Here is a 1,143,436-nt window from a genome sequence, read left to right on the forward strand (position 1 = left end):
TTATCATACTAAGTGAAGTCAGACAGACAAATACGTTATCACTTATATGTAGAATCTAACAAATGATACAAATAAACTTATTTACCAAACAAAAACAGTCTCACAGATGTAGAGAATGAACTTATGGTTTCCAGGCGGTGAAGGATGGGGGGGAAGGGATAATTAGGGAGTTTGGGATCAACGCATACACACTGCTATATTTAAAATGGATATAACCAACAAGGACCTCCTGTAGAGCACCGTGAACCCTGCTCAACATTATGTGGCAGTCTGGACGGGAGGGGAGTTCAGGGGAGAGTGGGTACATGTATATGTTTGGCAGAGCCCCTTTGCTGTCCACCTGCAACTATCAAAACATTGTTAATCAAGTACACTCCAATATAAACTAAAAAGTTAAAAAGATAAGAATATAGGCGGTAATTTACCTACAGATACTCTCATACTCTTCTGAAAGACTGAATGGAAAAGAGAGTAATTAGATGCTATAAAAGCAAGGACTTGGCAATAACATAAATGGCCCTCAATTCATTTGAACAAGCAACGGAATACTATGTGGTTGTTAAAAAGAATGAAATGGCTTACAGATATCGTCCTAAGTGAGAAGAGGCAAGGCTTAAAATAGTCTGGTTAGTATGCCCTTTCAGGTGGGAAAAAAAGAACACATGTGTACGATTGTATATGCATTGCCTATCTATCTCTGGAAAGACAGGAAAAACTGCAATACAGGATGCCTTCAGGGAGGGAACTAGCTGGTGGGGACAGAAATGTGAAGACTTGTCATTGCAGTGAGGAGTCTTAAGAGTACACTCTAGGTTTAATCCCAGCTATACCACTTACCAGCTGTGTGATGTTGGGCAAGTAACTTAAGTTGGAATGATCTAAAATAGTAATGATCATGATACTATCTACCTGATAGGGCTACTGTAAAGATAAATGAGTTACAAATAAGTAAAGCTTCAGGACCATGCCAACACCATATGGGTTTGCTGCCATAGTACTTGAGTGCCCTTTGGACTTTGTTGGACTCAGTCCTGTCCCACTCTTTCCCATGGACTGTAGCCTGCCAGGTTCCTCTTTGCATGGGATTCTCGGGGCAAGAATACTGGAGTGGGTTGCCATGCTCTCCTCTGAGGTATCTTCCCAATCCAGGGATTGAACCCAGGTCTCCTGCATTGCAGGCAGATTCTCAACCATCTGAGCCACCAGAAAGGTTCCTCCTACATAAGGAATAATACACAGGGAACAGCCAGGTAAGGAATGTAGTAAGGAGGTGGGGGAGAGTCTCTGCAGTCAAGAAGGGGGAGGGCTCTCTACTCTATCACCTCTCTAGCAGTGGTCCTCAGTGGCCTGGAGAGGGTCACTCCTATTACTGTGCCCTGCGTGACTTTCTGCTAGAGGGTGGGGCTGTGCCACTTTACCTCTGCCTCATCCACATTAGGCCAGTGGGTTCCTCGAACTGTACTGTGTGTAAGACTGATGTGGGGATGTGGATAAAAGCAGGTCTCTGGGCCATCCAGAGATGGCTGAGAGAGGGATCCAGGCGTCTGTATTTTCTTTAATTATTATTTATTATCTTTGGCTGCTCTGGGCCTTTATTGCTGCACAGATCTTCTCTAATTGCAGTGAGCTAGGGCTACTCTTTCGGAGAAGGCAAACCCGAAGTACTGGCAACCCAGTCCAGTATTTTTGCCTGGAAAATCCAATGGATGGAGGAGCCTGGTAGGCTGCAGTCCATGGGGTTGCAAAGAGTCGGACATGACTGAGCGACTTCACTTTCACGCATTGGAGAAGGAAATGGCAGCCGACTCCAGTGTCCTTGCCTGGAGAATCCCAGGGACAGGGGAGCCTGATGGGCTGCTGTCTATGGGGTCGCACAGAGTCGGACACGACTGAAGCGACTTAGCAGCAGCAGCAGCAGTGCAGGGCTGCTCTTCACTGTGGTACGCAGGCTTCTCAGAGCGGTGGTTTCTCTTGTGGACCACGGGCTCTGGGCAAATAGGTTTTAGTAGCTGTGGAGCTCGGGCTTAGTTGCCCCAAGGAATGTGGGATCTTCCTGGACCAGGGATCGAACCCATGGCCCCTGCCTTGGCAGATGGATTCTTAACCGCTGGACCACCAGGGAAGACCTCTGTATTTTTAAAATATATTTGTTTACTTATTTGGCTGTGTCAGTTCATAGTTGCAGCATGAGGGATCTTCACTGTCTCGTGAGAGGTCTTTTGTTGAGGTGCATGGATTCTCCAACTGGCGGCACCTGGGTTCAGTAGTTATGGCACGTGGGTTTAGTTGCTTTGAGGGATGGGATGGAACCGGCGTCCCCTGCATTGCAAGGTGGATTCATAAGCACTGGACCCCCAGGGAAGTCTGCTGGCCCAAGATTCTGGTGCGGCTGGTAGTGAGACCTACTCTGAAGACAGCTGCAGTGCTCACTTCAGAGGAAGGAAGGAGGAAGAGATTCTGTGACTTGAGTGTTGAAGTCACACACGTTGATGTCTGCAGCAGTCCCCGCTCAGCAGACATTTGCTCCTTTAATGAGCACATGAGCGAACAAAAAGGAAAAAAAAACCCACAACTTTCCTGGCCTGGGGATGGGTTGGGAGGGAATGAGTGGGAAGCGGAGATTCAAAAACCAGGGGAACGCTGATGAAGGGAGGGGTAGGGGAGAAAAAGCGAGTGAGGACGTTTGTTCAGAAAGGCCACTTTATTGATGGAGATGAAACTGAAGGGTGTTCTCCACAGCCCTCCCTCACTCGTGTCAGTGGCTTCACTGGGCATGAGACCAGCGTGGGCAGGCCCGTCACCAGCCAGCCCCACGCTGCCCGCTCCATGTCAGGCGGCCACATAAAAACACATCACAGCTCGTGAAGATTCACGGACGCACCTCAGAATCCCTGCACAGTTCCCGTGCATCTTTTTAAAAACATTGTACAAAATACGTTAAGTAGGAAAGGTCAGCTGTGCTGTGACACCTTCAGGACATCCTTTGAGGATTACTGTCCCTCAAACATTACTTCTTATTGCAGTGAAACCTCTAGTAGGTAGATCTGTACAAAAAAAAAAAAATCTAAACAACTTTAAGAAGAGCAGCAACTTAATACTGCTTTAGTTCATTTAAATTTTCTTTCTCAAAAATACATTCCTAAATATACAAACTATACAATCTTGTCATTGTAATGCTGGTTTTTTTTGTGTTTTTTTTTTTTTTGTCTTTTTGACTTTTTTTTTTTGTTTTTTTTTTTTTTTAATAATAATAGAACCCAAACTAAAAAATTCTGTTTATCTTCAAATGGACAAGAGTGCTAGAGGACTCGTGACTTGGTACCTTCATATAACACCACATAAATAACTTTAGCCACAGTCCAGGTTCACAGCGTGATCAGTGGGACAAAACAAATACTTTTCTGGCAATTAGACGTCATCTGCAGAGAGGGTTGGGATATTCATCCGAGGCCGCGTGAAAAATGCCATCTTCTCCCTGTAAAAAAGGCCATTCCTTTATGTATTTCTCTTTCCTTTTTTCCATCCACACCATGAGGCACGTGGAATCTTAGTTCCCTGACCAGGTATTGAATCCGTGGCCCCTGCAGTGGGAGTGTGGACTTTTAACCACTGGACCACCGGAGAAGTCCCAGGCCATCCCAGGCCATCCCTTTAGAGCAGCGCTTTTCAACCTCACTTTATAGATATTATGGGCAGGATAATTTCTTCATTATGGGGCTAATCCTGCGCAGGTAGGGTCTTTAGTAGCATCCCTGGCCTCTACCCACAAAACATCAGAAGCATCTCTGCCAGCCCTCCTCTGGTTCTGACAATCAAAAATGTCCCTAGACACTGCCAAATACCCTCCCCAGAGGCTCAAGTCACCCCTGGCCGAGAATCTCTGCCTTGGGGGAACGTCAGCAGGAACAACCACCTCCAGTTCCAATCAGGGGCCTCTGAAGTCTCAAAGGGCCCTTGGCCATTTCCACTGGTGGTCTGTTTTAGATTCTCTGCTGATTAAGAATAAAAAGATGTCCAAGTGTGGTTAGACAAATGACAGTATATTTTACATCTTTAAATTCCTCAAAGGGATGCATTTTAGCACATACACAAACATGAATACCTTTTCCGAGAGGAGAGCACAAACCTAAATGCAAAACCCTCTGTGAACGGGGAGGCCCAGGACACGCCTGGGTCCGAGGGTGACAAGAAGAAATCTCCCCGAGATCCTGGCAGGTGGCAGGCAGTGCTAGGGAGGCCCAGCAAGCATTTTCCACTGCCAGGCTGATTTATCCCTCGGCCAATCCTCCGCAGTTACTGGTGATGGGAATGCTAAGAGGAAAGGCCGGAGCAGGTGGCTCACCCATTAAACAAAAGGATCTAACAAATTAGGTCGAGTTGTGTGGGGACCGATAAAGACAGCCGGGGGGGAGCACCACGGGGCTCACAGATCACAGGGGAAGACTCGGCAGAGGACGAACACCTGCTACAGAGGGCTGGGGCTCTGCTACAGCAGGGAGTACGGACAGGGAGCATCGAGATGAAGAGGAGGCCGAGGCTGGGAGGGCAGGGTGGGAAGGGAAAGGCCAGCTGCCCAGGCGCCCACTTGCTGACCTGAAAGACTGCACCTCCGGGGGCTCCTTACAGCTCTGGCCTCGAAGCCTGTGCACGTCCTTGGCGGCCGACCTCATCATCTTGTCTGTCTGAAGCTCTCCCTTGTGCTCTGCTCGGTCCATCTGGAGGGCAGAATGAGGTAGTAGAGAGTACTTAGGGTCTCTAGAAATGGGTCAGCCATGGAGACCCTTCTAGCATAAATGAGGAGTCTACTGTGGTTAAAAGGTTTGAGGGTCACCGGACAGGCACCATGATGCTTCCTGTTCCTCTTTATTGTGAATGATGATGAGGGGAAGTGATCCCAACATGTGTCAGACAGGATAGGTTTTCAGGGCCAGGGAACTGAATACCTACGTGCACCTGTCAGAAGTAAGGCGGCAAGGGCTACCTGGTAAAATGCGTGTCACCTCACTGCTCCTGGGGGCCACTTGGGAAGGCAGGCTTTATAATAATCTATATTACAGGTGCAGAAACGAAACCTCAGGCATGTTAGAAAACTGCTTTAACGGCAAACAACTAAGAAATCGTAGAAACCCAATTTCGAATCATGCAATTATGGTCAAGGGTTTGAGGACCAATACATCCTTCCCTCCTGACACAAACCTAAGGAAGCACTTTAGAGAACAAACCAGAGAGCCCTCAAATATCCATGTTCTACATACTTGAAAACATAGCATGAAGACAGTATTTTGGTTAATGAAGCTATACCATTTAAATGATTCTTTAACAGAATCATCATCAGATAGTCATAGATTTACTATTAAAAAAAAAACTATTTGAAAGGTCAGGTTTTCTTGGTAGGTGCTTTCTTAAGGCAGGACACATATATACTTTTTGCCTTGGCTACTAGGAAGCTCCAAGATAAATGTAATAGACAGCTACCATTAGAGACATATTTAGTTCCTTCTCTTCCTTAAAACTTTCTCTAATTTTCTATTTTCTCTTAATGCTGTTATTATAACTCTGATATAATAAACAAGAAAGAAATAAATGTTTGGGGAACTTCTGATTTACTAGAGTCAATTTGAGGCTCCCACAAGTCCAGACCTAGGAAGCCCAGCACCACCTCCTGCTTTATGTTATCACCTTAATTCAGAGTCAGAATTTTAGCTAATGGCCCTCCCAGCAATCCAGTGAGGCACCTTCTGGAAGGTGCTCTTGCATTGCTTGGCTGTGTGCAGAGAAAACTAGCAAAAGCTTGTCATTTCTGCCATGGACAGCCATCCTGGCAGGTATGAAAGGAATGAGTCAGAGATGGCCTCTGTGTGTTAACCCTATGGTGTTTTATTTCTTCACCACAGTCTGGGATCTGTTAGCTAAGAGCCCACCGGTGTCAAAGACAAATTTTTACTCATCCAATTGTTTTAAATGAAGCTCAAATAGCAGTTTGGTTTTTTTTGTTTTTTTAGCCTTTTAGAGCCTGCCTGTTACCTATACCCCCTAAAAGTGCACCCAACATCTGCTAGTCTAGATGTGCTAAACCCCAGGACTATAAAAGACTCCAAACTCCTGCTGCTTTGTTCTCCAACCCAAGACTTCTCATGGTGCTCCAAGTCACATCATCTCCAAGTCTAGGTTCCCTCTCCAGCTCCCTTTTTCCCTGGGAGTTCACCTGGTCTCCTCCTCTCTAGGTCAGTCAGTTCAGTTCAGTAGCTCGGTCCTGTCCGACTCTTTGTGACCCCATGAATCACAGCACGCCAGGCCTCCCTGTCCATCACCAACTCCTGGAGTCCCCTCTAGGTAGCAGAGCCAAAACAGCTGCCTTTGGAGGCTGGGGGTGGGGGCGTCTCATGCAGTGTGAGACCTTCCCAAATACACACGTGTGAAAGCAGCAGCCACCCAAATTCAACTCATCATATGCTCTGGCCCCTTTGTGGTTGCATCTTTTTTCTTGAGCAACGCTGAGATCTCCCCAGCTCACTACGCTACGGATGAGACGCCAGCAGGCTTGTATCCTCAGGCGTCTTCATCAGGATAAAACCCGGCCAGGACCCACTCTTCTCCGCTTTGGAGAAACGTGCTCTGTGGGACTGGGTAGGCAGGCACGAGGGCAGGTCAGCGTTTTTAATTACTCTGTGCAAGTGTGTGCCCCAGCGTAGATAAAGTGCCCCCCAGTATGCCTGATGAAGGCCCAGCTGCTGGAATAAACGTGCGAGTAATAAGGGCTTCACACACACATGGGAATGCAGCAGAAGGCCCTGGCAGCCAGTAAACAGTGAATCAAGTTTCCTGGGGGAGGGATTGCTGGCTTCCTTTGCTGATGAGCTTGAGGGGCTCTGGGAGCACTCTCGGTGAGTCACAGAACTGCAGGACGCATTCAGGGCCCTCGCCGTCCTCTCAGTGAGTCACAGAACTGCAGGACCCGTTCAGGGCCCTCGCCGCCCTCCCTTGCAGCGGCGCGCCCTGGGTTCCCGCGGTTCGCCACCCACCCGCTTCTCCAGCATCCTCAGCAGCAGGCGGAAGCGCTCGTCCTCCCGCACCCACTGCGGCAGCTCCTTCTCCCCGTGGCTCTTGGCTTGTTCCAGCTGCTCCTTGAGCTCCTTCAGCACCGAGATCTCCTGAGTCAGCTGGCTGTGCCAGGTCCTGGTGGCCTGCAGGTCCAATTCGAGGTCCAGCGAGGTGCGTGGCAGGCGCTCAGCGCGCAGGGATTTAACGGACGAAGGCTGCGGGGGTGGGGATGGTTTGGACCGGTTAGTACAAGGCCGGGTGCACTAACTCTGTGCTCTCCCCTGCTCTGGAGCTCAGCTTATCCTCCTTCATTCATCAGAGGGCTTCCATTCCAAAAGTGAGGCTCGCCTAACCTCTGGGAGCCTGTTTTGATTTTTTCCAGGTCTACCCCTCATATTAGTGAGCATTTTTATATCCCAGGCATGGTGCTGGGTGCTTTACTTCCGTTACCTGAGTTCATTTTCACAACCCTATGAGTTCCTGACTGTTATCATGTGCACAGATGAGGCTCCCAGAGGTTTAATCACACACGTTATAAGCAGTGAAGCTGAGATTCCACCCCAAGCAGCTGGCTCCAGATCCCACCCACGCACTCCCTACAGGCAGCTGCTTCCCTTACTCTCACTGGCTTCCATCTACTGCCTGAGCTCTGCCTCTTTCTGCGTCAACATATCCAGACAAGTTTCTGAGACTGGACATGGGCCAGAGCAAAGGAAATAGCAACCCACTCCAGTATTCTTGCCTGGAGAATCCCATGGACAGAGGAGCCTGGTGGGCTACAGTCCACAGGGTCATGAAGAGCAGGACATGACTGATGATAGTACAGGGGCAGCAGAGCTAAGCAAAAGCATCTTCAGGTGAGACCTGGAGTCACCAAGATCACTCAGCTGGATCTCCCGGCCTTGCTCATTTATAAGCACAGACTAGACAATGGTCACCCTAGAAAAGCACAGAACCACTCCATTGAGTGGTTTCCTGTTCCTAAAAGCATGCTGGCCAGCCTAAAGTGAGGACAGATCTCATAGTTAATGTCTTATGTATTAATTCCATTTAAAAAATCACTTTATTGGGCGTTGGATTGGTTTTCTGTTGCTGTATAACAAATTATACAAACTAGCAGCTGAATGTAATACAAACTCACTATCCCACATTTTCAGTGGGTAGGAGTTTAGACAGACCCAGGTTGGCTGAATCCTCTGCTCAGGGTCTCATGAGGCTGAAATCTAGGTTTTGACTGACTGCATCCCTATCCGGGGGTTTGACGAAGGGATGATTTGCAGCCAGGCTCCCTCAGGTCCTGGGTAGAGTTCATTTCCTTGCATTTTCTCACTCAGCCACTGACCAGGGACTGCTCACAGCTACTAGAGGTCCTCTCAGGCCCTTGCCAGGTGGCCCTCTCCACAACATGCATTGCTCAGGCAGCTAGTGGAGGAAGGTCTGCAGTGTGCACGGGTCCTGGCCCAGCCTCTGGACACTCCTGTGCCTCAGGACACAGAAAGGACCTGAAGGGAACATGGGCTCAGACCAGCTATCAAGGGTCCCCTTTGCAAGGCATCCCCTTGGCTGAGCAGAAGAGGAAGTGAAGAAGCAGGAACTTCTGTGGGGCTTGCCTTGCGGCGGGGGGAAGGGAAGGGGATGTGTGTGTGGTGGTGGTGGGGTTGTAAGACATGCAGGGGGTACCGAGTAGGAGCTCCTTGGTGTCATTTCTCCAGGAGTGGATCACGGAACACCTGCTCCAGAATTCTGAGGAGGAGCCTATAAAAATGCTGCTCCCAGGGCCACGCCACAGCTGCCTGGATGAGGCGGCCTGGGAATCTGCATCATCAACAAGCTCCCAAGGTGACTTGGTGTCCCAGGGACTGGAATGCCAGCCAGCCACAGCAGACGGGGTGGGGGAGGACGACCCCCCTGTCACTTGAGGCTATGCCCACATTCTCCTGCAGCCAGCACCCTCTCCTTTCCCAGAGGGAGCCTCTTCTGCAGTGCCTTCTTGCTCCTGCTGTCTCTGGTTCTTTCTGGAGACTTGTGGGGGCAGGGTACGGCCAGGCACAGGACCACTCCCAAGGCTGGAGGTCAGCAGCAGGCCTGCTGGAGATGCTAAGGGGCTGCCCCTATATGCGGCTATCAGCACGCTCTCCTTTCTCTGCGTTTTTGCTTTGCTCTCTCCACTTCTCTTTCTGACATTCTGGCTCCTGGGTTTTTTCTAGTTCTGCAAGCTCACCAGAACTGTTGTCAAGTCTGTGCTGAAAGCCCACAGTGGGGAGGGGCCCCTGCCCCTCCTGCAGCCCTGACTAGTGAAAGTCCCTAGCAGGAGTCGGGCCTTGGCCTAAGGCCTCTTGCCAACCCCCATCCTGCAGCCACGCTCTCTGTAAGGAAAGGCCAGGTTGCTCTGCAGGGACAGCTTGGGGCCTCTTCCCTGGGAGTTTCCGGCTGGACTGAGTCCCATTCGCACCTTCTTGCTTCCAGGTCAGCTCTCGGTGGGGAGGCGTGGGGGAGAGGGGCACCTGGCCTCTCTTCCCGCAAGGAGGCTGTTGCAAGGGACCTTTAACTGCTCCATCAGTTGGACAACACAGGGAGCAGAGGCCTGCACGAGGCAAGCGCCCAAGCCATGCCATCTTGGGTTGATTGGTTCTTCGTGACTCTGATTTCTACACAAGCATGCCCACTCCTGATCTAACTTACTGGTCACAAAAACTATGTTACATTTACCCCTTGGCATTTTCCCCAGTGCCTACCCAGGCCTTACAGTTCACCAACTTCCATTTGCAAATACCACCATGCTTTCAAGTGCTTTCTTCTAACCAGTGGCTGAGGAGAAACGGTCAGGCGTCAGGGGATATGCCTGAAGGACATGGGGCTTCGGGAAACAAAGGGACTGTCTTACCCGCTTCATCCGGACGCTGCGCCGCTCCAAGGAATTTCGAACAAAAGGTGGCTTCTTGGACAGGGTGGAGCTGTCGCTATCACTTCGGTTCAGCTGAAAAAAGAAGAGGTGTGGGACACTCATGAAGGTCCGAGTGCATGCAAAAGGCACACTGGGGCCAGGAGGGTGGTGGTCCCCAGCCCAGTCCTTCCTCTCCGTGTTCCCCATGGGGACTGCATGCAGGAGGCAGGTTTCATTTGACCTTCCTTTTCTCTCTGGGTGAGCACTCACTGAGTGGGTCCTCAACAATGCACGCCCCTGTGTGCCAACCACAGGGCCTCATGCATCCTTCCAACAGCCCCATGGGAGAGGACATCGCCACTTTACTAATGAGAAGACGGCAGGTGAGGGGCTACTCGACTTGCTCAAGGTTGGAGCTGGTGCAGCCTGGCGGATGACTCCAGGACTGCCCCCTGGCTTCCTATGCTAAGGCCTTTTTGCACCAACTCTTTCCTGTCACCCACAAAGCCCACCTTCAGGGCTCGAATGGCGCCCATGTTGAGACTGACACATATGTGAGAAGGCAGCCCACAGGCTAGACCTCAGGACTGTATCCTTGGAGAAGATGGGGCAGACAGGTTCTGTGAGGGCTGTGCTGGTTACAGCTGTCTCCTCATCAAAACCCATTCAACCCTGCAGTTATCTGGACTCTCCCTGGAGGGCTAACATTCCTCATCTGTGGCCAGAGATCAGGGCTACGGTCAAGCGGATGCTTTTCTACTGACAGTTTGTGTCCCCAGCGGGAGGATGGGAGACGGAGGGGAGATGGTGGTCTCTCTCTGGAGTCATATTTCCAGGTCAGTGGGATCGTCACAGGCTGATGCTCCAGGGTCTATTTATTCTGGCAGCTGTCAGCTCACTGAGGTGGGTCTTCTCTGAGAAGCTGTCCACACTGTCATGTTTGTGGTTATTAATAATTATCAGTTATAATGATATTAATAGTCCTGCTACATTGATGAAATAGCTACTTCACTAGGCAGAGTGTCAACCAGAATGAGAAATAGACGACAATAACAACAGAAGCCACACTGGGACTTCCCTGGCGGTCCAGTGGCTAAGCCTCTGCGCTACCAACACAGAGGACCAGGGTTCAATCCTGGGTCAGGGAGCTAGATCCCATGTGCTGAGAGTTCACATGCCGCAAGTAAAGATCCTGCACACCACAACTACAGCCTGGTGCAGCCAGACACAGACAGACAAACAGAGCAACAGCCCTATGGATGGAGCCCCTGAGAATTCACAGGCCATAAGTAAAGATCCCGCACGCCACAACTACAGCCTGGTGCAGCCAGACACAGACAGACAAACAAAGCAACGATGGAGCCCCTATTATGCGCCACGGGCTTTACTGACAGTTTCATTTAATCCTCAAACTATCTTAAGTGAGGGGACTGAGGTCGGGAGAGGTTACCACACTTTTATACACCATAGAGCTGGTAAGCATCAGAACAAGAGTTCAAGGTCCCATCCAAGGCCACGTCCTCTTCAGGATGCATGTAATGGTCAGAGATGAAACTAATATAAAGACAGAGGGGTGGACCATCTTGACTGCAGTGGATTCATACAAACAGACTGGCTAGGCATCATTTCAGAAGGGGGCTTTATTCTGCATTGTTTCGATCCAAAAGTGGCACTCTAGAATATATGTCATACCAACTAGAAATACGTGTCAGGACGATTGATGCTTAAGTCATAGTTGTTTGTGTGTTAAAGACCATGTTATAAAAGAGCGATGAAAGTTACCTTAAGTCCTTGAATTTTTTTCTTAAAGATGTTTTAGTGCATTTGATCTCAGACATGGTAGAGAATATTGTTGCCTTTTTGTTTTCTCCATTAGAGGGAGATTGAGGAGCAGAGAGGTGAAATAACTGGAAGTCAGAGGAGTCTACTTGAAAATGAGAATTTTGGAAGAACTGTATCCTTCAGGTCAAAGTGAGCGAACCGACACGTGTGACGGTGCTGCTGGTAAGTACGTAGGTGTCAGAGACACAGGGCTTGTGGGGAGCTGTGAAGAGTATAACACACTGTCCCCACCCCTCATGACTTAAGAGTCCAGTGGAAGCCCAAGCCCAGGAAGCTCACCAGGTGATGCAGACTGTGCTGAGGACCAAAGAGGGGACACCTGGCAGAGGGCTCTTGATGTAGTGTCAGGCCAGGAGAAGGGATTGACTGTGCTCACAACAAAGTGCTCTGACTCGAGGCATCTATGAAATGGGATTAACGCCACTTGCCTTGCAGGGCTGTTTGTGAGATTAGATGACACAGGAAAAACAGGGAATTTTTTTTGTGGGTGTGTGTGTGTGTGTGGTGCTAACCTAATTAGCATATGAAACTCCATCCTCTTATGACTCTCAGTGGGAGACAAGCCCACCTTCCACTCATGAGGCAAAAGTACCAGAGTCTTGCTTTCATGGCCTCCCTTGCAGCTAGAAGCCGGCACAGGACTCAACTATGAGAGTTAAATGCAACCGCCCTGGTCTCTGAGTCACAGCCTGGTCAGCTGGACCAAATCTCGGTCGCTGGGCCTCCTGGACTCAGCCAGGCCATTCTCTTCCGTGCCATGTTCATTGGTTGGTTGGTTGCATCTGCGTTTGTTGGTTTCTCAGGGAGAAGCAGCCATCAGTGGTGAGCAGTGGCAGCAGCAGCAGCTGGAGCTTTCCTGGCCTCCTGCAGTGTCAGGAGTCTGGTGGGGGCGTCAGTGCTGAACCCCAAAGGCAGCTGCAGGGCCAGCTGGGGCCGTGGTCTGCAGCAGCACTGTGTCCTCGCCTGTCCTTATGGTGCGATTCTGGCTGTGGTCTGGCCCGCCTTGTTCCTGCCTGATTTCTGAGGTCGCTTCTACAGCCTCCTAATGAATCTGTGAACTACTCACTTTCCTGTTCAAACATTTCTTCCCCACATATACTGCTCCCGGTCTGTTTCTGCTGCTTGCTGTGAAGAACCCTGACCAGTATAGGACTTGGTACTAGAGTGGAGCACTATAAACCACAGACTGGAAGACAGGGAGCTGGCTGTGTATTGGAGGTAGAAGAGGGCACAGCACAGACACATAGTCCCTGCTGGGAATTTGAGAATGGATTGTGTGGGTGAGAAACAGAGGGATACATTATTGTTACCTGTTGAATCTCAAGAGACAGACTGCACACCCCTATAGAGTTTTAAGGGAAATGACAGGAAAAAAAATTTAGGATGTTGTACCATTGGCTATTTCCTGTAGCCTTAAGTGAGAATCTACCAGAAACAGACAAGCTTGGGCTGAAGTGTAGTGAGAAAGCAAAAGAAGAAAAAATACACATCTTTGCTAATAAAGGCCCTTTTTGCCTGTGGCAGGTGATCCATGCAGACTGGGAATTTCTTTACCTTCAGCCCTGAGGTTGGAGACTGGTCCAGGTAATAAAATGTGGGACAGGCTCAGCTTAGTGCTGCTGCTGCTGCTGCTGCTGCTGCTAAATTGCTTCAGTCATGTCCGACCCTGTGCGACCCCACAGACAGCAGCCCACCAGGCTCCCCCGTCCCTGGGATTCTCCAGGCAAGAACACTGGAGTGGGTTGCCATTTCCTTCTCCAATGCATGAAAGTGAAAAGTGAAAGTGAAGTCGTTCAGTCGTGTCCGACCCTGTGTGACCCCATGGACTGTAGCCTACCAGGCTCCTCCATCCATGGGACTCTCCAGGCAAGAGTACTGGAGTGGGGTGCCATTGCCTTCTCCACAGCATAGTGCTAGTTGTGTTAAAAATGCTTGAATGTTAAAAATGGGACTGGACCTCTTTGTTATCAGGAATGCCAGTTCTGGAAAAGGCCATTTAAAGTGAATCCATTTCCACAGGAGACCAGAATTCTATAGTAAACTTTGGGGGGTAAAAGTTTGAGTTTTTAGTTGGAAAAGAGTAATACTTTTCAAAAGTTTTATATTTCATATCTTCCACTTGACAAAATTACAACTGCATTCTAAATCCTGATGACAAAGGATAAATCAAACATTCATTTCTTTTGCTGTGATTTTTCCAACAAGTAACATCCTTCATTTTGTGTTTGATTTCCACTGCACGTTCATAAAGGCGGTAATTTTGCCAAAGACAGATTATCCATTATCCTGAGGGCTTTTCTAAATCCTTCAAGTTATTCACATTTGAAACATGGATTGGGTTTTTCTCTTCCTCAGCTGTGAGCTGGGATTAAGCAGGATTCTTCCCTTGTGGTTCAGGAAGTCCCTTGCATTAAAATCACACTCAGTGACTGCAGGAAACCCTGTACCTTTTGCAAGATACACAACTATATTACATGTGTACTCACACTTTCTTTTCAGATGTTTACAAGCTCAAACATTAAGTAGAGACGACACAGAGAGGAGAGGTTTACGTTATTTCTGGGAGGTACTGCAGGGAATGTTTTGGGGTGGACACTAATTTGAAAAGTAGCTGGTGCATTTGTAAAATTGTCACGTTATGAAAAAATTAACTTCACTACTACTGGCTTAGCAGTAAAGAATCCGCCTGCAATGCAGGAGATGCAAGAGATGCAGGTTCGATCCCTGGCTTGGGAAGATCCCCTGGAGAAGGAAATGGCAACCCACTCTAGTATTCTTGCCTGGAGAATCCCATGGATAGAGGAACATGCAAAGAATTGGACACAACCAGGTAACTGAGCACACACACACACACACTCAAGCTTATAACTGGAGGCCTTGGATACCAGATATTAGATGCTGAATCCCCCCATAGCCCCTCCCTCTATAACAATAGACAAGTGGATGTCAGGTTGATGAGGTGGGGCAGGTTCCAGGGGCCTCTCCTGCACAACATACTGGAACATGAGACAGGAAGGTTCTGTTTATTATTCTAGTTATTGCTTGCTCATTTTGTACGGTTAGAGATAAGGAAGGATGTCGACATGTCATATGAACCTCAAAACAACGTCTTGGTTCTATAGCCCCAGCAACTGGCCCCTCAGATGGGGGTCACGGATAGAAGGCAAGGGAATCCGGAAGCCAAGACCACCGCGCGGCTTCTAAATCTTCCATGGCCTGCAAGAGCAGGTCGGCAAGTCAAATAGGTTAAAGAGGGCCAGGTGGAGGCCACAGTGAACTTGAAAAGGCCCGCCAGTCCCTCCTCTGAGGGCAGTGGCCCCCACTGTGGAGCTCCAGCCACTCATCAATGTGACAGAACGTGTAGCCCTTGGGCCAGACAGTCTCCCGTCCCCCTCCCAGAGAAACTGGAGTTTTAAGTGAAATGGCTGCATTTAAAATTTTAGTTTTAATTGAGTTTCTTAAGTTTTCAATGGTAGCCAAAAAGTTCAATGAACAAAAGCTCCTAAACCCATGGCTAAGTAATCCAGGGCTGTTGCTATTTTGCAGCCTCAGGCTGCATGCTGCCATTGCCCTGGAGGGGGAGGAACTGTCCATCAGGGAAGGTGAGTCAGTCTGATCTCAGCAAGGGGTGCAGAAGGGCAGGGCCGGGCGTAAACAGTGGAGAGTTGGTTGGAATTATAAACAGTTCCAAATAGGAAAAGGAGTACATCAAGGCTGTATATTGTCACCCTGCTCATTTAACTTCTATGCAGAGTACATCATGAGAAATGCTGGGCTGGAGGAAGCACAAGCTGGAATCAAGATTGCCGGGAGAAATATCAATAACCTCAGATATGCAGATGACACCACCCTTATGGCAGAAAGTGAAGAAGAACTAAAGAGCCTCTTGATGAAAGTGAAAGAGGAGAGTGAAAAAGTTGGCTTAAAGCTCAACATTCAGAAAACAAAGATCATGGCATCTGGTCCCATCACTTCATGGGAAATAGATGGGGAAACAGTGGAAACAGTGTCAGACTTTATCACTGGGAAACACCCTGCTGCTGGGAAAGATTGAAGGCAGGAGGAGAAGGGAACAACAGAGAATGAGATGTTTGGATGGCATCACCGACTCAATGGACATGAGTTTGGGTAAACTCTGGGAGTTGGTGATGGACAGGGAGGCCTGACATGCTGGAGTCCATGGGGTCGCAAAGAGTTGGACACAACTGAGCGACTGAACTGAACTGATAAACAGCCTTGGCTGTGAATTTCCTGGTTGCCTAGTGCTTAGGACTCTGCACTTTCACAGCAGGGAGCATGGGTTTAGTCCCTGGTTGGGGAACTGAGATTCCACGTGCCATGTGGTTGGGTAAGTAAGTAAATATATATACATATTATATTTAGATAATAAGCAAGTAAATAAATATATATATATTATAAGTAAGTAAACAGACACACACATATATAAAAGCGTTGGCCATGTACTGGTTACTGAGCCTTTCCCATGCTTTAGCCAATTCAGTCCTTAGAGCAACCCCATAGACTTAGTCTATTAACTCCATAAGGAAACAGGTGTAACATGCCAAGAATGACTGACAACAGGGGCGGGACCAGGACTTAGACCCAGAACCGCGCGAGGCCCAGGGGTCTCAGCTGCAGGGCGAGAAGCGGATACTCCAGGGAGGACGGCTGTGCAGCTGCTTACCCGGCACACGTACTGGCTCTGGGGGCCTGGCGAGAAGGTCTTGGAGCGGATGATGGTGCTCCCTCGAAGAAACGGCCCCGGGGAGGGCGTGCCCACCCGCCGGTCCTTGGGCCGCACCACCGTGGGAGATGGGGCTGGGGTCTCTGTGTTGGTCTCCTTGTCCACCTAAGGAAGAAGTCACACGTGTGAGGCTGGGAGAATCCAGAGTCTCAGCCACCCACCCTGAGACTCACGGGGTGAACACTGAAGCTGCTCCCCACTCCAATCACCTCATCCCTGGCCCTCAGACACAGCCAGGGGCTTCCGCGGACCCAGCCTGGCCAGTATGGCACCCGAGGCCCCTCATGCCAGCCCCCAGTCCTCCCTGACACCTGTGCTTGGGGCCAGTGGGAGAGACTCAGTCCCCTAACAAGCTCACATAAGCAGTAGAGGTACCTCAGGCACGGATGTCCTGGGCCTCACACCCTCAAGAATAATGTGCCAACCTTATTTTGACAAAGCCACACCCAAGGCTTCCATTGCCCGAGCCAAGAACTGCAGATGTTTTTTTGGAGTTATGGAAGCAACTAGCAAACCTCGTTTTGTAAAAACTAGGTGATCAGCTTTTCTATTGTCCTTTCACAGTAATTACCAGTAGAGATCAACACTCAAATGAAAAGCCTTGGTTAGCCTAAACAGTGCCTTTGTGTGCTTTTGGAAAAGGCACCCCTTTTGGCTGGAGAAACTGCAGCAAGATTTCCTCTTGGTGTGGAGTAGTTAGAAGGCAGGCCCAGATTCTTTTCCAGTACCCCTACCTCCCCCGACCCTGCCTGGCGGCCAGGCACCTTTGTGCAGTGTGCAACCTGTGCCTCCACCCCTGTGCACTACACGCCCAGAAGTCCCACAGGTGAAAGAATACGGGGATCTCTCTCTACGGAGCATGAAGCCTCTTACAACATGTCACCCAAGTGCAGCAGGGGAGCAGAAGGTGATAGTGACTCAACTAGACCCCCTTTCCTACTGCCCTTCAGGTAGACCCAAATGGAGAAATCCATGCTTTGAAATCCACCCATCTGTAAGGTTGACATTATTGCGCCCATTTTAGAGATGAGAAAGCCGAGGCTGGAGAGGGATGAGGTCATTGGTCTAAGGTGACACAGCTAGGTAGGAGCAGAGCCAGTGAATCCAGGCCAGCTGACTGCACAGCCTGGGGTCTGCCCAGAGAACTGGGAACCACAGAGGGTGGGAGAGATGAGAGGGTCAATCAACTCCTCCTGATTTTCTGTCACTGAAATGACTCCAATTCCAGGCAGGGACACCCCTATGCAACCTTCTGCAGGTCACCCCACTCTGAAAGCCTGTCCCCTGATGCCGGGGCATGAGACTTAGCCCTGAGACTTTTCTGACTGCCCGGGTTCAATAATTGAGGATTATTTTCCCCAAAACAGCCCTTCCCATGTCCCAGCCCTCCCTACCTTTATCGCTGGGCACCCGTCCATGTCAGGGGAGGCTTCCTCTTCCCCTTCCTCCTCCTCTTCTTCCTCTTCCTCCTCCTCGGCTGCAGCCTCGTTCTCGCTTGTCCCCTCCTCATACCTCCTGTGATGACAAGACACTTTGATTACCCACAGCACCCATTCTCATCTGCTCACGTGCCTTTAAGTGCATCCAGGGCAGAGCCTCCAAGCATTTTCTGGATTGAGGACACTTTAAAAAAAAAAATCAATTTTAACGAGGTATATTTACATATAACAAACTGCATTTCCTATAATGTTTGATGAGTTTTGACCACTGTGTTCCCCTATGTAACCGTTACCACACTCAAGAAAAAGAATGTTCCATTATCTTCAAAGTTTCCCTTATATGCTTTCCCAGTTAATCTGCCCCCACCCTCAGCCCATCATTGATCAGCTGTTCATGACTAAAGATTAAATCTGATCTTTCTTGTGTTTCTTAGAAATGGAATCAGATGATATATGCTCTTTTGTCTCTGGCTTCATTCTCTCAGCATCACATTTGGCGCATAGTATCAATAATTTACTCCTTATTGTTGAGTCATCTTCCATTGGATGGATGAACCACAGTTTGCTCATCAGGTGATAAACATATGGATTGCTTCCATTTCTTAGAAATTATGAATAAAGCTTCTGTAGATATTCACCTACAACTCTGCGTAGAAACAGGATTTCATTTGTCTTAAGACACTGGATTAGTTTGCTGCTGCTGCTAAGTCGCTTCAGTCGTGTCCGACTCTGTGCGACCCCAGAGACGGCAGCCCACCAGGCTCCGCCGTCCCTGGGATTCTCCAGACAAGAACACTGGAGTGGGTTGCCATTTCCTTCTCCAGTGCATGAAAGTGAAAAGTGAAAGTGAAGTCGCTCAGTCGTGTCCGACTCTTAGCCACCCCATGGACTGCAGCCTACCAGGCTCCTCCATCCATGGGATTTTCCAGGCAAGAGTACTGGAGTGGGGTGCCATTGCCTTCTCTGGGATTAGTTTGCTAGGGCTGCCATAACACAATATCATAGACTGGGTGGTTTTAACAACAGAAATTTATTTCCCACGGTCCTGGAGGCTAGTAAAAGTCAAGAACAAGGTGCGGGCAGGCTGGTGACTTATAGACAGCCACCTTCATGCTGGGTCCCCATGTGGTCTTCCCTCTGCGTCTGCGTCCCCGGTGTTCTTCTGTGTCCTCTTAGAAGGACGCCAGTCATATTGGACTAAGGCCCACCCTAACTTTAACAGACTCGTGTTAACTTAATTAGCTCTGAAGACCCTGTCCTCAAAAACAGTCACATTCTCATGCATGGTCAGAGCTTCAGTATCTGTAATTTGGGGGGAGACATAATTCAGACCATAAGATACGTATACACACTCAGGGGCAGAACTGCTGGGTCAGGCAATGAGTGGTGAACTGGTTTACCCACATGGCTATATCATGTTATGTTTCCACAATAATGTTATGGGAATTCTGGTTCCTCACCTATACTTGGTAACATCCATCTTTAAATTTAGTCATTCACCTGAAGAGTACTCATATCTATTGTGGTTTTAATTGTACTTTCCTGTCGAGAATTTCATTGACCATTCAGATTTTCTTCTGCAAGGTTTCTATTAGAATTTTTAGCCCATTTGAAAAATGGGTTGTCTTTTTATTACTGAGTTGCAAGAGTTCATCATATATTCTAGATAGGAATCCTTTGCAAATATTTTCTCCAAGTCTGTGGCTTGCCTTTCCTCTTCTAAATGGTGTCTTTCAAAGGACAGAAGCTTTTGATTGTGACAAAGTCCAATTTATTCCTTTTCCTCTTTAACACTTTGTGCTTTTTATGTTGTACCTAAGAAGTCTCTGCAAAGAATTTCTCTTATACTTTCTTTTAAAGGTTTTTTAGTTTCAGCTTTTATGTTTAATACTATGATCCATTTCAGATTAGTTTTTGTCCATGGCACCTAACATTTATTTTTTTCTGTATGGATATCCAATGGGGTTACAGCATCATTTGTTGAAGAGACTTTATTTTTGGTGATACTCTTCATAATTATCCTCTCCCCTCAGACTCTGAGCCTCAAAAGAGTTGGTGTGACAAATGGATGGCATTTGTTAATTAGTAATTTATCTCCATTCCCATCTTTACTTTTCAAAGACATACAAAACCGCCAGGCTTCTGATCAGCATGAGGCAGTATTTCCATACAGAGCTGAAGGAATTTCAGCCAAAAGCAGAGAGTTTGACATCTCGTTAGCTGGCTCAGTGAGACTGTGGATAAACACAAAATCTCCCTTAGGATTTTCCCAACAGGGAAAACAGATCTTGGCTCTCCACCTTCAGCCCTGTGCTGAAAACCTCCCTGGCACTTAGACGGGGACTCTCGCTGTGGAAGGGCCTCTTCTTTCCCTCCTCTGCCTCTTGATCCACTCATGAAAGAGCCACTAAACATGGATACCAGAGGCTTCCCTGGTGGCTCAGAGGGTAATGCAGGAGACGTGGGTTCCATCCCTGGGTCGGGAAGACTCTCTGGAGAAGGGAATGGCAACGCACTTCAGTATTCTTGCCTGGAGAATCCCATGGGCAGAGGAGCCTGGCAGGCTACAGTCCATAGGGCCTCAGAGAGTCAGACACGACTGAGCAGCTAACACTTTCACTTTTCAAACATGGCCTTGATGACCTCCGGGTGCCATGCTGAGGCCCTTCAACAACACCGAAAGCCCCTCTTGTCTCAGAGAGTGAGTAGGCCTCCTCAGTGTCACAGGCCACTCAGCGGTGCAGCCAGGTTCCCGCTCCATGAAGCGCTCAACTGCTGGGGAAGTCTCTTCTTTGTGACTAAGAAGCTGATCGACATATTTTCCGGGAAAGGGGGAAAAAAAAAAACAACCCTCAATTGTAAAGAGAAAAATAATCAGACACATCTTTTCACCCTTGGGAAAAGTGGCCAAAAATCCATAAAAATTTAAAAATATGTATTTGATATTTGTAATATGTATTTGATATCAAGTGAGGGTTTGGGAAAAAGGTGTATCCCTGTGGGGAGTGTTAACTAGAGCAGCCAATGAATACTGTGAAGTCAATTCAGCAGTACCTGCTAGAAAAAAACAGGTACATGTTCTTGATTAAATACTGTTTGATTATATTGTATCAGAGAGGACGTAGCTTTAGGGGCACTCTCAGTCACTGCTGGTGGGAGCATTTACAATCCTGTTTGAGAAGGATGCTGCAGGACCTCGTAAAATATAAACCACACATGCCCTGGGACCCAGCAAGGCCACTTCTCAACCTTTGTCCTAGACAAATACACGTAAGCTCCCAAGGAGGTAAATACAAGGGTTTTCACTCTAGCATTGTGATTATATTCTCCCGCATGCACGTGTGTCCGACTCTCTGCGACCTTATGGACTGTAGCCTGCTCTCTGTGACCTTATGGACTGTAGCCTGCCACCTCCTCTGTCCATAGGATTTACCAGGCAAGAATACTGGAGCGGGTTGCCATTTCCTCCTCCTCCAGGGGATCTTCGGACCCAGGGATCAAACCCTCATCTCCTGCAGCTCCTGCATTGCAGGCGGATTCTTTACCGGTGAGCCACCGGGGAAGCCCCTATATTCTCCTGCGTTTTCTAATCCTCTGAGAGTTTTGTTTTGTTTCTGGATCTTAAAAAAAGATCAAGTCTTCTGATTATACGCATTAAAGAAACCCGAACAAATGAAAGGAGGGAACAACAGCGGCATCCTCCACTGGACCTTGGGTGCGGAGGGAGGAGAGGAGATGAGAACAGAGGACCAGTCTGCGGAGCCCTCCACTCCAGAGCTGAACGGGCAAAGCAGAGCTAGTTAACATTCCAGGACCAAAAGAAGCCTCTAGTGTGGGGGAGGCGGCTGCAGACGGAGCCACCCCACTACCACAGCAGCTCAGGGGGTGGGGTGGACTCCCAGCCCTCGTTATAAGTCAGTGTCTCGGGAAGTTTGAATGGCCAAGGGTGGGGAGAGAGGGGGCCACAAAGGGTGAGAGAACAGAAGGTGGTTGCTAGGAGACAGTGTGAAAGCCTCAACACAAGCTTGGAATTTGGTGAAAAACCACTGATCTTGTGCCAGGGTTTTGGAAGACAGGTCCTGGGCTGATTTCCGGCATTGGGACCTTTGCAGAGTGTCAGAGGGAGGGGAAGAGAGGGAGAGAGAAAGGGGGAGAGGGAGAGAGAGAGAAGAGGGAGGGGAAGAGATGGAGAAGAGAAAGGTAGGGGAGGGAGGAGGGAGGAGGAGGAAGGGGAGGAAGGAGAGAGGCAGTGGGGAGACGGGAGGAAGCAGGGAGGGAGGGGAGGGAAGGAGAGTGGGGAGCGACAGGGGGGTGGGACAGAGAAGAAGAGAAACTGAGACAGCTGAGAGAGAACCCTAAAGCAAACGAACATACAAGAATTCAGGAACCTGGCCCTATTCTTCATCACATGGAGGAAGAGTCAAGGACAACAGGAAGAGAGGAGTCAGCCTAGGGGCCAAATCCTGTTTCTGGACAGTCCAAGGTCCAGGCTGTGAATGGTTTTTATATTTTTAAATGGCTGGGGAAAAAAAATTAAAAAGAGGGTGATATTTCACGACACGAGCAAATGATGTGAAATTCTAGTTTCCGTGTCCGTCAATGAAGGTGCAAGGACAGAGCCATGGTCGGCTGGTGTGTGTACTGCCTGTGATTGCTGTCACACCACGATGGTAGAGTTGAGTGGATGCAACAGGACCTGCCTGGCCCCTGCCTGGCCCGCATAGCAGACATTTACTATCTGGCCCTTTCCAGAAAGCACCTGCTGACCCCTGGAGTAAAAGGTATTAAGGAGAGACTTCTTGTCAGACCAAACATAGAATTTAGGGCTGTAACAGAAGAGTCGCTGCGTGCTGTCTGTGGGTCAGGGTGTGTTTTAAGGGCTAACCATGCATAATTTTCAGAGTCTACAAAATACCCCATGTACAATGGCTATTTCTTAAATCTCTATGTCACAGATGGAGAAACTGGGTTTGGAGCTGGGTTCTCAGCCCAGGCGTCACCTTAGAATTACCTAGGATGCTTCCCCCACCCCAAATTAATTTGTTTTTGACTGCCCTGGGTCTTTGTTGCTGTGCATGGGCTTTCTCTAGTTGTGGCAAGCAAGGGCTACTCTTCGTTTCGGTGCATGGGCTTCTCGATGTGGTGGCTTCTCTTGTTGAGGAGCATGGCTTCTCGGTGTGCAGGTTTCAGTAGTTGCAACCTGTGGGCTCAGAGAGCAGGTTCGGTACTTGTGGCGCCCAGGCCCAGTTGCTCTGGGGCATGAGGAATCTTCCCAGACTAGGGATCGAACCCATGTCCCCTGCATTGGCAGGTGGAGTCTTAACCACAGGAAACTTTAAATGTACTGATGCTTAGGCCTCACCCAGACCTAGGATCCTACAAGGAGCTGGCTGAGTGAGATTTTGTGAATTCACATCTGTCTGGATTCAGAGCACATGCACTTAAGCACAAATGGCAAGGTTCCGAGGCTGTGCTCATTTCCGAGATGGGATTTGCTGTCTCCCTTTCCAGCTGGTACTTAAGCTGTGTTCCTCCTCCATTTCCTGATAAGAATCCTTATTGTCTCTTGCGTGTCTACTACAAGCGTTCCACTTTCACTTCATCAGTGGCTGATCCTTCAGTCTCTCCTGATGATCCTTCACAGTCAGTGTGATGTCCCCATGTTTGAGCCAAGGATCAGACAGGGTCAGAACGACTTGTGGCTCTCTTGAGTAACAGTGGCTGCTCTTGAGGGGGCGGGCAGTGACCGGAGGAAATGTGGTGTGCGCTTCCAGAGAGCTGGTGATGCTCCTCAGTTTGGACCCATGGGTAATAGTTTGGCTTCTGAAAATTCACTGAGCTGGACACACGCACCAGCTTTTCTGAATATGCATGATGTTGCAATAAAAAGTTAAAAAACGCATTGCCTAAGGTTATACCAAAAAAGATAAAGCTACGGTTTGAACCCTAGTCTACATCACTGTTTCCTAAAGTGTGTGATGAGACCTTCTGTGGGGAGACAAGGGACTAAAGTTTCTGATTACACAGTGGAAAAGCTGTGTCCCGTCCACTTCTCCTTCAGACTTGGTTACATCAACAAGGACGTCTCTCTTGGGCAGTAGCATGTCTTTAACATTGCTGACACATGGACCTTCTTTAAAATTTTTGCTGGAGTGTAGTTCCTTTACAATTTCGTGTTGATTTCCACTGTACAGCAAAGTGTATCACCTATTGCTGTTCAGTCACCCTGTCGTGTCCGACTCTCTGCCACCCCACAGACTGCAGCGCGCCAGGTCTCCTTCCCACTGAGGTCACCAGAGAGCACTGAGTAGAGTCCCCTGAGCTATACAGTAGGCTCCCGTTAGTTATCCACTCTATACACAGCAGAGTATATATGTCAACCCCAATCTCCCAGTTCATCCCCCCCTCCCTTCCCTCCTTGGTATCCTTGCATTTCTTCTCTACGCCTGTGTCTATACAGATGAACTTATTTGCAAAGCAGAAATAGAGACACAGAAGTAGAGGAGGTATGACCTTCCTTTTTAACAGTAGGAGAGATCTTAGTCTTAGAACCTTGGCAAGCAATATATCCAGGTAGATTTTAACATTCTTGTTGTATTTTTATTACATTTAATCTTCCACAGTTATCTTCTAAGGCAGGCTTGGCTCATGACCTACTCAGTATCCACTCCTACATTCTTCCTTAATGACAGAATCCTGAATTTTATACCAACTAAGAGACCTCATTTCCCAGCTTCCTTTAGCTACTGGGTAGGCCAAGTACCTAAGCTCAGCCCATGAAGAGCAGGTGGAAATTGCTGGGTGGGACTTTCAGGAATGCTCATTGGTTAAAAGGCACTCACATGTAGACTCTGTTGTCTTTCCTCTTTCCTGATGCCTGCATGATGGCTGGTGACTCTGCAGCCATTATGTGCTTAGCAGCCTTGATGATAGAGGTCACACAGTAAGGACAGCAAAACAGAATAAGAAAAAGAGCCTGGGTTCCCAATAACATCATGGGGCTGACAGATGAGCCTTGGATTGCCTTTTTCCAAATCTTCTTTTTTAAGTAACAAAGAAGTAAAATTCTATCTTGTTTAAGCTTGTTATTTCTGCTCCCTATTCCTAGCTGCTGCTGCTACTAAGTCACTTCAGTTGTGTCCGACTCTGTGCGACCCCATAGACGGCAGCCCACCAGGCTCCCCCGTCCCTGGGATTCTCCAGGCAAGAACCCTGGAGTGGGTTGCTATTCCTTACTGAGGAATTTTCAATTTATGGCAAATTATACTTATTTCCACTTCCCTTTTGGCTCAGCTGGTAAGGGACCTGCTTGCATGCAAGAGACCCCAGTGCGATTCCTGGGTCGGAAAGATCCGCTGGAGAAGGGATAGGCTACCCACTCCAATATTCTTGGGCTTCCTTGTGGCTCAGCTTGTAAAGAATCTGCCTGCAATGTGGAAGACCTGGGTTCGATCCCTGGTTTGGGAAGATCCCCTTGAGACTACCCACTCCAGTATTCTGGCCTGGAGAATTTCATGGACTGTATAGTCCATGGGGTCACAAAGTGTCAGACACAACTGAGCAACTTTCACTTTCATGCTTATTCCCACTTCTAGTAATATAAAGCTTCTTAGGAATTTTTCTAAACCAAAATAAATGTAAGTGCATCACAATAAATACTAACATGTGAACCAGTATGAATAACTGCTAGAACATAAAATCACAAACTGGCAAGGGACTTGGGAAACACCGTACCAGGCTATATACTGCCTTGTTGCCTATAGAGACCCATTGAGAGAGGATCTTCGTTTTCACAGGGAACACTTCTCTTGGTTGCCCTGGTGTCTGGGGATCTCATCCCTGAGCTCAGGTCCAAGCCAGGTCAGTTCCCAGGGGCACCCTCACTTACCAGGTGTCTTCCAGGGTCTGCGTGCTGCTCCTTTCCTCCTGCCTCTTCTCCAGCTCCACGGCTGTCTGTTCCAACAGAGCAGACACAGCATCCTGCAGAGACAAAGGCCGATGAGTCCTCTGTGCAAGGCAGGCAGAGCCCCACCTGGCAGGAATCAGACCCTATCACCCTCCCATCAACTGGAAATACGGTCCCTAGTTCTTCTAACTGGCAGTTCTACTGAAAATAACCTCTGTATACATGGACAAAATTTGGAAGATGAGGTTAGTGTTTACATGAGACAGAATTACAGGTCTACAGCTGCAAGGAGATCATCAAGTAGTCAGGGAGACTGTCCCACTGAGTGGTGTCCACACCGAGAAAGCCTCTGTGACTTCAAGAAATTGTTTGACGTCTCCAAGACTCAGTTTCTTCTCTAATAATTACTCCACCTCTGATGTCCATGCTTCCCTGCTGGCCCAGAGGGTACAAAAACCTGCCTGTAATGCAGGAGACCCTGGTTCAGGCCCTGGGTTGGGAAGATTCCCCTGGAGAAGGGAATGGCAACCCACTTCAGTATTCTTCCTGGAGAATCCCATGGACAGAGGAGCCTGGCAGGCTACAGTCCATGGGGTTGCACAGAGTCGGACAGTGAGTGACTGAGTGACTCACACATACACACACCCCTCTGATGTCCAGCCATCTCCAACTCTGGGAGAGGCTCTCCTTCCAGCCGACCAGGTGCTGCCTTTTATAGGAGAGGGATGCAAAGCTGTGGTCCAGCTCACCGTGCTTTCAGGCCCTGGGATGGGGGCCATGGCTCCCGCTGGTTTGGGCTCCCGGCTCTGTTTCTTCAAGTATTTGTAGCTCAGGAGGTTGTACCAGCGAGTCGACCTCTCGCCGGACTGGCAGACCTCAGCCAGGCTGATCTGGGCGCCTCCCTGTGGAGGATGGGAAAAAAGCAGAAGCAGGGAGTGACAAGGTATTCTGGGGAAAGTAGATAAAACACCACTCCAGGTGAGATAGAAGCTTCCTGGGAGGAAGAAATGGCTGGGTATTGTTTTCTAATAACTCATTCATTCACTGACTTATTTGTTCACCGAGTTGTATAGGTTAAGATCTATCTAGACATTAATTTTAAGGATGGGTTCTCTGATGGCTCAGATGGTAAAAAATCTGCCTCTAATGGGGGGAGACCCAGGTTCGAACTCTGGGTTGGGAAGATCCCCTGGAGAAGGGAATGAGCATCCATTCCAGTACTCTGCCTGGAGAATCCCCATGGACAGAGGAACCTGGTGGGCTATAGTCCATGGGGTCACAAAAGAGTCAGACAGGACTGAGTGACTAACACTGTACTTTCATGGGTTGTTTAGAGATTAACTCTTTATCAGATATACAATTTGCAAATATTTTCTTCCATTCAGTAGGTTGCCTTTTCACTTTATTGGTGAAAACGAAAGTTCTGCTGTGCAGAAGCTTTTTAGTTTGAGGTAGTTGCACGTGTTGTTTTTTGCTTTTGGTGTTAGAGTTGAGAAAGATAATCGCCAAGACTGATGTAAAACAACTCAAAGCTCTAGCAACAGGAGACTGGGAGAAGAAACTGTAACCTATACCTGTAGTTATTCCATAGCTATGTACAAAAAATAAGGAAGATTTCTAGGCACTGATGTAGAGAGTTGTCCAACAAGATCTAGTCTAATTCCAATAAGATACAGTCTACAGCAGCCACGAAATTACAAGACTCTTGCTCCTTGGAATAAAAGCTATCAACAAACCTAGACAGCATATTAAAAAGCAGAGAGATTACTTTGCCGACAAAGGTCCGTATGGTCAAAGCTATGGTTTTTCCAGTAGTCATGTATGGATGTGAGAGTTGGACCATAAAGAAGGCTGAGTGCTGAAGAACTGATACTTTTGAACTGTGGTATTGGAGAAGACTCTTGAGAATCCCTTGGACTGCAAGGAATCCAACCAGTCAATGGTAAAGGAAATCAATCCTGAATATTCATTGGAAGGACTGATGCTGAAGCTCCAATACTTTGGCCACCTAATGTGAAGAGCCGACTCATTACAAAAGACCCTGAAGCTGGGAAAGGTTGAAGGCAAGAGGCGAAGGGGATGGCAGAGGACAGGATGGTTGGATGGCATCACCGACTCAATGGATACGGGTTTGAGCAAGTGCCAGGAGATGGTGAGGGACAGAGAGGCCTGACGTGCTGCAGTCCGTGGGGTCGCAAAGAGTTGGACACGACTGAATGACTGAACAACAACAACAACAACAACAACAACAACTACTTGGGGCTGCCTCACAGGTGTGAATGGTCTGCCTCAGTAAACTGGATGCACTTTGACAGCATCAAGCATTCATTCAATCATTTATTTGATGCACACACATTTGCCCAGTTGCCTCTATGTGTCAGACACTGTTCTGGGTGTTGGGAACACAGCGGGATTTAAGGCAGAGAAAAATCCCTGCCCTCCTCAGTTTATATTCCAGTCTGGGGGAATCAGATAATCCGTAAGTAACTTCTATATTGTGTCTCATAGAGTCTAAGATGCCATCAATTATAGAGTATACTATTATTTCATGTATCACTAAGAAAGAAAAATAGTTACCAATTAGAAGATGACCTGACAGCTAGTAAACACTGCATCTTGATTTCAGAATTGATAAAAATGTGGAAATAACTTGCACCCTAATACCTACGATACGGAGAAATATCAGGTGATATAAAGTGCTGCAGAGAAGGTGATACAGGCAAAGTGCAGAGGTGGGGATAAGAGGGTGGAGGGGGCAATGTGGCTTTACGTAGGGTGGAAGGAAGTCCTCACGGAGAAGGCGACATCTGGGTCAAGAACAGAGAGTGACTTTTGCCCATCAATATCCAGGAGAAAAGAATTACATTCGAAAAGGATGGCAGTGAGAAAGGCCAGAGAAGGGGGTGTGGGGTGTATTCAAGGGGCACAAGGGGGCTGGAGGAAGAGTCTCGGGGATCAAATCCAAGAGATGGCAAGGAGCAGACCTCAGAGGACCTGGGGAGAGCAGGCAAAGGCCCAGGTGTTGACTCTGGCTGGAGACAAGCCTTCCTAAGGATTTAAGGAGAGAACTGGATGGACTCATGTGCGATTTAATAGGATCACCCTGGCGACTGTGTTGGAAAGAGATGAAGGGCGGCAAGAACAGAAGCAGAGAGACCCAGGAGGGGATTCTGCAACTATCAGGTGAAAGATGGTGGTGGTCAGGAGCATGGGAGAAGTGGCTGGAATCTGGAGATCTTCTGAAGGCAGAGCTAGGAGTTCCTGAAGGACTGAACATGGGGTACAAGAGGAAGAAAGGGGTCCAAGACAACCCTGTGGTCTCTGGCTTGGGCAGTGGATGAATGAATGGGGTTGCATTCAGCTGAGACAGTGAAGACATGGAAGGAAAGCTCAGGAGTGTGCTGTGGACACATGATTGGTGATGCCGACTGGATATGCAAGAAAAGATGGAAGAGACAGCGGACATACAGCACTGAGATGAGTGGGGAGGCCCAGGACGGCGCTATTACATGGAACGGTGTTTGAAAGTCGGGATAGGACAAGATCAATGAAGCAGTGCATGCAAGTAGAAGAGGGGAGGAGAGCAAGGCCTGAGCCCTGGGGCCTTCAGACGGGGAGAGGTCAGGAAAATGAGCAAGAATCCACAGAGCAGACAGACAGAGAAGCCAGTGATGGGAGAAGGCGGCCAAGAGAGCGAGTGGTCCAGGAAGCCAAGTCAGGGCGAAGGATGTCAAAGAAGATGGAGTGAGCAACTGAGCCAAACACTGCAGACAGGCCAAGAGACACAAGGATGGAGAGAGCTGGCCACTGGATTTAGCAACGAGGAGGCCCCCGATGACCTTGATGAACACATTTTTGGTGGAACGATGAGGGCCAGAGCCCACGTTGGTCTGAGATGCAGAGAAAACACACACACCTCGTTCATGTGTTGCTACAGAGAAAACAGAAGAAGTAATATAGTAGCTGGAGGAAGAAATGGGGTAAAAAAAAATTTTTTTTTTACAACATGGGATTAATAACAGCATATATATGGAGAGGTATATTGAGAAGTTCGATCTAGTGGAGGAGGGGAAACTGGAGACAGAGAACAGAGCAGAAGGGTGAGGGCTGGCATGATGACCTTGAGCGAGGATGGCCATGGATGGGAGTGCGGAGGGCCCACCCCGAGCTCTGGGAGGAACCACAGAGCCTGCAAGAAGAGCTAACTGTTGCGGGGCAGCTGTGGGGGCTCTCTTCTGGTTCCTTCTACTGCTCTAGGATTGAGTATAAAGCAAGAGCCTCAGCAGAGGGACAGTAAGGGTGAGGAGAAAGGAGAGGATGAGAATTTGGTGCTGTGTGTTTTTCTCCAATTGCGTGGGCAGACAGGAGGGGACAGTTCACTTTGACAGAGCTAGGCTTTTGCCAAGTGTGGATGGCAAAGTGAAAAAAGGAGCAAGGGAGGGTTATAATGGTTAGCTCTGGGGTATGAGTGGGCCTGGGCAGTGGGCTGCCTTTACAGAAGCTGCACAGTTGAAGGCTGAGCAATCAGCACCTGCCTGGAAAGCCTGTGACCCTGAGATACCACCATAAAGTGACTGTGGAACTGCTGCTCATGATATTGGGGAGGGCAAGACACATATTCCATCCAAACCCATAATCCAGTAGGGCAGTGTGATGGCTCCCAGGTAGCACAGTGGTAAAGACCCATCTGCCAATGCAGGAGACACCGGCTCAATACCTGGGTTGGTAAGAGCCCCTAGAGAAGGAAACAGCCACCCACTCCAGTATTCTTGCCTGGGAAATTCCACGAACAGAGGAGCCTACAGTCCATGGGGTCGAAGAGTTGTACTTGACTGAACAACTGATCACACACACAGTGTGATGGCGACATAAGGAAGTTGGAATCTGTGTTCAAACCCAGACTTCTCTACCTACTTACTGGATGACCTGAGCTGGTTAATCAGCCTTTCTGGGCCTTGATTCCTTACCTGCCAAATGGACCTAATGCTAATATTGCTTCCCTGTTGTGAGGATTAAATGAGATACTGCACTCAAAGTTCTTAGTCCAGAACTAGACACACAGACGCTGCTCAGGATGAGTACTACTGTCCTTGCCCAGCTGGTTACGTGGCTCAAAACAGACCGGGGTGCCACCAACTCAGCAGTGCGGGGAGGCAGCGTGTGGCAGCCGACAGCCCTTCCTCCACGTGTCTCCCTTCCATGCCTCCTCCAGCCACTGAAACACGACAGCCTGACACTCCACGTCCCCACGGGACATGGGAGACGGAGGCTCCGGTTGGCCATGGATGGAGACAAGCCACGCTGGGATGAGCACTTTGGCTGCTGCCATGGCAACCAGCAATGGCCAGACTTCAATTAGGAAGGAGGAATAAAAGGCCTCCAATTAGGAGGATAAAACAGGGTTGAGTCTCTTCTCATTTAGGAATGCTCAGGACTGAGGAAACGCTTCACTGGAGGAGCCTGGATTTTTTTCTTTTTTGTATATAATTTATATTCTATCCTTTAGAATAGAACTTAATATTATAGAAATAAATAAAGATGTATATTTTTGGGCGTGCCACGCATCTTGCAGACCCCTGTTCCCCAGTTGGGGATTGAACCTGGGTCATGGCAGTGAAAGCCCAGAACCCTAACCAGTAGGTGACCAGGGGATTTCTTGGAGGCTGGATTAGGAAAAGCTTTCTGCTCGATCCTTCAGCAACACCCATTCTGGTTACCAAATCCTTGAGTCACCATCTCATGTATTGGGTTCCTCCAGGGAGCACTGTGCTGACCCAGAGAAAACTCCAGGGTCTGACATGAGTGGACCTGCCTGCATTCTAACTCTGTTCTGACCTTGAGAAAGTTCTTTGTGCCTCATTTCCCCACTGGTACCTAGTTTATAAGATTTGTAGGGAAGATCAACAGAAATAATACAAGTATGGAGTTCAGTTCAGAGCCTACCATATAAACTGCATCCAATTCATACAAGCTGTTTCATTACTGCCAGTAATAATAACAACAATATAAATGGCAATGAAGCTGTTATGAATCCCAGCTGAGCAGGAAGGTGATGGGAACTGATTTCCAGTGAGAACGAGTGTGTGCAGACACTTCATTTCTTTACATCCTTGCTACAGGGACCAGCAGCACCGGCATCACCTGTGAGCTTGAGAGAAATACAGAATCTTGCTGCCCAGACTTGATGCGTCAGAATCTGCATTATAACCAGGTAACTTGTGTGCACTTGAAAGTTCGAGGGGCGCTGGTTGAGCGCTTCATTCAGTCTCCAGAGAACCACCTATGAAGTAATCAGGGTTAGCTGGTTTTACAGATAAGGAAACTGAGACAATTAAAGCATCTCAGGCCACATGGTGGGGAAGGCAGGTGGCTCAGCTTCAGGCACAAGGAAGGGATGAGGCCCCGCAATTCCATAGCAGATAAAGGAGCTCCCTGCTCTCTCTCTCCCCTGCTCCCAATAAGTCTACCTAGAACCCACGAAGAGCTGGGCTGGTACAAGCTGTGTTTGCCTCAAGCCTTTTCCCTGAAGTGCAAGGTGGATTAAGAAGGACAGAAGGCTGGACAGACAGAGCTCTCACCAGGCACTCCTCCAGGTGGCACCTGTCGGTGGTACAGACGTCAACTCTTAAGGTCTTTTGGTGTAGGGCTGGGTAGGACATGGACACCCAGAACACCTCGTTGAACACCAGGGTGTCCGCGGCATCCAGGGGCCGGGTCCGGAAGAGGCAGGTGGTGCTCTCGGAGCACGGAAGGATAGCCGCTCGGATGTTCCTAGAGGGGCAGGCACGCACGACAGCCGGGGTCAGGTCGGCCCGGGTCGGGGGCTCAGGCCTTAGGCTACACAGCTGCTGCAAATCCCCCAGGAAGCCACAGAGGACAAGAGTTTGTTATTTCCCCAGTCGCTGTGTCCAATCTCGTCTGCCTTCTGTTTTGCCTGCTTTCGGCCCGCCTTCCTCCTTCCCACATGTCACGCCCCAGGCGCTGGCCGGGTACAGACCACAGAGACAGAAGCTCATACTGCTGCCCTCAAGGCCTACGGTCTAGCAAAGGAGGGGCATGGAGGCAGATGAGCTCAATGAAACAGAAACCCGTCTGTACCAGGCAGAGCCGAGAGGCAAACAGTGCAGGTCTCTGCTGTATTATTAGCCGTAGAGTTAACACCCATCACAACCTGCCCACAGAATCATGCTGATGGGAATTGGCTCCTGAGAAAGGCAGGCCTGGCTCTTTCTGCACGAAACACTAGCACTTAGAGCAGACAAAAGGGGCCGTGACATCCTCCTTCACCAGGCTTCAAGTTCACAAGGACAGGGGTTTGCTCACCACCCCATTCTTAGTGCTGGCACCTGGTCGGGGCTCAGGACACACATGGAAAGCTGTCTGGGGCTCTCCTCTTTAGACTGAGCGTGTCTGCCACCCTGCCTGCATCCACGCTCGTGGCCCTGACCGCGCCTCATGGTCACCTGCACTAACCACCCACAGTGGTCTAGGGGGCCCGTGGTCGGAGCAGGGCAGAAAGGAGAGTGTCCCCTGGGATGGGCGCAGAGGACGAGAGGATGATACACAGTCCATCAGCTACACACTCACACTTTCTGGTCTTGCTGCAGCAACAAAGCAGAAAGGTTGCTCAGCTGGATGATGAATATTGCAAACTGCTTATTCTTCTCATCATACCTGAAATGAAAAGGGGGCATACAGAGCACCTGTTGGTAACACATTTATTTCTCTCTCCCTTAATTATCACGGACGGAGCTGCTGACGGCTCTGGGACCGTGGTGAGCTGGAGATCACTGACCCAGTGTTTGCCACCTTGCAGGGACACAGGTCCAGAGCTGTCAGTCTGAGTTTTTAAAGGGAAGCCAGAGGTTGTGTAAAATTTCCTGAGGGCTAAATGTAGGCAATGAAATCCTATTTAAAAATAATCAAGACCATTCCCCATCAAGAGATGAGCAACAACAGGAAATCTAGGCTGTAGCCCCCGAGGGGTTGACTTCAGTCCAGACGAGATGATAAGAAAAAAGCTGTAGTAACGATGATGACCAAACACACCAAGAGGCAGGCAGTCTCGGTCCCTACCCGGCTTGGCCCCTGCCCAGCTCAGTGACACCGAGCAAGGTACAGTCTTCAAACCCTGTTTTTTTCTCTTTTGCGAAATGGGGAGCTGGGAGGCATAGAAAGAGACCCCCACCTTTAGTTAGGAGCCCACAGCTGTCAGCGGGGCCTGCTGGTTCTGGAGGAGGGTAAATGCTGGACACACTGCAGAAGCGGGAGGAGGGGACCCAGTGCAGACCACACCCCTCTGCCCCGCCCTCCCTGCCACTTACTTCAGGGCGATCTGAACCCGGGTGGCACCCACTGCTTCTGATTCATCACTGTCAAAAGCAGCGGCTTCCGAGACACCCAGCCTGGAAGGCAACACAGAGAAGACAGAGAGAGAGGGTCAGGCTGGTCTGCAGTGACCTGGGGCCAAAGTCCTTTTCCAGAGACAGGGTTCTCTCTGGGAGGGAGCAGCATTCTCGAGGAGGAAGGTTTGGGTCTGCTGAGCCTCCCTGTGGACCCTGCCCACAGAGACTTTAGATCCCTCTCTCAAGGGGGCTGCTCTTTCCCCAGTACTTGCTCCCTGGCCACACGCCCCTTGACAGCACTCGGGGAAATCAGCAGTCTCCCAGACATGAAGTATCTCTAGGCCCCCACCCTCCTGTGAGTTCCTCCCATACGCTGGAGGGGGCCCAGGACTCAGGGACCCACCTCTGCACGGAAGCCTCATACACACCACTGTCCCCGGCCACGGATTCATCTGACACAGCAGCAGAGACACAGGCCACTTTCAGGCCGCACCCCTGAGCCGTATTCACAGCTGGAGGAAGAGACGGGGGAAGAGGCAGGCTTCAGAAATCAGGATACTGTCATCCCAACATGTACTGTGGATCCCCTGTTGTTTTAAGATGGTCCCACCAAAATCCTACTACCTCTGACCTTTACAGCAAGGTCCTGCGTGTTTTGGGGTGAAGGAAAAGGTGGCAGAGGAGTCTGTGTCTAACATCTCAGACTCCACAGGCAAACCACTGGGGTTCAAATCACACACTGCTTTGTGACACTGGGACGCTGATTTATTCCCTCTAAGCCCTGCATTCCCTATCTGTAAAATGGGGATAATAATACCTACTTTGTTGGGAGGACACAAGGAGATGATATAGGCAAATCCTTAGTATAGAGACTGGGGCAGGGGAAGTGCCCTAGAAACCCATACTGCTATCCTTAGTTACTATGACTACCATTCCCATCACTATAGTGATGCCTTCCAGATCACTTCCTACACACTTGGGACAATACCACAGACCCTGGGCCCTTGCGGGAGGACAAGAAGGGGAAGAAGGATTCAAGCACTGGCTCTCCTACTTGCCTATTCCACTGCACTCCTAAGTCAGCTCATCTCTCCTGCCCTTGACAGAGGCCCTCTGAAGTCTCTGACCCGGGACTCAGACTCAGCACACGCTGCACATTCCTTCCCTCCCCAAGTAATGGGTGCTGACAGTGTGCCAGGGCCACTGCCAAATTCAGAGCTGCCAAGATGAATAGGACAGCTCCTGACCTCCACGCAGCTCAAGGAGGACAGATTCAGGGGTTCCAACCTCAGGGCCAGCACTTCTGAGCACCTGCTGTGTGCCAGGCACATGGGTGGGGGTGGGGGGTGCACTGGCTGGGCTAGGGGATGGTGACCGTGAGCCTGGCAGAGGCCAAGGGGCCATCTGGGTGTGGCTTTCCCAGCCTGCATCCCACATCTGCAGCCCTGGAGCCCTCCTGCCTTCAGACCCACCCCGCTCCACCCTCCACGAAACCACTTAAGGAGATTAATTTGTCTGCTGACTGAACAGTGGCACTAATCGCATAACCTGCTTAGCGTCTGAGCTCAGCCTGGCAAGGCTTCTGGAGATGGCATGAAGAAATGCTGGCCTGGGAAGTGAGAGGTCCCTGGCTCCCAAGCTGCACTGACGCTGTAGGGTGGGGGTGGGGTAGGGTGGGGGTGGGGGGTAGGGGAGGTTCACTCCCCACACCCCACTGGAGTCCCAGCATCCCTGATCCAGCTGATCACAGCCCTTAGACAGGGAGCACTGGGAACCCTTCTTGAGCCTCATTAGAGGTTCTGCCTGCACCCCCTTCTCTCCAGGGAACAATTTTCTGAAGCTTTCCACCTGCTGCAGTAGGAAGCCTGTTTTTATTTTTGTTTGAGAGGACTCGGCAAGACTGCCTTCCTGATGAGGGAGCCCCAGGGATCTCTCGGCTCTTCTAAGGAAGTGGCTGGCATGCACCCAGCAGAGCCCTTAATTAACCAGGAAATTGTGTTGCTTCTCCCTTGCTCCCAGTGGCCCTTGTATACGAAGGAACTGATATTTCTGGGTGCTGCAGCTGCCCCCGCCCCCATTCCTGGAGCTGAGAGGGGTTGAGCTTCTGGCTGGCTTCATGGGGGTCAGAGGCAGGAGACCTTTGCTGACTAGGTGGTCCTGAGCCCAGTCCTGGCTCTCCTGCCTTACCGCAGTGACACTGACCTCAGACAAGTCACTTAACCTCACTGAGTCTCACACCTTTCAGTCTGTAAGATGAGGATAAAATCAACACCCACCTCATAGTGTCGTTTTGAGGTATACATGAATCAATATGTGCAACAGTGCCTGTACTGTACACCTGAACTCAATAAATCATCCTGCTCAGTCCTGACTTTCATACCATATGCGAGATGGGGTGAGCGAGTGTCAGAGGTATCTTAGATTTTTTGAATAAATACACAGAGCTGCCTCATGTCCTAAGGGGAGCGTGGTGATAAAGAGGTTGGGCACTGGGGTCAGAAAAACCCAGATTCCAGTCCCCCCTTCCCCACATGTTGGCAAGTAATAGCACCTCTCTGAGCCTCTGTCTTCCCATCTGTGAAATAGGTATAATAGAAGGAGTCTATTTCACCATATCAAGTGCATTTCCCACCACATCAATGCACCCCAATAAATACTGACCATTATAATTTATCATGTGGTTGCTGTTACAGATGAAAATTTTTCTAATAAACCTTGGCTGTCATTATCGGCATCATCTTTTACTTTGAAGCTTCTGACCTGAATCTCAGTCTAGACTACAACGCCCTTTTTGACCTCATAACAGGAGTGATCTTTTGTCATTCCCTGGCTTCAATCACATGGATCCTTGCTGCAATTAGCGTAAAATGCAAACTCCTTACCTTACACAATTTGTTCTCTGCCTGATTCTCTGCCTTGTTGGTGACCCCCTCCCTCTGGTCTCTCTTGCAGCCCCTGTTTCAGCCTCAGACACTTTGCTCTTGCTTCTCTCAAGGCTGGCTCTTTCTCACTGTTCAAGTCGCAGTTGAGATGTCGCCTTCCTTCATCACCCAGCCTGAAATGGCAGCCCCACTCCAACCTGAAAGGCTCCATCACACCCTCTTTTATTTTCCTCCTAAGTGCTTTCTCCCGACCTGCTCGTACAGTTATTATTTGTGCCTTCATTTGCATGCAGGCTTCATGGAACCAGGACCTTATCTGTCCTCCACACTGTGTCCTCTAACTAACCCACATGGCCTATCTGTCCAATGAAAGAATGAATGAATCCATGTCCACCCATTAAGACATAGTTTCCATAGGTACTTAATATCTGTTGCATGAATGAATCCACCATGGAAAAACCCTTTGCGCAGGATCTAGATGACAGTAAACACGTAATAAATACCTACTGTATGAATGAATAAATTGATACACTGTGTACAGATCTGTAGGTAGAAAGCAGTAACTGTTGCCCATAACTGTCACAATTATCACTGGGGTCAGAACTCGGTCCTGAGCACAGTCCCACCTCCCTCCCTCCTGGGATGTGGTGCTCTCTACCTTGGCCCAGCGGCTTGCCCTCCGGGCCGGGTTCCTCCAGCCGGTACCTTTCCCGCGTGCTGCTGCCAAGGCTCAGCTCACAGAGAGCGGCACTCAGCTCAGGGTCTTCAAACTCCAGGTTGCTCAGGAAGGCGTCCCCAGCCAGGAGGGGGTCAGCGATGAGAGGCGAGCAGGGCGGGGACGGGGAGGAGAGCGAGGACCGGGGGGACAGGGAGGTCATGGACTTGGGGGTGCCCGATAGGGAGCGCAGGGCCTGCAGGCGGCCGCCCCCCTCCGCCCTCTGGGTCTTGGCCACTTCGTCCTCATGGATGGTGGTGATGCAGCCAGAGGGCCGGAAGCCCGTGGCCCCCTCCAGGAGCAGGAATTCCACCTTGTTCTGCAGCTCCGAGTCCAGCTGCTCGAACGGGTCATAGTAGAGGTCGGTGAAGCTGGCCGAGGCAGAGGAGTCCAGGCTGGAGGCGGCCAGGGAGCCCCGGCTGGACGTGAGGGACCCAGGACTGCTGCCGGAGGACAGGCTCTGCATGCTGCCAGAGAGGCTGGGGTTGAGGGGAGCAGAGGACACTGAGAGGGTGGGCCGCCCAGAAGTTCCCCCAGAAAGCACTCGGGACACACTGTTTCACTGGACCCCCTGATGGTGTCCAGGGCAGATCGAGCACCCTCGCCTCTCTGAAGGGGATATCCGGAGAAGGCCACGTCATCAGGAGCCGGCAGAGCTGGGATTCGAACCCAAGCCAGCTGCCTTCTGAGTCCACTTCCTCCTCTGTTTCTCAAACCTCCACCAGCTGCACTCCATTTTCCTATTTTTCCATACTGAATCCAGTGCCAAGTAATGAGGCTTAATATTTTTCTCCAAATCAACTCCCTTTTTAAACATTAACATAGCTCCTTCAAAAGGAGCCTTTATATCCTAAGTGTAATTTGAAAAGCCCTGTCAACTGATAAAAATATCTGATGAAAACAAAATGTTGTGATAAAATTCTGCCCACGCTGCCCAGTGAGGCCCCAGCCTGAAGCCGACCCCCTCTGTGTTGTGCAAGTTGGCTGGTAGGGGTAAGGGATGTGAACGAGACTCAGTAGTACCCGACTGGGGCCTTCTGTGCGCTGTCAGGACTGAGGAGGCTGAGGTCTGGGGAGGTGAAGGACCCTGCCCTGGGCCACACCTGGCCCAGCACATGCCCCACTGGACCATCCATGGACCTGCTGTGCACTCAAGCATATCTGGCCATTCCCCGGGAAACACTTACCCCCCTGCCCACCACTCACCTCTTTAGCTGGGAGTGCAGGGCCGCAACCTGCCGGGTAGCTTCCTCGAGCTCTCTCACCAGCTGGTTCCTCTTACTGTTTAACTTCAACCTGAAGGGAGTGAAAGAAGACATGAAGGGGAAGCCCTGGGGGATCCAGCCTCCATCTCCCTGAGAGAAGCATCGCAGGCATGTACTCCTGAAGATGTCCACAGACCTACGCACACACGGGAACATCCTAGGAGCATTATACTATGATGTTTGGAGAGATATGGTCTCTATGTACAATGTTATAGTAACTGCTATATGCATCGCCTGCTATATACCAGGGGCTGACTAGGAAACTCATGTTGTCGTTCTTTAGTCGCTAAGTCGTGTCCGACTCTGCGACTCCATAGACTGTAGCCTACCAGGTGTCTCTGCCCATGGGATTCCTCAGGCAAGAATACTGGAGAGGGTTGCCATTTCCTTCTCCAGGGGATCTTCCCGATTCAGGGATTGAACCTGTGTCTCCTGCATTGGCAGGAGGATTCTTCACTGAGGAGCCACCAGGGAAACCCTGATATTGCCTTAAATCATTTGCACAATAACCCTTCTCGGTAAGAATTTTATCATCTCACTTTACGCATGGGGAGGCTGAGGCTCTTAGAGCTAAATAGTTTACTTAAAGCTAAAGAGTTCGTGGCAGAGTTAAGACTCCACCCAACCATCCCTTCCTGTGCTGGGCACAGGTGTGCAGAGAGAGAAGACCACATGAAGATGTGTAGAGGACCATGTGCAGACCCGGAAGCCACGGAGAGAGGCCTCAGAAGAAACAACCCTGCTAACACCTTGACTTTGGACTTCTGGCTTCCAGGACTCAGCGGAAATATTCAATACATTTTTGTTGTTGAAGTCACCTCATGTGTGGTATGCTGGTTTGGCATCCCTAACAAACAAATGCACCATCTTAGGGCAAAATATAAAGGGGACAAAAAAAGGTAGGGTCCACCACCAAGCTCTGAGTCTAAACAGCATCTCAAGGCTGAACAGGCAAGAAGCAGTCAGCAAAGGAGCTTGAGAGAACGGTTCCAGAGCACCTGGGGAAGATCCTGGTGAGTATGATGGAGCATCACAGGGCCCGGGAGCAAAGGCCTGCACCCAGGCATGCTGACAACAATGCTCAGTTCTGCAATTCCTGTCCTGAGGGCAAAATCCTTGGGTTTTTATTTATTTTTATTTTTTTGGCCGGTACAGTGTGGCTTGCGGGATTTTAGTTCCCTGACCAGGAATCAAATCCAGAACCTTTTAGTAGTGAAAGCGTGGAGACCCATCCACTGAACAGTCAGGGAACTCCTGGGCTCAGGAATATGCATCTCTCTCTCTTTTTTTTTTTTTGGCCAAGCCACTCAGCATGTGGGATCTTAGCTCCCTGACCAGGGATTGAACCCAGGCCTCAGCAGGGAAAGTGCCAAGTCCTAACCATTGGCCCACCAGGGAATTCCCTGGAATCTACATCGTTATTACCTATCCCAGGTGACTTTTTGGCACACTGCGGTTTCCAAGTTGCTTCAGTAGCTGGGGATTGTAAGGCAGGAGCTGTGCCTCACTCTCCCAGCCCTGAGCACGGTGCCCACAACATGGACATGTTTGAAAAGGCATCACTGAAGGGAAGACTCCTCCCCAGTTGACACAGGGAAAGCTCCCTTGCTCTCCTGAAAAGACCCAGACATTCGATCTCCCTTGGGACTCCGCTGGTGGCCCAGAGGTTAAGAAGCCACCCACCAATGCAGGGGACACAGGTCTGTGAAGAGAACCCATGCTGTGGAGCAGCTGAGTCCGTGTGCCACAACTACTGAGCCCAGGCTCTAGACAGAGCTTGTGCTCCACAACGAGAGCACAGAGAAGCCGCCCACGTGAGAAGCCACAGCGAAGAGCAGCCCCTGTTCACTGCAACTAGAGAAAGCCCGGGTGCAGCGGTGAAGGCCCAGCACAGCCAAAAAAGTAAATAATAAATTAAAAAACAATCTCCCATGGAAGGATCTTCATATCCCCTTATGCCATCCTACTGGACGAGGAATGACTGACTCATTGCTCCCAAAGCACAGCCAACCCAGCCTGGGGCCTGAAAGAGTTCATTCCCATTGAAAAGCTAGCCATGCCATCCCTCCACCGACATGCCCCAGGCCCCCAACACAGGCCCTGCCACGAAGACCAGAGACACAACTGGAGAGTGATGAGAGATGGGCGGGATCTGTCACTGGGGATCTGGGTTGTGAAATTACAGAAAAGACCACGGGAACAGCGCGCGCAGTGGCCTTGGCATGGTTCTTGGAAGGTTCAACCCCTGACGCTGTGATTCCAGAGTCCTGCCTGGGGCTGGGGGCGGGGGCAGACAGCAGGCCGGCAGATGGAGCCAGTAATGAACAAAAGCCCAGTTTTCAATGGAAGCGACAGGACTGTGGAATGTGACCCTCTATAAGAGCAAGACCTTGAAAGGGTGTGAGGTTTTGGGGGGGTGGGGGGGTGTCAGGGCACAGCTGGGGGTCACCATTTCTACCTCCGTTTTTTTCTCCTCTGGGAGGAGACCACAGCACACGCACTAGAAGTAAACGCAGGTTCCGCCCCCCCGGAGGCCCAACCGCAGGCTTAGGGGACTGGGAGCCAGGTGGCCTGGACTTCTTAAGCACAGGGGTGTTGCCACCAGTAACAGCATGCAGGTGCTGAGGCCGCCTCCCAGAGGCAGCGGGCTTCGGTGGCCATATGGCGTTTGCGTGTGATGCTCAGCACATGCTGGGGGGCCAAGGGCACATTAAGCGTGGAAGCACACAGAGGACCCAGGGGGTGGGGCTGGAATCCCCACAAGCTGTAGCTCAGCACCTGGGGTGCTGGTTAAAAATGCAAGAGCCTGGGCTGCGTCTCAGGTCTGGGGAGTTGGTCCTTGGGGGAGGGGGGGCAGAGACCCCACTCTAACAGGCACTGCAGCTCTCTGGAGTGGCGGGGAGGGTCCGCAAGAAGGGAGGCTGGAGTAGGGGTAGGACAGGGAGTCTTGGGGGGAGGTCTGTGTTTCTCACCGATTCCTGATTGGGGTTTGGCAGGCCCTGTGGTGTGCTGTTCCTGGATGTGTCTCTTTCTGGCCTAATCAAAGCCACCTTGAACAGAGAGACTGTTGTGTGCAGGTGAGGAGTACAATTGTTGTTCAGTCACCAAGTCGTATACGACTCTTTGTGATCCCATGGACTGCAGCACACCAGGCCTCCCCATCCTTCACTATTTCCCAGAGTTCGCTCAAACTCATGTCCATTGAGTCAGGGACACCACCCAACCATTTCATCCTCTGTCCCACTTAAAAAATTTTTTTAAATTTATTTGACTGTGCTGAGTCTTAGTTGTGGCATGTGGGATCTTCAATCTTTGTTGCAGCATCCAAACTCTTAGTTGTGGCATGTGGGATCTAGTTCCCTGACCAGGGATCGAACCAGGGTCCCTGCATTGGGAACCCAGAGTCTCAGCCACTGGGAAGTCCCCTCTGTCCCACTTAAAGAGAGAGAGAAGAAAGAGTGGAGCATGGCTTCCCTGGAGGCTCAGCGGTAAAGAATCCAGTGTAGGAAACACAAGAGACATGGGTTCAATCCCCAGGTCGAGAAGATTCCCTGGAGAAGGAAACGGCTACCCACTCCAGTATTCTTGCCTAGAAAATTCTATGGACAGAGGAGCCTGGCGGACTACAGTCCACGGGGTTGCAAAGAGTCGGACATGAATTTAGCAACTGAGCATGCATGCCTGAGAAACAAAAAGAAAAAGAAACCTAGATAGAGAACAAGAGAGTCAGAAGATGAATACAGACAGACAGGGAGCTGGAGGCAAAGAACACAGATGAAGACATATGGGTGGGCTTTCTCCTCTCTCTCCTGCAGGGGCTCAAGCCATCAGTCCCGTTCTTCCCAAGGCTTTCCCTGGCTTCTCTCTGCATGACCCAGGGGACCCTGCTCTCTGGGACCTCGAGTCAGCCGCTCAGCAGCTGCCATGGACTGGAGGTTCTGGCTTCCCTGGAGGGGCTGTGTGAACTCTCTGTTCCAGGAGAGCAGTCAGACCTTTGAAAGATGATGCTGAAGGCAACAATAAAAGGTCTTCCAAGTGGGCAGCAGCCTGGGTAGTAATCCCGGCTCTGTGCCTCGGTGATATCAGGTGAGCTTCAGTTTCCTCATCTATGAAGTGAAGATTACTCTCAGGGTTGCTGGGAGGCTTAGATGAGACAATGTAGGCTACAGAACCTGGCACATAATGGTACCTTTTGCATGTAGTATAGGCTTCCCAGGTGGCACTAGTGGCCAAGAACCCACCTGTCAATGCAGGAGACTCTTAAGACGCAGGTTTGATCCCTGGGTGGGGAAGATTCCCTGAAGGAGGGCATGGCAACCTACTCCAGTATTCTTGCCTGGAGAATCCCATGGACAGAGGAGCCTGGCGGGCAACAGGCTCTAGAATCACAAAGAGTCAGACATGACTGAGCGACTAACACTCACTTTAGGGAGTTCTAATAGCATATCCAATCCTAATTTCAAGAAACTGAAATTATTAGAGAAGAGCCTCAGTTCACAATCTGGTCTAACCACCGGCCTTCAGAATATATAAATATTTGTATATAATGTAATTATCTTGTTTTTGCCCCCATATTAGGCAGTTGAAGTCCATATGGTCAATGACTTGCTCAAGGTCAGTGGTAGAAAGGGTATTTCTACTGACGCACCAAGGAGTAAGGCTGTCACGGATCTGTTCTTTTCAGCTGCTTGCTGTGAGCATGATGAATAGCTGAGGGCATCCCAGTGATAGCTGGAGGGCCTGGGAGCAAGTCAGGAACCCAGAGGACCGGCAGACACATTAGGAGATACATGCAGAGGTCTGTAAGGGTCTACTCAGGTTGGCTAACCATTTATTCTTTCAAATGACACTAAAGGCCAAAAGGTGTCACGTCAGAGGCCTCGTCCCCAAGCTGCACAGCCATGGGGGAAGTAGGACAGGGTCTTGGCACTAAAGGAGATTTCTAGAAGGCGCTTCCTAGGGCTATAAACCACCAGCTACTGAAGCCCTTTCCTCCTCCTCCCACCTGCCTGGTGGTGTGTCAGCAATCAGCCACTCCTCCCAGGAGAAGGAAAAGGTGAGGAAAGTGACACATCCCTGCGAATAGTTCTGACAAGGGGCTTGGTGGGGAAAGATTTCCCACCACTGACAGTCAATGGACTCTTTGATGTGCTTACAGGAGGCCAGGCAGAGGCGGGTCAACTTGACCCATTTGGCACCCTGCCATATGCAGATAGAGCTCACTCACAGTTACCAGGGTGGGGCTGCAAGCAGGGTGCCTTAGCACAGAGGAGGCTCCCTGAAAGCATCCTAGCCCCCATCACAGGGTGATACAGAGAGCACAGCTGGGCACCTAGGACACCTGGCCTGCTGCCACTGGCCCAGCCAGCTTCATCTGCTTTATAAACTGGGCTTCTGCCTCTGAGTACACTGGAAAGAGGAATGCCCCTGCTCATCCCTTCCCCTCTTGCCCATGTCCACCCCACAACAAGTTTGAAAACCACTGTCTTCAATTCTGGGCTTCCCTGGTGGCTCAGACAGTAACGACTCTGCCTGCAATGTGGGAGACTTGGGTTTGATCCCTGGGTTGGGAAGATCCCTTGGAGGAGGGCATGGCAACCCACTCCAGTATTCTTGCCTGGAGAATCCCACAGATAGAGGAGCCGGGTGGGCTACAGTCCATGGGGACGCAAAGAGTCGGACAGGGCTGAGCGACTAAGCACAGCACGTCTTCAACTGTAGCTCCCTAAGGGCAGGTGGTGGTGGTTTAGTCACTAGGACATGTCCGACTCTTGCGAACTGTAGCTTGCCAGGCTCCTCTGAATATTCACTGGAAGGACTGATGCTCAAGCTGAACCTCCAATACTTTGGCCACCTGATGCAAAGAGCTGACTCATTAGAAAAGACCCTGATGCTGAGAAAGACTGAAGGCAGGAGGAGAAGGGGACGACAGAGGACGAGACAGTTGGATGGCGTCACCAACTCAATGGACATGAGTTTGAGCAAGCTCCAGGAGATGGTAAAGGACAGGGAAGCCTGGTGTGCTGCAGTCCATTCCATGGGGCGGCGAAACATTGGACACGACTGAGCGACTAAACAACAGGCTCCTCTGTCCACGAGATTAAGGGCAGGGACTTTGTCCAATAAAGTCTGCTGCCAAAAAAAAAAGTGAAAATAACTGAATACACTTTAAGAGTATCAGAGCAGAGATCATGACCTATTCACTTCTGAATTCTCCAAATTGCCTTGCATGCAAAATATGTGCCACAAAACATCTCTTGCATGAATGGAGAAGCTGGGGATTGAAGGACCACCTGTAGGACTCTGTGAACACAGAGATATGCTCTGTGTAGTATGGCTGTGGAGGCTGGTGAGATACCAAAGGATTAAATTCTGTTGTGGCTCAGCTGGTAAAGAATCTGCCTGCAATGCAGGAGGCCTGGGTTTGATCCCTGGATTGGGAAGATCTCCTGGAAAAGGGAAAGGCTACCCACTCCAGTATTCTGGCCTGGAGAATTCCATGCATTGTCTATGGGGTCGCAAAGAGTCGGGCACAAATGAGCGACTTCCACTGTACAATCTAAACCGGAGAATGTAAACCAGTGGCTTTCATGTTAAATCAAGCCCACAGATGAAGCTAATTTAGCCTCTAGGGTGTTAAAAATGGTTTTGGATTAGTTGCCAATATTGAAAAAAAAATCAAAAGAACTCTTTTGAAAAATGGGGCCTCTAGCAGCCTGGGGCCTGTACTTACCTCCTGGAGGCTGCAGACAACCCCTGGGGTGTGCACTGCAGTCTAACATGGCCCATGGCCAAGTGGCCTCTGGCATTTATATCACCTGCTTGACCCCTATCAGTATCTCAGTTTGTAAGCCCCATCTAAACCAGTGTTTTTCAAACTGCAGTTCCTTAGCACGGGGCAAAACCAATTTAGTGGGTCATGACCGGTGTGAAGAGAGACACAATATGAAAGAAAGTACAGAGGACTGTCACACAGAAAGACTACACACTGTTTTGTGAAACTTCTGTCTATTCGGTAATAATATGTGAGTCACTGTCACAAAGCTGGGGAACAACTGCTGTAAATTACATAGAGCTTATCTCAGAAGAGAATTTCTGAAAATCTGCATGTGAGCAGACGTTTTGGTAATGTGATTCCCTCTGGTAAAATTTTGGGATGGCTGGCTGGTGAGTCACTTCCCTAGATTTGCTATTCTGGAAAGTGATGAGCTCTCTAAACTGTGCTCTCAGAGTGGCACCCGGGCGTCCCAGGTTGTCCCTCTCACTGCGGGGCTGGAGGATGACCAGCAGCAGGGAAGGGCCCCATGCCCCCAGCCCAGCCTCACCTCTCAGTCAGTGCCTTGCTCTGGGTGTCCCGGGCCGCCTGCAGGTCCTTCTCCAGCCGCTTGCGGGCCATCTCCAGCTGCTCCACCTCCCCTTGGGTCCACTTCCGGGGGCTGATGAAGCGCATCTCCTTCAGTAGCTCCTCCTTCTCGTTGATGAGGATCAGCCGGTCCCTCTCAGAGTCAAGCACTCCAGGCCAGGCCTCACTGTCAAGCTTGGCGAGCTGGATCTTCAGGTTGGCAATCCTGCGGGCCAAGAGGGTGAGCATTGACCGGTGTGCTCAGTGGCAACCCAGGAGCAGCGGGACAGACTGTGTTGCCAAGGTTACACGGTCCGAGGAGCACTTATCTTCTTTGACCCTGACTGGCTTCCTTTTGATCAGCGTGTGATCTCAAGAACAGATTTTTATCTAACGAACACAGGCGGTGCCTACCACATGCCAATCCCGGCTCAGCAGGGATGGTGGGTAGAGGCAGTGTCCTTGCCCTGAGGGACACGAAGCCCGATAGAACAGAAGTGGATCCATCACCAGGCAATTGCCTCCGACCGCTAGCTATGTGCCCTTGGGCAAGTTGCTTCGTCACTCTGCAGGGAATAACACCTCCTTTCCTTGTGGGGTAACGGTTTGCAGGTTTTAGGACATAATTCATAAAATGTCCAAGTGCAGTATCTGGCACACACTAAACCAGCACTCAATGAATGCTTCTGCTGCTACTGTGCTCGCTCCCTGGTTTAACCACTTCTCACGTGTGTAATGTGGGGCACACTCCCTGAGCCTTGCATAGAAGAAAACAGTTACTTCTGCATCAGAATTGGCGTGAAAATGAACAATTATGTGTTGTGTGTGTCTGGCATGTAAGTGCTGAAACAGTGGCAGTCACGGGCCCTCTATGATGACAGCAAACACTGCCATTGCTACCATGGTCTTCTCAGTCCAGAGGGTAGTGTGGCAGCACCCTGCGAACAATGGCAGACTTGAGGTCAGAGGCTGCCTGTTAAGAGTCTTGGCTCTGACTTTCTTAAGAAATCATTTAGGTAACACAAGCTGCTAGCACAGTGCCTGGTACACTGCAGGCCATTAAGAAGTGTCACGGGAAGGAGCTGGGAGCCCTTTACTGCTTTGAGACTCAGTATCCTCATCTGTGGGCTTCCCAAGCAGCAGGAGTGGTAAAGAACCTGCCTGCCAATGCAAGAGACCTGAGAGACGCAGGTTCAGTCCCTGGGTGGGGAAGAGCCCCTGGAGGAGGCCATGGCAACCACTCCAGTATTCCTGCCTGGAGAATCCCAGGGACAGAGGAGGCTGATGGGCTACAGTCCGTGGGGTCACAAAGAGTCGGACACGACACAGCACACACACACGCTTCCTCATCTGTAAGGTGGGGATGATAGTGGTACCTGAGAGGTGAGTTGTGAGGACCAAATGAAAACGTATCATTAAGAGCTCTTCACACAGATGTACATGAACCCTTTTAAAATTAATATATTTTTTTAAAAATTGGAACAATCCATTCCCTTAAAGAGGACTTGAAAAATAAAAAAAAGAGCTCTTTACACAAGGCCAAGCCCTACATAGATATTCAGTATAATTATCATTGGATCAAATTAAAATTCACAGTATTGCTAAGAATATTGCTAAAATAGTTAAAAACAATCATGTGATTCTTCAGGATTTAGTCTTTGTAAAGTGTTTTTATTAATAGCTATCACTACCAGGCTCCTCTGTCCATAGGATTCTCCAGGCAAGAATACTAGAGTGGGTAGCCATTCCCTTCTCCAGGGGGATCTTCTCCACCCAGGGATTGAACCCAGGTCTCCCGCATGGCAGGTGGATTCTTTACCATCTGAGCCACCAGGGAAGCCCCTTCACTGTCCTACCCTGGGGTGGACAGGACCTAATGGTAATCCTGTGGGACAGGTAGCCAGAGGGGATGCAGTTCCCCTACGACTGCAGGTCATACACACGACCAGTATTTGCTGGGGTCCCAGGCTTCCAGACTCTCAGGTCAATCTTACCTGCAAACAGTGTGGCCAAATTCTTATTTTACCGAAAACATTGTTGGAAATGAAACCTCCAGGCTGTGTAGTGAGAAGTTCACAGAGAACCACATATACATTTGCTTCTTCCCAGCCAAGCGTCTCTCTCGGAGAAGGCAATGGCAACCCACTCCAGTACTCTTGCCTGGAAAATCCCATGGACGGAGGAGCCTGGTAGGCTGCAGTCCATGGGGTCGCTAAGAGTCAGACACAACTGAGCGACTTCACTTTCACTTTTCCTTTTCATGCATTGGAGAAGGAAATGGCAACCCACTCCAGTGTTCTTGCCTGGAGAATCCCAGGGACAGGGGAGCCTGGTGGGCTGCCGTCTTGGGTCGCACAGAGTCGGACATGACTGAAGCGACGCAGCAGCAGCAGCAGCAGCAGCAGCAGCAGCAGCAGCAGCAGCAGCAGCAGCAGCAGCACCAGCAGCCAAGTGTCTCAGCAGGGACTCTTAGAGTGAATTAATCTTAATCCCATACTCACATATACAGCAGTCCACCAAAACTGGCTTTGGGATAACTGTAGCTGTTATCCAGCCAACTGCTTGAGAATAGGGTGCCATGGCCAAGTCGGGGGTGGGGGTGGGGGCTCTATTACACATAGGACATCGAAGGGGTGACTGATGCTTCTTTTTTTTTTTGTCCTAGATCCACCAGAGTCAATCTCTGTATTTTTTAAACATACTTTAAAAGTCTTTATTGAATTTTTTTTTAAAATATTGCTTCTGTTTTATGTTTTATCTTTTGGCCAAGAGGCATGTGGGGTCTTAGCTCCCCAGCCAGAGATCAAAGCTGCACCCAATGCATTGGAAAGACAAAGTCCTAACCACTGGACCACCAGAAAAGTCCTTTAAAATTTTTTTTAAATTTCGGTATAGTTGCTTTACAACGTGGCATTAGTTTCTGCTATATAGAAAAATGAATCAACTATACATATATACATATCCCCTGTTTTTTTAAAATTTTCTTCCCTTTTAGGTTGCTAATTGATGTTTTCTTGAATGTACTTTCTGGTGGTGCTTTCCCTATGTCTGCTCCTTAACTCTGAGCCACACATCCTTAGGAGAATCTGAAGAAATCCCCAAGAAGGGCACACATGACAAAACTTGGCAGCAATCAGACCTTGCTTTACAGCCACCGACCCTCCCTGCCTCAAGTCCCACAGCCTTTGCTTCCCCATTCAGCAGGCTACTTTATTCTTTGTCCTTAAACTACTTTTAGGTGAAAGAGGAGGCACAAAGTTGGATAAAGGTAGATGAGTCAGAAAGCTCTGTAATGAGAAGTTTAGTGGTGCAACCCTAAAGGAAAGATTCCAGCCCTTTCATTTCTCCGTAACTGATCATCTAAGATAGCCACCACTGCAAACTGGAATATATACAGAGTTCAGAGGGGCCAAGAAGTGGTTGTCCAAAGCGGAAGTCGTGCTGTTCTGCTGGATCTCTAGGGGGAGCTGAAACAGTGCATAAGGTGTGTTTTTCCCCACCTGAACAAAATCCACTCTCTTGCTTCTTTTGTCAACAATATTCCAAGTTTTCTTTGGGAAATAGACATGTCCTCCCATACTTTCAGGTCACTTGGTTCCCACAGAGCTGACCTCAGTCCCCTTCCTATAGTCGGGCACATGACTCATGTCTGGACCTTCAGAGAATTCCAATTCCTCCCACCCTGCGACAATGACTGGCTCTCCCAAAAAAGCCAATGAGTCTCAAGCCCAAAGCTTTGTAAAACTGTATGGGGAAGGTAGGTCCTATTTCTGCTGGGGTTGCTAGCCTGGCAGTATGTAAGTCTAGAAGAGCAGGGGTCATTTTTTGCTTTGACAGAAAAACCTGTCAACACAAAGGCAAGCAGGAAGAAGAAAAGGAGAGTGAGGCTATGTAACATCATTTGAAACTCTGGACCCAGCTGTGCCTGAAGCTAGATTACCCCTGCCCTTTGGAGCTCAATAAGCCTATGAATTCCCTTTCTTGCTTCCAGTTTCTACAGGATTCCTGCCATTGCTGCCAAGGGTTTCTGCTGCTCACTCATTGTTGGTAGAGGGGCAGGGCTGGGTACCGCCACACTCTCCCTGGCCTGACTTAGAATGTCCATGGGCTGGGCAATGTAGCCTAAGGAGGAATGGATGCAATGTGCTTGGTTTCATTTATCATCAGACATTGTGAGTTCTTTCTTAGAAATACAGGCTCAGTGTATAGGAGGACCATGGACTGTCCGGTTCAAATTCTGAATCTACCTTGAAAAGTCATGAAACATCTTAGATCTTACTTTTCTCTTAACATGGAGAGAATATGAGATAAGCTATGCTATAAGGTTGCTTTTAAAATTAAGTGAGATATGAGTATACAGATGTTTTAGTACACTGTCTGGACCGTTACAGATTCTCTAAGAATGTCAGCTTTGATTACTATTATATTTGCAGTAGTGGAACCCAATTGCCTAGGATTCTGTGAAGTCACAGAATATCTAAAGTTCCTGGTGTCTACACAGTTTAAAAAAAGAGCTTGTTCCCAGTTGGGCAGGAGACACTGAAATGGGTAGTATCAGTAGTCTTTTTATCCTGTTGCTAAAGCCCCAGTTGTGCTCTTTCGCACACAACTATTTACATGATTGTTGGTAAGCCTTGATTTTAGAGGTTGATTTTTAGGCAGGCAAGTGGAAGGATTACTAGGTTTGAGGTTTAAAGTATGGTTCAAAGCATAGTTGCACTCTTTATCTAAGTGTCCCTGGTTCAATCATTTCTAGAATTTCAGAGAAGACTAAAGTATGAAGATGATAATACTCACCTTCACAATCTTTGTGAGGATTAAACATCATGAAATGTGTAAAAAGCAGGCACAGAGGCAGAAAAGCTACAGTAGTACTGAGTTGGCCAGAAAATGTGTTTGGATTTTAAGTACTTACAGAAAAACCTGAACAAACGTTTTGGCCAACCAGTTATTATTGTGGGACCATCCTGCCCCCAGGCCCCAGCCTCTAATTACCTTCTCTTGGCCTCTTCATATCGAAGGCGCAATCTGACCTTCTCCGCCAACTGATTGTTGCTGCTGGTACCGAACTGGAGGAAAGAACAGGTCAGGAATTACATGGTTATGGTGGCTAGGGCTGAGCTGGGTTTCGGGGGCTCCTGAGAGAATTGACAGCTTGTGTGGGAAGGAGCTAAAAATAGTACCCAATTATTGAGCTGGCTGCGTGAATCACAGGGAAGCTAGTTAGGAGAAAAACATTTTCTTTCCTTCAGGCCTGGGAAGAGCCCCCAAAGCACACATTTATCACTTTGAGAAGAGAAGCCGAGGGCTCGGAATATCATCTTGCAGCCCCAAAAGGCTTGGAGCTCATCCAGGTGGCAGGAGCGTGGTGGACAGCTGGCCAGGAGGAAATAGGCACCGCCACCACACGAGAAAGCCACTCTGGGCCCCCTGGGGAGGGCTCCATCGTACTCAGGGAGCCTGCAGCCAGCAGTGCAACAGTGAGGGACAAGAGCATCCTAGAGCTTGGAAGAAGGCACACGGTTCCTTCACAAATGCTTCACCACAGGTGGCTTGTGGCTGGACAATGGGTGGTGTGAGGATGGAGGAGGCAGCCCCGTTGGCCATGCCAGTCTGTCAAAAAACTGTGAGGCTCACCCCATCAGACATGAATGGAGCTTCTCCTCACAAGTGGGAATACGACTGTAGAGACCACATAGAAGAGCATTTAGGCATGGAGGCTCGTTCGTTCAATGTCACCTGCTCCAAGAAAACAAAAGCTCTTCTAAGTTATGGATTGCCCTGGGTCAGTCCTGCTCTGAGACTTTCAGGAGCGATGTCTGGACAGCACTTGCACTATTCATTACTCTAACCAGGGCTGAGCTTTTGAACTGGGAGGTGAGCAGCTGTCTGAAAGCCACGTGCATTGTTCTGGGGGTGAACAGGAGGGAACTATCTTCTGCTTCTCAGCTGGTGAGAGGAAAACAGAATGGCGCTGCTCATCAGCACAGGGAAACCTGAGAAAGACCCTTCAAACATGCTTTCTGTGCGGCACCTAGAGACGCATTCCTGGGACCAGCAAGTCCGAGCTGGCTACCCCTCCACGTCGTCATCTCATGTCATCCGGAGGCCAAGAGGTCTGCAAGAGAAGGCTGGGGCAGCACCCAGGTTCAGAGAGTGCCCCGGGCTCTCGGGCAAGTAACAAGAAGGGTACTCTGTTTCTCGGGGCCCCGGTGGTGTGTGCTGTGTACTCACACTTCCTGAGATGTCCGTCTGGGAGCTCACATCCAGGTACTGTTTCGGCAGTGGGAAACCCGAACTCTCCAGAGAGCTGCTGCTGGACCACAGGTCGGAGTGGGAGCCTCTGTCGGTGCGGAAGCCATCCTTCAGCATGGCGAGGCTCTGGAGCGGGGAGGGCAGGCTTAGCAACACCTCCTCCATGGAGGGTGCTCTGGGTCTGTCACTCTCTAGGAATCTACTAGGGGCCCTGACACCCCACTTCTGTAAAGAGCTACCAGTGGGTGGGTATCAACTAGGTGCCAGGCACTGTGCTGGGCCCTTTACAGGGGAGAAACCAGTGTGGACAATGGCTTCGGAGCTGCACAGTCTTGAGTCAGGATTCAGTGCTCTGCCACTTCCTAGCTGTGTGCTCTTGTTGATTAACCTCTCTGTGCCTCAGTTTCTTTTCCTGCAAAATGGGAATAACTATCCCATTGACTATCGTATTGACTATCATATTGTTTAGATAAGATGACGAGTGTAAAGCGCTGGTTTAGTCAATACTTAATAACTGTCCATTTTACCATGATCTTATTTAATCCTGACCGCAATCTTCCGAGGAATAACCTGTGATTATCCCCACCTGGGGCTTCCCCGGTGGTAGCTCAGTGGTAAAGAATCTCCTGCAGTGAAACCCGGGTTTGATCCCTAGGTTAGGAAGAATCCCTGGAGAAGGGCAGGGCAACCCACTCAAGTATTCTTGCTTTAGAGAATCCCATGGACAGAGGAGCCTGATGGGCTACAGTCTATAGGGTTGCAAACAGTTGGACACGACTGAAGTGACTGAGCAGGCACGTGTGCACCCCCATTTTATCCATGAGTGAGCTGTTACGTGGAGAAGCTGGCAACTGACTGAGCCAGGATCTGGTCCTGGTCTATCTGACTTAAGGCTTGGCACACTAAGCTTGGTGTTGCTAAGCATGCTTAGCTGCTAAGCATGAACGGAACATGCCTCGCTGTCCACTAATGCCCGGTTTCAGTGTTTTCGCTGGGCTGTGGTCCTGATAGGAGCTTTGAAATTATTCTGTTTATCACAGAGTGTAAAGCTTCCCTCATCAAGTCATGGGCTTGAGTTAGGTGTTGACGGGGTTGAATCTTGGCTCTAGTGCCTCCTCTCTGATCTGTGCAGTCTTTTGCTGTATGTTGGGGATAATTTAGCACTGATATAAGGGGAAAGTAAGGCATGGTGTGGGCCAAGTGCTTGGCACAACTGCCTGGCACAGTACATCACAGCTATCACCATTTGTCGGTTCCCAGCACAGAGTCGGAACACGCAATGAAATGCTTACAAGGATGCTACATTTTGATGCCAAGGTTAGTGATGCTGAAGCCAGCTCCCACCATTTGGTTCTGTAAAGCAGACAGCTAGAGCTGGTGGCCAGGATGTGACCTTTAATCTTGACCAGAGGGCTTCTGTTCTGGCTCTGCCACTGACACTGGCTGTGTGACCTTAGGCAAGTCACTTCATGCTTCTGAACCTCCAGTCTCTTCTCTGAACTCAGGGATCTGGCAGCACATGGAAACAGCCCACCTGAGTCCTGCCTGGCACAGAAAGGTGCTCGGGAGAAACGGGGATGGGGCCCCCGTCACTGGGAGGTCTTGTACCTTAATGAGATCTTGCTTTTCCTTTTCTCCACAGGTGATGGCCTTTTTGATGGCTTTTGTTTCTCTCAGGACAGCCTGAGCTTCATCCAGTTTGTAGCTGCCCTGAGCATCTGACATCTTCTTATCGATTCTAGGAGACAGTCAAGGGGAAAGGTCAGACGAAACTAGGGTGATGGATGGGGTTCCCCCAGGGAAAAAACACAGACCACAGTGCTTTAGTCCTGAAAGAAGTCTCCTCGCTGTCCCTTCTTCCTCAGGTCCTGCTATTGGATAAAGCACAGAAGGCCCCTGTCAGATTGCAAATGTCAGTGTTAGGCTGCAGAAGCAACACCATTCTTGAAGTCAGCTCTTAGTGGAAGCCTTCCCTGATCATCTCCCTGGGTCTCCAGGCTGGGCTAGATGTTCTCATGACATATCTTGTAGAGCTTGACACTGCACTTGGTATGCTGTGTTATAATCAATAATTTATGTGGTAGTGTCATCTGATAAGCTTGAATATGTTTGAGTAGTTTTATTACATAGCACAGAGCCACACTTTTTTTTTTTATGTGATCTTCTTTCCCAAATATTTATTTATTTGGCAGAACTGGGTCTTAGTTGAGGCGTGTGGGATCTAGTTCCCCGACCAGAGACAGAACCCAGGTCCCTGCCCTGGGAGTATGAAGTCTTAGCCATTGGACTACCAGGGTGGTCCCTTATTTCTCCCCCTTAATTTATTTTACTGAATGAAAGTCTTTCAATTCTATAGTGCTTTACAATTTTCAAAAGGGTTCACTCACACACATGATTTCATATAATCTCGTAATAATGCCTTTTGCCCTCTACCCCTATACGTCCCTTCCCCCTTCCTTTTCCCCACTGGACACCACAGTTTGTTCTCCATACCTGTGAATCTGCTTCTTTCTTGTTATGCTCAAAGTCTGTTGTATGGTTTAGATTTCACATGTAAGTGATATCATAGGATTTGTCTTTCTCTGTTGGACTTATTTCACTTAGCATAATGCCAAGTCCACTGGTGTCATTGCAAATGGCAAACTTTTATTCTTTTCTATGACTAATATTCCATTGTATGTATGTACTGCATCTTCCTTATCATTTATCTGTTGATGGATACTTAGATTGCTTCCCTATCTTAGTAATGGGAAACACTGTTGCTATGAGCACTGGGGTGTGTGTATCTTTTTCAATTAGTGATGTTTAGATATATATCCAGGAGAGGAACTACTAGGTCAGGTGGTAGCTCTATTTTTGGTTTTTTGAGAAATCTGCATACTGTTCTCCATCGTGGCTGCACCAGTTTACATTCCCACCAGCAGTGTACAAGGATTCCCCTTTTTCCACATCCTCCCAAACATTTGTTTTGTGTTCTTTCTGACGATGACCACTCTGACTGGTGTGAGGTGATACTTTCACATTTCCCTGAAGATTAGCAATGTTGAGCATCTTTTCGTGTTCCTTAACTCAGGTCTCTCAACCTCCGGATTCTTGGGGCGGGATCATTCTTTGCTGTCGGGGGGGCTGTCCTGTGCGTTGCAGGATGTTCAGTAGCACCCCTGGCGTCTGCCCACTAGATGCTAGCAGCATCTGGACCTTGAGTTGTGACAACCAAAAACATGTCTCCATACTTCACCTAACGTCCCTTGGATGGGAGGAGCAAAGTCACCGCTGGGCGGAACCACAGCCTTTAACAAGCATTGGCTGGGCTTCTCTGGTGGCTCAGTGGTAAAGAATCCACCTGCCAGTGCAGGAGGCGTGGGTCCGCTCTCGGGTCTGGGAAGATCCCACGTGCCACGGAGCCACTAAGCCCACGTGCCGCAACTACTGAGCCTGCGTTCTAGAGTCCAGGAGCTGCAACTGCTGAAGCCCGGGCGCCCCAGAGCCTGTGCTCCGCAGCAAGAGAAGCCCCTGCAATGGGAAGCCTGGGCACTGCAACTAGAAAGTAGCCCCTGCTTGTCACCGAAACGGAAGCGCCAGTGAAGCGACGAAGACCCAACATAGCCAAAGGTAAATAAATAAGTCAACTGTTTTTAAAAGTATAATAATAATAATAATTTAAAAAAAGCATTTGTGGAAGTTAAGGGCTACACGAAGGAAAGGTTAGAAGGATGAAGAAACCCCTTGCTACCACTTGGCAGCATGACCTTGGGGATGGCCCTTGTGCACACGGAGCCTCAGCTTCCTCCTCTGAAAAGAACCTGGATAATGCCATATGCCTCGTCCATGTTCACCAAGCTGTGAGCCATGTTAAGAGGGATAAGGTTGGAACATGAGGTGGGGAGTTAGGAAGTATGAGACAAATGTGAGGGGTTTTAATACTTTCAGGCTGGGGAGTCTGCCGGCTCATCCAGGCCTTACACACAGGTTCATTTTGATGGAGGAAGATGGAGGTGAAGGGGCACGAGGCCATTTTATGAAGGTCAAACGAATCCTATTGGTGGTGGGCCCAGCCCTCTTGGAGAAGGAGAGCTGTGCTGTGGACAAGGCTCAGAGAGAGCACAGAGAGAAATTTTAACTGCTTCACACTTTCATCAAAAGCCAGGGAGGAGGTTTCAGTGCTCAGTGAAGAAAAGGAAGTTTTGTAGTCTGAGGGAACACCACAAACCCATTATTTCAGGATGAGAAACCACTCCAAGGCATGCTTTTCTGGCCTTCCAGAGGCCGAAGTGTCCTGGGCTAAAAATAACCTGAGTGGGGAATCACAGGTTCTCACCCTGGCCTCCTTGTCTGCAAGCGGGGAGTGGTAAGGAGACTTGTCTCACGGCCCCATCCCTGCAGCCTCCTTGGAGGAGGAAGACAAAGCCCCAGTTATGTCTCCCTGCTAAAAATAGCCTGTCTATGCCTTTCGAGGACTTGGGCCTGGGTGAGCCTGCCAGGTCGTCTAAGACTGGTCTCAGATCGAGTTTGAAAACTTTGCCTACAGGGAGCTTTCCCAGCAGAGGCCTGACCAACATGCTTGGTGGAGAGAAGTCTCCCCCTCGAGCTGAATGTCCTGGGGCCGGAGGTGGCCCTGTCCCAAATGGAAAGGGGGTCAGGGGAGATGTTGTATTGTCTGAACCTGGCCAGGGGCTGGGGGCTCTGGGCAAGGGGCTGTGCCCAGCTGTCCCCTGCCAACCGGATGAGGGTGGCTTTGAATCCTCAGCAGGAAGAGACAGAAGTGGTCTGTCTTCAGGGCCTCGGGCGCCTCACATGGCTTCTACCTGACTGCTCTCAGGGGCCTTAGCAACCCAGGCTCTGGAATTTGGCTCCAGAGAGGAACTCGGACTCTCAGGGACTGGGGAGTGGGGGGAGCAGAACAAAGGGTTACCATTATGTACTCAGTGAATGAATCCTTTTTTTTTTAGGGAAAGAAATGTTGCGTGGTTGGTGGGAAGGAGAGGGTGTGTATGTGCTGGGAGGGGTGGGGAGCGGGACGCATGTGTTTTAGGATTTCCAAATTACACGGCTGTCTTTTCTCTAAGCACTTGAGACAGTCACACCCGGCAGCCACAGAGAAGCAGCGCAAAGGCTCTGGTGGTAGCCAGCTCCTCTGGGTCTTGTCCAGCCAATTCTCACCGGGCAGGGTGGCTCTGGGGACCAGCAGAGAGATGCTGTCTTGCCCACCGCCCCCAGGGATGGTATACCTAGTCTTCCTCATTTACAAGGGCTCAAGGCAGCTGACGGGGCCAAATCCCTGGCTTTGGCCCTGATTTTTCATTTTAGTCTTTTCTGAGAGGTCTGCTTCCATCCTCAGCAATCTTTTTTTCTTTTTAAAATTGGGTTTGCTGACCATGTGTGTGTGCTAAGTCACTTCAGTCGTGTCTGATGCTGTGACACCATGAACTGTAGCCCACCAGGCTCCTCTGGCCATGGGATTCTCCAGGTGAGAATCCTGGAGTGGGTTGCCATGCCCTCCTCCAGGGGATCTTCCTGACCCAGGGACTGAATCCGTGTCCCTTGTGCCTCTTGCATTGGCGGGTTCTTTACCACTAGTGCCCCCTGGGAAGCCCCTTGCTGACCATGAACCAAATGAGTTTTAGCTTCCTCCAGGTTCCACAAAGAGAGGACGCTAAGAAGTGACTGGACAGTTCCCCAGTGGGCACTGAATGCAGTCCCTTGGGAGAGGGAAGGGGGCCTGATGTTTTCGGGGTCTGGGGGCGTTTATCTGGGATGATGCCAGGAAGGCAGGTATAAGGACATGAGTTTCAAAACCCAAGAGTCCCAGGTCTAGCTCCAACACTCTTGAGCTCGGGTCTATTTGCAGCCACATCAAGTACCCTGGCCTATAAAGGGAAGCAGAATAAAAGCTGCTCGAGTAGAGACAATGGAAGGAGGTGACTGGTGCCCAGGGCGAAGGCACAGTTCATGTGAGTTCCTTCCAAGTCCAAACAGCCAACTATCTAGAGGTCACCACCCCCTTCAGCTCACCAGGTTTTCCCTACGTGCCAGGTACGGTCACGCGCTTGACGTGGATTTTCCAATTCAATATTTACAATATCCTATTTTTCAGATAAAGAAACAGAAGCTCAAGGGGATGAAGCAAAACACTTTTTCATGTTCCCTGGGAACTAAGATTTGAACCCAGGCCATCCACCCCTGGCAGCGACATTCCTAACGCTGTCTGCCAAGGTGCGCATTAGAGCAGAAACCTTCCTCCACAGGGAACACGGGGGTGGCTTCCGGCCCAGGAGCCCTGAGAGGCCTTATCTGGGCCTGATATCAAAGTGGTGGGGGTGGGCAGGCTGAGGGAGGGGGAGAAAAGGAGTCTTGTCTTTGGGGTTTCAGCCTCAGCTTACCAAGCAACAAGAATGATCAATGCTGCTACAGGGTGACAAAGTGGTAAAACAGGTTTGTGGTGGCTCAGAGAATAATGGGAAGTGTTTTAACCAGAAGCTCCAGAGCACCTAGGAGTTGGGGGAGCGGGGGTGGGACCATGGTGAGGCAGGCATTGGAGGAAGGGGGGAGGGGAAGAAGGGAAAGAAGGGGGAGGACCCCTGCTCTGAGAGTGAGTATGTGCTCCCTTAAACTATGTGCTCAGAACCTGCTCCACTGCCTTGGAAGACTCATGAGGCTATTTGCTTTACAGGAATTTTCTGAACTCACATTACTGCCCCTGGCTGCCCTTGGCACCGCTGGAGACTACGAAGAAGCATAAAGCACAGCCTCTTGTCCTGATGAGACTAGAAACTGGCTTGAGAGGCAGGACTGGCCTATGTATAGATACACACCTATACAATATATATCTATATAAACACAAAGCCATACACATAACACAAAAAGGCACTCTATGCAGTCTATAACACACAGCCATGTTGCCTTATATCCTGGTGGCTCATTTGGACAACAGGGGTCTGGGGAGTGGGGATGTGAATAGGAACCCACCAGCCCCTGTGGTCAACTCCCCTTGAGAGCTGGACTACAAAGAACGCTGAGCGCCAAAGAATTGATGCTTCTGATCTGTGGTGTTGGAGGACTCTTGAGAGTCCCTTGGACTGCAAGGAGATCCAACCAGTCCATCCTAAAGGAGATCAATCCTGAGTGTTCATTGGAAGGACTGATGTTGAAGCTGAAACTCCAATACTTTGGCCACCTGATGTGAAGAACTGACTCATTTGAAAATACCCTGATGCTGGGAAGGATTGAAGGTGGGAGGAGAAGGGGACAACAGAGAATGAGATGGTTGGATGGCATCACTGAGAGGCCATGAGTCTGAGTAAACTCTGGGAGTTGGTGATGGACAGGGAGTTGGTGATGGACAGGGAAGCTTGGCGTGCTGCAGTCCATGGGGTTGTAGAATCAGACACGACTGAGTGACTGAACTGAACTGAACAACTCCCCTCGATTCATAGGGCTTGGAGATAAACACCCAAAGGCTTGGGGCTGTGGCCGAGAGTAGTGAGAGTGGTTTGAGGTCTGGAGAATGAGGAGAAGGTACAGTCAAGGAGAGTGAGACGGTAGTGTCTAGAGAAGATGCTGTCTGTGTACAGGTGACCTCACTGGGAATCTAAGCAGATAGTGCTTAGAACAGAGACATCTACTGACCGTCCTCTTTGGAGCTTCCAGGAGGGCTATGAGGCACTGTAATGACTGTCCCATGAGCTCATCACACATACTGAACATGACTCAAGCCACAGTCTCAGTGATATGAGTGGTTTAATAACAACAATAAGCTAACGCTCAGGAACATGGACTAGGGGCTTTAGTTCCCATCTATTCAATGGAATCAGCTAACAGCACAGTCCTTACAGAGTTGTCATGAGGGTCACCCAGATAGAAACACTGGAAGTGCTCCCTGGCAAGGACTACCTGCTCAATAAATCCCCGCTAGTATAATCATAAAAGTGACAAGGAGCACATCTTCTCTAAGGAAACAAGAGCACTGCATGTTTGTGGCTACAAGTCAGCTTCTAGAAGTGAAAACTACATTTGGTCAAAGTTCTGGAAATCTCTTCAGCCACCTCCAAAGTGCAGTGTGCATGGCATGGAGCCCACTCTTCTAGAAACCCGTTTGTTGTGGAAGGGATCCTTGTTTCTTCTGGGAGCGTACAAGCCAGGGTCATTGTTCACTTCGAGGGGCTGTGGAAAGAGCTGGTTTTGTCCATGTGCGTATCAGATTCTCCCCCATCTACAGGAGGGGAGGAGTCAGGTGCATAGACATGCCCGGTGATACTCATTTCTGTGGCTGGCAAAACTCAACTGAATGGAACAGACTTTAATGACTTCTGGAATTCAGAGGACCATGAGAACCTGAATCGGAAATGAGTCCCCTTTTCTCTTCCTAAACCTCAACCTTGGGGAATGGTCTTCAGTAGAATAGAACTGGAACTGAACGATTAGAAAGCCTCGTTTCAAGGAGGGTGGAAAGAGGATGAAGGAGAGGGGGACAGAGAGGATGGGAGGAGAGCACAGCTGAGGGGGATCCCCATAGCCTGTACCACCAGGCAGACTTACTTCTTCAGCGTCTGAAAGCCACGCTCTTTGAACTGTAGCTCCTGCTGGAGGTGAGCCATCTCTCTCTTCAGCTTGTTAACCTGGATGGCAGAAGACCACACAGAGGGTCAGAGGCTGATATGACCCCAGAGCCCCCAACTGGCCCTGCCTAATGACTCAAGTCAACATCCCCTGGGCACCCCTCACTGATGTTGCTGGGGTCGGCCTCCCAGTCTGGTGGCCCTGTAGGCCAGCCCTTGCTCTGCGAAAACAGTAAGTCGACAGGACCTGGCTGACCTGGGCTAGAGTCTGGCCTTCCCCCTGACTAGCTGGCTGGCTTCTGTCAAGCCATGCCATTGCCTCTGTGAGCCTCCCCTTCCTGTTTCTGACGGATGAAGATAATGGCAATTTCCTGGGCTGGGCATTACTTAAAGCAGGTACTGGATTCGCTAGTGTAGTACAGGGAGCCGAGAGGCAACGTAGTAACTTTATATGCACGCCCTGGCCAGGGAGCCAGCTTCAGCCTGCAGAAATGCTTTGGCTTGCTTTACTTTGGTAAAGTATCCACCTGCCAAAGCCAGGAGACACAGGGAACGACTAAGCCCGTATGCCACAGCTATCGAGCCTGCACTCTAGAGCCTGGGAAGTACAGCTCCTGAGCCCACGTGCTGCGGTAACCGAAGCCCGTTCGCCCTAGAGCTCATGCTCTGCAACAAGAGCAGCCCCACAACTGAGTAGCCCGTGTGCCACCACTAAAGTGTAGCCCCATTCGCTGCAACTACCGGAAAGCCCACGCAGACCAGCACAGCCAAAAATAAATAAATTTAAAAATTAAAAAATGAGTTGCTAATAATTAAATATTGAACTATTTCGTATACTAGGCCTAGATACACAGTTCTTTTATGAAAATACTTGAAGATGTGCCAGTGCGGAGCCCACGTTCCAGCACGGGCACAAGAGCACAGAGCTAAAATCCCACTACCCTTTAGACAAGACAGACCCTTCTAGGCTACACAGCCCCTGCTGCCTCATCTCCAGCCGCTTCTCCCCTTTCACATTCTCTCACGGGCATCTGACTTTGTAGTAAACCCATGTTCACAGCACTGACTTCACCTTGAGCAGGTCATTTAAGTGCTGGTCTTCAGTAAGTCTCCACATCAGTAAAGGGGGAATAAAACTATCTGTCCCCTAAGGTAATCAGGAGGTAATTAAATACGATAATGCAGAGCACACAGTGGTTAGGAAGAGAGCACCTTCCATGAAGAAATTTGGGGGAAGCCTGAGTCCACTGCGACCTTGAGCAAGTTACTTAATCCCGCCAAGCCTCTGTTGGCTCATCTTTAAAATGCAGATAGTGACAGTGGCTATTTCACAGGGTTATCGCGAGGGCATGAGGTATTACTCATGAAGCATTTAGCACTACGCCTGGTTAGAGTGATTGCCTGTGAAAGGGTAGCTGCTATCAACACTGCTATTAGTAAAACGAGGGCTACTACAGTTCCTGCTGTTGTTATGTAGGGTCTCGTTAGTCAGCACCAGCTGCCACTGCCTGGTGGAAGCATCTACTCTGGTCTTGTGGGTAGGCTAGTAGCCAAGAGCTGCCTCAGGGACCCCCATCAATAGCATAAGCAGAGAAGACCTACCCGGGATTTTGCTGTGGCAATTTCAGCTTTTAGAATCTCAGGGTCATACTTAGAGCTGGATGACGAACCAGAGACCACTGCAAAAAGAGAAAAAGGAATTCTGTAGATGAAACATATTTTGGTCAAGTTGGCTTACTTGGCCATCTAGATAAACCCAGAAAGGAATGGCTATTAGTGAACAACCTAAATGCCCAACAAAGGGGAATTTGTTAAATAAATAGGGTATACATATAAAGTGAGGACTGTACAACATAAGTGATTTAAAACGATGGTGTAGGGACTTCCTTGGTGGTCCACTTGGTGAAGATTCTGCACTTCCATTGCAGGGGTGCAGGTTTGGTCTCTGGTGGAGGAACGAAGATTCTGCATGCTATGTGCATGGCAAAAAACAAGCAAACAAATAAATGATGGTGTAAAAGGATACTAAATATTCAGGAGATGCCCAAAACTTACAGTTAAATAAAAAATAGTAATTTACAAAAAACTACAAAGAAAGAATAAGTTTGAAAATATACAGAGGTAACACATACACACACACACATATGTGGAAGGAGACAAGAAAGATTATATTTAGAGATATGGATGTTGAATAAAATTAATTTTCATCTTTGTATTTTTCTATCTTTTCTACAATTTCTAACACAAACATAATTTTCTAATCAGAAGTTACTAAAAATATCATTTAATGTACTTTATAATGTACATTTGAAAAGGAAAATAAATTACCTGTAACCCTATCATCCTAATACAATTATCTTCTCTTCAAGTTACCTTTCAGTGTTTACCTACAGTTCTATCATGCACAGGTATACCTCAGAGATAATTTGGGTTTGGTTCCAGACTCCCATAATAAAGGGATTATCGAAAGAAATGGTTTATCACAATAAAGTGAGTCACAAGAATTTTTTTGTTTCCCAGTGCCTATAAAAGCTATGTTTATACTATTGCAATCTATGAAATGTGCAATAGCATTATGCCTTAAAAAATGTACATATTTTAATAAAAAAAAATACTTTATTGCTAAAGAAAGCGAACCATCATCTGACAACGCCAGGTTGCCGCAAACCTTCAATTTGTAAAATCCACAATCTCTGTGAAGTGCAATAAAACGAGGTATGCCTGCAGCTGTAATCTTAGTGCATTTTAAAAATAGAATTTCTTTGTGTCTTGATAAAGGATTTTAAGGCTTACAAAAAAGGACACAGAGTGATCCATCTAAAAGGAAGGAAAATGAAATAAACGAACAGCGAGAGTGAGGAAGCCAGTGGCGTGAAGCTGGGCTCACTGCGTGCCATGAGGTCCCATTTCTGACCCGCCGTTGCCACAGACCTGGCTCTGAGTTTCCTACCTGCTGATCTGAAGAGGAAAATGGGCCCTGTGTATGACTCGTGGTGTGTTTAAACACAACCCCACTGTTCAGGAAAGGGACAGGCACTGTTCAGGAAAAGGCCAGAGAAGCGTTTCTCCTGAGTCCTTAATCTTATGGTCTGAGCAATTTCATCACCTCCCCTTTCTGTTTAACGTCACTTGCTGGGACCTGGATTCTTCTGAGGCTAAAGAGGCTTATTTGGAGATTGCGGGCAATTTTCAGTGTGTGGAGGTAGAAGGAACAGTCATGAAGGGGCTGCTGCTCTGCTCTTTGGACCTGGTTTAAATACTGGACTGGATCTTTTGATTTACTGCTGTTGTTTAGTTGCTAAATCGTGTCCTGCTCTTTTGTGACCCCACTGACTGTAGCCTGCCAGGTTCCTCTGTCTACGGGATTTCCTAGGCAAGAATATTGGAGTGGGTTGCCATTCCCTTCTCCAGGGGATCTTCCCAGACCCAGGGATTGAACCTGTGGCAGATTCTTTACTATCTGAACCACCAGGGAGACCTTTTGATTATGCTTGTGCAGTGTGTGATCAGTTGCATCCAACTCTTTGTGACCGCATGGACTGAAGCCCACCAGGTGCCTCTGTCTGTGGGATTTCTCAGGCAAGAACACTGGAGTAGGTTGCCATTTCATTGTCCAGGGGATCTTCCCGACCCAGGGAATAAAACCACACCTCTTGCATCTCCTGCATTGGCAGGTGGATTCTTTACCACTCCACCACCGGGGAAACCTCTGATTAGGCTTTAGGAAAGTTAAAATGAAACACTGGGAAGTCTGGGAAATAAAACTGTTCTGCGTAGAAACTGACAAGACGTCCTGCACCATGGGCAGCATTTCGCCGCTGCTGAGTTTGGAACGATGGTGATGATGAGGATGACGGTGACTGAGCCTGGACTTTCTCAGAAGAGATGAGCGGCAGGAACACCTGGATAGGAAGGACCGCACAGCCCTTGTTGTGAGCATGGAACAGGAATACATGTTTTGTTGCCAGTTTGACGCGTTCACTTCCTGTGCTCTAACTCCTTTAACTCCGCTGCAATTGGGAGTTTCAAGGGAGAGACCTGGTTGGATACAAAGCTGGAAACACTGACTTAGGCAATTGCCCAGATAGTCACTTCCAGACAAAATTTTAAGGTCATTGACAATCTTTGTTACCCACTGATGGTTAGTAAAAACATGGTGTAAAGATGAGCGTCATCAGTGAGGAAACAAGATACACCGAAAAAGAAGTGTGCCTGTTCTGTGAGCACCCGATCCTGCAACCGGCCTGTTTACCCAAGCTGCTGGGCTTGGCCTTCACCGGGGGAAGTATTAAGGGGAGCGTGGTAGCAGCCTGGGAGAGCCCATGAAACACGGCCAGTCCTGACCCTAACAACAGAGGGTGGCTGTGGGGACCAGTGCTGCCAGGGCAGATTGTGGAAGGCAGGAGTTCTTCCAAGGGAACACTCAGAAACCCTCAAGGGAGAACCTGAGAAGGATGAGACTCTGCCAAAGGGCCACCAGGGGCTGGAATTATCACCCTCGAGAATCACTGTGACATGTACTGTTTCTGTCTAAAGCTGCAGAAATAGGATGTGGCTTGTTATTTTTTAAGCTATCTTTTTGTTGAAGTAAAAAAGTACATATAGGAATGGAAGAGCGCACACATCATATATGTGCAGCTTGGTGGACTTTCACAAAAGAAACACACTCAAGTGACCAGCACTCCAATCAAGACCAGCACTCCAATCAAGAAACAGGTCATGAGCTTTCTTTCTGTGTCCGGGTCCCCTCAGTTACTCACAACAAAAGAATCTCATATTTAAACAGGACCGTAGAGATTGCCTTTAAGATCACATCTTTTTCTAGTTTTTAATTTTTAGTTTTTATTCAAGTTATGTATGAATACTCTAACAGTCTATATAAAATGCTACATATTTTATACATCCCAGATTTGCTATAAAAAAAGAGCATTCCCCAATCCGCTTATCTCACTAGCAAAAAAGGAACCATTTCAGCGGGTTCAGCCAGTTTCTTGGGCATCCAACCCTGTGTGTCTGATAATATGCAAGCATCACTGTTTCTTGATTTTTTTTTTTTTTCTGTTTTAGGCATCATGTATTCATTTCTCTCTGGAGGATGGAGTGTTAGGCTCACTCCCTTTCCCAACCCCTACCCCACACAGGGCACCCCCTCTCAGCTCCTCATCTTCCTTACAGATAACTCTGGCCAGAGACACCTTCAGTGTTTGTTATTACTCTTACTCTGTAAACACTATTCTGGGCCCAGGCATGTAGCCAACTTTGCATACTTTTTCTTTCCAGCACATTTTTGGGGTTGTTTTTCTTAAAGTTAATAATTATCATTTTTAGGTGTGCATCAGTTCAGTTCAGTCGCTCAGTCGTGTCTGACTCTTTGCGACCCCATGAATCGCAGCACGCCAGGCCTCCCTGTCCATCACCAACTCCTGGAGTTCACTCAAACTCATGTCCATCGAGTCGGTGATGCCATCCAGCCATCTCATCCTCTGTCGTCCCCTTCTCCTCCTGCCCCCAATCCCTCCCAGCAGGTGTGCTTACTTTCCCCAAATTTATCACTGAGCAACCTCACACTTGGCCAGTTATCTAAGTCTCCTCTCCCTGAGTTCCTTTCTTGGGCTCTGTCTCGCTGGGTGTGTGTCTCTATTCTCCTTGCTTGGCTGGCATCCTGGGACACCCACCCCTCACCTCCACTGCCTCCCTCTCTCCTCCTTCCTAAATTCCATGTCTTCCCCCCTGTGATTACCTCCTCATTTTGGTAGAATATCACTTCCAGGAACTTCCTGAGAAAGGAAACATGAAGGAAATAACACTTCTGGAAAACGTGCGTGTAGAGTCAGACATGACTTCGCAACTGAACAACAATGACAACATCCATGATTAAAGGGTAGTTTTGCTGGATATAGAATTCTGGGGCAGAAGTTATTTTCCTTAAATGTTTGAAGGCATTGCTCCATTGTCTTTTAGATTTCCAGTGTTACTACTGAGAAGCCAGGAGCTATTCTGAGTCCTGATCATTTTTGTGTGACCTAGTTTTTCCTCTCTGAAAGCTTTTAGAATCTCGAATCGTTCCCAGTGTTTGAAGTGGCACAATGATATGTCTTTGGTGTGAGTTAACTTTTATCCTCTGTGTTGGGTGCTCACTGAGCGCTTTCAATCTCCTCTATCAGTTCTGGGAAATTTTTCTAAATTATGTCACTGATGCTTCTCTCCCTCTGTTTCTTCTGCTCTATCTGGAGCTTTCATTACTCGGATAGAGTTCTTGGCCTGATGCTATTTTTCCATCTCATTGTATTTTTGTTCTGCTTTTTAGAAAACTTCCTCAGTTTTATCTTCCAGGCTTCCTGTGGATTTTTCATTTCTACTCTCGTAGTTCAATTTCCAAAGGCTCTTCTGTGCTCTCTGAACGCTCCTATTTATAAAATGTAGCATCCTGTTTTACTTTCATGGTTGTGAGCTTTTCTCCATGTTTTCTTCCCCACGCACTCTCTCCATTTCCTACAAGGCCTCCCCACTGCCAGGTGTTTGTTTCATCTCTACTGTTCATGTAAGAGGCTTTCCATAGATGTCCAGAAACTCAGCCGTCAGCTCACACTTAAACCAGGGACCCAAAAAGCTGGCTGGAGCAGGGTTTGTTGGAGATGGGTTACATGATTCACTGTGGGTTGTGTGGCATATAGGATTTATCTGGACTGTTTCATCCAAGAATCCTCGCTGTCAAGTGTTTTTACAACTTTTCTCTTTATTTTTAATGTTGTTGATTTACTTACTTTTGGCTGTGCTGGGTCTTTGTTGCTGTTGGGCTCTTCTCTGGTTGTGGCAAGCAGGGAGCTACTCCCTAGTTGTGGTGCTCGGGCTGTTCATTGCAGCGGCTCCTCCTGCTGCGGAACACAGACTCTAGGGCTCGCGGGCTTCTCTAGTTGTGGTGCACGGGTTTAGCTGCTCCCCGCCATGCGGGATCTTCCCGGACCAGGGATCAAACGCACGTCCTCTGCATTGGCAGGTAGCTTCTGAGCCACTGGGCCACTAGGGAAATCTCACCTTTTCTGTTTATATCCCTTTTCTCTGAAAAGAAGAGACTCAGATTCCCCAGATTCTTCTACTGTCCAGCCTGGCAGGCAATAGCCTGGTACTCTTCTGGGAGTCAAGTGGTACATGCCGGCTGGGGTCTCAATCCTAAAGTTCATGTTCACTTGAATACCATGTTTTCAGTGTGGTGCACCTCAGTTTTGAACTTGCCTGGTATCCTGTGGTCCAGAGATTCTGTTTTACTTTCTCCTAAAAATAAACCTCCAATTTTCCATCAGGTTGGAGATGGGCACTGGCCTGGGTCTTGCTGATTTGGGGAAGAGATCTCGTGGTCTGCGTCTCAGAAACAACTTTCCTCTGGTCTTCTTTGAGGGCCTCCTAACTTCATTCCCATTCCACAGAGACAGCCACTGCCTCCAATTCCTGAAGCTTTTGCACGTGCTCCAGGTAGACCAGAGGCCTGTTTTTTCTCACTGTCAGCCCAATTCCTCTTTTCTCTGGTCTATCGGGTAGGTTGCTATCTGTCCTTCCACCTTTAAGTCTCCACATTTTATTGCGGCCTTTTCCTCCAAGTCTCCCTGTCCTTGTGCATATATGTCTTAAAAATCTCTTATCTGATATTTTCTTAGTTTCAGGAATGAGTGAAAGCACGTAGGTGGTTCAACTGGCATTTTTAGCAGCAAGGCACCCAATGACTGATTTTCCAAATGGGAAACCAAGGCCTGGAGGAGGAAGGAGCATGGTGAGGTCCCAAAGAACCCAGCTGTCCTGAGCTCTCATCTTTCAGAGGATGGAAGAACCCCAGTGCAGCCCTCAAACCTTAGAATTTGACAGGCTGACTTGGGTTAAATTAAGAGAATTGGTTTTGAAGTCAGATGCTTCTCTCCAGGCCTCAGTTTTCTTATCTGTAAAATGGGAACACCAGTATCTTGTAAGATTGTGTGTGTGTAGCACAGTTATTTGAAACAACATATGTACAGTGGCCAGCATATCGCCCTGCCGAAATTCAATAGATGCATGTTAAATGAGAATTCTCTCTCATTCCCCATGGGGTGGGAAACTGTACCAGTGATGACAACAAAGCCTCCATCCCCAAGGCAGAGCCCCACCTGTAGCCAAGCCCTACAGCAGTCAAGGCCAGGTGGCAAAACTCTCACAAGCCCTGACAGGCCATCTGAGTTAGAGGGAGGCATGTGACCTCACCAGTCTATCAACTTGCCAGAGAGCTTGACTTGGAAGGCAAACCTGGCTTGTCAAACCCTAAGAAAGTCATGAGGAGCCTTGGGTCATGCCTGTTTTACTAGGATGCTTGGGCTGAGGGACGCCCCCCATCCCTTGCTGATCTGTATCTTAGAACTAGTGATCTGAGATGATTCTCTTTTTTAAACACTTTTAATTGGAGGATAATTGCTTTACAATGTTGTGTTCGTTTCTGTTGTACAACAACGTGAATCAGATATAACATACATATATCTCCTCCCTCTTGAGCCTCCCTCCCACCCCCATATCCCACACATCACAGGTCACAGAGCTGAGCTCCCCATGCTATACAGCAGCTTCCCACTAGCTATCTACTGATTTCTTCTTTAACATTCAAAATGATGGTGTCTTTGAACCTGATGGAGCACTCAGTAGTAGCTCTTAAGTCATATGAGTCATATGATAGAACTGCCTCAATTACTTTCTATAAGGAATTGTCTTCTTACTGGACTTCCCTGGCGGCTCAGATGGTAAAGCCTCTGTCTCCAATGTGGGAGACCTGGGTTTGAGCCCTGGGTTGGGAAGATCCCCTTGAGAAGGAAATGTCAATCCACTCCAGTACTATTGCCTGGAAAATCCCATGGACAGAGGAGCCTGGCAGGCTGCAGTCTATGGGGTCGCAAAGAGTCGGACATGACTGACTTCACTTCACTTCACTTCTATTCTTACTGGTTCCAGGGATTGGTTAAAAATCTTGGTCATTTCAATGCCAATGAATTGATAATATCAAATAAATATTGATATTATCTATTGTGAGTTTAAGAATGTGATAACTAGTATTCCAAGTGCAAACACACTTGTGGAAGGTAACACTATTATTATGTCGGTTTTATACTTATTTTTGGCCACACCACACAGCATGTGGGATCTTAGTTCCCCAACCAGGGATCAAACTCCTGCCCTCTGCATTGGAAGCACAGAGTCTTAACCACAGGGAAGTCCCTGTCAATTTTACAGATGAAAACTTCATGCAGAGAGAAGCAGCATCACTTGTACAAAGTTGAACAGCTAGGAAGTTGCATATCCTGGGCCGGACCCCAGCAGTCCAGCTACAGAGTCCACATTCTCAAAAGATTATGTAATGTATTTCTTATCAAGAGAATATTTATTGAGCTTTTAATACGTTCTAAGGGAATTGTGCTAAGTGATTTACCTAGACCAGTGGTTTCTGGATGGGGGCAATTTAGCCCACCCTGGGGCAGTGTCTGCACTCATTTTTGGTTATTGCAACCCTGGGTGGGAGACGCTATAGGCAGAGACCAGGAATGCTGTTAAATATCCACAACACACAGGACAGCTCCCACTAAGAATGTGTCACTGCTGCCACTTGGCTCTTTTCCTCACCCTAAATTTTTATTTTGAAACCTTTGTATCTACTGGAAATTTGAAAGCATAATGTGATGAATATTGATAGATCCTTCACCTAGATCTACCAACTTTTAGCATTTCCCCACATCTGTTCTGTCTATCCCACCCTTCACTCTTATTCTCTCAGTCGGATGCCTGCCTGGATCATAAAAGCCCTCAATAAATGATTATTGGGAAAAACCCATCCCATATCCAAAACCATCAATGAGTCATTGACCTCACTTAGACTGACATCATAGTTTTTTCATTTACCATCCCCACGCCCACCCCCCCTCACCACCCCGGATTTTTTTGGAATTAAGTTGCAGACATGATGTCACATGAATGTCTTAGGAACAGGACATTCTCCTACACAGTTACAAAGTCATTATTATATCTAAGAAAATCTTCCAATTGCCTGAGAATATCTTTATGGCTGCTTTCCCCTCCATCCATGGTCTAGCCAAGGTGCAAACACTTCATTGCACTTACGCCTCCCTAGACTTTTTTCATTTTGTAATCTGCAACATTGCCCCTCTTTCTGCTTTTTTCTCACAGCACTATTTTTTGAAAGTGTGTAGGGTAATTATCTTGTAGGATACTGTGCAGTATGGATTTGTCTGGTTGTTTCTTCATGAATCGATTGAGAGTAAACATTTTTTGTCAAGAATCCTCAGTGATGTTTTTTTTATTGCATCACAATAGAAAGTATACAATGTCAGTTTGTCTCATTATTGGTGATGCTAATTTAACCCCTGTGTAAGATGGCGGTGGCTGTAGCTCTTCAATATTAAAAAAAAAAACATTTTACCCCCCAAAGTTAGTAAGTTATTCAGGGTGTGATACTTGGGGTCCCTGTATACATCCTGACCTCCAAAATAGGAAGGTTTGTTTTTCTATACATTTGTCACTATTTCAGACTACAGAATGAAAAAAAAAATCTCTTTGAATCTGAATTTCACTAGGGATATTAACATCTCCCTCCAGGGTTCTGGTAAAAATAATGCCATGGACTGAACTGTGTTCCCTGGAAATTCATATATTGAAGTCCTAACACCTATTGTAATAGTATTTGGAGAAGGGGGCCTTTGGGAGGTAATTAAGGTTAGATGAGGTTATACGGATGGGGCCCTCATGATAGGATTAGTGGTCTTATAAGAGACAGCACAGAGCTTGTTGTTTTCTCTGCCATGTGAAGACACAGTGAGAAGGTGGGAAGAGGGTCCCACCAGAACCCAGCTGTGCTGACACCCTGATCTCAGGATTCTAGCCGCCACAACTGTGGGAAAATAAGTGTCTGTGGTTAAAGCCACCTGGTCTGTGGTAATTTGTTATGGCAGTCCCAGCTGATTAAGACAGATTAAGTGCTAAAACCCTCATGATGGTCTCTAGGACATTATTTGACCTAGAAACAGCTAATGAGTATAATGCAGTTCTTTTCTATAATCTGAGATTCTGAGTTTTTCCCTGAGTTGCCAAGGAAAAGGGCAGGGTTGGGACATTGAGTAACCTACTCACTGTCCTCGTCCCAGACCAAATTTCTCAAAGTGGGGGCTTCACACAGGGGGAGTGTTTGGTTACCCAGCCAAGGCATGAAAACCCTGACACCATGGCTTAAAGCTGGCCCCTTGGCCCAAACTGCAGATGTTAGGGGAGAGAATTGTGTTTGTAACTTATCATCTCTTACCAGCTGTAAGACCCTGGGTATGCTATTAGTCTTCTCTAATCTGCAGATTTTTCATCTGTTACAGGAAGATATTAATTGTGCTCCCCCACAGAACTGTTATGAGAATTAACTGAAATAACATATTCAGACTGTAGGTGAGCATTTAGTAAGCACTCAGTAAACATAGAAAAGGATTAGCTATTAAAAATAGTGGCAGAAGACCAAAAAAAAAAAAAAAAAAAAAAAACCCCAAACCCCAAAACATCAGAAAAGGTCAATGGGCTCTTTGAGAGCTATGGATCTGGCATTTCCCTACACTGAGAATGAAGGACCGGGGTGCCTGTTCTCCTCCTGCAGATATGAGGGTGAACAAGGGAAACAGGAAATTTCCTCCACTAGGAAATACCAACAGATGTATAAGCAGATGCACTGTGATAGTGCTATGAACAAAACAAACAGCCATTACAGAGGCTAATGCTGGGGAAGGGCATCTGAGGATGGAGCTGTCAGAGGCAAGCCTCGCAGAGGAGACGACTGGAAGGGTGAGAAGGAGCCAGCCGTGCAAATGGATCAATAGAAAATTTTTCTAGGCAGGGGAGCAGCAAGGACAGAAGCCCCGAGGTAGAAACGTGCAGGGCAGGCTAGGGAGCAGAATGGGTGTGCTGAGCACATCTAGATCCTAGTGACTGGGAGCATCAGTGGAGGTGGGAGTGGCTGGCAGGAGTCTGATCACATGGGTCTGTGTAAGCCATGGAAAGAGTGATGCGAAAAAATACACATAACATAAAATTTACCACTTTAACCATTTCAAACTATACATTTCAGAGGCCTTATATACATTTACACTGTTGTGCAGCCATCAACACCACCCACCTCCAAAACATCTTCATCTTTCCAAACTGAAACTCTGTACATTAACCAAAAACTACCCCCGCTTCCCCCAGCCACTAAAGGGCTTCAAATAAGGAGACAGGTAAGTCAACTGGCATTCTGAGATGAAAAATGAATGAAAGGAAATGGAATGAAAATGGCAGATGAATCATAGCAAAGCACAAGCAGGAGGAGGAAAAGGGTGGTGGTCTGTACAAGGAGTGGAGAGGAAAGAACCCAGGTAGATCTGAGAAGCATCGAGAGGCAACACATGCAGGACTCAGTGCAGCCGTTTCCTCTTCCTTGAGGTCATGCTGGTGGGGGTACTGGTGGTGGGAGGTACTCACAGCTGACCTGGGAGCCAAGCTTGTGCTCCCAGACGGCGTGCAGCTGCTGGTACTCCTGCTGTGCAAGCTCCAAGCGCTGCTGCTTCACCTGGTAGATCTCCTTTTGTGCACTCAGGGCCTCCTGGGCCACCACCAGGTAATCCTTCAGCATGTGCTCCTGCTCCCGCCGCCATTGAACCCGAGGATCCTCAATCTGAGTGGTTTCTGGAACAGACCCCAGAGATCCTAGATTAGCATCTCAAAAATGGTGGCCTATAGAATCTACCAGAGAACAAAAAGTATAATAAATATAAAATCACAATAAATGTAAATGGGTTAAACTTGCCTTTTGAATAGCAGAGACTCTTCATTTGGATTAAGCAAACAAACATACACAAAAAACCAGGATCAATTTCCAAACCTGCAGTTACTCAGAGAATAGCCAGAATGAACAGATATGAATTCTAATGTAAGACAGAGAGGTTCAACAATATTACAGATGGTTAAAGTCATTCATTTTGGTAAATAGTAAAGGGAAATAAAATAACTGATATTTCAAAAGATGTATAGACGTACTGTGTCCACACAATATGTAAATTAGAACAGCCTTCCTAAAGGGCTATCTGACAATGAAAATCAAGAGACTTAAAATGTTAATACCCTTCATCCAATAAATCCTCCCACAGTAATTTATTACAAAAAGTAATAAATTCAGGCAAAAATGCATTTGTATAAAATCATCTTCATCATAAACAAGCACTTATTTAATGTTTACTCTATGCCAAGCACTATTTCATTTACTTTGTATCTATTTACTCCTCTAATCCTCACATTAACTCTATAGAGAAAATTCTTTTATTACTCTGGTTAAACAAAAGAGAAAACTGAGACATAAAGAAGTTAAGTGACTTGCTCAAGGTCACACAAGAAATTCCTGCTCAAATACGTATGCTATATTTACACAATACACTAAAACAGCCATTAAAAATAATGTCTTTGGGGAAAAAAAAAAACAGAAAGGTGCTTACAATGAAAAAAAAAATGGGTGTAAGTACTGAGGTCTCAACAGAACTGGAGATAATTTAGCAACTAAACAATAATAACAACTGGGTGCAAAATTGCAAAAATAGTTTTGTATTTATCAAAATACATATGTACATTCTCAAACAGATTACGAGGAAACAGCAAATTATCAACAGTAGATCTGTCTTGTTGGTAGGATGCTTTTTCTTCATTCTTTTTTATTTTTTAAATTATGTATCCAATAAAAATACACAGTGATAATTTAGAAAAAAGTAATAGGACAAAAAAAATGTTTTTAAAAGGGTAGCTGGCAGCTAAGCAGATATGGAAAAGGTCAAAGCAATGTTAATGTCAAAAAATCAATGCCCATCGACTGCCAACTCCTCAGTCATTTCCCAGCTGGAAGGTGGGGTATGGGACGACTGACACACCAGAAATTATATAATCACAGCCATATGGTAAATTCAGCTTGCAGGTAAGTTTTGCTTAGCCCAAAGAACTTTAGTAATTTTGAATTGATTACTGGCATATAAAAATAAGGAGATTTTTTAAAATTCATGTTTAATTTTTTAAAATTGGAACATAATTGTTTTATAATATCGTGTTAGCCTCTGCTGTACAACGAAGTGAATCAGGTTTTCAGCGTTAGTTGCTCAGTTGTGTCCAACTCTTTTCGGATCAGGTATATGTACACATATAACCCCTCCCTCTTGAGCCTCCTGTCAACCCCCAGCCCCACACTCCAGGTCATCACAGAGCACTGAGCCGAGCTCCCTGCGCTCTTCAGCCGCTTCACACTAGCTGTCTGTTCTACACACGGTAGTGTCCACACGTCAGTGCCACTCTCTCAGTTCATCCCGAGCTCTCCTCCCCCTACTGCGTCCACAAATCTGCACCTTTGCCTCTTTCTGTCCTGCAAATAGGTTCATCATAACACTTTTCTAGATTAACAAGGAGATTTATACATTACAATCTTGATCTCTGGTTTTTCTGGAACATTCAGAAGATTTGGCCACCACGGGTCCACAATCTATCTGCGTCATTCACTTATGTCCTGTGTCTGGCTCCTGGGGAATTGAGTTAGAGCCTCCTCTCACAGGTCCTTTCACTCTCAGTCCTCCTGAATAGGCCCCAGTGAGCATTTCCAGTGAAAGAAAGAAGAGACAGGGAGAATGATCACAGAGGTAGCAGGGCCACGTTCTCACGCCTGCCAGTGGTCACTGTGTTACAATGGGCAGGTTGCTTAGCCTCTCTGAATCTACTTTTCTGATTTTTAAAGAGAGTAAGGGGCCCCGCCTCACTGCTTCCCTGGAAGCTGTAGAGCACTTGCACCCAGGTAAAGTAAACAAACAACGGTGAGAGTAAAGCCAACACTATTCACTGAGGCCAGTGTTTGAATTATCTGTGAATAGCTATTCTTCAAGCTCTCCTCCTCCCTTTTTCTGGGAAAGAAAACAAGGTGTGAAAATGGCCTGTTTGTCCTGTACTAATCAGGACATCCTCCCACGCCCAGCCCCTGCTATGCTCACTCTCCTTCCTTAACTTCCATCTCACCAGAATAGATAACTTTACACCAGGGCAGGTTCTTAGAGACCCTCTTGGTCGACTATTTATTTCCTTGTTTATTTATCTAGCTGTGTCAGCTCTTGGCTACATCATGTGGGATCTTTCGCTGTGGGCACAGACTCTCTAACTCTGGCTTGAGGGCTCAGTGTGGCACGTGGGCTTAGCTGCTCCACGGCATGTGGGATCCGAGTTCCCCCACCAGAGATCGAACTCCTGTCCCCTGCTCTGCAGGGCAGATTCCCAACCACTGGACCACCAGGAAAGTCCTTGGTCAACTATTTTTCAGTTCTTGTTTTTATTAAACATGGACATAGCTGGATCATTCAGCATGTCACAAAATCAGCTCCATACAAAATCATCCCTTCATCCCCTTCCCCTTCATTCGCTCTCTCCCCAAAAGGTAGCTACTTCCAACAAACGTTTAACTGATTGAATACAGCCATCATTGAGACCCAGTCCTCCTTCCTCCCCCAGGCCCCAAACCTCTACCTACAAATACACCGCCCCCTCTCCATACAGCTCACAGTTCACGGGCTTCACATACTCCTTACCCCACCACACGCCTGCTTTCTACATGCACCACACAAGCACCCATGTGACTAACACTACTGAATTCTCCAAGGGCTTGAATTACAATTGTCTTAAAAACAGCTGAACATCTGGAGAAATTCCAACCTTGTTGCTCTGCAAAGGAATGCAAATGAAACACAATGAAGTAACAGTTTAAACCTGTGATGAATGTATCAAAAGTAAAGAAGTGAAATTAGTCATATGCTGATCAAGGCATGAGGAAAACAGTACTCTCATTGCTTGTGGTAATACAGACTGACTCGATCTTTTAGAAATATTATCAGACTAGGAAGAGCTACCAGAAGTCTCACAAGGGTCCACAACCTTTCACTTGGCGATCCTACATTTGGAGTGTGACTCCAGGAAAGGATCACAGAAGAATAAAGCAATATGCTTAAAGACTCTCCCTCCAGTGTTATTTTTTATAACAAACAAATGGAAAGAACCCAAAAGGTCAGTTGAAAGGGGTATTATGCTACACTCATTGTATGTGTCATAATGTATTGATGCATCTGTTTGATACATTAAAAATGGCAAATATGAAGACTGTGTAGCATCTCTTAAATATTCATGACATAGGGTGAAGAGAAAACAGAAAACACAATTTGATCACTGATTAAAACCATCTAATCATGATAAATACAATCAATGCCAGAACATGAAGCTACAATCATTGTAAATTTGAGAAATAAATGCCCACAAATTAACAAACAAATATTTAATAAATAAATGAGTACTCTCTTTATGCCAACAGCTCCCAAATGCCAACCTTCAGCCCAGTTCTCTTTTCCAAACACCTGATTCTTACATTAAACTGACCAACATCTCCTCTCAGATGGATAACAGGCATGGAAGATGTGACCCATCGCAGCAAACCCTTGTTCTTCCTTCCTAAACACATCAGTCCTCTTGCAGCTTTCTCCATCCAATGGATGGCAACTCCATCCTGTCACCTGCTCGGAGAGGCTCCTTCATTCCTTTTCTTCCACACCCCACATGTAATCTATCGGGAAGCCTTGATGGCTTCCTCCAGCCTCAGGACACTTCTCACCACCTCCACCACTATAGCCTTGATCCGGGCCACTGTCCTTTGTCACCTGGACTACTGCAACATTCTTTCACAAGTTTCCCTATGTCCGTGCTTGTTCCATTGTCTACTCTCAGCAAAGCAGCCAGAATGACCCTTTTTAAGACACAAAACAGATCACACCATGCGTCTGTTTTAAAATTCTCCATGCCAAGTCACTTCAGTCATGTCTGACTCTTGGTGACCCTATGGACTGTAGCCCACTAGGCTCCTCTGTCCATGGGATTCTCCAGGCAAAGATACTGGAATGGGTTGCCATTTCCTCCTCTAGGGGATCTTCAATGGTTCCCATCACGTGGAATAAAAGCTTGAGCCCTTCAGGTGGATCACTGCCCCATCCAGGCCCTGCTACCACCTGGCCTGATGCCCTCCTCCCCACTTCCTCACAAATTCTGCTAAATGCACACCTGCCTCCCTGTCACACCTTGAGAAGCAAAATGTGATCACACATTGGCATTTTCTCTCGATCAACCCTCTCTACTTGAAACACTCCCCCCACCTCCTTCAAGTCTTAGCTCAGAGAGCATTTTCTCAACACTGTCCCTCCCATGCCACCCACAAACACACACACCACACCTCAGCCCCACGCTCTGCTTCTCCCTTTTCTCATAACCCTGAGAATTTAAAAATACACTACACAATTGGCTTACTTATTCTGTTTATCTTCTGCTGCTTCTGCCAAAATGAAAGCTCTATGAAGGCAAGGATCGGATCATTGCCATCTTGCACTCTCATGTACCCCATGCTCCCAGTACAGTGCCTAGAACATTGTAGGAGGTCGATAAATATTTGCTGAATGAATGAACGCTTGATGGTGGATTTAATTTGTTGTTCAAGTCTATCGTGTCTATAACTCTATAGCAGTAACTTCAGGGGCTTTCCCTGGTGGTTCAGTGGTAAAGAACCTGCCTGCCAGTGAAGGGGACACAGGCTTGATTCCTGGTCCAGGAAGACCCCACATGCCACGGGGCAACTAAGCCCATGTGCCATAGCTATCGAGCCTGTGCTCTGGAGCCCAGGAGCTGCGTGCAGCTACTGAAGCCTGTATGCTAGAGTCTGTGCTCCGCAACAAGAGAAGCCACCTCAATGAGAAGCCTGCTCACCACAGCTACGGAGGAGCCCCTGCAGCAATGAAGACCCAGCACAGCCCAAAATAAACAAATAAAATCATTGAACAAGACAAAACCGTAACTGCAGTCACCCACAGAGGATTGGTCCGAGTCCACAGCTCTGAATGAGTGGGCCTTGTGCACACCACCATTTGTATCACTGGCTCCGTCCTCTAGAAGTGGTACCCTCCATCCAATGAGAGCACCTTCCAGCCGAAGGAAACCCTGCAGCCTGACTGCTGGCAAAACTACCAGAGAGAATTCTTCCTTTTGCGGTTTTCATTTACTCACCTTCCTATACACACCCCCATTTCTGCTGCCATCCCCTCAAGAATACACTCTACCATTGCATGACACGCTTTCCATCTCGTCAACGACTCCCAGAAGCACCAGAAAATCCCACTCCTGCCATCAGATTTCAATGAGGGGGATTCACTCAGCAGTTAGAGACAGGAAAGGACTAGTGAGGGTTCCTGTACATCAGTGTTTAACCCAGTATACCATGCAGTCCTCCAAGCATTAGCCTCCTTCCCCATACACACTCAATTAGGCACATTTACTTCTCATTACCCAATATGCAATCATGAGTGCTAATAAAAACCTTTGCTACCCCCAACAATGCAATCAGTGCCATTAGCTGTCTCTCAGAAACGCTCCTCTGCTTTGGTGCCAAGTCTGCTCACTCATCCATTTATTTAGCCATGCATTCATGCACATATAACCTTTTCTAGGTAGCAAAGGTCAAGTACACACCTACTATGTGCCTTGCCAGGCAAAAAGTCTGGGGAACCTGCCCTGACAGGTAAATGGTTATACTACAGAATGGTGAGGGGCACAGCAGAGATTTGACCAGGTGCCACAGAAACCCAGAAGAGGAAGTGGATGGAGAAGCCCAATTCCACTCCCAGGACGAGTTCAAATCCCAGCCCTGCCATGCTTTGACTCTGAGAGTTGCGCAGTCAATTTCTATCTCTAAGTTCCATTCATAAGACAGACTTAATCATCCTAGTGCTTCCCAGGTGGCGCCAATGGTAAAGAATCTGCCTCCAATGCAGGAGACTCAGGTTCGATCCCTGGGTAGGGAAGAGCCCCTAGAGTAGGAAATGGCATCCCACTCCAGTACTCTTGCCTGGAAAATCCCATGGACAGAGGAGCCTGGCAGGGTCTCAAAGAGTTGGGCACAACTGAAGAGTCTTCGCACGCACACACAGACGCACCAGTGGAAGAAACAGGCTCTTTCCCTTCTGGCAGGCTATAGTCCATGGGGTCACAAAGAGTTGGACATGACTGCGCACGCACGCACAATCATCCTAGCATCCCACAGGGGTGTTGGGAGGATTGCATGAGATGATGCCTAGTCAAGTGCCTTGTCCAGGACATGGCACAGAGTGCATGCTCAGGAAACAAGGGCTACTAGGATTCAGCGCCCTAATCTCAACCTTCGGACATATGCCACCGCATTCCATTCTCCTCTTGCCTGAAAGGACAAGAGGAATCCCACAGTTCAGAAGGCTGAGATCGAGACAGAAAAATCCTCTTTCCTCTATTATACATGAACAAATAGGGCAGCAAATTCCCCAGGACAAGAATAGTCTTGGCCAAGAAGGTGCACAGTGGATGAGGCCCAAGAACACATCAACTCTCCCTGCCTGGAAGACCTCAACCTGGGTTCTTCCACCTGTCAGACAATATGCTTCTCCCCTTCTCAACCTATATTTCCATCAAAGTCCCAGAGACAAAGATACTAGGAATCTTCATTCTGGATCGGGATATCTGGACCACAGATACAAAATGAAAGTGGGCTGACTGGCGTGATGGGCTGGAGATACATACATACATCACTCAGACCATCCATTATAGATGCATGCTGTATGTTGCTGGGGACTTGCTTCAGGGGCAGTGGCTGCTAAAAAATAATCTGGGGACGACACAGACACATCTAACTTCTGTGAAAAAATGTGTATGCATGAACCTCCCTCCCACCATCCCTGCCCTCTAGGTTGTCACAGAGCACCGTTTTGAGCTTCCTGAGTCATATGGCAAATTCCCACTGGCCATCTATTTTACGTATGGTGCATAGAAATCAATGAAAGTGAAAGTGTCAGTTGCTCAGTCATGTTTGATTCTCTATGACCCCATGGACTGTAGCCTGCCAGGCTCCTCTGTCTATGGAATTCTCCAGGCAAGAACACTAGAGTGGGTAGTCATTCCCTTCTCCAGGGTATCTTCCCAACCCAGAGACCAAACCCAGGTTTCCTGCATTACAGGCAGATTATTTACCATCTGGGCCACCAGGGAAGCCCTGTGGAAATCAATATATGTTAAAAAATATATATATATATATGTATGCACACATGACTGGGAAGTTTCTGGAGAGATACACAAGAAATGGCTAGCAGTGGTTACTTCTGTAAAATTGGGGAGATGGGTTGTGAGACACAGAGTTCTAGATTCTATTTAAAACTCTTCTAAACTGTTATTTATATATGAGCATACATTATCTATCTATATCTACACTGACATCTCTATCCAACTCTGTGTGAAACGAAACACAATCTGGCTTCACAAGCCCCTGCTGGTAGTTCTTCCAGACGTGGGGGCTGGCCAGGAGGTGGAGGGATGGGTGGAGGGGGACTTACTGGTGTTGTGGTCTATGAAGTAATCCCCGACCTGTGGGTCGTACGCCTCTTCCCATCCCAGCGGCAGCTCGTCACTAATGCAGTCAGCGAAGGTGAGCGGTTTGGTGTACCTGGCAAGGGAGAGGAGAAAGAGACTCCGTCAGCCTACGGTCCCCAGAGAGCTGCATTCATGGCTGCCTATAGCCTCCCTGCCCCTCTGGGCTGGCCCACCAGATGCAGAAGCTCTGCGCCCCGGCCCCGTTGTCCCCAGGAAGACGAACGCGTATCGGAGCAACAAGATAAGGTCACCTGGGAGGGAGGCAGGGAATCTGCTCTGGTCCCAACTTTGCCACCAACTGGGAAGGGATTCCGAGCGAGTCGCCTGCCTTCTCTGGGCCTCACTGCTACGTCTCTGAGTGAGGGGTCACAGGGAAGGGCTCGAAGGTCGAGCCTGGCTTCTAGACTCAGACTCAAATCTCTCTCTGGTTTCTCCACTTGCAGGGCACTTGGCCCACTCCAGCCCCAGCCGTCCTTCAGGCTCTGTCCATGTTTGTCTTACCTATTTCCCCTCTGAAAAGCTAGCTCGCTGCAGCATCTAGAAGAACAGATGTTCCCTCCCTGTGAGTTTGGCCAAATGCAGTATTTTTTTTTTTTTTTTTTTTGCTTCCTGGGCTGGTTCCCAAATGCCTGTACCCACTGCTGTCCTTCTCTGCACAATCCAGGCCAAACTGATTTTTTAGCCATAACCACCCTTGAAGTCCCCATATTGGGACTTCCCAAATGGGGAGTGAGGTGGTGGTAAACACCTATGTCAGATAGACAGACCACCCAACTAGACAGACGAAGGTTTGTCAAGGCTCAAAAACATCACAAGCCCTTGGTCCAGCACTTTAGCCAGCATGCAGGGAATCTGGAAACACTGAGGTCAGCCTGAGTGGCCACTTTGGATGGCCCGGTTAGTTTCTCCCCATCACTGCATCTGCCTAAAATACACACACATAATATTCTCCCTGGCGTGCTGCAGTCCACAGGGTTGCAAAGAGTCAGACACAACTTAGCAACTGAACAACAACAATCTTCTCCCTCTCCTGTCTGCTCCCGCCCCCTCCCACTTCTGGAAGACTGTTGTGCTTCAACACTCTTTCGACAGACTGGCAAACTGAGATACAATGCAACAGGAGGAAGGATGAGTGGGGTGGGGTCTAGGATTCCTGGTCAAGAGCTTCCCTCCAAGCCATAGGAGATGACTCTCCTAGCCCATGCAATCTCCTCCTCTCTTAAACCCACCCCAAATTAAGCTGAAAGCAAAATATGTGCTGAGACTTCCCTGGTAGCCCAGTGGCTAAGACTCTGTGCTCTCAATGCCGGGGACCCAGGTCCAGTCCTGGTCAGGGAACTAGATCCTGTCTGCTGCAACTAAGACCCAGCACAGCCAAATAAATTTCTTAAAAAGAAAGAAAAGCAAAATACGTGGGGAAAAAATAAACAGTGAAAGAGCCCCTGGTGGATGGACTTAGTGTGTTCACATGCCACTATACATCCCGGGTCTGGTAGACTGAGAACACAGCTACCGATTGAAAGGAGTGGACAGCACCAAAGCTCTGTTAATCATACTGCTGTATTATGGGAGACAAGGATGAGGCAGAGGTCTATATGATATAAAACAGACCAAGCCCTGTCCAATTAGGATTCAGTAGGCATCACTTATTAGCTGTTTAAGTATGGTAACTTAAGTGTCCCTCTCTGAGCCTCAGTATTTTTATCTAAAATGTGGGGATAATAACTCTCCAAGTTGTCAGGTTAAATAAAGTCATGATTGTAAAAACATTTAGATCCTGGTGCGAATGAATGCTGAAAGAACATTCTTCTCCACTTCCCAGAAGGGGAAACAGAGACGAAGAGAAAGATGAAATAACACTCTCAATGTCTACACCAATGATATTCAAGCAAGGCACTCTGCCTTCAGAGCCCTTGCTGTGAATCAAACGGTTCCCTTGAAAGTTGACATCTTCAGCTGAGCCCCATGGAAAATTTCAAGCCACTGTCTTAAGAGTAAAAAGTGAAGAGATGGGGAAGACACAGGTGATTTATTTAGGCCAGAAGGCCCTTCATTTGGGAGCACTTATGCCAACCTGGATAAAGTTTCTAAAGAGTTGTCTTCAGCACAATCCACCACTACCCGGAAAGCCCTGCCCACCCCAAGACTTCAGAAGCAAGAGACCACGTTCCTCAGTTCCTCCTCCTCCTTAAACTCCTGTAAAATGGTTCATTCCCACTTCCTTATGGAGAATGAAGACCAGTGACCAACAGGGAAATCTCATCCAACGTCATTTCACCTAACACATTACTGAAAGGGTCTCTGAAGGAAAACTCTGCACGCAGGCCTACCCTGCGTCACAGCAAGTGACTCTCTTACTGAGGACAGATATATCTGGGGAGGGAACAGGAGTGCTTGGGCCAACCACAGTCAGATCCTTCTGGTTCATTCCTTTCCTTGGGTGCAGCCCTGAGAAGCCCCACCCACCAGCCTGGTGATGAAGATAGGAATCTTGTTATTTACACTTTGCAACCCAGAAAACCAAGAAGACAAAGATATATTCCCTCTCCACAGCTCCCTGAATCCATGAGTGGATCAAAATTCTTTCCCCCCTCCCAGGATTGGGGCGGAGTGGGGGTGAGGTGGGGAGGAGAGGAAGGAGAACTTTCCTGGTGGCCCAGTGGATAAAAGTCCACCTTCCAATGCAGGGGACACGGGTTTGATCCCTGGTTGGGGAACTAAGATCCCACATGCTATGGGGCAATTAAGCCCACGTGCCACAATGAAAACCCAGGGCAGGCGAAAAAGATAAACAAAAATCTTCCGTGGGGATGAATTAAATGATTTCATCAATGGTGCATTTAAGCAATAGAATCTTATGTCCCCCACGGTGATCAATAAATATTTGTGGAATGAGTGAATACGACAATGAATATCTAAGAACAAAAGATAATGGTGTGTTTTATATTTTGCTAACATGGAAGAATGTTCTTAACATACTGTGAGAAAAATGACATTGTTGAACAAGAAACGCTTTAGGATATTGTTTTAATACAGTATTTTTGCCTGAAATGTGTGTGCGTTTGTAGAAGAGAAGCTGGAAAGATACACATTAAAATGCTATCCTGGTAGAGGGATTTTAACAATTTAATTTTTTTCTTTTTAAGCTTTTAAAAATTAGTTTCTCTGTAATATTTCTATCTCAACTGTAATCAAAATAGTTAATGATGGCTAAATCACGGCCTAGAAAACAAGTTTGTTCCCTCTCTAGGCAGCAGGTGCTTTTCCTCTATTTGACCAGTGAGAAAACACACCCAACACCTTGCAGCTGGAAAACACCAGAGGTATAACCTGAAGCCCCACGGCCTCACTCCAGAACCTGAGCTTTGCTAATAAAAACTGACAAGACCAAGGGAGTCTCAGGATGACCTGGAAGCTATGCCTGAGATGCAGATGTCAAAGCTGGGCTGGGGGAAAATCGGAAGCAGGCAGAAGGCACCTGAGCTGCAGCCTGCTTACACCTTCAGTTTTCTACGTCTCGGTGCAAAGCTACTCAATATATTTGGATAATGCACAACGGCTTCACGAAAAGACAGACAATTAATTGTTCTAAAGTCATTGTAACAAGGGATTCACTGAGCTCTCTGTGTGAGGCTGGAGATTGGGGGAGGAGAGGCAGGTCTAAAACACCAAAATGCATCACTTTTCCAGAAAACCATGAACTTTACTGCTTATTCCAGCCTTGGACATCAAAAAGTCAGACCTGAAATAAATGTTAGCTACAAGCATCAGTCATGTGCCTGACACTGGATCTCCTACCAAAGCTGAAACGCTGATTCCCGCTTATGGTAAACATGGACATTGCGCTCAACAGGTATAAAGAAGAGGAATCAAGAGGATCCAATGTTATCCAGAGGGGGCAAGGGGAGACAGGAAGGCTTTGGGTTTGATATTCGGGCTTCCCTTAAAAGTGATCATGGAGAAAAAAGCAGAGGCCTGACATCCTGACTCCTACAGCTCTTCCATGGGAAAGAGAAAAGCTTCTATTGGAAGACTACACAACTTACAAGAAATCTGGACAGCAAGCTTCTCTGGAACAAATGCCAAGAGGGGGATGAATTATTCAGTGTGCAGGGACGTGTCATTCAGAGAATCAGGATGAAGAGAAGCATTTTTAGCTGTATAAGGATTTAAATACACACACACACACGTATATATACATGTGCACCCACCCCTCATCCCAGAGACAGGAACTGTCCATTTAAACCAGTCCCCTCTGGGAAACTGTGGGTGCTCCTCTGGCCTGCAGTGTTTCCCCTTGGGCAAGTGCCAAGAATGTGAGCTGGGAAGAGATGTCTGCTTTCAGACGCAGCCCGGACTTGGGGGCTTGCCCGCAACTCACAGCCCCCATCCTCTGATGACATGATTCACACCAATCCTGTCCGGTGCGGTCCCTGCCTCCAGGCTCCAAGTCCTGGGCTGCTGAAAACCCAGATTGTGAAATCAAATGACCCAAATGCTGAAGGGGTGAGGGGGAGTGAGGGAGGGCGCCAAGAGAGAACCAGTTCTGCCTCTTCTTAATTACCAATCTCTGGAGGAACACAAACATTCCTGAATGTTTCACAACAGGCTCTCCTGGAAGAAGGGGCCCGGATGTGTTGCCTTGGAGACAGGTAGGGCTGTGTGGGATTACCTGTCCGGGAACGCGGGCCCCTGTCCTCTGTCCAGCTCCATGTCCCCACGACTGGCTGGCATTCGGTATTCAGACAGTGCGTCTTTTCTAAGGAGGCAGCTCAGAGGAGCGGAAAGCCTTCTGCCAAGTCTAACACTGGGTGGTGATTCTCTTGGGCCTGAAGAACGCGTAGCATATCTTTCATGTTCCTAGTGCTCCCCGAGCAATCTGAATGCTTCCCACAGGAACCTCTTTATGGCCAGCCAGCATGAGGCTGGCCCCCGACCGGGCTCTCGCCAGGGCCAGCTGGGAGGGATCGCTTTCTAAAGGGCCCTGAGGACCACATGCCAAGAACTGTCCAAACTTTCAGCTGAACCTCTCCTCTCAACCCCAGGCACAATGGCCAGGCTGGCTCTTCCCGCCCTGGGGTGTTTCACACGCATGGTTCCCATAGCTCAGGACTGCACAGCTCCTGAGGAGATGCAGCCATCTCCGGACTGCGGCAGAGCCCCAGGCCACGCAGACCCTCGACTTCCACACCTGCAAGGCTGGGGTGGCTGGACAAAAGTGCAATCTTTGAAGCTCTCCTTTCTTCTTTGAATTACATTTGGTTCAAACACCTTCATTCGTTCCTTAAACAAATCTGGGGATGAAAGTAATCACTGTCTCATAGTTGGTTAGGAGGGCTGAGCACACGAACCACAGCAGAATCTGAGCAAACTTCCAGCTACAGAAGTAGACAAAAGGACCCTGCCCTTACACCCCTGGCAGGGAGACATCCCAACCAGAAAGTGAATCCACAGGATCATTTCAGAGATTCGTGCTGTTCAGAAAAATACAACAGGGTAGTGGGATTAAGTAGAATGGTGGGGTAGGTTGGGGCAATCAAGGGAGGCTTCTCGGAGGAGGTGATCTTGGAGGGGCGACCAGATGGTGGGAAGCATCAGGAACAGCCAGTACAAAGGCTTTGGGGTGGGATGATGTTGATGTGAAGAACAGAAAAGAAAGCCACATGTGAGCCACATACGTCATAAGTGATGGAGTAGAGATAGACAGGGGCAGATGCTGGGTTTTTAGGACTTTGGGGTCCCTGTTAAGACTTTGAGAGCCATCCTAGTGTTGAGCTGCAGAGGGTGACCGAGAGAGGCTCTCTGAGTCACCCTCTCCTCATCTCCTTTCTCTCTGCTTTCCATCAGTCCTCCAAGCAACAAGAATTTATTCCCTGGACACAATAGCCTGGCCCCATGCTAGGCACGACCAGAGCTCAGACATTTGAATAAGCCTTGTTTCTGCCTTTGAGAGCAGAGGGCCTGGCCAAGCAGCTGAGGCTTACCCTTAAAGCAGGGAGTAGCTTATCCCTGTGACAGTATGTATGGTGGTTATGCTACCTTAGGCTGCGAACCATGGGCAATGAGAGGATGCAGAGATAGTTAATAATAAGATGCTAGGTCATAGGCATCCCTGGCCGCTCAGTGGTAAAGAGTCTGCCTGCCAAGGCAGGAAACAAGGGTTCAATCTCTGATCCAGGAAGATCCCACCTGCCACAGAGCAGCTAAGCTCATGGGCCACAACTACTGAGCCTGTGCTCTAGAACCAGGGAGCTGCAACTACTGAACCCACGTGCCGCAACTATTGAAGCCTGCGTGCCCTACAGAGAAGGCGATGGCACCCCACTCCAGTATTCTTGCCTGGAAAATCCCATGGACAGAGGAGCCTGGTAGGCTGCGGTCCATGGGGTTGCGAAGAGTCGGACACAACTGGGCGACTTCCCTTTCACTTTCATGCATTGGAGAAGGAAATGGCAACCCACTCCAGTGTTCTTGCCTGGAGAATCCCAGGGACAGGGGAGCCTGGTGGGCTGCCATCTATGGGGTCACACAGAGTCGGACACGACTGAAGTGACTTAGCAGCAGCAGCAGCGTGCCCTACAGCCCTGGTCCACAATGGAAGAAGCCACTGTAATGAGAAGCAACGGGAGAGTAGCCCCCACTCGCCACAACCAGAGAAAGGCCCTTGCAGTAACCAAAACCCAGCTTAGCCAAAAATAAAAATGAATTAATTTTAAAACAAAAAGATGCCAGATCCGCTGTACACATGTGAAAGAGCAAAGGGGTGGGAGAAGGGAGAGACTGAGAGGACGGGGCGTAGTCAGGGGAGGCCGGAAGAAGGAAGCAGTCCACGGAGGGCGGTGGTCAGCTCCGGGGCTAATTAAGAGGCAGGGTAGCTGCTTCCCACCAAGGCTGAGGAACTGATGCTGGGGTGAAACCCACACCCTGCCCCTTCCACAGCCACAGGCGTGTCACCTAACCTTGTTAGGAGTTTCCTTCTCTGTGAAACTTAGAAGGTCCAATCTCATAAGGGTGTTGTGGGAATTAAATGAGATAACCCATGCAAAGTGCTTGGTACAGGGCCTGGCATGTAATAAGCCCTCAGTAAATGTGGGCTGTTAACGTGAACAGCGGAGAGACTTCTGTCCTCCCCGCTGTGAGAATTGTGTTATCTTTCATCTTCAGTTTGTTGGATATGTTTGCTATCACCGTTCTCATCATCGCTGTCCCCATTTTTCATCTCAAGAGATATGAGTGGTGGTTAAAACTCACAAGCTCTAGAGTCAGCCACCTGGGTTGCAAGGGAGGCGGCCTCACTTACTCACTCTGTCCCGTTGGGCATGAACCCCTAACTTGCCTGAACCTGCTTCTTCATCTGTAGAGTGGGGATACTCAGAGTGACTACCTGGCTAAAATGAGCTATGCTGAGCCCCGGGCACACAGGGCTCCACCACATTCACTTTCTTACCAGTTAGGTTTTACATCCTTTTCTAAAATTAATTTTTTGGGGAGTGTATTTGCTTTATAATGCCGTGTTCATTTCTACTGTGCAGCAAAGTGAATCAGCTATATGTGTACACATATCCCCTCATTTTTTAATTTCCTTCCCATTTAGGTCACCACATAGCACTAGGGTAGAGTTCCCTGAGAGGTTTTATATTCCTTTCCACGATGAGGCAAAAACCTGTCCATGCTAATAGCCGTTAAATCCTGAACTGTATTCCACCACCTCCCTCCCTAGAGGAGCTGGGGTTGATTAAACTCCCTGGTTTTTTGGAAATTAAACCAGAGAAAGTTGAGGTGACAGCTGGATTGGCTTTGGCTCTCAAATTGTGCACTCCGAAGAAACCATTCACACCAGCAATTTCCAAGTTCTCTTTCTCTTAAACCCCTCCCTCCCTCTACTCCCCAGACACCTGTCTTGACATTCTGGTTATCCCACCCCCAGACTTCCTTCCTTCCCTCCTTTGGTTGGGCTGGTTTATCCAGAGCTTTCTTGCTCTGAACACTCCCTCCGATTCCTGGAATTATATGGGGAGGGGAGGTTCCAGACTATTCCCCCTACCTGCTCTAGTCTTCAACCCGGGCTTCAACAAACCAGTGGCTCACCTCCCCCTGATAAATCTAGCCTTCACTCTGCCCTACCCCCCACTGAGTTCTTGGGATCACGCGCCCCAGCCTTGGGTCTGTTTCCTTCCTTTGCCTCCATCCCCATGTCTCTCTGCCTACTCATGCCCAGACACCCTCCAGCTCAGTGACACAGTGGTGACTGTGCTATTCCTCCAAATCTCACTTGCTGGAATTTAAGATTAAGATTCTGAGAAGCAAATTATGGGTTAGCAGGGCCAAGTCTGGACTATAGATATGTTTGCTTGTGTACTATAATGTTGCACTTTTAAGAATGGAATCAGCCTGCCTTTTGAAGTCAGCCCCTCACTAGCTGCACACAGCCCCCTCTGCTCTCTAACGTGTTTCTCCTGCATCTTGTCTTATCAAGAGGCAGCCTATGTGCGTGCTCAGTTGCTAAATTGTGTCTGACTCTTTGCAACCCCATGGACTAGACCAGCAGGCTCCCCTGTCCATGGTATTTTCCAGGCAAGAATACTGGAGTGGGTTGCCATTTTCTTCTCCTGGGGATCTTTCCAACCCAGGAATCAAACTCGAACCTTCTGTGTCTCCTGCATTGCAGGAGGATTCTCTACCACCGTTCCGCCCAGCAAAACCAACAAGAAACAGCACAGAGAAGTCATTAGGAGTACTTTAGAGCCAGACTCTCCGGGCTTTGACTACCAGTGACCTTGGGCAAGATACTTAAACTCTCTTGGGCTCAGTTTTCACACTTGCAGAACAAGAGAAATAATAACATACTGACGGAGCACGCATTCTGTGCCAGGAATTGTTCTAAGCCCTGTACATATATTGACTCACTTGGACTTCATACCAACGCCATTCAGACCCACCTGACAGTGTTCTCTGAGGATTAGATGAGCTAATGGATGAAACAGCACTTTGGTACACAGTGTGTGCTCAACAAATGTCAGCAACACATTGTTATTTTCACTGCTGTTCAAATGAGGTGCCTGATGCAGGAGTATTAAAGAATGCTAAAACTGAATGTGATATCTGGGATCTGACAAGTCAAATCCTTGTTTCATTGGTGAGAAAACTGAAGCACAGAGAGAAAGACTTGGCCAGAGCCGCCCAAGGACCCAGCGGCAAGGCTGAGACTAAAACCTGGGGACCAACCTCAGGCCTGCATCACTCGTGACACCAAGAGATCAAGTCAGCCTGGTGCTGAGTTTAGCTCCATTTGAGATGCAGTGATCACCTGAACAGCCCTCAAGAAACAGCTACTGGTAGTACTGCCCTATTATACTGAAAGGAGAATGATCGCTGGGCCAGAGCCCATGTTAAACTACGGAGTTCCCATTCATGGAGAGATAAGGCTGGGACACGGGCCCTTCATCTTGCTTGCTTCCTCACTGAAGGGCAATTCTCTTGAACAAAGCACTGGGCATACATGCTCCCCCCTCATCCAGCTTCTTCAACTCCACTCATTTCCAAATTGGGAATTAGGCTAAAGAGGTTCTGGCCCTATAGAAAAGGCAAAGAGAACCAAATGGAATTCCCAGTTCCACCCTCCTTAGCCATATAATCTTAGGCGCTCCTTCTCCAGCTCTAAGCCTGTTTCCCCATAGGTCTGAAATAAGCAGTCAAGAGAATCTGCTTACAGGGCTCTAGTAGTGTTGAATGAGTTAGTACCTGGGGACAAGTCAGCAGAGCCCTTGGCATATGATGCTGGGCAGGCATGCAGAGCTCTTCCTTTTTGATTTGTCCTTAAATTTTTTGCGAGATCTTAGCTCCCTGACTAGGGATCAAACCATATTCACCCTTGCCAGGGAAGCCACAAGAGCTCCTCCTTTATGAATGTAGGGCCCTGAGGGCACTCAACCCCCAGCTTTGCCCTTTTCTAGTCTCAAGAACTGGGTGTCCAAGGGGTCCTCCCAGGTGCTGGTCTATCCAGGAGCTTCCAGTTCGAAGGACAAAGGCCACTGCCACCCTTCCCTGGAATCTGGCCCTTCCTGTTCCTTGTGTTCTGACCCTCACCCCAGCCATGCAGCCTGAGGAGCTGGTCCTTCCAGAAATGGAAATGGCTGTGAAGGGTTCTCTGGGATCCTGATCTGTGGCTCTTTCCATGACTACATAGTTTAGGCAGAGCATTGGAAGGGGCTCTGGGTTTCAATCCTGATGTGGCCACTAGATGAACCAGGCCCTTAGGCAAAGCACCGACCCTCTCTGGGCTTCCCATCTGCAAAAAAAAGGAGTTGAAATGTCATGTTTCTAAGGCCCCCTTTATCTCACCAGTCCTCAAAGTCAAGGGCATTGTGAGGTTGCAATGAAACAAAACATCTTACTGGACCATGTGTTCTAAGTGAAATAAATCAAGGCTTTTATCTTCACAACATTTCTGTGAGGCAGATAGAGCCACCCTTATTTGACTACCAGGAAACTGATGTTTCAGTGTCATGTAATAATAATACAAGCTAGATCTCCCTGAGTGTTTACAAAGTACAGACACAGTTCAGGATCGCACACACAGACTCTGTCTCAGTGATTCTAAGCTGCACATTTTAAAATACATTTTAGCATCTCTGAGACTGGGATGTGTGTGAGCACTGCGGACATCTTTCAACAGTGTCAACCAGGCTGCGGTCCTGATGGAGCTGTCACTGCCCATGTGTGCACAGACATCAAAGGTGTCACGGGTCTGGGATGAAATCCCAGAGACAATAGTGGAGCACTTTTAACCCCTAGGAACCACATGGTTGTGGGGAAGGGTGGAGGAGGCAGTGAACAGACATGTTTAGCAACATTCCCAAAGCAGGCGTGCAAGGGAGGCTCCCTCTGCATAGTTGCCTTGCTGGCCACAGAGCCCAGCACCAGAGCCTTTGAGCTGCTCTGTGGGTCCTTTAACAAGGCTGCATCACCAACGCTCAAGGGCATCGAGGACAAGGATATCAGAAGCATAGACATCAATAATTCTGAGTTAAAAAATGACTCCAAAGAATTTGATTCAAAGTGAGAAAATGGATTAGGAACACTCGAGTTTTACCTTTTTTTAGGGATTCCTTTTTATTTTTGTATGAAAAAAGCAGTATGTGAGTTTTAAAAAAATCTGAAAGATTTGAGAAGTATGAGATAAACATTCTAGTTAATTTTAAAACATTGGGCCATAATTTAAATGGCAGCATTTTTCCTTTCTTCACTAAGATAAAATAATGGTACATCTTAAAATCAGTGCTAAGTTGATTAGTGTTAATAACCCCACGCTGGAAACAGTCCAAATGTCCATCGAGAGGGGAATGGATACATAGATCAGTACACGTGTACATTGGAATGTTACTCAGTAATACAAAGGAACAAACTATTAGCACAAACAATAACACAGATGAATCTCAGAAACATATTGGGCAAAAGAAACCAGCAGGGGAGAGAGACTATTCTGTACCATTCCATGTACGTAAAATTTTGGAAAACACAAACCAACCTATAAGGACAGAAAGCAGATCAGTAGTTACCTGGGGATGGGTAGAGGGAGAGAGGGGTTAAAGGCACAAAGAAAGTTTTGGGGGTGATGGGAATAGTTGTTATATTGATTATGAAAACAGGCTCATGGATGTATGTGTGCCTGTCATAAGTCATCAAATTACACTCTTTAAATACATACAAGTTGGTGTGCTTTAATAATTCCTCAACACTGTTGTAAGAAAAAAAAATACAAGAAAATCCCATATTTGATGTTTTGATGCTACATATTATCTTATTTAAAATAATCTAAATACTATTATTAGCTCCATTTTACAGATGTGGAAACTGAGGCATAGGGAGGCAAGCTGGTACATGCTGGGACACTCAGTTTGTCAAGGGGCAAATCTAACTGGCTTCAAGTCTCAGCTCTGCCACTGAGTGACTGTGGCTAAGTCCCTTCCTCACTCCATTCCCATCATGAGGTGATGACACAGTGATTGATCACTAAGGGACCTTTCAGTACTGGGTTTCTAACACTGTGACCTGAGGACTTGTCCAAGGTCACACAGCCACAGAGGAATGGTTCTTCCTGACACCCAGGTTTTCTGACTCTCCTCGATCCCCTGGTTCATATGTACTTGTTCTCTGAACACTCCTTCTGACACCCCCTTGTTGTATACAGCAGTGATTCTCAGCCTTGAGCTGCAACACAATCCCCTGGAGAGTGAGGGCTTGTTAACTCACACAGAGCTTCATAGAGAGCTGTGACCCACAGTTTCTGAATCTGGGACGCACTGAAAATCTGCATTCCCAACTTGCTCCCAGGGGATAACGATGCTTCTGGTCCCAGCACCCTACTCAGGACCCACTAGTGTACAACATCCCCTATCTCATAATTTCAGAAACTTTATTCTTCACTTTTTTAGTGAATTTTTATTGGTGTATAATGGCTCAGTGGTAATGAATCTGCCTGGCGATGCAGGAGCCACAGGAGACATGGGTTTGATCCCTGGGTTGGGAAGATCTCCTAGAGGAGGAAATGGCAACCCACTCCAGTATTCTTGCCTGGAGAAGCCCATGGACAGAGGAGCCTGGTGGGCTACAGTCCATGGGGTCACAAAGTCAGACATGACTGACTGAGCAAAATGCACATAGTTGCTTTACAATCTTGGGTTAGATAGCAAAGTGAATCAGTCATATGTATACATATGACCCCTCTTTTTTTAAACTTCCTTCCCACTGAGGTCACCAGAGCACTACCTAGAGTTTTCTGTGCTGTATACATAGCAGTGTACACACGCCAATCGCAGTCTCCCAATTCCCTTCTCATTCCCCTAGGACCACCAGCAGAGGCCCTTTCAAAGCTGAGCCATGCCTTTCACACTGAAGGAATTGTGCCAGAGCCCCGCAGAGGACGCGGCATTGCACCCGCTACTACTCTATGGGCTGTAGAAGCAGGGCAGGCCCAGGTTATTTATGCAAGCAGGCAGGGCCTTCCTAATACCTTCCCTAGATGCTGCGGCTGGGGAAGCACATGGCAGCATAGCCGGGCCACGTCTAAGGATCTCAGAACCTGCAGATGCCCAAGCGTTTGCTGACTGCATCACAGTGGCTGGCGGACCCAGCCCAGAAGCTTGCCTCACCTGTCCACCTGACTGCTATTTCTTTATTCTCCAAGACCGCAGAGGCCTACGGTGGCTGATTACAAAGGAGCTCTGCACGGGAGTTGAAGAGAAAATGGTTTTCACCTCTGAAAAGTACAACTGGAAGGGTTTATGTTTTCCTCCCAGCGTTTCCTTCTAAAGAAGAAAATAAACCCTTGTTCCCTGCAGGGAAGCCCTACCTGCGAGTCAGCGTTCAACACCAGAGGAGGAAGGCGCCTTCAGAGCTGAAGGCGGCTGAATTAAAGTCAGCAGCGAAACAAATAAGCAATTAAAATAGCTATTTTGGGACGCCTTGGAAAGCAGCAGATATAATATGAATTATTCATTCAGGCTGCCAGGATGACTTCGGGGCACTGTCCTCTGTGCTACGGTTCTCTTGCTCTTGTTCATTCAGCTGTTCAAGCACAGAGAGGGGACACAATACCCTGCCCTGCGACATGGGCGCCGAGCAAGTGTGTGCGCATGTGTGTGCATGCACGCACACACACGCACACACACACACACGTACACACACGCGTGTCCTCCACAAGGAGGCCAGGTGGCTACTCCAGATGGTGAGCCACATGGAAAAGAAACCCACAGGTTGGCAGACACCTTCAGCTCCCGTGCCAGGGGAGAATATATGAATTTCCAATTGGCCCAAGAGGGGTGGGTGGGTGTGGGTGTGTGTGTGTGTGGGTGTGTGTGTGTGTGGGTGTGTGTGTGGGTGTGTGTGTGTGTGTGGTCACACAAGCACATATGGCATGGGGAGTGAGTTACAGGCGATCACCTGTGCAGAGCAAGAGAGAATGCATACAGTGTTTCTAATACTTCACAAGCTTCCCAGCTGCTCTGGGGTTGATTTGGGGACTCAGGAGACAATGGGTGGGATCTGGACAATTAGTTGTGCATCACTCTGAGCCCACCCAAGGTCTGGACATAAAGAAGGAGTCCCCCAGGCTTGGTGCAAGGGCTCTATCTGGGCTCTGAAGCCATCAGCCCCCTCCTGCTGCCTGATCATAGAAGTAGTGCTGTGATCTCATACCTTATACCCATGCAGGAGACCTTGAACAAGTCCCTTCCCCTCTGTGGGCCTCAGCTTCTCCATCAATGAAAGCAGGGATATGAGCTCCATCTTAACTGATCCTTCCAGGTTTGACATTTCATGGTACCATTTTGTCCCCAAAATCTAGCATCGCAGAGATGATTTGCATGCTCCTGTTTTGACCCTTTAGCAAGTCAAAGCTTTTAAAGAATACTAACACACAGTACTTTACACGAGCTACTTGTCATTCAATTCTGATAGCAGTCCAGTTAAGTGGTTCCCATGATGATCTCCCATGGTACACATGAGTACATGGAGCCTTAGAGAGAGATGTTAAGAGAATGACTGAGAATTTGGATTCAGGACTTAACTATGACTCAGAAAGTGAGTGGAGATAGTGACTCTATGTAACTGGGAGGACAGAAGGGGAGTTTTTAAAACACCATGGAATTGAAAACTACCCTCTATAGCTTTAAACTATAAAGTCTAGTAAGAAGGGAAAATTAGGGGGCTATTTTCGCCCTGGCTACAAATATTAGGAATGGCTATTAGGAATGCTGTGGGTGAGGCTATGCAAGAGGGGGTGGTTGTCTGGGGAAGATAAAGAGAACAAGTTTTCAGTCAAAGTTTTTAGACAAACCGCTAAACGTTTAGACAACCCAGGAGCAGAAGTCACAGCTGACAAAGGACAGGAGCAGTCAGAAGCGCCCAGTTTCTAAAAGACAAGGGGTCTCTTAAAAACTTACAAATAACCCGCTGTCTTAAAGACAAATGCACAAATGCTCCAGTGACCAGCTGCTGTTCTGACCCGACCCAGGTGGGAAGATTTACACTCAAAGATGTTCAAGGCAACATTAGTCACCATAGGAGGGAAAAAAGGCGCACAGCCTCAACGTCTGTAGGGAATGAACAGGTAGAAAATGTCGGTTACAATCATTCAAGTAGTTGTTTGAAATGTATGCTCAGGAAGCATTTTGAATGATAAAAGGGAGAAGGCTTACAGTACAGAATTGAAAAGAAATTAAAAGCAGGATACAAACTGTGCATGCAGCATAATCTTACCTGCCTGAACCTAAAAAGGAAAATGACCATAAGGAAAAACGCCAAGATGTTGACAGTGTTTGTCTTTCACTGGTGGGGATGGGGTTTGGGTTGGTTGGTTTGTTCATTTGTTTTTGCTGCTTTCATAACCAGTGATAAGGCAAAACCCCCCAAACCACCAAGTATATTTTTCAGCCCCGCTATCCAGAACCTTTTACTCCCTCTTTATAAAATAAGTCATTTGAAAATGAATCCTAATTTTCCTCTTATAGAGAAGTTCAGAGTATAGGAAAGCACTAAAATAGTGAATGAAGACAAGCCTAAACGGTAGTTTTGTGATTCCTGTGTAGAAGCGGGGTCACTTCTCTGCACTCCCAATGCAGGGGCCCTGGTTCAACCCCTGGTCAGGGAACTAGATCCCACATGCCATAACTCAGACCCGGCACAGTCAAACAAATATTTTTTGAAAAGAAAAAGTGGGGCCATAAAGCAGCATGGAAGCCAATGAGTCACCCCAGCACAGCCCTGGTCCATCTGCCAGGGGAGAAACAGAGGCTGCCTCCTGGGTCTCCTCTCTAAAGCTGGAGACCCCAGAAGGGACCAGCCTGGGAGCTCATCTAGAGACTGATGGGAAAGGCCCTGAGGATATGGGAAAATCATTACTAGATACTCTCCCTGCCAACACCTGGGTATGAAGAACCTTGGAAAAAAAACGAACCATTACCAATCACCCCAAAGAAAGTTTCGCTGGAGGAAGGCTCCTGCTGGTAAGTCGTTTCAGTCGTGTCCGACTCTGTGCGACCCCATAGACAGCAGCCCACCAGGCTCCCTTGTCCCTGGGATTCTCCAGGCAAGAACACTGGAGTGGCTTGCCGTTTCCTAGTAGAGGATAATAAACAGGGGGCAGCTTGGAATATTTTGTGTGTTAAATAGAAAGTTGATAGAGATCAGGCCACAACCTGTGAGAAGACCATGGTTAGAATACTCAGCAGCAGGGGCTGCTAAAACAACCCTCACCCCAGTCTCTCTGCCCCGAGAACGTTCTGGCCGAGGAAAAGATGGTAGCAGCTTCTTGCTGCTGCTGGTAAGGACACAACTCCCAGATCACCCAGTGCAAACTGCACGCTATTTCATGTGATCCGTGCCTTTGTCATCGTTGTTCCTTCTGCCCAGAGCACTCCTTCCTTCCACCCTCTTTCCCTCCCTTCCCCACTGCCCCCTCCTTTTCAAACAATATATGTACTTCTTTGTCTGTTTATATATCCACCACTTCCAGAAGTTTCATGAGGATCTGAGCGGTGTCTTACTCATCGCCGTAACCTCAGCATCTTACATGAGTAGACACTGAGGGAATGTTCACTGAATGAATAAATGTACTTACAAAAGAGCAAGAAGAGAGAAATGGTTCCTGGGAATTCCCCGCAGGGTTCAGAGTGAGGTTCGCCAGGTTCCAAGTCAGGCTTGACTCAACAAAAGAATTTGTGAGCTGGTCCTCAGAGTGCCTTTGCATTCTTGACCCTATTTGATTCTCAAATAACCATCACAAAACCAGCATCGTTATTGTCTTGACTATTCCTCCATTTTACGAAGGAGCAAACCATCACTCAGAGCTGCTCCTCAGCCGACAAGGCTCCCAAGACCCTGGTTTGTGCCGGGACTGGACCTGGCCCACCGCTCAGTCCCCTCCACCCTGAACTGTTGCGATAGCTCCGTCCGCTCGTTCCCAGCTGGTAGCTGGAGACGTGTGGCAACGGGCAATTCTTCTCCCGGGCCGTGGATTACCCCCTGGGTAGCGGAGGGGGGCTTGCCTCCTACTCCCTGCCACTCTCGCTAGCGTAATCATCACCATGCAGAAGCAGAATTGCCCCTGACACGTGCAGGCCTTGGAGGGCTCTGCTCAGAAGTCCTGGGAGGAGGAGGTGACCCTCGGGGGCGGAAACAACCCTTGGGGATTATCTCTGAGGACCGGTTGTTCAGGAGCCTCTGCTGACTCCATCACCACACAAGCTCCCCAGGTCAGAGCGGGGTGGGGGGGGCGGTGGGTGGGTGAGGGGCGGAGCGGGGGGTGGCCTGGGAATGTTTCCATCAGCTGACTTAGAAGACCCTTGCCTGATACTCAAGCACTTCAACTACTTTTCCACAGACATCAACACAGAGTGGCCCAGAGCCTTAATTAGGTCAGGGGAGCGGGCAAGGGTTTGGGGACCCCCGAGGCTTGGGTCCCCACTTATGAGATCTCGTGCCAGATTCTTCACCTCTGCAGGCTGCACACAGCTGGCTCCCCACCATTCTGCACAGAACAGGGCTCATGAAGTATGCACTCTATCGCTTCTCTCTACTTTTTCTCCTGAGTGAAGCCTTCCAAGAAATATGCTTTTTAAGCTATTTAACAAGTCTGGTCAGTAGAAATCATGCGGCAAGATTTCATGGTGGAAAAAGAACATATTTGGGTCTAGTATCAGTGGAAGAGGGCTTCCCTGGTGGCTCAGATGAGAAACAATCTGCCTGCAATGTGGGAGGCCTGGGTTCAATCCCTGGCTCGGGAAGATTCCCTGGAGGAGGGCGTGGCGACCCACTCCAGTATTCTTGCCTGGAGAATCCCATGGACAGAGGAGCCTGGCAGGGTCTCAAAGAGGTGGGTACAACTGAAGTGTCTTAACACGCATGCACACATGTACCAGTGGAAGAACCAGGCTCCTTCCCTTCCGGCTCACTCTCCATGTCTTACACGGATGGGGACACTCATCCTTGAGTTTTGAGCTTTTCGCAGTCCATGATCTAGTAGTCCATGACCACAATCCTTCAGCAGCTGGATTTCCGAAAGTCCCCAGATGGTGCCCGCTTGTTCTCTTCGGGGTCTCCAAGGAAACCATCACCTTCTTGCTGTCCCTCTTTCGTCTGGCCCTTAGCTCCCCACCCACCCCCTCTGCCCTTCCTACACTGCAGTCCCCATTCCTCACTCCTCCAGCTTTGGCTTCCTCAGTTCTTCTACTGCCTCCTTCCTGCTCACCCTTCACCCCATAGAAAACTCCAAAGAAGTCCAACCTTGTCCGTCTACTGCTTCAATCCCTAGAAAGTCTGGCCACCCAAACTAGAAAGAAACCCTAACTTTGGCTGTGGCCCAGCCCCCTGCCTATCTCTCCAGCCTTATTCAGTTCTCGGAACTCAACAGCCTAATTCCCACCCCTCAGCCTCGGCTCACGCAGCGCCCTCTGCCCAGGATGCCACTGCCCGTCCCTGTCCACAGTCTGTCCACCGTTTGCACGGCTGTTGCCTTCTGTCCATCAGCTCTCAGCCACAACACCATCTCTAAGACACCTTCCCAGGCAGCCTTATTGACTATCTGTCTGTCTGTCCCACTCCCACGGAGCCAGTCTGTGCTCACCACTGGCTCCCTAAGGTGGAGCAGAGAGTTAGCTGATGGCCCTATTGTCTGCTGAATGAATGAGACAGAGGACTTGTGAGTACCCCTTTCTCCCCAAGGGGAAAGGTTTCGAGTTTATTTTTTTGTCTTTGTTTTCCTTTTCCCTCCCTCCAGAGGCACAGTCCCTGAGCCCAACACTTATCAAGCCAGCACCCGGACTCCTGCAGAGTCCAGGGCCTCCAAGCACAAGGCCCCACTCCAGGGTGCCAGAGGTTTACCCATGAACCTCAATGCCCTTCGCACAGCCCATAGCAAACTGGAAATTGCCCAAGAACAGGCCCTGAGAACCCTCTCTGAGAAGGCTTTGAACTGACAGGGCCAGAACAGTGTAGGAGGGAGAAACTCGCTGATGGAGGGGATGACATGGGCCTCTGGAAACATCTCTCTGTGGACTGGCAGAAGTCAGATCCTTGAACTGGGTCCATGATGAATACCTGAGGGTCCTATAGACTTCAGGAATTGTGGCTTATTTCTGTACCTACTGCTCATGTTGGGCACACCCTGGGCTCTCACAGGATGGAGGAAAGAATGTGTGTGTGTTTTTTTTTAAAGTAGGGCTTCCCAGGTGGTGCAGTGGTAAAGAATTCACCTGTCAGTGCAAGAGACACAAGAGACGTGGGTTTGATCCCTGGGTTGGGAAGATACCCTGGCGTAGGAAATGGCAACCAACTCTAGCCTTCTTGCCTAGAAAATTCCATGGACAGAGGAACCTGGCGGGCTATAGTCTGTGTGCATACTACTTTGCTTCAGTCCTGCCCAACTCTTTGCAACCCCATGGACTGAAGCTCACCAGGCTCTTCTGTCCATGGGATTCTCCAGGCAAGGACACTGGAGCAGGTTGCCATTTCCTTCTCCAGGGGATCTTTCTGACCCAAGGATCGAACCCATGTCTCTTATGTCTCCTGCACGGGCACGCAGGTTCTTTACCACTATTGCCACCTGGGGCTATAATCAATGGGGTTGCAAAGAGTCTGACACGACAGAGTAACTGAGTGCACAAGCTAAAATATATTTCAGGAATTTATTGAATAGTTGAAATGCTACTTTTCCCTAGAGAACAAGCAAACCAATGTAAAAGGATTCAACAATGAACCCTGACTTACGTCTCCTCGACGGTGAAGGTGAAGCCGCTCAGTCGTGTCTGACTCTTTGCTACCCCGTGGACTGTAGCCTACTAGGCTTCTCTGTTCATGGGATTCTCCAGGCAAGAATACTGGAGTGGGTTACCATTTCCTTCTCCAGGGGATCTTCCCGATCCAGGGATTGAACCCGGGTCTCCTGCATTGGAGGCAGACGCTTTAACCTCTGAGCCACCAGGGAAGCTGGTGGTATTGATATTGAAAAAACAGAAGAAAACACATTAGCCTTTGGAGGAGCCTGAACTAATGTGTGTAAAATACCTTTTACACAGTTATTATGTGCCCAGCACTGAATACTGTATATGACCTTACGTGTATGTTGTGCTAAGTCGCTTCAGTCATGTCCAACTCTTTGTGACCCCATGGGCTATAGCCCCCTGGGCTCCTCTGTCCATGGGATTCTCTAGACAAGAATACTGGAGTGAGTTGCCATGCCCTCCTCCAGGGATATGAACTTACAGCCAGCTGGAAATAAACACAAATGTTCATTCAAGCACAATAATATATATGAAGGCATGAAAACAACGAAGACATTGTTTAAAATGAAACTTTCATGAAAGGGGCCACAGGATTCAAAGAAAGAAGAGCCCCTCAGGCTGGCAGCTCCAAGGAGGTTCCCAAAAGGAAGCAGGAAGTAGCCTGGGTCCTGAAGGGCAGCACTTGGAGTAGGCACAAGTAAATAACAGAGTAGATCTTCAGCCTTCACAATGAGACAGGCAGCGCAGCAGAGGAAACAAAGGCTGGCCCGAGGGCACACAGCTAAGGAGGAACAGCCCCCAGGCCAGGAGGCTTCTGTAGGGGAGGTGCAGCAGCCCTAATTCTTTGGGCTGGAAAGATGGAGCAAAGTCAGAGCAGGGTGATGCCAAGAACAAGGCTGTCGCATGTTTGCACATCAATAGCATCTTGTCTCTTTACTTAAGGAGTTCACCTGCAAAGGGCAAGACCTACCTTAGGGTCTGGAAGAAAATTCTAGAAGGAAGAGCCAGGTTGGTCACGGGGCTGCTCTAGGGAAGCCCAGGGAGGAGGAGGAAAGGCAGGTGAGGGAGGCGAGTATTCCCGCAGAGGTGTGCCTGGGGTGCCCCAGGGGTGAGAGGCCGCTCAGAGGGGGCTGCCCTGAGCCCTCTAGAAGGGCCCAAAACACTCGGAAGGGTTTCCACGTGGGAGCGAGGCTGCTGACAGAATGGATGGGGCGTGGCTGTCAGAGCCCACAGGCCTGGATTCAAGTGTAAGTTAACTCACTGATCCGCTGGTAAGTCAGTCACCTCCATCATAATAACAACAACAGTTCTCATTAATACAGCATAACTGTCTGGCAGGTGTTGACCTATGAGTTCCAAGTGCGAACTCAGTTTAATTCTCCCAGCAATCCAGTGAGAAGATACTATTTGGTGTCATTAAGGATTATTGTCTGTATTTTAGATGGAAGTTGAGGCATGAAGACCTAGAGTCAGTTACTTGAGGTTCTACAGCAGGAAAGCAGCAGAGCTGAACCCGGGCCGTTCATAACACCAATGAGTAAATCAGGGAGTAAAAATATGAATACCTTGCAAAGTTATTTTGCCAATCAGAAAAAAAAAAAATCTGGAAGACTCAGGAATCAAGCTGGAGCTCAATGAGTGATACTTAAGCAATCACCAGATAAACCCAAAACCCAGGTAAGGCCTGGTCAAAGAAAATATCTGCCAAGGGATACAGTGTGGTTCTCTGAAATAAATGTTATTTTAGTGGCTGGGAGAATATCCCATTTGTCAGATGATGAAACTGAGGCTCAAGGAGGTTATCTTGCTTAGGGTCCCAGAGTCAGGAAGCAATAGGAATGGGAGGCCAACTGTGTCTCCACTGTCAGTGCATCTGGAATGTTATTTTTCAAGCTGTGTTGGGTAATGTTTATTGAGTGCTTGCCTGTGCCAGACCGTGTGCTCAGCGCTTTGTGAGCATTGTCTCATTCTACGTTGCCAGCTAGCCTCCGAGGTGGGTACTCGGATGACCCCAATGCACGGGACAGAGGGGCCCTGGGAAGCCACAGCTGCGGGGTCTGAACCCACAGGGGCTCCTGTAGCTACACCAGCGGCCCCTCCAGAACGCCTGGGCAGAGCACGTGCACCAGCGGCCCCTCCAGAACGCCTGGGCAGAGCACATGGAGCAAGCCCGGGTGTCCTGGGGAGAGCATGCAGGGAAAGAGCAAGTCACTGGGCAGACACCCTGGTCTCAGCTGAGGGGAGAGCTGATAAACAGCACCGTTAGGATCAGGACAAACGCAGACAGGACACACGACCGGCCAGGTGGCACCGGGCGCAGGCATAGCACGCCTGTGGGTGGGCCTCCGTGCTGCTCTCCAGCCCCTGCCCCCCACCCCCCCCCCAACGTGATGTCCTGCCCCCTTCTCTGGGGGTCAGAATCCTCCCCAGACTCCTGGGGGCACACCCTCTTCTCAGCTCCCACAGCACTTCACCTGAACCCCTCCTTCTGTCATGCCCTGCCTTGGAGCACTTTGCTTTGTACCTGCCCTCTCTCCCACTAGACTGGAATTTGCTTCAGGGCAAAGTTTGCATTGGATTCCCTTCTGAATTCCACCAGTATTTCACTTTTCCCATGTGAATACGATGCTCTTCGGTGGCACACAGGACAGTGTTATGTGGCATACACAAAAGGCAGGACTAGGCAACAGCTCTTTCAGTGAGAAGGTGAACTCCTTCTCAATCTTCTTTCAGTTTTCCAGAACTGATCTAGAATAGAGCCTCAAAGAGCTACCATATGGCTCAGCAATCCCCTTCCAGGGCATATACTCTGAGAAAACCACAATTCAAAAAGATACATGCATCCCAATGTTCACTGCAGCACTACTGACAATAAACAGGACATGGAAGTGACCTAAATGTCCATTGTCAGAGGAATGGATAAAGACAATGGAATATTATTCAGCCATAAAAAAGAAAAAAAAACAGTGTCATTTGCAGAGACATGGATGGACCTAGAGACTGTCACACAAAGTGAAGTAAGTCAGAAAGAAAAACAAGTATCATATAGCATCACTTACATGTGCACTCTAGAAAAATGGTACAGAGGAACTAATTTGCAGAGAGCAAACTTACAGACACCAAGGGCGGGGGTGGGGGGATGAACTGGGAGATTGGGATTGACATATATATACTACTATGTATAAAGCAGATAACTAATGGGAACCTACTGTATAGCTCAGGAAACTCTATTCAGTGCTTGGTGGTAACCTAAATGGGAAGGAAATCTAAAAAAGAGGAGATATTCATATATGTATAGTTGATTCACTTTGCTGTACAGTAGAAAGTAACACAATATTGTAAAGCAACTATACTCCAAAAAAAATTTTAAAAGATAGAGTCTCAGTCTGGTGATACAGTGTCTTTAACAACTCCAATACCTGGCAAGCTTCCCTTTTAAGAAAAAGAGATCAGATACAGGTTCAAATCTATCAGCTAGGGACTGATAACATAATTTTGCTTCTATTGGCTTTTGCCAACAATTGAGAAGTGGGAAACTGCGGAGAGAGCACACCTATGTCTGAACGGCAAACTAGAAAGACAGCAGGCTCATGACTGTAGTTTGAGAAACCCCGAATTAACTTGGTGCCTGAGATGTCTTAGATGTTAACAAACATGTGTTGAGCAAATAGTTGAGAAATCCGACGGGCAGAAGAATGAGTGAATGGATGAGTGAATGATCATAATGACAGGCTCTCCTCTACTTCCCTACCTCCTGTTCTGTCCTTGGCCAGAGAGGATTCGTCTTTGAGTGGATGAGAGGAGAGCATTTGCTGGAAAGGAGGTATCAGGGGACGTGGGAAAGTCAGTCCAGAAGAGAACTCTCAGCTTCTGTCCAGGTGCCCATCTTCATGTAGGCAGCCTTCTTATGGACCAGGCCCTGGGGACCCCCAGGGGAAGGCATGGAGGACAGTTGGAGCTTTACCACCAGGCACCCATTTCTGCCTTTTTAGTGGATGTATTGCAAATTTCCTGGGGAAATCACCTCTCTAGGATTCTTAGTCCATGTACTTTGTTGGGGAGTTGATTTCAGCCGAGCTCTAGAGATAGACATTTGATGTGGGCCTGACCGAACCCCATTCTATGCCCCTGAATGTTGACTCCTGGTTCAGAGGCAGGCAAGTGACCCTTCTTTATGAGCCAGTATGATTAGATCCCAGGACTTCTGTCTGAGCCATGAAGGAAGAAGATTCTTTTTGTACTTGTCTTGAATCCTAGAAGCCTGTCATGTGGAAACTGACAAGGAAGTCAAGAGGGTAGCAAGTGCAGTCAGGAGACAGACAGAACCCAAGACCTGAGGGCAGTACCGGAGCCTTGGAGCTGACAGCCTCTCCTCCTGGACCTTCCCAGTACATCCCCAATCCACCCCTATAGTATTTAATGTCCAGCGTGGCTGAGGGCCACCACCTCCTGGAAGATCGACCTGGAGAAGCAGGTATTTAGCAGCACAGGTGAAGAGCTGACACTTGGAGGGGCTTGCAAGATGGGGCCTGTGTCCTTTCTGCAGGTTAAATGTTGACTACTGCTTTGAGGAAGCAAAGGCACTAGGGAGGATGCTTCTGGTCACCGAGTTAGGGCTGGTGGAGCTCCTCGTCCAGACCAACTCTTCCGAAAGCAGGAGGGTTTGGAAGAGCCTGGCCCAGCGGGTAGGAGGTTGTCAACCCCACTCCCTGCTCTGCCTTCTGTCTGCAAACAGAAGCAAAGGACAGAAGAGCCAGTTAAATCCGGCGGCGGTCACACTCCTTGAGCTACAGGCCTGTGCTGGGGGCAAGGCTGCTTGGCAGAGTGGAATGGGAGGCAGCAAGCTTTTACAGAGAAGAGGAAAAGGGGGTCTTTGAGCTTCATGTTGGAAAACATTTAAAACCAAAGCAAACAAAACGAAAATAATATCCTCCCTAGGGACTTCCCTGGTGGTCCAGTGGCTAAGATTCTGCCCGCCCAATGCAGGAGGCCCAGGTTAGATCTCTGGTCAGGGAACTGGATCCCACATGCCACAGCTAAACTAAGACCTGGTGCAGCCAAATACATATTTTTTTTAAAAAAAGCAAAACACCTCCCCAGTTTTGTAAGGTAGGAGATGCTGTATTCAGAAGGAGCGGTCAGGAGGCTGGCTCAGAAACAGGTGTGCATGGGAAGACCTGAGCAGGGGTGCCAGAAACCCAGGCGGCTAAGGCACCTGCCCTCTGTGAGTGAATGAATGACTCTGCAGGGCCCTGTGACAGTCACGGGGCCTCAGGAGCAAAAGGGCTTTCAGAAAGCATCATGTCCGGGCCTCCCACTGTGGAGAAGGGGAAAACGACAGAGGGAGTGAAAGTGACTTGGCTATGGTCACTCGATGGTAGAGCTGAGAGGAGGAGCCAGCTCACTGCTCCCGTCACCAGTCCTAGAACTCAGGGCTTGTCTGTTAGCCTCTCCATACCTCAGTTGTCTCTGTAAAATGGGAATAACAGTAGTCCCCCTTCATGGGGGGACTGGGAGGCTCACAGGACACAGAGTATATAATACTGGGCAGTCGCTCAGTCATGTCTGACTCTTTGCAACCCCACAGACTGCAGCACGCCAGGCTTCCCTGTCCTTCACCATCTCTTGGAGTTTGCTCAAACTCATGTCCACTGAGTCGATAATGCCATCCAACCATCTCATCCTCTGTTGCCCCCTTCTTACCCTGCCTTCAATCTTTCCCAGCAGCAGGGTCTTTTCCAGTGAGTCAGCTCTTTGCATCAGGTGGCCAAAGTATTGAAGCCTTAGCTTCAGCATCAGTCCTTCCAATAAATATTCAGGATTGATTTCCTTTAGGATTGACTGGTTTGATCTCTTTGCTGTCCAAGGGACTCTCAAGGGTCTTCTCCAGCACCACAGTTTGAAAACATCAATTCTTCAGCGTTCAGCCTTCTTTATGGTCCAACTCTCACATTTATACATGACTACTGGAAAAACCACAGGGCTTCCCTGATAGCTCAGACGGTAAAGCGTCTGCCTACAATGCAGGAGACCCAGGTTCGATTCCTGGGTCGGGAAGATCCCCTGGAGAAGGAAAATGGCAATCCACTCCAGCACTCTTGCCTGGAAAATCCCATGGACAGAGGAGCCTGATAGGCTACAGTCCATGGGGTCACAGAGTCGGACACGACTGACTGACTTCACTTTCACTGGAAAAATCATAGCTTTGACTATACGACCTTTGTTGGCAAAGTGATGTTTCTGCTTTTCAATACACTGTCTGGGTTTGTCATACTGGTCATTAGGTCTGGCATATGGAAAGCAGTTGAGGCACATTAGCTATTAGAATTTTCAGACTACTCAGGAACCTTCCACCAGGAAAGAAATTCCTTCCCACATCCCCAAGCAAAGAATCCAAACTGAAGTTTGGGGACTAGTCACCTCCAGCCCCTCTCCCAACCAGATTCCTCCCAGGCCACCTTCAGGAAGGGCCCTTTCCCGAGTGGGTCAGTTCTGTCTTTGTGTTTCCCAAGTGGACCCTAACCAGGCAATTCCTCCTCCATCCTCCCAGCGCCCAGCTCTCCAGGGGGAGCCTCTGCTGCTTCCTCCTTGGAGAAGCCCTTGTTTGTGATGGCTGTCACCCCCGGCTGGCAAGTCGGCGACGCTCTCCTCTGGCCATCTGACGTCGAGGTGGGATAAAGGCTGGCCTGTGCTCCCAGCCAAGCTCCCACCCCACCCCGGAACTTGCTGAGAGGTGTGCTCCATAAGAGGGACAAAGCTGCGAGGCCCTTCCCTCCGCCAGCAATGCCAGCAGCTCTTCCCATCCGGCCGTGGATTAAAGGAACCTGGGTAAGTGCCCAGGCGGAATAAAGCCTGCAAACATCCTGGGGACGTGCCCCTCCTTGGCAGGAAGACAAGAGAGGGGGTGACGGTGACGGCTTGGGTCTCCCTGAGCAGCACCCTCCCCCCACCCCATCCCGACAGCGCAGTCACATCCTTTCTGCTCAGGACCAGCCCTGCAGTCCTGAGTATGCCCGGCACCCATCCCTTCATCCCAGCACCGCCCGTCTGTCCCATGTGGCGACAGGAGGACCTCACTCATGAGGATAAAGGAGCTCAGGCTTGCCATGTGTCTGCACCATGCCTGGATACAGCAGGTGCTCAAGACTCTCTGGTGAGAGGTATGTTGAATGCTTAAGTCACCACTGCCTGAACATCACTCCTCTGATGCTCCAGACCAGGTTAGATCCCAGCCTGACTTCCAGTGACTCACAGTGTTCCCCTGGAGATGGTGACCTCCCCAGGGGCAGGCGCCAGGACAGTTCAGACCGCTGCAATATCCCCAGTAGACAGCACCCAGAGTGAGGCTGGCGTGTATGATGACTATGCATATATAGGGATTTGATCTGGGGACTGATTTTGCTTGGCAATGACTTTACTGAAAAATCGCCATCAGATTTCACCCAGGCTAATAAAAGAAATGGAGTCCCATGTGGATTCCTTTGCCCTGCCTTGATGCTTGAGTGGAGGGTGTACTTGGGGAAATGAAGCCTACGTTCAAATCAGGCCACAAAATGACAGCATGGCAAAAAGGGGGTTTTTAGGTCTACTTTAGCAGGGGACCCACAAACAGGTCCCAACAGAGTGTGCAAGGACTTCACAGGACCTTTATCTCAGCAGTAGCATCTCAACAAAAGGTGTATGGAGACCCTGGAATCCGGGGCACTCAAGTCTAGGCTCCCTCTCCAGGCAAGACAAAGGTGGGCACTGGGGGAGGCAAATGGGAAGTTGGGAAGGTACCCCAACATGGTGGGCTGAATATGCAGTCCCCGTGGAACTGCTTCTCCCCTGGGGTCTGCCCCAGAGGGAGCGTGGCTCAAACCTGTTAAATCAAGAACTCCCCGCATCCCAGGGCCCAGGAAACAATGCTCAGCCCAGGGCTCCAAAGCTGCCATCTGACCTAGGGAGGACTTGGCCTTGGCCCTTGGGGAGGACCCTTGTCACTCAGCAGCTGGTCCAGGGGATTGGGGGTAATGATCAATGCCTGGGGGTGATTTCAGAGGACCCCATCAGGAGAGGAAGGAGCACTCTGAACATAAGCCCAGTGTCACAGATCCAAGCACTCTGCACAGCACCTCTTACCCTACATCTCCACTCCCTATTGCCACTGCCCTGGGACTCCCATGAACATTTAGAATGTGCGGCCAGTGCCCCCCAGTCAAAGGAAAAGCATCTGGGGCCAGGAGAGACATAGTGTCTGACTTAACCACACAGCACCGCTAAAATCCTTTTAGAGGGACTCACCATCCATTGTCACATTAAAAAAATAAGGTGCGTTTGGCAATTACTTCTAAACCACCACCAATTGATGGAACAGTCACTTGAAAAGCATAGCAAACCTAGGCCATGGGAGGTCCCAAGCATTTTAACTAATTCTAACTTGCTGCACAGGTTTCTCAACAATGGGAAAACGAAGCCCTTTGAAGCCAGCTGAATTCCTTTGCTCAGAGCCAAACAGGAGGAATTCCAGTGCATTCTGGGTATATTGATTCTCACGACAAGGATTCCGGGCATGCCCATGGCATGCAAGGTGTGTGTGCTGCCTCTTTGCAGTGTTTCTGCACCTCCAAAATATAGATGCCTAGCCTAACTGGAGCCCTGATGGTATCAGTCCACTAGAACTTGTCCTTCCCATGCCCTTTTCCTTTCTGCTTTCATCCGACACAAGGCACCTACCTGATTAATTTCAGGAAGGGAACTGGAGAGTCAGGGTGGTGGCATCTAAGCCTTCAGGTCCAAGGCTCCTGAAGGTGTGTGCCTCCCTTGGCCATGGGGTTCTATTAAGAGATGGGTCAGTCATTTCTCCCTGCCAAGGTGCTGTTGGGGTAGTCTCTCACGCCACAGAGTCCTGAATGCTGGCAGTACTCTTGTTCCCAACCTTGAGGTGGTTCTCCTTTCTGCTGTAACCTTGTTTACGTTAGACCCTGGACTTGGATGCGGAGTGTCATTAACGTTGTGAACTGCATGCAGCTCCATGGGAAAACTCAGCCACAGATGAGTAAAAAAATTCTGGTGAAAATCATGAACAGCAGTACTCGGTAATAACAGCAACACCTACAGTAAACTCCAGGCACTAAACCAAGCTCCTTACCTTAACTATCTTGTTTCAGCTTCATTAAAAACCCTATGAGTTAGGGGTTATAACATTGTCCTTTTACATAGGTGGGAAAAACTGAGACTCTGACGATGATCTTGTCAAAGGTCACACAAATTATACCAGTAAATACTGAGATTTTAACTCAAATGCTGGGCACGTGTCTGGCAGTCCAGTGGTTAAGCCTCTGTGCTCCACTGCAGAGAGCACACGTTTAGTCTCTGGTTGGGGAACTAATATCCCACATGCCATGTGGCACAGCACTCCCCGCCCCAAAGATACAAGTGCTCTGACTCCACAGCCCACACTCTTACTCATGAGAAACTGGATATTATCTCAATATCTGCACACAGAGGGGCTTCTCAGGTGGCTCAGTGGTAAAGAACCAGCCTGCTAGTGCAGGAGACACAAGAGATGTGGGTTCAATTCCTGGGTCAGGAAGATCCCCTGGAGGAGGAAATGGCAACCCACTCCAGTATGCTCACCTGGGAAATTCCATGGGCAGAAAAGCCTGGGAAGCTACAGTCCATGGGGTTGCAAAGAGTCGGACACGATGGAGCACAGCATAGGGCAGGGTATGTAGAAGACCAATTTGGGAAGCAAGAGTCATCATGATCTGAACATTTAACCCATGAACTGAGCACTTATAAAATCAGTCTGTACTCAAATATCACTCCCCACCTAACATCCGTGTCCAGCACAGACCTTAACATTTCAAGTCAGCAACCTACTGGGTTAGTTGGATGTTGACAAAGCGATGCAAATATACCACACAGCATCTGAAGGGGAAATAACTACTATTCTGAATGATGCAGCATTTCATGACGTCAGTGAAAGGGATTTGGAAGAACTAGCAGAGTTACACCCAAGGAATGGCAAAGTCCCTGGGTTAACAAGTGAGGGGAATATCCAACAGGTTCTTCAGAACAGGAGAGCTTGGATGACAATAGGGATCTGATGAGACTCTTGGGAAATTGCTGGAGCTCTTACCAATATTTTGCAAAAATGAGCTTTCTTATACATCTGCTGGGAAAGTTAAATGGGAGGAGAAAGCTGTGCCTTATAGCTATTGTTAACCATGTCGAAACAATTACATAAAAAATAAATCAACACTTTATTAGTACTAAGAACTGGGGCATGGTTGCAGCTGCAACTTAAATTTTGTTAACCACAACATAAAATCCACTTATGGTCCAGACTGCTTGTTTTTTGTCCAAATAAAGACCTACTAAAATCTTTCCCCCTCAATATCCACTATAAATTTAATCTCTGTTTTAAGTAGTTTCTCTTCTAAGTGAAATCTCTCCTTGAACTAGGAATCCCTGTGCTCCTATGTCAAGCCCTGCTGACCTCCTGCCATGGGAGACCCATCGCCAAGAGCTGAGCAATAATCTCATAGCCTCAGAGAGGCAGAGAGCACCTCACTCTTCAGAGAACTTTCCCATCAACTGTCTCATCGAATGCCTTCCAGAACCCCAGAAACAAAGTAAACTGGGCCCTGGTACTCCACACGCATATATCCACTTCACAGTTTACAAAACAGATCACTCCTACGATCTCACCTTGACCAACAGGAACACTGTGCCAGGCAAAAATAACACTCACATTACTCGTGAGAAATGGAGGTTTAGATCAAAAGAACATGCTCGGGGTCCCCTAACTCACTGGTGACAGCTTCAGGATGAAAATCCAGCTTTAAACCTCTTATTCTTTCCCACATGACACCTGGTTCTCGCAAACTTAGAAGGACAAGTGAAAATTCTGCTGGCTAATGAACAGTGTTTCAGGCCAGAGAAGTCTTTTGAGAAACTATCTGCTTTAGAACACCCAGACATATCTCCTTTCCTTTCACAGAAACAGCCCAAAGTCTTAAAGCAGAACAGTGACAATGAACACATTGCCACTGCTTTATAGGGACTGTTCCAGGTGGAAGAAAAAAAAAAGAACCAGAGGAGCTCTAATTCAAATGCTTATCAGAATTACCTTGGAATTTTTTGAAAAATACAAATGCCCAGGTATTGCTTTTTTTTTCCTCCAAAGCTCCAGCTGTGTTTCTAATGAGCAGCCATGTTTAAAAACAACTGGACTCTACAATGACCTTTTACTTTTCTCCAGGTTGTTTCACTTTTTCTATTTCATATTCAGTGCTCCCATTTCATTTAGTTCCTGTTCTCCAATTTCTCCGTCTCTGCTGTTTTTTTTTATGTTCTTTCTCAAGCCTTTAACAGGCATAGTAGAAAAACTTTTGTATACATATGTAAAAACAGTATGTATAATGTATATATTTTAGAAAACGTACGAATTTTTGCCTAAGAAATTTATGACACTTTGATTCCACTTGTTTGACTTGGTGTGAATACAATGCCAGATTTCTAATTTTAAAAAATAGATATGTCACAAGCAACAGATGTTTACTGCATAGCACAGGGACGTATAGTCAGTATCTTGTAATAACCTAGAGTGGAAAATAATCTGAAAAATAATATATGTGTACATGTATAACTGAATCACCTTGCTGTACACCTGAAACATTGTAAGTCAACTATACTTCAATAAAATATATATGTTAAGAAAGGAAATGCTTAGGACGCAGGGGCCTTGCAAGCCACTTGCAGGCAAAGGTAGCAGTGTTCTCAGATTCCTAGCTGTGCCAAAGGAGAAGCACATGAATTATTAAGAAATGCCCACCAGTGGAAGACTGAGTCTTCTGTTTGGGTGCTGGCCAAACCTCTGAGGGCTGAACCTCTGAGGACGAGGAAGAAACACACCTGGTCACCAACATCTTTGCAACCAGTTGTGTGCTGCTGCTAACAAGCACCTTGGCTCCGTGACCTTGGGAAAGTTACTTCCCCCTGGGAGGCTCAGTTTTTCTCATCTATAAAATGGGGATCAACACTCACACCTGTTTGAAAAGCATATGAGATAACGTGAGACATACAGTGAGCCCCGTGCTAGCTTTGTAGCAAACGCTCAAAGCACAGAGGCTGTCATGACCATAGCCACGTGCCGGGCAGATGACAGCACCCGATAAATGTTAGGCCTCTCCATCAAGAAGGTATTTCTATGTCCCCTATCAAGGGGGCTCCATGACCTTCAAAACCATGACTACAGGTTTGTGCAAACAGAAGAGGGGATTAAGATTGGGCAAGTCGGGGACAGGAGTCTCATCCCTGCAGTGGGAGGTACATGCAGGGCCCCTTGTTCACAGGACAAGAGAACCAGTCATTCCTTGGAGGGTACAACAGGGAGAAACTGCTCAGCATTGGAACTGAAATGCCATTGCTTCTTGCCTGGCCCAGGGCACGGGTTCTTGGAAGCGGGGAACCTGAATAAGCCTGACTGCCCAGAGGGTGGCAGTGCTCAGGGGCTCCACACAGTGCCCTCGATCCATGCACAGCATGGTCAGCTCTTGGCCACGCCTGCACCCACTTGTTCTCGGCTTCCCATCCCTCACTGGTTTCCTGAGCTGAGTTTCCTGGGCTTTTCCTCATCTACCCTTTTAAGCTCTTCCAGAAGCCCCTCCTCCCTGCAGCAGAATCTGGTCCCTGTGTCCCTTTCCTGCCTCAGTGTCTTGACCTCTGAAAGCCTTCCCCAAACCCTCGGCCTGCCGGCGACCACATCAGGGTTAGCCTTTTCAGAAGCTGTGCAACTTTCAGTGTCTCCACTAAGACTCCGGGAATCTCCTTCTGCCTCAACCTGTCAGCACAAATTGAAGCCCATACCTAATTTTACTTTGTGCATCACTGGCTGAACTGCAAGAACCTCTGAGGAAGGGCCTGTGGCATCTGCCTCTGGGGTTCACCCTCAGTCCCTAACACTGTGACTCAGACCCCACCAAGTGCCTGCCACGTGCCTGCTCAGCTGTTGATGCCCTGAGTCTGGCTCAGTGATTCTCCCCTCCAAGATCTGTGCCCTGGTTGAGCTCCATCAGCCCTAGAAACTATTAGCATGATCTGTTTCCCCTCTCCCTTCCTCGGCTCCACACAATTCAGAGGAAAAGCAGGCCAGCTGGACTGGAGCTGCATCTGATCTTCCCCATGTCTGGAAGTCGCTCACAGCAGACCCCTACGGTTCCCCACACGCCTTCACTGACACGCCCTCATGCAGAGGGGACCCTTCCATGGTCTGATGAAGCACTTGGACCCAGTTCCCTGGGGACAGGGAGCTGCTTCCCCCCATCAGTTAGTCTTAGTGGCTCAGTTGGGTCCAGCTCTTTGTGACCCCGTGGAATATAGCCCACCAGGCTCCTCTGTCCCTGGATTCTCCAGGCAAGAATACTGGAGTGGGTTGCCATGGCCTCCTCCAGGACTTCCTCCCATTACACAGGTTGGAGTCCGACCCTGGCAGGGAGCAGCGGGGCTATGAATGGGCCTGGTGGTCACAGTTAACTAATCCCACCTAATCCCTGCCCACCTGGAAAAAAGGAGTAAGAGAGGACAAGGGCTTTCTTCTGCCGCCTGTGAGTGAGTCACCCGTCTTCTTCTTGGCTCACTTAAGAAGGGGTTGGGGGGGACCTGGCTGGCCAAACCCTCAGCAGACGTATTTATCTGGTGACTGACAAGTTCTTTTTTCCCCAACCCAGTTCTCATCAGCACATGACCCCTGGACCCCTTTGAAGAGGAATGGTTCTTCTCCCCCATGTGAAAGGACAGTTATTGGGAGGGGAGGAGATGAAAACCATCACCCCAGGTTTAGATCTGAAGCATCTCAGCCTTTTGATGTTTCAGATGAGAGGTGGGGACTGAAATCTGGGTCTCCCCAACTGAGTGAGACAGCAGTACTATCCGACAGCGGGATGTGTTCATGCCTGGTGCTTGAGCTGGAGGGAGTTTTCTCAGTCAGCACTGTCCCTGGGACTCGACATCCATGGAGCCCTGAGCTGACTAAGAGGGCTAAATAAAAGCTAAGTAAATGCCTGGCCTCTGAAGGATATATGCTCAACTGGCCCTACCCTGGAGGGCTTGCACCCATTCAAGGCTGCCCTTCCCTTCCCTCCATCTCTGCCTGGTTAGCACCTCTGCCTCCTGCAGCTCTCAGCCTATGAGGGCATGCAGCCTTAGCCTTAACCCCCAGCAAGGACACATCCCAGGGCCTGCCAGCCCACCCACCAGAACCCGGAACTCCACTGTGCCAGCTGTCACACTAGCTGCTCTGTGCATCTTTGGTTTATTGCACTGCAGTCTCCCAGTAAGCTTCATAAGGGCAGAGATGTGTCTGTCCGCTTTGTTCTCCTGGTCTCTCTCTCTCCTGGCTCCTTTCATAGTCGTTGCTACATAGGAAGCTCTCCATGGAGCTTCCTCTGGGGCTCAGGTGCCTGAATTCTGGTTGCAGCTCTGTTATACCCTAGCTGTGGGGCCTAGGCAAGTGACTTAATCTTTCCAGGCCTCAGTTTCCTTACTTGTAAAATGAGGTAAGAGTGGTACCTACCAGGGACTTCCCTGGTGGTCCAGTGGTTAACAATCCACTTTCCGATGCAGGGAACACAGGTTCTACTCCTGGTCTGGGAACTAAGATCCCACATACTGCAGAGCAACCAAGCCCACGTGCAACAACCAGAGAGCCCACACCCTGCAACTAGAGAAAGCCTGCGGGCTGCAACAGAGACCCAGGAGAGCCAAAGAAAAGGGGTAGGACCTACCGCATATCCAAAAGAAATTCAAACTTATATACACCCCAAAGCTTGTAAATGAATATTCATAGCAGCATTATTCATAATAGACAAAATGTTGAAATAACCAACTAGCTATCAACTGATGAATGGATAAATGTAAATCCATACAGAGGAATATCATTTGGCAATAAAAAGAATTAAGCACTGACACAGGATTTAACAATTTGACTGAACCTTTGAAAACTTTAAGTGAAAGAAATAAGACACAAGAATCCACATATGGTTCTATTTATATGGAATGTCCAAAATAGATAAATCTGTAGAGACAGAAAGTAAATTAGTGGCTGCCCAGGCTGGGAGAAAGGGTGGGAAGAAATTGATGGGGTGATCGCTAAGGGAAGCTGGGTTTCTTTTTGGAGTGATAAAAGATGTTCTAAAGCGACTTGGTAATGGTTGCAGAACTCTATGAACACTTTAAAAGTCATTTAATTGCACACTTTAAATGGCTGAACTGTATGGCATTTGAATTATATCTTGGTTAAGCTGTTTAAAAAAAATCATAGATACTATCTCATAGTATTGTTTAGGTGATTAAATATATTACTTGTGAAAGTGTTACCTAAACTAACTGCAGTAACTAATACTCATTAAACCTTGGTTATATGCTAAGCACTTTACAAAGAGTACACTGTTTCAACCTCACAGCTCAGTGCAGGAAAATGCTCACACACTTAACAGATGAGGAAACTGAGGCTCGCAGAGATTAAGTAATTCACCTTACGTGGCTGGTAAGCACCAGCAGCAGGCGAAACCCATGTGCTACACCATCACATACAGACAGAGCAAGGCTCCCCAAACCCTGGGGTTCCCTGAACTTGAAGTGGGAAGCCACTTGGCAAAAACTAACAGCACTGACTTCAGATGAGCGCCCCGCAGGCCCTCAGAGCTACTCGCTCGCGCCTTCTCCCCTGTAGGCAGCTAGCTGTGGGGCAGGGCCCTCCACCCCAGCCCCGGCCCTCTGTTCGGGGGAGTCTGGTCTCTGCCAGGGGCCCGGTGGACCTGCTCTGCTCCCCTGCTCTCACAGCATCTCTGTTCGTGTAACTCCAGCTGTCCTCACCCCTGCCCAGCCTCTCTGGTCAAGGATTCCATGCAGCCCTTGGACCTTCTCATGCCCAGGATTGGTTTCTTAGCACCTCTCAACATTTTTTTTTAAGCCTTTATAGAATTTTTCTACAATATTGTTCCTGTTTTATGTTTTGGCCACAGAGCAGGTGGGATTTCAGCTCCCCAACCAGGGATTGAACTCTCGCCTCCTGCATTGAAAGGCAAAGTCTTAACCACTGGATCAGGGTAGTCCCTCAACATTTTCAAAACTGGAAAAATCCCTTCCAATTCACACTTTATAAATCTTAAAGAAATAAACAAGAGCATGCCACGTCCCTGTTACAGGCTTTCCACAGCTTCTCAGTGTGTTTAGAACGAAATCCACCCCCCTCTTGCCCAGGTATGAAGACCCCTCCTGGCTGGATCCCCAGCCTCCTCCAGCTCCTACCACTTTGTCCAAGGCTCCCTCTACTCTGCCACCCTGCACATTTCAGATCACTTCAGGAATCACTCCTCCTCTCTCTGCTTGGCTAGCTCCTGGGTCTCCAGACCCCAATTTAACTGTCCTTCCCAGAGAGGGCTTATCTGACCAGAGCCATATTAATTAGGTCCCCCTATTAATTCTCCACCAGGGCACCATTTTATTTTCTTCCCAGAACTTACAACAATGGGCAGTTATATGCCTGTTTCTTTGTTTGGTCATTTAATCCCTGTTCCCCACCCCTAAATTCCCCATGAGGTACACTAGACTACCTGATCCATGTGGGCAGGGACCAGGCCTACATCATGGGTGCTTAACATAGATTTCAGGGTTTCTTTAATTTCTTAAACTAATTTATTTTAATTGGAGGCTAATTACTTTACAATATTGTAGTGGTTTTTGCCATACATTGACATGAATCAGCCACGGGTGTACATGTGTCCCCATCCTGAACCCCCCCCCTCACCTCCCTCCCCATCCCATCCCTCAGGGGTGTCCCAGAGCACTGGCTTTGAGTGCCCTGTTTCATGCATTGAACTAGGACTGGTGACCTGTTTCACATATGGTAATATACACGTTTCAATGCTATTCTCTCAATCATCCCACCCTCGCCTTCTCCCACAGGGTCCAAAAGTCTGTTCTTTATGTCTGTGTCCCTTTTAACTTGTTGCATATAGGGTCATCATTACCATCTTTCTAAACAGGGTTTCTTGACTTTGGCCTTCACCTGGAGCTTCTGCTGACATCTGGGCCCAGATATCTCTTCATGGTATGGGAAGAATTGCTTTGTGCATTATAGGATGTTTGGAAGCATCCCTGGTTTCTAGCCATTAGAGGCACACTCACAACTGTGACAACCAAAAATGTCCCTGGACATTGCCAAACGTTCCCCGGGACAGGTGGGAAGAGCTGTCAAAATCTTCTCTAGTTACGAATCACTGATGTAGCTGTTGAAAGACGGAAGTCAAAAGTAAAGATAAAAACCATTCATCTCAAGTGCCATATGGTTTGACAGCAGGGTGTTCGGATACTCAGCAGGGCTGTTTACCACCACACATAAGACCATACGGGGTAAGACTTCCTGGGTGGTCCAGTGGCTAAGACTCCATGTTCCCAATGCAAGGGGCCCTGGTTCCATACCTGGTTAGGGAAGTAGATCCCACATGCCACAACTAAGAGTTCACATGCCAGGATTCAATGCAAGATTCCATCTGAAGATAGGGCTCCATGACTAAACAGTGTTTGAAAACCCCTGACGCGAGTCCAATGTCCTTGTTTAAAGATGATGAAACTGAGGAGCGGAGAGAGGCAAAGTGATCTGATCTAAGACATACAGACTTCCCAGGTCCCCTAGGGGCAGGAAATCAAGGACTTTGCAGGTGGATGGAACTGGGTTTGAATCCTGGTTCTGTTGCCTGATGAAGTTCTCTAAGCCTCAGCTAAGTAATTGGAGAAGTGCGAGTGATCATATCTTCTTTGTCAAGTTTTGCGAAGTTAGGTGAATGGATGTGAAGTACTAGGAAGACTATACCTATACCTGGTCAGGTGCTAGCTGCAACTTGGAGACAGCACAGGCATTAGAACAGAGGCGTGGAAGCTCCTACACAAAGCTGTGTTCGCATACGGGCACTTCCACACCCACCTGTGTGGACGAAGGCAGGTCTTTCAATTCTTTGAGACCTAATTCCTCATCTGTTTAACTGGCATAATAATCTCTCACTTACAGGTGTGCTGGGAGGACCAGATGAAATGAAGCAGGCGAAGTGCTTAGCACATTTCCTGGGGACAGCAAACACCTGCCATTGTTATCAGCCTGCTTTTTTTTTTTTAAACGTCTGTGATATCTCGTTTGGGAAACTGCAGCTAGATGTTCTGCAAGTGCCCAGGGAGTATGCTCCTGCAACCTTACCTCCTCCAGGCTGTGCAAGGCCAATAAGTCTTGGAAGGCACGCCTGTACCAGAAAGAAGTAGTTCTGGGTGATGAATGGAGCGTGACTTAGAAGCTCCCACCTCGCAGCTCCCTTAGAAAGAATGTGTTGCATGATTGCCTCTTTTAAGAGAGAGGGGGCAAAAAAAATACAAGCAAGAACTTCAAGGTCAGGTTCACTTCCCTGCAGGCTCCTCCTGGGCTGAAGTGAAATTTCAAGAATGCAGCCTCTGGGCCCAGTTTACATTCCCACCCTCTCACGTATCCAGGATACCAGAGGGACCTGTCGCATTCCATCGCACCAATCAGCCTCCTCGGTCACATCCTGCTGGGGGCGGGGCCAGCCACTGGCTCTTGGGAGAAGCATCACTGCGTAGCACGAGGGTCAGCCATTCATTTGTTCCACACGTGTGTTCAGAGCTCATCAGGGCCAGGCACTGAGGATGGAGTTCTATAGAAACGCTGCCTGACCCCTTGCCCTCAGGGAGCTTGCAAGTGCCTCAGAGAAGACAGTCAGTCACACAAATACTGTGAGCAGGTCTACAAAGCTGTAGCATGCAGTGGCATGAGTCGGTGACTGTCTATGGGGGTCTGAACTACTCAGCAATGTTAGAGGAGGCTCCTTTGAGTAAGTGACAATTAAGTAGAGAGCCGAAGGGTAAGCAGGCATTAAAAGGTGTAGTGAGGAGGGAAGAAGAGTCCGAGTAGAGGGACTAGTGCTTGCAAGTAATGCAGAGTCGCCAGGCCTTGGCATATCTGTGGTCAGAGTACAAGGCGGGGTGGAGGGGGGCAGGAGGGGGCAGGAGAGGCAAAATCAGGGTCAGACTTTTGTTCCATGTGCCATGCATGGTAGAGCATCAGCGTGTCTTGTTTCTTTCCATTTGTTTTTTTTTTGGCTGTGTCATGCAGCATGCTAGATCTTCCCCGACCGGGGACCCTCTGCATTTGGAGCTCAGGGCCCTAATCACTGGGCCACCAGGGAAGTCCACACCAAAATGCTTTTAATGCAGGGATGGCATGAGCAGACTGAGTTTCTATAAAAAATTATAGATTACATTATATATATATTATATATTAAGATTATCTTGGACAGTGGAGTAAGGAGGGGAGAGAAGCAGATATATCAGTTTGGGAACTTTAGTAGCAGTGTCCAAGTCTGCAAAATGATGGACCTGGGCTAATGGGGGGTGAGGGGGAGCTGGGGGCTGTGCAGATGGGGGAGGGGCTGTCCTCTTCCTCCATGTCCCTCTCTTTCTGGAAAGCCCTGGCAGCCACACCAGCACTGATCTCCTTCTAGTCCTTCTAGACTGACATCACATCAGAGCAGCCTCTCTGGGTTGCAAAGATCACAGAGGCACTGCCAGGCATTTGGAATCTGATAACTGATAAACCTGCACTGGCCATCCATGCATCAGGATCACTCCAGGGAGGAGAAGCCTCCACACTGGGGGCAGGGGCCGGGGCGGTGGGGGTCCCAGCACCTGAGGCACCTAAGTCTGAGGCACATCCTCAGACTGAAAGGCTCTAGAGAGACGGCAAGGATCGTAATGACAAACATGTTTTGCAGGCACCTCTAGTGCAAAATGAACATCCCTCTCCAGCTCTACAAGGAAGTCTGGAAGGAGAGAGTCTGTAGAAGGCTATTTGAGGTTATACACAGGAGAGGTGCTCAAAAAACATCTGAGGGAGCAAGGGGGAGACAGAAGGGAAAGGCAACAAGTTAGTTAATTAGTGATTTCTCTGAAACCCTGATGAGCCTCAGGGGATGCTTGATCTCCTGACTTGGAGGTAGGGGAAAATACTGGCTTTCAGCCTGGTTAGATGGATAACTGAACCTGGCTGTCTCCCCCGCCCCTGAGGTCCCATTCCCAGAGATCAGGAGGTCAGAAGGTCTGAGATGGGGCTTGAGACTTCAGAGGTACTGCTAGTTAAAAAATAATAATAATAATAACAAAACTAAAAAAGCCAGAGAAAATATAGTGAAAGTATTAAAACAAAACAACTTGCGAACACAGGAAACAAAAACCTTTCCCCTCCTCACCCATGAATGCAAGCCCCCCAAATAACAGGAAAGTTAAGATTTCCTTCCCAGTTATACACGTGTAGACAACAGATCGGTAGTTGCCTGAGGTGGGGGCAGGAGGACTAATTGGGTAAAGGGAGTCAAAAGGTACAAGCTTCCAGTTATAAAATAAAACAGTCACAGGAAATAATGTACAGCATGGTGACTATAGGTAACAATACCATATTGTATATTTGAAAGTTGCTAAGCCTCTTGATGAAAGTGAAAGTGGAGAGTGAAAAAGTTAGCTTAAAGCTCAACATTCAGAAAACGAAGATCATGGCATCCAGTCCCATCACTTCATGGGAAATAGATGGGGAAACAGTGTCAGATTTTATTTTGGGGGGCTCCAAAATCACTGCAGATGGTGACTGCAGCCATGAAATTAAAAGACACTTATTCCTTGGAAGAAAAGTTATGACCAACCTAGATAGCATATTCAAAAGCAGAGACATTACTTTGCTGACTAAGGTCCGTCTAGTCAAGGCTATGGTTTTTCCTGTGGTCATGTATGGATGTGAGAGCTGGACTGTGAAGAAGGCTGAGCGCCGAAGAATTGATGCTTTTGAACTGTGGTGTTGGAGAAGACTCTTGAGAGTCCCTTGGACTGCAAGGAGATTCAACCAGTCCATTCTGAAGGAGATCAGCACTGGGATTTCTTTGGAGGGAATGATGCTGAAGCTGAAACTCCAGTACTTTGGCCACCTCATGCAAAGAGTTGACTCATTGGAAAAGACTCTGATGCTGGGAGGGATTGGGGCGGGAGGACAAGGGGATGACGGAGGATGAGATGGCTGGATGGCATCACTGACTCCATGGGCGTGAGTCTGAGTGAACTCTGGGAGATGGTGATGGACAGGGAGGCCTGGTGTGCTGCGATTCATGGGGTTGCAAAGAGTTGGACACGACTGAGTGACTGAACTGAACAGAAGAATAGATCTTCACTTTTTTTATTGACATAGTTGACTTACAATGTGTTAGCTTTTGGTGTACAGCAAAGTGATTCAGCTATACATATAGAAATACATATTCTTTTCCACTGTAGGTTATTACAAGACATTAAATATAGTTCCCTGTGCTATACAGTAAGTACTTGTTTATCTATTTTATATACAGTAGTTGTGATAGTAGAACTTAAAAGTCTTCATCAGACGTAAAAAAAAATTATGTAAGGAGATAGATGTTAACTAGATTTACTGTGGTGATCATTTTGCAGTGGACACAAATATTGAATCACTATGTTGTACACCTAAAACATATGTTATATGTCAATTACCCTCAATTCAAAGAAAGATTTCCTGAATGTGCTTCCAGAAATATTTTCATGGACATACCAGCATGTGTGTATACCCAGCAAACACACAACACACGTCCACTTGACTGCATCATACCTAAGAGAGCAAGCCTCATTAACAAAAGTTTTATTATGTAAACAGCAAAGAAAGAAATGCACCGCCAGTCAACTATGGTCCCACCGCTTTATCTCGGAATGTTTACTTTATATGTATTAAAAACGCTCATTTAGCTTCTTCAGATGTGGACTTAATTATATGGCTCTCCTTTCCATACACGAAAGGAAAAACGCAAGCAAATGACGTTAGCTCAGGGACTGATAGACTGAACCCTCCTGAGCTCTGGGTCACCTGCACCTGTGGCCTCCTCACAGCGCCGTTGTTTGTGCTGGGCACTGGCTACTAATGCCTCTGCTCTTCTTCCAAGCTACTGAAAATTACCCTGAGTTTGGGTTCTGATGCTTTCGTGATTTTACCAGACGATGTCAAAGACAGATTTTTTGATAAGAACAAGGGCCCATCCACAAGAGGTCTTAAATGGTTTGGGGCTGAAACAGAGGAGTCACGGTACCAGCTACATTGGTAGGAAAAGTAGAGCTTGTGCACATGTCGGCAATGACCACGCCAACATTTCTGAGATTCATCCCCAATTTGAAGGCAGCAACATGTTAACGTTTGAAGATGTGAACATTTTGTTTTTGTAAAGCAAACAAAAACAAGCCATTCTTGGAACGGATGGACCACACTGCGGTGCAGGTGCCTGCGCAAGCTCCCTCCACTTTTTCTCAAACTCAGATTACAACATGAGTCAGGCAGGGAACTGAGTGAAGTGGGAAAGGGGAGGCTGTAGGAATAGAAAGTGGTTCCAAGGCAGTGATGCTCGAAAGGTGATGCTGGACCTGCGGCTATTTTGGGGGGCAGGGCAGGGGTTCTCAATAATTTGATTTTTAAAATTTGCATTGGAGTGTAATTGATTTACAATATTGTGTGAAGTTTCAGGCATATGGCAAAGTAAATCAGTTATCCGTATACACACCCCCACTCTTTTCTACATTCTTTTCCCATAGAGACCATTATAGAGTATTGAGTAGAGATCCCTGTGCTTACAATAGGAGCTATCAGTTACTTATTTTACGTACAGTGTTGTGTTTTTACCCTGTGTGGGCCCAGTGTTTCTGTGGAATACATGATGCCTTGGAGCCCCTCTCTAAGACTCAACTACACATGGATGTGTATCTTTAACCCCATTTTTAAACACAAAACATACTTTTCTGAATCTTGCAGTCTGCTGAACCATACATCCTGGAATTCCTCCCATAACAGCACACATAGCTCTGTCTCACTGTTAACTGTATGGTGCCCCACTGTGTGGATGCTCCGCAGCTTACTAGGCAGCGCCCAGCGTGAGATGTTTAGTCCGCTTCCTGGTTGCTCTCAGGCTCAAGGCTAAACGAGGAAGGGGGCAAAGCTGTGGTTTGACGCATGACTCCCCGCCGTGTGGGAGAGGGGGTTCTGATGGCCCCAAACTAGGGAAGGCAGTGAGTCATCCAGCTCACTTCCTGGCAGCTCTGCCTTGAGGTCAACTGCAGGCTCTGGGGGAAGCAGGGAGGGATTGGAGGTACAGGATTCTGGAGGCACCAGCTGCTTCCTAGAGTTAGTGAGGACTCAGCAGCTTTGGGGAGAAGACCAGGATGGGACCCCATTCTTTCCCCATCTTCCTCTTACAGAACTGCAGAGCCCTGCAGTCCCCAAAACCAGCTGCTGCCTGCCAACAACCTCACGGCACCCGTCCCCCTGTGCTCTGTCCCTCTCCCTCCCTACCAGCCCCAACTCCTTCTAGAGGAACAGAGGAAAGAGAAAGGCAAAAGGGGTCTCAGGGAGTGTGTGCGCGGGGAGGTGGAGGGAGGTCCCCAGAAGCCTCTCCGGCTAAGCCACCCCCTCCAGCACATCCCCCACCCGCAGGATGGACTCTGCAGCGGTGAGGGTAGCAACCATGATTACTCAATGCTGGAGCAAACACCCACAATCATCATGAATCCTCATGGCTCTGCACATGTCAGCAGCTCTCCATTTCACTGACAGGAGGACTGAGTCCAGGAGAAGGTGAATGCCTTTGCCCAAGTTGTACAAGGTACACGTGGCCTCCCTCCACACAATGGCCCGGGTTTTCAAGGGCTTCTTCCAAGGGGGTATATCTTAGGCAGCAAACTGGCCTTTGTTTTTCAACTTTTTATTTTGTATTGGAGTATAACCGATTAACAGTGTTGTGACAGTTTCAGATGGACAGCAAAGGAACTCAGTTATACAGATACATGTATCCATTCTCCCCCAGACTCCCTCCCACCCCAGATTTAAAGCAGCAAATTGAAGTCTTTTTCCTGGAGAATGTGGAAATAAAGTGCAAGTCACTCGGTTGTGTCCGACTCCTTGCGACCCCATGGACTATACAGTCCATGGAATTCTCCAGGCCAGAATACTGGAGTGGGTAGCCTTTCCCTTCTCCAGGGGATCTTCCCAACCCAGGGATCGAACCCAGGTCTCCCGCATTGCAGACAGATTCTTTACCAGCTGAGCCACAAGGGAAGCCCTTGTGTGGGTCCCAGGCCAATTCCCCAGACCCTCCTGTTCAGTGTATTATGTTCCTGTGTGTGGTGAGGGGGACTTGGCAGGAGTGGCAGGAAAGTGGATACTTCTTTTAATAACTGTTGGAAGAATTGACATTTCAACCAAAAAAGAAAGAAAGAAAGTTAGTTGCACAGTTGTGTCCAACTCTTTGGGATCCCATGGACTGTAGCCCACCAGGGTTCTCTGTCCATGGGATTCTCCAGGAAAGAAAGAGTACTGGGGTGGGCTGCCATTTCCTTCTCCAGGGTACTTCCCAACCAAGGGATCAAACCCGGGTCTCCTGCATTGCAGGCAGATTCTTTACCAACTGAGCTACTATGCTAGTTATTAACAATTACGGCTCCATATCATTTCACCTTCCCCTTTATCTTTCTACCCTTTTAACCTGTTTTGCCCTGCTCCTCCCATATTCATTCACTGACCTCCTCAGCAGATGTTTCCACCTGTGAGTCCTGCTTTCCAGGGGACCACAGGCACAAAGTCCAGGAATTTGCACAACTTGGCAAAAAGGTTATGTCTCCAAATCCCTGTTCATTAGCATGGCTCGTTAATTATAAATGCTCTGCTCTGCAGCCACCCGTCTCCCCAAACACCCTAAAGAGCAGATTAGGTTTTAACTTTGGCTGGCAGGACACCTGCTTCTGAAATTCCTCCCCACCTCCACCTCACCTCCTAGGATTTACAACACAAAGCAAACATTTACACTGGTTAAGATTTACCAAAAGGAAGTGTGGCCTGGAATGTTTCCTTTGAAGTTCTGTCTCAAAAGAAGGAGCCCTTTTTAAAAAATATATAAAATAAGAGACCTCAAAACCTTCTCCAGGGTGTCTGACAGGCACTCCGCATAACCAGACCCTCTCAATTTTTCACTTGGGCCTTGACGTCAGCACGTGGTAAATTCTGAGCATAACTCAGAACTATGGGTCCCTCTGCTCCAGGGTAAATGGAGTTATCAATCAAGTGGCTTCCTGGAAACTCTAGGGTAGGACTTTCTTCCTAAGATACCACCAAGGAGGGAAGAAGAAAAGGGTACCCTATGAACGGGGAGCCAAAGGCAAGGCAATTTCCTAGGCAGGAAGGGGCCTGAGGTACACCTGCTCGCTCCAGACAAGCCTGATGCTCTCAATGAGGCATGTCTGGTTTACTGGAGGTGGGCGAGGGGTTGGGGCACGGCCAGCCCAGGGTAGATGCTGGCTGAGCTGACGGAGTTAGCGCCAAATGCCTTGGCAAACATGAGGTCATGCAGATACTTTGGGGGGAAAGGAAGTGAGAAAATTCCCCATACCTACCCCACCCCACGACTGCCTGGTGTGACCACTGGAAAAGCGCTACCAAGAAAAGCAAGGAGGCTGCACTTGTTTGGCCTTTGTATCCAATCAGAACCTTTTATTCCTTTAGCGAGCATACATCGAAGGTGTAATCAACCAAGAATCTTGACCACATGAGGCAGACCCAGGTGATGGTCATAAACATCAAGCAAAGGAAGGGCAGATGAAGCATGAAATCACCAGGAGACAGCAGCATTAACAACTGACTCTGTCCTAGGCACCTGCCGGCTACTTAACCTGACTGCTCTCTGGTCCTCAACGCTATTCAGGGTATAAGGGTTCTTATATGTGCCCTGCAGATGAGGGCATCGAAGCTGGCTCACCTGGCCAAGACTGCAAGTGATGCTCAAAAGCCCGTGTTCTTTGCACTGTACTACAGATCTCTAACTGGAAGACGTGGATTAAAAGCAGCCTGCATGAAACACCAGAACCACTGGACCTAGATTCCTAAATTGTGGATGGCCCAGTTCAGCAGTTTTTTAGCTGAGTGACCTTGAGCAAGTCCCTCAACATCCCCCCCACCCCAACTCCCCGTGGGTGTTTCTGATTTCTCTTCTGTCTTCAGCTGCAGCATGTCTGCGGGGGGCCCCACTGGAGGAAGGAGTCAGCATCCACCCACTTGCTCCAACTTCCTCACCCATCCAGCTGAGCGTTCAGAATTTTACCAGCATGAATGCAATCTATTTTGGTAAGACTTTTCCTTACTCCCGGGTTCCCTATAAAGGGAGGAGCATATTCCTTCCAACATGAGCTTATATTCTCTCTATATATCCTTCCAAAGTTGGAAAAGCAGCCGACTTAATGCTCCACTAGGTGATTTTATACTCAGGCTTTCACTAAGCGGATGTCTACAAGCACTGACCTCTCATGGTTCTTCAGGTAAACTCAACCCCAGGAAAAATTCATCTTTACTTGGTGAAAGAATGCACCCAGAGCCCCTGAGTACCCTTATTCTTGCTGCCTTGGGCTTTCCAGGATCTCATAAAGCCACAGTCTTTCTCAGAGGAATGGCATGGTTCTGATTCTGAATTCAAGGACCAACATTGCAATTCATTTCTCAACAGTTCTGAAGCTCAATTTCCTGGTTAGTCGATTGGGGAATGAGACAATTTACCGTACAAGGTTATCCCTGAAGAGCTAATAAGACGCCAGGTAAAACTCATTCATCAGAAACATTCCAGCACTTCCTGTGTACTGGGCCCTTTAACACATCATTTCAATGTGTCAACATAAGACATGCACATTGGAAACATTCTAAAATACAGGTCACAGGATGAACAAATAGACCAATCAATAAATGAGGGAAATGGAAGGAGGGAGAGGGGAAGGGCCTCGGAAGGGTAGTGGGGCCCTGAGTCATGCTAAGAAGTTTTGGGGTTTTCTATGGGTGCTGGAGAACCACAAGAAGTTTCTGAGAAGGGTAGCAATTTGTTCTGGAAAACCCTGCGGAACAAAATTCCAGAAGTAGTTGCAACATGAGTTGCGGGAAAATAATCTTGGAACCTGGCCATCCTGTTACAATAGCCAAAGCAAGACATGACACCTTAACTGTGACCACAGGGACCACAAAGCGCAAAGGACTGCTGGAAGAGTGGGGATGGACTTTAAAGCCCTCAACTAGCAAAAAGTGTCAGCAGCTCTGCACCATCAAATAAACAGATTCGCGGGGCTAGACTCTCTCGGGTGCGCATTTTTGTTCTAAGTCCCCCGTGTGAAATAAGGCTGTCAAGTGTTCTGAACCACTAATTTCTTATTTTTCTTTTTAAAGAAGGTAGGGTAAGGAGGGGGAATCGGTGTTGAATTTTATTTTTTATTTTTTTCTATATTTTGGTTACATCACACTGCACTTGGGGTCTTAGTTCCCTAACCAGGGATCGAAACTGCACCCTCTCCAGTGGAAGCATCCCAGCCACTGGACTGCCAGGGAAGTTCCTGAACCACTAACCTCTATCCCTGCCTTCACCTCATTACCTTAACACAAAGCAAAATTACACAAAAAGGAATCATTGCTGTCTACTCATGTTCAGAGCAGCAATATTTACAATAGCCCAGAGGCGGAAGCAAGTCCAGCGTCCACTGACAGATAAATGGATAAGAAACATGTGGTATGTGCATACAATGGAGTATTACTCAACCTTCAAAAAGGTGATTCTGATACAGGTTACAGCATGGATGGACCTGGAGGGCATAATGTTGGGTGAAATAGCCAGTCGTCAAAGCACAAATACCGCATGATTCCACTTGTAAGAATACCTAGTAGAGTCAGATTCATACAGACAGAAAGTCGAATGGTGGAAGCCAGCGGCTAGAATGAGGAGCTAATGTTTCCATGGGTACAGAGAGTCAGCTTTGCAAGATGGAGAGAATTCTGGAGATGGATGGAGGTGATGGCTGCATAACGATGTGAATGCACAATACTTAATGCCCCTGAACTGTACCCTGAAAATGTTTAAGATGATAAATTTTATATTTTGTGTACTTTGCCACAATTGTTTTTTTAAAGTTTGAAAGGAAGGAAGAAAGGGAAGGAGAGGGAAGGGAAAGAGAGGAAAGGAGAAAAATTATCGCTGGACTGTCAGCAAATGGGACTGAAAATGATGCAATTTCTTTGCCAGCCAGGCACACCCTATCTGGAAACCTCCTCCTCCTCCCCTTCCAGGCAACATTTCGTTATTGCTGAAAAATTCCCTTAATCCTGTCCCCTGCCCCACCTGGTGCTGACTCAGCCCTTTTTCATTCCCCATGACCAAGCCTGACCCCATCCATCACTCCAGGACCCCAGTCCTCTCCAACCTCAGGTGCAAGGCCTCTAGGTCTGGCTGGCATCCCATGTGAGGTCAGCAGGTTCCAGAAAACTCTTTATGGCAAGAAGAGGTGAAGGAGCCTGTGGGAACTCTCTGCAGGGACTCCCAGGGGAGAGCCCCAGGCCTGCATTCTCAGAGGCGTCCGAGAGACACATGTGCGCACCAGGCTGAGTGCAGAACCGGCTGTGGAGTCAGCCTGCTCCTGCCCACTTCTGTCCCATCACTGACTCGGAGGAGACAGGCCGGGAATGAGGGAGTGTCTCCATCAGCCCTTCCCCTTGCGAAGAGCCAGCAGACTTGCTCTGCTGGACCCAGTCACTTACTTATGCGTGTATTTTGAACTCAACTATTACATGTGTACACATCTAGGATTATTATGTCTTTCTGATGAATGGGCTTGTTATTATAAAAGCTCTCTCGTTCTGCTAATTCTCCCATTTGGGGTATACTCTGTGTGCCACCATTATAGCCATTCCAGCTTTCTTCTGATTAGTATCTGTATATTATACCTTTTCCATCTTTTTACCTTTTTTATAAACATTGTTAAAAAAATATTTATTTTAGTACAGTCTATCGGCTCAGATGGTAAAGAATCTGCCCGCAACACAGAAGACCTGGGTCGGAAAGATCCTCTTGAGAAAGGAACAGCTACCCACTCCAGCAGTCTTGCCTGGAGAACCCCACGGACAGAGGAGCCTGGTGGGCTACAAGAGAGTTGGACACGACTCAGCAACTAAACAACAACAACAAAAGCTCAAAACAGTTGGTTCAGGCTTTCTAGGATCTGCACACCTCTTAAATACCAGGGAAATCACAAGAGGAACAAAGCCCCAGTGGTTGGCAAACTGGCTTCCCTTGAAAAGTTTCTTTCTTTGTTAAAAAAGATATGTATTTATTTGGCTGCGCAGGGTCTTAGTTGAGGCATGCAGGATCTTTCGTTGAGGCACACAGACTTTCTAGGTGCAATGCACAGGCTTAGCGGCCCCATGGTGTGCGGGAGCCTAGTTCCCCAACCAGGGACTGAACCACATCTCCTGCACTGCGGGTGGATTCTTTACCACTGGAGCACCAGGGAAGTCCCCATCCTTTTACTTTTAACCTACCTGTGTATTAATATCAAAGTGCATCTATTGTAGGCAGCCTGTAAGCTGCAGTCTTGTTTTTGTCCCACCGCCTGAAAATATCTTTTAACTGGCCTGTTTAGTCTGTTTATTTTTAATGAATAATTAATACAGCTAGACTAAAGTCTACTAGCTAACCAGTTGTTTTCTATTTGTCTTATCTGTCTCTTCATTCTCTTTTCCTGCTTCAATAAAAATAATACTATCATGTTTGCTTTAAACAGACAATTATCTTTTAAAGAAATTAAGGGAAAAAATTTAAGTCTTTTATATTTCTGGTGCTCTTAATTTCTCGCGTAGATCCAAGTTTCCATCTGATAGCATTTTCTTTCAGCCTGAAGAATTTCTTTTGACATTTTTTATTGTGTAAGTCTGCTGGTGAGAAATTCTCTCAGCCTTTATCTGAAAACAAAGGTTTTGACTTTATTCTCATTTTTAAAGGATGCTTTTGTTGACATAGAATTGCAGACCAGCTGTTTTTCCATATCTCAGCACCTTAGAGATATTATTCAATTAATTTTTGGCATGCATTGTTTCTGATAAGAGAATAGTTCTTACTGTTCTCCTACATCCAGTATCTTTTTATCCTCTGGGAGATTTTCCTCTTTCTCTTGCATTTTCAGCAAGGTGACTACAACGTATCTACGTTTAATTTTCCACATGATTATTGAGCTTTAGGGTTCACTGAGCTTCTTGGATCCATGGGTCAATATTTTTCACCAGATTTGGAACTTTTCAGCCATTATGTCTTCAAGTGTATTTTCTTTTTCATTCTCTCTCTCTCCTTTCCTTTTGGGAATCTAAATATACATTTGTTAGACTGATTAGTAACATCTCACAGATCACTGAGGTTCTGACCACTTTTTTTTCAACTTATTTTTTTTTCCTTTCTGTGATTCAGTTTGGATAGCTCCTGTGGCTCTGAGTTCACGTTCAATGATCTTTCTTCCTGTAGTATCTGATCAACTGTTAAATCCATCTAGTGAAGTTTTCATTTCAGATGTTGTCATTTTCATCTAGAATCATTATTTGGTTCCATTTCCCTACTGACTTATTTTCCTTAAAAATCCTTAAACATATCTGTAATAAGTATTTTAAATTCATTTTCCACTAACGTCAACAACTCTGCCATTCCTGGGTCTCTATCATGTTTCCTGAAGTCTAGTACCTTTTCTATTAGATGTTAGACCCTCTAAATGTGAAGTTGACAAATATCTGGATTTTATGTTCTTTTTTTTTAAAGAATGTTAAGTTTTGTTCTGACGGGCAGTTCATTAATTGGCAGATCAGCTTAATCTCTTGAGGGTCTTTAAGTTTGGTTGGGCCATGAGGTGAGTTTAATGAAGGAAGTCACATGCTAAGAGTGGGGTACCAGAAAGGTACAAGGAACCTGGGTCCCTGGAGCCATCACTCTGGCCCTAACTGGCCTGCCTCTTGATTTTTTTTAAAAATAATGTGCCAAAGAAGTCAAGACCTACATACCTTGACGTTATTAAATTCAATAAGTCACTTATTTTTCACGCGGATGACCAGCCACTAAATACTCTTTCTGTTACAATCCCTAAGCATCTACTAAGCAGTAGGCCCTGTACTAGGTGTTGCGGGTCAAGCAATTCACTGGTTAGGTGTGGTTCCTGGCATTTTGGAGCTTAGGGTCTCAAGCAGAAGAGGGCAAAATATGGCCCATGGGCCAGACTCACTCATGCTTGTTTCTAGGAAGAGTGTTTTCTTTGGGACACAGCCATGCCTATTTATATACACATTATCTATGGTCACTTTCATGCTACAGAATCGAACAGTTAAGACAGAGAGGGTATGGTCCTCTAGTCCCTAACGGAAGAAAGTTTCTGATCCCTGTTTAGGCCAGCGATTCTCACTCAAACCTTTTGGTCTCAGGATCCCTTCACATTCTTAAAACTTGAGGACTCCAAAGAGTTGCTGTTTACTGCTACTACTAAGTCACTTCAGTCGTGTCCGACTCTGTGCAACCCCATAGACGGCAGCCCACCAGGCTCCCCCTGTTTATATGGGTTAAAAAAAAAATTATTAATTTATGCATTTGTTGATTTGGCTGTGCTGGATTTTAGCTGCAGCAGGCAGGGTCTTTGATCTTCATTGCAGCATTTGGGATCTTTAGTTGCATACTGCAAACTCTTAGTTGTGGCATTGGAATCTAGTTCCCCGGCCAGAGATTGAACCCAGGCCCCTGGCTTGACAGCACAGAGTCTTTGCCACTGAGACCACCAGGGAAGTCCCTATATCGGTTTTATTGATCAGTATGTATTATACTAGAATTGAAAACAGGGAAAACTTGAAAATATTAATTTCTTTGAAAATAAAAATAATAAACCTATCACATGTTAACACAAATCAGATTCTTATATTCTCCAAGCTCCCCTCTCCCACATTGTGAGAAGAGTGTCATTATTTCACATTTTTGCAAATCTTTTAAATGTATGATTTAACAGAAGACAAGGGCTTCCTTGATGGCTCAGATGGTAAAGAATTGGCCTGCAATGCTGAAGACCTGACTTTGATCCCTGGGTTGGGAAGATCCCCTGGAGAATGAAATGGCAACCCACTCCAGTATTCTTGCCTGGAGAATCCCATGGACAGAGGAGCCTGGCGGGCTTCAGTCCATGGGGTCGCAAAGAGTTGGACACAATTGAGCAACTAAACAAATAATAACAGAAGACAATTGGGTCTTAAGAGCTGCTTTTGCATCAGTCTGTTGTAAAACAGCATGCCATGTTGCCTCCAGGAAACATCACAGTCCTCTCGTGACAGGTGGAAAGCTAAAAAGGCAGATGACTTCTTTGGATTATTATGAAGTTTTGACTTTGCAGACCTTCTGAGAGAATCTTGGGGACCTTCAGGGAACCGACTTTGAGAATAGCTGGTCTAGAAAACTCCAAGGCTGACATTAAACAGAAAAAAAGGTGAGATCTTAACTAATATAATAATAATTGAACCTTTGCTTTCAAGGGAAAGAATACTGCTCTGTGAGGAAATGTGAACACTGGCCCCACTTGGGGAGTAAGAGGATGACCCCTTAAGGAACTGATGTTAGAAGCTGGGCCCTGAGAAGGAGTAACCAGGTAAACTAGCAGGAGAGGTGGAAGCCCCCCATCCTTCAGTGTGTTTCCTAAGGAAGCTGGGTTAGGCTTCAGAGAAGGCTCAGAGATGAGTATTACTTTCCCATGACTCCTTCCCTTGGGCTGAGTGACCAAGTCAGAGATCTGTCCTGGGAAGCGGAACCCAGGGGCCTTCTGACACTCCTGGAATTTACCCCAGGGACAGGTGAAGCCCTAATCTCTCTGGGAGGAGGCTGATGTCCTATGGGTGGGGCACCGCAAGGAGGCCCAAAACCCGGGGAGGACTAAGTATGTATATCTGCGGACAGTTCTCCAGGTGGTCTGGGTACAGCATATCTGCGGGACAGTTCTCCAGGTGGTCTGGGTACAGCATCCCACGAGGACACATGCAGCAATACAAACCCTTAGCCAGCCGCCTTACTTCAAGGCGGCGAGGAGCCATTCCTCGTCCACATGGTTATCAGCTCTAATAGCTCTTGGCCGAAGGAACCAGAGCAGCCACCTTTGCACTGGATTCCCAGGAACAGTCCCATTTCCTGGCCTCCAGATCTGCAAACACTTACTCTTAAAACCAGATGCTGCCGAGTTCCAGGATGGATTTCCCTCTGACATGCCCAACCTCAAATTCCAGCTGCCATCTCCCCTCAGACTCCCAAGGCTCCCACTTGGAAAAGACTAGGCAGAGAGGAAAACCAGCCCTGGAGGAGGGACGAACGACAGATGCTGCTCTTCACTCAGAGCAACGAAGCCCAGCACTCAGCAGACACCTTCAGCCGGGCTCGCGCTTCCCATGAGACTGATCGGTATTAGATCACAGAATCCTCCCAGCATCCCTGAGAGACAGCTTGCTGATCACCCCATTTTACAGATGAGAAACTGAAGCAGAGAGACATACTGCAAGCGACCTGCGGTTACGGTCAGAAAGATGTGGAGCCAGCATTAAAGCAGGCAGCATGGCTTCTCAGATGCAGCACTTGAACCGTACATTTTACTGCCTTTAGCCTTGAAATACTGGGCTTTCCTGATGGTTCAGGCGGTAAAGAATCTGCCCGCAACGTGGGAGACCCCGGTTCAATTCCTAGGTTGGGAAGATCCCCTGGAGAGGGGAATGGCAACCCACTCCTGTATTCTTGCCTGGAGAATCCCATAGACAGAGGAGCCAGGTGGGCTACAGGTAAAGAATCTGCCTGAGTGACTAAGCAGGCACAGCCTTGAAATGATAGGAGAAGTTAGTTTTTTAAAGCAATATCTGTGTAGATGCTCAGCATCACTAATCATCAGGGAAATGCAAATCACAACCATGAGATACCATGTCACACCCATTAGGATGGCTACTATCAAAACCAAAACCAAAATGGACACTAACAATTGTGTTGGTGAGGGTATGGAGACACTGGAACCCTGAACACTGCCGGCGGGAGTGGAAAACAGTGAGCCACTGTGGAGAAACGTGTGGCAGTCCCTCAGAGAATGAAAACTAGAGCCACCGTACGATCCGACAGTTCCACTTCTGGGTGCGCACACGCAGGATGTGCAGGCAAGTATGCAAAGCAGGCATTTGCACACCCATATTTATAGTGGCATCATTCATGCTGATCGAAAGAGTGTCCATGAATAAATGCCTGGATAAACAAAACATGGTGTAAACATACAACAGAATAGCATTCAGCCTTCAACAGGAAGGACACTCTGACATATGCTACAGCGTGCAGTGGGAAAGAATCTGCCTGCCAAGGCAGGAGAGGCAAGAGACCCGGGTTCGATCCCTGGGTCGGGAAGATCCCCTGGAGAGGGAAATGACAACCCACTCCAGTATTCTTGCTTGGAAAATTCCATGGACAGAGGAGCCTGGCAGGCTACAGTCCACGGGATCGCAAAAAGTCGAACACAACTGAGCACAATGCGTGCGCGCGCACACACAGGATGGATGGACTTGGAGGACATTATGCTAAGTGAAATTAGCTGGTCACAAAAGGACGAATCCTGTATGAGTTCATTCACACGAGGTACCTAGAGCAGTGAAGGCAGAAAGTAGAATGGTGGTTGCCAGGGACTGGGGGAGAGAAGCGAAGGGGGGAGTTAGTGTTTAATGGGGATAGAGTTTCAGTTTTACAAGAAGGAAAGCAGTTCTGGAGATCGATGGTAGTGATGGCTACACAGCGATGGAATGTACGTGCGGCCCCTGAACTTAAAAATGGTTAAAATGAGACTTTTTGTTATGTATGCTTTACCCAGTTGAAAAAGAAAACTTTTGGAAAAAAAGAATAAGAAAAAAAAACTTTAAGTGAACTAAAACAAATCTCTACATAACAAACCTCAGAATGTTTATTATAATTATGATGAGTTATCCTGAATAATAGTCTAGTTTTTGGGAAAAAAAAAAAAAAATGGGGGCTGACGACACTTTTGAATTTCTGGACCTGAGAGAACAGATTACAAGCCATGGCTTTTCCTTGTTCCACATGCCAAGCTAAAGAGGTGATTAGCAGGCTTAAACTACTGATTGTTAATCAGAAAGTCTAAAAAATAAAAATCATTCTATGTCAAAGAGGACAGGAACAAGGGGCTGATAAACTCGGGGTTATACAATAAACCTGGATTATACCAGGTAACCAGGCCCTTCCATCTCCTCATCGCTGTATTCTTGCCTGTGAACATGTTCTCTCCCAAAGCTGGATTTTCATGATGTCATTGGGCTATTGCATTGCACCAATAACACATCACTCAGCATGGCGTGGCCCCTCACAAAGGCAGGTGGCACCCCTGACTGCAAATGGGGATGTTCGGGAGGCAGACCTTCTTCTAGGATGATGAACAATCGGGTCTAAGTTGTTCCCATACACTTGGCTCTCGCCCCCACACAATCCTGCTTTTCTTTCTCTTTCTCTCGAGTGAGCTAGGCTACCAGGACACTGGGAGAACTGGATTCTTTCTGAAAAGTTCTCTGTGCTCACCTTTCCAAACAGCTGTCGAACCCAGGAGGGCAGGTGGCAAAGAGAGAGACAGGAGAGGAGGTGCTGGGAGGTGGAGGGTACCTGGGAAGTGACAGGGAGCATGTGGCCTGTGGGTCATCATGACACGGCTGCTGGCTCCCCCAGCCACAGGCACAGGCACAGGTCTCCCATCCTCACCACCCTGCCAGTTAGGGCCTATGGGATCTGACTGCCTATGGACTCTAGGAAGGAGGCAAGGAGTTTAGCCACTGCTCCCTGGAGAGTGTGAGAGCTTAACTAACCCTCTAACCAGGACGTGTACACAAGATGCTCTGAGAAACGGTGGAGAAATGATTAGTGATGTTACATCCCCAAGCACCAATGACCTCAATGAAACAACCACGAAGCAATGACAAGCACCTGGGGCTGTGCAGTCACAATGCCTGCATTAAAATCCAACTCTCTCGCCAACTCGCTGTGTGACCTTGATAAATTCCCTAGCCTCTCTGGGCCTTAGCTGCCTCCTTGGGAAGGGAGGCACAAGTCAATCAGTGAAATTCCTTAGTAAATGGCAGCCGTCACAACCTCCAGCTGGGGCGGCAGGTGTAGTGATTCCTGCGGCATCAAACAAGATTTTTGAACTTGTATCATTTTTTGAATGTGAACAAACAGTAACATCATCCTGTCTTCTTCCTGGAAGCTATCCAAGTGTAATCTGAGGAGATGAGAAGAGATAGAGAGGGGATTCAGAAATAACATCCTTCTGGGACTTCCTTGGTGGTCCAGTGGCTAAGACTCTGTGCTCCCAATGCAGGGGGGCTGGGTTCGATCCATGCTGAGGGAACTAGATCCCACACGCTGCAACTGAGTTCGCATGCCTTGACAAAAGATTACTCATGCCACAGGGAGACAGAAGATCCTGTGTGCCTCAATTAAGACGCAGTGCAGCCAAATAGATAAATAACATTCTTTTAAAAGTATGAAAGAAATTCAGTAATGGCCTAAAAATCCTATCATACTGATGCCCTCATGGAATTTCAGTGTCGACTTAAAAAAATATTTACCACCTAAAAGTTGAGAGTAATGTTTTATTCGGCGGGAATTTTTAGGACTTCAAGCCCGGAGGACGACAGCTCAAGTAACCCTGAGAGAACTTCTGCATGAGGTGAGGAGAGAAGCCAGGTTATATAGAAGCTCTGTGACAAGGAACAGGTAGTCTGAATGTTGAAAGATTACTGTTAACTAAAGAAAACCAGATAACCCAGATTAAGGAATTGAGTGCTTTTCTACACAAGGGAAGATGCAAGAATCTGGGCTGAGGTGCACACGAAACCATTCCTTTGATGTGCATCCCGGCTATCTGGGGCCAGCATCTTGTATTTTTCACATCCTGAGCTTCCTCGGGGCTCACCAAAGGGAATGGCCATAGTCTGATGGCTGCCAGACGGCAGATATTCTTCTCCTTTCTGTGTCCCCTTAGGGCTCAACGGCTCACACTGGAGGGACGCAATTGCTGACGACTGGACATCTTTATTGACTGATATGGCAGAAAATCCTCCGTGTCTCATCGGCAACTGTCTGAAGTATTCCGAGAGCCCACAGTTAACACTGGGTGCTCCCCCTCAGCTGCTCTGCCCAGTCACCTACAATTCAGCCAATCCTTTCCCTTCAAAGAAAGTTCCGACTGGACCGTGCCTCCAGGGCTGAGGTCACAGCCGTCTGGGCTGACCCTAGAGTCTCACTAGGCCAGGCCTTTTTCCAAAGCCACCTTGTTCCCCTCCCTACCCCACATATACACAGAGAGGCAGAGATCAGAGGAGGTGCCCTGGACTGGTAAAGCAGGTTTTCGTGGTGCTCAAGTTGTTAAGAATAAGGAAATGCATTTTGTTTTTCAGAGCGAGGAGATGGGCCACATTCTTCAGCTCAAGGTACCCGGCTCTCCCTTCACCGACTCCATGAAGGCAGCCGGTCCCGGGCTTCTCCTATCTTTGTGCGATTTCTGCTGGGTCGACATTTCCCAGTTTGGCAAATGGCAATTTGGAGCCTCACACTGAAAACGGTGGTAGTGATCTCTGAGAAAGGCTGGGGGAAGGACTGACTCTTGGGCGTTTCATGGTCTGATAGATCTATTCTTTGACCCGCCCTGCCTGACAAGGCGAGGGGGTGTTGAACATTCTAGAGGTCTGGGGATTGGGGTCAGGCTTGGGGCTGGCGAACCATCCTTGAGTCGTTTTTCTTCTGCATCACCCCCCTCCCTTTCTTTTTAATCTGCTGGAGTTTTTCTAAAATGTAGATAGGGAGCTAGGCTTCCAGTGGGGACACCTCAGGCTCACACAGGGGGACTGCGCCCCAGGCCAGCCCCTGGACTCTCCTTGGGTCCCATACTTGTTCTCTGGCTCCAAAACTTAACTGAGGACTTCAGATTGACTGAGAGGAGAATCGGAATGTGGCAGCTTGCTATTGGGAAGCGTTGACTTCACCCTCTGCTCTGTGGCTTTATCAATCCCTCTCAGCTGCCTTCACGTATATTCAGGCATTTATTAGTCCTAATTATGTACACAACTTTGTGTTAAGCCTGGGGAGATTTGACGGAAAGCTTTATCATTCAGTAGAGAACACAGATATGAAAAAAATGACACCGATGTGGCAAGAGCCGTGTTAGAAGGGGGCACAACGGCCCCTCTAGATGATCTGGGACAAAGATAGCAAGGTGGGCTCCCAGGAAGAGGTGACCCTGCATCTGGGTATAGCAGCACAGGAAGGGAGTACCACCAGCAGGCAGAGAGAGGATCTGGTTTATGCAAAGGAAAGAAAAGTGCCTCACGGGCGGTAGGAGGAGAGGTTTTCAAGTTTTCAAGTTTAAGGTGGATTAGAATTGGCTGGGGGAGCCTATTAAGAATGCAAATTTTGGGAAACCTCACTGAGATTCGAATTCAGTTGTTTTCAGGTGGGGGCCCAGGAATCTGGGTTTTATAAGCTTCACAGGGGCGTAAGGCAGGGAGATTTGTGGACCACACTCTGAGAAACTCTGCTTTGAAGGAATGCGGCATCCATGGCTTTGATGGGATAGTGGTTCATTTTTCTGGAATGTCCCCAAAGGGACTTTGGACAGCTCACTAATGACTCGTTCTTCAGTCATCTTACACAGACACACAGACAACATCCAACAAACTGGAAATGAATGCAGGGAGGGCGTCAGGGGCCTCGCTCACCCGGAGGCACTGGCACTGTGCTCCCAGGATGCTGGTGGGCGGTTATCTCAGGAATGTGTCAGGGCAAGGTCCACGCTTAGGCAGGAACGCTGTCCACAGGTGAAGCTGGGTCAGGGAGCAGCGATGGGAAAGCCCTCTGGGATCCTGCCACACCTCCCTGCCACTCTCCTGCCAGGAAGGTGAGGCAGTCCTCAGCGGCCTTGTACAGACTTCTCTGTAGCCTTAGGCTGGCTCCCTGCCCCTCCCACCCCTGGGGGCCCCTCCAGAAGACTGCCTTCTCCAGCCCCAGCGCCACCCCACTCAGGCTGCCCCTGGCTGGGACCAGGGCTGCACCGGGCTGGTCGGGGGGTGGGGGAAAATGTGTGTGGAGGGGGTGATGGGCCCTGGCTCAGTTGGCCCCCAGTTTTGGCCATCCGCACTGTTTCTGCTAGTCCCTACATGGCAGTATCTTGCCCTGTGTTCAAAGATAGTTCCAGGGACAGAGTTGCGTGGAACTTGCCATCTATTTCGCCGGCTCATGCGCCTGCCCAGGAAGCTTCTCTGGGACCCAGACCTCCTTGACTTGCTCTTGCCACTGTTGTCTAAGGGCTGGAATCCTGCCTCTGTGGTTTCTGCCAGCTGCCTGCCAGGCCACCTCATTCCTTGTTACAGCCAAAGGACACTGCCCCTACCACCAAAGTTCTTATCTTCTGACTGTCCTTTGCCCCCTGGGGGCCACAGTGGTGGACTGCCCTATAGCCTGCATCGGCTCTGACCTCTGACCCTGCTAGTGGGCATGCTGCAGGCTCAAGACCTTCTCTCAAGGCCTTTTTCTCAGCAGGTGTGATCCTCTTTCCACTGAGACCTCCCCCACCCCCATTTCCAGATCCAGCTTCGATCCCTTATCCCAAGTGGAGTTCCAGGATCAGGCTGAGAAGCTCCTAGTCCTTGGTGGTGTTTATACCTGGATGTGAGAACCCACTGCTTACTGATACTACCTGCTATCTGTGTCTGGAGGCAGAGTCAGCTACAGAACAAAAGAATAAAACAGGGCTATGCAAACATCAATTGTGTTGACCGGCCAGTGCTACTCAAACACTAACCTGTGGAAGGACCACTGGGGATCTTGTAAAAATGTAGTCTCAGGGGTCTGAGGTGGAGCCTGAGAGTCTGCGTCTCTAACCAGCTCCCAGGAGATGCTGGTGTGCTGGTCCACAGTCCCTACTTCCAGAAGCACAAGTCAGGGTCACGCTAATGAATGGGAACTTGTCACAAGGGGGATGAGGCCAGAAGCGGGGCTCAGAATCGAGCACGTGCTCAGAGTAACCATTGGGTCCTCAAACTGCCACCGCATTCCAAAAAATGGACTCTGGGGGGTTCGGAGAAAGCACAGCCTCGGGGTGCCAGCTGCCCACAGGCTCACCTGAGTGGACAGCTCCCGTGGGGGGTACATGACCCCTGCGCCCTGATGCGGTTCCCTGTAACCAGATGAGCCCAGTTCAAGGCCGGCTCTGTCATCTTTCCAAATGAGTGTCTCGCAAGAATCTGAACTGGGGACACGGAGTTAGCTGTGGTTGCTGAGGTGGAGAATTACGAGACTGGCTGGCGCTGTGAAGGTCAGATGGGTCACCTGCAAGCTAATGCTGTGATGATGTCATGACTGTTAGCATTCTTTAGTAATTGTTCTGGGCCTTGCCCTGGGCTGTGTGTCCTAAATAAGAGAATTTGTGCTGTAATTCTCACAGTAACCCTCACAATGAATGGCAGTCTAACAGCAGGAGCTCTGGGGCCAGAGAGCCTGAGCTTGAATCTTAGCTTCCAGACTTTCTAGCTGTTTGACCTCAGGCAAATTACTTATCCTCTCTGTGCCTCCAACGACCTCATCTATAAAGAGGATAGTAATAGTACCTCCCTCAGAAAGTTAGTGTGATAGTTAATTGAGCTAATAAATGTAAAGCACTTAGCGAGGGGCTTGGCACTCAATAAAACCTGAGCTATTATTTTATTACTCTTAGCCTTATTTGTATAGAGGAAACTGAGGCTCACATAGATTAAGTAGCTTGCTTGGGGGTCACACAGCAAGTACGAAGCAGAACTAACTCATAACGTGGTTTACGAATGTATGAACAAACTTTAGATTTGTATAGTCTGTATAAAGGTCTCAGGAGGTAGCAGAAACCATAACTCTGGGGGTGGGTGGGGGGTTGGAGTTGTGACAGGAGGGGCATGTATGGAGACAGTTTTTCACAGACTCCAGCTATAGCTCCCACCAGTCCGGTGGTGGGGGTCGCTATGACCTTCCTTAAATTCCAGCGAAACCTCTAATCTCACAGTAGCCTCTTTTGTGGAGCCATGTCATGTGGGCCTCTGCTGCTTTTGACTAGAACAGGCCTGACTTAAAGTAGATTCCCTCCAGCAGAGCAGCAGGGGGAGATGGCACATGATGAAGGTTTCATGAAGCAAGTGGTGTCCCGAGTGGCCAGTGAGGGAGGTGGCCCTTCAAAGGACAAGGTGGGCGTGGTTTCAATGGCCACCAGTGGGTGTGGCCTGCGGGAAGGAGGGGTTTCGATAGACACAGGTGGGGGTGGCTTTGATGGACCCCAGTGGGCAAAGCCATTGGTTGAGTCAGAGACTAGATTCAACTTTAGATCCGCGGTAGTTTGAAATGCTTGTCTGGGCAGAGAAGTGATATCCAGCAGGAAACTGGGCACCTGAGGTTTCACTGCACAGGAGGTGGTGGAAGGCTTGGGGACACAGGCCACCACTAGGGAGAAGCTAAGGGATGAGAAAGACCACTGTAAAGGCAGAAGTTGGCAACACCGCTAGATGCTACAGGGAGGTCAAGGAAGGTGCCATGCATGTCGCCTGCTGACACTTCTGGAACTCTGGTCAGACTGAAGACTTACTCTTGGAAAGAGAACACCTGAGCACTAGGAACGTCCATAGAGGCCTGAAGAAAGGAAGAGATGTTTTGGATGTGAGGACCGAGAAGTAGGCCAGGTTATGGGGAGAGGCTGAAGGGATTCTAGTCCTGGTTGAGTCTCTAGAATGATTTGGGACAAATCTATTGATCATCGCTTCTTAAACTTAGGATGGTATCAAAGGCCCATCAACAGAGGAATAAAGAAAACGTGATATATATGTACAATGGATTACCACTCAGCCATAAAAAAGAATGAAATTTTACTATATGCAGCAACATGGATGGACTTAGAGGGCATTATGCTATGTGAAATAAGTCAGACAAAGAAAGACTAATGATATCACTCACACATGAAATCTAAAAAAATACAACAGACTAGTGAATAAAACCAAAAAGAAGCAGACTCGCAGGTATACGGAATAAACTAGTAGTTACCAGCAGGGAGAGGGAAGAAGAGACGGACAATGTAGGAGGCGAGGGTTATTAGGGGACCATATGAAACCACATGTGTGAAACTTTTGAAAACTGTAAAGTGCTAAAGAATTGAAAGAACCTTTCATTCAAAAAAGAAAGAAAGAAAGAAAGAAAAGCACCTCTTGTTGCCACTACAGTGAGTGCTGTGCTCTTTGGACTAGAATTAAGAAAACTCAGTTGAATAGTGATCCATCTTTTTTTTTTTTTTTTTTTTTACTTAAAGCTAAAAGCAAACAGTTTTTCTGACTACAGAACTTTTAAAATCTATAACTTGACGTGTGGTGTCATCTACAAGGCCTATTATTTTTGAATGCCGCATCCTCTTTATTTTCCCGATCTGTAAGGATCTGGTTCATGTTCTCATTACGTGTCTACAAGCTTCACGAGGAATGATGTCTGTCTTTGGTCACTGCTGTGCCTGCTTCTTAGCACCATTCTCACCAGGAATGAAACACACCAAGGTAATACATTCTTTGTTCTCCATTCTAGCCAACATGCAACAGAAGTGGAAGGTAATTCATGCACAGCTGGAGCCACTTCAGACCTGAGACGACCCAACTGACTTCCAGGGAACCCCAAACATCCTGATGGATGTGCCACTGGGCAAGCAAGAATGCTGCAGTCCAAGCCCATAGGCCCTTCAGACACCAAAGTGTCCGAGGGGAATCTGATTTCCTGATAAGTCTTTCACGCTGAAGTAACAAGAGATGGGGCTCCCTTGGGCACAACGGTCTGTGAGGAAGGCAAAGCAAAGATGCTGATCACCACCAGGGACAGGGGAATGTGAGCTGAATCTTGATGCAAACTGGCGCAAGAAATGCAGAGGTCCCGCTCGGACAATAAGCATGTGGGGGGACTTCTCTGATGATCCAGTGGCTAAGAGGGGCCCAAGTTCAATCCCTAGTCAGGGAACTAGATCCCACAGGCCACTACTAAGACGTGGCGTAGCCAAATATACAAATAAATATTTTTAAGAAGAAATAAGAGTTTAGGGGTTGTTATAAAAATGTTCTCAGGCTGATGACCATTTCAACGGGCTGCATCTACCCATACTCGGCAGGCTCTTCAAACCTGGCCAGATTTTGCCAGTGACCACGCACAAAATACCTTACAGCATTCTGGCTACAAATGTTCAGCCAGTAGTTTCCAGACTTCAGGGGGCAGCAGAGTCCCCTGGGATGCTCCTTGAAAGACAGCTCCCAGGGCTGCCAATCACCCGCCTCCCCCTCCCCCCCCCCCCCCCCCGAGTGTCTGATTAGTAGGTCCAAGATGGGACAGGAGAGTCTGCAGATCAAACAAGTTCCCAGGTGAAGCTGATGTCCTGACTGGGGACCACATTTTGAGAATCACTCAGGCCTGGGCAGAGTAAATCATGAGAAATGCTGGGCTGGAAGAAGCACAAGCTGGAGTCAAGACTGCTGAGAGAAATATCAATAACCTCAGATATGCAGATGACACCACCCTTGTGGCAGAAAGTGAAGAAGAACTAAAGAGTCTCTTGATGAAAGTGAAAGAGGAGAGTGAAAAAGTTGGCTTAAAGCTCAACATTCAGAAAATGAAGATCATGGCATCTGGTCCCATCACTTCATGGGAAATAGATGGGGAAACAGTGGAAACAGTGTCAGACTTTATTTTTGGGGGGCTCCAAAATCACAGCAGATGGTGATTGCAGCCATGAAATTAAAAGATGCTTACTCCTTGGAAGGAAAGTTATGACCAACCTAGATAGCATATTCAAAAGCAGAGACATTACTTTGCCAACAAAGGTCCGTCTAGTCAAGGCTATGGTTTTTCTTGTGGTCATGTATGGATGTGAGAGTTGGACTATAAAGAAAGCTAAGCACCAAACAATTGATGCTTTTGAACTGTGGTGTTGGAGAAGACTCTTGAGAGTCCCTTGGACTGCAAGGAGATCCAACCAGTCCATCCTAAAGGAGATCAGTCCTGGGTGTTAATTGAAGGACTGATGTTGAAGCTGAAACTCCAATACTTTGGCCACCTCATGCGAAGAGCTGACTCATTTGAGAAGACCCTGATGCTGGGAAAGATTGAGGGCAGGAGGAGAAGGGGACGACAGAGGATGAGATGGCTGGATGGCATCACCGACTCGATGGACGTGGGTTTGGGTGGACTCCGGGAGTTGGTGATGGACAGGGAGGCCTGGCGTGCTATGGTTCATGGGGTTGCAAAGAGTCGGACACGACTGAGCAACTGAACTGACTGACTGACTGACAAGCCTGGTGACCAGTCAGGAGGCTGAAGGAACACCCAGAGTCCTCCACTAGCAGCTGGCAAATATTTGTTTCATATCAGCAGTGGGAATAAACCACTCAAGCTGGTTTGAAATGTTCTGAACTATTAAGATACCCCTCCCAGTCTTTGTTGACCAGTAAGATGTGTATATGCTTAAGTATGATCCGTTTTTTTCCAGAGAAATGAGAAATGGCTTTTGTCCAAAAAAATTCTGGTTCTCAAAATACATGAACTGAGCAGAAATTACCAAAGTATAGATAAAGCTATCAAGGAGACCTTAATCTCCGTACTTAGAACTATACAGACGGTGACCTTGAATTTGATTCTGACCAAGCCTACAAGGTAGGTTCTAAAGTATTCCCATCTTGTCAGTGAAGAAACTGAGCCTCAAGAGGCTTTACGGGGCTTAACCAAGATTGGTGAACTAGCCATTGAGAAGGCTGAGATGGTTGGGCGGGGTGGGGAGTGGACCTTGCCTCTTCCCTGCCCCTGCACTTCCTACACTTTGGATAGGAGAGCTGCTTGGCACAGGTACCTTGGCTCAGCCCAGGGAGGAACAGGAAGACTGTTTCCTCTGCTCCTCTCTGTGACCATGGATATGTGACTCCACACATTCTCGGATAAAGAAAATGTTCTCCCTGGATCTGTTCAGCCCTCTTGCTTCCCTGTGCTGTATTTCACAATGTAGGAGAAAACCCTATTGGGCTGTGCCACCACTGAGGCTTCGGGTCAAAAGAACCAGAACAAAATTGCTCGTAGCATCGTAGGGATACAGGTAAACAGGGCTTGCTCCTGAAGTTACTTCCTTTAGCCCACTTAGCATAAAAAGGAGGGCCAAGCTGCCTCATCTGCCTTCTTCGGTTCCCTGTTTGTGAACAGGGATTGAGATGGTGCTCCCCTACTCTCCCCACTTCCAGGTTACTGTTGAGGAGTCAATAAATCAACTGTTTGTGGTGCGCAAAGCACAGGGCACAAACCAGCAGTATAGCCTATTGGAAACTCAAATTTCCGGGCCCCTTAGCAGCAGTAAAGAATCCTCCTGCAATGCAGAAGACGCAGGTTCTATCCTTGGTTCAGGAAGACCCCCGGAGAAGGAAATGGCAACCCACTCTAGTATTCTTGTCTGAGAAGTCCCAAGGACAGAGGAGCCTGGAGGGATAAAGTCCATGGGGTCGCAAAAGAGTCGAACACGACTTAGTGACTAACCAACAGGGACTCAAACTAGGGGCAGCAATGGGAGTGTAGAGGCGGGATTGGGGTTAACAAGTCCTCGAGGTGATTCTGAGGCTTCCCCAAGTATGACGACCACTGCTCTAGAATGCAAACTCCATGAAGACAGGAGTTTTGTCGGCTTAATCACTGCTAAATCCCCAGTGCTGGAACAATGTCCAGAATATTTCAGATACTCTATCCATTTACAGGCGCTCCATAAATATTTTTAAACTGAGTCCAGATGAAACAGGAGAGGAAAGAAACCAAGGTTCAGAGAGCCTGGGGTTTATACCTGCACAGACTGATGACAGTTTCTCTCTAATTTGTAGTGAATGTCATGAGCTGGACACGGTCTTGCATTACCCTTGCATTCCCAGCACTTAGCCAGGTGGCCAGCTCATCCTCATTGGCTCTGGGTAACACCCTATCTATGGAAGGCACAAAGGTCTCTCAGATCCAAATCTAAGCTCACACCACAACTACCAACTGGTGTCTAAGTCAGGGTCATCCTTCCACCTTCCCGAGATGGGTCAAACTGTAGCAAATACCAAGCCCCTGGTCATAATGTAATTTGCCTGTTTAACTGTTTGCCCATCTCCCTCACCCGAGGGTACACCCCACTGTAACAGGGACTTTGCTCTGATCCTCGGCTAGGGCAACGGAGCCAGAAGCCCAGCAGGCACTCAATAAATACCTGCTGAATGAATGGCCAACCCCAAGCTGGGTGGGACGCGATAAATACCAATGCCCTTCTGTGCTACCTCCACGCTAAAATCAGCAGGTTCTCAAATGGCTCGTCAGCAGGGCACGGGGAAGCCTCAGTGAAGGACCAGGATATCAAAGCAGTTATCAACAAATTCCAGAGACGCGCCCCTCCTCCCCACCCCAGTTCCCACAGCAGCCGTTTTTGCTCAGCCGTGACCACTGCGATTCACTACCCCTGCCTCACACACCGCCCTGGTGCCAGCTCCCTGGCAAGAGTCACTTCACTCCAGAAATTCCAAAGAAGGGCTTGCCTCTGATAAGACCAGGGGAAAAAGAATTTATTGGTTTATTTATACAGTGAGTGCCCCAAGGTGGTTTGCAAACTCTGATGTCAACGTGGCTCAAGTGAACCCTGGTTCAGCAGGAAGAAACTTGAATTGGAAAGGAGGTGACAATGGTTCTTGTTCCTCTACCAAGGTAAAGAAGGGTAAACTCGCCTAACTAGTCCCAGCTCCCATGTGATGTGTAGCTCCCATCTGGTGTGTAGCAGGCACTGGGTAAGACCCGCCTTTCCTCTCCCCACAACCCTCGGGGGGGTAGGTAAGCCCTCCTCTTACCTGTGCTTTACACAGTTGAGAAGGGATTTGTTCAAGGTGACCTACTACCTGGAAATGACAGAGGCAGGACTTGACTTGATAGCGTCTGGAGATCCTTATGGAGACCTTATCCACTGCAGGGAACTGTGCGATATGTCAAACCAGCATTGCGCTGGAGCCACACAAACATTTTCCTCCGTAGTGAAAAAGGTATATATGCTAACAGGTGTGTTATCTCCATAGGTAAAGCTCCCTTTTCCTTTGCTCTCCTCCCCTCTTCCCTTCCTCTCTCCAAATGCACTGAAAAGGTTGCAGTGGTGCAAAGAGTAAGGCTCTGTAATCAGACAGACCTAGATTCAGATTCCAGCTCTGCCCCTTTCAACCTGTGCAACCTTGAATTTGTCCCTTGGCCATTCTTAACCTCAGTTTCTCCATTAAGTCAGAAAAATACTATGTGCAAAAGACTGTGCTTGGCACATGCCAGGTACTAGATAAAGATGACTAAATATAACCATTATCATTGTGATCACCAGGGGCCGGTTATGACACAAATGTACGTGGAAGAAATTCCTGGACTACACAGTGCCACGCTCACAAAGCCCTAACTATCCAAGAAAAACCACGACAGATGCAGGATCAGAAGGCTGTCCCAGGGTCATCTCATCCTAACAGCCACTTGATGCCCGGATCTTGATATTTTATCCTCTCTAGTCAGGCACCGGTCAGTGGATCCTAAGGGCAGCCCAGAGACAAACCCAACAAGTAACTGCCACTGGGTGAGGAGGAAGCCAGCTTGGGGACACCCGGGCTGCCATCAAACCGGGCCCGGCAACAGCAGGCAGCCGGCTGGGGAAAGTCAGCAGCTGCCGCTGGCCTGGTGTCTTGGCTGCCAGAGAGTGATGAATGGAGCAGGGGAAGAAAAAAAGCCAACAAAGGTGTCCCTAATCTTGATGCAGCTTCATTTTTTTTTTCCTGGCCGACCATTGAAGGAGAACTTAAGCCTCGGTCCTTTTTCTTTGGCAGACATTTGAAACTGAAAGATCCTGTTTCTTTGCAATGGTGAGATGTCATGGGTAGAAGCACTGAAGAAGCGAGGGGGCGGGGGTGGTGGTGCAGGGATGTAACCCACTGCACTAGTCCTTTCCCCCCGCCCCTGTTCTCTTCTCCACCCCCTCTCCCTGGTCCAGCATCTTTATAGAATTTTCTATGTTCTTCCCACACAGCAACAGTGAATGCCCCCACCACCCCCTGCCCCGGCCCCGTTATTTTGGCAGGAGCTTTGCTGCTCAGGAGCCAGAGGCTTAATGGCCCGCTGGTGAAGGTTAAATAACAAAACGCCACTGTATCCAGTTTCTGAGTTTTCTCTTCTTTTATCTCAGTCTGAAACAGGGATCCAGGGCAGCTAAGAAGCTTGTCAGCAGCAGCAACCAGAGCCTCTAGCTGTTCCACCTAAGGGTGTGTGGCTGGCTGGCTGGACCCTCTGTGCTGGGAGAGGCAGGGCATGTATTTTTCACCCAGACTCAGCCCCTATCCAGCCCTCTGCCCTATCCAAGCGGAAGCAGAAGGAGATGCTACCCAGGCCATTTCCCCAAGGGAAGGGGGCTTCTCTTATCCTGGGCCCCTCACTGAGCTGGGGGCAGATCATCATTGCCTAAAGGCAGATGTGGCTGGAGAGAGAGCTCCAGGCACGCTCAGCATGGACAGGCGAGTGCTGTGAAGTTGGCACCCCTGCAGATGCTGCCAAAATCTGACCAAGGCTTCTGCAGCAGCAGGCCGGCCACCTTCCAACTCCCACTTATTCTAGCCTCGTCTCTCCTTCTGTGCACCTGAGCTTAGCGTTCCAACCTTCCCAGTAACTAAGGCAACCTGACTCTCTTCTCTTCAAAAGGGCGGTGTTGCAAGGCTCCCCGGGCTCCCAGGGGAGTGGGGAATCAGGTCAGTTTGTCAAGGCCAAAAGCAGGAGGGGCAATAACAGGAAGGAGCTGCCTTAGTGGTTACTAAATCCCTGGCTGTTGGGAGCATTTACCCAAGCAATTTGGGAATGGCTTTGAACTCCACACTGACTGCATCCTTCAGAGTTTCCCTGCCTCCGTCTCTGTTCTCTCCCTCCCTCCCAGAGCTCTGGTTGGCTGGCAGCTCCCAGGGGGTAGCCTTTGTGCCCGCTGGCCTCCCAAGCCACCATGTGGATTTCACTGGGTTTTCTGATCAAGCCTCCTTGCCAGCATCTTTCCCTGAGATCCACAGCAGGCTGGCCTCATTTTAGGAGTGAATGGTAACCTTCCAGCCCAGTTTGTCGACAGGGCATCTGGAGTTCTAAAATGACTACAATGAGGAGGCCGTGGCAACCCCTCCAGTATTCCTGCCTGGAAAAATCCCCATGGACAGAGGAGCCTGGCAGGCTACAGCCCATGGGGTGGCAAAGAGTCGGACACGACTGAGCGACTAAGCACAGCACAATCCGAGTGCGGATTCAGGAGTTCAACCACCTGGGCTCCAATCCTGGGTGCATCCCCTAGTGGTGGTGACCTTGAGCAAATACAAATTCATAACCTTTCTAAGTCTCTGTTTCCTCATCTGAAGATGGAGTGAGCAACACTATTTACCTTATATGGTTGGCAAAAGGATTAAATGAGATCATAATATAAAACACTTTGCGTGCAGCCCAGAGTACATATTAACATTTATTATTATTCATTTGTGGGTTCTAAAGCCTCTTACTTCTTCCTGTTAGCTAGACTAGTGCCTTTTAACCTTATTTCTTTCTTAATGAATGACATAAGATACTCCCATGCACTGCAGATGCCCATGAGACGTGTAGATCATAAATTCAGGCCTTGGAAGGAGAAGAAAAGCCCTCTCATAATTGTAAAGGCCCAAACTAAAGGTATTAGTGGATCATTAAGAGCAGAAGCATGGAGAATAGAGGCTTTGGGTAAATTCCCTGGCAGGCTGGTTATAATTCCCGCTTAAGAAAGCATGTCAGAATGTAAACTGGTGGAAAGTGTCATTAGTCTGACAATAACCTTACATCTATTTAAATTGATTATAAAAATAGCAGTGCACTTGCAATTGCTGTACTTTGCTCGACACATAACACATTCCTATGATACAACTCACACATGATTGTGACGCTATGAAAGAAACTTGCTGGTCATCAGCACAGCCAAAAAGGATTACAGAGGATAAACCACAAGCATAAAATACTCTCAAATTATTACAGTGAATGAGAAGAAACTGGGTCTGGTTTTCAAGGAAAAGTTTACATAAGAGAAAGAAGAAAGGAGACCTTTTCCTGGTAGCTCAGTTGGTAAAGAATCCGCCTGCAATGCAGGAGACCCAGGTTCCATTCCTGGGCCGGGAAGATCCCCTGGAAAAGGGGTATTCTACCTATTCCAGTATTCTTGGGCTTCCCCTGTGGCTCAGCTGGTAAAGAATCCGCCCGCAATGCAGGAGACCTGGGTTCGATCCCTGGGTTGGAAAGATCCCCTGGAGAAGGGAAAGGCTACCCACTCCAGTATTCTGGCCTGGAGAATTCCATGGGCTGTATAGTCCATCAGGTCACAAAGAGTTGGACGCGACTTTCACTTTTCACCAGAGACTCAGGTTGACATTTGCTGTGCGACCTGGGGCAAGACATTGGTTTCAGTTTCATCAAGTGAAATGAGAGGGCTAGACATGGCCAGAAAGGTCCATACCAGTTGCAAACTGCTACAGAGCTGGAGGCTATTGATATTTCTCCCGGCAATCTTGATTCCAGGTTGTGCTTCATCCAGCCCAGCATTTTGCATGATGTATTCTGCATATAAGTTAAATAAACAAGGTAACAATATACAGCGTTGATATACTCCTTTCCCAATTTGGAACCTCAGATACACAGATGACACCACCCTTAAGGCAGAAAACAAAGAGGAACTAAAGAGTCTCTGGATGAAAGTGAAAGAGGAGAGTGAAAAAGTTGGCTTAAAACTCAACATTCAGAAAACGAAGATCATGGCACCTGGTCCCATCACTTCATGTCAAATAGATGGGGAAACAATGGAAACAGTGAGAGACTTTATTTTGGGTGGCTCCAAAATCACTGCAGATGGTGATTGCAGCCATGAAATTAAATGATGCTTACTCCTTGGAAGAAAAGCTATGACCAACCTAGACAGCATTTTAAAAAGTAGAGACATTACTTTACCAACAAAGGCCCATCTAGTCAAAGCTATGGTTTTTCCAGTAGTCATGTATGGATGTGAGAGTTGGACTATAAAGAAAGCTGAGCACCGAAGAATTGATGCTTTTGAACTGTTGGTGTTGGAGAAGACTCTTGAGAGTCTCTTGGACTGCAAGGAGATCAAACCAGTCCATCTTAAAAGAGATCAGTCCTGGGTGTTCATTGGAAGGACTGATGTTGAAGCTGAAACTCAATACTTTGGCCACCTAATGCAAAGAGCTGACTCAATTGAGAAGACCCTGATGCTGGGAAAGATTGAAGGTGGGAGGAGGGGATGACAGAGGATGAGATGGTTGGGTGGCATCACCAACTCGATGGACATGGGTTTAGGTGGACTCCAGGAGTTGGTAATGGACAGGGAAGCCCTGCTGTTCATGGGGTCGCAAAGAGTCAGACACGACTGAGTGACTGAACTGAACAGAACTGGATGGAGACTTGGTCTCCATTTGACTTAAGTATTTTCTAGGTGAAAGTGTTAGTCGCTTAGTCAGTCCGACTCTTTGTGACCTCACTGACTGGGCTCCTCTGTCCATGGGATTTCCCAGGCAAGAATACTGGAGTGTATTGCCTTTCCCTTCTTCAAGGGATCTTCCCTACCCTGGAAGATCCTGCATTGCAGGCAGATTCTTTACTGACCTCCTTGTAAAAGCTAAAAGATTTGACATTCCCAAGAGTCTACTGTTATATGAGGCTCTGTGATAGTTTCCCTGCCCAATTTAACTTATTTCATGCTCAAAATGCCTCTTGACAGCTGATGTATATCATCCCATCCTAAAGAAGACAAAACTGAGGCTCAGAGAGAATACATAACTTGCCAAGGTCACTCAGGTAATAAGCAGCAGATTAAAGATGTCAGGATTCAAAGACTCTTTCCATTTTCTTTTGTTTTTTATCTATTTGTTTATTTTTGGTCCCGCCATGTGGCTTGTGGGACCTTAGTTCCCCAACCAGGGATTGAACCCACAACCCCTGCAGTGGATGTGCAGAATCTTAACCACTGGACCACTAGGGAAGTCCCCTCTTCCCATTTTCTACACTGCTCTCTGAATAACTGTGGCCTGGCCACACCAGAATGGCACCAGGTAAGTGAAATCATGCCTGTCCGGGCTCCATTCCCCAAGGCTGAATTCCTTAGGCAGTAGAGCAGAGGTTTTTGATTCTGCAAGGGATTCCAGGCAGCTGAGTGGTCAGAAATGTGGGTTCTGAGTCGACACACCTTGCAATCACATCTCAGCTCCTCAGAAGCTGAGTGGTTTTCTCCAAACTTAGGCCCCCTAAGCCTCGAAGTTTCTCAGGTAGATAATCTACTCCCAGGGTTGTTAGGGGGATTAAAAGAAATCCTCCATGTAAAGTGCTCAGCAGACTGCCTGAATACAGTCAGTGCTCAATCATTATGTCTCAGCTAAACAGGAGGGCATACAGGTAGTGATGAGCAGTTTCTAAGCTAATCCATGGCAGGGGTTATGAATCTGGGGTCGGTGAACCCCCTGAAATGATGTGCCAAAAGCCCTGTTCATGCTTTTCTTCGAGAAACGTCCTTAACCTCTGTTGGAAGCTTCTAAGGGTCTGTGACCAGAAGGAGATTAAGATCTTTTGCCTGCTGTAAAGCCCAACATCTTAAACTATGAATTGTTCCTGTAATAACAGGGTTGGCAAAAATTCCTCTGCATATCATGAGAGAAGTTGCTGGGTTCTCTCAACAAGGCCTGCCAGCCACGTGGGCCTCCAGCACCGCTCACACAGACACAGAAACTGTTCCCACAGAGCTCCCAGGTGAAGAGAGTCTGAACACAGTCCCCCCCTCCCCCCCACACACACCAAGGAGCGGGAATTAGGCTTCAGGAACCTTCTCTGGCAGGGCCAGTTCCAACAATCCATTCTTCCTCAGAGAACAATCAGTGCATTTGTTGTTGCATACCACTAAGTTAAATATACCCGGAGTGGTGGCCCTTGACTGGAAGCTTCCAGAAGAATCTGGGGTTATTCTGCTGAAGGAGTACTGCTCCATGGCCAGATCCACAGCACCTGATTCCCCATGGACCTGGCACCTTCTAAGACCAGCCCTACCTCGGGAGGAGCCCGCGGAGCTTGGCGGAGCCTTTGGCCCAGTCGGCAGGGCCCCGAGCTGCCCACTGGCCCCTCTCTGGTTGTTGGGACAACCGTCCTCAGGAATTTCGGCCTCCCAGTCTTCCCCTGGGTGAGAAGGGGAGAGAGTTGGCAAGGCTGGCTGCCTGGCTGCTCTTCCAACCCCCTGGTGAAAGGGGAAGCTGAAAACTGGATTCCCTACCCCCAGCAGCCTCCATGGCGGACACACACAAAACAGCTCAGGCCCGGGGGGAAGAATGTGCCAAGACATTCTTCAGGGTTGGTAACCCGAGACGCTATTTTGTTCTCGGTGGCTAAGAAATCACTTTCCTAACTGAAGGACCATTTGACTTACTTCTTTTAAATTCAGGGGAATGGGCAGGCATATCTCCTTGATTCAGATAAGAAAAAGAAAAGGACAAATGCATGCAGACACAGACATACAGACACACACCCAGCAGAATCTTTTTTCTTTTATGTGATATTTTGTTTCATAGCATTAACCAGCTGCAGAGATGTAACCACCCTGGCAGAATTCCCCCCCACCCCCACCAAACCCCACCACCCCAAAGAAGTCTGGCTCTTTTTTAGCTTTGCTCATTTTTTTCCTCCTCCTTACAGCTCCCTCACCTTCCTGCCTACCGCCCTCCTCCCAATTCTGCCATGGAATCACGGGGGATAAGGTGAGGCCAAAGCGGAGTCCATGAAATCATATTTGAGAACTGGCAGGGGGCCTCAGAGACCATCTCATCAACTTTTATCTCTCACCAAAGGAGCGCTTGCTCCTCAGAGAGGTCAGGAGATTTGCCTGAGGCCACACAGATAGGGTGAGGTCGAACTCTCTTCTGGGGTGTGCGGCAGGGAATTCCAGGGAGGCAGAGGTGGACGCCCTCTGTTCAGCTGTTTCCCCAAATATTCAAAGTTGGCTCACTGCAAGAGTGAGCTCAGAAACCCTCAGCGTCCCAAGATCAGGGGCCCCAGCCCAGGCCGGTGCAGGTGGGCTGACCAGAGATACAAAGGCACAGGGTAAAACCAGTGAACAGCAAGGCGGAGAAAGTGAGCTGTTCCTTAGGCGCCAGTTATCTTTTTAATTCCTCTCCATTGCTTGCCAATCTGCCTAAAAACACAGGCTGCAGAGGCCTGTTGCTGGAGCCGTGGACTGGCCACAGGAGTGAATTCAAACAGAAAGGCACTTTTCCCCCACTTCCACTGTACTTTTTAAAGGTTCCTTTCTCTTTGGAGCAATAGATATTGCTAGCTTCCCATTTGCAAAAGTGGCTAAAAAAAATTCAGTTTGGGTTGATTCAGTGTCAAGTATTAAGTCAGCAATAACACAGGTGATATAGCAAAAAAGGTGGTCTACATAATACTGAAATTCAGGAAATTATGCCGTAGCCAAGTCAGTTTTCCATGGAAGCGATACTGCTTGCCCTCTTCCAAGGGTAATGAATGACCGCTGCTTAAGCAGATTTCTGCAGCTGTGTTATCCTCTCAGTGCCCCAGAGAAGTTCCCAGATTCAGGACCTGGGGTGAGTTAGCAATGCCCTCTACACTCAACTGCTGGAGCACACTGGGCTCCGTAGCTGCTGGGACCTAAAATGGGGGAGGACACACAAACTTGAACTTGTGTCTGTTTTAGGCGAGGACAAGGGACTGTGGAGGCTAGAACTTCAGAGCAGGCAGAGAATTTGGCAAAAGGTAGAGTGGTGAGAAGATCAAAATCCCCAAGCACATCCTACCTCCGGATCTCAAAGTTTGTCTCATGTTTGAAAATGGGAGCTGGGCCCTGATCTTCCATATCCCTTCCACTTTCAAGAGTTCCACTATCACCCTTTCCCTTCCAAGCAAATCATTTGTCTGACAAACAGGCAAACTGAGGCTCAGAAGTTAAAGCAGCTTGCCCGTGGGACCTGAGCTTTTCAGCATTAATAATGTCTCTTTCGGATTAAATTGATGAGAGGTTCAGCATAGTACTGAACTCAGAGACGACACCCAGTCCATGTTGAATGAATGAACCAAAGTGCTCACAGAAGCTATGAGCAATCTCAGCTCACATTTTCTTTTTTGCTTTTTCTTTTTCTCAACTCTCATCTTGATTACACACCCCATCCTAGACTTCTGGAACCTCCATTCCCACCCCAGCCAAACAATTTAGCTTCATTGCTTTACAAGCACCTGACACCCAAGGTCACAATTATCAGGTGAAAACTCCGCATTCCTGGGACACTGACCACAGAGATGACAGCAAAGGACAACCAGCGGTCCCAGAGGGTGGTCCTTCCCCCTCCCCGCCCCAGGATATTCATGGAGAGAGGGTGCTGTGTGCAAAAAAATTGCCAAGCAGCCAAAACCAGGAGAAAGTCTGGATGCTTAAGAGCCACACCAGCCATCTCACACGCCACCTGCCTCAGCAAAAAAAAAAAAATCCGGTGCTCCAACCGGCGTGGTGCCCACCAAGGTCAGGACGCGCTGGTGCAGCACTGAGGAACCCCCGTCCCCAGAGGAGAGGAAGGCGGGGAGGAGAAGAGGCGATGGGCAGGGCTTTGCGGCGGCCTCTCACCTCCATCTACATCCTAACAGCTTCCAAGTTGCCGTGAGATTCCTGGGGAACCAGTCTCCCCGATCAGCCCTCCCCCGCTCCTTCCTCTCCTTCCCACTGTCGGCCTCCCGGCCCCCAGAACGCCGCTGCGCCCGTCTCTCCGAGCCTGGGAGGCACCTGTCAAAATTCACACCCTGGGCTGCCTTCTCCGGGACGCAGTGTCCTTCCTCCAGCAGCCTCCCGCTGAGTCCTGGGTGCCTACCACCCCCTCCAAACCAGATGCTTTCCCATCCCCCCTCCCCCCCCCGCACGCTGGGGAAAGCCTCCCCGGGAAGCCCCAGCATCACTCGGCTAGATCTCCCCCCCAGGCCCCGCCGGACCTAACTAAGGGGGAGGGGAGCGGCGGGAGGCGGGGCTAGAGCTTAAGGTCAAAACTCCCGGCAGGTGCCGGCGGGGGGCTGAGTCCCCCTCAGAGGACGGCGCGGGGTGAGGGGGTAGCCTGGGCCAACTCACCGGCCGACCCCTCCTCCCAGCTGCCCGCCCGGCGGGAGCCGGCGGTCCGGAAGGGCACGGGGGTGGGGGGCACACTGAAGACAGCGCAAGAGGCCCGCAGAGCTCCCAGGGTCGCCGCCCCGTCCCGGCTTGTGGCCCCCGGGGCAGGAGCGGGATGCGGGTGCACGCGGAGTCCTACCTGTCCCGCGGGTCGATCCAGCTGGTGGTGCGGCTCGTGTGGTCTATGTAGTAGACCTTGCCGTCGAAGTCGCGCGCCTCCTCCCAGCCCTCCGGCAGGGGCAGCTCCGGCCGGGGCATCTTCTCGAGCGCGGCCCGCGCTCCCCCATGCAGCTCCCGGCCGCCACGGGGGCCCCCCGGCTCAGCGGCTCCGGCCGGTTTCTCTCGGCTCGGGCGGCCGCCGAGGCACCATGGTCGCGGTGGTGGGGAGGGAAGGTGGCGCCCGCGGGCTGGGGGCCCCTAGCGAGGGCCGGCCGGGGTGGCGGCGCTGTCCATGCGGCCCTGCGGCCCCGGCCCGGCGCCTCCCGCTCCTCCGGCCGCCGGCCTCTCACGCTGCCATGTGCGCCCGCAGCGGCGCGGTGCGGGCCCGGGTGCGCGCCCGGCCGGCGGGGCAGAGCGAGCCGAGTGCAGCTGCCGCCTGTCCTCCTCCGCGGCGCCCTGCAGCCTCCACACCGCCGCCGCCGCCGCCTCTCGCTCCCCCGAGCCGGGTGCTGTCCCCGCTCTCCCTCCGCCGTTCCGCGCTCGCTTGGTTTGCGACTCCTGCCTGCGCCAGGTGCGGCTCGGGCCGTGCAGGTAACCGCGCTGCCCCGGAAACTGGAGGCGGAGCGCCGGGCGCCAGGGTTCCCGCGTCCCCTCCCCGCGCCCAGCGCCGCGAGGGCGGGTCCTAGGGCCCGAGACGCGCCCCCTCGTGGGACAGTCCCAACTGCCGGCCGCCCCTTCGCGGCTCCTGCCGGGAGGAATGGGAGCTCGCCCTTCACCTGGGTCCCGGACCCAGGCTGGAGCCCCGGGAGGCGCGAGCAAGCCCCGCACTGCCTCGGCTTCCCGGCGCTCCAGGCTGTCTCCACCCCGAGCGGCCGGGTTCTTGGCACAGGTGTCCCCAATCTTATAACTCCCGGCTTCTCTCTGGTAGAATCAGGAGTCAGGCAAGAAGTGGTTAAATGGAAACATTCTTGCAAATAGGGGAACATAAGTTTTCCAGGATCTCTGATCCCTTCCCCCAACACACACACCATCTGTCTCCCTCTTATTCTATTCTTTCCGCGCGTTGTTTCACCCATCCCCCCACCCCTCGTACTTGCAAGTGTAACTGGCTCTTCCCCGGGTCCCTAAAATGAAGAGTGCTAGGCATCCATCTCCTGCTCTCAGCCCTCAAGGACCTCCAGTGGGTGTCGAGGTGGCCCTTTGTAATAGTTATGATGTTGTTGTTCATTAAATTGAATATGTAACCTGTTCCAGGCAGCTTCACCTGTCCTCTTCGAGATATCAATTGATCTGTCATGGCTTTGGGGGGATAGGGGTTATGAAAAAGAAGGAAGCAAACAAAGCAAAATTCCATGTTTAAAAAATGAGAACTTTTAAAAATCAATATTTCTTGAGAAATCAAAAATTTGTGATTATTTAATTACAGTTAATCAGCTGTCTGTGTCTCCTGAATGTCTTTAACTGTTTTGTTTTTTTTTTTTTTGCCCTGGATGTATAGCAGGGAGCTGGACTGCAGGGATGAAGCCCAGCCTGCTGTATCCTTTGTCTGAGTCCCACAGCCTCCCAGAGGAGCCACTATCCTGTGTTGTATGGGCCAGGGTGTGCTGAGCACAGGGGAGAATCCCATGTTTCCGGTCTCCTCTGCTCTTGGTACAGAAGACTTATGGTGGCATCTCCTCACCTCCAGATGCCTTCTGTTAAGCCAGTTACTTCCCTAAAGCCAGGCCCATTGACTCAGTATTTGACCTTTCCCTCCCTCCCTCATTCCATAGATGCCATGCACAAAAGTCCAGAAACACAGACCTCAGGCTGGCCTCAGAATACCTAGAAGTAGGAGTTCACCCTCCTGCTTCTTATGAGGAGATTCCCACAGCCCTCTACAACTCACTCCTGAACTTCACCGGGTGCAAAATACTCCCATTAGTAATGAGGGCAATGTGTGCATGCATGCATGAGGTCACTGAGTCGTGTCCGACTCTTTGCAGCCCCATGGACTACGGCCTACCAGGCTCCTCCGTCCATGGAATTTTCCAGGCAAGAGAACTGGAGTAGGTTGCCATTTCCCTCTCCAGGGGATCTTCCCAACCCAGGGATCAAACCTTGGTCTCCCTCATTACAGGCAGATGCTTTACCCTCTGAGCCACCAGGGAAGCCCTGATGAGGGCAATGAAAAGTGAAAGTGAAGTCGCTGAGTCGTGTCTGACTCTTTGCAACCCCATAGACTATAGCCTACCAGGCTCCTCCGTCCATGGGATTTGCCAGGCATGAATACCGGAGTGGGTTGCCATTTCCTTCTCCAGTGGATCTTTCCAACCCAGGGATCAAACCCCGGTCTCCCGCATTGTAGGCAGACGCTTTACTGTCTGAACTACTGGGGAAACTACCAATAAGGGCAATAGCTCAGAATTAAAGCCAACATGGTGCTAGCTGCTTCACAAGCATGATCTCACATAAGCTCACACCACCACTCTGGAATAAAGGAATGCTACTTATTATACCCATTTCCATGATGAGAAAACTGATGCTCCAAAATGCTATATTGTTGACCAGGGATACAAAGCTAATAAGTGAACCTAGGTCTGACTTCAGTACTCATGCTCTCCACCCTTAACCTATTCTTTCTTTAGGTTTAATTACTCTGAAACTCCTGAACCTACCCAGGGTCTGAGTCTGGAATATTACAGATGCTGATGACTGCTTGTCTCTTTGGATGCTTGCTTCATCATTATTTGGCTGAGAAGCTAAAGCTCTGGAATCAGTCTGTTTGGGTCTTAAATCCTCCCTCTTTTCTAACTGTGTGACCTTGACTAACTTGATCAAATTTTCAGTCTTAGGTCTGAAAGATACCATAATCATATAGACTCTGTAGGGCTTGTTGTAAGGGCTACAGATGAGAAATGTAGGGGGCTTGACATTTCACAGTATGCCATCATTTCAGGGTTCTCCTAGTGCCATACATAGAACACCATGCCCTCATGTGAAACTGAAGTATTTTCTGTGCCAAACACAAGCCCATGTCCTTTCCCCTCCTGAAAATTGTGTGTGGGTTTCTTTTGGTGTGTGTGACAATCTTCCTAATTGCTGCTTTCATTTTCTGTCTTGTTTTGCAACCAAGACTTCCCACTGGCTGATGTTGGTAGTGAAGGGAAAACCTCTTTTAGACCTCCAAATCCATTTCTTGCCCAAGCCCTGGAGTTCCCACATGACTTGTTCCTGCAGGTCTTTTGACCTGAGCTGGAAAGTAGGAAATCGAGACCAGAGCAGGAATGGACTCCTGAAAGTCTTCCTCTGTCTGCCTTACCTCCATCTACCCTCCCCCGCCCCCCAGCCCAGAACAGAAGAATCCTAGGTTATCTCTCAGAAGCTGCAAGCAGGGTGAGGTAATAAACAGATGACTGTCTGCCCCATGTGATGGTGGGTGAATCATCCCCAGGCATTCTTTGAGGCTGAGCACAAACGTGAAAGGGATTAAAGGTAAAAACCAGCTCAGCCACGGGATAGGGCAAATTGGACATTATTCTACAGGTGAATGAACTGCAGGAATCTGAAGCGAAGACAAGAAGTCCAGCCTTCCTCCTGGGGGTGTGTGAACCTGCCCAGGAAGCTGGAGGCACAGTCGGTTGTTGGAGCCAAGCAGAAGTGACCACAGGATAAGCCTCTCCTGGTTTGCTCTCACAGCCAGGTTGCCGGTTGGATGCACCTGAGCCTGAAACGGATGGTCTTTTTTTTTTTTTTTAAGACACCCACTAAAATCCTTTTCCCCACTGCAGCAGCAAAGGAGAACACACACGCGTTTTAGAGAATTTCAGAGTGGCAGGGTAACATATTTTATGAAGACAGTAAGGAGAAGAAATTAGCTTAGAAAAAAAAAGGAGCAGAAATGCCAGCAGTACTTTCCTGTTAGCATCGACATTCTTCAAGGAAATGGAAGAAACCTCTGCGGAGATTTTTTTTCCTGACTCCATGACTGTTCTCCCTACATCATGCTCTCCCTCCTACGCACCCTGCGGGATGCACAGTTGCGTTTGTCTGATGGAGCCGATAATGTGCCCTTTCTTTAGTCATGCATTACGTGCGATTCATAATTGGGCCCATGAACTATTTTCTTTCAATAATGGGAAAACATGTCGTAAGCCAGGGAAAATTAGGGTGCAGGAAACCTTGGCAATATGAGAGCTGAGACAGAAGTGGAGATAAATAGAGACCTATTTATCTCTAGCTCTTCAGTGTTTAAGGCTTCCCAGTTGGTGCAGTTGGTTAAGAACTTGCCTGCCAATGCAGGAGATGCAAGAGATGTGGGTTCGATCCCTGGGTTGGGAAGATCCCCTGGAGAAGAAAATGACAACCCACTCCAGTATTCTATCCCATGGACAAAGGAGCCTGGTGGGCTACAGCCCATGGGATCAAAAAGAATCAGACATGACTAAAGTGACAGAGCACACACCTCAGTGTTTAATAGCTTGAAAATACATCAAAATAAGTCTAGCACAGTCGATTCATTTTTCAAATAGAGGGAGAGTCTATGAATACTGACTCATTGCCCTGGTTTCTTATTAGTCCCATTTTACAGATGTGTAAACTGAGACTCGAGAGGCGAAGTGACTTCCCTCTAGTGACATGGTAAATAGTAGAGCCAAAAGTCCAACAACAGTTCCTCCCAGTTGAGTTTTTACTTCTGAACTCAGCGCAGTGTGTGCTCCAGAATGTCAACGAAGAAGGGACTTCATGTCATATAAACAGTCTAGCTGGAAGTGGGCAGAGAGTAGCTAGGAGACTACTAGTCTCTGTTTTCACTCCGATTGCATATCTGTTGGAGCGGTTGGAGGTGGGAGAGGGCACCCTGAGGTCATAGCTGAGTTTACAATGAAAGGGCAGAGCTGAGGTGGGGGCTCTGAATTCCAAGCTGAAGACAGACCAACCTGGTTCTCAACCTCCAGCAATGTGTCAACAAGACCCACCTGGGGTTTAGATAGCTGGAGTTTTAACAGAGGAGCTGTCTCCGTGGAAAGAGGGGCACTTTTCTCCCTATGCAGCCTGCCTCCCTACCTCCCTGCCTTTTTCTTGCTGCTTCATTCATTAGCTGAACTGGATTTCTTCTGGTTGGGAGGTTATCCTGGGGCCGTCAGGAGAGGTTTCCACTCTCCCATCCCAGAGGCCTCTGCGGCCTGAGGGCTGGGAGCTGTTGTGTCTTTCACCAATGAGAAAATGAATTATGCACCATAGGAGGAGGTGGAGATGAAATCTCAGTTTCAAGGGCGGGGGTGTGGAGAGGAGAAAGAAAGAGTGTGAACAGAGGGACAGAGTTCCTGCAAAGCAGTGCTTTCCTTCACCCCTACCCCAACCTCTGGAGAGAGGTTTCCCTCTGGTGGGAAACAGGGTTGGGGATTGCAAGCTCAATAACCAACAGGCTGGCTGAAAGGAGCCTCTCTCGGGTATTTATAGAACTTGCATCGCCATAGCACCCAGGCACTTATAGTCCACCCCAACCTCTAGTGGTAAAGAACCTGCCTGGCATTGCAGGAGACGAAAGAGACACGAGTTCAGTCCCTGGTTTGGGTAGATCCCCCTGGAGGAGGACCTGGCAACCCACTCCAGTATTCTCGCCTAGAGAATCCCCATGGACAGAGGAGCCTGGCATGTTACAGTCCACGGGCTCGCACAGAGTTGGACACCACCGAAGCGACTCAGCCTGAAGCACAACTGCTTAGAGACTGGTGGAATGAAGTACTCTGAACCTGTCCACTGCTTGTGGTTCAATACCTTATTCTCAGAATTCTAGATGAGCAAACTGAGTGAATTTTATAAGATACTATCAAGAAGGGTATAGGTTTGGGACCTAAGCCCAGATAACCTGCCTGAACAGGGTGGCTGGGTGGAGTGGTGGAAAATACATGGGCAGAAAAGAAATATCTGTTTGTGAAATATGGCTCTGCATCGTGGTGCATGTGTGACCCTGGGTATGAGATGGTACCTTTTTGGGGCCTCAGTTTTCTCATCTGTGAAATGAGAGCCACTGTACCTACCTCCCCGTCAACTAAATAAGGTGATGCAAATAAAGTGCTACTCAGTCCGTGAAACATAGGAGTTCATTTAAAGGTAGGTCCCTTCCCTCCTCAGCTATTTATTCATTCACTCAACAAGACTGTTTGTCAACTGTAACAGACAATGTGTCAAGCCCTCAGGACAGAGGGTGGTTTTAGGTCTCAGAGAGAGTACAGTTTAGTATCGGAGATAAAAAAAAATCAACAAATATTTGCCTATTGAGACTGATAAGAAGAAGACAGCATGCTATGAAAAAATATAACATGGTTGGGTGGGTGTTGGGCTTCCCTCAGAGCTCAGTCGGTAAAGAATTCGCCTGCAGTGCAGGAGACCGGGGTTCAATTCCTGGGTCGTGAAGATCCCCTGGAGAAGGGATAGGCTGCCCACTCCGGTATTCTTGGCTTCCCTTGTGGCTCAGCTGGTAAAGAATCTGCCTGCAATGCAGAAGACCTGGGTTCGATCCCTGGGTTGGAAAGATTCCCTGGAGAAGGGAAAGGCTACCCACTCCAGTATTCTGGCCTGGAGAATTGGGGTCGCAAAGAGTTGGACACAACTGAGCGACTTTCACTTTCTTTCTTTCCGGTGGTTGTTAGTGGAAAATTTACTTTAAGTATGCCCAGAGGAGAAGGCCTTTCTGAGGAAGTGATACTTAAGCAGGCTTCCCAGGTGGCACTAGCAGTAAATAACCCACCTGCCAATGCAGGAGACAAAAGACGCAGGTTCGATCCATGGGTTGGGAAGATCCCCTGGAGAAAAGCATGGCAACCCTCTCCAGTATTCTTGCCTGGAGGATCTCATGGACAGAGGAGCCTGGTGACAATAGTCCATGGGATTGCACAGAGTCGGACACAACGGAAGTCACTTAGCATACACTCACACTGAAGTAGCTGGCAATGTAAACGGGCAAAGACTGTGCATTCCTGGTTAAGGGAGCAGGAGATAGAAAGCATGCAAAGATTTGGTGTGTTCAACACATCAGAAGAATCCTGTTTCTATTCCTCTGTAAACCATGGAAAGTTGTTTTTCTTGAGGGATTCGAGTTAGTGGGTGGTTGCCCTAAAATCTTCCAAGGTTCTCTGACACCAATCACGTGTCTTCCGGCACTGTCATTGACATCCTGATTAAGGCTAAATAGAGTCCCTGCTCCCTGGTCCATGTTCTTCAGCTGCAGAAGCCTCTAAAAATTGAAAACAGTCTAGTAAAGGTTGGGTACTTTGCTTTCTCTGTCTTTCCTTTTAGACGTTGTTATATATCATGATGTGAATTGGAGCAGGGTTGGGGTAGAGGGACAGTTATCTTCTTTAGCATTTACAAATCAGCTTTTTGAAGCTGTAGTTTGATGGTTCCCATCAAAGTTGAGAAGTCTTCAGCCCTTATTCCTGAGTCCTTTTACAGTTCACCCTTTTTCTCCTCTCCTTCTGGGACTCTCATCTTTTATAAGAGTCCCTCAGATCCCTGGGTCTCTGTCAATTTTTTTTTTTTTTTTTAGTCTATTTTCTCTCTGCTGTTCAGATTAGGTCATTTCTATCGTTCTACCCTCTAACTCACTGATTCTTTCCTCTGTCCCCTCCACTCTGCACACTCCCCCTTTAAAAAAATGTGTATTTGGCTGCATCAAGTCTTAGTTGTAGCACACAGGATCTTTGTTGCATCATTCAAGATCTTTCGTAGTGGTGCACGACGGACTCAGTAGTTACAGCGTAAGGGGTTAGTTGCTCCACAGTATATGGGATTTAAGCTCCCCAACCAGGGATCGAACCCTTGTCCCTTGCATTACAAGGTGGATTCTTAACCACTGGACCACCAGGGTGGTCTTGAGCCCACCCACTGAGCTTTCCATTTCAGTTGTAATAAATTTTTTAGTTTAAATGTTTCCATTTGGTTCTCCTTTATGTCGTTTGTTTCTTTGCTGAGATTTTCTATTTCCATGCTGAGGGTGTTTCTCCATTTTTGTTAAGTGTGTTGATAAATAACTCAATGAAGCATTTTTATCATGGCTGCTCTAAACTGTGGGATAATTCTAAATCTCTTTTTTGTTGTTGTTAGGGTTGGGAGTGGGGACTGATCTATTGACCACCTTTTTTTTTTTTTTTTTTTTTCACTCAATTTGAGGTCTTCCTGGTTCTTGGTATGATGAATGATTTTTAACTGAAACCAGGATATTTTTACGTGTTCTGAGACTTTGAATCTTATGCAAACCAGTTTTAGCTGGTTTGCTCTGATACCATTCCAGCAGGGGAATGAAGGGTGGGGGAAGGGGCACCTCGTTACTGCCAGGTAGAGGTGGTAGTCATGGTACCCACTTGGGCCTTGTTGACACCTGGAGGTGGGGGAGTCCACACTGCTCACGGGCCTTCTCCAATGTCATCCAGGGGAATGCTGGGCACCTCATCACAGCCTCTTGACGGTGAAAGTTTAGGGTCCCTCCCAGCCTTGGCCTATGTGGGTGAACGTGTGCCGATGTTTTTTTCCCCTTATGGTATTTAGCTAGAGTAGGGTGGCTATTGTCTAAAAGTTTTTTGTCTGCTAGTCTACCTCTTTGCTAGGTCTTGGCTAGAGAGAGCAGGCTTTTGTTGAAATTTCTTTTGTTGGGACCATTGGTGTTTGTGGGTTTCCATTTCTCCAGGGCTCAGTCTGGGATATGTAGCAAAAAGAAAGCCCAGAGAACTGCCCACCATACCATTCATCAGATCCTGAGGTCCCTAGCCATCTGCCTTCCTTTCTGTACTTTCAGAGTCTTCTTGTGTTTTGTGAATAATGTCCAAAGTTCTTGGTTTTACTTAGTGGAAGGAATAGGAAGAAGTATGCCTACTCCATCATCCTGGAAGCAGAATTTCATTGTTTACTCTGAGCCAACAAAACCCAGTGTATCTAAGGTGGAATTCACTTTTTCTCAAGCCAGCATCTCTTCCTCCTGTTCCTCCTCTACTCTCTGTCTCCTTATCTCCATTCACGTTCCTCACAGCTATCTAATATTAAACTGAGGATCCTGCCTTCATGGCCTAGCTTATGTCTCTTCCTTCCTTATTGATGTGAGCCCTGGTCCAGATCCTTTTATCTGATTCTTGTCATTTTAATGGTCTCTTAACTGATCTCATGACTGGTCCTCTCATCCATCTTTACCATTTCAGTATAGCTACTCATCTTACTTTTTAAAAATTTATTTTAATCTTAAAAATTTTTTTATTTAGTTATGTATTTGGCTGTACTGGGTCTTAGTTGCAACATGCAGGATCTTTTCGTTGTGACAAGCGGGATCTATTTCCTTGACCCAGGATGGGATTAAACCTGGGCCCCCTGCATTGGAAGCTTGGAGTCTTAGCACTGGACCACCGGGGAAGTCCCCCTCCTCATCTTTCTAAAGCAACTGTCCACAGGGGCTTCCCTAGTGCCTCAGTGGTAAAGAATCCACCTGCCAATGCAGAAGACATGGGTTTAATCCCTGGTCTGGGAAGATCCCATGGGCTGAGAAGCAACTCAGCTTGTGCGCCAGAACTACTGAAGCATGTGCACCCACCTGGAGCCTGTGCTTCCCAGGAGAAACTACTGCAAAGAGGAGCCCACACATCTCAGCTAGAGGGTAGGCCCTGCTTGCTGCAAGCAGAGAAAAGCCACGCAGGAACAAAGACTCAGCCAGGCCAAAAATAAGAGAAATAAATTATTAAAGCAAATGTCCATAGGTGCATTCTTCAGAGTCAAACGAAAGAACAGTCTGACAGCCAATGAATTTGGGAAATGTTGACTTTAATAAAGAGATTTCTTTACTATGAGGCTTCTCAGAGCTCTCAATGTACCTACATCTCTGGTAAATAGTCAAGAAAATGACATAGAATATGAATGGCCTAAACTTATTTGACTAAAACATCTTTTTGCTTCCTGAGGCATCTCTGGAACGCAATGTTTATAAAGCAGGGGAATGCAAACTTTTTCTGCAAAGAACCAGACAATACATATTTTGACTTTGCAGGCCATATGCTCAATCTCTGTCAAAAGGACTCACTTCCTCAGTTGTAGCGGCAAGCAGCCTTAGATGATACGTAAACAAATGGTGGGGCTGTGTGCCAGTAAACTTTATTTCCAAACAGGCCACTGGCCCTCAGGTTTTAATTTGCCCACCCCTGTTTCAAAACCTCATTTGAATTACAGAGTAGGCCTTATCCTATATTGCTTACTTTTCTTTGCTCTCTATGTGCATTCTATCTATTCTATTTGGATCCTAGCTCCAAAATATTAATCTGTTATCACCTCACATCAATCAGAGTGGCCAACATCAAAAAGTCTACAAATAACAAATGCTGGAGAGTGTGTGCAGAAAAGGGAACCCTCCTACACTCTTGGTAGGAATGTGAGTTCTTGCAGCCACTATAGAGAATAGTATGGAGGTTCCTCAAAAAACTAAAAATAGAGTTACCATATGATTCTGCAATCCCATTCCTGGGTATACATATGGAGAAAAATCTAATTCAAAAAGATACATACACTCCAATGTTCATAGCAGCACTATTTGCTACGGCCAAGTCATGGAAGCAACCTGTGTCCATTGACAGAGAAATGGATAAAGGAGATATGGTATAGAGGTATACATACAGAAGATTACTCAGCCATAGAAGAATGAAATAGTGCCGTTCACAGCAATGAGCATAGATCTAGAGATGGTCATATCAAGCGAAGTAAGTCAAACAGAGAAAGACAAATGTCATGTCACTTATATGTGGAATTAAAAAAGAAAAATGATACAAATGAACATTTTTACAGAACAGGAATAGACTCATAGATGTAGAAAATGAACTTATAGTTACCAGACGGGATAGCAGGGGTGAGGGGAGGGATAAGTCTGGAGTATGGGATTAACATATACACACTACTATTTATAAAATTAGGAACAAAGCTAGTGGAGGTGATGGAATTCCAGTTGAGCTATTTCAAATCCTAAAAGATGATGCTCTTAAAGTGTGACAATGAATATGTCAGCAGATTTGGAAAACTCAACAGTGGCCGTAGAACCAGGAAAGGCTCATTTTCATTTCAATCTCCAAAAAGGGCAATGAAAAAGAATTTTCAAACCACCATACAATCGCAGTCATTTCACGTGCTACCAAGGTTATGCTCAAAATCCTTCAAGCTAGGCTTCAGCAGCACATGAACTGAGAACTTCCAGATGTACAAGCTGGGTTTTGAAGAGGCAGAAGAACCAGAGATCAAATTGCCGACATTCACTGAATCATGGAGAAAGCAAGGGAGTTCCTGAAAAACCATCTGCTACATTGACTATGCTAAAGACTTTGACTGTGTGGACTTTGACTGTGACTTTCCACAGTTACAACAAACTGTGGAAAATTCTTATAGAGATGAAAATACCACCCCACCTTACCTGCCTCCTGAGTAACCTGTATGCAGGACAAGAAGCAACAGTTAGAACTGGACATGGAAGAGCTGACTAGCACAAAACTGGGAAAGGAGTGCATCAAGCCTGTATATTGTCACCCGGCTTATTTAACTCATATACAGAGTACATCATAGGAAATGCCAGACTGAACGAATCACATGCTGAAGTCAAGTTTGCTGGGGAAAAATATAAACAACTTTAGATATGCAGATGATACCACTCTAACGGCGGAAAGTGAAGAAGATTTAAAGAGCCTCTTGATGAAGGTGAAAGAGGAGAGTGAAAAAGCTGGCTTAAAACTAAGCATTCAGAACACTAAGATCAAGGCATCAGGTGCTATCACTTCATGGCAAATAGAAGGGGAGAAAGTGAAAGAAGTGACAGATTTTATTTTCTTCGGCTCCAAAATCACTGCAGAGGGTGACCACAGACATGAAATGAAAAGACTCTTCCTCCTTGGAAGGAAAGCTATGGCAAACCTAGGTAGCATAATAAAAAGCAGAGGCATCACTTTGCCGACAAAGGTCCGTATTGTCAAAGTTATGGTTTTTCCAGTAGTCATGTACCAAGGTGAGAGCTGGACCATAAAGAAGGCTGAGTGCTGAAGGACTGATGCTTTCGAATTGTGATTTGAGAAAAGACTCTTGAGAGTCCCTTGGACTGCAAGGAGATCAAACCAGTCAATCCTAAAGGAAATCAACTCTGAATATTCATTGGAAGGACTGTTGCTGAAACTGAAGCTCCAGTACTTTGGCCACTTGATGCCAAGAGCTGACTCACTGGAAAAGATCCTGATGCTGAGAAAGATTAAAGGCAAAAGGAGAAGTGGGCAGCAGAGGATGAGATGGTTAGATAGCATCACTGACTCAATGGACATGAATTTGAGCAACTGCCAGAAGATAGTGGAGGACAGAGGAGCCTGGCATACTACAGTCCGTGGGGTTACAAACAGTTAGACAACTTAGCAACTGAACAACAACAACAATATGTTAAGTAGATAATCTCTCCCAGATAGCTCTAGTGGAAAAGAAGACACAAGAGATGTGGGTTTGATCCCTGGGTGGGGAAGATCCCCTGGAGAAGGAAATGGCAAGCCATTTCAGGATGCCTGCCTGGATAATCCCATGGACAGAGAAGCCTGGCAGGCTATAGTTCATAGGGGTCACAAAGAGTCAGACACAACCGAATATGCACACACGCATGTGATATGAGAAAAGAATATAAAAAAGAATGAATATATGTATATGTATAACTGAATCACTTTGTTGTATGCCTGAAACTAACACAACACTGTAAATCAACTATCCTCTGGTAAAATTTAAAAAAAAAAAAGATAATCAACAAGGACCTACTGAATACAGAGGGAATGGTATTCAATATTTTGTAATACCCCATAGTGGAAAGGAATCTGAAGAAGAATATATATATATGCATAACTGAATCACTTTGCTCTACATCTGAAACTAGCACAGCATCATAAATTAACTATACTTCAATTTAAAAAAATTTTTTAAAAATACGAAATCCATTTCCCTCTGTCCATCTCCATTTCCACTGTCTTAACTGCAGCCGCTCATCGCCTGTTCCTGGTATAGTTTCCCAGCTGTTTCCCACTTGCCCATCCTACAGTGAACCAGGACATCTGGTCGTGTTCCACCCCTCAATGGCACTTGACTGGTCTTAGGATAGATTCCAAGCACCTTACTATGTTTTGTAAAGTCCAGTCTGGGTGGGCCCTTGTCACCCCTTACCCCTGCCCCTGCTTCAGCTTGCGGCTTAGATGAGACCTTTTCCCCACCATCCAGCCTTGAGTTACATGTTCCTTCATCTACTTTACCCAGAAATCCAGCCTCATCATTTTTCTCTCTCTTTCCCTATTGTTTTTCCTTTTCCCAACTAGACCTGGGAGGCTTCCCTGGTGGCTCAGATGGTAAAGAATCTGCCTGCAATTCAGAAGACCCAGGTTGGAACCCCGGGTTGAGAAGATCCCCTGGAGAAGGAAATGACTACCCACTCCAGTCTTCTTGCCTGGAGAATTACATGGACAGAGGAGCCTGGCGGGCTACAGTCCATGGGGTTGCAAAGAATCGTTGATCACAACTGTGCGACTCACATTTTCACCTTCAACTAGACCTGAAACCCTGTGAGGGCAGGCTTGTTCTCCATCTTTCCCACCTCTCCAGTGCCTACTACAGGCCCACACTGACACAGGCTTGTGTTCCAACACAGGCTAAACCCTGATCAAGACCTAAGACTCCCTGACACCACATTTGAAGTTTTTCCTCCTCGTAGGGAGCAGATGGCATTAAACTGTTGGAATAATTAGGAGTCCATATGCCCCTCTAAGAAATGATCTGCCCATCTGTGGTGAAGAACGAGAATTATGCAGCATCCAAGGGTCCTTATGGACAGATCTGTCTTTTTAGTTGGAGTCTAAAGTTTCTTTCTCAGAAGTCTTTATTGGACAGCTCTAACTCTTTCTTTACATCTATCAAAACATTAGGAAGAAGCCAAATGTAGTGCATGATCCATGAGTGTATCCTGGATTGCTTTAAAAAAAAAGAAAAAAGAAAAGCTACAAAGAACATTCCTGCGACCCTTGAGGAAATGGGAATACAGAGTGCATTTTAGACAATATTATCATGTTGGTGTTAATGGTCTCGGGATGACGGTGATACTGTAGTTATTGCAGAAGAATAATCCTGTTCTTAGGAGACAGAAGCTGAAACATTTAGGGGTTAAGTGTCAGGATGTCTACAGCTTACTTCAAATTGTTCAGTAACTGAGGATTTTGGAGGGAAGGCGGGATGAAGAGGATGGAAATGTGGCAATAATGTTAAAAATCAGTAAATATTAGAAAAAAAGATACCATATTTTATGTTTTATTCATCTCATCTCAGTACAGTGTCTGCCATGGAAAGTTGTTGTTGTTTAGCTGCTAAGTCATGTTTGACTCTTTGTGATTCCATGGCTTGTAGTCTGCCAGACTCCTCTGTCCATGGGATTTTCCAGGCCAGAATACTAGAGTGGGTTACTATGCCCTCCTCCAGGGGATCTTCCCGACCCAGGAGCTGAACCCAAGCCTCCTCTTGCCAGTCAGATTCTTGACCACTGGGCCACCCAGGAAGCCCAGCCATGGAGGATACCTCTATAAGTGCTGGCTGAACTACCAACAAAGCTAGTGGAGGTGAGGGGATTCCAGTGGAGCTGTTTCAAATCCTCAAAGATGATGCTGTGAAAGTGCTGCACTCAATATGCCAGCAAATTTGGAAAACTCAGCAGTGGCCACAGGACTGGAAAAGGTCAGTTTTCATTCCAATCCCTAAGAAAGGCAATGCCAAAGAATGCTCAAACTACCGCACAATTGCACTCATCTCACATGCTAGTAAAGTAATACTCAAAATTCTCGAAGCCAGGCTTCAGCAATACGTGAACCGTGAACTTCCAGATGTTCAAGCTGGTTTTAGAAAGGGCAGAGGAACCAGAGATCAAATTGCCAACATCCGTTGGATCATGGAAAAAGCAAGAGAGTTCCAGAAAAACATCTATTTCTGCTTTATCAACTATGCCAAAGCCTTTGACTGTGTGGATCACAATAAGCTGTGGAAAATTCTGAAAGAGATGGGAATACCAGACCACCTGACCTGCCTCTTGAGAAACCTATATGCAGGTCAGGAAGCAACAGTTAGAACTGGAGATGGAACAACAGACTGGTTCCAAATAGGAAAAGGAGTACGTCAAGCTGTATATTGCCACCCTGCTTATTTAACTTATATACAGAGTACCTCATGAGAAATGATGGGCTGGAGGAAGCACAAGCTGGAATCAAGATTGCCGGGAGAAATATCAATAACCTCAGATACTCAGATGACATCATCTTTATGGCAGAAAGTGAAGAAGAACTAAAGAGCCTCTTGATGAAAGTGAAAGAGGAGAGTGAAAAAGTTGGCTTAAAGCTCAACATTCAGAAAACTAAGATCATGGCATCCAGTCCCATCACTTCATGGGAAATAGATGGGGAAACAGTGGAAACAGTGGCTGACTTTATTTTTCTGGGCTCCAGGATCACTGCAGATGGTGATTGCAGCCATGAAATTAAAAGATGCTTACTCCTTGGAAAGAAAGTTATGACCAACCTAGACAGCATATTAAAAAGCAGAGACATTACTTTGCTAACAAAGCTCCATCTAGTCAAGACTATGGTTTTTCCGGTAGTCATGTATGGATGTGAGAGTTGGACTGTGAAGAAAGCTGAGTGCCGAAGAATTGATACTATTGAACTGCGGTGTTGAAGACTCTTGAGAGTCCCTTGGACTGCAAGGAGATCCAACCAGTCCATCCTAAAGGAGATCAGTCCTGGGTGTTCATTGGAAGGACTGATGCTGAAGCTGAAACTCCAATACTTTGGCCACCTGATGCAAAGAGCTGACTCATTTTAAAAGACCCTGATGCTGGGAAAGATTGAGGGCAGGAGGAGAAGGGGATGACAGAAGATGAGATGGCTGGATGGCATCACCGACTCGATGGACGTGGGTTTGGATGGACTCTGGGAGTTGGTGATGGACAGGGAGGCCTGGCGTGCTGTGGTTCACAGGGTCGCAGAGTCAGACACGACTTGGTGACTGAACTGAACTGAACTAAAGTGCAGTAGCAACCACTACTAGGTCATCTGATGACATGCATTGAGTTGCCTAAGGTGATCTGTTCACTTCCTCCCTTTGAACTTCTGATATTGGGCTTTGACAACTTTATAATAAAAAAGCCCAGCAAACAGCCATCTCTTTCCTGGTGAGGTGAATGGCTTGAACTCCAAATAGGTTTCACATAGTTTATCATTTTTATTGTAAAGTCTTTATAAAGGAAAACAAACAAAGTTAGGGGAGAAACTTGCTCACCGTATTCCAAGTAAGGAAAAAGAAATCTGGGTTTGGATGTGACCATGGGACACCATGTCTCACCTGATTCAGAATACGGAGGATAGGACTTCCCAAGTGATACTAGGGGTAAAGAACCTATCTGCCAATGGAGGAGACATAGACTCAAGTTTGATTGCTGGGTCAGGACAATCCCCTGGAGGAGGGCATAGCAACCAACTCCAGTATCCTTGCCTGAAGAATCCCATGGACAGAGGAGCCTGGTGGGCTATAGTCCATAGGGCTGCAAAGAGTCCAACACACTGAAGCGACTTAGCATGCACATATGCACACAGGATACAAAATTAATATGCAGATTACGGAGGATGGAGACACTCTCTGGCTCATCTTCCAGGACAGCTCCCTGGATGTCCCTTTAAGAGCTTGGCTGCTGGTGCACTGCAGCCCTTCTGATATCCTAACAATCCAGCTCAATGATTGAAATTGCCTGGAAGGCTGAAGATTCGCACCTGCATGAAGTTAGCAGGGATTCATGGGCCTTTCCCGGCCCCAGTCTCTTGGTATCTTATGTTTTCATTTCATGGCGTTCAAACATAAGGTCAGCCCAGAAGAGGAAAGCCCTCACATATGCCAGCTCTGTAGGCAGAGGGTGGCCCAAGAGCAGGTGGGTGATGGGTCTGCCCTACGCATAGCCTCCAAGGGGGCTCATCTCGTAGACAGGAGCTTCCCTGGGGTCGGCAACGATAGTACTGCCAGTGGCTGTGGATTGACTGGGCATCCTGAACCAGGCACTGAGCTGGCACTTCCCACACCCAGCTGGGGCTGGGGGTCGCAGAGGGTCAGACACAACTGAAGCGACCTAGCAGGTATGCACACGGAGATGCTAGGGGCCTGTAGAGCCGATGTAGAGGCTTCCTTGGAAAAGGTGCCTTGCAATGTGTTTTGCTGAGGGGCGGTGGGAGAAGCAGGGGGAGGAATCAGACCCAAGCCTGCCTGACGTTAAATTCCAGGCTGCAGAGTAAATAGTGTTAACATAAGACCTCCCACCCCTGGGAATACAGAAGATTCTCCCAGCACATGAGATCTGGCATCTGAGTGCTTGGGGAAGTTCTAGGTTTATCTGAACGGTGAATGGCATGACTGTTACCCTAAGGGCACAAGGACCCAGAAGCCTTGCCCTCCACAGGTTTTCCTCCTCATTTCATCTTCAGCACCTCAGAGAAGTCAATTTCCAACCACCAAGTTAACGAGTAACACGGTTGCCCCCACCAGGGGCAAGGTTCAGGCATGTGCTCTCACTGAATGCTGGACTGGGCAGGAGGATTGTGGGGGAAGGTGGGAGGCAAATTCTGCCTCTGCGTGGAGCCACCAGCATGGACATGGTCCACTGCCTGGAGTTTGATCAGCAGAGCCCTCTCGTCGGCAGGGAGGCCAGGAACTCCCTTGTTCCAGGTGGTGAGGAGGCTCCCCATCTGTGTAGCATCCTCTTGTGGAGAATGAGCTGGGGCTCGCCTCACGCGGGGAGCTTCCGAGCCAGCAAAGATGGCAAACTAATTGCAGCGAGTCTTTGGGGGAAATGAATAAATGGACTCGTGCAGGAGCGAGTGACATGTGCTAGAGGCTAGGATTTACCTGTGACCAGGAGCTGATCCCAGGACCTCTTGCACTCAAGGTGAGGTGGGCTGAGTTCTCTCCATTGCCACTGAAGAACCAGGACTGGGAAGGTGGGCTGTGTGTCTGGAGCTGCGTGCGTTTTGTGCCTGCAGGTAGAGAGGGCGTGTGTTTCTGCACATTCAGATGTGTTGTGTAGCTAGCAGAGCAGGTGGCTGTTGTCTCAGAGGTCCTGGGTGTTGCTAGACTCAGCAAGCAGGTGGCATTCTTTTGCCTCCCCACCCCTTGCCGTGCCCTTCAACAGGGGTGGAAAACAAACAGCAGCAAAGGCACACACACACACACACACACACACACACTCGCTCACTCGCTCACTCGCTCACTCGCTCACTCGCTCACTCGCTCACTCGCTCACTCCATCATGCTCCTCCCCCTACTTCCCCCACCCCACCCCCCAGCAAAACACACTGTGAAGCACCCCTTCCAAGGAAACCCCTACATCGGCTCTACAGGTCCCTGGCATCTCATGTGCATGCTGCTAAGTCGCTTCAATCATGTCTGACTCTTTGCGACCCCATGGACTGTAGCCCACCAGGGTCCTCGGTCCATGGGATTCTCAAGGCAAGAACATAGGAGTGGGTTGCCATGCCCGGGGAATCTTCCCAACCCAGGGATCGAACCCTCATCTCTTATGTCTCCTGCATTGATAGGCAGGTTCTTTACCACTAGTGCCATCTGGGAAGCCTTGCGCTTGTGCATGGGACAGCCGTGAAGCCATGCACAAGTCCTCACTGCAAAGAAGCACCTCAGGTTGGGCATTAGCTCTCCTGGGCGGTGGTCTCTTCACAGGGAGATGGGTAGGGTGTATTTTAGGATGAGTTCCCTGGGAAAAGATTCTGGGCTGAAGATTCGAGTGCAGGAAGCGTCTTAGCATGCCAGGAACACCTGGGAGGGAGGGAGGGGTGCAGGGTTGGGTGGAGGGGGAAGCTGGGCTGCAGTGCCATAGGAGGAGTGGCCTGGGCCAAGCCCGTTGGAGCTCTGGAGCTGGGATAACTCTTCAGAGATGCTGCTCACCCGGGGGGGCAGCCAGGCCTTTGAAGCTTGGGGTGGACTAGTTCCTGGATGTGAACTCCCCACCGGGGCAGGGGATGGTGTGACCTGGTGCCCCGCAGCTCCCTTCAGAGAAGGGGTTCGTGGGGCTTCTGCAGGCAAGGTTCCCAGCCTGGGGAGAACCAGTGCCAGGAAGCTGAAGGCAGGGATCTTCGCCGGCACCAGCAGGTGGCCTGCACCGCGGTCCAGACCGTATCACTGTCGACTGGTTGCCCACACCCTGAAAATGTGGAAGAAAATGTCCTTGTGCCGCTTCTACCACAGTTGTTATCAGTAGTTAATTGCTGACTTGTTTTAGAATGCTGCCAGGCCTGAGTTCTTCGCCTTGGGTGTCCAAGCGCTGTATCTTTGAAGTCAAAGGAGAAAGCTTTCCCCTACCCTTTAGGCATGCTCTCTACCCTCTTCCCTGTCTCTCTCTCTCTTTTTTTTTTCATGTTGTAAATGGTAGGGCTTCCTTTTTCCTGTTTTTAAAAATTAATTTTTATTGGTGTACAGTTGCTTTACCAGGCCATGTTATTAATAGTGGGTTTCTACTGTACAGCAGTGAATCAGCTATGTGTACACCTATATCCCCTCGTCTTTGGATTTCCTTCCCATTTGGGTCACTACAGAGCACTGAGTAGAGTTCCCCGTGCTGCCCGGCAGGTTCTCATTAGTTATCTGCTTTATATTCAGCTGTGTCCCAGGTGGGTTTTTTACCATTAGCACCACCTGGGAAGCCGTATCAATAGTGTGTATGTGTCAGCCCTAATCTTCCAATTACTCCCCTCTCACTTCCTCCTCAGTATCCGTATGTTTGTTCTCTTAATCTCTCTCTCTCTCTTTTTCATTTTTGGCCTGGCCACATGGCTTGTGGGATCTCAGTTCCCCAACCAGGGACTGAAGGTGGGCCATGGAGCGAAAGCCCAGAATCCCAACCAGTTGGCTGCCAGAGGCGCCCCGCTTAATGGCTCTTTGATGTCTTTATCCTTTCTTGTATTCCGCTACCCCAACCCCACCCCAGTCTCGTGGAAAATTGCTCAAGTGCATGGTGTAGCCCTCCCCTCTATGGCCCCTGCCAAACTACCAGTGTGATGCCACTAAATACGGGTTGGGAAGGACAAGTCATCTCGGGAGCGGGTTCCAGCACCTCCCTGAGTACAGGAGCAGAGGGAAGGGGCTGGGGTGGGGGCCCTGGGGCCCTGGGGCCACAAGCAGAGGCCTGGAAGAGCTGGCCTGCTTCCCTCTGCTCTGAGGGCCTGAGCCTGCCTGGGTATGAAGTGGCTTAGACTTGGTCTCTGCCCTGTTTCCCTGGTGCTTTCCCATCCACGTGGCATGCTTCTGAATGGGACCCTCTTCCTCTCTGTGCTGGTCCTCAGTTCCCCCTCGGCCAGATCCCCGGCAGGACGACACAGGGGTTTCCAGCAGGGGTGGGGGGTGCAAAGCAGGGGAAAAGGGCCTCCAGGGTGATGCTTCTGCCTTTGGGTACAACAGCTGAGCCCCTGGCAGAGTCCTGGTTCTCTGTCCTGGCATTGTTGAGTTGGTGCTAAGTGCTGAGTTGGGCATTGTTAAAGAGTTGGTGCTAAGTGCTATCTTCTGTAGACTGCACTTAACAAGAGCTAGCACGTGGGACTGTGGCATCTCCACGTAAGTGCTTTTCACAGAGTGGGTGTCAGTGGAGTCTCATAACCCCTGAAGGAGACATGGAGCATTATTTTCTCCACTTCACAAAGGAGGAAGCCGGGTCTTAGGGAGCTTGTCTGAGGCTTGGAGCAAGTACATAGGAGAGCAGGGTTCAACCTCAAGTCACTGATTCCAAAGCTTGTGCCAGAAACCCTTTCACTGCACACCTTGAATGTAGAGACTGTCAGATGTCCCATCCTACAAGGTCAGAAGAGGCGCATAAAGTGGCCCTCCCACTGTACTTCTGTATACAGAGTCTACATCTGTGCTGAGAGTGATGCTACACAAACTTCCTATCTTTCCATGCCAGGGGTTCTGGGACTAAGGACTGGTCTCCGCTCTGAGTCTCCCCTTCTGGGGTCCACCACCGAGGAGATAGTACTCAGTAGCTAAGTTCATGAGCCAAGTACGGAGAAGAGGATGGATTGCTGCCCCACCTCCCAGGCCCTCCCCTGCCCCGCTAGCTCCCCCTGCTGAAAGGGAGGCAGCGACCTGAACACCGCAGACGGAGCGGCAGCAGGTCTGTTTGGGTGAGGCGCAGCTCCCAGGGTCCATTCCAGTGATGAGCATCAGAGCCATCCCAGCGAGAAAGTGACGCGTGGAGAGGGGCAAGGGGCCGCTCGAGGGCCCTCCTTCGGGACCTAGGCAGGAGGCTGGGGCCTGAGATGACTGGGTAATGCTGTATTTCCTCCTTCCTCCCCTGTCCTGCTCCAGGAGTCCCTTGAAAAGGGGCCTCTGATGGTGATTGATGATTTCCAGTGTCCTCCGGAAGGGGCTGGGCATGGTGCCGCGGCATCCATGGCATTTCTAGAGACAATATGAGTCAGTGTCCATCTGCGCCAACCTGTAAGGCTTCCAGGGCGGCTTGCAGGAGGTGGTGTTTTTCTCAGGAGCACTAGTCTGCCAAGCTGTTGTCCTTCCGATTATTGTGGGAACCTCCACTGGTCAGGTATCAGCTCTGGGGGTATACCGGACATCCTGATGCCAGTGACATTGGCGTGAAGAGTGAGAAGACGGGTTAGGGAGAGGCATGTCTTATTTAGTCTGCCCAGAAGTGTACAGCAGACCGTGTTTTGAGCAATGGGGTGAAGGCCCGGGGTTTGCACCGGGTGCTATGACCTGCATGTGTGTGTCTGTTGAATTGCAACACACATTGTATGTTTGCCCGTGTGCAGGGGAGCATGATTTCCAGTGTGGGCCGCCTGGAGGAAGAACGTGTATGTGACACACTGCAAGGAGCTGGGGAGGACGGCATGGGTACCGAGACACTGGGCATGAGCGAAGGCATCACATAGCACGGTGGAGCGGCGACCTGCGCTCTGCGGGGAACGTGGAACTTGTGAGAACGTGGGAACAATGGAACGTGCAGAGCAAAGCGGTGCGTGCAAGGGAAGCAGCACACCCTGGATGAAGTCGGGTGAGTGCTGACAAATGTCTGCTTAGGGGGAGCTGGCCTGCCTGACCAGTGGGCTGGCGTCTGGGGTGGAGGAGAAATGGGGGGCTGGGGGGAGGCACTAGAGCAGCACTTCTCAACTGAGGGCATTTCTCCCGCCTCCAGAGGACAGCAGGCCATGTCTCGAGGGGTTGTCACAACTAGGCAGGTCTTCCCAGGTGGCTCTAATGGTATAACCCACCTGCTAATGCAGCAGACTTAAGAGATGTAGGTTCGATCTCTGGGTTGGGAAGATCCTCTGGAAATGAAATGGCAACCCACTCCAGTATTCTTGCCTGGGAAATCCCATGGACAGAGAAGCCTGATGGGCTACAGCCCATGGGGTTGCATAAGAGTCGGATACGACTGAAGTGGCTAGGCACGCACACAACCAGGCATGGGGAGCTACCTAGTGCATAGAGGTCCCGGATGTTGCTCAGCCTCCTACATGGACAGGGCCGCCCCACGACAGACCGGCCAACCCAAAGTGTTTGTGGTACTTGGCAGGAGACCCATGCAGTATAGCAGAGGCTGGTCTGATGGGCAGAACCACCTCTGCTGACAACGCAGTTGACACTAAGGGGAGGTCCAGCTCCCCAGTGCTGGGGGTGGGAGAGAGGAAGTGAAGGGGCAGGGGGGATGTCCAGCCCTTCCCCATCCCCAGTTCTGCCCAGTGACAGGTTCTCTAGGCTGGTGTTGGGAGGAGGTTCCCTGCCTTCACAGAGGACTGGAAAGGGCCATGGCGGGTGGTGGCAGGTGCTGGGGGAGGTGGATAAGAACCTTAGCAGAAAGACTTGATGGGCTTGGTGCCTTTTGCCCATTAAGTTTCAACATAGATCTTCCCCATGTGATACCGTGCATGTGTTTCTTTCTTTGTAATATTCACTTATTTGGCTGTGCTGGGTCTTAGCTGCGGCATGTGGTATCTAGTTCCCTGACCAGGGATTGAACTTGAGCCCCCTGTGCTGGGAGTGCAGAGTCTCAGCCATGGGACCACCAGGAAGTTCCCATGTCCTCTCTTCCAAATCCCCATCAGCGCTGAGTTAACTGCTCCCCCGGCCGTGTTCCCATCATGCCCTGTGGCTCTCTCCCCAGCACTTCTGTGTTGCATTGTGACTGTTGTTTTGTTGGTTGGCCTTCCCCACCAGACTGCTCCCAGATGGCTGTGTTCATCCTTGGATCCCCAGCCCCTGACCTCGTCAACCGAGCACCTGAGATGTGTGGGGACGCTTTGTTGACAGAATAGACAAATGTGTGGTTTCAGTGGATACATCAGCAGCTAACATGTTTTTGTCTAAGCACTTATCTTTCCTGGGGGATACCACCTTTCCCCACTCTTTGTGGCCCCAGAGTTCTAATTTTTTTCCTGTTGAAGTATAGCTCATTTACAATGTTGTGTTAATTGCTGCTGTACAGCAAAGTGAGTTAGTTATATACAGATATATGCATACGTGCCTTTTCATATTCTTTTCCATTATGGTTTATCACAGAGTATTGAATACAGTTTCCTGTGCTATACAGTAGGAACTGTTGTTTGCCCATTCTATTAATATACATACCAGTTTGCGTCTGCTAAGCCCAAACTCTCAATCCATCCCTCTCTTATTCCCGCTTCTCCTTGGCAACCACCCATCTGTTCTCGATGTCCCTGATTCTTTTTCTGTTTCGTAGTGTGTCGTATTTCTGCTCATTTGTGTCATGTATTAGATTCCACAGATAAGTGATATCATATGGTATTTGTCTTTCTCTGACTTACTTCACTTAATATGATAATCTCTAGTTTCATCCATGTTGTTGCAAATCTACTGGCCCCCAAGTTCTGGTGGGATTTGGGCCAATTCAAGGTCTCCAGTGGGTAGAGGGAGGCTTCTCTGCTGTTTCCACGGATGCTGCAAGGATATAGGTTTGGACTTGTTAGCAATCATGGTTCCCACACATAGAGAAAGCCTGCTTGGGAATAAGGCCACTTCCCACGGGCAGCAGAGGTGGAGGCGGGGCAAGGACATCCTTTGAGCCCCTGCATCTGGCCGTGTCTGAAGTCAGCCATGCCTTTGGAGTTGCCAGTGTTTGCTACGTGTCAGGGTTCTGACCCTTAGCATCACAGGTGCTCTGAGTAACACAGTGATGCAGCCTGGGGGCAGAGCCAGTCTGGGACCTTCCTCTCATGTCCCCCCACCCCCCTCCAGGCTCCTGAATGATAGATGCGCACCTGCTGACTTCAACCCATGGGGCAGAATCCTTCCGGCCAGGGGCTCCTGCCTTAGAGCAAATCTGTGTTTGACTGAGGTCACACTAAGGTGAGGGATTGTTGAGGGAGGGGCCTGACAATGAAAATAATGAACCATAATATAGTGAGATAGTAGACTGAGAGCAGGAGGAGGATTTCCAGACACTAGGAAGGGTCTGTTGTGTTGTGTGACTTCATCTGGTCACTTCCTCCCTTCAAGCCTCAGTTTCTCAACTGCTCCTGACTGTCTCACTGGGTGAATGTAAAATTCAGATAAGATCGATTAATTTGGGTGAAATTTTTTTTTTTTGGATGTGGACCATTTTTAAAGTCTTTATTGAATTTGTTACAGTATTGCTCCTGTTTTATGTTTCGGTTTTTTGGCCAAGAGGCATGTGGGATCCTAAGTTGCTAAGTTGTGTCTGACTCTTTGCAGCCCCATGGACTGCAGCAGGTCAGGCTTCCCTGTCCTTCGCTATCTCCCAGAGTTTGATCAAACTCATGTCCATTGAGTCAGTGATGCCATGCAAGCACCTTGCCCTCTGTCCTCCCTGACCAGCGATCAAATCCACACCCCCTTCACTGGAAGGCAAAGTCTCAAGCACTGGACCGCCAGGGAAGTACCAGGTGAGGGCATTTGATAATTTCATTGGGTTTAGAGAGTGAAGGGGAAACAGAGATTCACTGGAAAGGACAGATGAGCAACCGCTAAGGGGAAAGGATGGAAGAGAATGCTGCATGGAAGTGGCCACCCCCACTGAGGACTAAAGGTGGGTCAGTTCAGCTCAGTCGTGTCTGACTCTTTGCGACCCCATGGACTGCAGCGAGCCAGACTTCCCTGCCCATCACTAAAACCGGGAGCTTACACAAACTCATGTCGATTGAGTCAGTAATGCCATCCAACCATCTCATCCTCTGTCGTCCCCTTCTCCTCCTGCCCTCAATCTTTCCCAGCATCAGAATCTATTCCAATGAGTCATTTCTTCACATCAGGTGGCCAAAAGTATTAGAGTGTCAGCTTCAATATCAGTCCTTCCAATGAATATTTAGGATGGATTTCCTTTAGGATGGGCTGGTTGGATCTCCTTGCAGTTCAAGGGACTCTCAAGTCTTCTCTAACACCACAGTTCAAAAGCATCAATTCTTTGGCACTCAGCTTTCTTTATAGTCCAACTCTCACATCCATACATGACTACTGGAAAAACCATAGCTTTAACTAGATGGACCTTTGTTGGCAAAGTAACATCTCTGCATTTGAATATGCTGTCTAGGTTGGTAATAGCTTTTCTTTCAAGGAGCAAGCATCTTTTAATTTCATGGCTGCAATTACCATCTGCAGTGATTTTGGAGCCCCCCAAAATAAAGGTGGGTGGGGCAAAAAGAGATGTGGTCTGTCCTGCTCAGGCTGGAGCCCTGATGAGGACTGTGTAGCTGGCCAGGTGACAGGTGATCACCCCCTACCTTCACTACCCTTCTAACTGAGAACCCAGGTAACAGACCCCACCAAGATCCTTCTATTTCATTCTCTGGGAGGGTGACCACTGGGTAGACTGTTCCTATGGGGGGTGCAGGCATAGCTTCTTTTCCTCTTGCCTCTGGGTCTGCTAGCTGAGCGCATGCTTATTGCTTTCTGTAGTTTATGTGTGGGGCGGATGGAGAGGGAGTGGTGACCTTTGCTCTTTGACAGGTCAAGCTTCAGGACTGGGACCCTGTCTAGCTAATCTAGGGACAGGGGCTCCACCTTCTGTTCTCACAGGCTAAGAGTAATCATGCTTCGTGTTGGATGAATGCTGCTGCTGCTAAGTTGCTTCAGTCGTGTCCGACTCTGTGCGACCCCATAGACGACAGCCCACCAGGCTCCCCCGTCCCTGGGATTCTCGAGGCAAAAACACTGGAGTGGGTTGCCATTTCCTTCTCCAATGCATGAAAGGGAAAAATGAAAGTGAAGTTGCTCAGTTGTGTCCGACTCTTAGCGACCCCATGGACTGCAGCCTACCAGGCTCCTCCGTCCATGGAATTTTCCAGGCAAGAGTACTGGAGTAGTCATCCCCGAAATGGCAACCCACTCCAGTGTTCTTGCCTGGAGAATCCCAGGGATGGAGGAGCCTGGTGTGCTGCCGTCTATGGGGTCGCACAGAGTCGGACACGACTGAATTGACTTAGCAGCAGTAGCAGCAAGCTAGGTGTTAGTTACAGCATCTCCCTGTGAGATGGGATCATCATACCCATTTCAGAGGGGAGGAAAGTGAGGCTTCAGAAGTTAGGTAAAGAGCCCAGGCTTAGCTAGAAAGTGTGGTGGGTGGGTGAGGGGGCAGTGGGATTTAAATGGTAAAATGCTGTGAAAGGAAAACAGGGCATCATTTTGGGGTTACGGTCTTTGGAGTAGAAAATAAAACTTTAGAGCTTCCCTGGTAGCTCAGTGGTAAAGAAGCTGCCTGCTAATGCAGGAGACATGGGCTCCATCCCTGATCTGGGAAGATCCCACATGCCATGAAGCATCTAAGGCCATGTGCCACAACTACTGAGCTTGTGCTCTAGAGCCTTAGAGCTGCAATGACTGAAGCCCACGTGTCTAGAGCCTGTGCTCCCCAACACAAGAAACCATTGCAGTGAGAAGTCCACATACTACTAGGGAGTAGTTCCCACTCACTGCACCCAGAGGAAAGCCCGTGTAGCAACAAAGACCCAGCGAGCCAAATAAATACATAAAATTATTTTAAGAAAAAAGAAAATTTTAAATCCCAATTTTGTACTTGCCAAGCACTTCATATTTATTATTTTTGTTACTCTTTTCAAATAATCCTATAAAGTAATTTCCCCCCATTTTGCACCTGAGAAAACGGGTTTCTCAGGAAGGGCAAGGTTTGTATGAAAATCTACTTGGAATACGTGGTGGAGCTAGACTCTGAATCCAGTCTGGCTGTTCCCAGGGCTAATATTCTTTGGAATCTCGCTTCCTGGAACCGATTCCAGGGGCCTCTTTGAGGGCACAGGACTCTTCTCTGGGCCCAGGGCTTTTTTGGCTGTCTCTTGATTCTCAGAGTGGAGCTGCCTGACATTTTCGCTAAACCAGTCCCGGGTGCCCAGGCCCAGATCCAGGAAGATTTTGTGGGAAAGGCTGCCACCTTGTGGCCAGACAGCAAGCATGTACCAGTAGGAAGCAAGGGTTTAGGAGGGTGGGGCTTGGGCAACAGGTGAGGTCAGTCTCTGGAAAGACTGCAGCTGGTGCAGACTTGGTTTTGGAGGGCTGCCCCGCAGTTGGAGGGCCAGCCTGGGCCTCAGAGGGAGGGTTCAGGCTTCCCAGCAGCGTCAGGATGGATGGTGGGGCTTGGTTGTGGGCACACTGCATCAGAATTTTCCTGCAAAGTCCTGACGTGAGCCCATCAGAGGAATCCTGAAGGTAAGCCTAGGTTAGACTTCTCCTTAAGCCCTTCTGAGGCACTGGTTCTTTTACCTGTGTGGAGAGGCCATGTTGGTGTCTGTGACACTTCCCCTGCATGACACCCTCGGAGTTTCTGGACTGAATCCTGCCTGAGCTTGACCCTGTACCAACACGGTCCCCACCTCTGAGGGAAATACAGAGCCTCCTCCTCCCTCCAAAACCTAATCCTGTGTCTCCTCATCATCTGGGCTGTTACACGGGGGCTGATGCAGCCTCCCAGACTCTGTTCTTTCTGCTCCTCTCCCCTCTCCACTTTGCTGGTCAAAGGATTTCCTAATAACATTTCTCCCCAGGTGCAAGAGCCTTGCGCTTCCCTGGTGGCTGAGACAGTAAAGAATCCACTTGCCAGGCAGGAGACGCGGGTTCAATCCTGGAGTCGGGAAGATCCCCTGGAGAGGGGAATGGCAATCCACTCCAGTATTCTTGCCTGGGGAATTCCAAGGACGGAGGAGCCTGGTGAGCTACAGCCCATGGAGAAGCGAAGAGTCAGACATGACTTAACGACTAGACAAGAGCCCCGCTGCACACTCCTCGTGGTATGGAAGAGGGCGTGTGGCTTCTTAGCCTGGTCTCCTTCCTGCCTCACTCCGACGTCGATGTCTGAGGCCACGCACCTCCTGTTAGGTCTCCAGTCAGTACTTCTCCCCTGGCTGCAGGTTCACATGACCTGGGAACTTCAGAATCTGCCCCTGGCAGCCACGCCCCCTCGAGATCCTGCTCTGATTGGTCTGGGCCATGCAGGTTGTGGGCGTGTTCAGAGAGTTCCACGTGGCCGGGAGGGTCCTCGTGCGCAGCCATTGCTCTATCCTTCGGCAAGTTCTCCGCGGTCAGCTTATGACTTTCTGCTCACTCCTGCAACCTATTTCTTAGTCCGGGCAGCCCTCTCACCTTCTCTTCCCCACGTTCTCGTCCCTGTGAGTACCCAGCTCTAAGCTCGTGGACAAAACTTGTGATCCTCTTCCCCGCCTGCACTGTTTGGGGCATCACTTTTGTGCTAGCGTCAAGCCCTCTCTGTCCCACAGATTGAGTTGTGAGTTAGTCCTCACGCTTTAGACCGTGAGATTTTGGACCACATTTCATTTCTGTTTGTAGTCCAAGCTTCTGACGGTGCCCGGGAAGACCCTGTGTTCGGTGACTGGGAATGTCGACGAATGACTGAATGGACAGCCAGACTCCATGTTGCTGAGATCTCCGAGCCTTTCCGAAAAGCCGTGAGCAGCGCTCAGTTCCTGAGGTACATGTTCCTGTGTCCTGGGCCTGTGAGGGAGGAGGGGCACCCTCGAGGAGGATTTGAGGGCCAGTTTTCTCCATCTTCCTTCACAAGCTGCATAAAAATCTCTTACCCCTGGTATGAACAGGTCATGCCACAAGTTCTACTTTTAGAAACTCTGTGCTTGGAGCAAAGATTTAGAAATCATAAAAGCTAGCATTTACTGGGGACTTACCCTGTGTTGGTGATATATGCAATTTCATTTAATCATCCCAGCAGCCCTGTGTTTATCAGCCCTGATTTATGGGTCAGGAAACAGAGGCTCCTAGATGCTGCCTTATGTGGCAATGACTGCTTAGACTCATGAACATCTGGTCTCCTCTTCCTGGATTCCTAGTCAGACTACATTGTCTAAATGTCCTTTGCAGTAGGAAGGTCCGTGGAACCCCTCATGGAATGTGAGTGGCGGGGATGAGTTTCAGAGTGTACACTCTTGTCCCCTGAAAGGCCTTTCTGGAATTGTCTTTCATTGTGCAAATACTGAGTTGGCTGAAAAATTTGTCCAGGCTTTTCCGTGAGATGTTATGGAAAAAGTATGGCCAACCCGTACTTTTGGAAGAGGTGAAACATTTTATGCTGGTCATTCTAGGTCTAGGTCAAGGAAAGACAGAAGTTTTTTTTTCTGTTTGTTTGTTTGCTTTTTAACTCAAGACCATCTCCTTTCCCTGTATTATGAGTGTGCATGTTGTGAGGGGCTAGGCTTGCCTGGGTATAACAGAACACTGATGGATAATTCAAAGATGGCTGGCACAGAAGAGGAGAGTTTCACATTCAAGGGAGACTCTGGTGACATGTGACTGCCTGTGTCCTGCGCTGTGAGCCCACCCTCTTTGGTCTGCCTGCGCCCCCCGCCCCCCGCCCCCCACCCGGCCATGAGGCTGGTGAGGTTGGGCAAGCTCCCACCGCCTTGTTGCCTGAGATCCTCTCCCTGTCTTGGTGGCCCCACTGGCTGCGTCTTCCCTGGAGAGACAGGGCACAGCGTTGGTCCCCATGTGGTTGGGATTCAGCCTGGCTTTATGACCAACTGGAGGCTGTTCTGTGGGCACAGATCCAAGGGGTCCTGACACCAGTCAGATTAAACAAGGCAGCTGGACCAAGTACACGGGAGGACCTGTGTCCTGCTTCCTGTTCTTCTAAAAGAAAATAGGGAAAGAAAGCTTTACATGTGCTTCTTTTTTAAAGGTATTTAAAAAATATTCATGTTATTTGACTGCGCTGGGTCTCGCTTATGGCATGTGGACTCCTGGGTCACAGCCTGTAGGCTCTAGTTTCCTGATCAGGAAGTCAAACTAGCCCCCCTGCATTGGGAGTGCAGAGTCTTAGCTACTGGACCACCAGGGAAGTCCCTACACATGCTTCTGAGAAGGAACTTCTCTGCTGTATCTTTGTTCTCCTGTTTGATTCACTCATCACAGCTTGCTCTGCTGCTAAAAGGGCCATGAGGATCTGATACACCATGGCCTCTCTAGCCTGGCCTCTCTTCCCATCTCCTTCCACCTGGGGAAGCCACCCCTGGTCAGGCTAGAGAACTGAAAGGCAGTGATGGTTCAGAAACCTTGGAGGGCTCAGGGTGACATGCCACCCGGATGTGCTGGAGGGGTTTGGGAATCAGCCGCAGTTGGGCTTCAATCATTCCACCACCTCCCTGTGACAAGCAGCCTCAGTTTCTCCACTGGCAAAGTGAATGATACTAGGAGCTTGTCTTTGCAATCTGTCCACTCAATTTGTTTCCTCCTTGATGGCCAGCAACCTTCCTTGTTATCTCACACAGACGATTGCATCAGCTCCCCCGCCTGGTCACACCACATTCAGAGAACTTGTTGATGAGATTAAAGCAGACTCCCTGTTTGTAATTTTAAAAAAACACAAAACCCAGTCTTTAATCAGGGTGTTTTCTGAACCTTGAAAGCCTCTTCTGTTTTCTGGCCTGACAGTGTGACCACTGTCCCTTTGCACATACTGTTCTCTGGGTCTGGGATGTGTTCACTTCTTTTCATCTGGTTAACTCCTCCTTAACTTTCAAATCTCAGTAACTTCCTTTGCATTCTCAGTCTAGGCCACATCCCCAGCTAAGTGCTTTTATAACTGTGTAAATCTCTCCTTGGCATTGACCCCTGTCATTTTACTTTATAGTGTAACTACTTGACTGCTGTCTGTTTGCATTCCTGGCTGTTAAGTTTCATGAGATTAGTGCCCCTATTCATGCCACCTCCTTTACCCTCAGAATTTACCATAGGGCCTAGCATATAGTAAGCTCTCAGAATAATGCTGTTGAATGAAAAAAGAAAAAAAGAATTGAATGAAAATATTGTGTGTAGAGCACTTAGCTCTCTTCTTGGCATATAGTAAACATAAAAAAAATGGGGCTTCCATGTTGGCTCAGACAGTAAAGAATCTGCCTGCAATGTAGGAGGCCTGGGTTCAATCCCTGAGTCAGGAAGATCCCCTGGAGAAAAGAATAGCTGCCCACTCCAATATTCTTGCCTGGAGAATTTCATGGACAGAGGAGCCTGGTGGGCTACCGTCTACGGGGTTGCAAACACTGTTCTTGGCATGCAACAAGCATTAATAAATATGAGCTCTTAATGATAGTATTACTATTCTGACTGTGGGACTGGTGGGGAAAAATTCATCCAAATCATGAGTGTTCTTCTGATGTATATGTATGGCTGAGTCCCTTTGCTATTCACCTGAAACCACCAAAACATTGTTAATTGACTATACCCCAATACAAAATGAAAGTTTAGTTTGGGAAAAAGAAAAAAAAAAAACTTTTATTAAAAAAATGGTCTTCTGACTTTGGTTGCCCCAAGTTGGCAAGTTCTGGGGTGAAGTGATCTAGTGTGGAGGAAAATCTACACATATGCGCACACACACAGAGCCACACAGACACATGCAGGTCTCCCATGGGGACAACTGTGTTTGATTTCAGTTTCCTGGCAGCACCTTCTAGAACTAGAATGTGGCAGCAGGCAGAAGGCTGACTGTCCCAGGAGTCCTGGAGGAACCATCCAGGCGCCAGTGGGCCTGAGGGTCTTCACCACCCACTGGTCCCAGGCCCACACTCTCCTCCTCATCTCTGCTCCATGCAGAGTGGGGCTGCAGATGTTGCGAGAGATCACTCTAGAGAAGCTTGGAGAACAGGGGATGCCTCTAATGAAGACTCCCCCAAAGTTCAAAAGTCCATATCTGCCTGAGCATCTTGACAAGTTCCCTCTTTCCTCCAGCTTCTCTAGTGGCTCAGATGGTAAAGAATCTGCCTGTAATGCAGGAGACCTGGGTTCAGTCCCTGAGTTGGGAAGATCCCCTGGAGAAGGGAATGGCAACCCACTCCAGTATTCTTGCCTGAAGAATTCCACGGACAGAGGAGCCTGGTGGGCTATAGTCCGTGGGGTCTTAAGCGTTGGACATAATAGCGACCAAGCACGCACACATGTCCTTTTCTCCAGAACTTTTGACCTTGCCCTCACCGCAAAGCATTTCCACAGAAGACCAGTGTCCACAGGAGTTTTAGAGACTTTATTATGTATAAACAATTTAAACACTTTGCCATAAATTATCTTTGCCTGTCCCTAGTCTTTGCTTAGCAGCAAATTAAAATTAATATAAAAACTCGATGAACAAGTCATACATGTATATTACAAAAAAGTTCCTGTACCAAAGTTCTTATTAGACATTTTTTTATGTTTTTTTTTAACTTTTTTTTCTTGTTTTTTGTGGTTTTTAAAATTTTTTATTTTCTCTCCTCGTGGTGACTGTCATGTGATTGTCTCAGTTTCTGGACCAAACAAACACACTAATAATTGTAAATCTCAAACAGTGATTGTGCCTCGAGGCTTAGGTATGTACAGGGTGATCTGAAGTGGTGCCCATTTAGCAAAAGAGTGTCACGATGCCCACACCTCTACTGCAACTGATACCCACGAACTACAGAATCTAAACAGACTACACCCTGTAACTGCGTATTACTGTCCACAATGGAATCTTCAAAGACAAAAGAGTATGAAATTGATCTGTAGTGATTATAGCCACCCTTGGAATTAAATTTTACACTCTGCGCTCAAATAAATTAGCTCAGGCCAGACTAAATCAGGACCTGAGAGTTAAGTGCTGAACGGTATTATTTCGCTTCGATTTTTGATATTAATTTCCTTTTTTTTCCTTGTGTTTTTCTATTTTTTTTCTTTAAAAAGTTATTTCCAGTGCTCACTCTTTCACTTTTATCCCCCCCCTCCCCAGTCGCTACACACAAATCACCCCCAAAGTCGTGGTTTAAATGCACCTGTATTTGTTTAAACGAAAACGTCTGTAGTAATCTATCCAACGAGCAGTCTGAATCGTGGTCCTTAGCTGGTCCTGGGATGCTGGCCCTCACGGATGTCTGTGTGTCGCTCACGTGTGAATGAGTGAGGTAATAGAACATGAGGCCTTCTCATCTTCACGTCTCTGTTTCTCGGTCGGTGTGTGTGTGTGTGTATGTGTGTGTGTGTGTGTGTGTGTGTATCTTGTTTGTTTCCTGTGTGCATATGTATGTTCTCTTGTTTCTTTTGAACATTTTGCGTCTCTTTCCGTCTCTTGGCTGCACAGACCCTGAACAAGTGGGTCATTATTTTAGGGGAACTTGGAACATGGTTGTGTGTTCGTCCATTTGTCACTTTTGTGTTTTGTTTGTGTTTTTTATTTTTCCTCAGGAATTTTGCCGCCGGGCTTTAGTCTACTCCAGGAGGTGGGACTTCTTGTGTGGACAGTAGCATTTGAACTCAAAAAATGTGAGCCTTCTTGCCACTTGGTCTCCTAAAGCAGCCCGGCCTTTAGTGCCCCAGTTAGGTCTTCATCTCCTTAGGAGAGGAGATAACAGTGACTCCCGCTGAGCCATCCAGGCGAGGAATGGCAGCAGACGATTTTGTTACCTCTTTCCCATCTCGTTCTGTCTTAAAAACTGGATGTTGCTGCTACTGTCCGCCAGCTCAGGGTACTGCTCGACGGGAAGCACGTAATAGCCCTCGTAGCCCTGCACGCGGCCCGTGCTCAGCAGCTGCTGCTTCTCGCCCTCCGTCCACAGGCGGCTGCCCTCGCGGCCGTCCCTGGCTTTCTGCTGCTCCTTGGCCCAGGCCGTGCCCAGCGCCCTCTGCCTGGCCTGGTCCAGGACGCGGGCCTTCTCTTCGTCCAGGGTGTCGGGGGTGAGGCCGTAGCGGATGCTGAGCAGCAGCGTGGAGTACTGGAACTCGATGTTGGTGAACCTTCGAGTCCTGCCATTGACCAGCAGCGTGGGCTGCGACACGGTCACGTTCACCCCGCTCTCCAGCACCTTGCGGCCGATGGTGGTGCCCAGGGTGACCAGGTCGGCGTCGGCTGAGCCGATCTTCACGAAGTAGTGGGTGTCCTTGCCCTCGATGCTGTAGTGCATCTTGTCCAGGTAGTAGGCGTTGTTCAGCACAGACGCCACTTTGCGGCTGTCCTCGCTGGCGATGCTGGACACGCCGGTGGTCACCCGCCCCTCCTTGATGGCGAACATGATGCCTTTGCCGATGATGGGCGTGGTGGTGGCGAACCAGTGGCCTGCTTTCTCGCGGATGCTGGCATGGAGCTTCTTAGAAATGACCTGCCCTTCAAGAGCCAGGAAGGCCTGGTTGTGCCTCTCGGTTGTCTGCTGGACACCTGTAATGAGCTGTGGGCAGAAGAGACACAGAGAGCTGAGGGAGTGGGCTGGGTCCACCCTGTGCAGGCAGGGGCTGGGTCAGAAAGAGGAAGGCTGGGACACCCCTGCAAGAATGCGTCCTGTGTCTGTCATGATCAGAACTAAGAGAGCCCTACCTTTTGGAACTAGGACAGGCTGGCTTGTTTTCAGTGCTCTGATGGTATGGCCTTCCCACCTTGTAACTATAAATGGGGGTGCAGAGGTATAATACCTGACTGGCATCTATACCCAGGCCTACCCACTTACCGTGTCTCTCCACCATTGCAGAAGAGAGAGTCATTTGGCCCGCTGATGGTTTAGCAGCTGCCTTATACATGTATAGGGGCTTCCCTGGTGGCTCAGGTCGTACAGAATCTGCCTGCAATGCAGGAGACCTGGGTTCGATCCCTAGGTTGAGAAGGTCCCCTGGAGGAGGGAATGGCTGCCCACTCCAGAAGGGGATGTTCATTAACTTCCTTGAGTTGGCACTGTGCTACTCCAAGTACGGCTAGGAGCCGAGGCATCACCAGGATCCTCCCTGTTAGCAAAGACTAGAATCTTGGGCCTCCCTCCTGACCTGAGTCAGAAGCTGCATCTTAACAAGACCCTCTACCTGGTCTGCATGCATATGAATGTTTGAGAAGCACCAGGCTAAAGAGATTCCAGCTTTGTGGGCCAGAGGGAATATCCCCGGGCTTTTTGAGCCATTTGCTTTGGATCCTAGCCCTGCTTCTGCAGGGGGACAAAATCCCCATTATCTCCTTGGCCTTGAGTTTTCTACTCACAAATTACAACTCGTCTCAATTGGTGGTTGGGGGACAGGCTGGGATAATGGAGGAGGCTGTGCTGGGGAGGTAACGGCACTTAGATAAATGAGCGAAATGATGGCTATTCATCCAGTGAGTGGTCCCCACGGGGCAGAACTGTGAGAACACTGTTCTCAATTACCCGGCAGTTCCTCCTGGTCTCTCTCTAGTGACACAGTCTGGACAATTATTCAGAGCAGCTGAGACCTTTCAGAGGTTGATCGTGCCAAGCATGGGTTCTGCAGCAGGAGAGATCCAAACGCAGATGCCCACCCCTCCCATCCAATCGTGGCCGCGGTCTCAGCTGCACCCAAATTGAAACTGACCACCTCTCGGTCATCACCAAGAAACCCAAGCACAGATTATGTTCTGAAAACTCAATCTGTATACATTTGGGCCATAAAACGCTGAGATTTTATGTGAGGCATAAAAATGTTCTTTAATGGGACAGAAACTGCAAACCACCGTTTTATTACGTCCCATAAAAGCCAAAAGGGTTATGATCTTACAGGCAGTGCAGATGGTAGGTTGCTGCTAGATTTCTCAGTGCTGCTGTTAATCAAGGAGTGACTCAAGGGTACACACTGAACAGATAATGATACCACAATTAAGGTAATAATTGAGGTTGGGAAGAAATATGTGCTGTGCCAGACAAGTAACAGCACTGATGTCTGCTGTCTTGTGAAGCCACCAGGTTTCATGCTCCTTTTATACCCAGCTCCAATGTTTTCTGCTGCTACTGACATGTCCTTGGCCCCGACATGGTTCTGTTTGCCAGAGGGAATGATGACGGTATTTCGGATTCTTGGCAGGGACCTCCGCTTACCTGTCCGCTCTCACTTGCTTGACTCTCTGACAGTTCATAGGGCGGAGGCACGAAATACATTTTGGCTCTTGGGAAGCCAGGAATTATGTTGCTGAGCTGAAATCCAAACATCACAAGCCAGCTTTTCACATCTATGGTGGAAACAGAAATAAAGACTTCTGAAATCACGATGGGTAGAAAGCCAGAGGGGATCTTGGAGAGAGAATGAAATAAAGTGGGATGTTGAGTATGAAGTCCAGCAGGAGAGGGAGGCAAGAGCCTGTGAGGGTGTCCTGGTCTGGACCGAGAGCTGCTTTACCGGGGCTCTAGGAAACAGATGTCCTTCCAGACTTGGTCAGTTGACCCCAAACCCCCCTCCACGTGGTGATTTAGGACAGTGCTGCAGTAAGCTAGATCTCCCTTTGGAAGCCCGTGTTGTATGACCTTTGGCAAGTTCCTGGCCCTCTCTCAACTTCAGGTTCATCAGATATAAACTACTAATGTCATTGGGCTGTCGTGAAGGTTGCGGGAGAAAATTCACGTGGAGGGCTTATCATGGTGCCTGGCACGTGGCTTGTTCAGTCACAATGAATTCCTTCATTTGGCAAGTACTTCAGTATTGATGGGCCAGTCATTGTGCTTAGAAGCTAGAGATACATTGATCGGAAACATGTAGATGTGATGATTAACACTGTGCAGGACCTTCAGGCAGGGGCTGCTGCACCGAGCCTGGCTCATTATGAAAGGGGGGGTCCCTGAGTGTATGCAATGCAGAGAGTCACCTGGCTCCTGAGACCCTTTCCTCAGGTGTCTACTCTTCAAACAGAGGTCAAGAGAGAGCTCATCTGTGCTCAGAATACAATTGCCCTTTCCTGCTAAGGCCTAGCGGAGAAGGCAGTGGCACCCCACTCCAGTACTCTTGCCTGGAAAATCCCATGGATGGAGGAGCCTGGTAGATTGCAATCCATGGGGTTGCTAAGAGTCAGACACAACTGAGTGACTTCACTTTCACTTTTCACTTTCATGCACTGGAGAAGGAAATGGCAACCCACTCCAGTGTTCTTGCTTGGAGAATCCCAGGGAAGGGGGAGCCTGGTGGGCTGCTGTCTATGGGGTCGCACAGAGTCGGACACAACTGAAGCGACTTAGCAGCAGCACCTAAGGCCTAGGGTTGGGTCGGCTCCATTGTCACGCTCCATCTCTATTCGTGAATTCCTTCCCAGTGATTTCATTATACAAGCAGTCAAGGCTTCCAGTATCCTGGCCTCTTAGTTTTTTGGTGATCCTCCACTTACTAACTCTCCTGCTCATCCTTTGGAGCTTGTGATCATCAGCAATTCTACCTCAATTTCATAGGCATCACCTTCTGACCACTGCCTGGACTCTCTCTAGTTTACTCTCTTTTGTAACCTCATGCCTCATACTCCCAGAACGTCTCCCTTCCCTAGGACCTTCAACCCAACCTAAACTACTTTTCCCACCCCCCAGCTTCTTCACCTGTCTTCTCTTCTTACCTAGCATGCGTTCCACAGTCAGTCATTAGAGTCATTCCCTTGTGTATATTCTCAGATCCTTTGCCTCTTTCTCATTTCATCACACTTGCTTGGTGAAATCATGGAAGGCTCCTGTTTGTCCCTGTTGCAGCTGAATGTGGCAGCAGAAATGAACGAAGCCACACTGACTGGTGTTAAATTCCTGACCGTGAACCGCAACTGTGCCTTCCTGATGCCTGGTAATCTGACCATATCCCCTTTTTCCATTCAGTCCCTCTCCCATTCTCCCGGGTGATTGGCTACTTCTCATCTCTCCTGAAACATCCCACACCTTCCTCACTCTAGCAGCTGACCTTTAATTCCTATCTGAGAAAACTGATGCGGTCGGGGGGAATTTCCATAAACGCTCATCATGTTTACCAGCCTACCAGCATTAGTACCCATATTCTCTCTTTCCTTCTGTTACTCCACATGAGCTGCTGCAAAAAACCCTCCGCTGGTGTAACAGGTCACCCCATCAACATACGAACATGCCACTAAGTACGTACCTTTAAAATTCCTCTCTTGGCCGTCCTTCTCCCTTTAGCCACCATACGTGTCTCACCCCCTTTATAAGAACTTCTCAAACTCAAAATAATTCTCTAGACAGAGGAACTCCCATTTCTCTCCCTTTCAATCAGGCTTTGCTCCAAAGATGCATTAAAACAACACTTGTCAAGGTCACACATGACCTCCATGTTGCTGAGTCCAGTGCTGACTGTGGTCCTCATGTTACTTTGACCTGTGGGAAGTCTTTGACAGGCTGAACGCTCCTGCATCTCTCTCTGTTTTAGCCTTGTGGGCAACACACTGTCTTGTCCCTCTCCCACCTTTGTGGCTACCTCTTGTCCCTCTTTGGTTCCTCCTCATCCCTCTGCTCTGAATGCTGGGATGTCCTAGACGCAGTCTGTGAACTTCTTCTCCTCTCTTTTTCCCAGACATGGTGATCTAATCCAGTCTCAGGGCCCTCAAAACCATTTTTTTTTCCTTCCAAGTTTGAGATAATATTGACATACAGAACTGTATAGTTTTATACAGCATGATTTAACTTACATCATGAAATGATTAGTACATTCAGTGAATACCTATTGTCTCACAGAGATATAAAATAAGAGAAAAACACTTTTTTTTCTCTTATGATGGAAACTCCAGGATGGAAAACATACATCAGTTTTAGCTATATTTATCATGTCATACCCATACATTCTATCCCTAGCCCCATCTATATTCTAAGCCAGATCACCCTGAATATACTCAGAGTTAGCAAAAATGCACCTTATCTTCTTCACATGGTGCCTTAATGGAGAGGAGAATGCCTAATAGAAACACTTGTCCATTATTTGATTTGATTACGCAGTAAAGGATTCATATAAGGACATGTTTGTTTTTAAATAATTCACCTATTTTCGGCGGCACTGGGTCTTCTGCTTGGGCTTTTCTCTAGCTGTGGTGAGTGGGAGCGACTCTCTGCTTGCAGTGCTCAGGCCTCTCATTGAAGTGGCTCCTCCTGCTGCAGAGCGCAGGCTTTAGGGCACACAGCTCCCGGGCTCTGCAGCGCAGGCTCAGTAGTTGTGGCACATGGGCTTTAGCTGCTTCACAGCATGTGGGATCTTCCTGCATCAGGGTTTGAACCCATGTCCCCTGCACTGGCAGGCAGACTCTTGACCACTGAGCCACCAGGGAAGCCCCAGGACAGGTTTTATTTGCACCTCAGTACCACTTGCATGCTGATGCCGACTCCAGAATTTATGTCTCCGTCTAGGACTTCTCAGTGCCCAGCCTCTGTCCAAACCTCAGCTCCTAGTCTTCCTCTCCACATCTGTCACAGTAGCCTTCCTTGATGATGCTAACTCCATCCTTTCAGCTACCATCCTGGACCAATTCTTTCTCACTCTCTGTCTAATCCATAAATCCTCTCCTTTTTTTTTTAAATTGAGGTAAATCTCATGTAACATAAAACTCATCATTTTAAAGTGCACAATTCCGTGGCTTCCAGTTACATTCACAACGTTGTGCAATCATCATTTCTGGAATTCATGAATTCTAAAACGTGCTCATCATCCCCTCAAAACCTGCATCACTATTAGTAGGCATTCTGCATTCTTCTCTCCCCTCGGTCCCTGACAACCGCCACTGCTTTCCAGTCTCCATGGATTTGCCTTTTCTGGACATTTCATATAAATGAAATCAAAGAACATGTGGCCTTTCACGTCTGGCTTCTGTTGATTAGCACATCATTTTCAAGGTTCATCCATGTTGTAGCATGTATCAGTATAGTATTATTACTTATGGATCAATATTCTGTTGTTTGGATATATCCCACTTTGTTTATTCATTCATCAGTTAATGGATATTTGGGTAGTTTACACTTTTTTTTTTTTTACTATTATGGCTAATGCTATTATGAATATCCATGTACAAATTTATATATTTTTTCATTTACTGTCAGGGTTTTATTATTATTTTAGAATAACATTAAAAAAATGAAGTATAGTGATTTACAGTGTTGCATTAGTTTCAGGTATAGTGAAGTGATTCAGTTATGTGTGTAGATACATATATATTCTTTTTTTACTTTAGTTTTTATTTTATATTGGAATATAGTTGATTTACAGTGTTGTTTCAGATGTACAGCGAACTGATTCAGTTATCCATATGCACATATTCATTCTTTTTCAGATTATTTTCTCTATATAGGTTATTACAGAATATTGGGTAGCGTTCCGTGTGTTATACAGTAGGTCCCTGTTGATTACCTATTTTATATATTAAAGTGAAGTTGCTCAGTCGTGTCTGACTCTTTGCGACCCTATGGACTGTAGCCCACCAGACTCCTCTGTCCATGGAATTTTCCAGGCAAGAATACTGGAGTGGGTTGCCATTTCCTTCTCCAGGGGATCTTCCTGACCCAGGGATCGAACCCAGGTCTCCCGCATTGCAGGCAGATAATTTACCATCTGAGCCACCAGGGAAGCCCATTTTATATATAGTAGTTGTTATTTAGTTGCTGAGTTGTGTCTGACTTTGCTGCCCCATGAACTGCAGCACTCCACGCTTCCCTGTCCTTCACCATCTCTTGGAGTTTGCTCAAACTCAGGTCCATTGAGTTGATGATGCCATCTAACCATCTCATCCTCTGTTGTCCCCTTCTCCTACCTTCAATCTTTCCCAGCATCAGGGTCTTTTCCAGTGAGTTGGCTCTTAACATCATGTGGCCAAAGTACTGGAGCTTCAGCGTCAGTCCTTCCAATGAATATTTAGGGTCGATGCCTTTTAGGATTGACTTCCTTGGTCTCCTTGCTGTCCAAGGGACTCTCAAGAGCCTTTTCTAGTACCACAGTTTGAAAGCATTAAATTCTTCAGCACTCAGCCTTCTTTATGGTCCAACTCTCACATCTGTACATGACTGCTGGGAAAACCATAGCTTTGACTAGATGGACCTTTGTCATTTATCAGCAAAGTGATGTCTCTGCTTTTTAATACACTGTCTAGGTTTGTCACAACTTTTCTTCCAAGGAGCAAACATCTTTTAATTTTATGGCTGCAGTCACCATCTGCACTGATTTTGGAGCCCAAGAAAATTAAAATGAAATCTGTCACTGTTTCCACATTTTCCCCCATCTATTTGCCATGAAGTGACGGGACCGGATGCCATGATCTTTGTTTTTTGAATGTTTAGTTTTAAGCCAGGTTTTTCACTTTCCTCTTTCACCTTCATCAGGAGGCTCTTTACTTCCTCTTCACTTTCTGCCACTAAAGTGGTATCATCTGCATATCTGAGGTTGTTGATAATCATTTCTCTTGGCAATCTTGATTCCAGCTTCGTCAAGCCCAGCATTTCACATGATGTCCTCTGCATATAAGTTAAATAAGCGGGGTGACAATATACAGCCTTGACATACTCCTTTGCCAATTTTGAGCCAGTCCACTGTTCCATGTCTAGTTCTAAATGTTGCTTTTTGTCCTGCAAACAGGTTTCTCAGGAGACAGGTAAGTTGATCTGGTACTCCCATTTGTCTAAGAATTTTCCACAGTTTGTTGTGATACACATAGTCAAAGGCTTTAGCATAGTCAATGATGGAGAAGTAGATGTTTTTCTGGAATTCCTTTGCTTTCTCTATAATCCAACAGATGTTGGCAGTTTGTTCTCTGGTTCCTCTTATTTAGTTGCTAAGTTGCTTTTCTCAACCCAGCTTGTACATCTGGAAATTCTCAGTTCATGTACTGCTGAAGCCTAGCTTGAAGGATTTTGAGCATAATTTTGTTAGCATGTGAAATGAGTGCAATTGTATGGTAATTTGAACATTCTTTGCCATTGCCTTTCTTTGGGATTGGAATGAAAACTGACCTTTTCCAGTCCTGTGGCCACTGCTGAGTTTTCCCAATTTGCTGGCATATTGAGTGCAGCACTTTCACAGCATCATCTTTTAGGATTTGAAATAGTTCAGCTGGAATTCCATCACCTCCACTAGCTTTGTTCATAGAAATGCTTCCTAAGGCCCACTTGACTTCACACTCCAGGATGTCTGGTTCTAGGTGAGTGACCACACCATCATGATTATCCAGGTCATTAAGAGCTTTTTTTGTACAGTTCTTCTATGAATTCTTGCCGCTTCTAAATCTCTTCTGCTTCTATTAGGTCCTTGCTGCTTCTGTCCTTTATTGTGCCCAACTTGTGTATCTTTAATTTTCTTGAAGAGATCCCTAGTCTTTCCCATTCTATTGTTTTCCTCTATTTCTTTGCATCATTCACTTAAGAAGGCTTTCTTATTTCTCCTTGCTATTCTCTGAAACTCTGCATTCAGTTAGATATATCTTTCCCTTTCTCCTTAGACTTTCATTTCTCTTCTTTTCTCAGCTATTTGCAAGCCCTCCTCAGACAACTACTTTGCCTTGTTGGATTTCTTTTTCTTGGGGATGGTTTTGGTTACCAGCTGTACAGAGTTACAAACCTTCCTCCATAGTTCTTCAGGCACTCTGTCTACCAGATGTAATCCCTTGAATCTATTTGTTGCCTCCACTGTATAATTGTTAGGGATTTGATTTAGGTCATAGTGGTTTACCCTACTTTCTTCAATTTAAGTCTGAATTTTGCAACAAGGAGCTGATGACCTGAGCCATAGTCATCAACGGGTCTTGTTTTTGCTGACTGTATAGAGCTTTTTCACCTTCAGCTGCAAAAAATATAATCAGTCTGATTTCAGTACTGACCATCTGGTGATGTCCATGTGTAGAGTCATTGTTGTTGGAAGGGGGTGTTTACTATGACCAGTGCGTTTTCTTGGCAAATCTGTTAGCCTTTGCCCTGCTTCATTCTGTACTCCAAGGCCAAACTTGCCTGTTACTCCAGGTATCTCTTGACTTGCTGCTTTTGCATTTCAGTCCCCTGTGATGAAAAGGACATCATTTTTTGGTTTTAATTCTAGGAGGTCTTGTAGGTCTTCATTGAACTGTCCAACTTCAGCATTAGTGGTTGGGGCATGGACTTGGATTTTTGTGGTGTTGAATGGTTTGCGTTGGAAATATACCCAAGTACTGCATTTCAGACTCTTGTTGACTATGAGGAGTACTCCATTTCTTCTAAGGGATTCTTGCCTACAGTAGTAGATATAATGGTCATTTGAATTAAGTTCACCCATTCTCGTCCACTTTAATTCACTGATTCCTAAAATGTTGATGTTCACTCTTGCCATCTTCTGTTTGACCACATCCAATTTACGCTGACTCATGGACCTAACATTGCAGGTTCCTATGAAATATTGTTCTTTACAGAACAATATCGGATTTTACTTTCACCACCAGTTGTTGTTCAGTTGAGACCCCATGGACTGCAGCATGCCAGGCTTACTCAAACTCATGTCCTTGAGTCGGTGTTGCCATCCAACCATCTCGTCCTCTATCCACAACTGGGTGTTGTTTCTGCTGTGGCCCAGCCTCATTCTTCTCGAGCTATTTCTCTGTTCTTCCCCAGTCGCATATTGGAGACCTACCGACCTGGGGGAACTTATCTTTCAGTGCCATATCTTTTTGCCTTTTCATACTCTGCGTGGGGCTCTCAAGGCAAGAATGCTGAAGTGGTTTGGCATTCCCTTCTCCAGTAGGCCACATTTTGTCAGGCCATGACTAGCAGGGACATGCCCTCCAGCTTCTCCACATAGCTGGAAGATATGCCCTGTGCCCTGGCTGTCTCACTGCTGGCCCTCGTTGAGTGTGTAAACCTTCATGGGCCATTGGGTGTTGGTCAATGTGAAGCCCGGGGCTGAGGCAAAGGCCCTGCTGCAAGAGAGTCTGAGAGAGGCTGGAGCCAATGTTGGAGGACGCCCAGGAACAGAGGGCTTCCCTGGTTTTCCATTGCCTCTGGCTGCCCTGGGGCCAGTCCACCAAGCTTCTAATTTACCCCTCTCTCCCATGTTTTCCCCCAGCAACTGCAAGTCTGCTTTCAAAGTCTGTTAGTCTGTTTCTGTGTTGCAAATTCATTTGTATCATTGATTTTTAGATTCTAGATATAAGTGATATCAAATGATATTTGTCTTTCTGTGTCTAACTCTACTCAGTATAACAATCTCTAGGGTCCATCCACATTGCTGCAAATGGCATTATCTTGTTCTTTTTATGGCTGAGTAACATTCCATTGTATCTATGTTCCATATCTTTACCCATCCCTCTGCTGATGGACGTCTAGGTTGCTTCCATGTCCTGGCTAGTGTAAACAGTACTGCAGTGAACTCTGGGGTGTGTCTATCTCTTCTAATTATGGTTTTCTCCAGATATATGCCCAGGAGTGGGATTGCTGGATCACACGGTAGCTCTATTTTTCTTTTTTTTTTTTTTTAAAGAATTTCCATACTGTTCTCTGTAGTGGTGGTACCAGTTTACATTCCCACAAACAGTGCAGGAGGGTTCCCTTTTCTGCACACTTTCTTCAGCACTTATTGTTTGTAGACTTTTGATGACTATTCTGACTGGTGTGAGGTGATACCTCATGGTAGTTTTGATTTGCATTTCTCTGATAATTACTGATGTTGAGCATCTTTTCATGTGCTTTATGGTCACGTGTATGCCTTCTTTGGAGAAATGTCTGTTTAGATCTTCTGCACATTTTTTGATTGGGTTGTTTGTTTTTTGATATAGAGCTGCATGATCTGTTTGTACATTTTGGAGATTAAACACTGTTGGTTGTTTCACTTGCAACTTACTTCTCCCATTCCCTAGGTTGTCTTTTCATTTTGTGTATAGTTTCCTTTGCCATGCAAAAACTTTAAGTTTAATTTAGACCCATTTGTTTATTTGTATAGTGACTATCTCTTTTTTTTAAAAAATTTTATTTATTTTTTTATTTTTTAAATTTTAAAATCTTTAATTCTTAAAGTGACTATCTCTTATAGGAGTTTTTATTTTAAGGTCTATTTTGTCTGATATGAATATTGCTACTCCAGCTTTCTTTTGATTTCCACTTGCATAGAATATTCTTTACCATTCTCTCACTTTCAGTCTGTATGTATTCATGTCCCTAGATCTGAAGTGGGTCTCTTCAGAGTAATTATTATTACTTATTATCAGTTGCTTATTATCAATAAGTAATTATTGATATGTATGTTCTTATTGGAGAAGGAAATGGCAACCTACTCCAGTATTCGTACCTGGAGAATCCCATGGGCAGAGGAAGCTGGCAGGCTACAGTTGATGGGGTGGCAAAGAGTCAGATATGACTGAGTGACTTAGTATGCAAACACCCACATGTTTTGATTGCTGCTTGGTTAATTGCTTTGGGTTTGTTTATCTAGCTCTTTTTCCCCTTCCTCTTTTCTTGTGGTTTGATGACTATCTTTAGTGATGTGTTGGATTGCATGTGTGTGTTTGTATCTATTGTAGATTTCTGGTTTGAGGTTCCCGTGAGGTTTTGATATAGCTTCTATGTGTATGAGATTGTTTTAACTTGCTGAGCTCTTAATTTCCCATGCATTTCTAATATCCTACATTTGTGCTCGTCCCTCTTCTAACAGTTGCTGGTTTTGATATCGTATTTGTGTTTGATTTCCTACCCTTATGTTTGCCTTTACCACGAGCTTTTTGATTTGTAATTTCCTTGTTTCTAGTTGTGGCCTTTTCTTTTCTGCCTAGAGAAGCTCCTTTAGCATTTGTTGCAAAGCTAGCTTGGTGGTGCTGAATTAGCTTAGCTATTGCTTGTCTGTAAAGCTTTTGATTTCTCCATTGAATCAGAATGAGAGCCCTTCTGGGTAGAGTACTCTTGATTGTAGGTTCTTCCCTTTCACCACTTTTTCTTTTTCTTTCCTTTCACCACTTTAAATGTATCATGCCATTCTCTTCTTGTCTGCAGAGTTTCTGGGGAAAAAATCAGCTGACAACCTTATGGGGATTCCCTTAAATATTATTTGTTGCTTTTCATAATTTTTGGTTGTCTTTTATTTTTGTCACTTTGATTAATGTGTGCCTCAGCATGTTCTTCCTTGAGCTTGTCTTGTATGGGACGACTCTGAACTTCGTGGACTTGAATGAGTGTGTCCTTTCTTATGATAGGAGTTTGGTACCTAATCTCTTCAAATATTTTCTCAGGCCATTCTCCCTCTCTCATCTCCTTCTAGGACTCCTATAATGACAATGTTGATGTATTTAATGTCCCAGAGGTCTCTGAGAGTGTTCTCATTTCTTTTTTTCTTTTTCCTATTCCATAGCAGTGATTTCTACCACTCTCTTCCGGCTGACTTATTTGTTCTTCTGTCTCACTTATTCTTCTATTGATTTCTTCTAGACTATTTTTATTTCAGCTATTGTATCGTTCATCTCTGTTCTTTAAATATTTTAGGTCTTTTAAAAATGTTTCTTGTATCTTCTCAGTCTGTGCCTCCATTCGTTTTCCAGGATCTTGGATCATCTTTACTATCATTATTCTGAATTCTTTTTCAGGTAGACTGCCTACTGCCAGGTCACTTAATTGTACTTCTGGCTCTTTATCTTGTTCCTTCATCTGAAACATACTTCTTTGCCATCTCATTGGGTCTTTCTGTGTTTGTGGTCTCCTTTCTGCAGACTGTAGGGTTGTAGATCTTCTTGCTGCTTCTGTCTGTCTCCTAGTGGGTGAGGCTGGTCTAAGAGGCTTGTGCAGGCTTCCTAGTGGGAGGGACTAGTTCCTGCCCACTGGTGAGTGGAGCTAAGTCTTGTCCCTCTGGTAGGTGGAGCCATTTCAAGAGATTTATTTTCAGGTGGCTTGTGATCTCAGTACAACTTTAGGCAGCCTGCCTGCTGATGAGGTTGTGTCCTCCCTCTGCTGATTGTTTGGCCTGGGGTGTCCCAGGACTACAGTCTGCAGGCTGTTGGGTGGGGCCAGGTTTTGGTGCCAAAATCATGACCTGGGAGAGCTCACACCAATCACTATTCCCTGGCACTTCTACCACCAGTGTCCTTGCCCCCACTAGTGAGCCACAGCCAACTGCCACATCCCCAGGAGACCCTCCCTACACCTGCCCTGCCAAGACCCACAGGTAGGTCTGGCCCAGACTCCTGTGTGGTCACTGCTTTGTGCTGGGTGCCAGTACATGTGAAATCTTGTGTGCATCCTCTGAGAGTAGAGTCTCTGTTTCCTTTATTCCTCTGGAGCTCCTGCACGCAAGCTCTGCTGGCCTTCAATGCCAAATGCTCTGGAACTCCTCCTCCCGTTGCCAGACTCAGCCTGGAGAGCCCAACATGGGGCTCAGAACTCACTCCTATGGGAGAACCTCTGTCATATGATTATTTTGCAGTTTGTGGGTTACCCATCCAGTGGGTACAGGATCTGATTATGTCACGAAAGTGCCTCTCCTACCATCTGGTTGTGACTTCTTTGGATGTTAAAATATTTTTTTTTGGTAGGTTCCAGTCTTTTTTTGTTTATGGCTGTTCAGCAGTTAGTTGTGATTTTGGTGTTTTTGTGAGAAGAGGTCCTACTCAAGTCCTACTCTGCCATCTTGTCCAGAATCGAGGGCTCTACATATGTTCTTTTCCAGATACTTTTCCATTAAAGGTTATTACAAGATGTTGAATATACTTCCCTGTGCTATACAGGTCCTTGTTGTTTATTTTATATAAAGTATTGTGTATGTGTTAATCTCAAACATCTAATATATTTCCCCCTCCCCCTTTCCCCTTTAGTAATCATCGTAACTTTGTTTTCTATGTCTGTGAGTTTCTCTGTGTTTTAAAAAATGACTTAATTTGTACTATTTTTTAGATTCCACGCATAAATTATATCATATATTTGTCTTTCTGACTTAGTATGATAATTTCTAGGTTTATTCATATTGCTGCAAATGGCATTATTTTATTTTTCATGGTCAAGTAGTATTCCATTGTATATATGTACCATACCTGCTTTATCCATTCATCTGTTGATAGGCATTTGGACTGCTTCCATGTCTTGGCTATTATGAACAGTGCTGCTATGAACGTAGGGGTGCAGGTATCTTTTTCAATTATAATTTTATCTTTTCTGGTTATATGCCTGGGAGTGGGCTTGCAGAATTATATGATAGCACCATTTTTAGTTTTTAGTTTTTTTTTTTTTTTAAGGAGCCTCCATACTGTTTTCCATACTGGCTGCACCAATCCACATTGCCACCAACAGTGTAGGAGGGTTCCCTTTTCTCTACACCCTCTCCAGCATTTGTTATTTGTAGACTTTAAAAAAAATTTAAGGGACTTCCCTGGTTGTCCAGTGGCTAAGAGTCTGAGCTCCCAATGCAGGGGCCTGGGTTCAATTCCTGGTCAGTTAACTAGATCCCACATGCCATAGTGACGATCAAAGATCCTGTGTGCCATAACCCAGGGAAGCCAAATAAATAAATAATTTAAAAATTTAAATATTTATTTGGCTGAGTCAGGTTTTAGTTGCAGCACTTGGGACCTTTAGTTTCAGTATGTGGGATCTAGTTTCCCCACCAGGGATTGATCCTGGGCCCCTGCATTGGGAGTGCAGTCTTAGCTACTGGACCACCAGGGAAGTCCCATTTGTAGACTTTTTGATGATGGTACAAATTGACACTTGAAAATGTGTTTTTAGTTCTCTTGTGTATACGCCTAGGTGTGGAATTGCTGAGTCCTATGGTTAAATCCTTTAGTTTTACTTTTTAAAACAGACCAGAATCTGTGTCTTCTCACCACTTCTACCATCTCAACCCTTGCCTCGTCTTCTAACCGGTCTCCCTGCTTTCACCTCTGCTCCACACACCCTGTCAGCACAGCAGCCAGAATAAGCCCCTAGCATTCCTGTACTCATTACACTCCAGGGACTCCCTTGTTTCTCTCAGTGAAGAAGTGAAAGTCCTGCTAATGGTCTGCAGGGACCCTTAACATGTGATCTCTCCTCTCCTGCTCTGCTTCAGCCTCTCTGCTATTTCTTAAACATGCTAGGTGCACACTCATCTTGGGGCCTTTATACTGGCAACCCCTCTACCTGGAATGTGCTGTCTCACTCTTCCCTTTTTAAAGTCTTGCTCAGATACTGCCTCCAATAAGGCTGACCTCAGCCACCACGTTTAACCCCTGCCCATTCCCACCTAACAATCCCTAGTCCCTTCCTCATGCATCCCCCACCACCAAAACTGTAACTACACTTTAACATGTGTCTCATATGGTTATTTATTGCATTCATTGTTTACTGTCTGTCTCCCTCACTGAGAGTGTGAGCTCCACCAGGACAGGGAGTTAAACGTCTATTTCATTCACTGATGTCTCCCCAGGGCTGGCACAAAATAGGTGCTCAGTAAGGATTCATGGGGTGGATGAAAGAACAAACACTGAACGTATGTGGCAAAAGCCACCCTGACTACTGTGTGTGACAGAGGAACTACCTGTACCTGCCTGAGAAGATGCTTCTGAAGGGGTTGAAAAAGGGCTACCCAGCTCCTGCCCGAGGGCTGGTATGAGGGGCTTAATGCAACTTTGCTGCTAAACACACAGGCCTAGAAGACCCTCTAATGAGGGAGATTCTGGGATCCGTGGTATATCCATCAGCCTCAGGTACAGACAAGGTATTGAATGACTTGGTAACTATACTTATTAACGATAGTCCATTTAAGACTGATTAACATCAATAATCATACATGTATACAGGCTACGTTGCTTCGGTCATGTCCGACTCTGTGTGATCTTACGTAGCCCACCAGGCTCCTCTGTCCATGGAATTCTCCTGGCAAGAGTATTGGAGTGGGTTGTCATGCCCTCCTCCAGGGGATCTTCCAACCCAGGGACTGAATGGGAGTCTCTTATGTCTCCTGCACTGGCAGGTGGGTTCTCTACCACTAGCGCCACCTGGGAAGCCCATTTAAGAGTGATTATCCTCAATAATCATAAGAGAGGTGCACATAAAAACCACAGTGAAATAGTACCTCATACTTCTCAGAATCACTGCCATCAAAACGACAAGAGACAGTGAGGATGTGGAGAAAAGGGAGTCCTTAAGCACTGTTGATGGGAATGTTAATTGGTGTAGCCACCATGGAAAACAGTAAGCTGCTGCTGCTGCTGCTAAGTCGCCTCAGCCGTGTCCGACCCTGTGCGACCACAGAGATGGCAGCCCACCAGGCTCCGCCGTCCCTGGGATTCTCCAGGCAAGAACACTGGAGTGGGTTGCCATTTCCTTCTCCAATGCATGAAAGAGAAAAGTGAAAGAAGTCGCTTAGTCATGTCTGACTCTTTGCAACCCCATGGACTGCAGCCTACCAGGCTCCTCCATCCATGGGATTTTCCAGGGCAAGAGTACTGGAGTGGGGTGCCATTGTCTTCTCCAGAAAACAGTATGGAGGGTCCTCAAAAATTAAAAATACAACTGCTATATGATCTGGTAGTTCTACTCCTGGGTATTTATCCAAAGAAAACACTAATTTGAAAAGACATATGCACCCCTATGTTCACTGCAGCATTATATATAATAGCTAAGACATAGAACCCAATTGTCCATGGACAGATGAATGGATGAAGACAATGTGGTATGTATGCATCTATAGTGGAATATTACCCAGCTATAACAAAGAATGAAATCTTGCCATATGTGACAACGCAGATGGACCTTGAGGCTGTTCTTAGTGAAAGAAGTTAGCGAAAGACGAACACCATATGTTTTTACTTAAATGTGGACTCTAAAAAACAAAACAAATGAACAAATATATTAAAAAATAGAGTCACAGATACAGAGAACAAACAGGTGGTTGACAGTGGAGATGAGTGGGGGAATGAGCTACGTAGATGAAGGGGATTAAGAGCTACAACCACCAGTTATAAATAGGTCACAGGGATGTAATGTACAACTCAGGGAATATGGTCGATAGCACTGTAATAACTTTGGTGCGTAATCTATAAAAATATTGAGTCACTATGTTGTACACTTGAAGCTAACATAATATTGTAAGTCAACTATACATCAATAAAGAAGTCATTTAAGAATACAGGTTTGAAATTGCTTTAAAAATTGTGTCAGCAGCCCAGCAGAGAGAAGCCTGGCTTTAGTCCAGCAACAATCATATACCCACAGAGCACCTCTGTGCAAAGTACCAACAGATGATGAATGCCGTGCAGTGTGGATTTCTAAACTGGGTATTCCTGGTCACCCATCATGATCACCTGTCAAGACTCTTCTGCCATATCTAAGTATTATCTTACTGGTATTTGCTATCTAATTGAAGAATTGTTTTGCCTTGTCTACTTAAGGAAATCCATTTAAAAAAAGAAGAGACTTTCTGTCCCTACCATAAGTAGGAAGGCAGACTCTCTGCAAACAGAAAATAACTGTAAAATTAAAACAAAGCAATGCAATTAAATTGGAGCATGATTTTGTTACCTGCTACCGGGGGAGTCTTAGACCTGCTCTCTCCGTTAAAAAGGGAGATTAGAAGTGTTAATGAGGTGTTAAATACACACCAGCATCAACTGGAGGCTTTCTCCTCTGCCGATTTGGGAGAATAAAAAGAGCATGGAAAGAAACTAACTTTCCCCATTTGTGTTGCCATGTTATTTAATACCTCATCTGTACAATGTATAAAATCATCACATCTTTCACCAGGGATATGAAGGGAATCCCACGAAAGGCAAGAGAAGAGGTCTTTGCCCTCAGCAGACTCTCTGCATCCTGATTTCTTCCCTGCAGGCATCTCTCCCTGGTCTCTAGGAGATGAGTTAACAACACCCTGCCTTGGGAACCAGACACTTCTTCATTTTCTTTTCTTGGCCACACCATACTGCATGCGGGATCTTAGTTCCTTGGCCAGGGATTGAACATGTGCCCCCTACAGTGGGCGCACGGAGTCTTAACCATGGGACCACCAGGGAAGTTGCAAGAGACCAGACATTTTAATGGCCGCTCCGATGAACACTAACAGTTCATGTCATGTGTTTTCTTCTTTTAAAGTTTCTAACGTGGCTTGGTTTCTTCTGAAATGTTTATTCAAGTTGCTTGTCTCTTCCGTTTCGCAGAAGGCACTTGTGGCATCATACAGACACCTCTCCTCCTTTGAAAGTCATTGGTGTCCTCATTTAGCCTCCCTAAACAATCAGTCCTCGAGGTAGGAGCTGGCGATGTGGCCCCTCCTAATAGCTCATCACTCCCCTACCTTATGTTCTTCGCAGCAAGTGCCGCTGGAGCACGTGCTCTGTAATACACACTGTCAGCACAGCAGCTTAGGTGCTAAGTGCAGACAGCAGAGCGTAGAATGAGGAGGAGGGCTGGGCCTCCCTCCTCTCAGGGAAATCAACCTCCATGAAGTCCGACTTCAAACTTGCATGAACCTGGGGGTCTGTAAGCCCAGAGACCCCCAAGGGAGAAAGATGGGGAGCCCACCCAAGTCATCGTGGGTAACATTTCTGAGGTTTGCTTACCTCAGAATGGGGGGTTTCAGATTTGCCAGAGCAATGCCACTCAGGGCAGAGTTTGGGATCTGTTTCAAAGTAGAGCTGCAGACCCCTGGGAGCCCTGGGGAATTACATAAAGGGGATAACTTCACTCCTCACCTAAAGACTTCCTGTCTCCGAGTCTAGAGCTTCTTATAAAGAACAAATGCATTCCTACCATCGATCAGGCTTTGTGCAGGCCTCAGCTCTTTACATATCACGACTCACTTGCTCCTAACAGGGGGTCTATGCTGCTCGCCTCTGTGCCAGTAGAGGAAACAGCCTCCACCAGCCTCAAGAGGTGTCTGCTACATTCAGAGAGCTGTATTTCCAAACAGGAAAGATTCTTTTGAGCACAAGAGAGGGAGAGAGAGAGAGAACTTCTATTCATGGCGTTCCTGCTGACTACACGTTAATTACTTCTTAAATTGTTAGCGGCAAGTTCAACCACTCTGCTCATCTCCTAAGATCCAAATTAAGAGTCACAAAGATGGGTTTACAGATGAGCCAACACTCGGATAGCGGAGAATGATTTGATGTTCTCTCTTGGGGTGCATCCTTCGGAGGTCATCTCGTCCGCAGCAGGCAGCAGGTGTGGGCTTGTGCCTGGTCCAGTGCTCTTCACCCAGGTCCTCTTCCTCTGCTTTGACTGCAGACATTAGTCCTAGGCGTGGGGCTTCTCTAATAGGACCTTTTATTTTAGACTCTTCCTAGTGTTTTCTGGATTCAATTTTGTTGGACTTTGTTCAGCCTGGCTTTGATGCCCATTTATTGAGTCTCCATGAAGCACTGGAATGAGGACTGTCATCTTGCTATTCAAAAAACTCTGCTAATTTCTTTTTTCTATTTTTACTGGTGTATAGTTGATGTATTTATTTTAAATTATACTCCAGTAAAACATTTGGAGTATATTATATGCCAATAAAATCATTTTAAAATACATGAAATTCTAAAATGATTTTTATTGGAGTAGCTTTACAATGTTGTGTTAGTTTCTGCTGTGCAGCAAAGTGAATCAGCTATACGTATTCGTATATCCTCTCTTTTTTAGATTTCCTTCCCATTTAGGTCACCACCAGGCACTGACTATCTGCTAATTTCTTTTTGTCTTTTCGGGAGAACCAGGAGAGTAGCTGAGGGGGTCAGTGAGGTTGACCGTGCTTTGCAAATGATTTTGTTTGGGTCTTAGTAGCTGTAGGGTGTCTGTTTAGCCCATTCTGAGGACTTTCTATTTGCTTCTGGCTGGTCCATCCCCAAGGTGTCCGGTGCCAAGAGGGCTCTGGGAAGCGCATTCTTGGGGGTGGAGGCCTTCTTCCATGCCTGAGATAGGCGTGGGCTGCCACCCCATTCCTATTGTTTTCATCTGGAGACTCTTCCTTTCCCTTCCCCACTTCATAATGGCCTCAGCTCAAACGCCCCTTCCTCTGTGAGCACCCCAAAGAAATGGGATCCTTTGTTCTCTAACTCTTAGCTGTTTCATTTATCTTCACGGTCCTTGTCATTATATACATATGGGTGTGTGTGTTTTCCTGAGACGCCCTTTAGTTAGAAACTGCAGTGTGGTCAGTGGAAGAAGGAGAAGGTGGGACGATTTGAGAGAACAGCATTGAAACATATACATTACCATATGTAAAACAGAGAAGCAGTGCGAGGCTGATATATGAAGCAGGGCACCCAAAGCTGGTGCTCTGTGACAACTTGGAAGGATAGGGTGGGGGGTGGTTCAGGATGGTGGGGACACATATATTCCAATTAATATTGACGTATGGCAAAAACCACCACAATGTTGTACAGGAATTCTCCTCCAGTTAAAATGAATGAATGAAAAAAAAAAAAGAAACTGCAGTGAGCTGGGTGGGCACAAACCCTGCTAAGCCCTGGGGAAGAGAGGACGCCCTGGCAGAGTAGCATGGCAGGGCCCCCCGATGATGCACAGTGGGGCAACTAGGAGGGAACTAGCTTGGCTGTAATTCCTGTACTCCTGAGGCACCAGCTGCTTCGGTTGTAGGGGGATGCTGGGTTCAACTTCAAAGGCTCTGGAACCTGTCAGTGAGGCACAGCATGGCCAGAAGTTGGCCTTTAAGGTCATCTATTTTTGCAGCATGGGGCACTGAGGGCCACACTGTGCTCCAGGGAGCTGCTGCTTCCTTTCCTGTTCTGGGGATGGATGAGTGATCCCTGGTTACCTGAGGGTAGGGACCCTCTGGGCCTGATGCTTCCCTGGCCCATGGCTAAGAGCTATCAGTTCCCTGGAACTTGGCAGGGGGGAATTGGGGTCCTCTCTGTTATTCATCTACAATGCATGTTCAGGTGAGATGGCTCCATATTCTTTGCTGAATATTGGTCTTTTTTCTTCCATTCATCTATCCATCTATCTATCCAGATTTCCTTGTTTATCTCCCTGAAAACAGGGGCTCTATCTTGCAGTCCACTGCATCTCTAGTACTTATATGTTAGATGAAAATATCTGTCAATAGGTGAATAGACAGACAGATGGATAAGGACCCTCATTTAACCAATTTCTCACTTAGCATGAAGAAGCAGATTATTTGCCTTCCTTGACCTGTTTATCCAGACCTCTCTCTCCAAGCTTCCCATGTCCTTTTGACCTTTTTTTCTTTTTTCTGTGATTGAGCTCTGAGTGGCCTGCAGGATTTTAGTTTCCCAATCAGGGATTGGACCCGCGCCCCCTGTAGTGGTAGCACAGAGTCTCAGCCACTGGACCACCAGGGAAGTCTCCTGTCCTTTTTGACTTGTGCGCATGTCTGTCTTCAGCCTTGAGCTCGTTTCTACCACCAAGATCCCCTTCATTCTTCAAGCCTGGTTTGAGGTGGGGCCCTTCTGGACTATGCCAAAATTTTCAAAACTGAAATCATCTGCACATGCACTTCTTTGAGAGAAGTGTCTGCCTTGTTTCCATTGCATCCCCAGTAGGCATCACTGACTCGATGGACATGAGTCTGAGTAAGCTCCAGGAGTTGGTGATGGACAGGGAAGCCTGGCGTGCTGCAGTCCATGAGGTCACAAAGAGTTGGACGTGACTCAGCGACCGAACTGAACTCCAGGATGAAGCATGCTGGTGCCTTAAAAGTGCTTGTTGAATGAATAACTGGACAAACACCTATATGGTAGCATAGACTTAATCCCGTTTTCCATTATCACTGCTTATTTGTATCTGTTTCTCACCAGCCTTGTCGTAAGGTTAGGAGCTGGGTCATAGTCATCTCAGTACCCACGCTGTTTCGTTGCTTCACTAGTAATGATGATGTTAATAACACAAGTAGACACCCTTTCGTGAACATCCTCTGTCCAAGTGCCAGGCACTGAACTTTACATACGTAAGTTCATTTCCTTCTTACGATCACTCTCTGAGATGATTTTGTTAGTGCCCTTTTGCAGAGAAGGATACTACAGCTCAGAGATACTGGACAACCAGCCCAAGGTCCTTTGACTTATAAATAAAAGAATTTGAACCAGGTATTTCTGAGATCAGGGTCTCATCCTTTCCTCCTTCATAAGGTTGCTTTCCTCTTTTGAGTTAGAGAGGGCTCTTATAAAAGTTGTTTCAATGGAATGGACTTGAAAATAGCCAGGACATCTTCAAACAGAGCTGCCTGGATAGCTCAGTTGGTAGAGCATGGGACTTTTAATTCCAGGGAAGATGCCCTAGAGAAGGGAATGGCAACCTAGTCCAGTATTCTTGCCTGGAGAACTCCATGGACAGAGGAGCCTGGCAGGTGAGAGTTCATGGAGTCCAGAGAGTCAGACACGACTGAGAGACTAACGTTTTCACACTTTTCTTCAAATAGAGCTAAGGACTGCTCTGTACCGTGATTGTGTGAGTGCTCTCGATCCTGTACCTGCAGTGTACACAGCCCTCCAGGATTCTCCTAGCGTCAGACATAAGACCTTGTTTCAAAGTCCCTGATAGTCTACCCGGACAACCACCCCACGGGGAGCCACTGCCCAGCTGAGGTGGCCAGGTCCTTACCTGTCACGTAGTTCTTCAAGTCCAGCTCATTGCTGAGAGGATTGTTGCTCTTGAACATGTACAGGTTAAAGGGGGCCGGCTCCTTGCCCACATTTTTCCACATGGTGTAGTCTGGAGAGGTCCATCGTCCCGCCAGCACGTCATAATCACGCTGCGTGAAGTGGACCAGCTTGGTGAGGGGATCGTAGAGTCCCCCGTGGAAGCCAATGACCATCTGGAAGTCAGGGTTGGAGTCGTAATAAATCTCCCCATAGGCGGTGTACTGCAGCTGCTTGATCATGAGACCATTGATGCTGAACACAGCCAGGGGCGTCCCCGTGTTGTCCGAGGCAACATAGTACTCCTCTCCACTGCTGCTCTCCATGGCAAAGAGGTGCCCCTGGAGGTCATAGTAGAGCGAGGTTATCTCTGAGTTGGAGTGATTGTAGACATGGGTGATGCGAGTCGGGTTGTGGAGGTCGGAGTAGAAATACTGCAGGTGGTGGCCCAGGTTGGTCTTGTAGGAAGCCCGCCGCCCCACGCCGTCATAGCGATATTGGACGCTCCAGCCACTGGCCTTGTTATAAGCCCTCGTTAGGAGGCCCTTGGAGTTGTACTCAAAGATGTCAGCCCCTCGCTGGCACAGATAGCCATCGTCATCAATTTTGTACTGCACGTCACCAAGCCTGGTTATCCGATCCCGGAGGTCGTAGCGCAAGGGCATGAGGCGCACACTGTTCCCTGGGTTCAGCAAGTGGAGGTTCCCATTGAGGTCATAGCTGTAGCGCCAGGTGGGGCGGTCATTGACGGCCACACTCTGGAGCTGCCCGTCCCCGTCATAGTCGTACGTGTACTTAGTGGTGTTGGCGTAGGGCCCCAGTTTCAGCTCCCTCTTGATCACCCTGCCCATGCTGTCATACTGCACCGTCATCCAGTACATGAGGGACCGGAACATCTCGTATTGGACTTCCTTGATCCGCCCGTGGGTGTCAAAGTGTTTGCTGAGGGTCATCACGGCCGTGGTGATGATCTGGTTGATGTCATAATAGATGACCCCGAACTTGCCAAAGTGCTCCACTTTGCCGGAAATCTCATCATAGCGGTAGAGGTCAACGGGAAGGGGAGTCTCACTTATGACGGGCTTGATGCTTGCGATCCGGAAGCTGTTGTCATGATAGGTGTATTCAAACCTGGCGTTGACCATGCCTTCCTCGGAGAACCTGTAGATCTGCTTGTCCACGAGTGGGCCGATCTTTCGGTACCTGATGGTGCAAGAGAAGCCCCCACTTTGGAGGTTGACCATTTTTAAGACGCCAGTGGTCTCATCATACCCAAAAGTGATGGCAGTGCTGTCGTAGACAATCTCCGACAGCTTGGAGAGTTTCCCATACTTGTAGAATACCTGGCGTCCAGTGCCCAAAAAGGATGTCTTCAGGATGCGACCATCATCACTGTAGTCAAAGATGACGGAAGCGTTGCTTTCAGGCGGGTTATAAGTGTTGCGGATGTAGCCGATGGAGGTGTGGGTGGACATGCTGTGCCGGGCGACGCTGGGCATGGTGACGGCATGGAGGCGCTCGGAGGAGTCGTACTCGAATATGTACTGACGCTGACTCTGGAGCAGGAGCACCATGGACTGGAGGAGGAAAGGGGAAGGGAACACATGAGTTAGCCATTTAGGACCCAGTGCTCAAAGGGACGGAATTTATTCCATGTCCCTAAATGGCAATTCAAAAGCTGTGAAGGATGGGGAGATTCAGATCAGAGATGTGGGGTGAATTGATGTCATGGGGCATGCTACTCTATGGATCATGGCAGCTAGAGGAATGTTCCTCAAATTTTAATGTACATGTAAAATACCCAGGGATCTGGTGTAAAGACAGATTCTGATTATATAGTTCAGTGCGAGAGGGCAGTGGGGAGGTGGCCTGTGAATCTGCTTTGGGAACATCCCAGGTGATGCTGGTGTTGCCTGGACCATAGTCTGAGTTGTAAGGGGTTTGAAGGACTGAGATGAGAGGTACTGAGTTCGCCTCCAGGCTCAATGACAAGACATCCTGAGACTGGTGAGAAATGACTGCTGCTGGCCTGGCAGGGGACAGGTATGATGCACATACTATGTTTGGGGGCACCCCCGACTAAGTCTCATCATAAAGCACATCCTTCATTTAGAAGCCACTGGAAAGATTAAGTAACCTGGAATCATTGATTCTTTGGGGGAAAAAATGACCTCCAACTTGAAGCCATGGGGAGATTCTTGCCTTCCCTGATTGACCATTCATTCTGGTATCTTCTGTCCTAATGAGAACAGTATTGAGAAGGGACCAAATAGACAAAAGCCCCTCTTACAGAGGAGGCAACAGCTCTGTCTGCAAGTGACCACTGCCATCAGGAAGCAAGAAGGGAAGAAATGGAAATGGGCTTGTGTAGAGGTGAGTCCAGGCGAGAGGCCCAGGCTGAGCAAACCCCTGTCTAATGATAGATGACCAAGGCAGTCTTTAAAAAGTCTTGACCCCCTACTCCCAGAAGGGACCTCTTTTTTACTGCTGCTCCAACCTGACCTTTTCTGACACAGAAACCTGAGTCTGGCACTTTCAGACACAGGGAATTATGTAGCAAGAATCTGTTGACTGCTTCAGCCAATAAGCCAAGAAGGAGGGGGCTGCTCCGTGTGCTGGAGTTTTAGGCAGAGTTCCTACCCTGATGGCTTAATTCCAGGCATGGTAGAAATGAATCACTGCATTTCCAATTCATAAGGAATGATGAACTGTGCTGCTAGTGACATGATTCTGTCCGCTTCAACAGCACTTTTCTGGGGGAATAAAATCAGACAATCCATTCTTTTCGCCATTACCGAGTATCTAGCAGGTTTTTTCTTTTTTTTTTTTTTTTTGCTGTTGATGGTAGTAGTGCTGGGCTATGAATAACATTTTCCTTGGGATTTCCTCCCTCCCAGAGGGTGGGAGTACGTGGGAGCCCTGGTAGAGTCAAAGTAAAGATGTTAAAATGTCTTATGGCAAAGTGTATCAGGTCAGCTTAAAAAGAGCAGCGTGAATGAGAGAGACAGCCCCAGCTGAGCAAGGGCAGCATGTCCACCCACCTTGTCAAGGTAGGAATAGCTCCACACCTTCCCGTCGGCAAACATGCGGGACACGATCCGGCCCTGCTTGTCGATGTCCGTCCTCTCGCTCATGGCCCCACGCTGAAGGCCGGCCAAGCGCCCATTGAAGAAATAGGAGACGTTCACGGCCGCCAGCCCGCTGCTGGGGAGCCAGAGGAAGGGGCGGCCCACTTGGTCGTAAATGATCCTCAGGGTGAACTTCCGGTGGTCATCATAGATCTTCTCTGTCCGAATGTTCCGGTCATAGTCAATGGACAAGAGATTTCTTCCATGGACCTGGGAAAACACAATACGCCTGCTTTGAAAGACATCACAGGGCATGTTAGCTCAGATTGCTATGGAGGATGTGGCTGGTGTGGCCAGGGCATGTGTGTGCTTTAGAGGAAGGAATATTCTTGAAGTTATTTAGGGAAGTGCTTCCTAAATGCCTTTATATCATAGCACACACAGGAAATGGTAATTTTTGTAGCATTCACTAGAATACAGAAACAAGGCTGCTTATGGCTGGAAATGACTGATCTGGGCATGGCCACCATGAACAGTTATATAGGCTGTACACTGCACAGTTCAGGGGTGCCATCATGTAAACCACGTAAATGGTGAAATTACATGGCCATCCACAATAGCCCTGGACCCCAGGGTTCTGACTGTCCTGCCTGGCCATCTTGGCAAGCAAGATAATTTGTATATTTATACACTTAAAACCCTTTTTGGGCAAGTCATCAACTAATGGGTAGCTAATGATCTTTGAGAGCAGGTGCCAAGATTTGTTCCCAAATCTTAAAAGGTACCCAGGAAGGTGAGGAGAAGCTCTTAGAAATCCATGTTTTACCATGATCTGGGAATACAAAGCCTTATTCCTGCGTGAAATCCTTTAATTCTCCCACCTACAGAAAAATCTCACCATTGCTAAGGATGCAAGACACCAGTGGGATAATAGCAACAGGGCTGGGGAATTCCAACAAAGGGAAGAACTGATTCACTTAGATTTGAAAGGAACAACCCAGATATAATTTAATATTTATTTAGCAGTTGATCTGTTTAGAGAAGAGAGCCTCTCTCCGAAGGCAGAGCTGAGAGACTAGACTCTGGGTATGGGGACATGAGAGGGACTCTAGAGATTCAGCTAGCCTGGAGTGGATGCCTGGAATTGAAGGGAATGAGGCCAACTCAACCCAGGCTCTTTCAACATAATTGACTGCAAATCGGCACCTCCCTGGGGTGACTGCTGAAGGCAAGGGAAGGTATAAACATGCAGAAGGAAAGGATGAGAAAGATGTCTGGTACCTCCCCACCTTTTAGTAATAATTCAATAGCACTTAACAATAATAATGATGGTAATACTAACTTTGACACATGTTCAGAGCCAGTCTATATAGGCATTATCTTGGGCAATTTACATCCACTGTCGGAGCTGATGCTCACAAATGACGAAAACAAGCCTCGAACAGAGGTTATACACTTGCCCAAGGTCATGCTGCAATGAAGTGGTAGGTTAGTCTGGGACTTAGGTCTTTAGACTCTGACCAGTTAACCAACCAGCTCTACTACTTCCCACACTTTATATTGGATATGCATTGAGTGTCCTGAGATGTGTCAAATGACTGTAAAGCACTGCCACAGCCCTTGAAGGGTTCCACATTGCAGCTTTGGTGGGGGGACTAGGAATAATTCTAATATGACAGACACCTATTATACTGGGGAGCAGCACTTTACCCAGGTAAAGAACTACATTTCACAGCTTTCTTGAGACTTGGGTAGGAGCAAAGTGATTTAAGTAGTAGTCGTTGGCTGGGTCTGCTGGGAACCTTGAAGAAAGCAGACACAGCCAGGAAGCAAGCACCCCTTTTGTTCTTCCTCCCTCCTTTCCTTAGGTGGAATGTGGATGTGATCACTGGCGCTCCAGTATTCACTTTGTGAATATGGGGTGACTTTGAGGATGTTAAACCTCGAAGATAATGGCTCATCCGGAGAAAGCGTCTAGATCCCTGTCAACCTAGGTGTCTTCAAGATGACCTAGGTCATCTGTACCAGCCATGAATTGCTTACCCCTAGGAACAGGGAAGGGCTACCCACTCCAAGTATTCTTGCCTGGAGAATTCCATGGACAGAGAAGCCTGGCAGACTACAGTCCATGGAGTCACAAAGAGTCAGACATGACTGAGTTACTAGCACTTTCACTTTTCAGACTCCTTTTAGAGCATGAGAATAATGTCTATATCTTGTATACTCTCCTGTTATTTCTAATCTGTTACCAGCAGTTGAAGCTAATCTAAACTGATAAAAGTCCCTGATGCTTTGACAGACACTGTGCTAAGTGCTTTACATACTTGATTCCATTTTATTCTCACACATAGGTAAAAATTATTTTATATATGGGCATCCAAGCTCGAGGGGGTCACATAGCTAGAGAAGTGCCAGGATCTGAGCCCAGGACTACCTGATTCCCCAAACCATTGCTGTTTTCATGAAATCATCCCAGAGAAAAGGGGACAGAACATGTGAGATAGAACATTTATCTAAAGCATGGAAAGAGAAAAAGGTGTGAGTTCTTGGGATTTTAAGAAAATCCAACTTTAAGTGAAAGATTCATATCATCAAACCTGCAGTAATTGGAAGAATCCAAAAAAGGAGTATGGCAGAATATTTCTAACATGTCCGAAAGTTAATGCTGTCAGAATCGCTGAAGATGCTGAAGATACGGTATTAGAGTTATCATAACCAGAGCAAACCACAAGCTTGGGTTAGAAAGATCACTTCCTCTGGGAACAGAAATTTGGCCACACTGGGTCGCTTCATTTGGGACAAGAGCAGCAGAAGGCCACCAATATTCTTAAGCCTATTGTCTCAGGATTTCAGTTCAAGACCTTGTGAACATTTTATTCGGCAGAATGAAACATGTGGCAACAGTGAGGAAGGATTTTCAGGATTTCCTGAGCCGCCTGTACCTATGTATTTCCTACTTCCTCAGTCATCCGTCCATCCCTTTCCTGTTTTCCCGTGTTTCTCTTCACTAATATCACACAGCCCCCAGGGCATTTATTATTGATTAAACATTACATCTCTGCCAATGTCAAGCATGGTGCCTGCTCTGGAATGCAAGGAGGAACACCACCAACAGAGCAACACGTCCTGAGAACTTTGCGATGGGCTTGGTGTGTTCTCAGCACTGCCCATGTTTTTCTTGTTTAATCCTCACAACACTCACAGGCAGGCACTATTATCCCAATATTACATGCAAAGCACAGATGGTTAAAGTGCTGTGCTCACGCTTACACAGTAAGCGTTGGGCCCAGGATCCCAATCCTGAGCTCACCACCTCCACCCCTAGGCTGTACCGTTGCCCCCCACACCCCCACCCCATGGGTGGCTCTCCATCAGAGGTGCGATTCTAAACCATCGGGGATGCTCTCTCAAAGCACGGCTGCTGCACTGACTCCACCACTGCTGAATCAGCCTCCCAGGGAATCAAAGCTGGGCGATTCTGACGAGTCCTACTGGCTAAAATACTTAGTGTGCCATAGGCTCTATCTTCAGTTACCTGGGGGAGACCAACAGGCAAATCATATATCCATAATATAATTGTGTGTATGCATGTAAGTATAGTGCTATAACATGTATTCATGGGGGATACTAACATGTAAATCATATGTGCAAGCATGACTATCATAGTAACAACTATCTTAGTATATGAAGGTGTTGAGAATGCAGAAAAAACAGAATAGTGGGCAAGCACAGAAGAGGGTTCCCAAACCTCTGACTGCTACCATTTGGGTTTACTGCTGTTACTGAAAAGCTAACGAGGCCCAGGTACACCAACCATAAAAAAGTAATAGGTACTAATCATTCAGTTCAGTTCAGTTCAGTCGCTCAGTCGTGTCCGACTCTTTGCGACCCCATTAGCCACTGATAATTCAGGGTGGGAATGGGATTTTATTATAGAGCTAATTTGAGATTTCCCACTGTTTATTGAGATAATTGGGCTTCTCTGGTGGCTCAGACAGTAAAGCATCTGCCTGGAATGCAGGAAACCCGGGTTCGATCCCTGGGTCGGGAAGATCTCCTGGCGAAGGAAATGGCAACCCACTCCAGTATTCTTGCCTGGAAAATCCCATGGACAGAGGAGCCTGGTAGGTTACAGTCCATGAGGTCACAAAGAGTCAGACATGACTGAGTGTCCTCACTTCACTTCACTTCATTGAGATAACTGATATATCTCATTGTATAAGTTTAAAGTGTACAGCACAGTGATTTAACTTACATATATTATGAAATGATTACCACAATAAATTAGGTTAAATCCATCATCTCATATAGATACAAAAAAAGGGAAGAGTCTTAGGATTTACCCTCTTCACACCTTTCTTTAAAATCAATGATTTTTAAGTTTATTTTTAAAGTTAAGATCAAATTGACATACAGTATTCTATTAGTTTCAGGTATGCTGCTGCTGCTGCTAAGTCGCTTCAGTCCTGTCCAACTCTGTGCGATCCCTTAGACGGCAGCCCACGAGGCTCCTCTGTCCTTGGGATTCTCCAGGCAAGAATACTGGAGTGGGCTGCCATTTCATACAACAGAACAATTCAATAGTGTATGTACTGTAAACAATCAGCTCAGTAAGTCTAGTTATCACTGATCCCTGTACACAGTTGTGAAATACTTTTTCCTGTGATGAGGACTTCTAAGATTTACTCTTCAGTTAAGTTGCTCAGTCGTGTCCGACTCTTCGTGACCCCAGGAATCACAGCACGCCAGGCCTCCCTGTCCATCACTGACTCCTGGAGTTCACTCAAACTCATGTCCATCGAGTCGGTGATGCCATCCAGCCATCTCATCCTCTGTCGTCCCTTTCTCCTCCTGCCCTCAATCCCTCCCAGCATCAGGGTCTTTTCCAATGAGTCAACTCTTTGCATGAGGTGGCCAAAGTATTGGAGTTTCAGCTTTAGCATCAGTCCTTCCAGTGAACACTCAGGACTGATCTCCTTCAGAATGGATTGGTTGGATCTCCTTGCAGTCCAAGGGACTCTCAAGAGTTAGCAACTTTCAAATATGCAATACAGTGTTAACCATAAACACCATGCTGTACATTACAACTTATTTAAGCGTAAGTTTGAATCTTTTGACTCCCTTTCCTCATTTTAATCACCCCAACCCCTTACCACTGTCAACCACCAATCTGTTTTCAGTAACTATAATCTTTTTTTTTTTAAAGATTCCATATATAAGTGAGATCATATGGTATTTGTCTTTTTCTGTCTGACTTATTTCACTTCACATAATGCCTTCAAGGTTCATCCATATCACAAATGGCAATATTTCATTCCTTTTTTTTTGGCAGGGTCAGAATAGTTTTCCATTGTGTGTGTGTGTGTGTGTGTGTGTGTGTGTATGTATCACATCTTCTGTATTCATCCTTGATGGACACTTAGGTTGCTTCGATGTCTTGGTTGTGAATATGCTGCAGTGAATGCTGGGGTGCCTATTTTGTTGGCTTTGTGTTTTCATTTTATTCATATATATATCCAGGAGTGGGACTGCTGGGTCATATGGTAGTTCTATTTTTCATTTTTTTGTTTTCGAGGAAGCGCGATACTATTTCCACAGTGACTGCATCAGTTTGCACTCCTACCAACAGTGCATGCTGCTGCTGCTGCTGCTAAGTTGCTTCAGTCATGTCTGACTCTGTGTGACCCCAGAGACGGCAGCCCACAAGGCTCCCCGTCCCTGGGCTTCTCCAGGCAAGAACACTGGAGTGGGTTGCCATTTCCTTCTCCAGTGCATGAAAGTAAAAAGTGAAAGTGAAGTCGCTCAGTCGCGTCCGACTCTTCACTACCCCATGGACTGCAGCCCACCAGGCTCCTCCATCCATGGGATTTTCCAGGCAAGAGTACTGGAGTGGGGCGCCATTGCCTTCTCCTGCAGGACATGCAGTTTCCCTTTTCTCTACAACCTCACCAACATTCATTGTCATTTTGATAACAGCCATTCTAATAGGTGTGAGGTATTAATAATATCTCATTATGGTTTTGATTTGAACATCCCTAATTATCAATGATGTTGAACACCTTTCCAGGTGCCTATTGGCCATCTATATGTCTTCTCTGGAAAAATGTCTATATAAATCCTATTTGTCAGTAGAAGTGTTTTTTGTTTTTCTGCTATTGAGTTGTATGAGTTCTTTTTGTATTTTGGGTATTAAGCCATTAATAGATATATGATTTGTAAATGTTAAAAAAATGTTATAATAAAAAGGCTGTCTTTTCATTTTGTGGATGGTTTCCTTTGCTGTGTGTAAGCTTTTTTAGTTTGATGTAGTCCCACTTTTTGATTTTTGCTTTTATTGCTTTTGCTTAGGTGGCAAATCCAAAACATCATCCTTCAGATGAATGTCAAAAAGCTTACCGCCTATGTTTTTCCCTCAATTTTACAGCTTTAGGTCTTATGTTCAAGTTTTTAATCCACTTGAGTTAATTCCTGTGAGTGGTATAAATAGTGCTCCAGTTCTGTTCTTTTGCATGTGACTATCAAGTTTCCCCAACACCATTAGTTAAACAGAGTGTCCTTTCTCTGTTTGTATATTTTTCGCTCTTTGTTGTCAATTAATTGACTGTATATGTGCAGTTTATTTTTGGTCTCTCAATTCTGTTCCATTGGTCTATGTGTCTGTGTTTATTGCAATATTGTTTTGATGACTATAGCTTTGCAATAGAGTTTCAAATCAAGGATTGTGATGTCGCCAGCTTTTTTCTTCCATCTTAAGATTGCTTTGGCTATTTGGATATCTGTGGTTCCATATCAATTTTAGGAATGTCTGTTCTATTTATGTGAAAAATGCCATTGGGCTTTGTTTAGGGATTGTATTAAATCTGTAAGTTGCTTTTGATATTAAGGGCATTTTTCTCCTAATCCATGAGCACAGAAAATCCCTTTTTCAATTTCTTTCACTAATGTCTTACAGTTTTTAGTGTACAGATATTTCACCTCCTTGGCTAAGTTTATTCCTAGGTATTTTGATGGAATTATAAATGTGATTGATTTCTTAATTCTAATGGTTTGTTATTAGTATGTAGAAATGTAACAGATTTCTGAATACTGATTTTGTATCCTGCAACTTTACTGAATTTGTTTATTCTACAGTTTTTTTGTAAAGTCTTTAGGATGTTCTGTGTGTGTATGTTCATGGTTTTGGCAAATAGTGGCAGTTTTACTTCTTTTTCCCATTGGATACCTTTTATTTTTTCTTGCTTAATTGCTATCTAGGATTTTCAATGCTATGGTGAATAAAAGTGGCAAGAATGGGCATACTTGTTCTTGTTCTTAGAGGAAGAGTTTTCAGCCTTTTACCATTGAGTATGATGTTCAGTTCAGTTCGGTTGCTCAGTCCTGTCTGACTCCTTGGGATACTATGGACTGCATCACGCAGGCTTCCCTGTCCATCACCAACTCCTGGAGCTTGCTCAAACTCATGTCCATTGAGTCAGTGATGCCATCCAACCATCTGTCATCTCCTTCTCCTCCTGTCTTCAATTTTTCCCAACATCAGAGTCTTTTCCAATGAGTCAGTTCTTCACATCAGGTGGCCAAAGTATTGGAGTTTCAGCTTCAGCATCAGTCCTTCCAATGAATATTCAGGACTGATTTCTGCTAGGATGGACTGGATGGATCTCCTTGCAGTCCAAGGGACTCTCAAGAGTCTTCTCCAACACCACAGTTCAAAAGCATCAATTCTTTGGCACTCAGCTTTCTTTATGGTCCAACTCTCACATCCACACATGACTACTGGAAAAACCACATCTCTGACTATATGGACCTTTGTCAGCAAAGTAGTGTCTCTGCTTTTTAATATGCTGTCTAGGTTGGTCATAACATGGAGTATGATGTTAGAAATGGGCTTATCACACATGGCCTTTATTATATTGAGATGCATTCCCTTTATACTCTGTTGAGAGGTTCTTTTAATTGTAAAAGGATGTTGAATGTGTCAAAAGCTTTTCTGCATCTATTGAGATGATTTTTATCCTTTATTTTGTTAGTGTGGTGTATCACATTGATTTATGGATTTGGAACCATCTTTGCATTCTTGGAATAAATTTCATTTGACCCTGTGTTATGATCTTTTTCATGTATTGTTGAACTCAATTTGCTAATATTTTCTTGAGGATATTTGCAGCTCTGTCCATCAGGGATATTGACCTATAATTTTATTTCTGGCAGTGTCCTTGTCTGATTTTTGTATTAGGGTAATGCTGGCCTTGTTAAATGAGTTTGGAAACATCCCTTCATTTTAATTTCTTTTGGGAAGAATTTGAGAAGGATTGGTATAAATTCTTTGAATGTTAAGTAGAATTCACAAGTGAAGCCATGTGATCCTGGATTTCTGTTTGGTGGGATGTTTTTGATACTGATTCAGTCTTATTACTAGTAATTGATCTGTTCAGATGTTTTATTTATCATTCAGTTATAAGCTTTGTGTTTATAGAAATGCATCTTTCTTCGATATTGTCCATTCATTGGTATATAATGTTTACAACAGTCTCTATTATATTTTCATTTTTGTAGTATTGTTTATAATTTCTTCTCTTTCATTTCAGATTTTGAGTCCTCTCTTTTTTTGCTAAGTCTAGCTAAAGGTTTGTCAATTTGGTTTACCTTCTTAAAGAATTAGCTCTTGGATTCATTGAATTTTTGATATTGTCTATTTAGTCTCTATTTAATTTACTTTCTCTCTGATCTTTATTATTCCTCCTTCTAACTGTGGGCTTCATTTGTTGTTCTCATAGTTCCTTAAGGTGTAACATTAGGTTATCTACTTATGATATTTCTTGTTTCTTCAGGTAGATATTTATTGCTATGAACTTCCTTTTTAGAATTGCTTTTTCTGTATTCCTTAAGTTTTGGTATGTTGTATTTCCATTTTCATTTGTCTCAAGGTATTTTTTTCTTTTGATTTCTTTGACGCATTTGTCTATTTTTTTGTTCAGTCACTTAATCATGTTTGACTTTTTGCAACCGCATGGACTGCAGATAATGGCAAGTTTCTTTGTCCTTCACCACCTGCTGGAGTTAGCTCAGGCTCATGTCCACTGAGTCAATGATACCAGCTAACCATCTCATCCTCTGTTGCTTCCTTGTTCTCTTGGCCTCAGTCTTTCCCAGCATCAGGGTCTTTTTCAGTGAGTTGGCTCTTCACATCAGGTGGCCAAAGTATTGGAGCTTCAGCTTCAGCATCAGTCTTTCTAATGAATATTCAGGGTTGATGTCCTTTAGGACTGACTAGCTTGGTCTCCCTGCTGTCCAAGGGACTCTCAAGAGCCTTTTCCAGCACCACAGTTCAAAAGTATCAGTTCTTCAGAACTCAGCCTTCCTTATGGTCCAGCTCTCACATGGACCTGTACATGACAAATGGAAAAACCAGAATTTTGACTAGACAGACCTTTGATGGCAAAGTGATGTCTCTGCTTTTTAATACACTGTCTGGGTTTGTCATAGCTTTTCTTCCAAGGAGCAAGCATCTTTTAATTTCACGACTGCTGTCACCATCCACAGTGATTTTGGAGTCTGAGAAAATAAAGTCTGCTACTGTTTCCATTTCTTCCCCATCTATTTGCCATGAAGTGATGGGCCCGATATCATCATCTTATATTTTGAATGTTGGGTTATAAGCCAGCTTTTTCGCTCTCCTCTTTCACTTTCATCAAGAGTCTCTTTAGTTCCTCTTCACTTTCTGCTATTAGGGTGGTGTCATCTGCATATCTGAGGTTATTGATATTTCTCCTGGAAGTCTTGATTCCAGCTTAAGCTTCATCAAGCCCAGCATTTCACATGATGTACTCTGCATAGAAGTTACATAAGCAGGGTGACAGTATATAGCCTTGATGTTTGTTGTTCCATGTCCAGTTCTAACTGTTGCTTCTTGACTTGCATACATGTTTCTCAGGAGGCAGGTAATGCAGTCTGTCCTGAGGCCAAACTATGGCAGAGGTAATGGTCATCTCCACCAAGAGGATTTATGCCAGCACACCATGCCTCCCAGGACTGTTGCTGTCAGTGCTCCTGACCCCGTGGCAGGCCACTACTGACTCCCAAACACTCACAGGCAAGTCTCACTCAGTCTTTTGTGGGGTCACTGCTCCTTTCTCCTGGATCCTGGTGCACACACGGTTTTGTTTGTGCCCTCCAAGAGATTCTGTTTCCCTAGTCCAGTGAAAGATCTGTAATCAAATCCCAATGACCTTCTAAGTCAGATTCCCTGGAGTTTCTCAGTCCCTTTGTCAGATCCCCAAGTTGGGAAGTGTGTTGTGGGGCCTAGAATTTTTGCAACAGTATGAGAACTTCTTTGGTGTATTTGATTGACCTGTAACATGTTGTTTAATCTCCATATATTTGTGAATATTCTAGTTTTCTTTTGTAATTGACTTCCAGTTTAATACCATTGTGGTCAGAAAGGATGCTTGATATGATTTCAGTCTTATACATTTGTTAAGACTTACTTTGTGGCCTAACATATCTGTCCTGGGGAATGTTCCAATGTGTATCACATTGTTTTTAGATGGAATGCTGTACATATATCTGTTAAGTTTATTCGGCCAAATTTATTGCTTAAGGCCACTGTTTCCTTACTGATTTTCTGTCTGGACAATCTACCTATTGATGTAAGTGGGATACTGTCTCCTACTATTACTATATTTCTGCATATTTCTCCCTTTAGATCTGTTAATATTTGCTTTATATGCTTAGGTGCTCTTATAGTGGGTATGTAAATATCTATATCCTCTTGCTGAATATACCTTCTTGTCATTATGTAATGCCTTTCTTTAACAACTTTCCCATGTCATACAACAGTGTTAAATTATGGTCATAGTGGTCATTACTCATAGCACTTGTCTTAAAACTGGAAGTTTGTACATTTCAACCACCTTCCTCCAATTCTATTTCCCTCATCTCTGCCTCTGGTAACCAAAAATTTGATGTTTTTTACAATGAGTTTGGGGTTTTTTGTTTGTTTTACATATTTTAACTGTAAGTGAAATCACATGGTATTTATCTTTCTCTGACTTATTTCACTTCACACAATGCCCACAAGGTTCATCCATGTTGTTGTTCCTGGCAGGATTTCTTCATTTTTATGACTGAATAATATTCTGTTGTCTGTCTGTCTCCATCTACCTACCTGTGTACAGCTTCTTTATATGTTTACTTTCAGTGGACATTTAGGATATTTCCATATCTCGGCTATTATAAATAATGCTGTTTGTGAACATGGAAATACAGATCGCTCTTTGACATAGTGGTTTTTTCCTTCAGACATACTCCTAAAAGTATAATTGCTGGATTGTATAGTAGTTATATTTTTGCCTTTTTGAGGAACCTCCATACTGTTTTCCGTAGTGTCTGTGCCAATTTGCAATCCCAGTAGTGTAAGAGTTCCCTTTTTTCCACATCTTTGCCACTTTTATTATCTCTTCTCTTTCGAGGATGGCCATTCCAATAAAAGTAAGATGATATCTCATTGTGTTTGTGATTAATGGCAACCCACTCCAGTACTCTTGCCTGGAAAATCCCATGGACAGAGGAACATGGGAGGCTGCTACAGTCCATGGCGTCGCAAAGAGCTGGACATGACTGAGCGACTCCACTCACTCAGTGATCAGTCATGTTGAGCGTCTTGTTGAGATGCTGAGCACACCTGTTGGCCATCTATATATTTTCTTTGTAAAAATATCTATTCAGGTCCTTTGCCCATTTTTAATTGGATTTTCGCCATTGAATCATATGAGTTCTTCACATATTTTAGATGTTAACCCTTTATCAGATATATGCATGTGTGTGCTCAGTTGCTCAGGCATGTCCAACTCTTTGCAACCCCGTGGACTGCAGTCTGCCAGGTTCCTCTATACATGACATTTTCCAGGCAAGAGTACTGGAACAGGTTGCTATTTCCTAGTCTAGGGGATCTTTCCAACCCAGGGATCAAACCTGCGTCTCTTGTGCCTCCTGCATTGGCAGGTGGATTCTTTACCACTGTGCCACCTGGGAAGCCCTATCAGATATATAGTTTACAAATACATTTTTTCTCATTTTATAGTTATTCCACTTTGCCTTTTTTTTTTTTTTTGCTGTGCAGAGCTTTATAGTTGATATGTTCTCACATGTTTATTTTTGATTTTGTTAATTATGCTTTAGGTGTCATACCAAAAAAATCATTATAAAGACCCATGTCAAGGATTTCTTTCCTTATTTTTTTCCTCTAGGAATTTTATAATTTCAAGTGTTACATTTAAGTTATTACTCCATTTCAAGTTAATATTTGTGAGTGGTCTAAGGGGCCTAGTTTCATTCTTTTACACATGAATATCCAATTTTCACAGAACAATTTATGGAAGAGACTTTCTTTTCTCCATCAAGTATTCTTGGCTCCTTGTTAAATACAGTTGACCACGTAAGCCTGAATTTATTTCTGGGCTCTCAATTCTATTTTATTGGTCTGTTTGTCTATTTTTATGCAAGTATCATACATTTTGATGACTATAGCTTAATACTATAGCTTGAAACCAGGAAGTGTGATATTTTTTGCTTTGTTCTTATTTCTTAGGATTTCTTTGGTTATCAGGGTCTTTTGTGGTTCCATACAAATTTTAGGAGTGTTTTTCTACTTCTGTAAAAAATGCCATTGGAATTTTAATAGGAATTGCATTGAATCTGTAGATGGCTTTTGTTAGTATTGACATTTTAGTGATCTTAATTCTTCCAAATCATGAACATGAGATAGGTTTCATTTATTTGTATCTTCTTTGATCAGTATTTTATTTTTTAAAGCATAAATATTTCATCTCCTTAGTAAATTTATTCCTAAGTGTTTTATTGTTTTTGATGCTATTGCAAATAGTATCATTTTCTTAATTTCTTTTTCAGATAATTCATTGTGAGTGTACAGCAACACTACTGATCTTTTTATGTTAAATTTTTATCCCAAACTCTTCTCACATTTGTTGATTAGAGCTAGCAGTTTCCTGGTATTTAGGATTTTCTATGTATAACATCATGTCATCTGCAAATAGAGACAGTTTTACTTCTTTCTTTTTCAATTCTGGTACTTAAAAATTTTTTTTTTTTCTTGACTAATTGCTCTGGCTAGACCTTCCCAAATTATATTGAATAGGAGTGGTGAGAGTGGGCACCCTTGTTTTGATCCTATTTTTAGGGAAAAAGTCTCGACCTTTTACCATTGTGATGTAGCTGTGGACTTGTTACATATGGCCTTTATTATGTTGAGGTATGCTCTATCTCGGAGAAGGCAATGGCAACCCACTCCAGTACTCTTGCCTGGCAAATCCCATGGACGGAGGAGCCTGGTAGGCTACAGTCCATGGGGTCTCTAAGAGTTGGACATGACTGAGCGACTTCACTTTCACTCTTCACTTTCATGCATTGAAGAAGGAAATGGCAGCCCACTCCAGTCTTCTTGCCTAGAGAATCCCAGGGATGGGGGAGCCTGGTGGGCTGTTGTCTCTGGGGTCGCACAGAGTCGGACACGACTGAAGCAATTTAGCAGCAGCATGCTCTATCTATACCTAATATGTTAAGAGTTTTTATCATGGACAGGTGTTGAATTTTGTCAGATGCTTTTCCTGCATATATTGACATGATCATATGAATTTTTTCATTCATTCTATTAATGTGATCTATCACACTGATTATTTTGCAAATTTGGAGTCATCCTTGTATCCCAGGAACAAATCTCAGTTGATCCTGTGAATGATCCTTTTAATGTGCTCCTGAATTTGATTTGCTAGTATTTCATTTGGAATTTTCACATCTATTTTCATCAGGGACATTGTCTGTAGTTTTCTGGTAGTGTCCTTTTCTGTTTTGGTATCAGGGTAACCCTGGTCTTATAAATAAAGTTTGAGGGAGTGTTCTCTCCTCTTAGATTTTCTGAAAGAGTCTGAGAAGGACTGGTATTAATTCTTAAAATGTTTAGGTAAATTCACCAGTGAAGCCATCCGATCCCAAGTTTTTCTTCATTTGTCGATTTGTGATTACCAATTTTCTTCTTACTAGTTAACTGGTCTGTTCAGATTTTCTGTTTCTTCCTAATGCAGTCTTGCTAACTTCTATGTTTATAAGAATTTTTCCATTTCTTTTAGGCTATTCAGTTTGTTGGTGTATAGCTGTTCAGAGAAGCCTCCGGTGATCCTTTGTATATGTTCTTCTTCATTTATAATTTTGTTCATTTGGCTCCCCTCTTTTTTCCTTGGCTGGTGTACCTAAGGGTGCGTCAGTTGTACTGATCTGTTCGAAGAACCAGCTGTGAGTTTGTTTTATATACTTTATATATTTCCTGTTCTCTATATCTGCTCTTTATTGTTTCTTCCTACTGGTAACTTTGGGTTGTTTGTTCTTTTTCTAGTTACATATACACGTTATCTATTCATTTTCAAAAATTTTCCCCATGTAGGTTATTACAGAATCTTGAGAAGGGTTCCCTGAGCTGTACAGCAGGTCCTTGTTGTAGGACCCTGTTGTAGGACCTACCTGTGCTGTACAGTAGGTTATCTATTTTAAATATAGTGGTGTGTATATATCAATTCCAGACTCCACATTTGTCCCCTACATTTCACCTTTGGTAACCATAAGCTTGTTTTCTAAGTCTGTGAACTTATTTGTAAACAAGTTCATTTGTATAATTTTGTTAAGATTCCACATATAGGCAATATTGTATTTTTCTTTGTCTGGCATTTCAGTTAGTATGATAATCTCCAGGCTCATCCACGTTGCAGCAAATGGCATTATTTTGTTCTTTTAAATGACTGAGTAATATTCCATTATATACGTGTTCCACATCTTCTTTATCCATTCCTCCTCTGTCAGTGGACATTTAGGTTGCTTCCATGTCTTGACTTTTGTAAACAGCGCTGCAGTGAACACTTGGGTGGCATCTATCCTTTTGAACCATGTTTTTCTCCAGACATATGCCCAGGAGTGGGATTGCTGGATCATATGGCAGTTCTGTTTTTAGTTTTTAAAAGGAATCTACACTTTTCTCCATAGAGATGGTACTAATTTACATTCCCACTAACAGTGTGGGAGGGTTCCCTTTTCTCCACACTCTCTTCAGTAGTTATTGTTTGTAGACTTTTTGATGATGATCATTCTCACCAGTGTGAGGTGTCTTAATTTGCATTTCCCTAATAATTAGTCATTTTGAGCATCATTTCATGTGCTTCTTGGCTATGTGTATGTATTCTTTGGAGGAATGTCTATTTAGGTCTTCTGTCCATTTATGTTTTATTTTTATTTTTTTTGATTTTGAGCCACATGAGCTACTTGTAGATTTTGCATATTAATTCTTTGTCACATTGTTTGCAAACATTTTCTTCTGTTGTATGGGTTGTCTTTTTGTTTTGCTTATGGTTTCCCTTGCTGTGCAAAAGCTTTTGAGTTTAATTAGGTCCCATTTATTTTGTTTTTAGTTCCATTACTCTAGGAGACAGATTGAAGAAGATATTGCTCTGATGTATGTTAAAGTGTGTTCTTTCTATGTTTTCCTTTAAGAGTTTTATACTGTCCAGTCTTACATTTAGGTCTTTAATTCATTTTGAATTTCTTTTCTTGTATGGTGTTAAAGAATGTTCTAATTTAATTTTTTTATATGTAGCTGTTCAGTTTTCCCAGCATCATTTATTGAAGAGACTATCTTTTCTTCATTGTATAGTCTTGTCTCCTCTATCAATAGAGTAATTGACCACAGGTGCATGGATTTACTTCTGAGTTTTCTATCCTGTTCCACTGAGCTGTATTTTTGTTCTTCTGCCAGCACAATGCTCTTTTGATGACTGTAGCTTTGGAATATAGTCTGAAGTCAGAGAGCCTGACTCCTCCAGCTCTGTGTTTCCTTCTCAAGATTACTTTGGCTATTTGAGGTCTTTTGCACCTCTATACACATTTTAAGAATTTTGTTCTAGTTCTGTGAAAAATGCCATTGGCAATTTGATAGGGATTGCATTGACCCTGTAGATTGCCTTGGGTAGTACAGTCATTCTGACAATATTGATTCTTCCAATCCAAGAACATGGTATATCTTTCCATCTGTTTGTGTCATCTTTGATTTCTTTCATGAGTGTCTTACAGTTTTCAGAATAGAAGTATTTTGCCTCCTTATGTAGGTTTATTCCTAGGTTTTTATTCTTTTTGATATGATAAATTGCTTAGTTTCTCTTTCTGATCTTTGTTAATGTATAGAAATGCAACAGATTACTGTGTATTAATTTTGTGTCCTGCAACTTTACCAAATTTGTTGATGAGCTCCAGTAGTTTTCTGGTGGCAACTTTAAGATTTTCTATGTATAGTATCATGTCATCTGCAAACGGTGACAGTTCTACCTGGTGAGAAAATGCCAGCCTCCAGGAGAGCTCACACCAATGAGTGCTCCCCAGAACTACTGCTGCCAGTGTCTTCGTCCCTGCAGTGAGCCAAAGCCTCCCCCTTTCCTTGCAGAAGGCCCTCCAATACCAGCAGGTAGGAATTCTATGACCAGGCTTCCATGAGTGAGGTCACTGCTTTTTTCCCTGGGTCCTGGCACACACTCACTCCTGTGGGAGAACCTCCACAGTATAATTATTTTCCAGTTTGTGGGTCATCTACCAGGTGAGTGGACTTCCTTGGTGGCTCGGACAGTAAAGAATCTGCCTGCAATGCAGACTTGGGTTCAATCCCTGGGTTGGGAAGATCTCTTGCAGAAGGGAATGGCAACCCACTCCAGTATTCTTGCCTGGAGAATCCTATGGACAAAGGAGCCTGATGGGCTATACAGTCCATAGGGTCACAAAGAGTCAGACATGACTGAGTGACTAACACTTTCACTTTTCACTTTACCAGGTGGGTATGGACTTGATTTTAGTGATTGCATCCTCCTACCATCTTCTTGTGGCTTTTTTGTTTTTGGATACAGGATATCTTTTTTGGTAGGTTCCAGCATTTTTTTGAGGATGGTTGTTCAGCAGCTAGTTGCATTTTTGGTGTTTTCATAGGAAGAGGTGGGCTCATGTCTTTCCACTCTGTTTACTTTGTCTCCACCTCCAGATTGTTTCTTTAGGAGCTTTCTTGCTTCCTAGTCTAGGTGTTGTTGATGTGAACTTCCCTCTTAGAACTGCTTTTGCTGCATCCCATAAGGTTTGCTATATTGTATTTCCATTTTCATTTGACTCAAGATTCTTTTAAATTTCCTCTTTAGTTTCTCTTTGATCCACTGGTTGTTCAGGATTGTGTTTTAAGATTTCCATGTATTTGTAAATTTTCTAGTTCTCCTCCTATTATTGATTTCTAGTTTCATACTACTATGGTCAGAGATGATACTTGCTATGATTTTAGTCTTTTTGAATTTGTTATGACTTGTTTCGGAGAAGGCGATGGCATCCCACTCCAGTACTCTTGCCTGGAAAATCCCATGGACGGAGGAGCCTGGTGGGCTGCAGTCCATGGCGTCGCTAGGAGTCGGACATGACTGAGCGACTTCACTTTGACTTTTCACTTTCATACATTGAAGAAGGAGATGGCAGCCCACTCCAGTGTTCTTGTCTGGAGAATCCCAGGGACGGGGGAGCCTGGTGGGCTGCCGTCTATGGGGTCACACAGAGTCGGACACGACTGAAGCAACTTAGCAGCAGCAGCAGCATGACTTGTTTGGTGCCCCAACATATGGTTTATCTTAGAAAATGTTCCATGTGCACATGAAGATTGTGTATTCTGCTGCTGTCAGACAGCATGCTTGGTGTGTCTGTAGGTCTATTATGTCTCTGCTGCTGCTGCTGCTGCTAAGTCGCTTCAATCGTGTCCGACTCTGTGTGACCCCACGGACGGCAGCCCACCAGGCTCCCCCGTCCCTGGGATTCTCAAGGCAAGAACACTGGAGTGGGTTGCCATTTCCTTCTCCAATGCATGAAAGTGAAAAGTGAAAGTGAAGTTGCTCAGTCGCGTCCGACTCTTCGTGACCCCATGGACTGCAGCCCACCAGGCTCCTCCATCCATGGGATTTTCCAGGCAAAAGTACTGGAGTAGGGTGCCATTATGTCTATGGTGTTGTTCAAATCTGATGTTTTCTTATTAATTCTGTGTCTGAATGATGCATCCATTGTTGAAAGTGGGATAGTAAGATTCCCTACTATTATTATATTGCTGCTTATTTCTCCTTTTGTTCAGTTTTTGTTTTATATATTTAGATGTTCCAGTGTTTCGTGTATAAATATTTATAATTGTATTTTCTGTAATGAATTGACCTCTTTATTAGTATATAATGACCTTCTTTGTTGTTTTAAGCTGTTTTTAAAGTCTTTTGTTTGATATAATAAGTACAGCTACCCCTTTTTTGGGGGGATTATTTTTTGGTGTACTGTCTTTTTCCACCTCTTACGCTCTCAGTCTATACATGCCTTTAAGGCTAAAGTGAGTTTCATATAAGGCAGCATATTGTTGGATTTTTAAAAAATCTGCCATTCTATGTCTTTTAATTAAATAATTCAATGTTTATGTTTAAAGTGACTATTGATAGGTAAGAATTTACTACTGCAGTTTTGTTCATCATTTTCTGGCCTTTGGTAGATGCATTGTTCCTTTTCTTCATAACCTGCTGTCTTTTTCTGGGTGTGTTTTGATGTCTTTTGGCACGAGTGCTCTTTGACTTCTTTATCATGTTCTGTGTGTAATTACTACAGGTGTTTCTATTGTGGTTACCACCAGGCTTACATAAAATACCTTAAAATTACAATATTCTATTTTAAATTGATATAAACTTTACTGTAACTCCAAAATTTACACTTTAACTTTTCCCATTTTAGCTTCTGGTGTTATGGTTTACATATTTTTAAGATTACATACCTAATAACAGATTAGTTATGATTATTTCTATTATGTTATCTTTTTAACTCATAACTAGAGTTGTATGTGAATTACATTATACTCTTACCATATTATATAATCTAACTTTGTACCTTTATCATTAAAAGTAAGTTTTACTTTCTTCATTTTTACAGTGCTAATGAGTGTCCTTTTATGTCTACTCAAAGAACTCCCTTTATCACTTTTGTAAGGCAGGTCTAATGGTAACAAACACCTTGCTTTTGTTTGTTCATGAGTCTTTATCCTTCTTTCATTTCTGAAGGACAGTTTTGCTGGGTATAGAGTTTTTGGTTTAAAGTTTTTTCCTTTCAAGATTTTAAATATATCACCCCACTTCTCCTAGCCTGAAGTTTCTGGTGAGAAACCTGTTGATAGTCTCATGGGGATTCTTTTGTAAGGGATGTTTTTTTATTGTCCTGCTGCTCCCAACTTTATCTTTGACTTTTGACATTTTTTTTCTTCTTTTAAAAGAAAAAAAAAATCTTTTTCTTAAAAGTTAAAATTTCTTTTTCTTTTACAAATTTGTGTGGAGGGCTGACTTTCAATAGATTACAGCAAGGGAGCTGCTCTGCTGCCTATGAAACCCCGACCCAGAAGCAGGTCATCTATGAATGATTTAGCACCAGGTTCCTCATGAACATGCAGTGTGTGACGGTGAGGGCGGCCACTTTTCCCTCCGCGCCCCATGTCCCAGGATGAAGGGCTCTCCACACTGACCCTGATTCTGACACCATGGTGGGAACGGTGGAGGACCAACTTTTGAAGATTTTAATTGTGTCTCAGTGTAGTTCTATTTGGGTTCAAGCTATTTGGGGTCCTTTGAGCCTAACTGATCCCTTTTTTTTGATTTATAAAAATTTCAGCCATTATTGGTTTCAATATACTTTCTGTTCTTTTCTCTTTGTCTTCAGGAATTTCTGTAATGCAAATATTCTTTCTGCAGGAGCTGGGGTGGGGTGGATAAGTGCAAAGCCTTTCATCACTGTTTTTGTTTTGTTTTTGTTCCTCTGGAGAATTTCAACTGCCTTATCATCCAGGTTGCTGATTTTTCTTCTGTGTTGATTCTGCCTTTGAGGTGCTTTATTGACGTCTTCAGTTTAGTTATTTTTTTTAGCTCTAGAATTTTTTTCATGGTTTCTATTTTTGCTCAACTAGTGTTCAATAGTTGTTTTCCTCATTTGTGTGTTCTTGCAGTTCACTGCAGTATGTAAGAATTGAATTGCCAGTCTATGTCTGATGCAGGATACAGCATGCTTGGAGCTGGTGCATGGGGATGACCCAGAGAGATGTTGTGGGGAGGGAGGTGGGAGGGGGGTTCATGTTTGGGAACGCATGTAAGAATTAAAGATTTTAAAATTAAAAAAAAAAAATAAATAAAAAAAAAAATAATCAAAAAAAAAATAAGAGGACTACTCTGAATTCTCTGGCTGACAGCTCACAGATCTTCATTTAAGTAGGGTCAGTTATTGAAGCTCTCTTAGTTTGCTTTGGTGGTCATATTTCTCTGGCTTTTCATTCCTCATGGTGGTATCTGTGCACCGAAGTAAGTGGTCTCTCTTCTAGACTTTATAGGTTTGCTTTGGTTGAGAAAATGCTTCACCAGTTAGCTCAGTTTTGGTTTCTGGATGTATCTACTGATAAAGTCTTTGAGCAGGTAGGGCTTGATATTAGGATCTGTTTTTGAGTAAGGTAACTGCCTGAGGCCAGGGGTGAGAGGGTGTGCTGCTGACTTTAAACAGTTGGATAGGACTCTTGTCTCAGTTTCCTGCCTAAAGGAGGGTATAGTATAGACTATGCAGTTGCCTAGGTTCTCTGGTCAGGCTTTTTAGACCATTGGGCCAGGTTACTATACTCAGCAGTAGGTAGCGTACTTGTCTTGGTCAGGCAGCAGAATGGAATCCAAGGGCTGCATGGCTTTTTGTCGTGGGACTTGAATTTGGGAAGTGTATATACTGAATTCCCTGTCCAGATGGGGCTACTGGTTTTGCTCTGCAGATGGGAAAAGCTACGGAGTGTTTCTGTTCAACTGCCACTGTAAGCAGGGCTCTGGTTAGTTTCCTTGGTTGGGTGGGCTGAAGCCTGTAGTCAGCAATGAGTGGGGCTACACATTAGTTTCCCTGCTTGGGCACAGTGGGAGAACTAGCTCCAAGGTTTGTAACGCTGTTTGTTTGTGGTCTTGATCCAAACCAACTCTTGCCCCAAGCTCCCTGATCAAACAGGGCCACTGGCTCTGCTCTACAGGCTATCAGCTCAGCCTTCCCATCTCTCTGCTTGAGACTGCTGGGCGGTCCATTCTCTCTGTGTTCCTGGCAGTGACCCTGGCCAGTCTGGGTAGGAGCCACACTCAGCAGCTGGCAGGCCTATGATCTGCTCCCCTGCCTGGATGCTGTGTGTGTGTGGGGTCCACTTCAGGCACCTCCCACATTTTCTGAAGAGGTTTTTCTGGTTTGCAGGAGCTGAGAGCTCCACTTAGCAGCAGTGGGACTGTGGATGAACTCTCCCTGTCTGGGCATAGCAGGGGAAGCCTCCATGCCTGACACAGACTGGCCTCTGGGGGCCATCAGCTCTGCCTGCCTGCTTCCTGGCTTGAGCACTGTTGGGCTTCCATGTCTTGGAGAGGGAGGTGGGCAGATCGGGCTCCACCCCTCATTTGAGGACCTGACTTGCACCCAGGTGAGTTCCCTGGTCAGACTTGGTTCTGCAGCTGAGCAAAGCTGCTGGACGGGATTACTACCTGGGGGCTGCAGGCAGGGGCTTGTTCTGCTGCGCTCTTGAGTGTGGGTTGTTGCAGGCCCCTCCCCGTTTCCCCCATCACGGCCGATTCCCAGTGGTTGAGCCCTGCAGCTTCCCTTGCAGGCTTGGTGGGACAATACAGGTGTAGTGGCTCTCACAAAGCAAGTCACATTGCTGGGGTGGGGGCGGGGGGACCTGAATGTCGCCCAGGAGCTTGCTTTTTCCACTAGCGGAGCTGTGCCGGCCTGGGGGAGGGGCAATGCGGTCCGTGGGCAGCGGCGCCCCTTACCCTTCTGACGTATCTGTCATTCCCTCTGTGGTGCGTGTGTTGGGGGTTGCCTCAGCCTCACCCTGTGTTGTAGAATGCTCTCAGTGGTGCCTTGTTAGTTGCTGTGCTTGTAAGGGCAGAGTAGTCAGGAATGACCCGCAGTCCCACCTTGGTGATACTGCTGAGTTTAACTTTGGAAATGTGTAATTTCTATAAAAACACCCGATCCTTCTAATAATTAAGTGTGATAAATTCACTGGAAGCAGAGCCAGGGAGTCTGGGCCAGCCACATCATCTAATCAAACATCTTGAATTGTGAGGGTCCCTTTGCTAAAGAGGAGGTGCCTGGGCTGTGGGGGTCGAAATTGTGGAGAGTCTGACAGGCATGCTCAGCTTGTCGTGGGCAGCTGCCCCGCCTCATCTTCAGAGTGTGCAGGAGTTTTCACTTAGCCACACCGCTCTCTTATTCCGAATTAAATTACCCATCTAACAATATTTAAATTAACCTTGAGGCTTCCTGGAGAACATAAAAGTTATTTTGAATTATTTTCACTGCCAGGATCAGCACAATTCCCTTCCCAGCCAGCTCGGTAGGTATTCAGTGATTGAGAAACCAATTTTTAAATTAATACAATTTTGTGTTTCCAAGGAAGCCATTATTTTTAATTATCGGGCATTTTCCTCAGCCTGGCTTCCCCAGTTAATAAAACTCAGCTACTTAGCATGGTTTTTATTTTTGCAGAGGGCAGACTTTGGGAAGTAGTTTCCCCATGTGGAATCTCCCTCCAGAATGTTTTGATCTTACCAAGCACACGCCTGTCACAAGGAGGCTCGTAAAAAACCCCAAGAAAAGGAAACGCTGTCGTCAAAATGGCCCTGCTGGGCCCATAACGGATGACTCTAACTTAGCTTGAGGGGCAGCATGGGGAGCCGGTGAATCGAGAAACTGCAAAGAAGAAATTAACACTGAGCTGGGTCCCCTCCCGGAAGTGGCACTGAAGCACAGGAGGAGAAACCTCAGTTAGACTTAGAGCAGAACCCTTGCCTCTTCTGCTTTAAATCTGGGAAACCCTGAAAAGATTCGTGAGGGAGGAGGGAGAGAGTCTCCTTGTCTGGCAGCGCTGAAAAGCAGAACTCCCTGCTTGGAGAGTTGAGCTGTTCACCCACCCAGAGGAGAAGCCTGGCCTGGATGACATCTTCATTTCCTTTCTGGGTCAGTCCTTTAGGATTTAAAAAGTAGCTCTCCCCAGCTCCCATACAACATGACTCTGTGCTATGTTGGGATCAGGGCTGGAGGAGACAGAACAACTTGCTATCAATTTAATATTAGCTTAAAGAATGCATAATTAGAAGGTTAAGCCTCTGCAAACACGTTAAATAATGTATTCCCCAAGCAAACATGATTTGGTGATGATGTGCTATTTTGGATGGTGGTGAGGTAGAAAGGTGGAAGAGACCCAGATCTGAGTTGCATTGTTGATATGGATCGTTTTTGTCATTACAAAGTAGAATCTTCCCTAGTCAGGCCTTGGTTTCCTTATCTGTCGTGGCCTGTGAACTTCTGGTGGGTAGAGGCTTTAGCTTAAGTTTCTCAGGGTCTCTGTTAGTTTGGAAAGTGCTTGGTGCTCGACAAGCATTTGTGAGTAAGGGGACTGAATTAGACTGAGTTTAAACATGTTAGATCTAAGGCTTTAACATGAAAAACCGAGACAAGAAAATGTGAGCAGGACACTTGTGACCTCCAAATATCTGAAAGGCTGTCTTCATTCTGAACAGTGATAGTCATTCTGGGAGGAACCCTCGAGTCCTGGAATGAACACAGATTGGAGGGAGTGGATTTTTAGGATGTCAATTTAAAATCACATCCATTCATTGAGCATTTACTGAGCACCTACTGTGTATGCTTGTTGATGTGATCAATACTTAAAATAGAGCAGAACAGTTAGGGCCCCTGCCTTTGTGAACTTACAGGTCAGAGGAGGATAAAGACACATAAACCAACAGTGGAAAACATGTGTGTGGTTATGAGAGTAAACAGAGGAAGGCACTATGGAATGGAGAGGGGACACAGAATCAGAACTGAGCTGACAAGGACAGCTGCCCAGAGAAAGTGCTGCCTCGGGGTTGGGGGTGGGGTCCCAAAGTATGAGAGTTCAACAGGTGAGGGCAGGAGGTGGGTTAGGCAGAATATTCCAGATGGGGTGGTCAGGAAGTGAAAGCTTGGGTGGTTAGCAGGGGCCCTGCCCAGGTGTCAGAGAACTTCACTTCTGATGCTTTGGGTATCCTGGTGGAGGCAGGTGGTCCCTGGGGAGGCATGTGGCAGAGAGGAGAGGTGTCTGATGTGGAGGTTCAGCCTAGATGACCTGAATGGGGCTTGTACTTGTCATCCTTCAACCTGAACTTCTGGATGTCAAGCATGTCGTACGTCTCTTTAGCCTCTAAGAAGAAAGGAAGACGGAGCAGCCTATGGATGAATGCTCCTTTGCATTCAACAGTGGGTACGTCTGGTGAGGACTTCTATATTTCTATAGTCACTAAGTCATGTCCAACTCTTTTGTGACCCCCATAGACTGTAGTCCACCAGGCTCCTCTGTCCATGGGATTTCCCAGTCAAGAATACTGAAGCGGGTTGCCATTTCCTCCTCCAGGGGACCTTTCCGACTCAGGGATCAAACCCGCATCTCCTGCTTGGCAGGTGGATTGCTTAGCACTGAGTCACCTGGGAAGCCCTTCCAAGATCCTTACCAGAACAATAAGGTCCCAATCCCTTGACCTCACCACCCCCAGCTAATTTGCTCTAACCCTTCTGCCTCATCTTCTGCTCAGATAACAAGCAACAGTCTTTTCTGCCTCAGGGCCTTTGGATGTGCTGGTAGCTTAGCCCAGAATGCTTTCTTCCCATTCCATTACTGGAAAATTCCTACTCCTCATTCATTTTCTTACCCCAAAGGCCATTTTCTTTGTGTGGCCTTAACCTCAATCAGATATGCCTTGTTATCTCAACCATGTTCCCTCACAGCATCCATCACCATTTCTTTACATTAGTTGTAGTTAATTTGATTACTATCTGTTTTCCCCTTGCTACAGTATAAGCTCCAGGAGGATATTTTTACTTTTCTATCACAGCAATCAAAATAGCAAGTAATCCAAAAGTAATGCTTGTTTGGGGGATTTATTATTGAATATATTTGCAGAGGCTTAAGGAAATGGCAACCCACTCCAGTGTTCTTGCCTGGAGAATCCCAGGGATGGGGGAGCCTGGTGGGCTGCCGTCTATGGGGTCGCACAGAGTTGGACACGACTGAAGCGACTTAGCACCCTTCTAATTATATATTATTTAAGCTAATGTTAAATTTGTAGCAAGTTCTGTCTGTACAAGCTCTGTTCAGAATTGAGTGTCTTGTCTGTTCACTAATACATCCTCAGTGCCTAATACAGTGCCAGGAACATAATAGGTGCTCGGGGGAAAAAAAAAACAACAAAAAACAAAACAACATTGGTTGGTGCAAAGTGAATGCACTGGGGCAGAAAGGGCTGATAAAATTCAGGCTTTTGTGGTGACAGTGTAGGTTAGCAGACCTACAGAGTGGGATCCACGCGGAACTGAGTTCACGTGTGTGTGTTCACAGGCACACATGCACATCTGCCTCCCACCTTGTTCCCGTGTCACTGTCATTTGCCACAGAAGTAAAAGTAACACAAGCCAACGTGTAATTGCAATGTCATACTAATTATACAGAAACCAAAACAAAATTACTAACTCCCACTCCTTCTGGGAATACTAATAACACTAATACCAATATCATGATGGAAGATTATCTTGGCAGCAATTTTCCTTTTGTTCTGCTACCTACACATGTAGCTGTTTCGTGCTTTTGCAATCTCTGTGTAAATCATAATCAGGAGGAGATATCCTAGAGGGTGGTTATATGCCTTCCTTATCAGAGAGAATCGTGCAGTAAGCCTGTCTTAGCAAAGAGCAGAAGTTTTAAATCTTAACAGGAGGAGGTGGTTTCAGTGCTGTCTTCCAAAAGTATAGAAAGAAGTCTTGCTGGAGGGGAGGAGCATTAAAGCATGAACAAGTCCTCAGGACCAGAAGTTTGTTTTATGATTAGGCTTTGGAAGGATGGACGATGAAGACTAGATCGGGGGTGCGTAAGTTTCAGTGTGATGTAACCATCTCTTCCTCCTCTGGGAGCAGCGCCCCCTTTCCCTGAGGTTTCCCCATCTAGACGTTTTTACTGAGCCATCCGTCACATGGTACATGTGACCCAGCCACGCACAGACCTCCCCACCCCCTCCCGGAGCAGTGGGACTGGCCCAGGGCTGTGACTGCCATTACATCTGTGGCAGGCCCTTCAGAGGGCTTCGAAGGGATTTTGGTTTTTGATTCTGTAAGAGATCCCTTTCTCTTCCCTCTGGGTCACTAAGCTGAGCTAATAGCAGCCTGGAGTCATCTTTAGCCAAGCCTGCCTGACCTCCCCAGTGTGAAGAGGTCACCAGTTGAAGGTAGGGGTAAATGAGCCTAAGTATCAGGGGAAACACTGATAAGGGATGGAAGGGGTCCAGGAGAAAGATGTCAACCTGATGATATCATTTGAGCTGGTGAAGTCGCTGGTGGGGAGAAGCAAGGCCACGCACAACACATGCCCTTTTTAACAGCTCATTTGAGTATACGTCCTGTTTCTTGCAGCGGAAAGATTCCTGACAGAGGCATTTATGGACTATGCACATTCCACGGAGGAGCCTTTTAAGGGGGCGTATTCATCATATCTTCATTACCCACTGCCTGAATGCCCATCACATGGTACCTGTCATCAGGGATACGGCCGTGAGATGGTCCTCATGCCCACAGTGCTTACAGGTACCCTGATGTAATAGCTTCATGAGAAGGTCAGAGGAAACAGGGAAGAGTGGTGGGTGGTGAGGGCTGGAGGCAGGAGGAGAGAGATTCCTGGAGCAATCCTTGGGAGGTGGAAGGAAAAGTCTTCTCCACTTTGAGTCTAGGCAGCGACAACTGCTCGAGATTTTGCAAAAGTGAAAGAGCCGTAAAGCTTTTGGTGGAAGGGAATGGCCATGGGCCATCCAGCCACCATTTTACACGTCAGCCTTCAGGTAAGGGCTGCTGGTGCATCCCTCCTGAGAGATGCCCTGGCTAGAATGCTGGAAGAAGGGGGTACCTGGGTGGGTAAGACTTTCACTGGGGACCGTTCTGGGGATTCTGGTGAACTCCAGGGATGCTCAGAGCCTTTGGCCCTCACTGCTCAACTGGCCCGACTCTGAGGAGTGGGCCAGCCCCTGGGAAAGGTCAGGCTGTTTGCATCGATGCAAACAGATCCACGGGGGTGGGGAGCAACGATGGAATGGTGCTGGTTCAGTGGTAGCACCTGAAAGCTCATTCAGTTTCTTCCCCCTCCACGAGGCAGGGCTGGGACTGCGGAATCGCACATCTCTGTCTCGGGGTTCAGGTCCCAGCTTCTGTCCCGCAACAAAGCCTGGCAGCTAGTCCTTGAAGTCTGGAGGACTCCTTGCCTTCCCAGTCTACCTGATCGCGGAAGAGGTCCCTTAAAGGTGAGCCTGATATAGCCACCCTGCTAGTTGCCAGATCCCATTAATTGTGTGCGCTAAGTAGCGCTCAGGTCTCCCTCTGTCTTCTCTGCTAGGGATTTTGTTTCTTGTTTGAACTACCCCCTCCTCCTATCCTGTCCCTATCTGATTTATCTTCCTCTGTACCCAAGGAAGCCTGAGAGGTCTTTCTAACACGACAAATCCCAACACGTCACTCTGCCAACCAAACGCTGGAGCAGCACCCCCACCCTAGCAAAATATGCCCTTCATTCCCTTCCCATCCTAACCCTGACCAACTCACTCTGTCTCACAGTATAACACAGACCTTTCTCTCCAGCCACACTGAGTTTTCTGAAATGCCATTCCTTTTTTTGAGGTGGCGGCGGCGGCGGGGGAGCGGGTGGAAACCTCTTTGCCTTTTCACAAGCAACACTTTGATCACCCCTTGCTGATAATCTTTGCCTGGCTAATTCCTCCTGCTCTGTAGAACTGATTCCAACTCTTCTGTGAAGCATCTCTCAGCCCTGAGCTGGAGGGCAGGGACCCTGCTACGTGGTCACCAAATCTCCTTTCATTTTCTTCTTAGGCTTGCAGAAAGACACCATTTCCTAGGCTTCCTTGCGGTTAAGTTGAAGTCACCCCTCTGTGTTCTCACGAGGGGGAATGGCAGTGATGCCTGCCACATCTAGCCATGTTCATTAAGCCCCCAATTTCAGGGCTTATCTGTGCCCATTTGTTAACCGACCACAGCTCATCCTCCCCCGACTGATACAGTGACGTTCCCCCTTCTTGACATCCTGGCCTCGTTGACAGCTCACAACATCACGTGACTCACGCGTGCTACTCCACCTTCCTCCTCTACCTTCTCCCAACGGCTCCCCAGCAATTTCCAGGAGCTGCTTTTATTTCATTCACTAAACAATTTATGAATTGAATTAAAATAAATGAGATGCAAATAAATTCCAGGCTTTCTCCCTCATTTTCAAATTACATTTTCAGTCCACTCAACCTGTTATAATCTCATAGTGATTTTCATTTAAGAGAGCTAAATGGATATGTGATTATTGTTACAGGAACTAACACCAGACAATTAAATGTTGAGGTGTTGATAGATAAAGCTGTGTTTCGATTTGCATAAACATGATGCCAGCAAATCTAACCCTGGCAGAAATTCAGTTATAAGACTTGCGTGCCTAACTTCTGCTAATTACCACGAGTACCATTATTACGACTTTTAATATTTGGAGTTGGGATTATGGCCATTTTATTTGAGGGCTGCATTTATCTTTATTTCAAAAACTCAGTCAAAATGCATCACTGACTTATCAGAGAAAAGGCACGATTACTACTCCTAATCAACTTCTACGGTGCAGTGTATCAAAAATCAATTATACAGCCCTGAAATCCAGTCATTAAGGATTTAGTTACTAATCTCATTTCATTTTTGTCTTTAGGAACATACTGCAGCTTGCAACTCTACAGATACCAGCAGAGGAAGAAAAACACGGGCGACTGCTGATAACCTAATGCGGAGAATTAAACTCCAACTAAACAAAGGTAGAATCTTAACATGGAGTGGCCTGGTTCTCCAGGGAGTCACCTGGGCTGGCTGGATTTCAAGCCAATAACACAGTAGAAGTTATGACCCAGGTTTTTTTGTGGGTGAGCCTTCTGAGCTCAGGAATTCCAAAGCATTTGTTAAACCCTGCAGCATCGCATTGCTTACCATCTTCCTGGGGAGTATCTCAATCCACAATGATTTTTTATCTGTTAGTTGGCTTACTAGCTGCTGCCTCACCTGCTGACTGTAAGCGGGCAGGGATCTTGTGCTGTGTAGCTCCAGTGTGTACCACAGTGCCTCGCTCCTCGTTAAGTGTTCAATAAATAGGTGCTGAATTTGACAAAGACTGAGATCCCAAAGATGTTCCCAGTGAGCATGGGGGTAAGAACCTGTCTCTCTTAATACCATGTAAATGACCAGAGCAGGACCCAGGCTATCTGGATGACTGTTGATGGAATCAGGAGTTGTGAAGCCTATTGGCTAAGAATCCTAGCATGTGAGACAGAAAGAGAGAACTGGGGCTGAGTTCAGGCCTTGGCATTTTCAAACCATTGTACCCTTGAATTGGTTACTTAGCTTCCCAGAGCCCATGTTTTCTCATCTGAAAAATGGAAATAATACCTACCCCCATTGGAAAGTAAGATAATGTAAGCAAAGCATTTAATGTCATGTTTGCATCATAAAAGTCCTCCATGAATGTTACATATCGGTTTTAAAAGCTGTAACTTGTGGTGAGTTACCTAGTCTGTGGAAGCTACAGTTGGTTAAAACTTCTTGCTGCAGCTTGCTTGTTACTTCCTCTTAGGAAGCCTTCCCTGATGCCTGCAGGGTGGATGAGAGCTCCTCCTCTGTGATCCCACCAAGCCCTGGATGCTCCTCCAGCTTCTCGCTCAACCCACTGGATTATCCTGAGTTCATCTGTTCTACCAGACTGTCAACTCCTTGAGCCTAGAGAGTGTGTTATAAAACTTATTTAGCAAAGCACACAGTAGGGCATAGGCACCAGGTCATTTGTTAAGTTGGCCAAACAGTGAAAGTTGACAGAGAAAATGGCAAGTGTGAAAAGAACACCAAAGGGAATCTCTACTTTCAGCTGAAGGTAAATCCCCACCTTTTCCATCCTAGAAAATGCAGAACATTCTTCCTGAGTCCCCGAGGGATGTGACTCACGTGTCTCTTCCAGGGAAGAAAGGAGCCATGGAGGCTTGGGAGACGGCCTCAGCTCCTGAGGAAAGGGGGTGTACCCTGCCACTTCGTGGGGACAAGTTGGATGGGATGACTTACCCGGAGCTTCCTGCCAAAGATGGTAACTTTGCCTTTAATCTGTTCCTTTCTTAGGCGCCACTCAATGGAGTTGAGGCCATTCTCCATGGGCAGGGAGATATTGCAGCGCCCGATGGTGGGGGTGATGGTGCCTGCGAGCACGTGGGGCTCGCTGTGGAAGCTCACGCCCATCCCGTTGGCGTACATCACCCGCAGGGTCCCATTATTGCAGAGCTGGTAGCTGTTCCGCACTTGATCTGGAGAAATGGAAGTGGGGGCGGGGAGAGGGAAATAAATTATCCATGCTGCTAGTCATGAGAGAACAGAACCCCTATTTTTGTAGGTTTCCATGGTACTTTGCAGCTGTCAGTCTAAGGCTGCCTTCAATTAGCACACGTGCAATGTTAAGGTGAGTAGCAGAGATGCTACTGATCCGTGGAAAGAAAAACATTATTAATATGTGGCATTCTAGAAATAATTATGCTGTGATATTTTTCTTCTACTCACTGAAGACTATTAATAGTACATTTAAAGACGTATCTTGCCTACACAATTTGTGTCAATCAAATGCCTGATCTTTAACATATATATTTTAGCTGAAATGGAAAAAAATAAATGAAAATGGACTTAATTTTGTTTCCTTTCCCCTACCATCTAACCTGAGGCTGATGGTTTACCATCGGTCAGATCCACTGCAAATCAAGTCTAGGATTCTTCATGAAGCAGCAGCCTTCCTGCCCCACATCTCTTTGCTGCTGACTCTACCATGATGCCACCTCCATACCAGACAAATCTGAGGAGCCTCAAATAGCAAGAGAGAGACTGGGCCAGTGGGTGCTGATAATGTGTGTTTATCTGCCCAAATGGAATCTACCACTCGTCCATCAGACTTCTGACCTTTTCCCTTATCGAAAAGTTCCAGGTAGGAAATGTGAGTCTGAGACTCTTCTTATGGATAAGTTACTTCCTGATTATTTGGACAGAGGAGTTCAGCTGGGCTGGCCTCCAAGATGCTAACTTTTGCGGGTAGTGAGCAAGGGAGGACCTGTCACTCTTGCGACTGCAGCCATCATGCAGAAAGACAAAAATCTACATCATTAATCATCTGGCAGAGTAGAAATAGAGTCATGGAAACAGGCTCTGTCATGGGATAATAGTCCAGAAATGTCATCATTTATCTGCCACAAGGACACTGTTATCCTCTGACAACAGGCTAGCCCACCGACAGTCTATCTTAATTAAAAGAAAAATTAATCTGCACAATTCCTTTTCTTGCCAGGGCCCGTGCTTGTCCTGGAGTGTGTGTCATGTTGAACAGCAAGAGTAACTACAAGCTGGTCAGAGGCCTTTTCGGTCTGGGCAAGAGACTGCTAAAGGGCTCTGTGACTTGAGGACAGTGGACTCATCACACAAATGTTTGGTAGAGAGAATGGGACTAAAACCACCTCTGAGGAGGTAGCTCTGTTTGTTGGGTGAGTAGGGAGTGCTGTTGACAGAGAAGTGGGAATGGAAAGGGACATTCTCCTGCATCTGATTAAGTCCTTTTCTATAAGGTGGATGTCTTATAGAGTTAGTTTGCTATGGGCTAAAACTGCAAGCTGAGGGGTGCTAGGAAGTCCTCCCAGGCTTCTGCCTCTGGCCTTGGCTGCTTCTGAGGGTGAGGGTGTGGGTAGGATGGTGATGAGTGAGGGACTTACCTTGTACCACTGTGTAGGAGGCCTCCACCGAAGACAGGTTGGTAATGACGGTGACATCGTCATCACGGTTGGAGTTCTCAATGTCAATAGTGATGGACTTCTCCATTTCCCGGTGTAGGCTGGTCACCACCCCCGTGGGGCGTGTCACGTTGGTGAGGCGGCCCTCATGGTCATAGCTGGAGAAGAGAGACACTGATGAGAAGCAGTTCCTGGGGCTGCAGACTTCCTTAAAACTCAGAACCCCACAAGGGATAGACTCATGGGGCTAGAAAAGGGGAGAGGGGGGAGAGGAGGGAGAGGGGGAAGGTGGGGTGGCCCGGTGGTGCAGCACGCCCACCTGCCCTGGGAAATGGTGATGCTTTCTACTACCCACCCATTTACCTAACAACATACTCAGTGAAAGCCTTTCACCTCAGGCAAGGGGTACTTAATTACGCTTTCCAAGTTAGTGAGAACAGCTACTTTATGCTCTTTAACTTGGGCTCCACAAAGTAAAGGACTAACGAATGAACAAGAAAATCTGAATAGACCAATAGGGAGTAAGGAGACTGACTCGTGAATCAAAACCCTCCCACCAAATGGAAGTCCAGGATCACTCGTCTGGCTTCCTGGTGAGTTCTACTGAATATGCAAAGAAGAATTAATACCAGTCCTTTCAAACTCTTCCAAAAAATAAACAGGAGGGAACACTCCAAAGTCATTTTATAAGGCCAGCACTACCCTGATACCAAAGCCATACATGGACACTGGAGAAAAGAAAATGACAATTCAGTGTCTCTAAACATAAATGCAAGCATCCTCAACAAAACAGTAGCAAATCAAATTCAGCAGTGCAGTAAGAGGCCCATACAGCATGATCTAGTGGGAGTTATTCTAGGGAATGCAAAGATGGTTCACACCAGCAAATCATTCGATGTGAAATACCACATTATCATCTCAATAGATGCAGAAAAACACTGACAAAATTTACAAGAAAACCCTCAACAAAGTGGATATAGAGGGAACATATCTCAATATGAAAAGCCCACAGCTAACATCAGACACAGTGGTAAAAAGCTGACCATTTTTACTCTAAGATTAGGAACAAGACAAAGAATGCCACTTTATTCAACATACTATTGGAAGCCTTATCCAGAGCAATTAGCCAAGGAAAAAAGGTATTATTTGTAAATAACATATTCTATATATATATATAAAAATCCTAAAAACTTCACCCCCCCAAAACTGTCAGAAATAATAAGTTCAGTGAAGTCGAAGGATACAAATATATAAAATCTATTGTGCTTCTATAAACTAAAAACAAACTACCAGAAAGAAAATTTTAAAAACCATTTATATCAAAGAAGAAAAAAATACCTAGGAATACATTTAACCAAGGAGGTAAAAAACCTGTACGTTGAAAGTTATGACACTGATGTGAAAAATCAAAGAATACACAAATAAATGAAAAGACACTATATATTTATGGATTGGAATAATTAATATTGATAAATTGTCCATGCTGTCCAAAGCAAGTTACTGTCTCGATGCAATCTCTGTCAAAATTCTTCATAGCAATAGAACAAATACCCTAAAATTTGTGCAGAACCACAATCCCCAAATAGCCAAAGTAATCTTGAGAAATCACTGCTGCTGCTAAGTTGCTTCAGTCGTGTCTGACTCTGTGCGACCCCATAGATGGCAGCCCACCAGGCTCCAGGCAAGAACACTGGAGTGGGTTGCCATTTCCTTCTGCAAATCAAAACCCACACATACACGGTCAGTTTATGACAGAGGAGCTGAGAATATACAGTGGGGGAAGAACAGTCTCTTCAGGGAGTGGTGTTGGGAAAGCTGGACAGTCACATGAGAAGGAATGAAACACTGTCTTATACCACTCATGAAACTGACTCAAATGGAATGAAAACCTGAATATAAGATCTGAAACCACAAATCCTAGAAGTAAATATAGGTGGTAAGCTCCATGACATTAGCGTTGTGTTTTGTTTTTTTTTTTTTGCACTTGACACAAAAGCAAAGGTAATAAAAGCACAAACCAACAAGTGGGATTATTTCAAACTAAAGACCTTTTGCACAGCAAAGCAAACCATCCACAAAATAAGGCAATGTACTGAGTGAGAGGGAATATCTGCATATCTGACAAGAGAAAATATCCAAATATATAAAGAATTTATACAACCCAATAGCCAAAAACAGGAACAATTTGACTAAAAAAATGAGAGAACATACAGATGGGCCCTCAGGTACATGAGAAGATGCTCAGCATTGTTAATCATTAGGGAATTGCAAATCAAAACCACACTGAAACACCGCCTCACAATAGTTAGAATGGCTCTTATAAAAAAACAACACAAACCATGTTGGTGGTGATCTGGAGGAAAGGGAACCTCCTACACGGTTGTTGAGAATGCAAATTGGTGCAGTCACTATAGAACGCAGTATGGGGATTTTCCACAGAAGTAGAATTATCATGTGATCCAACAGTGCCACTTCTGGGTGGAATCTGAGGATAACAAACATGCTAATTTGAAAATATTTATGCACTCACACATTCACTGCAGCATTATTTACCACAGTCAAGATATGGATTGAGGGGTCCATCTCCAAGATGAATCAATAAAAAAAAGCTATGCTATAAACAGAACATTATTCAGCCATAAAGAGAATGAAATCATGCCATTTGTGGCAACACGCGTGGACTTTGAGGCCATGATGCTAAGTGAAATAAGTCAGACAGAGAGACAAATCCCCTATGGTTTCAGCTATATGTAGGTCTCAAAAACAACAAATTTCCATAAAAACCAAGCCTATAGACACAGAGAACTGATTGGTGGTCGCTAGAAGTTAGGGGTAGATGAAGGGGGTCAAAAGGTACATAATTGCCAGTCTCCCAAGGCAATAGAAATGAAAAATAAACAAATGGGACCTAATCACACTCACAAGTTATTGCACAGCAAAGGGAACCGTAAACAAAACAATGACCTACAGACTGGGAGAAATATTTGCAAACAATGTGGCCAACAAGGGCTTAATTAGCAAAATATACAAACAGCTCACACAACTCAGTAACAAAAAAGCAAACAGCTCAATCAAAAAAATGGGCAGAGGACCTAAAAAGACATCTCTTCAAAGAAGACATACAGATGGCCAAGAGGCACATAAACAGATGCTCAACATTGCTGATTACTAGAGCCATACAAATCAAAAACTACAATGGTAGTTTGGGTCAGAAGAGCCACCATCAAAAAGTCAACAAATAACAAACACTGGGGAGGATGCGGAGAAAAGGGAAAGCTCTTGCACTGTTGTGGGAATATAAGTTGGTGCAGCCACTATGGAAAACAGTATGGAGGTTCCTCAAAAAACTAAAAGGAGAGTTGCCATATGATCTAGCAATCCCACTCCCGGGGATATACCTGGACAACACTATACACGCACCCCAGTGTTCACAGCAGCACTGTTTACAACAACCAAGACATGGAGACAACCTCAACATCCATCGACAGAGGAGTGGTAAGGACGTGGTACACATACACAGTGGAATACTACTCAGCCAGGAAAAGAACGAACACCATCTGCAGCAACATCAGCGCACCTAGAAATTTCCATACTAAGTGAAGTACGCCAGAGAGAGACAAATACCAAACAGTATCACTCATATGTGAAATCTAAAATACGGCATAAATGGACTTATCCATGAAACAGAATCAGACCTACAGACAGAGAGCACATGCTTGTGGTTCCCAAGAGAAAGGTGGGGTTGGGGAGGGATGGGTTGGGAGTTTGGGATTAGCACATGCAAACTGTTATGGATAAATTACAAGGTCCTATTGTAGAGCACGGGGAACTATATTCAGTATCCTGTAATAAAGCATAATGGAAAAGAATATGAAAAAGAATTAACTGAATCACTTTGCTATACAGCAGAAATTAATGAAACATTGTAAACCAACTATGTGTACATGCATGCTAAGGTGCTTCAGTTGTGTCCGACTCTGTGTGACCCTATGGACAGCAGCCCACCAGGCTCCTCTGTCCACAGGATTCTCTAGGCAAGAATACTGGAGTGGGTTGCCATTTCCTTCTCCAGTAAATCAACTGTACTTCAATAAAATAAACTTATAAAAGGTACAGATTTTCACTTGTGAAATAAGTCATGGGGATGTAATATATAGCATGGTAACTGTAATTAATAATACCGTATTATATATTTGAAAGTTGCTATTGCTAAGACAGTAGAACCTGAAAGTTCTCATCATAAGAGGTTTTTGTAACTATATGGTGACATATGTTAATTAAACATATTGTGGCCATTTCAAAACATATATAGAATCATAATGTTGTATCCCTGAAACTAATATAATGTTACACATTAATTTCACCTCAATAAATAACAAAATAAAAAATAGTTCTAAGTGTTTTGATGTGGGGTACTTAGTGGAGACTCAGACAGTGTTCCAACTCTTGCTGCCAAGTAGGGACAATGTGAGCAGTGTATTCCACGAGTCCCAGGCAACGATTTGATTCCAATCCACTATATTACCTGGACACCTACAGTGTGTAGATTGCTGTGCTTTGCTATGAGAGAAATAGTAGGAACCGGAGCTTCTACTTTTGGGGAACAGAGAATTAAGGCTGAGGCCAGAATCTCAGCGACCACCAGGAGAAAAGCAGGTTTTCTTTAACTTTCAAAGAAGATTCAGCTTTTGATATCCCTAGAGTAAATGTCTAAGATTCAGGTCTGTCTGCAAAGAAGCCTGGAGACGCTGGCAAGGTGCTGTGAGTTTCAGCAATGGGACCTCATGGCTGCCCAGTGGAACCAGCTCTGCCTTCCTTGTCTCAGGTGGGGCTGGAGGCTGCATTGGACTCCTTCATTCAGCACCTACTCACTAAGTTCCTCGTAGGTGCCTGGCACTGTTCAAGGATCTGGGGACCCATCTAGGAACAAAAGGGATCCTTGCCCTTGTGATGTGTGCAAACTAGATGGGGAGGGTCAAAATAAAGCTCACAATACAGAGTATGTCATATGGTGACAAGCGGTAAGGATTAAAGAAAAGGAGAGAGAGCATGTGTAGAGGTGGTTGTCCTTTTCAGTAGCCCCGTGCCTCTCAGAGATAACAGACTGCTTGCGTCCATTCTGAGAACTTAGCAGACACAACAGCAATCCAGACGGCATTCCCATGTTGGCTTCAGCCCTGCCCAGCTCTCCATGGGGCACTTCCCAACACAAAGGGGAGCGGGGAGAAAGGTAGCCCCTTAAAGGGACCCACTCCAGGCTCCTCGAGCAGCAGTGCTGGCTGATTCTAGACAGTAACTCTTGAAACCTGCTCCCTGGAATGTAACTTCCCTCCCTCCCTCAGAGCTGATATTCAGTCCTGCCTCTGTTTCTTTGTTGGGAGGAGTTGATCAGGACTGGAATAGCCCTTTATATTACTTTATTTTAGTTTATATTCAGTAATGCAAAAAGTATTTTAAATATTAAAGTACTAAAGTATTTAGTACTTTATATTAATGTATTTTATTAAAATTTTTATAAATACTTTATATATATATATATATATATATATATATATATAGGCTGAGTTGCTTCAGTCATGACTCTTTGTGACCCTATGGATGGCAGCCCACGAGGCTCCTCTGTCCATGGGATTTCCCAGGCAAGAATACTGGAGGGGTTCCCATTTCTCCCTCCAGCGGATCTTCCTGATCCTTGGAGCCAACCTGTGTCTCTTACGTCTCTTGCCTTGGCAGGAGCATTCCTGAACGCTAGCACCTCCTGGGAAGCCTCTCCCTTCTGGAGGGCCTGTCCTCTGGGCCCCAGGTTTGGTAAGGCAGGCTCTGCCCTGGCAGGAGAGAGAGTGGCAGGAGTACAGGGGGTGAGGAGAGAGCAGGATGAGTTCAAAGTGGAGTATTGGTCCAGTGGCTAAGACTCCATGCTTCCAATTCAGGGGGCCAGAATTAGACCCCCAGTCCAGAAACTAGACCCCATGTGCTGCAACTGAGAGATCCTGGGTGCTGCAACCAAGACCCAGAATAGCCAAATAAATGAATGTTTTTAAAAGTTTCAAAGTGGAGTATTGTGCAAAGATCAAATGGAAAAACTACATGCTTTAATTCTGCCGCTCTGAACTGAATCCAGGTGTCTGTGGGGTTTTGTTCGTGACTTTGCTGACTCCTTTCTCTAAAGTTTTCACTAAGGTGACCGTCTCAACAGGAAGTCAAATTTGTGTCTGACTATTAAACAACCAATTTGCTGATCATGTGTAAAAAAAACAACAAAACAAAAAAAACCCCCAAAAACAGAAGCTACCATCTTTTTTAGGAGGCTAAGAAAACCATATCCATTGATCTCCTGCAATGGAGAATGTATGCTCTTTTACCAACTTTATGGAAGAAAAGCAACTCTTCACATCAAGAGAGAAAAAATTCTCTCTTCTGTGTAACTTCTGAACAATCATGAGGGGGGAAAAAAAAGACCGTGACCATGTTTTTATTTAGTCCGGCGCCCCTTCTGGAAACTACTCTTCTACTTAAGAGCTCCTATCTCAGGATGCACCTCAGCCTGAACTCTGTCACTCCAGCCTCTTACACCGGGCCCACTCCAGACTGGCCTCCTGAGAGTGACACCAATTCTCTCTGAAATGTGTTGGGTCTTCAGGTGCAAGTGAGAAGAGAAGTTGAGAATCTAGGAGGCATTTCGGTTACAGCGCAGCTTTAGCTTAACTTGGTGTGAGAGCAAAAGATGACACTCAGATGGCACCTTCAGAGACAGAGTCACCTGGTAAAGTGTGGCCCAGTCCCAGTGCCCTGAAGGATGCCAGGCTGCTTCAGAAGTCTGAGAAAGACCGCTTTGCCCAAAGAAAGATGGCAATGCAACCTATTTCCAGCAGATGGCAGAAGCTTCCTTTACATTCTCTCAAAGCCTTTGGAATGCAAACAGGAAGTGAACATGCCTGAATTTAAGACTGATCAAGTCTTCTGTTCTCTCTCCTGTCCTTTCCTTCCATGACAACACTTGGCCAACACACTAAATTCTCAGCTAGCAGCACCACTTAGACAGAAAGCAATGACTCCAAATTACATAGTGGTTAACCAGATCCTTCACCATCAAGGACAGCCAGATCCTTACCAATGCCATCCCTGTCTCAGCCAGCCAAGGAGCAACCTTAGCAATCATGCCTTAGCAACCTCCTCCCACCGGCATCCCACTGGTTAATACCTGCAGCAGCAGGCAGGTGACCAAGAACTGCCTGCAGGAGTGAGGGAAAACAGCTTTTTGGGAAAACAAACAGCAGGACTATCAAGTATGAGATAATTGTTAGGGGAAATATGACCAGCTCTCACATCTTTTAATATACCTAGCACTTTATCTGTATTGATCTGCTTCTGCTAAAGAGGAAATTCAGAGTTTATCTACCTGTCTGTGCAATCAAGTGTGTTGCTGGACCTATCGGCAAATTACAGGAGCCCCACCAGGACCATGCCTTTTAGTTTCTAATTTCCGCACCCATGGCAAACATGAATAATCAGCAGAGTTAATCAACACTTGATCTCTCAGGCGCTGTGCGTGTCCAATATCCTGAAACTGGAACGGCAAGCAGACAACAGGAATTCCCAACTTTTGTAGGGAGGATGTTCGATATCAGACACCCAATAATGCAAATCATTTACGAGTCAGAGAGAGGGAACAGGACTACCCTGAGGCATTAAAGTCAGGAAGACAACATGAGCAGATGATTCTAAAAGCCACACCAACAGCCGATCCTGAGGCCAGCGAGGCTAGTAGGGTAAGTGCTCTGAGGAACTACTTTAAAAGTCGACTTACTCATAGAACGTTGTCCATCCTGTTTCATCACTCTTGGTGGCCAGGAGGCCAGTGTTCCCATCATAGGTCATGAGGCCAAGCTCCAAGTTCTGCGTGGACACGACTTTGAGACCTCCGTTGGTGCCCACCGTGAGGGTGATGATCTGGTTGTCGGGCATGAGCAGATGGCGGGGCATGCCACTGCTGTCCCGACGGATCTTCAGGGAATTTCCGTTGTTGTCAATCAGCTCAGTGACATCGTTGTCAGCACTGTACGTGAAGTTGTACAAGTACTCCCCCGTCACCAGGCTCACGGTGTACTGGTGGATACCCTCGGCATTGAAGACGTACAACTCCTGTTCCCCGGGGGAGGCAGCCTCATACTGGTTAAAAGCATTCAGAACAGGCTTGTTCTTGCTGACCGCCCTGATCCGAATATTCCCAAGGTCTGCGATGTAGATGGTACCGTCAGGAGCTACAGCTAAGGATGATGGGGAATTCAAGATGGCGTCAGTCGCGTAGGCATCGTCTCCTGAGTAGCAGTTGCAATTGACATCGTTTTTGCAGTCACAGTCAGAGGCTGCGCCTGCTAACAGGCAGATCTCCCCATTGGTTGTTACCTGGCGTAGTCGGTTAATCTTCTTCTCATCCGTCTCGGTGATGTAGAGGACCCCAGTGTGAGAGATGGCGATGGCGCTGGCTGACTCCAGGGCGGAGTGAATGGCTAGTTTGCTAAGCGAGTAGTCAATGCCAGGAACCTGGCAGTGCATGGGGCGTCCCGCGATGATGCTGACTTGATGGTTCTCGGTGATGCGAAGGATGACGTTGTTCTCCAGAACGTACAGGGAGTTGTCCATGGGGTTCACGGCAAGGTCTGTTGGCCACTCCAGGCGAACCTATGGATGATACAGCATCAAATTCAAGGACAGCCTCTAACATGCTCAGTGTTCACCTGTGCAGGGCACTTCTACTGATTTCATGCAACTGGGGGGAAAATACTTTTTTTCCCCAACACAGTGTAGAAGTGCCCATCATGGAACCACTTGCTCACTGTCCATGCTGGGCATGATGGAGAACAAGAGACTGTGGAACAGATATCTTCTGTGGCATCACCTGCTGGGGCGAGAGTAGGTCACCAGTTCTACCCACAATGCTCTTTGCAGCCCCAGATGATTGGGCCAGGGCTGGATTCACCACACATAGTTGGACAGGTAGTTCATAGCTCAAGGGCTAGTGTAACGTAGTCCCTGCTCTGCTCACCAAGCCATGGGCCCGAGGAGGCTATGTTCACTTAGAGGAGGTACCTTGATCTAATTTACAACAAGGAGCCATGCAGTTTAGAAGGGGTCCCTGCCCCAAGGGCAGCCAATGCACAGGCTGGCCAGTGAACTACAACCTGAGTGTTTGCTTGAAAAAGTAAACTGGATAAAACACTTCCCTTCTCTGCAGAATCTGAAATGAAAACCTTAGGAATCAGTGGTCAGTTAGTTGAGGAATTTGAGCTGAAAGTAATGAGGTTGACTGAGGGTGGAAAAGACCCTTTTGGAAGACTAAGCACAGACTCAGGATGAGGACCCTTATATTCAAGTCCCATTTCGATAAATCAACTATACTTCAATAATTTTTTTTAAGTATATAGTCCTTTTTCTCCTGTTGTACATTTGAGTGAGCTTCTGTTCTCTGCTAATGTAAGAGCCCAGACTAAAAGACTATCACTTGGGGGAATATCACAGAGGGATCTGCTCATTTACAACCTCACAAAGTGAAGGTTTATATAGTGAGGATGCAATTGCTTCAGATTAACAGGGAAGTTCTGATTGACACGTATGGTATGTTCTCAAACCCACGATAATGATGGAGAAGAGAGGTAATTACACAGTAACGCCTACCCTATAATCTGCCACGGCTGGAGCATGTCACCAGCTCCATGCTTCTGAGCGGAATTCCCCTCTCCCTTTCTCCTATTTATCTCTTACGCCTGTCTCACATGTCCCATTCCATCTTACTGTCCAGTTCATTTCAAACCTTCTGCAGACAAACCTGGGATCTGTATCTCTTCTTCCCACTCCACTTCCAACACAAAGAGAACCCGGGTGAGACGTTCAGGCTCAGAATCAGGTGTGGCACAGTGATGAGAAATGAGAGGGAAGAGAGAAAGAGAGAGTCCCACCTGGGCCACGTCCATGCTGGAGTCACAGCTCAAGGGCCGGACGGCGGTGAGGTCGTTGGAGCCTAGCAAGGTGGAGATGATTCCATTCTGGTCGACCTTGCGGATCATGGTGGCGTCGACAAAGTACATGAGTCCATTCTTGTCAACTGCAATACCTGAGTGGAGGAAACAGCAGGAGTGTGTCTCTTGGCAAGGGACAAGGCTGCTGGGATGGTGGTGGTAGTGGGGATGCCCTACTAGGCATTATCTTCTTGGATGAGGAACCTGACTAGACAGCACACTCGAGAGTCGTTTAAGGTGACACCCTTTCTCATGGGCACTGTGCTGAGATCTGGCTAATTCCTGGGGTATTGGCTATTTCACTGTCCAAGTGAAGAAAGAACCTTGGGCTGCAAATGAACCAAGGCTGCGAATGAATGAATGGGGAGATCATTTTGCATCTGCTCTTTTTTAGAAAAGAGCTATTTCCCAAGTTCACTGCTTGAAAAATTATTGGTAGTAAATTACTGGAATACCCTTCACAACTGATTGCCACACTAAGGTTGAGAAACAGTGACTCTTGCAGTCTCAAACTCCTAATTCAAAATATATCCTCCAGGAAGTATTCCCAGTTAAGCCGTGACTCCCCTTGGCACATTGCTATTCTGGGGGAATGCTGGTTCTAGCACTCCCTTGGTAAGAGGCAGACAGCAGCTTTATTTCTTCTGCATTTTCACCCCAGTGCCCAAGCCCAAGACTCCCCATCTTTAATCTACACTGCTGTGTGCTTTCAGCTTAGCTAAAAATGCTAACAAGGATCGGACCTTCCAGTGACGGTCCTTAACCTTCAGCATCTTTAGTCCTTTTCAAATAGAGATCCCTCAGAGCCAAGAACCCCTCCTTGCCAATCCCAGTCCCTTGGAAATTATACTGATTCTTAATTGCTACCATTATGGGGTATTTGTAAAATGTCAGGTACTGTTTGGACTTTATATGCACTGCTATCTAACAGGAACAGCTGGGAGTGGTTGGAGGCTCCTCGCACTGGGCTCTGTTCTGTCTCCAGCCCACACAGCTGGCCTTTGGGCTCACACAGCGGACATTTCCTTCTGACTCTCTGTGACTGGCAGCAATCTCTAGGGGCAAGCGACTGCACTTTCCACTTGTAGCCTATGTGGGAGATGAAGTTTACTTCAGATAAATACTTCTTAAACAACACTCACCCACCCACCAAAGCCATCTATCAAGAGTTAAATGATTCTAGGAGAAGCTGGGTTTGGGACTGCCAGGGCTGAGCTCACTTCCAGCATGAAGGGAGCCGGGTGTGCGGGGAGGTCTCTCTCGGGTGGGGCTTTGTTGCTGCACAGCCTTTACCTCGCGGGCTCATCAGGGTGGCATCCACAGCCTTGCCTCCGTCCCCACAGCGGGCTTCGTCAAAGGGCAAGCACTGCTCGCCTGTCCCCGCCACGACTTCCGAGTTCCCGGCCAGGTCTTTGGCTCCACTCAGAGACTTGACTCGGTAGATTCGCCGACTGTTGGTGTCAGACACGAAGAGAGAGCCGGACACGGGGTCCACCGCCAGGTAGTACTTGTGTGCCGGGTTGTTGCTTCAGGAGAAGAAGCACAAAGAGGAGTGAGATGGCGCCATGCAGCTAGCCTCCTGGGTCAGAGAGATGACAAAACATCCCACCTCTAACCACCTCTGCTGTCTATTGGGTTGGCCAAAGATGATATGGAAACACCTGAACCAGTTTTTGGTCCAACCCAATACTTTAGTGAACTGGAAAGAATATAATCTCGTAAGTTAATGTTCTAACATATCATGGCTCTGAGCTATTTCTGCTTGGGCTTAAGCTCCTCATGCTATCAGAGAATTCATCACTTCCCATCATGCTAAAATACCACTGCTTCATTTAGCCAGTGTGAAAAATCCCACTCTGATCCTGCTTTTGTGATTGTGTTTTGTGGGCACTGGTCTTCTTTACTTCCCCTGTGGGTTGACTCTGTTCTCAAGTGGGACTGAGGGCCACTTCCATGAGACAATGTCCTCTTTCTGATCTCTGCTCCCTTAGTGACTCCAAGGTACCAGACCATGAAGACTGGGGTAACCTTGAGTCTTCCTAACTTTGTGATGGGCAGCTCCCTGCAGCCATCTCAAGTCCTCAACCTCAGATCTTCAGTGTGAATACGAACAAAGTTGGTATTTTGTGTGATGACCTGTGATATCTTGCTGATACCATGTTCAGAATCTAGATTATAAAGGAAGGAGATGTAGTTTTCAAATATTGGGCAACAGTGAGATCTGGGGGTTTCCCTGGTATCTCAGTGGTAAAGAACCCACCTGCAATGCAGAAGATGTGGGTCTGATCCTTGGGTGGGGAAGATGCCCGGAAAAGGGAATGGCAACCCAGTCCAATATCCTTGCCTGGGAAATCCCATGGTCAGAGGAGTTGGGGGCTACAGTCCATAGTTACAAGAGCTAGACACGACTAAGCAACTAAACTACCACCAACCAATAGTGAGGTCACAGGTGTGCCCCAGAAGCTGCCAGAACCCTAAGTCACACTGGGAGAGAAGTACCTCCATGTGGAGGTGATGTATCAGGAGAGCACGAAGCCTCAGAGACCTGGATCTCTTTCTCTGCTGTGCGTCCCGCTCTCCTATGGGTAAGATCCGTAAACTTGGCTCAGAACTAAGACTTAGGAAACTCTAAATTCAACTCGAACTCAGCCGGGGACCTTAAGGAAGACTTTTGGCCACAGTGGGTCCTAGATTCCTTATCGTGGGTAATGAAGAACTTGAATCAGAGCGTCACTCATGTCCCTTTTGGCTCAAGCCCTACATTTTTGTCCCTCTTTAGTGTGTGTCACTGGTTGGAGGTTGTAACAGAATGGGTCCTCATGTTATTCCCACACGGGTTATTAGCATCACTGTCCCTAGGATACAGGTGGCAGATGTCTCTCCGTCTTAGGTTTCGGTGCCACAGGTCTAAATAAGCACAGGTCATTTTTGTCCCCAGTCATTTTGCATCTGTAATTTGGAATTATGGGAAGAGAGGCGCTGGAAAAGGTGAGGCAAAGATGAGGGCAATGAAGGTGTTGGATACATCTGTCCTGTAGACATTAGCTGGTAAATTACTAATTAAAACACCACCACTTGGGTTCTTTACTGATTTAAGTAAGAAAAGAACTAGAAAGCTATTTTTAGGAACAGTTTATGCATCGATACCATCTTAATTCCAGCTTCTCCTCAGGTGGCTGTTAAGACCCATAACTGAACCAGAAGTCAAGGGCTTTCTAAAATTCCAGCCTAGATGATGAGTCTGGGAGAGGAGGCTACCTGGAGTCCTTGCCTTCCTTCTTTATTCCTTTTATTTATTATTTATTTTTGGCTATTAAGTCTTAAGAGACCATACAGGCAAAACAAATAAGATCAGAAAGGGGAAAATTCATGCCGATTTTTAATTAGATGCTGTACTTTGTTACTGGCCTTGGAGGAGCTGATGCCATCCTCAGAAGAACAGGGCATTGCATGCTTGTGCCTATCTTACGAATAGGATAATTAATTCTGGACTTCCTAGGGAGCCCAATTCAAGGAGGCTTTTCAAAGTTTCTGGCAGAAGAGCAGCCAGCTGAGGGTGTGGGGTCAGTTCCTACTGGGAGCCCCTTCTTCCCCACGGTCTCATACACATTCCAATCGAGATGCTTACAGAGGAGCCCAGGTAGATGGGCAACCATGCCTTCACACTGGGGCTCTGGTGGAAGTCAAAGGGAGTATGGAAATTTGAGGGGGTGTCCTTCCACAGTGTTGGTGCTTTTTAAAAAATGTGGACCAATTGGGGCATCTATAACTAGCCAATTTTGGTGGTGCCTGAGATGGAGGAGGCAGAGGACTCCCACATATGGCTTTTACACTGACTTTGATGATCTTACACAACTTAACTCTACTGTTTGCCTGTGTGTGTGCTCAGTCACTCAGTCATGCCCGACTCTTTGCAACCCTACGCACTGTAGCCCGCCAGGCTCCCCTGTCCATGGGATTTCCCAGGCAACAATACTGGACTGGGTTGCCATTTCCTCCTCTAGGGGATCTTCCCAACCCAGGGATCGAACCTGCATCTTCTGCATCTCCTGCACTGGCAGGAGGATTCTATACCACTGAGCCACCTGGGAAGTCCCACTCTTCACTTGATTTTGACCTAACGTGATGCAGAAGCTTCTGCCGACATTTCATTTCAAGGAGTGAGGAGAAGAATTCCCTTGAGTATTAAAATGCACTTTTTCTTCTCCTCTTCCAAGTAAAAATAAGGTCACTTTTCTGATGTTCGAGTGCAACCCAAAGTTTTCCTAACTTTGTAACAGGAAGCTCCTCGAAGCTCTATGCATGTAGATATGAACTGTACCAGTACGGTTTTAAGTAATAACCTCAGAGCAGCTGAATGACAAAGGGTATTTAGACAAAAAGTACTTGGTCCACACCCTTCATACTACTTAAAAGTGGTTGAATTTTATGAAAATTCCCAGTGCATCTGACTGTTGGATTCATTTTGACCAGCAGATTGGCAATTAACTTGTTTTTTTTTTAAGTGACCATACATTCAGGGGAAAAAAATCATTAATGAGTTGAAAATGAGTTTTTGACCCGTTTCCAGTTCATTAAAGCTTTTGTGAACCCAGTCCAGCATTTACAAAAGCCAGAAGTTTGCCTCAACTGTTTAGCCCAATTATGGACCGCAATGAGCAGTCGGGGTAAAAGTTCGCTGAGGGTTCATTATCTCACACTTGCATCTTCCGGAAATTCTAATTACTGTCAGCTTATTTGGTTCTTTTTTGACTGCATTTCATAATTGCTAAAGCTTATCATATCCACAACACACAATTAGCACATAAAAAAGTTACTATATTTGGCACATAAAAATATACAACATTACACAAGAAAGCACAAAAACAAAACGCAAACACAAGGAAGCAAACGAACCATATCAAATTATATGGGAAAGAGTTCTTCATCTTACCTATGTTTAAACTCTTTATTTCTTTATAGAAAGAAAACAGAAGGAAAAAGAACAAACAGTTAGCAGAAGAATTGATGATAAAGGAAACATAACATTTTCGTTTCTTGTATGAAGGGCCCCCCTCAAAGGCAGTCTTTTCCTGTTTTTTTTCCCTTCTAGCTGACAGCTCCTACTACAATTACAGAAATGAGTCCTCTACATACAAATAAGTTCCCTTCCAAGAGCTTGTTTGTAAGTCCGATTTGTTAGTAAAGCCCAACAAAGTTAGTCTTGGTACCCAACTAACACAATCGGCTATATAGTTCTGTGCTGTAATAGGTTTCTAATACTGTTCACACAACTGAACATAAATAACAAACACAAAAAATGAAGGAACCATTTTTAATGTTACAGTACGGTACCTTGATAAGTACAGTAGTTCAACAGCTGGTCTACAGGGAGTGGCATTAAGTGAACAGGCAAGAAGAGTGTGGAAGAAGGGAGAAGAGGTGGGAGATGGCAGAGCTGAAGGATCATTAGCAGTAGGAGATGGAGGGCAAGCTGCAACTTCACTTATGCCTTAGGTGACTGGACCAGGGTACAGTTTGCATCTTTGAAAGCTTGCAACTTGAAGGTTCACATGTATTTGGGAAGCTAGTTTTAGATTCTTCCCAGCCACTGGAAAATCTAGACAAGAATGCTTAAATTCTCTGACCAGCAGTGTGGCTTTACGTGACCCAGGGGAAACAGCCTAATGCAGGGATGGCACACAGGTGACCTCTTGGGTGCCAACACCTATCCGCTGGTACTGGCTGCTGGGAGGGTGGGAGGGGAGGATTCCGAAGCCACATTCAAGCCCGTCTACAGCACAGAGTGCTGCAGTCATCTGGGACATCTGCCTTGGGTGTGGGAGGGAGCCTGTGTCACCTACTTGCCATTGGTGCATCACAGGATCAGGGAGAGAGGGACTCTGCCCCCAGGAGAGAGCCCCTGCCCCAGACAATTGCATTTGCCAAACACTGCTGAGACCCTGAGAGTCTCAACTATTTCCTCATCCCGCTCCATGTCTCCTCCCCATCCTACACACATGTGTGTGCCCCCCGCCTAACATGCACTCTTCCTTACAGATAACACTCAGCAGTGAAACTCACAGGCGATGCTATTCTCTCATAGTCAGAGCCAAAGACTCCAGTGAACATTCTTTTTCAGAAAGCTAGTGAAAGTTTTGCTTCTTTTTTCTTTTAAAAGTGAAAATACAGGAACTTTCCAGTGGCTAAGACTCCGAGCTCCTAATCCGAGGGCTCGAGTTCCATCCCTGGTCAGGGAACTAGATCCCACATGCCTCAACTAAAGATAGAAGATAGAAGACCCCACCTGCCATAACCAAGACCTGGTACAGCCAAGTTGAAAAACAATCGTAAAAAAAAGAGAATAAAAATACATGTCAAGTTCAACAGAAAAGCAGCTGAATCTTAACAGCATTAAGGAGAAGAGGAGAGAGACTAGGGCCTCAAATAGAGAAGTACTCCCCATTTCTGAGATTTCCTGGCCACTGTGGAAGGAACCCCTGACCTCTCTTTCCCTTCCAGCTAAGGGAGGAGGCTTCAGGGAAGGAACGAAGAAGGTTGAATGCCCTGATTCCTGTCTGGGTGCAGCTCAGGCCTTTGCCAGGGGCCATCATTAGTGGTGGGTTTGCACAGGGATTACATTTTTATATTTTATTCCAACATGTTAGTTTTTGCAAAAAAAAAAAAAAAAGTTAATTAAATGATGCTGATAACTCTTGAGCTCTGACTGACATAGTGCAATTTAAGATTCATTCTGCAAAGCCTGGTGTGTCAGGGTGGCAGCCGGGAATTCTCGCATCTATTTTATATTGCTTAATGAAAGTGAAATGTTATCTGCCACCAGTGGTAGTCATATTTGGCTCTTAATTATTACAATATCAATTCCACTTTTTTAAAGTTAAGATTTTGTGAAAAGACTGGTTGGGATTTGGGTCTGTAGACCTGACCTACTTCTTTGCTAAGAACATCTGCTTTAAGTTGATTAATATAATATCTATGTTGGGGGAAGGAGAAGGCAGTGGGGACTCAGTCACTGAGACTGCAGAGTCCGAATGATCGTATGGATCTGAGTTTTGGACAAAGGCTGAGGTCATGGCTGTTCCAGTCCAGGGCCATTAGCAAAGTGGGTGTTTAGGAGCAACAAACCCAAATAACAGCACCACTGAGTCAATCTCCGTACATGTGTGTAGGTGCCCTACTTACAAGGGATAGGCCTAGTCTTTGGGTCCATGGCCTCAGGGCACCAACCTTGAGGAAAGGGTCGTCTCCGATTCAAGAATTGAGATGGATTAGTTCTCCACACTGTGGAGTTTCAATGACTCCCCTGCAGAGTCTTCAGGGTCTCTCCAAGCCTTCTCCGCTCATCTCAGGGATCTCTCGGAGGTTGTCTTGTGATTTCTGTGTGTGCTTATCTCCCTTGATCCATCAGCAACGGAAGTGAGTGAGTAAATCTGGACATGACTGACTTATCTCTGTGTGGCTGATTTTTAGTAGAGATCACTGGAGAGAGGCAGGGCTGGAGAAATGGGTTCTTGAGTAGAGGAAGGAAGCAATGGGCTGCTTCCCATCATGCTGGAAGACCTGCCTTGGATGAGGTCCAGTCCCTCATGTTCTGCTGAGAATCACAAAGCTGCCGTCAGTGGAGACTGCAGTCTCTTTCTATTCCAATCTATCACTCTGTGGCATAGAACAGGGTGGATGTGGGGTAGCCAGAGTTTTTGTTTACCTGTATTACTTCTTAAAAACAGTGAGTTAGGATACATTTAGTTTAATTTAGGGGGATGTGCTTCTGTGGCTCATACATGGTCCTTCACTATCTTTCAGATGACAGTGGTATTCATGGCTTTAAGGAATGCTCCTGCCCTGTCATACTAACTCACCTAACATCATGACAGGAACCAGAATGTCCAGCGGAGAAGTCATATATCGTGGAAGTGCAATGGTTAATTAACAACAAACTTTAGGTTATTTGTCTGGATTTTGTTATGTCTGCACTAATTGCCAGCTTTTCTAAATTTGTCATTTGTTTTGGGTTCTTTTCTTATTTTAAATGGTAGACAGTTTCATTCTAAAATTGCATGAAGATTCAGACCCCGTGAAACCTGGATCTGTCCTTGGTAAAAAGAGCTTTGAAAACAGTGCCAAGAACCGTCTAAAATTTTGTGGCAATATTGTTGTCATTGTTACTCTGGGTAGGTGCGGTGTTATATTTTGTTTTCTGATCTCCATGTTTATATGCTGTCTACACAGAGAAAGCATTCCCCCCCCGGCTATAATCTCATTCTTCTCCCTAACTTTCTATGTTGGCATGAAGCAGGGTCTGTTGGAGGTGAACTCTCAGGCAAAGCTGGCCTTTGGTGAAGCCTCCTTTCAATTTCTGCTGCCCTTACTCACTTTCCTAGGTTTCTGCATTCTGGCATCTCTTCCCTCTCCAGCACTCACACACCTGGGCAGGACAATCCCCTCCCCTAAACATCTTCCCTAGTTCAGTAGTGCTGCTGACCGGCCCCCACCAGCATCATCAGAATCTCAGCATGAGGAAGTGCTTTAGTTGGAAAAAAGCATAGCTCATATCACAGTATAATCTAATAATGGGAAAAAGAAAGAAATCTTAGAATTGCAAACATGAAGGAAAGTGTGAGATTCTTATGTTTATGGAAAAGGGCTAAGTCAAGAAAAGGCAGAGAGACACTGATCTATCCGTTATCATTTCCTGCCTCATACTGGGGTTCAGGTCCAGAGATATTCTCAAACTGGGAAGACAGGAAAGCTTGTTTGTTGATAGAACTTCACCCCAAGATGTGAGTGACTGACAGATATACTCTACTCCACAGGGCTTGGGTTTTCTAAGAACCACCTGAAGAGGATAATTGTTGTAAGAAGGGAAATAGGCTCCCAGAGGCAGGTTATCAGGCTTTTTGGAGATGTGGGTATTGAGAATGTCTTGAATGCTGGTGGAATTAGAGCAGGCAGGTGATAACTGGTTTATATAAGAAGAAGGCTTCTTCTAGCATCAATTCTTCAAGTGTGTAAGCTCTGCCCCTATTTGGGACAGGCAAAGAAGAAGTGAGGGACATGGAGAATGAACACTGAAATAAAATTAGGGTTTGGAGGCTCAGCTCTGGGACGGGCACCAACTCCCAAAATTGGATAATTCGGCTGCCAACTCACAATAGAGAAAAGACAGAAGCACGACAGGTCTCTCCCCATCGCCCCCTCCCTTTGCTGGTTACTGTTTTGAAGAGAGGGGATTGACAGCCCTTTGTTTTCAGGTATGTGGTGGGAAGCAAAGAAGAATCAAACCAGTGTTCTTGTTAAAGCTTAACTTCTAATCGTCTGGATACCTGGCTGATGAAATAAGAGCAAGTCTAAAGGTGGTTACAAAGGAAAAAAAAAAAAAATCACACAGCTGTCAAGGGAAATTGACAGTTACACTCCCTCCAGCTGTCTTCAATGTTACCACGTGGGCCCTTAACTTGTGCCATTGATGTTGTGGCCCCTGCAACTTGAGAGATGTGGAATCAGGGACAAACTCCAACCAAAGGGAGGATGCTGGGCTTTATCCACTCTAACTCAAGAAGCACGTCTCAAGCCCCTCCTGTGGGCCAGGCACCTCTCTGGGCATCAAGGGGCAAAGCTGTCAAAGGTGCTGGCTCTATAGATGTTCACAGCCCGGGGCCCTGCAGACTTGCAGAAATAGCTGAAAACCATGACAGTCCCATGGAGTTGCCTTTGTGGAAGATGAGAGTTAAATGGCTCAGAGGAGGGAGAGAATTGTTTCTGCTGGGGAGACCAGGCTTCACGGAAGAGGAGGCCTTCAAACTCCATCTCTAAAGGGGGACCTGATGCAGGAGATGAGGCGGAGAAGGCCTTTTAAGTGGAGCAGGCAGCACAAGTCAAGGCGTGGAGGCGGGGAAGTGGCAGGCAGGTGCTGACGGGGCTCCGAGCAGGAGACGCAGAGACAGAGGAGCAGGGGCCAGATGCTAGGTGCGGACATGCAGCCCCTCAGAACCGGCCCAGCGCTCGCCCCACTGTGTTCCCAGCTTCCTCTCCCGGCTCTCCACTGCCCACAGGATGCCTGTGAAGAAGATGTTCTGCTAGAATAACAAAGGGAATAAACAGCTTGGGAAAGGGACCCTGCTGGGGAGCGCTAAGAAAGTGGCGTGTCTCACTGTCAGCGTGACCTCCTGAAGATTATCCAGCCTCTTCCATTTCGCCTCGCCCTTCCTCTCACTGATTATCTTTTGGTCATTACACCCTCTGCTCCATGGCCCCCGCCCGCCCCACCGTGTTTCTGTGATGGTTGGTTGTTGGCTCTTCTAGAACACTCAGCTTGAACTGCTTTTCCTCTCCCAGGTGCCCATATCTCGTCCTCCAACGGGTGCTCTTTAAGCCTGGGCTTCATCCCCTTTGGGACCCAGCTCAGGGTCTGGCTCACCCTATGCTCAGTAAACGCCTCCAGGATCCCCGATCATTGTATCACTGAGAGCGTCACCTTCTTGGGGTGGAGCTGGGTTGTATTCTCTTCTTCTCCCCACTCCCCACAAGTGCCTGGCATAGTCTAAGCCCCCAGGACACCAGCAACACTTGCTGGTGGTCAGAGCACTGATTTCCCCCTCAGAAGGGTCTCAGAGACACAAAATGCAGGGGCAGCCTGTGGCTTCTTCCGAGTCCTTCATTTGGCAGCTGAGGCTGCCTCAGAGAATACCACCGCCCACTTGGCTGCTCAGATCAAAATCTTAGCATGACCTTTGATTCTTTTCTCTCTCTCTGGTTCTCCCCACCCCAATTTCTGAAAATAGTCTACTGACATTTCCAATGAGATTTATCCTGAAAATGTATCTCAACTGGAAGCTCCCCATCCCCCTGGCTACCACCCTAGCCCATGATGTCAGTGCCACCATCACTGAAATCCTGGACAATGGCTACAGTCCCTTCCTCACCTGATACCCAGAGTCATCTGTAAGAAAACGCAAATCAGATCATATCAGCGCCACCCCTCTTCCTACTTCAACCTCCCATGGCTGTGCATTGCATAATGAAAAAGAATATAAAAAAGCATCTGTATGTATGTATAACTGAATCATGCCATTATACAGCAGAAATGAATACAACATGATACATCGCCTATCTTCAATAAAATAAATTAAAAAGAATATGATCCACACGTGTAGACATGGTCATTCCGATCCTGAAGCACTGGTCCCCTACCTACCTCTCTGCTCTCCTCTGAGACACTCTCCCCTGAGCTCCCCATCATCCTGGATTTCTGTCAATCCCATAAATAAGCATCAGTTATTTGCTGATACTGGGGCTTTTGCACAACGTTTCTCTGCCTGGGATGCTCTTCCCTAGTACACCACATAGCTAACCTCATCATTCATGTCCCGCCTCACGAATCACCTAATACAAGGGGTTTTTCAGAATACTTTATCTTATGTAGCTTTCTTCTTCCTCCTTCCCATCACCACAGTCCCCATTTCTCACCCTGTTAGAGTTTCCTTAGGCATTGAAGGCTACTTGAAAAAATTTTTAAAATTTGTCCACATGATTTAGTTTGAAGTTCCCTATCAGACCACCACCTTTGGCTGCCTGATGTGAAGAGCTGACACACTGGAAAAGACCCTGATGCTGGGAAAGATTGAAGGCAGGAGGAGAAGGGGATGGCAGAGGATGAGATGGTTGGATGGTATCATGGACTCAGTGGACATGATTTTGAGCAAACTCTGGGAGGTGATGGACAGGAAAGCCTGGCATGCTGCAGTCCATGGGGTCGCAAAGAGTCGGACACAACTTAGTGGCTGAACAACAACAACAGACCACCAACGGGACAGCTAGGGCTTTGCTTTTTCCATGTTCTTTTTTTTTTTTTCCCCTGCTTCACCAGACAGTCCTGCACATATATATATTCACCAAGTATTTGTTGAATGAATTTTCCCCCTTGTTTATAGACTGCATTTCTCCCTCTACTTATAGATGGATTCCTCTCTGGGTTTGAGGACCTGGAATCAACTTTCCCAAAAAGAGAGTTTTGAAGAGCTTTTGTCTGCACAGAGACCTGGAATTTAGACTCAGGAGGAATCCCCTGGGGTGGCTGGAATTTACCTAGTGAGGCCTATGCAGTAATTCTAAGTCAGATCCTAATAAATGTGCAAAGATCTAGAAAATTCACAGAGAGTTAGGACATAGAAGTGCTCAATAGAAATGTTTGAATTAATGAATGAACGTTAGTGGTTCTCAAACTTCGATGCATATCAGAATTTTCTACAGAGCCTGTCAAAGAGAGAGACACCTTGACGTTGCTCTAGACTTACTGAACCAATTCTCTGGGGGTGGACTCTGGAAATCTGCATTTTTAAGACATGCCACTTTAGAAACCAGGGAAAAGGACCATCAGCTTAGAGTAGTGGTTCTTTCACTGCTGGGTATGTATCAGATTCTCTCATGGAGGTTCTATAAAATATAGCTACCCAGGTCCCACCACCAGCACAATGTCTGAAGGCTTTCGCCTTTGCCGTAAGGTAGGTGTCAACAACTGTGTTAAATACACGGGTAGTGTTTTATCGCTACACCAAGGATTTTCCCCAATCCTTATTTGATCCTAGGCCTCGGTTATCAAACCTCAGCCCATCACACCGAGTATATCCTCTGGAGAACCCCACACGTGGCCACCGTTTACCCAGGGCAGTTTTGTAGCGGCGGGAGCCATAGAATCAAAGCAGGTTTTCCGTGCTGTCACTCACCGTAACTCCAAGATGCTGGTCACGTTTCGAGAGGGAAAGATGCGTCGGATGTAATTGAAGTCGCCAACGTAGAGGCTCCCGTCGACTCCAACAGCCAGGGCGACTGGGGCGAGCAGCTTGTTGCCTTCAGCAAGGCCGTTGCAGCTGGGACAGGAGATGCTCCGCCGGCGGCCGTTGCCCATGATGCTGGTGATGATGGCGGGCTGCTGCGTCAGGAACTGGTTCTCCCCAGTGCCCTTGTGCAGGATTCCTGGGCGGGGTGGGGGGGCAGTAAATTGGGATGGTTACTGCAGCCCTCCGGGGTGGACATGTCTATCAACTTACTGAGGATGGGTGAAAGTGACAGAGGGAAGAGAAACAGTAGGAAACGTCAACTGTGGGGAGGTCCCCAATTTCCTCCCAATGCTGACAGCACTGCAACAGGATGGGTAGCCCCGAGGCCATGGTCCGGGGTAAGAAAACATTTGCAGAGATAATTGAAGAAGAATCGTGAGGGACACCAAGATGCATGGTCTGGGAAAAACAGCTCTATAGTCTTTGACATTTCAAAGGAGAAGGTGGAAAAACCTATGAGTATTTTGGGCACTTGATGAAAAATAGATGCAAGAAGGGGATGGTGCTTTCGTTTAAATGTCAAGGCTGGAGAGAAGGTTCCAGAGGCAAGACTAGTTTGTATTCAGGAAAAGGAGATGTGCTCACAAACCACTTTTTTTTTTTTTTTTTTTTTGGATGTAGGCCATTTTTAAAGTCTATTGAATTTGTTATAACATTGCTTCTGTTTTATGTCTTTTTTTTTTTTTTTTTTTGGCACCAAGGCATGTTGGATCTTAGCTCCCTGACCAGGGAACTGAGTTTGCATTGGAAGGTGAAGTCTTAACCATCAGACCACCAGGGAGGTCTCTCACATACCACTTTTAACGTTGAGGATATGGTGTTTGTCCAGGGACCAGCCACCGAGGTTGGAAGGGTCCAGCTCAAATCCCTGAAGGAGGGCTGTCCTTTTCTCCCACAGGATGAGACTGGGGCAGGTCTCGTATTCAAAGCCGACGGACACTGAAAGATACAAGGGGGTGGGGCAGAGTGGGAAATGAGAGAGTTTACTTGATTACTCCAGAGCCCTCCAGCAGGAATAAGAAACTTGTGCTCACGGTAATACAGATTCAGTTCAAAAAACTCACTCAAGGAGGCAGGCTGATTGCTTTTCTCCTTGTGATTCCGTACAATATTAAATTCAAATTTCAAGCTGAACTCAACCTTGAAACTTTACACAGTAGTAGTCTGTGGGGATGGAAAGACCTTTCCAATGAACAGCCGGCTTTTCAAAAATGACCCCAGTGATGGAGAGGGAAGAGATGAATCATTTAAAAACTGAATACAACGCTCCTTTAGAGATGGACAGGAGACTGTTTCCCTCAGCCTGCTGCTCACGGCATGCGTTCTCTATATTCTGTGTTATTTATTTCCACTCACTAGGAGAAAGACCTATGGAAGCTTTGTGGCTCATTTATAAGGAGATTTTGGAGGCAACAGCTTGTGTTAGTTAAGGCACTTTGTACATTCACTCAGGATTCCAGAGGGTTCCAAGTGAGGCAGGCACGGGGACACAGCCTGCCAATTATGTGGCAATGCAGTGGGGAACAGAATCCAAAAACTATAAAAATCCTGCACTTGCCACATGGACAAATAGGAGAGAGGGGCGGGAGATGAAGGACTTGAGTCCCAATTCTGTTACAGCTCACACTTCCTCGTGGTTCCATTTCCCCCATGTGTAAAACAGAGCAAGTGAAGCTTCAATTTCTGAGAGATGTCGTGAGGATAGATGAGACAAAACGCCGAGATGCCATACATTTTTAATTGGAGCGCTGCTTTAGAAATATGAGGCATTGTTATTATTGCTGTTCCTACTACATTAAATTCTTAACTATGTGTGTCACCTTAGGGGATTCTCCTCCGCTTCTTTTAAATCCTGAGATATAGGAGTGTCGAGATGAACGAAAGATACATTTTATCTTTTAAAAAAAAGCTCCATGTACTTCCTGGCTTGTCCTCTGAAAATTCTAAGAAACAATGACCAACTCAGTAGCAAAGAGAATTGCTAGTGCTTGGTCTGTGGCCTTGAAATATTATTTCTCATTAAAAGGAATCAGGGCTCCTTGAAGACATGGCTGGGGCAAGAAATGAGCAATAGAAGACCAGGCTATTTTATCAGACCAGATAGGAAGGAAATAACATCTACTAGGGCAATGGCAAAAGAATTCGGGAATCAGCTTGAAGAGGCTTCTACTGACCAAAGATGAGACAATCTGACTATTAGAAAAGATAACTTCAAAGGATATATTAAGAGGTATTTCATTCTGTGAGTTTATAATGGTATTTAAAAAATGGACTTGCCACTGGTAGAGGATATTAGAGAGCCAACTTACAATGTTGAAAACTGGTAAACAAAGGGAAAGAATCAAGCATTTATCTTATTTAAACTGTACTTCAAATAACAAAGTAGTTAATGAGAAAGTATCTCTATAGAAAAGTATTCTAGGTAGTAAATAACAAAGAAGCAATGACAGTATTAGAATATCATTATGTAATCCCTAATGACCTAATGAATCCAGGTAATGAACATCAATGCTGCAGAAAGCATAAAAGAATAGACAAGCTGACATTAGTCACCTCCTGACAGAAGATGAGAGCACCATCTGTCTTTCTTAAAAAAAAAAAAAAAGAATAAAATACCTAGAAATAAATTTAACTAAGGACGCAGAAGACCTGTACACTGAAAACTCGAAGAAACTGATAAAAGAGACTAGAGAAGACACAAATAAATGGAGAGATACTTCATGCTTATGGATTAGAAGAATTAATATTCCAAAATGTCCATACAACCCAAAGAAAAGTACAGATTCAGTGCAATCCCAATCAGTATTCTAGTGGTATTTTTCACAGAAAAAGAACAAACATTCTTAAAATATGCATGGAACCACAAAACCCTGAACAGTCAAAGCAATCTTGAAAAGAAGAACAAAGCTGGAGGCACCACACGGCTCAGATTTCAAACTATATTACAAAGCTGTATTTATCAAAACAGCATGGTGTTGGCATAAAAACGGACACAAAAATCAGTGGAATAGAATACAGAGTCCAGAAATAAACCTAAGCATACACAGTCAACTAATTTATGATGAAGGAGCCAAGAATATTTCAGTGGGCAAAGGATACTCTCTCCAATAAGTGGGCTGGGAAAGTTGGACAGTCACATGCAGGAAAAAAAAAAAAAGAAACTGTACCACTCTATACTATTCATAAAAATTAACTCAAATGGATTAAAAGGCCCCAAACCCATAAAACTCCTAGAAGAAAACACAGGCAGTAAGCTCCTTAACATCAGTCACGACAATGATCCTTTGAATTAGATACACAAAGCAAAGGCAATAAAAGCAAAAAAGAGCAAGTAGGACTACATCAAACTAAAAAGCTTCTGCACAGCAAAGGAAACCATCCATAAAATGAAAATAGAAAATATTTGTAAATCATATATCTGATAAGAGGTTAGTGTCCAAAGTACATAAAGAACTTGTACCTCTTGACAACCAAAAGCCAAAAAATCCAATTAAAAAGACGGGCAAAGGAACTTAATGGACATCTATCAGAAGACATACATAAGGCCAACACTACATGAAAAGATTCTTAGTATCACTAATTTCCAGGGAAGTGCAAATCAAACCCACAATGTGATATTACCTCACATCTATCAGAATGGCTATCATCAAAAAGAATACAAATGACAAATGTTGGTGAGGATGTGGAGAAGAGGAAGCCTTGTGCACTGTTGGTAGCAATGTAAACTGGTATAGCCATGGAAAACAGTATGGAGGTTTCTCAAAAAATTAAAATAAAACTACCATGTGATCCAGCAATTCCACTTTTTGGTATTTACCTGGAGAAAACAAAAACACTACATTGCAGCATTATTTACAATAATGAACATATAGAAACAACCAAGGTGTCCATCAACAAATGGATGGATAGAGATGATGTGGTATACAATCAATGAAATAGTATTCAGCCATGTAACAGAATGAAGTCTTGCCAATGGTGACAATGCAAATGAACCTTGAGGGCATTATGTTAAGTGAAATATGTGAGACAAAGAAAGACATATGCTGTATAATCTCACCTATATGTGGGTCTAAAAATTTGTGTAAATAGGAATATTACTTGCTCTAAATGCCTTAATGCTTTATCGTGATAAATAGTACATTTCTTTTTGTGAGACCTAACTAATCTTTTAAAAGTGTTCATGGAGTAAAGATGATCATAAGCAGAATAGAAAAATTAAAAACAAGCAAAAAACCAAGATCATGTACAGGTAACAAACTGGTGGCTGCCAGAGGCAAGGGCTGAAAAGTGGACCAAACAGGTGAAGGAGATCGAAAGACAGAAACTTTCAGTTAAAAAATAAATGAGTCATGGGAATGCGAGATACAGCACGGTGACTATAGTTGGTAATGCTGTATTGCACATTTGAAAGTTGCTGAGAGAGCAGATCTTAAAAGTTCTCATCAGCAGGAAAAATTTTGGATGAATTTGAACGGTGGTGTTGGAGAAGACCCTTGAGAGTCCCTTGGACTGCAAGGAGATCCAACCAGTCCATTCTGAAGGAGATCAGCCCTGGGATTTCTTTGGAAGGAATGATGCTAAAGCTGAAGCTCCAGTACTTTGGCCACCTCATGCGAAGAGCTGACTCACTGGAAAAGACTTCGATGCTGGGAGGGATTGGGGGCAGGAGAAGAAGGGGACGACAGAGGATGAGATGGCTGGATGGCATCACTGACTCGATGGATGTGAGTCTGAGTGAACTCCGTGAGTTGGTGATGGACAGGGAGGCCTGGCGTGCTGCGATTCATGGGGTCGCAAAGAGCTGGACACGACTGAGCGACTGAACTGAACTGAACTGATGGTGACAGATGTTCACTAGACCTATCGCAGTCATCATTTTGCAATATATACAAATATTGAATCATTATGTCATACACCTGTTATATGTCAATTATATTTCAAAAAAGTTGGTACAGATAAAAAATCAAACCTGTACTTAGGAAACCTCCAGGTCCAGCTGTTGATTTACAGGAGATACACAACAGCGGAATATGTCAAACAGCCACAGGTGTGCAATCAGAAAACAAACCAGGCTATGAGAAATACTATAGGCAAACAACAGTTTCTTCAACAAATACATCATAAAACAAAAATGAACTAAAAGTGAAAGGAAAAACCATAGTTTAAAATAATTGAAGAGAAATCAACCAATCGCACAAGGCAGATCTCATAGTAAGCACAGGGAAATATCTACAGTAATTACACAAAAGAATATGATAAATAAGTCAAAGTCACTAATATCAAAGACAGCAAAAAAAGAAAGAAGGAACAATGGTTCACAGAAAAGCTAGAAAACAGAGGCTAAAATGACAATGCTAAGTCCCTACCTGCCAATAACTTATTTAAATGTAAACATGACAGTCTCCAATCAGAAGACATGAAATGGCCAAGTGAACAAATCAAGCAAACAAGATTCAATGATATAACGCCTACTATAGGCTTAAGGCGGAGAAGGCAATGGCACCCCACTCTGGTACTCTTGCCTGGCAAATCCCATGGATAGAGGAGCCTCGTAGGCTGTAGTCCATGGGGTTGCTGGGAGTCGGACACAACTGAGCAACTTCACTTTCACTTTTCACTTTCGTGCATTGGAGAAGGAAATGGCAACCCACTCCAGTGTTCTTGCCTGGAGAATCCCAGGGACAGAGGAGCCTGGTGGGCTGACATCTCTGGGGTCACACAGAGTTGGACATGACTGAAGTGACTTAGCAGCAGCAGCAGCATAGGCTTAAGGACCCATATAGACTGAGAATGAAGGGATGGAAAAATACATTTCAAGCTTTCAAGCAAGTGGTAAACCTCCCTACCCTGTCTCAAGCAAGGGTAGCTATATTTATATCAGATGAAATAGATTTTAAACTAAAAATGTTCAAAAGAGACAAAGATGATCATTATACAATTGTAAAGCAGTCAATACATTGAGAAGATATAACAATTATAAATATTTATTCACCCAACATTGCAGCATCTAAACATATAAAGCACAACTAATGAAGCTAAAAGGAGAAATAATACAGTAAAATTGTGGATTTAATATCTCATTCTCAAAAATGGATAGATCACCCAGACAGAAAATCATAAAGGGGACAGCTGATTTGAACAACACTATCAGAATGATGCTGAAGCTGCAACTCCAATACTTTGACCACCTCATGTGAAGAGTTGACTCATTGGAAAAGACTCTGATGCTGGGAGGGATTGGGGGCAGGAGAAGAAGGGGACGACAGAGGATGAGATGGCTGGATGGCATCACCAACTCGATGGGTGTGACTTTTAGTGAATTCGGGAGATGGTGATGGACAGTGAGGCCTGGTGTGCTGCGATTCATGGGGTCGCAAAGAGTCGGACACGACTCAGTGACTGAACTGAACTGAACTGAACTGAACTGAACTAATAGACCAAATGGACCTATCACACATAGAACATTCTACCCAACAACACCAGAATATAGATTGTTTTCAAGGGTACAAGGAACATTTTAGGTCACATGTTAGGCCACAAAACAAGTCTTTGCAAAATCAGGAAGATTAAAATCATACCAAGTATCTTCTCTAACCACAGTGGCACGAACCTAGAAATCAATAACAAGAAAACTGGAAAATTAAAAAATACATGGAAATTAAAAAATGCTCTCCTGAATAACCAATAGATGAAAGAAGAAATTAAAGGGGAAATAAAAAGAAACAGATTAAAATGGAAACACAAATACCAGAACTTCCAGGATGCACTAAAAGCAGTACTAAGAGGAAAGTTCACAGCAGTAAACACCTACATTAAGAAGGATCCCAAATAAACAACCTAATTCTATGTCTTAAGGAATTTGAAAAAGAACAAACTGAATCCAAAGTTAGCAGAATAAAGGAACAAATAAAGACTAGTATACAAATGAATAAAATAGAAAGGAGAAAAACAATAGAAAAGATTAACCAAAACAAGAGTCAGTTCTTTGAAAAGATAAACAAAACAGAAATCTTTAATAAGACTATGGAAAAAAGAGAAAGGACTCAAATCAACAAAATTAAAAATGAAGGACACATTATAATTTATACTGCAGTAATACAAAGGGTCATAAGAAGCTCTTCTGAATAACTACACACCAATAAACTAAACAATCTGGAAGAGATGGAAAAATTCTTCAAGGCATAACTTACCAAGACTGCATCAGGAAGAAATAGAAAATCTGAACAACCAATTACTAGTAAAGAGATTGAAGCCATAATCAAAAATCTCCCCATGAAGAGAGGCTTAGGACCAGATGGTCTCACTGGTGAATTTCTCTAAACACTTTATGAAGAATATACAGCAATCCTTTTCATATTGGAAACAATCAGAGCGTCCAGTGATGGATGAATGAATAAAGAAATGGCAGTGTATACACACACATACACACACACACAAAATGTAGTATATGTGTACATACACAATATTGCTGAGTCATAAAGAACTGGAAATCCTACTATTTGCAATAACATGGATGGAACTTGAAGGCATTATGCTAAGTGAAATAAGTCAGACAGGGTACGACACTGTATGATCTCACTTATATATGGAACCTGAAAACAAAATGAAACAAACTAATAGAAAAAGAATCACTAATCTAGAGCTAGACATTTTGGAAAGTGAAGTCAAGTGGGCCTTAGAAAGCATCACTACGAACAAAGCTAGTGGAAGTGATGGAATTCCAGTTGAGCTGTTTCAAATCCTGAAAGATTATGCTGTGAAAGTGCTGTACTCAATATGCCAGCAAGTTTGGAAAACTCAGCAATGGCCATAGGACTGGAAAAGGTCAGTTTTCATTCCAATCCCAAAGAAAGGCAATGCCAAATAATGCTCAAACTACCGCACAATTGCACTCATCTCACATGCTAGTAAAGTAATGCTCAAAATTCTCCAAGCCAGGCTTCAGCAATACGTGAACCGTGAACTCCCTGATGTTCTAGCTGGTTTTAGAAAAGGCAGAGGAACCAGAGATCAAATTGCCAACATCCGCTGGATCATGGAAAAAGCAAGAGAGTTCCAGAAAAACATCTATTACTGCTTTATTGACTATGCCAAAGCCTTTGCCTGTGTGGATCACAATAAACTGTGGAAAATTCTGAAAGAGATGGGAATACCAAACCACCTAACCTGCCTCTTGAGAAATCTGTATGCAGGTCAGGAAGCAACAGTTAGAACTGGACATGGAACAACAGACTGGTTCCAAATAGGAAAAGGAGTATGTCAAAGCTGTATATTGTCACCCTGCTTATTTAACTTATATGCAGAGTACATCATGAGAAACGCTGGACTGGAAGAAACACAAGCTGGAATCAAGATTGCCAGGAGAAATATCAATAACCTCAGATATGCAGATGACACCACCCCTAAGCAGAAAGTGAAGAGGAGCTAAAAAGCCTCTTGATGAAAGTGAAAGAGGAGAGCGAAAAAGTTGGCTTAAAGCTCAACATTCAGAACACGAAGATCATGGCATCTGGTCCCATCACTTCATGGGAAATAGATGGGGAAACAGTAGAAACAGTGTCAGACTTTATTTTTTCGGGCTCCAAAATCACTGCAGATGGTGACTGCAGCCATGAAATTAAAAGACGCTTACTCCTTGGAAGAAAAGTTATGACCAACCTAGATAGTATATTCAAGAACAGAGACATTACTTTGCCGACTAAGGTCCGCCTAGCCAAGGCTATGGTTTTTCCTGTGGTCATGTATGGATGTGAGAGCTGGACTGTGAAGAAGACTGAGCACCAAAGAATTGATGTGTTTGAACTGTGGTGTCGGAGAAGACTCTTGAGGGTCCCTTGGACTGCAAGGAGATCCAACCAGTCCATTCTGAAGGAGATCAACTCTGGGATTTCTTTGGAAGGAATGATGCTGAAGCTGAAGCTCCAGTACTTTGGCCACCTCATGCGAAGAGTTGACTCATTGGAAAAGACTCTGATGCTGGGAGAGATTGGGGGCAGGAGGAGAAGGGGATGACCCAGGATGAGATGGCTGGATGGCATCACGGACTCGATGGACGTGAGTCTGAGTGAACTCCGGGAGATGGTGATGGACAGGGAGGCCTGGCGTGCTGCTATTCATGGGGTCGCAAAGAGTCGGACACGGCTGAGCGACTGAACTGAACTGAATAGAAAAAGATCAGACTCGAGGTTCCCAGAAGCAGAGAGTGGGGAAAGGGGAAATTGGATGAAGGTGGTAAAAAGGTACAAATTTCCAGATATAAGATAAATAAGTACTAGAAACAAAGCAAAGAAGTACTAGGAATATAATGTATAACATGATGACTGTTGTTAACACTGCAGCATGATACACAGGAAAGTGGTTGAGAAAGCAAATCCTATGAGTTCTCATGATAAAAAGAAAAAATTTCCCCTTTTCTTCCCTTTTTTGCTGTATCTTTATGAGAAGATAAATGTTAGCTGAATCTACTGTGCTAATCATTTCACACTATAAGTAAATCAAATTATCATACTATATGTCTTACCAGTAATGTATGTCAATTATTTCTAAAACTGAGGAAAAAATCCAGAGATGAAAGGGAAAAACAATTGATTTAAATTTTTTAAGAGAACTCAGCTATTCCCTTCTTGGTATTTATCCAGAGAACACTAAGACATTAATTCCAAAAGATATATGCACCTCTATATTTATTGCAGTGTTTACAACAGTTAAGATACAGAAACAACCTGAGTGCCCACTGGTGGATAAGTGAATAAATAACTTGTGGTACTTATAGACAGTGGAAATACTACTTGGCCATAAAAAGAATGAAATCCTGCCATCTGTGACAACATGGATGGACGTTGAAGGTATCACGCTAAGTGAAAGAAATCAGAAAAAGAAAGACAACATTCTGAATGGTTTCACTCATATGTGGAATGTAAAATAAAACAAATGAACAAACAAAATAAAGCAAAAAAAAAAAAAAAAAAAGGCAAAGATATTGAGATCAGACTAGTGGTTCCCAGAAGGGAAGGGAGTTTGAGGATAGGTCAAATGGGTGAAACGGATCAATGGTATGGTGACAGGTGGTAACAAGATTCGTGGTGGTGATCACTTTGTAGTGTGTACAGAAGGCAAGTAATAATGCTGTATATCTGAAGCATATATAACAACAAGAAAAAATCAACCAGTTACAAAAGGTGGATCTTATGTGGATTCTGATTCAAGCAAATGAAGTACTTCTATTTTCAGATATTCATAAGGCAATTAAAATATTGAATGATGACTGGCTGTTTGATATAAAGAAATTCTTCTGTTTCCTTGTTGTAATGATGATATTGTTATATTTTCAAAGTGCTTTTTAGAGATACATTCTGATATATTATGAATGAAATGATGTGATGTCTGGGACTTGCTTCAGAAAAATATAGGAGGCAGAGGAGTAGCTGAAGGTAAAGAAGAAACAAGAGTCAACGAGATGTGTTGATAATGGTAGATGGTACAATGGTACATGGGGTGTGTTATAGTATTCAGTCTATTTTTTGACGTTAGCTGTCATTTTGATATTGGCTAAAGCCTGACATACAGTTGACAATAAATGCACTAGTTACTCCAATAACTTATTACTGTTCCGAAGAGTAGCAAGGAAAGATAAGAAAGCCTTCTTCAGTGAACAATGCAAAGAAATAGAGGAAAACAACAGAATGGGAAAGACCCATTTCTCTTCAAGAAAATTAGAGATACCAAGGGAACATTTCATGCAGAGATGAGCACTATAAAGGACAGAAATGATATGGACCTAACAGAAGCAGAAGATATTAAGAAGAGGTGGCAAGAATATACAGAAGAACTATACAAAAAGGATCTTCATAATCCAGATAACCACGATGGTGTGATCACTCACCTAGAGCCAGACATCCTGGAATGTGAAGTCAAGTGGGCCTTAGGAAGCATCACTACAAACAAAGCTAGTGGAGGTGATGGAATTCCAGTTGAGCTGTTTCAAATCCTAAAAGATGATGCTGTGAAAGTGCTGTACTCAATATGCCAACAAATTTGGAAAACTCAGCAGTGGCCACAGGACTGGAAAAGGTCACTAAAGAAAGGCAATGCCAAAGAATGCTCAACCTACCATGCAATTGCACTCAACTCACACACTAGCAAAGTAATGCTCAAAATTCTCCAAGCCAGGCTTCAACAGTATGTGAACTGTGAACTTCCAGATGTTCAAGATGGATTTCAAAGAGGCAGAGGAACCAGAGATCAAATTGCCAACATCTGCTGGATCACCAAAAGAGCAATAAAGTTCCAGAAAAACATCTACTTCTGCTTTATTGACTACACCAAAGCCTTTGACTGTGTGGATCACAACAAACTGTGGAAAATTCTGAAAGAGATGGGAATACCAGACCTGCCTGACCTGCCTCCTGAGAAATCTGTATGCAGGTCAGGAAGCAACAGTTAGAACTGGACATGGAACAACAGACTGGTTCCAAATCAGGAAAGGAGTACGTCAAGGCTGTATATCGTCACCCTGCTTATTTAACTTATATGCGGATTACATCATGAGAAATTCTGGCCTGGAAGAAGCACAAGCTGGAAGCAAGATTGCCGGGAGAAATATCAATAACCTCAGATACTCAGATGACACCACCATTATGGCAGAAAGCGAAGAAGAACTAAAGAACCTCTTGATGAGAGTGAAAGAGGAGAGTGAAAAAGTTGGCTTAAAACTCAAACATTCAGAAAACTAAGATAATGGCATCCAGTCCCATCCACTTCATGGCAAATAGGTGGGGAAACAATGGAAACAGTGGGAGACTTAATTTTCTTGGCTCCAAAATCACTGCAGAAAGTGACTGCAGCCATGAAATTAAAAGGTTCTTGCTCCTTGGAAGAAAAGCTATGACCAAGTTAGACAGCATATTAAAAAGCAGAGACATTACTTTGCCAGCAAAGACTGTCTAGTCAAGGCTATGGTTTTTCCAGTAGTCATGTATGGATGTGAGAGTTGGACTATAAAGAAAGCTGAGTGCTGAAGAATTGATGTTTTTGAACTGTGGTGTTGCAGAAGACTCTTGAGAGTCCCTTGGACTGCAAAGAGATCCAACCAGTTAATCTTAAAGGAAATCAGTCCTGAATATTCACTGGAAGGACTGATGCTGAAGCTGAAACTCCAGTACTTTGGCCACCTAATGTGAAGAACCAACTAATTTGAAAACACTTTAATGGTGGGAAGGATTGAAGGTGGGAGGAGAAGGGGATGACAGAAGATGACATGGTTGGATGGTATTGCCGACGTAATGTGTTTGAATAGGCTCCCGGAGTTGGTGATGGACAGGGAAGCCTGGCGTGCTGCAGTCCATGGGGTCACAAAGTGTTGGACACGACTGAGCGACTGAACTGAACCAAACCACTCACTGATGAAGCAGACCACAGGACCATATTCTGAGCATGTGTAACCTGCTAGGTGTGTGTCTTTAGGTAGCTTGCTTACTCTGCCCTCCTATCCCATCTAGATAATGGGGATTATGAGAGTGCCTTCTTGACAGTGTTAGTGAGAGGTCACCCAAGACAAAAAAGATTTAGCACAAAGCTCTGCACAAAGGGAGTATCTGATAAACACTGGAGGCCAGTTACAGTGAACATTTTTGAGTTTGCTGGTTTCTTACTTTGGTAAACTTACTGCACTTCTGGAAAACCACAAGCCTATTAGTGAAGCATATACAGGATTCTGGATTTTAATTAATTCCCAGACAGCTTTCTACAAGTAAGAACATATACTGGGTGGGTTGATATGAATCCACAGTTCACAGTTCTTCAAAGACTGATAATTGTAGGACCTTCTCTCACAGTGGTGTTTCTTAAGTAGGAAGTCACATGATTCCTTCAGAGGCAAAGCCTGGAACAGAGAGTGTGGCCTTCAGATACCCTCTCACTCCATCCTCTGGTCCCCAAGGTGTGTCTGTGCCACTCTGGAACACGACCCAGCCCCTGCCCAGTTCTCTCCCCATCTCACAGTCTCCCTGTCCACCACATTCCAGCCACGCTGGCCTATTTTTGTCTTTCAAAAACAGCTTTTCTCTTTGTCACAGGGTTCCTTTACCTTCTAGTCTCTGTTTAAATGGCACCTGCTGAGGAACTTCCCATGAACACCCACTCATGGTTGCCCCTCCTTCCCAGTATACATCACTTATTTTCATAAATAAAACAAACAAACAAATAAATAAACAGTCTATGTTTATCATCTCGATACCCACTAGTATAGAAGGTCCATGGAAGATGACTCTTGTCTGTCTTATGGACCACTGCACTCTTAACTACTGGAATAGTGCTTGGCACATACTAGGAATTCAACAAATACTTGTCAATTTAATGCATGCCTAAATCCAAGAATCAATAAGGGGTTGAAACTGAAACATACCAACAGCATCAGAGAGTCCATAGACCCTTTGGCCATAGGCATCTGTCTTATCCCAGATGAAGGTGTAGGCCAGGTTGGGAGAAGCCTGGAATGACTTCTGGAAGAGGTGCCCCTCTACAGCAACCATGAGATGAACCTTGATGAGGTTCAGGGGCACCGTGGATTGGGTCATGGTGATCTTCAGCAGTGACTTGTAGCCTGCGGTCCTGGAGCTCAGGTAGCGCAGCTTCACAGTGGACCCAGGGAGCTCAATTTCTTCATGAAGGACCTGGAGGAGAGGAAACACAGGTAGAAACAGTGCATGAAACACACCCCAGAAGCTAGGCTGCTTGCAACCCACGGCTACCTGCCTGCTATCATCCTCACCAAAGCATCCCACCTTACAGGGGTGGGGTGGAAGAACCCCTTCCCATGGCTGAGGAGAGAGGAAAAAAACCAACAACCACAACTTTATCCTGCACGATGGAGCGAAGGGGCCGAGGTTATGATTTTTGGATTAATAATTATTCTTGGTCACTGTTGTGTTTCTTTTTAAAACCACACTGTTGGCAAAAGATGTAAATAAGAACAGCAGGCTTTATTGCTAGTTGCATGCAAGGAGGCCACAAGAGGCTGTAATTATATGAACCTGCAACTTCCACTGACAATTGGTATAAAGCAACAGGGAAGCAATAATGTAATATGCCCTCTGTCGTAACACCGATGTAGATCATTAAAGCGCCTCTTATCATGTATCTCTGTGACTAACAGGAATAAAAAGCAATTTGCAGGTGGCGTGCACATATGTGTATCGTTTTTATTCTATTAAAAGCTCCAGTGACTGCCAAAGTCTTGAACAACTATCTGGAAACATCTGGAATGTCCAGGAGAGATTCAGTTTTCTCTCCAGCGACAATAAATTATACTGTGTCCTTACTTTTTGTCCCTCCCCCTTAATAGTAGTTTCTGGCTTACCCCAGGAGAGAGAGATGGTGGGAGGAAGTTGGCCAGTGGGTTTGGGTCAGGGCCGGATCGAGAGTCCCACCCCGGGACCCAGAGCTCCTACCTGGGTCTCGGGCACAATGGGATTCTGTCCCGGGGTGGCACTGAAGAAGGTGGACAACGGGGAGGAAATGATGATTGGATCCGGCCGGACAAACCCACTGAGGTCACAGCTGGGGATGGAGTTCTCCTCTGTCTTCATCACCAGAGTGTCCATGGCGTAAAAGCTATTCCACGGCAGCCACACAGTGCGCTCCTGGCTCATGAACGGGGCCCGCTCAAAGTGCAGCGTCAAGGAGGCACCACCATTGGCGATCAGGTCGAACCTGGAGAGGGGCAAATGGGCTCATTCAGAGGGTCTGAAGGGGCAGAGCAGGCAGGAGGAGACAGCGGGCTTTGTCAGCAGATGGGCTGGGTCACACACTTACTAGTTGTGTGACTGTGGGCAAGTTGCCGCAATTTCTTCATCTGTGAAATGGGAATAGTTACACCGACTTCACAGTGTGGCTGAGAGGATGAAATATCATCATGAATTCAGAACAGACGTCAGCGGACTAGACCCGTGAGCTAAAGCCGGCCCACCACCTGTTTTGGTAAAAAGTTTTGTGGGAATCCCAGCCATGTCCATTCATTGACTTATTCTCTCCAGCCATTTCTGGGGTACAGTAGCAGAGCTGAGTAGTTGTAACAGGAACCATATGGCATCTCAGCCTAAAATAGATACAATCTGGCCCTTTACAGAAAATGCTCCCTCACCACTGGTATAAAGCATTTAGCATTGTGCTAGGCTAATAAGAGTCTTTACTACTTAGTGGAGTTACAATGATTTGATTCTAGGCTCAGGAAAGCTTTCTTTTCATCAACCTGTGCTGTTTCTGACTTCTTTTTTTGGTTTCATAGAACTTTAACTTTTTTTGAGATACCATTGACATATAACACTGTATTAGTTTCAGGTCTACAACATAATAATTCAATATTTGTATATGTTGTGAAATGTTCACCACCATAAATCCATTCATCACCACGCTCAGTTACAATTTCTTTTTTTCCTGTGCTGAAAATTTTAAGATACGTCTTAGCAACTTTCCACTATACAATATGGTATCATTAACTACAGTTACCACATTGTACATACATCCCAGGACTTTATTATTAGAAGTCTGTACTGTTTAAAATATTTTTATTTTATATTGGAGTATAGCTGATTAACAATGTTGTGACAGTTTCAGGTGAACAATGAAGGGAGTCAGCCATACATATACACGCATCCAATCCACCCTAAATTTCCCTCCCATCTAGGCTGCCACATAACAGTAAGCAGAGTTCCATGTGCTATACAGTAGGTCTTTGTTGGTTAAGAAGTTTCGACTTTTTAACCTCCTTCAACCATTTTGCCTTGTTTCTGATATATTTTTCCAGCACACAAACTTATTTGGCATTTGGAATGAAATGGCTCTTACTGTTTCTTATATTTTTGACAATTGTTCTTAAACTATATTCCTGCTTGTTCTTTCAGGCTAGATGGAAATCTACTACTAGTGAAGTAAAATAAAGGTAGTTCTTCCCCAGTTAAAGGAAAAGAAAGTCAGTGGAGAGAAGTCACTCAATTTGACCTTTTACTCTTCCACCAGGATCTCAACTCCCTACGGGCAGTGGTGCTCTCTTCCACACACTTCAGAATCCCCAGCACCTAGCAGAGTTCCTAGAGTACAGTAAAAACCCAATGGAAAAAAAGGGGAGATATACGTATATGTATAACTGATTCACTTTGCTGTACCCCTGAAACTAACACAATATTGTAAATCAACTATACTCCAATAAAAATTTTAAAAAACTCAATGAAAATATACAGACTCTCTGACTTCATTCAATGTTGGTAACAGTTTTGGTGTTTCTCAATAGACATAAAATGAGTGAACAGGGAGCATATGAGTATTAAGGTAAATATCATGGTAGAAGAGTTTATTCTGTTAATTTGTTTACATTTTTATTTTAGGGCATGCATGCTGCTGGGGACAGTTTATTTATTTAGAGTGCAGGAGAGTGAAATGTTTTGAAGCGACGTTGTTCCTCCTTGGGATGATAGAGTTGAACCACCCATGTCTGTGGTGCACAGCACTATACATACAACAGATTGTGGGATTCCTTGGAGCATTTCCAATACATCCTGTGACTTCCAGGCTCTGCTACCTGGACAAGCTGAAGAATCACCAATCCGGGAGGTTGGATACATGATCTAGGAAGTGGATTTAGGTGATAATTAGTCTGGAAGCAGTTAGGAAGGATGGGGCAGTGTGAGGTGGGAGAGACAGCAGACCAAGGACTCAGAAACCTCCTCTGGTGTTATCACAGGACTAGAACGCTGGCTTCTGAGAATGAACAAGTGCCTAGGTAGCCTTATACGGTACACCTTCACGGTCCTAGTGCATTCAAATCATGAGATTTGGCTGCAGGAACATAAGATCTAAGACACCAGAAACCTGGCGAATATTAAGAATTTGATGTGAATCATCAGATGCCTTCTTTGAGTCTCAAATGGAAATAGGAGGATAGGGCTACTGTGGGCTGGTCATTTTTGAAACTACCCCAAGGCTATTTTAGGACATTAGGGAAAAAAAAAAAAAGTCCAGATTCTTCACCAGAGAAATGACAAGAATCAGAGTACATGATTTGTTTATGATTTTCCAGACTCCAGTTTTATAGGAAAAGTGTTGCATGAGATTTACAGCCACAGCCTCCTCTTTCATTTGAATAGAACACAGTAGTGTGTGGTGTGTGTGTGTGTCTTTGTGTGTTTTAAGGCCAGGGTGGGTGCATGTTTTCCCCTTCCTATAGATGTCTTTTCTTCTTTTTATCTTTTTCTCTAAATTGCAATTCCATGCCCAACACATTAAGGAAATGACAGCGCTTTCATCTTGGTGGGGGCTGCACGGGTGTGGGTTTCCAATCAGAAGATAATAGGGTAAGGTTGCCTCCTTCACACAGCAGGGTGAAGGCTAAATGTATTTAATTAGACTTCCCTGATTACAGCCCACCCCCTCAAAATAGAAGCGAACACACCACCGCTCCTAAAGTTACAGATGAACACAGAAGGGGTTCACCACAGGACACTGTGGCCTGTGGATCCCTGTCACCCTGCATGGCCTTTGATTTAAACGAAAATAGGAGTGAGGTTCCAAGGGCTACTTTCCTTTCCTTCTAGACTCTGCCACCCTGAACCTTATCCCCAACATACACCCACACATACACACACAGAGTGAAAAGCATTTACATGCCATGGGAAAAGCATGGGTGTCAGCAGCCCTGGAGAGGTTGGCTACTCTAGTTATCTTCCATTTTTGAGATCATACCAAAAAATATATATCTGGGTGGGGGGATTCTCCCTCGAGATCTGGCCTGGTGGGGTCTTCCCCCAGCCTGCAAGGGGGAGGCATGTGGTTCCAAGCCCACTGCACCATCTGTATCTTTGCAGCCTCAATACTAAGTAAGTGGAGCCCCACAAAGCTACTTACGTGCCATCTTGGCGGGTGATGGTGTAGCCGTATTTTGGATACTTGACAAAAGACACGTTCACACCAATCAGGGGAGTCCCATCTGTAGTTACTACTTGGCCTCGGATGAGAGAAACCAAACTGAGAGAAAGAGAAACACAAGCTTTTGAGCCATACTCAGGAGAACAAGGGGACAGGTGGTGGGGATCGCCGTCAAGTTCCCCTTCTCTGCTGCCAAAGCTCCCCACACCCCCATCCTCATCTGGTCCCTAAGGCAAGGAGAAGACTTTCAAATGTGAACTGCTGGCTTCACACGATCATAGGGAGCTGTGGGCAAGAGGGGTGCCTCTGTGCTGGCTTTTCCTGAGGAGCAGTCTGGGGGTGAGGTCCATGGGCAGTGTCCTCAGTCATTCTACTGGGCAATGGGGTCCCCTGGGCACAGTCCCTCTGCCTTTGGCCTCACTCCGCTTCTTGACATCACTTGGCTTTTGCTTGGCTGGAGATCCAGGCTGCCCCACATCACTCATGTTTGTGCCTTAGCCTGGCACAGAGAGTATTATCCTCGGGTGAGAGCTTCCCCATCTGCCTACTCATTTCCTTTTTTTGGCTTTGGAGGAAGGCAATGTTACTTCTTCCCTCCAGGCTGGGATGACAGAGGGAGTGGGGAGTGGGGAGGAAGGGAAGCACACAGAGGTTTTCAACAAGGCCAGGGCATATACATACATTGTTTTTTTTTTTTTTTTTTTGGTTGTTTCGTTTTTCTTTTTAGTTGCCCTTTAAAAATAAAATTTCTCACAATCCATGACAGCCTGAGGAAAAGAGAATATGAGAGATATTTTCTCCAGCAGAACTATCTTAGATTCTGGATTCCATGTAACTATATATTTTTCTTACATCAAATTCCTGCTACCCTGATTTGGGGCAGGGGAGGGGGGAAGTGGTTGAAATCCCTCTCAACTTTTGGCCTCTGTGGCAGAAACCTCTCCTCTATCCAGATCATAGTAACTAGAATGTTCCCAAGATGCCAGCATTCAACCAGCTCCTTCGGGGAAATCCCATAAAGCAAAGGACATGCTACAGTAGTCTACTCAAAATCCATGGAGAGAGAACGCACATGTCTCCCTTCGCCTGAATTCTCCTGAGCTCATAGAGAAATGGGCGAATGAGAAGTGCCACTTCTGCACTGAGGCGCCCGCCTACCAGGCAGGTCCGCAGCTGTATCGTTGACCCTCAAGCCATTGGGCCATTTGGCGAAGGCAGAGAGGTTCTCAGGCATCCAGATTCCTGGACACGCTCCCAATTTCTGGACTAGGTAATAAAGCTGAGCTGTTCTGTGCCAGAATCTTGTCCAAGTCTGCTCAATTTTTGGAAAGCACTGACTTCTGCAATCCCAAGTGACCAGAAAACTGGAGGGATGTTCTCTCCAAGCACCTCCCTTTCTATTAGCAATCCCCCCAGCTGTTCCACTCCGACCCTTTGATGATCTCAGGAGGGTTTAGACTGTTCCACTGACAGCTCTAATTGTCTGCGACTGGCTGCCTAACAAATGAATTCCATTTTTAGCTGGTTCTAACCACAATGCTAGAGTCTTTTGAAAGTGGAAAACTAATTTATGAAAATAATTCTTTTGTTCAATTCCCTTTCCTTATCTTAGCTCAGACTAAGATTTCTTTCAGGCCTTCCTAGACACTATTTTAAAATCAATGATGTGTGTTGATGACCACAAGGTACAAGCTGCTTGTGATGAGAAAACAAAATTGGGAATGTATCCCACAGTGGAGTTATTTCCCCCCTCCTTTTTAATACAACTGTGATTTCTTTAAATCACTCCTGCAGCACAAGACTTTGCCGTGTGCCATAGGAATAAAGGGAGCTGGGTTGCCTATGATTTCTACCCTCTATTTTCCTAATTCTTCATTGCTGCTGGCTGCCTACATCTCTAGGCAGTCAATTCGCAGCAAAGATTCAGCTAAGACATGCTATCAGTTCATTTCTATTTATGATTATTGATGTGTAACAATTATCACATTATCTAGATAGTGAGATCTGCTCTATAAATTATAGTGGTGGAGTCAAGGCATTTTAGTTATTTTTGTATGCCATTATCTAGGGGAAACGCCTTCTTAGAAGTCTTGAATTAAGTTCTTTTTTACTCCGAGCTTTGTCCTTCATTATTTGTCAGAGGATAATGCACTGAAATTCACATGCTTAGTGAACTTCAACCTATGTCTTGGAGTAACATTTTGCATTTCTGAATTATGGATCCAAGCTGACATGCTGGAGTGTGGGCTCATTTGGGTGGTGCTATTGATTGCTGCCTTCAAAGCTTCAGAGAAGCTTTCTCTAAAGTAAGTTTCTTTTGCCCAGATCTCTGGGGCTGATATAGTCTACCTAAAATACTGCAGTCCCTGCCTGCTCCCCGACTTCTTGGCTCTAACTCAGGATGCCTTCTGGGAGTGGTAACTACTGGTGAGGAAGATAAGACTGACTTTTAAGGCATAAGTGAAGAAAGAGTATGAAAAGAATACAAGGAAATTAAAGGATTTAGGGGAGAAATAAAATGTTAATAGGAAGCTGACGGAAACAGAGTATGAGCCTTTGAAAGATGCATTTATAGTATAACCAAATGGTATGCAAACCTGGACTTCCCAGGTGGCGCTAGTGGTAAAGAAACTGTCTGCCAATGCAGGGGCTGTAACAGAGGTTGAATTCGGTCTGTGGGTGGGAAAGATCCCCTGGAAGCAATCCACTCCAGTATTCCTGCCTGGGAAATCCCATGGACAGAGGAGCCTGGAGGGCTACAGTCCACAAGGTCGCAAAGAGTCAGACACAACTTAGCATGCACACACATGCAAACCTCACTGAAATGGTTATGGACTGATGCAAGGGCCTGTCATCCTGGCAATGGGAATCATGTCCATAATTAAAAAGAAACATACCAACACAGTCTCTGCCCCAGAACTAGGAATTAATAAGCAGAGAAAATATTTTTTTTGGTTCCAAGATATGTGGTTTATTTTTTTTGAGGGCTACTCGTATTCAAATAATATTACTGTGTGTAGTATAATCTACACTTACTAAGTTAATTTTACCAATCAAGAAAATAAAGTTTATGAGGTTAAATCACTTGCCTAATGTGGCACAGCCAGAAGATGTCAGGGTTGAAACAGGCGAGGGCTGAGATTATTTTTTTTCTCTTCTATTTTATTTTTAGTGAAACCAGAACAGAGAGAGGCTAAAGTTGCTGGCCCAAGGTGACCTTGTTAAGAACCCTCATAGTCAGAGAGCTGCCACGAATGGGGCTGCATAGCTTCCCAGGGAGCTCTAAGGGCTGCAGAGTTCATTGGCTCCACCATTACCCACCACCTCCCCACTCCCACCCTCCCCAGGCTCTCCCAAGGAGGACCAGAGTCTGAGTTGTGATGTGGTGATAGTCTCCTCCCCAAAGTCTAATGAGGGGGGCTCCAAGACAATCTCTTGTAGACTCAGAGGCTCTTCTAAAATGTAAAGTTCACTATTTCCTTCTCTAGTTGAAAGCCTGCTTAAACAGCATATTTCCTGAGTTGCTTCAGGGTCAGCCCAGACCTAAGTGAGGGGGAAGAAAACTAAGAGAAAGATGGCATGCTGAGGGCTGTCAGAGGGATAAGGGGATGGGGACAAGTTTCTAGAGGTTCCCAGTTCTCATTTCTCCCTGAGAAGGAGCACAAATATGGGGGGGCATCCCCAAGGAGGTCACACCCGCCGTCGTCACATCTGCTGACATCATTGTTATCTGGATCCAGACTGACCCAGAGGGAGAGCAGAGATGTGCAGGCAGGCCTGAAGAGGACAAGACTGCCACCTCTCCTTGCCTTCCTTCCACCCTCAGCATCAAAAACAGCGGCTAGAAGACACCGACTAGGAGGATGGGCATCTCAAAGCCAACTCGTCTCCTTGCTTTCTTCTCCAGGGTACAGCTCTAATCTGTCCTGGTGGGAAAGGAGGGGCCAAGCTGCCTACAAAATAAACCCAGAATTTGCCCCAGAATACTCATAAGCCTCAAATTAGCAACTGAGAGCAAATGTAAATTCAAGAGAATCCACTCTGCCGCCGCCATTTTGGAATGAGAAGGGGAAATGCCCAGGCACAAAGCCTAACACCAAGTAAGCAATTAGCAGATACAATCAGTGGGGGTGGGGGTGCGCTGGCTATGAGGATGAGAGCCAATCTATACACATCAAGTCTCTAGCTCATCATAGGTGCTCAATAAATTCTAGCAACTGGCATCATCCTGACTCTAAGACGCCACAAATGATAAGTCATGCTGTTGAGTTTACAACTGCTTTAAACGCCTATGGTTGATTCATGTCGATGTTTGGTAGAAACCAATACAATACCGTAAAGCAATTATCCTTCCAATGAAAAATAACTAAATTAAAAAATACTCTAACGAATGAGATATTTCAGTTATGATCAAACAGAAGTCACAATCAGGGAGATTTAGAATAATAATAACGTCATAAAATAATAGATCCTCAAAATGATCTAGAAAGCAGGCAGTTAATGGGTCTCCAGCAGGTTCTGCACCGCAGGGGGTCAAATCCCACAGAAGAGCCAGGAGCACTTCCTCCTGCTTGGACAGGAAGGGAAGCAGTGACCTCAGTCACCTGCAGGGACAGAAGGGTGCCTACCTGCTGTTGAAAGGGTTGTCTCCAGGAATGATGTGGGTGCTGTCTTTGCCGGCCAGGAGCTTGATGCGGTCGTAGAAGGACTTCACTGCGGGTGAGTCTGTCTGGCCCTGCTGAATGATGTCTAGGGGGTCCCGGGACCCTCGACAGAGCAGGCTATTCTGACAGGCTGACTGGAGGCAGCAGTCAGGGTCCAGGCAGTCCACCAGGCCATCTGGAAGGGCAGAGACAAAGCCAGGGGTCAGCAGATTTCACGGCCCAAAGCTGCTCTGAGATGCTAGCACCTTTTTTTAAAATTAATTAATTATTGACTGCATTGGGTCTCAGCTGTAGCACGGGGATCTTCGTTTCTTTCACTGTAGCCAGCACTCTCTAGCTGTGGCACCACGGCTCAGTAGTTGCTGCATGTGGCCTTAGTTGCTCTGCAGCACGTGGGATCCAGTGGTTAAGGATAATTGCAAGGCAGATTCTTAACCACTGGACCACCAGGGAAGTCCTTGAGATGTTAACATCTTTGTCCCAACCAGCCTTGGCCCTTCCCAAAGGCCTGACCTGGCAGGTTTCCCACAACAAGCCTAGTATATTTCCAATATAAATAGAAGACTGAAAGAAAGTTGTTGAGAATGTTGACAAATGGTTATCCCCAGGTAGTAGATTAGTGTGTCTCTTTCTTTTTCTATCTTGTGTTAAAACTTATGTATTTCTACTTTTTCTATTATGAACACGTATTATTTGAGCGGTTGGCAATAAAAACTACGGTTGGCAATAAAAACTAACACTTTGCTTTTAAACAACGTAGCACAAAAAAATTACCTGTTGCTAGATTTCAGAGACCCATGTTAATGGGTATGCAAGTCATCAAAATGCATGGGATTCCTTAAATCCTGCTTCAGCGGAGAAAAGCATTCCATCTCCACTTCCTCTAAGCCAGGGAGGGTAGTGCTGACTAGTGGGAGCACCAGGGGTGATGAGTGACATTTTCCAGGAAATGTGGAGATATGGCTTTGGCATGAGCATCCACAAACTAAGCCATTAGTTTACCCAATTGCTCTGGAGCTGCCTTCACCATAGCTGCAGGACTCTGAACATTCTGATTTATTTGCCTAGATTCCTGCTCCTTCACCCGTTCCTGAGTCATCTGTGTTTAGTTGCTCAGTCATGTCTGACACTTTGTGACCCCATGGACTGTAGCCTGCCAGGCTCCTCTATCCATGGGATTCTCCAGGCAAGAATACTGGAGTGGGTTGCCATGCCCTCCTCCAGGGGATCCTCGCAACCCAGGGACTGAACCCAGGTCTCCTCCATTGCAGGTGGATTCTTTACTGTCTGCGCCACCAGGGAAGCCCTCCTAGTCATCTACCATTCAACAAATGTTTGAGTGCTATTCATGTTCTGAAAATAAAACAGGGAACAAAGAATGATGGTGTCTGTCATAAAGGAGCTGACAGTATAGAGAAGGAAAAGGATATGATGCATCCTTTAATATCCACACTAGGTGTGGCCTCCTCCAGGAAGCCTTCCTGATGATGTCCATGGCTAAGGTAGGTATTCTTATTCTGTGCATCCCTGAATCTGAGGTTCTCAGAGAATGTTTCTATATCAAAATCCCACAGGGAGAATCAGGATCCTACCCCAGACCTCCCCAGGCAGAGCCTCCAGGAGTAGGTCCTGGAATCTGCATTTTAAACATGATTCTCAGGTGATTCTAATGCACTAGAAATATTAGAAACCATTGTTCACACTAACTTCCTTGTACTAGAATTATCTATCTCTGATTGCTTGCCTTCCTGTCTGGAAAACGAGCTTTTTGAAAAGAAGAACAGTGTCACATTCGTTTTTATATTCATGCTTTGCTTAGTGCCAACGTGGAATCAGACCCAACAAATGTTTGTTGAATGAATAAATGACTGTTTCCCATTCTCCATATGTCTGTTAGGAATGCGGATGGGAATGTTTAGGGCAGTGTTTATGCCTTGGGATTCCTATTAGAATGGATTAGTTAGCCGGTCCTTCTTCACTCTGCTGGGAGTTGATTGAATACACAGTGTAGGAGCTTGGAGAGTAACTTGCTTACACCTCCTTGATTTGATAGCGAGGCATTTGGGGGCCATAATTAGCATCATAAAAACATGCACTCCAATTCCAGGCTGTGACTTGATGAACACTTGAACTGGAGCGCTGAATCAGAGGCCTGGCTGTGTGCTTTAAATTCACTACAATGTAATTTTTTGGCATTACTCTTTACGTTTGGTTCCGCTAATGAAATTGAAATATATAATTTCACCCAAGTTCCACTGTAATTTAGCAATTAATGTACAATGATTTTAATGCATTACTTTCTTTTTAGCAAACAAACAAATTAGGAGGTTGTATGTTCTGCTCGGCTTTAAATTACTAAAACTAGCCTCTCATTTTCCACATGGGCAAATGTTGCTCGGGTGTCTCGTAACACGTTTAGATTTACAAAATTTCCTGGAAGTGCAGACACAGGAGGGTGAGCAGGCAGGCATGCTTAAAATTTAGAGACTTTCAGAGTCATGGCTATGAGTACCTCTGTCCAACGTGCTGGCTAAATCGGGTATCCCCCCAAGAGTCAAGGCAAATCTCAGACCTAAGAAACAGTGTTGGAGACTCGTATCTCAGCAGCAGAATGATGCCAAGGTACCATTTCACATCAGCTAAGGGCTCCCAGCGCCCTTGGTAGAATATGAAAGAAGAATAGGATAAAGAAGCCAAGTATTCTTCCGTTAACATCGTTTTCCATGGACTGCCCTCACTAGACAGAAGGAATCCACCACGGAATGCCTGCTTTGGATTTAAAAATATCCTGCTGAGATATGTTGGCAGTGCTTCATTCAGCCGCTGCAGAAAGTTCTCAGGTAGAAGAAACCCACTGTTATTAGCACTATAGATTTCTTTAAGGCCATCGGCCTCTTCCCATTAGGAGTTCCATCCATCTCTGGTGGCCTTTTCCTCCCGAAGCTGGGAATGTGACCCCCCCACCCTCAACCCTCTACCACCCACTCTGTACAACCAGCTTGAGGGCCTTGCGTCGGGATCAAATAATAACTTAAGACAGTCTTTCCTGTTAAGATTCCTCTCCCAACCCCCTCAAGTCAGCTACTCCTTCCGGATCTGTGACTGCTTCAAAAGTGTGGACCACAAATTTCCTCACTGTTTTTGTTGACTCTGGGCTTTTTATTCTAGGGTCCGTCTGGCAGCAGGAGATGTCCTACAAACACATCAGCCAATAGCAGATGGCAAATGCTTAAAATAAAAAGGATATAAATGATGTCCTCCTACATATTTACATTTACCTGCTCCAGACATTATGCATTTGGGGTTCTAGCCGTTATTAAGTGTGAGCATACGTTACACCTGTAATGACCTCATCATGTTTTGCGATTATGGGCTGCAGCCGCCAAACACTTGCAGATGACACTGTGAACTTGAAATTGGCACTCCAATCTCCCCGCGGCCTGTCAGTCACAAGAAGCGCATCTTTATGCCAGCAAGCCCCTCGCATGGAGTCTGACATGGCAATCTTCAGTAAATTACCCTGTCACTGACAATCTTGCAGTTATCTCGCAAACAATCAAGCAGGCAATCAAACTGTTCTGAATTGCCAGTTCAGGACCTGAGAGGCTGCCGATGTCTCCATTCAACAGGGGCGCGAAAGCGGCTCAGCCCCTGCATGACATTGGATGATTTATTTTTTTATTTATCCGCCTACTTATTTGTTTGTCTGCTTGGCTTTCTCCTGGTGAGAGAGGTTTGCAGAGTCTTCGAAAAGAGTCCCGTTCTGACTCAGCGGTTATGGGAAAGTTTGACCCAGGTCTTCCCCATCAGCTCACAGCGGGGTCCTACGACCGCTTCATAAACATTCTTATTTACTCCACTCTGCAAGATGCGGCTGTGGAGTATTAACTAGGTGCTTTAAGTTAGAACACACACTAAAGAAAAGTTCTGGCTGTATGCCACACACAGACATCGTATGCTAATGGGAATGGCCATTTCAGAGAAATACGGATAGGGAGAAATTTTCTGGGAGCGGTAGGTGAGGCATTCTTCATATTGCTTCTGACAAAGAAAATCAGAGAGAATCTTGCATAACAGTTCTGGCAACGTGACACTGAAATCAGGTTAATGCTAAATGGAAAGCTTTGGATTGGCATTCTCATGATAAGAAGCCAAAGGTCTACACAGAGTCTACACGGAGGTTAAGAACCTGGACTGTGAATTCCTCTAGTCCCTGGCTGTGTCAGCTTAGAAAGAAAAAGTTTACAATCCAAGTTTTGCTGGCTGAAACTCAATTTCTTTGCCTTTAAAACTGAGTGATAACAATGCATATATCATAGGGTCATATGATGGGGAATGGACAGATATAATATCAGTCAGGCATACAGTATACATGGACAGAGGATGAGGTGGTTGGATAGCATCACTGACCCAGTGGACATGAGTTGGAGCAAACTCCAGGAGATAGTGAAGGACAGGACTTGCTATGGTCCATGGGGTTGCAGAGTTAGACATGACTTAGGGACTGACCAATACAGTATATGTTGAATGATAGGAATTACCATAACCAGAAACTCCCTGAAGTTTTCCCTTTTTTCAGTGGATAAAAATGGGATACAAAGAAATAAATGAAATGAATGTCCCCTGATTAGAGTCATTCATGGGTAGGTTGCAGTTGGGCAAGAATGCTATGTTTTCAAATAGGGATAAGTTAATAATTGATGGTAATAATAAATGCTATAGATTGTACTGGATTTACATATATTCTTGATTTATATCCTTATGGCAACCCTACAAAGCAGAAAAATAGAACCCATAAGCTGCAGACTCTGGATCGGGGTGTCTGGGTTTGAATCTCAGAGCAGCTACTACCCATCTGCTGACCGTGGACAATTCAGTGCTCTGTGCCTCAGCTTTCTTAGCTACAAAATGAAGATCGACGCCAAGCGCTGTTGGGAGGATGAAAGCAGTTATTTCATATTCAGGACTTGGAAGAGCACCTGGTGTAGAAAGCACTCAGAACAACGCCCATCCTACAGAGTTGGAAATGAGGCTCAGAAAAACTAAGTAAATTCTTCGAGTGGTCAAGAAGCAGCTTTGGAGAAAAAGCAGAAAGAGGCAACCCATGACATCACCACTCATTGTCTTCTTCATCATCGGAAGGAGGAGATGCTTCCTTCCCAAAGGGAGCCTGAAGACAGGGCAGTGGCCACTCATTAAGCTGGGAAGGCATGAGCAGCGGCGAGATTTAATCACTTCTGAAGGCTTGTCTGCCCTACAGCTGAGGAAGAGTCTGGCTGGTTGAAATGGACATCTGAAAAAGGAATCAGCATGAGAAACAAGATGCCTGGGAATTCACTGTCTGCAGTGCAGGCTGCTAAGGACCACATTGTTTACCTGGGAGCCTCGAGCCCCCCTCCAGCTGTTTACCACTGGTACAAGGTGGCACACCTGGGTGGGCTGCAGGCTGGTGCCAGCTGTTTCCAGCTGCTGCCTCCTTTGTTCTGGAAGGCTTTTTAAGGAGTTCCTCAACAGTCCAGAGATTTAACCTCAGATCCTTCACTGAACACTTAACGGTGATGCTACTCTCGGGGGACAGGGGCCACGGGTGAACAGAGAAGCCACAGCAAACAACTGAGCGCTTCCAAGCTGGCTGAAAGATGCGCCTCTCTTCTGTCTGGGGAGGCTGCCTGAGTCCATGCATCACTCCTGTAGGAAAGCGAAGTCTCCAGGAATGAGACAAGGGTTATTTCATTTCCTCTTTGATCTCTGTAAACTGGGCAGCTTTGGGAGAATCCAGATGGAGGCATTTGGGTCTGTTCTTGGCGCCTTTTGTTCCTTGCAGCTTGGTATGCGAGTGACTCCCTCAATGACCTGCATGAACTCTCTGGCTTTCGTGGGTATTAAAGGCTTCAGAGGAAGATCCAAATTTACTTTTCTCAGTTTTATTTTGTGACAGGGTGGCACAAATCAACTCTCACAATTCACTTCAGGTGCCACGGATAAACTCTGCTAGTGTCTGTAGGCAGCACAGGGTTGGGGACTGGTCAGCAGCTCATGAAAAACGAGCCGCACTTTTTCCAGATCAGGGATTGACAAGAGGGACCACCAACCATCAAATCTACCTTTCCCACTCAGTAGGGTGGACTGGTTAAAACACTGGCTTTTAAGACTACATAGTCTTTCATTTATCGGATGTTCAAGAACAGGCAAAGTTCGTGACTTATAGTAGAAACGTTAGAAACTGTAGTCACCCTTATAGGGAGGTATTGCCTGGAAAAGAATATAGGGGACCTTTCAGGTTCTGGGAATTTTCTAGATTATCTCATTCACTTGACCACACAAGTGATTATGTCGATAAAAATTCATCAAGGTGCATATTTAAGATTATGCACTTCACGCATTTGCTAACAGATTGACTCTGGGCAAGATGATCACCGTCTCTGTGCTCTGTTTTCCTTAAGCACAAAGCAGGCATGATGGTGATGATGGTGGTGGTGGTGCTGCTGCTGCTGCTGCTGACGACCTCACAGGAGCATTGGGAGGATTAAATAAGAGCACCTAGTAACTTACTGTTATTGCTGTTTAGTTGCTAAATTGTGTCTGACTCTTTGCAACCCCATGCACAACAGCCTGCCAGGCTCCTCTATCCGTGGGATTTCCCAGGCAAGAATACCAGAGTGGGTAGCCATTTCCTATCCAAGTAACCTACTACGTGCTTCCAAATCATTTCTACTTCTTTTCTTCTTTTTGAGTCTTCTTGGCATCATATAGGTCTGTTTCCCGTACAGAGTACAGTACTTGTCATGTTCTCATTTTCCCAACAAAATACAGGGAATCCAGGTAGTAAACCCAATAATCCTAGGGCAGTTTTTGAGATCACCTGAGTGATGGAGAGGAGGGGGGAGTGAATGAAGCAGTGGCGGGAAGGAAGAAGGTGACAAGTTGGGGCAAGAAAGAGACCTGCACTGTGTGCTCTTTGTGATGGACCCGAAGAGAGAGCAAGGGGGTTGCTGGAGAGCAGCCTCCACTGCAGGCTGACAGAGGCCAAAGGCTCCTGAATTCTAGCCAGACACATACAGGGGTTCTTGAGTGAAAAAAGAAATACAGCGATCATAAGATTTGACTTGCCCTGGGAGTTATTTTGTTTTAAGGTGAGCTCTTACAGGACCGTGCTGAAAGTGTATGGGGTCCCTGGCTAATATTTTCCTGCCAGGCCTATATCTGGGTAAACAATCTGAGTTTCCCAGATCAGCATATCAGCACTATTCTGGCAGCCTGATCTTACATAAACTTGCAGAAGAAACACTCCTTCAGCCAGCAGGAGCAACTCACTCACCAATCTGCTCTCTGATGTTGAGGCTGGGTGTTGGACCTTGAGATAACTCAGAAATGCAAATCTCCAAGCATCTCAGGGTATCTGGTCAACCGTACATGCGTGGGGGTGAAGGTGAGGAGGGGGAGAGGGTCAGAGAGCACATGAAAGGAAGAAATAGGACCCAGGGCTCCTGAGGGCTCTAGTCCAGCACTGCATTGCTGATCCTGGCCAGTCTCTGCCACTGGGACAGCACTTACAAAATTTTAAGGCAGGTCCAACACTCCAAAGCTCAGGGAACCACTGTCCAGGGCAGCACTGGCCTTCTATCCTAGTTAAACAAATAACATAATAATACAGGCTTTAGAGTCAGAATGGTCTGGTTTTAAAATCTGTCCTATCTATCATTCATTAGCTATGGTGAGCGACCTCCTGTGACTTGGTGTTCCCAACTACAGAGTGGACTTAATAGCACCTATGTCACCAAAGATCAGGGAGATGCTATAAGATGGTCCATGTGAAATGAGAAGATGAAGGTACTGCGCTAAACACAGAGGAAGAGCTCAACAAACGGGGGAGGCTGTTTTTAATGATATTTCCTGCTCTCCACCAGGGAAGGGGACTCTTCTATTTGCATTTTACCCAATGCCTGCTGACAAGTTGGAAGTGAGGGATAATTGAAAGTATTCCAGCTTGATGTAACTAAGAAGTGAAAGGCACAGGCAAGGCTGACTTGATTTAACCTGGCAATATGAGATTAGTTCTTCATTGCCTCTGTTAGGTCTCCCGCACTGCCAACCTTTTAAAGCAATAGATTGGCTGACAGGGTGCTCATTTGGAAGGTTTCACCTGCCATTAATACCCTGGCTGCCTGATGGACCATCGTTCGGCAGGCATCTCGCCTCTCCCCCCATGGGGCACCCGCCATTCTCAAACATTGCAAGAAGTAAAATTGTATTTGCATTCCTTCTGGAAGGCCTGTTGGAAGTGTTCCTCTTGCTTCCTGTCAACTCTTTTTGTCAGTCTCTGAATTCCAAGGCCTGGGATCCCTGCCCCCAAAGCACCTTCCAGCTTTGCTTATAACTTAGCAGTGGAAGATCCATCATGTCCAATCAGAGACCTGGCAGAGTGGAGGCCCCCACTAAGAGCTCCTTTGCTGGCTTTCCTGGTCTTCAGGATGGATGTGGGAAAGAAAGCAAAGACTGCCTAGGAAAACCCAGGCACTGTTACTGAAGGCAGTGATATGATCCAAGTAAAACCTCTTTTTGATGGGATTCTGGTTTACCCTGAAGCTACTGGGGCACCTGGTCGACTCCATATGCATGGGGATGGGAGGTGAGGGACGGTACAAATCTTATGGCAATGAACTTGAAATGTGTATCTAGTTTTTTGTTTTGGGGGGTTGGGGGGGAATGATTCTTCATTAAAAATAAAACAAGTGGACAAAAAACAAAAACAAACACTATCAACCAAACCCTTTAAAACCAATGCTTCTCAAATTCTAACCAGCATCAGAATCACTTGGGGGAACTTGTTAAAATGTAGATTCTAATTCTGTAGTTTTAGAGTTTGGGACTCGAGAGTGTGCATTTCTTATAAGCTCGCAGGTGATGCTGACGCTGGTGTTCTGAGCCCGTACTTCTATAAATCAAGCACCAAACTGCTGATGGTCAGGTCATGCTCCCAGATTTCCTGTCCTGGAATCAGCTCAGTGATGTTAAAATACTGATCATTATCTCACCCACACCTACTGAATTCCTGAGAGTGGAAACCGGGAATCTGCATTTTAAAGAAAATGCCCCGTGTGATTCCTTCGTTCACTAGAGCTTGAGACCGACTCCCCCCCCCCCACCCCCCCCACCCCCCCCTACCCCCCCGCTCTCAATGACTGAAAACACCTTTCAGATATCCACAGCAGCACAACTCACCCTCAGGCAACTTATGCCTCCTGGGGGAGAGTAACAGGGGTTCCCTAAAATAGAGAGTGAGGTGGGACAGAAGGGTCTGTGGTCAGTCTAGGGGGTGCTGGTTAAACAAAGGTAAAGTGGTTTCATCACAGCGGGATTTCTCAGAGCCTTTGTTGAGTGACTATGCGTTAGGAATCTTTACCGTTGCAGTGGAGTGTGCAGTATTTCCTGACCATGGACACTTTGTGGCTTGGAGCATCTCCATGCCAACAGTCTAGTGTCTTACTAGTTGGGAAGCACTTCAGGAGAACACAGGGCTCTAGGTTTGGGGATTCTCCCCTAGGAAGGACCAGCCAAACCTTCATCTACTCCACAGTGACAAGTGACAGCTCCATGCTTTAGTGACCATCTTGTCAAACACAGGCTTGGGGTGGTCAGTCCTAATGCAAACTACACCATCAAAACGAGCACATTGGCTCAGAGCCTCTGTCCTTGTGCTCCCGGAGCCTCCCAAAGCCAGTGCATTTCAGCACAGGGATCCTGTGCTCGGTGACAGCATCCCTGGAGGTCAGTACGGCCACGGATCATCTAATGAGAGCTAATAGCTGCTCTTATGAAGAGCTTACTGAGTGCCAGGCACCGGGCTAAGTGCTTTACATGCATCCTCTCATTAAATTACCATCAGAACTCCAGGCATCATCAACACTGCTGTTTACAGATGAAGAATTGCACATTGAGAGAGATTAAACACCTCACCTAAGACCATGCAGCTTTTATCTGGTAGGGCTGTTCTATTTTATTTTTTACAGAGAACATCTGTAGTTTATTCAAAACTGCCAGAGTGCCAACATGAAGACAGTTTTCCACACGGTGTCTACACTCCTCTGCTTGGAATGTGTCTGGGCTCCACCCAGAGACTCACCATCATTTGAAGTAACGCGAGGAGGCCCAGGAATATAAACCATCTGGGTGTGACCCTGAAGGTCCTGGTCAAAACCCAGCCATCAAGGATGGTCTTACTATCCACACACAGCCCGAGGTCATGTGTACAAGAACCCTGTGAGTCTCAGGGAGCAGACCAGTCTGCTTTGTGTCCTCCTGAAATCTTCTCAAATTACCTGCTTCTAACATGCTTCCTCTGCGGCCAACGTGGCCCTCCTGTGGTCTGACCCTCCAGAACACCACCGGAGTGGGAAGCACCCCTGTGAATCAGGGCACACCCCCCCCCCCCACACACACCTACCTGCAGTGTGTGAAGCCACAGGGTTTGGGGTCCCACCTTCCTCATCGAAACTGCTCTAACATTGCACCAGAACTTTCCTCGACAGTGTCCATGTGGTCTCCTTGACTGTCCCATGAGCATAAGGACAGAAACCCAGTGACCTTGCACACCTCGCACGGGCTGCTGTGGCCCCTGCTTCACAGGTGCCCCAGAGTGGTACCCACAGGTAACACCTGTCAGAGTCAAGCACTTGGGGTTAAAGGGCAACCACTGGAATGCAGCTCTCTGTCTTTCCTAAGGAGATCGTACATCTGGTCATACGTGGTTTTGAAATCGTAAACGTTTGGCTTGTTGGGTGCTGGTCCTAGAAGCTTCACGCAAGTTCCTGTGCAGAAGGACCGGATGCTGAATCCTCGTTTGCTACAGAAGATTAGAGATGATCCTTAAGGCAGGGAAAATGTTCTAGCTGCTGGAGCTGATACCACGCTTGATCTACCCAGTTTCGTCTCAATGTTCAGATCAACACAGAAATCGACCTTCTTTCAACCAATCCTTCCGGTCTTAGTTCTGCCTCCTGAGAATGTTGTGTGCCTCCGATCCGGTTCTGGTTGATCGATCACACCAGCGCCACCCGCAGAGGCAAGGATAGCATGGCGGTGGCTGCACCGCCTAGGGCTGGGTTTTGAACCCAGTTTGTTGCACTCCAAAATCAAATCCTGCGTGAGGCTGCCATGACAGGTCTGCTACTGTGAAACATTCCGAATGGCCAACACACAGGAGCAGCTTATCTGCCACGTGGCCATGCTTAGTGCCTGTGCCAAGCTCTTTAATTTAAGGCAGGACTACATCAAACAGAAGAGGGACGATTTCAAGCCATAGGGAAGGGCACTTTATTTTCTGAAAAACAAGGATGCAGAATGTTTTAGCTGCCCTCCACCCCAGCTCCTCACTTCACCCAGCTTACACTTCTGCCTTGAGCAGACCGCCACAGGGCTGTCCCCTCACTAGCATCTTCAGTTTCTCTGTGCTTTCTCAGCCTGTGCCAAGCATCCTGATCCAGCCACCAGCCAGTAATGCCCACAAGAACCCTTTGAGGCAGGTTCTGTGTGGCTCATATGGTAAAGAGTCTGCCTGCCGTGTGGGAGACCCGGGTTTGATCCCTGGGTCGGGAAGATCCCCTGGAGAAGGGAATGGCAACCCACTCCAGTATTCTTGCCTGGAGACTTCCATGGACAGAGGAGCCTGACAGGCTACAGTCCATGGGGTTGCAAAGAGTCACTAATACTTTGCTTTTTATATTCTGTGAGCTCCGCCTTGCAGGTAAAGAAATGGAGGCTCAGAGAGCTTAAGGGTCTTGCCCACAGTCACACAGGAAGTACATGATGGAGGAGTGATTCACCCCTAGGAGGTCTATGCTCTTGGTTTCTACCCTTTGTTCTTCACAGGAGGCTGCAAGTGGTCACTGCAACTTCAGGGAGTCCTGTGAAGGCTGCAGAACTTGGGGAAGGCAATGCCAAGCCTTCAGAGAACATCACCCTCTAGCTGCTGTCTCTTTCAGTCTTTCTCTCTCCTCTTTCTTCCCCTCCCCTTCTGCCTCTTCTCAGCACACAGAGCCTCCAGGAACAGTGATCTCACTTGATCAGAAAGTTTCGCCTCGGACATCCCTGACAGGCCTTGCTGGCACTGTCTCCCCCGTGTTAGCCCAGGGCCACGTTTCTATACCCGGGGGCTTTCTCCCCTGCCTGCAGCTGTCTGCCCCCTTTCTTGCTACAAAAACTGGCGGCAACAGAGAGCGGGGCTTCTGATCTCAGGCACTGACTTCCCCACACGCTGGCCTGGCCCTGCTGCTTGTGGCCTCTCCCAGCTCCGTCTACTCCCCCCCACCATGCCTGCTGCCCTCGTCAACTACCATTTCAAAGAGCCCACTGACAGGTCAGACAGAAGAGAGCCGATGGCCAGGGAGTCCGGGCCTGGCAGGGGGTGGCAGCCTGGTGGGGTGCCAGACACTGACTAGCTGGGGCCCTCAGAAGAGAAGAGGGCTGTCACCACCGACACCTCTGAGCAACAAGCCGGAACAGTCCCTTTCCGCCTGAGGAGAGGCCCTGTCTCCTGGGGGATTGAGGGCAGGTGGGAGGGCTGGCCCCAAAGCTGAGAGAATTAGCAGGTAAAGAATAAAGAAATACCCCCAGCCCAGGCATGGGGAGAAGGGACCAGACTTGGCTATCAGAAGCTTCCTGCTAGATGAAGGCAATCAGAAGTGCGAATTCCTAAAACTGGCCATTACTCCACCCCAGGCGCTATGCTGAACGCTCCCTAGAGATGTGCTCAATTTAATCCTCACACCCACTCTACAGTGAGGGCACTGAGAACTGGTACAGTACCGCCAATTATGATCCCAGGATCTGGAGGTCTGCAATGCATTGGCTGTGTGGCTTTGGGTTAGTGCCTTTACCTCTCTGAGCCCCAGCGTCCTCATCGGTAAACTGAAAATGATCGTATCAGCATAATAGGGTTGTTGTGAAAGACTAAATAAGCTCCGCGCTAAAGCACTCCGTGGATAGTAACCATCTGTTTACTCTGGCTTCCATGCTACTCCACATTTGGTCGAGTGACCCATACTGTGGGAGGTCGGGACCCACTCGGGACTGATTCCTGACTGCCTCTGCCTTTCGTTGGAGGAGGATTATGGAGCCTGCCTACCTACTGCGGTCAGCCCACAGGAAGTCAATGCACAGGGTGAGCAAAGTTGGCTATAGAGGTAAAGAGCAGCAGAACCACACATTCACAATTTTGTGAAAGAAACAGTGTAGCTCACACTTGGATTTTCTTTGCATTAATACAGTGGTGTCCATGGTATGTAGTGACTTGGGTGTCATTGTCTGTGTGTGTTGCTTTAATCCTCAAATGAAATGTATTCATCCTATTAATAATCTCTTGAATAAATGACAAGTGCTTCTTATCTTAGATACTTCATATTCAAGCTTTCATTCTTCAAGTTACTTAATAATGAATTGACCAAGACAGATAGGAACCTGGAGGTTGTGGGCCTAGCCTTGAGAGGGGAAACAGTGGGCAAACAAATTATAAGAGACTTTGCAAGAGTGATAGTGTTTTGAAGAAAAGTAAAGAGGGGGCCAAGGGTTGAAGAGGGATGGAGGAGAGCCAGGGATGGCATCTCTGAAGTGACGACTGGGTAGAAACCTAAGTGAAATGAGGAAACAAACTGCAGAAACATCTGGGGGAAAAGCATTTGGGGCAGAGGGAACAGGAGGTACAAAAGCCCAGGGATGGGGTGTATTTTGTGAGCTATGGGGAGAACAAGAAGGTGGACACTGGGCCAGTGGAAGGAGAGGGTAAGGAAGAAAGGAGATCAGATGGAAGCGGGGACTTGCTTTTGCAAATGAATGGCCAGTGTTGCACCTGGACGCCATTCTATGGGAGAGGAGACGCCCTGGGAAGGTCTGAGAAGTGCTGTGATACAACCTGACCTTTAAAGAGGATTCTTCTGAGGGCCCTGTGTGGGATAGACTGGCAGCTGCAGGAACAGTAGTCAGCCTAGCAGAGTTGATGGCAGGATGTGGGTGGAGGTGGGAAGACATTAAGAAACCAGGGCCTTAATAATTAGGAATAGAGACTGGAGGGGCCAGAAAAAGGTGTACCCATGGATCTGTGTGACACCATGCAGACAAAGGTGGCAGGTGAGAGAACCAGGGAATGACCGCTCCAGTAGACCTGCCCCAGGGATCGAGCTTGGGGATGTTCCTGCGGCTTTAAGGCCAGAGTGCCTTAGCTGGTTTCCCCATCGGGCAGCCCAGGGCCACTAGGCCTGCAGACATCATCCCCTGCAGGCACTTGAGCTCTCCTCACAAGGGGACATATTGTGCCAAGTCAGTGGTTTTCAAAGTTCCAGCATCTTCTGGGCACTCACTAGAAATGAGCATCAGGATCCCCTACCAGACCTATCGAATGAGAAACTCTGGGAATGAGGCCCAGCCTAACCTGTGCCTTACTCCCTTCTGGAGACTCTGATGCCCACTGACCGATGGAAATCACTGTGCTAAGCGTTTTGCACGGATGAACTCATTTAAGCATCACAGTATCCTGTAAGGTAGGATCCATCATTAGCCCCACTTTAGGGAGGACAAAACTGAGGCTCAGAGAAATAGAAGGGACATACCTACATTCATACCATGAACCGGTAAGGGGAGCCAGAAGGTGAACAAAACCTCCTGACCCCAGAACCTCTTTATCATCCTGCCAGGTTGCCTCTTCCTGCCACAGGCAATGAGGCATCATAAAGAAAGACACTTCCCTGCTGCGAGTATGTGTGTTCAAGAATAATTCAAACAGATCTGTCAGCTTCCTGTCTGAAGGAAAGGGGTGGCTGTGATTTTGGGGACCAAGATGCTCAGTGGAGGAAGGTAAAGCCAATACTTGGGATAAAATGCTCCGTCTGGCACACAAGAGCTGCCACACAAGAGCTGGTCTATCCCTACCAGCTTCCCCAGTTTCCCCTGCCTCCATGCTCCACACTCTCAGTCGTCTCAGATGCCCCCAAATGTGCTGTGTCCCCTTGCCATTTTCCTCATCCACCGTGCCCTTCCTTCTTTTCTTATCTGATTCCTCTCTAGCTTTCAAAATTCCCACTTTACTGGCTTCTATGTCTCTCTTCCGGGCTGCCACTGTCCTGTGGCCTCAGGTCTATCGTGAACACTTAGGACACGGCTTTGAATGGTTTCACGTCTTCTTCACCCATCTTTAGACTGTGGGTTCTTTGTGGGACTCTGTGTCTCATGCCTCACAGAGTAGAGGCTTGGTGTACGTCTGTTAAATGAATGAATGATTTGGGGGAGTCTGTCCCAGAGTGGCTGGTTTGGGGGGAGGTGTTTTTCATCATCACCATCAATGACAAGATGTCTGCACAGAGTGGAGACTCGGGTGGAGTGAGTCCCACTTGGGGTGCAACTTTAAAGAAGGCACTCACAGGACTTCCCCGGTGGTCCAGTGGTTGAGAATCTACCTTCCAATGCAGGGAACGCAGGTTTAGTCCCTGGTCCAGGAACTAAGATCCTAAATGACCCGGGGCAACTAAGCCCATTTGCCTCAATTTCTAAGGCCATGCGCTCTAGAGCTTGTTGGCTACAACAAGAGAAGAGTGTGGGCCACAACTGGAGAGAAGCCCCAGAGTGTAGCAACGAAGAGCTTGCACTCCACCGCAGAGACCCAGTGCCGCCAGAAAAAAAGACGCTGCTCACTCTCAAGTGTGTCTAGGTCCCGGGTCTCAGACAGACCTTGGCTCAAACAAGCAATGCCAGGCACCCATTCTCGAGGGTAACTGGGTCCCTTTGGGGAAAGATGTACTGGGTTTAAAGCCAGGAAATAACTGTCCCCCAGCATTCATCACAGCACTATTTACTAAAGCTAGGGCATGGAAGCAACCTAGATGTCCACTGTCAGATTAACAAATCAGGAAGTTGTGGTACATATACACGATGGAATATTAGTCAGAAAAAGGAATGCATCTGAGTCAGTTCTAATGAGGTGGATGAACATAGAGCCTATTATATAGAGTGAAGTAAGTCAGAAAGAAAAAAACAAATGTTGTATATTGACACATATATATGGAATCTTGAAAGATGTTAATAATGAGCTTATTTGCAGGGCAGCAGTGGAGACGCAGACATAGGGAACAGACTTGTGGACACAGTGGGGAAAGGAGCAGGTGGGACGAATGGAGAGAGTGGCGTTGAAACACATATATTACCATATGTAAAACAGATACCAATGGGAATCTGCCATATGTTGCAGGGAGCTCAAACCTGGTGCTATGTGACAACCTAGAGGCGTGGGATGGGGTGGGAAGTGGGAGGGAGGTTCAAGAGGGAGGGCACGTGGGCACCTATGGTTGATTCACACAGATGTATGACAGAAACCAATGCAATACTGGAAAGTAATTATCCTCCAATTAAAAAATAAATAACAACACAATAGAGCCCGGAAACCGGGTGTTTGGCTCCTATCTGTCCTTCCCTGCTGTGTGGCCTTCAAGGAGTTACTTTCCTCTTTGGACTTTGTAGCTGCTGGCAACTGTATATTGCAGCTTTCCTGCGCCTGACAATCCTGGGCTCCATAATCTCATAAATGAAAGACATGGTGTCCCTTGGTGTGAGGCCCTACCCTGGGTGGTGCTGGTAGTCCTGGCTGGGGGCAGATTGATGCTGGTATACCTTGAGGACTGAAAAGGGAGGTAATCCCCTGGAAGAGGCTTGGGTTTCGCTGCGTGTGGAGAAAGTCAGAAACACTGGGCTCTGAGCTTGGGGGACACCTTGCAGTTTTCCTTCGATTCATATTTGGCCACATAATTCTGGCCCTTCTCCAATCCCCCAGAGCTCTTGGCTGAGAAGATGGAAAGTCAAAGGAAAGAGCACAGGCCTTGGGCAGCTGTTCGCTCCTCGCTGTGGAGAACGCCTCGCTATTTAAAGTCCAACTGCTCCACTTTCCCCTGCTCGCCCCTGGCACTTCAGCGCAGAAGCACTTTGTGGCAAAAAATGCACTCCAGATCCAAAACAGGGAAGAGAAAAGCTAATGCCGAGGCGATTTTTCAGAATGCTGCAGAATTCGTGCTGCTGAGGGGCTGAGGGCGTTAAGCAGATCTGCTCTGCTCTGATCCGGGACACAAAACTCAGGAGCTGTAAGGGGCCCTTGACCATGTGTCCTGAATCCTGATTTGGCTACATTTTAGCTGGGGGACCTGGGTAAGCCACCGTCCTTCTCTGGCCCTTCTTTATCATCTATATAAAGGATGATAATAAGAGGCTCCGAGGGCTCTCCTGGGCCAACACCATGGTTTATTTGGGCAGTCTGGTAACATCTGAGGACCGGCCTGGCCTCTACTAATAAGGGCTCCATGCCCCAGGCCTTTGACCTTGAAACAAAGGACACTCCCTTTGCCGGTACTGTCTAGCCCCTCAGATATGCTCCTGGAGATGTTAGTGTCTGCATCAGATCTGTCAGCCCTGGCATTACCGACATTTGGGGCTGGAGCATTCTTCGTTGTGAGTCATCCTGTGCAGGATGTTTAGTAGCATCCCTGGCCTTTACCCACAAAATGCCAGCAGCGCCTCCTCTGTTCCTCCTTGCTGTGATTCATACAATGGCAGATGTGGCCAAGGTGCCCTGGAGAACTCAGTCGTCCCTGGTAGGGAACCACTAGTCTGGACTGAGGGGAGGGTGTGGGAGCAACAGAGCTAAGCATCGCACCTATGCCCTTGAACCCTGAATTTGAAATTTAAATGCTGGTCACAGAAACCAGGGGGGCATCTCAGTCATCTAGGCAGCTACTCTGGTCAAGGCAAAAAGCAGGAAGCCAACAGAATGATGCAAATGTTACCTCCCTGCCACCAGTTAGATCTTTGTTTTGATCCTTTAATTTCCCCAAGTAAGTTCTCAGTGATTTGAATTATCAACATTTTTTACAGTTATGCATTTTAATCATAATTTTATGATGAATATTTGATTTGTCATCTAATCAGGGAAAAATATACAATTCCTTAAGAGACACTTAATAACCATTTAAGCCTCTAAAGATTTGATTAGAAAAGACTGAAGGTGCTGTGTTAGGTAAACTCACGAACTTTCCACACCTTCTTATTTTCTTCAACAAATTCCATGGTCAAATACATTTACTACGAAAACAGTTGCTGGAAAGTTTTGCCCAGGAGGCGGTGTCCCCCCAGGACCTTTTGTGGCAACAGCACATATCCTGTACTTTTTGAAGCTTCTTCAGAAACAACTTCCAAATTCTGTTGCTGTTTTAGAAGAAATGAGATGCTGGCTTTAAGGAAGAAAAGCGATGTCACAGTGGCCAGCTGAAAAGCCTGTTTTGACTATGCCCTCCCTGAGGTATCCTCATCAGGGAAACGGAAAAACTATGAAGAGAAAGACTCATAGATCTTGTTGTGAAGACACAGATAATGAAGAAGAAAGAAAGGGGTAAATTGGGGTGTGACATTTGCTGTGAAGGAAGCACCAGAGAGTGATGGGAGAAAGACAAAGGTGAGCCTTCTCTGACAGGCCTTTCTGTGGCCTTTGAGCTGAGACCTAAGAATAAGATGCTTCCCAAGTGGCTCGGCAGTAAAGAATCCACTTGCCAATGCATGAGACGTAAGAGATGCAGGTTTGATCCTGGGTTGGGAAGATCCCCTGGAGGAGGAAATGGCAAACCCACTCCACTATTCTTGCCTGGAGAAGTCTGTCATGCAAAATGCCCAAGTCAGAGTATCGATTGCCTTGGACCAGCATGGGCTGGGGGATGAGACTTAGCCCCCACAAGGCTCAGAAGGCTGGCCAGAGGGGATGAAGCAGGTCTGCTATGGAGGTTATTGGGAACAGTGAGAGGGAAAGAAGGGACCCATCACAGCAGGCCCTCCAGGCCAAGATGGAACATGCAGAACTCTTAGTTGCCGAACATACGAACTAGTTCCATGACCAAGGATTGAACCTGGGTCCCCTGCATTGGGAGTGCAGAGCCTTAGCCACTGGACCACCAGGGAAGTTCCCCAAGGTGAAACATTTGATTTTGATGCTAACTATGGCAGAAGCCTTTGGAGGGCATGACATCATCTGACTTACAATGTAAAACTCTCTCTCTGCTTCTGTGTAGGGGCACAGGGAACAGGGGCAAGAACAACAGCAGGGAAACCTCGTGGGTTGCCTATTCCCATGATCCAGGTGCCTCCAAAGCCCAGCACAGTGCTCTTGAAATCTTACTGATTAAAGCTTTTATATGCAGTGGAAAGTGGATTCTATCTCTTTTTTGAACCTCAACAGAATAAAAGAAAACCAAACCCCCTAACTCTCAGTACCCTCAACAGGAGAAGCTTCTCTAGTCAAATGTGCCCAGGAAATCAAAGACCTTATTACAGCTGGAAGGCCCATGTGGTTCGCTAGGAGTTCAGTTGGGGCTAGTTCTGTTTCCCTCCCAAAGATGAGAGCCCCAGTGCCTGGCCAGCTGGCAGTGGCCTCTAGGCCAAGTCTTAGTCTTCTAAGCGTGAGATATATTACTTTGCTCTCTGGGAGCTAATTGGTTATGGCTGCAGCTACATTTGCCACAAGGTCTTTGGACTGCAAAGGGAATCCTCATCCAACCCAATTAATAGAACAACATTGCATTTTTATGCTGTCCTCCACCCAACCCATCCATCAGTGTGATTTACACACATTAATCAAGGCATTTACAATGGGTTCACCAAGCTTGCTCCCTCATTGGATGGAGAAACCGGACTATTTGGATTCTTCCGGAGTCCCTGAGGTCCCGAGCTTGGCTCTGCTAAACGTACAGACAAGGTGAGTTATTAATTAACAATTGAGATAAATGCCGCAACAGCATCCTTGAATCATGTCAAACCAATTTGGATGGTTGTGGGATGTGGAGGAGGCGGTGGGTGAGGGGTGGGTTTTGCCTGTTCCAAGTGCTTCTGGACAGACTGCAATGTTTTTTCTCCCCATTTAGGCCTGGCTGGAGTGCCCTGAGCTCAGGCCAGCATCCATATCTCTTAACCCTAGGCAGCCTCCTCTGGGGCAAAACAAGGAACTGAGCTTCACAGATGGAGGTGGGCTGGGAAATACCATTCTGAAGAGCAGCCTGACAAGACCTTAACTTACAGAGAGAAAGGTCGATGCTGCTGGTGGAGGGAAGAGCTCCTACCAGGGGTTCCTGACCACACAGATCTGAGGACCTGAGGGAGCTAGGAGGCAGGCTGGAGACCCCGGCATGATCCTGTGATGGGCTTTCTTTCCGCAGAGCTGACACCCATGCTCTATGACAGCGTCTCCCCGAAGCTCACAGTTGAATGGCTTCCCATCCCGTCTGCCTTCACTCGCTGGACTGTGATACTACCATGCTTATACATCTTTCCAGATGGATTCTGAGCTTCAGATGGATTCAGTGAACTCTTTGTGGACACTTTGTGTCATTTGTCTTCATATTTCCAGAGGCCTGTTTCCAAAGTCTAACATTTAGTCAGCCCTCAACGAATGTTTGTTAAACCATGAAAGAATGACAAATGGAAGGCTGGATGGATGGATTCACACTCTAATGACAGAGAGTTAAAGGCTGCTTAAATTTTGAGACCAACATTGGCCATCTCTCCAGCCAGGAATGGAGAGCACTTCTAAAACATACTACTTACTCAGAAACACAACAGGAAATTGTGTTCATATTTTTCCAATTCCTTCCTTCTTCCTGAATTAAATTTCCCTTTCTTCACTTCATTCCTCTTGGGTTCTGGAAATACTAGGGGTAGAGGTCTTGGAAACAGGCATCACGACATTGGGCTGTGTCAGCCCACGCAGGGGAAACTGTTATTTGAAAAAACTTTTTTCTCAAAATGTGGTTGGCAGATCCCTTGCATCAGAATCCTTGGTAAAAATGCAGATTCCTAATCCCACATCTGACTTAATAAATCAGAATCTCAAAGGTTGGGACCAACAAATCTATATATTTAACAAGCTCTCCAGTGTTGTCATACAACCCTGAGGTCTGATGAACGCTGGTTAGAATCTCACTGGTTATATACTGTGGGGAAATTACAGGTTCGGCTCCCTCTCTGTGGATTCAGCATCCATCCTGGACAATGACAACACCATCAATACTAATAACGTGAAAGCCAGCAACAGACAACACAAGAGGGCATCGTATGAGCTGGGCGCCTTGTAAAACGTATCACACACATTTTCTCCCTGGAACGTCACACCTGCTCATGGAGGTGGCATAACTGGGCCTATTTTACAGACAACAAAATGGAAACTTTGGAGAGGAAACTGACTTGCAGCAGTGGGTTACAGGGACTGACTTCTGAGTCCAGGCTCTTTACCATATTCTGCTACAGTGTCACCTATTCAAAAATCAGGGAATTGACAGGGGATGCACACAAAGCATCTTTCTTTTCTTTACCTTTTTAAAGACATTTGTTGATTTGTTTCTTTCTTTTTTTTTTTTTTCCGGCTGCACCATGTGGCATGCAGGATCTTAGTTCTCCCACCAGGGAACTTAGTTCCCAGAACCTATGCCCCCTGTGGTGAAAGCTCAGATTCTTAACCACTGGACCCCCAGTGAAGTTCCCAGCATGTAATTTCCAGATCTGTGTTGAAGCAAGACAGAGGGAAACAGAGACAATCCCCCAGAGTGGAGGGGAAGCCTTCAGAAGGGCTGTCTCTTGCCCCTCCGCCTCTGGGCCTCTGCCCACAGACTGGGGACGAGCACTTCAGACCATAATGGAAGCCAGCCTTTCTGCACACAGAGGGCCGGGGCGCCTGACTCCAAGGTTTGGGTGATAAACGGGTGGAGGGAAGGCATAAGCACTGTCCTTCCAGGGCAGACAGTCCACCAGTGCCTCCCCACCTCGAGGTTCCCACTTTGAGAGGAAATCTACACCCTTTCTCCTACCCCTGGCTGTGATGAACTAAATCTCACACCTCTGTCTTGGTGGTGATAATTAAATATTATCCGCCTGTCACTTGACGCACATGTTGTGTGTATTCTCAGACTTTAATGAGCTCATATTTGTCTTCTGTAAGCAAAAATATTTCTTTGAGTCTCTTCTTTTTCAAACTGGGGTGAGCAGTTCAAGCAAAGATCTCTCACTATTAAAAAGACAGTCTGCTCCCATGCATGTCTGTCTGAACCGTGTCTGCTACTTCTCAGGGGCCATGGCAGGTGATGTTTGTCCCTTCAAAGTCAGCCAGTGCTTCCTGAGGTTAAGCTGGTGGTCACATGGCTGCGGGTGTTGGGAGACTTTGAAAGTGATGAGAATAAGAAGGTAGGAATCCATAAATTGTTTGGCGGGGCATATTTTAAGGCAGCTTTTTCCAACAGGGTTTCTCATCTAAGAACCACAGAAGCCAGAAAATATTTGTGTGATCAATTTCCCAAGTTTTCCGAGGAAGGTACCATTAGTACCATTCTAGGTTCATGGGGCTTCCCTGGGTGGCTCAGTCAGGAGACCCAGGTTCCATCCCTGGGTCAGGAAGATGCCCTGGAGATGGAAATGGCTATCCACTCCAGTCTTCTTGCACTGGAAATTCCATGGACACAAGAATCTGGTGGGCTACAGTCCATGGGGTGACAAGAGTCAGACTAAGCTACCGCCACCTCCTTGCCTAGGAGAGAAGTTCATTCATTCCATATAACAGATGTGTTAGTTAAGTGGCTCTCAGAGAGAACCTGCATTAGCACACTCTGGAAATTTACTAGACGTTCAAATTCTTGCATCCTTCTCCAGACCTACGGAATCAGAAAAAGGGATAGGGCTAACAACCTATGTGTAATCAAGCCCTCCAGGTGGTTTTGCTATAAGCTCAACTTTGGGACTTCCCTGGTGGCTCAGACGGTAAAGCGTCTGTCTACAATGCAGGAGACCTGGGTTCAATCCTTGGGTAGGGAAGATCCCCTGGAGAAGGAAATGGCAATCCACTCCAGTACTATTGCCTTGAAAATCCCATGGACAGAGGAGCCTGGTAGGCTACAGTCCATGGGGTCACAAAGAGTCGACATGACTGAGCGACTTCACTTTCACTTTCAACTTTGGAAACTACTAGTGTCTGTAGGCATTAAAACTTCTTGATTTGCCCGCCAGGCAAGAATACTGGAGTGGGTAGCCATTCCCTTCTCCAGGGGATCTTCCCAACCCAGGGATCTAATCTGGGTCTTATGCATTGCAGGCAGATTCTTTACTGTCTGAGCAACCAGGGAAGCCTCTCATGGAGGAACTCAGGTTGAAAAAGGCTGCAGAGGACTTTAAATATCTATTTCCATATTTGCATCTATATTTATCTCTGTTTAAAATAAAAAAGATCTATCACTTTAAACTTGAGAGTTTAAAAAAAAAAATGTAGAGCGTTCCTAGATGGAAAAATGATTTGGCTCGTCCAGCTTGCTCTGGAAGGGCGCTCTATTATCTTCTCCATTCATGAGGTTTATAACAAATGCGCTCACTGCAGCTGCTCCCCAGGCCTGGGCGCCCCTCCGACCCACCCACTGCCATGTCTAGAGACCCACAAAGCTCTCCCTGAGAACCGGCAAAGCAGGCCAGAGCCTGGGGTAGAACTCCCACCCCCACCCCCAAAATGAGCAGAACAGGATAAAATTAGTCTGCTGCAGGGCTGGGTCTGGATTTGATGAGGAACAACTTCAATATTTATCAATAAACCCCACAGTGCTGAGCACACCTCCTCGGGAAGTAACTAACCATAAAAAGGATTCTCTGCACTGAGGAATCTCCTCCAAAAAAAGAACTCAGTTCATTTGTGAATTGCTTACGCCAGGTGAGAGAGAATCCCTGCCTACCCCTCTCACCTGACATAAGCAACTCTGAATTAACTGGGAGTTTCTTTTTATAAATACTGTGCAGAGCCTTTTTTTTTTTTTTTTTGGTGGTTAATTACTTCCTTGGGAGGTTGCTTTAATGGTTCCCATAACAAGGCCATTATTGTCTTTAGCATAATCACTGCCTCCTTTGCTTCTGTGGCCTGCCTTTCTGATGCCTCTTGCCTCTGCCTGCCAAGAGGGACCTGAATGATGCTCCTTGGGCAGTCCTCAGGCTGGGAACTTGGAGGGTATCTCCTCCAGCCCCATCACTTCAGGGATTTTCTCCTGGTGGGAGCTGGCATCCAAGTGGGGCCGGTGGAGGGAGAAGGGAGTGGTGCAGGGCACATCTGGGGGAGACTGGGTCCCCCTCCCTTGGGTGCAGCATTTCAACCATTTGCTAAGCTTTCAGCTGCTGACACCAGTGCCAGGGAAGGAAGCCAGTTCCTTTCTGGAAGGTGAAGAGCACGCCTGTAAGCAACCTGGTGAAACCACCAGGGACCAGATGCAAAAACAGTGACTGTTACCAGGAAAAGCAATGCAATGCTGACTATCTCTCTTGGAAAAAAAAAAAAAAAAAATGTATTACGGACTTATGCCTCACTTCATTCAAAAATGAATTAAAAGTGGTTTCCATTTGGGCTAAGCGAACGAATGGGACTTTTTGTGACTGGTGTACTCCTATCAGTGTACGCACATTTGTTTGCCTAGAAACTAAAGAGGTGTTAGAACTGCAACAATAGGTTACGGGAATTGCGAAACAGGAGGATGAAGGAAAACAGAAATAGGATGTCTGCTACTTTCAGCCTACATCTCCAAACACCACTGAAGCCAGCCCGCTGGGGCCATGAGGGCAGGGGCTGACAGTCCCCGGGTGCAGGGATTGGCACATATGAGAGAATGCATATTTTTGTTAAATAATCAGACTCATACCTTCTTATACCCAGAAACAGTTTCTGCCCTGAGGAAATGCTGATCACATGAGTCATTTTGGTAGGGGTGGATGATGAACCTGTACTCGTGTTAGGGGACCATGACTATGTGTTCCTAGGATATCAGGTGGTCCATGTGCTAGAGCAAGCCCATTTGGCCCCTGAATCTCAGGACTCCATCAGGGAATAAACAACACAGGCATATCCAGCTCAGAGGCATAGAACAGAGGTCAGCAAACTTCTGATAAGGGATCAGAGGATAATGATTTTAGGCTTTGTCTTGGCCAGCTAACCAACATTGCCTTAATGCTGAAAGCAGGACAAAACATAAATAGGTGTAGCTATGTTCCAATAAGACTCTACATATGGACACTGACATCTGAATCCCACATAGTTTTCATGTGTCATGAAGCATTTTCCTTCTTTATATATTTTTCCCCAACCATGAAAAATGTAAAAACCATATTTTCACTTGTAGGCTTTGCTGGTACAAAGACAGGCAGTGGGTCAGATTTGGTCCAAGGGCTGTGGTTTGCCAACCTTTGGTTAGAACATGGATTTTGGAGTCAGAGCTGGATTTGGATAGTGATTAAAACAGAAAGATTGTGATTAAAACAGAGAGTCACAGATGTAGAGAACAATTTTATGGTTACCCAGGAAAAAAGATGGGGAGGGATAAACTGGGAGATGGGTTGATATATATATATATATGCTGCTATATATAAAATAGATAACTAATAAGCACCTACTGTATAGCACAGGGAACACTACTGAAGGCTCTGTGATGGTTTACATGGGAAAAGAATCTAAAAAAGAGTGGATATATGTAACTGTATAACTGATTCACTTTGTGTACACCAGAAAGTAACATAACATTGTAAATCAACTGTACGCCAATAAAAATTAAAGACAAAAGTTACTTCATTACTCTCTAGGCCTCAGTTTCCTCATCTGTACGGCAACATCTCAAAGGGCTAAAAGGATGCAGCCTTTTCACAGCTCACAATATCCTAGCCCATGTTGAACATATAATGTCACCAGCACAGATTTGTTTGTATACCCTGAAAGGAACGGTCACCCAAAGGTAGAGCCAGGGCCTGGCCACCTTTCCGCTGGCCCAAGGACCCCGTTCTCTGCTGCATTTGCTTCAAAGGAAGTGTTACAACATTTGACAATAGCAAAGGGGAGGTCTTTCAAAAGGGACTCAAGACGACCATTTATACACAACGCTCCACTCTTGAGGGGCTGGGAATTCGAAGACGATCACTCACCTCCCTCATTATCCTTGTTATCCGCACAGGAGGTTTCCATGGCAACGTTGCATCCGGGCCCTCTCCAGCCGGTCTGGCAGACACACTGCCAGCTGTTCTGACCCAGTGTGCATCTCCCGTTGCCGTTGCACAAATCGGGGCAGCCATCTGGTTGGAGAAACGGAGAGGATGAGGAGGAGGAACGTGAGGCCGTGCTGGGGCCGCGGGGGAGCCATGCAAAGGGGGTGCAAGGCCACAAGGCGGCCGCTGGGCCAGCCGCAGAGGGGGGCCCCCGTACCTGGCGCGGGAGGAGTCGGGGAAGCAGGCGATGCATGCGGTTGCAAGCCGTTAGCAGGGGCCCAGATGCAGACGCTCCCCAGTGACACTGACCTGTGCGAAGGGGTCTGAGGCAACCTTCCCAAAGTGGGGAATGTTCTGGAAAAACGAAACTAGCCCTGGGCGGACAACAAGTCTAGTAGGCTGTTATTTCCAGCCCATGGCTCAGGGTTGATGCCGCCTCAACAAAAATCCTTTCTTTTTTCAGTGCCTTATGCAGAAGGGTGAAAAGTCCCTACCAACCCAGGGTGGAGGTTGAGTACCCTCCATCTTTCAGAATTTTAAAACTAAATTTACATGTGATTAGCATGAGCTTCTTAGGACCAAGAACTGGATGGTTCTGCTGGGCTATTTTCATATTTTTGTGGTATTTAGTTTTAAGGGACACTTAAAATGTTGGCTGCTAATCACTCAACCTATTTATGGCATGATGTAAAAATACTGCAGGATCTGATGCCTGGGGAAGGGGTAGGTGCTCAGTGCTATGGATCAGGAGAAAGCAGAGGAAAGCTTATGTGCCCGGGGTTGGGGGAGGCGGGAGCGTTCGAGTCAGTCTTAGTTTGTGGTTTTCTTTTCCTTTTTGGATGTGTGTTTGTATAGAATCAGTAGCCTGCCTCACTCCCTAGCTGCCCCGGCCCACAAAACAGTTGCAGCTACTGCTCTCCTGACCTGAGCCTGGGGAAAGAGAGTCTGGATGAGGAAAGAAGAGAAAGACTGGGGGTCACTACAGAGAGAGGGGAGTCTCTGGGAGGATGTGGCCATGCTCACAAAACCTACTTGCTGGCAAGAATTCCTAGATATGTTTTCATCTTTCTTTCCTTTAACAGCTTTATTGAGGTGTAATTTACATACCATAAAATTCACCTGCTTTAAGTGTACAAGGCAATGACTTCGAGGAAATTAAAGACGTGCAATCTAGGTATGTTCCCTTACATACCTACATTTAAAGAGATTCGTATGTTAGAACAGATTCCGAATGACCATTAATTTAACTGTCCTCAGAAAATAACTTTTCCTGAATCTCTCTCTTTCTATCTCGACTTATTGCTACCATCTCCATATCTTTCTATATCTATTTTTAAACCACACAAAGTGCAGGGTGGATTGGGCCATGGCAGAGGGATGAAGTGCTTTGTAATGATGGAGGTAATTGATTTGAAACCTTTCTGGCCCAAATCTTCTGAATCAAAACTATGTCTCTCCCCCTCCTTCTCTCTCCAGTGTTCCGGAGGCCATCACCTGGCCGCCTTCCTCTCTTCTCTTGAGTCCCCCTTACGAGAATGCCGATAAACCTAATTTGTGCATGTGGCAGAGGTGGGAATTTAAAGGACTCCTCCTAAGAAGAAAGGGCTGCAGGGTTTGAAATTGAGTTGAAATTTACTTCTTTAAGGAGTTTCACTCCTCAATACTTCTTCCCTCCCATCCTTTCCAGAACGTGGTATGGGTTAGGACCTGGGTAAGCAACAGGAGAAGTTCTACATGCAGAAGTCTCTGTAAAGAAACAGCTTTCTTGAGAGGAGGCATGAGGAGATGGTGATCAGGGAATTTTTTTCTTTTGTTGTAACGCCTGGTACTCAGTCCAGGATGTGAGCAAAGCACTGGTGTTTGCATACCTAGAAAAAGACTTCCTGGTCTCCACACCTATCCTCTCAAAGTCAAGAGTCACATTTCCATTCCTTACCTACCAAGGAGGTGACCACAGCCCTGCCTGGAATACAGGTGATTTTCCCATCTCTTTATACTTTGAGAGAGAGCTGGGAGAGGAAGCCAGCCCCGGTGTCAGGGAAATGCCATAAATATTTCTGCAGGAGCAAAATGCAACTCAGTAGGTAAAGCCCAAGGGACACTTCACAGATTTGCAAGGAAAAGAGAGTATCTGCAACCCCCAGCCACCTCCAGCTTTACAGTTTCTACGAGCAGAGTTTTAGGGACTGGGTCACAGAGAAGATACTGCATGACAGACCGACCAGCATTCACCTGGCGTGGTATCTATTCTGTGTGCTTTGTTATTTAGCTACTTTGAGGTCTTGTGTTTGACTAAAATCATGCCCAAAGTCTCAACAGAAGCCTCATTGTGTAGGAAACCCACGTCCACTACATAAATTTCAAATTTGCAAAGAACACCAGCATGTCAGTCAGATATGCACTCAAAGTATGCTCCTAGATTGAACGAGGTTTTTTTTTTTCTTGTCTTTCTCTCTCCATTCCCCTCCGCCTCCCCAGACCAACTGAAGTGAGATAAACAGACCACAGTAGCTGGTTTTCTCCACATCGTATGAGGAAGATGAAAACATGAACAGTGGGAAGCTGGCAAATCTCTGAGAACTTTTGGGGCAGCTGGGAATTAATGGACAGGACGTTGCTTTTTAGCTTGAAGAGGAAGAAAGCAGCCTTGGTAAATGCGTGGCGTTGCTAGGCAACCCCAAGCTACCCCCAGCACAAGTTCATTCTGCTGGTGGCCTTCCGAGGAGGTGATTCGTTGTGTTTGTAAAGTGCAAAGCCAGCCTCTGCTTAAGGGAAAACAAAACGCAGGAAGTAATTAGTCTGGAGGGCAAATGGGTATCGGGTGGTGGCTTTTCCCTGGAGAGGAATCTAAAACTGCAGTTGAATGGGGCTTACGGGCTTAGACTTGGGGATACAGCAGGTCTCTTGTGTGGAGTCTTCTGGATTTCAGGCTAGCTAGCACTGCTCCTTCCTTGAGTGGTTATCTCTGAGATCACTGATACAGAAGGCCTGAGGCACAGCTTCTTGTATCCTTGTACAGCTGGCGAGCTGGCTGTTGGAAACTTCAGGTTCTATCATGACCCTAGACCTGAGATTCTCAACTGAGGCAATTGTGGCCCCCATCCCTCCCTCCAGGGAACATGGGCAATGTCTGGAGACACTTAGGATTATCACATTTTAGGGAGGATGTTACTGACATCTGGTGGGTAGAGGCTGGATATTTAGCATTGCGGAGATTTCCATGTTTGCTGTTGGATCTCAGAAACCGCCCTAGTGTCAGGCACACAGTAGGTGCTTTAATGAATGGAAACACAAATCAGGTGGTGCTAGATCATTTCAGCCTGGCCTTCATTTATAGACTCTTCTGAGACTTATGAGAAGCTAGTGGGGCCTCCTTCTTAAAGACCTAAATCTTTTTCCTAGAGAGAAATTTCTAGGGCAACAATGATATCTGGGGCTGGTTCTATCACACTTTGAATGCTTTTGGCAGAAAGCATTGGAAATGGAATCATTTCCAAGACTTTTCTACACGCAGAGTTCTAACCACTAGGAAAAAATATTCATTGGCACAGTTACCAGGTAGGCAGAGCTTCTGCCTTAACAAAAATTAGAGCTGATGTAAAAATTAAGGATTTAAAAAAATCCCAAAACCCAAACACACTGGTATAGTCTGATGACTCCTGAATTTTCAACTCTATTCCCTTGAACACTCGACCTGGACTCCAACTTGCATCTCAACGTCTCCATCTGTTCACTCACAAGTATCTCAGACTCAACAGAATTTGGTTTCTTGATCTTCCTTCTCCTCCCAAACTCTGATTCCTTGATCAATGGATAGCACCTCCGTGTATCCCACTGGCCAAGACTAAAGTCTTGGAGTCATTGTTAATTACCCACCCCACGCACCTCCTCTCTCATCTCATGTATCTAGTCAACAATCAAGCCCTGTTTTTTACTATAAGAAGCCCTATCTGTTCTTCTTAAATATCTCTAGAATCTTAACCTGAGCCATCCCCATCTTTGATTTAAACTCTGGTCAAAGCCATCTAACTGGTCTCCCTGCCACCAGTTTTGTACCATTATCCTTTCTCTCAGTTCTGGACCCTGCTGCAAACGCTTCTATAGCTTTCCGATGACCTTAGGTAAAGTCTGAAGTCCTTGGCTTCCAGATCTTACACTGGTTGTCGCCATATCTGTCTAACTCAATGTCATTTTAGGCTTTATTCACATCGAAGCCATTCGGCCTTTTGTTATCTGTCTAACTTCACCCCATCCTTCACTCAGCTCACCTCCAGAGAGCCTTTCTGAAGCTCCCAAATCGAGTTCCACCTATCATGGTGTTTTATCCTACCCTATCCTATTCTTTCCACCACACAGAATCACAACTCTCTGGCATCTCCTTGATGCCTGCTAGCCCTTGCAGCAGCTCTTCTTTATGACGTTTTGTCATCACCTGAAGGAAAATTGTTGTATTGAATGTGCACATCGTCACAGCTGCCATTTGAATGGGGCCTCTAAAACCGTGCAATGTACGACTCTGTTATCATGTAAACCTGCGAAGGCAGGGGCCACGTCTATCCTGTTTACTCTTGGATTGCTAGTACTCAACACATAGGCAGAGGATGAATGAATGAATGACTTCTGACTGAAATCAGCATCTCTGATACCTTTGGCAGAGTGGAAATGGGATAGTTTCCAAGACTTTCATACACGCAGAATTCTGAACACTAAAAAAAAATTTTCATCGACACAGTTACCAGGTAGGCAGGCTCTCTGCCTTAACAAAAATTAGGCGTGAGCGAAACAATGTCTACAGCACAGTAAAATGGGGAGCATAAATGTACTTGAAGAAAGCTATAATTACCATAAAAGGCTTTTCTAAAAAAGCATCAAGAAATGTTCTGCCATGTGCAGCAATTGAGGGGTACAAATAAGTGGCTAATAGGGGACAAGGGATGTGGAAAGAGAAGTAAGACTTTAACATTCTACATTGGGCAGACCTTAGAAAAGCAGAGAGGGCCACACGCAGATGGCAATGCAAGTGAAAACACACAACAAGATGCATGTCAATGCAGACAGATGACAAGGCAAGCCAGAGAAGGGAGACGTATGTGCCTGCTGGTTCAACAGACCATTAGGAGAGCTACTGCAGCCTGGACGGCACCCCCGTGGAAAGGTTTTTCTGAGTCCAGGGGAAAACCTGAACCCGGTTTGTAGTCAGAGATTTCTGAGATCAAAATCTTGATCTGCCTCTTGTTGTCTGTGTGATCGTGAGCTAGTGGCTTTACCTTTCACCCCTGTTCGTAAAACTCTATCTTGCTAATTGGAAAAGGAAATACGGCAACCCACTCCAGTATTCTTGCCTGGGATAATCCCATGGACAGCGGAGCCAGGGGGGCTATAGTCCATGGGGTCACAAAGAGTTAGACACTACTTAGCGACTAAATCTCCACCACCATCTTGCTAATGGATCTTATTTCTTGTCCTGCCCCAAAGAATGAAACCTGCACAAGGGTTAGGATTTTTGCATCTTTCGTTCACTGAAGTAGCCTCAGTGTCAGAAAAATAGCTGGCATATAACACATGCAATCAACATTTGTTGAATGAATGAATGAACAAGGATGATGGTAATACTTTACACAGATGTCAGAGGGGTAAAATGAAATGTTAAAGGCAAAGATTTTTGCATCAAGTTAGAGCACACTGCAACTGCTCCATAGAGAGAAGCACTTATGGTTATTAGTGCTGATATAATTATTGATATTACAAATATATTTAATTATGGCAGGCTTTTTCTTTGGGGCATGAGGTGAAGTACAGGCCACTTCTTCTTGCCTCATCTCCAGATTAAGAAAAAACCAAGAGCTTATCCTGTTTCAAATGAAAAAATGGAGGTTTCTGGGGGTGTCCTGAGTGTGTGACTGCTTCACATCCTAGGAAAATCTCACTCCCCTTTGCCTACCACCCAAGACTCTAGCAAGGTCCCTGGAAGTGTTTTCAGATAACCCACTGACACCAAGAGCCACTCTGAGGAGGAGAAGAGTTGAGAATAAAATGAATGATGACTTTTTCTTTTGGGAAGCATTGTACTTTTGCTTGTTCACTTAATTAGGGGACCCCTTCTCCTCCAACTGCTTTAAACACCACTATTTTCTGAGAGCTGTGCATTGCTGGAACTGAGGAAAAGACGCACAATGGAAATATGTAACAGAGTCCGTCACTGCGTTCCAGAACTCTTTAAGGCTGCAAACAGCTGAGGGGCTTGGGACCAGGGGTCTGGTGGTCATTTCTATTAAAGAGCAGCGGCAAATGCTCAGTAAATGCAATTGGGTGTTTCAAGAGACTGTGGGGCAAACTCCAACTAATTTTAGAAGCCTGGCTCTGCCAGAGAAGCATTTTGGTCCCCAGAAAACAGCAGGACTTGTCCTCTCGCTCATCTGGGTGAGTAAGAGGGAGCAGGGAAGAGATTCTGTTTCCAGGCACAAATTGGTACAGACCCTCAGCCATGAACCTGAGCTTGAACAGATGCCCCTGCATTGTCAGAAAAGATGTAGAAAATCCAGAGGCAGATGTTCCTTCATCTCAATAGCATGTGTGTGTCTTTAAGGGTTTGTGTAGGACTGAGGAGGGGGTATGCTGGGGCAGCGGCAGGGGGCAGGGCTGGGAAGGCCAGTGATCCTTTCCAAGGTCTGATGCTTCTTTTTTGCTCGGAAAACAGAAATCATGCCCCCCTCCCTACCCCCACCCCAGCAGCAACAGAAGCTTCCATGAGGTGACATAAATTTGGATCCAGGTGTCGATGCTGCCTGTTTCCTGGATGAACCAGGATTCTCACTGATCAGCATCATTTCTCTCTGCCTGGGAAAAGGAAGGCAGCAGGCTCAGCCTTGGGCTCAGGAAAAAAAAAAAACAAAACAAGCATCTCATTTTGTACAGTTTTGATACTTCCAGCTCTAAAAGAGTAGACGATCATGAAGGGAGGAAATAGTTTAGGCAGCAGTAACTGGGGATCGTTCTGGGGAGGGAAATCCCACGTCAGTTAGTGAATTGAGACTGAGTCACTTTTGCTTCTAGGCCTTTTGGCTAAGTATGGGGGCTTCCCGGGTGGCACAGTGAATCCACCTGCCAATCCAGGAGACGCAAGAGATGCAGGTTCGCTCTTTGGGTTGGGCAGCTCCCCTGGAGAAGGAAATGGTAACCTGCTCCAGTATTCTTGCCATGGACAGAGGAGCCTGGTGGGCTACAGTCCATGGGGGTCACAAGATGTTGGACATGAATGAGCACATGTTATCACCCAGGAACACTGGAGCTAAACACAAGTTTGTGCCTTCCTTGAGGGAGCCTGCTTTTTTCCTTTATCACTTTTCTTTATCCCACTTCACCCAATCATAAGAGGATGTCATGGGATAGTGATGGGCAAATATCAGGAGTTTGCTAAGGTACACATCCACTGGAGCCACACTGAACACCACTGATGATGCACCAGGGGTTTCTCCCATTGCTTCAGATCATAGCAGTGCTTCTCAAAGTGTGGTCCTGGTACCACCAGGGGTAACACCACCAGCAGCAACATCTCATTAGAAATGTGCACTCTTGGGTTCCATCCCAGACCCTCCATCAGGACCTCTGGGGGTGGGGCCCGGCAGTCGGCATTTTAACAGGCCCTCCAGCAGGTTCTGAAGGCTGCTGTGTGAGAACCGCTGCTTCAGGATCAAGCCCTAACTCCTTAAAAAAGCCTCCAAGGCCCCACATGATCTGAACCTGCCCATCTCATCTCCTGTCACTTGAGGTTTCTGCTCTCTGACCTTCAGCCATGCTGCTCTGCTCTGCTCAAGAACACAGCCTGCCTGCATGGCCTGGATCCTTTTATGCTTTGGCAGATTCCTCCCCTAATTCCTGCTCCCTGCACTCACTTTGGCAAAGCCATGCATCCTCAGCTTGTTCAGAGAAGGCTTTCTGACTTTCAACTCAGGGTTCTGCCCCCATCATATGACTTCACAGCACCACCTACTTCTAAAGCACGCGCCATCATTCTAATTCATCCTTTGTTTAGAGCAGTAGGTCTCCACTTGGCTGCACATTAGAATCACTTGGGAGCCTTGAAAAATCCTGATTGTAGGCTGCACCCCAATTAAACCAGAATCTCTAAGGATGAGGCTCAGACATTAGTATTTTGATTTCTTGAGCTCCCCAAGTAGTTCCTCTGTGCAGCTGAGATTGAGAACTCTCAATGCCCGTCTTTCTGGGAGCCTCCAGGCCTCCTGAGAGCAGAGACGCTGTTGTACAGGCTGTTTTCCCCGCACCTGGCATTAAAGATGTTTGTTGAATGAATGCATAAATAAGCCACATGGTGTTTCTGCTGCTTCACTGTGTCCTTGAGTCAGCCTCCAGGTAAAGGGAAAAGCTTCCTGCAGGCCACGCCCTCTGGGTGGATGACACCTCCTCCAAGTCAAAGAAACAGCTGGTTCCAGTGCTGGGTCTAAAACCTGGCTGAATCCAGTGGCCGTGGACGCATGCTGGGGGAGTCTCTGCATTTTAACTTTGAACCAGCTGATTCCTTCTGATCGAAAGAGACAGGATAGAGCACCCAGGGAGAAGGGAGGAGAGGGAGAGGGAGAAGAGAGGCATGTTGGTAGATTAAGAGGGTGACAAGAGTTCCACAAAGGCAAGGATGACAATAATAAGAGAGCCCAATGGTTTAATTTGGTTCTTGGAGGATAATCAAGTTGTTGTAGCTCGTGCCGCTTATTCCCACAGCTGTCCAGCAAATAATGAATGTGGAGCCTACCTGGTATGGAAATAGGGACAAAGGCACGACTTTGATTTCTTATTTGTTATTTTTAACCAACCAATTTCTACACCCACTGAGCATCCGTATAGCCACAGGAGGGTCATAAAAATACAAATAACACCTAGGAGGCCTGTGGGCACGGACCTGTTACTTACTGCAGGGCTGACGGCTCTCTTTTAACCGGTGTAAAATCAGGCTGATGATAAATTGCCATATATATTCCTTTGTTGTTGCTGTTTGCAGCCCAACTTGAGAAAATGTAAAGAAATCACTACATGTTTGTTTCTTATAGATGTCAAAAGCACTAGGCAAAGAACCTGCCCCAGGACTGTAACTCTGGATTTTTGGAAGCTTTTAATAGGAAGACAACAATAATAGCAAACCCTCAACTAGACATTTCTGTGTTCCTGGCACTCTTTTATATGTCTCTCATGCATTAACTTATTGGTTACAATAACCCTATGATGTAGGCACTATTACGATTCCCATGTTACATGTGAGGGAATGGAGGCATAGAGAGGTTAGGTAACTTGGCCACAGTTGCAGAGCTCATTAGTGGTGGAGCCAGGATGTGACATCAGACGGGCTTCAGAGGCTCTGCTCTCACCTAGGGGGACCAACCATCCCCACATGCCTGGGACTGTCTAGTTTTAGCTCCCAAAGTAGTGAGACCCAGGAAATCCCTCAGTTCCATGCCAACTGGGATGACTGTTATCATCAAGGTCAGGGAATGAGGACTGGGCTCGTTTCACTGGTGGTCATGGGGGTGAATGCCCCTAAGGGCAAGGAACAGGGCACAGACTTTTATACTGGGTTACCTGTTTGAGGAAGTAGGGCCTCCAACAGTATCTGCTGCCCCACTTGGGATAAAGTACCAGGTCAGTCCTGTAACCACATGGCTGTAGTGTGGTTAAGACAATGGGCTCTGAATCCAGGCTGCCTGAGTTCATACCCCAGCTCTATCCCTTGGTTGCATAATCTTATTAGCAAAAATTATGAGATCTCTAGTCCTTAGTTTCTTCATCTATGAAATGAGGGCAATAAGAGTGCCTATTCTAGAAAACAACTGGGGTTTAAAAGAGAATACATATCACAGTACTTTCCTTAGCACGGGTGTTAGTAGGTGTTAATGCACAAAAATACACATAACATGTAAACTACGTGTAAATGCACATAGTAAAAGTTCTAGCACTAACAGCTATCATTATTGCTGTTACTAAAAGTAACCTCAAAAAAAAGGAAAAGAAAGAAAGAAAGAAATGTGACCTCGAATAACAGAAGAAGGGGCTTGTGTGGCTAAGAAGAGCCTCGGATTTGCTCTCACAACCTCTGAACAGGTGATGAAGGGAGCATCACGATCTGTACAGTCAGTAGAGCAAAGACCCCAGGAAGATGCCCTCCAAAGATTGAAATGGAAATGAGATAAGTGGGGAAACTTCCTGGGAGTTACATGAGTAAGGTGGGTACATCATGGATGTAACACGTAATATACACAATTGTGCTTAAAATACAAGAGGCATGGGTGGTGAAACTGTAAAGGATCCTAAGGTTGAGAAATCTCATTTAGGCTTAAGGAGGCATGTTAAGAGAGAGGGGTGGTCTGCCTGGGGTATGGAAGGGGAGCCTACGGAGCAGGCGAGAGTCAGGGTCAACTCAGCCATGAGTACGTCCTCATTGATTGAGAAATAAAGGGACACCCCTGCCACTGATGAATGAAGACTAGGAGCTTAGCACTGCACAACCTCATTATTTCATCAAGCCCTTTCAAGGACACTATAAAGCATGAATTATTATCATCATTTGTGGTTGGATAATCTGAAGCTCAGAGAGGTTAACAAATTTGCCCCAGGTCAGAATCACTGAAAATTGTGGCTTCAGGGTTTGCACCGAGGCCCGTCCAACTCTGAGCCCACACACTTCCCTTCCCTCTAACCAAGTTGGATTCCATGGGGAGAAGGTGGTGTCAGAATAGCACACTCCTTGTTTTGACTCCTTGCTTCCCCGGTGATCTTGTGATCTTAACTTCCTTTCCCATATAGATTTCCTTGGAGGGAGCGAGTACTCTGAGATGGAGATGTGGGTTTTCCTTATTGTGGATTAATCAATGGCCATCTTGGATTTTTGGAAAAGACCCCAATGCTCCAATGCTGGGAGAGATTGAAGGCAGGAGGAGAAGAGATATCACCATGGTATCACCATCACAATGGACATGAATTTGAGCAAACTCCCAGAGATGGTGAAGGACAGGGAAGCCTGGCATGCTGCAGTTTATGGAGTCACAAAGAGTTGGACACGACTTAGTGACTGAACAACAACAATCTTGCATTTGCAGGTGGTTTAGGGCAGTGTGAGGGTGTCAGTCTGGAGCCTGACCCACCCTGTTGTAATGAGAAGCTGATGGTGCGCCAGGAGGATCCTGCCTGTGAAGCCGCATGTGACGACCTGCCTGAGTGACTTGGTGGTCCCCAGTCAACAGTGATGCCCTTGGAGTCTTGTTCTATCTTTCGCTCTTGATGAGTTTAGCGTGTAGGACTCACAGAGTGAAAGGACTTCTACGGGAGGAATCCCAGTCTAACATCAACAAACACAGAAGGATACAGTGTGCCAACTTCTGGAATACATTCATGAGTTTTCTTTCATTCATTTGGTCAGTATATGTTGTGGTGGTGGTGGTGTAGTCTCGAAGCCATGTCCAACTCTTCGTGATCCCTCGGACTGTAGCCCACCAGGTTTCTCTGTCCATGGAATTCCCCAGGCAAGAATACTAGTGGGCTGCCATTTCCTTCTCCAGGGATCAAACCTGCATCTCCTGCACTGGAGGCAGATTCTTTACTGTCTAAGCCACAAGGGAAGCCCCAGTGTTTGCTGAGTATCTACCAAATGCTGGGGTACGTTCTAGACACAGAACATACAGTGGTAAATGAAAGAGACAAAGTCTCATTCTTAAAGATCTTACCTTCTATTAGGGGGAAACTCATAGGAAACAAATAAGAAATTAATATGGCATTTGATGGTGGTCATTGCTAGGGGGAAAATAAAACAGTGAGGGGGGATTGTGATGGGGATGGTATGTGATGGGGATTGCTGTTATATATGAGGTGGTCAGAGAAGTCCTCGCTGATGAGGTGATATCTGAGTGAAAATTCTACAGGAAGGGAGGGAGAGAGTCATGCCAGTATCTGAGGGGATGGGAATCCAGGCAGAGGAAACTGTAGGTGCAAAGGCCCTGAGGCAGAGAGTGCTTGGGGTGTTGGAGGAACAGCAAGGTGGCTAATGTGGGTGGAGTGAGTGAACAAGGAGGCAGCGTGGGGACAAGGCCAGGCCAGGCAGGCCAGTTTGCTGTGAGGGTAGCGGCTCTACTCTTGGCGAAAAGAACTACTGGGATATTCTGAGCAGCGAGTGGCCTCATTTGATGAAGTTTTAGAGGATCCCTTTATGCAAGGAGAACACACAGGGATGGGGCAAGCGCAGAACCTGGGAGGCTGGCCAGGAGGAAGCCATAGGGCCCGTCTCGGTCACCACGGTGGTGGCTCAGGCAGGGTACAGGGGTGGCTCCATATGGCAGGGCTAATCCTCTATGAGTTTAAGGTTCCCTACACATCCTTCCAAAAGGAAAGACTCTGGGGACATGAAAGTGGATGATAAGATACACTGTTCATATAGTGCTCTGGTTGATGTAAACAAATTCAATTCCTCAGCTGGGAGTTAGCAAACAAATGGGGCTAAGGAGGCTGGATTCTGCCATGATCCTGCCCTCGTCTCCAAGTTGCTTTTCCTTATTCAAGACAATCAGGAGAGGCCGAGGGAAAGAGCAGCATGGGTGGAGGAGAGCAGAGAACCACGGGGTTTCCCAGCCTTGGTCTCTAGGGTCAAAACTGACAGTCTAACATAGAACAGCTCCAGCAAATAAGATTCCCGGCTTCCTTAACACAATGACTTCGGCCACAGGCTGCATGTACTCTGCCAGCTTTGGCATTAAGGTCTCCTTGGATCACCCCCAAGCATCCTCCCGGATTAGTGCTCCTGGACTTTAAATCCCTTTGCATTCTGTTTATCCTTTTAGATCAGCTGGACGCATCTGAATTGTGGCATTCAAACACACTGAAGCTACACCCAACCTACCTAATACCTATCTATCTAATGATCTATCTAGGTCTTCCCTGGTGGCTCAGATGGTAAAGAGTCTGTCTGAAATGCAGGTGACCAGGGTTCGATCCCTGTGTTGGGAAGATCCCCTGGAGAAGGAAATGGCTACCCACTCCAGTATTCTTGCTCGGGGAATTCCACGGACAGAGGACCCTGGTGGGCTACAGTCCATGGGGTCACAAAGAGTTGTACATGACTGACTAACACTTACTTATCTATCATTTACCTTTTCATCCATCACTTGTCCATTATCTATTTATCTATATTTATTAATCTATTTCAAGCTTTCCCTACCAAACAACCTCTCCAAAACCTCTAAAGACTTGTTTTCAGAACACTGCATATCAAATAACCTCACACAATAGCCATATTTTAACTCACTTTCTGCTACTTTCTGCCTGGTACAGAGACAATAAAGACACTCCAACCTCCCCTCCACTTTTCACCTTCTTTCTCTCCTCTGGCTGGCGTGGCATCTCCCAATCACCCCCTTCATTCACGAATCCAGCACGTTCATCATTCATCCCTCCCCATCCTTGCGACCCAGGTAACTCTGTCCTCCTAATTGTCCTGACCATATCCTGTTCTTTGAAACTCTTACTTGCATGTCGTGTTCCAGTCCTTTTCTAAATACACAGCTGATCAAAGACTCGGGGGAAGCATGCTGCTCATGACTGGGACTTCTTCTACCAATTTTGTAGGATGTCTCTATGAAGAGGTGCAAGTACGTGTGCTACAGTATAAGGGATAAGGAAGCTTGTTTTCCGAAAGTACAGAATCCCAACAATCTGGCCCCTGCCAGTGTTAGGTGCCAGTCTTCAGTTCTGCGTAGTAAATGTGCCCTTATGAAGGCAGGAGCCACCTCTTGGAAATCCTCTCACTCACAGAGAAACAAAAAAATCCCTCTTTTTCAGATACATTTTCAACATGCAAAACAGCAGTATGTTTCTGCTAAGTCACATTTTCGCTAAATGGATAATTGAATGCTGAATAGGAGCTGCTACTCAGCTGCTAACCTGCCGGGTTTCCACACTCACACTCCCAAACTGCCGCCGAGCAATCCCCAGGAGGCAGAAAGCATGACTGATTTTTCCAATAAAGCTACAAAAATCGATAATTCTTGTAGACGGAACGCTCACGTCTCTAACCATCTCCAAGTCTCCCTCCCTCTTGCAAACAAGCCTCTGACTTTATCCTGGCGCATGTCACCAATTCTATACCGCCAGGACTCAGCCCGAGTTCTGTTCCAGTTCTGCTGAACGTACCTTTTAGAGAGGCTCTGCAATGCGTCTTGATTTAGAGATGCTTGGGTTTTATGGGGCTCTGGGAAATGTTGTTTAGCTTTTCCGGAGCTCCAATAAGTTCTGATGTATGGCTGTGCATGCCTGCCTGATTAATGGCATGCGAGACAACTTGGAGCTTTCAGAGGTCACCCTGTGTGTACTGAATAATACAGCGCAGAGCCAAAAATACCCTTGGATGAGAATCCTGGCTCCACACAAAGGCAATGGCATCGCCTGCTTTAGTTGACATTGCCTGAGACTTGGTACCTCTCCCTGACTGTGCTTCCAAGGAAAGTCACCTCTCCAAAACATTGCAGGGATAAAATGGGAACCATTTTGGTTTCTTGGTGATTTCTCTGTGCAGTGTCATAGATACCGGCATGAGTAAGAAGGCTGAGAAAACCAGAAGGCTGCTACGCTAGTCTCTGATAGGACTTTCAAGTTCAGGGTAGACTGGCCAGGGGGCGGAGCAGATGAAGCTCCAAGTAACATACGCTATGGAGTACAATGCTGTGGTTGAGAATTTAAATGCCCCCAAAGTCAAGATTCAAAATGATGGTTCCCACAGCAACTACAACTCAGTTCTCTGGTGAATATAAAATTAACTTTATTGCGAAACATGCTGCTCAATTTACACCTTAATATAGTCACGGCAGAGTTACAGTTGCTGTGAGAATGCTAACTCTGAATTGTTTTGAATAATTAATTTAATGAAAAGTTAGTGGAAATGTGAACGCTGAGAGAAAGTCAACTTAAATTTAGGGGAGTTGACCTACAATACCTATGCTGAAGAGCAGTAAGTCCTTTTTGGATTCTGAGTCAGGGAACTCTTTGGCTGGGGAGTGCTGGTAAACCAGAGAACCCCTCATCGCCAAAGAGACACTGTGGCAGGTGGTGACTTTCCCAGGAGGTGAGGGTGGCTCTCTGGTGCCCATCTATTTCTGATTTCAGCTCTGGTCTCCAAAGTAACCCTCTTGTTGCAATTACCTGGGGTCAAAGCAGGTGATCAAACCAGTACAACAGTTCACCTAGTCTCTGTCAAGTAGTCCTGGATTTAGAGCTCAACTTCCCCTGTCTCTGCCAGGTAACACACTGACTAGTGCACCTCTCTGAGCCAATTTTCTCACCTGTACGGCGCTGATGGCAACGTGCGCGCATGCTGAATTGCCTCAGTCGTGTGTGACACTCTGCGACCTCATGGACTGTAGTCTGCCAGGATCCTCTGTCCATGGGGTTCTCCAGGCAAGAATACTGGAGTGGGTTGCCACGGCCTCCTCCAGGGGATCTTCCCGACCCAGGGATCGAACCCGTGTCCCCTATGTCTCCTGCACTGGCAGGTGGGTTCTTAACCGCTAGCGCCACCTGGGAAGCCCTGCTGATGACCACACTTTCCACCTAACAAAACTGGTGTGAGGATTCAATGAGAGGAGGTTATGTTTAGAATCTGGCACTGGCCTTGGTAAGTGTTATCAGTCAACACTCAATAACTGTTAGCTCTTATTAACATCCAAAAAGTCAATCCGAAAGTTCAAAACATATACAACATCAATTATTTTGGCCTGTCTCCTTATTTCAGCCCAAACGGATTTGGTGTAAGCCTGAGTCTGCTGTTGGGGGGTGATAAACATAGAAATATGAATTGGAAGAAGGTGTCCCAAGCCACAGCATGTCTTCAGTAAAGATACTTGAGGCTGCTTCTACTGAAGTTCTAGAAAACAGTCATCTCTTCCACCAGATGAGTAATTCTCAGCCTTTTAGGTTACTGCCTCCTTCCCTGTGCATCTGTTTGATTCAATAAAGGGTAAGATTTTCTTCACATCCTCCCAAGGAACCATTTTTCACTCCACTGGGGGTGTTCCTGCGCCATTCTGAACATCTGCACTAGACGACAGGCCAGCATCCCCTGTGTTCAAGCCCTCAAACTCCCAGCTCAGGAGGAGCCCTGCTCTCACCCAGCTTCTGTTACTCCCTCTGTATTCCTTCTTCCCCTCCAGCTCTTGACTTTGGAACAATGGGCTGTTGTTGGCAGCTGAGAAGCACAGTGCTCTCAGTGGCTTTTCACTCTTTGCTCCCCAACTTTTCTTCTCAGAGCTGAGGCGGCCCAGAGGGTCCTTCCCAGGGAATCTCAAGCCAGTTAGCACTTACAGAGCACCTGCTGTATTCTTACTCAGGGCAGGGCATCATTTAGGCTCTATCTGGGTAGCATTTTTGCTCCTGGGTGCCAGGGTTGGCCAAACCCAAGGAATTGGCCCTGCCAGAGATCATCTTTCTTAGGAGCCACTGGCAAGAGTTTTAATAGAAAAGGATGAAGTCCCAGCTGGGGAGGAAAAACAGATGAAAAGCAACACCGCCCGCACACCCCCCCCCCCCCCACCCCAGCAATGTGCATTTCTAGATGCTGAAGCCACTCCCGACTGGCTTTAACTTCTTACTTTCTGTGTCAGCCTCGTGCTGTTCTCAGGGACTCAGCCTCCTCAGGTCTTGGCTTATGGCTTTTTACCTTGCTGCATAACATTTTAATGTCTCCTACAAGACAGGACTTTATAACACTGCAACCATTTGCCTTTACTGCTCAGAAAATATTTTAAGGTTGCATTACTTAGAGTAACCAAACCTCATTGGTGGTGGATGTGGAAATTTACATGTCAAAGTAAAGCTGTCCCAGGAAGCTGGGATCACTGACATTGAAGTGACCTTTTCGTCCCACCAGGTATTTAATTCAACCTGGAATTTCACTCCAGCTTCTCCCAAACCCTGAGTGAGGCTGAAGGGTGAAACTCCAGTGGCTGAACTCCCTGTCGACCACTGCATCTGGCCTCTTGAGCCTCCCTGAATCTGTTTGCACTCAAGAGAAAATTTAACATGAAGGCCAGTTCAGTCAGGTAGGCCTGAATTTGCCAGCAGATAAATCTCAAGAGTCACCTGCGCTAACATTTTACACACTGTTGTTGTTCAGCTGCTAAGTCTTTGAGACCCCATGGATTGCAGCATGCCAGGCTTCCTTGTCCATCACCAACTCCTGGAGCTTACTCAAACTCATTGAGTTAGTGATGCCATCCAACATCTCATCCTCTGTCACCCACTTCTCCTCCTGCCTTCAATCTTTCCCAGCATCAGGGCAATTTGGGCTTTACCAGGTATTGCAACATTGAGGATGCCAGTGGCTACCGTATTTTGACTTTCTAGAATGTCACCCTGAGGGTATGAAGACATAGGTGTTCCCAACAGGGTGCCCCCTAAACTCCCTCAAATGCATATGTGCATATATATTTGAAAAATACAAATGACAATTTGTCTGTATGATACTTTGAGAGGCATAATGAATGGAGATAAAGAGCAGCCCTGGCTGACTTTGAAAGCTTCCATTCTGAACAGCCACGTGGAAAGCACGAATACATTTCTCCCAAGGCAGCAAAAAAGCCATTTCTTCATATACTCAGCTGGAGTCGGGTATATAAAGAAATCATCCTCTTAATTTACATACTTGAAACATATTCAACATTGATTTTGATCTACAGGATGAGCTAAAACACCATGGTTGATTCAGGAGGCACAATCAATTGTGGTGCAGACTAGATCGAGGAGGGGTTTCCACTGCTTTTCTGTAAGATCTTTAGAAGTTTCCATCCCTGGAAAAGGCAAGCTTCCTTTGACTCTAATGAAGAGTCTCCTGATCTGCAGGATCAGATGGGAAGCTGGTGGGTATGACAGCCTTTGTAGTTCCAATGTCAGTAAGTCTAGTTATCCCCTCAACACATGCATTTGAAAATGGCCAGGTGTTTCTCTGGTTTTGCATCTGCCTCTGAAGGATGTTCATGGCATGCTCACATGCAGAGTGTGAATGACTGCCATAGAGCATCATGCTGGGAACTGTTCCCAGGAATCAGCAGCACGATCTGAGACAATTTGGAGGGAAGAGCAAGGCAATCTAGAAAACGTAGGCTACTTGTGCTCTGCTGTCCTGGGGTAAAGATCAATAGGTTTACACTGCTGTACTGGAGTATTCTCTCTGGGTCACACCTGCAAAGCCCAAGGAATTCCCCTGAGTAGAGCAGGACAGACAGCACATATGCCCAAGAAGCCAAGGGGAAGGGGCTGAGTAGGGAGACTGTATAGAAAGCCCTTGAACCCAACCAGTGTCAGAGGGGAAGTGATAACAGTGATAGAGCTCCAATCACAGCTGGCCAGTGTGACTTTCCTGGTTGTTCTCCCCAAGGCAAGAAGATCTTTGTTCCTGTCCCTTGTTCGTGTTTTACATGGCCATTCCCACTAATCCACCGGGGCCAAAGAGAGGGCATGCATGGCAGCTCTGTAAGAGAAAGACTTCTCCTCTACCATTAGTAATTCTATCAGACTGAGGAAGAGACAGGGACAGAGGGCCCCAAGCAACATGAATTATTCAGGCACTGCTAGTTAAAACAGGTATCCAGATTCCTGAGGACACCTACTGCGAATGTCTAGGTCTTGAGCTTTTGCAAAAGAAGCGTTTCAGAGCATGGCATTAGACCAATGACCGATGCAGGGCCGTGTTGTAATGGGGGCAGATGTACCATGCTGGGCCTGCCGAGAAGTCAGATGGGCACACACACATGCATGCACACACAGACGTAGACACACTCACACGTACAACAAAAATTAGTTCCTGGCTCGGTTGGCCTATATTGTTGACATTTGGGGCTGAGCTGTCAACTGGAGCAGATGCACAGAAAATCAGCCAAGAAGGCAGCAGAGGAGGCAGTACTGGAGACCCTGTCCATGCTTCTCAAGCGCTGTGTTTGCCAACTGTATAGACTCTGGATTGAAACCAATGAGTCAACCCAGCTGCCTGTGTCCAGTTCTTTCTGATGCTGCTCACTGTGGATCTGGGGGCAAGGGCCTCCTGCCAGCCTCACGGGTTTGTTGTGAGGTTGACTGAGGCAACACAAAGTCTTTTGAGCTCCTTGGAGAAAATTCACCATGTAAGTGCAAAGTATTCCCATTGTATCATGGTAACCAGACACCTATCAGCTTACACCAGTCAACAGGAGAGTTGGGGTATCAAAAAAAAGTAGCTGAAGCTGTCCCAGTCTCATGGGCAAATGAGGTTTCCTTCTTCACTACTCACCTTGCCCCATTTGGCCCCTAGTTTTGTCTGAATGGCCTGTATAGTATTTTTATAAATTTTGAATTGCTTGCCAGTATTTAAACTTTGGGAGGGTATGCCTGCCCCTTTGGATCTCTGGCTTCTGTTGAAGAACTGGAAAAACTTGGCAAAACTAAACTTCTATTTCTACATGGCAGCAGTTGGCTAGTGGTGGGTTGCGTCTGTCCTCCATAGACGGGGCCTCTGCTTTCCAGATCATTCCCACTCCCTACCATCTTACACCCTATTTAATGCACTTACTTACATTGCTCTTGCTTCATTCACATAGGGGTGTTTGAGTTCATAACTTCTTTTGCAGACTCTGACCTCCCTTCCCTTCCCATAGCCAACAAAGATGCGGAATGCGTGGTGCGTTCATTCTCCAAATCCAGGCTAAGTCCCCCGTCAGGGGAGAGGCCTGTCTAGCAGCTCCTGCCGGGGGGAACCAGGGAGAAAACTTGGTTTCTCCTGCTCCCTCCTCTAGCCACTAATTCCACCTGAAAACTCCACAGTTCTTTTACTTAGAGATGTCCAAGCAGTAATCCAACTAAATTAGATTATAAGCATCTGAAGGTTTTCCTAATAAATAAAAATATAGATACAGCGAGGAGATGATGAGATTTAATTAATGAGTGTTATTTAACGGAACAAGCCGTGCCATACACAGAGGATCAAAAGATAAAAAAGGATAGGAGGGAAAATCAAATTTTAATGAGTTGCCATCTTCATTTGATTTAACTAAATGTCTTCCGTTGTTGGAAATATTAACACTTATGAGGGAGTCATTTGTGTGTATCCACACAGTTTGATACCTGACTGCTTCCTTTTATGTAATTACATTGTGTTACAAATGAATTTAAGCTACCATTTGAAGTAGACGGGCTTCTATGCTTACACTGATCTCCTCGGGAAGCGGTGAGCAAGGGATGAGGTTGAAAAGTCAACGAAAAACTATTGACAGAAACACCAGGAGAGGTGTCCCAAGTTAGAAAACAGCCAAATCTCATGCAGTTGAAAAGGCAGGGGAGGGCTAGAGCCCCTATGCAAGTCACCTCTTTCCTGCTGCCCCAGGGCTCACACGGAGAGGGAGAGGGGGTGGGTGCTGCAGTCAGCACACAGTAGGTGCTTCATAAATGTTTTGTGATGAATGAATGAATGTAGTCGTCATTGCTCAGCTAGAATCAGAGAGAGGAAGAGCAGGCCCCAGACATGGCATGCAATGATACAGGTGTCTCTCTCGTTTATAACACCCACGTTTCTGCAGCTGGCAGTCAGGTCCATCCTGGGCCATTTCTACCTCCCTCCCTACTTTACATGAGCTCCCAGGCTTCTCCTTTCTTAAAGGAACAGAATCCAGGTATTCCAAAGAGCTCCTTCTGCAAAAGTGAAGTCAGAGGAGGAGCCCAGACATCGAGCTTGACTCACAAGGTCTAGTGCCCTGGCCTCTCCTTTCCATGCATGGCTGTGTCCTATGCCTACTGCTTTTTTAACTGCTCCCTCCACGAAGACCTGGGGGGGAAACAACAGCCAAGGCACAAAGATGTGCTGTTCATGATTATTAGGTCAGCATCGATGGAATTTCAAGCACTGTGTTAAGGGCTTCACCTATAAGTGAAGTCCCCACACAGTAGGGCATGGCTATTAGTAGTGCACAATTTACAGAAGGGAAAAACCGAGGCTTACCGAAGATACAGAAATTGCCAAAGTCACCCAATGTGCAAAGCATCTGAAGCTAGGCCTGTCTGATTCTTACATTTAATCCTTCTGCAACACACTTCGCAGGTGGCATAAGTGGTAAAGAACCCACCTGCCAATGCAGGAAACATAGGAGACATGGGTTCAATCCCTGGGTCGGGAAGATCTCCTGGAGGAGGGCATGGCAACCCACTCCAATATGCTTGCCTGGAGAGTCCCAAGGACAGAGCAGCCTGGCGGGCTATGGTCCATGGGGTCACAGACAGTCTGACGCTACTGAAGTGACTTAGCACAGCACACACGTTTCCTGACACCAGCCCCACCCTGTGGATGCACGACAGCTAGAGCACGAAAGCGCTGGCGGTTAAGTGTTCATATGCGGCAGACAGGGAAGGCGGCACAGTCTACAGACAGAACACAGGCGCCACTGAGAGTCTGGAGCGGGTGTTGATGCATATTTTGTGTTTTGAGCTATTTAATTCTGGGTAGACTGTTTTTGGCACTAGGCTTTTCTATGATATGATAACATGTCCTGTATCAGACCCCCAGAGAGTAGGTCTGTAAGTGAACAGATACAGATCTTTCTTGGCTCCATTAAATGAAAATAAAAAGTTAAATCAGTTCATATTCAAAGTATGGGGAGAAGTTGATAGCAGCAGGCTTCGGGGACCCAACTCGACTTGCCTGCATTCCCTGGATTAATAGAAAAAAGTGAGTCTCTCTCACTGCCTCCAACATCTTCAATCTCTCTCCTTATTCACAGGATTGCTATCACCAGCGACATCTGGGCTTCCTGGGCTCACATACACCTCATGTAGAGAAACAATCCCACAGCCTATTGCCAGGATGCTCTCTTGCAAAGCTAAGCCAACACTTGTAAGTTTTGTGTCATTAGACAGAGTGTGTCTTGGGTGGAGTAGTGTGACCAGTGATTGACAGCTTGCTAACCTGTTGGAATCAAATCAGATACAAATGTTTCCTCTGTGTTTGTGAGGTGATTGTTTTATGATCTTTGGGGGTTCCACCTGTAGATGCTGTTTCTAAATGAGACAGAGCTGTCTGGCAAGCCCTCATGAAGTTAAAGCATAATTTAAAAAATAAAGAAATGCAATTCACACTTATCAGAGACCATCACTCTGCCTACCACTTTAGACAGATGATGCTGCTGGGCCAGGCTCTAACCAACGTCATTGCTAATTTGACCAGGTGCTGCTGCGGCTGAACTTGGAATTTCTGGACCAGGATCCTCTGCAATTTTAATTCCTCCTGAACAGTGATTGTATGTGGCTTTCTGTCTCTAGAACATTCGTTAACCCTTCCTTTCTCTGGGGTCTGGCAGGACGTAGGTTTTGTGATGTACAGTTTGGGCTGTGTGATACCGGGGGGCATGAAGGATTAGAACACACGATCTCAAAGAGCTATGCCAGAAGCTGCTGGAAATCTGCAGTCTAGGGGATATGCAAGCAGTTCTCCTGGTGCATGATTACGAGGAAGGTGGGAGGCCACAGGGGATCTCTGATTGGCAGCTGAGCAGGCTGAAAATGGAAGCCACCCTTAAGATCTGGTTGTGTAGATGTCAGAGGTCCTGAGGGTAAACTGGAATTCAGAGCTATCTGGCCTGTTTAAAGAACATGTGGCTGTTGCTGGGAAGGCAAACTGATACAACCACCATGGAGCACAGTATGGAGATTCCTTAAAAAACTAGGGATAAAACTGCCATACAATCCCAACAATCCCACTACTGGGCAAATACTCTGAGGAAACCAGAATTGAAAAAGACACATGTACCCTGATGTTCACTGCAGCACTCTTTACAACAGCTAGGACATGGAAGCAACCTAGATGTCCATTGGCAGATGAATGGATAAGGAAGTTGTGGTACATATACACAATGGAATATTACTCAGCTATAAAAAGGAACACATTTGAGTCAGTTTTAATGAGGTGAATGAACCTAGAGCCTATTACACAGAGTGAAGAAAGTCCAGAAAGAGAAAGACAAATACTGTATATTAACACACATATATGGAATCTATACAACACTCCTACGTACAGAGCAGCAAAGGAGACAGAGACGTAAAGAACAGATTTTTGGATTTAGTGGGAGGAGAGGGTGGGATGATTTGAGAGAATAGCATTGAAACATAAATATTACCGTACGTTACATAGTCAGGGCAAGTTTGATATATGAAGCAGGGAACCCCAAACTGGTGCTCTGTGACAACCTGGAGGGATAGGGTGGGGAGGGAGGTGGGAGGGGGGTTCGGGATGGAAGGACACATGTATACCTATGGCCAATTCACACTGATGTATGGCAAAAATGATCACAATATTGTTAAGTAACTATCCTCCAGTTAAAACAAATAAAATATAGAAAAAAAAAGATAAAGAATGTGTGAGCATGTCCCAGCGCACCTGGGTCTGCAGAAGGTGTCCGAGGATGAACGCAGGTGATGAAACAGAAAGGATCCCATGGTCTGTTCTATAGCCCAGCCCTGGGCTGGGCTTGAGATACAGGAGAGAGGCAATGGGCAAAGAAAGAAGCGCTGTTCTCTCAAAGGAACGTGTTAGCAGCTGATAAATTTCCCCAGGGCGGGAGACCGTGGCGCCCTCTCCTGGGTGTAAACACAGCAGGGCTTCAGGAGGCTGGTTGCTGTGGCTGCCGGCTGGCACACCCCTGCCAGCAGGGGAAGTACTATTTAGTTAAGGGCTCCCCTTAACTAAATTTTGTAGGCAGCCTCATTGAGGAGACTTGAGCCAGAGGAATCTGAATGGGCTACAGATGAGCATGTGAGACACATTCTAGAAATGTTTGGGGGTGAGAGCGGGGGGTGAGTTTTGTAGGTGGGATGAACCATGATGGAGAAGTGATGCGAATGATTCCTTATTTGTGAGACAGACTTGTAGGGCCTGGGGCAGTGTGGGGTCTGCCAGGCTTGGAAAGGAACCCATGAAGGGCTAGACTGCGGCCCTGTTCTATTTCATGCACATCTCACGTTACCTACTGGTCTCATTTTGATTCTTATCCCAGCTTGCTCGGAAAAGTATATAAACCTCTCGTGAATTATTCTTCACACTTGACACTTGCTGACCAAGGGGAGTCAACCACATCTTCCACCATCTGGGCACAGAAAGAGGGTACTGTCACCACAGACCACAGAAAAAGGTCTTTTATGGAGAATCCTGCAGTGAAAGCTATGGGAAAACATTGAGTAGGCTTCTGAAGAATCTTAATCGTTGAAAAAACAGTGGCTGGTAGCTTTTAATTACTTTGCAGACTGCTGAAGCCTGTCACTAAGGACCAAGCAGGCCTTCCCCCCTTACTGATTACAATGAGAATATGTTTTTAAAAACAAACACTTTACTTAAAACCAGGGATACTTTTTTAATTAGAGGAAAGATTAACTAAATGCATTTTCTCTTGTAATTTAATCCATTCTAATTATCACGAGAATGTTTATGATAAAATATTCAACTTTCTCCTTACCGCTGTTTCGTGAGGTTTCTTTCTTTATTACTCACGAAGGGAAAGGCTCAGAGATGGTCAATGGTATGATGGCCTCTGTGGGTCTGATCATAATGATACACAGAAATGCACAATGGAAAGGATGGAGGAAATAATTTTGCTCTCTTGATGATTTTGACCGGAGGGTTTTCAAAAATGATGGTACCATATTTTTCAAAAGTAATAAAGGCAAGTCTTTTAATAAGAGTTTGTGAAATAAGAGTGCTAGAAAAGGAGAGGGTTAGTGTAAAAGTGAACCCCATAAGCCAGGCAACTTGGGAGAAAATGCAGAATTTGTTTCTTCCATAAACATCTGGGATACCCTGTATGACTCCTGATAACCCAGGAGATGAACCAAGGAATTGCAAAGAATCTCTACATCCAACCCCTGGGTTATGCTCCAAGGAGCCAAGCAGTTGCAGCCTGGGAATTAATTGGGCTGAAAAGAGACAGACAACCAGTGAGACTCTTGAGTCTCTGAGAAAAGCATGTGTGCTACTCAACTGAGTCAGAGTTGAGGCTCCTGGATTATTCTGTGAACAGAGCCAGGCAAATAGAATCTTAGAACCCAAGAGTCATGAGGAATGAGAACGAGTAAGAAAAGTTGAGAACCAGGACAAAGTGTCCTAAGACACACTGACCTGGCAGGGTCCTCAAACGTGAGAAATATCAGATTTCTTCTTAAAGGAGAACAGATCCCTACCATAGGCCTCAAGAATATGTCTGTGGTCCCTAGCAGGAGAAATGCTAGCTTAAAGAATTGAAGTTTTATCCTCTTCAAATGATAACAGAACTCCAGACTAATATTTCGGGGAAAAGTTGGTTTATTTTCCCCTTTTGGACTATACTTATGGGAATAAAGGAAACCCAGCATTAAAAATAAATTCTCATAGATCTCTTGGCTATCCCAGGATACGTCCAAGAGATCTAGGTTGGAGAAACTGGTTGAAAATAGCAAACTCCAATTTCACAATCAGGCTATACTAACATAGGATATTCAGATATTTGATTTCATGTTTGAACAACTGGGCTGTTTGGTAAAATAAGCAGGTTCAATTCCAGGTAAGAGAGGCAGCTTGTTTGTTAAAACCAGATGCCAGCAAGTTATAGAACAAACCTTTGTTTGGGAAATGGATAGTGGGTAGCTGCTATGTTCAACATGCTGCTAACTGCTTGATGGATTGGAGGCAGATGTGTGAGAGGGAGATTGAAGGTAGCAGAAATGTCTTAAAGGGAAGTTGATTCTGATAATCCTCCCTTGTGCTCATTGGTACTAAATAAGGATGGTGATGATGGCGAATGATGATGATGTTAACCCATATTTACTTGGCTCGTACATTATGACAGGTGCTGTGCCAACTATTTTACATATAACCCATATATGTTTGAGGTTTGAGGAAGGTCGTATTCATTATTCTCCTTTTATAAACAAAGAAACTGAGGCATACAGAGGTCGGGAAATTTGCTAGGATTTGATCTCTGGTTGACTGAACCAAAAGACTCTGTCTTAAGCACTTCATCATCACGCTTGCATTGCCCCCAAACCAAGTGAAGTGGCTATAGTCAGATGGACCTCTACTAACACTACCTTGTTTTTATTAAGAAACACAAATGTATCCAAAGAAAAAAATACAGATGACTAATAGGCACGTGAAAAGATGCTCAACATCACTAAATATTAGAGAAATGCAAAGTAAAACTACTGTGATGTACCACTTCACACCATTCAGAATGGCCATCGTGAAAAAGTCTACAAGAAACCAAGTAACAAATGTTGGAGAGGTGGGGAGAAAAGGAAACTCTCCTACACTGTTGGCGGGAATATAAGATGGTGCAGCTAGTATGGAAAACAGTATGGAGATTCCTTGAAAACTAAAAACAGAATTAGGCATCATTCAGCAATTCCACTCCGGAGCATATATTCAGACAAAACTATATTTCAAAAAGATTCATGCATCCCTATGTTCACAGCAGCACTATTCACAACAGCCAAGATATGGAAGCAAGCTAAATGTCCATGGACAGATGAATGGATAGAGAAGATGTGGTACAAATATACAACAGAATACTACTCAGCCATGAAAAGAATGAGATAATGCCATTTGTAGCAAAATGGACACAACTAGAGATTATCATAAGAGAAGGCAGTGGCACCCCACTCCAGTACTCTTGCCTGGACAATCCCATGGATGGAGGAGCCTGGTAGGCTGCAGTCCATGGGGTCGCTAAGAGTCAGACACGACTGAGCGACTTCACTTTCACTTTTCACTTTCATGCATTGGAGAAGGAAATGGCAACCCACTCCAGTGTTCTTGCCTGGAGAATCCCAGGGACGGGGGAGCCTGGTGGGCTGCCGTCTCTGGGGTCGCAAGAGTCGGACACGACTGAAGCGACTTAGCAGCAGCAGTAGCAGAGATTATCATATTTAGTAACTAAGAAAGAGAAAGACAAATAATGTATGATATCACTTATATGAGGGAATCTGAAATATCACACAAATGAACCTATCTATGAAACAGAAACAGACTCACAGACATAGAGATCAGACTGGTGCTTGCAAAGGGGTCAGAGGTTGGGGGAAGGGAATGGAGTGGGAGGCTGAGGTTAGTTGACTTAAGGTATTAATTTATATAGAATGGAGAAACAACAAGGTCCTACTGCATAGCACTGAGAACTATATTTAATACCCTATGATAAACCAGAATGGAAAAGAATATTTTAAAAAGGAATATATACATATATATGTGTGTATATAACTGAATCACTTTGCTGCACAGCAGAAATTGACATAACACTGTAAATCAACTAGACTTCAGTAAAAAAAATTTTTAAAGAAACATAAATATAAACCATGTAAGGAAGTGTTTGAATGCCGAGAAGGATTCTCTAGGTAAACCAGATATAAATTGGGACTGAGATGAACAGATAATCAGACAGACTAATAAAAAGCAGCACTGACTTCAACAACTCGACCGTGTGTCATCATTGAAACCAACACTCTGCTGTATCTATCCCTTTAATGTAAAGTATGTATTATGGGAATCTACCTGGAGACCCTCCCTGACCTTACAGAAGAGAAAGATTTGATTGTGCTGAAATGGACCATTCCATTTGATGCACATACATTTGCATCAAAAGTAATAAATTTCTGGAGATGGACAGGTCCTTAGAGATCACTTCATCCAAGTGTGTTCTAAATCCAGTCAATCACATATTGAATTTGTGATATTTGCAATATCTGCACTGTTATTTACTTAATGTTTTTTTTACAAATTTACTCAGGCCTAATATCACTACCTGCTTCTGCCACATCCCTAAGCAATAATGCCCGTATAATTGTGAGTTTGATGAGCTAGTTATGGTTTTCCTAATACTTCTGTTTTAACAGCCATGCATAATCAGTCAATAAGTATACTTGCACACCAACAGAAAGCATCTCATGTTTATGGACAGTGATGTAGTCAACCCCCTCACTGGTCTCAGAAAGAAACTGAGGCCAGAAGGTTGGGTGACTTCTCAAGGGCACCCAGAATGTTCATGGCACACCCAAGCCTAGAACACAGATCTCCTCTGTCAATTTATTCGTCATGACACCATGATGAATCAGAGAGCAAGTGATGAGTAAATGTCCATCATGAACATCCTATGGAATTCATCGCTCTGGGGCCCTCTTTGTGTTCCCTTTCCCTTTAATATAAAGTCTTGAGTGCATACTGTGAACCCAAGAACCATAGACTTGGAAGAAATGCTGATTCTCTGTAAAAGTTGAAGCGACCAAGCTCTCATTACATACACTCAGGGAGGGCAGCTCAGGTTTGCTATAGCTCTTACTCTTTGATGTTCTCCTTTCTTAGAATCTGGAATCTCTCATGCTAACGCTCACTCTGTTCTGAGAGTTCAGAACTGTTTTTAGTTCTTTGCTTTTATGAAGGCAGTAACTCCTTGTATCATGCTATCTCGTTGTTGGGTCGAGCCTTGTCCCTGTGGGCCACACACCAGTACATCAAGGGACCCTCTGAAATATGAAGGGGATGGTACAAGGAATGCTCCAACTACTGCCTCCTCACAGATCTAAAATTCCAAGACTTCTTTGCCTCTTTTCTTTTTTGATGGGACCTCCTTTTCTGCTGGGGCATATATGACTAAATCACATAGGAAGTAATACAAAAGAAAGTTTACATTTAAACTAGAGGATGGTTGAGCTATAAAACTAGTGGGAGCTTTGTGGCTACCTTTCCCCCAAAAGCTCCTCTTCAACATCTAGGACAAGAAAGTAAACACTTTCAGCAACCCATCTCACTACTTGTAAGGCAGTTTTCTTCTTTTCTTTTTCCTTTCATTTTATTCCACTTTTTACAGTGAGCTGAAAATGGGTTCCCATAATCACTACCACCAGGCCCTTGTTCTGAGTTTGGGTAGGAAACCTCGGCAGACTGCCTGAACAGACTCAGAGATAACTTCTGGGCATGTGGTGATTCCTGATCTTCAGTGAAAAGGCTCACATTCTGGCCAACGTGTAGAGGGAAAAAAAAAAGCAGAGGAACATCCTCTCCTCTCTGCTGTCCACAGTCTTAAATGGTAAATAATCATCACTTTAGGTTTTCACTTCAAAAAAGATGGGAGATCCTAGGACAGGTTCCAAGAAGGGCTCCAGTAGGAACAGGCTAATGAGCAAATCAGAGAATTAGCTGCTTCCGCAGATCCTATAGGAAGGATGGCACCACAGTGGCAAATTTTATCTCAACTTGATATCTCATTGTAGAGTCATGAAAGCTCAAATGTTGAAGGATAATAGCTACAAGAAAAAAAAAAGTTTCTACAACTAGAATGAAGCTGGAATGAGACGCAGAAGCAGCTGTACTGGTCTGAAGTTGGTTCATTTCGACAGTCGTCTCCTTCTCGACCGTTCCCTGTAGCACCGAAGTTCTCTGCCTCCTGGACTGTGACCCTGTCTATTCCTGGTGACAATCACTTAATCAGCATATCAGATTTTCGCACGGCTGGTTTTACCTTGGGTAAAGATTCATTTTCCTTATTAACATCGCAAGAACCTAGTTCTTTCCCCAACCAATTAAAGAGGAAAAATAGAAGGGCCCCAGTGCGATCGAGGGAAAAGAAAACTGATGTGACTTGTGTTCCAGGGGCAGGCTATTCAGCCCCACATGGTTCTGGGAATCCAGTCCTCATGATTCTGAAATGCAGCTGGAGGTCAGGACCACATAGACAAAATAAACAGGCTAGAATAACCATTATAGACATTGCTTGCTACCCAGATATCAAGGAGTTCACGTAGGGTTGGAGCCTAGTGCCAATGGATTTATTCTGTGCACATGTTAGCTTGTATTATTTAAAGTGGGTGTCTGGACAGCTGACATTCAAGAGATAATAGTGACTATCTTCAATTAGCATCTGGCTTTCCTCTTGCAATCTCCAGTAATAAGAACACTGGTCTCTCCCTGTATTCTGCCCCACTATTCTGTTTGCAAAACATGTTAACGTTTACTCTATTTCTTTATAAGAGATGTTTATCTGACTCTACTCTAGCTCACAGAGACTTCTGACCTATTCTATGGTTCCTTTATGCCCTGGTGTTATAGATTTTGAATGGACTTCTGAGGTTAAATCCTCAGTATTAATAAGAGGCAGGCAGGGGAGGGGTGGCAGGTGACTGGAAAAACAACCCATTTTAAGATTATGCTTAAAGAATGAAACTATTCTCACCACATAATGTGCTTTCCGACTTATTCATATGCGTAAACTGCCGCCTATTCAAACATTGCTAATATATTCTAAAGATATACAGGGATTGCAGTTGGTCTGGATTCAGTACCTATTTCTCACCAGTGCAGTTCTGTAGATTTTAGCCATCCTCTGTTTCTAACTTGTTAGAGACAGAGTAAATTCATTGCTTGGTAGAATCCAGCCTAGGATTGGTTAAGCTAGCTCTACTGGTTAATGCTGAAATGTGGTAACTTGTATTTAAAATTTCAGTGATAGGTATTAAATATCCAAATACAATTGGGTTGCAAAATTCTAGAAATGCATTTGACCAATTATGAATAGATTCTGGTGATTCTACTTGACTGAGCTGTGGAGGCTGTGCTTTTATTCTCATCCCGCCCCTCCCCAAGCCCAGCATCTATCTTCTCGCTTCCTTCAGTAAAATACATGTGATACACGAGGACTGATGTGAATTGTTTAGCCGACTATTTGCAATGACCCTAAGAAAACCGTTGCACCATGACCTTTTGAAAACAAACCACAGACAACCCAAAGTCCCCCAACTCTAAGCACCCACTGCTTTGTCTTACCCCAAACCTGCCAATGCCTTTTTTGTAGACTAGGTGCCATTTCATTCTTATTTATTTTCTATTTTCAAAACACAGCTTTGGAGGCTCTTTTTGAAAGGAACCAAAAAGCCTCACTTTCCTTTCTGACTGTCAGTATCCCTGAGGAGGAGGACCGATTCTGGGCTTGTAAATTGTGGCATTTACTTAAAGTGAATTGACAGGAGTGTCTGCTCAAAATAAAAGCCTAGAACTCCATGATACAGCTCTGGGGGCAGAGGTTGAAAAGCAAAAGGCGCAATTACGCGTGTACGAACACCTCTAGATTTTCAATAGCAAGTCTCACCAAACCAAGGTATGCTTGGCTTTTTTTGGGCAAAGCCCCAGCAAACATATTAATAAATCTATGAGGAGATGGCACTGATCCTACTAAGAAAACCATAGAGCCCTAATTTCTCACAAGGACAGACACTGGTGATAAAGACCTTTATAACTTAAGTAGTACAAGCTCATGAAGTCACGCAAGATCATAATTCTCAAGGAGAAACCTTCCTTGGATGTCACTAGCTTCATTGGGGGAGCTTTACTTGGCGTATTAATCTGCATCTTTCTCTGTCTCTCAAGAGGTCATGGTGATATGAAACTTGAACCAAATGCTTCAAGTAGCAAGAACCCCTTTCTCTAATTCATCTCGCCCGAAGGGCTAGCTAGAATCATCTCCTGTGCTATGCTGCCGGCCGCATCCTCACCATTTTCTATGAGACTCAAGTTACCATCTTCCCATCTCATTTTCAAAGACCACAGAGACATTTCCATGCCACAGTTGTTTTCTCTCTCCTCGTTCTCTGTGACATCTGGACCTTTCCCTTTCTCTTGGCCCCTGATGTCCTTCAAGTCACATTTGGTGTCCTTTCCCTAAAGTGAGTTGCTAACCCTCTTCTCTTTTCTCCTCTCTCTACCCAGACTGGTGCAACTCTCCAATTCAGGGGTGGGCCAGTTTTTTTCACTATGTTTTGCACCAGACAACAAAGGGCTTCGCGGACCACGCTGCAATTACTGAATGCCAAAGAGCGGTGCAGAAGCTGACAATACATCGAACACGTGGTGGGGCTGCCCTCAACTAACACCTTGTGTAATGGACACTGAAATTGAAGTTTCAAATAATTGTCATGTGTCAGGAAATATTTTTCTTTCAACCCTTAAAAAAATGTGACAACTATTCTTAGCTCAAAAGTCACAGAAAAACAGGTAGCAGGCTGGATTTGGCCCCCTTCAGCCTAGGGTTTTCCAAGCTTCGCTCTGATCCATCAGCACTGTGAGCTCTTCCCAGAGTAGAGATGGGTTGTAGGATAGAGAGGGCCAGTAGGCATCCTTGTGGGATGCTAAACCCTTGGCAGATGGGGGGTGGGGGGAAAAGGGGAGGTTGAGGTTGGATTGTGTAAACTGAGGGAAAGTGGGATTTTCCATCTAAAGGTTATTGGTTGGCAAGGGCTCTTTTGGGGAGGAAGACTGAGGGCAATGGAGGTATGGGGGGAGAGTCTATATTTACATCACACCAAGCATGCAAAAGTATTTCAAGAGGAGCACCTCTAAAGAGCGGGAGCTATTGGTAATGATTTTAAACTGTCTGGATATTGGGCTGTACACATCCTTCCTCTGAGAGCCTTCTGAATTTTCCCCCAGACTCTGCAGGGAACTGTAAATGAAAGCAGCTGCAGGAGGGGAGCGGGGCATGGGGTCTGGAGCATCATTGAGAGATTGCAAAAACAATTCACTGCTAACAGACTGTCCCGGCAGGGTCCCAGTGCTACGGTCATGGCCTGGATAGGCACGCTGCCCCCTCTGATACCCAATTAGATGGAATTAGGGGAAATCAAATGCAAAGAGCACTTTATCTCTGCTTGACCACCCAAATGAACAGCATGGGAAACTGAGTCTGTTCTCAGGAGTCAGCCCTGGACCAGCTCCTAATCCTGCCTTTTACTCCAGGTGCCTGAGGCCTTGAGGTTAGGGCAGATGGGAGGGCCCCCAACTCAATGGCTAGAATCAAAGGTAAGTTCAAGAGACCAAGTTAGTAGTTTGGATAGGAACTTCTCTGAGAGTGTCCATGCCAGCCAGTGGCTTCAGCCAGACTTGGCATGAAATCAACCCTAGATCTGACTTAATTAAATAACAAATGCAAAAAAAAATGCTAATCCCAACTGTCTAAATGATGTGGAAAGCCAGAGGGCAATCACTCCCATCTCCTCAATTAAAGGGATAAGTGGTATAATGAAGCCAGTTTTGTCCTACCCAAAACCACAATAATGACAAAAAAGAAACCAAAATGGAAGAAACTTGAGAACTACTACTTCTTAGCAAAGAAAATGACCTGTAGAGACATATTCTCGGTCATGAAGCTTATATAGAGATGTGGCTGAGTGAGAATGAAATGGGGTCAAAGGAGAAGACATTTATCAGTGGTGGTAGTGGTAGGCAGGAGACCAAAGGCAAAGTTTTTGTCTTGGGACAGCAAGAGGATGCTCAAACTTATTACAACTGGTACCTGGTTACCCAGGAAACCTGGGAGTCCAGCCTGCATCCAACCTGATCTAAAAGAAGTGAGTTCCATTGTTGCCACCAAGCAAGGATCCAGTGATCCAACCAGCTGGGAGGATATTCAGAAAGGGGAGACCTGCAGATTGCAGTTACTTGGGGTACTTAAAACCTCCAGGTCCTGACAATTTCCCATGCGTGTGCATTTCTCTCTCCCCCTGCTCAGTAATTTGGATGGGTTTTCGTATCTAATCTGGTCCCTTTCCTCCCAATCTGGAATTCTGGGAAGCAGGGAAAATCTCTTCCGATCGGGACCATGCTTTTCCCTTCCCTATGCCCCCGGGAGATTTGAGAGGCAGCAGGAAGCATTGTGTCCCTGAGGGAACAGCCGGTTGCAACGCGCGACCATCACTATAGATCTACGGTTTATGAAAATAAAGCAATATGTGCCTGTTTCGGTGCCTGCCGTTTGCCTACCAATGGTGCAGTGTTCACCATTCCAGCCCTCTCGGCATTCACATTTGCCATCTTTACAGGTCCCGTGCTCAATGCAGCGGGGGTGGCAGACGCGCTGGTCGCAAGCTGCGCCTGTCCAGCCCTCTTCACAGCGGCAGGCTCCCCCGATGCAGACGCCGTGAGTGCCACAGTCTACTGAGCACACTTCTGGAAGAAAAACAATGATTACAGCTCAACACCACCTCCGGTGAAACCCTCCACGGGAGGCCAGACCACAAACATGGCCCGGGTCCCTGGAACTGGCCCAAGGCCCATGTCATCTTGGGCAGCCTGTCTCTCCACTGGCTGGTTCATTCATGGTTAGGTAATTTCTAGAGCAGTGTTCTCAGAGGGGGACCCCTGGACATCAACCATCACTTGGGAACTATGTAGAGATGCAACTTCTTATGCCTTGGTTGGTCCTCTTGGCTTAGAAACGCAGGGAATGAGACTCAGAAATTTGTTTCACTATGTCCTCCAAGTGTTTCTGATGCACGCTGAAGTGTGAGGACCACGGTTCTAGGGCGGGACACTATCCCGGGAAGAGGTCAGACACTGCCCATCTGGTTTGGCAAAACTCCCTGGGAGGTGCCCACCTGAAAAGATACCCATGGAGCCTGACTCCCTGGCCAGCTGGGATGTCTTTCCCTGTTGAGAGCCGGCCTTGCCCCAAAGCCGGTTGGGGCCCCACAGCAGCTCCATCCACACAGGAGGACGGCAGACCCAGCTGTCACCCAGAACGGCCTCGTGGTGGCCATCGGGACCGCTCTAACTCTGCTGCGTTTACACAGCTTCTTTCTCAAAGGAGCTCAAAGTCTTTTGTGGTTGGGGAGGAGACAGACAGACAGATATGCACTCTGGCGTTCCAGACCTCTCACTCGAGGACAAGCACGTGCCAGACACTCATCCTTACAACAGACTACGGAGGGAGGTGTGGCTCATCAGGCCCGGGGAGGGGAAACCACACCAGGAGGGTCAGTGACTCACTCCAAGTCACACAGCAAGTCGGCTGCACAGCTGGGCCTTGGATCTAGGGCTGCCCCACCCTCCTCATCCTCTGTAGCACTTGGCCTGGGCTACTAGTCTCAGAATTGAAGCCAGAGACCAGTGGCATGAGAAGACACCCCAAATAGCCCATTTTAATGGAATCTTCCTTTTTTATTTTTTTTCCCTTCTGGAATGAAATATTCAGCTCTTTCCCATTGTAGCAAAGCTTCACAGAGGTTCCCTTTCTGATTGCCATGGCAATCTGACAGCTGTCTGACTACTCACAGGAAGGGGGCGGAAAGATGATGGCTTGCTTGGATAGGTGCTGTCAGTGTGAATGGAACCGTTCTTGGAGAGGTGGGGACTGGCCTGAACTGTTGAACCGTTCCATTTTAAGGTCACGTGGGAGGGAAGACACGTACTCTTAATTTTAGGAAAATAAAGTGTATGGTGCAACTTCATTATTTTCCTGTCACTAGAGTATTGCAGAGCTTTATAACATGTTCACCCAGGACCCCGAGGGAGCCTCTTTTCTGTTTTATAGGACATTCCATTCAGTTTGTCTGGGACTGAATTGTTCTGTTTTGTTTTCTAGTACCTTTAGGGAGTGTACATAAGAAAGCTCTGATGCAAATGGAAGCGTCCCTCCCGGCCCCTCATCCATTTGCGGTGATGAAACCAACAAGGCACAAGAACCTTTGTGGGATTTGTTTGTCTGTTTCTCAAGGATCAAAGACTTCAGGGCTGAGAACAGAGTAAGAGAGGTACTATGCAACTGACTAAAGTCCCTCCCTCCCCAGCTAAGTACAAAGAGTTGATTCCCATCTGTGTGGGCTCATGGAAGGAACACAGGGTGTCAGCATTGGGGGAAGTGAGGAGGAAACCTCTTGACTTACCGACGGAGCAGTCGGGACCCATCCAGTTGGGATCGCAGCTGCAGAGGCCAGTATCTGGGAGGTACGTGCCGTGCCCACTACACTGGTCTGGGCACTGGACCCTCGCCAGCTCACAGTTGAGACCACCCCAGCCAGGGCTGCAAAGGCATTCTCCATTTACACAGACCCCATGGCTGGAGCACGTAGGATCCAAGCAATCAACTGAAAAAAAACAGAGGGGAAAAGTACTGATCACTCATGGGGGAGGGGACATGAAACAGCAGTTGAGAGCTGAACGGACCAGGGGTTCACCAGTTCCTATCCACCTGCAAGAAAATGGAGCAGCCCCAGTATGAGTTATGTGGCCCTTTGAAGAAGACCCATACAGAATGAAAGATTTTTGATTTGTTAAAACACTACATCTCAAACTTGAAGAGAATGTAAAGGAGAAAGGGAGATTTCTCAAGCAGAATTAGAGGAACTGAATACAGAGTTGTGTCATCCAACTTTGAGAGCTTTGTAAGGTTATAAGTAATAGTATCTTAACTGAATCACATCGGGACTTCTGAGACTAGACCATGAATGCTGGTGATATCTTTACATGTATCACCAAACCCAATCATCACCCACTACTGGAAAGAAAAGTAGAGAGGCTCAGTCTAACTTCACTAATACTTGACTTCAGAAGGTACCAAAAGATGAAAAAGAAAACCAGTGAGACTCATGCATGAGTCACTTTCCTAATTAAGTTTCACTTAGGATAAGTCTAAAATTAGTGTTCACTCTCTGAGCACGTATCTACCCAATAAGTTAGTAAATGTACAGGATGGAAGAGGAGAAAGTGGTAGTCGCTCAGCTGTGTCTGACTCTGCAACCCGCATGGACTTGCCCCGCTCCTCTGTCCATGGGATTCTCCAGGCAAGAATACTGGAGTGGGTTGCCATTTCCTTCTCCAGGGGATGTTTCCAACCCAGGGAACGAACCTGGGTCTCCTGCATGTAAAGGCAGAGTCTTTACTGTCTGAACTACCAGGGAAGCCCAGAGAAAGTGAAGCTGGGTATGGAAATGACCCCAAAGGGGTAATCTTCCTACACAAGAGTCATGAGCTGACTGGATGGGCCAGTCTCTGGCTGTGTCACTGACCTTTCCACAGACGAATTAATGGTCAGATTCTGGTCAGTGTTGTTCTGGCCAGTTTCATGGTCTGATCGCTTGGCTATCTCAGTAATCAGAGTGGGTATACACCCAGTACTAACTTGAAGATTATTACTCTGGAATTAACTCAGAATGAGGAGAGGAATGAGATGCAAAGGCCACTTCTCACGGACAGGACTTTTTGTATGAGAATGTGACCCCAAACTAGGACATCCATCTAGCTTGCGGAGTCCAAGTGTTAGTCACTCGGTCATGTCTGACTCTTTGCAACCCCATGAACTGCACCCCTTCATGCTCCTCTGTCCATGGGATTCTCCAGGCAAGAATACTGGCATGGGTAGCCATTCCCATCTCCAGGGGATCTTCCCGACCCAAGAACCCTGTATTGTAGACAGATTCTTTACTGTCTGAGCCACCAGGGAAGCCAAGCCCTCAAGGAAGCCCTCCTCCCCACTCTCCATTTAGCTTACAGGTAGGTAAACACAGCTTTTCAAAGGAAGACCAGCTTCCTTAGGTATTCCTAGAAATCGATGCAGTGGCTTCTGGAGGAAAGAACACTGCACACTGCTGGGTTTGAGTGGTGAACAGTGATCTCGTATGAGGCTTAGATGTGGCCTTGTGGATCATGGCAATGGGGGGAGGGTGTCTTATGATCTTATTTGACTAAGACATACATTTCGCTCATGTTAACAGCTTGGAAATCAGGTCTGTTGGCATAGATTAAATTATTTGCTTCTGCCATCATCTGGGGGCACAGCCAGCTTGAGATCACTTAAACCCTTTTCTTGAGGCTTTCCGGGCCACGTTGATAGGGTAATTCAGTCCCTTGTATGAATGTGTGCCATCTTGTAGTTCAGATTCTCAGAGAAGATTTTGATTTCTCTCTTTTCCCAGTGCCAAGACTGAAATAAGGTTTTTGTCCTCTAAATAGCTCACCGTGACATTCAGATGGGGTTCCAGCTTTCTGTAGTGTAGTAGCTCTTTTTCTTTCTTATGATATACAAAGTAATGGTGTTATTTTAAAACTGATGGTACATCAGCTCCAAATATGGCATGAATTAGATTATCCAAACTACTTCATTCTGGGGGGCATCAGACTCAAAGAACTTGGATTTAACTTAATTCATGATATTCCATGAAGCTTCCAAGAGTACCTCTCCCTTCAGGTAAAAAGAAAGAATTTTCAGCGTTCAGGATCGCATTTGGACCTTCTCAGGAAGATACTACTTATGTAAATCAGCTCAAAATTATTTGAGCCATGACGAAACAAAAGCTGCCACTGATTTTTTTTTTTTTCAATCAGGAATACTGTCTCAGAAAGGTTCGCTTCAGTGATTTATTATTACTTAGAGATGTTTAGGATGTTACTTACTCTGGTTACAACCACTTTCAGGCTGAATTCATTCTCTTGGGGACTATTACTCCTGATGACATCAACCCTTTCTGATACTTTCTAATTTGCTCCATTCAGTCGGGTGGAGCACATTTGGCTATAAATGAACTGAAAGCTTCCAACACATGGAAGACATTCTCACGGAGGCTGTGCAATGCCCTTGACATCTCATGCCTTGCTCAGTCAAGGGAATATAGTAGGTGCTCAATACACATCTGCTGAGAGGACGGATGCCAGACTTTGCCATAAGCATTATTGCTCATGAGACAAATTTCCAGTGTGAAGGACTAACTGACAAGAAGGACAGAAGGGTGCCAACAACATCTTTCTTTGGGGAAGAATGTAGTGCAATTCGGACTCTGCAAAATATGAACTCACTCGTTAAGCATCAATCTTGTCCATATTCTTTTCATAAAAGAAAACCCCAAAGTTCTGTCCTCCTTTCGGACCTAGAGAAAGCAACAAGTACATGAAAATACCTCGTGTGCTCTGCGCCTCAATAATGACTCCCCATCTATAATTAGCCACTTAAAATGTTTGGTGAGGTTCCAAGAGCTAGGAGCTTTCAAAAAACTGAAAAAACTGTAATATAATCATTTTCTTCAAAGAATGACATAAAAAGTAATATACCAAAAAAAAAAAAAAAAAGAAAGAAAATGGCACTTTTCTTACAGATTTAAATTAGCTTTCTCTGCTCTATCCTGAATTACAGTGTGAAGGAAGGAGGAAAATCCACTGAGATTTATCAGCCTTGGAGTGGAATGTCATCAAAAGAACCATTTGTTGTATCTAGAAATGGGAGATAACCCTTTCTCTCATCATTGAGACCAGTAAATATGCCCTTTGTGCTACATAATTACAGCAGCCGATAGAATAACTAAATTCAGACTTTAAGGGGCATAGTTTCACTCTGAATTTCAAATTTGGTTCCAATTTCATAAGGTGGTCTTGTGGTCACGTCCTTAGAGTCTTCAGCAGGCAGGAGGGAGGCTGGCATTTTACGAAGCTTTATAAATAGAAACAGTGTTATACTTAAAAGGGGGACAGTGGCCTTTACCAGCTAAGTACCACGCGCCTTATACCACCAGCCCCTTGGCAGCTGAAATCATTAGAACTCATTTAGTCTTGGGCCCTCTGTAGGTTTGACAAAAAAGGATTGTGAATGCAATTTTTATCCCTAAGGATAAAAAAGGAGGTCAAGGAGTTTTACAAACAATATGTACTATAAACCCCTGAAGAACCATGAATTACATTTATGAAGTTAAATGTCATTGAAAAATGACTCAACCATGAAACTGACATGAAAACATGGCTGACTTAAACTAATATGTCAATTCCTCTCTCGTCACCTTCCCACTCCCCCAGATATCATTGAGTGAAACCTCACGAATCTGTCCTTTCATTTTCTTGTGCAAATTTGTTAATAGTACAACAATGTTTAGGCAGCAAAAACAGAGGATGGCAGCTATTGATTTCGTTGCCATGGCCATTTCAGGTAAATTGTTTGAACGTTATGACTATGACGAATATCAAAGAAAAAAAAGCTAAATGGAAGAAAAAGTGCTGATCCAGGCTTTCTGATTCCATTTCCTGTTTTGAAAACAGCATATGAATCATTTCGGTTCATTCTTTTGGGGTAGCAGAAATCAATAGAGGAAACTTCATCCTTTCATAATGATCCACGTGATTTCCTTGTTTTGTTGGATGTTTAATTCACTCCAAACATTTAAATAAGACCAATTGGGACAGTGAGAACGTTGAGAAATTACTTGAAATTCCACTCATACAGATATACACAAGCCTTCCTGGAGAGGAAAAATTCTAAGACGGGCAATGCCATGGTTCTATCACTATCCTCTTGCCAAATGATGTATGCAAAAGGTCGTTTTAACCTTTCTTGTCATATTATTGGCCTCTCCCATGTTTTCACAAAATGAAGCTTCGCCTCCTGCAGTCCATTTATCTGTGAGAACTTTGGCCTTTTTATTAAATCAGCACTTCCTCCATCCAAACTCCCAATTTGGTTTTATGAAGCAGACAGAGGGAGGAAGCCTACTTTTTATAAATAGAAGAAAAAGTAGAGAGAGAGTTGAGTAAATGACGACCTGGTGTGTGTGTTGGGGGGGGTCACACTTCTGGGTCCCATTAAGGGCACTAGCACTGATGTATTGGAAAATCTTAGAAGAATACTGTCATGGAAGCAGAGCCTTGTGGAAATAGTTTTAAAAACCATGAAATGAGAGATGTTACAAGGGGAGCTTTTGTATGGGTTTCTAAGGGTAAGCCATTGTTATTCCTCTGTAGTGAGGGCTGTAATGGTTGGTGAGTTTGTACAAAAACCCAGAGATCTGTGAAATAACAGGATGAGAGAACAGATCCACTTACATCTAAGAACCTCTTGGCATCTGAGGTCCATTCTTAATCAGCTTGGCAGTGAGAAGCTGAGAGAGAACATGGGTCTCTGACATTCAAGGATCTTTTCCGGGGAGACATCCTGGGTGGTCATTCTCAAGCTGTTTCCTATGGGGGAGGCAGTGGGTTTCACTCCTCCCTTTAGCTTGTTGGGTGAGTGGATGCTGATTTTTTCCACTGGGAGGATGGGAGAGGAAGAGCCATTTGGGTTGCATGGGGACATTTCACTGGGAGATGGACTGAGTGGAAAGATGCTGAAGACTTCCAATGCAAAGGCTGAGGAGCAGATGAGGTTCTGAGAAGAAGGGTTTTTTACCTTCCTACCAATGGGGGTTGATTCTTTATATGGGAAGATGCAATAGGTGGGCAACTGGAGCCCATAGTCTGGAAGGGCAAACACAGAGGGGAAGGCGGACAGGCAGCTTGGCTGAGCTCCATTGCCATACAGGTTCCAACACTTGGCTAACAAATGACTTTTAGAAGCACCAACTGGAGTAACTAGGATGACTTAGAGCTTGTTTCTGAACACCTCCAGAGGGGTGCTCTTTCCCTGTATTCCTGCATTTTCTCCTCCAAACCTCCCTCTTTCAATCGCTAAGCCTGATCTCTGATCATGTTTCGTCAAACTGGATTTAGCTGATTACATCCTCTGATTCTCCCTCTCCCCAGCCATGTGCTAGAGGCCACTTCAAAGCACAGAGCGAGCTCCTCAGTTCAGTTCAGTTCAGTTCACTCAGTTGTGTCCGACTCTTTGTGACCCCATGAATAGCAGCATGCCAGGCCTCCCTGTCCATCACCAACTCCTGGAGTTCACTCAGACTCACGTCCATCGAGTCAGTGCAGGACTCATCAAATTCCAGCTTCCTCACTGCACACCCTCTCTGCTCTGTCTCTGTGACTGTAGGTAACCAGGATTGTTTGCTCTACATGGTGTCTCTAAATGACATGGGTACCTATTGTCTCTCAAGCTTGACTGTCTTTTATGGATATGAATTTTTGCAGAAATATTTACACAGACATATATGGATCTGAGATTACCAGGAACAGGTTTTTTTTTTTTTTTTTTTTTTTTTTTTAAAGCTTTGGGGAAGGGAGGAGAATTAAGGATTCTTGTTTGTTCTTACTGCATAGCATAATTCTCAATGTAGAGGGCTTTAAATAAAGCAGAAAGAAAAGAGAAGAGGGGGAGGGGAAGGAAGGAAAAGGAAATGAAAGAGCAGGAAGGGGAGGAAGTAGAGGGAGAGAGAAGACAGAAAAACAAAGGAGAAAGAGAAAAGGAGCTAATTATCATAAAGGAGGGGAAAATAGACCATGCCTTTCAGAGCCACCCTTAAGCTCACTCTCTCAAGTTCTACAATTTAAGAAGTCCGTCAAAGCTGAGGGGTTTGAAATGTAAAATGTTTCCTTCCTTTGCAAAACAGGGAGCCAGGACTAGGTTCATCAGCATAGGTCCAGACCTGCAGACACCAGCCCAGCCCGCAGCTTACCTTCCTCGCAGTGCTCGCCCTTGTAGCCGGCTGAGCAGACGCAGTTGCCGTCAATGCAGGAGCCGTGGCCCCCGCAGGAAGGATCAATGCACTGATTCAAGGGCACATCGCACTCCGCGCCTTTCCAGCCGCTGTAGCACTGGCACGTCCCTTTAGAGTACTGTCCATTCCCGCTGCACAGCACGGGGCAGGCGGCTGTAAAGAGTGAAGACACAGCACCAGGTCAGGGGGTCCAGAGCTTGAAGGACTGTGTCAGTCTAAGAAGGCAGAGCCCGCTGGGCGTCTCAGCTCTGCCTGTACTGCTCTGGGCTGGGGACTTGGGCCGTGGACTTGGCAGAGCAATTTTCAAATAAACAGTCACCACCATCACAGAAATGCTAATGATCAGTAGTAAGAACCTGCCGTATAGCACAGGGGACTCTGCTCAATACTCTGTAATGATCTACATGGGAAAAAAATCTAAACATGAGAGGACATATGTATAACTGATTCACTTTGCTGTACAGCAGAAACTAATAGAACATTGTAAGTCAACTAAACTCCAATAAAAATTAATTTTAAAATGCTACTAATAAAAGCAGTTACCATCAACTGAATGCTTATTATACTCTGGGCATGGCATAAAATGCTTTAGGTACAATTCACCACCCAGTGAGGTAGAGTTAGAATCACAGTCCCATCTTTATAGGTGAAGCTCAGACTGGGGAAAGAACTTTGCTGAAATCACGAAACTCAACAGTAGGGGGCCCCATGGGAAATCAGGTTGCCTCACCTCCTAAGCTGTGCCCTTGACTAAGACGCAGGGACAAGCAAGTACTGTTGCTGTTGTTGGTAAGGGGGATCAGGACCCATTTTGCTGAATATTTTACCTTCAGATTAGTCAACTGCTATTACTGGTAAGTTTATATTCATTAAAAAGGAAGGGGATGGGCCAGTGCTGAGACACAACCTCTCTGTGTTTCACTTTCCTTATCTAGACCACAAAGAAATAACTGCCTACCCCAAAGGGTGATGTGTGATAAAGAATAAAGAGGAAAGATGCCTGGCCTTAAAAAAAAAAAGACTGGGAGGGCAGGCTAAAGACACAAAACCTCTAGCAGTTCTTATCAGCAGGGACCCTCTTTCATCTGTTGAGAGGAAGAAGGCTGACAATCAGAGGGGATGGCCTGGTATGAATTATCAACAATTCTCACCAGTTTGGCTTCAGTTATGCTGATACTGTCCCTCTGGAGGTCATTAAGAGTGGGATTTTAGGGGTCACCTTCAGGCTTTGGGCTTTTCACTTCAGGATCAGTTTGTAAAGAACCTGAACTTCCAACCTGCCTTCTGTTGTTCAGTCACTAAGTCGTGTCCGACTCTTTGTGACCCCGTGGACTGCAGCACGCCAGGCTTCCCTTTCCTTCACTATCTCCTGGAGTTTGCTCAAATTCATATCCATTGAACTGGTGACACTATCTAACCATCTCATTCTTTGCCACCTCCTTCTTCTTTTGCCTTCCGGAGGAGGGAATGGCAAACTACTCCACTATTCTTGCTGAGAGAACCCCATGAATAGTATAAAAAGGCAAAAAGATATGACACCAGACGATGAGCCCCCCCAGTCAGAAGGTGTACAATATGCTCCTGGGGAAGAGTGGAGGGCAATAACTAATGGCTCCAAAAATAATGAAGATGCTGGGCCAAAGTGGAAATGTCGTCCAGTTGTGGATGTGCCTGGTGCTAAAAGTAAAGTCCAATGCAATTAAGAACAATACTGCACAGGAACTTGGAACGTTAGGTCTATGAATCAAGGTAAATTGGATGTGGTCAAGCAGGAGACGGCAAGAGTGAATATATCGACATCTCAGGAATCAGTGAACTAAAATGGACAGGAATGGGTGAATTTAATCCGATGACCATATCATTATATCTACTACTGTGGACAAGAATCTCTTAGAAGAACCTGGCTTTTAGCGTGAGCCTAAAATGAGGACACTGTTCCAGGTTATGGAACTGGCATCCAGAGACCTTCAAAAATGACCTACAGGGGTATTTTTAGTGATTCCTGGTTTACCTGCGATTTGTGATGCCGTGGCTCTGAGAATTCTATGGTCACACATGTGTGTACAACTGGAATGGTCTCCCCATCCCCTGATGTGATTCCATTACCTAATTAGATCACTCCATAATAATGGCCCCACCCACCTTATCAACCCCCCTTTGTTGTCATGTTTGTTGATTTTTTATAGTAATGCATTCTCCTTCTGTCAGTGTTTAATTTCCCAAAGATATAGTAAACTACTAAAGGACAAGATTATGGTTATCATTGTTGGTTTCCTTCTAGTGCTACGTTCATCAATGTTGGCTTGCTGGAGTAGATATTTCTATTATGTTCTTGATTCATTCAGGGATTCTCAAGTGGTGGGGGTGTGGGCAAGCACTACATGGCCGTTTATGAAAGGTGTGGAAAGAACAATTTCTAGAGTGGACCTCATGTTGTACATACAATGCCTTTTTTCTGGGGAAGGGTGTATTGATGGTAATTGACCTTAATTATAAACTGACATGAAACAAAAGCATCTCAACAGTTGACATATTATGGAGGGGTTATTTCCTCCCCTGCCCAACAAATGCTTCATAGTAGAATAAGCGGAAAAAAAAAATGACCATTTCCAGTAGAATTCTTATCCTTATGACTATTAATACCAGAAAAGAAGAATGAGATCAAAAGTGAGTACATCAAAGTTACATGTTAAATTTAGATAAAATCTCTCTAAATATAGAGAACTTGGCTTCTATTTCCAAGAGACTTAAGTGGAGAGACCCACAGAGTTGCTACCCATGCTGACTGTCTGAGAGAAAGTAGAGGGAAGAGTTTTAAACCAGCGAACCCACGATTCAAAATTAGAGACTGTGTTAATATGAACACGTATGAGAAATGATGGTCTTTCTCAAAGTTTGCAGAGGACTTCCAGGACAAAGTACACTGGTTCCATGGCAGTGCCCCATGATACACTCACGCTAAGCTCTAGGTCAGGGCTGGCCGTTGAGTGCCCATGAGCCACTATTCTCCCTTCTTGCACCTCTGCAGAGACAGATCAAAGCATTTTGCTCCCCTGAGTCTAGAAAAAGCCTGAAAACCTTCAAGGTAGTGCCCTGGCTGGGACTTGGGAGCAGGCGGACAAGAGAAAACTCAATTGCCCTTTCTGATCTAGGTAACACTGAAGATAACTCCTGGTGGGAAGACTTGAATAAGCACCGTTTCTTACCCCCTGCCACCCATGCACAGTCAAGAGGGAAAAGAGTTAGAAGTGTGCATATCTAGTAGGATGAGCTTCCAAGGGCTGTTTCTGACCTGAGGGTTATATATTAGACTAGTTCTGGATGGCAGAGAAAGTTACATTAAATCACCACCAATGGGCTTCCATTGGACATTCCTTCCACCTCAAAGGTGGAAGAGGGTAAGAAGCCAAGAGGAAAAAATTATTGTCTTTATCAGTTGAATAATAAAGTTAGGATTATTTTCTTTGTTCATATTGAAACAGTTTCTGTTTTGCAAAAACTCTAAGGTGGTGAAAAAACATTGGATTCTCTAGAATGTAAGCATGGATTTATTTAAAACCAGATGCCTGGTTTAAAATGTGACCTACTTACACTTCTCAGGGAAAAAGAAGGGAGAACAGTCAGGTCAGAGAGTTCTCTATATTCTAAATGCAGCCTTCCTTCAATATGTTTGCTCAATGCTCACCAGGAGGGTGGTAAAAAATGCAAAACACTGTGATGTTCTCCAGAAAGCAGGACACTTGACAGGCTCCACTGATGTCACATAAAAGAAAAAAAAGAAGGCAGGCTAAAGAAGCATGAAGCTCTTAATAACCCATTTGCCATGGGACAGAGTGCAAATGCCAGACGAACCCCCTCTGGTAGCCACTGTTGACCTGCATCAGAGAGAACTCCTCTCCTCAGGGTAACTGACTCATCCTCGGACATAAGTCAACCCAGAGCATCACAGTATGTAAGGCTCAGCCTGATCCTCACCTGGAAGGCTGCCCGTGAAGCAGGGACCTCCTTCTGCATTAATAACTTTTCTTACTAGTTCTGCGATCACTAATTCTACAAGATTTTTTTTTTAAAGCAAGCTATAGGACAAATATTTCTGACTCCATCTGCTTGCAAGTGATATGGAACAGTTAAGTGGAAAGAACAAGGGTTTTGCTGCTAGAAAGACGTGGGTTCAAATCCTGACCCATCACTTACCAGCTGTGGGATTTTGACAAGATTACTGGACTTATCTGAGACCTACACTCCCCATAAAAAAACTGTCTCTTTGAGTCACTGGGAGCAGTACGTGTGCGAAGATCTTTGAGGACTCAAAACAGTAGCTGACACCTGGTGCATAAATCCACAGATGTTCCCTGTGACATTCGTCACACATACCACCACCACCACGACAGCTCCAAATAATACTAACAGAAAGATCTCCTCTTGTTCTTCCCCTGGTTGTGGGTGGGAGGTGGTTCTGGAATCACAATGGAAAGTTTTATGTCCCTGTCTCACTTCCCTCTTCCTAAGGCTTTAAAGGAGTATAGTACTGTACATCTAAGCTTCTATTTAAAATTAATTAAAATGTTTGCACAAAGTGGCTATTCCTGTTTTAGTAAATCTAGTAAATGGAAACTCTAAGACTTGTGCAGAAGAAAAATAAATTACCGCTGCCACTAATGACTGACAAGTTTCAGGCTGATGACAAAATTATGACACAATTTAGATTCACCTAAATGGTGTAAAACTCATTTTAGTGATCAAGCTGGAGCTTTCCCCTCGCCGCCCTAAAGTTCTCTGTAAAGGATGAAATGAATTATCCATGTTATTTACTCATTGGGAAGTAATAGGACAAGTCACTCATGTCTGCTGCTTTAAGTGAAATGGGTGCCATTTCTTTGGAGCTTACAGTATAGGGAGCAGCTGGAGAGAAGACAGAGGGGGTTGGAGAGGACCAGTCAGCCAGACACACAGGGGGCATGCCTGCATCTTGACGAGGCATTTGTGGGCTGGGCGAGATGTCGGAGGGATTTTCAAACACATTGTCTTTTTAAAAACAGGGTTGCCGTATGATTCTGCAATTCCATTCCTGGGCATATATCTAGACAAAGCTACAATCTGAAAAGGTACATGCGCCCCAATGTTCATGGCAGCGCTAGCGCTATTTACTGGAGTCAAGACTTGGAGACAACCAAAATGCCATCAACAGATGAATGGATAAAGACGGACATGCATACATATATACAGTATATACATATATACAACAGAACACTACTCAGCCATAAAAAAGAATGAAATAATGCCACTCACAGCAGCATGGATGGACCCAGAGACGATCAGACTCAGTGAAGTAAGTCAGAAAGAGAAAGACAAATACCACATGATGTCACTCATATGTGGAGTCTAAAATGCAACACAAACTTATTTACAAATCAGAAACAGACTTGTGGGTGCCAAGGGGGTGGGGGTGGGAAGGGAAGGACTGGGAGTTTGGGATCAGCAGTTGCAGACTATTATATACAGAATAGATAAGCACCAAGGTCCTACTGTATAGCACATGTATCTATATTCAATATCCTATGATAACCCATAGTGGAGAAGAATATGAAAAAGAATGTATAAATGAGTCACTCTGTTGTACAGCAGAAATGAACACAACATGGTAAACCAACTAGACTTAAATTTGAAAAAACAAATAATGTGTCTTTTAAAAATGATTTGAAATCTGATTGAACATTTCTCTGGAAAAGAGACTGGAGAATACTTGAACCTAGGACTCTGAGAAATTGTCAAAATTGTACTAACAATTGGTCGCCTCACATCCCAGTTAGTCAATAAACACTTATGAAGAACTTAATATATGTGAGTAGCTGGCTTAGGTGGTAGGAAAAAAGGACAGAGAAATAAAGATGCCTTGAGTCTTCCGAAGCAGTTAAGGATATAACATTAATATTTTGGGTCATGGAGGTGAGACAAAGTTCAGTGTCACTGAAACCAAAAGAGGTATCCCATTGTCTTTAGAGACTGTGGACATAGTTTGCTGCTGAGCTGAAGTCAGGAAAGGCAGGTTTCCATTATTTCTGGGCTCTTGCAGGTGACAATCTATTTGATAGTCAATAAAGTCTGACCTCTATTACATACCATAAATTTGATACAGATTAAAGATCCAAATAAGAAAAAAACCTACAGAGTATTTGAAAAAATACTGAAGACTAATTTTATTTTCTTGTGAATGGGATATATAAAAAAGATAAATTCAAGGGACCAAGAAGATCAGCTTTGAGAAAAGTACACTGATATGAATGCAGAGTTCCAAAGAATAGCGAGAAGAGATAAGAAAGCCTTCTTAAGTGAACAATGCAAAGAAATAGAGGGAAACAATAGAATGGGAACAACTAGAGGTCTCTTAAAGAAAACTGGAGATACCAAGGGAAAATTTTATGCAAAGACAGGCACAGTAAAGGACAGGAATAGTATCGACCTAACAGGAGCAGAAGAGGTGGCAAGAATACACAGAAGAACTGCACAAAAAAGGTCTTAATGACTCAGATAACCATGATAATGTGGTTACTCCTCTAGAGCCAGACATCCTGGAGTGTGAAGTCAAGTGGGCCTTAGGAAGCATCACTACCAACAAACCTAGTGGAGGTGACGGAATTCCAGCTGAGCTATTCAAATCCTGAAAGATGATGCTGTGAAAGTGCTGCACTCAATAGGCCAGCAAATTTTGAAAACTGAGCAGTGGCCACAGGACTGGAAAAGGTCAGTTTTCATTCCAATCTCAAAGAAAGGTACTGCCAAAAAATGTTCAAACTAATACACAATTGTGCTCATTTCACAGGCTAGCAAGGTAATACTCAAAATCCTTTGAGCTAGGCTTCAACAATACATGAACTGAGAACTTCCAGATGTACAAGCTGGGTTTAGAAAAGGCAGAGGAACAGAGATCAAACTGCCAATATCCGTTGGATCATAGAAAAAGCAAGAAAATTCCAGAAAAACATCTACTTCTGCATCATTGACTACACTAAAGCCTTTGAGTGTGTGGATCACAACAAACTGTGGAAAATTCTTAAAGAGATGTCTCCTGAGAAACCTGTATGGAGGTCAAGAAGCGATAGAACCAGGAACAACAGACTAGTTCCAAGTCGGGAAAGGAGTATGTCAAGGCTGTATATTGTCACCCTGCTTATTTAACTTATATGCAGAGTACATCATGTGGAATTCTGGGCTGGATGAAGCACAAGCTGGAATCAAGATTTCTGGGAGAAATATCAATAACTTCAGATAGGCAAATGACACCACCCTATGGGAGAAAGTGAAGAGGAATTAAAGAGCCTCTTGATGAAGGCAGAAGAGGAGAGTGAAAAAGCTGGCTTAAAACTCAACATTCAAAACACTAAGGTCATGGCATCCGGTTCAATCACTTCATGGCAAATAGATGGGGAAACAATGGAAACAGTGACTGACTTTATTTTCTGGGGCTCCAAAATCACTGCAGATGGTGACTGTAGTCATGAAATTAGAAGACAGTTGCTCCTTGGAAAAAAAGCTATGATAAACCTAGACAGTGTATTAAAAAGCAGAGACATCACTTGGCCAGCAAAGGTCCATATAGTCAAAGCTATGGTTCTTTCATTTGTCATGTATGGGTGTGAGAGTTGGACTGTAAAGAAAGCTGAGCGCCAAAGAATTGATGCTTTTGAACTGCGGTGTTGGAGAAGACTCTTGAGAGTCCCTTGGACTGCAAGGAGATCAAATCAGTCAATCCTAAAGTGAATCAGCCCCAAATATTCATTGGAAGGACTGGTGCTGATGCTGAAACTCCAATACTTTGGCCACCTGATGTGAAGAGCAAACTTACTAGAAAAGACCCTGATTCTGGGAAAGACTGAGGGCAGGAGAAGAAGGGGGCAACAGAGGAGGAGACGGTTGGATGGAATTGCTGATTCAATCGACATGAGGTGAGCAGGCTCTGGGAGATGGTGAAGGACATGGAAGCCTGGTGTGCTGCAGTCCATGAGGTTGCAAAGAGTTGGACATGACTGAGCAGCTGAATAATAAGACAACTGAGGAAACAATGGGGAAATATATTTTCTAACATTTTACAGAATAAAGCTTGACATGAAACACAAAAAGAACTCTTACAAATCAATAAAAAGAGACAAACAAATAAAAACCTGGGCAAAGGACAGATAAATATAAACATAAACTGCCAATAAGGATTTCCCTGATGGTGCAGTGGCTAAGAATCCATCTGCCAATGTAGCAGATACAGGTTTGATCCCTGCTCCAGGAAGATCCCACATGCCGCAGAGCAACTAAGCCTGTGGGCAACAACTCCTGAGCGTGTGCTCTAGAGCCCAGGAATTGCAGCTACCGAACCTGCGTGCTACAACTACTGAAGCCCTTGGGCCAAGAGCCTGTGCTCCACAATAAGAGAAGCCACCACGACGAGAATGAAGAGTCGGGGCTATTCTTCATCGCCCATGTACCACAATGACGAGTAGCCCCAACTCTCCACAACTAGAGAAAGCCCAGGCACAGCAACGAAGACTCAGTGCAATGAAAAAAAGATAAAATTGCCAATAAAAGTATGAAAAGTTCTCAACTTCACTAGCAATTAAATTAGTACAGATAAAAATGAGAAATAATCTTTGACATCAGATTAAAGAAATCTATAACTTTTATATGTAGAATGGATAAAAAACAAGGTCCTACTATATAGCACAGAGAAACTATACTCTATATCCTATGATAAACCATAATGGAAAAGAATATAAAAATAGAATGTATATACATATAACTGAATTACTTTGCTGTACAGCAGAAATTAATACAATACTCAATAAAAAATTTTTAATTGAAAATACATAACCTCCAATGCTGCCACAGCTGAGGGGAAATGGGCTCTGTCACAGTGGATGAGGGGGGGCAGAAGTTCAGACTAGCTTCCAGGGGGCTCATTTGCTCCCATCTGAATAGCTCCCTGGCTCACCATGCCTAGCTGAGAAGCCTGTTGACCTTGGTGCCTCAGTTTTCCCTCCCTATGAAATGGGTGGGACAAGAAAGGACTGTGTTTGCAGGAAGAGTGAGGAGGATGGAAAGCGGAACTAAGGAGCCGTGATGGAAGTACAAACGCAAATAAGAGCGGCCACTCTCCTCAGGAGGACAGTCTCTGACCGGAGCGCCCCGCGCCTTCCTACCTGGACTATTCAGACTCTTTTCCTGGCCTCAGTGTGGGGGCCAAGATCCAGCAGCCCCTGTGAAGACAGGAAGGCCAAGGATGCTTCTGACAGAGCCTCCGGCCCGGAGGGCCACAGTGCAGGCGCACCCACTTCCTCATTCCCGTTCTGTCAAATGCACATTAATAGGCAAGGAAGCGATTCAGGGAAGAATTTCCAGAAGGACGAAAAACTCATCAGGTGTGTCAGATCTCTGACATTCAGGAGCCATGTGGGGAAAGCAGCACACGCTGACTTAAGCACGAAAGTATGGATGCTTTAATTAATCCGGGGTGAATTTAATTGCTTTAGTTAAGTGGAAATCGGGTTAAAAATGATGCAGAGCATGCTGGGGTGTGTTAAAAACATGACATATGAGTTGGATGAATCGATAAATTAAAAGTGCACAGATGTTTTAATTAAACCCAGGGAAGTTAACGAAGATCGCAAGAGACTTTTAAGCCTATGATTAATTCAATTCATTTAAAATACCTGTAGAGATATGGGGATGCCTCCATTTTGAGAGTTATAAAAGTTCTCAATCGATAAGGGCTTAAGCTTTTCTTAAAAAGCGTCTTAGTTTTTCTGTGTGTGTGTGTATGATCGAACAGCATTAATTACATAATGAATATTTAAAATTTTCAAAGTACACACACAGTAAGCTTTTTTGCAGCTCAAGTCCAGACTGAAGTAACTTTTCATTCTTATTGTGATTCAGGCATTGAGATGAGCTTGAAAATTACTGATGTCCTGTTATCTGCAAGCATGGGAGCTCCCCCAGGACAGGAAGGCCTATTTATTCACTGGAACATAGAAGACTACCAGGCAGTGTAGTCTTCTGAGTTAGACAGCTCAAATTTCCCTTCAGTTTTACCAGTTATATGACTCTGGACACCTTTTATTTTTTATTTTTTTACTTTATTTTACTTTACAATACTGTATTGGTTTTGCCATACATCAACATGAATCTGCCACGGGTGTACATGAGTTCCCAATCCTGAACCCCCTCCCACCTCCCTCCCCATACCATCACTCTGGGTCATTCCAGTGCACCAGCCCCAAGCATCCTGTATCCTGCACTGAACCTAGACTGGTGATTTTCAGCCTCATTTTTATCTTTAAAATAGGACTAAATTGTTGGATTACCTAACCCACAGTGTTTTTAAGAGGATGAAATGAGATAATGCTTGTGAAGTGCTATGTACAATGCCTGGCACATAGTAAGAAATCTATAGGTATGATTTATCATCATTTTTTTAGGAGAAAATTGTTCCAGATTATCACATCATAAAGAGACAAGAGGGACTTCCTTGGCAGTCCAATGGTAAAGACTCCACACTCCCAACGCAGGGGGCCAAGGTTCGATCCCTGGTTGGGGAGCCTAAGATTCTGCATGCCACACCGTGGCCAAACACAAACAAACAAACAAACAAAAAAACCAAGAGACAAGAGAGGGGGAAGCACTCTTTCCCATCACCCATCCTGGCTGACCTCCTCTCTAAAGACTGGTTTATCTCCCAATAAGGAAGCTTTTTTTTTCTAAAACTAGAGTTATGTTCCCACCTCTGTATGTCTCATTTCTACAGCAGATTTCCCTAGGGTTAGGCCCTCTCTTTTCTCGGTCTGCTCTGCCTATCTAGTATTTTTAAAAGGAAACAAAAGTTTTTAGCCTCAGAAGTAACTTGACTCGGGGGAGGGCTGACGGAGGTGGGTGCTGCGGAGAGATTTCTGTTTGGTGGTGTACCAACCTGGGAACCAGCAGGAGGTTCTGGAGGCAAGGCTCTGCAGGAGGGTACCAAAGAAAGGTTACTGCAGCTTCCAAACGGAGGTGGCAGGCATCCTCCACCTCTGCCTGGGGAGAGTGGAAGGTAAATGCGATATTGCTGCTCCAGCTCTCTGGGGCATCTGAGCAGAGTCCAAGGGCAGCGGCATCCAGACTCAGACCTGGATGTGCGCCCAAGTCATCCGGGGATGCTGTGAGAGTGAGATTCTGATTCAGAGGGTCTGGTGTGGGGCCAGAGGTTTGGATATTGAACAGGTTCCCCAGGCTGATGCTAGCACCCCAGACCTATTGAATCAGAAACTCTGGCCGGAACCCAGCAAGCTGTGAGTTAGCAGGTGATCCTGACAAGTAGGGCTCTAAAGCCACACCTGGGCAAGTACCTTAGTTTCTCTGAGTCTCAGTTTCCTTATCTGTGAAATGAGGATGACGATGATACCTGATGTGGGGATGGCCCAAGATCATTCCATTTAAACCCTCTGCACAAGGCCTGGCATTCACTTCATGTTCAATATGGGCAGAGATTCTTACACTATTTTATCAAAGGTGCCTTTGCTGAGTGTGGACACTCACTTTCTGCAAAGCCTGAACCAAGGGCCCGGCTTCAAGCTCCATCTCCTGGGTCCTTGCCGCCAAGAAATTCCTGCACGTTTTCTCAGGTCAAGGACGGGAACAAGGAGAGGTGGGATTCAGCCTTGAACTGCACTGGGCGGTGGAACGACTCCTGTGGGCAGCAGCCATGGCCCTTGGCCAGTCTGCATTTCAGGGGATTGTGGAGGGAGGTGGGGTGGCAGAGGGAGACAGGTGTGAAAGACAGGTGGTCTAAAGGAACATCAGTGCTTGTTCCAGGAAAGACAGGTGGTATCTGAGACAGGTGAGCCAGCTGTGAAAGGGGAAAGTGGCTTCCTTGGCAAAGATGCTCTGAGCGGAGCCTTTCTGGGGTGGTGGGGAGGACCCCTATATCACTGGTGGAGATGAAGGGGCTCATCATTCCCCTCCCGAGTGCAGATGTCCACTTGGGGGAGCAACTGATGGGAAGATGGGAAACAGGTGAGCGGATGAAGCCAGCCAGGAGAGCCAGATAGCTGAGTTTCTGTGACAGTTTTAGAGTAAGTGAAGGGTCACTGCTCCTCATTTAGGAGATTTTTCTGCCAAGTTAGGAAAACCAAGTTAGGGTCAAAAGTTTCAAAGTCAGCCAGACACGGCATCAACATCTAGCCTGCAGTGTGACCTTGGGCAAGTAGTTTTCTTTCTCTGAGTCTCTGTTTCTCCTGTAAAATATGGACAACAGTGATTTCCAAGGCTTGTGAAGATTAATGCTGGGTAGTATTTATGGAGCATTCAATACGTGTCAAGCATGGTTCTACCCGCTTTACATGCATTTACTGTTTAGTCCTCAGAGCAATCCATCAGGTAGTATTGCTATTGCCCTCATATTATGGATTCGACAACAAAGGCTTAGAGAGGTTAAGTAATTTTCTACAATGGGTATAGTTTCAAATACCTGCTTTGCCACTGTCTACCTAGGAAATCCTAGTTTCCTCTCCCGAGGGTTTCTGGGGTTCAAATTCAAATCCCAGTATATATCTGCTACACAAACTGCGTGCAAAGCACATCTTCCTACACTCACATCCTCAGTGAATCCATCTCACGGCTGGCCTAATGTGAAGGGTTCAAGCCAGATTGCTTGGTTTGAATCCTGGCAATAAGACTTATGAGCTGAGTGATCTTAAGCAAGTTACTTAACCACTCTGTGCTTCATTTTCCTTGCCTGTAAGAGGGGATGATAATCATCTATAAAATAGGAGGATTAATGATTCATTGAGCTAATTATGCAGTTGTTTAGTGCAGTGGCTGCACACAGTAAGAACTCAATACATGTCAGCAATGATGACAATGATTTGACTTTAGTGCTAGAACTTGGCCAACAGGGATTGGGTAGTGGGTACATCCAGACATTCTAGAATGTGAAGTCAAGCAGGCCTTAGAAAGCATCACTACAAACAAAGCTAGTGGAGATGATGGAATTCTAGTTGAGCTATTTCAAATCCTGAAAGGTGATGCTGTGAAAGTGCTGCACTCAATATGCCAGCAAATTGGAAAACTCAGCAGTGGCCACAGGACTAGAAAAGGTCAGTTTTCATTCCAATCCCAAAGAAAGGCAATGCCAAAGAATGCTCAAACTACTGCACAACTGCACTCATCTCACATGCTAGTAAAGTAATGCTCAAAATTCTCCAAGCCAGGCTTCAGCAATACGTGAACCATGAACTTCCTGATGTTCAAGCTGGTTATAGAAAAGGCAGAGGAACCAGAGATCAAATTGCCAACATCCACTGGATCATCCAAAAAGCAATAGAATTCCAGAAAAACATCTATTTCTGCTTTAATGACTATGCCAAAGCCTTTGACTGTGTGGATCACAATAAACTGTGGAAAATTCTGAAAGAGATGGGAACACCAGACCACCTCACCTGCCTCTTGAGAAATCTGTATGCAGGTCAGGAAGCAACAGTTAGAACTGGACATGGAACAACAGACTGGTTCCAAATAGGAAAAGGAGTACATCAAGGCTGTATATTGTCACCCTGCTTATTTAACTTATATGCAGAGTACATCATGAGAAACACTGGGCTGGAGAAAGCACAAGCTGGAATCAAGATTGCCAGGAGAAATATCAATAACCTCAGATATGCAGATGACACCACCCTTATGGCAGAAAGTGAAGAGGAACTAAAAAGCCTCTTGATGAAAGTGAAAGTGGAGAGTGAATAAGTTGGCTTAAAGCTCAACATTCAGAAAATGAAGATCACGGCATCCGGTCCCATCACTTCATGGGAAATAAATGGGGAAACAGTGGAAACAGTGTCAGACTTTATTTTTGGGGGGCTCCAAAATCACTGCAGATGGTGACTGCTGCCATGAAATTAAAAGACGCTTACTCCTTGGAAGAAAAGTTATGACCAACCTAGATAGCATGTTCAAAAGCAGAGACATTACTTTGCCGACTAAGGTCCGTCTAGTCAAGCCTGTGGTTTTTCCTGTGGTCATGTATGGATATGAGAGTTGGACTGTGAAGAAGGCTGAGCGCTGAAGAATGATGCTTTTGAACTGTGGTGTTGGAGAAGACTCTTGAGAGTCCCTTGGACTGCAAGGAGATCCAACCAGTCCATTCTGAAGGAGATCAGCCCTGGGATTTCTTTGGAAGGAATGATGCTGAAGCTGAAACTCCAGCACTTTGGCCACCTCATGCGAAGAGTTGACTCATTGGAAAAGACTCTGATGCTGGGAGGGATTGGGGGCAGGAGGAGAAGGGGATGACAGAGGATGAGATGGTTGGATGACATCACGGACTCGATGGACGTGAGTCTGAGTGAACTCCGGGAGTTGGTGATGGACAGGGAGGCCTGGCGAGCTGCCATTCATGGGGTCGCAAAGAGTCAGACATGACTGAGCAATTGAACTGAACTGACTGATAGTAATGAGAAAGTCATGCAAGGGAATTAGTAATAACATAAAAAAACCATAAACTAAACAATAATCGAATAATAAGCATGATTCTAGCTGGACAGGAGAGGCACCTGATGGAGAACAGTGCAAGACATCAGGGAAAAAAAAACCACATCTTCTCAAGCTCTGAATGTGAACAGGTTGCTTATTGCATTAAAAAATTAATGACATTCTATGCTGCGAGAGCCGGCGCACTAAGCGCGGCAGGGAGGAGCTACCCCGCGTCCAAGGTCAGGGCAGCGGCCGAGAGGAGCTACCCCACGTCCGAGGTCAGGGCAGCGGCCGAGAGGAGCTACCCCACGTCCGAGGTCAGGGCAGCGGCCAAGAGGAGCTACCCCACGTCCGAGGTCAGGGGCAGCGGCCTAGAGTGCCTGGCTGTGACGGCGCAGGAACAGCCAAGAGGAACTACCCTGTGTCCGAGGTCAGGGGTGGCAGCCGAGAGGAGCTACCCCGCATCTGAGGTCAGGGCAGCGGCCGAGAGGAGCTACCCCGCGTCCGAGGTCAGGGGCGGCTGGGAGAAGCCACCTCACGCCTGAGGCCAGGGGCGGTGACCCTGAGGAGCCACCCCAAGCCCGCAGCCAACGGCGGCAGCTGGGAGGAGACACCTCATGCCCAAGGTGAGGGGTGGTGACCCTGAGGAGCCACCCCGAGGCCAGGGGTGGCAGCTGGGAGGAGCCACCCACGCCCGAGGCCAGGGCCGGCGGCCAGGAGGAGCATCCCGAGGAAAGGTGGCTTCACAGGCACAGGAGGGCCTCGAGGAGCTATCCCACGTTGAAGGTCAGTAATGGCAGCGGTAAGGAGATACCCCTCGTCCAAGGTAAGGAGCAGTGGCTGTGCTTTGCTGGAGCAGCCGTGAAGATACCCCACACCCAAGATAAGAGAAACCCAAGTAAGATGGTAGGTGTTGCAAGAGGGCATCAGAGGGCAGACACACTGAAACCACACTCACAGAAAACTAGTCAATCTAATCACACTAGGACCACAGCCTTGTCTAACTCAATGAAACTAAGCCATGCCTGCGGGGCAACCCAAGATGGGCGGGTCGTGGTGGAGAGGTCTGACAGAGCGTGGTCCACTGGAGAAGGGAATGGCAAGCCACTTCAGTATTCTTGCCTTGAGAACCCCATGAACAGTATGAAAAGGCAAAATGATAGGATACTGAAAGAGGAACTCCCCAGGTCATTAGGTGCCCAATATGCTACTGGAGATCAGTGGAGAAATAACTCCAGAAAGAATGAAGGGATGGAGCCAAAGCAAAAACAATACCCAGTTGTGGATGTGACTGGTGATAGAAGCAAGATCTGATGCTGTAAAGAGCAATACTGCATAGGAACCTGGAAACTGTGGTGTTGGAGAAGGCTCTTGAGAGTCCCTTAGACTGCAAGGAGATCCAACCAGTCCATTCTGAGGGAGATCAACCCTGGGATTTCTTTGGAAGGAATGATGCTAAAGCTGAAACTCCAGCACTTTGGCCACCTCATGAGAAGAGCTGACTCACTGGAAAAGACTCTGATGCTGGGAGGGATTGGAGGCAGGAGGAGAAAGGGACGACTGAGGATGAGATGGCTGGATGGCATCAGGGACTCGATGGACGTGAGTCTGGGTGAACTCTGGGAGATGGTGATGAACAGGGAGGCCTGGCGAGCTGCGATTCATGGGGTCGCAAAGAGTCGGACACGACTGAGCGACTGAACGAACTGAACTGATGCCAGAAGACACTCTTCAGTGTAGCTCCCTTACTGTGCTCTTCTGCCATGGAATTTTTTCCACAGTCCTTGAAACTAGTTGACTCTCCATAGATCCACACTTTGTTGCTTCATGAACTTCCTTATCTGCTCCTTAATGCCATCTATAGCATTCAGAGTCCACATCCTAGCACGCTGGACTGAGGCTTACATTTCCTACTTCCTTATGTGCATCCATCAGACGGGAAGCTCCCAGAAGGCACGCCCTGGCATTCTCTCGTTACCTTATGGATGGCACTTAGTGCAGTGCCTGGCTCACAGCAGGCACATGATAGGCACTTGCTGGATGCACAAATAAGTTCGGTCCCCTGAACTGATTTGGATCGAGGTGTTAGAACCCTCATATGTTCTTCTGGGGGTGAGGGTCGGTTCCACTTGAACTTCTAGCCCCTCGGAGCCCCCAGTTCGGCGGCGGACTGTTGAATGACTGTCTTGCAGTTCATGCTGACTGCTTCCTTCACTCACTGCGAGGATGTCTTCGAGTGCCTGATGCAGCCTGGCAGGTTTATCAGGAGACAAGGAGCTGCCGTCCGTGCTGCATATCTGAGGGCACAGGAGGTGCTGCGCCAGGTCAGGGGAGCAAACCCGCGTTTCTGTCACTTGGACGCACACCTGGCCACTTGGATGTGATGGGAATCTCATCTGCTAATGTGGCAAATTCCCCTCCTGGCAGGAGGGCCCGAGTCTGCCGGCTGCCTGCAATACAGAAACTGGCAGACCTGAGGCATACTGGGCACAGCTGGCAGTGCAGGAACAAAGGGGAATGCGAGTTTGTGATGAAGGAGGACCTGGGCTCAGGCTCTCTTAAAGACATTTATCAAGAAAGGACATGATCTTGGGCTACAGCCGGGAGATGGCATGCTCCATTCAGGGTGGTAGGAGCCCCGGGACTGGCTGTCTCTCTCCTCTGCACTCGCTAGCATGATTACCTCACCCTGTCTGCTCCAGAGCTCTCCCTGCTAACACCTAGGAGTTTCCTAGGCTCAAAAGTTGTCCATGAGTGGCAATTTGTCATCGTCACCAACAGACTGCACAGGACCAATGGGATGGAGCCACTCCACCATCTCCGCCTTATGTGTGAGGGGTGAGAGGCAGGTATACACATGCTCACACCCACAAGCACACACCCCCTCACACAGAACCATATTTGAATCTTTTTCTTATTAAAGACCAGAAGTGCATCTTTGATAGAATTCACTGAGAAAGGCACAGCATCTTATGAAAACCACATAATCTCAATCTTTTTTTTTTGCTGTACTGCATGGCACATGGGATCTTAGTTCCCCAACCAGGGATCCACCCTGTGTCCCCTGCAGTGGAAGCATGGGTCTTAACCACTGGATTGCCAAGCAAGTCCCTGTAGAACTTCAGTCTAATCATGAGAAAACATCAGACAAACCCACATCTAGGGGCTAGCTAAGAAATGCCTCACTAGTACTCTGCAAAACACTCAAGGTCATGGAAAAAAAAAAAAAAGAAAGACTGAGGAGCCCTTGCAGATTGGAGGGGACTAAAGAGACATGACAACTAACACAAAGTGCGATCTGGACCAGAAGAAAGGGGCAAAATTAGAAACAAGTCTGTAACTTAGTCAATAGCATCGATCCATGTTAATTTTCTGGTTTCACCAACTGAACTTCGGTAATTTAAAACGTTGACATCAGGGGAAGCTGAATGAACCCTGGGAACTCTGTGTACTATTTTTGCAACCTGTCTGCAAGACAAAAATGATTTTAATATTAATAAAAAAAGCTTAAGATATTGGGGAGGGTGGTTAGAATAGGATTTATCTCACATTGCTGATATGAGAATGGATAAGACTGTATGCATTAAGTACTTTATACAAAGCCTGGTACATCTTTAATACTTAATAACTATTGGTGGTTATATAAAAAAAGAAACTATCTGAAATGGAGGCTTAACAGACCACAAGTAAATCAAGCACTAATCATTAAGCTTACCCACTTGAAGCTGGTAGAGTCGAACCTGCGTGCCTATTTTTACCAAGTTTCTCACTTTATTACCTACCTATTGTGTAGGTAGTGAACTGTGTTATTTTCAGGACCCTAAACTTAGGACTTGAGATGTTCAAGGCTTGAATTTCTCTAGAAGCCAGGCTGGCCTCCACATGCTATACAGTAGGATCGAATTTGGGGATCACTGGTATGAAATGAATGTGTGAGAAGCTGACTTGTCTTGATTGCTCAGAGCAGGGAAAAGATTTCTTACTTGAATGCAAAACAAAACTACAATGAGGTACCACCTCACACCAGTCAGAATGGCCATCTTTGAAAAGGCTACACTGTAGCCTCCACAAACAACAAACGCTGGGGAAGGTGTGGATTAAAGGGGACTCTCCTACACTGTTCATGCGAGTATAAATTGGTACAACCACTATGGAAAAGAGTACAGAGGTTCCTCAGAAAACTAGAAATAAAGTTGCTATATGATCCAGCAATCCCACTCCTGGGGATATACCTGGACAAAACTCTAATTTGAAAAGATACCTGCACCTCTATGCTCACAGCAGTACTATATACAACAGCCAAGACATGGAGACAACCTGTCCATCAGGAGATGAATGAACAAAGACGCGGTACCTACACACAATGGGGTATCACTCAGCCATACAAAGAATGAAATAATGCCGTCTGCAGCAATACTGATGAGCTGTGTGAAGAGATTATAAGAAAGACAAATACCATACGATATCACTTACATCTGGAATCTAAAACGTGACACAAATGAGCGTATCTACAAAACAGAAAGAGACTCATAGACAGAAAGAACAGGCTTGCGGTTGCCAAGTGGGAGGAGGGGAAGGGGTGGAGTGGGAGTGTGGCATCAGCAGGGGCAAACTATCATGCACAGGATGGATGGACTACAGGGCCCGACTGTGCAGCGCAGGAACTACAGTCGATATCCTGTGACAAACTAGAATGGAAAAGAATCTGAACAAAAATAGATATGTGTATACCTGAACCACCCTGCTGTATACCCGAAACTAATACAATACTGGAAATCAATTATACGTCAACAAAATTAAAAAAAAGAAAATATTTCTTTCTCAATAGATTTAAAGGCAGCACTAGTTGTTAGTTAGTGTTAGTCACTCACTCATGTCGACCCTATGGTCGGTAGCTCGCCAGGCTTCCCTGTCCATGGAATTCTCCAGGCAAGAGTACTGGAGTGGAGATCTTCAGGGGATCTTCCTGATCCAGGAATCAAACGTGGGTCTCCTGCACTGCAGGCACATTCTTTGCTGTCTGAGCCACCAGGGAAGCCCAAAGGCAGCACTAACCTTTCCTATTTATTGCAACAGATTCCAGGGTTCTTTTCTAACTTTTCATTTTGACATGGTTCCTTTTAAAAGAAGTTCACCTATGTAAACCTAATGGGTAGACTTAAAGAAATATGTTAAGGAAATAAAAATTCTGATGCCCCATGAATTTGACAAAAACCATGAAGGTGGTACATGAAAGAGCAAAGTGTGAGAAATGAGGGATTAGGGTGTTTCTAAACACTGTCCTTGTTAATGAAATAGCTAAATTGTGGCCATTTCAGAAAATACTAAGGAAGTAATGTCTTCAGGGCCAAGAGGCAAAAGCTTACTCCTAACATTCTTAAGCCAACTTACCCAAGAATAAGTGAGGAAACAAAGAGAAGGCAATTTTCGTCTCTAAACACTTCAATTTTGCCCACTGTAGGCATCAACAGCTGAAATAAAATATACAAGTTCAGAGGCCGATTTCAGGAACGGCTTCTGAGTATGCCAGAGGAACTACTCTTAACAGCCACTCGATATTTGTTTCGCAAGGATCAATTATATACCCCGACTAATGCACAGTCAGAGCGTGCAGCCCGGCCCGCAGTACAGGTGGTGGATGTAAAACACACACCGAGAGGCCTTTTAAGCAGCTAAATGCACACCCCATTACAGATCCATAATGCAGAATGGGCGCTCATCTGCAAATGGATGGAGAGCGAAGAGTTCTTAAATGGCTGGGGTACTTAGGGCTGAAAGGCCGGTCCCTGGATGTGCAGCCGGAGCACACACGGTTTTAGGATTAATAATACATCGAAGTGTGTCAGTGTTAATATACATTTACAGCTCGCAGGCCATGCAGCAGAGTGTTCAGCCTGTTTGCAGCCATACAGAAAAGGACTATTCCGTCCTTTCTCTCATTAATGCCTTCACTCCTAGGAAAATTAGATTATGCAAGAAAAGCCATTCAGACGCTATTGAGGTTTTCCCTACTTTAAAGCCTTTGCTCAGGAAAAGTGTTCAGCACCGTGAGGCAGGTGTCATCTACCTGCCTCCATCAAAGCCCATCAGAACTGGAGCCAAGGAGCGCCAGGCTCCGCTGTCTACTTGGGGGATGTGTCCACATGCCCTTGGGCATAGTGTGGTAAGGAGAAAAGCGGCTGAGAGAATGGTCTGGTCCGGTGGATCCCTGCTGTCTTTTCTTTTGCATCTGACAGATTTACCAAACTTTTGACATGATCTTGTGGTTAAGGATACGAATGTAGGTGGTGTCATTTAGCAATGAGTCTCACATAGGTGCAACCAAACCACAGTCCTGTTCACTTATCAATCAGCATTTGGAAGGATATGGGAACTGCAAATCTTTGAAATACTGTGAATATGTGAAATACCATACAATTTTCCCAAGCCATTGTGGTGAGGGTGGTACTATTTAGCATTTACAGAGTGGCTTTATTAATGATTGCCTCTCTCTCAGAATGTCAAGGCAGCATGGTCTTTTGAAGAAGAGCACATAAAGGGATGAAAATAGTATACAGATACCTAAATAAATATACTATGTCGTGTAAATAAAAGATGGTAAAACTAAACCCTCCAAGGGCTCCCAAAGTGTTCTGCTAAGAGCTTGGGGGTATATTCTCTCATTCCATCCTCACAATGAATTCAGGAAGAAACTCCCTAGTTTTCCAGAGGAAGAAACCAAGATTCAGAAATGTTAGGTCACTTGCTAAAGGCCACAGAGATCTTGAATGGGGCTGGAACCCAGGAAGGCCTGACTCCTAAACAAAGGCTTAGAAGCTCTCTACTGCTGTTTTTCAGACCCACTCACTGGTGGGTGGGGAGTCAGTGTATTTCATTTTTTAAAAGTGAAATAGGACAGAATAGAAAAGAAACATGAAGTGTTGTTTTATGAAAGTCTCATTTTAATTTTATACCTGTATTTATCATGAACAAATACTTGTGTGTGTGTGTGTGTGCATGCATGCATGTACCATGTCTAAAAAGTGTTAGAAGCTCAGCTCTCCATTGCACTTGCCTGTGATAGCATCACTTGAAGGTCAAACTCAAGGTCTCCTGCTAGCTAGATACGAGCCACTAAGTCCCCTGTTTTTGTGAAAGTCATTTTCTTTCTTCTATTACCTTTCCCCCAAGAATCCCAGGGCCCCCGTCATTCTGTGCAAAGCAGTATAGATAAATTAATAATACAATTTAAAACCGATTCCACAAAGATAAATAGCACTTCCTAGATTAAGAGCGTAGCTGGCCAGAATGAATGAAATTTACTAACCCTGAGATGCTTAATCTTCCATTACACAGAAGTTAATGATTATAAGAAAGGAGTGATGGTAATTCACTTCTGCTTTTACAGGAAATCTAACCATCTCATTTTTAGCAAATCTTTCTTCTCAGCACACCTCAATGCCAAGGATAACTGCCCCGCTCTTATAGGTATATTGGCCAATTGTCATATATCAAAGTCTCCTCTTTGCCAAAGTGTTAGGACGCATAGCTTGCACAGGCTTACAAGATATCCCAGTGGAATTTGCTGGGGAGGCAACCTTGGTGCTCCCTCTCCCAGCCCCATTGAGAAGACTCTTTTCCATTTTCCAATCATAGCAGGGAAGTGATGGTAAATACCTTTAGCGCAGTCTGCTCCTAGAAACCCTGGGAAGCAGTGACACAGCCCGGACACACATTCGCCATTCCCGTGGCAGTTACGTGGACAGTCCTGCACTGAATCTGAAAAAGAGAGAATGTGAACAATTACTTTTTCCTCTGCCTGCTGGTGAAGCAGTTTAGTAGCCAACCACCTACTGTATTTCAGGAGCAGTGACAGTTACCTCAGATGCCTACTGGGGACTGGTAAGGAGAAGTGGGTGAAGTAGGAAAACAGCGATGGGTGGGGACTAGGGCAACTTGGACAATGCATGGATGTAACCACTGCTCTCCACGGGATCAGCCCAGGCAGGAATTTGAGTATAGCACTATGACAATTTTTGCTTTTTCAAAAGAAATTACTTATCTGAATTTAAAAATTGCAATGTTCTATGCTGGCAAGTTTTTAAATACCGTAAGCCTCAGCCTGTCCCCAACATCACCCTATCAATATGAGATTTGGTTTGAGATGTGAGATATCAGCTTTTAGCCTCAAGCATAGAGAATGATTCTCCAAATGACAGAGGTGGCTCCTGATCTCAGGTTTGCAGAGTAAAAAAATCCCCTGCATTAAAGAAAGAAAGTCTAAATACCTAAGACTGATCAATTTTGGCATGATTTGGGGATTCATTAAGTAGGAGGTTTGGGGTGGTACAAAAGTCCTTTTATGCCTAGCTTTTTGCAGAACTTTTTTTTCTTGTGAAAATCAATTAGTTCACCCTTGTTCTCACCTGTATAGCCATCTTATTTCATGATTTACTTTGCTATGTGTACTCTCAAGAAATGCCTTCAAAGGGATCATTTTGGAACTTTTTCATGTTGATTTGGGTCTGCACAGAAGTAGATGTATTCTTTTAAAATTATGATTATTATTATCCTCATTTTGCCTTACATTCAAATAAACACATTAGACTTTCAGGTTCTAAATTACTAAGATGATGAAAAGCCACCGTGCCCCAAAGATGACATGACACAGTCCGTGGAGAGCTAGGGACATTGGCTTAGTGATGTGCATGAGACTGTGAAGTCTAATTGTCCCTAATGGAATGGTAAGGCCTTCCTTTACACTGAATTTCCCATTTATTTCCACTCTGGACTAAAAAACCAAACCATGCTTTCTTTCTATAGTTTCACTTCTCAGCTCTCATCTTCTAGAATCAGGCTGTGGTTGGTTTCTGGCAGTAGGAGAATTCAAGCTGTCTATCTGTGTTTTCCAAAATCAGTATCAAGCCAATCTCTTTCCTTCTTCTTTTGTTTTTGGCTGTGCTGCATGGCTTGTGGATCTTAGTCCCCGGACCAGGGAGCGAACCCATGCCCTCAGCAGTGAAAGTGCAGAGTCCTAACCACTGGGCCTCCAGGGAATTCCCAAGCCAATTTCTTTAGAGTCCAACAGTTATCACGGCAGAATCAAATCCTTGAAGTTGGCTCTATAAAGGTGGGCTGAGAAGCATCCAAGTGGCTATCAATTTGTTTCACGTTTCGTCTACTCATTGTCTCTTTCCTTCTTTCATTCAAAAAGCATTAGGTTGACTCACACGAGGTAGCTGCTTCGGCAGGTCAAAAGCCAGCAATTTCACATGATGGTAGGAGGTAACTTGCCATGGGTCTCATGTGTCTCTGAATGTTTTATGAGGAGAGGCACCGACTGCCTTAGCTCTGGACTATCTTTTGAAAGGCTGTCTGTACAGTGAACAGCCTTAGGAGATATAGCATCTGTCTTCAGGGCAAAGGCCAGGTTTAGTTACTGTCCAGTAGAATAAAGAGAATGTCTCCCTCTGGAGAAAAGCACGAGCAGGCTCACTGCCCATTGGGAGCCTGGGGTACAGTAAACGAAGAGCTGCACATAATGTAACCTACTGCCCGTGCAGGTGTCACCTGGCCCCGTCTGTGTGGCCCTGTGGAAACTGGTGTTTGGGAAACTTGCACACAGGCTGGTATTCTCGATATTACATTGCTCTGAGGAATAAAGCCTATTTTCTCTTACCCAGGAGCACCTCCTCTTCTGATAACATTGATGAGGCTGTGGCTGATTAATAATGTGTTAGCTTATAATTAGGGTGAGATCTCAGACCTGCCACGGTCCTTGAAAGGGGGGTTTACTTTATTCATTGAGCATCTGTTATATATATTAATGGGGTTTCCCTGGTGGCTCAGATGGTAAAGAATTTTCCTGCAATGTGGGAGACCCAAGTTTGAGCCCTGGGTCAGAAAGATCCCTTGGAGAAGGGAATGGCTACCCACTCCAGTATTCTTGCCTGGAGAATGATACAAGGCACCCTATGAGGCACTGTTGAATACAGTGGTGACTAGGAAAGACATAGTCCCTGTCCTCACAGAACTTCCACTGTCATAGAGAATACAGGTTAAAAAAAAACCATCAAATACAGTAAAAATCGTGGTACGTGGACTTTCAGGCCGTCTGGTGATTAAGACTATGCACTCCCAATACAGGGACACGGATTTGACCCTGGTCAGGGAACTAAGACGCCACATGCTGTGCAGCATGGTGCAACCCCTCTCCCCTGCCCCGCCCCGCACAAATCATGATATGTGCTTTGAAAAGAATGGGATACTGTGAAAGGGAATAAGGAGGAAGCTACTTAGAGAGGATGGCCAAGGAGGGCCTCACTATTCCATGCAGGTGACATACAAGGGGGAACTGGAAAAGCCAAGTGAGGAGCAAGACAAAAGTATTCCAGACAGGAGGAAGATACGCAAAGGCCCTGTGGTGGAAAAGAGCACAGGTGAATTCCATGTGGCTGGAGGGTAGAAAGAAGGAAGAGAGTGACATAAGGTGAAGCTGGAGAAACCTAGATCCTCCAGGGCCCTGGAGGCCTGTGGATGAGTTGGATTTTATTCTGAGACCAATGGGAACAAATGAAAAGTTTTCAAAATATAAATGACATCATCCAGCTTGCATTTTCAGAAGTCACCCCAACAGCGAAGTGGAGCTTGATTCTCACTGAGCATCTGCGTCTGGGAATGGTTTGGTGGAAACTGACATGGTTGAGGCCAAAGCTCCCTGTTCTCCAACCGAGCATCGTCAGAGCAGCTAAGATAGGAAGCTCTTAACCATTACAGTCCCAAGGAAAAGGACCAAGGATTTTGCACAAACTCCTTGCTCTGTAGTTGAGGTATTTATCTTTAAGTCTCAGTTTAGAAAACATTTAGCTTCTAGGTGTCTTCCTTCTCTGGGCTTCCCTGGTGGCTCAGCTGTAATGAATCCACCTGTCTATGCAGGAGATGCAGGTTCAGTCCCTGGGTCTGGAAGATCCCCCGGAGAAGGGGGGCTACCCATTCTAGTATTCCTGCCTGAAGAATTCAATGGACAGAGGAGCCTGGAGGGTTACAGTCCATGGGATCACAAAGAGTTGGACATGACTCAGCGACTAAACAACAAAATCTACTTTCCTCAACCTGGGTTTTGTATCCTTTCCATTATCCTCCCCTAGCTCGTATAATTGCCCCTTTACCTATCTGTCTCCTCTCATCAAGCTCTATGAGGAAGAGACCAGATTTGAACTGTTTACTGAGGTATTTTCAATGTTTGGCACATAGTAGATCCTAGGTAAAGAGTGACTAAAGTGTTTGTGTATATACATGTGTGTGTATGCACACACATCTCAGAGGATAGAAGAATCCAGAATAAGCAAAAACTGCAAAGAGGGGTACTTTTCATTCAATTTCCCCCAGGTCTTATCTTGGAAGCATTTCTACAGTTTTTGAGGAAAGCAACAATTATGTGATACTGCCGAAATATTGAAGGAACCTACTTCCCTCAATCACCTTTTTTCAACACTCAATTTAAATATTACTCTTGAAATCTTTTCAGTTTTCCTTTTTGTCATCCTGGTTGAAGGTTTCTTGAGGAAACAAGGCGGGCGATGAAAGTTAGACCAGGAAATGGGATTTTTACTCATGCAGAGGCCAGCCTCCCTGAAATGTGCACCACACTTCAAGAATGCCACTCTATAGTCCCCTGAGATGAAACTCATTTCTGAAAGCAGGCTGCTTCTCTCCAAAACACATCGGAAGACTTCCCTGAGTCAAAGGTATATTTAGCGTGATGGCTGGTTGACACCCGTCTAACGTCCTTCCTTCTGTTTCATATCACAGGGGCTTTCGGCGCTCCAGGCTGCTCTTGATGGTGAATGGTCCGATAATAGATATGTGTGGGAGAATCTCTGAACCAAATAAAACACTGTTCTTTTCCCTACATTTCAGGCCAATTACTATCATTGCTCTATCAAGATGTCTGCCCGACTATTAGGCCAATTACCTTTGACTTTCTCTTTGAGCTATGTCCAGACAAGAGAAATCCTCCGGGTAGAACTGCTATTCCCAGCTCTGACAGAGAAGTGGGGTAATGGCTCAGGGGGAAGGGCATCTCACCACCGCCATCTGTGTCCATGTGGATAAAGGTGATGGAGGGCAGAAGCCATTATTAGATAACACGGCCCCCAGACAACTTACTGCATGGAAGGGAAGAGGGTTTTAGCTGGCTACAATCCAAAGCAATTCAGTGGTTAAGAACACAGGCTCTGGAGAGCTGATTCTGACTCCACTTCTTACTAGCTATGTGAGACCTTAGTTAACTTCTCTGAGCCTGGGCTTCCTCAACTGGAAAACAAAATATTGGTAATCCTTATTTCTTATAACTACTCTATGGGTTGACTGATCTGGTCCCCAAAAGGGACAAGTCCAGGGGACTTGGAACATGGACAACTCTCTATAGAGGTGCTGCTGTTACTGCTTTTGCTATTATCCATTCCACTGGGTCTTTGTAGACTCCAGCTAAGCCAGCTACTGTGTGTGAGGTGTGTGTATGAAGCCTTTGAGTTTTAAACACAAAGCAAATGGATGGATCTAGAGATTGTCGCACTGAGTGAGGTAAGCCAGACAGACAAAGACAGACATATGGCATTGCTTGCATGTGGGATCTAAAGAATGGCGCAAATGAACTTATTTACAAAACAGAAAAAGAGTTACAGATGTAGAAAATAAATTCGTGGTTATCAGGGGGTAAGTGGGGGAGGGATAAATTTGAAGATTGGGATTGACATGTACAGACTACTATACATAAAACAGATAATAAAGACCTACTGTAGAGCACAAGGAATGCTACTCGATATTCTGTAATGGTCATTATAGGAAAAGAATCTAAAAAGAGTGGATATATGTATACGTATAACTAATTCACCTTGCTGTATACCTGAAACTAACATAACATTGTAAATCAACAGTATTCCAATAGAAATATTTTAAAAACATGATTTACAAAAAAAATTTTTTTTTAAACCCACACAGGGAACCGAAAGGATATCATTTCTGAACATCATGCTGCTGCTGCTAAGTTGCTTCAGTTGTGTCTGACTCTGTGTGACCCCATAGATGGCAGCCCACCAGGCTCCCCTGTCCCTAGGACTCTCCAGGCAAGAACACTGGAGTGGGTTGCCATTTCTTTCTCCAATGCATGAAGGTGAAAAGTGAAAGTGAAATTGCTCAGTCATGTCCAACTCTTAGCGACCCCAAAGACTGCAGCCCACCAGGCTCCTCCGTCCATGGGATTTTCCAGGCAGGAGTACTGGAGTGGAGTGCCATTGCCTTCTCCACATTTCTCATCATATTCTTATGCAAAAGATTGTTTTTTTATCTTAACATCTCAAACTAGGTCCAAATGTGTTGCCAGTCTCTTTCTTTGGTGATCTGGTTTTAATCCTTTTAGATTTTTTTCCTCACTGGTACATAATCTGCTCCTGGAAAATTTTCCCAACTAATGGAAGATTTCTCCAGTGACTTTCCTGATACAAAGTTTATGCCATTAGTATAGAACAGTGCTTGGCAAACTTTTTCTGTCAAGCGACAGTAAATATTTAGGCTTTGTGGGTCAAACTGTCTCCGCTGCTACCATTCCACTCTGCTGTTATAGCTGCCACAGTGTGACAACAGATGAATGTGGCTGTGGTCCAATAAAACTTTATTTATAAAAATAGGCAGTGGGCCAGATTTGGTCCACGGGCTCTGGCGTGCCAAGTACTGCTTTAGAGCATTTGGTCAGATGTGGGAAAGAAAAGGCAGGATTTAATCCTAGATCAATCATCTTCTCCAGGTTTCTAGAGAACCGTGAGGTCCATGACTGAATGCTGCTGGGACAACATGGTGTTGCAGAAAGGTGATGAATAATCCCTGCAAGTCTATGTTGTCTCCATCATTTCCACATCCTGGGACCTTGAGGGACTCAGTTTTCTGAACCTCAGTTTATTTATCTGTGAAATGGGTCTAACAATCTGCCATGATTCAGAGAGGTTCTGCCCAGGATCAGTTATCATCATTAGTAGATGATTAAAACCTAATGACAAAGTAAATGTAATGAAAATATTTATAGGTGCTATGAATGCTAAAATTCTTAGGATTTGCTTTTGGAAAACTCATGAAATATTCTCAAACAAATGGCCCTTTTAGGGGTTATTTGACTTATAAGGGGAACTTTTGGAAAAAAATCTTAGCTTTTCCTCAATAGCTACTAAAAAATTGTGCTAAAATATGCCCCACATGACAAGTGCTGAAGTAAAGCTTTTGGAGATTTACCAATCTGAGAACAAAGATATGATTTCCCTCTTATTGCTCAGTTGCTTCAGTTATGTCTAACTCTGCGACCCCATGGACTGCAGCCCACCAGGTTCCTCTGTCCATGGGATTCTCCAGGCAAGAGTACTGGAGCAGGTTGCCATGCCCTCCTCCAGGGGATCTTCCCAACCCAGGGATGGAACCCACGTCTCCTGAGTCTCCCGCACTGCAGGTGGATTCTTTACCACTGTGCCACCAGGGAAGTCTGTCCTTCTATGGTTATATCCTTTTCTTATTTTTCAGGTTTAAAAAAATGTTTTTAAGTTTGGGTTTCCCTTGGTTTTTGAGAGAAACTGTGAGCTGGCATGAATGGTCAGGATTTACTGGCCCTACTATATGTTTAGTGATTTATAACTTATACTTTATTTTATTTAATTTCATAGTATGAGGTGGGATTTTTTTAGTTCTATTTTACCACAGGGGAACCAGGGCTGACAAAAGTCCAATGATTTGCCTACTCTGTGTGGCCAGAACTTAAGCCAGGTGGTTGGACCCAACTTCCTCATTGCAGTGGCTTCTTCATGAATTAAGTAGCATTAGTATTTTAATCAGGGCTAGTTTTAAGTGGATGAAACTATGAACCCTAAGGATGCTGGCTGGCCCCCTACGCAGTAGAACCACCTTGGAAGGTGTGCCTTCAACAGAGAAGCCAGACACTTCCATGCTTTCTTTGATGACACAGCACCTCAGAGATCCCGCACCTACCTAAGACCACAGTGTTGAAGGAAACCATCTCTTTGTCTTTGCCATCATTGTAGAAGGCCAGGTGCCACAGGCCCACATCCAGGTACTGGACAAACACGGCTTCGTTCTGAACCAGCGTTTGTATGCTCCGGCGTTCCCTGGGCGACTCGACCACGCTCCACTTCTCCTTCCCATCCAGGCGCTCCATGAAGTCATACTGGGGAAAGAAGAGAGCGTGCTACGTGTGACCTGGGGTGCAGACCTGCTCCCATGACCAGCATCCTCCCTTCCCGCCCCACTAGTTAACTGAGAGACACTTCTGAGTACATTTTACTGTAAATTCATTTTGTTACAAGTAAAACAAGAGTCTTGAAAGTTGTAATAATAACAGTCACCACGCACTGTGCTTATAATTATTGCTAATAGTTTAACGACTATAGACCACAATCTCTTTTCTGCTTTTATGACTTTTTTCTTTTGAGTGTGTATGTGTGACAGAGAGGGAGAGGAGGAAGGGGTGAGTTTTTGCTCTACTCCTCAATAGGGTGTTCATAATACATAGCATATGCCAAGTGTAACTTTTAAAAATAATTCCCCCAATTCTGAATTCCAAAATGCATCTGGCACCCCCAAGAGTTTCAGGTAAGGAATTACTAACCTATGTTAGCAGATACCAGATACCCTTGACTGATTATTTACTAAGGGAAGGTGGGAGAGTAGTTAATCAGAGTAGTTATATCAGAGGTGTTAACACATTATAGACCAGAGACATATTAATGCCATGGGCACTGGTTTCCATAAGAATTCCCTGGTTGATAATGTGCTAAGAAAGGGCTGAGGATCCAGACTACCTGAGAGGGAAACTGGAACTTACTGGCGTCACCCGTCTGTGCCTCCGTTTTCCCATCTCAAAACTGAAAGTAACAGTGCTTATGTAATAGGTTGTTGTGAACAATAAGATCATACAGATACATGATCAAAACAAACACAAAGTACTTGTGAGCTATCATGACCACCATTATTATCACCATCATTTAATTCAATTCTTGCAAAACCCCTGTAAGACAGCTCCTATTTGTATCTTATTTTACAAATAAGAAAACAGACTCAGAGAAATCCAGCAAACATACCCAAAGTCACCCAGTGACCAAGTGGGCAAGCAAAATTTGGATCGAGACCTGTTTAGGTGCAATGCCTGGGCCCTTACCGTGCCTGACCACCCATCAACCAGCAATCAACTATGAAACTCTGTTTCAATGGAAAACAGGCTCAGAACGGAAAGTAATCAGTGGGAGACAGAGTGGAGGGTGAAGGCTACCAGGAATGGGTGGGGGGAATGGGAGAGCACCAAGGGGGCCTGCCCGAGGGAATGGTGAAATCCTGGGGTGGGCAGGTGGGAGCCACAGAAGACCCTTAAGCAGTGACTGACATGATGAGAGGAATGTTCTAAGGTTCATTTGCAGGCAGCCTATGAGATGTCCTAGAGGAGGGAATGAAAAGAAGCAGGAAGACCAGTTAGCAAGCCATTGTAGAAACCCAAGCATGAAGTGACAAACATCGTGATTAGGTATAGTGAAAGAGAAAAGGGGAAGATTTTGGAGGGCCATTTTTACGGAAGGAAGGACAAAGCTTGACCTGGGCTGGACAGAGACGATGAAGGAAAAGGCCAGGAAGGTGGTCATGTCTCTTACTTGTTGACAAGTAAAAAAATCAATAAGACCCCAGTAGAAAAGGAATCATCTTGAACTCATGCAAAATCATTGCACAGGAAAGTCATGTGCATGGTGACTTCCAGAGAACATTCAAAGTGTAGGTCTTTAGCAGATAAAAATCACCACTGTGGGACGGAGCTCTCTCTCACCACTTTCAAGCCATGAAAAGGGTTTCATAGATTATTGACATCACTGTAACCCCTTCCACAAACTTCATAGAATGAAATGCTAGGAAATCCACTAATTGGACCTCCCCATCAGCAGAACTGCCACTTTCCCCACCTGAAACATGATCAGTGAAAACAAAAGAGTCTATAATCTTAGGGACAAAGGTTTTACTGTCAGATAAACCTGGGTTTGAATTCTGACTCTGCCGTTTGCTACTGTTTGAAGTTAGGTGATTCTTTAACCCCCTTCCTGGTTTGCATGCTAGGGAATAATAACCCACACCATTTGGGGATGTTACAAGGAGAACATGAGATAATGCTTAGGGCCGTGCCTGAAACATAATAACCATTTTATGAAATACCTTGTGACTCTGAACAACTTACTTGTAAGTTGTAAGAGTTGTGGAGGAGAAGCACGTGGTTTTAGTTTTTGCGTCTGGGGGCCTGGGGAGGGATGTTGTATAGGAAGTAGAAATTTCCTCCATCTCTCAGGAAACAAATGTTCATATTTAGCTTCCCTCTATCCCACAGTTCATTGGTCGCAGCTGTCTTTATGGGATAAAATAAATGATCTGAAAGGATATGACAAACCGATACTGCTTTTGGAGCCTCTTGTAACCAAGGCATTTGTTCCTTAGCAACCTCGTAAATGTCCGGCTACCCAGACCCACGTCTACAAATTGCTGTCAGCCAGAGGGATGAGTGTAGCTTCCTTGGTGGCGAAGTGAGAAGGATATACTTCACCTGGGATTCGAGTTATCACCCCCACGAGGAACAGTTCGGGGAAGGTGATTACTTGCGTGGGACCATTGCTCATTATTAATTTGGGCATCAGTCATCTTTTTCTGAACTGGCTGCCCAGCCCAGGGGCACAGGAATGGCTTAGGACCATCGGTGAGCTCGCTGTTCAACAACCAATCAAATGACCCTGGGAAAGGCATTTTTCAGAGGAGAGAGGGGACATCTGTCTTGGCTGGTTCTTCAGTTCTCTCCACAGAAGCAAGAAGGGCAGTTTTCATTTAAAGAAGAATCTGTGACCCTGAGGCACTGGGACGTGTGGGTCTGAGGTGTCCCAGTCTTGTATCTCTTTGTTGTGCTTTATTTCCTTCAAAGCACTTATCACCCTTGAAAATGACTATAATGTTTTTTCTGCTTATTGTCTGTCTACTCAGAAAACATAAACTCCAGGAGGGCAGGGATTTCGCCTGCATGGTAGAATGGTTAAGAGTGGGGACTTTGGAACTAGACTGCCTGATTAGAACCTACGCTCTGCCACTTACCTGCTGTGACGCTTGCACAAGCCATCTCAATTTTCTGTGCCTTGGTCTCCTTATCTTTAAAATGGGCAAAATATCAAGACATAATAATAATACAGCATAATACTGCTGTAAGGACTAAATCAGTCCAAGTATGTAAAGTGCTTAGAATACTCAGCAGTCTGTATTTTGTGAAAGTGAAAGTTGCTCTGTTGTGTTTGACTCTTTGTGACCCCGTGGACTGTTGTAACCCACCAGGCTCCTCTGTCCATGGGATTCTCCAGGCAAGAATATTGGAGTGGGTTGCCATTCCCTTCTCCAGGAGATCTTCCTGACCCAAGGATCGAACCTGGATCTCCCACACAGCAGGCAGATTCTTTACTGTCTGAGCCACCAGGGAAGCCCCTGCATATGGTAAGTATACTTTGAAAGTTTATGCTATCCCGATGATAATTCATTATTAAATCTAATTCATCTTGAGCTGAGTCTGATCAATAAATATTTGTTAAATATAAAATACATAAAATACTGAATCTGTAAATGAATTCCATTGAAAGCAAACTAACTTGCAATGTTAGAAGATTTTGCCTCTAATAATAAATCACTTGCCCTCCCTTGTCTTCCAGTGTGCTTTCTTGAGTAGGAGATAAATGGGCAGAGTTAGAGGCAGCGAGCCTCACTCAGGCACCTCACAGTGTAGGACATGCATATGACGGACACTGCGGCCCAAGGAATCTGTATGTTCACAGAGATCATCAAGACTGGAGAGGGGACTTCAGATGGCCATTACGACTTCACCTTTTCAATTCTGAATGAGATAGTGTCCAATGCACGCTTTCTTCCTACAGGCTTTCTTGTCTTCCTTCTCTTTCTCCTTTGACACTGTTGCTTAGTGACCACTGCAGCAGAGATGGCTGATCATTGTCTATATCAGAGTCTCATTCCTTTCCATTATGTGCAAACATGTGACGGCGTTCCCATCAAGGAACATAAGCTGTTGTGATGTACTCTCCTTCTGGACTCTTCTGTGCTATCTCCTACTTGCTCGCTCCCCCTACTTATCTGCCCCCTGAGAGAACCAGAGTTCTCGTAAAGCCCAAGAAGATGGAGTCATAAGATAGAAGTGGCCTGGATCCTAGATTTGCATTTGGAGGGAAGCTGGAGATGCTGACATGAGCAAGCAGTAAACACTTGTTAAATTAGGCCATGGATGCAGAGAACAGAGGCTACAAGAGAGGAAGTGGGATTGGGGAAGGCTAAAACAGTGAAAGGGATCATGCGCATGGTAAACAACGGAAACAGTCCTCGGGTGGTGAGCATGCTGTAGTGTATACAGAAGCCAAAATACAATGCATACATGGAAAAAAAAAAAGCTACGGAAATGTTGAGGCTTTTTTTATTATTTAAGCATAGCCTTCAAGATTTCTTGCTTCTCTTCCTTCCTGGTTCACTCTGCAAGACTGTAAGTTTTAGCAAATTTTCTGTTCTCAGGAGCGGTAGGAGAGAATCACCCGGGAAGGAATGGCAGCATCTTTTGTTGGCTAAGTTCCACCTATTATGTGTAGGCTATCTATTTACCTCTGTTTGCCCAGGGGTGTCCTAGTTCCCATCTCCCATTGCTTCTCTCATTCTCAAAAGTGCTCTGGTGTGTAATCTACAGTTACCCTCCTCTTCAGTTAACATGTACCAAGCAGCATCATGCAGCCTCGTTCACGGCTGCTATAACCCGGGGAGGGCTGGAGGCTAGAAACACAAGGTGGATCAAGCCAGCCAAGGGCAGAGACTACTTTCCATGGCAGGAAGGGCAGGGGCGCAGTAAGAAGCTGGTTTGTGCAGAGGCCATCTGGTTCTGGAGAGCCTCTGCTCTCTAGGAATCCTAGACGGCAGTCTGGCCAGCTTGCTTGGCAGCCTGGCTGATACCAGAAGGAGGCCAAGGACTCAGGCGCTGGCCAGAGTTGCTGTCTCATGCCTCAGTGCTGGGGACTGAGAACTCAGGCTTTGTACCAGCGGCATGTGCCTCCTCAGTTACAGAACTCCATCATGATCAATCCTGGATCCAGGGCTGCTCGGAAAACCGTGCTGTGCTCGAAGGACTAAGAAGGTTGCTTCCTAGCACGTCCTATCTGATAGATCTGCAGACGCCCTGGAAGAGGATTAGAAAGCACGTGGCCCAGTCCCACTGGGGACTGTGGGAGTGCACAAGCTGCCTGCAGGAGCAAGCCTGTCTCCCAAGGCAACTGGTCTCTCTTGATCTGGCAGTAAGGTCACCTAGAGGGTGACAGTGCTATAACCTGAAATAACCACCCCCTGCCCCCCGCCACTAAAGTTCTTTTTTCCTCCTTGGCCTTTGAAAAACAACCCACGCTGGCATGAAATGTGAGGGCTGTGCCTCCGAGTCATGTGTCATACCCCGAAGTGGCATGAAAACGCAACTTTCATGAGCGCTCGAGAGGCAAACAAAGAAACCACTGCAAATATTTGACTGATCTGACTGTCGGTCTCCCCTGCTTCTTGGCAGAGACCCAGGAGGAATGGTAATTAAGATAACTTAGTGGCTTCCCAGGGGCGCTGGAGGAGACAGCCAAGGGGCCTTTCACTTTCCCTGGAGGGAGTGTGTCCACAGGCAGCGACTGCGGAGCTCAGAGATGCTTCTGGAAGCCATGCCAACACACACCTGCCACAGAGGACAAGGTCAGAGACAGACTCATGGCCCTTCTGGAAGATGTCACTACTGGGGCCAGGACCTTGGGAGAGGGCAGGGAGTGGGCAAATAAGTTTATTGTTATCTGGTCCATGGAGATAGGGGCAGCGGCAAACGCTGACCTATCCCACAGAGAGCCTGCAGTGCCCGGCTCTGTGCTGGCAACATCCCCAGCCTCCGACATCTGATGTTGATGCCGCCTTAGACAGCCAGGCACGTGCAGCAGGTGGTTGGACTGCAGGGAAGCAGCATGTGTCAGTGAGGGCTGCTTGAAGCCACACGAGCGTGGAGGCTGCAGTGGCATCCGGTGACGATTGGCAGCGGTGGGTCGCTCCTGGGGGCCTGTGCATCTCTTTCCGCCTCCAGCCAGGCCCGTGGCAAAGTGCGTCTGGCTGATTCCTCATTAAAGCTCTGCACGGCTTCTTTTCTCTCCTTCAAAGGGCTGAATGCTCCAGGAAGCATGGAAGGATGAGAGCGGTGGCTGTGCTTGGAGGGTTGGGGAGCAGCTGCCTTCCTTCCACGTGGCCTCGCCTGTCATTTTCAGTTCCTACTTGCAGGATCCATGTTTTCAGTGTCCAAGTTGCTTAACTAGGTGCTGACTGGCCCAGTGTGGGCACTGCAGGTTGTCTGTCCCCCAGCTATGAGAACAAGACCTAAGCCTCCGGGCAGGAAACAGCATCACCTGTATCTGCGGACTGTAACAATCATTGTGCTGGGCTCCATTGTGAGAATCGAGCAGGTAGAGAAGAATCAAACATGATTCCTGACATAAGGCGCAAGGAGACTACGTCTACATAGGTGCCACTCCTGATTCTTTCATGACATGTCTTCTTGTAGCAGAGGAAAACAGAATCATCAAAAATAAGCAGTTTTTTTTTTTTTCTAGGCACTTGCTATGTGCCAGGCAAAATGGCAAAAGCTGATACGTGTTATCTCATTTCACCCTCCCAGAAACCTTATTCTCATCCCCATTTCTCAGGAGGAACAAAGGCTATTAGAGAAGTTAAATAACACACCCAGGGCCACAGACTCTGGTTGGTGGCCAAGCAAGGACTTGAACTTGGATTTGCATGAGTCTTAATGGTGGGAGGTTGCCAGAAGTTTTTTAAGAACCCGGGTGTAGCTGGCTGCCAGCATATTTGCTGACTGGCCTGGTTGGTAAGTTTCCCAAAGAAGCCAGTGAGCAGAGAAGAGGGATGAAGGCAGAGCCAAGGAGTGCTAGGGTCAGACTTGAGCAGAGTGAGTTGGGCACCTGAGGACAGGAAGATGTCCCACTGGAGATGATGAAAAAAGATGCCAAGAGAGGTCCAGATGCCTTTGCTGGGCAGTGACCATACCCGGCCCATAATCTCCTCCGTCCACCTCCTAACTTCTCTCTCCTTGTGTTTTAGTCACACTGCTCTCCTCTCTGTTCCTGGAATATGCCAAACTCATCCCAGCCTCAGGGCCCTTGCACGAGATCTCCCTCCTGATCTTACAGCTGCCTGCGCCTTGTCCATCAAGGCTGCCTAAACACCATGGCCTTAGAAAGCACATCCTAAACCATCCATTCTAAAGTACTCTGATCACTTCTCCATTTCTGCTCTCAGCAAAAAATGATCAAAAACTCTTTGGGGAAAAACAAAACGAAACAAAAAACCCTGTCACTTATTTGCTAATTTATACTCCATCTCACTATTCTCAGACACAAACTTCTTAAGGCTGGGAGACTTTATGATAACTACAAATGGAATGGAATGTTTAAAAATTGTGGGGCTTCCCTGGTGGCTCAGTGGTAAAAAGTCCGCCTGCCAGTGCAGGAGACATGGGTTCGATCCCTGGTCCAGGAAGATCCCACATGCCGCAGAGTGACTGAGCCTGGGCACCACAGTTATTGAGCCTGCGCTCTAGAGCCTGGGAAAGGCAACTACTGAGCCCACGTGCCACAACTAATGGAGCCCAAGCACCCTAGAGTCTGTGCTCTGCAACAAGAGAAGGCACTGCAGTGATAAGCCTGCGCACCTCAGCTAGAGAGTGGCCCCCACTCGCCACGAGAGCAAAGACCACACAGCAACAAAGACCCAGCACAGCCAGCAATGAATTAAGAACAAACCGCGACTCACTCTGCTGTACACCTGAAACATATATAATATTGTGTACCAACTATCCCTCAATAAAATAAACCAATAAATCAATGTTAACCAGCTTTGAATGCAGAAAAAATAAACTAAAAGAGAGTAGACTTGTTTGTTTTACTCCACATGGGACCTCTGGGGCCTAGAGCAGTGCCCGGCATGCAGCGGGTACTCAGAAAAGACCTTGACTGAGTGAATGAAAACGTTCAGGCTCAAAAGAAAATAGTACCCAGAGTGAAGTGTACAACAGTCCAGTGGGATCTTGTGATACAAATACTGAAAGGACATAACCTCTTGAGGAAAGGTTCCTAGGAAGTTTTACTAAACACTATACAGTTTTCCTGGGTTTTGTTTGCTAACTGCTCAGATGATAATACAAGGTGACATTTAATGAGGCTAGGCACTGTTCTAAGTGATTCTCAGGCATGATCTTATTCGATGCTTGTAACAGCCCCTGAACATGAATCATTATCCCCACTTTGCATATGAGGAAACTGAGGCACAGAGAGGTTACATCACTTGCTCTAGAGTTGGCAAGGGGTGGAACTGGGGTTCTCACTCCAGCAGTCAGCCTCAGAGGGTGTGCCCTGAATCCACTGCACTCCAGGCTACTGGGCACACCAAACAAGTGGGCGTTCACTGCTGGTCAGCCTTGTTCACGTGGGGAGACCAAGGTTTATCCTCCTGTCTTCAGAATCAGGGCTGGAGAGCCTCGGATGACAGAATGAGGCTCCTCAAGCAGCCCGCAGGACCGTCAACAGAAGCACACTCAGGACACAACCAGCTTCGTGTTCTGGATCCTATTTGTTTGGCCCAGAATATCTCTTCCCTCTTGGGAGGCCTGGTGGTAAGACCAAGATGAGGGCGCCTGTGGTGCGGGGGGTATCCCGCCAACCTGTAATGAGATGGAGCAATTTTCCTAAACTTAATGGGGAAGAAACTGTTCTTTAACAAACTGCTTAGAGCAGAAAGCAAGAAACCAAGGAACTCGGGGGCAGGCAGGACTTTCCTGAAGGAGACAAAGGAAGACTTTTTTGGTTACTGGAAACGGGGAGGGCTAGAGAAAGATAAAGGGAGGGGAGGGGACAGCAGCCATATGTTGGGGACCAGCCAGGCCACAATGTGGCTTCTTCCTGTGATCCGCACCCCCTCACCAAATCCAAGCAATAAAAACAAGAAGAAACTAGGAGAAACTGTAAAGAGGCTTGCTATGTTTGTTACAGAAACCGGCAAAGAGAGAACAAGCACCATTCCTGGACATCACACAGTGGGAAAGTGGAGGTTAAAGGATTCGAGAGGAACAAGCCACAGGAACTCAGAAACCACGGACGAGGCGACAGGGCACAGACACACTGAGCGCTGAGCAGGGACTCCCAGCCAATGCCTGGTTTCCAGTGGAAGGCCCGAAGGTCTCTAGATTGGGTTCATAGGAAAGAAAAATCCGAAGCTCCGCTCACAAGCCTGAGTCTTGCTCAGGCCTCAGGTTACAGGGGAAATTGAATGTAAAACTATTGGTGCCATCAACAAACACTGATCACCTACTATGTGCCTGGCCCCGCTCTGGGCAGTGGGGATCCAACAGTGACTCATACAGTCAAGGTTCCGGCCCTCCAGGCACAGGACACCGTCTTAGGGGAGTAAAATGCCAAGGAGTGACGAGGGCTATAAATGAAAAAGAGCAAACCAAGGACAACCCAAATGCCCCCAACAAGTGAACAGACAGACTGATTATACCACATCCATACAATTGGAAGTCAACTCGATAATAAAAGGGATGAGCCACAGATACACACAGGGCTTCCCTGGTGGCTCAGATGGTTAAGAATCTGCCTGCAATGCAGGAGACATGGGTTCGATCCCTGGGTTGGGAAGATCCCCTGGAGAAGAGAACGGCAATCCACTCCAGTATTCCTGCCTGGAGAATCCCATGGACAGAGGAGCCTGAAGGGCTGCAGTCCATGGGGTCGCAAGAGTCAGACACAACTAAGCAACTTTGATCTGACTTCACAGATACACACAACATGGGTGAACCTCACTGATGTTATGCAGAACGAGAGGCTAGACAAAAAAGAGCACAGGATACTGTGTCCATAAAACTCCAGGGAAGACAAATCCAACCTCGAGTGACAGGAAGCAGGTCAGTGCGGGGAGGGATGAGGTTGGCATGGGGCCCAGGGAGCTCCTGAGGGGTGGTCACATTTTACACCACGACTGCGATGGCGCTCACACAGTTTTCACATTTAAGGAACCAAACCATACATGTGAAACGTGGGCACTAGCAGCCAGTAAACGATACCTAAATCAAGTTGGTTGAAGCCAGATAAAGCAGAGCATGGGGATAAAGTATAAAGGCGTCTGAAAGAGCTCACAGAGGGCACAGTGTTTAGGTAAAGTCCTGACAAGAGGAAGGAAGAAGCCATCTGCATATCAGGGAGGAACATTCCAGAATGAGGGAACAGCCAGTGCAAAGCTACGCATGAGACAGGATGACCTGGGTGTGACTAGGGGAGAGAAAGCGGGTCAGTGTGGAGGAGGGTCTAGGGAGAGAGGACAAGACCAAAGCTCCGAGGGCCTTGGGTACGTCGGCGCCCGCTACAGTCCAGCTCAGCTGCCAGCGCTGGAGACGCAGAAGCGACCCCAACACCTCTGCCCTCAGGGAGCTGGCACTCTAGAACAACCTCAGATTTTCCTTTTAGTGTGATGGGAGGCCGATGGAAGGTCTGCGGAGATGAACACACTGATGAAGAGTTAAATAAGGTGAGACCAGCTGTGCTTTGTAATAAGAAGACAGCTCCTCACCTGTGTTCATGGTGGTGGGTTCCCGAGGGCCCCTGGGGCTGGCAGGGGCTTTGGTGAGCTGCTGAGTGAGGATAAGCAGATGGTGGGTTCTGCCAAGCTCCCCTTACCAACCCCTCATCAAGCCTAAAACTGTGGTTTTCAAGTTTCAAAGGAGTATGATTTGAAAGTCTGGTATGGGATTGGAATCATGTAGGCAGAACAGAAAACGAATAGAAAAGGATCAATTATTACTGCTAAAGAAGACATCAGCATCATCATTATTCCTATGGTGAGATCCTAGCACCCCTCTGTCTCAGGGGTGTTTCAGAGAGGGATTCCACTTCCACAAATAGACTTACAGTGATAAGGCCAGGCTGGGGCAAGGCAGGGACAATGTATTCCTTGGTAGGTGGCCCTTCCAGGCCTGATGCCAAAATGCCTGGCAGCCACACAAGGGCCAGCACTGTCTCGCCCACTGCTGCAGCCCCTTGGCACACAACACACAGCAGGTGCTCCATAAATGTTGGTGGAGTCCAGGGTTATGGCCTGAATGATGTATCTAGCTGAAGAGAGTGTCTGGTTGGGAGATTGTTAGCCCTCTCCCACGAAATTTTTGAGATCAGAGAGAAACAGTTGAAAACCATAAGTTTGATCTCCTATTTTTCAAGACTTCCCCTGAGTACATAAAAGTGTGTGTTCCCAGTTTCAAGGGTAATTCATAGCTTTGTGGTGTTTGGCCACTTTTTCCTTTTATATAACACGGATGCCTAGTAGGGGCTGTGTACATGGCTATAAGCCCACAGTAACTCAACACAGGGTCACGGCCACTAAACCTCCAGAGAGGCTGCCCTCCTTGGTCCCTCCTGGCCGTATAAGAGCCAGGTCTCAAAGGCAAAGCTATGTCCTTGTTGGTGAGTGACAGCTAAAGAAAAGTACAGTTTCTAAAAAGAAGACAGTCTTATGTGAAGCTTCAGCACAGCCCATACAGAAGGGGATCTTCACTGCCCTCGGCTTGGAATGGTCTTTCCCTCTCTTCCCTTTTTCTTTCTTTGCTTGACTCACCTTCTAACAGTCAGCTTGGGTAGCATCTCCTTCAGAAAGCTGCCCTAAAATCCTGCACAGGTTAGAACTAGAAGCCAATTTTATACTCTTAAACCTCCTACACCCAACTCTTCAGGAATGGTAATAGCTAATATTTGATGATCATACAAGCAATAGGAACAAACTCCATAAACGATACATGGCACCGACTTCGAGAAATGTACAGCACAATACTGCTAGCAGGATGTATGCTGTCCACCTGTGGAAAGGTGGGCTTGGGTTGGACATGGCTGGATGTGCTGGGCAACGTGCCCCAGGAAAGGAACCCCAATCCCCTACCACCTCATACATTTATAAGAGGATTGAGAGGAGACAGGAATCACCTGACCGAATTGGCAGACCCTAACCTTTGCAATCTGGATTAGAGTCTTGAGGGAGATCAACGAAAACTCAAGTCTGCAAACCAGCACTGGTTTCTGCCAGAGGCCTTGCCATCCTGCCTGGAGAGACCTCTGGTTGCTAGGTTACCTGCGAGAGAGTGGTAAGGGCTCTGGACCAGTCAGACTGATCGATTGATCTCCACGGGGTGCTCACTCTTTCCTGGGCATTATCTCATTTATTCTCTCAACAACTCGACGAGGTACAGTCCTCATTTTACGGATGGTGAAGCTGAATCTAGAGAGTTTCATCCACAAACCTCCAGCTACCACAGAGGGGAGATAAGATTCCAACCCAGACTAAGCCTATTCTGGAACATCAGTTCTAATCTTCTGCCTGGTACTTCATCTCACAGCTCTCCCTGCACGATGATGCCATTGTTACTTGACTTGTCAGGTCCTTATCTTTTTAAATGCCTTTCATCTCTGCATCCGCAACACAGACCTGCATCCCCAACACAGACCTGCAGTGAATATCTGTTGAGCGCATGATTGGATTGATTTCATATTTTGTCTTCCCACAAGGTAATGCCCTCATTGTGCTGCCTTATGATCCAACCTGAAGACCAAGCCAGCCACAGCGTAGGGGTCAAGTTCAATGAAACTGACGAACATCTCTAGGCCATGCCAAGATGCGCTGAAGCTCTACCATGGGGTCAGGAGAATGGAAGTTTTACCTCTTAGTGCCTTGCTGATGTGATTTCTTATTTACTGCACATTCCCATCTAACTGTCTTTAGCCACTGGTTTCTCAGAAATGTCACATTTGGCTCCCTGCCCTCCTAAGATCAATAGGAGGGTCTCACACAGGCTGCGTGTGAAAATAAATCAAATATATCACTGAGGAGAGGGAGCAAACTGGGAACGTGTCCAGTCACGTTCCTTCTCAAGTGGGAAAGAGGCACAGTCACGGGCACTGGTGGCTTGTCTCCAAACTGGCCTGACCCTTTCACCAGGCAGCACTGTGACCTTAAAAAGCTGAGACATTATTTTGCTGACAAAGGTCTGTCTAGTCAAAGCTATGGTTTTTCCAGTAGTCATGTATGGATGTCACAGTTGGACTATAAAGAAAGCTGAGTGCTGAAGAATTGATGATTTTGAACTGTGCTGTTGGAGAAGACTCTTGAGAGTCCCTTGGACAGCAAGGAGATCAAAATAGTCCATCCTAAAGGAAATCAGTCCTGAATATTCTTTGGGAGATGAATAAATGCTGAAGATGAAGCTCCAATACTCTGGCCACCTGATGCGAAGAACTGACTCACTGGAAAAGACCCTGATGCTGGGAAAGATTGAAGGCAGGAGAAGGGGACGACAGAGGATGAGATAGTTGGATGGCATCACCGACTCAATGGACATGAGTCTGAGCAAGCTCTGGGAGTTGGTGATGGACAGAGAGGCCTGGCTGCTGCAGTCCATGGGGTCACAAAGAGTCGTATATGACTAAGCAACTGAACTGACTGACCGACTGACTGTGATCTTAGGCAAGTTACTTAACTGAGTCTCTGCTCCCTAATCCCTAAAATGAGAATAGTAAAATTTCCTACCTCTAGGGGTCATTGCGAGTCTGGTCCAGCTCACAGTAGGCCCTGGATCAGTATCAGCCTTTCTTATGGCTATTGCTATTGTTAGAAAAGCAGCAATTCCACTCTTGAGAATTCATATAGGGAAATTATTAAAAACCAAATGAACCTATGCCTGTGAGGATGTTTACTGTAGAATGAATAGAATGTTGAAGAAGGGAGCTTGGTTAAAAATTTTTAAAGTATAGAATGAGCTATTTTTGACGCATTTAAAATGAGTTTATGAAAGAATATTCAGATATAGAAAGATGTTTCCTACTTATCATTATGCAAAAAATCAGGGTAAAAACAGTATGTATGACAAGACTCAAATTTGTAAAAATGATTACTGCATGTGAACAGAAGATATACTAAAAATATACTAAAAATCTTAATGTTTTCTGTTTTTCCTATCATGATATATTGCTCTTACAACAAAAAAAAGTTACCTTTTAATAAAACTGTTGGAATTTATTTTGCTTTGTTTGCATTATGGATGCTTTGAAAAACATAATAGCTGATATCATTTCTTTGTGCCAACACAGTTGTAAATGCTTTATAAAGATTACCTCATTTACATCTCACAACAAAGCTATGAATGTGTAATATTATTATCTTCATCTTACAGATGAAGTAACCAAGGCACAGAGAGGCTGAGGGATTTGCCCAAGGTTGCACAGCTTGCAAATACTGGATCTGGCCATCTGGCCTGGTTCGAACCCTATCCCATGCTCATCTGTGTCTGGAACAGCTGCACAGGCATTCCACAGAATGTCTGCTTCAACTTTGCTTTTCTTTGTGTATTTATATATTTTAAAATTTGTATTGAAACACCCACCCTGACTCGACATACACAATAGGATCGAGTTCATCTGAGTGTATTTGGAGATAATAAAATGTCACTTAAAATGGATGCTCTGAGCAAAAGGGAAAATGATCGATTTGGAATCTACCTTGAACAATAAAACTGCAGCTGTGAAAGTATTTTTATCTCATATTTAGGAATGTTCAGGTTATGTTTGCCACTACACTCTAATTATTAGAATGAACACTGAGCTTTCCCGTGTACGCAAACATGTGACAACCAACATTTCATTGTCTCTCCGCTATACTGACTGCACAATGCACCCTGTTTTCAGAGATGTCAAAAGAAGAGCATCGTGTGCATCTCAAAATTGATAAACTACCTGAGAACAATGCGGCTTCACTGTAGCCTGACTGGCGCCACACAAACAAATGCAAACCTATTGGGTGTCTTCATCAAGTCTTCCAGGACCCCTCTTCACACTATTACAGCCGCCCTCTTAGAAGTACTGATCGCGGCACTTTCCTTGCCGCTTCTCTCTGCCACGGTAGCTACCCGCGCTGCCTTGGCCAGATTCACGGTGACCAAGCCCCCCTAGCACTCAGAAGCAGATCTCCAGCATCACTTCCTCTGATTTAATGAAATTCTTGTCTTGGGATTGAGTTGTAATTTTACTCTGTCAACAAATTCATTGACATTGTACTGCAGGAAGCCCCTGGAAATGATGGCCAGCAGCATTAATTTTCTCTGGCAGGAGGGAAAGGGGGTGCCTGTCTGCTGTGTCCAGTGCACACCAGCTTTGAGACCCTAAACTCTGCCTCAGTTCTTTCCTCTGTAAAATGGGGCTGCTCCTAATAGTGCCTCAATCATAGGGTTGTTGTGAAGATAAAATAATTTATATGAAACACTGCAGCCCTCAAATAATGCTATCATTATAATTCATGTTAAATGGGGGGGGGAATCTATGAGTGGGGAACATTTTTATAAGAGATCAGATAATTAATAGTTATTTTTGCCTTCTAACAACTTTGGCTTCCCTACAGACATCTGTACTGAGAGGGGCTTCAATGAACATTTCTAAAGTCAATTAATTTTTGTGAACAGTTTGGAATAAAGCTTTTCTGAATATCTCTGAACAGATTTGACCTTCTGTTACTCTGTCCTTTATCAAGAAACTTCAAGATCTGCACTGGGCTTTCTTTGAATCCACCTGATGTGTGTCTGTTCAGAAACAGCTGTATAAGGAACTCCACTGGAGATCCTGTTCAACCAAATGCCAGGCAGAGCAGAGACACAAGTTAATGTCAGGATGTTAAACCAGGAATGCAATTTCAAGGAAACATGTAGCAGCACCCCTATGTTCATAGCCACACTATTTCTAATAGCCAAGATATAGAAGCAACCTAAGTGTCCATCAGGAGATGAATGGATCAATATATGGTGTGCGTGCGTGTGTGTGTGTGTGTGTGTGTATACATACTTTGATAGATACATACACATACACACGATGGAATACTACTCAGCCATAAAAAGAAGGAAATTTTGCCATTTGCAGCAACACAAATGGACATGGAGGGCATTATGTGAAATGAAATAAGTCAGAGAAAGACAAAGCTGTATGATATCCCTTATATGTGGAATCTAAAAACCACAACCAACTAGTGAATGATCAAAAAAGAAGCAGAGTCACAGATGAGAGAACAGACTAGCAGTCACCAGAGGGGAGAGGGGAGAGGGGAGGGAGGATGGGAAACACAGGAGCAGAGGAGTAAGAGGCACTATCTATTACACAGAAAATAAGCGACAAGCATATGCTGTGCAACATGAGGAATACAGCCAATATTTTATAATACCTCTAAACAGAGTACAGCCTTTAAAAATTGTGAATCACTATATTGTACAATTGTAACTTACATAATATTGTATACCAATTACATTTCAATGTAAAAAAAGAACATGTCGCATGTTCCAAACAGTGTTTTGTTTTTATTTTTTTAAAATAAAGAGTTTCACAGCTTAAGTTTGGGGTACAACCTTTCTACTTCTGTATCTGAGGCAAGAGATGTGAATAGTTGAGATATTTTATGTTATTTAACCTTGAAATGATTATTTTCTATTGCTCTTCTTTCAAGTTCATGGATCAATTTAATTGAAGACTATTCTGAGCCTGTAAGGGAAATGATGAAAAAAATACAGCTGCTCTCTGAAACTACTTATATACATTTACTATGATTTTTCTCAAAACTGTGCAAACAAAACAAAGTACATAAATAAATTGAATCCTGAGAGTAATATAAGATTAGAGTCATCATCTATAACCTCTTAATGCTTGTTTTACTCAAAATAGACTCAAGTTTGTCACAGATCCACTTTTCCTAAAGAGAGAGAGATTGCTAAAATTAAGAAAAGTATAAAGAATACAGTGACAGCCTGCCCATATTTCAACCACTGGAATGCATGTTAACACATGCATTTACTTTCAGTCGTTGTATGGGTACACACATGCGTGTGTGTCCTGCAGATCGGGAAGGGTTCGCCTTACCTTTAACGTTTTATTATGGATAAAAAAATACACTTTAAATCTAATTCTCAGGCCTTTTTTCCTCACTCTTCCTACAGGTGACCAACCTTATGAATTTAGTTTCTCTTTCAGTGTCTCTATCTCTATGTACTGTATATATAGTTACACATACCAACAGGTATACAGAGATTAAGACACATATAATAAATACACATAAGAAACATATGCACACAGATTAAAACAGTATAATAATAAATATGGATTTGAATTATAAACCATAGCTAATAAAACTGTCACAACCTGTTTTATATATGGGGTTCTACGTAAGATTCCACTTTAAGATAAAGGCCATTGCCTAGAAAACTTGAAACTCTTGAATTACAGTACCTCTGAGATTCTGCTCAAAGTATGTGGCTTGGTCCCACCCCCTCTTACTCATTTCTGCTTTCTCTGTTTCTGTCTTTCTCCCTGTAACTTACATAATATTGTATACCAATTATATTTCAATGTAAAAAAAGAACATGTCGCATGTTCCAAACAGTGTTTTTTTTTTTTTTTTTAAAATAAAGTACATCCATGTACTCCAATCAATGCCTTTTTGGAAAAATATTCAATGTGCCCTCCTCAAACACCTTCCTCAATACCAGGTCGCTTGTAAAACTCAAGAATCTCCTGAGATTTCTCCTGACTGGTGACTGCAGGAGGATACTCATTGATTTAAATGGCAATTTTCAATCCCGTAGGAGGCTACCAGATAATTGGAAGGGGTCTCCTGAGAAAGACCTTTCCAAAAGCACTTTCAGTACAATACAGAAGAAACCAAGGTTCTCTTGGTTTTGCAAACTCTTTCTCTATACCTCAAGTTCTTTTGGAGAGGAAGGGTCTGTAAAATATGCCGGTAAAAATATGCCCCTTCCTAAAATGAAATTAAAATGCCCACTACTAGGCATATACCCTGAGGAAACCAAAATTGAAAAAGACAAATGTATTCCAATATTCACTGCAGAACTATTTACAATAGCTAGAACATGGAAGCAACCTAGATGTCCTTCAACAGAAGAATGATAAAGAAGCTATGGTACATATACAAAGGAATACTACTCAGCCATGAAAAGGAACACATATGAATCAGTTCTAATGAGGTGAATGAACCTGGAGCCTATTATACAGAGTGAAGTAAGTCAGAAAGACAAAAACAAACATCATATACTAACACACATATATGGACTCTACAAAGATGGTACTGATGAAATTATCTGTGGGGCAGCAATGAGACACAGACATGGAGAACAGACTTATGGACACAGGGTGGGGGGAGGAAGGAGGTGGTGGGATTTATGGAGAGAGTAATATGGAAACCTACATTACCATATGTAAAATAGATAGCCAATGGGAATTTGCTGTACAACTCAAGGAACTCAAACTGGGGCTCTGTAACAACCTAGAGGGGTGGGATTAGGGGCAGGGGGGAGATGCAGGGGAGATTCAAGAGGGAGGGGATATATATATACCTATGGCTGATTCATGTTGATGTTTGGCAGAAACCAACATGATTTTGTAAAGCAATTATCCTTCAATTAAAAAAAAAAGCTATGTGGTGATTATGCACGCTGACAGCCAAACCTGGTATGGGGAGGGATCCCCGTAAGATCACCGAACACAGCTCTGCAGGATGAGTGAGGTCCAAGGAGAGCTTAAGTGACTGAGCAATGGGCACGGGACAGGGGCACAGCAAGAGAACGAGGCTGCTCAGAACACGTGGGCATTCCAGCGGCCCAGGGCTGCAGTTAGCTACATCTCTAATGCAAACTGTGTACAGCTGACTTGCTTGGACAAGAGAAGAGGACAGGGAAAGAGAGAATTCATTTTCAAATAAGGCTCTGAACTGGAGAGGGATAACCTGAGCTGGGAAAAAGCTAACACCACTCGTCACCATCTATAAATTTGCCTTTTAAAAAATGTCATTTAGGAGAATTCTGCTGATGAGGACAAACAGGAATGTTTGCTCAGCTCATTTGATCTCGGTCTGTACATGCTTAATCTGCTATATTTGCACTTATTTGGTATGATCATGGGGCAGTTTGTGGTCTCTTAAATAGTTCCCTTCTATCGTTCAATGAATGTGTGGATAGTTTTGCTTCCCATCCCACAGACACATCTTAGGGTAAAGTGCTGGGGCTGACAGCGTCTGCTTCTATCTTAGCATCATTTAATCCTCACTACCTCCTTCTAATAAACCCTTATACCTGGAGCTGGAAGTCCACCCCACACTTTCAAGTTGCCACTGGAAGTGACTGGACTCATGGCTCCATCAGTCTGAGTGATGAAATAGGCATTTCTGAGATTTGCTAAATAGGATTGTGGAGAAGGTGAAGTCCCAGCAGGGCTCCCCAGCAATAACTGCATCTTGTTGACTCCGGTTACCATGTACCTAATTTGCCGATTACTGACTTGTTCTCATGCAGGATTTCTACTTGGCTTGACATATCGGTAGCAATCAGTGGTGAACTGTCAAGCAAACCTGCTCCCTGCCTGCACCACCCGAGTCTCACTTGCATCAATAGCTTCTGAGATCGCCTTTGATGCCCAGTACTGCTGCCAGGTCAGATGATGACGACGACTCTTAAGTCTCGTCGGCTTCCTTTCTAAAACTGGGGTCAAGCAAACCCGACACGGTTGGTAGGGTTTCAAATACTTGGCAAGATGGACTAGGCTACCTTACACACACTAGCCCCATGAGAATTTGAGCTGGTAGGTTGAGAGTGACTTAGACTGACTCTTTCTTTTTTTTTCTTTGTGTGTAGGTATTAAAAAAAAAAGAAATTCAGGGTATGAAAATGCTGCATTTAAAAGAATATAATATCTATCTTTCAAATGGACAAATTAAACAATGATAATATTCAGTTTATACAGGAGTTAAAGTAAATACAACAAACACTGATACACTGCCGCTGGTGGTAGGAGAGTATACAGTGTGAGTAGAGAGAGTATAGTGAGAGTATAGTGAGTACAGTGAGAGTCTAGTGAGAGTATAGTGTGTGAGTATACAGAGTATAGTGAGTACACTGAGAGTACAGTGAGAGTATAGTGAGAGTATAGTGTGAGTATAGAGTCTATTGAGAGTATAGTGAGTATAGTGAGAATATAGTGAGAGTATAGTGTGTGAGTATAGAGAGTATAGTGAGAGTATAGTGAGAGTACAGTATGTATGTGTGTGTGTGCTTAGTTGTTCAGTTGTGTCCAACTCTTTGCAACCCCACATACTATAGCCCGCCAGGTTCTTCTGTCCTTGGGATTTTCCAGACAAGAATACTGGAGTGGGTTCCCGTTTCCTTCTCTAGGGGTATGGAGGGTAACTGGTATAAGCTTTCAGAAGGACAATTCGGCAATTCTTATAAAATCCTAAAGAGTTGCTTTCAGGAAAAGAATTAAGGGTGCACACAAAGACTAACCATGAGGACTGGTCTCCCAAAGTTTTACCGTAAGTCTTAAGGGCCTTTCATTGGGATATTTGGTGCCCCGCCACCCAGGAACACCAGAGGGCTGTAATTCCTGCTCCACAGAAGTTAGGATCTGACTTGCTTTTGGTCCATAGGTGACGGGCTTAAATGATATGTGACGCTTGCAAGCAGAAGACTTTAGGGATTAGTGCATAATTCTCCCATCTTCTCTTTCCTTTGCAGTAGAGTACGAGGCATGTTCCTGACAGTGGAAGCTCCACAGTTCCCTGTCCCTGAGTGAGACTGATACTGAGCAAAGTCCAATGTCACCTGAAATGAACACGTGAAGTAGGGTTTCCCACCTCAGCACTTTTGCCTTTTGGAGCTGGTTGTTGTGGAGGGTTCTCCTGTGTGTGTTTAGCAGCATCTCTAGCTGCCACTACCTGCCTGGAGTAACCTCTTCTTAGGGCAAAACCAAAAATATCCCCAGACACTGTAAAATGTCTCTGGGGTGGGGGCGGGGGCGGGGGCGGGGGGGGCAGAACTGGCCCAGGTCTAGAGCCACTGATATAAACAAGAAATAGCCTCTGTGGTTTTAAACCATTCAGATTCTGAGTTGTTTTTTTTTTAACTGCAACTGATTTGTTTTATTATAGCAAGAACTCTGTATAAATATTTAGCAAAAGGGGACTGCTTCCAATTATGGGTGTTTTTACTTTCCTTTTTTTGTTCTGTGCTGTAAAAATTTTTTTGTAATGAAAACAATTTGTCCTTTGATAAGAAGGAAAAAATGAGCCAATTAATTTTACTTTAAAAACCTATATTTACATAATTGCTTACTGATAGACAGTATTGGCTAGGGACACGCAGGATTTCTAAATACGATGAGACACTCGTGTACCATATTTTTATATTGCATTTCTATTTACAAAGTGTTTTCCCATCTTATCTTTGTGGGGGGAGGTATAACTACGGTAACATTGGGAGATGTAACTACAGCAACAGGTAGACAAGGAAACTGAGGCACAGAGAAATTAATATGCATGTCTGAGGACACCTGGTTAATACACAGCAGCGCCTTCATCCTCAGCTTTCTCGCTAATTCCAGTACTTTCTCCTCTATGCCACGCTGCCTCTGCATTTCTATAGAAAGCCACTTTCAAAAAGTCAGCTGGGACAGACTCTGATTCTTTGGGAAATTTAAACAGGTAAAAAAGGATTCTCCTCTGTATTTAATATCCTTGGACAAGGATACTAAACCTTGTAGGCACTTGGTCAGAGCACGATCCTCAATAAAATTTAAGCAGAGCCATTCCGTGCAATGCAGCCGAGAGACTTTCACATTCCTCCCCCTCCCCACTTCTTTCTCTTTCTCTCTTTTCAGCTCAAATGAGTCACCTTGGCTAGCCTGCCAATCCCCATAGAACTTATGTTCCTTGATAGAATATGCCAATAGAAATGAGAAATTCTATAATGGTTTGAGACATGAGTTAGTTGCCTATCCCTGCACGGGGCTAAGTGCCGTCTCCTCCAGGAAATGTATCTCGTCAAATGGACATGAGTGCTTGTAATAACAGCGAATGAATGTGAAGATGCATGGGGAATCGGTTTCCCCCCTCTTTCCTTTTTTTTTTTTTAAGAAGCTCCCCTGTATTGTAGCTGTCTCATGCATTTCCAAGCATCTGCACCACGGCTCGCTTACCTGACCCTCCAAGTCAAGCTCAACTCCCAGACTGGCAGCTGGACTGCAACCCTCGGTGCACATCAGCCCACGCCTATTCATTTCTCTTCTCGAGAAATGGGATGGGGCTGTCCCTGGAGTGGAGCTATTTTGAGAGAACGATCACTAGAACAATCACCGGCTTGGCAGGAGATGGACGGCGTGGTGCAGCCACAAAAGGAGAGACACTGTCATGGAGGGTCTGAGTCCTCAATGTCAGAACAACAGGGAACCCGGGTAGAGCATGTTCCTGCCTGCTGTCCACTATCGGTCAGTTTCAGAGAGTTACTGACTTGACTTGCCATGATCGCTGGCTTTTCCATGATTCTGACTGCTCAGAGCTTGCAAGCATAGGGGGGCAGCAGTGCTTCAGAACAAGGTCGAAAGGGGACATTTCCACCCCCCTCCCCAGTAAATCTCCTGGTGTCCAAGGGGCTAAGAGGAAAGTTATGCTCAGCTGTGCCCAGAGGCATGTTCCTACTTACTTGAATAATGCCAACAAGCAGATTTCACTGCTGTCAATCTTTCATTATGCTCCTGTAGAAACAGTGGAGTCTGAAGGTCAGGGAGACCCTCTAACACTCTGCATAACTTCCCAGACCGGCTCCCTGCTCCTGGCAGGAAGTTACAGAAATGCCTTGGGGACTCCTCTTAGCTGAATTCCTCTCTTTCTCTCTGAAGGACAGGTGTCATTTTTGTATTAGGAGTTTTGCTTGGTTGCCTGCATGCTGCATGCTAAGTCACTTCAGTCATGTCTGACTCTGTGCCACCCTATAGACAGCAGCCAGACAGGCTCCTCCATCCACAGGATTCTCTAGGCAAGAACACTGGGGTGGGTTGCCATTTCCTTCTCTTAGGGGCTATGCTAACTCACCTCTGGATAAGCAGTGCCTAGACCAATAAATGTCTTTCTGGATGGATGGATGGAGGAGGACTTATTGATTACCACTTTACATATTGGTCCCTATAGCATCGGCCGTTATATAGTGTTAAAAACCTACACAGTCCTCCATGCTCAGAAAAGAAAGTCCTTTTAGTCCCTTATATCGATTGTTTCAGGCTGTAAAGATGGGACTGCAAGTAAATTTCATCTTGAGAGCTAACACTGGTCAATCGGTGGTGGCTGCTTCGGGGGCTCTCTTGGAGGCATCTGTGCACGGAGTTCAGTGACGAGAAAGTGCAGTTGTCGATTAGCAATGTCTGCTATGAGCTAAAGACAAAGAAATGGAGGCCTGCTTTGCATCTGCCAGTGGGTTTAAAGCTTTACATTCTTCCACTGGATTTTCTGGATGAATACCCCTCCAATGCATGTTTTAAAAAGCTAGCTTTGACTGGATATTAAGGGTGGTTAAGGGTATTTTTCCCTCCACTGGTGTATTTTCCTAATGGACTTCTGTATATACTTGTTGGATTTGAAAGCAAATAAGGCAGGAAACACTACTTGGGTTTCCTTAGGATACACAAATCTTACTGGAAAAGCAAACCAAACTAGATGAGGGTTAATGTATCCCCAGTGGGATGCTTAAGAAAATTTCTACCAGGAGGGATGAGAAGAAAAATAATGAAATCCATAATATAATCCAATCTCTTCATTTCCAATGCAGGGAATAATCTCACTTCTGCAGTGTCAAGCACTTCCCAAGGAACTCAGTACGACAAGAACAGAGAAGCCACAGGAAAGTGTTTGCTGAATTTTGGTGAAAGTTACATCACTCCTGTCAAACACAGTGGGCTGTCTCCTAGGGATGCTTTAACAAATAACCCAAATCCCTGAACAAAAAGTACCCAATGATTAGCAAAGGTCTAGTCAGGATAAGCCAATTACATCAGGTAGGGAAATAACCAATTTTTTTTTTTTTTTTGAGAAATAGTTCCCATAACATAAACTTCACCATTTACAATTTGGCAGTTTTTAGTATATTCACTGTGTTGTACAACCATCACTGCTGTCTAATTTCAGAGCACTTACATCACCCAGAAAAGATAGCCCATAGCTATTAGCTGCTGCTGATGCTGCTAAGTCGCTTCAGTCATGTCCAACTCTGTGTGACCCCATAGATGGCAGCCCACCAGGTGTCCCCGTCCCTGGGATTCTCCAGGCAAGAACACTGGAGTGGGTTGCCATTTCCTTCTCCAATGCATGAAAGTGAAAAGTGATAGTGAAGTCGCTCAGTCGTATCCGACTCCTAGTGACCCCATGGACTGCAGCCTACCAGGCTCCTCCGTCCATGGGATTTTCCAGGCAAGAGTACTGGAGTGGGCTGCCATTTCCTTCTCCTTTCGTCTCTATGGATTTTCCAGACAACATAAATAGAGTCATATGGCGGTGACCAAAACCCAAGAAAGAGAAATGCAACAAGGCAAAATTGTTGTCTGGGGAGGCTTTACAAATAGCTGAGAAAAGAAGAGACGTGAAAGAGAAAAGGAAAGATATACCTATTTAAATGCAGAGTTCCAAGAACAGCAAGAAGTGATGAGAAAGATTTGTTAAGTGAACAGTGCAAAGAAATAAGGAAAATAATAGAATGAGAAAGACTAGAGATTTCTTTAAGAAAATTAGAGATACCGAGGGAACATTTCATGCAAAGATGGGCACAATAAAGGACAGAAATGGTATCGACCTAACAGCAGAAGATATTAAGAAGAGATAGCAAGAATACACAGAACTGTACAAAAAAGCTCTTAATGATCCAGATAACCACAATAGTGTGGTCACTCAGCTAGAGTGTGAAGTCTAGTGGGCTTTAGGAAGCATCAATATGAACAAAGCTAGTGGAGGTGATGGAATTTCAGCTGAGCTATTTCAAATCCTAAAAGATGAAGCTGTTAAAGTGCTGTACTCTACTGAGCAAGTTTGGAAAACTCAGCAGTGGCCAGAGGACTAGAAAAGGTTAGTCTTCATTTCAATCTCAAAGGACAGTGCCAAAGAATATTTAAATACTGCACAATTGTGCCCATTTCACATGCTAACAAGATAGGGCTCAAAATCCTTCAAGCTAGGCTTCAACAGTATAAAAACCAAGAACTTCCAGATGTGCAAGCTGGATTTAGAAAAGGCAGAACCAGAGATCAAATTCCCAACATCCGTTGGATCACAGAAAAAGTAAGAGAATTCCAGAAAAACATCTACTTCTGCTTCATAATGAAACCTTTGACAGTGTGGATCATGACAAACTGTAGAAAATTCTTAAAGAGGTGGCAATAACAGACCACCTTACTTGCCTCCTGAGAAACCTGTATGCAGGTCAAGAAGTAACAGGTAGAACCGGACATGGAACAACGGACTGGTTCAAAACTGTGAAAGGAGTACGTCAAGGGTGTATACTGTCACCCTGCTTATTTAATTTATATGCAGACTACCTCATATGTACTAGGCTGGATGAAGCACAAGCTGGGATCATAGCTCTTCTTCCAAGGAGCAACCATCTTTTAATTTCATGGCTGCAGTCACCATCTGCAGTGATTTTGGAGCCCCCCAAAATAAAGTCTGTCATTGTTTTCATTGTTTCCCCATCTATTTCACTTTTATCAAGAGGCTCTTTAGTTCTTCTTCGTTTTCTGCCATAAGGGTGGTGTCACCTCCATATCTGAGGTTATTGATATTTCTCCCAGCAGTCTTGATCCCAGCTTGTGCTTCATCCAGCCCAGTATCTGGCTTCTTTCACTTAACAAAACATTTTCAAGATTCATCCATGTAACAATATTTCATTCTTATTAAAAAAAATCCATCCCCTTTTATGTTTTAATCATGTCCCATGGAATGGAGAGATTACATTTTGTTTCTCCATTCACCAATTGATAGACATCTGGGTTGTTTCCACTTATGAGCTATTATGAATAAATGCTGCTATGAACATTTATGTATGTTTTTAAATGAGAAAGTTTTTCAGTTCTCTGTAGGAATATATCTAGTAATGGAATTGCTGGGTCATACTGTAATTCTTTGCTTAACTTTTTGAAGAACTATTGAATTCCTTCCACAGTGGCTCTCCATTTTACATTCCCACAAATCACATATGAGGGTTCCAATTTTTCCACATCTCCACCAACACTTGTCATTTTCTGTCCTTTCGTTATAGCTGCCTCCGTGGGTGTGCAGTGGTATTTTTTAAACTCATGGCTATATCAAGCATGGTCCTACCTGGGCATGAGACGGTGGAAGTCCTCTTCTTATGTAAACACCGAAGAGAGCATCCTTCCCAAGGGAGATGTTGAACTTTAAGAACTGGGGTTGACTGATGTGAATCTGCGATCTCCAAAACACGCCTGGTGGGACTTCTTGGGTCACCCGCCGACCAACTTCTGCTTCACCACTGTCTATGCTGCTGTTCTTCAAGGACCAGGGCACTGGAAAAGAGGAATTAATATCAAGTCGGTGACACGTGTACCCATTATTTGGCTCTACATTTCCGACTGATTACATGCTAGGATTTAAAAATACATATACATATATATATATATATATAAAGATGAAACTCATGGCAAATTTCTCTTCAGGTCAGAGCTTAAACCATTTAGATTTTGGGGACTTCCCTGGTCACGTGGTGGTTAAGAATCTGCCTGCCAATGCAAGGGACACAGATTTGACACCTGGTCCGGGAGCATCCCACTCACTGTGGAGCCCTGAGCCTGCGCGCCGCAACTACTGCGCCCACGTGCTGCAACTACTGAAGCCTGTGTCCCCGAACCTGTTTTCTGCAACAAGAGAAGCCACCGCAATGTAAAGCCCGAGCACCACAACTAGAGAGAGGCCCCTGCTGAAGACGACAGAAAGCCTGCGCGCGACAGCAAAGAACAGGGCAGGCGAAAACCAAAACAAACCATTTCGGTTTTAAATAAGAAACACAGAAACGCATACCCCAGGGCATCCGAAACACTGGCGCAATGCTTCCTGAACTTCTGTGAGTGCTCTTTACTGATCAACTATCGTAAGAGTTACAGTCTGACAAGTACATGTAAAGCTTCCAGCACCCCAAATGTGACTGGGATGTTAAATCATCAGCAGGAGAGCGGAGAGTGATGTTAATTTGGCATGAAATGTAATTCGTGCAGCCTTTAATTATTCTTTCCAGCCACAAACAAGTCCAATATACTCTGACAGTCTCATAAATTAAAAAAGAAAAAAAAAAAAGAGACATCAGTGAATAAAAATCAGTCCAAAGTAAATAAAATAACTGAACAGAAAAGGCTGGCTTGCCCTCAGGCTGACCCAATACTGCCGCTAGCGGCTTCCCTGGTGGCTCAGAAGGTAAAGTGTCTGCCTGCAATGTGGGAGACCTGGTTTCAGTCCCTGGGTCAGGAAGATCCCCTGGAGAAGGAAATGGCAACCCACTTCAGTATGCTTGCCTGGAAAATTCCATGGATGGAGGAGCCTGGTGGGCTACAGTCCACGGCGTCACAGAGTCGGACATGACCGAGTGAGTTCACTTCTTCACTTCTTCTTCCCTGCTTGAGGGAGGGGCTAAGAATCGTGGAAACCACACCCCTTGCATGTTGACACTGGCGCATCTCTGTTGCATTATTTGAAATCACCTACATAGAAACCACTGGTTGCACATACTCAGCATCCTTCAGAACTTTAGTAATAGGAGTTTCAGAAAATTGAAGATTTCTTAATAACAATGAACCAGCCAGGGTCACCCGCACTTCAGAGGGTAGTTTGCTTTACAAATATAGAATTAAGAAAAAGCTGGGAGTTACTAGTAGTTGCCCAAGAAGAGCAAGTTAATTGATTTCCCAGAGCCTCATTAATCTCCTCTCTAAAATGGGAATAAAACCTTACAGGAAGCTGGTTTCAGATAGGCCATTTGTGATTCTTTCAATTGGATTCTAAACTTGAAATATAAAAGCACAATCTCCTATCTTCTTAAGATCTTCTAAACCAGCTGAAATCAAATACAGAAAGAAGTGAAGACATTTTGGGTTTTGAGGGTCTTTTCATTTTTCGATTGATCACTTTGGTGGCCTCGTGGATCTGAAAACTTCAGCCTGAAAGGCAAAGCAGGGAAGCAGGCTCCCTCCTGCATTCTGTAATGCATGGACTCCTCTGAATATATTCATCTGTACTTGGTCACAATCCATTGCAAAAGGTCTGGATGGTCAGGAGGGATCATGCAGTTGCAGAAGACTGGCCTGAAGGGTTAGTGACTTAGCCACCCCGCTCTGTTACTATCTGGCCACTGCAGTCAAGACAAGACTCATAAATGACTCATAAATGACAGCTTCTCCATCTGGAAAACGGAGAGGTGACATTGTTGGATCCTGAAGGTTTTCTATATCTAAATCATAAAAGAGAAACTGCAGAGTGACTTGAGGGTGTAAAGTTATTTTTTTCCCCTTTATAAGTGGACCAAATACAAAGTAAACAGGGGCTTCAAATAAAGTAGGAGATACCTTGGTTTGGACCTTAAGAGGACATGCTTGACCTCTAGAATAGGGAATGGGCTTCCACAGGAAGTTGGGAAGCTTCCCTCATAAAACACTGTTAGGAAGAAAATAAACTAGTGAGTCCTGTGGTTCAGCTCTTTAGATGGGGACTCAATGACATGTTCCCCAAATATTTTCATGTGGCCTAACAGACTGTGGAGTCGGAGGGACCCTGCATCACATCCAAGAGCAGAGACTCTGGACTGAGACCACCTTGGCTCAAATCCTAGCTTTGACACTTGCTAGGGGTATCCTTCTCTGGGCCTCAGTTCCCTCACCTGCACAATTGGGACATTATTACTATTTATTTCATAGGGTTGTTAAAAGAATTTAATGACTTAATCTATGCTCTTAGAATACTTTTTGGCATGAAACAAGCACTAAATAAAAATTATCTAAGACTCAATAGTGGAGAAGGAAACGCCAACTCACTCCAGTATTCTTGCCTGGAAAACCCCATGGACTGTATGTAGCCTGTCGGGTCCTCTGTCCATGGGGTTGCAAGAGTTGGACCTGGTTTAGCAACTAAACTACCACCACCACCAAGACTCAACAGAGGGGTGTTTATTTTGCTGACATAATGACATACCCAGGGGGAATCACTTTTTATTACCACTTGATCAGAAGCTCTGATGATTATAAATTAGAAATACATTTGTACTTAAAAATGCTGCTTTTGATGGGCTTCCCTCCCCCAGTTAAGACCTTTTGGAAGAAGGATACAATAAAAAGTATGCAGTAAGGAAGTCATGCAAAAAACAAAACAAAACAAAAAACCTGTGGGGAAGAACAGTTTACAAACCTCTATAAAGACCACATGGAAGCCCAGCAATCATTCATAGTTTGGCAACAAGTTAAAGAAACGCATTAAAAATGAAAGAATTTTAAAGAAATTATTCATCTTTACACTTAATAAAATGAACTTCCCCTCATGTCTGTTGGGCTTTCAGGGGTTGCTGGGTTAATGACAGGATATGAAAAGGAAGCTGGAAATAGGCACCCACGAGCCTGCTAATCTGCTGCTGAAACTTAAACGGATTTTGATAATATCAAACCAAGTGAAGATGCCAGAGATGGCAGAGGGAGCTGGTTTCCAAAGAGTGGCTGAAAGGGGCCTCAGGGGTTTGGTTCAGGGCTGAAAGCAGGGGGGTCTCCCTTTCATGCGACCCTGACTTCAGGACACTGATGTCAGTAACTGCTGCTCCCACCAGTGGCACCAGGCTGCTTTCTCAGTAGTCACCACCCACCCCTGGGTTCTAGATGCTCCCTCCCCATGCCCTATCCACTAAAGGCGGCAGGGTACCTGGTGCTAAAGGTTTTGCGGTCAGACAGAATTGGGTTCAAATCCTGGCTCTGGTTCTTGCTTGCTGTGTGACCTCCACCAATCTGCTTAACCTCTCTGGGCCTTCACTGTCTTTTTGTTAAGATGGGAATGATAATAATAACTATCTCATAGGGTGAGAGTAACAAATGAAAGTACACAAAGAAGGTGCTGAGCAGACTAATAATAAAATAAATGCTAGTTACATTAATTGAATAAAAGAATGAAAAACTATAATGGAACTATAAGGGAAAACATCTGTCTTTCTTTTCAGAGTAAAGAATTTCCAAAAGGAAACAACGTGTATATATGTGACATGCACGTATATATTTACACATTATGCACGTATCTACCTACCTACCTATTCATCTATCCATCAAGAGAGAAGGGAGAGTCTAACTCTCTCTCAAGAGAACTATGGGAACAAGTTTAAAATCGGGAGTCAGGCTCTGTTTCCATTATTGACTTTTGGTGGGACCTTCTAGGAGCCAGTGTGGCTATCTTTCTGATTAGATTACTTTATTGAGAAACCTGCTTTCTTGAGTTAACACTGAAATAAAGATCCTGTCAGCTTTACCTGCACACTGAAGCTCTTTTGTCCTTTACACCCTGCCTCCCACCAGATAAACAGCTTCTTTCTCTGTCTCCGTAGCATTTACACTTAACTCTCCTGCAGCAGTTTTTAGGTACTACATTGATTTTGTTTGCCTTCCTAGTTGTCATTCAGTCTCTAAGTTGTGTCTGACTCTTTGCGACCCCAGGGACTGCAGCTTGCCAGGCTTCTCTGTCCTTCACTATCTCCTGGAGCTATCTTGAGCACTACCTCGCTCAAACTCATGTCCATCGAGTTGGTGATGCTACCCAACCATCTCATCCTCCGTCACCCCCTTCTCCTTCTGCCTTCAACCTTTCCCAGCATCAGGATCTTTTCCAGTGAGTTGGCTCTTCGCATCAGGTGACCAAAGTATTGGAGCTTTGAATATTCAGGGTTGATTTCCTTTAGGATGGACTGGTTTGATCTCCTTGCTGTTCAAGGGTCTCTCAAGAGTCCTCTTAGCACCACAATTCGAAAGCACCGATTCTTCAGTGCTAAACCTTTTCTATGGTCCAACTCTCACATCTGTACATGATTACTGGAAAAACCACAGCTTTGACTAGATGGACCTTTGTCGGCAAAGTGATGTCTCTGCTTTTTAATGTGCTGTCTAGGTTGGCCTTCCTAAGTCTTCCTTATTAGACACTGTGCTCTCTGAGGTCAGGCAGAGCCGCAAATTCATCTCTGGGTTCTCAGCAGCTTGCACCTGGCAAGTCACGGGTAATCTATAAATGCCTATTGAACTGAATCAAGTCTTATCTGCCCATCTGATGGGGCATTTTAACTTAATCCCTATGAATACTGAGTGAAATGAGAGCTTTAAGGAAGATTTACTTTGAAAGGTTGCATGGAAACTGATTTTTTTAAAAAATAAAATTCTCTTTTCAAAGCTCCTTGGGGACATTTATCTAAACAAAACAGAAGTATCTAAACAAAACAAAAGTGTCTAAACAAAATTTCTTTATGAATCCTTTTGAAAAATCACGAGTCAGATTTTAGTTTATCTTTTATATAAAATCTTATAAACAAAACAATGAGCCAGGGAAGCTGGAGTTTAGTGGGTAAGTTCTTAGATTAACAACCCAAAGTTGAGAGTCCTCATCCTGATGCTTTATGCCTCTGAATCATTTGTGGAAGGAACAGGGGTGTAAAGGAATTATTTTGTTGACCTCCCATCCTTGCTATTAAGAAGGTGGCTAGTTCTCGGCAGATTAGCTCTCAGGGCTCATTGTTCTTGTTTACATAAGAGTGGTATGACCCCAAAATATCTTAAAGTGCATTCCACCCTAGCCTGCTGTGGTCTACAGACTGAGCCAGGAGGGTTGTCTCCTGTTTTGTGCTACAAAGGCGAGTGTGTGGTGTCTGCAGGGGAGGGGTTATCAGAAAGTGACGGTTACATCCCTTTTAACAAACTAGTGATTGCTTTCAAAGTAAGCTTCTCAGATGCGAAACTGAAGTATGCTTTTGCAAACAGGGGTTTTCACTTTTTCCCCATCAGTTCAATTCAGTTGCTCAGTCGTGTCCAACTCTTTGTGACCCCATGGACTGTAGCATGCCAGGCTTCCCTGTCCATCACCAACTCCCAGAGCTTACTCAAACTCATGTCGATTGAGTTGGTGATGCCATCCAACCAACTCATCCTCTGTCGTCCCCTTTTCCTCCTGTCTTCAATCTTTCCCAGCATCAGGGTCTTTTCCAATGAATCAGTTCTTTGCATCAGGTGGCCAAAGTATTGGAGTTTCAGCTCCAACATAGTTCTTCCAATGAATATTCAGGACTGATCTCCTTTAGGATGGACTAGTTGGATCTCCTTGCAGTCCAGAGGACTCTCAAGAGTCTTCAACACCACAGTGTCAAAGCATCAATTCTTCGATGCTCAGCTTTCTTTATAGTCCAACTCTGACATCCATACATGACTACTGGAAAAACCATAGCTTTGACTAGATGGACCTTTGTTGGCAAAGTAATGTCTCTGCTTTTTAATATGCTGCCTAAGTTGGATAGCTCAGTTGGTAAAGAATCTGCCCGCAATGTGGGAGACCCAGTTCAATTCCTGGGTTGAGAAGATCCCCTGGAAAAGGGATAGGCTACCCACTCCAGTATTCTTGGGCTTCGCTTATGGCTCAGCTGGTAAATAATCCACCTGCAACGTGGGAGACCTGGGTTGGGAAGATTCCCTGGAGAAGGGAAAGGCTACCCACTCTAGTATTCTGGCCTAGAGAATTCCATGATGAGTCCACGGGGTCGCAAAGAGTCGGACACGATGGAGCAACTTTTGCTTTCACTTTCTAGGTTGGTCACAACTTTTCTTCCAAGGAGCAAGCGTCTTTTAATTTCATGGCTGCAGTCACCATCTGCAGTGACTTTGGAGCCCAAGAAAATAAAGTCTGTCACTGTTCCCATTGTTTTCTCATCTATTTGCCATGAAGTGATGGGACCAGATGCCACGATCTTAGTTTTAATATATATACTTCCCCATATATATCTATATAAATATATATGTTTTTTTTGTTGTTGTTGTTGTTTAGTTGCTCACTCATGTCCGACTCTTTGCGACCCCATGGAGTATAGCCCGCCAGTCCCCTCTGTCCATGGGATTTTCCAGGCAAGAATACTGGAATGGTGTGCCATTTCCTTCTCCAGGGGCTCTTTCCAACCCACGGATCACACCTGGGTCTCCTAAGTGTCTTCTGCATTGCAGGTATATTCTTTTACCACTGAGCCATTGGGGGAAGTCCAAATTTTTCATTTTGAAATAATTTCAGATTTATAGAAAAATTTCAAAAGTTGGTACAAAGATCCTTGCATCTCCTTCACCCAGACTCCAAAAATATTATACACACTCGTGCTTTCTCTATATATAAATATGTTTTTTTTTTTTTACTGAAACATTCAGAGTTAAGTTGTAAACAGGTTACTCCTCTAAATATCTCCATGTGTTTCTCCTAAAAACAAGGGCATTCTTTTTCAGAACCATAGTGCAGTTATCAAAAATAGAAAAATAACACTGATACAATTAAACACATATATTTATAGATCTTATTCAAATTTGCCAATTGTTACACCAAATAGTCTTTATAACCAACGGAAAAAAAAAAGACTCTGCATACTTAAAAGAATCTTTAAAATGAATGCACATAACTTGGATAATTTTAAAAATAATAAAAAGGAAGAAAAATACACCAATACTGCCACTCAAGAGATAAAAAGGAAAGATGGCTTTTGTATACTATTGCCGATGTGAGGAACCATCCCAGTGACTCCATCCCTGAGGGTCAAATCCCTGGTCTGCTGTCTGGAAAGTCTGTGCTAGCCTCTGAGGTCAAAGGGGCCAGCAGCCCGAACCAGGCTCCCAGTCCCACAAACAAGGATCTGAACGTGGGCTCCTGGAGCCGTGCCAGCTGTTCCAGGATCAGAAGTATGGCTAATCCCTAAGAGGATGCCACTGAGAGACACTCAACAAGGAAACAACATAATTACCGTTTCCAGCTTTACCTCCAGAGAAATGGTGGCTCAGATGGTAAACATGCTGCCTGCAATGCTGGACACTTGGGTTTGATCCCTGGGTCAGAAAGATCCCCTGGAGAATGAAATGGCAACCCACTCCAATGTTCTTGCCTTAAGAATCCCATGGACAGAAGAGCCTGGCAGGCTACAGTCCATGGGATCGCAAAGTCGGACACTACTGAGCAACGAACACTTTCTTTACCTCCAAGATGGGTGTCCACGTACTGAGAAGTTCTAAGCTATCAGGGGGCAATGTTACATGTGGAGCTGGTCAGCCCTGGGTTTGAATCCCAGCTCTGACAACTACTAGCTGCATGCCTTTGGGCTGATCCCTCCCCTTCTCCAAGTCTGTCTACTCATCTGAGGTTGTATAATGGGGTTGCTTCTGAGGATTTATCAGAGTAACATAGATAGGACCTGACTTTTAGGTGCTTCTATATCTTTCTATCTGTTGCGCTACCTTAAAACATCTGTAACTATTTATCACAGATCTGGAGGATAAATGTGTAGTGGTCTAATTTATGATATCAGCTGCATAGTGTAGGCACTATTTTGTTTTAAACTGGTGTATAGTTTCCAGTAGTCGTATACAGATGTGAGAGTTGAACCATAAAGAAGGCTGAGCACCGAAGAATTGATATTTTTGAATTGTGGTGCTAGAGAAGATTCTTGAGAGTCCTGTGGACTGCAAGGAGATCCAACCAGTCAATCTTAAAGGAGATCGACCCTGAGTATTCATTGGAAGGACTGATGCTGAAGCTCCAATATTTTGGCCACCTGATGCAAAAAGCTGACTCACTGGAAAAGACCCTGATGCTGGGAAGAATTGAGGGCAAGAGGAGAATGGTGCAACAGAGGATGAGATGGTTGGATGCTATCGCTGACTCAATGGACCTGAGTCTGAACAAACTCTGGGAGATGGCGGACAGGGAGGCCTGGCATGCTATAGTCCATGGGGTCACAAAGAGTCACACATGACTTAGCGACTGAACAGCAGCAGTAGTTGCTTTACAATGTTGTACAATGAAGTGACTCAGCTATATGTATACATACATCCCCTTCCTCTGGCCCACCGCCAACCTGCTCCATTCCACCCCTCTCGTTCATCACAGAGCACAGAGCTGAGCTCCCCGTGCTATTCAGCAGCTATTTTACACACGGCTGTGTATACATGTCAATGCTCCTCTCTCAGTTCATCCCATCCTCTCTTCCCCCTGCTGTGTCCACAAGCCTGTTCTCAGTATCTGCATCTCCATTTCTGCTCTGCAAATAGGGTCATCTGTACCATTTTTCTAGATTCCACATTTATGCATTAATACATGATATTGGTTTTTCTCTTTCTGACTGTCTTCACTTTGTATGACAGACTCTAGATTCATTCACACCTCTGCAAGTGACCCAATTTCACTCCTTTTTATGGTTGAATAATATCCCATTGTACATATGCACCACATTGACAGAGGGCCTAGGGCTGGGGCTGGGACTGGGCCATAAAGAGAAAGGCACTTTTCAGAGCAGCTGAAATCAATATACAATGAGTGGTCAATATGTCTGCAGACCTGGGGGAAACTTATGGCATAAATTAAAGTGGGATGGCCGGAAAAAGCAATGTCTATTAATCCCAAACTACAGGTGTTGATGGAGACTCTAGCTGCTTAGGTGGACAACTGAAAAGCAGTTGTATCTTTATTTAACAATGATTCTTGAAGGTACCAAGTAATGTCAGGTGGGTCATTCACTCATGTATTCATGCAACAACTATCAGGCATCAACTGCAGTGCTAGGTAATCTCTGGTCAACATTAAAGTTGGGGTGTCTGTCATTCCCGTTATCTAGGCAGCCTGAAATCAGGGTCCCATGGACAGCATCAAGCACAGGGGAATTGAACACCATTCTGTAATCATTCTGTGAGAGTCCACCACCGTCCTTGGGCTCCTGGTAAGGACCGAGGGTGGGGTCCTGGCAAACACCATGCAGTCCAGCCTGCGACTGCCAGAGCTGCAGCTTCCATGACCAGCTTTTCTTCCTATCTACAAGCTGCCCACTGAAAAGTGGAGATGATGATCATTTTGCCCTACGAAGCAGATGCTTAAGACACATTGGTTCTGGCTGGTTCACCTCCAGCTTAAAGATGAGATTTCTGGGATTTGAGAGGCAACACTCTAATGATCAATTTCACAGGACAGTCTACCTCTATAACTTCCACGGAAGATTGCTCATAGAAATGTGAAGCGACTGCCTACTTCAGACACATGTACCTAAAATTCCAGCCAGTTAAATAAGACTGATGTTGAGCAAAACGACAGCCGTCCGTAGCCCCATTAGAAGCTAATCATTTCAGAAAATGTTGCCGTAATTCATTTATGGAAACAGCGAGACTATTCCCCAAACAAGTGATAAAGGGAATGGACTCACAGTCATACCAGGAAAATGAAGCCTCATATTAATACTTCCTAAACTTGAACTGAACTCTGGAGGCACCTTGGCATAAATCTGCCTTGCAGATTATTCTGCCTCACATATTTTTATCTATCGCAAATAAAGTGGAATTCAGAATATTGCTTCAGTCATTACACCTCGTTTCCATTTATTTGGGAAGCAGGACAACCATCTGCAGGTTCTGTTTAACCAAGAGATAGGTGAAAAGATCCACCTAAGGACATTAGATTCACCAGCTTGTCTGAGTCAGCAGCAGCCTGGAAGCCTGCCCGCTGCTCTTGGCTGGCTAATCCTTGGGAACAGACTTCCATCCTGAGCGTCCACTACTCCCGTGATAGTTTTTAGAACATCACACAGCAACAGTGATTTTTATAAAATCCTTCAGCATGAGGAACTACACGTGGCTTTTGCATCTTTCGAAACCTCAATCTTAGACAACAACGGCCAACTCTCTGCCACTCAGGGTGTTAACAGATACTTATACATCTAATTGTTCAGGTGAATATGCTTCTGTATTAATATGTAGTTCAGTTCATTAGTCTTACTTATAGTGGCTAAAATGGATGGAGTTACAACTCACCATGGAATCTTCCAGTTCCTTTATGGTTTATTTTATTTTTTTTAGACCAGAGGACCACGGAAGTAAAGCGACTTGCTCAGGGTCACACAGGTCTTAAGTGCTTGCTGGAGCTTGGATCAGAAACCATGTCTGACCGATCCTGCAACCCACATATGTAACCACTATGCTGACTGCATTTTGGACCCTGGGCTAAGTATAAGAGATACAAAAAGACATGTACCAAGCAGAGATCAAGCTCTGGGTGTGCAGGTCTCTCTGAAAGAGAAACGTGCCAATGAAATTTCAGGGCAAATGCAGCAGGGAGGGAAACTGGATCTCCTTATTAATACCTATGTCAAGGCATGATGGGCTTCCAAGGTGGTGTTGGTGGTAAAGAACCCACCCGCCAATGCAGGAGACATAAAAGATGATGGTTCGATCCCTGGGTCGGGAAGATCCCCTGGAGAAGGGCATGGCAACCCACTCCAGTGTTCTTGCCTGGAGAATCCTATGGACAGAGAAGCCTGGCAGGCTGAACAGAGGAGCCAGGCAGGTTAGAGTCCATGGGGTCACACAGAGTCGGACACAACTGAAGCGACTTAGTACACATGCATGCATGATGATGCTATGTACAACAGGGAGTATGCAACTTGGAACAGGATGTAGGTGGCAGTCAGAAGCTGAAATCCAGCAGTTGGATGCACTAAGTGGTACCCTTCTGTAACAATGGTAGAATGGCATGGCCTCCAAAATGAAGGGAGTTGTTGCATTGCTGTGTAGGCTGTGGGTATTATATCTGCCAGTAGAGGTGCAATTCTATAATGACTGTCTCAAACATAATGACCCCTTGCCCTTCTGGGAACTTCACCGACTTTGAAAAAGCTCCATGTAGGGAAGTGATCATTTTGGAACCCTGGGCTGTGTTCATTGAGAGGCTGACGAGAGCCAGAGGAAGAATTAGCAACCTCCCTGCTAATCTGGCTCCTAGTACCATACATTAAGCCAACTAGTAAAAATCATTATGAAGTTTTTGCTGAAAGGGCAAGTGTAGAAAAACATGTTTCTAAACAGAATAACAGTCTTTGCCATTTTTTTCCAACTTGCATACCATCTGGAAATTCTGAATTTTTTTTTTCAAAGGGTAGGAAAGAAATGTGCTCCAGGCACAAATAAATGTTTACAGCTGAGTTATAAACCGAGAATGGTGGGGCTTAAAACAGACAGGCTGGCAGTGATGGAACTCAAGCTGCAGTGAGACAAATAACGCGATGAGGAGCTGGCCAGCTTGTTTTTGCATGTTGGTCCTTTGGAACGGGAAGTCCTGCTTCCTACTGACCTCATCAAGCATCTAGTTAAGAAGTCCTCATTATGGTTTGTCCCAATTCTTAGAAGATAAAGAAAAAGATAAAGTGGCAGGATTGTCTACCTTGACATTCTGAAGGCAGCCTTTGCCTTTGGGAAATACAGCACCTCATAAGAAGTTGGCAGTCCGTGGAGGCTTGTTAAATGGACTGACTGGGAGACATTATGATGATGTCAGGAACAACAACAAATATTCATGGATCTCTTATTAGCGTCTGACATCATATACCGTGTTGTATAAGTGACATCTCATTTATGCTGGACAGCAAGCTTATGAGGGGGTACCTTTCTACAGATGATGGTCCAAGAGGCCGAGGGAGGGCAAATGACCTGTTTGCATTCACACAGCTGCCAAGTGATGGAGCTGGTGTTTGTAGCCCGTGAGACCAACCCCAGGGCCCTATATTACAGAGCATTTGTCAATGCAAAGTCACCAAGACTATATTAAACCCAACTCTCGGTCACGAAGGAAAAACTGATATATTGGTGTTTGGTCTTTCTCCCTAGTCTCTTACAGTTCTTAGTTACAGGCAAGTCCAAGGAAAGTAGAAATGGGTTTGTACATGATCAAGAGCAGTCACCAACATTTTCTGTAAGGGGCCAGATAGTAAATATTTTAGGTTTTTCAGGCCATCTAAGCTTAGCGGCACCTACTTTAACTCCACTGCTCCAGAGCAAAAGCAGCCAGGGACAGTGAATAACATGGCTGGATTCCAATAAAGCTTTACTTGAAAAAACAGACGGCTGGCCAGATGGGGTCCATGAGATACAGTTTGCTGACCCCGGATCTAGAGGATGCCCTGAATGTAAGATGGGTGATAGGTTTTGAGAATGGTCCATGGAATTCTATTTGGGAGTTTATTCTTTCTTAAGATCAGTGCACAAATTGGCTACATATGATGTGCCCTTTAAAACTTCTCGTACACTTTGCCTCTGGGCCTGGCCAATCAAACTGGATTCCCTTATGCTATCTGACCAGGTCAGAACACTGTATGGAATCTTTGTTCTCCAGGCTTATCTCATCCCAGATCCATAGAAAAAGTGCTCCGTGCTCTTGTAATGAAGATGTATGAGTTCATTCCTTTTAACATAGAAATACACTCGAGATGGTGAGTGATTCTGGCAGTCTGTGGGCTCCCTTTCCTTGATGTGAAATCCAACACCCAAATCAACCACATTAAGGTTTAATTGAAAGAGAGAATGGAGGAAAAAAAAAAAAAGAACCATGAACAACAACAAATGGAAAAGGGGAGACAAAGCCCAAAGAACATATACTCTCCCAACTAATTAATCAAGTGCTTTGCTTCCACTAACATATCTGACTGTGTAGGCTGCCCTGTCTATTAGACTCCTTGCCAAATTTGAGCAATGTAAACACTCCTGAAGACCAGGTAATGAAATCTCTATCAATGTGCCATCTTAGATGGGACTCACATGCCTGTGTTTTGCTTACATTTTAATTTGTGTCTGCTGGATACTTACTCAGTAATTGCTTAATAAGATTAACCTCCCTGGCAATGTGTGGTGGATTTTGATGAAAACATTATCGGAGTGAAGGATTATCGTATAGCACAAAAAAACAGAGGGGGTGGTATTTAATTAACTTATTGCCAATATATCTTGATTGTCTCTTTGAAAACACTGGAGAAGTAGTCGATTGGAATTGATTCAGGTTATCTAAATGTATAGAATTGGTGAGTGCAGAGGAGGTGGGCCACTGAGTAAAGAAATTCAAACCCAGGGTCACTGCCTTTCGAAAGTGTTAGGCAGGTATGTGAAAATGTAAACCTTCTGAGTCGATTTTAAAACGAAACTTTTCAACTTAGGAAGAGAGGTGATCTCTTTGGTCACAGGGAAAGTACTGTTGTGGTGTTCAGAAGAAGGTGTTCTGAGTTTTATCTCAGCTTTAAGCAACTTGAAATGCTCAGACTTTATCATAAGAGTTCTCTTGACAAAATTCACTGGTCAGGGACTTCCCTGGTACCAGTAGATAAGAATCTGTGTGCCAATGCAGGGAATAGGGGTTCCATTCCTGGTCTGGGAAGATTCCACACGTGGTGGAGCAACTAAGGCTCACGAGCCACAACACAGAACCCATGTGCCACAGCTACTGATGCCTGGGTGCCTAGAGCCTGCGCTCTGCAACGAGAGAAGCCGCAGCAATGGGAAGCCCGCACACCTCAATGAAGAGTCGCCCCTGCTTGCCGCAACTAGAGAAAGCCCACATGCAGCAACCAAGGCCCAGCGTAGCCAAAAATAAGTAATTATTTCAAAAACCACTGGACAATGATTTGGCAACCCCTTTGCCGTCTCAGAACTCACTTGGAAAATATTCTTTTGTGTGTGATGTTATGGGACTCGCACAATGTTTTCAAAAGCAGGTTACATCTGAGGGGGAACATTCTGGTCTTTTCTGAGACACTGTGAAAAATGTTCCTTTGTTCATTTAGAGACATCATACTCTTAGGAGTTGTTCTCTTCAGGGAACCTTCTGTCCTGCTGGTGTGGGAGGCTCAAGTCGGGTGGGGGTTGGAAACAAAGCTTAACCACACTGGGAGAAGAGGCGGACCTTCATCTATGGAAGTTAATGCCTACTGGGGATTTCCTTTTGTGAAAACTGCTATTTTAAAAGTGTGTATAACCTCAGTACGTATGCATACACAAAATATATCCTGTGCAAAATATATGCATATTCACTTTTCAATGTATATTCTGCACTCTTTTCAAAGGAAGGGGTGCTGATTTGGAGAATAAAGGACATTTGTGGATCAGACATAACAAAATCTCCCAAAAGCAATATTTCTCAAAAAGCAGCGTCATGGACATTTTGGATAGAAAGATTCCTCACTGTGGGAGGCGTTCCTCTGCACTGCAGGCTATTTAGATGCCAGTTGCATCTCTTTTAAAAGTGACAATCAAAAAAGTCTCCGGACTTTGTCAGATATATCCCTAGGGGGCAAAGACACTGCAGCTGAGAACCACTGCACTAAAGGGAACTCAAGTTACATTTATGGGTGGTGTCAAGTCCGAGAGGAGAGCAGACTACAAATCTGGGGCCAAGAAATTTGGCTCCTGGCTTTTGGGTCAGTGAAGACAAAATATACTGTTCATTTTCAGGTCTGGTTTTAGTCACCGGATAATGGAAAGTACATAATTTCATCCTCAGATAAAACTTTTTCATGCTTACTTAGAGGTAATTCAGTGTTTTGATTAGGATAGATGAGGAGAGTGATTCTTCAAGCCTGGATCAAAAGATGAAAAAGTCACACCTGAAGCAGTAGGACAGCTTCAGAGAGAGAAATTTAAGCAACATTAGCATCTCAGAGATGACTAATGTATACCTCTATGTGAGGTATACATGAGTCTAGAATCTGGAATCTTCTTTGCGGAAAATGCCTCATCTCAGGAAACCCCAACAACTCCCCTAAAGATGCACATGACAGAGACCTGAGTTCAAATTTGTACCTGCTTACTTGTTTGATGTGGGGTAAATTCGTTTTCTTTTCTCTCTCTCTCTCTTTTTGCTGCACCATGCAGCATGCGGGATCTCAATTTCCCCAACCAGGGATCAGACCTGTGCCCCCTGCAGTGGAAGCGTGGACCTCTAACCACTGGACTGCCAGGGAAGTCCTGGGGTAAATTTCTAAAACATCCTGGGTCTGTTTCTCCGAGATAAATTTGATCCCTTTAGAGTTATTGAAGTCATACTGCATTAAACCTAGCACACAATAGGTGCCCAATAAATGTCTCCCTTCCCATCATTGAAATATCTCTCCAGGGTATTTTTAAAATGTGGAGTGAACTGCCTTGTGAGCTAAGAGGCAGAGTGATAAATTCTGTGTTTGGATAACCCTTCCAGGCAACCTCTTCCCTTCCTGATTTCTGCCCTGACTCAAGCATCTTTCTCCCCTCACCCACATGCTAACCCACCTCATAGAGCCATTGGCTGCCCTGCATACATGCTAAGTCACTTTAGTCGTGGCCGACCTTTTGGGACCCTATGGGCTGTAGTCTGCCAGGCTCCTCTGTCCATAGGATTCTCCAGGCAAGAATACTGGAGTGGGCTGTCATACCATCTTCCAGGGAGTCTTCCAGACCCAGGGATCGAACCCACACTTCCTACCTCTTCCGGCTCCTGCACTGCAGGAAGATTCTTTACCACTGAGCCATTGTTGTCCTTTAATTGCCCCACAGTCCCACTTCCCCACCGTTCTGTTTTCTCTCCTCCTTCTTAGCACCTTGTTAGCACATATTTTTTTTTTTCCTGCAAAAATACAGTTGCCTGATTGCTTTCATAAACATTCCTATTGTCCCCCTTCGATGTTCTGCCAAGAGAAGCTTTGTTCCCAAGTTGTCAAAACTCCTTTCTCTTCTCTCCCGAAATGGAACCGCTCCGGGTCCTTCCCTTTCATGCCTTGCCAGGCGGCACTTCCTCCCAGGGGAAGCTGTATCTCTCCCCTCGGGAGAGGCTCCCGTCTAGCGGCATGTGCCGCCTGCTGGTCTCAGCTTTCCCCATCAGGCAGGACTTCCTCCTGCTGGTGCTGCTGCTGCTGCCCCAGCTGCTGCTGTTTGCTGCTGCTGCTGCTGCCCCGGCCTTGAGATGCTTTCAAGTAGCTGCAGAGCGTGCCGGTCGCTGCAGATAGCTTAGGTATGCACATAGCTCTGAGCCGGCACCTTGCCAGCTCCCAGCGGCTCCAGCCAAACCCAGCTCACAGACAGGGACAGCAGACAGCTTGGAACAGGGGCACCTGGAAAGGGCAGTTCTTTTTCCTCCCCTTTTCTCCTTTTTTGCATACCTTCCAAGATTTGGATCAGAAAACCTGAACCAGGGGGCGGGGGAGCTCTGACTTTTCCTGTGACCTCAAGAGGGCAAGCCGCAACTGTAACCTCACCTTTGCCTCCAGATGGCATTGTTGCCACATCATCGCTTCCTGGTAAGCCGGTCCTTATCCCATTGTTAAAGGTGTGTCCATCTGCCGGCTGGAGTTGCCAATTGAGTCCGAGCAGATGCATTGCTGCAGGAGAGACAAAGTAATGAAAATATGAATAGATAATTCAGCAATGCAAATGTCAAGGGGGAGGGCCAGGTGCTTTTTCCAAGCGGCTGCCTTTGAAGGAAGCTGCAGTTCAAAAATGGCTTGCCCCAGGCCACAGGGATTAGCTAAATACAGAAAGCAAGTAGGTCTGGGCGGGCTGGGTTTCCTCCTCCAGTGGAAAGGAAACAGCCTTGCTGATAGTGGGACAGCATCCCTGATGGTTGGGCGGAGGAGAAGGGAGGAAACACAGCCCAGACCTTCCAAAAGCGCCCCCGCAAAGGGGAACATGCCCCTTTGGACTCACTGTGAAGGGTATTCTCTACCCCTCTGGGCCTTTCCTCCTCTCTGGACAGGGTTGTTTATAGACTGGTGGTCCAGGGGCATTGACAAGGATAGTTTTCCCCCAAACTGCTCAAAATCGAAGCCTGTTTTAAATTGAGGCTCCCCAAGTAGGACCAGACTTCTGGTCTGGTTCAGCTGAGACTACACCTGTGCTGAAATACCCATGTAGCCCCAAGTAGCTGCAGTATTCCTTGTTGCTGTTGTTTAGTCACTAAGTCATGTCCAACTCTTTTTTCACCCCAGGACTGTAGCCCAGCAGGCTCCTCTGCCCATGGGATGCTCCAGGCAAGTGTACTGGAGCGGATTGCCATTTCCTTCTCCAGGGGATCTTCCCAACCCAGCCATTGAACCCACGTCTCCTGGTTGGCAGTAGCACTGGCCCACGGGAAAAGCCCACTTCCCAGACTATTTCAAACTTTAAAGATAGTTTTCCCTCCCAGCCCTCCTCCTGATCATTGAGTACCTTTCTGCCTATGGTGGAAAAAGCCAGGGGGTAGCAGTGGAATGGGGTCCTTCTCTAGAAAAAGTACGATGACAATTCTCTGTCTTTCCCTCTAAAATCCCTCCCACTTGCCTCACTCCCACACCTCCCCAGAGTACAGAATGAGACAGTTTGGAACACTGCCTCTTTGCTAAGCAAACAAGCACAGTTGCAAAACTCTTGCCTCACTCCTAGGCATGCCTCAAGCCTCCAGATACACACTTCCTTCTTGTCGTCCTTGTTGTTCTATTGGTGCCAACTCCCCACGTCCCAGGTCATTGAGCAAACTCAATGCCCACCTACATCTGATGGTTCTCAGTAAGCTCTTTTTACAGCTCTTTTTACTGAGGCGCACGAAAGGCAAGTCCCACACACCTGCATCCTTTCGAAGTCCGGATCTAAGAAATGCTTCCTTTGCAAAAACACAAGGAGCTCCCTTCCCTGCATAGTTCTCACCCAGACAATAACCACCCCGCGTCTGTCTGGCATTTCCACCGGACACAGGTTGATGCCGTTGCTATGTTTCCAGCACCGTGGGAGAGAAAGGGCTGTTGACAGCGAAAGGTTCCTAGTATGATGCGGGGATGGGAGAAACAATTAACCACAGGAAACGCAATTAACAATGCTTAGGAAATTGTTCACACAGCAATTAATTCTGCTTGCTTACCACCACCTAAAGTCAGGCAGGCTGCATTGTTTTAAGGTTAGAAAACCTATCTTCAAACTTTACAGCTCAGATTGATGGCCGTGGATGAAGGTGGCAAGGTGTCCTCGGGGGCATGTCCGCTTTTTTCTCACGCACGCCCCTGCCTCATAACCAAGTTTTCTTTCTCTACATCCCTCTGAAGTGCACAGCCCACTGTTGCAACTCTTCGAGATGATTCATGCTAATAAGTGACATTCACTGTACACTTTCCATCTGGGTAACACCTAATTTTCTCCTGCAGTTTATCTATTCTATGTAGGTCACTTACTCGAAGAGACCAGATCCGACTGCCTCAAATAATGACATATTTTCAGTGTACAGAGGTCAGGACATGAGAACTAATTGTGGCAGCTTCAAGATAACGATAGCATCTGATTTGTAATTACCAGGTGAAGGGAGCCAAGGAATTAACTATTTTTTAAATGATTTTTAAAAAAGTTATAATTGGTTATCAGGGCTCGCCTCAAGCCAGCTTGCTGCTACATGGGAGATGCAAGGAGGGCCTCTGTGTTTTAAGAGAGACACAAACAGTTATTGCAGGTCTAGCTGGGGCCCAGGCCTTATACGATTTTGCCTTTTCACATTTAGAGAAGGAAGTGGAGGGTTCATCAGTCAAAGAGGATAAACAACCTCCCCAGGTGCCTTCTCAATATGAAAACTCTTATCAAAACTGCTCCCCTCTTGAGGTTGTTGCTGTTTAGTCGCTCGGTCATGTCTGACCCTTTGAGACCCCATGGACTGTAGCCCTTCAGGCTCTTTGTCCATGGGATTTCCCAGGCAAGAATACTGGAGAGGGTTGCCATTTCCTTCTCCAGGGGATCTTCCCGACCCAGTGATCGAACCTGGGTCCCTGGCATTGGCAGGCAGATTCTTTACCAGTGAGCCACCAGGGCAGTCCCTGTTCCCCCTCTCCTGGTACTCAAACTTGCCATTTCAAGGTGCAGAACGTGTTACAGCCATCAGCTTTGGAAGATCAGCAAGCAAGCAATACCCCAATCTTACTGGATAAAGAGAAAACATCCAGGAAGCAGTGGCCTCTGTTTGAAAAGATGCCTGCCCCACCCCCTCTTGCTTTTTATCTTGGGTTCTATAGCATCTCTTTATTAAAACAAAAAAGAATTCTGAAAGCAAGAAAACCCCAGGTGGGATGAGAAGGGTTCGGGGTAGAGTATACAAGTTAACTTCTCAGAGAACTCCCAGAAGTGAAAGGAAAAATAAAGTGAGAGGAAGATTGGAAAAGGACAAGAGCCAAATCAATGGTGCACAGGCTCTGTCCTCCCAGTAGAAGCCATGCAACTCAAGTTGCAAAATGAAACTCAAGTTTGGGCGTACGTTCTGTTGTTGAATTGAATGTTAAGCAAAAAAACGAGAACTATATCAGATGTAGAACCACCTTCTCTTGGTTTTTTCTTTTTTTTTGGTGGGGGGGTGGAAAAGTTTGAAACAGACTTTTGCTTGCATTTTTTTTTTCTTGGTCAGCTATTCCTTCTCTCTTACTTGAGTAGGAAAATGAGACTCTCTTTCTGGACTGTGGCGATGGATGAAAGTGTCCTTAGGATAAAGACTCAGGGGAGCTGTGAAGTAAATGAGTTTCCTGACTAATGAGAATTCTGTTTCTTATTCTGCTACTGACTGGCTTGATGGTGGGGGCTGAGAAATCAGTCTCTCAGTCAGTCTCTCTCTTTACCTTTTGTAAAGGTTTCCCTTTACACGTAGAATAATGGCTGCTTAGGGCCAGAGGGAGGTTCAGCATCTGCCACCCCCTGAAGACTTAGCAGAATGTCTTGAATATAGAAGGCGCTCCATAAGCGTTCACTAGATTTGGTAATGACACATGGGGGCAGATGTGAAGAGCTGGATTGTAGGATATGGTACTCTGATAAATAAAAAACAGATAATATAGATATGTAAAGGATGGAACGAAACAGTGCTGGCAGTAATACGGAGGGGTCTGTGAAGAGAAGCGTTTTGATGATTAGGATATTAATGCCTGCTGCCAGTCCTTGGATCCCTGCTATAGGCAGCCCCATGGCAGACATTCTACAGATATTATGCCAAGGCTCACTGCTTACATTCGAGGCGGGTGCTATCATCGTGCCCATTTCACAGACAAGGAAGCTGTTGACTATTAAGTATGATCATAGGAGGCTTTTGGAATCCCTGGAGGATTACAACATGAGGTGGTTGGCTGCTTCATACTTCACAGTGATTTCATCACAAATTCTGGTTCGCAACAGGATCTCAGCCAACCTGGGCTCATAACTCATGATTAATCTCCCTATGGTCTATGAAGTACCATTTTATTGGGCTGGCCAAAAAGTTCATAACATTTTATGGAAAAACTCAAACGACCATTTTGGCTGGCTCAATATATAGTTAGCATCCTTCTCCTGGGGCAGGGGCTGGTTTACAGCTCCTCATCTTGTTGATTTCACCACACACACTGTACACCTCTTCCCTCTGCCACATGATCAGCTTGGGTCTGGAGTGAAGACAGCATGGCCTGGAGCCATGACTGATCAGTGACAGAACACAGAATGAGTGCAGAAGGGAACCGTTACTGTTACAAGCAATGGAGAGTTTGGGGCTCTTTGTTACAGCAGCATGCTTGAGCCGATCTTGACTGATACATTTAAGCATACAGGATGTGAGAAATTGTACTTTTATACCTTAGGTGTCTGTGCAGTCCTAGAGTTATTTACTTACAGGGTCAGGATCCTTTCTAAAAACCAGCTGGGAAGAATTAGCACATATTTAGGGCCACTACATTTTTTCTCTATGAACAACAACAAGTAGCTCTTTAAATATTAAGTGATGATATCTCCAATTCTGATCTGCTCTCAGAATCAGACTTAGAAAGCCAAGAAGCCTCAGGGAAGAAGCCCATTGCTTTTTCATCTAAAGATTTTAGGTGAACACTGGCCTCATTATTTTCTTCCCAAAGACATCTGGATGCAGTGGGGCTGGTCCCCTCCTTTGCTAGCCACAAATGCTCTAGCAGCTCATCCCAAAAGGTCCTGTTCAGGCCATCTGAGGGTCAGGAGTGAAATGAGTTTGGGAGACCCTCTCCCTAAGGTTATTCACCCCCCACCGACAGCCAAAATGCACAATTTATCATGATTTGACAGGCTCCACTCCAGAGAGACCCTGGGATGGAACCAGGGGGCTCCACAGGGCAGGAGGGACAAAAGAGGAAAAGCCTCCAAGTGGAAGTTCATGTAATGCAAGTGGCAGCTGGGAAACCAGCCACTAAAAACACAATAGGCTAACAGACTCTGACAGTGTCTCTGGCTAATTGGAGAAAACTTTCATCAAGTACTAAAAATGCACCAAGGCAGGTCCAACAGACCACACACAGACCCCAGATTTCAGCAGGAATAATGAACAGACCTACCTGGAGTGAGGGTACTGTTTTCTCATTGAACTTGCCTGTGTTTGTGCCAGATACGCTCTGATTGAAATACTCAGGGGGAACCAAAGCAAAGGGAAGGTAGAGGGGCTGGTGGCAGGTAAAAGAATTCTCTAGCAACAGCAAGGGCAGGAGACTGGAGGCCTGGAAAAGTGGCAGCTTGGAACGGGGGTTGTCTGAAATAGTAATTAGGCTATGTGTGGGCCCTGCTGGGTGCCACTTAGAACCTTCCATGCTCACTGGCTGGCAGAGGATCAAGTTGACAAGAGGGCCAATCAATATGTCAGCAACGCTTCCCAGAGAGCTGCTCAGCCCCTGCTTGTCAAAGAGGGCAAACACGGGGGCCACGGGGGTTCTGTGTTTGCCGAGCAGGTCCCCAGGAACCGGGGCTATCTTTAAAGATCAGCTTTGTCAATACATAACTGGAGGAAGAGACTGGGCTTTCCCTTTGAAAATGGAAGCCTTCAGGCCAAGCAGAGCTTAGGGAGGGGGCCAGGGAGTCGAGCTCGCCAGGTCTTGTGGCTCAGCCTGCGAGCAGATTCGCAAGGGCCTTAGAGATGATGGCAAAGCTCCTTTGGAGACCAGGCAGGCTGATGGGGAGGGTCAGGGCTGGGTCTCCCCACCCTGACATCAGCAGATCAAGCCAACACTGCCAGGGCTCCTGTGGGAAATGTACCCAATTTGGAAAGGGCCCTTGTCCAGAGGACAGAAAGAATCCCAGTGGAATACTCTGAGCTCTAGTGCACCAATGCTAACCTGGAACTTGCACAGGCAATCTGCAAAGGCACTTTTGCAAGCAGTAGTGAAAATGAACACATGCAAATGAGCCCGCTCAATGATGATGGTGACAATTAACATTTATTTTGGCATGGAGCCAGGTGTTGGGCTAATTACAGTGTTTGCATTATTTATTCATCATTTATCATTCAGCATATATTTATTGAGTACCTAGAGTGTGTTAGGTATGTATTCCTAGGTGCCAGGAATAAAGCCATTTAACCAGACAAATCCCTTGCTCTCATGGAACTTATATTTTAGTGGGAAACAGAAACTAAAGACATAAGTGAAAAGTAGGGTCTAGGGCTAGGAAATACCAGGACATGGGGGATGGCGAATTGAACTTTTTTTTTTGCTTGTTTAAATACAGCGGGAGACCTGGGTTCGATCCCTGGGTTGGGAAGATTCCCTGGAGCAGGGAAAGGCTACCCACTCCAGTATTCTGGACTGGAGAATTCCATGGACTATACAGTCCATGGGGTCATAAAGAGTCAGATACGACTGAGCGACTTTCACTTTCACTTAAATATAGTTGTTTAGTAGTAGTTTTAGTTGCTCAGTCGTGTCCGACTCTGTGACCCCAAGGACTGTGGCTTGCCAGGCTCCTCTGTCCATGGGATTCTCCAGGCAAGAATACTGGAGTGGATTGCCATGCCCTTCTCCAGATCTTTCTGACCAAGGGATCAAACCCAGGTCTTCTGCATTGCAGGCAGATTCTTTACCGTCTGAGCTATAGGGAAGATCCTGTTTAAATATAGACCAATCAAAAACAACGTCTGTAGTGGGATGGGGAGGGAGGTGGGAGGTGAGTTTAAGAGGGAGGGGACATATGTATACCTATGGCCAATTCATGTTGATGTATGGCAGAAACCATTGTAATACTGTAAAGTAATTGTCCTCCAGTAAAAGAAAATAAATGAAAAAAAATGATGTCTGTGATAGGTAACATTTGAGCCAAGCCTTGAAGGAGGGAAGGAAAGAAGCAATTTATGATGACATCTTGGGAAGAACATTCCAGGCTGAAGTGAAGTTAGGGGGAAAGGAGAGTGTGGGGTGCTGGAGGGGTTGGTGATAGGGAGTCGGTGCCCTTGGAGGCTGTCTGCCATGTATTTAGGTGAGATGGGATGACAATGGAGGGTTCTAAAGTGCATGAAGGCTCATTTACCTCATTCTGACCCTGTGAGATGCTCATATACTCTATGATTTTTGCTGAGGAAATTGAGGCTTTGAAAGATTAACTCATTATTGACCAGGGAATTTTTGAAGAAACTAAGGCCTATGGCCTGCGATTTGTTTTGTAAGTGAATACTGAAATGTCTCTGGTCAATAACACTAGGGTAATTACATCTCTGGTCAATAATGTGGTAAGTGACTTGCCCAAGATTCAGAGGCAGTAAATGGGAAGCCTGCAATTCTGACTGGGACATGGGTATCTGCAGAGTCAACCACCATGCCCTCCAGCCAGTGACTCCCTCCACCAACTCCTCACTGGAGGCCATTGGGCCCTCCGAGTTCTTTAAATGAACCACGGCTTTGCTAAGACCGAACAAGTCAGGTGGGCTACAGAATCTCTTCCTAAATATTGTCAAGGCTCACTTGGGAACAGATGCCTCCTTTTGTAAGCAGTGATTAGTCTTCTATAAATATAAAAAAAACCAGTGTGCTATTTAACTTAAAGGAATGGCCATTGTCTGGAGAAAATAAATCTGTGTGGCAACTTCAATTTACAGTCTGACTGCCCAACCATCAATATGTTTGGTGACTTTTTCCAGGGTCGGTTTGCTTATCATCCTTTGGGGACGCAGTAGACGACAGCATGTCTTCCTACTTGAAGGGAGGGGTTGCTGCAACGTATTAATTATCCTTTTGAGGAGGGCTGTTAGTGCCAAAATGACCTTGTGCCTAAAAGAAGAGCCGCAAACAAGACCATGAGAGAGAACATTCTTGGAAATGCCTAAAGTCTTAAAGGAGTTAAAAAAAATTAAATCTTAAAAGAGTTTTTTTTTTTTTAATCCCTTTCAAACGGCCATGGTGAAGTGATTTCTTTTATTTTCGCCCTACTATACTGCGATACACTGAACGGAATAAACTTTCAAAGCACTGCAGGGACGTTACGCCCACAAATCCCTTTACTACTAATGGGATTTGTGCACCTATCTCCCAAGAACGCTCTGAAAACTTACTTGCCTGTGTCCAACTTCCGGCCCGCAGGTTCCAAAATGGTTGCAAAGTTTACAGCCCAGGAATTACATGGAAGAGAAAAGATGAGCTGTAGATAACCATATCAGAATCCTGGCAGGACCACGGGTAGTGAGAAGGGCTCGGGAGAAATGGACCGGCCTCGATCCCTCTACCTGCACTCTCTCATCCTCCAGCCATGGTGCCTCAGTGGTTCCCCGCACACGCTTTGTCTCTGCCTTTCTAATTCTAGTCCCTCGCAAAAGTAGGGAGGATTTCTGGCCCCTCCTGCATGTCTGCCATGAGGACAAGGAGCCAGTTGCATGAGGCAGCCCTGGGACCAGAGAGCAGTATGTTCCTGATGCAAGAAGAATCCACACGGAGGGACCAGCGCATTAATCTGTTCTTGTGACAGGCTTGGAATGGTACAGCGAGTGGGAAGTGGTATGAGATTAATCAGTTCCTGTGTTTAGAGGAAACAAATGGGGCTCCTTGGCACTTCAGGGTGCACGGGGTCCCCACGCTGGCATCGGTTCCACTCCCGTCATCCCTATGCACCCACTGCACTGCAGGTGGCAACTGTTACCAGAGTGGGTGCGTGGCGTCCGCTGTGCTCCGGTGACCTCTAACAAGGCCCCTCAGCTCCCAGCATCACTGGGCGGATGATATGCAAGACAGACACACACACTCACGGCCACTTTCTGTTTCTCGTGAGGGGACCCCAGGAATGCACTGGAGGAGAGGGGATGCTGCTGGAGCCTCCCATTGTCCAACGAGCCAGCTTATCCTTGGGCCGATAAAACACACACCTGGAGCCATTCAACACACAGAGCATCATTTCCCACCCCAGACTACTCCGTTCCTGCTGTTATTTTTCCCGGGAAAGAACTAAAATAAAAGCCTTTCTTTCTCCAAGAAAGGACCCATGTGATCAAAATACCTTTAGAGAATGATAATATCGGTAGGTTTTATTCTGCAAATAAATCATGGTCTCGGATTTTAAGAGCTTTTGTGATAGCAAAACACACCCCCACAATCCTTACACATATACCTCAATGCATCTTTCTCCCCATCGCCCCCCAAAGATTATCATTCAGGGTTGACAACCCAAACAATATTCAGCTCTCTTTAAGGAACAGCAACCAGCAGTCCTGTTCAAGAGGGCGCTGGTCCCTAAGACCACCAACTATGAGGGAAGGTGATGTGGGCTGCGCGTGGCACGTGACCTCTGGAATCCTAGGAAGCAGACATTATGAATGTTTTAGACAATGAGATGTCATATTGATCAGGAGATGTGCTGTTTGTGCTGGAACAAAGAAGGGAAACTCTCTTTTGAAAATAGCCTTCTGTAAGAGGGAGTGAGGAGAGGGGTCTGGAAGGTGACAATTAGCGTGGTGGCCCTAATCTGTTCTCTCAACTGCTGCAAATGAGAAGGAGGGTCCAGACTCACTTCCTTCCCTGAGTCCCAGGCAGCCCCAAGCAAACTGCTCCCGGTGAGCCTTCTGATTGAACTCAGAGCCTACAGCCAGGCAGCCTGAGATTGGCAGCCAAGCCGGAGCAGCTTAGCAACAGGGTAAAGGAGCTATCTCCCTCTCCTGAGTCCCTAAGAGATTCAGCCCCATCAGGGTTCAAAGCCCTGCACTGCTACTCATAAGCAGATGACCTTGAACAAATGAATTCACCTCTCTGAGCTTTACTTTCCTCAGCTAGAATAAAAGCTAACATTTTTATAAAGTACTGACTCAGTGGCCAGTACTGAGCCACTGAGTATGCATTACCTTACTTACCCTTTACAATAAATCCAGAGGTGGGGTCTGTTACCATTCCCATTTAATAGATGAAAAAATTGAGGCCAAAAGGTATTGGGAATTTTGCCCACACTGACAGGGCTCAGAGTTGGGGGCAGCTGATTATGGAATCAAGCACATGCTCTCAGCCATTTATGGGGAGAGGGGTGATCAAACCAAACTTGCAGGGTGTAGCCGGTATAAAAGAGGCAGGAACCTGGGCATATCAAACACACAGGAGGCACGCAAGAAACGTGTCTCACTTCCTGTTGGGTCTCAGATCATTTTGTCATTACAACAATGGTGATCGTGGCTAACTTTTATTAAGCCCTTAATGTGTGCCAGGCATAGATTTTATGGAGTGTGTACATTATTCTCCCATTTCACAGATAACGAAATTGAAGCTCAAGGAACTGATATGACATGCAGCTGGTAAGTGGTTGAGGGGTGATTTGAACCTGAGTCCTGTGACACCTACCGCCTGAGTACTGACTGTATCAGCCAGCTCACAGCGGGACAACTGTCAGTTCAAGTCCAAGACCGGTGGAGACAGGAGATGTATATTCATCTAGATAGTCTTCCCTCATTGGCATGAACCCCTTATCCGAGGCAACTTGGTGGCTTCCTTTTCTGCATCACATTAGGATGGAAGAGCCACAGCTGAGGTGGGCTCAAAGGTCATCTGGTCCAGACCTTTGCTGTACAGATGGTGCCCTTGACAGCCAATGACTGGCTGAGCCTGGATTTGAAACTTGGTCTCTTAATTCTTTGTCTGGTGCCCTCTCTGCTGTCTCTTCCATTTCCTTAAAGACAAAGAAGCGGATGGGCAATGAAAGGCCTTAAAAAACAATGAAGGCACTGCAGAGAAGCCATCTTCTCTCACCTAAGATTTTTATTACTATTATCTGCAATGCAGGGCATGAGCAAAAATAGCCTGTTAATAAATTAGTCAACAAACTGGGCATTATTGTTCTTCCTGATCCTAAATTCATTAGCTAGGGTTTCTAAGACAAAGTACTTCTGCTGCAGAAGTTCATTCACACCTGGAATCTAAAATCACTATTTTTCATTTGTTTCTACCTGGTCCAAGGATGCCGTGGTTGACAGAGATGTGATCCCTCCTGTATGTCAACTTGGTAATTTTTCAGGAGTGAGAAATGAGTTGAAGAAATAAGGATGTTGAGCAAATCCTGTATGTAATTCTCATTTCAATCTGGTCATTTGTTCAGCAAGGCCAAATTAGGCACATGGGGAGGCTGCCAGTGTTCTTTTCAATTTTTAATTCTGACATGGTTCACTCAAGGATTTTTTTTTCAACTCAAGAATAAAAAATCTTGTGTTAACAAATTGGACTTGATCTTTCTCTTAAATGGTTTTAAGTTAAGTGGATTTCACATGCCTAACCTGTAACATTTAAAACTTGATTCTGATGGAAAGAAACAGTGGATTTTAAAAGGAGTTAGTTCTCTCCCCCAGAGCCTGATCATAGAGTGGGAAGTGAAAAGTTTCAGAAATATGGTAGTCCTGGTTCTCTGATATGCTTAATATTAACATGGTCAATTTTTTACTGGGAAAATAACTAGTCTAGAAAAAAAGGGATACCTTCTTATTGTAATGCAAGCCACCAGTATCCATCAAAAGAGAAGCATATTTTCATCTGCAATAAGATAGTGACACAGCTAGGCTTATTTTTGAGTTTTTGACAATTTACTTAGTAGAGCTAATTTCAGGGGTTTTATAGGACACTCAAGTTCCACAGATTTCTTTCCTGCTGAAGGTACACGTTGGTTTCACCAGGTAGCAGCACTGTAACCACCATGGCATTTCTGGCTTATATAAAGCATTGCAATGACAGAAATGACATCCTACGCACCCTCCCTCTTCTCTTCAGTTGGTGATCCCTCCCCACCTTGGGTACAGTGAAATGTGGTTCTGCCTAAACAATACAAGTTTGTTAAACAGAAAACCATGTTATATTTCGTCAGCTTTTAAATTTAAATGAACTACAGTGAAATAAAGTGAACAATTCAGTTCACATGTGGCTACCGGACAGTACAGTTCCAGACCACTGGGGCTTACGGGGGTTCTTCTAGACCGATTTCCTCCTCTTAGCTCCCAGGATATTTTGGGCCCACGTCTCTCAGGGCATCTACAGCTTTACATGGTAATAACTTATTTGCTGGTCACCCTACCTCCCCTCAAACTTTGAGCCATGAGCACCTTGAGGGGTGAGAGCGAGTCTCTACCCAGCTCATTTCAATTTGCCTGCAATGGAGGAGACCTGGGTTCAATCCCTGAGTCGGGAAGATCCCCTGGAGAAGGGGATGGCTGCCCACTCCAGTATTCTTGCCTGGAGACTCCCGTGGACAGAGGAGCCTGGAGGGCTACAGTCCACAGGGTGTCACAGAGTCGGACACGGCTGAGTGACTAACACATTTTTCAGTTTGCTGCGGCAACCTGTATCAGGTCTAGAACACGCTAGCATCCAAAAAACATTTACTGAATAAAAGAATGACTTGACAAGCTGTGTTTAAAAAGATGCAATTAACAGAGGTCTTACAGTGTACCAGGCTAAGAATAATCATGGCGATAGTCATAAACAGGATCTACTGAATCTGGACTTTGTATCAGGCTGTCAATTACTATAGGCATTTCTCATCTGACTATCCTCTTGCCCCTAAACATCATCTTTGAGGCAGGACTTATTATTTCTGTTTTACAGATGAGGAAACTGAGGCTTAGGGAGATTAAATAACTTAACCTACTCTCACACAGCTACTAAGTGCCAGGGCCAGGAATACGCATATATCTCTCAACCCCTCACTGGTGGTTCCCCAACCTCAGTCATCATGGACCATGCTCCTGATTTTTCACTAAATCCCATCTCCACTCAGGCTATTATTTCCTCACTACATTTTAAAATCACCCTTCCCCCCCTCTTAAAATTTTAATCCACTTAGCCTCATCCCAAAATAGTATCTGTGAAATAAAAAGCTTGATGTATTAGTTGTAAGGCTTTGTGACACATGAAAATAAACACAGAATTACTGAAATAAAGAAGTTTGCCCACACAGTTCACAGTGGTCTGCCTCCCACACTGGGGCAAACACTACCCCCTGCTAGATTGCCTCTAACTTAGAACATCTTTCTGCTTCCAAAGACCCACCCTTACTTCTATGTTTTTCTGCCCTCTACAATAGTCTAAGAGAGGAAAAAAATTAAAAACACCAGCAGTAGAAGAATGGGCTGGAAAGAAGGCTGCTCCTGCTTGTCTTCTCTCATTATTTCTTAGCTGGATTAAAAGCAAAACGTAAGTGAACCACAAGACCTGACCTCCCACACAGTCCCTCCACCTTGAGGCTTGCTCTTTACATCTTCGGTGCCAGAGGACTAAGACGGCTTAAGGCAGGCTGGATCCATGGGGTCAGTCCTTCCTGCTGAGAGCCTCCCCACCATATACCAGGATCATGCCAGGATAGTCTGGAACCTGCTGGAATTCAAGAGACTTGATCCACATCACCTGCTGCCCACAAACATATCCGTAGCCCAGACCCCCACGGATGTCTTCCTGGACGTTCCTGTTTCTATTTAACTCACAAATTCACTGGCAATCACTGCGCACCTACTATATCCCAGAGACTACAAACCCGCCATGCAAATCTCTTTCCTTTTTTAAAGTTTTATTGACGTATAGCTGATGTAGAATGCAGTGTTAATTTCTGCTACATAGCAAAATGCTTCAGTTGTCTGTCTATATATTCTTTTTCATATTCTTCTCCATTATTGTTCCTCACAGGACACTGAACACAGTTTCTTATGCTGCAAGTTGCTTCTGTTCAGTCGCTCAGTTGTGTCCGACTCTGAGACCTCATGGACTGTAGCACACCTGTCCTTTACCATCTCCTGAAGGACCTATTGCTTACGTCTCTTATATATACTAGTTTTCAATGTGATTTTCAATAATAGTCAACACTAATATAGTGGTTGCTGGGTGCTAGACACTTCTAAGAAGGTTAAATATTTAGGCATGAAATATTGGATAGATCAAATGTGGTAGAATATCTAATTTTCAATGGTCCAACTTATATATATTAATCATTTACTACAATAGCTCCAGAGACACATACTTTTTTTAATTACTTATTTATATCTGAAGAAACTATAAGGGTGAGAGATTAAGTAACCTGGTCATCCAACCACCAGTAACAGAGCTGGGCTTTGAACTTGGAAACTCTGGCTCAGAACACTTAACCATAATGCATTCTGCCTCTCAGAGTAAAAGTGTCAAAACAGAATGCTACTTTCTTTCTGCCTAAAGACTAGAAGCTACACTTCAGTTGCACTGTGGGTAAAATATACTTTTACGGAGACAATGGAACATGTAGTTAGAGCAGCCTAGCAGCCAAAAAGACTTGGCTTCAAGCCCAGGTCTCCCTGGGCCTTAGGTATCTGTGAGATTCTGGGAATGTTTAGTTTAGTTTTTTGACTTCTCTGACCCTCAGTTTCCTCATCTGTAAAGTGGGAATCTTCACACTCCCTACCTCTCAGGAGAGATCGTCACACTTAATGAAATACAGCATGCAAGACACTGAGCTCAGCTTGACAGAGTTACAAGCTCAATAAACAAGTTATTGTGTGGACTGGCCAGAAATAACACTGTCTATTTGGAGAAAAGTATCTTTCAAATTCCAAATCGATTGATTATAAGCCAATAGTCATCTCTAAATTGGAGATGCCCTGCCTTCTGAATGAAAACCTCAGAATCCGAAGTGGAAAAATACTTAGGGGTCATCTTTTCCAGACTCATTTTTACAGAAGAGGTGACGGAGCCCAACCGAACAGGGGTTAAACACCTTGGCAGGGAGGCCAGGCACTATTCTTGAGGAGCACAGACCCCTGACCTCATTCGCTTCCACCTTGCTGCTTAGACTCTTAAAGTCATCCTTTTGGGGAGACGCTTTCAAGTGGGATGTCAGACCTGCTGACCCGACTCACAGATTCCACGCGTGTGTGATGTCACTGGCAACACAGAGCAGTGTTGGGAGGTGCAGTTGGGGTGGGAAAGGGAGGTGAGGGGGGGATTCTAAATGATTGCTATCAACCTTCTCCAAAGCTCCCGCCAAAACACAGCCCAAGTAAAATCAGCATCTTTTCTATGCAAATGTAACTTCAACACAAACCCTCCAACCTCTCTCTTTCCACCCAGATTGCCACCGTGAATCCCTTCCTGTGTTAATATTCAAGAGATGCTTCTGTGTAACAAACATTCCGTAGCAATAATTCCTACGTTTTCCCCGATAGTCACAAATTCAGCCTGCTCACATGGTTAGGTTTGTGCAGTGTGGGAGAGCTCAGTTAACAAACCTCCCCTAATCTTTGACTGTGAGGCGGGTGCTGAGCCAGGCTCAGGAGGGGAGTGGTTACCGAGACGCTGCTGCCCTCCAAAAGCTGCCTGTCCAGGCCAGTGGTTTCAGGCCATGGTGCCCAGACTAGCAGAATCAGCATCCTCTGAGAACTTGTTAGGAAATGCAAATTACTGGGCCCCACTCCAGACCCATAAATCAGAAACTCAGGCACGGGTGGGGCTCAGGTATCTCTGGATTAACAAGCCCTTTAAGAGATTCTGACGGACGCTCAAGTCGGAGAACTACTGGTGCTGTAGCAAGAACCACTGGTGCTGACAGCAATGAGTAAAGCAGAATCGAAGGGTGGGAACAAGCTCCCCTTGCCTGTTTCCACAAGGGTGGAGGAGGTGAGAGACCCAGAACCTCCCGCCAGGTGCGTGAGGTCTCCGCTCACACGGGAAGAATGTCACAACCAGCTAGGAAGACGCAAGACGGAAAAGAGATGCTCAAGCCAGAGTGGAAAGATGGGAGCAAAGCCAGAACCAGAGCTGAGCCAAAGTGGAACAGAGAAGCGGGGAAGTTCCTCCCCAGCCTGCCTCCTCTCCTCCCAGGGTCTGCTGTCTGTCTGCTCCGCCTATCTGGGAAGGCCAGCTATCAGAGACCCACCACCACCTCCAGACTCACAGTGCCGCTCGTATGAATGCCTTCCCATCACACTGGAAGCTTCCGGGACTCCCATCCAACTCGCTCAGAACTTTGCTTTCCCAACTGTCGGCCACTTCAATGCATATGAATTCAATGAATGTCCTCCTCCGCTTATAGCAACTTCACATTTTCTACTGTTAATAGATGTGTAATTATAAGGGAGCTTAAGCCAAACATATAAACTCTCAGGGTGGAAATTTTAGGCACTGTGCCTAAAAATGGGGAGATATTTTCAGAGAGACAACATTTTAGACAATGGCTCCAAGATGGCACAAAGGGAGGGTCCCCCCTCCACTCTCTGGTCAGCCCTGGCTGCTGACGTGCAGACTGAGGGCAGGAAGGTCTTCGCGGATCCGAGCTCTGTGTGGCAGAAGGATTGCAGCCCCTTCCTCCCATCGGGCACAGAGCTGTCCAAAGAGATGCACTGATGTAGTTGTGGCAGGGACTTCCGACAGGAAATATCTGTGAGCATTCTTGGGGCAAATTCTTTTCCTCTTTAGTCCGGGAGGCTGAACCCACAAGTTTGAGCTTAACAGCTATATACTAGCTCAGGACTATTAAGGTTCAGCCTGACGTAGCTTCAGCAGAATAGGGCAATTTTTGGAAGGCTGTTAAGACAGTTGATGGAAGTGCGGGAGGACCTGGCCCACCAAGCCCTGTCTTTATTCTCCATCAGTGGGCTTTCTCCACACATGGTGAACCATGGCCACAAAGAACACCAGACTCATCTTCCTACCCTCTTGGGCCACCAGAGAAAAGAACTTCATTTTTCCAGCTCCACTTTCAGACACCTTAGACAAGGACTCTGACTGTCTCAGCTGGGGTCACAGGTCCTGCCTTGGGCCTGTCACTGTGGCCTTGAAGGAAGATAACACCATGGGCCTCAACTGAAGACAATATGCAGAAGGCGCTGTGTATAGCGACCTGGTCATCAGGTGAAGATGCCACATCTGAGCAAATAAAAACACAGGATGCTAGTTACACTGGAACGTCCCATGGAATATTTAGGACATACTAATTCGAAAAGCATTACGTGTTACTTATCTGCAACTCAGATTGCATTGGGGTTCTACAGTGAATCTGGCAGCCTTGTCACCAAAGGACCTGGTGGGAGCCAATCAGGGTTTCTATTTTGTATATACAACAGTTTGGTTAAACCCTTGAAGAGGTACAGAGTTCTTTGTGGAGCAAAGTACTGTCCACACCCAGAGGTGCCCCAACACTCCGCTCCCAGTGGTGCTGGGACGGCTGTTCACGCAGACGAGAGCCTGTGGCAGGCATCCCCATTCTTCACCAAGTGTAAAAACTGTGGCTGTCTGCTGTGTAAATCTTGTGCACAATACTTTTGATCAACTGTATAGATTCCCAGATGGGACCTGAGGATTTTACCAGAAAATTAATCTAGGATTATTAGAGGGATGTAAATTATACCTACAATTAGCTATTCATCTCACACAGGTCAAAATGGCCATCATTAAAAAGTCTACAAATAAAGTCTGGAGGCAGTGAGCAGAAAAGGGAACACTTCTACACTGTTGGTGGGAATGTGGATTGGTGCAGCCACTATGGAAAGCAGTATGGAGGTTCCTCAGAAAGCTAAAAGGAGTCACCGTGTGATCCAGCAATCCCACTCACTGGCATTCATCTGGGGAAAACTTTAATTTGAAAAGATACAGGGAACTCTATGTTCATGGCAGCACTATTCGCCATTAGCCAAGACATGGAAACAACCTAAATGCCCATCGACATGGGAATGGACAGAGAAGATGTGATACATGTGTACCACGGAATATTACTCGGCCATAAAAAAGTACAAAATAACGCCATCTGTGATGACATGGGTGGGCCCAGAGAAGATTATACTAAATGAAGTAAGCCGGAAAGAGAAAGACAAATGCCGTGTGATATCACTTACACGTGGAACCCAAAATATGGCACAAAAGAACTTATCTGTGAAACAGAAACAGACTTACAGAGAACAGGATTTGTGGTTGCCAAGCTGGGGGGAGAGCCAGGGAGGGATGGATTGGGAGCTCTGGATTAGCAGATTCAAGCTATTATACACAGGATGGACAAACAACAAGGTCCTACTGTAGAGCATAGGGAACCACATTCAGTATCATATAATACAATTTAATGGAAAAGAAAAACAGAATTCAGCTAGCATCAAACTGATATTCCACTCTTGCCAAAGCCCCCCTAGAGACATCTGATAGCCAGCATGGCTAACTGGTCCAAGTCCATCTCTTAGGCTGGATGTCGGTGCCCTCTTTCCAGAAGGCTCACTACAACCCATTCATAAAGTCTTCTCTTCTCTCATCTCAGCTAAAAATTTGAAATCTAAAGATCTCTGCCCAGCGGTTCAGTGGTAAAGAATCTGCCTGCAATGTAGGAGACCTGGGTTCAGTCTCTGGGTCGGGAAGATGCTCTGGAGCAGGGCACGGCAACCCACGCCAGTATTCTTGCCTGGAGAATCCCATGGACAGAGGAGCCTGGCAGGCTACAGTCCACGGCGTTGCAAAGAGCCAGACACGACTGAAGCGATTTAGCACGCATGCAAGCAAAGATCTTCTGCAAGTTCCATTTCTGCCAACAGTGTTGAATCCTGTAAATATTTACCAAACGTGTTCTGCAGTCAAGGCACAGCCATTTTTTCTTTTCCTTCTGGAAGGAGGTTTATTACACAAAGTAATAGGTGATGTCTTCTTACTACCACATCAATCTGCTATAGTACCTGTGTGCTGAACTTCCTTGACAGCAAGAACAAACAGTTGTTACTGAAACCTTCCACACAGAGGAAAACAGTAAAACCAGAAACAAAAGGGAAATAACAAACAAAACTTTTACAGAGATTTATTTTCTGTTAGACTGCTGAACACAAGACAGAGCAGCCCAAAGCTAAAGTTCAATTATATTTTCTAAAGCAGGACCGTCAAACAGTTCAACTTGATTTTTTCTTCAGACAACACTGTCTTATTTTGCTGATAAGGGATGACTTTTCAGCACCAAGTATCCCCCAAAGAACCCTGAGCTTTGGGGTGAAGTACTGGGCTCGGATTTAGGATACACAAAGCCAGTCCAGGGCAAGGTCAGCATAGGCGAGATTTTTGAGCTGAATAACTTTTTTTCTACGTGTTCTCCCATCTGTTCTCAGGAGCAATGGTGCCTGAAAAGCTCTGGGTGAATGAACTGATAGTTAGTGAAGCAAAAAGCTAGTCTAGGGGCCCATGGGAAACATGTCTGGTTTAAGGGCAAGACAGTATTTCCTTTTCTGGGAAGGCTCTATACATTTGGAACAGATTCCTTAATCAAGTGCCAATGATCTCAGACTTGACCTTCAATGTTCTTTTCATGAGGTCTTGTGCTTCATACAGTGGTCAGGAGCCAGCTCTCACTGGGGGAGGGTACTTGGCTCCAAACAGTCTTTCTGAGAAATATGTTTCAGTGCATGTGGGGCCACTTTGTCCAGAGAGGGGATTATCATTTGAGTAAGCGGCTTTGGCCAATTAGTTTATTTTTTGTTGAGGTTTTTTTTTTTTTTTTCCCCATTCCACACTCCTAATTCTGTATCCTTATTTTACATAAAACCTGGAAGGCTGACTGACCCTCCTAAGGATTCAGGCACGGGGTATGGTGGGCCCTATTATGGAAACTGGGTGGACTGTTTGGGGGTGGAGAGATACATTTCTCACATGGACCCTCTTTACATGCCAACTGTCTCTGTGTATCCATGTGTATGTACGAACACGTGCTCAGTCACTCAGTTGTGTCTGACTCTTTGCGGCCACGGACTGCAGCCCTCCAGGCTCCTCTGTCCATGGGATTCTCCCAGCAAGAATACTGGAGTGGGTTGCCATTTCCTACTCCAGGGGATCTTCCTGACCCAGGGATTGAACCCTCATCTCTTGTGTCTCCTGCATTGGCAGGGGGATTCTTTACTACTAGTGCCCCCTGGGAAGCCCGTGTGTGTACATAAACATAAATGCATATATGTCTATATATACATATGTATGTGTACACACACACATATATATCTCCCCGCATGTATGTATATGTCTTATGAGTGATTTGTCTTCATTGACTCTATCTGGCTTTGTTGCTGTGTATTCTAGAAGGCCAGTGACTAGGTATATCTGGCTCACTACTGTACCCCTGGAAACTAGCAGAGTAAAAATGGTCTCTATACAGCTCTTTCCTTTGCCAAGCACTGTGCTAAGGGTGAGTCATAAACTCTCTCATTTAATTTCCTCCGAACTCCTATGAGACAAGTATTATTATTATGCCCATTATATAGGGAAGAAACTGAGTCACTGGGAGGCTTAGCATCCTGCCTGTGCTCATGTAGCCAGTAAATAATTGAAAAAAAAAAAAAAAACCACCCTGGGATTTGATCCCGAGCAGTCTGGATTCTGGAGCCTGTTTTCTTGCCTTATACTGGAAAACACTTGTTTTATAAATTAATAAATAAATGGATGGCTAGTAAGATTAAAGCACTATATGACAAAACCATGTTTTCACCCTTAGTCATTAGGCGCAGAAATCACATAAAATTCTCTAAAAGTGCCACCCATTCCAGCCTTTCTCCCTCTGACTCAAGTATGTGGTTTTCCACACCCTCTACAACTCATTCTGACTTCCAGAGTCTGCGTTATTCTCACAGTTCTATTACACAAACTCCCTGTTATGGGATTGCTAATTGCTAATCTCCACATTGGTGGATAAATGTTTAGGTGGACACCGCTACTGCCTCCTCTTTTTAGAAAGGTCTTCAACATTAAAAGAAACTGTGAGCCATACCTCCTCATCAAGGACAGGTTTCTTGTGATGAGCTACAGGCAGTTATGCACCCTGAAAATCCAGGTGAGCCCACCTGATCTAACACCTTGAGAAAAGCAAAGAAATACACAAGATCCAAACCATGTTCATCTCTGGACAACGGAGCAGACCACTCTGAATTAGGAAGCTGTACTTCTCTCCATTCACCATTCACTCCCCATCACAGCTGGGCCCCCATCATGACCCTGGGAGAGGAGTACCATATTCTCTGAGCTCAGATGGGTGATCAAATCCTACCCTCGAGTCTCAAGGGCTAATTAAGACTCCACAGCTGGTCAATGCTACTCACTGTGGCAATTATTTTAAACAACTCTAGACAATCTCTTCTGGAGAAGGCAATGGCACCCCACTCCAGTACTGTTGCCTGGAAAATCCCATGGATGGACGAGCCTGGTAGGCTGCAGTCCATAGGGTCGTGAAGAGTCGGACACGACTGAGCGACTTCACTTTCACTTTTCACTTTCATGCACTGGAAAAGGAAATGGGAACCCCCTCCAGTGTTCTTGCCTGGAGAATCCCAGGGACGGGGGAGCCTGGTGGGCTGCCGTCTATGGGGTCGCATAAAGTCAGACATGACTGAAGCGACTTAGCAGCAGTAGACAGTCTCTTCATGTTCAAAAACCTCTCTATTCTTTCACGTATGATTTACACAAATAAATCTTGTAGAATTTCTGTCAACCCCACAAGAAGCTTCTCTAATTCCATACCAAAAAGGCAACCCTACTTGATCCCTAAACTTGTGTTTGCTCTTTAAATCTCTTACATATTTAGTAGACAAAACTACGCAGATTAGAACACTACCCACATTCCACTGCGCTTACCAATCAAGACACACAGTCCTAATACTTGAGTCTGGATACTTTTGCCACCTGGATTCCAATTTTCAATTCCCACTGGAAGAGTCTCATATTCTCACTGTGGCATCATCTGTTAATGCCCATGGTCCATGGGGAACCATCGCTTAACAGTAAAAAAACATGGAAAAACAAACAAACAAAAAAAAGATTCTATTTTCCAACAAAACCAGTTTCCAAGAATTGCTGCTAAAGAGAAGTGTTGAACCCTTTTCCACTTCAATCATTTTCAAAACTTTTAATGAATCTTCTCTTTTAAACAAATAATGCCATTAACATGGATGCTATGCAAATGAGATGCAGGACCTGCATTTGTTTGGCTTCCTCAAAATTGTTTCAGAAACCTGATCACATCAAATATTTTTCAGTTTATGCAAAGCAAGACCTCTCGATACATTTTTTTGAAGAGTATGTAGTTTTTCATTTGCATGTTAGTCCCAAGTGGTAAATTTACACTCTGAATGTAGGATTAACAAATTTCCATGTCTGTACTGCATTTTGAAACTTAATCATAAAGAAGTTACTTTCATACGCCAAGGGCCTTAAGAATCTGAAATTGAATGAACTTAGAGGTACCTGGATGCAAGAGTGTAGCTCGGAGACAGCACCGAGAAAATCTGTTTTCCCAGGGGAACATCATTTTTGTAGTTACCGACTTCATACAGTGGTTTTTCAAAAACTGATTTCAAGTAATCTCGGAGAACTCAGAAACAAGAAGACACTTCGTGCGGCTGAAGAAACCACTCGGATCCCTAGCTCCAGGATCTGCATCCTAACCCCTTTTCCGCCTGCTCTTTCCCAGTCTGGCGAGCAGGCCTGGCAGTGCCACTTCCTCCTTGTCGGTGAACAATGTTAGGGCTTGAGAGAGCGATGCATGATCACATTTACTGTAGCATCAACTATTTTTTTCTTAATTGTCCTGAGATCCTAGAAAGGAAACAAGCGTCTGTGCTGACAGAGGAGCTCAGCGTGAACTCTCATTTTTCACATGGAGCTAATTAAAAACTGAAATTAGTTAAATATGGAAATGACACTTGCAAGCACTTTAGTAGAATTCTGGCAAAATCCCTCTGGAGTGCTGTGACATTACCTGCTGCTCCGAAACTCCCCAACTGAATTTCACAGTTAAAAGGCTGAGCAAAGGGAAAGTTATTATTGAGATTTTGGATTCAGAATGGGTCTGTAAAACTCCAAATTAAATTTCACGGCTGGCCCTTGAGTGGCTGGCGATATATAAGGCAGGCCAGTGGAGTGGGCTGTTCACAATGTTCCTGCAAGCAGGTGCTGCAATTATCCCCTCTTTAGGTATGGTCCTGTTGGGGGCAGAGGGGCGACGATCAGAAGGTTAATGGATGTATTTCTCCTGGAACCTGTCTCGAGGCACTTCACGTATATACCGGTTCGGACAAAGAGCCTGGACTCATGCATGGGGTATCGGCTCCTATTACGAAAACTGAAGAGACTGCTCAGGGGTTACAAGACACCCTTTTCACATCTATCTCTTTACAGATCAGACTGTCTGCGTATCTCTGCACATGTCTGTACAGAAATGCACATGAACATATGTGTATATGTGTGTGTTTATCTGTGTGTACACATCTACATCTCTCCCTGCATGTATGTATATGTTTTACAGGCATTTCTCAGTTTTTATTCATCATTGTGATACTCATCATTGTGATCTCCCATCATGAAGCAGGGAGATCAAACAGCTTGAGTCTTACTAGGGGAGAGAGAATGGCTTTCTCTTAAAAATCCTTCGTAGAAGAAAGAGCCTTTCCAAATGGACTAGGATGAAGCGGGATCTTCCAGCGTAGATGGCAGCAGAACACGACCCACGATGCCACGTCCTCCGTCACAGGCAAAAACAGTAGCGTTTGCTCAAGGGCAAATTATGGTGTTTGTCTACATCTGCATACAATTTAATTAAACCCGCCTACGTGTCTGATGGCTCAGGATCTGTGGTGGAGTGTTTGGGAAGTCCAGCCACTCTGCAAACCACTGGAGTGCTGGGATTTTTATTGTTTTTCTGATACCCTGTCCATGTGCCCTTGAGGCATTCCCTCTTCCTGGATCCTGGCCACGACGGAGGCAGGCACTGCATCCCTGCCTGGGCAGGCCAGCAAGAGGCGCTGCGTCTTGCCAAAGCCAGCCCTGCTCCGTGAGTCAGCTGGCAGGGCGCCGGCGGTGGGCTGAGTTGCCAGAAAGAGTTCTCTGGCAGCCCTGGCGCGCATCTTCCCATCACACTCAGGCTTTGCTAGTCCGAGGCCTGGAAATCAGTGCGGCTTACCCAGCTGGATGGGTGGAAATGCCGCAGCTGTACCATCGGGGCTGGCTTATTTTTATTGAATTTTGAATATCCAATTTCAAAGCAATTCAAATGAATTTGCCCAAGGCTTCGGATCAGCGTGGCTGCCGACACTCTCTGCAGCGGGGTTTCGAAGTTCATATTTCTAAACAAGGGCAAGATTACAGAAGCTTTCCTTGTCAGGACCAGCGCCTCTAAAGAACCCTCTCCACCGACTCTATTAGGTCACATGCTGACAGCGGCGGAAGCTAATCCAGGCCCCTCGCTATTCAGGCCACACTGGTCAAGCAAACTTCCTCCACGGATGAGAGAGAGACAGGGGAGTGGAGTCGGGGGAGGTTTCAAAGGATGCAGGTCGTGGAGGTCAGCACACAGAATGTTGCTTACAAAGTGCAGACTAGAAAGATGAAGATGCACAAAAGTGAGGCGCTGCCTGCACGGGGGTGACCCCATAGCCTTGACCCCAGGGGGAGAAAACAACCTTTCTAGAAGTCAGGATCAACTCCAAACTTGCTCTGTAACAACTGTTCCCCCCACCCCATTAAGACAAAGAGTACAACCAAAGAAACAATATACCTGTTTTGGTAAGACTGACTTGATGATTGGAATCTTCCCTCTCATGAAGTCTTTCAGCTCCAAAAAAAAATCCCGAAATATCTGTCTTTCCTCACCCCTGTCATTTTATTCTAATCCTGCTACACTCATGCCTGGAAGGCATTTGTTTTAAATGCACAAAGCAAAACTGAACCCAAGAGGTAGAAGGCTGAAGAATTGAGAAAAATGGGCCTCCTGAGGAAAAGCCCGCAGAACAACCTAAGGCTGAAGATGGTTAGATAATCACAATATGACCCGCTCTGATTTCTTCCAGTAGGACTTGGGAGACATCCCAAGTAGTGCCATGGCACTCATTGAAAACTGTTTTTAAGAAGCCTGGGGAAAAAAACCAACTCAATCACTTATCAATGTTCCAAATCTGTCAACTCTGCCCTGCAGGGGTTAAAAAATAACTTCAAAACACAGAGCAAACCATGATTTGGTGACTTTGGTTGTAACAGGAGATAGTCAGCTTCAGAAGAGCAGGGTACCTGCTTCCTCTCCCTGATTACCGCATCCCTGGCCCAGCACAGGGCTGGCAGAGATATTAGCAGGACATAAGGAATATTTGTGGAATGAGTGAATGAACAAATGAACAGAGGTTGTCTTGTTATCCAGGGGTGTAAAATGGCTTTTAGAGTCAGAAAGACTCCTAATATGGCCACTTAATTGTTAGGTAGCACTGGATAAGTAATCTCTAGCCCTCGGTTTTCCCATCTATAAAATGGGTCTGATAGAAATACTAACTGCATGAGACTGTACTGTAGATTAGATAAGAAAATGAACATAAAGGGCCTGGGACCATTTAGAAGGGGACGCTTTCCCACTTATTCAACTGGATAAACCACAACTCTTGTACCTGATCACTTGTGTTTCTTTTACATCATTCTATAGAGTCTGCCTTTAAAAGGGGGGGGGGATCAAATATGTAGGAGAGCCTTTGTGTTTTTGAATAAAATTTATAGACCTTCAACAAGGAAAGTTTTATCAGCTCAAGGCAATTACTGTTTGGGTATCTCTTGCAAACCTCACCATAATTGAGGGAGCCATGATTCTCCTTTAAAGACAAGCACTTTAGATTCAGATACAGAGTAAAGACACAGAAAGCCCAAAGTGAAATAAATAGCAGCAGGATAAAGCAGAAACCCCAACGACAGAAGTAAAGGAAAGACAAGAACCCAGTGGCCGGAAGAGGGTGCAGGACCTGCGTAGATGCTTCTGGAAACCAGAGGTAAGAACAGCCACCCACAGGTCACTCCCCTTTTGTGTGTGATGCAGTCAGTTTTAAATCATTTGCTCCTCTGAGCAAACAGTGCTGCTGGTTAGTTATCCAGTAGATGTTTTTTAATTACAAGCTAAAAAAGTCATTCTGGAGCCCTGAAACCAGTGCCCTCATGCCTAAGAAGTGCTTTTTAATATTTATACATCTAAAGAGGGTTTGCCCTTGCAGACATAGAAAATCATTAGGAAGCCTTCTCAGGAGGATGTAACTTTGGTCAAGGTCATGCACAAATCAAAACTTCGAATTGCAGCCAAGGCTTACCAGTAGGTGCCACTTTTGTGCCACAAACCATTTCTAACCCTTTTCTGACTTTATTTCTGGGTTATCAATTTTTAAATAGAGGGAAGGAACAAAAATATGCTTGTGAGACAATTCTGAGCATATGAAAGTTGGAAGAAACTTTTCTTTTTTTCCCTCGTTACTTGGCACTTCTATTTAATAGAGCTTTTTTTTTTTTTTTGATTTGACTTTTTTTTTTTCTTCCAGCACGGCAGATGAATGGGAGAACCAAGGAAACTGCACTCAAAGAAATGTCTTCTAACAGTGCTAACTTTGGTTTGGCATGTCACCTATCTAACGATATCAGGGAGAGGAAATATTCCGTCAAAGCTGTGAGCCTGGAGGGAAACAGGCTGGATGGTGTCCAAACACACACAGTATCTTAGCAACTTTTGAAGTTCACAAAAGCCAACATTTCAGTTTGGGAAGCCGGCTGGTGGAAGCTCCATCCTACCCAACCATGAACTGCTGAAAGCCACAGCTCAAGGTGGAAGTGGTAATCATTTTCCGGATCTGCTACCCAAGCTGGCAAAAATCAAGTGGCTGGCAGAGGGCAGGCGGCTGTATTCCCAAGAAAACAGAATAAAACGATGATGCCCCAAACCCCACAGACACGTAGAACAGTGATAACCAGGTAGGGGCAAATATATCATGATTGAGTGATTGAAAATGTCTTTTGGAGCATGTTGGAACAACACAGGCGCACACAGACACACACACATACACACCCCATTCGTTGGAAGAAGAGGGGAACAGGAATCAGGCAATAAGTATTCCAAGACCTTCTTGTTAAGAATCTGTGTGTGCCGGAACGTGCCTGGCGGTCCACTAGTTGAGATCTTGGCTTCTAGAGCACGGCGTGCAGGTTTGATCCCTGGTCAGGGAGCTAGGATCCCACATGCCTCATGACCAAAAAGTCAAAACATAAAACAGAAGCAATAATGTAGCAAATTCAATAAAAACTTTAAAAATGGTCCATGTCAAAAAAAATCTTAAAAAAAAAACCACTGGGTGTGTCTTTGTGCCTTTGACCTGTAAAGAGAGGGCTTGAGTATCCTTCTCATTTATCTCTGGAGAGTGGAGACCCAAGCACCCACTAAAGATGTCAGTTGGGATCACCTTGGAACCCCTAATCTGTCTGTTATAGCTAAGTGATAGCGTGTATTTGGGTGGGGCAAGGTCTAACTGAACTTGACTGGTAAGCCTACTTATATCCTCAACATTATCCTCCAAATCTGAAGCTGATAGTTAATCCTAACAATCTAATCCCTGAATCCTTCCTAAATCCAGCCCTGAAGCCCCAAACTGATCCTAACCCTCTGAGAACCTAGTGAATAACTGTCGCAGGAGGAGAAATCCATGTGTCTCTCTGAAGCCCACCTCAGGTTATCTGCAGCCCAATCACTCCTCACTTTCAGGCAATTAAATCACGAGGCAGGTGAGACAAGTCATTTTAAGTAAAAAGCAGCAGGTACTTCTTAAGCCTTTAGTTTTCTCTAACACCAACTGTCCTTAAAACATCATTCACATAAACATTACTATGCATAAACAATGTATATAATAGATAACTAATGAGAACCCACTGAACAGCACAAAGAACTCTCCTCAATGCTCTGAGGTGACTAAGATGGGATATATATACACACATATATCTGATTCGCCTTGTTGTACCGCAGAAACTAATACAAGGCCGTAAAGCATCTACACTCCAATAAAAATTAATAAAAACATCATTCACCAACAAAATCAGAAAGTGTACCAAAGCCACTTCTAGTGTCCTAACTTCTTTGTTGCATGTGTGAAAATAAGTGAGGAAGCACACTCTTTGTCCCAGCAGCCCCAGCACTGTCCAGCCCGGTGGACATGTACTGATGTAACCCAAGGAACTGATCGGGCTCCCACTGTAACTATAAGAACAACAGCACTTCTCTTCACTTCCCCATGTCAAGAGACTAGCTGCAGTTTTCTCTGCCCAGGAGAGAGCAAAATCTCGATCAGGGGGTGAAGTTATACCTGGTATCCCTCTCCTCTTCCTGTCAGATTCACAATGACCAAACCTGGACATCCAATCTCCAAAATGTCTCCCAGATCCTGGCCTGCCCTACTTCTGTCGTTGGTCTATCCATCTTCTCTGCTTGCTGGCTTTTGGAAACAGTCCCCTTAGATCTTATTGCCTCCAATGTTGAACCACTCATTTCATTCCGCACAGGGCTGCCAGCCTGTTCCATGCTCTCCTCTATTCATAATTCTCAGCAGGGTTTACATCACTTACAAATCAAACACACACGCACCTTTGGATGTCATGAAAGGGTCTTTGTCATATGGTGTGCTTCAGTGTGAACCACGTGGCTGCCTACAACACCATGCTTTCCCAGGCTTGCATCACCACCCTTGGTGTTCTTAATTCCTGAAATATACTTTTCCCACCTTGTCGTCTGCCAAACTCCTATGCACCTTTGCAGCTAGAAATCAAATGTCACCTCCTCTCTGAAGTACTCCCAGATACCTTCAGCTAAAATCCTCCTTGTCCTCTCCCCATTCACTTGCTATGAAGCACATTTATGGTCTCCTCAGCCTTGTGTTGTAAGGGACTGTCTGCACATCTGTTTGCCTTCTGTGTGTGACAGCCATCTGCTGGAGGTGGGGGGCAGGGACCTTGGGTGCGTTTTTGCATGACCAAGGTATCAGAACTTAGAAAGGATTCTGTAAATGTTTGCTGAATGAATGGATAAAGGACAAAGCCAGTCCTCGGGAGGTACCCTAGGACAGATTCAAAACTGAGAATGAGCTGTAAAATTAAAATACCAATGTGCGGATTCTCTCACCTCAAAAGTCTTCAGCTGCCAGACTAGCTCTGTTTTCTGAACTCAGTTGTTCCTTTTCTCTCCTCCCTCTTATTCTATTCCTTTCTGGGACGCCTAGGGCAGGGTTCTGAATTGAACTGTCTTCCTTCCTCCCTGCAACCTTGGGGTCAGCAAGTCCATATCTACAGTTTCTCCAGTGATCAGGGATCCAAAGTTGTCATCAACAAAAGAGACCCAAGAACAGAGGGCAATCCAATCCTTTTTTAACTCCAGGCTCTATTTCCCTAGAAACACTTACTTCCACACACACACACACACAAAGAAAGAAAGAAAGGAAAAAAAAGAGCTCACAAGACCACATTAAAGCAAAGGCTTGGAAAATATTTTTGAAACATTTGGAAGTAATTTCTATTCACAAATTATCTCTATTCACAAAATGAGAAGGCAAATTATGTAAGCTGGATAAATTGAGAGAGAGAAGAAATCAGATGTAACTCTGGGAGCAGAAGAAGAATAGGGAGAAAGGAACCGAGAGAAAGACTAGCAATTCTTGCATTTCTAGAGTAAGTAGAATTTTAAAACCATTAAACATGTACTACCCCCTTCATGAATGCTTCAACCAATTCCAAGATGCTGGTGGGCAGTTAATTTCACCATCTGGCAGAAGAGAAAGTTTAGGCTAAAGAAAGACAGGTCTTCCATCATCCAACAGTGGGCGAGTTGGAGCTAGCGAGTAAGAGGTATGGAAGAAGAAAAAGAGATGAGAAAGAACAAGCTGGGAAGATGGAGGAAAAATAGATTAAGGCTAATATGTCAAGAACAGAGTGACAGGAGGGTCCCCAAAGATTCGCCCAACATCAGCAATGAATGGCAAAAATGGTATGAAGAACTTTGAAGCCATCCTCTGCTTTGAGGTCCTGACACATGAAACCCCTTTCTCAAAGAGCCACAACTGGAAAAAGAATTAGATAATTATAAATAGCCAGCCCCAAGTCCCCTTGAGTTTCAGGAGGTTGATCCCACTGATGGTTCACAGACTTCAATGCCCGGCTGAATGCTTCTGAATATCTTAACGTACAGATTGCTTTCCCTGTAATATGCCTTGCTCCACTCAATGAAAATTAAACAGTTACACATACTATTCAAAAGTAATTTGCTTGTCACACGGTATTCTCTTAAACTCATTCCCACCAGCAACAGCTGGAGTGAGGGAAATTCAGAATACAAACAATGTCAAACAAAATGAGCAAAGAGCACTTGTAGAATTCAGATCATTTCTTCTCTATGGACCACCACAAATTGACAAGAGTAAACCTGTTGGCCAGTTTAAAAATGACAACCATTTTTCTATCACATGCCAGGGCACTCCACAACGATCCTCTTGTTTAATGACAATGCTACAAAGGTGGGCATTATTATCCTCATTTTAAGGTCATAGGCTGAAGCTCAGGGAGATTTAAATGACGTCCCAATTTGAACCTGGTTCTGAGCAGATCCAAACACACATTCTTTCCACCTCAGGCCCATTTCTAAAACTGACCATAAATCGTCTCTGCTTCCTATTCCTTTAATGAAACGATGAGAGGGCCCCCTAGATGGGTCAGAACAAAGGGATGAAGAAATATGGAGGGGCAGGAGAAGAGGATGCTAAATGATTAATGCATGCAGTAAGGAGCCTAAGCAGGGTGCCTGCTGGGAGAAGCCCTGTGCAAAGTTGGGTCCTGCCTTGGGCTGGCTCAGGCCGGTAGCCCTATGAGGTCCACTCCGAAGTCACTGAGCAATTATTGGGCACTTAATTATATCAAGCATGGTGCAAAAAGCTGTGCACATAGCCTCTAATTTATTCTGTGCAGCAGCTTTTGGAGGTGGGTGCATTTATTATCATCATTTTATGGATGATACGAAACTATCTCAGAGAGGTTAAGTAACTTGCTCACAATCACGCAGCTGGTAAGTAGAAGATTCCAGCCCTGCTCTGATTCTAAGGGGTTGGCCGTTAGCCACCAGGCAAACTACTTTCTTCAACTCCTATGAAGAGGATGCTCAGGGATCATGATGTCATTGTTCATATGAGGTCAAGGTCAAGGGGCAGTAAGTCTAGTTTCTGAGTGTCAGCTCCCCAGAGCCTACATGATCGTGGGCACTGGAATACAGGGGGCCTGACCTTGAAGACACTTCCTCTTTCCCTAACTGTATTACTTTAAGTGAGTTATTTGGTTTGTATGTCAGTTTCTGCAGCTGACAAATGGGAATAAAATGAAGACAATGGTGCAGAACTCACTACAGAAACACAACACTTGGGAAGAAAAATTTATACTAAGTTTAACAAATTTGATAAAATAATGGATTGATAGAAATTTAGAGTTGGAGGATCTTGGGGATGACCTGTGGCCACAAAGCATTATGGTTAAGGGTCAGGATGCTTCACTTACGCAGCTCCTGGCTATGTAATCCTAGACAAGTTATTTAACATCCCTCGGTCTCAGAAATGGAGGTAAAAACATTAATAGTAAAACCTGATAGGTTTGTTGGGAGGAAGAAATGAGAGGATGCAGGCAAAGCCCACTGACCTGCAGAGAAAGTGCTGCATAAATGCTAAGACTGTTGTGATGGGAAAGCTGAGGTCCTCAGAGGGTAAACATTTATCTGTGGTTACACTAAGAATTAATAATAGAGGAAGTAATGGAATATAGACCTCTGTTTCTCCCTTCAGCTGTGCAAACCTAGACAAGTTACTTAAACTTTCTAAGACTTAGTCTCCCCATCTGCTGAATGGGGACAAGTTTTCTTCCCTCTACTAATAAGGCTGTGGAGTGGAAGTCAATGAGTGATTTAAGCAAAGCCTTCAACCTGAAGCATCTCTAGGGCTCACTAAATATCAACTGCTATAATAATTCTTTTCCTTCTGATCTGGAAGAGCATAGCTTTTATTCTCAGGAATGAGAATCATAAAAGTGGGAAGAAACTGTTCCTCATGGCTGTTGGCTAATTCAAAAGAATGAGTGATGTGGACAAATCCCAAACTGAGGAAAGGTAGCCAAGAGATGTCCCTTCAATTCCTTTCATCTCCCCAACTCAATAGACTTCTCCTCGAGGCATGGCACCTGGAAGCAGCACCTTGGTCCTCTAGGAGGAAATCTTGCTCTTTCTGAATCTAGAAGCTTCTGTGAGCCCAAATCAGAAGCCCTTCATTACTGTTCTCTGCAGCAGTGCTGAATTTTCTTGTGGAAGAAGCACAGTATTTGGAGTCCAATGACCTGGGTACCAGCCCCTGACTTGCTATGGACTAGCTGTGTGCCTTGGACAAATTCTTTCCCCACCTGAGTCTGTGTCTGCAGTTGTTAAACGAGGACCACCATGCCTGGTGTTGACCACACAGACTTAAAGTATCACTGCTCTTGGCTCTCACGTCCTTCCCTGACTGACGCCAACCAAGAAGAAATGAGCAACCTATGTGATCACCTTTAAAAAGCCTCATTTCCCTCTCTGTCTTCAATCCTTTATTATAAGGTGGAGCAGCCTTCTTTTCCATTCACAGTTCTGGTGCAGAAGGATGATAGCAAAGCACTGGATGACTGTAAGTGGCCATAAGGCAGTTTATGGCAAGAGGGATCAGTTACAGGGCTGCATGGCCAAAGCAATGATGATAAAGTCCTTTCCCTATTCCAGCCCGCAGATCAATGCCAGGCTCCCCGTGACTGAGGAGAACCAGAGGACCAGCATAGAAGCATCACTTCCGCCTCATGGATTGCCTGGCCACCCACAGCACCACTTCATCCAGCTTCCCAGAGCCTCTATTCCTCCAGGGGGTTGTCAGAGCAGACCACAGTCACCCTGAGACTGGGCGGAAGTGGTGGGCAGGGCCCATCACCTTGGATTTTGCCTCAAAGGTGGCACATTTGGGCTTCTGCACGAAGAACTTGCCTTTGACTTAGGAATCCTTCCATTTCATCATTCCATTAAGGGTGATTTCATCTTTTAATTGAACTTCACTAAATGATCAAATAAAATACTTTGCAGATGGCTCTGCATTTGAGTAAGAGGAAACCATTATACCCCGTATAGAATAAAGTGTTTTATTTGTGTTTCTCAGGCAGCAAAGAAATGTTTGAGAAAAAAAATTTAAGCTTTAAGGAAACTGATTTATCTACCTTTACATGGCAATCAACTTGTCTACCCTTATTTGGCAGTTATGAATAGGATACTTGTAAGAGCAGAGATGAAGATGGCTGTGGCGAAGACAGTCTAAGTGACAGTTAAGTGCAAGGGCCTAGTGGTCACACTAAATTAGTATTACACACTAATTATGTGATTTGGGGGGAATTATCCAATATTGTTTTTTTGCCTCAGTTTCCTTTTCTGTAAGACAGAAATGATGATACACTGATCATTTAATGTAGTAGTAATATACATTAAATGAGAAAATTCCTACGAGCTTTCTGGCATATAGTAAATGTTCAAAAGTATTAACAGTCATCTTAAGATAGTACGAATGATTCGGAAAAATCCTGTGTACAGGTTAAGTTGTATTCCTCTCCCCAGCCCCCACCAAAAACTGCTGCAGTCCCAAGCTCCAGTGTCTGTGAATGTGATCTTATTTGCAATTAAGTTTCTTTGCAGATGATCAAGTTAAGATGAGCTCATTATGAGTGAGCCCTAATCCAATATGACTAATGTCCTTAAAAAAAAAAAGGGGGAGGCTTTGGCTACAGAGACAGATATGCACCCAGGAAGAACGCCATGTGAAGACTGGAGCTGTGCTGTAAGCCAGGAAACCACGGAAGCTAAGAGGAGGCCTGGAACTGATCCTTTCCTAGAACATCCAGAGGGAGCAGGGCTCAGCTGACCCTTTGATCCTTGACCTCCAGCCTCTAGAACTGTGAGACAATAAACTTTTGTTGTAAACTCTCATTTCACGGTATTTGGTATTTGCCCTGGCAAACACACCCTCTTTCAAAGTGCCACACAGAGCACGTATGCAAAAGAGATATCTTAAAAGCAGCTATTGCATCTATTAATACTTTTAGAAAAGCAGAACTAACTTAGCTTTAGAGTATAAAAATCACTCTTAAAAGACACTGCTGTATTTTGGGTTTATCAGACAATTCCAACCTTCTTTTCCCTTGCTGTCTCGAATAAGAGTCTAGAAAAGCTTTCCTAGCCTCTCCTGAAGCATGGGACAACCATCTGACAATTCTCACTAATAAGACATAAGTAAAATTTTGCTAAGTGTCTGTGTGTTGGGGGAGTGGGTTTACGCTTTTTCGGATAAATGGCTCAGAGACTTGTATTCTTCCCGTCCTCTTTGTTCCCCCTTGTGAAGGTGGATATGATATTTGGAGCTACATCAGCCATTTTGTGACAATGAGGCAGCAAATCCAAGGGGAAAACACGGAAGTTCTGGGAATGGCAATGTGGAGAGATAGAAAGGGGTGGCATTGTAGATGGTATCACTGAGCAGGACAAACAATGCCAGTTTCCTGCCAACCATGGCTATCTAGCTGGCTCTGTGAGATAAACAGAGCCTTACATTTGTTTAGGTCACCATGAGAGTTGCTGTTTTTGATAACTGGAGGCTGAATGCCTCCCTAACTGAAACTCTGCCTTGTCTGATCTCCCTGACCAGGACTTTCAGGTCCCTTCCTCACTTTCAGTTTTGAGACATACTTATTTCCCAATTCCTCTTGCCTGTCTCTAGTCTTCCCACCTGTCTGGCCATGGAGAACTGGCTAAGCAATGTGTCATCCTTCAACTTGCAGGGCAAGGTTAAGGTGCAGCTGACTGGTATGTGCGTGACCAGAGGGGCTGTAATTTCTCCTTTCTTGGAAGTGGTGTGATTAAGGGTGGGTGCAAGAATTTCTTGGGGGATGGAGACACATAATGTCAAAGGCACCAAGTTGATGGCAGTTCACATATTGGTGAGAACACGGACTTGGAATTAAAGAGACCTTTGTTTTAATTCCACATCCTAACCACCGACTAGTGTGTGGCTGTGGGCAACTCACTCAACCTTTCTGAATCTCTTTCCTTAACTAGAAACAGGAAAACAGAGTCAATGGGAAGATTATGTAAGATACCACATGTGAAGTTACTGCACACAGCACTGACATCACTGTCCTTTTTTACAGAGAAAAAAGAATCGGCAATGATACTTTGAGAAAGATGTACATTGAGGGGTATTTGTTCTTACACCTCTGCAGTTGAGCCCTCTTTTCATAACACAAAGTTGACCAGTTCAGTCGAGGAACTTCTCAGAACTTAGCACCATAGCTTGCTTTCATGAAGGGAACTGAGGACTGAGTGTGAAAAACAGCATCAAGCAGAATAGCAGCACAGAGCTAAAGATGACCCACACAAGGCTGACACTGGGTCTGAGCTCTTATTTTGGTTCTGATGGTAAAGGAGAAAAAAAGACACCTAAAGCCATGATGACAAGTCAGTGAGAAAACAGAGTTTCTTGATCACAGCACTACGGACATTTGGGTGAGACGATTCTTCACTATATGGGGTTATTCCATGCGCTGTGGGATGTTGAGGAACATCTCTGGCCTCTTCCCACTAGATGCCAGTCCAGTTCAGTTCAGTTCAGTCGCTCAGTCATGTCCGACTCTTTGCGACTCCATGAATCGCAGCACGCCAGGCCTCCCTGTCCATCACCAACTCCCGGAGTTCACCCAAACTCATGTCCATCGAGTGGGTGATGCCATCCAGCCATCTCATCCTCTGTCGTCCCCTTCTCCTCCTGCCCCCAATCCCTCCCAGCATCAGTCTTTTCCAATGAGTCAACTCTTCGCATGAGGTAGCCAAAGGATTGGAGTTTCAGCTTCAACATCAGTCCTTCCAAAGAACACCCAGGACTAATCTCCTGTGGGATGGACTGGTTGGATCTCCTTGCAGTCCAAGGGACTCTCAAGAGTCTTCTCCAACACCACAGTTCAAAAGCATCAGTTCTTCGGCGCTCAGCTTTCTTCATAGTCTGCATCCCCTAATTGTGACAACCAATGGCATCTGCAGATGGTGCCAGATGTTTCCAGGGGCGGGGTGGGGTGTGCTGAGTTAAGAGCAAAAAGCAGTGGCGTCTTGATGCACAAGAGAGTCCCACTGGGTGACTCTTACCGGGCCACATCCACAAGTAGTCCCCCAGGCACTATAATCCTGCATCATGCATGAAACAGCAAGAGGGGCAAGGAAATACTTCTACACATCTTTGAGTCCCGACCACCTGTTTGACAAGCAAAGCTTAAGGTGACTGGTTATGACTCTATCCAGACTGCAGAACAAGGAGTGATCATATGTGGATTATATCATCAATCCATGCAAGGGCTTCTTCAAATCAAGTCAGTTTAATGGCTAAAGTATTTGGTGCTCTATAAAGAAAAAGTGATAGTGTTACTCGCTCTGTGGTGTCTGACTCTTTGTGACCCTATGTGCTGTAGCCCGCCAGGCTCCTCAGCCCATGGAATTCTCCAGGCAAGAATACTGCAGTGGGTTGCCATTCCCTTCTTCAGGGGATCTTCCCAATCCAGGGATTGAACCCAGGTCTCCTGCACTGCAGGCAGATTCTTTACTGTCTGAACCACCAGAGACCTACTGGGTTCCACTTCATCCTTTACTCACAAGGCGCTATTCTAGCCAAAAGAATCACAGAAGAGCAGTTACAGAAAGGTAGCGGAGCCTGAAAGGAGGCTTAGCTCTGTTCTCTAGTTACACCCTCAGCCTGAAGTGGAAGGGTGCAGTTAGCCAAGCCCTTGGCTCATCAAACACATGAAAGCTATCAGAGACCTGCTCATCCGTGTAGGTGTGGAATATGGGTGTTTGCATTTTACCTCCATTCTCTGCTAATCCTGATAATTTTAAGGGGCTCTTCCCCACGAAGATCCCTCCTCATCATTCATCATCTTTTACTTAACAAAAATGCAGTCTTTGAGCTGCTCCTCTTTTACACGTCTCTCAGGATCTTTGTGGGAACCCGTGGTCTTGAGATTGTACAACACTGTTCTAAAAGACTCTGTTGTATACACCATGGAGTGCTGAAGAGTGTAAAACTTGAGGGAAAGGCTGCTCTGCATGGAAATATTCATCCACATTATTTCATTATACACTCGAGAATGACAAGCTGGTTTGCAAGAAGAGTGTTAAGAAATTCTCTCACAATTTCATCCATGGCTAAGGGCCTATTTGCTCTCTTTCAAACTCCACTTTAAAACTTCATCCTATCCTGGAGTCCCCAGAGCACGTTCCTTTGTTCTTGAAGAGGTTTTCAGAGTGTTGTCGGCGATAGTACTGCTCCTAGACAATAACAGATTGTTCTGTGATGATTCTAACGTGGTTGAGAAGTTGACTAAATTTAAGTGCCGTTCATAATAACTCTCCACATTTACGACAGAGCCATGGGCTTGCTGGGAACACACACAGTTAATTACCCCACAAGACATGACATTCAATCCCAGGAACTTCTCTCACAGCAGCTTGGGGAGGATGTAGGAAGACTGCAGAGAATTCAGGAGAAGGCTGATCTGGCATCATGGCACTGCCTTTCTTGTGGGGTGAAGTGGAGAAACCCCAGCACTGATGTCCATCTTTACCTAATCGAGCTTGGAAATGGTTACTGATGTGAACCTCCCTGAAGACCAGTGCAGGGTCAAAACCGGGACAGAAATGGGATGTCTGGCTTCTTAGCCAAGTCTTATCCCCCGCTCCCCTCTGGCAGAAAAGAGACTAGAAGCAGGGAGAAGAAGGAAAAAAAAAAAGTGCAGAGATATAATTATCAACTAAATTTAGGATCATCCACACATTCAATCCAGATAAGAGAAACTAAACTGCCTTTAGGGTCTAAATTATCTTGGTTAGTTTGGAAGCTCATTCTAAAATTCCCCAGGTGATGAAGCAGTTTTAAGTTTTATGCTTTACTCTGGGCCCCCAGCAACCGCGAGGGTATTTTGTGCACTTCCGTCGAATGTTAAAAGCACAGAAAATAAATGGAGACTTGAGCATGGTGCAGAGCGAGGGCTGGCAGGAGGAGGGCAAAGGCTCGTTCTCTGATGTCTGGCCCTCTCTGCCCGGATCTGCAGACCCATAACCCACTTCATCCATCTCACTCTTCAGCCTGGGTCCAGTCGGTCAGCCTCACTGCACAGACACGTTAGACTTTAAACCTGCTCATACAGTGAATATGTAGCAGATTTATCATCATTTCAAACCTGCCTTGAACTGGCTGATCAAAAGGCAAGTTTCTTCTTTGAAGATTTTCTTTTGTAAGCTTCACTGCCCCAAATCAAAAAGGGCAGTGGTACAGACTCCCAGGACTACGCTCTGCATTTCTAAGGCAAGTGCCTTCAAGTCCTGGAGCATGTTTTCTATTTATAAGTGGGTGTCCTGTGTGTCAAACTAATTTCTGATGCCTCTTTTTTTGCTCCACAAGATTTGCATGACCTAGGAGGACTATGTTTTGGAGAAAGTTTTTTAGACTTTCTGAGTTTAGTTTTAACATGATTCTGCTCTTCCCCCCGCCCCCACCCAGACTTTCACACGAAATCCAAAGTGAATGCCTCCGAAGGGGTCTTGATGGGTTTTATTGGATCAAAGGGTCCTCTGATAATAAAAAAACCACACAGAGATTTACTGAGTGCATTAAAAAAGAATGGCTTTGCGCCAACCCTGGTAAAATTACACACTCTTAAAAAAAAAAAAAATTTTGGCCAGTCACTCTTTTAGAAAAGTGAGTGGCGATTTCAAAAATGGTGGATTCCTTTTCAAGTTTTTCAGCTCCCCCATTCTTGACAACATCCTTCCAGGACTCCAAGTCAGAAACCTGAGGCGCATGCTAGATATTTCTGTCTTCACCTCCACAGTCGACACACTACAACTTCTGTCTTCTCACAGATGCCTCCTCTTTTCTCTATTTCCAAGGCTCCCCTTCTGATCTGGGCTTTAACCAACTCATGCCCTCACTCGTTACTGCCTGAGCCTCTGGATCAGCCTCCCTGTCTCCTGTCTTACTTCCCAATCTATCTGAATCTTCAATCAGTTAGCGAATAAATATTTATGGGGCATCTACTAGGTAACTGACACGTTATCATGTCGTAATTTTATTGTATTATACTCCCGCTTATGAACTTAAAGCACCTCTCTGTTGCCAAATTAATCAAATTAAACCTCCTGCCAGACTTCTAGGCCATCCATCAATTGTTCCTGCTGCACCTCACCTACTATTTTCCACGGCTCTTCCATCACATCCTTCCATTCACTGGCTGAGCTGCTCGCTACCCTCATTCACCCTCTGCATTCCTGTCCCTTGCCTTCCCTGCTGTGAGTTTCTCTGCCTTGAACACTTCTCAATCGCTTCCGGATCATTTTCTCTCCATCCTCCCAGGACTGGGTCAGCCTGGAACTTTCTCCACTCAGCCACCTTCAACTTCTCCAGTCCTTGGGGTGTTTCCCCCTCTTCTCTAAATCACAATAGCCTAATCCCTAAAATGCAATTCGGCATCTCTGTGTGTTTTCTCTTGAAAGAATTCACAGAGAGCAATAATAATAATAATAATAATAATAATAAAATCCACTTTAAATTTCCCACAGACTATTTAAAAAGATGAAACCATCACTATAACTATTATCAAACACTCCTCATAGCTGAAATCAAGGAGGCTCACCTTCTTGAATTCTTTGGGGAATTCACCTTCCCCAAAGCACTGTTAGCAAGGGTTCAGATTGAAACCCAGTTGCCTAAAGCACATTCAAAGTTTTTTGCACTGGAGTGCTCTAATGTCAGCTGACCCTGAAACGAGGCATTATTGTAACTACCAATCAGGTTTCCTAATCCAGGTGAACAATGGCTTGGATGTATAAACTGTCAACGAGTTATTATTTGGGTTAAGAAGGAACAGAGGCAGGAAATTCTCTGTTGATAATGTAGGAAAAAGAAAACCTATCCCCAAATGATAAGCTACTCTTCTCATCATGGACACCCTTCTACAAGCTAGTCCCCAAACCTTTCTCAAAACTCATCATTGAAGATTCTCCCCCTCTGCCGCTCCATGAGACAGGAAGTGCTCAAATCAGTTTCTTGACCACACATCTCAGTCCTGAGAAGAAGAGAGGCCTGGAGTGAGCCCTGATGAATTTCTCAGTTCCCATACCAGGAAAACTAAAATGAAGAACTAAGTTTGCCATGAAACAATAAAACTTTGTACGACCTCCAAATTGTTGGGATGGCATCACCAACACAAGACATGAGTCTGAACAAGCTCTGGGAGACGGTGAGGACAGGGAAGCCTGGAGTGCTGCAGTCTATGGGGTTGCAAAGAGTCGGACGCAACTGAGTGACTTAATAATGACCTTCAAGAGGATGTACACCTACCAAGGGGAAAGGGGAGTAGGGGGAGGAATTGGGAGACTGGGATGGACACATACACACTATTGATACTATGTATAACAGATAACTAGTGAGAACCTACAATATAAAACAGGGAACTCTTTTGGTCTGTGGTGACGTGAATGGGAAGGAAGTCCAAAAGGGATCCATATATGTACATGCATGGCTGATTCATTTTGCTGTACAGTAGAAACTAACACAGCACTGTAAAGCAATATACTCCAATAAAATTAATTTACAAAAAAAGAAATACACTTGTGTGTGTGTTGGTGAACCTGCTATGAGTAAAAAATAAGATGGGAGCAATCTACCACACCCAACCATGCTGATGTCTCCATCACTGGCTTCCTTGTCTATTTCAGCAGCACCAGCACCCTCTCCCCCCGAGGTGGGACCTGACTCAAATTGTAGCTCATTAGCACCAAGGGAGAGAAGTTTAAGGAAAAATGTGTCATAAACAATGGTAATCCTGGCTTAAGCGGGAAAAAGCGACCTTTCTCCCCTCCCTAAAATAAATCGCTGTTTGGGGCCAGGCGTGCCTGTTTTACTATTACCAGTTAATACGACCGTGGGCTGAAGATGCAGCTGTGGCCCCGGGAACAGCCTCCAGAGCCAGGCTGAACCTAATCCCTCAGGTAATGAAAAACCTATTTCTATTTCTGAGGCCTCACTACTCTTCATACCGAAGAGCCTTGTGCCTGTCACACATTTATTGAAGCTTATTACTCATCGAGACAGCGGGGCCCAGTTAGTATTTGGAATTATATTTTAAATCACAATTTTTCTCTTATTTATTTTGGGATTCCAAGGCTATGGTGAAAGCATGTCAGAGTTATTCTTCATGTGCTTTCAAACACCTTAAAGCCCACCCCCTCCCCCTGAAATTCTTTTTTATGCAGAGAATCTTTACGCATACGTGGAACATCTTCAGCCAAGATACCGGGGTCACCCCTGTGCTCTGGGACCTCAGGACTGCACCAGATCACAGGGTTCTAGGGGAGAGATTTCCAGTCTCCTCACTCAGCATTAGAGTAATCCTCCCCGGGCCACTGGCTTTACTTCTCCCTCTCACATTATGCTCTTTTCTTTGGCTTTCAAAGATAAATGGATGCAGTCTCTGAGGATGCTGGGGATGGAGGTGGGAACAGATGGGCTAAAACTGCAGTCTCATCATCCAGTGGAAAAATAAAGACCACCTTAATCTAAGGCAGAGGATTTTCTGAACTGACCATGAGGCTTGAGCTTATTCACTAGGCTAGTGGTGAATATGTGGTTCTTTCTTGTTCAACAGAAGCCAGAGGAAACGATAATTCTCTCTAGCTATTCATCTGGCCTCCTGCCGTCTTTATCTTCCCAAGAAAAATACATACACCATATACACTACAGTCACTCAAAGGGATGCCTCCCCGAGTATTTTCTCTCTGGTGCATGCTTGCTTTTTCTTGCGGTATTTATGCATTTTTCTTCCTCGGTCATTTTTTTTTTTTTAACATGCTTTGCCATTAGAGTCTGCACCCCACTTTATCATGTGAAAGAAAATCAACCACAATTGGACAGTGTTTGCACAATACATTTCTCTGCAATTTACACCTAGTTACTTTCCCGATCTGGAGTCTTTCTTTACATTTCCACTGAGAGAGAGTCCAGATCAGCTTGCCGTTGGAGGAAAGTCCCTGTGCTATATCTAATCCGGTAAATGAGTTTTGAAGGATGTGACAACAAGCCAAGAGTCCACTCTGGGTATCTTCTCAATTAGCTAGGTTTTTGTTTTCCTGTTTCGGTATTTTTTTGGTTTGTTTCAAACTTTATATTGGAGTATTCCCTGGTGGCGCAGACAGTAAAGAATCCACCTGCAATGCAGGAGACCCCAGTTCGATCTCTGGGTTAGGAAGATTCCCTGGAGAAGGAATGACAACCCACTCTGGTATTCTTACCTGAATAATCCCATGGACAGAGGAGCCTGGAGAGCTACAGTCCATGGGAATGCAAAGAGTCAGACACGACTAAGTGACTTGCACTTTCACTTTTCATAGCTGATTAACAAGGTTGTGATAATTTCAGGTGAACAGTGATGAGACTCAGTCATACATATACATTTATCCCTTCTCCCCCAAACTCCCCTCCTATCCAAGCTGCCACGTAACATTGAGCTGAGTTCCCTGTGCTTAAGACCTTGCTGGTTATCCATTTTAAATAAAGCAGTGTGTACATGTCGATTCCAAATTTGATGTGGTGGGAAACATGAGCATAGTAAAGCTTTTAGTTAGGGGTGAGGCAGCAGTAGTGTGTGGTGAAGAATCACAAAGGGAGTGGGCAAAATTAGCAAGGATGTTCAGACATGCAATTGGGAGAAGAGTTCAGGCTTGGCTTTTCTCTGATCTCTGCTTTCTTCTTCTTCATGTTTTGACAGCATTCTCCTTGGGTGGGGTACATAGCCTGTTTAATAAATTCCTTAGTCATACAAACATGACAGACAATTCTTTTTCTTCCTTTGAGATAAATTTAGTCATGGGTATTTCAGGTCTGCTCTCCAATCTGCCTCTGACATTAAAATAATCCATCGGTATTTTTCTGCGATAAGGATAGGATAGCACTGCTGGGTCAGCTGACCTTTCCAGAAGGCTTTACTCCTGTCAGTTTTGACGAGAAGAATAAAATACCATGCAATTAGCATCCACATCTCTACAAAAGAAATAGAGATATGTGCTCCCAGAAGGAGTCAGAGCCATGAGCCTCTAGGGAGCACTTTCACTCCCATGACCTACACCTAAAGAACCAAGGTGGGGGTTGGGGCAGGGGTGGGGGAGACAATAGCTGAGGATAAGCCACAGATCGGCAGGCTAGTACCTTTTAAAAAAAATTAACAGTAATGCATGCATATTCCTTTTAAAAAAATTAAACTTGACAGAGCAAGCTAAATCTGGATGTGCCCCAAGGATACTTAAAGTTGAAATGTATAGAGGAGAGGAAGAGAGAGAAACAGAGACATCCATATCTGTGCAAATAAAAGCAGACATTATGAAAGAGCAAATCTTTAGAAGCAGGATTGGAAGCTGGTTTCCTTAAAGTCAGACTGAATTTACATGCCAAAATATTTCATTAAAATAAGCACATGATAAAAAGTGTTTCTGACCAGAATATTTGGGATGGGGTCTGCAGGAGTGGTGGTGTGTGACACCATTTACATGCATGCCAACTCAAGACTCACCTCCTCTCCCTTCTCCCTCACTGCCCCACGCCCTGCCCCTACACCAACAAACAGGACTTGGGTAAGTAGTAAGTGGCTACTGGCCTGGGCATAGCCATATCCTATCCTAGACCAAGACCTGTCTGATGAGGAATTAGGGAACTTTACAAAATGCTGGTGGTTTAGTTGCTCAGTCGTGTTCAACTTTTGTGACCCTATGGACTGTAGCCCACCAGGTTCCTCTGTCCAGGGATTTCCCAAGCAAGAACACTGCAGTGGGTAACCATTCCCTCCTCCAGGGGATCTTCCCAACCCAGGGATCAAACCTGGGTCTCCTGTATTGCAGGCAGTCTGCTGCATTGCAGGCGGATTCTCTACCAACTAAGGCATCTAAATGCTAGAAGTTTATAAATCCACTGAATTGGATTGGTTGCTAAAATTGTAGGGTTAACTCAAATAGTCTTTACTGGACATTTTTTTTTCTTTTTACATCATGATACAAAATAAGGCAGAGAAAAGATATGATATAAAACAATTCTGCTCCTGTCGATTTTGGATCAAGATTGAAGACTTGGAGAATGCCCCCTAATTAAAAACAAATATCCTCACCCTCCGGCTGCAAGGGTCATTCCAAAGACAACACAGAAGGCAAAAGTGATTCCTGACCCCCAGCTTTCAGCGTTCTCCTGGGAACCAACACCCATGGTCATTCTTTCCATCTCTCACATCACTTGCAGTAGCAAGGATGGTAGTGGGATTACAAGGGTATCAATCAGACACAACGGAAAACAAACTAACCTTAGTGAGAAATGATTTTGGAGGAGAAGGTATTTTCAGAGCACCGCCCACCCCACCGACAACTTTGTACACTGTATCTGAAATATAGATTGATATTCATCATTGAACACATTACTCTCATCTATTAGGCAAGAGCCTGCCGTGTCTATAAATTCAATTTCCTTTATCATGGTAGCTTTCTAGTTTATTTGGATAAATGTCGAGCTGTCTACTGTTATTTATCTAAGTAGCTCATGAGGGAACCAAAAGTTTAATGATGTAAGATGAGGTGGTGAAACAGCACCTCCAAGCAATTCTCCAGGATAGCTCTTCATCTCATTACCTTGCCTGGATGTACTGGTTCGAGAAATTGTGCGAAAGATTACATGTAATTTGGTATGCTGGGTGTCATTTTTTCTCCCCCACCATACTTGTGTCTTCTAATTGTGCCATGTTTTATCCGGTTTGACACATGGCATTTTGTAGTTTGCATTGCTAGGTAACATTTTTAATTATTCTATTCACAGCTACTTATGCCTTGTTCTTGTTTCTCGTCTTAATTTCATCTTATTCTTTTTAGTATTTATTCTTCCTTCTTTGGCTCTTCACTCATCACTGGTATGGTCTTATGAAGTGTAAGCCTGTTTATTTGGAAGCCTGATAGTTGTTCAAGTAAATTCAGGAGGAGATAATGCCTACATTGGACAAAACCAAATTGGGTAAAAACAGACACAAATCTCCTCAATTTCTTGTCGTAAAATGGTTAGGCCACTTCACATTTCTAGCGGAAAAAATGAATGGCTGATCACAGATTCATGCCAATGCATTAAACAAAGTTTTTCAGGATAAAAGCTTTGGTTCTCTGTTGGAACTGGGAAAAATGAAAGTCAGATGCCTCTATCACTATTGTATGTGTCTGATTAACATCATGCATAAGTCGTTTGTGCAAAATATAACTTACCCAGGTGCTAAGCTTTCTACTAAATGTACTGTTTTACAGCGTTGCTCATTAGACTCTAGGTCTAGGAAAACTTTTCAAGTAAAAATGTCCTGGTCAGCAGATTCTAGCATACAATGTGACCGGACAGTAGCTCACCTCAATAACATTTCTTCCCCAACAGAAACACATAAAATTAGTGTAATATATTTAATGCATTTTAAATTAATATAAAATTAGTAATATATAAAGTTACAATAACTTTTTTCATGGTAAAAATGTTTACCCACAATTCTCTTGAGATTCAGGAAGTCTACAAATGATCTTATGAAACACGTGTACTTTAATACCCCAGAAATCTGTGTGTGTACAACTGAGGTCATAAGGGAGCCTTACAGTCCATTTCCAAAGTGCGTCTAATTCAAAGGCACACTGAACTTCCTTGAAAGATGTCCCCTTGTTTATCATGGCCTGGAGAAGAGAAAGCATCTGACACAGTGCCCCTTAACCTTTCCCTGTGGAATATGATGGAGCCTAATCTAACCTTCATCAATGTCATGCCTAAAATGCTTGTGGTGTTAACATAAGCAAGCAGATTGATAGAACTGCATCATGACTGCAAAGTCCAAAGCAAGGCAATATGCCTTTTTCTTCCAAAGATCAGAGTCCCGAAGGGGGGTACAGAACATGTTCGCACAAATCTTCCCATAAATGACCTAACTCAACTGAAAACCCATCCCCAGGGAAGGGCCTTTCCCTGGCCGCTGTGCAGACAGTCATGATGAAAGAAATGTAAAGACTGGAAGCAAAGCTCATCCTCCCTTTCCACCCATAGGTCTGACTTTTAGGAGGAAAAAGAAAAAGCCTTTGAAAGACGATACACACTATATATCTTATAAATTCCGCTCTCTCTCCAAGAATGGAGAGCTTTTCTTTTGCAAAGCTCTTTTCTTATCAACATGTAGCTGAGGACTATTTTCTGAAACACTCTGATATTTATATATTTTTTTAAGGCGAGAAGTCGGTAAGATAAAAAATGAAATTAGTGGAACGTGCAATGCATTATCCTCTTTTTTAATGGTAATATTAAATATGTTAATATAGTTGATGGACCATTTGCTCTCCTAATGCAGAGAATCTTATTATGAGACATCAATTTAATAAAAGATTTATTTGATGACAAAAGGGCTCAGGCAAAAATTCTGAGGGTCTATTCTTTACAATCAAGGTAGAATTTTCTCTAAAGGCATTTTCCATGAAGGACACAAGAAATCTGGTTTAAGGTGACCTCAAGGGAAATACAAATGTTTTAAAAGTTCACTTTGGGGGTCAAGTTTCTTTCGTACAAAGCTAGACAGCTATGCAGGGTGTTGCAGGGCATGAAAGATTCGGTATGGCTTGTGTACACAGACCTAATTCACCATATAATAGTTCCTTTCACTACTTGGTGCCTTGTAGCAATTGTTTTCATTTCTTAGCACATCCTCATTTACAGAGAGGCAGCCAGCAGACTTTCAGATTTATGCCATTATTTGCTTCTTCACCTTGAACTCCAACTGAATCCTGCTACACTTTTGTAATGTGAGTGCCAAATGCTGGCCGTGTGCCAGACACAAACACTTCCCAGTTTCGCTCAGCTGGCTCTCTTGATTTCAGGGAATCATGGGTTCCTGCTAGAAGGTTTCAGCGTGGTGCTTAACACACAGCCCACCTCACTGTTCCTTTGCCTAAATGCTTTCTAACTTGGGAACGCAATTTGGGAACAGAGGCAATTACAGTTAATCAGGGAACCTGCAACTTCTCTTGACATGGAGAACAAGCAAAGCTAGAAATCAGGGATTCTGGGTACCTGAGAAATGCCCTCCACAATCGGTTCAACTCAGCCCTAACCCTGATTAGCATTCATCAACTCAACAAATGTGTACAGATCGCTTATGAGGTACTAGGCACTGTTTTGAAGATACAGCGACCCTGGGACTTGCTTTAGGCCTCTCACTGTAACTACCAAGGAGTGTGGCATATAATATATAATAATATAATATAATAATAATCACAGTATAATATAATAATCACAATAACTCCATTTAGTTGAGCTTCTAGTTGTGCACCAGGTACCACCACATTTCACCTGTTCTAAGATTCGGTTTTTTTTTTTTTAACGTTTTCACATTTCTGGAGTTAGGACGCTCCTTCAAAACTGGTGTTTCCTTACAACTGAGGCCGACCAGGCAGCACACTGGTCTGCTGGTCTGACTTTGGATCTCTTTATACACACGGTCGTGTATCAATCGAGGTGGTCTGTGTCTACCATTTCCTAAAAACAAATTACAAATGCTAAGTAATCATGCCATATTTAACTGATAACCTTCTCTCCCCTTGAGGATATGAACAGTAACACCACCTCACATACTATCACATATTGGATTTGAGGGGCTTCCCTGGTGAGCTCAGTGGTAAAGAATCCACCTGTAATGCAGGAGATGCTGGAAATGTGGGTTTGATCCCTGGATCAGGAAGATCATCTGGAGGAGGAAATGGCAACCCACTTCAGTATTCTTGCCTGGGAAATCCCATGGACAGAGGAGCCTGATGGGCAGCAGTTCAAGGGGTTGCAAAGAATTGGGCATGACTGAGCACGTATTCATGCAGATATGAGTTGGATTTAAATGAAAGTTGTATGCATGTATCAACATGCATCTTCACAAGGCAGGAGTTATTCCTATCATTTTGGGTGGGAAACTTGGGTGAAATGAGATTAAACATCAAGTCCATAGTCATATGGCTTTTAAATATATACATTAGAAATCGAACCCTAGTCTCTGACATCAATGCCCACATACGTGCTTTCCATCACATCAAGCTGTTTCTTTTGTAATTACCAAGGCAGGGTGAGAACCTCTGCAACCATGTTATAGGTACAGAGTAGAATGAAATAATTCAAAGTGGTGCTGCTGCTGCTGCTGCTAAGTTGCTTCAGTCATGTCTGACTCTTCACGACCCCACAGACAGTAGCCCACCAGGCTCCCGTCCCTGGGATTCTCCAGGCAAGAACACTGGAGTGGGTTGCCATATCCTTCTCCAATGCATGAAAGTGAAAAGTGAAAGTGAAGTCGCTCAGTCGCACAGAATTTTAAATCATGAAACAAATAAATGAACAAATGAAAGACTCAGAAATGGGGATCTGTGGGATTGGTGCCCATCCTAAGTGATCCAGACAAAGTGTGTAGAGAGAGAAAGATAATAATGCTTGACTACTGCTTCTGGACTGATGACGGCTAGAGAGACAACTGTCACAGAGACAGTCAGATGATCTCTATTGTTTCCAAGGCAAATCATTCAAAATCACAGTAATCCAAGTCTATGCCCCAAACAGTAACGCTGAAGAAGCTGAAGTGAACGGTTCTATGAAGATCTATAAGACCTTCTAGAAATAACACTCCCAAAAGATGCCCTTTTCATTATAGGGGACTGGAATGCAGAAGTAGGAAGTCAAGAAATACCTGGAGTAACAGGCAAATTTGGCCTTGGAGGACAGAATGAAGCAGGGCAAAGGCTAATGAGAGTTTTGCCAAGAGAACGACTGGTCATAGCAAACCTCTTCCAACAACAGAAGAGCCGACTCTACACATGGACGTCACCAGATGGTCAATATAGAAATCAGACTGATTATATTCTTTGCAGCCAAAGATGGAGAAGCTCTATACAGTCAGCAAAAACAAGACTGGGAACTGACTATGGCTCAGATCATGAACTCCTTATTGCCAAATTCAGACAAATTGAATAAAAGTAGGGAAAACCACTAGACCATTCAGGTATGACATAAATCAAATCCCTTACGATTAAACACTGGAAATGAGAAACAGATTCAAAGGATTAGATCTGATAGAGTGCCTGATGAACTATGGATGGAGGTTTGTGATACTGTACAGGAGGCAGGGATCAAGACCATCCCCAAGAAAAAGAAATGCAAAAAGGCAAAATGGTTGCCTGAGGAGGCCTGACAAATAGCTGAGAAAAGAAGAGAAGCGAAAGGCAAAGGAGAAAAGGAACGCTATACCCATTTGAATGCAGAGTTCCAAAGAATAGCAAGGTAAGATAAGAAAGCCTTCCTCAGTGATCAATGCAAAGAAATAGAGGAAAAGAACAGAACGGGAAAGACTAGAGATCTCTTCAAGAAAATTAGAGATACCAAAGGAACATTTCGTGCAAAGATGGGCACAATAAAGAACAGAAATGGTATAGAGCTAACAGAAGCAGAAGATATTAGAAGAGGTGGCAAGGATACACAAAAGAAGTATAAAAAAAAAAAGACCTTCATGACCCAGATAACCATGATGGTGTGATCATTCACATAGAGCCAGACATCCTGGAAGGTGAAGTCAAGTGGGCCTTAGAAAGCATCACTACAAACAAAGCTAGTGGAGATGATAGAATTCCAGCTGAGCTATTTCAAATCCTGAAAGATGATGCTGTGAAAGTGCTGCACTCAATACGTCAGCAAATTTGGAAAACTCAGCAGTAGCCACAGGACTGGAAAAGGTCAGTTTTCATTCCAACCCCAAAGAAAGGCAATGCCAAGGACTGCTCAAACTACCACACAATTGCAATCATTTCACATGTTAGTAAACTAATACTCAAAATTCTCCAAGCCAGGCTTCAACAGTATGTGACCTGTGAACTTCCAGATGTTCAAGCTGGATTTAGAAAAGGCAGAGGAACTAGAGATCAAATTGCCAACATCCACTGGATCATCCAAAAAGCAAGAGAGTTCCAGAAAAACATCTATTTCTGCTTTATTGACTATGCCAAAGCCTTTGACTGTGTGGATCACAATAAACTGTGGAAAATTCTGAAAGAGACGGGAATACCAGACCACCTGACCTGCCTCTTGAGAAACCTATACGCAGGTCAGGAAGCAACAGTTAGAACTGGACATGGAACAATAGACTGGTTCCAAATAGGAAAAGGAGTATGTCAAGGCTATATATTGTCACCCTGCTTATTTAACTTATATGTAGAGTACATCATGAGAAACACTGGCCTGGATGAAGCACAAGCTGGAATCAAGATTTCTGGGAGAAATATCAATAATCTCAGATACACAGATGACATCACCCTTATGGCAGAAAGTAAAGAGGAACTAAACGGCTTCTTGATGAAAGTGAAAGTAGAGAGTGAAAAAGTTAGCTTAAAACTCAACATTCAGAAAACTAAGATCATGGCATCTGGTCCCATCACTTCATGGCAAATAGATGGGAAAACAGTGACAGAATGTATCTTTTTGGGCTCCAAAATCACTGCAGATGGTGACTGCAGCCATGAAATTAAAAGACACTTGCTCCTTAGAAGGAGAGCTATGACCAACCTAGACATCATATTAAAAAGCAGAGACATTACTTTGCCAACAAAGGTCTGTCTAGTCAAAGCTATGGTTTTTCCAGTGGTCATGTATGGATGTGAAAGTTGAACTATAAAGAAAGCTGAGAGTCGAAGAATTGATGCTTTTGAGCTGTGGTGTTGGAGAAGATTCTTGAGAGTCCCTTGGACTGCAAGGAGATCCAACCAGTCCATCCTAAAGAAGACCAGTTCTGGGTGTTCATTGGAAGGACTGATGCTGAAGCTGAAACTCCAATCCTTTGGCCACCTGACGCAAAGAACTGACTCACTGGAAAAGACCCTGATGCTGGGAAAGATTAAAGGTGGGAGGAGAAGGGGACGACAGAGGATGAGATAATTGGATGGCATCACCGACGTGATGGACATGAGTTTGAGTGAACTCTGGGAGTTGGTGATGGACAGGGAGGCCTGGTGTGCTGCAGTCCTGGGTCGCAAAGAGTTGGACACGACTGAGTGACTAAACAGAACTGCTTCTGGACTAACGACAGCTAGAGAGACAACTGTCACACAGAGAGTCCAGGACAGAGCTGAATGGTGACTCAAGGGACAGACAAGCGGTGGACACTCCATCCTTGTCCACCTAACACTCTACCTCCTGTGGAGGCCCAGAGCCCTGGGATGGCAGACGATAACAGCACCCTGTCCTTACTGTGCTCCATAAGAACATGGACACAAGGGGTCCACAGGGCTGGGTCACCTACTTCCTCATTTTGCATTAAGATGCTGTATTGAATTAGAATCCGAAATTTCTTCCTCATTCTCACCAATCAAGTCTACACATGACGGTGGAAAGCCCTGTATTGCCTGATTATCTTGATTTTTGCATTTATTATTTTTTTTCTATTGAAGTGTAGTATATTTACAATGTTGTGTTTGCTTCAGGTGCAAAGTAATTCAATTTATATATGTAAATACTATATATGTGTATGTGTGTGTGTGTGCGTGCATGTGTGCACGAACGTGCATGTACTCAGTCACTTCAGTCACGTCTAACTCTTTGTGACCCCATGGATAAGCCCACTAGGCAGCTCTGTCCATGGGATTTTCCAGGCAAGAATACTGGAATTGGTTGCCATGCCCTCCTCCAGGGGATCTTCCGGATACAGGAACTGAACCCGGATCTCCTGCCTCTCCTTGCGGTGCAGGTGGATTCTTATCTGCTGAGCCATCAGGGAAGCTCCTACATATACATATACACGGGAACATATACTATTTTTCAGATTCTTCTCCATTTAGGTTATTACAAGATATTGACTATAGTTCCTTGCACTCTTCAGTAGGTCCTTGCCATTTTCCTGTTTTATAGTAGTGTGTATCTATTAATCCCAAATTCCTAGTTTATCCCCCCCCCCCCTCCAGCCCCAACTACCTTGATTTCTGACAGGCACCTTGGAGAGGAGAGCAAAAACACCTCCTTCCCCTCAGCAGAGGAACTCATCTTTTCTGAATGTCAAACATAAGATACAAATGTTGCCACACAGCGGCTAGGTGATGGGGACCCAGCTAATGACTTAATTTACTTTCCATAAGTCGACAGATCCTCTTGAAATCAGGCATACAATTAGGAAATGGCAGCCCCACTGCCAGAGACACACCAGTGTGGAAGCACTGACAGGACTTTATTATCCAGTTAAGAGCACATTAGCATATCTATTAGATAAAAAGTCTGCTACCAACATCGAATGCGTAACATAACTGGGTCCCCTGACTTATTTGTGGGCGGTTCTCTTTAATCTCTGTGTGGTTGACTGTGAGATTTGACGATCTAGGGCCAGGGAGTTGGGCAGAAATGTTATTTGCTGGATTGTTCAAACATCATCATTAGTATTTTGCCCTTCAGATAATGGGAGATAAATACATAATTTGGAATTCATATAGGAGGGGAAGGTGTAGTATTTCTCTGGATAGTCAAAGAGTGGTGAGTTTGAAAGGGAGGGCTGACATTTCTCCTAGGCTGTGTCCTCAGGAAGAATGCCAGGTTAAACTAACTGTTCTCATCATCTTCTGTCATTTTCTTTATGTTTTCCCCCAAACCCGCTCTATTCGGTGAGATGGGAATACACAAAATAGCAGCCAAGAACGCAGGATTCATCAGCGTGAGTCTCAACACATCAATTTCCAAGTGTAGCAACTTTAAACACACTGAAGGCTTTTAGTTTCCATAGAAAATAATCTCTCATTGTTTTCAAAGAAACTGAAAGCACCCCAAATTACCAGACTTTTAACATCCTGACATGTTGATGGCCCGCGTTCTTCCCAGATCAAAGTGAGAGTGGCATAAGACAGAGCAGTGAACAGCTTACTTAAAACACAGTATTTCATATTTGGCAGGAATTACTGTAGTGAAGAGAGACAAGGTGACTTTCTAATACATATATATGTGTTTTAGTTTGGCAGGGATCTGAAGAGCTGAAAACTAATTTAGGATGACATAAATGCTCTTATCTCTCTCTCTCTACTCCCCTTCCTCTCCCAGCCATGTGAAGAGTTTTTGACAGAAGACTCTTGTTTTTAACTCAGGGGCGATGGTGTGAGCCCCGTGTCATGCTGAACCGTTGTGTTTGACTCTCATCTTAGAATTTCGAGGATTATCTGGATTTAAACAGCAAAGTCATACATTACAAGCATCCTTCTTCCTTGATTGGGGGGTAGCCCTGCAAGAATATTGTTGCCTTTTAAGGAAATGCGATCTCGCCAATGTTAACCCGGGACAAGAAAGCAATGATGTCATTCAGCGACCCAGCATTGTTACGACCTGTTGGAAAATCTCACCAAAGAAGGCGTCAGGCGCTGAGTCATCTTTAAAAACAGGCAATAGTTTTGCAGAAAAATCTAAAGATTGAGGGCAAGTGAGTACGTGGCAAAGTTTCTAGGCAATTATACTCCACCCATGAGTTGGGGCAGTGTTTCAAGCAGTCTGCTGGGAAGGAAATTTTTATCTTATAGGAAGTTTTTAACGTAAGGAGAAAAGTGAATTACTTTTTCCACTTTTAGTTTGGGTCAGAAGCATTCATTAGGAAGTGGAATTATAGGCAATCACCATTTACAGTGGACTCTTGCCAGGTTGAGAGCCTTGTAGTGTTTCTTGTTTGCCTGTCTTTTTGTTTTTGTAAAGGTAGAGATACTCTGAAAAGATATTTTTAGGAAAAGAATAGTAATGCAATCAGACAGGGGTTGGCAGACGGTGGCAACAATACATAGACCTAGGGGACAGTTTTGCATTTTAAATGGTTGAAAAAAATCAAAAGAATAGTGTTTCATGACACATGAAAAGTACATAAAATTAAAATCTCAGTGTCTACAATTAAAGATGCCCAGAAAAAAGGTATGGCCATTTGTTGACACACTATCTATGGCTGTTTTTGAGTTTCAACGGCAAAGTTGTGGAGTTGTAACAGACTGCATGACCTGCAAAATGAAAAATATTTACTATCTAGCTTTTGACTGAAAAAGTTTAGTGGTCTCTGACAGAAGATATTTGGGAAAGCAGAAATATGAGGCCAAGCAGGAGATGTGGCTTTTTCCCACTTTTTTAGAAGATGATTCAGGGAGGATGGGAACCAATTATTCTCCCTTGCTAATAAGGACAGAATTCGGTAAGGTGAATTGATGCTACGGAAAGGATGACTGAGGCTTCATGCAGTATTTGGGAAATGTGGCTAACCGTGATGTTTAGGAGAGAGCAGTCAAGGGACAGATGCCAGAGAAGGCATCAGGAGAATGAGTGCTTACTCCTGGTCCTGCAGCTAACTAGCCATGTGACTTGAGACCCTCTGGGCTTCAGCTGCAACAACTGTCAAAGGATTGCAATATGCCAATTTCATTTTCTGCCAGAGTGTATATTAGGGAGCTGGGGTTGGGTTCAAATTTAATAATGGTGGTGGTTTAGTCACTAAGTCATGTCCGATTCTTGTGACCCCATGGACTGTAGCCTGCCAGGCTCCTCTGTCCATGGGATTCTCCAGGCAAGAATATTGAAGTGGGTTGCCATTTCCTTCTCCAGTGGATCCTCTTGACCCAGGGATTGAACCCAGGTCTCCCGCATTGCAGGCAGACTCTTTACTGATTGAGCCACCAGGGAAGCCCAATAATTATATACAAATGCTTTAAACAGAAAAACAGTTCTAATCAAACAGAAGGCACTAACCAGTTATTGTATGCACCCTGTAAGGAGATAAACTTAGTAGACTTGGCATAAAACAGGTGAGAAACAGTATGCTGGTTACATGCTTTAGGAACTCAGGGATCCAGAGGGATTTCTGGTGTTGCCGGCAATGAAAGTACTTGAGCAGCCCAAGGATAACAGACGACTTCCTGAGCAGGAAGCTCTCGTGCGTTTCCCAGCCAAATTTTCCGAAACCAGTCTTCCCAAGGAACCATTTGGGCGAAGGGCTGAGTGATGCATAAGATGGTCCCCTAGTGGTTCATGTAGCTTTTCAGAATAATTTATTTGAGAATGCTTTGTACCCTGGGAGACTTTGGCACTGGAAGAATTTGGTGGAAGAGTATCACAGAAAAGACCCCAGCTGCGGGGGATCTCACCACAGTTGGTAAAGGCTCACGTCTTCCATTTTGCCCGAGGGCTGGTGTTACTCTGATCTACACTTGCCCACAGGCTGAGGCTATGGAAGAACTGTCATGGGGCTGAATGTTTCCAAATTGCTCATTTCTGGAAAGACTTAATGCAAGTTTCAACACGTAAGGAAGATAATTTGGCCTATTTGTCAGAGTTCCTGGCAGGCCTGAATCCAGTGCCTGTCCATAACTGTCCTGGGGCGGATGTGTCAATTTCAGGACCTGTCATGTTCCAGCGGAACAGAGAGTCATGTGTGAGCCAGAGTGGGCCCAGGTCTTAACGTCGTCGCCGTCCTTAACAGAAGGGCTTTGCTTTCTATGCTGTCCTTCTGCCCTGCCTGGTGCCTTGTTTTCCAGGTAGGCACAATCATGTGTTGCTCCTGACAGCACTCTGCTCTGTGTTTTCAATGCACTGTTTATGCCCCTGCGGTTCTGTAATTAATAATATACTGCTTTTCATCTTCAAAGTGATTTATACACATTAATTAATCCTCATCATACTTTAGAGTTTCTGAATGTCAATAACCATCACTCCCAGGTTTTACTTAGGAAACCAAGACCCAGAAGGAAAACAACTTAGTCAAAGCCACAGGGAAAGGGGTCACTGGGGTCAAGGTCAGAAATCCCTTTGGATCCCTGAGTTCCTAAATCAGGCGCCCTCCAGATGCAGACACCTCATCATGCTTGCAGACCTGCCCTCACCTTTGGAGAGTGGCCGAGAGTAGCCTTGCCACTACCAAGACTGCTGGGTGAATCAGTCCCTTCCATCACTCATTTTGGGTCATAAACTATTTTTCAATACTCCAGGGTCAAAGCATAATCTTACCTAAAGCATACATAATAGGAAATGATGGATTATAAACTAATAAACCATCCTAAGATGCTTGGGTCCAGCTTCCAGTAGCCTCCAGACTGAGGATAAATATGTTTCCTAATCCATCACTTACAAGTTACACACCCGATTAAAACATTAAACTCTCGCTACACTGTTCCGCATTTATATGATCGCCTTACAGAAAGCATTATATTTTAACTATCAAGCTCAATAAATCAGGCAGTAGCCATCTATTTCTCTCCTGCGAGTAGAGAAGGAGGTACACCGGGGACCTTATTGGCAGAAGCAGACAGTTTCTATATCTGAGCTCCCCATGGTGCCCACCAGCCCAGCAGAACATTGAAGCCCAAGAAGTGAGCTCATGGACCCTTTCTGAAATTTCTGACACACAGACAAATCAAGCAAGGACCCTGAAGGCATTTTGAATTTGCTTCCACCAAGCCCTACCCCTGAACAGCTACCTGCAGAAGCCTACAAAACTACCTTTAAGGACAGAGAAGATTCCACCCAAGTGACTGCGGGGACAACAGATACCCTTCCCACTCCTCCAGTCCATCCCTGACTCCATCCTTCATCAAGAGGGAAGTGAGAAGCAGACATGACTTTAAATTAGGGGTGCCTGGGTGTCTGACCTCAGCCCACAGGTAGAGCTGGGGTTTGAAGTACAAAGGATTTTGCAAAGCCCCAAATAAACAGGGTGCCTTTCCCCAGAGTGTCAATGTGTTTACTTCTAGAGGGCACTCACTCCTGAGAGATGCAAATAACAAGGGCTGCACAAACTTAATTTTCCATATTAAGATGAGCACAGCAACAATATTTAGTGAAAGAGAGTGAAACCCTTTCATCAGTTTTTGGTCTGTTGTGCTCTGCTCTGTGCAAGGCCCCAGATCTCTGGGGACGCACAGGTGCCCTCCTTTGCCTCCAGGTAAGCTCGGGCACAATGGTCTGGGAAGCTCCGGACCAGCTTATCCTCTGGGAGGCACCTTGCTGGCTGCCTGACGATGAACGAAGTGTGTGTGTGAGAGAAGAGGGTTTAAATTGGGAGAAAGGGCAAAACGAGAATGATCAGGGTTGTTTTTTATTTTCCTTCTTGTAAATGTGAAGGAGCTCAGCAAATGTGCTGAGAACTCATTTAGAACCGGTCTCTTTTTTGCTGGTGTTTTATAGGTTTGCTTTGCAACACAGCACAGCTAAACTGGGGGGGCCTGACAGAGCAGCCCTGAAACCATGCCAGAACCATCCAGTGTTTCAAATAAATTTAAACAAATGTCACCGTGGCCTCTGCATGGGCCAGGAGATCTGCCGCTGGCAAGCTCAGTTGGCAAAGCAGCAGTGCTAGGGGCTCTTAGTTGGGGCCAGGAGCTACGAGCAGGCTTTGTGCCCAGCTCAGGATGCTCTAATGCAGGGGGCATCCTGTCCCCGAACCCCTGGCATCTGCTGCTTCCCAGTTAGAAGGCCATACCCCACAGATGCACACCAACATCCCCAGTGGGTGAAGAAACATACTCCAGCAACTTCATCAATCTGCTACCCTAGCTCATACCCTGAGCTCAACCCAGAATCACAGCTGGTGTGGGAGGTGAATCTGATTCAGATTGAGCAGTGCGTGAGATGAGAGTTGAAGCAACAGAGGTGAAGGAGAAGAGGTGGGCAAGATCCACTGGGTCTGGGAGACTTGATTCCCTACGAAGACCTGGCTGGATGCTTCGGTCCCTCAATCCTGTTTCTGTTCCCCAGCTCTAAGGATCAGCTAGCCACTCTGACTTTCCTTGCAATCACAATGTTCCAGGCCTGCTGATGGCTACTCTTCTATCCAGTTTTTGGCTGGCTAAAGTTTAACCAACGTTGCATGAATTGCCGAGCCCAGACCTGGGTTAAAAATCCAAGATGGAGGAGACCAGGAGGTTACTTGAGGAATGAGGGAGGGATTGACAGCAATGACAATTTTCAGCTTATCTCCAAGAAACTATACAGTGAGGATATTTAATTTCACTTCTGATAAATGTCATTTAGCATCATGAAGGAGAAACTCATCAAAGTGAAATGGATTTCAGGAGAGGAAAAAGCACTCCCATCCATCACTCATTTTTACATCCTGCAGGAGCCAAGCCGACGGAACAGACCACGGAGGCCCCCTCCGTTCACAAATGGGTGACCATGCCCCCGCCTGGTCACAGCTGCCCGGACTCACCTATGAAATACGCCAGCAGGATGGCGAGGAGGAGGGCGGCCGCGATGGCCGACAGGGCGGCGCATTTCCAGCTGCAGTACTTGGAGGGCTTCTTCAGCTTGAAGGCCTTCCTGGAGAACGTATTGCGGGGCAGCAGGCGGGGTGGTGGTGTGTAAACCGTTCCTGAGGTCAAAGGGTATCCCGGGGAGGAGCTGCTAAACAGGGGCGTGCTTCCCGAGGACGTCTTAAAGAGGAAGTGCCTGCCAGGGAAGAGCAAAGAGTCAGGACTCACATCCTGGCTGTTGAGGACCAGTCAGCTGCTTCCCCCGACCACCAACTCTGCTGTAGATAGCACGAATATAGTCCTAATTGGGGCTTCCTAAGTGGCACCATGTCAGGAATCTGCCCACAGTGCAGGAGACCTGGGTTCAATCCCTGGGGTCGGGAAGATCCCCTGGAGGAGGGCATGGCAACCCACTCCAGTATTCTTGCCCTGAGACTCTCCATGGACAGAGGAGCCTGGCGGGCTGCAGTCCATGGGGTCACAAAGACTTGGACACGACTGAGTACAACACACTGTCCTAATTTTCTACCCTACCCAGTCATGGGCAGAGGAGTGAACATGACATTTTATGGTCATGACTTTTTAAAAATATATTCTACAATCTTTTGATGAGTATTATAGAAAGGTAACCACAATTAAAACAGCAATTAGTATCACAAACCATATCCTCTGATAAAGGAAAGGCTTTCTGTACCTATGTGCTCATGTCCAGAATGGTAAAAGACCTACTACTGATTGATCGACACTGATTCAAGGGTGACAAATAGGTCCCCCCTCCCCCCATTTAAAGGCTAAATCATGTAGTTTTGAGTATAAGATATAAAAAATTAAAAAAAAATTAAATTACAGGATAATTAGTTTACAATATTGTGATGGTTTCTGCCACACATCAATATGAACAGAAATGTTCTGAAAAATCAAAATTTATAACCAAGTGGGAAACAGAATTGTTACTACACAGACTAACATCAAGGATAAAGTTTTTCACACGTTCTACAGATTTCCTTCCAGCAACCCAAAGCCCAAGAGAGGCTATCAGCTTCAGATCTGGAAACTCTGAGAGGGCAGAAAGAAATGATTATCAAATGACTATAATTATAGTTACTAATAATTTTAAAAAATGAAGCCCTTGGTTTGAGAAAGAGTAACTAATTGCCTTCAAAATGAAGTGCTAACACTAGAAAAAGGGCCATAAAATTAGAGGAAATAAAGTTTGAAACTTAATAAATAAATGCTGAGAAGATATTCATGATGAGTGGAAACCAAGACCTTTTCCCATATCACGAATGTAAAATTGGAAATACAATCTTAAAATCTTGTGGTTGCCAGGGGGGTAGGGGAAGGATGGAGTTGGAGTTAGGGCTTAGCAGGTACAGACTATTACATACAGGATGGATAAACAACAAGGTCCTACTGTACAGCACAGGGAACCATATTCAGTTTCCTGTGATAAACCAGGATGGAGAACATGAAAAATAATGTATATATAACTGATTCCCTTTGGTGTATAGCAACTAACACAACATTGTTAATCAATTATATGTCAATTAACAAAATAAAAGGACTTGAAATATATTGTCACAACTATTTACAGACTAAATATCATAATATTTCCATTTTAGATTTGAGAAATCAGGCTTAACAAAATCAAGCAACTGTTCAAGGATTTAAACTGTGAGCTCTGTCTTATGCTAAAGTCTGTGCTCTGAAGTTTTACCCTAAACTGTCTCTCTTGTGTCTTCCTTATGGGCTGTTTTCCTCTCTTCATTTTGTTTTCTCTTCTGAGACTGCCTCTTTAGATCATGTGATCCTGGTTCTTTCTTTTTTTTCATTTAAAAAAAATTGATGTATAATACTCATATCCGATAAAATAGACTTTAAAACAAAGGCTGTGAAAAGAGACAAAGAAGGCCACCACATAATGATCAAAGGATCAATCCAAGAAGAAGACATAACAATTATAAATATATATGCACCCAACATAGGAGCACCGCTAACAAGTATGAAAGGGGAAATTAACAATAACACAATAATAGTGGGAGACTTTAATACCCCACTCACACCTATGGACAGATCAACTAAATAGAAAATTAACAAAGAAACACAAAGTTTAAATGATACAATAGACCAGTTGGACCTAGTTGATATCTATAGGACACTTCACCCCAAAACAATGAATTTCACCTTTTTCTCAAGTGCTCACGGAACGTCCTCCAGGATAGATCACATCCTGGGCCATAAATCTAACCTTGATAAATTAAAAAAAATCGAAATCATTCCAAGCATATTTTCTGACCATAATGCATTAAGATTAGATCTCAATTACAGGAGAAAAACTATTAAAAATTCCAACATATGGAGGCTGAACAACGTGCTTCTGAATAACCAACAAATCACAGAAGAAATCAAAAAAGAAATCAAAATATGCATAGAAATGAATGAAAATGAAAACACAACAACCCAACACCCGCGGGACACTATAAAAGCAGTGCTCAGAGGAAAGTTCATAGCAATACAGGCATACCTCAAGAAACAAGAAAAAAGTCAAATAAATAACCTAACTCTACACCTAAAGCAACTAGAAAAGGAAGAAATGGAGAACCCCAGAGTTAGTAGAAGGAAAGAAATCTTAAAAATTAGGGCAGAAATAAATGCAAAAGAAACAAAAGAGACCATAGCAAAAATCAACAAAGCCAAAAGCTGGTTCTTTGAAAGGATAAATAAAATTGACAAACCATTAGCCAGACTCATCAAGAAACAAAGAGAGAAAAATCAAATCAATAAAATTAGAAATGAAAATGGAGAGATCACAACAGACAATACAGAAATACAAAGGATCATAACAGACTACTATCAGCAATTATATGCCAATAAAATGGACAATGTGGAAGAAATGGACAAATTCTTAGAAAAGTACAACTTTCCAAAACTGAACCAGGAAGAAATAGAAAATCTTAACAGACCCATCACAAGCACGGAAATTGAAACTGTAATCAGAAATCTTCCAGCAAACAAAGCCCAGGTCCAGATGGCTTCACAGCTGAATTCTACCAAAAATTCCGAGAAGAGCTATCACCTATCCTACTCAAACTCTTCCAGAAAATTGCAGAGGAAGGTAAATTTCCAAACTCATTCTATGAGGCCACCATCACCCTAATACCAAAACGTGACAAAGATGCCACAAAAAAAGAAAACTACAGGCCAATATCACTGATGAACATAGATGCAAAAATCCTCAACAAAATTCTAGCAATCAGAATCCAACAACACATTAAAAAGATCATACACCATGACCAAGTGGGCTTTATCCCAGGGATGCAAGGATTCTTCAATATCCACAAATCAATCAATGTAGTTCACCACATTAACAAATTGAAAAATAAAAGCCACATTAACAAATTGAAAAATAAAAGCTATATGATTATCTCAATAGATGCAGAGAAGGCCTTTGACAAAATTCAACATCCATTTATGATAAAAACTCTCCAGAAAGCAGGAATAGAAGGAACATATCTCAACATAATAAAAGCTATATATGACAAACCCACAGCAAACATTATCCTCAATGGTGAAAAATTGAAAGCATTTCCCCTAAAGTCAGGAACAAGACAAGGGTGCCCACTTTCACCACTACTATTCAACATAGTTCTGGAAGTTTTGGCCACAGCAATCAGAGCAGCAAAAGAAATGAAAGGAATACAAATTGGAAAAGAAGAAGTAAAACTCTCACTGTTTGCAGATGACATGATCCTCTACATGGAAAACCCTAAAGACTCCACCAGAAAATTACTAGAGCTAATCAAGGAATATAGTAAAGTTGCAGGATATAAAATCAACACACAGAAATCCCTTGCATTCCTATACACTAATAATGAGAAAATAGAAAGAGAAAATAAGGAAACAATTCCATTCACCACTGCAACAAAAAGAATAAAATACTTAGGAATATATCTACCTAAAGAAACTAAAGACCTATATATAGAAAACTATAAAACACTGATGAAAGAAATCAAAGAGGACACTAATAGATGGAGAAATATACCGTGTTCATGGATCGGAAGAATCAATATAGTGAAAATGAGTATACTACCCAAAGCAATTTACAAATTCAATGCAATCCCTATCAAGCTACCAGCGGTATTTTTCACAGAGCTAGAACAAATAATTTCAAGATTTGTATGGAAATAAAAAAAACCTCGAATAGGCAAAGCAATCTTGAGAAAGAAGAATGGAACTGGAGGAATCAACTTGCCTGACTTCAGGCTCTACTACAAAGCCACAGTCATCAAGACAGTATGGTACTGGCACAAAGACAGAAATATTGATCAATGGAACAAAATAGAAAGCCCAGAGATAAATCCACACACATATGGACACCTTATCTTTGACAAAGGAGGCAAGAATATACAATGGAGTAAAGACAATCTCTTTAACAAGTGGTGCTGGGAAAACTGGTCAACCACTTGTAAAAGAATGAAACTAGATCACTTTCTAATACCACACACAAAAATAAACTCAAAATGGATTAAAGATCTAAACATAAGACCAGAAACTATAAAACCCCTAGAGGAGAACATAGGCAAAACACTCTCTGACATAAATCATAGCAGGATCCTCTATGATCCACCTCCCAGAATACTGGAAATAAAAGCAAAAATAAACAAATGGGACCTAATTAAAATTAAAAGCTTCTTCACAACAAAGGAAACTATAAGCAAGGTGAAAAGACAGCCTTCTGAATGGGAGAAAATAATAGCAAATGAAGCAACTGACAAACAGCTAATCTCAAAAATATACAAGCAACTTATGCAGCTCAATTCCAGAAAAATAAATGGCCCAATTAAAAAATGGGCCAAAGAACTAAATAGACATTTATCCAAAGAAGACATATGGATGGCTAACAAACACATGAAAAGATGCTCAACATCACTCATTATTAGAGAAATGCAAATCAAAACCACAATGAGGTACCACTTCACACCAGTCAGAATGGCAGCGATCCAAAAGTCTGCAAGCAATAAATGCTGGAGAGGGTGTGGAGAAAAGGGAACCCTCCTACACTGTTGGTGGGAATGCAAACTAGTACAGCCACTATGGAGAACAGTGTGGAGATTCCTTAAAAAATTGCAAATAGAACTGCCTTATGACCCAGCAATCCCACTGCTGGGCATACACACCGAGGAAACCAGAATTGAAAGAGACACATGTACCCCAATGTTCATCGCGACACTGTTTATAATAGCCAGGACATGGAAACAACCTAGATGTCCATCAGCAGATGAATGGATAAGAAAGGGGTGGTACATATACACAATGGAGTATTACTCAGCTGTTAAAAAGAATACATTTGAATCAGTTCTAATGAGATGGATGAAACTGGAGCCGATTATACAGAGTGAAGTAAGCCAGAAAGAAAAACACCAATACAGTATACTAACACATATATATGGAATTTCAAAAGATGGTAATGATGACCCTGTATGCGAGACAGCAAAAGAGACACAGATGTGTAGAGCAGACTTTTGGACTCTGAGGGAGACGGAGAGGGTGGGGTGATTTGGGAGAATGGCATTGAAACATGTATACTATCATGTAAGAAACAAATCGCCAGTCTATGTTCGATGCAGGATACAGGATGCTTGGGGCTGGTGCGCGGGGATGATCCAGAGAGATATGGGGTGGGAGGTGGGAGGGGGGTTCATGTTTGGGAACTCATGTACACCCGTGCCGGATTCATGCCAATGTATGGCAAAACCAATACAGTATTGTAAAGTAAAATAAAGTAAAAATAAAATTTAAATTAAAAAAATTAAAAAAAATTGATGTATAGTTGATATACAATGCTGCATTAGTTTCAAGTATACAGCAAAGTGACTATACACAAACACACACATATACATAAACATATATTCTTTTTCAGATTATTTTCCATTTTAGGTTATTATAAGATATTGAATATAGTTCCCTGTGCAATACAGTAGGTCCCTGTTGCTTGTCTATCTTATATACAGTAGTGTGTACCTTTTAATCCCAAACTCCCTACTTACCCCCACTCCACACCTCAACCCCTCTTTGATGATTTCCCCTTTGGTAACCATAAGCTTTTTTTTCTAGATCATGGTTCTTTCTTTGGAAATGTTTTTTGCCTGCTAAGTGAATAAGGTGCCCTTAGTCTAGAATTATGGCATGACAACAGGGTAATGTACTGTTGATCCCTAACAGAACCCTTCCTCAGGGGTCAGAAGCCTGTCACTCTAAAGATACTTCAGGGACCATCAATTTTCCCACTATAGATTTTCTCCCTCTTTTGTGTGCCATTTATGAGACTTCTATGAGACTTCAAAGGTGCCAGGCCATATCTTTCTTGTTCAAAACGACGACTTATCTTTTGGAAAACATCTAGTGGATATCAAAGCACGGGTTTAGTAGCCTAGAGTCTGAGCAGCTAGAGGTTGGGGACTGTGGCTTATTTTGTTCATTTTTACGTTATTTGCTCATCGTTATGTTCCCAGGACCCAGATCAAGTTCAGCAGGTAGGGATGACTTGAATAATGAATGGAGTTTCCTCATTGTTTTGTGAATTTACTCAGCTTCAATTCTGATTTTAAAATGTTACACAGGTATTTCTATCTCTTCAAGTTTTCAGTAGGTGCAGCTGTATTTATGGAATACATACTAGGTGTCAGTTATAATGCTAAATATTTCACTTGTAACCAAATCTCACAACAACCCCATAAAGTGAGTACTATTATTACCTTATTTTTATGAATGAGAAAACTGAAGCCAAGAGTTAGCATGTGGGATCACTGGGGCTTAAACTCCAGTCTGCCAGACTCTGGAAGCTCTAACTGAACCTATGACACCACATGTTCCCTGCATATGGTGGTTAGCTGGCCTTTCCAGTGGGATTCTGAGGCAAGATCGTGGTCCTTACAATTATTTATATCATGGCCTCTTCCAGATAAAAGTCTGCAAGTATTTTAATCCTTAGCAAAGACCAAAGGAGGCTGAGATGACTGACAATCATGTCGGAAAATGACTATCTGATTAGTGAATTATTTAGCATGGCTAACATCAAAATAAACAACCGATACTTAAACTTTATTTGTACTGTAAGAACATTTGATGATCTGAATACAGCCAAGAGGTTTGATTCTATAAATGAGTTTTGCATTCCTTGTCCAAGAGCTCACTTTGAAAGCTCCAGATAAAAAGAGGCTTTTCGAAGAGGAGGCAGTGGGCATTGTGTTTAAAGGAAGCCTTTTGGAGCAAAATTCATCTGTATTGGAGTCCTGGTTATGCCATTCCTGGACACAGAAGTTCATGTAGGTTACCTTATGCTGTTCTTGACAGCTCCAGCTCCTCATCAGTAAAATGGGAGTAATAACAACACAGGTTGTTGTGGGAATTACACACAGTCATGTAGGATGAGCACTTAATCAAGGATGTGTCCCAAGGCAAGTGCTCAGTGCCCGACAAATAGCACTTATTCTTAATTCCGCAGAGAACATAAGGAGCCTGAAAAGAGTTTTAATTTAAAGCTTGACAAATGTTGAGCAAACACCTGAAGAGTCCTCCAAATCACTAAATAATAGTCTACTGGCCTATAATTAAGCTAGAACATATGCATACCAGAAAGCCAGGGAAAACTCCAGGGTTTGATTTAGAATGACTTCAAGTTTACTTCTTGAACAATTCTTCAATTCTGGTAAAAAATAGGGAATCAAACTTAGGGGAATATAGAGACATTGTAAGCCATCATTAATGAGTATTTACAAACATACGGACAACCAGTTTTCACTCCACCAGGGACCTCACCCACTCCCATGACTTCAGCCATCATTGATGGGCCTGGAGTCCCCAGGTCTCCATTTCTAGCTCAAGTTCTTCCCTGAGACTCACATTCCAATTGTGTATTGGGTATCTTATCCTCCACATTCCTTAACTCTCTTGAGCAAGTTACAACCGAACACCGACTCTTTTCCTTCCCCTCCCCAATCATACTCCTCCTGACTTCTGTTATCCCCAGTTGTCTAGGACATCACTGTCATCCCCACCTCCTTCCTTCTCTCATCTTCTAAACAAAGGCTTAAAGATCCCATCCATTTTATTTCTGAAAAGGTCTCCCACCAAACTTCTCCTTCATCCCTCTCCCACTTTTCTTTCTAAATCATAAGTTTCATCATACCCCCACTTAAAAGCCCTGTGGATTCTCCATTCCCTAGAAGAGGAAACCCAGATATCAATATGGGACCAGACTCTTACAACCACTACCCAACCTTTTTATCTTCATCTCCAACCTTGGGCTTTCAGCTCCCATGAACTCTACACTTCAGCCACATCAAAAAGACGCAGTGCTCCTTAATCAACCTGTTTATGACACTGTGCCTTTGTGGATGGTGTGTAATGTTCTCCAAAACGTCTTCCTATTCCTTTCTTCCTCCCCATCCCAGGCAACTCCGATGCACCTTCCAACCACCTGCCTGGGAAACCTGCTCCAACATTCCCCCCACCTCCACCACCCCATCACTTTGTGCACTCAAGAAGCTATTTATATACTTGTTTATATGTATATATGTGCGTGCTTATAAAATACATATTATATATTGTTATATTATGTAAATATGTTTAATGTGACTGTCACAAATCCAATCATAAACTCCTTTCCATTTGATACTGTTAAACATTACTCTTGGCATTTCTAGAATCTAAACATCAGTGCCTCAACACCAGTCATATTTGTGGACAGAATCCATAAATTGGAAACAAGGATGTTTTTAGCAATATGAGAGAAATCACAAGATGAAGATTAAGACACTTGAATTGATTTTAGTTGTCTTTAATGCACTAATTTATAAGAAATACTAGAAGAATATGATTATTTCTTACATATAGGATTGCTTCATGAGATCCTCTAACTGTCCCCTTGACAATCCAGGCTATTTTTGCACATTTCCTGCTAAAAAGGAAGTCAGATTATGTTACATCATCACTCTCCTCCTTTCCCAGAAAGAAAGAAAGAGGGAAGGAAAGAAAGAAAAGAGAAAACATTGTAAAAATTAAAAAATGAAAAGTAATTAAATAAAAAGACAAGGCTTCCAATAATACTTTGAGAAAAATTGGAAATCTTTCCCATGGCCTACAACTCCCCAGACAATCTGGCCTCTGACTGTATCTTCCACCACTTTGTTCCCTCCCCTCCATGAGTTACACTCATCATATCATGTCCAACATATTCCTGCCTCAGGACCTTTGAACTTGCTATTCCCTCTGCCTGGAAATGGCTCAGATGATTAAGAATCTGCCTGCAAGGTGGGAAACCCAGGTTTGACCCCTGGGTCAGGAGGATCCCCTGGAGAAGGGAATGGCTCCCCATTCCAGTATTTGTGCCTGGAGAATTCCATGGACAAATGAGCATGGTGGGCTATAGTCCACAGAGTGGCAAAGAGTGGGTAACGACTGAAGCAAATAACACTTTCCCTTTCACTGCCTGGAAATGCCTGCAGTTTGTTTCTTCATGTCGGTCAACATTCTATTTCCCCTCACTTCTTTCTCCATCACTCTCTCCTATTAAAACTGCTTTTTTTTTTTTTTTTCCCTCCAGGGTACATGCATGTGTGCATTACTTACTGTCTGCCTCCATCATGAGAACCGAATTTCTATGAAGTTCAAAATCATCGGGTATTTTGTCTGATGTGTTCATCACTGCATCCTAACATCTAGAGCAGAGCCTGGCACAGAGAGGGAAGCCAACAAAATTCCGTTGGGTGAAAGTCCTGCAACCTTCTCAAGGCCAAAATCATGAACGCTAAAGGGACAATACTGTGAACATGGTGAATTTTGAAACGAACATTTCTTCTGCCATGTCAACTCTTATTTTCCAAACAGATTGATAAGTATGCAAAGTTCATACAGGCAAGAGAGTCTGTATTTATACAGACAAGGCCAGATCCTGCTATGGACGAGAAACCACCTCTACACTTTTGGGCACTGTATGAACTTTTTCAGGATACAACTCTCAGGCCTCTCACGGGTATTGCAGTGTCTGTAGTGATCACTGCTAGATGAAACTCATTTAATTATCACATCCTTTCCTTCTGGTTGCTGGTCTTTAAAATTATTAAACCAGGGTGTCAGAGATAGGTAGACTCCTCACACAATACAATTACACCCTGGTGTTTTGTATCTTTAGAAGATTAAATTCAGCAAATAAAAAAAACTTTTTTTTATTAATAAAAAGAAGTAATCTTTGGATTATATCCCATAAATACCTGCTTTAGAATTACCTGAAGGCTCTGTCAGAAAAGTGCAAATTCCTGGGCTGCATTCAGACCTAGGCTTGGGGTCTGGGAATGCATTGGTGAAGAGGAATCCTAGGTGTTTCTAATGTATCATAAAGCTTAAGGAAATTCTACCCTAACCCTTGATGCAATTTTCAACTACATCTGCCTCACCCAGAACACACTAAATGGTTACTAGATACATGCCTTAAAATCCAAGTTTTGAATGCTTGATGTCTTTAGATGTGAAATGTCATGAAGTCTACAACTTATTTGCAAATGACTCAGTACAAAGATCTCTCTCTCTATGGATCTAAAAGCGACATGTAACAAAATGATAGCAATTGTTTAAACTACAATTAACTACTACTGTAATACAGGTGTTTTTTCTCACCTGTATTATTCTTCCAATTTTTCTGAATGCTTGAAAGTTTTCAAAATAACAGGTTGAAGAAAATGCAGACTCTGACTCACTCAAAGATCACAGTCAAATGAAGCAAGAATAAAGGTAAATAAAAGGAAGCAAAAAGACCTACAAGGTGATGGTCTGGCCAGATGGTCAATGGGAGGGCCAAGAAGGGTTAGGGCACTTTGGATTTTTCCTGAACTAGCTCTTAAGACAGCTTATCCACCTCGGGGGCCTGCTTAGTGTGCTCCTAGGAGTCATTTGTGATGCCCCAACCGAAGGTCTTCCCAGTGGTTGGCCATGGAAATAGCACAGCTCGGGACTCCGGCGTCAGCAAAAATGTGTCGTTTCCAAATGCACTTGACATTGTTCAAGCACAACTCAACTGCTCTCAGAATTGGCCACTTGTGCCTCAGGAAGGAAGGCAAATGCGGGGCCCCCAAAGTGCTGTCTTTGGAGTTTGCTAACACTCGAGGGGAGAGAGAAATCAGTCCTTGACGGTGTACAAAAACGAATACTTCTTTTGTTGTGCACACTTCTTTCCTTGGTAGCCATGTGGGTTACCAAAGTTCACCCCCAGCACCCAGCATCATGCCTGGCACAGGTTAGCGGCTCAAAGGCTGGCTGTCAAATTGAGTAGTGAGACTAAGGAATGGTGGTCCCTCTCTCTTCTCTCTGCTCTATAGCCTCCGTCCCCATGAATTCTCAGAATAAAGTGATCATCACTTCACTCTAAATTCTCAATCTTTTTAGTACAAGTGACCACTTCCCCTCTTGTGAAAACAAAATCATTTAATAAAAACTGTGGGGGGCGGGGGGCTTCCCCGGTGGCTCAGCGGTAAAGAATCTGTCTATAATGCAGGAGTCACAGGAGGTGTGGGTTCGATTCCCGAGTGGGGAAGATCCCCTGGAGAAGGGCATGGCAACCCACTCCAGTATACCCAGCACGCAAGCACGCAAGTGAGAGAGAAGGAGAGCAAAATCAACAGCCATTCCCCCACGGGCTTTACAGGGCTGCAAAGGCATGCATTTGAGGCAGAATCTTGGCAAGCCAGGCTTTCACTTCAAATTGCTTAGAAAATTAAGGACATACATTTTCTCTGATGAAACAACCATGGAAGATTTTAAAAAGCAGTTGAACAAACAAGACACTCATGCTTCGCATCCATGCAAGAAGGACCCCGTCAATTCAAAACATGGTGCATTTTTATTCTTGTGATACAGAAGAAGCTTCACTGATTAGAGTGGAAGCTTTGAAAATCAGTGGCTGGCTAAACTACTTGAGGCCCCAACAAAAGATTTCTCTTCCTTTTTTTTCCTGAGTCAATGGCAAATAAACTCACTCATTAACCTCAAAACCTACCAAAGAAAAGAAACAAACAAACATTGAAAGGCCCTTAATGCCAAGTATCATTTTTTTTTTTTTCCCAGCTTGCAACCAGTGGGATCCTTAGAGGTGGTCTGCATCTTTTCTGTTGCTTTAACTTTATTCCCAGGGGAAATCCCAGTAGGGTTTCGAAAAAGAAATGTACTAGAGAAACAATTGCGTAGAGGTCAAGTTTTTGTGTCTTTCTTCTCGCTTGCTCGCTTTCAGTCTGGATCCAGCTCTTCCATCACAGAGCACCATGGAATTAACCAGGATGACTCACAACTAACAGTGCAGCTGCGGTCTTTGCTCATGAAGTCAGCCATAGCCACCATTCTCCTTGAAACTGAGTGAATGTCTTGAATGCTCTCCAGGTAGCATGGTGAGCAAAAAAAAAAAAAAGGCAGCTCTGTTTATCAGGGCAACCAGGTGTTGACTGTTGTTCTACCGAGAAAATTGACCTCTCCAGAAAATAAACTCACAGGTATTCAGGGTAGTGGATGGGAATATTAATACACAGTCCATTAATCCCTAAAAGATTTTGAATATCATACAGGCAGTTGCTGAAATGAGATAAAATGCCAGAGAAAGGAGAGAGGCAGAAGTCCAGCAGGCGTGGGGGCGTGGTGATCAGTAAGGGAGACCAGGTGTGCCTGGAAAACTCGAGATCCCCTCCCATCTCCCTGGCGCTGGCCGTGCCCTTTGAAGCACCAGGTTTGCTGTCTCAAAAGGAGTACGTTTAATAAAGAGGCAGCCCATAAAGGGTACTGTAGCATGTAAAGTTACTGTAATTAGGTTTTCAGGAGATATCATAAAACAGTTAGCTGGAGAGAAGTTAAACAACCAGCACACTTTCTGCCATTGCTAATCTGCTCTCCAACCTGAGAAGGAATGGTGATGGAGAGGGGCAACTCAAAAGGTAGATGAGAGAGAGAGAATAAGGAGGAGGAGGAGGGCGGGGGGAACAAGAGGTAAAAAGAAGAGAGAAAAGGGTAGAGATAAATAAGAAAAAGGAGGAGGAGAAAAAGGAGAGTGAGTGGTGGGGAGAAGAGCGAGAGATGTAGGGCATGCAGAGAAAGAAAACAGAAAAAAAGAGAAGCTTTCAGGATGAGACAGAGAAAAATGATGCTGGACACTATACTATTTAGCTCCCCCACTTTTTGGGGGCTGCACCACGTGCCTTACAGGATCTTAGCTCCCCAACCAGAGATCAAACCTGGGCACAGCAGTGAAAGCCCATGTCTTAACCATTGAATCGCCACAGAATCCCCATTCAGTCACTTTTTAAATAGCAAAACTAAACAATCTTTTAAATGTCCTGCATTTATTTTCCTATTTACAAATGTAAGAGGCACACATTATAAAAGAAAAACCAAGTATGTAAGTTAAAGCAAGTCTCCCTTACACTGAGGGTGTGTGTGTGCTCAGTCGTGTCCAACTCCTTGTGACCCTTGACTATAGCCTGCCAGGCTCCTCTGTCTATGGGATTTTCCAGGCAAGAATATTGGACTGGGCCCTCCTCCAGGGGATCTTCTCAACCCAGGGATCGAAACCACGTCCCCTGTGTCTGCTGCACTGCAGGTGGATTCTTTACCGCTGAGTCATCAGGGAGAGACTGGTAAACATTTGATGTTTAGAGTCAGACATTTTCCCTAAAGATAAAAATTCTTTTTTATTAATTCTTTTTGAAATCAATAAGATCACGCCAAGGAGGTGGTACTGAATCTATAGATTCTGAACTTGGACAACCAGGGTTTGGATCCCAGCACTAGGCAAGTTACCCTAAGTTCCTGCAGTCTCACCTGTAAAGTGAGAGATGGCTGGTATATATCTATATATACCTACTTCATAGGCTTGTTAGAAGGATTGGGTATATTTATTTATGTGCAAAGGCTTCCCAGGTAGCTCAGTGGTAAAGAACCCTCCTGCCAAAGCAGGAGCCATGGGTTTGATCCCTGGGGAGGGTAGATCCCCTGGAGGAGGAAATGGCAACCTACTCCAGTACTCTTGCCGGGAAAATTCCCATGGACAGAGGAGCCTGGCAGGCCAGTCCATGGGATTGCAAAGAGTCAGACAGGACTGGCCAACTCAGCACAACACAACAACACTCATGTGAAAGCCTTAACACTGAGCCTGATGTTCAGTGAGTGATCAGTTCAGTTCAGTCACTCAGTCGTGTCCAACTCTTTGCAACCCCACGAATCACAGCATGCCAGGCCTCCCTGTCCATCACCAACTCCCGGAGTCCGCCCAAACCCATGTCCATTGAGTCGGTGATGCCATCCAACCATCTCATCCTCTGTTGTCCCCTTCTCCTCCTGCCCTCAATCTTTCCCAGCGTCAGGGTCTTTTCCAATGAGTCAGCTCTTCGCATCAGGTGGCCAAAGTACTGGAGTTTCAGCTTCAACATCAGTCCTTCCAATGAACACCCAGGACTGATCTCCTTCAGAATGGACTGGTTGGATCTCCTCGCAGTCCAAGGGACTCTCAAGAGTCTTCTCCAACACCACACTTCAAAAGCATCAATCCTTCCGCGCTCAGCTTTCTTTATAGTCCAACTCTCACATCCATACATGACCACTGGAAAAACCATAGCCTTGACTAGACGGACCTTTGTTGACAAAGTAATGCCTCTGCTTTTGAATATGCTATCTAGGTTGGTCATGACTTTCCTTCCAAGGAGTGATCAGTAAATGTAGCTATTAATCGCTTGAAGGCAGGTATCAAGTATATCTTACTTTTTATTATATCTGCTTGACCCACACAGTGCCCAGCTCATTTAAAATATCTCCGGAACTAATGCATTGTCCTAATTAGCACAGCGACTAGAGGATTGTCGGCAACCCTACCCCTCAAAAATAATTTTATTAGGAAGGGAAAGGATGGAGGATGTTACTAACACACATCTCTTCTTCCAGTTGGGAATTTATGCTTGGGTTGAGAAGTGAACTGTTGCTTTAAAAATAAAACTTGAAAAATGTTTTAAAAAGCTACTACTTCCCAAGTTTGAAGAAGTAGCCAATAACCCAATTAGTATAATGAAAAGCCCATTTCATATCATGATTCCTTAAGCTTTAAACTCAAACCAATTTTGATTCAATGAGAAACAGGCTTTCAAGGTTTCTGATCTCTGAACCTTTCAGATCAGAGGGGACCGTCATTACATTTGCATATGCCACGAACAACAGGAAAATCCTCTATTTTGCCCTCTTCAAAATTTGCAGTCATACCAAAAATACTCACAGCTGGAATAATTAGCAACTCAATTTATTGCCTTCCGTTTTCTAAATAGAAGCTTGATATTTAAATAGCATCACACTGTGATATAACATAGCATTTTTTCATAGAAAAACTTTGTTTTTCTTTTCCCCCCACGAAATGATACAGTGTTTAGTGTGACAGGCAACGTCTTAGGAGGTCACTAAAGAAACCTGGTGTTTTGTGAGCAAATCCATTTCAGAATCTTTGGCATGAGAGGACGACGAGTCTTTTTTCGCACCCCGCTCCCCCTCCTCCGAGTTGTTAACTTGACTTTTTTCCAGTTAATTGGTAAGAGTCATGATATAGTTGAGGGGAAAAAACAAAGACTTCTGACTTTGGCTTATACTTGACCTTGAAACCACCTTACACCGTAATATGGGAGTGTAGAGACAGCCATTTGAAATAGACTTGCATCTGTGTTCACCCGCAGCCAGAGGTGGAGAAAGGGAGAATGCACGCCATCAGATATAATCAAGGAGCACAGGGACTTCTCCCATTGTGTTTACTGCCTGCACCATTCAGAGAGTCAAAGAATTTTCAAGCTGGAAGGAGCCTTAGGATATGTCCCTTTATCATATTCTGCTTCATGCTACTACCTTTGTCCTGTGTGTTTGCCTTGTCTCTTCTGTCAAATGACAAGCTTCTCCAAGGCAGGCTCTCTATCTTTTGCTTCCTAGTACTTTTCTCTGTTCACAGTTGGTGTTCACAAGTGTCTGCTGAAGGAACATACAAAGTATGGTTTAATGGAAAATGTACAGGCTTTGGAATGAGGCAAGACTGCATTCAAATCTCAAATCCTTTGGGAACTGTGTTATATTGGGAAAGCCAATTAACTTCTCTGAGCCTGGGATGCCTTCTCTAAAAGATGGGTAAATAATAACATCTACATTACAGAACTGTTGGAAGGGCTGAAAGAGATCATTTGTGAGCACAGAAGCTGGCCTATAGGAGGTGTTTAATACATGGATGTACTGTATATTTGGAAAATACAGTACATCCATGTATTAAACATGTCCTGAGTCTTTATTAAATGTTGGTTGTCCTGACTCAACCAATATTAACAGGGATCAGTTCAGTTCAGTCCAGTCCCTCGGTCTGATAAATCTCTGTATTTACAGGGATACAATGGTAAATTAAGTCCTAACCCTCATGTTAATTGGAGAGGCTGGCCAAATAAAACTCAAGTGCAGGTAAATCAATTTGTTGTTTTTCAGTCGCTAAGTCATGGACCCAAGGACTGCAGCCTACCAGGCTTCCTTGTCTGTCACCATCTTCCAGAATTTGCTCAAACTCATGTCCACGGAGTTGATGCTGCCATCCAACCATCTCATCCTCTGTCGTCCCCTTCTCCTCCTGTCCTCAAACTTTCCCAGCATCAGGGTCTTTTCCAATGAGTCGGCTCTTCGCAACAGGTGACCAAAGGATTGGAGCTTCAGCATCATTTCTTCCAATGAATATTCAGGGTTGATTTCCTTTAGGATGGACTGGTTGGATCTCCTTGCAGTCCAAGGGACTCTCCAGAGTCTTCTCCGACACCACAGTTCAAAGGCATCAATTCTGCAGCGCTCAGCCTTCTTTATGGCCCAATTCTCACATCTGTACATGACTAGTGGAAAAACCATAGCTTTGACTAGATGGGCCTTTGTAAACCAATGAATACATGATATAATCACAAATTGTGAAAACCACTAAGATAGAAAATGTGGGACTCCATTAGTGTGGTCACTCTTCTCTGAGGGGACGATGAAAAAGAGGTGATCTGATGAAAAGAAGTGGGTAATCAAATGGTGAAAAGAGGGTCCCAAGCAGAGGCAACTCTCGTTTTTATTCTGAGGAGGCATCTAGTAGGTCTGGTGAGAGTCTTGTTTTCTTCAAGTTGGAATCCTCCTCAACTTTTCTGTCATCCTTGAGGTATGCTAGCCACAATTACATCAATTATTTCCATTGAGGAAACACGATGGTTTTGAAAAATAATGGGATAATGCATTTTTAAGGCTAATTTCTAGGATCCTTCTTAGTGATTCTGTGCATTTTGCAGCCTTCCCTTCCTCCCTTTGCACATCAAACCCAAAGGATGTATATATTCAGGCATTAGTCTACAGTAATCTCAGGGCCAGTTACTGGTTTGTCACCAAGAGCTCAGAGATAACACTCCTTAAAGTCTGGAAGAATTTTTGGTAAATGTACTTGCTACTTATCTGTCACTTCTCTGCCCACCTATATACAGAGCAGTTTATCTTCACAGGTTTCGTATCTCTGCAAACATGGAGATTTCATGGTGCATTTTCTCTTCCAAATCACTTTGAAAAGAATACGATGAGAACGGATTTCATCTCTGAAAAATCCAATGTTTACCCTCTACCACCCAGAGAAGAATCCATTTATCTTTCTCTTCTTTCCCCCCACCTCTGTAATGAAGGAGCCCTGCCTCACACACCTTTTTTCTTTCCTTATCTTTGGTGCTTCAGTGATCTCAGGAAAACCTGAAGAGTTGTATTTACCAGGATGCAGCCCAGGGATCATGTGGGCCATCTTCCAGATATTAACATATTACACACATGGATCCATTTACCAGTATTAATCAGATCACATGTGCTGGTATTTTGTCCAGTGCCTTCAAAGTTCACCATTTCAAAGTATGTTTTGGAAGAAGACATTTATTCCCTAGCATCCTTCTTGGAAAATTCTGGAGCAAGAATCATGTTCTCCAGACTACTGTGCCTCTCCCTTGAGTAGATCTTTCAGACTGAGGGAAACACATCAATCCTCTAGCTGCTCTTCATTAATTAAATTTTTTTCTATTGAGGTGAAATTCACATAACATAAAATTAATCATTTTAAGCTGTACAATTCTGTGGCACTTGGTACATTCACAATGGCATAAACCACCACCTGTATTTTGTTCCAAAAATTTTCATCACCCCCAAAGAAAACGGTCCCCATTAAACAGTAACTCTCATTCTCCCTTCTTCCACCCTCAGCTCTGGGTAACCACTGATCTGATTTCCACCTCTATGGATTTCCCTATTCCAGATATTTCACATACTAATATCATACAATATGTGGCCTTTTGTGCCTGGCTTTTCTCACCTGGCATAATGTTCTCAAAGTCGTCTCTGTCATAGTATTTATCAGTACATCTTTCTTTTTCTGTGGCTGAAAAACTATTCCATTGTAATAATATATCATGGTCATTCCTGGGTATCCACTGGGGACTGGTTTCAGGACCCCACTTGGATACCAAAATCCATGGATGTTTAAGTCCCTTAAATGAAATGGCAGAGTATTTGCATATAACTACACATACGCCCCTTTAAAATGTCTCTAGTACAAAGTAAATACTATGTAAATCATTGTAAATGCAATATAAATGCTATATAAATAGTTGCCAGTGCAGGGTAAATTCAAATTTTGCTTTTTGGAATTTTCCTCCCAAATATTTCTGACTTCTGGTTCATTGACTCCACAGATGCAGAACCCGTGACTGTGGAGGGCTGACTATATGTGGCACACGCTGTTCACTCAGTCATCCATTGATGGACATTTGGGTTGTCTCCACCTCCTGGCCACTGGGCACAGGGCTGATCTGGATATTTGCAACAAATACTTGCTTTCATTTTTTGTTTTTTGGAGGATATACCCAGGAGTGCAATTGTTGGGTCATATGGTTACTATGACCCATGACCTATAACTATGAACCACCTGCAGCGCAGGAGACCTGGGTTTGATCCCTGGGTAGGGAAAATACCCCTGGAGGAGTGCATGGCAATCCACTCCAGTATTCTTGCCTGGAAAATTCCCATGGACAGAGGAGCCTGGTGGGCTATAGTCCATGGGTTGCAAAGAGTCAGACATGACTGAGCGATTAAACACAGTGGTCATTATGTGTAACTTTTTGATAAACCTTTAGCTAGCTTCTAAATGCAGAGAATGATGGTCTACATCGAACTTCTCTGCAAGGTTACATTCTGGTTGGCTCTAAACCTTGTGTCAGGCTTCTTGCATCTAATCCATGTTGTGAACTCGTTTTTGAAACCTTGGACTAAATTATAAAAATAAGAAGCATCATCAAAGGGCTAGGGAGCTATATGTGCAGAAAGCATAATACAACTTCGTATCTTACAAAATGCTTTCATATGCCCAAGTCAATGGCTTTCATTTCAGGAAAGAGGTTTTAGCGAAAGCCTGGTAAAGTTTATATTCTAGGAAAGCTATCGTATCCCCTGATAGTTTAGTTTTAAAAAAGTTTCATTGTTAGCACATATTCTGAGGACCATATTACTAATAGCACTTACAAGGTCCAAGTACTGTGGAACCTAATCAATGAGTGAATTTCAAAAGTTTTGGCCGAAAGAGATATTATGTTTTATTTTAGAGAGCAAAATTACAAAGTCCTTCTCTAGCAAGGATGTGAAGACATGCTAGGCTTCCTACTCCAGTCATGACATCAGAGACAGACTGAAATACTAAGACTCAAACTGTGTTCTTGGGACCACCAACTGGATATGTGTATTACTAACTTCACCTAAAGAAAGAATTCCATGATATTTGGGAAATATTGGAGTAAATAAAATTAAGGAGATTACTACATATTTTCACAAGCCTTTCACATCTTAAAGATCTCAGTATCTTCTGCAAAATATTTGTCATTTTATTTACTGATTTGGTCACATAAATTTTAACCCACACACCTTCCCCGTCTTAAAACTGGTATCCCACTGGGTACATCTTTGAGAAATAAAGTTTTGATTCATTTCTATTTCTGAATGAGTACACTAATGCCCAAAAAGAAATCAGAAATAAACAAATGAACAAAAATGGTTATTTCCTAGATTTTTGTAGATTCTTAAGACCTAGTCTTGGGGTGGAGGGAGAGAGGGAGGGATAAAAGGAGGAAGGAAAGAGAGAAAGAAGAGAAGAAGGCAGGACTATCTTTATGTCATAAAAATTAAAAGGGACAGATTAAGTATGTCACAGGATTTCTTCAAGGCCTAGAAAAGAAACACCGAATTATCTAAGTTTTTGCAGTGTGTACAACTGAGATTGCGTTGATGACTTAGTTGTTGGTAACTCAGCTGTACAGACAGCCAGAGGAAAAAGAAAACTGCTATCCATTCTTGTGTCTTATACATTTGCTTTTTCCATATATCTACTGTATGTGGAGATTTCTGGCATTTATGTTTGGGGCTCTGTTCACTTTTTTCAGCCCTCAAATAAAAGCAGTTATCTTGAATACAATTTGTTTTCTCATTTGAATTTACATCAGACCCTTTAGGGCATAAGCCCTAAAGAAGACCTATCAGTGTATGTACCCACATTTTTTTTTAACATGTATAATATCCATAGGTATTTTTCCTTAGCACTCCTCAGGAAATGATACACGAGCCCTTCAGGGATATTAATTAAGCTTCGTAGCAACCCCTGTGACATGTCTGCCTGCCTACATATATCTGTTGGACACAGAAATTAATGCTTTGCGGAAGTGTGCCATTTAAGTGTGTTTGTAGGCCAGCCACATACCCACTGACAATGAATGAACAGATCCATACGTGTCAGTCACCAAAGAAGGAAAAAGAGCCATTTAAAAAGGCAACCATCTTCTAGCATCAACACGTAAATACCGCCACGGCAACTTTTTATCCTCTCGGGCAGATCCTGCCGCATCCCTGTCACAAAACAGGTCCCGGGGAAGCAGACTCTGAAAGTCTGGCTTCCTTAAAAGGCTCCTGGTTTCTTAAATGCTGGGTTTCCCAGGGCCCCAGGCAAGGCTTTTTAAAAATGCAAGTGTCAAGGCAAACTGTCATGCGTGTTTGCCTTAAGTACCCGAAAAGCTTGTCACTGCCATCTTGGAAGCCTTGATGAGGATGCAGACGGACAGGCTGAGGCATGGGAAACTGAAAGCTGCCCGATGGGAAGGCGGCATGCGAGACGAAAAGGCAGGGGCCTGCCTTCAGGCATTTTCTTTGCAAATGGCAGAATTAAAACAAAACCTCAAGGAGAGTCTGGTGAGGGGAAGGTGCCTTGCAGATGCTGCAGAGGCTTGGACTTGAACCGGGGTCCCGTCTGGCTCTGAGGTTTGGCGTGATAAGAGGTGAAGTGGTTACAGGACACAATAAAGCCGTATCTGTCTTTCTGGGAGAGGACATGGGGTAGTTGGAGAGGTCAGGGGCCTGGAAGGAAGAGGAAGGTCGGGGCAGGGTGAAGCCTGAGACAATACCTGCTCATCCTTGGGCACTGGGCAGGGCTGAGGTTACAGGGTGAACTGTGGGCAGCCTGTGGGTTTCATCACATGGCTGCCCCTCCTGGAACCTGGTGCAGCCTGGGGCAAATGACCCAATGTTGAATCTCAGCTTCTTGAGATGGAAAATGGTGAAAATGACTGAAAATATCTCATAGGGATATGGTCTGGATTAAATGTGGGGCCTCAGCACATACCTGATGCTGAGTAGACCCTCAATCACTGCTGTAGCTAATGACCAATGACCCCTGTAGATGGCCTCCTTGAAGTAACTGTTTCTTGCCTCTTAGTCCCCATTCCTTTCTTCCTTATGAGATCCTTCGGTTAACAGCCGAGAGCCTGTTTTATTTATTTCATTTATTTGGCTGCACTGAGTCTTGGTTGCATCATGTGGGATCTCTTGCAGCGGTACGCGGCTTTAGTAGTTGTTGTGTGGCTTTAGTGGCTTTGTGGCACATAGGATCTTACTTCCCTGACCAGGGTTGAACCTGAGTCCCCTGCATTACAAGGTGGATTCTTAACCACTGGACTACCAACGTGCCGTTAACTTTTAGTTCTTGCACTTCTGGTGTGTTCATCAAAGTCTTTCCCCTTTCTCACCACAAATGGGGTCATAACACACCTTTGGAAAAATCCCTCTGCAGGGTCCATATCCTACTCAGAATAAAGCACAGGGGGCTTGACTGGGCCTGGAAGGTACCCCTGCCATGGGCCCTGGGGCCTCTCCTGCACCGAGTCCCAGTGCAGTGGATCCAGAATACTCGTGCATTCTTCCATTTCTGGCCTAGTTTTATTCCTTGTCTCAGCTTCAAAGGCCCTTCTGCTGGGGTAACTCTCCCATTTACAACAGAATGGGACTCGGACACCATTCCTACAGCCCAGACTCCTTGACCCATCATTCCATGTCCCCAGACAGTGGCCTGAACTTTCTTCCCTCTTACAACTGTTTATATTCATGTAAATTACTTACTTTGCTTTTTTCTGTTGTTTACTGTTTCGTCACTAAATCGAACCTGAGTCTCCTGCATCTGCAGGCAGATTCTTCACTGCTGAGCCGCCAGGGAGGCCCTAGTTTTCTCCTGTGAAAGTGTAGTCGCTCAGTTGTGTCCTACTCTTTGAGACCCCATGGACTGTAGACTGCCAGGCTCCATTGTCCACGGGATTCTCCAGGCAAGAATACTGGAGTGGGTTGCTACGCTCTCCTCCTGGGGATCTTTGTGACCCAGGGATCAAACCCCAGTCTTCTGCATTGCAGGCAGATTCTTTTTATCTGAGCCACCAGGAAAGCCAAAGAACAATCTGTTTCTGCCCAGTTTTTAATCAGGAACCTTAGGACTTCCCTGGTGGCTCAGGTGGTAAAGCGTCTATCTACAATGCGGGAGACCTGGGTTCGATCCCTGGGTTGGGAAGATTCCCTGGAGAAGGAAATGGCAACCCACTCCAGTACTCTTGCCTGGAAAATCCCATGGATGGAAGAGCTTGGTGCAGGCCACTCACTGTCCATGGGGTCGCAAAGAGTTGGGCACGACTGAGCAACTTCACTTTCACTTTCACGTGTGAGGGCAAACGTGATCAACACTATGCTATGGAAAGCTTTCTGCTACCAGACTGTAAATCCCAGGGACAAAGGCCATGCCCTCTTCCTCTTTACTCTCAGAATCTTGCTTGGTGCTCAGCCCCTAACAGGACCTGCATAAATGTTGGCTGAATTAAGCTGAAGTCTGACGAACACTTCAACACATTAAGTTGTAGTCTGATGAACACATCATGTATGGCTGTGAGAGTTGGACCATAAAGAAAATTGAGCCCCAAAGAATTGATGCTTTTGAACTGTGGTGTTGGAGAAGGCTCTTGAGAGTCCCTTCGACAGCAAGGAGATCCAACCAGACCATTCTAAAGGAAATCAGTCCTGAATATTCATTAGATGGCATCACCGACTCCACGGACATGAGTTTGCGCAAGCTCTGGGAGTTGGTGATGGACAGGGAAGCCTGGCGTGCTGCAGTCCATGGGGTGGAAAAGAGTTGGACATGACTGAGAGACTGAATGACTGAAGTGAACGGAACTGATGAACACAGCTAGTAATGGGATTGCCAACGGGAGGTGCCGGAGAAGGCAGTGGCGCCCCACTCCAGTACTCCTGCCTAGAAAATCCCAAGGATGGAGGAGCCTGGTGGGCTGCAGTCCATGGGGTCTCTGAGGGTTGGACACGACTGAGCGACTTCACTTTCACTTTTCACTTTCATGCACTGGAGAAGGAAACGGCAACCCACTCCAGTGTTCTTGCCTGGAGAATCCCAGGGACGGGGGAGCCTGGTGGGCTGCCATCTATGGGGTCACACAGAGTCGGACACGACTGAAGTGACTTCGCAGCAGCAGCAGCAGCAGCAACAGGAGGTGCGAAATACAAAAGTCCTTATTTAGCATAAAACTGGAGCTGCAGATAAAGAAACTAGATAAGTTTGGCCAGAGGCCCTCATATTGACTGAGCCTTCTCACAGACTTATTTCACAAAGGAGACAGTCTTCCATGAGGGATTTCCAAGCTCTTGATGATCACGCTCTCCTGTAATAGAACAATGATACTGCTGTTCTCAGCATTTCTCTTGGGGACTCAGAAACTTGACTCAATCATCTTAGATAATATCCCCGTTAGGTAGAGAGAGGCAAGGTAGACGAGGAAAAGAGGCAAATTTAAACCTTGTCAAATTAGAAACGTTGGAAAAGACCCTGATGCTGGGAGGGATTGGGGACAGGAGGAGAAGGGGACGACAGAGGAAGAGGTGGCTGGATGGCATCACCGACTCAATGGACATGAATCTGAGTGAACTTTGGGAGTTGGTGATGGACAGGGAGGCCTGGTGTGCTACGATTCATGGGGTCTCAAAGAGTCGGACACAACTGAGCGACTGAACTGAAATTAGAAACGAGAAAACAAAAGGCAGCAAAGGTTAGACTAGAATCACATTGGCCAGGTTGCAGAAAGTCTGGGAATAAAGAGAAAGGGCCCTACAGCCAGAACCAAGGGCAGTGAGCAAATCCAATTTCCCCCACAGCCATTCCTCTTTCTTGCTTTACCTGACATGTAAGAAGGGGAGTTGAGTTTCTGGAACATTTGAGTACATCTGGAACATTATATAGTACATTATTCCTTGAAAAAAGAAAATTCAATTCTATGTCTAAAATCCAAGACTGTAAACTTCAGGACTCTTATTTTAAACCCATAAAAGACATTTAGGCCAAGAAAGGAGGAATAAAAAGAGATTGTAACATTCAAGTTGAGACAGACATAATTTGGCACAATCTATCAAAATTCAAAATGTACATTATACATACCCTTTGATCTAGCAATTTCACTTCCAGGGATTTAACTTTGGAACATAATCATGGAAGTATGCAAAGAAAGATATACACACAAGACTTGTCATTACAGTTTTGTTTGTAACAGCAAAAACCTGAAAGCAATCTAAATGTCCATCAGGAAGAGATTGGTTAAATAAATTATGGCGTTACGGAATATTACACAGACTTTAAAAAAGAATGAGGTAGTCGACATGAAATTACCTGAAATGGTTTCTACAATTTCTTATGAAGTTAAAAAAAAAGACGTTGCCAAATGGTAGGTATAACACAATCCCATTTATACTAAACTTAAAAAGAAATATGCTCAGACACCATAAATATTTTTAGAAGCCTAAAATAATAAACCTTCAAATGAGATTTCCTTGAAGATAGGAATGGAGGGGCAGGGAGTATACTTTGCATTTTTCAACTTTATAATCACTGAATATTTTTACCGAGAGAGTGAATACATTTTGCAGTAAAACACCTGGAAATACTAAATCTATTGTAATCAGTTCAGTTCAGTCACTCAGTTATGTCTGACTCTTTGCATCCCCATGGACTGCAGCACACCTGGCTTCTCAGCTCCCAGAACTTGCTTAAACTCATGTCCATTGAGTCGGCGATGCTATCCAATGATCTCATCCTTTGTCATCCCCTTCTCCTCCTGCTTTCAATCTTTCCCAGCATCAGCGTCTTTTCTAAAGAGTCAGTTCTTCACAGCAGGTGGCGAAACATCAGTCCTTCCAGTGAATATTTAGGACTGATCTCCTTGCAGTCCAAGGGACTCTTAAGAGCCTTTTCCAAAACCACAGTTCCAAAGCATCAATTCTTTGGGCTCAGCTTTCTTTATGGTCCAACTCTCACATCCATACATGACTACTGGAAAAACCATAGCTTTCACTAGATGGACATTTGTAGGCAAATTAATGTCTCTGTTTTTTAAAATATGCTGTCTAGGTTGGTCATAGCTTTTCTTCCATGGAGCAAGTGTCTTTTAATTTCATGACTGCAGTCACCATCTGCGGTGATTTTGGAGCCCAAGAAAATAAAGCCTGTCACTTTATCTCCATTGTTTTCATTGTTTCCCCATCTATTTGCCATGAGATGGGTCTGGATGCCATGATCTTAGTTCTCTGAATGTTGAGTTTTAAGCCAGCTTTCTCATTCTCCTCTTTCACTTTCATCAAGAGGCTCTTTAGTTCCTCTTTGATTTCTGCCATAAGGGTGGTGTCGTCTGCATATCTGAGGTTATTGATATTTCTCCTGGCAATCTTGATTCCAGCTTGTGCTTCATCCAGCCTGGCATTTCTCATGATGTACTCTGCATGGAAGTTAAATAAGCAAGGTGACAACACACAGCCTTGATGTATCCCTTTCCCAATTAAGAACTGGTCCGTTGTTCCATGTCCAGTTCTAACTGCTGCTTCTTGACCTGCATACAGATTTCTCAGGAGGCAGGGAAGATGGTCTCATAGTCCCATCTCTTGAAGAATTTTCCACAGTGTGTTGTGATCCACATAGTCAAAGGCTTTGGCATAGTCAATAAAGCAGAATTAGATGTTTTTCTGGAACTCTCTTGCTTTTTCTATGATTCAATGGATATTGGGAATTTGATCTCTGGCTCCTCTGCCTTTTCTAAATGCAGCTTGAACATCTGGAAGATCTTGGTTCACGTACTGTTGAAGCCTGGCTTGGAGAATTTTGAGCAGTACTTTGCTGGTCTGTGAGATGAGTGCAATTGTGCAGTAGTTTGAGCATTCTTTGGCATTGCCTTTCTTTGGGATTGGAATGAAAACTGACCTTTTCCAGTCCTGTGGCCACTGCTGAGTTTTCCAAATTTGCTGGCATATTGAGTGCAGCACTTTCACAGTATCATCTTTTAGGATTTGAAACAGCTCAGTTGGAATTCTATCACCTCCACTAGGTTTGTTTGTAGTGATGCTTCCTAAGGCCCACTTTACTTCCAACTCCAGGATGTCTGGCTCTAAGTGAGTGATCACACTATCATGGCTATCTGGATCATGAAGATCTTTTTTGTATAGTTCTTCTGTGTATTTTTGCCACCTCTTCTTAATATCTTCTGCTTCTGTTAGGTCCATACCATTTCTACCCTTTATTGTGTCCATCTTTGCATGAAATTTTCCCTTGGTGTCTCTAATTTCTTGAAGAGATCTTTAGTCTTTCCCATTTTGCCGTTATCCTCTTTCTTTGCACTGTTCACTGAGGAAGGCTTTCTTATCTCTGCTTGCTATTCTTTGGAACTTTGCATTCAGATGGGTATAGCTTTCCTATTCTCCTTTGCCTTTCGCTTCTCTTTTCTCAGCTATTTGTAAGGCCTCCTAGACAACCATTTTACTTTTTTGCATTTCTTTTTCTTGGGGATGGTCTTGACCATTGCCTCCTGTCCAATGTCAGGAACCTCCATCCACAGTTCTTCAGGCACTCTGCCTATCAGATCTAATTCCTTCAATCTATTGTAAAACGTGCTGTAATTCTTTGCTTAATTCTTGACTGTTCCTTTGCAGAAGGAAATGGAGATAAAGATTCTGCATGGGATGAAGAGGCAACAAAGTTGCCTGATCACCATGCAGCAAATGGAGGGAGGCTCCAGTCAGAGACCTGCCTACAGCCCCACCTGGACAATCAGCTTGAGAAACTGATGAGTCATCTGGCCTCACCCTCCTCATCTGTAAAACAGATATCAGCCTGCACAAGTGATCTGAACATGGCTTCTTGCCTCAGAATTCTGCCTTGGTTCTACTCAATGATTTCCCTCCTCTTAAATCCTGTTGACCTTGATTCCTCCTCCTGGTCTGCCTTCTGATGCAATAGCCAGAATCAAGGGACTGGTAATGCCATGGTGGTGCAGTGGTTATGACCCTGCACTTCCCCTGCTGGGGGCCCAGGTTCAATCCCTAGGCTGGGAACTAAGATCCCTCAAGCCTTGCAGTGCAGCCAAAAAAAGAAAAAAAAGGAATCAAGGGACCAGCTTCTTGGAAGATGGCAGGTGTTTCTATACTCTCATCATCAGACCCCTTCCTTCCCACCTCACCTCCTACCCTTCTCTCTTCCTCTCTCCTTGAAATAGCCCCTTCAAATCTAGCCCTGCAGAAAATTCTACACTTCTCCCTTTTCTAAAACCTGAAGGTATTGTGAATTTGAAGATGCATGTTATAGGCAGGACAGGAGGAGGTCTCCATCCTAACACAGCTTTCATATTTCCAGACAGGGCCCACGATGGTGAAAACTCAGAAAAGTACCTCTAGACACACACTGAATGTGTCCTTTCCTACCTGGTTCTCACACCCACTGCAGTCACACACACCATTCTACTGAGTTTCTAGGGAGTTTAAACGTAGGTGTGCGCTTTTCCCCTACTACTGAGCTTCTGCACAACATGCAACATCAGATTAAATCACAAGAGTGTAAATAGGAATGGGCATAATTATTGACAATAGGAGAAGCTGATTTTTAGGACAAAACTTTTTGTCCCATTAAATGTGGAACTATTCTGATGGTACCTATAAGAAAGGTCCATTAGGGAGCAGACTGACTCCTATCTAAAATTTTCAGCACAAAAAGGATAAGATGCATTTTTATATTGCTGAGAAGAGAACCTTGGAGCATGGAATTAAAGGTCTCCCACTCACTGTCTTATTAAAAAGCAAAACCAAGGACTTCAAATTGATAAAGGTAAAACTGCTTCTCCAGCCATTTTCAGAAGATGAGAAATGCACTGAGTTGTTCTGAGTTAACTTGCTCATCATGAGCCCTCGTAAAGAGCACTGGTTAGTAAGACAATAAATGAGCATGTTTTAATTAGAAAATGTGGAATCCAAGCACTTTTGCAGGAAAGAAGATGATAGCTGGAAAGAGACATCAGGGGACTAATAAAAGTTAAGATGCATTCAGTGGCCACAGTGAACTCCAAGGTAAAGTCGTGGGATGTTTGAGAAGTGAACCAGAGAGGGTGATGAATCAGAAGGGGATGGGAATTACTCAGTGGAACTTATTCTTTCTGCTTCATAATGGAATCAGTTGTAAACCCCCTGCTGTGTCCAGGCAAGTGAGGTAACCGATACTCTTGAACCTCCCATAATCCCAGCCCTGGCCAGGACTGTGTGCCCAGAAGAGAAAATAATGTAATTAGGCGGTAAGCAAAAGCAGCTAGGCTGGGGCACAGTTAGCACTGAACTTGGCCTGGGTTTTCTTGTCTTTTTTCAGCCTGCCAGCTCTCTACCTTACCGTCTAACACCATGGTGTTTGGTTATGGCCACACCCTTCTTTCTGTATCTGGTCCTCATAGGCACATGATCCAGGCCTCATCAGTCAACGCGGTCCATGCTCCAGACCTCCAGACTGGGTCTGCTGTGGGCATGGGATTCTAGCTGAGTTCCTGGGAGTTTCCTTGAAATATGAAGAGGAAATCCTTTTTCTGTTAGTTTCTAAGCTATGAGAATAGAGCCTGCAGTTCCCACAGAGATCTCACAAAAGGACACCTGCTTAAGAATGAGGTTAGGAAACAGAAAAACAGCTGAGAGAGAGAGAGATGCCTAGTACCTGAGTTCAAGTCCCCGAATCAAGTTCTGCCTGAGTTTTGATTTTGTCCCACACCCTACATTACCCCAAGTTGTATCTTCCTGACAGGGCTCCCAACTGGATAACATGAAGTGTCTAAAACAGTGCTTGGCACAAGGCAGGCGTTTAAGAGATGACAATGACTAAAGACAAAACCGGGAACAGTGTTCAGTCTGTCCACACAGGGCAAAGATTTTCAATATGGCCACCATCTCTCCTCGCATGGACTCAGAAGTTTAGAAGCTGGACAAGACGATCTCTGCCCTTCTCTGCCTTAGGACAAACAAAAGTGTTCAATATTTTACAGAAAATAAACGTGCTTAATTTTTAAAAAATGATTAAATATTATACCATTTCCAAATATACATCAAGTCACTTGCTAATATCTGCAGGGTTTGTGTGGAGCACTCTCGTCAAACTCACTCACCGAACATCATGGTCAAATTGTCAGGTCTTCAAGACACCTTGTCTCTGACAAAACCCCATTTCTGTGCTCTTCAAACTGCCTTCATACTTTTGTTCCACCTTCCAGTAATTAATACCCTCCTTTTTCTAATTATTTAGATAAATTCAAAGCCATCCCCGGGGTCTCCCTTTCCAAGACATCACATGCAGTAAGTCCTCAGATCTGCCGAGGGTCTTCACACCGGACTAGAGAGATTAACTCATTGGGTTTCGGAGAAAGAGAGAAGAGGTCACTCAGGGTCAGCAAAAATGCAAAAGCTGAGCTGCACCAGCCTCGGAGCCGTGGACTGAGTACCTCCTCTCAGATCGTTGGCAGCGTTAGCTATAAAGTGCATAATAAATGTAATGCAGTTGAATCATCCCGGAACCATCCCCCCACCCCCGGTCTGTGGAAAAACTCTCTTCCACAAAATCGGTCCCTGGTGCCAAGAAGGTTGGGGACCGCGGCACTAAGGTAACTAAGAAAGCACTAAGCTGAACACAAGACACCCACACAGCAGGGCTCCACTTTCAGAGGGCTTTTACATTTATTATCTCACTTTGCTAAGCTTGCTTTCCCCAGGGTCCCACCAAATGCGTAAAAGTGCCTAATATCACCTTATGCTTTCTTATTCCCTGTTCCAAAGTGTAGTAGAGAGGATCTGGGTTGATAGATGTAAAAAGGTACAAAGACTAAGTTCCCCATTTAAAATTCATATCTAAGCACATATCCATGCAAGAGGAAGAATATTTCCTACCTTCTTCCCAGAACCGGATTTTATATCCAGTCCTTCGAGTAATTGCAAAATAATAATAATAAGCTTTTAATCGTCATAGTTGGTGTGCGACGTCTTGACAGGAGGACTAATTTTTGAGCAGTGGACTTAGGGATGCTCCAACCCAGCGAAAGCTTTTAACAAATTGAAAGAGAATTTTAGAACCATCTCACAAATAAAAAAAGGAAGTGCTACTCATTCTCTTTTGAAATATGAGGCAGGCATGCACAGCTGAAACACTGAGGACAGAAATTGGAAGCACTTGCTGATTTCTCAAACAATTACTCTGAGCAAGAAATGATTCTGTAAGGAATTAAGAACACATGATTTTGAGGCTGATTCTCCGTGGTTAATGTCGTCATAAAAATGGATTATTTGCATACAAGACTTAGGGAACAATCTGAAACTGGTGGGTTTTGGAGGGGGAGGAAAAAGCTATCGGAGAAAAAATGCTTCAAGTTGTTTCAGCTCCCTTATCAACCAAAGGGTGCAGTCCTAGCTGAGCACACTGGCTGAGTGCCTTGTGATGGACTGCGATTCCGGGGACATAAGATCCCCAATCACGAAGGCAGGCCAAACCAAGACTAATAAATCAAAGGAAGCTTCAGAAAAGGTGCAGAGCCTACTGCCCCTGCCTGGGAGAACCATGAGTGCCTTATCTGGCTTCTGTGAAAAGAAAAAGATCATTGCGGAGCCAGAATTAGAAAAGCCTCGCACTCCATCAAGTTTCTCCCATCTGAGCCAGATAAAATATCCTCTGGGGAGGCTTCAGGAAATGCCCCGAGGGAATGACAGTTGATATTAGCTGAATGGGTGAAAGAGCACAGACAGAGATGGAAATACTGGGCTTTTTTCAACTGTGAACTTAACCCGAGAGTCTTTGACATTTACAGACTCAGTGCAGAGGCTTGCACTTCCAAGGCATGACCGCAAGGTGGCCTCAGTCTGTAAAAGGGTCCCCGTGGTCCAGGCTGTGGAGGGATGGCTTTTAAAAAACACAAAACATCTTTCTACCCAGAGGCTTCCCCGTGGTAACTCATAAGTAAGAAGTTCAAGTCCCCAGAGTTTTAATAAACTTAACAAGGCTTTAATTTTATAGCAGGAGACACATTTTAAAAGCTGAGCCCTCCTTGTAGACCTCTACCTTCAAGTATGTTTCCAAGTTTGCAAACCATGCCAAGAGCAGACTAGAGTGGTCTTAAATAAGACACAATGCTTGTTTCTTTCCTAATGCACCTTGTAATTTGCACATGAGCCACAACACTTTATTTTCTTATTAATGGGTTTGAGTGTGTTTAACACCGCAAGCCATAAATAGCAAAGCAATGGATTAGATCAGGTTCTCTTTATTTTCCTGCCAATTGTCAGAAAGTGATGTGGGTTATGGGGTACCCCTCCTTACTGGGTTTTTCTCTACCACTCGCCAACACACCCTCAACTCCACCTCCCGCCTCTAACCAACAACCAATCCCTGTTTCCATCAGCCAAGAAAAAAAAAACAACACACAGTCTGGTTTCTCATTGGAGAGTGTGCCTATTGAGCAGTTCAGTTATTGAGATTAATAAGCTGCCAGTTTCCAAGGAAGACTAAGAAAACTACAAAATTAAAGTGCACTGCAACGTGAAATGCTGCTGGTGGCCAGGCGGGATCATGGTGTCAAAAAGGCAAGGTAAAGCTATAAACTAAGGCTGAGTTTGAAAAGCTAACCTAAAGGTCTCATTAATTTCCATGTTGCTTCTGATGAGAATTTAGAGGGGGCATAATGTTTTGCAATATGGAGAAATCATGCTGCCTACTGATTTGAAAAGTGTTAGAATGCATTTGGTTCACCCAGAATGAATTCTAGTTTTACACTTCACTCGAAAACATTTAAAAAAATGGCGGGTGGAGGGGCGGAGCAAACAGGTTACCTTGGTTCAATATTCTCAAGATCAAGCTTGTCAGGGATTCTGTCAGAAGATTAATCCTTAGGTAGAAAAATCAATCTGAGAACAAGTGGAGAAGAGTCTTCAGGTTCAGCATGGTGGGGATGTTTCCACAATCTCATTGCTTCTCCATGAAAACCTTATTTACTAAAGATCATTAGGCTTGATTCCCAAATATGCACTCCCCATGAAGCTTCCAGATGAGGCTAAGATTACTTGGTCTTGAAGATAAAAAGCAGGTTTTCTGAAATGCTGATACCCAAATAGATTCCTGGGATTCCCTGTGCCACTTGTCAAGCCCAACATGCTGCATTCTTGATTAGAGCACTTCCTGGGTGTTCATCACAACTTTCTGATGATGACCAAATGGCCATCCAGCATACTCAAGGCAGTGTGGCTTTCTCCTGCCAACCTGGCAAAGTCCTGTTTGGAAGATAAACCTGCAAATCACAGAGCTAAAAAAAAGTAGCAGTGCTTTTTATTTCTGCAGCTTCAGTTTACTCTCGCATTTTATGATAGGCAGAGCATTAAACCTCTGAACTCAGCTCACATGTATCCCATGCTGTTGCCACCACGGTCCTCTGAGGCTTTAGATTTACCATTCCAGGTGGCTGTCAGTCTTGTAGAGCTGAAGACAAGGGTCCGTTATATCCTGCCTGGCTTATGATTTTGTCAGTGACCAACTCTATGTCCAGTCCCAGACTGGGATTCATTCCTCAGACCATTTCTCGCCTCACATCACTTATAATGCATTAACTTCATCATTTCCATGGCCTGGGTAAATTTTAATTGGATAATAAGGATCATTTTGTTTTGTTTTGTTCTTCTAGTTTCAAAGACATTATCATGTGATGGGAATATGGCACGTGGAATCAGGTAGACCCAGTTTCAATCCCAGTCCTGCCACCTACTTATTTGGAGATGTGCAGGTAATTTCATCTTCTCAAGTCTCAGTTTTCATTTATTTAAAATAGGGATAAGTAACATATACTCAACAGAAGAGTTAAAGGGTTCAATGGGATCATGCCTGTAAAACTAAGTATTGAGCAAAAACTGGTTGATAAAGTTGTTATTCACAGAACTATACAATCAAGTAGAATAACTAAGTTGAACAAAATTTCTGAAGAGTTTTTTTTTTTTTTTTAAAGAGAAAAATCAACTGCTAAGAACTTTGGATACAGTGAAAGTGAAAAGTGAAAGTCACTCTTGGGTCTGACCCTTGTGACCTCATGGATTATACAGTCCATGGACTTCTCTAGGCCAGAATACTGGAGTGGGTAGCCTTTCCCTTCTCCAGGGGATCTTCCCAACCCAGAGATCAAACCTAGGTCTCTAGCATTGCAGGCAGATTATTTACCAGCTGAGCCACAAGGGAAACCCAAGAAAAGTGGAGTTGGATACACTAACTATGCTATTATTTGTAAATGGATGTGCTTCTATGTTACATCTATTATTTTAGAATCAGAATAAGTCTGGCCAATAACAGCAACTCAATACTCTTGTTGCCTCAGAGATTTAAGAGGTGGAAAACTGAACTTGTTTTCTAAGTGACGTCACTATCACTCAGCCTCTTAAGTAAAAAAATTGGGTATTGTGCTCACATCCGTCTAACCTACATCCTGACATTCCAGCCATCATTAATTTCACTGATTCTACCTTTAGTACATTCCCCATAACTCTGAATGTTCACCTTCTGGTCAGATTGGTGGGAGAAAGGCAGACAGCTCTGATACTGCATTTCCTAATGGAAACGCCACCGTTTTTCATCTTAACCATGACTGTATTTTCCAAATTGCACCCTCAGTCTTACTGTACCTCTCCCCAACCCCCTACCTATTAACCATAAGGCAGCTACCATAATTGAAAGCAAAACAAAGCCATTTATATATTATTTCAGCCTTCTGTTTAAAATGCTTCAGTGATCTTTCACTGCTTTGGGGGAGAGTCCAGAATCTTTAAAGCAGCCCCAAACCATGCTCTGTCCTGCCCTTGCCTGCCTTTCTAGTTTGCTTTCTCTTCCTGGAATCATAGCACTTCTCCTCCCACTGGATCATGGTTTTCACCACCAAGAACATTCTTTAAGTCTAATTAACACCTACTCATCCTTCGGGCTCAGCTTATATGCCAATTTCTCCTGAGTCTGGCTTCTCTATACCTCACATGGCACTCAATGCATTTGTCATTGTAGGGTCACAGGCCTGATCTTTTGCTCACATTCTGTCTACAGCCTAGAATCTACAAAAAGACATGGACTTGCTTTTCTTCTTCTTCAATGCCTGGCATCTGGTTGGGTCTCATAGATGTTTCTCTAATGAGTAATGGATGACCATTTCAAAAAGTAACTTGCAAACTTGTTTGCAGCTTGAGGATCCTCATGGCTACTCTGGTATTCTGGGGCAAAAGCAGACTCAGAGGGAAGTTTTGTTCTGCTTAGGGATTTGCTTTAGTGACCTGCTACCAGAGAGAGATTCTGAGAAAGAAGCTTGCTTCAGCAAAATGCACGATGGAAGAAAAGTTAGGTTCTGTCACTGAGCTACTTTTTACTACTTTAGACAAAGAGATGCTGACTTCAGAAACTCCCAAAGAAGCAGCTGGCCAGAAAGATTCCTGACCTTGTTGCTCTCAGGAGAGGAAGGAGGAGATACGTGGTATCAACTCAGAATTTACCCATGGACCTTGTTCTAAGACCTTCTGCAAGTAGGATGAGAGAAAGTTGGTTGAGGAGAGTGATTTTGTAGACCATCCAGGCTGTTTGCAAATAGTTCCTCTGCCCTATGTTTTGTTTCTCTTGGCTTATATTATGGTTTACACATGAACTGATTGTTTTGGGTAGTACACATTTATATGCATTTTTTATTTATATGGTTAACATTGATACAGAACTTTCCTTATAAGCTTTTTTTGTCTTGTGTTAAATTCCAAATTTGTACAGTGCTGTTTTCTGGCTATTCCTCCTTAACCAGCACCTTGATTCTACTTGTCATAGAACAAAAAATGGAAAAAGCACAGTCCAGGGAAGATCTAACATGCCTCATTAAGACTGATGGGAACATCAACAAGCAATGCAGGGGGTAAGGGCTTGTAACTTGCTGGTCTAAAGAAACACCTTGGATTTGGCTTGGAGTCTCTGGGGTGGCAGAATGCCTACCCATCACCTTCCAGAGTTATGAAATTCTTCCATCATGCCCAGAAGTCTAGATTAATGAGATCGGGGGTGGTGAAGTTTTGTTTGTAAATTTCCATTGCACTTTCACAGTTGATGACTATATCATAATCAGCCTCCAGAATATCTTGCCTTCAATGGTTCTCTCTCTCCGATGTGGTTAATCAATTCTTATTTGATATGAAAGACATGAATGGGAATCCTAGTAATGATATCATTACCCTAACTTAAGAGCTTCCATTTCCTACATTTGCTCGGTGGGTAAGAAAATGACACTATTAAATTAACAATATTTCAGCACTGGAGTGAGGGAAATAGTTCACTTCTACAGTTTCCAAGACTATATGGAAAAATCACTGAAGGATGGGATCAAATAGTGCCATAATCTTTTATTTTTTTCCCTCCACTTATCTACTAGGTAAAACTCTTATTTATCCTTCCAAACCCAGCTCAAACAGCCCCTCAGCTGGAAAACTTTTCCTGAACATCCTGGAATAGTTAATTATGATGTCAACTGTTCAACCACTGTAACTTACAGACTTCCATTATTGTAAACACTGCATGATCTTTCTGTTTATGTGCCTATATCCTTTTTTAGGCTGTATGAGCTCTAAGGGAAGAATACATGTTTTAATCTTAATCTCCCCAGTACCTAACATAGCACTTAGTATTTTCAAGAGACTCAGTAAATATTTGCTAATAAGAGACTGAATAAATAATATTTAAAAGAGAAACATAAAGTTCAACAATTCAATACAAGACCAGTTGCACACCCAAATTACATGTATTCAGTTCTATGGATGGAATTTCAAATATCTGGGTTTGATTTTAGTAATGGCCCATCTCAAGGGATTTACATTCTCTAATTCTTGGCCCTTGAATGTACTGATCAGAGAACATCTGATACTGTTCTTGCCTTCTGATAGGCTTCAAGGTTTTGGCCATTTTATTAACTCTTCAAGCTTGCTTCCTCTAAAAGCACTGAGAAACTCCAATCCTAGGAGAAATGCTAAGTATTCTAATAACCTGAAGAAGGACTTGACAGGTTGGAAGGCATGTTCTGGGAGAACTTCAGGGAGCAGGAAGGGGGTATGCTTGGTTTGCTGGTCCTCTCCCCCAGATCTTTTTAAGGGAAATATTTATTGCCAATCACATCAGCATGTGATGGGTGACAGGAGATACCCTCATGCAATGCATGTGTTCTCATCACCAATAAGAGACTCTTTGTGAGGAATGGACATTCTGATGGGTCTTTCCCTGATGGTGTGACAATCAAGGCAACAACTGTAGGTCTGTGATCCGATATCTCACTATCTTATGTGTAGAAACCACCAGAGTTCCATCCAGTGTCTCATAATTTACCATCTCACTGACGCTCTAGAATGCTTGCAAGTTACCTTCACCCCCAAATCTACATTCTGAATTTTTAAAATGGTGACCACAATGATTTCTTCCTGCTTCACTGAAATGCTTCCAGGCTTGATTGAGACAGTGCATTTAAACCACTAATATTGGCATATACAAAGTACACAATAAAAACTGGTTGGTATTGGTAATGGTAGTCCTCTTTTTCCTTTTTCTCCTTCTTTTTCCCAATATCTATTACATTTCTTCTACCCTTTCTCCTCCTCCTCCATCTTACTCACTGTGCATAGCCTCATGTCTAGTGACTATTAATATTTTTCAAATAATGGTCTGTTAATGTGAAAATAGACTGACTAGTACCCAACAAACTCTATGGCAGTTCATAAATATAAGGAAGAAAAAAGAAAATCTTATCCAGTCTTAAAGTCCACCATCAACTATGAAAATATACTGAGTTAAGCCTGGTAGACTAGTTAGCTTTCAGCCTGGAACGCTTCCATAAAGCTACTTATTAGTGGGTTATTATATCAATGCAAATGTTCAAACCTATCTATTGTATATAATATATGCATATAGTTTCTACTGAGTTTACTTATTGTAACCCTTAGAGATTAAGAAATCACCTACACTGGTTACAAATCACCTACACTGGTCAGAAAATAAAATGCATTAAAGTTTGAAGTGACTATAGTGACAGTGGTGTTCAACATATTCAAGATGTTATTAATAACACAAAAATATTAGAAATAAACAACATGAAATGCTATGGCTTGCATAATTATTTCCAGCCGCATGCAGACAATTCACTGGCCATTACCAGAAAGAGTACAGATTATTTTTGTCTTTAAACCTAAGTTATTAAAGTTTAAAAACTATGTGAGAACTTCCTAAAGGTTCAATACGAATTAGCCCCATTCTCTATTTGGTCTTCATGGTTCTTCTGGGCTAGGAAACAGTGACTACTGAAGCACTCACACCATGAAAGTGCCTGGGGATGGAAAAACAAGACCATTCCAATATCTGGTCGACCCACTGCCAATTACATTGTAGCCTGCCACGCTGTGACCAATGCCCCTTCTTTCAGGTCACTAAGGCAAGGGTGATTTTGGAAGACCAGAAGCAAAGGTGAGAAAAGGACAGAAGCAAACACAAACCAAAACAAAGCCAGACCTGGAGATCACTTTCCAACTCCTCCCTTTCAACATAAATGCTGCCCCTTTTTTCTTGTTTGTTTTCTCCTACACTGTTGTTTGCCCCTCAGGCATCAAGCTGTTAAAAAGTGTGTACAGGAGGGATTAAAGAGAGACTGCATGTTGGATGAAATATAAATTAAAATTATACTTCTGTCAGTCTGGAATCGCAGATTGTTTCTCAAGGTCTCCCCAAACACTTAATTTCAAATGAGTCTTCATTTATTACTTCAGGAAAGGCTAAATGCATAATTTATCAGCAGCTTTCAGTCAATATACCCTTATAAGCATGTTTCCCATGAGCCTTTGTATAAAAATATGTTATGCTAATTCTATTAGTCGGATACACAGGAGCTGTCGAAGAAAGTAAACATGCATTAAAAGGAGACACGTGTGAATAAAAGAAATACCTATCAACCTGCAGTCCAGGGTGGAATCACCAAGGGAACAGCCAGAGCTGGTCAGCTCGTCCCACAACGTAGGTGGGGTTTTCACCCCACTAGAGCTCTGCGCCACCCCGAGGCTCTGGGAGGGCGAGGCAGGAAGGAGGCATGTGTGATCATGATGGGGACTTACCGGGTCTCCAGCGGCACGTTGCTGTTCAGCACCCAGCTGTCCTGAAGCTGAACGGACTCGGGCGTGGTGGCCAGGTCATTGGGCGCGGGAGCCGGGGCGTGGATCTGACTCCGCCGGTTGGTCAGTGAGTTCCTGTTGAGGGAGTTGGCGGACGAGTGGTGATGGGACAGCGTGTGGTTGTGCGGGGGTGGCAGAGGGGGCCTCAGAGTCGACTGGCTGTGGTGGTTTGGAGGGCCTGGGAAAAGAGGAAGGAGAAATGGTGGTCAGGGGCTGCCGGCCGCCGCGAACACTCTGTCTGGAACCAAAGCCTTGATATTGACAAGTGCTGAACATCACCAACCAGAAACGCAGGTAAGACTACATCAAGCATCCTAGGGTCAGTTACTAACCTTTAGGTAGGCATCAAATGATGAATGAGAAGCTAGGTAAGCCAAACCAGGCTGGTGAGGGCTGACCAGTGGGAATTATTTGAAACTTATTAATTCCACAAGGAAAGTCATGTGACATTCAAGGATGACCATTGTTGTAATTGGAGAAGGCAATGGCACCCCACTCCGTACTCTTGCCTGGAAAATCCCATGGATGGAGGAGCCTGGTAGGCTGCAGTCCATTGGGTCGCTAAGTCGGACATGACTGAGCGACTTCACTTTTACCTTTCGCTTTCATGCATTGGAGAAGGAAATGGCAACCCACTCCAGTGCTCTTGCCTGGAGAATCCCAGGGACGAGGGAGCCTGGTGGGCTGCCGTCTATGGGGTCGCACAGAGTCGGACACGACTGAAGTGACTTAGCAATAGCAATTGTTGTAACAAGTTCCCAGCCCATTTCCTGGTAAGCCAGGATACCCCATACATTCTTTAAACAATGTCCAAAAAGGGAGGAGGGAGTGGGCTTCCCTGGTGGTCCAGTATTAGGCGCCACACTTCCACTGCAGGGTGCATGGGTTCCATCCCTGGTTGGGGAACTCCTACATGTTGTGAAGTGTGGCCAAAATAAAGATAAAAAGAAATAACGGCATGGCATCTTTCTGAAGGTATAAAAATATAGCATATTGGAAGTCAGGGAGTAGCAACTTTAAACACCTATCAGGGGCCAGGCAGGAAAGTGAAGTGGACTGAGGTGAACGGGAGCAGGTAGGGAACAGCCTTCACTCAGATCAAGGCTCACGTGGCTATTTAGGGGTTAGAGATCAAGGCAACTGATCTTCCAGTTTTTCTAGGAAAGCTGAAGATCTGGACTTTTAGAGTTTTTTTAAAAAATGTTGACAATGAAAATATATATGTGTGTGTTTTTGGTATGTGTATTTATATACATATATACACACACATAAATATGTATACACACACATATATATATTTTATACACACACACACACACACATATATATATATAAATACATATGACTACATATGACTTCCCTGGTGGCTCAGATGGTAAAGAATCCACCTGCAATGTGGGAAACCCTGGTTCGATCCCTGGGTCAGGAAGATCCCCCAGAGAAGGGAATAGCAACCCAAAATGGTACCCCACTCCAGTACTCTTGCCTGGAAAATCCCATGGATGGAGGAGCCTGGTGGGCTGCACTCCATGGGGTCGCTAAAACTTGGACACTACTGAGCGACTTCACTTTCACTTTTCACTTTCATGCATTGGAGAAGGAAATGACAACCCACTCCAGTGTTCTTGCCTGGAGAATCCCAGGGACAGGGGAGCCTGGTGGGCTGCCGTCTATGGGATCACACAGAGTCGGACACGACCGAAGTGACTTAGTGGCAGCAGCCAGTATTCTTGCCTGGAGAATTTCATGGGCAGAGGAGCCTGGCGGACTACAGTCCATGGGGTCTCAAAGAGTCGGACACAACTGAGTGACTAACACTTTCACTTTTACATTTATACACAATCACGTGTATATATGTATACCTTTTTAAAAATGAGAGTTAACAAAACACACCTATGAGCTCACTCAAATCAGGGACTTGATAACATGTGTCCTCTGAGAGATGAACCCTGAGGACTCAGTCTCTGGAGAAAGTCAGGGTTGATGTTTTCAAACCGTGACCCTTACTCAAAATTGCATCCTAGTTTCTAATCTTGAAACCCTCCGTCCTTGCAGGAAAATCACACAAAGGACAACCACACCCCTCTACATATTTGCCTGTAAATATGACCAAGGATGACAATCCCATCCACGGTTTTCCTGGCAATCCGTTCTCCATCTACAAAGTGAAATATTTTAAGCGTAATGATAATGAGAGCAGTTCACTATGCAGTGCAAGCCTATAATTTGGTTTTAATGGCTGCTGAAACATGACTTTTAATTTGTGTCCTTTGAGAAAGTTTATTTTTTGAAGCCTCCAGTCGGGCTTGGCAGCCCACCAGGTGACTGCCGAGCCTTGTCATTTTGGCCCCTGCCAACTTTGAAAATCCTCAGCCCCTGCTGTCCTGGCTCTAAGAAGTTGGCTCAAGTCATTTAAACAAGCAATTTGACACAAATTTCAACTACTTGTCTCCTTATGTGGCCAGGCTACATCTCCAAAAGGTGTAATCTACATTCCATGGCTCCTGGGAAGCTTGCAGAAACGTTCTGAGAGAAAGGCAACATGTCAAGAAGATACTAGGTTTGGGGAGCATCGTGACCATTGCAAGCAGAAAGAAAAATGCAGAGGAAAGTGGCTCCTCGAAGTTTGTGTCTCTGGGCTGAAATTATTTGGGTGATTTTTTTGGGGGGGGGGTGTTGTGTATGGAAAAAGACAACTAAAACTAAAACCCAGTGGGAAATGCCACCATACAGTTGTATAGATTTTTAAATCGCGTCCTCCAAATGAACCTGTTAATTCGTATTTTCCATTCTGCACCACTGACATTTTAAATATAACTTTGAGGGAGTTTCATTGCTGTAGCAGGCTATTATATTTTCTGGCATTGTTGTCTGTCTTGCAATGTATTATTATATAGTTATTTAGCATTTGTCTGTCTTGTATTAGTGGAAAGAGGGGAGAAAAGGGGGTGAAATGATGTAATAATGATCCTTCAGAGATGCTATCTAAGCCCCTCACACAAGGTTAATGAATTCTCATGCCTTTCTTTCTCCCCTTCTCAACTCCCATCCAAGTGGTGTCATTATTCTCCATTAGTTAGGTAATTATGAGCCTTGCCTCGGGAAGGCGAGATGAATCAGAGTACAAGCGAGAACCCCTCCTCCCCAGCCCCGAGCCCTAACTTTGCATCTCCCACGGCCCTCAGCCCCCACCCTCCAGCTCTCCAGCTACACCCTCCCAAAGTACAAAGAGGCCCTGTGAGGGATTTCATTCACTAAGTGGGACACCAGGACCCTCCTGCTTCCGGTCTGTTCACCCTGAGCTGAGATTTCTCTGCCTGCTCCAGCCTGGGTGGTCTTCTCCTGTCCATCTGTGTTCCCTGTGGGTGGAATTCCTGTGGTTGTCTTCCTGCGGACACAGCCGGTGGTGGTGCTCGGGGGGAACGGAAGCACCCACCTGGGTGTTGTATGGTATGTTTCCAACAGACAGAGGGTGAGTTTTCCAATTAATTGCAAGACATGTCAAATTCTCCATTTCTCCTTAAGAGAAGGCCTAGGGTTTCATGGTGGGGTGCGGGTGAGGGGGTGGTTGAGGGATGGAGAGGACAAACAGGAGAAGATAAACAAATACTCAACTCTCCACTCACCCGGCCCTCCTATAAAGCCGCAAGCTCTTCGCATATAAATCAAATGACCAATAGCAACAACAGCACAGTGGTCCCCCCTCCTCAGTATTGAAGGATGCTCTCCTTCCACTGTAACACTGGTCATATTTGCTCATTTATCTATCTATTCAAAACTCAAACTTTTGAACTAGGAGCAGGAGCTAGAAGGAAAAGATACTGACAAGAGAGGCAAATGCTGTCACTGGGGATAAACAGAACGGTGCAGGAGCATCTGCAGGGGGCACTGAGCCAGTGGTTAGGAGATAATATCTAAAGAATTGGGTTCAGGGATCAAGTCTGCCCACTTTTGGGTTATGGGAACTTAGGCCTCAGACTTCATTTCTCTAATTATCAACATCCTTATCTGTCAAATGAGGAAAACAGCAGTAACCACCCATAAGGTTGCTGTGAAAGGTAGGGAGGAAGGTGATTGTAAAGGGCTAAACATGCTACCTGATGGCTGGCAAGTTCCCCCCAAACTGCGTGCATGGACCATTGCTTGGTTCTCAGGAACAGAAGGATGGATAAAAGAGTAACTGCAGCTCTCAAGGAGCCCAGATTTAAGCAGAAAGAGTATGCCCAGAGTTCATCTCCCGAGGGCAGGAGTCACAAACTGGCAGACCCCAAGCTGACTATTACCAAAAATTCAAGGTCAAGACTGTACATAGGGTTCCAGACTTCTGACTTCTCTTGAAAACAAATTGAAGATATTGAGTCTGTATTCCCTCATGGCAACAACTGGATGGAGCCCAGCACCATTGGGTGGTTTTGTTTGTTTGCTTCCGTCATCAACCTGAACAACCTCTGTTAAATTCACCTGGTCAGATATATGCATTAATATTACTGCCTGGTAGACATTTACGCTTTTGGACTGCTGCCTGAACTCAGGGTTCCTTAGCATTCTGTGTGGGTCACGTATCTCTAATATAACAACACTTCTGCTACAGTTAATGATCTCAAGCACTTTTTGTGTTTGTTTTTGTCGCAGTCATCCAATATGTTTGCTGGATATGATGGTTTTCTATTTCACAAAATGCACACAATGGCAAGCAACATGCCTTACTGCTTTCTAGGAAGCTAAGTGACATGAAAAAGTCATTCTCTAAGGCAAGTGTTGCCTTCAATCTATGGTGAAACACAGATGAGTATCTCAGCTTGAGGAAGGAAGCTTCCTTCATGTCCACTTCGAGTTCCACACATTTATTGGGCTTAATTCATGTGCATCTTATTAATGGCGCTTCTATTACATAAATATGAAATCACATAGTCATGTAATTGAGGCATGAATAACTATGTAGCATAAACACTTACATGTTATCAACCTAATAAGTATGCTATTAGCAGCAAAAGGCAGTTGTCATTAAAATTACTGTGCTAACCTATTATACTGCACCTGATTTATCCTGAAGTCAGAAATCTGGAATTCGTTTTTAGGTGCTGTGCAGCTTTTAGTCCTAGGAAGAAGGAGCTATATATTGGTCCTTTGTTAAAAGCTAGGGTGGGACAGATAGGAATCCGAGCGAAGATAAGTTAATTCATGGAGAAGGTGCTTCCTGTAGATTTAAAAATGAAGTGCTTGAATGAACACTTAACTTGTACTGTTTGCTTATTTGGAATTGTTTGCTTGAACGGTCTGTGCGTCTGAGGTTTTAGATGTGCTGTGGGACAGTTGCCAGCAATTCTGTTCCTGAAAGAGATGCTGTTCACATATTCTGTCCTTCCTAAATGCCAGCTGGTTAACGGTGGAGTCTTAAAAATATAGCAGTACTTCTTGATCAGGTCACAATATCAATTCCAACATAGCTGTCTGGGATTACAAAATTTTAGAGTATCAACTCTTTTTGTAGAAAAATTTTTATGGAAGTATAGTTGAATTATAATATCACCTAAGTTTCAGGTGTACAGCACAGCAATTCAGTTACATACATTACTTTTCCCTTAAAAGTTATTTTGGAATACCAAGTATGGTTCCCTGTACTATACACTAGGTCTTTGGTGGGTTTATGGTAATGTGTATATATTAATCCAAGTCTCCTAATTTATCCCTCCCCTACCCCTCTTCCCCTTCGGTAACCATAAGTTTGTTTTCTGTGTATGTGATTCTCTTTCTGTTTTGGAAATAAGTTTATTTGTGTCTTTTTTTTTTCCTCTTCAGATTCAACCTATAAGCAATATAGTATAATATTTGTCTTTCTCTGGTTTACTCTACCTAGTATGATAATCTCTAAATCCATCCATGTTGCTGCAAATGGCATTATTTCATTACTTTTTATGACTGAGTAATAGTCCATTGTATACACACACACATAAATATTAATACATACTGGAGTTTCATCACCCAGAAACTCCAGTCTGTCAACATTATCCCCACTTCTAGCATATTCTAGCATAATTGCTGTCAAGAAGGAACTTGCTTCAAAGATGAGGTTCAGGAGGCAGAGTTTGTGGTTAATTCATTATCCACAAATAAATAAATTAGGAGGGATAAATTAGGAAGCTGAGATTAACATATACACCTTCACTATATATAAAATAGATAATGAATATCATTCATTCTTGGAGATGGCATGCTAATTGTTGATCTTTAAAAATAATTGTTGATCTTTAAAAATTATATATATATATATACACACACATACACACATACACTGGAGTCAACTTTTGTGTTGACTAGATGAGTAGTACTCAAATAGCATGTGGAAACCAACAACGCCCACATTTTAAATAACATGTAAGGAAAGAATTTTCTTTGGCGCTAAGGAAGCAAATTCACAATAACTGGCTATTGTTGCACTTTTCCTAAATAAACAGCTGGGGAGGTATTCAGGCTGGGTCTACCTTTGCCAGGCAGGGTGTTGATGACAGTGGGAGGGCAGGGATGAACTCAGATAGCCTTGACTTGCCCACACCAATTATTCCTGGCGATTAAAACTGGTGATGAAATGTGTGAAAGAAAAAATAAAAGTAGAGGCCTGCCTAGCTGCCAACAGTTTACTCATTCGTGGAGCTGGCATGCCAGTTGTTGGTTAAAAATTTTAACCCTTCAGCCCCCAAGATAATGAATTAACCACAAACTCTCTGCCTTCTGAACCTCATCTTTGGAGCAAGTTCCACCTTGAGAGCAATCTGAAGTGGGGATAATGTTGACAAAGACTCTGGAGTTTCTGGGTGACGAAAACTAGCACCAGGACACCCTGTTCAATTTTAACCTTGAATGGGCACCACAGGGAATCAGAGGCGAGCATTTTCAAGCCTCAGGTTAGAACTAAGGAGAGTGGAGGCTATTGCAGACGGCCAGGCTGGTAATAAGTTGTGAACTCCTGTTTGGCCACTTATTAGCTATGTAATCCCTGGAAAGTTACGTACTTGTTTCTGAATTTGTTTCTTCATCTGTAAGATGGGTATAGTCATTTTATTTCTTTCATATGATTGCTAGGATAATCAAATGAGAATATTTGTAGGGAGCCTAGCACAATTCTTGGCACTTTAGTAAGCTATCAATACATATCATTTTCTTTGCAATTAATAATACCAATAATAGTAATAACGGTGATAGCAACCATGGTTCTGGCGAAAGTGATGAATACCTCTTGAGACACTCCAGTTTTCCTAGCTCTTTTAGGCAGCAGCTTTCACAGTGAGATATCAAATCAACATGTGGAGGCAAAATTACCATCCTCAGATCCCCTCTACCTTCAGATTCTGTCTGCAGAAGGGCATAGGGACTAAGTGACATTAATACAGGCGGTCTCAGGAGTATCTCTCTAAAAGCCTGCAGAAGTGGAACCTGGGATTCAGAGCTCTCTTATTTCCATAAACAAAACAATGAGCATGACGACAAACCAATAATATTGAAAATAGATGCTGTGAATTAAGCTCTCCGTGTGTGTCTGATCCCACACTAAGGGCTGCACTTCAGTTATTTCAGAGTATTTCCACTCCCTTCTATGGGAAAGTTTCTCTTATCATCTCCATTTTACAGATCCAGAAAGTTAGGCTCAGAGAGGTCAAGTAGTGTGCTCATGGTCACACAGCTCAGTAAGCAATAAAGCTGGTGTTTGATCCCAGGGTCTTCTCCCCACTTTGCCCCATGCAGAGGAGCACAAGGTTCTAGAAAGCATGCTCACAGGGAGGGAATGAGGACCCCTCCCCAGTTTGCTCAAGACACTGCAAATCCCCGCCTGTCACATGGGTTGGATTTGCCGACAGGAAAAGTGTCAAACTACTTTGGGCTTCCCTGGGGGCTCAGATGGTAAAGAATCTGCCTGCAATGCGGAAGACCTGGGTTCCATCCCTGGGTTGGGAAGATCCCCTCCAGAAGAAAGTGGCAACTCACTCCAGTGTTCCTGCCTGAAGAATTTCATGGACAGAGGAGGCTGGTGGGCTATGGTCTATGGGGTCATAAGAGTCGGACATGACTGAGTGACTAACACGCACACATACATTGCAAATACAGAGGAAAACTGGCTTGCTGTACTCTTTTACACATTGCTTAAATCGCAGAACCAGATCTCGTGAGAAAGTGGAGGGAATCTGCCCCTCACAGTATGGCTTGAATCAAGAGAAATAGGCCAGAACAGCCAAACTGCAGAGCAGTCTCTTTTCTGCGCCTCTCGAAAGGGCCCTCCCTGCGCTGCATTCCTGCCTCCCATAACCAGTGGCGGGAGGGATGAGCAGCAATTAGGTCTGCTGGAGGCGGAAACAAGGGCACGCCGGCCGGGGCCTGTCCTGCTGGCTCTGATCGGCAGGCCTCTGCCAACAGCCCAGGGATGAGGGGGCGGAGGATGATCCAGATTCAGCTTCCTCCTCCGTTTGGAGAGAGGCTTACTCACCTGCCTCTAAGTACTGGACCCTGCAGACATTCAGCGAGCTCCCTCCTTCCCTTAACATCTACTGAATGATCTTTCTCCTAAAGAACAGACTCTTTATTTTTCATTATTGACCCACTGATGGTATTGCTGGCATGTGGGATGGTTGACTTCTCTGTACTATTTCTTACATCTAACTGTGCTTTTGTCAGGCTATTTCTCTGCATGTCAGAAGAGAGGAGAAAAGAAATACAAGGTGAAGGAGAAGCCAAGTTACAGCCTCTTCCTCATCTCCCAGAGGGCCTCCCTGGCCAGGGCCTGTCAGTCTGCGTTGCACGGTCCTGGAGCCAGGAGGCTGGCCCTCCTGGAAAGACCCCACTTCAGCCTGACTGGAGCACCAGAGAAGGAAAGGACAGCACTCACTCATAAGGAGTGATTTGTAGTTTACTTGCTTACACAAAATGTATGATCTCAGAGAAAGAGCATTCCGGGCACCTTTATGATGATGCTCGCAAGGCAGACGTGTTGTCAGGTTTACCTACGTTCATAAACAGCTAGGGTTCAGAGCGACATCTTAGCTCATCTAAGGACAATCGTTTGCATTTAATAAGCCCCACCTGTGTGATAAGCACTTTATATATTTCACCTTATTTAAAACTTATAATATTCTACTCAATATTCTGTGATAACCCAGATGAGAAGAGAATCTGTAAAAGAGAGAAAATAAGTATGCATAACTGAATCACTTTGTTGTACACCTGAAACTAACCCAGCATTGCAAATAAACTCTACTCCAGTGAAATAAAAATAAAAAAAATTGAAGAAAAATTTATAACGTTCAGAATAGATATTGTTGTCCATTTCAAAGAGGAGGAAATAGAGGGGCAGGGAGGTTACATGATACAGGCTTCCTTTTGTACATTTCATATTTAACCACGTTATATCCGGGCCCCTTTCCAGTGCACTATCTCTTTCATGACCCTTGGCAAAAAGTTTTGTATTATTTTTGGACCCTCCTGTGTTCTGCAACGAGACTGTGAGCTCCTCCAACACAAGGAGCCTATCTCTCTTGTTTTTATATCCCCAGCACAAGGCTACAGCGCCTGGCATGGAAGCAGCACAGAATGAATGAATGAACAAATGAGCTGATGCCCCTGGAGGGTTCTGTTTGGTGAGCCTCAGCTCAGAGGCATCACAGTAGACTTCTGCCCCTGCTCCTTGAGCATTCCAGTTAACTCCCCCAGTTCCCATTGCCCCAGAAGGTCCTTTAACAGGGAGAGGGGCAGACACAGGGGAGAGGTGACTTCCATCCCCTCTATTTTTATGTTTGGTCCTGGCTCTGCCTGACCTCCTACCCGTTTAATTTTTATTAATGACAACTTTCCTGAGCCATAATAAAATTCAGTCCTTAAAGTGCACATTTTAGTACTTTAAAAGTATATTCACCGAGATGTACAACCATCACTACTGTTTAATTTGAGGACATTTCTGTCACCCCCACTCCCCACAAGGAAACCCCATATCCACCAACAGGTGCTGTCCAATTCCTCCTGTTTCTTTCTGTTTCCATGAACCTGCCTATTCTGGACATTGCATGTAAAGGGCGATCCCCTCCGGGATTTTATAAACACATTGTCTGTCTGCTGCGGAGCCCTGCTGGAACAAAGTTAGATCTCAGATGGGGAGGGGAGCACTTCCTACCACTTAGAAAACATCTTTCCCAGGCAACCTGAAGCCAGTCCTTCACAGGCGTTTTTGGGCTGCTGTTGATATTTTTCCGGTGGAGATTGTTAGGTGATGGCCATTTGAGAGCCAATTGTGTACTTGAGGGTCTGAGGGGGATCCTGGAATTTGTTGCAGTGCTTCAGGCATGGCTGTAATCACAGCAGAGGGCCATTTCTGCTCAGCTAAAACCCAGCCGTGCACAGGCAGGAACTCTTGACGGGGGAGAAGGAAGAGAGAGGGAACTCTTGCATCGGGTGCCAAGCCAGCAGCTACCCTTGAATTACGAGCTTCAAGTTGCTTGTTGGTTTGGGACCGTCCTGCCCCAGGTGAGCAAGTTCTCACCTCTGGTGGGTGGGAAAGGGATTTTAATCTGAAGTGCCACATTATTTTTTACCACACCCTTCCCTATATTCACTCCTTACTTTCTTATTTTTCTCACTCCTCGCTTTCTTAAATCATCAGGAAAGTATCACTTGAGATCAGTGTCAACTCCATTAGCTCTTTCCAAGTGACAAAGACAAAAAAAAAAAAAAAAAAAAAGACCACTTGAAATATCTGAGAGAAATCCTTCTAAAGAGAAGATTTTATTGCAAAGTTACATCTGAGCAGTGCCTATCTGAGCATTTCAATAAATCTACATTACCCTAGGTATTTTGGCATCCTCTGGGAGAGGAAAGCCTATCAGTGAAAAGTAATGATTTTGGGTTTTTCAATTGCCCTAAGGATCTTGACAATGCTATTAAGACCCATGCTCTCCCAGTCGAGAAGTTTAGGAGTGAAATTATTAATACGCCCAGACGTTATGTTGATTGTTGCGCTGTAGCAGAAAATACTCTCTCTTATTTGAGCTGCATTATCACTTTCCCAAGCAGAGAATTGCATCAGAAATTTAAACTCCTCTCATTCCAGCTCATCGCATAGCTTTTCAAGGTCTTATTGTAAAATAGGCTGGGCATAATTTGGATATTTCCCTACCCATGAAAGATAATATGTTTTTCAAAGACTGGACTTTTTTCTTTTTATTTGAAAAATAAAAATCACAGTGGAATTTTCTTCCATCAAGATGTCATACTTTAGCTTTTAAACTAGGTTTTCCTTGGGGTGTATTTCATTCTTTTTTTTTTTTCTTTGAGATGGTCACAGTTCTTTTCCCAGAACATAGGAAGGGAATCAAAACAAAGATAAAATCTGATTTTGATGTCAGATGGAGCCTCTGATTAACAGAACGATGGGAACATGCTCTGGTCTACATCATTCATTAATACCAAGAATGACTGAAGCACACCAGTTAAATGGCAACGACAGGATAAAGGTTCCTAGCACATTTTCACTTCAAAGCTCAGCAGAATTATTTACTCTCTGGGTGACCTTTTCCCCAAATCTCTCATGGTATGAGCCTTATAAGGCAAGAGAACAAAAGTTTCTCCATACTATGTAAACAAAAGTCAGCTGAATGTCAGACCTTGAACTTTGTGCGTCTGGTTTCATGTCAAGGGACAGTGGACATAATGGGATATACAGGGCATATTGCTGGCGATGTTTTCAGGTCTTCCTTCAAGATTAACAAACACGGACACACACACAAGCACATAATTATGCTGGAGAAACAAATATCCGAGAGCATTCTGAAGAAGCGTACCCCTCCCAGGATATGGTGGTTCACGAGCATGAACATGTACCCCTCGGCCTGATGCAAGAGTCGCAGGGTGCAAACAACTTTCAGAAAACACGGGGACCAACAGGAGGCCAGTGTTCTCTGCAGATCTCTGTTTTGTTGGGGAGGAGGTGTCAGTGACATGAGAATCACCGTCTCCCACCGTGCCCCCTTGGAAAACCGAATTTCCTCTTAGCCACAGTTCAGTATGCTATTTCCAGGACTTTTCCACAGCCTTCTCAATTTTGATTTCTCCAGTTTTCCCTGGGTGACTTCTGAGTTCAACAATCAGAGTTATGAAGTAGGTAACCTGTCCATGCCTCTGTTTCCCCATCCATAAAAGATAGTTAATAACCATTTCCATTTGGTAAAGAGAGTTAAATGAGACAGTATGCTTAAAGTGCAAAGAAAATGCATCATGAATAGTAAGTACTTAGGAAATGTCAGTATTTATTTATTTCTACCTTATCAGGTTAATTCTTTCTAGAGATGATGGAGAAAGGCGTGAAATAGATTCTGTGATCCTGAGATTATTTCAATGACTTGGAAAATTTCCTGTTGCCAGATATTGTTGAAGTAAATGCACCTTTAAGAATAAGGGACTCTTATCTAAAAATGATACAAATGAACCTATTCTAAAAACAGAAATAGATTCACAGATATAGAAACAAATTTTTGCTACCAAAGGGGAAAGAGGGGGAGGGATAAATCAGGAGTTTTGGATTAACAGATACATACTACTGTACATAAAATAACAAGGACCCTTTGTAGAGCATAGGGGATTATATTCAATATCTTATAATAAACTGTAATGGAAAAAATCAGAAAAAGAACTGATATACATATATATGTATACATATATCACAGTATCTATGTGTGCGTGCTAAGTCACTTCAGTTATGTCCACCTCTGTGTGACCCCATGGACTGTAGCCTGCCAGGCTCCTCTGTCCATGGGATTCTCCAGGCAAGAACACTGAACTGAGTAATCACGCCCTCCTCCAGAGGAGCTTCCCCACTCAGGGACTGAGCCCACATCTCTTACATGTCCTGCGTTGGCAGCCAGGTTCTTTACCACTTGTGCCACCTGGGAAGACCGTATCTATACCTCTATGTATATATGTAGAACTGGATCACTTTCTTGTACACCTGAAACTAACACGTAACAAATCAACTGTACTTAGATTAAAAAAAGAACAAGGTTTTTTTCCTACTCATGAGTCATAGTAGCTCTTTTAGGTCTTAAAACACATTGAAATAATCAGTGCCCTTAATTTTTACCTTGTATAATAAATACATTGAAATAAAACCATCTGATGGTGGATAATCTTAAGGGCCTTATCAGTAGCTTTCCACTTTTTGTAAGTTCTCTTATTCTCTATGAAAATCAGCATTAGAAAAGCTAAGCTTTTCCTGAACCTTGGTATCCCTGTTTGAGTATCAGCCCTCATTTTTCATGAAAAACCAGTGGAAAAATCCAGACTTTAAAGTTTCTTTTGCTCAGGTTCACAGATGAGCCAAACAGGTTGCTCTATCACTGCTAATTCACCAGTGAACCCACTGAGGCCCTGAGTTATTCATCACGTTTACATGGTGTAAGTCATGAATTAGCCATTTGTTTCTCAGGGCTTCTCCGGTTACTGAAATTTTCTAGTATTTGTCATCTCAAATGGGATCATTCTTAATCCCATAACATAGGGAAAGAGTCATCTCGCTCATGAAATAATCAGATTTGGTGGAGCAAATAATTTCCATTTCTAACACTGCTTATCTGACACTTTAATAGTGTGGCCTGGGAAGGCTTCTCAGTAGGATGATATTTGATCAGAGACCTGAAGGAAAGAGGGAGAGAGCCATTCCAATATCTGGAGGAACAAACATACCAGGCAGAGAAAAAAGCAAGAACAAAGACATTTTAAAATCTGCGGCGTGTGTAGGGATTGGCCAGATTATCAGCCTAGGTCGGTCTCTTGCATTCAGCTTCAAGCCTGGTTCTCAGAGAAAACATTTAAGTAAACGTGAAAGGCTCTGGTCCTCTCTAGCCTCCGCCTGATCTGGGACTTAGCCAATGGGCTTCAGCTCTAGGTCCCTTGCACTCACCACACCCTTGATCGGGGATACAGACAGTTGAATGGCCCACTCCTTTTGTGTGTGCAGGTCTTGGCTACGTGCCATCTTTCAGGACATGCCTTCTCAAGACAACCTCAGCATGCTTATCCTCCTTACACTGCTTTCTTTTTGTCTAAAGCACTTATCACACTTTGAAAAATTGTCTTTTAGAAAGTAAGCTCCTAGAAGGCAAGGAGGCTGTTTTATTCCCTGCTGAATTCCTGCCCCCGAAACACTTAGTAGGTACAACAAAGGGTTGCTGAGAGAATGAATGAATGAATGACACTTTGAGAAGTAAGGTAAGAACAAAGGAGTCAAAAGGAGAGTCCAAATTCTAACAGATTTGGAAGTCTTTCAAAGGGGCTGTTGCTTGATATCCTTTGAGACAAACTGTAAAAGCTTCAACTTGACCGAAGTTCAGGAAAAAAAAAAAAAGATGGCAGGCTCCCTTACCAAAACACAGCTCGATCTCATGCAAACTGCAGCAATTTTTTCTCTTTTGCAGCAACCCAAACATGACAACAAATGCCTTACAAGCTGAAATCCCCACGGAACTCATGATGGCAGAGGCCTCTGACACACCCCAAGTGGGAATAGACACACTTCTCTTCCAAACTCAGCTAACAGGATCTCTGGTGGCTGCCTAGGCCACTGGAAAATGTTCACTTCTCCATCATGAACCTGTTGTGTTAAAGAACCTCTGCTGCAGGCCACTGACTCATCTGAGTTGGGTAAATCCTGATTTATCTCTGTGGCTCACGACACAAAAAGCAAATGAATGTGGCAAAGGAAAGGAGGGTGCTACAGGGGATTTGCAAATCAAAGGCAAGGTAGATAGATTTCTTCCTCCTGCAGGAAGCTTTTTGGGTTGGATCAGAAGAAATCCAAAGGCTTCCTTACTGTATGGTTACAAGTGTAAGATATTTTATGGTTGTTCTGTTCTAGGACTATTATCGGAGTCGTAATATATCACATGCCACTGGCATGTTATACATTAAACAATTCCCCGTGGCCATATTTAGCCCATTAAATCTTTACAAAAATCTCTAACTTAACACCAAGGACTGGTCTTGTGGAAGACAATTTTTTTCACGGACTAGGAGTGGAAAGATGGTTCATGCAGTCATGTGGGTGATGGGGAGCGGTAGATGAAGCTCACTTGCTTGCCCACTGCTCACCTCCTGCCGTATGGCCCCATTCCTAACAGGGGGTTGGGGACCACTGTTATACACAGCACATAATAGAAAAAAGCTTTCATTCTATGGGTTTCTCTTTGTACAGAGCCTCGCAAAGTCATATGCTAGTTGGGTATTTATCAAAGCCTTTCATATTCTCTTCCATTTGCCTTCTCTCCCATTAATTCCTTGCCCAGTGACCCATGAGCTAAGCTCACTTATGACAAATCATTTTCAACCACTTGTTTGTTCCTTCGCTCATGTTTTTACTTATTCCCATGCACATTCATTTAGCAATTAATTATTGAGCTTTTACCCTGGATTCCATGGATTTTTGAGGTTATAGAATCTTTGACCACTAGGAAGGTCAGGAAAGACGGTCATAACCTACGCTTGCCTTTTCACGGAGCCACAAAGATCTCACCTTAACTTTTTTTCCCTTCATGATTGTTAACAATCAAAATGCTTCATTTTTCATATAGGTTTTTATTCATGTTGCAGTTCACACAAAAACATTTTCTAAGGACCATTATGACATATTGCTTTGAAAAATTTTCCTATATGTATATCATTAAACTAAACATGCATCCTTACCTACTCCTCCCACCCTAATCTTATCTCCAGAAGCTAACTCACTATTCTGTTGGGTCTATATACCCACATGTCTCAGTGTACAAGGATTTTTCTCTTTTTGGCAGCATACCATTTAAAGGGTGATCTGTGACACACTGAGAAATTCACAAGAATGTTAATTATTACCTGTGGAGAGAAACTATAACATTTTGATTCATTTGTGTTTTCAACTGAATGTGGTATTTATCGACTGTCTTTTATGTTTAATTCTAGATAACAGAGCGTGGTGAATTGGAGTCCTCAATTATGCACATGGAATATACGTGCTATACTGCTTTCTTAGCAGGACTCAGACTTGGCATGCCTGTCCTGGATTCTCAGCCACATGGGCAGGACACACATGGCCTTCGGGGTATTTTATGCACACGTAGGTGCAGTGAGACACCTGGTGACATCAAGTGAAAATGGAAGTGGACCATGAAGAGGCTTTACCACTCGGGTTTACTCTGATGAGCCAAGCTGCATCTGTCTGCGCCTCTACAAGTACCCTAAGCTCACGGCCCTCATTCTGTGAAAACACGGAGACATATATCATTGATACCTTTTCCTAATTAAAACACATGTAATCTGAACCAAAGAAGAAACCATAAATAGAACTGAGAAACGTAGGCAAACATGTTTTATGCTTCTTCTTCTTCAAAAAAGTTAACTTTAACATTAGAAAGACAGAAAGTTAGGGACCTCCCTGGTGGTCCAGTAGCTAAGACTTCACGTTCCCAATGCAGAGGGCCCGGGTTCAAGCCCTGGTCAGGGAACTAGATCCCACATGCCACAACTAAAGACCCTGCATGCCGCGATGAAGACTGAAGATCCTGAGTACCGCAACTAAGACCTGGCGATGCCAAATAAAGATTAAAAAACAAGAGAGAGAGAGAATTTAAGGGCTCTTTCATTAGGGAACTAAAAAATATGAAATTATGAAGTTAGAAGCAGCTCATGACAAAAGAGAACATTATGTGAGAACATACTTTTGACAGACGTGAAAGCTAATAAAACACCATGATGGGAACTCCCATACATTGCTGGTGGGGGTGCAAAATGGTACAGTCACCCTGGAAAACAGCTTACCAGTGTCCCACGATGCTACACTTACCACACCAACTAATAATCCCCATCCAAGGTGTTCACCCTAGAGAAATGAAAATGTATGTCCACCCGCAATCCACACAGGAACTGACGAACCTCGCGGAGACAGACGTGCGGACACAGCTGGGGAAGGTGAGGGGGCCACGAACTGAGAAACGGCACTGACGCACACACACGATCGCGTGTGAAACAGACAGTTAGTGGGGGGCTGCCAAAGAGCGCAGGGAGCCCCGCCTGGCTCTCTGTGGTGACCCAGAGGGGCGGGCTGAGGGGAAGGGAGGGAGGGGACGGAGGGAGGGGGCTGATTCACGTTACTGTATGGCAGAAACCACCACAACATTGTAAAGCAGTTTTCCACCAGTTAAAAAATAAAATGGAAAAAATATTCAAAACAAAATTCGCACACAAAAGAGTCATATAGCAGCGCTATCCACAATCACCAAAAACAGGCAGCAACTCAGAGGTCCTACCACCAATGCAAAGATGAACAAGGTGGGACCCAACCGAACAGTGCGCGGCAAGGCAAGGGACTGCCTAGGGACACAGCGAGCGGGACCCACCTCCAAGGCACACGCTGAAAGAAGGAAGTCTGTTTCAGAAGGTTACATACTGTATGATGTCGCTCACAGGACATCCTCAAAAAAAACCCGAAAACTTTAGTGACTGAGAACAGACCAGTGACTGCCAGGGGTTGGGAAGGGGAGGAGATGTAACTATTGGGTTGGCCAGAAAGTTCGTCTGGGTTTTCAATGTTAAGGAAATACCAATCAAATGAATTTTTGGCCAATCTAATTCAAAAGGAGGGCACAAGGGAGGTTTTTGAGGTGATGGAGCTGTTCTGTGTCATGAGAGTGATGGTGTTACCCAAATCTACTATGCATGTAGTTAAAATTCACAGAGCCCTACACCATAAAGATAGATATTGTATGCAAATTTTTAAAAATATAATATTGATAAAACAAAATTAAACATGTGGATGGATGTGGAGAGCAGGACAGAGTTATTCGGTGTCAACAGGGAAACACTTGCATCAGATCAGGAGCCATTCCAGGCAGAGAAGCTGAGGCTCTTCTCCAAAAAACAAGGAAGCAAATTAACCCCCAAACCTGGAGCATCTGCTTTCAATATATACACTAGCACATCCTTAAAAACAAAAAGCACACCAGAAACAAGTCAAAACAGAGTCAACATCTGTGCAAAAGTCCTACTGGTGTGATGTTAATAGTTTTTATATTTGAATTCATTAGAATATTGCTTGGTGAAGCTTGTGTCTCTCTCGCAAGCTATTTAAGAAACTCTGCTGCGTAAAATTAAGAAAGGATGGCTTTGCTGCACGGCACTGTCGGCTCCTCTCCTGACACTCAGCACAATCCATAACCTTGTAGCAACATTAACAGTACTGTATTATTCATCACAATAAGATTATTAGTTGATGGAAAACAAATCACAGAGCTTCACAACCTGCTATACTTCCTGACTGCACACAAGGCAATTTTTCATGAATGGAAATTGCTACCCAGGAAGAGAAACTTCTGTTTGTCTTGAGAAATTTCCCATAAGTAGAAGGGGTTGATTCTGGGAGTATAAGAAAATTACAGCATAATAAAAGATAGAAAAACTTGTAAAAGTATTTAGAAGGAACCCCTAAGGGGACTCACAGCTCAGCTACACGGCTGGGGCTCAACAGAATGTAAGCTTGGAGAAGTGGAGAAAACCATTCCTGCCTTGTCTAAAGTGACGGCACAGTTCTGCACGATACCATGGATATATTGGGAAAACACCTTCAGGAATAGAGGGGATGTTAGCAGTGGATACAGGTCTGGCAGTTCAGGGGGCCACCTACACTGACTTGGCTTGCACTGGTCCCTGGGCCCTGTGCCAGCAATTAGTCAATGCCTTCTCATCTTGTACATTTCACATCCCCCTGATAGCCTTTCTTGACCTCGTTCTTCCCCGGCAGGTGGAACGAACTCTTCTTTCATCAGCTCCAGGTAACACATAGAGATGCTACTTTCCTGTGGGCTGTTCCTTACTGTCCTTGTCTCCTAACAGGAGGGACCAAGTCCCAGGTCCAAGGTTTGTTACTTGCTGGGGGATGGGGGTGGGGAGTAGGGGGAGAGCAATGACACCTTGCTGGGGAATGGATACATGAAAAGGGATATCAAGGTTGCCAACAGCAACGGCTTAACCTGGTGAAACAGGTGTGAGGTAATTAGCATAGTGTCTGCAGCTCTAGCACCTGTGACCCGCATCGGTCCTGTCCTTCAGAGCCCAGGAGGTCCCCAACTGATGGGGCTGGGCTCCGAGCAGAAAGGAGGGGCAGGTACAGGAAAATGACATTGCCTGCACTCACAGCAGGGACTGCGGCTTACACGGGCTGGTTCCAGGAAGGGACGAGAATTCTAACCAGGGTACCGTAGGCACTGACACATAACAGGATGCCCCATTGTGCTAAACACTCTTCTCTGCTCCTCCGTCTCCAGCTCAGTTGCGAGGACAGTTCACGTCTTATTTCCCCTTCCCGGGCACACTTTTTCCCCTGTCTCTGCCCCTGTCCCTTAGGTGTTTTGATGTTTCCCCCACACACTTATGAGGACACAGCAAAAAATGCCGTCTATTGTTTTGATATTTCCCGCCCCTCTTCTCTGCTTTGAGCCTCCAGGAAATGTCAATCAGAAACCGTCATTCTGCCTACCTGGATGAAACAAGGGCAGGGCTGCCTGTACAACCGTCCGCTGACCGCGGAGTTGAGGACACAGACGCCAGGCCGTGGAAAGTTGGTGCTGCACGGGCTGGACCCGAGACGCCCACTCACGGAGATCGTCTGCACGAGCAGAGCCTTGCGGGAGGGCAGAGTGGCACAGCAGTCTGGGCAGTCCTGAGTCAGGAAGGCGGGAGCTATCTTTGTCTTTCCTCCCGGGGATCACGCTGCCAGTCTGGTTAATACCCAAAGGCTCTCAACGTTTCTCATTGCTCCAGCCAAACTCCCTTGTCCCAGTTTCTCCCTCTGAAACAGCGCTTTCTCTGTGTTACATCAGTGACTAGGCTTGTCATCAGCGCTTATTATTCCAGAAGGAAGCAGTCCTTTTCAGGTCCTTGCTTTTAAAGGCCACGACCAGCGTGGTGTGTCAGTAACTTCACTGGGTTACATTTGGGGAATACAGTGAAGCATGGTTTTGAAGACAGAACCCTTTCAAAGAAAATTGCAGGGGAAAAAACTGTGAATCTTGTCCCCTTCTTCTGGGAGGGGCTCTGGTGGCCTGAGTGACGTGCGTGTGTGTATGCTCAAGTGGTGTCCGGCTCTTTGCGACACCATGGACTGTAGCCTGCCAGGCTCCTCCGTCCACGGGAGTCTCTAGGCAAGAATACTGGAGTGGGTTGCCATTTCTTTCTCCAGGGGATCTTCCCAACCTAGGGGTTGAACCCAAGTCTTCGTGTTGGCAGGAGGATTCTTTAGCACTGAGCCACCTGAGTGAAGTGAAATTCTGTCGTTGCCCTCCACAGTTCACACTCCCTTTCTGCCTTCAGCAAGGAACAAAACTCTAAGGTGATAGGGTACTGGAAATTCAAAACATTTGGGAGTTTAGAGTAGAATCTGATGTGAAAATATGTGTGTGGATTTTACTGTTCAAGAAAACAGACTTTCTCAACCTAAGAAAGTATCCCAGGGGTAAAGAAAGTTCTGAGGTAATTAGTCCCAGTTTAGCTTGATTTCTAGGCTTCACATGATCGTTCCAGATCAAGTAGCACCTTCCATAAGGTACCTTCTCAGTTGCTTTCAACTTTCATATTTATACTTTCATGTCGTCTCCTTGAGTACTCTGTCACATTCATTTTCCACACTTTATCATAATGCTGATAATAATTATAGTCCTAATAGCTAACTATTTTGAGCCCCCACTTCATGTCAGCTTCTGTGTCAAGAATTTTATTTACTTAACACAGAATGTGAAGTAACGATAAGATATTTACTTAACACAGAATAATGAGATTCTCTAAGTAAGTGACCTTAAGAGAGCGCCCATTATAGAGACCAGGAAACTGAGGCTTAGAGAAAGTAACTGTGTCAGGCTGCATAGCCCAGGTCATCTGCCTCTCCACCCCTTGCTCTTCATGCTATCTGGTCCTGGGTCACAAATGTGCCTTTCATCACACACTATTCAAAAATGAGAGGGTCCAATGAGGGAACTTTCCAGATAACCAAAACTGTCTGCAAGTGCTTGGATATATTTTTATGTTAACCGTGTTGCGTAGATATAATAATTTGAAATCGGAAGCTAAATTTGGCTGTATTTTTAAAGGGAGCCTAATGAGCGTAATTCAACATTTAATTGATGACTGAAAACCTATTAAGAGCACACATAATTGTACTAGGCAGTCAGCTAGCTCTGTATCTCCTTCTGATTTACTCTGTCTCCTTCTTGGAGGTCAGGCTGTCTGGTGTCAATCTTGGGGTTGCCTCTAGGCCGACTGCTTTGCCCAGGCACCATCGCACACACCTCTCCCTTCCTGCTGTCCATCTTTTAAGTTGTTGGGTTTTTTTTTTCAAATTATTAAAATTTAAAAAAAACCCTGCATGCTAAGGAAGAACAAACAGGACCCCAGATGAAGGCCTAATGAAGCACAGAGAAAAGGCTTTCTTAAAGCTATTGTGGGAACTTAAGAGGGCATTGAAAAAACTTATTTCTCAACTCGGGGTTCTATTCCAGAAAGCCAAAGTTGCCAAGGATCTGTCGAGAACACGCGCTGTGTTCTGAATCGTTACTTAACTCATTTCTGTACAGGATCTTTTTTTTCCCAGCTGGAATATAAAACTGGAAGGCGGCGATCACTGTATATTTGGAAAATGAACACTTGCCAGCACTGAGGCCAGGGCTGCAGAGATAAGACGCTCCCCTCTGAGAATTTTGAGTTGAGCTCTTTTCAATACGATGTAGAGGCTGCTCTGGATGAAAAAACAAGGGACACTTGGCTTTGTCTTGGGGTTGGCAAATTATGGCCGACGGACCATTTTCAGTCCTTGAGCTAAGAATATTTTGTACATCCTTGAAGGGTAGTTAAAAAAAAAGAAGAATATGTGATAGAAACCATATGTAGCTCACAAAGTGAGGCCTAAAATATTTACTATCTGGACCTTTACAGAAAAAATTTGCTGATTTCTGGCCTAGTGGATACAAGAAGTCTTCCTGGAGGAGGAGGTACCTGAGCAGTCTCTGAAATTCATCAAGGTCTACTTCAGTCTTGCACACACACATACAGATATTTATTACAGGTATATTACATTTGGACTTCCCTGGTGGCTCAGACAGTAAAGCATCTGTCTACAATGTGAGAGTCCTGGGTTCAGTCCCTGGGTTGGGAAGATTCCCTGGAGAAGGAAATGGCAACCCACTCCAGTACTCTTGCCTTTAAAAACCCAAGGACGGAGGAGCTTGATGCAGGCTACTATCCACGGGGTCGCAAAGAGCCGGGCATGACTGAGCGACTTCACTTTCATATTACGTTTGTGTGAATGAAGTGATGATGAAACACACAGGGATAATTAGTAGGCTCAATTATGAATAGTTTTGACCATAGGCTATGGTTCTGGCTTATTCCTCTGGGCTGATACCTTGAGCAAACACAGACTCTAAATAGACACATTCACGTTAGCGTACTGGAGAGACAACCAAAGGTTAAAAAAAAAAAAAAATAAAGAAACAATTGGGTTTCCTTTCTTGGGTTCCATAGTACATTCAATCTATCTGTACAGGACTGAAACATTCAAATACAGAATTACAGCAAGGCACGTGCGCTAAGTGTCTCCCCATTCCTTCCCCCACCTGCAATCAACCTCCCTACTTACAACTGTTCACCTAGGCAGCTCAGTAGGGACGATGGAAAATCAGCAAACGCATCTTTTTCTTCTCTGATGTTTTATATCTTGCCTACTATTTGGGCTTCAATGAAACAGAAATGTCACACTGCTATCTTTAGAACGCTCAGAGTTTGAACTAAAAAATACTGTAGCTGATGCCCTAGACAAAAAGTGAAGGCATGCAGATTTCATCTCTGGAACAGCCAAAGGAGACACAGTTTCAAAACAGCTATTAATCTGTGATGGGGGGAAAGGCAGAAAGGCACAGGATCTTTCTTCCAACCACAGTCAAAGCCAAAGTTAAAGAATTCAGCTATTTCTGAAGCAATTAGCAGTATGTATTATTTCCCAGCACTCATGAACAGAATCATTTTGAAAACCAGTGCTCTTGACACGTTTCACTATAAAATCAATTACTTTTAAAAGCAAGAAGCTCATTCTCCGCCCCGGGAACATATGATACACCACCTGCCTGTTCCAAGAGATGCTTCCTTTTTTTTTTTTTTTTTTAAAAAAAGGGCTTATGGGATTGGGGTGCTCATCCTTCTGGCATTGTCTGTACATTTATGCAATGAGGAATTTCAAATTCACCCTTTACTTTTATGACCATTACATGGCCCTAATCATAAGCATTCTGAGTCTACGCCATTGGGAAACTTTCACCTCTTTTTATGAATTAAATTTTTCCAAATCTGATATGATCTTAATTATCAGAAATGTATTCATGCCCAAGTTCAATCTCTGACATCATAGTAAAGTACAATAGCTCCATTTCAGATGAGAAAAAGCTGATTCAGAAAGATACTGTATGTATCTGTTTGCTTAGCAAGAATCAGGCCTGAACTTATCTTCTTAGATGTTTCATGGATAACATTTTCATTTTCATCAAAGGCAAGCAATTTAAAAGTTTTTGTTGCTGTTGACACTCTCTCTCCAGCAGGGGATCTGGGCTGATTACAAATGGCAATGTTTGAAGGGGCAAAAGGTGCTATTTTATTTCCAGAGCATTTAAGGTGGAACCAGGGTCAGGATGGAGATGCAATACTTTGGGATCTTTTGTTTTTTGCAGAAAAGGAAAATAAACTCCTCCTAGCTAAGGCTGGCACTGATAACAGTGTAAGTGTTATGGAACTTCATGGTATATGATGCATGTCTCACTCAGTAAGTGTTTTAAATGAATCATTTTTTATCAGAGCAAAAACAGTAACTTTGCCTGGCCATTTTAAATGTCATTTAATGAATTTCCAGTTTGGCTCAATTAGAGGCCCCTTGAAAAGAAATCATGCTTTCTCTCCCCCAAATCTTTCTGTTTTAGGAACAATATACTCACTGTCAAAAACTGGCTAAGCTTCCTTAATAAAAATTTAAAAAAAAAATAGAGGAAAAAAGAAAAGGAAAAAAAATTCAGTTAATCCTAAATCAAGTGTCAATAGACTACAGAAATCCAGGATTTTTGGAACAAGCCTGAAGTTCATGCCAAAAAACCAAAATGACAAAAAAAAATTTTTTTTTGACTCTTCATTCATTTTTTATACAGCGTCACTAATATATTTGTTCCTACAACAAATTGAACATTTTATGTCTAGCCATCCAGACAAAAATTAATTGTTAAAAAATCTGTATTTGTGGGGATGTATCTCAGGTCATGTCAATCTGGCCCTTTAAATTACCTCTAAAAAAGCCTCCTTTATCTGAGATAGGCCAGACTCAATTGATCTTTTTATGTCTCTGGTCTTCTCTGGAAGAAAGTAAGAATTGCTATCTCCCTAGAGCACAGTGAAGAGATCTGAGCATGCCTCTTCTTTAAGCAATAACCATTAATATGGGTTCCGCTTGTACCAGACATCTGTAATGCTCTGGGCTGTATTTTCTGGCGTGATAACAGTGTTGTCTTGAGAACTGGTGCATGAAGAGGACAGAAGGCAGACAGGCAGAGCTCAACTGCTCACTTGTGCTCCTATCTAAGGGACGACACTCTTATCTTGCAGGAAACCGAGCCCTGAACCATCAAGGAAAGTTCCATAAACTTTCCTCCACCAATTTTGCCAGTCTCTATTCTAGTTTACGGCCCGTGGCTGACCTGGATTAGAATCCATTCTCTTGCGTAAGGGCACCAAGCCATCTGGAAGGAGATCAAGGAGCATCGCTTAGACTCCTCCCAGGTCCAGACCCCAGCTTCTTTGATAATCCATCCTATTGGGACTCTTTCCTGGAAACCAACTAGCACTTGTGCTTAAGAAGCTCATCAGCCATTAAATGAACATCTACTTTGTCCCTAGATCCGAGCTTGGTGCTTAGAGCCAAGGGATACCTAAGATTTAGCCCTCACCCTGGAGGAATTTGTAGTAGGAGGAACGGGCAACTTCAAGAGAACTTGAAAACTGGTAAGAAAGGAGAGGTGGCAGGGTGTTTGGCAGCTGGCTTCTTATTATGATAGAAGAATGCAATCTTATAAGCTTTTACTTAGACTCAGAATTTTCTAGATGAGAGCAAGTTCATGGGCAGCAAGGCAGGCTGTAATATCCCCTCCCAGGCTTTTTTCAAATGCTCTTAGGAAAGTCCAGGGATGACCCTACACTTCTTCACACCTTCTTCCAACACACATCTGGGTGTCTCTTAGGTGTGCTGGGAAGACCTAGACATATTATTCCATCTTTGGTTATCACTGAATAACTAAATGTGCTGCTCTTCCCATCGGAGGTAATTTTGAGAACATGAAAGCTCTAGCTATCGGCTTAAAACTCTCTGTCCCATGGCTCTACTCTGGGGCCTAGGATTACACTAGGAACATCCTTTATGGGCCTAGAGGAAACGAATGGCTTCATGACATGTTAGAGCTTCATCTTACCTGATTAATCTAATTATCACTTGGTGTCTTATCAAGCCTCAGGGTCCAGAGACACTGGGAAACAGAACTGGTAAGTTCTGATGTTGGAGTGAGAATGAGATGGGAACCTCAGGCGTTAGGTGGGAGGATTGGGGGGTGGCGTGTAGAGAAGGTAAGAAAACGCTAGTAGAAGAAATGAGAAAAGGCAATGAGAATTTTTCACATTTGTCTGAAATTCTTACTATGCCTGCTCCCCAAGGAGGAGGAGGAGGGGCAGGAGGAGGAACAGGAGACAAGGAGGAGAGGAAGAAGAAGAAAAAGAGGATGAATAGTAAGATGAAGGGCGTGCAGGAGGAGGAGGTGGTTTAAGTGAGATTGATTAATTTTCCTTTCTGCACAACGGGATAAACTATATCAATCCACCTCTTGGATATCACCGGACATATTAAGACAATGCTGGTGATGTCCTTGCCCCAAAAAAGGTGGGAGAGACTTAGCCTTCCTAATGTGTACCTTGATAATCACTGGCATTTGTAACTCAGAGTATCAGCCCTACTATAGCAGACATTTGACTGAAGCAGAATCCACGAGCTTGGGTGTGTTTCAGATTGGTGTGGGCAGGTGTCAGGAGACAGGCTGCAATGGTGACTCAAGGATGGGTTTGGACAAGCCAAGGCTGGCAACATCATTCCAGCTGATGAATTCCTGCCTTCACAGTTATCTAAGCCGGAGCAGCCTTCCTGGGGGATTTCAACAAAGAAACAAAATACCTCCCAAACCTAGGTTCTGATAGTGTATGCATTGCTTGCTTTCTTCAGATGCAAATCATTTACACAAGGAGACATCTTGCCTTCTCTCCCTGTGTGCAGCACACATGAGGAAGCCCTCTGCATGGACTGGAAAAGAAAAAGAATTGATTTATGCACTGAAGGTCCTCAGGGAAGTGACATAAACCCAGCTGGCATCCTTGCATCCGGGAGACTATATTAGTACCAACTGCATTACCTAGAAAACCTGCAAGAGTGCGTGTGGCTATAAAATCACACGTGGCTGGCATCTTCCCCCACCTGGCATCATAGACGCATCAAATGCACTGTTTGCTCCATGAAGTTAGTGGATGAATGGTTATGTTCAAGAAAGGAGTTCCTTGTATTTCATGGCAAGTTTGGAGTGATAAGACATTGGGAAGAAGCAGGGAGGGATGTAACGACTTTTGACCTTACAGTGATGAAGTCAACACCATCGAAGGAGTGAATGTTCAGTCATGAGCATACAAAACAAAAATCAAAATAAAAATGGAGAAATCAAAACAAAACTCAAAATAAATTTCAAACTATTTAAAAGCCCTGTTTTCTTTCTGTCTTTCCCATAAAAAGTGCACACGCACACACACACATACAAACACAGCAGGTTACTTACAAGAAGACAAAAATTCAAATCCCAAGCTGTTAATACCAAATGTTGTTGTTTTGTTTTAACGAAAACTTTAAAATTTGAGATAATTATAGATGCACACGTGGTGGTAAGAGTAATGCAGAAATATACCAACTACCCTTTATCCAGTTTCCCCCTTATTGTAAATAACATCCTATGAAACAAGAGCAACAGTATTACCAGTGAGATTCTGACACTGCCCAGTCAACACACAGAACATTTCCATCACCAATAGGGCCCTCACACTGCTCTTCTATACCCACTTCTTCCCTGTTGGCTCAGACGGTAAAGAATCTGCCTACAGTGAGGGAGACCTGAGTTCGATCACTGGGTTGAGAAGATTGCCCTGGAGAAGGCAATCTCTGGCTACCCACTCCAGTGAAGAATTCCACGACAGAGAAGCCTGGTGAGGCACCGTCTGTAGGGTCTGTCCAAAGAGTTGGACATGATTGAGTAACTTTCACTTTCTTTCACTTCTTCCACTCTCCTTTTTAAAAAGCAAGGTGAACTTCTACCCATATCAAACTTAAGCATGCAATTGGCAAAGTTTAGATAAGTAATGCACCCAAGTAATTATCAGCTTTTTCAAGATACAGACTATTTTCATCATCCTAGAAAGATCCTTTGTGCCCCTTTCCAGGCAGTCCCCAAGCCTTCAGGTCATGCTTATGATTTCGATCACTGTGAATTAGTTTTACATGTTTTGAACATGTATAAAGGCAAGGATCAGTTCAGTTCAGTTTAGTCGCTCAGTCGTGTCTGACTTTTTGCGACCCCATGAATCGCAGCACGCCAGGTCTCCCTGTCCAACACCAACTCCCAAAGGATAAGTCACTGCTATTTTGTATCTGACTTTCTTTTCATTTCTGAGATTCATCCATGCTGTTGTGTATCTCAGTAGGTGCTAAATACAACTCCATTGTGTGATGATATCAGAGTTTGTTTATCTATTAATTTGTGAGTGGATGTTTGTTTTGTTTTCAGTTTATGGTTATTGAGAACCAAAGCTGTTACTACCATTCAGGCAAAAATCTACTTTGGGACATATATTTTTATTTCTTTGGGGTTAACAATTTAGGATTGAGATTACTGGGTAAATGCTTAATTGTATAAGAAGATGCCAAACCATTTCCCAAAGGGATTATACAAGTTTACAACCTGTCACTCCCACCACTATATATGAAGTACTCTAGATTCCTGCTAGTATTGTCAATCTTTTTAACTTTAGCCACTCTGGTAGGTGTGAAATGATACCTTTTATTTCTTTCAAAGGCATTGCAGATAGAAAGTCTTGAGATACATTTTGAATCCAATGTGTGGATTAGATGCTAAAGTCCCAGCTTTAGCATCTAGCTGACAACATCAGACAAGACTCATCATCTTAAGCTCTACCGATTGCTTCTGCTTCTAACATAGGTGGTCCTCCAACTTCACCATGACAAATAGTCCTGGGAATAAGTTTCATATGATCCTGACTTTTGCATTTAGTAGAGTTCCTTTCAGGTTCTGGTTTATCCACACTTTGGTTACCTTGTGTTGAAGGAAGTGTTAACTTGTGTTCCAAACTCTAAATATTTTGCCACTTTTATGCTATTGCTAGGAGAGAAAAAAATTGGCTGACAGGTCAGACCAGCCAGTTTGCTGTTCTTGCCTACTCTGTAAGCTCCTGTCGAGAGAAATATTTGGCCCATCAATGGACATCCCATTGACTTGCCTGCATGGTTCCTGGCAAGTGCCCACAGACAGAAATGGATCAGAGCTGGTCCCCATGATACCAACACAGGAGTCGGCAAGAGCACCTTGCCTGTCATCTATGTTTGGCTAACTGGGCCCCAGAGCTAAGACATTCACTTGATTCTGCTCGTCTGTTAAAAAAAAAAAAAAAAGTATCAAGAGAAATGTGTGACTAAAGTCTGGATGTAGAGAGATGCTATGATCATATCTGTGGGCTGATATGAAGCATCCTTTTCCTGTCTAGGATGCATTCGAGATGTGAGAAAACAAAAGTAGGGAGACCCAGGACCTGGACACTGTCAATACACACAGTTGGTCATAAGCACAAACACAGGGGTATTTTCCCATGGCAGGCATGATAGTAAGGCGTAAGAGAGACCTGTCTGTATATTTCACTCTGCTGTCTTTCTGTTTGAGAGTCACACATCATGTCTATAGTGTTGCACATACTCCCTAGGAAACTCTGTTAGAAAACTGATCACCATGAGAGAGAGAGCAAGTGAGCTGTGGGTGAGGCTGCCTGGTATAGTGGGATATACTGGTCTACCATCTGAGCGGAAACTCTCAAGTTCCACACTTACAAGCCACAGGTGGGATCCATGCAGGAAATTATCGAACATATCCAGGACCCTGATCTCCTCATGAGTAAAGCAGAAGTTATAGCAGTTATTCCATAGGCCACTAGGAGAAATGGGGCTTTCCTGCTGGCTCAGTTGGTACAGAAGCTGCCTGTCAGTGCAGGAGATGTGGGTTCCATCCCTGGGTCAGGAAGATCCCCAGGAGAAGGAAATGGCAACCCACTCCAGTATTCTTGCCTGGAAAATCCCATAGGCAGAGGAGCCTGGCAAGCTACAGTCCGTGGGATCGCAGTCAGACATCACACACTCACACGCACACTCACACACACACTCACACACACACGCGCGCGCACGCTAAAACCTGTGAAAGTCATCTAATATATAACCTGAAACAGTACTAGGACTCAAACGTGGACTGAATCTGATGACATCCTCCATGGGGACATAATTCTGGTTTGAAGTCACTCAAGCTGTCTTTCTAACTCACTGGCAGAGGTTCTGAAATTCTATAGATAATTTAAACTATTTATGCTTCAATTAATCCTGTTTCTACTCAGATGCACGCAGGGCTGTTGGAATAAAAGTGGCTGGGAGACCAGGTGGTATCCTCACATCATGAATTAGGCCTAAAAACATTCCACACCCTCTTCACATAACTCTGGTTAGAGAATAAGAGATGAGTGTTGGGCAAAATTCATCTACAATGTCTTAAACCCAACAGCACATTTTAATGCCCAGTTTTTTTGACCTGTGAGCCATTCTCTTGTCTCTATATTCTTTCTTTGTTCCAGGGCTATATCAAGAATAGAAATTATGGTTTAAAAGAGGCAATAAGCAAAGTGTTAACTGATCTAAAAGTGGTCTAAGCCAAGGGAGCACGTCCTTCTGCTTGGGTAAGGTGATGGACGAGACTGCACAGCTGAACTGGCTTTCACTGAAAGCTGGGTTGAGTTCATTGGATAGCTGAGATGCAGAGAATGTTCCTGGTGGTGGAAAATATGCAGTCGGTGAGAGTGGCTGGGATGGTGAATGCAGGTAAGGAGAAACGGAAATGAGATCAGATAGGCAGGCCAGGTAGAATGTGAGGGGTTTCCGTGAACTTGTCACTTCCTTGAGGGCAAAATATGTATTTCAGCTGCTTTGGTGTTTCAGCAACTGACATAGAGCCAGGCAGAGAAAACATGCTTGGATTGGGTTTTACAAAAACAGTGGTGATTGACTAGCGATATGGCAGATGGGCTGGAGTCAGGGATGTTATGGAGAGAATTTCTCCCTACCCAGCTATAGGCAGTGAATTGAGACAGCAGCGTGAACTTCAAGAGCCAAGGAAATAGGAAAGAGATACTAAAGAAGGAAAATGACAGAAATGGTCAACTGGATATGGGTCATCAGGGAAAAAAGGAAAAATCATGGACTGCAGGCTTTTAACTGGGGAACTCAGAGAAGAACATATTTTCATACAACCTAAAAGACCATTTGCTGGTCTTCCTTTTCTCCTTCCCTATAAAGATGGTTCTCATTTCAGAACTTAATTTCCTGCTCAATATTCCAGGTTCTCCCTCCACACAGCTTCCCCTGTCAACTAGCAATTCTACCTAACGGGATCATCTTGCAGTTGTGTTGAAGCCAGAGAGAGATGGGTGTCCACCTTGGCAATGCTCCTCACAAGCTTGCAGACTGGGGGAAAAAGTTCTTTAATTCTCTTAGGCTTTATTTCCTTTGTAAATAGGAAATATTTACTCATAGCAAACATTTATTTACTGTCTACTCATAGGGGTGTCTTCATGAAGATTATCTTGGGTCAAGAATAAAACACCCTCTGCATGGTGTCTTGTTCATAGTAAGGGCTCAATAAACATGAGCTACCATTTTCACTGTTTTGCTGCTCTGGTGTATCATCATCATCATCATCATCATTTGGGTCATGTCTCACGGTCATTCAGGACACTTTCTGAGATACATTAAGAGCTCCCCACCTCCTTTCATGCTTTATGTCTGTCAGCATGATTTGCCTCGAACCTACACTTCTCAAACAGCAATACATCTATCAATCACCTGGGTATCTAATTCAAGATCCAGAATCTAATTCAGTGAGTCTGGGATGGGGGGCCTCAGAGGCTATATTTCTCACAATCTCCCAGAGATTGCAAATGTGCTGATCTGTGGACCACCCTTTAGGCCATAAGGATCTAGACTCAAGACAATTCTGGAGAGGAGGACGAAATGCAGATTGTAACCCCTCTAGGCCTTCTAGTGCATATCATTCATGGTGACCAGGAAACATTTCTGTTTAGAATCGACAGCGTCACTGTAACTATACGCTTTGTTTTCCCCACCTATGTACTTAAGTAACTCCTGTGAATGGCACCAACTGAAGATCACCCAGTCTTTTGGAACTGAAGTGGGCATTAAAAAATAAATTCTTTTTATTCCATATACAGCGAGTGAAATCCTTGCACACCCAAACGTAATAAATACATTTTTCAATGTCTCTTCCTTAATTTATCACATGATTTCTCTCTTTGCGTACCATGGCTTATCATCAGGACACCACCAATCAGATAAGATGAAGATGCTGCCAGTAATTTTTAATATTATGGTAAAATCATATATTTTCCTAGATGGTTGATTTGATACAAGGCCTAGCTCTCAGTCCATAAATCTTTGGGTGCTTGAGATCTGTGGTAATTTCATATTTAATCTATAGCCTATCAATACATCATCAGGACCTGAGAAATGATTATGAGGAACTTGGAAGATAAGCATGGGTAATAGCGTATAATAACACAATCTCAAATATAGTTATAGACAGAGGACCCTGAAACGGGCAAAATAAGTCAGATGGGTTTTCTTCCCCCTTATATTGTTGATGATTTTTACCTAACTCCTAACTTGCATGCTGGGTTCTTTGGGGGGTGTTTTCTTAGGCCTTCTGGATGCTACCATGTCATGAATGATGCTAAATGCAAAGAAAACTGTCTCTTTTCTGAGAATTTTATTTAGTAAAGATCTGTATGTAAATTTCAACATCTCCTTCAATTATTTACCCCCTTGAACCTGCTAAGGGCTGGGTGGGAGAATATATGTGGCCCAGAAGCTGTGACTTGTTTTATTCATGTGACTCTACCCCCAGCACCAAGAATAATACTTGACCCGTATCTTCTTTGGGTGATTGAATTTTGATGTTACTCTTCTTCCGTTTGTTGGAGGCCACCAACAGAGTCACTTGTAAAACACAGCATTCCTGCTTCTCCTTTAGTCCAAGCGTCAAGCTCGATTGTCCATGTCCTCTGGCCAGCTCCTTTCCTGACAGATGGGCCTATCTGAGGACAATCCTGGGTGCCCCGGAACACAGACACCCTGATGTTAGGACCCTTATTTCCTCTCTGTTGCAAATGGAGAACATGCTCCCACCTTTACAACTAGGCAGTCAGCTGGGATCAGGCTACTCACACAGCACAGCGTTCCTTCATATTTGCCTCCTCTCGTCTGAAAATAAGAGTGCCTTGATTTATTCCATCTCGAGTCACCGTGATCTTGCGGGAATTTAGGAAACGCAAATAAACTCGAACTAGAAATGGTTGCGATCCCATCTGCCTCTGAGAGTCTTTGCTGGATCTATCGCCAGGGCACTCTGATGTTCACGCCAACATGTTCAGTTTACTGCTCATAAATTCTTCACGGCTTGCTATTCTTTTTGTAAGGGGATTGCAAGAGTGAGACAGAGAAACAGAGCTTCTTTCCAAACAAAACACATCCCCCTAAGTTTCAGGCCAAGGCCGCTCTCGAAAAGCATCTTTCTCTGAAGCCAAGGGATCGCCGCCTACCTCCCCTCCACACCCACCACCCCCAGCCCCCTGCCCCACCGCTCTGGGAATCCAAGGAAATCTAAGCTCTCCTCCCGCACTTAGAATAAAAGCCAAGGAATAATGTGTCCTTAAACTATAATTTGCTTGCATTCACCAGCTTCCTATCCACCCCCACAATGGTCCTCTATGTAAATCAGATTTATTTATTCATAGGCACTAGCATTCCATTACTTTCATCAAAACCAGTCAAGCTGCATTCAGCGGTTTCTGCATTCTTATAAACTAACTGGAAAAGCAATTAACATTCGCCAGCCCTTTAGATAGTGGGGAGAAGGGGCAGGACCCCACCACCCTCTTGATAACACCACCTCTGTAGGCGGATGGCGGTGCCAAATGACTGCTCCTCTGTGTCGAGGGAGATAAGAGAAGTGACACAGATTAAAACAAATTGTTGATCCATACCAGGGAGAAGCTAGGGAAACAATAGAAGTAAAAGCATAAATGTCAATTTGCGATGATAAAGGATACAATCTAAATGTAATATGAGAGGCCCCCAGACAAAAGCAAGAAATAGAGATTGCACATTAGTGAAGTATCAGAGTACTGGAGCGTTCGAACACACATGCGCGCGCGCCGAGTCAGATGCTTCCAGCATATGAAAACACAAGCAACACATTGTTGATTGCTCAGCAAACCCAATTATGAATTAACCCGCTCTTGCAGAAATTCTCCCAAATTATGCTCATTTCAAGCTGCTCTGAAGAACATTTTGTCCCTGTAGTAACTTTGCTTCCCATATTGGCTTCATTCTTCGGTTCCTTTTTCTCCTAAGTGCCTACCGGCTACACACACACACACACACACACACACACACACACACACACACACCCATTCTGGTTGTCAGCCTAACAAGAGGTTCTGGCCAAGTGCTCACCAGGCTCTCTGAGAGAAAGATTAAGACTGAGGGCAATGCGCAAGGTCACCATCTCAGCTTCCAAAACACTGCCACCCACTCCCGCCTCCCTCTCTAGCAGCATGCTGGAGAAGTTGAGATCTGAAAATTCATTCCTAATTACTCTAGCGTCATTTTGAGTCTTGCCTTTATGGTGACAGAAATCAAACCTTGGGCTCAGCTGTGGCTCCGTCTAATATAATCGCTGTTGCTTGCTAATGCAGGCAGAGCTGATGGGGAGGTATGCAGGTGGTGACGTGTCCCCGAGCCTCCCAGACTAGGGCAGCATCTCATGCCTTATGGACCTTCAAGTGTCAGGATGGTTATTAATTACCCCTGTGGTCAGTGTGATGCAGTGGGGTTCAGGGACAAGACCCCATTCTGGAAACGTTCTGTGTTTGTTCAACATCCATCTCACTGCCTCTCTGTGAGGATGAGTGGTAACTATTTTTGTTCACTCAACATAACTTTTAAGCTTTAATAGAAAAAGAGAAATACAAGCAAATCCTTCATGTCACAGATGCAGTGCCATGAATGCATATGGAAACCAGCATTTTGAAAGGCAAGCTACGTATTGTTTCACTATTACTTAACCTTCACTGAATGCTAACTTTGTGCTAAGTGCTATATTAAATGTCAGGTATTAGTAAACAGTAGCTGTTGTTATTGTTGCCCTCTGTAGGAAATAATAATGTTAATCGAAGTAGTTACAAGAATAATATTGGGGTGGTTACAAAAAGCTTGAAGGTTCCCTTATACACACTTTCCTGAACATACTGAAAATATTGCTCATTGTCAAAGTCAACTCAATCTAATCAATGCACATGGAGTTTCCATAAAGTGCAAAGCAGTGTGCTAGGCACAGGGAGACAGACAAGATTGAGACCCTCTGGTTGTCAGAGAAGGCTTCTCTTGGTGTCTGCCACCCGGTGGGGCTATGAACTCTGTGGGGCACAGACTGTGTCAGGCGCTGGCTAAAGCATTTTGCATGGACTTTTATCATTTATGCTGTTGCTGTTCAGTCACTAAGTCATGTCTGACTCTTTGTGACCCCATGGACTGCAGCACACCAGGCTTCCCTGTCCTTCACTATCTCCCAGATTTTGCTCAGACTCATGTCCATTGAGTCAGTGATACCATCCAGCCATCTCGTCCTCTGTCACCCCTTTCTCTTCCTGCCTTCAATCTTTCCCAGCATCAGGGTCTTTTCCAATGGGTTGGCTCTTTGCACTGCACGGCCAAAGTACTGGAGCTTCAGCATCAGTCCTTCCAATGAGTATTCAGAGTTGATCATCCCTAATTTCCCATTTTAAGGGTGAGAAATCTGAGACTCAGACAGTGACGTGAATCTCTCAAGGTCACCAGTAGGCAGGTGGCAGGCTTGGCCATCTCCTGTCACCACTCTGCCTGTTAGTAAACATTGTTCATCCTACCCCCTGATGTAAGGTGGAAACAGAGTCCTTCAGCTTGGTAACTATTATAAAAAACATTCCCTGCCTAAGGACACCCTGAGACTTCCAGTTCACAAAGGAATATAGGCTCCATTTCTCCTGCATTTACAGCATTGTCTCCCCATAAGTCCTGGAGATGGCAAACCTTCATCAGAGGATGAAGTATATTCACCAAGCTGTCTTTCTAGCTTTGCTTGGCTTCTGGGGAGAAAACTTCTCATGGGCTAGAAATGGGGTTTATGAATCACCCTGGATTCCATAGGCAACTGGTCCTGTGAGCAGGCTTTTTCCTCTTCCTCAGTTTCCACATCATAATTTAGGAGTGAGAGGAGGGGAGGCGGATGAAAACGAAGCCCCTTTGAGAGCTCCTCCTTTCACAGAACTGTCAGGGGCCTCTGAAGCACCAGGCGGCAAAGACGGGCCTTCCTCAGTTTGAATGGCACGGACGTCCCCCCTTGGGAAGAGCATTTCCTCCCCACCGCCTTCCATTCTCTCCAGGCACACCTCTGCATCGGGACCCCAAGTGAAAAACCCAGGGCAGCTCCTTGTTTAAGTAACAACAATGACAACAAAAAAAGGCAAGGCTGGCAGTGCTGAAAGCAGAGCTGATGCCGCACTTCTCTGTGGATGGCGGGGCCCAGGCTGGCGGCTTCTCTCACCACGAGAAGGAGCTGAGCTGCCCAGGCAAGGGCAATGGACCACTGAAAATGAGTGAGGCCTCCCGCAGACTTTCTTTTTTCCTTTTTTTTTTTTTGTTCCGGGCCTCTCTCCCTCTCAGGAAGAGCCCGGCTCTGCTCACCGGCATCTCAGCCTTTCAAGGTGAACCTCCAGTCCTGGAGATGTGGTTCCCGGCAAGGGCTAAGGCAAGGTGGTGGTGGGGGAGTCCAGATCAAAGCTGGCTTTGAAATGAGTCTAATTTTTGGAATGTTGCTAAGAGTGTAACACACAGTTCAGCAGGAAATTGGCTCTGGAAACAGCTTTGTAGTTGCTCCCCGGGACTGATGATTTCCCTGACCTGGTGGCAAAGGTGTGGAGCCGAACAGCGGGGGAGACGAAGATTGCTGACTCTCGCCGATCTGATTTAAATTTTTCACCAACGGGGTCCTCTGGCTCTGCCTCGCTGCACAAAAATACAGTACGATCAGGTCGGAAACAAATCCCCGGGAGAAGCTGGGGCTCATGCAAAGGATTTTTGAGCAGCTTCCAAGACTGGACATAAAGGAAAGGAAGAGTATTTTGCTTCCTGTGATGGATTGGGGGTGGGGAACCACAGAGTCACAAAAAATAGCAGCTGTTTCTTATGCATCAGACTTTCTAAGTGACCTCCATCACCTGAGAATCCATGAAAAGGGCACACAGCTAGTGTCCTTACGTGTTATTAGCTTCTTTAATCCTCGTCACAAACCTATGAATTAGGTACTTGAAAAACAGAGACGATAAAAAAAGAGGGGATATATGTGTACATATCACTGATTCACTGTGCTGTACAATAGAAACTAACACAGTATTGTAAAGCAACTGTACTCCAATAAAAATTAATTTAAACCAAATACAGATAAGGAATGAGTCCAGCTTACTTCTCCAAGGTCAGGCAGACAGAGTGGCAGCATAGATCAAATACATCTTTCAGAATCTGAACCTACATTCCTTACATATCTAGAGTGGGACTTGTATCTTGGACCAGAATAGTTAACAGTGACATTTGTTTTAATATAATTAATGTTTTGATACAACTAACGCCCTCCAAACTAAGGAGATATCATCTTTTCATAAAATAAGATCCTGATTATGTTTTCCTACAGGAAAAGAAATAGAGGACAGCCCGTCTTTGTTATTGGTACATGGGTTTGTTTTTCTTCTCTGAGATGCCCTGAGAGCTGACCATGTTCTGGTCTGGTTTAGGCATTTAATTTCTGGTTTAGGTAGTATTGGTGTTAAAAGGGGAGGGAATGGACAGTGGGGACTAGATGGCTAATTGTGGAATCGATACAGGGGAAAAAAAGATGTTGCTGGAAAAGTGAGACCCAGTCACACACTTGTAATATCAGAGGAGTAACAGAGGCTGATGCCAGCAGAAGGGAGCTGGTGGTTAGAGGGGGTGTGGAGGAGAAAAGAACTTCAATATGGAGCAAACTTCCCCGAACAGGAGGGGAAAAAACACTTCCAAGAACAGATTCAGACACCTTAAATGAAAGCTCACTTGGGATGAGATTTGACCATATGTTGTCAGGGATTTAATTTCTTCCTTTTTCTCCTCTCTCCGACTCCTTTCTCTACTGCTGGGGACTGAAATCCCTTTCGACAGCACAGGCTAGCTGTCCTTCATGGGTCACGTAAGGGCTATCTCTTCTCACATTAATGGTCATTCAGAAGGTAGCACCATGAAGCTGGAGCTAAACCTAAGTTTCTCCTTCTTTCTCACTCTGAGCTGTGGCCTCCTCATCTCAATTTGGAACTAGGGTGACTTGAAGAGGGGTGGCAGGTAGAAAGCTGACCCCTAAAAGTATCTATATCCTCACCCCCAGAACCTATAAAAATGTTAGGATACATGGTGGTAGGGGTTGAATTGTGTGTCCCCTGCTAAACAGGTTGAAGTCCTAAACCTCCAACCTCAGATGTGACTTGAAAACTAGTTAAGGTGAGGTCATGTTGGAGCAGGGTGGGCTCCTAATCCAATATGACTCATGTCCTTGTAAGAAAACAGACACAGGCAATACTCCATATGATAATGATGTCAGAGATTGGAGTGACACGGCTACAAGACTGTCAGCAGACCATGAGCATCTAGCAAGAGGGAAGGAAGGATTTCTCTAGAGGTTTCAGAGAGAGCACGGTCCCAACAACATTTTGATTTTGGACTTCTAGGCTCCAGAACTACGAGACAATATTGTTGTTTTAAGCCCCCCAGTTTGTGGTCCTTTGTTATAGCAGCCCAAAGAAGCTAACACAGCAAATGAACTAATGGGGAATGAAGGCTGCAGATGAAATGAAGTCGTTAATCAGGTGTCCCTGAGATGGAGAGATTATCCTACAGTATCTAAGTGGACTTAGTGCGATCAACAGGGTCCTTTTAACTAGAAGAGGGTGGCGAAGAGAGAGAATCAGTGAGATGGCAAAATCAGGAAGAATAGGTCTGACACTGCTGGTTTTGAAGACGGAGAAAGGGGGTCCATGAGTCAAGGAATTCTGGCAGAGCCTCTGGAAGCTGGAAAAGGCAAAGAAACACAGGCTCCCTAGAGCCCCCAGAAGGAAATCAGTCCCAGTGACATTTTGATTTTAGCCTAAGTCAGGGCATTGCCAGTGTCTGACCTGTAGAACTGTAAGATGATACTTGTGTTGTATTTAGCCGCTGAACTGTGGTGACTTTCCTCTGCTGAGAGACATTTAGGTTGCCTCCATGTCTTGGCTATGTAAATAGTGCTCCCATGAACACTGGGGCCCATGCATATTTTCAAATGATGGTTTTCTCAGATATATACCCAGGAGTAGGATTGCAGGATCATATGGTAGCTCTATTTCTAGTTGTGTGTTTTTTTTTTTTTTTACAGTACATCCATACTGTTCTCCATAGTGGCTGTACCAATTTACATGATATCGCTTATAAGTGGAATTGAACAAACATGGTACAAATGAACTCATTCACAAAACAGAAGTAGAGTCACAGATGTAGAAAACAAACTATGGTTACCAGAGGGAACTGGGTTGGGGAGGGATAAATGGAGAGGTTGGGACTGACATATACACACTGCTATATATAAAATAGGTAACTAATAAGAACCTACTGCACAGCACAGGGAACTCTACTCAGTACTCTACAATGAGTATGTATGGGGGGAAAATCTAAAAAAGAGTGGATATATGTATGTATATAACTGATTCACTTTGCTGTACAGTAGAAGCTAACACAACATTGTAAGTCAACTAGACTCCAATAAAATTTTTAAAAATGATGGTGACTTATTACATCGGCCATGAAGAACTTATACAGGGGTAACCCTGAACCCATGCGAGTAAAACTCAGTCAGGCATGCCCCACTCACGCAAAGTACAATATAAGAGGAAATGGGAATACTCAGTCTTGGTTAAGCTTCTGTTTTCTCCCCTTCCTACCTTTCTGGCCCTTCAATTCTAGACACATAGTCTCTGTTATGTACATGTAACAATGAGAGTAGGGGGCCTCCCAGGTGGCACTAATGGTAAAGAACCTGCCTGTCAATGCAGGAGATATAAGAGGCGTGGGTTTGTTCCCGGATCGGGAAGATCCCTTCAAGAAGGAAATGGCTACTGACTCCAGTATTCTTGCCTGAAGAATCCTATGGACGGAGGAGCCTGGCGGGTTACAGTCCATGGGGTTGCAAAAATTCAGCCACAACTAAAGCGACTTAGCATGCAAAGCACAATAATAACAATAACCGCTAACATCGTCGGTATCCCGATGTATCGAGATGCAGGCACCATTCTCGGCACTTAATGTACATGATCTCTTTTAACTCTTGCAAAAACCTTTGCAGAGCTAGGCTCTGTTCTCACTTCCTTTTTACTGATGAGGAAACACACAATCAAGAAATAACTTGAGCAGAGTTACATGGCTGGTAGGTGGTGCAGCCGTGACTGCAGTGGACAGAAGCGGTAGGGGGGTGGGATTCAGAAGTTGCCAGAGTGATGGGGCCTCCCAGAGATGGAGCAGCAGCAGAAGGTATAACCTCTCTCCCTCTTCTGCCTGTCAATATGCCCACAGAGGGTATGCATACTGCAAACTACTATCTATCTCACTTTGAGACTTCTATTGTTTTAAGTTTTCTACCACAATCTAGCAACAGATTCATGCTGAAGATATTCAAATCTTGAAGTTGGTCTTAATTCCAAGTTGGCAGGAAGGGTATCGAAAAATGGGAACATGCTGCTTTCTCCCCCCGCCCCCCACCATTTCAACTGCTGTGCCAATATTCTGTCGAGAAAAGGATAAAAAGAGCGTCTGCATAAATAAATATGCTTTGTAACACCACTGAAACTTATTCTTTCTGCTTGATATGAAAATATGATGGGTGATAGGATGTGAAACTTGATGTTTCCACTGCTTTATCAAAGTTTATAAACCCACTGATCTTTGGCATGGAGTTAAGATGCTGAAATCCCAGGCAAAGAAGATGGATTCAGCCTTCAGAACTTAGCTGAGGGTCCAGGTTGTACAAGGAAAAGAGGCAGGAGGATGCAGTGCTCCACTAGCCAGCCAGTTAGCCACTGGGCTTTGGTGAGCACCCCCCAAGATTCTCAATATCACCTTGGGCTACTCTGTTGTGCTAAGGTTACCACAGAGCTTTGCCGGAATGAAAGGATGCTAAGGAATGATCGCCTCCAGGTTTTCGGAGGGATAGTCCTTCATCCATCTCTTCATGCCTGCCTGAATCTTCCCTGCTGTGTGACTGGTCCCATTCCACCTGGGAATGCCCTCTCCTTTTCCTGCCTTTGCCCAAGGTATTCCAGCAGCTGGCACAAGGAGTAATGATGAACACAAAATGTACACTGAGTAAATCACCTCCATTCTCTATTTGCTCTTGAGAAGAGGAAAAGGCACTCTGGATTTCTTTTTTCAAAATCACAGTGGTCTCAAATCACCTTAGGCCCTTTCTTTCCTTTGCTTCACATCGTCATACCTAAGTGACCTCTTAATTGTTCCCTAGATACCTCTGAAATCATTCTGCAACGTTTCATATGCCCAGGAGATACCAAGGCCTCTGCATACGGAGATAGCAGACTTGTGCTCACCCTTAGGGAGCTCGCTGTCTGCAAAAGGGATGTATGAAATCACATGAATCCACTCACTCCCTCTTCCTGCTCCCTTCACTAATTCAGTCAGTGAGTGCATACTGAGCACCTACTTTGTGCCAGAACTGTGCTAGTTGCTAAGAATTCAACAACGAACTAGACAGGCAGGGTCACTGGCCCCTGAGAAGTTCATTTAAGAGAAACTTCAAATGAAACATTCATAAGTTATAACCTACCACCCCTGGTTGTTTATCTTTCTGTAGTCTGATACAGTCCTGGAGCGCAAGGACACTGCCTGGTACAAAGAAAACATCCATAAATATTCACTGCATGAATGAGTGTTGGAGTTGATGCCCACTGCCTTCTGGAGCCCTTCATGGGTACTCCTGGCAGCTATCATGGCTACCTGAGCTGCAGTTTCGATGCCGAACACAGAATAGGTGCTGGATTGAAATCTGTTGATCACAGTTGGGTTCCTCACCTCGCTGCCCACAATATAGTATGCATGGCCATTCCTGTGCAATACCTCCGTTCTAGAGGAACAATAAAACTGCAGGCAATTCCCTCCATCTCAAGTAAAACAAGATATGACTGTCTCTTATCACAAAAGGAAATACAAAATCACTCTGAATTCTAGAGATGGCTGCAGTTGGAAAAAATTCAAATCTTCTAATAAGAAGTTTACATTTTGTGCTCTTAATAACAGGTTTTGGATGCCTAAACATGCTTTTTTTCCTAGGGTTTGTTTAACCAAAAAATATGTATTCATAAATTGCATAGTCCTCAATTTAGCAGAGATCCAAAGAGAATCTGAGAGTAATGATAGGTTCTTGCTCTTAGGAATTTAACTGTGCTGCCATGGATTTACTTATTTTAATGTAACTCAGGATAAATTATTTCTCTATAAATATAACTCCTTCAAAATTCAGAGTATTTCATTCTGTGGAAGGACACAATTTAGTATCAGTATTCAAGACCAAGGATGCTAAGCATTCAGAACTATCTGCTCATAGAAGAGAGATTTAATAATAGTGAAATTGTAACATAATGGTTGGCTCTTCCTTGTTTTGGGAGGAAATGAATGTAAACTGAGCTATGAGTTAGTGGATTTCAAAGATAGCTCTTTTTGTGCAAGAACAGTTTAAATCTTGGAGAAAAGCAAAAATGTTAGATGTTTCTCTCCCAAACAGAACAGAACCTACTTTGCATGCCTTTATTCTTGTATTTGTACTGGAGAAAAGGAGACTATTAAATACACATTTTGAAGAGAGAATTTATAATAGGTTTTGGCATCCTGGATACCCCCAGAGAATCACATCTATGAGACTGCTACTTTATGTGATTATTGCCCTGAATGGCAAGTGCATTTCATCATGCATGCCAATCTGATTGATTAGTACTGGCTGCTTAGAGGACTGTTGAGAAGTATTGGCAGGCTGCATTTGTTCCCAGCAGGAAAGAACACTGTGATCGATTAGTAATGTCTGCCCTGGGTGCAAGAATGAAGACTAGTAGCATGCACACTTAGTTTCTGCCAAAACAGATATAATGCCAAAACCAGAAAAGAAAATTTTCATTGTGTTAGTATTGCAGAAAGATAAATTAAGCTCCACACCCCAGTGGGCCACATGGTTATAAAAGTCAAAAAATGAATCCTATGAGAGTCCCAGAAGATACATCCCTGGTCAATAATTGTATAATACTGAACCCAATCTGCCCTTCAATATTAAAAAATTCTAGCTATTGACACGAAGTGTTGCATTTTGTACAAATGTCTTCTGTGCTAGAAAAAAGCCTTATAATTGTACAGTCGGGTATGGACTTCAGAAGGCTTAATTTTCCTTAACCAAATGATTTCCATAGTCTGTCCTTTCCCTGCTCATAAGAGCTATCATAAATTTATTTTTTTAATAAAATAAAACTAGTTATAAAATTTTATGTCTAGTTTGCATGATAAAGTCTAGCCATTTGGGCGATAATACAATACACTAAGCTTTGTATTCAAACCCCTACTATTTATATTTTCTAACTGAAAAATTAATTTTTTAAACTTTGCAAATGCAGGTTTGATAACTGATTGTCGAATGCAGGGTTACCCTTAAGGCTCTAAGAGAACTTTTCACCTAAAAATTACTGACAAATAAGAGTTAACGATCATATGATTATAAGTGAAGGGCTACAGCTGAGAACTGACAAAGTAGATCTCTTTAAGAATAATTTTTTATTATCTAAAAGAAATTTTAAGAATTTTCTGGTGACAATGCAACAACATTTTTGACAATCCTTCATTCCCTAAAGAAGGCAGATTAAACACAAGAGATTACACTATGTCACAGGACAAAGGGAATGTAGATAATATTTTTGAAGTAGGGCAATAATCAGATAACTCTTTAAAAAGTCCAGCTGTAAACCCTGACACAGGATAGAGTAAACAAAACTTCCATGTGGCATCCAAAATGTAAAAAAATTATACTATGAATCTTTAGTTCATTTTCTCTTTTCCCTTTAGAAACAGAAATTCTCTCCCTTGGAAGAGAATAAAACCGGTTCAACTTTTGCTTTAAAAAAAAGAAAATGAAAATATAAAACTCAGCAGAAATGTCACACTGAGGAATCATAATAAGCATTAAACATTATTTAAGTCGTGCATAACCACTAAAATATACGACCCCTTTCCATAAATTGAAAGGCACTGTATTCAGCAGATTACGGGCCTCAGGTGCTGAACTAAGGAAAGCTCCCAAGATCCCCATGCCTTGGAGACCTGAAGATTAACTCTGATCCATGGTACCTTTCTCTCCAAGCAAGCAACACACTTTGCCTGGAGAACTGCAAAAGCCTTTCTTCTCTCTCTCTTTTGTCAGGGGATATTTGTGAGAACCTATATGCTGAGGACTGTGTTGGGGAGAGAAGGAGGGAGGGAGGGAAAGAGGAAGGGGGAAAAGAGGGAACAGGAAAGAGAAAAATAGAGAAAAGTGTGAGTACAAGCTCTCTTATTTAAGGATTTCCGGCTAGCTGCGGCCTGCCAATAGTCTCCAGATAACTGTTAGGCCCACCTGTTGCTAATAACATGTGTGGTTCTAACAATAGAAAGCCTGGAACAGAGTGATTCTGAGAACAACCAAGTAATCAGGCAATCAGAGGAAACGTGTTAGTCAAAAACTTTAACTTAGAGACTTTTGGCTCTAGAAAGATCTAGAGGCTCAAGCTGAATGTCTTTCATTTTGCAAATTTCCTGGTGGCTCAGACGGTAAAGCGTCTGCCCGCCAGGTTTGATCCCTGGGTTGGGAGATCTCCTGGAGAAGGAAATGGCAACCCACTCCAGTATTCTTGCCTGGAGAATTCCGTGGATTGAGGAGCCTGTTAGGCTACAGTCCACAGGTCGCAAAGAGTTGGACACGACTAAGTGACTTCGCTTCACACTTCACAAACAGAGGCAAGGGTTTCCCAGGCGGCTCAGTGGCAAAGAATCCACTTGCCAATGCAGGAGACATGAGTTCCTTTCCTGGGTTGAGAAGATCCCCTGGAGAAGGAAATGGAAACCCACTCCAGAATTCTTCCCTGGAGAATTCCATGGACAGAGGAGCCCGGTGGGCTATAGCCCATGGGGTTGCAAAAGAGTCGGACGTGACTAAACAGCAACCAAACAGAGGCATATGGACAAGTGGCCTGCTTTCTTTCGGTTATCTTTCTACAGGACACGGTGTCTTTAGGCCACAGAGAATTTCATGTTTTCCTGTGAATGTCAATGTCATCAGCTCTATCAGGTTGATTTAAATGAGGGCAGCTTCATAGTTAAAAATTGGTCGTATGGCTATTCATACAAAATCAGTGAGGCTTTTCATCTCCACGTTGAGGCTTATAGGAGAAAAGAAATAATACCTCTTCCTTAATTCTTTAGGTCTACATTAAGGCTACAAGAATTTATGAAAGTATTTATTTTCATTTTCAGGATGATTTCAAACAAACTAAAGGGTGTAGAACTATCATGACCAGAAAAAAAATTACCCACTTTTATTTATACCCCTTTTTATTACTGAGTTGGTGTTGTGAGTGAGAAAGGCAAAAGGGACCATGCTCAACTTTTGGTGCAGTATTTTGCAAACAAGGGCCTATGAGTTCTTAAAACGGAGATGTATGGATGTAGACTTACAATAATTCAGATTTATGCTCCTAAGCAGCTATGCCTTCTTCATCTTTGACTTCATCTGCTGGGCCACCTAGAACAGAGGATCTACCTAATTAGAGTCTATGGCAGCTGGCAAAAATATCGGCTCCCAGTCACTCCCCTTGCTTTGCCTGGCTTACTGTGCTCTCTCTCTTAATCAAGGGAATGTGATGTCGCCAATCAGCAGAAAGCCTGCAAAGAGAAAGAAGGAGCCACAGGAGGCACCATTCACTCTGGACACCCCCAAGGCACAACTTCACAGAGAAAACTATGTGAAGGGCTGTCGCTCAAGCTGTGTGCCCCTGGGGCACTGAGTATTCTCCTCCCCAAATCCGGTGGTCCTTGTGGAGTCAAAATCTTGATACTCAGCCTCATTACAGACAGAATGAAGCCGGGGTGGGTAGGTGCTGACCTTGAGTAGTTTTGTCAAAGGAGAAATTGATGGGTTTGATCGCGGCCACTGAGTTCGGGGTGGGTGGGTAGTGATGCCTTTCTCAGAAAATCAGGGGCCTCACTTGGGCAAACAGGTGCACAGGCTAATTGTCAGCTCCCAGCTGAGTTCGCCAGTCCCTGGAGAGCGTGCCTTCGCCTTGGGAGTTCTTTCAAATGGTCCCTGATTTGATTGTTTAGCACCGCCCACAAGAGGCTCTTAATTGCATTCCTAGAGCACTGGCTTTCGACGGAAATTACTTAAAACACAGCTTAAGTGTTAAATTCTGGACTGTGTAATGTGCAATTGAGGGGTTTTCTTTTATTTTATTATTAAAAAAAAAAAATAACCTCACTCCCGGCTACCTCCTTGTAGGAAGCTCTGACAGGTTCAGTGGGAAACCTCGGGGCTGGCGCACATTAGAAGTTCTCTCCTGCAGGGCTGGCAGGTGTGAGCTATGTCAAATAAATTTATTACAGTCTGTGCTAATAATGAAAATTATAGAAAAGCTAGATGAAAGTGCTCTACAGCCAGCTAATTTGAAGCTACCTTACTAGACAATAACAAGCTCCTAACAGTTTTTCCTTTTTGGAAAAAAAAAAAAAAACACTAATTATGCTTAATGTTCCCTGTCGCATTAGCTTTCATGGTAATTATATTTCAAAACTTTTGCAATTAGGGTGCAGTTAATATTGTGGAATATTGCAATTATTTTTCATTGTGACACCTCTATTGAAAACTGGTGGCATAATGATCACATTGTTCAACTAAATCAGAACTGTAGAAATATGGCAAATGAACCAATTACACATTATTATTTCTAATTACAGATAATGTCATTTTCTCCGCTTTTGTCCAAAAGAATTTCTCAAACACAGATATCCCAAATTCTCCTATTTGTAAAGACTCCCTCGTTCTCTCATCCACACTGGTGTTTTCTTACATTAGTGCCTTGAGTGCTAAATTTAAAAAGGTCTCATAGGGATTTCTTGAATTTTCCTCTTCCACTCCCAACTCCCTCCCGTGGAGTTTGTAAGCCAGATGCTCTCATTGAAAAATCTCAGCCTTGGCCAGGCTATAGACAGCAGCCGCTTTCTAGGAGCCGGTGTGAATTTAGCATCTCATAATCATCACTGACGGTGGCTCATTTTTATTCATACAACAGGTCTAACCTCCCGTCCCAATGAAGATTCATCTGTGGGAACTTGCTGTATCCCGAATACCTTCTAAGTAGCCCCTATTCCCTGCTCTCCATCACAAAATGATGAGGTTGGAAGTGGAATTTTTTATCTGTGTTTCTACCTACATACTACTATCAGAACATGGAGTAGAGACCAACAGAGGGTTTCTAGGAAATAGTTAAGTTTGAATTGGGGATTTTATTTTTTTCCTTCTACCTCTAACATCCTCATTTGTGGTCATCCTAATAATACAGATTATGACCACGAGATCATCTACAGAGTCCCATTCCTGATCATATGGAGTAGGAAATACTGTTCAGTTTCATCTTACAATCATGTCCTAAGAAATACAGGCTGAGTAATAATATTCAGTCTTAGAGATAAAGAAACTGAAGTGTAAAGAAATGTCCAAGACCTTAAGACTAGTCTGTGGTCATTGAGAGCAGCTCTCCTGACTCTTGGTGGCTTGGTGGTAAAGAATCCACCTGCCAATGCAGGAGGCATGGGTTCGATCCCTGGGTCGGGAAGATCCCCTGGAGAAGGAAGTGGCAACCCACTCCAGTATTCGTGCCTGGAGAATCCTGTGGATAGAGGAGCCTGGTGGGGTACAGTCCATGGGGTCACAAGAGAGTCAGATATGACTTAGCAACTACACAACAACAACTCCTGACTCTTACCCACCATCCCTATAGTCAGGGCCATCAATCAGGGTCTGGGGGTATCTGGGCTACAGCACTTACAGTGTTCACACCAGGACAGTTTCTGGCAAACTAGGACCTTTGATCACCTGACCTACAGTTAAAGTTAACTAGTCTATGAACTAAGAAAACATACAAGTATGATGCTTGGGCTTCCTTTAAATTCTGAGTTTTCAGAGTAGAAGAGGGACATAAGTGAGGCATGGGGAAAAATAAATCGAAATGACCCCATAGCTAGACTTAATCCCCTTCCTCACCTGTTTTCCCATGCAGTCTGCAATCTCTGCAGGAAAGGCTGGCCATTGCCCCCAACTTGGGCTCTACCACCTGGCTCTATGCAGCCTGTGGTGGGTATGCGGTACTTATTTGTGAAATAATATTGCTCATACTAATAACTTGTGTTTATAGAGCCCTTATTAAATTACTTTGCTAAGTAACTTAAATGCATTTTCTCAATTAATACACATACCAATTTACTAAGGCAAGCGTTGTGTTACTTTTCTCCCTTCTGCACTGAACAGGAAGCCAAGACAGACAGAATCCAAGTGATGTGATCACTGGTGTCTGGGAAGGGTGTGGGGGAGGCAGATGGGAACAATTCTGATGATTTTACAGTCCATACTCTTAACTATATGCTGATGCTTTGGAAAGAAGGACCTCTGTGATTCACCCAGGCCCTTGAGGGTACTTGACTCTTTGGGTGTCTAAGACAAAGCATCCACTTGAGGGGAAACAAACGTCCTATTTTCTCACCTGGGGGACTTGCTGCTGCTGCTGCTGCTGCTGCTGTTAAGTTGCTTCAGTCGTGTCTGACTCTGTGTGATCCCATAGACGGCAGCCCACCAGGCTCCCCCGTCCCTGGGATTCTCCAGGCAAGAGCACTGGAGTGGGTGGCCATTTCCTTCTCCAACGCATGAAAGTGAAAAATGAAAGTGAAGTCGCTCAGTCGTGTCTGACTCTTTGCGACCCCATGAACTGCAGCCTACCAGGCTCCTCCATCCATAGGATTTTCAAGGCAAGAGTACTGGAGTGGGGTGCCATTGCCTTCTCCAGTGCATGAAAGTGGAAAGTGAAAAGTGAAAGTGAAGTTGCTCAGTCGTGTCTGACTGTTCGAGACCCCAAGGGCTGCAGCCTACCAGGCTCCTTCGTCCACAGATGGGCATATTTTCCTCTGTTTGCCCGGGCTCACAGGAGAGTAGACAAGCTTCTGAGGCACATAATCATGCTTGGAATTTCTCTGTCATCTAGTTTGGGTTGAATCCACTGCTCAGATGAGCTACTGCAACTGCCTCCTAACTTGTGTTCCTGTTTCTTCTCACCCTCCCATCCTTCTCCATTTAGTCAGAGTGATCTTTCAAGATCTTGTTAAAGCATGCCACACCCTGTTCAACCAAAACTTCCCCTTGCCCTTAAAACAAAGCCTGAATCTCTTACCTTGATCGCCTGCATCAGCTCTTCTCAAACTTTCCTGGGCAGGCCCACGAAGGACCTGAGGATCTAGTGCAGTGAAAAGCCTGCCCTGACTCGGAAGGTCTAGGACAGGGCCTGGAAGCTGTCATTTTAATGAGCTCCCAGAGGTTGTGGACCATGCTGGGCTCATCTCCACTGACTCTTCGATCATCTCTTGAGCTTCTCTCCCCCGGGCTGGTGACATTCTAGCCACAGGCCTTTTCTTCTAGCTCAACACTATTAAGAGCTTTCCTATCTCTGAGCTTTTTCCTTACTGTTCTCTTGGTCTGTATAAAACCTTTCCACTGCCCCCTCCTGCCCCAGCCACTCAAAACCTTGTCCCATGGGGACCTCAATTTTACTTTTCAGGATGTGGTTAAAAAGTCACCTCCTCAAAAGCATTCCTCCCCCACCCTGTCTGAGTAGGCATCTTCATGCTTGCTTATTTTTTATTTTTATTTTTGTGTTTTTTGTTTGTTTGTTTGTTTGTTTAATCTCAGCATCTGAACATTGCTGTCATAGCACTCACAACTGGTCATCATTATGTTTTCATGACTCCAAAGTTTTAAGTTTCCCCTTTAGAATAGAAGCTTCATGAAGTTAGGGGCCACATCTTCCTTCGGTACCATTAGACCCATAGGGCTTAGAAAAGTGCTAGCTTGGGACAGGAGTGCAAGGATTGTAATGAATGGAAGTGCTCTCCAGTCAAACGGTGGGTTTACTTTATATCGAAACTTTCATGGGAATTGCTTCCGTTTGAACTGCGTTTCCCTTAGGCTGCCAAAGCTATTTTTCCCTGGAGTACAGAATAATATGTAAAAATGCCAGATTTGTTTTCCTCTTCGAAACAAATACAGCCAATCTAAGTGCCTCGCTCTTTTCATATAAACTGGGGGAATACAAAAGCAAACTGTCATCCGTGATCACTTTCCAGGCGGAGCTGAAGCACTGCAATATGAAACCAGGTTCCCCTTCATAAGATACAGAGAGCTCCAAAACATTTAAGTGACACCGGGTCTCATCCTCCATGCATCGGCTGCCAGAACACTTTATTTATACAACTCATTCCATTTCTCCAAGGAGTTTTACAAACACCTTATCAGTTTTCCTTTTGAGGAGGCAACTCCACAGGCGGGATGTTCTCTTAGGCTGGGGCAGCCCCGGAAAGCGGATGCTATGATCTGCATCACAGCAGCAGAAAGGGAGAATGGAGGGAGACAAGGAGGCTGCAATGGCCTTGAGTCTGATATCTCGAGACGGGCAAGGAAATGAAAATGACAAGGTGAGGGACTTCCCTGGTGACCTGGTGGCTAAGACTCCGCACTCCCAAAGCGGGGGGCGGGGGGGGGGGAGGGGGCCCTGCCTGAGCTGGATCCCTGGTCAGGGAACTGGATCCCACATGACACAACTAAAAATCCCACAGGCCACAACTAAAGACCTGGAGCAGCCAAATCAATAAATGTGAAAAATAAAACAAAATGAAATGACAAGGCGATCAAGTATACAAACAGAAGCAGCTGTGGAGATGCCAGCCCCGGCCCACACCTTGGGTACAGCACTTCCTCTGCTGTGCTTTGAGCACTTAAATTTATTGAGGGCAACAGTTAGGTTCATCTATGATGCGCACGTAGCTTCTTGGGACAGAAGATCCGCATCTATGCTTCTCCCTCCCCCTCCACCCTGCCCCTCACCTGCGCAGCCACCCAGAATCTGCTCCTAAAACTCTGTCGTCTGTTGGCAGAGCAACTCCTTGACCTGACTCAAGATGGCCTGAAAAAATAGAAGGGGATTTGTCTTTCAACGAGAAACTGCATAACAGGTGAAAAGAGCCTTGCTCACATGCTGTTGGCGGTTCCTACACTGCTAGTACATTTCATCGGCAATATGTTATACAGAGTTATAAAAAGATCTATTGCCTATGATCTTCTGTTTCTACTTCTACAATTTCATCTGATGGGAGAAATTATAGGTGGGTAAAGCAATTACTATATAAGGATGATCTCTGCCATGATATGTTTTAACACCAAAAAAATTGAAAAGAGTAAAAGTGATTGACAAAAGGGAGCAAGTTTAAATACGTTGTGCTATGTCAGCATGATGGGATAACATTAATATGGTGCTCTAGAACACTATTTAATAACATACAGTAAGATGAATAGCTAGCATTTACCAGCAGGTATGAGCTTGTGAGTCAAGGTTCTAAGCTCATTTATGTACCTATTTATTTTCCCTTACAAAGATGCATTGAGATGGGTATTATTATGGTCCCCATTTTACAGATTAAGAAACTGAGACCTAAAGAGATTCAGACATTACCTAAGGTAATTCCACTAGTAAGTGCCGAAGTGTAGATTCCAGCTCAGGCAGTCGGCCTCCAGAGCCCCAAATTCTGAAGCCTAGTGTCTGCATGTGTTGGTTCACAGTACCATATGTTGCCATTTGAAAGAGGGTTTGTATAAGGTGGACTCGCCAATTGGGATTTGAAAATTACATGAATATGCCATTACATATAATTATGTGTATAATATATAATTGCATATAATAAATATAATGGGTTTTCCTTTCCATCCTACATCAGCACGTATTTATTGAGGGTCTACTATGTGCTCAGGAACAGTTCTGAGTGTTAGTAATTTAGTTGTGAACAATTAAGATAAAGTCCTAATGAATCTGTTTGCAGAGTGGCAATGGAGATGCAGGCATAAAGAACTGATTTGTGGACACAGTGAGGGAAGAGGGGGGATGAATTGAGAGAGTAACTCTGAAACATAGGTGTGTAAAATAGATGGCCAGTGGAAATTCTCTGTATGACACAAAACTAGTACTCTGTGACAGTGGAGGACTGAGATGCGGTGAGAGGGAGGGGACATACGTAGACCTATGGCTGATTCATGTTGATGTAGGACAGAAACTAACAATATCATGAAGCAATTATCCTATTTAAAAAATATATTGAAAAAAGATAAAGCCCTTGCTCTCACGAATCTTATGCACAGAGAGGAGAGAGAGGGACTCTACATAACAAAAGGTTAACAGTGATCATCTCTGTGTGCTAGGTCCAACTCTTAGCTATCCCATGGACTATAGCCTGCTAGGCTCCTCTATCCATGGAATTCTCCAGGCAAGAATACTGGAGTGGGTAGTCATTCCCTTCTCTAGGGGACCTTCCTGACCTGGAGATTGAACCTGGGTCTCCTGCATTGCAGGCAGATTCTTTACCATCTGAGCCAAATTTGGGGTATTTTTAACTGTCATTTTAATCTTGTCTAAATATTCCAATTGTTTTATTTTCATAGAACACAGAGAATGAGAGAGTACTTAATTCACATTATTAACAGAGAACAACTTTAAGGAATTAAAAAGCGCCTACATTTCAAGAATGATATCTCAGGCCATTGTTACCCTCCTGTCCCGAGGGCTCCCTGTGAGTCTGTTCTGAATCTCCAGTTTCCAACAGAAGAGCACCCTGGGCCAGCCCTGCAGTCCTACCCGTCCCTGGAAGAGCTGGGCACAGTGTCATCAATTCCACCGCCCTTGCCCCTCCCATAGCTGAGCCTTTGTGCTTCCTGAGCCTTCCATCAAGACAGGACACGCCAGGCTGAATGAAGGCGTGACCTATTTCAGACAATCTCTCTCTGCCACAGTCATAACCAGGTAGTTATTAACCAACCCCATGATTAACAAGAAAATTAACAGTTTGAAAACAGGGCCAATCCTCCCATCCTTTCACTTCAAAAACGAATCTGTGTCAGCCTCAGTTATCTGGGCTCATTTGCAATAAATTCTCACAGTCCAATTTCACTTTGAAACATGGGAAATGGCTTTTAAAAACCTTGCGCTGATAAATCATTACCCCAATTCCCAAAATTTTCCCGCGGATCATCAGAGCAGCCCTCGTTAGAAGACAAATACAAATAGGGAAGTCCTCCTGGCAGGCCTGGGAAAGTTTCTCCTCTCACCTGCTGGGAAAATCATTTAACCTCTCAGTGCCGCAATTCCCAACTTCATGATAACCAGATAATAATTCCTCCCCCACAGAAGTGTCGGTGGTTTCATGTATGTAAAGTGCTTTGATGATTTTTCAAAAAATTGCCCGGGAAGTACCAGATGCTGTTTCACATCTCGGCGCCTGACATCTAAGAGTTCCCTAATGCATCGCCGTGAAACGGTTGCTTCCGTGTGATGTTTCCAGAGGAAGATATCATTCCTTTTTCCCTCCTTCTCCTTTCTTTTCTTCCTTTCTTTTTCTTTCTTTTTTTTTTTAAAGGGTTGAGAGCACAGACAGAAAGATACTGTAAGGAACGGTATGAGGTCTAACCATTTCAGGTATGAAATGAACTTTCTCTGGCATCATCCTGAATGCGCTATGGAAACTCAGGGAGGTGAGCCAAGGGTAGAATAAAAGCCTTAATTGAGAACGCCTTTGCGTGAGTGGATTTAAACAAGACCTTTCAAATTAATTTAACGCACTCTCTTTTATTTAATTCTCTTTGTTCAAATGTCAACTTTTTGTCAGAGTCGAGTGCAGCGCTTTCCCTTGGTCCTGATGGGTATTTGCACATTTTGCCCAGTGACATTTTCTCAGCACAGAGAATCCACTCTCTATGGAGAATTCCTGTCTGGAGCCACGCGGGAGATATTTTCATCTACCTGGACAGGGGCTTCTGGTCCCCGTTGGTTTTTCCAACACTGCAAAGCATCGCCTTCTAAATGGCTCCTGCCGGTTTCCACAGAGAGGGCAGATATGTGTGGTCCAGCGGCCCTGAGTTCTCATCAGGGCTCCACCACTTTTTTCTGTGTTACCTTGTGCCTCAGCTTCTTCAGCTGCAAAATGGGGAAACCCAATACTTGAAGGCTTATTGAGTTCACGTACAACGCTTGGTCAAGAGCCTGGCTCATGAATGGATTATAAACATGAGTTGTCATTATTATTACTGTCGTGATGATTTTGTGAGCTTTCTTCTTATCTGACATATCTCACCCTCCTGGCCTCTCTCTGGCATTTGATACTATTGGCAATTATGATTCTTGCGGTCATCCCAGGATGCTACATTAATATGGCTCATCTCCAAACACTTGGCCCCTTTGTTACCCTCTTTTCTTTCTGTTTGTTTCTGCCCTGAACATTCTGGAGACTGTTTTCTATCAGCACACACTTGAGCTCAGTTTTTACCTTCTCTTCATGTGCTTCAAATGCCACCTCTGAGCAGATGACTGCAAACTCCCCTCTCTGTTACCAGCATCTCTGAGTGTTCCTAACGGTTTCCCCCTTCATTCTTCTCTTCCCTCCTGTCTCTCCTCCCTGAATTCCAGACCCAAACTTTTAACTGCCCACTGGGCATCACCATCTGGTCAGACCACAAATTACCAGAGTCAAAGCTGGTTTCTACCTGCCATCATAGATCCCCTTCCCTCCAAACCTCAATCTTTCTGTTGCTACAAGGAATCTTCTATTTTCCTGGCCATGCTCAAGTACTCAGATCTACCTTTGATTTTTACTTCTCTTCCATTCTCCTGCATTCATCCAACATGCAGGTTTTGTGGCTTCTTTCCAGCCAGTCTTAGCATCTTTCACCATCCAATGAGAGGGTGCATGCTCAGTTGCTTTAGTCCTGTCCAACTCTTTGTGATCCCATGAACTGTAGCCTGCCAGGCTCCTCTGTCCATCGGATTCTCCAGGCAAGAATACTGGGGTGGGTTGCCATCCCTCCTCCAGGGGATCTTCCCAACCCAGGGATCGAACCACCTCTGAGCCGCCAAGGAAGCCCCACCAACCAATGGCGCAGCCTAAATGTAGATGGGGAAACAGTGTCAGACTTTACTTTTTTGGGCTCCAAAATCACTGCAGATGGTGACTGCAGCCATGAAATTAAAAGACATTTACTCCTTGGAAGGAAGGTTATGACCAACCTAGATAGCATATTAAAAAGCAGAGGTATTACTTTGCCAACAAAGAGTCCATCGAGTCAAGGCTATAGTAGTTCCAGTAGTCATGTATGGATGTGAGAGTTGGACTATAAAGAAAGCTGAGTGCCGAAGAATTGATGCGTTTGAACTGTGGTGTTGGAGAAGACTCCTGAGAGTCCCTTGGACTGCAAGGAGATCCAACCAGTCCATCCTAAAGGAGACCAGTCCTGGGTGTTCATTGGAAGGACTGATGCTGAGGCTGAAACTCCAATACTTTGGCCACCTCATGCGAAGAGTTGACTCATTGGAAATGACCCTGATGCTGGGAGGGATTGGGGGCAGGAGGAGAAGGGGACGACCGAGGATGAGATGGCTGGATGGCAACACCGACTCGATTGACATGAGTTTGGGTGAACTCTGGGAGTTGGTGATGGACAGGTAGGCCTGGCATGCTGTGATTCATGGGGTCACAAAGAGTCGGACACGACTGAGCAACTGAACTGAACTGAAATGTAATACTGAGTGCCCAGGCAGTGTTTTGCCATAACTAGCTCTTTGTATAGCTCCAGTCTCTCCCCCACAGCTTGTCTTACACCTGCTTCCATGGGAACCTTTCCTCAAGAACATCTGGGGAGCTTTAAACACCCTGCTGAGCAGGCTGTCCCCACCCCGCCCCAGGTCCTATCACATTAGAATCTCTCAGCTGTCACTCAGGCATTTTAAAATTCCAAGGTGCAAGGTACAACCAAGGCTGCCAGTGACAGAGTAAATGGACAGCTCAGCAAGACCAAGCTTCTAGATCAGGGCTCCCCAATCATTAGCATGAGTCAGGACCCCCTGGAGAGCCTGGCAAACCGAGGACTGTGGGGACCCAACCCTAGGATTTGAATTTCTAGCAAGTTCTCAGAAGCTGCTGTTGCTGCTGATCTAGGGACACAAAACTTGGAGACCCATGGCACTAAATTGTTTTCTTCATTGGAGGTATATGACGGTAAGGTCATTGAGAGGAAAAATGCGCTACTGGGTAAAGTAAGCAATCCTCAGTAGCTACAGCAAAGGGCTCTTGGAAGATGATCCAGATGAGCAGGAGGCTTGAAGAGGTCACGCTTTCTGTCCACAAATCCCTTGTCTTGGCAACCATGTTGCCCACTATGAAAGGGCCAGGGTTAATATTCTGACCCTACTTCCAATAGGATTGTGTCAGCTGCCCGACAGATTAAAAAAAAAAAAAAAAAGACTACGGCATGGATTACTGGTGTATTCTTTTTTTTTTTTTGGTGTATTCTTTTCTAACTCAAACTCCTGGAATTTTTCAAGCTCATGAGTTTAGTTATCCATTTCTGTTTCTCGTTCTACTTATCACTCCACCTATGTCTATCTACCTGCCTACCTATCAGCCTATATCTATGTATCTATGTGTCTGTCTACCTATCTACTTATTTCTTTCTATACTGGTTCTAAAATAAGGACCTTTAGACTAGCCCAAGGCACCTCTCACAGATGCAGCAAAGAATGTGGGTGCCTACAAGACTATCGCAGGAATATCCCACTACTGAGAAAAATGTGGTTTCTCTTTCCTTTTTTTCATTTCATGTAGGTTTTAAAGGTAATTTTGACCTGGAAGGCCGATTCTATACTCAAATCTATATTCAACATCTCCTGACAGTGATCACTGTAAATAACTTTCCTACCTGAATTCTTGAGAGTTTAGAGTAAGAAAGGAAGATGATGAATATAATCTGGAATGAGGTTTATAAATCTTTTTAAGACTTGATTTCTGCCCCCCTACTTTTCTAAGCATCCGTATTACAACCAGCAGCATTTCAGTTAATATTGTTCTTGGGCTGAAAAGCAAAGTTTACCAGAGCCGTCTTGACCGTGAGCACTTTATAATTATAAGGGAAGAAAGACTCTCTGAATTCTGAGTAGGGGAAAAAAAAAAAAAAACTGACTATGAGCTGTACTAGTTCAGCTCATGGCACAAATGAGACTTAAGAGCCAAATGGAAGAGTAGAAATAGCGCGGGTCCTCATTGCTTGCTAAATTGGGGGAAAAATCCTACAAAGCTAAACTAAATCAGCTCATCAGTCAGTCCTCGCTCATATTCTAAAAGCGTGGATTCATCAGGGAGTGTGGGAAGAAGGGAATAGAGCCTCTGCTTCCCATTCTTTGAAGCATTTGCGGGTGATAACCGCCACTGCAGACCAGCCGAGTGCCACTCATTTGCGTGCTTATAAAGATTCATGCAGCAATTATTTAGAGGCTGGCACATCCATCCTTTCATCAGGCTGTGGAGACACACAGGCCAGCTCTTCTCTGGATGTTGAGCAAGGAGGAAAAAGCAGGCGTAAGTCTACAGGCAACCCCTCTCTAAAAGCCTTTGGATTGTATGCTTCCTACCTTCATCCCTACACTTCTGAAGGTGAATCAGAGAACTGGGTATACAAATACCCATGAAGATCTGCGAGGGTGATAATCAGGACCTGCTTTACCTCTGACTCTCCTGTGAAAGTTATCACAAATGTGGCCTCTGGGCTTCTCCCGATGGGTCACCGCTTTTCCTCCAGGCTGCTCCACAACTTCTCATTCTGTGTCTTGATGCCTTTTGTGCTTTTTTGGGTCAGGTCTTTGTGGCATGTGGGAGCTTTAGTTGTGGCACGAAACTCTTAGCTGGGCACGTGGGATCTAGCTCCTTGACCAAGGATCAAACACACTCCACTGCACTGGGCGCGTGGCGTCTTAGCCACTGGAACCCCAGGGAAGTCCCTCGACGCCTTTTAATAAGGGCAGATTTTCACCTTCATATTGGAGTTTAGGTCATAATTGTTTTCTCTCTTCCTAAAGGAGAGACTCAGAGTTTGAGTCTTCTTTGTACTGCCCTTATCATTCAGCACAGATTCAAAAAAATTTACCAAATGAACATATGTCTGAATAAACAGCAGGTTTGGGCTTCCCTTGTGGCTCAGCTGGTAAAGAATCTGCCTGCAATGCGGGAGACCTGGGTTCTGTCCCTTGGTTGCGAAGATCCCCTGGAGAAGGGAAAGCCTACCAACTCCAGTATTCTGGCCTGGAGAATTCCACAGACTATACAGTCCATGGGGTCGCAAAGAGTCGGACACGACTGAGCGACTTTCACTTTCATTGCATATCTTGTTCAGGAGACACCTACCGCAATTATGAGCTTTCTTCATTGTCTAACTGCCATTCATAACCCACGGTATGTAGAGAAGGCCCTTCACAACCAGATTCCATCCTCATTTCCGGTGGTTCCCCATATTGGCCTGAATCTAGACACATCTGCATGCTAGTCTTGGCATCAACATTTCCCTGAGCCGTCCCCAGATACACCATGTTCTTTCCTACCTCCATGCCTTTGCACTTGCTCTTGGATTTCCTGGAACTCCACCTGTTCCTCCCAGCTGACTACTAATCATGATGTAGGAGACGAGTCAGGTGCCAGCTCTGTAGGGAGATTGTTCCCCAGCCCAGCTGTAGCCCAGACGGGGAGGGGCCAGTTATGCCGTTCTAGCACTGGGTCCCTGCATTCATCGGAACACCTGACGTGCTGTTATCACAGTCATTCTGTTTATTTTTACTCTCCTTAGTGTGCTTCCTCAGCCCATGCTGCCACCAGCCAGATAAGGGTCTCCCTAAGGCCATGTACCTGGAGTTAGTAATTTCTGACTCTCATCTCTGTTTATTGCATCATGGGTCTATAACAGTAGATACTCAAGAAATATCTGTGGAATTAAAATGAATTAGCTGTATCATTTGAAGGCAGGAAAAACTGCTTGAAAGAGTCTTCAGCTTCTCAAGCCTCTAAGAACACTATTACCAAAAAGAAAAGAAAAAGAAACAGTGATACTCGCTGTTTAAGCCAGTGGTACTCAAAATGTGGGCCCCAAACCAGTAGCATCAGACACGACCTGGGGACTTGTTAGAAATGCAAATATAGGGGACTGCCCTGGTCCAGCGGTTAAGAATACACCTTCCAATGCAGGGGATATGGGTTCGATACCTGGTCAGGAAACTAAGATCCCACATGTTGTGGGGCACCTAGGCCCATGTGCTACAACTAGAGAAGCCCGTGGGCCTCAATGAAGACACAGTGCAGCCAGAAAAATAAAAGACAAGACCACATTGGCTAAAATAGGGATAACAAATTATTTTTTAAAAAAGAAATGCAAATGTACAGGTCCACCCTTGGACCTACTGAATTAAATAGGCTGGTAGAAGGCCTAGGAATCTGTATCTTACAAGCTCTTGAGGTGATTATACTGCATGCTAGTAAGAACATCTGCTTTAGTGAATTAGAAGCAACATTTTGAGAAGAATTGTGTAGCAGTGAGAAGATCAAGGCCAAGGAGTCAAGCAGAAATGGTTGTTCAAATCCTGGCTGCTATGCTTGACTTGATGGTTCTGTGAATTTGGTTGAGTGAGCTCAACCCTGTGAGGCTCATTTCTTCATCAATAAAAGGGAGAGGGAGCAAAGCAAGTGAGAAACCTGAACTGCCTGGTACAGGGCCTGGGATGATGGTAACTGTCTTGCACATGTCAGTTCTCAACTTCCTGTTTTGCAAAATGCATGCCAAAATGAGTCCCTGGATCTTCAGGACAAGGAGGAAGAAGGGGACGAACACTGCCGCCTGGTCAAATCATTCTTGGAAACAAGGCATCCTTTTTCCTCTTGAAGATTTTCAGCTGACGTAATAAGCATATTAACAACTTTGAGAAGTCTTAACTGTTTCTCCCCAAACTTAGTATGATCCAGACTTCTCTTAGATTTTTATCTTTCTCTCTTTTTCTCCGTCCCTCCTGCCCTCCTTCCCCTTCCTTTCTCCCTTTTTATTTTTTGGTGGGGAGTGGTGGAGTGGAGGCAAGTCATTAGCTTCCAGTTTAGGAAGACAAAACAAAAGGAACATTTCCACCTTGGATCTGCCTTTTAGATTGTTCATTTTTTCACTGGGTATGGGGAAGAGGCACAACCTCACGAGTTTCCTGACAGTATCATATTGAAGAGTTGGCGAATGTGGATTATTATCTGCCAATCACCCAACAGATACTGAGTATATGCTAAATGCTAGGCGTTCTCTTGGGTACTGAGGATACGGAAAGAGGGGAGGCCAGTCTGAGGAGATGATATTTAGGCTAAGGGGATGAAAGGTCAGCTATGGGGAGATAGGGGGTTAGCCCTAATAAGTGGTCCAGATTTTATTCTGAGTGCACTGAAAACATTTTACTAAACATATCACTCCAGCCTGACTTTTAGGCATGAGAATCTTGCCCTCTATATCTTCACTGATGAAACCAGAAACTTCAAAGATCACAGAAATCAAGTCTTTTCTCTCCATTCATTCATTTGTCCATCCATCCATTCATCCATCCATCCACTCATCCATCCACCTATCCATACAATAGTCATCTCTGGCTTCTGACATGCCGGGCACCGTGCTTACCATGTAACAAAGATGTAAAGATAAAGAAGACAAAGCTTCTCCTCTCAAGAAACTTATTATCTAATAAAGTACTTTAAGTGTGAAAGAGGCCTAGTAGAAGTATAAATGATGATGCTTGCTCCAGTAAATTACCTTGCCATTTTTCTCAGGGACTCAATGTATCTACTGGGTTTCCCAGGTAGCTCAGTGTTAAAGAATCCACCTGGCAACGCAGGAGACACAGGAGACGTGGGTTCGATCCCTGGGTCGGGAAGACCGCATGGAGTGGGAAATGACAACAAACTGCATAATTGTTGCCTGGAAAATATCATGGACAGAGGAGCCAGGCAGGTTACAGTCCACGGAGTTGCAAAGAGTCAGACAGAGTACACATAGAATGTCCCTACGAGGACTAAATCTTTGGGTAGAAATGTCACAGAACTTTGTGTTATTTTATCATATTCAAAAGCACGCTAAGCAGAACTGTTCGGTCCCTGAATTTTGGTGGTGCACAGAAACTAGGGTAATAAGGATTTAAAGCTGACACATCAAACTGAGTTCATCTGTCACACCCATCAGACCTCATCTTGCTTAGGGGCTGATCCTGTACTTGATGTCTGTCCTACGACATAGTTTTAAAAGCCTTCGGAAATTTTCTTCTTTATTTCATTAACCAGTGCTTTCCCCCTTGCTAACACTTTCTTGAAATGCCTCTTATAAAACCCTTTTTCTCTTTCTTGAGACAAAGGAAAGGAAGGAAAATACTAGCATCGAAGCATATGCTAAGGTAATTTAAGAGTTGTGATAAGCCAAAAGGAAAAGATAAACAGCCCCCAGAAACCCACAAAGTTAAAGAGTTTGTTCCTTTTTAAGGACGTCTAATTGGACACGGCAGGGGGTCTTGATCAGTGTGCCTCTTGTTTTATGAGCGGAATTTTCTACTACAATGTAGAAAGTTAAAGAGTGTGCTTAATGTCTCCGTAATTGCTTTCTCACATCTATTGTTCAACCTTGAACTGGTTGGACTCCTATTGGAGGGAGTAGGGCCCTGGAAAAGTAGGAATCGCCTCTGAACCTGGAGAGCTTTTCAGTTCAGTTGCTCAGTCATGTCCGACTCTTTGCGACCCCATGAATCGCAGCACGCCAGGCCTCCCTGTCCATCAGCAACTCCCGGAGTTCACTCAGACTCATGTTCATCGAGTCAGTGATGCCATCCAGCCATCTCATCCTCGGTCATCCCCTTCTCTTCCTACCTCCAATTCCTCCCAGCATCAGAGTCTTTTTCAATGAGTCAACTCTTCGCATGGGGTGGCCAAAGTACTGGAGTTTCAGCTTTAGCATCAGTCCTTCCAAAGAAATCCCAGGGCTGATCTCCTTCGGAATGGACTGGTTGGATCTCCTTGCAGTCCAAGGGACTCTCAAGAGTCTTCTCCAACACCACAGTTCAAACGCATCAATTCTTCGGTGCTCAGCCTTCTTCACAGTCCAACTCTCACATCCATACATGACCACAGGAAAAACCATAGCCTTGACTAGATGGACCTTAGTTGGCAAAGTAATGTCTCTGCTTTTGAATAGGCTGTCTAGGTTGGTCATAACTTTTCTTCCAAGGAGTAAGTGTCTTTTAATTTCATGGCTGCAGTCACCACCTGCAGTGATTTTGGAGCCCAAAAAAGTAAAGTCTGACACTGTTTCCACTGTTTCCCCATCTATTTCCCATGAAGTGATGGGACTGGATGCCATGATCTTCGTTTTTTGAATGTTGAGCTTTAAGCCAACTTTTTCATTCTCCTCTTTCACTTTCATCAAGAGGCTTTTTAGTTCCTCTTCACTTTCTACCATAAGGGTGGTGTCATCTGCATATCTGAGGTTACTGATTTACAGTCTGCCAAATCTTTGGTCTGGGCAGCCTGAGTCACTTTCCCGTTGTGAATTTCTCTTGTGATCATTCTAGTCAGTGAGTTTTGAGTAGCCTGAGCCCAGCTGTTTACAGAGGTCTTGATGAAGAGGAACACGGCAGCAAGAAAAGAAGAAACGAAGCAGAGCAGTGATGCTCTATCTCTGTCTGCCTTCCTGCGAAACCTGAGTGAATGTCAGGTTTGATAAGGGAGTCGGGAGGAAGGCCCCTCTATGGGGCAGAGTGCTGGATTCTACTGTCCACGTGGGGCGCTGTTACTCTCAGTCAACAATAGCGATAACTTCCACGTCTGCTTCCCACTGGGCAAAGCAGAGGCATCTTCCCCCTCACACATGATCTTGAAGTAGAATGATCCCTGTGCTAGAAATGGTGAAACTACAACACAGAGAACTTAATTAAAGATCATGCCCAAGGTAACAAGAGTCCAGGTGGAAAAGCGAGTAAGGCACAGGCTTCGGATGTCTTGCCAGAGGGTTTTTCAGAACTGTGATGGACACAAGGTGAAGGCATGGGCTCCCACCTTGACCCCTGCTGAGGAAATATTTCTCAAGTGCTTTGTCTAGCCTTGACCTCTGAAACATAATAGGTATGGAAGAGAAAATCCCCTCCTTCCCCAAATTGCTTCACACATGCCCTCCCTTGTAAAGCTCTTTCCAGATGATCTCTGCTTTGGTTCAGAACCCTGATAACAAGCAAGGTGTGCTACCCTCTCATTCCTTCACCCCACGAAGGAAAACTACTCCTGTGCAGAGATCCCTTCAAATCTTGGGTGCACTGCAACACAGGGATGTTTCCTATATCAACCTAAGTTGATCCAGGTTATTCAAGACATGCAACTCTGGGCATGACTGTGGGCCAGGCGTGCATCTTCCATTCATTTACAAAGAAATGTGTTTGGCTTATATTCATGTAGTTGCTGTTTTCTCCATTCTGGGAAATTTTTTTTTTTCACATTTAATGTTGCTGAAATTAGGACTTCGTGATTAACATGTGTGGTTAAAGTAGTGTTGTTTATTTCTGCCCATGAAATGCTGTAATTAAGTCCATGGTGTACTTACTATCAATGTCATCTCACAATCTAGAATAGAGCCTAAATTTATGTATTTCTAACACAAGCCCCTTTCACAAAGAACTTAAGGACTTTGTAAGAAAATACAATGAAATAGACTTTTCTCCGCATAGGAAGTCTCCTCTTTGTAAAAGCTGAATCTTTTCCAAAACAGGCTAGAGTAAAATTAAACCCTAGAAGCCTCTGCGTTATTTTGAAAAAGGGATCCGATCTTGTGCTGCTGGGAGGACATGAGCAAGTTCAGGCCAGGAGTGTTTCAGAGCTTCAGAACTCATGAGGATCAGACAGAATGCCAAAAGGAAGACAGGGGAGCTAGCTCTGGGGTGACGATGGGACTTCAAATCCAGGCAGTGCCCAACCCCTGTGACATGGTGGACATACAGTGAGTATTGAATTAAAATGTGCTGACACTCTGTGGCTGCCAAGTACTAGCCCCAGAACCAGAGGCGAGACCATTTTGCACACTGGATACTCCTGTATCAAAAACAGCAACAACAAAATATGTGAGTCTGAAGTCCTCCCCATCTGGCTGCCTTGGCAGTGACCTTAGCAGATCAGCATAAAACTCAGCTATGTTATAAAGATATCTGGCCCACTTTCCATGACCCACGTAAGCTCTCCTTCCTCTTAACTGTATACACTTATTGATAAGTCCACCTAAAAATTCAGAGTAATTGTGCAAAGGGACCAAAGAATTTATTCACTAGCAGTTATGATTTTACTTGGTAAATAAACGCATCATTGAGAGTACAGGAAGATAGCAGTTGAAATGTACTTTGAAAGAGTTGCTGATAGCTTAGGTGAAGTTAAGAGCAATCATGAAGGTAACAGCCTATTTTGAGGGGGGGGTGATCTAAGCCTAATGTGCAAGAATTCTATTAGTTTAGTGTGTTAAAGCAATGTTCTGAAAAAACATATATGTGTATTTTCACGTAACAAAAATGAGAAAACAAACTATGACTTAATGCATGTGACTAGGTAGACGAAGTCCTACAAAATAGATTTTGGTGGTGGGAAAGTCGGGAGATTAGAGACTAATCTAGTTTTCTGACCATCAAATATTTTATCTCTTACGTGAGGATAATGAAACTCTTTACATCCTCCTCACTGTCTGGTAGTAATGGGGTTTTAAACAGATAAGGCACATGACAGAGTTTTCCAAAGGCAAAAATGGTATACCAACAGGGAGATTATTACCAATAACATTATCATCATCATCCATAAGCTAGATAATTGGGACCACAAGTTCAAATATCTGAAGAGGCCAAGTCAGTCACAGGAAGAAGTCAACGGAAAATGCCGACCCCATCTGTAATGGGCAGCTCCTACTTGACTCCAGGTATTTGTGGCCATGATGTAGTGCAGGCAGGTAATGCTAGCTATGTTATTTCAAGAAAGAGAGTCTTATGAATGTTTATATAAAATATCCTGCATTTTCAACATCATCACCTAAACAAATCACATAGGTTTGCAAGCTTATGTGTCCAAGGGCCAGATATTTGCAGCCTCTGAGATCATGTACACAAACTTCTTCCTTGAAACTATCAATGATACGTAGAGAAACATTAAGTGATAATGATCATTTAATATCATCATCATATCACTATCATTATTGCTATCACTGTCACTATCATCACCACCAGCAATCTAGAAAGGGACTGCGGTTTTAGATTCCTACCTTTGGGAAGGAAAGAGCTTTTAAAGAGAAGTAACAGAACTGGCAACTCAAGACATCCCTACAAGTGGACTATATGCTTTGTGCCTAGTTATTCTTTTCCTAGAAGTGTGATTTTTTCGGAACATCTGGCCCCAGTTTTCCCAACACTCAGTTCAGTTCAGTTCAGTTGCTCAGTCGTGTCCGACTCTTTGCGACCCATGAATCACAGCACACCAGGCCTGCCTGTCCATCACCAACTCCCGGAGTTCACTCGGATTCCCATTCATCGAGTCAGTGATGCCATCCAGCCATCTCATCCTTGGTCGTCCCCTTCTCCTCCTGCCCCCAATCCCTCCCAGCATCAGAGTCTTTCCAATGAGTCAACTCTTCGCATGAGGAGGCCAAAGTACTGGAGTTACCAACACTAGAGAATCGAAAACAGAGGGTCCAAGAAGAGAAATGACCACTCAGTTGACACCGTGAGTTCTAGAGGCAGGACTCGGGTTCTGATTCCCTGGTTCCCCCACTGTCTCAGGGCTCTTTTCTTCTTTGCCATGATTTTCTGTCTTTGTTTCACATTCTTTTTATCTTCCAAACCCTTTCAGCAATTTAAGATCAATAAAAAGAGGCAGAAAAGGCCACATGTGCCCAGTATAAGAAGACTTTTTTCCATCCCTGTGAATTATTTTCACCACCCATCTTCCGTCTCTTATATGCTGACCAGTCTTCACGCAGAGGTGCACAGGTTAGCAAAAGAAACAGAAGGCAAGCATCCTAGGATTTAAATAAGTGGCATCCCATCCTATTTCTTCCCACTTTTTAAAGCGAATTGCTCGACCTGAGAGAGAACCCACCTAGAAACAGGAGCATAGGCTGATAAAGATCACTGCTCCAATAAAATTGCTGATAGAAATGTATTAGAGACAATGGTTCCTGCAGAAAGAGTAACACATAAAGCAATATCTAAAGCAGGCAGAGAGGAAGCAGGGTGGGCAATGGTGAGGCGCCCCAGGGAGACGGAAAAGGTCATTGAGATGAAAATAACCTTGGGAACTTGGAAAAAGTGCTCCATTACCACAGATGGGAGGAAAACCCAGTGTCCAATCAGATGGAACAGGCTGAAATGCGATTCCAGTCAAGTGTGAATGCCACCAAATGCACTGCGGAACTACTGGGGGTGGGGTGGGGCTGGCAGAGGGAGTGTGAGCCCTGGCCCCACCCCTCAGTCCAGGGGTGGACATCAACACAGTTCAAAAGCAGGGGTTTGTAAAGTCCTAATTTGCACACATGCATTTTGTAAATCCTGGGTGAAGGTGAGGGGTGAGAAAATGTGATAAAGATAAATCAAGGGTCTTTCTGTGAAAGGGCAGGACTGTTCCGCTGAAGTATTTAAAAAGATGCTACACTGTCAGCTTAGCTTTTTTTAAAGCAAAGGGAGGCAAAATCTGCCTTTAGAGTAGAAGCGGGAACGAAAAGACGATTGATCATTGCCTTCATTGTTAGCTTCCCATGGTTGAGTGTTCACTGATAGAATTGGTTCAACTCCAAGATGCTGTCTTTGAAACAATTATTGTTTTCCACTAAAATACAACTTTAGCAGAAAACATTAATTGAAGTGATAACTGCCTAAATGCTTCAGTATCAGAAATGCATGTGCCTTCACATCTCTGGGCTTTACGAGCACGAGAAAGGAATAAGCATAATAAGCAACAGAAATCATAAAACAAAAGATGAGATAGAAAATGATAAGAGAGGAAGAGGGCTGGAGGCCCAGGCAGAATCAGGCAGAAGGCTGGTGCAGGAACTTTAAAGCACTACAAGAAATAGTTTTTCTACCCTTTACTACTTTATTCAGATTCTAGAGTTGAAAAATTAACTATACTGGTTTTCTTCACTTGCTCCTGGCTTTCTCTGCCATGCACACCGCAGCACATTATTCCACCAACCAGAAATGTCTTCTTCATTTTTTACCTTTCCTGCAACAGGATGAGGAAAACAGCCTGGGAGCCAGGGTCTGCCCCTACTACTTTGTTGGACCATTCTTTGGAAATTGAAATTACTCTCTGAGCACCTTTGCTCTACCCTTTGACTTCATTCCTATTTATCTGTTCATTCCACCAAATATTGTTTGAGCATCAGCCCTGTGCCTGGCACTGTGCTTGTTAAATGCATAGAGTCAAATGGGACCAAAGAGATATAGTGCTTGTCTTCAAAGAGCTTAAATACAATGTTGAGTGCAGTCAGATGGTGAGTTCAGTAACAGAGGTCACCTGAGAGCTACAGAAGGGAGATGGAAGAGAGTCGAACCCCGATCTGGTAGACCAGAAAGCTTCCCAGAGGAATGAGCATCATGTACAAAGATGCTATAGCACAATTGTGCCACATTCAGGAGCTATTTATGGAGTGCAGCAAAGGGTGAGAGATGTGGATAGGGACATGCACAGGAGTTTTCTGTGACATGCTTAAATGTATATTGTATATCCAAGGAACAAGAGGGTCCCACCAAAGAGTCTGAAGCAGCAGAGAGACTTGTTCAGATACGCATTTATATGGAAACTCTGCTAACTGCAATTTAAGAAAGAGCTAGACGATACAGACAAAAAAGAAAGAAGACTCATTAGAACCAATTAGCTCTTTAGGCCAAAAATAGTCATTTGAGCTAGGGTAGTGGTAGCAGGGATAAACAAATATTTAAGAGTCCAATTTGATAGGGTTTACGATGTTCATTGCAGCACTGTTTCTAATAGTCAAGACATGGAAGCAATTAAATGTCCATCAGCAGAGGAACGGATAAAGATGTGGTACCTACATACAATGGAATATCACTCAGCCATTACAAAGAATGAAATAATGCCATTTGCAGCAACATGGATGGACCCTGAAAGTGTCATTCCGAGTGAAATCAGTCAGACAGAGAAGGAGAAATGCCATATGACACACCTTATACAGGGAATCTAAAAAGAAATGATACAATTGGACTTAACAAAACAGAAAGAGACTTGCAGACTAAGGGAGCAAGCTTCTGGTTGCAGGGAGGAAGGAGCGGCAGGGGAGGGAGAGTCAGGGAGTTTAAGATGGACATTTTCACACTGCTGTAGATAAAACGGATAGCCAACAAGGCCCTACATTACGGCACATGGAACTCTGCTCAATGTTATGTGGTAGCTTGGATCGGGGGGGAGTTTGGAGGAAAATGGATACATGTATATATATGGCTGAATCACTTCATTGTTCATCTGAAACTATAACAACATAGTTAACTGGCTTTAGCCCAAGACAAAATAAAAAGTTGAAAAATGTAAAACAAATAGATTTCATAGCATTTGGCAATTTATTCTCCATAGAACTGAGGAACAGGAAGGCTGTTTTCTAGGATGCTGGCTTGAGCAACTGGATGGTGGGGCATGCATTGAGATGAGGAATATCAGAGATGAATCAGATGCAAAGAACATGTTTGGGATTAAATGCATTGAGCTTTTGCAGTTTCATCTCAGAGCTGTTGTATTTGAAAGGCCTATTGGACATTCCAGTGGTAATATCCAGAGGACGATTAGATACATTGAGTCAAAGATTTGACCTAGAGAAATGGATATCAGGGTCATAAACTTACAGATAGTAATTTTAGTTATGAGTGTAGCTGATCATCCATAGTACATAAAAAGTAAAATAAAGGGGGCCTGAGTTTATAGATATCCTGACATTTAAGGGATCAACAGAGAAGGGGGCATATATAGGAAGACAGGAACACAGGAAAGAAAATGAAAAGAACGTGGTATAAACATGTCAAAGGAAAGGGCATTTCAAGGTGAAAGGAGCAGTGAAAAAGGGAAGTGTAAGATGTGATGAGACATGTTTATTAAATTTAGCAAATAGGGGGCTATTTGTGAATGTAGTGAGAGCTGTTACTTCAGTACGTGAAAATAATAAGTTGCAGAGCATGTGGGGAGTGCTAAAGTTGAAAGAGAGGCCAGATAAGTCTTTCAAGAAATTTTTCAAGGGGAGGAGTACTTCTCCACTGAATTAAGTCCTTTTGGCAAAGGTCCTCTAGGGGAGATCCTTAATACAGGGAGAAGGTGGGACCAGATAGAATCGAAAGCATGAGAGGAGGGAGGCAAGAGCGATGTTGCTTCTTCCATTGTCACAAAAATAAGACAAGAGGCTTGAGCTCTACTCTGAAGCCCAGCATCTAATAGCTCTGTTCTGCTTTGTACTCAGTGGGATGCTGCTGTGGGTGAACTGTGCTCCTCCAGAAGACATGTTGAAGTCTTAACCCCTGGTCCCTGTGAAAATGACCTTATTTGGAAATAGGGTCTTTGCAGATGTGATTAAAATGAGGTTATACTGGATTGGGGTGAGCTCTAAATCCAATCACTCGTACCCTTATAAAGAGAGAGAAGGGACTCCCCTGGTGGTCGAGTGGTTAAGACTCCACCTTCCAATGCAGGGGACACGAGTTCAATCCCTGTTAAGGGAACTAAGATCCCACGTGCCATGGGGCAACTAAGTCCATGTGCCTCAACTAGAGAGCCTACGTGCTGCAAGCTACATAGTTCCCATGCTCTGGAGCACACGTGCTACAACTACAGAGGAGCCCGCATGGTGCAATGAGGAGCCCGTATGCAGCAGTGAAGATGCCGGATGTCTCGCGCTGCAACTAAGAGGCACCACAGTCCAAAATAAACACTTATTTTTTTTAGAAAATAAAAAAGCAATTATTCTTCAATTAAAAGTAAATAAATTAAAAAAAGAGAGAGAGAGTTTAGGGGACCTAGAAATACATACAGGGAGAAGATGGTCATGTGAGGATAGAGGCAGGGACTGAGTTATGCTGCTACAAATGAAGAATGCCAAGGATTTCCAGAAACCACTAGAAGTGGGGAGACACAAGGAAAGACTGTCCCTTAGAACCTTCAGAAGGAGCATGGGCCAGCCAACACCTTGAGCTTGAACTTCTAGCCTCTGGAACTGTGAGAGAATACATTTCTGTTGTTTAAAACCACCTAGTTTGTGGTGCCTTATGACAGTAACCCTAGAAAACTTATAGATGCTAAGAACATGCATTCCCCAGGTTAGTTTCTCAGCTTATGACTGTTCCATCAAATACTCATCAGTGGAAGCAACTATCTCAGAAGCACCATCAATTCAGGAGAGCAGATGCTAGAAAGAATGGAGAGAAATATTCTTCACGTCCAAGGAAGATAACAGATTGGACAAACATACACTTTTCTCATCATGCCCTAGGCTGTCTCTTCTGTTCTTTCTAACAGTGAGAAACTCATGCCCACAATCACAGATGACCGCAGACCTAAAAGCATTACAACGACCTTCAGTCAACTGGCCCAAGTTAGAAGACCTTAACTGGGAATGCGTCCATCTTTTTGTTGCCCCAGTCTGCATGCGTGCTCAGCTGTGTCTGACTCTTTGTGACATCATGGACTGTGGCCTGCCAAGCTCCTCTGTTTGTGGGATATCCCAGGCAAGAATACTGGAGTGGGTTGCCATTTCCTTCTCAGGGGATCTTCCTGATCCAGGGATCAAATTTGCATCTCCTGTGTCTCCTGCACTGCAGGTAGATTCTTTACTGCTGAACCACATGGAAAGGCCCTGCCCCAGTCTACCTCGATCTTTTTAAAGCCTAGATCAGTAAGGATGTCTTAGCTCAACTCAATCTATACCGAGGGCTAAATGATATAAAAAGACCAAAGAAATGACCCTTGTCTTGAAGTGGTGACAATTTAATGTTGACAGGAGTAACTTATATGCATGAAATACCAAGAGAATATTACAGATCAGAATGTAATGAGGTGCTAAATTGAATAAGGCAGCCTATAAGACTGGTGCAATTCTGACTCTGGCTGGAGTTGGGCTATATTGGTTGAGAAAGATGTGGGGGAAAGATGGGACCTGTGCTTACACGGATACTGGGTTAGTAATGAGGAGGAACAGTGGTTAGGATATCTCCTCCACTTCATGACATTCTAAGCCTGGGATTTTTCAACAAGGCTGGGGGCGGGGTTTGGATAAAGTTCTAAAGCCCTAAATAACTCCACAGGACTCCCTCATCAACAGTAGCACATCTACAGTTTCGATGAAATGTTTCAGTGACAACCATTCAAATTCCCATCACCTGCTATCACCTCAAAGACATAACCTCTAATCAACATATGTGTGTTGAATGAAATCTGGTAATATTAAACAGCTATCGTTTGAGTATTCTAACATTGTATGAAGTGTTGTGCACAACCAATTCCTTGCACTTTAATTTTTTTTTCTGTTTGTAAAGAGAAAAATGCACATAGTTTAAAGAATTGAATAGTTCTACAGTATTTACTTCAAAAATAGCAATCCTTTTGCATCACTACCAATTTCTTCTTTCCCAGAGGCAACTACATTTACCTTTTTTTTTTTTTTAGCTGATTATTTTGGTATTTAGCTCCAGGTTTATAAATAACATGCTTTGCTGCTATTTCTTGCATTTCCAATTTTAGGCATTATCTAGTAACTTCTCACTAGAAAAATGCACAGCTAGCCTTTTTCTTCTACCTGCTCCATCCATATATGTAATGTACTCTTCCATCTCCCCGTCCTTCTGATATAATGCTTAGATCAATATTCAGTGTTTAAGAGCTGAGCCGTGTTATAAATGATAACTATCTTTCATTTCTTGAACAACTTTTTCGTTGTCTTTTAAGAATTTACTTAAATTTATATATGCTTCTCAACATTGCAGACTGATTTCTTTGTTCTCGTTGTACTCCTTATTCACTCTGTGTCCTTGGGCAAGTTAAACTCTCTGCACCACAGTTTTTCCATCTGTTGAAAAGGAGATCATACCAACCCACAATGTAATGGTGTCAATGTCCTCCAGCCAAAACACCACTAGGAAGACACTGTGGTCAAACAAAGTTGGGTTAATTAACTCATTGCAAAGCAGGTGCCATGGGGTGCTTCAGTAGAAGGGTATTAGAGAGGGCTATGTTGAATAATTTTAGGGAGGGGTCAAAGAAACAGGATCCCTGCATTTGGTGCTGTCAGATAGTGGGGATAACCCTACGATCGGATATCTCAATATATTTCATGTACAGGAAGGGTTGAGTAGAAGAGGCTAACACTACCACTGGTAAAGAAAGTACTGTTACTCATTTTAGCCTGGAGGGGGGGTGTTTTGTACTTCTCTGTCTGGGATAGTGACTTGGTTTCTGTCTTTATTCAGGCAAGATTATAAAATGGCCTTGCTTTCATTTTATCGTACTTTATCTCAACCACAGAATGGTCCTGATGAATGCTAGTATTCTTTAAGACTGTTTAGGTTCAAGGGGAATGCCAGGCCAGTTCCCCCCAACAGAACTTTTGCCGAGATGCTAGTGTCAGGCTAGTTCCCAGTGTTCAGGGCTGATTTTCTTGTTCTCATAGGTAAGGAGGATCAAATGAGCTGCCAGTGTAAAAACCATTAGCACAATGGCTGCCATAAAATAAGCCCTTAAACGTGTTTGTAATATGACACTAAAAGCACAGGCAACAAAGGAGAAAAATAGGTAAGTGGACAGACAACACTAAAATTAAAACATTTTGCATATCAAAGCACATTCAACAGGCTGAAAAGGCAACCTCCAGAATTCAAAAAATATTTGCAAATTATTTCTAATAAGAGATTGATATCCAGAGTACAGGGCTTCCGTGGTGGCTCAGACAGTAAAGAATCCTTCTGCAATATGGGAGAGCTGGGTTCAACCCTGGGTTGGGAAGATTCCCTGGAGGATGGCATGGCAACCCATTCCAGTATTCCTGCCTAGACAATCCCAAGGACAGAGGAGCCTACAGTCCATGGAGTCAAAAAGAGTCAGACACGACTGAGCAGCTAAGCACATCTAGAGTACAGTCAGAACTCAAGAGATATCCTGGGTTTGGTTCCAGATAACCACAATAAAGCTAATACTGCAATAGAGTCACATGAATTTTCTTTTTTTTTGGTTTACCAGTGCATTTAAAGTTATGTTTACACTACACTATAGTCTATTAAATGTGCAATAGCATTATTTTGGCAGAAGGCAATGGCACCCCACTCCAGTACTCTTGCCTGGAAAATCCCATGGACGGAGGAGCCTGGTAGGCTGCAGTCCATGGGGTCGCTAGGAGTTGGGACACGACTTCACTTTCACTTTTCCTTTCCTGCATTGGAGAAGGAAATGGCAACTCACTCCACTGTTCTTGCCTGGAGAATCCCAGGGACGGGGGAGCCTGGTGGGCTGCCGTCTCTGGGGTCGCACAGAGTCGGACACAACCGAAGCGACTTAGCAGCAGCAGCATTATTTTTAAAAATGCAATGCATATACCTTAATTAAAAAACACTTGATTGCTAAAAAATGCTAACTATCATCTGAACCTTCAGTGAGTTTGAGTAATAACAGCAAAGATCACTGATCAGCGATCACTGTGTCAAATATAATAACAATGAAAAAGTGAAATATTGCAAGAATTACAAAATGTGACACAGAGAAACAAAGTAAGGAAATGCTGTTGAAAAAAAATGGTCCTGACAGATTGATTCAGGGGTGCCACAGAACTTCAGTTTGTTAAAAAAGAAAAAAAAAAAAAAAGGAAGTGCAGTAAAACACAGCTCAATAAAATGGGATACACTTGCATATAAAGAACTCCTAAAATTCAACAACAACAAACAACTTGATTAAAAAGTGGGCAAAGAATCTGAGAAAACATTTCTCCAAAGGCCAATAAGTACATGAAAAGATGCTCAACATCACTAACCATCAGGTAAACGCAAATCAAAACCATTTCACATGCATTATGATGGCAATTATAAAAAAAAAAAAAAACAAAGAAAAAAGTGTTAGAAGGATGGAGAGAAACTGTAACTCTTGTGCACTGCTGGTGGGGATCTAAAATGGGGTAGGCACTGTGGAAAACGGTATGGCAAGTCCTCAAAAGATTCAACATAGAATTTCTACGTGGTTCAGTGTTCCACTTCTGGGTATACACCTAAAAGAAGTCAGAGCAGGCCCTTGAACACATGTTTGTACACAAGTGTTCACAGCAGCATGAGCCACAATAGCTGAAAGGAGGAAATAACCTAAGTCTCCAGTGACTGAATAATGAATAATTAAAATACAGAATCAAAAGATTATTATTCATCCTTAAAAAGGGAGAAAGCTCTGACACATGACACAATCTGAATGAATCTTAAAGTCATGAAACTAGGTGAAATAATCTGGTCACAGAACAGACACATGTTCTGTGACTCCACTTATATGAGGTACCTAGAATAGTCAAATTCATAGAGGTAGAAAATCAAATGGGGTTGCAGGGGGCTGGAGTGAGTAGGGAGTTCGTGTTTCACGGGTAGAGTTCTGCTGGGAAGATGGAAAATGCTGGAGATGGATGGTGGCGAGAGTTGCACAGCAATGTGTATGGACTTCTGCTGCAGAATGGTACACTTAAAAACGGTGAACAACGGTCATTTCACGTTATGGAGAAGGGGACAACAGAGGACGACATGGTTATGGCATCACCAACCCAATGGACATGAGTTTGAGCAAGCTCCGGGAGTTGGTGATGGACAGGGCAGCCTTGTGTGGTGCAGTCCATGGGGTCGCAGAGTCAGACATGACTGAGCGACTGAACTGACTGATATTTTATCACAATGTACTTGCTAAAGTAAAGAGTAAATAATATCAAACTTGATCCCTGCTCCATCTAAATCTTCTTTCAAGATACTTAGATGCATCAGAATGTCCTTTAATATTCATGACAACTTTAGGAGCTGTAGACTCTTACTACTGTTTTACTGGTAAAGAAAACCGAGGCATAGATGAAGTCAGTCATTCATGATCACAGTGTTACAAAATGGCTGAGCGATGATTCAAATCCAACTAGTATAGATTTGAGAGCCCACTCTTAATAACACAGTTCTTTTTAATTATTATATTGGGAGGAGTCTAAGAGATTTACCAGGGGCTGGGGTTATTACTTCTGTTAGAACTGCCCATTTGTTAAAAAAAAATCTATCATTTCATTGAGTAGAACATTGAGACATCTATAGCAAGAGACTGGGGCCACATTTTAAAATGGCTATTTAATATTAGCCGAGAAGCTAATTAGAATTAAATACGATCTTGAAGAAAATTTGGGAAAAGCTGAAGTTCTGGATAAAAATTGTTAGGGCAGGAAACTGTTAAGTTGTTGCATATAGCTCCTAGGGCATCTCGCTTGTATTAATATCATGAAACCAGGGGCAGAGATGGAGAGGCGGAAAGTACACAATGCTTATCGACCTTGGGAATTTTGTCAATAGCAAGATTATTTGCTGAGAAGGAACATTTCGATGCCGTATGTCACTTCCACGCTGCGCATCTCCAAAGGAATTACCTGTCCATCTTGCTTGTGTGCTCATTTGCACTGTGGTGCAGACAAGCGACCCCAACCACAGCTGGGCTGGAAACAGCTGAACCTACAAAATGCCTGTGAGTGAGCGCATGTGCACACGAGCATGCATGCATTACAAGAAGGCACAAATGAAAAGACGAGAAGGTCTGGCCTCTGTTTATCAACGTCAAGAGAGTCCCTGAGAACACCAACTCCCGATCTCAGGGTGGAAGACCTTGCTTAGGAGGTGCTCTGGGATCCCGGGTGCCCTGCTTTTTCTGCTTGCTGGGATGGCAATCAACATTTTCAAGCATGTGTCATCAGATGCCAAACCATGCTTCTCAGTCGCTGCAGGGAAACTGCAAGGAGCTACTTGGCCTGACTGCATAGGTCTCAGTTTTGACAAAGCCCTAGAGGATGGGGTGAAATCCACACTATGCCGGAAGAGGGGTGGAGGGTAGGCTTTAAATAGGGAGGGGCGTAGTTTGCTCCAGCTGGATATAAGGAAATTACACACACAGAATATTAGAGCAAGAAGAGAAGCTTTTGGGCCAGTGCTCAACCTTGACAAGTAGGGAAACTGAGGCACAGGTTTGGCTATTAAAGTTCATGCTGTGAATTGAATCTTCAGCTTCTATTTTAGGGCTTTCCCATTATACCCAGGCTTCCCAAACTTGCCAGACCCTAAGAATCATCTGAAGAGAGAAGTGAAAGTACAGTTCCTGAGCTCCTCCTAAACTTATTCAACCAGAATCTTCTGCAAAGAGTCAGGGGATGCGTATGTTTGCCAAGCAGAGGAGGTCAAGAGTATTTTTGTGATGTGGTGTCAGTTTTTTCCCAACCTTTTAAACAGCGTAACTCGTGTCCCTTAAGGCAATGCTCTCATTGTCTTTTGTTTCTCTCAATAAGTCACTCAGATATTTTCAAGGTTAACATTTAACAGAGGGGTGGGGAGAAAAGCCTCAGGAATTAGGAAGGTTAGGTTTGATACCCATGCGGTTCATTTCTCAGCTTTGTGACTTCAGTTACTTCTTTGAGCCACGGTGTTTCATCCATGGAATGGGCACGATGGTAATCCTTTTACTCTGGGATGTGGTGGGGATTCAACGAAAGGAGGTGTGTGCTGTGCTGTGCTGTGCTGTGCTGTGCTTAGTCCCTCAGTCTTGTCCGACTCTTTGTGACTGCATGGACTGTAGCTTGCCAGGCTCCTCTGACCATGGGGATTCTCCAGGCAAGAATACTGGAGTGGGTTGCCATGTGCTCCTCGAAAGGAGGTATATAAAGTGTCTGACATAATACCTAGTGTAGAGGGAGAAGGCGGCTTCAGGGGAGAAGCAAACTCATGTGTTTTGCATTTAGGGCAAGAGCAAGGTGAAGGTGTGCCCTCCCCAGCCTCGAGTCAGCATCTAGGACTTGGTGCGTGCTGCTGCTGCACTGGAACCCCTCTGCAGAAGAGGCAGTCAGACCACCGCCTAGAAGCAGAAAGGGATTACAGGCAGCCTAAACATCTGGCCCCCACGTCCAAGCCGAAGGAGAAGAACTGGGAACCCAGCAACTCATGCACAGAAGAAATCCAGCTTGGGGATGTGAATGATATTTGGACTCGATTTCCTGACCCCCAAGTCAAGAGTGAAGAATGAAATCTCTCTCGAACAGGCGTGCCTCTTTCTGCTGAGGCTCCCACTGAGTCCTTTACACTGGTTCTGCCGCTGCTTGTCGTGATATGTACAAGTGTTATTCAGCACCTTCTCATTTAAAGACTATCGACAAAGTTCTAGAGGATCAAAAACAGGAGAAACCGAGCAAAAAAATGGGTATATTGAATATGGTTTGTATGTTCCTCCAAGTTGGGATATTCTAAACTGCCTTCACTCCCCCTCATTATCCAGTTTTTCCATTCACACATGATGTAAAGCATTACACTTAGCAGTTCCTGAAGACACTGATGAATTCATTTATTTAATAAATACTTATTGAGCATCTATTTTGGACCTAACACCAATCCTACAGAGGAGCTTTATGCATAATGAATTGAACGTAAGAGAAGAAAGAGAAGCCTAGAAAGAACAAGGTTAACATGGGGTACCTTAAAAGAGGTGCAATAAACTGTGGAGAGATGACTCACTGGAAAAGACCCTGATGATGGGAAAGACTGAAGGCAGAGGGAGAAGAGGGAGGCAGAGGATGAGATGTTTAGATAGCATTACCAACTCAATGGACATGAATTTGAGGAAACTCTGGGAGATGGTGGAGGACACGGAAGCCTGGCATACTGCAGTCAACGGGATCACAGAGTCGGATACGACTTAGCAACTGAAAAACCACCACAAACAGTCTCACAATGTAGAAAGATTTTTAAAAGAAAACAAGTTAGTATTATCAGCACAGTCAGATCATCCATGTGTGTAAGAATTGCTGTGAGCTATTTAGGAAATCCTAAATAAAATTAAATTAGAGTGGGCATAATCTATTTAAGGAGGCAAGAAAATTTGTAACATATTAGAGGAAAAATTCTTCCCTAAGCCTAAAATACACTAGGTTGGCCAAAAAATTTGTTCAGATTTTTCTATATGCATGCATAGGAAAACCCAAATGAACTTTTTGGCCAATCCAATCCAAGGGGATGTCGTTTCACTAACTTAAAAAAATTCCGAGCACTCCCCTTATGCCTCATGAATGAGACTGTCCTGGGGCAGTGCTTTAGTCCGCAGGAGAGGATGTCATTTCTAACATCTCAAAGGCTGTCAAGACAAAGCTGTCATCTAGAACATCTGCTTCTCAGGTTCTGGGTGAGGACGACCACCCCAAAGTTGACTAATTTCCATAAAACATTTAGTTATGAGCAAGGATATTTAAGGTGTGTTGCCCATGGGACAAAAACTTGACATGGTGTTTTATAGAACAAAGGTTTATCTATGGATCAAATCAAGTTTTGCCCTTGGGTTGTACAATTTTGGCACATTAGTAGAAAGGTTTTTTTTAACTGAAAATGTTCTCTATGGCTCATGAGGAGGGAGGTCGTAAGACATTTTGACAGGACACTCTTTCGCACACACTGTAGCATGTTTCTGGGAATCCGTTGTCTTTCTGGCCTCACTAATATAAGGATTTGCAGAATTTCCCTGAAGCAGTCAGTTGATTTGTTTTTATCTCACCGATGTTGTGTGTGTTGGGGTTTTTCTCTTTTTGCTTTGGTTTCTGGGAAGCTTAGAATCAAGTTTTTCTATCTTAAATAATGGACGGGACTTTATGTATATGAGCCTGTATGCATGCTTTTCTCCCTAGATTTTTCCCTTTATTCTCCTATAATTTTCCAGTTTTTGGAAAAACAATTTGTTAGAAGCTGTCCAACTTACAGGGAAGATGTAGGAGAAGGAATGAATGGATGGCTGGATGAATGAATGGATGAGCGCAGTGTTTTGCTTTCTGATGCCAGATAAACAAGAGTATCGTTTAATGAGCTAGGCAACTGAATTCCTGAACCACTCTAGGGAACTCAGGGCTTGCTGTTTTGAAGTTCTATGTTCTTTAGAATTCACCAAAGTGATGCTTTTTAAAAAAGAGGTGGGTACCTTCAATGCGCTTTAACAAAGTGACACTCTCCAGCATAGATAGCTTCTTTGTCACACAGAACCAACAGAAAGGGTCCTGGCAGATGCATACTGATTACATTTCTTCGGCATACTTTGATGTTACTAATGAGTATTCAAAATCCCTTTGTTTAGACTTTTAAGAAAATGAAAACTCAACCTTTTAGGGTGGAGGAGGTAAGTCAGTGCTTTTAGACTATAATGCAGCTGCCTGGGTATTTTCTGCCTCATATGCTGATAGCAAAATGCAAACTCCATTCGTATTTGGAAGGTAGTCTTATGCGTCCATCTGTAGGAGCTTCCATTATGCTGCCACTGGGACTCAGACTTTTTTCTTCCAGATGAGTTACTTCACAGAATCTGCAATTATGCTGTTGGAGACAAGAAACATCTCTGGAGCTGACCTGCTCTGGCAGAAGGTCAGGACACAGGATGGACCACTTGCCGGAGCTCAGTTATCTGGAAGAATATGCTTGAGGGAATGGGAAGCACGCCTCTTCTAAGCATCTCACTAGCTGTACCTGGGTACCCGCACGATTGGCACAGATTGAAGGTTAGAGCAATTTGGCTGCACAGGTGCCAGGGATTTAGGACCGTCCGCTAAAGAATGCCCTATAGTGATAGAAAATGACAGTGGAGCCATAACGGTGAAGTGTTGTTGTTGCCTTGAGATGCTCATGTTGTCAAAAGTATTTTAGCGTACAGTTTCTGTCCAGTTTGTCTCTTTAGAACAGAAGCTCTTTGAGCAGGAAATGAGCGCACTGCTCTAATAATGGGCTTCACCAATGTCAAGCCATAACAGCAACAATCAGAGGGCAGCAGGAAAGAAGTTTTTACCTGTCATGTATGTGCTGAAGGTGTTGGAAGGGGTTTTATTTCACCTAAGAAAGAGACAAGGACCAAACTGGTCCCAGCTCTTCAAAGCACAGGGTCATTGCCAAGAGACCATCTTCGAAAGGTCTGTGTTCTTAAGCAGCTGAACATAACACAACCAATCATGTGGTTAGTTTGTTTGTGCCTCCACAGCTACTGAAAAAGCCAGCCCCTTTCATCAGACTCAATTCACAACACCCAGGCATGGCTCTGCACTTTGCATCTTCTATGTCAAACTCTATTTTCAATCCTTTATGTCAAATTCAAATCCATGGCAACTACGTTCAGATCTTGATAGAATTCCCACTTTGCTTTGGACCCCACATCCATTCCACAACACACGCACACACATGTGAGCACACACATATTCAAAATGGATTTGCACTCACTTTAGCACTAAGCCAGAATCAAGAATTTTGAATGGCTGCCAGCTGACCGGAGCTTTAACCAGTTCTCAGATTAAGTAACAAGGACAGTGCACATTTGGATCTTTACCCCTCAGGTGAAGAAATCCTGTCACTGTAGTCTAAGTGGAATGAAAATGGACCCTCAAATTTTCTGTGGTCTTTTTCCCTATTACTGAAGCTTAAATAGCTATCAGTCTGAAGTGAGCAGAACAAATTGGTGTGAGTGAAGAAAAATGGATAAGTTTGAGTCCGAACACACATATCTGTTGTGTCCACCAGAAGGAGGTCTTGATTAGGCAGCAAATCAACAAAAATTCCCTATCAACCACTTACAATCTGATACAACAGAAAAGAAATCACTCACGGCGTTATCACCAAGAAAACATTCTAGACAGCCCTGAGGTATGAATTGACCCCTTTTATGGAAATCATCTTGGCTTGGGTATACATATATGCATAAAAGGAGATAGTTTTTAAAAGCTCATTTTCTTGCTAATAATCATCTGTTTTTAAAAAGCTATCAGCAGGTGCACCTCATTTCAAAAGCCTCTTGTCCTTTATAATACAATATTCATCACGATTACATAGTATGAAATAAAAAGCAGCAAAATATAAGCGAGGATAGTTCAATTAAATGCAACATAATCTCAGAAGCAAAGGGAAAAAAAAATGATCCTGTAGCTAAAATCAGGTTCCAATGAAAGAAAAAAGGGAATATATTTCCACATATTTTTAATTATATAGAATTTCCTCAAACATGATTTTTCATAATATATTCCATTAAGTTAACATCATATTTGAAGAAAGAGCATTTTCCGATTTCATTTTAAGCCTGATTTTGAGCAATTACAGTGTCATTGTTCCGCAGTAGAAAGGTTGAATTCATTTACTGTGTGGTTATGCTAGTTATGATTGATGTCTCTTCTCCAAATGATAAACCAATCACCCCAATGATGTAATGTCATTTTAAGAGTGCCGTAATCACATTTCTCTCAAACTAGAAGCTCTGATGAGTTCTAATAAAGATTTATGGTAGATTAAAGGCCTTCATAATATCAACAATGGATTGCTCATTTGATGAGAGATTTGATTAGGTAATTTTTTTTTGAAAAAGAATATGAGTTTACTAAATATATCAGGGCTGGCTTTGAAGAAGGGCATGGGCCATCATAAGTAGCAGTCCATCATTCCATCTCCTGAATGAATCATCTTTAATGTACTTAGGAAGTCCTCTCTAATTGTAGAGGTTGAGGCCATTGGTGGCATATACTCATGGATGGAGCCCAAATACAGTTTCATCAAGGAACACCCTTGGCATGGAAATCCAGAACTTTCTGGATTGCTTTTGATGGGATATACTAATGAACACCATGAGTGACCAACTCCAAAGATAACTCCAAAGCCTTGGAGGTTGGGAGCAATTAATTTCTGCAAATGTCTCTCCTTGGGCTGTGGGTACTTAACCCTAGGTGCTGCCCAATCCTACATTCACATGTTTTGTGAGCCACCAACAGCAGAAATCAAAATAAGGCATGGCTACTTCTGGGTCTGGGGCAATTCCACCTAAGATTTAGAGATTTGGAGCTGAGGCAAGTACCACAAAATCCTCAAAAGGGGGACAGAATGTTGTGACTAGTCCTTTTGATGTGTGAATGTGAAAACCATGGTGAGAACCAAGGATTTAGAGGTGGTATTTATCATGGTACCATGGAATCAGCTCATTAATTTCAAGTGAAGTGAGACAAGTAGAGGGTCAGAGGAGAGGTCACCCTCAAATGCTTCAGACTTGGCAAGACATTCAGCATTCACATCAGGGGAACACATTTTAATTGCAAAATCAGCTAAATAAGCAAGGAAGAAAGAGTCAGAAGCCAACCATCAAAAAAAAAAAAAAAAAAGATCTGAGGTGCACATGCATTGGTCACATTGAGGGTGTCCGTCAGCCATGACCAGAATTCTAGTAACACAACATCCAATATTCCATTATCTCTCTGCACTTCACCTTTGAGACCTGCAGACTCTCACGTGCAGTTGGGGGGAAATTCTTCCCACTGAAGGAGGGCCAAGCTCTGTTCAGATAGGCCACACCTCTTCAGTTACCACGACCTTCAACAAATAGACCCTGAAACCTTAGTGTCACCAGATGGCAAAGGCACTTCACCTCCTCGCTCCCCACACCACCTTCTCCCAGCCCTGGTTTCAGAGGTGTCGTTTCGCAGGAGACTCCAAATCATCACGCACACAACACCACATGATCACGCCACGGTTTCCTTACCACTGCTGGAGGCTTGCTGGGGCCCTGAGCATGCTCTGAGCAGGTATGAATTGGGGGAGAACTCCTCATCGGGGTTGGTGTCCATGATTTGATGGGAGGTGTTGCTGTCTAGCAATGGCATCTGGCAGCTAACGGGTGGAGGATTATGGGAGCTAGGCAGCTGAGCAGATGGGAGGAGGCTAGACGAGGATGTAGGTGGAATGGGACGACCTGGGAAAGAGGACAGAGGGGTCAAAGGTCAGCAATGAGTGTCATGAGAGCATCCAGAGAAAGTTACATTACAATCACCTCACAATGCAAATATCCAAAAAAAAAAAAAAGCTCCAGATGTATTTTGAGTGATTCGATGGTTTTTCCAAATGTCCAAATTCATACGACTGTAGTTGTGTATTTCAGAAAATGGACATGACAAGAGAAGCATCCATCGACATAGCTGAAATGGGATCAGTCAGGAAGACATCCGCTTCCTTCCGTCTTTCCTGCTATAGTCCTAATCGGCGTTTCCACCATCTCTCAATGGACTAGCGCCCACTCTTGCCACACACCTGTCTCTGACCCTTTGTCTCTCTCCCTTCTCTGCGGCAGCCAGAATGCTATTTTACTGATAGAAATTAGATCATATCACCCTCCTGCTTGGCTTCCCACTTTGAGACCCAAACTCTTTACACTGCTCTGCATGTCTTGTCTACACTGGCACCAGCTGCCTCTTCCATCTCACCTCTAACAGGGCCCTTACCATGCTCCACTTTTATTCTCCGGCCAATGTACCATCTTTATTTCTGTTGCTTGCACACATCACACTATTCCATCTTCAGAGTCTTTACATTTCCCATCCCCTCTAGTGGAACATTCTTCCTTACCTGCAATCCCACTGATACTCACACGCTGCTTCTTTTCATTCAAGCCTTCCCTGTTTGCCTTCTTGAGAACTGCCCATTTATCTGCTCTATCCTGTCATCCTGTTTAAATTTCTTGACAGCCCTTATGACTATTGGAAGGGAGATATGTCAACTTATTTTATTCACTCCTATATCCTCAGTATCTTCCTAACAAACAGCATCTGTTGAATGAATGAACAGATAAATAAGGGAGACTAAAATCAAACTCATTAGTCCGGGGAAGAAGCGGAGGAGAGGCAGAAAGGGCAACACATTTGCATCTCAAAGAAGTGGCCAGTGCCACCATTGTCTGGTGGTTCAGATGGTAAAGAATCTGCCTGCAACGAGGGAAACCTGGGTTTGATCCCTGGGTCAGGAAGATCCCCTGGAGAAGGGCATGGCAACCCACTCCAGTGTTCTCGCCAGGAGAATCCCATGGATGGAGGAGCCTGGTGCGTTACAGTCCACGGGGTCGCAAAGTCAGACACGACTGAATGACTAACTGTTTCTTTCACCGCTGTCTTCCTCTGGACATCACTGGGAAATTCCTACAAGGACCATCTGCACCATGCCATAGGGAGGAGCAGCCAGCCTGGAAGGCAGTGGGCAGTGTCTTGGAGCTGGCCTTTGGTCAAGAACTTCTCCTGCACAGAAGGCTGCTGCAACGCCTCTTTTTCTGTGGCAGGGAACTCCTGGCAGCTGAACTGCTGAGTGAAGGTAACTGCTGTGTGGACTTTAACCTGATTCACCCTTTTATCTTGGGGTCCTTGCAATTGCTTGCCTGCTGGTTTGTTCATTTGGAAAACTCAGAAAAATGAGCCAAGAACAAACAGCAGCCCAGGGGATGTGCCCTAAATCGGGGGTTGTCGAAAAGAGGGAAGGTATTAAGAAGGCAAACTCTAGAATCAGGTTAGAGTTTCAACTCAGGCAAGACACGCCTGAGGCAGGAGAAACCCATGTTCCTGCTTTGAGATGCGCCGCACCTGTGAAGGCATTTTCAGACATCTCGTTATTGTGAGGTCGCTCAGCTGTGTCCAACTCTTTGCGACCCTATGGACTATAGCCCTCCAGGCTCCTCTGTCCATGGGATTTCCCAGACAAGAATAGTACAGTGGGTTGCCATTTCCTCCTCCAGGGGATCTTCCCGACCCAGAGATTGAAACTGCATCTCCTGCACTGCAGGTGAATACTTTACCACCGAGCCACCTGGGAAGCCCTCAGATATTACATCTGGATGTATATTTTTGTCATCGCTTTTGTAATTGTACTTCATGATCAGTTCCCCAGTGCAGTAAATGTTATTGATAGATCATTTTGAATCATAAAATGCATAAGCATCTCCTAAAGGCACTCTGCTAAACACTGAGGATACAAAAGTAAGCAAGACATCGTCCTTGCCCTCAGAGAGCTCACAGGCTAGTGGGAGAGGCAAACAGTAAAATGCATCATTTCAGCAGCACATGGTAAAGAGCACGATGGTCCCATGTAAGAACATGCTTCTATGGGGGCCCAGGAAGAGAGACCAGGTTGAGGTAGGGGTGGAGAGTCAAACAAGGATTCTTAGGAAAGGCGGTATCCAGGCAATCTTCCAGAGAAGAGGAAAGGGGCTCCTGGTGACATGAAACACGATGAACAACAGCACAGACACATCAAACCACTAGCCAATTAACTACCCCTTTTGAAGGTGGGAGTGGCAGAAAGAGACAGGAAACAAGGTACCCTTAAAGCTTAAATGTTAGGGGCTCAGTAACACAGTCGAAGAAGACTCATTCCTGAAGCAGGTCAATGGATGAATGAAGTTTGGTTTAAAAAATCCAATTCATTCATAACTGTTCAGGAGCCACATAAGGCGCGATATTCTTGCCAGATGCTCTGGCAAGGGTAGGCTGAATAATCAGCTTGTGATCAGAATCAGTACTCACATTTCATCCACGTGACTTCCCCCCAAAGCTGATAAAAATACTACCATCATTATTATTATTTTAACTGATAATCTTTTCGCATGACTATCTGCCTCTCACAGCGCAATCATGACCAGTTGGGGTTAAATGATTATCATCCCTATTTTGCAGATGAGAACACTGAGGCACAGCACAGTGAGACTGCATAGGCAGCAAGTGACGGGGGCCAGGTTTGCCTGTTCCCAAGTCTCCTCTCTTACCAGTCTGCATGGTGTTTGCCTAAACTGCATGGTGGCAAGAATGGAAGAAGGTGATATACAAGGAGGGGAGGTGATGGACAGGAAATCACATTTCAAGTTTCCCATTTCCCCATCCCAAGGCGCTCTGGAGATTTCAAATGAGAAACACTGCTTTGAATAGCCATTGATAGCAGCTATCAGCTGGCAGAGTTCAAAGCTTTTCTCAAAATTTTGTTATGAAGTTCAAAGTGGCTTCTTCATAGCCATGCTACCCTCCACCTTCTTCAAGGCTCCTTGATGCAGAGGCAGCCTGACCAGGGCACAGTGAAGTTGGCATTGACATCTACTTAGCAGCGAGGCAGTGGCAGGAATGGATTTTAACTCCCAATCAATAGGCTTTAAAGTTTGTATTATTGAAGCATATCTGAAACTGCATGTTGAAGAACAAGGGTGGCTGGGAGCCAATTTTTAAATTCCTTTGAGTGACTGAGGTGGAACTGAAGTTCAGGGGCAATTTTCCAGGAGCCTGATATGATAGTTGCTGTGAAATCATTCTTTTCATGAACTTTTGGAAATTTTGTTCAGCATGAATTCATTTCCTAGAGTACAGACAGGACTGCTTTTTAATTTATACACATACAGACAATGGAAGAGCAAGTCCTAACAGTGCAAGCATGGGAGTTATTCCGGTCTATTAGAATACATACTGTAGAATTATCTGATTCCTGTAAAATCCATGCACCCTTAAAATCCATGCTTTGGTAGCTCCTTAAATTCTGTAGCTGGTAACCACTACTCCTTGGGAAATTTCTCAGTCCCAAGATCTGCCCCCAGTCAAATTGGGTGCTGTTCTCTATTTGCTATGTCATTTGCTAATTTTGTTCACTTATGCTACATTTTTCCCCATGACTATTCCAACTGACAGAGACCATCTGTACAGACCCAAACAGGTTCCAAAGTACAGGGGAGAAAGCTGGAACTTACACAGGCTCACTTTATAGATCGTGATTTCTTACTAAAATACTTAGTATGGGATGGGCATGAAACCAGGGGCTACGTCCTTACCCAGTTCCTACTGTTTTTGAAATTTTAGTTTGAGTGTGTATAGAGTCCATGGCAAATATACAGAAAACCAGGTTTCATCACTCTGTTAAAAAGCAAGAGGAAACATGTAAAGGCAGCAATATGTCATTCATTAAACTTACATGGTCTTGATATGTGTGGGTGTATATGTGTGAGTGTTTTCTAAGATCCCCATGTAAATCAAAGTCTAATTATGTGTGATTGGATTCCCCATGACCTTAAAAGTGGGAACTAAGTAAAATTTGCTGATTTTTCTGCTTTCAAATGAGTAAGATTTTGTGATGGTTTCAATTCGTAACATTTTTTGGATTGAAAGACACACGGCATGTGCAAACCACTTAGGTCACCTCTCTGAGTAGCCTCTGGACCCATCCCTGTCCTCACTCCATATAAAGATCAAGCCTGCCCCTCCTTGAGGATTGGGCAAGCAAGGGAACTGTTATTTGTTCTCACTACCCTCTGCTGTGGCATGAGCCCCAGTAAAGCTTTGCTTGGGGGAAAAAAAAAGGACCCTATGAATTTTTACCTAACTAAAAAATTTATGATATTTTGATTCTACTTGTTTGACTTAGTATGAATAGAATGCTAGATTTCTAATAAAAAAATAGATATGCAACAAGCAACAAAGGCTTACTGTATAGCACCGGGAACTGTAGTCATTATCTTATAATAACCTATAATGGAAAATAATCTGGAAAATAATATATGTGTATAACTGAATCACCTTGCTGTGTACCTGAAACACTGTAAGTCAACTATGCACTGATAATACATATATTTAAGAAAAGACATGTAGCCAGACAAATCAGTTTCATGCTCGCTCTGACTGGTAGTGGCTGTTCAGAAGGCTGTGTTGAGAAGGATTCTGAGGACACACTGGGTTCCGAAGGAAATGGTTGAATCATCAAATAGAAAAATCACGGGTAAGGAATGAGGGGAAAAGCAGCGTATCTAGAGTGCATTTGTCATCTATGCTCCAGCCCCTTATGCATCATCTGCTTCAGCCACATCTGAAAACTTTACTCCACACCATCTGTGGCTTAAGTCACCTTGCTTTCACTCCCAATGTCTTGATCACAGCTCTGTCTTTCTTCTTACACTGACTTGGATCCAACTCTAGTTCTCCCGCCCAAGATTAAATGGCTACAATCTACTCTCCATCCCCAAAGCAGTAAATATCATCTGTGAAATTGCTATTCTGCCCAACTGTTGCTAACACGTTCACTAATTTATGATTGAGGGCATGCTGCAGATCAATCCCCCAAATTCACTTCCAACAAGTTCCTCTTTTGTTCAAAAGATGAATGGTTCGCTGATATTAAAATCTTTTGTGTAGACAATGCATAACCGATCTATGCAGGGATGGGGTATCAGGATACTCGGTGACGCAGAGACACACGGGTGGGAGAAAGTCAAAGCAAAACAACACGAACATCATGGAGAACGATTACATATAAAAAAAATAAGTGAAATGACCTCATTATTAAATATACATGCGATTTCGCTCTGTGCTAAGAACTTAGCCAAGCATGTTATATGCACTTTTCTCTTATAACATTCACAACTTCTCTGTGAACAAAATCTTATTATCATCCCCATTTATAGGTGAAGAAACTGAGGCAGAACTGGCTGGGATTTGAATTCAGGTGTTCTGATGGCAAAACCCAAGCCTCAGATGGTTCTTTCTGTGCTTTCCCACTTCCCACATTAAAGAAGAGAGATTGCTTTAGAAAAAAAAAAAAAAGAACAAGGTATGAACCCCAGACTCATTGATTCTCTTCTGGAAGCCACCATAGAGGTCATCCTAGGGGAGGTAATTAACTGGGGTCAGAAACAAGCCACCTCCTGGAAATAGTCAGAGATCACGCACACATAACACATGATTTGCAAAGAAAGAAAGCAATTCTTAAGTTAGAAACAGGAAATCCTCTGTGGTTTTGTAAGTTTAAGGACTTAGTAAAAATATCACTTTTGTGTTAAAGTTGAGGTTGCAAAAGGACGGCGTTAACAAAAGCAAAGCAGTTGGTTCAAGAATTTAAACAATTGTCCTAATGACATTTCCCAATACTTACTGTTTACTCAGATGTCTGACTAAATTATCCATTTCCCCTCAGATGTTTGGGATTTATGAAATCTCTATTTTTAAGAGAGTGAAAAGTGAGGTATGTGGGTTTGTATGTAAACAGAAATAATTTCAGTGTCTGAGACTGAGCTCTCCTTTTGTTGAGGAGGAAATGGCACCCCACTCCAGTATTCTTGCCTGGGAAATCCCTTGGACAGAGAAACCTGGTGGGCCACACTCCTTGCGGCTGTAAAAAGACTGAGCAACTGAGCATTTGGTTTGTAACTGATGAACAGTTGAGGAATGTGGCCCCACTTTCTTTGGAGTTCCATGTGAACATCATTCTGGAAGATGGATCAGATCTTTTCAACTCTACCTAGTGCCACACATGGAACCTGCAGAAGGCTGTTGAGGGGACAGCTCACTCGAGGTATGGTGAGCTCAGGGAGGCACTGGGGCACGAGAGCCCCAGCCGCCACCACACCTGGTCCAAAGTACCCTGACAACAGCTCGAACTGGACTCCCTGCCTCCAGCTCGAACTGGACTCCCTGCCTCCAGCTGCAGGAATGTGGATGAAACCGCTGCACAACTGTTCAGCCTATTTTATGTGCTAAGAAAAAGACTCTGGGACTTTTCACATACCCTTCCCCAATTGTCAGGTAGTAAGAAGAGGAAAAAGGAGTCCAGAATGGCGGTGGCTAAAACACAAGTGAAGGGAAAAGCCCTCGAAAATAGAACAAAGGAAGGTCCGAGGACTACCGTAAATGTCGGGGGAGTTTGTAATTTCCCTGGTTCTGTCTTGTCACAACAGAAATTTGAAGCGATGGATGGACCAGTGTTACAGCTCCACGTTACAGCTCAGTTTTACTTAGAAAGTAAGGGAAAATACATCCTCGAGGCATGAGGGCATGTCGGCCCAAAAGACGCGAAGAGAAGAGAGGCCCCCCGGCCCAATTTTGGCTCCTCTTTCTACATGCTTTTCTCCTCTCCCTGGGCCTGCTCTACGTAAACTGGGCTAGCCAGGAGTGCTGTTGGTTTTACCTGAGGTCCTCACTCTGGTTCTCAGATATTCCTTTGTTCTATTTTCATGGGCTTTTCCCTTCCTTGTCTTTTAGCCACCGCCATTCTGGACTTTTTCCTGTTCTAACTACCTAACACAATGATCACAGCAGCACTGTCTAGAGACTCAGGGATGTTAATAACAAGAACAGAGCAGAACCAAGATCTGAACTTCAGCTTGTGTTTTACTAAAACTGTAATGGCTTAGTCCTGAACCTGGACTTGGCTCATGTTGAAATTCACCTGTTAATTGCCTTCATCATCAACCCACCCCATTCTCATTTTCTACTCGGCCCTAAATGAAATCCTGGATTCTAATGGATGTGATTATCCAACAGTCTTTGGCAAATGAGGATCTCTGCCTTCCTGCTTACAGTATTCCTGTCTCGATACTGTATAACCATCCTTAGTTCCTTGGTCCACCTGCTTTCCTCTGTCCTCCAAAGCCCAAGTGGGGAATGGAGAGAGCACAGACTTTGAAGCCAGGCTGACTGAGTTCTGCCACTTTCTGTGTGAGTTTAAGCAATTAACTTCACCTCTTTGGGCCTCTCTGAGGACACTAACACTGATGAACACTGACTTTACATGCTGTAGTAAAGACCAGACATAATATATATAAGGTGGTGTCTGACACCATGGTAATGCCAGGGACTCAGATGGAGACAATGAAACTTGCCGCTTACTGGTTCAAGTTAGCCTGCAAGCACCTACTGTGTGTGCATGGGCACGTGATAGTCATGGGGTCTATCATTCTTCCCTCTTGGGTTGAGTCTGGTAGATAGTGAGGCTGGAACAATGTAGTTATCCTGCCAGTCAAGGGGAGAGGCTGCCTGAGAAAGGGGTATGCAGAGAGGCCCGCAGAGGTGGGAGGGGCAGAGAGACATACTCGGCTGGTGCTGTCAGGGTACTGGATTCAGCTAGGACTGAAGCAGCTCTGTCACTGAACTTCTCAATATATGAACCAATTCATTCTCCACCCAACCCTCTTTTTTTTTCGTTTTGTTTTGTCTGGTTTTTTGAGCCAATTTGAGTTGGTTTCTGTCACTCAGAACCAAAAGCATCCTGTCTAAACCTGGTTACCAAGCCAAAGAGAGAATACAACTTGGTCAGTACCATAAAGTTATTTAGTAGAACACCTAAAATAGATTTCAGGGCAGAAGACTTCCAGAATTATGAGATGTTCATGCTCTATAAGCTGATGCCCTTCTTGTTAAATCACGAGAAATTGAACGTGTTGGGTCCCAGAGAAACCATTTATGGCAGGGGGTACCTAGTCTATTGATATGAATACTATGGGCATCAGAGCGTAGGGGAGAGATGCCGGCGAATGTTGGTATCAATCCAGCTTACACTGCAGTAGCCTTCTGTCCTTGGCAATGGAGAAAAACTCAGATCACCTTCTAGCTGGACTGAGCCTTACAATAAATATACTAATCTTGGAGTAGGGTGAGAGAATCACTCAAGGCTCAATTTCTTGCCTAAGATTTTAAAAAGAACAGAGACAGTAGGTTTGATCAAAACTGTAGAATGCAAAGTGACCTCAATGAATATAGCATCTGAAAACTCAAATAGGCATGTATATATATGTGTGTGTGTGTAATTTTTACATCATATTACATATTTATATTCCCCTGCTGCCACTGCTAAGTCGCTTCAGTTGTGTCCGACTCTGTGCAACCCCATAGATGGCAGCCCACCAGGCTCCCCCATCCCTGGGATTCTCCAGGCAAGAACCCTGGAGTGGGTTACCATTTCCTTCTCCAAAGCACGAAAGTGAAAAGTGAAAGTGAAGTCACTCAGTTGTGTCCGACTCTTAGGGACCCCATGAACTGCAGCCTACCAGGCTCCTCTGTCCATGGGATTTTCCAGGCAAGAGTACTGGAGTGGGTTGCCATTGCCTTCTCCTATATTCCCCTGCTAGCTGCTTATATTTAGTGTCGATGTTAGTCTAGATCAGTCATTCTTAATTGGGGTAAATTTTGTCCCTCCAGGGGACAACTGGCAATGTCTGGAGACGTTTTGGTTGTCATAATTCACCGGGGTGGGGGAGGGAGAGGATGCTATTGACGCCTAGTGAGCAGAGACCAGAGACGTTGCTGAACATCCTACAATGCACAGGCCTGTCCTTGACGAGAAATAACTTCCAGCCCCAAATGTCAACAGTGTGGAAGCTGAGAACCCCTGGGACAGCATGTGTGACCGCTTGTGATTAACATCCTTTATGTGACATGGTCAATTTCTAAGTAGCTCCTTTTTTTTCCAACTGATAAGAATTAGGTAGATATTGGAGAAGGAAATGGCAACCTACTTCAGGATTCTTGCCTGGAGCATCCTATGGACAGAGAAGCCTGGCAGGCCACGGTCCATAGGGTCGCAGAGAGTCGGACATGACTGAGGCGAATAAGCATGCAGGCACACAGGTAGATATTAGAAGTAAAAATTGGATCCAGTTAGCTCTTCACCCAAGAAAACTTCAAGCAAATAAGTTTAAGATGCAAATGGGGGGATTTAAGTTAAAGAGAGGGAAAAGTTCCTCAGAGCAAATCTAATTTGTTGCTAAGAGACATTACAGTTGGCCTTTATCCAGAAGATGGGGAGACCTGCCTGTCAGTAGAGAGTTGGGTTGCCTTTACACATGTAAGAGATTCCGGGGAGAACATTCCAGCTCGGGCGTAGGTAAGTGCATCTCACCTGAGGAATTTTCATGATGACCTCTTATGGCTTCTCAATGAGGCAGTATCAGCTTAACTGGGCTTGAGCTATTCCATATCAGCCCATTTCAAGTTTTTATTTTTACAGCAGAAGACCTAATTGCCCTCTTCACTCACACTTCACTGAACTCACTAAAGCCCAGTTAAGCATTTTCTTGAAAACAAATCGTTTTCAGATGGCCCTGGCAAAACTATCCTGATTTCGCACAGGCCATTATACATAATTTATCGGAAGAGTGGCAGGCTGTTGGACTTGCCCCAGTTAAAGAGCCTCTTTCAGGAGCTTGAGCATGAACTGTCTTCACAGTTTGGGGCTCCATGCCTCTGAGTGTCATTCCTAGATCTCACGAACAAGTTGCCTGTTTATATAGCACATCTTCCTGGCAGCACTGCACTTTGGAAGGTGTCAAATATAGATCGGGCTCTAGATAGAGGGGAGAGTTTATTTTTGAAGTAATATGATTTCTATAATTTTTCTTAATGCCAGCCCTTTCATATTCATGAGATGACATGCAGTGAATCTGTACAGTTTTCCCTTTGGAGGACGGGGATTCTATTCCACCAGAGGCAATACAACCCTTTACCCAAGGTAAGGGAGTCTCAAACACATTCTGACCACAGATTCCTAGTTCCTCGATACATGCATCTTAATTACATCTCTCAGCTTCTTTAAGATGAGATGGTATTATTATTTTGGTGATGTGCACTTGTGTGGATCAGTGCTGACTGATGGAACTCTCCGGGATGATGGGTATGTTCTACGTCAATAATGATTAATGCATGTGAATACCGAACAACTGAAAGGTGACTACTGCAAATGAGGAAGCGAATTCTTAATCTAAGTTCATATAGCCACATGCGGCTGCTGGCTACCATATTGGACAGCCACCAATATGGTGTATAAGTCTAGCCTATGGTTCTAGCTTACCACTAAATGGTATCCCTCACTCATGTGTCTCTCTCCCCCATTTAAGAGCCAATATATTTCTGAATATACAGATTTGTTCCTGACATCCTCCTTTACTCTCCCAAGGCTCCTCAGTGCCTATGAAACATCGTTCTAACTCTCCTATGGAATTCTCTCTTCCCAGATGCTCTCATGCCCTATACTCTAACCACATCAGAGCACTGGGGTGACTGAATATCCATCTTCCCCTTCCCTCCTTCCCTATGTATGGAAGTCATTCCTTACTCTTTGACAGTTTCAACCTTCTCCTGCAAACCTCCTGGAACACTCAGCTTAAGCATCATCTTCTTTATAAATCTTCCCTGATCACCTCACCCAGTGGTTACCCAGGACATCCTTCTATCATTGTGTTTGTAATATGTTACCATATTTATTTTTCTACATGTCTGGCTCATTCATGAGACTATGAATGATTGGAGAGAAATGAGGGATCACGCACCTCTGCATCTTGGTACCCAGTTCAGAGCCTGCACACTGTAGGGAGTGGTGCTATTGGTTGATTATAACAATTTATGCCACAAATATTTATTGCACATGTGTCAAACGCGCAATGGTATTGACTTTCCTGCTGGATGCCATTTCTGTTGGTCTTGGGTTTTTGGTGCCTCTCAATGTGTCAGTATTTTGCTGAGAAGAATTTATTCTGATTTTAAATGTATGTTTTTCTTTTAATCAAGTAGCTGGAACATTAAGAGTTGGACCATAAAAAAAGCTGAGTGCCAAAGAATTGATGCTTTTGAACTGTGATGCTGGAGAAGACTCTTGGGATTCCCTTGGACAACAAGGAGATCAAACCAGTCAATCCTAAAGGAAATCAACCCTGAATATGCATCAGAAGGACTGATGCTGAAGCTGTAGCTCCAATATTTGGCCAACTGATGTGAAGAGCTGACTCACTGGAAAAGACCCTGATGCTGGGAGGGATTGAGGGCAGGAGAAGGGGGTGACAGAGGATGGGATGGTTGGATGGCATCACTGATTCAATGGACATGAGTTTGAGCAAGCTCAGAGAGACAGTGAAGGACAGGGAAGCCTGGAGTGCTGTAATCCACGGGGTAGCAAAGAGTTGGGCATGACTTTAGTGATGGAACAACAACAAAACGTTCGGCTACTGCTTCATCTGGTGCTCAAATGAAGTCACAGCAGTCTGCAACAACCTTGAAGGGAAAACTTACTGCTTGATTTATTAACAGGAAATAGGTCAGTTGCTAAGATGGTGCTTTCTAAGGAATTCTCCACGGTGGTGGAGTGACTATTTTTTGGCTTGGCTGGGTTGACCCCAGAACCTAAACCCTGTTTACGATGCACTCCCACTCTATAATTATGAAGGCTTCCTATCCTAGGAACTGCTTCAGAGGAGTGACCCAATACTGGCCAAGAACACAAGAAAGAAAGTGAAGTCGTTCAGTCATGTCCGACTCTTTGTGACCCCATGGACTGTAGCCTGCCAGGCTTCTCCATCCGTGGGATTTTTCAGGCAAGAATATTGGAGTAGGTTTCCATTTCTTTCTCCAGGGGATTATCCCAACCCAGGGATCAAACCTGGGTCTCTCACATTACAGGCAGACTCTTTGCTGTCTGAGCCACAAGGGATCCCAAGAACAGAAGGGGCAAGTCCTAAGTGCAGTTCCTACGGTGTCACAAGTAATACACAGAACATACACAGGGCTGTTTTCCAGTCCCCCTGTAACGCGCATTATATTCGCATAAGAGCTTATTTGGGGGGAAAACTTTTAGAGAAAGACTGAAAGAAACTGTATGCCCATGACAAAACTTAACTTTCAGAAAGCTTCCTTGGGAAACGTCTTCCATGACATGTAGGAATCCATCTTACTTTTACGTTCACTCCTTGGGTTCATGGAAATATAAGATTGCCACTTGCTAAGATTCGTTGAGCTCTTATAATGCATCAGGCATAATTTCCAAGCCCTTAAAATATATTATTATATTTAATCTTATAACAATCCTTTAGGGTAGGAAATATTATCCGCATTTCAAAGGACAGAAGACTGAACTAAGACAGGATGGGTTGTCTCGATGGAAGAACTTGAGCTAAGGCTCTAGAGCTTTTAACATTGCATAGGGAATGACAATGAAATTTAATTAACCATTATAATGACAAAGTACCCATCACTGATGTGACAATATGATTGGCAGTAGAACCAGACTGAAGTTTAACTTAGCTCTGCCACTGAACTGCTGGGTGAATTTTGGCAAGTCACTTAACTTTACTGTTCTCAAAACTTTGATAAGCAAATGTATATAAAAATACAGATCATTCTAGGCACTGAATGAGATATTTATATAAATGTTCTGAAGTAAAGAGTAAATATTATCATCCATCAGAAGGTGATGAGAGAGATGTCCTATTCCCCTTTTCCAGGATATTTTGAGGGTTAAATAATAACAGATGTGAACGTCCAATGCAAATGGTAAAGTGCTCTACACATGGTAACTGTTTTTGTTCTCATTATTGGAAGCTTTCTTTTCCAAAGGCTTTGTTTGCAGACAGCAAACAGTTCTCAGCTGAAGCCTGCATTCCACTCTGTGCCTTGGAGACAGCAAAGATAAAACAAGGGATCTAGGTGACAGATGCTTGAGCTTTGTCATCTGCCTGTTGCCTACTGACACTACCACCCACCCATTCCTCATGGACCACTCCTTGATAAGGTGCTAAAGATTAGATATCGTAGGAATAACCACCGATAGCCAACAGAAAGGCTGAAAATCTCCCCCTCAAAGAATTTAGAAATGTTTGAAAACTAGAATGGAAAAAGTAAACTAGACCAGTACTAAGTCTAGCTGGTTAGGAGACCATGGATTAGTTGATTAGTTCACTCTTTCCTCATACAGTCATTTCTAAGTCATTGCCTTGGAGAAAGAATCCCCAATAGTAGTACAGTTAGAGTGAGGTGGCCACGGCCCCTACTGTGGCTACCTGAGAGTTTGCTAGCTGAGGGATTTACAGCAAATGACTTACCCTCAGTAGGCCTCAGTCAATGCATGCAATCAGGTCAGTAGAGTTGAGTCGCTCAGTCATGTCCGACTCTTTGCGACCCCATGGGCTGCAGCACGCCAGGCCTCCCTGTCCATTACAAACTCCCAGAGTTTACCCAAACTCATGCCCACTGAATCGGTGATGCCATCCAACCATCTCAACCTCTGTCATCCCCTTGTCCTCCCACCTTCAATCTTTCCCAGGATCAGGGTCTTTTACAATGAGTCAGGTCTTTGCATCAGGTGGCCAAAGTATTAGAGTTTCTGCTTCAGCATCAGTCCTTCCAATGAATATTCAGGACTGTTTCCTTCAGGATGTACTGGTTGGATAGTCCAAGGAACTCTCAAGAGTCTTCTCCAACAGCACACTTCAAAAGCATCAATTCTTTGGTGTTCAGCTTTCTTTGTAGTCCCACTCTCACATCCATACATGACCACTGGAAAAACCATACCTTTGACTAGACAAACCTTTGGTGGCAAAGTAATGTCTCTGCTTTTTAATATACTGTCTAGGTTGGTCATAACTTTCCTTCCAAGGAGTAAGCGTCTTTTAATTTCATGGCAGCAATCACCATCTGCAGTGATTTTGGAGCTCCAAAAAATAAAGTTTGACACTGTTTCCACTGTTTCCCCATCTATTTCCCATGAAGTGATGGGACCGGATGCCCATGAAGTGATGGGACCGGATGCCATGATCTTCATTTTCTGAATGTTGAGCTTTAAGCCAACTTTTTCACTCTCCTCTTTCACTTTCATCAAGAGGCTCTTTATTTCTTCTTTGCTTTTTGCCATAAGGGTGATGTCATCTGCATAACTGAGGTTATTGATATTTCTCCCAGCAATCTTGATTCCAGCTTGTGCTTCCTCCAGCCCAGCATTTCTCATGATGTTCTCTGCATATAAGTTAAATAAGCAGGGTGACAATATACAGCCTTGATGTACTCCTTTTCCTATTTGGAACCAGTCTGTTGTTCCATGTCCAGTTCCAACTGCTGCTTCCTGCCCTGCATACAGATTTCTCAAGAGGCAAGTCAGGTGGTCTGGTATTCCCATCTCTTTCAGAATTTTCCACAGTGTGTTGTGATCCACACAATCAAAGGCTTTGGTGTAGTCAACAAAGCAGAAGTAGATGTTTTTCTGGAACTCTCTTGCTTTTTTGATGATCCAATCGATGTTGGCAATTTGATCTCTGGTTCCTCTGCCTTTTCAAAATCCAGCTTGAACATCTGGAATTTCACAGTTCACATATTGTTAAAGCCTGACTTGGAGAATTTTGAGCATTACTTTACTAGCGTGTGAGACGCGTACAATTGTGTAGTAGTCTGATCATTCTTTGGCATTGCCTTTCTTTGGGATTGGGATGAAAACTGACCTTTTCCAGTCCTGTGGCCACTGCTGAGTTTTCCAAGTTTGCTGGCATATTGAGTGCAGCACTTTCATAGCATCATCTTTTAGGATTTGAAATAGATCAACTGGAATTCCATCACTTCCACTAGGTTTGTTCATAGTGATGCTTCCTAAGGCCCACTTGACTTCACATTCCAGGATGTCTGGCTGTACCCACTGCCCAATCCCTCCTGGCCAAGTTCTAGCACTAAAGTCAAATCATTGTCATCATCCCTGACATGTACTGAGTTCTTATTGTGTGCAGCCACTGTACTAAACAACTGCATAATTAGCTCAATGAATCATTAATTGTTCTATTTTATAGATGATTATCATTCCCTGTTACAGGCAAGGAAAATGAAGCAAAGAGCAGTTAAGTAACTTGACTTCACATGCCTACGTGAGTGGTCACACCATCATGGTTATCTGGGTCATGAAGATCTTTTTTGTACAGTTCTTCTGTGTATTCTTGCCAGCTCTTCTCAGTATCTTCTGCTTCTCTTAGGTCCATACCATTTCTGTCCTTTATCAAGCCCATCTTTGCATGACATGTTCCCTTGGTGTCTCTAATTCTCTTGAAGCAATCTCTAGTCTTTCCCATTCTATTGTTTCCCTCTATTTCTTTGCACTGATCACTGAGGAAGGCTTTCTTATCTCTCCTTGGTATTCTCTGGAACTCTGCATTCAAATGGGTATATCTTTCCTTTTCTCCTTTCCTTTTCACTTCTCTTCTTTTCACAGCTATTTGTAAGTCCTCCCGAGACAGCCATTTTGCTTTTTTGCATTTCTTTTTCTTGGGGATGGTCTTGATCCCTGTTTCTAGTACAATGTCATGAACCTCCATCCATAGTTCATCAGGCACTCTGCCTATTAGATCTAATCCCTTAAATATATTTCTCACTTCCACTGTATAATCGTAAGGGATTTGATTGAGGTCATACCTGAATGGTCTAGTGGTTTTCCATACTTTCTTCAATTTAAATCTGAATGTAGCAATAAGGAGCTCATGATCTGAGCCACAGTCAGCTCCCAGTCTTGTTTTTGCTGACAATGCTACTGTACTATTACATAACACTTCCTAGTACTTGTAGGCAATGTGAAGATGTAGTCTCAGCCACAATCGAACCCAAATTCCAGTGGAGGAGACTAATACTCACTTTTTGAGCATTCAAAATGTTCTAGGCAATATGCTTAGCACACATAATTGTTTGTAACTTACTAATCCTTTCCAACAATACTATCTGGAAGGTATGATAATATTCCCATTTTACAGATGAAGAAACTGAGGTAGGTAGAGTTCCAGTGGCTGGACCAAGGTCACACAGTAAGTAATGAGCAGAGCCAAGATACTAATTCAGATCTCTATGATTAATGATCGAATGGCCACAAAGAGTTATTGCAACATGAGTGAGATAAAGAGAGAAGAGTAACTAGAATCAGCAGGAAAGGCAGGTTAGAAAGCATAGCACTGTGGAGGTGACAAAACAACCTGTAGGAAGCTCTCCTTCAGCTCTAAAACTCCACAGTTTCTAAATATCATCTTTTGCACCCAGATAACAAGTATAGAGATCAATAATCAGGTCAAGATCACAGGTGAGGTTGCATCCTAGCAGAAATTCACAACCTGACTTCCACCTTCGCCATCATCTCTCAGCCTGGCTTCCTTTTTTCATGAAGTCATGATGAATCTTCACATTTCTCTTTTCAGGCACTGCTGGGTCCTGTTCTCTGAAGGCTCATTTAGAATACTCACCAGGGAAAACTATGCTTCCATGCAGACCGCTGAAGACATGAAAAAATGACCTTCAAAGGGCAGAAGGAAGCATTACAGGGGGAAAAACAGGAGCACTGACTCCCCAAGTTGGCATAATAATCACACTGACCATATACCCTAGCCACATGTTGCTCAGTCTGAGGACTGCATGCCAAATGACTGATGCGTGTCTGAAATCGCTACGCTGTGGTTGAAAACACATGGAAAGGGAGATGTTTCAGACTTTCGACAATACACAGGCATCCTTGTGGCCTGCCAGACAACGAAGATGTCCCCGTTCAGCTCATGAGAACTTATCTTGTGTGCATGTATGTGCCCATGTCAGCAAAATTAACATGCACCCAAGGGGCACTGTTGGCCAAGTCTCTATTTCCATAAATAATGCCTTTCTCGGCTTCTATAAGCCTGTTTGAAGACCTGCAGTGCATCCTGGCTACGATTCAAAGCCCACCTAATGAAAGCACCTCCACTGTCAGCAATGTGAATGTCACTTTAAAGAGTGTGAAATGTTGCTAAATGTGTCAGGAAACAATTAGATAACATAAGAGGCATGTTTTCTCAGTGCACAGAGAAATATATTATGCAGACGGGAGATAAACGCAAAGTTTTCTGAGCTCCGGCATATTCAGCACTCTCACCCCCTCCCCGTGCCTCTCTTTTTAATCCAACAGAGAAATTGTTTGGCAAGGCTCAGCCCTGTTTCAAATACTTGGAGAAGGGAGAAAGGCCTGCTTTGCCTCTGACTGTTGTCGCTTGAGCCCTGTGCTCTCAGGCTCAGCGAGATACAAACAGTCTTCCACTCAAATTAAATGTGTGCTCTGCTAATTAGCATTATAAATATAGGTTTCTCTGAGCCAGAGTTGATAAAATTACAGTGTTGGGCTGGAAAGGAACCGGCAGCTCTCCCATGCCGACACAATGGCTGCAGCGTTTGCCCAGCTAGAACAATGCCTCCAGGGCCTGCCCCCATCATCAGAGGTCAGCCTGGGGAAGGAAGGTAAATGCCAAGTGAGCTGACATTAGGACAACGACAGGGCCCGGATGCAATCTGTTCTTTGTATGTGATGGTATAAGGTTTGGCTTCTAAGCTCTGGGGAGAAAGGTTCTCACTGCAAAATGTCTTTGTAGAGTTTTGTCATCTCCGCCACCTGTGGGGTTCCAACAGGGGCCTGGTAACCACAGGCAAAGACCGTCTGAAATGGATTTTTCCTTTCCCCATCCAACATCACTGTCCATGGTCCTGAGACATTGCTGAGCACTAGGAAATGGTTGCTTCTTTCTTCTCAGTCCTGAGATGCCTCTGCCCAACTTCTTGGGGGAGTTCTGAATTACCCAAGGAAATTGATAGAGGAGAGGAGGAAGAGAATAATTAAAGAGAGATGAGGGCAGAGACTCGGGAATAGGCATAGCTACTAAATGATCGTCAGGCGGTGAAAAAAGGAAATTATTTGTTTTGACATTATTTTCAAATAATCAGAGTTGCTAAGAAAGAAACTAGTACCAACCTGGGCTGAAACGCAGAGAGACTTCAGGTGAGTGAGGAGTCTGCATGTCAGGTGATGCAATGATGTGCAAGGCAGGGTATGAACATGGCAGCGCAACCCCATCATGGTGGAAGTGATGTGACTGAGTGTCAGTATCACTAAGCAAAAATTCTCAGGATTTTTCTTTTCTTATGAAAACATGCCACACTATACAGGCAAAGAACAAAGACAGTCACAGGTAGTAGTTCATGTTTGTTTTGCCATGTACACAGTTCTGCCATGTTAGGTGAGTCTCATAAGCAGGGGGTAAGGTTGACTTTTTCCCCAAGAAAAAGAAATGAAAAAATGCAAAATGGTTGTCTGAGGAAACCTTACAAATAGCTGTGAAAAGAAGAGAAGCTAAAGGCAAAGGAGGAAAGGAAAGATATACCCATTTGAATGCAGACTTCCAAAGAAGAGCAAGGAGAGATAAGAAAGCCTTCCTCAGTGATCAGTGCAAAGAAATAGAGGAAGACAATAGAATGGGAAAGGCTAGAGATTGCTTCAAGAGAATTAGAGACACCAAGGGAACATGTCATGCAAAAATGGGCTCGATAAAGGACAGAGATGGTATGGACCTAAGAGAAGCAGAAGATATTGAGAAGAGGTGGCAAGAATATACAGAAGAACTGTACAAAAGAGATCTTCATGACCCAGATAATCATGATGGTGTGATCACTCACCTAGAGCCAGATATCCTGGAATGCAAAGTTAAGTGGGCCTTAGGCAGCATCACTATGAACAAAGCTAGTGGAGGTGATGGAATTCCAGTTAAGCTATTTCAAATCCTAAAAGATGATGCTGTGAAAGTGCTGCACTCAATATGCCAGCAAATTGGAAAACTCAGCAGTGGCCACAGGACTGGAAAAGGTCAGTTTTCATTCCAATCCCAAAGAAAGGCAACACCAAAAAATGATCAAACTACTGCACAATTGCGCTCATCTCACACGCTAGTAAAGTAATGCTCAAAATTCTCCACGCCAGGCTTCAGCAATATGTGAACCATGAACTTCCAGATGTTCAAGCTGGTTTTAGAAAAGGCAGAGGAACCAGAGATCAAATTGCCAACATCTGTTGGATCATCAAAAAAGCAAGAGAGTTCCAGAAAAACATCTACTTCTGCTTTATTGACTACACCAAAGACTTTGACTGTGTGGATCAAAATACACTGTGGAAAATTCTGAAAGAGATAGGAATACCAGACCTTCTGACCTGTCTCCTGAGAAATCTGTATGTAGGTCAAGAAGCAACAGTTAGAACTGGACATGAAACAACAGACTGGCTCCAAATTGGGAAAGGAGTACATCAAGGCTGTATATTGTCACCCTGCTTATTTAACTTATATGCAGAGTACATCATGCATAATGCTGGGGTATTTGAAGCACAAGCTGGAATCAAGATTGCTGGGAGAAAAATCAATAACCTCAGATACGAAGATGATACCACCCTTATGGCAGAACTAAAGAGCCTCTTGATGAAAGTGAAAGAGGAAGTTGAAAAAGTAGGTGTAAAACTCAACATTCAGAAAACTAAGATCATGGCATCTGGTCCCATCATATCATGGCAAATGTATGGGGAAATAATGGAAACAGTGAGATATTTTATTTTGGGTGGCTCCAAAATCACTTGCAGATGGTGACTGCAGCCATGAAATTAAAAGACGCTTGCTCCTTGGAAGAAAAGCTATGACCAACCTAGACAGCATATTAAAAAGCAGAGACATTACTTTGTCAAAAAAGGTCCATCTAGTCAAAGCTATCATTTTCAGTGGTCATGTATGGATGTGAGTGTTGGACTACAAAGAAAGCTGAGCACCGAAGAATTGATGCTTTTGAACTGTGGTGTTGGAGAAGACTTGAGAGTCCCCTGGACTGCAAGGAGATCCAACCAGTCCATCCTGAAGGAAATCAGTCCTAAATATTCACTGGAAGGACTGATGTTGAAGCGAAAACTCCAATACTTTGGCTACCTGATGCAAAGTACTGACTCATTGTAAAAGACCCTGATAATGGAAAAGATTGAAGGCAGAAGGAGAAGGGGACGACAGAGGTTGAGATGGTTGGATAGCATCTCCGACTCGATGGACATGAGTTTTAGCAAGCTCTGAGACTTGGTGATGGACAGGGAAGGCTGACCTGCTTCAGTCCAGGGTGTCATAAAGAGTCAGACTTAACTGAGTGACTGAACTGAACTGAAAGTTGACTTGCTGCTTATTTTCTTTGCTTTGCATCTCTTTAGAAGAGCTACCTAATCTCTTAGTCTTCCCTGGAGACTAGTAAAATTTATAGAATGACCTGGAGAAAGTCAGAGAAAGCTATGGCTTAAGACCATCAAAGGCTAGCTCTACAAGGAACATCAGAGAGTATCTGGACCAATAATTTCACTTTGCTGATAACAAAATTGTGGTTCAGAGAAAGAAAATGGCTTTTCCTAGAACATGCAGTGAATCAGTGACCCGAGTCCAAGGTCCAAGTCCAAGGTCTGGCCACTAAATCACACTACTCTTAATAATATTCCAGTTGAAGGATAAGTAGAAAAGCCAAAGCTCAAGTTCTGACAAATCAAATTTCATAGCAAATCATATTAATGGGCTACAATTTTACAATTCTACTGCAAAAGCTGTAAAATAGGTACTGACCCCTCTTCCTGAAGTGAAGCCCAACACATAATGCTACACTCTTATTTTCCAAACTGTGTTCTTTGGGACACTGGGTTTTCTTAGAATATAAACATGTGACCCAGGTGGAAAAGGGTTCAGGACCAAATGGTTTGCACAATAGGAGATGCATAGGAGAAAAGAGTCTTGGTGTATGCTAGGCTGGTGTGATCATATCTAGACTGGCTGATCTATTCCATTTTAGGCTGATATCATCTTAGAGCCCAGCTGAGAAACTGGACTTGGTTGGGGGAGGAAATTCAGACTGATCGGTGTTTTAGAAATCATTTAAAAGATTACAGGCCCTGCAACTCTTGAGTGTGGAAAAGAGGTAAGGGAAGATGTAGCAATCCTGAAATAATACAGCTATGATCCATGGAAGAAGAAGTGAACTTTTATGAATGAATTCAGATGTCAGTGCTCAGAATGATTAAAGTTAAAGGGAGGAGATTCATCTTGGTATCTACTCTAGTTATTTTCCCCTCCCTTTATCTAAATTCTACCTAGGATTATGATTCTTTAGGCATGTACTTTCTCATTCTTCTTAGAGTGCAATCTACTCTTCCATTCACTCAACACGTATTTATTGAAAAACTACTATGTTTCAAGTTGTCTTCTAGGCCAGAACATTGCTTTAGGTGGTTGTTTAATCCACAATACTAGTGCTGTTGTTTTAAATCTTTCCATCTCCCAAAGCACTTGCTCATGCAAAGTGTTTAATACTACTATTGGATCAAACAGAGACATATGCAAAGAGCTTTCTAACAACAGTTGCTAGATAATATCAGAATCTGCAACCATACAGGTAATAAGCTCCCCACCACAGAGATTATTTAAGCAGTCCAGATCAGCCCTGGTCAGCAGACCACAGAGAGTGTTTCATATTTAGTGAGAAGTGGGCTTACAGGCCTTCTACATTCAGCTCCAGCTCGAAATCTCCATGATTTTAGGAGTGTTCTTGTCACTGTCCCTTGGGGTAAAGGAGACAGAGGATCATTTAGAAGATATCTCGAAAGTAAGCGGTCTGCCCCAAGCGTCTCCCCACCTCATCAGAAGTCAGAGACACATCTGTCTTCCTGCCTTCTACATACATGAAAATTTTTAGTTCCTAGCTGAAAACTGAGACCTGTGTAGATTCCACACATCTGAAGAGGACTTTGCTTTATTTAAAGGAAATATGTCACTGTGCTGAAGCTCAAGCTCGCATTAATTACCACAAGTGTGATATTTGGCCAAACTTAGTTCCATGATTCAACATTTCCACTTGATCAGTTTCCAGAGCTAGATAAGAGCCTACAGCCATTCACAAAGTAATAACACTTTCTCCTTTTATGAGAGCTTTCATCTGTGGATCTCAAAGCATAGCATAAACAGTGATTCACGTTCATTTGGGAGGTGAGGATGCATTTGCTTCACTCCTTTGGCAAGGGAGGTATGGGAGGGGCTGACTGGTCAGTGCTCAGGCAGAAACTGGCACGCTGGGCTCTCACTTCCCACCTGTTTTTTTGTTTTTTTTCTATGATCACAGTAAACAAGTCATGTTGTCTATTGAAGCCAAAAGTCAGCCTATAGGTACCTAAACTAAACTAGTTTCTATGCAGTATAAGAGGTTAAGTGGAAGATAAAAGCACAAGTAGGGAATTCTCTATCCAACCTTTCTTTTCTCCCTCAAGTGCCTTCTCTCTTTCCTTTTTTCCCTTCCTTTCTTCTCTCCCTCCCCCTTCTCCCTTTCTTCCATTTATTCAACACATATTCTTGGGTGTGAATGAGATGAAATGCAATCTTTCATTTCAACACATGAAATGTAAAGCCAAAATCTTTGCCTTCTTAGAGTTTATATTCTGGTTGGGAGAGAGGAAAATCAACAAAGAAGTAATAGCAAAAATAGCAATAAACTAAAAAAAAGCAACAAAGTACATATTTACAGGCACTCATATACAAACACAAGCATAAATGTGTACATGTATAAAAGGGCTTCAGGGGAAAATAAGAGAAGAGTAGGGGGACCAGAGAGAGGCAGGGTAGGGCTTAGGAATATGAAGTTGTAAATCAAGGCCATCAGGGAAGAGCTCCCAGTTAAGATAACATTTGAACAGGGATCTAAAGGAAGTGAAGAGGGGGCTGTGCTGGTACCTAGGAGGAAGCGCATCCTGGACATGAGGACCAGCACTGATGGAGGCTCTGAGTTAGCAGTATGCTTGGTGCATCCAGGAAGAGCAAGCAGATTAGGGAGCCTGGAAAGTGATGACAGATGGGGATGAGGGAGGCCTGACAAGCCACCGTGAGGTCTTTGGCTTTCGCACTAAGCTGCTCGAGACTTCTAAGAGTGGAGTGCCCTGTCTGATGCATGCTTTAGCAAGATCACTTTTGTTGCTGTGTTGAGAGCGGACCTAAGGAAGGGTAGGGCAGAAGGTGGGAGACCCATTAGAAGGTGACATAATAATCCAGGTCAGAGATTATTGGGGCTTGGACTGTGACAAAGATCAGAGCCTGGAGACATTTTGAAGGTAAAGCTGACGTGTCTCACTGGTGGACTAATGTGGTTTAAAGAGAAAGGAGGAAGTCGACAATAATTCAGCTTGTGGCCTGAATAAGCATGGTTAGAGGCATGAGTCCCACCATACTCGCTTATCGGAGCTATGGGTTTGTTTTCACACGTAGCGTAAGATGAGAGATATACCTGGATCGAAAACCACTCTCAGTGTATGAAAATGTTGCTAATTGCTGCCTAAAATACACTTCTCAAACAGATAGGCAAAATTGCTATTTTAGTCACAATTAAAAAAAATATATTTCCCAGGAAGAAAGAGGTACAAAGAGGTCTTTCAGATGTTCCGGAACAGTACTTACAAGGTAGACATCTTTTATCCAACTTAAGAAAATCTAATAAAACCTAAGCTGAGAGGGTTGAACTTTCACCTTTGTCCAGGCAAGGTGATGATACGCATGCCTTAGAGTAAAAATTTCTCAACCTATTACAGAGATAGGAGTGGTCCAGAAAATAAGCTATTTTCTCCCTCCAAACTCATATTCACATGTGGTACAGAGCAGTACATTAATTTGGTCCCATTCTTTGATTTCTCCTTTAACTTGACCTGATTTTCTTGCAAGCCTCAGGCACAGTTAATTTGTAGTGAGGGGTGTGTACATATATCAGAGAATATGTATTTGTGTGTGTGTGCCTGAGTAGATGCGGACATTGGCTGAAATATTAATATAGCACCTTTTTATTATTATTTATAGGAGAACTATATCTTCAGGGCTTTTAAAATAAAAAGAAATGGAAGACAGGTGATGTGAAATTATTTTTTTACTGCTCATACCCTTTGGTTGATGTATAAATAATACAAATGAAATAGTAAACAGCATTAAGGGTACAATTATTGAGTAAAGAGAAATGTAGATTCACAACTATACAAAATTCTCAGTTGTTACGATAGGGAAGAGGTTATTTATGTAAAGTGCCATACGTTTTTAAAGTCTTATTTGAACTATTCTATCACAAAACTGGAAGATGAATTTCTATCTCTGAAGTTGAAAATCTAAAGCTTGGATAGTAATTGGCCACAAACATACAACTTCAATCTGCACAAAGAAAGAAGCAAAATGTGATAGTCTGTGGAGTGAAACAGTTGCTTAATTGGTTCTGAGTGACCCACCGCTGTAGCCAGCATGCAGTATTAATGGTGGAGAAACCGTTTAAACCTTTCCAGGAAAACAAACCAAGTCCTGGAAAGAAAAGCAAACTACCTCCGTAAAACAGCAACAAAGGAAACATCGCCGCAAACCCACGTCAGAACCATCTACTTCAGAGGACGTTATGAGGGAAATTTCCTCTCCTCAAAGGGAGCCTTGATTCAAATGAACGTCTCACCGCTGTAATCTCCCATAGGGTTATGGAATCTTATTTATTTAAATTGGCTGGTCGTCCCCTGAGAGTCCTACCAGTGGAGTGATGCAAAAACTCATTAGTCCCATTTTATTTTTAAATTCCATGGAACAGCCTCAAACAGAGCATGATCACTTTCTCAAGTGCTCCCACTGAGGAGCGTCATTTGCCACGGGATGTGCACCACTAAATCATAATGCCCATCACTCAAACAGGCTTCTGTCTGCTTACTTGCCTGTATCACTTTGTGGGTAACAAATCTAGCTCCAAATGACACCGCCTATCAAAATTTGACTCACTGCAGCAGGGCACATTTGCTCCTTTTTGTCTAATTCTGCCATTTCTTAAATTCTATGAGGAGGACACAAAACTTCAAAATCCATGCTAAAGAGAGATATAAAAGAGCCGATCATGCACATTTGCTTTCTAGAAGACTCACACTCAGCTGATACAGTAGAGGCTTGAAAGCAAAATACCACCAATTACCATTAAGCCCAGACGTAAAGAGATCAAGGCATGGACTAACAATTGGGGGCTGTCAAATGTTAAAAACCACTAAATTCTCGTCTTGTTAAATCATCTGATGGCCGTTTCTTCTTTAGTTAAATAGGAATAAATAATAAAAAACAATTTACAATTAAAAGATGCTAGTGTTTTGCAGCTGCTGAATGTCTTTGGGGGAGATTAGGTTCTATAATGAGGAGATATAACCATCATTTTATAAAAGCTGTTGCTGTCTTGGGAAAAACACCACCGAATACGATTAGAAAAAGGCTTTCCTTCATGAACCTATTACAGTCATGCACTGATTGCCTGGCATATGCTTAATGATATCTTCATAGCTGAAAAACAATAATTTGTTACTGTAAATCTTGATATAATATATTAAGTTCAACTGTGCTTTTATTAATTCTGCCTTTGACTTGAGTGCTTTAAACTTGCAAAACCTTACAGAAGTTGAAAAGCAAATCAGCTACCTGCAATTTTAGCAGAGATCCATATATTTCCCAATAGCTTAATTAGAAGTCTTTCTCAAATAATTTAAATATCATATCAAGCATCCCTGGCTGCTGATTCTCCATTAAGAGTATCAAGAATACAGTAATGGGGAGATGAGAATTATGGAGTGGGGAAAATCCTATATGTAGTATAGACAATTAGTGTATTAGGTAACAAACAGCCAACATTACTATTCTCCTTATTTTTAAAAATATCAGAGGGTCAATTAAGACAGTCTTAACTTATTTACTCTAATGAAACTTTTCTAAAAGAGACAGTAACTCCTTGGCTTCGATTTCTTTCACTAGAGAAATGAAGAGAGGAGGAAGGAAGGCGGCACTTCCATTCCCTTCACTCCTTCCCCACCTCCCTCCCAAACAAGTCAGCTGCAGGAGTCTCCAGCTGTCCCCTGCAGGGAGACCTAAGCAAGTCTCCACCCGAAGACTCCTTTTTGCTGCTGCTGCCGCTTTCCACACAGACAGACATGGCCTCAATCAGAGCTTAAGCCCAAAAAGCTTTTTGTTGTTGTTGTTATTCCTTATAGTCAGAAGTCTACCCTTGAGCACTGGTATTGTTACATTCAAGCCCAAATCCGAAGCCTTGCAGGGAGACTTTTTATACCCTAAAACAAGCAGATGAATAACACCTAGAAAGGAAACAGATAACAGGCTCTTTGACCTTACCAAGTATTTCTGTAGTGTCTGACACTATAAAAATCCTTGCTTAATATTTTGGGTAACCAGGGTAAATGTGGATACAGATATATACTTATTTCTTTATAATATATATACATTTTTAAATCGATGACTATACACACAAGCACTGTCTTCTCATCAAAGCCAACTTCATAGCAGGACTCAGAGTTCGTGAGCCACACGACAAACCAAAATAAAAATGGCTCTGGCTCTCATAGTTTGCCCATCCCCCGACGCCTAGCAAATGATCGCACCGGCCAATAAGCTCCCGCCTCCCCCCCAGTTAATCTTCTACTGACTCCAAATAACATAATGTCCAAAGTGGGAAATGGAAATCTCCATGTAGGCAGACACATGGCCTCATAGGTCAGCTTGAAGGCTTTGCTCTTTGTTGCTGGGTTCCACGGAGAAACTCGCCTCCCGAGATTCAGACAACAATTAGTGATTCATTCTAAGAGTGATAGTACTAGGTGGGAAAGATCACACCTTTGTGAATGAAGATGAGAAAATTCAGAGTGGTAATTATTTAGCATTTTTAATGCCAAACCTCATCTACGTCACACTACGGAGAGCTGCTATTAACTCCTTTCACGCCAACAGGTAGGGGTGGGCTGGGGGTAGCCACATGACGTCAGCCCTTGGCGACCAGCTTAAGGACCAGTTTTCCTGCTTTCTCTTCATAGCCCAGGTGCTTTGGCAAGAGTTTGTTTCTCTTAAATAATCACGCAAACCTTACCTTTGTAGACCCTTATCTTCTGGAAGAGCCCCTGTTCCCCAGGAAGTTATTTCCCAGGCTTTTCCCGGATTCTGTTTATGACTTTGCTTACTTTCAGAAGTGAAGCGACATCCTCTTTGGGTTACATGTTGAGGAGGAAAGAAGCTTCTAGTTTTAAATGTTGAGCTCAAGGAAGGAGCTCCATCATCTCTCTCCATCACATGACCTAGCACAGTAGCGAGACTGTGACTGTCCCCTAAGTCCTAGCAGAGCTCCCCTCCTCAGTGAACCCCTCCACGCACAGCGTTGCTCAGCTGATAAGAATGAAAGTGGCAGAGCTGAGTGGTTTTTCCACCAGCTGGCCTCTTGCCTACACACAATACAGATGAGTTATATGACATATGTGGTGAACATCGTGATGGTGCCCAACATCATCCATAACTTAGTTGGTCCCTGGAACCTGTGACTATATTACCTTGCACAGCAAAACGGAATGTGCACATGTTCAGGATCTTGCATTGGGGCGATAAGAGGGAAATAACAAGGCAGCAGCAGGGTCAAAATTCACAGAGAGGTAACCACAGAAGCAAAAGTCAGAGTAACGTCAGGAAGGGGCCAGGAGTCAAGGGATGCAGGCAGCCTCTAGAAGTACAAAAGGCAAGGAAAGAGATTCTTCCCTAGAGCCTGCAGAAGGAATGCCTTCTGCGGACACCTTGATTTTAGTCCACTGAGACTGCTTTTGGGCTCTCACCTCCTAAATTGTAAGCTAACAAATTTGTGTTATCTTAAGCCACTGGGTTTGTGATAATTGGTTAGAGTCCTAATAGGAAACTAAGCAATGTGCAATGTGGCTTGAAAAGAGGCCTGTTCTACGTGGTCTGTCTGGTCCAGTGTCAGGACCACCCACTCCAGGGTGCTGGGAACTGGGGTAGAAGGGGGACAGATGTCCAGCCTGCTCCCAAATTCCACCACCAGGGAACCGAGCTCTGTGAGAGCAGTCAGATCATCAACAGAAATAAGGCTGACACAAAGAGTTCTGGCAAAAAGTCACCAGTTAGCGAATCAACTAATACCTTAAAAACTACCCAAGAAGGAAAAATGCATGGGTAGTTTTTTAGTAACGACTCTCCAGAAAATCTTTTAAGAGCTGGGGACTGCTGTCTACATGGGAGAAATACACGGGTCCAGGTCTGTTCCTTGGTTCTAATGCTTTTCTCTGGAGTATGGTCTGACCTGTGGGTCACTGGTCTTATCTGGCATGCATATACACACACACACACTCATATACATGTATACATATGTATTTTTTTTAACCAAAAGTGTTTTTTTAAATTGAATTTTAATGCCTTTGATTAAAATATACACTCTTTACCAGCATGCATGTATGCTCAGTTGCTCAGTTGTGTCTGAATCTTGGTGACCCCATGGACTGTAGCCTGCCAGGCTCCCCTGTCCATGGGATTCTCCAGGCAAGAGTACTGGAGTGGGTTGCCATTTCCTCCTCCAGGGGATCTCCCTGACCCAGGGACTGAACCCGTGTCTCCTGTACCTCCGGCATTGGCAGGTAGATTCTTTACCATTAGCACCACCCGGGAAACCCTTACTTTACCAGAGACCTCACCATTCTCTTTTACTTACCTCTGGCTATTTCATCCATTCATATTGTCTAGACGGTCCTCAGCGGAACTTGAGTTTTCAATCCAGGCTAAGATCTATGGTCACTTTATTACGCATTTACGATTTAACACTCTGAAGCGAGTCTCATGGCCCATCCAGCACTCGCGGTCTATTTAGCTGTCTATTCTGACCCACCAAAGTCTATCACTCTGCACGTTCCTCGTGATAAACCTCAGGGCTGCTTTGTTGAGAAGTCCTGTAGGTTCACAGAAAAACTGAATAAGGATACAAAGAGTGGTCTTGGCACATTTGTAGGAAACACAGTACTAGACTCTAAAGCTTGTATTTTAGACATGAGAATGAAGATGCAATGAAGGCTGAATCACTTAGCCTCAAATCTAAGAGGGTAAATATAAAGTTCTTCATAGAGGATAAAGGAACAGAAGAAAAAAACCTATCAAGTCCTAGATGGGAAAACAGGATTCAACAGAAGCACATATGTAATAGCAGCTCTGTTATGAGGCAATGATAGATGTGCTTGGCCCAAGCAAACCACTAGGAGAAGTCGAGGTTCTGAAGAAACCACACTTCAAGTTCTGCACTAAGACAGCACACGCTCATAGACAGTAACATTCCAACATGACACTGGAAACTGCAAGATGTTCATAAGAAAATGGCAAGATGGCACTGGGGAGTAAATTCCCGTCAGGTGAAAGTCTAAAAGAAACTGAGGGACTTCCCTGGTAGTCCACTGGTTAAGACGCCATGCTTCCAACACAGGTGTTATGGGTTCAATCCCTGGTCAGGGAACATGCTGTGCAGTGCGGCTAAACAAAAAAAAAATTTTTTTTTTTTTTTTTTAAGAAACTAAGATGCTCAAGCCAGGAGAACTAGAAACTGGGCAGGTAGGGTCTGCTGTGCACAACAGCAGATTCAATCCAGTCCATACCATCCTGCCCTGTAGAGGGTAGAAAAGGGACCAAGAAATAAAGAAAGTAAAGGGAAAAAAGTCAAGCCAAATAGGCTGGATTTTCTGATCAACTGACTAGTATCCACATGAAATGATATTTCTTGTGTGGGAATGAGTTCACCATAAGTGGAGGCATTCAAGCAGATGTTAAACAGCCCCTGGTGGTGATACTAGAGAGGACATCCAAGTGTGGGTAAAAAAAGAGTAAGATGAGTTCTGTGGTTCAGTCCAAAAAGCCAGAGTCTCTGAAACCATGTCCTTATTGTCCTCAAGATAACATACAATTTGGAATGTGGATCTTATCGAAGTAGAAAGGGAAAAATCAAGTTCATTTATGTGGAGCAAAAGAGGCCACTTAGGAACAGTCCAAAGAGGCTTTCTCTGAAAACTAGCCTTGGGAATGTGGTTCATAAGCATGTCCCGGGCTATTAATTTGTTAATAAAAGAGATCCCAAATACCCTAGCATTGTTTTCAGTGCTACTTGTAGCATTTTACGCCATGGCATCATCTGTTCTCAACCTTTCAAAACATTCTTGGCATCACGTAAACACCACCTGAGCATTCTAAAACAGACTCCCAGCACTTTCAGGCTACTTGGGGGTGAACTTTCTCTAGCGATCTGAGTGCTGCTGCTGACAGGTCAGAGTCCCTTCCCCTCTTGTTTCTGACTCAGGATAATTTCTAAATCCAACGATTTGCCAGTCAGGCCCTGTGGACGGATGCATGCAGATAGAGAAAAAAGCTGACTGCAGGGATACCAGATTCAACACTTTCCTAACTCGCTGAGCTGTTCTGAGCGTAAGCTAACATTTTAAATTTGTTGAGCCAGTCTTCACTGAGGGCTGGCCGTGTGGCAGGAGCCGGCTTGGACAGGAGGACCACAACATGAAAGCAGGCACGGCCTGTGTCCTCGAGGGATTCACACGCTTGCGAGGAACACAGACCGGTAACTATGTGGCTGTTTTCAACGTGGTGTGTGCTCTTCGAGGCATCTGCTTAGCGTGGCGGGAGAACCCAGAGACAGTGCACTCTCCCTGGGAAAGGAGGGGCTGATGGCAACTGGAGACCACTAGAGATGGTTTAGGAAGGAGACCTTGCCAAGTAGATGGTGGAGGGAGGTGGGTGAAAGAGCAAGGCTGGAAGGAAGCCAGGTATGAAACCTAGGTGGGTGGAAAGCGGCAAGAAGAGTGGCCACAGGAGGAACCGCCAGGATGAGCTCTGCAGCCTCTTCCTGTCTCCACTGAACACTCGTTGGTGTGTCTGTGAAGTGGAGAAAATGGAATTTCAAGAGCCTGCCTTCCAGGGCTGCTCTGAAAACAAAAATGAGCTAACAAGGGAGTATTTTGGAAAAGGTTAAGGGCGGTAAGTTTAAGCTGAAAACCCACTAACTCTGCATCTCTACAGTTTGCAACAAGCAATGTCTGTCTGCCTGTCTGTGGTATAACCTCAAATGCTTTTAGCCGGGTTTATATTGTCCAGTTCACTTCAGGCCCTACCACTCTCTTATCTTATTTCACATACATGGAATTCTCCAGGCCAGAATACTGGAGTGGATAGCCTTTCCCTCTCCAGGGGATCTTCCCAACCCAAAGACTGAACTCAGGTCTCCTGCATTGCAGGCAGATTCTTTACCAGCTGAGCCACAAGGGAAGCCCATTTCATATGCCAGACTGCTTCAAACATCTCTGTGACCTGCCTAAAACCAGGAAGAATACTTTAATAGCAAAGGGGTCTGCGCAAGATAATATGGGAATCGTGGACATTTTTGAGTCTGGGTCTTTCTTGTGGAGAGTGGTAAAGTGATACATTGTTCAGAGTTGTGACATCAATGAAGGTGGTTAATAAAATAATACCTAATTATTCCAAAGGTTCACTTATATTTAATTTCTTATATTTTGAAGTTATTTTTCACACAGCCCTCTTGAATAAAAATATCATTCCTACCCAATCAAGAATGGACAAAGGTCTGAAAAATTCAGACGCAGAGAGACAGAAGGTAATGACGGGGAGGATTTCTACTTAAAAAATATAAAAAGAAATTTCTGCAACAACCATTTAATTTAAATTACACTGCTAAAGGGAAAATAAATTTTTACCTAATCTGCAAAAAATGGCAAACAAGACTGAAAGATGACTGCTAGATGGATCTCTCTGGCAGGCTGCCCACTACTTGATACAAATTATAGTTGAATTATAGAAAGAGATCTAAAGAGGGTTCTGAGAAATGACATTCACTAATTCAGCATGATGAAAGGAGAGACAGGGGAGGGAACGTTCTAGAAAAATAATGCTAGTGGGGAGAGGGGGAGTGGAAGAAATTGGGAGACTGGAATTGACACATACACACTATTGATACAAGATATAAAATAGATTAGTGATGAGAACATACTGTATAGAACAGGGAACTCTAGTTAATGCACTGTGGTGACCTGAATGGAAAGGAAGTCCAAAAGGGAGGGGATGTATGCATATGTCTGACTGATTCATTTTGCTGTACAGTAGAAACTAACATTATAAAGCAGCTATACTCCAATGGAAATTAACGAATGCTAGGGGACAACTGAAAGAGAACGAAACACTGAAGGGGTGAAGGTAAGAAAAACCTATGAAGGATTTTTTGGCCACTCTCAAATCTCTAAAAACAAACTCACATATCCAAAAACTGCTGATTCTTGCCTGTGATGAGATAAAGCCAATTAGATCCATCACACCCGAAGAAGATCATGGGAAGTGGATGGAAGGGAAAGTGCTGCACATGAGTTTGTTTGAAACCTATTGTCAAGAGGAAAATGTGTGCCAGGCAATTTCCTGTATTGCAGCGGAAGATGCCAGCTTGAAGCTGGTACACTGCTTCCTCTTTTCTCCCCCAATTCAAAAGCCGTTTACAACGCATCCTGGTGATTCAGACCAAAAAATTACCAAATCTGAGAACAGCACAAAGCTGTGTAGGAATCTGAACTTTGTTTATACAATTAGGAGACACTCACGTGTACGTTCCATAAATGACAAGGTTCCCGCAGCAAATTAACAAGAACAATTTTCCCATCTCAGGAGCTGTCAAGATGGGCCCTGTTGGCCAATTTATCTTACTCTAGCACATCTCTGGTGCTTGTCAATCAATGCGTGAAACATTTGGTGCTGATTGCCATTTTTCTCTCTACTTCCTTTCGCCTCTTGTACCAGGCAATTTACTACAAGTCAATCAAGGTCGGAGCCGACCTTGTTTAAATAAAACACTGTTGAGCTCTTTTCACACCAACAATTTCAAAGACAGAATGAGCCGTATCTTTTACATTTACACTTAGGCTACCTTCCCCCTGCCTCACCAGTTCTCTTAAAATGTCACCCTGGAGTTGTAAGTCATCACTATCCACAATAGTGGCTGAGAAAACTAGGTTGAAAAAGTGGTGAGGAAATGTATATTTCAGATACATTCCTTTGCTACTAACAATTCACCAAGCCAAGAGCACTCCTGACTGTCTAGCTATTACTTGTTGCTGTTTAGTCGCTCAGTCATGTCTGCCTCTTTGCGAGCCCATCATATGGACTGTAGCCCTTCGGCTCCTTCATGGGATTTCCCAGGCCAGAATACTAGAATGGGTTGCTGTTTCCTTCTCCAGGGGGTCTTCTCAACCCAGGGATCCAACTCAAGTCTCCTGCATTGACAGGCAGATTCTTTACCACCGAGCCACCAGGGAAGCCCCTAGCTACTACTGGTCAGCCCTAATTTGGGATGAGGTCACACAGCACAAACGATATATCCCAGATCATCAGCACCTGAGAATCCAAACGCAGCAGTTTTAAGTGTGTGCCCCAAAGATCAAGTTCTACAGTTTAGAGGGTTTTGGTGAGTGTTCCTATTGTTACCAAGTAAAGCATCAACTTGTATTACTATTATCATTGCCGCTCATATGGAAGGGAAAATGGGGGGAAGAAAAGACAACTGAGCCTATTTAACTTCTTAAAAACAACCTGTTCAAAGGTTTGGCTTTCAAAACCTTCTTTTGCTTGCAAACCTTTTATAATCTGTATTTTCCTGAATAAACAGGGCTCTAGTTGTTTAGTAAAACAGAACTTTGGGGTCCCTCCCCAGCAAATGTTAAGAATGCACACTGAAATGAGGCCTGGCTAAATGTGATTCTTAAACAAAGTAATACAATGGGACAAATATACAATTTATTGAAAATAGCAACATGTAGCTTCCCTGCTAAAGTAGTACTACGCTCTCAAAACAATTAATTAGAAATGGACGCTTTTTAAGTGTCTACTGTGTACATGTAAAGCCCAATTTAGGCGTTTTTCAAAAGTGTGATTTCTCCCATTTAAAACTAAAACAAGCAAAATGTTCTCAAATTCTCAGAGCCAGAACGATCCATCTCTATTCTTTTACGCCAAAAGGAGTTACGCTGGGTTGAAGCATATCTCAGGGTGCCACGATCTTATTGTTTGTTAGAAGGCACCGCTGATGTATTCATTCTTCCACGTGACAGCTATTTATTGTCTATCAAGCATCGGGCACCACTGAGGAAACGTGGGGGTCAAAACTGACAGGGTCTCTGTTCCATGGAGCCTGGAGTCAGATCAGGGCCCTAGATACTAATGAAATCATCCCACCAGTAAAAGTATTGGTATAAACAGAGGTTACTGCTGTGCAGGAGGCACTGGACGTGGCCTAAAGCAGGCTGGGGAATCAGGAATGCTCCCGGAGCATGTAAACCAGCAAATTCTGCCTGACAGGAGCTTACTGTTCAGCCCTAGCACCTTGCATGGAAGTCCCAGGGGTACAGACTGCACATGGTCAAGCGCAGAAGGACCATATTTAAAAGATCCCCAAAGAACTGGAACACAAAAAGGTCCATCACCATAGGCAGGAGTTCTGCTCCTTAGCTGTGAACAATATCATTCCCCTGTCTAACTTCATTAAGCCAAACTCTTGGCTTCCTTTAGACCACAGTGGACAGCAACGCCCTGCCCCTTCCTGGTATCAGATGGCAGCAAGAGGTCTGTTCCACCATGCGAGCGAGACAGCTTAGAGCCATAAGCAGGAGATATGTTGGAATGAAAGAGCTGAATCTGGTCAAAAAGAATTCATGCTTCTTTTGGCTAATCAATGTGCACAATAAAAATTAACTGCTGAGGAGGGCTCCTGGGTGCTGTATTTAGGGTCTATTTCTTGCTCTGGTGCCAGTAACATGGGTGTGTTCCATACGTGGAAAATTCATTGTACTGTACATTTATGATATATGGTGCTGCTGCTAAGTCGCATCAGTCATGGCTGACTCTGTGTGACCCCACTGACACCAGCCCACCAGGCTCCTCTGTCCCTGGGATTCTCCAGGCAAGAATACTGGAATGGGTTGCCATTTCCTTCTCCACCTTTATTTTATATATATATCAGAAGCTTTTACTTATAGTAAAACTTCAATAAGATATTTAAAATGTCATAATCAAAAAAGACAAAGAAGAGCAAAGGAAATATTTGAGATTAAAGGAGATTGAAAATGCATGGAAACAAAGTTGCAGGGTGTGACTCTGAAATGAACACCACACTGAGAAACAGGAGCCACAGGGCAACTGATAATATTCGGATATGGGCTGAAGATTAGATTATCTTCTGTCAATGTTAATTTTGTTGTTATTGTTGTTGTTTGGTTTTGGTTATTTGTATTGTAGTTATGTAGGAGTGGAGGCTTCCCTGCTGGCGCAGACAGTAAAGAATCTGCCTGCAGTGCAGGAGACCTGGGTTTGGTCCCTGGCTCAGAAAGACCCCCTGGAGAAGGGAATGGCTAGTATTCTTGCCTAGAGATTTCCATAGACAGAGGAGCCTTGCAGGCTACAGTCCACGAGGTCACAAAGAATCAGACATGACTGAGCAACTAACACTTCCTATGTAAGAGCATCTTTGTTCTTGGGAAACACGCACTGAAGTATTCAGGGGGTCAAGGAGCTGGATGTGGGATCATTTTATTCAACTGACTCAGGAAAAAAATGCTCATAAGAAAGGGGGGTTTGGGGGGAGAGAGGGATGGGGAGAAAGAGGAGAAAAGCGGCAAAGACTGATACAGCAATTGACAAATGGGGCAACATATACAAGCGGGGAATCTGGTAATTCTGCTCGAGTGGCTCTATTTTTTCCTACAGTTTTAAAATTGTATCAAAAGTTAAAAAAAATGAAGATGACAACTTTAAAGAACGTTAACTGTTCTTTAAATGAATGACCAGCATACTAGGTGGCGCTTGGTTGCTCCAATAAATTGAGTGTTATGTACAAAGAAAAGTGAGGTGGCAAGGTTGCTCTGAGCATTCAGAGTCACTGGCACAATTACGCCTCAAACGGAGGCTGGGAAAGCTTGACAGTTCCCTGGGCGGACATGCTCAAACCAGACTGACATAGTCTGATAGACCAAATGTTCTTTTCTTTTTCTGACATGAATTTGCTTGTAATCAGTAGCAACAGTGAGTACCTTATCTTGAGGTGGTCCTTAATGGTGCATGGCATAGTTATTGCCATTTCCCTTATTCTGTGTTTTCTTTCTCATGATTATATCTGTTGTTACTGTCTGTCTCTTTCAAAATGCTATTCTCTTTTGAGACTAAGCACATTTTAGAGGCTTAATGAGGCTTCTATAGTGTTAGCTGATTTATTGTGTCCTCAGTTAATATGGGGGTGGGGAGAGGAGCAAGTGTAGAAGAGATAAGTTGGTCCAGGAGGCGCTAAGCATACAGTTTGTATGAAGTTCATTCTTATGTGTGTAGAATTTGTTAAAGAGTGACATTCAGTTATAGCGGAACCCTTATGGGAGAAACACACTGGTCGGTTTTAATTCCTCCCATCCTTTCTCTCCCATTGTAATAGGGAAGACCAAATCTGACTCCATGTTAGATGTTTCTTTTACTTTAACCTCTGTATTCTATTGCTTTTGCTTACAGTTAAGAATGTGGCCTGTAGGCCATTGCACTGGGATGACCCTGAGGGATGGGATGGGGAGGGATGTGGGAGGGGGTACAGGATGGGGGACACATGTACACCCATGGCTGATTCATGTCAATGTTTGGCAAAAACCACTACAATATTGTAAAGTAATTAGCCTCCAATTAAAAAAAAAAAAAAAAAAAGAATGTGGCCTGTAGCCCAAAATGTCCAGGAGAGCCCATTCTCAAGACTCTGACCTTTAAGAGTATAGCATTTTTCCATTCATATAGAGATTAAAAAAAGTTGCAGAACAGAGAATAACATTTGTCATGTTGGGAGTTTACAGGAATACCCTGCCCTGACCTATGTGGACAGCTGTAAGAACAAAGGATTCCCACACCAAGAAGTCTGCAACAACCAACCACACCCCTCCCCTTCATCGTGTCTTTAAAAATGCTTTGCTGAAGACCTTCAAGGAGTTTGGGGTTTTGAGGGAGAGCCACCCATCTCCTTGCATGGCCCTGTAAGAAACCTTTCTCTGCTCTGAAGTCCCACATTTCAATGTGTTTGACTTCACTGTGCATTGGGCACATGAACTTGTGTCTGGTAACACCAGAAATTTTAAAGCATCATTATTACAATTGCACTCATCTCACATGCTAGTAAAGTCATGCTCAAAATTCTCCAAGCCAGGCTGCAGCAATATGTGAACCATAAACTTCCAGATGTTCAAGCTGGTTTTAGAAAAGGCAGAGGAACCAGAGATCAAACTGCCAACATCCACTGGATTGTTGAAAAAGCAAGAGAGTTCCAGAAAAACATCTATTTCTGCTTTATTGAATATGCCAAAGCCTTTGACTGTGTGGATCACAACATACTGTGGCAAATTCTGAAATAGATGGGAATACCAGACCACCTGACCTGCCTCTTGAGAAACCTGTATGCAGGTCAGGAAGCAACAGTTAGGACTGGACATGGTACAACAGACTGGTTCCAAATAGGAAAAGGAGTACATCAAGGCTGTATATTGTCACCCTGCCTATTTAACTTCTATACAGAGTACATCATGAGAAATGCTGGGCTGGAGGAAGCACAAGCTGGAATCAAGATTACCGAGAGAAATATCAATAACCTCAGATATGAAGATGACACCACCCTTCTGGCAGAAAGTAAAGAACTAAAAAGCCTCTCGATGAAAGTGAAAGAGGAGGTTGAAAAAGTTGGCTTAAAGCTCAACATTCAGAATGGGGAGGGATGTGGGAGGGGGGTTCATGTTTGGGAACACATGTAAGAATTAAAGATTTTAAAATTAAAAAAAAAAGAAAATTAAAAAAAAAAAAAGAAAACTAAGATCATGGCATCTGGTCCCATCACTTCATGGCTAATAGATGGGGAAACAGTGGCTGACTTTATTTTTTGGGCTCCAAAATCACTGCAGATGGTGATTGCTGCCATGAAATTAAAAGACGCTTACTCCTTGGAAGGAAAGTTATGATCAACCTAGACAGTATATTAAAAAGCAGAGACATTACTTTGCCAACTAAGGTCCGTTTAGTCAAGGCTATGGTTTTTCCAGTGGTCATGTATGGATGTGAGAGTTGGACTACAAAGAAAGCTGAGCACCAAAGAATTGATGCTTTGAACTGTGGTGTTGGAGAAGACTCTTGAGAGTCCCTTGGACTGCAAGGAGATCCAACCAGTCCATCCTAAAGGAGATCATTCCTGGGTGTTCATTGGAAGGACTAGACCCTGATGCTGGGAAAGACTGAGGGCAGGAGGAGAAGGGGACGACAGAGGATGAGATGGTTGGATGGCATCACCGATTCAATGGACAGTTTGGGTGAACTCCGGGAGTTGATGATGGACAGGGAGGCCTGGCGTGCTGATGTTCATAGGGTCACAAAGAGTCGGACACGACTGAGCGACTGAACTGAACTGAACTATGGGCAAGTGGGTAGTTGGACTGACCTTGAATAATGACAACTTATGAACTAGGTAGATAATTCAATCTATTCTTTGAGCTTGGAAAATTTTCTTGTCACTAAAAAAAAAAAGGAACCATCTTCTAAAAGAAACTATGAACATTGCATGTGCTCACTGCTAATAAGGAGAATGTTTTCAGCATCAATGGAAATTAAGCCATTCTAAGAACATGGTGTCCCATATACTTTATATTTTGGCCTCAAGTCTTTAAACACACACATGCTCAAATGGATGCACACACACATCATCTTTAATTTTCTAAAATAAAAAATTGGTTAAAAATCTGTTTCTCAGGTTCAAGCTAACCTCTTCGTATTTCTTTCTTAAAGCTATGATGCCTAAGTTTTCGATGCTAACAAATGTTATATGACAGGGCCACCGATTTATTGCTCTGCACCCTTTTTAATTATGGATGGATGAAGGAAAATTTCACTGAGGAAAACAATAAATCACCAGTGAAATTATTTGTTAGTTGAATGAGCTGTATAAACTGTTGGCTTCAGGGCAGAGATTAGTCTGGCATCTTTTAAGTTATCCCATATTTTTCCTCTCTATTTCCACATTAAAAGCAGGACTGGGCCTTGCTGGAATCAGCTGGGGATATTGATGGCTCTGAAAAGAGGCAGGAACAAACAATGACCTCAGAGATGTGAGTACTCAATACAATAATTTTGGTCGCTTTTAACAATAATAGGTGTTTTCCTGGTAGCTCAGATGGTAAAGCATCTGCCTACAATGCGGGAGACCGGGGTCCGATCCCTGGGTTGGGAAGATCCCCTGGAGAAGGAGATGGCAGCCCACTCCAGTATTCATGCCTGGAAAAAACCCCATGGACCGAGGAGCCTGGTGGGCTACAGACCATGGGGTCACAAAGAGTCAGACACGACTGAGTGACTTCAGTTTTAACAATAACGAAGACAAAACAGGTATACTTCATTTTACTGTACTTCACAGACATTGCATTTTGTACAAATTGAAGGTTCGTGGTAACCCTGCATTAAGCAAGTCTACAGAGACATTTTTCCGGCAGCATTTGTTCACTTTTGTCTTTGTGTCAAGTTCTGGTGATTTGCGCAAAATTTTAACTCTTCACCAGCAAAAAATGATTGCAGGCTCAGATGATAGCTTACAGTTTTTAGTAATAAATTATTTAAAAATTAACGTACGTACATTGTTTTTTTAAAGACATAATGCTATTTCACACTTACTAGACTACAGTGTAAGTATATCGTCTATATGCACTAGGAAAGCAAAAAATCATGAAACTCACTTTATTGTGATGGTTTGGAACTGAATTCACATCTCCAAGGCATGCATGTACTCAGAAATCCTTATTGACAGTGTACTGTATGCCTAAGTCATTTCACTTAATTCTAACAACAACCCTATTTCCCTCATCAATAGCACTGCCTTTAACCTAGAAAGTGGCAAATCAAATCTAGAATTCAAGCCAGTTTCTGACTCCAAATTTTGAGCTCTCAGCTATCAAGTGTCTAAAAATTTATTCCAAGGAAATCACACTTTTTCAAAAAAGTTTTCATTTATTATTATTTAAACTTTAAAAAGAAAGCCCAAATTAGCACTGGAAACCCTGGTTTGTAATGTTACCTTAAACCTATACAACATTCTTTCTGTTTAGCTGATCAAGGAAGGAGATTTTCCAAGGCCTCTTCAAGGAAAGCAAGTTTGAAACAAAGTCTGCAAAGTATAGGTTGAGATGAGAATCACCGAAAAATGGGCTACGGCTGGAGTTTCTTGGGGACATGACAGAAATAAGAGTAATAACAGTTAGTTTCAACTTGAAAGTGTGGGCTGTTTCAGGACTGACAACTAACTGTTGCTATTTTTATAAAAATGTCTCCATCAGAGTCATCAGCAGATGCTGAGCCCTGGAAGCTTCTATGTAGGAATTCATTTAGCACCTACCCTTCTTTGATGCTCCTGCTGAATGTATCTCAAAAGTTATGAAGAATCGTGGCCACCTGGAACGAATTCACAGCAATAGTGTCAACAGTTTCCCAATTGAGGAGACCTGACTAGGCTCAGACTTGCTCAGTCCAGCAGATGGGCTGCCCTAGAGTGACTCTCATAAAGATTTCAGCTGGAACCTTTGTTAAACGTACTCCAATGGACCCTCGAGCTCCCAACTTTGGAAAGAGATTTGAGTCATCAGATATTCTCACTGAAACTGTTGACTATTTCTGTGGCTCCTTACATATCATTAAATATCAGGTTCCTCATCAATATACTGATTAGACATTGCTTAATGCTAGACCCTATGAACTTAGATGGGGAAAAGTGCTTGTGAGTTGGTATTTTGGACTAGTAGCTCCAGTCTGGAGAAGGCAATGGCACCCCACTCCAGTACTTTTGCTTGGAAAATCCCATGGACGGGGAAGCCTGGTAGGCTGCATTCAGTCCATGGGGTCTCTAGAGTCAGACACGAATGAGCAACTTCACTTTCACTTTTCACTTTCATGCATTGGAGAAGGAAATGGCAACCCACTCCAGTGTTCTTGCCTGGAGAATCCCAGGGATGCGGGAGCCTGGTGGGCTGCCGTCTCTGGAGTTGCAGAGTTGGACACGACTGAAGCGACTTAGCAGCAGCAGCAGCAGCAGCAGCAGCAGCAGCTCCAGTCTATGTCTCTGATGGGCATTTCCTAATTCCCTCACTTCTCAGCCAACTGCAAATTCTTAAAGGGCTTCCCAGGGACTTGTCAAGGGGACCAAATCAAGGACTAGAAGGAGAAACACAGAGGTGCCTGGGGCAGTTTTGCTAATGGCTCTCTATGTTGTTCTGAGAGACAAGCGATTCCTTCCCACCTATGGCAAATGTGTAAGGGCCAAACAGCGGTGGTCAGACCCAACCCTCCTCTCCCTGTAGATCCTGAACTAGCTATGTGTTCGAGGCTAGAGTCTGTTGTTTTTCTTGCACTGACAACCTACTGGCTTGGTTTACTGAAGCACAAAAAATTTAAAATCTTGATTATGACTGTAAGAAAACGTAGTATACTCCAAGGGAAAAATGGCTAGTGTGGGGAAGAACTGGAGTTCAAAAACACATACCTAAGCTATAAATTAATAATCAGATGAAAAAGATGTTTGACTTCACCATTGAGCAAATAAATTCAACTTTACAAAATGATGGGATTTTTTAAAGTTAGCAACTAGACCAATATTTTAATAAAGGTCAATGTCTAATGTTGAGGAAAGCATGGGAAATTTTGTACTCTTCTATACTGCTAGGAGCATGTATAGTGAAATTCAACTTCTTGGAGGATGATTCAAGGGTATATGCAACTGCCAGGACATTTTCTTGAGGGAATTATAAAAGATGGATATGAAACGCACATTACTTTTTTGTAATGGTAAAAACTGAGACACTAGATACCCAACAGGAGTAGAGTGCTTCAGTAACCAATGGTGAATCCATATGTTGGACCATATGTAATCCTTAAAAATAATATCTTAGATGAATACTAAATTATGCGGAAAATATAAACACTAGCATACAAAAAGATACTATTTACTATTAGTCAAATTGTAGTTAATTTCCTTTATATTTCTCTTTGTACTTTTCTGAATTTAACTTAAAAAATAAACAAACTGTCTTTGTAGTTAATGTTATTCTACATATATTAAGATATGTACGTATCTGTACTGGGAATTCTGTCCTTTTCTGACTTCACAAAGTTAATTACACCACAAATCCTACAGGAAATGGGGCAGGACATGTTCTTCCCTTCTTCCAGAATGTTCACACTTATTGCAATAAAGTACCAGTATAAAAGCCCTTGTTAAAATTGTTAACAGTGTGACATTCTTTTTTTTTTTTTGAGGTAGCTTCAGAACAAAGTGGACAAAACTCAGTGATGCAGAAATCTGAAAAAGTATCACCCCAGTGGGTCCTCAAAAAGACGTGCTACATTCGTCACCATGGCTGCCACCCCAAGTTGACAATCCACCAAGTCCTCATAGTGTCTTTTGAGTTTCCAGCCTGAGTTCTCTGGGGGTGAAGCCTGGTCTGAAACTCTTCGGTGAATGGGACTGTTTGTTAGCTCCAACAGACAATTATGAAGGGCAATTAAAAATTCAAATTATGTTAATAGGCCCGAGAAAAATGACTGTTTGCAGAAATCAGTGGCAATTACCAGACATAATGGTTCCCAATTAGGCTGGAGGGGATTTTCAGTCATTCATAATTCACTATCTTAAATGTATCATAAAAAAGTAATTGTCACTTGTTAATAAAACTTACTTAAAAAACAACATAGCTGTCTTGCGCAGAAAGTAACTTGCCTCTCTTCCTCATCGGTTTTTTAAAAGGTACAGTTCTTTAATTAAAAAATGTAGTACAGGCTGGCTCAAAACAAAATCAAACAGTGATGAATGTGTTTAAAATAAAAAATAAAGGCCTTTCTAGGTCCCCACTTGTACTTCCCACGGGTAACTACTGTTTTATCAATTCAGCAAGCGTTCTTCCTCCAAACCACTTTTTCTCACTCCCATTAAAAAAGAGGGGAGGGGGGCTTGGGGAGACTGTCCAAGGAGTATGTTGTATTGATATTTTTAGTCAATTAAAGGTGAAAACATAAAAACATTATCTGGCTGCTTCTGTCATGTTTATTTTTCTCCCAAGGTTTTTGAGTTTTTATTTTCATATTCACATGCAGCTTCCTTTACCCCTAGGACTAGAGTCAGCATTCATGCATGTCCTTACAATTCTATTCTCAGGCAATGCCATTTGCTGTATGAATCTCACTGCACATGGGATGTGATTCAAGGACTCTGACCAGTTGGTTTTGAGCTGAGCTTTATCCCTGGTGCTTCAGGGAGAACCCCCCCCCCCAAAAAAAAAAAAAAACTAAAAGAAGCAAGAGAGAAGGAGGAGGGGGTAGGGGAAGGGCAGAGGGTAACTCTTGAATAAAGGATGAAAGGAACGGGTGTTTCTCTTGCTGAGTACCCGTCCTATCATGCCTCTTTTGTCTTCTGCCATGGATCCTGCTTAAAGAATGAGAGCTGCATTTTCAATTTTCTTGCCCAACCTGGGATACTTTGCTACAGCTTCAAGTCTCAAACTGCAACACTGCAGCCAACAGAAAGATGGAAGCAAAGATACGAATGAGCTCTCCCTGTCCCCATGCAACGAAAGTTTCACTCTGGTGAGTCACAGTTCAACATATTCCCAAAAACTTCTCTAAAAGGGAGCTCCCGGATGCTCTGAGCCAGGCATCCTAGAGACATGACCTTATTCCATTTTCACCATCCCTCTGTGAAGAGGGCATTTTTATATCCCCACGTCACAGGTGACAGCCCTGTGAAATCCGAGAGGGTCCATACCATGTGAGCGACACTAAGTGGCAGTGCTGACATTTGAACGCAGCTATTTCTTCATCTGAAGTCTGCATACATTCCCCTCAACACACTGTCTTTCTGTTAACATTCTACGGACACAACTCACAACTGTGAGATGTCACACTTGGTGACATCTCAACTTATGACTGCCCCGTCTGTCTTTCATGCTCTCTACTCCACTGACCAGTAAACCATCTCAGACATAGCGAAGAACATGACATCAGCTACATGTACACAAACGATCTCCATCTTGAACATTTCTCAGAACTACCTGGAGCAGGCAACTTGCTTTGAGATACGAGGAAAGCAAGCAAGCACCTCCAGTGCCCTTCACTGCACCCAGTCTTAACAGCAGGTAAACCTGCTTTTAGGTTAAGGAGCTTCCATACATTTCCTATTATGATCTGCCCATGGCCGGCTGCCCCCTGTCATTCCCATTTCAGTTCAAAGTTTATCTTCCAGAAATGTTTTCCCTTCCTCCCCTCTAAAGCAGAGGATATAAAGTATCTGTTACTCTCTATCACACCCTCTTATTTCACTGTGTTTCAAACATCACTCACACTCTGTTTTTGCTTGTTTTTTATTGGTTTACCTGCTTCTCTCTGTCTCCATTTACTGGAATGTCAGCTTCAGGAAAGTGAGGTATTTGTTTGATGTCTTTATGACTGTATCTTTACACTAAACCCAGTGCCAGGCACACAAAAATGAGACCAGCTGGAACCTAGGACCTGAGACCATTTGCAGCAGTACGGACACCTGGACAAACATCTCCTTGAGCAACAAAACACAAAGAAAATAGAAGGGACTGAAAATAACTGTATGCATATGCAATCGGGGAAATTATGAACAAGATACAAAGAGACCAGGAAACCCAAGTGGCACTCCTGAAAAGCTGGGAGCAAAAGCAGGGTAAAGTGTGAAAGGGAGAGTGTCAGTCGCTCAGTTGTGTCTGACCCTGTGACCCATGGACTGTAGCCCGCCAGGCTTCTCTGTCCGTGGCATTTCCCAGGCAAGATAACTGGAGTGGGTTGCCATTCTCTAATCCAGGGGATCTTCCCCCTCCAGGGACTGAACCTGGATCCTGCATTGCAGGTGGATTCTTTACCATCTGAGCCATCAGGAAGCCCTAAAGGCAGCGTCAGGAGGGAAAGCAGGGTACTGCGCATGCCTGCTGCACGCACCACCAAGGGGCGGGCAAACTCCTCAACCAGCCCTCTGGTCTGATCCCTGGACGTACCTTCACCCTCATCTCGTATAAGGAACCGGCTCAACCCTCCTGAGCAAGTGAGCCAGGGAGCAAGCGAAACTATTACTTGTTTTTGCTCTCCCCCGGCTGTAGCAGGGGCCCCAGTAAAGCCTTGCCTATGTTTCTTATCTGGCCTCCTATCAATTTTTATTGATTAAAAAGACTGAGAACCCTGGTCAGTAACAGAAATATGTCGAATGAATGAATACATGTTTATAAAATCAAGCATCTATCGTCATGAATGGTTGAGATATGGGCTCATAGATGTGGGACTTTCATCTGTAAGAGTCCTAGGAAACAGCAGCAATTCGGTCATTAGTCGGATATCACCTGGAGTTCATGGAGACAGAACTGAGCAGACAGATGGCAGTGTGGAAAGGAGAGGGAACGGTGAGCCTCTTTTACTCTGCGCCTTACTGAGGTGGACTGGAGATCTCAGCATCTCAGAGTGGGAAAAGAAAGCATCCCCATCACTTCAGGTGGCGACAGACTGGCTGGGCCCCATGGATGGCACCTTTACAGTGGGGTTGCAGCTCTGTTTCTAGCTGGAGTGCTTTTCTCTTCATTAGCAACGTTTCACGCTGTCAGCTCAAGGCTACTGATTAGGTAAAGACTGTGAGGTGATTTGGCTTAACTGGTCAACATGAGGAGATGAGCTCTGGATGGGCACCATGAGACTTTCATCACCAGAATTTATTATGGGGTGGTATCTGACTGTGAACACTACACACTCCAGGGCCTGGGTCCATTAACATTTTGTGTGTGATTCTGTTTTCCTTGTGATTTGGAAGACTGAGGAAGTTTTCACCACCAAAGCACACACTTCCGAGTGTTCTGAGTCTTAAGTCCCTTGAGTATTTGATTCTATTACTTGTCTGAATTGTTTTTCCTTGTACAAACTGTTCTGTACCTGACTTACAAAGTAAAGGTGATTAATTCTATTTCTATATTTTAAGAAATGTTTCAGTGATATTTGTGGAACAATTTTACAATGACCTGTTTAAAAGGAATTATTATTATTATTACTATAAAGTAAGAAATGCTATATGGAAACTGTAGCAATAAAGAGGAAAGATACTTGTTTCTCAGTCCCAACACTTCTGCTTCATGGACCACTCCTTCTCCTAGCCAACCTGCTTTCTAGATATAAACACTCTGGTTTTCTGTATGTCCAACAGTGTGTGTTGTATGTCCAAAAGCTTAACAGTTGGCTTTGCAGAAAAAGAGTTCTGGTTTATAATAGCATTTGCTTATTTCTGTGGGGTCAATACATCCACCGTGTGCAATTTTCAGCTGCAGTTTTGATGGAATCAGGAAAGGGTGTTACCTGATCAACTCTACATGACAATCCAAGCCAGCTCCAGAACACTGCAGCACGCTCCTTCCACATTATCTGTACTTCTTCCCCTTCCCCTCTCCTTCCCTCCTCCCATTCCTCCCTTTCTCTCTTTTCCTTCTCTCCATCATTCCTTTGTCTGTCCACATGCAGCTGCACATAAACAGACATGCATGAGCGAACATACACATTGTGCATTCAATTCCACGAGTTTCACTTTTCCACCTGGTATATTACAGCTCTGTATTTTGAAAAGTTCTGGACCCTCCTTGTAACTGGAAACACTCTGTGTTAGCTCAACAGCGAAGCAGAGCATCACCTGGTCTACAGATGAGCCTGTGAGCATGTGTGTGCCCACACACTGGTTGTCTTCTATCTACTGTAAAAGGGAGTAATTCATCACTGGGCAGCAGGTTCTGCTCAGATGGTTTATTGTCCTGACCTCATTAAAAGCATGTAATCCACGCAGTGCCGTAAATCCATGCCTCTAAATACTTTCCTCTTTAATTTTTTAATACTGCACACATGAAGGGAAAGGTTAAAGCCAATTAAAAGAGATACAAATACCATTATTACTGCCCTGACAAACAGTTAGTTATTGGATTTGGTCATTCTACTCTAGAAAGCCATTATTTTTGTTCCTGAATGAATTAGTAATCAAGCTGTTTATTGACTTGTCTCATCACTGAGACACTAAATTTTTTTTGAGGGGAGGGGGTCCGTTCTCTGTCTCAATTGGCATCATTCCTCCGCACATAAAAATTACAGACAACTTAAGGTCTAGGCACAAACAATGTCAGCACAGCTGCGTGTGGAAGCCCACACATGGACAGATGATCATTCCACTGTGTCCAGGAAGGGGAGAGACACCAAGTTCATTCTTATGCAACAAAGAGTTGTTACTGTTGTTGTTGTTGTTTTCCCCTCCCATTAAGGCTATTATATGCTACTGACAGATGCTTAAAAGCATTTAGAGCTGAAAGAACTGTTAGGAAAATTGCTGCAAAAGGATTGACAAATGATGATCTTTGTGTCCACAAGGTTCTTATTTGCTGTGCAAAATGGACCAAGAGAATAAAGGAAAAGAGGAAGAATCATTAATCTAGAAACTGGGTATTGTTTTCTGACACGAGTTCATATTTTCCATTGCATTTGGCCAAAAACGTGACTATTTATGAAAAGCCTGCGGTACTCTCACCGTGTAAGACTTTTTTGGGGTGTCCCTTGGTCACTTCTCTCTCTCTTTCATTTCTCTGTGAGCATGATGTGGGCCCCATAGGATGTGGGATGACCTGAGGATGTACAGGAGGGAGCTGAAATCTGGCCGCTTTGTTTATTTAATTATCCATCGATAGTATTTTGTGAGACTCAGTGCTAACCACTGTTTCAGAAGAAACTCCTCTTCACACCCTCACATCCACTAGAGTTTATACAACTCATGATTCATGTTAAGTGGTCTATCATTTCTCTTAGTATCTCGCTTTTCCCTCCTATGAGAGGTCAAAGTCAAGAACTTGAAAACTTAGAGAACACTACAGAGCTACACTTTGAAAGGCGAGAACAGAAGCATACACATTCATAAGGAAGCCTTAAAGAAGACAGAGAGCGTGTAACAGGGAAGAACAAAGATGACTCCATACTGGACCTGCTTCTTTTACCTTAACCTTTGTGTTCTGCTGTTTTTTTGCTACAAGTTAAGAATGCCACCAGTAGCCTAAACTATACAGGAGAGCCTATTCTCAAGGCTCTGGCTTTAAAAGTGTAATACTTTTCCATTCTTACAGAGACAAAAAGTTGCAGAATAGAGAATAATATTTGACTTGTTGGAGGTTTATAGGAACATCAGGACCTGACCTTTGTGAACAGCTGCAAAAACAAAGGATTCAGACACCAAGAAGTTTGCAACAACCAACCACACCCCTCCTCTTTCAATATAAAAGAAGCTTGATTTCTAACTCCATTAACATGATTACACCAGTCCACTGTCTTTCTCGGTCTGCTCACTTTCTGAATACAGTTCTTATTCCTGGCCCCAACAACTTGTCTCTCAATTTATTGACCTGTTGTGCAGTGAGTGGTGTGAACCTGGACTCAGTAACAAGAGGATGAAATATTTTTAACTTAGGGGATAAAACCATAGAAATAGTAATGAGTATTTTCTATATCATCCATCCTTTGGAAAGGCTAGAACAGGGGTTCTCAAAGTGTGTTCCCTGGACCAGCAGCATTACCATCATCTGAGAACTTCCTTAGAAATGCAAATTTGAGGACCAACCCCATACATATGGAATTAGAATCTCATGTTGGGGCCCATTAATCTTGTTTTAACAAGCCCTCCGGGGGTTTCGGATGCCTACTCAAGTTTAAGAATCTGTATTCTAGGGAACACAGTTTTCCAGACCGTGTAGCCAGTGATAATCTTCTGAATGCAAGTCAACCAACCACTCCTGCAGCTGCTTCCACGCTGTACCACACACTGCGATGCCTTACACAGATTTGTTTACACGGCCTGCTCTCCTCCTAGACTCCTTGAGGCCACATGCTGTATCCGACTCACTTCTTTATTCTCGGTGCCCAGCCAAGGGCCTAGACCAAAGCAAGTGCTTAGGACATCAATCACAAACGAAATGGCTAGATAAATCCCAATGAATGAAAAAGAAAACAATGGAAGTATGCAAATTCATCCAAGTTATTAGTTCTAATTTGATAAATGACATACACATCTAAGTAAAAATAACGTTTTGTTTCCTTCAAAAAAGAAAGAAGGAAGAGAAAGTGGTCACAGGAACATTCTCAAGCAACTTCTAATGGGTTCACTGTTTATCCTCCTGAGCAAAGCAAGAAATAATTGAATACATCTCAAACTAATAGCCTCTTGTAAACTGTGCTGACAGTCCAGTTGGTTCTGAATATTCTTAAGATGGCTTCACATTCAGACAGGGCCCATCTGCCCATCTGATGACAGACACTCTCAAATTGAAAGTTAACTAAATATGTATGTGTTAGCCGCTCAGTCGTGTCTGACTCTTTGTGACCCCACGGACTGTAGCTCACCAGGCTCCATATAATTCTCTGGGCAAGCATACTGGAGGAGGGTAGCCATTCCCTTCTCCAGGGGATCTTTCCAACCCAGGGACTGAACCTGGCTCTCCTGCATTGCAGGTGGATTCTTTACTGTCTGAGCCACCAGGGAAGCCCCTATATAAACACGGGCAATGATAAAACCACAAGAACTACCATTTAGTCCTTTGGTACTCCAGTCTCCCAGTATGTGGGAGGGTGGAGGGAAGTTCTTAGAAAGAGGAGATACCTTGATACCATTCTGATTGCTTCTCTGAGGAAATGAAAGACCTGGAGCATGGAGTCTTCAGCTCTTTGTAGCTTTCACTGACACTCTAAAGTGAAAGTGAAAGTCGCTCAGTCATGTTTGACTCTTTGCAATCCCATGGATATACAGTCCATGGAATTCTCTAGGCCAGAATACTGGAGTGGGTAGCCTTTCTCTTCACCAGGGGATCTTCCCAACCCAGGGATCGAACCCAGGTCTCTTGCGTTGCTCATTCTTTACCAACTGAGCTTTCAGGGATGCCAATACTCTAAAGGTGTTCCATTTAGCCTGTATCTTCTACCATGTATCTGCTACCATGGGATTTACCACAGCATTGCATACAATATGATCAAGGTCTACTTTATGAAAATGTCCTATGCCTGCCTTTATGTGGCTATGGTATCAGATCACCTGGGTTCTAATCCAGGTTCTAATATTTTCCGGCTTCTTGAGCTTCTTCTGATTCTCAGCTTCCTCATCTGCAAAATGGGAACAACTGTGATCCCTGAGGATTAAATAAAAAACTTACATATATAATATGCATAATTCACATAGAAAGCATACCTAGCTATCTAATGAGCCAAGTGTCTGACACATAAGAGCTTAATAAATATTAGCTATTATAATTAACTAATACTATTATGCATTCTGTGCTACCAGGACTTCTTAAGTCGAAATCCATGGGTCTCTAGAGATCTACAAAATGGACAAAAATGTGTCCATGAGCTCCCTGAAATAATCTGCAAAACATCTCACATTTGTCCATATTCCTTTTCTCTGGGCATATGGCCCAAAAGTTTAATCACATTCTCAATGTGATCCATGGCTTCCAAATTGTAAAAACAAAAAACTCACGGTGTTGGGGATTTTAGGAGCCAGACCATATTCCCTATAAGCTGGCAAACCAGAGAACTGAGATTGTTTCTCAAAGGTGGTATCTTCCTCTAGGGCGTGATGCGTAGAATTGTGATCTCCATTTTTAATTCCACACGATGTGTGTTTATTTTTCTTCTTTTACTTCATAACAGGAAATAGTATTTCAAATGCATTCCACCACTAGGACAGACAGTTAATTTTCACCTCCAACACCCCCAAGATTTAAGAAAATAAGAGCGCTTCAATCTACCGCTCCTGACCTGCCAAATACAACGTTCTCAGCAGCAGCCACAGTTAGTCTTAAGTGCTCTTCCGTTTCTGATGAGTTTCTCTTGATGCTATCAGCTTGGGTGACTGTGTAAGCAAGGCAGATGTGAAGAAACAACACTGGATCCTGAGCCAAGAGCACTAGGGTTTGCTCTTGAACCCAGTCCTGACCCCCTCCCTAACTTGAGCAAGTGGCTTCCCCTCTCAGCTTCTCTGATTACTTACCAGTCAAATAGGAATTAATCTCTATAAATGTTCTACAACTTTTTGTCTCTACTAAAGACCCAGTTTAATACTGAAATGGCTATACTAGGCTGCCATTTTTATATCAATTGACTAAGAAGGATTTAATCACAAAAAGAAACTTGCCTTCTCCTTTTGAAAATTTGAAAAAAAATGTTGTTTCACCTATTTGTCAATCTATGCAGACAGATAGATGAAAAATACCATTTATTCTGGCTACAGACAGCAAATGCTGTACATATGAATTCAAAGACCCATTAAACAAATATTTATTCAGTACTTATTAAATGTCAGTTACTTGAATACGATTGGGGATAGAGCATCAAACAAAAACAGTTGCTGTCTTCACAGACGTGATGATAGTTTCAGAAAATGAAAACGACTGAAAACACACACGCGTCTAATGGTGGCTCAGACAGTAAAGAATCTGCCTGCAATGCGGGAGATCTGGGTGCGATCCCTGGGTTGGGAAGATCCCCTGGGGGAAGGTAGGGCAACCCACTCCAGTGTTCATGCCTGGAGAATCCCATGAACAGAGGAGCCTGGCAGGCTATAGTCCATGAGGTCACAAAGAGTCGGACACAACTGAGCAACTAACACAGTATGTGCTGCAAAGGATAAGCTAGATCCTGAAGTGTTCAATGGGGGAGAATGAATGAGATTAAGCTGTCAGGGACAGCATATGAGCTGAGAGCTGGTAGTAGCCGACCCTACAAAGAAGCAACAAAACTTGGTGGCAAAGAGGAGACCTCAAGTTAGCAAGACCCAGGGCAAGGCCCTTGACCTCCTTTTGACTCATTTCCCTGTCTATAGAATGGAGCTGATAAGGAGATTGATTTAGTCCATCAGACTGTTGTGAGGATTAAATGAGCTGGTAAGGAAAATTTGTTTGGGGATGGAACCTAGCATTGTACTAATGAAGTGGTATAAAATACACGTCAGACCAAGGTAAAAGCACATGCTAAGGCCCTGGCTACAGTCCACGGGGTGGCAAAGAGTCAGACACGACTGAGCACAGCACAGCAGAGAACTTGAACTCGCTCGGGGTCACACAGCTAGAGCCGGGTATGTTTTAGAAACTGCAAAAAGGCTGGGGCTCTTGGGTGAAACATAAACGGGAAGGTGGAGGAAACTGAAGCTGGGGGATGCTGAATCCCATGCCAAGCTCAATGCCAAGGGAGTGGAGAGTTTTGCCATGTCCCCAGTGGACCTCTCAAGTTCATTGCCCCAAACTTGGAATATTATCGTCTCTAATTTACCTTTTGTATAGTTCTCTAATTCAACGATTCTATGAAATACCTCCTTCCTCAAAGGGAACAGTTTCTTTAGGTAAGAAGTTTTAAATAAAGAACCCCTGTTTCATTCATGCTCATTAAACTGTTTTCCCCCCCACCTAGATCCCTGCAATAATAAATATAATTATATCCATCTTTAATGACTTTAGTTTCTTGAGCTGCAGGTGCTGGAATACTGTATTTATTAACATATTTTAAGCCCTTTAAAAAGACTGCATTAATTCCTATGATAATTTGGTACCCATAATACATTCTCTGTTCTGAATAGATGTTAATCACCATAGAATGACTGATTTGCGCATATAGGAGCTGAGCCGTGCTCTAACTAGTAGCTAGTAACTTTTTAATTCAATATTGTCACTGAAACTGTTGATTAAAATTTAGTCGCCGTAATTGTCCTTGCCCCCCTGCCAGCCCCACCCTCTGAGGACTCAAACCAAGAGCGAACAATTGGATTCTCTGCCACCAGAGATGAATGAGATAATTTTGAGTGTTTGCATTTCTAGTAATACTCTGCTTGGGAAAAAAAAAAAAAGTTCTGCTATGGCCAGTTATTCTGAACCATTTCGGGTCTGTGAGCAGTAGGAAAGATGGCGACTGCAGAGAAACAGACACTAACCCAAAAGCCTGCATGGAGGAAGCTAGCAGGACCACCTCCCCTCCACCCCCCACCTCCTTCTGTCTTGAACAGGAGGGATGTCCCTAACTGTGTGTCAATTTCTATGTGGTGGGCTGGGGTGTGTTCTGCCAGAATCTCAGCGCCCTGCCAAGTTCAACTGAAATCCTTCCTCTTTCTTTGGAAATAAAGGCAACAATCCCATCATAAAATTTGGAGGAAAATCAATGCGGACACCCAAAGAAACAAGCATTGCGCATGCCCAGTTCTGAGATAACATCTCACTGAATCACATAAGAGGGATCAGAGAGACACCAAGATGACCCTTCATTTACCTGGAGCTCAGAGAACTTTTGGAGGAGGAAATGGCAACCCACTCCAGTATGCTTGCCTGGAGAATCCCATGGACAGAGGAGTCTGGCAGGCTACAGTCCACGGGGTGGCAAAGAGTCAGACACGACTGAGCACAGCACAGCAGAGAACTTGAACTTGCTCGGGGTCACACTGCTAGCAAGGGGCCAAGCAGCAGAGTCTGGGCTCTTACCTTTCAGCCACACTGCCTCTATAATCAATATGTCAATCAACTGGCCATGGGGGAAGGGCGCTGAAAAGCATAATGAAATACATAATGCACTGTTATGTGTCTGAAAAACTCATATTTAGAACAAGAACCTAATAGCTTTTCCTTTCTGATGGCTTAGAGGTTGGTGATGGGAAGTGGTATTATTCAGCTCTTTGGGGAGCTAAATCTCTCTATGACTGTCTTCCTCCAGCAGAATCTGCTGAGATAGGGAGAGAGGCCAAGCGAGGAACAGACTGGCTTCTGTCTGCCAATATCCTGCCAAGGGCACTGGCTCTGGGGGCAGAGGTGGAGACTGCTGACCTGCTCTGCATAAGCTTAATGGGAGAAACACTGAACTTCTGGTCAGTTAGGAAAGAGAGAGACACAGCATGGAGCTTGGTGGGCAGGTGGAGTAGGTAGACAGATCATTATTACTTCGCTTCCTAGAGCTTCAGCAACTGTTTAAGAAGGGGGTGTGTGCTAATGCTTCAGTCATGTGCAACTTTTTCGTGACCCCATGGATTCTAGTCTGCCAGGCTCCTCTGTCCATGGGATTCTCCAGGCGAGAATACTGGAGTGGGTTGTCCTGCCCTTCTCTAGGGCATCTTCCTGACCCAGGGATCAAACTCATGTCTCCTGCATCTCCTGCATTGGCAGGCAGGTTCTACCACTAGCTCCACCTAGGAAGCCCTAAGAAGGGGATAGTGGGCACGAGTGTGGGTGTGTGCGCACGTGTGCACATGCTTAATCTCGCAGTCATGTCTGACTCTTTGCGACCCCATGGACTGTAACCCGCCAGGCTCCTCTGTCCATGGGGCTTCTCCAGGCAAGAATACTGGAATGCGTGGAGGGCATCAAATATTCCAAAGCCCTTTTTGTGGCTGGCATATGCAATTCTTCAGTGCCCTCCGCACAGAGGTCTTGGGTAGCTGACTGTGTTTGCCTGTGTGTTTGTTTGCCAGGTTGTGATTCCTTTTCTGTAAGCACCAGGAGAAAGGGGCTGAGTTCTACAAGTGGATCGATATGAAGCGGAGAGAAAGGAACTCATGCCGGCACCGTAATAGGCCAGGCCGCTGGACCCTGAGACTCTGGGCCCTGGCTGGCAGGCCTGGGGAAGGAAAGGAGAGCAGGCGCCCAGGGAACCCGGGAATGCACAGCAGTTGTGGCTGGTTTGCAGGACTAGGGTCTGAGCTAATATCTTGGCCAAATTAAAAGAAATTATTATTAATATTATTCTCACAGAGTTGAGAAGTATTGCTATCCACTCTTCAGACAGATAAATTAGGGCAGGGAGGGGTCAGTCACTCGAAAAAATTCACATGTCAGCACCCATTCTTAAAACCAGCCAGAGAGCCAGGGCCCAGGCCTGGGTCGCTCATCGCTAGCCCAGCTCCTAGCGCCCAGGGAGCCCTGACAATTTGGGAGGGAGAGCCTGCAGGATGATGGATGGGCTCCTCTGGCTGGTCTCTCCTGCGATGCACAGCCGACAGACTGGCACACATCCTGACCTGGGGCCAGATGCAGGTCAAGTGGTAGCAGGGAGTCAAGGTCAAGGCGATCACCTGCAGCCTCCTTCGCCCCAACCTCACTCAGCGGGGGCTGCATTCTCAAAAGATAGCGCAGAACCCGCGAGGGCTTTCTAACAGCAGCGGGAGCTTTTCTGCCAGGACTGGAGGGTAGAGAGTTCTGCTGCTGATGAGAAGATACAAAAAAATTGAATACAAGGAAAAATGCCCCAAACCTCCTACAAGGGGCTAAGCTCATGTGCGCGTGCTCAGTTGGGTCCGACTCTGTGATCCCCTGGACTGTAGCCTGCCAGGCTGCTCAGTCCATGGGATTCTCCAGGCAAGAATACTGGAGTGGGTTGCCATTTCCTTCTCCACGGGCTAAACACAAAGGCCCTCATTAGTTGAGACAGGCTGACTGTGTGTGTCTTTATCCATGAGGTCGGCATTTCAACCTGGATTTCTGATTCCACCTCCAGGAGCTTTGACTCCGTGAAGGAAACTGCACACACCCACTACTATATAAATACCTGCAAAACACAGGTAAACATAGACATATGTATTTCAACCCTCTGCTCCACAACCAGAATTTCAAGTGAGGGCACTTGAAAGTTAGAGAATTTTGGAGACATTGTGTCTCGAAACACACTGTTTATGTATATGGAAACACGCTTCTCTAAACTCCTTTTAGATCGAAAGCTAGTTGGATTTGAGCCGGAGGGTGAAATCTCTTTGTAGAAATCCTCTCGTCCACATGTGGAAGATGCCAGCTCGCAGCCCCCAGGCTCCATCTGGGACCTTTGCGTTTAATTGTTTGGTTCACACGGTGGCAGCTGGTGCAATTTTTTTTAAGTTGAATTAAGAATGGAAATTGCAAAGCTCAGGAGTTCTCTCCTAATGCCCAGTGTCTGGCCTTCACTGTGATTACTGCCACGAACAGCCTTGCTGCTTTACACTTTTAAGAGAGTGGCCCAGACTGGAGGGTATGGAAAGCCAATAACCATGAGGGCTCCACCCACCCATCTAGTCCAGTCCTTTGCCTTCATTGTGCCCCGTGTACCTACCTTCCTGGACTGAGCACCTGAAGTGATCTGCCAAAGGGAAAGTGAAAGCCACTTAGTCATGTCTGACTCTCTGCAACCCCATGGGCTGTCGTCCACCAGGCAAGAATACTGAAGTGGGTTGCCGTTCCCATCTCCAGGGGATCTTCCTGACTCAGGGATCGAACCCGGGCCTCCTGCACTGCAGGCAGATTCTTTACCATCTGAGTCACCAGGGAAGCCCACGATTGGCCATTTTCAGGGCCCACAAGACCCCACCCCACGTCTTCCAAGGGAAGCTTCCGGGCTACTTCTCTTGATCAACGGCCTCTACCAAGCCTTTCCTGACCTTCTTCCTATGCACCCATCTGGTGCCTGTGGCCATTCAAGACTTTCCTTCCTCACACCGAGGCCTTCTGCATTTCTGTTGGCTGCCCTTCCCCATGAGACGGAGCTCCTTCAGGCTGGGGACCATGTCTCATTTGCTTTTCCCTCCAGTGCCTGTCAGAGTGCCAGCACAGAAACGGGCCTCAAAAGAGGCACTTTGAAGGGAAGAGAGCCACCAGTGGGATGGGACGGTGGTCAGAAAGGGATTACATAGGCAGCAGGCCTCCTCAGCAGGGGGACTCTTCAGGGCGGGGTTGGGGTGTCATCAAGGCAGTCAAAGATAAGCTTCCCCCTGACCCCACTGGATCTCAGCCCTTGGACCCAAAGGCCCTCCTGGGGAATGGGTGGTGAGTGAGCACAGGCCAACCATCCTGCCTTCCCCTCTGCCCCCACGTCAAAGTAAATAGGGCTCCCTAGCAGTCCAGGCTATTCCTTTGTACCCCCAATCCAGAAAGCAACCTCCAGGAGAGTTAAAAAAAAAATCAACTCAAGAAAGTATCTGCTGCTACTTAGGAGAGGGTTAAAACAAATTTTTTTTTTTTAAGGTTAAAAATGCTACTTGCTCTTTAGGTCAGTCACTGTCGTAACGATTTTTCTCTTGCCATATGCTCCTCTGAATTGCATTAATATGACATTTCTCGCTGAAGCATCTGGTCTCAGCCACTTCAAGGCACACAAGGAAGCACACACATTCAGACTGAGTCTATAATAACACGGAGAGGTATTCATACTCCTGCCATCACAAAGCCAGATACCATAGTCACAAAATTCTGTGCTGGTCGTGTTGGATAAAAACACTCCAGAAACGGGGCAAGAGATAATTCAAATGAGTGGAGGCAGAATCTGGGGGGGAGGCTTTTGTGTGTCTGTATGCTGTGTGCATATGTATATGTATGCATGTGTGTATAAACACACATCTGTACACTCTCACATATGCTTTATGAATTGGTAATCATCTTCATGGCTCAAATATAAAGTCTTCTTTTCTACTGAAAGAAACTAAACATTGAAAGCAGGAGAGGAAAGCAGAGCCTCACCAATCTGGACAGGGAGGTAGGGCATATCTATATTTTAGCACTTGGAAATACAAAAAGCAAAATCTTCCATCACAAGCCGAAGGCAAAGTAGCATTATCAACCACCAACCACATTTTTCCCACTAACAAAAGGAAAAAAAAAAAAAAAATGTACTGGCAAGCAATGCCATACCAAGGATTTCTTCTGTCTCACTGGTAACAATCTTTATCAAACAGATACATTACCTTCAATTTTCCCCAAACATCACACCCCACTTTCTTAAATAGCTCATTAAAAAAAAAAAAAATCCAAGTGGGTTAAATAAAAAGTTTACTACGTAACAAATGAGACTGCAATATCCATTCTTTTCTTGTCCTGAAGATCCTTGTGCTCATTTTGTCAGAAGCACAAGAAGAAACGCCATTGCATTTGTGCTGATGCTAAATGTTAATAGATTTGCCTAAACATCTGCTAATAGCACCCCTAAAATTAGCTAGACTAGTAGTGCATGCCTAATGTGGTGGTGTTTTTGTTGTTTTACTTGCATTTTTGCTTTTTTGGTGTCGATCAGAGAGGGAAAAAGGCCCCTCAATAAAGCAAAGGTCTTTGGATGTGAAACATTTCCAAGTGTCACATGTGAATTCTGCAGAAAGAACATATATTCTGCAACTATCCCAGAGTTCTGACATTCTGTCATGAAGGTGACAAATCCTAGTGCTCTAATGTTTCATTAAATTAAACATGAAATGTTTAATGTTTTGTTAAATTAAACATGAAGCTGTGACTCTGCACCCAAGAACCAGGGCCTTCTATCAAGCCCTCACATTCCTCCAGGTCACTTTTTGGTTATAAAAGCCAAGTTTTGTTTATCAGGAGTATTGTATTTCTCCCTGCAGTTAAAACGTAAAACGTACTTTATCCTAATGCGCTTATAAATAAAAACCAACAAGTGACACAGGTTTTAGGAGCTTACAGCATTTCTAAAGTCAGGCCCCCAGAGAACAGCTTGCAGACAGACCCTTAGCTAATTCTCTATTGCAATTTTTCCCTTTCAAATATTTACCACCATGACTGAAAGTTCCAGAGTGCAGAGGTGTTACATTTTCTCAGGTCTCAAGCCCATTTCACAGACGGGCTCATGAATGGCTAAAGAATGTAAGGCTTGCTAGAAAACAGTTGAAACAGATCTGTAAGACCACAGATTTCAGACTAAAGAAATCTCAATTGAACTGTCCCCGCCTCATGTCCTTTTCTACCACGACAAAACCAACAAGGTAAAAAGAGCAAGACAAAACAACCACTCTGTTTTAGGAATGTATTTTCACAAGCAGAGAGGCCCACACAGAGCTCTTGTGATTACTGAATAAAAGTTTTGCTGGAACCCCTTAAAGCAGCAGGTAAACACACCAAGGGCACTTTTGGGAGAGTGAAATGAAGTTCAGACCAAAAAACGTTGCTCCTTTCCGACCAGTTCAATAAGATGGTTAAAAGCATAGGATCATACCACAAGCAAAATTTCCAAATGCTATCTCATAAAACACATTTGGATGATACTTTTTAAACAGAGGGGAAAAAACCCATCAACTATGTAGCAACTTCAAACAGAAAAAAATACTCATGTCCCAGAATGAAACTGTCTGAATATTTTTACATTTTTTCTAGTCAATTTAAGTGGGTTTTACCTTAACCCACTTAAACAAGGTCCCATCATTGTCAAACCAGCCACAGCAGAAAGAACCATCTCTCTTTTTGTAAAGAACCATCTCTTAAAGGGCAAGTTGCACAGACCCTTCCAGTCCAACCAAACTTGATCTCTATACTTTCTCTTAGTTGACACACCAGCTCCTGTCACTGGCCAGAATCTGCAAAATACTCTGAAAGTGGTACCACATCTTTGCTCAGGTCTCCTGTTCCCGGCTAGTTCCCCAACAGGTAGGAATATATTTGACACTTACCATTCTGAAGCTTCATGTCTGTGAGGCAAACTAAACAAATGAAACGGATCCTGCTTTAATCTTCTTTTCTAGACCACAAATGCCTTAATCAAAAGGAAAGACAAAAAAACAAAAACAAAAAAACACAAATGTTCCCTGAGGTTCCTTCTCTCAACCCCCAGAGTATAAGCAAGGAGGAGTCATCCTTCTTTACTGAATGGCCAGAATTTGTCCCTGAATATCAACAACAGAGAATTCTTTCTAACATTTCACTATGCCATCCTCCTCATCCCCCACCTCTTCCCTCACTTCTATAATTTGTACCCGAGACAAGGCTTAAGTTGTACTTTAAATCACAATCTGGAAATGCTTCAATTGGATATTTGGCTTGGCAGACCTCCTGTAAAAATCCCACGTAAAGCCACATTTGTTTCCTTCCTGCAAATGAACTGTGGCGTTTGTGGTCCCTCTGGCTCTCGCCAGCACAGACTTCGCCTTTCAATGAGCTTAAGTCGCAGGACTTCATTTGGGGTTAGCTGTCCCGCAAAGCTCATTTGGCTCTTACACCATTAAGGCGAGAGGCTCTAAAAGGCAAAGCAAGATGCTTTTAACTACGTTGGAGGGGCCAGTCATATCTTGTTAGCAACAGCTGCACACTTACCAGGCTTTCAGGGACTTCACAGAGCTGTCCTATTCCTTCTGGGATTAGGAACACAGAGTGAAATGAACCAGTCGTTCATGGGAGCTGGCCAGGCTGCGCCAGACTCTCATCTTCCTGAAATCCAGCGAGGCGGCTCTCTCCAAGGTTACTCCTCCGTCAGCTTCTCCTGGTGGAGACAGCCCGCCAAGGCCCTGGCTGCTGATTCCAAACTACTACTCAATAAAAGGATTTTAAAGGCTGTGCCGGGAGCTGGGAGCTTTAGATCCCAGTTTGGCTCTTTCTCCATCAGCATTCCTCGGCAAGCCTGCACAGAGCGAGGCATGCTACATTATTTATGTCAGCTCTAGGCTCTGGAAAACACACACTGGCATCCTGATTACTGAGAATCCTCATGGACACAATTAAACTGTTCCCACATATATTTTTTTAAGCCCCCCCCTCCCCAATTCCTTCCCAGATTCAACCTCTTTCAGAGGAAACAAAAGCACTTTGAGGCGTGGCCCAGCTCACCTACCACGAGCCAAGAGAGCAGTGAAATATGGTCACGACGGCAAACGAGCTGAGAGAAAAGGACGCTTTCCCTGGAGTGGGCGGAAGGCAAACTTCAGGGAGGAAGTGCAAGTAAGAGTCTGGGGAATAACCCAGCAAGTGGCCTCCCTGGGTTGAGGACACTGATGTGGAAGCAGCAAAGAGAAGGCACTACCCGAAAGCCATTTTGATGGATTCATGGAAGATTGATTTAGAATGGGCTGTTAAGGGAAGGAAGGAAGCATTTGGCAACATGACTAACCTTCCAAGCTGGATGAAGAGCAATCACGCTCCCCCACCAACTGCTCCTTGGTGCCCCATCCAAGTCACAGCCCTAGACGGGAAGACCACGGATTTAGCCAAGTAGAGCAACCATCCTGGCCTCAAGTGTCCTCTTCAGCAAAACGAACAACTGTCCAAGTTGCCGTCCACCATCTCCCTTCTTGTCAATAGCTCGGCCACACGTTCTGAGACGGGTCTCTTGGCCACGGGCAGAAGGCGCTGCACGCAGGCACAGCTGAGGAAGGCGGATGACAGCCACTTCCTCCTCTGTAGGAGTATCAAGGCGGCTACGCATCTCCCCCCTCCCTGTCTAGCTAGAAAGTTCCTGCTTGGCAGGCAGAGGTGACTTCACTTTGTGAAAGCCCCAGGCACCGCTTAGTGAAACCACCTTTGGCAGGACCTCACAGTGAAGTCAGTGGATGTGGGCAAGAAGTTGGCTGAGGGAAAGGCAATTGTCTCATCTAGGAACACGAGGAGAAATGAGCGACCTGCCTCTCTCCAAAGGCTTCCTTTGAACGTGAATTCCTGTGTTGTGCCAGTTTTTTTTTTTTTTTTTTTAAGTGACTGTCACTTCCAATGACTTAGATCATCCCCACTCAGGTATCTTGGGTGGAAAATTGGTGTGTGAGATGGCAACAATGTAGTGAACACAGGGTAGGTCAGTGGAGCAGAGCCAGAGCGGGCAAGCCCACTCTCTGATGCACGCAGTAGCAAAGCAATGGGGAATCTGCTCCAGCGCATGAAGAAGCAGTGCTTTCCTCAGCCGTAAACGGATGAAAGGAAGTGTGATAGAACACATGCACACATACTCTCACACTCACATACTCTCACACTCACACACACTCTCACACATATCACAAAATGATATAACCCAGGCACCCAAAGATCTGATGAATGGAAAGTGTATACAAGTTGCCTGATGGGATGACTTCAAGTTGCGGTATCAGCTGCTGAGACCCAGAACACTGGGTCATCCAATCCACTGACCCTTAAGGAGGCCTTGGCCACACAGGGTCGCCACTGTGCTCCCAGCTAGAAGTGACTTCTCTTATCCTCTCCACAAAGGAATCCCACCCACATTGTAATTTCTCTTGGAAAAGACTTAGAAGCAACTAACAAGAGTGATGAGAACAGAGATGGTCCCTTGGGAGAAAGGTGACTCAAGAATATCATTATTCCTCCAGGAACTAAGCAATCCTTAACACAGAGGCTAGCCTCAAGCTAAAAACCTTGATAACGTTACCCCTCATGCTGCCCTCCAGAGCTGTGGTGTGGGTGAGACCTGGGGCTCCACCAGTGCTTTGCGAATCTGTGGTCTCAGGTGAGCTGTTCAACTGTCCTGAACCTGTATTCTCATCTGGAAACTAAGGATAGTGAGACCCACTTCCAGGATTTTGAGGATTCCATCAGAAAAGTCCAGGGCTTAACCCAGTGCCTGGCACCTTGTGAGCTCACAATAAACTTGGCTACTATGAGTTTCCAAAAGTGGATCAGTTCAGTGGCACAAAACTGACCCTGACTAGTTTGCAGATGCACGAGCCCGTTCTCTAAGCACTCCCTCAACAATCAGATCGTTATTGACAATCTGTGTGCCAAGCGCTGTAGTTATGGCGCTTGTTTTCCTCAATAAACTTGCTCAGATGAGTTGCCCCATTACAGAGATGTCAATAAAAAGTAAAGACAGGAGAAGAACTGAGAGTATTAACAGGCAGACCGTGAAACATTTTTTAAAGGAAATTCCAGCACGTTACAGATCAACTGAATACCTTTCTGTTGATTAACTGTAAACTAAGACTATTTCAGAATGTTGGTATCCAAAACAGGGCTGCTGTACTTGAGATGGAAGGAAAAGTGGCCTGAAATCCCATCATCTAGAGCCCTCCATCCATTTATTCACAAGCTATAAGGACCAGAGGCTGAAAACCTCTCATTTAGTACAAAGGCAGCATTTTATGAAAAAAAGACAAGGAAGACCAGAGAGATTAAGGGACTCAGTCAATTCCATGTCACCCAGCACCGCTCAATTGGAACCCACAGGTCTGACATCCTGCCAAATGCTCCTTCCATTCCTTCACAAGGCCAAAGGCAAAACCAGTGGAACTCAAAGTTTTTATCTCACTGCCCAATAAATTGGTTTTGATTGAATCCAGTCTCTTTAATACTGTATGTAGAAGACCAATACTTAACTATATGATGAATTTCATTTTTTTTTCAGAAAGTGATTACTTTCTGAAATTTTAAGTTTCACTATTTTCCTTAAGCCATTTTTGTTCTGATCAAGATTTTGCACTCTTTCAAGTGAGAAAAGCGCTACTTCAAACTCCTATTTGGTATGAAGGCTGCATCTTCAAAGGATGATAACATACACGGGTTAGTATCAGTATCTTTGAAAAACAGAGACATTTGCCCATATATCTCTTCTCTAATGACCTAGTTAATAGATCACTGTATCCTCTTCTGTATACACAAACAAAGGAAGTCCTTAATAGGCAGTATTTGAAGTATTAACCACACTTCTTTTCTAACGTAAATGAGGACTATCAGAATTACAAATCTTCAAAAGAAGCAGGTTCTCCAACATTTCACTACTAAGAAATACCCAAACATACTGTGACTATACCTCTATGACCATCAGGATTGCACAGACATCTCTAAGATCCTCATCTCAATTCAAATTTCAAACAACTCCATCTTTCACTTCTTGTCAAACCACCTGAAAAAAATGCGGTATGTTGCATCACTCACTGAAGCTATTTCTCCAGTTGAAACATGAATTATGAGTTCTTCTGAAACACAGCAGCTAAATCAAGTTGCAACATGGCCCTGCTTTATTCATGGGGCAGATCACAGCTAATCACCTTCTAATACAAGTCATGATTTTGCTTTGTTAACATTTCTCTTATAGCTTTCCTCCATGGAAGGTATTAAAGTGTGTGGCATGAAGCTGAGTACTTTTTCCCTTACCAGCTCTACTTCACCTGAGGTTAACTGACCCTGCTGGGCCACATGTATTTTGACAACATGTAGGGTTCAACCTCTAGTCTCGCGACATAGGCTTCCTTTGTAAATAATATGGAGGCACTCTGGGTGGTCTTTAAATTCTAGGGATTTTTTCCCCTAGGTGGAAGCTCAAACTCCATCCCTAAGGATGAACAGCACTAAATATGTACTCCTGAGACTACCTAAGAGGCATAGGTGTGTCTTGTTGGCAGCAGAATTGAGAAACTGTTCTTACTTCCAGAACAACACAATGGACAGCCTGAGGCATCTACATCCTGTCTTCATCAGGCAGAACAATTATTGGAGGTTATCCTTTCCACTGGAGGCTTCAGAAATTATATAATCCTCATCTAAATAACTTTCTTCAATGAAGCAAAAGAACAACATTCATCCTATCCCCCTCAAGTTAAAGTTAAGCTCTTTTGGAAGAGGACTCTAGGCATTTTTCTTGTTCTGCAACATTCTAAGCTATGGGTGGGCCAGAAGGCAGCAGGGTGTCCCATACAGAGTCCACAGAGAGAGTTTATGGATGGGGTAGAATGGAGTCCCGCCGTCCCTCCTATGTCATGCCCTCTGTTTCTGCTCCAGAACGAGATACCCTGTGTAATCCTTTCTGGGATCTTTTATGATCATGTGGTTCTGTTTTCCCTTTTGAGGCTGAGTTATTCAGTGAAGGTAAGATTTTCCTAGTGTTTTAACAACTGTGAGTGAGTGTCAGCTGCTTCAGTTGTGTCCAACTCTTCTGTGACCCCATGGACTGTAGCCTGCCAGGCTCCTCTGTCCATAGGATCTCCCAGGCAAGAGTACTGCAGTGGGTAGCCATTCCCTTCTCTAGGAGATCTTCTGGACCCAGGGATCAAACCCACGTCTCCTGCATTGCAGGTAGATTCTTTACCATCTGAGCCATCCTCTAACCCAACTCTCTCTTTCTGAGCTGTTCTACATCAAAGACAAACTCAAGATAAACTACTTATCCTAGGATTGAGAAGATTTTAATGGGACTAAGTAGCCATTTAATCCAAATCTCTCAAAATATATTTGAGGAAAAAGAAGATCAAAGAGGATAAGATATTTTCCTAATGTACTCAAGGCTCACAATGAGCTGGGAAGAGAAACCTGGCGCAGAAATTCCTCTCACTTATATGGATTTGTTATTTTATTTCCCTTCTTTTCATCCCACATGTCGGCTTCCCAGGTGGCGCAGTGGTAAAGAATCTGCCTGCCAATGCAGGAGAAGCAAGAGGCATGGCTTTGATCCCTGGGTCAGGAAGATCCCCTGGAGGAGGAGATGGTAAACCACTCCAGTATTGCCTGGAGGATCCCCTGGTCAGAGGACCCTGGTGGGTTACAGTCCAAAGGGTCACAAAGAGTCAGACACAACTGAGCACACACGCACGGCACCTTCCACATCAAACATCCTTCCCCTCCCCCACCTTCGCCAGATCTGAAAAAACGTCATGGTCAAAGTTTTCCTCTTCTGCGATTTCCTGTTGCCAGAGGGAAAGTTTAACTCTGGGTGCCAATCTTAGGGAGCGTTTTGTAGGATATTCAAATTCCACTGGTGATGGGACTACAGGTTTATCTGAGCAGCTGTTCCCCTAAAGCATTCAGCACTGGAGCACAGCCTCTCATGTCCAACCTCTCATTAAGAAAGAACTGGATTTGAGTCTCTGAGTAGTATATGTCCTGACTTTAGCTTCTGTATCAACACACCAGGAGATAATGGGGTCTGGGTCATTTAGTTCTTCTGAAGTTTATACTTAATGAGACACGCCTAGCATATCCTGAAGACTCAGTAGCTAGGTACTGTCATCATAATCTCTTCATCATGGACTGAGATACATCCTTGTCACTTACATGCTAAGTCAAGTCCGACTCTTTTTCAACCCCACGGACTGTAGCTTGTCAGGTTCCTTTGTCCATGGGATTTTCCAGGTAAGAATACTGGAATGGGTTGCCATCTCCTCCACCAGAGAATCTTCCTGACCCAAGGACTGAACCCACATCTCCTGTATCGGCAGGCGAATTCTGTACCATTGCGCCACCGGGGAACCCCTAGATACATCCTAAGAGAGGCATAAGTTCTAGGAGAATTGTAAGTTCTTCTCTAGCGCTTGAGAATCCTGGGCAGAGCCCATTTATTTGAAGGACTCCCTCTCTGAAAGGCATGTCTTCTGCTGCTGCTGCTGCTGCTAAGTCGCCTCAATCATGTCTGACTCTGTGCGACCCCATAGATGGCAGCCCACCAGGCTCCCCCGTCCCTGGGATTCTCCAGGCAAGAACATCGAGTGGGGTGCCATGTCCTTCTCCAATGCATGAAAGGGAAGAGTGAAAGTGAAATTGCTCAGTCGTGTCCGACTCTTAGCGACCCCACGGACTGTCTTCTGAGTGGTCAGCAATATCCTGTCTCATATCCTTCCACTGGGAAGAGGGTAGATAGGACGTGTTGGATTGAGGTACTATGAACATGCAGTTTTCTGCTTAAAACCACAAGAAAGACAGGACAAGGAGTTGTGATTCAAATCCCACTGAGCCCCAGGGCATCAGTGTGTTCTGTGTTTCTGCCTAGGGATGTGAGGTCACAGATTCCTACTCATCACCACTGGCTGGGAAAGGGTGGGGCTGGCCTCAACTCTCTCATTAATTCGACTGGTGGGGAATTTTCCTAGATCAGCGTTTCCTCAAGGTTAGTCATTTCCCTACTACCTTCTGCACTTTGGCTCTACCCAGTTTCTCCCTGCAGGAGCTAGAGCTGTCATTTCATCCAATCTTTGCTTTTTCCAGTTACTTAATATTTTTCTTCGAACTGATTTACTGTTTCTAATTTTAGCCTCATCCTAATAATATCGATGAAATCACAGTTTATAAGTAGTAGCTATGTATAACTACATATACTTACATTCTTAAATGTGTGTATACATGTCATACATATAATTTCTAATACACATTACATTAAATATTAAAATAAAAAAATTAGCTCTGTGCCTCTTAAAGCCATCTTGTATTTTTGTACCACACATGTTGGCACCCAATAGCGCTCAAACATGTGTTTGGAAATAGAGTCCTAGATGAAACATTCTCCTTTTTTCTTGTTGGAGTCAGAATGTTCCTTTTCCTCTTCAAAATGCGGTGCCTCAGAGTGAAATGTCACCAGGAAAAGAAATGCTCTAAAAATGAAGTTTTGATTATGTCCTACAGCCCGGATAGAAAACTCAGAGAAGAGCCCACATGCTACTTTTCATCCCAGGGACTGACGCTCGAGGGTGTTAAAATGCTATTTATTTTCCGACAGCCCGCTTGGGCCTGGCACCATGTAAATCCGAAGTGTTTGTAGAGGTTCCCTTGGGGACAAAGGGAAAATCATCTGTATAGATCAAACGTGTATTAGCCGCATTAGCGATTGGTCCCTGGAGACTGATAAAGACCTTTTTAGACAGATTTCCCTGCACAGCTTTTTAAGAGCTTGTGTTGAACTAGCCTGGGCTCTCAGGGGTTTGGGGCTTGCTTCAAGCCCTAAGTGTCAGAGGAGAAAGGTGGAAAAGGAGAAGCTGGGATGAGATCCGCTGCCTTCGTCGTGGGCAAATCTCGATTTCATGTCCATGCTCCCCTCCCCCATCAATATTTCATGTTCCCAGAACCGTAAGAAAACACATCTGTTGCCTTCCTGCATCATAATGTGTGGGATGGCAGGAAGATTATTACGGCGCAAGTTCAAGAATTTAAAAATTCATCACCTTCTCAATTTAGAAAGCTGGCTGTGGCTGGGACTTAGGAAGGCGCTGCAGGCCTGACGTGACCAAGGAGGACAGAGATCCGAGCAGCCTGGGAGGCAGGGAGGGAGGAGACACTTCCACTTGGCACTGCCCAGAATGTGGAGCCAGGAAAGCGGAGGCCTCAGTTCTCTGCTTCTTGTCCACAGAATGTTTGCTATGTTCCCTGAAACTGTTTGGGGCTTCCCAGGAGGCACTAAAGAACCTGCCTGTCAAGGCAGGAGATTTAAGAGATGTGGGTTCGATCCCTGGGTCTGGAAGATCCGCTGGAGCGGGGCATGGCAACCCACTCCAGTATCCTTGCCTGGAGAATCCCACGGACAGAAGAGCCTGGTGCGCTATAGTCCACGGGGTTGCACAGAGTCAGACATGACTGAGACGACTTAGCGCTCAAGCACTGGCACCACATGAGGGGACAGAGGGAGACGCTACCCTGGTTGGAAGCTCAGAGGTAAAATCCAGCGTTTCAACAGCATGTAGTCTCCCCGCAGAGAGGTTCCCAGGGCTTAGCTCAGTTCTCTGTGTATGTGGGATGGAGGGTTTATGACTGTTAAGCTCTCTAGTAAAGCAGCTCCCTTCCGGAATCCCAGGCAGTGATATAGTAGTTCTCCATCCACTGAAGACCTTCCAAGGCATTTAACAGCTTTACTTTCACTTTTGGACACATTTCAGAGACTTAGACAGTCTCACAACATCATCCCCACCGCCACTAACTGGGACGCTGCTGTCCTCCTCAGAATGGAGGGTCCAGGCCCTGCTCGTGAAGGAACAAGAGCCACTGGCCACAGCAAGGGTTCGCAGGAAGCTGACACTTTCCACGGCGGGAGATAAACCTTTGCCTTTTCAGCAGCTACTTCACAGAAGCATGCAGGAGACTTTAACCTGAAGCACAATGGTTAGGGAAGATATAAGTATAACTTGCTGGTCTGATACATTGTCACCTAACTGCATCCCACGCACCCTCCCTGTACTTGGGGATGTCATCACCAGCCTGAGTACCATCCCAGACACCTTGCTGTGGCTCACACATGTCACTGCTTCTGCTTTGTCCCCCTCCCATGCCTTTCTCATTTGGCTTGGTTCTTAGTCATACTCCCCTGGTGGCTCATACAGTAAAGAATCTGCCTGCAATGCAGGGGACCCTGGGTTGTGAAGATCTCTTGGAGAAGGGAATGGCTAACGACTCCGGTATTCTTGGCCTGGAGAATTCCATGGAGAGTGGAGCCTGGCAGGTTATCATTCATGGGGTCGAAAAGAGCCAGACATGACTGAGCGACTAACACTTAGTCATGCTACTGGGCCATCAAAGGCAGGTATAGCTCAGCAAGACGGCTTTCCTCAGCCTTTAAGTATGAGACCAGACGTCCTCAGACACAAGCCTAGTGGAAAAGGCGGATAGGGCTTCATGTCTGCTCCAGTCAACTGCCCATGGACATAATCGTTTCCGTGGACATAATCAGACACTTAGAGGGATACACTCAAAGTGAAAGTGAAAGTCGCTCAGTCGTGTCCGACTCTTTGCGACCCCATGGCCTATATAGTCCATGGAATTCTCCAGGCCGGAATACTGGAGTGGGTAGCCTTTCTGCTCTCCAGGGGATCTTCCCTGGCATTGCAGGCAGATTCTTTACCAGCTGAGCCACAAAGGAAGCCTGGGATACACTCAGGTTGCCCCTTAAGGTAATGTTTTCTAAGAAATCCTAGGACATTAGATTTGATACAGGAGCATTATGATTCCATGAGCGGCATTCACCGATAAATAAAAAATACAAATCTTCATTCCTTCCGTTTCTGGTCAACAAATGGAAAGGTGGGAGAGTTCTACACAGGGACCTTTGCCAGGGTGTTGCCCACTCTCGAGGGAGGTGTTTTTTTTTTTTTTTTCCAAGGGCGGTCTACAGGGCAAACTGGCATGGTTATTACATCAACAGAAATAGAAACAATTCTAAATGGAAATCAGATCATCATCCCTACCTTAAAATCCTTCAGTAGCTCCATCACTCATAGGACAAAACCTTCATTCCATCCCATGACCTTCAGCTCCTTCTCAACCACCTGCCTTTTGCTTTATGCTGCAGGAATACTATATTTCTTAAATGATTTCATCTTACGTTACACTTTAAGCCTCTATATCTGAGATTTTCTCTATTCAACGAGGTTTTTTTTTTTTTTTTTGATTCTTCTATTTCTTAAACATAGGCAATAGTTTCATACTTTCTTTTCAAAATCCATTGAAACTCCTCCTTTGGGGAGATTTTCCACACATGCCTTTGTGCTCCAGGCATGATAAGCTAACCCTTACATTAAATGAGCTGTCCCTGCTCACATGTGTGTGTGTGTATGTGCTCAGGCATGTTTGGCTCTTTGCAACCCCATGGACTGTAGCCTGCCAGGCCCCTCTGTCCATGGAATTTTCCAGGCAAGAGTACTGGAGTGGCTTGCCATGCCCTTCTCCGGGGACCTTCCCAATCCAGGGACCAAACTGGCATCTCTTGCGTCTCCTGCATCAGTAGGCAAGTTCTTTACCACTGGCACCACCTGGGAAGCTCCTTCTCAAGCACTCCAAGCAGTGACTAGCACAAAGCAGCTGCTCAGTAATTTTTAAAAGCTATAAGTATTGCCTCATCATTGAGTTAAACCACCTCACATTTATAGTATTCGCTTCCATGCTCTTAATAGACATGAAGCTCCTGTCTATGACTTTGCTAAACCACTAATATCTTGCCACTGTTTGGCAAGTGGTAGGTCTCATATAGGATGTGCTGAGCTAAAACAGACAAAAGCAGTTTGGGTGTCTGAGAATTCAACACGGAGCCTGGTTAAGTACTTCAGGGACCCATCACACAAAAGCCTGGGGTGAGGCTCGTTTTGATTCTGTTCCCAGTAGACTAGGTCTCACACTCTTTTAATTCTATTTGGGCACCACTGTCTGGTTGTATTACCTACCAGGCTACTTCCCAGAAGCCACACATCCTAGGAGCAGAAGCAGCAGAGGCAAGACAAGAGTTGGCTCCCTTCTTTCCATTACTCTAATCAACCTCCGAGTTATAGCATCTTCCCTTAATCTGATTCGAGAAGGGCCTTAATAACAGGATAGAAGCAAACAACGAAGCCAGTTCTTCAAGGAGTGGCTCACTTCAATGGCACTTTTCTTGTGGCCCAGCAATGGCAAGTGCGGCTCCTGACTGGGGCCAATGGTTGCTCTTGGATACGAGCATTGGGCCCTGCCTGAAGGCGCACCGTGCTTGATGGCACAAGTCAGTCCTTCCTGATTTAATTAAGAGTTTTTTTCTCTATCTCTCTTGACCTTCCGCTTGATTATGTAGTAAAGTATTCCTGGAGAGCAGTAATCTTATAAACTGAACATCAACCCTCCAGCGATGAAAACGACAAAGCTGTCAAAATTTCGGCCTCACGAGGCCTTCCCTGGTGGCCCAGTAGGGGGTGTGGTTTCAGTCCCTGGTTGGGAACTAAGATCCCACATGCAGGGCAGTTAGAAAAACAAACGAATAAAACAAATACACCTTTATTTTAAAAATTAATTTATTTTAATTGAAAGCTAATTACTTTACCATATTGTGGTGGTTTTCCCATCCATTGACAAGAGTCAGCTATGGGTATTCGTGTGTCCCCCATCCTGAATCCCACTCCACCTCCTTCCCCACCCCACCCCTCTGGTTGCCCCAGAGCACCAGCTTTGGGTGCCCGGCATCATGCATCAAATTTGCACTGGTCATCTATTTACATATGGTAATGTACATGTTTCAGTGCTATTCTCTCATATCGTTCCACCCTCCCCTTCTCCAAATGTACCTATTTTTAAAAAGGTGTTATATATACATTACTGTGTGTAAAATAGATAGATAGTGGGAAGTTGCTGTACACCACAAGTCAGTGCCCAGTCAGGCACTCTGTGATTTAGAGGGGTGGGATGGGGAAGGGGAGAGAGGTTCAAGGAGGAGGGGATATATTCATATAATTATGACTGATTCGAGTTGTATGGCAGAAACCAATCCAACACTGTAAAGTAATTTTCCTCCAATTAAAAAATATTACTGGTATGTATAAAAAAAAAAGGTGTTAAAAAATTTCAGCCTTACAACTTCCAGATGGGATCAGCTTGGAGATAGAAAGGCAGAGAAACGGAAGGCCCAGGATCCATTAAGAGAAAAAAAATGAAGAGTTAAATAAATAAAAGGACCCAAACAATGACAACGGGAAGCTTTGACTTTCAGGATACGCAGGAAACTTTTGCCTTTCTGCCTGTGCCATTAACACAGTGATTTAGTAATTTCCGTGGGAGCTGCCATCCCCTTGGAATACTATTAGTGTCAGAGTCAGGGAAAATGAGGAAGTCTTTTTTTTCTCCCCGAGTATGCAAACAGAGCTTAGAAACATGTTTGCATTTGGATTGGATGATCTAAACCAACAAAGTTCAACCTTTTCTCTAGGAGCTGTGAGCTGTTTGACAAGACCTACTTTTTATCAGGAAGGTTCAAAGGCTACACACTGCAGAGGCCTCCTTAATAAGAGGGACTAATAAGATTATTTCCTTAAAGATCTAACTTTGGCACCCATCCGCCTATTAGACAGCAGAGCTGATTCATTCTCTAAATTGCTTACCTTCAAAAGAAAAGCTCTGTTGATTGGACCAGGGCCCCAGCATGACACACCAAGATGCTATTAGTGGGATCCTCATTTGGATTTTTTTTTTTTCCTCATTTGGATTTGAAGTGGATATTATTTTTGTCTTTTTCTGGAGGTTTTTTTTTTTTTCCCCTGTCATCAAAAAATTAATTTCCCAAACTAAATACAATGATTGCATTTCAGTGACTTGAGTCAGAATTACTTATATTTCACTTATTCTCAAAATCTCTCCAAATATCTTGCCTCCACTTGGGGACATATTTAGCCAGCTACCAAAAAAAAAAAAAAAAAAGCTAGTAAATGTAGGCACATTTCTGGGTACGTCAGCTTTAATGTGAGGAGTGAGAAATGGGGCAAATCTGTATAAGTATACACAGAATAGAGCAAAGGCGCTATTCAGAAATTTTTTTTCCAAGCTTCTATTTTGACTCATTTGGGATCATAACCCAAAATCTTCAGCTGAATGGGAAGGTTTGAGGAAGAAAGATCATGTGATCATCAAACTGAATTCCGGCTTCCCACCTCCTATGTTCCTCTATCAAGGCTTGTGTGATCTGCTGAAATAATGAGCCATTTTCACTCTCCCTTCCCTAGGTGGGAGGGCATTCAGCCATTTAAAATTGGCCCCATTTGGAGAAAAATGATTTAAAAATGGGGACCATTTAAACAGGTCATTCTATTTTGCAAAGGTGAAATGATGATCAGCGTAGGATATTTAATGATCTAAGAGAGGCATGAGAAAAAATGTTCTTCTGATGGAAATAGAGTCACTTTTCTAAGGAGAGAGGATGAAGCCACATGTGGACCTTGGTGCTTTCTGGCCTCCAGTGACTGAATCAGCATCATGTATAGCTCTGAAGCCTAGCATCCTGGACTACACCACATCTGTGATATACATTTCCTTGCTCATTGGAATGTGTATGAAACAGGAATCCCTTTGCAAATTATAGCATAAGTTTAACTGGCAAAGGTTTCTCTTCTCTTCATATATAAGGTAATAATGAGTTATTTGCAAGTGAGTATATTTTAGGATTGCTGAATTATTGTCATAGAGACTTAATAAATCTTGCCTGGAAAAAAATGACAGAATAAATGGACTACCTTCTCAAGGGACTCCCAATACTTAAGAGAATAATCATATTTAAGGACAAAACCTTCCAACCTTTGCATCACTGACTGAGACATAATTTTTTGATCCTATATAGATATGCTAAAAATAAAGAACAACAAACACAAAGCAACAATGTCTGAAAGGTAGATAAATAAGAGAAAGGGGTTCTATTCTATCACTCTTAAAGTAAATGTAAGGATATAAAAAAGAGAATTGGTATTTGCTATGTCAATCACTTTCTCCATATTTTCTTTCTGAAGTTCCATGTGGTAGAAGTTACCAGTTGTTTCACAGATGATGCAACTGAACCTCAAAAGCTAAGATACTTGCCCAAGATCCAACACCTAGTATATATAAAAGCCAGGTTTGAACTCAGCTATCTCTGACATCAGTTTTGTACCATTGCTGCTGCTAAGTTGCTTCAGTTGTGTCCAACTCTGTGCGACCCCATAGACGGCAGCCCACCAGGCTCCCCCGTCCCTGGGATTCTCCAGGCAAGAACACTGGAGTGGGTTGCCATTTCCTTCTCCAATGCATGAAAGTGAAAAGTGAAAGTGAAGTCGCTCAGCGACCCCATGGACTGCAGCCTACCAGGCTCCTCCGTCTACATCCCACTAATTTTGGAAAATAATTCTTCTGACTAGTGGTTGGGTAGTTTTCTTTTAATTAAATAATTTTGTCCATACTGGAAAATAGTGTCAGAGCAGTGGTGTTTGTGTTGCTTAAACATCCTATCATGATGTTTCCAAACTCCTTCACACTGGAGTCTCCTAGGGAGCTTTTAAAAATACAGATGCCTGGATCCCATCCCGAGCCATTCTGATTTCACTGCTATGGGGTGTGACCTGGGCATTGAGACTTTAAAAGTTCTCCAGATGATGCTAGTGTACAGCAAGCCTGGGAACCACTGCTCTAGGTGGTTCCCATGATGCTCTAGGGAAATGAGACAGACATCTCTTTGTTGGTGGGAAATCTGCATGAACAATCACACATGGAGCCTTGCTATTATTCTGCTCTTTCTTAAATAACGCATGCCATATTTTAAGAAGTTATTTCTCTTTTCAAAAAACTACATTTATCTTAAGTTACCTTTAGTCCCTTTTCCCATAGACTTGCTAATGACATCTCATGAAGTCAAAATAAAAGGAATTTTGTATTTTTCTTATTCTGTGGAGTCTTTTCATCCTCTTATTTACTACTTAGACTTTCATCCTCTTATTTACTACTGAAAAGACCTTGATCAATGTCCACTTTTCTTGGAGAACTACCACTCCTTGCTCTTGTTTTTATGTACTGGGCAGATAGTTGGCAGTACATAGGATAGTTTGCCCTCCAGGCCAGGGCAATTGATTCAGGTATGGGCTCGTAACACCAGTGGAGACCAGGGCTGTTAATGGAACAGTAGGGGAATTGTGTAGTAAAGAGTTAACCGTACCCAAAAAGAAGTCTGGCCTTTTTCCTCGGATCCTGAGAGGTGACCTTAAAGCCCTTGGAATGTTCTGCCCAGTAAAAGCCTGTGTTTACCTGGAGGGCCTTGGGTCACATTAAGTAGTCTAACAATGTGATTTATGGTGAGAGCTTTGAACCACAAGATTATCAGCTTGACCTCTGGGGAGACTAGACACTGAAGGTCAGCATGTGGTGGTCAATCACGACTCTGTGACTGATGCCCAACAAAACTCTGGACGCCAAGACTTGGGAGAGCTTCCCTGCTTGGCAGTACTCCAGGTCTACTGTCACACATGGTTACCTGGAAAAGTTGGTGTTATCCATGACTGTACTGGGGGTACCCAACTGGAAGCTTTGCTCTTAGAAATTCCCTAGACTGTGTTCCATGATGTTCCATGAGTTTCTTCCTGTGACTTAATTTCATCTGTATCCTTTTATGTAAATAAACCCTAACTAAAACAGTGGAAACAGTGTCAGACTTTATTTTTTTGGGGCTCCAAAATCACTGCAGATGACGATTGTAGCCATGAAATTAAAAGACGCTTACTCCTTGGAAGAAAAGTTATGAGCAACCTAGATAGCATATTCAAAAGCAGAGACATTACTTTACCAATTAAGGTCCGTCTAGTCAAGGCTATGGTTTTTCCTGTGGTCATGTATGGATGTGAGAGTTGGACTGTGAAGAAGGCTGAGCGCCGAAGAATTGATGCTTTTGAACTGTGGTGTTGGAGAAGACTCTTGAGAATCCCTTGGACTGCAAGGAGATCCAACCAGTCCATTCTGAAGGAGATCAGCCCTGGGATTTCTTTGGAGGGAATGATGCTAAAGCTGAAATTCCAGTACTTTCGCCACCTCATGCGAAAAGTTGGAAAAGACTCTGATGCTGGGAGGGACTGGGGGCAGGAGGAGAAGGGGACGACAGAGGATGACATGGCTGGATGGCAACACTGACTCGATGGGCGTGAGTCTGAGTGAACTCTGGGAGTTGGTGACGGACAGGGAGGCCTGGCGTGCTGCGATTCATGGGGTCGCAAAGAGTCGGACACGACTGAGTAACTGAACTGAACTGATGAGTATCACAGCTGACAGTGAATTCTGTGAGTCCTTTTAGCAAATAATCAAAACTGAAGGTGATGGTGGGGACTTCTAAACTTTGCAGTTGATGTAAAATGAAGTGATCTTGCGGACTTCCTGTCTCTGCAGATAGAGAGTCTTCTTTTCCATGGGATTGGTCTTCCTACCACAGAAGCTGGGGTTGTTGGTACTCATCTTTATTATCATGGAAAGATGCCAACATAGAAGACAAGGGCCCTATGATATCATTTGAGCCCCTAAAATCTAACTTGTCTAAAGGTACCCCTGGGCTCCTTTTCAGTTTTATGAGCAAAAAAAAAAAAATTTTTTTTTTTCCTTAAGCCTAATCTTCACTGAGACACTCTGATTTGTAATTCATTGTATTATTTCATTAGGTTCTTGTAAAGAATCAATTAAACAGCATGATGTGTGAAACAGCTTAGTATAATATCTGGAACTTAGGGGCTTGATGAATACAGGCCCATTAATTATTATTATTATAGTCATTTTGATTTTTAATATTGTTCTACTGACAAAAAAAATTAAAGCCCAATGATCTTAAGATTAAACAATGATACGCTGGCTGTGCTGACCAAGGTAACTTGGTCCTATATCTACTCTCAGTTTTCCCTCAGCCAAGGGTGGCACCCCTTGGCTAACTCAATTACCCATAGCTGCCCCTCTTAACTCCTGAGCTTCAGATATATTTCAGAACACACTTAGGACTGTCTGTGATAAAATATGCATATTTCCTGAAACTCAAAGTATTCTCACTGAATGTAATAAGTGGAAAGTTATTTTACAGGAAATGAAAATCTAAGATTAATACTCTCCGATGCTATCTAGTCCCCTCAGGACAATTATTCACTGTACTACAGCAAAATAAACTTGCAAAATGTGGGAATTGGTTTTCTCCTTGGGTTTCTAGGGTAAGTGAACTCCTGAAATGACAAAATCATCTCCTGGCTGTTCTAGCCTGCACTTCTCCTCACTGAAGAAGCATCAGGCTTTCTAGAACTCAAGCCTTGAAGCAAATTCGTGGCCACTTCCCCAGTGCTGAGCAAAGGTAGAGGAAAAATAAAACAGACTTAGAGCTAATCAATCAATACGCAGTTATCGATCACCACTTACTAACGTTGTAAGAGGTAAGTTAGATCATCACCGACCTCAAGGAAATTAAAATATTCATTCATTCCCTCTTTCCATCAACAAATCTCTACTGAACTTTATGCCAAGCTCTCTGCTTTTTTAGTTTGCATGAAGCAAAATATCCTTATGGATTTAACCACTGTAAAGAACAGCAAATCACAAATATGGTCCATTTAAGATTCACAAGAAAGCCTTATTAAAAAAAATACAGTTATCTGAGCCTTAATTCAAAACTACTATATGAAAAGTTTCTCAGGAGACCAGAAACCTATTCTTCCAGCAAGTGGTTCCCTTGACTGTTGTGCTTAACTGAGTTTGAGAACCACAGGGATAGATGCTAAAACATACACGAAAACAGTCTAATACAAGGCAGTGTTTACGTGCTAAGTGGCGATGAGAGGGCACACTCAGCGGTCAGCTAAGGGAGAGATGACTTCAGAGAATGCCCCTCTTACATCCCCCAAGTTGCTATATAATCATAACTTACTCTGAGTTTATTCAAGCTGGAAGATGGTGATGCCTCCTGAAGCATTCCCACAGATCTGTGCAGTTCATTCCCAGGTAGAGAGCCAAAAATGAGTCGGGCAGGCTTCTCCGTACAGTCTCACCCCCTCACTCAGAGCCTCAAACGCCACGCAGCTCAACGCACAATGTCTCAGGACTTCCCCGGCCATAAGGATTCTTGCCTTAAATCATTCTTCTCTTCACATCTATTTTTGAATGGCTGTTAAGTGTGACGTCAGCATACCTTTTTCTGTAGGGCCACGTGTCTTTTTCTAGCCCTAGAAGCAGACCGCCCACACCTGGGCTGCCCCTGGATTGCTGTGCCTTGATTCATCTGTCTAGAGTTGGAATGAAGTATGACCTTGAAAGGAGGGGGCGGGGTGGTGAGACAGACCTGGGTTTCGTTCCTAGCTTTGACATCTGCTGTGGAGTGACTGACAAAACGCATTCCATCTCTCAGAACCTCAGTTTTCTAATCTTTATGAAGGGAGAGAGCCCAGGGTGAGGCTTCACAGTGAGGCTCACACAAGATAATGTATGTGAAGAGAATAAAATAGAAGATATGGTCAATGAGTAGCAGAGATGGTTATTCTTATTTTGCAATTCACTGGCAACTAAAGGCTTACCCAGGCGGTGTTAGTGGTGAAGAATCTGCCTGCCAGCACAGGAGACACAAGAGATGAGGGTTTGATCTCTGGGTCAGGAAGATCCTCTGGAGGAGGGCATGGCAACCCACTCCAGCTTACCTGGAAAAGCCCATGGACAGAGAAGCATGATGGGCTACAGTTCATGGGGTCCCAAACGAGGTGGACACAACTGAGCACGCATACACAAAAGCTTGCTACCTTCAGTATAAGGCACATAATTCAAAAAGTGGGTCCTCTCTTCTGCCATCCACACAAAGTTGTACTTCAAATCTCAGTGTGGGCTATCAAAGTACAAAGAAATGGAGCTGCTCTGCAAAGTTGGCTTCATCATTGTAAAAGACCATCTTTCCGCTTATTTCTTCTCATGTCACAGAAATTATAACAGTATAATAGAAGCTAGAAAAATCAGTTTAAATACATTTTTATGATAAGATATTCAAAACATGCTTCCATGGTTTTCAAATAAAGAACATATCATCTAACTGTCAGAGAAGGCAATGGCAACCCATTCCAGTACTCTTGCCTGGAAAATCCCATGGACAGAGGAGCCTGGTAGGCTGCAGTCCATGAGGTTGCTAAGAGTCAGACACGACTGAATGACTTTACTTTCACTTTTCACTTTCATGCATTGGAGAAGGAAATGGCAACCCACTCCAGTGTTCTTGCCTGGAGAATCCCAGGGACGGGGGAGCCTGGTGGGCTGCCATCTATGGGGTCGCACAAAGTCAGACACGACTGAAGTGACTTAGCAGCAGCATCAGCATCTAACTGTGGAGGGGTTTGTAGGCTATATAAAAACACGTTGGGTAGGCACTTCTGATATGAAAGAGAGGGACTTTCCGATATGATAGAAGAACTTTAAAAATGGGTTTTGGGGATGATTGTGCAACTGTATAAATTTACTGAAAATCATTAAATCTAGGACTTACAGTGGGTGAATTTTTTGGTATATAAATTATACCTCCATAAAGAGACACAGCAACTTAAGAATAAAGAAATGAGAAGAGAGGAAGGGAGGAAAGGAGGAAAGGAGAAAAAGTAAGGTTAACCTTTGAATCATAAGTATGCAGATTTAAACAGTAACATTTTTGATAAACCCTCTGTTTTAAACAGTAACATTACTTTGATAAACCCTAACTTATCAGATCTATGTCCTGGTAAGGGAAAATTTGGAGTTCCATAGGAGCCAGTGCTTCCTAAACCATGATCTGATCTCAACACAGGAAGCAGAGCTCTCCTGAAAATGAAGAAAAGTGGAGAATGGCAAGCCTGCTACTGGCTCATTTTCAAGTTCCTTGAAGACTCTTCTTCCCAGTTTGCTCCTGCAAGATGTCCTAATACTCTTTAAATCTCCCATTAATCAAAATCTACTTTCAAGTCTTTCTCTGTTCAAAGGAACGGAGAAAGTAAGTAAGGCAAAGGTAGACAGAGCTGAATATGCACAGGACACTACTGCTCCTGGAGGAGACTTCGCTGGTAGAATTTCGGGTGCCAGATCCTGAGAACAGAGGCGCATTCTCCCGTCCTTTCTATCTTCCCAGGTACAAGGCCATAGAAGAGATACCTGACCCTGGCAGGCAGGTTTGATGTTCACTGTGTAAGAGGTGGAGAATTTGATAAAATTAAGTAGTGATTTTCAGCAACTACTGATTTGCCACTTTTCTCATCTATGCCTCAGGCTCTCCCTAATGCCTCCCACATCCAGTATTTAGCATTATCTGCACTGAAGTCTCCATTGCCTGCAGTTGGCAACTGTTCCTGCAAGCACTCATTTGATTTTCTTTGAATATGCAGGGTTAATACGCCATCAGTTCTAGGACTCATGCAAGTTAATATGTGGCATCCCAGGAAATAACAGTCTCATAGTAAAAGAATGAAGGCTGATAGGTATGAACCTTATGCAGATGACATTAAGGTTGTACTACCAAGCATTTACGATCACTCAGACCGACATGAGTGCTTGACCACTTTAATGGGAATCAAGAAGAACCCATTTAAATGACCAGAGAGGTCTCTCACCAGATGCTTCAAACAACGTTAACCTTGCCCAGTGTGTAAGTGTATGAATATCTCAAGCCATAAGGACATCTTGGTCATCCTTTAACAAATATTCTGAGATGCCTAGAGGAGGAAGACAGACCTTTCAAATCTGACACTCAATGAATTCCTACCTAAGAAGACCACACATTTCATGGAACTGGACAGATTCAATGAATGTGCACAAAGCATGGTCAAAATAAGGTCTAAAGAGGTTATTTTAGGTCACCATGTTGTTTAATGCTCTTAGTAACACAGAGGGAAACATCCTATCAAGGAGGAGCCACTGAAGGGGCACAAATGCATTGGAAGAAATGCTAAGTGTGAAGATGTGATTAGTCTTAACCTGCATGCCTCATCAAAGTCCCAGGGGCCTTGAATCAAAAAGGATCCCACACTTTTCGTGTTTTCTTTCCTCTCCAACTTCATCGCCCTGACCCTTTACCTGTCTTTCAGCATCACCCAGCTCTCTAGGTTAGGTCAATGTACCTTGCATCATTCCCCTACCAGTCTGTACTTACAGATCTTAAATATGGGCCAGATTCATCCTCCTCTCAAGAGACAATCCCTCATTCCCTGTCAATATTTTCCAACCTGCCTCACTTCCCTCTTGCTTCCCTGGATCTCTGGTTCTCTGCCTCTCGGTTTCAATCCTGATTCTTCCTGGGTCTCCCCCAACACAGGATCTCATTATCTGTCCAGTCTTTGTCTTCTCTCCATCCTGTCGCCTTCTGTTCACAGCTCTAATCATGCCATTCATCTTGCTCCATTGTATTTATCTGCTCAGAAGACGGGCATTCCCCACTAACCATTAGTTCCATTAGGGAGTGAAATGGGTGTGATTTATCACTGTACTTTTCAAGGCCTAACACCCTGCCAGGCACATTCAAGGCGCTACTAACTCATTGACTGACGAATGAATGAAAACACTCCTTCACAGCCAGCCACCAAGAAAAAAAAAAATGTGATAGAAATAAATGATTCCTTCACCAGCCAGCATCATTTCTTTACAAAATGTGAAACTGCACAAATACAGTCCCCATAGCACTGGGACACTCTGACCCTAGAGACAACGGAATATTTTCCCCCAAATGGAGGGCTTTCAAAATACAGGGGGTGGGGGAAGTGCTATACTTAGTTGGGTAAAGGCTTTTATTTGAAATCTGATTATCTGGAATTAGAGCATTATTTTTCAAGGCAGTGGTTTGGAGACACACAGAAATAATGTCTGGAACAAACGGAGATCTAATGAACTCCAGAAATCAGCCCATTCATTCATCTGCAGGGACTACTGGGTCTAACTTTCACAGTGTCATCTAAAATTAATTTGGTTCCTGAAGGAATCCGTTCACTAGAGGATCAAGAAAGCCTTTTTGGTGATTGAAGGGACACTCCCAGACAAAAAGGGACAGGCGACACAAACAGGGTAGGTGTGCTATTTTATAGTCAGCCCAGCCTCCTGGAAAACACACAAGAAACAGCAGCCCGGGGCCAAGATCCTGGGGCTACCAGGGTTCCTATGCTGATGCCCAACAGAACCGAAATTCAATGGAAATCAAGTAGCAGACAACGTGAGCCGCAAGACTTGAAAACTAACGTGCAGCCTAATGAGCATATTCTAACTGCAGGCTCTGCTTGTTAACTGTTGAAAATATTTTCACACGGCTTTGTGTGAGGCAGGATGGGGCCAGTTACGCAACGTCTGTGCTGAAAGGGAACTCTGTGTAAGCCAGGCTCAAGCAAGTCACCTGGATCTTGTCTGTGACTAGAAATGAAATCTGAGCACGTTCTGGACTGGGCTGTTCCTTGACAAAGCCCATTGGTTTTACAGAAACCAGAAGGTAAACAGCTTCGTCAGGCTCAGTAAAGAGAAGGGCTGTCAAGCTCCTATTGGAGGGACGCGTGGGTCCTTCTCTGATCTGTGCAAGAAAACCTGACTCAAGACAAGCCTCAAACAGGAACTGAGAAAGCGCTTGTATGACATCAGTGGCCTTCGGTGAGAGCAAGTTTTTAAGGGAACAAGTACACTCTGTGCAAAAGAGAGAGACCTAAACAATTTATCCAGCAAGATGTGTTACTCTCATATAGGTGAGTATCATCAGCCTAACTTTCCAGAAAAGACTCCGGAGGTCAAGAAGGCCCGTGGATTGACAGGCTACTTAGCTGTTGGGTGAACACAGGGCTGCGTGAATCGGAAATTTATTTCTGCCATTTCTAATTACAAACTCTAATGCTGCCACGTGTCTTATGTTGGTCTGGGCTGTTTATACCGGAAAGCTTGATACTTACTTGACACAGTCCACATATATTTTCATCTTCCACACAACCCTGGGTACTGACATGGACCAACTTCCATCCATCGAGTGTCTCCACTGGGAATGCTCAGTGGTGATCTGGGTTAGTTATTAAAAGGCATATTCCTTGGCCCTACCCCAGTCCCACTGTAAAAGAATCTCTAGGGGGTGGGACTCAGGTATCCTAATTTAAATAGAGAAAAACAAAGCAAACATCTCTTATAAGTCTGATACCCAACAAACCACTGTTATCATAGACCGTGGCAATCTATGACCTATGGCAACACCTACCCCCAACGGCAACACCTACCCACAATGGCAACACCTGCCCCTACCTCTTTTTATCCTGGTTTTAGGAGCCTGAAAATGTCGTTAGATCCAGTCACCACTCAGATCCAGTCACCAGTCAGTGTTAAGACTCCCTGAAAACGAGTATGTCTGAGAAGAGATGTGCAGAAACAACATCTCACAGGCTGAGTTAGAGTGCAGCGTAACACAGGGCCTCTAGAATAAAGCTTTTGTCAAAACTTCGTCCTTCCTGTTTCCCTCCCTGTCTTTACTTTAACCTTTACCACTACTGACTTCAGTTTTCTTTAAGTACATCTATACATCGGTTTTTTTCTCCTGATGAAACGCATTCATCGGAAAGAAAATTTTACCCCACTGCCTGATGTGTAAAACAAGCATCGCCTGCCCTACATACAAAGTAAAGGTAAGAACAGATAAAAAGAAATGAAAGTGAGAAGATAAAAACACCAAACATGTTCTCGTTGATATAACCTAAGGATTAAGAGAGTTGAAGTGGGACTCACCCTATAGTGTGATTCAGTCATTCAATACTGCTGTGCACCTACACTCTTAAATAACTCCCCAATATTACCCAGAGGCATGATCCTAAGGGCATGCTCCCCACTCTTAGCCTCCTGGTAGGGTACAGGGCAGTGCTCTCCCAGAATGTCTGAATCACAGGCACAGGGCGTGGGGTCTGGGACATGGGAAGTCGATGTAGCCCCCCAGACATCACAGTTTTGGTCAAGGCCACCCAGGCTCTGCTGCCTTCATACGCTGCAGAAGTCTCATTAGGTGTTCACGGGAGGCAGGGCAGAGGTGGGGACAGTGGGGCAGGAAAGAGAGAAAGGTTCTTTTATTCCAGGTTTGAATCTCATGCAGGGTAGGGTTCAGCATACCAAGTCCTTTCCTGACTGTAAGGATAAAAAGATAAAATAAAATAGCTCCCTCAACCACAGTGGAGTTGAGGATGCCTCTGACAAGCGGCATAATTAAGATCTCGCGTAAACACAGCGCCTCCAAGGACCGTAAAAGCTGACTAAATGGGAATTTGTTCTGTTTGGCTTTTCTTTCCTTTATTTAGTTTTCCCATGGAAGTTTCACTTTGAAGCCAGGCTGGCCTTAGGCAAAAGTGCAGAATCTGCGATCTCCTGGCACGGACCCCCGCCTCCCCCATCTTGCTCCTTCTGAGGTCCAAGCCCTCAGTCAGGGCCACCCAGCCTGGAAGAGCTCCCCGCACATGCGCCCTGGCCGCCACCCACTCTGGCCCCTGTGGGCTTCTGCGCTACACGGAGGCATCAGTGCCCGGACCTGTGCTGCACCGTCTGAAGCTCTCCTCCTCTTCCCTGCGTCAAGCGCTGAGGACTGTGCCCTACACCGCCGCAACATTCGCCCTGCACTGTGGACTCATCTGCGTGGGGCAGAGGTGGCTGCCGGTGACTTCCTGGTTGGGACTTTTCATAGGAGTGACCCACTTACAATCTTGAGCTTACTGAAGGCTGACAGAGGGGGATTACTGATGGAGGTGCAACTGACCCAAGAGGTTTAACATCTGCGTGGTTGGTGGTGGTGCAGCTCTGGCCCTGGAGGTAGCCTGCCTATGTCCAAGCCCCAGTTCTGCCATTTTTAGTTGAACAACCTCAGGCATTTAACTGAAGCTTTCTAAACACCCATCCTCTCACCAGTAAATAGGACTGTTGGGATGAGTAAATGGAATAAATCATGGAAAGCTCTCTGTATAGTCCCTAGAATTTAATAAGCACTCCCTAGATGTTCAACCTGGTTTTAGAAAAGGCAGAGGAACCAGAGATCAAATTACCAACATCCACTGGATCATCGAAAATACAAGAGAGTTCCAGAAAAACATCTATTTCTGCTTTATTGACTATGCCAAAGCCTTTGACTGTGTGGATCACAATAAACTGTGGAAAATTCTGAAAGAGATGGGAATACCAGACCACCTGACCTGCCTCTTGAGAAATCTGTATGCAGGTCAGGAAGCAACAGTTAGAACTGGACATGGAACAAAAGACTGATTCCAAATAGGAAAAGAAGTACATCAAGGCTGTATACTGTGACCCTGCTTATTTAACTTATATGCAGAGTACATCATGAGAAACGCTGGGCTGGAAGAAGCACAAGCAGGAATCAAGATTGCTGAGAGAAATATCAATAGCCTCAGATATGCAGATGACATCACCCTTATGGCAGAAAGTGAAGAACTAAAGAGCCTCTTGATGAAAGTGAAAGAAGAGAGTGAAAAAGTTGGCTTGAAGCTCAACATCCAGAAAACTAAGATCATGGCTTCTGGTCCCATCACTTCATGGCTAATAGATGGGGAAACAGTGGAAACAGACTTTGCGTGTCAGACTTTGTTTTTTTGGGCTCCAAAATCACTGCAGATGGTGACTGCAGCCATGAAATTAAAAGATGCTTGCTCCTTGGAAGAAAAGTTATGACCAACGTAGACAGCATATTAAAAAGCAGAGACATTACTTTGCCAACAAAAGTCCATCTAGTCAAAGGTATGGTTTTTCCAGTAGTTGTGTATGGATGTAAGAGTTGGACTATAAAGAAAGCTGAGCACCGAAGAACTGATGCTCTTGAACTGTGGTGTTGGAGAAGACTCTTGAGAGTCTCTTGGACTGCAAGGAAATCCAACTAGTCCATCCTAAAGGAAATCAATCCTGAATATTCATTGGAAGGACTGATGCTGAAGTTGAAACTCCAATACTTTGGCCACCTGATGCGAAGAACTAACTCACTGGAAAAGACCCTGATGCTGGGAAAGATTGAAGGCAGGAGGAGAAGGGGACAACAGAGGATGAGATGGTTGGATGGCATCACCGACTCAATGGACATGAGTTTGAGTAGAATCTGGGTGTTCATGATGGACAGGGAGGCCTGGCGTGCTGCAGTCCATGGGGTCCCAAAGAGTTGGACATGAATGAGTGACTGAAGTGAACTGAACTGAAATGTAACAACTGCACCTACCAACCCCAGGTACTTGTTTTTGATTGACAGCTTCACTCCTTGTTTCTCTGACAGTGGCCGGAAGCCAGTGATTTCAAAGGCAGTGGGAGAATTAATTATAACATGTGAAACATACTCAACTTTCAGATCTGAAATGACAGGTAAATAACACAATTTGAAAGGAATAGAGTCTCTCTCCTTAGACAACGTTTATGTCCTCTCACTCACAATGTAAATATGACAACTCACAATAACACTGCTCTTAGCCTCACAACCGCATTTGTGCAGGTGCTATCACAGAGAAAAATGAGCATCTATCTTGCAGCTTTAAATGTGTCCACAAACGGTAATTTGAGGCAGACATTCTTCCTAAACAAGAATTTCCCTCAATGCTAATTGCTTCTAAGGGCTGGTCAGTTAAAGGTGACAAATATTTCCACTCATTAAAGGAGATGCCATTGAGAATGGGTCCCACTTAATGCAAAGATGCCTCAAGTGGCAGGTCACAAGATAAAGGAACTCAGGATCCCAGGGCTCAAGTGACACCTCCCATGTGCCACAGCAAATGGCTAGAGGGCTTTGGGCTGACTGGGTCAAAAATTAGTAGATATGACAACACTGAGAACGTGATTCTGCATGTCAACCATTGTGATGTCCCCACCACAGCAAAATGGTGAATGTCGGGCTAAGACTAAATGTCAGTGCTGGGCTAAGACCAACAGATAGATATCCCACTACCTTTTAACCACTCACTACTTCTCTGACTGGTATTTACTAGGGAATTGTGACAAACTGGAGAGTGGGCCCCTGTTTGGCTTCTGTAGGCAGTCAAGTTTATGTATCTTGTTGTCAAATACCATATTGATACTATACATCAGAAAGGAATAAGATAAAAATTTACTCCTGGGGAGAAATAGCATTGAACCAAGCTATATTAGGAGCCTGACAGACAACTGCTGCATCGGTTCAGTTGTGTCCCACTCTGTGCGACCCCATAGACAGCAGCCCACCAGGCTCCCCTGTCCCTGGGATTCTCCGGGCAAGAACACTGGAGTGGGTTGCCATTTCCTTCTCCAATGCATGAAAGTGAAAAGTGAAAGTGAAGTCGCTCAGTCGTGTCCGACTCTTAGCGACCCCATGGACTGCAGCCTGCCAGGCTCCCCCATCCATGGGATTTTCCAGGCAAGAGTACTGGAGTGGGGTGCCATTGCCTTCTAGAGAAGGGATTTCTAGAAGAATTTCCAAAGAACCACTTGAACACGAACAACTCATTTTTGCTGTTCTGCTTTGTATGTTCTGGTTGCTGTTTCCAGGTGGTGGAGGACGAATGGCGACAGTATGGCATCCCTAAATCCTTGAGCTGCTCCCAACTACATTCAGGAGACACACACATATTACCTAATTCTGTGTGTGTACACATAATGCGCACGCAGACACACACACAGGCCAAATGAACTAGGAGAAAAGCCTCAAAAGAAAAGAAAATGCCGTCAGAATATAAAAATGGAAGAGCTGAGGGACATTGTGGAAGGCCTCACTGAGGTCACGGTCACTCAGCTAAGAGCTGAAGGATGAAGACAGAAGGGAAAGGCAGGAACGAGTAAGCAATGCAGGCATGCCTCATTTGACCGCACTTTATGTTGCTCTGCGGATCGTGTGTTTTACATAAATGAAGACTCAAGGCAACCCTTGGTGGAGCAGGTCTATGGGCACCATTTTTCCAACAGCGTTTGTTCACTTCCTGTCTTTATGTCATAGTCTGGTAATTCTCACAGCTTTTTGAACTTTTCATTATTTTATATTTGTTATGGTGATCCAGATGGTGCAGTGGGTCCACCTGGATCACCGTAAAGAATCTGCCTGCCAATGTTGGAGATGCAAGAGACGCAGGTTCAATCTCTGGGTGGGGAAGATCCCTGGAGGAGGAAATGACAACCCACTCCAGTATTCTTGCCTGGGAAATCCCATGGACAGCAGAGCCTGGTGGGCTATAATCCATGGGGTTGCAAAAGAGTCAGACACGACTGAGCGACTGAGCGTACATGGTGACCTGTGACCTTTGATGTTACTACTATGACTCACTGAAGGTTCAGATGATGGTCAGCAGTTTTTTTTTTTAAAGCAATAAAGTACTTTTAAATTAAGGTATGTATCCTTTTTTCTAAAAGACATAATGCTGTTGAACATGATAGGCTCCAGTATAAACATAACTTTATAAAAAAAAAATCATGTGACTTGCTTTACTGTGATAATCACTTCATTGTGGTGGTCTGGAACCAAACCCACAGTATCTTGGGCGCATGCCTGCTTGTACCAATACTGAGATAGAGGAAACCTCAGTGCTTTCAAGAAGTGGAAAGCAAGTCATTGCGCGTGGAGCAGAGGACAAGGAGAGAGGATGGTGTCATATAAAGCTGGAAGGCTTGTAGGATTTTGATCTTTTCCAAAGTGCAACGGTGTAAAGGGTTTTCAGAGGAGGAGCAGTACCACATGCTAAGATTCTAGTTAAACTATGACAAATACACGGCGCGGGGAGGGCAAGAGTAAGTAGATGTAATAGATAAGCCAGGAAGCTATCACGGTTCCAGATGCAAAATGGTGGTGGTGTCTAGAGACAAAGCCAGTTCCTTTACAGGTGTCCCTTTTCTATCTCTTTCTAAAGCTCCTAAAGTTTCCTTTCCACTCCTTTCTTCAGCATCTCTTCAGCATCTTTCCTACCCCTCTCTCCTCTTGTTTCACAAAACCCATTGTCTCTTTCTTGAAAAATAATAATAAAACCCCAGCAAAATGCATGATGACTCATACAGATATCTCCACTACTTGACATCTTCTTTCCCTCTCTATTTTTTCTTACAGTTACTTGGCTGTGTTGGGTCCCAACTGTGGCACATGGGATCTTTGTGGTGTCATGTGAGATCGTTCACTCCTGCTATGCAAGGATTCTCCGGTTGTGGTGCACAGGCTCTTCATTTCCCTGTGGCAGGTGGGATCCCAGTTCCCTGACCAGGGATCACAATCGCATCCCTTGCACTGCAAGGCAGACACCTAACCACTGGACCACCAGGGAAGTTCCTCCCTCTATTTCTAAAGAAATAATTTCTTCTCAGAGTGGGAGGTGCCCTATGCCTCTGTTTTTTCTCTTCTGCATCTGGTGAAAATCTGGCTTTTGTCCTCATCATTCCTGTGAAACAGTTCCTGACCTGACCCCGATGGTCGCAGTTACCTCCCTGGTGATATCTGTATGCCTCCTGTTTACCGTGCTGAAGTTTGCTACATTTAACAGTATGGTCCATGCTCATTACCTTGGATCCTTTCCTTCCTTTGTTTTTGGGGGCCTTAATCCTTATGGCTCTTCTCTTAGCTCCTCCATCTCCTCACTCCTGAGTTACCTTCAAGGCTTTTACCCTCCTTGTGCTTCCTCACTGAGAATTTCTGCCAAAGGGAGGACTCAATGACTCTTCTGTGGGTCACTCCCTTGTAGAACTGAACACAGCTCAATGTGGGTTTCTCCTCCAACTTCTAAAATCCACCCATAGCCTTAAAATTTTGGAAGATATACCTGCCTTTATGTACCACCATCACTACATTCTCAAGCGCTCAGAAAGTACCCCCTCATTTTCCCAGTAAGGGAATTGCTGATGACTTGATGCTCCTAACAGGCAAACTGTACTCTGTAAGCTGCCAGGGGAAATTAAAGCATAAACTAGTACCTCCCCACAAATGGTTCCCTCCAAAAAAATCTAACTTGTCCATCTCTCTTGCTTAATTAGCTTTTCCTGCACACTTCTACAGATACCAGATCAAATTATAGGAAAACTGTATCTAAGACTGCTTAAAACAAACAAAATAACAAAAACACTTTTCTACTCAAGTGAAGATTCTCCAGCCTGGCATTCAAGTTCCTTTTCTTTTTTTCTGACCAAGGCACATGGGATCTTAGTTCCCTGACTAGGGATAGAATCCATGCCCCCTGCAGTGTGAGCACAGAGCCTTAACCACTGGACCACCAGCAAAGTCCCTCAAGTGCCTTTTCAATAAGGTCTAACCTCCCTCTCTATCTAAGTTATAGCTTCACTCACCTACCCAAACTCCAGGTCAAACAAATACACTGTTCTACTCTGTGTTCCCCACTCTTGATTTTCTTTAGTAAAATAAACTTATTTGGGAATAGTTTCAAATTTATAGAAAAGTGTCAAAGATAAGCTAGAGAGTGTTTATATGCCCTGTACCCAGTACCCCAGTCCCAGCATCTTATGTCCTCAAAGAACATTTTTCAAAAGTAAGACACTATCACCGGCACACTGTGGGTAACTCAACTCCAGATCTCGCCAGGTTTTCCTGTCCCAGGATCCAAACCAGGACGCCACACTGCATTTAGCACGCTTGCTTTTTATTAGCCTAAATATCTCCTCTCCCTATCAATTTGTTCCATACGTACTTACCTTCTGGCTTTCTTCTTTTCCCTGCTACTTCCAGACTTCTGCCATGGAACTCTCTTTCTACTTGCCTTCATTGTGAAACCTCCTGCAGGAAAGTTGCCTGCTTCTTTCTCTTTCCTTCTAATGCTTCCAGAACTCTTTTCTCCACTAAATTGGCTCTAACTGTATACGCCCATATCAATATCGGTACCCAAAATACAGAAGGAATCAACACTCACTGATTCATTTCTAACCAAGAGCTAAGCAAAATTATGTTGTAAAGGACTCATTTCAAGTGTAATTTCCTGCCCCCACCCCCACCTCCATTTTCCTACTAAAGGAATTACTGATGACTTGACTCTCCTAATAGCCAACCTTTCCCCCAGGACCAAAAGAACTTACTTTCCTTTTGAGGTTCACCAGTAGAGGCAACAGTTTTGAAAGAAACATATGTAATTTATCATGCCCAAAGAAAATGTTTTTCATGAACAACTGCTTTATTTGGCAAACATGTACCACTTTGTAGCACTGGTATAATGCATGTTTGTAGAAGCAGCTTTAGATTTTATCTAGGTTCTGAGTGGACTGGTGGGTGACATATGTACTGTAATATATTCCTCAATTAAATACGTGGATAGAAATAGAATTTAAATATTCAGGAATGATAATTGCTGGGGAGAGGAGCCCTAAGCGATATTCCTCACTGTCTATCATTTTTCTATTCTTACTTCTCAAATTTAGGGCTTATTAACATTTTTCTAATATTTTTCCCTCAAGCGAGCAGAAAGGTGAATGCTGAAGTAAAACTGAAAAGTAACAGAAAGTTACATTACAAGGTAGTCTTATCATAATTTGTACCCTAGCTGGTCATGTTTACACAATTCTGGATGGTTCTTAAGAACAAATTGAAACTTGAGGGAGAAATTACTATTTATACATGCTTTTACCAAAGAGAAGAAAACAGAAAATGAAAAAATCTAAGGAGATAGAAGTTGAAAAATAATAGTAGATATTTATGAAGCATTTACCATCATCTATTATACATGGTTATGTATATGACCAACCTGGATAGCATATTCAAAAGCAGAGATGTTACTTTGCCAACAAAGGTCCGTCTAGTCAAGGCTATGGTTTTTCCAGTGGTCATGTATGGATGTGAGAGTTGGACTGTGAAGAAAGCTGAGCGCCAAAGAATTGATGCTTTTCAACTGTGGTGTTGGAGAAGACTTGCGAGTCCCTTGGACTGCAAGGAGATCCAACCAGTCCATCCTAAAGGACCTGGGTGTTCTTTGGAAGGAATGATGCTAAAGCTGAAACTAATACTTTGGCCACCTCATGTGAAGAGTTGACTCATTCATTGGAAAAGACTCTGATGCTGGGAGGGATTGGGGGCAGGAGGAGAAGGGGATGACAGAGGATGAGACGGCTGGATGGCATCACTGACTCGATGGATGTGAGTTTGAGTGAACTCCGGGAGTTGGTGATGGACAGGGAGGCCTGGTGTGCTGCAATTCATGGGGTGGCAAAGAGTCGGATACGACTGAGCGACTGAACTGAACTGATAGAGTGATTATTCTCATTCTCTCCTTTAATCCTCAAAATCATTCCCATCAATCTATTATAACCCCCATTTTACAGAGGAGAAAACAGAGCCTCAGAGACTAAGCCCTTGGGCCAAGATCACACATCAACAATTGGTGGAACTGAGTGCACTCTTGATTCCTAAGCCCAGGTTTCATGACACCACCTCACAAGGGAAGGTGAAAACATTTCATTTCAGGCCATGATTTCATTCTAGGAAGTAACAGCTCTCTCTTGAGGCTTTCACAGCAAGGAGAGACCCTTTCACTCCTGCCTATCTCCAACAGCTTGGAGGAACAAGTATTTGCTGCGCATTCTGGAGAATCCAGGAAGTGTGGCATACAAATGAAAGATTTTCTTCCCCTAAGTGCTTTCTGTGTGGCAGGACTCACAGAAGAAAGAGGACAAACTGGAAAACGTAGTCAGGGACAGAAACCTCAGAGGAGAAGGCTCCTGCAGAAGCTGTGAAAACCTTACTGGGCTTATAGCAAAAGTCTTTTCTTCACATTACAAATGTTGACATCAATATTGTCATGTAAATGCCTGTGAACAGAACAATACCTCCTGGAGGTAAAAATGAGTCACCTCAAAAAAAAAAAAAAAGAAAGAAAGAAAGAAAGAAAGAAAGACATCACAGATCACTATGCAGGGTTTTGGGTTTGTTTTTTTTTTTTTCATACTAAGGGAGCATGTCAGATCTCAGCTCCCCACCAGGTATTCAACCATTACCCCCTGCAATAGAAGTGCAGAGTCCTGACCACCAGACCACCAGGGAAGTTCCACCATGCAGATTTTTGGTGGTAACAATTTCTAGTAACAATTTGCCGAGAGTCAGTCTGTTCTACTGAGTGAAACACAAGCTCTGGTGTTTGTTGCTGTTCAGTCACTACGTCGTGTCCAACCCTGCGACCCCATGGACTGCAGCATGCCAGGCTTCCCTGTCCTCCACTATCTCCAGAGTTTGTTCAAGTTCATGTCCATTGAGTCAGAGGTACTATCTAACCATTTCGTCCTCTGCCACCCCCTTTTCCTCCCACCTTTAATCTTTCCCAGCATCAGGGTCTTTTGTACTGAATCAGTTCTTCGCATCAGGTGGCCAAAGTACTGGAGTTTCAGCTTCAGCATCAGTCCTTCCAAAGAATATTCAGGACTGATTTCCTTTAGGATAGACTGGTTAGGAAACTCCTAAATTTAAGGATGCAGACAACTGCTCTGTGTGGCTCCTGAGGAACTCTTACGGTCAGTGCAGTAGACAGAACAGGTTGTCCCCAAGTGTCTAGCGGCCCTCTGGAGCCCCACGTGGACCACCTTCTTTCCTAAAGCATGCTTCTGGCTGGAATGCCTCCCGATGCCCTCTCCGTACCTGTGTCATAACCACCACCAGCGAGATTGGTGGAGTAGAGACCCTGTTCCTCCAGAAAGTGCCAGCATGCTCTGCCTTCATGTCCAGGTTGTCCCCAGGACCCACACAATGATCTTTAAGACAGAGGTCAATGGCTGCCCCTTGATTCACAGATATGGTCTGAGCCAGTTCTAGTGATATCATCTTGACTGTTAGTCTATTGTATTCTCAGAGAAAAACTACGATGAGAGGAACATGTAAGGAGGCTCTGGTCTCTTGTGATTTGCTTAAGATGGGGTTTGCAAATTCATAGGCCTGGAGCACCTACTTAGAGCTCATTAACTAGAAAGCCTGGCTATGAGAAACTGAAGCCCTTTTGATTTGTTTTTCTTGATAGAGACATGGGGGTAAGAAATAGTTCACGCTCATAAGCTGGGAGATTGGGACTGACATACACATATTACCTACTACTGCTGATGTATGCACATTGCTATGTGTAAAATATACATAAAATGGATTAACAAGGACCTACTGAATAGCACAAGGAACTCTACTCAATACTCTACTCTGTAATGGCCTATATGGCAAAAGAATCTAACAGAGAGTAGTTGTATGTATATGTATAATTGATTTACTTTCCTATACACCTGAAACTAACAATATTGTAAATCAACTACCTCAATAAAAGTTTTTAAAAAAGAAAATGCAATTGAATTGTTGCATTTGTACAATTGGAAAATGTCCATGGGTTAAAATGCATCTGGTAAGGTACAACTTATGTTGATAATAAATTCCTCTCTTATTAAAAAAAAAGAAGAGAAAAAGTTCACTCTCCTTCTTTCCCTTCAGAAAAACAATTATTTCAGTCTTGATGATAAATACATGTGACACCAATCCTCATTGTTGGGAAGATAAAATGAAGAGATGGGGACTCTGGCCCCCTGGGAAGCATATGTTTCAACTGCAAGATCAGTGCCCTTGTGCGTGAATGATGTCACATGGGGCTGTGGCTCTGAAATCAGACTGTGATATTTCAAAAACAATTGGAAATCTAGGTGCTTGCTTTGTTTTGAACCCTAGCCCATTAATTCCAAATTTTCTTAATTACTGTGTGGGTCACACAAGACAGGTTTGTGCTTTTAAACAGCAAGAGAAGCCTCAAATCAAGAGGAGAACTCGGCTCCTGATTCCTAATTGCAGAATTTGAGAAACACTGATCATACTTAGGGTTCCAATTGCTTTCCTTATATGCCATGCAATCATGATCCTTGTTAATTTATTCAATACATATTTACCAAGAATTTACTATATGTAAACATCTACTTCTGCTTCACCGACTATGCAAAAGATTTTGACTGCGGATCACATAAAACTGAAAAATTCTTATAGAAATGGGAGTACCAGACTACCTTATCTGTCTCCTGAGAAACCTGTATGTGGGTCAAGGAGCAACAGTTAGAATCTTACATAGAACAACTGACTAATTCAAAATAGGGAAGGTAGTATGACAAGGCTGTATATCGTCATCCTATTTATTTAACTTATATGCAGAGTACATCAAGCAAAATGTTGGGCTGGATGAATCTCAAGATTGAATCACTATTGTCAGGAGAAATATCAACAACCTCAGATATGCAGATGATATGACCCTCATGGCAGAAAGTGAAGAGAAACTAAAGAGCTTCCTGATCAGGGTGAAAGAGAAGAGTGAAAAAGCTGGTTTAAAACTCAATAGTCAAAAAACTAAGATCATGGCATCTGGTTCCATCACTTCATGGCAAATAGAAGGGGAAAAAGCAGAAGTAGTGACAGATTTTATTTTCTTGGGTTCCAAAATCACTGTGGACAGTAAACTACAGTCATGAAATTATAAAAGACACTTACTCCTTGGAAGAAAAGCTATAACAAACATAGACAGCATATTAAAAAGCAAAGATATCACCTTCCAACAAAGGTCCCTATAGTGAAAGGTATGGTTTTTCCAGTAGTCATGTATGGATGAGAGTTGGAGCATAAAGAAGGATGAGTGCCAAAGAACTGATGTTTTTGAATTGTGGTGTTGGAGAAGACTCTTGAGAGTCCCTTGGACTGCAAGGAGATTCAACCAGTCAATCCTAAAGGAAATCAAAGTTGAATATTCATTGACAGGACTGATGCTGAAACTCTAATACTTTGGCCACCTGATGCAAAGAGCGATTCATTGGAAAAGACTCTGATACTGAGAAAGATTGAAAGCAAATGGAGAAGAGGGCAGCAGAAAATGAGATGGTTAGATAGTATCACTGACTCAGTGGACAGGAATTTGAGCAAACTCAGGGACATGGTGAAGGACAGTGAAGCCTGGTAGGTTGCATTCCATGGGGTCGCAAATAGTCAGACACGACTTAGTGACTGAACAACAACAAAGCACTTTATTATGTTCTGTGGAGTATGTCCATGTTTCCATAGGGAGGGTGTATGTGTATTGTATTTTTAACAAAATGCAGATAGAAAAAATTGCATATATACATACATGATATGATATAGTTCATGTTCCTTAGAATATACAATGTGCCAAAGAGAAAGAAAAAGAACTCAAAAACTGAAATATGATGGCTAAACCATCACTAGAGAGCTTTTATTAATGACACAGGCTTTGTGAGATGAAATCTAAGGATTACATAGATACTCTGCTGACACACCTGGGTTTATTCTTAAGCCAAATACATCCTTGTGGGCAGTTATTGATAAGGTATAGACAGAGAGAAACAGAAACCTTTAGCAGAGATGTGACTGGCCATGACATTTTTGAGACATAGCCTAAGGGTTAGAGTGAAAAATGAAGGCAAGATCCATTTTTCACTGGAAAAGGGGAAGAATCAGTCACTGAATGGCTGTCCTGCCAGCGATGGAGAAACATTTTCAATATGGAAAGCATTTGAGGGAGAAGTCATGTTTTCAGACATTGTTTTCTGAGGGATGGATTATCACTTGGGGGTTTCAGGCAAATGTTTTTGTGGGGATATACTGAGGAGAACGTTAGAGAAAGGAGTGTTGAAAAGTAACTTGGAAACTGAATACCACCCCTGAACATCTGTCTCCTGTCTGCTGGTATGTGTGTGCATGCTATGTCACTTCAGACATATCTGATTCTTTGCAACGCTATGGACTAGAGCCTGCCAGGCTCCCCTAACCATGGGATTCTCCAGGCAAGAATACTATAGTGGGTTGTGACCCCCTCCGCCAGGGGGTTTTCCTGACTCAGGGACTGAGCCTGCATCTCTTAAGTCTCCTGCATTGGCAGGCAGGTTCTCTGCCACTCCTGCCACCTGGAAAGCTTCTCTATTTGGTTGCTAAGACACTTCAGTTGTGTCTGACTCCTTGTGACCCTATGGACTGCGGCTGACCAGGCTCCTCTAGCCATGGGATTTCCCAGGCAAGAACACTAGAGCCAGTTACCATTTCCTCCTGCAGGGGATCTTCCTGAGCCAGGGATCAAACCTGCATCTCTCTTATATCTCCTACATTGACAAGCTGGTTCTTTAACTCTAGCACCACCTGGGAAGCCGTCGGCTGGTATATGTCTTCCTAATACTGATTCCCACAGTGATGGGGAACGACAGCAGAAGGGTGTCTCTGCAATAGAGGGGCTACAGGAACCTCCTCTTTTATATTCTGCCGGGTCTAGGGAGCTAGTGTTGACATTTCCAGGTTTGCTTTTGGACATCCACGATCTGAAAGCCCATTATTCCTCTCCCTATTTTGGTTCCTCTGTGTTAAAAAATGATGTTCTGGCAGTTGGAGAAGGCAAGCATATGCATTTTCTAAGTAGGAATCACACAGAGTTGAACATCGCTTTACCCAAATAAAACTTTTTTGCTTTCAGACTTTTGGTGGACATGTTCCTTTTTTTAGCTTAAAAATTTTCTGGTCTGTATTAACAGCTTCTTTCACCCGCTTAGTCTCTCCCGTTTTGCCAGCTGTGGACCCCGCCAGTGTGATTTCTTTTGTGTCCTGCTTTAAACAGTCTTAGAAACAGACGGTATTCTGCCATCAATCCATGCAGAGAAATTGCTCTGACAATGAATGGTGGCTCTGTGCAGGAATCAAAGCCAGGGCATGGCTTCATCATATCTTCAAAAAAAAAAGTCTGCTTTTTATTTTGTCTGTTATTAACAAAAAGTATACTCAAAGCACTGAGATAGAGGTTAAATCAAGAAACCAGGCAATGAGAAACTCAACTTCCGTGATGTTATTTCTTTTATCTGTAAGCTATAATAGGATCTAGCTCTCTTTTAAAAATTTTCAGGTATGAATCCCTGGATAATTACAATGAAAATAATGCTGGTTAACATTTATTAAGTACATATTATGTCTCAGGCACTGTGCTAAGTACTTTTAAAAAGGATAATAACCTTCTAAAAAGGAAATATTATTAAAGCCCCATTTTACCCCACTGGTGTAGCTGAGCCAAGATTTGAGTTAAGGCGTCTGATAGCTGATAGCATATTCATCATTGCTTCTCTAAACTGCCTTAGAAGATGACCTGAAGAATGCTGCTGTTCATGACAACAAACAGGGGCACCCACTAAGTTTATAAAAGGTAGCTGGCCAGAATCTAAATAACACAATTGAAAAGGAACAAAGAAAATTCAAATTAGCTAGTATGAATGCTAAAATAATCATTGTTAACAGGGCTTTCAAAATGCCCAAGTGACCTGGAAGATGACAAACCCATGGGCAGCCAAAATTGGACAGGCTGGCCAAAGGGTGAAACTGCGCTCTGCTCCTATAGCCTGCTCCTACAGCCTGCTCCGGGCTACCGTGGCTCCTCTTTTACAAACCAAAGAATGAGCTGGGCTTAGCTTTGCAGAGAGGATGAAAGGTGGGGAGAGAATCAGACAGCCATTGACCTACAACTGGCCTGGCTTCCTGCACTGGGTTACTCCTGCTTATCAACCCTCTGTCAGATGCTATTAAGGTTATAATGATCCTTCTTTTATCTTAAAACCTACCAGGAGGACAGAGCCTAGGGAAAGGAAATATGAACCTCAAGTGATTGCAACTATTGATCTAAGAATTACTTTTGGGCCCCATCTTAAGGATGTGCTAGTTTGCTTCAGTAATTCCTTTACTCAACTAGGAAACATTTAGGTACGACACTGGGCAATAAGGATGCAATGACCAATGAGATATGGCATTCTTGGAATGCTCACAGAATCCGAAATCGCAGCAGGGGCAGCAGGCTCTAGGGCAGCAGAGTTGAAGCAGCTGGCCCATGTAGATTTTGGCTTTGCCCACCTTCCATTGTGAAGGTTGTTGCTATATTACATTTCCCGGCCTCACTTGCATCTTGGCAGGGCCACATAACAAAGGGAGAGGAAGCCATGGGTCAGGGATCAAGAAAGTGGTACTTTTCCTGTGGCTGAATGAAGAGGATGCTGGCAATCAAAAGGCAGGCAGAGCTGACAACTGGAAGCAGTTTGCATTCCTGAATAGTTATGGGGAAGGCTGGACCTTCAGCAACTGGACTGTGATGCAAGTGATCATGTGTTTTTCTTCTGAGGTAAGCCACTGGGGGAATCCAAGCGTTTCTAGCATCACCTTAACCTAACACATGACCTATAAGCAAAGTATTGGTGACGATCCATTCTGTGATAAACCATTTTGAGTCTTACAAGACCTAAATACATCCCAGATTTTCAAGATCTTGTTTGGTATTCCACTGTTGCTTGTATATGCCACTAACAATTACTAAGAACACTTTTATCATAAAAATGAGTTGTAAATCAGGTGTCTTTTTCTTGATGAAATAGATTCAGTCTAGGAAATATTTTTATAAATTCTTTTACTGTAAATTAATCTATGGTTCACACATTCTAAGGAATTTCTTATTTAAAGGATCCTTGTGGGTAAATCACTTGAAAGAGAAGAAAAAAAAAATACCTCCCATGAGCTAGGCACTGTGTTAAGATCTTTTTATAAATCATGTTGTTTCAATTCATCCTCATAAAAATCCTATGGAGGAGGAACCTGGAGAAAAGCATTGGCTCAAAGTCACACAATGGCCAGGATCTGAGTCCATTACCTGCTATCTACTGTACATATATTTTCTCAACAGTGTAGTAAATAAGAACAACACCTCTCATTTTTAGCAAAACAGCAATCTCTATGAACCACCTATCCAATTACTTATATTCCTATAACTGTCACGGGGAAATAAAAATAATTCAAAAAAGTGAATATAAAACTACTACCTTTAAAGGCCTATACCACAGACAAAGGAGAGACATGATATAGTGGAAAGAGTACTCATTTGAAATTAAATGTCTATGATATTATTCTGGCTCAACCATTGGGCTGGTGGACTTTCTCACTTGCCAATCAGCCACCATCCACTAACAATCTTCTGGTTTCCCTTTAGGGGCCATCTGTCCCATGATTTCAACCCAAGTGGGTTATGAGGGTCTCCTCCCATTTCCAGGTGCCCAGGAATCACCTGACTCTATCCTGGTCAAATAAAGCATGGTATTCCTTTGACCACAGAGGTCAGGAATAGGCAAGCAATGTAAGAGAGGTCAAGTAGATCTAGTAAGACTCAATGACAAGCAGATCTAGTAGGGTTCTTAGAACTATCGGAAAATGAAAGGCTTGTCTCTGTTGAGATTGCTAAAAGATGGAATGAATGCTCGAAACTACCTGGGGAAGAGGCAGGCTCTAAGCAAGTGAGAAAAGGAAGGGTGATAGATGAACATCCAGCTTCTACTTGGAGACAAAGAACAGAGCAAATCTTGAACAAAAGAGATCCAAGGTGTAAACCCCTAGAATCAGCTCTTCTTGGACTCTTCTGTCATTTCAGTCAACACATTTCCTTTTTGGTTGCAGTTGCTGCTGTTAAATTAGAGATTAGAGTTCCATCATTTACAATTGATGAATACTGAAAAGAACATCACTTAATTACTTGATAAGTAATATTCAGGAAAAAAAAATGTTAAGTACTAATGCCTTAAAAGAATTAGTACACAGAACATAAAGATGTGAGACTGATGAAAACACTGCTCTGGGTTGATACAAGGCTTAGATCTTCCGGCTCCCTGGAACACAAATTAGAATCTTGAACAGCACACGCTCCCTATTTGGACCCTGGGGATGATCATTTCTATGCTTTGTGAGATGGCTGCCTGAATACAATAAAGCACCACGTAAGAAAAGAATATCTAACAAAGTACCTGATATTTAGTAAGTGCTTAATAATGTAAGTTAAAGAAAAGAGTGGAGAAAATAGAGAAAAAAGGGGTTCACCTTTTGCATTTAAGTCACCGGAAATTATACTGGCCCCTAGTCCTGCCTTCAGGTCAGTCCAGGGAGTGTTAAGATATTTTCCTATAAATTCCAACTATCTAAGCCCCATGCTAGTGGTCCTGCTGGGAGAGACAAGCACTGAACCCAGTACAAAGGGGAAGCATGATAGATATCTATTGTTTTTACCTGCCTGGTTCTCATCACCTTCTTTTAAAACAGTGTCTGTCTTTCTTGTTCACTCCCAAGCAAGGACATTCCCTGGGGAGACTTTACCTCCAATCTATTATTCCTTTCTCCTGGCCACGCTGATTGCTTTAGGAAAGAGCATTTACCCCAGAACTATTCCGATGAGATCCCTAGGAGGGGAAGATTCCCTGGAGGAGGGCAAGGCAACCCACTCCAGTATTCTTGCCTAGAGAAACCCATGGACAGAGGAGTCGGGCGGGGGTCACAAAGAGTCGGACATGCCTGAGTGACTAAGCACAGCACATTTCAATGAGAATCAATCTTAGGATTTTGTTGTTTAGAGTCACAAAAAACTAAGATCATGGCATCTGGTCCTATCACTTCATGGCAAACAGAAGGGGGATAAAGTAGAAGCAGCAACAGATTTTATTTTCTTGGGCTTCAAAATCACTGTGGATGGTGACTGCAGCCATGAAATTAAAAGACTTGGAAGGAAAGCTGTACAAATCTAGACAGCATATTAAAAAGTAGTCATCACTTTGCCGACAAAGGTCCATATATTCAAAGCTGTGGTTTTTCTAGTAGGCCTGTATGGATGTGAGAGTTGGACCATAAAGAAGGCTGAGTGGCAAAGAATTGATGCTTCTGAATTGTGGTGCTGGAGAAAACTCTTGAGAGTTCCTTGGACTGCAAGGAGATCCAACCTGTCCATTCTGAAGGAGATCAACCCTTGGATTTCTTTGGAAGGAATGATGATGAAGCTGAAACTCCAATACTTTAGCCACCTGATGTGAAGAGCTGACTCATTAGAAAAGACCCTGATGCTGGGAAAGATAGAAGGCAAGAGGAGACGGAGACAACAGAGGATGAGATGGTTGGATGGCGTCATCGACTCAACGGACATGAGTTTGAGCAAGCTCCAGGAGATGGAGAAGGACAAGGAAGCCTGGCGTGTTGCAGTCCATGGGGTCGCAGAGCTGGACACGACTGAGAGACTCAACAACAATAACAAGAAAGAGAAGCTCTACCACAATTTGGTTGGGTTATCACATAGATATGAAAGTCTGTATCTAACAGAACTCATTTTGTCATGACAAAGGGAAGTCTTCCTAAAAATGAGGCCAATAGGAAAAAAAAACCACAGCCAAGAGGTGGAGACAGTGTGTCTTGATGAGCTGATTCAAGCATCTGGATCCAGCCACACCTTTAGCTAGAACTTTGCTGCTCATGTCCCAGGCATTGAATCCCCTTTTAATTTTTGCTGAAGCTGGCTTAAATTCACTTGCTGTCAATTTTAAAGGAGAGAATCCTGTCTAATACTGTAAGCAACAACATTCCATACGGCTCGGTATCTGAGGTAAGCAAAAGCATTCCACAGGGCTTGGTACCTTCCTAAACCAGAAGTTGAACTTTATGCATGGCATCTGGTAATGGCATCAGGTACCAAAAAAAAAAAAAAAAAGGGGAGAGGAGCAGAAAATTTGAGTGTGACACACTGGGTTTTACTTTTCACCTTCTAAGTTTTCTATTCTGGAGAAAGCGTTGAGACTAATTCAAGGGCCACAAACAACAGGCTGTTGGCAAAGATAACTCACGAATATGTTTTTTTCTATGCAGATAGACTTTTTTTGGGGGGTAGGGAGGCTTCCTTGGTGGCTCAGCTGGTAAAGAATCCACCTGCAATGTGGGAGACCTGGGTTTGATCCCTGGGTTGATCCCAGGGAAGATCCCCTGGAGAAGGGAAAGGCTACCCACTCCAGTATTCTGGCCTGGAGAAGTCCATGGACTATATAGTCATGGGGTTGCAAAGAGTCAGACTAAGCGACTAAGCGACTTTCATGTCACTTCTTTTGAAAATTGAAGTATAGTTGATTTACAATGTTATGTTAGTTTCAGGTGTAAAGTGACTCAGTGACACACACACACACTTTTTTTTTTTTAGATTTTTTCCCAATAGATGTTGTTATGAGATATTGAACATAATTCCTGGTGTTATATAATAGGTCCTTGTTGTCCCATGAATATGTTCTGTGTGGCCATTTTGTCTCCTAGCATAACACCTGCCTACTTAAACGCTGTCCTATAAAGCATTAGTTGAGCATTTACTGTCTTATACCCATCCACCTGGTACTTGCAGACATCTGAATTTGCAATCCTTTGACTAACGTTCTCTTGGGGCACTTGAGTACCATCATGTAATGTTTCTACCTTGGATTTGCCAATTTCTAAAATCTGAACTCATGAATTTGTCCGTTTACTATGACAGGGCAGATCCAAACAGGGATGAACGTGGGAGAGCACACCTGCCTGCTTCAACTTCTCTCCGGACCCTATGAAGTTACTATCCTGGGGATTTTCATATTGATGAGAGGACTGTTCATGCATTCAGGAAGCGGGTGATATCGAAGCATCCCACAGGGCCTGTATCTTAGCGATCAATCCACCCGACTTTTCTGCTGTTTCCCCTTTTCCTGCAGGGCGGGAAATCAATTGTGTGTTAGCTACTCTCTAGGTCTGAATCCAGGGAGCCTGGGAATTGAATTGCATATGGTTTCATTAGCAACATCAGCAAGGACACACACACACGCAAAAGGAGGGGGGGAAGAAACTCCCCTAAATGACTTCACCAAATAAAATGCACATTAATAAACACTTGAATTATTTTCCAATGACACTGAGGAAAGAACAGGAAAAATTAAATCCAGTGACCATATTAAATCATACAGTATGATACTCAGAAATGAAGACAGACTGGGGTAGGAGATCAGGAGGGAGAAACTCTGTATGTACATAGAATCTCTATACACACATGCCTTGACAGACTGTATAGTAAGGGGAAAAATAAAGAAACTCTATTTTAGGATTAGATATGTGAAAATTTTTCCTGTTAGTTCAGATTGGCTCAAAATACCACACAGGGCTGCATTAATGAAGATTAAGTATATTTAGAGAGAATAATTCAGAAGACTTTATCAATTTGGCACTATTTCTTTCAACATGAAAAAAACTCTTAATTTAACAGGATATAGATGAATTCCTAGATGTGTTGAAATAGTTTGGAGTTGAATAAATTGAGTAGGAGTCACAAATCATTTGTCTTTGATATTTTAGGTTTTCCACCTTGAATTAAAACCCAAATAACACAAACTCTCAATTTTGGGCAATGTTCTGAAGAGAGACTGGTACACATTTTGATATTTCCTTCCAATGCACGACATCCCTGTTAACCTTCTTTTCACCCCTTTTTTGGGAACAAAAGAATTACAATGACAAATGCAAATGTGTCAAATCTCATATTCACTGGCTGGCTGAGAGGAAAACAGAGTTTCATGCTTCTCTGGCACCCAAAAGTCACATAACTCCTCCTGCTGGAGAAGGCTGAAGAAGACAGGAACTGCGCCATTCTTTGGTCAATAACTATGTACATGTGGTCGCACTTAAGGTTTATGTGACAATGGATCACTTAGCCTAAAACAGAAGGATGGATGATTTCTGTAAAACCACTGTTCCCACTTTACATGATCTAACCACAGAAGAAAAGCAAAGTGGTCCGGGCCCCGTGCTAGTGATAATCACACACACTGCTTCATTTATTTCTTTATCAAAGTGAAACCCCTAAACTGAGATGCAAACCCTTCGGATCATTATTACTTTCCCCCCATTTTATAGACGAGGCAACTGAGGCTTTAGAGATTCAGCACTTTTGTCCAAAATCTAAAAGTTAATAAGCGACTGAGTCAGAATTTTAGTTAGACAATGCGTTTAGTGGCTATTCGTGTTGCAGCTATGATCCTGTTGGGAATCCTGCCCTTGTTTTCTACTGAATTAAAGTTGGTTACAAAAAACTCCACAAGGTTATCAATTTCACCGCATGGTTTACTCAGTTACTACCAGGTCCCTCTCTCTCCCCTTCTCCCTCCTTCAGTTCCAAACGTTGATACTCATCATATGCCCACATAGGACTGTACACTAAGTCCCCGACACGGGAAACTTCAAGTAAACTTTCAAAGACACCTTGAACGCCAGGTGTTGCCCTCAATCTCCTATTGCAGACAATCCTTCAGTTCTACCATCTCCCACCTCCTCCAGTCAGTGACTCTTCTGCCTGTTCACTAGATCCCAGCCCCTGTACGCCAGCTGCTGTACTGTACTGGTGCTACTAAGTCGCTTCAGTCGTGTCCGACTCTGTGCGACCCCATAGACGGCAGCCCACCAGGCTCCCCCGTCCCTGGGATTCTCCAGGCAAGAACACTGGAGTGGGTTGCCATTTCCTTCTCCGATGCATGAAAGTGAAAAGTGAAAGTGAAGTCGCTCAGTCCTTTCCGACTCCTAGCGACCCCATGGACTGCAGCCTACCAGGCTCCTCCGTCCATGGGAGTTTCCAGGCAAGAGTACTGGAGTGGGGTTGACAATATTGTACTGGGTTACTTTTAAGGTACTGTACTCTAAGGTTAAAAATGTTTTGTGTTTCTTTATGTATTATCTATACAAGTATTATAAACCTGTTATAGTACAGTACTGTATAGCTGATTCTGGTAGTTGGGTCCCTAGGTTAACTTTGCTGGACTTACGAACATATGGGACTTCCGAATGCTCTCTAGGAACGGATCTCGTTTGTATGTAGGGGACTTACTGTACCCATAAGCATGACCAAGGCCTTGCTAAAGTCGTGTGATTTCTCAGTAGAGCCAAGCGATTTGCCGGTAGGCAAAGAACCCTTCAGATGCCAGCTGACGTTTTTGTGACATTAGAAACATCACTGGTGCTTCGCAAACGTGCCTGTGCTAGTCCTCAGAAGGCGGAAGCATCTCCAGGTCAGTGTGGAGGCAGGGGCGGGGCTGGTGAACGGAGGAGCTGTTCCGCCCCGAAGTGCGGCTACTCTGCCTCTCGGTCTGAAGCGCACACAGCCGTGGCATCTAACTGCATTAATGAGTTTCCTGGGGATTGCAGCCGGAGCCGTGAAGGGCTTGTTAAACTGGGGTTCAGAAACCCTTCCTTGTGAAACGATGTACTCTGGGTCCCAGCAGTGAAAGCTGCTGCCAGGGCCGTGTGGGTCTGCCCCGCGCCGTCCACTGGTCATCCATAAACATGCCCCACTCCTGCCCTGCACCACCCCAGCCTGGCCCGCACCATCTCCCAGACTAACGTGACCCTTCTCCTTGGACTTCTTGAGTGAACTGAACCGGGGTTGTGCTGATGAACAAAACCATCCGGTGGGAACAAGAAAAAACAAACAAAAGAAAGAAAAAAACCCACCAAACCCCAAAAACCTGTTTTTATTTGGAGCTGATTACTGTTTCACTGTCCTTGCTAGGAACAGAACGCAGAACGGAGCTTACATCCGATTTCAAAAGCATTGTCCTTTCAGTGTGCTTTGAAAATTAAGCAACCCTTCCTCCTCCCTTTTAAGTGGCAGAAGCAGCCAGTCGGTCAGATGATCATAAAAAATGTCAAGCCAAGTGGAGACACACATCTGATGATTAGAAAAGAGGTGAAAAAAAGCTTCTGCTTTTATACGGGAGACTTTTGTTGTTCAGCATAAGCCTGGACTGAGCTAGGCAAGCAGACCCCGTGTTCATGGCGTCTGACAGCCGCTTGATTGACTCCACCTATATTTGTTTTTTAATCCAAAGCAGGCTTCCCCCATAATGCTCCTTTCTTTTCCACCAGCAGTACTTTAAGCTAAGGTGGGGAAAATTAAAAGCTGCTAATTCCTTGGTGAAAAGATCAAAAAAGTACCCAAAAGGCAGCTAAGGGGACTTTTTGTCTCTTTAACTGCTCTCATTTCAGTTTGACTGCTCCCTTGTACTTTTTTTATTTTTACATCTTTTGCTCCAAGTGCCAAAAATCTCCTTTCTCTTGAGCGTTTACTATAAAAGAAGCAGCCAGTTGGAGGACTTCCCTGGCAGTCCAGTGGTTAAGACTCCAGGCTTCCAATGCAAGGGTGCAGGATCAATCTCTGGTTGGGGAATTTTGATCCCACATGATGTGTGGTGTGCTCCCCATTCCCCCCAAAAAGCACGTTGAAGAATGGTTTGCCATAAAGAGCTGAACTTGGGAATGATCTCAGTGCCTTACTGAGGTGGGGTGGGGACATCTTCCCTTCCCAGGGGTACAAGCAGGTCATCTTTATCAGATGGCAGAGAACCAGCCTGCTGGGTCACTGGCCCACTTGTGTTTTGAAGGCCACATCTGGTGAGCTAGATTATTAACAGTAATTCAGAAGACTGTTAATTAATTATAAAGAAACACCAACTCAATGGACATGAGATTTAAGCAAGCTCCAGGAGATGATGAAGGACAAGGAAGCCTGGCATGCTGCAGTCTATGGGGTCACCAAGAGTCGGACACTACAGAGTAGCTGAACAACAGCAACGACAAAGAACCAAAATGGAAAACTCCTAACCCACGATCCTCATAAATTCTGTCTAGAAGGTCAAGGGTTGTAGTTTGAATTTAGAATGGCCATACACTCACCCCATTCCTGTCATTTACCCTTTTCACTCCTTTGACTTAAGTCACAGAATCTTTATCACATGTGCTCGTGGCTACAGAACTAGACTCTAAGGAGGCAATAAGTAAGAAAGATGAAGAATAAATGCCTTCTCCAATTCCAAGTTCCCCAAAACTTTTACTTTTCCTACCTCCTTCACATATTATTTTGTGTTTGCATTTACTACCATCTTTCCTAGTCCATATTATCATTGGCTTAACATTATATAATTTTCAATTAACTCAGTTATTTCACTTAATAAATGCATCCAGAGAAAATCTTTATCACTTTATAACCCAATGAAATTTTATAATACTCTTGCATTTATGCCCTAAATTAAAAGTAACAGCAAAGATAATATACGCAAAACAAACAAATAAGGGGAAACAAAAGTGTTTACAAATTCTTACAAATGCTACTGTCACCTAATAGTAAGGACGATCCTCATTATTCATGGTAGTTTTATCTTTTTTCTTTCTATTCATGGTAGTTTTAAAGTCACCATGGACACTGGATTAGGGAATACGAAACCTTTGCTCCTAGGGAGGAAAAAGGGTTAGGTTCCTATGGACCTCTGTTCACAGTATTTTCACTGGCCAATACATAGTTCTATTTCATGTTTCTGTTTAAAGACAGAATTAAATCTTATTTAATATTAATATTAAATACTATTAACCTTCTTTAATAGATATTGTTGAGTCACTGACACTGAACTCCTAGCCAACAGCACTGTAATTCATGCCTGAACAAAGCTCACTGATCACATGCCCTTTCTCCATAAGTCACAATGCGTCCTTCTTGTGCTCAGGACCACTAGACAGTACTTCAGCAGTGTGCTCAGGGATCATTTTAAAGAACAGAATCACCAACAAAACCCACAAACGTGTGAAAACGTGACACTAAAGAGACTGTGAAATAACACTTTAACACGGGGAGGATGGAAACAAGAAGGCAGAGTGTGTCCTTGTTCAGCCTCAGCTGGGAATGTGCACAGGACAACTGGACTCTTTCACTGCCCTGCACACATGCATGAATGTCGGTGGAAGCGCCACAAGTGTGGCTTTTTGGGGGTTAACAATAAATTTTAGTGAGTATGCAAATTCACAAATATGAAATCCACAAATAAGGATTGTTTGTATTAGGAAGAAGGACATGCTAGTATCCAATGGAAGCTTTCTCCTTGACATAATAAAAAGCCAACACCGTGCTTGCTCTGTGATTCAATACACTTAAATGTCAAGCATGTGAACCAGCTATTCCCTGGAGTATCACCATCGATACTTGTCCCATGCGTTGGGAAATTCTCCCTTATCTGAATACATTTGGGAGACTGAGATGGTCCTGGCGCCTGGTCCTGGTACCTTTGGCACATTGAAGGATGGTGGCTCACAGCATTTCGTGGCAAAGTACAAAGCTGCTTATGTTTCCTTCCAGTGCCCCAGTTGCAGCTGGATGTAGCCTTCTGTAGAACTGTGCTGGGAACAGGGTAGACGTTTTTTGTGCAGCAAGTATAGGAGATCTATGCAAAGCCAGTGCTTATAAAGCATTTCAGAAAGCCTGTCTCTCTAAGTCACATTTATTCTGGTGTGTTACCTGACTCCAACATCAAGTGGAGGACCACTGACTAATGCATTTCTTAAAACTCAGTTATTGAAAAGAATTCTGCCATAGTATATGCTGTTTTAAGCTTACTGGTACTGAGGCTAAAGGGAAAGTGGGTTCTAGTAAAGTCCTTGTAATATAGGATGACAGGAAGTAACATATTTTCATTTTTTCCCCAAGAGTCTGCAATGTGCTCACCTGATTTTATGAATTTTTGGACATGATGAAAGTGCATTTGGGATCTCATGATGTATAATCTAGGCTACTGAGGACCAAGTCCACCTCACCATTAACCCCTGTTCCCATCCGACTGAATTCTAGAGAGGTTCTTGGTTGGTAGGGCAGTGAATATTTCCTCTAATATCATCTGTGCTGATGTTGGGTTGGGTTGTTCCTCAGTTCTGAGTTGCTAAAGACATTTGTCAATGGAGGCTTTAATAATTAACAGAGGACCTCAAAGATGCAGTATAAAAACCCTTCCACCCAGAAGGCAATGCTGCGGCTTACCACTGCTTGTCTACTTGGTGTTTCAAAGGTTGCATATTGGATACTTTCCTTTCACTTTACATTTAGGATGGAAACTTTTTTCCTTCCACCTCATTACCACTATGATGTTCTGTGCCACAATAAAGGCCTTTAAAGATACCCTAAGCTCTGGGTGACAGCCTGATGTGTGCTAATGCCGTTGACACCATTAGCCAAGGGCTAAGTCGAGTGCGAGTCAGATCAGACGTTGATAACTGGCAAGGTAAGCAGGCAGATCCTGCCAAGGCAGAAGGAATTCTGATAGAATAAGATCATTTTAATGTTGTTTCCCCAAACTAAAGCTTGTGCAGCCTACACATACACTCCACCATCAGATAATCTCCTGTAAACCAAGTTGTGTTTGTCCTGTTGAACAGCCTGTGTGTGGCCCAACACACAAGACTTAAGGATCTTTGCTGCAGTGGACAAAGATCTTCACACTGGTCCTACTCTACTCAGCCGAACCATTTTTGGAACGTATCCTTCCATATATCTTACTGGCTTCAGCAGCGTCCTTGAACACACCATTTGGACACACTTCTGACGATCTCTTTTTGTCCACCTCCTTCTATCTCACAAAACCTTCCCTTTTTACTCCATCGTATAAGGATACTCAGTGAATTCCCTAGAGCACGGGTGGGCAAACATCTTCCATAAAAACCAAGTAAGTAAATATTGCAGCTTTTGCAGTCCACACAGTGTCTGCCGCAGTTAGTCAAAGTCTGTCTGCTGCAGTGTGGAAGCAGCCATAAACAATAAATAAATGAGTGGCGTGGCTGTGTTCCCAGAAAAGCCTTATTTACAAAAATAGGCTGTAGGTCAGATTTGGGCCATGGGTTGTAGTCTGCCAAACCCCTCTCGCACAGCATCAAGACAATACTTGACATCTCACTTAATGTTTTGTTTACTTGCATTTTTCTTTGAATAACAGGTAAGCCTCAGTTTGACTCACAATTTAGAAATTTGGCCCCTTGACATGAGAACAATAATAGCAACACAAGACTAGCTATGCAAACAGAAGTACTTTGCATCATGAGGTTTTTTAAATCTTGATAGACTTTATCTGATTTCACAAAAGCCCAGCCATTGGATGCTATTACTACTGTCTCTTTTTTGCAGTTACAGAAACTGGGTTTACAATAAACTTTCCCAAAAGTATACATGTAAAAAGTGGGAGATCTGAGATTCAAAGCCAAGGAATCCAAATGTAAAGACAGTCCTGCTAGCAAAGCTGTATCACCACATCTCAAACACAGACTGCGTCCTACAGCCCAGGACAGGTATGCTGCATTTTTTTGTCTTTTATATTTATTTAAAAATTAATTGAGTAACTTGTCTGCTAATAAAAGAATGCTTGCTCATTGTAAAGAGTTTAAATTATAGAGAAGATGAAGAAAACCATACAAATGCGTCTTAATTGTCCACTTCCAGTGATAAGCACTACTAACATTGTGGTTTCTATTCTTTCAGGCTTCCCTGGTGGCTCAGATGGTAAAAGAATCCGCCTGCAATGCAGGACACCTAAGTTCGATCCCTGGGTTGGGAAGATCCCCTGGAAGAGGAGATGACATTCTGCTCCAGTATTCTTGCCTGGACAATCCCCATGGACAGAGGAGCCTGGCAGGCTACATTCCATGAGGTTGCAGTCAGACACGACTGAGTGACTAGACACACACACACACACACACACACACACACACACACACACACACACACTCACTCACACACACACTCTTTCAATCATCTGCTTCTGTCTCCTGGCTAATGTCTGCACCAAGCTTCCTTGATCGACTTTCACTTGAGTGGCTGGCTGAATTGGCCCATACGCTGTGTCCCTCCGTAAAATATACAAGCATATCCACAGCACACAGCTTGTAGGCTACTCTCTAATAACCTTCTCCCTTCTGCTCCTGGTAACTGTGCTTGTGCCCAAACCTATTTATGTCAGTTGTATTTTAATCTAATTTCACAATTCAGTTAAATATAGCATGAACTAACAAAATGGTATAAACACAAAGCATTTTCTTAAGTTCAGCGCTTTGAAAAAACTCAATGCATGCAAATTGCTACAAACAATACTGTCAAATTAGGTATGGATACAACCGGAAAAAATTGTTGGAGAACATGTAAACATCTAGAAAGATTCAGGATTCAGACTTCTTTGCAAGCCATTTGATTTCTGGCTTTATTTTAAAGAACTGCAATAGGAAATCATACAGACTGCATAATGGGAGTAGTTTATGCAAGAAAGAAACAATTTCACACTCAAAGAAAAAGCTTAGCCTTGCCCCTTAAGATCAGTGTAGTTTAGGATTAGTGGAACAATACTTTTTCGTATTGTAAGTTGAAACAAACTACTTAAGATATGTGTGGATTGATCTTTATGACCCACTGCTTTACTGTTTTAGCCAACCCATCGATCATTTGGTTTGATCACGTAGCATGGAGGTTTTTCTTTGTATTTTTTTTCTTTTCACAAAAATCAAAATCATACTACATGTATTTCTTTGTAAGCACTTTCATTAAATAATAAATTGAAAAATCTTTCCCATGCTATATTCTTCACAAAACTTAAAATTCCTCCAAAATCTTTTAGTTGGTAGATGTCATCTTTAGCTAATCCTTTTTGCTACATTTAGAAGGTCCCATTTCTGCTCTTATGAATCCTTCATAATATTTATTTATGCAACAAATAGTCATTGAGCATCTACTTAGCTACCAGTCAACATGGTACAACCAATATCCATTTAAGTATAATTTTACACACTGTTTCTCTGGATAAATTCCTGGAAATAAACCTGCTGGGTCAAAAGGTAACACAATTTAAACAACATACTGCTACACTGCTTTATACTTACCTGACCACACCTGTCTTTCCCAGCCCCTAAGAATAGGAACAATGTCTTGTTCATCTTTTTATCCCACAGCACTGAACACAGATTGTGCCCAGAGTAGGCACTCAAAAAAAAAAAAAATGTTTATTGAATCTTGAATAATGAATAGTCCTTGACTCAAGTACTTATTTACTAGAATTACAGATTTTTTTCGCTAAACACTCCTGGTAAAGTCAATTAAAAATCATTACTTGCATTTGTAACAGGAAGCAGGATAAGAGGAAATATCCAAAACTGAGTGCCATTTTTGTCAGAAGTATCTGAGGGCCTTAGTTAAGCCTAGTTCTTAGTTACCAGCAGCTTGGAGGCTTACCAATGCATCCACAGTCTCAGGAGATTTTCCAACAAGAGCTGGAAATTCTCAGGAGAGAAATTCCATCTGCCAAGGGACCACACAACCTGGTTTCTTCCTGCTCACTTCTCCTGGTGAGGTGGCCTTGTGAGATCTCACATACTGGAGAAGGCCCAGCACATCCTCTGGACCACTTGCTAATTGGGCAACATTCATTCTCTCGACAGATGCACTGGAAAGACTCTATCACGGACACACACAGTGTTGAGGATAGGTTTTAAAAATACTTTCAGAGAAAATCATGGCTATATGGACTCTCAGGCTTGCAGACTACTGCCAACAGTCCTCTACTTTCTCACCAACCATTCTGCGCAGAATACATTTCTGAGACTCTTGATCTGATGACAGGGTAATACCCACAGTTCCTTTCCAGTAACTTGAAATTCTCCATTCCCTTTAGTAAACCATGTGAGGCAACCAGGGGTGTCTATGTACTAGCTAAATGGATGTACATCTATTAGATATTTCTGTACCTTTTCTAGAGCTGACTACTGCTAAGAAAGATTGCTCCTGATGTACCCGCTGAGATGATAAATGGCAAGATGAAGAATATAGCATAATTTCCACCTGGTTTAGTATTTTCATGTCTAGGTTTAAAGATGCCTATGAAGTGAGGGTAGGGGACCAGACTTCTGGGCAAATTCAGCAAGGCAAGTCAAGCCATCTCCATGGTGTGCTAACCGTACTGAATATTATCTGACAGATAAGCATTTATAACACTTTATCTAAAGAAGCTGCCCTCAGCATATCTCATCCACCTGAGAATCCATCTTTTTTCTTTACAAAATACTGAGGTGGCAATTGTTTATGATTGGCAACCGGGGCAGCCCTTTCTCACAGCTACGTAAGGACTCGGCTTTTGCTGCTGGCATGTGGGTCACCTGCTTCTTCTAGGCATGCCCTTATATTAATTTGTTAGCTTGCTTGAATCACAGTCGAGAACCCTTCAGCTTTGGTTTGCAGCAATAAATTCAACTGACAGCTGAAATTTGGAACGCTCACTTAATATTGATTCTGAATGTAATAACAAGCGACATGACCTTTTGGATGGTGTAAAATATGGCCGCCACAACATCTGTGCCACATTTCTTGCTGTTTAGTAATATGCTGTAACAGCATGGAGCTGGCATTAAAGCTAAGCTTTATTATCAAGCAGATCACTCCATCTCTCTGGCTTCATTTAAAAAAAAATGCTTTCCGCTTCTAGAGTTGATATTGTGTCTAATACAACGTCGCTGTTTTTGAGACTTAATTTACTCTGCAGTTAAAAAAAAAAAAAAGATGTCTGATGACCAACTAGGAAGAACAGAGTGGGTAAGAAAGCCCCCCCCCCTCCTCGACACCCCAAATTCCAATAGGTCAGAAGTGACACAATTCTCCTTGACTATGGCAGGGACATCTAAGAATTCTCAATTGTATCCTTGAAAAATATCTATGAAGTTGATGTCATTTAGAGATTCCCACAAGATGGAAAAATTGCTTTCCTTTCTCCACACTCCCCCAATAAAAAAAGAGATGAGATGATTACCAGTGGTACTCGCCCTCATGCCTGAGCATCATTCTAATTTAGCATTGCCCTAGGAAATCCTAAACTAATTTTGCTAGGAAGGATACAGGGATGTTTGCATCTGATTTACTCTCACTGTTTTTCTTTGAAGTCTTGGTATCTTTAAAACATTCTCCAAGTAGGCAGAACATCAATTTGTGCACTTTAAAAAATCCAATTTAAGCAGGTTAAAAATTGTCAAAATAGTCTAACCATATTTCTCCAACAGAATTTCCAACCATGGAACACACACAGAAATGCTCAACTTGAAAGCTTTCTATCATTTCAATATATTCCATGGCTCAGATTGGCTCGTACCCTGTGAATAGCGAGGATTTAAACCTCTTTATCACAAGAGACAGATCTGGACTCTGAAACAATAGAGCATCTTTTTCTCACTGCTGTGATATTCTGATTCTGTTTGGTTGAGCCTTTTCTGGAGGGTACAAGCACAAAGTTTTAAATCCTATTTCTCTGGAGGGAAGAAAAGAATTAAATCATATTTAGGAAGTCTTCTCCCCTGTAAAATACACTTCCAAAATAAAAGACCTGTCAGTAGTTTGAAAGAGGTGAAACATACAGAAAACAGAGAAGAGTTTTATTCATTCTTCTGGTTAATAGGATACTATTAACCAGATACTATTTAACATGCAAGCCTGCCTATTGAACGTGCTTAAACTTGGCACAGTGGTCGTGTCTATGCAACATATTATTAATTAGGGGGCTTTCAATATTAGGACTGCAGAAAAGTGGGTCTGATACTTGGCGTTTTATTCAGAGAACACCAGGTCTGGTAGGTAATTGAAAACGTCATACTTGAAAGTCCTCACACAAAATGAGAGAAGGTGGCCTGTACCCTTTCCCTAGGGATACCGAGGAGAACACGTACTGGGATAACATCGAAAGAGCAGAGAGTCACGCTGCCTAAAAAAGCTCACCCAGCCCTAAGTGAGATGGCCTGACAGTGAGATGCTGGTCTGGAGAAAGCCTTACCCAGCCGACGTGCCTTTAGGTAGATCACTAAGACTGACAGGCACCATCACTGTTAATCCATGCTGCTGCTGCTGCTAAGTCGCTTCAGTCGTGCCCAACTCTGTGCGACCCCACAGACGGCAGCCCACCAGGCTCCCCCGTCCCTGGGATTCTCCAGGCAAGAACACTGGAGTGGGTTGCCATTTCCTTCTCCAATGCATGAAAGTGAAAAGTGAAAGTGAAGTCAGTCGTGTCTGACTCTTAGCGACCCCATGGGCTGAAGCCTACCAGGCTCCTCCATTCAATGGGATTTTCCAGGCAAGAGTACTGGAGTGGGGTGCCATTGCCTTCTCTGAATCCATGCTACTTTCCCCATTAGATTACATCAATTATTAGGATTTCTTTTTTGGATATGTTATTTAAGTAGCATTCATTTAGGAAAGATCAGCAATTTTGGAGGCTACTTCTATATGCCAGGGAGAACATATCTATCTATAAAGACTAAGCTCATTATTCACGTGGAATAAAACAGGTAAGATGTGATTGGATTCCTTTATTGACAGCAGTCTATGCCAGATGGCTGAAATGCCACTTTCATTTCCGGGAAGAAAGGCAGCCCTCACAGAAAGAGGAAGGCTGAGTTGCAAGGTAGGATCCTTCTTAATTATTAGGCCCAGGGAATGCATGGCCCTCACTGTCTTCATTTATTTATGATTAGAAAGTGAAACTCAAACTAAGGAGTTCAAAGCCTACCATTAATAACAAAGTACACCCAGCATCCGGGTTAGAGGGTCTGTGAAGGGGAGCTGGGCCCAGATCATCAAAAAATATTGCAGCTTTGAGATGAGTTTTTGGTTCTGGGCTTAGAATGAATCAATCCTCAAACTCGGCAAGTAATAATTAATTCCAGGAGTGTATCACTCATCTGTGTAGTGGCTGCTCCCTCAAATAGAGATCTTACAAAACTCTCCCTGGTGCAATCAGCGGAGCCATCAGACACAGCCATATGTTCAAAGCTCTGAGCGGATTGGTCAGGAGACAGCTGTCTCTGAATTGAGATGTTAACTGCCCAGCAAAATTTTCATAGCCTGGGGTGGAGAGCCTCGGGGTTGTATCAACTGTTAACAAGAAAGCAAAGAAAAACAAAAGCGAGAACCCACTCCTCTTCAAACATTTACATCCACTCCTTTTCTTTATTTTTCTTTCTGGTCTGATAATTGACATGTTCTCAGAGATACTGGGATCCCTGTGTTGGTAGCACCCACTGAGGCCAAGAGAAAGGATGAAACGATTGGGAAAAAAGAAGTGCCCACACAGACAAGGTAAACAGGCGTGAATTGGATTACTCCAACATCCTCCACTGAGGTAGGATTCATAACTAATCTGATTATATGAATATTATGAGCCACTAAGTATCTTTCTCCAGCAATTACCAAGCTTGCACACATAAAAGAAGGCCTTTTCTTTAGCGGTGGGCTAAGCTATCAAGTGTTTAGCTTCAAAGCAAAAGTTGAGGGTAGGGGAGGAGGAGGGTGGGGTAGGAGCAGGTGGGAAGAGAGGGAGGGAGAGAGAGAAAATATGATTGAAGTGGACTTTAAAAGTAGCAATGTTTCTCTTCTCTCTTCCCCTCCCCTCCCTTTTCCCCCTCTTTGTATGGAACCTTAGAGGATTCTTTTCATTGCTTAAATACACTGTAACCATCGTTTAATACAACACTAGTTTGCTCTCTTTAAACTTCTTTTCTGGACTTCTCAACTTGGTCTCAGCTAAGAAAGCTATACAATCCACTCCCAGCCATCATGCTGCCGAAAGGGACTAAGAGCACTCACTCAAACCCTAAATTTTAAGCCTCTTTCAAGGCTTGGAGACCTAAGATTTGGCATAAAGATAATAGCGGTTATGTAAAAGGTCATCTGTGTACTGTCTGGTCTACCAGCAGGTAGCTTGGTTTCTCTTCCATGCCAGCATTGCTGGTGGCTCAACAGTAAAGAATCTGCCTGCCAAATGTAGCAGACACAGGAGATGTGAGTTTGATCCCTGGCTCAGGAAGATCTCCTGGAGAAGGAAATGGCAACCCACTTCAGTATTCTTGCCTGGAGAATCCCATAAACAGAGGAGCTTGGCAGGCTACAGTCCATAGGATCACAAAGAGTAGGACATGACTAAGCAACTGAGAAGGCAAACCAACGGCAGACTCAAAAGTAATAGGTTCTATGGAAAGACTACATCGACACTGGATGACAACACTGTGAGTAAAAACCCCATGAAAATGTTTCAGAAACATCTCACAGAGAAACTATAATAGGATGGTTATAAGCTCAGGCTATGGCTATATAGCTGTAATATAGTTATAAACTCAGGCATCCTCCATATGCCACTTCCTAGTTGAGGAAGGAGGTAATTTCATTATTTAAACTTTGAGTTGCCAAAGCATTGGGAAGATAGTATTAATAGTATCTCCTATTGTACTAAGTTGGTTTAAGAAGTCAAGACACAACTCCTAATATGGTCTGGGGGACTAGTCCTTCTTACTTCTCCAGAGTTATTCTGGACCTTGCTTTTCCTGGCTCCAGCCACCCAGAACTTCTCCTAGAACCCCACTTAGCAACGCTCACCCTTGCCACACAGCCACATGGACCTTGCTTCTCTTGCCTGAGATGCTCATTTCTAGTCATTAAGCCTTCACTCTTCTGCCCAACTGGCTCCTTTTCTGGGAAACCTTCCATAATTCCCGGGACTACATCACCTCCTCCTTGATCTCCAGAATATAATCTCCAAGAAACAGGGGCTGTGCCTGCCTTGGGTCATCATTCCATCCCCAGCTAGAAGCCGAGGGCTTAACACACAGTAAGAACTCCACAAATATTAGTTGTTATCATGATGCTATGTGTTAGGTCTTCAGAGCAGAGGCTGGGGAAAAACTAATGACTGTCTTGTAGGATTTCTAGGCCCTGGGAAGGCAGAAAGAGGCAGCATTTTGGTGGTTTTGAATTTCCCATAATTCATATGACTGAGACTAGGCATAACTTCAGTTGACTTGTGATTGTAATGAGCAATGTTCTGTTTGCTGCAAAACTCAGGAAAATCCAACTATACATGCGAACTGTGCTATAAGCAGTAATACGCATCCTGGTTTCACTGGCCATTGTCTTGAAAGCCATCCTTCAGTGTGCACCATCCTAGAATTCATAGGCAGCAGCCCAGGTATTAGTATTCAAGTTTGATCATCTCTCTGCAAATCCAGTGGCTAAATACATATTTTAATTGAGCCCAGGAGTGTTGACTTGCAGACCCAGTGTAGAAAAAAAAAATCACTAGAAAAATGGCAAGTGGAAGCAGCCTTTTACCTTTGAATGGAATGTGATACTTACAAAATACATCAATAACAATTTTCTCCTGGGGAAAAGCCTGCAGCAGGAATAACCGGTTTAGGTTTTTAAGCTGCGGCTCAACCAAAAATTAGTGTTTCTTTTTCTTTTGAAAACAGAACTGCCCATAGTAAGCCAGGTAAGGCAGCTTTAACTGGATGAAATATAATACAATTGGTTTTGTGTAATGTTAAATTATTGAAATTATCATTAGCCAGTGAACAGTCTCCAATGTCCAGAATGATGTGAAGAGGGGTCACTGTGATTCAAATGGGCAACATAAATTTAATAAGAAACAGAACAATGAGAGTGGGTGAGGAGGTGCCTTTGAGATCAGATCAAACTAGCTATGGACCAAGGTTTCTAATCGCCGTTGTACAGGGTAAAATGCTGCTAAATCTATCATGGGCACCAAGCACTGCATAAAGTATAAAGCACTCTTCACATTAACACTGTCATATACACCTGCTGCTGCTAAGTCACTTCAGTCGTGTCCGACTCTGTGTGACCCCAGAGATGGCAGCCCACCAGGCTCCCCCATCCCCGGGATTCTCCAGACAAGAACATTGGAGTGGGTTGCCATTTCCTTCTCCAATGCATGAAAGTGAAAACTGAAAGTGAAGTCACTCAGTCGTGTCCGACTCTTAGCGACTCCATGGACTGCAGCCCACCAGGTTCCTGCGTTCATGGGATTTTCCAGGCAAGAGTACTGGAGTGGGGTGCCATTGCCTTCTCCGATCATATACACCTAGTCACATACATAATGACCTCAACCTATCTATTTCTCTATCTCTTTATATCATGTCTCTCCATACATTTATTTTCATATATAATGCCTTTTTCATGAGTATATAATTTGCAGTTCACTGATGATAATAACAGCTAATGCTTATTGAACATTTATTCTAAGGCACTGTTTCAATAGTTTTACATTTTGTATCTCCATCATCACAAGGACCTCTGGAGATAGATATGGCTATTGCCCCATTTTATAGAAGATAACACTGAGGTTCGGGGAGTTTCAGTACATCTAACACCACACACCCAGTCAGTGGCTAGGATATGACTCAAGCAGTGGAACTGCTGAGCTCTGGACCCAATCAATGCTTCTATAATTTTATAACCTCATGGTTCTGACCATTCTGGAAACATCTGAAACAAAGAAAACAAAACTCCTAGGGACTTCAGAGGCTTCATGGGAAGCTGAAAGTGACCCTTCCATAGATCATTAAATCTTACATGGAGTGCTTGCTCATATCAAATGTTTTCTTAATAATATCATTATTTTAAAATTCCAAATCGTTTATGTGGGATGCTACTAAAATGGGGTAGATTTTCAATTTTTTTAAAAAGTTAACCTAACCCACATTCATAACCTTTCCAGTGGGCTTCCCAATTGTTTGTTTCTGTGCCATGTAATTATCACATAAAGACCTATCTACTTATGCAGACGCAAGAAAGAGAAAACAAAACAAATGGAAAACACAAACACAGGCATGTTTGTTGTTTCATATTGAGGGTTATTTAGCTTGGATAATAAATCATTACAATGAATGTCAACACTACACAGGGGAAAGGGAGTAGTCAGCTGCATATGCTAATGGAAGATATGCGTTACTAATAAGGAAGGGAATGAACAACTCCAGCCACATGGTAGTTACCCTGCAAATCACAAGACAAGCCGTGTTCACCCGGAGCCTATGATTGCCGTATGACAGTTCACACAAATATTCACGTGTCAACAGCAATAGCTCCCTTACTCCATCCAAGACTACTGAAGGGTTTAAAAATAAAGCTTTCCTTGTCATGCACCAAGACGTCAAGCTTAAACACATCTGCCAGTCAAAGGGATTTTGCCAGTCTTTACCCTCCATAAGTGTGGTCTAAAGGCTTCAAGTGTATCAGAGTTCAAACTATAAAGAACTGTGATGTTATCCAGCAGTAAGTCCTGTAGCTTTTCCCCTTTAATGTATGTCTCAGATTCACAGATCCTCAGCATCTCTATTGCCACTGAATCACCATTGTCTTAACAATGGACTAGAGCAGTAACCTGTCTTCCCTACTATTTTTTTGCTTCCTTTCTAGTATAAAATAGACTGGGTTTTTTTGAAGCTGTTTTATGTTATGGTGAAATATACAAAACAAAATTTACCATCTTACTTACCTTTATAAGTGCAGAAGTGGCATGAAGTACATTCACATCATTGTACAGCCATCACTATAATGTATCTCCAGAACTTTTACCCCTTTCCAAAAGGAAAGTCCATACCAGTAATAACGCTTCTTTCCCTTCCCTCCCACTCCTGGCAGCCATCTGCTGTACTTTCTGTCTCTATCAATTTGACTAATTTAGGTCCTTCATATAAGTCTGACCATATGATATTTTGTGTATTTGGCTTATCTTCCTTAGGACAATGTCTTCAAGGTTCAACATACTGAGGCATGTGTCAGCATTTCCTTTTATAAGGCTGAATACTATTCCACTGTATGTACTGGGTTGGCCAAAATGTTGTTTCAGGTTGTTCTGTAAGATGTTATAGAATAACTCAAAAGTACTTTTGGCCAACTCAATATATATCATATTTTGCTTATCCTTTTATCTGTTGATGGACAATTGGTTTATTTCCACCTTTTGGTAAATGTGAATAGTGCAGCCAATAACATGAGTGTACAAATATCTGTCTGAGTTCTTGCTTTTAATTCTTTTTGGAATATTTTCAGAAGAGGAATCCCTGGATAATATGGTATTCTGTGTTTAATATTTTGAGGAACTGTGACACTGTTTTGTATAGTACTGCACAATTTTATATCCCCATCAGCTATGCATAAGGGTTCCAAATTCTCATTCTTGCCATTAAAAAAAAAAATCACCATCCTAATAGGTGTGAAAATTTGGTTTTAAAAGACATAAACTGAACTAAGAAACACTATTCCGTGGCTTCTAACTGTACTTAGGATAAAATGGTAAACTCCTTCCATGGCTACAAGGCCTCAATCTACTTTCTGCAGAAGCCTCTTTAATTCCGTCTCATCCCACACTGCCTTCTTGTTTTGCACTAGACATGCTCATTACCATTTAATTCCTCAAACATGTCAGGCTCTTCCCCAGTTTAGGATCTTTGCGCATACTATTTTTGTGTGTGTGTGTAGAAAGCTCTTTCCCTTTCCAGTTTCAAGACTTACTTAGCCCCATCCTTTCTATCACAGCTTAAATACTGTCTTGCCTCCAACAGACCTAGTGGTTTCCCTCCCCATGATCCCCTGCATTCTCTTGCTGCTCTTCTCATGGGGCACTGATGTCAGTGCACAATTATAATATTTCACTTGTGTTTGTTTTATTGCTTCTCTCTGTATCTAGGAAGGAATCCTATGAGAGAAGAGCCCAGATCTTGTCGTTCCCTGTTACATCTCCAGAGTCAAGCAGAGTGTCTGGCACATAGTAGGTACTCAATGAATATCAATTAAGTTTATGAGTGCATTACAGGAAAAGGCAGACCTACAAACACAACTCGGTAGCAGGCACAATGATAAACTCACTTAGTTCTGGGAAAAGGTTGGAAGGAACCTATCCCAATCAGATATTCATCAGCCCTGGCAACAGGCACTGAGAGTCTTAGGCCTGAAAAAAAACACACATCTCAATAACAATGGGATCAATTTTGACATTAACACGAATATTACCAAAGCCCAAGAGATACATTTAAATTCACCGAGCTCTGCGGGAGATAATATAAAAGCTCTAACTTGCTCTCTAGAAACAAGAAACTTTCATTTATGGCTTCCCAGCTCTTGCTAATCCTGCCCATTAGGCCCCAATATTGCATTTTACACAGGATGCAAGATCATACAGGAGACTGATGTAATACTCAGGCACAAAACCAACTGGCAGATTTAACACTAAAATCCCCTGGATTCAGAAGACACAAATCAAGCCCAGGACGCCTTTTCTGACAGATTCCTGCATGTCCCTCATTACAGATAGATGAAAGAAGACGACTGCTATCCAGGGCACAACCCCCCTGCATTTGCATACTCTGTCATTTGTAAACGGAAAGAAACACAGCCCTGCTTTTGCCCAGAGGTGAATGTTTACTGAGAAAGGTGACTTCTGACATTGACAATAATGTCAGTTTTCCATCTGCATATTTTAAGGTAATGCATCCTGCCTTTAAGTGCTTTTACTTCAGCTTCTTGGTTTCCCTCTTTCAATGAGCTTGGTGACACCCAGACCTCGAGGTCTCAATTTGAATAACTTTCTGGGAGGAGAGAGAAATGCAATAAGGCTTCCTTCCAGCCCAAGGACAGGCATGGGGTTGCTAAAAAGTGAGCCTGATAACTGGAGTCCTTTCATCTTCCTTACCCCACTGTACTCCACTAGCTCAGGGCTAAAAGGCTCACCCCAGGCTGCAGATGAAGCCTTCTCTAAAATGTGGTTTATCCCCGGAGATCTCCCTGGAACATGTGCTCAGGTAGCTGAGCAGTTCATCAGCATAGCAATTTGCCCGGTCAGCTCCATCCGTCAAAGCAAGGAAGTGTGGCTGGCGGAGGGGAGGCTCGTGGGAGAGCTCCCCGTGGGCAGGTAGGAAAGACACATTCATCCAGAGATCATAAATATGCATCCTGGCCCTGGTCTCTGCATGAGGGTGATAGACTGGAGAAGAGGCGATCCTCATGGCCCACAGTGTCCCAGCGCCCCTGTTCTGCTTAAGAATGTGCTCTATTTAGATCTAGAAAGGCAGGTGAATTTAGCCACAAGTGACTCCACGGACTGTCTGAAACACAGAGGCCAAGAGTGAACGAACGCTCTTTCTGGCTTCCAGATCACATCCAACAGAGGTCTGTTTCTCGGGAAGTTCCTCTTTGCCAGGTGGGATCCGACAATGAGTTAGACAGCCTCTCACTCCTTGGAGAGCTGACAATCGAGACAATTTAAATTAAATTGCTAAATTAATTTAAATAGGATATAAGAAGCACTATGATGGAAAAACAGATGGTGCCATGAGAGCAGGAAAGAGGAACCTTACTTAACTGTGGGTGGTGTGGGGCGGGGGGGCGGGGGGGTCACTGAAAATTTCCCGGGAGAAGTAAAATCTGGACGGAGACATGAAAAAAGCGGAAAGCAGCTTGGAGTGTCAAATCGGAGTACAAGAAGTAGAAGGAAAACTCAGCAGTCTCTCAAATTTACCCCCAATGATGATTTCTTTTTCTTTTTGCCACAGCTGGAACATGAAATTGAGAATTTCCCAGCATTTCTCTCTCTCTTGGCCAGACCCTATCTAAAGATGCCTATGTTAAGAAGCCAAAATAAAGAGACAACACAGACCATCAATGGGAATAGCTTGGAAATTCAGACTTTAATTGGATTCAGACTTTCCCCCTAGAAAGCCCAGATTAACAGTGTATTGCTTTTCTGTTATTCATTGGCTTCTATGTCAGCCAAGTATGAGAGGGCTAAAGCAAAAAAGAGAAAAAGGAAAGTAAGAAAAGGTAAAAACAGAAAAAAAAAAAGGAAAAATAATGCTCTTTGTAAATTAATGCTTGTCAAGCTCAACAAGTTGGAGAGCTGGGGAAGGCTTAATTAAACAGACAATTTAAAGTGAGGGGAAGTTCAGCCTACATGGGAGAAATATTCCAGGCATTAAAACAAATTCACGAAAAGCTAGAAGTACCTACTGCCAGTTAACATTTATTCAAGGCAAGGCTGGTGCTGGTAATGAAATTAGCAAACTGCCTCCAAATGTGGTGTTAGCACGACTTTGGTTATTGAAAGATGCTGAGTAACTGAAGATGTGGTCTTTGTGTCTATGCGAGGTATCTTCTTTCCTTTTTCCCCTTTTTTTCTATTCCTCATCCCACCAGAAACCTAACAATACTACAATCCCCCTTTAGCCTACAGTGCCTCCATATCTCAGCTGGTTTCTGTGCTTGGGGACACTTGACATTTGCTGATCGCTTGGGAGCTCTAGGATGCCATTTCAAACTCTCAGCATAAAGAATCTAATGCAAAGAACAGAATGACATTGACTTGGGAGCTGGGAAAAGCCCTTGGTAAAAGCTGTGCTTTCTGTGGCCCGTGTAGGTGAGATAAAATGATCACAGCAGGCAGGATGGAACACAAACCAATCTACCTCAAGAAGCACTTTTTAAAAACATCTTTTAAAGCATGCACTTGCTTAAACCCCATTTTTCTCTAAACAGCAAGTCTTGCATGGATGGCCTTCAATGAGAGAGTTGGAGTAAACTCTTTGGGACTTGGAGTGGCGATATTTTATAACATGTGCATTAGGGCCAGAGAACTGATTACTAGAATTGCTCTGGAGGGAGAAGGCAGGCCTAAGAGAAAGTGTGAACATGGACTTTACAAGCTAGATAATCAGTGATAATGGAAAAGGAATCAAGGCAGGAAGGGGAAAAACAAAACAAAACTCTGACAGTCCAATTGGATTTTGGCAAAGTATTTCCTGTGTGGCAGTCATTCTTTATCCCCAAAGACAGCAGCTTTTGGAGGCTAAGAGAGAGAGGTCTTATGATGATTCTTCTGGTAACAACTGTAGGAGGAATTCTGATTGCTTTGCAACCTCTATGTAAACTTAATGAAGCCTCTTGAGTTGGATGTTTCTAAAATTGGGTTAAAGTAAGGGGAATGGCACCTTGAATGTCAATGCTACTTTATAACAGATTGAATACCCTGGGGTCATAAATCTGCCAAAGCCTTTGCCTAAGCAAAGAAGCAAACCAGCACAGCAACACTTTTTCTGATAAACGGAGATCGATACTAGTAGAGCATCTAAAATTGACTTCTCATCCCTAACCTTACCACTGCCTGCTGACAACCAGAACTCTGCAGATTGGGGCACCCACTTAAATCCAAGAGGGTCTTGCATCGCCTGAGGAAAGAAATGCACAAAGATAAGGGGAGGGGGGTAACCCAGAGAAAATGATTGGCCATCGCAAGCATTGTGCATTCTTGTTGCTCTTTAATGAAATTTCTTCTATGGGATAAAGAAGTGCTAATGGGGTTATACAGACAAAAACCAGATCTTAGATGTGACTAGCTTCTCCCACCTACAAGCAGAATAAGGATGTTTGTGGATGTGGCAGGAGGAGACTTTTTTTCCTCCTAAAAAGCTGCTCAGATTTGTAGTTCATTTGTAGACAACCTTAGATTTATGTATGCATGCGCGTACTCTGTGTGTGAGAAAGATGGAAAATAAGTCACTTTGATTTCCTTCCAAAAAACCATCTGAGAATCAAGAACTTCACATTCCTCAGGCTAGCCCCAAGTCAGGCGTACTTGCACGTCTGCTTAATTCTTCCCAGCCGCAGAGCTGATTCCTGCAGCCCTCAGCTCATTGGTGCAAGCATGCTGAAGATTCAAAGTGGAAACTTCCAATCAGTGATGTTGCTAGATGTGGCCTGGCTGGCACTTGCAGACTCTGGCCTGGAGGATGCATGATCATTGCTGGATGCCTCTGCAGTGGAAAGGGGGATTTGTCAAGGGCCCGAGCTTGGAACACCTGCTGGGAAACTCAGGAAGCCAAGTGGAGACACCAGTATCCTCAGAGGGCCGCCGGGGTGGGTCCTGATGCTTCATATCAGGCCACTGCTGCCCTCGATCAGAAGCCTCCAGGGCATTTTGTAGGGGTCATGCGATACTTGGGGATTTTCATCTCGTGTTTTCAATTTAATAATCGAAAGCTAAACCATGTATCCATTATAAAGTTTTTCTTTTGCACTGATACTGAAATTTTCATAGAATCCGATTTTTGAATGATTTTTCTTAATAGCAGTTCATCATCCCCAAGGTAGAGAAACACAGCACTGGACCTCTTCCTAGAGTTAAGGAATTTCTTGCCATGGCCTCCTCAGGATGCTTGTTTAGTCATTCATTCTGCAAAATATTCACAGAGAGCCTGCCACGTACCAGGTACCATCCTGGGCCCGAAGGACATATTTCTGAACAAACTAGCTGGAGTTTCCTGCCCTACTGTGGCAGTTAGGGAGTTTTCCTGCCCTAACTTATGTATCATTGGGTAGAGGCGAAGAAACCATAACATAATAAGTAATTTCATAGCGTGTCTGAAACTCAGTGTCATGAACTGGGGGTGGCGGGGGGGAAGAAAAGATAGATAAAAATTAAACACACAAAACAAGGTAAAGGGGATTGAAAGTGAGGGGGCGGGATGGGAGAAAGAGCAATTTACTTTTAAACAGCATGTTCAGGAGAGGACTCACTGAGAAGGTTCCTTTAAAAAATAGCTGAAAAGAGGGACGTCCCTGGTGGCCCAGTGGTTAAGACTCCAAGCTTCCAATGCAAGGGGACAGGATTGATTCCTGGTCAGGGAACTAAGATCCCACAAGCCCTATGGCCAAATTAAAAAAAAAAAGAGAGAGAGACTGAAGAGAGGTGTAGCAGCAAGTTGAGAAAGGAGGGTACGTTCACTCAGGATCTTAGCCACAGGCAATCCTGGACACTGTGCCGCAGGGGTGCTCAGCGGGTCCCTGGCTGGGCCGGAGTGTGGACGTCCACTGTGGACAGAGCGGCAAGAGGCCAGCTGTGGCGGTGGGGCGCACACCGACCAGGGACTGAGGTTTATTTACAAGTCACTCCATTAAGGGCGTTTTGGGCAACCTCAACACACCTGATCGTCGGCTCCAGGGTTAACAACCTGCTGGATCAGAAATCAAAACCCTGGTCAAAGGGGAAAAGGGGATATGTTAGGACCAGAGCCTGAGTTGCAGAGATGGGACAGCGTGAGCTTCCTCCTTGGATCCCATGGCCTCTGACAGGGTATTAAATTCTCTCCCTGTCTGACATAAAGTAATAACGGAGAGCTGTCACTGGGCAACAGGAGATGAGATGACTTTATTTCCTTTTCTTCCAGAGGCATGTCCCAGTCTCCTATTTAACGGCAGGAGAGAAGCCACTGGATGTAAGTCAGGGAAGCCAGGACTCAGCACACCTCCGGGGAGACCGGGAGTAAAGCCAGGAGGATGAAATGTACCACTCAGAGTTTTAAGGGGGCAGGAGCCAGCCTCACATTCTACTTAAGTTGTTTAGGACGGTCTAGTCTCTCTCTCCAAACACCCCACAACTCTTCTCCAGGATGGTCACACTAACATATAGCCCATTTCACATCTCTGGATAGTAATCAAAAATTCCAAAGGAAGAATAAACATCTGAAAAACAAAATCTCTCTTTTTAAAAAGAAAAGAAACCGATGCTTTGTTTCACACTCTAGAACTAAAGAAATCCTGTCTCCAAATGGGGGCTTGTCAGCACCTCTGGCAAGCTCTTGTGTCGTTAGTGTTGCAGGAACCCCCAGGTTCATGACTGTCTCCCTCAAGCAACAGAGCCCATGGTCTCCCCTCAGGCCCGCCAGCTGGGAAGTGACCCCCCCCTGCCGGAAGGGAGCCGATTCCTGCCCCTCGCAGGCAGCTTAGCCCCTCCCAGCATAGCTTCCAGGCACATCCCGGAGATCTGCGTTCCTGTTCCATCTGTCCTCTCAACCCCAAGACTCACATTCCCCCACTCCCCAGAACGTCCGCACTCCTCTTCAGCACTCCTGGGAACTGAGGACTTGATCCTCATGAAATTTTATGACATGTGCAAGGTTCAGGAAAATCTGCACATGTCCCATTTTCAGAAAGGGAGTCCTAATCAATGTCTCCGTGTGCGGAATGCGAGTCCTAATGAAGAGCCAACACTGGTAAAAGCTAACACTTACGGAACATTTACCATGTGCTGGGCACTTATGAACATTTAATTCGAAACACATAAGTATACTAAGCCCTCTGAACACAATGATATCATTTAACTGTCACCATAGCCTTTTAGTTATGAATGAGGATAAGTAACTCGCTAGTTAAGAAGCAACTAGCAGGTGGCAGAACTGGGATCTGAACTCCAGACTCTGAACCCATGATTTTAACCCCTGAATGCTAATACTTTTCACAGCAACTAGCAGTATGTATTTATAAGAGATGTTGTATGTGTGCCAAGTATGAAGCTATCCATCACAAAAGCAGTATGGTTCAAGGACTAACAAAGTAGGGGTCAGGAGAAGGAGAACCAGCTGGGTTGTGATGTTAGTTCTAGCTGCTACTGTGCCAGTCAAGGTCACAACCTGAAAGTGGATGACACACACACCGAGTCACGTGAGGAGAGTTTATCAAGTAGCCTATTTTAGAAGCCGTGGTTGGGGTTTAGGGAAAACAGGAGGGTTGGTGCAGTGTTCCTAGGCTGACCAAAGAGGGAAGTTGCCAGCATCGTCAAGGAGTAAGGGGAGGGAGTGAAGAGGAGAATCGGAAAGAGAACACTATATGGAGTGGGCCATCTGAGAGGACTTGCATCTTGGGGACAGAGAAATAGCCAGCCCCTGGCCCCATGACAAAGAGGAAGCTGGTAGTAAGTACATGCTTCCCTTTCCTCCATCCTCTGATCTGTTCCCACTGAGTAAACAGTTGGCAGCCAGAGGACAAGGGCACCCACTGATGCAGCCCCTGTGGTCAGCTCTCAGGATGGAGAGCAAGGTCCTGAGAGATGGAGGGGCACGTGAAGGACAAAGGGAAAATATGGAACACAGTCATTATCGTGATAAACTGGGACAAACCTCAACCTCCCTGGGACTTGATTTCTTCATCATTATAATGAGACAATTGGACCACATGCAATTTATGCTGCCTTCCAGCTCTGACATTTTAAGATTTGATGAATCCACCCTCCACCTATGTCTCAAGAGATTTTTTAAGGAAAAACTTCAAAAAAGAAAGTTGAAAAGACAGCCCCCACCAACTCGGGTGATACTCTGCATCATTTCTACATGTGCAAGTGGATGAAGCATGAAGGCAGACTGTGGCTGAGCTGGGAGGGCATCTGCCTGCTCCAGAAAGTAACCGGGGCATCGTTCAGTGATCTAAGAAGGTGGCTTGAGAATACGAAATTGTCATGCCAAAGGCGGCGGCGTAATGCGAAATCCCTCACTCTCTTTCCGCAGCGGAAGCAAAGGTACCTAAGGGTACTACATACTTGGTAAACCTGAAGAGGGATCCTGCCCCCTTTTGTGGGAGCCTGTGTCAAGCTCCATCCCTGGGTTCTCACAAAGAGCCAGTGGACACACACTGTTGGGCCTGAATGCGGACGCTGGGAGGCAGCAGATGAAGGGAGTGGTTGGGAAGAGGGGATCGTATCTGCCTGAATCCTATGCAGCTCATCTAAATACCATTAACATGTAGAATATTAATGCAAATATATGGAACCTAGAAAGATGGGACTGATAAACCTATCTGCAAGGCAGCAACAGAGACACAAACATAGAGGACAGACTTGTAGACACAGCGGGGGAAGGAGAGGGTGGGATGAATTAAGAGAGAAGCATGGAAACGCATACAGGACCATTTATGTAAAATAGGTAGCCAGTGGGAATTTGCTGTAATGATTCAGGGAGCTCAAACCTGGTGCTCTGTGACAACCGAGATGGGTGGGATGGGGTGGGAGGGAGTTCAAGAGGGAGGGGACATTATATATACCTATGGCTGATTCATGTTGTTGTATGGCAGAAACCAACACAATACTATAAAGTAACCATCCTCCAATAAAAAATAAATAACTTAGGGGAAAGAAGTGCTTCTAGGGAATTCCCTGGTGGTCACTAGTTAGGATACCATGCTTCCACTGCAGGGGGCACACGTTAGATCTCTGGTGGGGGAACTAAGATTCCACATGCCACAAAATGCAGTCCAAAAAAAAAAAGAAAAAAACCACACACACAAAGAAAGGGCTCCTAGAATGTACTTCATGAGTGGGTCTTAGCTCTCAAGGACTCCGGCTGGCCAGTTCTTGATAGAGCGCTAGGCTCCATGAGGGCATCTGCCCTCCCCAGCTGCTGGGAACACACCTGCCTGTTCTCAAAGGCTGCGGGACCCTATGTGTGATGATCTGAAGGATACTGCATTCCCCTCAGCTTTCCCTAATTCCTTCTACTCAAACAAATCTCAGTGAAATCACACTATTACAGAATCAGCCTTTTGTTTTCTCTAGACTCATGATAGGGAATATTAACCTCCTATCAGATTTACTAATGATTTGCTTCTTTAATGAGAGGAAATCACAGTATCTCAGGGCCCCTACATCCAGGGAGCAAAGTGTGTGCATATGTGAGCATGTGTGTGTATGCACATCAATACGTGTGTGCACGCCTGAGGCTAGGGAGGCAGCGCACGCTCAAACTGAACTTGTTCTCTCCACACCTGTCCTTACTGTGACCTGAAGAGCAGGAAGCAGGTCAAACAAGGAAAATGGCAAATATGTTAGACCCTAAGGGAGCAGGAATCTACGTTTGTGTTTGTGTCTCTACCACCTATAACTCAAAGCCTGAGGCATGGAGTGGGCTGAAATACCAACACAGTGGCTTAGTAGCTGTATAACCTTGGGAGAATCCTTTGTCCTTAATTTCCTCCTTTGCAAAATGGAGCTGATAACAATCGTAATGCCTACCACACAGGGTGGATGTACTGATAAAATGAGATCAATTCGGTAAAACAAGTGAGAGAACTCTGTAAACATAGATTGCCCTGAAAAGCAAGGGATTATTCTGACTTTATTTAAACCACTGTGACAGCAGTGTGCTCTCTGAAGGCAAATGGTACACCTGAGGACGCATCAACAGACTCCAGCACCTGCAGTGGAAGACACCAGGAGTTTCTTAAAAACCTGTTCGGCATGCTAAATACCAGATCCAGATCGGAAGAATCTTCCATGTTTCGAAGAAAAGTTTGGTCACTAGAATCAATCAGTTCCCCTCTCTACCTTTTTGCCAGTTTTTGAAAAACCCCTCGATGCAGAGCCACAATCAAGGGTGAAGTCAATCAGTGCAAAGAGAACTCCCACAGAGAGGTCTCCGGAGGGTGAAAGAACGTGACGGACGTAGAGAGAGTCCCTCGAAAGTCTATTCCGGCAACAGACCTGAGATGCTTGACTCAACAGATGTTTACAGTTAGTCGATCCCTATCTACATTCACAGCATATTTTTCTGATGCTGTACCTGGCAGCCATCATGGAGGTCACAGAAAAAAACCCTGCAGACCCACAGGCCAAAAGGAATTAGAAATTACACTGGTGGCAAGAGGCCACGGCTACTCTAAGAGAGCTGTGGGCAGAAGCAGCCGTCATCCGTCCTTCCCGCCACACCCACTGAAGGGTTCAAGGAAATGGTCCTGCTCCTCTGTCCATTCGGAAAGGTCCTCGTGAAGCCCCATCTGCATGCATGTGATATCCGATATCCTTACCCGGAGACTCCATCACCACCTTCCCACGGAGAGGGCTCGTGGGCAGGGCAGAGGCATGGCCGTGTCTCCATGAGAGGCGATCTAGCTTGCGCTCAATCGTGCCAGCCACGGGGATGATCAGCAGAGACTGGCTCACCATTGGCATAAGCTGGGAACGGGCTGCCAGTCCTTCGGCGGTCCTCTCTAACTACAGAAAATCGCCAGCAGTCCCAGCCTGCCACAGCTGAGGTCCTGTGCTAAGCATAAGATAGAAAACTGATACATTTGCACTGGTCTATGTATCAATGTTAAAACTGAGTTGGAAGTGACCTGTTAAAATTTAGATGATGATACTTTTAGGTGAGGGAATCCTAGGGCAGATTTGCAAACCTCAAATCCATTTAAAGTGGCTACACTGGGGACTTTTGATGTGGCTAGAGGGTGGGCAATGGGGTTTGTGGTGGAAAGTGCAGTGCAAATGCCTGCTTTTCTGTTAGAGAGGCTGCCAGGAGTCGTGGAAGGAGCATAATCTGAATTTTGGCCCCAGAAACACTTTTTCCAAGTGAGCATGCTCTTTTAAGCCTCGGTTTCCTGATTAAAATTCTTGTATTATCAGTTGTGAAGTCTCAAAACGATGCACTGAAGCTGATGAGCATAGCTTGGAGCACATGAGCATTTAATAAGTGGCAGTTAAGAGGTCCATGCAAAGAAATGCATACAAATGCTCATAAAAGCAAAATAGCGCACAACTAGGAATAATCCAAATATCCATCAACCAGTGGATGGATGCAGACAAGGTGAAACATTTGTGCCCACGGAATACTATTCAGTCACAGAAAGGACTGAACTACTGGTACACGCTACAACGTGGATGAACCTCAAAAACATTATGCTGCATGTTATATAATTCCATTGGTAAGAAATGTCCAGAAAGGGCACACTCGTTGAGACAAAAAGTAGATTAGTGCGGACCGAGGGCTGAGTGTGGAAGTGTAGATTACCAGGAAATGAGCTGTAGGGAATTTCTGCATGGCAGAAATGTTCTAAAACTAGAGCATGTTGATGGCTGTACAACTCTATGAATTTGACAAAAAATCATAAATTGTAGGCTCATGGGTAAATTTTATGGTATATAATTTATATAGGAACAAAGTTGTTTTTTTTTCCTTTTACTTTTTTAATGATCTATAAGAATGCTGAGGGAAACTGAGGAAGTAAGAAATCCCCCTGTACTCTCTATTTGGGGAAGGGTGTCAGATGGAGCTCTATGTAGAAGCTGATATAAAGGCAGTGGCTTTGCTGGGCAAAGTGATGGTGGTGCTGGCATTCTTTGAAACTCTTGGGAAATACCCTCATTTCATCACAAAAGAGGCAACCAGCCAGAATACTAGGGAATGGCTCCTGGAGCCAATGTCCACGCAACTGTTGATCTGGGGAATGTGGGGTCCCTCAGGGATACTCAGAGAGCTGCCGCCAGGGCTGGGTTTTGAAATGAGAAATTCTGGTACTTCCTATTCCTGCCTTCCAGCCACCCTTTCCAATTTCATCTCATTGTAATTACTAACTAACGGCAGGCAGCTAACTTAAAAAGTCCTCAGTACGACTTGCTGATCTGATGAGAATCTATACGGGCACTGTTGGTTGTTACCTGTCCAGAAAGGTGTTCAAAGAGACATGGGTGTCTGGTGTCACACGGAGACAAAAAGCTGCCTGGAATACCATCAGTCAGCCACAAACATACAAGTTCCAATGAAAGAGGAATAATTGACATTAAAATCTATAGGTCCTAGGAGGATACGAAACCCATCACACATTTTTTTTTTTTAAAAGAGAGAGATAGAGAAAGTACAGTGCCCACAATACATCAATTAAAACCTGCCATTTCCCTGAAGCTGTCAGCTGCGGAGTGGCTGCCAGAAGTCCTCCTTCTCTGAGGGCATCTTGAAAATGAACACCTGGGGCAGCCAGAGCTATTAATAGGTGGAGGGAATGATATAAAATGTCACAATGCACCTTTCCAAATAAAAACGTGTCCAGACTTCTTGGGAGGGGAGGGCGAGGGGAAAATGGCCCAAAGTATTTAAGAAATGATTGCATTTTCCTTTTTCTGAACTCCTACTATACATTACCAGGGAAAGCTTGTCACTTCCAAGGTGTCCAGTCCCTCTCACCGCTGTTCTGGAGAGTTCCATAACCCACTCATGGCCGGCGGGGTCTTTGTGCTTCATGCCACTCACAACAGGGGCCAGACAGGCACTGCTTCTGTTCGAGCAGGAGGGCACATGGGTACAAGGCTCTTGCCGCCATGTGCTGTGGGGAGGAAGACTGGGGGTCCCGCCTTCTACTGTTCCATGCCTAGTCTAGATTGGGAAGCCAACCCCAGGTCTTTAATAGGTATGCTCAAAATCCCTGACCATGCCTCTGGATTGATTTCAGAATAATCACCATGAATTTGTTTTTACTGGGATGACTTCCCAATAAGACAGAACAAACAGACTCTATATCTGTTGAAAATAAGTTTCCATTCCTGCCCATTTCTAGAATTTAACCTTGAAATTCAAAAGCTGGGTGAGCATGGGGAAGTCACTTAACTGTTTTAGACATCAATCCCTCCAATTACAAAATAAGATACTCTCACATAATGATGATTCAAGTTTCCTGAGTTTTAAAATTCCTGAACTGTATCAATGAGCTAATAATTTTGCCCCTGGAACAGACTCAAGAAAGCTCTCAATGAAGATAAGGTCAGTAGTCATCGCTTCTGTAGAGGCTGATTAAAAGATCTTTTCTTTCTTTCTTCTTTTTTAATAGCAAAAGTTGTTCTACTTCCCTCCAACCAAACTATCAAGCTCCTAGTTGCTCTAATTTAACTTTATTACTCTTTTGTCTTGTCAATAAGAACATAATAGTGTCCTTAAAGAAAATGACAGCTTTTTTCTTTTTCTTTGAGGTTTATTTCAAACAATTTTCTTTCTTCCTAATGAGCCTGATCCATGTTTGCAGTTGCATATTGTGCTCTTTTAATGGGGAGGTTTTCAAATACAGAGAGGAGAAAGAAAAGCTGGCTTTGTTTTCCTTATTTTTTGCTAGCCTTTTTGTCACTTCAAATAGTTACCTTACAGATCATTTACAAATCATGGGCTGTTTGCAATGCAGTGCATTCCAAAGATGGTGCCTTTTTTTTTTTTTTCTTTTTTAATCTTTTTATAAATGAGGTCTTGCCCAGAGACTCAATGTGTCCAAATCACCCCTCCTTCTGAGGTCTTGGGTTCCCTGTGTTTTCTTTCATAAACGGTAGGGGCCCGGCAGCTTTAAAGCTTTTTGATCAGGTTTCATGCAGGGAGACAATATGCATTAACTGGCATATTGGAACTACCACTGTGGCACCATTAGTCAACAATTATTGGTCTTTTAAACTCTTGCTTCAGCTATCCCCCAGTTAGCGGACTCCCAAGTCTTATACTAAAAGACAAAAAGCAACTATGTGTGTCTGTGTTGTTGTTGTTGTTTTTTTCCCTTCAGCATTGAGGTGAATTCAAGGATCTGGATTGCTAAAGATTTGGGCAACTAAGGATTGGTATTCTATTCTATCGACCCAGATAACAAAAGAGGATGAGTGGAGAACACAGTCATCCCTCTGTATCCATCAGGTACTGGCTCCATGACCCATTGTAGATCCCAAACTCCACAGATGCTCAAGTTCCATCGCTGGCCCTTCTGTGGGTTCTGAATCTGCAGATGCAGTCAACTTCTGATGGCAAACAAAATAGCAACCTGTGGTTTGTTGAATCCACAGATGCAAAACCCATGGATACTGAAGGATGACTGTAGTCAAATCTGCAAATGCACTTCCTTTTAACCTACTTCTTTCTTCTCTTTTTCTTATTCAACTATTCTCCCCCAGTTTACTAGAGAAAACTCTCTTAATTCTCCACTTGATTTGAGAATTCTAAATGGGCTCTGACAGTGGCTGCTAAATACTAGCCACGTGGACATACACCTACAAAGCCTAAGTGAAAATATATTGGCTAAAGAGACTTAAAACTCAGCAATTATTTATAGGGCTAGCTTTCTGACTTAAAGCCTATGAACTTTAGTTTTCTTTTTGGTACCATGCAAGGATTGGGCTGAATAATGTTTAACGTTCCATCCACATCTGAAATCTATGATAGGAAATATAGAAATAAAAATAGGGGTTAAAGGGACAGTGAAGCAACTGGTATAGCTGGGAAAGAGGAAATTATTGGAGAAATGTGGGAGGAATTTAGAGTGATGATCAGATGATAAAAACTTTCCAAAGTTCAGTATAAGAAAATTCTAGGCCCAAACTCGGAGAAGGCAATGGCACCCCACTCCAGTACTCTTGCCTGGAAAATCCCATGGATGGAGGAGCCTGGTGGGCTGCAGTCCATGGGGTCACTGAGAGTTGGACACGACTCAGTGACTTCACTTTCACTTTTCACTTTCATGCATTGGAGAAGGAAATGGCAACCCACTCCAGTGTTCTTGCCTGGAGAATCCCAGGGACGGCAGAGCCTGGTGGGCTGCTGTCTATGGAGTTGCACAGAGTCGGACCTGACTGAAGCGACTTAGCAGCAGCAGCAGACCCAAACTGGAGTTAGATTCTTAAAGAAGAGGTAGAATAATTCACTGCTGATGAGGATGATTAGTTTGGCAACAGTGTGCAAGATATGGTTAGAAGATTGTTATTCAAGAAAGAGGGGCTTGAGGGACTTCCCTGGTGGTGCAGTGGTTAAGATTCCACACCTTCAAAGCAGAGGGTGTAGGTTTGATCCCTGGTCTGGGAACTAAGATCCCAGATGCTGCACAGTGTGGCCAAGGAAAAAAAAGAAAGGTGGTGAGGGCCTGGGTCCTGGGAGGGATGCTCATTCACTGTTCTTTCATCCAATTAAAACAGAAGCAGGGTGACTCTTAGTTCCCCAGGGGCCAGAGCCTGGTTTGTTTATAGGCTTAGCACAGTTTCTAGGAGTAACAACAGGTGCTGAATGAATGCATGATTGCTTAAGTTTATAGAAAGTAACATAACTCTTTTTTGAGATATTGAGAACAAGGGACTACAGATGGTGAAGAGCCAGGGAGGGCTGGTTTTTTTCTTCTTGAGAAAAGAGAAGACAGGCAGTGAAACTGACAGGAGAGTTCAGAAGGTAGATGTAGCTGCTGAGCCAGAAGTCATGATAATATTTTCAGTATGTTGACTCAGAGGTGATATCAGAATCTAGGAATGAGGGAAGATGGCATACATCCCTGAGAACATTTTGTGTAGAAGTGATGTCTAACGTGGCTTCCCAGGTGGCTCAGTGGTAAAGAATCTGCCTGCCAAGCAGAATATGTGGGGAAGGATCCTCTGGAGAAGGAAATGACAACCCACTCCAGTATTCTTGCCTGGAGAATCCTATGAACACAGGTGCCTGGGGGGCTACAGTCCTTGGAGGTGAAAAGTGTCCGTCAAAGCAGTGACCGGACAGCAGATGTCTGAAGCAAGATGGCTGCACCACAGCCAAGTCTCGGGGATGGTCCATGGCTGGAAACTCCTGAAGAACTACAAACTTGAGAGCCAGACCCTGAACCAACGAGACAGTTTCCCCATTGATTCCGTTTTGAAGATATTTTACTCTGATTCTTCCTCCCTTAACCCTATTCTTCAAAATTTATTCATTCAACAAAGATCTACTGAGCATCTCATCTGTAATGAGCACCGTTAAAGATTCTGGAGAAAACAGGGACCACAGCACAAAGTTCTAACCCTCAGAGGTGCTTACTGGTGATAGGAAGAAGGTTAACATTAAGAAGGAAGTGGAAAGGAGAGTGACCAGTGGAGATGGAGAGATCACTTCAACCAGCGTCATCAGGGGAGATTTCCCGAAGGAGATAACATGTGAGCTCTGACTGAACTTCTCAGATTCACAAGAAAGACACAGTGCAGCTATAGTGTAGGGATGTACCAGAAAGAGGAAACAAAGTCCAGGGTTTTCAGATAAGCAAGATGAGCATGAGCTTGGCATATATGCAGGGTCTAAAGGAGACTGGTGTGGCTAGAACCTTGCAGTGAAAGGGGTAGTGAGGGCTGATGAGGTCAAAGGTGGAGGGACCACCAAGAAGGAATTAAGAATCAGGTCAGGGATGTTTTTTCTCAGTAAGAGAAAATCAAGATTGTCCTAATCCTTCATCTTTCAGAATAAAGCCCAGAGTATGAACGTCTGGTTGACCTCTATCAGGTGCCATTCATGAGTCCCTAGCCCCAGTTACTGAGGCTAAAGGGTGGTTTTTATCTTGACATTATCCCAATTGTGTTTGCAGAGGTAAGACAGGGATCAAGTAGGACATGGAATAGAAAAGAAATAAGAGCAATGCATGGCATTGTTTCTCAAAGATTGGCTGAGCTGAGGTATAAAGCCACCGGCAATGGAAATGGGAAATCCGAGCAGAAGGAGAATTGAAGTTATATAGAAAGGGAGATTGAAGGGAAGTCGAGTCAACAAAATGTCAATTGACCACACAATCCAAAGCAGACAAGAGAAGGATTCTGTCAGCTGTATGTGACCAAAGTTTTCCAAATTCCATTCAGTGTATTTCAGAAGCTGAAATGCAAATGACCTTGAACTTCTGAGATCACAATGATTTGCACATGTTTCTCCTTTTCTGTCCCTGTAACCCTATGTGATGGAGTAAAGGAAGACACAGTACCAAAGCCAGAAAGTGAAGATACATATTTGAGTCACTGTCGACTCAGAAAGGGGATTTTTTGGGCACTGGGGCAGTGAATGAAAATGGGAGAAACGTATGCATGTCCAAGCAAATGCAGCTACCATCCTGTGTTTGCAATGCAATGAGCAAGACAGCAGACGTCTCGAACAGAACACCTCACTAGTGAAACAAAGCAGAAACCCCTGTGTCTATTAACCATCCTAAGATTTTATTCTAGCAGCATCATAGCAAGTTTTCACACAGCGAAACAACGACCATTTTTAAGAGACAGAAGGGTAGAAGAGGGTTACCAAAAATTATTTATTGCACTTTCCTGGAGTATTACACTGGAGGGAGCAAAAAAAAATTTCCATGTTTCAACTCGGTCATTTCACTGCTCAAGAAAATGTCTCAATTAAGCCCTCAGAGGAAAGAATAGAAAACATCAGTGAGACAGGGTGGAAAGTAGTCCTTTATGGGGTTTCTTCAGTTATCTATTCTGAGCTTTGGGGCAGAGTGGGGACTATTACATTTGCAGAAATATGGTCTTTCTTACTGTCTCAACCACCATAACCCCCAAACGCATCATGACCAAGTAGGTAGAGATGGACGGAAACCAAGAGTGGCTCCCAGTCAACGAGATGGGAACCCAGAGCATTGGCCAGCTTTTCCCTATTCAGGAAGTTATTTAAAACCGCTTAAAAGAGGTTATCTGGGAAGCATCCTGGGGTAGAGACTTTGCCTCCCCAGGTCTCCGACCTGCAGCACAGAACTGGAATCCCACTAAGGAAACGACAGGGGAGACTCTGGATTCCTGCCTTCTTTTCCAAAGCGTTTGAGAAAGAATCACTGAAGGTCACTGCTCTTGGTCAAACAGACTAGCCAGAAGGACAATTTCCATTCTGGTCTGCTTTTCACAGAATCACAGAGTGACTCAGTGATTCCAAGCCCTTCATTTTGTAGGTTAAAGAACTGAGGCCCAGAAATAGAAGAGCCCCAAATGACAGAGCTCACCTGTGCCCGCTCCCCCCCCGCCCCAGCCCCAGCTAGGACACCACCCCTGGTCTGCTGGCTGTAATACCTTCTTTTTCTGCCCAAGGGAACCTAGGAGGGAGCCTGTGACCATCACGAGGAATAACATTAACTCATTTTAATGTAATATTTATGTCCATTATTCTCAGATTTCTCCACTTTACTATGAACCAGTTTCCTGCATAATATATAATTCTGTTTATCTCTTTCATCCTTGTAATCTGAAGTGTGCTGCCCGCTCATCCGCCCTGCCCCATGCAAGTTCACGTGTTGAAGTTCTAATCCCCCCAGTACTAGAGAATGTGACTATAACTGGAAATGGGCCATTTCTGAGGTGATTAAGTTAAAATGAAGCCACCAGGATGGGCCCTAATCCAATCTTACAGGTGTCTTTATAGGAAGAGGGAAGTTGCACACACACAGAAGTAAAGACACAGCTGGAGAGAGCAGCACCTGCAAGCCCAGGAGAGAGGTGTCCAGAGAAACCAAACCTGCCAATGCCTTGACCTTCAACCTCCAGCCTCCAGAACTGTGAGAAATAAATCTCCGTCGTCTAAGCCACCCTGACTGTGATATTTTATTATGTCAGCCCCACTGAACTAACACAATCCCTTCACTAGATACTGAGTACTTCCTGCCAAATCTGTTCAAGGCATCAGGGTTATAATAGTGAAGAATCCATGTTTTGTTATGCCTTTGTGGGAATTACAGTCTTGCAAGAGTGAAAGACATCAAATAAATTAGGTTACTAATAATTACTTAGCTAGAGTGGCAGTAAGTCTAAAAGAAAATTGCCTAGCATAGGAAGTCACTCTCCTAGGAAGTAAGAGGGTGTCAAAAGTAGGAAAAAGCAGGCACCATCTACCCAACGTAAGCTCAAGTCCTATGTATCACTTTGTCTTCTAACAGCCTCTAATGCTACTTTCTTATTTGATAAAACAATTAGAACGTCCCCTAGCCTGAAATGTCCATCAAAGCAATGTTATTGCATTGCCAGACACTGAGTGCTCACGCACAGCAACCTGAGTTCTGAGTTACAAACAAAATCAAGAAAAAATCAAGCAAGTAACACAACAAGAAAGAAAAGCAAACAGGAGCTAGGCGTTCAGAATGCAAGGGTGGATCAACCACATTAGCCATGACTGCTGGGGCCTGGCCTGGCTTCCCTTTGACCTCAGAGGGATATGGATCAGCTGAGTGCCCCCAAGAGACTGTCTGGCAAAGCACCCCATGGATCAGAGGCAGCCCTATTCATTCTTGTGAGGTCTCTCCTCAGCAGAGGCCCCACACTGTCTTACATCGTGTGTCCTAAAGTGATCGGCAGAACCAGGACAGGGCAGGGGCAATCTCATCGGGTGTTTACTAAATGCTGCCAGTGGTCCTTTCGCAGGGGGAGCGCTACATCAAGAGCCCAGAACAATCCCTGAATTCCTGCAGCCATGACTGCCAAGCTCTTAATTACGTGGCGGCTCCATGGATCATCTGGCTGCCTCTTGCCCACGTGTCTGGACTCCCTGCCAGGACTGTAGACCACCCGAGGGATGCACACCCCACAGGACCGGACCCTCAGCAGGAACACATTAAATACTTGTAGAGTTGAAATGAAGGAGAAGATTGCCTGCAACTGGCAGCTTCCCAGCTGAGTTCTCTCTTCCTGGGAGGTATCAGCATGGACCTTCCGATGTGGCAGCCAAACAGTTAAGCCTCTGCCAGAAGAAGGATTTTGGACTCCTGGGCTGGGGCACTGGCTCAGTAGCCGGCGGCACTCAGTGACAGGCATGTTCTGATCAGAGGAGAGACGTTCCCACCTCCCAGGGAAACTTGGCGATGAGCAGTCCGCCCCTGTAGGAACCACGGAACCTTTGCAGGGGCTCATCGGATGAGCCTGGTGTCCAGAGGACCATCATTTTAGACTCGTCCATTTAAAGTGCTTTGACATGCGGGCTCTTGCAACTGGCTAAGTACCCAGAGGTGAACTAATGAACTTAAAAATAGGACATGATGGGGAGCGACAGGAGTTGTCTTTCTGGAAGGCAGAAAGAGCTGAATTAGAATCCCAGGTGTGACAGGGACGGTTTCGATGGCCTTGGGCAACTCTCATCAACTCAGTTTCATTTTCCATACCATTCAGCAGGGAGGCCAGTGCTTCTCTGCAGCCAGGTCGACCCAAGGCTTACCAGCCTGGCCCCTGTGGCTGGGGAAGGCGGGCTTCCTCGCTGGCATTCCACAGTGGGGCTGCTCCAGCCCCTCCTTAGGGCTCCCTGCTTCCTCAAGTTCTCTCTGGGGCAACTTCTCCTGGAAGTATGCATGCCAAGAAGTACTTCCTTTCTTCTAATGCCTCCCTGCAGCACCCCCAGCATTTCTGTCCTGGCCTGATGCTGCAGAGGTCCTAGGTGACTGGCTGCTAATCCAACACATTTATTGGAGCAGGATTTTTAAGGTTTTCTAACAGCTTTACATTTTCTCAGAGGAGACAGTCTTTTACTGAGACCTGCTCAGAGGTTAAAGCGTCTGCCTCCAATGCAGGAGACCCCGGTTTGATCCCTGGGTTGGGAAGATCCCCTGGAGAAGGAAATGGCAACCCACTCCAGTATTCTTGCCTGGAGAATCCCATGGACTGAGGAGCCTGGTGGGCTGCAGTCCACAGGGTCATAAAGAGTCAGACACGACTGAGTGACTTTACTAAACACCTTAAGCCGAAGAAATGAGAGATATAGATACTTGCTGGACAAAATAGGCATCTGGATATCTATTTACCTACCCACCCACCTATCCACCCAACTAACCATCTATCTATCTACCCACCGACCCAACCTCCTACCTGCTCATCTACCTACCTACCGATCTATATTGCATTTCTGTCTCCTTTAAAATCATGGACTAGAGGCAGATGGCTCGTTTGTGTTCAGATTCCTTTTGGTGAGAAGCAGGAATAGACATTTATCAGTTCCTTCGGTAACATCAAATTTATAAAGTTTCCTTTTTTTTTCTCTTTCCCCGCTAGATGGTAAGTATCATGCATGGGGTCTCAATCTTAATCCCCGCATGGCACTTATTTAGGTGTCCAGTGAATAACTGATGCATTGATAAGAACGGCTCTCCAAACTTTCTCGGTCAACAGTTCTCATATCGTGCCCAACTCTCCTTTCTAAACAATCTGCTAAGTATTTCAATAAAAAGGTTTTGTTCACCAAGTTGCATTTATTTAGTATTGACTTTCTAACAAAGAAAACTCACTGATTTTCTAACCAAAAGCAACTAGACATTTTAGTAGCCTGAATCAAGAAGGGTGCTCTTTCTGTTAGGCTTTGTGAAATAATGGCATGACCTTGGGTACCCCTAGGTAGTTTTGTTCACATGTACATTGTGAGACTCCAAAATGGGAATTGGTGGGTGAGATTATTATTACAAGTTAACCATAATTTTCAGACACATTGGATGTGGCTGCCTGACCCGCCACAGTATGATTGTAGTGGACCTTCAAAGCAATAGCATTTTGTTATTATTCTTTCTCTTTATACATTAATGCTTGTCATCTCCATAAGACTCCAAAGAGAGCCAGATGCACCACGGATATAGCTGGTTAGTTTGTCTACACGACACTAAACATCCAGATGCTTGGGTAATTTGGAGACCCTGTTTGACCAGAATATTCAATTTTCACTGAGATAGGCTACTACCATTTAGACTAAAACAAAGCAAGTGCGTTCCTACCAGTTTTGAAAGATAAAGACTGGGTGTGTGTATTGTGGAGAACGGCAGTTAAAACAGAGGGAGGGTAGGAGGGAGGGAGGGAGAATGAACAGAATTGATTTTTGTAATCACCTCTGCTGTGTGGATCTTCTCTGCCCTACAAAAGAGGGCAGTAGGTCAAGCTCAGTGTTTAATTGCCCCCGTATTCTTAAGGGTGCAGTACAGATTATGCTAATCATTCCACTTAAATAATTCAGACCACATTATTGAAAGCTGCAGAGTCACTCTGAATAATGCAGACAGAGGACACTGGGAAACTATGGAAATCCTATGAGTGGTACCTGTTTGGCAGAAGGATGAGATGAGGGAAGAGGGCATTCTTTTCTTTAACCAGTCAAGTTTCTAGGAACCATAATTATTGCTATGATTGACTGACATTTATGAACCACTATTACTGATATTTATAACATGTGGTCCTTTGGCTTTCATTTTAGATTTTACTGCTTGCTCACATTTATCACTGGAAGGACTATTTCTCATGCCATTTATACAGGGTGTTCAAGACAGAACACAGATCTTGTGCGAGTCCGCAAAAGTTAGTCCTACCAAGTGGCATGTCAAATTAGATATGATAAATAAGAACCGTGAGCAGAACCCCAAAGGGCCATGAATACTGTTCATGCCCTTTTCAGCAACGGGGCCAGCTACATTTTTGTTTGGTACTGTACTTTGTCAATCCTAAAGGAAATCAAGCCTGAATATTCACTAGAAGGACTGATGCTGAAGCTGAAGCTCCAGTACTTTGGCCACCTGATGCAAAGAGCTGACTCACTGAGAAAGACCTCGATGCAGGAAAAGGTTGATGGCATGGGGAGAAGTGGGTGGCAGAGGGCAAGATGGTTGGATGGCAACAGCAAACTCCAGGAGTCAGTGAAGGACGGGAGAGTCTGGCATGTTATAGTCCATGGGGTCACAAAGAGTCAGATGCAACTTAGTGACTGGAAAACAGTTGTAATTTGTTCCCCACAAGTGTTTCCTAAGTTATGGAAAACCTGCAAAGCCCACTAGGACACAGTAGAAACATCATCTCTCCAGACAGGGTACCAAAGGTGGGGCAGTCTAACTACTGTTTGAAGTGAGACAAACCTAGAGCTATCACTCCCCGCCTTGCTAGGTGTGAGATGTGACCTTGGACTTCTGCCTCTGAACCTTAGGAAGGATGATTCCTTTGCTGCATTTTGAGGACATCATGTATATGGAGTAACTGGCACAGGCACCGTCAAAATGTGGTGGCCACTTCTGGGAGGATTTGCTGGGATTCTTGTTGATCACCTGGGCAGCGAAGAGTGAGGTAGTGACTTTGAAAATCTGGATAGTCTTCTGCTCTTCAGCAGAGAACCATAGGACGTTCTGTTTTTTTTAAAAATGTGCTAATGTTAGCAGCTGTGTGTGTAAACATATGTAAGCCAGATTATCCACTTGTTAAAAACTAGACTTCAGAAGTTAGGAGACAGACATTCCGGTTCAAGCCTTTCCTCTCTTTGCGTGATTTCAGGAGAGCCTCTTAACTCCTCTGTACCATGGTTTTCTCATACGTAAAACAGAAACTTGGAATAGAGGTGGTTGTATGCTGGTGCTGACTGTTATGGACTCATGGGATCCAATTACTAGTATCTCTTTCTAATCCCACATTCAGTATCACACTGGAAACTTGAAATTTGGCCATGGTGAGAATGTTCACACCATGGAAATCAAATTGGCAAATGCTATAGACCAACCTCAACTCATGCACCAGAGCCTGTTGTTAACCATTTACCAGCATAGCGCTGACGAGACACTCTATTAGAAAGATCCACATTTAGTATAAGATCCTTGATCTTATACTACATTTGTATGGCTTGCACTTTCATAGCAGGTGATCAAAACCCAAAATGGCAGATTGAGTAGCTTCACCAGTGAGTATCTTTTGACTGAGAGCCATGGAAAGCTCAATGATCTTGAATAATAAAGGAAAAGAATTTAGAAAAGAGTCTAGAAATAGGACAGGCTTCAGAGAGGGCTTAATTCAAAGGTTGGGCACTTGGCTCACCTTTCTTTGAGATTCTTTTAGCTCTTCCCTTTTTTGGAGGACCCACTTTATCTTCAGGCTGGCTTCTCTCTTAGCAGGTAAAACTGGTGGCAGCCATTTCTGTCCTCACATCTTTGCACCCTACTGATCCCTCTGAGCTGTTTCATGTCCTGGTTGTCATTAAGAGTCCTGAGAGGCTCTCTGGTCAGGCCAGCTTAGGTCAATGATCACATGGCTAGAAGGATCCACTCGACTGGCAGGTTTAGTCTCTATCTTGGCTTCCTCTCCTGTACCCCAAAGGAGACACTGGGCACAGTTGGCAAGGGGGAGACAAAATTTGCTTGTTGCAGAGGGTTAGGGGAGTAATACACAGATGTCCACCTCTGTGTGGGAACACGCCTTTCTCTTTGACACTACCAAGCCAGTTTGGAGAATCAAATTGAGGAGATGCGGGGGTTAAAGAAAACAGAAGAATTTGTCATTTCCCTTTCTACTCCAGAAAAATATTTCCTAATGGGAAAATAAGACTCCAGTGTCAAAAAATTCAAACCAATGCAGAGTCTTCACCACAGACCGAGTACCGTGCACGTCACTCCTTAATGAAAAGTGAAAAGTTGACATTGTTAATGTGTTCAGTTACCTGCAGCCTTATACAGCCTGAAATGAACAAGGAAGCATCTTCCATTTCAAGGCTGCAGATTTCAGTATCACTTTGTCACATTTGGCACATCTACAGCCTGTTTGTGAATCGGAAAGATTGGTTCAGAGCTTCTCCACTCAATGATGGAATAACATTTTCTTGGAAACACGAACCATGTCATCTATCTCTGTCAGAAAATCGTCCACACACAATAAAGTGAAGTGTCACTGCATGTCACTAATGAGAAATTCTCTTGTCCTCCTCACCCTTCCAGCCAGGACACAATAAGAAAGTGGCAGAAGAGGGTCTGACCAAAAAACCCCAAAAGCTCAACTGAAATTCAAAAGAGCAAACTGTCAGCCATTTGGCAGCAAGAAAAAAAAATTTCTTATCTTTGAAGTTTTCTTGAAAACAATAATGTACTCAGTTCTTTTCTCCCTCCATAATTGATCTTAAATCACATCGAATCGACGAAACAAGACCCTGAGTGTCCACTTTACACTCTCCAAAGCCTCCGATGCACTTAAGTTTTATATAATGGACATTACATTCACATGGGACACATTACTCTCTGGACAGTTTTTAAAATAAATTAAGAGAAATCTAATTAAAATAAGCACAAACACAGTAATGGCTTAGTAATTTTTTTTTACACATCCTGCTTCTGGCAGTTCTCCTAGGTGCTGACAGTGACCATCGGAGGAAAACTAAATACAAAAATACCTCATCTATCTGGAATTTGGCTGTCATACAATAGTGTGGATCCAGAGCTCAGTTTCCAAACAAGAAGCAAAATTTAAAAGTGACCTCTTTGCAGTCAAAATAGATGTCACAGAATCCATGTCTTTGCTGGGTTGTCATTCCTCAGGCAAGTCAAGTCCTCATTCATATTCTGCTTAATCTTGATTTGCACATATTACTATTATGTATGCTGTCAAATTTCCAAACCTGAACAAACTAGACATAGGCACTTCAAAAAGGGAAGGGGAGACACCGAAGCCAGAAATGCAGGAGCAAAAGTGAAAAATTACATTTATTCATCTAACAAATACTTAACGAGCACCTACTATTCGCCAGGCACTGTGACAAGCTAACAGCATTAAGGCAACACACGAGAGAGCAACATTATAAAAAGAAAACAAAAAGACATAAAACTTCATCAAAACACAATAGTCCAGGCACGTTTAGGAGATCAGCAAAGAGTCTCAAATATCTCAAAAAAAGTTCTGAGAAACTGGATGTTTTAGCAACCACCCAGAGTCCATGAAAAGAGATTTAATTATACCAAACACATTCCAGGAAGGCAGAAGTCAGAAACAACATAATATACATATTTTCAAAAGATGAAATAGGTCAATAAAAATATTTTGTTATAAAGAAAATTAAACTACCAACAAAATAACATTTTTTCCTGAATGTCTGCAGGGTTGAGATATACCCTATTTTGATCTGATTTGACCATTAGTAAGTTCAGAATAAGATAAAGATCAAAGAATAATCTAGTTGAGACCTCAAAAAGCTGGAAATGATCCTGCACCTGATAGAAAAGTTATCTTTAGCACACAGAACAGAAAAATCTCACTCAGCAGATGCCAGCTAATTTTAATTCCATGGAATGCAAGAAACTCTAACAGAGGCAAACATCTTCCATGTTGTACAAAAGTACTGATACAGTTAAAAACTGAACTTTCCCCCTTAGAATTGGCAAAAAAAAAAAAAAAAAAAAATCTGGAGAGTAAAAACCCAGTCAACCAGTATGGGGTTTTCACTGATGCTTTGATATTAAAAGATTATTTGCATCTTCCAAAGGTGAAAACAGCACCTGCCTACTCCCCTTCTGTATTGGAACATAAGGGTGTTTCTCTCAAAAGAATCCCTGCTTCCACAAAGAAATCAGATTGACTATGTTCAAACACTGTATGGATTGTCTTTTAACTGAGTAATTTTCTGTGAGAAATATTATGTTGAAACTGTTGGGAATCTAGATATACACGTATACTTCTTACTCTGCTGTCCATGTTGCAGAAATTTAGTGGAGGCGAGGATAAACATAACAGCCAGTTGGGTAAATCTCTCTGGGGAAACATAAAAGTTTAGTCTAGTAAGAGAGCTTATTTCACTAATTTTTGGTTCTAGCAATAAAGTAATCAGCTTCACAAGTGACTGGATTGACAAAATCAATACTTTGAGTATTAATCACAATAGTCCACCGAACAAACCCCACACGTGTCTGTCTCTATGTGAACAAAGCGCATGTGCTCAGTAAACTGCCCGACTCGTTGTGACCCCAGGGACTGTAGCCCGCCAGGGTCCTCTGTCCACTGAATTTTCCAGGCAAGAATACTGCTGTGGGTAGCCACCTCTTCCCATGACTCTTGTGTCTCCTACATTGACAGGCAGATTCTTTACCACTGAGTCACCTCGGAAGCCCCCAAAGTGAATAAAGAAAACTTGAAGAGATGAAACTCTCTGATGATTTGGTTCCAGAACCATGGGGGAGTAGGGTGGGGGGGGAGAAGAGAACTGTGTCCTTTCATAAAATGAAGAAACACTATCGCTTAGTCATCACAAGAAGCCCTAGAAATTCTACAGGATCCACCACCTACAATGATTACCTTTAAAGGCCGGATGACACCCAGAACAGGTGTTGACAGAGAAACTCGAATGCAGGACTCTTTTCTGGTTTGCAAAGCTAATGACTCACAAACAATATGCAGTAAGAAATGAGCTTAGAGCTCTAGAGTATTATTCATACCTTTGTCTTCACAGCCTCAGTCGAAAAGATCCCAACATCCTCGACTGACCTCGATTCTGTAAATTGCATAAGTGACCAAAAATTCCCTTCCCTACAACTATTTGGAAACCACAAGATATTTTCATAAATAGGTTTCTGTAGTATGCTCCAATGAGAACACTTACACTGCACGGCTAGAGTTACTAGCAGTTCCAGTTGAGGGCTGTTGAGAAGACGACAGATTTTAGGACTGTTATATGGCAAGGGTTATTGTAAACAGTATAGATTTTAAGAACTTAAGGGAATGCAATGCGTGCTATCAAAAGCAGAAAGATGTCTTTATAATCTCAAAATCCTTTTCTAAAAGGAAAACGATCTCAAAAAGGAATAAAATGACATCTCCATATATTTCTCTATGTACCCACAGCATGGTGGCAGACATACCATGTGGCCCTTTTATGGCCAGCCAGAAAATGACCTTCACATAGGAAAAACGTTCTGAGTGTAATTTCCTACAAACTGCTAAATTTAAAATTCTGTTACTAAACGAAACCTACTTCTGACAAATGGAAAAGAAAATCCAACAGATTCAAAAACAGGGCAGAACAAAATAGTCATAAACCTTCCCTCAGGCCTTAGACAGTCATTATGACTTTACCAGGACCATTTTCTAAGCTACAAGAGAAAATTGATTGTTTAAACAATATTATTTAACAATCTCCTGTTAATTGACATTTCCCAGTTGTTGGGTTCACCCAATTACATTAGCCTTTAAACAGCTAGCACACTTCCATAATTTTTAATAAAAATGGCCATTTTGCAAGGTTTAACTTGCTAAATAAGGGTATTAATTTCAATAAAGCAATTAACACATTTACATAATTTGATATTGTTATTTTAATGGAACACAAGAGCTTTAAAAAGCAGTTTCTAATACAGGAAGAACAGTGGCCTATTCACATGCAAAAACGAAACTTTAGCTCCCTGATTAAAAGTTAATAATAATAGCTCCTTGTATTTTAGAAGTAAGTGAAATTAGAGAGTTAAGGGCTTGGAAGCCTAACATCTAGACAAGGAGCCAACAGGAGAGAGGAAAGGGAGAGAAAGAAACCTCTTTTAGGAATTTAAATGGCTACTTAGAGGTGGAAACCATGCCTGAGTTTTCAGTGATGCTTTTGTGAGGGAGCATTTTGGTGAATGTGAAGTACTGAGGAGGATGTTCAGTTAGAGTACTGCTGCTAAGTTGATTCAGTCATGTCTGACTGTGTGACTCCACAGACAGCAGCCCACCAGGCTCCCCAGTCCCTGGGATTCTCCAGGCAAGAACACTGGAGTGGGTTGCCATTTCCTTCTCCAATGCAGGACAGTGAAAAGTGAAAGTGAAGTCGCTGAGTCGCGTCCGACTCAGCGACACCATGGACTGCAGCCCTCCAGGCTCCTCCATCCATGGGACTCTCCAGGCAAAAGTGCTGGAGTGGGGTGCCATTGCCTTCTCCGTTAGAGTACTAGGGCAAGGCAACAAAAAGTAAAGAAAACAAAGTAGGACTGTCACAGTAAAGATGCTACTAATTTGGGGTATCTGTTGAAATGGCAAGTGTCTGCCTTCTTGATAAGCATGCCCACATGTGAACATGAGAAGTGTCTCTTTCTGACAATGATTTGGCAGTATCACAAGGTCAGATTAGCCTGGACTGCACAGATTTTGTTTGGACCTCTTCCTCAGTGTCAAGGCCTGGGCATTTCCAGGAGTCCTTGTGGTTCCCACCCACATTGGTCCAGGAGCTCACTGTTGTTGGGGGAAGTGGTGGGTGGTTGGAAGACGAATAAGGCTGTAGATTAAACTCACAATGAACCACACTCTCTCTCAGACACTCCATTTAATATTAGGAAAACTCACCTAATGCTTGTGCGCAGGCAAGGCTGAGAATCCTTGACTAAAGCAAGGGAGGGAGGGAGGGGAGGTAGCTAATCTTTCTCAGCTTCTCTGAGATAACTCTTGCCAAAAACAAGGAGTACAGAATAAACTGGGGTGGAGAAAAAGAGTTTTAGAAACATACACAGCATGTGCAAGGAGCCTCCAGCATAGCAATGGCTCTGGTTTCCTCTAGTCAACTCAGCCTCCTTTTTAAGTAAAGAAAGTGATAGTGTCAGACGCTCAGTCATGTCTGACTCTCTGCGATTCCATGGACTGTATAACTCGCCAGGCTCCTCTGTCCATGGGATTCTCCAGGCAAGAATACTGGAGTGGGTTGCTATTCCCTTCTCCAGGAGATCTTCCCCACCCAGGGATCAAACCTAGGTCTCCCGCACTGCAGGCAGATTCTTTACCATCTGAGCCACCAGGGAAGTAAACTAGGTTAGAAATTGTTATCTTGCATGTTACCTGGAGCCATAATGTTAACACAGACGAAAACTAAAGCCCAGGTAAGCTAAGTGACATGCCCAGGGCCTCAAAGAAGGTTCCCAATGAGAAGTGAATATACAGCATCATTTTTAGCACAAAATGTGTTCATGCAATGTTCAATGAATCCTGATTTGAACCTTGTCTGGTGATGTTGAAAACTCTAGAAATCAGGGTGGATCTGAACAAGCACATACCTACACTACAAGAGTTGAGAGTCTTGAGGGTTCAGGATGGTGACACAGGAAGATCCTGAACTTTCTCCCAGAAGCACAATGAATCTACATCTACACAAGGAATAACTCCTATGGAAAGAGGCCTGAAAACTGGATAAACAGAGTTTCTACAATAAATGGAAAAAGGACAGCATTGAGACAGGTAGAAGAGGCAGAGACACAGTCCTGCAAGAAAAAAAACCAGACCCATCCTGGTGATTCACAACCAGTAGGTGTCACAAAGGAATGGATTGTTCCTTCTGGAGTATTCGAGTTCCACACCAGGCACCTGAACCCTTAGAGCCTGCACAGGAGATATGAGCCCCCCAAACAGCTCGCCTGGAAAACTAATGAGGAATATCTCCAGGAAAACAGAACTACAGGACAACAGGGAACAGAAAAGCTGCTGTTAAAGGGCTTGTGTGCATACTTACTTGACCTGAAAATGTGCAGAAACACCTGACTGAGAAGCACAAAGACCATAGGTGAAGGGACCTGTGCCCCAAGGACTGAGACACTGGCTGGAGCGACTTGGTAGGCACTGGTAGCCAACTTTGCTGCTGCTGGCAGGTATCATTTTGGCATTCTCCCTCTAAGGTATTAGTGCCCTGCAGAAAGCCCTGCCCATCTTTGCACCTCAACTGGGCCTCACAGCTGGTGAAATGACAGCCCCATTTGTGAGTATACTATAGAAGTTACAGTAGGGCCCCACAGCCAGTCCAAAAGACCAAGCCCGATCAAATCTAGTGTTGCACATCAGCCACAACCCTGCACAGAAAGAGGGCACTCCTTGAGAAGTTGGCTCTGGTAGCCAGGTGGGATTGCTCTTCTGAGCCCCACAAAACATTTCCTAAATATGGCTACTCCTTCAAGTCTAGGAGAAAGAGCTGATTTACCTAATACATAGAAACAAACACAGAGTTAGGCAAAAATAAAGAAAACAGAGTATGTTTCAATCAAAAGAACAAGACAAGACCTCCCAAAGAGAACTAAAAGAAATGAGATAAGCAATCTACCTGATAGAATTCACAATAATGGTCATAAAGTTGCTCACTGACCTTGGGAGAGTAATGGATGAAGCCAGTGAAACTTCAACCAAGAAAGAGACGATATGGAACAGAAGTTATATCTAAATTGAAAAATACACTAGAAGGGTTCAGCAGCAGACTGGATGAACTGAAAGATTAAAAAAAAGGGGGACTCAGATCATCAAGAGAAAAATTTTTTTAAAAAGATTAAAGATACTCTTATAAGGCACAGTGGGGACATCAAGCAGGACAACAATCACACTATAGGGTTCCCAGAATGAAAAGAGAGAGAGGATGAGCCAGAAAAACTATTTTCAAGAAATAGGGGCTAAAAACTTGCCTAATCTGGGGAAGAAAACAAACCTCTAGGTCCCAGAAGCCCAGAGAGTTCCAAATATGATGAACCCAAAGAGACACACATTAAAACACATGGAATTAAAGTGAAAGTTAAGCATAACGAGAACAACTTGTTACATACAAGGGTAACCCTGGAGGACTATCAGTAGATTTTCTTCAGCAGAAACTCTACAGGCCAGAAAGGAGTGCCATGGCATATTAAAAGTGCTAAAAGGAAGAAAAGCTTTCAACCAAAAATTCTCTACCCAGCAAGCTTATCATTCAGAATTGGAGGAGAAAGAGTTTCCAGTTCATCACCATTAGACCAGCCCTACAAGAAATATTAAAGGGATTTCTTTGAGCTGAAAAGAAATGGCACTAATTAGTAATAAAACATACAAAAGCGAAAATCTCACTGGAAAAGATAAATATATAAAAATAGCAGATCAGTCACTTACAAGGCAATCATGAGGTTGAAACAACAGCAGTAAAAATAATTAACATTACAATAATCAGTTAACAGATGCATAAAATAAGATGTAAAATATGTAATAGCATAAAACAGGTGGGGGGTAAAAAGATAAAACGTCAGAGTGTTTTAAGTTGCTGCCAACTTAAAACAAGCTACTAATTCCATATGTGAACCTCACAGTCACCACAGATAAAGACAATAAAACAAAAGAAAACTTGAAAGCAGTCTGCACATGACAATAAAGAAAACCACCAAAACACAAGGGGAGAAAGAACAGAGGAATTACAAAAACAGGCAGAAAGCAGTGAATAAAATGGCAAATATGCACCTACCTATCAATAATTAATTTAAATGTAAATGGTATATAAAGCAAATATTAATATACTTAAAGGGAAAAATTGAAAGAGACACAATAATAGGACACATTAACACCACACTTACATCAGTGGATAGACCATCCAGACAGAAAATCAATAAGGAAACATCAGACTTAAAAGACATATTAGACTAGATTAATAGCTATGTGCAGAATATTCCATCTCAGGCAGCAGGATACACATTCTTTCCTCAAGTAAACACGGAACATTTTCCAGGATACATCAAATGTTAGGTCACAAAAAAGTCTCAAATTTAAGAAGACTGAAATCATATCAAATATCTTATTTGACCACAATGATATGAAACTAAAAATTGCAGGAAAAAAATGTGAAAACCCACAAAAACATAAATACCACATGCTACTGAACAACAAATGGGTCATGGAAAAAATAAAAGGAGAAATTAAAAAAAATACCTAGAGATAAATGAAGGTCCAACTTATGAGATGCAGCAAAGGTAATTCTAAGAGGGAAGCTCACAGCAATACAGGTCTACCTTAACAGAAAATCCTCCCACTCCAAATCTGTGCATACACGCTCAGTTGCTCAGGTCAGCTGTGCCTGACTCTTTGTGACTCTGCCTGCCAGGCTTCTCTGTCCTTGGAATTTTCCAGGCAAAAATACTGGAATGCATTGCCATTTCCTACACCCCAAATCTACTTTACACTTATTAGAAAAAGAATAAATGAAGCCCTAAATTAGTAGAGAAAAGAAATTAAAAAACCACTGCAGAAAAAGTCTAAAATGGTCTAAAAGACAATAGAAAATTTCAATGAAACTAAGAACTGGTTCCTTTTAAAGATAAGCTTCATATACGTGTGTGTGTAATATATCACACAACTATATATATATATTAGCTAGACTAACCAAGAATAAAGAGAGGATACAAATTAAATCTGAAATAAAAGAGAAGTTACAACTGATAAAACAGAAACACAAAGGATTCTGAGAAGCTACTAGTATAAACCAAAAAACTGGACAACCTAGAAGAAACATATAAATTCCTCTGGCTAATTTATCTTCTAAGAAAGCCAAAGAAATTAAAAATCTAAATAGAAGGATTATTACAAAGGAGATTGGGTTAGTAATAAAAAATTTCCCAACAAGCAAAGTCCAAAACCAGATAGCTTCGGTAGAGAATTCTACCAAACATTCGAAGATTTAATGCTTATCATTTTCAAGTATTTCCAGAAATTTGAAGAGGAGGGAAATCTTTGATACAAAGTTTGTGGAACTAGCATTACCCTCCCTGATAACAAAACCAGAAAAGGACAACACAAAATAAAAGAAAAATAGGCCAGTATCCTTGATGAATATAGATGTAAAATTCCTCAACAAACTATTAACAAACTGAATCTAACAACATATTAATGTGATCATACATCCTGAAATACCAGGATGCAAGGATGATTCAATGAATGCAAATCACTGTAATATATCACATTAGCAAAATTAAGGATAAAAAATATAAAAAGCATTTGACAAAATTCAAATCCACTTATGATAAAACTCTCAAGAAAGTGGGTATAGAGGGTACATGCTGCTGCTGCTGCTGCTAACTCGCTTCAGTTGTGTCCGACTCTGTGCGACCCCATAGAGGGCAGCCCACCAGGCTCCGCTGCCCCTGGGACATACATCAACACAATAAAGGACATACACGAAAAACCCACCGTTACCATCATACTCAATTGTGAAAGCTGAAAGTTTTTCCTTTAAGATCAGTAACAAGTCAAATATGTCTCCTCTGTTACTTTTATTCAAAACAGTACTGGAAATCCTAGCCACAGAAATTAGGCAAGAAAAAGAAAGAAAAGGCATCCAGATTGGAAAGGGAGAGGTGAAATTGTCGCTATTTGCAGAGGACATGATACTATATATAGAAAATTCAAAAGACTGCACCCCAAAACTGCTAGAACTAATAAACTCCGTAAGGCCACAGAATGCAAAAATAAAGATACAGAAATACTCAGTGCTTCTATACACTAACAGCAAACTATCAGAAACAGAAATTAAGAAAACAATTCCATTTACAATTGCATCAAAAAGAATAAAATATCTAGGAATAAATTTACCGAAAGAGGTGGAAACTATACACTGAAAATTATAAAGATACTGATGAAAGAAATTAGAGAAGACACAAATAGGAAAAATGTTCCATGTTCACAGATAGGAATAATTAACATTGTTAAAATATCCAGAGTACCTAAAGCAATCTATAGACTCAAAGCAATACCTGTCAACATTTTAAGGCATATTCACAGAACTAGAACAAATAATTCTAAAATTGGCATGGAACCACAGAGCACTTTGAATAGCCGAAACAATCTTGAGAAAGAACAAAACTGGAGGTATCACGCTCCCTGATTGCAAAGTATACTATAAATCTATACGAATTCAAACAGTAGAGTATTGGCACAGAAATAGACACACTGGTCAATGGAACAGAACTGAGAGCTCAGAAATAAATCCACTCGTTTATAAACAATGGATGACTAGGGTACAAAAAATATACCACAGAGAAAGGATAATCTCTTCAATAAATGGTGCTGGAAAGACTGATCAGCAACATGCAAAAGAAGGAAACTAGACCACTACCCTGTGTCATATAAAAAGTAACTAAAAAATGGACAATATTTGAGCATAAGACCTGAAATCACAAAATTCCTAAAACAAAACATAGGTAGAAACCTCACTGATTTCAATTTTAGCAGCGGTTTTGTGGATCTGACTCTAAAAGCAAAGGAAACAAAAGCAAAAATAAGCAGATGGGATTACAGCAAACTAAAACGATTTTGCACAGTGAAGGAAACCGTCATCAAAACAAAAAGGCAGCCTACTTAAGGAGAGAAGATATTTTCAAATCTAATTTCCAATAAAGGGGTTGATACCCAAAATATATAAAGAACTCACACAATGAACAACAAAAAAGAAACAACCATGGGCAGAGTATCATTTTCCCCAAGACAATATACACAGGTTCGTGAAGAAATGAACAGTGTCACTAAATATCAAGGAAACGCACACCAAAACCATAATGTGGTATCACTTTACACTTGTTAGAATGGCTCGTGTACAAAAGACAAGGAGTAACAAGTGTCGGAGAGGATGTGGAGACAGGGAACCCTTGTACACTATGGTGGGAATATGAATTGGTGCAGTCACTATAAACAATACGGAACTTCTTCAAAAAATGAAGAACAGAACTACCACGCGTGCGCGATAAGTCGCTTCAGTCACATCCAACTGTATGTGACCCTATGAACTGTTGCCTGCCAGACTCCTCCTTCCAAGGGGTTCTTTAGGAAACAGTACTAGAAAGGGTTGCCATGCCATTCTCCAGCCAATCTTCCCAATCCAGGGATCGAACCCTTGTCTCACACTTCCTGCATAGGCAGGTGGGTTCTTTACCACTAGCGCCACCATATGACACACTGTTCTACCTCCTGGTATATATCCAAAGAACATGAAAACACTAATTAGAAAAGATATATGAACGCTTATGTTCATTGCACCAATATTTACATTAGACAAGATATGGAAACAACTTAAATGTCCATCAATGGATGAATGTACAAAGAAGATGTGGAATATATACTCAATGGAATACTACTCAGCCACGAAAAAAGGAATTCTGTCATTTGTGACAATAAGGATGGACCTTGAGGTTATTAGGCTAAATGAAATAAGTCAGAAACAAAAAAATATAACTATTGTATGGCTTCACTTATATGTGGAATCTGAAAAAAAACCTAAACAAATGAACACACAAAATAAAAACAAACGGATCGATACAGAGAGCAAACTAGTAGTTACCAGAGGGGAAGGAAGTTGGGGTATACGTGAAATGAGTGAAGGGGTGGTCAATTTTTGGTGATAGACAATCGCTAGACTTGGGGTGGTGTTCACTTGTAGGGTATACAGGCATCAAATCATCACGCTGTGCACCTGAAACTTAAATGAGTTGAGAGTCTCTGCCCTGTCCATCCATAGATAAACTGCAGCTCTATGATGTAATCTTTGATTTAGTTGGGACTCAATAGATGCTGGTGGGAGCTCTAAAAAGATCTGCAAAAAACCATGTCAGAAATTAATAGAGTCATTACTGATTCAGCAAGCTTTACTTTGGATAGACTCGGAGGCTTCATTTCAGTAACCATTTAAAACACACAAGTTTTGCATTTGCACTGCTGGGATTTTCTTCAATAAAACATATTTATTAACCTCTCATGAAGACTTATTCTTTCAATTAATTACTAACAATAGAAATTCAAAGCAATCAATTCTACAGGACAAAATTGAAAGCTAGGGGAGTTTAGGACCATTAGAGGCATCCACGGTTATTAGCAAGCCCTCAGAATGAAAGGCAGGCTCCTGACATATATTGCGAGTTTGCAATGGTTCTATATTAAAAAGGAAGGAAAAAAAAAAAGAAAATAAGAAGTTCTGCTATTATTTATGAATACTGATATGATCAAATCGGATTTTTAGACTGTAGATCATGAAACTAGACTTCAAGTAGTAAAGAGTTTATCTACTGTGTGCTGTGTGCTTAGTAGCTTAGTTATGTGCAACTGTTTGCAAGCCCATGGACTATAGCCCACCAGGCTCCTCTGTCCATGGGATTCTCCAGCCAAGAATGCTGGAATGAGTTGCCATTCCCTCTCCAGAGGATCTTCCTGACCCAGGGATTGAACTGAGGTCTCCTGCATTTCAAGCAGATTCTTTACTGTATGAGTTACAGGGAAGTTCCTAGACTTCAAGTAGTTAAGAGTTTATCTATTAAGATTGCTTTTTTCAGAGGCGTTTGATTTAAAGGCGCCTTTTAAATTCCAGGCTTCCCTGGTGGCTCAGATGGTAAAGAATTTGCTTGCAATTTGGGAGATCTGGGTTCAATCCCTGGGTGGGGAAGATCCCCTGGAGAAGGAAACAGCAACCCACTCCAGTATTCTTGCCTGGAGAATTCCATGGACAAAGCAGCCTGGCAGACTACTACTACTACCTCCATGGGGTCACAAAGAGTCGGACACGACTGAATGACTTTCACTTTACTTCACTTTTAAATTCAAGAAATGCTTCCTGGGTACTTTCTCTGCGCCATGTGGTATGCCCAGCATTGGGGATTTAAAGAAGAACCTCTTAGTCCTAAAGTCTGGAGTCATCAGCTAATGGTCCAGTATTGGGGCTAGACAGGCAGCAATGACCCAACCACAGTGATCCTGAGACTGGCTTCCCAGGTGTCTCAGCGGTAAAAGAATTCTTTGCCAATGAAGAACATGCTCGTTCAATCCCTGGGTCGGGAAGATGCCCTGCAGGAGGAAACGGCAACTGGTTCCCAGTGTTCTTGCCTGGGAAATCCCATGGATGAAGGAGCCTGGCGGGCTACAGTCCACAGGGTCACAAGGAGTCGGACATAACTGAGCACACACTCTGAGCACACATGTCCTGAGAGGACAGCTAACTAGACACAGAGCTAGGAAGGACATGAAATGCAGTCCTTGGGAGACGACGTAAGCTGGGACTTAAAGGATGAATAGAAATTAGGTTGGTAAAAGCAGAGGCATCACTGATTCAATGGACATGAACTTGGGCAAGCTCACGGAGATGGTGAGGGACACAAAAGCCAGGCATGCTGCAGTCCATAGGCTTGCAAAGAGTGGGACACAACTCGGCGGTTGAACAACAACAAAAAGCAGAGGAGAAGAATTTAGGTGGAGGGAGGGCGTTTTAAAATGTGACAGCGTGAGTAAAAGAGAGCAAGGATTCTCTGAAGGATGGAAAGAATTTCAGGGTGATGGTAGGAGGCGGCAGGAGATACACTTAGAAAAATAATTAAGGGGCAAAAAACTAAAGACACCCCTGAACCACTCAGGGCACTGGGAAGCCAAGCAAAGGGGCATATTTGCATTTGAGAAGACCTCATTAGGAAGCTGCTGCAGAAATGCAGGCAGGGAGGGTAGAGTCTGATAGTGTATTTCTTGGGATAAAACAATTAAATGTACATTAGAGGTATTTAGCCTGTAAAATCCACACAACTTGGGCCTAATTAATAAACATTTAGAATGCAGCATGATATAGTCACCAGCATTAAGTATTTGTTGGGAGAACAAACAAATATGCCAATTAATGAAAACAGTTTTTATTTAAAGATTTCCAAAGACCTTCAGATATGTTTTTGGTTCACATAGGCTATTAGGAAATACAAGGGATTTTCTCATTGCATATTTTTCTTGAAGATATCAAAAAAAAATTTTTTTTAATAGCATGATTCATTTTGCACCATATCATGGGTGACACGATTGTCTTAAGTGAGGGGGAAATGCTTGAGCACATCTTGGATTAGAAAGTTAACAAATTTGGGGACTCCCCTGGTGGTTCAGTGCTTAAGTATCTACCTGCTAACGCAGGGAACACGGGCTTGATCCCTGGTCCAGGACGATTTCACATGCTGCTGGGCAACTGAGCTCACGCACCATCATTGCCGAGGCCACACTCTCTGAGCCCATGCTCTACAACGAGAGAAGCCACCGCAATGAGAAGTCTGAGCACCTCAGCTCAAGAGTAGCCTCTGCTCCCCAGAACTAGGGAAAGCCTGTATGCAGCAAGGAAGACCCAGTGCAGACAAAAGTAAATAAATGCAACAATTTTTAAAAAGTTAACATATTTTAATAAGGATCAATTTTCTATGCCTTTAATTAAAAGTGTGATTGATAATAAATACAGTGTAGCACAAACACACCGAATTACTAGAATATGCCCTTGCGTATGCCCTTTATTTTACTGGAGAACAAATATACTCTTTCTACTCGGAGACGTTAAATCTGAAAGAAAGAGAAAATTTAAACTTGGACAGTTACTAGGTGCCAGAAGCAGGGGGTAAGATGATTCTCCCAGGAACACTTTGCCATGGTGCTCCCAATATGAGCCACCTTTGCTAACATCTTGGAGCCCAGAGATTTAGTGCCGTGCTCACTTCTGCTTCAGCCACAAGAACCATCTGTCTGGTCCCTGAATCATCTAGCTCCCAGCCATCACAGGCACTCTGAACCTAGTGTTATTCCCACATGGAACATTATTTCATTAAACCTTTGTGTTTGATTCTTCTCAGCATTTGAATCTCAGTCCAAAGAAAAGTCTTCCCTGAAAGCTCCACCTTAAGTACTTTCCCCCCCCAACATCTACCTCCTCTCTATTCCATCACCACTCATTGAAAATACCTTACTAAATTATTTATCTTCTTCCTACTTGACTATCACTGTCCCCACCCCCAATGCCAAAAGACTGAAAGCCACAGGAAGACAGGCATCTTATTTGTCTAGCATATCACTCTTTCCGTAGCACCTGCCTGGATCATAGCAGGTACTCAGTAAAAAGCTAAATAAATGTGAACCTTACAAAGCAGATCTTTTAAAAATATCATTTTATACATGAAGAGATTCAGAGAGGTTAAGACATTTGCCCAAAGTCACACAGCAAGTAAAAGGAAAAAGTATAATAGTATTTTGCCCTTATAAGGTCTTTTCCAAAGCTACTGACAAGGGGGCTGCTGGAGAGGAAGGCAAGTGGGTGAAGCCTAATGGGTGTACTGAAGCCTAATGGGTGTACTATATAAAAAGTGTTATTTGTACAATATTCCCTGATATAAGACGCAGTATGATGGGTAAAACAAGCACGGACAAAAACAAAGGAACCAATCTCTGGTTTCACTGCAACAGTTATCCTGGCTACATTATGAAGTACTCAGGAAACTCACTTCTGATCAATGGCACACAGTCGAAAAGGCAGTAGAATCTGTGTATTTATACCTCAGCGAGTGTGAACACGGAAATTTACAACCTGTTTGGACACCATCTTTTACATTATATTCAAATTCCTGCCCAGTGGGGTGTAGATCTAATTTTCATCAATGAGGGCTTGTTTTCTTTCCGATTTACACATTCATTAAATATTTATCGAGCCCCAACTATGTGGCAGTTTTGCAGTTAAGTGCTAGGGACACAGTCATGAAGCAGTTAGTCATGGTCCCTGCTCTAGGAGCTAACTTCTTAGTAGAGCCAATAGAAAACAGAAAATACGCAGGCAAGTTCTATAAAAGAAATAAAGAGGGTGATGCGTGGCAGCATACAGGGAGGACTATAAATAGCAGTGTCGGGAGGCTCCGTGAACAAGTAACACTTGCTTTTGTTCATTCATGCACTCAGAGACACTTACTGAGCACCTACTAAATGCTTGTTCTAGAAAGTATAGTGATAATGAGTGAAGTGGGGAGACGTCCTGCATACAGCTAGGGGATAACCACCAAGCCAGACAGCAAAGGTAGAGGTCTAGAGGTGGGAGAATACGTCGCACCTATGAGGGACGTGGAGAAATCTGAATGTGACAATGAGGAGGGGTGAGCTGAAGGTGTCACAGAAGTAACTGAGGCCGAGTTGCGGAGGGCTTTGGAGGTCACTGTAAAGACCCCTGTGAAATTAGAGGCCCTTGGAAAGCTGGGCGCCGAGCAGTGACAGATCAGACTGTATCAAGCGCCCTCTGGTGGCTGTGCTGAGAACACAGGTACGGAGAAAAGGCCTGGAAGGAAGAGCATCGGGGGCAGAAGGAACGGCAGGTGCAAAGACCTAGAGGTGGGAGGACCTGACCCTTTCCAGAAACAGCAGCCTGACATAACCACAGAATAGTGATCAAGGGAAACGGGCCAAATCAGCCAGGGCCTGTGGATCTCACACTAAATATAAAGCAAGCTGCAGGTACAAGAATCTTTTTACAATAGCAGCCATGCACCTTCGGCAAACGGTCACCTTTTAATGCTTTTCTTTGCTTAGTTGGCATCAGCCAACAGTGGGACAGAAGAGTGTGGTTTCTAAGCACTGACTAAAAAAATGCCTTAATTTTTAAAAAGCGTGCCAATAGAGTTATAATTACTGAACACACAACCTCATGTGTATTTAAATGACAGATGTAGTGATTACAGTGTTAAAGTCCTTCAGGGATAAAGAAATCTAATACCATCATTCTGGTTCCAAAGAGGGTTTTGTAGTTGGCTGCCTCATCATACTCTCCCTCCCAACAAAATGCCTCATTTTTCCATGACTTGTCATATTGGAAACATCTCATTTTCTGAAATTTAGGAGAAAGAGCTAAGGTAAATGTAGAAACATTTCTAAGAACTTGAATAAAAAACTTGAGGAGTTTTTCAACTCTTCCTAATAAACCCCTTCTCCTTTTTAATTTATAACAAGGACTCATGAGTGAATAAGGAAAGTTGTGGCTTTCTTCCCGCAACTTTCACGGAAAATGAGTAATACTTTATTCTGGCCACAGCCTCCTTCACATTAGAAAGCCTGGTTTCATTCGCTCAAAGAGCAGTTTATCTGGGATGGGTACACAGGCAGGGTTCAAATGACGCCTTTTACCAAATATTAACAGCGAATCATGCAGCCAGCCAGAGCCACATGCTTGTTGACACCAGAAATTGTCTAGCTGTAGGAATCGTGCCTGAGGGAAGGCAGAAGTGACACAGCTGAGCTTTGCGGAGCCAGACGCTCAGGCTAGGAGGTGACGTGGGTATTCACAGCCAGACATTGACAGGGGAGATGCTCCACCAACAGCTACTACTTACCACGTGTCCTGGGACAAATCCTACTCCGTGTTTTCAGGAGTTGTATTTCTACAGCATGAATGGGGAAGAAATGGAGCCAACGATTCCATGTCCGTGTTAATTTCATTTCATTTCAAAGCTGAAGAAGTAATGGCTCCATGTTTGTTTGTTTGTTTTTAAAAAACACTTTGAAATATGCTTTTCTGATTTTTGAGCACTTTTCAGAATTTCTCTCAAGTCATACTGGAAACAAAGCATGCTAGGTAGAAAATGAATTCCCATAGATGTTCACATCTGAATCCCCATAATCTGTGAATATGTTACCCTACATGGCGAAAAGGATTTTGCAGATGAAATTGAGGACCTTGAGATGGGGAGACAGATGATCCTGGGTTAGCTAGGTGGGCTCCATCTAATCCGTGTGTGTGTGTACTCAGGCGCTCAGTCATGTCCAACTCTTTTGTAAGCCCACAGACTACAGCCCACCAGCCTCCTCTTTCCACGGAATTTCTCAGGCAAGAATACTGGAATGGGTTGCCATTTCCTTCTCCAGGGGTACTTCCCAAACCAGGGATTGAACTCACATCTCTTGTGTCTCCTACACTGCAGGTGAATTTTTTTTTCCCCCACTGAGCTACCTGTGAAGCCCAATCCATGAAGTCCTGTAAATGGAGAAACTTTCTTGGCTGTGTTGAGAGCGAAATGTGCTGGTAATCTTTGATGATGGAAGAAGGGGCATGAACCAAGCAATGTGGGCAGCCTCAAGAGGCTAGAAAAAGCAAGAGTCAGACTCTCCCTTGGAAATTCCAGAAAGAAATACAACCCTTGTTTTATCCCAGTGAAACTCATGTCAGACTTCTGACCTATAGAACCATCAGATAATAAATATGCAGTGTTTTAAATTATTTTTATACTACTCTGCTACAGTAGCGATAGGAAAATGAATTCATAAGTTTTTTAGTGGCATTAGATAAAAAATTAAACCATTCAAACCACTGAAAAAATTTTCAGCATTCAAGTGATGTGTTACCTTCTTTTTTTAAAACCTGAGAAATGATGATAGCTGATTATATTAACTGACTTTTCTGCGAATGGAAATGGGGATTAGGTATAACATCAAGCTAATGAATGATTGAAGGACAAAAGGTCCTAAGGCTTTTAATCCTTTAATACTATAGTAAGTAGGATCAAAGGAGAGATGAGATATAAGTTTTCTCCTCGAAAATTAAGTAATTGGGCTACTAGAAGGCAGGGATTTATTATGCTAAATACACATGCCTATTTCCTAATAAACTGCCATTTGTAACAGATTACTGTAGATTTCACTACAGCACAACACACACCCAACTTCCTCTCCTGCAAAGCTCCTTTGCAGGTCCTCTTTGCAGGGATGCGTATTACATTCATGTAACTCAGGGAACTTAAAGATTCCATATAACACGTAAACAATAATCAATTCCTCCCTTCTTCCTCTGGGCTTCTGTTTCACTCAAAAGCTCTGGTGTCAGCCAACACCTCCATTTAAATTATGTCCTCGCACTCAACCAGGGAGTATACATTATTCGGGCTCTCTCCTGAATACATCTTCTAAGAAGATGCACTGAAATAAATAAATGCAATATTTCAGAGTGAAAAAATGCAAGGGGATGGAATCCGTTTTACAAACAAAGCAATCAGATGTGAGCGTCTGCTGTAACTACTCACTTATAATGGGGTGGGGAGAATCACTTAAGTATCAACAATAAATTCAGTTCAACAAACACACTGAGTGCCTATCAGGGAAACGGCTGTATTAGCATCTTGGCACACTGACGAGACATTAGACTTTTGTCATTCTTAACTGCTAGAGATAGTATGAGGGAACCATGGGCTAGAATATTCTTAGTTTCTTCTCAGCCCGAGCCATCAAGATGACGTATTCTGTCAGGAAGCAATCTTTTGTTCAAATGCATGGCTAGGTTTTGTGTTTGGTTGTGTGTGTTTAAACAACTTAAGATCAACTTTGTCTACTTTTTTTTTTCAAGTAGATACTGTGGAGTAATTAACACGAAATACTAGGTTAATAGTATTTCCCATACTACATTTTGTAGAACATTTAGAACTTACGAAGTTATTTCTAGGAAAATTGGCTTTGGCAGTGCTTCCCATTTTAATTAAATACTCAGAAACACTCTGTAGTAAAGAAACCTATTTACATTTTAGGGTCACAGAACCTCCCAAATGTAGGGGGACATGGAACCTCCTCTTCCCAAGCCACATCTCCCCACCACTGCCCCACAAAGTGTGATTATCCTGTGGCATGCAGGTGGAATGGAGTTTGGAAAATGCCTTTCTAGAGCAGCGTTTTGCACCCTGAGCCCTCCCGATGTCTTGGGCCATGTAACTCTTTGCTGAGGAGGTGGGGGCTGTCTTGTGCATTGTGTGGGGTGTGGCGGCATCTCTGGATTCTTTTCACTAGATGCAGGCAGCATGCCTACCCCTGTTGTGTGAAACAAAAACGTCTGTAGACAATACCAAAACCCTTTGGGGAGGGGGGGCGTCTGGTTGAAAATCACTGTTCGAGAGGATCTGCTCAGTCCCTGGGAAGATGACCTTTTGTGTATTTCATTGCACACATGCTGTTTATTTAGATTTTCCTCCCGCCTTGCCACTAGCCCCATGCCCAGCCATCATCCAGGGCTTAGGATGCTTATTGCCTATCAGTCTGCTCTCATCCTCAGGTCATCAAACATTCATTTCACCTTTGCCTCCTCAGAAACACATCTTTTCTCTATGGAAGCCCAATTCAAGCTGTTTAAGTACTCCTCCGGCTCTCCAGGACCCTCTGAGCTCAATCCCTCAGGAAGTTTCCTTACCTCTTAGTGTTACCCTAAAAGCCTGGTGGGCTATAGTCCATGGGGCCGCGAAGATTCAGACACGACTAAGCACACACACACGCAAATTCACCAAAGTGCTGTCTTCTCTATCGAGTCCTGTGTGATCAGTCACTGAGACCAAGAGCATTGATCCAAGACGAACACTTGGTTCACAGGGACCTTCACAAGCGTGTAGGCCAATCCATTTCAACAAAGTGTCTCTAGTTTAAAAATCAACCTTGAAAGGTGTCGCATATTTTATTAGGAACGGGATCTCCTCTCTTGACAAACAATTTCTTTCATCTGTTTGGTTTTAATTACATTTCCAACCCATACTTGCTTTTCTGGGTAGAATTCTATTCACCCTTCTTTTATTTATGTCGACTTGAATACCTAAAAAAGCGTCTATAACACATGGGCTGAGTTCAACAACTGATTTAGCTGTACACTTGAAAGGTGTGAAAACTAGAAACAGCCGTCAGTATCTCTCTGGGGCACGTGCATATCTCTGGGGCTGTGCCTGGTGCTTCACATGTTTACATCTCTCTGGTTCATACACACACAGAAAAGCTGAAAAACTGCTGTTAGGATTACCTTCAGGCAGATGAGGAAACTGAAGCTCAGGTTAAATGAAAAGCCAAAGGCTTTAAAACTGGTACATTTTGAAGCGGAACAAAATACAAAGCTAAACCACTGATTCAAACTAGACTGTCTTAACTGGAACCCACCTTGTGGTGCTTGAAAACTGGTTCCTCTCAATTTGTGTGAATCCTGATCTATGGTATGACCCCAAAACCTTGATTCTTTCAACCACACAATGGATAAAATAACTCCAGTATCAAATCCCACTCAACCTGTCCTTGAATTACAATTTGACTTGGGCTTCTTTGAGTCCCAGAGGGTTACACAGGCTCTGCACTCTCCCACACTACCAACGTTCCTCTGAAATGTGTTCATCCCAGGAGGTTTTTCAAGGCTCTTTAACATACATTGTCTCTGGCAAGGCACAAAGGACAAGGGTGATTACCCTGTTTTAGACACACAGGCACGGAGCCACAAAGAAGCTGTGACTTACCCAGGTCACCGGCTCTTCTGTGAGTGGTCCAGGAATAGGACTCAATTTGTCAGACAATAAGCCTGACACTATTGCCTTCACACAACACAACTTCAAGTGAGGTCCTCAGAGCTGTATCAGTTCCACAGCAACAGAGAGAATGATGGAGGCAATTATGAGGCCATATATAAAAATAATATATATATACACACACACACACTAGAACAAACTGGATGAGAGTCTCCTATGCCTAACTCTGCTAAGAGAGTTAAAATTCCCCACATTATGTAGAAGGAAGCTGTGTCTCTTGGATTCAGGAAATAAAGTACATCTAAAATTCAATTCATAATTGGATGATAGATTCAGAATTTCACAACAGCAAAATCTTTCAAGACCATCTATGTAAAATTAAAACTCCTTGCAAATGAGCAGGGCTAAAAATCTCAAAAGTCAAGGTGTTTGACAAATATAGAACAGCTCACTGTAATTCCAACTCAAAGGCCACTGGTCTTTTGGAGCAAACATTTGGTCTGCTTTTCCCAAAAGTCCAGTTTGGGACAGTCCCTGAGGGCTTCCCTAGTAGCTCAGACAGGAAAGAATCTGCCTGTAATGCAGGAGACACAAGTTTGATCCCTGCGTCAGGAAGATCCCCTGCAGAAGGTAATGGCTACCCACTCCAGTATTCTTGTTTGGAGAATTCCATGGACAGAGGAGCCTGGCGGGCTACAGTCCCTGGGACTGCAAAGAGACAGACCCGACTAGTGACTAACACTTTCACTCTCACTGTGAGCAAATTGATGCAGTTTCTGTCCCATAGTGATTTTAGGTTTTGTTTACTTTAATCCCCATTTTGCAGATTTACAAACGGAGGTTCAGAAAAGTGAACCGAAGGGCACGTCTGTCAATGATGCAGCTTTGATTACTACTTACAGCCAATTCCACTGATCATGCTTTTTTGTTGTAAGTCCTTTCAACAGAAGGGGAAAATACTGCTTCCTCAGGAAGCAGAAAAATATCTTTATATTTTAAGCACCAGTAAAATCCCCAAAGAGATAGATGGTATAAAAACTATAACACTAGCAAAAATTAAAAAGCATTCAAGGAGGCAAAGAATTCACAGCATGAAGCGTGTACTGATGAAATAATTTAAACACAATTCTTGGGTTATTTGAGAATATGTTCACCTATTTCTAAGCTTTAAGACTCTAAAATTGAGGATGTAGAAGGGGTCACTTTACAGCAAGCATGAAGCACTCAAAATACTGAGTTGAAAGTCAAGTTGAAGAAAGCAAGTTAGTGTAGTTTTAGTCATGCTGGAAAATGTACAAAGGCTGAGTAAAGATGGCTATATGCAAATTTCACTTCTTGAAAATACAGGTAACAAAAGACTTAAAATTGATTTTCTCCCTTTATATTTTTGAATTCTAAGCACAGCAATGACTTGCCTCACAAAGTCAAGTTTACTCAGCTTTCAAATACTACTGCTTAGTATCCGTCTGGATTGCTCAGACTTGCATAAAGCCAAACCTTATATTTTATGTTTGTCAGTTTTACTGGAAGCCATTCAACTCATTTCATTTATTAAAAGCATAAATAAAACATTTTTTTTAAAGAAAGAAGTGACTTTCTGAGCTCCTAAACCTTAGCTCATTACACATTCCGTTGGTCTCCCTACCCAAAGGCCACAATCTGGAAGTTATGTAAATATTAACAATAAAAGTCCATGAGTGAAATTGCTGTTAATTCTAGCTGACATTAACCCATTGCTGATGAACACTTGAATTTTGGTCATCAACTCTCAGATGAAAGCATGGGGGTGATGCACATTTCACAGACACGACACAATAACATTAGCTGGGTGGCGTTCAAGGAGATGAAAGCCGAAGTCGACAGACTAGCAGATTGCTGGAGGAGGCATGAATGTTAAAGAGACACCTTGGGATCCTTCACAATGCAGTTTACCAGTCATCGTCAACCCTCAGGTGGCTTGTTTTCAAGCCTTCTTGACAGCAGCCACTGTTTCTACAACAAAGGACTTTACCAGGTCCCTCTGCGCCTGGGCTGATGCGGGATGGACGGGGGACCATGTTCCTCAGTGACCTTGAAGAACCTCATTCTCCAAGCACACACCAGCAGCTGTCGCTGGTGTGAGCAATGGTGGAGACAATGCCACCTCCCCTCCAAGCTCTGCCTCTTTTGTTTGCGATGGCAGCCAAGTGTGCCTAATGGTTTGACCTCCACTGTTCCTCTTCTTAAAAAGCTTCATGTGAAACATGTACAGAGGGAATTAGAGGGAGAGGGAGAGGGAGAGGGTGGGATGATTTGGGAGAATGGCATTGAAACATGTATACTATCATGTAAGAATTGAATCACCAGTCTATGTCCGATGCAGGATACAGCATGCTTGGGGCTGGTGCATGGGGATGACCCAGAGGGATGTTGTGGGGAGGGAGGTAGGAGGGGGGTTCATGTTTGGGATCACATGTACACCCGTGGTGGATTCATGTCAATGTATGGCAAAACCAATACAGTATTGTAAAGTAAAATAAAGTAAAAATAAAAATAATAATAAAAAAAGAAAATGTAAAAGTTCCCCAAGGAGAGATGCATTCCAAAATTCAGATTCACTGAATTGAAGTGGACCCCTCATGCATCCCAGACAAATACAAGAATGTGGCAGGAATGCATTTTGCCCTCAGCGGCTCACATGACCTCTATAAAATGAGAACCCACGCAAGGAAGCCTTGAACTCACTACTGGTGTTTTCTCCTTGGCTATTTTGAATTTTTTTCTCTGTCACTCTGATTCCAAAGAAGATCTGACCTCTTCAATTCACTCTGGAGGAATGGGTTCTACTCTATGGAAATGCATATGAAATTGAGAAATTAAGTTGTCTAAAATTCATCATTCCTAGGAAATATTTTCTCAATAAAAACATCAATCTTGGGGCAATTCTGTTGAAAATATCTGTGTGTATATCCCATAAAGTCAAAATACCCCAGAAGTCAAAGCAATGAAAATGATATTTTAATTCTACTGCTCTATTCTTTTAATTGGAGTATAATTGCTTTACAATGCTGTGTCAGTTTCTGCTGTACAACAACGTGGATCGGCTGGATGTATACATACATCCCCTCCCTCGTGAGACTCCCTGCCCCTGCCCTCCATCTCACCCTCCGGATCATCACAGAGCACCGAGCTGAGCTCCCTGTGCTCTCCTGCAGCTTCCCACTAGCATTCTACTGTTTTAAATCTTTTAACGGCTCATTTTGGATCAAATGGCTTCTCTAGCCCCCTCTCCATCTGGGCCTCTGTAAGTAGCACACACTACCCACCCCCAGATACAGATTTCTTGAAAAATCCCCAAAGAAACAGGTGGTCACTAATATATATCCCTCTGTGGGGACCTGTCATCCCAGCTAAATAGATTTGACTAACCCTTTGCTTTTTCCTAAGATTTAGTTTAAAATATGCCTTCTTGCATCCACTCTGTCAAGCCAGCCTCCTTTCTTTGTGGTATCCTTTTTCCAGCCTCACCATCATGTGTCCATCTATTTTGTACTATGAGTTCTCTGTAACATGAACTTTCCTGTCTCTTCCTTCCAAGACCATGAGATGGTTGAGGTCAGGGGCTACGTTCTGTTCTCCTGGCATCCTTAGAGCCTAACACTTAAGAGTAATGTGAAGGAGGTACTCATTGTTCTATTAACAGTAAAGAGTATGTTGCTTAGAAATCATGAACAAGGGTAGAAAGTGTTTATGTAATCATATGTCAAGACTATTTGAGCTAACACTGGGTTTCCACCTACACTGCATTCACCAACCTTGGGGACAAAATGACAGTGTAGGGGCTGTGGAGAGAGCCTCAGTGACATGAATTTGGGGGCAGTGTCTGGGTTAAGGGTGGTAGGCTAGACACTGGGAAAATACTGAGTCCTCCCTGGTGGTCCAGGGGTTGAGAGTCTACCTTTCCATGCAGGGGACATGGGTTCAATCCCTGGTCTGCAAAGATCTCACATGCTTCGGGATAACTAAGGCTGTGTACCACAACTACTGAGCCCCTGAGCTACAACCACTGAAGCCCACCCACCTAGAGCCTGGGCTCCACAACAAGAGAAGCCACCAGAATGAGAAGCTCACACTCCACAACCGAGAGCATCCGCCACTCACAGCAATTAGAGAAAGCCCATGCACAGCAACAAAGACCCAGTACAGTCAAAAATAAATAAAGGAAAATTTAAAAGACAGACTGGGAAAAATAGTGCAAGAATCTCATGGGATTTCAGCTGGGAGATGCTTCCTCGATTTGGCTTGTCAATCCTCCTAATCAGTTCGCTTTGTTTATCCAATTTAGTTACAAAAGCCAGTTCCTCTCACTTATCTGCTGTTCAGGAGCCTCCCTGGCTGGGCTTGTTGGCCTGAAAGCTGACAGATCACAGAATCCTGAGCTGAGCGGCCTGGGAGGCCCAAGTCTACCCACAACAAGAAAGGTAGGAGTCAATGAACTTAGGTAATTCAGCTGAAAGACGCAACCCTCCTCCTCCTCCTGTTTCTAATCTGTTTCACAGTGACTCAGCAGAGGTCAGAACCAGAGGTGCCCTTTCTCAGTGCATGAAACAAAAGAAGAAGAAAAGAGCAGAGATAAGATCCACAGAGTGTGATGGAGCCACCCCCAACTCCTGCCACTTCTTACCTCAGCAACTTTAAAGGCCTCTCTCCTCAACCCAACACAAAGAACCCTGGAGTACCGGGAAGAACTGGGAGGTGCAAACCCATCCCCCCAAAGAAGTAATGGGGGAAAAGGCAGAAAACACATACAAATCCTTGTGTGTGTTAACCCCCTGGTCCTAGGGAAGGAGGCTGTGGGATATCCTCAGTTTCATGTCTCTCACTCAGTACAACATAGACAGCCCAAGTCAGAAGGCAAGGCCAAGGTGGCCCTCGCTTCAGTAGGGTTAGGCTTCAACGATCTGTTTCTTCTGCTCAGGGGGACTATAAAAACTTCCATACCCGGTGCATAGGGCTGTTCCAGTGATCTTGTAAAACGAGATATCCAGGCTTCATCCGTAGAAATATATTCTTAACAACTATGGGTTATCAATAAGCTCAAAAGTCTCAATATTGGGCATGTTGAAAGGTAATGTATCAAAATGGCCATCAAAGAGTCCACAAACAATAAATGCTACAGGGGGGTTTGTAGAAAAGGGAACCCTCCCACATTGTTGGCGGGAAAAGCTGTAATTCAAAAGATACACGCACCTCGGTGTTCACTGCAGCACTCTACAATAGCCAAGACAAGGAAGCAATCTAAATGTCCACCAACACAGAAACGGATAAAGAAGATGTGGTATATACACTGGAGTATTATTTGGCCATTAAAAATAATAATGCCATTTGTAACAACATGGATGAACTTAGAGATTATCATATTAAGTGATGTAAGTCAGATAGAGTAAGACAAATATCATATGGTATCTCTTACCTGTGGAGTCTAAAAAATAATAGAAATGAACTTATTTATGAAACAAACAAACTCACAGACTTTGAAAACAAACTTCGGGTTACAAAGGGGAAAGGCGGAGGGCCTGGATAAATGAAGAGTTTGGGATTAACATATACATATTACTAAATATAAAAAATGAACAAGGACCTTCTGTATAGCATGGGGAACTCTACTCAATATTCTGTAGTAACCTAAATGGAAAAAAACATCTGAAAAATAATGAATATATGTATAAATGAATCACTTTGTTGTACACTTGAAAATAACACAAGATTGCAATAAGTTAAGTATACTTCAATATAAACACAATTCAAAAAGGGAACAAAGAGTTTAGGTTGGAGAGGTAAAGAGCTCAGATCCGTGTGTGCATGTGTGTTCATGCACATGAGGATGAATGCATCTGCATGCACGTGTACTACACATACGTGTGTGTATGCATACATAGGCATGTGTTGTCTGTGACATGTGCATGCATACTTGCATGTGCACAGGGGTACGTGATATTCATGTGTGTGTGTGTACATGTATGTACATGTATGTCTGCATGGGAGTGCACGTACGTGTGCTCATGTTTGTGTGCATACACCTATATCTGTGTGTGTGTGTGTGCTTGTCCACGAGATCAGTACTTTACATGCAAACTAGTAAAATGATTCACCAGGAAGAAAGGATCAGCCAAATTAAATAGGAAGCTGAAACTGAAGCTCTCGCAGCCAGCTTTGGCACAGAAACCCAAAGGGAGTACTACAGGATGGCGGTAGCAAGTAGCTTCCTGACTTCTCTCTAGGTTGTCGATTTGGCATCTCTCATCAGCGTTATAATTTAAAAGACAGAAAAAAACCCCAAAATCTCCACAGGAAGATAGAAATCATGGCAGAGGCTCAGGGAATTCAAAGCATTCTAATAAACATTCACCGAACATTACAAACAGTGTGTCCTTTTCAACGTGTTATTAAAATATACAAACATACACATAGGTGTATAGAAAAGTATGTACCATCCATGTAGCCTCTCTAACTGTGAGCCTATGAGACCCCAAAATACTTTTACCCAGCCTGAGTCATAGGCTTAATTTGTGCAATCAAATGCTTCCAGCAGGAAGACACGAAAATCGAGAGTAGAGTGATGTTATCATTTAATAAGGGAAACATGCACACACAAACACATATGGGTGTTTGCTGAGAAATATTCTGTCATTTTAGAGCAAACAAATTGTTTTCTCCACGAAACTCCTACTGGGGTAGAACGCTGAAATATGTGTTCTCATTTGTTTATGTCCAGATTCATATTTTATCCCATATTCAGAAGAGCCTCTGAAGTTACAGGCTTTTCTTTCCTTGTGGTGCTTCAATTTTTACTGGAGGTATGTTTATGTTTTTGAAAAAGGTCATCGAGCAAAGGCATCAAAAACCAGTTCCTAACCTAAGAGAGAAATGGCTGTCATGAGTCTCAGATGCTACTTCTATGTAAAACAAAAAATAGAGCAAAATTTTTAGAAGAGGGCAATACGGCCTCAACATTTTCTAATTGACTGTTAGACTCAGCTACAAATACTAGATAAAAAGAAGCATAATTCTAGGAATAAAACTTATTGTATCATCTTAATTGTAAGATCCAATTTTTCTTCACATTTTCCCATTCACATTGCTGATATTAGGGTTAGGGTTAAGTATACTTCAATATAAACACAATTTTAAAAGGGAACAAAGAGTTTAGGTTGGAGAGGTAAAGGGCTCGGATCTGTGTGTGCATGTGTGTTCATGCACACGAGGATGAATGCCTCTGCATGCACGTGTACTACACACACATGCGTGTGTATGCATACATAGGCATGTGTTGTCTGTGACACGTGCACGCATACCTGCATGTGCACAGGGGTACGTGATATTCGTGTGCGTGTGTGTGTATATACATGTATGTCTGCATGGGAGTGTATGTATGTGTGCTCATGTTTGTGTGCATACACCTATATCTGTGTAAAGTGTAAAGTGGAAGGGTTGCATGTGCGCATGCTAAGGCACTTCAGTCATGTCTGACTCTTTGCAACCTGATGGACTGGAGCCCACCAGGCTCCTCCATCCATGGGATTTCCCAGGCAAGAATACTAGAGTGGGTTGCCATGCCCTCCTCTGGGGATCTTCCTGATCGAGGTATCAAGCCCAAGTCTCTCTCTGTTTCCTGCATTGGCAAGCGGGTTCTTTACCACTAGCACCAGATTTAATTTGCATTTATACATTTAATTTCCCCCAAATCCCTTAAAAGACTCTCAGTTGGTGGCATCTTAAAACTTGTTAATGTACTATATAGTAAAAGACCTAATTTTTGAGACATTAATGACTTTTGCCTTTCTTCACTTGTTAAACTTATTTTTTTTATCTGGTTATTCAGTGGCTGGGGCTTAGAAACAGAAGTGAAACATCATTTGGGGGCTAATTAAAATCTAGTTGGTTGGAGCTTAACCTACTTCATCCTAACCTAAGGTAAGGATGAAGAAAGTTGAGCCCTTCTCATAGCTCATTGTAGGATAATGAAAGCTCTGCTAATAAGGACAATACTACTTTTTAAGAGAGATGATAAATATCTTTACCTGAGTTTGCAAAGTACGTACATTTTAAGTGAAAAATGAAGTCGCTCAGTCGTGTCTGACTCTTTTTGACCCCATGGACTATATAGCCTACCAGGCTTCTCCCTCCATGGGATTCTCCAGGCAAGAGTACTGCAGTGGGTTGCCATTTTCCTTCTCCAGGGGATCTTCCCGACCCAGGGATCAAACCCCAGTCTCCCGCATTCCAGGCAGACGCTTTAACCTCTAAGCTACCAGGGAAGCCCATATACATTTTAAACAATGTATTAAAAACTGTTTGTGCTCAATTGATCAAGTGTCAGTGGGAAGCAAGAAGAGAAACAACCTCTTTCCCTGAAATAAGAGTGGAGAGAGGGCAGGAGGTCTGAATAGAACGTGGAGGTGGAGGGCAGCTTAGCTGAGTGACCTCAACATGCATGCCCTTGATTCCTAAATCAGAGGCAAAATCATTTCACCCTGCAAAGAGCAGATGTCTGGCTAGGGTCTAAGGAGAGGGGCTCGGTGTAGAACAGGATGAAGAAATTGATAGGAGAAGAGGAGGATGAGGGGGAGGAACGCACTAAGCCTGCTGGTTTTGCAGGGGTCACTGCATGGGTTTTCAGGAGCTGGCACAGGGTAAAGGGACAGTTGCTTTGATCCAAGCAAAGTGACTGGTGAGTTGAGTATGGTGGCAAGCTCAGCAGACAAAGGACTGCAGGAAGTGTAAAACAGATAGCTGGAAATACTGGCCAAGGGGCCCAGTGGGGCTGGAGAGACTGACCTGTTAGAGAATGTGGAAGGGCCAAGGGTCTGGAGAGAGTGATGTTGGCTAACGACCGGTTTCTAGGTGACATGTTTCAACTGGAATAGATGTCAAAGCCCTTTTCAAAAATGAACAGGGAATTCCCTGGCAGTCAGTGGTTAGGACTGGATACATTGGGAGACTGATTGACATATACACATTGCTATATATATAACACATAACTAATAAGGACCTATTGTGTAGCATAGGGAAATTTACTCACTACTCTGTAATGGCCTATATGGGGAAAGAATCTAAAAAAGAGTAGATGTATGTATATATAGTAATATAACTGATTCACTTTGCTGTACACCTGAAACTAACACAATATTGAAAATCAACTATACTTCAACAACTTTTTTTTAAATTTAAAAGAAAACAACAAAAAACAAAGCAAATAAACAAACAAACACACAAAAAAACCCCAAATGCACAAAGTTGAGTCCTTTTGCTTTCACTATGCTAGACATTCAGGCTCTAAACATGGTAGTTATCCTGGGTGTGTTTTTCTCCCTTATTCCCTGAACCTGGTCAATCACCTAGTCTGGATAATTATACCTCCAAAATATTTCTGACCTGTCTCCCTCCTTTTCATTGCTATTACCATTGGGATAGTGGTTAATTACTGAAGTTTGTTGTCAGAGTGACCTGGATTTAAATATTACCTTGGAATGTGAAGTCAAGTGGGCCTTATAAAGCATCACTACAAACAAAGCTAGTGGAGGTGATGGAATTCCAGTTGAGCTGTTTCAAATCCTGAAAGATGATGCTGTGAAAGTGCTGCACTCAATATGCCAGCAAACTTGGAAAACTCAGCAGTGGCCACAGGACTGGAAAAGGTCAGTTTTCATTCCAATCCCAAAGAAAGGCAGTGCCAAAGAATGCTCAAACTACTGCACAACTGCACTCATTTCACATGCTAGTAAAGTAATGCTCAAAATTCTCCAAGCCAGGCTTCAGCAATACGTGAACCGTGAACTCCCTGATGTTCAAGCTGGTGTTAGAAAAGGCAGAGGAACCAGAGATCAAATTGCCAACATCTCCTGGATCATGGAAAAAGCAAGAGAGTTCCAGAAAACATCTATTTCTGTTTTATTGACTATGCCAAAGCCTTTGACTGTGTGGATCACAATAAACTGTGGAAAATTCTGAAAGAGATGGGAATACCAGACCACCTGACCTGCCTCTTGAGAAATCTGTATGCAGGTCAGGAAGCAACAGTTAGAACTGGACATGGAACAACAGACTGGTTCCAAACAGGGAAAGGAGTACGTCAAGGCTGTATATTGTCACCCTGCTTATTTAACTTATATGCAGAGTACATCATGAGAAACGCTGGACTGGAAAAAACACAAGCTGGAATCAAGATTGCCGGGAGAAATAGCAATAACCGCAGATATGCAGATGACATCACCCTTATGGCAGAAAGTGAAGAGGAGCTAAAAAGCCTCTTGATGAAAGGGAAAGAGGAGAGTGAAAAAGTTGGCTTAAAGCTCAACATTCAGAAAACTAAGATCATGGCATCTGGTCCCATCACTTCACGGGAAATAGATGGGGAAAAAGTGTCAGACTTAATTTTTTTGGGCTCCCAAATCACTGCAGATGGTGACTGCAGCCATGAAATTAAAAGATGCTTACTCCTTAGAAGAAAAGTTATGATCAACCTAGATAGCATATTCAATAGCATATTCAAAAGCAGAGACATTACTTTGCCGACTAAGGTCCGTCTAGTCAAGGCTATGGTTTTTTCAGTAGTCATGTATGGATGTGAGAGTTGGACTGTGAAAAAGGCTGAGCACCAAAGAATTGATGTATTTGAACTGTGGTGTTGGAGAAGACTCTTGAGGGTCCCTTGGACTGCAAGGAGATCCAACCAGTCCATTCTGAAGGAGATCAACCCTGGGATTTCTTTGGAAGGAATGATGCTAAAGCTGAAGCTCCAGTACTTTGGCCACCTCATGCGAAGAGTTGACTCATTGGAAAAGACTCTGATGCTGGGAGAGATTGGGGCAGGAGGAGAAAGGGACGACCCAGGATGAGATGGCTGGATGGCATCACGGACTCGATGGACGTGAGTCTGAGTCAACTCTGGGAGACGGTGATGGACAGGGAGGCCTGGCATGCTGGGATTCATGGGGTCGCAAAGAGTCGGACACGACTGAGCGACTGAACTAAACTAAACCATTCATTTTCTTCACTGTAGTTAGATCTTTTCCAGGTTGTGTCTGATACAGAATGATTCTTCTTAATTTATCCACAGATTTGGGACTCCAGAGCCTTATTTTTACTCTATAACTTTGCTCTCTTTTTTAGAGTTTATTGGGTTAGATGTGGATGCTTGAATGAGTTGGACCAAGAGCAGCCTCTCTCCCTCTCTACCCTCCTGTCTCCCTAGTCTCTCTCTTTTATTCTTTCTAATATTTTGAACTAGTAAAATCAAAGCCGATTTCTCCAACAGGGTAGGTATAAAACTTTGGGGTGTTGGCAGCCATGTCCTGCCATGTGAACTTTGGAGCAAGGAAAGTGGGTCTGCAGAGAAAGGAGTGTGAGAAAGATATGCAAAGACAAAGATATTCTTAAAGAGTTAAAGAGAGAATGAGAGAAAGCACGCACGCACACACACACACACACACACACACACACGCACACACACAGAGTTTTCCATTTGTTCTAGCTGCCTTATTCCAAGGACAAGTACCCGTTGGACCAGCCTCGTGGACGGCTCCCATCTCTTCTAACTTTCACTCTAGTTTCACTGCTCTATTTATAAGTGTGTGGCCATCACAGTTAAGTATATATTTGTACTCTACAATGAATACCCAGCTGTCAGGAATGAGACAACACGTTTAGAATCCAAAATGGCCTGGATGCACTGGAGGGATTACATGAAATGAAATTCAAATAAGACAGATACAAAAAAATTACACTTAGGAAAGGAAAAATAAATTCTATGAAACCTAAATAGAAAAGTGCTGGGGAGAAAATGAGAGAAGAAGTCCAAATAACTTGGGGATTAGAGGAGGCCACACAGTGAACCCAAATGGGCAGAGACAGTAGCTACAAAGCAGGAAAGTGACTCAGTCATGGCTGTACATGCCAGGGAGGGAGGGAAAGGTGATGTATCCCCTTCTGTTTGCCCCTGAGTTTCCCCCGGAGCTCTCGTGTGGTTTTGATGCCTGCCTCTGGACTCTAACGTTGACACTGTCACCTTCAGAAAGCCCTGTGTTGACAGGCAGTTCGAAGCATAAGCCTGATTTAGAAAGATGAGAAGTGTGCTCAGTATTCCCATTTAACGAAAGAGAAAGAATGCTGTGGGGGAGGCTTCTTAGCTGACGTGAAAATAGAGAATTTGTATGGAAAGGGAAACCATATACTTTACTTCTTGAATTTTAAATTCAGACTTCTGGTATGTTTTACACTTAATCTGCCTGCAATATAGGACACCCTAGTTCAGTCTTTGGGTTGGGAAGATCCCCTGGGGAAGGAAATGGCAACCCACTCCAGTATTCTTGCCTGGGAAATCCCATGGACAGAGGAGCCTGGTGGGCTACAGTCCATGAGAGTTGGACAGGACTGAGAGACTAACACATTTACACTTTCTAAAAAGCTTTGACATATACAGTATGAGTCCATGTAGGTGACCAGCACTGATTGTGTGGTGCCACACGGAAAAAGTGTACTTCTTGCTCATGGCAGCACAAAGCAGGTTGGCAGGCAAAAGTGGGAGGGGCCAGAGGAGGCCTCTGCTCCATGCAGTCATTCAGGGACTCAGTCTCCTTCTCGAGTTTGGGCTCCCTTCTACGTTTTCTCACCCAAGTCCTCTCCATTCCTTCTGCTGATGCACAGAGAAATAGGATGGAGAGTGCTATGTCGATTTATTTTCTTTTCAGGAAATGATGCCATTTCCTTACACATATTCCATTCTCTGAACTCATAAACAGGGACATACCTAACTTCAAGGAAAGCTGAAAGAGCATTTTCATTGTTTGCCCGAAAGGGGAAGGAGCAATAGGTTGCTAAACAACTAGCCAGTATCTGTCACCTATATTGTGCATTTTCACCCTTAGAAGTGCACATACTATTATTTTAGGTAAGTACGTACATAAATGTCTATATAATGCATCTTTCTTCCTCCTCTCCTTCCTCATCTTGTGACAGAAAGTGCTCTTCAATTGTGGCAGCTCTTTTTTTTTTAATGGAACCCAGGTATCACAATCTTCTCAAATCAACACCTTAGGTAGCTACTATCAATCGACGTGAATCAGAATTTTAGATAAAACCTATTTGCCTTTCCAACCCTAGACTGTATCTCAACATCTGTGAGTTAAAATACATGAAGATAGCAAGAAAGTCTTGATCATGTTTATTGAGCAGAGAAATGGCTGGACCAGAAAACTGAGCACCACCCACTCCTTTTCACTTTTGTAAATTGTAGCTAATATTTTGACTTTCAATGTGTCCCTGAATACTATTTCCCGAATTGATGGGGAGCCTGTACTCATGAGAGTTACTTAAAGACCTGTATTAAAGCTTGGAGGCATTTAAATAAATAAATTTATATTAAAAAATAAAGCTTGGAGGCTTCTGAAAAGAAACAGTTTTCCGGTGCTCACACACACATTCAGTCTGGTTTGGACTCCACAGCAAAGCCTAATGGAATACAGAGTGCGACTGTCCAAGGCTTTATGCAGGATGCAGGGACTGTGTTCCAGGATTTCGAGAAGTTCATCATGTGCAATTCATGCTGTTCGTTTTGATGCATTTTTAATAACACCTCTATGTATTATGAGTCTAAATCACTGCTAAGTGTTAGAGCAGAGAATGAACTTGGTGAACTACCTTGAACTGGGTGAATTAGTTTCAACGGAATGTTAAGAAAATCCACACTTTCCCTCTTCACCACGGCCTGTAAATACTAAGCCTTGCCATTTATCCTCTTTCAAGCTTCACATTCAAAGCAAATTACTACAGAAATAGACAAAATTGTAGGGAGGATGCCAATGAGAGAGCCAAAGGCAGTCATAAATATTCTGAAGTTCTATCCAGAACTACCAATGGGGGAATAACGGAAAAAAAAAAACCAAAAAACAAAAAACAAAACAGGAATACCCAGATATCTACCAATTATTCCACAGTTCTGAGAATTGTAGTAAGCCAAGATCTTATTGTTCTATTTCACTGACATAAATATCTGTTTGTCCATTAGCTGGTTTTGTATTGGCATTAAATGATCACTTAGTATGAACTCAGCAGAGTTCCATTCACATATAACAGGAACATAATAACCATACTTGCTAAAAGCAGCAGAACAAAGTTTTCCCTTTAAATATTTACTGTTAAGGAAATGGATAAAGCAGATGTGGCATATTTAAACAATGAACTATTACTCAACCCATAAAAAATGAAATAATGCCATTTGTAGCAAAATGGAAGGACCTCAAGATTAACATGCTAAGTGAAGGAAGCCAGAGAAAGACAAATGTCATATGATATCACTTATATGTGGAATTAAAAAAAATTATACAAATGAATTTATATGCAAAACAGGAGACCCATAGACACAGAAAACTAACTTATGGTTACCAAAGAGGAAAGGCGTGGGAGAAAGAAACTGGGGGTTTGTGATTAGCAAATACAAACTACTGCATATAAAATAGATAAATAAGGTCCTACTGTATAGCACAGGGAACTATACTTGACATTGTCTAAAAGCCGATAAGGGTAAAGAATCTGAAAAAATAGCTACATATGTATGTACAACAGAATCACTTTCCTGTTCACCTGAACACAACATGACATTGTAATCAACTATACCTCAATTAAGAAAAAAAAAGTTAGTTCAAGTCTTCAATCACTTTTCACCTCCGGATGCACAAAACGCACAGGACTGTCAGGACAGCAAGGGATTGTCTTCCTCAAGTGTTTCCGCAGACTCAAAGCATCACATGGTTTCTCCACAGAGCATTCAAACTATTCAAACTCCACTGTCAATAAGTCACGCCACAGAACTGACTGGAGATAAAGAATCAATACATGCCAGCTCCATCTACCTTCATGCCTCTCCACCTGACCTAACACATGCCCCGTGCTTTCACCCGAGGCGCTACTCCCTGGCATCCTAGAAAAAAGACAGCATGTTAATTTCAACACCAAGAATCACAGCCTGATGACAATGCACAGAAACTTTATTCCAGTGAAAAGGAGTGATTCTTGCAATTCTAACAACACAGCAGCAAGAAGTAAAACCAGTTAACTCACACAAAGTTCTATACTTTTTATTCAAGGTCTTCTTTTTCCTTGAGTTTCCTGGTCTTCCCTGCCTCTCTCTTCCTATCATTGTTGTCTCTAGACTCAATCATGTAGCATAAAATATTGGCATTTACCTTTTCTGTTTGAATATATTTTCTATTCTTAGTCGTGGTGAGGGTAGAGCATTCGTTTTATCAGAGGCACTTACTCTTCCATACAAAGAAGACTCCACCTACAGTCTTAGTTTTTGCATTGGGGGCTTTGTATTAAATGTGTGAGTCAGTAAGGACGGCTCCTATCGGATGAGGTGTGCTTAGCGTATAGCTCTTGGAAAAATAAAATGATTACAGTGACAATAGAAGCTGGGGGTAAGCCTGTACCTGAGAAATGATGGGCAGTGACACACTGATATCACTTGTCAGGAAAGGAACTCAGAGTGCAGATAAGGCTGAGAGGATGCCTCCATGAAGGTAAGTGAAAAAGACACAGCCTGCTTCCAGCCAGTTCCCCAAATCCCACATCATGACCATACTGAATTGAGGAATAAAAGCCTCAATCATAGTAATCCCAGATAGGAGCACTCCACAGCCAATTCTCATCACAAAGTTCTCCAATGGGACCAAGCTCAGATTTTCCTGGAAGTCATTTTTGTACCTTTAAGGAATTCCTTCTTACTCTGCCTAACAGTTGATTCTTTCTTTCTCCCATCCCCTTCATCTGCTCCTCTGGCTTAGAAAGGGCTGGAGAGCAGGTGTGGAGAGCAACACACACAATAAAACACAGACTCTTGCTGGAGAGACACACATCCTTACCACCTGCTTCTCTCCCCTATTAGCCTAGGAGAAAACCACTTGCTACATCACACCCAAGGCCCTAATTTGCTGACACAACTTGCCCAAAACAAACACATCAATTAGACTATGATCTTGAGGATTAGTGCCAATTCAGTGTCAATGTACTACTTGCTGGCTTCAACTATATTTTTCTCGGGAAAAAAAAAAGCCACAACTTTTTCCCTAAATGATATAAAGTAATCCTATGACGACTCCTGTTACTGAACAAGTAAGAATCACAGCCAATTTTCTTACTGTTTAAATCAAGACTTACTGTGTCCTTTTTAATGTTGTATTCCATTCACCGCAGGGATCCCCTGGTGTGTATTATATATGGCTTTGGACTGGAAGTCTCTGGACCAATTTTAGCCAAGGCAATTGTGGGGCATGAGATGACACTATGAGGAGGAAGGCTAGAAGTCTGTGAATGCTGGTGTGTCTGGCTGTGCTTGTGGAGGTATGCAAGAGAGAAAGCAAGAACAAGATGGGGGGAGAGGGCACAGATTAGGACTTTCGAAGAAAATAAAAAGAACAGTTCTCAGAAAAACCTTTACTATTGAAAGGATTCACACTGTGGCAAAAACCAGGCCTTTCTTCATTAAAGCAAACTGAGGTTCAGTGAGGGATATGGCACCATGGTAAGAAACAAGATCCAAACCAGAACATCAGCGTATAAACAAGTATGATGGTGAGGTGGACATGCACTCAGACACTCAAGAGATGTCCTTGAAGGACCTGTGAGACAGAACTTTATCAAGGAAAGGTATGATACTGATACCCAAGTGGTTCTATCCTTGGTTACCTTGTTTATGAAATTTGTCATCTATGCATGGAAGTTCAGATGCCAGCAGTTTCATTTTGTAGCCGAATGAACGGGTGGGCAGAGTTCACAGGGTCTGCTCATTAAATAGTTAAATCTGCATGTGATCTCGGTTTTTACATGTATATTAAACCTTTCTTTGGTTTTTCAGGATGATTCTTCTTCTGCATAAAAGATATCAATAATCCTCCCCCGGACTGCTTCAAAGGGAGAGAACGTACTTTAGAGTTTTCTGTAACTGTAGCAATATTCAAAATGTTGTGAAAATGCCTGAAATCGAATGAGCCTGGTGGTTTGATTAGAGCAGGAAATACCTCTACTTGCCAAAGCAAATATTCTCTAAAAGAGACTGGTAGATAATGACATTGAAAGAAATATATTTACTTTCAGTGTAGTTCAAGTTATTACAACACAATATAAAATTAAGGAAAGGTCAAATAAAAAGTTAGCAACTATCATTAAAATAAGAAAATATTGATATAGTGATGCAGGCAGATCCTTTCCCAGTGCAGAGCAGGGAATACCACAATACAGTAATTATCAATATAAAAGCAACAATTTAGAGTCCCACTAACTAGGAGTCAGGCATTTTGCCACTTTATACATGTACTGATTCAGCAAACCCATATGACAGTCAATAACATGGACTCTTAGCTTTTATCTTTCTGAAGGAGGACACGGAACCAGAGTTTAAATGACTCACTCAGGATCTTGCATGCAGCTCGTGCGGAGCAAAGCAGTGTGACCCTGGTTCTAAAGCCATTGTCTCAGACATCACATGCCAGGAATTCATGTTATTTTTCCTTCTTACTGAAACTTCAGAAGCTACACAGAGTAAGAATGAGTAATTGCTACCTTATGCTAATTTCAGACAGACATTTGAAAGCAATAGTTTAAAAAATCCATCATAATAATAATGCTGGTAGTTATGGTGTCACCTTTCATACCAGTTCAGAGTATTTGTAACTGCTTGTTTACACAGCTTTCGCCAAGTCAAAAAAGCAACTCACTTAACTATGAATTTGCAACTTATGCAAAAATCTCACATCCTGAAAGAGTGAGGGAGATATAATAATTGAGAAAAAAATCTAGTAGCTAGAATACAAAAATTCCATTTTCCACAAAACTGTCACATTTCTTGTGTACAATTCTCTAGCAGATGTTGTTTAGAAAGTGCTACTGGTCACACTGATAAAATGTGGCAATTCCATCATAGTGACATAAATATTTTTACCTGAATAATCCCTGGTGTTCCTTTGAAACTGCAATTAATTCACATATTGTTTTCCCTGGAGTAGCCCAAAAACCTACTTCTTTTTCCTTTAAGGTAGAGACTGTGTGTACTGATGCTGAACCAAGTATTATTTCTGAACAGCGATTTTATTTTTCCAGTGCATGCTATGCTAAAAAGCAGGATAATGGTACTGAATATAGAATCAATACATATTCAAATAGAATCTGTTTATTTTGCTTTGAAAACATGGGCTGAATTGTGATATCCACAATCTACTGTTAATAGTATCAAGCCATTAATGGCTGGCTTTGTGCTTCCTACGAAGACCGATTTCACATAAACCCAGGCAAGCCTGGCCATGCCGATTTAATCAGCCTGCTTCTCGGCCTTGTGAGAGGATGGTTACAGGCCTACTGGTGTATCAAGAGCAGTGGGGAATAACTCTGAAGGATGCTCCTGGTTCAAATCCCAGCTCAGCCCCTTCCTAGTTCCATGAAGCCGGAACCAACCACTGAAACTCTGCCTTCTCAACAAGTAGGATAACATCAGCCACCCCAGGGTCAGAGCCGTTACACTGCCGGACACCGAAAGCCACTGCACTTGTCATTGTTTACATGAATGGCGCAGTGCACAACCTGAATGTGCTGGCCTGCTCAAGGGTTGTGGCGATTCAGGTCATTCTGTTTATAAAACATTTAGCGCAGCCCCTACCATGTAGTAAGGCCCCAGGGAATGCTCGATCTTTTCATTAGTTTTAACTTAGATCATCTATGACTTCTAGTTTCACATCCCAATTTTGAAAAGGTTTGAGAAAATACTGTAATCCACGTTCCATGTGGTTTTCCTATCAAGGGAGCAATGGGATTTTGTAAATTTTCTAAGTATTCTCTATATGATTCCAGAGCAATTGTCTTGGCAAATTTCATTCTATTTCCATGCTGTACCATGTCTGTGAAGAAGTCTGAAGAACTCAAGATGTCCTCAAAGGGCAGAGTGACTTTGGAGTCACACTGAGTCAAAGTCCAGCTCTCTCCATTTTCCCCAAGTTTATCATTCAAGCCTTAGCTTTCTCATTTGCATATTGGACATGATGATAATCTCTGTCCTTTAGCATTGTTAGGAAGGATGAGGAAGAGACTGCAGAGCAAAGTGTTTAACAAAAGCCTGGCTCAGAGCTGATACTAAACAAACCATTGCTACATTATGCTAGTCTGTATGTCTTAGTCACTTGCAGAGGAGTATTAGATCCAGAAACCTCTTCAACTGCAAGCCGTGTCATGGGAATGTTGCCCCATGAACTCAGCACGGTTCAGAATTCTTAGAAAGACAATCAGCAGGGCATTGTTCTAGTTCTATTTTTGCTATTGTGGGGCTTGCTCATCACACTGATTCTGCAAACCTTAGCTGCTTCATCCATAAAGAAAGGTGATTAGATTCAGGGATGTCTCAAGAGGTCTCTTCAAGTACCAGATACTCTGATTTCAACATTAGGTAAAAGAAGTAGAATTTTTGTTAGGATCCTTCTTTTACTTTTTTTGTTACCTCTCCAGAGTTTGGATGTTACACATCCTTGCCTGATGCTCATAAAATTTTGCTGATGGATCCAATTATTTTTATTAAGTTTGAATGAGGCCTCAGAATCCTGCTCAGCACAGTATTTCAGAGCATTGAGCCTCTCAAACCTTCTAAGTCTTAGTTGGAAGGATCTGACATATTTGCTATCTGTTGAAACATCTTAAGTGCTGGACTGTTTCTGATAATAATCATGTATATTTCTTTTTACTACCCCCTAGCTAAAAAGCCTCTTGATGAAAGTGAAAGAGGAGAGTGAAAAAGTTGGCTTAAAGCTCAACATTCAGAAAATGAAGATCATGGCATCTGGTCCCATCACTTCATGCGAAATAGATGGGGAAACAGTGGAAACAGTGTCAGACTTTATTTTTGGGGGCTCCAAAATCACTGCAGATGGTGACTGCAGCCATGAAATTAAAAGATGCTTACTCCTTGGAAGGACAGTTATGACCAACCTGGATAGCATATTAAGAAGCAGAGACATTACTTTGCCAACAAAGGTCCATCTAGTCAAGGCTATGGTTTTTCCAGTAGTCATGTATGGATGTGAGAGTTGGACTGTGAAGAAAGCTGAGCACCGAAGAATTGATGCTTTTGAACGGTGGTGTTGGAGAAGACTCTTGACAGTGCCTTGGACTGCAAGGAGATCAACCCTGGGATTTCTTTGGAAGGAATGATGCTAAAGCTGAAACTCTAGTACTTTGGCCACATCATGTGAAGAGTTGACTCAGTGGAAAAGACTCTGATGCTGGGACGGATTGCGGGCAGGAGGAAAAGGGGACGACGGACTATGAGATGGCTGGATGGCATCACCGACTCAATGGACATGAGTCTGAGTGAACTCAGGAGTTGGTGATGGACAGGGAGGCCTGGCGTGCTGCGATTCATGGGGTCGCAAAGAGTCGGACACGACTGAATGACTGAACTGAACTGAGCCAAACATAGTCTGACTTTTATAATTAGCTAACAATAGAATCAATTTTTAATTTCAGGGAGTTTACATTTTAAAAGTACTTCATTAATTCCTATAGAAAATACTTAAGGGAGCCCTTTCCTGTTTTTCCCACTACACATTTCCAAGCAATGTTAGGGGTCAGGCAGACAGTGAATAGGAAGTGCAGTGTATAAAGCACAATGGCATTAAGGTCAGGGGCCAGGTAAGTGGGTAGGAAAGATGCTGGATACATCCTAGAAATTAAGGGATTGCTTCTTGAAGGTTCTGGGCAATAATGTTCTAACACATGGAACAGTGTGGCAAAGCCTGATGGAGAGACAGATATGATGGTCTGGTTGGGAACTGCCAAGTCACTCAGGGCAATAAAGCACGTGTATGATGAGTTGGGTTCCTGGGAGACACAAAAACAAGGTGAGCAGAAGCCATCATCTTGTAAAAAGAAAGGCAATACTTTCACTTGAGAGGTAACGCCAGAGGTCAAAACAAAACAAAACCCAAAACAACAATAACAAAAACCCAGTGGATCTGGGAAAAGGAATATTACAGAGATAGGCTTTTAATGCAGCTCAAATGACTGCATGCAGGGGCTGCCTATTAAGGTTAATCAGATCTGGACACAGATCAGCTGATACAATGAGAAAACGGGAAGGAGAAATTTCCCTCTATGGACTTAAGTGTACTTTCTAGTCAACAATAAAGGCACTTATTTGTACTCTAAAATATGACAGCAGCTGAATCATTTCAAGGGATAATTTGTTAGGTTATTACATTTAGAGTGAGTAAAGTTGCTCAGTTGTGTCCGACTCTTTGTGACCCCATGGACTGTAGCCTGCCACACTCCTGTCCATGGGATTTTCCAGGCAAGAATACTGGAGTGGGTTGCCATTTGCTTCTCCAATTATATTTAGAGCTTCTGATTGTTTTTCTGTCTTAAATAACATAAATTGGAGCAGCTAGGGATGGTGTATAAGTGAGCACAGTCCTAGGCACCTGGGGTTATGGAAGGAATCTGACTTTGTTCATATTTGTTTCTTGATACATGGAAACATGCCAGGCACTATGACAAGTGCTGGGAAGAAGGCAGTGAACAAATGAGCATGCCTTCAACAAGTTTACAGTCTGAGAAAGAACATCATTCAACACATACATGTGAAATCTGAAAAAACTGGTGGGGACAATCTTATTTATAAGGCAGAAATAGAGACACAGAGGCAGAGAACAAACATACGGATACCAAGGGGGAGATGGGGGTGAGATGAACGGGGAGATTAGGATGGACACATATACACTATTGACAGATACTATGTATTAAACAGATAGTTAATGAGAATTTACTGTACAACACAGAACTCTCCTCAGTGCCCCATGGTGACCGAACTGGAAAGAAGTCCAAAAAGAGGGGATATATGCATAGCTGATTCACTTTGCTGTACAGCAGAAAGGAAAACTTTTAAAGCAACTATACTCCAATAATACTAAAAAAAACTAATTAAAAAAATGTATACCATCCCCCACCCCAAAGAAACTTATAGTCTAGTGAATGAATAGATATTAAAAAGTAGACACATCACAGATTTGTGACTGCAAATCATGACAAGCATTAGTAAGGAAAACTGAAGCACAGAATAAAAGGCTTGCATCAGAGGAATCATTTTTAAAAGTGGGGCTCAAGGAGGCTATAGAAGTAAACTGCAGCTGAGCTCTAATAAGTGAACAGGAGGAATAAGCGGACAGTGTCTCCAGGAAAGCAGTGGTTCTCAAGTGGGAGGACGTTTGGCACCAGCTGGAGACATTTTTGTTGGCTTTAACTATGGAGAGGTGGTGCTCCCGGCTCTATGTGGGATAGCCCAGAACACTGCTAAATATCCTGCAGTGCAGAGGTCAGCCTGCCACTACCAAGAACTGCCTGGCCTGAAGGTCCATTGTGCCAAGGATGAGAAACTGAGATGGAGGGAATGGTATCTGGGCTTCAGACCCAGAGGCAGTTAAGAACTGGGCAAGGGTGAGCACTGAAGAAAGGTCAGGGATGGGCTGAGTGGGAGAATGAGCTGAGGCCAGAGATGGCAGGGATGAGAGTGTGCAGGGTCTAGTGGGCTGGCAGCTTTACAGACTTTGGGTGTGCATTTTTCCAGTGCTTCCCAGGGGGTGCAATGGTAAAGAACCCGCCCATTATGCAGGAGACTCAAGAGGTCTGAATTCTACTGCTGGGTCTGGAAGATCCCCTGCAGTAGGAAATGGCAACCCATTCCAGTATTCTGGAGAACCTATGAAGAGAGGGGCCTGGCGGGTACGTGGTGTCCCAGAGTCGGGTATGACTTAGTGACTAAGCGTGCATGCAAGTCCCCACTGCAGTGAGGAGACTCCAGAGTTTTTAAGCAGGACAGCCACAGGCTGGTTTCCTGAAGATCTTCACTGGCTGTTGAGTGTAAAGGAAGGGAAAGTGAGGAGGTGGAACATGAGCAAAGAGCTCAAGGAAGTGGCAGGAGGAGAAGACTGGAGATAATTTAGAGCCTGCTGCATCAAAAGTACTAAGAGAATGTGGTATGGACAGAAAGCAGGATCTTTGCATTAACGGAAAACTTTACTGAGTACTGTATGTAATACAATGGAAAGGGAGAGCCACCATTCTGAACAAAGATAAATCAGGTGGCTCCTGACATGGCAGTAAAAACACGGTAAGTGTTAGGATAAAAGACGTGGTAGGAGCTATGTGAGACTGGCTCGTACTCTGGCATAGACGATCCTAGGGAGGTAACTGCATTACTCTTGCTCTGTGTATTTCAAGGGTCACCTGAAGTTTTAACCTTGTTCTACTTTGGTTTTCATACCTCAGCTGGCTCTGGTACGAGTAGGTGGATGGGGGATTTGTGTTTAGTCAGGGGTTTTAAAAAAACTATTGTCAGCTGCGGGGAAACATGGTAAGGTTTGTGTTAGTTCTTTTCAGAAAGACAGGTATTCCTTTGAAGAAGAAAACGGTGACAGACAGTTAAACCTAGATAGCATTTTACCAAATACTAACCCTTCCACACATGTCCCATGATCACTGCGAATCCATGGATCACCCAGAGTCTTTTCTACTGATCAGTTTTCCAGAAGTGATTTTAACAATCGTGCTCTAAGTGGAAAAATCACTTAACTAGACATGAATATAAGGTAGTTTTAGAAATAAAATTTAAGGGATTCAAGACAGTCTGCTTCAATTCGAGCTAAATAGTCTTGTCTAATAAAGAGATAAAATACACAACTTCTAAGTCTGTTAAACAGTAAAATTCATAGGCTTTAGAGAAACATTAATGTCAGTCACACAGAGGCTTCCCTTAATGGCAGAAATCAATAAATTTTCCTGGTGATTATTTTTGAACAAACATCAAGGTAAGAGTGATTTTTACAGTTTTAAATGGCAGAAGAAAATAAAAAGAATACTATTTTATGACATGTAAAGATTATGTGAGACTGAACTCTCAGCATCCATAATAAAAGGCTTATTTAGAGCCACACCTATCACTTCTGAATTGTTTCAGTACCGTTCAGTGGCTCAGTCGTGTCCGACTCTTTGTGACCCCATGGACTGCAGCATGCCAGGCCTCCCTGTCCATCACCAACTCCTGAAGTTTACTTAAACTCATGTCGACTGAGTCAGTGATGCCATCCAACAATTTCATCCTATGTCGTCCCCTTCTCCTCCTGCCTCCAGTCTTTTCCAACATCAAGATCTTTCCCAATGAATCAGTTCTTTGCGTCAGGTGGACAAAGTATTGGAGTTTCACCTTCAGCATCAGTCCTTCCAATGAATATTTAGGACTGATTTCCTTTAGGATGGACTGCTTGGATCTCCTTGCAGTCCAAAGGACTCTCAAGAGTCTTTTCCAACACCACAGTTCAAAATCATCAATTCAAAAAAAAAAAAAAAAAACACACACACACACAAAACCATCAATTCTTTGGTGCTCAGCCTTCTTTAGAGTCCAACTCTCATATCCATACATGACTACTGGAAAAACCATAGCTTTGACTAGATGGACCTTTGTTGGCAAAGTAATGTCTCTGCTTTTTAATATGCTGTCTAGGTTGGTCTTAACTTTTCTTCCAAGGAGTAAGCGTCTTTTAATTTCATGGCTGCAGTCACCATCTGCAGTGATTTTGGAGCCCTCAAAAGAGTCTGTCACTCTTTCCACTGTTTCCCCATCTACTTGCCATGAAGTGTTGGGACCAGATGCCATGATTTTAGTTTTCTGAATGTTGAATTTTAAGCCAACTTTTTCATTCTCCTCTTTCACTTTCATCAAGAGGTTCTTTAGTTCTTCACTTTCTGCCTTAAGGCTGGTGTCATCTGAGTATCTCAGGTTATTGATATTTCTCCCGGCAATCTTGATTCCAACTGGTGCTTCATCCAGTACAGCGTTTCTCATGATGTACTCTGCATAGAAGTTAAATAAGCAGGGTGACAATATACAGCCTTGACATACTTGTTTCCCTATTTGGAACCAGTCGGTTGTTCCATGTCCAGTTCTAACTGTTCCTTTCTGACCTGCATACAGGTTTCTCAAGAGGCAGGTCAGGTGGTCTGGTATTCTCATCTCTTTCAGAATTTTCCAGAGTTTGTTGTGTTCCAAACAATCAAAGGCTTTGGCATAGTCAATAAAGCAGAAGTAGATGTTTTTCTGGAACTCTCTTGCTGTTTTGATGATCCAACAGTTGTTGGCAATTTGATCTCTGGTTCTTCTGCCTTTTCTAAATCCAGTTTGGCCATCTGGAATTTCACAGTTCATGTACTGTTGAAGCCTGGCTCGGAGAATTTTGAGCATTACTTTACTAGCATGTGAGATGAGTGCAATTGTGTGGTAGTTTGAGCATTCTTTGGTATTGGAATGAAATGTGACCTTTTCCAGTCCTGTGGCCACTGCTGAGTTTTCCAAATTTGCTGGCATATTGAGTGCAGCACTTTCACAGCGTATGCTTTTAGCATTTGAAGTAGCTCAACTGGAACTTCATCACCTCCACTAGCTTTGTTCCTAGTGATGCTTCCTACGGCCCACTTGATTTCACATTCCAGGATGTCTGGCTCTAAATGAGTGATCACACCATTGTGATTATCTGGGTCGTGAAGATCTTTTTTGTATAGTTCTTTTGAGTATTCTTGCCACCTCTTCTGAATTGTCTACAGGTGTTCTTTTTTTTTCCCCCCTGCTAAAAAGGCTGGGCTGACCTGTTGCTATAGAAACTGTAGTGCCCCCAAAGCCTAAGATATTTACTATCTGGCTTTTTAAAGAAAAAGTTTGTCTATCTCTCCTAGTGACCTGAAGTTACTTAACACCACCTCAGGGGCTGTTTCTAAAATCATCTTGTTATCACCGGTTGTACATGTAACTCACACACTGAAAAGTTCTGTTCTGCGAGTGAGCATAGCTAAAGACTGGTTTTGGTTTTGAGTTTGGTTGTGGTTTTGAGTCCCACAAAAAGCAATAAAGCTTGAGAAAAATGCATGTCCCTTTGGGAAATGACAATACCAAGAGGAAACAAATATTGTACAGAAATATATATGGTGTATAGTAATATATCCAAATTCCTGGCTCTCTGGCCTGACTAGGAATATGAACAGAGTTAAGTTTGCTGGTGGTTTGTTCCTGCTCTGTGAAAGACTGGGCTGTTTATCTACATGTAATCATTTTTTTTTTTCCTCTCCAAGTAAACATTAAAATCCATTCCACCAAACAATGTTTTTATGTGGCCCAGTTTCACTTAACACAACTTATGAGAACTCTTCACACACACCCAGAGACTGAGAAAGGACCCAATTCTCAAAAATGTAGGAAAGAAAATAAATAATTAACAAGCTCTGTCCGCACCAAGACTCCAACCACTAAGCTCCTTGAAGGCACAACAAACTAAGAAAGCAAAGCAGTGACACAGTGAATGGGTGCATCCTGAAATCATCTCCCATGAAAATGAGACCATGTTAATTGTTACGGAAAAGCAGTCAGGAGCACAATTTGCCACTAATTTGTCTAAGTTAGTCATGAAAAACATACCTGAGCCACAGCTACTCCTCTGGAGAGGGAGGCTCCTCTCTCGTGGGTGCTGGATCTGGTAGTTCGAGAGAATCATGTGGGGGCGGGCCTTAAAAGCCGGAGTCCCAGGCCACGCCCCCAACCAATTAACCAGTATTGGAGGTGCCTGGGGCTGTCCAGGTGATTCCAATGTGCAGCCAGCGCTGAGAGCCATTCTTCACAGTGATTCCTCCTGCCCTGATGCCCACAAGATTGTAAAATGAGCTCATATGGGATGATAAATTGAACCGAATGAGCACAGAGGAGGTAGGGTGAATAAGGGGAGCTCTGGAGAGAGGTCGACTTAGAAAGTTAATGATTTTTGCGGATCTCTGGTAGTACTAGGGCTTACCTGGTGCCTCAGACAGTAAAGAATCTGCCTGCAATGCAGGAGACCCAGGTTGGATCCCTGGGCTGGGAAGATCCCCTGGATAATGAGATGGTAACCCGCACCAGTATTCTTGCCTGGAGAATTTCACTGGCAGAGGAGCCTGATGGGCTACAGTCCATAGGGTCATGAAGAGTCAGACATGACTGAGCAAACAAGAATTTTCGATGGTGTCTTTAGGGTTTTCTATGTAGAGGATCATGTCATCTGCAAACAGAGTTTTACTTCTTCTTTTCCAATCTGAATTTCTTTTATTTCTTTTTCTTCCCTGATTGCTGTGGCTAAAACTTCCAAAACTATGTTGAATAGTAGTGGTGAGAATCGGCACCCTTGTCTTGTTCCTCACTTTATGGGAAATGCTTTCAATGCTTCACCATTGAGGATAATGTTTGCTGTGGGTGTATCATATATGGCTTTTATTATGTTGAGGTATGTTCCTCCTATGCCTGCTTTCTGGAGGGTTTTTATCATAAATGGATGTTGAATTTTGTCAAAGGCTGTCTCTGAATCTATTGAGAAAATCATATGGTTTTTATCTGTCAATGTGTTAATGTGGTGTATCACATTGATTGATTTATGAATACCGAAGAATCCTTGCATCCCTGGGATAATGGGTCATGGTGTATGATCTTTTTAATATGTTGTTGGATTCTGCTTGCTAGAATTTTGTTAAGGACTTTTGCATCTATGTTCATCAGTGATATTGGCCTATGGATTTTCTTCTTCTGTGGCATCTTTGTCTGGTTTTTGTATTAGGGTGATGGTGCCCTCATAGAATGAGTTTGGCAGTTTACCTTCCTCTGCAATTTTCTGGAAGAGTTTGAGTAGGATAGGTGTTAGCTCTTCTCTAAATTTTTGGTAGAATTCACCTGTGAAGCCATCTGGTCCTGGGCTTTTGTTTGTTGGAAGATTTTTGATTACAGTTTTGATTCGTGTGCTTGTGATGGGTCTGCTAAGATTTTCTATTTCTTCCTGGTTCAGTTTCAGAAGGTTATACTTTTCTAAGAATTCATCCATTTCTTCCAAGTTGTCCATTTGTATATAGTTACTGATCCATCTGTATATAGTTGTCCAGTATATAGCTACTGATCATAGGCTCTTATGATCCTTTGTATTTCTGTGTTGTCTGTTGTGATTTCTGCATTTTCATTTCTAATTTTGTTGATTTGATTCTTCTCCCTTTTTTTCTTGATGAGTCTGGCTAATGGTTTGTCTATTTAATTTATCTTCTCAAAGAACAAGCTTTTAGTTTTGCTGATTTTTGCTATAGTTTCCTTTGTTTCTTTTTCGTTTATTTCTGCCCTAATTTTTGATTTCTTTCCTTCTGCCAACCCTGGGGTTCTTCATTTCTTCTTTTTCTAGTTGCTTTAGGTATAAAGTTAGGTTATTTATTTGATTTTTTTTTTCTCTTGTTTCTTGAGGTAAGCTTGTATTGCTATGAACCTTCCCCTTAGCACTGCTTTTACTGAATCCCATAGGTTTTGAGTTGTCATGTTTTCATCTTCATTTGTTTCTATGCATATTTTGATTTCTTTTATGATTTGTTGGTTATTCAGAAGCATGTTGTTTAGCCTCCATATGTTTGAATTTTTAATAGTTTTTTTTTTTTTTTTTCCTGTAGGTGACATCTAATCTTACTGCATTGTGGTCAGAAAAGATGCTTGAAATTATTTCAACTTTTTGAATTTACCAAGGCTAGATTTATGGCCCAGAATGTGATTTATCCTGGAGACTGTTCTGTGTGCACTTGAGAAAAAGGTGAAATTCATTGTTTTGCAGATGACATGATCTTCTACATAGAAAACCCTAAAGACACCACCAGAAAATTACTAGAGCTAATCAATGAATATAGTGAAGTTACAGAATATAAAATTAACATACAGAATTCCCTTGCATTCCTACACTAGCAATGAGAAAACAGAAAGAGAAATTAAGGAAACAATTCCATTCACCATTGTGACGAAAAGAATAAAATACTTAGGAATAAAGCTACCTAAAGAAACAAAAGACCTATATATAGAAAACTATAAAACACTGAGGAAAGAAATGAAAGATGACACAAATAGATGGAGAAATATACCATACTCATGGATCAGAAGAATCAATACAGTGAAAATGAGTATACTACCCAAAGCTATCTATAGATTCAATGCAATCCTTATCAAGCAACCAACGGTAGTTTTCAGAGAACCAGAACAAATAATTTCACAATTTTCATGGAAATACGAAAAACCTCGAATAGCCAAAGCAATTGTGAGAAGGAAGAATGAAACTGGAGGAATCAACCCTCCTGACTTCAGACTATACTACAAAACTACAGTCATTGAGACAGTATGGTACTGGCATGAAGACAGAAATATAGATCAATGGAACAAAATAGAAAGCCCACAAAGGAGGCAAGAATATACAATGGAGAAAAGACAATCCCTTTAATTAGTGGGGCTGGTCAACCACTTGTAAAAGAATGAAACTAGAACACTTTCTAACACCATACACAAAAATAAACTCAAAATGGATTAAAGATTTAAATGTAAGACCAGAAATTATAAAACTCCTAGAGGAAAACATAGGCAAGACACTCCCTGACATAAATCACAGCAGGATCCTCTATGACTCACCTCCCAGAGTAATGGAAATAAAAGCAAAAATAAACAAATGGGACCTAATTAAACTTAAAAGCTTTTGCGCAACGAAGGAAACTATAAGCAAGGTGAAAGGACAGCCTTCAGAATGGGAGAAAAATAATAGCAAACAAAGCAACTGACAAAGAATTAATCTCAAAAATATATAAGCAGCTCCTGCAGCTCAATTCCAGAAAAATAAATGACCCAATCAAAAAAAAAAAAAAAAGGGCCAAAGAACTAAATAGACATTTCTCTAAATAAGACATACAGATGGCTAACAAACACATAAAAAGATGCTCAACATCACCCATTATCAGAAAATGCAAATCAAAACCACAATGAGGTACCATCTCCTGCCAGTAAGAATGGCTGCTTTCAAAAAGTCTACAAACAATAAATGCTGGAGAGGGTGTAGAGAAAAGGGACCCCTCTTACACTGTTGGTGGGAACGCAAACTAGTACAGCCACTATGGAGAACAGTGTGGAGATTTCTTTAAAAAGCTGGAAATAGAACTCCCATATGCCCCCGCAATCCCACTGCTGGGGACACACTGAGGAAACCAGAATTGAAAGAGACACGTGTAACCCAGTGTTCATCGCAGCACTGTTTACAATATCCAGGACATGGAAGGAACCTAGATGTCTGTCGGCAGATGAATGGATAAGAAGCTGTGGTACAAAATACACAATGGAATATTACTCAGCTATTAAAAAGAATGTATTTGAATCAGTTCTAATGAGGTGGATAAAAGTGGAGCCTATTTTACCGAGTGAAGTGAGTCAGAAAGAAAAACACCAATACAGTATATTAACACATAAATATGAAATTTAGAAAGACAGTAATGATGACCCTATATGCAAGACAGCAAAGGAGACACAGATGTAAAGAACAAACTTTTGGACTCTGTGGGAGAAGGCGAGGGTGGGATGATTTGAGAGAATAGCACTGAAACATGTATATTACCATGTGTGAAAAGGATCGCCAGTCCAGGTTTGATGCATGAGACAGGGTGCTCAGGGCTGGTGCACTAGGATGACCCTGAGGGATGGGACGGGGAGGAAGGTGGGAGGGGGGTTCAGGATGGGGAACACATGTACACCCATGGCTGATTCATGTCAATGTATGGCAAAAGCCACTACAATATTGTAAAGTAATTAGCTTCCAATTAAAATAAATAAATAAAAATTTAAAAAAGATACAGTTAAAAAAAGAGTATCTTTTGAAAAGCAATAGTTATGAAATCTAAAAAAAATAAATATATAAATAAAGAATATTTGATAGTACTAAAACCTCAACTTGAGGTTTATGGATCCTAAAAATCTTAAATAAATGGAACTGGAAAAAGTTCATTCAACCTATTAGTCTGTTCTGCTTCCAGGATTTAAGTTAATTTTAAAAGTTAAAAGATAAGACTGTGCTGGATTCCTTGAATTTCAACCTAAAGCTAAATCTTGGGGGAATGGGAACTCCCAATAAGGAGTAACTAGCCTTCCTATACGGTGATCATGGAGCTACTGTGGCACTGTGGACATGCTAGTCAGTATACTTCGAGATATAAATCGAGCTTAGCATTAAAGTCTATCTGTGTATTAGTTTTGCTACAAATAGCTGAGCTATATGTCTTTTACCATCAACCCCAGGTCTTGTCACTCAAACTCATGTTTAATCACTCTTGCATTAACCAACACATTTGTCTATTTTGTGCCTAGCAATTTCTTAAAGGGCTGATGGCAGTGAGAGGGAGCAGCATTAGGTGCTAGTATATGAGTTACCTGGTCTGCTCAGTTCACCCACTGAGACTGTTCCTTAGGACATTAATTTGTGATTCATCTTAATCAAGCCCAGCTTTTTTGTTTGTTTGTTTGTTTCCTGGGAACCCAATCTACCTTTCAGGAAAATTATGCAACTGTTTAAAAATTCTTTATTAAAATCCTAACATTATGCAGCAAGTGTCAAATGAAGTTTGGAGGAGCAATACTTTTTTAATAAAGTTCCATTATTTGTACTTTTTCCACATTAAACTAAGCAATCTTGGCTAGTCCCTTTCTTGATCACCGAGGACAAGAATTCTTAGACTTTGGAGACTTAGTAGGGTGATTTCTGGCAACGGGGCTGCCTGAGTTAATCTTCCCAGAGGTTATGATATTTGCATTTATTAAGCGGCATATATACAAAATGCCAGGCATTCTGTACTTATAGCTCATCACAAAGCCAGGAGTTGGACAATATTATCCCTAATTACAGATGAAATATCCGAGGCTCACAAAGGCTATGCGAAGTGCCCCATATCACAGTTTAATCAGTGGCCATTCTGTGGTTCAGACCTAGGGTTGTCTGACTCTAAAGCTTGGGCTCTCGATTTCCACTCCATCCTGCCAAATGGAAACATGCAAAGCCAACCAGGCAGCCCTTCAGGGGACCAAAGGAAGAACTCAAAATGGCCTCATTCCCAGCACAAGCGAGTCTGCAACATTGTGGTCCATCTGCCACAATGCCACAGTGTATTGACTTCATTCTAGAAGAAAGCCCAAAGGCCATTTTCACAACTTCTCAGCAGTTCACCATTTTATTTGTTAACCTAATGGATCTTTTTCTTGGGGAAGATGCACCTGACCGAACAGCTGGTCTCCCTACCATGTTGCAAACAGGATATGAATAAATCTAATTGGGTCTGCCAGAGCACACACACAAACTGGATACGCCTTTGAGATGTACGTTTTAAAAAATCATAAATACATAATTAATTGCTTTCAATACAGGACACTGTGTCTTCATGAGCTGACAATGAAGTTCTGTCTTCAGTAATATTCCCCAAGGGAGTAATTTCTGTCTAGCAGTCCAGGCACTGGCTGTGTCCCATCACCTGACATGCTAATTAAAAATACAGATTCCTAAGCTTCACCCAAGACAAACTGAATCAGGCTATCCAGGGGTGATGATCTGGAAACTGTGCTTCCAACAAAGCCCCAGGTGATGGTAGTGTGCAGCCAGAATTAGGAACTAATTCAGTAAGTTAGAGTGAATGGGGACGATTGCCTCAGGCTAAATCATTTGACTTTTCAGTATGTATTTATTGACCTAATACTCTGTACTACCACTGTTCTAGACTCTGAGAACAAGCTGTGAAGAGGATAGACAAATCCTGTCCCAGGGATTTGCAATCTAGTGAGGGGAAAATAGCAGTAAGCAAATCGACATTACACATAAATAAGAGAATTTCAGGGAGCAGCATCACAGGCTGGTAAAGCAGGAAGGAAGATGGCTCCATACAATGAATCAGGGAGGTAGGTGGTGGTGAGGGGAGGCAGAGGGTGAGCAGTGAGCTCACATACACACACATATATGTTGCTGTTGTTTAGTTTCTAAGTTGTATCTGACTCTTGCGACCCCATGGACTGTGGCCCACAAGGCTCCTCTGTCCACGGAATGCTCCAGGCAAGAATACTGGAGTGTGTTGCCACTTCCTTCTCCAGGGGATCTTTCCGACCCAGAGACTGAACCCACATATGCATTGGCAGGTGGATTCTTTACCACTGAGCCACCAGGGAAACCCAGATTCTTTTCCATTTTTTCAGATTCTTTTCCATTATAGGTTGCTACAACATATGAATATAGTTCCTTGTGCTATACAGTCAGTCCTTGCTTGTTTATTTTATGTATAGTCATATGTATCTGTTAATCCTAAACTTCTAATTTATCCCTACCCCCTTTCCCTTTTGGTGACCTTTAATTTGTTTTCTATGTCTGAGTCTGTTTCTGCTTTTGTAAATAAGTTCATTTACATCAAGCAAATAAATTATAGGTGTTCTTGTAGATGTGCCAAAAACAATGGTGATGGAAAACGGTTGAAGTTTGGTAAATACTATCTAACTCAACCTCCTGTCTTTACTGAGTGAAAAACTAAGGCCCCAAGAACTTAACTAATTCATAGGCACACAACTATTTCATAGCAGAAACGGTAATAAAAGGCAGGTCTCTCAGTGCGGTGCCCTTTTCAGGATGTAAAGAAAGATAGCTGTACAAACATTAGAAGTGCTTCTCATACAAGTAAAGTAACTGGTGGGATTGAAACATTTTGGCAAATCTATTCTATATACGAATTCAGGAAAAACAGAGAAAGAACAGGTTGAAATCCTGATCTGTGCTTTCCAGTTATGTGCCAATGAAAAGTCACCAGATTTTTCTGCACTTGATTTCCCTCTTCCGTGAAAAACAAAGTAACGAACCCAATGGCACAAGCCGTACTTACCTCAGAAGGCTGTCAAATGAAGGGAGAGGATGCTATCAAGGCTTGGCTCAGAGACAGTGATTGGATGAGGCAGCATTCATTTTTTCTGTTTTTAGCCTTCTGCCCCTCAAAATACATGCTGGGTTTTGAATGGCTGGAAAGCATGTGTTCTTTCCTAAATTCCACCTCTCCCATTCCAAAATGATTTTTCAGTTCAAACAGGAGGAGGGGTTCCTGGGTTCATGGCCAAGAATTATGGTAATCCAAGGATCTCTTTCCACCAAAAGTGAAATTAGCAGCAGCCTTAGAGTGCCTCAGGGTCTTTTTTAAGAGCAGATGAGGAGGTAAGAACTGGGTGAAGCACTGTTTTCTTTCTCCTCAGCTGATAGAATTTAATCAAAACAGGACCCATCCCTCCAGTTGGGAAGATCCCCTCGAGAAGGACATGGCACCCCACTCCAGTATTCTTGTCTGGAAAATCCCATGGACAGAGGAGTCTGGTGGGCTATAGTCCATGGAATCAGAAAGAGTCAGATACAACTGAGTGCCTGAGCACAGCCTCCAGTTATGCTAACCCTCTGCTGGAGATCAGTGGATAAACTGGGGGAGGAAAGTATTTAAAGGATTTAAATAGTATATATAAAGTATTTAAAACAGTATATTTTCTTAAAAAAAAAAAAGGCATAGAGATGAATGATGGCAGTGGTCACCTCATCTCACTCTGTGTCGTTGCCTGGGGAGATATTTGTGGTAACCATGAAAATGCACCCCTCAGATCTGCTGCTGTGGGCACAGCTGATGGAGAGCCGCAAGCACGGTCCCCCTTGGACCCACAGCTGTGTGTGTGCCAACGTCAGGCTTCCTATGGGACGCTCTCAGCCAATGACAGCGCAAAGCAGATAACATACTTCAGTCCCATTTCTGTGGAGTGTCGGAAAGCTCTGGTAGACAGATTTGGTTCCTAGATTCTCCGCTGTCCTGGCTGACATTTTGCAGAACTAGCTACACTCGGGGGCTCTTTTACCCCATCCTCCTTTCCTCCCACTCTCCTGTCACCAGCGTCAGACTCACACTGTCAGCTGGAGCCTCTCCCCACCTTCTCTGGCACTTCTGTTTTAGTCTTCAGGTGTTTCCCCCAAGAAATCTCTTGCACATCTCATCCTGTCTTGGTATCTGCTTCTCTGAGCATTCCAAACGACACAACACTGTTCCAAAAGTTCAACTAGTGCCAAACACATCATTCTGCACAAGGTTTAAAATGAGTAGCTAGTTGGGGACGCAGACATGTCCCACTGGTTATAACAAAAAGGGAAAAAAATGTTCTGTTAGCATTCTGTATAAACTTATGACCACATTTTATCACCCAAAGTGTACCTTCACTGACTACCAGATGTGTCATTAACCATTTCTGAAAAAAGTGAAATAAAACCATCCAGCCTGAGAATGCTGTAGAATAAGTCAATACTAACAGATGGTGTTTATTTTGTCACTGCTTGTGTTAAAAAAATTACCACCTAGTCCCATCGAATCCATTTCTTTAAGGTGGAAGCTTTATGTAAAAACTGCTACAGAAAATGCAATATTTTATCAGCTGTCATTGAGTTCCTTAAAATATGAGCACTTGTTTTCATGGTTTTCAGTTTTCTAGGACATGGTGCAATACACAGGAGATGGGTTTGTATAAATCTGACACGATGGAGTATTTTGCCAGCAGCTCTGTCTTGCAACATGCAATCTGTTTTGTTTTTCAAACAAAGTTGGTATATGAGTTAGTTGGAATGCTAGTGTTTCCAGGACGAAGACAGAAACTCCTCAGTTATACAGGCTTCTGCCATGTGATACAGTCTACATGGCCCACAAGAGGGAATCATTTAAAGACATTATTGCCTGCCCTTTAGATGAACTCACAAAGAGAATCAGGAAAAATGGTGCCATAGAAAAACACGTGATAATAAAGGGGAAAGTTTACAATGTGTTAACTGAAAAAATTATGAAGCAAGAAATAAAATATGATGCCATTTTTGTTTTAAAATATACACACAAAGACGTAGTATAACAGAATAGTTAGGTTGGGACAAGGTCATCCTGAGCTTGACCGGCTGAGATAAAATTCTGGTTCTGCCACACATATCTATTACCTTTATAACCTTACTACGTCACTTGACCTGTCTCTACCCAACTTTCCCCATGCATCTGGGATGACTGCATACCTGGCTCATGGGACTCTTTGGAGGATTACATGTAAAGCATTTAAAAAAGTGCCTGGCACAGAGTAAGTGCTATAAAAGTATTATTAATATTGTTTTAATTTTTATCACATATAATTATAAAGAAAGTCCTAGATGCATATTTCTCACAGTGTCCATAGTGATTTTTGCTAAATGGTAAGATAATAGATGATTTTCCTTTTTCTTTTTCTAAAATTAATTTTTATTGGAGTATACTTGCTTTACAGAGTTGTGTTAGTTTCTCCTGCACAGCGAAGTGAATCATCTATATGTATACATACACCCCCTCTTTTTTGGATTTCTTTCCCATTTAGGTCATCATGAGCACTGAGCAGAGTCCCCTGAGGTATACAGTAGGTTTCCAACTTCATACATACTATCGGTAGATGATTTTCAAATGTTTTTTCCCTGGCTTCTTTGTTTATTCTAAAGTTTTCTCATACATACAAACATCTACCATTTGGAAAAAAAAAAAAAGGGAAGGGAGAGAAACAGAGAGGTAGAAGGGAAATTCTTGCATGCTTCTGCCATAACAAATTCCGCTTCCATAAATAGTGTATAATTGGCTGGATAAAGTGGCTTAATTTTTTTTTTTTAAGTCTTAAACTCCAAGTACCATGATCATTTAGAATTTATTTTAAAATACCTTAACTAAAACATCTGTGAACTCTCAAACTAAGTGATAAGTGAGCAAAATCATATATCAATCAATATGAGCTTGGGATCAAAGTGAAAACACTGCATACATGGAGTTTTCTCCTGATAACTCAGTTGGGGAATAAATGTTCTCCCTTGTCTGATGCTTCCATGTCACCCTATCCTAAGTTATGATAAAAATTGAGCCAATTTTTTTTTTCTTCAGAAAATGGTGGTCTCGGTAACTTTTGTATACGCATAATCCTAAAAAATGTACTGGCAATTATACCAAATGAAAGTATAGAACATATATGTGCATAAGCTCTAAATCTGTAAATAAGTCAAATATTACATGGGTGCCATTTTGATGTAAAATGATGGGCTTACAGCAATCAAACTTCGTTTTCTGGAACCCTAAGAGTACACCCGAGTCAATTTTCCCTTAAGTTACCAGAGAACATATCACTAAAGTTTACTAGCAAAACAAGCAGAGATATAACTTCATTCATGTCCTATATGTATTTTTAACTGCATATGTCTGTCGTGTTGTGTGACAGATGTTTAAGAAACGTGACAACAGATTTTCAACAGGTAGGGATCTGATTATGAGGCCGGGACTCTTCTGGACTATGTCTCTGTCTTCTTTGCCCCAGGATTTCACTGAAAGCTTAGCAAATAAGAAGTGGAAGCTGAGGGATCTCCCATGTGCCAAGATGCCATAAGCTTCATTTCTTGATGGTCCTTTATTATCTTGACATATTCTTTATTATCTGAGGCATCAGTTCCTTTATCGGCTCCAGCATCCAGTACAAAGCTACAGTGATGTATCTATCCTATTTGTTTTAATTTCCATGCTTAGGTTGACTATCAAGGAAACTCCAGAACATATCTCTGAATGCCATCACATTCCATAAGATTGGCTATTGTAACACTGAATGAGGTTACCATAGAAACTCCTCAGGCCCCACTTGTACCAAGACCTTGAACACACAGGCACACATCCAGCTTTTCTAGGCTGGAACCATGTTTCCATTTTTAAAGCTCTCACTTAATCAAAGTGCCTGCCATACAGACACTACCTGGAGCAAATAGGCCCTTGGTGTGCAAATGCAGCAAATGTTGGGCTGTGGAATAGATGCCTGCAAGGAAAGAAATAGTATCAAATGTGCAAAGTCCCTTTAAATACTTAAGTTAAAGACATGATAATTATTCACCCAAGATAGTAGAGTTTCCCATCTCAAATCTAAAACACTAAGGGTAAGAAAGGTCATAGGTTCTACATAAAACCATCTTTTTGGTCATTACATCATGAATCTGTACTGCTGAGGCATTTATGAGGGACCTGGGTTACCCTTTCACATATATGTACCCAGTGTGCCATCTCTACTCATCAGGGAGATGCAAATCATAACCACAACGAGATCTTACCTCACACATGTCAGAATGGCTGTCATCAAACAGACAAGAGCAAACAAGTGTTGGTGAGGATGTGGAGAAAGGGGAAGCCTTGTGCACCGCTGGTGGGAATGCAAATCGGTGTAGCCGCTATGGAGAACAGTATGGAGGCTCCTCAAAAAGTTAAAGATGGAACTACCATATGATCAAGTGATTTCCCTTCTGGGAGTTTACTCAAAGGAAATGAAAACACTAACTCAAATATCTGCACCCTCATATTCACTGCAGTATAGTTATAATAGCTAAGGCATGGAAGCAGCCTAAATTGAAGGGCCCACTGATAGATGAAAGGATAAAGGGGATGTGGTGTTACACACAATGGGATATTACTCAGCCATACAAAAGGATGAAATCTTGCCATTTGTGAACACATGGATGGACCTAGAGATTATTATGCTAAGTAAAACGAGTCAGACAGAGAAAGACAAATACCATGTACTTTCACTTACATGTGCAATCTGAAAAAGTAACAAATATAACAAACCAGAAGAAGATTCAGATACGTAGAACAAACTGGTGGTCACAAGAGGGGACAAGGGTGGGGGGAGGTAGTGGTCATCAGAGGGGACAAGGGTTGGGGGAGGTATGAAAAAGGTAAAGGAGATTAAGAGATTCAAACAACCACATATAAAATAAACAAGTCACAGGGATGTTAATATAAGCGCAGGGAATAAGGGCAATAATTTTATAATAAATGTGTATGATGTGTAACCTGCGAAAATATAGAACTACTGTGTTGTACACCTGAAACTGTGATGTTAACTATACCTCAGTTAAAAATGTGCCTTTACAAAGATGTCCTTTCTTACAGGATAGGCAAGCTGATCTTGGCAAATTAATATTAAACGATCAATAATTCTAAGTCTTATTATGTGTCAGCTACTATTCTAGGTGCTTCAGTGCATTGCTTTGTTTGAGTTTTGCATCATTCATACGAGAAAAGCACATTTATTATTTGCATATTATAGATTAGGAAGTTCAGGCTAAAAGATGATAGGTGACTTATTCCAGGTAACATTATCCCTAGCGGCCATGCTAGATTTGAACTCAGATGATGTACTTACACAAATGTATACCTATCTGCTTCATAAGCTAGTAGCCAATTATAAGACTCTTGGAAAACCTTGTGGACACTCCTGTTCAGCCTTACTGCTCCATTCCCTCTATAGACTTTTCCCCTCTTTTGAAAGGTAAATACATCCTGCGTCAGCAACAGTGCCACCTATCACAAACTGTCATATACCATCCAGGATTACCTATTTGCCATGCATGATAAGTCACTTCAGTCATGTCTGAGTCTCTGTGACTCCATGGACTGCAGCCCACCAGGCTCCTCTGTCCATGGGATTCTCCAGGCAAGAACGCTGGAGTGGTTTGCCATGCCCTTCTCCAGAGGATCTTCCCAACTCAGATTGAACCCTCATCTCTGACGTCTCCTGCCTTGACAGGCGGGCTCCTTACCACTAGTGCTACCTGGGAAGTCCCACCTATCTACCATGAATTGCCTTAACTACATAGCTCTCTTGATTATGTTTAGAATTCAACCATTAGGAATATTTCAACTTCAAAATGCCTTTATGCTTTCACAGTACTTTTGTACACCCTGGTGCCAGGTCAAAGCTCATAAGTATAGGTAGGCGTGTAAATTCTCTGAAAAAGAATTACTGATACAGCAATGATCTGACAGTACCAAACACTGAGATATTGAAAATGTGTTTCTTCCCAATAGTATTTAAAAGATCATCTCAAGGATTTTAATCTTCACCACTAGTTTCATTTTTTCCACTAGACCATACATTTGAGTCACTTTTCAAGGCATAATTTTTAATATTTAACAGTACAAACATTCCACAATTCTTTTTTCAAGTTGGTTTCTGAAACTGCAGAAACAGTAATGAAATTGTTTAAGTACTGATGACTTACAACTCCACGGGAAGTTCCAACAGTCTGTTTCTAAACTGTGGCTTTGGAATGGTAACAACCAACACTGCGCTGTGTACCGGTTGGGACCTGAAAGTTTGCATTCCACAGGTTCTCATTTGGGTTCTAATTTGGCCTCTCCACCTACAAATCATGTATCCTTACTCTAACTGCTTTAGATCCAATTGCCTCCATTACTCTCATCTATAATATGCTGATATTAATAGAACCTGGATATTTATTAACAGAACTTTCATGAATTAACTGAGAAAGTGTGTGTGAAGGGGATTCAGTATAATTCTTGTTATTCAGTCGCTTAGTCACGTCTGACACTTTGCGACCCCATGGACTGCAGCACGCCAGGCTAGTGCAGTATAGCAGGTGCTCAATAAAGATTTATATTCTTGTTATGACATTTACAACAATTACTCCTAATCTTATTAATGAGGAAAGGACTTCTAGTAATGGTAGGAAAGAATGTCATGTCCTTACAGTAGGTAATGTATAGCCTGATTTATTCTTAAAATATTTTAGCTACATTCTTCCAATGTTTCCCATGTGGCACATGCAGAACAGCGGATGAAAGCATTTGCTTTGAGGAATCCTCCTGTAAATATCATCCAACTTCTCTCTGAAGGTACAAGTTTTTTATTTGTTGCTGACCGATTCTCCCAGCTCATTCATTTGCCCCATGAACGAAGTATCAGCCCAGGCCCTCATTCTTGATCAGGCAGATACTGAGAGGTGCATTTTTGGTACCGAAGGCACACTGAATACTCTGGGAGATTCCTGAATGCACAAGCCTCCTGCTCTGTGCCAAGGCCGAGACAGAAGCTACTTTGATGCTGACCTGCATGAGAATTTTCCAGGTGGCATCATTTGAAGAGACCATTACCCCAGCTGGGACAGGTAGCCAAGACTGGGGCCATCTGTCTCCTGGAGAAGAATCCAGTGAGTGTAGAGGATCTTAGGAGAGGCTTGGTGTGTACTTTATGGTTGTTTTTATTGAAATAACTCTGTGCATCGGTCAGGCATACTGAAACGTGATGGTGAAGATGGGCTGGCACTGGTGGTCCCCTTGCCACCTGCAGGAGTTGACCCTTTGATCCTACTCACTGGCACAGCCACATAAAGTGTGTGATTTGTCCTTTCAAAAGCTCAAGAAGCCACAGGCAAAGCACAATGGCCACCAGGCTACCCAAGAGGCATCTCCTTTATCCACGTACTATGTGCACTTTTAATTTAAAAACACTTCCAATTACATTAGAATAATCATAAATAAGAGTACAGTGTGGTAGAGAGTGAAGCTGGCAGCATATGTACAGATTGTTATTAAAATTAGCATTATTATGATTCTATCCACATTTGAAATGTCTTCTTTCCTTCCAAACCTCTTAACATGTTTTTATGAGTTCCATTATAACATCAGGTACCCCTTGCAAAGGAACATAAATTTTAAGTCTGACAAATAAGGTTTGCCCTATCTTAGGAAACCATTCTATTTGGGACACGTAAAATGGCAATGCTTTTTCTAATGCTGCCTGTATTTATTCCCTCATGTAATCCCAATTATTGATACCTTTGGGGATTCCAGTACAGTCAACTGGATGCATATATAAGACACTTTAGTTTTTAAATATAAACATAATGAACACTGTTGTATTTCACATGAACAGTGTCCTTCTTCTAAGAGGTTAGGTATATTTGTACAACCAGGAAGTCAGATGATATTACAGGAATCATCTTCCCTTTGAGAAACTAAGACAAAGTAATATAAAAATGCCAGTGAAGGCTATGTCTATTTCCTTGAATTTTTCTATCTCTGATGCTCAGTGGGAGTTGGTAATGGACAGGGAGGCCTGGCGTGCTGCAACTCATGGGGTCGCAAAGAGTCGAACATGACTGAGCGACTGAACTGAACTGAACTGATGCTCAGTGAGGAAGAGAGACATGGTCCTGCCTATGATGGAGCTACTGGAGAAGACAGCCAATAAGTATTCAACCAAACAAATATATGCAGTTAATACAGATTATGGTAACTGCTATAAAAGAACTAAGTAGAGATGCTATTATTATTTTCATACAGGAAACTATGCTAACAAACATCCAACACATTGAAAAGATGCTGTATGTTTCAATAGCAGTAGGGTCTTGAAATATATGTATACACATATATGTGTACATATATACATATGTGTGTGTGTGTGTAATCTTTGTATAATTCATTCAAAGACAGTTTACAACACTGAAATCAATTGAGGCTTGTGGGTCAAGAAGCAACAGTTAGAACTGGAGATGGAACAATGGACTGGTTCAAAATTAGGAAAGGAGTACCAGGCTATATATTATATGTCACCATGCTTATTTTACTTCTATGCAGAGTGTATTATGGAAGTACTACTCTGGATGAATCACAAGCTAGAATCAAGATTGCTGGGAGAAATATCAAAACAATCTCAGATGTGCAGATGATACCACTCTAATAGCAGAAAGCAAAGAAGAACTAAAGAGCCTCTTGATGAGGGTGAAAGAGGAAAATGAAAAGGCTGGCTTGAAACTCAACATTCAAAAAACTAAGATCATGGCATCTGGTCCCATCACTTTATGGCAAATAGAAGGGGAAAAGCAGAAGCAGTGACAGATTTTAAAATCACTGCGGATGGTGACTGCAGCCATAGAATTAAAAGACGCTTGCTCTTTGGAAGGAAAGCTCTGACAAAACTAGATAGCATATTAAAAAGCAGAGACATCATTTTGCCCACAAAGGTCCACATAGTCAAAGCTATGTTTTTTTCGAATAGTCATGTATGAATGTGAGAGTTGGACCATAAAGAAGGCTGACTGCCAAAGAATTAATACTTTCCAGTTGTGGTGCTGAAGAAGACTCTTCAGAGTCCCTTGGGCTGCAGGATCAAACCAGTCAATTCTAAAGGAAATCAGTCCTGAATATTCATTGGAAGGACTGATGCTGAAGCTGAAGCTCCAATACTTTGACTACGTGATGCAAAGAGTCAACTCTTTGGAAAAGACCCTGAATCTGGGAAAGGTTGAAGGCAAAAGAAGAATGAAGTGGCAGAGGATGAGAAGGTTAGATAGCATCACTGACTCATTGAACACGAATCGGAGCAAACTCCAGGAGACAGTGATGGACAGGGAAGCCTGGCATGCTGCAGTCAATGGGGTTAAAAAGAGTCAGACATGACTTAGTGACTGAACAACAAACAGCAACATCTGCAGTGTGTGCCAAGCATCTAAAATGTGTCAGGCAGTGAGTCTGATTTTAGATTAAAAAAAAAAAATGCCTGTAAAAGACTTAGTGACTGGACAACAACAATAACATGTTAGATACATGCCTTGATCTCAAAGTTCTGCCATTTCTACCTCCTAAGCCTTCCCAGCGGAGAAGGCAATGGCACCCCACTCCAGTACTCTTGTCTGGAAAATCCCATGGACGGAGGAACCTGGTAGGCTGCAGTCCATGGGGTCGTGAAGAGTCGGACACGACTGAGCAACTTCACTTTCACTTTTCACTTTCATGCACTGGAGAAGGAAATGGCAACCCACTCCAGTGTTCTTGCCTGGAGAACCCCAGGGACAACGGAGCCTGGCTGGCTTCCGTCTATGGGGTTGCACAGAGTCGGACACGACTGAAGCGACTCAGCAGCAAGCCTTCCCAGCAGCTGTTCAGGGCTTTGCATCTTCTCTCTCTTCTGTATGCCTGGGCCACTGTCTTCATGTAGTGACAGGAACTATAAGCTAGCTTCTGCCTGTCCTCCTGTTCTCCACCCCTTGGGCTTTTTAAACTGTGTTCTCCCCACGTGACTGCGCATAATCTCTCTCTGTGTCTTTAACATCCTAACTGGAACTTCAAGGCCTTTCCAATATCTCACTCTCTAAAGTCCCCCCACTTCATTTTTACTTCCGTGATTTTCAGTTCTTTAAACCAACACTCTCTTGTTTGCCCCAAATCTTTATAATTCCTTTTTGCCTGGAAACCTCTTGTCCAACTTTTTTGTTGAATTCCTATGTATCCTTCAGATTTAGCCCTATTATTACCTTCTCAGGGAGTGTTCTTTTTAACCTATCAGAGTACCATATATATATATTCTTTTATATATATATATACACACACATATATGTATCTTCTTATATATATACACATATATATCTTCTTATATATATATGTATATGTTCTTCAAACCTCTTTTCACGTTTGTTGTCTCTGTAAATTTGTAAGCAGTACAAAGGCAAAGATCATTTCTTTATTGCCATCCCCAGGGCCAAGTACTGTACCTAGCATAAAGTGGGTTCAACATTGGTTGAAGGAATGGAGTGATTAATTAATTAGACTGGAAAACCTATGGGAGCCCTGAGAAGGAAAGTCCACTGCAGCCTGGGGGACATTTTCTCCAAAGCCTGTGTCTTGAAGAATGACAAGGAAAAGACAAAGGCAATGCAGAGACAGACTTCTGATATTTAACCAGGTGGTTATAAAATCTGTGTTCCCTTAAAAATAAAGAATAACTTGGCCAATGAAAATATCCAACTTAAAAATGAGAGCTGTTACCATGATGAAACATAAGCCATAAATGCTATCCCTTCCAGAACTGATCCCAGACTATCTCAGGTGAGCATTGCAAAAAGGTTTGCCTTTTCTGATTCTAAATGCGGAGATAGATTTATGTTTTAGAATCTTCATCAGTGTAATCGAATTCTTCCTGCAGAATATGGACCTTGAATAAAAATCTAAACTGCTTATAATGTTGGAGAGTATCAGTGTCTAATAACATAAAAAAAAAAAACAGCCCAAGAAACTAATTTCCAAGGTTTCCCTGTTAAATTACTCTTTCCGAAATAAAAACTTGCATTCAGCACCAACAGAGAAAACTGGTTTAAAGCTGAAATATGAATACATTGAAATTAATCATGATCACATAACCCCTTAACTTTAAATAAGTCTAATTATTCCTTATCTAAACTAGATAAAAATAATGTACATAGTTTCAAAAGAAGTACGTCTATCGTACTTGCTGATAGCATGTGGATTCATGCCAGGATTCCTGAATTGAGAAAATGCTTTTCACAACCAGAACTTTTAAATCTAATGAATTACCTATTTTATTTTTACTGCTTGAATTCCACTGTATGAATGTGGAAAAATAAGTATCTTATAGCAATGCAGTTTAACATATTATTAATACTATTTTTTCCTAGGTAGATCTTGAAGCTTGTATAAGTAGATGATAACAGAGTAAATCTTATTTCAAACTTAGAAGTCAGAAAGGCTATAGGAAATAGTCCTGTGGCAGCTGATATGAAATTATAGGTACTTCATCAAAACCCAGGCAGCCATAGCTACCTCATAACTCATGCTTAGGGCTTCATAATGTGATTAGGTTTTCAAGAGGGTGCATTTGTGTTTTGGCTTTCTTTTAATCACTTTATGTTCAGCCAGGCTTCCAACTCACTACTGATTGACTACAGTCATCATGGTGGGAATAAAGAGATCGTCAACTTTGCTGAAGAAAAGTTATTAAATTTTAGTTTTCCTAAAGGGAAACATTCCCTGCAACAGTAATTGAAAAAAAAATAAAATCTTTATTGACATTCTTTGAGGGGAAAATACAATATTCAACATTTAGGCAGGAGCTAGATAGGTAAAGAAAATTCAGATTGGAGGCAATTATACAAAGTCAGCCAAGAAAATTGGCTGTGAGAGGAGGTGTCTTGTCTGCTCGTATTCTGGTCTGATTGGCAGCAAGGGCCTCTTTTCTATTTCTACTGAGTCTCTTACACACTTAATCACTCCACACACATTTAAGGAATACCTATATATATGAATCATCTTCTCTGCAAATGAGATGCAGACCAATGGGTCATTGGGTATGAAAGACTAATGAACAAAGAGGTGGACTTCAGGGTGGCAAGTACTGTAACAGAAAAAGAGTGCTGTGGGAATACAGGGGAAAGAAGAGAATGCCTTTGCAGGTAGAGCCTGCTTATTAGATATTTTTGCCAATCTCTAGATACTACACCATTGCCATCCAGGTGGAAAAGGCTCTGTATTGACTGAATATGAATCCCATCTTATAGCTTATTTTGAGAGACAGGAATTATCTATCAGATGTGATAATAATAAATGGCTCATATGTGACTTTTTAAAACAAATACTTTTTCTCTGATTAGAAATGTAGCACATGAATTCCCTGGCAGTCCAGTGGTTAGGACTTGGCATTTCCACTTCAGGGGGCATGGGTTTGATCCCTGAGCAGGGAACTGTTACTATTAAGTTACTTCATTCGTGTCCGACTCTGTGCAACCCCATAGACGGCAGCTCACCAGGCTCCCCCGTCCCTGGGATTCTCCAGGCAAGAGTACTGGAGTGGAGTGCCATGGGAACTAAGATACTGCAAGTGGTGTGTGTGTTGAAATCTATTCTTTTAAAAACAAACAAACAAACAAGAACAGTCCTAGGTAGGCTATTTTGTAACCTGCCATGTTAAATTTTATATTTTAACACAAATACTATTCCATATTTTAAAATGTTGTTCTACATCATGTTTCTAAGTCATACATTTATTTTATTGCACTGATAGATTAATTTATTTGGCCTTTCCTTGTGTGGCTCAGCTGGTAAAGAATCCGCCTGCAATGCGGGAAACCTGGGTTTGATCCCTGGGTTGGGAAGATCTCCTGGAGATGGGAAAGGCTACCCACTCCAGTATTCTGGCCTGGAGAATGCCATGGACTGTAGAGCCCATGGGGTCACAAAGAATTGGACACGACTGAAAGACTTTCACTTTTCGTTAATTTATATAACCACCTGCTTACCGATAAACATGGAGTCCATTTTCACCTCTTCTACATTATAAACAATTTGTATCTTGTATCTATATCTGTATCTTGGGGAAGAAGATTCATCATTTCAATCATAGTCTATTCAAATTTATCTTAAAACTTCTGCTATTATCAATAGATTTCTATTAATAATATTTTCTTTAATTGTTATATTTGAAACCATATTTTCTTAACTAAACTGTCCCCAAATATTCTAAATTTCCTATAGACTTATAGGTTTAAAAGAAAAATTTTAAAAATAATAATGGTGAATAAGAGTTGGAAAACATGAAGAAAAGAGAGAAAATATTAGTACACAGAATATGAGACATTAATATTTACAGATTTGGATAGAGAGGAATAAAAGTCTAGGTATGATTTACTTGCCAACCAATGGAAATAGAAAGATACTATTAGTCAAACAAGCAACAATTTCTTAAAAATGAACAAAAAGCAGTTCCTCTTTATCTATTCCAATACTAAGTCATGAGAAATGTTTTCTTGTAAATCTTCATAAAAATCTATGTGATGTTTGAGTGATATCCTCAATTACATGGTCAAGGTAAATGCAATTATTTGCTTCAGTAAAATTGTAATTTTATAAATAAAATTTATTGCTAAGAACACTTAAACTGTTTAGAGAATCATTTCATGTTATAATCTTCTCCTGAGATAACTAGAAACACTGGAAAATTGTTAAACAATGTTGCAAGTTCTCTAGAACAGTTCCTCTTGTAGCCGAAAAGAGATTTGATGACATTCCTTTGTCCTCCACATTTGAAAGACAGGTGCACGAGTCTGAATAGGACACAGAAGGAAAGGGCACTGACCGCCTAATGCCCTTACTGTACAACATGCATACATTTAGTGGAGAGAATTACCTACAGACATCAGCTGACTTTAAGAGGTCATTTTCAGGTGCTCTGTTCTCACACAGTTTAATTAGTTCGACTTTTTCTTGATGACAAAAAGCATTAGATTCACAATAAAGGCCTAGTAGAATCTCAACTTTTTCAAGGACACTTCAAGAGGGAGGGAAATGTATGTTTCATTCCATGAAGTGCTGTTTCAACAAAGGATACAATGTAATGTAGAAAACATATTATTTTATGGGATATGGGTGCAGGAACAGTCACTGAAAAAAAAAAAGTCTGTCATTCCAAAGCTCCTTTTGAAACTTAATCATCTGACATTTTTCCAGGAAGCCTTCCCTGACTGACACCCTTCAACCATGGTTACTCTCCTCTTGGACAGACATGAATATACATGTATTCCATGTATGAGCATAGTTTTACATGTGCCATATTACTTTGTATACATTCTAGTTAATTTATTACTTTGTCAAAGTATTCTTGAGTACTAGACATTAGAAATAAGTTTAAAGTATAAATGTGCTGTTTTCCTTTTTTTTTAACCTAGGCTGCATATTCCAAAATAATCCAGGAATTATGCCTGCTATTTTTTAAAAATTTTTGATGGATGATTTATAGGGTGAGTATTTAGACTGGATAGAGAAGAATGAGTACAGAACGGAGTTAGTGACATAAGTATGCTTAATTTCAAGGGAGAAAAATCTAGATTAAAAATTAAAAGGCTGAAGCTTCAACTAAAGATGGTTGAGAAGAGAAAATTATAATCAAAGATGCATAGAACAGATAATACCTGCAACATCTATATTCTAGAAAAATTCACCACACATAGAATAAAAGGGCCATGTAAATAGTTATGAGTTGTTGCAACAATAGAAGACTTGGGTGTTATAATTTTTTTTTCTTCAAAACTAGCTCTTTGAATGTGCTTGAGACTTCACATTGCCTATTCCAAGTTGCTGTCGAGCATCATGGGTCAGTAAATACTGCAAAGGTTTTGAAAGACAGACTGATCTCTGACATTTCTATATTACCCAGATGACCTAAGAAGTGTACAGCTACAGGGATGATCAGGATACAGAAGGGAGAGAAGCTTCCTGTAAAAGTATTATCTGGATATAATGATATTTGTCTTGTACTGTCTATATGAGAATGTGACTCTCTGACTTTAACAACTGCCAGTGTTTATCAAATATTAAATGTGCTGGATCTGACTTATTCCCTTTGAGCTAGGTACTATTATTTTTCCTACCCTACTGAAAGAAATATACAGCCTCTGAAACAAAATCACCAAATTCTAAGTAGCAAAGGTGGGATTTTTAACCCCTTAACAACTATATATGGGAGGCTAGACAGTCTCTCACATGAAGTCCTTAAACTGTGTGATCAAGATAACATTCTAAAATTCTGTGAACATGAATCATCTTCAAATGCCTTCAGGGGTGCCATGATTAATGTCATGATTCATGGGTGTCAATGTCAACTTCAGGGGTGCCATGATTAATGTCAGGCAGTGTTGCTTACGCAGACAAAGCAATGGCAATCCGTTAACATCCAGGCCTGGCCCTCCAAGGAGCAGATCAACTACCTGGTACAAAGATGTGCAGTGGATATACATGATTTTAGAAAGCCAGATCTCTTTAATGGAAAGATAGGACTACTGTGCTCTGAACATTATATTCCTTTTTCCTTGTGAACTTGTTGTAGCAACTGACTTTGGATTCTACATCCTCAGGTTTACTTAAGTGTCAGCAGGTATGCAAAAGTCTTTGTGTGTCACCCCAAACAGGAAGCAAAATTCTTGATCTTCCCAGTGGAAAAGAAGCACAGACCATTAATAAACCATGCCAATCTTGTTAGACTACAGCATAGTTTTTTTTTTTTTTAAATCTCATTATATCATATTGGCATTGGGCTTACTTGATATTTTCAGAGCGCTTACATATTACCAGAGTGATGTCTTTCTTTTTTTCCCCACCATGCATTGGATAGCACATCAGTGTGACAGAATGGGTGTTCTAAGTTGAAAATTTACTTTCTTGCCTTTGTTTTGAGAGCCAGTGAGATAGAGAATGCAAATGCAGGAAATGCAAATTTGGAGCTGTCTGGGGCTGGAGCTTAAACAGAGCCCAGCTACATAAAAACTGCAGTGTTTTGATAGGGAGACATTTATAAAAGCTTCAGTGCTGACAGCGTGACCAGCTAGTACATAAACGCAATCTAAATTCTAGGTTTAGGAAGATTACATTTCTGTTAACTGATGCTCCTCTGGTAAAATTCCAGGTACAGTTACTCCTGTGCCCATATTCATCAGTGCAACCACTGATTACTTACTAGGTGTTTCACATATTTATCTCACTTGAGCCACCTCAAGAGGGAGATTCTATTAATGACCCCACTTTCCAGGCCAGGACTTCCCTGGTGGCTCAGACGGTAAAGCATCTGCCTACAATGCAGAAGACCTGGGTTCGATCTCTGGGTCGGGAATATCCTTTGGAGAAGGAAATGGAAACCCACTCCAGTACTCTTGCCTGGAAAATCCCATGGACAGAGGAGCGTGGTAAGCTATAGTCCAAGGGGCTGCAAAGAGTTGGACACAACTGAACACCCTCAGTTTTCTTTCCTTTTTCCAGGCCAGAAACCTGAGACATACAGAGGTGATGTAACTCACCCTAGGTCACTTGGCTGATAAACAAAAGAACCTTGGTCTCGAATTTTTTTATTTTCTGCTTTTCTGATTATTTTTTCCCTTACTACAACTTTGCCTTTCAAATAAATGCTTTAGACTGCCCATTTTGGGTATCTGCTTCCCCAGGAGTGGTTTTAAATGTGTTCTAGGCATCAGCTATGGATTTCTATATTTGAGTTGCATATGTACTTTCACAGGAATAAACATTTGGGGACACTAAATCAAAGGTGAAGACCTAAAGAATAAATGTTCAAAGATGCCAAGGTAGAACAGAGGAGATGGCATGACTGAATAATCAGTTATTGACCCCAGGTGACCTGACCTGCATAATCCTGGAAATTCATTTGTCTCCATCAAAAGGGCAGCTGAGTTGACTAAACTGCATGCAGGAAGGTCAAATGGCTTTAGCAGAGTGACTGGAGACACAGACATTCAATGTCAATACCATGCAGAGCCACACACCCCGGAGTTTATTCCCCTTTTAAAGAGAATGTAATAGAGAAATTCCAGTCAGCAATAAGTTAGCTTTTCAGGAGTCTAATGACATCATTATAGAACATTCTAACTTGGCTCTGTGGATGCAATGTCATTAGTGCCCCTGGGGTTTAGACTGTGCTATGTCAGTTATTCTATGCAGCCTCTCTCCATGTTGTATCCTCTCCCATATGTCGGGAAAAAATGAGAGCTTTTATAGACACAATAGGGTCTGCAATAGCCCCAAGAGCACACAATATTATTTTATTCATCAGTTGTCAAGTGCCTGCAGGGTTCAAAGAGACAGGTCAGAGGAAGGGTGTATATAATATGAATTGTTCTACACTCAAAAAAAAAATAAGGTATTTGCAGGAAGGTGTCTCTAGGGTTCAAATTTAATAGAAGCTGCAGATTCAATTGGGGTCTCTCAACTTTAACCCTTTTCTGAGACCACCAACCTAGAAGTCAGTATTTGAACTAGGATTTGGAATTTTTTTGAAGATTCCTTATTATCTTTAAATGCCCCCACAAGCATCCTTTATGCTAAACACTGAAGCCCGCCCATCAGATTCTTGCTGAAAATCTCAAGTACTTGAAACACACTGTACACAGGGGGTGTTCAGTATATGTTAGGTGAAGGAATGGATGTTAGAGGTTTGGTAGAGACAATCTATGCCTCTGAGAGCTTTCCCAAAGGCAATCATGAGGACTGGTATCCCCTTTCAACAGTTGTGAACAAACCTGTTTTGGCATGGGAGCCAAATAAAAGTCTTACTGGAAACCATATTTTATTTAAAATTAGAATAAACTCATTTTTTCTCATTATTAAAGCAGTATACTCACACTACAACAAACCGAAATCATACTGAAAACTAAAAAGGAGACATCTTCCCTCACCCCAAACACACAAGATGATACTAAAATATAATTTAAATTATTTTCTTGAGTCCTACTCACAGATGTACATATAGAAACAGCTTCTTGATGAGATTGAAAGAGGAGAGTGAACAAGTTGGCTTAAAGCTCAACATTCAGAAAATGAAGATCATGGCCTCTGGTCCCATCACTTCATGGGAAATAGATGGGGAAACAGTGGAAACAGTATCAGACTTTATTTTTTTATGGCAACCCACTCCAGTATTCTTGCCTGGAGAATCCCAGTATTCTTGCCTGGAGAATCCCATGGACGGAGGAGCTTGGTGGGCTACAGTCCGTGGGGTTGCAAAGAGTCGGACATGACTGAGCCACTTCACTTTCACTTTCACTAAAATCACTGCAGATGGTGACTGCAGCCATGAAATTAAAAGACGCTTACTCCTTGGAAGAAAAGTTATGACCAACCTAGCATATTCAAAAGCAGAGACTTTACTTTGCAACAAAGGTCCATCTAGTCAAGGCTATGGTTTTTCCTGTGGTCATGTATGGATGTGAGAATTGGACTGTGAAGAAAGCTGAGCGCCAAAGAATTGATGCTTTTGAATTGTGGTGTTGGAGAAGAGTCTTGAGAGTCCCTTGGACTGCAAGGACATCCAACCAGTCCATTGTGAAGGAGATCAGTCCTGGGTGTTCTTTGGAAGGAATGATGCTAAAGATGAAACTCCAGTACTTTGGCCACCTCATGTGAAGAGTTGACTCATTGGAAAAGACTCTGATGCTGGGAGGGATTGGGGGCAGGAGGAAACAAGGATGACAGAGGATGAGATGGCTGGATGGCATACCGACTCGCTGGATGTGAGTTTGAGTGGACTCCGGGAGTTGGTGATGGACAGGGAGGCCTGGCGTGCTGCGATTCATGGGGTCGCAAAGAGTCGGACACAACTGAGTGACTGAACTGAGCTGATCTGATCTGATAACTGGCATACACATATTGGTGACACCTCCATAAGTAAAAACATGACATGGTTGTTTCATGCTCTTTATACAAAGTCACTATGTTGGGGTGGGGATGTGGGTAAGGTCAGTTGGTATCTCTTGAGAAACTGACATGGCTCCATTTATTATTATATGATAAGAGTTGGACATCATCATCACATTTTCCTCTCTATTTTGCTTATTTTTTGGCTTACTTTAAAGCGACTTTCCTCAGCCAAGTATTTCTGCCCAAATTATTCATCACACTGTAATTCTTATTCTTGTGTGCTCGAGTCACCAGTCTGTTTAAGTTCTCTTCTGGGAGAAAAACATGCTTATGTGTTTACCTGTATTCATGTCTCTGAAGATAAACTTTCATTTGGGCATCAAAGGATTAGCTCCTGGTTTGATTTTCAGACATACAGACCTACTGTTAATGGTGCATGTCACCATGCCAAATCTTTTCTAGAGAGCATCACCTACTTGATTATTTAATTCCAAGCTTCTATTGAAAGCCCGGCTGAGAGAAATGATGGGCCAGAAAACCTGTCTGTGGGATACATGGTCCATTCACCCCTCTAGTAACTGAAGTCAGATCACCAGAAGGCATGTGTTTAGACCTCAGTCAAGGAGTATGAATCATACTGAATAAGGTTCTAATGCTATGCCATTGACTTTGATCAAAGGATATTATCAGGTATGCACATTCAAAAACCCACCTGAGTCTTGGTTATCAAGAAAAGGGCATTGAGAACATTGCTTATGCTATCCATTCAATATCCCTGATTTAAAAATCTGGGCATGACAAATTTGGGGATTTAATGCCTGGAAAACATTTTGTCTTCTTGAGTAAGTTTTATTTTTCTCTAACCCCTACACCCATTTTTATTAACAAACAAAAAAACTATGTAAGTATCATGAACTTCATGTCTATAACTGAGAAATTCAGAGTCTAACACTAAGGTTCAATAAAAGCAGTTATGTTGATTCTTCTGGTTGATATATTCACAGTCTATTTTTTCCCATATTGTTTTCTATTCTCTATCTCATAACTTAGATGAATATACTTTATAGCGTAGCAGTATGCAAAGGGGATAAGAAAAACCAATGCTAGTTATTGTGTTTTGTCACTGGCTTTAAGTTTTCTCAATTCTTTTTATTTAAAGAGTTTATAAATGATGAATAGTCATGTACGTGGTCTACCTTTCACATACAGCTGATTCCTGGGAAATTTAGGATATAGAACTGAGCTTATATTTTACACAGTTTGGCAGATATTTTTAAGTTCTTTTGTAAGTGTGCTACCTGGATTTTTATAATCTATTTTTCTAAAAGAACATCCTAATAATAGTTACTATTAATTGAATGTTAACTGTGTATACTATACTATAGATTTAGCATATGTACATATTTGATCTTTATAACAATCCTCTCTGGGCAAAGTTATTGTTTCCATTTTATAGATCAGGAAACTGAGGCAAAACAAGTTAAGGACCCAGATTACTAAGAAAATAGAATTAGAATATAAGCCCAAGTCTGCCTGAATTCAAAATTCATACTCTAAATGACCAATTCATGTTTTCTAAAGCAAGGCAGGTCCAAGTACAGAGTCCTTTTAAAGCCACAGAGCTTGACCCTTGGTAATAATAAGTTAGAGTCGGACTATAAAGAAAGCCGAGTGCTGAAGAATTGATGCTTTTGAACTGTGGTGTTGGAGAAGACTTTTGAGAGTCCTTTGGACTGCAAGGAGATCCAACCAGTCCATCCTAAAGGAGATCAGTCCTGAGTGTTCATTGGAAGGACTGATGCTGAAGCTGAACTTCCAACATTTTGGCCACCTGATGTGAAGAAATGACTCATTTGAAAAGACCCTAATGCTGGGAAAGATTGAAGGCAGGAGGAGAAAGGGACAACAGAGGATGAGATGGTTCAATGTCATCACCGACTCAATGGACATGAGTTTGAGTAAAATCTGGGAGTTGGTGATCAACAGGGAGGCCTGGCGTGCTGCAGTCCCGGGGGTAGCAAAGAGTCGTACACAACTGAGTGACTGAACTGAACTGAATAATAAGTCATTTCAACGACACCAATCATGGTATTATGTCTGCAAGAAAGAGTACTATGGGCTTTATTAATTAGCAGGTGAAACGTCTAACTCTGTTTCCCAGCAGTGGAGTAACACAGATATTGGAATCAAGGTGGAGGGGAAAATGCACAGTTCGTTCCTCCTAATTTACAGGATGCTCCTCTGGGCTCTGGTCATTCTATCTTCAAAGTGGAGTCAGTGACACCTCCCCTAACAGTTTTAACGGGGCTGCAGTGAGCATCAAATAAGGTAAATGATGAGGCAACACATGATAAATTAAATAAGCCCAGTAGAGATAAAAGTTATCTTAGCATAAGAGAAAAAGTCTTCTTATAGCTCTATAATTCTATTAAAAATTTATCTTTTTCTGTGTCTACCTAACTGCCTGCTGCTGCTACTAAGTTGCTTCAGTCGTGTCCGACTCTGTGCGACCCCATAGACGGCAGCCCACCAGGCTCCCCTGTCCCTGGGATTCTCCAGGCAAGAACACTGGAGTGGGTTGCCATTTCCTTCTCCAATGCAGGAAAGTGAAAAGCCAAAGTGAAGTCACTCAGTTGTGTCCGACTCTTAGCAACCCCATGGACTACAGCCTACCAGGCTCCTCTGTCCATGGGATTTTCCAGGCAAGAGTACTGGAGTGGGGTGCCATTGCCTTTTCCACCTAACCACCTAGTGGATAACAAACCTCTTGCTGCTGTTTAGTTTTTCAGTCATGCCTGACTCTTTGTGACCCATGGACTGTAGCCCACAGGCTCCTCTCTCCAAGGGATTTCCCGGACAAGAATACTGGAGTGGGTTGTCATTTCCTTCTCTAGGGGATCTTCCTGACCCATGGATGGAACCCATGTCTCCTAAAATTGGCAGGCAATTCCTCCTTTACTTGTACATCCCCATTTTCACTAAAGATCACAAAAGATCACATCCCTATTTTTGCTAAAGATCACACTTCTTCTTAAATGACTCCCTCCTCTACTGTCCTCAGTGCTAGACATAGGGAGCAGGAAAGAGAAGGGCAGGGTGGGGGAACCTGCACCTCTTCAAGAGTGCCTGTGTCCACAGATTGAAATGTCCTCATTTGTAGGATGTGGCTAATAGTAGAATGGTGTATTCTTCCACAGCAAGTGTTTTGTTGTTGTATTTAAGCTGTTAGGCTGTTGGCAAAGAAGCGAATAATGCCATGCAATTTAGAGTTTCATTAGTTGATATATAGTTTTCCCCAGCATGTTCATGTTTTATGTTGGGAATGACAGCATTCCTCGGGATGAAAGCCCAGCTGAATGCAGCAAGTCAACCAACAATGATGTAGCACTCCCTGCCCCCTGCTGCGCATGACTCCTGCTCATCCTACAATCTGATGGTGGCTCATTTTGGTTGTATTTTGTCTTATAAGGATATATGGTTCTTCCTGATATTTGTATATTTTGCTTTTGCTCTTGCTTCCATAGCTCAGCAGTCTTTGCCATTCCTACTCTTTAATCATTTTACCTTTAATTTACCTAAAAGGTAAATATATATATATATATATATATATACACACATACCCACACACATATGTATTCACACACATTAAAATTTAAAAATTCCCCACAATGTTTTATTTTTTAGGATTACAATATTTTGTTGATGCTTGATTACCAAGTTGTATAGGCTTTAAATGGTCTGCCCCAACCCAGATTTACAGTAAATTATCTTATTGTTTTCAGTGCATGATTCTGCATGTAACAAGATTTATAGAGGGTGCATATACTGCATGAGAGAAGAAATGCAGGCACTGTATTCATAGATTTGTTGGGAGGATTGAAGAAATAATGCATGAAAAACCCTTACTCCAACAGACAACACAAAAGAGTGAGCTCAGTTAAGGAGAGCTATCAGTGCTCTTGACATGCTCATATCTCAGGGAGGGGAGCTCATAACCTTTATACTCTAAGTAGAGTGTATAGTTCAGGAACTGTGAATAATTTTCAGAAAAACATTTGTGGCCATTCTGCCTATAATATTTCTGGTTCTGTACATCTATAGGTATAGATTGGGTTTATATATAATACAAATACAGACTTTCTAAAGGAATTAACATGATCTAATGATAAATATATATTTATATTAATAAATGTAATGGATACACACAATACCCATTTATATAGACATACATAAAATTTTAACATGAAATAGAATAGGTCCATAGATCTTAAACCTGGATGGATGTCAGAATGATTTGGGGAACTTAAAAAAATATTTCCACCTGGGGGCATTACCCATGCTACTGATGAGGAGGCTTAAGATGGGACTTAGTCTGTATAGTTCTATGAAGCTCTTCAGATGACTCTGACTTTAGTTGGACTTAGAAAAAAAGTCAACACATTGGATATCAAAATTCCTCTTTCATAAAATAGAGTGACTGCTTCCTTACCAGCTTAAACTATAAAACTCCTAGAGGAGAACATAGGCAAAACACTCTCCGGCATAAATCACAGCAGGATCCTCTATGATCCACCTCCCAGAATTCTGGAAATAAAAGCAAAAATAAACAAATGGGATCTAATTAAAATTAAAAGCTTCTGCACAACAAAGGAAACTATAAGCAAGGTGAAAAGACAGCCTTCTGAATGGGAGAAAATAATAGCAAATGAAGCAACTGACAAACAACTAATCTCAAAAATATACAAGCAACTTATGCAGCTCAATTCCAGAAAAATAAACGACCCAATCAAAAAATGGGCCAAAGAACTAAATAGACATTTCTCCAAAGAAGACATACGGATGGCTAACAAACACATGAAAAGATGCTCAACATCACTCATTATTAGAGAAATGCAAATCAAAACCACAATGAGGTACCACTTCACACCAGTCAGAATGGCTGCGATCCAAAAATCTGCAAGCAATAAATGCTGGAGAGGGTGTGGAGAAAAGGGAACCCTCCTACACTGTTGGTGGGAATGCAAACTAGTACAGCCACTATGGAGAACAGTGTGGAGATTCCTGAAAAATTTGCAAATAGAACTACCTTATGACCCAGCAATCCCACTGCTGGGCATACACACCGAGGAAACCAGAATTGAAAGAGACACATGTACCCCAATGTTCATCGCAGCACTGTTTATAATAGCCAGGACATGGAAACAACCTAGATGTCCATCAGCAGATGAATGGATAAGAAAGCTGTGGTACATATACACAATGGAGTATTACTCAGCCGTAAAAAAGAATTCATTTGAGTCAGTTCTGATGAGATGGATGAAACTGGAGCCAATTATACAGAGTGAAGTAAGCCAGAAAGAAAAACACCAATACAGTATACTAACACATATATATGGAATTTAGGAAGATGGCAATGACGACCCTGTATGCAAGACAGGAAAAAGGACACAGATGTGTATAACGGACTTTTGGACTCAGAGGGAGAGGGAGAGGGTGGGATGATTTGGGAGAATGGCATTCTAACATGTATACTATCATGTAAGAACTGAATCACCAGTCTATGTCTGACGCAGGGTGCAGCCAGCATGCTTGGGGCTGGTGCATGGGGATGACCCAGAGAGATGTTGTGGGGAGGGAGGTGGGAGGGGGGTTCATGTTTGGGAATGCATGTAAGAATTAAAGATTTTAAAATTTAAAAAAAATAAAATAAAAAATAAATAAACAGGAGCTTACTCTTTGACTTATGGATTTTCAAATGCTTCTCCAATTATTTCAAAGCTATTATAGAATAATAAAACAGTCTCAAAATAAATTTCACTTTAATTCACATTATATTTACAAAACACATATACACAAGTCACCACTACAGGGCTACAAAGCTGTAGGGTGGGGTAATGTGTATGCGAGACCAAATTATGTTGACGAAGTCTTATATCTTCATCTCCCACACTTGGATAGCTATAAGGCTAAGGACTTCATTACAAGGTAAAAGAAAAGGAAAACTACTGGGTTAGACAGAAAGTTCATTTGAGTTTTTCCATACATCTTACAGAAAACTCGAAAGAACTTTTTTTGCCAATGCAATATTATGAGATTCCATATTTACAGTCATATTTGGACGAGTGTGGACAAATGAAAGAGTCTCATTGCTTAGTTTGGTGACACAAACTTACAAACTTGAGACAGTGTTAGATTTCAGTCTCTCCTACCCAGAGACAAAAACTCAGAGGGAATGTGATGGTTTGGGAGGCAATGAAGGAGGAGCGATGAATGGGAAAAGAATGAGACATGGCAGTGAAGGAGGACAAAACGGATCGCCCAAGGGCTTCTTGGGAATGTAACAAGAGTTGTCCAGGAGACTGTAGAGAAAAGCATATGTTGAAATGTCTGATATAGGAAAATACAGAAGAATATACCTCTCAAGGAAGAAACAGAAGGGCAAAGAGACGGAAACTGGAAGGTGGCCTCCCTACGAATGCGCACGCTGCAGGAGCTTCCAAAGAATATTGGCACTGACTATATGATCTTATCTGAGGAACTTACCTGGGTAGCAACGCTCATGACAATTTAAATGGCCAAGTCTATGAATGGGTTGTTTTTTTCTTTTTTTTTCCCCTGAGGGGTTATACAGCTCTTTCAGTGTACAGAGAAAATTGGAGAATGAGAGAGAGGGGGGATCTGAATCTATCCGGCCAAAAGGAATGCAATTAATAAAATGAAACGCAGAGAACAGAATGTGGACACAGCGTCGTTGACATTGGATCACATTGCCCTTTACAATGTGTATATGTTTAGTAAAATCGCACCGACTCCCTTTGTCCTTATCTCTGGCCACCTTGGGAGTTTTGATCCTTAAAATCACAAAGAGGACAGAGAAGGATCACAAAGCACTCCCTCTTGGATGCACTGCCATCCATCTTTTTGATGTGAAACATCTAAAACCAAATTCTCAAAAATAATTTTCCACTGAGCATTTATCTGAGCTCTGTTTCTCTGGTGATTCTTAACAAAGGTTTTGTTGCCAGTGCCCAGAGGAAAGACTAATTTAAATGTAGAAAGAGATGCTTAAAAAATAATGTCATCTGTTGGCAAAATCTCAGAGGGTATTACCTTCCTTTCACACAGGCAGGGAGCTAAACCTGATTGCATTTAGGGTTATCTTTAGCAGCTAAACTCAGAATCAAAACATTCTCATGAGGACTATTGTTCTAACTAATCTACTTATTATGCTTTTATTCAGTTTTAATAGTCTTTTATTAAAAAAAAAGCTCAAAGGGGACAGCAATGGATTTTGCAATTATTAGCGAGGAAAGCACAGCCTATGACCTACTATCACTGGTTTGTCTAAGAATGTTCATCTTTTGAAAGCTATATTTTAAACCATTATGTTAATTACAGGCGCTCACTACCCCCTCTGCCATGCTGCCCTCTACTCCCAACAAAGTATAACCAATATGAAGCTGGCTTTCCTCCGATTTGAAATCGGAAGTGGAAGAGCTCAGTAGGTGTGATGCATGACTGATGCTTAAAAGAACGAGATGGAGCAGACGAGGGTGGCTTATTAGAAAAAGAAAAAAAAGTTACACTCTAGAATATCTATGAGTACAGTGTTCAGAGCTTTGTTTACCAATCCTTTGTGCCGTTTAATAGGAATTCGTGTCTTTCATTTTCTTTATGCTTCTTCCACCTTCCTATCTTCAGGGGATAGAACAAATCAGTTTGATGTGTTTCCTTCTTTATGTGATGTTTGTCTTGGGCAAAAGATGTTCACATATTTCTTTTGACTGAAAGCTAGATTCACCAAACCAATTAAATGAAGATTTTCTAAATGCTTACTTCTTATTCAGAACTTTGTCCACAATGTACAAACAATATAACTTTAAAGTAAATAGCTCTTCTCCCCAATTCTAAACAAATCATCTGTTGTGCATTTGCACACAAATAGAAACTGCAAACATCTATAGACAAGCTTAGAGCCACGATGGTAGCGGTGGTTTAGTTGTTAAGTCATCTCTGACTCTTGCAACCCCATGGATGGGTAACCCGCCAGGCTCCTCTGTTCATGAGATTCTCCAGGCAAGAATAGTGGAGTGGGTTGCCATTTTCTTCTCCAGGGGATCTTTCTGACTCAGGGATCTAACCCGAACCTCCTGCTTTGACAGGTGAATTCTTTACCCCTGAGTCACCAGGGAAGCCCCATAGAGCCACACGCCCTAGTATATATGAACATAGAGCCATGGAAGGTAGAACCTCACCAAAATTATACTGGATTTCCTATATATTTCTGGATATACTTCGACTACTTTTTCCTTAAATTGTTTGGAAATCCCAAATGGAAGGAATAGCCTGTGGCTATGTTAAACATGGCTCAGTCGCTCAGTCGTGTCCAACTCTTTGTGACCCTGTAGACTGTAGCCCACCAGGCTCCTCTGTCCATGGGATTTCCAGGCAGGAATACTGGAGTGGGTTGCCATTTCTCCTCCCGAGTATCTTCCCAACCCAGGGATGGAAGCCACGTCTTCTGCATTTCCTGCACTGGCAGGCTGGATTCTTTACCACTAAGCCCCTAGGAAGCCGTGTTAAGTGCATGCTCAGTTAAAAGGCAGGGCCATGTGACTGCTGATTTATCCTTTAACTCCTAATCAAATATTTTATAGAATAGGTCTTTACTATCAGAAGTCATTATTTTCCAGATCATTCTCACTCATGGTCTCTCAGAAAGGTTTTAAGAATCATTTAACAGCAGAAAAGAAAATTAAACCTCACTCTGTCCTGTCATCTTTTGTTCCTAAGGAGCCAGTAAATGTGCGAGGGACCCCACATTCGAGTACATGGATGATGCTAAAAGTCATATTAATGCAAATAGGGAACGAGCCAAGGAGTAATAGCACTTATATTCATAGAACATTTCTAAAAAAGTATAGGAAATATCATAATCATTAGTTAATGAAGCCTTTTAATATCCTCATAAAAGGCATGTAAGAGGTATAAATGAGATAACAGACCTTGATTGCACTAGGCCAGTCTCTGATAAACAAGGGTTTGGTCACTTACACAAGAGCTCTTGGGTCTTGGTCGAGCTGAGGAAGATTTACTTCAGTGACCTTGAACCCTCATCCCTAAATAAACAAAGCAATCTCAGGAAGGAAGGAAGAGCATAAACATTCAGTTCACATCAAGAGAGTCACTCAGGGAGTTGAGAAAGATTTTCAAAGGTGAGAAAATCAGATCACATTTTCTTTGTTGGGGACTTTGTTATGAGAATTGGGGCATCAAAGTTCCAGTGAAAGACTTTCTCTTGAGATGAAAGATCAATATCTTATTTGATTTGCAGGCAAGAAATAAACTTCAGAATGGAGAGTTCCTGTTTCCTTTGGTAGACTCGTCTTCCAGTTTAGAAGGCTGCTCGCCTAATCTTAAGTGTCAGATAGAGAGAAACTAAGGTAGGGAGAAGTTTCATATGGTTTCCCTGGGCCTTACGATCTACCCCGACCAATAGATGGTGATCCATCTGCCATCTTTCTATTATGTCTTGGGAAATTAACAGCAAGAAGTACTCACATTTGTGTGACGAATGACTGACTAAAGAACACAAGGAGATTCTAGACAGACAGGCTTCCCCTTTTTTCCACCCATGGTAGGTTCTGCTGTTTGCCTGCACCTTAGCCATTAGCTCTTTCTATCTCCCTCCTGCTCTTGTAACCAAATCCTACTTTTGTTCGTGCTAAAAGCTGTACCAGTATTGTGGCCTGGAAAAATTCCATGGACAGAGGAGCCTGGTGGACTACACTTTGTGGGACTGCAAAGAGTCAGACACAACTGAGCATGCACACACACACAAGGTGCTTAGCAAAGGTTGGTCCCTTCCCCAACCCAGGGGATAAACTCTGCTTTGTCTGATTATCTAGTGATTCCAAGCACTTGCTTGGCTGAGTAATGGGCAGGCAGTTGATCCAGCTCTTGGAAACATAAAAGGAAATAGCCTGGGCCAGATTCAGAAAGTGAGTTTTACTCCCTGATGGTAAAAGAGAGATCTATTTGCCCTTTTGGGTTTACATGCAGTAAAGAGAATGAGATGCTTGAGGATGAAGTCCTAAGGGAATCTAAGGGCAAACTTGGCCAAAACCAATACAAAGGGTCTCCAGTTGTCAATGACAGCGCTCCCCAACCTTTCTGGCACCAGGAACCAGTTTCATGAAAGACAATTTTTCCATGGACGAGTGGCAGTGCAGGATGGTTTCAGAGTGATTTTCACAAGGAGCATTCAACCTAGATCCCTCACAAGCACAGTTCACAGTAGCGTTTGCACTTCTAAGAGAGAATCTAATGTCACTGCTGATCTGACAGGAGGCAGAGCTCTGGCAGTAATGCGAGTGATGCAAAGCAGCTGTAAATACAGATGAAGCTTCACTTTCTCCCCAGGTGCTCACATCCTGCTGTATGGCCCGCTTCCTAACAGGCCATGGACCAGTACCAGTCTGTGGCTCCAGGGGTTGGGAATCCCTGCTCAAAGACACTGTTGAACTACTAAACCAATCCAGAACTACCTACCTCCAGACTCAAAGAAGGCCTTTTATTTTAATCCAGTTTTAGTTTGGCATTGAGTTGTTTTTGAAGCTGAAAACAGCTCTAAGGAGGATCCCTCCTCCCCCTTCCTTTCCCTCGGCACTTTCTTCACTAAAGGATTTTTAAAATTTACAAAAGACCTATGTGTTGCTTAAAAGCTCATTAGATTTAAGTGCCTTGCAGTGCCTTCCAGAAGCTATAATGTATAAGGTGACAAACTCATCCAGTTTGCTCGGGACTGTCATGATCTTCACACTGAAAATGCCGCATCCCAGAAACTCCTTCAGTCTCAGGCAAACCTAGATGGTTAGTTACCCTACATGTATACAGGAAAAATCAACATATGAAATATGTCCTACCCCAAATTGAGAACTTATCCGAATAATCCAATGTATTTTGTTTTTCCTCAAACATCTGGGCATATCAAGTACAAGGAGAATTTGGACAACATTTAAAGAATGTCTTTAATTGCCCACTTTGCTTTCCAGATATAAACTGAGGAATGGAGATCTCTATTTGTGGGAAAAAACCCAAAAACCAAAAACTAGTGTAGGCCAATATTAGCATTAAAATTAAATATCATGAGTACACATGAAAAGTCAAAGTGTTGCTCAGTTGTGTACCATTCTTTGCAAGCCCATGGACGATAGCCCACCAGACTCCTCTGCCCACGGAATTCTCCAGGAAAGAATACTGGAGTGGATTGCCATTCCCTTCTCCAGGGATTCTTCCTGACCCAGGGGTTGAACTCAGGTCTCCTGTATTGCAGGCAGATTCTTTACTGTCTGAGCCACCAGGGAAGCCCTATGAGTATATATACATGTATATATAAAGTATGCCAGGCCCTTGAAGTACTATACTTGAATTACCTTACTGAATTCTCAAATAATTCTTAAAAAATATTAATATTTGTCCCCATTTTACAGATGAGGCAAGTGAGGCTTAGAGAATTTAAGTTACCTGCTGAAAGTCACTTATATGATAAGGGTTTGAAGAACAATTCCTGATTTTTGTGAGCAAGCCTGAGTAGATTTAGTTTGGAGTTGAAAGTGTCACAAAACATGATCAATACTCCTGTGAACTGAGATAGAACATCCTAAATGCTCACAACCGTTTCTTAGAAATTTCATTGCAATTCCTTCCAGCCTACAGATTTGAGCACAAGCCCTTGGGGCAAAGGATAAACATGTGCCTGGGAAGGTCCCTGTGGGTACAGGCTCCAGTTCGTACAAGTCACCCTTAGGGACCTACTAATTCACAGAGTCTCTGCACCCAGCAGGAAGGAAGTCCAATTAAAGGCAAATGCCACGTTGTGCATCTCTGCTGATGGGAATCACCTGTTTTACACGAATACCTCTGACTCTGGTCCGAGGGAAAACCACTCAGAGCATTTCAAGTAGTGGAATCAGAGGTTACTGAAGCGGAAGCTATCAGCCAGACCCTGTCCTGTATTATCTCCTTGCAGGCGTGGAATGAGAATGATGTTGGCGATTTTTGATCTGATTGTATTGGGAAGATAATGTCAATGAAAATTGAGTGTTATTACTAGTGCAAAGTAAATGTCGGGGCAGACTGAGACATTAAAGAAAAAATTGGAGAGGCCACTTTCCAGGGAAAACTATTCAATTTTATTAACATTAGAGCTATTACATGCTTTTTTTTTCGGCAAAAATAAAATAAGATAATTGAGGGCACCTGATAACCAAATATCAGAGTCAATTTATATAAGGGTATAATCCAGAATGGAACCGCAAGTGACCTTATTTATTTTGCTAGTTTCTCTTTTTCAAAATGAAGGACCTACAACTGCATATGCAAAGATATATTAACTACCATATTCTGAAAATCTGGTTTCTTATTTGGTACACACTGGTAACCATAAAATCTAAATCATTTGAAAGTATAGGTATTAACTTTTTCTTGCTCGTATACTACTCTGCCCTTCATCACCCAAATGTTTTAAAATAAATGAAATGGGGTCATATGCACATTTTTGTGTGATGTGTTCTACCGTGATGAAGACTCATCCACTAACAATAATACAAATATTAATAATGGTCATACTAAGAATAGTTCCATATCACTGCTTACTATGAGTCTTGTACTATGTAATTTTACATGCATTATCTTATTTCTTTTTCACAATGACCTCCGATAATCCTAAAATCATTGTCCATTTCCCATGAAGGAAACAGAAGCTCAGAAGAGTGAAAGATTTTGCCTAAGGTCACATGGATAAAGCCTGTATTTTAACACAGCCTGTTCACCTCAGTGGCTGTGATTCACATCACTCCTCAATACACCTTCCACTTGCACAGTCTACTTATACAACAAGACTTGTAATACTTAAAATCCTATTTTAAAAGGACCTCAGGGTTATTTATCCTGTGTCCTGATTAGTATAAGATCAATTCCATATAAAGACATGCCTTAAGGTTGTACAAACCAAAACTATAATGAGAGTTCAAGAAGGGTTTAGAGAAATTCCTGGATGATAGATCTTCCCCAGTTAGGGATGCCCCCTTTGAGGACAATATTAAGAAGGGCAACTCTCATCATGTCACACCAATGTCCCTTGGTGCTACTATAAAAGACAAAATACTGAATAGTGTGGACTATAATTCTTATCCCATGTGACTTTTTTATGTTCTTATGATTCTTAAAATATATCTAAGTAACCTATTTCTACAATTCATCAAGCTTAACTGTGAGGGATAACTGAATCTTGCTGTTCCTTGTCCAACTGGAGGCAAAGGTGAAGAGTTCTTATTAGAAGAAGGCACTGCTATTTTTGTAGCTTGTTTTGTTGGAGAGAAAAATGATTGGTCTATGAGAAGATCTGGGTCCTTTTCTCATCTCTGCCTCCCAGGTGCTGGGTGACCCTGAGCAAACTCTGATCCTCACTTTATTCATTAACAGTGTGAATGACTTGAAGCTGGGGTGCTTCTCCTCAAAGAAAGGATGGGACAAAAAAAAAAAAAAATCCACCAGTCAGCAAAGAGACAGACCAGGGAATCTGTTTATCTAATCCTGAATTCTAGATGGAAAAAAGTACCTTCCAAAAAATTTATCACCACAGGCCTGCCCTTAGGCAAATTTGGGATTCAACATTTACATTACCAGCATATATCAGGAAACTCCAAGACAAGAAATCAAAGTGGTCTTGACTTAGTTGTATTTTATAGAGCATGGCACAAGCCAACACATATTTCTCTGCGAAGACGGAATGTCTCTACAAAGACGGGATACAGCTTCAAGTCAGGCCTCACAAAATATACACAGATAAATTTCGGAGAACATCAGCTCACTCTCCAAAACTGCAAAGTAAACAAGGAAACGTGTTCGTGAGCAGTCATCAGCAGAAACAACAGGGGGAGAAAAAAACCTTTAGACATTGGAATTATGAGAGTCAAATTGTAACATAACTATGCTTATATATTTTTTAAAGAACTGAAATAATGAGGAAAGGGAAAGACAATGGAGGAAAAACTGGTCAGGTTATAAGACTCTTGGGGACTTCCCTGGTGGTCTAGTGGTTAAGACTCTGCACATCCAATGCAGGGGGCACGGGTTTGATTTGTGGTCGGGGAACTAAGGATCCCATGTGCCACTGAGTGGGGCCAAAAATTAGAACTCCTAGGAATAAAATATTCTAAACAGAAATTCAAACACCAAAAATTAAAAGCATCTAAATAAAAACCCAATGTATATTAGTCACATATTAGATTGGAACATACAAAAAATTTATCCAGAATGTTGAAGAGAGAGACAAGAAGACTAAAATTTGAGAGAAGAGGAAACAGGAAGATAAAAGGAAAATGTTTTGCAGTCTTTCTTTCCTTAAAATAAAAGGAATAAACAGAATGTGGGATAATAATATGGCTAAGAATTTTTCAAAAGTGATGAAAAGCTTGAATCCTCAGATAAGAAAATGAAATAAATTCTAAATGTGATAAGTAAGAAATATACACCTAGCCACAATGCCATAAAATTGCACAATATCAAAAATGAGAAGATTTTGATGACTATGAGAAATTAGAAACTCAGGTTGTCTACAAAAGAAAAATGTTATTCTCAACAAATTTTTCAGCAACAACAATTAAAGCCAGAAAAGAATGAAAATCTTTTAAATCTTTAAGTCACTGAAGGATAATAAATGTCAACCTAGCATTGTGTAACTGACTGAACTATTATTCAATATGAATAGTATTAATAGATATTTTTCAAACAGAAAATGAGAATTTGTTACCAACTGATCCTAAATATGGGGCTTCTCTGGTGGCTCAGACAGTAAAGAATCTACCTTCAACGTGGGAGACCTGGGTTTGATCCCTAGGTTGGGAAGATCCTCTGGAGAAGGGCATGGCAACCCACTCCAGTATTCTTGTCTAGAGAATCCCCATGAACTGAGGAGCCTGGTGGGATACAGTCCATGGGGTCACAAAGAGTAGGACATGACTGAGTGACTAAGCAAAAGATCCTAAATTAAGAAACTTTTTGAATATTCATTGGAAGGACTGATGCTGAAGCTTCAATACTTTGGCTACCTGATACAGAGAGTTGACTCATTGGAAAGATCCTGATGCTGGGAAAGATGGAAGGCAAAAGGGTATGAGGGTGGCAAAGAATGAGATGCTTTGATGGCATCAGTTTCTCAATGGACATGAACTTGGGCAGACTCTGGGCCATGGTGGAGGACAGGAAAGCCTGGCATGCTGTAGTCCATGGGGTCGCAAAGAGTTGGATGTGACTTAGCGACCGAACAACAGCGAGAAAGGAATTTCTAGGGTAACTTCTGACCCCATGCCCAGAGATTCTAATTTAGTTGGTCTGAGGAAGGGTCTGGCACCTATATGTCTATCTCTAAATATACATATATTTTACACACACACACACACACACACACACACACACACACATATTAATACTTGGGTTTTTAGGCCATCTAGGAGATTCTAATGGGCAGCCAGTCCAATCTCTGTCCTAAAATAGGGCTTCTTCAACTTTAATGCATATACAGATTATTCAGGTATTATGTTAAACTACAGAATCTAATTGAGTGGGCCCCAAATTCTGCATTTCTAATAAGCTTCCAGATGATGTTGATGATGCTGGTCAGGAGGCCACGGTTTGAGTAGAAAGGTTCCAAAGCATTAGTTCAGGAAGCCAAAAATTTATCTCAGGAGAAGGACTGAGGATCAAGAAACAATGGTAGTTTCTGCTGCACAGTGCAGTGAGTCAGCTATAAGTATGCATACATTCCCTCCCTCTCAAGCTTCCCTCCCACCCCCTCACACCGCCCCTGTGTGTCATCATAGGGCACTGAGCTAAGCTCTCGAGCTATACAGTAGGTTCCACTAGCTCTCTACTTTATACATGGTAGTATGTATACATGTCAACCCAAATCTCCTAATTCATCCCAGTTCCCATGCCCACAAGTCTGTTCTCTGCATCTTCCGTCTCTACTCCTGCCTTGTAAATAGGTTCATCTGTACCATTTTTCTAGATTCCACATATATGCATTAATATATGATGCTTTTCTCTTTCTGAATTCACTCTGTATGACAGACTCTCGGTCCATCCACATCTATGCAAATGACTCAATTTCATTCCTTTTTATGGCTGAGTAATATTCCATTGTGAATATGTCTATATGTACCACATCTTTATCCATTCATTGAAAAAAAAAACCTAGTGGATAACTTAAAAAACCAACAAAAATGAAGCAGTGATAAACACAGAATTTATTAAAGGTGGGTAACTCTACACATTACTTGCATGAATGATAACAATAAGGTTTAATTTTGTATAGGAAAGAAGTAAAATGGGAGAGGATGATTAGAAGGAAAATGTTCCAAGATCTTCATATTATTCAGGTGAAACTCGGAAGCATTTATTGAGATAAATGCCATGATGTACATTAAGAGTTTTGCACTTGTGTCTGATCAACAGTAATAGATTTCAGAGATTCCCCAAGATCTGGCAACCTTAAATTTTATTAAGCAAACCAGAATACTTTTGAGAATAAAAGGGGTGCCATAGTAATTACCCTAGACAACAGACACAAATCAGGATCATCCCAGAAAAATCAGGACAGATGGACAGCTTCCCTTAGAGTTGAGAGGAGTGTCTGAATCATCAGGTCTCTGGATCCTTCCTCCTCTCCCCCAGGACTATTTAATGAGAAACGTCCTCTTTTTGTTTATTTCACACCTCATGCTTCTATGTTCATGCTCATTTGAAAACAACATAATGGACAGACTGGTTTTGCCTTCCCTGCCTCAATTCCTCCTTCACTGGGCAGCTGCATCTCAATTACCTTCGGGAAGAACCACATCTAACCCACACTGTATCATTCACCATTGGTCTGTGCCAACTATGGGAATAAAAGCATTTCCCAGGCCTGGCCAAGCAGGGCACTCTACTCTGTTGATTACTCTGATTGGTTGCAGTACAAGCATCTGAGTCAGGATAGCCTAATGAGAGTCAGTTCTGAGAATCATTAAGAAAAAGATTGCTCTTTGTGTTGGGTTTTCCAGTTGGAGGAATTTTGTAAGTCTGATACTGCTGGGAACCAGCAGGTGGGGGGTCTTGTCTGAGAGCCGTTCCAAACCTTAAGACAAGAGAGATACACACCCCAGTGACATGGTTTATACCTGAATCTGGACAGGCCTGAGCAAATGATGCCCCTGCACTGTGAGGTGATGTGAGTTATCTCCTAAACCAATTTTTAGTCTTATTCATTTCATTATTGTTGTTCTTATTTACTTATTATTCTTATTACTTATTTCAGCCAGTTTGAACTGGGTCTTCTAACTAGCAAATGAGAGTCATACTTAATAAGATGTATGGTTTGTGCAAACCACTTGACCAAATTAACTTGGCAACCCCTTTCAGCTCTACTGACATGGCTGAAGGGATATAAGCTACATAAGAATGAGAATCAGAATTACTTTTTTCCCCGTGTGCTATTATTTAAATCTACAGCTTGAAGCTGCTATGAATTTTAAAAATGTTTACTATTTCCAAAAATAGATTTTATAACCCAACTTGCCTAACATTTGAAAAAAATGGGCCAGGTTTGTGCCATTCTAAATTCACATTCTAAAAGAGGCAGCTTATAAAATTTTGTTTATGATCTGATTTTCAAAACATTTGAAGGGACTGATTTAGATCATAGAAATTCAGCTAAAGCAAGAGGCTGAAATTAATGCTTCTGAATTTCTTTGCTTCTGATTCTAAATCTCATAACTGTGAGTTATTCAAATGCATCATTGTCAGTATTCCAGAGAGAGAGGCACAACAATAAATAAGGTACCTGCTCACTTCAAGTTACCCTAATGACATGTAAGGAAAAAATACCTATTATTTTGCACTTTTCCTGACCACTTGATTTAAGATTCTGAAACAGTATTTATTAGATGTGTTGCAATACTTTGACTTTAATATAACATGTTATTTATATTAGTGACTAATATATTTTGAAAACAAAATTAAAATGTGCTTTTGAACTGATGTATCCCCAGCACCCAACAGTCCCTGGCACAGAAAATTTCCTCAAATATTTGCTGAATGAATGACAAATAAATGAATATGCCTAAAGCATATATTAAAATATGCATTAGAGGACATAAAAGTGTAATATTCTAAAAGCAGGAGCACATATTTACCTCTGTGAAGTATGGTAGTCACTCAGTCATGTCTGACTCTTTGCGACCCCTTGGACTGTAGCCCGCCAGGCTCCTCTGGCGAGCGGAGAAAGGATACTGGAGTGAGTAACCCTTTCCTTCTCCAGTGGATCTTTCCAACCCAGGGATAGAACCCACGTCTCCTGCATTGCAGGCAGATACTTTACTATCTGACCACCAGGGAAATCCATATTTACTGCTAGTTACCAATTAACACTTAGATCAGGGTTTTTGGTATATGTGTTCCCAGGAATATATGTTCCAATGCCAGCAGTTAGATTAAAAAAAAAAAGTTTTCATACATATCTTTTCTGCTGGACTTCTCAGAGCCTTGAACGTGCCAGTATGAATTTAAATATTCCAGAAAGAAGCAAAGTGAAGCAGTGGTTCTTAGTCATAATACTAAATTTGACAACCAAATTTAGTTTTTGTGGAATGTTTCTTATTAAGAGTATTCTTCAGATCCCACTTTTGAGGAATGCTTTCAGACTCTCACTGCCAACATCCAGAAAAGAGTTCATGATGGCAAACACATCATTTGGGGAGGCAGGTGTTTTTCTTGCATGGAATGTGCAATTGAACTCTATGAGATTTTTTCCTTGGATCCCAACAAAATAGAGAGCTTAGAGGAGCAGAAGGAATTACCCTGGATATAGAACTGATCTGCATAAATTCATCAAAGGATCACACTGCGGATGTATAGGTTATTTGAAAGAAGAAACATGAATATCAAGCCATGCTTTAAAAATACGCCTGAAATAAAAAGGATACTGTTTTCAAAACTCAAATGCAGTTCTACATTTCTTATGTATCAATAAAATGTGGATAAATGTGTCAAAGAGAATATTGAGGATTTCATTTGCTCCTTGTATGCAACCACACTTTGGGTTATTCCTTATTGATTTATGATTTTATTAAAGCCCTAGGGACATGTTCTCCTGCATATTTCTAGTTGATGATTGAATGTGTATCTGATGTTTTGTAAAGAACACGTGGAATGCTTCCTTGCCAAGCTTCACCCACTTTTAAAGCAACACTTATAATAGGAGTTCAATACAACAGCAAATAAGCGTCATTTGTTTCCCTCTTTATCTTATCTTTGTTCCGCAGGAATTTAAATGCAAATGTGAAATAGAATGAACACCAGCAAATGCATCAACTGCTCCCACAATATAATCATTGCAATCTATAAAGCATAACAGGCTCTCTTGTGCTGTCTGCTTACTGTCACAGTATTTTGTGGTTGGAAATACATTCCGTGGGTGTTATTTTGCAACCACATTTGAAAAGGAACACTCTGAGGAATCATCCCAGTGTTTATGCGAAAAGAGTGCAATGTTTGCCTGTGCATGTATGGAGCAGCTTTATTCTTTATTTAACTTATTTTCACAAAACAATTAAGGGAAAAGTATTTTTAGCATCAATAATTAAAACTGGGGAACTCAAAGGAAGGGCTGATCTCCGCAGCCTTATCTAAGCAGAGCTTTCTGCCTTGCTACTAACCATATGCCCTGCCTGACAGTCTCCTGAAACGCTTCACTCTGATTTATTGGCCAGTTCCTGCAACCTGCCTTGTGCCCTGAACTGAATACAGAGCATCCCAAACAGTCCTTTCACGGTGAAAAACCACCCTCATGTGTGCGCTACCCTAGATCAATTGGTTACATTTTTTAGTACTCTAGAAATGTCCCCAGGGGAATGGCCTGGACCCAGGGAACCACTAGACCAGTGGTTCTTAACTTACTCATACACTGAACTGTCTAGGACAACTTGTTAGACTCTCAGATTTCAAACCTAAAGATTTAGGTTCAGCGTGTTTGAGGGAAGACACAAGAATCCATTTTTCCAGCAGGCATCCCTTATGACCCAGATGCACACGCTCCCAGGTTCTGCCAGAACAGGGACTGGTACACTAAGGCCAATGGGCCAAAGCGGACCTTCTGCTTAATTTTCTACATAAAGATTTTCTGGAACACAGCAATACCTATTTTTTAAAAATCTATGTAGCTACTTTCACACAGTCATGAGATTGTTGAACAGTTGTGACAGAGACCGCATGGTTTGAGAAGCTTATGATATTTACTCTCCAGCTCTTTATAGAAATGTTTGCTCACCTCTCCTCTAAATGATATTGAATTAAGTTTTATGCTTCAGATTTAAGTTCCAAAATACTATGGTGTTATAATACAGATGTCATCTTCAGTATAGACCTCAACAATTTAAACCTCTGCAATGGTTTCCTATCACCTTTAGTTTCTTACTCTGTCCCTCAAGGCCTTTGCTTTACATGGTTCCTGGGTCCCTCATAAACTTCGCTTCTTTCCTCTTCTCCCTAAGCCTTAGCTCTCTGCATCCCAGGGATTCTGGTCCTTCTTTCTGGTCCTTGAAGATGCCATGTCTGTTCACATCTCAGAGCCTCTGTACATGATGTCACTTTAAATATAGCTGGAGAGGGTGTGGAGAAAAGGGAACCCTCCTACACTGTTGGTGGGAATGCAAACTAGTACAGCCACTATGGAGAACAGTGTGGAGATTCCTTAAAAAATTGCAAATAGAACTACCTTATGACCCAGCAATCCCACTGCTGGGCATACACACCGAGGAAACCAGAATTGAAAGAGACACATGTACCCCAATGTTCATCGCAGCACTGTTTATAATAGCCAGGACATGGAAACAACCTAGATGTCCATCAGCAGATGAATGGATAAGAAAGCTGTGGTACATATACACAATGGAGTATTACTCAGCTGTAAAAAAGAATTCATTTGAATCAGTTCTGATGAGATGGATGAAACTGGAGCCGATTATACAGAGTGAAGTAAGCCAGAAAGAAAAACACCAATACAGTATACTAACACATATATATGGAATTTAGGAAGATGGCAATGACGACCCTGTATGCAAGATAGGGAAAGAGACACAGATGTGTATAACGGACTTTTGGACTCAGAGGGAGAGGGAGAGGGTGGGATGATTTGGGAGAATGACATTCTAACATGTATACTATCGTGTAAGAATTGAATCGCCAGTCTATGTCTGACGCAGGATGCAGCATGCTTGGGGCTGGTGCATGGGGATGACCCAGAGAGATGTTATGGGGAGGGAGGTGGGAGGGGGGTTCATGTTTGGGAACGCATGTAAGAATTAAAGATTTTAAAATTTAAAAAATAAAAAACTAAAAATAAAATAAAATTAAATTAAAAAAAATCAATTTTAAGACAGAAAAAAAAAATATAGGGTATGAACGTCCATGCATTTTTTCAAAAAGTCAATGTATATTTATGTGACATGTACTATGTCCTTAGGAACCATGCACAGTGCTTGTCATATACTGGAGAGTAAGTGAAGTTTGGCTCTTTTCCTTAAGAAGTATACAGCTTAATACAGAAGAAAGAAAGTGAAAAAGTGAAAGTCAAGTTGCTCAGTCGTGTCCGACTCTCTGCGACCCCATAGACTGTAGCCTACCATGCTCCTCCATCCATGGGATTATCCAAGCAAGAATACTGGAGTGGGTTGCCATTTCCTTCTCCAGAGAATCTTCCCAACCCAGGGATCGAACCCGGGTCTCCTGCATTGTAGGCAGACGCTTAGCCATCTGAGCCACCAGGGAAGCCTTAATATGGAAGAGAAACATCAAATAATGATGTCTACAAAATCTGCAATGTCACCTCACACAAATCAGAACGGCCAAGATTAAAGGGAGCTCAACCAGGTGCTCTGTAACAACCTAGAGGGATGGGATGGGGTGGGGGGAGGGAGGGAGGCTCAAGATGGGGGGAACATATGCATACTTATGGCTGACTCATGTTGTTGTACAGCAGAAACCAACACAACATTGTAAATCAATTATCCTCCAATTAAAAATATTTTAAGAAGTACGAATGACAAATACTGCACAGGGTATGGAGCAAAGGGAACATTCCCACACTGTTGGTAGGAATGCAAACTGGTGTAGCCACTATGGAGAACAGTGTGCAGCGTCCTTAAAAAACTAAAAATAGAGCTATCACATGATCCAGCAATCCCACTCTTTAGCATATATCCAGAGAAACCATAATTCAAAAAGATATCGCAACCTGATGTTCACTGCAGCACTATTTATGATAGCCAAGAGCTGGAAGCAACCTAAATGTCCATGGACAGATAAATGGGTAAAGAAAATGAGGTATACTCTCAGCCATAGATATTGAATAGTACTCAACCATAAAAAAGAACAAAATAATGATATTTGCAGCAACATGGATGAAATTAGAGATTATCATAATAAGTCAAGTAAGTCAGACAAAGACAAATATCATATGATCATCACTTACATGTGGAAATGAACTTATTTACAAAACAGAAACAGACCCATAGACAAAATAAACACACTTATGGTTACCAAGGCGGAAAGGTGGGTGGGGGGATAACCTAGTGAATTGGGAGTAACATATACACATTACTAAATATAAAACAGATAAAAAACAAGGACCTACTGTGTAGCACAGGGAACTATACTCAATATTTTACAATAATCTATATAGAAAAAGAATCTGAAGAAGAATAGATATATGCCTATGTATTGAGTAAGACAAAAAGTTCATTTTGGGTTTTCTGTAATGTCTTCTGGGAACCCTAAATGAACTTTTCGGCCAACCCAAATATAACTGAGTCACTTTGCTATATAACTAAAACTAATACAGCATTGTAAATCAACTATATTGCAATAAAATTTATTTTTAATTTTGAAAAATGCTGTCATGTTAAACAGCAGATGCCCTAAGAGAGTACATCAAGAGTCCTGATTTGATTTGGAAAGACAAGGAAGACCTCTATCACCGAGTGATATTTACACCAGGATCTGAGTATGAGTGGCCTCAACTTCGGAATTTCATTTTTATTCAACTTTCTACAATGAGAACAGATTGAAAGATTTTAAACAGATGAATAACATGTTAAAATATCTGGCTTTAACAGAATACTTTTCTCCCAGGAGATACAGCATTCTGTACTCAACTATATTCTAAGTCAAACGTTAACCTTCAATAATAATGGATAGAATGCTGCTAGATTTTCTCTTGAACCTAACAAAATTCCCTGAAAGTTTCATACAACAAATGGTTGAATAAATTTTTAAAAGAGTCTATTTTTAAAAAAATAGCAAGGTCAATTCACCCAAGGAGTTAATCCTCACCCTTGGAGAACAACCAATTTCAAATACACACACAAATATATTTGAGATATAAATGACAAGCAGCTCAATCATTACCTAAAATGTAATGATTTAATACATTTGTATATGGTGAAGTGATCATCAGAGTAAGTCTAGTGAACAACCATCACCATATATTTTTTCTCCTGTGATGAGGACTTTTAAGATCTAGCCTTTTAGCTAGATTCCAATATGTAATACAGAAGTATTAACTGGGCTTCCCAGGTGGCGCAGTTGGTTAAGAACCTGCCTGCCAATGCAGGAGACGCAAGAGACATGGGTTTGATCCCTGTGTCAGGAAGATCCCCTGGAAAAGGTAATGGCAACTCGCTCCAGGATTCTTGCCTGGAGAATCCCATGGACAAAGAAGCCTGGCAGGCTACAGTCCACGGGGCTGCGAAGAGTTGGACACAACTGAAGCGACTGAGCCCACAGCAGGCACTAGTGGTGAAGAAGCAATGCAGGAGACATGAGAGACGTGTGCTGGATCCCTGGGCTGTGAAGCTCCCCTGCAGCAGGAAGTAGCAACCCATTCCAGTATTCTTGCCTGGAAGATTCCCTGGACGGAGGAGCCGGGTGGGCTACCGCCCATGGAGCCACAAAGGGTTGGACACGACTGAGCACATGAGTATTAACTATCTCATCATGCTGTACATTACATTGCAGGAATTATTTATAACTGGAAGTTTGTACCTTTTGATCACTTTCACCCATTTCTCTTGCACCCTGCCTATCAAAACATTTTATGTTTCAGAAAAGTGATTTGTCTTGGATAAATCAACGTGTCTGAGGTCTGGATCCAAAGGCTGCTGGCTGAGAGCTGGCTTCTAGTGGTGATTCTTCTTCATCATTTTCACCTGTCTCCTAGCTTTTCTGCCCTTCCTAAGAAGAAAGCATGTTAAATATGGATTGCCTGAATCCCCCCTCTTTGTATCTGGCTAGAGTGTCAAGAGATGACATTTATTTAAAGAGATTAAAAGCTGCGGCAACTTGTGGCCTAGGTGTTCCCACTTATAAGCTACTCTGGCTTCCTTTGTTTCTGCCTTTCTTAGCATCAGCTGTATAACACACGAGGCCTAGCACGCAATGAAAGTATAAGCCTTTTGTTTGAGTTATTAACAACCGCAACAGGGGACTGCAGTATGTTAAGCCAAGTATGTGAAGTTCCTTTGAGTCCAGGACAACTGCACAGATCACAAGCCCACGAAGCTGGTGCTGGGTCCTCTCTTTACAGTCTTTCAGTGAGGCTTAGATGCAGCTATCTTGGGAGAAGCTGTGAATCAGTGCAAACTTCTGACTTGGGTAGCTGAGGGCAGCTGAACTCTTACACACTTTTGACTTTGCCTTTGTTTTTCGCTGGGAAGGACAAAACCTGCATTGGACTTGCCTTGAATTTGAGAGTAAAATCAGGTTTGTAATTCCAGAAAAGCAGAAAAACAAGACTTTCAGAGTGCATTAGTTCCAGGCTACTTAGTCCTAATAAACCCAGACAAAAGAGTCTTCTATATGCTCCAGCCAACATCACTGGAGTTCTACGTTAGTAACTAGGGTCAATGCCTGAATTAATAATAGTGTCCTTGTACCCAGCTTATCTGGATTGTGCACACATTTCTAAGCATCCTCCGGGGCGGAGGGCGGGAAGGGCTAATCTATGATAAAATTGGGGGTTTAAAAATCTATGTCTTGGATATTCTCACTCTCCATACCTATTGGCAAATCATTTCAACACAACTAACAGAGAGATTAGTCCAATTCATTTACTAATAGATGGCAGAATAGGCTTTGAGTAGCCAAATTGCTGAATTAAAATACAGCAACACCAAATTTTTCTTTTTATTTATTTTTTGCTTCAAAATTCAACTATATGCCTATGGACACAGCTTTGTGCTTTTGAAATCTGAACAAATGTGATATGACTGCTACAGTAAAGTATCACAATAAAATGATTTTGCCCACGTTCAACACAAATTGGCGATTTGCCCAGAATATGTGTAAAGTAGGCCAGCAAAGGTTTTCTGATTCTAACTGTACCCAAGTAATAGAAATCTGTTGTTTGTGTGTAGTGTTGGTAGAACTTTTCAAGAGAATGCTTTTCTTTCTCTTGGTTGTGGTGTATCATGGTGATCATATGTCTATATGATCATAACCAGGAAATTAACCTACTGTCCTAGGAACTAGTCTTGAGTAAAATAATGCAAAAACAAAACTTGAGTGGAATCATGTGAGGAAAATGGTTGGTGGAGATTTACCCTATTTGTGCTTGATGAGACTACAGATATATGTTCTTGTTATTTAGCTCCTTGGAGCTGTCTTGCTTCTAGACTGTTCCAAAAGTTTTTTTTGGAACCTGTTTGTTTGTTTGACCTGATGTTACTTTCTGAAACATTTCCTTTATTTGGAGTCAGTTTCTGTTGCTTACAACCAATGAGCCAATACTACCAGCACAAACACAGAGAGGCTACTACTGACCTCCCACAATTGTAAATAATCAACAAAATTCCTTATAAAATGAAGATATGTTTACAGCTTATTGCGCTTGTTACACAGGCTTCATCGATTTCATTGTTTTTTCTCTAATTGATTTATTTAACACTTTTTATTAATAATAGGTGCCAGCTTGAAATCGACTTTACCGCCGAGAATTCTAGTGTAAAAGTAGCACATCTGTGCTGACAGGATGGCTCACGAGATTGACCTAGATAATGAGTTGTATAATTCTGGCTCCACAACAGACACTGAGCTATGAAAATATAAGTAAGTGAGTAAAAATTCAATCCTCTATCCCTTATTCCATGTTATTTCTGAATGTGTCACTTAGTAGAGTTATTGCTTCACTTCTGTGCTGGCAAATATTATTCAGAGGTTTTCTGAGTCATGTCATCAACAAACTCTCCCTAAAATCATTGTATATTGACAAATGACTGCAAGATGAAGAGGTAAAGGTTAAAAAAAGAAGTGGAACAGGCTTGTCAAATGAGTATAATGCTGAAAAATAAATGTGATGCTGGATAATTCCCAATCTCATGCAAAATTGGGAAGTCTCTTGAATTTGCCTAAAGCTTATTAAGTAGTTACTCTGTTAGCAGAGTCAGAACTAGAATGCGGTGAGTTAAGTGCACAGGGAGCAACATTTAAGGAGGTATGCATTCTCTCTCCCTTCATAGGAGTGCAGAGTGAGTGCCTGAGTGTGAGTGCTCCCTTAAATATTGCACCCGAGGCACCTTGCTTAAAACACCTTAGTTTGGGCCCCATTTGCCAGACCAATCAAGAGCTCTTCCATTCTTATCTGGTAGGGGTCAAGACAAGTTAATAAAGGATCTTAAAATAAGGATGAATAAAATATGTATCAAAATTGAGAAACAAAATGATTGATGGTAGAGAGATACTGTGTTGAATTAGGAATGTTAATAAAGGTTCAGTGAAAGGAGTAGTATATTAATAAATGTTCAGTGAAAAGAGCAGTATTTGAGATTGGTTGGTTTTTGTTTTTCTTCTTTTAGAAAACACAATTCTGACTTAAGCAAGAGGGAAAACGATTGGCTTATGTAACTAACCTTTCTGGGAATGTGGTGTGGTTTGGTTTGTGGTGCTCATAAGACCTTAGTAAGAATGAGTTTCTTTTTCCCAATTTCCTTCTTGGTTGACTCCACTCTCCAACAGATAAGATGGCTCTGGTAACTCTAGATTTTCTATCCTCTCAAGTTGAAATCCAACAGGAATATAGGAACTGTTTCCCAGTGGTTTCTTTAAAATCCCTCAGATAGGCTCTTTCCCTAGCTTAAGTCACATGCCATTTCAGAGCCAATCTCTATGAGCAGAGAAATGTAGCTTAGCTGATTGGCTAAGCCTAAGGTCACACGACCCACTGCTGGAGCAAGGGCTGGGTTGAAGGCCTGGAAGGGGTGGAGCCAGAGAAAGTAACACTGGAGGGGCAATAAAATTAAGCTTCAATAAATATGCCTTTTAAATATGGATCAGATATTGACTATTAAGGAAAAGGTCATTCTGAGAAGAGGGAACATAAGCAAAGAAATAAGGGCAGAAAATACTAGGCAGTATTCAGAATTACTAAATTATCCAACTGTGGTCAAGGACAAGATATATTTAAGTTACTTAAATATATAGATGGGTTTTAAAAACCCATCTGTTGAATTAGTAAATGTTGGGTTTGAAGAAATAGCTTTGATAAGGGTTTTTTAGAAGTAGATGGCTGGTGTGACTTTTAAAAACAGGTGGTTTGGGTTGTGTTTTTTAAGCTCAATTTTTAACTTTTTAAATCATCTTTATTATTTATAAGACCAAATAAGACTGTTTTTTCTTTATTTGAGCAGCCCTTACTTGCTTAATACATGTGGATTACACTAGCATTGTAGTTGAGTCGCAAAATCATATTCAGCTCTTTGCGACCTCATGGACTGCAGCACGCCAGCCTTTCCTGTCCTTCCCTGTCTCCCAGGGTTTGCTCAAATTCATGTTCATTGAGTCAGTGATGCCATCCAACCATCTCATCCTTTGTCATCCTCTTCTCCTTTTGCCTTCAGTCTTTTCAGCATCAGGGTCTATTCCAATGAGTCGGCTCTTTACATCAGGTAGCCAAAGTATTAGAACTTCAGCTTCAGCATCAGTCCTTCCAGTGACTATTCAGGTTGATTTTACTTAGAGTTGACTGGTTTGATTTCCCCATAGTCCAAGGGACTCTCAAGAGTCTTCTCCAACACCACAGTTCAAAAGCGTCAGTTCTTTGGCCCTCAGCCTCCTTTATGGTCCAACTGTCACATCCGTACATGACTACTGGAAAAACCATAGCTTTGACTATACAGACCTTTGTTGGCAAAGTGATATCTCTGCTTTTTAATATGCTGTCTAGATGTGTCATAGCTTTTCTTCCAAGAAGCAAGTGTCTTTTAATTTCATGGCTGCAGTCACCATCTGCAGTGATTTTGGAGCCCAAGAAAATAAAGTCTGTCACTGTTTCCACTTTTGCCCCTTCTATTTGCCACAAAATGATGGGACTGGATGCCATGATCTTCGTTTTTTGAATGTTGAATTTTAAGCCAGCTTTTTCACTCTCCTTCCTCCAGCCTGGCATTTCACATGATGTACTGTATATATGGGCTTCCCTTGTAGTTCAATCTGTAAAGAACCTGCCTGCAGTGCAGGAGACCTGGGTTCAATTTCTGGGTCGGGAAGATCCCCTGGAGAAGGAAATGGCAACCCATTCCAGTATCCTTGCCTGGAAATCTCATGGACACAGGAGCCTGGTGGGCTGCAGTCCATGGGGTCGCAATGAGTCGGGCATGACTGAGCGACTAAGAAATATATAGAAATCCCTCTTTATTTTTTTAGTCATATTCTTTGTTTCCATTATACAGTATGTGTGTGGTATGTGTTTGTGTTTAGTCTTTCTCTGATAGACTGAAAATTTCATATTTGTATTTTTGTATCTTTGGGATATTCCCTATTTTTGGTCTTCAATCAATATTTGTTGGAAAAATAAAGGGATTAATGACTAGAATAATAACTGAAAAGTAGAAAACTAGCCTAGAAAAATAGTTAGGGTCATATTGTACAGGATTTTGAAAGTCAGGCTAAAGAATTTAGATTTTGCTATATGGCTCACAAATGTTTGAAAGCATGGACACCAAATGGTCAGAGCTGTATTTCCAGAATATAAATTAATTCCACAGTTTTATAACCTAGAATGAAAGACAGAGAAAAGAAGAAGAGGTTGAATGACCTGTTGGGAACATATTTCACTATTTCAGTCCCTGAGATGCTATTTCAGTATTCCTGAGGACCTGATTTGAGTAATAATAATGGCCTTAGGAAAGAGGAAGTACAAATAATGGTAGAAATAGAAAATCTGGTCAACAATTAAAGGGAGAGAGTGAGGGTGAGAAGTCAAGAGGAATGAGATGGTGAGTCTGGTTGCCTATAGCAACAGAGGTGCCACTGACAGAAGTCAGAAACCACAGCTGCTTGGTGGTTTGTGGAATAATATAATCAATGACAACATGGACACACTGACCAGCATTCAAGGGAAATAAATTCCACTAGCCATTAGAAATGCAAGTGTGAAGTCAGCACAGATATGGGGGCTAGTGTCTTCTCCTGAAGGAAGACGAGGAGGAGATTGAAATTGTAGAAGAAGATTCACATGGTCAAAAGGAAGAGAAAGAAAAGAAGGGGTCCAAAGTCAAACGTTACCATTAAATATGGTAGAGTTTGGATTTTATTCTAAATACAGTACAGTGAGAAACCATGAGTGATGTTAAAACAAAGGGAGGGTGAGTTTTACTTTAAATTCTGAAAAGACTTTGGGTGTTAGATAGAGTGAAATTAAGGTCCGACAATTGCTAGACCAAGAGATATTTCCATGATCCTTGATTCCTGTTAATTTAGGCCAGTTGATCAGGGTCCTCCTTCTAGTTCTTTTTCTAGATCTTTAAAACAGAATTAATCAGAAGAAAAATCTACCATCAACACTGAAAGGAGGAAGAGGAGACAGCAGGGGAAGAGAAAAGGATTAGTGAAATACGATCTACAGTTCAAGTTACAGCTGCAGAACTGAGACTGAGATAATTAAGTAGCTGGGGAGAAGGCAGTGATGACACCCAAATGCAATGCCTGAATCCTCTACTCTCAACTGCTACGCTGTCCTTACAGCTGGTAGGTTGCAGATAAGTTTTTAAAAAGTTGGACTGACCGAGATATCCTTAGGTAATACATGTGGTAGATAACAAGCTGGAGGCTAAGTGCAATAAGAACAGAAAGGACCTCTTTGTTTGACACTAACTGGAACAAAGAGCTTAGATAACTTGTCCACGATCATGACAGACATGTAGTATTAGAGGTCAACACAGCGACCAGGACTCCTGCATCCTGAGTGGTACAGCGACTTTCGCATTCTATCCCGTGGCATTTTCTATGCAGAAACTTAACTAGATCTTAAGAGTTACAGCTGCAGCTGTAAAGTGGGAACTTTTAGAGAGTCATGAGTTCAGAAGATAAATGGACCTAGAAGACAACCCAGATGAAAGAGTAAAATTGGCCCAGAGTCAGAAAAATATTTTTTTCTGAGACTATCACTTACCATTAAAATCATCACATATCCAGGGTTATACTTTGTTTCTGCTTGACCCTGACATATATGCAAATACATAAATGCAAATAAAGATACTGATGTGCAAAGGAAATTATGTGAGAGGTGGTTCTTATTTGGAGGGTCCTGAGGAATACCCTTTTTTTTTTTTTTGGAGCCAAATTCAAGGAGGGTGAATGACATGGACTTCCTATGAAATGGGGATGCTCTTTTGTCATTCTCCAATGTTAATGCCTCTTGTTCTCATAAACATGCTATTTATACCCATAATAATAAGCAACATGATCTTCTCCACTATGTGAAAAAGTTGTGACACCAAGATTTCTTTTTCACTTCTAAGTCTAATGGTTAGAAAGCAAATAGACTATTTAAATGGTTTTGCTCATATCTGCTTGCCTTTATGGATCTGACATGATCTGATCCATGAGCTGCAGATTGTGAAGTCCTGTACCTGTGAAAGCATTGTGGCAAATCACAGAGAATTCAGATGACAGACCTTTACCATTCATTCCTCATCCAAGTGTCAAATCAATGTTATTTTGCCTCCCAGCATCATCTGGTTTTACTTTCTGCAACTGTTGTTGATCTTGGTTTTCTAAATACCTTTCACGTTGCAAAAGAAATGGCTTCGTTTGAGCAACTATTACAAATAAAGCCTACCGTATTGTAATGAGTCTTAAAGCCTTCGTTAGCACATTCCTAACAACCTTTCAAAGGTAGATCAGCATTAAAGATGTATTACCAGGATCTCATAAAAGTTAAATATATTTCCTAGGAACCTTAGCTGAATTAGGGGCAAAGCCAGAAAAAAAAGAATTATTACCTCTACTTTAGCCTTTAGGCCATGTTATAAGAACAGACACCCCATCAAACAACTTCATAAATGTGAAAAACCTAATTAGAAAATTAATTCCCAATTATGCATATAGAACGAAGCCTGCTAAATGAGGAAGGGAGCACAGTGTGGGAGAGTCAAAGCAATGTGGAAATTATTTCAATTGGGAAACCTGCTTCTCACAGAAGGGTAGAGATATTGAGACGAGGGAACACAATATATTTTATGGAAAAAGACCCTGTGGTTTCATTTCTCTGGCCTTGGGGACTTTCATTATTACTTACAGAAGGTCAGGAAGTCCTAAAGCTCTTTGAAGTATGGGCCACCTCACATGATGGGGATGAGAATAAAGAAAAAAACAAAACAAAAACCACCTATTCATCATTCTTCTAAATGAGTAATTCTAGAGTCTCCATGTATGGGTGGTTTATCTATATGGCTTAATTTCCATTTGAAAAAGTAGAAAATGCCCCTGCATAGGAATGCATATTTTATCTTTGAATATTGAACAGTACTCTGTTGCCTGAGATACTTTGATATGAATCTACCACTTATATAAGAACAAGGGATTTATATACAAGAGGATCAACTATATCACATGTGCTTGAATACTTAATACCATGTTAGCAGCCTTTGGGTCTGATGATGACAGCACAGGTAACATCCAGGCTCCCCTAAGACGCATCCAGATCACTCCTGCCTATCTCTTCCAAGTCCACCTCTTTAAATGGGTTTCAGATGCAATTAGAATGAAAATGCCATAATGGGCCGTGACATTAGAACAAAACACACTCTCAGAAGGTTTCTGCATGTGCTTTTTTCTTTTTTTCCTGAGCACTGAAAATTATCTCTTTGTCAGCCCTGTGGCATGGTCACAATGCAGGGGCCTCAGACTAGGGAGATGTGTTCATTAGGAGAATTGGATGACTAGGCAAGGTGCCAGCTTGTGTTGCCTTGTTTGGAAGAGAAAGGAGAGCCGAGCTCCCTAGCACCACCTGCCCATCAAACCCCAGGGCATTTCTCAGCCTTCCAGGTCAACCCGGAGGATGTTAACTTGCATCAACAAAGGAAAGGGCAGGAAATTTGACTCCCAACCCATTAATTTAATATACTGTCTTACAAATCAAGGTTGTGTTGCAGGAGCTATTCAAGCTGGTGTTTACCAAGAGTTAGGGATAGAAAGAGATGGAAGTTTCAAATTAAGATCTAAGGAGGGAATTAGCAAGTTGTATGCACTCTGCAGTATGGAAGACCCTTAACAATTGCTCCTAAAGTCATCATTTTCTGCAGATGAAACCACAAGGGCTCAGGAAGGAGAAGAGGTCTGCTAAATAAGGATGGTACGGCAGTAGAATAAGAGGATCAAAATGGGGACTGCAGCTAGGGAGGGGCCACAGACTGAGCCCTTTTCATTTGCTTGAGATGCCCTGGAAAGTTGCCTTAAAGTTCCTCAGATCAAAGTACAGGCTGTTTGAGAAAAGAGCCTTCCGACTGTTTCCTAGTCCCTCAGACCAATTTCGGCTAGTAATTAACTGATTCCCAACATCAAAAGGTGAGCCATCCCGGGAGGAGTCAAGAGAGATCAAAGCCTGCGGTGAGGGGTCCCCCAGGACCCCTGCCACCCTCCGCCCTCTTTCCCAGACAGATATCCATCCGACTGCAGTAAGAGAACAGTCGCGTTGCTTCTCACTAGAGAGCAACATCAAACAGACTTCCAAATCACTCGCTGGAGTTTTCAAGCTCTGTTAGAAGAAAAAGAGGAAGGTACAGGTACGTGACCATATGGTTCCGATTTCCTAGGATGGTCTAGGTCTCTAATATTTACTCCTGTTGTCCCCATTGCTGGGACATGTTCCAAAGCTGGGTCACTATGGTAAAGAAAATTGGGCTGGGCAGTGCTTGGTACACAGTATATGATAAACAAATTTTAGATCCCCTTTCTGCATATCATCTAACTAGAATTCCTAATTACTGTATTTTTTAAAAAATATTGTGTGCACAGTGTATACTTTTATAGCATGAAAGGAAAGAGTATCACGCAATGGCTTTCAGTAATTTGCCTAAGCCAGGTGCTGCACACAAGTCTGCCAGAGCTGGTCAGTCTCTGTGAGAACGGGCCATTGTCTGTAAGAGAGTCACTAAGGCATTTTTGTTTCTATTTTATTTTTTTTGCTGCACTGCACAGCATGTGGGATCTTATTTTCCGAACCAGGGATCGAACCTGCACGCCTTGCATTAGAATCATGGGGTCTTAACCACTGAACTACCGGGGAAGCCCCCTTTATGTGACACTGAAATGCACTAGACTAGTGTGGTTCCTCCTGCTTTCATTCACACCGCGGGTTAGCTTCTGTAGTTTCCCACACAGGTATCTATACACGTGGCTGTACCAAAGCAGACCCTGGCAACTGCTTTTTGGACGGAGACTATCTCTAGCCCAAACTTTTACAGATTTGGTGAAGCTGAAACAAAGTCCAAGGTGACCTGCAGCCAAGGATTGAATGTAGGAGAAAAATCAGAGAAGTCAGAATAGGGCTCAAGTTTCTAAACTGGGAAGGCTTCTGCCAGTATCTTAGGTCTAAAGATCTAAAACTGAAACTAGAAGCAATTCCTACAAAAGGGGATCAGACAAGGGGGCCCTTGCAGGACAGATGTGCACTTCTAGAGTTTGTTCTGAGAACAGCATTCCTTGGGAATGCTGCCCATGTGAAATAATTCAGAATCTCAGTCTCTTCCCTTTGAAACATGCTCCTTTCCTCATGGTCCTGTGTTGACAGTAGAGTCAACATCTTTCCTGAGAGTCTCTGTCAACAGCTATTCTTTCCTGGACATTAATCTTCACTCTAGATCCATCAGCTCTACCAACTTCCCATCAGTCTGGTAATTTCCAATGCTACTATGCTAATTTCAGAGGACTCCTGTCCTTATGACTGGTTTCTGTATTTCAAACCACTGAACAAAACACCTTCAGATTAATCTGCCAATATCCCATTTTTCTATATATTATTACATCCCAACTCTTGGAACTCTTTGAGAGTGCCACAGTATCTCCAAGAAGTTGAGAAGTCATCTCATATCTCTATATCCTATCCAGGAATGAAAGGACTTCTAAATTTCTCCTTTCTTTCCCTTCAGCTATATGCAACGCTTATCCTCTGGATTTTGACCCAGATTTTCAAAATATGGAAGGAGCTATTGGCTTGAGATGAACTATAGCTGTGCCCTTCATACGCCATCTGGCTTGTCAGTGTCTTTCCTTTCACAATTATATGCCTTGACACTGAGGTTGAATATCTGTTACGTTTTAACTTTTCACTTGTGCTGTTACATTCTAATCACAGGATGAAGGGAAATACGGAATGCTTTAATACTCCTGTGTCCATCACCAATCAGCCTGGTTCACTCATTTATATCTCCAGTTTAACTCCAGTACAACTCTGAGTTTGTGTCTCCCGTCTCAGCCTTTGTGTAACCGTATGGAGCAGGCTAACCCCCAAAATATCTAAAAATTTTAATACCAACGTGTCTCATTTTCTAAGGTGCAGCTTGGTGTCCTCAGAACTACCCCTAGATTTTCCACATTTTTCCTTTCTTCTGGCATTTTAATGGAAATAACCATACTTCCACAACATTTAATGACATCTTCCAGAAATAAGCCAGCTCTTCGATAATGACCCACTATGCCTGACACCATCAGAAAATAATACCGAAGAATAATAACATGAACCTTGTGCAGAAAGAATAGCTACGAGGTGAAACCATTACTTGGAATGAAAACAAGAAAGGATTTTTTTGGTTATTGCTATAATATATATTCTTTTTTTTTTTTGTTTTTCTTTTTACATATAGCTCCTTCAGGAATAACCTTTGTGAAAAGATAAAGATATCAAAGTTTAACTTTTTGACCTTTCTTTCTCTAAACTAACATTGATAACATACTGTGAAACTTACTTACTGGATAACATCCACTGAAGGGCTTATGAAAGCATTCTTTAAAAGCTCCATTGTCTATTTCCTTTTACTCTTTCATGTTTACCTAAAAAAAAAAAATCTCTGCTTTCTAAATTACATGTTCCTGACAAAAGAAGAAAAACACACAAGTTATTCCTGTGAAGAGCATCAGAGAAGCATCAGAGACTGAGGGGGGTTTTCTGATTGATTGACAAGCTTGATTTGATTGGTGCTTGTTATGACTTCCTGTGGCAATTATAATAGCCTCAGTCCCGAGCAATGCTGGTCATCACCACCATCCTTCTTCTCTACCTTTCCTGCACGTTTCCACATTGCTTTTTCCCTCACTGCTGGCACCTCTTTCCATCCCAATGAGCAATTTACAATGATTACTCCCTTCTCCCAGCCATGAGAATGTCATTTTAAAACAGTAGGAAAAAGAAAATATGATTCTGCTCAAGAAAAGGACCCTGGTATGGAATGAACCTCTCATTCTTTAGATTAATAAATGGAAACCTTAAAGGTTCTTTGACTTCTTAATGTAGCTGAGGAACCAGAGGGCTGGGGAAGGGCAGGTCTGATTGCCATTTTGAGAAATAGTTTAGCATAAAGTGACACTAGCAGAGTGATTTTGGACAAGTTTCTTAACCTCTTTGAGCCTCCGTTTGCTAAATGGAGTAATGATATAAGCTGCATCATAAAGCATTTATCTTATTGAAGCTTCCCAACATCTATAGTACACATACATAACAGTAACTTCCATTTATCGAGTGCATAACTCTACACTTACTATTAATGTTTGGGCATCACAGACCTACCTCCTGACCCTTTCTATGTGTATGTGTTGTGTATTAGGTGCTTAGTTGTGTCTGACTCTTTGCAACCCCATAGACTGTAGCCCACCAGGCCCCTCTGTCCATGGGATTCTCCAGGCAAGAACACTGGAGTGGGTTGTCATCTCCTCCAAAAGGAACTATAGAAAGCAAGAAAGTGAAGTCATTCAGTCATGTCTGACTCTTTGCGACCCCATGGACTGTAGCCTACCAGGCTCCCCCATCCACGGAACTTTCCAGGCAAGAGTACTGGAATGGGTTGCCATTTCCTTCTCTGACCCTTTCTATAATCTTCTGGAATTATTCGAGTCTGGAAATCCACCCTACCCTTGGCAAGACCTCTCCCACCCCAGAGAAAGGAAGACAGCCTTTGCCCCTACTTAGAGGAGAAACTGGGAAAAGCCAGTTTCAGTTCTCAGTTATAATGTGAGCCAAACATGAGCTCAAACCTCAGGTTTACATGGAGAAGGCAATGGCACCCCACTCCAGTACTCTTGCCTGGAAAATCCCATGGATGGAGGAGCCTGATGGGCTGCAGTCCATGTGGTCGCTAAGAGTCAGACACGACTGAGCAACTTCACTATCACTTTTCACTTTCATGCACTGGAGAAGGAAATGGCAACCCACTCCAGTGTTCTTGCCTGGAGAATCCCAGGGACGGGGGAGCCTGGTGGGCTGCCGTCTATGGGGTTGCACAGAGTCGGACACGACTGAAATGACTTAGCAGCAGCAGCAGGTTTACAAAGCCCATCAACACTGCTTTAGGAATTTCATATGAAACACCCATTACCAAGCTGGTTTAATTTGTTTAGTTAATAAACTTTATGTGAACCGTTTTTATTTAGCATGTGTACTGGAAGCATTTTTATATAATTTCTGAGTCCACAGTGGCATGCTTTCCCTGAACATTTATGACGTTCCACAACTCAACTTCCAAAGAAACCCATTATGGAATTAAATGGATTCAGGTGGATAATTTGAGAGGGTAACTATATTGCAGGCAGCAAAGACAATATGTAAATATTGCAGCAATCTCTCTGACACGATATTAGAATATGAAAGAAAATGAAATCAACGAAACTATGAGATACAGAATTAATTTACTTTCAAATATTAAAAGTAATGAATCTTCTACTTATTTTCAGATTCCTATGACTCATCTTAATACTATGATAATTCTTAACTCTATTACATTACTTAACACATATTTGCATCACAGCACTCTCCAAATGAATGCCTGGCACTTTTTTTTTTCCCCAAACAGTTTGCCAGAAATTGCTATTATATTTTCACCATTCTGGGTTTGAATAGTCTGGTGGGAAATTATTTTTTTTAAAGTGCAACACTTGACATGGTATTTTCTTTACAAGAGGGACAAATGAATGAGAAAGTATAATCAGCTACATTACATGAAATCTAGAGAATAAAATCCTATTCTAACTCCGGATCTACCTTGCTTTTCATTGGAAATGAGTCTCCCCTCCAGTTTCTGAATATCTATCAATAAATAAACACAAGCCTTTAAAAAGGCTTAAGAGAAGCTGTTAATAAGCTGTTAAGCGATAGAAAGGCATGAACTACTGACACAGGCTGGATCCTGGATGAACCTCACAAAGATTATGCCGAGTGAAACAAGCCAGACACAAGAGACCATATATTGTATGATTCCACTGATACACCCAGAAAAGGCAAAATTATAGAGGCAGAAGGTGGATGAGTGGTCACGTGGGGCTGGGTGTGGGAATGGGGATTAACTGTAGGTCGGCAAAAGGAGTCTTACTAAGGGGGAGCAAAAAGTCCTAAAATTTATTTATGGTGATGGTAAAGTTACTTCAGCAACTTTAGTAAAGTTACTATAGGTCATTGATCTGTACACTGAAATGGGACAATTTAATGATATATAAAATACATATCAATAAAGCTGTTGAAAAAATAACCTGGAAGAACAGATGGTTTGAAAGTAATGGCAGGGCAGGCTGTTTGAGAGAGGAATTTCTGCCTTAATATCATCAAAGAGTAATATCTCACTTTGCAGTGATACATTAGGACATCTTCTCTGGGAACGCTGATGGCTGAAGCTTATGCACCAAGCACCATGTCATTACTCAATCTTGCATGAAACCCCATGGCCTACTTGTAGAAGCAGGATTTCCAACACTCCCCTCCAAAGAAGACCTTGACCCTCCCACCTCACCTCTTTCTCACATGTTACTTCCATACAGTGCATAATACTCACAAACTTAACATTCAAACTCAAATGATATCAGTCTTAGATCTGAGTCTTAGATCCCTTCTTTGAGTTCCTTGAATTTTTCTAAGCGCTGAATCCCCTCCATTCAGCAATGCTGTATGTCCAACCCTTTTACGGTTCTATCATGCTTCTGTCTATCTTGAACCTTTTGACATGAAGCCCAACTGTGACACTTGCATGGTACTTCATGGAGATGATAATAAACAATAGCTTCAAATCTCATAGGTAATACAGACTCACAGTAGATTCAATTTGGTGTGCAAACGTGTGTATATGTAGAGACATACAAAGATGTAGGGAGCATGAAGAATGGGAATTGAAAAGGAGTCTTTTCACATGACTTATGCATCTTTGAGAGAGCTCCTTAAGTCTTCTGGTCAACTGTGTACCGTCATCTCAACAGAAAGGAGCTCATTTTATAAGCACTATCTATGCTGACACTTAAATTGCTATATTTTGCGATCATATCTCTCTTCTCACGTCATCCTGTCCTCATTTCCTCAATACCTGACATTTTGGAAATCTGGGGTGCAGACAAAGAGGAAAAAGGTATGGAGTGTGAAAAAGACTCGTTTATGGCTTTTTACTAAAGAGATAAGGCAAAAGGGAAGCCACCAGTGTCATTTTGTGCCAGGATTGGCAAGTGGTGTGCTGGTAGGTCTTCCCTGTATATTATTTTATTCAGTCCTTGTAACAACTCTCTGAGGCCGGTTTTATTCCCCACTCCCCCTTTACACTGATGAGGAAGGCAAAGCTCAGGGGAAGTTAACAAACTAGCCCAGGTTCATCAGACTAGTATGTGAAGCAGACAGATATCACTCTAATACCCAGCTGTTTCATGATTGAAATTGAGTCTGATGCACAGTAAATTTATTATCTTCATAATATTTAGTAAGCTGTTATCGGGGGTGTGTTCTGCTCCCTTATCAACCCCAAAATAATCGTTTGAGAGATGAAACATCAAGAATTCTGGGAGGAAAAGAAACTATCTTTCTAAGAAAAACAATATACTTGTTTGTTTTCTGCACCATCTTGATAAATTCTTTACTTCCTCAATGAACTGCCCTAATGGGTAGGGGGGTCTTTGCAATTATAAAGACCTCCTTCTGCAATTGGCCATGATATGTTGGTGATAAATGATTGATCTCCTATCACATTATGGGAATCTGCTCTCCATGATTTATTTGGTTCTATGAACTTGCTGTAATGGAAATAGGCAGATGACACACACTGATGCAAGTCTAACTTTTAGGTTTCATACTGAACTTTTATGAACACATGTTCTAACATAGTGTGCTCAGTTGCTTAGCGGTGTGCTCCTCTGTCCATGAGATTTTCCGGGCAAGAATACTGGAGGGGTTGCCATTTCCTTCTCCATCTAACACAGTAAGAACTTAGAATTCTGAAAGCTATCATGTGTACCTTATTAAATCACTTACAGCAAAAGTTTTCAAGTTGAGTGTGCATCAACATTCCCTGGAGGGCTTGACATAACACAGATTGTTTGGCTGACTCCCATGGTATCCACTTCAGTAGGTCTCAGATATGCTGGAGATTTTACAGTATTTTGGACAAGTTTTCAGATAATACTGGTAAATTGATTTGAGGACCAATTTTTTAGACCCATTTTTTTTTCTTAAGAAAGAAGAAGCATCTAGAGAAATTATTTTTTTCTATTTATTTTGTTCTCCTCTATAGGTAGGAATACATTTTATAATTCCTATGGAATTTCAGTATCTAAACCCATTCAAAAGTAGACATACCAAGAATTAAGTTCTCATTTATACAGTTTAATTAAGTGGCACCTGGGTCTTGATTGCTATCACTGCAAACTCTATTTTTCCATTTTTCAAGTCATTTTGCAATTTTCTCTTACTTGGTTTTGACAACCACTTGACTGGCATGGCTAATGTATCATCGTATTATAGATGAGATAGCCAAAGCCCTGGGCTGTTAAGTGCCTTGTCCATATAGAGAGAAAGGATTTAAATTGGTGTGATTTTGATTCAAAATCTTAAAACTTTAAATTTTACAAATATACATATCATGGTATGAATAGGCACACCCAGATAGATAAAAATAAAAGCAAGTGGCAAAATGATGGTGCATTGAGGCAGCAATTAGGCAACTGGGGACCTGATCGCCTAAGTCTGCTCTAACAAGCTCTTGGAGACAAATCATAGATGCAAATAGACTTAAATTTGCTCATCTAGAAAATGAGGGGTAGACCAGATATTCCTTCCTGTGTTGGTTTATTTATTCATATAGTTGTTCACTGAAGCAGTATTTATTACGAATTTACCATGGATCTGGTACTGTGTTAGGCCCTGAAAACAAAGAGCTGAGTAAGAGACCCTACATGCCATGAAGCTTACATTCTAGGTGCATTCTAGCTAGCTCTTATAAAGTAGTGATCATATTTAGAGAAAAAATAAAACTGAGTAAGATGGTGGAGAATAACCATATCATTAAAGCATCACTGTAGCTGAGTCAAGGTCTCCGTAAAGAAGTGATATCTTAGTGGACTCTTGGATTTAAAAAGGGAGACAGCTACATAAAATGACAGGGAAAGCATATACCAGGCAGGGCTGTACTAAATGCAAAAGATCCTGAGATATAAATCAGCTCAACTTTTCTAAAAATTAATTAACTAATTATTTTGTATTAGGAAACACAGGAGTCGTGGGTTCGATCTCTGGATCAGGAATGTCCCCTTGAGGAGGAAATGGAAAACCACCCCCATTCTTGCCTGGAGAATCGCATGGACAGAGGAGCCAGGTGGGCTAATAGTCCATGGGGTCACAAAGAGTCAGATACGACTTAGTAATTAAGCACAAGCACATACTAAAATATAGTTGATTTAGAATGTTGTGCTAATTTCTGCTGTACAGCAAAGTGATTCAGTTAAACATACATATTAAACATATATATTCTTTTTATATTATTTTCCAAACTGGCTTGGCAATTGCAAGAAATAGGAAGAAGGTCAGTATTCTGGAGCCAGGAGAGTAAGCAAATGATAGAAGACCAACTCTGACTGGTACCCAGAACTTGACTGTTTAAGATCATTTAGAGGTTTTTTTTTTTAATTTGAATGACAATTACTGAAAATTTCATTAGTGAAGGTGTTTCCATTAAAAACAGAGTTAAAATGATCATAAAATGTTCTTGTTATATAAAGTAAGAAAACATCCAGCATTTACCTAGTTCTCTGTTTTCTGAAAGGTGCACTAAACTATAAGATATGAGCTGCAGTCCAGCCCTGTGAGATGTCAGCAAAGACTGTCAAGGCAAGGCCAGTCCAATAAATATCTTTTCTTAATCTAAAAGATATAACTGGGCTTTTAAAAAAATTTACTTTACTAAAGCATAGTTGATTTACAGTGCTGTGTTAATTTCTGCTGTAGAGCAAAGTGCAATAAATATCTTTTTGATCTTTTCCTTTTTGTATGCCACATCTTCCTTTATTTTATTTTTATTATTATTCTCTTTTTTGAGTCTTAAAGGCCACCGTAAGAATTTGGAGGTCTTTTGGCAGAGAAAAGTAAGAACTGATTTAAGCTAAAATTACTCACTGGTTCTATGGGTATTAAAAAAAACTATGTAAAAGTGAACATACACATACGTAAAAACCCATTTTAAAATTCTGACCTTTAAATAGATGTTTTTCCCTCATTTATTTAGCATATGAATGAGAACATACACATTAATACACCAGCCAAAATTGTGCCTTCACCATTGATACTTTAAGAATATTACTAAGTATTATAAACATGGGCAACTCAAATAATAATTAGGGGGAAAATCATATGGAAATTGCTCACAAACTCATTAGAGTGTGCTTAATTATTGCAGTGAAGGGTTAGCAAGAGGATTGGAGCTTCCCAAATAAATCTGTTTGCACATGGATTGATATGCTTGTATCATAATTACTCACAGCTGTTGGACTTTCGAAGTTTATTAGGAACTTAATTCCAAAACTTTCATGCTGAAAAGATTTTTTAAGAGGAAAGTGTTAGCCCAGTGCCAGTAATGTGAGCAAGGAGAATTTTTCTAGCAATTCTTTTCAGAGATTACTTACAGAGTAACACAGATCTCCTCATTATACATAATGAAGTGAACCCACTCATTTTTGATTTTCACACACTTTCCAGAAAGAGCAGAGCCTCCTGATTGAAACTGCCTGAGCCCTGAAATGAGAAGTTGCATGTAATATGTATTCCAATTACAAAACGATCTCAGAAAACAGGCTTGATGCCTGATATATTCATTTGAAAGCAATTCTTGGCTAAATTGATCTTTAAATAATCTATCTATACGCTTGTTAATTTAATAGATCAACTGACATCAGGAGAAGACAGCAGTGCTTCATCCTTCACACTCTGTCTTATAGCTGACAACTAATCCTTCTTTCTTGGTGATTCATTTATTATACTTTATAAATTAGAAGAAATGTACAGGGTCCCTGAAATACAGCGGAGGCTATGCTCAATAGCTTCTTCTTACTCATCATCAATCAGAAAATTAATACTGTGCCTGGGCTCGCAATTTTGATCTCTTTCTAATTTTTGGTCTATTTAACTGATGGCTGCTGTTCAGACTTACATTGCGACTGAGTATAAATAAAGTCATTATTTGTCTCTAAACGGTTTCCTTTGTTTCTGAGGCTCTTTTTAAGATCAGCTTTTGATAAGTACTAAGATTACCTATTGAGGGCAATTTAAAAAGAAAACAACTTGAGAACCAAATGTTTTCACAATCAATGGATTTTCCATTGTGCATGCATGAATGTCCATACACACATTCTGTCAATATAGACCAAATCACAATATTAAAGATCTGGCCTTTATATCTTTATCATATACCTTGCATTCCAGACTCCCAAATTATTAATTTTTCTCCAGATTTACATTGGACTATTAAACATCCATGTACGTGTGTGCTAAGTTGCTTCAGTTGTGTATGACTCTTTGCGACCCTATGGACCGTAGCCTGCCAGGTTCCTCTGTCCGTGGGATTCTTCAGGCAAGAACACTGGTGTGGGTTGCCTTGCCCTTCTCCAGGACATCTTCCCAACCCTCCAGAGATCAAGCCCGCATCTGCTAAGACTACCTGCACTGGTCAGCGGATTCTTTACCACTAGCGCTACCTTGCTCAGTTGCTCAGTCATGTGCTGCTCTTTGTGACCCTATCAGCTGTAGCCCGCCAGGCTTCTCTTTCTGTGGAACTCTCCAGGCAGAAATACTGGAGTGGGTTGCCATTTCCTTCTCCAGTGCCACCTGGGAAGCCCTTTAAACATCCATGCCCATGTTCATTTCATTCCCTCTTCCTGGAATGTACTTTGAATTTGAACTGAAATCCCACACAACATTCAACCTTCAAGGACCAAATCAGTTTCTCTTCCTATGAAAAGTCTCCCTCACTGACTTTTCCCTAGGCAAAATCAATATGCAAATAAAATTCTGTTTTAAATACCAATACATTATTTTTCATCAATTAAAATGGAAACAGCAACAATCATAGTGATAGTAAACACACTGTTCTAAATTGTTTGTTCCAAATTCACTGTTCTTAGTTCTGTGTATATCATCATCTCATTTAATCTGTAAAGCAACTCTATGACGTCAGTGATTTTGTTTTCTTCATTTTGCACAAAGCAACAGAGGCAATGAGAGATCAAAGAACTCATTCTGGTTCACTCACAGGTAAAAAGGGCTGAGTCAAATCCTGGACCCAGTCATTGTGGCTTCAGAGTTCAGTCTCAACTCCTACTCCTACCCTGTGCTACAATGCCAAAGTTCCACGGGAGTTGAAAGTGTTACAATAAATCTAAGGTGCCTACCATAGTATCTCAAACGAAATTCAAGGAGCAGTGGTTATCTTATTATCATATGCAATGAAAATGTTTTAAAATAAGTTATAAGTAGCAATAAATCTGATATGATATATTTATTGTTCTTATGTCAAACAGTCTATTATTTTAGGTGGATGCTCTATAAATCATCAATCGCAGCTTTAACGCAGGAGTCTGCAACTCACACATGAAGATGTGATGCAGAACAAATGCTCCATAAATGTTAAGTGAATGAATGAATGAAATGAATCAACAAACTAATATGAGAAGTTTGGGGATGGGCTTTACCCTCTCCTTCGTCTCCCTGAGGCACAGTGCTTAAATCCCTCAAAAATCACACAAATATTAAACCACTGGAGCATGGATTAAATCAACTTTTTCCTTCCATTTCAATGAGTTATTATCTAAGGTAAAATCCACAAAGCAATATTTTTTAAAGTCTACATACAGAAGTAAAACATGGAAATTACCTGATTAATGCAGATAGCCACTCACCAATTTATATTCTTGAACTCAAGAGAATCATTTAGCTAATTGTATAGGTGATTATTATGCTTTTCACAGAAGTGTGTATCATGCATTTAGAATTTTTAAATTGCGACTCTGAGAGAATCCTCTTAAATCTAATTATTGTATACTCAGAATTTTCCATAATCATCTAAAAGACTTATTTATTTCTTCAAGGAAAGAGAACTTTTAAATATGTGGAAGCCCTCTTGTGAGAAGGTAAATTAAACATTTAAAAATAATTAAGCAGGCTTTTTCAAAAATACAGGCTAAAACATATATTAAAATAACTGGTCAATGAAGGAAAAAAATCATTTTTCATGTGTTTCTTATGCATTTAAAGTTGAATGTGCTCCAAAAATGTATCAATAATTTAATAATAGTCAGAATTCTTATATTTAGGGAAATTCTCTGATATTTTAGAAAACATTTTGAGATAAAGTGCAGATACAACTATCGAGTTTGGAGAATGGCTGAAATTCTTTGAGCCTCATATGTGACTGGTGATTTGATCTTCAGAGAATACAGATATGCACTTAGAGAACATTCTCAAGCCAAAAAGAAAAACTAGGGAAGGAAATAAGAAAGAAAGGAAGGAACACATGAAGAAAAAAAGAAAGAAGTTTGTTTCTCTAAGTGACCTTGGAGAGAAACAAAGGAAAAATTAGTCTTCAGAGTTCTATCATTTGTCAGAAACTTATTTTGTCTCCTGTGTTCATATCAGTTTTTTTAAAAGGCACAAACACATACTATATGTATTTATTTATTTATGGACAAATATATTTCCCTATTACATAAACTATATATATCGTGTGTGTGCTCAGTCACTCAGTTGCATCTGAATCTTTGCAACCCCATGGTCTGTGTAGCCCACCAGGCTCCTCTGTCCATGGGATTTTCCCAGCAAAAATACCGAAGTGAGTTGTCATTTTCTCCTTACATGTTATTAAATGTATACAACATTTTCAAGGATGTTGAAATAAGTGAAAAGAAGTTCAATAGCTTCTTCTTGTACCACGTTCAAGAAACATTGCTCTAAATAAAGGCAATGACAATATTTCAAAATAAAAGATTTCCCAATTGGGAGATCTTCAACATGTCAGCATCCCATAACATTCTAATCTGCCAAAAACTTAACCATGGACCCATCATCTAAAATCAATGTCTAAATCTTTTAGGTAATTTCACAGAAATCCATTTTCTTGCTCATCTCTTTGACTTTAGCAAGAAAGAAAGAAAGAAAGAAAGAAAGAAAATAGTTTTCAAGGACAAATGAACGCTTTGGGGAGGCTTTCAATATACTGGAGGTTTGTTTAACAGTTCCTACCTGACTGAATAAATTGGGGAACATAGAGGATTCAGGTGGGATTGCTTCAAGTTAAATACATGGAAAAGTACTTTATTTACAGAGCCATCAATTTTCTTTATGGATCTGAGACTGCAGAGAGAACGTTGGACTATGAATCAAGAGATTTGGGTGCTGCCATGAGAGTTGATTCTGGGACTAAGTACATGGATGACCTTGATCAACTCATTTAAATTTTCTATGTCTCCCCCCACCAAAAAAAAAAATCAGCTAACTTCCTCAGATATTTGTGAAGCTTCTTCTAGGCACCCCATAATAATAATCAAATAAATAATTAACCCTAATACTTTCAAGCACCTACTGAGACTCCAAAAAAGAGAATCTCTAACTTTTGACATATTTTTTCTTTGTAGTATTTTAACATTTAAATTATTTTCAAAGTTTATGCCAAATGTCGGCAGAATGCCTTGTTTGTAGCAGGAAAATAAATGTGCTTCCTGAGTCTATATGGGAATGCAATTACTGGCCAATATTCATTATAAACCATAAGTTTCTTACAAACAGAAAAAAAAAGCCAAGCTTTTCAAATTTCTTGGATCATCAGAATTACTTGTTGAGCTTTTTTAATCCCATGTCCCAACCTTGACATTTATGAATTCAGGACATCTGAGCCAATATTTGTTTTCAAGCCCAAGTTTTCAAGCAACCAACTCAAAGAGGAAGCCTGAGTAGTTACAACATCCATGGTGTTTACAATGCAGAAACAAACCAGTTCCTCAGGAAAAGCTCAACCATTCCTTATAACTGGAACAAATTTCTCTTCTGGGAGTGGATCAATGAACCAAAGCAAAATTGCCGTTGGTAATAAAACTACTGCCTACATTTGTATTGGGACTACAAAATGATCTATTATATTATTTGAAGAATGTTTCCAGGGATGGATTTGATTGATTAATCAAACCTTTCTTTTGAGGGATTGTACCTATAGGAGGGTATACAGTACCTGAAGCCATATAACATTATTAATTAATACTTGGGCAAAGATGGAGGAAAAGAAAGAAGCAGGGGAGGAAGGAAACAAGGAGGAGAGAGAGGGAGAGGAAGAGTTTAGCTAATCTGCTAAAATTATATTTCCAGGAGCCAAGCTAAACCACACACTGTTTGGGCTGATTGGCACTACCAATTCAGTTATGATTTAGAAAGATCCCTTCAGCTAACACTTGGAGAGCTTCAAATGAAACTCTACCTGATGTTGTTAAGTCAATTTGCTTGGATTAAATCCAGCATTTGCCATGTGTTTTCAAGAGTATTTTGACTGATTTGCTCCAATTATCCCTGAATGTCTTCTAAGAACTTTTCTCTCCAAATTCCACTCATTTTTCAAGGGCCAATTCAAGGCCTAACTTTTTTTTTTTTTTTTTTTCTGGAAGGTTTTTCCAATGATTCTAGTCCTAAACATTTCTTCTTTCTCAAAAACATTTGAGCCTGTAAATGTTGACAAGTATATCCTGTCAACTCAACAGGAGTGAAAACTCTTTGAGCAGAGATAAACTGATGAACCTAATCCCCAATTTCCTTACAGAGCATACTGTGTTTCTGCATTATCACATTTTTTATTTCTATTTCTGTTTTTTAAAAATTTTTTTAATTGGAGGGAAACTGCTTTACAATATTGTGATGGTTTCTGCCATTCAGCAATGCAGATCAGCCATAAGAATACACATATCACCTCCTTTTTGAGCCTCCCTCCACTCTCCCACTTCACTCCTCTAGATCATCACAGAGCACCAGGCTGGGCTCCTAATGTTATACAATAACTTCTCACCAGCTACCTATTTTACACATGGTAGTATATATATGTCTATGAAACATTTTCTATTTGCTTCACTCTCTCCTTCCCCCCAATGTGCCCACAAGTCTGTTCTCTATATCTGTATCCCCATTCCTTCCCTGCTAGGTGTTCACTGACAGATAAGTGGATAAAGATGAAGTACATATATACAATGGAATATTACTCAGCCATAAGAAGGAATGGATTTGTGTCAGTTTTAGTGAGGTGATGAACTTAGAGTCTGTTATAGAAGTGAAGTAAGTCATGAAGAGAAAAACAAATATCATGTATTAATGTATATATATTTCTGAATATTTATCAAATTCTGTTAGATCCCAGCTCAAAGTCCAGCTCAAACTTCTAATTTGAGCTATCACCTTTGAAAAATCTTCATATGTGTATCACCAACACCTCAAACTCCAAATATCCCAGACTAAACCTTGATTTCCTTCTAGGCTTATTTCAATGATGGCCTTTATTAAACAAGCTAGAAACCCTGCAAGCATCCTCAATTTCCCCTCTACTAGCTCCCTAATGAGTGAAAGTCACTCAGTCGTGTCCAGCTCTTTGCAACCCCATGGACTACACAGTCCATGGAATTCTCCAGGTCAGAATACTGGAGTGGGTAGCCTTTTCTTTCTCCAGGTGATCTTCCCAACCCAGGGATCGAACCCAAGTCTCCCATATTGCCGGAGGATTCTTTACCAGATGAGCCACAAGGGAAGCCCACTAGCTCCCTACTTGCAATTATAAACTGCTCACTTTACTTCAGAAAATGTTACAGGATAATGGGGAAGAAATCACACCCCAAAGCAATAAAACGTTTGTCAGCCATAACTTCTGCTTATTTTTTGTCAGTGTGATTGAGAATAGGGTGTTTCCTTTCACTGGCGTGTTTTTTTAACATGTAGAATAAGAATAGCTACCTATTTTACAGTGCTTACTTTAAGTAGAGTGTGCTGGGCAGTATACTGGATACTTGACCTTACACACATGTATGTGTGTGTACACACCAGTGTACAAACAAAGTAAAGGGGCTGCTTTGAAAGTGAAGGGCAAAACGCTTAATCACTCAGGACTGGTAATTGACATATTTCTCTCAACTGGGTAGATTTCAGTGTGGCTCCAGTGGGTGGTCGCCTTACAAATATGCATTAAAAAAGCTGATTCGACATGTAGTGCTGAGTAGATTTATTGATTCTCTACTCCAGCGTCCCTTTGGCATTTTATTACATTGATACATCGTCACATACTTTGTAACAGGCCAATTTATCCACAAAGAATACAGAATGATTTTCTCTAAGAGCCTCCTCTTTCCGGGAGAGTTCTCTGGTATATTTGGATGCAGGATGCCTGCCTCACAGACGCTATCATGCTCACTAGGACTAATATTGTTGGTAAGAGCAAAGACTTGCCATTTCACCCTTCTTGACGGGGATCTTCTAGAGCTTTTACGAGAGGACTCCACCACCCGCCCTCACCTTGGGAGCTGAGAGACTGGTAAGGCAACATTCACAGGCGCTGTTTAAATCCTACTTTATCACTGCAGAAGGGAGATGGCAGAGTTAGACCCTCGTACAGTAATTTCTCTGGCAGTGAATATACTGCCAGGCTCAACAGTTTGCTGAATGGGTTCTATACACCAGATATCATGGTAGGTGTGCTATGCTTCAACACGAGCAAAACCCTTCCAACTCCTGACCTCACAGAGCCCATAATCAAAAGAGAGGGACAGAGAAGTGAATGGATAAATACATGGTTATAATACACAGTCTGGGTTATCAAATAGAAGGCCAAAGAGTGTGTGACCAGCATCCTGATGTAGTCTAAGGTGTTGGGGGAATGAAGGGGTCCAGGAAGGCTTTTCTGAGGAAGCCACGTTTGAAGTAAAATCTAACAGTGTAGAAGTTAACAGGTAAAGGCTAAGAGGGTGGGGTGTAGGGAAACTATTCTTAGAAAGTGAGATAAACCTAAGATGGAAGGAAGAAAGGCTAATCAAAGGAAAAGGAGAAGGTCCCTGGGCAGGCGCTCAGAGACTAAGAGTCTTATGAGGAGGGAGGGGCCAGGCCTTGTAGACCATATTAACCAATTTGCTCTCTAGTCTAACGGCAATGGGAAGATCCTCCTGAGCGACTTAAGAAGGTAAAACACAGGTACAATGATCCAACGCCTATTTTTCAATGATTGATCTGAGTGCAAGGTAGAGAGGGAGGGCTGTGTGGACTTAGGGAAAACAGCTCGTGCTCCAGTGAGCATCCAGGTGAGAGCTGACAGTGACTTGAATGAAGTAGCAGGTCTACACAGGCAGAGTAGAGGAGACAGATATAGAGGAGGGAAATTCATCAGTACTTGATGGTAGGTGGAACATAGGGATGGAGGAGAAGAAAATAAAAGTCATGCCGGAAAGACATGTGGCCCTTCAGAAAATAAAATAGTTTTCCTTTGTTTTAAACAATGCCATTACTAATTTATTTTTTTTGCTTCCAACACTGGCTTCCTCTTTTTAAAAAGGTGAATACTAATGCAAGCTGTAACAAAATTGGTACCCATGTCTTTTGAAAAAATATATGTACCACTGATCCAGCAATTAGCTAGAACAGAGAGGCAGGTACACAGGCTAGGAAGTGAGACTTTGGTTTCTAGGCCTAATTACTCGCCTTGGGCAGTCTTTTCACCTCTCTACATTATACTTGTTCCATTTGTAAAACGGGTATTAGAATATACAAATTGGTTGTAAAGGTTAAATATGTGGTATAAAGTGCTTGGAACAGTAGCAGGAATGTGGTAAATATTCATTAAATTTAGCACATTTCTGCCTTCAAAGACTCTCCATGGGAGGTGCAGTGATACATCCCATCAAACCCCGTGCCAGAGCCTGGAATACTATGCTTCACCCACTGCTGCCCACATTGTTGGCTATCTTCCCTCTTTGCTCTCTGTACTTCAGCCACGTCCAACTTCCTTCTATCTCTGGATGTACCTATCTCAGGAACTTTGCTGTACATATTTCTTCTGTGTGGGACGCTCCAGATCTTTCCACAGTTGGCATCTTCTCATTGTTCAAGCCTTGGCATAAATGTCACACTCTCGCCCTGATGGCCCTCTACAAACTGGTCCCTTTTTTTGTCATCCTCCATTCTGTTATTGCATTGTATTTTCTTCATAGCCCAAATCACTCACTGAAGTTACTGAGTTTCTTTCCAAGCTGACTGACTGTCTTTCTTAAATATAAGGCAGCCAACAAGAGGGCAGGGGTTTCATCCGTCTTAGATCCCAAGCAGCTGCAATAGTTTATGGCATGTAGTTAGCACTCCACGAATAACTGTTGAATGAGTGAATGAATTAATTACAACCACAAGTACTATGAAAGAGCAGAAATTTCTGTCAGGGATCCAAAACCCTGTTGAGGTTACAAGAGAATGCTGAGGAGCACTTTCTTAGTGGATCAAAACCAAGATTGATCTTCTTCATCATTTTGCCTCAGAGGCAGCTTCCCACCCTGGGTTTTTCCCAGCAAAGAAAAGCTACTCAGGGATGCAGCTCCATATATTTTTGCCTGCTAATTTCCCCTCTGAGTAGCGACACTCTTAGAACCACATCCCTAAATACTATTCCAGTTTGCCTTTAGATATACTAGAAAAGATAATTCTACTTTAAATAATAAATATTTGGGGAAGTGTGAGGTTTTAGTCTGAGACTTTTTCAAGACCAATGGTCACTGAAATCACCACATATTGCCTGGACCCTCAAAATCACCCAAAGGAGTGGACTAGGTTTGCCCACAGCATCTTCCCATTTATTTTTCTTCTTTTTAAATTTTTACATAGAAACTGAATTGCAACAAGATGTAACAAGTAGTGCATTTCTGGGTGATTATAACACACCCCAGGTGGTGTCATAAGGCACCAGAAAGTGTAATAATTTCCTCAAGTCCCTGAGAGTTTTGTTGCTTTAAATGTAGTTGACATTCTATATAACAATGAGAAAACGGGATGTGTGTATTTACTGGACACTGCAAAGGTGAGCTTGGGATGTTATTATCACCCCATCAGTAAGCCTCAAAAGTGTTCAGAGTCTGAAAACACCATCCTGGTTTATGTTATAGTGTGAAGTCGTTTCATATACTTGCTCAGTCCTGGATTTTTTTTTTTTTGTTTTATTTTTATGATGAAACTGTTTTGGTCCAGAGAGGCTGTGGTGTGATACCAATCAGTTGAAAAATATGTACCAACAAGGCATGGGCATAAGATTTAAGTGGATGGATTATGAGGGTAAAATGATTAAATATTAATAGTTAACATTATAGAGCCTTTAAAACACACCACATACTTTAACATGAGCTATTTCATTTACCCTCACAAGAGCCCTAGGATGTAAATACTTTTACTATCCTAATTTTATAGATGAAAAGACTGAGGCTTATAAACATTAGAAAATTCACCTAAGGTCATATATCTAGAAAGGGGTAAACAGTGGTAGCCTAAGTCTCTCTTTCTCTCCAGTATCTCTCTTTCTCTCTCATTCTCCTAGACGTGAAAAGTTAAACACTAAACCATTTCATCTGATTCAAAATCTCATTCTACCACTTGGATGCTGTATGACCATGGAGCCAACTTTTCTAATGTAGAATAATGGTGATGCTAATAGGATTTACTTCATAGACGGTTTGGAGGGTTAATAGAGCAGAGTACTTCACTCATACTGTTTAATAAATTATGACAATTATGCATTATCAGTACTTTATGGATAATCTGCCAGGTTCAGCTGTGAAGATCCAGTGACGCAAACCTCCTCTGGGTGGATGATGATAGATTTGGAACACAACACAAGCAATATACAGCTACAAATTCAGTGGGTAATACAAGGGAAAAGAACAAATGGTCCAGTACAGAAATGATAATAGCAATATAACACTGTCCTAAAGGCATCTTTCGTCCTTATGTAATCCCCATGTTTCTAAAAAGTAGGCATTATCATCTTCTTTTTACAGATGAAACCCAGACCAGAGAGTTTATTTGTTCTAGGAACCCATTCAGTCCTCTTGCCTGGGAAATCCCACGGACAGAGGAGCCTGTGCTCTGCTTGCGCTTAGCCGCTCAGTCATGTCCAGCTCTTTTTATGACCCAATGGACGGTAACCCACCAGGCTTCTCTGTGATTCTCCAGGCAAGAATACTGGAGTGGCTTACCATCCCCTCCTCCACGGGATCTTTCCAACCCAGGGAGAGAACCCAGGTCTCTCACATTGCAGGCAGATTCTTGACCATCTGAGTCACCAGGGAAGCCCAAGAATACTGGACTGGGTAGCCCATCCCTTCTCCAGGGGATCTTGCTGACCCAGGAGTTGAACCAGGATCTCCTAAATTGCAGGCAGATTCTTTACCAGCTGAGCTATCAGGAGAGACTGGGGGCAGGGGTGTGCTGCATTCCATGGGATCACAAACAGTCAGGCACAAATGAGTGACAGAGCAAGCGCACATCCAGTTAGCGAGTGACAGAGGCGGAATTTAAGCCCAGGCCAGCTCACCCTCAAGACACATTCTCTATGCCACCTTATTCTATGCTATGTTGTTTCCCACTATCACAAAAGATCAGAACAGGAGGGAATCGGTGTCTATGAGGAAGAGAAAAATGTCTTAGAAACAAGGAAGTGTTGATTGGAATGTATATATTCAGGAGGTAGAACACCATCAGTTCGGTTCAGTTCAGTTCAGTTCAGTCGCTCAGTCGTGTCTGACTCTTTGCGACCCCATGAATTGCAGCACGCCAGGCCTCACTGTCCATCACCAACTCCCGGAGTTCACTCGGACTCATGTCCATTGAGTCACTGATGCCATCCAGCCATCTCATCCTCTGTCGTCCCCTTCTCCTCCTGCCCCCAATCCCTCCCAGCATCAGAGTCTTTTCCAATGACTCAACTCTTCACATGAGGTGGCCAGAGTACTGGAGTTTCAGCTTTAGCATCATTCCTTCCAAGGAACACCCAGGGTTGATCTCCTTCAGAATGGACTGGTTGGATCTCCTTGCAGTCCAAGGGACTCTCAAGAGTCTTCTCCAACATCACAGTTCTAAAGCGTCAATTCTTTGGCACTCAGCTTTCTTCACAGTCCAACGCTCACATCCATACATGACTACTGGAAAAACCATAGCCTTGACTAGACGGACCTTTGTTGGCAAAGTAATGTCTCTGCTTTTGAATATGCCGTCTAGGTTGGTCATAACTTTCCTTCCAAGGAACACCATCACAGGAGGACAAATGACAGATCATGAACAAAGACTAAAGAGCCTACACGTGAGAACAGCATGAGGGAAGGTAATGGAAGCCAGTGTTGGAAATGTAGGGAAAACTAGACCAGGGAGGACCTTCAGCTGCAGCTCGCGGTCAGTCCCACAAATAACGCGGTCAGCCACTGTAAACCCTACAAACAACTTAGAATTTTGAGTAGAGGCCATGAAAAGATGACAGTGTTTTTGGAAAAAAACCCATTTGGTAGGAATGTGCAAAATGAAGAAGGAAATTCAGTTAGGAGCTTTCAGAAAAAAAAAATATGAGGGACAAAAACCTGAATACAGAGCAAGGATGTGTTTCCTGTCTTGAGGAATCAAAGCCTTATATTTATAAAGATTTACTGGGTACACCTGTTGTACATATTAAGGTTGTTGGGAAAAGGGTTGTCACAATTATCCTCTTTTTTTGGAGTGTAATACTCACAGGTGAACTCCAGCATCTGGTTTCTACACTGATAATGGGGTCTCACCATCTCTCTTTCAAAGAAAACTCATATATTGAATTATAAGTGCCCAGATTTCATCCAGTTAATAGCTGAAATTGCTGTTTTCTTTAGTGTGTTACCTTATCTCTTTTTAACAAGCCTTACTTACTGGGGTAATTGCACTGACTTCAATCCATTATCTATGGATTAATTCATTAGGGTGGCTTAAACTTTGGGAAAATGGATGGGTTTTAACTGTCCTCCCCTCAATTCCATGCACTGACACTGTAAAACAAGCCTGTACCACTTTTATGGAGGCACCAATTCATGAAATAAAAATCAATGAAGATCTTTCCTTTCCAAGCCCTCATGTCATTGTTATGCTCCTTTGGTTGCATGGAAAGCCTTTGGGTAAAAGGACAACTCTAATCAGAAAGAGAGTCATTGTCTTTGCAAAGCGTGAATAATACATTTCTGGGCCAGTGCCCTGACCACTGGAATGGCCCCTCATGTTACAGCCTTGGAGGGACATGCCTACAGAACTAAATAGTCATATTCAGTCAGGTGGCTGGTATGGGGAAAGATGGAGGCTTTTTTGAAAGCAAGATAGGTTATCATGAGTGTCAACGATTCCCCTAGTCGTCTTCTTTTTTTTGGATGTTGTCCCTTACAAGTGCCTTTAGTCAGTGAATAGATTTGGTTAAGTATGGCAGTAGTTCTCAAACCCTGTTCTAATTGACTCTGTCAGAATCACCTAGAGCTTTAAAAACAATAACAGTTCTCAGGGCCCCATTCCTCAGAATTTGTGATTTAGTAGATCTGGGCTAGTGGCCAGAAATCTTTATTCATAAAAGGCTTCAGGTGAGTCAGATATAAAACCTATGTTTATAAGCCACTGACCTAGTCAAGTTACTGTTTTCTATTAAAAAAAACAGCCACTTAGCCAAATGAGTAGGGGAGGCTTGGATTGTTTTATATATGATGCCAATAAGTGGTTTTAACTTTATTGAATACATCAAGCACTCTGGGAAGCCATGCCAGAAACACACACAGTAAAACCCACATAATACTGTCAGACTGAAACCATTCTGTGTACCTGGAAGAACATGGCCTTCCACAGTGGCCTTCTGATCATATTTCAAGACTGACCAAAATAAATAAATAAATACTGATGATCTACTCCAATTTGTCAAATCTATAAAAAGTTAAAAATTACAAGAGGCCAATCCTAAGGAAAACCACCCTGAAAATTCTTTGGAAGGACTGATCCTGAAGCTGAAGCTCCAATACTTTGGCCACCAGATGCAAAGAGCTGACTCACTGGAAAACACCCTGATGCTGGGAAAGACTGAGGGCAGGAGAAGCGGGTAACAGAGAATGAAATGGTTGGATGGCATCACCATATCAATGGCCATGAGTTTGAGCAAGCTCCAGGTGACAGTGAAAGAGAGGACAGCCTGGCATGCTGCATCCATGGGGTTGCTAAGAGTCAGACATGACTTAGTCACTGTACAATAACAACAGCAAAAATTACAGGAACATCATATGGTAGTTTTAAAATATGTTCACAACTGGAAAAGGTCAGTTTTCATTCCAATCCCAAAGAAAGGCAATGCCAAAGAATGCTCAAACTACCGCACAATTGCACTCATCTCACAAGCTAGTAAAGTAATGCTCAAAATTCTCCAAGCCAGGCTTCAGCAATACGTGAACCGTGAACTTCCAGATGTTCAAGCTGGTTTTAGAAAAGGCAGAGGAACCAGAGATCAAATTGCCAACATCAGCTTGATCACTGAAAAAGCAAGAGAGTTCCAGAAAAACATCTATTTCTGCTTTATTGACTATACCAAAGCCTTTGACAGTGTGGATCACAATAAACTGTGGGAAATTCTGAAAGAGTGGGCATACCAGACCACCTGACCTGCCTCTTGAGAAACCTATATGCAGGTCAGGAAGCAACAGTTAGAATTGGACATGGAATAACAGACTGGTTCTAAATAGGAAAAGGAGTACGTCAAGGCTGTATATTGTCACCCTGCTTATTTAACTTCTATGCAGAGTACATCATGAGAAATGCTGGGCCGGAAGAAGCACAAGCTGGAATCAAGATTGCTAGGAGAAATATCAGTCACCTCAGATATGCAGATGACACCACCCTTATGGCAGAAAGTGAAGTGGAACTAAAAAGCATCTTGATGAAAGTAAAAGAGGAGAGTGAAAAAGTTGACTTAAAGTCAACATTCAGAAAACTAAGATCATGGCATCTGGTCCCATCAGTTCATGGGAAATAGATGGGGAAACAGTGGAAACAGTGTCAGGCTTTATTATTATTTTTTTTTGGCTCCAAAATCACTGCAGATGGTGATTGCAGCCATGAAATTAAAAGATGCTTACTCCTTGGAAGGAAAGTTATGACCAACCTAGATAGCATATTCAAAAGCAGAGACATTACTTTGCCAACAAAGGTCCGTCTAGTCAAGGCTATGGTTTTTCCAGTGAGTTGTGTATAGATGTGAGAGTTGGACTGTGAAGAAAGCTGAGTGCCAAAGAATTGATGCTTCTGAACTATGGTGTTGGAGAAGGCTCTTGAGAGTCCCTTGGACTGCAAGGAGATCTAACCAGTCCATCCTAAAGGAGATCAGTCCTGGACATTCTTTGGAAGGAATGATGCTAAAGCTGAAACTCCAGTACTTTGGCCACCTCATGCGAAGAGTTGACTCATTGGAAAAGACCCTGATGCTGGGAGGGATTGGGGGCAGGAGGAGAAGGGGACGACAGAAGATGAGTTGGCTGGATGGCATCACTGACTCGATGGACGCGAGTTTGAGCGAACTCTGGGAGTTGGTGATGGACAGGGAGGCCTGGTGTGCTGTGATTCATGAGGTCACAGAGTCGGACACAACTGAGCGACTGAACTGAACTGAACTGAACTGAACAAGTTCTTTCATGTTTATTCCTTCCAAAGGCAGAGCCCAATTCTTTTCCCTTGAATGTGGGTGAGACTCAGTGACTCCCTTCTCGTGAATATAAAATAGGGCAGATATAATAGTGGATCATAAAACAGATTGCTTCTTCATCTCTTTTGAATCTTGTACTCTTGGAAAAGCAAGCTGCCATGTCATGAGGACATCAAGCAACTTGTGCAGGAACCAAAGCAGAAGAGGACTTGAGCCTCCTTTCAGCAGCTAGTACCAAATGCTAGTCTCGTGAAGAAGCTACATAGGAAACAGATCCTTCAGTCCCAATAAAGCCTTCAGATGCTGCACTTGGGGCCACAAACCCTTGTACAGCCTCATAAAGTAATTCACTCTCAAATTTCTGGCCCACAAGGACTGTGATTACTAAATATTATTGCTTTAAACCATTACATTTCTGGTAGTTTTGTTATACAGCAATAGATAACTGATAGACCTGAGAAGATGTTCCTTTCCTGACATTTTAAACTCTACTTTTATTTATTCCTTATCTGAGATACACAGACACATAAAAATGATCACCATCACACATATCAGTAAATACTTTTAATTCATAAGCACTGCTGTAAGTATACAGCCCCTAAAAATAAGTCATGGTTAAATAATACAATTTTGCATGGCTTCAGTGAGATGGTATGGGCTTCCCTGGTGATTCAATGGTAAAGAATCTATCTGCCAATGCAGGAGACACGAGATGTGGATTCCATCCCTTGGTCAAGAAGATCCCCTGGAGGAGAGCACAGCAACCTATCCCAGCATTCTTGCCAGGAAAATCCCATGGACAGAGGAGCCTAGTGGGCTACAGTCCACAGGGTCACAAAGAGCTGGACATGAATGAAGCAACTAGTGTGCACACGGCTGAGGTAGTACATGATAATAAATCAGTTAAGGTAAGCATGGACTGAAAAATTAAACCTGAATAGTGGGGGTGACTTTAATCAGGAAATGTTCCTTGTGTTTCACAAACTCACATATGAATAAGGAATTAAACTTATTGGTAATAATGGGCAACTGCAATTGTCACTGTGGAAAATCATGTTAGTCCTGACTCTGGATACACTTTTCAAAGAGCAAATTAGGAAGGGCAGTGGCTGAGACTAGTATACAGGTGGTGAGGATGAATGCTAAAAATCTGAATGTGTACCCACTGCCAAAAGGAAATGTGAGAGTTCTCTGTTCAGGGTAAACCAGCTAACTAGATAATGATTTGGTATCCAGACAGTGATTTGCTAAATGAAGCCACCAGGAACGCAACACTGAAAATCAGCATAGTTACGAGGGTGAACAGTTCCTTGGTGAAATAAGATGGGTGTTAATGCAAGATGCACCTTGTTTACAGCTCTCTATATAATGTTATGTTTCTGCAGATAAACACTTCTGCTAAGTGTTTGGTAATGATATCATAGAATATATTTTGTCATTCCCAATGAATGTTCTTGTTATGAAGTCCTGAGTTTAAAAATGCCATCAGCTGTTGTTAAAGAGAAGTTTCTGCATCCTGACTCTTAGCTGACAGAGTCAAATATCTGAGGCCCAGAGCATTCTTTTTAGCTAAATGAGTGACTCTTTATATCAGGATTTTGTATTTGGGGGAGGATAAGAAGAATCACATAAATTATATGATTCCTGCATGCAAAGTCACTTCAGTCGTGTCCGACTCTTTGTGACCCTATGGACTGTAGCCGGCCAGGCTCCTCTGTCCCTGGGAGTCTCCAGGCCAGAATACTGGCGTGAGTTGCCATGCCCTCCTCCAGGCGATTTTCCTGATGTAGGCAATGAACTTGCATCTCCTGTGGCTCCTGCCTTACATGTGGATGCTTCACCACTGAGCCAGTGTGGAAGCCCAAATCGTATGACAGATATTGATAAATAAAATATGAAAACCATCTAATTTTTAAATAATTATTAAAATCTCCCAAGGGAGACAGAATTATTTGGCTATTAAGGGTGGAGGAGGAGTAAGAAAGAAAGAAAATAAAAATAACCAGGTGCTCCACTAGTATCTCCACCCAACATCACATACCACACCATACACACACACGCACGCACACACACACACACACACAAATAATACAACTAAAGTACACATGTACCACTCCCACCCACCCACCTCATACAAACACAACCAATACACACACAAAAGATGCATACTAACAGCCAGCATGCGCGCGCGCACGCACAAACACACACACACACACACACACTCTCTCTCTCTCTCTCTCTCTCTCTCTCTCTCTCTCTCTCCAGAAACTTAGCAGTTACACAAGCAGAAAAATGAATGGAAAAGCTGTAACAAGATCAGCTCCAGAGGTGGTCTTGCCAGGATTCCTTCAGAGGCCAGGGAGGGAAGCAGCCAGGTTTGAGGCAATTGTGGGTACTGGGGAGTGTACATAATGAAAGGCATTCAAATTCAATTTAAAAATCACTTTGCTGGCTACACAAACCCCTTTTGGCTGTGACGTAGCCTACAGATTGCCAGATTATAATAATATCAGATTTGATGGCAAACACAGGGTTAAGGAGGGAATTCAAACGGCATGAGCTCAATTTACTAGAGGTCCTGGAACTGAAACTGAAAAAAAGTTTAAAAAATCCCAGGTGTTTTTTTGAGATGATAAAGAGAAACCATACAAGCTAGGAAAAGGATAGTCAATCATTCTTAGTAATTTTCAGTGGAAATTATTTCATAAAATGGGCAACAAAAATAATAATGAGCAGAACTCTGTATTAGAAAGTGAAATAAATACAGTCTTCTTTTTTCAGGACAGAATGAGGACACTGTATCAAATAATCTGTGTTTGAAGTAGTTGGCCCTGAAACAAGAAACAGTGGCCCTAGTTCTTGGGCTATGTGTCCTAAAGCAAATCTTAGCCTCCTGCCATCTTATGCAGCATCTTATGGTGACATTTTTCAAAAAAATTGTACAAGATATTTTAACAGAATTTTGTTCTCAAAAAAATTTGCCTTTTTTTTTTTTTTTTGCTTTCCCTGCCACAAGTGCAAATGATTGCATATTTTGTTAGAATTAAGTAGAAGGAAGAGGAAATGGGTGATAACATTTGCAGCTTTGACAAGACAGTAAGAGAGGGAAATACCATAAAGGGGAAAACAAAACAAAACCCCAAAGAAGAAATGAAGGAATTCTCAGCCTCTGGCCTCCTCTTTGGCTATTTGGATTGGAATACACATATAGCAAAAATAGCTCTAAAGCCATGTCCCTCCTAAGCTGAGGATCTGTCATTTTCTTCCTTGGAAATACTATTTTAAGCAATTGTCATGTCTACAGAGTTCAAGGGATTTTAAAAAACCCAGTGTACTTGGAGCAAGAATACTACTCACTTGAACTGTGTGGTATGGCTTAATCTCAGTGCTGAATCTCTTTCTCTGATATCTTTCTAAAAACTTACTAAGGGAATGGAGGAATCTAAATCTTCACCAATATTTGGATGAAACTTCCCAATTGTGAAAACTTATTCTGAATGTCAACTTACTTTTTTATCACTTAATCCAATTCTTCTAAACATTAGTTCATTAAGATCATATGTGTTTTTAACACATGGCAGACTTTTGTATCTCTCTGCATTTATGCAGAGTTTCCAGTCTTGAGCACCTGGATTTCAGAGGTTTGCTGGCCTGTGGTGCCCAAAGGGTTTGCTTCTTGTCATATGTCTTCCTCAGCCAAGTTGGAGTTTACTTTTTGATAATAAAATCAAGTAAATGGAATAGAACAAAAGTAAAAATAGAATTAATTTCCCAATTTCACTCATTTTGCTTGAATTAATAAAGATAAATCTTAAGTATGTTAACAATTGACACACTTATGTAATCTTATTAAGAGCTAGTATATAAAATAGTGTAAACACATGCAGCTGTCAGCAGGAACCTTTCATGAATATACACACATATTAACCTAAATATTTTTGTCTTTGCAATTTTCATAATATAGTAGGAATTTCCTGAGAGAAATGAAAAAGAATTCGATTCTCCAATTTCCTGTACATAAGGCTTGTTTGAGGAGCTTGAATATGCAGAATGAAAGTTCTACTCCAAGAAAGCCTGAATTCATAAGCTTGGAGTGAGACTTTGGAACCTTCCCTTTAAATAACACTGCCCCAGATGACTTTGATGCAGCTAGGTTATGATCACACTTTGACAATGTTCCTGTTCAGCTCTTTTTCTGTGTGGGTATTTTATAATTTTTGTTAATTTTTGGTGCACCAAGTGGCATATGCGACCTTAAGGCCCCTCATGAGGGACTGAACCCACACCCCAATGGAAGTGCAGAGTCTTTATCACTGCCCCTCCAGGGAAGTCCCAACACAGCTTTTCTATTGTACAATTTGAGCCCAATTTTTGAGAAAAAAATATAATACAAGCCAAAACACAAAGTTTGTGTCCAACATGGTTTGAATTAGATATATAAAACCACAATAGCATTATTAAGAAGGAGGATGTACAATCCCAACCATTTCACAATAAGTTTAAAAAGAACTGGAAAGCGCCTTTGGCCCAAGAGTCATGAACTTATGTTAAAAGTGTTTTTCGGTAAATGAAAGCTACCAGATGTATACCAAAAAGGGAGAACTTGAGACTTGCTTCTCAGGAGCATGAACTGTTCTGTTTTCTCTCTCAAGTGCTCCCCACAGCTATGCCCTGTCCTCTTGGCTTAAACTGATTATCATTATTACATTTCTTAATGGCATGAACCACCCTGAGATTTCAGAGCAGGTCTGAATTAGGCCCCAGCTGCTCATATAGTCCTGCATAACTAGTTACCCAGCCGACTGTTGACCTCTGAGAAGGTTAACAGGCATTTATTGACTCTTCACATTTAATACAACCCTACTCTTAAAACACATACATATATTCATTATTAATCATGCTTCATTTCTATTCTTCCCAAAGAGATTTCCCCTGGTTCTACAGGCATAACCCCTAGATCAGTATGGTCTATATGAGAGTGGGCAGAAACTTGCATTTCTAGCCATCACCATGAAGCCATCAATCCTGCTAATTTTTTTAAAATACCAATAATAGGAGAAGGCTTTGTAATGTCAATGGAAGGGGTAGCAAAGGAGGAGCAAGCAAATTTATGCAGCGCTTGAGGCCAACAAGAGTAATGGGACAAAGTCCAGGGTGATAGATTGCCTGATTTCACTATTAAACACATTATACTCAAAAAAGACATCCTTCGTTATTACTAGAACCAGCGATTTAATGCTCAACTTTTATTTTTTTTAATTACTTTTATTGGAGTATAGTTGCTTTACAATATTGTGTTACTTTTTACTGTACAACAAAATCAGTCAGCTGTATGTATACATATAGCCCCTCATTTTTGATTTCCTTCCCATTTAGCTCACCATAGAGCACTGAGTAGAGTTCTTTGTGCTGCGCAGTAGGTTCTCATTAACTATTTATTTTATACATAGTATCAATAGTGTATGTGTATCAATCCCAATCTCCTAATTCATCTCACTCCTTTTCCCTCTTGGTATCCATATGTCTGATCTCTATGTCTGTGTGCCTGTTTCTCCTTTGCAAATAAGAACATCTACACCATTTTTCTAGATTCCACATATGCATTAATATACAATCTTTGCTTTTCTCTTTCTCACTTACTTCATCTGTAGGACAGTCTCCAGGTCCATCCACTCTGCTTAACACTTTAAATACACAATTTAATTTAATCCTCAGGATAACCATGAGAGTCAGAATCTTATACCTCCATTTTACAGATGAGGAAATGCATTTAGCTTTGAAGGCTAAATAACTCATTGAAAGTCAAGGAGCTGTTGAGTAGGAGCAAGAGGGTCTCATCTGTACTAGCCTTTCTCCACAGTCCAGGCCTTTAATCCCCACTATAATTCTGTCATGCCCTTCCCTAGGTTCAATTTCACAGATAAAAAAACAGGGTTCACAAAATTCTATGCCTTGTCTATATTCAAGAAGACTGCCAATTTCTGGTGAAGACTGGAACTTGGCACCCTTGGTAGTTAGTGAGGAAAAGAAATTATTTATTTCCAAACACATAAAGGTAGCAGAATAAGGGGCTTCCTAGGTGGGGCTAGTGGTAAAGAATCCACCTGCCAATGCAAGAATAAGAGATAATGGGCTTGATCGCTGGATTGGGAAGATCCCCTGGAGAAGTGCAGCCCACTCCAGTATTCTTGCCTGGAAAATCCCATGGACAGAAAAGCCTGGAGGGCTATGGTCCATAGGGCTGCAAAAGACTCGGACATGATGGAAGCAACTTAGCATGCATCATACACAGCAGAATAAGGTAGCTGCTTGCTTTGAGCTACACACGAGCTCTTTTGTGTGTTTATTGGTGACACGATATTGACCTGTGCAGTGCTGAAAGCAGCTAATGCAACTATATAATACTGTAAATCAACTATACCTCATAAAAAAGAAAAGACAAAAATAAAGCAACCCTAACAAAGAAAAACCCAAATGGAACTAGCTGCCATGGTAATTTTGCAATGGAAAACAAAACAAAAAATTAGGCTTTCAGAGACTCTTGAAAACCTGGAAGATCCAAAACACTGGGCAGGATCTCCATGTGGCTAACTTGTGAGATGAGAGTTTAAGGACCCCTAGAAATGGGACATATATTCCCCAGTTTGCCCCAGTTATAACCACTTCTATTTTTTAAAAATGGCACACTCACTATTCAAAGACTTATCTTCTTAATTGCTTTACCTGATCTGCCCAGCTCTCCTAAACTGGTGTATTTTAGGAACTTGGTGTAACGTCTCTTTTCCTTTCTTTTTTTGGGGGCAAACAGAAACATTTTCATAGGCAAATGTTATTAAAATGAACATCAGTGGCAGATGGTGGGTAGTGGAATTGTAAAGACTGTGGCTGAGAATATGAAAAGCAGATTGGTAACCAAAGGTGGGAAATGTATCACAAAAAATGCTAGGCTCCCAGCTCTCTCTCTCCAAAGATAGGTGGCTGGGATCACTACCCTGCATTGCAATGGTAGTGCCCAGACAAAACGAACTTGTGGGTAGAATAATACACAGTTTTCACTCTTTACAGACATTAAGTCCTGCTGTGCAACTAAGTAAGTGATGCTCAACAGAGCTGCGTGCTAGGAGGAACCGTGGAACTTTAACAAAATGCCCCCCTCCCCAGATAAATTAAATAAGTGTATCTGAGAGTTGGTCCAGAAGAGGTCCTCAATGAGTCTAACATGTAACCACTCACCATTTAAGAGCATAAGGGCATATGTGTGAAAGAAAGACCACAGAAGGTCCCCTGAAGGCAGGTTTTCTGGGTTCAAGTCCCAGCTCAGCCACTCATAAGCCAATTATGGGTGACCTTGGACAAGTTATTTTTACTGATCTCTAAGCTGGTAATGGAATAAAATTGAAGGGAGAGAATACATGTAAAGTGCTTAGAATACTAATCACTTGATAAATGATAACCATTATCACCATCGTATGTTGTGGATGGCATTGATTCCCATTTGAGAGACAAGTAATTAGTGATAAATTTTGTCACAGTCCTCCTCAATTAGGTATCACTTCAAGACCTCCAATCCCAAATATTGCACCTCACTGAGGCAATGACAATTAATGAGCAAACTCAGAATCTGAGTCCGTCACCAAGCATTCAAAAGAACAGATGGCTCGGCAGGAAAGGAGTCCTATCTTGCTAAGGTACAAAATTCACATGTGAACAGAATTAATCAACTGATTCATTCATTCAGAATATAGAGAGTGTTTCCTGTGTGGCAAACATTGTGTGAATGCAGCCGTTCTTTAATGTACTTAGCCATCTTTCCATGACTTATCTTCATTTTATATCTTACATTTATATAGGAATACCCAACAATTAAATGTCCCAACAACAGGATACTCAAAGCTCTGGGGCCAGTGCTAGTTTTGGGGGCTAAAAAGACCTTTCAGATATGGATCCTGTGCTAAGAGATATCAGAGTTAAGTGGGTAGGCATACATGCAATGTACCAAGAAGTAGAAGAGAATTATGAGTGTTCAGAAGACTGGTGATATCTCAGTGTTATGAAAATAAAACTAATTTAATATAGATCAAGTAGGAATCAATACTTGCTGGTAGCAGTTTAGTAGTCAATGGACTAAAACTATATATTTAAAAAAACTTTATTTTAAAATAAACACCCACTGAAGTTGCAAAAATAGTACTGAAGCTTCCTATGTAGCCTTCATTTAGCTTTTTCCAATGAAATCTTACATCACCGTAGTACATTACTGAAATCAGAAAACTGACACCATTATGATATCATTAAAGTAAGCCACTGACCATATTCAAATTTCACTAGTTTCTACATGCATTCATTTGTATGTATGTGGTGAGAGAGATACTATGAAATTTAATCACGTAACTATACAGTAATTTTAAAATAGAGAGAAAATACGGAAAAAATAAATTAGCATCTCACGGTGACAGTTTAGAGGGTAGAACCCAACAGCAAATGAAAACTAGGGTACCTACTGGACAAACAAAACACTACAGTTTCCAACGCAGCAGCTCTGTTCCAAATGAAGTTCAAAACAGTACCTGCATACTGTTTATAACAGATTATATAGGAAACTTATAAACTGAAAGTTGCATGTGTACACGCAAAAGGAGAAGAGATAGATATGCAAAATTTGAAACCAGATAATCATTCTGGAAGGTTTTTCACAGAACAAACGTCCCTAAGTTAGAAGGATGAGAAACCTGCATCTCAAGTATGTCAGGTGGGGAGTAAACTGAAAATACTAGCGGGCCTGGAGAAATTACAGGTATCAGCACACATAGGCGTGCACTGTCCTTCATACGTTTGAGTTAGCCAAAAGTGGAAGAAAATAATTACACTATTTCCCCATGTTTCCATCATAGCTAAATGAAACACAGCCCTCCTTTCCCACTCTCCCTCTCTTCCTTCCTTTCCTTATATCTTCAGAATTATTTTCCAAAAACCAAAGATCTGACTTTCCTAATACCCTACCTGCCTTTTAAATGAATGCATACATGCTCATAATTACAAGTAAGGCATTTGCTATTTTGCATCAGCGAAATTTAAGAAATTAAAAACCAAAAGGGGGTTTTCAGGAACACACAGCAGAATTGCCATTTTAATAATAGATTTGGCTCCTCTAATCCATTCTTAATCTAATTAAGACAATGAAAAGTACTGGGCTGCCATTTCAGAAAATGGCAAGGATGCTATAAACAGCACAATAAAGTGATCCATTCACACCCCATCAAATTTACTCACAGTCTGAATAACTGTTCTTCCTTTCTGAGTTTCATTTTTACAAGTTAACAAATGTTTTCATTTGATTTCCACGGCTTCCTCTTTAGATCAAGCACAGATTGTGGGACTTGTAGTTCTAGAAAGTGTATTATATCTGGTGAAGCAACACCCCGTGTGTGATTATAGAACCCTACAAATTAATGCTAACATCTCCAATAAGTGAAGATAATAATTAAGTGGTAAACCTTTGGCACTGAAAACAGCAACGGTGTTATTAATACCCAAATGGGCACCAAAACAAACAGCATTAATGGAATTTAATTAAATGATTTTATGATTGTGTATTCTTTGCAAACTCAGCTGATTACACTGGTTATCTCTAGATGAGCATTTAAATTTGGAAGCAAAGATTCTACCTCATAACCTTTTGTTCAAATACTACCCAGGGATAAAGAAGCTAGATTTAAAAATAATAAGTAGTAAAGGAGTAACGGAGGAAAAAAAAAGAACTGGTTTTGTTCTCTATTCCCTCCACCAGCATAAAAAATATTAAGGGGACAAAGGTTTAGTCTAACTGGGGAGTTTTGCTTGCCTTTCTTTTTGTTCTGTAGTGATGTGCAACTCTGGGAAAAAACCTGACTATTTGTTATCTCCCTGAATTATAATTAAGGTAGTCTGAATGTTTATTCATTGATGACACTAAAGATTAAAAGAAAAAAATCTTCCATGTCACGAGTCTGAATCCCTTTTCCCACAAGTGTTGGAATCCACAGAAAACCAACTGGAAAAACTATTATATTCTGAAATTACAACACAATCAAAGAACTATCACTCTCTGTTTGATTCTGCAGAAGCAAAAATGATAATAAATGATGACTGACAGAAGAGACCAAATGAGTCAAGGGGTTTCAATTTCAGGATCAGGGATCCACAACTTGCTCATTACTTTGTGCAAAACAAAGCAAAAAACAACTAATCCACTATAACACCTGAACTTCAAAAGGCACTGGCAGTTAATTTCCTGAACAGTGAGACTCGATAAAGGTCAACTCACTTGATAATATTTACTGTCCTCTCACCCTTAAGGAAGAATCACAGCAATGAGCAGATATTTAAAAACATACAGGACAAAAAAAATCACCCACCCATATTATTCATAGTAATAGGGCAGCCTTGAATAGAAACATTATAATGAAAATCCTGATTAGGTGACAAAACGTATGTTTTGTTCTGAACCAAGATAAAGTTGTTTAGAATGTTTACGATTATTGGTCGGCAGCTCTGTGCAGTTCTCATAAATTACAATTTTGCTCTTAGCCTCGTCATTTACATAAAATAACTAATATGAAGGGTGCTGAACCCCCACAGTGAAATAAAGACAGCATTTGCTTCCAGTCGGCGGAGCCATCAGTAAAGAGGAAGCACAGAGATAAACGGGATCACCCGCTCACATACGGTATGAGAGCTAAGCTTGTTCTGTGGGAAAATGAGAGGAGAAAGGGGGCTGAAGGACAGATAAGTTTTAAGAGACTGACCACGATGGGATATGGTTTACCTGAAACTGGAAGTGACTTGTGTCAATCCCCCAGCCTCCCCGCTCCTCCGAGGTCACTGCAACAGATCAAATCTCTCAGGGTGGACCACAGGCCCTCTTTGGTTTGGATGTGTTTCTCTCGTCCTCATACAATCAGGAAACCATAACCATAGACTGTAAAATCTTTTTTTTCCCTAGAATCCTCAAATCCAATCCTATGAATCCAAGCTACAAGTGAATCCTATGACTCCAATCTTAAAGTGTTTCCACTTTCCAAATATGCAGGCAAACTAACGTTTTCTCTCTTGTATGAGTTAACAGACCATACCACTTTACTCTGGCCTGACAACAAGTAAAAGAGGTGGGATGATATATCGAAACCAAAGCACAGAACTGTGAGTGCCTGAGTTCCTGTCCTATATCACTATCACCTCAATGCAAGATGGCACACCACTCCAGCACTCTTGCCTGGAAAATCCCATGGACGGAGGGCCTGGTGGGCTGCAGTCCATGTGGTCGCTAAGAGTCAGACACGACTAAGTGACTTCACTTTCACTTTTCACTTTCATGCACTGGAGAAGGAAATGGCAACCCACTCCAGCGCTCTTGCCTGGAGGATCCCAGGGATGGGGGAGCCTGGTGGGCTGCCGTCTATGGGGTCGCACAGAGTCAGACATGACTGAAGCGACTTAGCAGCAATGCAAGATCTTAAAGATCTGAAAGATGACCATGACTTTCTCTGTGGGGGAAGGTTTCCAAATGTGCGAAATGTCTGGATTGGATTTAATCTAAAATAAAACAATGGCTCACTCAGGGGCAAAAATTGCCTGCAGACAGCTATTTCTTATCCCACAACAGTTTTATACATTTTTGAATTAGTTAGTGATATCCAAAAACTAAGAACTTCCTCATAAAAGTCCAAAATTATTTTGTGGTGTTTGAAAGCTGGCATACTTTTTAAGCATATTAGCTAGATCTCAAAGGAAGTATGACCTACCAGCCAACTGCGATCATGTTATTTATTTGTCCAGACAAAAGAAAGAATGTTCAGATGAACCAGGAATCTGAGAACTCTGGACTCAATGATCTCAAAAGATTCCTCAGATTTTAAGAAACTAATTTATATTAGGTTTCCAAGTGACTTTTCTCCTGCACTAAAGCCAAGAAAAAGAAAAAGTGAATAGAAATGAATAATTTTCCTTATTCAGAACAATACACAGTTGAAAATCAGTAACTTTTAGGTAAAATTTATTCAACAGCTGCATTTTGAAAATATACTTAGCCAGTTATTTACTTTTTGACATTTTCTTTAATGCTGTGTTTAAAAAAAATGACACTAATACCGGTTCATACACAAAAGCCCAGCTTATCTTAAGAGAGAAAAGGGAGCTCTCTGCTAGGTCTCTTTCTCTTAAGAGAGAGAAGAGGATGCCTTGTGTTTTTAAAACTGACTGCCCAGTCCTGGAGGGGCATAAACTTGGCTTTCTGTATCCAGACGCTAGGATTTATGGAACTCATTTTTCTCAGTGGGTGACAGTGAGGTGGCTCTGGGTGTCAACTGCTTCCAATAATGGTTGATGTAGGTGGGACCTTCAAGTTCAATTACTGCCTTTTAGAGATGAACAAACTAACCTAAAATATGTTATCAGTTCCCTGACTCCCTGACTCTGACCCCTTTGAGGTGGATAACTCTGAACAAAATAAGCCTCGGGTGAAGTCTCTGTTTCTCCATTTGTAAATTTGCGATGCTGCTCGTAATATCCGAATTAAATGAATATGTGCCAAGCACCTCACGGGGTCCTGCTATATAATAATAATAACTAACCTTCACTGAACTCAGATTATCCTCAGTGTAACTCTATGAGGTAAGTAATATTATTATCTTGGTTTTACAAATTAGCAAAGGCGTCTAGATGTCAAGTGACTTGCCCAAAGTCACAGAGTAAGTTGTGAAGCCAGCCTTTGAACTTGCACAGTCTGACACACGAGAGCCTGAGGTTTTAAGCACTGTGCTCTTTGTATCATGCCCTTCATGTAGGACTGAATCGCTGATAGTTGCTGTTAATTTTAATAATGAAATTATTTTTATACCCAGGTCTGACTCTCCTGTGCATGTCTCCTCCTGCTCAGATCTACCCAAAGGGATTTTTATTCATGACCTATTTGCCAGAGCTGTAGTCCAAATTTTGCCATTTTGTACCTAGAGCAAATGTGTCTATTTTTGTTATTGGAAAGCCTCCAGTGGACATTTCCTTCTCCGAACAAGTCTCTTGAAGTTTTTCCAAATGCCACCATTTGGAAAACCCGAGAGTTGAATGCTGCCACACTTGTCATTTGATGGTCTTGTGTCATGGAGGAGGTCAAAGAGAAGTCACGTATTCAAGTTCCTCTCAAAACATACCGTACGTCAGGCTGTGCTACACAAATGTAGCACGCTTATAGTCAATGTATGATAACAGTTTGTCAAATACAATTCACTGAGTCCAATTGAAATTAATGAAGGGTGTAAAAATGACAGCTATCTGACATATTTCAAATCTCAAATTGACATTTACAACCTTTTAAAGCTATTTTTAAATGCAGCAGTGTTTAAAATGTATTGAATATATCATACGCTACTAAGCCAGTGTTGGATGACTGGGTGTGTAGCCATGGAAATGAACACAGGGCCAGATTCCCTAGCCTTTAAAAAAAAAGCATGCAGTATATCTTGATATGAAGGAGATAAGGTGAGGTATCTTAGCAAAATTAAATAAATGCTACCTTCTATCTATCTTTTGGGGGGATGGGTGTCCATTTGCATGGAAATGTGTGTCTTGATGAAACTCGGAAACAGGCAGAAATGTGCATTATAAGCTTGATGATGGAGGTAGCAGAAGCAGAGAGCAGTAGATGATGAAAACATATGCCTCTACTGAGGAAGGCTCGGAGCTGCTCCGAGCTGTCTGGGCGGTATTCCAAAGAAGTCCGCAGGGCTGGACTTGGAGAATCTGTGCTCCAGTTTCGGCTTCAGTAATAGTTTGATAATTCTGACCTTGGATATGACACTATGACTTCATGTTTTATTTGTAAAATAAAATAAACACTGGGACAAATTCATGACATGGAAATATTGATCAGCTGAAGTAAATGTGTATTAAATTGCTTCAGAGCATCTGGAACATGATACGAAATAGAAATTGTTATCATTCAATCTATATGTTAAATATCCTTAAACTAGACTTTCCTCCTCTAGACCTTCTTGCCAAGATTCTCCCTTCCTTGCGGCATGGTCAACCCAAGCAACAATATTGCTCAAGCAGGCACATGTAAAAGGGGGGGCTCTCTGCTGAAGGTAGCCTTCTTTCATGGCACGGCCTGGATGCAACCCTGGATGCAATCCAAGGCCTGGGCTTTCTTATCTTCTCCCAGCAGGACTTAATCCAGGCTTCTAGACCAAGGAAACCCTAGACCCCTATGTCAACCAAGGATGCTCCTCTTTGATCTACTTAGTATACTGCAGTGCGAAAGGAAACCAACTACCAAAGAAAGAAAAATTAGAGCTATTGATATTGATGTGCTAAAGGTCATTATGATCTAAAAAGGAAGCATTACAAGATTAGCAGCAGTCAGTGAGAATGAGAAAATGCTTGGGATCCAGGAACGCAAAGCCTTGGGGACTAGGAAGAAGGTTAGCAGATGAACATTTCTTCTCATAAAATAATTCACATGAAACCAGTGGGAGGCCCACATTCGTCTTGGTATTCTCAGGGCTTAGTCCAGATATGGGCATATCATAAATGTGAAATAGTACCTGATGACTGAATAGATTTATGAGGGACTGTCTTCTTAGGAATCAGAGTGGGTTTAATACTTTGAGATTTCGTGGTTCAGAGATCTGAGAAGGTTGTAATGCAAAGCTAATTAAAGGTCACATATTTTCCTATGAAAAGAACACTGATAGTAACTAAGCTATCCAACGGAGATGAACCAGCACAAACATCTAGAAACATTAATTTAAGACTTCTAGAACAAAATGAGAAGAAAATCAGACACTTAACCAGTGATATTTTATTCAACTTTGCCCATCTGTTTCATCACTCCAGCCTTGTTGCATCACTTTAGAAGACAGAATTCACAAAAGCCAAAAGGGGCCACTCACTGGCCTATAATAGACAGAAAAGCAACAGTTGTTGGATTCTAACAGGACAATCCTGTTTGATTTTAGTATAACAAGTTCATTCTCTCAAACCAGAATCTAGAGTAATTGATTCCCTTATAAAATACAGTCAGACACACGTTTCTAAACTACTCTGTTTTCTTTTAATTTTCTTTCCCCAGTTTTCAAAGAAAAAGAAATTTTAAATAAAATTTAAATAAAATTTTAAATAAAATTTCAGACGAGAAAGAAAACAGAAATCAAATACAAGCTGACTAGTAAAAGAGGACTTGGGGAAAGAGAAGAATGACTTGGAAACAGAGTTATAATATAGAATCATGCAATATTCTTAAAGAGATGGGAATATCAGACCTCCTTTCCTGCCTCCTGAGAAACCTGTGTATAGCTCAAGAAGCCACAGTTAGAACCTAACATGGAACAACAGACTGGTTCATAAAGGGAAAGGAGTGTGTCAATGTTGTATATTGTCACCCTGCTTATTTAACTTCTATGCAGAGTTCATCATGAGAAACGCTGGGCTGGATGAAGCACAAGCTGGAATCAAGATTGCCAGGAGAAATATCAATAACCTCAGATATTCAGATGACACCACCCTTATGGCAGAAAGTGAAGAGGAACTAAAGAGCCTCTTGATGAAGGGGGAAGAGGAGAGTGAAAAAGCTGGCTTAAAACTAAACATTGAAAAAGCTAAAGTCATGGCATCTGGTCCCATCACTTCATGGCATTCATATGGGGAAACAATGGAAACAGTGAGAGACTTCATGTTTTGGCGCTCCAAAATCACTGCAGATGGTGACTGCAGCCATGAAATTAAAAGACGCTTGCTCCTTAGAAGAAAAGCTATGACAACCTAGACAGCGTATTAAAAAGCAGAGACATTACTTTGCCAACAAAAGTCCATCTAGTCAAAACTATGGTTGTTCCAGTAGTCATATATAGTTGTGAGAGTTGGACCATAAAGAAGGCTGAGTGCCAAAGAATTGATGCCTTCGAAGTGTGGTGTTGGGGAAGACTCTTGAGGGTCCCTTGGACTGCAAGGAGATGCAACCAGTCAATCCAAAAGGAAATCAACCCTGAATATTCATTGAAAGGACTGATGCTAAAGCTAAAGCTTCAATACTCTGTCCATGTGATGCAAAGAACTGACTCATTGGAAAAGACCCTGATGATGGGAAAGATTGAAGGCAGGAGGAGAAGGGGACAACAGAGGATGAGATGGTTGGATGGAATCATCGTCTCCATGGACATGAGTTTGAGCAAGCTCCAAAAAATAGTGAAGGACAGGGAGGCCTGGTGTGCTGCAGTCCATGGGGTCACAAAGAGTCAGGCACTACTGAGCAACTTAACAACAAAAATATAGATCGACAGGGAATCATTTCAACAAATGCATATTCTCTATTGGATGTCCAAATAGTAATGATATTGTGGACTAGAGTCAAAGAAATGATACTCAACTTGTATAACCCTGGGCAATATTACCTTTCTGATTCTCAGTTCTGTCATCTCCAAAATGGGAGTAATAGGGCATGACTAGCCTACCTTGAAGGGTTGTTATGGCTGGACCATGAGTAATGTTTGATGCTTTACGCAAAACACAACATCTACATATTAAAGGACAAGATGATAGAAGCAGATTCATCCTTCATCTCCTTCAAATGATTTCCCATAATTTAAAGGCAAGGTTAGAATGTTTACTCCTAAATAACAAAAAAAAGTATTTCATTCATTTTGCTGTTGCGTACTAATTTAATCAGCATATAGGATGCGAATTTTCTCAACTGAAACACTTGCTACCATTTGACCACAAAGAGATGACAGTGTTCATGGAACAGCAAAGTCACTAAAAAAATTAGAATCCATTTCTCCTTCCAAGGGAAGACATTCAGGTGTCCCATCTGACAAGCTTTCAATACCTCTTTCTGCCTAAGCACAAAGCATTTTCAAGAAACAGGCCAACCCTCCAAAAAAATTATGTTTTGTTTTTTTGCAAATCTGCAGCTCCAGTGAGACACAAAGCAACAAGCTCTAGTCCATTAGTATGACAGGTAGCACTCTTACTAACAACTGCTTTTTACTCCCTCTGACAAATGTGCTTGGTGCCACGGCTGACGTTTGTGTGGTAATCAGGAGTGATGGAGAGGGGACGTCGGCGCTGCCGAAAGTGCCCCCCGATTTAATGTGAACGATTTGTCAAACGTGCTGTGATAGCAATGCTGTCAGACCTGGGCAGGGAAGCACTCTGTCATCTTTGCGCCAACCAAGGTCACTTTGGCAGGGAAAGGAGGGCGCTCGCCAATGAAATTTTCATGTTTATCGGTGATGCGCATGGCCTACTTTCACAGCTTGTTTTTCCTTCTATTCACAGATAACCATCTCAGGGTTGGGGATACACTTCCCTGGAGAGAAACCTGCTACAGGAGACGGTCCCCCGGGTGAGTCACTCGGCATCACTGAGTGCCCAAAGCCCAGGTTGCCCATCTGAACAAATGCATCCGGGTCTTTCCCCCTGGCTGAATACAGCTATCACACAACTCGCATTTTAAATACAACGTTGATAATATTAGTTATTGGCATGACACTGGGTGGTAAGACTTCTAGATTTATACCCTGACCTTCTGGGCATCATATCTCTTAAGCCTCAAAAGAATAAAAGTTTAGGTATTCTTTACACAGTGGGCTCAATGTATTGGCTAAATGTTTAAAAAAATAAGGGAAAGAAAAGGCAGGTTAAAAAAAAAAGGGAGGATATTTTCTTTTACTCATAAAAAGAACTAGATGCAACAGGCGTGCTAGAGGAGGCTAGGGTAGGTCTCTTTATCTCATATTCCTGTCCTTTCAGACCTCAGTCACTGCCTTGGGCAAACATCCTAGACTAGACTGGAAGCTCCGTTAGGCAGGGACTCTGTCTTACTGAATGCTATATCATTATTATCTATCACAGTACCATCTAACTCAGTAAATATTGATTACATGAATGAATATAATCCATAGCAATGGATGCCAGAAAATTGAGTGAAAGGAAACAAGGATCCATGCCAGAGATTGCCAACTGGATGCCCGCACAGAGATGCATTTAGTTGGTAAACAATATATGCAAAAAAAAAAAAAAAGACAACAACAACACAAAAAACAGTGATTCAGTAGATGGAAGAGATGGATTCCAGAGGGAATAACTCAGAGGGATGGTCATCAACTAGTGGTGGGCAGGCCACCTGGGGCACACAGGCAAAATTCAGACACAAATATGTTTGTTTACACCAGGCAATGTTAGCCTGAAATGCTTACTCAATGTGTGTGTTGTGATTTTAATCAGTTATTAACATTTAAATATTGAGAGCTTTTACCTGAGAACATGCATTTGGGATTCTCTTGGGGGGAAGGGATGGGACATCTGGCAATGCTGGGCTGAGTACAAACAGCTGCCCCCTTCAGATGGTGCTCACTCTCTAGCTTCTGCAGCCCTGAGCAGCTAATGCCAGCTGCCATTTGTCACCATATCTGCACTATTACTTTTCTAAGAGCAGGGAGACATTTCTCTCTGCTAGGTCTCCATCAAAAGTGGCTCCAAGCACTGAATGATTTTCCTCACTGTCAGCTCATTCCTTCTTCATTTACAAGCTCTGTCCTGGCCCGGTGGGTGTAGAACTTGTGACCCCGGTTCCATGTTCTCTTGGGAGATTCTTTACTGATATCATCAGAGTAGCAGCTAGCAGAAAACCTGGGCCATAAAAGCTCTGCCATACGAAATTTAAAATACTGATTTCATGTCAAGCTCCTTAACAAAGAAAGACAGCTAATTAAGACAGAAAATTGTACTTTTATAGTACTTGAGGGATAACCAAACCTTCTGATATCTGTCATCTCATGTCACCTTGAACTGTGCTAGGAATACCATCCCCATTGTTTAGATGAGAAAACCAAGGTTGTAAGTAAAGTTGTGTCACCAGCAGGGTGAGGAGGTAGGCCTAGCAAACATTAAATTTGAATCTCATGGGCTAGAATCAGAGCGACAATATTTTCTTAAAGGTTCCCACATGATTCTAATGTGAAGTCAGGGTTGAGTACCACTCTCTTAGTGTAGTGGACAGAATGTGTTTTTGCAGAAGTCATATGATAAAGCCCTGACTCCCAGTGTAATGATAGCATAAGGTGGGGCCTTTGGGAGGTAAATAGGTTTAGATGAGGTCTTGAAGTTAGGCTCCTCATGATGGCATTGGTGCCCTTATCAGAAGAAACTAGGATTTCCCTAATGGCTCAGTGGTCTAGAATCTGCCTGCCAATGCAGGGGACACGGGTTTGATCCCCGGCCCAGGAGATTCCACTGCTGAGGGGCAACCAGGCCAGTGGGCCACAACTCCTGAAGCCTGTGCACCCAAGCCCACGCTCTGCAACAAGGGAAGCCACCACAATGAGAAACCTGCACACCAACTACAGAGCAGTCTCTGATCGCTGGGACTGGAGAAAGCACACGCATAGGAAAGAAAACCCAGAGAAGCTAAACAAATAAATAATAAGTAAATAAGGAAGGAACCAGAGAGCTTTCTCTCTTCCTCTTTCTCCTTTTCTTTCTTTTTCTCTCTCTCCTTTTCCTTCTTGGTGAGGTGAGGACGTAGTAAGAAGGGAGCCATCTGTCAGCCAAGGAAGAGAGCTAAATAACCTGATCACACTAGCACCCCGATCTCAGACTTCCAGCCTCAAAACTGTGCGAAATAAATGTCTACTGTTTAAACCATGCAGACTGAAGTATTTTGTTACAGCAGCAGGAGCTGACTGGTACACTGAGACTGAGGATTAAAGCAATGCAAACACAGACCTTGACTTCAGGTCCAGGTCTGGCTGGAGGGACATAAGAAGAGGCACATTTCATGGGAAGTAAGGAAATGGCAGCCCACTCCAGTACTCTTGCCTAGAGAATCCTGTGGACAGAGGAGCCTGGTGGGCTGCTGTCTATGGGGTCGCACAGAGTCGGACATGACTGAAATGACTTAGTATGCATGCATGCATTGAAGAAGGAAATGGCAACCCACTCTAGTATTCTTGCCTGAAGAATCCCAGGGACAGAGGAGCCTGGTGGGCTGCCGTCTATGGGGTCGCACAGAGTTGGACACGACTGAAGCGGCTTAGCAGCAGCAGCAGCAGCAACCCAGGGCTAGGCCTCCAGGGATAGGGCTTCTAGCCTTAGTTTTTAAAATCTATGCTTTGGGATATCTGATTAGAATGAGTGGTTTTTCAAGTAGATGAATGTGTAAGAATCTGCTGGGGGAGCTTTAACACTACAAATTCTTCAGGGTCCTACCCCTAATCTGAGATTAGAGATGTTCATGTCTTAGCTGGCACCCATACATGCACAGTTTTAAAAAGGTTTTCTCCCAATTCTGATGTGTATGCCTAGCTAAGAACCACTATGTGAGATGATAAAGACTCTTTTATCTCATACATCAAGTGTTCACAACTTATGAGAAATGTGAGGAAAATATGGCCAATGTGCCCCATGCCTCTACAGGATAAGGGGATTACAAGTAAGAGGATATGGTTACACCAAATATTTACATACATGTTCCAAACTGAGTTCCCATTAGAGAGTTACACAAATTTGATGTAGAAATTGACCACCATGTGATCCCAATCCTACCCAGTGGAAAGAAGATTTGTTCAACATAAAATCTTCAAGCACATATACAGGTGGCCTAATTATACTCAGTGGTAGTAACCCCAGGGGAGGACTTCTCAGTGGGGACAGGAGGCTATATTTAAAAAGAGTACTTAGGGGTGAATAGTTATTCACTGACCCTTTTTTTGAAAATGTAATTTATTTTCATCATTGCCTTTGAAAGTCACAGCATGCCCTACTGTGAATATTTATTCATTGTTCATCTCCCTACATCCAGCATATATTCAAAAGCTGATGCATAGTAGATTCTTAATTTTGAGTGATGAAAGAATATTTTTTAAAAAAGAATTACAATTTTGCGTACTGCCATATTCCCATTTATCAAAATGGTTTTTAAAAAATATAAAATGAACACAGTCATTGCACTCTTCTGTTTAAAATTCTTTAATGATTTTCCATGGACTACAGCATAGGGTGAAAAGCAGTCTGTAACTTTAGGATCATATTCACTGTCTGGCTTGGACAACATCTGTGATTTCATTTCTCATTGCACTGACAAGGGATGACCTTGTCATTAATTGCAGGTCAAGAAACACACCTCATTGCATGCCTCCAAGTCTTTGATCAAACCTACTTTCCTTGGCCTGGAATATCATCTTTCTGTTTGCCTCTCCAGTGCTTCTCAAGCTTCAGTTCTAGGAAGTCTTTCTGAATCTAAGGAGAGTGAATCATTCCTTCTCTCTTTGCATCATCCATAGACTTCATTCATTGTGCCTTCATCACTTTATATCACTTCACCATTGTGCCTTTTTCCTTTAAAACTCTTTAAACTACTGGAGGCTTGGTCTTAAGTTTGCTAAGCCTTGACATCTGCCAAAAGATTTGGTCATTGTTAAGTACCTATCAAAAATAGCATGAATACATTGATGCATCGCATCGTAATGCCTCAGGTAACATGAATATACTCTAGAGGACTTACTCTTCTCAGAGAGGGAAAACAGTAGATTTTTGAATGATAAGCCTTATAGCAACTCACATCCAACACAAGAATGTACATATAGACATGGAGACCTACTAAATACTTAGATCACAAGAATGGACTCCAAAAGATTGCCAGTGACTAAACCACTTAAAACAAAGCCTTCTGCTGATGAGCCAAAACAACACTGATCTTCACTGTCAATCTGTAAGACAAAGAAGGAGACGAAAAAAAAATGTCCACTGCCTTATTTTGTCAATGAGATGGTAATTCGCTAATTACAACCTTTCCAGTATGAATTTCAAGGCATTAAAGCTTAAGCTCTTTTACTTGCTCTAGTTTTAACTGCAGAGTACTCATTTCCCACCTACATATTCTATCATTCTTGGCAAATATTTCCTGAGCATCTTCTATGTGCCAGGCATTATTTTAATAGTAAATAGGACTAACGGGTCCTGCTTCATGTTTCATGTTTATCTTTTCTTTTTCTGTTACTATCATCGACCTTTTTAAAAATTATTTTTAGTCTTTTCAAATTCAGTGTTTGTTTGTTTGAATTTATTGGAGTATAGTTACTTTACAATGTTGTATTAGTTTCTGCTGTACACCAAAGTAAAATAGCTATACATGCACATATATTCTCTCTTTTCACCCAGGGAAAACCATAATTCCAAAATACACATGCACCTCAATGTTTATTGCAGCATTATCTATGATAGCCAAGATACGAAAGCAACCTGTGACCATCAACAGAGGAAGGGGTAAAGAAGAAGTGGTACAATGGAATATTACTCAGGCATAAAAAGGAATGGAATCGTGCCATTTGCAAAGATGTGGATGCACTTAGAGATTGTCATACAGAGTGAAGTAAGTCAGAAAGTGAAAAACAAATATTGTACATTAATGCATATACATGGAATTAAATTTTGTGTTTTGAGAAAACTGGAAACCAGGTTAGTATTATTTTATTTCACCCTAATAAGGACTCTGAGCTATGAAAATGGGGGAATACATGCCTCATTCCTGAGACACTTCAAAACGCACAGATATAATATTCCAGACCAATTAAAGGAGGTACTTAATGGAAAATAGAGCATCTCTATATAGTTTCTTTTTCATGTCCCACTGTAACGCTCCCCTTCTTCTGCTGGCTCCTATTTGCACGCGCTCTGTCTTTAGCCTGACTTGGAAATACAGATCCTTTCATCCTCCCTTACCACTAACGAGGAAGAGACCACAGTGTAACTTCAACTTTTTCATCCCTCTTTATCAAACAGACTCCATGGTCTTAAAGAACACCTTTAAGTATTCTGCAGGGCTTTAAAATTTTTTTTATTGAAATATAGTTGATTAGCAATGCTGTATTAGTTTCAAGTGTACAGCAAAGTGATTCAGTAATGTTTTCCAGGTGGCACAGTGGTAAAGAATCCACCTGCCAATGCAGGGGATGCAGGAGACAGGAGTTCAATCCCTGAGTCAGGAAGATCCCCCTGGAAGAGGAGATGACAACCCACATCAGTATTCTTGCCTGAAAAATTCCATGGACAAAGGACTAGAGTCTACGGTGTTGCAAAGAGTCAGACATGACGGAGTGGCTGAGCACAGCACAATGTAAAATATCTATTGGGTTGGCCAAAGAGTTCCTTTGGGTTTTTCTGTAAGATGTTACTAAGAAAACCGATTAACTTTTTTGCCAACCCAATATATGTGTGTATGTGTGCACATGCACATATGTCCATGTCTTTCTCTGTCTTTCTCTGTCTAGCTTACTCCACTTAGTATGATAGTCTTGAGGTCCATCCATGTTGCTGCAAATTTCATTCATTTTTATGGCTGAATAACATTCCACTGTAGGGCTTCCCAGGTGGCTCAGGGGTAAAGAATCAGCCTGCAATGCAGCAGACATGAGACGTGAGTCTGATCCCTGGGTCAGGAATATCCCCTGAAGAAGGAAATCCAACCCACTCCAGTATTCTTGCCTGGAAAATCCCATGGACAGGAGCCTGATGGGTTACATATAGCCCATAGGTTTGTAAGAGTTAGTCATGCCTTGGTGCCTAAAGAGCAGCAACAATATTCCATTGTATAGATGTACCCCATCTTCTTTACCCATTCATCTGTTGATAAGTAGATTCCATGGTCTTAAAGAATACTGTTAAGCATTCTTCAGGCATTTCTTAACTATTTTCTCCTTAAGGCCTCAAAATGCTATGTGATATCTGAAAACCAACATGAACTTCCTCCTTAAAACTGACGTTAAACAATTAGAGGAAATACCTCTGGCCTATGTTTCAACAATAAAACTGAAATAATATTATGACCTTGTAGTGTCTAAAGGACTTTAAGGAGCTGTATGGTCTATTAATTGATTGGTAACCCGTTACACAGGCAAAATGACAATCTAGGTGGTTGAGCATCTGGTGACACTCAAGCCTCTGTAACCTCTTCACACCCTCTCCTCTTCCTCTCCTTCATGCTGCTTCAGCCTACTGCATCTATTTGTATTCTTCTACATCCGAGAACCTGAAGTATCAGAGTCCCATTCATCTCAGGATCCTTTGCCTTGATGTTCCGTAGAAAGCTATTCCCACAGCAGGCTCCCTCTATCACCCAAGTCTCAGGTCAGATGTCCCTATTTTCACAAGACCTTCCATGACCATCCTCTTTAAGGGAATACTTCCCATGTCCAGTTAACATCATATGACTCTGCATTTATTTTACATCCTTTATCTCTATAAAGTTTTCTTTTGTCCCTTGTTTACGTATTGATTTTCTTTCTCCTTTCTAGCCTGACTGCTTGACAAAATCTTTTTATCATTTTCTTTGTGTGTCTTGCTCTCAATCTTTCTCTTTCCTTCAGTTCAGTTGAGTTCAGTCATTCAGTTGTGTCTCTTTCCTTACATCATCAGAATCTAGGAAAACCAGTGGGAAGTATGTACTCGATTCATATCAACTGAAAAAATATATGAATTTATAGAAGCTGAAATGCATTCATAAAGTGTATTTTCTTCTTCAATGGACTTGAGTGAATAGTCTAAAATAGTTTCAACAACATATATTCTTGCCCACTCCCACAAGCTTACTTAACCCAAACCATGACCCAGAACACTCAATCTTCAGTAGAAATTGATAGAGAAATATTTTTTCTTTGCTCTAACCTCATCAATAAAAAAATACAGATGGCGAGACAGTATGAAGGCGTGAACCCCAAGTGGAGAGGTGACACAAACATGTCTCACAGATGGCCAGCAGGGGGTTTCATACAAGGCATTGAATTAAAAGGTCCCGGATATCAACCAGGAAGGAGAAGGAGCAGAAAATTGCTTGGCTCATTTTCCCTTCTTTTGTAAGAAACAGAATGAGAAACAAACAAGAAGCAGCTGAGGAATGTATGGACAAAAATCACTCGATTATTCTTTATACTATAAAACTGCAGGGACAAGTAATCTGGAGAGTAATAAAAATGCTAAGGGAAAGAAATGTGATGGCAACTTTAATGATTATACTGTATGCATGGCCAAAGGCTACCATCTTTGGGTTGTTTTAATTTTCTGGTTCCCCCTATCTCCCCCATCCTTGCTTTTCCCTTCCTCTTTGCATCCTTCTCCACATCCCCTGCCCCAGTTCCTTTTCTCTCTTTCAATTCCCATCATTAAGAAATACATATACACTGCAAAATGAGCATGAGAAATTGGTTACAGTGGAATGATGTTGAATACAATTCTGGGTGAAAATAAGTTTGCTGCTTTTACTAACCAGCAGCATAAGCTAAAGGAGATTTACGGTAATAAATCATATTAATCAATTAAATTAATATACAATCTCAGTGATTCATAGAGTAAGAATAACAAGTGAAAAATTGGACTTAGGGAAATGTCTTCACCAGGTACAGGATTCAAGACACAAATTAAAAGTGAATTTGTAATCTACTCACACATTAAGATCAAGGGCATTATTTTATCATTTCTTATCAAATATGCAAAAACACAGTCATTCCCTCATGGATTCTCTTGGTCTTTGAAAGTGTTCCTTATAGTTCATGGAGTAAATGATAAATCAAATGTACACATGCTGTGCCGTTTTTATACTAGCAAGTGACACTTTCAAAGGCAAAAGTACATATAGGTAATAATATGGTACATTTTAGACTAGCATTGTCCAATACAGTAGTCAGCAGCCACATGTGTCTGTTTATATTTAAGCGTAAATTAACTAAAAGAAAATTAAAAACTCCTCCATTTCTACGTCATATCACCTACATTTTAAGTTCTCAGTAAGTTAAATATGGCTAGTGTCGAAGTATTGGAAAACACAGATGCAGAATATTTCCATCACTGTGCAAAGTTCTAATGAATACTCTTCCATGGCAAATATTTATTATCTCTGGGCTAAAGAATGAGTTACAAGGGCAATGTGAATTATCTAGTTGTCTTTCACATTTTTCTGTTAATTAGATATATTGGTATAATTATTTAAATAATGTCTCTCTCCCCAGATGGACTGCCAACTTCACAAGGGATTTTTTGCTTTACTCTGCCCATAACCTCACAGCTTGGCAAGAGGCTTTGTACAATGCTGGCACTTGATAAATATTTGTTGAGTGACTGAATGATGGAATACATGTCAAATGGCAAAGGAAAATCACAACAACTGTGTATCTGAGAACATAAAAAGAGAGAAAATGACATCTAGTTTTGTATAAATACAAATAAGTGCCTGTTTTCTCATTGTTTTATCTGCCTATGAAAAACCCAGAAATCAATTCCACCCTTAACATATGGGGGTCTTCTTGCCTAGATGAGCAAATGAACCCTAGCCATATCAGCTGAGGAAACTGTGAAATTAATTGTGTTGACATCTACTTGGGCAGAAAACAGTTAACCCAGCGTGACAGGGTTATGATAGTGACTGAGAACTCCTTGGAGACCCTCGAGAAAGAGTTGTTTTCATCTCATTACGTCTGCCTTGATAATTACAACCAACTCATCAGCCTTGAGTTGAACACCACATATAATCACTTTCCTGCATATTTTTTGAAGGAAGAAGCATAATAAGGTAAAATCTGCAGACTAATTTATGACATTTGTGGATCTATTTTCAGGAAAAGAAAAACTACAACACAGTGGGGGATGCTGAAATTCTCTTTTAAATGGTGCAGATATTTTTTTGAACAGTGCATAAAAATTAAGAAAAAAAGATCTTTTATAAAAAAGAACCAGCACACAACGGACAAAACTATTCATACTGACAAAAAATTTTCTAACTTGTTGCCCAAATTCATCTTCATCTTTAATTCCAAGAACATATTACTAGAAAAAAAGGAAAAATCCCATATCTGGTTAAAGGCATAGATGAAAACACCAAATATGGGAACATACCGTTAGTGAGAATATCAAAGAAAAAAGTTATTAGCTCAGACTAAACATTAACATATTTGTGCAATAAAAGAGCCTTGGGAGGAGATTTTTTTTCTGGATTCCATGTATCTGTAAATGAAAACAAAATAATGAAGCTCTTAATGCTATTCTCAATCACCTCACTGAGCTTTTATACTCAGCAAGTCATCTGTCAGCTATTATAAGGACATTGCACTAATCAAAAAACAGTGAACAATTTCAAAAAATCATCAAATCTCTGTGCTAACCACAAAACACAAGCAATCAACAAACAGATAATGGAAAAAAAGACCCTCCAACAAAATCATCTGGCTACTTCTATTTCAGGTCATCACAGCTAAAAAAGGCATTAGAGAAGATCACGAGCAAACATAGTCACTGCTCTTACCCAGAGAGGTTTAAAATAAGAAAACAGGTATCTAAGTTTTGCCATGGGGGCCATCAAACTCCTTGCTGGCAGTATTTCCCCCAGTGGAATCAAACAAATCCATAGAAAATTCTTAATTTTGAGTTGCTGATAATATTCAGATATAATCAGATTTTAGTTATGTGCAAGAGGCAGCACTTGAGAGTTAACATGGTTTATTTTTAACTGCACAACATTAGGTGTAGGTGGTTTTGTAAAAATCAATTAAAATGCCCATCTGCAAATGGGGAATCTACATTTGTGCAAAGTTCCTAATTAAAGAGCATCGTTCCACTCTTTCTCTTTCTTTGCCCTTGACAATTAGCTGCCCTAATAGGACGACACACGCAAGAGGACCCCTAGCCCTACCTTTAGCTGCCTCTTGCTTTCCCAGCTCACACTGAACACCAAGTTATACCCAAAGATACAAGAAGTCACTTTCCTTCCACCAGCCCTGGTTTTTCCCCTATATATGTTCTGCCCTTTAATGTTTGCCTCTATGTTCATTTATTCCAAGTGCTCATTTTATAGCTCAAAAGGAATGCCTAAAATAATTTCCAGTGTCTTCTGAAGTGAAACAAAACCCTTTAATCTTTGAGGCTTTTCTAGGAGAGCGCAGTTGCTCAAATGAAGTTCAAAAGAACTCTTAACGTAAGAACTTTCCTGATGGGGGGAGGCTGTGATTAACCTAGAGTCTGAATTATGCTTGTCTAACTTAATTTCCAGTTTAAGAGAATCACTTTTTTTCCCTTTACTTTGATAACTGCCAACATTTACATATATTACACAGTGCTTCCAACATTAAAATACTCTGACAATCATACCTTCAACTCTATTTTAGAATGTGAGCAACGCCAGGAAAGAGAATAGCTGTTTGTTGGAAGGTTGTGATGAGAATACTTTAAGACTCACAGTAGGGCTCTGAATTGGCATAAATACCCCACACAGCACTTCCATGATGATTTTCATCCTCTAACATGGGGTTACCCACCTAATAAACTGCAATCATCTCCTACCTCCCTAGACATCATTTGTATCCCTATTTACTCAAGCTGGCAAAATGTAGAAAGATGATTCCTTCCAGCTTTTTTAATTACCAAAATTCAAGTTGCTTTTATATAAAATACCATAGTCTCCCTTGAGATTTCAGGAGAGCTGGAGATCACCATGGCAATAAGAAAATGGTGCCAGCATCATCTTGGCATTGACTCGTTACACATCTCAGGAGACTTTTGCACGGGAGAAAACTGAACTGGTGTAAAAAGCAGGCGCTCTCCCTTCAATCTTTTATTTTGGGGAAAAAAAAATGACAAATTTCATGTTACAGAAGGTAAATAGGAAAATGTTGTAACCATATGCCTTCCTCTAATATACACAATTAAAATGCAATATCAATCTGCTCTCCTGGTATGTAAAGTAAAAATGGAAAGTTAACAGACAGTAGCCTACATACGATGTCCATGTGCCAGTTTTACTTCTCTCCTTCATGCTTGACGGATCTCTCATGAAGCAATCTCTGACTGCAAGAGGGGTTAACGCATCGCAACTCATGGCACGTGGGTGTAATCTCGTTGCCTCCTGTCATTCATAGGTTTGTTCATTCATTCTTTCAGTCAACATTTCCTGCCTATTTATAATATGCTGGGCACTGGAGAACTTGGGGGTGATGAGCACAGAGGAGCGTATAGCAGAGTGCGAGCAGTGTGTGTGTGTGTGTGTGTGTGTGTGTAACTATGAAAAAATGTGGTAAGGTGGGAGAGATCTATACAGAATATTATAGAAATACTGAAATATAGCACCATGTATAATCTATAAAATACTACTAAAGCATTATATATACTAAAGTAAATATAATAATAAAATATTATTTTAAATATGATAACATGAGTGCACATACACAAGTAATTCTTTCTCTCACCTGCTTCCCTTCTCCTATCGTGTCCAATGTCTGTTTTATCTGTTCTGTTTATCAAGTGAACCATTCCTAGAACGTTCCAAGGGATATTTCAAACGTGCATTTTGCGCCCCAGTGACAACTGCCCCAGGCTCTCTGCTTCAGACAGAAGAAACCTCACAAGTTTGAGAGGATGGGGGCTGAAAACTAGAGAACTAAGTCTATGACATTTTCCCTTTAAAAGGTGGAATTGGAAAAGCAAGGCTTTGAATTGGCCTCTTCATATATTTGGGGGAGCCTTAGTTCTGGAGCTGTTTTGTGTCCTCTGAAGGTAAACTGATTATTGGAGAACACCTTGATCTCTTTCCTTGGAATCCAACACAGAAGTCCTGATGGAAGAAGAGAGATTTCTCAGTGCCTCTGAGTATATTTTTCTCCTACCATCTGCACAGAAAATTCACCAGTGGAACGAAATCAATGGGAATGCGATCTAGAGATTCTTGGAACTAAAGGCCTCTAGGGGTATGCTCAGTGGAGACAGTCCGGTAGAAGGGGGCAAACAGGTGTAAAGCAGAATTAAAGCCAAGCTTCCTCCAAGCTATGAGACCCTGTAGAAACTACCTAGCTTTTCGTTTTCTCAGTTTGCTCATCTGGAAAATGGGGGTGCTACTTAATTTTGTCCTTTAGTTCTACTTCAAATAATGATAGTCAACAGTTTGGCACATAATTAGCATTAAATTAGTGCTGCTATTTCCTCATCACCCCAGTAGTTGTTGAGCCATCTGGCATACAACTTACCATCACACTAGAAAACCACAGAGGTCACTGGACAAAGCAGAATTCAAAGGGAATTCAAGGGGGAGAATTTATATCAAAAGGGAAATTTGAGTAAGGGTAGGGCGGTTGCACCTTCTGTTAACTCCTTAGGTAGCTGTGAACATTTACACACTGAAATTATACTTAAACCAAACAGTCATTCCGTCTTTCCAATAATCCCCATGCTTAGTGACTGCGATGGAGTTTTTCCTGCTTTATTTTTTGGAGGGAGGGAGATGAACAGAGAGATGGCGGAGAAGGGTTTATAAAATGCTGTTCTTGCTGAGGATTTAACAAGGATCTGTTTGTACATTATAAACATTAAGCGCAAACACTCTTACCAGTCCTAGAGCTGAAGTTCAATGTCAAAACCAGCCGTTAGCTTACATGTTATGTTTCGATATAAGAGGCTTCCTTCCTCAGACACAAATAAGTCTGAAATTGCTAAAGGAATATTAAACAACCGAAGAAATCCAAACCGTTCTCTGTTTATTCTCCTAATGAGAACAGCAATACAAGAAATATTTCACAATTGCTTGAGGGCTAGTATTTTTTGAGAAACTAATTGTTTTGAAAATTAACCTTTTGCTTCAGAATGGGCCTGTCTACTATGGATGTTGTTGATGCTGGATTTCATGTCATAAATCTTGATCAGGAGCAAAAATCAGAGTCAGTTCTCATCAACTTCCTCGTCCTTTTTTTACTGTGTAAATTACTTTCATTCTCAGGGACTTAGTTTCCCCATATTTCAAAAGTCAACTTTGGGCTACATATTTCTTGGTGCTTTAGAATTTCTGTGATTCTAAGTGATTGAGAAACCTAGTTTTATTGCTTAAAATCTTTTGATTCATTTTCACTAATTTTTATTTTGATCACTTATTCCCCTAGTACCTTGTCTTGTCTTTCCTTTCTTAGAAAGTGAGGCGCTATCTTGAAAGACAGTAGCTGCCTATGTAAAGGAAGATTTATCTGATAATAAGGTGAGACGATTATCTTAAATCCTTGAAATTGATGTTCTCCAAATGAAGGACTCAGAAGAACTTGATTTTGCACTGATCAGTCCTGGCAGTTTCAAATGAGTAATTTCAGTTTCGGGACCATTCCGAGGTTTGGAATCATTCTATTTTCATTTGAGCTGGGGTCAGAACAAACGTAATGCATTTGAAACTGCCAGAGTCAATCAGTCTTTTACTTCCTAATCTGTATTTGTAAGTAAAATTGCAATGACTTTGGTGTATCAAAAAGAGTGTGATATTGGGGAACTGTTCAGATTCTCTTTTCAGCCATCTGTCAATATATGATCGAAGGCAGACAATCACTGCTTGATGTTATCTCTTTCCATATGAAAGAATACTGAAGTATTTTTTCTCCCTGAGTCTTTGACTCTGTAACAATAAAAACTGAAGCATGCCACAAAATCGCAGTTACTTTAAGAGCATTCAACCCTAGGTCTAGGGTTTAAAAATGTTATTTATAATTAATGACAACATTAGATTTTATATTAAACAAAACACAAAAATTATATATCTTATAGAATGATAGCTGGATACAAACACTATTTCTGTCTTGATGGTAGCTGACTTCTAGTATCTACAAGTGAGAGACGTATTTTACAACAACTCAGGTTTCTAGAACCATGTTCAGTTACTACAATCCCGTGATGGTTAGATTAAACATTACATTTTTATAGATTATATATTTTAAAGATTAAAATAAAAAGCCATGTGCTTTCTCCAATTCACATTTCACATAGTACATTTAGGTGCAAAGTCATATGTTATCATCAATGAGAAACACAACTTCTATACTGGTTGGCTAAAGACAGAAAGAAACAGAAACTTGGAACCCGGCATTGTATGATCCAATCTTAATACAGTTTAATTTTAGCAGTGGATGTTTCAAGCCAGATTTCTAATCTACTAGCAGATTTAAAGAATTTAAGTTCTTCTTAAATACTGCATATTTTTGAATTATTTTATACAATATTTTTTTCTATCAGGCAGAGAATGTGTAACTTAAGAAATGTACACGACAGTCTAGATATGCAAGAGAGAAGTCACATTTCAGCAGAGAAAGTTATCTGAGTCTCCTCGAAATCTACATGCGGTCCTCATCCAACAACATCAGCATGAGATGACTAAGATGGTATTGCCAATGTTTTCCTGAGGTGAGAGAGAAGAAAGTAGCAAGCATTCCTCCTATACAGGGACCCATTCCAAAAATGCTTTCGTCCAGTAACGCAAAGATCTACAATGGTGGTTTATCTCAAAACTCTAAAAGAAACAGCTGTAACTGGGGACACTTTTTTCAATTTCAGAAGTGTTCCTATGAATTAAATGGATAGACTCAAAGCATACAGTGTGTTATCATCTAAAGGCCAATACAGGAATCTTCGAGTGAAGATGAGGAATAAGCATTTATATTTTTAATTTAACTCTTGATTCCCAACTTCTCTTCCCGGACAGACATAAGCCTAGAAAGATGAATAGTGACCAGGGGCCCATGGTTGTGGGTGAGTTTTACAACTATTTGGCAAAGAGCCTGGGGGTTATAACCCCCAATGCAGTTCCCCACCCCGCCAAAAAAAGTTTTATTTCAAAGAGCCCAAGCAGAGAGGCAGAATGCATGTTCATAACAAGAGGATCAAGCTAGAGGACCATAACTAGAAGAATTCCTACAAAAGATGGCAGAACATGGGAAGCTTTCTCCGAGGCTAGCCTCTTTAAACAAAATAAAACAAAAACACTTGCATTCTTAGCACAAAAAGAATGAGGGCTAGATCAAATATTCCTGAGTGATTCAATTGAGATCCTAAATCATCTCTTTTATAGAGCTTCAAAATGAAAGGAGCTCCCACAGCTTCCAAGAGAGGGTTATTTCCATAGGGACATGGGCTGTGCCTGTTTCATTTGTTACTGTATTCCTTCAGAAACTAGGGTAGGGTCATGTAAACAGTGAACAGTGATAAATATTTATTTAAGGAACAATTGCTAAATGAAAAAAATAACATTTTATGAAATGAAATATTATAGCTAAAATAAAGTTTTAAAGTAACAAAAAAAGACCACACTAACACCAACTTAAAAAGTACCTTACTAAATCATGTGTGATATAAATATCATTTTATTAAACATTTTATTGTATATGTATAGGGAAATATCTGAGCCCATATTTTCTCCATAATTATGGGCATTATGCCAGAAAAATTATGCATATAAAAGAAAATTATGCGCAAAAAAGGAAACATGTTTTTCCTATCTATAAAGAATACGTATTTTCCTGAAGTAATAAATAGCTTATATTAAAAATATAATAAAAGCTAAAGCTTGCCAACCTAACTGTTAATATGCTCATCTCAAGTTCACAGAAAATATCAAAAACTTCCAAATTTAAGTCCTTAGATGTGACCAGGGTTTGGTAAAAGGAAAATCCGTGAGACAGGCAGAATGAAACCAAATCTCTGAGGGACCATTTGTGTGAGTCAAACAACTTCATAATCAACGTGAAATTTTATGGGTAACCGATACATGGCTAACCTGATGGTTCTAAATATGCTGATGCGACAAAATGCCGGGAAAGATCCAGGCCACTTATACTCTTAAGTTGCCTTCTATACATAACACAGCTTAGAAGACCCACAAACGGAGAATTACAGTAGTCTAGACTTAAAGTAATAGAGGGGTTTACCCACATTTCTACCTTGTTCTTGCTGAGCTAGGACATCACTTCCAGGAGGATAAAATGGTGCTCCAGTGGGGAGGTGGGTAAGAAAGGACTGATGAGTCAGAGGTCCACAGGACACAAAGGCGTTCACAACTTGGGGATGATTTTAGAATCATATCTCACAAATCATTAGCAGAGAAAGAAGCCCAACTCAGGAAGCACTTGGAGCTAAGGAACTAAACTTGTGACAGCCTCCCATATTCAACCAAGGTAAAATCCTTCTTCTGGCTTGACAAACACTGGAGCAGGCGATAACTACCCTCTGAAAACCTCTGTATCACTTGACTTCAGCTCCCTCACTGCATTTGTCTCTTCTTCCATTTATTTGCCTCCTCACTTTCTTGACAGTGCACCAATAAAATACATGCCAATTGCAAAGCATTATGAAATTGTTACTTCTTATTGCACCAACTGTTAGGGTGTTTGAGAGCAAGGAATATGTCCTATTCATTTTTCTTGTAAATGATTATTAAGTATAATGCCAACTATAATTTTGTAAGTGATTTCTCTGTGTAGAAATTGTATTAAGGACTTTATATGCCTCACTGCTGCTGCGTGTAAGCTCCTGCAATGATACTGTCCCCATTTTACAGAAAAAAAAACTGATCTGTAAAAAGCTTAATGTATTTGCAAAGGAGCATAGAGCTACTCTGTATGATGATGATACAGCACCGCCTTCTGCAACCAGACTATTATTAACCATTAAGTAAATGTTCAGCGAATGAAATGCTTCGAGACCTGCCTCTAAAGATCTGAGTAGAACTAATTTTCATTCCACCCCAAAAGGTAGCAAGACTCATCGGAAATTGAAATTGATTAGAATAATGCCACTTGAATAATACTCATTTTATATATATATATACACACACACACACACACATATATGTAATACTTATCATTGTATATATGTGTAATATATATATAATATATATATGTAATACTATCACCCAACCTATATATTTATTATATTATGTGAGTGAGTGAAAGTTGCTCAGTCATGTCCAACTCTTTGCGACCCCATGGACTATACAGTCCACGGAATTCTCCAGGCCAGAATACTGGAGTGGGTAGCCTTTCCCTTCTCCAGGGGATCATCCCAACCCAGGGATCAAACCTAGGTCTCCCGCATTGCAAAAGGATTTCTTACCACCTGAGCCACCAGGGAAGCCCCATATATTATATCATATATTATATATAATATATATATTATAGGTTGAGTGATACGTATTACATTTACCCCATAACAAAACAGAAACCATCAAACCAAATATTGCCCCCTCTTCCAAAAAAATAGCAAATGTTATTTGATTGAATAACGTTGTTATTTAATCAATGTTATTGATTAAATCTGGGAGAAACTGGGTTCAAACAGATGAGAGAAGTTTTTACTGTTGAACTCGTCCAAGCTTTTAACATGACAAAAGTTACTATAGAGTGCCAAGAAAAGGCTATCATATGAATTATTTTTCAAACTAACTTCACTAAGAAACACTTTCTTTGTGGAGTTTTGTACTGCACTGACTTTCTATGGATTACATCTTTAAAAATTCCCAAGGGGACGCTAGAGCAATCAGAACTGTTCAGACTTCTTCATGCATTTAATGCTGACACACAAATGGATAAAGACCAACAATGTACATCAGTGTTTTATTTGGTGCAGATATGGTTCAGTGAATGTAACTGGGCACTTGGTACACTAATATATTGAGCACTTTTTAACATACATTGTTTTCTAAAAAGAAAATAAAGTTATGTAGGAGAAATTTCTTGCATCATTCTATGCAAAATGCATAAGGGATTTTTATATAAAATTCCAAAATAAATTGCCGGATTAAGACAAATGAAGGAATAATAAATGAAAACACTGAGCCCACATATTTAAAAGGGTGGAAATACGTTGTTGGAGAAAAGAGGGAAGAAAGCACTACCATTTATAAATGACTCAAAGAGAAAAATAATGTTGAAGATGGTAAAATTTTCCTACTGTTCTATATATACACAAAAGTGAATAAGCAGGTTGAAAATTTAAACAAATTGAATTTAAGGCATATAAATATATGCTTAAAATTTTAATATCATGGTTTTATTCAACTTATTAGGAAAAATAAATAAGAATGACATTCTGAGCAAAAGAAAAACAAAGGAAAACAGAAATTCCTCTATTACTATGAATTTAGTATAACAATAATAGTGCAAAAATATATATAAACACACACACGTGTATTTTACAGAGCAGAAGGTCCCAAAATAGACTATACTGCACAAGAGACTGAAAATATAGGTAAAAAATACAGGTGAAAATGCTGATAATTGATTAACTTTGAAGGGAAAATAGATCCTTATCTGACACATATGTAAAATTTTTAATGGATTAAAAATTAATGTTATTAACAAATTTTAATTACTAGAAGAAAATAGTACCTATTTATTGAACCTTATAATGGGGATTCTTTTGAAGCTGAGAACCAATTCAAGATAGCTGGAATATTAGAAAGCTTTATTACATGAAGATTTTGAATAGTTCCATGTGAAAAAACACAATAAAAAAACTACTAGGGTAAAATATGAGTAAAGAATATGACAAGCAGAAATTGACCATACCTTAAAAATATTGAGTAGTTATAAAGAAATAAATATTTTTTAAAAAATGAAATGAAGCAGAAAAATCTGTGGAAAGTAAATAAATTTAAAGTATGTAATTTTAATATAAATAATATCATAAATTTAAAAAATAATATTACTTATTATATAGGCAAAATAATCAAAAGGACAGGCGAAACTATTATTAGTATCTTTTTATATAGCATTTAAAAATGTATGTTTTCACCTGTATATTTTTCAAATTATTTTATATGAAGCATATAGCTAGATTTTTATAATCATAAAATTAATAAAATTTATCTCTTAAATCATTATATTTTAAGGCATATACTTTCATAGAATATTAATGTTTTTAAGTGCTATTTAATATATGAGAGAATTCCCACAGTGCAATAATGAATGCGTAAAACAAAATCTTGATTCTTAAAATACTCATTTGTTGAAGAGGGTTAAGAAATAGATTTGGGTGAAAATATGGATGATTTTTATTGTGCTCACTGTTTTTTCCTGAATCTCTTGTATGGACCATTCAACTTTTATAGTTAGAAGATACATATTTAAATAAATGTGCTGACTTCTATTGCTATCATAAACTTATTGGAAAGTGTGTAGCCAAGAAAGCATAGGATGAAATATGGTATAAAATGTGGTATTCAATATTGCTGTGTCTTCCTCACAAAAATTCACATTTATTTTTGAATTCCGATAGTAGGGTTTTTTAGAACCAAATTATGTAGGCTTAACAAGAGTCAAATTTCGTGACTGATTTGCTGGTATCTAACAAATGTTAAATAGCGTGTATATTATGCCCTGAGGGAACACTGAAAGAGACACTGAAGAGTTTTTGGCTTTATGAAGACAGGAAAGATGCTGCACTATTCCCTCATCGAGAGAAACATTCGTGTCACCTGATTTTTACGTTTCTCGGCAAATCAGCAGATCTGAAGGAAAGTTTCGAGAACAAAGAGACGAGATGAATTAAATGGGACTCAAACATAAGTGCAAAACAGAAGTCCACACTCCACTTACTGAATAACCAGGATCCTCTAGATGATCCTTTACAAAACTGCAATGATTCCATGTAGGTTCTATCTTACAGGGGTTCATAATTGTCAGCAAATGGTCTCAGGGTGCACTGCCTTTTAAAAAGACTATTACATCAGTAGGTACCTGTATTAGATTTTATTTTATTTTTGCTTTTTTGAGCTCCCCAAGTGATTGTGGGAACAAAAGTAGTTTGAAAAGATAATCTGTAACTAAAGATCAAAAGGAAATAATATATTTTCAATGCTTATTCATATCAATTCATTGGAATGAAAACTAACTATACCTGTGGCTATACAATTACCTTCTAAAATAAATTTCACTCAACACACCCCACTGATGAAAAGAAATAATATCACAGTCTGTCTGGAAATATGAGAAGTGATATCTCAAATTAAGGAACATCTCAATGCATGAATATTCACAAACACTCGCAAGATACTCTGTATCAAGCCACCACATCTAAACATCACCACCTTAGGCTAGTAGCTATAACCAGGTGGGTAACCACAATATTTAGAACATGAAGAAAAAATCTGCCTCCAAACACCAGTTTTCTACTGCATTAACCAGCAGACACTGTCATGTTGCAATTATGTTGCACACTCATTCCATTTATGATGAAACATATGGAAACTTAATTCTCTGAGAAGGTGAACAATAAGCCCTGGGAATATCACTCACTTTCAACAGATTGAAATGGTTTGATCACCTCCTGCCATTCCCTGCCTTTTTCTGAGCTCAGATGCCTCTTAGGATCTCAGCATGCGATTCTCATTAATGGCAGCAGAGGGGGGTGCTGGAGCTCTAGGTGACCATGCTTCTGCATTAAACTAGACCTTTGCAAACCACTAGGCTCTCAGGCTAAAGGGGAAAAAAGCGGAATTCCCCCAGTCCCAGTAATGCTTTCTGACATATAAAAAGGCAAAATAGTTACACCTTTCACTGCATCACTGTGGGAAACTAATTTGTTTTGACATCCCGAGAAGTAATCTGATGTTCGTATTTATTCCGAAAAAAGCTGTATTAGCTAAAAACAAATTTCATGAATAAAACCAGGGGTACATAATCAGGCATGTATGTCTACTGAGCATGGCTGATATAGAGGGAATTTACCATTGCTTGGAAACTTCTCTTTAAAGGAATCTAATTCCTATCACTTTGAAATCTTTCCCAATTCCCCTCTCTAGCACTGTTAGGACCCAGGACACAGCTGTCTCCGCCAACACATGGAAACATTATACCCAGAACGCTAGCGGGCATTGATCCGACCCGCTTGTCTCATGCTTCTCCTTCCAAAAGGCATTATAAATGATCTTGATTGAAGAGCTATTTCAATACTATTCTTGGCACAATGACAGTCACTGAAAACATTTCTAAGCTGCAGCCTGCTTCATACAAGCTGACGCACCACCTTATTTATATTCGGTTTATGAAAATCTAATAGCTAAAATTCTATTCGAACTGACGAATCACCCCAAACTCCCTTCTCCAAACTCTTCTGGTAAGGAAAGCCATATAGAAAGATATTGGGCTTTAAAGATAACAGTAAGAAGGTGGGGCGGGGGGGGGGGGGGCGCGGTTAGGGGAGGAGTGGAATTCCAATGAAACCACAGTGAGTGATAAGGGACTCAGAGTTACAAGTATTAAAAGAGATGAATTGCATTAACCCCTGCCCTTCCCCATTATATGCACTGCCCACTGGAAACAACAACAGAATTACTAAAATCCCACACTCTCTAATGGGATGGTAATAGGATTCAGAGGCCATTAGGGTAAAGGCAATCCATATTTTACACAGTAATAAGCTCAGACTGAAGATGCTACACCCCTCCTCAGAGATCAACAATTACCAACTTAACATTAACAAATCCACAAGCATTTTTCAAAATTGCAAAATAAACCCAAGTTAAAAGTCAAAGGTCTATTTTTTGTAACTGCGTGCACTTTTGTGAAGTAAAATCATCTAACTAAATTGAAATATATATTTTTACTTTAATACTGATTATTGTTTCTCATTCTAGAATATTTTGGAAATGAGGGATGCTGTGACTGTTATGATGTGGTTCTAATTCTTTATAAATGGAATATGATTTCTCATGGCAAGTATATTCCACTTTTCAAAGAATTACCTTGTTTTTCTAAAAATGTTCTGTTTTATTCTAGAGAAAATATAAACTATTTTTGGCATTAAGAGTTTCTACAAAAGAGGTCTGAGTGGATGCAATAGGACACTCTGGAGAAGACAAGGGAGACGAGGCAGAAACAGGCACCCTGACATTATACTCACAGAAGGATAAAACTGGGGTAAGAAGGTATACATACAAAATTAAAACAGAAGTTACAGTAGCAAACTCATATCATTTAATATGTATAGTCAGGGGGACAGTAAATTGACCACCCTTTGAATGTTTATTAGTATAAATTAAAATAATGATTTTATTATTTGTTTAACAACTGTATTAAATTGTTATCTAAAGAACTCATAGGATGGCTGTAAAACTGTTTATGCTTTTGTGCAATACAGAAAGACGATGGATCTTTAGGAAAATATTTTGGTGGCTGAGTTTCTTAAATTTTCACCAGAGATGAATAAAAGGATTTAGTATTAATCTCCACATGTCCCTCTTTTTAACTTCCCTGACACAATACTCAAAAAGAAAATCCCTTAAAATACATAGCAAATATTACCAAACTGTAGAATAATAGCCAGCCCTCTCATCAGCTTCCATGCTATATCACATAGCTTTAGCTCTTTCTAAAACGTTCATTATTCTTTCTGAATAATATAGCGCCAAAGCTGCTTTAATCATATAAATATATGGAGAAAATCTCATTTTATACTTCTTATAAAATATACACTACCTCCTTTGGACAACAATAAAAATAAATGACAGTGAGCGTGGGGCTAGATGAGAAAGGGAGAAGGTGATCTAAAATAATAATAAGAAGATACCATATCTGAAAGCACTTTCTACCATATTCTTCACACATCTCACCAAACTCATTATACATTTTCAAATTAAAATAATACTTCAAATATAACTGAGTTAAGGTCATTAAAGTTTAAAGTTATCTACTCTTTAATTCCAAATCCACTCTTAACCATTTTTCAGGGTACTATAAGAGTAATTTTCCACTTTGGGGTATGGTTTACCCATACCTGAAGAAAACCAACTAAATACCAAGTAGACATGAATTGGCTGTGCTGACATTAGAAACTACTCGGTCATTTAAATTGTTCATCTATAGAACATAATAGAGTGGGAATCTGGGAAATCTCCTATCTGAGATGCAAACCTAAGTCTTGGGGTGTTAAAGGAAGAATGGCATCAATTAGGGTCTTTCATTCAAGTAACTAGAGGTACTCCATCTTACCACATCAGAATTCAAAGACTTTATCAAAACATTTAAGATGATGAAGAGGAAAGGACAGTATGGAAGGATGATGTGATGGAAGAAGATCCTCACACAAAGTGAGGTTCCTAGACCCAAGTGAAAAGAAATCAATACTTATTTACCCTGCATCATTGCTTCCGACCTCCCATTCCTAGCAAAGTGTCTCATACTGAGCAACCACCCATCTTCACTGTGACATTGCTCAGAGTCCACGGTCTACTTCCGATAACTAAGGGCCCATATCCTAAACCAATCACTAGAGTAGTCAGAGAGAGTCATTGCTTTTAGGGTGTCTGGTCTACTGACCCTGATCAGAGACTAGTGTGAAAACCACAACTCTAAAGTGTACATCCCCTTCCAACTAAAAGGATGGTTCTGTTCTGATACTTAGGGACCTGGATTATTTCAAGGTAGATAAGAAGCAGCAGAAGAAAGGTAACACTTGGGGCCACTGTGAACCTATCCTTGAGTTCAAACAAGGATGCCAATCCTTCCCAGTTTCTTGAAGATGTGAAACCTACTTTTTAATTTATCAATGTCTTGTTATTAATTACGTATTTAAAGTCATTCAAGAGATACTAATTACATAAACTTTATGCTGTCAAATATTTTACTAGGCTTCATGATACATGGACAAGTTAGATCACATGGTTCCTGACTTAGCTGAGCTTAATAGATTATGTGAGTGTGGACAAGTAGACAAATAGTTCTATAAATGATAAACAGTGTTCAGTTCAGTTCAGTCGCTCAGTCGTGTCTGACTGTTTGTGACCCCATGAATCGCAGCATGCCAGGCCTCCCTGTCCATCACCAACTCCTGGAGTCCACCCAAACTCATGTGCATCGAGTTGGTGATGTCATCCAGCCATCCCATCCTCTGTCGTCCCCTTCTCCTCCTGCCCTCAATCCCTCCCAGCATCAGGGTCTTTTCCAATGAGTCAACTCTTTGCATGAGGTGGCCAAAGTATTGGAGTTTCAGTGTTACAATAAGGTAAATCCATTGTTATAGGGTTACAGAGCAGGAGCTCTAAATTTAGGCTTAGGGAGGGATAGTCCAGGGAAACTTGTGGGAGGAATCAACACTTAACCTGAAACCTAAAGGACGCATAGAAGTCAGCCAGGGCAAGCTGGTGTGTCAGAGATGAGCACTTGAAAAGGCACAATTATGAAAGCTGGAAGGACTGAAGGGAATTCTGTAGAGATGGAACGGAGGATGCAGGAGCTCAAGAACACAGATATGAGGCCATAGAGGCAAGGGAGAGGATGTCTTGGAGGTATCTAATTACTGGGTTGGCCAAAATGTTCATTCAGGTTATTCTGTAAGATGTTATGGAAAAACTCAAACACACTTTTTGGCCAAGCCAATACATTACAAATTCCTTGAGGGTAGGAAATATACTGTATCTTCCTCATTTAATAATTTGGCAGCAAAGTAAGGACTAGATGACCCACTGGAAGTATTCTAAAAATATTTATCAATATCTATTGGAGATGTCTTTGTGATAACTGAAACCCCTCTAAGCCTAAATTTCTATTAACTACTTCATGTGACATTCCATAGAAATGCTTATAGATTTTTGTCTTGTTTTATTTAGGTAGCATAGGTTAGGTTTGAATGTGTGTGTATGTGTTTAAATTTGGAATGACTCTTTAATGTCCCCCATTATCTCTATTGTCTTATATCTGAATAGTCTCCTCTAGGCATTTGTGTTTGTAACCCTTGGATTAGGGTTTATCATGGAAGACACTGAACTAAGAATGCAATCTGCTATGGTGTAAATGGACACATATGGGAATGGAGTATTGATAGCTTGGATCCAGGTATGAGTGATCTTCTTGTGTGCAAGTCATATTAAGTTCTAAGTCACGGCAAGTAACCTCAAATTAAATGATAATTATTCCATCTCAGATTCAGATGAAACATGAAGCTCTGACACACTGTTTTCTTTTGCACGGATGAGTGTAGGAGGCACCAGCAATCCCGTTGTTAAGTAGGTCAGAGTTACCTGCCATCATTTTCTATACTTTCTTGAATATGACTTTTCTAGAGAAAGACTTGATCAACGTCCTCAACTGTGCACTAATTTACTGCACTGTCAACAATTTTAGCTTTATATATAAAATAAATTACAATTTTCTAAGACATTCCCCATCATCAGGGACATTTAGTTCCTTAGAACACATAGAACTGAAACATAAATTATCAAATTATTCATTTCTAAGAGTGGAAGAGACTGAATTAGCAGCTAAAACAGAAACACTGTTTTGGATATAATAGCCAAATGTTTAAAAACAATTTACTATTTTGTTCTGTTGAACAAAATAAAATTAAAAATGTCTTCAAAAATATTTTAGAGAAATAGTCTTATAATAAACCATTATAAAGTAATTACAGCATGGTTTTCCTGTCAAGGTTCTTGCCATGTAAATGTCCATGTATCTGAAATGTGCTTAAAATAAATAGATTAGTTTCATTTCAGGAACAAGAATGACATGACTTTTTTGTTAACACTGATTAATGATTTTAGTTCTAATGGCATTAGTCGACTATCATTATTTTATCATTTGAAAAATGATCTTTAGAATCTCTAGGGCTCATCTACATGTGAATGTTTGCCCATTTCTTATATTCTACTGACCTCTAGAGACTATGTGTGTGTCTATAAATCACATACGATATGTGGCTATAAACACATGAAATATACATCATAAATATCAATAGATTGAGAAGAAAAGAATTCCAACTTGGGAAGCCCATTTCATTTTAGAACAATATGCATACATTGTTTACATATATTTTCAAATAATATCTTAGGCCACATTAAATACTAAGCATGTTGATGGCACTTTCCTTGTGCTCTCACTTATACAGAACTCACAGAAAAGTGAATATCATACAAACAGATCCTATGTTTGGTTTGTGACTTGCCAGCAGTAAGAAGAAACAGAGAATTTAGTCTCACCGGCCTGGCTTTTCCATAACGCCAGATTTAGTTTTAGTTGAGACCAGACCGCTTCACATGAGGATTTTCTTCCCCACGAATCATGGATGCTGTTTCTTTTCCAGACCTTTTCCTGAGCAGGCAAGTATGTTAACTTTAGAGCTGAGGGCTCTGATAGCTTGGTAATCCTTGAATTTTTTTCTCTCAGTGTTTCCAAATATGAAATATATCCATGAGTGAAACATGCAACATTAAAATAATTGCTAATTAAGTACTAGATCAGAATTCCTTAAGAGTAATGTGTGGTTCATCTGGTAACTAGTACATTGCATGTCATATTATGGGAAATTAATCATGTCAGCTAGCAAGAAACATGGCATTTTGCCGGGAACATAACCACCTTACATGTTGCTAGGAATATGACCATTCTCTTTACTTCTGACTATACACACAGGTGCAAATATCAGTACAGATACAGGTGCACAGCTGGAATGCACACGCGTATGAATGTCAAGAGGCATTTCCTACGTATATATAATTTATGACTAGATTTGACAATGATTTTTCTAATAGTTACCAAGGTTTTCCATTTTCAGTTTTGCCTGCTATATTATTGCTTAAATTTTCATTTTACAATATGGATTGAAAACTAATGGTTACTATACTACGTCATCAACCATACTTCAACGTTCTAAAACTTCAAGTATATTTCTTTCTAGTAAACTCAGTTTTTATCTACGGACAAGAAAATATTTTTAGTATCAAGAAAAACATTTTTGCCCTTTATATTTGGATCAACTACACTACAAATTATCTATTTTGTTAGCTACATTACATTACCTGTTAAATTTAGAAACTGAAACATCTTGTGAGTTTGGGTTAGGCACCTCAAGTGAAACCAATTGTTTATAGACATATTTGTCAGATCAGGATAGTGTAAGAGAAGAGTGAATTCTTTGATAAGATGTTACGATATGGCAGATATGACTGCAAGATTCTGAAAATGTTTAAACCATGACTCAGGTGTAAGAAAAGGAGAGGAAATCAAATCTGATTCTGTGAAAATATCCACTAGATGGAATCCTACACTCTGCAAAACTGGAAGGTGGCTGGTAAGGTCCATGCCTACTCTGCGATCACAGTCTCTCGGAAAAGCCAGCCACCCTTTCAATTCATTACATTTCAATGTAATTCCAGGATATAAGAGTTTGTCAAGACTTTAAAGTTGTTTGGGACTTTGAGGACCTCTAGAGGGTCAAATCCTAAATGTAAATAATTTATCAAGGACTGACTGGCAGTCACTGATGATGAAAATGAGATAGGACTGGGGTTAGAGATTAACTTAGGTTTGGGCACCAATAATACACTTTTGTATTTAATGCTAGAGAAATATGCTTATCAGAATCCCAATAACTTACACAAGGTATACTTGCTTGATCTGAGTGGCTTTTTAAAATTCCATCTAGGCATGCTATCCAACCAGTTAATTCAAAATAATAGTTGGTTGGGTGGTAGGGCAGGGGAATGATATAAGCCAAAACAATGAAACCAAGTACTTGGAATCATTCAGACTACTGGATTTACTGTTTGCCTCTTAAACATGTGGGTAAAATACTGGCATTTTGATAGCGATAATAAACCACCATTTGTAAACAAAAAGAGGGGTACCCCCAGAAAAAAGTCAATTTTAATGAATAGTTTAAAAAACCTACCACTTAGATTTTTTACATAATTCACTCTTCTGAAGGAAAATTCCCAGGTTTGGGTTTTCCTGTTCAAACGTGCCTTTCCGTACCATTAGTAGAGGTGCCAATGATTAGAGAAATGATTCACGTCAGGTAGTGACAGAAAAGACAGGGGAGTCAGGAAGAAATCTGAATAATCCCTATGCTGGAAATTCAAACTCTGGATAATCAAGACTGTTCTACATCTTCAATAATGACTCTGTCCAGTTAAGAGAAATTTGTAATCTACTCAGTTTCAAGACTAGAAAGTCACATTTCTCAAAAACTTGTATTTCAGCCTTCAATAGCTTAAAAAGTTCTCCTAGCTAGATTGTCTCCAATTACAGAACTTCCCAAGTACAAGGCTAGAGAAGTATATTAAACCTGTAGGATACCATGTAGCTGGCTGTTTTACAGAGCTTTACAGCACACTCAATCTCTATGCATGAAGTGATACTACTGAAGCAATTCACCTCAATCTGATAGCACTGTTTGTTCAGCTCACAAATGTTGTCTTACATATGGGGGTAAATTGTCTTTGAATAGAAAGTTCAGGATCGAAAGTAAAGGGAGGTATAAATATATTAACTAAGAATCCCTCCCCTCTATCTCAATGCATACACAAAGATTTCATGGGTAAACAAACACAGGACTGCTATGGATTCGATAGATTTCTGGTCTACCCAGCAATAAGAGAGTTACTGCAGTGACCGCAGATGTGTGAGTCGGGAAAAAGGTCTGGCCACAGTCAACTGACAGAAGATCTGATGGCAGCAGTGAAGAAGCAGCTCCAGGGCAAGGCTCAGCTTTGGCACTCCGTCAGGAAGTGGTCGGTGACTAGCAAATAACAGATAATCATAGAATTGTAAATTCCATTGTATTAATACACATCCCTGCAAAGAACAGAAGGATGGGTACGTTACGGCTTGGTGAGTGCTAATTTTTCCCGGTTTTTAGTACTCTCGGCAAACACACAGAAGCAAAACAGTCAAATGAGACAGATTGAAAGAAACAGAAAAAAAAAATCCACCTACATTCAAGGTACGAAACAATAATTTCTAAGCCTTTAGGATCTATTTTTTTCCCTTGCATTGTAATGCAGTCAAGTGTCTGAGTGATGCCTTTTGTGTTTGATAATGTCAAGTTTGAATGTCATGGGCAGCCCCCATCTCTGATGGTATTAAAATGGTGGGAAGATGAAAAGCTTGGAAAAGTAAATGGAACAAATTAGATTAAAGTGGTTGGAGGACAAGGCAGAGCACTCATCTACAGCTTGGTTCTGAGGTGGCATTGGTCACCCTGTCTACGGGCATGGGCTAGTTAAATCAATTTCTGAGAAAAAGGGTGGCACTCTCCTTAGTGATGCCGATAATTATTTTCACTGCTTCTCTTTATGAAGTCTATCGGATGCCAGAGAACATCTTATATGTTAACACAAAACTTCCATTGAATGGTTAGAGGAGTCTCCATAGCTGAACTGCAGTCAAATATTCTAGATATCTCCCAGTTCAAGGTAAGTGAGTCAAGGTTTACAGAAAATAAGTGACACATGGGCAATTCAGGGAGGCAATTGATTTCAACAAAGACAGTGTATACCTTTTCAGAGAAATTAAGCCTTAAAGATCATAAAAACCCATTCGAGTCAATGTCAGGAAACCGGAGATGAGCCTAACACTAATAATACAGAGAGAACACCACACCCTCTAAACTCCAGGTCTCATCTCTGATGAATGGTGAAGGTTTTTCTTATGAAAACAAAAGCATATACACAGAATCTCTTCCTAATGAGGCCATGACATCTACAGTACATACAAGAGATTGCAATAATTACAACAGGAAGGCTCTCTCTCAGTCCCTCCCCCTCCCTTGACGGTGTTTCTCAACCTTACCACCCATGCCTAGGCTAATGCAATAGATGACTCACTGGCTTCCCTCCTCAAGACTAAGGATTCTCGCTGTGTTTTCTACAATATCCCTAGAAACTAAAACAATATTCTACAACTAACGATAGCTGCTCAGGACCACAATTTAATGGGAGAGCAAATGGACCCTAAACAAGCATTTTAGCATCACTATCTCTGGTCAAGTGGCATAGTATGGACCCATTGCTGCACTTCTCCCTGACTCCCATACTAGAAAACTCCTCTAGAAGCTGCCAGATCACATCTTTTCAGTGACTGTTGAGTGTCTGCTATTTGAGGCTCTCAGTCCTACTGGCATTGGTCATTCATTTTGCTGTTATTGCCCACAGGCCCCCTCTGAGTTTGCTCATTTGGATTATTCTGTGTTTTCATCTTTCACTTTCTGATTCAAAGGTGATCATCCTCAGGTTTCCCTCAACTTGCAATGATCTTTCCTTCTTTGCTCTCCTACAGAAAGTCAGGACTAACCAGCACATTTTTTACCCACTAGATAATTCTCCAGGTCTGGTCGGCACCTTCTGATTTCCTAAGGTTCTCACCAAAAGGACCGATATTTTTTGCTATCAGGACAGATATTTTGGGGCACATCTAACAGGGTGCTTTGAATAGAGTCAGTGCTTGATAGCTATAATGAAAAACAGAAAACACCAAAAGAAAGGAATCAAATCAACCAGAGAAAGAAACCAAATACTCCAACCAAATTGTAAAGCTTTTCTTATTTAAAGACGGAGAGAAAAAAATAATCAGTATGGGTCAAGCACAAAATATGTATTTGAATCAAAGCAAAAAAAAGTTGAAACAACCTTACCCCAGTGGACTTATAGTGTTAATTACAAAATAGGAGTAGATGACACTCATGCCTTCTAAATGCAAGCTTTTTCCTCCCAGTAAAGAGAATTGAATGGGTGTTAAATCAAAACATCCTATGGAGCATTTCACACCTCAGGAATGAAAACTGACAAAGAAGGACTTCAGTGCATAAGAAAAATGCACCAGAAAAGAGCTTGGACTGTTTAAGGTAAGAAATATGGAAAGCTTTATCACAAAGGGTTTACACTTGTCTTATCTGAATGTGCTTTTGTAAGAGCCAAGGCCCTCTTTGCATTGGAAAAATTATATACCCTTCTCTTTCACAACTGAAATTGGTGAATTGATCATTTCAAAAAATAAATACTCCCATAGATAGAGGTCACTGGTTGCCTGAAATTGCATCAGTTTGTGTCTGGGTACTACAGTCCTGGGCTCCCCTGGGATGTCTTTGTCATTTTATCAGAGTGATTATCAGCAGAGAGTTCCAGCATGGGTCCCCTCAGCTTCTAGCGCTGATACTTGCTCTCTGCAGCCCCAGTTTGTCCATCAAGCCTTGTGGCTTTTACTTTGGTAACCTGGCACTTAATAGCCAATGTTAATTATATTTCCTAGTCAGAAGAAAATCCTATTGGGCTAATTTTTCAAAATCAGATAATAAAAGAACTTCCATGACAAACCATGTAGGTTTCCGATTATTTTTTAACAGAGAGATCTATTAAGCACTTAATATTCAGTGGGAAAACAGTCTCAGAGCAATGAAATTCTATTACTTTAGAGGTTGCATGCTTTTAATTTCTTAATATTTCATTACATGTTGGCAACTGGTGCATATTTTTATAATGCGTTTGATCATTACTCTTCTCAGGGTATTCTATTTCAGTTCCTCCTCTGACATCATATTTGCATGTTAAAGGGTTTTAGCATTCAGGGATGAAATGTTCTGAATAGTAATGTGCAGTTAACTTGATTTTTTAAAAACGGAAAACAGCAAACAGACATTATGTATAGGGTCTAAGGAGAACAATCTCATAATTTAAAAATCTAGCTCACGTTTTAATAGCTTTCTATAGAACATCATAAAAGGTAATGATTCAATATAATTCATTAATTAGCAAATTATGCAAAATGCTATCAGCGGAGTTTGGGGAGAAGGATCTTGCTCGTTGGCTTTTCTAAGTCTACTGCATTTCTTTATTTTCCTGCAAAAAACGATCTTTTCTTTGCTCTCCAGCAACATCTACTGGAAAAGTCAGAAAAATGCTATTTATATTAATCAGATAGTTTGAGTAAGGATAGTTTGGCTTACCATCTGCTTAAAAAAGTGCATGCTGAACTACCATCCAGTTTACAACTGATTTATTTCTGCCTACTTTAGTTCCATTTGGTTCTCTGGAAGAAGGACAGTGGTTCAGTGATACAGACGGCCAAGCTACAACTTCAAATTTATCATCTCCTCACCACAAAGTAGTCATTTTCATAAATAAAATTAAAACGCACATATGATGCAGACAACATATTTCTCCTGGCCCGTCTTCTCAACACTTGTCAGTTATTTAAGAAATAATCATTATTATCAACAGCGGCATGAAACACTCAATGGTTAGCTACAGCGAGAATCAAAGAAAAGGCTTGATCAGAGAAAGCTATGTAGACACACGGACTGAATTTGAGAAGAACTATTTTGAGATTCTGCAAAGTTTCTTAAGTTGAAAAGAAGAAATGACATACTATGTGATTTTAAAAACTCACTATGCTACCATTGGTATGATTATATCAAACATCCTACAGCCGTTTCTCTCCCCCTTGTCCACATCTTACCCCGCTCTTTTAACCATGATGAAGAAATTAAGTCTCCCCACACCTGTATGAGGGGCTTTCCAGAGAATGTCTGTTGACGATTAGCTCTAGATGATGAAGTGTGATGAGACCTCTAGTTGATTCGATCTCCACGTCCCAACATTCAGTAGCTCCTGGTGTCCCCCTAAAACTGGATTCATGAGCTGCACCCACAAGATGGTCTGTGGGCGCAGATGGTCTGGCAAACATGAGACACACCAGAGTAAGGAATTGAGGGGCAAGTTGTTTGGAAACTTGGTAAGAAAATAATCTTATCACCAAATAAATATATAAAATATCTTTTCATGCATGGTTGCTGAACTCAACTATGCTACAGCCTAGCAGTTCTTTCTGGGACCAAACCTTGAGGAGGCATTAAAGTCACCTTTCTGTATCTCATTCTAGAGAAGTATTTTTTAACAGAATTTTGTACTTTTAATATTCAGATTTTTCCAATCCTCCCCAAAATCACCTGAAAATGAATTCAAACATTTTAGGGAACATCCTAGGTAAAAACCTGGATATCATTTGGCTGTTGTTATCCTTAACTCAAAACTCTGCTAATCACATTTTTTTTTTGCATTCTCAAATCTCAATTCATTCACGCCAGCAATAAATTTTAGCAGCAGAGGCAATGAGCATAAAATCAACGGAGACTGAGGTTCAAAACAAATGATCGCAACTTTAAAACAACAGCAGCAGCAACAAAAATCAGGCACTAGGAGACTACAGTGTATTGCATTTGGTGTTTGTTCAATGTTAAAATAGATGTGAGCCTTTTAAGCTTTATCCCGAAGCTCTTTAAAGGAGAAATGCCATCAAATATAATCCACAACTCTCATTCACGCGCACAAAAGGGACAGATTGCTAAAAGCCACCTACAGTGGAAGTCTGCATGTATTCTATATTTAAGGTCCTAATGCAAAGTTCTGACTTGAGGCTGATAATTACCCTCTTCATTATTGAGCCGCCTAAAATCCAGGAAGACTGATCAAACAGCACCTCCAGAGTTAACTCCCACTCCAAACTGTCATAATTCGGTTATTCCTAATTATGCACTGGACCCTCTTCTAACACACACCCTACTTAACCTGGTGTTTTAACTTCATATTTCATTTGGGACAACACTTAATCTCCATATATGAAACATCAACCTGACACAGGTTAAGGACACAGAAACGGCGCTTCACCCAGAAGATTCAAGCCAAACACAGCTCAGCAGCTCGACTTAAATAAACTCTACCCTTGCTCAAACCTCCGGTGAAAAATTATTATAACGCAGCAGAAGTTCAGTTAGAAGAAAAATTTCAAATGCCAGCTGTCTCCCAGGGTTTAAGTCCCAGACTTCAAAAACAAGATCAATTGAATTATTATTATTTTCCCCCGTTAGCTATTTAGAATTTCACATAAATGCAAAGTGCTATTCTGATCAAAATCATCTTTCTCATCTCTCCCCTGAAATAAAACGGAGGAGAAATCATTCAGCTTAAATGCATTTACTATACAAATCTATTTTCAATTGAATTTGCTGCATGCTCTAATTCATCAAAATTAATACAGGTACTTTCTATGTTAAACAAAAGGAAGCCGACTGAAAAATCGGCTTCTGCTGCGGATGCCTTTCTCAATTACAAAACGGTGAAAACAGAGATTTAACTAAGCCACTCGGTCAAACCCTCCGATGGGCGCTCTTACCTGTCTCAGTTGAAGGCTTCCTTCCCTTGTTAGCAGCGTGCAGCATCTCCACTAGCTCGCCCCAATCCTCACCACCGGTCTCAAATTACACCGCTAAATCCACCCCCCGCCTTTCCCCCCCTTTCTTTCTTTCCTTTTTTTTTTCTTTTCTTTTCTTTTCTTTTCCCCAGCAAGAAAATGCTTATTGAAAGTGATTAGTTTTTGTTGTCCCTTTTAAGTCCCTCCTGCGGGAAGGAACAGGGGAGCAATGTGACGCCACCTTTTAATCTTTTGTAAGAGTGAAAAGGCAGAAAAGGAACGCTCGATCAAACTGAGCTGCACACATGACTAAAACTCGCAGGAGAGGCTGCCGCTGCCTGGCGAAAGCACCGCTAGCTTGAGTGTAAGAACAGAGAAGAGGGAAGAGTCAATGGAATGTGACAACGTATGTGCATCAAAGGCAGGAGGAGAGAGAGAACAATGAGCGAGGGAAAGGCAGCGGGGAGAGAGGGAGCGGGAGACGGAGAGAGGGATGGAGAGAGAGAGGGAAGAGAGAACACGGGGGAGAAGAGATAGAGCGGGTTTCAGGCAAAGGGTTCTGAGAATAAAGCCACAGTGCAGTGTCTGGCAGCTTCTGTTTTTATCTCAGCAAGCATGATACACTGCCTCTCTCATTTAGAAACACATTCGTGTATCTTCCAGGTTTGAAAACTGAGATAATCGCCATGTGTCTCTGGTTTTGTCTGATTGGCATTTAACTGTGCGGTGTACCTGTGATTTTTTTTAGGATGCGTTTATGTGCAATTTATTTCACATATTTATTTATGTAGGCAAAAATGAAAGCTGCTAATTTCTACGGCAATTTGCGGCGTAGTTTTACTGGCAGATGGAACTCTACTTATCATAACTGCTGACAAACTGCCACGGGTAAACAAAAGAAGAAACAAATGCTTCGTCTTGATAATTGTCTTTAAAAGGAAGAGCCCACACCACAATATGAGCACTTGCAGAAACCTAGGTTTCCTGGTTAAAGTTGGAAAGGTGGTTTCTCTCCATTTGTTTTATTAAGAAAGGCAAAATAAAAGGCAGGGCAAGATGTTTGAAGGAAAGGTGTTGGAGAAGAGCTATTAGCAAAGCGAGAACCTTAATTCTCTCTGGTTTCCCTCCAAATGTGACAACAGGCTTGCTTTCTTGAGTCCTGGAACAGAGTTTTTGAGTCACTATTTCTACAGACTTTTATTGCATCCTTCTGCCTTCCTGTACCATTTTAAAAGTAGGTTCCATTTTTAAAACAGTCGAAAAGAAAGATTTCCTAATTCAAATGGTTTCAAATGGTGTTTCACCAGCTTTGTTCCATCTGCACTCATCTCCTGCCACGTGGGGGCTAGGATTACACAGTTAAATTCCCTAAGTGACCTCTTGTATAAGGATGTAAATTGCCTATTCCAAGGTCAAGTATTTGGTATAAGTTAAGTTATTGGTGAAAATAACTGCTTGCTTCCCATGGTAACCTTAGCTAACACAGTAGAAGCCAGCAGGAAGAGGATATGTTTGAGCTTCTGACTGACCGTCTCTTTGAAATGAAGCAATTCTAATGATGGAAAATAAATCTCATGTATCCTACTCATAATAGTTATTATTTGGGAAAAATGAAAAGAGCAAAACAAAGCATTCAATCATTTCACTTTAACTACAGTGTATCCCACTATATCCCTGAATCCTAGGCGTCTTATATAAACCACCAGATACAGGCTGAGAACTGGTCCAGGAATGAGACCTTCTCTCTTGGCCCTGGCCACATTGCTATATCCAAAGAGGGACTGCTTGATCTTGTTAAACTTGGAGTGTCATTATTTCCATGGTTTGCCAATAGGGGGACGTGTCTTTAGTTTCGACCCAAATAAAGAAGGAACAAACTCCCTCCCAACCCTCCAATGTGATGAAGATGAAGCCCTACTGATCATTAAGACGGAGTTGAGAATGGAGAAATCACAGTGCCTGAATAGAAGGCAGCTTGCCAAAGGACGGAGCGTGCTCAGATGTAGAAGGGAAAGATGAGGGCCAGTGAGTAGCTAGGGAAATGGTGCCCTGGTAAGTCCAGAATCCTCTACTGGCATTTCAGACTGTATTGCAAACAGTCTCCTTTAAATGACATTATTGATATAGGTTCTATAGTTAAAATTAACTTGATACAAGGGAGTAAGTAGGCTGGGAATTTTCTGCCAATAAAAATAAAGACCCTGTTATAAGACTATAATTATTTTTAAAAAAATAACTATTTCAGTGCAAGAAAAGCTGGGGAGTGGCCTGAGTCTTATTGAACAGGATCAGCAAAGCACAGTCAAGGTAAAATAAAAAGAAATCCAGGTGGCGAAAAGATTTTTTTTAATCTATAAAAGGCTATCAGTGTTGTTGCTTATTTTCACCACTTCTTTAGTGAGGAGGTGGGGACCTTGAGTGGGCAATTTTTGCGGTCTGGTTTATATGACTTAACATACCTTGACCGTGGGGGAACCATCTGACTATACTGAGATGCCCAAGTCGGCCCAAATCACATTAATATTTCTTACGAGAATATGACGTTCACACGTTCTAACTTCTCTGCAGGACAGCTTTCCCCCATGAGCTTATACAGTGGAGGGAGTGTGTGCATGCTAAGTTGCTTCAGTTGTGCCCGACTCTTTGCAACCCCATGGACTGTAGCCCACCAAGACTTCTCTGTCCTTGGGATTTTCCAGGCAAGAATACTGGAGTGGGTTGCCATGCCCTTCTCCAGGAGATCTTCCCAACCCAGGGATCGAAGCTGGGTCTCTTGTGTCTCCTGCATTGGCAGGCAGGTTCTTTACCACTAGCACCACCTGGCAAGCCCATACTATGGAGTGGATGGTGGTTAAATGCCCAGTTTATGGAATCAGGCTATGTGGGACTGAATCCTAGTTCTGCCGTTTGCTTGCTGTGTGATCTCGACCAAATTATTTTGCCTCTCTGTGGTTCTTTCCTCATCTCAAAATGGGTATAATAACATCACCTGCCCCTCGGGTCTATCACTAGGAATAAATAATGCATGTGGTGTTATGAGTTTTGTTCCCAGCATATAGCAAGTGCCTCATACATGTTAATTCCTATTAGACAATCCACCCAAAAGATTGTTTTTAATAGTTAAAATAGACAATATTTTTTCACCTCAGAATAGACAACTCACAAAGACTTATTTCCACTCTGAACTTCCTTGTAAGCTCTAGTTATTTAACCTGCCCTCTGGGTCTTTCCACATGGGTGATATGCTGAAAACTCAAGATCTACAACCAAACTCATGAATCAAAACCAGCTGTTTCTCCCAATTCCCTCACCTGTGTAAAGTGTATAATTCCTGAAATCATATGGGGTCCCTTTCTTTTCTCTCTCATCATTTGACTATCAATAGCTATCAAATATCACCCCTCTTATCTTTTAAAGTTATTGTTTCATTTCCAGATTTTTAATACCTTCTCCATCTGGGCACTTCTGCCTGGACGATTGTGATAATCCTCTAATGCAGCACTTGGCTGTGCTTTTCTGTCCTGAAACACATGGACGGGGACAAAGCGCAGCATTCGCTTCTCTAGGGACAGTCCTAGGGTCCTGCCAAAGACCCAGCCAGATCGGAACACCACTGCTTTTCCTCTTCTCAAGAAAGCACTCAGAATCTAAGTGAAGGCGAGTGACATTATTCTAGGAATGACCTTGAATCTGCTCTAATGGATGGAGCAGCTAATCTTCGGCAAACCAATACTTTACTATTAGTGCCTTGTTAGTTGTGACACTTCTCCCAACTGTCATGACACTGCTATTGAAACAACCATTTTAAGAGGTTTTCTTCTCTTCTCTAATTCATCCTTGGAAGCCAGAATAACCTTCTTAAAATGCCACTCTGAATGACATCCATCCCCAATAGTTATTGACTGGTCGATTGAAAGTCTGTTTTATTTCATTACTTTATGTGGCAGCTAAAAATTCATCAAAGGTTCTCCCCAAAGGACAGTAAAGTTGCTATCACTGAAGAAACAAAGAGGACATAGGAAAAAATGTAGCGAAAGAAGGAGTTGTGTCAAGTCAATGATAAAAAAAAGATCATGTTACTTTCCTGGTGATTGTAATATTTGTGATTATTGTCAGCCCTTTAACATTTGTCATTAGTGATCTCTTTCCTCATTCTAAGTATATATTAGTTTTTATAAGAAATCATCAAAGGTTCACAGTTCTTCAGAGAACTAGTAGGAATCACTTTGTTGTGCAGTTTTTTCTCCCCTTCATATTCAGTCATCTCTGATACCAACCTGTGCAAACATTCATTCTGTCCCTCACCGGGGGCTCCTGCCCTCCCCACCCCGCCCCATCCCCCCAGAGATCACTTTCAGAGCCTCATTCCTCATTCTCTTTAGAGAGTCCTCTTCTTCATCACAACTTAGCTAGAGGGAAGGTGATTTGTATAATAATAAAGCAGCTTGTCTTTGGGGTTATTCCTAGGTCCACATGCTGACTTGAAATTTGCTTCCTAACCGTGGGACTATTGGTCAAATCACTTTTCTATTTCATCATCAGTGTCGTCACCTGTAAAATATTGTGATGATGTAATTTCATTAGGTAATAAATGTAAAGGGGTTAGCACAATACCTAGTACACAGCTAGTACCCACTCCATAAAGAGGAATTAGTAATCATACAAGTGCTATTAAATGACAGGGATTTATTGTTGCCTCTAATTTTGAAACCTCAGGACAGCTCACCAAATGGCTATTAGAACCATTTTACAGAGGATAAAGCTGAGCTTTAGCAAAATTAACTTACCCAATATTACACAAAGAACAAATACAGAGCCAGAATATAAACTCTTGTCTTCCCACCTTGCAGTTATTTTCATCCTTGCCAATCATTTACCACTTAGTCTATATCATCCTGGCTTGTTATTATTTTTTTTTTCCAGGTTTGTACCCTACTTTTCTATGTTATAGACTAAATGAGAGCAATATTCATGTTTAAACTATCTTTGTATATTTAGTATCTTTCATAAATCTTTGAACAAAGTAGCCTGCCTACTTGGTAAACGTTGACTGCTTGATCATCTGTGCTCATGGGGATTCAAGTTTTTAACCATATTTAAATTCAGTGACACTGATTTTTTGCGGAAATTGCTTCATCATTCTTTCTATGAAAAACATCATAATTATACAAAATAATACAAAAGAGAATGAGTACATATGAATGAGGCATGGAGATGGAAAAGAATGACTGTCTCTGCAAAAAAAAGCTGTAGGAAAGTGATATTCATCGATCTGATTTGGTTCTTCCTACTTGGCACTTATATTCTGCTTGAATCTAGGACCCTCAGGCTACCCATTCCATGCATGGAAACGTGAAGGTCATTAGCTGAATGTCATCCATTTAAGCTTACACAGAAAGGCAGAAATATTCACTCAAATACCCATAGCATTCCATCACCTTTAATTCTTTCTTTTTGAATAAGTGCAATAATTATATTCTCATTTCTTTTCTATCTGGATATTAGTCTATAAGATACTAAAACAACCTGGAATAAGGTAAAATATTCAGTTTTTTCAGTGTATGTGGTGATAAACAATGCTATTGAATTTTCAACAAGTTGAATGAATGTTTTCATTTCAAATATGTGTAGACCATGGTCTCTGTCTGTGTATGCATGAGTAAAAAGCAATAGAACTGAGAAATGCCCTGTGCACCCCACACAGGATAATTAATGTCATCAAATGCTGTTTTCTTGTACACATCTTTTGATATTTGCATACACTTCATGAAGTCAGGATATTTTTTTGCTCACTGCTGTATTCCTGGTAATGAAGGCAGTGCATGGCTTAACGGTAGGTGTTCAATACATATGTGTCTGATAAATGAATGAGTAAATGGGGTCATCCCCCAGTGCTGCCTAAACCCATCCATTTCTGGAGATTTTTTGATTTCCTTATGACTGATATATATTCACCCATATATATTCTGTGCTCTGCCATTTTCCCAAGTTATTTCTCATGGAATTAATTTTGTTAAATATATGATACCCTTTGTTCACAATAACATTTCCTCAAAGAATCCTTTCTGGATTATATTAGCTCATGGTAAATGCTCTTTTCTCTAATTTCAAAGCACCCTTTGCATGAAACGTTTTATTACATGTAATTTTCCAAATTAATCTTGTCCTGGCTTTGGATATCTCAGACTGTTAGTGAACTTTATTCTTCTAAAATCTCTAAATTATTCTTATTTCATCATTTAGATTTTAAGTTTCCTGAAGACTGTAGGAACTAAGTGCCTTTACTTTTTAATATATAATATGTATTGCTATTCTTTTGAGTACTATCTGGTACATAGTGTGTGTATAATATATCCATATATATTGCATTATATATGTATATAAATAGCATGTTGATTGATGTTTATACTGAAAGTACAGATAGGTATAAAATTCTATTATTCAGAAATTATGTGCAAAAACATCTAATACAGCCCTTGGCCTTTAGAAAACTGTTGTTAAGATCCTGCTAGAATAGTGGCAAAATAGAATTTTATTGTAGCTTATTCTGCCATTAGGTGAAAGACCATTCCCTTTGTCTCAGTGTATGTATTTCTGAGCACATGCTCAGAATCAACCAGTATTTCAGCTAGTGTTGAAATTAACTCACTCCAACAAATAGAGATTTGCAGGCAGGAAGAATTAACAACTGTCTTCTGGAAGATTATATTTTTTTTCCCTAATCATTAATGTATTAGTTGAAAGTCAGCTTATACTGACCTGTAAGCAACTAATCCTTAGAGAAAAGTTTTCTCAGTTCCATAGGGTCTCATATATGGGGTAATTCAGATCTGATTATCCTCTTATTTGGGAGATTAGTCTTTTCTTAGGGGGGATAGGATGGAAGAGAACATGGTGAAAGATACCTCACCTTAATAAGCCTTACTCTTTGAACACAGAAGCTTTCTTAGGAAAGTTTTTTCACCCTTCTAGAGATTCAGGATGTTGAAACTATCTATAAAGTACCGGTTTTCAAAAAGAAAAAAAATTCTCCAAAATAAAAGGTTATAACCTCTGAAGTTTCAAAAAACCCTTCATGTGTTCTTCTTACTCTAAAGATGAGATAATTCAGGTCCATTTTCATATCTGTTTCCAAAACTCCAGTAAATACATAAGATGATTAAAGGTTGGTGATATAGTTTCCTGAAATTAGTTTATCGAATATTCTAATCATATCAGATCTTATTTAGCCAATTAAAACAAATTATTTTGCTTATAAAATTGTTCACATTGATTATCATGTTCAGGCATTTTGGGTTTTTTCTGCTGAAGGGAAGCCAGTCCTGTCTGTTTCCCGTTTCTGTTTTGCATAGTGATTTGAATACCCCCTTATGTGAAAACCAAAGTGCCGCCTAATCCTAAAGTACAAATGGAAGGCAAATCAAGAGAGAACCTCAATTCTCTGCTTGCCATGGTGGACCGAACAGAGTTGGCCTCAATGAAACTCTAAGAATTTACGTTCCTCTCTGTTGAGTTGAATACAGGCTTCGGTGGACTATTTGGTTCTTGTTACTGATGTTTTTCAATACGGAACATTTGAAAGCATCCAACCAGAAGTTGCACAATGATCACAGCCTTGAACGTATTCATCAGGAAAGCGCGTTCACTGCTGCAGGTTTCATTTTTACCACAACCAGTGTACTCCGCTGTTTGCCAGTTTCTTCAATACTCTTCCCTACGACAATCACAAAAGCAATTCGCAACCTTACTCATCAGAGAGTTCTCTTTTACAATAATCTGGTTGCTACTTGTAAAACCCAGGATAAAACAGTGCAGTTTCTGATGTGGAATATCTGAAAGCTCTGGAAGCTGCTAGGAAGAGATATGCACTAAAATATGTAATGTGATGGAATTACAACAAACAGACGTTCTGGAGGGTACACACGCAAGTGCCTCTCAGACTGTGTGACATTTAAGGGTGCAACTTGCAAGATTTACAAATACATTCTGCATTTAAAGTGCCCGCTTTGGAGCTCTTTCTTAGCTCCATATTGAATTCTCTCATTAAAAAAAAAAAATTTTTTTTAAGGTAGAACCCTCTCAAAAACAATGATCGATCAAAACAATCGTCACTGAATCACTGTTTCTAGAACAAAATGAAAATAAGGATCTCAATTAAATTGTTCGTTTCACGCGCAGTTTCCTAGACATCTAGATGCACTCTGAAATCAACATCTTTCTGACGAGAATTTAACTAAGACAAAAAAGTGATGATTTTAACAGCTGTCAAATCCCCTGTGATAAGGGGCTTAAAAAACAATGCAAACAAACAAACCACTTTTCCAGTGATTAGACTGTGCAGATGTCAAAGAACAGTGTGTTACACACTCCCTGGAAGAGTATGGATGCACAATAAATCTTGTAAAAGGAGTTTTCATGACAGTGCATTAGTGTGAAAGAAAAAGGGGAATCGTGTGCACCACTGAGAGGCAGTGTGGCACAATAGAAAAAGTTTCTCTGCTTCAGTCTCAGATCGACCACCACCTCAGTACGTGGCACTGGTCAGTTCACATAACCACTACCCACCTCCACTTCTCCATCCAATAAATGGGACGAGCAGCTCTCAGTTTCTGATAATAAGATTAATAGAAAACATTAGTATACTCATAAAAATGGAGAACTCTCTATTTCCCTTGAGCAGTCAGATTCTACCAGAGCTAAATCTACTCTGAGGGAAGAGGAAATTGTATTCTAGAAGCTGAATGCTTTCCCTGAGGCTTCTGGGGCACCAATTAATAGATTGAGGCAATAAACCACTCAATAATCCTGCATTGGCTCAAGGAATTAATGCAGCTCACCTCTGTTGCTGTGAGTGCAATACCATGTACTCAAAGGATGTTCAATAAATATTAGCTGATGATGGTATTGACAGGGTGCCGTGTACAGTCACAGCACTAAGTGAATTATGAAGTTTACAGTTGTTCAGAAAACTCATTGAATAATTATTGGCAATCAGGGAAACATATCTCTGACCTCATTTACTTTATTTTGATATCATCTTATACATAAGAATATTGCCCATCCCTAGACACTTAATAGTCTTATCCTAGTGACTTCAGAGAATACAAATAAGGTTATCCTTCCAACTACATTCAGAATCTAGGCACATCTTAAAACTCCCATTGTCATCACCCTGGTGCAATCCATCACCGTTTCTTTTCTGGATTATTGTAGAGCCTCCTAATTGCTCTCTGCGATTTCCACTTTTGGCTCCTGTGTCAGATTGCAACAAAAAAGACTTCCAATGGATCTGACCTTCATGCATCTGTATTCCTATGTAGTCCTGACCCACACTGACCCTGGGATTGGCCTTGTGGCTTGCTTGGGCCAATGAGATGTGAGCAAACTTGGGATCTGGGGCTGGCCCTGTTGGAAGGGTGCCACTTCCATAAAAGAGTCTTGTCTGACCTCCCGGAAGATGACAGATGATAGAAAGAGAGAAAGAGAGGCCCAGCCATTTCCTGGAGTCCACCCATCACCTGACCCACCAGCTGGACATAACTGGATGAGGGCAGGCAAGCCCAGCAGAAGACCTGACCAACCAACACACTAAAATCAAAGAAATAAATTCTTGTTTCAAGCCAGCAGGTTTTGGTGTGGTTTATTTAGCAATAGGTAACTGATACAGGCTCCTCCTCATTATTCTCAGTTCTTCAGAGCGATTCTTTTCATAATATAAAACGGATAATTTCACTCCTCTGCTCAACACCCTCCCTCTAAGAACTCCTCTCTCTTCTAGAATTAAAGCCAAAGCCTTTGGAATATTCTAAAGACTGGAGATGCTTCATCCTCTGGCAGTTTTTTAGATCCCAAATCCTACTAGTTTCTCCCTCATTGTCTCCCTGGCAGCTATACATGCCTCTTTCTACAATGTTCTTCCTTGTGAACAAGGATTAAACTCTTATCTCATTTGAGAGTTTCCTCTCACATCATTTTCTTTTCCCAATGATGCCTACTCTGTTTACAACTGCATCACCCCTCACCCTGAAGTCCCCATCCACCCCTTGTAGTTCTTTCTCCAATGCATTTAACACGTCTAAATCACTATTGTCTGCTTATTTTGTTCCTTGTCTTATCCCTTTACCAAAATGTGACTCAGATGGTGAAGAATCTGCCTACAATGTGGGAGACCTGGGTCAGATCACCGGGTCAATAAGATACCCTGGAGAAGGGAATGGCTACCCACTCCAGTATTCTTGCCTAGAGAATTCCATGGACAGAGAGGCCTTGTGGGTTACAGTCCGTGGAGTCACAAAGAATTGGATATGACTGAGAGACTAACATTTTCACTTTTTTCAAATTCGAAGAAGGTAAAGAATGGTCTTTTTGGTTTACTCTTGGATTTCCAGCACCAAATCCCATGCCTGATACTTAGGATAGACTTAATAAATATTTGCTAAATTATGAAACAAATCCTCCTGGGCTCCAAAGGTGCTCCAATTGGATTCTACGTGGAATGATAATGTTGAGAGAGAATAGAGCCTGTAAGGGCACACAGCTGATGCAACTTCCAAAGATTTATGGGCCCTCATCTGACAGAACACAGAAGTGGCCTTGTGGTCAAGGAAAAGAGAAGGTCAAGAAGGTTCTTTTGGCAGTATTTTATCAGCAGGCCTCTTCAGCAGGTAGTAAGGGCTGCAATCAAAAGCAAAGAGAAGTGACTCAGCACCAGAAAAGCCACCTTGGAAAGGCTAAGGAGGACCCCAAGGGAAGAAAAGGAGACTTTCCTGGCCTGCTTGGATAGAAAAAGCAAAAGGTCCAAAGAGAAAGATGCATCCAAAGAATAAAACTGGTTTTTTATTGGAAGGTCAAGTTTGTAATGTGCTTGCACTTGTTTCACCAACTGAGATGGTTGGATGGCATCACCGACTTGATAGACATGAGTTGGAGCAAGCTCCAGAGTTGGTGATGGACAGGGAAGCCTGGCGTGCTACAGTCCATGGGGTCTCAGAGAGTTGGACAGGACTGAACAACTGAACTGAATTGAACTGAAAGAAAAATATATCTGAGGCTTTGTCTTTTCATGTTGATGTCAGGGTTGAGGATGCAGACCGATGAGCACCTGTTACAGGACCGAGGTGTGCACCCAGGGGCGTGATGTGTTGCCGTTCACACTCCATAAGCATGCATATTTCAAGGCTTGCTGTCAGTTTCCCTAAAAAGCTAGCACTTGATTAGATCAATCAGAAAGATGGCCCAAGCTCCCATTTGAATACTTTATTTTGTGAAAAAGTCCATCTTCCAAAAGCATAGCCTGGGCTGGCGGTGCGGCCTCCAGCTTGCAGCACAGGTGTGCTGCCAATAATTCACTTTGGTTACTGCCAAACAGACGTGACCTGGGAAGACTTCACTTCACCTCACTGACTCCATCTCTGTGTATATCTCATCCACAACCATCCATTTTCCTCCTTGCCCACACCTCATTTTCCCTGTTGCTCTGCAATTATTTATTATCTGGCCCAGTAATTGTTTTGTTTACAGCGGCCATGCAAACTCTATTGTTAGGGGGGAAAAGCATGCTTCTTTGCTCATCTAGATTTTCCTGTGTGGGCAATAAAGGATGTTGGTTTGTAAGAGCTCTTAATATACTGTTCTCTGTGTTCAATTTTCCAAAAGATGAAAATTGCCCGAAAGCAAAGTAGGCAGGAGAAGTATGGTGAGATGCTGCCGCAGCCCAAGTTCCTGCTGATGCATGGTGGCCCCCTGAATGTCGGGGAGCACGCGCTAGTCACTGCTGTGGCCCCTGCTTTCTGAGGAGCTGGCAGCGTCCAGCCCTTTGGAATAGCAAGTCCTCCGCTTCACCCCTCCCACCGTCTCCTGAACTGCTTCAGTTAGTCATCCCTGGCCTTTTATAAAACCAAAACACTGACAGGCAGAACTGTTAGCCCAGCCAAGCAGATGAGGAGGCTGAAGGAGGCACTGGGACTTGGGATCATTTTTTTTTAGTGATTCTCATGTATATATCTCAGCATTTGATCCCACTTCACATAAAATATTTACTTCATGGCGGGCGATGGGGGAAATGTCATTTTTCAAATTTCTTTAGCTTAATTACAAAAGATGTAAATGTGGTCTCGCTTGTGGGAAAAAAGTTACTCTTAACAATGAGGTGTAAATTGGTGTCTGCTTAATCTGTTCACAGTAAGAATAAAACCTCACACTCGCCTCCTCGCCCTTATTTTTGCAGTAGTACCTGGTAAGTTAATGCATTCTCTTGCAGCATCTCCAGTCTCTTAAGGAGACAAGAGAGAGGGGTTTCCTGCCTGATCCTTCTACCAGCTGTAAGAACATTCATTCCAGTGTCTCTTTTGGACTGTGGACAGCTGCTATCTTTTTGACCTCAGTCACAGGCAGCCAAAATCTAACCTTTTTCTGGCCTCTTCTCTCTCCCCAACATTGTGGTCTCCTGCAGATCCCCAAATGGAGTAAAATTAATAGGGGAATCAGTGTTATTTATACAATGACCTTGTGCTCCTGGGGGAAGTGCAGGCGCTATTCTTTCACTTATGATGTTTTACATTTCAAAGAACCTAGCTCTCTTTGATATCAAAGAATGCAATGTGCTTTAATAGGTTAATCAGGCTGCATCAGGTTTTCCTGCATGTGGCTCTGTTCCAAAGGAAATGATTTGGCTCCTAGTCGATGGATTCTGACAAGGGGGCTCAACATTAATATTTGAGAGATTCAGTATACTGGGGGGTACCTAAATCCTCAAGCAAAACTGCTGGCTTTGCTTACCTCTGTCCCTCTGCGGGTAACAGAGGGCTTTTCTCAGCGCTTGCGTGCTGCTGACACCTAGGTGTGATCATGCTCTGTTTGTGGGGCTGCCTTGTGCCCCAGGCTATTTAGCAGCATCCCGTGCCTCTCCCAACTGAACTGTCAATAGCGCCCTCCCTGTTCAGGACAATCACATCCAGACATTACCACCCATCCCCAGAGAAGAGAACCAACCTCTGTTTAGAATCACAGGGTTAATTGAAAGAGTGATGAGGATCAGGGATTCCATTTAGGGCTTATGATATGTTTAGAATTTACTGGTTTATTTATTTTTTGAGGTGGACCATTGTTAAAGTCTTTATGAATTTGTTACAATCATGCTTCTTTTTTTGTTTGTTTTTTTACATTTTGGTTTTTCAGCCTCGAGGCATGTGGGATCTTAGGTCCCTGACAAGGGATTGTACCCACAGTTTCTGAATTAAAAGGTGAAGCCTTAACCACCGATCACCAAGGAAGTCCTAAATTTACCGGTTTAAATGATAATTAAGAACTCACTATGAGCCTCTACTAATGACGTTATGTTTGATCTCATTTGATCCTTAAACCTATGAGGTAGTTATTGTGATCGACGTTTTATAGTTCAGAGAACCGAGGCTTAGAGGAGTTAAAATAATTTGTTCAAGACTTCCCAGCTGGACAGTAGAATGGTTACATATGTCTAAATCTTGAATGGCAGTGCATTAAACCCCTCTCTCCCCTTTCTGGTTTGCTTCCTCTTCTTGGGGTTATAATCTGAGTATCTAAATTAAATTCAGGAGTTTATTAACCACCACTAACTTTAGGAAATGCACCTACAAACTAAATAGGTCTAAACAAAATAAGGCTATGTTTGCCCTCAAGTAATATAAGCAAAACAGAACGTATAATAGAGAAAGAAATCAGATAAACATTTGACAAGGGCCACTAACAAGATCAGGGCTTCCCAGGCGGCATAGTGGTAAAGCATCTGCCTACCACTTCAGGAGGGCTCAGTCCCTGGTTCTGGAAGATCCCCTCGAAGAGGTCATGGCACTTTCTCCAGTATTCTTGCCTGGAAAATTCTATGGGCAGAGGAGCCTGGCGGGCTACAGTCCATGGGGCTACAAAGAGTCAGACACAACTGAACATGCACACCAAGACCAGAGGTCAGAGTGCTCTGGATTGTGGTGCTTTCACAGACCTCAGTGTGCAGCAGAAGCACCTAGGGATTTATGAAAACGCAGGTTCTGCTCCTAAGTACGTATGGATTACAGCCCAGCATTCTGTGTTTCTAACCAGCTCCTAGATTGTGATGCTGCTGGTCTGAGGAACAGTTTTTGCATTACGCTGTGATGTGCTAGGGAATGTAGCCTCAATGCAGTCAAGCAGTGAGGCCCAACAGTGTATATCTGAGATGCCAAGAAATCATCACCACAAGGTGGAAGGGGTGGGAGGAGGGGGTGGGATGGCCTTGGCTGTGAGAGGCACACTTGTCTCTCGGCCCTCCATTTGGACTACCCATGATGCTCCTACTCGTGCTGACGGCCCACATCTCCTGCAGAACATCTGCTGTTGTAAAGGACAAATATTAATCTGAAGCACGAAAACACCTACCCATTGAACACAACTTGTTTCTGAAAACAGATTACATTCTTATCACTGATTTTGTACTTAGAATACTTCTCTATCCTGAACACCCTCTGCTGTCAGCTACAGGGGAAATATTATCATTCTCCCCTCTAGACCTTGTGACTTGAATGACTACTGAACCGCAACTGGCCAAGAGTTTACATACCAAAGGAAAATCACATGTGTGGGAGGCCAAAAACAGATATTTTTCTTAATCCAGCAAAAGTCATGGTTAAAATTATGACTATGAGGATGATAAACTAGATTGCCATTTATCTGGCTGCATTCAGACAGGTGGAATTGACTCCTATAATAAACATTCACAAAGAAATGGATTGGGAACCATCTCCACTAGTGGCTGTGGCATCTGCACCCAGACCGCAGGGACTGCTGCAGTTCATAGGTTGTTGTGTGACATCTGGGTTTGACCAGAAGTCATAATAAAGGGGACAATTTTTGAATCACTTGATTCTCTGAATGCATTCAACTAATTTTCTATCTACAGTGCAGAGGAACACAGCAGAGGAATGATTCGCTGGGATGTAGGGATGGATGAGATGAAAGCAAAGGCTCAGAGGCTGAGAATTAGAATTACCCAGTTATCGCTAACTCCTATTCCAATATAAATGGGACAGAATTGTGTATATTTGAGGTGATAAGTATACCATCTTCAAAGTGCATTGTCCTGATGGAGTAAGATTGAGAGCTTTGGTTCATTCATTAAGTACAGATACCGTCACTCCCTGCTATGTGCCAGATCCTGGGATACGTAGAGGAACTGTCACCCCTGTTGTCAAGGGTCATCTGGGACAAAGTATTTCCCATTCATCAGTCATACGGGTCACACCTTTATGATTTTGGCCATATCTACTACTGTCTTTATTGATATTTACTCAGTACTTTTTTTTAGGCCATCTCATTTTTCACTGTTTTAGCTTGGCCTTATCTTTAGCAACAATAGCTAAATTGTATATTTTAAGCACTTCTCAGGACTGACCAAACCTGTTGCTAAAATATTAAAATAAGCTTCAGTGACTATAGGTAGTCAAAGCCTGCCCCCTCCACCCCCATTGCCCTAGCTTAGCCCTCTGGCCCTGCCCAGGATCCAGCACATCACAGGGGCCTGGCCTGACACATAAGGGGTTCTTAGTACTCTGACGGTGAACTTCGGACAGCATCGGTTCTGACTGCCCTGAGCCCCTTTCTACACTATTGTAGTTTCACACAACATACAGGATTTCTGATCTGGGGTTTTTTTGTTTTTTGTTATTTTAGAGGGCTTGTACACATTCAGTTTAAAAACAAAATAAACCCTTCTGTTCCAAAAAGCTGTTACCGAGTAGTTAGATGCATCAAATCTGCAGTGTGAGAAGTTACACTTTCCCCAAGCTCAGTTTCTCTCTTCTGTAAGATGAGCATAATATTAGTAATTCCTACCTGATGGATTCCATCAGGGCTTTTCAACCTCAGCTCTATCAACACTGTGAGCCGGATAATTCTTTGTTGTGGACTCCTGTCCTCTGTGTTGAGCAGCATCGCTGGCCTAAATCCACTAGATGCCAGTAGCAACCCTCAAGTCCTGGCTACCAAGTATGCCTCTTGACACTGCCTAATGTCCTCTGGGGGGAAAAAAATCATCCCCCAGTTGAGTATGAGTGCGTTAAATAAATAAACCCATGTAAACTTCTCAGCCTAGTACCTGGCACATACTCTAAGCTCAGTAGTATTCATAGTAGTTATTAAACACTTACTGTATGCTTGGCCTCCTTCTAAGCACTTTAAATCTATTACCTTAGTGAACCAACCCATACATAGCCTTGTGAGCCTGGTCCTACTGCTATTCCACTTTAAAGAAGAGGAAAATAAATGGCAGAAAGGTAAAGCAACTCGCTTGAAATTCCAGTTAGCAAGTGGCAGAGGCAGGATTCTAACACAGGAAATCGGTCACCAGCGCCCTTGCTCTTAGCCTTTTGTCTATCTTCCTTTTGAAGGAAAGGAAGTCTCTACAAAACTAGGCAGCATGGTGATGATCAGGAGAGTGAGGATGGAAAAATTGGACGGCACCCAGCAGTCTAAGATTTTCATATGAGAAATTATATCCCCAATAGATATCCCAGTGTACAAGGCACCTGACAGGAAACTGAAATATAGATTATCCATCATTAAATGTTCATGTTCTGGAGAAGACTCGAGAGTCCCTTGGACTGCAATGAGGTCAAACCAGTCAATCCTAAAAGAAATCACCCTTGATTATTCATTGGAAGGACTAATGTGGAAGCTGAAGCTCCAATACTTTGGCCACCTGATGTAAAGAGCTGACTCATTAGAAAAGACCCTGATTCTGGGAAAGACTGAAGGCAGGAGGAGAAGGGGATGACAGAGGATGAAATTGTTGGATGGCATCACTGACTCAATGGACACGAATTCGAGCAAATTCCAGGAGACGGTGGAAGACAGAGGAGCCTGGCATGGTACAGTCCATGGGGTTGCAGAGTCAGACACAACTTTGTGACTGAACAATAACGACATGCTGGGGTTTGTATACACATCCACATTTTTCTCAAAATGATTCGAAAAAATCTTAATTTTCCCCAAACTGATAGAGATAGAAAAATTAAAGCTTAACATGTCAGATACACATCTGGCTAGAACTGGTATGATGAGGTGTTTGGGGAATTCGGGAACTGTGGAGAGAGAAAGCGCAACGTGGTACCACGGAAAAGCACTGGGACGGTCAGACTGTAGTCCAGCAGCCTGCCTAAAACAGGTGATGGCTGTCGACCGGCACGCCCTGCGCTCCCCGTTGGTTACTGGACCTTGCATGTTTCCCAAGGACTCTTCTTACTCCAGTGCTTTAGGCAGCTGGATATATCACAGGCATTGACACAAATTAGAAGCCATTTGTCAAGGCTGGTCTAAGAGAACCCAGAAAATCCACTGACCTACTGTGTCAGCCTGAGAACTAACACTCTCGGTTATCCTTCTGCTTACCAGCAGCAAAAAGAAATCATTTGTGATGTTAAATGTCCATCTTAGTGTGGTGGTGATTGTGCCTGCTCAGGCGTGACTGACTCTTTGCACCCCATGGGCTCCTCTGTCCATGGGATTCTCCAGGCAGGAATACTAGAGCAGGTTGCCATTCCCTTCCCCAGGGCATCTTCCTGACCCAGGGATTGAACGTACCTCTCTTGCATCTTTTGCATTGGCAGGTGGGTTCTTTACCAGCTGAGCCACTGGGAAAGCCCCTTTATAAAATATATATAGAGATTTTATATACATATAGAAACATATTTATATATATAAAGTATATATAGGTCTCTATGTCCTGTGCCCACTGACAAACAGAAACTCATAAATATCAAAATCAATGCAAAAAGAATAGGCAAGTGTACACCCAGGATCTTGATATATGCATATATGAAAAAGAAACTGGAATACTACGAATAACAGTTCAGAAACGTACTAGTATTTCCTGCCTCTAAAGTTTCAGAACTCAGGCTAACAGTGAATCATTAAGTTTGTCATTGTTGAACACAGAAAAATGGGAGCTTTTCTCCATTTGACTGAAAATCTTTGCATTTCTACCAGTCTGAAATAGAAACTTGCAATTAAATCAATTAAGCAATGAAAATCAAATATTCCATTAAAATCTAATTTTCCTCTTATCTGATTGGCTGTAACTCAACTGAGTTGAAAACAGATGAGAGAGGCAAAATGACTCAAAGTCTGAGGCATGGAGACAGGAGAAAGAGAGCGTTTGAAACATGTTCCTAGGAAATTAAAGAAGGGCATTTTATTTTCCTTCTGCTTGTGTAAGTTTAGCCATTAGGGGTTCCCCAAACATAGGCTTTCAGAACTAATTCAGCAGATTAAAATGTGAATCGCAAGATTCCTTTCTCTTCTTTTTTGCAAACATGTCCTTGAAGTTTCTCTTTCCCCTTAAGGAATTGGAAAATGTTGGTCCACGCTCCTATTCAGAAGATGCTGTGTGTCTTTGTGCACATTAGCCAGCCTGAAATTTAGCTGCTATGACTGACAGATTGGAATGGGCTGTGTTTGCTGATTTGAGGAGTTAACTGAGACCCAGAATGTCAAGGATGGATTTCTTCCTCTGAGTGGCAAAATGGAGGATTTGGCTCCTGGAGAGGCTGAGAAAGAACATGGCTATGGACTTAAACATTTTCTTTTCCTCTGTCCTTAGAGGTGACAGAACATAATATTTTCTATCCCAGCAACACCCTCAGTGAAAAGACTGCTGAATCTCCAAGAAGGAAGTGGAAAATGACTCCACATGCTCAAAAAGCAAGTGGGAGAAGAGAAGACAACTTATAAGCAAGGTGCTTTTCCAAGTTTGATAGACATCAGGATGTCCAACTTGATCTAAAACTATAACATGTAAACAGGCAAAAAAGAAAGAAAATGACAACTTTCAGTAAACACAGTGCGCTTCAAATTTTAAACACAAAGGTCGGTATTTCTGGGGTGTTTTTTTTTAAATTCAGTTGTCAAAATCATCTTTAAAGCCTAAACCATTGGGATCTTACAGAGAGCTATTCACATTTGATTGCCATGCATGCTAAGTTGCTCCAGTCGTGTCCGACTCTTTGCGACTGTGTGGGCTGTAGCCCGCTCCTCTGTCCATAGGGTTCTCCAGGCAAGAACACTAGAGTGGGCTGCCATGCCCTCCTCCAGCGACTCTCGTGTCTCCTGCATTCCCTAGGAAGCCCTGGGAAGGAAGCACACAGAACCACAGAAACTTTCTCAGGTGCCACTACAAGTGCCTCTGCGTGTTTGTGTGTGTGGGTGTGCGCACATGCGTGCAGCCATGTCTATGTGCTATGGAGAAAGGAAATTCTTTAATTTGGTGGCTACCCTCTAGTTTCCAGAAGAATGAGTGATGAGAAATTTGTGGTTTTAATCCTGAAATTAGAAAGAAAAACAACAACAATACTTTATAAGACTTTTCTTTGCTCTGATGCTCACATCCCCCCCACCCCCGATCCCCCTCCAAGCATCTGTCATCTCTGAACAGTTGGAACAGGTTGGAGGAGGAGAAGGAGGAGCAGAGAAAGAGACATTCCTTTGAAAATAAACAACTGCTCTTGAGTTTCTTATCTCTGCCACGCTGTCAGCCCCATCCATTTCTTGGTGTTACAGATCATGGTGGGAATAAAGGCTCTGGAACTGGGCTGCCTGGATCTGAAACCCAAGCTCCTCTGTTTATCAGCTTGGGTAAATTATTTTACCTCTCCATGCCTCAGTCCTGATCTGTAAAATGCAAAAAATGACAATATATGTGTCCTAGAATTGTTATGAGGATTCTAGGCCTTCTAAGTGCCTTTCGTCTGCAGTAAGCATCCTTGGTTCTGAATATAACTGTGAATATTACATCCACCCTGGTAACAGTCCTGTAACTGACCACCTCCCTTGCCATTGGATTCATTTAAATGATGAGAACTGTAGGGCAAAGTCACTGAATCTTAACATCTGATCAGAAAAACTGTCAGAAAACAAACAAAATAATCACCACTCCCCACAGAGTCTCAAGTCTTTCCAAAGAGTCTGGCTTGGTTAACATCTTTTATGTTTAGGGTATAATACATCCAGTTATTGAGTCAAGGCATGGTAACCTTCCTTACTTCAATTTAACCATTTATTTTTTTTAAGGTAGGTCAGGAGCAATGTCATCCCTATTTTAGAACCAAGATAAATAACAATTTATTGTCCAAAAGGTTGGAGAGCCCTACCACAGAGATGAGTGAAGGAGTAGATATTGCTTTGGTTGTAATTCTGGACAAAAAAAACAAAACAAAACAAAACAAAACAAAAATGCGTCAGAGGAAAGCCATCTGTCCCACTGGACCTGGCTGGAGGAATGTGTTCCACCACGTGCAAGGCTGTTGCCAGATCTGAACAGGACCCTTCCATTCTGACAGAGGGACACCCCCTCCAGCCCTCTTCCTCCCCGTCTGAGTGAGACACTTGGGCTCTATCCAGCTTGCCCTGCCCACCTGGAATCTTCCAGGCCTTTCTGTCACAATAGTGCTTTAGAAAAGTCTGCGCGAAGGGGGGAGACTCTGGTATTTAACTCCATCCATCAATGTCAACCCCTCTTTCCCCGCTACCCCGACAGCTTGGTACATTTACCTAAAAGCTGAATAGCCTAAATGGATGGATTTTGTGCTGGTCTCATTAGAAAGGGAAATTAGCCAGGGACTGTTCAGCTGTGCAGAAAGCATGCTGATCCCGAAAGCCTATCCAGCCCCCACCCCCAATCTTTTCCTCATCACATCTGATGTCCATGATCCCTTGAACATTTCCCAAAGGTTTCATTTCCCTAGTCCCATCTCCTTCTCTCACTGCTCAGCCCCGAACTGGGTACAGGTCTGCATGCTCCGTGAGGGTCGATGACCTCAGAGTGGTTCCACACTCTTCTGCTATTCAGAATCAGCTTTTGAAAAAGACTCAGGATTATTTATTGACATGGTATCAGTTGTTGTGCCTCCTGCATGCATCTCCAGTCCAGTTCATACCACTCTCCCCTCAACCCCAAGTTCCTGCCATGCCAGCCTGCTGTTAGCTCGTTGGGACCATGGGTTCCCTGCCACCGTTGAGCCAGTATGTGGGTATGAGTACTGTTTCGTGTTGTCTGAAATAGCCTTCCCTGCATGTCGCGCAGTTCACTCTCCTTCCTTTTGTCTTTAGCTCCTGGTGCTGCCTCAGAAAAATCTTTGATCTCATTAAAGTTGGCCCTCTTGCTTTCGTATGTGTTCTGTGAAATCATGTTTCTGTCCTTCAAAGTATTTTTCCTTAGCCTTCAATTACATTTTTAATTTGTTGCCTATTTGAATAATGTCTTGTTTCTCTACTAAATTAGAATTCTGTTCCATGGAGCAGGAAGTCTCTCTCATTTATTTATTCATTCATTCATTTATTCATTTATTATTAACTTCCCATTGCACACCATCACCTATCACAGGGCTTGGCAACTAGTAGGTGTTTTCTAAGTATTTGTCAAATGAATGAATATCATGACATAAGAGGCTATACTGTTAGGATGCTTGAGAGTGTAATTCTCCTATTTTCCTATCACGTTTGATCTCCCTGATGACAGCAAGAGAAGAAATCTCAGTCTTCTGTATAACGACTCTTTACGGAATATGACAGTCATCTTGCAAGCCCAAAGCAGCAAATTCCTCCAACACTAATAGGCATTACAAGCTGTGATGTCAATGTGGCTGGGCAATGCTACTATGGCCCTCTTAATTCTGTGGGGGTTAAAGAGATAAGGGTCCCTCTTTGGTTGTATCATCTCAATAGCAATCGACTTTAGCTAAATATGGCAGCTTCCTAACTAGTGCTTCAAAAATCAGAGACTAATATTGGAGGCTCCAGAAAATCAAAATAAAAATCATGTGAAAGAATTGCAACTCTCAAAAATAATGCTAAATGTGACAGTGGAAATTTTCTGATGAACTGAAAGGAACTGTATTCTCCTCTAATGTAGACCTCAGGATATATGTGCTGCTTGAAGTTTAGAACTTCAGGGAGTTCTGATTAATAACACAGCTATCCCTGACTGTTCGCTACAAGTGGACCAAGGGTTTTTGCCACCTTGTCTAGCACATTCATTTATGGTCACTTTGCATTGACAGCAGCCCAGAGATACTTTCTAGGGTATTTAAGAATTTCGATTAATAAGTAATAGACTAAAGTGATTTACTGAAGGTATGGTGTCATACTTTTTCTCCCCAGAAAGCCCGCAACATAGCTGTTCAGTGCATGAACAATTAGAGAGCATTTACCAAAGAGCTGGTACCTTCTGTCTTTGCTTGAAGGAGGTAAACCCTATCCTGCTGTTCTCTCACCAGTGGCCTAGAGGTCACCCCTCCTTGAAAGCCCTCACTTTTTAAATAATTCCTACAAGTTGCTGTTAGCAGTCCCAACAAAGAGCAAGCTGGGACCTTTCATATTTCAAACAAATGAATATCTGTCTCTCAAAGAAAGTATACAACGAGCTAGGTTTGTGCAGCCACTTAAATTATACAAAATTAACTACCCACCCTTGGTAAGGTAGGTAGATAGATGAGAGAGAGAAAGAGAGGTGAAAAAAATCTCAAAAGTTTTAGTTTTACAAAGATATTGTTCATAGCTATATCTTCACAAAGAAATATTTAATGTTATATTTAGACAGAATAATCTGTAAACTTTTACTTTGCTTACTGATTTATTAGTTTATTAGAAAATAAATGTTTATATATATATATTTGTTTATTGCTGACAGAGAAATGGGTAGATAAAATAATCAAAACATTATGTTCTGCTTGTGGGTTGCTTATTGCTTATGTGTTTATTGGGTCTCTTCTCATGGGAATGGGATGTGCTAAGAGCAGAAATCTTGTATTCCGTGGTCACCATATCATTTCCAGGGCACAGAAAAGTGCCTGGCACAAAGTAAACATTATATGTTGTTCTTAATAGCAAGTGCTTCACCCTTTAGCACATATAAATATGCATACATTAATGTACAAGGAGATACCCACATAATCATTGATAATATATGTCCTGGATGGTTCAAAAGATTTTCATAGGCCATCAGGATCCTGCTTAATCTTTGCTTTCCAGGGTGATGCACGTGTGTTCTTTACCACTAGTGGCACCTGGGAAGTCCCTCCATGGTGATAGTGGCTTTAAAATGTTCTCGCCCAACAATAGGGTGACTCCGAAGTATCAGGGGTTATTTTCATCATGTAGAAATTACTCAGACCATCAGGGATGCACTAGTTCGGCAGGGGGTCCCAAATGCTGTCACTGAGTCAGAGATCAACCTCTTGAGAGGAAACTGCCAGGCTACAGATCAGCTTGGTGCCATTCCCAAGTGCTTGGACACAAGCAGGGATGTGCAAAGCATTGAGTACAATGAAGTGACTCCCTCTCACTGAAACTAACAGAAATTGACTACCACATAACCAAAACAGAAAGTGATTTCTGACTCTGCAGCGGAACAAAAATACAGACCCTCATATTTTGATCCTAAAAGGCAAGAGTTGTGAGAGACCCCGGCAATAATGCACAACAAAGTCAAGGGACTCCTGCACCACGGTACAAGCCTATGCTGGGCACAGCATGGTCCAGGAGGAGAGCGAAACAGCAGTACGCACCATTGTCTGAAACTCGTAGCTAGGTACTTTCACTGCACCATATGCTGGTTTCTTTAAGTAACCCATTACACAGAAATTAAATATCTTGTGACAGATTGTTTTGACAGTGGAAAAAAAAGAAAGCGGGAGAGAGTGGGAGAGATTTAATTTTTTTTTTTAAAAAAGCATTTGACTGAAGGCAAAACGTTAGGTAGATGTTAATTTAACAGATGTCTAGTTTTGCATCATCAGCCTGAAACGGGCAATTTCTGGCAAGCCTTCCCACCACATCACAACACAAAATCCTCTCAATTCCACATGGATATGCCTTTCACAACCTTCCAAGTGAGCCATTTTCATTCAAAGGAAAATGCCTGAAATTACTCAGGGAAGATGCTAACACCTGGCAATAGTTTGGAAGGAGGAGTCCATGAATGCACCAAGGTATAATGGAACAAAAGTCGGCTCGCAGCAACTTTTTAGCTGAGAGAGAAAGCAGGAGGAAATGAATTCACGATGCAAAAACAGCTAACACATCACAAAGTTACCATGTATGATACAATAATTTCAATCCTGCAACTAGTAGCTAGTTCATACATTATACAAATACATCAAATTTTATTTGACATTATTATGATGTATAGAAATCTAACAGTTAAGAGTTATTTTTATATAAATATTTAATTTCTATATAACTGCTTATAATTATAGAATATACTGGTTAACCAATGTAATGATTGGTTAAGTATTTGGTAGACATTTAATTAAACTTGATAAATTCAGATTTTGTAATTTTATTTTCATTTTGGAGCCAATGTGCTTTCTTTAAGGACATTTTCATAAGCCTTTCAAAGTTCAAGTGTACTAGATACGATGCTCATAATGGTTCATGGGGAAATTGCCTTCTATGTGAAATAAAACAAAGCTTCCAGATTTTGGATTGGTGTTACCCCAATCTTTGCACACTAAAGATATGTTGACATTCATTTATTGGTAGAAGCCATAAGGTTATTCTGATTAGCTGAAAGGAAATACCACTGTAAACATAGAGCCTAGAACTGTTCCCATTGTGATAAGTATTTTTGAAAAGAAAGGAATGCAGGAGAGAAGGGAGAGAGAGGAAAAGCAGAATTCTACTACAAAGGATTACTAATCTATTCTTGCATATTCAAAGGCTGTTCTACAATGCTGCAGGATTATTAGTTAGCACTACTTATTTTAATAGCCAAGAACATTTTACAACTAATGTAATAAAACATTTCACTCTCAATAAACTGCAAATTCTACCGCTCCTCCCCACCCACAATGCATGGAGATTTCTGATAATTGCAAACTACATGAGCTGGGGTGTGTGTGTCCATTTGATTCAGCATTTTTATTTTTAGGTATTTAAAGTAAATGGTCTATATCTTGTTTTCTGACAGAATATGGCAAAAGGCCATCTTTAAGGGCTGAGAGAGATTAATGATATGATGGCAACCTTTGGAGAATGAAACAAAATTGGTCTGGTCTCTGAGCAATTCAATACAGGAAAGCACACGTGTGTGTGTGTGTGTGTGTGTGTGTGTGTGTGTGCGCCTCTGTGACATATAATAAATACTGAGTTACAGAACACTATCCCCAGGTAATTGTATTTTACTTTATAAACATCACAATCATGGGAAATGAGGAAAATTAGCCTTGTGAATTTGAAGAGGCTAAAATGCATATTGGAAAAACATCCAAAAGGGAGCTAGGCAGTTTATACCAACACATAGTCCTCCTCGTGAGAGCCGTACCAAGTCAAGGACAGGATCTGAAATTGAAGAAATTGGTAAGGAAAAAAAAATTTAACTGCCATAGGACTGCAAAAAAAAGAATAAGGAAAAAAAAAATGTCAACACAAAAGATTCCTTTCTTACTCTCTGAAATTCTAATCCAGTAATCATGTCTGCCTTCTAAAGCACCTTTCATCCGACTATCTGAGTCCTTTACGGTATTAAACAGTCACCAGATCGCTTAGGTGGCTAAAAATTATTCTAGTCATTTTACAAATGTAGCTCTTCTCTCAAACCTCTCATCCTGGGAGTGATAAGTCTAGGAATCAAAACCAGGAATCAACAAATGACCACAGTCCTTATTCCTTGAACCTGCTTAATGATTATTTAGGGGAAAGTTCTGTGATTTGCTCTGGGAAAGTGCCCTGAGGAATTAAATGTGGGTTTTTGATTTGGTGTTAAGATAACTTACACCAAATGTAAGTAAAGAATGTATTGTAATATAAGGAATGTAATGTAACGTAAGGAATGTATTTTTCCTCTTATGCCTGTTTCTTTCTTTTCCTCTCCTCTAACTGGAAGGACTGAAGAATAAGGTGGAATATAATAGAACAGAGAAACAGAAGTAAGTTAAAATACAGAACAAATGAGTTTAGTTGATATATCCACATCTTTGGTTCTTAGAGAATATTTAAAAGACTACCATTATTTAATCAGGTGACCTTGGACCCTGTTTATGACCTAGCCAAGCCTCAGTTTACACATCTGTAAAGAGAATGTTATTTAAATTCTAAAGTCTCTGGCAGCTCTACCGTGGGGTTCCACAGTTAGAGCCAACTTAGTTTCTGTATTTTGGCATGAATTATGAAAAGATTTTTAAAAATCTAAGATAAATATTTCACAATATTTTCCCAAACTAAGTGTGGTTGAGAAGCAACAACAAGGTCGAAATCATTCTCTTTCCTTCATATGCCACTGTTCCTAGTGAGTCCTGAAGAGCAAATACCCCAAACCGGAGCCCACCGACAGAGAGATACTAGTCTACAAAATAAGCGGACTTCAAGTTCAAGTCCCATTAGAATGACCCTGTGCTTTACACTGTCATGTTATGAATGTATCAAGTGCAGTCAATGTGACTGCCCTTTTGAAGGCGAGAAAAGTGGAGCCTCTGTTCCCAGATTACCCAGGAGAGGAGGCTGGCGAGATGACTGAGGTGTCACTTATGGGAATGGGGGTGGGGGGGCGGGGGGTTGGAAATACGGCCTAAGGGTGTTAAGCTGTAAGCGAACACACTGAAGTCGACAGACAGATTCGTTCCGTCTCTGAGTGTGGAAGAAAGCCAAGGGGCTATGGACGCCCTGATGCTTAGTTGTCATTATTTCTGCCCTGAAGGGTGTCCTCTTCTTTTTGTAAGTCAGGGTCCCTGCCAACATTGCTCTGTTGGACAGTGAGATCATGAGACTCTCATATGTAGGCACCCATTCACAGTCAGTCCTACCTGCTCCTTCCTAACTCAGGCTTACATCTCAAAGAATATTTTCCTTCTGTGCAACCTTCTGTCACTTCAATGTTCAGTTCAGTGGTTAGCAAGGACTTTCAGCTGGGCATCCTGGAGAGGTCTGAGCAATCAGAGCCCCAGGCTCCACGTCTCAAATAAAGATTTCCTTTCTGGTCAGGGACTGAAACCTCAGCAATATGAAGTTCACATGGTAAGGTTTCTGGGCAGGTCATGCCATTTATGAGGGAATTCTAGAAGACAATGGCCCACTTAATGGCGGGATATTTTACAAGTCAGACACTAGCTTCTGACATTAAAAAAAAAGAAAAATAGAGAACTTTCCATGTCTAGCTCCGCAGCAAACGACACAAATCGCTCAGCCCCATGCACCTCCCTCAGGTGGTCTATATGGTATGATGATGAAGCACAGAGATGCCAGAGGAAGAATAACAGATTCAGATTTCTGCTTTCCCACTTTTGACCGATGTATTTGGATATGTTATATAATAATTTCCCAGGGTTTCATACACCTATCTGTAAAATGCTGATAATATTTCCTAATTCATCGAACTGCTCTAAGCATGGAGTGAGTTGCTTCATACGTGGTAAATATACATGTTACTTTTTTTCTAACAATGTTAACATTTGCAAGATAATTATTATGCTTGGAGATGGATCCTACTGACAAAATCAAGTTTTTTCCTTACCAATATTATTTGGTCATTGGTTTGGATGACCTATGAAGTTTGCAAGCGTGGTCTTAGGGAACCTTGTCCAGCAGTCTGGGTAGCGATATAATCAAGATTATTATGCCCAAATTAAGAAGATAAAAATGCAGTTCAAGGAACCAAAAAGCCTCTTGAAGAAAGTCAAAGAGGAGAGTGAAAAAGTTGGCTTAAAGCTCAACATTCAGAAAACTAAGATCATGGAATCTGGTCCCATCACTCCATGGGAAATAGATGGAGAAACAGTAGAAACAGTGTCAGATTTTATTTTGGGGGCCTCCAAAATCACTGCAGATGGTGACTGCAGTCATGAAATTAAAAGATGCTTACTCCTTGGAAGGAAAGTTATGCCCAACCTAGACAGCATATTCAAAAGCAGAGACATTACTTTGCCAACAAAGGTCCATCTAGTCAAGGCTATGGTTTTTCCATTAGTCGTGTATGGATGTGAGAGCTAGACTGTGAAGAAAACTGAGCACCAAAGAATTGATGCTTTTGAACTGTGGTGTTGGAGAAGACTCTTGAGAGTCCCTTGGAGTGCAAGGAGATCCAACCAGTCCATTCTAAAGGATATCAGTCCTGGGATTTCTTTGGAAGGAATGATGTTAAAGCTGAAACTCCAATACTTTGGCCACCTCATGCAAAGAGTTGATTCATTGGAAAAGACTGATGCTGAGAGGGATTGGAGGTAGGAGGAGAAGGGGACGACAGAGGATGAGATGGCTGGATGGCATTACCGACTCAATGGACATGAGTGTGAGTGAACTCTGGGAGTTGGTGATGGACAGGGAGGCCTGGCATGCTGCAATTCATGGCATCGCAAAGAGTCTGACATGACTGAGTGACTGAATTGAACTGAACTGAAGGCAAGGTACTGTTTAAAGTGCTTTTTAAAGGATTCATAAAACTTGGATGCATCCATCAACACACAAAACCATAAATATTATGTGAAAGCATGAATCAGATTTTAATGTGAATGTTTTTTGCCTTTTTATTGTATTTGGTATATAACGCATGATGGAGAAGTCATACATTTTTGAAGATGTAAAAATCAACTGTGGTTGTTTTCTTTATGTGGGAGGAATGACTTTTTTTTTTTTTTTTTCCTGTGCCATGAGATGTGGGATCTTAGTTCCTAGACCAGGGATTGAACTTGTGCTCCCTGCATTGGAAACACAGAGCCTTAACCACTGGTCTGCCAGGGAATTCCAATAATATGTTTATCCAGCAAGATGATATTCTCATTGTTGGATTACCATTGTGCACAGGTGTTTATATCATTTAAGAGAGGAAGATATTGATCTGTCCTGGTAAGTTTATTTCTTAAAGTGGCCATTTTAAAATACCATAAAAAAAGATTCAATTGCTTGAATGAAATGATTAAGAAAATAAACAAGTAAAAATATGTATTAAGCCAAATAATATGGTTAACAGTGTCACATGTCACAAGCATTAGAACAACCTAAGAACTTAGCATTACTATCTTCATTTAATGAGGGCATTATTAAACTCAGAGAGTAAATAACCACACTGCCAAGTCTCAGTTCAAACCCACGTTTCTCAGAATCCAAAATCCATGCTCTTTATATTCATAGCATATACACCCTCACAGCAAGCTCGACTATTGAAACTGATTAGCATTAACTGGGCTTTCCTGGTGGCTCAGTGGTGAAGAACCTGCCTACAGTGCAGGAGACGTGGGTTCGATCCCTGGGTCAGGAAGATCCCCTGGAGAAGGAAATGACAACCCACTCCAGGATTCTCGCCTGGGAAATGTTATGGACAAAGGAGCCTCGTGGGCTACAGTCCATGGGGTCTCAACAAGTCAGACACAGCTTCATAACTAAGCACACATACACACAGCATCAGCTGGAAAACATTCCCAATAATTCAAAAAGAGTCACTGAGAATATGACTATGTCATTGATGGTGATGGTGGACTACATATTTGGATGCTACTATAGTAAAAACAAACCTTTGTAAAATATGCTTTCACATGATACTTAGTTATTTGAACAAGTATTAATTCCATTCCCCAGTTACACATGTATTTCTTCATAGCACATTTTATTGTCTGAAATTGTGTTTTATGTTGCATATTTATTTATTTTTAATTTTATGTCCCCCTCTTGAATATCAGCCCCATGAGTTCAGGACAGAAAATTTGTTTCATTATTTCATTATTTCCGATTCCCAAGTCTCCCAGTAAGCACTCAGGCCACATTTTTTGAATGAAAGAATGGGTCATGGATGGATGGATAAATGAATGAATGAATATATTGATACAGCTCTATATAATCATACATATAGATAGACAGGTGTACATGTTCTAAAACCCAAAGGCTTATTACATAAGAAAGCATAAAAGTGTCCTGATAAGTTCCGGGAAATATGATGTAAAACCTTAACTTTACACAATTGAAGCTACATACATCCTGTTGCAGCTACCAATAATTCTAAGCTATTACATGATATCGTAAATGTGCTTCTGGTATTATTAACATTAAATGATACCATTGATTTCCATGCTGTGTAATAGGATACTTTATAATGCACAGCTCAGGAAGATACCATCTTCTGTGGCTTTTCTATCATAAGCATCACATTCTATGCTGGCATTTCCTCCTGGGCTTCATGTCCGTCCATCACTAAACAATATCTATTTACACAAGAGGGTCAACTATACACAATCAGGCAGTGAATTAAAAGGTAATTAAACCCTTTGGAATCCACCCTTCCTCCCAGTACAGTTACTCCTTGATTCTATGTATCATAAAATATAGCTGAAACCTAGGTGAGACTCTTGAGTTGAACTGTCTCCTCCCCAAAAGAAATGTTAAAGTCCTCATCCCCAGCATCTCACACTGTGACTGCATTGGGAAATAGGATCACTGCAGATGTAATTATCTTAATTAAGATATGGTCACACTGATTTAGGCTGGATCCTTAATCTAATGTGACTGGTGTCCTCCAAGATGATGTGAAGACACCGGGAGTACCCCATGTGACAACAGAGGCGAAGACTGGAGGGGTGCAAGCCAGCAAAAACTCATAATTGTTTGCCAACCACCAGGAAGGAGGAAGAGGCAAAGAATGGATTTCCCCCCAGAGGCTTCAGAGTGAGAATGGTCTTACTGACACATTGACTTTGAACTTCCAGACTCTAGAACTGTCTGAGCAAAATTCCTGTTGTTTTAGGCCACCCAAGTTTGTGTTATTTGTCATGGCAGCCCAAGGAAACACACAATCAGCACTGTATTTTGCATAGAAGATAAAAATCCTCGAGGACCATGTTGGGAAATTTCAGGAGAATGAGGCATTGAGGTCAATTATGTTATTACTTAGTGCAGTAGATTGCCAAGATGCCAAAACATTTGTTCCCATTTCTGTACCCATGCCTTTTTGCTATGTGGCTTTGTCATTTCTCTCAACAGGAAGTAGAATCTAGTTTTCTTCCCCTTTAATTTGGGCCGGCCTTGTGATTTACTTTAACCAATAGATTTAAATAATCTAACCAATAGCTTCTGGCCCTAGGCCACAAGAGGCCTTTCAATGTTTGATTTTACCCTATTGAAAGGTAGTGTTATCATCTGAGAAAGCTCAGGCGAGCCCATAGGAGGGTGAAACCACTTGGAATGGCAATGAGCTCCCCATCTAATCCTCCCTAAACCAGAGTTCCTAAGCATGAGTGTGTGTTGGAACCACTTGGAGGACTTATTAAATCAGATTTCTGGGCCCCATGCTTAGAGTTTTTGATTCAGCAGCTCTGGGATCAGGGCTTCTTTGGTGGCTCAGCAGTAAAGAATCCACCTGGCAGTGCAGGAGATGAGGGTTTGATCCTTGGGTTGGGAAGATCCCCTGGAGGAGGAAATGGCAACCCACTCCAGTATTCTTGCCTGGAAAATTCCATGGACAGAGGAACCTGGCGGGCTACAGTCCATAGGGTTGCAAAAGAGTTGTACATGACTGAATGACTAAACTTTTATTTCTAACAGCTTCCCCAGTGATGATGGTGATGATACTGGTCCAGGGATGCACGTTGAGAATAACTGCCCTAGACCGATCAACCTCCACTGAAGCCCTGAGAGGACACGTGACTGATGCAAGGGGAGTCCACTGCCAGGTTGACGCACAAGTCCTTGAGCTCCAGGGTGATTTGGAGCACAGCAAGAAATGACTGTGACTTCATGCTATTCCGGCATCTTGTGTGAATGACTTCTAACTCATTACTGGCTGTATACAATCTTTTACATTTCCACTGCAAAAGCCATTTGTAGTTGACAGGAAGAAACTGGAGGATATAATGGTAGGCAAAGTTAAAGTTTTTGCTCAGGGGGAAAATAAAGCACAATACAATGAGAGATAACTTTACAGATGCAGGAGTAGGTAAGGACAATGCAAAACCTATATGGAACAAACTGTTTTGTTTTGGTTTTTCTATTTGAAAATGACCCAGAGATACTTTTCTCAAACTTTAGGGCACTTAAGAATCCCTTGAGAAACTCACTATCATTCAGATTCCAGAGCCTGACCTCACAGAGATTCCTAGAGAGGCAGATGGGGAGAGAACCCAGTAATCTGTATTTTTAAATAACTAACACCATTCAGATTCAAAGACACCAAGAAATCACCTGATGGTAAGCTTCTGTGGGGGCCAGACAATGTTTATAAATCTCAGTATGGTTCACATGTACAAAGGTTCTTGAAAAATGTGTTAAACCACCTGCCTGGTTGGGAACATCTTCTCTTCAATAAAGAGAACTTTCTTTGTGACCAATTTCCTCTATTTGTTTTTATAGTCACTTTCCTTTTTCCACCCCCTCTATTTGGCTTTTAAGTGTGGTAGGAAAAGCCCTCTTGATGGTAGAGTTCAAGGGCTCCTAGCCCCCCTCACCTACTGGCAGCAGATCCTTCATCCACTACTAGGCCATCCCACCCTACCTCCATCCACCTGCTGTCACTCTCTCTAATACAACTTGCCCACTGCCCAGAGCACGTCCAGACTGAGTGGTCACCTTAAGTGCACGGAGCGACCAGTGAGTAAAGTGGGGCTGTTCTAGGACAGTAGCATATCCTGTTCGGCTGCAGTGAGAGCAACCAAAGCAATTCCTGTCTGTACTGCAAGGTATGTGATTATATGCTACGTGTCATTGTGATCCCATTTTTCAAATTATTGACTTAGGTGTTGGTTACCTAAAATCAATATTATTTCCAAATATTTTCCTAATGCATGTTATTTCAGAGAAAATGTATTAACATTGCTCACAACCCTCAGAGAGATAAAATGGAGGCCATTATATCTTCAGCTTAAACCTCACTTTATATGCTTTCTGTAGTCTGTAGTCTTGTTTCCTAAGAACATATAAAGCAATTTGAATTATGGCCAAATTCCGGTGTAGATATATTGATTCTAGAAGCCAATCTTACTATTTACATCACTAAAATTTGATGGCTGTGTATGTGTGTCTTGATTAAAATTCCTGCTGCTCTGAAACACAGAGATTTTTCAGCTACAGAACTATTTTTTTTTCAGTTTATCCCAATCCTTCCTCCCCCAAAACAACTCATCTTCTGAAAACAAACAAACAAAAAAACAAAACCACACACACACACACACACACACACACACACACACATTTTCCTTATGAAAGATAGGCTCCCTGTGGCATTTAATGAGTTACCCATCATTAACTCTGCAGGATACAGTCAATAAATTTAATATGTGTGTACTTAAATGAAAGATCTGACAGCTATGAATTGCAAACAGGAATTTGGTACAAAAAGAGATTTTTTTTTTTAATGAGTAAAAGACATAAGAACAACATCATTGGAACTTCCATTAAAAATAAATTTTTTCCTGGCTACTTCCTTCCTTCAAGTTTTATTAGAAGGAGGAACTGATGCTTAAGGGCATTTGGGGACAAGCTGGAGATGAAGTACCATACTATTAGAAGCAGAAATCTCCAGTGAGACCATTGAGTTTAGTACCTATCTCTTTCTCCGTCTTATTCATGAATTGGGTGAAGAATTAACACTGCTCTCAGTTCTGGGCCATTCATCTTTCCATTTAGAAACCTAAATTTATTTTGTTTTTAGGAAGGGTTGGGATCCAGGGGAGTAACTTTTACTGTTTATCCACCATGAATCAAATGCCAATTGAAGTATTTTATCTAAGTAGTTCTATTTAGTTCTAAAAAGTCTCAGTTTTTGTAGATCTACGAAGAGATTAATAATTTCTGTATTATCAACTGAGGCTAAGAAATTTTAACTCACCTACCCCAAGTCACAAAGCTAACACAGTATAGAACTGCTATCAATCTACTTGACTCCTCAAACTGCTCTACTATATCAAGATATTTAGCTTTTAATTTGGGGGTGGGCAAAATTTTTTTTTCCCTGTAAAGGGCCAGAGAGTAAATATTTTAGACTTTGAGAGCCATATGGTCTCTGTTGCAACTTCTCAACTCTGCCGTGGTAGGCAAAAACAGCCATAGACAGTACATAAATGAATAAGCATGGCTGTGTTCCAATAAAAAAAAAATCATGGACGCTGAAATTTGAATTTCATTTAATTTTCATGTGTCATGAAATATCCCTCTTGGTTCTTGTTTTTTTCAACTGTTTGAAAAATGTAGAAATCATTCTCAGTTTACAGTCATACAGAAACACTATGGCTGACTGAATTTGGCTCTGGGGCCTTCATTTGCAAACCTCTCCTTTAATTTCCTAAGCATCTGGAGGTCAAGGGTTGCATTTTTTTTTTTTGGTTCTCTGGGTCTTCTGAGGGCCTCCCACAGTGCCTAAAACAGAGCAGGCTCTTGCTAACATTTGGTGATTGGATTGAATATGTGGCTCTCAGTGGTGTCATTTTTATCTTTCCAATGATATATTCCTCAGTCTCTCTTTACTAGAGCTTAAATTGCCTCCATTGCTGTAACTTAAAATTTTTTCAAAGAAAACTAGAAGTTGTATCATTTAAAGTTACTGTACCTTAACAAATGCACCTAAAGTGGCACTGTTTTTGCATGCATGAAAGCTCAAAGCCTCAACAACTCCCAAGAGCGATTAATCTTCTAACACTAATTAGATATTTGCTAATTAGCGTCTGATGTGTGAAATGAAAAAACATTTTGAAGCTGAAATGAATAGGGTCTAGAAAGATAGGGCGGTATTCCAGTTCCCCCTTTTCCATATTATTATCATATTTCATAAATATTAATAAGATCACATGATACCAGCTGCTCTATAAAATTATCTCTCTGAACGAAGGCTTTTGTTTGATATAATAGGGATGTGTCAATATTTTGCATATGGAAGAAAGCACTCAATGAAGGAGAGAGTTTTTTTTCCCTCAATGTTAAAGAGATGTCATATTTCATGAATCACTTTTATGCTCGATCAACCAGTTTTACTTTTTAGCCTAGACTTCTTCCCATAAGGGAAGGTAGAAAAACCTTTCTCTAAATTATCACTTTTCTTCCTCTCCTATACCTTAATCTTATCTTGGTTTAAAAAAGAACTTAATAGAGTGGAAAGTATCTTAAACCTATGATTCTCTGTAAGGAAATAATAGAAATCATTACAGAATGGTCAATTTCAATAAGAAATTTGACTAGTAAAAGAGAGACATTTGAATTTCATTAATTGTATGCATGAGGACAGTCCTAAAAAACCTCCATATGCCATTTTCGTATTAAGAAAAAAAGAACCATAAAGAATGGAATAGAGGTTTCAGTGCTTCAAACTCACACACAGAGGCTATAATATTCAAGTCATAAATATTAATTCATGTTGTATTCATAAAATGTAACATTTTGATATGAAATATTTCTGAAGGGAGAGCCCACATTATACATATTTGTTTCTGAAAGAAAAGACCTATAATAATAAACTATTTCAGTTGGTGTGGGATTTTTTGAAAAACCACTCACCTGTGAATGCTGGTCATATCACAAATTATATCTAATTACAGCATTGATACAGTAATTTGAAATGATAGCTAAGCACAAGTTGACAAAGGTGACATTGAAATATAATGACGATGAGATTATCATTTTCTTAGGCTGACATTTTGTGATTATAATAATGCTGATCGAGATGATTAAAACCGTAATGAAGGGAAAGCTTCAAGAGCCAGAACAAAACATACAGAGACTAGAGAGAGGCTAACTATCATTTTGCCTTCTGCTTCTTCGATATGACTTGTCCTTCCTGTGTAAAGTTAGGCACTTGTACTAGTTCTAGAGAACTGTGGAACCTGCAGTTGATAGATGGTATTTTCTATCAACTCCTTCAAGTGTCTGTTTTTCAAAGCTAGAGTGAACGGATAAGGTCACCCACGCCAATGTATCTATTTACACTGGGGATTGTTTTCCAATTGGCTCTGAGATTGTGTATCAGCTCCCAGATGCAAAACATCAATATACTATCTGCACTGATACTCGGTTATCAAGATCTTCAGCTTAAAATTCATGGTGATCCCAAAGCTCTGCACTGCTGCAAACAACAAGTGAATGGGAAAAGTCTGGCTGACACTACCCCTTCACTTATCATTACATGAGAATAAAACCAGACAGCTTTTAATTACCAAGAAGAGAAATAAGGCAAGGTGAATCATACCCAATCAAGACATCACCAGTCAATCCAGCGGGCAGACTGGCTGAACTTGGGAGATGAACGACGTACTGTACTTTGCTCAAAAGAGCCTATTTAAATTGCAGCAAGTTCATAGTATCTGATGAGACTGTAATTCCAGCTGATTCTGAACCTCATTTCAAAAACAGAAGATAAATGTGTCTCAATTATTTAAAATCACCCTCCCAACTATCCATGTGTTCTCAAATTTGGTTTTCATTTACCTATGCTATTCAGTGTCTTAAAGGCTCATCATAGATTCATGGATAGTCATCGGAAAGTAATTTGCAAAAAATCTCTGCCACCAGCTAGGTAGGTGCAATTGCCCCATTTTACTGATGCGGCAACTGAGACGTAGACTATAAATACTGCCTCTGAATGGGAAGCTTCTCACTATCTGAAGAGGTCTTACACTCTGCAACATTTGAAAAGTTCTCTTCTTCCCTTAAAGTGTATGCTGACTCCTGTAGCTCAGATAGCATGGCTTGGTTACTACTACTTACTTTTTCTGCAAATCAAAGAGGTAAGTTACAGTGTAAATTGCATGACATCCAAGTGTCCTCATTCCTTAGCAAAGTCTCTATTTCATTGTAATCTTCACCCTTATTCATCCCACCCTAACGATATCCACCCGGGTTGTAATAGCACCTTTCCCCAAGGATCACCTATGACCTTAATCTTTGCCATGTGCTTAGGAAGATGGAAGTGGACAAAGGTCGTGGGAGAGAGGAAAAGCTCACACATGTCCACACTCAGCCTCAGAGTTACAAAGCAGTGACCTTTTCTTAAGGTCTTATTTTGTTTATCAAGAAATAAAATTATCATTATTCTGAGTTAAATATACACGTCCTGATGGATGAAGCTAGATTTTCTCCACTTTTAGCTCTCCCAGGGACGGGAGAGCCTGGTGAGCTGCCGTCTATGGGGTTGCACAGAGTTGGACATGACTGAAGTGACTTAGCAGTAGCAGTAGCAGTCACTCGAGCCTTAGATTTTTTCATTTTTCCTTTCATATCAACTGCTGATTATTTGAAATGATAGCTAAGTGCATGTTGACAATGGTGACATTGGAACATAATGATGATGAGATTATTATTATTATGTGACTGGCACTATAATACACACATTTTATATAGTATCTCCTTTGTTCCTGACAATGTTGTTTCTTACAATTTATATTACCGATTAAGAAATTCAGTTCAGAAAACTTTAATTATTTCAATCCATTCCCTCCAAAACATTTACTCAGCACATAGAGTGTGTTGACCACTGTGTTGGGCTGGACACCTGATTTTTGAGCTAACAGACAACTTAGAGTCTACATTCTCACCACTTTAGGCACTGGCTGAGAGCTTAATGACAGGTGAGTTCTATCTCTCTGTTGTCTGACTCCACGCTAAAATCATGAACATGAATCATGTTCATGTGTCAGCGCCCATGAACAAACCCACACACATCTGTGTTCTTGGCATCCTTTATTATTATCAGGTATCGTTAATCTATAGCCCACAAACCAAATCTAGTCTGAAGTCTGTTTTTTTGTATGGCCCATAAGCTGAGGGTGGTTTTTTCCATTTTTAAAGTGTTGTTTTAAGAGAAGAAGAAGATGTGACAGACATTATGACTCAGCCCTAAATATTTACTATTTCACTTTTTACAGGAAGAGTTTGCCAGTGGATTATCTTTTTAAAGGAAAGTTAAATCGCCTTCAATGACTTTTATGTGACTTTTAAATAGCTTTGTACAGATAGTATGTGTTGCTGGGTTAAGGTTTCTTTTTGTGGAAGTGGTTATTATTTATTTACAGCTAAATTCTAGTCCTTGTGAGAAGCATTCTTTTTGGCATATCAATCCTATTAACCCTCAAAATGAGCACAGGTAGGCACTATTCTTACCCTACTTTGCAGGGAAAGATATTCCAGCTCAGGATGGGCAAGTTTCAGAGAACGTGGTCTGACCACCAGCCAGGATTCAAATGTTACTCTGTCTAGTCCCACCACTAGCCTAGAGGGGACTATAATACTAATAAGAAAAAGGTATCATCACCTGAGGGCTTCCCTGGTGGCTCAGAGGTTAAAAGCGTCTGCCTGCAATGCAGGAGACCTGGGTTCGATCCCTGGGTCGGGAAGATCCCCTGGAGAAGGAAATGGAAACCCACTCCAGTATTCTTGTCTGGAGAATTCCATGGACAGAGGAGCCTGGTGGGCTACAGCCCACAGGGTCACAAAGAGTCGGACACGACTGAGCGACTTCACTCACTCACTCACTCATCACCACCTGATGGATGCGGACTATGCCAGCGCTAACTGTTTGGCAAGGGGATTATGCGCTAGCTAGCTGCCCCACTTTCCCTCTTGCCAAGCTTCCTGCATAACCACAAGCAGATTGAGTTTATGAGTCTCTCTGGTATCTTGCTTCTCTTTCTTGAGCTTTAATTTCCATGCATTAATGTGCAGTGAGCATTCTACGTTTGGTACCTTCTTGGCACTGCTTGCTCATTTATGACTGGGTGTTCTTTAAGCAGGGTTTGGATTTCCTCTAAGTATCATCACTGTGGCCTCCTCTGCTAGGCTTCCACCTGTTTCTCAGGCCCAGCTCCCCTATCTCCTGATATTCATGACAGGCAGAAGAGGGTCGAGGAAGGGAACCTGACTAACTCTACCCATTGACTTGAACCACAGAGAGGCTAGGGTCAGATGAGCAGGGGAATCCGCACCCACCCCTCCCAGCCCCAAAGGTCAGTAAGTTATGTTGTGGCTTTGAACTTCTCACTGAAACCTTCTGAAAAGATCCATCCAGAAGACATTGGTACAAGCAGAAAGGAGATGGGAGAGTCATCTGAACTTTGATTCTTAAAGTTCTGAATCTTTGCTTGAAAAGAAAATACACAACTCTTTTATCTTAGACAAGGGGTGATTTCACCTAACCTAGAAAAACCATGTTAATAAGATGCTTCTAATTGACCAAAGTAAGAGAAAAAACAAAGGAAATCACATTAAGAGAAATTTTATCCTTAAGACATGGAAAATGCTGGGTTCAAGGGAGTCTTGTTCAGAACCTCAGGTGTTCTGCAAGGGTTATGTGGCATCAGGAGGAAGGACAATAGGACTGACAGGGTGGCGTAGAAACATGGCTTGAGAGATGATGGGCAGACGCAGAAACCATCAGCTCTTACCAGCTCTTCCTAGACTGCTCATAGCTATCTGCCTTACTCTCACAGTCCCTCCTCCTCCATCCTGCACCCCAAATTAATCCTTCTGAAAATAGTTTCATCGTGTCACTCCATTTCTCAAATACACTTCAAATGGTTCTCACTGAAAATTAAGTCCAACTGCCTCTCCCTGGCATTTAAACATAGGGTTGTCAGATAAAACACAGGATACCCACTTCAATTTGAATTTCATATAAAGAAAAGGTGATTTTTTTCAGATATACAACAAGCAATTTCTTTAGGATAGTATGATCCAATCAAAATAACTTTGTGTGTGAAATTCAAATTGAACTGGATATCCGGTATTTTATTTGCTAAATCTGCAAATTCAGAGGCATTTTTAATCTGCCCCCAACCCTTCTTTGGAGGTGTATCTTCTTGCATTCCCTCAAAGCCGTTTTCCTGCTCTTTAAAATGAACGAGGCACATTCTTGTCTCCAAGCCTTGCTCATACTTGCACCCTCACCTGGAATGCCTACTTCATTTGTCTTTCTCTATCCAGCAAAGTTCTACCTTATTGCCTCCTCCAAGAATATTTTTAGCCCCTGAGAAATCGGATCTATGAGATGTCTATGGAATCCTCACTTGACCTTTGGTAAATAACTACATTGCGTTTTATCTGATACTGGTGGTAGGGTGGCATCTTTGTTTATTTTAGCCCTGAATTATTGCGCTAGTCTGACCACTCTGTCACGCTCCAGATATATCCTTCCGTGTGGACACACTCCGTGATATTTGGCTTAAATCAGTTGCTACTGGAGCTTCTGCGTGGTTCAGTAGCTTATCTAAGACTACAAGTCTGGCAAGTGACATAGTAGGTTTCTCACCTAATTAAGAAGTGTGTGTGACTCCAAGCTATGCTGTTGCTTTTTGTTGATTTTATCCCTACATGTATTGTGCATTTGGTCTTTTTTCCATCCCTATGCATTCTACTCCATGCCATTTTACCTACATGCTGTCCGCAAGTGATGGCTACCTGACCAGTTTCTCTGTCTGCAGCATACCTCCCAAGCTTCTACCATAACTAACTGTACTCAAGTCTGTGAAAAATCTTCCTAAGACCACTGTGAACATGGTACCCACAAGTTCAGGAAACTTCATACTTCCCAAGTTTACTGACTTGTGTTTCTAGGTTGCCCATTTTCTGAATCCAACCTACTCTTTTGCTTTACTAGCAATAATCCCTTACATGGACATTTTTCACCCAAAGCCATATCCTTTCTGAATATTTCCAGTTTTCTGCTTCCATATTGTCTCCTGAAATTGTCTACATTCCTGTCTCAAACAATCAAGAGCTTTCAAGTTTATATAGGGTACATATACACGCATATTTCCATTTCAATTAGTTTTCACTAAACTCTTCATATGTCTTATCTAAGTATTGTGTTGGCCCAAAAGTTCATTCTGGTTTTTCCATAAGATATTACAGAAAAAAATAAATGAACCTTTTGGCCAACCCAATAATAAAACTTTAAATGTGTCACGGTGACAGAGAATACCTATCATTGTCCTAAGATCGTATGCAAGTAGTTGCTGTTTTGTTGCTAAATTGTGTCTGACTGTCTTGCAATCCAATGGACTGTAGCCGCCCATGGGATTTCCCAGGCAAGAATACTGAAGCAGGTTGCCATTTCCTTCTCCAGGGAATCTTCCAGAGACCCGGGGATCAAACCTGCATCTCCTGCATTGCACCCAGACTCTTATGTACTATATTCAGGTTCCTCATCTACAAATGGGGAAAATACTAGCTCCTACCTCATGTGACTATGAGATCAGATGAGACCATACACATAACTAAGGGTAGGTTATAGCTATGTTGGAAAAAATTCTAAATAAAGACAGGCTGAACAAATAAAGATGTTGGGCAGAGGTGCTCTATTTCCCACTATATCTGGGAAACGTGATCTAACTCATAGCATCAATAAGGATGTGAAAAGATAGCCTGCTGGGTAATAAGGTTTCCTGAAGTTCAGCAAAGAGGAGTACCTAAGTTCTAATGCCCATTAAAAGATAACTTGTTGAGGCATTATTTTTTATAATAAAGTAAAAATAAAAATAAAAATGGCTTTGAACCTTATTTTCTTTATCTTAATCTTAGTTTATTTTCCCTCTTTACTTGAACCTTAGTTTATTTTCTAATAAAAAGTTGTAGTCTTTGCAAACGATTTACAGTAAGCCTGTAATTCTTGCCTCTTTCTTTAAAACCACTAGTAGAAAAGCATACAGGGTATTCTTGGGTATAAGGCAGCTGTCATCCATATCTCCAAGAGTAGGAGGGGGAAACCTACTATTAAAAACTCCTCGAAAAGAAAGGAAGCCGCTGTTGCAGCTACTTCCAATGTTTAACCAGGTCTGTAAACATAATATTAGATGTCTCGTGCTACTCTGGTGTCATTTATTCGGAGGCAGTAAGTGAAACCTCTTTAGGCTCCCATGCTCCTCGCCGTCACGGACTCATGTAAGGCTGCCCTGTTTCCTTCACATCAGCTCAGCCGAGCCATGTACCCTCTTCAGTCTTCTCCACTCAGACGGAGGAGTTAATGCAGTTAGATTGCTCCTGGGCTTCTAGCGGGACTACTTCAAATGATATTACTTCCATTTGTGACGTGCATCACCAGCAGTGCTCACATTTGAGGCCAACAGCAAACAGACATCTAAGTCCGCTGGCTGCAAGAGCAGCCGCGCTTTCCCACTGAAAAGCCAGGGAGCGACAGGGCTATAAATTTGTCAATTTCCTCAACAGCCCGGTGGTGCGCAAGCCGCCACCTGAATGGGACTCTTGAGCAAGGCCACGGATTGCTCTGCGTTCCCAGGATTTGCAGGGAACTGTGTTCACGGATCACAAGCCTGTTTTTGACAGTGCGGATCGATGCAAGGAGAGTGAAAACTTAAATCAGGGCTTTCTTCTGATAACTGCCATTTGGGGAGAAAATCCACTTTGGGCAAAAAAGAAGGGCCTTGGGGGCATCCACCACGCAGGGTTCCTCCAGGATGAAAAGACACGGTGAAAGTAACACGTGAAGCCCACAGCCAGACAGCGGGGACTACAGGAAGGATACTGCTCACACACACACATATTCACGTGCAAACAATTGGACAGTCCTTCCCAGTTTTATTCCTTATGCTTTTATTTCTTTAGTTATTCTGTGTCACAACTGATTTAAAAAAATGTTTCCAAATTATCTACATATGCAACTAATTTTAAATTTCCAGTGTCAGAGATATATAGTAAAAGTTAAATTCCTAGAAAAATGGATATCCTGGTTATGCAAATTGCTCTAAAAGTTTCTAATGTTCTCTGTTTCTTTATGCATCTTCTTGCAGCTTGGTAGCGACACTGCTTTAGGAAACATTCTATACATTTTAGTACAAAGGACTACTCACAAAAATGGTTAAATAACATAATGGTAGGCTGCAGTCCATGGGGTTGCAAAGAGTCGGATTCGACTGAGCGAGTTCCCTTTCACTTTTCACTTTCATGCATTGGAGAAGGAAATGGCAACCCACTCGTGTTCTTGTCTGGAGAATCCCAGGGACGGGGGAGTCTGGTGGGCTGCCGTCTATGGGGTCACAGAGTCGGACATGACTGAAGTGACTTAGCAGCAGTAGCAGCAGCATACTTTTCTTTGTAATAGGTAAAGCATTCACAAAACAGATTATAATATTGGACCCTTTTCCTTTAGTTTTGGAAGAGTAGCCATGTCTTTCTTGTCTAATCTACTCATCAACTTCAAACATGCTGGTATGGGGTCTCCAGAGGATCTGGGAATGCTGTAACCTCGGTCACTTGTGTCTTCTCTCGTCACAATAGACATTATAGAATTTCAGAAGACTAAGAGAATACATTGCCTTCCAGGTGGCTCAGTGGTAAAGAATCCGCCTACTAACAAGGGATTTGATTCCTGGGTCAGGAAGATCCCCTGGAGTAAGAAATGGCAACCCAGTTGAACATCCTTGCCTGGAAAATTCCATGGCAGAGCAAGCTGGCAGGCTATAGTCCATGGGGTTGCAAAGAGTCAGACATGACTGAGCATACAAACACACATAAAAATTTATTTATATTACAAAATTTAGAAATTTTAGTTTTAAATCAATGATTTAGTGGATGAGCTAACCCAAACAGTCACTTATTTCTGTACTAATCAACAAAATTTAATCAATTCTTTATATTGTTTTACACGTAAATTCACTGTTTTCAACATTTTAGAGGCATTTCCTATCAAAACTCCCCTTCATCCCAGCTCTCCCTCTGTATTTGCTCCGTGTGTTAAGAGGCTCTGGCTTGAAGATAAGCACAGCGGATACTTGATACTCATCAAAGACATGAAGCGTCTCATAAGTGCACAGGTGAACACGTTGATATGTAATGATAAGTTATGTTAACTCCAAACTCCTAATCATATACAGACTACTATATATAAAACAGATAACCTACAAGGACCTATAGCACAGGAACTACACTCAATTTTATAAAAATCTATAAGGGAAAAGAATCTGAAAAATAATAGATATATGTATATGTGTAACTGAATCACTTTGCTATACACTTGAAATTAACACATTGCAAATCAAATATACTTTAATAAAAAAATTTAAAAATATTTTAATTATCATAATATAAAGGAAAAAAAAGATGTAATGAAGAAGAGATGATCCAAATGAAAGAAATGGAAGAACAGATTCTAGTTATAGCAACATAAAATCACACGACTATAGATTGTTCAAAGGCTAAAAGGAATTTCTATAGATCATGCCTCAATTTGTAAATGTGAAAATTAGAACAGCAACTTCAGAGTAATTGGTTTGCAGCAGGACCAATAATCTGGCTCAGAAGATGGGAGGGTAGTGATGAAGCAGAAACTACTGCTGACTGATTTGCTTTTTCTCCATCTGAGTCTAACATAAAATTGAAAAAAATATATTTACTTCATTTATTCATTTGATTACCAACATCTAGTGTATATAATCCCATTGAAGAAAAGATAAGAGGTCTTTGGATGAAATGAGGCAAGCAAGCCAAGGTTTTCTTACCGATGATGGTCTTTACTGTTATTAAAAACAGATTTAAAGCAAACTCATAGAGAAATTTTTCTCCTACTTTCAGTCTTTCTACTTCAACCATTCCCACAATATTTATACAAGTAAACTAAGTTTAAAGGAAAACCATACGGGAATGTATAGTAGAGAATTTCAAGAAGCATGAAGACAGTTGTTAGTGGCAAAGGAGAATCAATATTGGGCTAAAATGTGTTTTTTAAATTAATTAATTAATTTTAATTGGAGGTTAATTACTTTACAATATTGTAGTGGTTTTTGCCATACATTGACATGTATAAACAAAATAAGGAGAGATAAGGGTGTGAAGAGCTTACCTCAATTCATTGCAGTGAGTTCAACAAAGATGATTTTATTTTTTAAATTATCTTTAACTGTGTTGGTTTCTGTTGTACAACATCACAAATCAGTCATAACGATTTACATATTATTATATATATATCTCCCCTCTCTCTGGAGCCTCCCTCCCCTCCCTTCCCCTACCCCGCCTGTCGGGGTCATCACAGCGCTGCAGGCTGGGCTCCCCGTGTCACACAGCAGCTTCCTGCTAGCTATCTGTTTTACACATGGTAGTGCATATACGTCGATGCTGCTTTCTCAGTTCAGTCCACCCTCTCCTCCCTGCTGCATCAAGTCTGTTCTCTATATCTCAACAGACAGTATTTTAAAACATAAGTAAAACCAGTCATTGATTGAGCCACTACAGACGCTGGGTACTTCTAAGTACCATAGAGTGTCTGATGGGATTCAAAGAATGAAACTTGGAAAAGTTAAATACAGCTAGACAGACAGATGAGGGCTAGTACCCAGTGATACAATATGTGCCAGGCACTATGGTAAGACTTCTGCTTGACTGATTTTATTTAATGCTCTCAATAAACTGCTAAAGTAGGTATATTTTCATAGCTGGACTTTAAAGATGAAGTTATCAAGACTCAGATTAAGAAATTTAGCTAAGTTAATACTGTAAAGAAATTCTAAATATAGTGATCATGCTTCATTTTTGACACCATTCTTCTTCAACACCCTCTTCTGCCTGGCAGCAAGCGGCAGGACACTCAACCAAACACCACACATGCCTAGCCCAGGATGGTTTCCAGTCCATTTCGGCTGCCCGGTGAGCCAGGGGCACTGAAAGGCAATGACCTTTCTTATCTAAGATGAATATATTTCCAATTATTTCTCCACTGTCACAATTTATCACTCAAGATTGCCTTCTAATTTGCAGTCCTCCAAATTGTCAGACTTTTACTGGCTGCTTTAATTATAGAAGTTTATCTAAATAAAAAAAGGTAATATGAATTTTGTCAGAGGTGGATTTTATATAGCTATCAAAGCAAATGCTGAATACCTTGTATGGGCTTATTAAAATGCATTTAATGGACCTGAGCTCAAACTGCTTTTCAGTCTTTTTTTGGCCCCTAGAAAGGATGGAATTTCTCTGGCAGTTTCAGAAAAATTACAAGGTTTCATGAGGCAGAATCATCCTTTGCACACTGAAGATTAAGTCTTATTATTTTTTTTTTCTCATCAGAGCAAGAACCCCCTAATACTGTGACATCCAACTGAACTTTCATTCAGTAAGCATTTACTTAGTGCCTACTGTGTGCTACGGTTGAGGTACAAGGATTCACGGTTTTCACTCTCACAGAATTCTGAATCTATAATATACAAGGCACATATAAGTATTCAATGAAAAAAATGACAATAAAGAAGTACACAGAAAGTATTATGGAATCACAGGTGAATAAGCAACTATTTCTACCCTTGAGGTCACAGAATGCTTCAAGAGAAAAGGAGCCATTTTCTCCTTTGAGATATCGGCATCAGTTTACTGAGTAAGGCAAGGGGTAGAACAATCCAGACAGAAGTGGCATAGATATAGAGAGACCAGGAAAGGCAAAGCATGAGAAATGAGATGGTAGATTTGAAAAGATGTCATATAACAACACAAAGAAGGAAAAGAACCCATGATATGAAATTCTGATTTATGAGAGTCTGCTGAATTATTTTTGGAAGGGATAATGGTTTTTGTTGAATATTTAGGCCTACTAAACATGATCCTTTGGGTTTGCCTGTGCATGAGGGCCTATGTAATATGTCAGATATATCCTTTTTGTGACAAAAATTTAAATTCAAGAATTATTTTTCTCTATGTAGGAATGCAAAGTTCCAGTTGTCTGTCTTTGTAAATAAAAATTCATTCTTCCAATCTGAGAAATGGAGGAATAGGGATGTATGGGGCTTCTCTGGTGGCTCAGACAGTAAAGAATCCATGTGCAATGCAAGAGGCATGAGTTTGATCCCTGGGTCAGGAAGATCCCTTGGAGAAGGGAATAGCTACCCAATCCAGTATTCTTGCCTGATGAATTTCATGGACAGAAGAGCCTGGAAAGCTATGGGGTGTATGAGAAGGGAGTGTGGAAAGGAGAATGGGGACTCTCAATCAAAGATCTTTTATTTCCAGAGAGTTCATTCCTAATGCCAGGAGACAGGGGATTTATTGTACTTGAATCCAGGTGTACCCCACACTTTTCTGAGGGATAGTGGGGCATATAAGGGTATTACATATGCCCTCAGAAATATTTGCATAAACATTTCAGCAAGATTTCATGATCTCTACTTGACAGACTGTGAACATTTCAGGAGCATATTTCCAGAGACACTGAGATTTTTTTCTAGAAATCAAACCCTCCAAATGTATGCTACTAGAGAAGGCATTATCCAAGGTAAAGGGCAGAGACCAACCAATTAGCAGATGAATAGGAATAAGAAAGAAGGAATCTAACTTCCCAGGGAAAGAGATCTAGAGAAATTGAGTTTTCATGAAATCTTGTTGTAATTTATAAAATAACCTTTTTTAAAACAAGGACTAAGAAACCATCAAGATTGACTAGGAAGGAATCATAAAGTGCAAGCAAGCCAAAAGAAGAAAAACATAACCCAGCAGTTTTCCCATTGTTTTCTGGTTATATAAGCAGTGATATAGGCTTGTTATGGAACATTTACAAAATACAGAACCATGCATTCCCACCACCCCACTGTTAGCAATCTGTTGCAGGATATTCCATTCTTGTTTTCTAGATGTGTGTGTGTGTGTGTTATTTCTTATACAGATACAGAGCAACACATAAGTAATTTTTGACATTGGTACCTAACTACATGCATTCACATCATGGATATTTTTCAGAGGTGACATGACATATGACATATGACAGTTATGTTCCAACCATACTTATTCCTTACCTATCTATTTAGGCATTTTTAAAAACTCCTGCAACAGGGTATCTTTTTTTTATTCATGAAGGCACAAGAAGCTGCTTATGCAAATGTTGGATATCGTTAATGTTTTCTTGTTTTTAAGGCCATGGATATGTCTTCCTTTCTAGGGCAGGTCTTTCTTCCTTGATTAGGTGGGCTGGCCATTTTCAATTAAACCAACAGTAATGAGCATGAATAAAGACATATTCACTCCTCAAGTCCATACCCTGATAATTTGGAGATAATAGACACCCCTCCCCTCACATATATGATAATAATACCATTAATAAAATAATATAAACTATATTCTTCAAATAGTGTCCAAGAAGTCACAAAACTACAGAAAACAGTCACTAGAAACTTAAGCAGGTTTCACTATTTGTTTCTCTATTTTCCTCCTACACTTCCCACAAAGAACTATAACCTGCTAGAAATTTCAAGTTCAAACTGATTTTCAGAGTTCCTGACCTGAGAATACAGAATGACTCAGTCTAAAAAGAGATATCCATTGAGAAACTGCCATAGGTACCCACAGAAGTGCAAGATTTAGAATTTTTCCTTTAGGTCCTAGGTTGATGGGACTTTAGCAATATCCGGAGCATAGCTTACACAGAGAAGTTGACCCTATGGAAATTTCCACATTCTTGAAATCTTATGTTACTTGGTCTTTTGTTAAGGAATTACCAGCACACTCATGCATTCTTTCTGACAGCAGATCCCAGTAGAGCTAAGCCATATGTTACTCCTTTATTCTTATAATAGAGTGCTTAGGTTGGTACTTTGAAGGCTCAAGACCTATAAATAACTGCTCTAGGAAACACCCTTACAAAAGGTGCATAGGACTTAAAAAATGACATTTGGATATTGGTCAAAATATTACTCCTTGTATGTCATCACAGTGTGATAATATGACTCATTATAGTGTCACATCAGACCAGCCCCCACAAAGTATGAGTCTAACCAATCCACTTGTACAGATTTGCACATTCAAAGGAATTCCTTTCTGATATTCAGAAGGGTGGTGAGCAGCTTGAAGAGAGGGCAGTGTGTAATTTATGCACTTCATTTGGCAACTGGCCAACACAGTTTGGGAAGATCGACACAGAAACTGCTCATCAAGCTGATTAACAAACATAAACAAGGGATGATTCTTGTTAACAGCACCAGGTTGGGAAATACCAAAATACTGTGTTTCCCGTAAGATACTTACAGGACTTGCCATGGGCATTATTTCAAATGTATTCTTGTTTATGCTGCTAGTTTCTTCCAGGTGGGCTGAGAATTTAATTCATAAGAGAGAGGACTGACATTTCTTTTTACCCTCTCTTCTTCATTCACATTTCTTCTTCCCCCTTTTGGGAAGGTATGAAAATGTTTATATTGTAAGAGAGTGGTTCTTGACTCTGATTGCATATTAGATTCCCTTGGTGTTACGGACTGAATGCTACAGTCCTCCCAACACTCGTATGTTGAAACCCTAATCCTAATATGATCATACTTGGAGGTGAGACATTTGGGAGGTGATCAGATTGACTTCCCTGGTGGCTCAGACAGTAAAGCGTCTGTCTACAATGCGGGAGACCCGGGTTTGATCCCTAGGTTGGGAGGATCCACTGGAGAAGGAAATGGCAATCCACTCCAGTACTATTGCCTGGAAAATCCCATGGACAGAGGAGCCTGGTAGGCTACAGTCCGTGGGGTCGCAAAGAGTCGGACACAACTGAGCGACATTCCAAGGGTCCAGGTATGTAGGTTGAGCCCTTATGAATGGATTAGTGCCCTTATAAGACAAAGCCAGAGAGACAGCTCAGTATTTTTCTTGTATGTGAGGATACAAGATTTCAGCAGCCTGCAGCCTGCTAGAAGGTTCTCATCAGAACCCAACCATTCTGGCACCCTGACCTCAGATATTCAGTCTCTAAAACTGTGGGAAATAAATTTCTGTATTTTATGGTATTTTGTTGCAGCAGCCTGAAATAATACACTCAGGGAGCTGTTACAAAAATACCAGAAGCCTGGGTTCCCACCACCAATGATTTTGATTTACTTGGTCTATGGGTGGGGAGAGGGCTATGCATTGGTACTTTCTAAACAGCTTTCAGAATACTATAATGTGCAGCAGTCTCACAGACTAGTCAAAGGACAATTTTCAGATAGGCAGCACCAGCCTTACCTGGGATGTTGTTAAAAATGCAGAATTAGGTCCCATTCAGTTCTATCAAATCAGAATCTGCATTTTAACATAATCCTCAGGTGAACTGAATGCATACCATATTTTGAGAAGCACTGCCATAGGGAAGGAGATAGAATAATAAAGTGAGGATATTTACCAACACTTGGTAATAACAAATTACAGTCTGAGCCACCAGGGAAGCCCAATAATACTGATTTAAATAAATTTTTCCCTGGTGGCTCAGACGGTAAAGCGTCTGCCTGCAATGCGGGAGACCTGGGTTCGATTCCTGGGTCGCGAAGATCTCCTGGAGAAGGAAATGGCAATCTACTCCAGCACTCTTGCCTGGAAAATCCCATGGACAGGGGAGCCTGACAGGCTACAGTCCATAGGGTTGCAAAGAGTTGGACACGACTGAGCGACTTCACTTTCACTTTCATAGCTAATGCTTATTAGGCGTTCATTATTCACCAGATAGTCCTCTAAATACTTCACATGCCTTGACCTCTTTAATGCATAAAACAACCCAGGGAGGGTGATGTTGCTATTTTCTTTTTTTTCTTCCAGTTTTGTTGAGATACCATCGGCATGTAACATCATGTAAGTTTAAGGTGTGTAATATAATGATTTGATTTATATATATATATATAGTGAAATGATTATTGCAATAAGTTTAGTTAACATCCATAACCTCACAAGTTATACTCTGTTTTCTCTTGTATTGAGAACTTTATGATCTACTCTCTCTGTCTCTATTTTCTGAGTAAGAAAACAGAGGTGAATGAACTTGGGCAAGGATTCACAGTCACTGAGGACGGACTAGGCACCTACAAGAACTTTCTCCTTTGTATTAAAGATATATGTGGTTGAACAGCTGATGATGAAGGAAACTGAAGGACTTAATACTCTTACAGGTTGGCTAATTCAGCAATGCTGACTCAATAGGGATGACGGGCTATATGAAACGTGAATGGTTTTTCTGTTATTTATAAAGAATCATAGTCAAGATAGCTGAGATGAATACATAGTAAATGTGGGTTATTAGGCAAATTTAGGGGCATTATTATCTCCAAGGTACTCAAAGATCAGACCGCATTCAAAGCTTTGAATTTGAATCTTAAATTCATGCCTGGGTCATGAAGCCCAGTTGATCTCAATGAAGTCTACAGAGTCATAGGTAACATCTCCAAAAAGGAATTATGAAGTGAATTCTGTTTTTTCTTAAGAAAAACTATGAAAGCAGCAAGGTCTCCCCTGGTCAAAGTAAAATAAATATTTTTCTATTATGTGCTAAATAAATATTTGTTGAGCTAATTAATATGTATATGAAATGCTCTCTCAAAGAAAATTTTATTCTGGCAGCCCTTGCAGTGAAGGTGGACCATATATGGGTTTTATTTGGCACAGGTAGTTTGTTTGTTTTTTTTTTTAATGAGCCATTATTAAGTATCAGGGGATTTCCCTCACAGACACAGAGATACAAATCCAGGTTTCTAGTTTTTCTTTTAAAATTGCAAATTCTGGCAACACCGAGTCTGTGTGCCCATGTGCAACAACCACCCGGCACTACAGGGTTGCTCTCACAGCAGTGAGATGCACGCTCACTAGTGATCTGCTGTCCCACCTTGAGTGTGCTGAGTGGTGGTCCCCAGTCCTAATGCCCAGAACCTACAAATATTACTTTATATAGTAAAAGAGTGAATGTTGCCTTATATGGCAATAGATGTGATGAACTGTGATCTTGAGGAGAGGACTTTATTCTGGATTATCTGGCTGGGCCCCCAATTCCCTCACATGTATCCTTATAGGAGAGAAGCAGAGAGAGACAGACACGCAGAGAAGGTGATGTGAAGAGGGAGCGGGGTGCAGGCAATGTGACTGCGAGCCAAGGCATACTGAGAGCCAGAAACAGATCATCCCCCTAACAGAGCCTCCAGAGAGAGTGCAGCCCTGCAGACACCTTGTTTTGGATTCTTAGCCTTTACAACACTGAGTGAATACGTTTCTGTTGTTTTAAGCCACCTAGTTTGGGGGCATTTTGTTATGGCAGCTCTGTGTGCATGCTCAGTTGCTTCAGTCATGTCTGACTCTTTGCAACCCTATGGACTGTTACCTACCAGGCTCCTCTGTCCATGGGATTCTCCAAGCAAGAATACTGGAGTGTGTTGCCATGCTCTTCTCAGGAAGAGGATTTTTCTGACACAGGGTTTGAACCCGTGTCTCTTATGTCTTCTGCAATGGCAGGAGAGTTCTTTACTACTACTACCACCTGGAAAGCCCTGGGAATCTAACATAACACCACTTGGACATAGATGCCCATGCATCTGTACAGGATATTTTTATTAGGACACAGGCTCTTTGTTGGGTGTGGGGAGGATACAATGGACAAAGGAAACCATAGTAGGAATAGCCCAGGCAAGGCACTCTACATATCCAGGCATTATCCCTTAGAATGGATCTAGTTGAGATTTTTTGTTCTTTGCCAGGAAACTTGTTATCTTAATAGAAAAGTTATGGCTTTTAGATAGATTTATATTTTTATATTCTAACTTTATAAAATGCCAGGATGAATGTATTTCCCTTTAGGTATGAAACACATAATGTAGGCAAATGACCCTTAGAGATTGAATGTTCCATAACCTTCATTTTACAAATGGGAAAACTAGACCCAGAGAGAAAATGGGAGGCCCAAGGTCACACAGATAATTAGGGCAGAGTTCGGCTTAGACCTTCTCACTCATGGTTCATTGCTCATTTTACATCCCAGCCCCCTTTCATGACCTAACTCTTTCAAATCCTAACTATTAGCTTTTGACCATTGAAATAAGGTTGACTGTGAGATCCATTTAGCTTAATAGAATGGCACTTTTGTTCAAAAGTAAGAGTAGGAATGCCCTCAGTCTTACAGAGGGAATGTTTCAAGCCCATGTCCAAATGGGCCTTTTTCTAAGCAAACTAATTTATCCAGAACATCTAAGTCACATCATGTTTAACTAAAAAAAGGTCTTGTCACGATGATATTGTTGTTCAGCTGCTCAGCTGTGTTTGACTCTTAGTGAACCATGGACTGCGGCACATACCTGGCTTCCCTGTCCTTCACTGTCTCCCAGAGTTTGCTCAAACTTATGTCCATTGAGTCAATGATGCCATCCAACCATGTCATCCTCTGTCGCCCATTATGATATAAGCAGCATTTAATATGCTAAAGAGTACGGATATTTAAAGAAATTGGACAGGAACAACTCAATTGGTAACTTTCTAAAGGAAAGAGAGCAATGCAAGAGAATATATCAATTTATTAGCAAGATATGAAAGATCTTAAGAAAGCCTGAAAAACATGACTGTACTATACAAATTGAGGGTTAGCAAAAAGAGCTTCAGCACTCAAAGGACAGTATAAATTAACACTGTACACCAATGTTCTTTTTGGAACAGGAAAAAAGAGAGAGTAGAACTTTTTTAATTAAATTTTTTTCTAACAGTAATTTTTTTAGAGCAATCACAGATGCCCCAATAAAGCAAGAGCTGATGGTTATAGTGTTGCATTAGCTAACTTTTACACCTTTCTAAGCCTCAGGTGGCCAAGTCACATTTGGACTCTATTCTGGATAAATTTTATAGTTCAACACAATGACATTTTCTTTAATGCTGACCCCAGAACTCCCTAAAAACACATGGGGTGTGCATTGCTGGAACTAATTCATGAAATAATAAGGATTTTTTACAACCAGTCAGAAAACATATTAAAATGCCATGTCAATATTTGGCTATGCCAAAACCCCACCATACACAATGATAAGCCTGACTCATTAATGCCCAATATAAACTATACAGGATGAATGGTTCTGCAGAATTCCTGGATTAATTCAGTGGCTTTTACCATATCTATCCTAGCCATGCCAAACCTGCTTATTAAAGTCAGTGGGCATTCAAAATAGGAGCTTCATTTATAGATCTCTCTTCTAGTAAGCAAAGATACTAGAAATAAAACCAACTGGCTCTTTCTCAAGGGAATAAACCTCAAATATTTAACTGGTGATATACTTGCTTTTTATTGACTCAGGAATGGATTTGGCTTAATCCAATTAAAGTCCTGATGCTGGGAAAGATTGAAGGCTGGAGAAGGGTATGACAGAGGATGAGATGGTTGGATGGCATCACCAACTCAATGGACATGAGTTTGAGCAAGCTCTGGGAGCTGGTGATGGACAGGAAAGCCTAGTGTGCTGCAGTCCATGGGATCACAAAGAGTTGGACACAACTGAGTGATGGACTGAATTAATCTGAGATACTAAAAGTTCACCCTGAAAACCTTTGTCTCTGGCTATGAACAGCCTGGATGTTGTTTATTTCTGACACCTGTCAATCATGACACATGATGGCCTGTATCACCCTGTGCAATGGCAACCACACAGTAGCCCTGCCAGAATGGTCAGTTCCAAGTGACTTTGGCCATTTGACCTTATTGGCCATTGGACCTTCTTATCACCTCCATCTCATCAAATCTTAGCTAATTAATTAGAAACAAGCCCAGACTTTTATGCCATTGCGGCAAACATAATCTGGCACCAAAAATAAAACAAGCAAATAAAAAACTTGAATTGAGCCATTATCTTAGAAATTTGAATTAATATTAAGAAAGAATTAAATAACTAAGAATTAGGGCTGAAGGTGAAAGTTGAGTTTGGGAGATAAGTCAGGCAGGCCATAACAGACCCTGTGGAGTCGGAGCTATGGAGAAGCAGGAGCAGTGAGTAAGTATTGCCATAATGTAGGGAAAACAAAACGAAACAAGCAGATGATAGCAAAGAGTAGGGAGAAGAAAACGCATACAGAAGCCAAGCCACAAACACCACGGACAGAGCACTGAACTGGTGAATCATGAACTCCAACCTGCAGAGGTTTTTGGCACCTTTTTGTACCTCGAACAATCTGGCTAGAAAAGTCTACCAATATCCCGGATAGCACTCATTTTTCATCTTCTAGAGATATAGTGGGCCGACTTTCCATATTCTTACCCTCATACAAAATCCCACCTCCCCACTCCTTATGGAAGGAACATGAATGAATCTGTTTCTGGCAAGCAAGAGATTAACTAAAAACATTATATAAACCTAACCATTCATCTGATGATGTTACACCATTTTCCAGGCTTGATTATGTACTATTTGAGATATCTCTTTGCTTCCTGCAGAGATCCTGCTGTTTCATAACCACTTTGCTTGATGTTATATGGGCTTCTGAAGAGAATGCATCTTGATATGCATCACACAATAAGACCAAATCTAACACAGAGACACACTGGCTACAGAGATTACCAAAATACTGTAAAGCTAAATGTTCACTTGCCCAACTGCTTCTTTCTGGGTATTTCAAGGCATTGGTTGATTAAATATCTGGTATCATTAACTTGAATTTTAACTTCAATTAAATGTTTAGGCTCCATTTAGTCTATGCTCACTAATGGGGACTCAAGGCTCTAATTTTCAACACTCTTTAACATGATTCTTTTGTTTCAGAAGGTTTTCTGTGTTCTTTTAGGTGTCTTACAGTAGTCATTTACCACATCCTAAATGATACATCTTGCAAACATCATATTAAAGTTAAAACCAACATTGACTGAAAATTTAACTTGACATGTTTCCTGAAGTTCTTATGCAAATCTAACAAATTCTGTGTATATAGATGTACGTATTTTTAAAAAGAAGCACCTTTTGATTATGAATTATATGTTTAACCCATTTCTAAGAAATAATAAATTCAAACAATTTTGATACCTAGAAGAATTGGTTACATATTTTAGATTCTTTCCTGTCTTCCCTTCGTGAACTATAGTTCCATTTTCACTTAGAGGTAAATGAAACAAAACAGTGAACTTTGGACATCTTGAACTTTCCCCTTATTTTGAAAGTCATATAACAATTTTAGCTGTTGAGCCATTGGGTCCAACATGTAAAAAATATATATTACACACCAAGAATCCTTATTCAAGAAAATGTATTGTTTTGGCATAGACAATGATATTTCTGGTTGAATGATTCAATATTTTAGAAAGAACTTCCGATGTTAATGTTACCCTTGGTATTCCTGTACTATAGAGGGATCAATGGTAGACCTGGGAGTAAAACTTAGAATCAAAGACTTCAATTGATCAAGCGGTGACCTGTTATTGACGTATGTCCAACACTGGGACAAACCCTGTAGAAACTGTGAAATAAAACTATGACATGTATACCTGTGGCTGACTCATACTGATGTATGGCAGAGGCCGACACAATATTGTGAAGCAATCTTCCTTCAATTAAGCATAAATAAATTTGGAAAAAAAAATAAGACAGAGTTTCTGCCTTGGAAGAGGTTCTAATCTGGATAAGGAGATAATATTAACATAGAAAGAAGCCATGAGAGAACCACAGGGACAAAATAAAATTAAATGCATGGCTACTTCCTATCCAAGCAGGATAGGAAGGCCACAGAGTGGCCTATAGTAGAGGGGAAAGCATTATGGATTTGAACCTTGCACTGAAAGAAGAAAGGGCGTTAACTAAAAGCTTTGTTCTCTCCACATTCTCTCCAGAAGTGCTGCGGCATAAACCTTACAAGAAGTAAGCCATCATGGTCATAGTTATATGATTTATCTTCCCCATGGCTGAACCTAAACACAGATAGCCTCGTTACTGCCTACATGCATAATTCTCAAGACCTAAGACTCCTTTCTTTCCCCATCTTCCAAGAGGTTTCTACCACTGGCCACACTTGAATCAGGCTCAAATCCAATCACTTGGATTCTTTTGGAGACAAAATTTAAAAAAAGAAATTAAAATTGGGTGTCTTCCCTGGTGGTCCAGCGTTTAAGACTCTGCCTTCCAAAGCAGGCACTGAGGGTTCCATCCCTGGTCTGGGAACTAAGATTCCCACATGCTGTGTGGTACGCCCCCAAAGAAACAAACAAACGTGGGCTTTAAAGTCATAAAAGTTTAGTCCAGTTCTGATCTGCTCCTTCAAACGTCACTAGGAGACCCTGGGTTGTTTACTTAGTCTTAATTTTCATGCTGGCAATCAGATTATTAGAGGGGTAAATGACAGAATATATGACAACTGCTGGCACATACATGCTGCGTTGTGGAGACTGTACGATGAACATTCACATGGCCCTCAGGTGTTACTTACCCCAGTTAACCTATACTCATACTCTGGAAATTTCAAACTGAGCTATAGGAAATGACCAACATTCAGTTTTTTGTCCTAAAAAATGACAATTTCACAGATTCAACCAAATATTAATACATTGACCTATTTTTAATTATTAATATATTTTCTCCAGTCATCATCAGATTGAATGGTTAGTGATTTCTTGGGATCCTGAGGGAGGTAATATAAAAGGCAGGTTTGATTTTGGTCAAGGGAGCTTCCCTGGTGACTCAGACGGTAAAGAATCTGCCTGCAATGTAGGAGATCTGGGTTCAATCCCTGGGTCAGGAAGATTCCTTGGAAAAGGAATTGGTTACCCACTCCAGTAATCTTGTGGGGAGGGCCCCATGGACAGAGAAGCCTGGCAGGCTATAGCCCATAGGGTCACAAAGAGTCAGACATGACTGAGTGACTAAGCACACACACAGAGGAAAACCTTAAGTTTTGGATATTAGCTTTATTGGAACCTCTAGGAGGGGCATTAGACAGAAAGTGAATACTGAATGTCTGCATTTGAACTAAGGGAAAGAGAACAAGGAGAAATGATTTTAAACTAATAGATGTTTTTTCATAGGACAGATCCAGCTCTCTCTCTCTCTCTAACCCTCCTGCCCTCCACTACCACCTGCATATAACACTCTCTCTGGGGTACAGGATAACAATCAGTTGACTGCTATACTAGGCAGGATGGCATCCTTTCTAAAACAGCGCAGATCTGGTAAAGAACTCGAGCCAGGCAAGCTATAGGTTTGTTTATTGTATATGCTGTTAAATGTTCCCAGATAAAACCTCCATTTGTCAATGACCCAGCAGGGAGTAAATGAAAATGCTTATTCAGACCCCTCAGCAGAGAGAGCTCCCTTAATCCGCTCACTGATGAGATAACGCTGTAGGATTACAATAATCAACTTGCAGTATGTCCTCTGCTGCTGCTGCTAAGTCGCTTCAGTCGTGTCCGACTCTGTGCGACCCCATAGCCGGCAGCCCACCAGGCTCCCCCATCCCTGGGATTCTCCAGGCAAGAACACTGGAGTGGGTTGCCATTTCCTTCTCCAATGCATGAAAGTGAAAAGTGAAAAGTGAAAGTGAAGACACTCAGTCATACCTGACTCTTAGCGACCCCATGGACTGCAGCCTACCAGGCTCCTCCGTCCATGGGATTTTCCAGGCAAGAGTACTGGAGTGGGAGTATGTCCTCTATTAGTGTGAAAGTCTGTCACTATATTATGTAAATGAAGAGATGTCTCCTAGTGCTTATGAACTGCTATAGTTTCAAGCACTACTAGTATGTCCTCTATTAGTGCTTAAAACTATAGCAGTTCATAAGCACTAGGAGACATCTCTTCATTTACATAATATAGTGAGACTTTCACCCTTCTGAGACCATCCATCATCTTCCTACCAACCCCTTCCTTGACGTATTTCCCATAGGTACAATTATATTGAGGACTGTTTAACAATCACATTCTAAATGCCTCAACATAAAAGAATATATGTATATATTATTTTACATATTTTTCCTTTTGTGTATATGTACACATATATGTATATACATACACACATACATATACAAATGTATATGTATGCATATACACATATATATACATACATATGTATATGGGGCTCCTCTGGAGACTCAGTGGTAAAGAATCTGCCTGCCAATGCAGGAGACATAAGAGATGCAGGTCTGATCCCTAGGTCAGGAAGATGCCCTGGAAGAGGGCATGGCAACCCATTCCAGTATTCCTGCCTGGGAAATCCCATGACTAAGGAGCCTGGCCAGCTACATTCATGGGGTCACAAAAAAGTTGGACATGAATTACCAGCTAAATAACATCAACTATATATATATTATATATATGTTACATATACATACACATACATACAGGTGATATATGTTTATGTGTTTGTATACATATAGAAAGCTATACATATATACACAGACATAGCCCATCACTTACTTAAATCACAAAATTATATCCATATATAGATACTAACAGTGACATTAAACATCTCAGCTTCTCAGAGTAAGAATTACAATGAAGTGTCTGTGAGACTAGTACGTAAATAGGGAAAGTAATAACGCACAGACTCTTCTTAAAATACTTTCTATATCACTATTAGTTTCTGCAGTGACATTTTAAAGTTATTTGTTCTTTCCTAGTTAGCCAATGGAATGCTCACTCATAAAGAGAGAAGGCACTTTCTGAAGCACATTTTTTTAAAAGTTGGTTAAAATTCACATTTTGAAATTGCAAAAGTGTAGATAATTCATTCAAACTTGGTTTTTTCCCATGCACTTTTCTAAAGAAAATTTAAAGTGTCAAAAATACGTATCTTGTGCTCATTATTAAATGCTAAATACCACAGTGTTTTGAGCTGCCTCGTGGCCATTGTAAAGAAAACAGGTGTTCTGATAGATTATAAAGTGTGAGTCAGATGACGTGTAGGACAGAATTTTAATGAAGCTGCAAGCATAGAACTCTGACTGGCCTCTTGAATATGATGTTCAAACCCTGAAAGTAGTTTTAAAGACAAGATAGTAAGAATGCAATTCAGGAAGCATTCATTAATAATCAGCAAGTAAATGGGACATGAAAAATCATTATAGTAAAAGACCTTAGCATTACAATGTAATTTAATATAGCATTAAACTAAGGAGAAGGGGGTATAATTTGAAAGGACATCTATGTCTTTGTATATGTGCAAATATACAAAGAAAGTATCTTAATCACTACAGTAAGTTATTAGTCAAGACCATAAGCAGAAGTCACAATTCTAGATACAGAGGTGCCTCTGGAGATGGGAAAAGGCTCATGATTATGGAATCCAAGAATAATTATCAATTTCTCTAATTAGGTTTCTATTAAGAGATTTTTTTGTGAAATCTAAATTTTTTCCCTTTTGTTTTTCACTAAAATGTCTAGGGAAGATATCTGAGTGAAAACACACTTGGAGTTTCAGGTGTCTGATGGAATTTCAAAACAGCAGATCTAGGCTTCATCTCTTCAACCTCTTAAAAGGTTGGGGAATAAACACTATATATTAAGCTAGGTGATATCTTTCATTAATAACTGTGATTTTGTCTAGCTTGTTTTTCACAATCCTAGATCATATCTGGTTTTTCTAATGTTTTTTTTTACATTTTCCCTACGTTTAGAGATGGTCATGTATAATTTATAGCACTGGTTTACTTATGAATATTAGCATGTTGATATGTTTCCTGGTACTCATACACAATCTTTATTAACAGAAATTTCTGAAAAAAAATTGTGCCCTGCGGCTAATATTTGAGTTGTCTATGTGTACTCTGTTGCTCAGTAATGTCTGTCTCTTTGCCACACCACAGACCATAGTCCACCAGGCTCCCCGTCCACAGAGATTTCCACACAAGGATCCTAGAGGAGGCTGCCATTTCCTACTCCAGGGGAGCTTCCTGACCCCGGGCTTGAATCTTCAGCTCTTATATCTCCTGCATTGGCAGGCGGATTCTTCACCACTGTGCCACCTGGGAAGCCCCAATATTATAGTTACTTCAAAACAAGGATTACTAGAAAGTTCATCAAAAGGACAGAACTTTCATGTGAATGGAATTTCCTTTGGCCAAAAAACATAATTAACAAGAAAACTAGAAATAAACTCATCCCACATATTTATACAGTAAACTAAAAATTGTCCTATGCTTTTTTCAACAGATTTTAGGCTCCTTGAAAGCAAGGCTCTGCAGACTTCTTCCTTGGTATTCCCAGCACTCAGCATGGTGGCTGGCTCTATAGGCACTGGAAATATTCCATCAAGATTTGTTTGCATGAATAAGAGAGCAAAATATCCATGTATGATATAGAATTCTGAGAAAATAACATTAAGAGTACATAAAAAGAGGTCTACAAATGGTTCCTAAACTATGTGTCTTGATTTAAATATCATATAAAATCTTTGAATAAAGCAATCTTGTACTTAACCTATAAGACTGGCTGTAACATAAATGATGATACTTTCCCATTATTTGCATTAAGAGACTTACACATATACTTTACTTGTCTATATCTTGTAGACAGTCAAAAAATTATAACTTTGCCAACTCTGTTTATGTTAATGCAGTCTAGAATGAATGACTGTTGTTTTATGTTTCATGATTTAAATGCACTTTGCCGATGACCTGTTATCTGTCAGATTAAAAAGGAACAAAGTTCCCTGTGAACAAGAACTAAAATGACTTTGTAACTCTCACTTTCTCTATTTACTTTCAAGGACTTACTGAATCAGAGAGTCTTCCTTACCATCTCATAAGAACTGTTTTCATTTCCAGCTCTACACATCTTGTCCCTTCTGGAGGGATTGCACTCTCCCAGAAATGCTGGGCTGGAAGAATCACAAGCTGGAATCAAGATTGCTGGGAGAAATATCAATAACCTCAGATATGCAGATGACACCACCCTTATGGCAGAAAGTGAAGAGGAATTAAAAAGCCTCTTGATGAAAGTGAAAAACGAGAGTGAAAAAGTTGGCTTAAAGCTCAACATTCAGAAAACTAAGATCATGGCACCTGGTCCCATCACTTCATGGGAAATAGATGGGGAAACAGTGAAAAAAGTGTCAGACTTTATTTTGGGGGGGCTCCAAAATCACTGCAGATGGTGACTGCAGCCATGAAATTAAAAGACGCTTACTCCTTGGAAGGAAAGTTATGACCAACTTAGATAGCATATTCAAAAGCAGAGACATTACTTTGCCAACAAAAGTCCGTCTAGTGAAGGCTATGGTTTTTCCAGTGGTCATGTATGGATGTGAGAGTTGGACTGTGAAGAAAGCTGAGTGCCGAAGAATTGATGCTTTTGAACTGTGGTGTTGGAAATGACACTTGAGAGTCCCTTGGACTGCAAGGAGATCCAATCAGTCCATTCTGAAGGAGATCAGCCCTGGGATTTCTTTGGAGGGAATGATGCTAAAGCTGAAACTCCAGTACTTTGGCCACCTCATGCGAAGAATTGACTCATTGGAAAAGACTCTGATGCTGGGAGGGATTGGGGGCAGGAGGAGAAGGGGACGACAGAGGATGAGATGGCTGGATGGCATCACTGACTCGATGGACACGAGTCTGAGTGAACTCCGGGAGTTGGTGATGGACAGGGAGGCCTGGCGTGCTGGGATTCATGGGGTAGCAAAGAGTCGGACACGACTGAGTGACTGAACTGAACTGAACTGAACTGAGGCTTGTTATTTGTATAAGTTCTACCTGTCAGTCATTCGGGTCTCGCACCTCCTCTAAGAAGCCTTCCCCAAACTTCCAGTGGGACCTCTCATTCCTCTGGATATCTTTAGCATTTATTTTCTAATAGTTACTTGCCAATTCCTATTTAAGGACTACTGCCATTATATATATATATTTTAAATAGAAACCCTGGTATTTCTAACCAAATTTCAAACCCTTAAGGCATTGTTATGTGTTTCTCTGATGGGAACATGATTCCTGGGCAGAGTTACTGCCATAGCCACTTCTTGAAATTCACACGGCAGTAGAGGGCTTGAGAAGCACAACCCAAAGGTGACACTGCTATAGGATATATCAGGAAGTTGTTAAGAGAGTAGGTGTTAAGAGTTCTTATGTGGGGATTTTCTTTTCTTTTTTAATTTTATTTTTGGGCTGCACTGCATAGCACATGGGATCTTAGTTCCCTGACCAGTGATTGAACCAGTCCCCCCTTCATTGGAAGCACAGAGTCTTAACCACTGGACCACCAGGGAGGCCCCTTTTTCTTTTCTTTTGGTTTGATCTATATGAGATGATAGATTATAACCAAACCGACTGTGGTAATATTTCATAATATATGTAAATCAAACCATAATGCTGTATACTCTGAACTTACAGAGTGACATGTTTCAATTATGTCTCAATAAAATTGGGGAAAAAAGAAGTCTTGACCTGTTTATCACCTCATTTGCCTAACAAGTCCTCTAGGAAGTTGATGGGGCTGTGATCCTAATTGACCATTCACTTTCTCTTCTTTTCTACAAGATGGATGCTTCCTTGAGTGTAGCGTAAGGATGCTGCTGTGTTTGTATCTTCGGTACTTTGAATAATATTTAGTAAACTTAGATCTCTAGTGAATGATAGCTTTTGGAATGAATACATGGGAATATTGAGATTCAGTAAGCTGAGACACCCTATGCAAGCTCATGGGGCCACTGAGTTTAAAAGAGAAGGAAGGTATCAGTCTGTCAGCTTCCTAGTGACATAATCCCAAAGAGGTGGCACTGCAGCCTAAAGAACAGGTAATCCAGATGCTCAAAGAGAGCTAAGACAATCGCTGACTAAAGAGCAGAAAATGCTTAGATGCCTTATCATTCTTCCTTCCCAGAGAATGAAGGCATTGATTTGACCACAGTGAGACCCAGGAGAGCAAAGCCTTAGTCAGCAGGATGATGACTGTCGGCCAACTCAAGAGCTGAGCTAACAACAGGATGTCAGCGAAGGCTAAACTGCTTCTGCTCTCATAGAAGTGGCTCCTGCATGTCTACGGTGAGATATTTTGAGAAACAGGAAAGCTGAATGGATCGGGAGGAATCACAGAACATGACTGACTATCCTCCGGTTAAGAATAAATGTGCTTCATTAGGGCAGATGGAAAATGTGTGCTTAGTTCTTCCACTCCTGCTCACTGCACTTAAGTGGCTGTGCCGGTGGAGTTTGAGAATGATGTGAAATCAAAGATAGAGCACAACCTGCCAAAGCACGCATTTAGCAGCATGGGCATAATAAGGTTTCGCAGAGAATCTACACAGTTAACAGTATTTCCTATCAAACAGGCTCAGAAGGCACTTCTCTATCTCTGAGCATTGTCACTTCTAGAAAGCAGGCTTTACTCACCACTCATTTCAGCCTATATTTGTTGTTTATTTTCCTTTCACTGAGTTTTACTCTATTATTAAAATGATAGTCTATTTTATTGCCCCAGAACATCTCCAAGTAAAACCTATTTTAGTGCCCTAAGAAATGTGGGCATACTCACAGCGTCCATGGGTCATGTAACTGACATGTTACTAAGGAAGATAAAAGAGAGCTCAAAGTAAACCATTATTCCTTGCTTTGTAGCCAATTAAATTAAAGCCAACAAATGGCTTCAACCCTAGTGGAATGAGAGTTACAGATTTTATCTCATGTCTATGAAAAATGAGACTTTGGGGAAACCTTTGTGTTTCAACTCTTCCACAATAAAATAATATCTTCAAACCAGTTACACCTAGCCCTATTTTCTTTCACTATCCAGTCCTCTATCACTTCTTTATTCGTGTACTAATCAATTATAATTTAAGGGCACTGACAACTAGTAGTGCTCTGCGATGGCTCTTATCATCCTTGCTTCAGTGGAAGATACAACGCCACAAATTATCCATTTAAAAATTGTAAACGGGGGAAAAGAAAACTACTTCATAAAAATAGACACCACAAAGGCTCAGTCACAGGAAGAATTAAATTGCTTTTCCTGGAGCTCTGTAGGTAATTCTGACATTTGTGTCACTGGAGGGCAAAGGATAAACTATGTTTTTAAAATAATTTTGTAATAAATCTCAGCCTTCTTCTAAACCTAAGAGGTATAGTTGGGAGACTAAATATGCTGCCAAAGAAACATCAGTAAAAGCAAAACAAACAAGATACAAAAGGTGCTTTTACTTTCTGCTTATTTTTGGGAATTGATAGCACTCACGCTATAAACCCATTACAGCCAATGATTCCAAGGAGCCCCTGGAAGAGTAGAAATTGTTATCTGTATAAAATAAAAATTAAGCTTATTAAGCACCATCTTGTGCCTCAGCATCCAGTGTGAGGATATTCAATTTAAATGAACTATTTTCAAACAATGTTGATGAAACTCATAATTTAAAAAGCAAGATTTGGAGTTGCCAGAATAGCTGTGTGGGCTGTGCCAAGTTATTTTAGCAACTAACCAATATATCTCAATTTATATCAGAAATCTGAGATATAGCTAACCATTTCAACACACAATTATGGGCATTCTCAAGTGCTTTCTGTGAATTTTTACATCTTATTCCTTGTATTACCTAGGTAATCTAGTCACCAAGATGTCTTCTGGTATCTTCAAGATATCTTTTGAGTTTATATAATCAAATCCAACTGATATTCAACTATTTTCAAATCTAGAACTTCCCAGTCCACTTCCTAGGCAGTTCTGAGGTTGCCTGTCTGCTTAAACTCTCTCTGAAATAGAACATCACAAGACTCAAATGCTCAATATTTCAGCTTTGCTTTAAAATCCAGGTGTGGGAACTTCAGTTTGTGGTCCAGGGGCTAAGAGTCTTTACTCCCAATTCTGGGGGCTCAGGTTTGATCCCTGGTCAGGGAACTAGATCCCACATGACACAAATAAGAGCTTGAAAGCCACAACTATAAAAAGAAAAAATCCCACATGCTGAGGATCCCTTGTGCTGCAACCAAGACCTGACACAGCCAAATAAATAAAGAAAATCAATTTTAAAAATTCAGGTGTATTGGTTATAAAGGCTGATCATGACTTCCTAAGAGTGCTTCTACAGACTGAGAAATTCTACCTCAAACCCTATTCTTCATGGAGAAGTTTGGAAATAAAGATGTTGCTTGGTATTTAGCAACACCTCAATGTGAAATGTCTGCTTAGCTGAACTAATTAAATCTGTGGCTGGAAGTGAAGTGAGTGAAGTGAAAGTTGCCCGGTCATGTCTGACTCTTTGTGACCCCATAGACTATTCAGCCTAGGGAAGTCTCCAGGCCAGAATACTGGAGTGTGTAGCTGTTCCCTTCTCCAGGGGATCTTCCCAACCCAGGGATCAAACCCAGGTCTCCTGCATTGTGGGTGGATTCTTTACCATCTGAGCCACCAGGGAAGTGGCTGGAAAAACATAGCAAATGTATCATCATTCCTTAATACTATGCCAATGGTGGACATGATTAACTGATCACTAAATTATTTCTGTTTTGTTCAGGCTTGGCCTTGCTAGCACTCATAATACAGCCTGCTAGGATACCAGCCAGTCACAACCAATGGATTGGAGCTAGTACTTGTGATCCCAGTTCAAGCTCATTTCTCTTCTTCATAGAGGAGGCAACAGAGGGTCAACAAAGAAAAGTAAATTCCTCTCTGACCCTAACCTAGTTCACCTAGAGTCTTTATGATTGTCTTTATGGCAAGTCCTCTATGACAAAGGCATGAAAATTCCATGTCTACTGTAGGAACTGGTAGGAAAGAAGAATTAAGGTTGGGCAGCGCCTGAAGGAGGTTGGAAGGAAGCTATTTTTATTCCAGAGTGGGAGAAAGTAGGGAGAACCACTGTGCCACTCTTCTGAGGAGCTCCATCTGACTTTGGCAGTAGCTGAATTCTATTCTTTCCTCAAGCAGGCTCACATTTTACTTTCTAACTGGATTTTCTTCTTAGCCTCTGGACCTCTTCAAAATCAAAGACAATCTCTTTTTGTTCTGAATTCCCACAGTCTTTTATCTCTCCAACTTGGACAACAGTCAACATTATCTCTGAGTACATTTTCTCTCTTCTCTACTAGATTGTATATTAGTTAAGGATGTAGGCTATTCTTGTTTATCTTGGGATTTATGCTAATCTCTCATCACAGTGTTTCATCTATAGAAGACATTCAATAAATATCTGTGGAATACATGACATAGAGCACAATGAAGAAGAAAGAAGGGATGGCGATGAGGAAGAAGTTAATGCCGTGTTCAAACAGAATCTCACCTAGCTCCCCAGCTCCATTTCTCTCTCTTTCTCTCTTTAATTCTGTCCCACAGGGCACTTTACTTGTAATCCATTTCATCTTAAAATAAGAGATGAATAAAAGCAATAATTTATATTTGTACTTGGAAACATAATGAGACTGGGGGTTATATAGGTATATGACAATAAACTGAAAACTTGCGATTATAATTTAACTGATGTAGATATAATCACAGGTAGAGTTTCCCAGTCCAAAAGAAAAACCACCACCATGACAAAACAACTAAATTGTCAAACTTTTTGCTCTCTTTCCTTCTCTTTTTTATCTCTTTTAACAGATACTGACTTTTTTTCTATAACTACAGTTTGGGAAAATAATTATTAAGAAATAATTATAATGTTAAACATAAAACAGTGATCCTCTATATCTGTTTCCTCTCTCATATAAAGGGTCCTTCCAGGACCAATGGCATTTTCGGAGGAGTATGGTGAGCTCTGGTGGCTCAGAATGGAAAGAATCTGCCTGCAATGCGGGAGACCTGGGTTTGACCCCTGGGTTGGGAAGATCCCCTGGAGAAGGGCATGGCAACCCACTCTAGTATTCTTACCTGGAGAATCCCATGGACAGAGCAGCCTGGCAGGTTACAATCCATGGGATCGCAAAGAGTCAGACACAATGAGAGCGACTTGGCACATGCAAGATAAACTCTATAAATTAGTGATAGTGAAACAGAAGGGAAGGGAGCAGGGCACAAACTTTGAAAGAAAGACACAGTCCAAGGACACAACATAAACTGATTAGAATCAAATGGGCCCAAGATGGCAGAAGAGTTGACTTCAACTGGACCTTGATCCTCAGTATATGCTCACAGTAACACACCAGCAAGCTGAATGGCACACACAGAGGTGCCATGGCAGTTTCAAGGCTGACTATCAAAGACCAGAAAGTGGGCAGTGGTCCAATTCCTGGAAATCTCCATCCCTTCCCCAAAATGGAATAATCCTTTCATTTATTAGCCTATAAAATTACCCAGCCCATAAAAGCTAACCATACCACATTTGAGGTCAAACTTGCCCTCTGTGACGGCCCACACTATGTGAAGTGTGTTTCTCTCTGAATAAATCCACTTCTTACCTACCACCTTGTCTCTCACTGACTTCTTTCTGCAATGAGACATCAAAAACCTAAGCTTCATTAAGTCCTGAAACCAGATCTGTGATTTCAGTTGAAAGGCCGGAGGTTTTGGCTGGGTTCAAGTCCCAGCCACATGGGTTTGAGTCTCACACAGGGTTTTGGCTAGGTTCAAGTCCTGGCCACGTGGGTTCAAACCCCAAACAGGGGTTGGCTAAATTGAAGTCTTGGCCTTGTGAGTTCAAGTTCCAAACTGGGTTTTGGCTGAGTCTGAGTTTTAGCACATGGTTCAAGCTCAAATCCAAGATAAATGGTTTCAACAGCTTTCTTTGATATAACTTAGAAATTCGCTATATGCCTCACAAGGTACCATAAGCCTTGTCATGGACATCATTTTATGGAAATTCATATTATTGGGCACATGCAAATTGTTTTAGAGAAGATGTTAGTAAGCATACTATTGCATTTAGAAGACATGAGAGAAAGTCACTATCAATTTGAAAACTTTAGAAGTTAAATTTTTCATGGATTCATAAAGCTACATTCCGAACTGAGCGATGCATTTCAGGTTGCATTACGTTTAAAAAATAAACATCAATTACATTAAATTGAACAAATATTTATGGAGAGCCTATTTGTGTTGAATGTTGTGCTAGGCTTTCTACACATATTTACATGACATACTGACCTTCTTTTGAATGTATACAGATGTAGTGTATATACGTATACACATACATACATGTCGGAATATTATTCACCTATGAGAAAGAAGGATATCCAGCCATTTGTGACAACATGAGTGGACCTTGAGCGTATTATGCTAAGCAAAGTAAGTTAGACTTAAAGACAAATACTACACGATATCACCTATATGTGGAATATAAAAGAGCTGAACTCATAGAAACAGAGAATAGCATAGTGGTTAGCAGGGGCTAGGGGTGAAGGAAAAAGGGAAACGTTGGTCAAAGACTACAGTCTTCCAGTTACAAGATGAGTAAATTCTAAGGATCTCATGTAGAACACGGTATTGTCATGAACAATACTGTATTACATATTTGAAAGTTGCTAACATACTAAATACTAACACTCTCATAATAAAAAAGAAATCGTAATTAGGTGATGTGCCACAGGTATTAGCTAATACAATGGTGGTGATCATTTTGCTGTACATAAGTGTATTAAAGCAAGATACTATACACTTTAAATTTACACAATATAATACATCAATTGTACACTGTGTAAATTTATACAATATTATGTATTGATTATATATTGAGATCTATTATATTTCAATAAAGTTGAGAAAAAAATCTTAAAATAATTTAGTGAAAAATATACTGTTAGTGGAAAGCCATCCAGATGTGAGAATTAAATATTATTCTCTAGTTATCCTCATTTATATTTTTAAAAGTCTTTACTGAATTTGTCACAGTATTATTTGTTTTATGTTTTGATTTTTTTGGCCACAAGGCACAGGGGATCTTAGCTTCCTGACCAGGGATCCAACCCACACCCCCTGCACTGGAAGACAAAGTCTTAACCACTGGACCACCAGGGAAGCCCCCCTCCCTCTTACTTGCATTTTAGATTTAACTGTGATACATTGCTCTGTCATTCTGTTGATCCCAACCAGGAGAGCTTGGGAGTCAGACATGGATCAAATCCTGGCTCTGCCACTGAACAGCTTTTAAACTACACTGGGTTACCCAGCATCCCTAGGCTTGCGATGGGATAATAAATAACAAGAATCTCTTCATTTAACAGCAAGATGGTTAAAAGTGTGTGAGGCAATGCTTGTGAGGTACTTTCATGGTTCGTGGCACATGGTAAGTGCTCAATAAAATTTCACTCATTACTTGCATTACTAATGGACATGACCTCAGCTAGAAAAATCAAATAGCTTTAATTACCCATTAAATTTCAAATTATTAGATTCTACAGTGTGTAATTGTTACAAATCAAAATATCACAATAGGGATAAGAAACATAATTCAAAGAAATAATTGTCCCAAAGCAAACATGTTAATTGTCAAGTAAAGGCATCTACCAGGGCTTCCCTGTGGCTGAGATGGTGAAGAATCTGCCTGCAATGCAGGAGATGTGGGTTTGATCCCTGGGTCAGGAAGATGCAATGGAGAGGGAATGGCAGTCCACTCCAGTGTTCTTTCCTGGAGAATACTATGGACAGAGGAGCCGAGAGTGCTGAAGGTCATGGGGTGGCAGAAAGTTGGACAAAACTGAGCGACTTAACTCTTATGTACTTCCTTAAAGGCATCTACCTTAAAATTTGTACTTGAAATAAATCTGAAGAGAATACACAACTTTTAAAGTTACTCTCATAACTTTGGATTCTGAATGTCCTCACTTATTTTAAACAAAGTAAGAACACCCAGGACTGATTTCCTTTAGAATGGACTGGTTGGATCTCCTTGCAGTCCAAGGGACTCTCAAGACTCTTCTTCAACACCACAGTTCAAAAGCATCAATTCTTTGGTGCTTAGCCTTCTTCACAGTCCAACTCTCACATCCATACATGACCACTGGAAAAACCATAGCCTTGACTAGATGGACCTTTGTTGGCAAAGTAATGTCTCTGTTTTTGAATATGCTATCTAGGTTGGTCATAACTTTCCTTTCAAGGAGTAAGCATCTGCCTCTTGAGAAATCTGAATGCAGGTCAGGAAGCAACAGTTAGAACTGGAAATGGAACAACAGACTGGTTCCAAATAGGAAAAGGAGTACGTCAAGGCTGAATATTGTCACCCTACTTATTTAACTTCTATGCAGAGTATATCATGAGAAACGGTGGACTGGAAGAAACACAAGCTGGAATCAAGACTGCCAGGAGAAATATCAATAACCTCAGATATGCAGATGACACCACCCTTATGGCAGAAAGTGAAGAGGAGCTAAAAAGCCTCCTGATGAAAGTGAAAGAGGAGAGCGAAAAAGTTGGCTTAAAGCTCAACATTCAGAAAACGAAGATCATGGCATCCAGTTCCATCACTTCATGGGAAATAGATAGGGAAACAGTGTCAGTCTTTATTTTTTTGGGCTCCAAAATCACTGCAGATGGTGACTGCAGCCATGAAATTAAAAGACGCTTACTCCTTGGAAGAAAAGTTATGACCAATCTAGATATTATATTCAAAAGCAGAGACATTACTTTGCCAACTAAGGTCTGTCTAGTCAAGGCTATGGTTTTTCCTGTGGTCATGCATGGATGTGAGAGTTGGACTGTGAAGAAGGCTGAGCACCGAAGAATTGATGTTTTTGAACTGGGGTGTTGGAGAAGAGTCTTGAGAGTCCCTTGGACTGCAAGGAGACCCAACCAGTCCATTCTGAAGTCCTGGGATTTCTTTGGAAGGAATGATGCTGAAGCTGAAACTCCAGTACTTTGGCCACATCATGCGAAGAGTTGACTCATTGGAAAAGACTCTGATGCTGGGAGGGATTGGGGGCAGGAGGAGAAGGGGATGACAGAGGATGAGATGGCTGGATGGCATCACGGACTCGATGGACATGAGTTTGAGTGAACTCTGGGAGATGGTGATGGACAGGGAGGCCTGGCGTGCTGGGATTCATAGGGCCACAAAGAGTCGGACATGACTGAGCGACTGAACTGAACTGAACTGAACTTCATGGCTGCAATCACCATCTCTAGTGATTTTGGAGCCCCTCAAAATAAAGTCTGACACTGTTTCCACTGTTTCTCCATCTATTTCCCATGAAGTGATGGAACTGGATGCCATGATCTTCGTTTTCTGAATGTTGAGCTTTAAGCCAACTTTTCACTCTCCTCTTCTGAAACTAAAACTCCAATACTTTGGCCACCTCATGCGAAGAGGTGACTCACTGCAAAAGACTCTGATGCTGGGAGGGATTAGGGGCAGGAGCAGAAGGGGACGACAGAGGATGAGATGGCTGGATGCCATCACCGACTCGATGGACATGAGTTTGAGTGAACTCCGGGAGTTGCTGATGGACAGAGAGGCCTGGTGTGCTGTGATTCATGGGGTCACAAAGAGTCGGACACGACTGAGCGACTGAACCTAACTGAACTGAACACTATGTCTAAATGAACGTCCCATTTGAGGAAACTGATTCAACAATGACTTGAGGGGAAATACAGCATTGTTTCTCACCACAATTACAAATTTTAATATATTTAATTTAAGTACAATTAGTGGACTTCCCTGGTGGCTCAGACGGTAAAGCATCTGTCTACAATGTGGGAGACCTGGGTTTGATCCCTGGGTTGGGAAGATCCCCTGGAGAAGGAAATGGCAATCCACTCCAGTACTATTGCCTGGAAAATCCCATGGACAGAGGAGCCTGGTAGGCTACAGTCCGTGGGGTCGCAAAGAGTCAGACACGACTGAGTGACATAATTGAATTTTAATTTAATTGAGTCTACAGTCAATGAAGTTGATATAATCTGATGGTTATGGATAATACCCAGGGGTAGAAAAATAGAGACAGAAGAAATGACCTTTATTTGTCACAATGAGAAACAGTACACCCTAAAATATTAAAAGATACGTCGTTTATTTGGGAAAAAAATTGAGCTAGAGATTCTAACATATACATAATTTTGAGAGAGGGGGGTTATAAGACCAATCTTTGTCTGTTAAAATTGACCAGGTAATAGTAAACATCTACTACAAATTTGTTTTTTGCTTTGTAAGAAATAGCTTTTAACATTGGCATATTTCTATTGCACATGAAAAGATTTAAAAAAAGAAAAACTGTACTTTCAACACACACCTCATTGTGGTATGTTTGGTTCCATAACATAGAAGAGACAGCTGAGGTAGTCTGTTGTCCCGTGATTTTTTTTTTTTCCCCTCTTCAAATTCTGTGACTATGTAGAGCCATCAGGATCTAGTTTATAATTTCACTGAGCTGAGGTTTATACTCATAACTGAACAATAAAGTTAAAGTAATGAGTTTCAATCATAGGATTGTAGCACATAGTTTAATTTACACGGATAAGTAAAATCACCACCCCTACTGTCCTTTCTTTGTACTTGGAACTGTCCTAGCAAGATAACTGGATATTATCAAGATCCCTTTTCCATGAAAGGAAGACGGAGGAGAGAAAAGGGGTGTGAAGAGCCATTTAATGTAGTTCACCAATCCCCTTTTCAAAGCTGAAAGTGCCTAAAGTGAAATATGTTTGGGCCAATTGGTTTTAAGTCCCATGGGAAAATTATTCTGATAACTAAGAGAAGTTTAACAAACTGGCACGAGCGTTTCAACAGAAAACATTACCTCTGCCTTCACTTTCTTGCATGTTCAGCGGGGTTTCCTTGGTAAATGAGTTGCATATCTTTATCTGCTGAGTCACAGAGCTCTTTCTGTGGGCAGTAATTTCTCATTCCACTAATCATTTGCAAACTATTATTTAACTGTCAGATCCCTGTAGTGAAGTGACAAGTTCTAATTTTATAGTAGAAAGAAAAATAAAATCCACAGAGAAAGAACCTCTAGGGATTTCATTTAAAAAATTTCAGATTCCATATTCACTCCTAGGATAATTATTATGTATTGGTGAATCGCTTTACTAACACATCCACAGCAACCTGGTATTTGTTTTATTTTTTCTTTTAGTTTTCACTGAGCTTTGCAACAAAAGTTAGAGCCTAGCAACCTGATATTGTTTGACAGGGTTGAAGGAGAAGCCATTATTACTCTTGACCCTATCGCCACCATTTGCATGATGTCACTTGGCCCAGACCAAGGATGGGATGCCTACATTCATTCTGAATTGAAAGTATATAGTAGTGACAAGTTTTACAGAGAACATGGCTGCAATCCATGTGCTAATTTTTATAGAGGTTGGGGTTTTTATATAAAAGATATATACTCTGCCATAGATTTCTTCAGTATCTTTGTTGGATTACTTTGCATTTTAAGTATTTTATTAAATACACTATACCTTTGATATTGACAAACTATCAAAAAATGAGAGATCTTATTTTTAAATGCAAATGACACAAAGAGTTGATACTAGACCCCATAGCCAATGAGGAATTTCCTCTAAAAAATTACATAACTTACTTGGGAGTAATAGAGTTTAAGAATAAGGTTGAATTAACTTTTTCTTTTAATTTCTTAAGCTGCTGCTGCTGCTAAGTTGCTTCAGTCGTGTCCGACTCTGTGTGACCCCAGAGATGGCAGCCCACCAGGATCCCCCATCCCTGGGATTCTCCAGGCAAGAACACTGGAGTGGGTTGCCATTTCCTTCTCCAATGCGTGAAAGTGAAGCTGCTCAGTCATGTCTGACTCTCAGTGACCCCATGGATGGCAGCCCACCAGGCACCTCCGTCCATGGGATCCTGCAGGCAAGAGTACTGGAGAATTTAAGAGATAGATGCTATTCTGTTTATCTGAAAGCATGGCATACTTCACAAAATTAAAATTAGTTTACCATCAAGAAAGTCAATAGTTGAGTTCTTGTACTTAAGAACAACGTACAAAAATCCAATTACAAATTCAAAAAATGCTTCCAGCAACTTGTTTTGCTTTAATAATATGTATTAATAATTAACTGACATTGTGCACTAGAAAAGTTGTTTAAGTCTGATGGCTAATTATGTGAGTGAAGATAGAACGTTCACAAACAAATTAATTTGGATTTATTTAATTTAGACACGTTTAAAAAGTAGACTCAAGATGATGGATAATTTTCAAAGCCAAAAACTCAGTGTCTAGAAATACCTTCAAAAGCAATATGGCAAATATTCCATGCGCCAATTATGTGTGCATGCTAATTCACTCCAGTAGCGTCCCACTGTTTGCAGCCCTATGGACTGTAGCCTGCCAGGCTCCTCTGTCCATGGAATTCTCCAGGCATGAATATTGGAGTGGGTTGCCGTTTCCTTCTCCAGGGATCCTCCAGATCCAGGAACTAAACCCATGTCCTTTTTGTCTCCTGCACTGGCAGGTGGGTTTTTTTGTTTTTTTTAATCACTAGTGCCACCTAGGAAGCCCACATATGCCAATTATGAATAATAGTAAAAACTATCACTCATGTCCTGCAACTGGAAACCAAGCAAAAATTCAATAAAGTAAAACTGTTAAACTGATAGTTTTAAAAATTTACCCTTCTTTTTCACACTCCCTTAACTTAATAATGGGATCGGACATCAGGAAATGGACCAGAAGTCAAGCTACCCTTAAGTGTCATTATACCCAATGAACTCCAGGCCAGTGAATCTGACTCAATTGCTGGGTCTTATTTACTGAAAATAGCTTTAAATGGAACTTCAGACATCAGCATATATTTGTAACAGTAAGATACCAAATTATTTTTCTTTTCTAAAAAGTATCAACACATGGTTCCTGATTTTTTTTTTCCCCCAGCCTGGACTGAAAACCAATTTTCACAAAGTTAGCTGTAGGTAAAGACTTTTTCTCCAAGTCATTCAAAGAAGAACCTTCTTAGAAGAATCATGAAGGAGTTTATAAATAAGTAGAAAGAATAAGTCCAATTGCATGAAATTTCTCACACATATCTCATTGTTCTTACCCTATAAAAGTCAATTCAGTATTACATGGATTCTAAAAGATTTTGCTAGAGCCATTTTGAATTATTATATGCTAGTTTAAAAACACCTGATGAAGCATGTGATACATACAAAGGGAAAAGCTTAATGTCATTGCCATGCTGATATTCCTGTCTGAAATTCTTTTCTTTTCGCTGGTCCCTCAGTCAATTCCTACTTGTCTTTAAAGCCTGAGCTTAAATATCAATGCCCTAAAACAGATTCTTCTGTCCAAGGTCATAAAGATTATGCCCCCTTTAATATTTTCTCATCATCTCCTTAATTTCCTCTCATAGAACCTATCACAACTAATGATTACACATTTTCTATGGCTTTTCAACTCATGTCTGCTCTTAACTCCATGAAGACAAAATCTGTTTCTATTTTGTAGTTCACTATATTTCTTAATAAATAAGAATCTTTTGAAAGACTGAACGAACGACCACCTAGTTTGTATCACTCCTGTTTCTTACAGACCTTACAAAACAAACAGATTCCATACAAACTGACAATTTTACAGAACAAATTTACCTGTATTTTTCAATTCCCCTTCTATTTTCATCAGGTTTAATATAAAAACAAGACTTTGGTTGACAAAACAATCCATACATATAGCTTGCTTTTCTAGGATTGCTGTACTTTATATATTTAAACTCAAAATAACTCAATAGCAGTTGACACCATTACATATTTTTCTGCCCTTGCATGAAGCCTCAAAAATAATACTAACAGAATAATAACCATGGATTTATAAATATCTTTTGCATTTGACTAATTTACACATGTTAAAGATTTGATGTACCTAATAATTCATCACTATTTTCTACATGTGAACCAAGAAAATGATAACATCAGTTTGAATATCAAACATAATGATACCCAGGCAGCTTTCAGTCATCAGTAAGAAAATGATAGCATCAGTTTGAATATCAAATACAATGATACCGAGGCAGCATTCAATCATCCATGTTAATGAAAGAGATACAATCCATCCCCACCAATAAATGCAAAGCCTCCCTTTACCCTTGATTTGTTTTCCTCTTTAACCCATTATAAGATCTGTCAAGATGCAGAAAACATAGAGGCCACCTCTTCTATTTTTGCCTCTGTCCAGCCTCTTGGACTTTCTTGGTAGCTCAGTTGGTAAAGAATCCACCTGTCAAAGCAGGAGACCTGGGTTTGATCCCTGGGTCAGGAAGATTCCCTGGAGAAGGGAATGGCAACCCACTCTAGTATTCTTGCCTGGAGAATCCCGTGGACCTAGGAGCCAAGTGGGCTATAGTCCTTGGGGTCACAAAGAGTTGGACATAGCTGAGCAACTAACACTTTCTTTTCAGCCTCTTTGAATGAGGATGACTAAAGGTAGTGTAGTATTTTTCAATTAAATGTAGTATAAGGTCTTTAAGGAAAAAGGAGCAGAGGAGGAAAGAAAAGCAAGCATGAGGAGGAAGAGATGTAATAACTCACAAAGATAATCATAGGTCTATAAATAGCCCATAAGGAATTACATTTTGAAAGAAATTTTGAGCTACCTAACAGAGGTTTGGCAATAAGAGAGAAAAGAATGCAATGACATTAGACATTAGTTCTGCATCAAAACTGTGCCCCTAAAGGCAGGTCTAACCTCAACACTTGGGACAGCTATAACAAAGTTTAGTGAAGTTATCAGACTCTCCTGTACACAGTTCTCTTAGAGTCACAAGACTCTTCCTGGTCTTCCTACCTCCAAGTGGTTAAAGCAATATTTCTTCCAGTGATATGCATGTAATTTTTCATTATATGGTTTCAAATCAAGCACCAGTGTTAGAAAACAGAAACAGAAAATCAACATTGTGAAGTATTATAGATTTTGCATGTCTAAACAGCTGTGATGAATTAGTCACAGTTACAATGAACTGTAGGAAAAATCTACAGGCAATATATTGCTTTTGCAAGTTTTATATTAAAGTAAAAGAAAACCCTCAAGTAATATTATATAATAAATTATTGTAACAGTGGTCGGCAGTAGGAGTAATTTAAATAAGATTAATTTAACAACCTTTAAATATCAATAAGTAATAAATATCTTCATGCATGGGGGTCCACATTTCACTTTATTTAGAAATAATGAATAATGCCAGTAGCCTAATATAACCCTAATAAGAGAATAGGAATACTCTACACTTTAACAACTTTCATTAGAAGAGCTGAAGTATCGCTTTCATTTGACTGAAACTGCATCTGTTCCTTATTAGACATGCTAAAGTTAAGTTCTGTGAAGATGTTCCTAAATTAACTTTGCAAAGGAAAAGCAAAGTAAACCCAAACACTAAACCAAATCATACAACTGACCTCACTGGCAAGGACCTATTCTTAACTCTATTGGGACATGATTGTCACACTGCAGAGATGTCTGGCTTTTGAGAATGAGATTCTGGTGCCTCACATAATATTTCATAGAGTTTTTCAAAGTGCTTCTTTATTTACAAACACTGGGGAAAAAAAGGGGCGGAAGATGTTCTCCTATTGGTGCAAACAATTCATGTTTGCTTTAACTTCCAAATAGGCATCATCATTCTCATCTTCTCCTACTTCTCTTTCTCCTTCTGTAACCCCACACTACTTCTTACGCTCCTCCTTTCTCAACACTGAACTTCCTCAATGGCACTGTCTAGGATAAGCCTTAGATTAGTTAAGTAAGACAGAGGAAGGTGCAAAAGTGCATACACACTCTGTTCTTAGTGGGTTTTTATGTGCTTTCAATGTTGTAAAAATGTAATAGTAAAAGATTTTGCACTGTGTGGTATTGTCATTTTCAGCTCTTCATCATTTACCATATTGCCAAATTTCAGTAAAGCACATTGCTTTTGGTTAGTAAATAATAATAATATGTGAACTTCCAAATGTTATTTTAAAGACTGAATTAGCTATGGACCCTGTCTAGAGGAATGTATGAAGATCAGAGTGTTAAATGTCTTACACAAAAAATGTATGCCATCAGATTAGCAGGGTTGGTTCAGGGAGTGAAAAGGATAAAAGCTGAGGTGGTGGGTTGCTCACTGCTCTGCATTGATCAGATAGCTGGACATTTGATTGGAAGAGGCTAGAGAAGACATTGGAGAAGGCAGTGGCACCCCACTCCAGTACTCTTGCCTGGAAAATCCCATGGATGGAGGAGCCTGGTGGGCTGCAGTCCATGGGGTCGCTAAGAGTTGGACACGACTGAGCGTCTTCACTTTCACTTTTCACTTTCATGCTTTGGAGAAGGAAATGGCAACCCACTCCAGCATTCTTGCCTGGAGAATCCCAGGGACAGAGGAGCCTGGTGGGCTGCCGTCTATGGGGTCGCACAGAGTCAGACACGACTAAAGCAACTTAGCAGCAGCAGCAGCAGAGAAGACATAGGGTGACTTTGAAAAACAAAACAGCACAGCTGAAATAACAGAAAATTAAACATGTTTGGGGACCAACTCTGTAAGAGCTGGGTTTGACTATGAGTCTAAACAAAACCTCAAAAATTAAGGAGGAGAGATTTGCTTGGACTGATTTATTAACATGTAAAAAGGTGAAGTCTTAACCCATAAAATAGTACAATTGACTAAATGAATAAAATATAATTCCTATAAAATATTAGGAGGTTGAAGTTATATTAGTGATTTTTAAAATCTACTTCTGACTTCTTTGATGAATTATGTGTTTTTGATGCTGAAACTAGCAAAACCTCGAAAGTTGATGTGAACACTCTTCTAGAAAGTTGTTAAAAATCCAGATCTGGGTTCACTAGCACACATTTTGATGCATTTGTTCTTAGAAGTGACTCAGGAATGTGCATTTTTAGTGTGAGTTCCCACCTGGAGCCAGTAATATTACCCAAGAACCACACTGTGTAAAACACTGGATCCTAATAGTGATTTGGTGACTTTTCACTAAAATCAACCATTGAATCAGCATGTTTTTCTTAGCTGATATTCTTAGACGTTGTGAAAAGAAGAGAAATAGCCATGCAAAAATGTAATGTCCTATAATAACTAAACACTCCATTATAGACAGTGAAGTGTAAAAATGCATTGGAGCTCAACAAAAATTTGAAAATAGCCAAGCTTTTCTGTATTGTTTGCCCAGTGAATATTAAAAGTTGTAGTTGAGCAAAATAGCAGTTAAAGAGAAGGCAGCAAATAAATAGATTGTAAAAACTGTAATCTGAAAGTGGCATTTTATTTGTATCTTGAGCGTATAACACATTTTTCTTTCATTAAATTGTTGCATGCTGTTTTCTTGCATCTCTCCATCCTATTAGCTCCTGAGTCATAATTTGAGTGCTTAGAATTCTGATTCTTAAACCAAAAACAAGAAATAGGTCACTCAAGCTCTTCCACCAGAGGCTATAGATATACAGCTCAAATAACTCTGCCGAATCCTTAATATGGCCACAGTGGATCACAATATTGTGATCACAAACTCTGTTCTGTTGGGTAAATATATGCAATCTGGTCATTTACAAGTGAAAAGTGGTCAGAGTTCATGTCAAAAATGAAATATTCCTAGCACATCTTAGCCATGCCAAAAATATCTGGAGCAAGCGACTTGACCTAGTACTTTTTATTTTTTCCTTCCAATTTCCCTGCTATCTTTGTCAAATGTCAAGTGTGGAAAAACAGTTCATTGTAGGGGTGACAATTACACAAATAGTAACAAAACCAAGCTCTCCTGACACATTTCTGTTTCACTTTTTTCTCCTTTCCCCTGTACTTCTGCTAAGATAACTGGTTTGTTTGATAAATATATTTCTAAGAACTGCCACCCTAAAACAAAATAAGGTGGGGGTGTGGTGAAATCCAGCTCCCCCAAGTCCCCAGATCATCTTCATCAAGGAAGAGGGAGCAATTGAGTTAACAAGGCCTCACAATGACTTAGCCCAGATCATGGCAGCCATAGCGCTCCCACGAGCCTTGGTTCAGTTGTAAGGTGAGTGATGTGAAAACTGGCAGAGAGTTGGGAAGAATGAGGAGACGGAAGAAGGATTTGGGGAATGGGAACGAGGACAGAGAAGTCTGTAAAAACATATCAGATGAAATGTGAGAAGATATGGATTAAAGCAACTCTGTGAACACACCTGTACAAAGTCACAGTCATCAAGAACTAATAGCCAGAGCCTGAGATGCTCACTGAAAATCCACGACGGCTGATCACATGTACATGGCACCGTACATCATTGGCCGCGGTAGGGGACACATACGGGGGTCAAGAACCTGATCCCTGCCCACGAGGAGCTTGCTCTCCAGGCTGAAGAGGGGAGTGTACGCACCCTGATCACGACACTTAAAAGGCCACCCCACAGAGATTTCCTACTAAGTGAGATGGAACACATGGTGCATGATTTGGATCAAGAGGGGTGTCTAAGAATTAGCAGGCTAAAGGGGGAAAAGAGGGTGGTTCAGGTAGAAAGAGAAGCTTGACCTGAGTTATCTAGGAATGACAGTAAGCAACATATTTAAAAAATAAATGATTTTCATGACTAGTATCTATAGCCTGAGTGTGGTTTCAATCTATAGCCAGGGAGAAAAACAGAAAGGTAGATTCGGGTTGTTTATAAAAGTCTATGCTTTGATAGCAAACTAAAGGAGTATGGGATTGATTATACAGTAACTAAAGCCGCTAGAAATTTTAAAGCTGAAGAACAGAATGAGCAGCTGTAAGTCATGAAGAACACCGAGTGGGACATTTCTTATTTGGGGTTACTCAGTATTTTTTCCTCTGCCAAACAACTCTTTTGAAGAACAGCCTCTCTCTGCTGGACTCAGAGTTGTTGGTGCTGGTTAGTCAAATACCCAGTGAATCTCATCACACCCCTGGAGGAGCCTATATTCTCCCAGAATCTTCTACTCATCTTCTAGAGACAGCTTGAAACCAGTTCCATCAGATACTGCCTGCCTGGAATTGGGACTTCAGCCCAGTGATGGAAACAAAAATAAGGGAAGGACTCATTTTACCTGCTGTTCCCTAACCAGGCAGTTCTTCAACTGCCCACAATTTCTCTCTTTCCTTCTTCTTAGCCATCCAGGTCACCTTGGTTCCTGCTCAGTTTTTTTTTTTTTTTAACTTTTGAAACATAATATGGAAAATTTATTGATAACAAACTACATTGCCCATTATCTTTTTACATTATGTTGCACTGATTGAGAGCATACAAGACATATCTTCACAATAATAAAAACATACTCAACAGGGAGAAAAGGATATTTGGGTTTTGGGTTTAGTATTCACTGGACAGAAACCTCAAAGACTGAAATGATTATCAAACAGGACAGTTGCCAGCTGAATAAGGGACAGACCTGCGCAGACGACAAAGCATTTCAGCGCTGTCATGTGTGTTTGTGTGCCTCATGCATTGCCAGACTTACCACCCACACGTGCATGCACACACACTCCTATACTTACATGCATACTCACTCCAAAAACATACATTCATACACATAAACATACACACGTATACACCTTGACTGGATCGGAACAGGGCAAGTACTATGACTTGTGTGTGTCCTCCTTAGAGGGCATCTTAAATCTATCCAAGAGTCACATTCCCCATCTCTATAAGCTCAAAGTCACTGGGAAGCTCCCAGGAGAAGCAGCCTTGGATGCATCTTTTCATTTTGACTTTTTTTCCATGGAAATTTCAAACATGCCCCAGAGCCCATGAACTCTCACATACCCATCATCCAGGGACAGGACTCATTAACTCAAGATGATTCTTATTTCCTTTATAGCCCCATCTACCCTCACCCTATAATGGAAAATTTTGGAGGCAAAATCTAGAAAGAGCATTATGCTATCTATAAATATTTCAGAATGCATTTCTAAAACAGGATTTCTTTTTTTTTTTGCACACATTCCCCAGGCCCATTTCTAGCACTTGGTGCTTTAGCCTGCCCAGCAATTCTCCGAGCACCCACGTTCTTCTACCAAATTCCTCTTTTGCTCATTTTCCCAGAGTCATCTATGTTGCTTGCAACTGAGAGATGAGACCTGAAAAATGACCTGTGGTGAAAGTCACCTGATGGTGGGACAGTGAAGGTCACTCCTAGGACAACATTAAGGATGCAGGATACTTGTTAGCAGTAGAAAGAGATTCCAGGTCACACAGCAGAAGGGATCAGACAGGGGCAGCAGGCAAGGAAAACAGGCAAGGAAAGAGGACTTGCTGAACCAGGGGAGACAGTGCCTGTATTTTGGCAGGTATGGTTCATTTTAATACACTCTAGAAAATTTTTTGCATTAGACTCAGTATTATTCTTTTAAGCTAAATCTTTTTATACAGCCATTGTACATAAAGCTCTCAAACTCAGTTCTACAATAAGATATAAGCAATCATACACTTTTAAATAATCCCCCAAAGATAGAATTGTATTTTCATTGTCTCACTAATGACACTCCTACACAGGTCATCCTCTCTTGAAATCAAAGAGACAAGGTAATGAGACAATTTTCAATTTGGACTAAAACTTTAAAAAATAAAACACAAAAGGTGTAGTTTTTCTAAATTCGTGTTTTGCCATCATCCTTGAGAGAACAGAACCTAGAGGCTCTCTGTGATGCTGTCTGTGCAGGACTGTCTATTTTAGTGCTAGAGTAGAAGCTTGCAGAAGGCAACTGCTTCATTTCCTCTCTGCACCTCCCAGCACCTGCATCAGGATGCATGTGTGTAGAGCTGTGTCATATAAGACATTTAGATCAGAGGGTCAATGTTTCAGGTATAAGAATGGAGCCTCTTTGGTTGAAAAAGATAATCCTTGAAATTTGTATCCCTCATGGCAATGTCATGGCCCCTTAGAAGTTAAGCTCTAAAACCTGAAATCTCCAAAGGTAAGGGCAAAGTAGTCGAAACATGGCAAAAGTATGTACTATCACTGAAGTACAAAGTCATTCAACAGACAGACCTAAAAATCAGACTATAAATCAAGATAACGTCTGGAGAAATTGGGGTGTGGGAAGCATCAAATCTGATGCTAAGAGTTTCACGTGCATCCAGTGAACAGAGCTAGATGGCAAAAAAATTAAAAAGGAAAAAAGAATAGCAGATGGTACAGATGACAATGTAATCCTAGACACACGGAGGTCATGTTCAACGTTAAAAGCCCATGCTGCTCATTAGGACAACAAACTTGCCTCCTCTGAGCCCCACAGAAGAACAGAGATGTAATCTGCAATTGGTTGGATATGAAAGGCCAGCTCACGCTCTCTGGTCAGCTCCCACAAAGAGCTTCTTGACATAATTCCGAGGCTAGTAGGATCCAATGATCTGAAGGATATTTTTGATCAGAGGTGTACCAGATGGACAGATATCAGAAGCTAGTAAAGTAGCGTCATATCACAAGGATGCATGCTATTTCTGTGATAATGAATAGAAACCCCATTCAAACTTGGGTCCTGCATATTCATTCTCAAAGGGGACGATTGGCATTTGGGGACACTTAATTACCAAGTCATCCTGTCCCAAGCCACTCACCCTGTGGGTACCCGATAAATATTAATTAAGGATGATGACAAACAGCAGCTCATTCCAGGGTGAGACAAGTCTGATGTTTACCAGTGTGGCACCTACCCTTACACAACACCACAGGTAGAAGAGTGAGGCAAAACGATTTTTCTAATGGAAACTACAGGGGGTCTTTAGGTAATAGAATGCAATTATCTCACCTGGAATTTGGCCAGAGCAATGGGGTGTACACCTCATGTTTTCAAAGAGGAGGTCATGATTGCGCAAAAGCAGGAAAGCTTCAATCCATACTGACATTAAGTGACAAAACTGACCGTGGTAAATGTGGGGTTTGTCAAGGGTAAGTGATGGTCCTGCCAAGTAAGCATTGTGGAGGTATCTTTGTAAGGATCTATTTTGCAGGAGGACATCTATTTGGAACAATTTATGAAAACAGTCTAAGGAGTTAGAACCTGCGGCAAGCTGCACGTCTTTTGTGTGCTTGTGCTTCATTATAAATTATATTGGAAGGTATATTTCTATATTGGGAAGTGTCAATAGAGCATTAGGTGCCAGGAGAGAAGGAAGTGAGGGGCAGATTGCTTCCTTCCTAAACGTCCTGCTAGGACTGTTTTGACACTCATGCATCTTTCCTCATCTGAACATGCTTTATCCCCTCTGATTGTATCATCCTTAATCACCGTGATCTTACTACATTGTAACTTGGTCCTCCTTTGGCCAGAGGACAATATTTTGACAGGAGAAACCAGCATTCACTCCTGCTCAGCTGGGAGTGACCACCTAGACTGATTAAGTTGCTGCACGATTCTAATTATGCAGATACTTTAGATAGAGTCTTTCAAATTTAAATTTTACACGGCCCTTGTTTTTAAATCTGCAACTGATGGACTCATGTGCCTATTTTGTTTTGTAAGTCTTTCTAGGAGTTCTGATTTAAACTGCCCCATTTTTGAGGGCTGCGGTGGTGGGGGCGGAAACATTCAACGTACAGATGGCTAGCATCTGTGGTTCCAGTGTTAACATGTACAATAACACACAGTCTCTAATTGAATACAAGAATGTAACTCAATCGAGGGTCTGTGCTAACATCATAAACCATGACAGTGCAGCCCAAGCAATTAATAAATAGTAATCGCATCTCACGATTGGATTGTCAGGAAGGGGCATTGTAACGGAGGTTTCTGTACAATGCTCTTCATGAATTACACCTGCTAACAAAATACAAGTGGGCACTCTTCTGAAATCATTTCACCATTAATTTTTAATACATATCATTAAAGAAAAGAAACAACAGCAACAAAAAAGGGAAGATTTATAATGGATAAAGAGGAAGTGATTAATAATTGCCTGTTGTTTGGGAAAGTTTTGTTCTCAGTGACATTAACTTTAAGCTTACCAAAATCCATCTGAACCTACAGATCCCCTCGGTGTCATTTTAAACATTGAAGTAAACATCAGAGTTGAAAGAAGTAATACAAAGAGACAGGGCAATCTTCTAAAGCTACCAGGCATTTCTCCCTGCTGCTGATAAACATACCCTTGAACAGTTCGGAGACCTAAACGAGGAAGGAGAATTTTGTGAATATTTCAAGCAATAGGTTGAAATCAATCACATCAACATCACAGTGTTACCCTAGAAGTACTATTGTCGGCCCTAACTTAATTTCTAAAAGGACTTGTCCTAGTTCTGTTTTAAAATCCATTCCAATTGATTTAGAGTTCAAGATCACCTATATTTGCGGCAAGGCTGAACTTCCTTTGCTTGCACTAGGAATTCTCTTTACTCTGGGTTAGTACAGGGTAGAGGAAAGTATGGGAGAACCTATAAATAATATTCTGTAAAATTTCAAAACCACAGAAAAATATATCTTGTCTTTGAGGTCACAAGAAACACTTTCTGACAAATAGGTTCTTATTTCTTTAGCTGAAAAACATTTTATACTGAACAAATGCTAGGCTAGCTTTATTTTTATTTATTTATTTTTATGTTCAATTGAAACATAGTTGATTAAATACTGTGTTAGTTTCAAACATGCAGCATTACTGCTTTTGTTTTCTTGCAGATTATGCTACGAGATATCGAATATAATTACCTGTGCTATACAGTAAATCTTTGTTGCTTGCCTGTTTTGTGTATACTAGTGTGTATCTCTTAATCCGATACTAATTTGTCTCTCTCCCTCCCCCACTTTAGCAACCAGAAGTTTGTTTTCTAACTCTATTTCTGTTTTGTATATAGATTTATTTGCATATATCAATAGATTCATTCTGTTTTGAATATAGATTAATTTGTTGTATTTTTTTTAGAGTTCACGTATCAATGATATCATATAGCATCTGCCTTTCTCTGACTGACTTCACTGACTACTATATTCTCTAGGTCCATCAGCGTTGCTGCCAACAGCATTATTTCACTCTTTTAAGACTGAGTAATATTCCATTGCATTCATGCACTCTATCCTTTTAAGCCAACTGTCTATTGATGAGTACCTGGGTTGTTTCCATGTCCTGGTTATTGTGAATAGTGCTTAACTGTAAGGTTTAAGTTCTGTATGTTTTGTTCTTAGGTTGCAAACAATAAAAACTAATTTAAGTTATCCTGAAAAAAAGATAGGCATTTTATCGCTAGGGTGCTGGACACCTGAAAAGGGTCCACACAGAGAGGAACGATCGGGACCAGGAAGGGAAGAAACAGAGACACTTCCACTATGTTGAATATTGTTAGCAGTTATTCTGGGAACTTGCTTAACACACATCCATTCCCAGCTCCCATTATCCATGCTTCCAGAAGGAACTCTGCTAGAATCTGTTCATTCCAGCTTCAGTTGTGTTTCTTCTTCCTGCTCTAATCGTTTCTGGGTCACAAAACACACCTGGCCACTACTGCCTTATCTTTGTGATCCCATAATCAGCGACTATGTTAAAGGAAGATTGCTACTGTAGGCTGAAGAAGCTTTGCCAACAAATTTTCAAGCACGACTCCCATTTTGTGTTTGCCAACTTTGTCTCCATATTTATGTCAATCCTGGTTGTCTACTCTCAATTATTCAAAAATAAAATTTTTTAGAGGAAATTTACATTATTTTGTGATCTTGGAAGGAAAGCAGCATGATTACATACCAGTTTCTTTAACTATGAACTTGCATTAGCTCACAAAACTGAGAGTGGCATTTGAAAAACCTGACTGTGAAGTGTATGATCTTCATTTGAAATTATTAAAATAAAAGCCTTATATGAAATTTCCACCATTAGAAAGATTGTATATCATCTAAATAAATTCATTTGATTTTGTGGACTGAAAATGTCATCTAACTATAGTTTTTAGAGACTGTATAGTAAAATTATTCATAATAGTCTAAATGAAATCTCAAAATGTGAATTATTATAGTTGGTTGAATATATTAGGTTTTTCTTATTTTAGCATTTTTATCTAGGGTCATCTGTTCAATCCAACTTTAAGTCTTGCTCATAACAGGCTAAGGTAGACAGAAAAATAGCATAATTGGATTTTTAAAAGAAGCTTCTATTTTTCTAACAAATAACAGAAAAAACACATTTACAGTTATTTCTTTAAGCCTTCACTTCACTTGAAATTACAGTCCTCTTCAGGTATTGGCTTCAAATATGTCTGTTTTCTACTTGTTTGCATCTGTGATTTTAGTATGGTAAACCTCCACTACTTGCTGAAGTAATGGGTGTGTGAGTGAACGAATGAGCAAGAAGTTATGTAACACCATACATAATTATTGAAAGAGTTTCCTAATGTCCCTGAGTTGTTTTTCAAACATCTGATCCTATTACTTCCTGTTCAAAAGATTTTAAGTAATTTATTATTATCTGAAGAATGGAGTTCTATATCCTCTAAACTTTTAAAACTTTCTAGCCTTTTCTCTGTTATATTTTCTGCAAGAAGAGTGCTTTCTTACCCTGATACTGTTGTTGCTTCTTCCATCTCAGAGACAAACCTGTTCTCCATCTTATGCTCTATGAGAGAATATTCCCCTGGATTTTCAATGTTAATTATAGTGAGTCTCACAAACACACGAAGTACTAGCTGTGTGAATCAAGTAATAGATCATGAAACTGTATCATCCTTTAAGAATGAACTCTAATATCATGGGTTTTTTTTGCCATGAAGGTGACCTAGTGAGTTCATCTAGAAGCCATCTTTCCTCCCTCTAAACTCATTTTTCAACATTCAAGTAACAGATCCTGTTGGCTCCTTGGCCACGTGAGTCCTGACCACACCTGCTATCCAGATGTCATTCTTTATGTCTACTGCCCTATTTTATATGGTTTGTTTGCTTATGATTCTTCTTCCACTATTCAGTTCAGTTCAGTCGCTCAGTTGTGTCTGACTCTTTGCGACCCCATGAATCGCAGCACGCCAGGCCTCCCTGTTCATCACCAGCTCCTGGAGTTCACCCAAACTCACGTCCATCGAGTCGGTGATCCCATCCAGCCATCTGATCCTCTGTTGTCCCCTTCTTCTCCTGCCCCCAACCCCTCCCAGCATCAGAGTATTTTCCAATGAGTCAACTCTTCGCATGAGGTGGCCAAAGTACTGGAGTTTCAGCTTCAGCATCATTCCTTCCAAAGAACACCCAGGACTGATCTCCTTCAGAATGGACTGGTTGGGTCTCCTTGCAGTCCAAGGGACTCTCAAGAGTCTTCTCCAACACCACAGTTCAAAAGCATCAATTCTTCAGCGCTCAGCTTTCTTCACAATCCAACTCTCACATCCATACATGACTACTGGAAAAACCATAGCCTTGACTAGACAGACCTTTGTTGGCAAAGTAATGTTTCTGCTCTTTAATATGCTATCTAGGTTGGTCATAACTTTCCTTCCAAGGAGTAAGCGTCTTTTAATTTCATGGCTGCAATCACCACTTGCAGTGATTTTGGAGCCCCCCAAAATTCCATGCTATCAGGGACCTTTTCTACCTAATAGGTACAGACACCTATATCTGAATAAATGAATGGATTCCTACAGAGACATATGCATACATTATTTACTACATTGGATTACAGATAGTTATGCTTAAGTCTTCCTCATTGACTAAATTCTCAACATTTAAGATAGAAGGCAATTCATCTTTGATCCTGCATATATAAATTTTTAAAAATTTTCTTACTATTAATAGTAACAATAGTAAACATTTACTGAGTGCATAACAGATACCAGGAACTGTGCTAAGGTTATTATATGTTATATTTTATTTGATACTCCTAAGATTCCTTCTAGGTAAAACTACTATTACTTCTTTTTTAACATGAGTAAATAATGGCCACAGAAATGTCAAGTCATTTGCCGAAATCATAATAGATTCAATGCCAAGACCAGTATTGAATGCAGGCATATTAGACTTCACAATCTATACTCTTAACAAGCAAGTTTCCATGACATTTCTTGTTGTATCGATAAAGGTTTCCTGAATGAGTGATTGAATGCACATCTATCAAAACCAAAAATATCTGATTTTCACTTAAAAATCAGAATCACAGAGTACCACAGCAGGAAAGCCTTCTTCAACCACCTCACCTAAGCCATTCTTACCCTCTGTTCCACAAATGCATCTTCTCTATAATTTCCTGGCTAAGATTTTTCCCAGCTTATATTTGGAAACTTCTAGGGAAAGGAGTTGACTTTCTCTAGAAGCAGACTTTAGGTTAATTTGGAATTTTAGAGTGAGTATAAGTCATATTACAATTAACCAAAATCTGTCTTCTTGAACATTCCATTCACACATCTATTTTCTTTCCCCTGTGGCCACACAGGATAAAAGTAATGTCTTCCTCATCCTGACCAGCATCATATTCCAGTAAGGCTTCTTTTCCAGAGACTAAGCATCCTTGTTTTCTTGTCTGTGTTTTGCCTCTGCATAGCATCAGGGATAAGCTTACTAGAAAACATTCAAAGCTTTATACAAATTATTAAAGAGTCATATAAATTTTATAGAATTACAAAAGCCTAAAGATAAAAGGAAAGATTTGCTCACAACCTTCTTAATAACATTATGTATTATTAAAAGAAAACTAACATGCATTGATTCTTTCTTTGTGGAGAGGCTGCAGTCAATGCATTATATGCATTATCTTGCTGCATCCTTATAAGGTATCACGGTGTAGGCACTATTATTAGCAATTTTAGTAATTTCACTTTCTAGATGATAAAACTGTGTCTCAGATAGGATTATGCCATCTCCAAGGACATCAAGCATCTCTGATTCTAAAACCCCTGTTCTTAACCACTACTCTATACTGCCTCATAACTTGAAAATTAGCTAGACATTTACTAACTAAATAATACAATTTGAATTTCAAGTATTTATACCATTTTATGATGCTATACATTGAAGGCTTCTCTGCTATCTCACCAACTTTTCTCTTGCCCTACCTCAAGCAATAATTTTCACATTGAAAATACCCTTTTAGTCTTTAAAATTCTAATAATACAACAGTCATAAAATTAAAAAAACTTGCCATCATCCCCTTGCTCTCTCGCTCTCTTTATTTACATCTTTTCAATCTGGTTTTGTTCTGCTGTGTTAGGGCAGCAATTACTTGAGGTAACATTGCCATAGCTATTATGTGATACCCGAAGATCTCATGTACTTTGTTCATTCTCCTGATGACTCCTGGCCTCTTGGTATTTTTTAGATCAGGGAGTTAGTTGAGTGTGGGTGGGTGAGAGAGCAGAGATGAATGTACAGGTGAATGGCTGTACAAGTCTAATTGGGACTTTTAATAGAACACCTTGTTGACTGTTCAGGCAGGAGAGTAGAGAGCTGGGTATCCTTGACAACAGTGTAGATACATAGCAAAATAAAAGAAAGACCAGAGGATTCACAGTAGGAGATCTAAGCTGTAGATCATTGGGGTAACAGCTGACAGCCTTTTGGTGAAAGCCTCAAAAATTTTCAAATGTGTTTGTGAAATGTACCATGGATAGTGGGTCATTAGAACATTTGAACAAAAGGCATTAATAAATGACATAGTGGCTGATGGACCACTGTAAAAACTGATGTTGAGTGTTAAATTTTCTGTGTGGTTACAAGTAATGGTTCTAAGTAATGCAGTTACGGATGGAAATAATGATCAGTAAATAAGGAATAAGAGCTGGCTTTTAGCACCGCTAACTATATATCATTGAACTGAGTTTCCTCACAGGTAGAATGGGGTAAAAAAAAAAAAATGTTTATCCTACTTATGTCACAGGTAATTGCAAACAGTGCTCATGACAGTTTTGGGATACTGTGTGGTTTCATCTGAAATTAAAGTGGACTTCTTAATGATCATGTGTGAAATCTAATAACAGCAGACATTTATTGTTTAACTCCATGACATTCATACTCACTCTAGGAAACAGCTCACAATTTTTATTCAGGGGTATGCATTCTTTCTATCTCAGTACATGAGATTCTATCTACTTCTAGGAGTGGACACTTGCCCCTGGAAAAAGCCATTCAGTGCAGCTTATTTATCATGTCACTGTGATTGGTTCAGGAACAAAGAAGCGGTCCATGGGATTTGTGCTGGAGGCCCTCTTACTATCCTGCAGGTCAAGACAAATGAAGTCAATGTGGAGTTGAGAAACAGAGAGATGCCAAGTCCTAATGACAACATGGGATTTCTGAATCCAGCTCCCTTACCCTGGGATGTATCATTATATCACACAATTCATTACCTTTCGTGTTTAAGCAAGCTGAGGCAGAATTTTTCACTTGTAACAGAGATTTAACTAATAAATCAAGAAATAACTTGAATCTAATTAATCTCAGTTAAAAAGTCACAGTTGCATTCTCTTACATATCAGTGTTTCCCCAATACTTAGGATGATGCAATCTTTTTGTCATAAAGCATCTACCAATTTAGGAGAAACTACTGATAATGTGATAGACATTTTGAGACAAGTCAGCGTAAATGATTACTACTTTCAACAGATCTCAGTCTATCATTTCTAAAATGAGCAATGTTAATTCATCAGAAATATATTACACAATTAAAAAACTGGCAAATGACATCAATTACATTTTATGAAAGAAAACATACAAATGACAAATGGGGAGAGTGGGATTCAACCAGTGAAAACAAGTAACTCAAAACATTAGTAGGGGAGTTAGTTAATCAGAATATACCATGTTCATTGCTTAGTTTTGGCAAATGTATAGAGATTATGTACTATGTTAACATTAGGGAAGACTATACTACCTTTGTGATATTTATAAATCTAAAATTCTTCCAAAATAAAAAAGTTAATTAAAATTCATATGCATTTTGCATATCAAGTTGGTGAGATATTTTCATGGTAATACAAAATGTGGCTAGGCATGCTGGGTAAAGGGTATTCTTACAACCTATGATGGAAGAGTAAACACCAACTTTCTGGAGGTTAATTCAGTTAATACATCTAAACCCATAATATAAGCACACACTTTGGCTGAAATTACCTCTTCCAAAAAAATAATTCTTAGGGAATAACCTGAAGGATGTACAAATATTTATACAGATGGACATTTATGAAGGTAATATACTTTCTATTAGCTAAAAATTCAAACTATGTATATATCCAGTAATAGTAACATTAATAGAATAGGATACTATATGACCAGAAATAGACCATACTGTACTAGGAAAAATCTCACAAAATGGGGCTTTCTTGAGTACTATTAAACACATACAAAAAAGCACATCAGCATGTAATAATATAGTACAATGTCAATCATATTATTATTTATGAAATTAATATATGTATCAAGTACCTATGATATTTGGCATGGGAGATATGGACAGCAGTGAACAAAATATACAAAAATCCATGGCTTAATGGAGCACATGGACTAGAGGCCAACAAGAGAAATAAACAAGTATATTGAATAGTATGTTAAAAGGTGATAAGTTTCATAGAGAAAAGCAAAGCAAAGAAGACTCAGAAAAAGCAGTTAATGACTTGGGTGCAAAACCATCCTGGAGGCCAAGGGAACAGAAAATCTTTCCGGGAGACAGGACTGATCTATTGGGTCAAATGAGACTTAATAGGTCTCAAAAAAGACTGAGAATGGACAATGGGATTAGCAACATGGAGGTCATTAATAACCTTTACCAGGTCGGTTTCAATGGAGCAGAATGTTTTTTAAGAGAGGGGGAGAGGACAGTGTGTTGACAGTGATTTCCAGGCGTTTTCCTACTAAGAGAAGGCAAGAATTGGGACAACTGCTAGCGGAGGAAGTACAATCAAGAACAGATTTTGAAAAAAATAACCTGCAACACAAAAACTTATTTAATACTTATAGTTAAGATTCAAGAAAGAGAATTGATGATGAAAGAAGAGAGAAAAATTCCTGAAGTGATGTCTTAAGCAGGAGAAAGGGATGAGATCTAATACTCAGTTCATGTTGGTAAGTGTTTCCCTATTCAAATATTATCTGTGAAGTCTGCAGGGTTTCATGTAATCATACTCTCAAATATTCCAAAATAAGTTCACAATAACTTTATAAATTATAAATTTTAGGACCAGAAAATACTATGTTAATAATGTTTAAGAAAGCATTGACATTTCTTTAGATTCTGCATTATACATTGCTTCAATAGATGCGGAGGAAAACAGCTGAACACAAAATAAGTAACCCAGACTTATACGAGGTAGTCTATCTCAAACTTTCCAGAGTAACACAGCTAAGGAACCAACCTATACTCCTGTCTGCCATTTTATATTTAATGGTTCTTTACTTGGTACTTAACTAGGCAAATGCCTTAACAGAATAGGTTTATAAAAGCAGAAATTCCATGAGTTAATGCTATAGCCTGAATGTTTGTGTCCCCCTAAAATTTATATGTTGAAATGCTAACCCTCAAAGGAGATGGGATTAATAAGTGGTTGTTTTTTTAGGAGGTGCTAAAGCTATGAAGGCGGAATTCTCCTAAATGTGACTAGTTCCTACAAAGTGGTTCCAAGGCCATCTCCAATCCCTTACACCATGCGAGGATATAGTGAGAAATTTGCAGCTAGACAAGGGGTCACATTGATTTCAGACTTAGAGCCTACAGAAAGAAGTGCAATAAATTTTTCTTGTTCATAATCTACCTAGTCTGTGTTATTTTGTAATAGCAGCCTGAATGGACTAACAGTGTTAATCAGAATAAATGAAAAAAAAAAATTAGGAGAGTTGAAAAGGCATTGAACCACATTCACAGACACAGAGCTCACAAACTTAATCAAACATATATGCTACACACATAGGCATACAAAACACACACACAAACATGCATGATCAATGCATACATATTACTCATACAGTCATACATTCATATAAATACACAAAACATATGCACACAAATAGACACACATAAATAAACATAATCACATGCATTCACACCCACCTACACACAAACACATGCTCACACACACAGATACCCACTAGCCTGTCTGGTTCTGGTTAAGGTTGAAGGCTTTTGGTTTCTTCCGGGGCTCTCTTTTTTCACAGATCGTGTCCCAAATGTTTATCCAAATTCAGATAGTAGCCTGAACACCTAAGATTCTTACAGATAACTTTTAAAAGTGACACTAATATCCAGCCCCAAACCAAAGATAATTTGAATTAGACTAGATCATTACCAGAATCCTCTAAAAAGATATCTCCATAAATCTCTCCACTACGGCACTATGTCAAGATGCAATGTCTTCAGGTCATTCTCTTAGAAGTCCAATCTAACTTGTAATTTAATTCTGTACCCCCATTAAGATAGCACAAAAATCTTTTGATAGTTTTATATATATATATATATGTACATTTTTTCTGAACTTTCACAGAAAACTTTTCATTAATTAATTCATAGATGTGAAGCACCATTGCACCTTTAATATTTTTCTCCCACTACATTTTAAATCATGAAAAATATACAAAGATGCACACTAGGCAATGATTTGGCCCTTTGATAAGACTCATCTTGTCTGGGCAAAACACATAGGGGATAGAGTGATCACCTCCAACTTACACAGGGTCCTCAACCAAAAATCCCGTGTAGTAGTTGAGACAGAGGAAAACCAGTAATCAATTATATTCTTCCCTTTAGTGATGTATTCTCTGGACATATATCCATCCGTGAGTAACTTGTATTAGCTGTTATTTAAGGAATGGGACAAAAACAAAAACATCAGACAGATTGTGGGCTCTAAGGGCAGGAGCAAAGCCCTGTAAGTTTATTTCTATTCCCAACACAAGCACATCCTGGAATATGGTAGATACTCTTATGCATGCATGCTAAATTGCTTCAGTTGCGTCTAACTCTTTGTGACAAAATGCCCTGAAGCCTGCCAGGTTCCTCTGACCATAACATTCTCCAGGCAAGAATACTGGAGTGGGTTGCCATGCCCTCCTCCAGGGGATCTCCCCGACCCATGGGTCGAATCTGTGACTCTTATGCCTCCTGCACTGGCAGATGGTTCTTTACCACTAGCGCCACCTGGGAAGCCCAGATGCTCTTATATGTTCCTATTACTCAGGCTATTAGTAGAATCATTACTTTTCATTTATCACTACCCTATACCACATTGACTATGAAAATCATTCTGAAAATAAGACATGATTTTATTTTTTCTCAGAAATTTGAAGGAATATTTTATGGATCATAAGGATAGCGGAAACATTTCAACTAGAACCCGGAGACAGTTTTAACATAATTGTATGTTTACAAATGTGTGTTGTATGGAAAACTGGTGGGTGTACTTACACAGAGGGAGAGGTCTCTATCAGGTTTCACATACATGTGTGTGCACAGGTATATATCATTATTAAGGTGGCTATACCTATATCAAAGGAAAGAAGCATCTTAAATCAACAGTCAACATTTTGCTGCCCAATAGGTACCAAGACACAAATTATGTACCCTCTGTCAGCTTCCATCTCCTCTGCTCTTGCCCCTGTATCTTGATCCAGGATAGAGGGCTTTGGTGTCCTAATGACACTGTTCACAGGCCTTACTCTTCTGTTGCTTAGCCCGCTGCACTTAGAAAGTGACAAAAGCCACTTCCCAGGGAGCTGCAAGATAGCCTCTTGGTAACGAAAGTCTATTTCCCTGCCCCCTTCCTGCCCCAAATTCCATCCTTATGACACAGAAGCACAGTTAGAGATGAAAAATAAGCTTCATTATCTTGGGAGTGCAGAGAAAAATGTTATGGCTTTATTTAGCAGTTGCTTTTATGCTTTTAAAAACATGTTAATTTCATTTTTTATGTAATTGTGCATTAAATCATCTCAGACAATTGTGTGATTTGGAAATAAAAGTCCAACAAAATAAGTAAAAGCTATAATGTGGTTTTTTTCCTTCCCGTTTTTTGCAGTCTGTTTTTATGTTCCTCAAGCATTAGTGTCTCCACTCCTTCCTGGGAAGATTAATCTGAAGGCTCATAGAGACTCTTGCCTTCCTGTCTTTAGTTCTCCCAGTGCTCTGAGCTTTTCCCTGTGGCTTCTGCATCTACTACTCATGAATTACCAGCCCCAACAACATTAGGACTTATAAAGCCTCATAATCCTTTAGTTGACTTCCTAATAGGGCCAGCAGCTGGATGAAGACCTCAACCCTGAGGGAGAAACTGCAGAGAGACCTAACCTGTCTAAAGTAAAATTATGAATACCAGGCTCCAGAATATCACTGTGCTCACACAGAATACAGGTGATAGATTTTTGCTTTTTACTAGAATGTAGGCAATAGAATGTATGCAGCATAATCCACAGCATGTTTGAGAGGTGTTTTCCTTTCTCCCTAAAGAAAAGTTGATCCACTTAAAAGACACATAGTTATCTTTCCCATTTCCCACTTTAAGCATTTTTTGAGAGATGAGACTTTCTGATGGACGTTAATAAAGGACTGGGACCCTTCAGTGTGGCCATCTATATCATGAGTTGATTAAAGACTGATTTCAAATAGGTTAAAATTTTTTCCAAATGTCACTCAATACATAAGAGCAATCAAGTACACTCTTGCTTTACTTTCTTTAGTGTGTTTGAAGGTAGATTATTGTTATAAGGTATTGCATTTCCTTTAAGGGAAAGTATACTCTGCTGGGTTGTCCTACAAAGTACTGGAGATTACTCACAGAAATTTATTGTTTATGATTCTGGAGGCTAGAAGTTCAAGAGCAAGGTGCTAACAGGGTTTCTTTGCTCTGAGGGCTTAGGGAAGGATCTGTTCCAGTCTCTCTTGGCTTACAGACGGCCACCTTCTCCCTCCATCTCTTCACACCATCTTTCCTCTACCATACTCCTGTGTCCATGTCTCCCCTTTTTAGTAGGACACCAGTCATTTTGGATTCAGGCCCACCCAAATGGCCTCATTTTAACCTGAGTACTTCTTATCTCTAAATAAGGTCTGAGATAAGGAGGGTTAGGTCTTTAAACTATGTCTGAGATAAGGAGGTTTAGGGCTTTAAACCATGAATTTTAGGGGGCACAATTCAAACTGTTACAGGATATGAAACTTATTTTTTGTTTTCTAGCGATGCTGACCCAACTTAAAAAATAAGATAACTTTCCAAAGAATGACATTCTGAAAAAAGCATTAAAGAGTAACTTTCCTTTCACAATTCTAACATGAAATTTTATATGATACAGGCAGGAGTATATATAAAACAAGCAAACAAAATCACACTTAATTTACTTGTAGCATAACCCTCAAGACAGATATATGTATATGTATGTACACACGCAGTAATCTATACAACAAAAAACAATATGTATATAACCAGTGCTGAAATTAACTTCTGCCTGAGGCTACTATGAAATGTCAATTAAATTGCCAAACTTTCAGAGCTTAGTACTCTATCTTCCTGCCTTAGGGAGCTTTTGTATTCAATTTATTGTTAAATAAAACAGCCAACTTGGCAGCAGAGTTAGATTAACAAATTATAATGAACTTTATTTTTTGCTTAAGAAAATAAGGTGAACTAATATTTCTGGAGAATAAATTTCAGAGAGATTAAAGATTTTGAGAGAGGTTATTTGTTTGCAACCATTTCAAGTTGAGCAGGAGAAAAAGAATGCCCACTAGCTTGTTTGAATTAAACAGAAGTGTAAAAGGAACTTGACCAAAAACTAATAGTGGTTTTGTTTAACATTTCTTTTATTAACATTTAATATTTTATTAGGAGGAACTTGATGTCAGAAGCCAAAAGGAGCCACAGAACAGCTGTGGGCCTGAAATTTAAATGTCTTCCATGTGACCCATTTATATTCATTTTTTACTTCCTTATGCTCACAGCGCATGTGCACACATATACACACACAGCTAATTAAGTCAGCTTGCCTGCAAAGCCCAGTTGTTTGATTATGCAGCTGAGGCTACCATCACTCTAATAAAACCCTGTGATTCCACTCTCCACCAAGGGGTATTAGGGAACTTTCTGGAAAGCCACAGAGGTGAGGAGGCATCTTTTGTCTCATTGTAGACTTTAAATGTTTGTTGTTATTGGCATATATGACAAGTACAGGAGCACTTCCAGGGTGGCGCTAGTGCCAGTATAGGAAAGGTAAGAGACATGGGTTCAGTCCTTGGGTTGGGAAGATCCCCTGGAGGAGGGCATGACAACCACTCCAGTATCCCTGCCTGGAGAATCCCAAGGACAGAGAAGACTGGCAGGCTATACTCCATTGGGTTGCAAAGAGTCAGACTCCACTGAAGAGACTTAGCAGGCACACAGAGGGCTAACTCCATACAGAGGCTGGGCTAAGTCTTTTATATATATTATCTAATTTAATCCTCTGAGGCAAGGAGACTTCAACAGAGATTAAGGGACTGTCTCATGGACATTAGTGGCATTGCTATAGCTTTTGGAAATTTGACAGTGCTTCCTCCTCACATTGGGAAAAGCTGAATTTAATGTAGTAGAAGGAAGATTTAGTTTTCAAAGTCAGATATGTGTTTCTCAATTTAAGTGAGAGAAAAGGGCTGAATAGTTTTATTATATCACAACTAACATTTATTGAGCTCCTACTAATTGCCTGACAGTGATCCATACACTATATATATATATATAACCTATATATATATAACCTACATATATATATAACCTATATATATATATATAACCTATATATATATATATATATAGAACCTCCTTTACTTTAACTGGGAAGATAGTCACCCTATGAGACAAATTCCACTGTTATTTCCAACTTCCAGAGATTAATTAGTTTACTTAAGTCACCTTGTTGGGATTTAAAGGAAAACAGTATGGAAGTTCCTAAGAAAACTAAAAACAGAATATCGTATTATCCAGTAATGCCAGTCCTGGGCATGTGTCTGAACAAAACTATAATTCAAAAAGATACATTCACGCCAAAGTTTATCAAAGCACTATTCACAAGAGCCAAGGCATAGAAACAACCCAAGAGATCACGAACAGATGACTGTCTTAAGAACCTGTGGTATACACATATATATACACATACATATTTATAAAATGGAATATTACTCAGCCATCAATGGCACCCCACTCCAGCACTCTTGCCTGGAAAATCCCATGGATGGAGGAGCCTGGTGGGCTGCAGTCTAAGGGGTCGCTAAGAGTCGGACTCGACTGAGCGACTTCACTTTCACTTTTCACTTTCATCCATTGGAGAAAGAAATGGCAACCCACTCCAGCGTTCTTGCCTGGAGAATCCCAGGGATGGAGGAGCCTAGTGGGCTGCCGTCTATGGGGTCGCACAGAGTCAGACACGGCTTAAGCGACTTAGCAGCAGTAGCAGCAGCAGCAAAAAAAATGAAATACTGCTCTTTGTAGCAACACAGATGCACCTAGAGATAGACCTTAGTGAAATTAGTCAGAAAGCCAAAGGGAAATACTATCTGATATGACATATCTGGAATCTAAAAAAATAATAACAATGAATCTATATACAAAACAGAAAAAGACTTACAGACACAGAAACTCCACTAATGGGTTACCAACGGCCAGAGGGAGGGTAATAGGGACCAATTAGGAGAACAGGATTAACAGATAGAAACTGCTATACATAAAACAGTTAAGCAACAAGGATTTACTGTATTGCACAAGTAATTATATTCAACATATTATCATAACCGATAATGGAATATAATCAGAAGAACTAAGTGAATCACTATTCAGTACTCTTGAAACTAACACTGGAGTGTAAATCAACTATATTTCAATAAAAAAAGATTCCTGAAGTTTGAACAACTAAATTATTCCCCATAAGGTTAATGTAGTATTAAAAAGGGAAGAAAGTCAAAACCAAATATCTTAATAATTTTACTAAAAGGAGAACTCAGATTACCACACATCCAAATGAATGAATAACATTAAATCATAAAAATAACATCTACAAAGTTTGGCAAATGACATGGGAAACTATTCCTCGTAAAGTTTTAAACTATAATGAGCACTGTTTTTATAGCAAGTTTTAAAAAATATAAAACTATTTGAAAAAAGATCTAGAGGGAAACACACTGATGTATTGGTATTATTTATTCATACACAGACGGTAAAGATTAAAGGGGTGGGGTTTCACTTACACCTTGTAGCTTTTTTCCAAATTTTGTCAGTAACATGTATTACTTATATAATTAAGGAAAATCATATTTTTGAAAGATAATTCTATCACACTGAGCCATTTTCCATACCAAACTAGCCACCTCCGTTTTTGTGCATTCAATGTTCAGTAACAGGGGTCAAGAAATTTTTGCTGTAAACAACCAGATAATACATATTTTAGATTTACAGACCAGGCAGCGAAACTGGATACTGTGTAGATACCCAACAAGAAAGAAAATAAATGTCCTCCCATCTTTCGACTTAAATCAAAATATAATATTAAGAATAGAGTATAACGTTTTATAATCTCATGAAGAGGCTGAAATTCTTTTTGTATGTATGGGCTCACATTTTGCTTAATTGGGGTTCAAAGTGAGCATTCTCGATGACCAGAATTTATTGCAGATGTTCATCTGTTAACGTTGATCTATAATGAGATTTTATGTATTTTATCTTTGAAAATGGCTTTTCACATGGATAGGTAATACACGGGGCACTTGAAACGCTGTCAAGTTGTAACTGCTTCACTGCAATTTATAGTGCGCCCAGCAGCGAGCAACACATATGGCTTCTGCTGTAACTACAGAACAGTGCCTTTTGTGATCTGAAAGCAACTAAACACACACACACACAACATGCGGCTGTGTGCCAACAACACTTTATTTATAGGCCACTAACATTTGGATTTCAAATAATTTTCAGGAGTTACAAAATATTATTCTGCTTTTGAGTTTGAAACCATTACAAAAGTTTTTTTTTTTTTTTTTCCAAAATAAAGTGTTTAAGAATGAAAAGATACACCTAGTTTTTGCCAACGGACCAGGCAATTACAGGCAGCAAGTCATGCTGGGTTTCTGAGTTGGAGTTTGCTGATCCCTACTCTAGAAGTAGGTACACCTCTCCTGTAAACTTCATCCAACAACCATCTCTGGGAGCACTGAGTGTACTAATACATCCTTTTAAAAAATTAACATGCCTTTAAGTAAAATGATGTCTCTAGTATATCTAATTTTCCTGTGTGTAAAGAAAATACACAACCAGACCGTGAAAACCATTCAAGAGTCAGTGTGAAGGAAATTATAGCATCTGAAAGAAAATCAAAGTTCTCATAGCTAAATTTAATGCTATATCCTCCAGATCTCTGGGTATTTTTATGGGAATTCCAGATTGTCAGGAAATATGCTAAACCGACCCATTCTCTTATCCTTTTAGGAAAAAACATCAGATATTTAGAATCTTAAAAATAAACCTGCCAACCTATTAAAGTTTTATCTTATGTTCAAATCTTGGGTTATTTCTAAGATATATCATATTGTATATTATTTCTTCCCTGACTTGCCACTTGAGGCCTCAGTAGAACACAATGGAAAGCAGAAGGGTTAGATCCCGATGTAGATATTTGAGTAGGAAAATATTTGACTGAGACTTAAAGATGAAAACTGTGTGAAAACCCATTAGTTACCTGCTTCTACCATTTCCTTAGTACAAAGTTCATCACTAAACATCTACATCAGGATCATCAAGGTAGCTTGTTAGAATGCAGATTACAGGTATTTCTAGCAGGATTAAATTTGGAGAATTAGAGTTTCAGAAGTTGTTTCAGACAAACATTGTATGGTTTCCATCTACCAGTCATAACATTTCTAGATTTTCCTCTAATGATTTGCATATATAACCCACTTCTTCCATTTACCTCCTTATGAGATATAATTTATTTTCAACAAAGGGATGATATTTTGAGAAGTAATTGTGTATCTAGTAAAAAGGCATGCATACTTATAAAAATATCATAAAAAGTAATCAAGGTAGCTCTTTGTGTAACTCATATCATAGGAATGTTTTATACATAGTGATGGAGAGAAAAAGAAAGCAAGCAGTCAGGTGACGAGGTAGCCGGGAAAAGCCTCAAGTTGGGATGGAAAAGATGGCACAAGGGACTACTGGATTAAGTGTTCCACATGAAGCTTAGCAACAGGGGTTTAAATGTGCAAAGCAGAGACAGGAAGTTTGGGAGTCAATCACAAATCAGGATCTTTCTCAATCACTTCTTAAAACTGTTTAAGGTAACCACATTCCTTGAAGTGTGGTCTGAAATGCTCGAGGTACTTTAAAAAAAAAAAATTCAGATTCATGAACTGATCCCATACCTACTAATTCAGAATCTCTGTGGTATATCCATCAATCTGCATTTTAAATCACCAGGCCAACCGTGCATGCATTAAAAAGTGTTAAAATTAATAAATGAAAGGATAAAGAAATGTATATATATGCATGTTGTGTGCTAAGTAGCTTCAGTTGTGTCTGATTCTTTGTGACCCTATGGACTGTAGCCCGCAAGGCTCCTCTGTCCATGGGATTCTCCAGGCAAAAATACTGGAATGGGTCGCCATTTCCTCCTCCAGGGGATCTTCCTGACCCAAAGACTGAACCTGGATCTCTTATGTCTCCTGCATTTGCAGGCAGGTTCTTTAAAACTAGGGCTACCTGGGAAGCCTCTGGTATGTGTATACAACAGAATCTTATTCAGCCATAAAAAAAGAATAATATCCTTTCTGACACGATGGATGCACCTTGAGGATATTATGCTAAGTGAAATAAGTCAGAGAGAAATACAAGTACCATATAATCTCACTTATTTGTAGAATTTAGAAAAAAATGAAAAAATAAACAAACCCCTAGTTCACAGATACAGAGATCAGCTTATTGGTTGCCAGAGGCAGGGAGTAAGGGGTGGGCAAAAATGGTTGAATGGTGTCACAAGGTCCAAACGTCCAAACTTCCAGTTATAAAAGAAATAAGTTGTGGGGATATAAAGCATAGCATGAGGACTATAGTTAATACTACTGTATTGCTTATTTGAAAGTTGTAAGAGAGAAGATGTTAAATATTCTCATCACAAGGAAAAAATTCCGTAACTATGTATGGTGATGGATGTTATTATAATTAGACTTACTGCAGTGATCATTTTGCAATACATACAAATACTGAATCATTATGTTGCACACCTGAAATAAATATAATGTTACATTCAATTATATCTCAATAAAAATGTATTAAAATGGCCCACTCCCTGGGCACATGATTCCATTTTTTTCTTTTGAGCTCTTAAAAGTCCTTTATTCATTTCTACAAACTTCCTAGTGGTCTAATCATGGTAAAGGATTCTATATGTAATAAAAGACCAACTTGTAGTGGTAGCCTCAAAAAAAAAAGAAAATCTACAGTCTAGAAAGGAAATGCAGATAAATTGGCTGTCACAAGGCACAGTAATAAATGTCATGACATCAATAAATCCAAAGTGCCAAGAAAAACATTAAAAAATGAAAACAAAAATTTTATGTTCAGGTAGAGTCCATTTTGCCTTCAGGATGCTGTAGTCTGTTTCATTTCAGATTTTTTTTCTGGGTAACAATATCTTTAATCCTAAATTATTTATTTGTGATTGAAATTTACCTACTTTGACCATACCTCTGATGCTGTTTCTAAGTATTTACATAAAAATTATCTGGAAGCAAATGAGTCCAGTTCTTTGACTCTTGCTGCTGCTGCTGCTGCTGCTAAGTCGCTTCAGTTGTGTCCGACTCTGTGCGACCCAATAGACAGCAGCCCACCAGGCTCCCCTGTCCCTGGGATTCTCCAGGCAAGAACACTGGAGTGGGTTGCCATTTCCTTCTCCAATACATGAAAGTGAAAAGTGAAAGTGAAGTCGCTCAGTCGTGTCCGATTCTTGGTGACCCCATGGACTGCAGCCCTCCAGGCTCCTCCATCCATGGGATTTTTCCAGGCAAGAGTACTGGAGTGGGGTGCCATTGACTCTTGGGCAAAGGCTTCATCTATTTAAGACTGCACTTCATGAAATTTTGTTATTAGTTTAGGATAGAAGAGCTCCAAACATTATACTTTTATATTTAATTGTGTTCAGAGAAATAAAATATGAAGACATTTCTTGTTTGGTACAAGATTTAATTAAATAATATGGGGGTTGAATATAAAGAAACACAGCAAAAGTTTTCATTTCCAAATATTCTGGTCTAAGAGAGAAGTTATGATAAACTCAGAAGTTTAGATATATCTGGGTTTCATCCAAGGTCTAACTTCCTCAATCTCATCAAGTTTGTCTCCACTTATATCTGCTACACTAGATTTAGTAACATGCAGATTATGGCAATAGTATCTTTGATAGGGGCTTCCCTGGTGGCTCAGATGGTAAAGAATCCGCCTGCAACGCAGGAGAGCTGGGTTTGATCCCTGGGCTGCGAAGATCCCTGGAGAAGGAAATGGCAACCCACTCCAGTATTCTGCCTGGGGAACCCCATGGACAGAGGAACCTGGCGGGCTATAGGCCATGGGCTCGCAAAGTCGGACATGACTGAGGGCCTACGCACACAGACATACATATTTGATAGACACAAATATACACGTGTACTGGTGTATGTACACCTTATTATACACAACTCATATACAAGTTTACCTGTATACATGCACAAGTAATTTTAAGTAATAATGCTTATTTTACAATATTGTGAAGATTAAATAAAATAATAAATATAAAAATGATTAGCACAACACCTGGCTCATAGCAGATGTTCAGTGAACACTGGTGGCAGGGCTGAGAGAAAGAGAGCAAGAGGGTGAAGGATTTGAGGTGAGGGTGAAACAAGCAAACAAACAAACAAAAAAAACAAAATTGAGACCATACTATAAAAATGAGAGAGGAAGGTAAAAAAAAAAAAATTAAAAGATTTATTCCTAACACCTTGAATAGCTTTACTTTTTGTAAATAAATGCAAGTTGCTTCTGTGCTATTATTAAATGTAGTAGCCATGTTATCCTCTCACTGATTGAATGGACACCATTAGAATAAGCACAAAATAGAGTAAACACAGAAAGGTTATTAGTATTTCATCCGAACTGTGAAGATGTCAAGCTGTATGGGGCTGGCGGATGGTGATAGGAAACCCACTTCTAGCTATCATATGTTAATGAATGGAAACACTGCGCAATCTAGGAGGATGGGGAAAACCCCAGGATGAGCAGAGCCTATAGTCTACATAGTTACCTACATTTTCAGCCTTATTAAAATATGCAGATCATATCATTAGGAGACAGTATCCTGGCAGAGCCCTCTCCTGGAGTTCAGTCAAAGGCACACATTGGCAGTTGTTAGTACAATAAGTTTAACTACAGCTACATTCTTCTAGGTAGAAACAAACAGATGCAAAAGAAGATGAAGAAGCAGAAGTAGCTCTTACAAGCTCTATTTTCATTTAGATTCGTTTTTTTTCCTCCCAACACAAAGCATGAGTCTGGATTTTTAAAAAACTGGCCATTGGTACTTGTTTGTTTTGTTCTTCCCCAAACATACCAGAACCTTCTATCACAACTTCATATTGATTTTCAAAGGTGGAGTGCACACAATAATAGATTTAATTGGATAACACATATGACACCTAGGATTAATTCAGTGAAATGATTAAGAGTAGTTACTGAGTTGAAAACCAGTGATTGAAAAAACCTTCCTTGTCCAGCCGTCAATGTCAACCCAGACGAAAAGGATCCAAGTGTTCATCTCAGTTCTTCTTCCGTTTCTTCATTACTGCCTTGGCTCCTTGCTCCCTACATTTTCCCTTTTAGCCTCTCTTCCTTCCTTCCTTCCTGTCAATCTGTATATCCAATCTATCTTTTGGACGGGGGGCAGGATGGTATGTAAAAACAATAATCTTACCAATAAGCCTAATAAAACCTCACAAATGAACATTTTTGATGTGAAGGCCAGTATAGATACCAACTTGAGAAAATTGGTGAATGAATAGGAATACAGAATAATAATAAGGAGATGACTAAGTAGTCAAAATTACTCTGTGGGCATCAACATTTAATTATGTGAAAGTTCATGTAGACAAAAGATGTCAGCTATTAATATTAATCTGTCTGCTAATACAGGGGATGTGCGTTTGACCCCTGGGTTGGGAAGATCCCCTGGAGAAGGAAATGGAAACCCACTCCAGTATTCTTGCCTGGGAAATCATATGCACAGAGGAACCTGGCAGTCTATAGTTCTTGGGGTCACAAAAGAGTTGGACACAGCTTAACGACTAAACAACAAATTAATATTACTACAAACAAATACTACTTACTTAGTTTCTTCTGTTACTGGTTTTTCAAGTGTAGTCTGAGACCCTTGAAAGTCCCTAAGATTGAAACTATTTCCATAATAATGTTTACACATTGTTTTCTTCTTTTACTGATGGTGCAACAGCAAAGGAGGCTAAAACTGCTGGTATCTTAGTATAAATCAAGACAATGTCACTAAATGGTGCTAGCAGTCACTGTGTTTTTCATCATCATTTATGTGCAGGGTTAAAAAATGCTAGTTTCATTCAAGAATGCCCTAGATGAGGCAATACAATTTATTGATATCATTAAATATTGACATTTGAATACATTTTTAAAATATTCAATGTGATGAGATAGTAGGTACGCATGAAGCAGTTTCTGCTACATACAAATACTCAATAGTTAGATTGAGGAAAAGAATTTGTTTGATTGCTTGAGTTGTGAGCAAAATATTTATTTTCCTATGGGACATTATTTTTACTTAAAATAACTACTGAAAAACAACTTATGGTTATTCAGATTTCAGTATTTAACAGATGCTCTTTGAAAAATGCACAAAGTGACTTAGTCACTTTAAGAAATCAACTATAATAGTATTTGTTGTCAATGATAAAATTCAAATGAAAATTAATTTCATGTAAAACATGAATCCACTGCCATGAGTATTTCAGTACTTAGTTCTCCAATATTCCAAGATTTTTCTGATGAGACTGATGATGATATTTACAAATGTGGTTTTTTGACCTTTGGTAATGAAACATGTCAATGTATGGAAGATGCATATCTCAGTGAACCAATATTTTCTGAATGACCAAGGCTTGGTGTTACAAGTTATTGTATAAGAAAAAAAGATTCATTCCAAGCTCAAGAAAGTCAATGGAGTTTAATGTAATGAAGTAAAAATTATTAATATGATTTCAAAAAGATTCCACACCGTAAATAAGAAACTACAACTTGTTGAGTTTCTCAATGGACTCAAATGAGAATATCCATATTTAACTGAAGTTTTCACTCTCTATCTAAATATCTACATGAGGCCAGATTTTCTTCATGTGTTTCAAGCAAAGCAATGGACACAGCTGTACTAAGTCAGGACTGAAGATATTAGGAAGAGTAAAATCATGGCATTCTTTTACTAATTTTTTTGGAAATATTCTTATTTTTTATGAAGCACATTCTTTATGTTAATATGATGAGTTTATGATTGCTATTTTCAAGTTAATAAATGTTAAACATTTCTTAGTCTTTTTAGTAAATAGTAAATATTGATAGATATAATTAATGTACACAATTTCTATGGGTCAATATTTTTAAGATTGTAAAGGGATTTTGCAACTAAAATTTTGAGAAATGCTATTCTAGGTACATTCAAGGTATCTAATTCTTTAGGAATCTACATATTATTTAGTAGTTTTAAGTAGAAGTCATTTTACTTACATTAAATTTATTTCCATATAAATCTAAGCTTAAGATAAGTGCCTACCAAAATAAATATTTCTAGAAAGCAGGCATTGCATACATTTGTGTTTATAAATTATGGGATGTCCTATCAATTATGTTATTTTTACAATTTATTATGCTTGGGGAAGATACAGTAGCATCTCAAATGATGCTGCTGCTAAGTCGCTTCAGTCGTGTCCGACTCTGTGCGAACCTATAGATACTCTTGCCTGGAGAATCCCAGGGATGGCAGAGCCTGGTGGGCTGCCATTTCCTTCTCCAATGCATGAAAGGGAAAAGTGAAAGTGAAGTCGCTCAGTCGTGTCCGACTCTTAGCGACCCCGTGGACTGCAGCCTACCGGCCTCCTCCATCCATGGGATTTTCCTGGCAAGAGGACTGGAGTGGGGTGCCATTGCCTTCTCCCAAATGATGCTAGGTTTGAAACTGTTGGAGGTCCACTTGACTACACTGAAATCACTGAGAAAAGAGAGAGGAACTTTACAAATAGATTTTATCACTTTCCAAGATTTATACAGCTTGCAAATAAGTATGTCAGTAAATCTTTTATGTATCAGTCTTATAAGCAATACAGTAACTCTTTACTTTGAGATAAATATTTGACTATGGAATGAATGAAAAAACTGAGTTGCAATGGGTTCTTGTGACTTAAAGTAAAATTGACACTGTACATGAATTAATGAATTGCTATATCCCAGAATCTTCAGAACAAAGATGAAAGCTCTGAAAACCTGCAGTAACTAGCAAAGACATTGAAATTAAATATAAATGTGAAATTAAAATTATCTCATGGATATTACATTACAGTTTAAATAAACAGTACAGTTAAAATTTTGTAAAACTAAATTAATAAATATTATAAGTGTTCACTTATAGAACACTCGACTATTTCATCTACCTCTGAAAGTTTTCATAATTAACTTGGCCAAAATGTTTTTATTTTTAAAACTTCATTATTTGGCTAATGGGACAGCTTTTCTCTAGAGATCACGTCGACTAGATGAGATTTCTCATCCTTTACAAATGCTGTTAAGAAAACAAATAATTTTACTGATAGGAATCAGAGAGTCAATGAGTTTGAGAAGCTGCTCACACTGGCAAAGAATTGGAATTGGAGCCCAGGTCCATTGCAAAGCTCATTATCTTCTCATATGCTGCTGTTTATGAAGTATTCACTATGGCTTAGGGCCTGCCCCCACATAAATATACGTGGAGAGGAGTGCATCTCAATCCCAGAAGTTACAGTTGATCCTTGAACAATGTGGGGGATAGATAACATTTGAATCCCCTAATCCTTGCTAGTCTACTGTTGGCTGAAAGCCTTACTGATAACTTCAACAGTTGATTAACAGATTTTGTATATTAGATGTATTATATACTACACTCCAGTATTCTTGGGCTTCCTTTGTGGCTCAGTTGGTAAAGAATTTACCCGAAATGCGGGAGACCTGGGTTCGATCCCTGGGTTGGGAAGATCCCTTGGAGAAGGGAAAGGCTACCCACTCCAGTATTCTGGCCTGGAGAATTGCACGGACTGTATAGTCCATGGGGTCGCAAAGAGTCAGACATGACTGAGCGACTTTCACTTTCACTTCACTAAGTAATAAACTAGAGAAAAGAAAATGCTATTAAGAAAATCATAGGGAAAAGACATTTATAGAAATGTAAAAAATGTTTTTAAAAAATCTACATATAAGTGGCCCTGCACAGTTCAAACCCATTGTGTTCAAGGGTCAGCTGTAAAACTGTAGTATATAGTTATTTAATACCTCTGTCATCTATCTCATTAACAGTAACACAATGAGAAAGATTATACATATTTGTCAAATAGCTCCAGCAGGGTGGACAGTCACATCTACATAATATGCAGAATCTAAAGGGCGCTTACTATTCACCATATGTCTACATAGGTACCCAGCTCAATATTAATCATAAAGATATTAAGGTCATTTTTTTCTTTGATGAAAGTATTATTCCGAAGTGGGAAAAATGGTAAATGCTAACACATATAGGATAGTGTTATCATCCACGAACTGAAAAGCATTCAGTTTTTTGTTAGCATGTTTGTTTCTAGCGTTTCAATTCCCACCCCAATTGTTTACTGTCCAGCAGGGACATGGAGAAGTTATTAAATTCCTCAAGGTCATGGAGAAAGTCACAGCTGTTCTTGGGAAAGGGGCTTACATATTCCTGAATCCCAGTCAGATCCTATTGCTTTCTTAGTGGATAGGTCCATGTGGAGTGAAAGAATGCTCTTAAGCAAATTCCAATTATGGTTTATTAACTTCACACATAGCATTTATCTTCTAGTTTCCAAAAATAGCAGAACCAATTAAACTGTCTGTTTAGCATGAGGCTTTTTTTTTTTTACTTTTAATTTTTCTTCAGATAAAGCCTTTATAGAAAGATAAATGAAACGTTACTGATATGACAGAGAGGGAGGAAACTGTTACTTCTCTGTCACCACCACCATCTTTTGACCATTGCTCTAAAGTAACCAAGGCAAGACCATTTCTGTTCCTGAGCCGATAATATAAAATCCTCAGTCAAGTAAACCAGGCCATTCCAGGCATGACGGAGATTAATGAAAATTTTTTATTCAAGACAGTTGCTAATTTGAAATAAAAGCCCAACAAATTCCTGTGTTCTGTCCACTGTCAAAACAAGATTAAATAATTGCAGGAAGAAAAATAGCAGGCTTGTAAAAGGAGGATTCAGAATAATATTTTACTTTACACTTAGAACACTGTCTATAATTTCCAATCTGAGGTATAAAAAAGAAGAATTAACTTGGTAAAACCCCTATAGGGGTCTAACTTTTGAGGTGCTTCCTTGACATCTCTGTTACAACTTAAAGAACCACATGTCTGACTGAGAGGGCCACAAAGAGCTGGAACTATAATTTCTACATTGGATATCGTCAGTGAAAAAGAAAACCCGGGAAATCTTGGCTCTGAACATTAATTAAAGGGAGAATAGTGATTAGGAGATTTCAACTCTCAGTGTGGCTAGATTGCCATCAACTTCCAGAAACCACACAAGGCCTAAAGAACAAAAGATGGGTGAGCAAACAGGGTCTCCAGCCCTCTTTGCCAGGAATGGAGTTGCATCTCACAGAAAAGATTCCCTGAAACTGAGGCTCAGAGAAAGAAAACGATTTTCTTTATATCACAGTGTCTGGACACAATCCACAGTCTCTTGACACTTAATCGAGTTCTTTTTCCACTGTGCTGCAACATTGTGAATTGGAGATTACTTTTATTCTTCTCTAGATTTTTAACATAAAACCTTTCTTGACTTTTTCACTGTTAAAGGTACCATAGTCATGTGTCTATCACCACACACCTGCCTGTCTAACAAGAGCTGTGGGAATGTCATAGGAAGCATTCACACGGTTCTGTTGAATGTGTATGGTAATTATTTGACACTTCAAAGAGGTGGCAACCATCTTAAAATCATAAAATTACAATTATCTTATCAAATTCAATATTCTGTACACTTCAGAATTTCATTTTTTTTTTATTGGAGATGGTTGCTTCAATGTAGCTCATTGAATTCTTATAGTAATGCACCTTATATTACTTTCATTCTTAGAGTTTTGTTACTATACTAATTCACTTCTTTGTTCCCTCTTACTATGCTTGTATCTGCTTGTCTGTCTATCTATCTACCTACCTACCCATCTGTGTATTTATCAATCATCTAACTACTCTCCTTGGACAAGAGCTAAAAATCTATTTCCTCTTTACAAACATTCAGAAAACCCTACTTAAATGGGAAAGGGGTGCTAGCTCATGCCCAAAGGGACAACACACTCTGGCTGTACTTACAGATCTAACTCACAAATACCACCGCCTGCCTTAATCTGTATAACATAACAAGGAAGACCCACCACTAGTGTGCAGAGTTAGGAAAAGAGACTCTGCCATTAAGTAGAAGTATTTTCATAAGAGGGACTACGTATTTTCTGAGTGAGGGAATCCTCTCTAGAAAGGCCAAGGTCTTGGATTGATAGATTCATATATGTTTTTAAATTCTTTTACTTATTTCTTATTTTTGGCTACACTTGGTCTTTGTTGCTGTTCTCGGGCTTTTCCCTAGTTCTGGAGAGCTAGGGATACCCTCCAGTTGCGGTGTGTCGGCTTCTCATCTCCTGACTTCTCTTGTTGCAGAGCATGGGATGGGCTCTAGGGCAAGCAGGCTCAGTAGCTGAGGAACCAGGGCTCAGTAGCTGTGGCTCCTGGGTTCTGCAGCACAATAGTTGTAGCCCACAGGCTTAGTTGCTCTGCGGCATCTTTCTGGATCAGGGATTGAACCAGGGTCTCATGCATTGCCAGGTGGATTCTTTACTACAGAGTCACCAGGAAAGCCATTTATATAAGGTTTTTTAACTCTTTACCCAAAAATAAAGTTTCAGAAATTCTAAAGCAGTTGTTTAGAATCATTTAGCTTTCTAATGATACAGCAGAAAAAATAAATACAGATTCCTTGACAATCTAATGGTTGCCCTTTCATCAAATTTCTACAATCAAACTGATAACTCCTTTGTCTATCAGAGCTTCCCTGAGGGCTCAATGGTAAAGAATCCTCCTGCCAATGCACGACACCTGGGTTTGATCCCTGGGTCAGGAAGATCTCCTGGAGAAGGAAATGGAAACCCACTCCAGTATTTTGGCCAGGGAAATCCCATGGACAGAGGGGCCTGGTTGGCTAGAGTCCATGGGGTCACAAAGAGTTGGACATGACTTAGCAACTAAACCAATCACCACTGGGGCTCTATAATTGATTTTAAAAGAACTAATAATCTCTGAATGTTACTACAGAATCTCTATTTCATTCTTAATTGCTGTAATCATCTTGTGCTGCTTCCCTAAGACCCCAGGACAGGTCATGTGATACTTGATAGACTATCCAGGCACTGACTGGCTCTCCTCAGATCACTGCTGCTGCTGCTGCTGCTGCTACGTCGCTTCAGTCGTGTCCGACTCTATGCGACCCCATAGACTGCAGCCCACCAGTCTCCCTCGTCCCTGGGATTCTCCAGGCAAGAACACTGGAGTGGGTTGCCATTTCCTTCTCCAATGCATGATAGTGAAAAGTGAAGGTGAAGTCGCTCAGTCATGTCCGACCCTCAGCGACCCCATGGACTGCAGCCTTCCAGGCTCCTCCATCCATGGGATTTTCCAGGCAAGAGTACTGGACTGGGGTGCCATTGCCTTCTCCACTTCAGATCACTAAGTAAAGGCAATTTCTCTAACTTCCCCTCCATGGAACATACCACGTTTCTTAGACACATATGCTGATTAGATTAACTAGAAAATATTACCCTGTGTTCTTCTTGTCCCACAATTGGGAAAGAATCTTTCTCTCTAAATCAAAACACAAAAGTAAAACCCAAACCAAAATAAGTGCAAATAGATTTTGAGGGAAAGAACTACCTCACCCTACCCTCAAGCCAAAAAACAAGCACTATGAATATTGCTGTTAATTTTTGAATGCACCATAGAATATCAGAATCATAATAGAATTTCAAAGGCTCTAGAGATATATTTGGAAGAACAATGCTGATCTATAACCGCACTGTAACCACATAAAATAAGCAATTATATTTGTCAATATGGATAAATATAATTTCTCTGTTTAAGGTCTGCTAACTTGATTTTCATTTTGGTCACCATCTATTACTGCAAAACCTTCTATCACTGGCTTATTAAAGCTTCATTATGGCAGAAAATTTTATGCCCATTTGGTTCCAGACCATGCAGAAAGTTCTGTATTCACAAATGATTGACATAAATAATCTTTTCTAGTAGACTGTTTGGGGCTCATTGATCACTGCAACATTTTATTGTGGATTTAACAGAACTTTATTAAACTTATAAAGATCATTTATGTAAAATGAGTCATTATTGGAAAATATTACATGTGTACAGACAAGTTTAAAGGAAGATAATGAATACTAAAAATATGGTAAATTTATAAGATTATGATGAAATAAAATTTATTTGCAGTTTTCCAAAATAGAAATAAGGACTCTTTTGTTTGGGAAAATAAACATCCAGTGATCACTGCTTCCATATCAAGCTTCTGTCTTCTATAGTTTCTTTTAATAAACATACACAGCTTAAAAAAAAACTGGATGTCATATTTTCACTAAAATAGTTTAAATTTTTCAAGTGCCAGCAAAAATGGATTGTAACTAAAAATGTAAAGGGCTAAGAATGAAATAAAAACTTAACTTGCAATCAGAAAAATAATCACAGAAGTAATTTGCTAATGGCTAATGACTCATTAAGTCTAACACTAGCACTATAAACCATGGAAACATTTTAAAAACTATCGCCCCAATTAAAAGGTTACACACGACAACAAATATTCTAGAAAATGCCAGAAAAGCTAGACTTGACTATAACAGTCAGAGTTGTGTCTAACATATTGTATTTAAAGGCTCAAATTTAGAAAATTGATTTATAACATTAATCTTTACTTGGGAAAATAACAAATGCTTATCATCATCAGACTATAATTAAAAAACAAATAGTCTTGCAAGAGTCTCTTTTTACTGTAGTTTACAAGATGCTATTTCTGCACTGAAAAATATGTTTTCTAAGTAACCATCAAACATGTTTATTAAAACTTAATTACAGAGACATAAAAGGTGCATTTTGATGTGGTGCTAGGACTAATCCCTGGTTTGATGATCTTCCTATCAGCCTAACTTCAGATTAAACACACACACACACACACACTTTTACTTTTTATCTGTTGTCAAGATTAAACACTGCTGGTAGAATGTCTGATGGAATAATTTGATTAGGGTAGTATTTAAAGTTTTTATGCAAATCTAAAGGCACTTCTTATTTTTAATACAAGAAAACGAAGTCAGAATTACAGTGTATTTATTTACGTGTCATTTGGGAAGACAGAGATATTTATAAGTGGCATAATTTATGAATATGGTACAGGCAGACAAACAGTATAACAGAAATGTTTCCTATTACATAAGTGTCACACATTTAACAGACTATTTGCTTGCTCCCCCTATGCATATTAAAAATGTTAAGACTGCTGAGTGATTTGATTACTAGTGAAAAATGGTGGGAATTCATTGAACTGGCATTTCATTCAAGAAGCAACAATTCAGGGTACAGGTTCCTATAAACTGCCTGAAAAAAGTGATATTAGAACAGTAAATCTATATTTGATGCTTGATTACATCACAAAGGGGGAGTTGCTACAAATTTTAGAAGAATAGGACAAAACACAACTTTGCCTGATAGTTTTCTGAGCACCATAGACTGAAGTTTCCTAGGAAAAAAAATAATGATGCTGTCATAGGCAAACTATTATAGCTATTGAAAATTTATGTCAATGGATTACAGAGAGCCTGATTTTGTTCCGATTTTCAGTACAACGTGGATAGTTTCTGAACACAAGGAGTTTTTTTTCCCTTCTGTTCTGCCATGTCTAATATTTTAGAGTTCATCTTATGCTTAACTTTTGAGAGGTCACACAGACAATTCTAGTGTTCCAAGGTGCACTATTCTTATACCTGAAAATTTGAGAACTCCTGAAAGCCTTGTTTACACTCAGGGTGAACCATTCTTCCAGAAAAATTCCTGTAATGAAATATGAATAGAATAGATGCCAGTTTATGGGTTTATATTTCTGACCAAGCTTCTAGTGAACTTTATTACTTTGAAATACCCATAAATATAATATTTGACCAAATATTTAATCAACCTGAATGCTATATTATGTGAAAACTTACACTACATACATAAATCATGCAGGGCCAGTAGAATAACCTAACACATAAAATTTTATTTCAGTTGATTCAGTATCATGGTACTCTATAAAATAAGTTCTTATCTTCCTCATAATTCTAGCCTTATATTTGCTGCAATAACTATGAAAAGGAATATTTCCTCAGACTCTATGATGCTTAGGAGGGGTTCTATTTAGAAGGGGGAATATTTTTAAAAGTGCCTATGAAGACTCCTCTCAAAAAGCATAACCCTTCTATTTTTCCCCCTCAAAAGATAATAAAAATGACTTACCCTCTATTCTTCTTGTAAATCTTTACTACAATGAGCATGTGATTTATGGACCAAGATGCTATACTGCTGAATCCAAAATTAGGATTTCTTTCTTCAAAACTGGCTGGGCACCCTCTGGCTCCACCTGTGATGCTTGCCTCAATGGCATATATAATGCAAGGACCAATCAGTAAAAGATCTAAGTCCAAAACCCTCTACACGAATTCCTGTTCAGCTGAGGCTTTCTCACATACAATCAAAAGGGATGGGGAGACTCTGCTCAAAGAGGAAAACCATTAGTGACAATGTACAAATATATCTGACTATGGCCAAAACATAAATAAGTCATTCTTACGATCCTGCAAGAGGAACTTAAAGACATGATTTCACAAAAGCATTTTCCATTGAAAATATTAGTTTTGGAAAATTGAAATTAAAAACATTTGCAAATTTTAACATTTCCATATCCATTTATTTATTTTTATCTAACTGGAAGAGTGAAAAAATAGATTTAGTTATCGAATGTATTCCTTGGAAGATGTTATCATAATAGAAGATGTCAGTGACTAGTATAATTACTGTCAATGAGAATCCTTGAAATGATGGCACACAAGAAATGTGTCACATTGTATGTACTGAGACACGTGCAGGTTTTGGGACTCTGTTAGTTCAATTCAGTCTTTTCTGCTATGTCTATCAGACATTGTGGAACTATGAGACTAGATATGGGTGTGAAGAGTTTTGCTGTGCCTTTCCAAAAACCAACTGCTCTTAGAGCAGTAGGGTTGCCTTGTGAAGGCAGGAAGTGGGAAGTAATGTTCTTGGGCCACATAGGAAGATGGCTGCAGGGCAGTTAGGAACGTAAGAGGAAGAACTCCTCGGTGTCTGAACACTGAAATGTCCAGCTATCTTCAGGGACCTGTCACAGCCAGGCAAAGGGAACCATATTGGTAAATGGAGCCTCACCTCTTCTTCAAGGACAGGGGTTAGACATGAAATCAGTCATCATTAGATCTCTTCTTTCTTAAAGATCACATTTGGATCAATATCATCAAGAATCAGAATCTTTATTTAGTCATGCTGCCTGGACATTCATGGGCTTTGGATTAAGACAGATGTAATAAACTCCAGCTTTGTCATTCAGCAGCTCTGTGACTTTGGGCATGCTCCTTACCCATGCTGACCCTCACCTGTCAATCAGAATAGTAACACTCTCACAGGGTGGTTGTGACGTCCAAGTAGCAAGTGCTTAGAGCAAAGCAAGAACTCAGCTCATGACTCTCCCTTTCCCCATCTCTTCTCGTCTAACACGAGGACAAAAAATGCTTCAAGAGAAAGTGTGAGCTTATTTTTTTTTAATTGAACAAAATGAGATACATTCACCTTTATAAACTTCTCGTATCATTCTGTAACCCAGCTTCATGAAAAGAGCCATAGAATCCTTAACTAAGCAGACACGTAAACATTTACCAAACCAGAGTGCTGGCTCTGAGAGTGAGTGCCTAACTTCGAATATGCCTGCAACTAACATCAGAGAGAACCTGCACATGAGACCACCTGCCACTTAAAGCACCTACAATAATGTGTTATCAGCCAAACGAGAGAGATGTGAGACATGGGGAGATCTGGGTTTTAAAATATTAAAATAAGTTAAAATATTTAAAAACCTTTTAAATATTTTAAAACATTTCCCCCCATGATAACCACGTCAATGTGACATGGCAAGATTGAGACACATTTTTGGTGGGGGTGGGGTGGGGGTGGTCATGGATCATAAGTTAGACTCAACTGTAGGTACTATGCATGTGGTTATCTGAATTAAATTTGAATAGTTCAGTACACTTCCAGTAAATGCATAGCTATGTGTTTTGTTTTTTTTTTTTTCAGAGAATTTACTCAGAAAGAAATGAGTCTCTTGCTAACACTAATAAAAGGGATTTGAAACTGAAATGTTATCCAATCTTTTCCTACAAGGGCGATTGACCATAATCTCCTATAAGTTAATACAGTCAGGCCTGTTGTGAAGAGACAGGGTCTGTCTTCAATTTTTGCAGAGCAGGTTTACAAATGATTTGGTCTCCTACACTAAGGTAGGCATATTTATGGCTTCTCATCCTAATGTTATAATGAAAATGGGTTCAATTCAAAGGCTTCTATCAATAATACTGGATAAAGGGAAACATAAAAAAATACCTAATATGGTATTCATGATACAGGCTCACACTGGCAATTCATCACTAAAGGTTTTTACTTGTTTTTCCTTCTAACTGCTGTAAAAACTGTGTATCCAGATAGATGATTAGATTGCAACAGATGTTAACTTCTGTATTACTCATATATAGAAAGAGGGTATAGACTTGTTAAAGATACATTTTCCAGGAATATGAGGTTGCAGATGACATTAAGGTTTAGCTGCTTAGCCCTGCAGTAATCTCTCTTTTTATTTTTAAAGTCTAATTGAAGTACAGTTGAGTTACAATGCTGTGTTATTTTCAGCAAATTAATTGTTAAATTCAGCAAATTTTCAGTTACAATGCTGTGTTAATTTCAACATGCTGTGTTGTACAGCAAAGTGATTTAGTTACGTGTATATATATATATATCACATTCTTTTTCATATTATTTTCCAATATGGTTTATCATGAGATATTGAATATAGTTCCCTGTGCTATACAGTAGGACCTTGTTGTTTTTCCTTTCAATATATCGCGGTTTGTATCTGCTAATCTCAAGCTCCTAATCTGTCCTTCCATCATCCTCCCACCCCCACAAGTCTATTCTCTGTCTGTGAATTTGTTTCTGTTTCTGCAGTAGTCTCCTAATGGGATGGGAAAAAAAGAAAACAATGCTCTTGCTAAAGTACTTTTTCTTCAGATCACTTGTGCTTTTCCGTGTGGCTTAAACTCTTCACTGCTTTCTGAGCAAGTCTCCCAAGATAAAAATATTACTTTGAGTCAGGAATGAAATCACATACTGTAAAGGTAAAGAAAATTGTCCTTAATTTCCCCTGGGGCAGTCCTGAACTTCATTTATCCAACAGTGAGTTGGGACAGCTCCCTGGGATTTTATGTATAGTCATCTTCATCCTTCCTACTTGAAATGTCTGTGAGATCCAAACCTAGAACTTTCACATGCCCGCCCACCTCCTTGGTTGGTCGGTCGTATGGGCTCAGTTCTTTCCAACTCTTTGTGACCCCAGGGGCTGTAGCCCACCAGGCTCCTCTGTCCATGGAATTCTCTAGGCAAGAATATTGGAGTGGGTTGCCATTGCCTACTCCAGGGGATCTTCCTGACCCAGGGATCAAACCTGCGTTCCTTGCCTCTCCTGCATTGCCAGGTGGATTCTTTAGCAACTGTGCCGTGTGGGAAGCCCACTTCCTCACCACCACAATAAACATTCTAGATTCATGCTTTATATTTTTTCTTCTATGAAATACAGCTCTTTCATCTTTTAATAATTGGGAAAGGAACTAAACTACAAACACTCTTAAGATGTTGAAATGAAACAATAAACTATGTATCAAATTAAATCCTTTTTAAGATCAAGAATACTCATACTTTAATGAAAAGACATTCACTTGCCTTTGAGCTCAAAATGGTTGCCCTGGAGTAAACATATCCTTTGGGCAAATACTAGCCAGTTACCAGTGGGTAGTCTAGAGTGACATAAAAACTTTGGTTGGAGTTCTGATTCTGTTCTCTGTCATCTTAATGACACTGGGCTAGTTTCTCTTATTCTCTGAAATGTGTTTTCCTTATCTGTAAAATGAGGATAAAAACAAGAGAAGCATCTTATGTAACTAGTATGATGCTTAAGTAAATTCACCCATGTGAAAGGGCTTATCAAGCTGCTTGGTACACAGCATATCATCAATGAATGTTCAGTTATTATCAGTAGTAGGGATGCATGCATGCTTATGTATGCAGTCCTCCCAGTAATGCTGAGAAGGAGAGCCTTAAGATGCATGATCTACACAAATTAAACTAGAAAATATGATTTGTTCTTTCACCTTTTCTCTTGCTTCTTTCTGGATTTCCATGAAAAACTAGCACCTTATTGTTTTATTATTTTTGGCTCTATGGGGAATAATGAGTTCACTGCATTCATTATTTAATTCAGTACCCTATGGACCATATTCATCTAAAGAAAATCCAAGGAAGGGGTGCGTACTTGTGTATGTATGTTTGCATGTTTGTGTATCTGCATGTGTGAAAGTGACCTACCAATGGATTTTGAAACTTGACTGTCATATCTGTCTCTTGAAGATTTACTGCTTTGGGGCTCTGTAGCTTATTTCTATCTCTAACTTACAACTATTAAGCTTTTCACAGGCCATTAATCACTCAGAGCTGTTAAGCTTAAATTCATCTCAAGTATATTATAAAATACTACATGATCAATAGGCAGTATGTATCTGAAATTACCAAGAATTAATTTCAAGAGTTAACTAGAAGTCAATACCTAGAGTTAACTTATAGATGTAACAATAAACAAAATAAAATTCATAAATTAGAACATTACTAGATATAGTTAAATTAATTTCTACCTTATAGTAGATATTTGTTTATGCTTTAGATGTTTATCTATCTGGCCTAAAAACTTTGCTACTGATTTTGGTAGACTTTATTTGAGATATGGCACATGCAATGTAAGTATCGTGTATTTTTCTAAAATATTTTGAGTGCCTATCTATGTAGATATGGTGCTAAATAATCAGAGTTCAGGGCAGTATAATGTCTCTTATAAATATTAAATAAAATATCTAGGAAAAGCTCAGTATGCTGGAAAGTAACCAAGATGTTGGCATCACAATGTGACACCATTCCCCAATGAAAGTGCATTTCAGTAGGTACGCCTATGAATCTTCAAATTTGTTGGGGGCTGCACAGTTAATTGCTAGACAAACATCGAAGAAGCAGGCTATCTCTTGAAGCCATCTAGTACATGGATCTCAAGGAAGGATTCTGATAATGGAGCTTCTGTAAAGGAAAGAGTCTATTTGTTTATTTTATTCCCTTCCAAATATGGGAAATCCTGGTGGTAAAGAATCTTCCTGCAATGCAGGAGACCCAGGTTCAATCCCTGGGTTGGGAAGATCCACTGGAGAAGGGAATGGCAACCCACTCCAGTATTCTTGCCTGGAGAATTCCATGGATAGAGAAGCCTCGTGGGCTACATTCCATGGGGTTACAGAGTCAGACGTGACTGAGTGACTAACAAATATGGGAGAAAAAGAATAATATCCCTGAAGGGACTCCAAGAATCCCCAAAAGAACATTAAAAAAGACTTTCTGGACTTCTATCAATCCAAACATCTATCAATGTATTTTTTTAAAATATCTGAATATGAGCTAAAAATTTTATACTCCCTGAATAAAAATAAAAGAAAAACAAAGAGAGAGAGAGTGCTAAGATACTACTGTGAGCCTGGAAACACTGCACTTAGTCTAGGCTTTCTTCCCACCAAAAGTGTATTATGCTTACTTGTCAGTTGCTTATTCGTGGGTTGAAACAAAGGCAGGGTATACAGTTTCATTGCAAGTGCATAAACAACTGCAGTTTATTTCAACAGTGTGAGTTGCACAAATCACACAATCCTGAAGTTACGTATTTGAAAACCAAACGTATATTAAAATAAAAGAAGTCCCCTGAAGGTCCAGCCAGGAGGCAAATAAAGTATACATCTCAGCCAACTGAAAAGCAGTCAGTTTTGTTTTTTTTTTAAACTTGCTTTTTTGGTGGTTTAGGGAAATTGACATTGTCTTTTTTAGTGTTTTACAGAGGCATTTATTTTTAGTTATACAGCTGAAACTCTCCAGTCCAATGAACTGTGGCTGGCTGTGGTGGATTCAGCAGAAGGAAAAAAAAGACACTTTGCCATTAGTTCTAAAAATATCAGTGACATGTCAGGGTCATCATCTCTATGCTAAGAACTATGGTAAGTTAGATAGAGATGAACTTATGTCTTTCACACTCAGCATCTTGAGTGCAAAAAAATTTTAAAAGAACCTTCCACAGTTTTTAAGTTGAATATGCATCTCAATTCGAGACCTAAAAGCAAGTATACCTACAGCAAACAGTATAACTGCAAAATTGGTGGGAGATGGCTCCTATCTGTAGCAGATAGTATCTTATTAATATCTATGTGTGTGTGCTATTTGCTCAGTCATGTCTAACTCCTTGAGACCCCAAAGACTGTAGCCCGCCAGGGTCCTCTGTCCATGGAATTCTCCAGGCAAGAATACTGGAGTGAGTGATCATTCCATTCTCTAGGGGATCCTCCTGACCACAGGGATCAAACCCAGGTCTCCTGCATTTCAGGTAGATTCTTTACCATCTAAGCCACCAGGGAAGCTCCATTAACATCTATAATATAATGAATAATGGTGTACATATTATAGACATCATAATAGGGTATTACAGATATTACCTTATATACACTGGATAATATCTCATAGAGGCTGGATATGACACTGCATTGAGGGAGCTTCAAGAATAGGATTTCAGGCTGCATCAGGTTTGAACTAGATCTGCAACTTGGGATCAATCACTTAAGCTGTCTGGACTGCAGTTTCTTCAACTCTGAGCTGAGACAATGACTCCTTTGAAAATTCCACACTTTGGAAATGGGAAAAAGGCTATATGTTAAAATGTTTGTCCTATTTTCCATGAGAGATACAGAAGTTTAAAAATGTAATACAAAAATGTCTATTTATTTAACAAATACTTATATACATAAAATGTTTGAAGAAAAAACGTGTTTGTCTTTACATCTAGTGATATGAAGAGTGGGGGCCTATCTAGTTTGTAAACTCTAAACCAGAAATAAGAAAATACTTAGGGAGTTTTTATTTTTGGGTGACACTGGCTATGTTCTCAGTGTTTTTACCAGTTTATGTGACTGATTAAAAAGGAAAGTTTGCCACCTTGCAGCCTTTAGGATGATTACTGTTAACAACAATGGAAAATAACAAGTATTGATAAGGATGTAGATAAATTGGAACCCTTATACACTGTTGGTGGAAAGGTAAAATGATGCAGCCACTATGAAAACAGAATGGTGGTTCCCCACAAAATTAAAAATATAATTTTCATGTGATTCAGCAATTCCACTTGCAGGTATATATAAGGTAGAATTGAAAGCAGAGTATCAAACTGATACTTGTTCATTCACGTTCACAGTAGCATTATGCATGACAGCCCAAAGGTAGAAGCAACCCAAGCGTCTATCAAATGGGGAATAGGTAAATAAAATGTGGGACGTACATACAATAGAACACCATGCAGACTTCACAAGGAAGGAAAATGTGACATAAGCTACAAGATGAACTTTCTAGAAATTATGCTAAATGAAATAAACCAGACACAAAAGGGCAGATACTGCATGATTTCAAATATATGAGGCACCTAAATCCGTCAAGTTCATAGAAACAGAAAGCAGAACAATAGTTCTAAGGGTGTGGGAGAGGGGAGTTGGGAGTTACTGTTTAATGGGTAGTGTTTCCCAGGGGATACAGGTGAGAAGAGCTCCGAAGGTGGATGGCATAATAGCTGCACTTTGTGTGAAGGTATTAATCCCACTAAAGGGCGCACTTAAGAATAGTTAAGGCTGTCAGTTGGATATTATGCATATTACCCCATGATAAAAATCAGTGAATGAAAATGTGACTTGAAGCTGCATGTATTGTTGGTTTTTGAGGTGTAGACAGTATTTCATAGTGGATGAGAGGACAGATTCTGAAACTTGATGGCCTGCCCTTGAATTCTGGCTCCATGTTTCACTCCCAGGGCCCTACGTTGGGTCAGTTGTGTAAACCCTTTGTGATTTCTTTTTCTCATCTCTGAATTGAGGATCACGACAGTACTTTCTCCATAGAATTGTTATGAAGCTAACATGTGGATATAGTACAGCATTTAGGAAGCTGGCAAATAGGAAGCATGATATAAATGTTTCCTCTTATTATTCTTGGTGTTTTCACTATTAATAAAATTCTGTTGCAGTGTCTCCTTTTGTATATGATGTCAGCTTTATCTTCTTTGAGATAGCAATGAAATCCTTTTAACTTGCTTGACATTTTGAAATCGCTCATAATTTTAACTAAAACGTTGATTGCTCTGAAATGAGGAGGAAAATTAGAATATTTTCTTATTTGATCTTTTTACTGCAGTAAACAATATTTCTTTTATAATATTTTAAAAGTTTGGGAAGGCAAAGGGTCATTACAGAAGACTAATACTTTGACCTGTGTGGCCTGAAGAAGTAATGCTCTCACCAAGCCTAAGACAATCCGCATAATGATACATCACATGAACCAAAAAAGAAAAAAAAAAAAAAAAAACTAGCTGCCTTAGCTGTGCTACGTTTCATCAATGAACACATTTGAAAATCTTGGTATTATTCACATGTGTATGTTTAGAAAATATCTTGCCCGAAAGTTTCTTGGAAAATAGGAAATTTTCCTGGTTAAGGAGAGGTACTGGGTTTCTGTGGCAGCTCAGATGGTAAAGAATCTGCCTGCAATATGGGAGACCTGGGTTCAATCCTTGGGTCAGGGAAAATACCCTGGAGAAGGACGTGGCTACCCACTCCAGTGTTCTTGCCTGGAGAATGGACAGAGGAGCTTGTGGGTTACAGTTCATGGGGTTGCAAAGAGTCGGACACAATTGAGTGACTAATATTTAATGAGAGGTATTACACTACACTAACTCTATGAAAAGTCTCTAAAGTGATTACTTATTGGTTTGACAAAAAAAAAAAAAAAAAGAAAAATGTGGTGTCTTTTTTTCTGGGGGGGTGGGGATGTCTATGTTATAAAATGGACTGTTTTCAAGGTTGCTGAAGCAAGGGCTGTTTCTAAAAGGACTTAACCATTGTGCATGACGTTTAGGAAGGTGGAGAACAGCCTTTAAAAGCAGGGGCCAGATAAATTTGAATTGTCTAAATCTCATAAATTTTCACCTGTGCAATAAAGTTCCATACTTTTTTGAGTGATTGGTGTGCTAATACCAGAACCACTTCCTAACATAACTGAGGTGTTCTGCTTCTTCAGAACTTTAGAGTTAACTGACGGGACAATGAAGAGAAAAGTGAAATTTCCAAGATGGCTCTGAGGCTAAGGAGGAAAGGAGTTATTAAAATCACTCTTACATTTTGGCCTAAGAGAGGCCTATGAGAAGAAACCATATGCTTCTAAACACAACTGGAATGTCAGAGCAGACAGAGGAATCCTTGCTCCTGTACTTAGCTCTGGTAATGGTCTTCTCTCAGGGAGCAGCCTCAGAATCCACTGCAGGTTTCTCAGAGATGTGGCGTGACTTATGAATGTGGATATTCATATGTTGGTGAATATATACCTTTAATATTATCTGCCTGAACCTGATGAACAGATGGCATAAATGAAAATCAGCTTACCAGAAATAATTATACAAAATGAAAATTAGATGGATGAAACCTAAAATTTGATGCTTTTTATATTAAGTCAAAATTAGAAATAGATAAGCTCATTTATGTAGCTAATAAATTGAAAGCAGAACATCCATCTTGTGTAAAAAGGAATACTCTGAAATGGAAATTAATATCCTAGTGCATAAACACTTTGAAGCCCAGTTACCTCTATCTAGTCTACATTTTGTCTGAAAATAATGTTTTTACTAAACAGCACAGTAAAACCTCTAGAACAAAGGCAGAGGACATAAAAACCACAAATATGTGGTATGTGTGTGTATGTGTCTGTGTGTATTCAAGACAATTAGAAATGTACTTAGTAAAAATTAAAGAGTTGAAAAAGAAAAACAGGTCAGATTTAGTTCAGTTTGATTTATCAGTGGTTATTAGGCACCTACTACGTGGGCTACAGTCTACGGGGTCACAAAGAGTTGGACACGACTGAGTGAGTTCATTTCACTTCACTTCAAGTATATATTCTATACTGGTAAAGTTATAGAAGAAACCACAAAGATCATTATCTACTTGTGGGATTAGGTTAAGTCATTTTAAAGAATTAAGCTCTCCTTCCTTTCCTCAAGATGCTCAAAGTGGTCTGAGGTCCCCATTTGACTAGAATGTAACTAAGCAACAAGAGACAGTGGAGTATCTCTTTCAAGAGAATGCCCAACTCCACACAGCCAACTTTAAGACTTCAGCATTGTCAATGAAAGAATTAATACGTTGTCTTCACTGAGCTCAGAGATCAATGTGGCATCTACGAAAGAAGTTCTCCCTAAAATTTAGGGTACAATAGTTCCTCCTAAGGACAGCCAATGAGAAAAAGTAAGTCCACTCCATAGTCATTCAAAATTCATGATCCAGTTCTTCTTTAGGGACAAGAAATTGGTGCCTTCTCATCATATTGCTACCAGAAACACTCTATATTATTTTATGAAGAATCTATGAAATTGATTTGTGATAAACGCCGGTTAGAAGTCAAGGTGCAGCTAAGAGTAGCTGTGTGTCTTTTGAGAAAAGGTCATGGCTGTTGCATACAAATCAGCTTGAAAACCATAATCACCCTTGAATAATCTCTTGGGTCAATGACAACTTAAAAGCTGTATAAACACAAGGAGATTTGGGGAGACAAAGAACAATCTTTAAAAGCAAGCATCAAATGAACCTGAATTATCAAAGATAACTGGGACAGCAGATTCAGTTAACGTCTTTATCAACTAAAATTAATGTACTGACAAATTAAAAGCAACAGTGAATTACATGCATTCCATATCTGGCATAGACATCAATTGGTAAAAAATAAAAAGAAGATGGATAATGAAATGTTTTATTTTAATGTTCCCAAGAGATACATTTGAAAAATATACACATATATCTGCAACAAGGGGATAAGCCACGCTTATGACACTTAGAAATGAAGCATTTCAACATACAGCCTTTTTCAAGAAATTTGATAGTTTGGATTGAGAAGAGATACCTGTTTCAAAAAAGAGCTATATTTTCGTTTCAAAGCTCAGAACAAAACTCAAGTGATGAATTGTATGTTTTGAGTTTGACTACGTAGAAATTCCTTTGTTGTGGTGTTTACTCAGTGAACAAGGAACTCTGTGTAATAAGGAATTTCTTTGGCTTCTTGGAAGAAAGGATCTGACATTAACGGATCCATGTCACAGCTGGAAGAATGGCATGAATATAGGAAGAAGAAATAAACTTGAGTTAGAAAGATCAGAAGGTGAGCTACTGATTAACCTACGATCATACATCGCTGTGCTTCACACTCCTGTGGGTCAAAAACACAAACTCTGTTTTCTAGAGGGAAACAACTGCAGCTGACATATGTACACTTCTCCTACCCTTTCTTTTATTTCTTATAATAGCATTCCTATTTTCAATGAAGAAGTAGCCCTTCTCCAACTTTAGACCACACGGTTTGGGAGGGAAAATTCCATTGCAGATTCCTGTCATGGATCTATAATCAGATCTGCATGACTATGATGATAGCAATTCAGGGATGAAACTACCAAAAACCAGGCCAATCACAGTGCCAGGACTTTTGCTGGAACTATCGTAGAATATGGGCTTCCCCGGTGACTCAGCATTTAGGAACCAGTCTGACATTGCGGGAGACGTGGATCTGATTGTTGTGTTGAGAAGATCCTCTGGAGGAGAAAAATGGCAACCCATTCCAGTATTCTTGCCTGGAGAAACCCATGGACAGAGGAGCCTTGCAGGCTATAGTCCATGGGGTTGCAAAAGAGTCTGATGACTTAGCATCTAAACAATAACAACAACAATGGTAGAATATAGGTCTGATGTTACTCTTAGTCAAAATTCCAGGAGAAGCTGGTCTGATTAAGAGTAACTCTGAAGGGAACAGAATTAATGGTTAAGGGAACGGGCAGGTAGGGAAAAGTAGCGGGTGGGAGGAGAGGGAGAGAAAAAGAAAGAAGGAGAGGAAGAGAGATTTCTAGCGTCATTGTTCTTTGAACACTGGTATTCAGCCATGCCTGAAGCCATCCATATTCACTCCTTGATCTTCCTAATTACCCGAGCCAACACATTCCCTTTCATGTTTATGCTGGTTTGAACTGCAGTTCCTCTCATTTGAAAGCACAAACTTCAGGTTTGCCAGTGAGTACTGTGCCTGCTGGAAAGGAAAGAGAAAGCTCCTACCCCACCCGCTTTCCAAGAGCAAATTCTGTGCTCATATTACCGAAGGATGACTCAAGGGCACTGCACTTACCCCTCTGCCACTCCTTTCATATACCTTTCTTGGTGGTCCCCTGTGACCCTGTAATATGATTATAGACGCTGATGATTTATAAGAACTGAAAATTCAATTGGAATGATTCAAAGTGACTTTGATAAACTATGATCTGGGGGACATGCGTATTCTTGAAATACACATTTTCATTGATCACCTGTGTCCCTAAGCAGTGAAAAGATGGCAAATAATAAAGCTTAAAACTATTGCAGACAGGGATGGAGGAAGACTTAAAATATGTTAGCAATTGGCTGGAACATGATTTACCTACTGAATATTCCAAAATGAATCTGAGTTCCTCTAGACCAAAAAGATCCATTTCCCTTTCAAATTTTATACAAAAGCAAAGCGAATGCTTAGATGAGTGGACAGCTGAACTGAGTTTGATGTTTTTGCCGAGGCTCCATTTACAGTTCATGACTCTAGTCCCTGAATTATCCATCTTTTGATCCTGAATTAATGGTAGATTTGGATGTTAGGGCCTGTTCTCTCCCCGGCCTATGAACTACATGAGGATAAAAAAGATAGAAGCAAGCTTGGTTGGCCTCTAATTTAATGACTTCCCTTAGCAAAAAAGAAACTAAGGTTTAGAAAGTTCAATATGATTTGTCTAAAGTTACACAAGCAGTTAATGACAGAGTCATTCTGAAGTTTCCCTTTATTTTATAACAGAATTCAAAGACCTTTAGAATGTGGTTACATTATCAAGGGAAAAAAGATAGTGTTGCCTTTTTTTAACTCAAACAGTAGTAACTGGGCATGTTTAACCATTTCTTTCTTCAATTAGAGGTAGAAGATGGGTTTTCTGAGACAAAAAGAGTGGGCCATTTCAAGAAAACAAATGCATGAGAAAGAGTCTCTACATGAACTGGAAAGGTTTTAAGACTCTATTAAAAAAAAAAATGATTTCACCTGGTGTTCCCAGTTTCTATTTTACCCAGTTATATAAGGAACAGAAGCTTCCAAAGGCAGTTACAATATATTGTCAAATTCCCTCTCTGGGCTGTTTCCAATTTCTCATCCCACTTTTCCTGTGCTATCTCTCTTCCTCCATCCATGGAAATCTGACATGCTGTTAGAAAGCTCGCTTTCTCATTCAGCTCCCCCCTCATCTATAGAAATTCATTTACATTTCCATTGCTGCCATATTGGTCTCTGATAATAAGAATCTGAACTTAATGTCAGTGAATTTGACTTCATACCAGCACAGATGCCTTAAACTAAATAGATCCATGCATCAGGGTTCAAAGTAACATGGGCAGACATTATGAATAAGGTATATGCCTATTCTCCCTACCAATACCCAAGATATCCCATTTTTATCAATGCCTATTGTTACTGATGTAGTAGAAAACCACAGACTCATTTTAGCCACAAACCGGCTTTGTCACCCTGGGTTACCTATATCTTTCCTCTAGGTTTCTGTTCCCAACTATAAGAGAATAAATTTAATTGAACATTGATTTACTCATAAATCTGAGAAACACTCCATGAATTCCTACTGTGTCCTAGGCCTGTATAATTCACTGGTGAGAAGATAAGAGAGCCATAACGGGTCTTTCCCTCATAGAACCTTCCAGCCTAGGACCAGATTAATCTTGCATTTTCAATGCATGTGTGCTTATAAAAAGTCAACTCTTTAGAAAATTTGACCAAAAAAATTAAAAAATTGTCCATCACTTTACTCAGAAGCTAGAAGCAACCACATAACTGACTTGAGCTGATGTTATCAATTCTGTTAGATGGCTTATTAAACCTAAGCTTAATTTTTTTCATAAGTCATTATCATATCTGTTCAAAAAACTCTGTGGATAGTTTTGTGCTCTGATTTAATTCTTAAGTCATAGAAAAAGTCATCATTCTGCCTCCCCAAATTCTGAGAAAACCTTCACCAATTGCAGCCTTAGGAGAAAACACTTGTTATCTGGTACCTGTTCCCAAAAGCACCCTTGAGAAAGGCAATAGCATCCTACAGGCCTCAGACAAGTATGGAAATTGAAGGGGAAAAGCATAGCAGGATGGGTACTGGGACCTGGGCTATTCTTTTTGGTTTCTCTTATTTCAACACAGAATCCCTAACTCCAGAGCCTGGTCTTCACAGAGATAAAACACATGTTCATAATCATTAGGGGAGGAAGATCCTGAAAGCAGAGGCGCAGGTACCCGAATCATGAAGACAAAGACCTTTTGCATAATTTCCGATCGTTCCTTCCTGGCACCACACTGTCTAGTCATACAAAGCTGTAATTGAAACCATGTGGTGTGTGCACGGGGCTCATTATAGCCTCTTCCAGAGTCATCTCGTGGCCGGGTCCTGTGGGGAGTCTCTGACAGTCCTGGGGTCAAGATACTGTCGCTTAAATACGAGAAACGACACATGAACTTGCCTCCTCAGGGAAAACAAAACTGATCTGAACTGAGTGTGTGCCAATAAATACTTCTGTTCTCAAGTACATGTTTATGATTTTATGACATCTTCTATAGGAGAGGAGTACATTTTATGAAACAGTTTAGCAATTCGTTTTCTAATATAAAAGGCAGCAGTTATCATAACCCTTGAAACAGTGCCTTTTAAAACTAAAAAAATTGGAAACTGTATATTCTTGCAAAGTATTACATTAACCACGGATATCAACACATTAAAGAGTCAGAACAGTGAAATATGAATGTGATATTAATAGTAATACCCCACAGAGAAACATCCTTAGTTTTTGACTAATAAGTCATACCACCCATTAAGGTATCTAATTTAGCACAGAGTGAAAGTCGTGAAAACTAAACTGAGTTAATGCCGATGGCAAATGAGGGGAAAGTTGAGAATGTACATTTTGATTTGAACCTGAGCCCCCCATGTGAGCTGCGATCACTTGCCACCCACTGGTACTTCCTTTCCTTCCTAATGTGCCCAGCATCAGCTGTTTATTACAAGTCACCAACTCAGAAGAATCTATAGACCTCAGAATCTAAGCACAGCCATACGGAAAGTCAAAGAACAGCTTATGGTTCTGAGAGTCTAGCAAGACTCCGTCCACCTCTCATAGACTCTGGAAATATTTATTTGCACCAAATAAAAGACATAATTCTTGGTGCAAGGAAAATAACAGGAAGTCAGGCAAGGTCCTGGCTCTTGTGGGACTTATATTCTAGCAGCAGGGAGGTCATTAACAGGTAAAGAAACAAGATACATTTGGAAAATAATGAGCTATAAGGAAAAGAAAGCAGGAAGATATGATTGCCTGTGGTAAGGGAAAAGAAGGTGAGAAAGAGAGATATGGGTGTTTGTTCAATGATAATAAATCAGGCCTTGGGAAAATCCAGGAAGAGTGTTCCAGTCATAGGGAAAAGCAAGGACAGAGTCTTCTGAGCTAAAAACGAGAGGGCATTTTTTGAGGAAAATTGAAAACCTTATACATATAGTTTTTAAAGAGTGATCAAAGAGGAGGTATAGTAGTTGAAATGAGGGAAGTAGGCAGAAGACAGAGTATTAAGATATTTGAGAGCTACATGAACTGTTTTTACTATCCATCCATCTGTCCATCCATCCATCTGTCCGTCCATCCAAACATGCTTTATACTAGACAAAGAGAATTTGCTTTTTTTTCTTAATGAAAATGTTGTTCAACCCAGTGTGCATCTGAAATTACAAAGTACCAAAATATAGAAGAATGCAATTACGTACACAGAACCACACACACACACTTACCCACATAACTTTAGTGTGTGTGCATTTAGTCACAATGTAGCCAGGCTTGGTTGCTTCTGCAATCCAGAAGGTTACCTTTACTCCTGTGAAGGTACTCTGTCTTCAGAGGGCCTGGAGCCACCACATGTGGGAGCCTGGGAGGGTCCACCCACCCTTACCTCCCTCTCACCATAAATCCTCATTATCACCTTGTCAGCACTGGAGTCTCTTAACCTCTTCAGGGCCCAGGATGACAGGCAGGATCTGCTTATTAATTTTCCAATGCTCAATTTCATTGTGTCTGAAATACCAGACTCTATTTTTCTCATTCCAAGGCCCAATGCTAAGTACTCCAGTAAAAGCAGTGAGCAAATACTATAGCACTGTCTACACTTGTCAGCTTTGCTCTGTCTATATCCTTCAGCTTTCATATCCAAATCAGCCACATTATAATTTTACTTGGGAGATTAATTTTAAAATGTTTATTTTCCTCTGACCCAATTTTGTTTATAGTGTAGCTTTAAAAATATTTATAAATGCCTATTGGATAAGAAGGTGCAAATAAATTCTTTCACAGGCTAAGTACAATGTAGAGGATACATACGAAAGTAAAGTATGTATTCACAAATGGTGGGCTTTTGTTTTTGTTTTTTTGCATTGTTCTGTTACTTAGATTAGTCTAAGAACCACAATAACTTGGTTAAAAAATCTTCTGATTGTTCTTTAGGTTCCAAACTCAGGCAAGTTTATTATCTTGCATCATAAAGTGGTATACTGAAATTAAAGAATTCTAGTTCCTATTTATTTGTGCATGTAAACTTTCTTGGTATGTTTCTGCAAAACCAGGTTCTTTGATAATAAATGCATTTAATTTTCCTTCTAACATGGTATGGATTGCTCCCTGGTGCTATGTGTTGGCTGACAGCATCAACTTTTGCACATCCCTAATCAAATTTTGTCTAACAAAAAGCTGAACTAAGCATATTTGTTTTCCTATTTATAGCAGCACGTGCTTACATAACATATGAGCTAGTAAGATTTTTTTTAAACCGATCCAAATCTTCAAATGCATTCATTATGTTTAGTTTAAATAAAAGCTATGTTCTCCCATTAAAAAGAGTATTAAACACAATTGGAGACAGACAGAAGCATATTGCTTCTCTTCCAACCAGTATAATTGCTGTGTTCATCCACAATAAAACAGAACAGTGGGCAGGAATTTATTGCTCCTGGGGAAAATTTGCCTCTCCACCCTCCCCATTTGCACGATCGCCCTGGCACGACCCGCCTCTCACGTGGCGCACAGTGTCTTTGGTAGCACTAGTACAGTAATGAATTATTACAATGCAGCCGGCTGGGCTGGGGTGGGGGCACACCATTGTGCTGCATAGAGGCAGCGATTTCGCCGTATCAATAATTCTGCCTGCCACTGGGAACCACTGTAGCTGAAACAGATGTTTCATGTTGATAAGTGGGGACTGGGAAAGGAATTTTTATCCCACTGTTCATTTTTCTCTATTTCCACTCCCTATACCTGGCAGCAGCTCCTCCAGTACAGCTGTCTCTTGCAAGCCAATCTGTTCAATCCAGGCTCCTAGGTCTCATTTCATAAATCAAACTCGGCCCTGGACAAGCCACCATCTCAGAGTACCCTTGCCGCTTTCCTCGGTGGAAATGCCACCGTCACAATGAGAGACTCTGGGCCAACTGCGCTTAGACTAGTGTATTGTCACAATTCATTAAAGAAAGACAGCCTGGACAGGGCTATTCTGTATTAACTCTGATTGGTATTCTGCATTAACTGTTTCAGAGATGGAGAGTCACATATGTGGCATTTTGCACTAGGCATTCACCTTCAGATGAAGCATTTGGGAGGAAGCCCAGGATTTCTGTGGGGAAGCAGTTTCCTGAGATTCCGGTGGGGTCAGGTACTGCTGCTCCTGTTCGCAAAGCATTCCCTGCTCCTCTTTGACTGGATATAAAACTTCACAGGCTAAGCCTTGGGTCAGAGACGCTGGTTCAACTCTGGGTTGTAACAGTTTAGTAGCTTGATGAGGATCAGGGAGATGTTAGTTAAATTAACAAGGAAAAAAAAATTACTCAAGTTCAAACTATTTTAACACACTTTAACACAGATGAATTTAAATGCAGTTTCAATTTATGTTAATAACTAAGTACATATCATGTAGTAATTAAAACACCTACCATTTATTAAGTACCTATTATGGGCCAGGGATAGTGCTGATTTTTAACCATATGTTGCTTTAATCTGCACATAATCTCTGGAGTGGGATTTGCTCTCTTCATTCCATAAAATAGGAAATTAGAGAGGTTCTGAGGCTGACGTAAAGCTTTAAAACCAGGACTAACAAGTTCTAAATATCTCATTTCTATCCATTTGTTAATTCGAATCCTATGTGTGTGTGTGTTTTAAAGATTGAGATAGGGTGAGAATATTAAGATGATTGCTGTATTACCAAAGTTAGACATTAAACGGGTATCAATTCTCCCCAAACTTTAGGTGTTCACTGCATAATTCATACATTATTCTGCTCTTGAAGATAGTCACAAGAAAACACTGAGAAACGGTTAGTGATAACAGTTCAGGCAAGAGGCAACTAGAAGAAGGTAGGTTTTCCGATATCATGAAACACTGCTAGTAGAAAGTGAAATATCAGTTCCAACTCATATATTTAGAATGGTATAAGAAATTAACACACTTTGGCCCAGGAGATGTGTGGATGGAGTTTTAAATGATAAATTTTCCAAATTGGAAAGAGGTGGAGTGTTTCAATCAAAGCCAAACAAACAGAGAAACTAGGGCGAACAGCCACTGTGTATATTTGCATATCTCTTCCAGGCTTTAGAGGTAGGGCACCCAGAGGAAGGGCTGAAGAGGACCATTCAGAATACTTCTCTGGCTCGTCTTAAGAGATCCAGTCAACAGATGACAAAAGGGAATAGATGGTCCCTCAATTCTTAAAGTCTAAGAGATTAAAAACAAAAAGAAAGAGAAAGAAAACTTGGCCAAAAGCAGAATTCAAACTGTTTACATTTTTTTTTCTCATTCCAACTCAAATCACTTGTATTTCAGTATCAGCCATTCATTAACATTGTCAACAAGTGGTTTCAGGAAAACCACAAACTGCACTCCCATTGCTCAGCTTATCACTAGACCAACAGCTGAAGAGGTCCACCAACCCCAGGGAAGATTAAGTGTTTCACCAAGCATTATTATTTACAAGGATACCATTTAGCCACCACGATTAGCATGAACATAAGCACCAAGAAGAAATCAGGCCAGACTGAACAGACTGCAGTCAAGAGTCCTAAAATGAAATGGCTTCTCTCCATGTTTCTTTCTGCTCCATTTGTGGTGTCCAGACAAGGGATGGTGTGGGCAGCCACCCCACGGAGTAAGCAACGTCAAAGCCAAAATTCTCGTCCCCTGATCCAGGCAAGCAAAGTATGAAGGGTTGTAAAACTATGGAGTTTTGATCTCTGAAGACCTAGGATCAATTCTGCCTTTGCCACATTCTGGCTGCATGATTCTAAGTTGGTGACCCCTCCCTCCATGTTTTTTCATGTGTAAAATGGGGATGATAAGACCAACCCTGCAGGGTTGCTGGGGGCACAGAATGAATTTACATTAAGTCCCCTTTACAATAGCTTTTAGTTATTTGCTACTGAGTTATTCTTGGTTCCCTACCTCTCCCTTGGATAGAATTGCTTTGAAATAATTTGCGTTTAATTTGTTTCCACTCCTGGGATGTACACTAATTGACAGCAGAGACAACTTCGCTACTGTGCTTGTGTCCAATATATCTGCCCAGAACTAGGACAAAGCCTGCTTAGTGTTTCTAGAGTGCATAAACAAATGAATGGCTTACATCTGTCTCTTATGAGGAGGTCTCAGGACAATCCATCTGTTAATATTGGTATTATTTATTTACACTCTAAATTGGAAAATTTGGGGACATCTAAAGATGCTTTTGACTACTGTTACTAGTTCTACTTTTAACATTACTAGAATAAGCAGATGTTACTGATGGAACCCTATATACCAGGACTTTGTAAAGTGCTTTATGTATGGGACTTCCCTTGTGGTCCATTGGCTAAGAATCTGCCTTCCAATGCAGGGGACATGGGTTTGATCCCAGGTTGGGGAACTAAGATTGCACATGCTATGTGGCATCTAAGCCTATGCTGCAACTACTGAGCCCTTGCACTGCAACAAAGACACAGTGGAAGTAAAACAAACAAACAAACAAACAAAACCAGTGCTTTGTGTATAGTAACTCTTAATTCTTTCCCCAACCCTATAAGGTGGGTGTCATTATTACATACACTTTTCCAAGTGGGCATAGAGAAATTGAGCCTGTGATCACTTGAATATCAATAAGGAAAAATATGTATGATCCAATGTTCACACTGAGTCTGATAACACTGATATTGTGGCTGTTTTTCTAGGAACACACTTTCAGTACAATAACTTGTTTTAATATTTGCCCAAATGTTCATTTTATGTAAAATGAAAAATCTCAGTTCACTGAGATTTACCTAGCACCAGGTATTTTGGTTATAGATTAGAAAAAACAAGGAGTTTGTCTCCTATTTGCTGGTCAGAATAAATATAGTATGTTCTCTGAATAAAATTACTGCAAACCACATGACAGGAAGCAGTGGAAGCTGGAGAGCTGCAGCTTTTAGGAGAGAAATCTGGTTTTGCGTATTTAGGGTCAGCAACCTACTTCTGGGTGAGTTCTTTCTCTACGTAAGGTGTAAGTTGGGATGCTTCTTTTAACTTGCATTTCTTTGAGGTGTGATTACTTCTGTTTTTAGTTTAGATATTTGCTAAACGTCATTTCTGATTTTTCTCCAGACATTTCATTAGTTTTATATTGAAACTTGATTGTCCCCAAATGTCTGATTTTTCTTCATTGAGAGCCTATTCATTTGTTACATATGAAAGTCACCAGTGTAATTTTTTACCATGGCAGGGATCAGAACAATGTGTGTTTTGTGTGTGTATGTACATATGTATGACTTCGAGACAAGTCTACTGCACACTGGATGTATAGAAATACTAAAAAAAATACTATAAGATGCTTAATACTTTGATTATGGTTTGACTATGCTGTTAAAATTTGAGGCTGCCAGTATTTTCTTGCATAAGATTTCTTGAAACTGCCTCATTTATCTACCACCATAATGCCAATCACTATGAATTGAGGAAATATAAAATGCTAGCTATTAATCATTTATTTGCCAATGAATATGCTAATATTTAATGCTATTTTAAGTAAGTCTTCTTGAACATAATGAATTAACTTACTGGGAAAAAATGACAGATGTTTTGAGTAATCAAAAGACAGATTTTTTTATCATAAAACATTACAAAAATGTATAAACCATAATTTAGAGGTCTTTTTTTAAACTTTTAAAAGTTACTTACTACACATAATAAGCTCCTTAGTTCAAGTTAAAGGAGATACTCTTTTACTAGTATACTAGAAAATAATAGCAAGCAAAACACATTGTTTAAATTAGTGCTTTCCACCAGTTAAGATGTTTTTCAGAAGTACTGTACTATAATCCTCACCTGTTTTTATGACAAAAATTGTTTTATCAACAAAAGTTCATTGTAAGCTTCCCACCATTATAATCCACCTGCTAAGAGATTTATTCAAAGTCCTTTAAATGTTTTGAAGTAATATAAACATAGGATCCAGGTATCTATTCACAATATGGTTCTCAAACTTTCAGAATCTAAATAAAATAATATGAACATGCATCAGATCACGTATATAGAAGACCATGGGTTAGTAGGACTTTACTGTAAGGGGCCAGGCTGCCAATAATTTAGCCGTTGTATCAGATGGCCTCACAGTTGAAACTTTTCAACTTTGCCTTTGTAGGGCCAGCAGCCATAAATACCTAAACAAGCAGGCTTTTCTTAGTAATCCTGATAAAACTCTACTGACAAAAAGAAATTTAGGTTTGGATTTGACATCCAGGTGAAAATTTCCTGACCACTGCTAGACTGGCATCACCAAGTCCACACGGAAATCACTCATTATTGCATGGGCATGCACTTTCTTGGGTTTCATTCTTTCAAAATGAGAACAGATGGAGAAAATGTCATGTTATTGAAATGCCCTGACCATTTGAAAGACTTTCACAGCATTACAAACCTTACCATCATCTTTTCCTTGATCTAAACGGCCAAGTTTCAAAGGTTGTCAAGCAGTGTGACCTTTCGCGCATTTGCAAAGTTTTATATACACAGCAACTTCATTTTCAGCCCAGAAAACATAATGTTTCCTAAATCATTCCTATAGAAGCAAGTTGCACAACTCCAAACCAAGATACCTGAATAATCTGGGTAGGATTCTTGCACCTTCATAACCAGCCAATGATAAACTCAACAGAGATGCTTATACAGATAACAGGACCTGGGCCCTAAGAAGTTTAGAAGTGAGATCACTCGATGAAATTTGACCATGTTATGCAATTTCTCTTTTTACCCATCTAATAATCCCAAGACATAGGTAAATAATGCTATTTAAGAAAAGTGCCACAAAGATCTCATTTCTCTAATACAAATTAAGTTCTTTCAAAATCATTATTGTTTTAGAAACTTAACTCACTCATTATAGATTAAATAAAATAAAACCAAGAAATGCTAGTAAAATATTTTTTCTAATAAAATTGGCAGATAAAAGTTGAACTTTCATAAAATCTATGGTATCAAGTATTGGTAAGATTGGAGGGAAATATTGGAGGGAAATTTCTTACCCTATTGACAGAAGCTTGAGGGATACAACTACTTTGTGGGCAAACTAGACAATATTTGGGGCTTCCCTGGTGGCTCAGATAGCAAAGAATCTGCCTGAAGGTTTAATCTCCGGGTTAGGATGATCCCCTGGCAAAGGGAATGGCCACCCACTCCAATATTCTTGCCTGGGGAATTCCATGGACAGAGGAGACTGGTGGGCTACAGTCCAGGGTCACAAAGAGTCAGAAATGACTGAGTGACTTTCACTTTCAGACAATATTAAAATTAAAAATGGATATCCTTTTAAACTAGCAAATTCATTTCTAGTGATCAACCGATGGAGAGCCATTCACACCTATGTAAGGATGCTTATCATATCATTTTGTGTTCCACAAACTATTACAAATAATATGAACATTCATCATTAGCAAATGGTCAAATAAATGATTCATTCATTTAATATAATGCTATAAACATTTGAAAGGAATGAAACCTAGTTACGTATTGAGACACATGGCACCATCTCAGAAAACATCAGTGGGTGAAGAAAACAAGGAAAAAGTGATAGGAATTTATAAAAATAATCACCTATAGGGAAGTGAGTTAAGGGTTTGGGTTTCCACATGTAGGATTTTCAGAGTGGAAGAATTGTTTAATAATATTGAGGGTTTTTTTTTTTTTTTTGAGAAGAATATGTTCTTTTCCATTATTTTCTCCTTTAGTATAACTAAATTTTTGTAACAAACATCTGAGGCCCAGAAAGTGTAAGAGATTGACCCAAGTACGTGTGTCAAGTAAATGGCAGAGAACGCATATGATTCTAGAAAAACTCACCAAATGATGCTCCAGCTATGACCCTGCTCTGTAGCTATAACTCTCTCCCAAAAGAAAACAGAATAACTTTCCTCCACTACCTTACTCATTTTCACAAGAAAATCACACAATTTCATTCTCATAAGGGCAAAAAGAAAATTATTATACAGTAAAACACACACACACACAAAACTGTTCATTAGAGAAAGGCTTCCCACACCCTTTACCACTATAACATAGGAAAGGTAGAAATCATTTTTCTCCTTCCTGTTTCTACCTGAGAAGAAGGGTTAAGACCATATCACAGAACTATTTATCAGTAAGAGCAATTTATTGGTTGATGAACTAGGGAACAAAATTACTTTGTACTTGATTTTTCTCATTAGGATTTGATAAAAAGGAACCTATAGAGCCCAAATGATACATGTGTAGAAAAACAGCTGAAAAATTATATTTAAGGAAGTGCATAATAGAATGTAGAAAACATACAATAATATTTTATACTTATTTGGATGAGTGAGTTTCAAAAACATCCATAGAGTTGCATAGCAATTTCACATCAAAAATGAAGAGTTGATTAAATGCAAAGAATAGAAAATTATTCTTAAGCTTTGGTTACTGAAGAGAGAGGTAACAGTTGCTAATGCTAAAAATTTCCTTAGAATATTACTTTCCCTCCTGCCTCTCCAGCCCCAACAAACAAACAAAAGATAAACTCTGCTATAAACATTACTTTTTAGAATATGGTCAACATTATAGCAAAAATTGCCTTTAGACTGTGCTTGGAAAGTGTTAATATTCAAATAAACATGAGGTTATACTTAGGAAACCTAAAGGGTAATTAACTCTCCCTGAAAGAGAGCAGTCCTGGAAAGATGGTATGGGTGGGTGAGCATACAAGAATTTTCAAAGCAGGAAACTCTCCATTACCTTGAGGAGTAGGGTGGTGAAAAAAGATACATCCTGGGTCATTAGCTAGCTGGGAAATTGAGGGAGGGGGTTTACAAACAGCAGTTTGGAACATCCTTATGCTGGTCAGGTAAAGCTACCCGGAGGCTTCTATGTGATCAGGACTAATTACGATTGATCAATTAGATACAATCTAACTTTCCTGGTGGATCAGTGGTAAAGAACCTGTCTGCCAAGGGAGGAGACGTGGGTTTGATCCCTGGGTTGGGAAGGCCTTCTGGATAAGAAAATAAAAACCCACTCCAGTATTCTTGCCTGGGAAATCCCATGGATAGAGGAGCCTGGTGGACTACCATCATGGGGTTGCAAATGAGTTAGATATGACTTAGTTACTAAAAACAAACAAAACAATGTTACAAGTGGCACAGACTCTTGATTGAGTTGGGCACCTGGCTTCACATGTAAGCACACTGACATTAAAAAAGCTTAAAGAAGGAAGGAAAATGAAAGAGATGGAGAAAAGAGATATCAGGAAATCAAAAAGCAGAAGAGGAAAGGAAAAAAACGAGGAGGAGGAATGGGAGAGAGAATGAAGAAGATATAGGAAGAAACTTTAAAAAGAGGGGAAAGGGGCTGCCCATAATTAATATTGCATACAGTATCTTTTTCTTGTCAGGGGATTGAATAGTCATTACAATATTGAAGGGAAAATATTCTCGGCATTCCGCCCCCCCCCCCACACATTTCCCCAGTAACTATAGCTATTACACATAAGTTTAATTTGGACAGGAAAAATGAATACATGCTCAGGATCCATCATATCCTGCTCTGAGACTTATGACCACCATGGCACTCTTTGTTCCTAAGCCTGAATCATCCTTTTCATGCAGGGATCCTGAAAACCATTTTTAATGAGTTGCAGTTGGCATCCTACATGAACACTGTTTGCCATCTCTCCATTAGGATCCCTGTCCTTGTCCTACATTTCACTTAGCCTTGAAGCTTTTATCTCAGGAAACTCACTGTATTATGGAAATTCTATTCAATAACACAAAAACATTTATTTTCATTAAATTGTTATAAGTAGAATGATCTCAATATATTATAGAAGAGACATGAAAATAGGACTGTGTTATCTAGAGTTATCTCATTAAAACAGGATCTGGTTATAACGTATAAAGGGCTGGATAGACATTTTTAAAATAAAATCTATTTACTGCAAGTAAATTATGTCTGAAAACATCAGACAGTGGTAATTGGGTAAAGGTTAGAACTACGATGTAAAAGAGGACATATCTGCCAACCATAAGAGATGGTCAAAGGTATAAATTAAATTAAATAATGCCTTTAAACCATAACTGAATTAGAATTGGCAATTATGCATTACAGATAAAATGTTCTATCTTTTAAATTTTGGCCTTGGTAATGATTTAGAATCTTACTCTTTTCAAGAAAAATATAGGTGGTTAAGAATGCTTCATGACTCTCAAAGTGTTGAATATTCACGAAAGGCTACTGAATTCTTTGTGACTTAGGAAGGAGTAGCAAAGGATGAAGAAAGGTAACATTATTAATAATATTTCCACACATAGGGAACGTACCACATGCCAATCTTTTGAGTATTTATATACAGTTTATTATTCATTCATGCATGCACTCTAGGAAATTGGTAGTATTATCCCAGTCTTCAAAGGGAGAAACCAGCCTAGAAATGTTAAGTAAGTTTCCTAATATCACAGTGAGCAGAGACAGGATTCAATCCAAAGTGTTTTCACCATTAGACATAGTGCCTTAATGATTGTTGAATCACTGAATCACAGCTTAGAAAGCAGTACACATGGATTTTTGTTTCTCAGTCACAAAAGCAGGTAAAGCATGTCTACAAAGCAAACCATCTCCCTTCTAAGTCTTCACACTCACTACAGACAGGGATCCTGTGATTTGAGAGCTTCAGCTCACATTTGCAAACAGGTTTACAGGTACATCATTTCATCAAAATACAGTGTATGTCCTACTCTCTCCATAAGGCTAACGTGATCCTCTCTGCCTCCTGTGAAAACGTTAGTACTGATTCTCTCATGTGGTACATGGGAAAAACTTCACTTGGTTTCCTCATAATAATGCCTGGTATAATATATCATGTTCAGGAGTCACTAAAAATGTTTGTTCAAGCTTCATTTGATATGTTGATTGCATAGCTGCACACCTAGAATCTCACACTGGCTTATCATCTTTGTGAGCACATGTGTGGAAAACCTACTAGGCACTTACATTTAAACCTGCAGAGGTAAGAGGAGAAGAAAGAGTCATTTCCAAAGGAGAAAACGTGAACAAAGGCACACAGTATGAACACCTTAGGGATTCACAGAGGGAAAAATATGTAGCTCATTCTGGTTGTAGTTCAGATTCCCTGATGAAACTAAAAGTTGGGAAATAGATTGAAGGTGGACTAAATTAGCAGGTAGTTAGTAGTAACTCCATTTTATACTGAGGATTTTGCACACTATATTATTCTGTATATATCGCTTCTCCAGGGGATCTTCTCTTCTCCAGGTAATCTTCTATTCTCTCCTGTATATATCCCTTCTCCAGGGTTGGGAAGATACTTTCTCCAGGGGATCTTCCCGACCCAGGAATTGAATTGGGGTCTCCTGTATTCAGGCAGATTCTTTACTGGCTGAGCTACCAGGGAAGCCATATTATTCTCAGTTCAGTTCAGTTGCTCAGTTGTGTCCGACTCTGCAATCCCATGAACCATAGAATGCCAGGCCTCCCTATCTATCACCAACTCCCAATGTCTACTCAAACTTTTGTCCATCAGGTCGGTTATGCCATCCAACCATCTCATCCTCTGTCGGCCCCTTCTCCTCCTGCCCTCAATCTTTCCCATCATCGGGGTCTTTTACAATGAGTCAGTTTTTCGCATCAGGTGGCCAAAGTACTGGAGTGTCAGCTTCAGCATCAGTTCTTCCAGTGAATATTCAGGATTTATTTCCTTTAGGATGGACTGGTTGGATCTCCTTGCAGTCCAAGGGACTCTCAAGAGTCTTCTTCAACACCACAGTTCAAAAGCATCAATTCTTTGGTGCTCAGCTTTCTTTATAGTCCAACTCTCACATCCATACATGACTACTGGAAAAACCATAGGCTTGACTAGACAGACCTTTGTTGGCAAAGTAATGTCTCTTGCTTTTTAATATGCTGTCTGGGTTGGTCATAACTTTTCCTCCAAGGAGTAAGTGTCTTTTAATTTCATGGCTGCAGTGATTTTGGAGCCCCCCAAAATAAAGTCTGTCACTGTTTCCCTTGTTTCCCCATCTATTTGCCATGGAGTGATGGACCAGATGTCATGATCATAGTTTTCTGAATGTTGAGCTTTACGTCAGCTTTTTCACTCTCCTCTTTCACTTTCATCAAGAGGCTCTTTAGTTCTTCTTTCCTTTATATTAATTAGCAATGATTGATAATAGTAATTTGGGAGACACTGTGATAAACAGATGTCTTCTCTATTAGAACCCTGAGAACTTCATGTATTAAAGTTATAAAATATGAAGCATTCCCTAAATTTCTTTGATCATACAATCCTTTTATTTTCTCCCATGAAAAACTCATAAGGCACACATTAGGAAACAGTTCTGCCTAACGGAAAGTTGTTTAAAATAATAGCAGACAAGTGATACAATAAGTGAGATACGTATGGAAGATTAATCTAGGTTGTAGCACCATACATATGCTCATCACAATATCATTCAACAACTAAATATGTTCTCTTTAGCCATGAGGTTCTATCTGCAATTTTGCTAATTTTTAGATAAGAAGATAGATGGGCTGTATAGCATATTCAATTCAACCCTCAAATTAATCTAAATCTTGTCTATAATTTCCTATCTTTTTTTCCCCCACGAGGTAAAAGAAACTAAAAAAGTTTGACCTCATTAAATATTCTCTTTGTGTGTGAGGAGACATTGCCAATACATAGCAATATACTCTAAATTTCAGCTATTTTATGATATGAAATCACAAATTACATGTCCCATCAATACTTCTAGAGTCACCATTATACTAAATCTGGATAAAATTCTGGGATAAGACATTTTGTGTTGTAGATTTCTTAATCTTTTTTGAAATGATTTTTTATGAGGTTCAGAAGTTTAATAATTGAACATTAATTCATTTTTAAGTTTACATCTAAAATATGAAATCATTACTTATTTAGAAACAATTTGGCTTGGGTATTTTAAGAGTAAAATATCAATGAAAATATACATCTTGTTTAGAAATGGATTCATATGTTATTAAATTATTTGATTATCTTAATGCATCATTATAATTTCAAATGTTTTTATTTAGTTACAGTTTATATTAAGATATTTTAGACTATCTGAAAAGTACCCTGACCATCATGTTAATTAAAACTCATAGTCACACCAAAAATTTTTCTTGGAACAAAGATTCCATGGCAGAATAATTCAAAGTTATGTGATCACATTGTTTTTTTTGGAATTGCACAGACCTCTTTTTAATTTCAAAATGTACATATTTGAGTTATTTCTGGGTGGTTCAGAGATCTAGACTACATTGTATTTTTTGCAAATATACCAATTTAATAGGAATTTTTCAGTAATAGAGCAATAACTAATGTGCATTATATTTTATTCCAGAATGTTTCTTAGAGCTTATCTTACTATTTTTTGAATTATGTTAATATTCATATTATATTTTCACTTTAGGAGCTACAGATAAATATGGATATAAATATAGACATTTAAACAGGAAAAAATTAATTTGGTAAAAAAAGAAATTCTTTAAATAGCTTCAACTTCCCTTCTAATTAGAAGCTCAAAAATTTAAGAACATCAACCAAAAGCATAAAAGAAGAATAATTCCTAGAAGTTATAATAGCATACACAGAAAGAGTCTAAACATTAGGCTGAATCTCAACCTGCCACTGTTACCCTCTCTGAGTCTCAATGCTGAAATTAATTTTAAAGCCTTATTTGGTAGTTTTCACTATAATAGTGCCTAAGACAATGCACTGTACTCAGTAGCCATTAAAAATGTCCATTCAAGTTCTAAACCAGAGGAGAGAACTCTCACAGTTTCTGGAACACGGTCACAATATCTAATTTGTAGTAAAACGGACGTGAAACCAATTAATGTCTTATAAATTCACTTGACAGGCAAAGAATATGAGTTACCTGCTGTTAATAAGTTTGGTTAACGGGGGGAAATAAAAACTAATCTTATGCCTATTGTTCCATATTTACTCAGTATTTATTACCAACATTCAATTAATATTTTGGAAAATGAAAAAAACAATTTATTTTTTTTCTCTTGGCAGAGCACAAGAAAACAGAACTTGAATCATCTCAATGCTATATTTTGAAAAAGTCTAATAAATTCTAGAATTACCTGAAAACATTAAGGCATTAATTGGTATTGATTCTGTTTACTGACAATCTAACTCGAGATTCACCATTTATCCAAAGGCTCCTAATATAAGAAACTATAAATTTCGAGACTGGAAAGTAGTTGTCAAGGATCATACTCCATCAATCCCCTTGACATTTGCTGAATATAAAATTTCATTTTCCCCCCTCCTTTACAAATATTTGTCAAAGGTGCTGAGGAAATGAGGGGAAAAAGGAGTATTTAAAAGTTAACCAGAATAGAAAGGAAAAGATGCTTTTCACTTATGAAAAGCAGCACCAATAATTATTCAATGAATTTGGAAATCAACTCCAGCAGAGAAGTGTATGAGATTCCTGCTGATATTGGTCACCTAAGAAATAATGATTTATTGCTGTTTGGTATATGCTTACCTATGTGAATACAATTTTCCACTGTGGAATCAAAATAAAATAAGTGTTCCAACTGCTTGCAAGTTTCGTTAAAGAGACGAAGAGAAACAAATTATGAGCTAATGAGTATCTTTAGACAAGCTGATTCACTCTGTAACAGTGAAGAACCAACCAACAGAAGAAAAATACCCAGTGGAGTTACCTTAGCCAGTTTGTATGTTTTAAGTACAGAGAAGAAATGATAAAGGCTATATCTAAATGATAATTTAGGGTGATATTAGATACCATTGCTTTTCAATCTCTAGTTGTTTCATGCTGCAAAACTCAAATGTTTGTAATTCAGATGTAAATATAGTGAGCCCATGCCTGTGATGTGCTGTTTTATGGGTGTAAACCACTCACTGTGTTTTTCCAAATTGGGAATGTCACCTAAAAAAATCTGTGGTGGCAAGTGGGTAACCGAACAGGGTTAAAGTTTATTTGCAGGGGAGCTTTTACTGCATTAGAATTTAACCTCTATATATTTTCTCTCATCCAAGCCATTATTTTTTTCTCAAGCATTGATATATAATCAAAGTTTCCATTTATAGAAAGCACTGAAATATCAAAAAATAAAATTTGCCTAGAATCATTTGCTTTAGTGTAAAGTAGTAATGGTTCTCATTGTAAATACATAAATAATTAAAACTTTTTTTATTCCTGTGATGTAGTAGTGAAAATGTTAGTTGTTTGAATTCTGTATGAGAATGTCCCTTTAGAAATAGTAGGTGGTAGGAAAGATAAGTTTATCTTGTGCTTCCTAAGTTGATCCATATGTATGTGGATACATAAACTGATAAATGCGTGTTTGTGTACAGGGATAGAAGTGTATAGGTAAGTATATATACATATTTCAAGATCAAATGTGGTCTATTTGTAGAGAACACTAGCTAGGCAAGGAGGGAAAAGAGATAGGATAATGTAATACAAGATAATTATCTTACATTTCCTTGCATTTAAACCATTTTCTCAATCTTGGGTTTGTATAGATATAATCTCATTTTCTTCAAGTAAATTTTCTTGACTTTACACAAAAGATTTTTAACGTCCCTTTTCGCCCATCCATATTTTCCCTAATAGATACAATTTCATCCCAGGTTTAATATTCCAAAGAAATCTTTCTGACTTCCTTGCCATCAAGATCAATATACGGAAGCCAACTTTATCTATTTTATAATTCTCTTCTAAAAACATCCTCTTTTTCACAGACTGATATTAACCAAGCAATGAAATAAGGTATATCATTTTCTTCTGAATGTAATGGTTTAAATAAAAAGAAATGTGTAATTGTTTTAATGACCTACAATCTAAACATTATGTCCTTAATATGAAAATTTCATAGCAATAGTATGGCTGGGCTAACAATAAAGATTCACAGTTCATTTGGCTTATATCTAAATGTCGAATTCCTTTCTTTAGGTAGGGTTTTAGGTTTGGGACTCGTTAAATAAAAGAAAGGACAAAATATACTTAATTATTTGGATACTGTTTCTATATAGGCCATTTGACTAGATTTTGAATCATTAAATATTTGAATTTCTTTCTGGGGTTCCATGAAATAGTTAGCTTCTACAGAAACATCAGAAATATGAAATAGCAGAAAATTAGCTATTTCTATTTGCTATTACCCTGACCCTGGAAAATTGTGGACCAAATTATCTACTAGGTGTCTTTTGGCTTTGACATTTTTCGGTAAAATGAATGATTTGGGATTCCAAATGGTTTTGTTAGAAGGAACTTTTTGAGAGCTGTCATATTAGAGTTTAACTGATATGTTATTAATGGGAAAATGTCCATTTTTAAACCCCCTAAAGCCCAAGCCTGTTTTGGGACTCTGTTTGTTTGTTTTGATTTTTGCTGCTAGGGCGGCCCCATGGGGCCACTTAATAGGCCGCACCACCTCCAGTCTCCCCGGTTATTCTAGTTGTGATGGCACTTCCAGCAGAGAACAGCTAAAATTAACAGACAGTAAACCAGACTCCCTGCCATCTCCTAGGACCAAATGCCAGGAATCTCAGAGAAAATTGTCAAAAATTTCAGATATTAAGGAAGAGGAGGAGAATACAAAATAAATTAATGAATGGTCCCACAGTTAGAAAACCAAGGGGATATTTAAGAGAGACCTAAATGTTTTCTTGAATACCTCTGTCTGCTGAAGGTTTGCTGTTGACAGAGCAGTGTGTGTTGACTGCCTGCTTTCATCTTTACCATATGAGTGATGATCATCATAGCGTGTCCATATATGATCATGTGGACACACATTTTGTGGATAACGAAATGGTGGCTTAGGGAGGTTAGTCACAGAGTCAAGATATAACCTTGGGAGATTATTGTGTAAACTGCTATTATTTTAAAATGTAAGTTACACCATGCCACTCCAACCCCCCAAACCCTCCAATGGTTTGACTTTCATTTAAAATAAAATCAACACACCTTATATATCATGGCCCCACATGATTTTGCTCCCATCCCCCCATTAGCCTCATCACTTCTGCCCTCCAGCTCAGTCACATAAGGCTTTTTGGAGATTTCTTTTCCTTCTATCAGCACTCCACATCCCTTCTCAGGACATTCAGATATGTTTTATCCCAGGTTTGCCTGTAGCTACCTCCCTCTTTATAATTCACAAATGATATGATTTGTGATTCAAATGATATGTCTCAGCTCAAACGATATGTCTGAGAGAAGCTTTCCAGATCCTCCTGAAGAAGATCTTGGATGCTCTACTCAAATGTTACCATATTGCCATTTCTATTCTGCAGTCCTCACTTGCGATTTTTGTCTTGTTCCCATTCAGGCTTTCCCCACTGGAATTAAATTCCTTGAACATGCGGGCAGTCTTGCTTACACCTACGTCTGCAGCACCTTGAGGGGACCTGGCACAGAGTAGATTTGGGGTCGGTTAGTCCTCGCAACAATCTTTGGAGAAACATAGGAGGCAAGCTTACAAATGAGTTCTCTACTATTCAAGCCATGACGCTTGCTGCATGGAGAGGAACAATTAAAACAAACCCAGAGGCAAAATCATGACCACTTTTCTGCAAACTGATGCTAGACCCTCATCCTGCCAGAAGTAGTCTTAATGAGAGGCATTGATTTTGAAGGAGAAAACCAGCTGATTGCAAAGCAGGTAAAACTACAAGAAAGCTTTCAAAGTTATTTATATCATAGGATTTCCATTCAGAAATTCCATTTATAGATTTGCTAGGAGAAATAAAACTGTATGTGTATATAAATATTTTGTGGAGATGTGGAAAGTGATGGGTTTAACACCCAGAGGACATTACTGGTGAGGAATTTTATTTTTATTAGTGATGGAACATATTATCAGTGAACTACCACAAGCATCATGGAATCAAAAAAAAAAAAAAGAAAAAAAACAGCATGCCACTACCTTGTTTGAGGCTCTGGCCACTGTTAAAAAAGAGAGGAAATATATTTTTCTCTATGTACTGATCTCGGCTTGACTGAACAATTATTCAAGGTGGATATCATTTATAAGGGTAACCAGGGATAAAGAAAATGCTTTTTTTCCCCATTGTTCAGGGTTTTATACTAAAATAAGGCTACTCAGTTTTGAGATAAAATCAAATACATCATATACATCGTTCAAGCCTTCAATATGACAGCATGGGAAAAGTATTCCAGGCAAACTAATCATTCTTCACTCTTGCAAAGCCACCTGTGAAATTTCAAATTCTTTTTTTTTTCTTAGTTTCAAAACTTCTTTAAGTAATCAACTGTGGGTGAACACAGATGATATTAAAAAAAAAGAAGTTTAATTGCTACTCCAGCTTGTGGGTCTAGTCACACATTTAGGCATTCAAGAAACGAGTACTACTGATTATGAACATATTTAAAGATTGAAATGTTATTTTTAAAAAGAGGTGATGATATTCTTTAAGAATTTCAATAACCTGTTAAAAGCTTGCCAAAAAAATGACAGAACTGAAATTTGGCTGTGCCTATCCCAAGAATAGAGTTGTGAAGGTCCTTTATCACTTTAAGAGACAGTTGGGGTCCATTCCCTACTAAGTGTTTCCATCGAACCATAATAGCAAGAGTAATTGCATTTTAAACAACCAATAATCTGTTGGGGAAAGAGTGTGACCTCGATTTCTTTACCACTTTGTCTTCTGCAAAAAGATAGTATTTATTCAAAACTGAGATAGTAAAAGACATGCAACAATTAACAGCAACTGAAAAAAACTACAGAGGAAAGTCCCAAAGAGTGAATATGGAAGGAAACTGAGATGCTGAAACCAAGATTGTTACTGTCAACTCTTCCTTTCTCCATCCCTCTTTCTATCTTTTTCTCTATACTTCTTTTTTTAAAAAGTCAAAACTGGACACATCCTAACCAAGTGATGTCCTCTCTCCACTCCTGCATCTCACAGCTGGGGTCCCACAGCTGAACACATCTGTCCTGGTAGCTTTTCTTCCATGATCTTTAGAGGACAAGTCATTGATAAGAATAGTGGAGCTTTCTGTGGTGAAGATTATCTTTGAGATAACCATTTATAAATCTACAGCAAGCTTTTATTTTCCAGGATTCACTTGTTGCTGTGTCTACATTCTCGGTGAACACTGGCTGACAAAATGAACACTGGTTGACAAAGTAAACACTTCTAGGTATGAGGAACAAATAGGTCTAATTGTGTCAACAACTGTGCATGCTTGACAGAGTTGAGAAATCAGTGTAGTGAAAGACTAAATAAAACCCACGAGATGAAAATTTTATCAAAATGTTGAAGTCTAGCTGTTATCTAATAAAACATTTGCAAGATTAAAAAAAAAGTCATATTATTTTGAATAGAAGGGCTTCCCAGGTGGTGGTAGTGATAAAGAACCCACCTGCCAATGCAGGCAGATGTAAGAGACACAGGTTTCATCCCTGGGTTGAGAAGATCCCCTGGAGGAGGGCACAGCAACCTACTCTAGTATTCTTGCCTGGAGAATCCCATGGACAGAAGAGCCTAGCAGGCTGCAGTCCACAGAGCCACAAAGAGTCAGATACAACTGAAGTGACTTAGCAATCAAGCAAGCACACACATATTTAAGAGCTTCCCAGGTGGCACTACTGGTCGAGAACCAGCCTGCCAAAGCAGGAGACATTAAGAGACAAGGGTTCAATCCCTCGGTCAGGCAGATTCTCTAGAGGAAGGCATGGCAACCCACTCTCCAATATTCTTGCCTGGAGAATCCCACTGACATGGGAGCCTGGTGGGCTATAGTCCATAGGGTCACAAAGAGTCGGACACAACTGAAGCAACTTAGCACTCACACACATATTAAACTAATGTTATAGTATCACCTTTTTTACCTAATGCCAATGATGGGCTCGATAAGGGACAGATAACGGGCTTGATAATGGTACGGACCTAACAGAAGCAAAGATATTAAGAAGAGGTGGCAAGAATACGCAGAACTGTACAAGAAAGATCTTCATGACCAAGATACTCATGATGGTGTGATGACTCACCTAGAGCCAGACATCCTGGAATGTGAAGTCAACTGGGCCTCAGAAAGCATCACTACAAACAAAGCTAGTGGAGGTGATGGAATTCAAGTTGAGCTATTTCAAATCCTGAAAGATGATGCTGTGAAAGTGCTACACTCGATATGCCAGCAAATTTGGAAAACTCAGCAGTGGCCACAGGACTGGAAAAGGTCAGTTTTCATTCCAATCCCAAAGAAAGGCAATGCCAAAGAATGCTCAAACTACCACACAATTGCACTCGTCTCACACGCTAGTAAAGTAATGCTCAAAATTCTCCAAGACAAGCTTCAGCAATACGTGAACCGTGAACTTCCAGATGTTCAAGGCGGTTTTAGAAAAGGCAGAGGAACCAGAGATCAAATTGCCAACATCCACTGGATCATTGAGAAAGGAAGAGAGTTCCAGAAAAACATCTATTTCTGCTTTATTGACTATGCCAAAGCCTTTGACTGTGTGGATCACAATAAACTGTGGAAAATTCTGAAAGAGATGGGAATACCAGACCACCTGACCTGCCTCTTGAGAAACCTATATGCAAGTCAGGAAGCAATAGTTAGAACTGGCATGGAACAACAGACTGGTTCCAAATAGGAAAAGGAGTGTGTCAAGGCTGTATATTGTCACCCTGCTTATTTAACTTATATGCAGAATACATCATGAGAAACGCTGGGCTGGAAGAAACACAAGCTGGAATTAAGATTGCTGGGAGAAATATCAATAACCTCAGATATGCAGATGACACCACCCTTATGGCAGAAAGTGAAGAGGAACTAAAAAGCCTCTTGATGAAAGTGAAAGAGGAGAGTGAAAAAGTTGGCTTAAAGCTCAACATTCAGAAAACGAAGATCATGGGATCTGGTCCCATCGCTTCATGGGAAATAGATGGGGAAACAGTGGAAACAGTGGCAGACTTTATTTTTAGGGACTCCAAAATCACTGCAGATGGTGACTGCAGCCATGAAATTAAAAGACGCTTACTCCTTGGAAGGAAAGTTATGACCAACCTAGATAGCATATTCAAAAGCAGAGACATTATTTTGCCAACAAAAGTCTGTCTGGTCAAGGCTATTGTTTTTCTAATAGTCATGTATGTATGGATGTGAGAGTTGGACTGTGAAGAAAGCTGAGCGCCGAAGAATTGATGCTTTTGAACTGTGGTGTTGGAGAAGAGTCTTGAGAGTCCCTCTGACTGCAAGGAGATCCAACCAGTCCATTCTAAAGGAGATCAGTCCTTGGTGTTCTCTGGAGGGACTGATGCTAAAGCTGAAACTCCAATACTCTGGCCACATCATGAGAAGAGCTGACTCATTGGAGAAGACTGTGATGCTGGGAGAGATTGGGGGCAGGAGGAGAAGGGGACGACAGAGGATGAGGTGGCTGGATGGCACCACTGACTCAATGGACGTGAGTTTGAGTGAACTCCAGCAGTTGGTGATGGGCAGGGAGGCCTGGCATGCTGCAATTCATGGGGTTGCAAAGAGTCGGACATGACTGAGCGACTGAACTGAACTGAACTGAATATTAGCATAACTATTATTAGGATCCTAGAAGAACTACTATGTACAGGCAGAGTTGTAGGCTTTAATACTCACAGTAACTAGCCAGATATATCTCAAAGGTACTCTAAGTCTGTCTCATTCTTGGAAAATGTCATGTTAAAACAATAATGGGAATGGCAATAATAATAGCTATGCTTATAAAGCGTTTACTATAAGACAGGCAGTGTAGAGAGAAGCAAAATAATACAGAACTTACGAGGATAGAGGCATTTAGATGAGGCCTAGATAACTTCCCTAAAATTTTGTGGTTTAAGTTAGTGGTCAAAGCGGATTAGCAACCAAATCAGCCTGATTCTAGAGAGAGGTAGTGTTTGGCTAGAATGGGTTCATGAGTAAATTATTCCCTGTAATTTGTCTAATCAGCATATTAAAAAGCAGAGACATTAGTTTGCCAACACAGGTCTGCCTAGTCAAGGCTATGGTTTTTCCAGTAGTCATATATGGATGTACGTGTTGGACTATAAGGAAATTTGAGCACCGAAGAATTGATGCTTTTGAACTGTGGTGTTGGGGAAGACTCTTGAGAGAACCTTGGACTGCAAGGAGATCCAACCAGTCAATCTTAACAGAGATCAGTCCTGAGTGTTCACTGGAAGGACTGATGTTGAAGCTGAAACTCCAATACTTTGGCCATCTGATGCGAAGAGCTGACTCATTGTAAAATTCCTTGATGCTGAGAAAGATTGAAGGTGGGAAGAGAAGGGGATGACAGAGGATGAGATGGTTGGATGGCATCACTGACTCAATGGAGATGAGTTTGGGTAAACTCTGGGAGTTGGTGATGGACAGGGAGGCCATACTGCAGTCCATGGGGTTGCAAAGAGTTGGGTACTACTGATCGACTGAACTGAACTGAATCTCTTTGTAACTTACTGCCCTACGGACAACATTTTGTCTTTATGAAATATATTCTTTTTAAGACAGAAATACTGCACTGCCAAAAAAACGATGCTGGCCAGATAGATGAGGAGTATATGCAAAGGAAAGGGGTTGTTAGCAGTATATCTTTTTTTTTTTTTTTTAAAGTAGGGGCTGACATTCTATTCCATTTATAAAGACACAAAATATAAAACTTGAGAGATGAAGTAAGAGTTGCAAAGAAGAATGGGACAGTATTACTTTATTATGACACTGCTCACAATGAAGACTCTGAATCTTGGTTGACTGGATGGTCAGTTACACATATTGGACACAGTAAATAAGGAAAGTGGATTATTGCACGTATTTAGGATGTATAGAAAAATAGGCAATTATGTTTTGCAAATATTTGCCCAAGGTGGGTATTTGCATTATTTCCCCCACAAAACTGTTATGTCTTTTGTATTATGGTCATTCTGTGAAATTTTTAATAATATTTAAGGTTGTTGCTTTCCTGGCAATACAGTGGTTGAGGCTCCATGCTTCGCATACAGTGGGTGTGGGTTTGATCCATGGTTGGGGAACTAACATCCCACACACCCCAAGGCGGCCGCCCTCCCCACAGATAAACCATTTAAAAACACAATTTAAAAAAAAAATGTTTAAAGTCAATCCTAAAATAATGTTGACTTTGAGCTCTTCTCCCCATCAGTGTTTAAAGAGAGAAAACCTCACAGGTAACACACACAGTGACCGGATTAGTAAGTCAACTGCTAGAAGTGGTGTTTCCAAGTCACCAAGTAAAGTAAAAATGACTTCTTTGACTTGTGGGAAGAGATCAAGAGAGGCAAAAAATGACGCTAGTGTAAGCTGAGAAGGATGTATTTAGAACCTCTGAGGCTTCTGGAGGATTTGGGGGCTATAGTTAAGAGGCATTACAAATATATGATTGGAAATATGACTTCGAATAACAGTGGAGAAGCTCATGAAAATCTGAGTGATGTAGATTAAACAACACTTTTTAAATGTAGATTAATTAGAATTTCAAAGAGATTGACTGCAGTGTACCCCTCCGGGACTTGGTATCTAGGGTCAGAACAAAGGGATTCCTGGATCTTAAGCCTAGTTTGAATCCCCTTCAATTCTGAACAGCATTGGTGAGGGTGGAGGAAGTAAAGACAAAGCTACTATTATCCAGGTTAAAAAGACGTTTAAAGGTTTTCAGACAGTGGGACAAGGGGAGAATATGCAGGCTTGCTCCTCTGTGACTCTGGGTTTTCCTTGTCCTCTGATTTGTACCCTTTTTATTTAGAAATAATTCATAGATACTTGAAGCCCTCCTATCTACATTTTCAACGCTTACAAATAAATTTTTCAAACTGCAGAGTAGCTATCCTAACTAAACATATAAAACCATCCTTATTCCTTGTCCTATATCATGAAAGGTAGAGTTCTACGATTTCGAGTCTAATAAACAGAAACGAGGGAAATGTGATGTGTGCAACAATGATTAGCCATAAAACATCCCAGTTCCTTCTATTGATCTCTCATACAGAGAAGGGTTTCTAAAGATCCCATGACCCTTAATACTAGTACGATAATAATGATGGGGCTGTGCAATTAACAATGATAGATGACAGGCACTGTGCTAACGTGCTTCACGGGCAAGATCTCCCAACACCTTCACAACAGCCCTGAGAAGCACACGTCACCATTTGGAGCAGCAGCCACCACTATTTTCCAGTTGAGGAGACTGTGATGTAGAGAGATTAACTAATATTCCCAAATTCATATAGTTATTATGTTGTAGAGTTAAGTACTAAAAGAATATAACACTTTATCCATTATCTTATGTCTACAAAAACAGCACAAATGCTCAGGAAGGTAATTTGAACATGTCTAAGGGGAATACAAAACAAGAACATACAGCTAGACGTCACAAACAATATGTTATGTAGAGTTGAAAACACAGAAATTGAAGTGTGGATGAGACCAGCGCCTGGCACACAGCAAGCACGGAGGGAGTGTTACTTGTTTATTATCATTAGCCTATTTCATCCATGGGGTTATACAAGGAGCTGGGCATGATTCTTCATCACTTACAGATGAAGACATGAAGACCCTAAGAGAGATCAAGATGCTTGTTGACCTCAGAGCTCAACTCGCTCCATCAAGCCCCACTGCTTCTCAAAAGACTGATTCACTTTTTTTTCTGTCAGCTTATTGGATTCTGATTGCCTTTGATTGCCAGGCTTGTTTTATCAGTCATCAGAATTACAGTTTTATACTGCCCTCATCTGTCTTGGGAGGAGTTAAGTGGTATTTAGAAATAACTCATAGACACTTGAAACTCTCTTATTTACATTTTCAACACTTACAAATAAATTTCTCAAACTGCAGAGCAGGTACCAAAACCAAAAATATAAAGCCATCCATATTCCTCTTGGACATTAACATGTAATTGCACTGCGCAAAACCTTATGATAACTACACTTCATTGGCAAATATTTATTGCATTTTTATATACTTATAATAAAACAGCTTAATCCATCATTTCAACTAGATATGAATGCATGACTTTTTTTCTGTAGATTATGATACTTTCTTTATGAAACATTATAACTCCCAGAGCTGAGAGTATGAGGTTAAAAAAAAATCTACAAGAATAACATTTTCAATAATTTTGGAATAAGTAATATCTAACAAGTACACAAGTCTCCATGCTCAGAGCTGAACAGAGATTTTTTTTTTTCACTTAAAATACCAATTTCATGTAATCAAAACATGACTTTCACAAAACAAAACAAGATGTAATTTCACATTTCTGGGGGGAATATTAAGAGCCTTTAGAAGATGTCTGCTTTAATTGTACTGTGAGGTGAAGCATTCTTAAAGCTTGTTCTCTCATTATCACCATCTGGATAGAATTCTGATCATAACAATTAAAAATAAAAGTGATGAGACTACAGCAAAATTATTATACTTATAAATATTGGGAACCATTTAACAACTTTGGTTTTATTATAAAACATATGTCTGAAGATAATTTCTTCAAAAGTGTCATGAGGTGGCTCTTTTCTAATGTTGAAAAACGTGATTCAAGGCAGGCTGGATTCTGAAGGAGCTCACATTTTTGTGTGTGAGGGAGGGATGGAGGGGTGGGAGTTGGCAATGGTGGAAGGTACTTCATTTGTTTACAGTACTCTGGAGGCCAGTGCAAAGAAGGACTGATGTACTCTGCCTGGGGAAGGAGATAAAAAGAACTACAGAGAAATACAAGATTTTTGTAGGTCCTTGAAGGATGCATAGGCATGTATTAGGTCAACAAATTCAAGAGCATTTGAAATAGAAAAAAAAAAAGGAATCAAGATAGAATTAGTGGATGTAACTGATCACAAATAGTACATTTCTTCAGGAGTATAGGTAGAGAAGCAGATTCTTGAAAGAAGTATTTTTAATTTGATAATTTACAACCATAAAAGATATTTGTTTTAAAGAGATGATCTTGAGGACTGCAAAGAGACGTAGGATTCAGGACAGCTGATGTCACTGCAGGACGTTTAAGGAGCAGGGGCCAGGAAAGGAATGCTTTTACCATCATGAAGAGCTCCCAGTGGGAAGAAAGGGAAAATATAAGTCCCACATGAGAATCAAAAAATAGTTACTGGTGAATTTCAGAACACAGGCTTTGAACTTCACTCATGGCTGAGCCTGAAGGAAAATGATTCCAGGATGGCTAACACAGAGCAAGCTATTCCTATAGGTAGATCTGTCCTGTCCTCTGTGCACATCCCCTAAGAAGGTGTGGTCCATTCTTTTCCCATTGCCCACATCTTGGAAGAGGTTCAGTGATAAAGGGGAGCAGATGTTTAAGGACGCTTATTAAAAGAGGAATTATTAACATTGTGATAATTAAAGACAGTTATTAAAAGAGGAATTATTAACATCACGGTATTTCAAGGAGTCATTCTTAACGCTAGGCACATCAATCCTTCAATGTCTCTTTCCCTAATTTGCATAAGCATTGTAATTGACAGCTTGTTAACAGTTCATTAAGAACACTAAAACCTTGTGATAAACAACAGTCTGCCAACCTCACAGTGGACACAATATCTAGTCATGCATTTTATCCACTTCAAAATCAACCCAGTTTACAAATGGTGGGTCCAAAATGTGGCTTGGCTGGTCTGTATGTTCATGCAGATAAACACACAAACATCATGCCACCCAGCTCTCATTAAGAACTGATTAGCAGTTAATTTATGTCTTTCAAGCTAGCTAACTTTGCTGAGTAAATGTCTCCATGACCCCTAAAAATGCTAAAATCATTTTATTTAAATAATTGCAAGTGTTAGGAACACCTTTCAAACCAGGAGAAGAAACTGAAAAAACAAAAAATGCAGACATGTAGGATTTGTATTTCTTATGTATTGCTTAAACTATATATATATATATATAGCTTCACTTGTGGCTTTTTCTTCAAAGTGGTCTAACATGGAAAATTTTCCTGATTGCAGTTTAAAATATTCTGTGTAGGAGCAGGAGTCAACACTGCACCAATGCAGAGAAATCTATTTGTGTTTTCCTGGTAAGAATGCATCATAAAACTACAGGGTGTTGTCCTTCCTCATCTTTGGATGAAAGCCTGATTATAAGCTCATTTCAGGTGAACAAATCTCTCTGGACTCCCCGCTGAGCAGGGCATTTAAACTTGAAAGCCGAGAGGTCTTCATTTCTGTACCCTGATAGTGTGTTCCTCGCAGCCCTGGCATCAGGATTCATGTGGATGCATTAAGATTTGAGAGGGCATCTCACATTAAGGCCTTTAGTCACTCCACTTTACATTTTTCTTCTGGAAATGGACATCAAATAGACTATTGCTGTCTGTGGCATGCATCCTAGAAACTCCCTCTTTTTCTCACCTGGAACTGTCTTCTCACAAGGAAGGGACATGTGAAATAAACATTGAACCATCCTAGAGAACATTCCAGTGCATAAAGGGAAACTTCCTGATGACATACTGCTGCAGAGCCCTTTTGCAATATGAGAGACTGGGAGAGAGATGAAAATCCCTTGAACAGTAGCTTGAACGGTAGCTTTCTACGTATTAACTTAGGGCTATTGAAGTTCCTGAAGGCTCACCTCAGAAGTCATGGATATGTCGAATTGCTTGAATTAAATAGACCTTCTGGGATGCTGGTTGGTTGGAAATGAGAAATTGTTTTGTCAAACTGCATATTGTGGGCCTCTAACTTATTTTTAATATTGTGAAAATGCTAGCCATAATTTTTTAAAAAAAACTAGGATATTAGGTTACATTCAACTGGAACAGAATAACTCTTCTAATTGTCAAACTATCATCTATCCTCTGAGCCACCAGGGAAGCCATATTACAAATAGCAAACAGATACGATGATGATTTATGAAAGCCATGCTGCTGCTGCTGCTAAGTTACTTCAATCATGTCCAACTCTGTGCGACCCCATAGACAGCAGCCCACCAGGCTCCCCCATCCCTGGGATTCTCCAGGCAAGAACACTGGAGTGGGTTGCCATTTCCTTCTCCAATGCATGAAAGTGAAAAGTGAAAGGGAAGTCGCTCAGTCGTGTCTGACCCTTAGCATGGACTGCAGCCCACCAGGCTTCTCCATCCATGGGATTTTCCAGGCAAGAGTACTGGAGTGGGGTGCCATTACCTTCTCTGATGAAAGCCCCCAGGAAGGTTGAGATAGGGTATGAAAGCTATGAGTATACCCTATCTCAACCTTCCTGGGAATACTGTCAAAAGTACCAAGCAGTACTTGAGAACAGTGTGCTAAGTTATCTTATATGCATTAGCTCATAAAATTCACAATAATTTTATGTGTAGATTTTCCCATTACCTCTATTTTATGATGAGGAAACAATCCCACAGTGAACTATGTAGGAGTTTACAGAACAGCTGAAAGTAGGAGAGCCATTTTAAATCCAGACTGCTGGTCTCCAAAGTCTGTGCTCTGGATTAGCAGCTTAAACTGCCCAATGAATATCTTTATACGTTCATTAACATTCTTTCCAGCGCTTCAGAGCGGGGCCTTTGAAAATCCTCCTTTAAAAACCTTAAGGATGATACCCCATAAGATGTCACATGTAGACTAGTCTGATCTCTAGATCAACAGAGCTACAACAAGCACTTACGTTTGTAGACGGACTGAGAACAAGGTTAACGTATATACAATGAAAATGTTAATTTTGGTGTGAGTGTCTACTCTGTCAGAACAATGTTTTGCAAAACAGCCATTAACACTCAAATATAATTATCTTTACAGCCACTGTCAGAATAAACACAATGAAAAGCACGAACCAGTGGCCTAAGATAAGCTGTTCCTTTTGAGATGTCAACAATACTTTAATGCAAGTTTTGTTAACTAGAGAATACTCTTTTAGTATCAACATTATTACTGCTCAACTGGATCCCCAAAGTACTTTTTGCAATTTCAGGAGCCTTTTCCAATTCTTACTACTCTGGCCCCACTGATCCTAAATTTGAATGAAAGGCCTCTCTGCTCTGGTTAATTTAGTTTCGCTTGGAACTTTAAAGGATGTCTATTCTTTTCTACAATGGCCTTTAAACCATAAATAAATTCATTTACCCATTCACTTATTTTGTTTCACAACCAATGTTTTGGGTGTATACAACCTAAAGACTCAGTTTTAGTTTTATTAGTAGACAAAACAAAGATTTTTTTCTACCTCAAAACATTTCAGTGGGAGAGACAGATGATAAGCAAAGTCAGTGATATATAAACAAGTTATATAGTAGGTTGGAGGGTTTTATTAATAATACTATAGAAAAAAGATAATGATACCATGGTAAAGCAGCAGTAGAAAGGGAATTACAATTGTACATGACCTTGATGTTTGAATTTGCAGGAGACAAGGTTAGATGGGAAGGTATCTGGGAGAAGACCACCCCAGGTAGGGAGAACAGCCAGGGCAAAACCTTCCAAGCTGGTGTGGTCTGCCTTATTGAAAGATAATATGGCAGGGAAGCGCAGGTGGAAGTGTGGCAGGAACTGGTAGAAAGTGAGGTCGCAGAACTTCCAGGGTTCCACTGCAGAAAACAGGGGAAAAACATGCTTGTGTCGTACTTATTAGAGGGTGACATGGTCCTCACAGTGGAGTAAGAACTATGCATCCAGGAGTTCACACGATTCTCTGAGCTGATCCTAGAAAACTTTAACAATTTAATTAACATTTTCAGAAATCGGAGGGCTCTTCAAAACTGGGATTTCAGGATACTCTAGACGAATCAAAAGTTCTGACACCCCACAATTTTATTCAGAGAGGGCAATGATTAGATGTCTATGTTTCAAGGACATGTGCATTTCAGGTTGCAAAATGCTCCTGTCTCTGGTGTCCCAATTTGTTAGGTGACTGAGCACGTTTTGCAGAATGTAAATCTCTGTACCTGCTTACTTGAAAAATGAACTTTAAAAATATGTCTATTCTATTGCTTTCTTTTCCTCATCTTTTTTTTCTTTTCTTTTACCATTTTGACTATTATTTTTCCTTCAAGGTTTAACTTAATTCTTACCCACTCCATTAAAAGAAAAAAATTCTCTGTTGCTGCAAAGTCCTGGAATATTTACTATTTGGTAGAACTTGGTGTGAGTTTCATCTCTTACCTTGCAACTTCTTTTTTAATCTGACTTTAGTCCCAGTGAGACCTGGGTTTCCCCTTCTTGAATCTTCTCAGTCTTATAAGCATTTTTATTCATAGTTTACTGAAGAGAAGTCTGTAACTCATCCATAGAAGCAGAGACAGTGATGTGAAAATTCAAGATTGCAGTCTAAGTCTGTCTGGCTTTTGAATGGATGCACTTTCCATAATGCTAGGCAGGGGATGTGCTGAAATATATGATGTAACTTTAGACAAAGCCATCTCTTTGTTTCAGGCATTCTGACTGAGCATGGCTTTTCAGAGCTCCAAGCAAAATAGGGAATGATGCTGATGAAACTTTATCTTTTCAGATACCTAGTCATCAACATAAATTATTATATTTTATAATCTTTCATATATAGATTCTTTTTATATTTTATTATATATATGTAATCATAAGTATGGATTGCTTAACATGGTTTTCTACATTATTCAAATTATTGAACTTTCCAAAATTCTTTGTTGTATTTAACGTTAAAGTTTAAATTACCCTGAAGCAATCATAACTTTGTAAAAACACCATGTTTATTTATTGATAAGTATTTATAGGATGATTTTTACTCATTTTCAATAACAAAGGATATTATATAATTTACTCATCATCTTCATCACCAATTGCTTTTACAAATTTTGATTTCCTTGTACTTGACCTTTCAAAACCAAACAAGACAAACCCTCAGAATATTAATATCTTCGTCCTTCCAGAATAGATATAAAACATTTTTATGGAAAAAAAGTTATAAAAGAGAAAAGTACAGATTGAATCCAAAATTAATGACACACAATTTTGAAAGTATCCAAATCTCCACATCCTCCAAATGGTCACAGATTCTTTACTATTTATACTCTGCTCATTGTTCTGATATGGCTAAATGGTCAGAGGTTTGCTTACAAAACATTGACTTTCTTAAGTTTCAAAATGGAAGAAAATATAGTCTGTGGCTTACCAAATGGAAACATTAAAATAAAATATAGCAACAAAGCCATCTTTACAAAGTGGCCCAATTAGTGTGTTGGATGTTCACCTTCACTAGGGACTATGGGTTCAAAGTCTTGTATGAAAGAATGGAAAATATTTCGATTCTCTACGTCTCTACAAAGCAGTTTAGTTTGGTGGGGAGGGAGAATAGGCAGCACACGGACAAACACAAACACTAAGTGACACATTATCCAATGCAAATCAATGCAGAAAAATAAAAGCAGAAATGTCGAAGGAAACGCAGGGTCAGTCTCTGAATGTGCACAAAGGGAATGAGGGACACGAATCATCAGAAAAGAGTGAATATTAAATATAGGCACTTTGGAGCCCCATCCATGCTTCAGAAGGCCTGAAGGTCGTCTGAGACCTGAGGAGGACTTGAAGCCTATCTTAAGAAGTGACCTCTGTTCCCAAGTCCTAATGGCAGACTGTTTCCTTGAAACTCCCAGGACCCATTTAACACACTTTCTTCCCCAGTGGAAGCCTCAAATGTTTTAGTCAGAGAATCTCTCAGCTGCACTGTCCTCTTTTCTTCCCATTTCCTTCCTATAATGTTTTAGAATGACACACATTGGCTTTTACTTACTTTATATCACCTGCTGTTTTGATCACAGGACTCCCCTTGTGGCTCAGACAGTAAAGTATCTGCCTACAATGTGGGAGACCCAAGTTCGATCCCTGGGTCAGGAAGATCCTCTGGAGAAGGAAATGGCAACCCACTCCAGTACTCTTGCCTGGAAAATCCCATGGATGGAGGAGCGTGGTAAGCTACAGTCCATGGGGTCACAGAGAGTCAGACACGACTGAGCGACTTCACTTTCACTGTTCTTCAACCACAGAAAACATCATCTTACATGTCAAATGCAGAAGTGGATACCCTCTGTGAACAGGCACTCTAGGTGTGCCATTAACATGTAAAAAGGAACTCTAGAAACATATCAAATCCTCTCTGTCCACACAATCTTTGCTTTTAAATCCTGCTGAAATGAGCAACTACCTACTCTCTCATGTTCTAAAGAAGAGAGAAAGCATTTTAAAATAAAACATGAATTAAGGAAGGAAATAAAAGTAAAGGTTTACAAAATATGGCATCAGTGTGTGTGTGCAGGTGTGTCTTTTAGAAATATCTTCATATAAACATATTTGCATACTCAGTCACTAAGTTATATCTGACTCTGCGACCCCACGGACTGCAGGCTGCCAGGCTCCTCTGTTCATGGGATTTCCCAGGCAAGAATACTGGAGTGGGTTGCTAGTTCCTTCTCCAGGGGGTCTTTCTGACCCAAGGACCAAAGCTGCATCGCCTGCATTGGCAGGTGGTTTCTTTACCACTGCACCACCTGGGAAGCCCTATAAATTTATTTTAAAAAATGCAAACTCACCCAAAGGTAATGGAAGTACAGCCACCTCGATAAAGGTACCAGTGTGGCAAGCTGCCTGACTGCATCATTGCAAACGCAGAAGTGCATAGCTGGAGCCCAGCTTTACCTCTTCCAGCTGTATACTGATGGCCAGCTGTTTCACATTTCTGAGCCTCTGTTTCTTTGATTATAGAAAGGGAACCATTTCACTTATCTTGTGAGAATGCTGTAAGTCTTAAACTAGACAATGCATGGAAAGCACTTAGCACAGTGCCTGGCTCAAAAAATTATAAATGACTAATATAATTGGCCAACGATGTGTGTAAGGAAAGGGGAAGAGAGAAGGCAAGGGAAAAAGTGCCTATGTTCCTTTGGCCGAAATGAGAATAAGCAAAAGGCTCAGTGGCATGGGGAGGCAATGCGAATGGATATAATCAATATTTAAGAGATCCATCTGGCAGCGGGGTATATATAGGCTCTCCTGGCATGGGGAGAGAGGTGGCAGGGAGATGAAGTGGGAGAGTGCCACAGTTCTCCACACACAGAATGATGGAAGGGGACAGGGATGGGGGCTCTAGAAATGAATAAGAAGGGATGATCTAAGAGGCTCTGTTGGGAAAGAATCAGCAGGTGTTGGTGATAAATTGGATGTGGAAGGTGAAGAGTAGAGTTGAAAATAACTCCCAGATAAGGGCTTCAGGGAGCTGGAAGAAAACTGGTGACAGTGACAAAAGGGAGGACTTGATAGGTGTCCTCCTATTACCTTCAAAGTGAAGTAACCCGACTGATAGACTCATCAAGCAGCGCTTCTAAACCTGTAATCCTGGGTAATTAATGTTTGGGACAAGGTGAAGGGGGTAAGGTATGTATTACGATACTAAACCCCATTTTCTTTTAGATTTGAAGTTTTGCAATCAATTTAGCAATAGATGGAAACAATGACTATGTTAAGGAGAGAAACAAAACAAAACAAAACAAAACTGCCATGCTTTGTTTTGGGATGAGATGACAATCTTGCTTGAGAAATACAAGGAATCAATTATACATAAGTCTCTACAGCATACTAAGAGAAACAGACAGTAGTTCTCTGCATGAATCTGGTTTGGAGTAAGAATGCCAGTTCCCATTTCCACTGCGCTCCTGAACTTACACTCAGTAATCATTAAAATGAAAACAACACACACACAGCCAGGGAATAATGCTCATGCGGTTGTAGTACTGAGGCAACTTCATAATTGTGCATGTTTGGGGAATCCTGCAGTAAATTTGGCCTAATGTGGTGTTGTGCCAGTATCTGCGTCACCAACCAGTCATCATATGTCTTTCAGAGGCATCTGACAGTTCGTTTATCTTGTAAACAGTTGCAAAGCAAAAACAGAAACCAAAAAGTAATGTTATATTTTAAGTTGCTTAAAAACTCCTTGCAATTAGGAGCCCTAAATGTATCTAACTCCAAACAACCCAGTAATGTTCTCAGGATTGCTGTAAATGCAATACAGAGATGAGAATTTACAGTGTTCCATAAGCAGGGCAATTGTGATACCAGATTGCATTTACTTTTATCTTACCCAAAGTCACATTATCTTCTGCAACCATAAAGAAACTGCACTATCATATAAATCTGTTTAAAGGAATTGGCACTGTTACAATAAAGACATCCATGTACTATGGTTCATTCTCTGAAAATCACCCAAATGCCAGTGTCTAAAAACAGAGACTTGATTTCTTCCTGGATTGCCATGAAGCACCCCCCTCACTCTGACACACATATCCCTCAAAAACTATGTCAGAAGCAGGAACAAATTTCCTAACCCAAACTGAAAAGTCCTTGGCTCTCCAAATGACTATAAATTGCATGGCTAAGTGCATATGGCCACAGGGCTGTCACAGCTACTTCTCCTGACAATTCATCATAGCATACTAATTCTATAATATCATTACTGCGTCTCTTCTCACTGTACTGATCCAGCCAGTTAATTTAATCAACTAATAATAGATTCAGAAATGGATGCAAGGGGCCCTAGCACTTCAAATTATATTACTAGAGATGTACCTCGGAGAGGAGGGTCGTCCATTCCTCGCCATCTGACATAACCTCCAGAAGTTAGGCTGCCTAATAAGGTAGGCGAAGTTACCTCTGAATATTTCAGTTGGAAAGTCACAACTGCAGAATTTTCTTTCAAAATCAATACTTTTTTGCTTAGAATATATTAACCATGTCAACAGGGGGAAAAAAATTCTTTTTCTAAGTGCCGGGTTCATTATGGATATTAATAAGACATAAGAACTCTGAAGTTTTCATATGAGTAGAAGAAATCAGAGTTCTATGATTAACTACAAAGTGAGCCATTCAAGGATGGACAATTAATTTTATTAAATTTTAATCTTCTCTGCAAATGTCAATGATAATTAGAAAACATTATTCTTTAACATCACAGTCCATCTTGCATGTCATGGAGAGTAATAAGTTAATTTATTATGAAGAAAAAAATAGCCTGAAAACATAATGTTAAAAGACATACAACAGGTAAAGTAAATGTCACAAATATGCACATATAGTAAAAGTTACAGCATATTTTTAGAAGTCACTTATTTGAAAAAATAATATAATCTCCTTTTAACACCTTTCTATCAAAATGAACAGAGATATGGCTGGAACAGAGATAGAAAACTTCAAGTGTGCTAAGTCTGTCAGCCAACTTTGCATCTAGATTTGTTTCACAAACAACATGTGGATTAATTAAATGTTATTTGCTTGTCTTGGCAGTGAGTTTTACTGTACAGACTCATGAGGAAAGAGAACCAGCTTACAAAAATCTTTCATCACCAGAGCATCTCAAATTCACCACCACTTGATGAAAATAACAATGTCTATGTAGTATAGTATTAACTGAGGTTTTATTGAGGTGATATTTCCCACAAAAGTTATGAAGATCTGAACATATCTGGTCCTTTACTGATTTCTTCCACCAGTGGAAAGAATGACTCTTACTCCTCTAGATGGAGCAATGTTTTCAGAAGTCCAAAGATGAGAGGCCAGAAACCAGCATTTTGTGTACTGAAAAGGGACTTGCTGCTGCTAAGTCGCTTCAGTCGTGTCCGACTCTCTGTGACCCCACAGACAGCAGCCCACCAGGCTCCCCCGTCCCTGGGATTCTCCAGGCAAGAACACTGGAGTGGGTTGCCATTGCCTTCTCCAATGCATGAAAGTGAAAAGTGAAAGTGAAGTCGATCAGTCATGTTTTGTCTGTACCTTGTATTGTATTAATACACTTAATTTTACTTTTAATTTCAAATTTAAAAGACTTCATATATTAATACAAATCTGCATTCTTTTACTGAAAAACACAAGATGTGGCACCATCATCCACTCAGGCACAACAGCTGGATGAAGTCAACAAGTGAGGCATTGATTCTCCAGTCAGCCAGGGTCCTAGCTCATTTCAGTGGTCCAGACGATGGCATAAATCTCTGGCTAGGTGTTAGCTACTGTTTTCATCTCATATGGAACTAACTTTATCCATTTATGTCACCTGCATTACCTGGACACTGTGAAGTGAAGTGAAGTGAAGTGAAGTCACTCAGTCGTGTCCAACTCTTTGCGACCCCGTGGACTGTAGCCTGCCAGGCTCCTCCGTCCATGGGATTCTCCAGGCAAGAATACTGGAGTGGGTTACCATTTCCTTCTCCAGGGATCTTCTCGACCCAGGGATCGAATCTGGGTCTCCCGCATTGGAGGCAGATGCTTTAACCTCTGAGCCACCAAGGAATTTCCAAATTCTACTTAATCAACCAAAACCTTTAAATAAATGAACTTATTTACAAGATAGAGACAGACTCACAGAGAAAACCAAAGGGGTTATATGATTACCAAAGGAGAAAAGTAGAGGTGGGGGATAAATTAGGAATTTGGGGATAACATATACACATTACTATATGTAAAATAGATAACCAACAAGGACCTACTCTATAGTACAAGGAACTCTACTCAATATTTTGTAATAACCTATATGAGAAAAGAATCTGAAAAAGAATATTTTATATATATATATAATATCACTTTGTCCTATACCTGAAATGAACACAATATTGTATATGAACTATACATTAATAAAAATAAATTCTAAAAATTAAATATTATTCTAATACAAATATTTTTATAAAATATGTGTCTATCAAAAAATTATTACTTTTATTTTAAAGCAGGCTTTCAGATTTTCTAAAGATGATGATAATTTTACAGGAAAGACTCATGCATTTAGAGATATCGACCTTAAAACTCCATGTGGAATTGCTTCTATCCGTGTCAGAAAATTTACAACAAAATGTGTTTCTACAAAAAGTCAGTACCCACTTTGTCTGAATCGTTTCTTTTTGTTGAAAAAAGTGAGAAAACTGTATCAAGATCATGCTTCTGTAAAACTATTTTGGGAAACAAATGTAAATTCAGTAAAGTGTCCATCCAATGTCACCCTTTGCTAAATGTGATTCAAATCATGTTTGCTAGCCTAAACGCAAGGCATCTTCATGAGCACTGTAATATAACAAAACAAATAATTTTCCTTTCATCAATATACAATAGCTTTGTTCATTATTGAGAAACGTTAGGTGGTAAAGCATTGAGTGCTATGCATTTTATGCCTAAATCAATGTACTGTCTTGCAGTTATGCCACCTAATGTGTTTTTAAGTCATCCACTACAGAGATCAATGCGATTCTTATTTGATATTCAGTGTTAAGTTCAGCCTCATAAATTTAGAATTGCACTCTGTTATTTTGATGGTTATATATTAACCACGTACTGAAAGTTTTATGATTTTATACTCAGCCTGGCTGTAAATCATACGGGTTCCATACGTAAGGCATAGGGTCTGGCTTGATTTTTATTACTCTGCTCAGAAGGCAGCGGATGGATGATTGGATATTTGAGGGAGGCAAACCTACAATGTGTTTGGATAAATACCTGAAGTCTCTGAGTATTAATGGCATCATTCAGAAAATTCAAATTAGACAACTCACAGCAAACAGCCTCACATACATGGATAATAACGCAACAGGAGGTGTCACAAATCAGCAACCTTTTACATTAGCATCGTCACGGGCATAGGCCCTGACCTCTTACAAGTTCATGGTGTTTACTGTAGTGAGTCTGACCAACAGAGCCACACCTGGGCTAAATGTAAAAGGAGTGGCCTCATATGATCCAGAGAAAATTACAGTTAGAAAAGACACACATATCCCTATGTTCATAGCAACACTATTCACAATAAACACGACATGGAAACAAGCTAAATGTCCACTGACAGATGAATAGGTAAAGAAGATGTGGTGTGAGTGTGAGTGTGTGTGTGTGTGTGTGTGTGTGTGTGTATGAAAGCGAAAGTTAGTTGCACAGTCGTGTTCAACTCTTTGCACCCCCATGGACTGTAGCCTGCCAGGCTCCTCTGTCCATGGAATTCTCTAGGCAAGAATATGGCAGTGAGTTGCCATTTCCTTCTCCAGGGGCTTGTCCTGACCCAGGGATCAAAGCTGGGTCTCCTGCACTGCAGGCAGATTCTTTACTAACTGAGCCACTAGGGAAGCCCATATATACATGCATACATATATATATATATATATATACACACACACAAATAAAGGTATGTGGTATATATCACATATATGATATTTACAAAGAATGAAGTAATGCCACTTGCAGCAATATGGATGAACCTAGAGATTATGATATTTAGTGAAGTTAGTCAGGATGAGAAAGACAAATACCATATGATATCACTTACATGTCGAATCTAAAATATGACACAGCTGAACATATCTAGGAAACAGATGCACAGAGATAGCCGGCAGACTTGTGGTTGCCAAGGAGGAGGGGAAATGGGAAGGGATGGCTTGAGAGCTTAGGATTAGCGACACAAACTGGTATATACAGGATGGATAAACAACAAGCTCCTACCACACAGCACAGGGAACTACAGTCAGTATCTCGTGATAAACCATAATGGAAAAGAATATGAAAAAATGTGTATATTCATATAATTGAATCATTTTACTGTACAGAATAAATTAACACAACATTTTAAATCAACTATACTTCAGTAAACTAAATTTAAAAAAAAGGAGTGATCTCGATGAAAGAGACAAAGAGATTTGTATAATATTGTCACTCAATTTGAGACCTATATATTATTTCAGAGATTAAAAATTAATGATAGATCCCAACATCACCTCTTTGAAACAATCAACTGGATTGTAACACTGGAAGAGATTAAAAATACTCTGATAGAATAACCTCTGATTTATCTTAAAAACTGCTGGAATTAAATACATAATGATTATCAGAACCAGTAAAATAAAAAATCCAGATAAAGCCTTTTTTAAAAAGATGTCAAAATGGGATAGAATTAGATACAATAATAAAAATTTCTTTTACAGAAATGGTATTCCTCAGTTAAATTACAGATATCAGTCCACTATAAATGTTTAATCTTTATTCTATTCCAGGAGATGAATACTTGGCAGGATCTCAAATGCTCATGTTCTCTGAAATGTGTATTTAGTCCATTTACTATATTTTTGTCATAAATTGAAGTAGCTTTTTTCTTTTGATGACATATTTTCAGACTCTGCACTCATCTTCCTAAGTTAAACATGCAACATCTTAAACTATGACTAAACTGACAGACGTGACAAAACATTTCAAAGGGAATTATACTAGGCTGGGCCAAAAGTCAGATCAATTTTGATTTAGCAGCATTTAGCAGAAATGTAACAGCCACTATTTTTTTTTTTTTTCCAAAACACTGGGAAGTACAAACTGCCTGAACTTTCTATTTTCCCTGGTAGAGTATTTCCTTGATTTCTGACTCAAGGGAGAAACATAGTTAAAAAAGTATTTCATATCTTCTTTCACTATTTCCAAGATTGATAAGAGACAATCTCATTATAACAGAAAAGTCTGACACTGCCCACAAATATAGGTGGCAACAAGTCACCAGGCAATCGCTTTCCTTACTGCAAGAATATCAGTGAGGGAAAAAAATATATTGACACATTAATGAAAGATAGAAATTGGGCTATCTTTCAGAGATCTGTGAAATATTTTTTAAAGAAGAGAAGAACCCATTTTATTTGCAAAGTTGGCGTTCGGTTCACAAGATTGACATTACATTAGTGGTTCTCAAATCTGGAGGAGTGTCAGAACCCTCTGGCGAGCTTGTTGACACACAGATTGCAGACTGATGCGGGGCGGGATGCCTGATACGCATACCTAGGACGTTTCCTGTTGACAAACCTGAGGTTGCTGGTCTGGGGACCATACTTTGAGAACCAGTGCTAAAAACACTTGGAGATCTAAAACTTAACTGAACTGAAGAAACGCAAGTAACCTGTTAAAGCTAAATAATGTTTCAGTATAGCTTCCTGGTGAAACTTCAAATCCCACTCCACTCAGTTTGGCATCTAGAGATTTATGTACCAATGAGCACCCATAAAGTGTATCTTGTCAGCCTTCCGATAAGGTCTTTCAGTGAAAATACCCACTTTAAGTAGCAAATGTATTTCTTGCATTTGCATTTCTCTATTCTTTTTCCTCTTACATATGTGGTTTGATCAGTAGTGATTTAGTCAAAACAGATACATTTAAACATTAACCCTTACAAGTATGTTCAGTTCAGTTCAGTTGCTCAGTCACGTCCAACTCTTTGTGACCCCATGAATCGCGGCACGCCAGGCCTCCCTGTCCATCACCAACTCCCGGAGTTCACTCAGACTCACGTCCATCGAGTTGGTGATACCATCCAGCCATCTCATCCTCTGTCGTCCCCTTCTCCTCCTGCCCGCAGTCCCTCCCAGCATCAGGGTCTTTTTCAATGAGTCAACTCTTCTCATGAGGTGGCCAAAGTATCGGAGTTTCAGCTTCAGCATCAATCCCTCCAATGAACACCCTGGACTGATCTCCTTTAGGATGGACTGGTTAGATTTCCTTGCAGTCCAAGGGACTCTAAAGAGTCTTCTCCAACACCACACTTCAAAAGCATCAATTCTTCGGTGCTCAGCTTTCTTCACAGTCTAACTCTCACATTCATACACGACTACTGGAAAAACCATAGCCTTGACTAAATGGACCTTTGTTGGCAAAGTAATATCTCTGGTTTTCAATATGCTATCTAGGTTGGTCATAACTTTCGTTCCAAGGAGTAAGAGTCTTTTAATTTCATGGCTGAAATCACCATCTGCAGTGATTTCAGAGCCCCCCAAAATAAAGTCTGCCACTGTTTCCACTACTTCCCCATCTATCTGCCATGAAGTGATGGGACCAGATGCCATGATTTTGTTTTTAAATAGTTATGTATTTCTAGGGGCAAAGGAATTAGTAACTGATCAACCAAATTTTAAATAAAATTCCTTAGAATGATCAGAAAATAGCACAGTTCCAGAAGTATTCATTTATACGCAAAAAACTAAGGTATGATTTAGTTTTGATTAATTACAGTACCATGGAAACTGGACCTGTAAACCTCCAGCCATATCCAAATAATCCAGTATTTGAAACCAAACATTGGATAGGCATTCCTTTCTTTTAAATATTATATTCCCTGTGGGGGGGGGGCGGGGTGGAATAAATGTAAATTCCATGAACAGAGGAACTTATTTAGTCAATTTAGGGAAATACAACCTAGCCTTTTAGCTTCAGAGAATTTAAGTAACTTGCCCAATAGAACACAGTGAAGCAAATGCTAGACTCATGTTTGGAATCTATCTCAGTTACAAGACTCATACTTTGATCACATAACTGTGTTTCCCTAAATCGACTAAATAAGTTCCTCTGTTCATGGAATTTACACTTATACCTGCCCCCCCACCGGCCTCCAGGGAATGTAATATTAAAAGAAAAGAATACCTATCCAATGTTTGGTTTCAGATACTGGATTATTTGGATATGGCTGGAGGTTTACAGGTCCAGTTTCCATTTAATCACACATACACATAGCTGTCTATTCTGATAGAACATTCTTTACAACACTAAATACAAGGCACTGAAGTGTACTTTAAAGCACATATAATTAAAAATTAAATGAACTCACTTGTTTAAGGACCCAGAAACATTGTAAATTCCTTCTGAGCCCCTGGTCCACCTCTAACTTAAATAAATACGAATGACAGGGAAGTTGCATTCCTCTCAGGGGTTCTTTCTGGAATAATTTCAGGTCTGCTTTATGTATACTAAGGAAGCTGTCAGTTTATCTGATCTTCAAACACATTGTCAACTCTACAGGGAGAATCTTTGGCAAATCAGAAACTGTTCACTTAAATGCATTGAATCCTTCCCCCCCACACACTCTCCTCACCCCAAAACTTCTTCAATACAAAAGCTTCATTTCTTATAACAGTTTTCTTGTTATTTGGAAGCTTTGCTACTTTTTATAATTGAGTTGCAGGGAATGTAGCTATGATAAAGACATTGCAAAGAGTTTTATGTCTATACCACCAAATGGAATAAATCAATTCATTGAGCATATGGCTTATTAGGCTTAAATAGCCTCTTTTCCAAGACGATTCGGAGCACCATATTTTGAAAGATAAGGTAGTGGGTTGTTGTTTTTGGATATTTGCCTTCATAAAGATAGGCCATCTGTCCCAACAAGTGAAAAGAGTCGAATGCTTTGATTGCTATTTTCCTAATCAAGACTAATTCTAGCATATTTTACTGCACTGATTAACCAGATCTGACATTAGATCTTAGAGATGTTTGCTAGTATCATCACTGAAAGAATTTCATGCTGTCCACAAATATTTCTACATGCTAAAAATGTAGGAATTTCATTTTCTGAGAGTAGAGATAAATAATGCTAAAACAATGCAGTCATATCATCATGAAAGCATAGAAGCATAGAATTTATACTTTCTAAACAGGGGAATGAAATTAATATTAATCACAAGGTTCTATTGACTCATTCAAATTATTTTTTGATACTTTCCTTGTGGCCTAATTCTACTAACATTAAAAAAAAAACTCAGAAAAGCAAAGGGATTTCAAAACTACATGAAAATTCTGCTATGAGATGTCATCATTAAGTGTTAAGGGTTTCATCAAGTATCACTCATATAAATGAAATTTCTCTTATTATCAATAAGTTAAAAAAAACTTGAATAACAAAAATGGCATAAGCACATTTCACATACCAATATACACACAGGTTTACTTAAAAATGCTTTCTTTGTATGGTGGTGGTGGTGGCGGGTGCTCAGTCGTGTCCTACTCTTTGCAGCCCTATGGATGGCAGTCCTCCAGGTTCCTCCGACCATGGACTTTTGCCAGCAAGAATACTGGAGTGGGTTGCCATTTCCTCCTCCAGGGAGTCTTCCGGGGGGTCTAATCTGCATCTCTTGATTCTCAGGCACTGGCGGGCAGATTCTTTACCACTGAGCCACCTGGGAAACCCTTTCTTTGTATAAAGGAATTATATTCTTATTATTTAATAAATCAGAAAAATAGAACATGTGCAAAACCATCCATAATCCTATTGTGCGTGTACACCATTGTTAGTATTTTTGAGCACATGCTTCTGGTCTGCTTTCTATGTGAGTTTATCTTTTTTTTTTTTTTAAAGCTTAATTGGTTCTATAATGTGCATGCCAATTTTTAGACTGCTTATTAACTTAACAATAGATGGGTGAACACTTCTCTCTGTTATTAAAATTTCACAATCACTTTTGAAATTGCCCCTTCAGGATATGGAAGTTTCTTGTATCATTTTTGCAACTTTTCTATAAGTTTCTCCACTTCATTATGTTTAAATATTCCCATCACCTTTTCTTGAGCACTAAAAGCTGAGCAAAATAAATTCCTGTCTTAATTAGCAAACATCTCTTTTTACTACATTGAATCATTAATTATTCCTTGTAATATGAATAAACCTTTTAAAAACAGAATTCTTACTACTTATTTCTTTTCAAATGACATCTCTGAAACTTTTCCTATATAGCTCGACTATAGTCCATGTTTGTGAAGGACGTGATCATTAAAACACTCCCTAGATGACTTCTGAATACGGCTGTCTTTTAAGTTTTATTCAGTGAGGTGATTTTATTACATTAAGTGACAGCAGCCTACATTAAAAAATCCTTGCAAACATGTTTGTTTGTAATTATATACACATTAGATTTTGGGGAAAATACACAGAAAGCACACAGGTGTAAAATACTATTTCTGACTGATACCTAGACCCAAAGTATGTACTTTAGTGCATCTCTAACACACTCAATAAGCTTGCTATTATTAACTAAAGACTGCATTTCAAGTACATTATGGCATCACTTGAAGTAATAGCAACTGAAATGTATCTACTTAATGGAATCGATCTTTCATAAAGACAGCAGTAAAGTATTATCAGAAGTCACTTATTGAACTTTATTCTCAATGATATAATAAAAAGTAGCATGTCAGGAATAAAAATGTCATTTATCACCTGAATCTCTGGCACCTCAGAAATGTTATCAAGAAGTAGGGACATTCCTTGAGAAACACAATGAACGTAAGGAATACTCTTGTGCTAAAGCTTCTTGTCAAAAGATCCCAGATTCATTCATACTCAGATTCAAACACATACTCGGATTCAAAGTCACATAGATTCTTGAGAAAGGGCAATGTTTACTGCATTTCTTTTTTCCAAGTCAACTCCTTAACTCCTCCAGTTTCAAAATTCCCCATGATTTTGAGAGGTGGAAGTATTTGAGAGATTTTGCTTTGATGGAGACTGAACATTTTCTTGACCATGTTTCTTCATGGTTCCCCCTCCCCCTGCCCCGCCCCCCCCGCCCCGTGCTTGGCTTTCTTTTCTTTTTCCTTTTATTTTTTCAAATTAAGTTTTATTTCGGGCAAAATGAGAACTGCAGCCTGGGAAACAACACCTCAGATAGTTTTGAGGAACTGCTCCAAAGAGGCAGTGGGGAAGATCAATATGTAAGATTTTGGTTTGGGTCTATGGAATACAACCTTGAATGTGGCTTATCTCATCTGTGCTTGGTTTTTAATGTAAATATTAGATTTGATGTCTTTAATTGAACCAAGAAATCTCATTGAGCCACAATGGAATTAAGGGAATGCAACGAAGTTTAGGGGTTTCTCCAGAGGGGGAAAAAAAGGTTTGGTAAAGTCTGATTCTTTGCATGAACTTTCCACTTGCAGCACCTCAGTACTTAATGGGGATGGATTCTATTCCCAGGAGGAACGTCTGTATCTATAGAAGTTGATTAAATGGCCGGTGGACCAATAGCTGTGGCTTGTGCTTTTGTTTGTCCTACAAGTGATTTTATTTCATTGAATTTAATCAATTCAAATATTAAGTGACTTTACAACTTAAAAAAATTACTTTTATAAACAAATTTAAATATAGTGGATTTACAATGTTGTGTTAGATTCTGCTACACAGCAAAGTGAATCAGCTATATGTATACATGTCTCCCCATTTCTTGGATTTCTTCCTCATTTAGGTCACAACATTGAGTCGAGTTCCCTGGGCAGCACAGTAGGTTCTCATTAGTTATCTATTTTAAACACAGTTGTGTGTTTATGTAGGTGGACCTTGAGACTGTCATACAGAGTGAAGTGAGTCAGAAAGAGAAAAGCAAATATCATACACTAATTGTGTATATGAGGAATCTAGAAAAATGGTACAGGTGAATTTATTTGCAAAGTAGAAATAGAGACACAAACATAGAGAACAAACATATGCCACCAAGAGGGAAGAGGGGGTGGGATGGATCACAGCAATTCACAACTTATAAGAAATACTGATTTCTGATTTTATTTGGAAAACCACAAGATCTGGAAAAATTAGATGCTGATGTCAAGGTGGCAACAACCAACCAGAGCAAGGTGCATCTCCTTTAACTTGACACATGTGCTGGCCCTCTTAGTTCCCACCACTTGCAAAACACATACACTTAGACCTCTAACCACCAAACCCCCAGCCATGTCTATCACCCACCTTGTTCCTATGGCATTTGAATTTGAGACCACTGTTTTCAAATACCCTATATCTCTACAAACCAGTTACCACCAACCATCACTGTAATCTTAGCATTCCTATAGAGTGAGAAGAATCCTAGAAAAGAAGATGACCTTGAACGTCTCTGAAGCAAAGGCAAAGCACGTGGTGTACTTCAAATGTGTACAGAATTAACTTACCCTCATTTCTTTTGCTTGCTTATTTGCATTCAGTGTTTATCAAATGAATTGCTAGTGTGTGTTTTCTTTGAATGCTTAATTACTATTGTAAACAAACACCTTATTTTTTATTAAATGATTAATGAAGAATTACATTTACCCTGGCATCAAGAAATGCTCAATTCTGTCCAGTACCAAGTGTCCGTGTGGCTCAGTGGCCTGGCAATTAAACTAACAATACCATGGCGTGGACAGGCCCTAAAATTATGACTTAAGCTAGGTAGGTACTTTCAAACCTATAGGAACAACTCATTCCCCAAGGAGGCGATAGGATGCAGAAAATGAAATAAAGAACTAGAAGCCAAAAGGGTCTAGGTTATAATCTTGCTTCAGTACTTTAAAAATGTTTTTATCAGTGTATAATTGCTTTACAATGTTGTGTTGGTTTCTGCTGTAGAGTGTGAATCAACCATACATAAACACGTCCCCTCCCTCTTGAGCCACCCTCCCAAGCCCTTCATCCCACCCCCGAGGTCATCACAGAGCACCAAGCTGAGCTCTCTGTGCTACACTGCAGCTTCCTAGTGCTCTCTGTTGTACACTTGGCAGCGTGTGTATGTCACACCTAACCTCCTGATTCACCCCCTCCCACGTCCACATATCCTCATGTCTCTATATCTGCGTCTCTATTCCTGCCCTGGAACTACTGTATAATCTTAGATAAGACATCTTTCTTGTAGGACAGTCAGTTTCCTCATCTGTAAAGTACTTTCTGTTCACAGAATTATGTGAGCAAAACATTGTGCTCTTTATAAAAGACTGTGTGAATCATAAATCAAGGAATAATATTGATGGTAATTGTCTTAAAAATCCAACTGTTAAAGCAAGGACGGTGGTTTCTGATGGTGCTGATACCCATTCACATTTTCTATTTCAGGGATTTGACCAGGCTTTGAAATATTCAATCAATTCTACTTCGGCATAAGCAACTAAGCATGCAATTGCAAAAAATAATTGAGCTCTTTAAGTCCATCGATAATACTTAATTCTATGAATATTCATGTGGAGAATAATGCAATTTCCACAGGCTGCCTAATGTCAGGCTATAAAGAGGGATAAGCTGATTTTGATTTGGAAACGAAAGCAAACCCATCATTAAACATCCTGGATGAGAACTGACAAGGTGAATTACTACACACTCTAAGCAAACTTTACAAGTAAGTTTAATTAAACAAGTCTATTCGTTCCTGGCAACCTCATTTAGACGTGTTTATTTAGGTATGGCATTTCTACTTAAAGACTTGGTGAGCCACTATCTTTGACTCAATTACTAAAGAAACTCTTGGCAGACTCTCAGACTTCTCTGAAGGGTCCTATTTGTATCCTGCAGACTCTTCTGGTTGAAATTCAAATGAGAAAGTTTTGACGTCACATGAAAAGCAGCACTTTAAGTTTAAAGAGGTAAAAAGGCTTCGTTCTTAGGTTTCTGAAATCCTGGATTACCTAGTGAATCCAGGACATTACCTGTTCCTCATCAGATGATCCTGGGAAATAGGAAGAACTGTGCTAGTTCCACTTTGGGGCAGGTTGTTGGCATTGATTTAGGTTTTCTTTTTTTGATTGCCCTATATTAAGGCGAAAGTCTTTAAGGTTTAACACCTGGCACTACAGGGTGAGACTAGTTAGGAAAAGATGAACAGAAACAACTCTCATGGATCTTTGCTGAGTCTTTCACAGAGCACACTGTCAATACCAGGAGGTGTCTCTGGAGTCTTCACTCACTTGATTTAAAATAGAGTATATTAGCCTGGCATTATTCAAGTTACTTTTATATAAAACATATATCATCTCTATGGGAAAGCTCATATTATTTGATACCTATTTAAGAAATGGAAAATTGTTTAATGGTTATCTCATTTAATCCACACACCAAGCCAAAGGGATGGCGTAGGATGCTTAGTTGTATAAAACGAGAAAATAAAGGGCCATAGGTCTATGTAACTTGACCATGGTCCCACAACTAGTCAGTTTCATACCATTCAGAAGTCACACACAACACTAAGGTCAACAATCACTGCAGCAGCCCCAAAGTGGAAATAACACAAATCTTAATCAATTTATAAACAAACATGGTATGTTCATAAATGGAATATTATTCATCAATAGTAAGGAATGTTACACTGATATAAGGTATAATATGGGCAAGCAAACTTTGAGAACAAGATGCTAAGTGAAAGAAGCTAGTCAAAATGACCATGTATTACATGATTCCATTTAGATGAAATGTTCAGAACAGATAAACTCACAGGGACAAGACAGACTGATGTTTGCATAGGCTGGTGGCTCAGGGGGAGTGGGAAGACTAGGGAGTGACTGCTTCAAGGTACTCAGTTTCTCTGTGGTGTCCTAACAATGTTCTAAAATTGATGGTGCTGATGGTGGCACAACTCTGTGAATATACCAAAAACCAGAGAATTGCATACTTTAAAAGGGTGAATGTATGCTATGTGAATTACACCTCAAGAATACTGTTACTAAACTTGGAGAAGCACGGGCAATCTCTCAAGGGCATCAAGAAGCAGAAGGATATAATCAACACTCCCAGAGATGGTCGTTACCGATTTCTACAGTCAGCAGCACTGGTTTTGCTTTCACTGGAGAATGTGGCAGAAAATACAGCTTTTCCTGCAAGAGCAATTGTGACAAACTTCCTAGGGAGTCGCTTCCGGCCTTACTGACAAAAATGGTAAAAGGGCTTCCTTCCTTCAAAGGTTTCTTTCTCTTGAAGGGGCTCCATCAGAGCTTTCTCATTTTCAAGAGCTTAAACTCGCCTTGCTTTCACTTAAGGCCCAAGTGATAGTCAATCATAACATTTGCCTGTAGGAATCCTGCCTTCACCGTAAGGATAGGACCTTCTGATCTTTCCTGATGCTGATGGATAGCCAGTGATTTTGTATAACCCTGAATCACCATCATTAGTGCCTTCTCAGGGAAATGCACCGGGAAATTCCCCAGTTTCAGAGGCCTTTCATCTCTCCTCCTGCCTCTTAAACACAGTGGTACCCCTGTCTCTCTGCTACCCCTCTCTGCTACTCATCTTCAAGTTCAATGATTTTCTCCTGGCCTACAGACCAGAGGAGAGGCAGAGATGGCCCGCTTTGAGATTCAAATTGCTTTAAAATTTGGTGCCATTTCCTTCATGAAAGGTAAGTAATGGAGGGAGATAATTTCACAATTCTCCATGAAACCATTTTGTTTTAAGTAGAGGGAAACTGGTGGTGAGGGCATTGTGTTTCACATGTTTTAACACGTGCAGCTGTTTCTGTGTGTTTCCCTTAAAAATGAAAAGGAAAAATCTTCTGATGATAAGAAAATGACTTTTTAAGAAATAGTAGTAGGATCATGCTATAAACAACCTCTGCCAAGGTCTGGAAGGAGGTTCACATTATGTCTACACCAATTTCAAAGTCACCACCAAGTTTCTGGGTTATTCCCTAGTGAAAGTTTGTACATCTTTATAATGCCTTCAGAATAATTTATCACATAGTAAAGATTTTAAAAAATCATTATTCTTTTGATCTAAAAATCCTTGTACTTCAACTTTAATATGTTCTTTTCTGAAGAAGTTTCCACGTATATTTTACTCCTCGGAGAAATCAGCAGTAGAGCACTCAAGCAAGGTTTTAGAATCTTCCAATTCCATTTAAAAGAAAGTTCTTGTTTTTGTTGTTGTTGTTGTTGTGTCTATCCACCATGACACATACTTTTGAGTCTAAAATGTGAAGCCCTTTGAAACATAAGTTGGTGAGTTCATTAGAAGGGAGATTCAGATATTCAAACTAATGGTTAAAGGCTAGTTTAATATTTAGAATTATTTTTTTCCCTATGGCAGATACATTAGCACAGCATCAGTAAGCTAAGAACAACATTGATTTTTGTTTCTGTCTTTAGGCTGCTTTAAACTGTATTATTATTTTTTTACAACCAAGTATCAAGGGTGGTAGTATTATTTTCCCAATATCAGAGATATTTTATTCAAAACTAAAACCCATCACTGATGCATACATGCACGTGCACACACGTACAATATATATAAGCTGATAAATCTTTCTTTGAGGACAGGAACTAGAAACATAATCAAATCCATTCTCCCTTGTAAAGGGTTTACCTCAAATCCATCGGAAGCTGCCCAATTTGGAGCTTTTAGTTCTTCCTGTGTATTAGCTTTAAGGAAATGTTTCTCTGATCAGGCTCTCAGAGGACCACAGAGAGAGACCAAAATTAACTGCAAAGATCCTATCGAGCCCGATCTTCCTGCATCATTGCATCACCTGAGCATGGTCACCCAAGGGTGGATTAGGTGACAAGGCTGCCTGGCTCAGAGTTCTGATACTACTGTTGGCTCTGAAGTTGGCTCTTCAAATCCCTTCTAAGCTATAGAGCAAGTTTTATTTGAAAAAATTCTATTAGGAGAATAAAAGGCATTAAAACTCGTAATGGCTATTTATTGAGTGTTTACTATGTACTAGGAACTGTGGCATGCCTTTGGCTTATAGTGTTTCCGTTGTTACACTGGAGACTTTCCTGATAGCGCATGTTGGGGAGAGAAGAGAGGAAGAAAGTATTTATGTTTCAGGGAGAGTGCCGATGGGAGATTTGAATCTGCTCGTATGTCAGGCAAGCCATTTCCCCCTCACTGCTCACAGTATGTGTGTCTCCATACACTCAATATGTCCAGGTCTGATACACGTTCACGTGATTATGTTCTGGGTATCACTGTAAGCATTAAGCTTTCATACTTACTCGTCACAGTATAGGGCTTCATGCAAAAAACCATGCCCTCTCTACGTTAGAGCCAGTTTAAGGGATTTTCCAGGGATGATTGTTTCTATATACGATTCCTATCTCATTTTTGAGTATTGAACTAGGGTAGTTGCAATGCTCCTATAAGGCACTAGCTTACATAATCTTCAGGACAACCTTTTAGAATGAGTATTTATACTCTCTTTTGTTACTTTATGAAAGAGAAAATCAGAAAGCTTAAGAAATTGGCTGATTACCTAGCTTTCAAATGAGTGAATTGGGGTTTTGACTTAGGTGTGTTGGAATCTACAACCTAGGTAACTGCTGCTTCTTTTTTTTTTTTTTTTTTTAGGTACTGCCAAGTTTGAGTTATTTTAAAAGGATTACTAAAAAGCTTTTAAAAATGACATGTTCTATTGAAGAAAATTAGAAAAAAAAAAAAAAGAGGGAGGAGTGGTTAATTCCGCATTTTCTGGAGAGGGAGCAGAATCCAGCCTCTAGAGTTCTATGCTTCTACACCGTAGTTCCTCTTCTACCGCCAGGCAAATGACAAAAAGAAGCTAAAGTTCCAGATGAAAACACTCAAGACTAATAAACTTACTAGAACAAAAACTAATTTTTAAGCTATTTTTATGCCACTTGTCAAAATCTGGAATACCAGAGTTCTGGTAGGGAGATTTATCCCCACATCTGAATCTGGAAAGTTGGGGTCTTCTTAGAAAAAGAGATCTGTGATTTAGTTTTAAATGGATCACAGAAGCCTTGCTATAGTTCTGAATATGGTGCAACTTGTGAATAACCGTGTAACTCCAGATCAGGATCAGTGGCTTTGATTGAAATGCACTGATTCAGCTTGCAGAGAAGCTACATTTTTCAGTTAAACATTTTAGCCTTTTATTCAGAACATTTTATACTCTCTCATTTTTTAAAAATTAAAGACTTCTTGTTTTATAATCATGCCCCAAATGTTATATAAATTATGAGACACTTACTGACGACCCATGATTCTCAACAAATGTAATTCGTCGAGTTCTAATTTGAGTCATCACAGGCATCTGGCCCTCTCCCTAAGTATCCCTGCTCTCCACCAAGGTCCTCTTGGACAGAATATGATGAAAATTATTGCCATTGAGCATCACTCCTTTGGACTGAAAACTATAAAATATAGCAAGAGGCATGGTTAAATCATCTACTGTATAAAAAATATTAGTAGAGGGAATACAAGGTCTTTACAGATGTACGGGATGTTATGCCTGCTCTCTGCTTTCATTTTCTTTCCACCCTCCCCTCCATTAGCCATTTTAATCAAGCACCTGCAACTGCCTCACTTCAGAATGCTCCATCAAATGTTATCAATGTCAAACCCAAAGGCCTCTCCTCATCCTTCATCCTAATTAAACACTTCGGCATCACTGACCTTGCTCTTCTTGGTAATCTTCACTTCTAAGAGGAGGACAAACTTACCCCCTCTTTTCTCTGAGTATCCTTTCTCCATTGACTGTGCAGATTCATTGTCCTTGGACTGTCCTTTAAAAAAGGGTATTTCTAGGACCCTGTCCTTGGTCCTGATCATTGGACAGCCCCACCCCAGGCATCCAACCACTGAGATGGTCCCACTTTAAACCTGCAGGTGAGAGTGTCTCTATCCCCGGGTTCACACTCTGCTTATCTTCACTAAAGCATTTCCAAATATCTATTTAATAGCTTAATACAAAAATCCAAGGAAGCCTATACTCAATATTTTCCAAAACTGAACTTGTTTCCTTGCCAGATGTTCTCCTCTTGCTTGTCTCTCTCTATTGACTTTCTTCTAACCCAGTCATCCTCACTGTCACCCTCTTGAATCCTCCTTCTCCCTAAGAACCCAGCCTTGCCCGTGCTTGTTGGTTGCAAGCCAGGTCAAGCTGCCTTTGAAACCTTCCTCCTCCCACATCCCTTCCCATCACTTTCACTGCCCCAGATGGGACCATTATGGACTCTTAGGCTTCTAATTCCCCTTTCTAGTCCAAGCTCTCCTACCCAATATAGACTCCATGTTTAGAATAATTTTTCTAAAATGCAAATCAAATCAAGTTACTCCTTTGTTCATAACCTTCAGCAGCCCCCCACCAGCTTACATGGTAAAGTCAAAGCATTTTGCCATATAGTTCTAACTTTTTCCAAAGCTGGCCCAGTGTGAACTTTCCCATCTTCCCTTTGTTCACTTCCAATTTCTCCCCTACCCCTGAGACATTGTTCTTTTCTCTATTAGGAGATCGTTCTTTATTTCTCAACTATAACAACATAGTCACAGCTCTGGATTCTGTTGAAGCCTTAACACCAGATGTCATCTGTTCTTTCCTACCTGGAACAATCTTTCTCTAGCTTCAAAGCCCAGCTCAGATGGTAACTTCTTTGTGTAACATTCATTGTGTAACAATAATGCATTACTGCCTAAATTAGACCGTGAGTACTGCATTAAGCCCATTTCAATATTTTACTCATTTACTTTCCACAACAAATCCATGGGTAGGTTCTTCCATTTTACCAAAAAAAAAAAAAAAACCAAACAAAACCCAAAACCTCAGGCTCAAAGAGATGAAGTTATTTCCCATGTCCCAAAGGGTAGGAAATGGCAGCACTGAGCTTTAAACATAGACAATCTCATTTCAAAGAAATGTGCTTAATTACTGTGCTAGTCTGCCTCCCATCTTCATTTTAGGTCTCTCTTCCTGCTAGGATGTGAGTTACTTGGGGGCAGGGATTATGTGAAGTTTATCTTTGTGTTTCTGGTTCCCAGCGTGTAGTAGATATTCAATGAATGTTTGATGACTTGTGTTCAGGATGAGTGATATTGCAGTGTTCTCCTGTAGTTAAAGGCCTTCTGCTGGCACACTGTGATTGGTTTCCTTGAATATTTTGATCTCATTCCCACATCTCTTGCTCTGCTCCTCACTCTGCTCATCCTGGCTCAGTGTTGGCTTCAAACCCTTTCCCGCTCCTTTTCTCACAGACTCTGTAAGTTTGAAGTGGTTCCATCTCCATATTTACTGGATTAGACTCCTTAATTAATATTTAATTCCCTTGCCGTGCGGAACAAAATGAAGGCACAAATGAAATCACCTTTTAGAATCCCTTATTGATATACAAGGCAGCAGCCTCACTCATGACAGGTTCCCAGAAAAGGGGGATGGAGAATCTAAGTGCAAATGATCTAATCCCCATCATCTTTACTGCAGGATCAATACAAGAACGGGGATTTCCATTTCTGCCCAAGGACCGACAGCCGTGAGTTAGGAAGGAGTCACCAGAAATCATGCTGAGTCACTGGCATGTGACAAATCCATAAAAAGGTAGTCTAAATGTATTAAATATGGCAACCAAGAAAATTATTTTTGAAACAGTAGTTCAAAAATAATCAGTACTATGCATGGAGTATTTACCATGTGGCTGGTACTTTGCTAATACCTTGATATCCCCCATTTCATTTGCTAATAATAAGAATAATGGAGAGGTGCAAGCATTGTCTCAATTCTACAGAAGAAGACACAAAGGTTTTGAAAGCTTAGTGGTAAATTAGCAAAGTCATTACAGCTGATACAGGATAGAGCTAGGACTCAAAGCCTTGTCTGTTGATTCTATGATGCATGCACTTGGCCGTCACAATACCCTGCCCCTAACATGTTCTCTCCATGACCTATGGACACCTAGTGAGAGTAGGTCTGTTGTCCCCAGTCATAACAGTTAGTGGCAGAGCTTGGACAAGAACCCAGGTTTCTATAGTTTTTCTCTTAAACCCTCCAGCCTCTCCCATTAATATATCATACCATTATTAACAGGCAACATGGAATGTATTCTTCAGAATATCCGGTGTTTCTTTTAACACAAGTAAATTGAAAGATGAACAAAGGTCATGGTCATGGGTACAGGCATTATCTTCCTAGGGGAAATTGTTGAATTATACCCACTTAATGGACTCAAAAGAAAGATAGAAAGTCATGTTTTAGCACCTACTTTTTTGATACGTATTTCCGGAAAGCAAAAAAAAAAAAAAAGGTATAACAAGATCAAAGTGTCATTGCTGTTCCTTCTAAGTACAGTCATTCCTCTTTCTTAACCTACTATTTCAGCAGGAACACTGTTCTGTGCCATATTACACAGTACACACATATTTTTTAGAAGGTATGGAATGATCTTCCTATTAACTTTTTCCACTCCTAGCTCACTGGTTTCTTAACTCACTGAGTTATACCTCTTCAAAATGAGAAGTATCAGTTTTATATTGAACCAGGAACACACATCTACTCAAGCTAAGCTACATTCTTAATCAACAAAACCTGTCTTTCCTGGGTTCCATGCTTTGTCCCGGGTTCCATACTTTGCTTTGTAAAGTGGACTGCCATTTTACCAGGCCAATATATGCTAATCTTTCATCTTTTTGAGTTTGGCTTTCTATTGCTCTCTTTCCTTCTTAGCTTTTCTTGCCTTCTTTCCTGTTCTCCTCATCACAGGTTTGTGACTCATCTGACAAACAGTGTGTGAGACAATATGGAAACCAGTATGAATAAGACGCCCCTGTCATCGGATGTCTTACAGTGTTAAATTCCTATTAGAAAATGGTTCTTCCCTTTTTACACTTGAATAGGAAATATTATAAAGGATCTGTCTCCTCCTTTCTCCCAAGGACAACCATTTCTTTATCATAAGGGATGATTCCATGTTTCCTCCAGCATTGACAAGGGATTAGTGCTTTAAATGAGAGAAACAGACTGAGGATATTTCTTCAGGAACAACAGTGAGCCTGCACACCAGGATTCATCCACACCTCTCCTAGTTTTCCTAATCCATTCACCAGAGGTTAAAATCTATAGGTTCCACAGATCCCTCTTTCCTTATCACTTAACACCCAAAGCTTTACCTTCACTCTCCATCAGTAAAAGCGTCTGCCTACAAAGCGGGAGACCCAGGTTCGATCCCTGGGTTGGGAAGATCCTCTGGAGAAGGAAATGGCAACCCACTCCAGTATTCTTGCCTGGAAAATCCCATGGACGGAGGAGCCTGGCAGGCTACAGTCCATGGGGTTGCAAAGAGTTGGACATGACTGAGCAACTTCAGAATTAAATCCTTAGTATGTACTTTATCACTGAAAAAAATCTCAAGTATATTTCCAAATGCACATTTCACATTCTTGCTCCAATGAAAATCCTCCTCTTCCTAGGATTCTCCTGTCAGACTGCTCAAGTGGTAGCAGTTTTTCCTCCCTGTGCCTTCAAATGACTGGAGTGAAGATGTGAAAAGGTAATCTTGTTTGCTGTCACTGGGTGACTATGCTCCCTCAATGCTCTGTGTATATTCTCAGGTTTGAGCCTCTTGTCATCTGGTTATAACATGCAATTGCCTCTCATTCATGGAGACTATATCTCCTTGTTGTCATTCCTCCTCCTTTTAGGATAATTTTAACTCCCAACTCTCTATCACTTACTTAGTACTCCTGTCTCCAGTGGTGGTTATTCCAGAAACAAGCTGGTGATTCTTCCTATACTTACACTTCTGTTTATGTAAACTTATCTTCTGTTTACGCCACTCTTCTTGTCTTCAATCCAGCTTCAGCTACTCACACTCATAGTCATATCTTATCATTTTTTTATAACCCTCCCTTAATCTCCATTTCATGCAACTCACTTTCTATTAGTACTGCCTACTTTTGTAACTCAGCCTCTCTTATATCCTGACCCCATTAGTCTTTTGACACCCATCTGCCCCTCCAATCAATCAATTTTATGACCATCTATCACACCAAGATGTCCTCATTCTCATCCTTACTTAGCCTAACATCCATGGTATATCATTATAATTATTATAATTACTCTTTCTACTTGTTTCCCCCTCTATTGCTTGATGGTGCTTGGTACTGGCTTGGTAAAACTACAGCCTTAATTAAATCAAACTCTACCTACTTTGTGCCTCGGCATGTTAGTAGAACATGGACAAGTACACATACACACATGTGCACACTGAACCATGAAGAGAAGGAAATGATACTGCCTTCACTCTACTAGTAATTTCTTTTCATTTCTCTTCTTTAAAATATAACACCTCCATCTCCACCCTCTCTCTCAGCTGACAACCATATTTCATACGTTACTGAGAAAACGAAAGCAAACAGTGCAGAAATTCTACAGAATTCCATCAGATTTCTACCCACCTGTAATAACCTGCCCTCACTTTTTATCACAGGTGAACTTCCCACCATCTTGTACTTGTGAAAGAGACCCCATTCTCTCCTCTATCATCAGTTGATCTTTTCTTCTCCACTGGGTCATCCTCACCCATTACATAAATATGTGTTTCCTTCTTACTAGGAAAAAAAAAAAAAGAAAGAAAGAGTTCTCTTGACTCCCCTCCCTAGAGTTTCAGCAGAACTCACGAGAATGATTGTTTCTACTTGTGTCTTTATTTCTCGTAACCCTGCTCTCTATTAATGCTGCCACATTCAGTCTTTCATCATTTTCTGCTCCAAAATATGTTCCACTTTGGTTTCAGCTGGTTGAATTAACTATTTCAGTTAGGGCAAAATCATACCTCCAGTTGCTCAAGCCAAAGCCGTGGCCTCATGTTTTTCTTTTCCATTTCCTTTTCCTTTACCTTCTTTTCTTTCTGCATTGCAGTGAGAATTGACAACATGTAATCTACCTTCTGAACAAAATTTTAAGTGTACAGGACACTATTGTTAACTACAAGCACAATGTTGTAGAGCAGATCTCTGAACTGACACATCTTGCATAACTGAAATTTTATACCCAATTGAACAGCAACTTCCAATTACCCCCAACTCCTAGGGGGCAACCACCATTCTATTTTCTGCTTCCATGAGTTTTACTACTTTAGATACTTGATATAAGTGAAATTATGAAGCATATCATTGACCAAATGGTTCATTTGGGTCTTTCCTTAACATGTCGTAGAAAACCTGAATGAACCTTTTGGTCAACCCAATATTTGTCCTTCTATGAATGGCTTATTGTACACGTCACAATGTTCTTAAGGTTTATCCATGTTGTCACATATGGCAGGATTTCCTTAATTTTTTATGGCTGAATAATATTACACTGTATGTATATACTGTATTCTCTTTATCCATTCATCCAGAGATGGACATTTGACTGTTTCTATATTAGCCAATCATGAATAATGCTTCATTGAAGAAGAGGTGCATACATCTTTTCAAGATTCCAATTTTCATTCTTTTGAACAAACAACCAAAAGTGGATTGTAGCATCATATGGTAATACCATCTTTAATTATTTGAGAAAATGTCATGTTGCTTTCTATAGAGGTTACACCATTTATATTCCCAACAATATTGTACAAAAGTGCCAAATTCTCTGTATGTTTACCAATACTTTTTGTCCTTTTAAAACATATCTTGATCATTTTAATAGGTCCAAGATAATATCTCTTTACGATTTTGATCTGCACTTTATTATTAGTGATGCTGAGCACCTTTTCATACATGTCTTGGTCATCTGAATATATTCTTCGGAGAAACGAAAAGCTTTTCTTCTAAGATTGGAAACAAAGCAAAAATGCCCACTTTCACCGCTTCTATCTTACATATTACTGAAAGTGGTAGACAGAGCAACTAGCAAGAAAAGAAACAAAGGCATCTAGGATGAAAAGGCAGAAGCAAAATAATCTGTTTGTCGATGATGTGACCTTATATGTAGAAATCTTAAAGACTCTATAAAACACAGGTATAAATTAAAAACGAACTCAGTAACATTGTAGGGCACAAGACCAACTTATAAAACCAGTTGCATTTCTGTACACTAACAGCAAGCAATTAGAAAAAGGAAATTAAGTAATTACATTTATAATGACATCAAAAAGAGTAAAATACCAGGGATTAAAAAGGAGGGAAAAGATTTGTATGGTGAAAACTATGAGATTGTGATGAAAGAATTGAAGGAAGACACAAATAGCAAGACAGCTCCTGTTCATGGACTGAGACTTAATATTGTTAAAATGTCCATATTACCCAAAGCAATATGCAAGCTTAATGCAGTCCCACTCAAAAATTCCAATGACTTTTTTTTTTTTTTTACAAAAATAGAAGAAATAATCCTAAAACTCATATGTAACCACAAAGGACACCAAACCGCCAAAGCTATCCTGAGAAAAAGAACAAAGCTGAAGGTATCACATTTCCAGATTTCAAGATATATTATAAAGCTACAGCAATTAAAACAGCACGATACTTGTATAAAGACAGCCATATAGACAATGGGCCAGAACAGAGAACCTAGAAATAAACTTATGCAAATACCATCAACTGATCTCTGACAACAGTGCCAAAAATACACAATGGGGGAAGTATAGTCTCTTCAACAAATAATGTTGGGTAAACTAAATATTCACATGCAAAAGAATGAAACCGAACACTTGTACCATACACAAAATTCAACTCAAAATCTTAAAGATTTAAAGACAAGATCTGAAACTGTAAAATCACTAGAAGAAAACAAAAGAAAACATCATGACATTAGCATCTGCAAATATTTCTTAACTTTGATAAGGAAAGCACAGGCAGCAAAAGCTAAACTAGACAAGTGAGACTATGACAAAGGCCACGAAACTGGACAAGGACCCCACATTGCAGGCAGGCACTTTACTGTCTGAGCCACCAGGGAAGCCCGAGTGAGACTGTATCAAACTAAAAAACTTCTGCACAGCAAAAGAACTATCAACAGATTTAAAAACAACCTATGGAATGGGAGATAACATTTGCAAATCATATATCTGATAAGGGTTAATGTCTAAAATATACAAAGAACTCCTAGAACTCACTACACCAAAAGACAGATAGCTTGATTAGGAAATAGGCAACGGACTTGAGAATCATCTGTGACAGCTCTTTTTCAAAAACATATTGGTCAATATCCCTAGAAATACTGCTACCTTTACCTTCAAAATATACTGAGAATCAGACTCTTTATCTCCATTGTCACTGATCCTAGACACTATCATCTCTTGTCTGGTTACTGTAATAATCTCCTAACTGATCTCTCTACTCTTGCTTCATTCACTTTATTTTAAACATAATAGCCAAAGTGATATTTTAAAATTGGAAGTCAGATAATGACATTCCTATGCTCAAGACTCAGCATGGATATGAATTTCCCTCAGAATAAAGACCACAATTTTTAAACTATCTATGATGCCCTACATTACCTAGCCCGACCTCTCTATCCTTATGTCCTTTTACTCTTCCCAATTTGCATTCTGCTGCAATCACACTGACTTCCTTGAATACACCAGGAATAATCCTGCATTAAAGTCTTTGCACTCTTTTCCATCTGCCTGGGATGCCACAGCCCCAGAAATCTGCATAGTCAATTCCATTTCACAGCTAACTTCCTTGTCTCCTTTAAGTTTTATTTGTTTGAATATCAGCTTTTTAATAAAGCCTTTCCAGCACCTCAGACATACAGCCATTTAATACCACAAAACCACAGCACATATAATACTTCCAACTATCTTTATTCTCCACTTTTCTTTTTTTCTATAGCATTTATCACATTCTAGGATAGTTTCCTTCTTTCCTTCCTTCTTTCCTCTTCTTGTCTGTCTTCCCTCTGTCCGTTTCCCTCACTTGCTTTCCTTCCTTCCTTCTTCTCTCTATTCATTTATTTTAATTGTTATCTCTCAAGTAGAATTTGAGTTCCAAGAGGGTAGAAATCTTTTTCTAGCTTGTTCATTGATATGTCCTAAGCATAATAAACAATAGGTGGTCAATAAATATTACGAATGAAGTAAAAGTTGATAGTTAAACATTATTGTCACTCATTACTCTACATATTTTGAAATTATCCTGGAGACCAGTTAACCAATCATATGAGAAGCCCATCTCATTGACTTATGTTCCTGGTCTAGTCCACTGTCCCTTTTAAAATTAATATATTTTTCTCTTTCTAGGTAATGAGTAACTCATTGAGTTTGTCTCCTTTGATTGAAATAGCAGAGTTATGGAGAGGAAAGAAAATGAGAATTTGGATTGAGAGATTCTGCTGCCATGCTAAACTGGAAGCCTTTTGATTTAATGAAAATCAAAGAAGCATGAATGAGTACAGAACTACTATCTGTAAGCCAGTATGTTTTCAGTCTCTTTCAGGTGATCCTTCTCCTCTACCCAACATGTGCTATTCAGAGTTTGTTCCTGGCTCTTTTTTCTCCCTTCTCTGCTTTCTCCTTGTGTGAGCTCTTCCATGGATGTAAAGAGATGACTGTCATGCTGTTGAATTTCAAACTGAGGTCTCCAGTTTGGCACTCCCCTCTAAGTTTCATTTTTTAATAATTATGTCACAGTTATCTTTCTATTTGGATGTCTTATGTTACTTAACAATGTCCAAAATGAAACTGTTTTAGCCCCCCAAATCCCATCCTTTCCAAGTACCCCCCATCTTAGTAATCAGGAATTCCTTCAATCACTAAAGTCAGCAATTCTTGATAGCTCTATTTTCATCAGCACCTACATTCAAATCAGCATCAAGTTCTATATATTCTAGTTCCAAAATGCATCTCAAAGCATATACTTCTCTATCTTAATGAGGTCTACACCATTTCCCCTTAATTCCAAAACAAATGGATAAATAAAATGCTAAAGAATTCAAAGGAGTAGAAATTCATTTGTAGTTAAAGAGACCAAAATAGTTTCACAAAGGACTTGGCATCTTAAATACTTCTTTGATGATGTACAGAAACGTGATAGATGGGCAGGTTTGGAGATAACAATGAGAGCGAAGGGAACAGGACAAACATGGTGCTGGAGGAGACGGTATGCGCTGGGAAAAAGTAAGAGTCCAGTTGGGCTGGAGCTGAAAATACATTTAGAGAAGTGGGAGCAAGGGCCAAAAATGTAAAATTGGACTATGTTGTGGAGGGCCTGAAATACCAGAGAGGGACAGATTAAGTTGATTTGTACACTTCCTGCCTTCCCAATGTGCCTTGTTGTTTGTAGCCATAAGTGTGTATCAGCGGAAGTGTATGACAGCCTGTATTCACTTAACTGTTCTGCAGTTCACTGGGGTCTTTTCCATTCTGAATATACTAGGTGATGTCCCAGAACACAGAACTTTCGCTACTCTTTTTTTCCCTACAACATCAATTATTAAGCAACTCTCTATATTAGTAAAGCCATATGCTTATTATAACAGTAATTGCTTCCCCATGATTATTTTCAGAGTATTTCTTTATGTACGGAGATATTTATCTCACATGCAAAACTACCTATTTTGTAAAAACACCAATAGCTGGAATACCACTGTGTTTATGATTACTATCCTCATTGAATCAAAAGCACCAGAGATGGAGGAAGTTTTAAGAATATTTAATACATCATTTAGTTGATTCTATCTCCTCAAGGTGCCTTGCAGATTGTCTTAGCAGATGTGAATTTCCTTTCATCATGTGGAATGCAATTCTATCCTTGGTTTGTTATAAATTAACAATCTGAAATAAAAGTCCTGCATTCTGAACAACAGCTGAAATATTCAATTAGAAAAAAATTCCTTAACTTACTCAGAGCTAACTTTTCTTCTTTGGTTAATGAAACTATTTAAAAATGGTTTTCTACCTCTCAAGCCTGATAGATTAAGTGTGTGTGTGGGTAGGTGGGTAGGTGGGTGTTGAGTTGGCCAAAAAGATTGTTTGGGTTTTTCTGTAACATTTTACAAATAAATTTGACTGAACTTTTGGCCAACCCAATATATATGTATTTCTATTTTATATATTTCTAATGTCTATTCTACAGAAAATAAGTCATATGATTTTGAGAATGTAGCCAAATGATTTTCACACCTGTAAATGAACATTGTAAACCATCTGCAGAAGTAACAAAGCACAACAAGACTTACTCTGGCATCACCATAGGCATTGCCAAAGTTAGTACAAACAGAAAAATGAGGACAATTCTAACATCTTCTCACCTGGAGAGACTATTTAAATCAAGAAATAAGAAATATAAATAGACAATAAACACATGACTAGTTTCTCAGCCTTTGTATTCAAATAAATAAAAACATTTTCATTAATAAATTTTAAAAAATCAAGATAATTTTCAGGACTTCTAAGCACAATGTGTGTGTCAGGTCATTTGAACTGAGTCTTGGTTTGAGGGTAAACATTTCTATAAAGTAATTTGTTGAAAAGGATTACCATTTTACATAACCATGTATGTACTCAATCTTCTAGGAATTTATTCTAGGAAAAGAATTAGTGATATGCACAGGAATTTAGCTTCAAGGATTTTATTCATCATCCTATCCTTTATTGCTTCTAAAATAAGTTAAACACCCACTGAAAGAAAATAGAGGAAATGTCTCCTGTTATAAAAGTTCTATGAAAGCTTTAACTATTGCAGAAAATATTTAATGTCATAGGGAAAGGTTATAACAGATTTACTGGGGAAAAAGAAGCCATGACACCAACTTTGTACAAATATTCACACTGCACACACACATATACACACAGCACACATACTGTAAAAATATGCACGAAAATATAAACCATGGTTATTTCTGGTGTCAAATTACAGGTGACTTTTATTCTTTTTCAAGCTTCTCTATATGTGTGTATGTATGTGTGATATATGCTCATATGCATATTTTTACATATTTTAGATATACTTTGCATAAGTATATCATTTACACATGCGTATATTTATACACATATATACATACCAGGTCAGTAGTTGCTCAATATGCTACTGGAGAACAGTGGATAAATAACTCCAGAAAGAATGAAGAGATAGAGACAAAACAAAAACACCACCCAGTTGTGGATGTGACTGGTGATGAAAGTAAATTTGGATACTGTAAAGAACAATATTGCACAGGAACCTGGAATGTTAGGTCCATGAATCAAGGCAAATTGGAAGTGGTCAAACAGGAGATGGCAAGAGTGAATATTGACATCTTAGGAATCAGTGAAATAAAATGGACAGGAATGGGTGAATTTAACTCAGATGACCATTAAATTATATCCATTACTGTGGGCAAGAATCCCTCAGAAGAAATGGAGTAGCCATCATAGTCAACAAAAGAGACTGAAATGCAGTACTTGGATGCAATCTCAAAAATGACAGAATGATCTCTGTTCGTTTCCAAGGCAAACCATTCAGTAACACAGTAATCCAAGTCTATGCCCCAACCACTAATGCTGAAGAAGCTGAAGTTGAATGGTTCTATGAAGACCTACAAGAACTTTTAGAACTAACACCCCAAAAAGTTGTCCTTTTCATTATAGGGGACTGGAATGCAAAAGGAGGAAGTCAAGAGATAGCCTGGAGTAACAGGCAAATTTGGCCTTGGAGTACAAAACAAAGCAGGTCAAAGGCTAACAGAGTTTTGCCAAGAGAATGCACTGGTCATAGCAAGCACCTCTTCCAACAACACAAGAGAAGACTTTACACATTGACATCACCAGATGGTCAACTGAAATTAGACTGATTATATTCTTTGCAGCCAAAGATGGAGAAGCTCTATAAAGTCAGCAAAAACAATACCAGTAGCTGACTGTGGCTCAGACCATGAACTCTGTATTGCCAAATTCAGACTTAAACTGAAAACAGGGAAAACCATTAGACCATTCAGGTATGACCTAAATCAAATCCCTTATGATTATATAGTGGAAGTGACAAATAGATTCAAGGGATTAGATCTGATAGATAGAGTGCCTGAAGAACTATGACGCAGGTTTGTCACATTGTGCAGGAGACAGGGATCAAGACCATCCCCAAGAAAAAGAAATGCAAAAAGGCAAAATGGTTGTCTGAGGAGGCCTTACATATAGCTGAGAAAAGAAGAGAAGCTAAGGGCAAGGGAAGTAGGAAAAATATTCCCATTTGAATGCAGAGTTCCAAAGAATAGCGAGAGATAAGAAAGTCTTCCTCAGTGATCAATGCAAAGAGATAGAGGAAACAATAGAATGGGAAAGACTAGAGATCTCTTCAAGAAAATTAGAGATAGCAAGGGAATACTTCATGCAAAGATGGGCTCAAAAAGGACAGAAATGGCATGGACTTGACAGAAGTAGAAGATATTAAAAAGAGGTGGCAAAAATACACAGAAGGACTATACAGAAAAGATCTTAATGAGCCAGATAACCATGATAGTGTGATCACTATCTAGAGCAAGACATCCTGGAATGCGAAGTCAAGTGGGCCTTAGGAAGCATCACTACGAACAAAGCTAGTGGAGGTGATGGAATTCCAGGTGAGCTATTTCAAATCTTAAGAAATGATGCTGTGAAAGTGCTGCACTCAATATGCCAGTAAATTTGAAGAACTCAGCAGCAGCAACAGGACTGGAAAAGATCAGTTTCCATTCCAATCCCAAAGAAAGGCAATGCCAAAGAATGCTCAAACTACCACACGATTGCACTCATCTCACATGCTAGCAAAATAATGCTCAAACTCTCCAAGACAGACATGAACAGTGTGAACTTCCAGATGTTCAAGTTGGATTTAGAAAAGGCAGCAGAACCAGAGATTCAACTGCCAACATCCATGGGATTATTGAAAAAGCAAGAGTTCCAGAAAAACATCTACTTCTCCTTTATTGACTATGCCAAAGCCTTTGACTGTGTGGATCACAAAAAACTGTAGAAAATTCTTCAAGAGATGAGAATACCAGAGCACTTGACCTGCCTCCAGAGAAATCTGTGTACAGGTCAAGAAGCAACAGCTATAGCTGTACATGGAATAACAGACTGGTTCCAAATTGGGAAAGCAGTATGCCAAGGCTGTATACTGTCACCTTGTTTATTTAACTTATATGCAGAGTACAGCATGTGAAATGCTGGACTGGATGAAGTACAAGCTGGGATCAAGATGTCCAGGAGAAATATCAATACCTCAGGTATGCAGAGACATCACCCTTATGGTAGAAAGTGAAGAAAATCTAAAGAGACTCTTGATGAAAGTGAAAAAGGAGAGTAAAAAAGTTGGCTTAAAGCTCAACATTCAGAAAACTAAGATCATGGCATCTGGTCCCATCACTTCATGGCAGATAAATGGGGATATAATTCAAACAGTGACAGATTTTATTTTCTAGGGCTCCAAAATCACTGCAGCCATGAAATTAGAGGACGCTTGCTCCTTGGAAGAAAAGCTATGACCAACCTAGACAGCAGATTAAAAAGCAGAGACATTACTTTGCCAACAAAGGTTCATCTAGTCAAAGCTGTTTTTTTTTTTTTTTTTCCAGTAGTCATGTGTGGATGTGAGAGTTGGAATATAAAGACAGCTGAGTGCCAAAGAATTGATGCTTCTGAATTGTATTGTTAGAAAAGACTCTTGAGAGTCCCTTGGACTGTAAGGAGATCCAACCAGTCAATCCTAAAGGAAATCAATGCTGACTATGCATTGGAAGGACTGATGCTGAAGCTGAAACTCCAATACTTTGGCCACCTGATGTGAAGAACTGACTCAGTGGAAAAGACTCTGATGCTGGGAAAAACTGAAGGCAGGAGAAGGGGATG

General features: G+C 42.8%; 2 protein-coding genes, 2 long non-coding RNA genes and 1 other non-coding gene across 10 annotated transcripts; 3 read left to right on the forward strand and 2 right to left on the reverse strand.

Annotated features, from left to right (window-relative positions):
- WWC1 (WW and C2 domain containing 1) lies at nucleotides 2,683-158,166 on the reverse strand. The gene is made up of 23 exons (XM_018050071.1): nucleotides 157,921-158,166; nucleotides 81,702-81,811; nucleotides 73,729-73,932; nucleotides 62,818-62,894; nucleotides 61,196-61,275; nucleotides 54,269-54,398; nucleotides 52,640-52,786; nucleotides 51,401-51,474; nucleotides 46,389-46,631; nucleotides 39,005-39,094; nucleotides 37,742-38,277; nucleotides 34,605-34,713; nucleotides 34,181-34,261; nucleotides 33,444-33,530; nucleotides 32,435-32,627; nucleotides 26,606-26,758; nucleotides 25,839-25,930; nucleotides 17,906-18,026; nucleotides 16,452-16,616; nucleotides 9,926-10,018; nucleotides 7,023-7,256; nucleotides 4,594-4,715; nucleotides 2,683-3,475 (listed from the first exon to the last, which is right to left on the reverse strand). The coding sequence occupies exons 1-23, from the start codon at nucleotides 158,037-158,039 to the stop codon at nucleotides 3,409-3,411; spliced, it is 3,327 nt and encodes a 1,108-aa protein (XP_017905560.1). The 5' UTR covers nucleotides 158,040-158,166; the 3' UTR covers nucleotides 2,683-3,408.
- TRNAC-ACA lies at nucleotides 107,502-107,573 on the forward strand. The gene has a single exon. It is a non-coding gene; the product is annotated as a tRNA-Cys (tRNA).
- Nucleotides 175,601-186,954, forward strand: LOC108636342. The gene is made up of 3 exons (XR_001918284.1): nucleotides 175,601-175,914; nucleotides 179,801-180,042; nucleotides 186,819-186,954. It is a non-coding gene; the product is annotated as an uncharacterized LOC108636342 (long non-coding RNA).
- Nucleotides 190,695-945,733, reverse strand: LOC108633191 (teneurin-2). 6 transcript variants are annotated; one of them, XM_013965751.2, is made up of 30 exons: nucleotides 677,543-677,934; nucleotides 676,753-676,918; nucleotides 676,113-676,195; nucleotides 616,067-616,276; nucleotides 533,335-533,569; nucleotides 494,379-494,617; nucleotides 436,275-436,397; nucleotides 419,315-419,520; nucleotides 392,945-393,140; nucleotides 385,595-385,696; nucleotides 363,413-363,607; nucleotides 356,987-357,187; nucleotides 355,059-355,271; nucleotides 321,206-321,352; nucleotides 295,181-295,391; nucleotides 290,532-290,651; nucleotides 287,084-287,345; nucleotides 286,039-286,306; nucleotides 273,432-273,575; nucleotides 272,523-272,772; nucleotides 264,734-264,754; nucleotides 261,094-261,326; nucleotides 259,741-259,895; nucleotides 257,592-258,466; nucleotides 249,767-249,942; nucleotides 248,091-248,326; nucleotides 217,761-218,057; nucleotides 214,682-216,296; nucleotides 194,306-194,436; nucleotides 190,695-192,664 (listed from the first exon to the last, which is right to left on the reverse strand). In XM_013965751.2, the coding sequence occupies exons 3-30, from the start codon at nucleotides 676,126-676,128 to the stop codon at nucleotides 191,903-191,905; spliced, it is 7,839 nt and encodes a 2,612-aa protein (XP_013821205.1). In that variant the 5' UTR covers nucleotides 676,129-676,195; nucleotides 676,753-676,918; nucleotides 677,543-677,934; the 3' UTR covers nucleotides 190,695-191,902. The 6 variants fall into 6 exon arrangements, with proteins under 6 accessions (XP_013821205.1, XP_013821206.1, XP_017905562.1 ...); XM_013965752.2 differs by lacking the exon at nucleotides 676,113-676,195; XM_018050073.1 differs by lacking the exons at nucleotides 676,113-676,195; nucleotides 676,753-676,918; nucleotides 677,543-677,934 and adding an exon at nucleotides 945,649-945,733 and having other exon boundaries at nucleotides 355,086-355,271.
- Nucleotides 245,998-248,077, forward strand: LOC108636343. Its single transcript, XR_001918285.1, has 3 exons — nucleotides 245,998-246,802; nucleotides 247,612-247,905; nucleotides 247,990-248,077. It is a non-coding gene; the product is annotated as an uncharacterized LOC108636343 (long non-coding RNA).

Source organism: Capra hircus, chromosome 7, assembly GCF_001704415.2.
Source record: "Capra hircus breed San Clemente chromosome 7, ASM170441v1, whole genome shotgun sequence".
NCBI lineage: Eukaryota > Metazoa > Chordata > Mammalia > Artiodactyla > Bovidae > Capra > Capra hircus.

Excerpts from the sequence above, each read along its gene's own strand:
- WWC1 (XM_018050071.1), bottom strand. The coding sequence starts at position 158,039 with ATGCCCCGGCCGGAGCTGCCCCTGCCGGAGGGCTGGGAGGAGGCGCGC. Across the intron at positions 51,475-52,639 it reads AGACGGACATCTCAGGAAGT|TTCGGTACCAGCAGCAACAA; the intron begins GTGAGTACACAG and ends TCTTTCCTCCAG. Across the intron at positions 3,476-4,593 it reads CCGGAGGTGCAGTCTTTCAG|GGAGAAGATGGCATTTTTCA; the intron begins GTCAGCAAGTGG and ends CCTTTTTTACAG.
- LOC108633191 (XM_013965750.2), bottom strand. The coding sequence starts at position 945,694 with ATGCTGCACGCTGCTAACAAGGGAAGGAAGCCTTCAACTGAGACAG. Across the intron at positions 355,272-356,986 it reads GGGTCCCGACTGCTCCGTCG|AAGTGTGCTCAGTAGACTGT; the intron begins GTAAGTCAAGAG and ends TTTTTCTTCCAG. Across the intron at positions 321,353-355,058 it reads AACGGCAGGCACCGAAACAG|ATGGCTGCCCCGATTTGTGC; the intron begins GCACATATTGCT and ends TTCTCCAACCAG.